Genomic DNA, 1,153,433 nt, shown 5'->3' with positions numbered 1-1,153,433 from the left:
GGGGAGGGAGGGGGTGGGTGGGGGCGGCGGAGCCCGGGAGCGAGGTCGCCGGTAGGTGGGGGCGGCGGCGGTGGTGGAAGGGCATCGTCGGCGGTGGTGGTGGTGGAAGGGGATCGGTACCAGGGGAAGGACGAACGGCTGGCGAGATGGATAGCACACACATACATACAGAGGGGGAAGGTTAGCAATGGCGCACCTTCTAGGGGTGCGCCATAAGTACCATAATAGCAATGGCGCACCTTCCCCTGGTGAGCCATTACTAACTTTGTTTTGGATTTTTAGTTGCATCTAATAATTTTTTAGAAAATGACGAGAAAATTTGAAAACATTTATGAATGTGAAAAAATATCATCAAATTTGTTATTTGAAAATATTTATGAATATGAAAAAATATCATCAAATTTGTTATTTGAAAATATTTTTTTAGGATTTTTAGTTGCATCTAATAATTTTTTTTAGAAAACATTTATGAATATGAAAAAATATCATCAAATTTTAAAAAATATTCATGAATTCAAAAAGTGCCCATGAAATTTAAAAATATTCATGAGTTCAAAAAATATTAACAAATTCAATACATTTTATGAGTTAGAAATTCAATACCAGAATAAACCTAAATAAAAATTGGTATACCAATGGCGCACCTCCTAGGGGTGCGCCATAAGTACCTTGATAGCAATGGCGCACCTTCTCCGGGTGCGCCATTAGTAACTTTTTTTTGGATTTTTTGTTGCATTCATTTGTGAATTGGTAAAACATTTATGTATATGAAAAAATATCATCAAATTTGAAAAAATATTCATGAATTCAAAAAGTGCCCATGAAATTTAAAAATATTCATGAGTTTAAAAAATATTAACAAATCCAATACTTTTTGTGAGTTAGAAATTCAATACCAGAATAAACATAAATAAAAATTGGTATACCAGAATAAACATAAATACCAGAATAAACATAAATAAATATTAATGAGTACTACAACAGAAGAAATGGCATTTCCATATATCGGAATACAATCGAGAAATGAAGACTACAATTTAAATACAATCGATCTTAGCTAGCTATCTCTTCACAATCTTCTTGCCCTTCTTTTTCGCAAATGGAGTTCTTCTCTTGAATGGACGTCCTTTAGGTAGGGTGGTCCTACTTCTTCTTGTGGTGTATGGCACTTCATTGTCGTCGTCATGTTCCATCTTCGGGTCGCCGTACTTGTCGAAGTCTTGCTCATTGGCGACTCCATCCATTCCGATGATCTTCCTTTTGCCTCTCCTCACGAAAACATGACTGGGCTTTGACGGGTCGGTAATGAAGAAGCATTGGTCCACTTAGGAAGCCAGTACCCATGGATCATTTTTTGGGGTGACATTTTCGCCCGTGGTCTTGGATTTGGCTTTGGGTATAACCATGGTGATGAAATAGCAGTCTTCTTTTAGGACGCTCTTGGCCCATCTGACACGGAACATCAGGACCTTCTCTCTAGCGTAGCTCAACTCCCAGATCTCCTCGATCCTTCTGTAGTATCTGTCCTTGTCATTACTAGTGTAGGATTCCATCATTACCCCGGAGTTCTGATAACCATCGCTCTTCATGTCCTTTTCCTCGGTGTAGAATATGTAGCCGTTGATATCGTACGCCTCATAGGTCATCAAGTTGTGCTCGGCGCCCTATGACAAGGCGAATATGAGTTTTTCATCCGCGAAAGAATCCTCATGTAAAGGGTACGACAGAAGCTTCTCCTTGAACCAATGCATGAAACATGAGTTGTGCTGTTTGATTATATCTCCGTCCGTCTTCTGTTGGCCTCAGTCATTTTACGTCTTCTCAATAAAGGTTTTGTGCTCTACCACCCAAGGATCAACCACGTCTATGTGTTGTAGCACGACTAGGTTTGCTCTTTCAAAGTCGGCGAGTCGACCCTTGAAGTCGACATGAATTTCGCGGCGATCCTCGCGGTGACCCCGTCCAGCGAGCCTGCCGAGGTGCCTATTGACGGGCAGACCAACGGGGTTCTCGATGCCTAGATAATTCGTGTAGTAGGAGATGCACTCTTCGGTCAGAAAGCCCCTGGCTATGCTTCCCTCTGGATGTGACATTTTGCGAACGTATCCTTTGATCACACCATTCATCCTTTCGAACGGCATCATGTTGTGCAGGAACGTCGGCCTGAGTTGGATGATATCCTCCACGATATGGACTAGCAGATGCACCATAACATCGAAGAATGCGGGCGGGAAGTACATCTCAAGCTCGCATAGTATCACCATGATCTCTTCGTGTAGCCTTCTGAGTTGCCTCACGCCAACCGACTTCCGAGAGATGACATCGAAAAAGTTGCATAGGCCAAATAGCGTTTCACGGACGTGCGCGTCCATGATCCCACGAATTGCAGCTGGAAGTATATGCATCATTAGCACGTGACAGTCGTGAGACTTCATCCCGCTGAACTGCTGCTTCGCTGAGTCTAGGTATCTGCTTATCTTCCCCGCGTAACCGTAAGGAAGTTTTACTCCTACGAGGCAGGTGAAAAACTACTCGATCTCCTCCTGACTTAGAGTGAAGCATGCGGGAGGGCAGTCATTTCCGATCTTCTTGGCCTTTTTGCCTTTGCGACGACTTTCCGTGTCCTTCGCATCATCATCATCATAATCATCATCATTAGCGTGAAGCTCCTCCCTGATGCCCATTGATTTCAAGTCTGCCCTTGCTTTCGGCCCATCTTTGGTCCTCTCCGGCATGTTGAGCAGGGTACCGAGCAGACTCTCGCACACGTTCTTTGTGATATGCATGACATCAAGGCTGTGAAGCACACAGAGGATCTTCAAGTACGGCAAGTCCCAGAAAACAGACCTCATTTTCCATACCTTCAGCTGCGGCTCTGGCGCCTTTCACTTCTTTCCCGGCGGTGCGCAATTGTGACGCCCCGAGACTGATGTGCCTGGTATCCTCCAGTTATTTGCTGTTGTGGCCTTGTCATTTGCTTGCGTGTTGCATCTTGTCTTGTCATCTTGTGCATTGCATCATCATGTTTTCAAAACCTGCATCCGTCCGGGTTCTCCGAGTTCTCTCCGTTGTCCGTTCTGAGCCCAACCACACTTGCACATGCCCGCGGCATGTCCGAAGTATTATTTTATAAGTGGCCAGAAAATGTTCTCGGATAGGGATGAAAGTTGGCGTGTGGTCTTACTATAGTGTAGATAGACCGTTTGTGAAGTTTCATCGCATTCGGAGTTCGTTTGACACTCCAACGTTTAACTTTAGCGACAATATAGTCGGTCTAACGTCGGACGTGTTCGGTCTCCGGAAACAGTCACCGGGCCTCCCTCTCTTCTCTTCTCTCAGCTCGAGACCGTCTACACAGCTCACTACCTACCGCCAAGTCCAATCTAACCTCTCTCATCAGCCCGCAGCCCCCCTCGCGCACGTCCGAAAGTTGTCCCGAACCCGACCTGGACTGTCGCCACCGTTGTGTCCGGATCATCCCCAAACATCTACAAAACATCATCATTTTCTTATTTGGGCTCCCTAACTATTTTATTCGCGACCATCCGATTACGATCGTAGGGATGAGGTAGCGCCTAACCTAATCCACCTGGTGTATATATATTGCCCAACCCTAGAAATTAGGAGGCTTGTCCCTTCACCCGCCGCCGCCACTCTCCTTGTTTTTCAGCGCCAAACCAACCACCAAGCCGATCCAATCCATCCCCGACCAACCTCATCCTCCATGGGGATCCACCTCGATTGTCTTACCACATGCGCTCGAGCCTTCCCTCAAGCTTCTTCTCCTCAATTTCAGCCGACGCCCCAGCTCCTCCCGAGGCCAGCCGCCGCCTCACCCGCCTCTGCCTTCGCTGCCCCGAAGCAGATGCCTCAGCACAGCCTCGATCCTGTGCGCCTTCAACCACCCGAGAGTTGAGCTCGTCCTCGCCGACCCCTCCACCAGTGACCAAGACCAGCAGCTGCTCCAGGCGTTGTCGTCGCGTCCTTTCCTTCCTCTCTCTTTTCCTCCCCGAGGTCTCTCTCATCTCTAATTCTATCGTCGTGCTGTGCAGGTGCTCTGCCATGGCCTTGCAGCTCCCATCGCCGCCCTGCTCCGTTTGTCGCCGTCTCCATCAGACCCGGCGAGGCCCTGCGTCCCCACTTCCAGGTCGTCCCGCTGCCCCACCGGAGACCAGCTGCCTCGCCTCGTGTCTTCCCGGCGGCCTCCACCTCACCCGCTGTTGCCACAGCCTCCCCTGTCGAACGAACCAGCAGATCTAGCCTGCTCCCTCTGCTTCGAGACGAGGCCAACGGAGTCCCGCTCGACCCCCCCCCCCCCCCCCCCCCCCCCCCCCCCCCCCCCCCCCCCCCCCCCCCCCCCCCCCCCCCCCCCCCCCCCCCCCCCCCCCGCGTTGACCGCTTCCCGTTCCAGCGCCTGGGCCTCTCCAGCCGCAGCGCCCCAAGGCCCAAGCCGCTCCCCTCGCCTGGCCTTAAGGCCCGATGTGAGCAGCTCCCCCGTGCCTGGGCCAGATCTCAGTTTCGGCCCAACGCATGTTTTTTCCCTGAACGTTCTTCCTTTTTTTAAGAGAATGTTGTTTTTGCAGATAGGTCCCTAAACTTCATGCATATAATAACTTAATAACCGTGCATCGGATTAAAACAATTTATATATGAAACTTGCTTAGAATTTTGTCTAGTTTCATAATATGCCTTTTTCATCCATGTTTAAAATGCTTTTTCCATATAATTTGCCTATTGCCATGTTAAAATGATTTAATTCATAACTAAATAACCGTAGCTCGGTTTTTAATAAACTTTATATGTAAATGGGGTGGAAAAATGCCTAGTTTAACGTGGTGGCATCTCTTTGCATGTTTAAGAACTATAAAATATGGTTTAGGGCAGAACAGCACCAAACCTAATATATGCATATGGGGATTTACCGGAATTGTTGTTCGTTGCCTCCGGCCTCATTTAAACTTGCCTAGATAGATAGTTGCATTATGCTTCACCTCTTGACAACATTTAATATTGTTGGGTACATAAACGAGATCGAACTAAATAACTTGAATGTGGTGTTTCGTCAATATGCAAATTGAGCTCCACTTAATTTGTAGGATTGCTTGTGCACTTTGCCATGCCATGCATATTTAAACCGGACATGCATCATACTTGGTTGTGCATCATGCCATGTCATGTGGTGGTTGATTACTTTGTTGTTTGCTTTCTTTCCGGTGTACTTCTTCTCGGTAATCCGGTAACGTTGTGTTTGTGAGGATCCGTTGGCTATGTTCGTTTGTCTTCTTCATGGACTCGTTCTTCTTCCTTGCGGGATCTCAGGCAAGATGACCATACCCTCGAAATCACTTCTATCTTTGCTTGCTAGTTGCTCGCTCTTTTGCTATGCCTATGCTGCGATACCTACCACTTGCTTATCATGCCTCCCATGCTGTTAAACCAAGCCTCTAACACACCTTGTCCTAGCAAACCATTGTTTGGCTATGTTACCGCTTTGCTCAGCCCCTCTTATAGCGTTGTTAGTTGCAGGTGAAGATCGAAGTTTGTTCCCTGTTGGAACATGGAGATGTTGTTCCTTGTTGGAACATGTTTACTTGTTGGGATATCACAATATCTCTTATTTAATTAATGCTTCTATATACCTGGTAAAGGGTGGAAGGCTCAGCCTTATGCCTGGTGTTTTGTTCCACTCTTGCCGCCCAAGCTTCCGTCATATCGGTGTTATGTTCCCGGATTTTGCGTTCCTTACGCGATTGGGTAATAATGGGAACCCCTTGACAGTTCGCCTTGAGTAAAACTCCTCCAGCAATGCCCAACATTGGTTTTACCATTCGCCACCTAGCCTTTTCTTTCCCTTGGGTTCTGCAGACTCAAGGGTCATCTTTTTTTTAACCCCCCTGGGCCAGTGCTCCTCTGAGTGTTGGTCCAACCTGTCAGCTGCCGGTGGCCACCAGGGGCAACTCTGGGCTGGCCTACCCGTACCTAAGACAATCTGAGTGTGCCGTGAGAAAGAGATATGTGCAGCTCCTATCGGGATTTGTCGGCACATTCGTGCGGTGTTGCTGGTTTAGTTTTACCTTGTCGAAATGTCTTGTAACCGGGATTCCGAGTCTGATCGGGTCTTCCCGCTAGAAGGAATATCCTTCATTGACCGTGAGAGCTTGTCATGGGCTAAGTTGGGACACCGCTGTAGGGATTTGAACTTTCGAAAGCCGTGCCCGCAGTTATGGGCAGATGGGAATTTGTTAATGTCCGGTTGTAGAAAACCTGAAGTTGACCTTAATTAAAATGCATCAACCGCGTGTGTAACCGTGATGGTCCCTTTCCGGCGGAGTCCGGGAAGTGAACACGGTGTTGGAGTTATGCTTGACGTAGGTTGTTCTAGGATCACTTCTTGATCATAGTTTCTTCATCGTGCTTTGCCTTCTCTTCTCACTCTCATTTGTGTATGTTTAGCCACCATATATGCTAGTCGCTTGCTGCAGCTCCACCTCATACCTTTACCTTACCCATAAGCTTAAATAGTCTTGATCGCGAGGGTGCAAGATTGCTGAGTCCCCGTGACTCACAGATACTTCCAAAACCAGTTTGCAGGTGCTGTTGTTACCGAGCAGGTGACGCAATCAAGCTCAGGAGGAGCTCGATGAAGATCTTGTCCATCGTGTTGTTTTGTTCTAGTCGATCAGTAGTGGAGCCTAGTTGGGGTCGATCGGGGACCTTGTCGCATTTGGGGTTCATCTTTGATTTTGGTTCCGTAGTCGGACCTTGTGTGTATCTGGATGATGTAATGCTTTATTCATGTAATTGTGTGAAGTGGCAATTGTAAGCCAACTATGTATCTCTTTCCCCTATGTATTACATGGGTTGTGTGAAGATTACCTCACTTGCGACATTGCTTTCAATGCGGTTATGCCTCTAAGTCGTGCTTCGACACGTGGGAGATATAGCCGCATCGAGGGCGTTACAAGTTGGTATCAGAGCCTTCCCCGACCTTAGGAGCCCCCAGTGCTTGATCGAATTAGTGGACGAGTTGAGTCTAGAAAATGTTTTGAGTCAATTAGGAATTATATATCGGAGATTCTAGGAATTCTTTTTACTTCCCAGTCTCCTCATCGCTCTGGTAAGGCATCATGACGTAGAGTTTTGACTCTTCTCTTCTCAAATTTCACAAAAAAAATTTAGGATCACGCGGGTGTCTTGGAATCATTCGGATGGTTTTGTGACGAGAACATTGTTCTTGGTGCCTCCTGTCTTTAGGGGTTGTGGCAGTGTCCCGGGGAGTTGAGCTCCGAGGTGTTGTCGTCACAATTTTATCGTTGCAGTTCTGGAATAGCTGAGTTTAGTTCGCCGACATCGAAAATCTCTTTTATGCAGTTCGTTGGTGAGATAACCTCGACGCCACCCAGTACTGGGGCGGGAGTTCGGGTGTATTGCCATAACTTGTATAACGGATGCTTTTCGAAGGTTGAGGTAGACGATTTCTGAAGGTTTCTTGGTTATGTGTTGAAGGATGGATACAACTGGATGTAGGATTTGCTAGTTTTGGGTGAGATATTATGCTTCCCATGTATCCCCAACACCTGATTGCATAACCAGAAAATTTCGGGAGTTTATAAGTGGGAATTCAAGTAGCTCTTAGGATATCTTTCCGACAGATATATGATATGAAATTGGGGTTCAACGTCTAGTGGTCCACCTATTCACGGTCGTTTTTACAGTGGTCTCGTTGTGTCTTAAAGAGTCCTTGGGTATGCCGACTCGGGGACGCTTCGTATGTCATGTGCACTGCCTTGTACATGATGGTGATGTACGATCGAGCCCGTGTAGGCCTCACCACGAGAACTTCAGACGAAATCTCTATCATATGTTTGTTCTGGCTTATTCTGCAAGCCAATCCTTTGTTTTTTTTTGAGTTGTGGTATTCGAGTTGCTTCGAAGTCAAATGTTGATTCCATACCCTTTCCCAAGTGGTGTTCTCGTATTCCTACGGGAGTACTAATCCTTCATGATAGTCGACATTGTCATGACAATCCTTTTCAACCGGTGTGTTTCTCTTCAAGCGGATCCGTTCATTTTCAATATCCGCAAGGTTCAATCTCAGCTTTCTTAGCGGTGTTCGTTTCATCCATCCCAAGTTGCCTTTGTTTTTCCCGCCCCCCCCCCCCCCCCTTTTTTTCAAGATTTGGGTTTTTTATCAAGTATCCATTTTATTCATGTGAAGTCTCTTCTTTCTTTCCTTTCAATGTTCTTATCCGGTGATTCTCATGAAGATACCAACGGAGCCTCAAGTTCTTCATTCGTCATTCTTTTCTTCTCCGGTGGATTCAAATCAAGCTTTGGTGTTGATCATATCCTTTTTCCTCGTTTCAAATACCTTCTCATGCCAGTGCACCTCATATTCATTCACTTCTCGCTATTTAATTGTTCCGGAGTGCCCAAGATATCTCGAAGATTCGTGTTTTCCACTCTGCATTCATTCAAGATCTTTCGAGGTTGTTATCTCATTCAAGTCATTTAATTCAACCGGTGCAACCTCTCTTTCAAATCATTCAACGGTGTTTCTTTTGAGTAGGCCCTAACCCACAGGTCTTTTCCTAGGATCTTACCTGACTCTTCTTATTTTCCTGGAGCTATCCTCAAATTTCTTTTCGAAGTTTGACGTAAGAATGAATTGTCATCAGTCAAATGTCTTTCTCCAAGATCGGTTAAATTCTTTTCATCGTTGGCTCAACCTTTCCATTCTTCATTCCGGAGTGTCTAAATAATTCATGGTAGTGTTCCTCATCATCATTCTCGGATTTTGAAGACCGAAGAAGAGTTTCTCTTTAATCTTGCTCCATTCTCTTCAAGATTCGTGATTCTAGCTTGTTGCCATCCTCTCGTAATTGTTTTGATCGTGAAAAATTCTTTTCACCTATCTGGAGTAATTCAAGAGTCTTCTCAGTTTGTTATCCGGAGTCCATCAATTCAGGTTTATTCATTCTCAGCTATCAGTTATCATTCTCCTATCTTACGGTGCTTCGTTCATGTAATCTCTAATCAGTTCGAGATCCCTTCGTTCTCTTGTCTCTAAATTCTCTCAAGCATCTTCATTCATTTTCTAATTCTTCTCGGTGTTTCCTTATCTTCTCTTCGTTCATTTTCAATTCTTACGGTGGTTTGCTCAAGATTCTATTCCATGGTTATCATATCAACTCATTCGTTGTTTTCCAAATCCTACCGATGGTTCGTCGAAGACCTTCCCAAGTTTATGTTATATCTCTCTTAATCTTTTCTACGAGAATAAGTAATATGTCAAATCCGTTCATTGTCATCAATTTGAATTGGTGAAGGATAAGCATAATGTAATTCCTATTCTTGTTTCGTCCATATGTTAATCTTTTCTTCCAGAGTTTGTTCACGATGATTAAATTCTTGGTTTCAAGTGCTCGTCTTTCTTTTCCGGAGTTCCAAGTTCTCCCAAGTATTTCATCACGAAGATCCATCTAATCATTGCAAGGATTCACCTTGTGTTCTAAACTCTCTTTCTTCCATTTGATCGTCCTTTTTGTTACCGGAGTTCTTCATGAAGGTTCTACATGATGGTTCATCAAGGGTTTAATTCCTTCTCGAAGTGTTCATCAACTCTCCTTTCAGAGGAACTCAAGTTTTCTTCATCTTGCAATCCGGAGTGCAATTCTTCCTTCCGTATCAATAGAGGTGGTATTACGTCATTCTTGATAATTTGAGTTCATGTTCCATGATTCACATGTTGTTAAGAATGAGATATATTAAATCCATCAACCTCTTCGTTGGAGTTATCTTGGGTTATATTTCACCTAAAGCTTTCCCTAAGGATTTGTTATTATTTATGGTGATTATAAATGATCCAAGTTCTTCATTTATCCTCCCGGTGAAATAAGTTTCTCGTCTCCTTATTCATATCAATCCAATTCTTTTTCTCGTGAGTGGCAGGTTTTCATCTCATAATTTGAGATGTATTCCATAAGACCATATCAAGTGTATTCTTTTCGTTGTTGGTGCTCCAACAACTCCGTTTGACCCTTCTCTGAAAGATGCCTTTTCAAACTCTTTGTGGCAGAAGTTGGCATTTTCTTCTCCATTCTTTATTTTAATCATCTATCTTCCATTACTCTCTCCCGGAGGAATTGTGTGGCTGCTCTGTTCAAACCTTCTTCTTTTCCTTATCATGCTTATCCTCTTAACCGGAGTGTTGGGCCCCTTTGCTCAAGCACTTTCATTTTATCAAGTCTTTCGTCTGTTTTCAACCGAAGTGTTGTCCGAATTTGTAATTCCTTATTCAGCTTCCCTACCGGAGTGCTTTTGACTTCATTTATCTCCGTTGTATTCTTTTCTCGATATGGCTTAACCTTTTTCAAGGTTCTTTGGTTTCACTCGTTTGTCAAAGGAGCAACTTAGTTTCACCTCTCCTTTTTCTCTTCCGTTGTCCCTCCGGTGCCATTCTAGATCTCGGGACGAGATCCTCTCGTAGTGGTGGAGTGTTGTGACTCCCCGAGACTGATGTGCCAGGTGTCCTCCAGTTATTCGCTGTTGTGGCCTTGTCATTTGCTTGCGTGTTGCATCTTGTCTTGTCATCTTGTGCATTGCATCATCATGTTTTCAAAACCTGCATCCGTCCGGGTTCTCCGAGTTCTCTCTGTTGTCCGTTCTGAACCCAACCACACTTGCACGCGCCCGCGGCATGCCCGAAATATTATTTTATAAGTGGCCAAAAAATGTTCTCGGATTGGGATGAAAGCGGGCGTGTGGTCTTATTATAGTGTAGATAGACAGTCTGTCAACTTTCTGTAACATCCCAAATTTTGCAATTTGGAATGTTATACACTAGATCATCATGCATATCATATTTTCATGCATTTTGGTCGATCCTAGAAATTTCACGCAACTCAAGGACCCTCGGAGAGAGTTGGAGATTTCGTTATTTTCGTATTTGAGAGTTTTCTCAAATTTTGAAAAGAGGATCATTTGATTTATTTATTTCATCTTCAATTATTTTCCCAATATCAAAATATGAGAGAGGGAAATAATATGACTTTTCCCAAACTTAGGAAAAATGAAGATTTAATGAGTAAATCAAAATTTTGGTTTTGCCGGAGTTTATTCGCATTTTATTTGGATAGGGAAAAATGCGTGTTTTCAAAAATTGCATTTTAGGCCCGGAGAAAAGTTCATTTTGTTCGACTCATTTTTAGGAGTCGGAGAAAATTTACTTTAGATTTTTCGGAGTTCGTTTAGATAGTTTTCTTTTTGTTTTTCTGCGCGCGAAACCGAAAAAAAAATCTTTGCAGCGCCTTGGGCCAAGGCCCAGCCAGCAGGCCGGCCGGCCAGGCCCCAGCCCCAGCCGCGCGCGCGTCAGGCGCAGGCAGCCGCCGCCCCAGGCCGAGTCCCAGCGGGACTCTAGGCCGGTTAGCCCCCCCTCTCCTTGTTTTGTTTTCCCTCTTTTGCTTGCCCCCTACCCCAAGTAATCCCCCCCACCTATATAAATACACCCCAAACCCCCCCCTCTCCTCACATCAATCCCAAGCCCCTCTCCTCCTTAGCCGCGCCCCACCCCGCGCCCCTCACCCGCCGCCGCCGCCCTATAGCCGCCGCCGCCCTATAGCCGCCGCCGCCCTATAACCGCCGTCGCCGCCGTTCACCGGAGCCTCGCCGAGGTTGTCTCGCGCCGCGTCTCTTTTTCTCCCCTCGGTTCAGTTTTTCTTCTAAACTGTTACGGTTCTTTCTTAACAGTTCCGGTTTTCTTTCGTTCTTTGTTTCGGTTTTCTTTTCCGAAACCCTAGATCGGTTTTCGTTCTTCTTTCGGACCGTTCGTCTCAACGAACGTGATCACCGATTTTTCTCGGTTAATGAACGCCCGTTCGTTTAACCGTTCGTCTCTTTCTTTTCGTCGGCTTTATTCCGCGATCGCGATCTCAGATCCGATCTTCGTTCTAGTTTTTCTTCCCGCTCGTTTATCGGAATCAGGTGATTCAAGCGCCTGGAGTTTCGTCTCGAAACCTCCGGTCTGTCTAATCAACTTGAACAAGCCTTTGCTACAGTAAAATTTGACCTAATTTCAACTTGCTAGAACCGAGTTGTTTTCTTCCGCCGTTTGTTTTCCGTTTCTTTGTTCGGTTCGTTCTTTCTTTGCAACCGGAGTTCTTAAGTTGAACTTTCTGGTTCGTTCTCTTGTTCGAGTTTTACCTGTGCATTAGATGAGTACTTATTGTGTGCTTGTTGTTTGTCTACGATAGATCACCCGGATTGCGCTGCTTGTTACTTCGAAACCCTAGGTCTCGCGGATCATCAGCAAGGCAAGTAACACTTTGATCATACCTTTTCTACAACCCATGTTTTATTGCATTAGATCAATCCTCTCACATTGCATGATTAGGATCTAATTAAACTATGGGATGGGAAGTAGATGAGGTAGTACCTATCACCTGTATTATTATGAAACCTTTGGGAGTTACTTCTACGTTTGCTTATTATGCCATGCTATGCTAGTAGACGTGGATTGGGTGAGTGTTATCCATGACAAATGTGAGTTGATAATTTTAATGGTTTATCTAAGGTGGCAACTTAAACACACATCTGGGTGGATTGAGGCACCTGATGTCTATCAGGACTTGCCTGTTTTATTTTGGACAGCCACCCAGGCTCAAAGGGATCATAAGATATTTCATGCTAGAAACTTTCGTGTGCAGCCACATGCTACTATGGGCTCTGGCATAGTTGACTAAGTTGTGTGAACTCTTACGGGGTGGACTAGCAGATGTAGGGGTTGTAGGTGGTACGGTCTACCCCACATGTAAGGTGCTAGCGCTTCTGAAAGACTATGTCTCGGTCATCCGTTTCTCAAACACCATGTAGTGCGAGAAAACAAACGGAGGCGATCGAGTCATGTGGGGAAAAGTGCGCAAACCTCTGCAGAGTGTAGAAACTAATCATGATTAGCCGTGTCCCCGGTCATGGACAACTTGAGTATCTAGTACTTGAATATCATGTGAATCTCATCACGTTACTTCTAATTAATGTTGTTGGGTTTTCATTGTTCACTTAATTGGGATCGGAATGCTGTCAACCATTCTCGATGTTTCACAACCACCATGATAGTTAAATAAATTTATTCCTTTGCAGTAGGGAAAAATTGTCTTTACGCAAAACTGTAACCATAGAGCTTTCTACCAGCCATATATGCATATAGTATAGCTATTTCATTCCATTACTCTCTATGTGTTACCTTGCCAGCATATTCCATGTGCTAACCCGTTTTCGAGCTGCAACTTCTCATGTTGCAGACTTTTCAGACGATGAGTAAGGTGCTTTTAGGTCATGGTCCTATACTCAGTGATGCCGTTGGAGTTGATGGACCCATTTATCTTCCGAGTCTTCCGCTGTTATCGTTATTAGATGGCCTTAAGCCATATTTATTGTAATAAGTTCTCTTTTGAGACAACGATGTAATAAGTGTGTGATTTCCACTCTGCTATAAATCCTTCGATGTACTGTGTGGTGTCAGCATTACTGATCCAGGGATGACACCCGAGCACAGTAGACTTGATCCATTCGGGTCGGGTCGCCACAGAGATGGTATCAGAGCACATGCTGACTGTAGGACACGACCACTAAGTTAAAGCCATAGGTCACCATTCTCTTCTCATTTTCTAACTCCTCATCTTTTCTACTCTTTTAGGATGACGAACGCGAAGATTAAGTACGCTCAACTGGATGAAGGCACACCTTTTGGATTTCACCTGAAGGAAGTCACCAAGTACCTGAACATTGGATTACCAAGCTTCACGGGAACCTTCAACGCCACTCTGCCTGAAGAGGAGCGCTGGAAGATTCAAGCTCATGTTCCGGGAAGGACATTCGCGCCAATCACGAAGCCTATAGATAGTGTTTTCAATGCACCAACCTGGAGTCTAGGAAGGAGCATGGCAGCTCATATCACCATGGGACGCATTGGAGAAGTTTACCAAGAAGACCTCAAGGACACTATCTACCAGATTTGCGGACGCCGAGATGAACAATGGGAGTTAGTCAGCACCAAGAAGGATAGATCCATTGCATCATTCATCCAGGAGTTAAACCAGCACATTCGACGCCACGAGAACCAGATGTGCAATGATATGATAGAGTTGAAGAATGCAAAGGCAAGGATCATCGAGCTAGAAGGAGAACTGAAGTCTACACGCAAGGACTACATGGACGAGATCGTAGCTCTAGCGAGACACAATGGCGATCTTAAGCAGGAGATTGAAGAACTCAAGGAGAAGTTAGCATCCAGGAAGGAAGACATGTACGTCGCATGTCTGGACGACTACATCATCATCGACGACACCGATTCGGATCCAAGTGAACCCGACTTTGAAGACGAAGCTGGAGCAGATATCATGGAGTCTTCCACCGGTTCAAATTTCTAGATGACCACCAGATAGTAATAGTATTCCCCCATGTAAACACAATAGTTCGAGCACTTTTGCGATAGTTAGACCGTTTGTAAGCCCTTGTTTGATTGAATGAAGTGATTTTGTGTGCATTTGCTCATGTGCATTGGGGTAGTGTTTTCCCTTAGACCTCACTCTATTCTTAATTCTCTTCTTTTCTAAACCCTCAGATGCCTCCGAGACGTGACAATGGATTTCCACCGGAGCTCACTCAATTGATCCAGCAACAGAATCAATTGATGCAGATGTTAGTCCAAAACCAGCAAAACAACAACAACAACCCACCACCACCACCTGTTGACCACTTAGCCCGTTTCCTTAGGCTGAATCCGCCGGTGTTTTCCAGTAGCACTGAGCTAATAGTAGCAGACGATTGGCTCCGCAAGATAGGAAGGGAGTTGACCACTGCAGGATGCACGGATGGTGAGAAAGTGAAGTTTGCCGCACATTAGCTTGACGGACCCGCGGCAGCATGGTGGGAGAATTTCACAGCCACTTACCCAGTTGACATTGTCACATGGGATCAGTTTCAGCAAGCTTTCCACACTGCCCATGTTTCAGCAGGAGCTATGGCCATGAAGAAGCGTGAGTTTCGCAACTTACGCCAAGGAGGAAGGACAGTTGGCCAGTACGTTGACGATTTCAGCAAGTTAGCACGTTATGCCCCAGATGACGTTGCTACAGATGCAGCTAAGCAGGAGAAGTTTATGGAAGGACTGAATGATGAACTAAGCATGAAGTTGATGGTAGCGAGTTTCAACAACTACCAGGAGTTGGTAGATCGTGCCATCATGATTGAAGGAAAGCAACAGCAGATTGAGAACCGTAAGAGGAAGTATGGACAGGGGAAGTATAACTCTGGAGCCCAGCAGAAGCCCCGTTTTACCCCTAAACCGGGATTTCAGTTTCAGCATACCCATGGAGGAGGTAGTTCGCACAACCATAATGGCCACTAGAATGGTAATGGAAATGGAGGAAGCAACGGCCAGAACCGGACCACCCCATCGACCCCAACCAAGAGAGATCTGAGTCAAGTCACTTGTTTCAAGTGTTCCAAGACTAGACATTATGCCAATGAGTGTCCTGAAGGCCAGAATGGAAATGGCAATGGAAGCTCTGGGAAGAAGCCGAACCCTTTCAACAGGGGACAGGTGAACCACGTTAATGTGGATGAGGTTGAAGATCAGCCCGATGCAGTAATTGGTAAGTTTGTGGTTCAGTCTTTTACCGCACTCGTTCTTTTCGATACTGGTGCATCGCATTCATACATATCAAGGGGATTTGTGGATAAATATAACCTGCCAACCCAAGCCCTTAGGTCACCCATGTTAGTAAGCTCACCAGGAGCGGAGTTTATGGCTAGACGATGGTGTGATCGGTTACCATTAAGGATTGGTAACTATGTGTTTACCTCAGACCTAATAGTATTGGAATCTCAAGGACTGGATGTGATATTAGGCATGGATTGGTTATCAAAGTATAAAGGGAATATTGAGTGTGCTAGTAAGTCAATTTTTCTTACCACACCAGAAGGGAGAAGGATCAAGTATGTATCCCGGCATGTACCAAAAAGGACACAAGTGAATTGCCTAACAGGAGTTGTGCAAGAAGAAGTACCAGCGGTAAAGGATTTTCCTGATGTATTTCCTAAGGAATTACCAGTCATGCCACCGGATAGAGACATTGAGTTTTTGATTGAGTTATTGCCAGGTACAGGCCCAATATCGAAGCGACCATACCGGATGCCAGCAAAAGATTTGGTGGAAATTAAGAATCAGATTAAGGAGTTATTGGATAAAGGTTACATTCGCCCAAGTTCTTCGCCTTGGGGATCACCCGTACTTCTAGTGGAAAAGAAGGATGGATCATTAAGGATGGTTGTAGATTATCGGGGATTGAATGAAGTAACCATCAAGAATAAGTACCCACTGCCAATGATTAATGATCTGTTTGATCGGTTGCAAGGAGCTAAAGTGTTTTCCAAGATCGATTTGCGATCTGGGTACCATCAATTGAAGATTCGAGAGCAGGACATACCTAAGACAGCATTCACCACAAGATATGGACTGTATGAGTATACCGTTATGTCATTTGGATTGACTAACGCACCTGCCTATTTTATGAACTGATGAACAAAGTGTTTATGGAGTTTTTGGATAAGTTCGTCGTAGTGTTCATTGATGACATCCTGGTTTATTCAAAGAATGAAGAGGAGCATAAGGAACATTTGCGTTTGGTTTTGGAGAAACTAAGGGAACATCAGTTATACGCCAAATTCAGCAAATGTGAGTTTTGGTTGAAGGAGGTTGGATTCCTCGGACACGTTATATCTGGAGAAGGTATAGCAGTCGACCCCACTAAGGTTGAGACCATAACCGAATGGGAAGCACCAACAACAGTTGGAGAGATCCGGAGTTTTCTTGGACTCGCAGGATACTACCGGAGGTTTATTGAAAATTTCTCAAAGATTGCAAAGCCTATGACTGAATTGTTGAAGAAGGATACTAAGTTCAATTAGACTGAGGAATGTGAGGCTAGTTTCCAGGAATTGAAGAAACGCTTGGTTACCTCGCCAGTATTGATTTTGCCAGATCAGACCAAGGATTATGAGGTGTATTGCGACGCTTCACGTCGAGGACTTGGACCAGTTCTTATGCAGGAAGGGAGAGTTGTTTCGTATGCTTCACGACAACTGAAGCCTCATGAGTTGAATTATGCCACGCATGATTTGGAGTTAGCAGCCGTAGTGCATGCATTGAAAACGTGGAGACATTTCCTCATTGGAAATCATTGTGAGGTGTACACGGATCACAAGAGTTTGAAGTACATTTTCACGCAGAAGGAGTTGAACCTCAGACAGAGGAGATGGTTGGAGCTCATCAAGGATTATGATATGAGATTGCATTACCATCCCGGAAAAGCTAATGTAGTAGCTGACGTATTGAGCCGTAAGAGCCATGTCAACACCCTAGTGACGGGGAAAATACTAAAGGAGTTAGCAGAAAACCTTCATGAGCTATGTTTGGAAATAGTTCCGAGAGGCTATGTAGCAGCATTGGAGATTCAGTCAACAATGGTGGATAAAATCAGAGAAGCTCAGAAATCTGACAAGGAGATTGCTACTATAAAAGAGAAATTGAGCGAAGGAAAAGCAAAGGGATTTCGTGAGGATGAGCACGACACCCTATGGTTTGAAGACCGTGTTTATGTGCCCAATGACCCGAAGATCAGGAAGTTGATTTTGCAAGAGGCACATGATTCACCGTATTCGATTCACCCAGGGAATACCAAGATGTACTTGGATTTGAAGGAAACATTCTGGTGGACCGGAATGAAGAAGGATATTGCAGCATATGTAGCAGTTTGTGACGTATGTCAGAGAGTAAAGGCAGAGCATCAGAAGCCAGAAGGATTGTTACAACCATTGCCGATACCCGAATGGAAGTGGGATAAGATAGGCATGGATTTTATCACAGGACTACCCAGGACAAAATCAGGCTATGACTCGATATGGGTAGTAGTTGATCGTTTGACGAAGGTAGCACATTTTATTCCAGTTAAGACCACTTACACCAGTGCTAAGTTGGCGAAGATATACATGACTAGGATCATTTGTTTGCATGGAGTTCCGAGGAGTATCATATCAGATAGAGGAACCCAATTTACCTCAAAGTTTTGGAATCAGTTGCAAGAAACTTTAGGAACCAGACTAGAGTTCAGCACAGCTTTTCATCCACAGACGGATGGACAGACCGAGAGAGTCAATCAGATTTTGGAAGATATGCTGAGAGCTTGTGCACTAGATTATGGATCTAGTTGGGACGATAACTTGCCGTATGCGGAGTTTTCTTATAACAACAGTTACCAAACCAGTTTGAAGATGGCACCTTTCGAAGCTTTATACGGAAGGAGGTGCAGGACACCATTGTCATGGGACGAAGTTGGAGACCGTCAGTTCTTTGGACCAGATTTGATTAAGGAGTCTGAACGGAAAGTTAAGTTGATTCACGATAGGCTCAAGGTAGCCCAGTCCAGGCAGAAGAGCTACGCAGATTCTAAACGCAAGGAGACAGCCTACGAAACCAGAGACAGAGTTTATCTCCGAGTATCCCCACTTCGAGGAGTTAAGCGCTTTGGAGTTAATGGAAAGTTAGCACCGCGTTTCGTTGGACCGTATGAGATCCTGCAACGTATGGGAGAAGTTGCCTATAAGTTGGAATTACCAGAGGGACTGTCAGGAGTTCATGATGTATTCCATGTTTCTCAGCTGAAGAAATGTCATGCCGAGATGGTGGAGGTACCGCTAAGAGATACCGTGCCACTCGAAGCGATTCAGTTAAAGGATGACCTAACATATGAGGAGAAGCCAGTCAAGATTCTCGATTATGCCAGCAGAGTTACCCGCAGCAAGGTTATCAAGTTTTGCAAAGTTCAGTGGAACCACCACTCAGAGGATGAAGCCACCTGGGAAAGAGAAGAAGATTTTCTCAAGGACCACCCTCACCTATTTTCTAGCCAACCCGAATCTCGAGGGCGAGATTCATCTTAAGGGGGGTAGGTTTGTAACATCCCAAATTTTGCAATTTGGAATGTTATACACTAGATCATCATGCATATCATATTTTCATGCATTTTGGTCGATCCTAGAAATTTCACGCAACTCAAGGACCCTCGGAGAGAGTTGGAGATTTCCTTATTTTCATATTTGAGAGTTTTCTCAAATTTTGAAAAGAGGATCATTTGATTTATTTATTTCATCTTCAATTATTTTCCCAATATCAAAATATGAGAGAGGGAAATAATATGACTTTTCCCAAACTTAGGAAAAATGAAGGTTTAATGAGTAAATCAAAATTTTGGTTTTGCCGGAGTTTATTCGCATTTTATTTGGATAGGGAAAAATGCGTGTTTTCATAAATTGCATTTTAGGCCCGGAGAAAAGTTCATTTTGTTCGACTCATTTTTAGGAGTCAGAGAAAATTTACTTTAGATTTTTCGGAGTTCATTTAGATAGTTTTCTTTTTGTTTTTCTACGCGTGAAACCGAAAAAAAAAATCTTTGCAGCGCCTTGGGCCAAGGCCCAGCCAGCAGGCCGGCCGGCGAGGCCCCAGCCCCAGCCGCGCGCGCGCTAGGCTTCAGGCGCAGGCAGCCGCCGCCCCAGGCCGAGTCCCAGCGGGACTCTAGGCCGGTTAGCCCCCCCCTCTCCTTGTTTTGTTTTCCCTCTTTTGCTTGCCCCCTACCCCAAGTAATCCCCCCACCTATATAAATACACCCCAAACCCCCCCCTCTCCTCACATCAATCCCAAGCCCCTCTCCTCCTTAGCCGCGCTCCACCCCACGCCCCTCACCCGCCGCCGCCGCCCTATAGCCGCCGCTGCCGCCCTATAGCCGCCGTCGCCGCCGTTCGCCAGAGCCTCACCGAGGTTGTCCCGTGCCGCGTCTCTTTTTCTCCCCTCGGTTCAGTTTTTCTTCTAAACCATTCCGGTTCTTTCTTAACCGTTCCGGTTTTCTTTCGTTCTTTGTTTCGGTTTTCTTTTCCGAAACCCTAGATCGGTTTTCGTTCTTCTTTCGGACCGTTCGTCTCAACGAACATGATCACCGATTTTTCTCGGTTAACGAACGCCCGTTCGTTTAACCGTTCGTCTCTTTCTTTTCGTCGGATTTATTCCGCGATCGCGATCTCAGATCCAATCTTCGTTCTAGTTTTTTTTCCCGCTCGTTTATCGGAATCAGGTGATTCAAGCGCCTGGAGTTTCATCTCGAAACCGTCGTTCCGTCTAATCAACTTGAACAAGCCTTTGCTACAGTGAAATTTGACCTAGTTTCAACTTGCTAGAACCGAGTTGTTTTCTTCCGCCGTTTGTTTTCCGTTTCTTTGTTCGGTTCGTTCTTTCTTTGCAACCGGAGTTCTTAAGTTGAACTTTCTGGTTCGTTCTCTTGTTCGAGTTTTACCTGTGCATTAGATGAGTACTTATTGTGTGCTTGTTGTTTGTCTGCGATAGATCACCCAGATTGCGCCGCTTGTTACTTCGAAACCCTAGGTCTCGCGGATCATCAGCAAGGCAAGTAACACTTTGATCATACCTTTTCTACAACCCATGTTTTATTGCATTAGATCAATCCTCTCACATTGCATTATTAGGATCTAATTAAACTGTGGGATGGGAAGTAGGTGAGGTAGTACCTATCACCTGTATTATTATGAAACCTTTGGGAGTTACTTCTACGTTTGCTTATTATGCCATGCTATGCTTGTAGACGTGGATTGGGTGAGTGTTATCCATGACAGATGTGAGTTGATAATTTTAATGGTTTATCTAAGGTGGCAACTTAAACACACATCTGGGTGGATTGAGGCACTTGATGTCTATCAGGACTTGCCTGTTTTATTTTGGACCGCCACCCAGGCTCAAAGGGATCATAAGATAATTCATGCTAGAAACTTCCGTGTGCAGCCACATGCTACTATGGGCTCTGGCATAGTTGACTAAGTTGTGTGAACTCCTACGGGGTGGACTAGCAGATGTAGGGGTTGTAGGTGGTACGGTCTACCCCACATGTAAGGTGCTAGCGCTTCTGAAAGACTATGTCTCGGTTATCCGTTTCTCAAACACCATGTAGTGCGAGAAAACAAACGGAGGCGATCGAGTCATGTGGGGAAAAGTGCGCAAACCTCTGCAGAGTGTACAAACCAATCATGATTAGCCGTGTCCCCGGTCATGGACAACTTGAGTATCTAGTACTTGAATATCATGTGAATCTCATCACGTTACTTCTAATTAATGTTGTTGGGTTTTAATTGTTCACTTAATTGGGATCGGAATGCTGTCAACCATTCTCGATGTTTCACAACCACCATGACAGTTAAAAAAATTTATTCCTTTGCAGTAGGGAAAAATTGGCTTTACGCAAAACTGTAACCATAGAGCTTTCCACCAGCCATATATGCATATAGTATAGCTGTTTCATTCCATTACTCTCTATGTGTTACCTTGCCAGCATATTCCATGTGCTGACCCGTTTTCGGGCTGCAACTTCTCATGTGGCAGACTTTTCAGACGACGAGTAAGGTGCTTTTAGGTCATGGTCCTATACTCAGTGATGCCGTTGGAGTTGATGGACCCATTTATCTTCCGAGTCTTCCGCTGTTATCGTTATTAGATGGCCTTAAGCCATATTTATTGTAATAAGTTCTCTTTTGAGACAACGATGTAATAAGTGTGTGATTGCCACTCTGCTATAAATCCTTCGATGTACTATGTGGTGTCCGCATTACTGATCCAGGGATGACACCCGAGCACAGTAGACTTGATCCATTCGGGTCGGGTCGCCACAGTTTCATCGCATTCGGAGTTCATTTGACGCCCCAACGTTTAACTTTAGCGACAATATAGTCCGTCTAACGTCGGACGTGTTCGGTCTTCGGAAACAGTCGCTGGGCCTCCCTCTCTTCTCTTCTCTCAGCTCGAGACCGTCTACACAGTTCACTACCTACCGCCAGGTCCAATCTAACCTCTCTCGTCAGCCCACAGCCCCCCTCGCGCGCGTCCGAAAGTTGTCCCGAACCCGACCAGGACTGTCGCCACCGTTGTGTCCGGATCATCCCCAAACATCAACAAAACGTCATCGTTTTCTTATTTCGGCTCCCTAATTATTTTATTCAAGACCATCCGATTACGATCGTAGAGATGAGGTAGCGCCTAACCTAATCCACCTGGTGTATATATATTGCCCAACCCTAGAAATTAGGAGGCTTGTCCCTTCACCCGCCGCCACCACTCTCCTTGTTTTTCAGCGCCCAACCAACCACCAAGCCGATCCAATCCATCCCCGACCAACCTCATCCACCATGGGGATCCACCGCGATTGTCTTACCACATGGGCTCGAGCCTTCCCTCAAGCTTCTTCTCCTCAATTTTAGCCGACGCCCCAGCTCCTCCCGAGGCCAGCCTCTGCCTTCGCTTCCCCGAAGCAGATGCCGCAGCACAGCCTCGATCATGTGCGCCTTCAACCTCCCGAGAGTCGAGCTCGTCCTCGCCGACCCCTCCACCAGTGACCAAGACCAGCAGCTGCTCCAGGCGTTGTCGTCGCGTCCTTTTCTTCCTCTCTCTTTTCCTCCCCGAGGTCTCTCTCATCTCTAATTCTGTCGCCGCGCTGTGCAGGAGCTCCGCCATGGCCTTGCAGCTCCCATCGCCGCCCTGCTCCGTTCGTCGCTGTCTCCATCAGACCCGATGAGGCCCTGCGTCCTCGCTTCCAGGTCGTCCCGCTGCCCCACCGGTGACCAGCTGCCTCGCCTCGTGTCTTCCCGGCGGCCTCCACCTCACCCGCTGCTGCCACTGCCTCCCCTGTCGAACGAACCAGCAGATCCAGCCTGCTCCTTCTGCTTTGAGACTAGGCCAGCGGAGTCCCGCTCGACCCCCCCCCCCCCCCCCCCCCCCCCCCCCCCCCCCCCCCCCCCGCGTTGACCGCTTCCTGATCCAGCGCCTGGGACTCTCCAGCCGGAGTGCCCCAAGGCCCAAGCCGCTCCCCTCGCCCGGCTTTAAGGCCCGATGTGAGCAGCTCCCCCGCGCCTGGGCCAGATCTCAGTTTCGGCCCAACGCATGTTTTTTTTCCCTGAACGTTCTTCCTTTTTTCAGAGAATGTTGTTTTTGCAGATAGGTCCCTAAACTTCATGCATATAATAACTTAATAACCGTGCATCGGATTAAAACAATTTATATATGAAACTTGCTTAGAATTTTGTCTAGTTTCATAATATGCCTTTTTCATCCATGTTTAAAATGTTTAAAATGCTTTTCCCATATAATTTGCCTATTGCCATGTTAAAATGATTTAATTCATAACTAAATAACCGTAGCTTGGTTTTTAATAAACTTTATATGTAAATGGGGTGGAAAAATGCCTAATTTAACATGGTGGCATCTCTTTGCATGATTAACAACTATAAAATATGGTTTAGGGCAGAACAGCACCAAACCTAATATATGCATATGGGGATTTACCGGAATTGTTGTTCGTTGCTTCCGGCCTCATTTAAACTTGCCTAGATGGATAGTTGCATTATGCTTCACCTCTTGACATGTTTTAACAAAATTTAATATTGTTGGGTACATAAACAAGATCGAACTAAATAACTTGAATGTGGTGTTTCGTCAATATGCAAATTGAGCTCCACTTAATTTGTAGGATTGCTTGTGCACTTTGCCATGCCATGCATATTTAAACCGGACATGCATCATACTTGGTTGTGCATCATGCCATGTTATGTGGTGGTTGATTACTTTGTTGTTTGCTTTCTTTCCGGTGTACTTCTTCTCGGTAATCTGGTAACGTTGCGTTTGTGAGGATCCGTTGGCTACGTTCGTTTGTCTTCTTCATGGACTCGTTCTTCTCCCTTGCGGGATCTCAAGCAAGATGACCATACCCTCGAAATCACTTCTATCTTTGCTTGCTACTTGCTCGCTCTTTTGCTATGCCTATGCTGCGATACCTACCACTTGATTATCATGCCTCCCATGTTGTTAAACCAAGCCTCTAACCCACCTTGTCCTAGCAAACCGTTGTTTGGCTATGTTACCGCTTTGCTCAGCCCCTCTTATAGCGTTGTTAGTTGCAGGTGAAGATCGAAGTTTGTTCCTTGTTGGAACATGGAGATGTTGTTCCTTGTTGGAACATGTTTACTTCTTGGGATATCACAATATCTCTTATTTAATTAATGCATCTATATACCTGGTAAAGGGTGGAAGGCTCGGCCTTATGCCTGGTGTTTTGTTCCACTCTTGCCGCCCTAGTTTCTGTCATATCGGTGTTATGTTCCCGGATTTTGCGTTCCTTACGTGGTTGGGTAATAATGGGAACCCCTTGACAGTTCTCCTTGAGTAAAACTCCTCCAACAATGCCCAACTTTGGTTTTACCATTCGCCACCTAGCCTTTTCTTTCCCTTGGGTTCTGCAGACTCGAGGGTCATCTTTATTTTATCCCCCCGGGCCAGTGCTCCTCCGAGTGTTGGTCCAACCTGTCAGCTGCCGGTGGCCACCAGGAGAAACTCTGGGCTGGCCTACCCGTACCTAAGACAATCTGATTGTGCCCTGAGAAAGAGATATGTGTAGCTCCTATCGGGATTTGTCGGCACATTCGGGCGGTGTTGCTAGTTTAGTTTTACCTTGTCGAAATGTCTTGTAACCGGGATTCCGAGTCTGATCGGGTCTTCCCGCTAGAAGGAATATCCTTCGTTGACCGTGAGAGCTTGTGATGGGCTAAGTTGGGACACCCCTGCAGGGCTTTGAACTTTCGAAAGTCGTGCCCGCGGTTATGGGCAGATGGGAATTTGTTAATGTCCGGTTGTAGAAAACCTGAAGTTGACCTTAATTAAAATACATCAACCGCGTGTGTAACCGTGATGGTCTCTTCTCGACGGAGTCCGGGAAGTGAACACGGTGTTGTAGTTATGCTTGACGTAGGTTGTTCTAGGATCACTTCTTGATCATAGTTGTTCGACCGTGCTTTTGCCTTCTCTTCTTGCTATCATTTGCATATGTTAGCCACCATATATGCTAGTCACTTGCCGCAGCTCCACATCATTCCTTTTACCCTTCCTATAAGCTTAAATAGTCTTGATCGCGAGGGTGTGAGATTTCTTAGTCCCCATGACTCACAGATACTTCCAAAACCAGTTTGCAGGTGTCGATGTTACCGAGCAGGTGACGCAACCAAGCTCAAAGAGGAGCTCGATGAAGATCTTGTCCTTTGTGTTGTTTCGTTCTAGTTGATCAGTAGTGGTGCCCAGTCGGGACGATCGGGGATCTGTGTAGCATTTGGGGTAGTCTTCTTTTATTTTGGTTCCATAGGCAGACCTTGAGTGTATTTGGATGATGTAATGCTTTATTCATGTAATTGTGTGAAGTGGCGAGTGTAAGCCAACTATGTATCTTTTCCCTTATTGTATTACATGGGTTGTTTGCGAAGATTACCTCACTTGCGACATTGCTTTCAATGCGGTTATACCTCTAAGTCGTGCTTCGACACGTGGGAGTTACATCAGTTGACCATTTCAGGCGGTTGGATGAAGATCCTACATCCCCTAACCCTTCTTATTCCTTGCCTCTTATTCTTCCCCTAAAGACCACCGCACGGGTCGCCGGCTGAACCACTGGCCCCCGCCCTTCCCTGAACCGCCTACCACCTTCGATCTTCCGCCACCCCGGCCATCCCTCTAGCTAACCCCACCCCCACCCGCGTCGAGTTTTGCCTCCGGTGAGGCCCCACCATAGCCCGACGACAGCCCCCCACAACCACTGTCCCCACCCGAAACCCTAAGAGAGATAATGGGGCAGCCCTCAGGCGAGCCCCTGCCTTCCCTCCGGCGAACTCCCAAAAATGGACTGGCCCCAATTTGAAATTCAATGGACTGTCATTTAAGCTAATGTCGAATATAAAAGGGGAAAACCATAAGCATTGTGAGTATAGTGGTGCGCGTGCCATGGCGGATCTGAAGGTGCAAACCGGACAAAGGCAACGTCGCAATCAATTACCAAGTAAGATTGTAAGTGATGGAGAAGAAATCACAGTAATGCAATGGCAATCTATTTTCTTGCTGAGATAAATAACTTGAGAAGATACGAAAGAGTACCGCCTCTGGTGTGCCACCGTGTAAGCATATGCTGAGGCGTTGAGGGTGCTGCAGTAGCGATGGCTGTCGGAGGCATGGAAGCATATCTAGAGGGCGGATGGTGGCGGCGAGGGAAATATCCCGACGCGGTGGATCATATGATCATACCAGCGGCCTCGGCAAGGAGGACCACGGCGTGGATGAAGCGAGAGGACGCGATGCAAGGATCCTGGTCCGAAGCCGTGGATGAGAGAGGACGATCTCTTGTAGGAGTTGCGTCAGGGTATTAGCTTCGGCATGGTGGAGGAGGACAGCGGATGAAGGAGACAGTGATGCAGAAGATGTTTTGGCAGCCAGGGAGTACGAATGGGAAATGGAGGGAGAGAGGAAGGGGGAACCATGTCTTCAGAGAGCGCTTGTCTCAAATGCAAGGAAATTTACAAACTGAGCCCCTGTTTGAACTTTCCTACATCACACCAATATTAGTCGGTTGGGGACAGGACGGTAATCTCGCATACACCGAATATTTGCCGACGGAGATTTCGGCTGACGAGAGTTTGTTTTGGCGCCCTCCGTGTATGATTCGGGGAGGGAGGTCAGAGGCGATTTCAGCCAAGGAGAAACTGTGTTTTGGCGCCCACCATGTATGAATCTGGGGAGGTGAGAGGCGGATGCGGTTATGTCACGTTTGAGTGAAATTACAAGCCTACCCCTATTGAAACCTATAGAAATCGAGTTGATAGACTTTGCGTGTCAGGGATAGGCAGTAATTTCCATCTCGTAGATTTTGGTTTCGGGCGGTTACTATGACTTTCCTTGCTTCGTTCAAATTTTTGTAGAGAAAGAGTGCATGTTTACCGTGCCAACTCAATTCGAATCTAGTTTGTATATTTTTAGGTAGGATCAATTTTGTATACGAATACAAATCTATATACATCATTTTTATATATACTATCAAAAGCACAACACCCGTTACAAATAAATATGGTTTACAAATGGCATGATCTCAGATATATAAGGATGGATCCATCTTAATTTGGATTTTCAAATATTTCAAACCACTATGTTGAAATCCAATGTATGCATTCCTCGCTAACTGTCTCCAATTAATGTGGGTTTCATGCGGGTGTTTTTACTTCTCAAACACGTATAATGTGTTTCACACACGCAACATATAGTGTAATCCTGTTCAGACATTAATTGCATAAAAACCATGCATTGTCTCTAATTAAAGAATCTATGGATCACTAATATTGATAAACTATATAACATTACACGTGTCCCCAAATTCAAATGAATATGCATGTTTGATAGACCAATTTTTGTCATGATATTATTGATGGTGTGATCTCTAGTTTAAATATTTGAACCACCTTTAATCCAGATATTCGTCTCATATAGCTATCACTCATGCTTATATATATATATATGTATATATATATACATAAACACTATTCTGATGACGGGATCAAAATAATATTTTGATCACAACCTGAACTGCCTGAGTAACGCGCCTGAACTTCCCTCTGTACAAACCCGAACTTCGGGCTATCTTCGCAACCGTGGCTTCCCCTGCGAATTATTCTGGTCGGTAGTGTTGTGTGGGATGTGACTGTAATCCAGATACTCATACCTGCATCTAAATGCTCGTTTTTATTCGTAATTTTGCATTTTGGCGGATTCACTCTCGGGGCGGATGAACTCGTGTCTGTTTATAAGTTTAATGCATTCAGTGTATGTTCTGAACCTCTAACATGATGGTAATTTGGTTTAAGTACAAGTTTCATGGGCAATTTGTTGTTAATTTGAATGGATTTGATTGAGGCTTTGTGTTCTTCGTCCGCGGGAGTGGTTCCGCCGCTTCTGTAGATTTGTTATTTTTATTTGAGTATAGAGGGCGGATTTGATTGCAGTAGTGAGATTGGACCGTTCATGCATTGTTAATTCCATCAGGAAGGCGAATACACCGCTGAAATCGGGCGATTGGATCTCGTGTTCGCCCGTGCTAGTTTTCAGTTCCTCAATGAGACAGCTTGGTTGATTTATCGTTTTGATGTTAGGGCGCAATAGGATATCATTCGAGGTTGCGGCCTGAGAAGGTGTAGTCACCCAAGTGATTAAATCTGAAAAGCAAATTCGATAATGCGTTTTTTTCAGTGATTTTATTGTCTGTGTTACAGAGTTGGACTTCTGCACCTTTTGTGCTTGAACTTCCATTGTTTTAATGCATGTTTTTTGGTTGATGCTGCAATACGATCTGTTCGGTTGGTGTTGTTATAAAAATTTTGTGTATGTTTTTTTTTCAGAGTACTCATATACGTAAATGTGGAGGTGGTCCATAGATACACAAATCATCCTTTTTATATTTATTCTGTCTTCGGGGCTAGTTTTTTGGATCATCCACATTCTGTGGTAGTAATTGGACTTCTATGCTACCAGTGATTGAACTTCCTGATTTCCACATTGCAAGGTGGTGCAACATCGTGCTCTATTTTTTGTTTTTTTTTGTTTTTTTTGTAATTTTCAATTTCTAATTTGGGTTTTAGTTTGTTCCGTGGCAACTATGGGATTATTCCCAAATACGCATGCACACCTTACTTTTTTTGTAACATGTTTAACGTGAACTTACAAGATTTTTGCTTCTGTGTAATTTATCTTTTCTATATGTTCATTTGATGTTTTTTCCAAACGCCAAACTTCTGTGTTTTTACAACTTGAACTTACCTTTATTTAGAACATTTTATTAGTTAACTTACGCCTTGTGAATTTTGTTTCTTCGACACTAAACATTATTATTCCTCAGGTGCTTCTTTCTTGGTTTTTTATATCACAGCAAAAATTTTCTTGAATGCAGGTTCATCTTTTTGACATTGATATTCCAGGACAGATTACATTCCAGAAATCAAAAACCCTTAGTAGATTTCTTCTGCAATTTGTTGTAACTAGTGTGTAAGTGTGGAGCTGGATCACAAGCACTATCTTCAGTAGGATCTGGACTTCTTCTTTATTAATGGTTGAACTTCTGGTTTTGGAGATTTGCACTCCACATTGGAAGGCGAAGGTGCATGATGCTCTATATTTTGTTTGTTTGTTTTATCTTTGTAATTTTTAATTCTCCAGATGTTCTTTTTAGACTTTTGTCTCGTGAGAAATCATGGGATTAGCCCAAATATGGGCCGAGACAGGAACGAGCCGGAGCAGGCGACGATGCGGTGTGCCGCGTTGTCGCATGCGGAGGCGAGTCTGTCACATCCGTGACCCCACTATCTATCTTAGGGTTTTTAGGCTTTAGGGTGCGTGCGGTGGGGGTGGAAACAGAATATCTGCATTGCGTCCTGTCAAATCCTAGCGCGCACCAATGCGGTAGCGTGAGGCCGAGCAGGGGGGGGGGGGGGAGGGACCCCCCCCTCCCCTCCCCCTGCGACGCCGAGACAGGAACGAGCCAGAGTAGGCGACGATGCGGCGTGCCGCGTCGTCGCATGCGGAGGCGAGTCCGTCACATCCGTGACCCCACTATCTATCTTAGGGTTTTTAGGGTTTAGGGTGAACTTCATCTATTTTTGTAGTCGAACTTCTTCTGTTTGTTTCTTTATGGTTTATTTATTCTTATTCCTTTACTTCTTTTATTAGGGTACTTGAACTTCTGTTCTTTATTTTTTGAACTTCTTTTAGGGGCATATTTATGTATGTATGTTTCTTCCTTTAGTACTGTATTTGCCATCTATTTTTGGTTTTGAGGATATCAGCTGTGCTATTTTGTGATCTTATCTCATTATAATAGATGCATTGAAATGGTGCATTTATTTATCTACACATGTATTTACTATTTTAGCTGTTGGGGGGTAAAAGTGTAAATTCAGTGGTGCTGCAAGTCCCATGACAGAGAGGCATTAAGTGACCATCTCCCTCGCGACCACCTGTCAGAAAACTCCTCTCCCCTTATTGCTCGCTCTCTCCCCCATCTCTGTCGCTCCGCTGCCTTCCTCTCCTCGAACTCCCCCCGATTTCTCAGCCCCTGTCCCCTGCCCTCGTGCTGGAGTAAACAGCGCACGCCCCCGCTCTTATTTATCCCCCACGCCCCGCTCTCTCTCACCCAACCCGCTCTCTTCTGCTCTGAAGCGATGGCGGCAACTGCCTGCGCGGTTGCAAGGTGCGCGTGGCGTCGTGGGGAGTGGAAGAACCGACGCGGATTCGTGCGTGCGGGAGTCGTCTAGAGAGGTACAAGTGCTGCCCCCTCCTAATGCTTGATTCTAGTTTCGCCAGATCTGTCGAGGCCTGCCTGTTTCTTCTGTGTGCTCTCGCGTCCACCTCCCTCCCCCTTCTTCTGATGGTTTGGTGGTAGATTAGGTAGGGTCCTTGTGCGTGTGGTGGTTGGATTTCAATTCCCTGTGGTCAGATTTGTTTGTGAGATGCTTGTGTGTGCTATTTGTCCCTTCATACTTGTGTGGATTTCATTTCCCCTTTGTTGATTTTAGCTGTCAGATGAATGTAAGAGAGGGTGTGGTGTGATGGATGGTTGATGCTGGATCTGATGTATTTAATTTCATTAGTGATGTGGATTTCGAAGTCTAGATTATCTATGTGACATTGTATTTAGTTTATGGATACATTTTTTTGTTGTGCTTGCCTAGATGTGTTACTGTTCATCCTTTGTTGGTATGTTGTAGTTGTTTCATCCTAGGTTTTGATTCAGTTTCTTTTTGTTTTTTGTTGTATGATTTTGTACTTGCTAACTATATGCAATCAATCCCCTGTTTTTAGCAGGTTGTTCTAGTGTTTGGAGTTGCATTCATCAAGGCGGTTGTGTTGTCATGGCTTCAAAACCTTCTCCAGGTATCTTAATGTAGTTGTATCTTGTATTTTAAATAGCATTATTCTCATATATGTCTGCCCATATCTTCACTTAGTATTCATGTTGGACTGCCATTCGTAATATTGTGAACTTCTAGTAATGGTTATCTCTATGCCTTTTACCATTAGTTTGAGGTAGTAGAGTGTTTGCTTACTTTGTAGTTGATGATTTTGCAGGTGAAACTTTGTCACCAAGTGTTGTTGGACTTCCCAGATGTTTCATTTTTGTAGTTTATATCTTTGTTTTTTTGTTATCATGTTGATGGCATTGATATTTAGTTTGCCTGTGAAATACTGTTTGTGGTCATGCTACATCTTTTTTATGTACTACTTGCTTGGGTCACATAGTTGAACTTTTGGTTTTAATTATTGTTTGATTGTAATGAAATTTGATTGAACTTCTGTTATGCACATTTTGTTGTACTGCTTTGTTATGTATCATTGAACTTCTGGACATTCATGATATATGTAGTAGCCCCTCTGGTGTAGATTGTTTTTATATTTAGTTTGTAGATTTTTAGTTTGTTTTTTGTGTTTACTGCTTTGTTAGGTATTGTTGAACTTCTGGGTATTGGACATTGTTGTAAAAGTAGAAGTCCCTTTGGTGTAGGATTGCGGATTAGAACTCAGCTGCCTTTTTACTTGCATTTTTTGTAGTTGGTGATGAGTTGAATAGTTCTGAAAAAATGCCTGCGATCAAGATGGAGCTTCAGAGGTTAATACTGATGCTCCAATATCTGATGCGGCTAAATCACCCATTATCCCTTTGACTGTGATTGCCGAGGTTTCTTCGAGCCTTGAGAATTTTTCAAGCCTTGAGGATCTTGCTTCTGTAGCTCTTGCTTCACCTAGTATGGGAAACCCCTTTTCTTTTCATTTTAAAGTTTTGAGCCATGTTTTTTAGCTTGTTCTTGTCGTTTGTTTTTGTTTTTGTTCCTGACTTTTTTTTAATTTTTTGCTTCGATTTTTTGTGTTCTTTGCAGATGTGTCCACAGAGGAGTAAGCTGTGAACACCATCAACGATGTTTTATCTGAGTTGGGTTTATCAGAAACCCCTGCTGCTGCTGAGGAGGTGGCTTTTCAGTCAAAGGTTGTGATTCCGTTCCGGATCCTTTGTGCTCTCTTCAGATGTCATAGACGCAGTCGCAGTCTGTTGATGGCACTGAACCTGTCACGCAACCCGAGGATGGGCCTCTTCAGCTTCTCCTGGAGGACCAACGTAAGAGGAAGAAGCAAGAAGATTTTGACAAGAAGAGGGTGGCCCACCTTAAGAAAGGTTCTGATGTTCCTGGATCTGTTCATGCGGCTAAGCTCACTGTTGAGGAAGACGTGTCGTGTGGTAGTGATGGCAAGGTTGTCCCTGTTAAGAAGAAAATCAAGAAGACTGCTGCGAGGAAGCTAGTAGTTGGTGAAGTTACTCCTCGGAGGAGCCCACGTGTTTCAAGGCCTGCAGAAGTTGTTGAAGATGAAGGGTTAGGCCTTGGTGGTAAGCCACGCCGTAGTCCTCGTGTGCTTGCCACTGCCGCGCCTACACCTTCTCCGCTTGGTGTTGGTGCATCTGCTAAGGGTAAGAAATGCGGCATGAAGCGCAAGGTTCCACCTGCAAAGGTCAACAAGGGTGTGAAGAAGCGTTCTCGTGTTAATCCAGAGGACAAGGATGATGCTGATTTCAATGCTGATGATGAGGACGACGTCGAGGATGATGCTGCCGCTATTCAGGTATGAATGTCTCATGTTTACTGTTTTTTAGAGCATTTGTCGCTGTTGCTGTAGTTTTATTTTTTAGCACTGCCTTGGCGTACATAGCTGACCTTCTGCTCCATCTCAATATAGACGAATAAATTAGCCGACGTGCTTTGCTTTTATGGTATTACTGCCTTTTTGTACATAGTTGGACTTCTGGGTATATACATGAAGAAATTAGCTCAACTTGTTTGTATACATGTTTGATTACTGCCTTAGTGTATATGGTTGAACTTCTGCTTTTTAAATTTCCAACATTTTTGAAAGCATGTTAACTAGTGTTCATACATGGTTGTACTGCCTATGTAGACATAGTTGGACTTCTGATATACATGTTTGATTACTGCCATGTATACATGGTTGAACTTCTGCTTTTGTAAATTTCCAACATTTTTGAAAGCATGTTAACTTCTGGTCATACATGGTTGTACTGCCTATGTAGACATAGTTGGACTTCTGAGATGTGGTGCATATGTAGGCATTAGTGGAATTTTGGTGAAGCTTGTGTGTCTCGTTGTTCTGCCTTTTTTCCTTGTCAATGTATTTTTTTAGTATCAGCTTGTGCTGCGGCCTGAGAGGAGGAAGAGAGGAGGAAAAGCGCCCGAAGAAGGTGGCCAAGGAGGAGGTGAGGCGAAATGTTTTAACAAGACGGTTCGTTGCTCACTGAAAGAGGTCAAGACGTGTGTGGAAATGCTACAACTTAGGCACAAGACGAGGGTTATCAATGCTGGTTTTGGTTGTGTGTTTGACTTGAAGGTTGATTCCAACATTTCTCGTCCTTTGATGGGCAACATCTACACGAGGATTGACCCTTCAACCATGATTTTGGACATGGGTGAGGCGAACAAGGTTATACGTATTACAAGTGATGCTATTCACCATCTCTTTGGGTTCCCTCAAGGTAATCGTACCCCCCCTAGTCCCTCGAATGATGGTTTCGATGATCCTGTTATGAGGTTGAAGGGAAAGCTTGCGTATGCTAGGAGTGACGACATCAAGACAAAGGATTTGCGGAATATCCTCGCTGAACTTGTGAAGGATGAGAGGAAGGATGATCTTGCTCTGCAGGTGTTTTACCTTATTGTTTTCATGAAGGTGGTTATCCATGGAACGTCTACACGAGTGTCCAGGGAGGCATCAATGGCCGAGAACCTTGTGTTTGAGGACATGGCTGACATGGACTACTGCTAGTTGGTTGTTGATGATATTCGGAGTGCTGTTGTTAGGTATTAGCAAGGTACTAGCAGAGGAAAACCTGTCACAGGCTGTGCCATCGCGCCGCTGCTTATGTATCTGGACTGCCTTATCATTGGCAAGACGCCTAATATTGACTTGAGGACCCCTCGCATCAATTTCATGGATCAGGCCAAGCTTCTTGAGCTTGCTGCGACTGACTTGGTCACGAAGGGTGATGATGACCCAGCCAACTGGGTGTTTGGGAGACTGCCTGTGAGTATTTCTATGCATTATTCTTTCCTGTGTAGTTTAACTTGAACTTCGGTATTGTGTTGTATATTTTTTGTTCCCATGTTCCTTCATTTGTTTTCTGACGCGTTGACTTTTGTTTTTGTATGCAGTGGACGACACAAGCTGAGGTTGTGTTCTTTAGGGTTATTGAACGTCCGATTCTAACTATGCCTCGTTCTGCCGGCCTAGGGAGTGGAACTTCCCCAAGATTTGAATTCTCCCGAGATTTTAATACTGGTGCCCCCCTGTAGATCCAGGAGGTTCTTCTGCTCGTGTGAGTGCTGCAGGTGGCATTTCTTCCAAGAATTTGTTTGAAGCTGCCAATGTTTCTCTGGTTAGGATTGATAGTCTTCTTGAAACAGTTTGTGGGGAGTTGGCTCGTGTTCCTTCAACTGCTAAGCGTCTTAGTCGCATTGCTGGGATTCTTCCTCCCGGACACGGATTTGATGCTGAGTCTTCGAAGGGGGTCTTATCTATTGAAGCTAAATTTCCTGAAGAGCTTCGTCAGAGCACTTCCCACCTCCGGACTAGCATTGGGCTATTCAAGGAAATGCAGGATGCTCGTTGCAAGCCTTTTGAAGATGAAGCAAGTGCTGTTGTGCGACAGATTCAGAGGCAGGATTCTGTTCGTTCGGGTCGTGAAGGAGGCCACGTGGAGCGTACCGAAGAGGTTTGTTTATGTTGTCTTTTGATATTTCTTTGCAATAATGTTCAATGTTAGCTTTCAGTTATTACTGTTTGTAGTCATAGGCGCCCATTATTGATTTCATGTGTCGTAAACCGTTTTTTAGCACAAGTGTTCCTATGTGACCTTGTCTATTTATAGAACCTGAACTTCAACTGCTACAGCACCTGAACTTCCATGACTGGCCCTTTTTTGTTCCCTTTTGTATCTTAGAGTAGTTTGATATCTGACCTGCTATGTTTACTGTATTTGGACTTCCATTATATGTCAGTTGTGATAGCTGACCTTCATTGATTATGTAATCTGAACTTCTGCTAATTAGGTATTTTCTTTTCTACATGATTTCTTTTTGTAGGCTGTTGATGATGATGCTAGGGTTGAGGAGGATGTTTTACCTGCGCATGAAGCTGCTCCTATGCATGAGGCTGCCCCTGTGCATGAACCTGCTCCCGCTAGTGGCGTAATAGTTGATGAGGTTCATGGAAGTGAAAATAAGGTACCATTTTTTCTTGTCCATTTTTCTTGTTTCCCCTGAGACGGACTTGCTGCCCCTGTGCATAAGGTTCGGTCAGCCCTTTGTAATGACTTTTTGCTTTTTTGCAGCAGTAGAATGATGATGTTAGTGTTGCTCCAGAGAAGGTTGCAAACATGTCCGTCTCATGCACCGGCTGCTCCGACGGGGTGGTCCTGACTGAACCTTTTTCGTTCATTGGCGGTGAGGTTTCTGATGCTGAGCAGGGCAAGACAAATGGAGACATCATTTTGGAGAAAGACGTGTTGAGTCTGCTGTACGAATTGGTGGTAGTGTTGCTTCTAGCCCAGAGAAGTCTCCTGCAGCAGAGCCATCAATTGATGTTGATGCTATACAAGCACAACCAAATGTTTTTCTTGTTTCAGATTCTCCAGTTGCTCCAGCTGCTGCTGGTGTCCTCCCTGACGACGCTGCAACGTCTACGAGACGATGATGAAGATACCGAAAGCGATAGTTATGGAGAGGAGGTTGATCATTCCAGTGATGCCACTGGTCTAGGCAAGGATCCATGAAGAGAGGAGAATGCTTCTCTCTTCTTTCCCCATCCCATTCCCTCTTTGTTGTTTGGTTTAGTCCATGATATCCCCTGTGAGCTGCCTGTGTGGTCTAAGTTGAACTTCTGGTCTTAACTGATGTGCTTATGTTTTGAATGTTTGTGCTTGAATGTTGGTCTTAACTGAAACTGTCATGAATCTATGTGCTTTGAGTATTTCTGTTAATCGCTATTTTTCTTTTTGGTGAGTAGATAGCGACCTTGCTGTCGTCCGAAAGAAGGTTGATGACTTTTATTACAGTGTAACTAGGCTTAGGAATGATCGTTCCAAGAGGTTAGTGCAGCTGCTCAATATTTACATCATCCATGTACCCCATGTGAACTGCGTGTGGTTTCTTACTTGAACTTCCCAACTCTATGTACCTGAACTTCTTGTTTTTTTGCTTCTCTGGTGCTGAACTTCTGGCCTCTTTTGCACTGTACTGTCTGTTGTGATATAGCTGAACTTCTGAGCCTGCTCAATATTTACGTCATCCATGTACCCCCTGTGAACGGCCTATGGTTTCTTAACTGAACTTCCCAACTCTATGTACCTGAACTTTCTTGTTTTTTTTGCTTCTGTGGTGCTGAACTTCTGGCCTCTTTTGCATTGTACTGCCAGTTGTGATATAGCTGAACTTCTGTACTAACATTAGTTATGAACTTCCTGAGTTCCTGCTGCTGAACTTGTTTTACTTTCTATTTGCTTGTTTTAGATCAATGATTATGCTCCAAAACAAGGAGTGTGAAGCTTCTGTTGAAGATGTTGCAATATCTTTTAGTCCTCGTGGAATGCTTCGATCTAATGTGGCTGAGTGTGCACTCTACAGTCTACGTGCGAAGTACCAGGGATCGGATAAACTCATCTTGTCGTATTGGGTTTGTGTAAGTCAACCATACAGTGATTTCTTTTCTGTTTTGTTCGTTACCATTTTAGGTAAAACATGTTTTTCTCATTTTTGTATTTTTTTCATATGTTGGTGTTGTCTGCATTATTTTAGGACAAGATTTTCAGAGGTCAATTTGATTCCCGTGTGAGGAAGTACTTCATGGCGATTGGTCCAGATAGCATGGATGCAAATGATTTGGTATGCAATATCTTGTTCCTTGCCTCTGTATTTAGTTTTGCAGTCCGATCCACTCTGTTAATATTTGTTTTATTTTTCTTTTGTACCGTTCTGATATTAATTCTCATTTTTTAATGATTCGTGTGTGTATGATGCTTCAGGTTGTTTTCCCTACTTTTGACCCGCCTGAGATTCCTGCTTCCATGGGTGGTGTTGGTCATTGGGTGTCGGTATTCCTTAACCTGAAGAATTCAAGGTTCCAGCTTCTCGATTCCTACTATGGACCAAAAGATGAATGTGCGGTACGCCTGTTTCGACGGATGACCGACAACATCAAGAGGCTTTGGAAGGATGCTAGCAATGACAGGGAGACACCCTTCAGTCCTCTTACCATTGACAATTTCCATCAGGATTGGATTGATGTCCCCCAGCAGCAAAACAAGTATGAGTTTGACATTTTCTCTTTATCACATCTGTTTAACTGTAGTTGTACTTAAGTTGCGACGTGTTTAATTCGTTGGCTTTCTTTTTCTATCCTAACACTATTTCTTTTACTTCGTTTGATGGCAGTATCGACTGCGGATTCTTCATGCTTACGAATGTTAATTCGTACCATGACGGGGTTCTTGCAAATTATTCCGATGAGAATATCGGGGATATCAGGAAGACGTGGTTGTACTCAATCGCTTCTTCTAACCTGTTTGAGACAGACTTCCAAGCTCTGTTTGGCTACTACACATTTAAGTATTTTTGGAACTTGTACTGCTTACCTGCACTGCATCTTTTATTCTACCTGAACTTCATATTTTTCTCTGAACTTGGACTTCTGCTTGAGGTCTGGCTGGGCTGCTGGTTTCGGAAGGAGAGGAGCATTTTCTTTATACATGAACTTCATTTCTATCTTTTTTAATTTTTCTTGTGTGTTTTGTTTCAGTAATTTTTGTCCTTGCATTGCTTAAATGGACATGAGCATTTTCTTTTCTATTTGAACTTCAGAGATGATGATTTCCAGTTCATCGGTTTATCTTGAACTGTGCCTCTGGTTGTGCCTGAACTTCATTTAGTTTTTTACTGCAACTAATTTTTTAGGTCAGCTTGAGTAGTAACCATGTCATCTTTATTAGCTGGACTACACAATGTGATGTTCCTGAACTTCAGTTGTATTTTAATGGTGATATTTTCTCTTCCTTTTTTCTTTGACAGTGGATCCGTTGGAGTTGACCGATTACCACTACTCATTCCTCGGGTCACAGGAATACCAGCCTAGGGAGGAACCGATAAGTACAGCTCCGATAGAAGATGATAGACCTCGGACCCTCATTCCTTCCAAGTTGGGGAAGCAGGCTGGTGGTATTCGTGGTACTCCAAAAACCCCTTGCTACATGAAGGCTGATGCAGTCGAAGCAGCCGAAGCAGAAGTGATTTCGTCCGATGATGATTTTGAGAAGATTGCTTACCCGAAGAATGTTAAATGTGCTGCTGGTACTGTTGCTGGTAGAGGTGGGAAGAATGCTGTGATTACCAGGAGGAAACCGGTAGTTGAGACTGGGAACATAACTTCCTCCAGGAGAGCATCAAGATTGCCTTAGAAGTGGCGTCCTCCTGTCGCTCCCCTAAAAAATACAGTTACCCTCATCTATCCGAGGCCCGGAAGTTGAAATAGTATGTGCTGAGTAAAGACGGTCTGGAGAAGTATTCTGAGTGAGTTTTCTTCTTCTTTAACTTTGTTACTGCCAGAGATGCTACTCTGTGTCTGAAACTTCTGTTGTTGTAGTATGTGGGCTTTTTTTCATTTCTCCCTTGCCTTGGAGTTATAGTGTCTGAACTTCTGTTTGTTGTATTGTCTGAACTGCTGTTGTTGTAGTATCTGAACTTCTGTTTTATGTCTCCTCTTGCCTTTTGAGTTATAGTGTCTGAACTTCTATTTGTTGTTGTATCTGAACTTCTAATATGTATTTTTACCATCCTTTTGTATTCTGCAAGACAAGCTACTGCATGTTTACAATCCCTGGGAATGTGATTGACCTCACAGGACGTGTCCTTTATATGCTTTTCGGTGAAGGGCAGCAGATGGAAGGAGACATAATGGATTATCTCATAAATTTGTGGAAGGATAAGCCGGAGACCTGTGAGATTTTCACTAGTGTTGACAGGGTTGTACTTAGTCCCTACTTCATACAGGTTTTAGTTCTTTGCACCGCTATCTCCTTTTTTTGCCTTAATTTTGTTGTAGTGGCATCTGGGAGGTGTTTTAATTGTGTTTTGCTGAATGCTCAGTACTGCCTGGAGTATGATTTCTACGCCGCAATGGTTCCAAAGTTTGATGCAGAAAAATCTGCTGGTCTCCTCCCAATGTTTGTTCGCAAGGAAGAAGACCTTCTTAACGCAAAGCTAGTTAGTTTTTCATAATTCTTGCTTTTTAAAATTTCATGTGCATCCTTTTGCTGAGTTTGTCAAGAAGTTTTTGTTCATGCCGGTTCTTGAGTACATATGCTTTATAGTTTGTGTTCACCGGTCCTTTCATTCTTTGCAGGTTTTCTTGATTTTATTCAAGCCAATTGGCACAATGGCGCACTACAGTGTGCACGTGGTGAATAGATATCGTGGGAGCATTGACATCCTTGATTCACTTTCTTACGCTAATATGGAAACGTCGCGTACGAGTTTCCACGGGGACTGCCAAAGTATCATGAGTGTTTCTTAGCCTGAACCTCCTTTCACAATCTCTTGTTTGACATGAAGTTTATTATGCCTTGTGTTGACAGAATATGTTGATGTCTCTGTTTTGGTAATACTGCTTGAACTGACTGTCATTTAGAAGTTGAACTTCTGCTATTTTGTTTAGGTTGATCTTATGCAAGTGTCGCTTTTTTATGTACCTGAACATAACTATTTTGGTTAACATGTTTTTGACTTCATCTAATTTTGTTATTTCCGGCATATGAAGAGATTTGTTGGGTTGCTCGAGGAGGTGTACGGCAAGGCTGCATACAAGGCGAGCAAGCAGCCTAACTAGGTGACTATTGCAAAGGGGCCGACTTTCATCGATGTTCCGAAGTAGAAGAGAAATGATTGTGGTTTCTTTGTTGTGAAGTTCTGCTCATCGTATGATGGCGATGAGGTTGTTGAAGATTTTGGTGATGTGGAAGTATGTTCTGTCTTTGTTCTTGTCTCATCATCCTTTGATTATTCTTGTGTGTTTTTGCTGAGACGCTCCTGCTGTGGTTTTAGATATCCATTACTAAACCATCATTTTCACCTTTCTTTGTTTGCAGGCTGCTGCAGATGACTGGAAGGCTGAGTTCATGCACACTCTGATTTTTAGCGAGAAGAATGAAGTCGTGCGTTCAGAGCTCCCTAAAGAGATCCAGTCCTTTGGCCCGTGAATTCAAAGCATTAGTTTCATTTGTAGATTTGATTTCGTACAGATTTTAAGGTTTTATAATGAATGGAACAATTCCGTAAAGATTTGGTTGTAAGAATGTTTTTAGTGATTTGTGTATCTATAGGTGCAGCACTATTACTTATGATATTGTGGAAAAATGCATTTGGTGTGAAGAATGATTTCGCTTTGTGAATTTCAATGTACTGCGTCATTTTTTCAGTATCCATGTGTTGAATGTTTTTGCCCCAACAGATGTACCTGAACTTGTGCCTCGGTTTTGGTTGAACTGCTTGATTTTTTTGTGTTGTTTATTTTTGGGCTCCCAACATATGATCGTAGACTTCAACTTCTTCTTTGAGATGTGGCTGGGCTGCTGGTTTCAGATGGAGATGATATTTTGTGTTGTGTAATGTATTTGTAATGTTCAACCCAACCAATATGTATGCTTTTGCGTAGAATCTATATTTGTTTTTTGTGTTTTTTCAAGTGCGAACGTATTTCATATGTAAATCTGTGCAGAAATATTGTGGGCGTTTCTTTATCTTTGTTGCATTGTACATGAACTTCTGCACGTATCCAAGCAGAACTTCACATTTGAAGGCGTTTTCTTAGGCTTGCTAACCTTAGTTTATGCGGCGAAACTTTATTTTTTAAGCATATTCTTTTCCTACATCAATTTTACATACCAGAACTTCTTCTGTAAGCTGACATGAACTTCAAAACTGTATGATTATTTTGCTGGTTGCTATTTCGTGCAATACAACACCAGCACATCACTTCCTGTCATAACATACCAGGACTTCTGCAGTAATATTACTTGAACTTCACAGTGTATGTTTTTTAATTTATTACTGCTTGCTATTTCATGCAATACAACACCAGCACATCACTTCCTGCCATAACATACCAGGACTTCTAGAGTAATATTACTTGAACTTCACAGTGTATGTTTTTCAATTTATTACTGCTTGCTCTTTCATGCAATACAACACCAGCACATCACTTCCTGCCATAACATACCATGACTTCTGTAGTAATATTAGTTGAACTTCACAGTGTATGTTACCAGGGGATGACATAATGTTCTGCACATTGACATGACACGAGTTTGCATTGTGTTAATTGACCTATTCTAACTGTTCATGAGCCTTGTGCTCCTCCTAGGCTTTGGTGGTAGAGGTTTTTGCTTGACATGTACCTCTTCCTCTTCATCGTCCTCTTCCACTTCATCGTCGTCTTCCTCTTCATCGTCGAGTTCCACTTCCTCTTCCTCTTCTTCGACGGTGTCTTCATCTTCGTCTTCCTCTTCATCTTCCACCACTTTCTTGTTGTTGGCTCAAGGTCTTGCTTTCTATTTCTTCTCTGGCATTTTCCTTGTCTTTTTAGCATCTGTGCTCTTCGGGCACGTTCTTGCATTATGTGTTTCATACTCCTTGCATATGCTACAAAGTCTACTGCTTGCTTTCTTTGGGTGTGGTCCCTTCTTTTGTTCCATAACTTTGGGCTGCTGTTTTTCAGATTTGGTTTGCTTGATCTCCTCAGCATTGTTTCTTTCCAATAGTGTTGGACAGGTCAGCTTGTTCTGTCCCGCAACCTAGTTGCACACACTGCATTTCCTGTGTCTAAGTGGCACTCCGTTCTCATCGTGCACGACGACTCTTCCTGTAGGTGGTGCCTTCATTTGAGCTCTCTTGTCACTTTTCTTTGCTGCAGTAATTTTCTTCCTACCCTTTGTTTCATAATACAACGGCAATTTCATCATCTCTTGCTATCGCTGATGCATTGATTGGCCATCACCCTGCTTGCATTGGTTGGCTTCAGCGGCGGCATTGAGCATTTCAGCTGCATAATAATAAAGGTCATCTTCAACTTCAGCGTCCTCTTCAGACATCCTTTCGTCAGCATCCGCTTGATTTGCTGAATGTATTGCATCAAGCTCTTCCACAAGCCTCTTGAGAACATAGTAGGCTCTGTCATATTGCTGGTCACATCTCATCGCTTTCTTGTTAACCATCAAATTCGGCTGCAGCAAGATGTCTTGCTTCGATAGCCTTGAGCTGCCATCCGATGCGGTTGTGTTGTAGTCCCTTGTATCAAAGGTTGGTTGTGATCTTGCAGTCTTTGTGTATCGTTTGAGGATATACTTGTTTGTAAATTTGTCAGGCTTGATGTAGTCCAGTATGTTCATGATGTGAAGGCAGAAAAGGCCTGCATTTTTGTGATGAATGCAGAATACATAGTTTGTGAGCCAGCAATGAGTTTCATAAATTTTGATATGAAACTACTAGTCTAGCTATTTAATGATCTTGTTTTTTCGCTCACCTGTGTGTGTCCAGAGCTTGCATTCACACTCGTATATTTCCTTCTCTGGGTCAGCTACAACCTGGAATTCATGCTTTGACCAAGAAAATCTGTCTTCATCATCATGGCCAAGCTTGTTGTGGTAGTACACAAGGTACTTAGTGGGCTCTGTTGTATGCTTTGCGCGAAATAGCGTGGCCTTTCTCATACTATTCCTCATCTCAGTGTACACGGCTTTCGTGTACTTGATAGACATGTCTTCCTCGTAGCCGTAAGTTGTTTTTGTCACAGGATTGGTCTGCACATGTCAAAAAGTGAGATATTAGTCGAAGCAGAGTCATGGGTTTCATTCTTTTAAATTCAAAGTGCACACGTTGAAGGTAAAACAAAACATGATGGGGGTGTTTTGTACTTGTCATCATACCATGCTGGTCATTGTTTGCTTGTTCTCCTTCTGCATCTGAGTTTGTATGCGAACATTGACCCGCCTAGCAAACTTGTGTAGGTTCTGGGTCCCCTTGACAAACCCTTTCTTTAGCACGTGGTTCATGCTCTTGCTTCGTTGTGTGGAAGTCATTCTAGCAAAGAAAATGTTCTTGTAATATGCTGAAATCCACATCTTCCTATCACTCCAGAACTGCATCATCATCTGGTCGTTCTCCAGGTTGTAGTTGTGCACGAGTTTAGCCCAGCCATCTTCAAACTCCGTTGGCATCGGCGACCAGTTTAATATAGCTGTGAACTCCTATTTGAATGTTTTATACTTTTTGTACAACAACACGAGGTATTCCCTGTACTTCTTCATGATGTGCCAACGGCATAGCTTGTGGACGGTGTTTGGAAATGATTGTGGTATAGCTTTCGTCATCGATGGGCATTGGTCTGCATGAATTAAAAAAATGAAACTTGATTCTTTTTTTGTACTGATGGTGAACTTATGTTGTACAAGTACTTGAACTACACATCTTGGCAGTATGGTATCTAAGAATGTCACATGTATTTTTTCTTTACAGCAGCCTCGCTGAACTTCTTTGGTATCAGTACTTGAACTTCACAGTTAGTAGCAGGACAAACTAGTAGTGTCGCAATCAAAAAATTTCTTAAAGCATTATTGTTGAACTTCCGTGGTGGCAGTGCTTGAACTTCACGTAAATAACTATATTTTTCTGAACATGCTACATATATTTATCTTACAGATTTGTCCTTGAACTTCTATGATTCATGTATTTGAACTTCACATTCATAACTAATTTTTTTTCTAAACATGCGATAGATAATTTTGCTTTCTTGTACTGCTAGTTGGACTTCTGTGCTTACAGTGGTTGAACTGCATTCTTTACATTATTTTCAGACAAAACCAATGTACCCAACCAACACAGACCCATAGACTGAAAAGATGATGAAACTTGAGGAGTTTTTTTTTGAACTCACCTGTTAGAATGCAAGTTGGGTGCTTGTTGTTCATGCACCGTAGAAATGTATCGAACAGCCACTTGAATGACTTTGCATCTTTGTCTCTTATTAGGGCAATAGCAAATATCGTTGACTGCAAGTGATGGTTTGTTCCAACAAACACTCTTAGGGGCATATGAAATCTGTTGGTCTTGTAATCGTGTCGAATTTTACGCAATCGCCGAAGTCTTGATAGGCTCCTCGGCAGCTTGCATTGGACCAGAAAATGTTTTAATTGACTTGTGCTTGTCCACTTGGATGTCATAGAAAAACTCATCATTTATTGCCTTCATGTTTTGAAGAATGAAACAAGTTTCAATACATCATCCAAATCATCTTAACTTGCATTCATGGCTTTCCTGCAAATCAAATGCAAACATGCATTTGTTTATTTTTTGCTAGCAAAGGGTTGTGAGCTAGGATGCTATTTTACATTGCAGTATGTGGGTGTTTGAATACTTACTGGTTTAGCAGGTCTCGTCCGGTCATGCTTAGGAAGTAGCTTCCATCTTCATTTCCAGATAGCATTGACATGATTGTTGTGTGCTTGACATCATGGTACTGCAGGAGCTTTACATACTCCAAAATAGTGGGGTCAAAATTCTTGTGTGAGTGCAAAAATACCAGCATGTCATCAGTTTGCATGAGCTCGTGATTACGATTGTACTCAATGTCCACTGCCACGCATGTGCCATCCTCCTACACCTTCACCCTCATTCTTGCATTGCAGCCCGTCCTCTGCGATGTTTTGTTTCGCTTCCTGTTGGCCTCTGAAACAGAAGATGTGTGTATCCCTTGGAAGGCGCAAACAAAATACTTGTGGTTGTCATTTCCACCCATCTTCCTGATTCCAAAACTAGCGTGTCTGGCGTATCTGTTATAAAATTCCCTTGCTTTCTCTACATCTTTGAATCACATCTTTAGTCTTGGTATTAGATAATCCGATAGATCTGGCGTCTGCAGAAAAAGAAAAAAAAATCCAAACAACACCTTAAAATGTAGTTTATGAACTTGTTATCCTGGAGGGAGCAGAAAATGTGCAGATAATACAAGATGCGTATATAAATATTTTTTGTTTCACTTACGTGCGTGTATGATCGCAACTCCGCCGGTGTCGGCTGCTGTCCCTCTGGGATGGGGCATGGCGGAGTAATCATAGTAGGATGCAGTAGTGGATCATGAGGAGGAAGGAGGGTTGAAGATGGCCTCTCTCTTGTGTGCATCCTTTTTGCTTGAGGTGGTTGTGGAGGTATTGCGATCCTGGTCTTCGTTTGCTCTTTTGTTTTGTGAAGCAATCCATCTACCTTATGCCCCGTAGAATTCTGACTTGTAGCAGCAGCAGCGGGATCAAACGGTGGTAGTGTGCACATCACTCTCCTCTGTGTGTGTGTTGCTGTTGGATTTGTCCTGGGATCCGGTTTAGTTGCTTCGATTTGGCATTGATGAGGCACACCAGGATAACCTCCAGAGTTACACGCAGGACTTGAGCTAACCACCTCCTCCATCGGCGTGCTTGGGAGTCTGCTGCTGGATACAAAGAATCCACGGGGGATTTCCGCGTCACCCAATTAGGTGGAGGCGCAAACTTGTGCGGATAGGGCTGTGACCCAACATCTTGGAAGTATCCGTGTGTTTTGGGTGCCATCCATTTTTGGTCTGGAGTAGGTTGGTAATGCTGTTGGTGCGTTTGAGGTGTGACCCATGTAACGCCCTCGATGCGGCTATATCTCCTACGTGTCGAAGCACGACTTAGAGGCATAACCGCATTGAAAGCAATGTCGCAAGTAAGGTAATCTTCACAACAACCCATGTAAATAGATAATAGGGGAAAAGGTACATAGTTGGCTTACACTCGCCACGTCACACAAATACATAAATAACATTACAATCATCCAATACACTCATGGTCCGACTACGGTACCAAAATAAAAGATCAACCCCAACATGCGACACGGTCCCGATCGCCCCAACTGGGCACCACTACTGATCATCAGGGAAAGACACATAGCAACGACGTGAGTCTTCGTCGAACTCCCACTTGAGCTCAAGCACATCATCTGGAACGGAGTCATCGGGCCCTGCATCTGGTTTGGAAGTAATCTGTGAGTCACAGGGACTCAGCAATCTCGCACCCTCACGATCAAGACTATTTAAGCATATAGGTAAGGCAAGGTAATATGTGGAGCTGCAGCAAGCGACTAGCATATATGGTGGCTAACTTGTTCGCAAAAGAGAGCGAGAAGAGAAAGCAAAGCACGAACAAAGAACTAAAGAACAACCTACGGCAAACATTACTCCAACACCGTGTTTACTTCCCGGACTCCGCCGAGAAGAGACCATCACGGTAACACACGCAGTTGATTCATTTTAATTAAGTTAAGGTTCAAGTTATCTACAATCGGAGATTAACAAATTCCCATCTTCCCATAACCGCGGGCACGTCTTTCGGAAGTTCAAATCCCTGCAGGGGAGTCCCAACTTAGCCCATCACAAGCTCTCATGGTCAACGACGGATAAACCTTCTCCCGAGACATTCCGATCAGACTTGGTATCCCGGTTCTATAAGACAACTTCGACAAGGTAAAACAAGTCCAACAACACCGCCCGAATGTGCTGACAAATCCTGATAGGAGCTGCACATATCTTGTTCTCAGGGCACACTCAGATGAGACTAGCTACGAGTAAAACCAAACCTCAAGTTTTCCCGAGGTGGCCCCGCAGGCAGCTCAGTCGGACCAACACTCAGAGGAGCACTGGCCTAGGGGGGTTTAAATAAGATGACCCTCGGGCTCCGAAAACCCAAGGGAAAAACAGGCTAGGTGGCAAATGGTAAAACCAAGGTTGGGCATTGCTGGAGTAGTTTTATTCAAGGCGAACTGTCAAGGGGTTCCCATTATCACCCAACCGCGTAAGGAACGCAAAATCCGGGAACATAAACCGATATGAGGGAAACTAGGGCGGCAAGAGTGGAACAGAACACTAGGCAAAAAGCCAAGCCTTCCACCATTTACCAAGTATATAGATGCATTAAGATAACAAGATAATATAGTGATATCCCAACAATAAACAATGTTCCAACAAGGAACGATCTCCAATCTTCACCTGCAACTAGCAACGCTATAAGAGGGGCTGAGCAAAGCGGTAACATAGCCAATCAATGGTTTGCTAGGACATGGTGGGTTAGAGGTTTGACATGGCAATTTGGGAGGCATGATAAGCAAGTGGTAGGCATCGTAGCATAGGCATAGCAAAAGAGCGAGCACCTAGCAAGCAAAGATAGAAGTGATTTCGATGATCATCTTGCCTGCAAAGTTGTCAAAGTTGACTGGATCCTCGAAAGCAAACTCAACGGGCTTCTCGTTAGCGAACTCGTCTCCCGGCTCTACCCAAACAAGACAAATAAGCAAAATGAAAACAATCAACCACGTGCAAAGCTCAAACTAATATGATGCAAACATGGTATACTATGCGGGATGCGATATGTAATGCATATGCAAAATTTGACAAGGAATGATCGAACCTGGCCTCAACATGGAAATCCAAGAGTGCCATAGGAAAAGTGAGGTGATTTCGGTTGAAATCAATATAAAGAACACCCGAATCGGATGCACGGTTTGGAAATGGCAAGCAAAACAAATATGGCACCGGTCTGCGATAAACAGCAAGTAGCCATCTAAATGCATCAAGATAATTATGCTACAGCACTCAAACATGCAAACAAAATACATGGAAGGGATCCACTCATGATGCTTGACAAAAGATGAACACTGATCTTTGGCCAATTCATCCACTAACATGTTCAAACAAGCATGGCAAAAATGCAAATGGTAAACCGGTTTCAGACTTAACAAAAGTCCCTTAGTGACCTTGAGCATGAAAACACAAGTCTGGAATTTAACATCAGGTAGCACACTTTGGAGCATGAAAACTATATGCTACAGGAACTTAACATGGCAAAGCAAGGCATGACATGAAGATACTCAAAGCACTTAACAAAAGTCCCTTAGTGACCTTGAGCCAAAAGGGATCAGAAAATACAATTGCAAGCATGTGAACATGGCAAAAATATAATCAGATTACAGACTTAGTGAAAAACTGGAGCATGCAAATCTGTTAACGAGTAGGCATGTTTACGAGCTCGATGCACTCACTACAGAGCAAGGCATGACAATCTAAGCATACACCCATCAAGAATACATAACATAGAAGCTAGTCATGGAAAGAACAACAACATAGCATGCACGGATCAACAACAACATCCTCGACAAAATCGCTAACGAGTCAACAATCTGCCAGGATTCACGAAATAGCAAAAGTAGAGCTCGATTGACTCAAGCTAGGTTGCTCCATAAATGCAAACAAAGACATGGATGGGTAGAGCACCACAATTTTAACAAATCATCCTTACTGATCATCCTCAAAAGAGGCACGGATCACTAGGAAACAACATGAACATATGGCATATTGATAAAAACAGATCAAGGACTTGGAGATATTCTAAGTGCCTGAAATCAGCGTTAACGAATGCACTACTTCGCAAGCTTGTGATATTCACTACACATATCACAAAAATACATGGTAAGCACCTCTGTAAAGGTGGCATGGCATATAACAAAACACATGTAGAACTCAGGAGCATATCATGCACACAATCATCATGGCAAAAATGACAAATAGCTATTTGGTGCAGCAGATCTGACAATTAACTCAAATAGCTCCCTTACAACAGCATTTCGGGCATCAAGATGAGCTCAAATGAGAATGATGCAATGAGATGAAATGATGTGCTCTCTGGGCGAACATTTTGATATGCTACACGCTCAAAACGGAGCTACGGATGCGGAGTTACGGCATGAACAAAAATGCAAAATAATATGCAGACTTGGGGGGAACGGGGTCAACCCTAGGGTTTCACTGTAGCAACCGAATCCAGATCTGGGCGGACGCACTTCGAGGTTGGCCGAGGAGCTCGCCGGAGTTCGTCGGGGGACTTGGTGAGGAGGGCGCCGGCCGGAGCTCCTCAGGCGGCAAGGTGGCGGCGCCGGCGCGGCAAGGTGCGGCGGCGACCGGGCGGTGGTCGGCGACTGGCGGGCGGCGGAGGTGCCGCGATGTCGAGGCAGAGGCGGCGCCGGCGATCGGACGACGACGGCGGCGTGGCGAGGCTGCTTCGGGCGTGGGCGGCGCTCGGGAGGAAGAAGGCGGGGCCCGAGCGCGGGAGGACAGGGCCGTCCTTGGGCCCGGGCGGGCCGGCGGTGATGTGAGCGCGGCTGCCCACGTGGTGGCACGCGGTTCGTCCGAGCGGAGCGGCAGACGTGTCCAGCGCGCGGAGAGGAAGGGGAGCTAGGGTTTTGGGGTGGAAGATCCAAACATTTCGGGAAGGAGCTATATTTATAGGTAGGAGGGGCTAGAAGAGTCCAAATGAGGTGCGGTTTTCGGCCACGCGATCGTGATCGAATGCTCTAGATGATGGAGAGGGTTATGGTGGGTTTTGGGCCAAATTGGAAGGGTGTTGGGCTGCAACACACACGAGGCCTTCTTGGTCCCTCAGTTAACTTTTGGAGTATCAAACGAAGTCCAAATGGTACGAAATTTGACAGGCGGTCTACCGGTAGTAAACCAAGGCCGCTTGGCAAGTCTCGGTCCAATCTAGAAATGTTTAACCCCCACACACGAAAAGAGGTAGAAAGGACCACCGGAGGAGATAGGAGCGCCGAAATGCAAAACGGACAACGGGGAAAATGCTCGGATGCATTAGATGAACACGTATGCAAATGCAATGCACATGATGACATGATATGAGATGCATGACAACGGCAACAACACACAGAGACAAAAACCCGAACCCAAGGAAATAAAATAACTTAGCGCCGGAAATGGCAAGAGTTGGAGTACATATAAGGTAAATTACATCCGGGGTGTTACAACACTCCACCACTACGAAAGGATCTCGTCCCAATATCTAGGACTGGAAGAACGCCGGGTACTCAGAATGGAGGTGGTACTCGCGTTCCCAGGTGGCTTCACGGTCGGAATGGTGTGACCACTTGACTTTGAGGAATTTGATTGACTTATTGCGAGTCTTGCGTTCAGTCTCTTCAAGAATAGCAACGGGGTGCTCACGATAAGAGAGATCTTCTTGGAGATCAATGTCTTCGAAGTTGACGGTGCGGTCAGGAGTCTTGAAGAACTTGCGGAGCTGAGAGACATGGAACACGTCGTGCACATTTTCAAAGTTTGAAGGCAGCTCGAGTTGATAGGCGAGATTGCCTCTCTTGCTGACGATTTTGAAATGACCCACGTATCTAGGGGCAAGCTTCCCTTTGATATCGAAGCAACGAGTACCTTTCATTGGAGAGACGTGGAGGTAAACATGATCTCCGATCTCGAAAGCCAAATCACGGTGCTTACTATCATAGTAGCTCTTTTATCGCAATTGCGCTGCTTTGAGGTTATCATGAATGACCTTGCACATTTCCTCTGCCTCTGTGATCAAGTCATTTCCAAGAAGTTGACGTTCACCGGTTTCTGACCAGTTAAGAGGAGTACGGCACTTCCTGCCATACAAAATTTCGAATGGGGCCTTGCCCGAATTGGCTTGAAAACTGTTGTTGTAGGAGAATTCGGCGTATGGAAGACAATCTTCCCACTTCATGCCAAAAGAGATAACGCAAGCCCTGAGCAAATCTTCAAGAATCTGATTGACACGCTCGACTTGACCGCAAGTTTGAGGATGGAAAGTTGTGCTGGAGCGGATGTTGGTGCCCATGGCCTTCTGAAAAGAATCCCAAAACTTGGAGGTAAAGATGCTTCCACGGTCTGAAGAGATCACATGTGGAATGCCGTGCAGAGAGACAATTCGAGAGGTATAAAGCTCCACCAATTGAGCTGCAGTGATAGCCTCTTTGATAGACAGAAAGTGAGCCACTTTAGTGAGTTTGTCGATGACAACGAATATAGCATCATTGCCACGCTTGTACTTTGGAAACCCAGTCACGAAGTCCATCTCAATGTGGTCAAACTTCCATTCTAGAATGGCAAGAGGTTGGAGGATACCAGCTGGCCTTTGGTGTTCTGCTTTCACTCTTCTACAGACATCACATTCATTCACGAATTGAGCAATCTCGCACTTCATTCGAGTCCACCAATAAGCCTGCTTGAGGTCCTGATACATCTTCGTACTCCCAGGGTGGATGGAGAGGAGTGAATTGTGAGCCTCGTTCATGTTAACTTCACGAAGGTCACCTTTGGGCACAACAATACGATCCTCGAAGAAGAGAGTATCCTTGTCATCAAGGCGGTACCACTTGTACTTGCGTTGACTCTTGGCAATCCCAATCTTCACCTTCTTAACCATAGCATCAAGAAGTTGAGCCTCGCGAATCTGATCTTCCAAAGTAGGAGAGACTTGAAGGTTGGCGAGGAAACCTTGAGGAACAACTTGCAGATTGAGTTTGTGGAAAGCTTCACAAAGCTCGGGTTGGTAAGGCTTGAGAATCAGACTGTTGCAGTAAGCCTTCCTACTCAAAGCGTCAGCAATCACATTGGCCATGCCTGGAGTATACTCGATACTCGGGTTATACTCTTGAATCATTTCAACCCAACGAGTCTGCCTGAGGTTGAGATTAGGCTGAGTGAAGATGTACTTGAGAATCTTGTGGTCAGTGAAGATGTCCACTTTTCTTCCCAATAAGAGATGTCTCCAAGTCAAAAGAGCATGCACAACTGTCGGCAACTCGAGGTCATGAGTGGGGTAGTTCCTCTCGTTGGGCTTCAACTGGCGAGAGGTATAAGCCACAACTTTCTTCTCTTGCATCAACACTGCAACAAGACCTTGAAGAGAGGCATCGCAGAAGACCTCGAATGGTTTGGATTCATCAGGAGGAGTCAGAACTAGAGCAGTGACCCATTTCTCTTTCAAAGTGTCGAAAGCGGTGTCACATTCCAAAGACCAAATGTACTTGACGTGCTTCTGGAGAAGGTTTGAAAGAGGCTTCGCGATCTTTGAAAAGTTCTCAATGAACCTTCGATAGTAGCTTGCAAGACCAAGGAAGCTGCGGAGTTGCTTCACCTTCTAAGGTGGTTCCCAATTCACAATTGCAGACACCTTCTCAGGATTCACCACTATGCCCTTGGCAGAGATGATATGCCCTAGATAAACAACCTCATCGAGCCAAAACTCGCACTTTGTGAACTTGGTGTAGAACTGATGTTCCCTGAGCTTATCGAGCACCAAACGCAAGTGCTTGGCATGATCTTCCTTGTTCTTCGAAAAGACCAGAATGTCATCGAGATAGACCAAAACGAAGTCATTTGTGTAGGCGTTGAAGATGAAGTTCATCATGCGAGAGAAAGTCGGAGGAGCGTTGACGAGGCCAAAAGACATGACAGTGTATTCATATGAACCGTAGCTTGTTCTGAAAGCCATCTTGGGAATATCTTGCTCACGAATTCGAATCTGGTGATAACCCATACGGAGATCAAGCTTGGAGAATACTTGGGCACCTTTGAGTTGTTCGAATAGCTCATTGATGTTGGGAAGTGGGTACTTGTTCTTGATAGTCTTCTTGTTCAATGGACGGTAGTCAACGCAAAGTCGGTCCGTTCCATCCTTCTTCTTCACAAAAAGAACTCCACAACCCCACGGAGAAGAACTAGGTCGGATGAGACACATTCGCTCTTGAATATCGAGTTGCTTGTTCAGCTCCTTCAACTCTTCAAGTCCGAGCTTGTAAGGACATTTGCAAACCGGTTCCGTGCCAGGCTCAAGATCGATGACGAATTCAACTGGCCGGTGCGGAGGCATTCCTGGAAGCTCTTTTGGAAAGACATCTTGATATTCGCAAACGACTAGAATTTGAGAGATGGCATCCAGTTCACACTTCTCATTGAGAGAAAACAGACGGATTGTATTATCCCGAGCGGCAAAGACAATTACATCCTTAGACGAATGAGTCAATTGAATCTGCCTGGCTGCACAATCAAGCTGAGCCTTGTGCTTAGAAAGCCACTCCATTCCAAGAATAAGATCAATATCCGAGTTACCAAGGACCATTGGAGAAGCCAGAAACTTGAAATCACCCATCATGATAGGAATATCCGGAACCATCATGCTAGAACTTAGACGCTTAGCCGGAGAGACAACTTGCAAAGCTCTAGGTAATGCCTTAGTACTAAAATTGTTCTCCGATGCAAATGGGAATGACATGAAGGAATGCGATGCACCCGAGTCAAAAAGTACTTTCGCTGGAATATCGTTAACAGGAAGGTTACCCATGATGACATCTGAAGAGTCCTCTGCCTGAGCTGCATTCACCATGTTGACCTTGGCGTACTTGGGGTTATGCTTGACCACAGCTGTACTTGCCGATCTCACAGGAGGAGGAGGAGGAGGGAGACGCCTTTGATTGAAGCATTTGTTGGCATAGTGACCCTTCTGTTGGCACTTGTTGCACGTGACCTCTGAAAGCGGACGGTGGTACGGAGCACTCGATCTTGGAGCTTGAGACAAAGTCTTGTTCTGAAAGCCAGGGTTGGGTGGGTGGGAAGATCCACTGCCAACTTTGCTCTTCTGTTGATAAGGCTGACGGAACTGAGGAGGAGGAAGCCAATACTTCTGCTGCTTAGCCACTTGAGTTGAGGAAGAAGGAGTAGCATCTCTGACTCGCTTCTTGGAAGCATCGCACTTCAGTTGAGCCGCCTCTTGCTTCAATGCCATGTTGTAAAACTCATCGTACCTCCTGGGCTCAAAGAGAACGAGAGCTAGCTGGATTTCTTCTCTGAGACCACCCCCGAACTGGTATATCATGCTCTTCTCGTTAGGGACGTCCTGCTTAGCAAATCGGGCGAGCTTCTGAAACATCTTGTTGTAGTCATAGACAGACATAGAACCTTGCTTCAGGTTGCGTAATTCCTCACGCTTGCTTTCAACCACGCTCTGAGGAATATGATGAGCTTTGAAGTCTTCACGGAATTCATCCCAGGTAATCACACTGCCTCCTCTAGAATCTTTGTACTGCTGAAACCATTCTGCATCTTGGTCTTTGAGTTGTAAGGAAGTGAACTTGACAAAGTCCTTAGGCCTAACGTTACTGCACTCGAAATGCTTGCACAAGTCCATGAGCCAATCATCAGCATCAGTTGCCTCAACACAATTGCTGAAGGTCTTTGGCTGGTTAGCAAGGAACCGGTTGAGGGTAGCAAAGTGATTCTGATTGTTGCCCTGGTTGCCTTGGTTCGCTTGGTTGCGCTCTTGAAGAATTTGCATGATCAACCGCATGTTTGCATTGGTAGCGGCCATCACAGCTTGCCATGCCTCCAGAGGTGGAGGTGGTGGTGGCGGATCAGGATTCAGAGTCGTGCGTGTTGGAGGAGCCATCCTGAAGAGGTTGACATCCATTAGCAAATTGATACACAAATATTGAAGCTGAACCAAACGGGTAGAAATTGCAACATATAGTCTTCACATCCGAACAAAATGAACAAATGCATTCCAATTGAAATGGTCACATATCCATAAATTGAGAAGCCACTTAGAATTTAGGCAGAGGAATAAAATCAACAAGGTATGGAACAAGAACGAATACTCGGTAAGGATCACCCAATCTCAAACCAAATATCCGTGGAAGAAGAACTAGAGCTACAAGAATTCCCACCTATGAAACTCCCGAACCTTTCCGGTTATGCAATCAGGTGTTCGGGATACAGGGGAAACATAATATCTCACCCAAATCTAGCAATTCCTACATCCAGCTGTATCCATCCTTCAACACATAACCGAGAAAATTTCGGAAATCGCCTACCTCAACCTTCGAAAAACATCCGTTATACAAGTTATGGCAATACTCCCGAACTCCCGCCCCAGTACTGGGTGGCGTCGAGGTTATCTCACCAACAACTGCATAAAAGAGATTTTGGATGTTGGCGAACTAAACTCAGGTATTCCAGAACTGCAACGATAAAATTGTGACGACAACACCTCAGAGCTGAACTCCCGGGACACTGCCGCAACCCCTAAATGACAGGAGGCACCAAGAACAATGTTCTCGTCACAAATCAATCGGAACGATTCCAAGATACCCGCGTGATCCTAACTTTTTTTAGTGAAATTTGAGAAGAGAAGAGTCAAAACTCTACGTCAGGATGCCTTACCAGAGCGATGAAGGGACTGGGGAGTAAAAAGAATTCCTAACTCTCCGATATATAATTCCTAAATGACTCAAAACATTTTTCTAGACTCAACTCGTCAGCTAATTCGATCAAGCAATGGGGCTCCTAAGGTCTGGAAAGGCTCTGATTACCAAATTGTAATGCCCTCGATGCGGCTATATCTCCTACGTGTTGAAGCACGACTTAGAGGCATAACCGCATTGAAAGCAATGTCGCAAGTAAGGTAATCTTCACAACAACCCATGTAAATAGATAATAGGGGAAAATGTACATAGTTGGCTTACACTCGCCACGTCACACAAATACATAAATAACATTACAATCATCCAATACACTCATGGTCCGACTACGATACCAAAATAAAAGATCAACCCCAACATGTGACACGTCCCGATCGCCCCAACTGGGCACCACTACTGATCATGAGGGAAAGACACATAGTAACGGCGTGAGTCTTCGTCAAACTCCCACTTGAGCTCAAGAGCATCATCTAGAACGGAGTCATCGGGCCCTGCATCTGGTTTGGAAGTAATCTGTGAGTCACAGGGACTCAGCAATCTCGCACCCTCACGATCAAGACTATTTAAGTTATAGGTAAGGCAAGGTTATATATGGAGCTGCAGCAAGCAACTAGCATATATGGTGGCTAACCTGTTCACAAAAGAGAGCGAGAAGAGAAAGCAAAGCACGAACGAAGAACTAAAGAAGAACCTACGGCAAACATTACTCCAAAACCGTGTTCACTTCCCGGACTCCGCCGAGAAGTGACCATCACGGTAACACACGCAGTTGATTCATTTTAATTAAGTTAAGGTTCAAGTTACCTACAATCGGACATTAACAAATTCCCATCTGCCCATAACCGCGGGCTCGGCTTTCGAAAGTTCAAATCCCTGCAGGGGAGTCCCAACTTAGCCCATCACAAGCTCTCACGGTCAACGAAGGATAAACCTTCTCCCGAGACATTCCGATCAGACTCGGTATCCCGGTTCTACAAGACAACTTCGATAAGGTAAAACAAGTCCAACAACACTGCCCGAATGTGCCGACAAATCCCGATAGGAGCTGCACATATCTCGTTCTCAGGGCACACTCAGATGAGACTAGCTACGAGTAAAACCAAACCTCAAGTTTCCCCGAGGTGGCCCCGCAGGCAGCTCAGTCGGACCAACACTCAGAGGAGCACTGGCCCAGGGGGATTTAAATAACATGACCCTCGAGCTCCAGAAACCTAAGGGAAAAAGAGGCTAGGTGGCAAATGGTAAAACCATGGTTGGGCATTACTGGTGGAGTTTTATTCAAGGAGAACTGTCAAGGGTTTCCAATTATCACCCAGCAGCATAAAGAACGCAAAATTCGCGAACATAATACCGATATGACGGAAACTAGGGCGGCAAGAGTGGAACAAAACACTAGGCAAAAAGCCGAGCCTTCCACCCTTTACCAAGTATATAGATGCATTAAGATAAAAAGATAATATAATGATATCCCAACAATAAACAATGTTCCTACAAGGAATGATCTCCAATCTTCACCTGCAACTAGCAACGCTATAAGAGGGGCTGAGCAAAGCGGTAACATAGCCAATCAATGGTTTGCTAGGACATGGTGGGTTAGAGGCATGATAAGCAAGTGGTAGGCATGATAAGCAAGTGGTAGGCATCGTAGCATAGGCATAGCAAAAGAGCGAGCATCTAGCAAGCAAAGATAGAAGTGATTTCAAGGGTATGATCATCTTGCCTGCAAAGTTGTTAGAGTTGACTGGATCCTCGAAAGAAAACTCAACGGGCTCCTCGTTAGTGAACTCGTCTCCCGGCTCTACGCAAACAAGACAAACAAGCAAAAGGAACACAATCAACCACGTGCAAAGCTCAAACAAATATGATGCAAACATGGTATGCTATGCGGGATGCGATATGTAATGCATATGCAAGATTTGACAAGGAATGATTGAACCTGACCTCAACTTGGAAATCCAAGAGTGCCACTGGAAAAGTGATGTGATTTTGGTTGAAATCGATATAAAGAATACCGGAATCGGATGCACGGTTTGGAAATGGCAAGCAAAACAAATATGGCACCGATCTGCGATAAACAGCAAGTAGCCATCTAATTGCATCAAGATAATTATGCTACAGCACTCAAACATGGCAACAAAATACATGGAAGGGATCCACTCATGATGCTTGACAGAAGATGAACACTAAGCTACAGCCAATTCATCCATTAACAGGTTCAAACAAGCATGGCAAAAATGCAAATGGTAAACAGGTTTCAGACTGAGTGAAATTAACACAAGTCTGGAATTTAACATCAGGTAGCACACTTTGGAGCATGAAAACTATATGCTACAGGAACTTAACATGGCAAAGCAAGGCATGACATGAAGCTACTCAAAGCACTTAACAAAAGTCCCTTAGTGACCGTGAGCCAAAAGGGATCATAAAATACAATTGCAAGCATGTGAACATGGCAAAAACATAATCAGATTACAGACTTAGTGAAAAACTGGAGCATGCAAATCTGTTAATGAGTAGGCAGGTTTACGAGCTCGATGCACTCACCACAGAGCAAGGCATGACAATCTAAGCATACACCCATCAAGAATACATTACATAGAAGCTATTCATGGCAAGAACAACAACATAGCACGCACGGATCAACAACAACATCCTCGGCAAAATCGCTAACGAGTTAACAATCTGCTAGGATTCACGATATAGCAAAAGGAGAGCTCGATTGACTCAAGCTAGGTTGCTCCATAAATGCAAACAAAGACACCGATGGGTAGAGCACCACAATGTTAACAAATCATCCTTACTGATCATCCTCAAAAGTTGCACGGATCACTAGGAAACAACATGAACATATGGCATATTGATAAAAACAAATCAGGGACTTAGAGAAATTCTAAGTCCCTGAAATCAGCGTTAACGAATGCACTACTTTGCAAGCTTGTGCTAGTCACCACACATATCACAAAAATACATGGTAAGCACCTCTGTAAAGATGGCATGGCATATAACAAAACACATGTAGAACTCAGGAGCATATCATGCACACGATAATCATGGCAAAAATGACAAATAGCTATTTGGTGCAGCAGATCTGACAATTAACTCAAATAGCTCTCTTCCAACAGCATTTCGGGCATCAAGATGAGCTCAAATGATAATGATACAATGAGATGAAATGATGTGCTCTCTGAGGCGAACATTTTGATATGGTACACGCTCAAAACGGAGCTACGGATGCGGAGTTATGGCATGAACAAGAATGCAAAATAATATGCAGACTTGGGGGAAAAACGGGGTCAACCCTAGGGTTTCACTGTAGTAACCGAATCCAAATCTAGGCGGACGAACTTTGAGGTTGACCGGGGAGCTCGCCGGAGTTCGTCGGGGGACTTGGTGAGGAGGGCGCCGACCAGAGCTCCTCAGGCGGCGAGGTGGCGGCGCCGGCGCGGCAAGGTGCGGCGGCGACCGGGCGGTGGTCGGCGACTGGCGGGCGTCGGAGGTGCCGCGACGTCAAGGCGGAGGCAGCGCCGGCGACCGGACGACGACGGCGGCACGACGAGGCTGCTTCGGGCACGGGCGGCGCTCGAGAGGAAGAAGGCGGGGCCCGGGCGCGGGAGGAGAGGGTCGGCCTTGGGCCCGGGCGGGCCGGCGGCGATGTGGGCGCGGCTGCCCACGTGGCGGCACGCGGTTGGTGCGGGCGGAGCGGCGGACGTGTCCGGCGTGTCCGGACGCTGTCCAGCGCGCGGAGAAGAAGGGGAGCTAGGGTTTTGGGGTGGAAGATCCAAAAATTTCGGGAACGAGCTATATTTATTGGTAGGAGGGGCTAGGAGAGTCGAAATGAGGTGCGGTTTTCGTCCACGCGATCGCGATCGAACGCTCTAGATGATGGAGAGGGTAATGGTGGGTTTTGGGCCAAATTGGAAGGGTGTTGGGCTGCAACACACACGAGGCCTTCTCGGTCCCTCGGTTAACCGTTGGAGTATCAAACGAAGTCCAAATGGTACGAAACTTGACAGGCGGTCTACCGGTAGTAAACCAAGGCCGCTTGGCAAGTCTCGGTCCAATCCGGAAATGTTTAACCCCCACACACGAAAAGAGGTAGAAAGGACCACCGGAGGAGATAGGAGCGCCGGAATGCAAAACAGACAACAGGGAAAATGCTCGGATGCATGAGAGGAACACGTATGCAAATGAAATGCACATGATGACCCAAGGAAATAACAAATGGAAGGAAGGAAGAAGTTCAACCATACCCTGGCTAGAAGGTCGGCCAACCTTTTTCCAGCAGCTGATAGGCCACCTTGAGAACAATTCGTCGTGGATGTATGAGAGGAATTCGATGGCAATCCATGTCTTGCAGAGGGCGCGATGTTCATCTGCATGAAGCAAGAAGGTCAGAGAAGGCAAGATTGAATAAGAATGCAAAATTGGGAGGAAGTTCATGTACTGTTACTACTGAATTTGAGGTCGCAGCAGATACCGCCTCCGCGGAGGAGTTGCTCCGTTGGTCGCGCCGCTCGCCATAGCTTGTGTCGTGCCGGTCATCTCGTCTGCCAAGGCTTCGGGCGGTGGCGATGGGACGAGGATGCGGCTTCCTGAAGTCCATGGAGTCTTTGCCGAGTCCAGGCGACGTGGGCTCCCTCGCGCCGGCGTCCGTCGTCGCTCGCTCGCCCGCGCCGGTGGCCGGCCAGGAGCTGGACACGGAGGGGAGGCAGACGACCAGGCCGGCCAGGAGCTGGGGAAGGAGGGGAGGCGGCGGATCCGGCTGGCCAGGAGCTGTAGACGGGGCGGGGGAGCCGGCGGATCCGGTGAAGATGGGCGGCGAGGAGGGGAGGAGGTCGGGGATCGAGGGGAGGAGCAGCAAGGAGGGGGGTGGGTCGGCTCAGGATCGGGGATCAGGTGGATCCTGTCGGGGCGGCTCATGATCGGGTGGGATGCTGTCTGGTTGGGCAGGCAGTTCAGGGAAGTTTGGGAGGGGTCCATCAGACCCTATATAGGGGCTGCTGTGATCCAAATAACTATTCTAATCCTGGGATTAGAATAGTGCTGTCCTATATATATATAGACCTATAGGCCTTCATCGTCTCTCGGGTATCTCTCGTGGTACTTGTATGTCGACAATGATCTTTTATCTTCGTAAAACACTAACGGTACTCTCTCCCTCGACCTTCACTCTATCTCTCTCTAAGTATATCTCACTCCCTACTACGTGTCTCTAACTATGACTCTCCTTGTGAAATCTCTTTCTCTCACACAAACACAAACTTCGTCTGCCTGGGTCTCATTTCTCTCTACTATTCCCCTATGTGCCACTCTCACACCCCCTCTCACACAGAGATATCTTGCGCTCCTTAGGTATGAGAAGCTACGACTCTTCCTCTTAAATATCTCTTTCTCACACACAAACACAAACTCTGTCTCCCACGGTCTCATATCTCCCCACCATTCCCTTATATGTCGCTCACACACTCTCTCCCCCTAGAGAGATCTCATGTTTCCTGGTATGTCTCTCTAGCTATCACTCTTCTTGCGAAATATCTTTCTCTCTCGCAAACACAAAACTCCATCTCTCGGGATCTCATTTCTTTCTGATTTTTGTTTGTAGGTGACTCACATGCACCCTCTCTCTATCTCTCTCACACCCACACACATAACCCAACCTTCAGATCCACTCGACTCTTATCTCTAACACACACACTAGCTAGCCGATCTCCCTCTAGCTAGCATCTTTATCTTTCTATTTATCTGTTTCTCCATCAACCTTCTTTCTCGCCCTCAGTATTCCTTCCTATCACACACACTATATATGTTTCTGTCTACATTTAGTCATGCGCCCTCTTTTTATCTTTCTCTCTCACACACAAAACTTCACCCCGTGAACCACACGATGGTCATCTCTAACAAACAAACTAGCCGATGTCCCTCTAGCTATCATCTCTATCTCTCTATCTATCTGTAGTTTCTCCATCAACATTTCTTTCTCGCATGCACTCTTTCTTCCTATCACACACACTATATCTGTCTCTCCATACATGCATCTATAGGTTGATCTCTTTTGCACAATCGTTCTGTCTTGCTCTCTCTGCTCACCATAGATGCATGCTCCAGCCCACGCCACTATCTCTTAAAGACAAAAAATCATGCTCAATTATCGGGCCTTCTTCCCTCCAGTCTCACATGCATGCATATTGTCATACCGACCCATCTCTCCCATGTCGTTGATCTCATGACTTATGTCTTCTTTCTTTTACCTCGATCATGCGCGCGCGCGCACACACACACACACACATCCCATGTATACATGTATACCTCTCGCACATGCACATTCAAGGTGTCCTATGTCTCCATATGTAGTTAATTACCCTCAGCCTAACCCCACATCGAATCGTTCTGTTCTTGTGTGCACATGACTTCCGCCTGGATGGGTCTCTTCTCTAAAACACACACTCACACTTAACAATCTCCTTCTAGCTACCCCCTCCATCACTCTTCCCCTATATCCCTGAAACCAATAAGACCATCCCTTTCGTTTAAGTCCCGCCTACATGCACCATTGATATATAGTAGTCTTCCTCGGTGTCTCTCGAAGAACATGTTATCTCGATGTCGACTCCTCTCACGCGAACATGCCTTCTCTTCCCTATCTATGGGCCTCTTTTTTCTCACACCCCCCTCATTGGTGGCCTCTGCCATACACATCACTCTCTGTACGATGAAGCCACACACACTTAAATTACTTTCGCCACCGAAGACTCCACTTCACACACACCCACACACACCCACTAAGACTCCATCTCACACACACATGCTCTAGGCGGAGCATTTTTTTCCTACCACCCTTCGTCCAACCTTCCTGTATGATAATAAATCACCTTAATTTACTTATATAACATGGATAAATTCCACTTTACTTTAGTAGTTAGCAAATTTCTCATAATTATATAACGCAAATCACGAGAAGGAAGTGACATTTTTTACGCAACCACGTTAACATGCCCACGTAAATCACAAGCTAAAGTGTAATAACATTATACTTATATCCTGATGCAAAAGGTGGAGTACATGTCCGAAGAGTAGAGTCACACACACGCACTCTGTCTCTCAGAATCTCACAGACATACCAGTTACGTGATGCCCCCTAAGCAGACATGTATGCTACAATTTGTGCACCCGTGGGTTCACATGATGGTGCGCATTTATTTAAGCCTGACGGCAAACCCAAGTAGTAGTTGAATTCATTCCCCTCCCGCCACCTCTTCTCTGGTCGCCATCGCCCGATGGCCATGGCCCAGCTGAAGGTAACGACATACGCCATACTCCCGCTGGAGCAGCGCTTTAATTTGGAGGCAGCGATAAGCCTAGATTGCAGCTGCCCTGTCTCAAGAGTCCGGACTAGCCATTGCCGGAGGAGGAGGCATTGGAGGTAGAGTAGCATGCAGAGCCAGAGGAGGAGAACAACGATGCGGAGCTGGAACAAGAGAACGATGACGCGGGTGAAGCGGAGCCGGAGGAGGACGATGATTTCCATTATACTCAGACTTAAAGGGCTTTGAGTTTCATGCCACATTCATTTCATAGAGATAAGAGAAAGGAAATTTTAGTGGTCATGCATGCATCTTTTTGTGCTAGCACTCCTTGAAAGTGCGTTATATCGACTAGAGGGGGGTGAATAGGCAATTTTTATGAAAGTCTTGAAAACGTGGAAGTTATGAAGACAAACGGTAGAAATAAACCTATTACCATGCAGCGGAAGGTAGACTACACTAGGCAAGACATAGTCAAATATTCCATAAAGTGAAAGCACAATGACTTAATAGCAGCAATGTAGTAAGGATCAGGTAGGAAGATATTATGAAGCCATACAAAACATGCAGTCACTCAGTGAAGACAAAAGATAGTGCAAACATACAATGACTTCACAAGGAGCAACAGTAAGTAAAGGGAAGGGAAGATGAAACCAGTGACACGCTGAAGACAATGATTTGTTGGACCAGTTCCAGTTGCTGTGACAACTGTAAGTCTGGTTAGGGCGGCTAGGTATTTAAACCTTAGGACACACAGTCACGGACACCCAGTCCTGAGCATGCAGCTCAGGACACCCAGTCCTCACCGTATTCCCCTTGAGCTAAGGTCACACAGACCTCGCCCAATCACTCTGGTAAGTCTTCAAGGTAGACTCCCAAACCTTCACAGACTTCGTTCACCGGCAATCCACAATGTCTTTTGGATGCTCAGAATGCGACGCCTAACCGGCTGGAGGATGCATAGTACTCAAGTGTAATAAGTCTTAGGATCACACAGACAAGAAGACTTAAGTGATGCCCAATTCTCTTTGGCTCTGGGTGGTTAGAGCTTTTTCCTCGCAAAGAATTCTCTCTCAAAGGCTTCGAGGTGGGTTGCTCTGAAACGACAAAAGCCGTACTCTGAATCTGAGCAGCCAACCGTTTATGGTTGTGGGGGGTGGGCTATTTATAGCCACATGGCAACCCGACCTGATTTGTCTGAAATGACCCTGGGTCACTAAGGAACTGACACGTGTTCCAACGGTCATATTTCAAACCCACAGGCAACTTTACTTGGGCTGCAAGCAAAGCTGACTTGTCCGACTCTGGACAAGATTCGGTCTCATAGTCTTCACTCGAAGACATAGGTTTTGGTTAGGCATCACTTCAGTCATTCTGACTGGTTCTCATGGACCCCACTTAACAGTACGGTGGTTCCTATGACTCAACACAAAAGAAAAAGAACTATGAAAGATCTAAGTCTTCGAGCTCCATAGGCTTCATGTGGTGTCTTCTCTTGTCATAGTCTTCAATGTGAATATCTTCATATACCACCTTTGACTTCAATGTCTTCCTACATTTTTAGGGGTCATCTCTGGTAGGAAAACCGAATCAATGAGGGACTTCTACCTGTGTTATCCTGCAATTCTCACAAACACATTAGTCCCTCAACTAGGTTTGTCATAATACTCCAAAACCAACTAGGGGTGGCACTAGATGCACTTACAATCTCCCCCTTTTTGGTGATTGATCACAAACTAGTTGAAGTTTTCAACGGGGAATATAATCTATGAAATTGTACAGGATAAGGAATTCTCTTCATAAGTTGCAAGGGCTCCCCCTGAAGATGTGCATATAAGTAATTTGCTTTTGGAATGCAAATGCACATGGCAGGTTGTACTTGTGGAGATCCACTTCAACTTATGATGACAATCCACTATGCATGTGAAAGTATATGAAGATAATGACAATGCATAATGGAAAATGGACGTCTGCAGAATGATCTAAGTGCGGAATTTATCGTCGCACATGCGGAACTTATCATCGCAAAACAAAGTGGCAGATAAGTAGCAGACGACCATCGAGTCTAAGTGTTACAACTCAAAGAACCAAATGTAGAAAAACGAGAGTTGTAAGCACGAAGCAAAATATAAAGCACCTGCCCATATGGACCCGCTTGAAGACTATCAACCTCATATGCTTCTCCCCCTTTTATCAGTAAGGACCAAAAAGGTTTAAAGACATAGACCATCTACTCATTCCCATGCGGAGTAGGTGAAGTAGCAGGGTCGTTGGTGGTGTTTGGCGGTGCTGAAGAGCTTGGAGCAGAGTTGACGCGTGCTGAAGGAGGTGGTGGTGAAGTAGCATCATCTTCATCCTCGATAACTCTGGCAGTCACTGTTGAAGCAGATGAAGAGAACTCAGAGTCTTCAAGGGATGGAGTTCCTAGCAGCACAGCTCTTCGAGGAGGTGTGGAGTCAAACTTGAATCTCTCAGTGAAGCCATCCTCTTGGAGATCATCTTTAGAACACATCATCGTTAGCCCTTGGTGGCAAGATTATGAATGCGATTAACATCCACCAAGAGGCTTTTCATCTGACGGTTCAGCCAGTCATGATGCCTATCCTGTTTCTGATGAAGAGCCACAAGAAGCTCTTGGTCGTTGAGAACACGAGTGCGCTTCTTGGGTCTTGGAGCAGTTGTACTATCAGTGGCTTCAGTAGACGCGGGGTGTGGTGCACGTGTAGTGCCAGCCAAAGGATACACCCGAGTGACTGCTTCAACTCCTTCAATGTTCTGTGAGAAACTCTGATGCTCTGCATTCTGAAGACTTAGAGGTTCCTTTGCAGGCTCAGGATAGATGGCTTCAGTAGAGATATCCACATTAGGCAGAAAAATCCTATGATTGCGAGCAGATGGCTGATATGAGATATCGGAGTGAAGTTTAATTAGCCGCATTACCCATGGGGCGTAGAACTTCAAGCCAAATAGATCAGAGCCTCATGCAGCAAGTTGGCGGATGAATAAGTCTTGTGCATTGAAGCATTTTCCATGAAGAATATAGAAGACCAAAGTCTTCATTGCACCCTCAAGCTTGGCATTTGGAGAGTGCCCTTTGATGGGCCAGAGAGTTCGCCTGATGACGTGATAGATGGTTCTTGGCAGATACTCAAGGTCTTCAACGAAGAACTCTATTGGATAAGTAGCATCTTGGGGAAATGGCTTCATCATGCTGAGCATCTGACTCATATCAGGTTCCGGCCTCTTAAAGATGCTCTCAATAGCTTCACTATGCAGCTGACAGCCATGCTCGTAGAGATCGCCAGGAGTGGGAAAACCAGTGAGCTCAATGATGTCAAATGCATTGGCTTCGTGATGTTCGTTTCCGGTCATCCACTCCAGGACCCAAGTCTTCGGATCTCTGCTGTACCCACGGATGTGAAGTGTGGCATAGAATTGGAGCAGCAGCTCTTCATTCCAATGCTCTTGGTCAGTAACGAACGGCAGCAGTCCAACTTCCTTGAGCAATCCAAAGCTTCTTCCAGACAGGGCAGACCAGCTATGGCTTCAATGTCAAGGCGCTTGTGTGGGAAGATGCGACCTTGGTTGTAAAGAATGCATGAGTAATAGCTTCGCTGAGGATAGCTCCAGAACCGATCAGATGATATTCTTTCCCTTGAGTAGGGGTTCCTGGAGCTATCGAAGAATGTGTTGTCTGCCCAGAAGCCATTGATATTGAAGGAGCCAGGTGCTGATGCAGGACCTGGGAACCTTGGCAATCTTGGGATTGGCTTCTGTACCTGAGGCCTGTGCTCAACATGATAGTCGAACTGGGGACCGGCAGTAGACTCAGGAACAGAAGTGACAGGATCACTGGCTTCGCTGTCTTCTTCTTCCGTTGGGGAGGGCTCCACATTAGCTTCATTGGTGGTTGTGTCAGCCTCAAGATGTTCATCCTCCACATGACGAGCTGGAGGGTCGGTCACAAGAACTTTCTCCTTGAGAACTGCTTCTTGGTGGGACAAGGGGACTTGTGGGACTTCTTCTTCCGCTACTGATGCAGCCGGATTGTCTTCAACAGAGATTTGAGGCCTTGGACCTTTGCGAAGCCTGCGCAACGCGGGCGACGCCTGTGGAGTTGGAGTGGGCTGGGCCTCATAGTCTTCTTCCTCTTGTGGGCGATCTGCCCATGAAGCATCCTGTGCAATTGGCGTCAGTGGACGACCAATACTGATGAGTTTGTTGTTTTCAAGCTGAGGAAGGACTGCACCATCTTCTACATTGTCATGTTGACCAATGTCTTCAGCAGCGATGGGATCAGCTGCTGGAAAGTCTTCAGCTTCATGAGCCTCTCTGGAAGCAGGCTCATGGATAGTCAGTTGGCGTTCAGCTTCAGGATAGACCATAGAAATGGGTTCAACTATCAAGGGCTCTGTGGGAGCAGCCCGATCTTTCTTGGTCTTCCTCTTCTTCTTGGAGGGGGCAGTTGGAGAGGCTTCAGAATGTTTCCTCTTCCTGGCTTCAGCCTCAGCAATCCTTGTCTTCTTGAGCTCTGAAGCGGTTGACCAGTTTTTTGGCTTCGAGCTAGTTAGTCTAGTTGGGAAGACAATCGGAATTGCTTCCTTCCTTGGTGCGTCAGGTTCAGCCGTAGCAGGCTTCTTCTTCTTCTTTGCGGCCATCCTGGGGTCAATGCTAGGACGCCCAAGGGCCTTGCGCTTCTCAGCCTTATTATAGGCTTGCACACATCTGTCAGCCAGAGTCTTCATGCGCTCACGCGAACCATGAGCTTCTGCACGTTTCTTCAGAAAGGCTTACTTTAGCTCGTGCATCATGATTTTGAAGTTCTTCACTTCTTGCACGCTGAGCTTGGCCATATGCTTCTTGAACTGAGCCTTTTCATAGTCAATCTTTTGCTTCAGTTCAATAATGCGCTGGGCGACAGCTACCTCTGAAGCAATGGCGCCTTGGAAGGCGACACTGAGGCCAATGGGTAGCTCTAGATCTTCAAAGCTGATGTTTGGCGTGTCAAACCACTCGTCAATGAAGTTGTGGATGATGGTTACATCAAAGAAAGGCAGATCATTGAAGATTTCTGCTTCTTCTTTGCTCTTGATGAGTTGCTCAAGAGCGTCATCTGCAAGATCTTCATCACTTGACAGATCGATGGCGTCATTGCGCAAAATGGCAGCAGCAGTTAGCTCTTGTCTGGTGTGAGGCAGAGGCATCTTGACCTTCTGGGCTTGGAGATGCGAGATAAGTCTTCGGACTGCACACTGTCTTCAGGAGGTGCAGTTGCAAGTGGCTTCGCCCATGAGATTTTTGGTGAAGGAGCAGGCTTTGAAGCTTTAGGCTTCTTCAGCTTCTTTGTCTTCGGCGCTGCAGGCGCTTCATTTGATTCAGCGTCAGCTGCAGGCTCATTCACTGCAGTCCCTTGAACTAAGATGCGGGTGATGAGGCCTTCAAGGTTGTAGAAAGGACCGATGACATTGGGTTCTGCATGTCGTGTGCCATATGCCCTTGGTGCTGAGGGACCAGGGTTGAAGCCTACCCCCAAAGTCTTCTTGTTCTGCTTCGCTGAGTTATGGACACACTACAAGTTGCGCTTGAACAGATTGTCGTCACGACACCATATTAGTGACGATGGATGTGCATCAGCAGGCTGTGGCCCACGGACCATGCAGGGATAGAAGCCTTGTGCAATGGCTTCATCTCTGGACCTGGGTAGAAGATTCTTGTATAGGATGTCTCCCCACGGTCTCTTGATGGCGTTTTTCTCAACATATTCCTATGTTACAAATCAGTATTTGAACCATTGTTCTGCCCAATATCTTTGAATCCATTGGATTCGGGTCTTGCGCTGATTGTAATCCTCTTCAGGATCTGTCTTGTACAGTTCTGAGAGTTCATCTGGCAGATCTCTGGATGTTTCTCCACGACGCTTTCTGCCACCCTTCCTTGCTGCTCTCTCTAAAGCCATAAACTTTAACTTGAAAGGCTTCAACACGTTCAAAGGCTTCAAAGGTTTTCGCTTGCTGGACCAACAGGAACTAGCTTCAAGAGAATTAATGTGATGTTGTAAGAATTCTACAAATGAATGCAGACTATGAGAACCAAAGGATTCTACCACGGACATGTACCTGTGACAACATTAAGGTGCGAGGGAAGGGGAAGAGGTCATATGCATTCTCAGAAGATTTTGAAGATAAATCAGTTTAGAAGACATTGACCTCATTGTGCGAAAACATTCACTCATAGATAAGGAGTTGGTTCCAGATTTGTACGAATCCACAGATCAGTACAAGTGAGGAATCTAACTACTTTGTGAAGTATAAGTGAATATACAAGGCATGTTATGAGATGAAGTATGAGAGAGATCTAACTTGTGTGAATAGAAACTGCTTGTGGTAGAAAGTGACAAATCCATAGGATCAACAGTGCTGTAAAAAGGAAGTTTTATTTACCACACTAAGAACTGCTAGACGGAGTGGAAGATGAGGCCGAGTAGTTCGATCTTCCGTGCCCTAACTTGGCGACGGAGGACACCTACGGAGATGGCGGAGAGGACAATGTCCGCGGTCGGCGTGAAGACGGTGTCGGAGAGGTTGCGGCAGCGAAGCGCTTCGTTGCCGGCGTCGTCGAGGGCTAGCGGTGGCGCTAGGGTTCGTGCGAGAGTGGAAGAAGAGATAATGACCGCTGTGAAGTGTGTATTTATAGGTACATGGGCGGCACTGCGCTATTACACAGGTGCCCTTGGCGATTCGCATCTGAGGAACACGTGGACATTATGCGGAATTTTGGGGTTTGTTCCACGTCCCACGCATGTGTGGATTGTCTGGTGGTCGTTCCTACTTCTCCGGGTTTCATGTGGAGGAATGAGCATTGAAAACGGACTTAATGGTTGTCTCTGTATCTTCTGCTGACAAGGACGCAGAGAAGACATTCGACAGTTTCAATAGAATGCATATGATTTGGAGAGATAGAATTTGAGATAGAAAGCATAGAGAGGTTAGGGTCCGATCACATTCACTTAGTTCAAAAGATTCAACAAGAAGACATAGCTATAAGTTAATGCTGTAGAGGACAGAACACTAATATATATATATATATATATATATATATATATATATAATCAACATAGTGAAGATAATCATGAAGATATGTTGAGATCGAAGCCAAACCAAATGTGAAGACATTGCAAGGTAGCGCCATGAGTGAAACACTTCAACAATAGAACGTTGGGTGGTGGCGTTACCCACCGTATAGGAAGTATTAGACCCAGACACGGCGCACAATTATCGTGGCGCTCCGAAGTCAAATTCCACATTAATGTTTTCACACTTAGAATGTATGTCTTCATTGATTGAAGATATACTTTACTTCGTGTGTTGCACATCTAAGTCATCAATATGCATAAGGGTTAGGATGTGTGCCTGATCACATGACATTTGAGGATTCCAGGATATTTAGCTCACACTGTAACTTGCAAAATCTCTTCTCATCCAAGGGCTTGGTGAAGATATCTGCCAATTGCTCTTCAGTGTTGACGTGTATGATATCAATATCTTCCTTCACAACATGATCTCTGAGAAAGTGATGACGAATTTCAATGTGCTTTGTCTTCAAGTGCTGAACTGGGTTGTTGGCAATCTTGATGGCGCTTTCGTTGTCGCAGTAAAGTGGCACTTGCTTCAGATGAATGCCATAGTCCTTGAGTGTTTGCTTCATCCACAGAAGCTGAGCGCAGCAAGATCCAGCAGCAATGTATTCAGATTCAGCAGTGGAGAGAGATACACAGTTCTGCTTCTTTGAAGACCAACATACAAGTGATCGTCCTAGAAAGTGACATGTGCCTGATGTAGACTTGCGATCAACTTTGTCACCAGCATAATCAGCATCCGAGAATCCAACCAGATCAAACTCTGAGCCCTTTGGATACCATAATCCTAGAATTGGGGTGTGAGCCAAATATCGAAGAATTCGCTTCACAGCTAAGTGATGCGACTCCTTTGGTGCCGCTTGAAATCGAGCACACATGCAAACACTAAGCATAATATCTGGCCTAGATGCACATAGATAAAGTAAAGAACCAATCATGGAGCGCTATACCTTTTGATCGAACTCTTTACCATTGTCGTCGGGACCGAGATGATGTTTGGCTGGCATTGGTGTTGCGAAGCCTTTGCAGTCTTGCATACCGAACTTCTTCAGGCAATCTTTGAGATACTTCTCTTGAGATATGAAGATGCCGTTGAGTTGTTGTCGTATTTGAAGACCGAGGAAGAACTTCAGCTCCCCCATCATGGACATCTGATATTGCTCTTGCATCATATATCCAAACTCTTCATTGTACTTCTAATTGGTGCAGCCGAAGATAATGTCATCCACATATATTTGGCACACAAATAGTTCACCATCATATGTCTTCGTGAAGAGAGTGGGGTCTAGGGAACCAGGTCTGAAACCTTTGTTCTTCAGGAAGTATTTGAGTGTGTCATACCAGGCCCGAGGGGCTTGTTTGAGGCCATACAGTGCCTTGTTGAGCTTGTATACCATGTCCGAATGTTTTGGATCTTCAAAGCCAGGCGGTTGTGCAACATACACTTCTTCTTCAATCTTGCCATTGAGAAAAGCACTCTTCACATCCATTTGATAAAGAAGTATGTGATGATGATTTGCATAGGCCAGCAGTATGCGTATGGCTTCAAGTCTAGCCACAGGAGCAAATGTTTCATCGAAGTCAATGCCTTCCACTTGAGTATATCCTTGAGCAACCAGACGAGCTTTGTTTCTGACAACTTGACCATGCTCATCTTGCTTGTTGCGGTATATCCATTTGGTGCCTATTATATTGTGCTTCCGTGGATCATGACGCTTAACTAGTTCCCATACATTATTCAGCTCAAACTGTTGAAGCTCTTCTTGCATAGCTTGAATCCATTCAGGTTCCATGAAGGCTTCTTCAACTTTCTTGGGTTCTGTTATTCAGACGAATGCGAAGTGCCCACAGAAATTTGCTAGCTGAGTTGCCCTTGAACGAGTGAGTGGACCGGGTGCATTGATGCTATCAATTATTCTTTCAATCTGCACTTCATTGGCAATGCGAGGATGTACAGGGCGAATACTTTGCTCTTGCTGACCATTGTCGTTGTTAGAAGGAATGTCTTCAAGCTGAGCATTGTCTTCATGTTGATCAGGTGCTGAGATGATAAGTTCTTCTTTAGGATGAGCTTCAGAAGGTATAATTTCTCCAGTTCCCATTAGCTTGATTGATTCACTGGATGGAACTTCATCTAGCACATTTGGCAGTTGCTCTCTTTGTGAACCATTGGTCTCATCGAACCGCACATCCACTATTTCAACCACTTTGTAATGAAAGAGATTGAAGACTCTGTAGGAGTGCGAATCCTTTCCATATCCAAGCATAAAACCCTCATGTGCTTTTGGTGCAAACTTTGAGGTATGATGTGGGTCCTTGATCCAGCACCTTGCGCCAAATACTCTGAAGTAACTGACATTTGGCTTCTTGCCAGTAAGGAGCTCATAAGATGTCTTGTTCAGAAGCTTGTGAAGATAAACACGATTGATTGTATGGCATGCAGTATCAATGGCTTCAGGCCAGAATTTTCATGGGGTCTTGTATTCATCTAGCATCGTTCTGGCCATCTCAATGAGTGTTCTGTTCTTGCGTTCGACGACGCCATTCTGCTGTGGCGTGTACGGGGCTGAGAATTCATGTGTGATGCCCAAGGTATCAAGATATGTATCAAGGCCAGTGTTCTTGAATTCAGTGCCATTGTCACTTCTGATGTGCTTTATCTTGGTGCCATAATTGTTCATAGCTCGATTGGCGAAGCGTCTGAAGACATCCTGCACTTTAGTCTTGTAAAGGATTATGTGCACCAAAGTATATCTAGAATAATCATCAACAATAACGAAGCCATAGAGGCAAGCAGTAGTAGTAAGAGTTGAGTAATGAGTGGGACCGAATAGATCCATGTGAAGCAGTTCGAAGTGTTGAGTAGTGGTCATGATTGTCTTCAAGGGATGTTTGGCCCTCGTCATCTTTCCTGCCTCACAGGCACCGCATAAGTGATATTTCTTGAACTTGACGCCCTCGATGCCTATGACATGCTTCTTCTTTTCCAGGGTGTGGAGGTTCCTCATGCCAGCATGCCCAAGCCTCCGATGCCAGAGCCAGCATTCTGAAGCTTTTGCTAGAAGACATGCGGCAAGCTGTGGTCCTACAGAGAAATCTACTACGTACAGATCATCTTTTTGATACCCTTCAAACACTAGAGACTTGCTAGATTCCATTAGTACAAGGCAACGATATTTTCCAAATATTACAATCATGTTCAAATCACAAAGCATTGAGACAGACATTAAGTTGAAGCCAAGGGATTCAACAAGCATGACTTTATCCATGTGTTGATCCCTTGAGATTGCAACTCTACCTAGACCCAATACCTTACTTTTACCAGTGTCAGCAAATGTGATGTGGCTCTTGTCGGATGGACGTAAGGTTGAGTCCATAAGAAGGCTTCTTTTGCCAGTCACGTGATTTGTACACCCACTATCAATAATCCATTCTGAAGACGCTGGTGTCATACCCTACAGTGCAGTTAGGGGGATAGGCTTCACCAAGAGCATTGTGAAGCAAAAACATTTGACGAACCAATGGGTTATGAAAGCTTAGGTCCAGATTAGGACTAATAGGGAGAGTAGCAAGCGATTCAGGAACGAAGTACATAGTAAGACCATTCGGGCATTTAATCTTGCGCCCTCCAAGATGTTTAAGGTCCCCAACAATGGCGTCAGACGATTTTGGTTTTCTGCTGGAGACCTTTCCTTGCAAAAGAGAGTTAAGCTTTCTTATCCACCCACATCTTCAAGGGTGGCTGAGAAGCAATAAGTCTAAGTGCAGCAACTAAGAATTTTGGCTTTGGAGCCCTAGAAAACAGTCTTGCAGGCGGACAATAGTACTCATAAGAATAAGCAAAATAGTTCTTGGTCTTATGAACATGGCGGTTTGATGAACCGCTCTCATATTCATATGCCTGCGTATGGTTTCCCTGCAAAACATTTGCGTTAGTGCGACACAGGTGAGTCCTCTGTCTGTATGAAGCCTTTGGACCGTATGAAGCCTTTGGTCTGAGGTTTGTCTTCTTCACGTGAGGTGTCATGATGACATTCATAGGAAGATTCTCCAGACACCTTTTCGGAACCCAGATCTTCTTCATAGGCGGTCCATTCCTGCAGTTAGTACCAATGTACCTGGCAAACACTTCACCATTCTGATTCTTAAACAGTATATAGTTTGCATCAAAGGATTCATCAATGATAATGGGGTTAGCACAAGTGAAGCCAGATAGATTGGATGAATCTGCTGAAGGTTCCTTTGCAGCAACCCACATGGTTTTGGGGTACTGCTCAGGTTTCCAGTAAGAGCCATCAGTATTCATTTTCCTTACGAACCAAACACCCTCTTTCCTCGGGTTTCGGTTCAGAATCTGCTTTTTGAGGACATCACATAGTGTCTGATGCCCTTTATGACTTTTGTACATCCCTGTTTCAAGCAATGTCTTCAACCTAGCATTCTCATCAGCAATAGCAGTGGTATCCTCAGCAGAGGGGTTAGTTACCACATAAACAGTTGAAGATATTGCAACAGTAGTAGCAGTAGAACATTCAGCAACAGAAGTAGCATTATCACGCTCAATGCATTTAAGACATGGTGGTTCAAATCCTTCCTGAGTGGGACTGATCTGTTTGGCGCGAAGTGACTCGTTTTCCTTTTGAAGATCTTCATGAACCGCTCTCAATTTCTCAAGATCTTGTTTCCTTTGAAAATAATCATAGGAAAGCTTTTCATGAGTTGTTGAGAGAGTTTCATGACGACTTTCATGTTCCTGATACTTAACGTGAAGATTTTTTATGTCTTCAATTAAGGATTCAAATCGAGTCATTTCAGCACCTAACAGTTCATTGCTTGTGTCTAACAGTTTTTGAATATGTTCCATAGCTTTCTGTTGTTCAGTTGCAATTTTAGCAAGTGTTTTGTAGCTGGGTTTTGAATCACAATCAGAGTCATCGTCACTAGATGTTTGATAGTGAGTAGTGCGTGTGTTTACCTTGGCACCGCGTGCCATGAAGCAGTAGGTAGAAGCGGAGTAGTCCTTGTCATTTGCATCAGTTTCGGTGACGAGGTCATTGTCTTCAGTATTGAAGATGGACTTGGCAACGTATGCTGTAGCCAGACTTGCGATGCTTGAATCGTACTCATCCTCAAACTCCACCTCCACCTCCTCAGAAGCGGACTCCTCCTCTGAATCCATTTCCTTGCCAACAAACGCACGTGCCTTGCAAGATGAGCTCTTCTTGTGTGATGAAGACTTTGAGGAAGACTTGGAAGAAGACTTTGAGTATTTCTTCTTCTTCTTGTGGTCAAAGTCATATTCCTTGCTCTTCTTCTTCTTTTTGTTCTCATTGTCCCACCGTGGACACTCAGAGATGAAGTGGCCAAGTTTATTGAACTTGTGACATGTTTTCTTCTTGTAGTCATGAGCAGAAGCTTCATCATTCCTTGAGCTTGATCGGGAAGACTTTCTGAAACCTTTCTTCTTTGTGAATTTTTGGAACTTCCTCACAAGCATAGCAAGTTCCCTTCCAATGTCTTCGGGATCATCAGAACTGCTGTCAGATTCTTCTTCAGATGAGGAGATAGCTTTTGCCTTCAAGGCACGAGTTCGCCCATAGCTTGGACCGTCGATATCTCTTTTCTCAGAAAGCTGAAACTCATGTGTGTTGAGCCTCTCAAGTATGTCAGATAGATCGAGTGTCTTGAAATCAGGACGTTCTTGAATCATCAGGGCTAGGATGTCAAACGAACTATCAAGTGATCTCAGTAGTGTCTTGATGACTTCATGTTTGGTGATCTCAGTAGCGCCGAGGGCTTGAAGCTCATTTGTGATGTTAGTGAGTCGGTCAAATGTGTGCTGGACATTCTCATTGTCATTTCGCTTGAAGTGGTTGAAGAGGTTGCGAAGGACACTGATTCTCTGATCTCTCTGGGTTGAGATGCCTTCATTAACCTTGGAGAGCCAGTCCCAGACCAGCTTAGATGTCTTCAAAGCACTCACACAGCCATACTGTCCTTTGGTCAGGTGACCACAGATGGTATTCTTGGCAGTAGAGTCCAGTTGAACAAATTTCTTGACATCAGCAGAAGTGACATCTTCTCCAGCCTTGGGAACGCCGTTTTTGACGACATACCATAGGTCGACATCAATGGCTTCAAGATGCATGCACATCTTATTCTTCCAGTAGGGATATTCAGTTCCATTGAAGACGGGGCACGCAGCGGAGACTTTAATTATCCCTGTAGTCGACATAGCTAAAACTCCAGGTGGTTAAACCGAATCACACAGAACAAGGGAGCACCTTGCTCTGATACCAATTGAAAGTGCGTTATATCGACTAGAGGGGGGGGTGAATAGGCGATTTTTATGAAAGTCTTCAAAACGTGGAAGTTATGAAGACAAACGATAGAAATAAACCTATTACCATGCAATGGAAGGTAGACTACACTAGGCAAGCCATAGTCAATATTCAATAAAGTGAAAGCACAATGACTTAATAGCAGCAATGTAGTAAGGATCAGGTAGGAAGATATTATGAAGCCCTACAGAACATGCAGTCACTCAGTGAAGACAAAAGATAGTGCAAACATACAATGACTTCACAAGGAGCAACAGTAAGTAAAGGGAAGGGAAGATGAAACCAGTGACACATTGAAGACAATGATTTGTTGGACAAGTTCCAGTTGCTGTGACAACTGTACGTCTGGTTAGGGCGGCTAGGTATTTAAACCTTAGGACACAGTCCCGGACACCCAGTCCTGAACACGCAGCTCAGGACACCCAGTCCTCACCGTATTCCCCTTGAGCTAAGGTCACACAGACCTCGCCCAATCACTCTGGTAAGTCTTCAAGGTAGACTCCCAAACCTTCACAGACTTTGTTCACCGGTAATCCACAATGTCTCTTGGATGCTCAAAACGCGACGCCTAACTGGCTGGAGGATGCACAGTCCTCAAGTGTAATAAGTCTTCAGATCACACAGACAAGAAGACTTAAGTGTTCCCAATTCTCTTTGGCTCTGGGTGGTTAGGGCTTTATCCTCGCAATGATTTCTCTCTCAAAGGCTTCGTGGTGGATTGCTCTCAAACGACAAAAGCCGTACTCTGAATCTGAGCGGCCAACCGTTTATGGTTGTGGGGGGTGGGCTATTTATAGCCACTTGGCAACCCGACCTGATTTGTCCGAAATGACCCTGGGTCACTAAGGAACTGACACGTGTTCCAATGGTCAGATTTCAAACTCACACGACAACTTTACTTGGGCTGCAAGCAAAGCTGACTCGTCCGACTCTGGACAAGATTCGCTCTCATAGTCTTCACTCGAAGACATAGGTTTTGGTTAGGCATCACTTCAGTCATTCTGACTGGTTCTCTTGGACCCCACTTAACAGTACGGTGGTTCCTATGACTCAACACAAAATAAAAAGAACTACGAAAGATCTAAGTCTTCAAGCTCCATAGGCTTCATGTGGTGTCTTCTCTTGTCATAGTCTTCAATGTGAATATCTTCATATACCACCTCTGACTTCAATGTCTTCATAAATTTTTAGGGGTCATCTCTGGTAGGAAAACCGAATCAATGTGGGACTTCTACCTGTGTTATCCGGCAATTCTCACAAACACATTAGTCCCTCAACTAGGTTTGTCGTCAATACTCCAAAACCAACTAGGGGTGGCACTAGATGCACTTACACTCTGATATAAGGGTTGATCGGTCGATTCCCGCGGACGTGCGTGGGCGGTGGAAGAGGAAGGAGAACGCAAGTGGGCTATGGAGTATGCCCGTTGTAGCACGAGCTCCAAGGAACATTCGTGCCAAACAATGCATAGTTCTACAGTATAGTCCAGCAGAGTATGAATTGGCCTTTAGGTTGCATGTGCATGACATGGCTGCAACATGCAGGCTGCAGTTTGATAGCCCACCGCTCCACTTCGCACGGTTTGGTCATGCAAGATTTGCATGCATGTGATGCACGTACTTGTCGAAGGTGTGCTCGGAAAAGGGCGACCAGGTCCGCTAGTCCGCGCTGGTCCGTGCGCCTAGAAAACAACTAATCCCAGTCGATGTAAATGTCGTGTGTGCTTTAATTTCGGGCTAGTGGATCGACGCGAACGTGCCGTACAACGAACCGCCCGCCAGCTCCCTAATCTCTATCTCTACTCTTATAATAGTAATAATCTATCTATCTATCTCTACTCTTATAAAAAATAGAGTTGGTGATGATGGTGTGCCTGCCATCCTGCAATATAGGCATCTTGATGTTACGTGCAACGCACGGGCATCTTGCTAATAATAAGTAATAGTCTACTCTTATAAAAACAGTTTTGGTGATGATGGTGTGCCTGTCCTTTTGACCTCAAGTACTACTACAAAGTAGAAAGGTTCCCTGTAAGTTACTTTGTAGTAGCTTTGTACAAGACCACTGGTAGCTAGACTTTGTGTTGTGGTAAGGACCTGATAGCAGCTAAAAAACCTTTTTTGGGGAATGCTTAGTGTGCCAAGACAATTTTTTTGTGGGATGTCTGTGGACGCAACAGATGGAATTTGGTAGTGTTCATCTTATTTTATGTTTTAGTACTCAATTGTCAGCATAGCTCTCTAGTCTCTCTGGTTTGTCCAACTGCAATTTCACATAAAACACATATGCATATTATGTTGTTGTTGTCTGCATGAATGAATTTGATATGCACTATGTTTTTTTGCCATGCATTATGTTGTCTCAGCTGGAAAGAGTTTCTTACCAAATCATATGGCCGCAAGCAACTAGGAGCCGTTCCTTCCCGATGCCAGCCAGCATGCAATTTCACTCTGATAGGATATATGTACTCTGATGTCAGCTTTATGGAGTTCTTAAGTTCACAGGAAAAGTAGCATGTATACTCTTATAGACAAATGAGCTTGAGCGCTTTTTAGATTTATCCGCCGAAGATGAGCAGCTCATATATAGAACTTGTAATAATAGTTTGGCCATGGGATATATATCAGAATTCAGAGCACACATCAATTCTGTTAACTGTGTTGATTAGCCATCAAGCAGATCATACTACAAATTAACCTGCTCGTTAATTAATGAAATTAAGGTACATAGTCATGCATGTATCTCAACTCGTACGAACTCACTACTCATGATCACTCACTCTTCTCTCTCTACCACGTAATGGCACTGCACTGAAATTATTCAATCTCTGTATAAAAGGACTCACCAGTATATGCCACATTAAACTCCAACAGTATATATGTGTACAATGTACTATAGGTTTAGCATAAAAAACAAAACTGCATTCCAGCAGCCTTTAGTAGGTTTGTTTCTACCTACCTCATTTAACCTTTCAGTTAGTATACAGCTGATCAATTTGCTTCTCTTCACTACACCCACCAGGTAATTAATCAGTAGACTACAGTTACTGAGAAATTAAACTAACCAAGGCTGTGTTTTTTAGATCATGAAGGAGAGATGTATAGGGCTGTACTTATATACTGATAGCTAATTAAGAAGTTGGGAAATATATGAAGACAAAGATATATGTCAAAATCAGAGATGAAACTGGTCGGATGATTAGCCAGAGACCGAGTCTAGGTGCAGTGATCTGTGCTGCCGGCAGGCCACTTGGCCGGTTGTAGTACTCGTTAATTAGGCTCTACTGAAGAAGTGCACCTGTGGAGAGATTCATTTATCCAATGGTTGTCAAGCTGTAGAGAACATACTGTCAATTCTACTCCCTTGTAGCATGTCAGCGATCTGCACTGAAGCAAGGGATGCAACTCAAGCTGGTACTGACCAAACTGAAGATATAAGGCAGAACAGAAGAAGGGTGCCAAGGCGCCAGCGAGTGGGTGATGCGGCACGAATTGATAAGGGCTAGCTTGTTAGTGAATAGAGACAGACCGCGATCGACCACAACAATTACACTGTTCACAGGTGCGTAACAACTTACTTGCCCTAACTCTCTTCCTATTTTACCGCATGTAGATTAATGTAGTTTGTGGATGCATAGTTTGTAGCATGTCCGGCTCCTCGCCTCACCGGACATACACAATATATCATCTTCATATTGTCTACCAAATGGTAGGAAAATATGTATCCATAGGGCAATTTTACTGCCTGGTGGTTGTTATGAAGCCGTAGAAGTTTTTTCAGGAAACCCACAGGGGAGAAATGGTAGTCACTAGAAGGGAACGCGCGCCTTTGTCGCACCGTTCTTCTTTCCAGGGTTGTGAGCTTTTTAGCTATCCAGCATCACCCTATGGAAGATAATCATTTCTATTATGTGTTAATGCTTTCCTTTTAAACTACTTAAAAAAACAACGAAATTGGATTCTTTTAGCCGTATTATCCTTTGAACATCTATATGCAATGATCTAAGTTCAAGTATATTTAGTTTTGAAGAAAACTAAAGGCAATTAATGTGAAAATTAGATATGTCATATTAGCTGGCAATATATAGTTCATCTAGGCTTGGTTGGCAATATATATTATCTAGACATTAATTTCATTTGTTTCTAGCTATTACATAGGCGATCTCTTGTTAATAGAAATCACTCATTTTTGTTTTTGTATATTTATTCCCGTAGCTATGGTACATCACAACATGCAAGGAAATATATGTCTGCTGAAATTTAATTTGTTCTTTGCTCTTTACAGAAATATTGGATTCATAAATGGGAGAAGCACATAAGGGAGAAGAAGATGATTGCAAGGATGGAGTGGGAGCAAATCATTTGGAGGGAAAAAGTGCCACTGTTTGGTATTTTTATGATTTGTAATGATATGTAATGCTGCTGGTTTATTACAAATCTGGGCTTGTTTTATTTGTTAGAATTGTATGCATAAAGTGGAATTGATGGATTTTTTAATTCCTAATTAGTTAGTAGTAGCGTGGGGGTGAAATGGAGCGCTACTAGTATTTAGGATACTAGTAGCGTGTGGTACTATAGACACGCTAGTACTATTTCGTTAGTAGTAGCGCGGGTGAGATCTGCGCTACTAGTAAAATGTTAGTAGTAGCGCGGGTAACTATTAGTTGTAGCATGATACTAGTAGCGCGGGTACCCGCGCTGCTAGTAGCCATTTTACCCGCGCTGCTAGTAGCCTTTGTCCTAGTAGTGCATGGTGAGATTGAAGAAGATAGCAATCCCAGAAGCCCCGATAAGGTCTTCCGCCAACCAAAATTACACTCTCATTGCGGTGTTTGACATCGTGATTGTTTTCACGAACCCTGCACATGGCGGTCAAAGGTGGACCATACTGTCTGCGGACGATTTGTTGCCATACGAGTACGAAGACACTGTGCTCCTTTCTAACCGCATATTCGCGGTGACAAACCAGGGGACTTGTTTCATATGGGACCCATCCTACGGTATACTCCCTCTCTTCGAGTTTATTTTTTTGAATTTTTTTCGTTTTATAAGTTCCAAATTCAAATTTTGAGCTCCCCATCACATGTTGAGATTACAATGTCATTAAATCATTGCGTGCTTGTAGTGGTTTATTGGTCACGCATGCGTGCATTGCAAGTAACATTTTTTACCAAAATTTCTTTGGAAATTGAGTGCAATAATTGAGTAGTTTTGCAAACTACCAGTACTACACCTGGAATGGTACAAAATCAATACCACCGCCACACCCGCGTCTGACCGCCCCTGCTGACCGAAACCCCCTCCCTTGCTGGCGTGCGCTTCCCATGTGAAACTGTCAGCATCGCCCTAGAGCATTAGTGCCGCATTAATGCCCGGCTAGAGCGGAGGCAACCTCTCACTGGCGCCCGCTTAGAAGGAGCGCGACGGCCGAGGGAGTTGCGCTTCCTGGTGCACGCGACTGCTGCGCGTCGAGGCTGGTCATAGTGGTGGTGGTGGTAACTTAACTGGTACATACACTCGGGAAGAACAGACATGGTGATGTAGCAGAGAATTAAAGAAGACACAGGGGTCATGCATCATAACGAGTATGATATCTATTGTCGGATGACGGGTTCCGGCAAACCCTTGAGGTTCAAACACGGGGGTGCGCACAAAGATCTCTCTCCCCCTAGCTCACACTCTCGCAACCATCGCAAAGCATAACTCACCGGACCCGAGGAACAAAGGACACGAGAGTTTATACTAGGCCGAGGGAGTTGCGCTTCCTGGTGCACGCGACTGCTGCGCGTCGAGGCTGGTCATAGTGGTGGTGGTGGTAACTTAACTGGTACATACACTCGGGAATAACAGACATGGTGATGTAGCAGAGAATTAAAGAAGACACAGGGGTCATGCATCATAACGAGTATGATATCTATTGTCGGATGACGGGTTCCGGCAAACCCTTGAGGTTCGAACACGGGGGTGCGCACAAAGATCTCTCTCCCCCTAGCTCACACTCTCGCAACCATCGCAAAGCATAACTCACCGGACCCGAGGAACAAAGGACACGAGAGTTTATACTAGTTTGGACCACTGTTGCGGTGTAATACTCTACTCCAGTGTGGTGTGGTGGGTTGCCTTTTAGGCTGGGGATGAACAAGTACAAGGGAAGAACTACCTCCTGAGGAGAGGTGTTCTTGAGCTCGATGATCTTGTGTGGTTGGGGATGACCTGAATGATCCGTCCTCTGCTATGGATCCCAGAACGGCTAGTTTGAAGGGGGACACCGAGTACAAGTTATCCTGACAAATGGTGGTCTTTGTCTGCCAAAGGCTCTGGTGGTGACGCCGTCGTGGGCTCCGTGATGACCTCAGTCTTGCCATCCTACTGGTGTTGGTGTCATTGCACTGATATGGAAACCTTTGCCTGACGCCTTGGGACTCCTCACCTGCGCCTGCCTCTTTAGCACCAAATAGGAAACTGGCACCCTGTGCCCGCTGGCGCCCGCTTGGCCTTGGTCATCATGGCTCACGTCACGGGAACCTCACGAGATGCCCCTCGCCTTGATCGCTCCGCTCCTCGTGAACCAGCCTAGTGAAGCTGCCCCTGAGGAGTTCTTGTGTCGTCCTCCTCGCGAGGCTCGGCCTTCGCGAGGGTATTGAGCGTTGGTTGATGAAGATGGACCGTGTCGGGCCGCTGGTGCAGCCAAGCCCTGGACCGCAGGCAGGCAAGTCTGGGTACCCCCGTTCCCAGGACATCGACAGTAGCCCCCAGGCCCAAGACGCGTTCGTTCTTGGCGTCGCAGTGAAGCCAAGGGTCAAGTGCGGAGCACCGCGTGCCCTAACAGCCTGCGGCCTTGATTGATGCGTGGCTATTTACGGGAAGTGGGCATCTCCGCTTCCCCATGCTTCCTCGGCAACTGCCTGACTTGACGAGTCCCTATTGCATGAAGAAAAAGGTCATTATTACCTCAGATAGTGGAAGCCGGCGCTTGGCCTCCTCCTAGCTATAAATTGAAAGGGGGGCGGATCCCCCGTCACCCATCTCTTCCTTCGCTCCTCCTACTTCTTTTCTTCTTCCTGGCCGTGACCCCATGGCGCCAGTGAAGAGGTTCTCGGCCGCCAAGAAGGGGAATGCTCGCCAGGAGTGGCATGGCTCGCCGCTGCCTAAGAGGGGGCGCGGCCGCCTGCGCAAGCATGCCGCGACCCTCGATGTGGTTCCTCATGGGTGTGGGCAGACTCCCTCGGGGTCCAGCATTGTCCTTGGCGGCCGTGACGGTGCTCCTTCGTGTGACGGGAGCCACCTAGGTTGGGGCAGTCCCGTTTATGAGGGGAGGCATGCCATGGTCGCCCGGCCTTCCCGGCCGTGCTTCCACTTGACGGAGGTGCTGCCGGAGTGTGTCGCGTGGTCAGCGAACTCGGCCCACACTTGGCTTCCACTTCCGCGCTCCTTCGCCAGAGAACTGCTAGCCCCCGGTCCCAGAGGCATCTGGCTATAGGCCGACGGCTGCTGTAGCAAGGCTTCATGGGTCGTAGTGGAGGTCTCCGTTGCGGGCAATGTAGCCCTAGCCCACGGCTGGCAGACGTTCGCCCGCGCGCGTGGCCTGGGCAGGCGGTGCACCCTCCAGTTCAAGTACGACGACACATCGCCCCTCTTTGTGAGGGTGTTCGGGGAAGATGGTCGTCGCGCCGGATGCTGCCCTAAAGATGACGATGATGGTGGAAAGGTGCTTGGCCTTGCCGATGGCCGTGACGAGCACGAGGGTGACCTTGCCCTCAGCAATGACCACGGTTTGCCCAGCTATGGCAGCTCCTCCTCAGGCCAAAGCTCCAGCAGCGGAGGCTACGACTAGCCGCCTTGCCGTCGGGCCCGCTTCGAGGATGGTGGCGGGTCATCCCGTCGTCGCACCCCGGTGAAGTGCGAGGAGGGCTCTGGATGAGTTTGGGGGCCGACCCTCATGAGCAGCCGCGTCGTAGGAGCCTCTTTTGTTTGTCCTTTCTTTCCCTTCCCCCCCATTGTAAGAAACAATTTCGGGGCCCTACGAGGGTGTGTAATGAACCATGGTACTTATGTTGCTTTTATGGTGCGTTTATCTGTCGATCATGGGTTCCGACAAAACCCTTAAGGTTCGAACACTAGGGTGCGCGCGAAGATTTCCCCCCTACCGATCCACGTCCTAGCTCGGCTAAGATCATACGAACTAACTTGATGAACTCGCAACGCAAAGGACACAAGATTTATACTGGTTCGGGCCACCGTTGTGGTGTACTACCCTAGTCTAGTGTGGTGGTGGTGGATTGCCTCTTGGGCTGAGGATGAATAGTACAAGGGGAAGAACAACCTCTTTGGTTGAGGTGTTCTTGTGCTTGATGAATTTGTGTGTGTGAGGATTCAATTCTCTTCTCTCAATCGATCGATCCATCTCTCTAGCTATGGTGGTGGCTAGTCCTATTTATAAAGGCCCTGGTCCTCTCCCCAAATATTGAGCGGGAAGGCAGAAAACAACAACCAATTTCAAAGGGGGATAGCTAGTGCAAGCTATCGTGACAAAAGCAGTCTTCGCCTGCCAAAGGCTCTGGTGGTGTCGCCATCTTGGGCTCCACGGTGACCTCCATCTTGCCGTCCTGCTGGTCTTGGTCTCGTTGCACCGATATGGAAACCTTTGCTTGACGCCTCAGTACTCCGCGCCTGCGCTTGAACCCTTAGCACCAAAGCGGAAACAAGGACGTTGTGCGCGCTGGCGCCCGCCTGGTCTCAATCGTCATGGCTCGCATCACTAGAACCTTGCGAGGTTTGTCGTGCCTTGAACTCTCCGCCCCTCACGAGCCAGCCTGGCGAGGTCGCACCTGAGGAGGTCTTGCGTCGTCCGCCTCGAGAGGCTTGGCCCCTCGCGAAGGTCTTGATTCCTTGCTAATGAAGATGGGCCGTACAGGCCTGCTAGCAAAGCCATGCCTTGGGCCGTAGGCAGGCAAATCTGGGGACCCCCATTCCCAGAACACCGACAGTAGCCCCCGGGCCCAAGGCGCGCTCGGTCTTGGCTTCGAGGCGAAGCCAAAGGTCAAGTGCGGAGCGCTGCGGGCCTAATAGCCTGCGGCCTTGTTCGACGCGTGGCGGTTGATTGGTCGTGGGCGTCTCCGCTTCCCCATGCTGCCTCGGCAACTGCTCGACTTGACAAGCCCTGCAACATGCAAGGAAAACCATCATTACCTATGATCGTGGGGGGTGCTGGTTGGCCACCTCCTGATATAAATGAGGAGGGGGGCAGAGCCCCCGTCACCCATTTCTTCCTCTGCCTCTCCCGCTTCTTCTCCTTCGTAGCTCCACTCCTAGCTGGTGCAAACATGGCGCCGATCCGGAGGTTCTCGGCCGCAGAGAAGGGCAAGGCTCCCCTTACTGAGCCCGAGCTGCTCCCACCGAAGAAGATGAGGTCTCATCATCGCAAGATGGTCATGAGGCCGATGGTTTCGCGGCCTTGGTATGAGAGGCCGCCTCCTGAGTACCCATTGCCCTTGTATGCTCACGTCGACGATTCCGGTGGGGGAGCAATGTGCGGCACCGCCCATGCCAGAGCCGTTCCCGCCGTGTCGTGGAGGCGCACGCCGTCGACCTAGGGGTCCATGCTGCGGACTCCTTGCGTGAGTTCGTGCTGTGGGCGGTGATGCCCCGAGGACCTGGATATGCCTCCCACAGTTCTTCGTCGCCAAGATGCCGCCGAGGGGCCTTCGCGAGCTTTGGCTGCAACACGTCGACTACGACACCCCGGCGACTGGAGAAAAGATTGGAGCCATTGGCTCCGAGAAGATCTTCATGACCTGAGGCTGGGGTGAGATTGCCCGAGTCTACCGTGCGGAGGGCGCCCTCGCGATCCACTTCGAGTACAATGGCGTCTCCGTGCTTCTCTTCAAGGTCTTTGACAAGGAAGGCTGCCGCCTGGAGTGCTGCCCTGAAGGAGGTCGCCAGGACGATGCTGCAGCGGGCGCTGGGCCCGCCACAGGTCTCGCCTGTAGCTCCTCTAGCGACAATGGCGACTCCTGGTGGTCTAGCGACTCTCCTGAGCTCGCGGAGTCTCCGAAGATGAGCGATGACAGGTACGTGCCCCTGAGCTCCTGCCGAGCCCGGAGCAGGGCTGTGACGTCCAGCCGTCGTCGCCGCTGATCTGGATGGGGTTGGCGCCGGCCTTGCGTGGCCCACTGTTGATGACAGCGTCGGCAACATCTGGTGCATGTAGATAGAACTCCTAGGAATTCCTTCCCTTTTGTTCCCTGCGAGGAATCAAGAAATGAACCCCGTGGGGGCGTGTAAAGCGTATGTAATGCCTTTTGTCAATGTAGCCCTTATTATGAAGATTTGCATGCGCATATCCTGCGGAGGCTCGGCCTCCCCTTTCCAATCCTGCGGTAGCTTGGTGCTCTATGCTGACAGGTCCCGGTCCCTAGGCAGGCTGCGGCCGTCGCTGGTATGCCAGGTAACGTGCCGTCGTCAAGGCCAGGAGGTGAGCGGCCTGATGTCCAGTAAGAGCTCCTGAGGCGCGATGCTCAAGAGGTCCCCTTTAGCGCGCAAGCAGCTATCTTAGGATGGGAAAGGAAGAAAGCATTGCCGCAGCGGGTCAGTGAAGGGAGAACTTATCTTGGCTGTCTGGAGTCGGCTCCTCGAGTCGTGCCGAACTCGTACGTCGGCCACTGTAGTGTAGCTTGGTCAGGCCCGTGCGGGCCTCCCCCTCCCCTCCGTATCCTTCCTTGTGCTCTGCATAATCAGGTCACGACCCTCGAGCGAGCTTAGCCGCCGCTGGTATGCCAGGTCACGTGCCATGGTCAAGGCCAGGGGGTGAGGGCTGGAGAGCCAGTAAGAGCTCTTGAGGCGCGATGCTCAGGAGCCCCCTTTTTAACGCACAAGCGAATCACATGAGAAAAGAGGGAGAGTCCACGGTACCGCCTGCTGTGGCCCTCAGGAAGTACCTGCAAGTTAGCAGGAAGGGCACCGGTCGCCATGGTGATTGCTGTTTCGCTTCTGGTGCGTGAGAGTGGACTCCCTACTGCGGAGAGCCCCCGGAGCGTGTACAGCCCCGCCCTAACACGTGGCTTGCACGGCAGGGCTAGACGAGGCGTGTCTGGGCACTCGTGAGCCAGCGCAGGACTCACGAGGACCTACCTCAAGGCGGGTTGTGCCTAGTCTTGGTTCTTGTTCGCTGTCTCGGTCCTGCGATATGGTTAGACACCACGAAGGGTCCTGAAGAAATATGGTCGGTGCGCGGCTCGCATGGTGGGCGACAATCAAGTAGGTGATAGTCATAGATAGATTAAGCATGGAAAGCAACCTAGCTCAGGTAAATGCAGGGAAGATGCATGCCACTAGGTCAGGCACGTGCGACTTGGGGATGATGCAGCCCGAGGGGCGCCCCCAACTAGGTAAGCTGGAGACATAAAAAGGGATACATGCCACAGGGACGGACCCATGCGGCCTGGGAATGATGCAGCCCTGGGGGCACTCCCAGCTGAATGAACTTGGAAAATGTCACCTTGTTTTATGTGAAGGAGAGTTGGGGCTGCTGAAGGTGTGCGGCGAAGGGGCTGCTCCTCACGAGCCACCGGGGCCCTGAGCCTCGGGAGGCTCTGGGGGTCCGGGGGGTTCCTTGAGGACCGTGTTCGTCTCCGTCTGCACAGCGTGGTGCCTGGCCTCCTGAGCCGCCAGGATGCTCTGCAGGTTGCGTTGATAGGTGGTCGCGACGCTCGGCAAGCCAAAATGCATGTGAACGCAGCTGTGAGGTGGGCCCTCGCAGGCTCCTATACGCGAAGGCTATAAAAGCTCCTGAGAGGCAGCCCGGTTGAGCCCTGGGATGTCGATGCAGATGCCCAGCCTGGCATCCTCGCCTGGATGGGGAGCTGCGCCTGGTGAGCGGTGGCCGCCGCGCATGGCCCTTGCGTCTTGCAGTTCCTGAGTGGTCTTGGTGATGAACTCCTGAATGGTGGGCACTCCGTTCCCTGTGTTCTCCTGAGGGAAACGTGTCGCGAAGCATGCCTCCAAGTGGTGCCCAAGCGCCTCCCTTGTGATGTTGGCAAATTCTGAGGCCCTCCAGAAGAGAGCCCCCGAGCCCTGCCCGAGAGGGGCACTGGGCACGCTTTCCTATGCGATGAAAGGAGGTGACCCAGGCGCGGGCGCCGATCCTGACGAGGCTATGGTTGCCTAAGGCCCTGCGTGGCGCAACTGCTTCTTCTTCTTGGGGGTGGCCTCAGGAAGGCGCTCGCGCTGGCTGTTGGGGTCGTCGATTGCTGTAGCTTGGAAGGCACGCTCGAGGGAGCACATCGCGTCTCTTTCCTCGCACGGGACTATGATGATTCCGCCGCTTCCCGGCATCTTGAGGACATTGTAGCCGTGATGGGTCATCGCCGTGAACTTGGCCAGGGCTTTATACCCGAGGATGGCGTTGTACGGCAGGAGGATGTAGGCGACGTCGAAGTCGATGAGTTTGGTGCGGTAGTTGTTGCGTTCTCTGAAGGTAACGGGGAGGCGGACCTTCCCGATTGGGCAGTAGAGCCGTCAGTCACTCCTGAAAAAGGCTTGGTATGCTAAAGTTGGTCATATGGCACTTGGAGGTTGTCGAAGGTGTCGACGGACAAGACATTGAGCTCTGCGCCATCGTCGATGAGGGTCGTGGTAACTTGCACGTTGCTGATGACTGGTGAACAAAGCATTGGGAGGACGCCTGCAGTAGCCGCGCACTTGAGCTGATCTGCCGAACTGAACGTGATGGGGCACCTGGACCATCTAAGCGGGCGTGTGGCCTCGAGCTTGGGAAGGAGTGCATTTACTTCGCGAGCAAACTGTTTGAAAATACGCTGCAAGGCTGGGGCTTGAGCTCCGCCCAAGATGTAGGCGATAGCGTGCGGCTCCTGGAAGCAGCCCCTCGTCTTGATGGTGGTCATCATTCCTTCCGGGTGGTGGCGGTAGTGGAGGAAGGCCAGCGTTGCCTAGAGGACGATCCTCAAGAGGTTGGTCCCTGCAGGCGCCCTCGCGAGGCTGATCCTGCCAGCGGCCCTCACGAGGCCGGTCATGCCACTCCTGGCGAGGGCCATGGTCGTCCCAGTGTCCGCCACCATGTCCTCCTCCTCGGCCATAGCCCCAGTCACTGCGCTCAGGGCGTCGACCGAAGGGTCCTTCTCGAATGGCTCTGAGCTCTTGACAGTCGATGGTGTTGTGGGTATGCAGGTTATGGAAGGCGCAAAACGGTCAGCTGCTCTTGGATGACTCAGGAAGATTTCGGCTGCGCTTGGTGTCTGGCTCCGCCGCGAGCACGTCCACTCCCTTGCGCTTCACGTCCTTGGCCTTGGATTTCATCTCCTCCGGGTCCGCAGCAGGGAGCTCGAGGAGGGAGATGCGCCCCTCCTCAGCTCTTGCACACTTGGTTGCGATGTTGAACAGCTCCAAGGTCGTGAACAGCTCCTCATGGATGGCGAGCTCCTCCTTCATCTTGACGTCGCGGACGCCGCCGGAGAACGCTGAGATTATGGCCTCGTCGGTCACCTTGTGGATCTTGATTCGCGTGCTGTTGAAGCGTTGGATGTACTTCTGCAGGGTCTCTCCTGGTTGTTGCTTGATGCGGCACAGGTCACCCGTGACCGGGGGGCGGTCGCGAGTGCCCTGGAAGTTGGTGACGCAGCGGTTGCGCATCTCGTCCCAGGAGCAAATCGAGCCTGGAGGCAGGTTCAGGAGCTAGGAGCGGGCGCCATCCTTGAGAGCCATGGGCAACCAGTTCGCCATGACTTTCTCATCGCCGTTGGCCGGCTTGATGCTCAGCTCGTATAGCTCCAGGAACTTCGCAGGGTCGGGGTGTGATGCCCTGAGACCGATGCGCCAGGTGTCTTCCAGTTATTCGATGTTGTTCCCATGTCATTCGCTTGCGTGTTGCATTTTATCATGTCATCATGTGCATTGCATCATCATGTTTTCAAAACCTGCATCCGTCCCGGTCTCCTCGTTCCGTCCGTTGTCCGTTCTGAGCCCAGACACACTTGCACCCGCCCGCGGCATGTCCGAAATATTATTTTATAAGTGGCCAGAAAATGTTCTCGGAATGGGTTGAAAGTTGGCGTGCGGTCTTATTATAGTGTTCGTTTGATAGCCCAACCGTTAAACTATAGCGGCATTATAGCTAGACAAATGTCACACGTTTTCGGTCTCTGGAAACAGATGCCGGGCCTCCCTCTCTCTTCTCTTGTCTTAGCTCGAGGCCTTCTGCACAGCCCACAAGCTCCAACCTACTCCGCCTCGCGCCCGGAGCCGTCGGATCACGATCCGAGGCTCCGAAAACCCCCTAGAACCCCAACCCTAGCCATTTTTGCTATAAAAGGGAACCCCCCTTCCAAATCTGGACATTCTTCCACTCTGCTCCTCATTTTCCGCGCAGCCCTAGCCTCCATCCGCCACTTGTCGCCGTCAGATCTGCTCCGCCACCGCCACTTGGCCTCCTCCAGCGCCGCCACCTCGCCGTCGCCACATGGCGCCACCCCAGTGGGCAGCGTCGCCGCCCCGCCCAACCAGATGAGGCCACGTTGCCCCTGGGTCTCCCCTCCACAGTGCGGCCCTGCAGGCCCACGGGGAGCCATCCTGGGCCGCCCCAAGCCCGACCGTTGTGCCCCGTCGCCTCGCTTGAGCTGGATCGGGAGAGCTCTATCCCGAGCTCCCTGCGCCGCCGCCTGACCTCTCGCCGGAGTTGAGGACCCCGAGCGCGCTGTCTCCCTCCCTCCCCTGCCCCTACTTCTTCATCTCTCTCTCATAGAGCTCTCTCTCTCCCCGTGTCGTGCAGATCCTCGAGTTTCGTCGCGCCGCCGCATGGAGTACGCCGGAGTTCGCGACCCCTGCAGTTTCTTCGCCGGATCTGTGCCACCCTCGCCGTTCTTGCCCACATCCAGTCAGATCCGGTGCCCAGGGGCCGGATCCACCCATTCCCGTCATCAGCCGGGCCCATCCCCGTTGCCTGCGGCCGTCCCCTCGCCGGAATCCGTCGGTCGCCGCCGTATCGTTCCTCCTCTGCTTCCCGCTCGCTCCTTCGTTGACTGGACGCCCAGGCCCAGCACCACCCCTCTCCACCGACCTGCTCGCCACGCCCCCTGGGCTGCCTCCATCGACCTGGGCTGAGCCCAGCTAGGTGAGAAGCCAGCCACCAAGTGGGCTGTTTCATATTTGGCCTGAGACATGTTTTTTTCCGCAGAACGTTTTGCTATTAATCCCGAGACTGCAGTTTTACAGTATAGCCCCTAAACTCCATGCATTTAATAACTCACAAATGGTGCATCATATTTAAACAAACTTTATATGAAAAATGATTATAATTTTGTGTAGGTTCATAATATCTAGTTTTCATACGTGTTTAAAATGTTGTTTGTGTAACTTTGTCCATATGCCATGCTAAAATGGTTTAATTCATAACTAAATAACCGTAACTCGGAATTTAGTAAACTTTATATGTAAATGGGGTAGAATATTGCCTAGTTTAACATGGTGGCATCATCTTGCATGTTTAATAAATATAAAATATGGTTTATGGCAGAACAATACCAAACCTTAAAATATGCATATGGGGTTTTTTCCGGAATTGTTGTTTGTTATTTCCGGCCTCATTTAAACTTGCCTAGATAGATAGTTTCCTTATGCTTCATCTCTTGCCATGCTAACAACATTGAATCATGTTGGGTACATAAACGAGAGAGAACTAAATAAGTCATGTGGTGTTTTCTTCAATATGCAACTCCGTTGCATAATGAGCTCCACTTAATTTGTAGGATTGTTTTTGCACTTTGCCATGCCATGCCTCATTAAACCGGACATGCATCATACTTGATTGTGCATCATGCCATGTTTATGTGGTGGTTGTTTACTATGTGGTCTCCTTCTTTCTGGTGTTGGTTCTTCGGGTTGGTTCTGATAACATCGCGTTTGTAAGGACCCGCTCGACTACGTCCGTTTGTCTTCTTCATGGACTCGTTCTTCTTCCTTGCGGGATCTCAGGCAAGATGACCATACCCTCGAAATAAATTCTATCTTTGCTTGCTAGATGCTTGCTCTTTTGCTATGCCTATGCTGCGATACCTACCAGTTGCTTATCATGCCTCCCATATTGTTAAACCAAGCCTCTAACCCACCTTGTCCTAGCAAACCGTTGTTTGGCTATGTTACCGCTTTGCTCAGCCCCTCTTATAGCGTTGTTAGTTGCAGGTGAAGTTTGGAGTTTGTTCCATGTTTGGAACATGGATATTTTGTTGGGATATCACAATATCTCTTATTTAATTAATGCGTCTATATACTTGGTAGAGGGTGGAAAGCTCGGCCTTATGCCTGGTGTTTTGTTCCACTCTTGCCGCCCTAGTTTCCGTCATATCGGTGTTATGTTCCCGGATTTTGCATTCCTTACACGGTTGGGTTATAATGGGAACCCCTTGACAGTTCGCCTTGAATAAAACTCCTCCAGCAAGGCCCAACCTTGGTTTTACCCTTCGCCACCTAGCCTTTTTTCCCCTTGGGTTAGGCCAGCCCAAGGGTCATCTTTATTTTAACCCCCCCCCCGGGCCAGTGCTTCTCTAAGTGTTGGTCCGAAACAGAGCCACTTGCGGCGCCACCTCGAGGAAACTTGAGGGTAGGTTTTAGCTAGACGTAGTGTTCATCCGGTGTTGCCCTGAGAACGAGATATGTGCAGCTCCCATCAGGATGTCGACGCATTGGGCGGTCTTGCTGGACTTGTTTTACAATTGTCAAGGATGTCTTGTAACCGGGATGCCGAGTCTGATCAGATTGTCTTGGGAGAAGGAATATCCTTCGTTGACCATGAGAGCTTGTGATGGGCTAAACTGGGACACCCCTGCAGGGATTTGAACTTTCAAAAGTCGTGCCCGCGGTTATGGGCAGATGGTAATTTGTTAATGTCCGGTTGTAGAATACCTGAAGTTGATCTTAATTAAAATACATCAACCGCGTGTGTCACCGTGATGGTCTCTTTCCGGCGGTGTCAGGGAAGTGAACACGGTTTTGGAGTTATGCTTGACGTAGGTTGTTTTAGGATCACTTCTTGATCGTACTTTCTCCAACGTGCTTTGCCTTCTCTTCTCGCTCTCATTTGCGTATGTTAGCCACCATATATGCTAGTCGCTTGCTGCAGCTCCATCTCATACCTGTTACCCTTCCTATAAGCTTAAATAGTCTTGATCGCGAGGGTGTGAGATTGCTGAGTCCTCGTGACTCACAGATACTTCCAAAACCAGTTTGCAGGGGACGATGTTACCGAGCAGATGACACAACCAAGATCAAGGAGGAGCTCGATGAAGATCTTGTCCTTTGTGTTGTTTCGTTCTAGTTGATCAGTAGTGGAGCCCAGTTGGGGTCGATCGGGATTTGGGGTAGTCTTTGGGGTAGTCTTCTTTTATTTTGGTTCCGTAGTCGGACCTTGATTGTATCTGGATGATGAAATGCTTTATTCATGTAGTTGTGTGAAGTGGCGATTGTAAGCCAACTATGTATCTCTTTCCCTTATCTATTACATGGGTTGTGTGAAGATTACCTCACTTGCGACATTGCTTTCAAGGCGGTTATGCCTCTAAGTCGTGGTTCGTCATGTGGGAGATATAGCCGCATCGAGGGTGTAACAAGTTGGTATCAAAGCCTTCCCCGACCTTAGGAGCCCCCTACTTGATCAAATCGCTGGCATTGTTGAGTCTAGAAAATGTTTTGAGTCATTTAGGAATTATATATATCAGAGAGTTAGGAATTATTTTTACTCCTCAGTCCCTTTGTCGCTCTGGTGAGGCATCCTGACGTAGAGTTTTGACTATTCTCTTCTCAAATTTCACTAAATTTTTTTTAGGATCACGCGGGTATCTTGGAATCGTTCCGATGGTTTTGTGACGAGAACATTGTTCTTGGTGCCCCCTGACATTTAGGGGTTGTGGCAGTGTGCCGGGGAGTTGAGCTCTGAGGTGTTGTCGTCATAGTTCTGGAATACCCGAGTTTAGTTTCACCGACATCGAAAATCTCTTTTAAGCAGTTGTTGGTGAGATAACCTCGACGCCACCCAGTACTGGGGCGGGAGTTCGGGAGTATTGCCATAACTCTTATAACATATGCTTTTCGAAGGTTGAGGTAAACGATTTCCGAAGGTTTCTTGGTTATGTGTTGAACGATGGATACAGCTGGATGTAGGAATTGTTAGTTTTGGGTGAGATATTATGCTTCCCCTGTATCCCCAAAACCTGATTGCATAACCGGAAAGTTTCGGGAGCTTATAAGTGGGAATTCAAGTAGCTCTTAGGATATCTTTCAGACAGATGTATGATATGAAATTGGGGCTCCAAGTCTAGTGGTCCGCCTATTCATGGTTGGTTTTAAAGTGGTGTTGTTGTGTCTTCAAGATTCCTTGGCTTTGCCAACTCGGGGACGCTTCGTATGTCATGTGCACTGCCTTGTACATGATGGTGTTGTACGATCGAGCCCGTGTAGGCCCCACCATGAAAACTTCGGACGAAATCTCTATCATATGTTTGTTCCGGCTTTTTCTGCAAGCCAATCCTTTGTTTTCTTTTTGAGTTGTGGTATTCGAGTTGCTTCGAAGTCAAATGTTGATTCCATACCTTTCCTAAGAGGGGTTTTCATATTCCTATGTGGATACTAATCCTTCATGATAATCGAGAGTGTTATGTCAATCCTTTTCAACCGGTGTGCTCCTCTTCAAATGGATCCAATCTTGTCAACATCCACAAGATCAATTATCAGTTCTTCTCAACGATGTTTGCTTCATCTGTTCCATGTTTCCTTTATTTTCCCACCCCCTCCCTTGTTTTTCTTCGAGGACTCATATATCTCAATCAAGTATCATTTTATTGATGTGAAGTCCCTTCTTTCTTTCCTTTCAATGTCCTTACCCGCTGATTCTCATGAAGATTCTAACGGAGCTTCTAGTTCGTCATTCTTCATTCTTTTCTTCTCCGGTGGATTCAATTCAAGCTTTTGGTGTTGACCATATCCTTTAACTCGTTTCAAATGTTTTCCATGCTGGTGCACCTCCTAATCTTGCCCGCTTGCTATTAAATTGTTCCGGAGTGCCGTAGATATCTCAGAAGATTCGTTTCCATTCTCAATCCGTTCAAGTTATTTTTAGGATGTTATCTCTTTCAAGCCATTCAATTCAACCGGTGCATTCTCCTTTTCAAGTAATCGTTCAACGATGTTTCTTTTGAGTGGGCCCTAACCCACAGGTCTTTTTCCAGGATCTTACCTTACTCTTCTAATTATTCCCAGAGATATTATCAAATTCTTTTCCAAGTTTGATGTAAGAATGAATTGTCATCAGCCATATGTCTTCCTCCAAGATCTTTCAAATTCTTTTCACCGTTGTCTCAACCTTTCTATTCGTCATCCCGGAGTATCTCAACAAGTCTTGGTGGTATTTCTAGTCGTCATTCTCGGATTTTGAAGACCGAAGAAGAGTTTTTTTCTCCATATCTTGTTCGTTCTCTCAGAGATGCGTGATTCTAGCTTGTTGCCATCCTCTCATAATTGTTTCAATCGTGACAATTATTTTCACCCATCCGGAGTAATTCGGGAGTCTTTTTCAGTTTGATTCTCCTGAGCCCATCATGTCAGAATTATTCATTCTCAGCTGTCAGCTCTCCTTCTCTAAATCTTACTGGTGCATCTTCCAAGTATTCTCTTCCCAGCTCGGGATCTCTTCGTTTCATTTGTATCTAAATTCTCTCAAGCATCTTCGTTCATTTGCAAATTCTTCCTAGTGTTTCGTTATCTTTTATTCGGTCTTTTTCAATTCTTACGGTGATTCATTCAAGATTTCTCTTCCTTCTTTATATTATCAATTCATTCATTGTTTCCAAATCCTATCGGTGGTTCGTCGAAGACCTTCCCAAGTTTATGATATATCACCCTTAATCCTTTCTACGGGAATAAGTAGTTTGCCAAATCCGTTTTCTCATCATCAATCTAAGTGGTGAAGGATACGCATAATGTAATTCTTATTCTTTTTTCATCGAGTGAATTCAATTCCTTATTCCGGAGGCTCATCAAATTCTCGGTTTCATTTGTTTCATCTTTCTTTTCCGGAGTTCCAAGCTTTTCTGCATTATATCGCCATGAAGATTCATCTAAATCATCGCAAGGCTTCACCTTGTGTTTTCAACATCTCTTTCCTTCCGTTTGATCATCCTTTTGTCACCGGAGTTCTTAATGAAGGTTCTACATGGTGGTTCATCAAGGATTTTATCCCTTCTCGAAGTTTTCATTGAGATTCTTTTTTAAGGAGCTCAAGTATTCTGCATCTTGCAATCCGGAGTGCATTTCGTCCTTCCGTATCAATAGAGGTGGTATTATGACATTCTTGATAATTTGAGTTCATGTTCCATGTTTCACATGTTGTTAAGAATGAGATATTTTAAATCCATCAATCTCTTCATTGCAGCTACCTTGGATTATATTCCACCTAAAGCCTTCCCTAAGGATTGTTGTTATCATGGTGTTTATAATTGAACCGAGTTCTTCACTTATCCTCCCAGTGAAATAAGTTTCTCATCTCCTTGTTCTTATTAATCCAATCTTGTTTTCGTTAGTGGCAGAATTTTCACCTCTTAGTTTGAGATGTTTTCTATAAGTCCACTACAACCTTGGTATTTTCGTTGTTGGTCTTCCAACAACTCCGTTCGACCCTTCTCCTAAGGATACCTTTTCAAGCTCTTTTGTAGCAGAAGTTGGCATTTTTCTTCTACATCCTTTATCTCAATTATCTATATTAGAATCTTTCTTCCGAAGGTCTAGTGATGTTGCTCTTTTCACTCCTCATCTCGGTTTGTCAAGATCATGTTCAATTTCTTCCATTACAGTCGAAGTGCTGCCCAAATTATATCAGTCTTGTTTCTTCTCTATCTTGTTTAACCGGAGTGTCGTGTCCTCTGCTCAAGTTCTTTCATTTTATCAAGCCTTGCATATCTTTTCAACCGGAGTGTTGTTCGAATTTGTTCTTCCTTGTTCCTCTTTTCTAACGGAGTGTTTTCAACTTCATCATCTCCGTTGTATTCTTTTCTCGAAATGGCTTAACCTTTTCAAGGTTCTTTGGTCTCACTCGTTTTGTCAAACAAGCAACTTAGTTTTACCTCTTCTCTTTCTCTTCCGTTTTTCCCTCCGGTGCCATTCTAGATCTCGGGACGAGATCCTCTCGTAGTGTTGGAGTGTTGTGACGCCCCGAGATGGATGCGCCAGGTGTCTTCCAGTTATTCGATGTTGTTGCCATGTCATTCGCTTGCGTGTTGCATTTTATCATGTCATCATGTGCATCACATCATCATGTTTTCAAAACCTGCATCCGTCCCGGTCTGCTCGTTCCGTCCGTTGTCCGTTCTGAGCCTAGACACACTTGCACGCGCCAGCGGCATGTCCAAAACATTATTTTATAAGTGGCCAGAAAATGTTCTCGGAATGGGTTGAAAGTTGGCGTGTAGTCTTATTATAGTGTAGATAGACCTCCTGTCAAGTTTCATCGCATTCGGAGTTCGTTTGATAGCCCAACCGTTAAACTATAGCGGCATTATAGCAGGAAAATGTCGGATGTTTTCGGTCTCCGGAAACAGACGACGGGCCTCCCTCTCTCTTCTCTTGTCTTAGCCCGAGGCCTTCTGCACAACCTACAAGCTCCAACCTACTCCTCCTCGCGTCCGGAGCCATCGGATCACGATCCGAGGCTCCGAAAACCCCCTAGAACCCCAACCCTAGCCATTTTTGCTATAAAAGGGAACCCCCCCTTCCAAATCTGGACATTCTTCCACTCTGCTCCTCATTTTCTGCGCAGCCCCAGCCTTCATCCGCCACTTGTCGCTGTCAGATCTGCTCCGCCTCCGCCACTTGGCCTCCTCCAGCGCCGCCACCTCGCCGTCGCCACATGGCGCCACCCAAGTGGGCAGTGTCGCCGCCCCGCCCAACCAGATGAGGCCACGACGCCCCTGGGTCTCCCCTCCACCGCGCGGCCCAGCAGGCCCATGGGGAGCCCAACCTGGGCCGCCCCAAGCCCGACCGTTGTGCCTCGTCGCCTCGGTTGAGCTGGATCAGGAGATCTCGATCCCGACCTCCTTGCGCCGCCGCCTGACCTCTCGCCGGAGTTGAGGACCCCGAGCGCCCTGTCTCTCTCCCTCCCCACCCCCTTCTTCTTCATCTCTCTCTCACAGAGCTCTCTCTCTCCTCGTGTCACGCAGATCCTCGAGTTTCATTGCGCCGCCGCATGGAGTTCGCTGGAGTTCGTGACTCCCGCCGTTTCTTCGCCCGGATCTGTGCCGCCCTCGCCGTCCTTGCCCACATCTGGTCAGATCCGGTGCCCAGGGGCCGGATCCACCCATTCCCGTCATCGGCCGGGCCCATCCCCGCCGCTTGCCGCCGTCCCCTCGCCAGAATCCGTCGGTCGCCGCCGTGTCGTTCCTCCTCTGCTTCCCGCTCGCTCCTTCGTTGACCGGACGCCCAGGCCCGGCACCACCCCTCTGCACCGACCTGCTCGACCACGCCCCCTGGGCCGCCTCCACTAACCTGGGCTGAGCCCAACTAGGTGAGCAGCCAGCCACCAAGTGGGCTGTTTCAGATTTGGCCCGAGACATGTTTTTTTTTCACAGAATGTTTTGCTATTAATCCCGAGACTGCAGTTTTACAGTATAGCCCCTAAACTCCATGCATTTAATAACTCACAAACGGTGCATCATATTTAAACAAACTTTATATGAAAAATGATTAGAATTTTGTGTAGGTTCATAATATCCAATTTTCATACATGTTTAAAATGTTGTTTGTGTAACTTTGTCCATATGCCATGCTAAAATGGTTTAATTCATACCTAAATAACCGTAACTCGGAATTTAATAAACTTTATATGTAAATGGGGTAGAATATTGCCTAGTTTAACATGGTGGCATCATCTTGCATGTTAAATAAATATAAAATATGGTTTAGAGCAGAACAGTACCAAACCTTAAAATATGCAATTTGGGTTTTTTCTGGAATTGTTGTTTGTTATTTCCGGCCTCATTTAAACTTGCCTAGATAGATAGTTTCCTTATGCTTCATCTCTTGCCATGCTAACAACATTGAATCTTGTTGGGTACATAAACGAGAGAGAACTAAATAAGTCATGTGGTGTTTTCTTCAATATGCAACTCCGTTGCATAATGAGCTACACTTAATTTGTAGGATTGTTTGTGCACTTTGCCATTCCATGCCTCATTAAACTGGACATGCATCATACTTGATTGTGCATCATGCCATGTTTATGTTGTGGTTGTTTTCTATCTTGTGTGCTTCTTTCCGGTGTTGCTTCTTCGGGTTGGTTCCGATAATGTTGCGTTTGTGAGGACCCGCTCGACTATGTTTGTTTTTCTTCTTCATGGACTCGTTCTTCTTCCTTGCGGGATCTCAGGCAAGACGACCATACCCTCGAAATCCCTTCTATCTTTGCTTGCTATATGCTCGCTCTTTTGCTATGCCTATGCTGCGATACCTAGCACTTGCTTATCATGCCTCCCATATTGTTAAACCAAGCCTCTAACCCACCTTGTCCTAGCAAAATATTGTTTGGCTATGTTACCGCTTTGCTCAGCCCCTCTTATAGCTTTGTTAGTTGCAGGTGAAGTTTGGAGTTTGTTCCATGTTTGGAACATGGATATTTTGTTGGGATATCACAATATCTTTTATTTAATCAATGCATCTATATACTTGGTAGAGGGTGGAAAGCTCGGCCTTATGCCTGGTGTTTTGTTCCACTCTTGCTGCCCTAGCTTCCGTCATATCGGTGTTATGTTCCCGGATTTTGCATTCCTTACACGGTTGGGTTATAATGGGAACCCCTTGACAGTTCGCCTTGAATAAAACTCCTCCAGCAAGGCCCAACCTTGGTTTTACCCTTCGCCACCTAGCCTTTTTTCCCCTTGGGTTAGGCCAGCCCAAGGGTCATCTTTATTTTAAACCCCCCCGGGCCAGTGCTTGTCTAAGTGTTGGTCCGAAACAGAGCCACTTGCGGCGCCACCTCGAGGAAACTTGAGGGCAGGTTTTAGCTATACGTAGTGTTCATCCGGTGTTGCCCTGAAAACGAGATATGTGCAGCTCCGATCAGGATGTCGGCGCATCGGGCGGTCTTGCTGGACTTGTTTTACAATTGTCGAGGATGTCTTGTAACCGGCATGCCGAGTCTGATCGGATTGTCTTGGGAGAAGGAATATCCTTCGTTGACCGTGAGAGCTTGTGATGGGCTAAATTGGGACACCCCTGCAGGGATTTGAACTTTTGAAAGTCGTGCCCGTGGTTATGGGCAGATGGGAATTTTTTAATGTCCGGTTGTAGAAAACCTGAATTTGATCTTAATTAAAATACATCAACCGCGTGTGTCACCGTGATGGTCTCTTTCCGGCGGTGTCCCGGAAGTGAACACGGTGTTGGAGTTATGCTTGACGTAGGTTGTTCTAGGATCACTTCTTTGACAATAGTTTCTCGACGGTTCTTTGCCTTCTCTTCTCGCTCTCATTTGCGTATGTTAGCCACCATATATGCTAGTCGCTTGCTGCAGCTCCACCTCATACCTTTTACCCTTCCTATAAGCTTAAATAGTCTTGATCGCGAGGGTGTGAGATTGCTGAGTCCTCGTGACTCACAGATACTTCCAAAACCAGTTTGCAGGTGCCGATGTTACCGAGCAGATGACGCAACCAAGCTCAAGGAGGAGCTCGATGAAGATCTTGTCCTTTGTGTTGTTTCATTCTGGTTGATCAGTAGTGGAGCCCAGTTGGGGTCGATCGGGGATGTGTGTAGCATTTGGGGTAGTCTTATTTTATTTTGGTTCCGTAGTCAGACCTTGATTGTATCTGGATGATGAAATGCTTTATTCATGTAATTGTGTGAAGTGGCGATTGTAAGTCAACTATGTATCTCTTTCCCTTATGTATTACATGGGTTGTGTGAAGATTACCTCACTTGCGACATTGCTTTCAATGCGGTTATGCCTCTAAGTCGTGCTTCGACACGTGGGAGATATAGCCGCATCGAGGGCGTTACACGGGGGTGCCATCGTAGCGAGGAGGCAGACCTGGCTTGAACTTGCCCGGCCAGGCGACGCTACGTAGCTCGAGGGTGAAGGCGCGGCAGCCGGCCATGGTCACCGGGGCCCGCCTTGGAGGTGGAACCTGGTCTTGGCGCCCGCGCCGCTACGGCGAGCGGCGTGGGGCCTTGCCGTAGCAGACAATCCTGGCGCGGTGGTGTGAGGAGTGGCGGAGCATTCTCTTGCGGTCGAGGAACTTCTTGACAGCTTCTTTCTTCACGCATGGGCTCCGGACGCATTGGGTCGCGTCGTGGAGCTGCGTGTCTAGGCGTTAGGGCGCCATCTTGGTGCAGAGGTGGCAGAGGTGCTTCATGAGCTGCGTCGCCCATGCCTGGCGGAGGGCGAGGCAGAGAGTGGGTTGGCATAGGGGAGCCCCCTGCGGCGCGGATAAGCTCAACGATGCGGTCAAGCTAGTCCTCGTAGAGGTTGTCGACTGGGCTGTAGTGCAGGAGCTCGTGCGCCATGAGGAGCACGGCCCATGCGTCCATGGGAATGCGACGGGCGTGAGACGACGAACCAGCGGGAGTCAGTGATGGAGTGGCGGTGCGGATGTCCTATCGCACCAAGGGGTGCAGCGAGGATGCTTGCTGCTCGTTCCACGCCGGGTCGGTGGCGGCGTTGGCAGCAAGCAACGGAGAGCGACGGGGTAGCCTGTCGACATGGGCCGTCTGAGCAACGCGTGTGGCGAGGGCAGCCCAGTGCTCGACGCGGGCGCGGCGCGCATCCGCCATGGAGACGATGAAGCGGCGAGACATAGAGCGACGGAAGGGAAGCTTCGGCCCACCCCTACCTGGTGCCCCAAATGTCTGATCACGGGTTCCGACAAAACCCTTAAGGTTCAAACACTGGGGTGCGCACGAAGATTTCCCCCCTACCGATCCACTTCCTAGCTCGGCTAAGATCTTACGAAGTAATTTGACGAACTCGCAACGAAAAGGACACAAGATTTATACTGGTTCGGGCCACCATTGTGGTGTAATACCCTTCTCTAGTGTGGTGGTGGTGGATTGCCTCTTGGGCTGAGGATGAACAGTACAAGGGGAAGAACAACCTCCTGAGGTTGAGGTGTTCTTGTGCTTGGCGAATTTGTGTGTGAGGATTCGTTTCTCTCCTCTCAATCGATCAATCCATCGCTCTAGCTATGGTGGTGGCTAGTCCTATTTATAGAGGCCCTAGTCCTCTCCCCAAATATTGAGTGGGAAGGGAGCCAACAATGGACAATTTCGAAGGGGGACAGCTAGTACAAGCCATCCTGACAAAAGCAGCCTTCGCCTGCCAAAGGCTCTGGTGGTGATGCCGTCTTGGGCTCCACGGTGACCTTCGTCTTGCCCTCCTGCAGGACTTGGTCTCGTTGCACCGATTTGGAAACCTTTGCTTGACGCCTCGGTACCCCACGCCTGCGCTTGCACCCTTAGCACCAAAGAGGAAACAAGGACGCTGTGCATGCTGGTGCCCGCCTGGTCTCGATCGTCATGGCTCACGTCACTAGAACCTCATGAGGTTTGCCTTGCCTTGAACTCTCCGCCCCTCACAAGCCAGCCTGGTGAGGCCGCTCCTGAGGAGGTCTTGCATCGTCTGCCTCGCGAGGCTTGGCCCCTCGCGAAGGTCTTGATTCCTTGCTGATGAAGATGGGCCGTACAGGCCTGCTATTAAAGCCATGCCGTGGGCCGCAGGCAGGCAAGTCTGGGGACCCCCGTTCCCAGAACCTCGACATTATCATTCCCGGGTTGTGTTGTAAGATCTATGCCTTATACGGGTGTATAGGGGTAACTTGGCTTGATGCTGTTGACACACGAACACGTCACGTGTTCCCTCGACGCCGGGGGTGATGCACCGCAGCTCACGTCGAAGGAGGCGCGACCGACAGCGCGATACGCATGACAGTCGGCGGGCGCTTTTGCAGACCCGAAACCCCGCGCAGCCGGGAGGGACCCCGTCAGGGATTGTGGCAGCTATGGGCTGCCCTAGGTCGATTCGCTCGCCCCTAGAGCCTCAGGATTCGCAGCTCTCAAACATGAAGAACAGCGAAGAACGAGAGAGAAAAACGGTGGAGAGATAAAACGTAGATGAAAACGTAGTATATTGATTTGTTCGATTGTGTGTTGTTTCAGTCAGCCGTCACCCCCAACATATATAAGAGGCGGCTGGACTTCCTGTACAAGCAAAGAATTTATCTAGGCTTTCCTTACAAGAAAACTACAGCAATTCACATCCAAAACCCTAGTCAAATTCGGACTGGTTTTATCCGAACTTACCAAAACTGTTCGGTTTAAACTGGCTGCACCTTGCGGGTCTTTTTGCGGTGGTAAACGATCTCGGATGAAAACAAGCCCAAAAGCAATCTGGACCGTTTCGACGTGACGAACAACTTTCATGTTGAAGGTTTTTTGATCAGAGATCATCTTGAGTGTCAGATCTGTCTCGCAACACAGGCTATTTCCTCGCGCTACCCGTGAGACATGTGTCTGGTGGGGCGCGCCACATCTCGCCTCGTGATAGGGCTGCACTCCGATTGCTCTAACGTTTGCATACGAACTCGGATTTGAAAGATTTTTATATCAAAATCGATCGTTTCGACGAGGCGAAGACAAACCGTGTAGGACATTTCTCCATCCAAGATCATCTGAATTAGCTTCTGATCCCATCTTCAACTTCTCGTCGGCTTGACTATCACAACCTCCAACCCGGCAGGCCTTCCACCCGGGTAAGCTTTCCGCACCGACAAAGTTTCACCCCGGCAAGGTTTTTACACCGGCAAGGGTTCCTCCCTAGCTCGGGAAGGTTTCTACCCTGGCAAGAGTTCCTCCTCGGCAAGGTTTCTACCCCGGCAAGAGTTCCTCCTCGGCAAGGTTTCTCCCTCAACAAGAGTTCCTCCTCGGCAAGCTTCTCCGCCGGCAAGCTTTCCATGCCGGCAAGCTTCTCCGCCGGCAAGCTTTCCACGTCGGCAAGCCTTCACATCGGCAAGGTTTTACCCCGGCAAGGTTTCATTCAGTCGGCAAAGGCTGAATACTTTCTCACTCAGGGTCGGCCCACAAAGTGTTGCCTCTAACTTTTGCATACGAACCCGGATTCGTGACCATGCCAAAATTTGGTGTCAACACATGCCCCCTGTTTTTCGGCAAAGCTCGTGTGCCGAAAAATAACTTGTATTGTGTTTGTTCTAAGGACGATGTCAACACTCCATCGGCCATTTATTTTCCTCAGGACGATAATCAGGTATCGGCCATGTTTGTGCTAAGGGCGATAATCATATATCGGCCATTTCCCACTCAGGCTTCTTGCCACACACTTGGGTGGTATTTCTTCAAGTACTTGCAATTGAGAGCTCGAGGTAGAAGTGTCCCTTGTACAGATTCCACCAAATAAGAGTTTCCGGGAACTATTCTTGCAATTCTAAAAGGACCTTCCCAACTTGGAGACCACTTCCCGAATTTTCTGTCTCTTGAACCAATCGGGAGAATTACTTTCCAGACGAGATCACCAACTTGAAAATTCTTCAACTTAACTTTCTTATTGTAAGCCCTTGCTACCCTCAACTTGTCCTTCTCTATGGCCTTCAAAGCAGCCAAACGTTTATCTGCAACCTCATCAATATTGTCCATCATCAAGTTATAAAAGTCTACTACCGATAAATCATTTTGTTTGGCTATTCTCAAAGCATTCAAATTTACTTCCACCGGTAAAACAGCCTCTTGACCATATACTAGCTCATATGGAGTCACCTTTGTAGCACCATGCCTTGAAATTCTATGTGCCCACAAAGCTTCAGATAACAACTCATGCCATCTCCTCGGATTATCCTCAATCTTCTTCTTGATGAGCTTGATTAAAATTTTATTGCTAGACTCGACTTGTCCATTAGCTTGGGCATAATACGGAGAGTAATTGAGCAACTTTATATTATAAGATTCGGCAAACTCTCTGACTTGGTGTGACATAAAAGATGAACCTTGATCTGTAGTTAACGTTTGAGGAATACCGAATCTATGAATAATGTGCTCAGTTATGAATTGAATTACCTCCGTATGTGTCATGTTCTTGAGAGGTACTGCTTCAGACCATTTAGTGAAATAATCAGTTGCCACTAATACGAACCGATGCCCTTTTGAGGAAGATGGATGGATTTGTCCAATGAAGTCTAAACCCCAACCTCTGAAAGGCCACGGCTTGATAATAGGATGTAACATAGCAGCAGGAGCCAATTGAATATCACCAAATTTTTGACAAGCTTCACACCCCTTATAATATCTGAAGCAATCATTAATCATAGTCGGCCAATAAAACCCAGCACGTCGCAATAACCATTTCATCTTGGGAGCCGACTGATGAGTGCCACCAATGCCTTCATGTACATCTCCCATAGCAACTCTTGCTTAGTCTTCGTCCAAGCACTTTAGAAGAACATCATCGATTGTTCGGCGATAAAGACCGTCATCTCTCACTGTATAGTTGAAAGCCATACACCGAACAGACCTGTCCACCCTTTCACTCGGATTGCACAAGTAATCAGCAATGGGCTTCCTCCAGTCAGTATTGTCACCTGCACTTGATTTTTTGTTAAGGGCCGAATCAGTGGGTTCTGGTTCGGCCTCTCCTAAATTGGCAAGACAAGACATCGGTCTTTGAGAAATATGAAACATGCCATGATCAACATGATAGCCGGATGCTTGCTGTGCCAACTCATTTTCTCTCCAACTGTCATGCCTAGATATATGAGTAATGCTAAAACAATCCAATGTAGAAATTATATCCAGACATTTATCAAGATAAACATTAAGTGATTCGTCCAAACACTGAAAGACTTTGGATACTTGCTGCACTACTAGTAACGAATCACCGTAAGCCTCAATATGTGTAACACCTATAGCAAGTAACATCTCTAGGACGAATAACAATGCTTCATATTCGGCTTGATTGTTTGTGCAATAATATTCTAGGCGGCACGAGGCTTCAAAAAAGCACCATGAGGAGATATATAAACAATACAAACACCTTGGCCATTGCTACAAACTAAACCATCAAAGTATAATCTCCATGGTACTACCGAAACAAGGTTCATATCAATATCATGCTTGTCATTAATCCGATGTTCAACAATGAAATTAGCAACAATTTGGCCTTTCATGGATTTTAGAGATTCATACGCCAAATCATATTCAATCAAAGCATAAGCCCACTTGCCAATTCTACCACTAAGAATTGGCCTATGCAACATGTATTTAATGACATTGGTCTGACAAGCTACTACACAAGCACTCGGCACTAAATAATGTCTCAATTTTGTGCAAGCATAATATAAGCATAGACATAATTTTTCAATAAATGTATACCTTGTCTGGGCGTCCAATAAGCGCCTGCTCAAATATGTAATAGCATGCTCTTTTCTTTCGGTTTCTTGAGTCAAAACAACACCAATAACTCCTTCTTCTGCTGCAATGTAAAGCCTGAAGGGTTCCCTATGCTCGGGTGCTTTCATCACCGGAAGAGTGCACAAATAATTCTTGATCATATCAAATGCTTCTTGCTGTTTTGCCCCCCAAGTGAAATCTACATCATTCTTTAACCGAAGGATAGAAGTAAACACATCAACCTTCCCTGATAGATTAGCTATGAACCTCGTCAAGTAATTGACCTTGCCAAGCAACTTTTGCATATCTCTCTTGCATGTTGGAGCTTCCACTTTCTGTATGGCCTCTATATTTTTGGGATCAATCTCTATGCCATCTTCATGGATAATGAAGCCCAAAAACTTACCAGCTGACACACCGAACGCAAATCGGCCAAGTGAGATTCAAAAGCGTCCGATTTGACAACAATATCATCAATATAGACTTCAAGTATGACACCGAGTAAATCATGAAAAATCAAATTCATAGCCCATTGATATGTGGCGCCAGCATTTTTTAATCCGAATGTCATCACTGTCCACTCGAATAAACCAAGAAAACCAGGACAACGAAAAGCTGTCTTGGACATGTCCTCTTCGGCCATAAAAATTTGATTGTATCCGGCATTACCATCTAGAAAGCTAATAACTTTATGTCTAGAAGCATCATTAATAAGCATGTCTGCTATTGGCTTGGGATACTCATCTTTGGGTGTAGCTCTATTCAAATCTCTGAAGTCAATGCACACCCTGAACTTGCCGGATCCTTTCTTTTCCACTGGGACAATGTTAGAAATCCACTCGAGATACCTGCAAGGTCTAATAAAATTAGCTTTAAGCAAACGACCGATCTCTTCCTTGATACGGTCATATGTTTTTGTATTAAACTTTCTGGCCGATTGTTTATATGTTCTAAAACCAGCCTTTATAGGTAACCGATGCTCCACTAGCTCTCGGCTTACACCTGGCATCTCATGATATTCCCATGCAAAGCAACAGACATATTCTTTCAACAGCTCGATCAACTTAGCTTTATGATTGGCTCTTAAATTTGCATTTACAAATGTCGGCCTAGGAGTTGAACCATCTCCTATATCTATCTCTTCTAATGGATCAGCCGATGTAAAACCTTGTCCTAATTTATCCATATCATCTAAATCTTCTATGGACTCATACATATCGTTCTCATTGGACCGATATTCTACAAATCGCTTTTGTAACCACTCTGAGTTAGGATCCATTTAAACATATCATACCATCGAGCCGATTGCATTCAGTCGGCTTTAAAGAGACGGGCACAAAACCATTCTAGGTTGCGCCGAGAAAATCAAACTCTGACAAGTCACGTCCCGTCAAGCAAGTAGCATTTGGGTGTTGCCAATCCACTGATGCCTCGGCCAAAGCAACACAGGCCGAGTTATCCACATGAATGACTTCCACCTCATCATCAACCCACTGGATCAAAAAATGTTGCATAGTGCACGGCACACACTAGTTTGCATGAACCCAATCACGACCTAGTATGACATTGTAGTTACCTTGTACCTCAGCGACAAAGAATGCGGTAGCCAAAGTTTTACTTCCCACCGTGAGCTCCACATACATCACACCTTTGGCTTCAGTTTTCTCTTTGCCTTCAAATCCATTGAGCACCATGTTGGTCTTTATCAACTCTTCATCATGTAGCCCCAATTTCTTGAAGACCGAATACGGCATAAGATTCACCACAGCACCACCATCAACAAGCATCCGAGTGACCGGTGATCCATTGATATGACCTCTGAGATACAATGGTTTCAGATGCGTTACTAGGTCTTTTGGCTTCTCGAATATTGCATTTTTAGGGCCAAAATCCAGCAGAGCCACCTCCCCTTCCTCATCTATAGCTAGAAACTCAGCAGGTAAGTAATACACCATATTGATATCCATACCTTCATGAACCGGCATAGACTCATAGTACAACATATCATCCTCTTCTTCAATTGCATTCACCGATTCTGAAATTTGTCCAAGTGAAGGAGAAGTAAGAAGTGTCGCAGACGATGTAATAGCTGTCGCATCGTCCTCCTTTGGTGGCGCAGGTGCTGCTGTGATAGGTGTAGAAGCGACTGCATCTTGTATTTGTTTAGGCCTCCACACTTGTTTTGTAGGCACCATGGGCCGAGTGTCATTGAACAACTTATCCCTCTGCTCCTCGGCTTCTTGTTTTGTCATCTCTTGACTCCTTAATCTCTGTAATTTCCTCTTTTGTGTTTTTGTCAGCCCTGGAGGACACCACTTTGGCTAAGTGTATTTAGGATATCTCATCTTTACTTGATTGGTGTTTCCTTCAAGGTCATTAGCCGAGTACTTTGGCGCGATAGCAAGTATCGGCTCAGTCGGATCGTTATGCATAATCGGCTGTTGTATGGCGAATGTTTCGGAGCCCAAGATGACTGAGTTGGTATCAGTTTTTTCCTTGTCTTTGCTTGACTCGACCATTGCAGCACTCAGCGATTTAACACGCTATTCTTGCTTGCCGACCCTTTTTTGATTATCTTGCACTGGCCGATTGACACCATTGTTCAAACGGCCTCGTGTGGGATAAGAAAGTCTGTCATGAACGGGCCTCCTTTGTTCTGCCCAACCCAGATGAAAATCATAAGGGGCCATTGGGGGCTGCCTCCATCCTCCATTGAAGTCCCCCACATAGTATGGCACATAGGGGAGGTGGCAGCATCCATGGTCCTGGCGCCCACGACCCATATGGCCTTGCATGATGCTGAAATTCTTCCCGAGGAGATGACCTTGAGCGCTTCCAATTTGATGACCGGTTAGAGCTAGAACTAGCCGCATGATTGGCATACTTGGACAACAACATATCAAAAGTTGGATTGATTTACTTGTGCTGCACTTTTGCCTCATTCCTCTTCCACTTGCCAACTTCTGGACTCTTGGGTTTGACAAATTTAACTTTAGTATTTTCTTGCACTTGCGGTTGCCCCCCGAGTGTAGGTTTCTTGATGGTGATTTTGATTGTCTCCTTGCCACAGGGTTGCTTGTCAAGCACAACCTGTCTCCCTAAGACCTTGTCGCCCTCCTTGTCTTTCCTGGGCTCACCAACAATGACATTAGCTTTATTAGCAGATTCGGCAACCTCCGGCTGAATGAGTAGCTTCTTTCCCTCCAAATCCATGGTATTCATTGGAAAAGGCTGTTTATCAACTTGCATCTCAGAAAAGTTCAATCGTCCGTCATTAATGGCCGATTGTATCTGCCGTCGAAAAACATTGCAATCATTAGTAGCATGAGAAAAAGAATTATGATACTTGCAATAAGCGCGCCGTTTCAGCTCTTCAAACGACGGTAATGTATGAGATATTCTAATAATCTTAGCCTGTAGCAAAGCGTCAAATATTCTATCACACTTAGCAATGTTAAAAGTAAACTTCATCTCCTCATCACGATTCTTATGAATCGGTTTCAGATCATTGCAAGTAAAGGGTTTGGCCTTAGATGGCCAAACAAATTCAGTACAAAAAACATCACCCTCATCGTCTGAGTGAACACTATCATATTCCACCATATTCATCTTTGGACGATCGACTTTGTATCTATGCACTTCTTTGAGGTCTTTGCTTCGGCTTTCCTGAGCCAAAGCCCTTTGTAAGTCTTGGTTGATATTTAAGAACTCATAGCCTTCTAGCTTTTCTCTAATGGGAGTTCTCAAAGCAATCACCACTAGGTCCGCCAAGTCCCTCTCAGTTATCACCAAAATAAAACACCGGTTTTTTGTTTCTCTGAATCTCTTGACGTAATCGGAGACCAATTCATCATGCTTCTGTTTAACCGATGTTAGATGTGACAACTTGAGTTCATTGTCGCCGCTATAAAAGTGATCATGAAACTTCTGCTCTAGCTACGACCAAACCCGAATGGAACCATGGGGTAAAGAAGAAAACCATGAAAATGCGGTACCAGTTAATGATAGAGGAAATAACCGCACTTTCAACTCATTTAGTGAGCCTGCTTCACCTAATTGTGCCAAGTATTGACTAACATGCTCCCATGTGGTTTTTGTGCCCTCTCCATTGAAATTAACAAAATATGGAATCTTATATCCCGGAGGGCACTGGATGGCATCAAAGTATTCGGGGTATGACTTTTGGTAAATCCGATTCCGAGGTAACTCAACTCCAAAATTCGCTCGAATCATCTTAGCCATCTCCTCTCTAAGATTAGCTAGACCATCATCCACAGTGGACAATGCAACTTGTGGCAGCGGCATAGGAGGAGTAGGACTACTAGCAGTAGGTATGAACTGTGGCACATATGCCGAACTATAGTTCGGTAACGGCCGAGTGGTTGTAGCTGTAGGTAGAGTTTGGTTCGGCGTTGCCACCGAACCTGGCATGCTCGTAATAGGATTAATAGGTGCAGTCACAATCTGATTTTTTTGAGTAGGATAATAAGCCATCGGTACAGGAGGCGCCGATGCAATAGGTAAAGCCAGATTTGGGTTTTGCACACTAGCAGCTACACCATCATTACCACTAGACGATTGAGATGTATTCTTCTGAGCATTAGTATTTTCTATGAAAGTTTGGTAGACTAGATTGTTACCATCAGCAATACGACTTTCAATCTCAGCCCACTGCTCAGTAGAAAAGGCAGTACTTACAGAGGTTTTAACCTGCTCGGCTTGAAGAGGAGGGAACTTGATTTCTTCAATCGGAGTGATGTTGCCTTGGCGATCCTTCTTGAACTTCGCAAGGAACTCTTGCAAGTCCTTCTCCTCGCGCGCCTTCTTGTACTCCTCATAAATTGGCGATGATCGGCCGATATCTCATCAAGACTGGGCTTAATGATGTTATCGGCGTCTACCTCAGATGGCTTGGGAATATCAGACATGGTGGATGATGACGATTGATCTTTGGTACCCAGCGGAGTCACCAAAAAGTGTGTTGACACACGAACATGTCAAGTGTACCCTCGACACCGGGGGTGATGCACCGCAGCTCACGTCGAAGGAGGCCCGACCGACAGCGCGATACGCAAGACAGTCGGCGGGCGCTTTTGCAGACCCGAAACCCCGCGCACCCGGGAGGGACCCCGTCAGGGATTGCGGCGGCTATGGGCTGCCCTAGGTCGATTCGCTCGCCCCTAGAACCTCAGGATTAGCAGCTCTCAAACACGAAGAACAGCGAAGAACGAGAGAGAAAAACGGTGGAGAGATAAAACGTAGATGAAAAAGTAGTATATTGATTTGTTCGATCGTGTGTTGTTTCAAGCCGTCACCCCCAACATATATAAGAGGCCGCTGGACTTCCCGTAGAAGCAAAGGATTTATCTAGGCTTTCCTTACAAGAAAATTACATCAATTCACATCCAAAACCATAGTCAAATTCGGACTGGTTTTATCCGAACTTTCCAAAACTGTTCGGTTTAAACTAGCTGCACCTTGTGGGTCCTTTTTGCGGGGGTAAACTATCTCGGATGAAAACAAGCGAAAAGCAATCTTGACCATTTCAACGAGACGAACAACTTTCATGTTGAAGGTTTTTTGATCAGAGATCATCTTGAGGGTCAGATCGGTCTCGCAACACAGGCTACTTCCTCGCGCTACCCGTCAGACATGTGTCTGGTGGGGCGCACCACATCTCGCCTCATGACAGGGCTGCACTCCGATTGCTCTAACTTTTGCATACGAACTCGGATTTGAATGATTTTTTATCAAAATCGATCGTTTCGACGAGTCGAAGACAACCCGTGTAGGACATTTCTCCATCCAAGATCATCTGAATTAGCTTCTGAGCCCATCTTCAACTTCTCGTCGGCTTGACTATCACAACCTCCACCCCGGCAGGCCTTCCACCCGGGTAAGCTTTCCGCACCGACAAGGTTTCACCCCAGCAAGGTTTTTACACCGACAAGGGTTCCTCCCTAGCTCGTTAAGGTTTCTACCCCGGCAAGAGTTCCTCCTCGGCAAGGTTTGTACCCCGGCAAGAGTTCCTCCTCGGCAAGGTTTCTCCCTCGGCAAGAGTTCCTCCTCGGCAAGCTTTCCACGCCGGCAAGCTTCTCCGCCGGCAAGCTTTCCACGTCGGCAAGCCCTCACATCGGCAAGGTTTTACCCCGGCAAGGTTTCATTCAGCCGGCAAAGGCCGAATACTTTCTCACTTAGGGCCGGCCCGCGAAGTGTTGCCTCTAACTTTTGCATACGAACCCGGATTCGTGACCATGCCAAAATCTGGTGTCAACAGATGCATCCGGGGTAGCTTTGAACTCATGAGGGCACGCGTCTCTGGGCACCTGATGGGCCTTCCCCACTGTTGATTCGGGGTAACATTGCAAAGCTACATTGCGAAGCAACCAAAACTTGTTAAGAAATCTTTAACCCTTCCTACGGGAGGCCTCAGGTATGGGCTGGTTATGGCCAAACGCACGGTGTCACGGTACCCGTGGGGCACGGACTAAAGGGGGATGCGCCGATCAAAACCTCAAACGAGAACGCCCCGCGGAGACCAGGGGAGTGTGCACGCGCATACTACCTGTTCAGCCCCCGTCACGTGACATGCGAGGGAGAGCGTCAGGCATCTTCCGCCCTCCTTGGCGAAAAACAAAGGATCGAGGGAAGAAACAGAAGGAAGACGCAAGCCAACGAGAAACATTGGAACTCCAAATTTCATTAACGGAAAAAAGAGGCAAGCCAACTACAAAAAGCAAATGAACAGCCGCGTCCGGCACCTAGTCTAGTCTTCACACTAGCGCGGAGCTAAGTGCTGCCACTAGAACGTGGGAGGGAGGCCCCAAGGACCGAGGGCCGCACTCCGAAGACTCCGGGGCATGTACAGCCCCACTCATTATTACGTGAGAGTGTCATGAGCGGAGACCTTCACATGCACTGGGCCTTGCTTCGTGGGTAGAACTTCCGGAGGTGCTGGATGTTCCAGGCGTTCTGGATGGGGACCCCGTCCTGCATCTCCAAGCGCGCGGCGCCAGGCCTAGAGACGCGGGCAATCCTAAACGAGCCCTTGCACATGGGTGAGAGCTTTTTTAGCCCTTCCCTGGAGAGCACCCGCCTCAGGATGAGATCACCCACCTCAAGCATCCTGGAGTGGATGCTGCGACAGTGGTACCGTTGTAGCGCCTGCAGGTATCTTGCCACTCGGAGCGAGGCTTCACGGCGGTGTTCCTCCCACTACACGAGGCTTCACGGCGGCGTTCCTCCCACTACACGAGGCCCATCCTCCACATGGCGTCCTGCTGCATCTCATCAAACGGCAGGACCCGTGCGGAGCGATGCCTGGCCTCATGAGGGAGAACCGCTTCTACTTCGTAGATGAGGAACAACGGGGTCTCGCCTGTTGGCTTGGTGGCGACGGTGCGGATGGACCACAACACAGACTGGAGCTTATCGTGCCAGCCCTTGCCGCAGGCTTCAAGCTTCTTCTTCAAGGTCCAGATCTTGAGGCCTCTCAGGACCTCGGCGTTGGCGCGCTCAGCTTGGCCGTTGCTCCTGGGGTGTGCCACCGAAGCGTACCAAATCTGCGTTCCAAGGTTAGCACAATAGGTCTTGAAGAGATTGCTAGTAAACTGCAAGCCGTTGTCGGTGATGATGCGGTTAGGGACCCCGAACCGGCTTATGAGGTCGTTGATGAGCTTAACTGCTGACCCGGCTAGGATGGTGCAGACGGCTTCAACCTCTGCCCATTTGATGATGCGGCTAGGCACTCATGGGAACGGACCCAGGATGGCCAGCCCCCAGACCCCGAAGGGCCACGAAAGCGGGATAGTCTAGAGGCCCTGAGCCGGCTGGTGGATTTTCTTGGCATGGAACTAGCAAGCGTCACAGGACCTTACCAGCTCAGTCGTGTCATTGAGTGCCGTCGGCCAGTAGAACCCGCTGCGGAAGCCCTTGCCAACCAGGGTACGTGACGATGAGTGATGCCCACAGTCTCCACCGTGTATGTCAGCCAGCAGCTCGTTCCCCTGCTCCCTCGAGATGCATCGCAAGGAAACATCATTTGGTCATTTTCTTTACAACTCACCGTCCTGGATGCAGTATGTGGTAGCCTGCCAGGCCACATGCTCCGCATCCTCCTCCTTCTCCGGCAGCACCCCATGCACCAGATATGCCTTGAATTCCTTGATCCAGCACCCCTCCTGAGGCTCGAGCGCCAGGAGCAGACGTGGTTCTGAGGTGGGGCCGCATGCGGGGGCTCCGGAGGCTGGTGGCTGAGGGATTTCTTCTCGAGGTGAAGAGTCTCCATGGTCATAGGGGTCGCCGAAGGCTTGAAGAGTCACTCTTCGAAGACACCAGGTTCTTGGGGTAGCCGCCTCGACGCCTTCTTGGCGATTTCGTCAGCCTCCTTGTTGGTGCCGCGTGGCACCTGCTGCAGCTCTAGGCCTAGGAATTGCTTATCCATCTTGCGCACTTCCGCGAGGTACTCCTCCATGTGCTCGTCCCATGGTTCGTACACCTTGTTGGAGAAGTTGACGAGGAGTTGTGAGTCACCCTTGATGGTGAGACGCTTCACCCACAAGGCTGCGACAACCTTGAAGCCAGCGATCAACCCCTTGTACTCCGCGATGTTGTTGGAGACCTTCTCACCCGCTGGAAACAGAGCTGCACGACATAATATAGCTTGTCTAGGGTGGGCGAGATGAGCACATTGCCAGCCCCTGCGCCTTGTCGTGCGAAAGCGCTGTAACGCCCTCGATGCGGCTATATCTCCTACGTGTTGAAGCACGACTTAGAGGCATAACCGCAACGAAAGCAATGTCACAAGTAAGGTAATCTTCACAACAACCCATGTAATACATAATAAGGGGAAAGGTACATAGTTGCTTACACTCACCACGTCACACAAAGTACATAAATAGCATTACATCATCCAATACAATCATGGTCCGACTACGGTACCGAAATAAAATATCAACCCAACAAGCGACATGGTCCCGATCGCCCCAACCGGGCACCACTACTGATCATCAGGGAAAGACAAATAGTAACAGCGTGAGTCTTCGTCGAACTCCCACTTGAGCTCAAGCACATCATCTGGGACGGAGTCATCGGGCCCTGCATCTGGTTTGGAAGTAATTTGTGAGCCACGGGGACTCAGCAATCTCGCACCCTCGCGATCAAGACTATTTAAGCTTATAGGAAAGGTAAGGTAATATGTGGAGCTGCAGCAAGCGACTAGCATATATGGTGGCTAACCTGTTCGCAAAAGAGAGTGGGAACAAAAGGCAAGGCATGAACGAAGAACTAGAGAACAACCTACGGCAAACATTACTCCAACACCGTGTTCACTTCCCGGACTCCGCCGAGAAGAGACCATCACAGTAACACACAGTTGATTCATTTTAATTAAGTTAAGGTTCAAGTTATCTACAACCGAACATTAACAAATTCCCATCTTCCCATAACCGCGGGCACGGCTTTCGAAAGTTCAAATCCTAGCAGGGGTGTCCCAACTTAGCCCATGACAAGCTCTCGCGGTCAACGAAGGATATACCTTCTCCCGAGACATTCCGATCAGACTCGGTATCCCGGTTCTACAAGACAACTTCGACAAGTCAAAACAAATCCAGCAACATTGCCCGAATGTGCCGACAAATCCCGATAGGAGCTGCACATATCTCGTTCTCAGGGCACACTCAGATTGTCCAAACTTCCGGTAGGCCAGCCCAGAGTTGCCCCTGGTGGCCACCGGCGGCTGACGAGGTGGACCAACACTTAGAGGAGCACTGGCCCAGGGGGGGGGGTTAAATAAGATGACCCTTGGGCTCCGGAAACCCAAGGGAAAAAGAGGCTAGGGGGCAAATGGTAAAACCATGGTTGGGCATTGCTGGAAGAGTTTTATTCAAGGCGAACTGTCAAGGGGTTCCCATTATTACCCAACCGCGTAAGGAACGCAAAATCCGGGAACATAACACCGATATGACGGAAACTAGGGTGGCAAGAGTGGAACAAAACACTAGGCAAAAGGTCGAGCCTTCCACCCTTTCCCAAGTATATAAATGCATTAAGATAACAAGATAATATAGTGATATCCCAACAAGAAAAATAATGTTCCAACAAGGAACAATCTCCAATCTTCACCTGCAACTAGCAACGCTATAAGAGGGGCTGAGCAAAGCGGCAACATAGCCAATCAACAGTTTGCTAGGACATGGTGGGTTAGAGGTTTGACATGGCAATTTGGGAGGCATGATAAGCAAGTGGTAGGCATCGTAGCATAGGCATACCAAAAGAGCGAGCATCTAGCAAAGCAAAGATAGAAGTGATTTCGAGGGTATGATCATCTTGCCTGCAAAGTTGTCAGAGTTGGCTGGATCCTCAAAAGCAAACTCAACAGGATCCTCGTTAGCAAACTCGTCTCCCGGCTCTACCCAAACAAGACAAACAAGAAAAAGGAACACAATCAACCACGTGCAAAGCTCAAACAACATGATGCAAACATGGTATGCTATGCGGGATGCGATATGTGATGCATATGCAAGATTTGACAAGGAATGATTGGACCTGGCCTTAACTTGGAAGTCCAAGTGTGCCACTGGAAAGGTGAGGTGATTTCGCTTGAAATCAATATAAAGAACACCGGAATCGGAGACACGGTTTGGAAATGGCAAGCAAAACAAATATGGCACCGGTCTGCGATATATAGCAAGTAGCCATCTAAATGCATCAAGTTAATTATGCTACAATACTCAAACATGGAAACAAAATACATTGCAGGGATCCACTCATGATTCTTGACAAAAGATTCAAACTTAGTGAAATGCAAACGGCCAATTCATCCATTAACAGGTTCAAAACACTGAGCTACGGCCAATTCATCCATTAACAGGTTCAAACAAGCATGGCAAAAATGCAAAAGGTAAACAGATTTTAGACTTAGTGCAATCAGCACTTGTCTGGAATTTCAGATCAGGTAGCACACATTAGAGCATGAACACTAGATGCTACAGGAACATAACATGGCAAAGTAAAGAAAGGCATGGAGCTACTCAAAGAGCTTAACAAAAGTCCCTTAGTGATCTTGAGCCAAAAGGGATCAGAAAATACAATTGCAAGCATGTGAACATGGCAAAAACATAATCAGATCTCAGACTTAGTGAAAAACTGGAACATGCAAATATGATAGCAAGTAGGCATGTTTACGAGCTCGATGCACTCGCTACAGAGCAAGGCATGACAACCTAAGAATACACCCATCAATAATACACATTATATAAGCTAGACATGGCAAGAACAACAACATAGCATGCACCGATCAACTACAACATCCTCGGCAAAATCGCTAACAAGTAGACAGTCTACCCAGATTCACGAAATAGCAAAAGTAGAGCTCGATTGACTCAAGCTAGGCTGCTCCATAATTGCAAACAAAGACATGGATGGATTGAGCACTACAAGATTAACAAATCATCCTTACTGATCATCCTCAAAAGAGGCACGGATCACTAGGAAACAACATGAACATATGGCATATTGATCAAAACAGATCAAGGACATAGTGGAATTTCTAAGTCCCTGAAATCAGCATTAACGAATGCACTACTTTGCAAGCTTGTGCTAGTCACCACACATGTCACAAAAATACATGGGTGGCACCTCTGTAAATATGGCAAAGCATATAACAAAACACATGTAGAGCTCATGAGCATATCATGCACACATTAATCATGGCAAAAATGACAAATAGCTATTTGGTGCAGCAGATCTGACAATTAACTCAAATAGCTCTCTTCCAATAGCATTTCGGGCATCAAAATGAGCTCAAATGAAAATGATGCAATGAGATGAAATGATGTGCTCTCTGAGACCAACATTTTCATATGCAAAGTTACGCCACGATGAATAATGTAATAATAATTAGGGTTCCGGGAGAAAGTCAACCGAGGCAAAACTCCAGATCTAGATCTGGCCGGGCGCGGAAACTGAGGTCGGCCGGATTCACTGTAGATCGCCGGAGTAGCTTCGGGGAGGAGGTGGAGGACGCCGGATCCAGCCGGCGGAGGAGGCACGCCGGGGCGCGGTCGGCCGGCGGCGAGCTGCGCAAGGTCGGGCGGCGAGGGGCGCCGTCTCCCTACTCCAGCCGGCGAGGTCGCAGCGGCCGGCCGGGCAAAGTGCGGCGGCGCGCGGGCGGAGACGGCGCCGGGGAAGAAGGGGGCGCGGGGAGCGCGCGGATCTGGCCCAGGCGGTATGGCGGAGGGCCGGCTTCGGGCCGGGACGGGCCGGCGGCGGGAGGAGGCGGCAATGTGGGGCTCGGGCCACGTGGCAAGCTACGGTATTTGTGTTGTTTCGTTCTAGTTGATCAGTAGTGGAGCCCAGTCGGGACGATCGGGGATCTGTGTAGCATTTGCAGTAGTCTTCTTTTATTTTGGTTCCGTAGTCGGCCCTTGAGTGTATTTGGATGATGTAATGCTTTATTCATGTAACTGTGTGAAGTGGCGAGTGTAAGCCAACTTTGTATCTTTTCCCTTATTGTATTACATGGGTTGTTTGCGAATATTACCTCACTTGCGACATTGCTTTCAATGCGGTTATGCCTCTAAGTCGTGCTTCGACACGTGGGAGATATAGCCGCATCGAGGGCGTTACAAGTGCCATCGAAGTACATGACCCAACCATCCGGTGCTTCATTTCCTGGCGACAGGGATCGGCTCTCGCCTGCTTCGGGCTCCGGAGCGGCAGTCCATTCTTCCATGAAGTCGGCAAGCGCAGCTCCCTTGATAACCCTGGTCGTGCTGAACTCCAACTTAATCGGGTGGCCTTGGAAATAATGGCGTAGCTTGCGTGAGGCCACCAGGAGCGAGAGTAAGAGCTTCTGTGGCATTGGGTACCATTCTCTCGCGTCCCGTAGAATGGTGCTGACAAAGTATACTAGGTGCTCGACGAGGGCGGGAGCGCCAATGGAGCTTGTGTACTCCGGAGGTTGTGGTGCCTCCTGGGGTAGGGGACCTCAGGAGCCCGGTCACCTATCTAGCCTTCCGCGGGCCCTTGAACGCCATCTTGTGGGGTGTGATCGTCTATGGGCATTGTCTTGGCCTTAGCGGCGCCGTCTTGTGACTGCACCATTCCAGCTGAGGGCGCGGTATTGCGCTGCGGGCTCTTGGACCGGCGCTCCTCTCGAATCACCACCAATGTCGTGCTAGCGAAGTGAGGCTTAGTGGCCAGATAGAGCACCAGAGGCTCGAGGGGGCGAGGTGCCACCATCACTGGTGGGCTGGTTAGGTATCTCTTGAGGTCTTGAAATGCCAGATCTGCCTCTAGGGTCCATTCGAAGGGGCCTTTCTTCTTCATCAGCTTGAAGAATGGTAGAGCACGCTCCCCCATCTTGGAGATGAAGCACCCCAGTGAGATCACGCAGCCTGCAAGTTTCTGCATTTCCTCGAGAGTTTGTGGTTGTCTCATGTCTTCTATTGCCTTGACCTTCTCGGGGTTAACCTCGATCCCTCTGTGGGAAACAAGGAAACCCAGTAGCTTGCCGAAGGGGACACCGAACACACACTTCTCCAGGTTGAGCCGCAAATCCACCTGGCGCAGGCTAGTGAAGGTCTCCTCCAGGTCCTGAATCAGGGTTCTCGCCTCCCGAGATTTTACCACAATGTCGTCAACGTAGGCTTCAGCGTTTCTGCCGAGCTGCTGACCCAATGCGATGTGCATCATCCGCTGGAAGGTCGCCCAGCGTTGCGCAGTCCGAACGGCCTGCAGGTGTTGCAATACACCCTGCACGGGGTCAGGAAGGCGGTCTTCTCCACATCCTCCACAGCCGTCTTGATCTGGTGGTAGCCCGAGAACGCGTCCAGGAAGCATAGCAGGTCGCACTCGGCGGTGGAGTCGATGATCTGGTCGATACGCGGAAGTGGGAACGGGTCTTGGGGACAGACCTTGTTGAGGTTGGTGAAATCGACACACATGCGTTCCTTCCCGCCTTTCTTTGGCACGAAGACGGGGTTCGCCAGCTACTCCAGGTACCGGACCTCACGAACAACACCTGCCGCCTCCAGCATGCGAGTTTCTTGGATTATGAAGGACTGCTTCTCCGTGGACTGTTGCCACGCCTTCTGCATCACAGGGCGCACATTGGGTCACACCCTTAATTGATGCTCGATTACCCCACTTGGGACCCCTACCATCTGCTTGGGTTCCCAGGCGAATACCTCCTTGTTCGCGTGCAAGAACTTCACTAATGCCTCCTCTTGACCCGTATCGAGGATGGCGCCTATGCTGAAGGTGGCCTCCGAGGATCTTCCTTCCTCGACCGGCACTTGCTTCGTTTCGGCTCGGTCTTGAGTGAACAACTGCTTCTTCTTTGCCGGTGCGGCCTCCTTAGACCCTGGGGTGGCTTCGCCGGCCGGGCGCGCTGCCATTGCGGCCCCGAAGATAAGCTTGAGGGCTGTCAGAGCTTCCTTGGTGTCTCCGGCCACAGTGAGGACTCCGCTGCTGCCCGACATCTTCATGAGGTTGTAGGCCGGATGGATCACTGCCATGAACTGAGCCAAAGCAGGGTACCCGAGGATGGCGTTGTACGGGAGGCCGATGCGAGCGATGTCGAAGTTGATGAGCTTGGTGCGGTAGTTGTCCCGGGATAACGAAGGTGACCGGGAGGCGTATCTGCCCCAAGGGGCTGGTGGACTTGCTACCGACTCTGGAGAAAGGATTGGTGGGGTGGAGCCAGCCGTACGGCACGTGAAGCAAGCCGAAAGCTTCCACGAAGAGCACGTTGAGGCCTGCTCCGCCGTCGTTGCGGGTCTTGGTCATGGAGACGTTGCAGATGGTGGGCGTGCAGACCATTGGGAGTGCACCCGAGCCGGCCGTGGTAGCGGGGTGATCGCCTGAGTCGAAGGTGAGGTCGGCCTTGGGCGCCGCCCATCCTGGAGGGGCTCCCCGCTGCACAGAGGCGGCGCCGATCTGGTGAAGGAATTGCTTGGTGTGGCGGTCCGAGGGTCGCGTTTGTGAGCCACCGAGGACGGCCGCGACGGCGACAGGCACCAGTGCCGCGAAGCGTGCGACGATAAGGCCGTGTAGCCCCTCCCAAGAGGCCACAGAGGATCCTGGCAGGTTGAGCAGCCAAGCACGCGGCGCGCCAGTGAGGGCCATGGGGAACAAATTGGCCATGACCTTGTCATCACCTCCAGCTTCCATGACGGCCTCCTCGTATGCCAGCAGGAAGGTCGACAGATCCGTCGCGCTGTTGTAGCAAGGCGGCATCTCCGGATTGAACTTGTGCGGCCACAGCACCCGCCGCATGGCGGGGGTGAAGGCCTTGAGACCCTGGCACCGCCAGGGTCGCTCTCCGATCCAGTCAGAGGAGCCGTGCTGGCCATGGGGACCGGCTGGAGAGGCGGAGCCGACTGAGGGATGGATCTTCGGCGCACCACTACCTGGCATGCCAAATGTCGGATTACGGGTCCCGGCAAACCCTTGAGGTACGAACACTTGGGTGCGCACGAAGATCTCTCTCTCTCCCTAGCTCACACTCTTGCAATGATAGCAAAGCCTAACTCGCCGAACCAGAGGAACAAAGGGCACGAGAGTTTATACTGGTCCAGGCCACCGTTGCGGTGTAATACCCTACTCCAGTGTGGTGTGGTGGATTGCCTTGTAGGCTAGGGATGAATAAGTACAAGGGAAGAAGTGCCTCCTATGGAGAGGTGTTCTTGAGCTCGATGAGCTTGTGTGGTTGGGGATGATCTGAATGATCCGTCCTCTTCTATGGTGGTGGCTAGCCCTATTTATAGAGGACCGGGTCCTTTCCCCAAATATTAGGCGGGAAGGGATCCCACAATGGCCAGTTTGAAGGGGGGCAACGAGAACAAGTTATCCTGATAAAAGGTTGTCTTCGCCTGCTGAAAAGGAAGGGGGGACTCCTCGCCTGCACGTGCCTCTTTAGCACCAAAGTGGAAACTGGCGCCCTGCGCCCGCTGGCGCCCGCCTAGCCTTGGTCATCATGGCTCATGTCACTGGAACCTCACGAGGTGCCCCTCGCCTTGATCTCTCCACTCCTCGCGAGGCTGCCTAGTGAGGCTGCCCCTGAGGAGGTCTTGTGTCGTCCGCCTCATGAGGCTCGGCCCCTCGTGAGGGTCTTGAGCATTGGTTGATGAAGATGGGCCGTGCCAGGCCGCTGGTGGAGCCACGCTCTGGGTCGCAGGTAGGCAAGTTTCGGTACCCACGTTCCCAGAACGCCGACATGAATGCTACTACTCTATGATACTAGTCACTATAAAAGTAGCATATCATACACTAGTATCATGCACTAGTACTATATTGTATATGAGACTCCCCACTATTAGTAGCCTCAAAAGACACCATGGCCGCCGTCGTCCGTGCGCTGCCCACATTATAGTTGCAACTTGTTTAGAGTAGGTTTTACTCTGGTTTGTATGAAAATTGTAATGTATCTTGTCCAATTTAAAGGTTTTCGAAATGTAATGATTTTCGTCCGGTTTCTATGAATTCCGCCTTGTTTGCACGATTATGCAGGGCAAAGTTATCCCCTGATCAAAATTAGATCACCAATCATGGATGTGCATGAGGCATTTGGTCTAACTTGGAACTTTGTAGCTGACAACACCCAGTTGGGACGTACTATCTTAGCAGTCGTTACCCATGGTACCATTGAAGGGCAACAAGGTGCCAGATCTATGACAATTAGACTCTGATCATGTACCCAGGTAATCCCATCTCTTCAATACAAGAGTAGTAGAGCCAGGAACAATCATATATCTTATTGCCATGTCATCTTATAACATTTCAGTACATGTTTCTTTGTACACCAGGAGCAAGAGTAGTTCTTTCCTTCTTTTTTTATTGATTGGGATAGTCATCTACGCAACTTTATAATGCCAAGTTTTATAAACTATAAAGGACTTACCAATTTCAACTCCGTCTAGTACTAGCTAGGTAGTCGTAATCCCATCAAACAAAACTACTACTTTAATTAATGTACATGGCCCGGGTAATTCTCAAATTGTTTGTTGCCGCCCGTGCCGCAGCTGGGCTATACCGTGCTTCCGTTCCACCTCATAGAAATAAGCAATATAAAGTATTTTATTTAAATCTGTATCACCTGCTTACATCACATTTTATACTGCATGGACCATAACCATGCACGCCGGCATGTATCCAGGTTTGAGATGCCATGTGTACCAGATGGACGGCGGTGTGTTTGACCCCCGCGATGCTACCTGGGTGCGGATGAACACACTGGAAGAGTAGTGGATTTTCATCGGGGACAACTACCCCATAGCGCAAACAATGCCACCTTCCGTGCACGACGCCTATGGCCTAACGTTCATGAAGAACGGGTGCATTTTCATTGCGTGTTGACGGATTCATATCTTGAACGCCCCTATCCCTGATCTATGCCGCTTCAGTTTGGATGAGTCTCCGTCACGGGGAGCCACACTAAGAAGCTGCGATGATATGGACTCCCGTTGCCTACCGTTATAGATCGTTCCATCTATGAAGAACGCGTGGGACTGGAACTACGAGACAGACATGTACCCAAGAGTGGTCGTACGAACCTGAGTAATATGGTGCAGTAAGTGAAGTAGAAAGCCACAAATAGTATGAACATGCATGGCATATAGGTATTTCTCTTACTACCACTAAATGTTGTACGTGCAATGCACGGTGATGTTATGATGTACGTGCCTATGTACTCTACTACTATACTAATTGGAGGCACATATTAGGTTGTATATTTGTTTACATGTATGGCCCGAGACCTTCCAACTAGATGTGTCTTTCTCTTCAGCTCGCACTTTGTATCGTTCATACCACAAGTTGTCAATGCAACAGGCCCTGGGTCCATTGCCCAGACTATGCACAGGCACAAGATCAAGATTGAAGCGTCAACTGGAGTCAGAGATTGAAGGACCAAGAGATTTGAAGAACCATCATGCAGCTCAGAGGGATCAAGATCTAGCCAGAGGAGCAGTATATCGGCAAGACAAGTGCCTCCCTTGCTGGGTAGGCGAGCCCGGCAAGGGGCAAGGCCACCACCAGAAGCAAGCAACCAAGGTGCCCTGGTAGGGCCTGCCGGGGCTCGCGGAGACAAAACCACCCCCAATCACTCAAGCGCGACCCATGTCGTCAATCAGTGCGGTGTCAAGCCGCAAGTTGATTAAGTGGCAGCCATTTGCCATATGGCGGCCGTTTCCTATAGAAGGATCATACAGATGACACCTGTCCTGCGACGTGTCAATAGGACAAGCGCGGAGCTGGCAAGATAGCCCGACAAGCCTTGCCAGGCAACCAGTGATGTGACACTAAGTGGTGCATTTAATGCACCCTATCAACCGGCGGAGTTAGGTACGATAGCACTATTTGCTATCATATCAGTGGATAGTGACCGCTTTGCGATTGTGGTGACCCTTTAATCTATAAAAGGAGACAAATGGAACCCGTAGGAGAGGTTGGGAAAGTTGAGGAACCTGCAGGACATACGCGCATAGTAGCCGCTGCCATATGGCGACCCCTGCCGGGAAAGTGTATTGCGTTGCATTAGCCACATTCCACCATCAATCCACAAAAGCAGGAGTAGGGTTTTACGTGTCCGGCGGCCCGAACCTAGGTAAATTTCTTGTGTGCTCTCTGCCGTGCTGCCACGTGCTGGTCTGCTCTTTAAGCAACGTGACGTCCCCCTGCCGAACCAGCAAGGGGCCTCCTGGTCCCATAGGTGGCCGTGGATATCCTCCGACATATTTGGCGCACCAGGTAGGGCGCTCGCTTGCGCGAACCTAAGAGTGTGCGCTGCACGTCATCTTCATCACCATATTCATCTTCGATGGCGCCCTCGACCATGGGCCTAAGAAGAAGAAGTCCGACGCTTTGGACCATCCGTCCACCTCGAAGGCTCCGCCGCCTGCGGCCTCGGGCCCTACGGAGGCTGCGGAGGCGACCGAAGACGTGAACGCTATTGGGGGCGTGGTTGGAGCAGGTGGCGCCATCGCCACTCCGCCCGCGGCCAACACGGGGGTTGGAGATGTCGGAGGAGAACAACGTCAACAACACCTCGGCAGTCATGCTCTGCAAGGTGTGGGCGAGAGGGTCGCTCCGTCTGTGCCATCTCCTCCCGCTGACGGGCACAGCCGCAGTAACGGTGCTTGGTCAGGGGTGAGCCATCACCCTCCGGCCGCCCCCATTGTAGGAGCGACCGCGGCCCGTGTGTCTCCTCCTGGACGAGTCAACCAAACCGCTACGCGCGACGGAGCTGCTGACCCTCGAGCACCACCACCGCACGACCCCGCTGCCCAGACGGTTGCCCCACAATTGCGTGGACACGGCACCACCACCGTCGCCGCTGCTAGCGCCATTAGGAGCCAGGCAATGGTGTAGCCGACATCCAAGCCGAGCACCGCCACGGAGGCTATGGCATGAGCTCAGTTGCTGCTAAGGTTTCCACCCACGGCCGAGAAGATGGATGAACGACATGCCACCATCCAGAGCCTGCTCGGTTTGGCCGAAGCTTGGGGCTCACGACGAGCTGGCCCGCCACGACCTCCCCAAGCAATGGCAACCACCCATACTGCTGGTCGAACGGAGGGAGGCGTCCCCAGGGTCCAGTCCCCACCATGGCAGCCGACACATGCACAATAGAATCAAGACCCCGATGATGTTTCAATGACCTCTTCCGACCCTCGAGCACGTCCAGGCCAACATCGAACCCCGGGCTCCGCCAGACCGACGGGTGCGATAGCCTCGATGTGGATAAACCTGCGCTTGGTGTTGGCGGGTGCCTACCTTTCGAGGTTGGTTGCCCTGCTATCACACGGGAGATGCGGTAAGTCCGTTGGCCATCCGTTTGCACGTTCAAGCTAGAGATACCTGAGAAGTACGACGGAAGGCTGAACCCAGCAGAGTTCTTGAGCGTCTACACCATCGTTGTTCAAGCTGCCGGGGGAGAGATGAGAAGGTGTTCGCCAACTACTTTGCGTTGGCGCTCAAGTCCAACGTGAGGTCTTGGCTGATGCACCTGCGGGAGAACTCCATTTCATCTAGGGCGGACCTGTGCCACAAGTTCATCGGTGCCTTCACCGGTAGCCACCAAGAGCCCGATAGACCCAACGACCTACAACTTCTCCGGCAGAAAGAAGGAGAAACTCTCTGTAAGTATTTACAGAGATTCAATGAAGTCCATAGGAATATTCCAAATATCCATCCAGCAGCCGTTATAGGAGCCTTCTAGTCCAATGTGCGCAACCGTCGCATTCGTTCTAAGGTATACACGCTGGTAGATAAGTGTGCTCGGATAAAGGAAGGAAGGAAGTTGCCCGGAGAGGGGGATTACATCAACGTTGATTCAGAGGATGACGATGAATCATCTTGCTAGAGAAAGGGCAAGAAGCACAATAAGAAGCCAAGGGATAAAGCAGTGATGACTGTAGAAGGTTCGGGCAATCCTAGTACCGACAAAAAGCCAAGGCTGAGCCCCCGGCCAAGAAGTTGCCGCTTGCACAACCTGCCGAGAAGCTGTTGTCGCTGAGAAAGCTAGGAAAGGTGATGGCCCGTACTGCAAGATCCACCAGACCAAGGGCCATGATCTTCAGGAATGTTACTAAGCTGAGCAGCTTGTCAAGAAACAGAGGGCGGAATATGACAAGCGTGATAAAGAAAAAGGTTAGAATGCCGCTGGTGGAAAGTGCCGAGGCGGTGAAGCAAATCGCACCGGCAATGACCCTTTTGTACAGGCCTTGCCTCAGCTGCATATAAACCCTTGTAGAAAGCTGGGGCGTTGACCCCGTGAAAGAGAAAATAAAGAAGTGATGTAGAAGGGGGAAACTAAGATTGCATGGATGCATGAGCACACCAAGATCACTTCATAAGCATCTCATGAGCATTTGCATATGCATATAGATAGGATTGCATCTGTCAGATCACGGGTTCCGGCAAACCCTTGAGGTTCGAACACTGGGGTGCGCATGAAGGTTTTCTCCCTATCGATCCACGCCCTAGCTCTCTAAGATCTAGCAGACAAACTCGACAAACTCACAACACAGGAAGACACAAGATTTATAATAGTTCGGTCCACCGTTGTGGTGTAATACCCTACTCCAGTGTGGTGGTGGTGGATTTCCTCTTGGGATGATGATGAATAGTACAATGGGAAGAACAACCTCCTGAGGTTGAGGTGTTCTTATGCTTGGTGAACTTCTGTGGGTGGGATGCCTCTCGATTTGATCTTCGTCCCCCGTCGTGGTGGCTAGTTCTACTTATATAGGCCCTGGTCCATTCCCCAAATATTGAGCGGGAAGGGAGCCAACAACGTCCAATTTGAAAGGGTGCAACTAGAACAGCTTATCCTGACAAAAGGTGGTCTTCGCCTGCCAAAGGCTCTGGTGGTGACGCCGTCCTGGGCTCCATGGTTACCTCCGTCTTGACGTCCCTCTGGTCTTGGTCTTGTTGCACCAATATGGAAACCTTTGCGTGATGCCTCGGTACTCTGCGCCTGCGCTTGCCCCCTTGGCCCGAAAGAGGAAGCTAGGACACTCCGCGAGCTGGCGCCCACCTGGTCTCAATCGTCATGGCTCACATCACGAGGACCTCGCGAGGTTTGCCTTGCCTTGATCTCTCCGCCCCTCGTGAGCCTGCCTGGCGAGGCCGCTCATGAGGAGGACTTGCGTCATCCGCCTTGTGACGCTTGGCCCCTCGCGAGGGTCTTGAATGCCTTGTCGATGAATATGGGCCGTATAAACCCGCCGGCCCAGCCACGTCGTCGGCTGCAGGCAGGCAAGTTTGGGTACCGCCGTTCCCAGAACGACGATAGTAGCTGGCTTTGAGGTGAAGCCAAAGGGTCAAGCACGGAGCGCCGCGGGCCCGAAAAGCTCGTGGCCTCGGTTGACGCGTGGTGGTTGATTGGACGTGGGCGTTGTAACACCCTCGATGCGGCTATATCTCCCACGTGTCGAAGCACGACTTAGAGGCATAACTACATTGAAGGCAATGTCGCAAGTGAGGTAATCTTCGCAAACAACCCATGTAATACATAAGGGAAAGAGATACATAGTTGGCTTACAATAGCCACTTCACACAATTACATGAATAAAGCATTACATCATACAGATACAAACAAGGTCCGACTACGGAACCAAAATAAAAGAAGACTATCCCAAAAGCTACACAAATCCCCGATCGTCCCAACTGGGCTCCACTACTGATCAACTGGAAAACGGAACAACATAAAGAACACGATCTTCAGCAAGCTCCTCCTTGAGCTCGGTTGCATCATCTGCACGGTAACATTAGCACCAGCAAACTGGTTTTGGAAGTAACTGTGAGTCACGGGGACTCAGCAATCTTACACCCTCGTGATCAAGACTATTTAAGCTTATAGGAAGGGTAAAAGGCATGAGGTAGAGTTGCAGCAAGCGACTAGCATATATGGTGGCTAAACATACGCAAATGACAGCGAGAAGATAAGGCAAAGCGCGGTCGAGAAACTATGATCAAGAAGTGACCCTAGAACAACCTACGTCAAGCATAACTCCAACACCATGTTGACTTCCCGGACTCCGCCGGAAAGAGACCATCACGGTAACACATGCGGTTGGTGCATTTTATTTAAGGTCAACTTCACGTTTTCTACAACTGGACGTTAACAAATTCCCATCTACCCATAACCGCGGGCACGGCTTTCGAAACTTCAAATCCCTGCAGGGGTGTCCCAACATAGCCCATCACAAGGTCTCACGGTCAATGAAGGATAATCCTTCTAGCGGGAAGACCCGATCCGACTCGGAATCCCGGTTACAAGACATTTCGACAATGGTAAAACAAGACCAGCAATGCCACCCGAATGTGCCGACAAATCCCGATAGGAGCTGCACATATCTCGTTCTCAGGGTACACCGGATTGTCCAAACTTCCAGTAGGCCAGCCCAGAGTTGCCCCTGGTGGTCACAGGTGGCTGACAAGTTGGACCAACACTCAGAGGAGCACTGGCCCGGGGGTTTAATAAAGATGACCCTTGGGCAGGCGTACCCAAGGGAAAGAAAAGGCAAGGTGGCGAATGGTAAAACCAATGTTGGGCCTTGCTGGAGGAGTTTTATTCAAGGCGAACTGTCAAGGGGTTCCCATTATAACCCAACCACGTAAGGAATGCAAAATCCGGGAACATAACACCGATATGAAGGAAACTAGGGCGGCAAGAGTGGAACAAAACACCAGGCATATGGCCGAGCCTTCCACCCTTTACCAAGTATATAGATGCATTAATTAAATAAGAGATATTGTGATATCCCAACAAATAAACATGTTCTAACAAGGAACAACATCTCCATGTTCCAACAAGGAACAAACTTCAAACTTCACCTGTAACTAACAACGCTATAAGAGGGGCTGAGCAAAGCGGTAACATAGCCAAACAACGGTTTGCTAGGACAAGGTGGGTTAGAGGATTGGTTAACAATATGGGAGGCTTGATAAGCAAGTGCTAGATATTGCAGCATAGGCATAGCAAAAGAGCGAGCAACTAGCAAGCAAAGATAAAAGTGATTTCGAGGGTATGGTCATCTTGCCTGAAATCCCGCAAGGAAGAAGAACGAGTCCATGAAGAAGACAAACGGACGTAGTCGAATGGGTCCTCACAAACACGATGTTACCGGAACCAACCCGAAGAAGCAACACCGGAAAGAAGCACACAACATAGTAAACAACCAACAAATGAACATGGTATGATATGCGGGATGCGATATGTGCTGCATATGCATGATTTGGACATGAATTATTGAACCTGACCTCAACATGGAAATCCAAGAGTGCCACTGGAAAGAGGAGGTGATTTCGGTTGAAATCGATATAAAGATCACCGGAATCGGATGCACGGTTTGGGAATGGCAAGCAAAACAAATATGGCACCGGTCTGCGATAAACAGCAAGTAGCCATATAAATGCATGAGGATAAATATGCTACAACACTCAAACATGGAAACAAAATACATGGCAGGGATCCACTCATGATTCTTGACAAAAGATGAATACTGAGATACGGCTAATTCACTCATTAACAGGTTCAAACAAGCATGGCAAAAGAGCAAATGATAACGGGTTTCAGACTTAGTGAAATTAACACAAGTCTGAAATTTATTATCAGGAAGCACACTTTAGAGTATGAAAACTACATGCTACAGGAATATATAATGGCAAAGCAAGGCATGGCAAGAAGCTACTCAAATCACTTAACAAAAGTCCCTTAGTGACCTTGAGCCAAAAGGGATCAGAAAATACAATTGCAAGCATGTGAACATGGCAAAAACATAAACAGATTCAGACTTTGTGAAAAACTGGAGCATGCAAATCAGTTAACGAGTAGGCATGTTTACGAGCTCGATGCACTCACTACAAAGCATGGCATGACAAACTAAGCATACATCCATCAACAAGACATGGCATAGAAGCTAGACATGGCAAGAAAAACATCATAGCATGCACGGATCAATAGCAACATCCTCGACAAAATCGCTAAACATGGGAACAATCTGCCAGGATGAACTTTATAGCAAAAGTAGAGCTCGATTGACTCAAGCTAGGGTGCTCCATAAATGCATGCTAAGACATGGATGGATAGAGCACCATAATATTAACAAAACATCCTTACTGATCATCCTCAAAAGAGGCACGGATCACTAGGAAACAACATGAACATATGGCATAACGACAAAATCGGGACAAGTCCCTGAAATCAGCATTACCGATTACGCTACTTTGCAAGCTTGTGCTAGTCACCACACATATCACAAAAATACATGGTAAGCACCTCTGTAAATATGGCATGGCATATAACAAAATTCGTGTAGAGCTCAGGATCATAGCATGCACACATTAAACATGGCAAAAATGACAAATAGCTATTTGATGCAACAGAACTGACAAATTCACCACATAGCCCTATTTCAACAGCATTTCTGGCATCAAGATGAGCTCAAATGAAAATGATGTAGTGAGATGAAATGATGTACACGTCGAGACGAACATTTTGATATGCTACACGCACGAATCGGAGCCACGGTGAGGAAGTTGTGACATGATGAAGATGGCATAAAAATTAGGGTTAGGGAGGCAAAAGTCAACCTCCGAATTCCAGATCTAGATCCAGCACGCGGACCGAGGAGATCGCCGGAGTTACTGTAGCAACTCGTCGTGGTTGATGGATCCGGCCGGAGTAGCTCATCGGGGTTCGCGGGAGGAGGGTCTCAGCGTCGCGGGGAGGTCTCCGGAGCACGGATCGGGAGCGGGGCGACGCACCGCGGCGAGGTCGGCGGCGGCGGCCGGCGGGCGAGGCAGGCGGCGAGGCACGAGCTGGCAGCGCGGTGGCAGAGCGCTTGGCGGGGCGGCGGCGCTCGGAGGCGGCCGGCGCGCGGGATGGTCGGCGCGGTAGGTTCCCAGGCGGCGGGGCGCGCGATGGGCCTCGGGGGCCCGGTTCGGGCCTCCCGGGCCGGCGGCAGGGAGAGGTCCCGGTGGGACACATGGCAGCGCGTCATTGGCGCTGGGCGGCGGCGTGGTCAGGTCGGACACGTCCGGGCGCGGTGGAGATTTCGTCCGGGCGCGAGGAAGAGGGAGGCTAGGGTTTCGGGGGAAAAGACCCGAAAATGGAATGGAGGGATCTATTTATAGAGCTAGAGGGAGCTAGGAGAGTCCAAATGAGGTGCGGTTTTTGGCCACGCGATCGTGATCGAATGACCGAGATGAGGGAGGAGGTTTAGGTGGGTTTTGGGCCACTTTGGAGGGGTGTTGGGCTGCAACACACACGAGGCCTTCTCGGTTCCTCGTTTAACCGTTGGTGTATTAAACGAAGTCCAAATGGCATGAAACATGACAGGCGGTCTACCGGTAGTAAACCAAGGCCACATGACAAGTCTCGGTCCAATCCGAAAAAATTTACCACCCGCACACGAAAAGAGGTAGAAAGGGACACCGGGTGACATAGGAGCGTCGGACTGCAGAACGGACAACGGGGAAAATGCTCGGATGCATGAGACAAACATGTATGCAAATGAAATGCACATGATGACATGATATGCAATGCATGACATGCAAGCAACAACAATGCAACAACATCGAATAACTGGAGGACACCTGGCACATCAGTCTCGGGGCGTTACAGGCGTCTCCGCTTCCCCACGTTGCCTCGGTAACTGCCCGACTTGACAAAAAGGCTGGCGCAGACAGTGCTTGCCTTCATTGCTTCTTCCTCGCCTTGCTCCAGATCCCCTTTCTCGCTCCTTGCTGCCGGAACTTCCAGATCCGCTTCAACTTTGCTCCGCATCGGCGACCTATGGCGCCGCGCAAGCTCAAGTCCTCCTCGGCGCCGGCCTGGTTCGAGCCGGCCCTCAATGCACCCAATGTCACGGAGAAGAACCTTGCTGCAACGCGCTTGCTGACGTCAGTGGAGAGTAACGAGAGGGGGAAGACGGAGCTGCGGCTTGCCTCCGACGCGTCGGAGCCTAAGGGAAGCACCTTCTTCCCCTTCTTTACGAGCAGCATCGCCGCTGGGTTGGTTCCCACCTTTTCTGATTTCTTCTTCGAGGTCCTCGACCACTTCGGGCTGCAGGCGTTGCATCTCCATCGCAACTCCGTTCTTCTCTTGTCTATTTTCGCCTACTATTGTGAGGCGTAACTGGGCGTGATGCCGTCCGTGGCACTGCTGTGCCACTTCTTCTTCCTTCGCGTCACCGGTGGCCATATCTCCGGGTGTGCCAACTTCATCGCGGCCGGCCAGGCCAACTCGATCTCGAACACCGAGAAGAGGTTTGACAACATCAGGGCCAAATGGGACATGATGAGCGCCAAGTGCGTCCATCCACGCTTGGAACTGCCGACGGAGGCGCCCTAGTCGGACAAGTGGTGGTCTCATGTAGAGCTCACTTATGAGTGGGCGTCGCCGGTGTTGGAGCAGATGAAGACCGATTTGAAGCCGGGCAATGTGAAGGCGACCAAGGTGGCAGTGGATCATGCTCCTTAGGGAATTCTTGACGCTGCACGTTGCTCCACTCTAGGCGCGCACACGCCCTTTGTGGAAGCTTGGAGATGAAGAAGACAAGGTTTGTCTGAGCCCGGTGGCCCTGCCTGACGACGAGCTGACTACAGTTATGTGCCTCTTGGTTGGGGACAACCAAGAGTACCCGCCGAGCACCTTTCTTCCTTTGTTCCATCACAAGGAATGGGAGCAATTCGTTGCCTCCAGGCCTACCTTTGACGCGTGCGGGCTGGTGCCGCTGGCGCTCGCTGGTGCCTCCGCAACGCCGAAGCAGGTGGAGGTGTCTTCTGGCGAGTCCCACAGGGAGGAAGAGGAGAAGGAGGACTCGGAGGAGATCCCCGAGGGAATGGGGGAGAACTCCCCTTAAGCAAGGCCGACATCCTCCGCACCCTACTAGACGACGCTGAGGTCATCGCCCGCCAGGAGGTGAGGGAGCTATCCCTCATCCCGACAAGGGGTAGATCGTTGCTGGTCTCTCGAGATGCAGCCTCCGACGTGGTACCGCCTGGGGCCCGCTCCAGCCCTTCTGCTGCGCCGTCTTCTGCTCCCGGAGCCCGTGTGCCCACTCCTCAGGCCCCGACGCTTTCGGGTTTCAGGCCACCAAGCAGAAGGTGGACTATGTCGCAGTGGATCAGTAAGTGTTCGAGCTTCGTCTTGTTCTTGCTTGTACTTGCTATTTTCTAGCATTCGCCTTTGGCTGATCAGGCTGGTTTCTTCAGCGAAGAAGAGGAAGGGGGGTGCCGCGGCCGTGCCACCCACTGCGGAGAAGAAGGGCGACAGCACCCGCACCTCCCCATGTCGGTCGCCCTCGTGAGGCCAAGAGGAGCATCGGCAGGATGAAGCAGCCCCGTGGCCCCGCTGATTCCGGAAGTGCCGGCACCCGGCTCTGTTGATGAGGTCCTAAGGGCTTTGGAGACCTCGACCTTCCAGGCTCTGGTAACGACGTCGCCTCCTCCTCATGCTGCTCCTCCAGCCCCAAATTCTTCTGTTCCCTCCGTAGCCTTGGAGCGTGTCTTCTCGCGGATGGCCAAGCTACAGGAAGACCTCCTGGGCGCGGACCCACACCTAGTGGCCGAGCGCCTGGAGCTAGCCTCAGGCTGGCTTCACTCTGACTCGGTTGTTCAAGCGTCGCTGAGCCAGGCCGCCGCGGCCTCCGAGAAGGAGAAGCAGGCCGCCACCAGAGCTGCGGCCGATCGCGAGGCAGCACTGAAGGACGTCGAGGCCGCCCGCGACGCTGCCGAGAGATAGAGGGCGAGCTGAAGAGGTTGTGCGATGAGCGCGCAAAGGAAGCACGTGACCGCGAAGCGATGGAGGAGGAGATAAAGGCTCGGGAGGACGCCATCATGGGCCACGGCGCCGAGCTGGGGGAGCTGACGAAGGCGCAGGCCACGGAGCCCAGCCGACTGGAGGAACTGCGGCAGAAGGCGAAGACGAGGGAGGCCGAGCTTGATGCCAAGGGGAAGGTCCTGGCGGAAGACCGTGAGGCCTTCTCGGTTCTTCAGAAGAGGTCCAACGTGGTGCTGAAGTCACTATACGAGAAGGGCCTAGAGAAGCCGCTGACCGCCGACGAGGATGGCCCTGCCCAGCTGTTCCCCACTTGGTGAAGGCGCTTGAGGAAGTCGTGGAGGGCATCGGTCCAATGGCTGAGGCTGAGGCTCGTGTCCTTTCTTCAGCTGCGCTGACACGTGTCTTTAGCCATCTGTACCTGACGAGCTGACGAGCTGCTGGAGCCTGTAGCTGATGAACATTGTGCGGCCGCCTCCGCAGCTGTGAAAGGTCATGTGGAGGCCCTGCTGAAAAAGTTCCGCGGCTTCGTCCTCGCTCCCTCGACCGGCGATGCCACTGATCCTATAGATGACGGTGTCCAGGGGTGACCTGCAGCTGCTTTCCTGTTTCATTCCTGCAATACACATCCGGCCTCGTGGAGGCCTTAAAACTTTCATTTGATATTCCGAGGACAATATGTCTTGTAATATTTGCTTCGAAATTTTGCGATTTTCTTCCTATTTGCTTTGTGTTCTGCTTCGGCAGAGCCCGGCCCCGCACATACCTCAACCACCGTTGGGCCGACCGGAGACCAGGACGGACCAAGGAGTGAGGGGCTACATGACCAGTTAGGATCCTGAGTCATGATGCTCAGGAGTCCCCCTTGATGCGCAAATAGCTTACAGGGAGAGTTTTCCGAGAATAGGTTATGTTCTGCGTCGGCAAAGCCCGGCCCCGTGCATACCTCAACCGCCGTTGGGCCGACCGGAGACAAGGACGGACCAAGGAGTGAGGGGCTACGTGACCAGTTAGGCTCCTGAGTCGCAATGCTCAGGAGTCCCCCTTGACGCGCAAACAATCTATAGCTTTGCCCTTGCCGTGGCTCGGCTCGGGAGTGGCGTGCGACGGCCAGGTCCGGGAGACCTGGTTGGGTGGCCTACGCTCGAGCATGACCTGAGCGCAGCCCCCGTGCCCAGCCCCCTCGTGAGGCTCTCCTGAGGGGAGGCGTTGCGGTGAGACCGGACGCTGAGCTCTGGGGCTCCCTGAGGTTGGTACGACTACGAAGACGCCCTCAGTTGTTTATCACCAGCGCGGAGCATAGTGCTTCGCTTGTGCACGGGGATAGCCACTCCTCGCCAGTGTCGACGGCTAGCGCAGAGCATGGTGCTTCCACTTGTGCGTGGGAGGGGCGCTCCCTCTGCGGAGAGCCCCCGGGGCGTGTACAACCCCGCCCTGACACGTGGCTTGCACGACAGGGCTAGACGAGGTGTATCTGGGCACCCGTGAGCCAGTGCGGAACTCACGAGGCCCTACCTCAAGGCGGGTTGCATCTGGCCTTGGTTCTTGTTTGCGGTGCTGGACCTGTGAGGTGGTTAGACAACCTACACCGGACGAATGTCCTAAGGTTATCGCGTGAGAAGGCCAAGCACCAACGGCCCCAGGAGGCGATGTAAACGGAGCCGGCCCGCCCGACAGAGCTCAGCCGTTGGATTTATCGACGCTACATGGACGGACCCGAGCACAGACGAAGTGCTCAATTTACTCACGCGAAGGGTCCTGAAGAAAGACGGCCGGCACGCGGTCCCCATGATGAATGGCAATCGAGCAACTAGTAATCATCGGTAGATTAAACATGGGAGTAGCAAGATTAAGTAAGTGCATGAGGGATACGTGCCACTGGGTCAGGCCCGAGCGGCTTGGGGATGATGTAGCCCGAGGGGCGCTCCCAACAAGGTAAGCTGAAGACATAAAAAGAGATACATGCCACAGGGATGGACCAACGCGGCATGGGAATGATGCAGCCCGAGGGGCGCTCCTAGCTAAATGAAATTGGAAAGATGTCACCTGGTCATGTTGACGAAGGAGAGTTGGGGCAACTGAAGGTGCACAGCGAAAGGGTTGCTCCTCACGAGCCACCGGGGCCCTGAGCCTCAGGAGGCTCTTGGGGCTCAGGTGGTTCCTTGAGGACCGTCTCCATCTCCATCAGGACGGCGTGGTGCCTGGCCTCCTGAGTCGCTAGGATGCACCGCAAGTTGCGCTGGTAGGAGGACCATACACTCGGTGGGGCAAAGGGCATGCGAACGTAGTTGTGCGGTGGGCCCTCGCAACGTCCCACGCGCGAAGGCCGGAAAGGCTCCTAAGAAGTGGCCCTGTTGAGCCTTGGAACGTCGATGCAGACACGCAGCCCGGCATCCTCGCCTGGATGGGAAGCTGCGTCTCGTGAGCGGGGGTAGCCACGCATGGCCCTTGCATCTTGCAATTCCTGGGTGGTCTTCATGATGAACTCCTGAACGGTGGGCAATCCTTGCATTGTGCCCTCCTGAGGGAAACGTGCCGCGAAGCACGCCTCCAAGTGGTGCCCAAGCGCCTCCCTCGTGATGTGGGCATGGTCTGAGGCCTTCTAGAAGAAAGCCCCCGAGCCCGACCCGAGAAGGGTGTCGGGCGTGCCTTCCTATGCAATGGAGGGAGGCGCCCTGGAGGGCCCTCGCCCATACTGTCGGGGTCGTCGATTGCTGCAGCTTGGAAGGCACGCTCGAGGGAGCACACCGCATCTCTTTCTTCACATGGGACTGTGATGATCCCGCCGCTTTCCGGCATCTTGAGGACATTGTAGCCATGATGGGTCACCGCCATGAACTTGGCCAGGACTGGATACCCGAGGATGACATTGTACGGCAGGCGGATGTGCGCGATGTCGAAGTCGATGAGCTCGGTGCGCTAGTTCTTGCATTCCTCGAAGGTGACAGGGAGGCAGACCTGCCCTATCGGTGTGGTGGAACCGCCGGTCACTCCTGAGAAAGGCTTGGTGGGCTGAAGCTGGTCATACGACACTTGAAGGGTGTCGAACGTGTCTACGGACACGATGTTGAGCCCTGCGCCGCCATCGATGAGGGTCTTGGTAACTTGCACATTGTTGATGACTGGGAGCAAAGCATCGGGAGGGCGCCAGCGGTAGCTGCGCACTCGAGCTGATCTACCGACTTGAATGTGATGGGGAACTGGTACCATCTTAGCGGGTGCGTGGCTTCGAGCTTGGGCAGGACTGCATTCACTTGATGAGCAAACTGCTTGAAGATACTCCGCCCAAGATGCATGCGATAGCACGCGGTTCCTGGAAGCCCCCATCCCCTCGTCCTGATGGTGTTCGTCATTCCTTGCGAGGCAGTGGAGGGAGTCCGGCGTTGCCTTGAGGACGATTCTCACGAGGCTGATCCCTCCAGGCGCCCTCGCGAGGCTGATCCTGCCAGCGGTCCTCGCAAGGCCGGTCGCACCATTCCTGGTGTGGGCCACGGTCGTCCTAGCGTCTGCCACCACGTCCTCCTCCTCGGCCGTAGCCTCGGTCGCTGCGCTCGAGGCGCCGACCGAAGCGTCCTTCGCGAACGGCTCTGAGCTCTTGACACTCGCTGGTGTTATGGGTGTTCAGGTTGTGGAAGGCGCAGAACGGACGGCTGCCGTTGGATGACTCTGGTTGGTCTCTGCCACGCTTGGTGTCTGGTTCCGCTGCGAGCACGGTTGCTCCCTTGCGCTTCACGTCCTTGGCATTGGCTTTCTTCTCCTCTGGGTCCGCAGCAGGGAGCTCGAGGAGGGAGAGGCGCCCCTCCTCAGCTCTAGCACACTTGGCCGCGATATTTAACAGCTCCAGGGTCGTGCACAGCTCTTCATGGATGGCGAGCTCCTCCTTCATCTTGACGCTGCGGATGCCATCAGAGAACGCAGAGATGATGGGCTCATCGGTCACCTTTGGGATCTTGATCCATGCGCTGTTGAAGCGCTGAATATAGTTCTGCAGTGTCTCTCTTGGTTGCTGCTTGATGCGGCGCAGGTCGCCTGCGACCGGGGGGCGGTCGCGAGTGCCCTGGAAGTTGGTGATAAAGCGGGTGTGCATCTCGCCCCAGGAGGAGATTGAGCCCAGAGGCAGGTTCAGGAGCCAGGAGCGGGCGCCCTCCTTGAGAGCCATGGGAAACCAGTTCGCCATGACTTTCCCGGCGCCGTTGGCCGCTTCGATGCTCAGCTCGTAGAGGTGCAGGAACTCCTCTGGGTCGGGGGTGCCGTCGTAGCGAGGAGGCAGATCTGGCTTAAACTTGCCCGGCCAGGCGACACTAAGCAGCTCGGGGGTGAAAGCGCGGCAGCCGGCTGTGGTCACCAGGACCTGCCTTGGGGGTGGATCTTGGTCTTGATGGTGTACGCGCCCTACCGCTATTGGTGGCGCACGGTTTTGCTATAGCAACCGGTCCTGGCACGGTGGCGCGAGGAGCGGCAGAGCGTTTTCTTGCGGTCGAGGAACTCTTGACAGCTTCTTTCTTCACGCGTGGGCACGGGACGCGGCGGGTCGCGTCGCGGAGCCACGCGTCTTCGCGCCAGGGCGCTGTCTTGGGGTGGAGGTGGTGGAGGCGCTTCATGAGCTACGTCGCCCGTAGCTGGCGAAGGGCGAGGCGGAGAGAGGGGCACTGCAGGAGAGCCCCCTGCGGCGCGGACAAGCTCGGCGATGCGGTCAAGCCAGTCCTTGTAGAGGTCGTCGACTGGTCGGTAGCGCGGGAGCTCATGTGCCATGAGGAGCGCGGCCCACGCATCCATGGGAGGGCGACATGCATGGGAAGAAGAACCGGACGGGGGCAGCGATGGATTGGCGGTGCGGCCATCCCGCTGCACCGAGGGGTGCAGCGAGGATGCTTGCTGCTCGTTCCCCGCCGGGCCGGTGGCGGCGTTGGCGGCGGGCGACGGGGAACGACGAGGTGGCCTGCTGATGGGAGCCGTTTGAGCGACGTGGGCGGCGAGGGCAGCCCGGCGCTCAGCACGAGCACGACGTGTGTCTGCCATGGAGATGACGGAGCGACGGGACGTGGAGTGACGGATGGAGGCTTCGGCGCACCCCTACCTGGCGCGCCAAATGCTGGATCACGGGTTCTGACAAACGCTTGAAGTTTGAACACTAGGGTGCGCGTGAAGGTTTCTCCCTATCGATCCGCGCCCTATCTCTCTAAGATCTTGCGGACAAACTCGACGAACTCACAGCATAGAAAGACACAAGATTTATACTGGTTTGGGCCACCGTTGTGGTGTAATACCCTACTCCAGTGTGGTGGTGGTGGATTGCCTCTTAGGCTGATGATGAACAGTACAAGGGGAAGAACAGCCTCCTGAGGTTGAGGTTTTGTTGTGCTTGGTGAACTTGTGTGGGTGGGATGCCTCTCGATCTGATCTTCATCCCCCGTCATGGTGGCTAGTTCTACTTATATAGGCCTTGGTTCTCTCCCCAAATATTGAGTGGGAAGGGAGCCAACAACAGCCAATTTGAAAGGGGACAACTAGTACAGCTTATCCTGACAAAAGGTGGTCTTCGCCTACCAAAGGCTCTAGTGGTGACGCCGTCCTGGGCTCCATGGTGACCTCCGTCTTGCAATACTTCTGGTCTTGGTCTCGTTGCACCAATATGGAAACCTTTGCTTGATGCCTCGGTACTCAACGCCTGCGCTTGCCCCCCTTGGCACCTAAGAGGAAGCACGGACACTGCGCGCGCTGGCGCCCGCCTGGCGACCGCCTGGTCTCGATCGTCATGGCTCACATCACAAGGACCTCGCGAGGTTTGCCTTGCCTTGATCTCTCTGCCCCTCGTGAGCCTTCCTGGCGAGGCCACTCCTGAGGAGGTATTGCGTCGTCCTCCTTGCGAGACTTGGCCCCTCGCGAGGGTCTTGAATGCCTTGTCGATGAAGATGGGTCGTACAAACCTGCCAGCCCAGCCACGCCGTGGGCCGCAGGCAGGCAAGTCTGGGGACCCCCGTTCCCAGAACGCCGACAGCATCCTGTATTCATTATCATCTATATGGAGTTTCAGGTTCCTTCCATGAACTTGGCTTCGACAAAGGACGAGAAGATTGCACAGCACGGTGATCCCCGGCAAGGCCAAATAGATAAGTTTTATCTCTTGCCCATTAGTGTTCCGTAAAGCTATAACTTTGCATGAGAAAACCTTGCCCCTCCTTTAAAACTTAGGTGCTCCCATTCATGACTTGAATGTTGCTTCCATCACGATAGTCGCAGTAGCCTTTGGTAAAAAGGGAGCTGGCAGGGGGGCTGGCCCCTCAGTTTGTTCCCCAGCAGACGTAGCTCTCCTGCAAACGAAGAGGGTGCCGGCAGGATATCCTTTGAGGAAAACTCGTTTATTTACATTAAAGAGGCATTCCACCTCTGCATGGACATACACATGCACGTGCTCCCGGAAGAGTTTATCATTTTCATTCATATGCTTATACAAGTACAAGCATTAAAAAACACGAAGATGGACTCACGAGATTACATTGTTTGAATTAAAATTTGGCGATTGCCTATAGTTTTAATATTGAAAAAAATATAAGTGCCCCGTTATGCCCTTTCCCTTGTCCATTTTCCTTAGGGTATTACAGGGAGGGACTAAAGAAGCAAGAAGTGGACTTGGCTTGGATTCGGCGCCTCCCCAGGATCAAGACAACGCCATCCCCTGGATGAAGGGAAGAACCGAAGGGGCAGGAAGAACGACGACGCTGAAGGGAGCCTAGATGGGGTGGTAGGGTCACCGGCAAACGCGAGCCGTCAGAACGGCCACCCCCGTTCTTGGCGCGTCGCGGGTTGCTACTGTCAGGGATATACCCCACGGTATGACCCAGCTGGAATGTTAAACTGGTTGGGACTTGGTAAACCGGCGGAGAGTTAAGACAGAGAGTCAAGACAGATGGCTAAGGCAGACAATGTTAAACCGGCAAAACAATGTTAAACCGGCAGAACAATGTTAAACTGGCAGACCAATGTTAAACCGGCAGACGTTAAGAAGCCCAGGAAGGGAAGTCAAAATAGTTTAAGTTAAAGTCCGAGTTGGACTCCACATGTAACCCGCCCCTTCAACATATATAAGGAGGGGCAGGGCACCCCAAGAGGGACAAGTTTACAAGTTCCACAAGTTGGACAAGTTAGGTTTAGACAATAGCTCTCGAGATAGAGCACTCTTGTAACCGTGATCATCATCATCAATATCAATGAAGCATGATGTAGGCTTTTACCTCCATCGTGAGGGGCCGAACCTCGGTAAAACATCGCGTCTCTCGTCCCGCTCAACCCCTCTCAAGCTACCACATAGATGCGTTGGCCTCACGACTAAGTCCTGACACCTAGGACATCTGCCGTGACAATTCCACGACAGTTGGCGCCCATCGTGGGGCTAGCGCACGATGGTGTTAAGTTCTTGGAGGGATCTCCCTAGGATCGAGAAGCTTACAATCCATCAGATCAGCATGGGCCGGTACATAAGGATTTGCGTCGATACTAGCCTCGTTGGTGGAGATCAAGGAAATATTATTGTCAAGTCGCCATGGACGATCTCTATAGTTGTGATTCGATCTGTGTTGGTTGTCAAATCGCCATGGATTCAACCTGTACGTATCGACTAAAGGAAAATTTAAAGTTGTTGGTTCAATCCGATCTGCAGCAAAACCGAGTTTCGAAGTAAAAAGGAACCAAGGGCTAGACCCCGCTTGGTCATCGTACGATTCAGAAGATATTTTCGGCCATAAACCGGATTTGCTGTCGCCGAGTTACAACAGTCTTTTCCCCGAGCCATTGCCATGACCCACTCGGCTTCATCTCTGCCGCGATAAATTGGCCAGGCTGTGTCTCCTCTTGCCCCAAGCAGAGAGCTACCCTCGCCTCCTCGACCACAACCCGGAATCGGAGCCGGCCGCAACCCGGAGTCCTCCATGATCCACTCGCCTCGAGGCGCCCGACGAATTATCAGATGCCGGTGGTTGCAGTTCCAATGGACGGTCTCCTCTGCCGCTCCGGGTTGCCAGCTCGCCTCGCCGGGTCAAGTCTGCAATAGCTACGAGTCGACCTTGGATTAAAGTCAATCCGCCGGCCGCACCTACCGTGTTATCCGAGCAACCGCGCTGGCCGAGCGGCCTTGTCTCTGCCTGGTGGTAAGATGAAAACCGCCTGTCGTGGTTCTAAGTCTGACAGTAATGTAGGGGGGTAGGTATGGAGAGGCTAGATCTTAGCTATGGAGTAGTTGTAAGCACACGAGGTTTACGAGTTCAGGCCCTTCTCGAAGGAAGTAATAGCCCTACGTCTCGGAGCCCGGAGGCGGTCGACCGGATTATGTGTGTATGAATTATAGGGGTGCGAACCCTTTACACTGAGGAGGGGGCTGGCTTATATAGAGTTCGCCAGACCCCTCCGACTGCCGTGCCACCGCGTGTCTCACCCACCGCTGAAGTCTTGACCGACCGGAGCGCTTGCGCCGGCGGGAAACAGGGAGGGAGGACAACACAGGAGCCGACCGATAATGGGTCGACGGTTGCCGCAAGAGGACACCACGGATGCACACGCGAAAGTGCGTTGCCCCGCGAACAGGGAGTGTGTCCACGTCGGGCGGAGCCTCCTGAAGCCAAACGGAGTCGTCGGCGATGAACGTGAGCGCGCTGAGACGGATCTCGCGGCCATCCACCAAAACTCCGTCAGAAACCATGATGATTTGGATCGGAAAAGATCGCAACTCCTCCAACAGATCGCTAAAACACCTTCCCCACGGTGGGCGCCAACTGTCGTGGTTCTAAGTCTGACAGTTATGTAGGGGGGTACGTATGGAGAGGAAAGATCTTAGCGATGGAGTACTTGTAAGCACACGAGGTTTACGAGTCCAGGCCCTTCTCGGAGGAAGTAATAGCCCTATGTCTCGGAGCCCGGAGGCGGTCGACTGGATTATGTGTGTATGAATTACAGGGGTGCGAACCCTTTACACTGAGGAGGAGGTGGCTTATATAGAGTTCGCCAGACCCCTCCGGCCCTCAGTTATGCAGGGTTTCAAATACATTAAGGTCGGGCGTTACTGGTAACGCCCCTAATAAAGTGCTATGATGACCATAAAAACTACTTAATGACCGGCCGTTAGCGTGCGGAGTGATTTTAGGTCTCCTGGCCGTCGAGTGGTTGGATCTTGGTCGAGTGGTTGCTTCTTGGTCGAGTGTCTTCGAGTCTGTCGATTGGAACACCTCCAAGTCGATTGAAAGGTGATTTCTTCTAGAGATGTCCTTGGGTAGGGCAGTTAGGACAGGTCCATGACACTACCCTAGGTACATAGCTTCATCATTAGCCCCTGAATGGATCGAGGTTTGAGTGGGGAAGGAGTTGAGAACTTCTCCGACTCATTTTTCATGCCATGAGCATATCTTGTTTCGGATCAATGAACCTGAGTGATGACAGCAACTTCCTTTTCAGTCACCTTGATCCATTCTTAGTTTTTTGTAGAGTGAGTTTCTTTACTTGAAAAGCTCCGAGTGACGGTGTGGAGGAGATCTTCCGTCTGACAAGTTGTTCTGCTGCCCGCAGATTTCGCGGGATTCGAATTTTGGGAAGCATGCGGGACGGGGGAGGCCATAGTAACTGGATGGGATAGGGCGGATCCGCCTCGATCTCCGCGCCACCTTTTTCGCCACATATCGCGCGCGCGATTGTTACGGGATTTGATAGGATCGTCCGGGCCTACCAGACAGCCACTCGAAAGCGACCTCATATAAGGCGTCGGACCGGGGTTTTATGAACAGTGCGTTCTCATTTCCTCTTCTCCTCTTGAGGCTTCTTCGTCGTGCTCACTCTCGCCCCAGCGCCGCTGCTCCCTACACGTCTCACCGGCGACGATGGGGAAGGAGAAGACGGCGGCTCTGGAGCGGTCAAAGAAGGCGACGGCAAAGGCGAAGGGGAAGGCGACCAGTCGGGGTGGATCTTCGTCACGAGCCGGCCTGCCGAAGGGCTGGATACAGGGCGACTGGATCCGCTTGGCGATCCGCCAAGAAGACCTCGATGACCTAGCTGACGGAGGACTGATCCCCCATGGATCAGCGCGGCTTCCGGGGAATGAATCCGAGCCGCAACCTCAGGAGGGTGAGCTCATTCTCCTTGCCACCCACGTCGACCGTGGATTTTCCTTGCCTCCTCACCCTTTCTTTCGGGGATTTCTGAATTTCTTTGGGGCGCAACTCCACCACTTCACTCCCAACACAATCGTGTATCTCGCTGCTTTCGTGTCTTTGTGTGAGAATTTCTTGGGTTGCCGGCCTCACTGGGGTCTTTTCAAGCACATTTTCACCTGTCGTTCTCAGACGGTGAAAAAGGCCAATCTGAGTGACGAGAGAACACAAGTGATTCAGATGTGTGGGGGTCTTGGTGTTCAGATGAGAGGAAAAAGTTCCTTTCCGGCCATGATTCTTCCCGACTCGGTCCGCGGATGGCAGTCGACCTGGTTTTACTGCAAAGACCAGCCGACACCAGGGCAGTCGACTGGCCTCCCTCCTTTCACCATGGACCGAGTGAGGAAACCCTCCTCTTTGAAGGTGCTCCCGGAGGAGAAGGCGCAAGTTAGGGTGCTGGTCAAACGAGTGGTCCAGCTTATCCGTGACGGGGTCACTGGTATGGATCTCTTGGAGGTTTTCCTTCGGTGGTGCATCCAGCCTCTTCAAGCTCGAGACCATCCGATGTGGATGTACTCGGGTCTTGACGACACCACTCGTATTCACCCGGAGGAGGTCGATGACGACACACTGGAGGGGTGGCTGTCGGGCATCACCGGAAACAAGGACAACCCCAGGGGAGCCAGGAGAGTTCCTCCACTCGACCAGTCCCACGAACCAGAAAAGGTCCGATTATGAGCTTTTGATCATAATCTGAATTCACTCGCGCAGCTATCTGTACTACATCGACTGACTTTATTCTTCCTGCTTTCTTTCAGGCACTTATCAAAATGTACTCAGTGCCCAACGGAGAGCAAGAGCAAGATCTGGAAGGAGAGGCGAGCGGCGGCGACAATGGCGAATGGCATTCTAACAGAGAAGAGGACGAAGAAAGCGACGACTCAAGTGACGAAGAAGAAGTCGAGTCGCCTCCTCGCAGGGAGAGGCGATCCAAGCTTGACCAAGAACGACCGAGCGCCCGTGAAAAGGCGATTGCTCAGACTGGTCAGTCTTCAAAGAGTCCTCGGATATCTTCACCAACCCCAACTGAAAAAGTGTCAAAGCATCTCAAAGTTGCAGAGCAGAAGCCTCGGAAGGCGTTTCCGAAGATTAAGATTGACATCCCCGTCGCTTATGCGTGAGTGTCTCCCTTTGTATTCACTCGACGCTCCGTGCTATTTATTTGTTTCTTGATTTAACCAGACGAACTTTGGAACTGGCAGCGCTGCTACTTCCCGGACCTCAGCTTATAGAGATGAGGATGAGGTAATGGAGGATGCAGTCACTTCCAACCTGGGTATGATTTCTGTCATTTTGTCTTTATTTGGTCGACTCAACTGCAATGTGTACCATTGCGTGATGTGATTTTGGCGATTGATCTTTCAACAGCTCCTAACATTATTGACCTCCCCGATGATGATGATGAAGAGCCTGAGAGGCCTTTGATGAGGAAAAATAGGAAAGCTCCTGCAAGCAAGGTGCCACAGTCGACGCCGATGGTGGAACCATTCGTTCAGGATGCTGGTGATGCCAATCGGGGTTCTGTTACCTTCGCCGTACCATTGTCGAGTGCCCTGCCTTCTTCGTCGACTGCTCAAGCTCCTGCTGACCCACCTTCAGTTTTTGTGATCCATCATGTCCTAGAGGACGAAGTGAATGCTGCCAAGGAAGCCATACGCCAGGCGGGCATTATGATGGAGAAGGTGAAGATGGTGCGGGACGCCAGTCAGGCCACCTATGACGCCAGCTCGGCTCTCCAAAGCAATGTTCATGTTAGCTGGTCACCGCTTGTTCTGTTAGGATATGCTATCTGGAGACTCTCTTTCCGAAAATCTTTGCATCTGTACACCCACTGGGTGCGTCGATTGAATTTTTAGACTAGTGGGGGCACGCTGAGTGCACCCACTGGGTGTAGTCCCCGAGACTACGATGGACTGCTGGCAGTCGACTGTAGTCTTTGTATTTTGATTCTTTCGTTCGATCTGGTCTGGCCGTGTCGAGTGTAAACTAGTAGCTTCACTCTTCCACTCGGTCTGGGCGAGTGGGATCAGAACCGGTGGGGGCGTGCCAAGTGCACCCACTGGGTGTAGTCCCCGAGACCGCGGTTGACTGCTGGCTGTCGACTGGGGTCTGAACGGCTAGTTGTCCACTTCTTTCTCTTTTTTTTACTCCCTGCACTCGACTCCGGCGGGCCGGTCGAGTGGGGTCAGAACCGGTGGGGGCACGCAAAGTGCACCCACTAGGTGTAGTCCCCGAGACTATGGTGGACTGCGGGCAGTCGACCGTAGTCTTAGTATTGATTGTCTTTGTCGTTTTTCGCTGTAAAATAACTCCCCCTCCCTGATTGTAGAAATGTTGTGATCTTGGAGCTCGCTTTGCTGACTTGGAGAAACAGCAGATCCAGCTAAACCTTGACTTGGAATTGGCCAAGACAGAGATGCAAAAGGCCAAGGACGACGCCAATGGTAAGACGAGCTTGTCGACTGGTTTGTCCTAGGCTTGAGTACCCTTCTGCTCTTTCTGAATCAAGCATCATTTCTTTGCAGAAAAACTGAAGGAAGCTCTGGCGAAGAAGGATCAGGATTTGGCTGCTGCTCAAAATAAAGCTGACGACAGAACCGCTCTGGCTGAACAAAAACTGGCTTCAGTCGGCCAATTGTAAGAAGAGAACGCCAAGATGAAATCTGCCCTGAACGAAGCCAACAAGGAGTGCACGCGCTTGAAGAAGGACAATCTCAACCTGTACGAGAAGATGGAAGGCATCGCTCGCAGGAGGGACGATCTGGAGAGCTATCTGAGGAGCCTTGCCAAGAAGTTGTTCATCAAGCTTGAAGGTATACATTTTGTTCCGACTGATGTTTTTTTTGTCGACTCAGCATATGAAAATTGACTTATCTTTGGATCGTGAATGCAGAGTTTTGCCAGAACTTTGAGGAGGAGACTGGGAGGATTGAGCCAGGTTTGGACCCCATCAACTCTCCCGTGAAAGATGAAACTGCCATGAATCGGCTCCGACTGGAATCCCGCATCGACGGTGTTGTGGACTACTTGGCTCGACTAAAGGTCGCCACGTCACGGATCGACACAGCACTTTGGCCAGGGGCCACGCTCCAGAATGATCTCGAGTCTCTAATGACTCGACTTAACGAGATCCCTGATCGAGTGCAGGAGTGGAAGAAATCTTCTGCCCGGTGTGGTGCTGATGTGGCTCTGTCTTTGGTTCGTGTCCACTGCAAGGAGGTGCGACAACATAAGCTGGCAGCGATCAAGGTCGCCAACACCCAGAGGCATGACGTCCGATCTTTTATGGAGACTTTTGTTGCTGCAGCCACTCGGATCGCCGACGGTGTCGACCTGGACGAGTTCGTCGAGCCTGCTAGTCCTCCTCCTGCGGAGTGAACAAACTTTAATGCCCCACCTTAAATTTGCCTCGGAATGCCGAGTGGTTTTTGTAACCGTTAAACTCTTTCGGGCTGAATGCCCGAGCACTTCGATCTACAGTCTGGAACCTTTAGGATTTAACTGAACTTGGTTTATCGCTAAATATCTTCATGAATTCTCCATCGAGTGGAACTCGTTCTTCACTCGAGACGACTTTTGTATTTGTGGCGCAACTCCGAAGGAGAAGGTAGTGGTCGACCTGCACCTCGTCGTCCTTGTGGGTCGGGATGGAGCGCGCATTGTATTTGTGGCAAAGCTGTAGGATCGAAAGTATGTCTAGAGGGGGGTGATTAGACTACTTGACCAAATAAAAACTTAACCTTTTCCCAATTTTAGTTCTTGGCAGATTTTAGCTATTGTAGGACAAGTCAAGCAATCATCACACAATTCAAGCAAGCATGCAAAGAGTATATTGGCAGCGGAAAGTAAAGCATGCAACTTGCAAGAATGTAAAGGGAAGGGTTTGGAGAAATCAAACGCAATTGGAGACACAGAGGTTTTTCCCGTGGTTCGCATAGGTGGTGCTATCCTACATCCATGTTGATGGAGACTTCAACCCACAAAGGGTAACGGTTGCGCGAGTCCACAAAGGGCTCCACCCACAGAGGATGTCGGTTGCGTGAGTCCACAAAGGGATCCACCCACAAAGGGTCCACGAAGAAGCAACCACCCACAAAGGGTCCATGAAGAAGCAACCTTGTCTATCCCACCATGGCCATCGCCCACACAGGACTTGCCTCACTAGCGGTAGATCTTCATGAAGTAGGCGATCTCCTTGCCCTTACAAATTCCTTGGTTCAACTCCACAATCTTGTCGGAGGCTCCCAAGTGACACCTAGCCAATCTAGGAGACACCACTCTCCAAGAAGTAAGAAATGGTGTGTAGGTAATGAACTCCTTTCTCTTGTGCTTCAAATGATAGTCTCCCCAACACTCAACTCTCTCTCATAGGATTTGGATTTTGTGGAAAGAAGATTTGAGTGGAAAGCAACTTGGGAAGGCTAGAGATCAAGATTCGTATGGTAGGAATGGAATATCTTGGTCTCAACACATGAGTAGGTGGTTCTCTCTCAGAACATATGAGTAGGAATTGTGTATGTGTTCTGATGGCTCTCTCCACGAATGAAGAGGAGGTGGAGGGGTATATATAGCCTCCACACAAAATCCAACTGTTACACACAGTTTTCCAATCTCGGTGGGACCGAATCAACAAACTCGGTCAGAACGAAAATGTAAACCTAGTGACCGTTAGAGATTTTCGGTGGGACTGACATGCAACTCGGTAGGACCGATATGGTTAGGGTTTGGGCATAATGTAATCTCGGTGAGACCGAAAAGTTACAAAAAGGAAACACTGAATTTACATTGCAATCTCGGTGGGACCAATTCGCTCTTTCGGTGAGACCGAAAAGTTACGAAAGGGAAACAGAGAGTTTGCAATCCCATCTCGGTGAGACCGAGATCCCTATCGGTAGAACCGATTTGCTAGGGTTTGGCAGTGGCTTAAGACAAGTGAAACTCGGTGGCGCCGGATAGAAAGAATCAGTAGGACCTAGTTTGGCTATGGGTTTAGGTCATATGTGGATATGGGAAAGTAGTTGAGGGTTTTGGAGCATATCACTAAGCACATGAAGCAAGAGGCTCATTAAGCAACACCTCATCCCTCCTTAATAGTGTTGGCTTTTCCTAAAGACTCAATGTGATCTTGGATCACTAAAATATGAAAGGAAGAGTCTTGAGCTTTTGAGCTTGAGCCAATCGTTTGTCCTTATCATTTTGAGGGTTCCACTTTCACATCCATGCCATGCCAATCATTGAGCTTTCCTGAAATAGTCATCTTGGAATAGCATTAGCTCAATGAGCTATATGTTGTTATGAATTACCAAAACCACCTAGGGATAGTTGCACTTTCAATCTCCCCCTTTTTGGTAATTGATGACAACATATAGATCAAAGCTTCGACAAATGATAATAAGCATGAAATATATCGTCGCTTTGAGAAGTATGTGATAAGTAAGAGCTCCCCCTAAATTTGTGCATATTTAAAATTTGCTTTGGACTGCAAATGCACAAAGAGTTAGAGTCATGGGTTACTCTTCCTTGTCACATACATCTTGGTGGAGCGCTTAAAATGATAAGAATGAAATACATGCACTCATCACCAAGAATAGTGAATGATCACATAAGATAGATAAGACAATAGCATTAAGCAAACATTAAGTGTAGCTTATGATCAAACACATGATCATCAATGTCTCACAGATAATGACGTAGTATCTCAAGCACTCAAAATCAAACAAAGTTCGAAAAACCACCAAATAAAGAAAGAGAGAAAAAAGCAACACTCTCTCTCTCGAAACCTATGATCTATACATTTTTCTCCCCCTTTGGCAACAAGTTACCAAAAAGTTCCTAGAAAATGCATAGTGCTAGATTGACACTCAGGCTTGCTCTTCTGGTGGTGGTGGAGTCCGGATCACTCCAAGGACGAACGCTTCTGTAGACGCTGAAGTAGACGCTGGAGTTGGAGCTGAAGTAGATGCTGGAGCTGGTGGAACTGAGGCTGTAGCTGGTGCTGAAGTGGTGGCTCTGGTGTCAGCAACTGGCACGGCAGACGATCTCAGACCTCGTAGCACTCTGGCAAAGGCATGAGTGGTAGTCCTGCCTCTCCTCTCCTGCATGTCATCCTGGAGCTGCTCCACTGCAGTCTGAATCTCTGTCACCTTGGCATCCAAGTCATAGAACTTTTGTTCCATGATTCTCTCTAGGCTTGCCTGGTTTTGAGTTAGGGTGGCTAGTCCTTTCTCAATCCGCAGGGTGGATGCAATCAGGTAACCAAGCTGCTCTTGTTTGGTCTTCAAGAAATACTCAGATGCCTCCTCTTGAGTTGGCATCTTGGCAGCTTTCTCCTTCCTTGCCTTCTCCTTCTTTGCTTGTGCTTGGGCAGACGATGGTTCATTCTCAGTCATCACAACTTGATTGTCCTCAAAATCTGGACGGATGGGCAAGTGTTCCTTGTCCAACAAGTATATGCCCATGCCCATCTTGGAGTTAATGAGCTCCTGAATTTGTGGGGCATACCCACAGCTCCTCTTCTGGTCTGCTGCAGTCCTCTTGATAGTCTCTACTATGAGGCTCATGACTTTGAATTTCTGAGGTACATCAAATACATGAAGAAAATTGATTGCATGGCCTCTGATCATCTTGTGATCTCCAGACTTGGGCAAGATAGTGTGCCTCAATATCCAATTTATAGTAGGCAGCCCTGACAGAAGATAATGCACAAACCCAAACTTGAAAGTATCAAGAGCTTCATTGGGAATTTCCTTGTACATATTGGACATAGAGTTATGATCCATCTTCTTCTTGGCATAGATATCCAAGTCATCCTCATGCTCCTCTGGGGCATTGATGAGCTATGCCCACTCAGCAACAGTAGATTGGTACCTCGTACCCTTTGACATCCATGTGATCTTTCCATCTGGGTAAAAGTGTGCTGTGGAGTAGAACTGCATGATTAGCTCCTCGTTCCACTTTGTGAGCTTCTGCCCAACAAAGTCTGCAACTCCACACGCACTAAAGCTGTCATACACTCCAGGGTAGTGTTCCTCATTTTCCTTCATGTAGGTCCAGTCGACCCATCTCATGTCACAAACTATTGGCTTCTTGTCAAGCAAAACTGTCTCATAGAAGTCCTGCTGTTCCTTGGTGTGAAATCTGTAATCCACAGCAGTCCTTCTCCTTGAAGCATACGGATCTGCTTCTCTCCATTTCTTCAGCCCTGAGTCTCTCCTGAGCTTCATGTCTTCAGCCACAGGATGAGCATCGTTGTGGTCTGGGATCTTGGGCTTGAGCTTTCTCAGAACATTCTCTTCCTCTTCTTCTGCAGCTTCAGGCACTGGGGCCTTGTTCTTTTCAGCAGCTGGGATGCTTCTTGTATTTCTCTTTGGTTTTGGCTTTGAATCTGGCTTGGCCTTGGAAGCAGTTGCCCCTGATCTTATGGCATCACCCATCAGCTTGGGTGCCTTAGGTGCTGGTGCAGCTACCTCTTCTTCTTCCTCTTCTTCCATGATGGAAGCCTTTCCAAGCACTCTGGCTACGATTTTCTTGACCCTTTCCTTCCTCTTCTTTCCTTCAGCAGCAACTGTCTCTATGGGTGCAGGCTTTTCAGTTGAAGCTCTAGCCTTTGACATAGGTTGCCTGCCTGCTGGCCTTTTGATCTTCAGTCCTGGCTTTGTGCCTTGAGCTAGCTCAATTCTCTTTGATGTGGCCTCTTCCTCTGCCACATAATATTCATCTTCAGAATCTGAAGTTCTCTTCTTCCTCTGTCTAGTGGCAGCTTTTGGCAGATTGCATGGGGTACTTCTGCTGCCATCATCTGAAGAGCTGGAGGGACTAGTGCCCTCACTCATCTCCACTTGCTGTTCTGACACATTCTGGCTGTCACTCTGATCTGACATGTTGAACAAGCTGACTGCTGACCCTGTGAATAGTTTATAGATGAGGTAGAGTGGATGAGCATCACAAAATGCAGAGATCTTTGCAAAAAGAATGATCCAAAAACTTAGTTTTAGTTTCCCATTGAAATCATCTCGGATCTACCGATTTTCAAACTCGGTGATACCGAAGCAGTTTTGGAACCTAAACTAGTGAACTCGATTGGACCGAGTCACAGTTCAGTGGCACCGAGACTGCTAGGGTTTCACAGAGTTCCAAAATCGGTCACACTGATAAGTAATTCTCGGTCAGACCGAGTCTCACTTGTGTAATGGCATAAGCCAAATCGGTGGGACCGAGTTTTTCAATTCGGTGGGTCCGAGATGGTTTCGGCGGAAACCTAACCCTAAAATTTTCGAATCAAACCTAATCTACGAATGCATTGACTGGACAGGAGTGTTTCAATCGTGGCAAGAATCATGATGATCACAATGTGCTAAGAATCGGATTGGAGAATAGCACAAAGATCGAGTCCATACCCTAGTTCGGCGGAGACTCGCTACGGCGGCAACGGTGGGGTAGAATTCCCGTTGACGGCGACGGAGACTAGCGACTGGAGGCGGCTGGCGGCGAGGAGACGATCCGAAGACCACATTGGCAGAGCAGGCTATCGCGCGGGCGAAGGGGTTCGGAGAAATTTCCAAAAAAATTCCCGTGACTATATATAGCCCGACCCTGTCGGTGTGACCGAGTGGAACAACTCGGTGGCACCGAGATTCATAACTGCAAGCAGTTACTGAAACTCGGTGTGACCGAAATGTTCAAATCGGTTGCACCAAGATCGAAAACCTAGATCAACTTAATGATCTCGGTAGGACCGAAAGTGGGGTATCGGTCATACCGAGAATCATAAAGAGGTTTTGGAAGTTTAAGTCTATGACGAATCGGGGACTCCGAGCGCTCCTCACACAGAGTGGTTCGAATCTGACTTAATCAAATTTTGTGATGCAACATGAATAGAGTTTGAGACGAGAAAAGCATAGATAGCTAGAGGAGGTTCTTAGGCATTCTTGTTCATCCACTTGGCAAAAGGAAATAAACCAAACAATCAAAACAACAAGTGGATGTCCTCGAATGAGTAAAATATGCAACCAGCATGCTCACACAATAAGATGGCAAATGAAATATGTGACAAGGCATGCACAACCAATTGTAGCATCTACCAAGCAATTTGCGATGACTAGGTCATCTATATATGAGTATATTGACTTAGGAGTCAAGTGAGAACACTTGATCATAGGTCATACTCATCGTTTAAGCTCAAGTGGGGTTACCACTTTTACATAAAGCATTGTTGTGTTCACATCTTTAGAGTTGCTTTAGCTCAAGTCTTAGAGTAAAGCTCCCCCTAGATGTGATATCCCCACTCAGAGGGATGAACTAACCTCAGGTTTTGTCGATGATGACTTCATCTAGATGTTGAAGATGTGGATGCTCAATGTTTATGTAGGTCACTTGGAGCTATCCATTTGAGTGAATTGCACTTTCAATACCTGCATGGGTTAGTCCCACAAGGAACAAACAAGGATATCCATAGACATAGAGTGATGCACACACAAGATGATGTCCATGAAAACTTTTAGGTTACCTTGTCCCTTGTCTTACCAACAAGAGGGTTTGTGACTCCTTGAACTAGTGCAAGATGTGGAAGTTGATTGCACTTGTTCTTGCCAAAATGATAAGAGTGAAGTATGTTGGCGGAGTCACCCTCAAGAACTCTCTAGTTCTTCTTCTTTTGGATCCACACCATCTTGATGGGAATCCTTGGAGTTGTAGTCGTACTTGATGAAGTGGAACTTGAAGTAGTCTTGGGAATCCACTTGACTAAGGTCTTAGTAGCTTCTTCAATTGCATCAATTTCCTCTTGAAGCTTGTCCTTGCCTTTTTGCTTGTAGTCTTGTGGTGAAAGATCATCTTGATCTTGTGTCCCCTTGAAGGAAGTATCATACTTCTCTTGTTGAGGAACAAACTTTGTCTTGGGGTATTGATCTTCTTCCCACTCAACTCCATTAGCATTGAACTTTCGTTCAAAACCAACACCTTGATTCTTCCGGTGCATTCCTTGCTTGCGCACAATTTCCACGAATTGCTTACTCCTGGCAAGGCTTTTGTACACTCCTTTCTCTATAATTCCCTTCAATAAGCTATTTTCTTGCTCAAGTGTAACTTGGCTAAGAGAATCATTAGTGGAATCAAGAGAATTACTAGAAGCAACAATATTGGATTTAGCATGATCATTGTTACTACTAGAGGAAGAATCTTTCTTGTTCTTGTTATTAGACTTGACTTGAGGCATGTAAGTTGATAAGAGTAAACGCTTGGCAATGTGAGAAGAACTTTTCTTGCGGAGATCATCATTGATTGCTTTTAAGAACTCATGCTCTTGCTCAAGATTGAGCTTTTCAAAGCGTAATTTCTCATGAGCTCTTAAAAGTTCTTGATGATCTTCGAAGATAGTTTCATGAGCTAACTTAAGAGTGTTTAGTTCTTTAGTTAGTGCCTCAATCTTCTCCTTGTCATTGTCATTCGTTTTATCTTGATTAGCATGATTAATTGACGTTTCATCATAGTATTCATCACTAGAGTTGTCAACAAGCAAATCATCACCTAACAAGTCATCTTCATCACTATTGAAATCAACATACTCGGGGTGTGTTACCTTAGGACCTTTGGCCACGAAGCATCTCCCAATTCCTTCATTTGGTGAGTCAAATATGTCATAGGAGTTGGTTGACACAAGTTCTAGACCGGCAACACCTTCATATTGAGTGTCTTCGGAGTCGGAGTGATAACTTCTCTCGGAGTGGCTGTCGGAGTCGGAGCCGGATACCCATTCACCAACATGAGCTTGATGTCTTCGTCTTGTGTAGCTCCTTGATGATTTTTCCTTCCTTTCCGAATCCTTGCTTCTCCGTGAGTATCTTCGTTCATAGCGATCATCTCTACTCCTTCTCTCTCTTGGTGGTGATTCTTTTCTTCTTCTTTTTGGAGAATCTTCTCTTCTCTTGTAGGGAGCCGTACACTCATTGGAATAGTGTCCGGGTCTTCCACAACTGTAGCAGTTTTGCTCTCGACTAGAAGATCTTTTGTCATTGTAGGACCTTGACTTGAAGCTTCTATCTTTGCTTCTACTCTTGTAGAACTTGTTGAAGTTCTTCACCATTAAGCTCAATTCTTCATTGAAGTCTTGTTTCTCACTTGATGATGTAGGGGCTTCACACGAGGCTTTGTAGGCACCACTTGATTTGTTGTGAAGTTCCTCTTTATCCTTAAGTGACATCTCATGAGCAACAATTCTTCCAATCACCTCCGTTGGCTTGAGATCTTTGTAATTGGGCATCATTTGGATCAATGTGCACACGGTATCATATTTTCCATCCAAGGCTCTTAGAATCTTCTTGATGATGAATCTATCGGTCATCTCTTCACTTCCTAAGCGGGCAATCTTATTTGTGAAGAGAGCAAGCCTAGAGTACATTTCAGCGACACCTTCACCATCCTTCATTTTGAACTTGTCAAGTTGACTTTGAAGCACATCCAACTTGGATTCCTTGACGGAGTCGGTACCTTCGTGCATATCAATCAAAGTGTCCCAAATTTCCTTTACATTCTCAAGACGGCTGATTTTGTTGAATTCTTTGGGGCACAATCCGTTGAAGAGAATATCACAAGCTTGAGCATTGTATTGCAACATCTTCAACTCATCCACGGTAGCTTCACGGTTTGGTTCTTTCCCATCAAAGAAGTCACCTTGCAAACCAACACACACAATAGCCCAAACGGCGGCGTTATGTCCAAGAATATGCATTTTCATTTTATGCTTCCAACTAGCAAAATTAGTACCATCAAAGTAAGGACCTCTACGGTGATAATTTCCCTCGCTAGACGCCATACTCTCCTAGGTTGTGAAACCAAGGCTATGACCACCAAAATCTAAGGAGATCAAAGCAAATGGAGACCAAAGCTCTGATACCACTTGTAGGATTGAAAGTATGTCTAGAGGGGGGTGATTAGACTACTTGACCAAATAAAAACTTAACCTTTTCCCAATTTTAGTTCTTGGAAGATTTTAGCTATTGTAGGACAAGTCAAGCAATCATCACACAATTCAAGCAAGCATGCAAAGAGTATATTGGCAGCGGAAAGTAAAGCATGCAACTTGCAAGAATGTAAAGGGAAGGGTTTGGAGAAATCAAACGCAATTGGAGACACAGAGGTTTTTCCCGTGGTTCGCATAGGTGGTGCTATCCTACATCCATGTTGATGGAGACTTCAACCCACAAAGGGTAACGGTTGCGCGAGTCCACAAAGGGCTCCACCCACAAAGGATGACGGTTGCGCGAGTCCACAAAGGGCTCCACCCACAAAGGGTCCACGAAGAAGCAACCACCCACAAAGGGTCCACGAAGAAGCAACCTTGTCTATCCCACCATGGCCATCGCCCACACAGGACTTGCCTCACTAGCGGTAGATCTTCATGAAGTAGGCGATCTCCTTGCCCTTACAAACTCCTTGGTTCAACTCCACAATCTTGTCGGAGGCTCCCAAGTGACACCTAGCCAATCTAGGAGACACCACTCTCCAAGAAGTAAGAAATGGTGTGTAGGTAATGAACTCCTTTCTCTTGTGCTTCAAATGATAGTCTCCCCAACACTCAACTCTCTCTCATAGGATTTGGATTTTGTGGAAAGAAGATTTGAGTGGAAAGCAACTTGGGAAGGCTAGAGATCAAGATTCGTATGGTAGGAATGGAATATCTTGGTCTCAACACATGAGTAGGTGGTTCTCTCTCAGAACATATGAGTAGGAATTGTGTATGTGTTCTGATGGCTCTCTCCACGAATGAAGAGGATGTGGAGGGGTATATATAGCCTCCACACAAAATCCAACCGTTACACACAGTTTTCCAATCTCGGTGGGACCGAATCAACAAACTCGGTCAGAACGAAAATGTAAACCTAGTGACCGTTAGAGATTTTCGGTGGGACTGACATGCAACTCGGTAGGACCGATATGGTTAGGGTTTGGGCATAATGTAATCTCGGTGAGACCGAAAAGTTACAAAAAGGAAACACTGAATTTACATTGCAATCTCGGTGGGACCGATTCGCTCTTTCGGTGAGACCGAAAAGTTACGAAAGGGAAACAGAGAGTTTGCAATCCCATCTCGGTGAGACCGAGATCCCTATCGGTAGAACCGATTTGCTAGGGTTTGGCAGTGGCTTAAGACAAGTGAAACTCGGTGGCGCCGGATAGAAAGAATCGGTAGGACCGAGTTTGGCTATGGGTTTAGGTCATATGTGGATATGGGAAAGTAGTTGAGGGTTTTGGAGCATATCACTAAGCACATGAAGCAAGAGGCTCATTAAGCAACACCTCATCCCTCCTTAATAGTGTTGGCTTTTCCTAAAGACTCAATGTGATCTTGGATCACTAAAATATGAAAGGAAGAGTCTTGAGCTTTTGAGCTTGAGCCAATCGTTTGTCCTTAGCATTTTGAGGGTTCCACTTTCACATCCATGCCATGCCAATCATTGAGCTTTCCTGAAATAGTCATCTTGGAATAGCATTAGCTCAATGAGCTATATGTTGTTATGAATTACCAAAACCACCTAGGGATAGTTGCACTTTCAGAAGCTCCGAAGGAGAAGGTGGCAGTCGACGTGCACCTCGTCGTCCTTGCGGATTGGGATGGAGCGCAGGTTGTTTTTGTGGCGAAGCTCCGAAGGAGAAGGTGACAGTCGACCTGCACCTCGTCGTCCCTGCGGATTGGGATGGGGCGCATGTTGTATTTGTGGCGAAGCTTCGAAGGAGAAGGTGGAGGTCGACCCGCACCTCGTCGTCCCTACGGATTGGGATGCGTTTCGTACTTAGGCGAGTACAGGAATGCAGGTAAGCCTTCGAGTGGGAGGGTCGCTCTCCACTCGTTAGGATTTTTCAAACTTAGGCGAGTACTGGACTGCAGCTAAGCCTCCGAGTAGGAGGGTCGCTCTCCACTCGGTAGGAGTTTTCAAACTTAGGCGAGTACTGGACTGCAGCTAAGCCCCCAAGTGGGATGGTCGCTCTCCACTCGGTAGGGTTTTTCAAACTTAGGGGAGTACTGGACTGCAGCTAAGCCCGCGACTGGGAGGGTCGCTCTCCACTTGGTAGGATTTTTCAAACTTAGGCGAGTACTGGACTGCAGCTAAGCCCCCGAGTGGGAGGGTCGATCTCCACTCGGTAGGATTTTTCAAATACTTAGGCGAGTACTCGACTGCAGCTAAGCCCCCGAGTGGGAGGGTCGCTCTCCACTCGGTAGGGTTTTTCAAACTTAGGTAAGTCCTCGCCTGTAGCTAAGCCCCCGAGTGGGAGGGTCGCTCTCCACTCGGTAGGATTTTTCAAACTTAGGCGAGTACTGGACTGCAGCTAAACCCCCAAGTGGGAGGGTCGCTCTCCACTCGATAGGATTTTTCAAACTTAGGCGAGTACTGGACTGCAGCTAAGCCCCGAGTGGGAGGCTGGCTCCCCACTCGGTAGGATTTTCAAATACTTAGGCGAGTACTGTACTGCAGCTAAGCCCCCAAGTGGGAGGGTCGCTCTCCACTCGGTAGGATTTTTCAAACTTAGGCGAGTACTGGACTGCAGCTAAGCCCCCGAGTGAGAGGCTGGCTCTCCACTCGGTAGGATTTTTCAAACATAGGCGAGTACTGGACTACAGCTAAGCCCTCGAATGGGAGGCTGGCTCTCCACTCGGTAGGATTTTCAAATACTCAGGCGAGTACTGGACTGCATCTAAGCCCTCGAGTGGGAGGCTGGCTCACCACTCGGTAGGATTTTCAAATACTTAGGCGAGTACTGGACTGCAGCTAAGCCCCCGAGTGGGAGGGTCGCTCTCCACTCGGTAGGATTTTTCAAACTTAGGCGAGTACTGGACTACAGCTAAGCCCCCGAGTGGGAGGCTGACTCTCCACTTGGTAGGATTTTCAAATACTTAGGCGAAACGGGTTCGCAGCTAAGCCCCCGAGTGGGAGGCTGGCTCACCACTCGGTAGGATTTTATTTTTACAAACTTAGGCGAAATGGATTCGCAGCTAAGCCACCCACTGGGGGATTTCTCACACAAACAAAAACAATAACATTCACTGGGAAAATTATAACGCTCTTGTCTTTGATAAATAAACTACAGAAGTTTTTCTTATTACATCTCATCCGAGTGAGAATTCAAGTATAAAAGGGGCGGAGCAGCTCCGCATTCCAGGCTCGTGGCTCATCAATCTGGCGATCGACATTATAAATGTGGTACACTCCATTGTGGAGGACTCTGGTGACTATGAAGGGACCTTCCCAAGTAGGAGCGAGTTTGTGTGGTTTTTGTTGATCCACTCGGAGGACCAAGTCTCCTTCATGGAAGGCTCGACTCTTCACATTTCTGGCATGGAATCGATGCAAGTCTTGCTGATAAATGGTCGATCAGATCATGGCCATTTCTCTTTCTTCTTCCAGGAGGTCGACTGTGTCCTGCCGGGCTTGTTCTGCATCATCTTCAGAGTAGAGCTTGACTCGGGGTGCGTTGTGAAGCAGGTCACTCGGCAAAACTGCTTCGGCTCCGTAGACCAGAAAGAATGGGGTTCTCCCAGTCGGCTGGTTCGGGGTTGTCCTCAATCCCCAAAGAACTGATGGAAGCTCGTCGCCCCATGCACCTGCTGCGTGCTTGAGATCGCGCATCAGTCGGGGTTTCAGTCCTTTGAGAATTAAGCAGTTTGCTCTTTCCGCTTTTCCATTCGACTGGGGGTGAGCGACTGAAGCGTAGTCGACTCGTGTGCCTTGAGAGGCGCAAAAGGCTCTGAATTTGTCAGAATCGAAGTTTGACTCATTGTCAGTGATGATGCTGTGCGGAACTCCATATCTGAATATCAACTCTCTGATGAAACTGATAGCAGTGCAAGCATCGAGATTCTTGATAGGCTTAGCTGCAATCCATTTGGTTAACTTGTCTACTGCTACTAGCACATGAGTGAAGCCGCTCCCACCCGTTCTCAGTGGTCCAACCATGTCTAGTACCCAAACAGCGAAGGGCCAGACGAGTGGAATGGTTTTCAGGGCTGACACGGGTTTGTGCGACATGTTGGAGTAAAACTGACATCCTTCACATTTGTCGACTATCTCTTTCGCCATTTCATTCTCCCTTGGCCAGTAGAATCCTGCTCGGTATGCTTTCGCCACAATGGTCCGAGAGGACGCATGATGACCACAGGTCCCCGAGTGGATTTCATCAAGGATTATTTGACCTTCTTCTGGTGTTATACACTTCTGACTGACTCCAGTCGCGCTTTCTATATACAACTGTCCCTTTATGACTGTAAAGGCCTTGGATCGACGGACGATCTGTCGAGCCTCTTCTTCATCCTCTGGGAGTTCTTTCCTTATGATGTACATGATGTATGGTACCGTCCAGTCAGGAGTGATGATCAAACTTCCATGATTAGGTCGACCACAGCTGGAACTTCAACTTCAATCGGATCCGTGGCACTTTTTGGCTGCGGGGCTTCATCAGTGAAGGGATCCTCCTAAACTGATGGTGTGTGGATGTGTTCCAAAAACACATTGCTGGGAATGGCTTCTCTTTTCGAACCTATTTTCGCCAAATCATCAGCTTCTTGATTTTTTAGTCGGGGTATGTGATGAAGTTCTAACCCCTCGAATTTCTTCTCCAGCTTTCTCACTGCATTGCAATAACCAGTCGTGGCCGGACTTCTGACGTCCCACTCCTTCATCACTTGATTAACTACCAAATCTGAGTTGCCATAGACCATGAGGCGATGGACGCCGAGTGAAATGGCCATGCGCAACCCATATAAAAGTGCTTCATATTATGCTTCATTATTGGAGGAATCAAAGTGGATTTGAAGAACATATCTGAGCTTATCTCCTCAGGGGGAGACCAACACTACCCCGGCACCGGAACCATTCAGCATTTTGGAACCGTCGAAGAACATGGTCCAATGCTCCGAGTGAACCTGAGTCGGCAGTTGTTGTTCAATCCACTCGGCGACGAAATCTGCTATTGCTTGGGACTTGATAGCTTTCTTTGCCTCAAACTTGATATCTAGAGGAAGGAGTTCAATCGCCCATTTGGCCACTCCACCAGTTGCTGACGACTGTAATGGAATGATCAGAGAAGTAGTGAGCAACCTTCTTTGTGGTCGTATAAATCCCATATCCAAGCTTCTGATAATGAGGATATCTTTGCTTCGACGGGGTCAAAACTTCAGAAATATAATATGCTGGGCGCTGAACTTTGAAGGCTTTTCCTTCTTCTTCCCGCTCGACCGTAAGTACCATACTGACGACTTGTCCCGTAGCTGCGATGTAAAGCAGCAAAGGCTCTTTGCTGATTGGGGCAGCAAGCACCGGCTGGGTGGAGAGCAGAGCTTTGAGCTCTGCAAACGTTGCATCAGCTTCAGGAGTCCACTCGAACTTGTCTGACTTCTTCATCAATCGGTAAAGAGGCAATGCCTTTTCACCGAGACGAGAGATGAATCAACTTAAAGCGGCCAAGCAACTAGTAAGCTTCTGGACGTCGTGCACTCGCACAGGGCGTTTCATCCGGAGTATAGTACCGACTTTTTCTGGATTGGCGTCGATTCCCCGTTCGGAAACGAGAAAACTGAGTAACTTTTTGCCAGGAACTCTGAGTGTGCACTTTGATGGATTAAGCTTGATATCATACCTCCTGAGGTTGGGAAAGGTTTCAGCTAGGTCGGTCAGTAGGTCGGAACCTTTCCGTGACTTGACCATAATATCATCCATGTATTCTTCCACATTCCGACTGATTTGAGTGAGCAAACACTTCTGAATCATCCTCATGAACGTGGCTCCGGCATTCTTAAGGCCGAATGGCATGGTAACATAACAGAAGCACCCGAATGGAGTGATGAAAGCTGTTTTGATCTCGTCAGGTCCATACATACGGATCTGATGGTACCCGGAATAGGCGTCTAAAAAAGAAAGTCGCTCACATCCCGTAGTCGAGTCGACTAGCTCGTCGATGCGGAGGAGGGGAAAATGATCTTTCGGGCAGGCCCGATTGATATGTTTAAAGTCAATGCACATGCGAAGTTACTTGTCCTTCTTGGGGACCATGACAACGTTGGTGAGCCACTCGGAGTGATAAATCTATCGGATGAACTCCGCTGCTAAGAGCCGAGCCACCTCCTCACCAATAGCCTTTCTCTTCTGGACGGCGGACCATCGGAGATGTTCTTTGACAGGTTTCACTTTCAAGTCAACTCGTAGGCGATGCTGAGCCAGTCCCCTGGGAACACCCGGCATGTCAGAAGGCTTCCATGCGAAAATGTCCCACTTCTCACGGAGGAACTGGATGAGCGCTTCTTCCTATTTGGAGTCAAGTCTTGTTGAGATATGAGTTGGAGCGGCACTGGGATTGGTCGGGTGAATGTGAAACGGCTTCGTTTCACCAGACGACTGAAAAGCTGATTCTGTAGCGGGCTTCTTGGCTCACAACAAATCACTCGGGTCCGCAGTCTTCTGGTATTCCTGCAGCTCCACCACTGCCATCTGAGCATCAGTGATCTTTGAGCCTTCCTGAAAACACTCTTCTGCTTTCTTCCGATTGCCCGTAACAATGATCACACCTTTGGGACCAGGCATCTTCAATTTGAGATACACATACACATAACATGATCGAGCCATGAAGCGTGCCTAAGCTAGCCTGCCCAAAATAGCGTGATAAGCACTCTGGAAATCCACAACTTCGAACGTCAACTTTTCATTGCGGTAATTCTTGGAATCACCGAAAACCACATCAAGAGCAATTTGGCCGAGTGACTCAGCCTTCTTCCCAGGAATGACTCCATGGAAACTCATGTTGCTGGTACTTAGTCTGGACATCGGAATGCCCATCCCTTTCAACGTCTCAGCATACAGTATGTTCAAACCACTGCCGCCATCCATCAAGACTTTGGTCAGTCGAGTGCCTTCAACAACTGGGTCGACCACCAAAGCTTGCCTCCCAGGGGTGGCAATGTGCGTTGGGTGATCAGACTGGTCGAATGTGATGGCAGTCCGAGACCACTTCAGATAACTGGGTATCACCGGAGCAACCATATTCACCTCACGGTTGATAACTTTCAGTCGACTTTTGCTTTCAACATCACAAAAATCATTAGGGTGGAATTGACCTGGGGGTATCCATCATCACTGTCTTCCTTGTCCTCAACTTTGTCCGACTCCTTTTCCTTATCTTTGGGTTGTTTACCCTGGAACTGCTGGATCAAGAGCCGACACTGTCGAGTGGTATGTTTCGGGTAAATGAACTTACCCTCTTCATCTTTCTTGGTGTGGATGTGACATGGCAAATCCAACACATCATTTCCGTCTTGGTCTTTAACTTTCTTGGGGTTCCAAGGCCCTTTGGGTTTCCCCTTAAACTATCCTTGAGTTACAGCCAAGGCTTCCCCAGGAGCAGCTGGCTCGGCTTTCCGCTTCTGTTTCCGATTGGAATTTCCTCCTCCGGTTTCTTGGGCGACTGACTTGTGCTTGCCACTCTGGAGTCGATCCTCGTCTTCACCATTAGCGCACTTGGTGGCAATCTCCATCATCCGATTCAGAGACATGTCTCCGGTTCGACCGAATTTCAGATTCAGTTCTCTATACTTGACGCCTTCTTTGAAGGCACAGACTGCTTGGTGGTCAGGCACATTCTCTACCATGTGATGGAACGTGATCCATCTCTGGATGTAATCCCTCAAACTTTCATTCGGCTTCTGCACGCAAGACCGCAGTTCCGTCAGCCCTGCTGGTCGGTTGCATGTTCCTTCAAATGTGGTGACAAACACTCGGGCGAGATCTTCCTAAGTGTAAATGCTGCTGGGTGCTAACTGATTCAGCCACGCTCTGGCCGAGCCCTCCAACATGAGAGGCAGGTGCTTCATGGCCACTTCATCATTGCCACCGCCAATCTGGACAGCCACTCGGTAGTCTTCAAGCCAAGTATCGGGCTTGGACTCACCAGTGAACTTACTAACTCCAGTCGCTAACCTGAAGTTGGGAGGAATCACAGAGGCCCTGATGGCTCTACTAAAGCACTCTGGCCCCGAAACATGTACTCTGCTGCTGGTAGGTGCATCTCTGTCGTGACCTTCTCAATGAGCTCTATTCCTGTCGACCAAACCTTGAACGAGAATGGATCTCACATCAAAGCCTGGTTCCCTGGGGTCGACTGGAATCCTTCGCCCAACACTATGAGGGCGCCTGTCATCCTGCAGTCGAGGCACATACGATCCACTCCTCGAAGGGGTGGGTACTCGACGTCGATCGTCACGATCGAATCGGTGATCATACTGCTCACGGTTCCCGTACTGATTACGTCGGTCGCCACGTCCCTCACGCCTAGGGGGCGATCTTGGGCTATGAGCCGACTGGACTGGGTCTGCAGCAATGGATCTGCTATGAATCCTGTTCCGCGACTGAGAAACAGCGGAGTTCTGGTCTCCTGCTGCCTGGAGTAACGCTCTGATCTGCAGCAAGCCTCTGCCAGCCTCCGACTGGGAAGGCTGAATCGACTCTGCTATACGGGCTGCAGCTGCTAAATTCTGAATCGGAGTTCGATATACCTGCGGGGGAGAAAAGAGCTGACGTCGACTCAATTTTGGAACCCGTTGTCGTGCACGCTCGTCGAGTGCTCGCTGGAGGTTCTCCAGTCGAGTGCGCTCAGCCAAGTTTTCCAGGCGTGCGTCCTCCAAGGCACGAGCCTCGGGGGTTTCTCCAACGATAGGACTGTGCAATGCATCCACGTTCCGGCGACGAAGTTCTTCTCTCTGCAGCGACGTGAGAGGCTCGGGGAGATATTCCTCATGGGGATGCGACGGGTCACCTCCACCTGCGCCTCCGTCGGTGCGGGGAAAACCGGGAGGACTAGGCGGTCCATTGACCATCAGAACCTCCGGCGCCGGATCACTGCTGTCGCACTCAGATGCGGTCTTTGCGGAGCCAGTCGACAGGTCGAACATGCCGTAGGGGGATTCGTCGGGCTCGATCGCCGTGACTTGAGGGGTGGCCGACTGCCGTGCCACCGCGTGTCTCACCCACCGCTGAAGTCTCGACCGACCGGAGCGCTTGCGCCGGCGGGAAACAAGGAGGGAGGACAACACAGGAGCCGACCGATAATGGGTCGACGGTTGCCGCAAGAGGACGCCGCGGATGCACGCGCGAAAGTGCGTTGCCCCGCGAACAGGGAGTGTGTCCACGTCGAGCGGAGCCTCCTGAAGCCAAACGGAGTCGTCGGCGATGAACGTGAGCGCGCTGAGACGGATCTCGCGGCCCTCCACCAAAACTCCGTCAGAAACCATGATGATTTGGATCGGAAAAGATCGCAACTCCTCCAACAGATCGCTAAAACACCTTCCCCACTGTGGGCGCCAACTGTCGTGGTTCTAAGTCTGACAGTAATCTAGGGGGGTAGGTATGGAGAGGAAAGATCTTAGCGATGGAGTACTTGTAAGCACACGAGGTTTACGAGTCCAGGCCCTTCTCGGAGGAAGTAATAGCCCTATGTCTCGGAGCCCGGAGGCGGTCGACTGGATTATGTGTGTATGAATTACAGGGGTGCGAACCCTTTACACTGAGGAGGAGGTGGCTTATATAGAGTTCGCCAGACCCCTCCGGCCCTCAGTTATGCAGGGTTTCAAATACATTAAGGTCGGGCGTTACTGGTAACGCCCCTAATAAAGTGCTATGATGACCATAAAAACTACTTAATGACCGGCCGTTAGCGTGCGAAGTGATTTTAGGTCTCCTGACCGTCGAGTGGTTGGATCTTGGTCGAGTGGTTGCTTCTTGGTCGAGTGTCTTCGAGTCTGTCGATTGGAACACCTCCAAGTCGATTGAAAGGTGATTTGTTTTAGAGATGTCCTTTGATAGGGCAGTTAGGACATGTCCATGACCCTACCCTAGATACATAGCTTCATCATCAACCTACTGTCGCGGGTTGCCTTTGCCGTCTCCGCCGGTGTTGTCTCACCCTCACGGCCTCTTCGCTCCGCCCCCACCAGAGTGTAACTGATCTGCCCCTCTGCTACAGATTCGTCGGGGTTCTCCTAGCCGTCTCCGCTAATAAAATGTCGTGGCCTCCACCGTGTCGGCCCGTACCTCAGCGTTATTTTACTATGCTCGATGCTTCAGACCGGCGCCCCTGAGCTGCCACCTCCAAATCACCAAAACCACCGCGGCCCAGCCTTCGCTGGCATCTGTTGACTCCGCTAACGTCGCCCGGTTTGACTTCGCTACCATAAAGCGCCGAATGGGGTTCGCGTCTGCCGTAACCTGCCCACGTATGCCAGCCTGTCTAGTTCTACTCCCTCTCCGAACAACTATGAACCGGTGGCATACCAATGTCAGGGCCGTGGCTCAGCCAGGTCGTCGAGATGTCCATCGACGAGGATGTGCTGTTTGATGATGGGGTGGTTTGCAGGGTCACCAACGCAGACTCCAACAAGCTAAAAAGAGTGGATGTCAACGGTGCTAGCAGCAACACCTCGTATTGCCATCAAATGAACACTTTCGTCAAACCCGGGGAGCACGTCAGCACTCGCCGGCCTCCGTTCTATCAATCCGCCTCGGCTGCAGCAGAGTACCGCCTCACCACCGCCTCCAATCCGGTTACATCTCGCCGCTCCGTCAAACCGCCGCCGTTTCTCTGCTACGGCTGCATCTTAAGCCGCCGCTTCCGCACCGTGAATCGCCTCCGCGTACGGCCCCGTATACTCGACGTCCGCGCTGTTTCCGGGTCGCTGCGCGCCCGCGTACAGCCTCAAACCTGTGTGGCTATCTCCCTTGCCACTCGAGCCGCCATCCGTATGACGTCGCTTCGAGCCGGTCATGTTGCCTCACCGTATAACCTCTCCGATCATCCGGGCCGTCTCTGGTCACCACTGCAACCGGTGTGGCGGCTTGAAGGCTCGTGCCACCGACGCCGTACGACCCGGCCGTCTACTGGTTCCGGCCTCTGGTTTACTGTGCTGGACTTGCTAACGCTTGTATTTACAAGCTGCCTCATCAGTCCGCTTCATCAACTTGCCTTCAAGTGCACCGTGGTCATGACCCGGCCCTTCTTGCAAGCCGGCGCCGACTCACTGCTGCTTTATCACTAGTCTCCGCCATCGATCCGCCGTCGCTCCGCCATTCTCTGCCCCACAGTTTCAAGCCATGGCAAGCCGACCCTGCCTTGTGTTGTCTACATTGTCTCGAGCCTGCCACTGCCGGTTTTACCTCGGTGCCGTAGCACATCTCCACCGAGGCCACTCTGAGCCGCTACGGCCCTTGCTGAGTTGCCGCTCCTGAGCCGGCCTACCGCTCCTCCTTTATGGCACCATAAGCCGCCGGTCTCTACCATGACTGCATTATCAAATCGCCTTCGCCGTGGGCGGTCTCACCTTAGCTGTAAGCCGGCCTGGGCCCTCCATCGCCACTGCCCCGTCCAAGTGGACGCAATCCGCTGGTATCTGCCGCCGGCTTGAACCAGCCCTGTTACCATGAATCGCTGCCGCTAAAACACCTACCGTTTTTAAGTTGCCACTTGAGCGCTGCCTCCGCCAAGAGCTGCCCAGAACAGTCGCCGTCGTTGTCGTGGCTCACTTTGCCTACCACGATGCTGGTTCTCCTCGTCGTCTCCACCTCTGTCGTTGTCGCATTGGGCAACTGACCTCCCCTGCTGAGTCATTGTATCTTTGCTTCACTGCCTTCGATGATCCACTGAGGCCGTGGCCCGCGCGTTGTGGCCAAGATGGAGTAGTAGCATCTATTCTGCTGCAATCAGACAAAGTGGAGGGCTGCACGAAAACTTCTGTTATGACTGAACAAAGTATTGATTTATTTGGGAATAGTTCAAGTGCTGGGACAGTACTCTCACGCAATGAGAAGGCAGAAGTTTGTGCTCCTTGCAGCTACTGCAGCTTCTGGAATTTGCCACATCTAATGGCATCCGCCAGGTACCAGGTTACTGACGGTTTACAGACACACATGGGGGCTATACCTTTGTCTGCTGGTATGTGTGGGACTCAATTCATTGTGATCCAGCCTGCTCTAAACACGTTGGCACGTTGAAGCATATGTTTCAGTGTCCGCTTTATCCGACAAAAAAAAACTGATGCAAGGTCGTCAGGGTATCTTATCACGTGAGGAAAAGAAGCAAGGGGTACTACTGTTTTAAAATTTTGTCTTCTCAAGTTGCTCGAGCCACCCACGTGAAGGGCCAAGCACCAACGTCTATGTGAGAATTAAAAACAAAAGCCACCCGGTTTAAGGTCTCCTCGAGAGAGTGATTAAAGTGCCACTGGAATCACCATGGATTATTCATGGACGCTATGTATACGGATCATCCGTCATCCAGACAAGTCAGGTGATGTCTATCTAAGTCTATTTTAGCATATATTGTTTTCATCAAAGAACAATTACTTGGTCTGCGGTATTTTTTTCGCAGGATCATTATTTATTACAAAGGTGTCGTAAGGGGCGTGCGCCAAATATTTTTGCACTAGCACTTGTCCTTACTGTGCTGCTCGATGGATACGTGCGCAAGGCCCGGCCTCTGCTACATCAGCATAGGACCGACTCGCCTGTCCGTGCCGATGTACAACGACAAGTGCTCATTATGAAAGTGATGCCCTACCGCGGACGGCGCGCGCTAGCTATTCTACACCGGCATCTGCGCATATCACACGGATGAACCGGAACAGAAATGGCCGCCCCCGTAGTCCGGATTACATCAACAATGCCGCGGTCGACTCTCTAGTCCGCGCTGGCTTATAACACTACAGCCGACTCGGCCATGATTAATTTCAGCTTCACCATGGTGATCATCAACCCCGCGGTGGATATTAACTGGCCTGACATATCAGGTGAAATCCATTCAGTATATTTTTATGTTATATATTGCTTTCTTTAAAAAGAACAATTACTCCGACTTGCAAAGTTATCTAATGCAGGACCCTAAACCGCCATATTGGTGCAAATTTAAATGTCGTCAGAAAATTTCCGGCTTAGAAAATATATGACAGTTATAAAATCCCGGCTCAATGAAGAAGTTCCGGATCATCAGAAAGGATTCCGGTTTACATTCCGGCTCAAGGGAAAGATGTCTCCCATAAAGCTTTGAAGCTCTCAATATTCGGTTCAAAATCCCGGATGAAGAAGAATTTATCTCTTGCAAAAAGTTAAAGGTTGCCGAAGAGGACCTGTTGCCATGATGCGCGGTTCAAACATGGGTATCCTGCCTTATTGGCTTATCATATTATTGATTACATGGGGGCTTCAGCTTACAAAGCGGAGTTTTGTCCATTAATCCGGCTATCACGCCACAACAAAGCTTGGGAGCTTCACACCCAAGGGGCGAAAGAGAGTCTTGTTGCTATGCACAACTCAAACATAGGCACCCATTGAGCACAACTCACAAAGTTACTTGGGGGCTCTTTGTGTCAAATACCAAAGAGTTTGAAAGGACCCTTGTAACCGGGTATCGACCCACGGCTTGGAAGCCCAGTGTATTCACCTAAAACCCCGGGTTAACCTGCCTTCATCAAGTAAGCCACTCCTATCCAGGTAATCCTGGCATGACCCGCCAAACGTTTGATAGTTACACTCATTGAGACCCTGAACTTGTCAAAGTTAAAACGATGATTGGTTAGTTGGAGGCCCATCTTAAAAGGCTTTGTCAAATGGTTTAACTCAGCGGCCTGGCAGCCCATGAAAAGCCTCGAATTTGGGCCTGGCAGCCCTTGAAAAGCCTCGACTACACGGTTTTATTTGCCTTCGTCAAGATTTTTTCTCTTCTGATAAATTTTATGTTGAGCCGGCGTCTCTCGACCCGGCATGACTAGCAGTCATCAAATTAACCCGATATTCTTTAACCCGGCTCGACTTTCAACCACAAGTTGTTAGTACATAATCACTTATAATCCGGTGTTTATTGACCCGGCCTGGCTTTCGACTATAAGTCGCCAGTATATATTTGGATTGCACCATTGGAATTATGCGCTTATAAGTCATTGTATATATTATTCAAATAGCCAACATGGCTGGATTTTTATTATGGTTATCAATAACCAGTATTATGATTAAGGCTTTCAAAGTCGCTTTAGCGCAATGGCTATCATATTTTCAATGGATATGATTTATTCTACAATTGAAGGAATAGTCCCGAGTCGCTGCAGGCTTACGACCCGGCACTTGGGGGCTACATTATTCATGTTGAGATTACATCAAATATGCAAGTCTCATGTCGCCGCAAGCATGCACCATTACACTTGGGGGCTAATGCAAAGTCATTGTTTGCTCACCTTATTGAAGACCCGACTCATCACATTATAATGAGCTGGCCCTTGGGGGCTACCAATTGCTCCTATCAACTATTCAAGGTACAAAGCTTTTTATCCATTATATTGAAGGGTCCACTGCTCAGTTGGTAAAGCAAAACGCTTTTAACCTTGTGGACGTGGATTCAAGTCCCATGATGGGGGTTACATCATATGATGTTATTTTCATTGAAGTATATATCAAAGTCCCAGCTCAATATTATATTACTAAGCCGGCCCTTGGGGGATACACATTGATGTTCAAAATTTACAAGATTATATTTACAAGGTCCCTGCTCATTATTGCATAATGACCCAGCCCTTGGGGCTACACTGGTTGAAGTCTTTATGAGCATCAGGAAATTACAAGTCCCAGGTTGCTGCAAGCATGGCAACCCAGCACTTGGGGGCTACATATGTGGAATACTCAATTCTGACGTAGTGATTGATGAACAACCTGGATTTCTTCAAGATTGTGATATTCATATTGAAGCAAGTCTTAAGCTGTTGCTATGCTACCTTCTTAAGACTTGGGGGCTACAAGTGATAGGCATATAAGAGGTATATTTTCAAGCTTCATGTTAACTACAATTATGACCCGGTGCCATCAATATTTGTAAACCGGAAATGATAAACCGACAAGTTACAATCTTAAACCGGCACAGTTTTACATTCTCAAACCGGAAAGTTCTACATTCTTAAACTGGCTGCAGATCAGATGAGTATTTCAAAGGCCAATATTTTTGTTAAGCATTGGGAGCTGAAGTCAAAGGAGTTATTCTTCACAATATTTATCCATGACAAACCAATGTCAGCAAATGGATTATGAAGCTGGTCTATTGACTCGGATTTTCTAGAAGGAAATGACAAGGATTTAAAGATGCTCAGGATCAGTTTAACATGGATAAATCCAAATTAAACTGGTGGCTAATGTCGGGGATATACCCCACGGTATGACCCGGCTGGAATGTTAAACCGGCTGGGACTTGGTAAACCGATAGATGGTAAACCGGCGGAGAGTTAAGACAGAGAGTCAAGACAGATGGCTAAGGCAGACAATGTTAAACCGGCAGACAATGTTAAACCGGCAGAACAATGTTAAACCGGCAGAACAATGTTAAACCGGCAGACGATAAGAAGCCCAGGAAGGGAAGTCAAAATAGTTTAAGTTAAAGTCCGAGTTGGACTCCACATGTAACCCGCCCCTTGAACATATATAAGGAGGGGCAGGGCACCCCAAGAGGGACAAGTTTACAAGTTCCACAAGTTAGACAAGTTAGGTTTAGACAATAGCTCTCGAGATAGAGCACTCTTGTAACCTGATCATCATCATCAATATCAATGAAGCAGGATGTAGGCTTTTACCTCCATCGTGAGGGGCCGAACCTGGGTAAAACATCGCGTCTCTCGTCCCGCTCAACCCCTCTCAATCTACCACATAGATGCGTTGGCCTCGCGACTAAGTCCTGACACCTAGGACATCTACCGTGACAATTCCACGACACTTCTTGCGCTTTTTGTCGTGCCCTTTCACGTGCTCGGACTCGGTCTTGTAAGCCATTGCCATGGAATGGATTTTCTTGAGCTTGGAGGTCTTAGGGTCATCACGTCGAGGAAAACGAGCTCGTGGAGGACTTGCATCATAAGAGGAGTAGTCCAAAGATTGCCAACTAGAGTGGCGGCTTTTGTGGTGCCGTCTTGATGAAGAGTCGAGGAAGACGGGCGTCGCACAATCATGTTGCGGAATTCTTCCATTTGTGTGGTGAACTTGGCGTCGATGTAGTCGCGGTTCCTTACTTCCGATTGACGAAGGTCGGTGGCGAGTTTCTCAAGGCGTTCACCCAAGGCTTCACTTTCTTGATGGAGAGCTCGTTGCGCGATGAAGAAGTGGCTCTTGGTGACGTAGTCGCGATCATGACCTTGCTCCTTGAAAAGCAGGTTCACCGAAGAACTTGGCCTATCCATCATAAAAAAGTTGGGTGAGTAGGAAAATGAGAGAACAACACCGAAGTTACCTTTTCCGAGGATTGATGATGTATCAAGTTTCACTCAATGTAATGCCACAATAGGAGAGCTGGCCTGGGTTTGTTTCTCACACCTAGACAAGTAAATCTTATGGAGTAGCACCGTTAGGATGGTGGAAAAAATTTCAAGCAAATGTTAGTCAAGATATCGATAAGGTTGAGAAGGTTCACAAAATTGCTAGTAAAGGAAATAGATCAAACCCAAGAATATCACTAGGAACACACACACACACAAAAGATAGATGGGATCCGCACAACCAAGGAGTGATCTCAAAATGTGTAACCACAGAAAATGCTCTCGTTGTACGGATGCTAGAGAGACGCTAGCTCGATTGCTCAAATGGGCAGGATATGCTTATGCATACGGAGAGAGGGGCTCAAGGGTCAAAGACCACAAAATGCGCGCATGCATACGGAGCAATCCGGGCACCTGGGGTAAAGTGGCCCAGGCACCTGGGGTGGTCCAGGAGGCTGGAGGCGGGAGACCGGGAACCCAGGGGCCCAAGGCCCAGGCACCCGGACCAGGCAGGTGCCCGGGGTGTGGGGTCTGGTGGCCCGGGCACCCGGGGAGATGGCAGTAGCTCCAGCTGGAGGGGGCTGGGCACCCGGGGCATCGCCTGGGAGGTGGGGGGCCGGCCACCCGGGGTGCCCAGTGGCTTTGCCCACCTGTGGCTGCAGGCCCGGGCACTCGGGGTCCTCACGTCCGGGCACCCGGGGTGTCCAGTGGGTCTCCGGTCCTTCGCGTTCTTCGCCCTCTCCTTCTCCTTGGGTCTCCGGGTGAACTTGGTGATTCCTCCATGCTTCCTCGTGATGATCTCCGAACTACCTAAGAATGCATAACGTGTCTCTTTGAGGTAGAATCCCATTCTCAAGTGAATCCGGACGAAACTCTGAGAGGAAAGAATTGACCTCGTTCTCGATGGCGCGTGCACGTGCTCTTGTTATTGGTCCTCTCGGTGCTTGTAGTGGTGATGGAGTGTCTGTGTGGGTGGTCGAGGGATGCTCCGCATCAGTTGTGCTATTCTTGGAATGTCATTTTATTTTGTTTTGATTTCTGTTTTAATAAAATAATTACATCTGAAAGTTTTTAAATGAGAAAGAGTTCTCAAATGGCTACCCATTTACCTAACTACTCGTTTGATCTTCACTTATATCTTTTTGGAGTAGTTTGTCATTTTTTCTCGTGCTTCACTTATATCCTAATAGTAAATTGTTTAATGAATTAAATATTATAAAGTTGAAATTATATGTGCTTCATATGCTTGTGTCATACCTAGTAGTAGCTTCAAATCGGGTTTAGAAAGTGATATTTTTCAAGCTTGACAATCATAATATTGGTCATATAAGAAATTCATGAGTGATTAGCATATAAGGAAGAGAACTTTTACATACAAATATATTATCTTGGACATCTTCTATGAGTGTGAATACCCATTAATTATCTTCAAACTTAAGCAAATTAGTTGAAGTTGGATAAGGAAGACAACATAATGAGTTGTGGTTGTGTATATTCTCATAGAAGTTATATTGTTATGGATCCTCCAACATGTGGTCTTTTCTTAGGATCTTTTGCTAGCCAAGAATACGTACTGAGTAGAGATACTACTTGTGCATCCAAAAACCGTTAAATCCAGTTTCTTTCCATGATTGTCCACCATACCTACATATGGATTGAATAAGATCATTCAAGTATGTTTTGATCGGTGTATAAAGCAATATAAATTGGTCCTAAATATGTTTGATCTTTTATTGTAAGGGGAAATAAGCGTTGTACAAACTTGTGATGGCAAAGTAATAAAAGCGACGGGCTGCATAATAAAGGTTGCTATCATAAGGGGCAATATAATGTGAAGTTCCTTTGCATTAAGAGATTGTGCATCCAAAAACAAAAAGCGCATGGCAATCTCTACTTCCCTCTTGGAAGGGCCTATCTTTTACTTTTGAGTATTTACTTTTATGCATGAGTCAATAGTATGCATTATAATTTCAACCTCAATTATTCTCTAGTGGGCAAGTATCATGTGGTGGGGAAATATCTAGGCACATATGGCCATTCAAATATAGTTGATCATGATTTATTATTGTTCACAATTATCTCGATGATAAATGAGTTGGGAGGCGAAACATTAAGCCCCTATCTTTCTCTGTGTTTGATGGATGCCATTTGTTCTAAAACTATGCTTTGAGTACTAGCAATCATAGAAGACTATATGATGATTGAGTATGTGGAGCTCTTACTTACAATTTGTTGAGAAAAGGTTGAATTGCAATTGTTTGGTGACTAAGAACATAGTTTCTTAAGTTTCAAAAGTAGGCATTGTTTGAGCCGTAACATGCGAATTGATTGCTAATTTATCATGATGAGTTTTATGAGAAAGAGTTGTTGTTATGATGCTAGGAAAAGTGATTGAAATTTTCATTGATCAAACTTATGCACTGTGCTAGCATTCACACATTATAAATTATTTCTTTTATCATTTACCTACTCGAGGTTGAGTAGGAATTAAGCTTGGGATGTTGATACGTCTCCAATGTATCTATAATTTATGAAGTATTCATGCCATTTTTACAACAATTTTATATGGTTTGGGTGCAATTTTATATGATTTAAATGGAACCAACCTGGAGTGACGTTGTTTTCAGCACAACTACCATGGTGTTGTGTTTTGTGCAGAAACAAAAGTTCTTGAATTGCAACGGAACTTTTTGATGATTTTTTGGAACAAAAAAGGCACTAGAAGCTTCGTGGGAGGACCAGAAGGTGAACGAGGTGGCCACTCCCCACTAGGGCGCGCCAGGCTTTGGTCGTGTGGTGGTGGGTAGTGGGCCGCTCGAAGCCCATCTTGATGTGAGACTGCTGACAAAACAAATCCTATAAATATAGAAACCCCCATAAATAAACCTATATCAGAAATTCCGCCGACCCAAGCGTCTATAGCCATGAAAAACCAATCTAGACCCTATACCGGCACCCTGCCGGAGAGGGAAAAATCATCACCGAAGGCCATCTTCAACATCCCGACGGCCACCAAAATGAGGAGGGACTAGTCCACCCTCGAGGCTGAGGGTTTGTACCAGTAGATATGTGTTTAATCTCTCACTCTCTCTCTTGTGTTCTTGAGTTGGACGATCTTGATGTATCACGAGCTTCGTTAATATAGTTGGATCATATGGTGTTTCTCCCTCTCTATCTTGTTTTGATGAATTGAGTTTTCCCTTTGAGATTTCGTTTTATCGGATTGAATACTTTTATGGATTTGAGACCATTTGATGTGTCTTGCTATGAATACCCATGCTGACAATGGGGTATCATATCGATTCACTTGATATATGTATTGGCACTCAACTCGCGGATTCCCGAGGTGACATTGGGGTAATCTATGCATAGGGGTTGATGCATGTTTTCTTCCTTGTTTCTCCCGTAGAAATCTTGGGGTGCTCTTTGAGGTTCTTTGTGTTGGACCGAGTATTCTGAATCTGAAATTGTTTGATGCATATAGTATAATCAACTCACGGATACTCGTGGTGACATTGGAGTATCTAGGTGACATTAGAGTTGGTTGATGTGTATCATATGGTGTTATTTTAGTACGAACTATTAGATAGATCGAGTGGAAAGGATAACTTGGTTTTATGTTAGTATGAACTCTTAGATAGTTCGATAAGAAAGGATAACTTTGAGGTGGTTTCATACCCTACAAACAATTTCTTCTTATGTTCTCTGCTAGATAGGAACTTTGGAGTGATTCTTCATTGCACGTTGAGGGATGGCTATATGATCCAATTATATTATCATTGTTGAGAGATTTCACTACTGAAAGTATGAACCCTAGGCCTTGTTTTCAAGCATTGCAATACTGTTTGTGCTCACTTTTGTTACTTGCTACCTTGCTGTTGTTTATTGTTCCTATTACAAAAATCAATATCTACCATCATTACTACACTTGTATCACCTTCTCTTCACTGAACTAGTGCACCTATACAATTTACCATTGTATTTGGTGTGTTGGGGACACAGGAGACTCTTTGTTATTTGGTTGCAGGGTTGTTTGAAAGAGAGCCTCTTCATCCTACGCCTCCCACGGATTGATAAACCTTAGGTCATCCACCTGAGCAAAAATTGCTACTATCCTACAAAACTCTGCGCTTGGAGGCCCAACACAAGTCTCAAGAATAAAGTTGCATAGTAGACATCATCGCTCCATGGCTATGTCCTTGCCAGCAAAGTACCAGGCGGCCTCATCATCCTGCTCCTTGGCGGCCTTGCTGTCATCGACAAGGTCTTCCTCGGGCATCCATACTCCTTCATCGCCCTGAGCCACCAAGTAACCAAAGTTGCCGGTCACTTTGGCCAGTCTTGCTTCCTCTGCCCTGCTGGCAATGTAAGCCACTTCCTCATTGGTGGTGGGGCAGATGAGCTCTGATTCTTCTCTGATGGTCCTCTCCGTCAAGTTATTGTAAAATTCCTGCACACGCTCTTTAGGTGGCTTAGCTCAAGTTCTGACAACACCGTGTGCATTACACTCTGGCATCATAGCTATGATTGAGCTCAGAGCTGAGTTGTTGCACAAAAGGACTATGTTTGCCAGCAACCAGTATGTGCCATCTGGCCAGAACAGTGTGTGGCAGACAGAAGTGTGCTGCAAGACCATCAAGTTATTGTTCAGCCCAGGGTGTAACTGTATGATGTCTGCATAATTTTTTAACTCCCAAGCAGGTCTTACCTTGTTCTGTAGTGAGGAGATTCAGTGGCGGAGGAAATCTACGCCAACCATCTCGATTGTGAGCTCGGCAACCCTGAGGCGATGGATTCTGGTCACGGCAACAGTGAGCTTCTTGTCATCCTTTTCAAGGTCTCTCTACTCCTTGTTGGGGACTACCTTCGTCTTTCAAGGCAAACAGAGCGGCGGGAAATCTTCCTCCTTGATCCAACACCACTCTCCTCGCCACTTATCCCACTTCCGGTGAAGATTCCCCTCTAGGTATATGCCCTTATTCCATCCCCTTGAAATCCAAGTGATAGCTCCAGGAAGGGCGTCCCATGTTTCAATGGCGGATGAGGGCATTGTTGGGGACAACTCCGACAAAATTTGGGCAAAGGCGCGCAAAGACGAACATACATGTCATAGTGTTCGACGTGAAATCAAGAATGTGGAATCCATATGAGTACATGATGTCATTGAAGAAATCAGAAAAAGGAGGGCAGAGTCTGTAGTAAAAGTAAGCAACGAACAAGTGGAATTTATTTGGGCTGCCCTTGACGGTGCAGGGAAGCAAACGGGGGGTGGTGTGAGTTCTCATCTCCCTCCCCCACCTGCAGGCGTACCACTCCATGAGGTCGCTCTTGTCGAGCACTGGCTTGAAGACGACATGCTCTCTACGCGCCTCCGCCACAGCTCCCTTCCTTGCCCCTGCGTCTGGGTCGATGGCCTTCTCCGCCTTATCTTTGTTTGTTTTCAAGGCCATGGCGGCTGAAGAACGAAGGCTCGAGAGAAACGGGCATGTAGGCATGGTGGATGGATGAGCTGTGCTCTATTTTGGGCGCAAGGAGGAATACAATGGCGGCTTGCAAATTGGAAAGAGAGGAGGTAAATGAGCAGCACCTGCTGTGGAATCCTTTTTATTGTGAAGGGACGGGGTTGGCTGTTTACCGTCCATCGTGGATGCACTCTTTGAGGCGCACTACTAATGCATCCATTCCATCGCACCTCTCCCATGTTCCGCATTTAACTTGTGTCATGGGGGGCGTGGTTAAAGAGAAGATATCTTCTGCCACATGTGCATGTCCACTACTTGGGCCTGACCCAACGATGCCTCATATGCGTGTGTGGCCCTGGCCCGGGGCTCCTGCCAGTATACTAAGCTTTGGGTCCTTAGTACTGCAGACTTGTGCACACGCTATACCAGCCTTCCCAATAGCAAAGCTTGCCGCAGGGCAACTAAGTACAAGACCAGCACGAGATGACAACATGCAAAGAAGACCTCTAGGATAGAGATCAGGAATACATACGACAATCTTGGAGTCCCCGATAAGATCCTTGCCAAAAAGCTAGCGAAGACCCGATAAGCCCTGAGCCCGGCAAGAATCCACTACCTTGCCACTACTCCACCTCATCAACCAGGTTGTCACTTATCGTATAGGTGTCAAGCAGGCAGGTAGTTAGGTGAGTCCAGTCTGGGCACATGTCAACTTGCCGCCGAAGCCACAACTGTAATGAGACCCGTCCCAGGATCGTGTCAAGGAAATATAAGGTAGATGGATGAACGACACAGAAGGAGAGACAATTCTTGTCGGGGAGCTCCATCAACATGACACCTCATGGAGCAATTAATGCGTTTGTCCTAACCTGCTACAGTTAGGTATTTAGCACTGTAGCCACTATTTACAGTGTTCGTTGATGTTTTTGTAGCAAATCCAGAACTATGACCCCGTCGGCCTAGTGTTGGCCAAAGAGGTTCTTTTCGGTCACTGTTTGGCTGAAGAGGGCTTTTCGGCCCGCGGTTGACTGAAGACACGCGTAGCTGGGCCAAAGATTAGGCGTCGGTGGAGGCCGGACAAAAAAATAGTGACTTCGGCCACACCGAGACCGAAGTGGGCCTTTTCGGCCAGGCAGCGGCCGAAGAGGCTTTTCGGCCACCCATCGACCGAAAAGGAGTGGATAAGCCCCGCGTGGTGCCTCCTTCCTCTCGCCAGTTCGCTTCTATTCTTCCTTTCTCTTTCTCGTTCTTCTCTATACCTCACCACCCCGCACTGATCTCCTCCATTTGCCACCCATTTTCACATCAAAGCCACATAATCGGTAGATCGTAGCAATCCAGACGACCTACGGTGTTGTTGTTTCCTATGGGATAGTTTTCTGTGCGTTTGGGGAGGAGTAGCCATGGTGGGGAGGAGGAGGTGCAGTTGGGTTGGAGGTGTTGATGAGGAGGAGGAGCAGTTGTGGGGGAGCAGCAGCTATGGAGGAGTAGTAGCTGTGGAGGAGGAGGTGCGGCTTGGGAGGGTGACTGGAGTTGAACCTCCGGTCGTCGAGGGGGCGGCGGTGTCATTGTCAAGTGGTGTAAGTACTCCGCGAGGTGGCCGGTGCTGCTGAGTCAAAGAGAGGAGCAAGAAGATAGGGACACAAGCTTCGATGGTATAACCATGTTGTCACAAATTGATTTTATCTAAATTGTATAGTTTACTTAGTGTATATAAGTCATATTGCGAATTTTAGTGTTAATATGTTTGTGGTGGCATTTAAGCGCGTAGTTATTGTAGCGGGTAATATTTGTGTTTGTTGTGATTAATGAGAAGATGACAATGTCTGACAGGTGAAAATGTCTGAATCAGTAAACCTGACTGTTTACTACGGCGCTGGTAATGTTCGATATAATGATTTGGGGGTTGATCTTAGCGAGGTTAAAAATGGCGTCATGACACTAGCAGACCCGGACAAACTGGACATTAGACAGTTGAAGTACTGCTTGACAACTAGTTTCGGGATGGATCCTGAAGTATGTTCTGTCAGTATTCATGCATTGTGCACCAAATCCTGTAAAAATGTCAAGTGGGAGTTGATGCCGATAGGCAGGAGCCAGCATTGGTTGTCCCTCTTAAGACACTGCCGAGACCGAAGAATCCACCCATATGCACCTGTGCAACCTGTGCCTAAGGAGGAGAATATCGTACAACCCCACAGAGGGTATGAACCCGGCCAAGGCAGTGAAGTGGCTAATGAGATTGTTTTATCCGGGTCACAACCGAAAGATGTGGATGCTAGCCGACCCGAGAAAGAGTCGGACTACGTGCCACACAATGTTTGTGGTCCTGATACTGGGCACAGTAGTCAGTCGATAATAGTAGCTGGTTCTGGTCTTGCTGATGGGGATGAGGAGGGGGATGAAATGCAGAGGGTGTTGGAGGAAGAGGACGAGGATGGATTGGCGGAGGAACTGGATTCTGAAAATTCTGAGGATGAAGTGGAGGTACCGATTCCTTTTGCATGGGATCAGGACATATCCACCGGCCTTACGATCAACAATGGCTATGAGACTCCATGGCAATATAATCTGAACCAAGTACATATACGGGCTATGTTTGATACAAAGAAAAAATTGAAGTATGCGGTGATAAAGTGGGCTATGTCTACGCAGAGGGTTTTTCGGACACACATATCAAGTCTAACAAACTATACCATGAAATGTGTTGAAACAGGTTGTCCTGGGAAGGTGCACGGGCACGTGCTGAAGTATGACATCCACTGGGTTGTCACCATTGTCGTCCCACATAATTGTGTGAGGACGAACCTACTGGTGAAGCATCCGAACCTGACTTCAAGTCTCATTGAGCAACTCATCTATACTGAGATAGTAGAGAAGAAAGATATGGAAGCAAAACACATCTAGACAGTAGTGAAGCTCAGATGGAATTATGTCATTCCTTATGGGAAGGCTTGGAGGTCTAAGAAGAAGGCTATGGAGGAAAGGTTTGCGACATTCTTCGACTCATATGATAATGTTATCCGTCTCCTTAGCATACTGAAGGAGAGGAATCCCTACACTTATGTGAACGTACAACACATGAGGTTGCTGAGTATACCAGATTTCAAGGTGTTGAAATGAGTGTTCTTATCTTTCGCTATTTGCATCAAGCTTTCCAGCATCGTCCTCCTGTTATGTTTGTGGATGGTACATTCCTGACCAGTCAGTATAGAGGGCAAATCCTGACTGTTATTGGTGTGGACGGGAACAATCAAATCATCCCACTTGCCATGGCATTTGTGGATGGTGAGAACTTTCCCAACTGGGTATGGTTGTTCCGGCAAGTGAAATTTGCCATTGTGAAGGACCGACCAAACGTGTGTTTCATTCATGACAGACATGCTGTTATATTGAAGGCCGTGAAGACACTACATAATCCAACATTTGACGAACCAACACCTTGGAGGGACTTGCAGAGCCGGTGGTGCCTGTGCCATCTTGGGACTAATTTTTTCTCATAGTTCAAGAACAAGCGGTTGATGAACTTGTTTAAAAAATTATGCAAGCAGAGCTAGCAGCGCAAATATGGATTTATTTCGTCAAAACTCGATGAGTTTACTAAGAAGCAGGTCCGTGCGAGGAAGAAAATGGAAGAAGATTAGGTTAAATTAGCAGCACTCATCGCTGAGCTAGAGGAGCCAGTAGGTCTTTGTGACTTGCCAGCAATTGACCCTCCTAATACTAAGAGAAAGAAGGGAAGGGCAATAAAGAATTTTTCCGAGTGGATAGAGAAAGAGCCTCCAGTGAATTGGTCTTTGCTGCATGACACCCATGGAGTTAGGTATGGCCACATGACAACCAATCTTGCAGAGGTCTATAACTTTGTGCTGAGAGGGAATAGGGCATTGCCACTCACAGATATTGTGGAGATTGTATTCCATGGCACTTTGAGATATTTCAGAGAAAGGCACGAGTTAGCAAAGAAGCATATTGAAGATAATCACAACACACCTTATTGTACCCGTGTCATGGAATACATGGCAAAGAAGATACAGAAAGCAAAGAAGCACACTGTCAGACTCATAGGGAATCAAGAAAGGAGGTATGAGGTTCAGCTTCCTACCGATGGTTTTGGTTCTGGACATGAGGTCAAGACACACGAGGTAAAAATTGGAACTAAATTTTATCCAACGTGTGAGTGTACATGCAACAAACCGAAGTTGTTGCACCTACCTTGCGCTCATGTGTTGGCTGCCTATGGCCAGATTGAGTTGGATGCTATCTCCTTCGTGTCCCCATACTATTTAAAAGAGGCAATGCACAACACATTAACAGATGAGATGATAGGGTTTAGAGTCGTCGGCAATTTCAACAAGGTAAACGATGGTGAGAGAGTATACATCCAACATCCAGACCTTCGACGAACAAGTAGGGGCAGACGAAAGGCCCATCGCATCCGGAACGATATGGACCAATCTTAAGCTGGTGGAGCAACCAGACAATGTTTGTTATGCGCGTCTTATGGGCATAGGATGAAATATTGTCCCGACCTAAACAAAGATGATGCTTCCACATCGACGAGTGCTTCCACATCGATGACTGCGACAACAGGACCAAGAGGCGGACGTGGTCGTGGCAGTCGAGGCCGAAGGGGCGGACAAGGAAGAAATATCTCACAAGCTATATAATGTGTCGGGACTATGTTTTAATTTGTAATATGTCAAGACTATGTTTAATTTGTAATATGTCGGCACTATGTTTTAATTTGTAATATGTCAGGACTATGTTTAATTTGTAATATGTCAGGACTATGTTTTAATTTGTAATATGTTTGTACTATGTTTTATTTTGTAATATGTTTGTACTATGTTTTATTTGCACCTGAGATTTGTTGTTTGAATTGCATATGTGTCTTTGTATCCATTGGTTAATGGCAACATCGATAGAAAGCACTGGGCACCCTTATGGAAGTGGGCAAGAACTTAGACGTGTTGGTCACTCATACCCCAAAGACTAACTAGATGATACACGATTCATGTGTTGATAGGTATGTGTGCATATAATGGAATTCATATAATGACTTACATGTTTGACATACTTTTAATAGCCTCTAACAATCTCTTTATTTTGGTGGTTAAGTTGGGCTGGACTTCTACCCTTGGCACGGCTGGTTGAGGGTACATTGGATGAGTGGATTGATGATCCGGACTTAGATGAGGCAGGTGAACCATTGCAGTTAGACAAGAGGCAAGTGAAACATTTCTCTTACGACAAGTCACTCCTTACATGCTTACTAGATAGATGGAGACCAGAGACACATACGTTTCACTTTCCCTGGGGAGAGATGGCGCCTACTTTACAGGATCTGTCTTACTTGTTGGGATTACCTCTGGCCGGTGTTGCCATAGGTCCCTTCGAGGCAGAATCTGGTTGGCAAGCAGCGATGCAGACCCGTTTTTTGGCTGCGGTGCCGACTGCTAGGGCCATAGACAATGATCCTCACGGGCCTCTTTTTAGATGGTTGCGCCAGTTTTAGGTAACCTTCACGGCCACTTAAACAAATGTTGTTTTTTTAGTTCCTCGATGTTCATACAATCATTACATTTCTATGTAGATTGTCTCGTTAGGATATCCCGATATTTAGTTGTCGGAGGCACAGATTGATCGGTCCCTAGAGGCATATATTCTTTGGCTATTCGGCAAGACGATGTTTACAGAGAACCACGTGACCTCTCCCGATGCACGACTCATCGGTATTGCACGAGAGATAGCTGACGCACGTTGCCCTAGGGATATTCTGCAGAGGATTTTTGGCTCTGCTGTGTTAGCGGCTACGTACAGAGGCCTGTGCAAAGCTTGCTTGTTGAAGTCTAGAAAATCTAGTCTTGTTAGATGTCCATTATTGTTGCACCTCTGGTCATACGAGAGATTCCCTATTGGACAACCCTTTGTCTATGTTGATAAACCTTTTGGTTTGGAGGACTTAGCTGGGGCTTATGTGCCTGCTATCGGTGACTTGCCTACTATGGGATCTGTTTGGGCACGGCGAGAGGTACTTTTATATTAAGTAACAATTAATTCCATTATTTCTTGCCATTCAATAGTATTGCTAATGCTTATTTCTTGTCATGCACAGAGACAGTTTGCGCATAGCCAGGTAAGGGGATGCTACCCGTCCTTCACGGCGCAGTTTCATAGTTTGCACGAGGATCAAGTTATCTGAGAGCCATACTCACCTCAGGTTATATCATTGAGGTACCAGTTGGGATTTCTGGATTATGCAATAGAGATCGGTACTATTGGATGACCAAGGCCAAGTTGGTGTTCGATGTGATGGTTGAGGAGATGGCTCTTCATAGGGTGATGAGACAGTTCAGTCTATATCAAGAGCCCGAGATTCCAGATATTCCACACTTGCCAGAACACGTGCACAAGTAAGTACTAATACTATTTCAGTTGCCAGCTCTGCATTTAGAATATACCTAATCATCTATCGCGCATGTCAATCTCAGGGATAGTCGCCTAGGAGGAAACAAGTCCATGGTTTATTGGCTTAATAGCATTACCCCTTACGTTGATGAATGGACTACCGCGCCAACAAATATCTGGGGTGAGGTTCGGCCCTTTAACTGGGAAATGTTCGGGTTGTATCTACAGTGTTACCTGCATACAATGAGGATCTACTTGGTTCCATCAGCTGCTCCTGATTAGATCGAAGCCCCTCTCACCAGTGATATGCACCCAACTTCCTCTGTTGTGGGAACCAGACACCACACAGTACGTGCCTTGGTTCTCATATGTTAAGTCTTTTGTTAACCTAGACATATTCGCTTGGTTATCTATTCATGGTGTCTATCATACAATGAGGATATAATTGGTTAACTCTTCGTGTATATGGTAACTTGACTGTACATGCGCGAGAGGAAGTTTCCGCCTTAATGCAGCTATTTCAGAGGGGAGAAACTATCCCACCGCGAGAGGGCGTCTCGTGGTTGAGGCCGCTTGATGATAAGCTACGCAGGATTTATGCAGTTTAGACGGTCTTCGGATGTTGCACTTCCTCCTCCAGCACATCATCGTCCACGTCCCTCTGTACAGCATTCAGAACCATGACCCTCTGTGAACCATTCAGAACCACGACCCTCTGTGCACCATGGAGAACCTCATCCTTCACAGCTAGGGAGCTCTTACTGGCATCAACCACCTCCTTCACAGCCAGGGAGCTCTTCCTGGCATCAGCCACCTCCTTCACAGCTAGGGAGCTTACTGGCATCAACAGATGGAACTAGGTAACACTACTCACTGCATTCTTTTTCAACATTGTAGTAATCGTTCCTGCATTCTCAGCACTCACTGATGCTTAGTGGTGGTGCTTCGTTCATGCATTTCTATCAATTTTACATGTTTTACTTTACTTCAGGCGCCAACCAGTCACAATCGTTCATGCATTCAGTGCAGTCACCGATGCTTAGTGCTGGTGCTTCATACTTTGAGGGCGACGGCGAGGATGATGACCAAGCTGCAAACATTTTTGACTTCTCGCAGACAGTGTTTCACACTCCACCACCACCGACGCAGGAGACACAGACTGTGACAGATGAGGTTAACTATGTTCGTGGTTACTGCGAGCCTCGTCCACCGCCTCAGCGCTTATCGCATTCCAGTCCTTGCCCGAGGATGACACAGACTCGTCGTCGTCCCCCATAGTGATATGCTTATATATCTATGTATGAGTCATTATCTATGTTAGTTTCAGACTATTTGAAGTTGTGAGTCAGTATTTATGTATGAGACATGTTTCATGTATGTGTTACTATCGCACTTGCTTCTATCTGATCAGGAGACATATATTGTTTTATGTATGCGAGAGACATATTATGATTAATTCACATTCTTATTCCAGCTACATTTCCAAAGAGATTACAACCGATAATTAAGATACAAGTACATGTGAATTAAATGGTGTGGTTGAACTTAACTAATACATCTTACATACAGCAAAATGAAATTCAGATAGAACATAATGCCCTACAATAATACAATACAAACTAATAATGCAAGTACATCTGAATGAAACGGTAGAACTGGAATACAACTTACATACTACATGAAGTCATCATCGTCATCCTCCGTTGATGCAGCCCTCTTGCCCTTCGACGATGCGGTCCTCTTGCCCTCCGTCGATGCAGAACTCTTGACTTTCGATGATGTAGAACTCTTGACTTTGGACGATGCAAAACTCTTTCCCTTCGATGATGCAGAACCCAGAAGCGGCGGCATGAAGATATCATCTTCGTCCTCGCTCTCCTGAGTTCATTAAAATGGATGCTTTGTAGCAGTCCTTCTAAAAGTTTCACATTTCGGCTCCACTACCTTCTTCCACCTTGCATACAACCTAACAAGTTCTTTACGTACCTCCTCATAGGTCCTTTCAGGAAACCCAGACCTACGTAATTTGTGAGCCAACTCATTCATTATGGTGTCACTACCGGTGAGTTCGTCCCATGGAACTATCCTATTGTCCATCCTGAAATTGGTAGCTAGACTCAGAAGAGTCCTACTCATCCCAGGGTGAAAACTACGATCGAAAGGATAATGGGACATCTCGACTACACTACACTGGACTGCTTATCCACCTTCGCCTGAAGGGGGTTTTATAGGTTGAGAGGAGAAAATGGCAGGAAAGAACTACTGTGGTATGGCGGGAACATATGGCAGGAAGGGGTTGGCGGGAAACGGGTGGCGGGAACATATGGCGGGAAGGGGGTGGCGGGAAACGGGTGGCAAATATTGAAGGGAAAGGGTTGCGCAAAAATATTTTTTTCAATGTCTAAGATGGGCAATGGTTGCACAGTATTTATATACAATTTTTTTAATAAATCACTTCGGCCTAAGGTAAACCGAAGAGTGGAGCCATGCAACTTCGGTCAACCATTAACGTGAAAAGTTGGGCTCAAGGGACTTTTCGGCCTACTCCTAACCAAAAAGGACTTTTCGGCCTACTTCTGACCAAAAAGGGCTTTTTGGTCCAGGTACGCACCTTTTCGGCCAAGGCAAGGCCGAAAAGTCCATTTCGGCCAAAGGGAGGCCGAAAACACCCTTTTCGGCCCACACATGGCTGACGGGGGTGCTAGTTTTGATTTTTCTCCACTCATTGCTATAGTTTCCGAATTTTCTATAAAATACGTCATAGTTTTGAAAAAATCTACTATTTTGCCATTCTGGTGACCCCTTTCCCTATAAAAGGAGGCCCATGGCTACCTTTACAAAGGTCGACACTTTGCCCAATTACACGCGTAGCTGCACTTGCCATGTAAACCTTGCCAACAAGTAGCGCTCCTTGTACTTGTGCACATGTACTCAGTACAATCAAAGTAGGAGTAGAGTATTACGCTTCACAGCAGCCCGAACTTGGGTAAATTTCGTGCGTTCCGCTCTTTGTGCTCGTCGATCTCCCTAGTCGAACCGCAAAGGGGCCTTTGCTGGTCCCATAGATCATCGTACGCATGACACAACCGAGTCGGCCCATAGTCCTTGAGCAAGGCTATGGGCCTCACTCTCCATATATGGACTCCGGAAGCTACACACCTAGATGTGATCAAGACTGCATTTGCCGAAGACCTGACATATACTCCAAGACATCTCCTAGCACCTCCATGCAGTCTCCCTGGATACCGACCATGTAACCCTAGATGCCCTACCTAGCGTGTATATAAGCCAAAGGGTTTAGCCCGTAGAGGGGACAGAATCACAATTCATTCACCTAGCCCTAGGGTTATAACACAACTTATGATCTCGAGGTAGATCAATATTCTACTCGATACATCTCCATCAATATAAACAAGAGCAGTACATAGGGTTTAACCTCCATTAAGAGGGACCAAACCTGGATAAATATCATATCCCTTGTTCTGGTTACCACCTATCCGAGATCCACAGCTTGGGAACCCCTACCCCGAGGTCTTCCGGATTTTAAACCAACAAACAGGGAAGAGGACGGTTCTACGTCAAGTAGCCGAGATAAGTTATTCCAGATCAGGCCGGTTTAGCCAGGCCCTGGGCACCGAGGAGCTCTCGCAAGTAAACGCGGTGCTGGATCGAATCCAAAAGCTGGTGATGTCATCCACTATTTAAGATTGGATTGGATGTAAAGCCGACGACCAGGAAGTTTTTATCCCACCCACGACCTACCTTGTCGCCATGGTCGAGGACCTGACCGATGGACTTAACTATGGCTCCCATGAAGTGACGAACATGGATGAAGACGTCCGTGGCGATTCTAGGGAAAATTCATCATCAGCCGTACCCAGTAAAAGGGAATTGGACTGGAACGTCTACCTACGATGTATACATGGTCGACACTCCCAAATATTACCCCAAGGAGAAACCTAAAGAAAACCCTAAACATTGCCTCCAGAAAAGGCGATCTAAGGGTCAGAATGGAAGCAGAAGCATGACCAACACCTTGGGCGGCGCCAATAACGGTGCTACCCTCGAAGCCATTGAGAACCTCGGCGAGGACATTCAAGTGCCAGCCGCCCAATAGAACGGGCCTACTGGAATGCCCACGGAGCAAAATCTCGATGAAAACATGGTCCACCAAGTGGCTTGTCACGGGATATCCATGGCCACCTATGGGACCGCGCGGCCCCTTGCTGGTTAGGCGGGGGGACATCGCGTTGCACAAAGAGCAGACCAGCATGCGGCAGCATGGCAGAGAGCACACAAGCAATTTACCCAGGTTCGGGCCAACGTGAGGTGTAAAACCCTACTCCTACTTTGCTGGATTGATGGTGGAAATGAATGTGGTGGTATGTGGTACATTGGCCCGGCAAGGTCTACCTGAGGGCTAAGGTGACCACAAGGGTATGATGGCATGGGTTTTGTCAAGTTTCCAACCCTCTAACCCCCTCCTACGATTGCCATGGGCCTCCTTTTATAGATTAAGGGGTCACCACAGTGGCAAAACAGTCATTACCCACTGATATGATAGCAAATAGTGCTATCATACCTAACTCTATGGGCTGGCAAGGTGCATTAAATGGACCGCTCAATGTGACATCAGTAGTTGCCTGGCAAGGATTGCCGGGCTTATCTTGCCAGCTCCGCACCCGTTCTCTTAACACGTGTTGAACGGGTGTCACCTATGGGTTTCTTCTGTAGGAGATGGCTGCCATGTGGCGAATGCTGCCACTTAATCACCTTGCCGCTTGACATCGCACTGATTGACGACGTGGGTCGTTCTTGCATGGTCAGTGGGGCGGTTCATGCCCCGCAAGCCCCGGCAGGTGCTGGCGGGGAGTCTTGGCTGCTTGCTTCTGGTGGTGGCCTGGCCCCTTGCCAGGCTCGCCTTCCCGGCGAGGGAGCCACTTCTCTTGCGGATTTCCTATCCCTTTGGCTCGATCTTAATCTCTCTTAGTTGTATGTTGGTTCTTTGAGTCTCTTGGTTCTTCAATCTCTGGCTTAAGCTGGTGCTCCAATCTTGATCGTGTGCCTGTGCACAGTTGGGCAACATAACCAGGGGCTGTTGCACCGACAGAAGTCCCCCGGCCTACCCCGATCATGCTACTGAGCATCGGCGGGGTAGGGCCTAATAAGTGCACAAGTAGGGCTACTGAAGGGGTTGGCCCCTTTTGAAGTTCTCCTTTGCTGCTTCATTTGTCTTGTTCTTGGGGGCGGTTTCCGATTTCCCCGCATGTGGTGTAAAGACAACAGTGGTGGGGCCGTGTCAGTGATTGCCCGTGAATGACTTTAACGCACGGGGTAAGAAATGGCAAGTTACTATTCCCACAGCGCGCTCTTATCCTTAGCCTCGTATGCTGCATGCATAGCGCGGGGTAGGTAACGAAGGCGCGTGGTGCGGAAGAGCATCTTGAAGTGGGTCCATCCATCTTGAATTAGCGGAGGAGGGCAGTGGTTGCTTGTTGACGGAGCAGCTGCCCTTCCCCTCATGTTGGTGCCGACGCCCGGGCAGTGGGCTTGGTCCTTAGCATGGAGAATCTTCTGGTTTCTTTGATGCTCGTCCGGGAGGAGGAGCTGAAGATCATTGGTAATTCCAGTATCGCCCCTCTCAGAGGCTTTGGAGTCAATGTTGATGGGAGGTGTGCCTTCCTGTCCGCCAAGGTGGGGCACGGCACACCTCGAGCTTCTCGGTCGTCCTGGTCGCTTGCTGTTTCTCCGCTGGAGGCGTCGGACCGGAGACTTGGCGCCTCCTGGCATCTGTGGTGGTGAGGAGAAAGCAAGGGAAGACGGAGAAGGCAGGTGGCAGGGGGTCAGGTCAGAGTATGATGGCGTGGATGCCTTCGCCTCCGACCATCAACCTGCCGCCTCATCTTTCCGCTCTTCCCATCCCTCCCCAGCATCGTCATCTCCAGCCTCTTCGGGTGATAGCCGGGGAGGGATGTTCTCTTGGTGCCTTCTCCTCACCTCCAGCAGTCCTTCGGCTGAGCTTTTGTGGATGACTCCACCGGTACTCAAGCCGAGGCTTCTTGCTGGCTCTGGAGGTGGTGACCAGAAGTTGCCACCCCATCCCCGCACTCCTCCTCCGCACCCTGGCCACTCGCGGTCTTGTCAGGCCGTGATCAATGGGCCCTAATGAGACCGGGGTGGGCTCCTGCGTGGGTGCTCCTTTTCTCGTCTTCTCCTCCTTCCACCGTTGTGCCTGAAGGAGGGAAAATGAAAAGATGGGATTACGGGACACTTATCCAATCTTAAATCTTCCGGCAATTGCCAAATTTTAATTTAAATAATGTAATATCTCAAGTCCATCTTTGTATTCTGTACTAATTGTATTTGTAACTGCATATGAATGAAAAAGATGAGTCTTCTTGGGAACTCGTGCATGTGTATGTCCATGCAGAGGCAAAGTGCGTCTTTAATAGAACAAACGAGTTTTCCCTGGCAAGATATCCCGCTGGCACCCTATTTGTCTGACGGAGAACTTCGTCTACCGTGGAATAGACAGAGGGGCCAGCCCCCCGCCAACTCCTTTTTTCCCAAAGGCCACTGCATCCACTGTGACCGAAGCAACGTTCGTGTCATGGATGGGAGCACCTAAGTTTCAAAGAGGGAGGCGAGGTTTTCTTATGCAATGTAGCTTTACAAAATACTAATGGACAAGAGGTGAACTTATCTGTTTGGCTTGCCGGGGATCGCCGTGCCGTGCAATCTTCTCGTCTCTTGTCGAAGCCAAGTTCACGTCAAGAACCTGCAACTCCATGTAGCTTAGAATGAATGCAGGATGCAATCCTATCTATATGCGTATTCAAATGCTCATGAAATGCTTATGCAATGATCCGAGTGTGCTTGTGCATACATGCAATATTAGTTGGGCCCCCCCTAAAGCGCTTCTTTAATTTCTCTTACATAGGGTCATCGCCCTGACTTGTACAAGGGGTTACATGCAACTTCTGCAATGCCATGTACAATGGGTGGCTGCCGGGCAAGGCCCGGCACCCTCCGCGCCTTACGGGTAGAACTTACGAAGATGCTCAATGTTCCATGAGTTTTGCAATGGTGTGCCATCTCCGGTCTCCAAACGGACTGTGCCAGGTCTGGAAACTCGTACTACCAGGTAAGGGCCTTCCCACTTCGGTGATAACTTGTGTGTACCCTTGGCGGACTGAACGCGCCTAAGGACAAGGTCACCTTCCTCAAAACACCGGGCACGAACCCTGCGGCTATGATAGAGACGCAGGCCTTGCTGATAGCGTGCAGCACGCGTAGCGGCCCGGAGACGGTTCTCCTCGAATAGGACAGAATCGTCACACTGGTGCTGATCTTGCGCTACTACATCATAGGCAAGCACTCGAGGAGACCCGTAAATGAGTTCTATGGGGATAACTGCTTCTGCCCCATAGACCAGGGAGAAGGGATTATGCCTGGTAGCTCGATTAGGTGCCGTTCTGAGGGAGCAGGGAACTACTGGCACCTCCTCAATCCACCGCCTGCCGTGCTTCTGCAACGTAACGAAAGTCCTTGTCTTGAGTCCACGAAGCACTTTAGCATTCGCCCTCTCAGCTTGTCCATTGCTCCAGGGGTGTGCCATAGAGGCAAATGAGATATTGCATCCGAGGGTTTGAACATATTGCATGAAGGCATGGCTCGTGAATTGGGTGTCGTTGTCATTGATGATCCTTGTCGAAACTCCGAAACAACACACCAATTCCTTCAAGAACTTGATAGCTGACTGAGCAGTCACCCTCCTCACGGAAGTCACTTTCGTCCACTTTGTAAACTTGTTGATGGCAACGAACAAGAATTCAAAGCCCCCGATTGCTCGGGGGAAGGGGCCGAGGATATCGAGCCCCCAGACTGAAAATCGCCATGACAGAGGGATTGTGTGAAGGGCTTGGGCAGGCAGGTGTGTTTTCTTGGAATGGAACTGACAGGCTTCACATGTCGTGACGAGTTCAACTGCGTCTTGGAGGGCTGTGGGTGTAACGCCCCGAGACCGTTGCGCCATGTGTCTTCTGGTGATTCGCTGCATTGCCATGTCTTTTGCTTGTGTGTTGCATCTTATCATGTCATCATGTGCATTGCATCATCATGTTTTCCAAACTTGCATCCGTCCGGGTTCCCCCAGTTCCGTCCGTTGTCCGTTCTGAGCCCAACCACACTCGCACGCGCCTGCGGCATGTCCGAAATATTATTTTATAAGTGGTCGGAAAATGTTCTCGGAATGGGTTGAAAGTTGGCGTGCAGTCTTATTTTAGTGTAGGAAGACCTCCTGTCAAATTCCATCGCGTTCGGAGTCCGTTTGATAGCCCAACCATTAAACTATAGTGGCATTATAGCCGGGCACACGTCGGACGTTTTCGGTCTCCGAGAACAGTCGTCGGACCGCTCTGCTTCTCCCTCTTATCAGCCCACGGTCTCTCCACAGCCCACTACCTACCGCCAGGCCCAACCTAACCTCTCTCGTCAGCCAACGGCCCTCCTCGTGCGCGCATCCGAAAGCTGTCCCGGACCCGACCGGGTTGTCGTTACCGATGGATGCGAATCACCCCCAAACATCCCTAAATCATCATCGGTTTCTCATTTGGACTCCCTAGCTATTTATTCGCGACCGTCCGATTGCGGTCGGAGGGACGAGTTAGTCCCTAACCTAAATTCATCTGATATAAATATCAGTCTAAACCCTAGCCCCTACCTGTCCAATCGACCCATTCCCATCCCGCCGCCGCCAGCCAACCACCTCTTTCATGTCTTCCTCGGGATCTCCTCCCACCAATCAGATCTCCGACCACCTCCCTCGTTCTGCGGGCCGCCCAAATCGCAGCAGCCTCGATCCTGAGCTCCCCCTCTGCTTCTTGCCCAGGCGCCTGAAGCCTACCTCTTCTTCCTCGATTCCGAATGGATCGTGTAGCTGCTCGAGGCCCCAAGCAGGAGCGCTGGGCCTTCTCCCCTCGCGCCGGCATCGTCGGCAACCAGAACCTCCAGGCCAGCCCCTCGCGACCGTCTCCTTTTGTTCCCTCTTCCCTGCATCTCTCTCTCCCTAATCTCCTCATCTCTCTGTACCTCAACAGGAGCTCCCGCGCCATGGTCATCCCGAGCTCGGCCCGCGCAGCTCGGAGACTCCAAGCCCCCCTCGTTCCAGTAGCCCAAGAGGATGCCGCCGTGCCCGTGCTGCATCCCGCGAACCCGCCGGCGACCCCGACCTTCAGACTACCACGACGCGCCCGATGCTTCCTCGACCCCACTTTGGACCCCAACGGCACCTCATCCTGCCGCCGCCGGCGACCAGCAGGAGCTCGTCGCCGTCATCCTCGCCCTTGTCAGCAAGCTGCCTCGTGCCTACTGCCTCCCTCGCTCCGCAAGCCTCGTCACGGGTCAACGGCGTACACTGCCATGGACGTCCTCGTCGAGCCGTACCTGCGTCGGGCTCCACCACCCAAGTCCACCAGGGCCTCAGCCATGGCGTGCCCTCCTCCATGCGCTGCCCTGCCGGACCTCTCCTACAGCCCGAGCTCCTTTCCCTCGCGCGCCAAGTTCGCCGTCATCTTCTTCCTGCGCGCCGCCGATGCCAGGTACGGCCTCTGCTTTGAGTAGAGGAGGAGGATGCCCGTGTCTCGCCGCCCGAGCACCGCTGCTTGCCCTCGTCCCCTACGCCGGCAAGCTTGCCGCCGCCGGACCCACGTGTCCAGCCTGCCCATGCTCGTGCACGCTCGCCTCCACCGGCCGTCTGCAAGCAGCAGCGCCGTCGCTGACAAGACCGAAGCCGCTCGAGAGTCGCCATGGCTGCGTCCCCTTCGACCCTGCGTGCGAATGCCTCGTTGCCTTGTATGTTCGCATTGACCCCGCATCTGTCGAGCAGCCACGGTTTAGAGCAAGCTATCGCTGTTTCAGTTTTCAGTTTCGTCAGACTTGCACCAGGGTATGGTTCATGTTGCGTCTAAATGCTTTGTTTATCAATCTTCCATCATAGCCCACTGGTCAATCGTGCATGCATCCATTCAGGAGGTCCTGGGTTCGACTCCCAGCTCCACATATTTTTTTGCTTTGGCCTTTTATTTTTAGTGTGAGACGAATTTAGATCTTTTCATGGCATGCATAATTTCAGTAAATGTCGTTGTTTCAAAATGCTAATAACTCCACAACCGTGCATCGGATTAAAATACATTATATATGAAAGTTGCTTAGAATTTTGTGTAGATTAATAATATCCAACTTTCATCTATGTTTAAAATGATGTTTCATTAAATTTGCTCCTATGTAAATGCCATGCTAATATGCTTTAATGCATAACTAAATAACCGTAACTCTGAATTTAACAAAATTTATATGTAAATGGGGTAGAAAAATGCCTAGTTTAACTTGGTGGCATCTCTTTGCATGTTTAATAACTCTAAAATTGTGTTTAGGGCGGAACAGTACCAACCTAATATTTGCATATGGGGATTTTCCGGAATTGTTGTTCGTTGCTTCTGGCCTCATTTAAACTTGCCTAGATAGATAGTTTCATTATGTGTCACCTCTTGCCATGCTAACACATTTAATCTTGTTGGGTACATAAACGAGAGAGAACTAAACAAGTCACGTGGTATTTCGTCAATATGCAACGGAGTTGCATATTGAGCTCCACTTAATTTGTAGGATTGTTTGTGCATATTGCCATGCCATGCCTCATTAAACCGGACATGCATCATACTTGGTTGTGCATCATGACATGTTTATGTGATGGTTGTTTACTTTGTTGTTTTCTTCTTTCCAGTGTTGCTTCTTCGGGTTAGTTCCGATATTGTCGTGTTTGTGAGGATCCGTTCGACTACGTCCGTTTGTCTTCTTCATGGACTTGTTCTGCTTCCTTGCGGGATTTCAGGCAAGATGACCATACCCTCGAAATCACTTCTAACTTTGCTTGCTAGTTGCTTGCTCTTTTGCTATGCCTATGCTGCGATACCTACCACTTTCTTATCATGCCTCCCATATTGTTGAGCCAAGCCTCTAACCCACCTTGTCCTAGCAAACCGTTGTTTGGCTATGTTACCGCTTTGCTCAGCCCCTCTTATAGCGTTGTTAGTTGCAGGTTATTAATGCATCTCTATACTTGGTAAAGGGTGGAAGGCTCGGCCTTATGCCTGGTGTTTTGTTCCACTCTTGCCGCCCTAGTTTCCATCATACCAGTGTTATGTTCCCGGATTTTGCGTTCCTTATGCGGTTGGGTTATAATGGGAACCCCTTGACAGTTCGCCTTGAATAAAACTCCTCTAGCATGGCCCAACATTGGTTTTACCATCCGCCACCTATCCTTTTCTTTCCCTTGGTTTCTACTTACTCAAGGGTCATCTTTATTTTAAACCCCCGGGCAAGTGCTCCTCTGAGTGTTGGTCCAACTGAGCGATGTCCGGAGCTACCAAGGGTAACTCTGGGCTGGCCCACCCAACGTCTTGCTCATCTGAGTGTGCCCTGAGAATGAGATATGTGCAGCTCCTATCGGGATTTGTCGGCGCATTCGGGCGGTGTTGGTGGATTTGTTTTAACTTGTCGAAGTGTCTTGTAGAACCGGGATACCGATCTGATCGGAATGTCTCGGGGGAAGGTATATCCTTCGTTGACCGTGAGAGCTTGTCATGGGCTAAGTTGGGACTCCCCTGCAGAGATTTGAACTTTCGAAAGCCGTGCCCGCGGTTATGGGCAGATGGGAATTTGTTAATGTCCGGTTGTAGAAAACCTGAAGTTGATCTTAATTAAAACGCATCAACCGCGTGTGTAACCGTGATGGTCTATTCTCGGCGGAGTCCGGGAAGTGAACACGGTGTTGGAGTAATGCTTGACGTAGGTTGTTCTATGTTCACTTCTTGATCATAGTTGTTCGACCGTGCTTTTGCCTTCTCTTCTCACTCTCATTTGCGTATGTTAGCCACCATATATGCTAGTCGCTTGCTGCAGCTCGAATCATTCCTTTTTGTCGGGTTTCGGGTTCCGGCAGACCCTTGAGGTTCGAACACTGGGTGCGCGCGGAGATTTCTCCTTCTACCTACCTGCACCCCACCGCCTCGCTAAGATCTAAGCTATGGAAAGAACAGCACAAGAGACACAAGGTTTATACTGGTTCGGGCCACCGTTGTGGTGTAATACCCTACTCCAGTGTGTGGTGTGGTGGATTGCCTCTTGGGCTGATGATGATGAACAATACAAGGAAGAATAGCCTCGCGAGGGTCTGTTCTTGGCTGGGGCGATGAACTGCTAGGAGGAGTTCAGTCACCCTTCTCTCTGTGTGTGTGATGGTACTCGATCCGATCCCAGCTTGTTTCTGGATTGGCCGGTCTCCTTCTACCATGGGGGTGGCTAGTCCTATTTATAGGCAAAGGCCCTGGGCCTCTTCCCAAATATTGAACGGGAAGGGCGCCAACAATTGGCCATTTTGAAGGGGAACATCTGGTACACTTATCCTGACTAAAGTTGGTCCTCGCCTGGCAAAGGCTCTGGTGGTGACGCTGGCTTGGGCTCCACAATGACTTCCTCCCTGCCGTTGGGCTGGTCTTGGTCTCGTTGCACTGAAATGGGTGCCTTTGCTTGATGCTCTCGCCTGCGCTTGCTCCCTTTGCACCAAAGAGGAAAGGAGGACACTGCGTGGGCTGGCGCCCGCCTGGCACCCTTGGTCGTCATGGCTTGCGTCACGGGCACCTCGTGAGGTACGCCGCCTTGTTCTCTCCGCCTCCTCGCGAGCCAGCATGATGAGGCCGTGCCTGAGGAAGCTCCGTGTCGTCCGCCCCACGAGGCTCGGCCCCTCGCGAGGGTCTTGGGTCTGTGTTGATGAAGATGGGCCGTGCTGGGCCCCCCTTTGAGCCATGCCGCAGGCCGCAGGCAGGCAAGTCTGGGGACCCCCGTTCCCAGAACGCCGACACTTTTACCCGTCCTATAAGCTTAAATAGTCTTGATCGCGAGGGTGTGAGATTGCTGAGTCCCCGTGACTCACAGATACTTCCAAAACCAGTTTGTAGGTGCCGATGTTACCGTGCAGGTGACGCAACCAAGCTCAAGGAGTAGCTCGATGAAGATCTTGTCCTTTGTGTTGTTTCGTTGTAGTTGATTAGTAGTGGAGCCTAGTTGGGGTTGATCGGGGATCTCTGTAGCATTTGGGGTAGTCTTCTTTATTTTGGTTCTGTAGTCGGACCTTGATTGTAACTGTTGATGTAATGCTTTATTCATGTATTGTGTGAAGTGGAGATTGTACGCCAACTATGTATCTCTTTCCCTTATGTATTACATGGGTTGTGTGAAGATTACCTCACTTGCGAAATTGCTTTCAATGCGGTTATGCCTCTAAGTCGTGCTTCGACATGTGGGAGATATAGCCGCATCGAGGGCGTTACAAGTTGGTATCAGAGCCTTCCCCGACCTTAGGAACCCCCTGCTTGATCGAATCGTTGGCGTTGTTGAGTCTAGAAAAATGTTTTGAGTCATTTAGGAATTATATATATCGGAGAGTTAGGAATTGTTTTTACTCCTTAGTCCCTTCATCGCTTTGGTAAGGCATCATGACGTAGAGTTTTGACTCTTCTCTTCTCAAATTTCACTAAAAAAAATTTTAGGATCACGCGGGTATCTTGGAATCGTTCCGATGGTTTTGTGACGAGAACATTGTTCTTGGTGCCTCCTGACATTTAGGGGTTGTGGCAGTGTCCCGAGGAGTTGAGCTCCGAGGTGTTGTCGTCACAATTTTATCGTTGCAGTTCTGGAATACCTGATTTAGTTTTTGCCGACATTGAAAATCTCTTTTATGCAGTTGTTGGTGAGATAACCTCGACGCCACCCAGTACTGGGGCGGGAGTTCGGGAGTATTGCCATAACTCGTATAATAGATGCTTTTCGAAGGTTGAGGTAAACAATTTCCGAAGGTTTCTTGGTTATGTGTTGAAGGATGGATACAACTGGATGTAGGATTTGCTAGTTTTGGGTGAGATATTATGCTTCCCTGTATCCACACCACCTGATTGCATAACCGGAAAGTTTCGGGAGTTTATAAGTGGGAATTCAAGTAGCTCTTAGGATATCTTTCCAACAGATGTATGATATGAAATTGGGGTTCGACGTCTAGTGGTCCGCCTATCCATGGTTGGTTTTACAGTGGTCTCGTTGTGTCTTAAAGAATCCTTGACTTTGCCGACTCAGGGACGCTTCATATGTCATGTGCACTGCCTTATACATGATGGTGCTGTACGATCGAGCCCGTGTAGGCCCCACCACGAAAACTTCGGACGAAATCTCTATCATATGTTTCTTCTGGCTTATTCCGCAAGCCAATCCTTTGTTTTGTTTTGAGTTGTGGTATTCGAGTTGCTTCGAAGTCAAATGTTGATTGCATACCTTCTCTAATGTTGTTCTCATACTCCGATGCGAATACTAATCCTTCATGGTAATCGAGATTGTCATGTCAATCCTTTTTCAACCGGCGTGTTTCTCTTCAAGTGGATCCGATCATTGCAACATCCGCAAGATCAAGTATCAGTTCTTCTCAACGGTGTTTGTTTCATCCGTCCCCAAGTTGCCTTTGTTTTTCCCCCCCCCCCCCCCCTTTTTTTTCAAGGAATCTGATGTCTTAATCAAGTATCCTTTTATTCTTGTGAAGTCTTTCCATTCATTTTCCGTCTATGTTCTTATCCGGTGATTCTCATGAAGATTCTAACGGAGCTTCAAGTTCGTCATTCTTCATTCTTTTCATCTCCGGTGGTTTCAAGTCAAGCTTTCTTGATCATATCCATTCCTCGTTTCAATGCTTTCTCATGTCGGTGCAATTCTTAAGCATTCACCTCTCGCTATTCATTTGTTCCGGAGTGCTGAAGATATTTCGAAGATTTGAGTTTCACCTTGCATCCCTTCAAGCTATTTTGAGGTCCTATCTTATTCATGCCATTTAATTAAACCGGTGCAATCTCTCCTTCAAATCGTTCAACGGTGTATCTTTTGAGTGGGCCCTAACCCATAGGTCTTTTCCCAGGATCTTACCTGACTCTTCATATTTTTCCGGAGTTACTCTCAAATGCTTTTCCAAATTTGACGTAAGAATGAGTTATCATCAGTCAAATGCCTTTCTCCTAGATCTTCTAAATTATTTTCATCATCGGTTCAACTTTTCTATTCTTCTTTATTCCGGAGTGTCTCAACAATTCACGGTGGTGTTTCTCGTCATCTTTCTCATCATTTGAAGAACGAAGAAGAGTTTTACCTCCATATCTTATCCGTTCTCTCAAAGATTCGTGGTTCTAGTTCAAGGCCATCCTCTCATAATTGTTTTGATCGCAAAATTCTTTTCCTTCCTCCGGAGCCCATCATTTCAGAAGACTTATTCATTCTCAGCCTTCAGCTATCATTCTCCAAATCTTACCGGTGCATCATTCAATATTCTCTAATCAGCTCGGGATCTATTCATTCACTTGTATCTAAATTCTCTCAAGTATCTTGTTTCATTCTCTTCCTGGTGGTTCTTCATCTTTTATTCGTTCATTTTCATTTTTTTACGGTGGTTTCTTCAAGATCTCTCTTCCTTGGCTATCATATCAATTCTTTCGTTCTTTCAAATTATACCGGTGGTTCGTTGAAGACCTTCTCAAGTTTGATTTATATCTCTCTTAATCTTTTCAAGGAGTATAAGTACTATGCCAAACCCGTTGTTTTTCATCAATTTAATTGGTAAAGGATGAGCATAATGTAATTCTTATTCTTGTTTCATCAAGTAAACTCAATTCCCTATTCTGGAGCCTCATCAAATTCCTGATTTCTATTGTCTCATCTTCTCTTTTTCCCAGAGCTCCAACCTTTTTCAATTATGTCACCACGGAGATTCATTTAAATTGGTACAAGGATTTACCTTGTGTTTTCAACTTCTGTTTCCTTCTGTTTGATCATTCTTTTGTTTACCGGAGTTCTTCATGAAGGTTCTACATGTTGGTTCATCAAGGATTTAATTCCTTCTCGAAGTGATCATCAAGATTCTTTTCAGAGGAACTCAAGCATTCTTCATCTTGCAATCCGGAGTGCAATTCGTTCTTCCGTATCATTAGAGGCGGTATTATGTCATTCTTGATAATTTGAGTTCATGTTCCATGATTCACATGTTGTTAAGAATGAGATATCTTAAATCCATCAACCTCCTCATTGGAGTTATCTTGTGTCATGTTTCAACTAAAGCTTGCCCTAAGGATTGTTGCTATTAATGGTGATAATATATGATCCAAGTGCTTCATCTATCCCCCCGGTGAAATAAGTTTCTCGTCTCCTTGTTCATACCAATCCAATTCTTTTTCCCGTGAGTGGCAGGTTGTCACCTCATATTTGAGATGTATTCAATAAGACCATATCAAGTGTACTCTTTTCATTGTTGGTTTTCCAACAACTTTCGACCCTTCTCCTAAACATGCTTTTCAAGATCATCGGAGGTAGAAGATGTTGTTTTCTTCTCCGTTCTTTTGTTCTCATGATCCAACTTCTATTCTTTCTCCCGGAGGTCTAGCGATGTTGCTCTTTCCACCCCTCATCTAGGTTTGTCAAGACCATATTTCTTTCCTTTGTTAATTTTTTTTCCAATCGGAGTGTCGCGTTTTCATTCAAGTATCTTCTCATCTTATCAAGTTCTTATTCAATTCCTTTTTCTTTTCAATCGGAGTGCTGCCGAAGTTGTTCTTCCTTGTTCCTCTTTTCTAACGGAGTGTTTTCAACTTCGTTCATCTCCGTTGTATTCTTTTTCTCGAAATGGGTTAACCTTTCAAGGTTCTTTGGTCTCACTCATTTGTCAAAGAAGCAACTTAGTTTTACGTCTTCTCTTTCTCTTCTGTTTTTTTCCTCCGGTGCCATTCTAGATCTCGGGACGAGATCCTCTCGTAGTGGTCGAGTGTTGTAACGCCCCGAGACCGTTGCGCCACGTGTCTTCTAGTGATTCGCTGCGTTGCCATGTCTTTTGCTTGCGTGTTGCATCTTATCATGTCATCATGTGCATTGCATCATCATGTTTTCTAAACTTGCATCCGTCCGGGTTCCCCCAATTCTGTCCGTTGTCCGTACTGAGCCCAACCTCACTCGCACGTGCCCCCGGCATGTCCGAAATATTATTTTATAAGTGGTCGGAAAATGTTCCCGGAATGGGTGGAAAGTTGGCATGCGGTCCTATTTTAGTGTAGGAAGACCACCTGTCAAATTCCATCGCGTTCGGAGTCCGTTTAATAGCCCAACCATTAAACTATAGCGGCATTATAGCCGGGCACACGTCGGACGTTTTCGGTCTCCGGGAACAGTCGCCGGACCGCTCTGCTTCTCCCTCTTCTCAGCCCACGGTCTCTCCACAGCCCACTACCTACCACCAGGCCCAACCAAACCTCTCTCGTCAGCCCACGGCCCTCCTCGTGCGCGCGTCCGAAAGCTGTCCCGGACCCGAACCGGGTTGTCGTTACCGATGGATCCGAATCATCCCCAAACATCCCTAAATCATCATCGGTTTCTCATTTGGACTCCCTAGCTATTTATTCGCGACCGTCCGATTGCGATCGGAGGGACGAGTTAGTCCCTAACCTAAATTCATCTGATATAAATATCAGTCTAAACCCTAGCCCCTACCGGTCCAATCCACCCATTCCCATCCCATCGCCGCCAGCCAACCACCCCTTTCATGTTTTCCACGGGATCTCCTCCCACCAACCAGATCTCCGACCACCTCCCTCGTTCTGCGCGCTGCCCAAATCGCAGTAGCCTCGATCCCGAGCTCCCCCTCTGCTTCTTGCCCAGGTGCCTGAAGCCTACCTCTTCTTCCACGATCCCGAATGGATCGTGTAGCTACTGGAGGCCTCGAGCAGGAGCGCTCGGCCTCGTCCCCTCGCGCCGCCGCCGTCGGCAACCAGACCCTCCAGGCCAGCCCCTCGCGACTGTCTCCTTTTGTTCCCTCTTCCCTGTATCTCTCTCTCCCTAATCTCCTCATCTCTCTGTACCTCAACAGGAGCTCCAGTGCCATTGTCATCCCGAGCTCGGCCCGCGCAGCTCGGAGACTCCAAGCCCCCCTCATTCCAGTAGCCCAGGAGGATGCCGCCATGCCCGTGCTGCAGCTCGCGAACCTGCCGGTGACCCCGACCTTCAGACTACCACGACGCGCCCGATGCTTCCTCGACCCCACTTTGGACCCCGACGCCACCTCATCCTGTCGCCACCGGCGACCAGCAGGAGCTCGTCACCGTCATCCTCGCCCTCGCTAGCAAGCTGCCTCGCGCCTACTGCCTCCCTCGCTCAGCAAGCCTCGTCACGGGTCAACCGCGTCCGCTGCCATGGATGTCCTTGTCGAGCCCTCACCGTGTCGGGCTACACCACCCAAGTCCACCAGGGCCTCAGCCATGGAGTGCCCTCCTCCATGCGCTGCCCTGCCGGACCTCTCCTGCAGCCCGAGCTCCTCTCCCTCGCGCGCCAAGTTCGCGTCGTCTTCTTCCTGCGCGCCGCCGATGCCAGGTCCGGCCTCTGCTTTGAGCAGAGGAGGAGGACACCCGTGTCTCGCCGCCCGAGCACCGCTGCTTGCCCTCGTACCCTACGTCGGCAAGCTCGCCACCGCCGGATCCACGTCTCCAGCCTGCCTGTGCTCGTGCACGCTCGCCTCCACCGGCCGTCTGCAAGCAGCAGCGCCGTTGCGGACAAGACCGAAGCCACTCGAGAGTCACCATGGCTGCGTCCCCTTCGACCCTGCGCGCGAATGCCTCGCTCCCTTGTATGTTCGCGTTGACCCCGCATCTATCGAGCAGCCACGGTTCAGAGCAAGCTATCACTGTTTCAGTTTTCAGTTTCGTCAGACTTGCACCAGGGTATGGTTCATGTTGCATGTAAATGCTTCGTTTATCAAACTTCCATCGGAGCCCACTGGTCACTCGTGCATGCATCCATTCAGGAGGTCCTGGGTTTGACTCCCAGCTCCACATATTTTTTTGCTTTGGCCTTTTATTTTTAGTGTGAGACGAATTTAGATCTTTTCATGGCATGCATAATTTCAGTAAATGCCATTGTTTCAAAATGCTAATAACTCCACAACCGTGCATCGGATTAAAATACATTATATATGAAAGTTGCTTAGAATTTTGTGTAGATTAATAATATCCAACTTTCATCTATGTTTAAAATGTTTAAAATGATGTTTGATTAAATTTGCTCCTGTGCCATGCTAATATGCTTTAATGCATAACTAAATAACCGTAACTCTAAATTTAACAAACTTTATATGTAAATGGGGTAGAAAAATGCCTAGTTTAACTTGGTGGCATCTCTTTGCATGTTTAATAAATCTAAAATTGTGTTTAGGGCAGAACAGTACCAACCTAATATTTGCATATGGGGATTTTCCGGAATTGTTGTTCATTGGTTCCGGCCTCATTTAAACTTGCCTAGATAGATAGTTTCTTTATGGGTCACCTCTTGCCATGCTAACAACATTTAATCTTGTTGGGTACAAAAATGAGAGAGAACTAAACAAGTCACATGGTGTTTTATCAATATGCAACCGTTGCATATTGAGCTCCACTTAATTTGTAGGATTGTTTGTGCATATTGCCATGCCATGCCTCATTAAACCGGACATTCATCATACTTGGTTGTGCATCATATGGTTGTTTACTATGTTGTGTGTTTCTTTTCCGGTGTTGCTTCTTCGGGTTGGTTCCGATAACGTCGTGTTTGTGAGGATCCGTTGGCTACGTCCGTTTTTCTTCTTCATGGACTCGTTCTTCTTCCTTGCGGGATTTCAGGCAAGATGACCATACCCTCGAAATCACTTCTATCTTTGCTTGCTAGTTGCTCGCTCTTTTGCTATGCCTATGCCGCGATACCTACCACTTGCTTTTCATGCCTCTCATATTGTTGAGCCAAGCCTCTAACCCACCTTATCCTAGCAAACCGTTGTTTGGCTATGTTACCGTTTTGCTCAGCCCCTCTTATAGCGTTGTTAGTTGCAGGTGAAGATTGGAGCTTGTTCCATGTTGGAACATGGTTATTTTGTTGGGATATCACAATATCTCTTATTTAATTAATGCACCTATATACTTGGTAAAGGGTGGAAGGCTCGGCCTTATGCCTGGTGTTTTGTTCCACTCTTGCCGCCCTAGTTTCCGTCATATCGGTGTTATGTTCCCGAATTTTGCGTTCCTTACGCGGTTGGGTTATAATGGGAACCCCTTGACAGTTCGCTTTGAATAAAACTCCTCCAGCAATGCCCAACCTTGGTTTTACCATTTGCACTAACAACCTACTACCTTCCCTTGGGTTCTGCAGACTCAAGGGTCATCTTTATTTTAACCCCCCGGGCCAGTGCTTCTCTAAGTGTTGGTCCGAACCGAGCTGCCTGCGGGGCCACCTCGGGGAAACTTGAGGGTTGGTTTTACTCGTAGCTAGTCTCATCTGAGTGTGCCCTGAGAACGAGATATGTGCAGCTCCTATCGAGATTTGTCGGCACATTCGGGCGGTGTTGCTGGACTTGTTTTACCATTGTCGAGATGTCTTGTAACCGGGATTCCGAGCCTGATCGGGTCTTCCCGCTAGAAGGAATATCCTTCGTTGACCATGAGAGCTTGTGATGAGCTAAGTTGGGACTCTCCTGCAGGGATTTGAACTTTCGAAAGCCATGCCCGCGGTTATGGGCAGATGGGAATTTGTTAATGTCCGGTTGTAGAAAACCTGAAGTTGATCTTAATTAGAATACATCAACCACGTGTGTAACCGTGATGGTCTCTTCTCGGCGGAGTCCGGAAAGGGAACACGGTGTTGGAGTAATGTTTGACGTAGGTTGTTTTAGGATCACTTCTTGATCATAGTTATTCGATCGTGCTTTTGCCTTCTCTTCTCGCTCTCATTTGCGTATGTTAGCCACCATATATGCTAGTCGCTTGCTGCAGCTCCACCTCATACCTTTTACCCTTCCTATAAGCTTAAATAGTCTTGATCGCGAGGGTGTGAGATTGTTGAGTCCCCGTGACTCACAGATACTTCCAAAACCAGTTTGCAGGTGCCGGTGACGCAACCAAGCTCAAGGAGGAGCTCGATGAAGATCTTGTCCTTTGTGTTGTTTCATTCTAGTTGATCAGTAGTGGAGCCTAGTTGGGGTCGATCGATGATCTGTGTAGCATTTGGGGTAGTCTTCTTTATTTTGGTTCCGTAGTCGGACCTTGATTGTAACTGTTGATGTAATGCTTTATTCATGTATTGTGTGAAGTGGCGATTGTACGCCAACTATGTATCTCTTTCCCTTATGTATTACATGGGTTGTGTGAAGATTACCTCACTTGCAACATTGCTTTCAATGCGGTTATGCCTCTAAGTCGTGCTTCGACATGTGGGAGATATAGCCACATCGAGGGCGTTACAGTGGGCCAATAGAATCCTTGCCGGAATGCTTTCCCAACTAATGCCCTTGATCCAATGTGTGAGCCATACATTTCTCTGTGAACCTCAGCCAGCAGTTCCTTTCCATCATACAGGCAGACACACTTCAATTTCACACCGTTGGGCCTCCTTCGGTACAAAGTGTCATTGACAAACTGATACATACTGGCCCTCCGGGCTACTTCCCCAGCTTTATCTGGGTCGCCGGGGAGTTCTTCGGTTTGGAGGAAGCGGACGATGTGGCTTCACCAAGTTGGAGCCTGAGGCCTGACAACAAGGACTAGAGACACCTCCTCGGCTGCGGGAGCACCAGCCTAGTTCGCGAGGTCCATAGGCCCGGCTGGAGGGGCTGGTCTGGCAGGCTGTGAGGAGTTGTTTCCGGCAGGGTCTCTGCCGGGAGCGGATGGCTCGATTGGGAGAGGCTTACCGTAGTCCAACTTTCTCCTTTTCAGGGCCATTGTGGTTGGTGATCGGAGGGTTGAGAGAGGTGGAGAACAAAAGTTCTTGGTTCCACACGAAGCTTCTATGCAGCACACTTTGACAGGTGATCAGCTATGCTGTTTTCCGCACGGGGTACATGTCTGTTTGCAACCCACCAAAGCGCTCCTCCAACCTCCTTATTGACTTGTCTCACCACCAACTGTGAATCTCCTCGAATGATCAGCTTCTTGATTCCCAATTCTGCTGCAATCCTGAGCCCGACAAGGAGCCCTTCATACTCAGTTGTATTGTTGGTGGCTTCTGCCTAGGCAAAGTGCATTTGGATGATGTACTTCAAGTGCTCCACGGAGGGGGCAACAAGTAGCACGCCAACTCCTGCTCCTTGTAGGGAAAAAGCACCAAAATACAGAATACATTCTTGGGGTTGTTCCTTGCCGTGGAGATCTGTTTCCATTGCTTCCTCATCAGGGGTTGGCGTCCATTCTACAATAAACTCTGCCAGCGTCCTGCTTTCAATGGTTGAAGTGCTCCCAAACTTCAAACCAAACCTGGATAACTCCAAAGCCCACTCCACTGTTCTGCTAGTAGCCTGAGGGTTTCGAAGTATCCTCTACAACGGAAAATGAGTAACAACCGTGATCTCATGGGCTTGGAAGTAGTGGCACAGTTTCCTTGCGGCCATGATGAGGCCAAAGATCAACTTTTGCACATGAGAGTACCTCAATGTAGCCCCTTGCAACAAGGAGCTGACGAAGAACACTGGGCGCTGCACCACTTTCTTCCTTGCCGCGTCCTTGGGGTTGCACTCGTTGTTGTGCTTACTGCAGTTCTGATCCTGTTCTGACTCTGCCGCGGTCTGGCCGCTCTCTGCTTCATCCACTTCTCGCTATGCTACCAAGGCTGCATTGACCACTTGGTCGGTTGCTGCCAAGTAAAGCAGTAACGGTTCTTGAGGTTTCGTTGCAAGCAAGGTAGGCATAGATGACAGGTAAGCCTTCAACTCTTGCAAGGCTGTATCTGCTTCTAGGATCCACTTCATAGGCCCTACCTTCTTCAAAATATTGAAGAATGGCAAGGCATGCTCGTCAGACTTGAAAATGAATCTGCTTAGCGCGGCAACGCATCCCGTCAAGCGTCTCACATCCTTAACTGTCCTTGGTGCTTGGATCTGCTCAATGGCCTTGATCTTGTCGGAGTTGGCTTCAGTCCCCCGATGGGACACGAAGAATCCAAGTACCTTGTTGGAGGGAACACCAAACACACACTTCACCGAGTTAAGCTTCAAGTTGATCTTGCGCGAATTAGAAAATGTCTCCTACAAATCCTGGATAAGGGTGGCCTTATCCTTGGTCTTGACCACAATGTCATCCATATAGGCTTCTATGTTTCTGTGCAGTTGTGGCTCAAAACCAATCTGGACTGCTCTTGCAAAAGTAGATCCGGCACTCTTCAATCCAAAAGGCATGCGGACAAAGCAGTATGTACCACATGGAATGATGAATGATGTTTTCTCCTCATCCTCTTTGGACATGAAGATCTGGTGATATCCGGAGTATGCATCCAAAAAGGAGAGCAGATCACACCCTGAAGTAGAATCCACAATCTGATCGATGCACGGCAAGGGGAATCGGTCCTTCGGGCAAGCCTAATTGGGATCTGTGAAAGCAATGAAAAGCTTCCATTTGCCATTCGCCTTCCGAACTACCACTAGGTTTTCGAACCATGTAGGGTGCAGTACTCCTCTGACCAATCCAGCTGCCTCTAACTTTATGCTTGACGGGTCGGGCATGTGGGTAGACAACAAGGTGGTGCTCAATTACCTCCATGGGAACACCGAGGATATCAGATGGTTGTCAGGCAAACACATTGATATTCGCCCGCAAGAAGGCAATGAGCGCACTTTCCTATTTGTCGTCTAGGGTGGCGCTGATGGTGAAAGTACCATCAACACCAGCCAGCCCTGTCGGGACCTTCTTCACTTGAGGTGCCGCAACCTTGGATCTCTTGCTGTTGAAAACACTCTGGCATGTCGTCAATGGGTGCCGTGCACTCAGAGGGGCACACTTCACGGACTACTTGCCGGAGGTCCTACAATCCCTCTTCTTTCCTTTCCTTTCCTCGGTAGGGACGGTTGCTGTTGTACTCTCTGCTGCGACGACATCCCCATACATCCTATCCACACAGATGATTGCATCCTTCTCATCTGATGACATGGTGATCACTCCCAACGGCCCAGGCATCTTCAAGGTGTTGTAAGCATAATGAGATGCTCCCATAAACTTGGCCAAAGCTGGGCATCCCAGAATCCCATTATACGACAGGGGGAAATCAACCACATCAAACACAATCTTTTGAGTCATGTAGTTCAGCTCTCCCCCAAACGTCACAGGCCTAGTAATCTTTCTCTTTTCACGGCTCCTGCCGGGATTGGCTCCTTGAAACGTGTCGGTAATCTCCAGCTCGTCTTCTCCTATCTAAAGCTTGTTAATAACTGCGGGGGAAATCAGATTCAACCCGGCCCTACCATCCACTAACATCTTTGTGACCTTGAGGTTGCGAATTGTTGGGGAGAGCAACAACGACAAACACCCTACCGTGGTGGTGCGGCAAGGGTGGTCCTCCTCATCAGAGATGATGGGCGTGAGGGACCATTTAAGCGGCTTCCGGGCCTCTGGCGCTGGCTCCACAACATTGACCTCTCTTGCGCATCATTTGAGCTGGCGATTGGAGGAGTGCAAGGACGCACACCCATCAATGCATAGGGCATCGGTGGCCTTCTAAAATTCCTCCTCACTGGTTTACTCTTCATTCCCTCCATCACTCAAATCATCACAGGCCCTTTCCGCCAGCAGCATTTGGACCTTTCTCCTTATCACGCATATCATACTCTGCTCTCTGTCTCTTGACAAGCTTCTCAACTTGATAACATTCATGGAGGTCGTGACCCTTGGTCCGGTGGATCTTGCAGTACGACCGTTCACCTTTCTCGGATTTCTTCGTGGCAGAGGTTTCCCGGCAAGCAGTGCACATGGAAACTTCCTTGCCGGGGGCTTCATTCTTGGCCTTCTTGCCGGTACTAGGCATGCCAGAACCTTCCACAGTCATCACTGTCTTATCTCTTGGCTTCTTGTTGTGCTTCTTGCCGGAAATAGTTCTCTCTCGGAGGGGGCTGTTTACAAGCAAGGGCAAAGTGGTCATTTCTAGTATGTCAAACTATAGTGAAAATGATACCAACAGAACATGCTCGACAAGACAAAGATGTGGGCGTTGGATTCACCTCAATCGGAGTTGTGGTTGAAAAGTTACAAAGGATTGAAAGTCAGGGACTAATCTACAAAAGAACCACTTCAAACAGGTCCCTGGGCTGAAAACAGAAAACACATTCTCAAAAATACTTCTTCAGAACAGAGAAAGCGCATTTCTGGCCGAAGTGGAAACATAATACGCCTTCTAAAGGTGAAAACATACTCTCGAGGTTGACGCTTCCACTTATCCACATGGCACAGGCGGGCTGGGGCAGATCAACACTGAGAGACCGACAGGTGGGCCCCATGGTGCTCTTTCTCTCCCCCGCTGGTCTCCTTCCTCTTGATGAGCACCCGTGAGCCAGAGGCAGGGCACGTTGCGGGCGGCCATCCCGGCGGCCTGAGCCGTCTCCGGCAACGCCCCGCACACCGGGGAGATGAGGCGCTCCTGCCTTGACCATCCCCTTTTGCTGCAGAGTTCTAGAGAGCAAGGCCATGGCCGCAGCGGAAGACGGTGTCGGGCTCTGATGGACTTGCATTTGTAGGCTAGAAGAGGAGGGGAGGGGCTACGGGTAGGTTTCAGGGGACTGAAGGGAGTTCTAGGGTGGTGGAGGAACAGAGGGAGAGGCTCGGGGTTGTGCCAATTCAGGCGGCGGCCGACGATGGCTGTGGTGGCCATGGCGAGGCAAGAGAGCTCCTCCAGCTCGGTTGACTTGCTGGGGAGGGGCTGGGAGTGAGGCGGGGCTGCTGGTGAGGTCAAACGGCCACGGGGTGGGCTATATATAGTCGGGGCGAAGACACGGGCTCGGGTGCCGCCGCGGAGGTCCGGCCAATGCTTTCGTGAGGCTTAGCGAGCATGGGGTGGCACGGGATCACGATGAGGGAGGTGCGGATGAGCTACAGACGAGCACGGGGCAGAAGAGGCCGAGGGGCATAGAGGAGAAGCGGCCAAAGCGCCATCAATGCTTGGTCGGCCACAGTGCGCCCGTGGGCGCGCGACGACGAGCACCGACGTAGAAGCAGACGGAGAAGGCAAGGGCTTAGGGCGACGCAGTCGATCACAGGGAGGCCACTGGACAAGGTTGCGAGTCGAGACAAGGAGAGCACGGATGAGCAAATCACCGAGGTCGCGCTAGAGCGCGTTTAATGCATGCCAGGGCTATGGTCACCGCGTCAACTGGCGAGGAGAAGATGCCAAGGGTGGGAAAATGTTGTCTAGTGGGGAGTCCATCCTGGGGAGGTTGCAAACTGAGGTGGTAGCTCACCCAATTATGCTGTGGTTAAATGGTAAGTGAGCTCTGAAGTTTACTGTATCAATCTTGATCACGTTGAAGTGATGAACAGAGCTCAGATTAGAGCCAAATAGGATGTCAGGGTAGTTTAGGTTAGGAAGGACTACATTCCTGTGCATTTTGGAAGGAAATGGACCAAAATTTAACATAGTTGCTTCACAACTGCATAAAGTGGTCCAGAAACTTGAGCATGATGATGCACTCACATGGAGTATCAACTTGAGCTCAAATTTTGCAAGGTAGGGTTTCTTGGCCATATGAAGACACTATAAAAGTTTCATACCACATGGACATGCCAAAATAGTACTTGCTTCACAAACATCTCCTCTGGACAGAAACTTGCAAAACTTTTGGAGGGAAAATGACTGGAGGAAATGATCCCAAATTTGGTGGAGAGATGTTATATGGCTAGGAGAAGGCTTAGGAAAATTTTCAGCCATAATGGAGCAAGACAAAATATACTTGCTTCACTAACTGAAAATTTGGACACAAACAAAGAATTGATGCTCAGCTCACAAGGATGCATTGCATGATCTAAACTCTTGAGGAGTGTGATGATTTGGTGATATGAAGGTCCATGCAAAATTTCAACTCAATAGGATCAACCTAGCTAGTACTTCCTTCACAACTAATTCCCACATACAAGAACTTTGAAAAATTGCTCAGGAATATTCACTAGGCAAATTAAGATGAATTTTGTCATGAGGCAATTATTAGGACATGAAAAGGTGTCCAAAATGTTTGAGGTCAATTGGGCAAAGCTAGATGGCACTTGCTTCACAATCTGCCGTTCAGGAGAGAATAGGAAAAGAATTAATTGAGCATGATGGGGAACATGGCAAATGAAATATTTTTGCACATTTGAGGAAGATATGACCCAAACAATTTATGAGAATTATTTGGGAATTTTAGGAGTGGTGGAAATATAGGTTGCTTCACAACCTAGGGCAAATTGGGTTATTCCTTTAATAGAAAAGGAATTTTCCCAAGGAAAAGAATATTGGGGTTGGATAGGATAAAAATGGCAAGGTCTGGGTAAGGGTTTTGAGGATCACAAGCCACTCTGGGAAGAAATAAGAGGTCATCTTCTTCAGTTTACAGACCACAAAGCCACAGAAAAAGAAAACTCAAGCAAAAATCTCAAAAAATATAAAGAAAAAGAAAGGGCCAAAAATCAGGCTATGACAAGAACCAACAAAGGAGTCAAGAACAGCTCCCAGGACTCGGACATCCGGCCATGACCCCAGGAATCCGGCACCTAGAGGTGTCGCCTGCAGCAAAGGACCAGCGACCAAGTCTATAGGGCCTGGACATTCGGCGGCCAGCCCGGAAATCCAGACACCGCCTATCCAGAGAGCACCGAGGCTGACCCCGCCAGCTCGGACATCTGGCCCGCCCAGCCCGGAGATCCGGCACCTCGGGAAGGCCCGGACATCCGGCCCAACGCCAGGGCATCCGGCCCCGTCTATCTGCGCACAGTAATGGGCCGATGCCCTTGCATCCCTTCCCCCACCTCGACTATATATACTAGGGTTAGCATTGGTTTCGCTCATACATGAGATAAAGCTTTGCTCATCCATCCGGATCTACTCCACCGAGAGAGATCGTGGCCTCTACGGAGAAGATCCACCTTGGATTCAAGACCCCTTCATGGGATGACCCCTCAAGGCCTCCTCACGGAGATGAACTAGTTACCTCTTGTATCGTCCTTTGTTGGATTCTGATCATGTATCTCTTTGTGTTTCGAGGGTCTACCATATGTGTGATAGAATATTTTTGGTTTGGGCGATTCTCTCGTGTTTTCCATCGTGTTTCCACTCGTGCTCTTCGTGTTCCTCATTGCGATCCGCTCCTTTCATGGAAGATCGGGCAACTAGGGTTCCACCCTACATCACAAGCTTCAACCACTCCAACACCTACTACATCAACCAAGCCTTCTACAAGCAATGGCGACAAGTCTAGTTACAAGAAAACTTCGAAAACCTCAAGTCGTCCTCCTACTAGAAACAACATCAAGCCGAGAGCTTGATCATCTACAAATCGAACCGATGAGACCGTCAACACAAGTTCAATCAAGTTTTCCACATGCCGCAGTCGAGGCCACAAGTCCTTCTAATGTACCAACAAGCGCACCATGATCCTCAACGATGATGGAACCTATGACTCCATGAGTGAAGAGGAAATTCAAGCCCTTGAGAAAGTGGCCATGCACCGGCATGTGAACGAAGATGAAGATGATCTAGTCTTTTGTGATGAATATTCGAGCCCCTCTCTTGTTGTCTCCAAGGTCTTGACACTTCAACATCAATAAGACGAAGACCAAACATACCATATCTTCCACACCAAGGCCGGCATCAATGGAAGGTCTGTGAAGGTCACCATCGATGGAGGGAGTTGTCATAACTTGGCGAGTGAAAAACTATGCTCCAAGTTCCTCTTGGTAAAGATGAAGCACCCGCATTCCTACATGGTCCAATGGGTAAGCGACTCTGGTACTACCCAAGAGGAACACATGGTCCAAGTCTCCTTCAAAATCGGAGCATACGAAGACACTTTGGAGTGTGATGTTGTTTCTATGTCCGTTTGCCACCTCCTACTTCGACGACCATAGCAATTTGACCGAGGTGTCATCCACAACGGGCGGAAAAATCACTATAGCTTCAAGATGAAAGGAAAGGAATACGTGCTACGAGCTATGTCTCTAACCCAAGTGATCGCTGACAAGCAATCCACCCATCGTGGAGAGAATAGTGAGAGAGGAAACCACCACAAAGAGAGTAAGAGCCACAAGCCCAAATCGAGTGCCTCCAGGATGAGCGACAAGAAAAACTTAATCCTATTTTCCACCAATGGTGAGATGAGAAAACTGCGTGAGAACCCATCAAGTGTTATGCACTATGTCCTCTTGTGCAAGGACGAGGCACCAAAAACTAACACCTCTCACAACCTACCTTTAGTGTTATCTTCTCTTTTGCAGGAATTCCAAGATGTATTCCCCGAGGAGCTACCTCCAAGTCTACCTCCTGTTCAAGGCATCGACCCTATCGCATCCCCGGAGCACCTCTTCCTAACAAGGATCCCTATCGTGTCAACCCCGAGGAAATAAAGGAGATCCAATGACAAGTCCAACAACTCATCGACAACGGCCATGTACGAGAAATCTTGAGCCCTTGTGCCATCCTGGTAATCATTGTTCCCAAGAAAGGTGGTACATATTGCATGTGTTTCGATTGTCCTCCTATCAATGCTATCACCTTGCGTTATCGTTACCCCATTCCAAGCCTAGATGATATGCTAGATGAGCTTAGCGGAGCTACAATTTTCCCTAAAATTGATCTTAAAAGTGGCTATTACCAAGTCCGCATAAAAGAAGGTGATGAATGGAAAACCGCTTTTAAAACCAAGTTTGGCTTGTATGAATGGTTGGTCATGCCAATGGGCTTATCCGAAGCACCTGGTACTTTCATGCGATTCATGCATTTTGTTCTTCGACCCTATACTAGTGTATTTGTTGTGGTCTATTTTGACGATATTTTTGTGTTTAGCAAATCTATCAAAGATCATGCCACCCATCTTAGAATCGTTTTACATACTCTTAGAAAAGGGCGCCTTTATGCTAATATGGAATTTTGGTGTTGATACGCTTGTTTTCTTTGGTTTTGTAGTCTCTTCTAAGGGTGTGCATGTCGATGAATCTAAGATCAATGCTATTAAAACTTGGCCACAACCAATCAACTTGCAACAAGTGCATAGTTTCCTTGGTTTAGCCGGTTTCTACCGTAGATTTGTCAAGGATTTTATCACTATTGCATCCCCTTTGCATGCCTTGAGTAAGAAGAATGTACCATTTATTTGGGGACCATCTCAAGACACCGCATTTAACGAACTCAAAAATTTTCTTACTCATGCTCCCTTGCTTGCATTACCGAATTTTGATTAAACCTTTGAAGTTCATTGTGATGCTAGAGGTAATGGCATAGGAGGTGTGTTAACGCAAGAGAAGTGCCCCCTTGCTTACTTTAGTTAAAAACTTTCCAGAGCGCAACTCAATTATCCCATCTATGACAAAGAGCTATATGCTTTAGTGCGAGTTTTGCGTGGGTGGGAACATTACCTTCACCCTCAAGAATTTTTCATTCATATAAACAATGAAACACCACTACAAAAAGGACACATCCCTGACAGTTTGGACTGAACATAATTTTTTTCTATCATGCTTATGACACTTCTATGACAATAATTGTGACAAAACCCGGTATCATCATGGATGTGGTGGGCTCCAACTTCTGTGACAAAAAATCATGACAGAAAATGGGCTTTTCATCCTGGGCAGGCCGGAGATGCAGCTACATGACATTCTTTGGGCCATCCATAACAGAAAAAACCATGGTAGAAGCGAGGGCGAGGAAAATATCAGGGAGTTCCCAGTTACGGTGGGTGGTCGGGGCCGAGCAATGTGCGTTTCTCTCGTACACATACGCACGTGGGTGCAAGGCGTTCGCCTACTGAACCCGAGCGATTGCACTGCAGGCTACGCGTTACTGAACCCGAGCGATCTATCGATCCCTGGCTGTTAACTAAACCCGATCGAGCGATTCGTCCGCTAGTGCTCCTAACTGAAGTTGATCGAACCTGTTGCCTCTTGATGAACAGTGAGCATTGTTGGGGGGGAGGGGGGGTTGGATGAATAGTTCCTGGTGGGGGTTGGATGAACAGGTCCCCATGGTAGTAGAGGCTATTGCCGCTAGATGAAGAGGACCCCGATTGATCGAGCCGATTGGGGGTGGATGAACAGGACCCTGTGGAAGACTGGATGAACAGGACGAACCCGTGGAGGGCTGGTTGAACAGTAGTCGGTGGAGGGCTGGATGAACAGTAGCACATGGAGGGGTGCATGAATAGGACCCCGTGGAGAGGGCTGGTTGAATAGTAGCCGATGGAGGAGCGTTGGATGCTGGATGAACAGGAGCCCGTTTATGAACAGTCATAGGTGGTGGCTGGAGGAGGTCGATGGTGGATGAACAGTAGCCTTTGGAGGCTGGAGGAGGTCGATGATGTCGCTTGAAGCTACGTCGGTATTTCCCCACAGACAAAGGGATAATGCAGCACAACGGCGGTAGGTATTTCCCTCAGATATGAAACCAAGGTTATCGACCCAGTAGGAGAACCAAGCAACACAACGTAAACAACCCCTACACACAAATAACAACCACTCGCAACCTGACATGTTAAAGGGGTTGTTAGTCCCTTTCGTGTAGCGGCGCCTGAAACGGTGCATTGGCGGGAAAAGTTGTAAATATTGATAGATTGAATGCCAAATAAAATACATTGCAGCAAGGTATTTTTGAGTTTTTGGTTTAATGGATCTGAAAAAAATAAAAATAGATTGCAAAGGCAAATATATGAGAAAGAAGACCCGGGGCCATAGGTTTCACTAGTGGCTTCTCTCGAGAAAAATAGCAAACAGTGGGTAAACAAATTACTGTTTGGCAATTGATAGAACCTCAAATAATTATGACGATATCCAGGCAATGATCATTACATAGGCATCACGTGCAAGATTAGTACACCGACTCCTGCCTGCATGTACTAATATTACTCCACACATCAACCGCTATCCAGCATGCATCTAGTGTATTAAGTTCATGGAAAAATGGAGTAATGCAATAAGAACGATGACATGATGTAGACAAGATCCGTTTATCCATGGCGATAGATATAGATCCCATTTTTTTATCCTTAGTAGCAACGATACATACATCTCGGTTCCCTTTCTGTCACTAGGATCAAGCACCGTAAGATCGAACCCACTACCGGGCACCTCTTCCCATTGCAAGATAAATAGATCAAGTTTGCCAAACAAAACCCAAATATCAGAGAATAAATACGAGGCTATAAGCGATCATGCATAAAAGAGATCAAAGAAACTCGAATACTTTCATGGATATAAAAAGACAGATCTGATCATAAATTCAAAGTTCATCGACCCCAACGAACACACCACAAAAGAGTTACATCATATGGATCTCCATGAGACCATTTTATTGAGTGTCAGGAGAGAGAGATGAAGCCATCTAGCTACTAACTACGGACCCGAAGGTCTACAAAGAACTACTCACGCATCATTGGAGAGGCACCAATGGAAGTGGTGAACCCCTCCTTGATGGTGTCTAGATTGGAACTAGTGGTTCTGGACTCTACGGTGGCTGGATGAATATTTTGTCGACTCCCCTAGAGTTTTGGGAATATTGGGGTATTTATGGAGCAAAGAGGCGGTCCGGGGGGCACCCGAGGTGGGCACAACCCACCAGGGCGCGCCCTGGTGTGTTGTCCCCTCCTCGGGACTCCCCCCATGTGCAACCAGGGCCCAATATCTTCAATCTGGTCCATAAAAAATCTCCGTAAAGTTTTGTGGCATGTGGACTCCGTTTGATATTGATTTTCTACGATCTAAAAAACATCGAAAAACAGCAACTGGCACTTGGCACTATGTCAATAGGTTTGTACCAAAAAATGATATAAAATGAATATAAAATGATTGTAAAACATCCAAGTTTGATAATAAAACAACATGGAACAATAAAAAATTATAGATACATTGGAGACGTATCAGCATCCCCAAGCTTAACTCCTACTCGTCCTCGAGTAGGTAAGTGATAAAAACAGAATTTTTTATGTGGAGTGTTGTTCATCATGTCGTATCACATTCTTTTCTTTATAGCATGGACATTTGGACTTCTATGTGATTCAAAGCAATAGTCTAGTTTTGGCATAGTACTTTAGATACTCAAGCATAGTAACAAGCAACCATGTCTTTCAAAATATTAACGCTAAAATAAGTTATCCCTATCCCATCATGCTCAAACATTGATCCATTCATGAAACACACTCGAATATTAACTACACCTAATACTTAAGTATGATCATATTACCTCCTAGTTGGTGCTTTTATAAAAGAAGATGGAGACTCAAAATAAAAATTGCATAAAGTAAAAGATAGGCCCTTCACATAGGGAAGTAGGGATTTGTAGAGGTGCCAGATCTCAAAGCGAAAAATTTGAGATAAAAACATTTTGGGAGGTGTATTCATACCACCAACGAAAACGACTTAGAGTTCCCAATACGTTCCATGCATAGATATATCATAGGCTGTTCCCAAACAGAAAATAAATTTTATTCCTTTTTCCACCATAACTTTCACTTTCCATGGTTACCGTATCTGCGGGTGCCCTCCATACCAACACTTTCCAAGGAATTTATTATTTGACAACATAAAGTAAATTCATTTATTGTTGCATTTCGGGACAGGGCATCCGTAATACCTTTGCCTTACTCTTGTGCAATGACAAGTGAATAAACACTCACCTTGGGAATAACACATCTAGCATGGAAAATATTAGCCACCCCTCACCACTCCACAAGCGAAACAAACACACAAAAGAGAAGTTTATTTCAGAAATTAGAGATGGCATATGCAAATTTGCTTAGAACGGCAAAAGAATACCGCATATAGGTAGATATAGTGGACTCATGTGGCCAAACTGGTTTAAAGGATTTTGGATGCACAAGTAGAGGTCATACTTAGTGCAATATGAAGGCTAGCAAAAAAATTGAGAAGCGACCAACAAAGAAATGAATAATCTCATAAGCAAGCATTAAGCATAATTAACACCGAATAATGCAACACAAGTAGGATATAATTTCATTGCATGATTATTGACTTTTGTGCATGCATAGGGAATCACAAACCTTAACACCAATATTCCTACTAAATCATAATTACTCATCAAGATGACTCACATATCACATTATAATATCTCAAAACTATTACTAAGAATCAAGTTTATTTTGTGCAATGATCTTAATGACATTTTTTCTCCTTATTTTTTCTTTATCCTTCTTGGATATCTATCACTTTGGGACTAATTTTCGTGTGTTGCTTTCCCTATGCTCAAACAAATATAAGTGAAGATCATGAGCATAAAAAAATTCTTTCTCTCAAAATAATTTGAGTGAAGCAAGAGAGAATTTCTTCAAAATTTTACGAAATCTCAAATAAATCTAAGTGAAGGAAGAGAGGATTTTTTAAAAAATAACAAAACACACCGTGCTCAAAAAGATATAAGTGAAGCACTAGAGCAAGTCGATTGCTCATAAAAATTGAAGTGAAGCATAGAGAGCAATTCTAACAAATCGTGACATAATTTTGGCTCTCTCAAATAGGTGTGTTCAGCAAGGATTGATAACTTAAAACACAAAAAAAAACAAGCAAAGACACATATCATAAAAGACGCTCCAAGCAAAACACCTATCATGTGACGAATAAAAATATAGTCTCGAGTAAAATACCGACAGTTGTTGGAAGAAAGCGGGGATGCCACTTGGGGGCATCCCCAAGCTTAGTTCATTGCTCATTCTTGGATAATAGCTTGGGATGCCGGGGCATCCCCAAGCTTAGGATCTTACGTCCTTCCTTCATCCACCGTAAGATAAGCCAAAACTTGAAAACTGCAATCACACAAAACTCAACAAAGCCTTCGTGATATCCGTTAGTATAAGAATAATAAATCACTACTATAAGTGTTGTATCAAACCAATTCATATTTTGTTTTTGTATTATATCTAGTGTATTCCAACTTTTCTATTTTAGAATTGTCGGGTTTCGGGTTCCGTCAGACCCTTGAGGTTCGAACACTAGGGTGCGCGCGGAGATTTTGCCTTCTACCTACCTGCACCCCACCGCCTCGCTAAGATCTAAGCTATGGAAAGAACAACACAAGAGACATAGGGTTTATACTGGTTTGGGCCACCGTTGTGGTGTAATACCCTACTCCAGTGTGGTGTGGTGGATTGCCTCTTGGGCTGATGATGATGAATAATACAAGGAAGAACAGCCTCGCGAGGGTCTGTTCTTGGCTGGGGCGATGAACTGCTAGGAGGCGTTCAGTCACCCTTTTCTCTCTCTGTGTGATGCTACTCAATCCGATCCCAGCTTGTTTCTGGATTGGCCGGTCTTTACCATGGGGGTGGCTAGTCCTATTTATAGGCAAAGGCCCTGGGCCTCTTCCCAAATATTGAGCGGGAAGGCGCCAATAATTGGCCATTTTGAAGGGGAACATCTGGTACACTTATCCTGACTAAAGTTGATCCTCGCCTGCCAAAGGCTTTGGTGGTGACGCTGGCTTGGTCTCCACAATGACTTCCTCCCTGCCGTTGGGCTGGTCTTGGTCTTGTTGCACCGAAACGGGTGCCTTTGCTTGATGCTCTCACCTGCGCTTGCTCCCTTTGCACCAAAGAGGAAAGGAGGACACTGCATGGGCTGGCGCCCGCCTGACACCCTTGGTCGTCATGGCTTGCGTCACGGGCACCTCGTGAGGTACCCCGCCTTGTTCTCTTCGCCTCCTCGCGAGCCAGCCTGATGAGGCCGTGCCTGAGGAAGCTCCGTGTCATCCGCCTCGCGAGGCTTGGCCCCTCGCGAGGGTCTTGGGTCTGTGTTGATGAAGATGGGCCATGCTGGGCCCCCCTTAGAGCCACGCCGCAGGCCGCAGGCAGGCAAGTCTGGGGACCCCCGTTCCCAGAATGCTGATAGTCGCCCCTGGGCCCAAGGCGTGCCCGGACATGGCCGTGCAGGGAGGCGAAAGGGCAAGGGCGAAGCGCCGCGGGCCCTAACAGCCTACGGCCTTGGGCACCGCATGGCGGTTGACTGGGCGTGGGCATCTCCACTTCCCCATGGCGCCTCAGCAACTGCACGGACTGGACAAGTCCCTGCATGCAAAGCGGGTCATGATTACCTACGATCATGGAGGTCGGCGATTGGCCTTCGCCGGCTATAAGTACGGAGCGGTGCGCGCCCTTCCAGTTTATCTCTTCTTGCTTCTCCTTCTTCCCGGTCCTTGCTCTGTCTTGCTGCGATGGCTCCGATCCACCGGTTCTCGGCGGCAGAGAAGGGAAAAGCTCCCTCGGAGGAACCAGACCCGCTCCCGCCGAAGAAACGGCTCGCCCTCCGCCGCCGGGACGAGGGGGCCCATCAGGTGGTGTCGAGGCCCTGGTGCGAGCGGCCACCACCGGGGTTCCCGCTTCCCTTGTACGCCCACATCGAGGGCTCTGAAGGAGTCGATGCTGATCGCCACGGGCGGCGCCGCCGTCGGTGCCAACGGGTCACGAAGGTGTGGGTCGTCCCCCCTGGGGTCCACACCGAGGGCTCCTCCCGAGAGTTCGTGCTCCACGCCGCAATGCCTCCTCAGTCTTGGATTCGCCTTCCTCCCTTCTTCGCCTCCATCATCCCGCAGGGAGAACTCCTGGAGCTTTGGCTGCAGCATGTCGGCTGCAGCACCCTCGCGACCGAGGCAGAGGTCGCGGACGTTGCCCCGGGAGAGGTCTTCATGACTCGAGGCTGGGGCGAAATAGCTCGGGTTTGCAGGACAAGAGGCGTCTTCGTGATCCACTTGGAGTACGACGGTGCTTCGGTGATGTTCTTCAAGGTCTTCGATGCGAACGGGTGTCGGCTGGAGTGCTGCCCCGGGAGAGGTGGTCGGGACGCTGCTACGGCGGGGACTAGGCCCGCCGACCGCTCCCTTGGCGGCTCCTCAGGCGGTGGAGGCATCGGAGGATCCAGCGACTCCGGCGAGCTCTTCGCGACTCCAGAGACGAGCGACGACAGCTACGAGTCCCCGAGCCGGCACCGCTCCTGGAGCAGGGCGGGCTCGTCAGGCCGTCGCCGACTCTGATCTGGATGGGGTTGACATCGGTGCTTGACGGCCCACTGTTGATGATGGCGTCTTTTGCAGGGGCGCGTGTAGTTAGCGTCCTTTTAGGATTTGTTCCCTGCGAGGAATCAAAGAGGCGTCCCATGGGGGCTTGTAAGGTGCCTATGATCCTGTTTGTTAATATAACCCTTGTTGTAGAATTGTGCGAGTTGCTCATTCCGTCTTAGCTCAGTTCTCCCTTTCGAACCTCAAGATGGCTTGGTGCTCTGCGCCGATAGGTCCCAGTCCCAAGGCGGCTTCAGCCGTCGCTGGTATGCCAGGTCGCGATGCTGTGGTCAAGGCCAGGAGCTGAGCGACCCGGGGTCCGGTAAGAGCCCCTGAGTCGTGATGCTCAGGAGGTCCCCTTTGGCGCTCAAGCAGCCGTCGTTCGGTGAGAAAGGAGAGCGGCGTCGCTAACACGGGATTGCATTAGGTGCGGGGATGGTGCCACGGTAGCTGGTGCTTCCGGGTGGTGACTTATCTCGAGAATCAAGGACCGCTCCCTGGTGTGTTGCCGGGTCCGTGCATCGGCAGGCGTGAGGTTGCTCGGCAAGGTCCTCGTGTGTCCCTCCCCTCTCGCCTTTGCTCCCCTTTCTGCTCTACGTCCTCGGGTCCCGGCCCTCGAGCGAGTCTCAGCCGTCGCTGGTATGCCAGGTCGCGATGCCGTGGACAAGGCCAGAGGGTGAGGGCTAGAGAGCCAGTAGGAGCCCTGAGTCGCGATGCTCAGGCACCCCCCCCTTTAACGTGCAAGCGGTTCGCGCGGATGAGAGTGGAGGAGACACCGCATGGGCCTCGCTTGACGCAGCTCCTTTAGGAGATACTGTAGACCCATCATGGAAAGAACGAGGGGTTGCCATGACAATTGACAGTCAGCCGTTGGTTGCTTCCGAGAGGCAATGAGGCACTGAAGGCTTGACGAGGTGGCGCCATGCGGGGATGCCGCGGACAGAGCTCAGCCATTCATGTTTGTCGGCGTTGCAGGGACGGACCCATGCGCAAGCGCCGTGCCGTTTTGGGAGCAGCTCTGTCAGTTGGCGTCAGTTCAGCGGGCAACTAGGTCAAACACATTAGCCGCGAAGGAGTGGATTCATTCAAATAGATGCTAGGAAGGCGGACATCACTGGGTCAGGCCCGAGCGACTTGGGGGATGACGCAGCCCGAGGGGTGCCCCCAACAAAGTAAGCTAGCAACATGAAATAAAAGGGATACATGCCGCATGGACGGACCCACGTGGCCTGGGAATAATGCAGCCCTGGGGGGCGCTCCCAACTGGAAATGAAACTTGAAATATGTCACCTGATGATGTTGAGGACGAAGCAGCGTTGGTGTAGCAGACTCGGTGGGCTGCGGAAGCCGATCCTCACAAGCCCCCAGGCCCAGGGGCCTCGGGAGGCTCCGGAGGCGGTGGTGGCTCCTCGTGGACCATCTCCATCTCCACCAGGGCTGCGAAGCGCCTGGCCTCTTGAGCCTCCATGATGCCCCTCATGAGGCGCTGGTACGTGGTAGCCGCGCTCGGCAGGCCGTAAGGCATGCGAACGTAGCTGTGGGGTGGACCTTCGCAGCGCCCCACTCGCGAGGGCCAGAGGCACTCCAGAGAGGCGACTCGATTGAGCCCTGGTATGTCGATGCAGACGCGCAGCCCACCATCCTTGCCTGGATGGGGAGCCACAGCTGGTAGGCGGCGGCCGCCTCTCATGACTCTTGACTCATGTAGCTCCTGAATGGCCTTGCTGACGAACTCCTGAGGGTCTGGCCCTCCTTGCCTTACTCCTTCTTGAGGGAAACGTGCTTCGAAACATGCCTCCATGTGGTGCCCAAGCGCCTCCCTCGTGACCTTAGCCAGGTCGGTGGCCCTCCAGGGGAGAGCCCCCAAGCCATGCCTGAGGAGGGCGCTGGGCGCGCTTTCCTATGCGATGGAAGGAGGTTCCCCCTGGGCAGGCGTGGGCTCTGAGGGGCCTGCCTCCTGAGGAGCCGGGCCGGACGATGTCTTCTTCTTCTTGGGGGTGGCCTCGGGAAGCCTCCTGCTTCCGCGATCCGGGTCTTCCAGTGATGCGGCCTGAAAGGCTCGTTCCAGGGAACACACCGCGTCCTTCTCTTCACAGGGCACCGTGATGACTCCGCCACTTCCTGGCATCTTGAGGACGTTGTAGCCGTGGTGAGTTACGGCCATGAACTTGGCCGGCGCTGGGTACCCGAGGATGGCGTTGTACGGCAGGCGAATGTGAGCGACGTAGAAGTCGATGAGCTCGGTGTGGTAGTTGTCGCGCGCCACGAAGGTGACAGGGAGGCGGACCTGCCCAATCGGGATCGTGGAGCCGTCGGTGACTCCGGAGAAAGGCTTGGTTGGCTGAAGCTGGTTGTAGGGCACTTGGAGATTGTTGAATGTTTCCACATACAGGACGTTGAGCCCTGTCCTGCCATCGATGAGGGTCCTGGTGACCAGCACATTGCTGATGATTGGGGAACAAAGCATCGGGAGGACTCCGACCGTGGCCGCACACTTGAGCTGATCCGCTGAGCTGAACGTGATGGCGCATGCTGACCACCTGAGAGGGCGCGTGGCTTCGAGCTTGGGGAGGACCGCATTCACCTAGTAGGCGAACTGCTTGAAAATGCGCTGAGAGGATGGGGCTTGAGCCCCGCCCGGGATGCAGGCGATCGCGTGCGGCTCCTGGAAGCCCCCAGCCCCCTCGTCCTGATGGCGGTCCTCATTTCTCCTTGGCTGCGGCGGCAGCGGAGGGAGACCTGCGTTGCCTTGCGGGCGATCCTCGCAAGGCTGATCCCTCCAGTCTCCCTCGCGAGGCAGGTCTTGCCGGCGATCCTCGCGAGGTCAATCGCGCCACCCTTGGCGCGGGCAGCGGTGTTCCCAGCGTCCTGCGTTTCTTCCTCCTCCTCGACCGTGGCCCCGGTCAGCGCGGTCGGGACGACGGCCGATCCTTCCTTCTCGTACGGCTCGGAGCTCTTGACATTCGTTGGTGTTGTGGGTGTGGAGGTCATGGTACACACAGTACTGACTGCCCTTGGAAGATTCCGGCTGATCTCTGCCCCGCATGGTGTCTGGTTCTGCCGCGAGCACGGCAGCCCCCTTGCGCTTCACATCCTTGGCCTTGGGCTTCTTCTCTTCTGGGTCTGCGGCAGGCAGCTCGAGGAGGGAGAGACGCCCTTTCTCAGCCCTGGCGCACTTGGTCGCCAAGTTGAATAGCTCCAAGGAAGTGCATAGGTCTTCACGCATCTCCAGCTCCTCCTTCATCTTGACGTCACGCACGCCGTCAGAGAAGGCTGAGATGATGGCCTCCTCGGTCACCTTGGAAATCTTGAGGCGTGCGTTGTTGAAGCGCTGGATGTACTTCTGCAGGGTCTCTCCGGGTTGTTGCTTGATGCGGCGCATGTCGCTCACGGTGGGTGGCCGGTCGCGAGTACCTTGGAAGTTGGCGATGAAGCGGGTGCACATCTCGTCCTAGGAGGAGATCGTGCCTGGAGCTAGGTTCAGGAGCTAGGTGCAGGCCCCGTCCTTGAGCGCCATGGGAAACCAGTTTGCCATGACCTTCTCGTCTTCGTTGGCAGCTTCGATGCCCAGCTCATAGAGCTGGAGGAACTCCGCAGGGTCGGTCGTGCCATCATAACGAGGAGGCAGGTCTGGCTTGAACTTGCCGGGCCACGCGACGTTGCATAGCTCGGTGGTGAAGGCACGGCAGCCTGCTGTGGCTACAGGAGGCCTTGGGTGATGGAGAGCTTGGTCTTGCTGGTCCCCACGCGCTGCAGCTGGGAGCAGCGCGGGGTCTTGACGTGCGGGAGCAGGAGCATGGTCGCGATGTGCTGGAGCAGGGAGTGCCCAGGCAGCTTCTTGTGGGCAAGGGATTTCTTGGCAGCTCTTCTCTTGCCGCGCCGGCACCTGACGGAGCGGGTTCCGCCCAGGGGCCACGCGCCTTGGAGCCTGGGCGCCTTCTTGAGGAGGAGGCGGCTGGGGCGCCCCCGGAGCTTCGTCGCCCGCGCAGGGCGGGGTGCGGTGCAGCGGAACGGACGGCACAGGAGAGCCCCCTGCGGCGCGGACGAGCTCGGCGACGCGGTCGAGCCATTCTTCATAGACATCGTCGACGGGACGGTAGCGCAGGAGCTCGTTTGCCGCGATGAGCGTAGCTCGAGCCTCCATGGGTGCGCGGAGCGCGCGGGACGAAGAACCAGCAGGTGTGAGCGAGGGAGTCGCGGTGCGGTTGTCTTGCCGCACGGACGGATGCTGAGATGAAGCTTGCTGCTCGTTTCCCGCCGGGCCGGTGGTGGCGTTGACGGCAGGTGACGGGGAACGGCGAGGACGCCCACCGACTGGAGCCGTCTGGGCGACGCAGGAGGCGAGAGCGGCCCGGCGCTCGGCGCGGGCCCGACGAGCGTCAGACATGGACGCGATGGTCGGAGGAGAACGGGGCGGTGGAAGACGAATTCCGGCGCACCCCAACCTGGCGCGCCAAATGTCGGGTTTTGGGTTCCAGCAGACCCTTGAGGTTCGAACACTGGGGTGCGCGCGGAGATTTCGCCTTCTACCTACCTGCACCCACCGCCTCGCTAAGATCTAAGCTATGGAAAGAACAACACAAGAGACACAGGGTTTATACTGGTTCGGGCCACCGTTGTGGTGTAATACCCTACTCCAGTGTGGTGTGGTGGATTGCCTCTTGGGCTGATGATGATGACTAATACAAGGAAGGACAGCCTCGCGAGGGTCTCTTCTTGGCTGGGGCGATGAACTGCTAGGAGGAGTTCAGTCACCCTTCTCTCTCTCTGTGTGATGCTACTCGATCCGATCCCAGCTTGTTTCTGGATTGGCCGGTCTTTTATCATGGGGGTGGCTAGTCCTATTTATAGGCAAAGGCCCTGGGCCTCTTCCCAAGTATTGAGCGGGAAGGCCGCCAACAATTGGCCATTTTGAAGGGGAACATCTGGTACACTTATCCTGAGTAAAGTTGGTCCTCGCCTGGCAAAGGCTCTGGTGGTGACGCTGGCTTGGGCTCCACAATGACTTCCTCCCTGCCGTTGGGCTGGTCTTGGTCTCGTTGCTCCGAAACGGGTGCCTTTGCTTGATGCTCTCGCCTGCGCTTGCTCCCTTTGCACCACAGAGGAAAGGAGGACACTGCGCAGGCTGGCGCCCGCTGACACCCTTGGTCGTCATGGCTTGCGTCACGGGCACCTCGTGAGGTACCCCGCCTTGTTGTCTCCGCCTCCTCGCGAGCCAGCCTGATGAGGCCGTGCCTGAGGAAGCTCCGCGCCGTCCGCCCCGCGATGCTTGGCCCCTCGCGAGGGTCTTGGGTCTGTGTTGATGAAGATGGGCCGTGCTGGGCCCCCCTTTGAGCCATGCCTCAGGCCGCAGGGAGGCAAGTCTGGGGACCCCCGTTCCCAAAACACCGACAAAAACCTCATCAAATAAAACCATAGAGCCATCAAAATAAGCACACAACACAAAGAAAATAGAATCTGTCCAAACAGGACAATTTGTAGCAATATGACTATTTCAAATACTTTTGTAACTCAAAAAAACTCTAAAATATTAGGATGACCTGAGAAATTTGTATATTGATCTACTGTAGTCGGAATAGGTATTTTATTCCTCTCTAGTAAAAAATGAAAATTAATTTCGTGAGCGTAAAAGTTTGTGCTATTTATGAAGATCAAACAACTATTACCTAAGAAGATCCTAAAGTCTTTACTTGGCACATACACTAATTAAAACACAGAAAACACAATCATAACCGTAGCATAATTGTGATAACACTCAAAAATTGGAAGCAATAAGAAAAAATAAATTTTATTCATTGGGTTGCCTCCCAACAAGCGCTATAGTTTTACGCCCTCACTACAAAAAAAGACAAATCCATAACATTTTGGGCCGAACGAAATTTTTCTGTCATACTTATGACACTTCTATGACGATAATTGTCACAAAACCTGGTATCATCATAGATGTGGTGGGCTCCTACTTCTATGACAAAAAATCATGACAGAAAATGGGCTTTCCATCCTGGGCGGGCCGGAGACGCAGCTGCATGACATTCTCTGGGCCGTCCATGACGGAAAATACCGTGGTAGAAGAGAGGACGAGGAAAATTTCGGGTAGTTCCCGATTACGGTGGGTGGTCAGGGGCCGAGCGGTGCGCGTTTCTCTCATACACGTAAGCCCATGTGTGCGAGGCGTTGGGCTCTAACTGAACCTGAGCGAGGCGTTGGGCCCTAACTGAACCCGAGCAATTGCACTGCAGGCTACGCGTTACTGAACCCGAGTGATTCCTTCGCTACTGCTGCTAACTGAAGCCGATCGATGCTGCCTCTGGATGAACAGTGAGCGTTGTTGGGGGGCTTGGATGAATAGTTCCCGGTGGGGGTGGTTGAACAGGACCCTGTGGTGTTGCTTCTGGATGAAAATGACCCCGATTGATCGAGCTGGTTGGGGCTGGATGAATAGGACCCCGTGGAGGGCTGGATGAACAGGACCACCACGTGGAGGGCTGGATGAACAGTAGACGGTGGAGGGCTGGATGAACAGTAGCCTCTGGAGGGGTAGTTGAACAGGAGCCCGTAGAGAGGGCTGGTTGAACAGTAGCCGGTGGAGTAGCGCGCGGTGGAGGCCGGATGAATAGGAGCCCGTGGATGAACAGTCGCAGGTGGAGGCTAGAGGAGGTCGACGGTGGACGAACAATAGCCCGTGGAGGCTGGAGGGGGTCGACGGTGGAGATGAGCAGTATCCCATGGAGTCCCGTTTTGTGGTACGCCACACCCCTCCCGATGAACAGGATCCCCATTTCGACCTTAGCACTCCAGCACAAGTCTGTTTCCTCCGTTTTGCGGTACGCCACACCCCTCTAGATGAACAGGACCCCTGTTTCGACCGTAGGAGGCCCGTTCCCTCCATTTTGCGGTATGCCAGACCCCTCCCGATGAACAGGATCCCGTTTCGAACGTGGCCGGTCGAACACAAGGCTGTTTCCTCCGTTCTGTGGTATGCCAGGCCTCATTTCCATCGGCTGTTCCATCCTAGCCCCCCCCGATGAACACGACGACGCATTCCATTCCGACCCAGCCAGTTGACTCCCCATGAACACGACGAAGACACAGTTTCTCCATTCCGACCCAGCGATGTACACGAGCTCTGGCCGTACGTATGCGCGAGTAGGTGTTCGAGACCCCGCCCGTATGTACGTACGTGGCCGTATTTTCTTTCTTGCACACTGGCCGATGTACGTATGTGTATATGCTACGTGCGTGCCTCTACTATGACACGTGCGCGCCTCTACATCGACCAGTATGTACGTACACGTTCATGACCAGAATGACAATGCTACGTATGCTTCGACCAGGTGGGTCCCGACTGTCAGCCACTTCCTTCCGTGTGAAGATGTAGCTGGTGGGTCCCAGCAGTCAGGGGGGCGAATCGTTTTTTTTACCCGGACGCACTTCCTTGCGTGCGAAGATGTAGTTGGTAGGTCCAAACAGTCAGGGGGGAAATGTTTTTTCACAAAATACGGTTGCCAGTCTGGTGGGTCCCCGCTGTCAGTTGGAGGAATCATTAGTTTCCATGCAATAAGGAGGCACTTCCTTGTTGCGGTCGTGGACCCAGCTGTCAGCCTCTCCACGTAAAGTCCACGTCCGATGGAAGTCGTTCCTTGACCACGTTGACCACGCCGCCGAGAGCACCAGGGCGGTGGACGACGGCAAGGCCTAGGAAGGGGACGACGCAGAGCGGGGGAAGAAGCGGCAGTGGATGCCCACGTGTAGAGGAGTATGAGGGTTCACTGGTTTGTTGCGGTGGGAGGCTGTCATCGCCGTAGAATAACAGGGGGTGTTGTGAAGATTATGTTATCTCCCCTTTTATTATCTATATTACATGGGATGTTGTGAAGATTGCCTAACTTGCGACATATGCCTTCAATGCGATTATGCCTCTAAGTCGTGCCTCGACACGTGGGAGATATAGTCGCATCGAGGGTGTTACACCCACACCCCCTGTTATTCTGCGACGACGACAGCCTCACACAGCAGCCGAAGCAGTGAACCCTCGTACTTCTCTCCGCGTGGGCATCCACTGCTGCTTCATGCCCGGCATCGCGTCGTCCCCTTCCAAGGCCTCGCCGTCGAACACCGCCTTGGTGCTCTCGACATGGCGTGGTCAATGTGGTCAACGACCGACTTCCATCGGAAGAGGACTTTACGTGGAGAGGCTGACAGCTGGGTCCATCGCCCCAGCTGGGTCCATGGCCACAGCCTAGTTTTTGTCACAACCCTAGAATTTGATTGCAATTAGTTTCATAAGCATCCATGCATCATGTCTATACTTGTTTGAAATTTGACATGGGGATGACAAACCCTAGCACCAAATGAATTCAACTAGGTTCAAATAAAAATATTTTTAATAAACCCAAAATGCCCTGCGGAAAAGTTCATCATTTTTGAATTGGCTAAAAACCTCTTCCAAAAATGGTGCACATATTTCTAGGACATTCTGGATTTTTGAATTAATCCTTATTGTATTTGAATTGGGGCATTTAAATTCTATAAATAGTTTAAATGTTCTAATAATGGTTAAACTAGTTGAGGGCTGTTGGAAATAATTTCAAAAGTGCCCACAAATATTTTCAGCATTTTACAAAATGGTTTGGTATTTTATTACTAAAGCAAAACAGAGGAAAGAATAGAAAAACAGAAACAGAACTAGAGAGAGAGAGAGAATACCTGGCCAAAACCTACCTGGCTGGCCCAGGTCCTGTGCCGCCCACCTACGCGGCCCGCTACTGAGTAGCCCAACTGCCGGTCATCTTCTCCGCCGCGCCAGGAGGACGCGGGTGTGTGCTCGACGCGCGCAGGCCACCTCCTGCCTGCCTGCTTGCACCCCCGCCCTGACGCCATGGACGACTCTGGCATCGCCACGCGACCCCTGGACCCTCTCTCACTCTCCCTCGTCCTCCTCTCCTCCTCTGTCTCTCTCTCCCGTGATCGCCGTGACCGCTCGAGAACGCCGATGAGCACCCCCGTTACCACCGGCCACCCCTCGCCCTACCGTTGAGCGCAGAGGCTTAGCCACAACCTCTTCTCCCTCTCGCTGGGCTACACGAGCCAGGACGGCCCCATGACGACGCATGTGGCCTTCTTCCTCGACCACGGCCGACGGATGCCACCGTTTGATTCGCCGTCTCCGCCGCCTCCCCGAGTCTGCTGAGCTCCGCTTCGACCTCGCCGTGAGCTCCTCTACCAAACCCCTCTCTCCCCGCCGTCTATTTCCTCCTCTAGCCTCACTAACCACCGCGACCGAAGCTCGCCGCCGCCGTGCCTCGTCGTCATCGTGGCTAGAGCCACAGTGGCTCGAATCCAAGCACACCTCTGCGCTCAGCATGGCTCCAGGAGCCCGTAGCACCCACCAGCTCCCCCTCCCACACACTGCCATAACCACGCCCGTGTGTCCTGAGCTCCGGCCACCGGCCGGCTCGTCGTTGCCGTTGTTGCATGCTACCACAGCACCCGCAGCTGCCACCGTCCGACGCGCCTCATCGCACTGGTTCCGCAGAACCCATCCGCACGACCTCTCGTCGCCGGAAATGGCCAGACGAGGACCTCCACCGTGTCCTGCTTAGCGCCGGCGGCTAATCGCCGGTTAGTCGACGGGGCCGTCCTTAGATTAGGGGCTAACTAACCCTATTAATTTAACACAAGACACTCACCGTGGGAGCCGCCTTGTTAGTTTACTGGATAACCACAATAATTAGGTTAATTAATAAAATCAGTGGACCCACGCGTCAGCATTGACCGTGCTGACGTGGCCTTTGACCGGGCCCACATCTCTGTGAGCCTAGCCATCATTGTGAGACTGACCAGTGGGACCCACTGGTCAGGTTTGACCTGGACCAGGCGTGTTGACCTGCTGATGTCACACTGATGTCATGCCGACGCAATAAGCTATTTTCTGGATTTAATTTAAATTCAGGAAATTCCAGAAATTTGTATAAACTTCAAAAATTCATAGTAATTCAACTGTAACTCCAAATGAAATAAATTATATATGAAAAATGATCAAAAAAATCCAAAGAATCTGTTTATGGCATTTGCATGCATGTTAGAGCAACTTATATCCTTAGTTTAAGACAATTCAATTAAATGGCATTTAAGAAAGCACATATGGGGTTTGAATTTGAACCTAGGGTTCAAACCAACATCAATTAATATGGTTGCTAGTTGCATTAGTTCAATCAACAGCATATTGCCATGTCATGAGCATGCATCATACTTTTGCATTGGATTGAATGTGTTTCCTTCTTTATTGCGAGAAGTTGTCCCCTCTCGATAGACGTGGTTTCGACGATGAGTTCGATGACACCGATGAAGAGCTATACTATCTTCAGAAGTGCCAGGCAAGCAAAACCCCCTTGTTCATTCCGATACAATCCCACTCTCTCGCTCCTGCTCTCTTTTACTGCATTAGGACAACAACGATTCAACTGTTACATGCTACGGTAGTTGAACCCCTTTCCTCTGCATGACTTGTCGTTGCCACAGTAAATAGATGAAACCCACTAGCATGAGTAGGAGTTGTTTGAGCCCTGATATGCCTACTCGTTCATGTTTGCTTGTCATGCCTGCTATTGCTTATAGTTGTGTCAAGTCTGATTCATCGGGGATGAATTGGAAAGTTGTGAACATGTCCTTCTGTGTGTGAGCTAAGTGTGTTGAACACGATTTGGTAAAGGTATCGATGAGAGGACATCTAGGAGTACATGGTGGGTTGTTTCATTGAGGCCGTCCTTAAGAAGTGAGATCGGTATATGTGATTCAAGAATCAGTTACTACCATACATTGGGCCTGAAACCAATGGACCCTCTCGGCTTCTTAATCACCCTAGTACTATGTCCAGGAGTTGCAACTAGTTTTTGGTGTTTGTAGGTTATGTGTTGGCGGCCGTGCGTAGCACTGACCCTAGGGGTGGGCTATAATGCGGTAAATACACCATGGCACGGTGTACCGAGTCACCCGTTTGGTGTCTCGGGAACCCTGTTCACATCGTTCGGGGCCGTATGTGGAAACCTCGTCCGGACTCCCTACGGATGGAACCTGGATAGGCGATAAACCAGGACTGGAGACTTGAGTGCTTAGGTAGGCCGTGGCCGACACCCTCGTTGGGCTTCCGCTTGAAGGTTATCGAGTACATGTCGTGTAAACGACGATAAGTGGTGAGAGCGTGTGTGAAGGAGTACACCCCTGCAGGGTTAACATCATCTATTCGAATAGCCGTGTCCGCGGTAAAGGACTGCTTGGTTGCCTGTACAGTTCATAGATAACTTGAAGTGGATACTCTAAAACTCGCAAGATAAGTGTGAGTGCTATGGATGGCCTTCTCGTAGGGAGACGGGTGCGGATCCGTAGCGGTGTATTGAATGGTGAATATGTGGACTCGTGTGCGCCACCTCAAAAGAGTTACTTGCAGTCGTAGTTTAAGATAGCCACCGAGTCAAAGCTGGCTTGCTGCAGTTAAACAGCACAACCCCCTTTGTTGATACCGATGCATATGTAGCTAGTTTTGATGTAAGTCTTGCTGGGTACATTTGTACTCACGTTTTCTTATTTTATGTTTTGCAGAGAGACTTCAATCTCGCTAGTAGTTCCACGTGGACTTCGACGTTTAGCTCGTTACCTCAGCTACGATCTTGTACCCTTGGGAGGGTCTTGTAGATAGTCAGGCTTCTTAGCCTTTTCCATTTGTAGATGTATGTACTCAGACATGTTAAGCTTCCGCATGTGCTTTGACTTGTATGCTCTGAAGGTTGGGTCATGATACCCATGTTTTTAATATCTCACTCCTTGGAGCCTAATGAATAAATACTCTGAGCCGTAGAGTCTTGTTGTGATGCCATGTTGTATTTCCACATATCGAGCCTATTGTGTGTATGATTGAAATGCTTGGTATGTGTGGGATCCGACAATCTAGTTGTTTATCCTTGGCAGCCTCTCTTATGGGGAAATGTAGTCTAGTGCTCCCATGAGCCATAGTAGTCCGCTACAGCCCGGTTCATCGGAGTCCTGCTGGCCCAGCACTACTGCTCAGGACACTTGACTGTTCGGCATGTGTTTCACTTTGTTCCTGTGTCTGTCCCTTAGGGGAAATGTCATGCAGTGACATCCGGAGTCCTGTTAGCCCAGTGCTACAGCCCGTATTCACACGCTGCTGACCGACATGCTCGATGTGATTCATGTATGCCTGTCCCCATAGGTTGGTGCTGCTTTGGGTTCACGACTAGCCATGTCGGCCCGGGTTCTCTGTCATATGGATGCTAGAGACACTATCATATACGTGAGCCAAAAGGCGCAAACGGTCCCGGGTCATGGTAAGGCGACACCCGTGGGAATACCATGCGTGAGGCCACAAAGTGATATGATGTGTTACCGGCTAGATCGATGTGACTTGGAATCAGGGTCCTGACAGCTTTGGTATTAGAGCCTGACTACCTGTAGGATTACCAAGCCAAACTGGTCGAAGTCGAGTCTAGAAATGCTTTACTTATATACGGGAATTGATTGTGGAAGGGAACATAAGGCTCTTTTTACTCCTTTACCTTATGCCATTCTGATCTGAGTCATCCTCTTCTCTTCTACGGGGATTAGGAAGTAGGTCTTCTCATCTATCTATCAGGATGACGAGTTACTATGTTAGAGACTTATAGGATTGCTGGATTCAAGCCTCAGTTCAGTCTCTACTACTTCTGTGTGTTCATAGCTGGCCTCAGAACCTTGATATGATGATGTTGAGTGGTTATGCCACCATTTTGCAGGATGTCTCAAATATTTTTGAGCATTTACAGTCGTTATGCTGTCCGAGTCATCCCAGGTTTCTAAATAGACTGATGCATTTGCAAATCCCTTATTTCTGTTCTCGAAGTCCCTTTGGGCCAGGTTAATCACACTAATTGCTGAGTTGAGGTATTCTATTGCCTCGACATATATGTTGGAGTTATTATTATGACCCTAGGTGTCTTAGAGGGTCACCTGGCAATCTAGCCATGTTTTGTGTTCCCAATGTGGTGAATCTGGCCACCATTCTTGAAAGCATCTCGTGATGTTATTAGCTAGTAGGCATTCCATCTCTGGGTTCCTGAACCCAAGATTCGCTCTACTTACTTTCTATTGATAGTGTTGCTCGTTCCTTTAGGATATTAGTAACCTTGGCGATAGTCCTCGAGGTCCGTGGTATTTCCTTCTTCCAAATACCATGAACTTCTTATGGCAGTAGTTCCTTTGAACCAAAAGATCACAACCAGGGTGCTCTTGAGGAGTACTCCATTCATATTGTGACTCTACCAGTTCTATCATTCTGCATGGGTTATCCGGAAGAAATTTGTTGAACTCGTTTGACATACTAACCCATGAATCCACAACTCAGAAAGTTATATGTTCCATGAGTTGTTCTCTTTAGTTGTATTCTGACCCCCGTCTATCATTTGATACTCAAGAGTATGCGTGCATTCGCTGTCGATGCCTATTATTCTTGTGGTCTGTCAAGCCATTCTATTCCGGAATGACTAGGAGAAACAAAATCCAGTACCTCATCCATATCTAGGATTGGGTCAAAGCAGTTGTATTCCGTAGATGAAAATGCCAATCCAACTTTTGTTATGTTCTACCTTGGACTGTTGCCTCCTTATGTCAGAATTGTCATGAGAATTGCACCACCTCTTATGAACTCTTGATGTAGTGATATTTCTCTCCATCATTATTCATTCCTCGGTTCCATGTTGTTGCAACCGGAATACCGACAAGTGAACCGTGATGTGTGAAATCAATACTCCTAGCAACTAGTTGCTTGGTAGTAAATGGACAATATTCTCATTCTTAGCGTGTTGGTTATTGAATCATCATTCTAAGATAGATTGTGCTACCTAGTCCTTATTTCCGGTGCACTCTTCGATCAATGAGTTAGGATTATTCAATCCCTTGCTTATTTGATCATATCATCTTGCTCTGAAAAGCAAGATTGTTCTCGAGCTTAGTAACATATCGGTGGTTCGTGATGTTCCGAATATCTTCTCGGAAGTATTACCAGGTTGTCACCTAACCACTATGTTGAGTTCGTGATCATGTTGGTTTTCCTCCAAACCACCCATTCTCCAAGAATCTGTGTTGGATACCCTGAGCTAGTTGGTTAAGCCAAACAATAACTTGGAGAGTTGGAAGATAAAGCTTGTCTGACTTAGTTCATGTTAAGGGATATCTTTTGTGTGTGTGTGTGTGTGTTGAAGAAAGATGATATCTCCATCGATTGGTCCTCGTGATCAGTTGTTGGATCTATTGCCTTGTCAAAACTTTGACTTGAGTATGGGCTATCGTCAAGTCAAATCAGAACCAACGATGTTCGTAATGTTGTCTTACTCGTGTTTGATCCCCGAGCATACACCATTACATCTTTTGGTCTGAACAATGCTATCACCGTGTTCACATGATGGTGGAAGTCCAGTGATATGGAAATTCCGATAAGTTGCTGTTGAGCCCAACAACAGCATTTTGTCTCCCCCATGATTCATGTTGAACATTACACTAGTATTGGAAACTTTGTAAGCATTGCCTTCATATTCCCCTCATGAGGTATACGTTTGGATGAAAGGAGTGACTTCCTCTAAGTCACGTGCATTTGATGTAAGTTGCCGCCGTGAATTCGAGAAAGCTTGTTTTTGCTTCCTTCGGAACCATCCCAAGTCAGTCATGCATATGTGCGAAGTATTCTACGATTTGAAGACTTGCAACCTTTAGCCCATATGTATTCCCTAGCACCCCAAGCCACTAATTGATTTGTTCACGGAAAAGGACTTGCTGTGTGAATACTAGTTCATGCACAAGACTTCGATATCCTCGTTGATGGTGCCCCACCTGAACTCGGTAGTGTTTTATTATAAGACTACTACATGGTCATGCTTGTCTGGGATAGTGTGTTCACTTATATGTAGCAGAACCAGATAATGTTTTGGAGCTTTCTATCTTAGTTCATTCCTCGAGAATCTCACAACGCCATCTCGTCGAATTGTGTTGCAATCTTTCTCTTCAGACATGCTGAGTCTGAAGTATCCTATCACCAATCAGATCTGAATCTTAGGCAGATATGATGGTTGGAACATTCCCAACATTTGCATTTTGTTCCCAGCTTGCTCCCCATTGTGCCAATTTCCCATGGTTTGCCCTTCTCAGCAATTGATGTAGGAGAATTCAGCATAAGGAAGACAATCCTCCCACTTCATGCCGAAGGAGATCACACAAGCCCTGAGCATATCTTCAAGAATCTGATTGACACGCTCGACTTGACCGCTAGTTTGAGGATGGAAAGCTGTGCTGAAGCGGATGTTGGTGCCCATGGCCTTCTGAAAAGAATCCCAAAACTTGGAGGTAAAGATGCTGCCACGGTCTGAAGAGATCACTTGTGGAATGCCGTGCAGAGAGACAATTCGAGAGGTATAGAGTTCCGCCAATTGAGCTGCAGTGATTGACTCTTTGATAGGCAGAAAGTGAGCCACTTTAGTGAGTTTGTCGATGACAACGAATATAGCATCATTGCCACGCTTGGACTTTGGAAACCCAGTCACGAAATCCATCTCAATGTGGTCAAACTTCCATTCTGGAATGGCAAGAGGTTGGAGGAGACCCGCTGGCCTTTGGTGTTCTGCCTTCACTCTTCTGCAGACATCACATTCATTCACGAATTGAGCAATCTCGCGCTTCATTCGAGTCCACCAATAAGCCTGCTTGAGGTCCTGATACATCTTCGTGCTCCCAGGGTGGATGGAGAGGAGAGAATTGTGAGCCTCGTTTATGATCACTTTACGGAGGTCACCTTTGGGCACAACAATACGATCCTCGAAGAAGAGAGTAGCCTTGTCATCAAGGTGGTAGCACTTGTACTTGGGTTGACTCTTGGCAATCCCAATCTTCACCTTTTTCACCATAGCATCAAGAAGCTGGGCTTGGCGAATCTGGTCTTCCAAGGTAGGAGAGACTTGAAGGTTGGCGAGGAAACCTTGCGGAACAACTTGTAGATTAAGTTTGCGGAAAGCTTCACAAAGCTCAGGTTGATAAGGCTTGAGAATAACACTGTTGCAATAAGCCTTTCTGCTCAATGCGTCAGCAATCACATTGGCCTTGCCTGGAGTATACTCGATACTCGGATTATACTCTTGAATCATTTCGACCCATCGAGTTTGCCTGAGGTTGAGATTAGGCTGAGTGAAGATGTACTTGAGACTCTTGTGATCAGTGAAAATGTCCACTTTTCTTCCCAATAAGAGATGTCTCCAAGTCAAAAGAGCATGCACAACTGCCGCCAACTCGAGATCATGAGTGGGGTAGTTCTTTTCATTGGGCTTCAATTGGCGAGAGGTATAAGCAACAAGTTTCTTCTCTTGCATCAATACTGCGCCAAGACCTTGGAGAGAGGCATCACAAAAGACCTCGTACGGCTTGGATTCATCAGCGGAGTCAGAACTGGAGCAGTGATCAATTTCTCTTTCAAAGTGTTGAAAGCAATGTCACACTCCGGAGACCAAACGTACTTGACGTGCTTCTGGAGAAGATTAGAGAGAGGCTTCGCGATCTTGGAGAAGTTTTCAACGAATCTTCGACAGTAGCTTGCGAGACCGAGGAAGCTACGGAGTTGCTTCACGTTCTAAGGAGGTTCCCAATTCTCAATTGCAGACACCTTCTTAGGATTCTCCGCAATGCCCTTGGCAGAGATGATATGACCAAGATAAAGAACCTCATCGAGCCAAAATTCACACTTGGGGAACTTGGCGTAGAAGTTGTGTTCCCTCAACTTATCGAGTACCAAACGCAAGTGCTTGGCATGATCTTCCTTGTTCTTCGAGAAAACCAGAATGTCGTCGAGATAGACCAAAACGAAGTCATTGGTGTAGGCGTTGAAGATGAAGTTCATCATGCGAGAGAAAGTCGGAGGAGCGTTGATGAGGCCAAAAGACATGACAGTGTATTCATATGAACCATAGCTTGTCCTAAAATCCGTCTTGGGAATATCTTGCTCACGGATTCGAATCTGATGATAACCCATACGGAGATCAAGCTTGGAGAATACTTGGGCACCTTTGAGTTGTTCGAACAGCTCGTTGATGTTGGGAAGTGGGTATTTGTTCTTGATGGTCTTCTTGTTCAATGGACGGTAATCAACACAAAGTCGGTCCGTTCCATCCTTCTTCTTCACAAAAAGAACACCACAACCCCACAGAGAAGAACTAGGCCGGATGAGACCCATTCTCTCTTGAATATCGAGTTGCTTCTTCAGCTCCTTCAACTCTTTAGGTCTGAGCTTGTAAGGACGCTTGCACACTGGTTCCGTGCCAAGCTCAAGATCAATAACGAATTCAACTGGCCGGTGCGGAGGCATTCCTGGAAGCTCCTCTAGAAAGACATCTTGATATTCGCAAACGACTGGAATCTGCGAGATAGCATCTAGTTCACCCTTCTCATTGAGAGAAAACAGACGGATGGTATTATCCCGAGCGGCAAAGACAATTACATCCTTAGACGAATGAGTCAATTGAATCTGCCTGGCTGCACAGTCAAGATGTGCCTTGTGCTTAGAAAGCCAATCCATTCCGAGAATAAGATCAATATCCGAGTTTCCAAGAACCATTGGGGAAGAAAGAAACTTGTAGTCGCCCAAGGTGATAGTAACATCTGGCACCTCCAGACTTGCACTCAAATGTTTGCCAGGAGAAACAATATCCATTTGTTTACCCAAATGAGACCAAACGAACTCATGCTTGGTAAAAAGTGGCTTTGACATGAAACAATGCGATGCACCAGTGTCAAAAAGAACTCTTGCAGGAATACCGTTAACAGGAAGGTTACCCATGATGACATCTGATGAGTCCTCTGCCTGAGCTGCGTTCATCAAATTGACCTTGGCGTGCTTGGGGTTATGCTTGACCACAGCTGTACTTGCCGATCTGACAGGAGGAGGAGGAGGAAGACGCCTCTAGTTGAAACACTTGTTGGCATAGTGACCCTTCTGTTGGCACTTGTTGCACGTGACCTCTGAAAGCGGACGGTGATACGGAGCACTCGATCTTGGAGCTTGAGACGAAGTCTTGTTCTGAAAGCCAGGGTTGGGTGGGTGGGAAGATCCACTGCCACCTTTGCTCTTCTGCTGATACGACTGACGAAACGGAGGAGGACGAAGCCAATACTTCTGCTGCTTGGCCACTTGAGTAGAGGAAGAAGGAGTAGCATCCCTGACTCGCTTCTTGGAAGCATCACACCTCAGTTGAGCGGCCTCTTGCTTCAGTGCCATGTTGTAGAACTCATCGTACCTCAAGGGCTCAAAGAGAACAAGAGCTAGCTGAATTTCTTCTCTGAGACCACCCTTGAACTAGTATATCATGCTTTTCTCATCAGCCACTTCCTGCTTAGCAAAGCCGGTGAGCTTCTGAAACAACTTGTTATAGTCATAGACAGACAAAGAGCCTTGCTTCAGGTTGTGGAATTCTTCATGCTTGCTTTCAACCACGCTCTGAGGAATATGATGAGCTCTGAAATCTTGACGGAATTCATCCTAGGTGATAACACGTCCACCTCTGGAATCCTTGAACTGCTAGAACCATTCTGCAGCTTGATCTTTAAGTTGGAAGGAAGCGAACTTGACGAAGTCCTCAGGCCTGACATTACTGCACTCGAAATGCTTGCACAGATCCACAAGCCAATCGTCAGCATCGGTTGCCTCAACACAATTGCTGAAAGTCTTTGGCCCGTTAGCAAGGAACTGGTTGAGTGAAGCAAAGTTATTTTGATTGTTGCCTTGGTTCCCTTGGTTGCCTTGATTGCGCTCTTGAAGAATTTGCATGATCAACTGTGTGTTTCCATTGGTTGCGGCCATCACAGCTTGCCATGCCTCCGGAGGAGGTGGAGGTGGTGGCGGATCAGGATTCGGAGTCGTGCGCGTTGGAGGACCCATCCTGAAGAGGTTGACATCCATTAGAACATTGATAGACAAATATTGAAGCTGAATCCAACGGAATGAGAATTGCAACATATAGTCTTCACATCCGAACAAAATGAACGAATGCATTCCCCTTGAAATGGTCACATATCCATAAATTGAGAAGCCACTTAGAATTTAGGTAGAGAAATAAATCGATAAGGTACGGATCAAGAACAAATAATTGGTAAGAAATCCCAATCTCAAACCAATGTCCGTGGAAGAAGAACTAGAGCTACAAGAATTCCCACCTATGAAACTCCCGAACCTTTCCAGTTATGCAATCAGGTGTTGAGGATACAGGGGAAGCATAATATCTCACCCAAATCTAGCAAATCCTACATCCAGCTGTATCCATCCGTCAACACATAACCGAGAAAAAACTTCGGAAAACATCTACCTCAACCTTCGAAAAGCATCCGTTATACAAGTTATGGCGATACTCCCGAACTCCCGCCCCAGTACTGGGTGGCGTCGAGGTTATCTCACCAATGAACTGCATAAAAGAGATTTTCGATGTCGGCGTACTAGACTCAGGTATTCCAGAACTGCAACAATAAAATTATGACGACAACACCTCAGAGCTCAACTCCCCGGGACACTTCCACAAAACCCCTGGCAGGAGGCACCAAGACAATGTTCTCGTCATAAAACCATTGGAACGATTCCAAGATACCCGCGTGATCCTAAAATTTTTTTAGTGAAATTTGAGAAGAGAAGAGTCAAAACTCTACGTCAGGATGCCTTACCAGAGCGATGAGGAGACTGGGAAGTAAAAAGAATTCCTAAACTCTCCGATATATAATTCCTAAATGACTCAAAACATTTTTCTAGACACAACTCGGCCGCTAAAAACGATCAAGCAATGGGGCTCCTAAGGTCGGGGAAGGCTCTGATTACCAACTTGTAACACCCTCCATGTGACTATATCTCCCACGTGTCGAGGCACGACTTAGAGGCATAATCGCATTGAAGTCATATGTCGCAAGTTAGGCAATCTTCACAACATCCCGTGTAATATAGATAATAAAAGGGGAGATAACATAGTTGGCTTACACTCGCCATGTCAATCAAGTACATAAATAACATTACATCATCCAAACACTCATGGCCCGACTACGGCTACAAAATAAAAGATACCCCAACATGCGACACGGTCCCGATCACCCCCAACTGGGCACCACTACTGATCATCAGGAAAGGAAACATAGTATCGTTGAGAGTCTTCGTCGAACTCCCACTTGAGCTCAAGCGCGTCACCTGGAACGGAATCATCAGGCCGTGCATCTGGTGTAATAGTAATCTGTGAGCCACAGGGACTCAGCAATCTCGCACCCTCGTGATCCAGACTATTTAAGCTTATAGGTAAGGCAAGGTAAATATGTGGAGCTGTAGCAAGCGACTAGCAAATATGGTGGCTAACCTGTTCGCAAAAGAGAGCGAGAAGAGGAGGCAGAGCGTGAGCGAGAATCTAGAGAGGAACCTGAACAAACATTACTCCAACACCATGTCCACTTCCCGGACTCCGCCGAGAAGAGACCATCACGGTAACACACTCAGTTGATTCATTTTAATTAAGTTAATGTTCAAGTTATCTACAACCGGACATTAACAAATTCCCATCTGCCCATAACCGCGGGCATGGCTTTCGGAAGTTCAAATCCCTGCAGGGGAGTCCCAACTTAGCCCATGACAAGCTCTCACGGTCAACGAAGGAATAGACCTCCTCCCAAGACGTTCCGATCAGACTCGGTATCTCGGTTCTTCAAGACACTTCGACAGGTTAAAACAAGACCAGCAACACCGCCCGAATGTGCCGATAAATCCCGATAGGAGCTTCACATATCTCGTTCTCAGGGCACACTCAGATAGGTCAAGCTACGAGTAAAACCAACCCTCGAGTTTCCCCGAGGTGGCCCCGCAGGCTGCCTGGTTCGGACCAACACTCAGAGGAGCACTGGCCCGGGGGGGTTTAAAATAAGACGACCCTCAGGCTCCGGAAACCCAAGGGAAAAAGAGGCTAGGTGGAAAATGGTAAAACCAGGGTTGGGAATTGCTGGAAAAGCTTTAATCAAGGCGAACTATCAAGGGGTTCCCATTATAACCCAACCGCGTAAGGAACGCAAAATCTGGGAACATAACACCGATATGACGGAAACTAGGGCGGCAGGAGTGGAACAAAACACTAGGCGAGAGGTCGAGCCTTCCACCCTTTACCAAGTATATAGATGCATTAAGATAACATGGCAATATAATGATATCCCAACAAGTAAAATAAGGTTCCAACAAGGAACGGTCTCCAATCTTCACCTGCAACTAGCAACGCTATAAGAGGGGCTGAGCAAAGCGGTAACATAGCCAATCAACGGTTTGCTAGGACATGGTGGGTTAGAGGTTTTACATGGCAATTTGGGAGGCTTGAAAGAAAGTGGTAGGCATCGTGGCATTGGCATAGCAAAAGAGCGAGCAAACTAGCATAGCAAAGATAGTAGTGATTTCGAGGGTATGATCATCTTGCCTGCAAAGTGGTCAGAGTTGACTGGATCCTCGAAAGCAAACTCAACGGGCTCCTCGTTAGCGAACTCATCTCCTGGCTCTACCCAAACAAGACAAACAAGCAACAAGGACACAATCAACCACGTGCAAGGATCAAACAATATGATGCAAGGATGGTATGCTATGCGGGATGCGATGCGGGATGCATATGCAAGATGTGACAAGGAATGCATGAACCTGGCCTCAACTTGGGAATCCAAGTGAGCCACTGGAAATATGAGATGAAATAGCTTGAAAACGATATAAAGAATGCTGGAATCGGAGTTACGTTTGGAAATGGCAATCGGAGTTACGGAGTTACGGTCTGTGATTTACAGCAAGTAGCCATCTAAATGCAACAAGATGAACATGCTACAGCACCCAAACATGGCATAAAATACATAGCAGGGATGCACTCATGATGCTTAACAAAAGTCTAGCACTGAGCTATGGCCAATTCATCCATTAACAGGCTCAAACAAGCATTTCAAAAAGGCATATGGCAAACAGATTTCAGACTTAGTGAAATTAACACTTGTCTGGAATTTCAGATCAGGTAGCACACTTCGGAACAACAAAACTACATGCTACAGGACCTGTACATGGTAAAGTAAAGCATGGCATGGAGCTACTCAAAGAGCTTAACAAAAATCCCTTCGAGACCTTGACCCAAAAGGGATCAGAAAATACAATTGCAAGCATGTGAACATGGCAAAAACATAATCAATTCTCAGACTTAGTGAAAACTGGAGCATGCTGAAAACAGATATCAAGTAGGCATGTTTACGAGTTCGATGCACTCACTACGGAGCAAGCCATGACCAACTAAGCATACATCCATCAAGAATACACAAAATACAAGCTAGACATGGCAAGAACAATAGCATAGCATGCACGGATCAACTACAACATCATCGGCAAAATCGCTAACAAGTAGACAATCTGCCAAGATTCACGAAGTAGCAAAAGTAGAGCTCGATTGACTCAAGCTAGGGTGCTCCATAATTGCAAACAAAGACATGGATGGATAGAGCACTACAATATTAACAAAACATCCTTACTGGTAATCCTCAAAAGAGGCACGGATCACTAGGAAACAATAAGAACATAAGGCCATATGAGATAAACAGATCAAGGACTTAGTGGAAATGCTAAGTCCCTGAAATCAGTATTACCAAGTGCCTGACTTTGCAAGCTTGTGCTAGTCACCACACACATCACAAAAATACATGGGTTGCACCTCTGGAAATATGGCAAAACCCTTAACAAAACATATGTAGAGCTCATGGGCATATCATGCACACAATAATCATGGCAAAAATGACAAATATCTAAATGGAGCAGCAGATCTGACAATTTATCTCAAGTAGCCCTCTTCTAACAGCATTGCGGGCATCAAGATGAACTCAAATGAAAATGATGCAATGGAATGAAATGATTTATTCTCTGAGATGAACATTTTGATATGCTATATGCATGAATCGGAGCTATGCATGCAAAGTTACGATGCGATGAACATGGCAAGATAAATAGGGTTTCGGAGCAAAAAGTCAACCGAGGCAATTTTGGATCTGAGATCTGCACGCTTCCCGATGACGGCCGGAATCTTGTTCGCCGGAGAGGAAACGGCGGCAGCCAGAGTTGTCGGACTCGGAGGAAGGCGAGGCCGAGGGGAGGAGAGGCCGGGGCGGCGCCGGCGAGTCCTGGCGGCGGCGGGCGGTGAGGAAGCCGGGCGGCGAGGGGCGCGCGCTCCCTATCCGGCCGGCGAGGTCACGGCGGCCGGCCAGACGAAGCGCAGCGGAGCGGCGAGGTGAAGGCGGCGGCGTGAGGTAGAAGAAGGGCAGCGGGGCGCGGGCACCGTTGCGGGAGAGCTCGGGCCGGAGGCGGGCCCGGCGGGCTGGCGGCGCGGGGGCGGTGGACGCGCCAACGGGGCGGCGACACATGGCGGTGGCTGGGCAAGTCGGACACGTCCGGCCTGAATCGGACATGACCGGCGGCGAGAGGTGGGAGGAGACTAGGTTAGGGTTGGAAATGACCCGAAATTTCGGGGAGGGACCTATTTATAGAGCTAGGACGAGCTAGGAAGCTCCAAATGAGGTGCGGTTTTCGGCCATGCGATCGTGATCGAACGACGTAGATGATGGAGAAGGTTTAGGTGGGTTTTGGGCCAAATTGGAGGGGTGTTGGGCTGCAACACACACGAGGCCCTCTAGGTCCCTCGGTTAACCGTTGGAGTATCAAACGAAGTCCAAATGGTACGAAACTTGACAGGCGGTCTACCGGTAGTAAACCAAGGCCGCTTGGCAAGTCTCGGTCCAATCCAGAAATGTTTAATCCCCACACACGAAAGAAAGGTAGAAATGACCACCGGAGGAGAACGAAGCGCCGGAATGCAAAACGGACAATGGGGAAAATGCTCGAATGCATGAGATGAACACGTATGCAAATGCAATGCACATGATGACATGATATGAGATGCATGACAACGATAAAAACATACGGAGACAAAGACCCGAACCCGAGAAAATAAAATAATTTAACGACAGAAACGGCAAGAGTTGGAGTACAAATTGGGAAAGTCATATCCGGGGTGTTACAGTGGGGGAGTAGAGGGATGGCCTGGCCAGCGGTGGGAGTAGTAGGGGGTGGTGAGGCCTCCGCGGCATCGCAGCCGGCCATGGGAGGCAGGAGCACGAGGCATGACCGGCGCTGGTTTCGGTGGCTGGAGCAAGAAGACGAGAGGTTGAAGAAGCACTACGGCCGTTGGGTGGACATTGTACGGTCACTAGAGCTAGAATCGTTCATATTGACTAAGTTGACAAAGCCCTCCATCCCCGTCAACTTAGTTGGCCCACATGTCAGCCTCCCACTATTGTGGATCCCAACTAGCAGGGGGTATTCATTTTTTTGTGCATAATAAGGAGGCACTTCCTTGCATGCGAAGATATAGCTGGTGGGTCCGACTTGTCAGCAGTGGGAACATTTTTTTCGCGAAATATAGAGGCCCTTCCAGTGGGTCCCAGCTGTCTGTTGGAGGAATCATTATTTTGCGTGTAATAAGGAGGCATTTCCTTGCGTGCGGCCATGGACCCAGCTGTCAGCCTCTCCACGCACAGTCTACCTCCGATGGTGTCGTTCGTTGACCACGTTGACCACTCCGTGCCGAGCGCATCCAAGGTGGTGGACGACGGCGAGGCCTAGGAAGGGGACGGTGCGGAGCCGGGGAAGATGCGGCAGTGGATACCCACGGGGAGAGGAGTACGAGGGTTCAATTGTTCGGCTGCGGTGTCAGGCTGTCATCGCCACAGGTCCTAGCTAGCGGTGGGAGTAGTAGAGGGCTGTGAGGCCTCAATTGTAGCACAACCGACCACTGGAGGCAGGAGCAGGCGGTCTCGCCGGCGCTGGTTTGGGCGGCTGGTGCAAGAAGAGCAGCGATTGAAGAAGCAGGAGGACCGTTCGTTTCAAATCCAACGGTTACAGCAGCTAGAATTGTTTGTTGACTAAGTTGACAAGCCCTGCGTATGCGTCAACTTAGTAGGCCCACAGGTCAGCCTCCCAACCAGTGCGCCCCAGATGTCAGTGGGAGGAATCATTTTCTTAATAAGGAGGCACTTGATTGCGTGCGGCCAGGCTAGCGGAGGGAGTAGGGTGGGCCGAGGAAGTCCGCGCGGCATCATAGCGGGCCACGAGAGGAGGGAGCAGGCAGTCCCGCCGGCGCTAGTTTAGGCGGCTGGAGCAGGAAGATCAGAGATTGAAGAAGCACGACGGCCGTTGGATGGACATCCAACAATTACTCCTGCTAGAATCGTGTGTTGATTGACAAATCCTTGCGTTAACAAGTCAGCCTCGAAATCTGTGGCGTGTACAACCTATTTGCTATTATTTTTATAATTTTACTCATTTTCTAATTCATATGGAATTTATTACAACCCGTTTTCCATTTTTAGAATTGCTGCCCATTTTCTGGTCAGTACCAGGTTTAAAAAAATTAACTAAATATGTCGGAAATTTTGAAAATTCGCAATTTTTTGCTGGGGAACAAAACATTCTTAATCCAAAAATTAGTAGCCATACTATAAAAAATTTAAAAATAAATTAGTACTATGTCATGTTAATCCAATGAAATACATTATAAGATATCAGTGAAGAACAAAAACAAAAAAAGAAACTAATATGCCATTTGCTATAATTTTTTTGGAATTTTCAACCCGTTTTGATATTACTTTTAACAAACACTGACCATACTCTTTGGCCAGGTCGGAATGCATCTTGCAGCCTAGTAAGTCGGAGAAAACAAATAGGCCTAGCTTGGGTATTCTTCAAAAACAAATACTGGGCTACCTATTTTCCCAAAGAAAAAACTGCTGGGTTGGTCATGTTGTTAGACGGGCCACAAAGACCGCACAACCCAGTTTATAGCCTGCTCCTCCGAATTACTACTCAAAAAAAAGTTGTACAATTATGTCGTTAATTGACTATACGTTGAAAATGATGTGGGTCCCAGATATCAGCAGGGTGGATTAGAGTAAAAAACGAGGGGTTCATCTAAGTAGTAAAAGAGGTGCTTGCTTGTGTTCGGGAGTGGACTTGGTGGGTCCGTACTATCATACTCACAACTATAGTCCTCTCCTGATTCACTATGTTGACAGGGACCGTTTCTAAAAAACAATGTTGACTGGGCCGGATGGCGGCGCCGCGGCGAGCGCACCAAGGCAGAGGATAAAGTGTTGTCGCCAATGTGCTGGGCTGGGTTGGACATTCTTATTGAAAAATAAAAATGGACCGAAAATATTTACGACGTTGACTATGATTTGCATGGGTCCGCTGGTTGCAGGAAGAAAATGCTAGGAGAAAGAAGACTGGTCGCTATCTTTGCCTAAGTATAATATCGACTGAATGTAACGACATTATCATAGGAAATAATATCCTCCTGTTAAATCGTGAATTTAAATAACTGGTGCATGAGCATTTAGATTTATTTATTTATTTACTTATTTATGTTTAGGGGACCATGAGCATGTACCTAGGACGGATTCATGTGAGAGCCTCCCTTCCAGTTAATTATGGGCTTCTCAATTGGGCCTTCATTAGTGGGATGCATGTTATCAACAAGTGGAAAATGTGTTCCGTACGAAAAATAGTATGCGCTACGTACGGTACAGGGCACTAAAGGATCGAACCATTCAACGACTTCCAAACATTGTGTTTGTCGTTCTAACAACACATTTATTCCACCAACAGACGAAATATACTACTGATTGTACTTTGAAAACAGCAACCAGGGCTGAGGGTGCAACAGAAGCAGTAAGCAGGCCAGAATTGTGAAAACGCAGCTCTCTCTTCCAAACCAAACATCAGCCATCATTACAAAAGGGCTACCAAAAAAGAACATGTGTATGCATCAAACGAAATAAAGATCCTACTACACCAAGTGTATGCATCTAACTAACTGGCTCAGTTAGACGTTACTATTTATTAAGCTATAGAGATTGGCAGACGTCTTGAACCAGATGGGTGCCTGATGAGGGAAACTCCAGCCAGCAGGTCGAAGTCTGATAGTTGCGACCCTCTCTCCTACTTTGGGCCGCAGAGCATGGTGGCACATATCAGGGTATGGTGCAGGCAGAGACGCATGGTACACTGTGTACACACAGTTTTGCCTGATGAAGGAAACCTCGCTGCCATCATGATCCTTGCCGTCGGTTATCTCCTAATTAATCAGATAATTTAGTCCGACAAACAGAGAGCATGTACCAAGTCTACTTACCAACCTCCCGTCAAAAATTCCTGAAGGCCCAGAGAAGCTGGGATCCTGCTCAAAGACCTTGCAGTGACTGTGATTGTATTCCGTGAAACAACACGTCCAGTACGTGTGAACGATCATCAATAGTTCGCCATCGTCTGATCGAGCCAAGAACCACATGCAATTGCCATGCTGCTTTTCTTTGAAAGGTTATGGGATTAGGAAGGGTAGGGACACCAGGCGGCCTACAACATCATATCAAGTTGGAGTCAAATAACCCGAAAAAAAGTTGGAGTCAGATAGAAAAGGGCTCTTGATGTAGTCAATCTTAAGAAAAGCATGTTATGAGCATGAATATTTTTTCAGTAAATGTTGACAGTAATATAAGCAAGCCATCATGATATCATAGGAAAGTAACGTACTGCTGTAACAGCCATTTGTAGCGATGACTGCAGTAGGCCAGCAATGCGTCCAGCCATAGAAGGAGTCGACAGGGTAAATGAAGCCCTTGTGTTAAATGGCATCAGAGAACCATGGAGGATGTATGATCCTGCGATGGACATGCAGATTTATCCACTTACCGCAGTGACCTGTCAGATATGCAAGACCGCGGTTGAAGAACGCAATTATCCTGAAGTCTTTATAATTCGCAGATCTGGTGAGCACTTGCCAGATTACAACCTTGAGCAAATCGAACTTGGTATCATCTAGGCTACTGTAAGATTCCGAGTATTCTGGGCCGCGGTGCCAAAGCAGTGCAGTGTTAATCAAAGGAAGGGGGATCAATCGCCGGGTGTAGACCTCCACGAGCATCCAGCTGCCACGACCGTTGACGAGCACCATCCAAGACGTGTTCATGTCGACCCAGTACATACCATTAATGTAGTTGAGGGTGACAGGGATCGGATCGCGGTCAAGGGGGTTAATGCTCGCCACCCTACGATCGTTATGCTGCGTGACACGCCGTTTTTGAAGATCAGGCGGCATCAGCAAGCAAGGAGCTGGCTTAAAAATCTCCGTCCTAAGGGCTTTGAGTAAACGGTACAGCCCCGACGAGCACGCGGCGAGTGGCATGGTACTGAGATTGTCCACACGCGAAACAATGAGCTTGATTACCTCTGTGAGGAGTGAATTTCAGCCACTCTTTTGGCGGATGCTGCTCGGTTCTGCCATTGTCAGTGCTTGGGTTTCGGTCGAGGGGGGGAGGCTCCTTAGCGGGGATGGAAGATTGGACGAGATTATGTGCGGACAAAGATGGAGAAGCGAATATGCACTGCAGGAAGTGGATAGGTGATGCTAACTACACCACGCCGCTTGACTTACGAGACACATACCAGTAGCGTAGGGTCATATCGATGCCAGACAACTTGCTTGGGTGATCACAGTACTGGTACTCCCTACAGTACCTACTACTATGCCCTAACTTGCTTGAGTAGAGTAGTAGTGGAGTAGGACTGGAGGAGTAGTATATTCTAAGCTAAAAATAGTTACAAAGTTCAATGCCCGAGCGTGGAACGACTACAAAATGCCATAGGTGATAACTACAATCCCTATCAAACGTTCGCTGGGAGACATGGCAGTTGCAAACGCCCGCGACGCAGTTATAGTAAGTGTGTAAGGGTGGTGGTTTTGTCAAATACTATGGCTTAAAAACTGGCCACTTTCGGATGGAAATCTGACGGTTATGTGGGATTCGCCAGGATTGAGCTCGTGGCGAACAATCGCCAGATATCATTACTAAAAAAATGTTAAAACACCCAGGGCTATAACTTGCACCAGCTGACCACTAACAATGATACTAACATAGTTGTAAAATGGTCAAAGACCGTGTCTACGTGGTGTTTGGGGATGCAAAAAAATTGGCAAGATGCCCGTGCATTGCATGGAACATCAAGATGCATTTTTTTACAAAACACCTATTGTGATTGACCCATGCAGGAGTAATCACATGTGTAAAAACTAATGATATCTTGAGAATTTTATTGGAAAATGTTATGTCGACCATTTCATCGAAAAAATGATATCTTGAGAAAGATGATAGAGGTGAGGAGGAGTGGGGCGTGGTGGTGACTGGTGGTCGGAATGGGCGGAGGCATGGGGATGGACGGCGCCGGCAGCGGACACCATGCCAGATTGTTCCAGAGACTTCCTTTTTTTAATTGCTCAGCAACGAGTTTGTGGGAGATAAGGATGAACGAGGCAAGGCCTTATCTATAAATGTGGAGAGAGGTGTGGGTATCTTTTGTAAAATTGTCATAGTTTGGTTTCAATCCGTCAGATATAGATCCCACAGTCTATATTATAAGATGGCAGGCACACCATCATCACCAACTCGGTTTTTTCTCTACTCCTACTCCTATAAAAGACTCAGTTGGTGATGATGGTGTGTCTGCCATCCGCCATTTCTGACCATTAGATCTGCATCTAACGGCTGTGATGTAAGTTGTGGCCTTTTGCTACAACTCCCACTTCTCTGCTCCAGTTTACATAAAACCCCTTAGTATCTTGAAACCAACCACATTCCTCCCTTACTTCATCAAAACAGCCCAAAGAATATATTTGGAGTGAAACGTAAGATATTTTTAGTGATATGTATATCAAAAGTAAATTGTTTTCTTTCAAATTTGTGAATATGTATTATTCTACTTTAGATTCGTGGCAACGGACAGGCTCATTGTTATTATGGTTTATCTCTTGCATTCTCCCCAACCAACACCTAGTGTACTGGTCCGTGCCGGATGCTCGTAGCGCGATGACCTAAGTTCAAATTCTGTCCTAAACTTTAGCTTTTTATATTTTTTTAATATATACTTTTTTCGCTACTGTACTAGCAGTGGAACCCACAGAGTACTTAGAATACACGATTAAGGATGGATTTGTTTCTTTTTAACTTTTTGCACGAATCTGTAGCCAGCCTGCAAGACATGTGCAAAGGTTTAGCAGAGGGGTTTGATGGAGGCGAGGAGGCGTGTTCAGCCCGGCGTGCAGCAGATGGTGCAGTATTATTCGGTTTGACAGATACAACTAGTATATTATAAAAAAATAGAGAAGAGTAGTAGAGATAGAGATAAGAATAGAGACTAGGGAGGAGCACCATCTACTGCTTCGTGGGCTACTCCTCCCCTCCATTCGGCGGCCGCAACGTCCCCTACAGCCACTCCCTCCTGAGCTCCATTCAGCGGGCACTGCTGAAATTTGGTGAGCGCACTCTCCTAACTGCAGGCAGCGACGAGTTCACCAACGATGACTTCTTTCCCAACCTCAGCAACCTCTTCCTCAACGACATGGGAGACAACCTCAACGCCAATGGTGCTGCTCCTGTTGCACCGTATGTGGTGCTGTCCTTCCTGTTCAAAATTGTGGTAGAATTCATGTTCCTAGTCTGTGTCCTAGATTCAATCTGTTCATCTACTATGCTAGTCCACATGATTAGTTTAATCTCTGTTATAGCCGTCATGATTTATTTTGTGCTTATTCGGACTAAATCTCGTAGTAACTTGCTCATATATTCAACTGGTGGAACGTCCCCTACATGAGTTTCATGGACGGCCTGGTCGATGCCTCCAAGGAGCCCTTCATCTACTGCTATGACCGCCCGATGCCGTTTTGGGGCTCATCCGCGGACATCTTGCATCACCTCACATAGGTGTGCGGCGATCACTACTTGCCCTTGTCGGAGAACATCAAGTACGAGACGTGCTACCCGTTCACCGTGCCGGAGTCGCTGGAGGATCACCGCCGCCTGCTAGTTTAGGAGGAGGAAAACTGCGTCTTCCTCTTGATCGTGGGCATCGGCGAGGCCCGCGCAGGCCTCCGCCCCGTCTCTGTAGTGTGCGTCAGGGGCGACGCCGCTGACGCTGACACTGACCCGAGGCCGATGTATGGGTTCGTGCTCACTGTTACTACCCCTCGGAGGTACGTGGGCGGCGACACTGGGTACATCAAGCTGACTTGGACTCAGCCGAGTTGGGACCTTCCCGCCGATGTGGACATGGAAGACGCATGGTATGATTTGACCCCCCAACAATGTGCACGGGGACTCCAACGACGTTCACCTGGACATCTAAATTACCAAGTTAAATGTTGATCATTAGTCTTCGCTCAATGTAATCCGCCGTCTAAGCATGTGGAGACTTCCATGCATGATCTTGCTCTATTGGAGTGTCGCGCATGAATAAAAGTGTATCCATTTATGGTTTAGTCTAGAATCTTCCATGTATGAATTTTTACTACAGTACTAGTGAAAGCCTTATGATGAACTATTTCTTACATCTCCTCTGCCCCCTTCCAAGTCATCCTTATTTAATCCCTCCGTCTAGGTGTATAAGGGCATGGTTAGTACTTAAATAGTATAGCCAACTGTTGACTATAAGAAACTGCCATGTCATCTGTAGCCAACATGTATAACAATGGATACTCAAAAACTAAGTCTTGAAGATCATTTCTTGCAAAGCATAATAAGTGTTATTCCTTCACAAGTTTTGGATGCAGGTTGAACAGTTGAACTCCTTTGTTTGCAAAAGATACTTTTTTTATCTATTTCACCCGGATGTTTGTGAGCTCTAGAGATGAAATAATATTCGAAGAAACCTATCGATACCCATTACACATGAGATGACCCCCACATCCTTTGTCAAAATAAACAACTTCCCGATCAATGCATTTCACTCTTCCGTGCAACGCATGGGCACCTTACTATAGATTAGTGTGACCAAAAATTGAACTAACATTATATATAGTACGATAAATGCTGATGCATGTCACCTAAAATCATATCATTGAAAAATATGTTCAAATACGAATCCAACGATATTATTTTTGTTGACATGCAGTAACATTTTGTCAGTTAAATCTTCAGTCAAATTCAATGGTGGATAAACAACGACCAATGTAGTACTAGTGTAGAGGGCGGCGCTGCACAAGAGTCTCACCCCGCTCGAGGTGCGGCAGTAAAGCTGTCATATCACAAAAACCAACCACTCCTAGTAATAAGTGGCCTAGTAAAATAAACGGACAAGCAACCATCACATCCATCCGTCTTTTTTGCATTTCATCTCTCTGCATTTACTTTCTCTGGTTCATCTCGCACACTCGATCCCTAGCTACCACTCCTAGTATCCCTAGCTACTACTCCTAGGGCCAGTTCTTTTGGCGGCTTAAAAAATAAGCTGTCTCTTTCCCAGCTTTTCCCATAAGACTAGTCACAGTGGAGAGTAACATTAAGGCGCCTCACTCATTAATTTGGGGTGCTCAACTTGTTAGGCAAATAATTCGATACAGGGTGTAGGAAGCGGTTTGGGAATTTTCATGCCTTTCCGATGAGTGAGATACTCCATACAAAGTACGACAGAGAAATAACCACCGAGAAGGAAGCTAAAGGTAACAATCAAACAAGCATTTTTGCATTGAATCGTTTCACAAGCTTGAGTAGTGCTGTTTTTCTACTTTTAAAAAACCCGCATCGTAATGTTAAAACGTGCATTTGCATGTACATAAGTAATAGTAGTACTCCCTCCGTCTAGGTGTATAAAGTATTCCCTCCTTCTTGGTCACGGTGCACAACCAAAGATGACTTATTCACATAGACGGAGGGAGTAGCACAATCTGCAAGCATATATAGAGATAGATATGTAGTGCGATAGTATATAGTAAAGTTTGTGCTATATGGACCTACTTACAAAATGCGTACGGATATGCAAGGTTTACAAACTTTCCCTCTTGCATACTTAATTAAGGACGCTAATAATTCCCAAACGTTTGGGATTTATCATTTGCATCCCAAAACTAATGAGATCACCTTACGAAACTAATTATACTCCTACTAAAAGCGACGGCGCTCGAGGGAGCGCTTGTGGCGCGCCACGAGTGCCCTGGTGCCCGGCCGTTTCCCAGCGCGCTGACGCAATGCCTCTTCCTCAGCCTCGCAACTCACGAGGTGCTGATTGGCGGCTTGCCGGCGGGCGAGCACGATCTCACTGATGTGGTGTTCCGGCGCCAACATGTACTCCTCCTCGCTGGAAGCATGCACCTGGTCCACGTAACGCCAAGCGTAGATGAGGCGCTTGGGCCCAACTGCACTTAGGGCTTTCGCACGGGCGTCCTCCGCCACCCTCACGGCCCTTGCACGAGCCTTCTACCAAGGAGCCAATTGCCTGACTCTCTCGGACGCGACATAGACCTGCCAGGCAGCTTGCCCCGTGGCGTGCATCTCTTCCTCGGCATTCTTCTCCACCTCAATTTTGGCTTTCTCTACCGGTAGTAAAGCCTCCCACATGGTGACATCCATTTCTTTCCAAAGCTCCTCAAGGCTGGGGGCTCGGCGGGTGGCGCGGCGTTCTCCTTGTAGCGGGGAGCCGACGCGAACTCTGACACACGTGCTGGCGAGATTGGGAACGCCGACGCGTCCAGCTCGATGCGTTGCGGCGAGGAGTAGAACGTTGACGCATCCTCCTCGACTAGTGGCCATGGGGAAAAGAACGGCAATTTGTGACTGTCCAGGCGGTGCAGCGATGGGCGCCTAGGGCTTGGCAGGGGCAATGCCATGGTAGTCGACGTGAGAGGGAGGGGGAGGAGATAGCGATGAACGTGAGTGTTCTTCCGAATGTCGTTGGAGGCGTAGTATTTATAGCGAGCAATGGCACACCTACGTAAGATATGGACTGAGCTGCACTGACTTAACTGCGGGTCCAGTTGCGTCACTGACATGTGGGCCAGACCCCTGTTGGGCCCATATGTCAGTGATCCAATGCACTTGCAGTTAAGTAACTGAAGCAGCATCCTGGAAGATATGTCGCGTGATTAACGTGACATCTACTCCCATCACATGCTTAGATTTTGAGGTGCATTAATTCATTGCATGCGAGGATTATGAGAAACTTGACCAATGCATGTACTTCATGCATGCATGCATTGTAATTAATGCATTGGTAAACACAATTCTTTGAGAAAAACAAGCGCATGAATTGAGTGCTTTTACAAACCATTAAAAGTATTCCACCACTCATCATCTACCTTGGTTGGTGAGATTTTTTAATTGAGCCCTATAAACAGGAAAGGAGGTAGTATGTGGGCATATTGTTGGAGTAAATTACGGGGGAGGGAAGCGGTTGAAATATTGCTGGTCACAACAGATTGGACGAGCGCGGGGGGAGGAGAGTCATGCATGCATATTTTTTCCACACTAGGTGGAGTGGTGGGACCGCCGGAGGGAGAAGGAGAGTCTGAAAGGCATATTGTTTCCACACATGGAGAGGAAAAGATTTGGAGACGAACGGGCTTCCTGCTGGTATGGGGAATGGTGCATATTAAGTGTCATCTTGCATGCCGGGCTAGGTATAGTCTCAAGTCATTAAAAACATACATGCCCCACACATGTTCATATTTCAAGGTGCACTAAATTATTGCATGTGATGATTAAGGCTGGCCATAATGGTGGTATCCTAGCTGGTATTATGCACACGGGAATAGCAAACATGCTGATGTGGCAAAGAATTAAAGAAGAGAGGGGGGTTAGAGTAAGTAGTGTTCATGCATGCATTGATAAACACATTTTTTTGTGAAGAACGACAACATTAGTTGAGTACTTTTGCAGACTACAAAAACTATTCCACCACCTCTATCTTGCTAAGAGTAGGTGAATTTTTTGAATCGAGCCCTTTAAACTAGAAGGGAGGTAGTAGTACTCTAATAGCTCTCGTTGTGATGACAAGATAGGACATGGCACGCACCTGGACAGAGGAACTAGTAGTCTGCATTGTGCATTTAAGATTTGTCTGAAGTCAATGTACCTCTACTTTGACCAAACTTATTGAAAAATGTATCAACATTCACAATGTCAAATCAATATTTTTATACTCATTATAAAATGTAGTTCTTGTACTCATTATAATCGGTATTGTAGATATTGATATTTTTAGTATAAATTTGCTCGAAAACTTTGCAAACGGTTGAAGGAAGTAAAAAGGACCAGAGGGAGTATCATGCATGCGGAGTAGGCAAAAAATTGCTCATTTATAGTCGGTCGAAGTCCCAAAGGGCGCGACCGCGCGAGGGAGGCAAAGGTCGTGGGAGGCGTGACGGTTGACGGAATTCAGTGAAGTTACCCACTCGCTGGCATGGCGTGCGAATAGGAAGAAGCTATACCGTCAGGCCTACGATATGGCTCTAGTAGACATGATATCTAGTGGGTCCCGCATAGTTCTCCAGAACTCTTTGGGGGCTTGCATCCGTTTATCCACTGGGCAAGCCAGCAACCCCACGCCATTCGCACACCCTACTCGTCCCCGTCTTCTACTAGTATAGTACCTTACAACAATTCGCTCCCACTCGTCCCGTCCTTTCACATTACACCAGTTCAACTTCTCCTAACCCTACTACAAAATCCATGGCCTCCCAAATCTCCATGGTCACGACTGAGTACCAGGTTAGAGCCATCACCTGCGATGAGTTCATCGTCATCTACATAGGTGGATCTGCGATGGTGAAAGCATGCCTTGCTCGCTTCCTACACATGTTCAATAGTTCAACGGATGAGTGGGTCGCTGGGCTACATGAAGAGTACATCATAGTCCTGCAAAGAGAGAAGATTCTAAAGGAGGCAGAGAAGAAGAAGCCCGCCGTGATCCAGGTTTGCGTACATAGCGTGTGCTTGGTCTACCACATATGCCATGCCGACGTTGAGTTCCAGGATTTCAAGAACTTCCTCAAGGACGAAAGAGTGAAATTCGTTACTATAGACTTTAGGAACGACAGGGATGTCCTGGGTCGGATAGGCCTCGTTATAGGCCAGCCCTTTGATCTCCAGAAGGCAAGCTGTGACGCCTGGATAATTAGGCTACAGTAATTCCACGCTAATGATGCCACATCACCTCGGTTACTGTTACTAATCTCGCGATGGTTCAAAAACGGTTTGAATTCAAATTTAAAATCAAGTCAAACAATTAAAGTTTTCAAAAGTCAAAACTAAAATGTTCTTAATGTGGCAAATAAATCATGGATATTATTGGTGGAGTAACAACATCTTTATAAAATATTTAAATACCCTAAAGTGATTAAAACATCATCAAAAAAATTAGTTATACTCCTAATATATTTTACCAAATTCTAAACTATTTTTATTCTGAGGTAAAAACTTCTTAGAACAGTGGATTAATTTGACACACTATTTTTGGAGCTATTTTCATATTTTACTAAACCAAAAATATAGTGCAACTAAAATAAAACAGAAAGAAAATGAGAAAACAACAACAAAAGAAAAATAAAAGCCCCACCCCTCGCTGGGCCTCGGCCCAGCTGGCCACGGGGCTAGCCAGGCCGCCCAGCCGGCCCACTTGGCCCGGCCCCCCACACACTCTGTTAACCCCCACCCGACCGAAACCCTAGCCGTCGGCCCACTTCCCCCCCTACTCCCCACGACCGCAGCCACTCCCCCCCACACTCCCTCGTCTCTCCCTCTCACCCAATCCAGATCGGATCGGGCCGTCCCCGTTGGCGGCGCCGCCGTTCACCATCGCCGCCGCTGCCCAGCGCCCGCCTCCTCAACCCTCCTTCCCGGTGCCCCCACACTCTAGATCGGGGAGGGGCCCGATCCCGTCGCCCCGACCCAGCCGCCACGATGCCGCCGGGTCGCTTCCTCGGCCTCAACTGCCCTGACCCCATCGTCCCTGGTGCCCGCGCCTCGCCCTGCGCCCCGCCGCCGCCCTGGCTCCGCAGGGCGCCGTGCTCGAGCCCCGCACCGCCCGGCGACCCTGTTGCGGTGCACGAGCCGCTCGCCGGTGACGGCCCCCTTCCTCGCGCCCGCGCCACGGCCTCCTTCTCACTGGACCTCACCACCGCCCTTCGCCTCGTCCTCCTCGTCTCCTCCTCGCCAACGACGCATCCCCGTCCTGCTCCCCAAAGGCTTCACCGCGCCTCAACGCCCCTTCCCTCCAACGAACGGTGAGGACCCCGGTCCTCCTTTCCCCGCCTAGTGCCTTACCGCGGCGGCCCTCACCTCTGCTGCCCGCGTCGACTGCGCGCTTGACGGCGCTCCCGCCTTTGCTCGCCCCTCCTCGTGAACGCGCCCGCCTCCCCCGCGCCCAACTACGCCGCACGCTGTTGGCCACACCCTGCCGTCCTCGCCGCACGCGCTGCGAGGCCGAGCCCCGACGCTGGCGCCTTTGCAGCCCACCGCCGACAACCCCACGGCCATCCTCCGGAGCACCTCGTCGCGTTGCATCTGCCGAACCCACCTATAGATCCAGCCGTCGCAGGAGATGGCCGGCAGGCGAGCACCTCCGCTCTCTGTTCGCATCGCCGGCGTTCGAACCACTAGGTGTGGCACCGACGCGTGGGCCCATGCTGTGTATTAGTTTGGGCCTAAACTTGTTTAGGGCTAAATCATAACCTTAAGCACTCACTGACCTCTGGGCCTGCTAGTTAACAAATTTAACTAGAACTATTAAAAAAACCTGTTAACATGTGTACGTATGACAAATGGGTCCCGCTGGCCCCATTGACCAGTCAAACCGCTGACTGTGATAACCCAGTCAATGACATGCGGGTCCCACAAACACTGTTCACTATTTGACCAAGTCAACAGTCAATGCTGAGTCAGCAGTTGACCAGGCCCACTGTCTGCCTCACAAGGACATCCCTGGGTACACTTCTCTATGTATCCATGGCAATTAAGTATTTATTATATTTCGAATTAAATTAAATCCAGAAATTAGAAAATCATTTAAAACTTTAAAAATTAATATAAAATAATCCGTAGCTCGGTTGAAAATACCTTGTACATGAAAGTTGCTCAGAACAACGAGGCGAATCCGAATACGCAGTCCGTTCGTCCGCCACACTTCCCTAGCATAGCAAACATGCAACAATCCCCCTCCGTTTCATCTGTCCGAAAATGTCAAACACCGGGAATACTTTCCCGGATGTTTTTCCCACTTCACCAGTATCACCTATTACTACGTTAGGTCATCTCTAGACCGCGTATTTGTGATGCTTTGATTGCTCTATTATTTATTGTGTTCCCCCTCCGTTACTTCTTTCCGATAGACCCCGAGACTGCCGGTGACCCCCAGTTCGACTATGGTGTTGACGACTCCTCTCTCTTGCCAGAGCAACCAGGCAAGCCCACCCCCCTTGATCACCAGATATCGCCTACTCTCTTCTATACTGCTTGCATTAGAGTAGTGTAGCATGATACTGCTTTCCGTTATTCCTATCCTGATGCATAGCCTGTCCTTGTTACTACTGTTGTTACCTTTACCTGCAACCCTACATGCCTAGTATAGGATGCTAGTGTTCCATCAGTGGCCCTACACTCTTGTCCGTCTGCCATGCTATACTACTGGGCCGTGATCACTTCGGGAGGTGATCACGGGCATATGCTAAATACTTTGCACTGTTACATTACCTGTGGTACTGTTCGGAGATGGGGGCTGAAGGGGCAGGTGGTTCCACCCAGGTAGTGGTGGGCCTGGGTTCCCGACGGCCCCCGACTGTTACCTTGTGGCGGAGTGACAGGGCAGGTTGAGACCTCCTAGGAGAGAGGTGACCTGGCCCTGGTCGGCGTTCGCGGACACTTAACACGCTTAACGAGATCTGGGTATTTGATCTGAGTCTGGCCATTTGGTCTATATGCACTAACCATCTACGCGGGAGTAGTTATGGGTATCCCGGCGTCGTGGTATCAGCCGAAGCCTTCGTGACGTCAGCGACTGAGCGGCGCGCGCCGGATTGGAACGTAAGCCTGCTCTTGTATTAAGGGGGCTAGTTCTGCTTCCGGCCGCATTCGCAACGTGCAGGTGTGCTAAGGGCGATGGGCCAGACCCCTGTGCACTTAGGTTTAGACCGGCGTGCTGACCTCTCTGTTGTGCCTAGGTGGGGCTGCGACGTGTTGATCTTCCGAGGCCGGGCATGACCCACGAAAGTGTGGCCGGCCAAATGGGATCGAGCGTGTTGGGGAATGTGGTGCACCCCGGCAGGGAAGTTAATCTATTCGAATAGCCGTGATCTTCGGTAACAGGACGACTTGGAGTTGTACCTTGACCTTATGACAACTAGAACCGGATACTTAATAAAACACACCCTTCCAAGTGCCAGATACAACCGGTGATCGCTCTCTCACAGGGCGATGAGGGGAGGATCATCGGTTAGGATTATGCTATGCGATGCTACTTGGAGGACTTCAGTCTACTCTCTTCTACATGCTGCAAGACGGAGGCTGCCAGAAGCGTAGTCTTTGAAAGGACTAGCTATCCCCCCCTTATTCCGGCTTTCTGTAGTTCATTCCACATATGATACCCTAATTCCATTTGATACCAATGCATACATATGTAGTATAGCTCCTTGCTTGCGAGTACTTTGGATGAGTACTCACGGTTGCTTTCTCCCTCTTTTCCCCCTATCCCTTCTACCTGGTTGTCGCAACCAGATGTTGGAGCCCAGGAGCTAGACGCCACCTTCGATGACGACTCCTACTACACCGGAGGTGCCTACTACTACGTGATGCCCGCTGATGACGACCAAGAGTAGTTAGGAGGATCCCGGGCAGGAGGCCTGCGCCTCTTTCGATCTATATCCCAGTTTGTGCTAGCCTTCTTAAGGCAAACTTGTTTAACTTATGTCTGTACTCAGATATTGTTGCTTCCGCTGACTCTTGTGCCTTCGAGCAATGTATTCGAGCCTTCGAGGCCCTGGCTTGTAATATAAAGCTTGTATTATTTTAATTTGTTTCTAGAGTTGTGTTGTGATATCTTCCCGTGAGTTCCTGATGTTGGTCGTACACATTTGCGTGCATGATTAGTGTACGGTGAAATCGGGGGCGTCACACAAGCCTGGTGTCCTCCTCTCATCCTTCAATGCTGACCCTGGCAGCAGCCATGATTGATCCTTCATATGTTAAACTGAAGAAACCTCACATGAGTTTCATCATGCATGGGAGTCGAAGACATTAGATGAAGATCGCAACCTGTACGCAGAAATGGATGCCTACCTTTGTTTAAATATCTACACGGGTTGGATGAAGAAGCATAGCCTAGTGTCCGGTTCAAGCAAAGAAGCATCGGCGAAGAGGAAGAGGGACGAGGACGAAGTCGAGGACGTGGACTCGGACTCCGAGTAGGTGGCAGTGCCGTCGCTCATGTTGGTTCTACTGTAGTGTCAAGCGGACTAGTTGCTTAGCTTATTTTCAAGCATGTGTTGTGCTGAGGCCCCAACAGAACTATGTTTATGTTCTTTCCCGTTATTTGAACTCTTTAGTATGTACAGTAGTACTAGTACTATGTCTCCCTCTATTCCTATATGTAGTGCGTATAAGTTTTTAAGAAAACATCTGATGTATAGTGCGCATTGGCAGCCATCCTATACTTTGGACCCAAATAGCCTTGCACAGTAGCGCACATGCAGCCTCCTCGCTTGTCGCTTCTGCCGAACTGCAACAGCGCACGGTCTGGGTGGGGGTATTCTGCGTCGAAGCTGCAACCTCCAGCTCATGTGTTGGTATGTGTGCCTATAACTATGTACACTAGATATTGGAATGGAGGGAGTACTGCTGTTCTTCTTGCAGTTGGTACTACTGCTCGTATCTTTGTGTTCCTATTGTACTTAATACATTCCTACTAGTAGTACAATTTGGGTCAGTCGATTTGTGAACGAAGTTCCACGGAGCGAAGGAAGAAGACGACAGAGAAGCTGCCCCTGTATCTATATTAGGGTGGCATGGTGCCCATGATCTATCTTATGAGTGTTGGGTGTGGAATGCAGTCCGCTGGAAAAAATGGATCGTGCCCGGGGTTAAATGGATGGCGGGGGTGGGGGGAGCATGGCGGTGGTAGGCGGTTCAGGGGAGGGCGCGGCGGCGGCAGGCGGTTAGGCATGTGGCGGGCTGAGAAGATGAACCGTGCATTAATTTCGAAGGTTGAAGCCCTTCTAGCCATCCATGTTGCATCAAAGGGCTCACAAGAGTTGACTAACCCAAATTGGTCCTTCAGATTGCAGAATCCACGTGGAATTCAAGGTCTCGAAGGTAGATTCCGCATCCACACCCGGTTTGCAGGCACGACGCGCGCGTGCCCGGCTTCCGCCGTGACAGCCACCATGCGCGCCTCCTCCGTGCGAGCGGAGATGACAATGACATGCTAGTTCCTCCTCGCTGGCGTGCTGGAGCACGCGCTCGTCCTCCTCTTCGTACGATGCGTGCATAGACCCGGCTCCACCAGCTGCTCGCGTGCTTAGCAGCGCGGCGGCATCGTGAGGAGGGACTGCAGGCGATGTGAGTGGGCGAGCCTTCGGCATCATGGCACAGGGATGGCGACGACACGGTGGTGATGGGTGAGAAATTGTTGGCCGGAGTAGGCGGGCTCCGGCATGCGCAACGGCGGCGGCATATTGATGAGTGCGTGTATGGGATCTTAGTTTAGTTTTATATAGGGTTGGTTAAACTTAAAAGAAAACCGTACTAGTACTCGTAAACATTATACTTAGGTAGCGCTTTTATTAATTACCACATCCATGATACGGAATCCTGTGCAAGCGCGTGAACCACGGCCGAGAGGTCGATCGAACGGTGCGTCACCCGCGCTCGAAGGACATCAACCAAACCTTTTTGTGTCCGTGAAAACAATCCCCGAATATTACTCAACTTTTTTTTCCTGGAAAAGTTCTTGAAACTACAATATTTCCATATATTTGAATTTAGCTCCAGTTCGTGTTTATTTGGATTTTGACGTTTTAGGTGCGCCCTATTTTTTAATACTGATTTTGTGTGAGTGACTGAGAGAGAACGTGTGTATGTGTCCATATGTGTGTTGTGGCGGAAGGGCAATGTGGAGACGGTGTGCGTGTGATAGAGACATAGAGAGGTGTGAATGTGCAAATGATCATGCATGAGTGAGACATAGATAGATGCCGATACGTTGTGTATACATGAGAGAATGGTCTTCTATTTTACTTGTGTGTGTGTGAGAGAGAGAGGAGCATCCGTAACACAACAACCATCTCTCTCGATTCGTCTTTCCCTCGCATGATCGCATGTAACACATGCATCAACGCGCAAATTTTGACACCCTCACCCGGCCCCTGCCCACCTCAAGGCCCGCACATCGCTCTCTATCTCGCACGCACAATCTCTTCGCGACTACCCTGTTTAGCATGTTGCTTTCCGTCACATACACACATTTATCTCCATAGGTTTGTTTTCTCTCAATATCTGATACACACACAACACACAGCACACACACACACCCCTCCCCCGAGCACACAATTCATCCCCATCAAAGGTTATATGGGGACCTCTGTCGCTTGTGCTTCTCTGCACCCCAGCATGCACAACACCTCAATCTTCAAAGAGGGCATCGAGGAGACCGAAGACGGCGACCACACTGCAGTAGAGAGTGCGGGGCCATTTGGAAGCAGGATGATGTGACGATGGCTGACTGACTCCTCCCCCGACCCTCTCTGTCTCGCACAAAATTACCAATGCCTCTCTGCCCCGCACAAATTTATCAATCCCTCAACCCACGATATCCTTCCCCTCTTGTCCATGTTTTTCCAGCTCTCTCATCAAACATGTTGTCTCTTATCCTTCCACGTGTACAGAATCCGGATGCACATGCATCTCACGTATATTACATGTCTCCATCTTTCTCACGGACCTAACTTGTTCCTCTCTTTCTCTCTCTATCTCTCTCTCTCTGTTTCGTTAGGTTTGTCTCCTACTCTCTTGTCCACATACATACAATCTTTCCCGCACTATCTGCTCCATCTTCGCAAGCTCTCTCTACATGTTTCATTCACACATTGGGATATGTCCAAAATGTTGCTTTTATAATGGCTGATGTAGAGTTATTGTTGGTTTTGTTGCATCCTACAAAGTAATAACTGTGGAATGCATTTTGATTGTCATTTGACTGGGATTATGTGAGTTTGAGCATGTTGTGAAGTACTATAGACCTCGTATACATCTTGGAATTCGACAATGATTGTAACTATTGAATTGTATAGACCATTACATTTGAAGTCAGTAGCCTAATATATTTATTTCAAAATTTCAACAAATGATTAATTCACTACATACTAAGAAAAAAAATGTGTAGACCCTCTGTTTTTATTTAAGTCTGCGTATTAGCATGGGTCAAAGTCAAGTTTTGTAAACTCTCAGAAAGTTTATAACAAAAAATATTAACATATACAATAACAAATAAATACCATTAGATTCATTATTGAATGTACTTTCACATCATACATATCTGTTATGGTAAATGTTTATATTTTTCTATAAACTTCGTCAAACTTTAGGAAGTTTGACTTCAGTCAAACCTAATATGCAGAGTTTACTAGTACTACTCGCTACTTGCTTAGCCGAATCACCCAACACGCCACACGGGGAGTTTAGTGTCATAAAATTTTGAGGTCGGTGGGAAAATCTCCCGCCACCCTGATTCGAGCAGTGGGAAGTTAACATCATAGCCTTCGGAACAGGCCTATAGATGACGGTTGGTAGGGGTTGTTTTCGTAAGTTCAGGTTCACCCTACCCAGCCAACCCCACCACGGCACCTAGAGTAGTACAGATGAATACTCCCCATTTTCTATCCCCACCGCAAAATAGACTTCTCCACAGCAACGCAGCCTTCGTGCTCCTCCCCTTCTACACAGCGCACTCGTACACCGCAGCGCATCTGCCTCATCGACGACCTCGTACGCCGCATTGGAGCCGGTCCACCGTCGTCGTCGTACACGGAGCCTCTTCCCCGGCACCGTCTTCCACGGTCTCGGATCTGCTTCCCGGAAGCTGACGCCAAGCGCAGAAGCACCACCGTCGTGGACAATGAACCGACTCTCGTTTCCGACAATGACTCATAGAGGCCGCCACGACCATCGTTCTCCTCCTCGATTGGTAATGTGTGTATTGAATCACTTAGTAGTACATGTGCAGTTCCAATTTTGTTCATACCTACCCTTCAAATTTCCTGGGTGCTATTGTTCCCGTAAAAGTAATTGGTTATAGCCTCCACTGTCCAACAGAATATCAGCTTGTAATTGTGCGTCACTCCTGTATCGCGCTGTGCTTGGGTAGGTTTTTCATCTTCAGCCAGTAGTGTGGCAAATGATGGGAAGTTTTTTAGAACTAGCAAGAAGCCCATGCGTTGCACGCATCAAGATGCATCTGTATGAGTAGTTTATCTTGTGGGAGAAAAGGATGAACTAGGGAAGGCCTTATTTCCAAATCTGGAGAGGGGTGTGGGTATCTTTTTGGAAAATTGCCATTGTTTCCTTCCTATCTGTCAGATATAAATCAGACGACCTATATTGCAGGACGGCAGGCACACCATCATCACCAACTCTGTTTTTTATAAGAAAAGAAAAAAGTAGAGAAAAAAAGTAGAGAGTAGAGAAGTAGAGATAAATATAAAATATAAAATAAATATAACAGTGGAGAAAAGAGTAGAGATAGCAGAGACGTCGGGAAAGGATTGCGCGCGCGGGGGAAAAAGAAGCCGAGCGTGCGCTAGTTTTGGCGCGCGGTGTCCGGCGCGCTTTATAAAATCGAACGCCCTCCCACCACTCTGTGCCTTGCCACTGTTCTCTCCCTGCTCTGTGCCTCGCCACCGCTCTCTCCCCACTCTTTCTCTCCTCGCCGCCGCCGCACCACCATGCCGCCGCGTTGCCGGGAAACTTGGGGATACCGCGGCGTCCGCACGCGCCCCTCCTGCGGCTTCTCCGCCGAGATCCAATTCTGCGGGATGCGCCTCGGCCTCGGCAATTTTGACACTGCCAACGAGGCCGCCCGCGTGTATGACCCAACGGCGTGGCACCTACGGTGGCCTCATAGAACATTGAACTTCCCCAACATGCCCACACGGGAGCGCGCACAGGAGCTCACGCCTCTGCCGTGGCTTATCACCGACGAGGATCGTCACGACAACCGGAGGCGGGAGCACCGTCTCGACATCGCCGAGATGGACGAGGAAGCCATGGCACTGTGGCACCAATGCTTCCCACAGGACATCATCAACGAGCGTGAGTTCTACGCGTAAAGGAGGGCGGAGCGAGCCGCCTATGAGCGTCCCCTATCGCGGACGCTCAATTCAACATGAGGCTAGGAGCAGCGTCGCCCTGGGAATCCGACAACGATTGGTATCTTCACGCCTATAGGCAGACGTCGGAGGAGGACATCACCGAGGATGAGTCGGACGACGAGGAGTAGTTGAATAATCTATTTTTTTATCTATCTATGCTGAGAACTATCCTCTACTCGCTAGTCTCTACTCTCTATCTCTACTTCTCGATCTCAGCACTGTAAATGCATTTTTAAAGCGCCGCGCGTTGCGATTCTGTTGGAGATGCTCTAACATGGAAGACGAGTGCTTTAATGTTGCCCACAAGATGTGCGAGTATTACTAGTTGTATATTTTTCTTGCCATGTTGAGATTTTAAAACCACGAGTGCGAACATGTAGAGGAGCAATGAAGACCAAACACGGGATATTGGGGACATCTTCAAGGAGCGTGGCAAGTTAAGGAGGAGCTACACCGAACCTGTAAAACAAGCTTTGGTAAGTAACACCCTTTCAATTACTTTTGTTTAGCCTCGTATTCTTCGATGGGTATATGTTGTAGTTTCTATTTCTCTTAAGCCCCGTGTTCTTCGATGTGTAATAAGAAGAATCTGAATAGTCCTAATGCTTTCATTTTTAGCTTGATGTAGGAAGTGGGTGTTCTTACCTTGTAGTCTGTTTTTATATTTTTTTCCTTTTGAATTCACCTCTCCCAGTTATGTTTATCTGGCTTCTACTAAATGGATCTGGGTTGCTAGTATTGATCTACAAAAGAAGTAACTTCATGTCAGGATGCAGTTCCTACGAGGAGGGAAGTATGGTCAACCTCAAGATTATGTTTCCAAAATGAGACTGGATTACACACAAGGTGCCAATTCCCTAATGATGTTGGATTAGGCACAAGGTGCAAATTCCCAGATGATGCTGGACTACACATAAGCCAGGTGGAGTCATCAGCTGTTCGTGTCCTCGTGGCTCTAGTAAAGGCTGAAAGAAAGCGTGCAGCAGCCCTTGAGAATATAGCTGAGTTCCTGAAGAAGCGAAAAGAGCAATCAGATGCTCTCTTCACCCATGCCATAGAAGAGATGGAAGAAGCCAGAATTAAGCTAGCAGAGGCAGAGAAGGCTAGGCGTCTCCTGCTATCTAAAAGTATTGACAATACAAAATTTCCTTCATAGTAGCTAGGTTCAAATGTTTATCGTGTCAGCATGCCTGTTGTGATGTCCGTGCATCTACTGATGTGGCACAAAATATTTTTTTCGGGTCATGTAATAACAGAAATTACTATCCAAACAATAACAGAAGAAGCATTGGACATGGTATAGTTCACACGCAAGCCCGACATTCCAAGTTCAACTTCCACATCAAACTCATGTTCACAGATATCTGCACATTCATACATAATGTCCACAACCATGGTTCACTTCAAAGCCAAAAAAAATTGAGGAGATTTATGAATAAGGAAAAACCTCTAGTTCCTGCAACCAGTGCGAGCACAACAAGTCAAGACCATGCATAATTAATTATATTTTGGTCATTTTTTGTGTTCTAAAATGCCGGTCTGCTCGCGAAAGGACGTTTTGCTGGCACATGAGCGGATCCAATGAAGGCAGGCGGAGTAGTCTGAAGCCGGTTGCATGCGGCGAGGAGGCGTGTTCAGTCGGGCTTGCAGCGGTGGGGCCCACTTGGCCGGCGCGTCGGTTCCATGCATGCGCTATGAGAGGTCGCGTTCGTGTCAGAGCAATCACTCCCTCTAGTCCTTTTTTGCTTGGGTATAACAAAATCTCATTTTCCATTCACATTTACAAGTAAAATCCCTGGACAAACTTTGACCCAAAATACGATGAGGACTAGTAAACCAGAATGGAGGTAGTAGTTTTTTTAATCAGAGAAGGGTTTCCCCCTTCCGATTTTCGTTACTGGAAACCAACATCTAAATCTAAACCATAGTATTTGCCCTAGAACTACCAGGTTCAACATCTCGCAACATAAACCCATACAACCATACGCCAAGGAGGTACGTAGTACTATGAATTCCATTTCCGCTCCATATCAATCGTTCTAAAAACTACTTAGTACTTATAACGTGCCATTGAAAATCGGAACTCTTAACCCCACTAAAAATGATATTTTAAACATGGCCACTCGATCTGTGGCAACTGGCGAGCCACCGCCTCCAAGTGGTTCACCTGTGGTCCCGACCATCAACTCCTACAGATCAAATTATCACGCGAGCTGACTATTCCCACAAATGTGCGCTCCACCACGTACCCGGTACCCGCGAATGCAGCAATTGTGCACCTAGGGTTTTAGGGTTTATTTGTTAACGTTGCCTTTACGTAACACTCATGTGTGCGAGACAGTGAGAGACCGACTGCGTGTGTGCGCCTCTTCTCTTCGTATATGCACTCCACCGTTTGTTTGGTGTCCAAAAAAATTTAATAACTACTAGCAATGTTCCAATGCGTTGCCACACGATTAGAGTAGATTAATACATATTCAGCGATTTGATAGAAAAAAGACTAGTTTTGAAATACGTATATCACTAAAAATATGTTATGTTTCACTCAAAATATATTCCTTTGGCGGTTTTGATGAGGTAAGGGAGGAATGTTGTTGGTTTCAAGATTCGAGAAGTGGTATATGTCTAATTTCTACTCTTACTAGCAAGATGCCAATGCGTTGCATGGAACATCAAGATCTGGTGGGAGAAAAGGATGAATGAGGGAAGGCATTATCTGCAAATGTGGAGAGGAGTGCGGGTGAATTGCCATAGTTTCCTTCCTATCCGTCAGATATAAATCGGACAGCCTATATTGCAGGAGAATATTCTTTGCCTCCCCTTGTGTCGAATCAATAAATTTGGGTTGAATACTCTACCCTCGAAAACTGTTGCGATCCCCAATACTTGTGGGTTATCAAGACCATTTTCTGGCGCCGTTGCCGGGGCGCATAATTCTATTCTTTGAGTCACTTGGGATATATATCTACTTATCTTTATTAAGAACTTGAGAGATCCAAAAACCAAGATCTATCCCTCAACTACGAGGGGAGGTAAGGAACTGCCATCTAGCTCTGCCCTTGATTCACCTTCTGTTTTGAGTAAGCTTGCGACACCTACACCTGCTTCTTCTATGTCGCATATTATTGATGATGCCACTTCTGCTATGCATGATACTTATGATGAAACTACCTCTATGCCTGATACTACTATGCCACCTAGTGCTTTTCTTGATGAAAAACTTGCTAGGGCTACAGAGATTGAAAATATTGAATCTGATGATACTGATGAAAGTGATTATGAAGAACCACTTGCTATTCCTAAGGGTTATGTATTTCATCAAGATGCTTCTTTAGCCGTTTTAACTTGCAGAAATAGAACCGAACTTATAAAATTATTAGCTAAATGTAGTAAGCAATCTCTAAATGCTAGAGTGAAACCTGGCCCTGCTTTTGCTACTTCACCTATCTTTGTTACTGATAAGGATTATGAATTCTTTGTTGATCTTGATATAATTACTTTGGTTGAATCTGATCCTTTTCATGGTTATGAATCTGAAACTGTTGTGGCACATCTTACTAAACTGAATGATATAGCTACCCTGTTCACTAAAGATGAGAAAAATCGCTACTTTTATATCCTTAAAATATTTCCGTTCTCATTAAAGGGTGATGCTAAGATTTGGTTTAATTCTCTTGAACTTGGTTGTGTGCGTAGTCCCCAAGATATGATTTATTACTTCTCTACTAAATATTTCCCTGCTCATAAGAAACAAGCTGCTTTAAGGGATATATATAATTTTGTGCAAATTGAAGAAGAGAGTCTCCCACAAGCTTGGGGGAGGCTTCTCCAATTACGTAATGCTTTGCCTGATCATCCTCTTAAGAGAAATGAATTACTTGATATCTTTTATAATGGACTAACCGATGTCTCCAGAGATTACCTGGATAGTTGTGCTGGTTCTGTTTTTAGGGAAAGAACACTGGATGAAGCTGAAATTCTATTGAATAATATGTTAACAAATTAAAATAATTGGACACCTCCGGAGCCAATTCATGAGCCTATTCCTAAACCAACTCCGAAGAAGAGGGGTATTCTATTTCTCAGTCCTGAAGATATGCAAGAGGCAAAGAAATCTATGAAAGAAAAGGGTATTAAAGCTGAAGATGTTAAGAATTTACCTCCTATTGAAGAAATACATGGTCTTAATTTACCGCCTGTTGAAGAAACATATAATCTTAATCCTTTACCTATTGAAGAAACTCATGGTCTTGATAACCCGACACAGGTAGTAAAGGTAAATTCTCTCTATAGATATGATGAAGCTGTAATCCCATTTACTAAGTTTGCTACCCATGCTTAGATGAGTTTGATAAATTTATGGCTAAGCAAGAAGATTTTAATGCTTATTTTAGTAGACAATTGAAATACAATTCAAATATGCTTGGACACTTGGGTGATTATATGGCTAATGTTAAAAGTGAACTTAAACTTATTAGTAAACATGCTTCTATGGTTACCACTCAAGTAGAACAAGTACTTAAAGCTCAAAATGATTTGCTCAATGTATTGAAAAGTAAGAATAATGATAATGCTGTTAGAGTGGCTACTAGAACTGGTAGAATGACTCAGGATCCTTTGTATCCTGAAGGCCATCCTAAGAGAATTGAGCAAGATTCTCAGAGAAATAATATTGATGCACCTAGTTCTTCTAAAAAGAAGAAAAAGAAAAATGATAGGACTTTGCATGCTCCTAGTGATCCTATTGTTGAAACACCTAAGAATCCAAATGATATTTCTATTTCTGATGCTGAAACTCGAACTGGTAATGAACCTGGAACCAGTGATAATGTTCATGATGATGCTCAACCTAGTAATGATAATGACATAGAAATTCAACCTGCTGTTGATCTTGATAACCCACAATCAAAGAATCAACGTTATGATTAGAAATACTTTGTTGCTAGGAAACGTGGTAAAGAAAGAGAGCCTTCGATTCAGAACCCCATGCCTTTTCCTCCCAAATCATCCAAGAAAAAGGATGATGAGGATTTTGAGCGCTTTGCTGAAAAGATTAGACCTATCTTTTTGCGTATACGATTAACTGATATGCTCAAAACCAATCCTTATGCTAAGTATATGAAAGATATTATTACATATAAAAGAAAGATACCGAAAGCTGAAATTTCCACCGTTCTTGCTAATTACACTTTTAAGGGTGGAATACCAAAGAAACTTGGAGATCTAGGAGTACCCACTATACCATGCTCTACTAAAAGAAACTATGTTAAAACTGCTTTATGTGATCTTGGAGCCGGTGTTAGTGTTATGCCTCTCTCTTTGTATCGTAGACTTGATTTGAATAAGTTGACACCTACTGAAATATCTTTGCAAATGGCTGATAAATCAACTGTTATACCTGTCGGTATTTGTGAGGATGTGCCTGTTGGAGTTGCAAACGTTACTATTTTAACGGACTTTGTTATTCTGGATATTCCCGAGGACGATAGTATGTCTATTATTCTTGGAAGACCCTTTTTGAATACTGCAGGGGCTGTTATTGATTACACTAAAGGCAATGGCACTTTTCATGTTAATGGTAATGAGCATACGGTACACTTTCCGAGGAAACAACCTCAAGTTCATAGTATCAACTTTATTGGGAAAATTCCATCGATTATATTTGGAGGTTTTGAATTTCCTCTTCCTATTGTCAAGAAGAAATATGATATTCTTATTATTGGGGATGTGCATATCCCCATTGAGGTAACATAGTGTTATTCGAAATTTCTCTGGTTCCATGTTATTCGGAATGAGTTCGTTAACAAGACTTGATCAACCTTGTTAGTGGATTCCTTTTGATGATTATGAGATGGATGAAACTAGAAGGCACAACCTTCTGTAACCCACTTTTACTTTCTGTTATTTATATTAAATAAAATAAAATTAAATATTTTTCTGTCTATTATCTGATTATCCGTGCAATATAAAAATACCTCGAAAATAAGAAGTTCTCCAAATGCCCTGAAAATTAAATATGATTTTTTCTAGAATATTTGAGGATTTATGGAACTGAATACACACCAGGGGGGTCAACCACCGTGCCACGAGGGTGGAGGGCGCGCCCACCCCTCTTGGGCGCGCACCCTGCCTCGTGGGCCCACGGTGGACCTCCTCCACTTATTCCTGCACCCACACACTTCATCTTCCTCCCCCAAACACGAATAACCAACTCAAACCTGACTCCAAGCTCGTTTTGCTGCCATTTTCGATCTCCTTGATCAAAGCACCTCTCACAAAACTGCTTGGGGAGATTGTTCCTTAGTATGTGACTCCTCCATTGGTCCAATTAGTTTTGTTCTAGTGCTTTATTCATTGCAAATTTGTGTTGCTTAGGTGACCCTGTTCTTGAGCTTGCATGTCAAATTTATATGGTCAAAAGTAGTTTTGATGCATGATATAGGCCCTAGGCACTTGTAGGAGTAGTTACTATCAATATTATTGAGTTTGGTTTACTTTTATTTTGAAGTTACTAAAAAATTTCAGAATTTTTCAGAGGAAGAAAAATGCTTAGGAAATTGTTCCAAGGTGGTTCTTCCAAGAAGCAAGGACCCAGGCTTGCAATGCGTGATACTGACGAAGAGCCACCAAGAGACGCTCCAGTGCGTCCTTGTGAGTGGCCTTCTGAAAATTTTATGGATCAAGCGGGAATAAAAGAAGAATTCAACGCATATTTGCGTAACGCTGATCTCGTGAGCTTCGAGGAAGAGAAGTGCAGTCAGTATCATGAGCTCACTAGCTCCTTTTGTGAGGAGGTTTGAATTTTCAACTTCACGTAATTCTCCAACTGTCCTGTTTGATCTTTATGATAAATCTTATATCATGGACTTAGAGTATTTTACCACTACATGCAAACTTCCACAATGGGGTAGTATAAGGGATCCTCGTAAATCTGAATTTAGAGATTTTCTTGCTTATATAACTATGGGAGAATCTAGAGATATTACACAAGCTACCATAGGGAGCATTCACTTTCCTGCTATACATTATTTTGCTCTCTTCATAGGTAGATGCCTAAATGGTAAAGATGAGGCATGTCACGTGTGTGTCCCTGACCTCAGTATTCTTAGGAGTGCTGTGTTAGGAGACAAATCATATAATTTGGGAGCCATTGTTGCACGTAGGTTGCATCTGAATAGACTTAATGGATATTTCTTTGCTGGAATTTATGCAACCCGCGTAGCTTATTTTCTTGGTATAGATGTGCGCGAAGATGATATTGAGTTACCTCCTGCCTATCTAGATTTTAATGCTATGGTTCACCACCAGTTTGTCGAGAGGAATGAATCACCTCTCCAGTATCGACTAATCTTTGACAGACGCCGTGCTGTCCCTAATACTCTCCATTCTCCTGCTTTCTTTGATTATCAGGCCAGAGGAGGATATACTATTACCAGAGAGGAGGCAGATGAGTATGAGAGGAGAGAGGAGGTTGCTCGTCACCACGCTGCAGCTCAGCAGGTGATAGCTGCTGCATCACAGTACGACCCCAGCTACTATTATGGATATCCGCCAGGCCAGCCGTGGCCATAGACCAACTTAGGGAAAAAGCCTAAGCTTGGGGGAGTCCGTATTTCCCACCGACATTATATTCATGTTCACACACTCATTGCTAGATGTCGGTGCTCATACTTTTTGATTGTATCATCCATGCTAGTTTAATTTCCTTTTTATTCTTTCTTCTCGTGTGTTTAATAAACCTTAGGAAAATAAAAAAAGTAGTTGTAGCTTTTAATTAGTTTACTTTCCATGCTTGTACTAGTAATTAAACAGAGAACCCAAAAAGATTTCCTGTTCTTCTCTCGCTTGTTGGGAGCTTTCCCATGTAAATAGTTTTATTTCTTTTCTTTTTTTTGGGGGTCGATAGGAGAAGACCATAATTAAATTGTTGAAGAGGCTCTTATATGCATTATTGTTGATCTGAAAAAAGAGCCCATATTGCCTTGTCTTCTCCTGTTTATTGAATGCCTGCAGATTCCAGCTTAGTCCAATGCACGTGCACCATTATTATTTTTCACATCGTTCGGTCGTGCAAGTGAAAGGCATTTATGACGATATATGATGGACTGACTGAGATGAGAAAAGCTGGTATGAACTGGACCTCTTTTGTTTTTGTAAATATGATTAGTTCATCGTTCCTGATTCGGCCTATTATGAATAAACATGTTTGCAATGACAACTAGAAATCATAGTTTCTTGTGCCATGCTTGATTAGCTATGAGTTATAATGTTTTAACTTGCGTGCCAACATGCTATTGAGATGGTTATGATGTGGTATGATAGGGTGGTATCCTCCTCTGAATGATTTAAGTGACTTGACTTGGCACATGTTCACGCATGTAGTTGAAACAAAATCAACATAGCCTTCACGATATTTATGTTCATGGTGGATTATATCCTACTCATGCTTGCATTCGATGTTGATTAATTTTAGTCCATGTTCATGACTGTTGTCGCTCTCTAGCTGGTCGCTTCCTAGTCTTTTGCTAGCCTTCACCTGTACTAAGCGGGAATAATGCTTGTGCATCCAATCCCTTAAACCCCAAAGTTATTCCACATGAGTCCACTATACCTACCTATATATGGTATATACCTGCCGTTCCAAGTAAATTTGTATGTGCCAAACTCTAAACCTTCAAACAAATATCCTGTTTTGTATGCTCTAATAGCTCATGCATCAACTAGGGATGTCTGTATCTTCCATGTTAGGCGGGTTATTCTCAAGAGGAGTGGACTCCGCTCCTCACTCACGAGATAAATGGACGGTCACTGGGATGCCCAGTCCCATGCTTTATGCACACTAAATCAAAATAATTGCAAACAAAACTCCACCTGGGACTCTTATTAGTTGGAGGCACTCGTTGTTTCAAGCAAGCCATGGATTGGTGCTTGTGGTGGAAGGGGGAGTACAAACTTTACCATTCTATTTGGGAACCGCCTATAATGTGTGTAGCATGGAAGATATCACCATCTCTTGGTTGTTATGTTGACAATAAAAGTATACCGCTCAAAAAATTATTCACCTCTATTTCAAAAAAAAAGCTCTGGCACCTCTACAAATCCCTGCTTCCCTCTGCGAAGGGCCTATCTATTTACTTTTATGTTGAGTCATCATCCTCTTATTAAAAAGCAATAGTTGGAGAGCACTGCTGTCATTTGCATTCATTATTGTTAATTTACATTGAGTATGACTTGACTGGATCTCTTTTACCATGAATTACAATGTGTAGTCAGTCCTTGGTCTTTAAAGGTGCTCTGCATTTATGTTTTGCGGTCTCAAAAAGGGCTAGCGAGATACCACCTTGTTATATCATATTATGATTGTTTTGAGAAATTGTTGTCATCCAAGTTTTATTATTATGGCTTGCTAGTTGATTATGCTATTGATATGAGTAAACTTGAGACCTATGTGTTATTGTGAATGTGGTTAGTTATAATATTTGCTGAAAACTAGAATGTTGGCTTTACATAATTACAACAAAAAGAGCAAACAGAGTTTGTAAAAGTTTTTCTTTATCACTTTCAGTTTGTCAACTGAATTGCTTGAGGACAAGCAAAGGTTTAAGCTTGGGGGAGTTTATACGTCTACAACGTATCTACTTTTCCAAACACTTTTGCCCTTGTTTTGGACTTTAACTTGCATGATTTGAATGGAACTAACCCGGACTGATGCTGTTTTCAGCAGAACTACCATGGTGTTATTTATGTGCAGGAGCAAACGTTCTCGGAATGACCTGAAACTTCACGGAGACAATTTTCAGAAAATAGGAAAAATACCTGCCAAAGATGAAGGCCAGGGGGTCCACCGTCTTGCCACGAGGGTGGGGGGCGTGCCTGCCCCCTACCTCGTGGGCCCCCTGTTGCCTCTCCGACTCCAACTCCACCTCCATATATTGAGTTTCGATGAGAAAAAAATCAGGGAGAAGAAATTATCGCGTTTTATGATACGGAGCCACCGCCAACCCATAAAACCTCTCAGGAGGTGTGATCTAGAGTCCGTTCGGGGCTCCGGAGAGGGGAATCCGTCGCCATCGTAATCATCAACCATCCCCCATCACCAATTTCATGATGCTCACCGCCATGCGTGAGTAATTCCATCGTAGGCTTGCTGGACAGTGATGCGTTGGATGGGATCTATCATGTAATCGAGTTAGTTTTGTTAGGGTTTGATCCCTAGTGTCCAGTATGTTCTGAGATTGATGTTGCTATGACTTTGCTATGCTTCATGCTTGTCACTAGGGCCCGAGTGCCATGGTTTCAGATCTGAACCTATTATGTTTTCATCAATATATGAGTGTTCTTGATCCTCTCTTGCAAGTCTATAGTCACCTATTATGTGTTATGATCCGTTAACCCCGAAGTGACAATAATCGGGATACTTACCGGTTATGACCGTAGTTTGAGGAGTTCATGTATTCACTATGTGTTAATGCTTTGTTCCGGTTCTCTATTAAAAGGAGGCCATAATATCCCTTAGTTTCCATTAGGACCCCGCTGCCACGGGAGGGTAGGACAAAAGATGTCATGCAAGTTCTTTTCCATAAGCATGTATGACTATGTTTGGAATACATGCCTACATTATATCAATGAACTGGAGCTAGTTCTGTGTCACCCTAGGTTATGACTGTTACATGATGAACCACATCCGGCATAATTCTCCATCACCGATCCATTGCCTATGAGCTTTCCATATATTGCGCTTCGCTTATTTACTTTTCTGTTGCTATTGCTATCATCACTTCAAAATACCAAAAATATTGCTTTTTCTATTGCTACCTTTTGCTACCATTACCACTACTATCATATTACTTTACTACTAAACACTTTGCTGCAGATATTAAGTTCCAGGTGTGGTTGAATTGACAACTCAGCTGCTAATACTTGAGAATATTCTTTGGCTCCCCTTGTGTCAAATCAATAAATTTGGGTTGAATACTCTAGCCTCGAAAACTGTTGCGATCCCCTATACTTGTGGGTTATCAGAAGACATGACTGAAGAAACACAACAGACTGTAAAAGCAGCAGGAGTACTTAACAACCTTAACTAAAACCAGCAGAGGCACTTAACAACCATAGCTAAAAGCAGTATGAGTACTTATACAGGTTCAACCATACAAAGCATGCCTCGAATAGTGCTACTTTGCCTACAGGTAACCAAGGGTGAGGCCGCCAAGCCCCAGGACAAGGCCCGGACGCCACCCCGTGCATCCACAACCTTCTGAAAGCGGCTTCATCTCGCAATGTGGTAAATAAATAGGATATTCATTTTAGATCCATGGAAAAACATGAACATAACCTTCTGTCCTATTCTCCAAGATGGACGGGCCTTCATTATTTGAGGCCACCCATGAATAAGTATATTTTCACCTCCAAGGGGAATGGAGTAGGTCGACATAAAGATCATGTTGTGACCAAGCGCAAGTCTAACCCGACCATGGTCAGGCATCTGTATAGGAACAATAGAACTAGGCAGTTTGTGTTTCAAGAAGATCACAACTGTAAAACTGTGTATAAGCAAGAGTTTATGAACAACATATATAACAGAAAACAGCTCGTACCATAAGTTTCTCGACAAAGTTGGACCTGTTCAACAACTGCAGTAGTGGCACACATATCCCACGTGGCCTTCCACCATTGAAACACCCCACAAGGGCCTCAAGACGATCAATATACTGTAGGAACTTGTGGATCTCGTCCAAGTTAACTTCAGTGCCATCAGTAATAGTCGAGTTCTTATAGAAGAACAAACGAGTAGCCTTCTTAACTTTGAAAAAACCTACACGTGCCAACAATTATAAGAAATATTAGTTAGAAGTAGCAGATTCGTGGGAGATTCGTTGCTACTTCTGAAGTTAAATTATGATTAGTTAGACATAATAGATGGATTAAGAAGTAATCAAGGCAACAAGCAAGAACCAGATACAAAACTAACATGGATGAATAACTGGAACACCGCCGGGGTGGAAGATCACAGTGAAGATGAGACCAGGTTCTGCTATTTCCATCAACATTCTTGCGCCAACTTTTAGTCTGTAATACTTGAGAAAGTTTATCCAAGTTCGGCCATAAAAAAGCAGCGATCTTCTTGGTTCATTAACCCAACTCAGAACTTATATCCATGGCTTGTCTTCAATGTGACCATTAAACTGGTGTATTTAGTTATGGCAGGGCCGAGCATCTTGAGTACATGTGTTCTTGCAGAGCAAGGAATGCACTTCAAGAAAAATAATATGGGAACACAATGTATTCCCTATCCAAATCATGAAATAATTTCCTCCCTCACATTAGTGTTGACCATGGTACTAGTACCTTTTATCCAAATATAGCAATCCAAATTTCCAAAATAGTCGACGGCATGTTCAAAAAACCCCACCCTCCGGGATAGAAAAGAGGATTCTAGCAACATACTGTGCGCGTCTTTAAATCACGTGTTAGAATGAGAAGGGAAAAGTGTGGCATCTCGCCAAGGGCGCCGAAACCTGTAGGGTCCTCGCACTTTGGGCACTGCAAATGAAACACACTAGATTCAGTAGGAAGAAAAATGTATCAACGACGGCGACTGCCATCCTAGGATTACCCGCGACCAAGGGACTTGGATTTACCAGGGATGGATGAAGAATTCGTACCTCGTTCTCCATGAGAAAACCCTATGCAATGGCCGAGAGGGTGTTTTCTCTGAACAAGAAGATGAGGGAGAAGGGGATTCTGGCCCAGTGAAATATTGTTGCTTCGTCCGTCCAGCTTACTGCTAAAGCTGGAAAGGTGGGGCTTTTGGTGATTTGATGGCTTATTGGGCATTACTGTGGCACTACGACCGAGGTGAGTCTACAATGCAGTTTTGCACTCTAATTTGGTGCATGGCATGTGGACCCTATTGTCGGATGCCCCACATATGAGCGAAAGGAAGTAGAAAGGCAGGAGTAACTAGTTACAAATAAATTTATTTTTGACAGAGAGATACTCCCTTTGTAAAGAAATATAAAAATCTTTTATATCACAACTTTGTACATAAGAAAAATCAAGGGGAATATATATATAACATAATTATAAAAAACAGAGTTGGTGATGATGGTGTTCCTGCCATCCTACAATATAGGCCATCCGATTTATATATAACGGGTAGGAAGGAAACTATGGAAATATTGCAAAAAGGTACCCACACACCTCTCCACATTTGCAAATAAGGCCTTCCCTCATTCATCCTTTTCTCTCACAAGATAAACTACTCATAAAAATGCATCTTGATGTTACATGCAACGCGTGGGCATCTTGCTAGTATAACATAATATGGGGATTCAACTGAGAATATAATACTCAGACATGCTCACGGTTCTGGACTTTGGGCCACAGGCTGTCGGATTGCAGGTTCCAGCTAACTCTTGAGGTTCGAACTCTGGGGTGCGCACAAAGAACTCTGTATCCCTAGTTTGCTCGCTCAACGATCTCACGGCCTAGCTCGACGCACCCAAGGAACAAGAGACACAAGGGTTTATACTGATTCGTGCCACCTTGCGGTGTAATACCCTACTCTAGTGTGGTGTTGGTGGATTGCCTCATGGGCTAAGGATACTAGTACAATGGACGAACAACCTCAGGAGGAGAGGTGTTCTTGAGCTTGGCGAGCTATGGATGTGAGGATGGAATGGATTTGATCCAAGATGAGTCCCTCCCCTGCCGATGGTGGTGGCTAGTCCTATTTATAGAGGCCGTGGTCCTCTTCCCAAATTTAAGGCGGGAAGGGATCCCACAACGGCCAAATTTGAAGGGGGAAAACTAGTACAAGATGTCTAGACAAAAGGTGGTCTTTGCCTGTCAAAGGCTCTGGTGGTGATGCTGCTGTGGGCTCTGTGGTGACCTCTGTCCTGCCGTCCTGCTGGTCTTGGTCTTGTTGCACCAATATGGAAACCCTTGCCTGACGCCTCGGGACTCCTCGTCTACGCCTGCCTCCTTAGTACGAAAGAGGAAACTGGTACACTGTGCCTGCTGGCACCCGCCTGGCCTTGGTCGTCATGGCTCACGTCACGCAAACATCGCGAGGTGCCCCCTACATAGAGATCTCCACTCCTCGGGAGCGAGCCTGGTGAGGCTGCCCCCAAGGAGGTCTTGGTGGCATCCGGCTTGCGAGGCTTGGCTCCTCGCAATGGTCTTGGGTGGCTGTTGCTGAAGATGCGTCGTACCAGGCCATTGGTGGAGCCACGCTCAAGCCCAAATGTAGGCAAGTCTGGGCACCCCCGGTCCCAGAATGTCGACAGTAGCCCCCAGGCCCAAGGCGCGCTCGAGCTTGGCTTCGACGCGAAGCCAAAGGGCAAGTGCAGAGCTCCATGGGCCCCGAATGCTTGCGGCCTTGACTGATGCGTGGCGACTGGTGGAACGCGGGTGTCTTCGCTTCCCCACGCTGCCTCAGTAAACGTTCGACCTGACGAGACCCTGTTGCATGAAGAAGAAAGATCATCATTACATGCGATCATGGAGGCCAGCGGTTTGCCTCCCTCTGGCTATAAATGAGGAGAGGGGCGGAGCCCCCACTGCTCATCTCCCCCTCCACTTTGTCTACTTCTTCTTCCTCTTTGCCCCGCCATCTTGCTGTGTCACCCATGGCATCGATAAGGATATTCTCCGCCGCTGAGAAAGGAAAGGACTGCCGTGAAGAGCAGGGGCCACTCCCGCTGAAGAAGAGATTGGCCCGCACCCTTGGTGTCATCGTGAGGCAGGAGGTAACGAGGCCCTGGTACGAGCGGCCTCCACGAGGCTACCCGCTGCCCATGCATGCCCAAGCGCAAGGCCCTGGAGGAGAAGGCAGCGCCCCGAGCCACTCACGTCACGACCATGATGGCCAGGCCGTGGTGGCATGAGTTGCCGTCCCACAAACTCATGCCAAGGGCTCATCCCGCGAGTTCGTGATGTAGGCGGTGATGCCACCGCGCACGTGGATCAGATTCCTGAAGTTGTTTGCTGAAGAGATGCCGTCGAGGGGGCCGCTTGAGTCGTGGTTGCAGCATGCCAAATGGAGCACCACGACAACGGGAGCGGAGGTCGAGGCCGTCTCCGCAAGCAAGATCTTCATGACTCATGGATGGGGAGAGGTCGCCCGAGCCTGCTGCGTGGAGGGGGCCCTCGCCATCCATTTTTACTACGATGGCGCCTCCACGCTGTTCTTCAAGGTCTTCGATGAGGAAGGCCGCCGCCTGGGGTGCTACCCTGAAGGGGGTCGCCAGGACAGCACAGTGGAAGACGCTGAGTCCACCCTGGGCCCTGCTGACAGCTCCTCCAGTAGCAGTGACGGTGCTTGGGAGTCCAGCGACTCTCCTAAGCCTAGTGGGAATCTGGAGATGAGCGACGGTAGCTACATGCTCCTGAGCTCTTGCCGTGCCCAGAGCACAGTGACGGTGTCCGCTCGTCGTCGTCGCTGATGTAACACCCCGGATATGATTTACCTAATATGTAATCCAACTCTTGCCGTTTCCTGCGTTAAGTTATTTTATTTTCTCGGGTTTGGGTTTTTGTCTCCATGTGTTGTTGTCGTTGTCATGCATCTCATATCATGTCATCATGTGCATTGCATTTGCATACGTGTTCATCTCATGCATCCGAGCATTTTCCCCGCTGTCCGTTTTGCATTCCGGCGCTCCGTTCTCCTCCGGTGGTCATTTCTACCTTTTCTTTCGTGTGTGGGGATTAGACATTTCCGGATTGGACCGAGACTTGCCAAGCGGCCTTGGTTTACTACCGGTAGACCGCCTGTCAAGTTTCGTACCATTTGGACTTCGTTTGATGCTCCAACGGTTAACCGAGGGACCGAAAAGTCCTCGTGTGTGTTGCATCCCAACACCCCTCCATTTTGGGCCAAAACCCACCAAAACCCTCTCCATCATCTAGAGCGTTCGATCACGATCGCGTGGCCGAAAACCGCACCTCATTTGGACACTCCTAGCTCCCTCTATGCCTATAAATAGACCCCCCTCCAAAATTCGCGGTTCCCCTCTCCCGAGACCCTAAAAATCGCCCTGCCGCCGCCGGACATGTCCGCCGCCTAAGAGGACACGTCTCCGCCGCCGCCCGCAGCCAACCGGGGGCCGCCACGTGGCGCGCCGCCACCAGCAGCCATGCCGGCCCGCGGCCGCCCGCTGCGAGCCTCCGCGGCCCGAGCCGCCTCCTTCCTCAACCCACTGCCGCCTTCCCTCAATGCCGGCGCGCCCCGCCACCGCGCGCAGGTCGCCGCCCGAGCTCCGGCTCCGGCTCCGCTGCTCGGCCGCGCCCTCCTCCGCCGCCCCGTGGCTAGTTCCGGCCGGATCCAGCGAGATCCGGCCCGGGGACCTCTTCTCCGGCCTCCCCCAACTCTACTCCGGCGCCCCCGCGCAAGAACTCCGGCGAGCTTCTTCGGGAACCGTGCTGGCGATCCGATCCATATCTGAAAACCCTAGGTTGACCCCATTTTTTCCCCAAGTCTGCAGTCCAAATTGCCATGTTCATCGTGCCGTAAGTTTGCATCCGTAGATCCGTTTTGGGCATATTGCATATCAATTTGTTCGCCTCAAAGAGCACATCATTTCATCTCATTGAATCATTTTCATTTGAGTTCATCTTGATGCCCCAAAAGCTATTGGAATAGTGCTATTTGAGTTAATTGTTAGATCTGCTGCTCCAATTAGCTATTTGTCATTTTTGCCATTATTATTGTGTGCATGATATGCCCCTGAGCTCTACATATGTTTTGTTATATACTTTGTCATCTTTCCATAGGTGCAATCCATGTATTTTTGTGATGTGTGTGGTGACGGGCACAAGCTTGCAAAGTGGTGCACTCGTTAATGCTGATTTCAAGGACTTAGCAATTTCACTAAGTCATTGGACTGTTTTTATCATTATGCCATATGTTCATGTTGTTTCCTAGTGAACCGTGCCTCTTTTGAGGATGATCAGTAAGAATGTTTTATTAATATTGTAGTGCTCCATCCATCCACGTATTGGTTTGCAATTATGGAGCAACCTAGCTTGATTCAATCGAGCTCTACTTTTGCTATTTCGTGAATCTGGGCAGATTGGCTACTTGTTAGCGATTTTGCCGAGGATGTTGTAGTTGATCCGTGCATGCTATGTTATTGTTCTTGCCATGTCTAGCTTGTATAATGTGTATTCTTCACGGGTGTATGCTTATATTGTCATGACATGCTTTGTAGTGAGTGCATCGAGCTCGTAAACATGCCTACTTGATATCTGTTTTGCATGCTCCAGTTTTTCACTGTCTGTGATCTGATTATGTTTTTGCCATGTTCACATGCTTGCAATTGTATTTTCTTATACCTTTTGGCTCAAGGTCACTAAGGGACTTTTGTTAAGATCTTGGAGTAGCTCGATTTCCTGATTTACTTTGCCATGTTAAGTCCCCATAGCATATAGTTTTCATGCTCCAAAGTGTGCTACTGATCTGAAATTCCAGACAAGTGTTATTTTCACCAAGTCTGAAAGCTATTTACCAATTGCACTTTTGCCATGCTTGTTTGAACCTGTTAATGGATGAATTGGCCATAGCTCAGTGTTCCCCTTTTGTTAAGCATCTTGAATGGATCCCTGCCATGTATTTTGTTGCCATGTTTGGGTGCTGTATCATGTTTGTCTTGTTGCATTTTGATGGCTACCTGCTGTATATCGCAGACCGGTGCCATATTTGTTTTGCTTGCCATTTCCAAACCGTGTCTCCGATTCCGGCGTTCTTTATATTGTTTTCAAACGAAATCATCTCACCTTTCCAGTGGCACACTTGGATTTCCAAGTTGAGGTCAGGTTCAATCATTCCTTGTCAAATCTTGCATATGCATCCCATATCGCATCCCGCATAGCATACCATGTTTGCATCATGTTGTTTGAGCTTTGCACGTGGTTGATTGTGTTCTTGTTGTTTGTTTGTCTTTTTTGGGTAGAGCCGGGAGACGAGTTTGCTAACGAAGAGCCCATTGAGTTTGCTTTCGAGGATCCAGTCAACTCTGACAACTTTGCAGGCAAGATGATCATACCCTCGAAATCACTTCTATCTTTGCTTTGCTAGATGCTCGCTCTTTTGCTATGCCTATGCTACGATGCCTACCACTTGCTTATCATGCCTCAAAAATTTCCATGTCAAACCTCTAACCCACCATGTCCTAGCAAACCGTTGATTGGCTATGTTACCACTTTGCTCAGCCCCTCTTATAGCGTTGCTAGTTGCATGTGAAGATTGGAGATTGTTCCTTGTTGGAACATTATTTACTTGTTGGGATATCACTATATTATCTTGTTATCTTAATGCATCTATATACTTGGTAAAGGGTGGATGGCTCGGCCTTTTATCCTAGTGTTTTGTTCCACTCTTGCCGCCTTAGTTTCCGTCATATCGGTGTTATGTTCCGGGATTTTGCGTTCCTTACGTGGTTGGGTGATAATGGTAACCCCTTGATAGTTCGCCTTGAATAAAACTCTTCCAGCAATGCCCAACCTTGGTTTTACCATTTTCCACCTAGCCTCTTTTTCCCTTGGGTTTCTGGAGCCCGAGGGTCATCTTATTTAAACCCCCTGGGCTAGTGCTCCTTCGAGGTTGGTCCAAACTGGAGTCCTGTGCAGCGCCCCCTCGAGGAAACTCGAGGTTTGGTTTTAGTTGTATGGAGAGCTCATCTGAGTGTGCCCTGAGAATGAGATATGTGCAGCTCCTATCGGGATTTGTCGGCGCATTCGGGCGGTGTTGGTGGATTTGTTTTAACTTGTCGAAGTGTCTTGTAGAACGGGGATACCTATCTGATCGGAATGTCTCGGGGGAAGGTATATCCTTCGTTGACCGTGAGAGCTTGTCATGGGCTAAGCTGGGACTCCCCTGCAGAGATTTGAACTTTCGAAAGCCGTGCCTGCGGTTATGGGCAGATTGGAATTTGTTAATATCCGGTTGTAGATAACTTGAACCATAACTTAATTAAAATAAATCAACTGAGTGTGTTACCGTGATTGTCTCTTCTCGGCGGAGTCCGGGAAGTGAACACGGTGTTGGAGTAATGCTTGTCGCAGGATGTTCTCTAGTTCTTCGTTCGAGCTTTGCCTTCTCTTCTCGCTCTCTTTTGCGAACAGGTTAGCCACCATATATTCTAGTCGCTTGCCGCAGCTCCACATATTTACCTTGCCTTTCCTATAAGCTTAAATAGTCTTGATCGCGACGGTGTGAGATTGCTGAGTCCCTATGGCTCACAGATTACTTCCAAACCAGATGCAGGGCCTGATGACTCCGTTCCAAATGACGCGCTTGAGCTCAAGTGGGAGTTCGACGAGGACTCACGCCGTTACTACGTATCTTTCCCTGATGATCAGTAGTGGTGCCCAGTTGGGGCGATCGGGACCATGTCGCATGTTGGGTTGATCTTTTATTTTGGCACCGTAGTCAGGCCATGAGTGATTGGATGATGTAATGCTATTTATGTACTTTGATTGACGTGGCGAGTGTAAGACAACTATGTACCTTCCCCTTTTATTATCTATTGCGTGGGATGTTGTGAAGATTACCTTACTTGCGACATTGCTTTCAATGCGGTTATGCCTCTAAGTCGTGCTTCGACACGTATGAGATATAGCCGCATCGAGGGCGTTACAAGTTTGTAATCAGAGCCTTCCCGACCTTAGGAGCCCCATTGCTTGATCGTTATTAGCGGCCGAGATGAGTCTAGAAAAATATTTTGAGTCATTTACGAGTTATATATCGGAGATTTTAGGAATTCTTTTTACTCCCCAGTCTCCTCATCGCTCTGGTAAGGCATCCTGACGTAGAGTTTTGACTCTTCTTTTCTCAAATTTCACTAAAAAAAATTTAGGATCAGGAGGGTCTCTTGGAATCGTTCCGATGGATTTTGACGAGAACATTGTTCTTGGTGCCTCCTGTCATTTAGGGGTTGTGGCAGTGTCCCGGGGAGTTGAGCTCCGAGGTGTTGTCGTCAAAATTTTATTGTTGAAGTTCTGGAATACCTGAGTTTAGTACGCCGACATCGAAAATCTCTTTTATGCAGTTGTTGGTGAGATAACCTCGACGCCACCCAGTACTGGGGCGGGAGTTCGGGAGTATTGCCATAACTTGTATAACGGATGCTTTCTGAAGGTTGAGGTAGATGGTTTCCGAAGTTTTTCTCAGTTATGTGTTGAAGGATGGATACAGCTGGATGTAGGATTTGCTAGTTTCGGGTGAGATATTATGCTTCCCCTGTATCCCCAACACCTGATTGCATAACTGGAAGGGTTCGGGAGTTTCATAGGTGGGAATTCTTGTAGCTCTACTTCTTCTTCCATGGATATTTGGTTTGAGATTGGGATTTCGTACCGAGTATTCGTTCTTGTTCCGTACCTTGTTGATTTATTCCTCTACCTAAATTCTAAGTGGCTTCTCAATTTATGGATATGTGACCATTTCAAGTGGAATACATTCGTTCATTTTGTTCGGATGTGAAGTCTATATGTTGCAATTTCAACCCGCTTGATTCAGCTTCATTTTATCTGTCAATGTGCTAACGGATGTCACCCTCTTCAGGATGGCTCCCGCTAAGAGCAGCAATCAGAATCAGAATCAGGATCCGCCACCACCTCCCCCTCCTCCGGAGGCATGGCAAGCTGTGATGGCCACTACCAATGCAAACACACAGTTGATCATGCAAATTCTTCAAGAGCGCAATCAAGTGAACCAAGGAAACCAAGGCAACAATCAGAATCACTTTGCTGCACTCAAACAGTTCCTTGCTAACGGGCCAAAGACCTTCAGCAATTGTGTTGAGGCAACTGATGCTGACGATTGGCTTGTGGACTTGTGCAAGCATTTCGAGTGCAGTAATGTCAGGCCTGAGGACTTTGTCAAGTTCGCTTCCTTCCAACTCAAAGATCGAGTTGCAGAATGGTTCATGCAGTACAAGGATTCTAGAGGAGGCCGTGTGATTACCTGGGATGAATTCCGTCAAGACTTCAAAGCTCATCATATTCCTCAGAGCATGGTTGAAAGCAAGCGTGAGGAATTCCGCAACCTGAAGCAAGGCTCTTTGTCTGTCTATGACTACAAGAAGTTGTTTCAGAAGCTCGCCCGCTTTGCTAAGCAGGACGTCCCTGATGAGAAGAGCATGATATACCAGTTCAGGGGTGGTCTCAGAGAAGAAATCCAGCTAGCTCTTGTTCTCTTTGAGCCCTTGAGGTACGATGAGTTCTACAACATGGCATTGAAGCAAGAGGCTGCTCAACTGAGGTGTGATGCTTCCAAGAAGCGAGTCAGAGATGCTACTCCTTCTTCCTCTACTCAAGTGGCCAAGCAGCTGAACTATTGGCTTCCTCCTCCTCCGTTCCGTCAGCCGTATCAGAAGAGCAAAGGTGGCAGTGGATCTTCCCACCCACCCAACCCTGGCTTTCAGAACAAGACTTCGTCTCAAGCTCCAAGATCGAGTGCTCCGTACCACCGTCCGCTTTCAGAGGTCACGTGCAACAAGTGCCAACAGAAGGGTCACTATGCCAACAAATGCTTCAATCAGAGGCGTCTCCCTCCTCCTCCTCCTATGAGATCGGCAAGTATAGCTGTGGTCAAGCATAACCCCAAGCACGCCAAGGTCAATTTGATGAATGCAGCTCAGGTAGAGGACTCATCAGATGTCATCATGGGTAACCTTCCTATTAACGATATTCCTGCAAGAGTTCTTTTTGACACTGGTGCATCGCATTGTTTCATTTCCAAACCTTTTGCATCAAAGTTTGAGTGCGATTATTAGTATCTGCAAAATTCTTTGCAAATCGTGTCACTGGGCAAGAAAATGACAGCTAATTTCTGTGTCCCGGATATTACTATCACGTTGGGTGACTACAAATTTCTAGCTTCTCCTATTGTTCTGGGCGACTCGGATATTGGTCTTATTTTCGGGATGGATTGGCTTTCTAAGCAAAAGGCGCATCTTGATTGTGCTGCCAGGCAGATTCAATTGACTCATTCGTCTGAGGATGTAATTGTCTTTGCCGCTCGTGATGATACCATCCGTCTGTTTTCTCTCAATGAGAAGGGGGAACTGGATGCCATCTCTCAAATTCCAGTCGTTTGTGAATATCAAGACATCTTTCCAGAAGAGCTTCCAGGAATGCCTCCGCACCAGTCAGTTGAATTCGTCATCGATCTTGAGCCTGGCACGGAACCAGTGTGCAAACGTCCTTACAAGCTCGGACCTGAAGAGTTGAGGGAGCTGAAGAAGCAACTCGATATTCAAGAGAGAATGGGTCTCATCCGACCTAGTTCTTCTCCGTGGGGTTGTGGAGTTCTTTTTGTGAAGAAGAAGGATGGAACGGACCGACTTTGTGTTGATTACCGTCCATTGAACAAGAAGACTATCAAGAACAAGTACCCACTTCCCAACATCAACGAGCTGTTCGAACAACTCAAAGGTGCCCAAGTATTCTTCAAGCTTGATCTCCGTATGGGTTATCACCAGATTCGAATCCGTGAGCAAGATATTCCCAAGACGGCTTTCAGGACAAGCTATGGTTCATATGAATACACTGTCTTGTCTTTTGGCCTCGTCAACGCTCCTCCAACTTTCTCTCACATGATGAACTTCATCTTCAACTCCTACACCAATGACTTTGTTTTGGTCTATCTTGACGACATTTTGGTCTTTTCGAAGAACAAGGAAGATCATGCCAAGCACTTGCATTTGGTGCTCGATAAGCTCAGGGAACATCAGTTCTACGCCAAGTTCTCAAAGTGCGAATTTTGGCTCGATGAGGTTCTTTATCTTGGGCATATCATCTCTGCCAAGGGCATTGCGGTGAATCCTTAGAAGGTGTCTGCAATTGTAAATTGGGAACCACCTCAGAACGTGAAGCAACTCCGTAGCTTCCTCGGTCTCGCAAGCTACTATCGAAGGTTCGTTGAGAACTTTACTAAGACCATGAAGCCTCTCTCAAATCTTCTCCAGAAGCACGTCAAGTACGTTTGGTCTCCGGAATGTGACATCGCTTTCAACACTTTGAAAGAGAAATTGGTCACTGCTCCAGTTCTGACTCCTCCTGATGAATCCAAACCGTTTGAGGTCTTTTGCGATGCCTCTCTTCAAGGTCTTGGTGCAGTGTTGATGCAAGAGAAGGAAGTTGTAGCTTATACCTCTCGCCAGTTGAAGCCCAACGAGAAGAACTACCCCACTCATGACCTCGAGTTGGTGGCAGTTGTGCATGCTCTTTTGACTTGGAGACATCTCTTATTGGGAAGAAAAGTGGACATTTTCACTGACCACAAGAGTCTCAAGTACATCTTCACTTATCCTAATCTCAACCTCAGGCAGACTCGATGGGTCAAAATGATTCAAGAGTATAATCCGAGAGTCTAGTATACTCCAGGCAAGGCCAATGTGATTGCTGACGCATTGAGCAGGAAGGCTTACTGCAACAATCTGATTCTCAAGCCTTACCAACCCGAGCTTTGTGATGCTTTCCGCAAACTCAATATTCAAGTTGTCCCTCAAGGTTTCCTCGCCAACCTTCAAGTCTCTCCTACCTTGGAAGACTAGATTTGCGCGGCTCAGCTTCTTGATGCTATGGTGAAGAAGGTGATGATTGGGATTGCCAAGAGTCAACCCAAGTACAAGTGCTATCGCCTTGATGACAAGGACACTCTCTTCTTCGAGGATCGTATTGTTGTGCCCAAAGGTGACCTTCGTAAAGTGATCATGAACGAGGCTCACAACTCACTCCTCTCCATCCACCCTGGGAGCATGAAGATGTATCAGGACCTCAAGCAAGCTTATTGGTGGACTCGAATGAAGCGCGAGATTGCTCAGTTCGTGAATGAATGTGATGTCTGCAGAAGAGTGAAGGCAGAACACCAAAGGCCAGCTGGTCTCCTCCAATCTCTTGCCATTCCAGAATGGAAGTTTGACCACATTGAGATGGACTTCGTGACTTGGTTTCCAAAGTCCAAGCGTGGCAATGATGCTATATTTGTTGTCATCGACAAAGTCACTAAAGTGGCTCACTTTCTGCCTATCAAAGAGTCTATCACTGTAGCTCAATTGGCGGAGCTCTATACCTCTCGAATTGTCTCGCTGCACGGTATTCCACAGGTGATCTCTTCAGACCGTGACAGCATCTTTACCTCCAAGTTTTGGGATTCTTTTCAGAAGGCCATGGGCACCAACATCCGCTTCAGCACAGCTTTCCATCCTCAAACTAGCGGTCAAGTCGAGCGTGTCAACCAGATTCTTGAAGATATGCTTAGGGCTTGTGTGATCTCCTTCGGCATGAAGTGGGAGGATTGCCTTCCATATGCTGAATTCTCCTACAACAACAGTTTTCAAGCAAGTTCTGGCAAGGCCCCATTTGAAATTCTGTATGAAAGGAAGTGTCGTACCCCTCTCAACTGGTCTGAAACTGGTGAACGTCAACTTCTGGGAAATGACTTAATCACAGAGGCAGAGGAAATGTGCAAAGTCATTCAAGATAACCCCAAAGCAGCGCAAATCGCGCAAGAAGAGCTACTATGATAGTAAGCACCATGATCTGGCTTTGGAGATCGGAGATCATGTTTACCTCCGCGTCTCTCCAATGAAAGGTACTCGTCGCTTCGGTATCAAAGGGAAGCTTGCCCCTAGATACGTGGGACCTTTCAAGATCGTTAGCAAGAGAGGCAATCTCGCCTATCAACTCGAGCTTCCTTCAAACATTGCAAATGTGCATGACGTGTTCCATGTCTCTCAGCTACGCAGGTGCTTCAAGACTCATGACCGCACCGTCAACTTCGAAGACATTGAGCTCCAAGAAGATCTCTCTTATCGTGAGCACCCCGTTGCAATTCTTGAAGAGACTGAACGCAAGACTCGCAATAAGTCAATCAAATTCCTCAAAGTCAAGTGGTCACACCATTCCGACCGTGAAGCCACCTGGGAACGCGAGGATCACCTCCGTTCTGAGTACCTGGCGTTTTTCCAGTCCTAGATCTCGGGACGAGATCCTTTCATAGTGGTGGAGTGTTGTAACACCCCGGATATGATTTGCCCAAAATGTAATCCAACTCTTGCCGTTTCTGGCAATAAGTTATTTTATTTTCTCAGATTCGGGTTTTTGTCTCCATGTGTTGTTGTCATTGTCATGCATCTCATATCATGTCATCATGTGCATTGCATTTGCATACGTGTTCATCTCATGCATCCGAGCATTTTCCCCGTTGTCCGTTTTGCATTCCGGCGCTCCATTCTTCTCCGGTGGTCATTTCCTGGAAGCCCCCAGCCCCCTCATCCTGATGATGGTCGTCGTTCCTTCTCGGTGTTGGCGGAAGCGGAGGGAGGCCAGTGTTACCCTAAGGGAGGTCCTCACAAGGTTGGTCTCCCCAAGGGCCCTCGTGGGGCTGGTCCTGCCAGCGGTCCTCATGAGGCCGGTCGCGCCATTCTTGACGGGGGCCGCGGTCGTCCCAGTGTCCTCCACTTCGGCCTCCTCCACGGTCGTAGCCTCGGTCGTTGTGCTCGGGGCATCGACCGAAGCGCCCATCATAGATGGCCCTGAGTTCCTAGCAGTCATTAGTGTTGTGGTTGTGCATGTTGTAGAAGGCGCGGAACGGGCGGTTGGCCTTGGATGAGTCAGGTTGGTCATAGCCGCACTTCATCTCTTGCTCCACCGCTAGTATGACAGCCCCCTTGTGCTTCACATCCTTGGTTTTGGCCTTCTTTTCTTCTGGGTCGGCATCTGAGAATGCTGAGATGATGGCCTCATCCATCGCCTTTGGGATCTTGAGGCAAAGGCTGTTAAAGCGCTGGATGTACTTCTGCAGGGTCTCCCCTGGCTGCTGCTTGATGCGCGGCAGGTTACCGGCGGCAGGTGGGTGGTCGCGAGTGCCTTGGAAGTTGGCAATGAAACGCTCGCACATCTCGCCCCAGGAGGAGATCGATCCCACGGGCAGGTTCAGGAGCCACGAGCGCGCGTCGTCCTTAAGGGCCATGGGAAACCAGTTCACCATGACCTTCTCGTCACCGTTGGCTGCCTCAATGCTCAGCTCATAGAGCTGCAGGAACTTTGCAAGGTCAGGGTGCTGTCGTAGTGCAGAGGAAGGTCAGGCTTGAACTTGTCGGGCCAGATGACGCTGCGCAGCTCGGGGTGATGGCGCGACAGCCCGCCATGGTCACTGGAGACCGTCGTGGAGGTAGAGCCTGGTCTTGGCAGCCGTGCCACCGCCGCAGGTGGTGCACGATCCTGACATGGTCGTCCTGGGAGCGCGGGAGCGTTTTCTTGCGGCCGAGGGACTTCTTGGCAGCTTCTTTCTTCGTGTGCGGGCGCCCTGTGCAGTGGGTCGCGCCACGGGGACACCCGTCTTGGTGTAAGGGCACCGTCTTGATGCGGAGGCGGTGAAGGTGCTCCATGGGCTACGTCGCCCGCCGCAGGAGGTGGGAGAGGTAGAGAGAGAGACGGTGCGGGAGATCCCCCAGCGGCGCTGAGGAGCTCGGCGATGCGGTCCAGCCAGTCTTCGTAGAGGTCGTCGACCGGGCGGTAACGCAGGACCTCGCGTGCCATGAGCAACGCGGCCTGCGTGTCCATGGGTGCGCGATGAGCATGGGACGAAGAGTCGGCCGGAGTCAGCGACAGGGTGGCGGTGCGTTCATCCCGCCATACAGAGGGGTGCAGCGACGAGGCTTGCTGCTCATTTCCCACCGGGCCGGGAGGTCCGCCAACGGGCACCGTCTGAGTAACGCGAGCGGCAAGGACGGCCTGGCGCTCAGCACGGGCTCGGCGAGCATCAGCCATGGATGCGGCGGAGTAGTGGTACATCAATCAATGTCGGAGTAATGGGCCGCGGGTAGGCCAACCCGAGCCCCGGAACCTTTCAAGACATCGGGGCAGGCTGTGCCCCTCAAGACCCCAGGACGAAGAGCCGCCTTCTGAGGAGTCAACGACAAGACGGCCGACTGACCACCCACGGCCGAGTCCCGGGGACGACTTCTGGGAAAGCCGACTCCTGACTAGCGACTTCCAGAGAAGCCGGCTTTGGGGAGTCGGCCTGCGACTCCAACAAACCCCATGACCTCATCAAAGGGGACGGGGCAGAGGCGTGGCTACAGCGAAGCCCACCCCAGCCCCTTACCAAGAGCATGCATGGCCATAGCACGCCGTACCCCGGAAGATCTCCGTGCGGCGTGCCACTGTTGCCATGCTGGCCCTGACATCAACACCACAGGGCCGAATCCTGCACCCACGACGGCTTGTCTGTACGGCCTAGAGACAGCAGGCCCCACTAGTCAGTGAGACCTCGGGAGACGGCAAAAGAACCACCAGTCGGACCCGTCGGGAGTCGGCCCGGGGAAGTTGGCCGAGCCGTCCCCCGGGGCCCACGCGCCATTAATCAAGAAGCGATGGGGAGTGGCGACAGTGATCGCCCGCCGGGCGGCGGGGCTGTTGCCACGACCTCATGATCAAGCCCGCGTCATCAGAAGCACGGCTACAGTAATCAGCAGCCGGCAAGACCCGCCCGCGGCGGACGCGGCCTGTCAGCTCCGTACCGGGGCAGTCGGTGGGCCCCATCGGTTGGTAGTGAAGAAGGAGGCCAGAGGCACTGACGGCTGGGCCCGCGTCCAGCCGGACTACCATTGTACCCCTGGGGGGTAGGCCTATATAAACCCCCCTAGGAACCCATGCAAAGGGTTGGAACCCATTAGCTCTAGGCCAGATCATATAGAAGGGAGAGAGCTAGCCTTGCCCTCTCCTACCTCCAAGAAACAGCTCAAGGAGCAACCGTGTAAACCCTTTGCCATAGTGCTCATGCGGAGATCGCGCAGAGCAGCAGTAGGGGTATTATCTCCTCGGAGAGCCCTGAACCTGGGTATGATTCGCCGGCGTGCATATCTTCGCCTCATCCCGTTTCCAGGCATCGACGACATTCTACTCGCCCCCACCATGATAAGCCATCCTTTGGCATGTGGGGCCTGGTGCACCGCCGTCCGGAGATCTGTTCTGGACGGGAACCCTTTTCCTCCCTGGCGAGCGCAGCTAGCCAGGCACGCCAGACGGAGTTTGCACCGATGCGCTAAGCGGCGTTGAGATTGCCTACGCGGCCAGCTCTTTGGCCGAACTTGTCGGTGAGGTCCGCCTCTCCGACGAATCTGCGTCCGACGCAGGCACGGGCGGCCCCGAGAACCTCCTCGCGGGCCTCCTCGATCAACTCCACGTTTCCGGTGAGCCTGCCGTAGACTTGGAGTCCGTAGGCTCCACCGACCCGATGCTGGTCGACTCCGACACCGCGTCGCTCGGCGCGTTCCCCACCAATGTGGTGGTCTACGACGAACCTATCCCTCGCGCGGAGAGCAACGGAAGCACTATCACCGAGGTGCTAGTCATCAGTCATGACGAGCTCCCCGGCGGAGGAGCGCACGACTCACTTGGCGTGGCGCTGCAAGACCTAACTGCGCCCATTTCGGAAGACGCTGACGCAGAGACATTTGAGGCGCGCCGCCTTCAGCTCGTTGAAGGTGCGAAGAAGCTGGCCAGCATGGGGCGCTTGTCAGAAGCCTACCAGCGGGAGATGGATCGCGCCGTCGGTGGCTCGCCGACCCCGGCGGGGCCCAGCCGCCTTGGCGCGGTCCAGCAGCGCGGTATAGCCATAGCCAACCTGTTCGGGGCAAGCTGCCCTGTGTACGCTACACCAGCGGAGAACATCCGAGCTGCCCAGGCAACGGTGGATGAGTTGCACAATTTCGAGGGCGAAGAACGCCGCCTCATGATGGAGCGAGTCCAGCGGCTCCTCGACGCGGCCGCCGCGCAGAACGAGGCCGGTTGCCGCACGGAGGCGCCGCAATGGCCAAACGACGACCTCCACCGAGATCAAGGCTCGACGTCTCGGACGCTGAGTGGCGGTGCCCGAGGAAGAAGAGACAAGGAGCCGACTGTCAGCCACAGTCGGACTCGCATTACCATAGAGCGCGACCGAGACGGCCGCCCAAGAGCAGTGGAACGACGGGACGACTGTCCGCCTCCCCCTCCCCGCAAGGAGAGGTGAGTCTCCCTGCCGCCTGTTGACCATCCGACTCTCGGTGATCGCCTTGGCCGCCGAGAGGGAGTTGGGGAGAATGACGCCCGCCACCGGATCGACCGACTTCACCGATCCTTAGCGCTGGAAGAAGAAGACGAGCTGGGTCCGCCTTGTTTCGGGCCCCGCATTCGGGACAAGCCCTTTCCCAGAGGGTTCACGCTCCCAAGAGACACGCCCAAGTATACCAGCTCCGTGAAGCCGGAAGACTGGCTAGTCGACTACTCCACGGCTGTCAGCATAGCAAACGGCAACAAGCGTGTCGCCGTAAAGTATCTTCCGCTCATGCTCCAGGGCACGGCCCGGACATGGCCGAATAGCCTAAAGCCCCGCAGCATCAACAGCTGGGTCGACTTCACCGAAGCGTTCGTCCGCAACTTCACCAGCACGTACAAGCGTCCTCCCAAGCCTCGTCAGCTCTCCTTGTGCGTGCAAGGCCCCGACGAGTCGACTCGCGATTACCTCACGCGTTGGGCCGAGCTTCGGAACTCTGGCGGTGGCGTGCACGAGGTGCAGGCCATCGAGTACTCCATAGCCGAGTACAGAGAAGGCACCCTCCTCAAGCACAAGCTCCTTTGCGACGAGCCAGAAACCCTCGATGAGCTGCTGATTGATACGTCTCCAACGTATCTATAATTTTTGATTGCTCCATGCTACTTTATCTACTGTTTTGGACTATATTGGGCTTTATTTTCCACTTTTATATTATTTTTGGGACTAACCTATTAACCCGAGGCCCAGCCCAGAATTGTTGTTTTTTGCCTATTTCAGTATTTTGAGGAAACAGAATATCAAACGGAGTCCAAACCGAATGAAACCTTCGGGAACTTGATCTTCTCACCGAACGTGAAGGGATTGACAACCCTAAGCATTGATTGCGAGTTGCTACCGTTTTGTGTAGGTACGAGGGACTTGCGCGTGACCTCCTACTGGATTGATACCTTGGTTCTCAAAAACTGAGGGAAATACTTACGCTACTGTGCTGCATCACCCCTCCTCTTCGGGGAAAACCAATGCTAGCTCGAGACGTAGCAAGAAGGATTTCTGGCGCCGTTGCCGGGGAGGCCTACGCCAAGTCAAGTCAAGATTTACTGTCCCGTCAATGAGCCATTTCTGGCGCCGTTGCCGAGGAAGCCTACGCAAAAGTCAACATACCAAGTACCCATCACAATCTCTATCTCTCGCATTACATTATTTGCCGTTTTATTCGCCCTCTCTTTCTCTTTGCGTTTTGTTTGCTCGTGTGTTAGTTTGCTTGCTTGTTCGTCACGATGGCCTTACCTAATTTTGGTGATCTTCACCTTAAAAGGCTAGAAGATATCGAAAACAATGTCAGGAAGTTTATGGTCTTGCAATTTGAGCATAATAATTTCTTTAGAACTGAGCTTAAGGAACAAAAGAGTTTTATGAGTTATATGAATAAAGAGCTCGATGATATGTCCAAAGAATTTGATGGTGTAAGAGCCCAAATTGCTCATCTTGAAAAAATGACCGCTGAAATTTCGGATATGCAAGCCACCTTCGTCAATAAGATGGCCGCTAAACCGAATAACTATGAGAATCAAGATGAAGATCTAAAAGTTATTGATGTGTCCCCTATTAAATCTTTGTTTGCAATATGAATCTTGATGAATCTGATTATGATCTTCCCTTACCTAGAAGGCGTTCTAAGAATTCTGAGTTTTTTGATCCTGATGATGAAATTGATAAAAAAGGGATTGAAAGAAATAAAAATCTAGATATTGCTAAACCCACTATTTTGGATCTCAAGGAATTTAACTATGAAAATTGCTCTTTAATTGATTGTATTTCCTTGTTGCAATCCGTGTTAAATTCTCCTCATGCTTATAGTCAAAATAAGGCCTTTACCGAACACATTGTTGACGCCTTAATGCAATCTTATGCAGAAAAGCTTGAGTTGAAAGTTTCTATCCCTAGAAAAATCCATGATGAGTGGAAACCTACAATTAAGATTAAAATTAAAAATTACGAGTTTGATGCTTTGTGTGATTTGGGTGCTAGTGTCTCTACTATCCCCAAAGCTTTGTGTGATTTGTTAGATTTCCGTGACTTTGATGATTGCTCTCTAAACTTGCATCTTGCGGATTCCACTATTAAAAAGCCTATGGGAAGAATTAATAATGTTCTTATTGTTGCAAATAAGAATTATGTGCCCGTAGATTTTATCGTTCTTGATATAGATTGCAATCCTTCATGTCCTATTATTCTTGGTAGACCTTTCCTTAGAACGATTGGTGCAACTATTGATATGAAGGAAGGGAATATTAAATTCCAATTTCCCTTAAAGAAGGGCATGGAACACTTTCCTAGAAAGAAAATAATATTACCATATGAATCTATCATGAGAGCCTACCAAAGATGGCAATACCTAGATCTATCCTTGCTTTTATGCCTAGCTAGGGGCGTTAAACGATATCGCTTGTTGGGAGGCAACCCAATTTTATTTTGTGTTTTTTGTTTTTGGTTCTGTTTAGGAATAAATAATCCATCTATATTCTGTTTAGATGTGGTTTTATCTTTTAATTAGTGTTTGTGCCAAGTTAAACCTATTAGATCTTCTTGGAAGATAGTTATTTGATATTGCTGTAATTTCCAGAATCTTTGCGCTCAGTGCCCGAATTGTCAAAAATCACCAGAACGTGATAAAATAGTGATTCCAATTGCTTCTGATCAATAAACAAATTGCCCAGGTCTTCTAATTTTGGTAGAATTTTTTGGGTTCCATAAGTTTGTGTTAGTAACAGATTACTACAGAGTGTTCTGTTTTTGACAGATTCTGTTTTGCGTGTGTTGTTTGCTTATTTTGATGAATCTATGGCTAGTAAAATAGTTTATAAACCATAAAGAAGTTGGAATACAGTAGGTTTAACACCAATACAAATAAAGAACAAGTTCACTACAGTACCTTAAAGTAGTCTTTTGTTTTCTTTCTCTAACGGAGCTCACGAGATTTCTATTGAGTTTTGTGTTGTGATGTTTTCAAGTTTTGGGTGAATTCTTTTGATGGATTATGGAACAAGGAGTGGCAAGAGCCTAAGCTTGGGGATGCCCATGGCACCCACAAGATAATCCAAGGACACCAAAAAGTCAAAGCTTGGGGATGCCCCGGAAGGCATCCCCTCTTTCGTCCACTTCCATCAGTAATTTACTTGGAGCTAGATTTTTATTCACCACATGATATGTGTTTTGCTTGGAGCGTCTTGTATTATTTGTGTCTTTGCTTGTTAGTCTACCACAATCATCCTTGCTGTACACACCTTTTGATAGAGCCATGTATGAATTGAAATTTGTTAGAATACTCTATGTGCTTCACTTATATCTTTTGAGCTTGATAGAATACTCTATGTGCTTCACTTATATCTTTTGAGCTTGATAGTTTACTCTATGTGCTTCACTTATATCTTTTTGAGCGTGATAATTTTTGCTCTAGTGCTTAACTTAGATCTTTTAGAGCACGGTGGTGGTTTGTTTTAAAGAAACTTGATCTCCCATGCTTCACTTAGATTATTTTGAGAGTCGTTAATAGCATGGTAATTTGCTTAATGTTAATATACTTGGTATTCAAGATATGTGAAACTTCCATTTTAGTGGGTTGAATACTAAGATAAGTTTGATGCTTGATAATTGTTTTGTGAATGGAGGTGATAATATCATAGTCGTGCTAGTTGAGTAGTTGTGAATTTGAGAAATACTTGTGTTGAAGTTAGCAAGTCCCGTAGCATGCACGCATGGTTAAAGTTGTGTAACAAATTTGAAGCATGAAGTGTACCTGGCTTGTGCATCCTTATGAGTGGTAGTCGGGGACGAGCGATGGTCTTTTCCTACCAATCTATCCCCCTAGGAGCATGCGCGTAGTACTTGATTTTTTATGACTTCTAAATTTTTGCAATAAGTATATGAGTTCTTTTGACTAATGTTGAGTCCATGGATTATACGCACTTTTACCTTTCCGCCATTTGCTAGCCTCCTCGGTACCGTGCATTGCCCTTTCTCACATTGAGAGTTGGTTCAAACTTCGCCGGTGCATCCAAACCCCGTGATATGATACACTCTTTCACACATAAACCTCCCTATATCTTCCTCAAAACAGCCACCATACCTACCTATCATGGCATTTCCATAGCCATTCCGAGATATATTGCCATGAAACTTCCATCATCATCATCATGACATGCTTTACTTTTTTCATATTGCCATTGCATGATCTTGTAGTTGACATCGTATTTGTGGCAAAGCCACCATGCATTATTTTTCATACATGTCACTCTTGATTCATTGCACCATCCCGGTACACCGCCGAAGGCATTCATATAGAGTCATATCTTGTTCTAGTATCGAGTTGTAATCATTATGTTGTAATCAATAGAAGTGTGATGATCATCATTATTAGAGCATTGCCCAATCAAAAAAAATAAAGGCCCAAAAAAAGAGAAAATAAAAAGGGCAATGCTACTATCTCTTTTTCCACACTTGTGCTTCAAAGTAGCACCTTGTTCTTCATGTAGTGAGTCTCATATATTGTGCTTCAAAGTAGCACCATGATTTTCATATAGTGAGTCTCATAATATGTCTTGTTCATACTAGTGGGAATTTTTCATTATAGAACTTGGCTTGTATATTCCAACGATGGGCTTTCTCAAAATGCCCTAGGTCTTCATGAGCAAGCAAGTTGGATGCACACCCACTAGTTTTCTTTTGTTGAGCATTCTTAGCTCTAGTGCATCCGTTGCATGGCAATCCCTACTCCTTGCGTTAACATCAATTGATGGGCATCTCCATAGCTCATTGATTAGCCTCGTTGATGTGAGACTTTCTCCTTTTTTGTCTTCTCCACACAATCCCCATCATCATATTCTATACCACCCATAGTGCTATGTCCATGGCTCGCGCTCATGTATTGCGTGAAGGTTGAAAAAGTTTGAGATTATTTGAGTATGAAACAATTGCTTGGCTTGTCATCGGGGGTATAGAAGTTGGGAACATCTTTGTGTGACGAAAATGAAGCATAGCCTAACTATATGATTTTGTAGGGATGAACTTCCTTTGGCCATGTTATTTTGAGATGACATAATTGTTTGATTAGTATGCTTGAAGTATTATCATTTTTATGTAAATATGAACTTTTGTCTTGAACCTTTCAGATCTGAATATTCATACCATGATTAAGAAGATTTACAATGAAATTATGCCAAAGTATCACTCCGCATCAAAAATTCTCTTTTTATCATTTACCTACTCGAGGACGAGCAGGAATTAAGCTTGGGGATGCCTGATACGTCTCCAACGTATCTATAATTTTTGATTTCTCCATGCTACTTTATCTACTGTCTTGGACTATATTGGGCTTTATTTTCCACTTTCATATTATTTTTGGGACTAACCTATTAACCGGAGGCCCAGCCCAGAATTGCTGTTTTTTTCCTATTTCAGTATTTCGAGGAAACAAAATATCAAATGGAGTCCAAACGGAATGAAACCTTCGGGAACGTGATCTTCTCACCGAACGTGATCCAGGAGACTTGGACCCTACTCCAAGAATATTCCGGGGAGGTCACGAGGGTGGAGGGCGCCCCCTGGGCGCGCCCCCTGCCTCGTGGGCCCCTCAGAGCTCCACCGACGTGCTCCTTCCTCCTATATATACCTACGTAACCCCATTAGACCAGAGACGGAGCCAAAAACCTAATTCCATCGCTGCAACTTCCTGTATCCACGAGATCCCATCTTGGGGCCTGTTCCGGAGCTCCGCCGGAGAGGGAATCCATCACGGAGGGCTTCTACATCAACACCATAGCCCTTCCGATGAAGTGTGAGTAGTTTACTTCAGACCTTCGGGTCCATAGCTAGTAGCTAGATGGCTTCTTCTCTCTTTTGGATCTCAATACATTGTTCTCCCCCTCTCTCATGAAGATCTATTTGATGTAATCTTCTTTTGCGGTGTGTTTGTTGAGACCGATGAATTGTGGGTTTATGATCCAACTTATCTATGAATAATATTTGAATCTTCTCTGAATTCTTTTATGTATGATTGAGTTATCTTTGCAAGTCTCTTCGAATTATCCGTTTGGTTTGGCCAACTACATTGGTAGTTCTTGCAATGGGAGAAGTGTTTAGCTTTGGGTTCAATCTTGCGGTGTCCTTACTCAGTGACAGAAAGAGTTGCAAGGCACGTATTGTATTGTTGCCATCGTGGATAACAAGATGGGGTATTAATCATATTGCATGAATTTATTCCTCTACATCATGTCATCTTGCTTAAGGCGTTACTCTGTTTTTAACTTAATACTCTAGATGCATGCTGGATAGCGGTCGATGAGTGGAGTAATAGTAGTAGATGCAGGCAGGAGTCGGTCTACTTGTGACGGACGTGATGCCTATATACATGATCATACCTAGATAACCTCATAACTATGCTAAATTCTATCAATTGCTCAATAGTAATTTGTTCACCCACCGTAGAATATCTATGCTCTTGAGAGAAGCCACTAGTGAAACCTATGGCCCCCGGGTCTATTCTCATCATATCAATCTCCATTACTTTATTTTACTTGTTTTGCTTTTACTTTTTACTTTGCATCTTTATACCAAAAATACCAAAAATATTATCTCTATCAGATCTCACTCTCATAAGTGACCGTGAAGGGATTGACAACCCCTAAGCGTTGGTTGCGAGTTGCTACCGTTTTGTGCAGGTACGAGGGACTTGCGCGTGACCTCCTACTGGATTGATACCTTGGTTCTCAAAAACTGAGGGAAATACTTACGCTACTATGCTGCATCACCCCCTCCTCTTCCGGGAAAACCAACGCTAGCTCGAGACGTAGCACTGATCATAGCGGACAAGTACGCCACGGCCGACTCCTCCATGAAGGCGGAGATTCAAATCAACACAACTGGCAAAGTGGCCCCTCAAGCTCCAAGAACTCCGGTGGCAGACGCCAGCCGGCGACAATAGTAGGGCGACCACAAACGCAAGGCCCCGCAGCCGGCTTCTAGCAGCCAGCAGGTCGCGACCGTTGAAGCCCAGCAGCCAGATGAGCAGCCCCCGCCCTAGCGACAGAAAGGCGGCAAGCCAAACTGGTTGCTGGCCTTCTCCTACGAGCAAACCTTGGATGGACTTTGCAAATTCCATAGCAGCGCAAAGCCGTCGAATCACACCACCCGGAAGTGCCACTGGCTCACCAGGATCGCCAAGGGAGACGGCCTCCTGCCTCCCCCGCCCGCTGGGCAGGCGCTTCCGCCGCCGCCCCAGCAGCCGGCTGTCAGGCCAGTCGGCGCGGTACAAGACGAATACCCTGAAGAGCACGGAGCCTACGTGGTGTTCACCAGTGTGGCTGATGATCGACGCAGCAGGCGGCTGCAGTGACAAGAGGTGAATGCAGTAGCATCAGAGATGCTAGAGTTCAGGCACTAGTCCGAGAAGCCCATCAGCTGGAGCAGGGCTGACCACCCGGAAGTGATGCCGAGTCCGGGCTCCTATGCCTTGGTCCTGGACGCCACCTTTGCTATAGACATACGAGCCGCGCGTTTCTCGCGAGTTCTGATAGACGGAGGCAGCAACATTAACATCCTGTACAAGGACACCATGGAGAAGTTAGGAATCAAGCAAAGACAGCTTCAGAACAGCCGAACTGTGTTCCACGGAATCGTTCCTGGGCTTTCTTGCTCGCCAATCGGCAAGATCCTAATGGACATCCTCTTTGGGGACAAAGATCACTTCCGTAGAGAGTCTGTTTGGTTTGAGGTGGTGGACCTTGAGAGCCCATACCATGCGCTACTTGGCCGACCCGCCTTGGCCAAGTTCATGGCGGTCCCCCACTATGCCTACCTCAAGATGAAGATGCCCAGTTCCAGGGGAATTCTGACTATGGCTGGCGACTACCAGAAGTCGTCTGCTTGCGCGGCTGAGAGCAGTCGGCTGGCCGAGTCCCTGGTAATTGCGGCCGAGAAGCGGCTCCTCGAGCGAGTTGTGGCAATGGCCGGCAAGCAGCTTGAGGTATCGCCCAACCCAAAAGAGTCGGAGGCTGAGGGTTCGTTCAAGCTGGCCAAAGAGACAAAGAAGATACCCTTGGATCTGGAGCACCCAGAGAGGTACACAGTCGTAGGTGCAAACCTCGACAGCAAATAGGAAGGCGAGCTCTTCGATTTCCTCCGTGAGAATTGGGACATCTTCGCATGGTCCCCCAAAGACATGCCAGGTGTACCGACAGAATTCGCCGAGCACAAGTTACATGTCCGATCTGATGCAAAGCCGGTCAGGCAGCCCCTACGCCACTTATCAGAATAGAAGAGAAGAGTTGTCGGAGAAGAGAACGCCCGACTCCTAGCAGCCGGCTTCATTATGGAAGTGTTCTTTCCAGAATGGCTAGCAAATCCGGTCCTGGTACTGAAGAAGAACAAGCAATGGCGAATGTGTATTGACTACACGAGCCTCAACAAGGCCTGCCCCAAGGACCCATTTGCTCTACTAAGAATCGATCAGGTGATAGAATCCACAGCCAGATGCGAGCTATTGAGTTTTTTGGATGCATACTCAGGATATCACCAGATCAAGCTGAACCCTGCTGACAGACTGAAGACTGCCTTCATCACGCTGTTTGGAGCCTTCTGCTACCTCACCATGACGTTCGGCTTAAGGAATGCCGGCGCCACCCTTCAGCGTTGCATGCAGAAGTGCCTGCTCAAGCAGCTCAGTAGGAACGCCCATGTCTACGTAGACGACGTGGTGGTGAAGACGGAAAAGCGTGGAACACTGCTGGAAGACCTCAACGAGACCTTTGAGAACCTGCGCCGATTCCAGATCAAGCTCAACCCCGAGAAGTGTGTCTTCGGAGTACCAACCGGCCAGCTCCTAGGCTTCCTGGTCTCTGAACGCGGCATAGAATTCAACCCAGTAAAAATCAAGGCCATTGAGAGAATGGAGGTACCCAACCGACTGCTGGATGTGCAGAAGTTCACCGGCTGCTTGGCGTCCATCAGCCAATTCATCAGTCGGCTGGGCGAGAAAGCTCTCCCCTTATACCAACTCATGAAGAAGACCACTTTTTTCGAGTGGAACCATAAGGCGGACGAAGCTTTTCACCAGCTGAAGAAGGTGCTGACTACTCCACCCGTCCTGGCGGCTCCGACTCCCAAAGAACCTATGCTCCAGTACATCGCGGCCACCAGCCGGGTAGTCAGCATGGTCATTATAGTGGAACGCAAGGAGGAAGGCAAGGCGCTACCTATCCAGAGACCGGTATATTACCTGAGCGAGGTACTATCGACCTCCAAGCAGAACTACCCCCACTACCAGAAGATGTGCTATGGCGTACACTTTGCTGCCAAGAAATTGAAGCCTTACTTTCAAGAGCATCCAATCACAGTGGTCTGCATGGCCCCGCTTGCCGAGATCATTGGTAGCCGAGATGCTTCTGGCCGAGTGGCCAAATGGGCCATAGAGCTGGCTCCCTACACCATCCACTACCAGCCCCGCACCGCTATCAAGTCACAAGCACTGGCCGACTTCCTCGTTGACTGGGCCGAGACCCAGTACCTACCTCCAGCACTTGATTCGACCCATTGGCGGATGCATTTCGACGGCTCCAAGATGCGCACTGGCTTGGGAGCCGGCATCGTCCTCACCTCTCCCAAAGGCGACAAGCTCAAATACGCGCTACAAATCCACTTTGCCGTCTCCAACAATGTCGCCGAGTACGAGGCGCTCATTCATGGGCTCTGGCTTTCCAAAGAACTTGGCATCCGCCCGATCTTGTGTTATGGCGACTTGGACTTAGTGTTCTAGCAATCATCTGGCGACTAGGACGCGAAAGATGCAAACATGGCGAGTTACCGTTTCCTCGTGCAGCAACTGTGCGGGTATTTCGAAGGGTGCGAGTTTCTCCATGTGCCAAGAAATGACAACGACCAAGCAGATGCCTTGGCACGAATCGGCTCCACCCGCCAAGCAATACCATCTGGCGTCGCCCTTCAACGCCTCCTCAAGTCGTCTGTCAAGCCTTCACCAGAATCAGACTCCATTTTTTTGCCGGCTCCTCCCGAAGATGTCAGATCCGAATCCAGAGCTCCGGCAGTCGGTACGGGGATTTTGGCGGATGACTCCAAAGCTGCCACAGTCGAACTCGGCCTGGGGACTGCGGCAGCGGACTTGAAGACTCGAGAACTCGACCCAAGGGCCGCGCCAGTCGGCCTGGGGACTTCATTAACCCAGCAAGCGGTTGCTGACTCCAGCCCGCCGCCTCCCAGCCCAACCGCCCTCATCCAAGTCGCAGTTCTGGCAGTTGAAGAAATAGCAGCACCCTCATGGGCCCAGCCCATCCTCAAATTCCTGGTGAACAAAGAGCTGCCGACTGATGAAACCTTAGCACGGCAAATACAACACCGGGCGGCAGCCTACACCATAGTCAACAAAGAGCTGGTCAGGTGCAGCGTCACTGGTGTCTACCAGTGCTGCGTAGAGCCAGAGCAAGGCCAAGCGATTCTCAAAGACATCCATCAAGGCGAGTGCGGCCATCATGCGGCTTCAAGAGCACTCGTCGCCAAAGCCTTTCGACACGGTTTCTTCTGGCCAACTGCCTTGGAAGAGGCCAAGGAGTTGGTCCAAAAATGCAAAGGGTGCCAGAAGTTCAGCTCCAAGCCGCACCAGCCAGCTTCTGCACTCAAGACCATCCCCATTGCCTGGCCTTTCGCAGTTTGGGGTCTAGATATGGTGGGACCATTCAAAACAGCACGAGGTGGTTTAACTCACTTACTTGTCGCAGTGGACAAGTTCACCAAGTTGATAGAAGCAAAGCCAATCAAGAAGCTGAATGGTCCGACTGCCGTAACCATCATCTCCCATATCACAATTCGGTACGGCATACCACACAACATCATCACCGACAACGGCACAAATTTCGCCAAAGGCACCTTGGCCCGTTTCTGCGCAACACAGGGCATCCGACCGGACCTATCGTCCATCGCCCATCCGCAGTCAAACGGCCAAGTGGAGCGAGCAAACGGCCTCATCCTGTCCGGCATCAAGCCTCGGCTGATCGAGCCTTTGGAGCGCTCAGCTGGCTGCTGGCTCGACGAGCTGCCAGCCGTCCTATGGAGTCTGTGCACGACTCCAAACAAGTCAACCGGCTTCACGCCCTTCTTCCTCGTCTACGGTGCCGAAGCCGTCATTCCAACGGACATAGAGTTCGACTCCCCACGAGCCACCATGTACACCGAGGAGGAAGCAGAAGAAGCACGACAAGATGACGTCGATCTACTGGAAGAGGGCCGGCTGTTGGCACTCAGCCGGTCCAGCATCTACCAGCAGAGCCTGCGCCGATACCACAACAGGAAGGTCAGGCCAAGATCTTTCCAAGAAGGCGACCTTATGCTCCAGCAGATCCAGCGAACAGCCGGCCAACACAAGCTGTCGGCGCCTTGGGAAGGCCCTTTCATCATTAGCAAAGTATTGGGCAACAATTCCTACTACCTGATTGACGCTCAGAAGCCCCGAGCATGCAGGAGGGACGACTCCGGCAAGGAGACAGAGCGGCCATGGAATGCAAATCTCCTCCAAAGATTTTACAATTGATGCAGTTTGTACCACGCTACCTTTTGTATTAAAGTACCAAGACTTCGGGCCCCCCGAGACGAGCTCGGGGACTGCCCTCTTTTGTCTGTATGATAAAAATTAGGACTACAAGTATGTTACTCCTTTTTATGCCGTTTGGCACCGGGCTCGACAAGTCGGCCCGGGGACTTGTCGCCTTGCACTATGAAATGCTTCCTGCAGTCGGACAAGTAGTGTGTAAACGCGTAAACTGTCTCCTGTCAGAAGCCGCAGCTCGCAGAGCGACTGTACGGTGGGCAGCAGTAATGTAGAATGGGCATTCGCATGAAAAATGGCTAAGGACTCAAAGCATAAAACATAGCTCAAGACAGCTTCTAGCCTTTTTCGCAAAACCGACTCTCGAAAATCGGATTGCCGTCTTCTATCCAACTTGCTCAAAAACTCTTGAAAACGGCTAAGTACTTGTTTTCCCAAAGTACCCAAGCACTTGATCCAGCGACAGTCCGCAGAGCGGCTGTCCGATTGCAAGGCAGGCAACTAAGAGAAACCGGCAAAGGAAAAAAGCCAAAAGAGCAATGAGCAAGAAAAGATACAACTCGGATAAATATATTTAAATAACATAGGCCCTTGGCCGAATTTTTGAGCAGAGGCTCAAAATACACCCCGCGGGTGGAATTGTGCGAATTAACAAGTTCTTCAAAGACTACTGAAGCAGACAAAACAAAGATATAGCGGCAGCTTAGGAAGCAGCAGACGGATTCGGAGGGTCGGAGGAGGCGCCAGCGTCAGGCATCGGGGCGGCTGGCTGGCTAGTCTCGGCTTGATCGCCTCTGGCGGCAGTCGGGTCGGTCGCATGCGGCTCATTGCTGGAGGCACGGTCGAGCTGACGCTAGCCGTCTGCTCCGTCTTCTAGTGCCTCCGCCTCGCCCTCTTCCTCGACGCTAGAGCCAATCACCTCCGCCGAGTCTTCGCCGTAGTCTGGGGTCATCCCAAACCACTCCGGCGGTACCTCCTCGCTGTCTTCAGACTGCTCAGGGACGAAGATGCTGGTGTCGGTCTACTCAGCGATCGCCGTAGCACGCTTGACGAGGGCGTCTTCCGCAGCTGCCAGCTCCGGCTGGGCCTCCGACCGAAGCGTGGCCAGGCGGTCTAGATCCAGCCCCAGATACCATGCCTTGACGAACTCCATGGCCCGGCGCGCTCCAGCTCAGGCCGAAGTGCCCTTCCAGGCCTCAAGACGACCAGCCGCGACCTCCAGCCAGTCGGCCATCAGGCTGGGGGTGCACGGAGCCTGCATATCTAGCCACAGGGCGGCAATCGCCTGGGCACCGACACGCTGAAGCCGGCGCAGCATCCGGTGAGTCGGCCGAAGGCGAGCCTCGATGCTCAGGATGTGCTCGTCAAGAGTTCAGGGGCGTCGGCGGCAATCTCTGCGCCCTCCGCCCTCCGACCTTCACGGTCAGCCTCGATGGCTTGGATGGCAGCCTGCAACTGCCTACGAAAGAAGTCTGCAAAGACAAGAAGAAACAAAGAAGCAAGTCAAAAACCGGGAGTCGGCACGACTTAAATCGGCAGCTCGAAGAAAGAAAGTAAAGAAACTTGCCATCAACGATGTCTTCAATCTTGTGGAAGCCGGAGGCCAGCAGCGCCTCCTTGTCAGACCAGGAGGAGCGCTCGCTCGTGAATTCGGCCAGGAGGGCGGTCTCCGTGTCCTCCACCTCCCTCTGCGTGTTCACAAGCAGCTGCTTCTGCTCTGCCAATTGAGTGGCCAGCAGATCGCGCTCCGTGGCGAGCTTGCTGCACTCCTCTTTGGCGCGCAAAGCGGAGTTGGCGTCGCTCAGCTGCTGTTGAAGAGCAGCGTTGGCCCCTAAGAAGAAGAAAGAAAGAAGGCGTTAAGTCATCAGGAAAAGAAGGTCGCCAGGGAGATCCGGCCCGACTGCTCAGCAGTCGGCCCGAATCTCGAGGACTACAGCCCGCGGGTGCGCCAGTGCGCCCCCGCGAAGAAGGAAAAAGACTTACTTCGGCTCTCCGACAAATCGGCAGCCCGCTTGCCCAGCTCTTCAATGTTACGGTTGAAGGCAGAGATGCGGAGGTTGTGGTAATCCTATGACAAGCATTTCAGACAAAAAGTCAATACCGAGAGTTCATCAATTGGAGTTCCCGGCCGCCTTCTCAGCAGCTAACCCGAAACTCGGGGACTACACCCAGTGGGTGCGCTGGCGCGCCCCCACAGAGAGGAACAAGGAAACAAAGGCCAAAGGAAAAACATACCCGGACGGCTGCCCGTGACGCCAAGTACGCCTTGGTACAATTCCGGAGAGCGTCGCCCTCGGCACGAAGCTTCGCCTGGACGTCCAGAAGCGCCTGGTTCAGCGGCCCTGTGCCGCCTCCTCGCACCCACTCAATGGGTGTGGCGCTCGTCGCTTCGGCGTCTGGGATCGCCGAGCTGGCGGTGCCGGCTTCCAGGGGGCGGGGTGCCGAAGTCGCCTTCTCCAGACGGTGGAGCGTTGGCGAGCCGACTTGGAGGAGTAGCCTCGCCACGGCCTCGTCTTCAGTCAGCGGCATCGAACGGTCCGCTGGCTGCCTGCCTTGCGCACCTTCAGACCGCGGCGGAGGCGTCGACGGAACGTTCATGTCCGGCGTAGAGGGGTCGCCGCCTTTCTTCTCCACAATGGGGTTCTTCCCGCCGGCTTCCCCAATCTGCTCCATGAACTCCGGAGGTGGCGGCGCAGAGTTCAACGGGGTGACAACCACCGCCGACTAGCGGCGTGCGGCTTCCTCAGCCTGCCGCTTCGTCGTGGCGGCGGCTTTGGCCTCCGCCAGTTTTTTCTTGGCAGAGGCCTCCGCCTTCTCCAAGCGAAGGGCCTCTTCTTCGTTGCGCTTCTCCTACACATTCTGCTCCGTCGCCTCCCGGAGGTCAGCAGCGGGGTGAATCCGCCGAGTGGTGGCGGATGTCTTCGCTAACCCCATGACGGAGGCGGCGGTGACCCTCTCAAGAGTGAGGGGAGCCCTGAAGCAAGAGGAGCAAGCGAAGACTCAGACAAAGTCACAAAGAAAGAATAAAAGCTTTGAAGACAGAATACTCATGCGGAGACCAATGGCGCCTTCTTCACCTCCTTACGGAAGCGGATGGCCTTCGCAGCCGCCTCGTCCCGCCGGGTCGCCGCAGCCGAGCCCTTGGGTTTCTTCGGCCGACTGCCAAACAAGGTCGGCACGGCCCTGCGCTTCTTCCCTCCGCTTGGAGCGCCCGGCATGGCAGAAGAGCCCGCGCCAGGCTGGCTGGCTCCTGGCCGATGGCGAGGGGCGATTTCTCCCTCGGCGTCGTCGTCAGGCCAGTCGGCGAAAGTGGCCGAAGGCCTGAAGTCACCTTCTATTCCTCCTCCTCCCTCGGCGTCGTCTTCTAGAGCCGCCGCCCCCAGATCGGGGTCGTCAACGTCGCTCTCCGCTCGGTCGGCGAGGAACTCGCGGGCCGGCCTCGAGGTGCCGGCTGGCGGGTGGAGGAGGGGATTCTGATCAAAGCTGAGTGATCAAAACAAACTCGACAAAAAAGAAGACAATCCAAAGAAAGAAAGGAGAGATAACTCACCACGGGCGGGGGGTTGGCGCGGGAATACGGCTCCTTGCCGAACCGCCAATCCTCCAGGAGCTTGCTGTCCGAGAGGTAGTTCACCATGAAGGCCACCTCTTCATGAGGCATGTCCTTGGTGCACATCCGACTCGGGTCACAGTGCCCGCTCATCTGGCATATCATGTGGGGGCGGCCTTGGAGTGGGAGAACTCGGCGTGCCATGAAGGTGGCCAGCAGGTCTGGACCAGTCAAACCCTCTGACTGCGTCAGCACTCAGAGTCGAATGATGGCGCCGGCTCCCTCAGGCGTCAGCGATTTGGCCCGGTACGACCAGTTGGGCAGTCGCCCAGCCGGCGGGCCGGCTTCGAAAGCCGGCAGGTTGACCCAGTCCCCCCTCGCGGAGGCATTCTTGACGTAGAAGTAGGATCTCTGCCACATCTTCACCGACTTGATCAGCGAGATGGAGGGGAAGGGATTGTCCGCCCCCGACCTTCGCACGCCCGCAGCCTGGGTGCCGAGCTTGGAGAAGAAGAACTCCCCCAGAGCTCGAGGGTGGGGAGGACTCCGAGGAAGCCTTCGCACAAGGCCACGAAGGCGGACAGCAGCACCACTGTGTTGGGGGTGAGGTGGTGCGGCTGGAGGCCGTAGAACTCCAGGAAGGATCGGAAGAAACTGCTTGCCGGCAGCCCCAACCTGCGCAGGCAGTGCGAGCGGAAGATAACCCGCTCGCCCTCCTGCGGCGCGGGGGAAATCCCCCCCTTCGGCGCAAGACGCACCTACACGCGATCCTCGCCGGGGATCCGACGAGTCCGGCGGAGGAACTCGATGTGGTCTTCATGAACTTCGGAGCCGTCCCAGGTGCCGGAGCGCACCAGGGGAGGCGCGGCGGTGGAGGAGGAACTCATCGTGAGCTGATCGCCGCGGGGTTCGCCAGAGCTGGGGCGCGCGGCGGAGCGAAGAAGAAGAAGAAGAAGAAGAAGAAGAAGAAGGAGGAGGAGGAGAGCGAGGAGCAGTGAGAAGGAAGAGAGCGAGGAGTAGTGGGAAGGAGGGGCGCGCGTGCCCCCCACTTCCCCCTACCTATAGCCTCGTGGGCTGCGAAACCGACGGGGCGGACGTGGGGATTTACTGCGCCCACGGCCCCACATCCCCCACATTCGATGATAAAGTTACTACGCGCAGTAACTCCACGGGAATACCAACCGTCCACCGGGGCCGCAGCGGATCTGCTCGGGCGCCGAGGCGCAGTAGTGGCGGGCCCCGCCTATGGGCCTGTCCCGTTGCGCGCGTAGGCTGGCAGGACGGCCCAGCCACGTGCCATCGCATGACAGGCCTAGAATGGGCGGCGGCCTGGAGGCTTAGCTAGCACGCCACTTAAATCCTGCCGCGACATTCGAAATACTATGCGAGTCAGAATTGAGTAAGACCGAATAGAGCGAGTCTGACTCCTTCTAGTCGGCCCGGCAGACGTCCATCAGAGACCAAGTGTTGAGCACCCGGAAAGAGAAACTGCTGAGGCTTCTCGGCCGATCGGCTGTGGCGCCTCACCAGCTTCGGGGACTACTTTTGGAGTAATGGGCCGCGGGTAGGCCAACCCGAGCCACAGAACCTTTTAAGACATCAGGGCAGGCAGCGCCCCTCAAGACCCCAGGACGAAGAGCCGCCTTCTAAGGAGTCGACGGGAAGACGGCCGACTGACCACCCACGGTCGAGTCCCAGGGATGACTTCAGGGAAAGCCGACTCCTGACTAGCGACTACCAGAGAAGCCGGCTTTGGGGAGTTGGCCTGCGACTCCAACAAACCCCATGACCTCATCAAAGGGGACGAGGCAGGGGCGTGGCCAAAGCAAAGCCCACCCCCGCCCCTTACCAAGGGCAGGCATGGCCACAGCACGCCGTACCCCGGAAGATCTCCGTGCGGCGTGGCACTGTTGCCATGCCGGCCCTGACATCCGCACCACAGGGCCGAATCCTGCACCCACGATGACTTGTCTGTATGGCCTAGAGACAGCAGGCCCCACCAGTCAGTGAGACCTTGGGAGACGGCAGAAGAACCACTAGTTGGACCCGTCGGGAGTCAGCCCGGGGAAGTCGGCCGAGCCCTCCCCCGGGGCTCACGCGCCATTAATCAAGAAGCGATGGGGAGTGGCGACAGTGATCGCCCGCCGGGCGGCGGGGCTGTTGCCACGACCTCATGATCAAGCCCACGTCATCAGAAGCACGACTACAGTAATCAGCAGCCGGCAAGACCCGCCCGCGGCAGACACGGCCTGTCAGCTCCGTACCAGGCCAGTCGGTGGGGCCCGCCAGTCGGCGGGCCCCAGCGGTCGGCAGAGAAGACGGAGGCCAGAGGCACTGACGGCTGGGCCCTCGTCCAGCCGGATTACCATTGTACCCCTGGGGGGTAGGCCTATATAAGCCCGCCTGGGCACCCATGCAAAGGGTTGGAACCCATTAGCTCTAGGCCAGATCATATAGAAGGGAGAGAGCTAGCCTTGCCCTCTCCTACCTCCAAGAAACATCTCAAGGAGCAACCGTGTCAACCCTTTGCCATAGTGATCATGCGGAGACCCCGCAGAGCAGCAGTAGGGGTATTATCTCCTCGGAGAGCCCTGAAGCTAGGTAAGATTCGCCGGCGTGCATGTCTTCGCCTCATCCTGTTTCCAGGCACTGGCGATGTTCTACTCGCCCCCACCATGATAAGCCAGCCTTTGGCATATGTCACACAAAACCCCCGACAATCAATGGAGAAAGGTTTCGGTGCACCCCTACTTGGCGCGCCAAATGTCAGATTGCGGGTCCCGGATATCCCTTGAGTTTCGAACTCTATGGTGCGCATGAAGAACTCTCTCTCCCTAGTTCTCTCGCTCAACGATCTCACTACCTAGCTCGATGAACCCAAGGAACAAGAGATAGAAGGGTTTCTACTAATTCGGGCCACCTTGCGGTGTAATACCCAACTCAAGTGTGGTCTTGGTGGATTGCCTCACGGGCTAAGGATGAACTAGTACACTGGACGAACAGCCTCAGGAGGAGAGGTGTTCTTGAGCTTGACGAGCCATGGATATGAGGATGGAATCGATCCGATCTAGGATGAGTCCCTCCCCTGCCTATGGTGGTGTCTAGTCCTATTTATATAGTCCTTGGTCCCCTTCCCAAATGGAAGGCGGGAAGGGATCCCATAACGGCCAAATTTCAAGGGGGACCACTAGTACAAGCCGTCCTGGCAAAAGGTGGTCGTCGCCTGCCAAAGGCTCTGGTGGTGACGCGCCTGTGGGCTCCGTGGTGACCTACGTCCTGCCGTCCTGCTGGTCTTGGTCTTGTTGCACTGATATGGAAACCCTTGCCCGACGCCTCAGGACTCCTTGTCTATGCCTACCTATTTAGCATGAAAGAGGAAACTGGTACACTGCCCATGCTGGCGCCCGCCTGGCCTTGGTCATCATTGCTCACGTCACGCGGACCTTGCGAGGTGCCCCCTGCATAGAGATCTCGGCTCCTCGGGAGCCTGCCTGGTGAGGCTACCCCCAAGGAGGTCTTGGTGTCGTCTGTCTCGCGAGGCTGGGCCCCTCGCGATGGTCTTGGGTGGATTCTGCTGAAGATCGACCGTACCAGGCCGTTGGTGGAGCCACGCTCAAGCCCGCAGGCAGGCAATTCTGGGCATCCCCGGTCCCCGAACGTCGACACAGGCTGGTGGGCCTGCTTGTTTGGGGGCCCATGTGTTCTACCTCAGCACTTTTCATATTGCAAGCGATCAGTACGATGCTGGTTTTAGATGCTGTCGCTAGGCGAATACAAAATTGAATAAAGCACGGTAGCTGTTAGAATGAAATCGAATGCCGGTTCCTAACCAGCAATCAGAGTTGCAATTTGAAAGTGCATTATATCGACTAGAGGGGGGTGAATAGGCGATTTTTATGAAAGTCTTCAAAACGTGGAAGTTATGAAGACAAACGATAGAAATAAACCTATTACCCTGCAGCGGATGGTAGACTACACTAGGCAAGCCATAGTCAAGTATTCAATAGAGTGAAAGCACAATGACTAATAGCAGCAATGTAGTAAGGATCAGGTAGGAAGATATTGTGAAGCCACACAGAACACACAGTCACTCAGTGAAGACAAAAGATAGTGCGAATATACAATGACTTCACAAGGAGTAACAGTAAGTAAAGGGAAGGGAAGATGAAACCAGTGACTCACTGAAGACAATGATTTGTTGGACCAGTTCCAGTTGCTGTGACAACTGTACGTCTGGTTAGGGCGGCTAGGTATTTAAACCTTAGGACACACAGTCCCGGACACCCAGTCCTAAACACGCAGCTCAGGACACCCAGTCCTCACCGTATTCCCCTTGAGCTAAGGTCACACAAACCTCGCCCAATCACTCTGGTAAGTCTTCAAGGTAGACTCCCGAACCTTCACAGACTTCGTTCACCGGCAATCCACAATGTCTCTTGGATGCTCAGAACGCGACGCCTAACCGGCTGGAGGATGCACAGTCCTCAAGTGTAATAAGTCTTCAGATCACACAGACAAGAAGACTTAAGTGATGCCTAATTCTCTTTGGCTCTGGGTGGTTCGGGCTTTATCCTCACAAGGAATTCTCTCCCAAAGGCTTCGAGGTGGGTTGCTCTCAAACGACAAAAGCCGTACTCTGAATCTGAGCAGCCAACCGTTTATGGTTGTAGGGAGTGGGCTATTTATAGCCACTTGGCAACCCGACCTGATTTGTCCGAAATGACCCTGGGTCACTAAGGAACTGACACATGTTCCAACGGTCAGATTTCAAACTCACACGACAACTTTACATGGGCTTCAAGCAAAGCTGACTTGCCCGACTTTGGACAAGATTCGCTCTCAAAGTCTTCACTCGAAGACATAGGTTTTGTTTAAGCATCACTTCAGTCATTCTGACTGGTTCTCTTGGACCCCACTTAACAGTACGGTGGTTCCTATGACTCAACACAGAAGAAAGAGAACTACGAAAGATCTAAGTCTTCGAGCTCCATAGGCTTCATGTGGTGTCTTCTCTTGTCATAGTCTTCAATGTGAGTATCTTCATATACCACGTTTGACTTCATTGTCTTCACACATTTTTAGGGGTCATCTCTGGTTGGAAAACCGAATCAATGAGGGACTTCTACCTGTGTTATCCTGCAATTCTCATAAACACATTAGTCCCTCAACTAGGTTTGTCGTCAATACTCCAAAACCAACTAGGGGTGGCACTAGATGCACTTACAATCTCCCCCTTTTTGGTGATTGATGACAAACTAGTTGAAGTTTTCAACGGGGAATATAATCTGTGAAATTGTAAATGATAAGGAATTGTCTTCATAAGTTGCAAGGGCTCCCCCTGAAGATGTGCATATAAGTAATTTGCTTTTGGAATGCAAATGCACATGGAAGGTTGTACTTGTGGAGATCCACTTCAACTTATGATGACAATCCACTATGCATGTGAAAGTATATGAAGATAATGACATGCATAATGGAAAATGGACGTCTGCAGAATGATCTAAGTGCAGAATTTATCGTCGCACATGCGGAATTTATCATCGCAACACAAGGTGGCAAATAAGTAGCAGACAACCATTGAGTTTAAGTGTTACAACTCAAAGAACTAAATGTAGCAAAACGAGATTTGTAAGAACGATGCAAAATATAAAGCACCCGCCCATATGGACCCGCTTGAAGACTATCAACCTCATATGCTTCTCCCCCTTTTGTCAAAAAGGACCAAAAAGGTTTGAAGACATAGAGCATCTACTCGTTCCCATGAGGAGTAGGTGAAGCAGCAGGGTCGTTGGTTGTGTTTGGCGGTGCTGAAGAGCTTGGAGCAGAGTCGAAGCATGCTGAAAGAGGTGGCGGTGAAGTAGCATCGTCTTCATCCTCGATTACCCTAGCATTCACAGTTGCAACAGAGGAAGAGAACTCAGAGTCTTCAAGGGATGGAGTTCATCGCAGCACTGCCCTTCGAGGAGGTGTGGAGTCAAACTTGAATCGCTCAGTGAAGCCATCCTCTTGAAGATCCTCTTCAGAACACATTAGTGTTAGCCCTTTCCATGTGCGGCGAGAGGTTTCATGGGCAACAAAAGCATTCTTGGTGGCAAGATTGCGAATGCGATTAACATCCACCAAGAGGCTTTGCATCTGATGCTTCAGCCAGTCATGATGCCTATCCTGTTTCTGATGAAGAGCCACAAGAAGCTCTCGGTCGTTGAGAACACGAGTGCGCTACTTGGGTCGTGGAGCAGTTGTACTGTCAATGGCTTCAGTGAGAGCAGGATGCGGTGCACGTGTAGTGCCAGCCAAAGGATACACACGAGTTATGGCTTCAACGCCTTCAACGTTCTGAGTGAAACTTTGATGCTCTGCATTCTGAAGACTGAGAGATTCCTTGGCAGGCTCAGGATAGATGGCTTCAATAGACATATCCACATCAGGCAAAAAGATCCGATGGTTGCGGGCCGAGGGCTGATATGAGATAGCGGAGTGAAGTTTGATCAGCCGCATCACCCAAGGGGCGTAGAACTTCAAACCAAACAGATCAGAACGAGATGCAGCAAGTTGGCGAATGAAGAAATCATGTGTATTGAAGCATTTTCCATGAAGAATGTAGAAGACCAAATTCTTCATCACACCTTCCAGCTTGGCATGGGGAGAATGTCCTTTGATTGGCCAGAGAGTTCGCCTTATGATGTGATAAATGGTTCTTGGCAGATACTCAAGGTCTTTAACGAACAACTCCATGGGATAAGCAACATCTTGGGGCAATGGCTTCATCATACTGAGCATCTGACTCATATTAGGTTCAGTCTTCTCAAAGATGCTCTCAATAGCTTCACTATGAAGCTGACAGCCATGCTCGTAGAGATCGCCAGGAGTGGGCAAACCAGTGAGCTCAATGATGTCAAAGGCTTTGGCTTCGTGATGAACATTTCCTGTCATCCACTCCAGGACCCAAGTCTTCGAATCTCTGCTATACCCACGGATGTGAAGTGTGGCATAGAATTGGAGCAGCAACTCTTCATTCCAATGCTCTTGGTCAGTGACAAACGGCAGCAGTCCAACCTCTTTGAAGCAATCCAGAGCTTCTTCCAGACAGGGTAGACCAGCTATTGCTTCAATGTCAAGGCGCTTGTGTGGGAAGATGCGACCTTGGTTGTAAAGAACCCAGGAGTAATAGCTTCACTGCGGATAACTCCAGAACCGATGAGATGATATTCTTTCCCTGGAGTAGGGGTTCCTGGAGTTGTTAAAGAATGTGTTGTCTTCTCTGAAGCCATTGATATTGAAGGAGCCAGGTGCTGATGCAGGACCTGGGAACCTTGGCAATCTTGGGAGTGGCTTCTGTACCTGAGGCCTGTGCTCAACATGATAGTCGAACTGGGGACCGGCAGCAGACGCAGGAACAGAAGCCGCGGGATCAGTGGCTTCGCTGACTTCTGGTGCTTTTGTTGGTGAGGGCTCCACATTAGCTTCAGCCATGACAGCGTCAGTGGCTTCAGTGGTGTTGGTGGTGGCAGCCTCAAAATGTTCAACCTCCACTTGACGAGTAGGAGGGTCGGTCACGATCACGTTCTCCTCGAGAACTGCTTCTTGGTGGGACAGGGGAGTAGCAGCTTGTGGTGCTTCTTCTTCATCGACTGATGCAGCCGGACTGTATTCAGCAGTCTTAGCTTCAGACGCAGAGACTTGAGGCCTTGGACCTTTGCGAAGCCTGCGCAACGCGGGCGATGCTGGTGGAGTTTGTGTTGGCTGGGCCTCCGAGTCTTCTTCCTCTTGTGGGCGATCTGCCCACGAAGCATCCTGTGCAATTGGCGTCAGTGGACGACCAATGCTGATGAGTTCGCTGTGCGTTAGCACAGGCGATGATACCTGTTGGTGTTCTAGCTGAGGAAGGGCTGCATCATCTTCAACATGGTCATGATGACCAATGTCTTCAGCAGCGATGGGATCAGCTGCTGGAAAGTCTTCAGCTTCATGAGCCTCTGTGAAAGCAGGCTCATGGACTGTCAGTTGATGTTCTTGTGGATTGGCATCGGGGTGAACCATGGAAATGGGTTCAAAAGTCAAGGGCTCTGTGGGAGCAGCCCGTTCCTTCTTGGTCATTCTTTTCTTCTTGGCGGGGGCAGTAGTAGAGGCTTCAGGATGTTTTCTCTTCCTTGCTTCAGCCTCAGCAGTCCTGGTATTCTTCAGTTCTGAAGCGGTTGACCTGGCCTTTGGCTTCGGGCCAGTCATGCTAGTTGGGAAGACAAGGGGATCTGCCTCCTGCCTTGGTGCTTCAGGTTCAGCCATAGCGGGCTTCTTCTGCTTCTTGGCAGCCATCCTGGGTCGATGCCAGGACGCCCAAGGGCCTTGCGCTTCTCAGCCTCATTGTAGGCTTGCACACACCTATCAGCCAGGACCTTCATGCGCTCATGAGAACCCTGAGCTTCTGCATGTTTCTTTAGAAAGGCTTCCTTGAGCTCGTGCAGCATAATCTTGAAATTCTTCACGTCTTGCACGCTGAGCTTGGCCATATGCTTCTTGAACTAAGATTTCTCAAAGTCAATCTTCTGCTTCAGTCCAACAATGCGCTGGGTGATAGCTAACTCTGAAGCAATGGCGCCATGGAAGGCGACACTGAGGCCAATGGGTAGTTGGAGATCGTCGAAGCTGATGTTTGGCGTGTCAAACCATTCATCAATGAAGTTGTGAATGACTGTTACATCAAAGAGAGGCAGATCATTGAAGATTTCTGCTTCTTCTTTGCTCTTGATGAGTTACTCAAGAGCATCATCTGCAAGATCTTCATCACTTGACAGATCAATGGCATCATTGCACAGAATGGCAGCAGCTGTTAGCTCTTGGCTGGTGTGTGGCAGAGGCATCTTGACCTTCTGGGGCTTGGAGATGCGTGATAAATCTTCGGACTGCACACTGTCTTCAGGAGGTGCAGTTGCCAGTGGCTTCGCCCGTGAGATTTTTGGTGAAGGGGCAGGCTTTGAAGCTTTAGGCTTCTTCAACTTCTTTGGCTTCGGCGCTGCAGGCGCTTCATCTGATTCAGCGTCAGCTGCAGGCTCATTCACTGTTGTCCCTTGAACCAAGATATGGGTGATGAGGCCTTCAAGGTTGTAGAAAGGACCGACGACATTGGGTTATGCATCTCATGTGCCATCAGCCCTTGGAGCTGAGGGACAAGGGTTGAAGTCTAGTCCCAATGTCTTCTTGTTTTGGTCCGCTGAGTTCTGGGCAAACTAGAAGTTGCGCTTGAACAGAATGTCGTCACGACACCATAGTAGTGACGATGGGTGTGCATCAACAGGTTGTGGCCCACGGACCATGCAGGGATAGAAGCCTTGTTCAATGGCTTCATCTCTGGACCTGGGTTGAAGATTCTTGTATAGGATGTCTCCCCACGGTCTCTTGATGGCATTTTTCTTAGCATATTCCTGGGTTACAAATCGGTATTTGAACCATTGTTCAGCCCAATATCTTCGAATCCATTGGATTCGGGTCTTGCGCTGATTGTAATCCTCTTCAGGATCTGTCTTGTACAGTTCTGAGAGGTCATCTGGCAGATCTCTAGATGTTTCTCCACGACGCTTTCTGCCACCCTTCCTTGCTGATTTCTCTGAAGCCATGAACTTTAAACTGAAAGGCTTCAACACATTCAAAGGCTTCAAAGATTTTCGCGTGCTGGACAAACAGGAACTTGCTTCGGGAGAATTTATATGATGCTGTAAGAATTCTGCAAATGAATGCAGACTATGAGAACCAAGGGATTCTCCCATGGACATGTACCTGTGACAGCATTAAGGTGCGAGGGAAGGGGAAGAGGTCATATGCATTCTCAGAAGATTTTGAATATAAATCAGTTTAGAAGACATTGACCTCATCGTGCGAAGATAAGGAGTTGGTTCCAGATTTGTACGAATCCAGAGATCAGTACAAGTAAGGAATCTAACTACTTTGTGAAGCATAAGTGAATATACTAGGCATGTTATGAGATGCAGTATGAGAGAGATCTAACTTGTGTGAATAGAAACTGCTTGTGGTAGAAAGTGACAAAGCCATAGGATCAACGGTGCCGTAAAAAGGAAGTTTTATTTACCACACTAAGAACTGCTAGACAGAGTGGAAGATGAGGCCGAGCAGTTCGATCTTCCGTGCCCTAACTTGGCGATGGAGGACACCTACGGCGACGGCGGAGAGGACGATGTCCGCGGTCGGTGTGAAGACGGCGTCGGAGAGGTTGCGGCAGCGAAGTGCTTCGTCGCCGGCGTCGTTGAGGGCTAGCGGTGGCGCTAGGGTTCGTGCGAGAGTGGAAGAAGATATAATGACCGCCGTGAAGTGTGTATTTATAGGTACAGGGGCGGCATTGCGTTATTACATAGGTGCCCCTGGCGATTCGCACCTGATGAACACGTGGCCATCATGCAGAATTTTGGGGTTTGTTCCACGTCCCACGCATGCCTGGATTGTCGGGTGGTCGTTCCTACTTCTCCGGGTTTCATGTGGAGGAATGAGCATTGAAAGTGGACTCAAGGTTTGTCTTTGTATCTTCTGCTGACAAGGACGCAGAGAAGACATTCGACAGTTTCAATAGAATGCATATGATTTGGAGAGATAGAGTTTGAGATAGATAGCATAGAGAGGTTAGGGTCCGATCACATTCACTTAGTTCAAAAGATTCAACAAGAAGACATAGCTATAAGTGAATGCTATAGAGGACAGAACACTAGTATATATATATATAATCAACATAGTGAAGATAATCATGAAGGCATGTTGAGATTGAAGCCAAACCAAATGTGAAGACATAGCAAGGTAACGCCATGAGTGAAACACTTCAAAATAGAACATTTGGTGGTGGCGTTACCCACCGTATAGGAAGTATTAGACCCACACAGGGCGCACAATTATCATGGCGCTCTGAAGTCAAATTCCACATTAATGTATTCACACTTAGAATGTATGTCTTCATTGATTGAAGATATACTTTACTTCGTTTGTTGCACATCTAAGTCATCAATATGCATAAGGGTTAGGATGTGTGCCTGATCACAGGACATTTGAGGATTCCACGATATTTAGCTCACACCGTAACTTGAAAAATCTCTTCTCATCCAAGGGCTTGGTGAAGATATCTGCCAATTGCTCTTCGGTGTTGACATGTATGATATCAATATCTTCCTTCACAACATGATCCCTAAGAAAGTGATGACGAATTTCAATGTGCTCTGTCTTCGAGTGCTGAACTGGGTTGTTGGCAATCTTGATGGCGCTTTCGTTGTCGCAGTATTGTGGCACTTGCTTCAGATGAATGCCATAGTCCTTGAGCGTTTGCTTCATCCACAGAAGCTGAGCGCAGCAAGACCCAGCAGCAATGTATTCAGATTCAGTAGTGGAGAGAGATACACAGTTCTGCTTCTTTGAAGACCAACATACAAGTGATCGTCCCAGAAAGTGACATGTGCCTGATGTAGACTTGCGATCAACTTTGTCACCAGCATAATCAGCATCCGAGAATCCAACCAGATCAAACTCTGAGCCCTTTGGATACCATAATCCTAGAGTTGGGGTGTGAGCCAAATATCGAAGAATTCGCTTCATAGCTAAGTGATGCGACTCCTTTGGTGCCGCTTGGAATCGAGCACACATGCAAACACTAAGCATAATATCTGGCCTAGATGCACATAGATAAAGTAAAGAACCAATCATGGAGCGGTATACCTTTTGATCGAACTCTTTACCATTGTCGTCAGGACCCAGATGATGCTTGGCTGGCATTGGCGTCGTGAAGCCTTTGCAGTCTTGCATACCGAACTTCTTCAGGCAATCTTGGAGATACTTCTCTTGAGATATGAAGATGCCGTTGTGTTGCTATCGTATTTGAAGACCGAGAAAGAACTTCAGCTCTCCCATCATAGACATTTGATATTGCTCTTGCATCATATACCCAAACTCTTCACTGTACTTCTGATTGGTGCAGCCGAAGATAATGTCATCCACATATATTTGGCACACAAATAGTTCACCATCATATGTCTTCGTGAAGAGAGTGGGGTCGAGAGAACCAGGTATGAAGCCTTTGCTCTTCAGGAAGTATTTGAGTGTGTCATACCAGGCTCGAGGGGCTTGTTTGAGGCCAATACAGTGCCTTGTTGAGCTTGTATACCATGTCAGGATGTTTTGGATCTTCAAAGCCAGGAGGTTGTGCAACATACACTTCTTCTTCAATCTTGCCATTGAGGAAGGCGCTCTTCACATCCATTTGATAAAGAAGTATGTTGTGATGATTTGCATAGGCCAGCAGTATGCGTATGGCTTCAAGTCTAGCCACAGGAGCAAATGTTTCATCGAAGTCAATGCCTTCCACTTGAGTATATCCTTGAGCAACGAGACGAGCTTTGTTTCTGACAACTTGACCATGCTCATCTTGCTTGTTGCGTTATATCCATTTGGCTCCTATTATGTTGTGCTTCCGAGGATCGGGACGCTTGACCAGTTCCCATACATTATTCAGCTCAAACTGTTCAAGCTCATCTTGCATAGCTTGAATCCATTCAGGTTCCATGAAGGCTTATTCAACTTTCTTGGGTTCTGTTATTGAGACGAATGCGAAGTGCCCACAGAAATTTTCTAGCTGAGTTGCCCTTGAACGAGTGAGTGGACCGGGTGCATTGATGCTATCAATTATTCTTTCAATCTGCACTTCATTGGCAACGCGAGGATGTACAGGGCGAAGATTTTGCTCTTGCTGATCATTGTCGTTGTTAGAAGGAATGTCTTCAGGCTGAGAATTGTCTTCATGTTGATCAGGTGCTGAGATGATAAGTTCTTCTTCCGGATGAGCTTCAGAAGGTATAATTTCTCCAGTTCCCAATAGCTTGATTGATTCATTGGATGGAACTTCATCTAGCACATTTGGCAGTTGCTCTCTTTGTGAACCGTTGGTTTCATCGAACCGCACATCCACTGTTTCAACCACTTTGTAATGAAAGAGATTGAAGACTCTGTAGGAGTGCGAATCCTTTCCATATCCAAGCATAAAACCCTCATGTGCTTTTGGTGCAAACTTTGAGGTGTGATGTGGGTCCTTGATCCAGCACCTGGCGCCAAATACTCTGAAGTAACTGACATTTGGCTTCTTGCCAGTAAGGAGCTCATAAGATGTCTTGTTCAGAAGCTTGTGAAGATAAACACGATTGATTGTATGGCATGCAGTATCAATGGCTTCAGGCCAGAATTTTCTTGGAGTCTTGTATTCATCTAGCATTGTTCTGTCCATCTCAATGAGTGTTCTGTTCTTGCGTTCGACGACCCCATTCTGCTGTGGCGTGTACGGGGCTGAGAATTCATGTGTGATGCCCAAGGTATCAAGATATGTATCAAGGCCAGTGTTCTTGAATTCAATGCCATTATCACTTCTGATATGCTTTATCTTGGCGCCATAGTTGTTCATTGCTCGATTGGCGAAGCGTCTGAAGACATCCTGCACTTCAGTCTTGTAAAGGATTATGTGCACCCAAGTATATCTAGAATAATCATCAACAATGACAAAGCCATAGAGACAAGCAGTAGTAGTAAGAGTTGAGTAATGAGTGGGACCGAAAAGATCCATGTGAAGCAGTTCGAAGGGTCGAGTAGTGGTCATGATTGTCTTCGAGGGATGTTTGGCCCTCGTCATCTTTCCTGCCTCACAGGCACCGCATAAGTGATCTTTCTTGAACTTGACGCCCTCGATGCCTATGACATGCTTCTTCTTTGCCAGGGTGTGGAGGTTCCTCATGCCAGCATGCCCAAGCCTCCGATGCCAAAGCCAGCATTCTGAAGCTTTTGCTAGAAGACATACGGCAAGCTGTGGTCCTGCTGAGAAATCTACCATGTACAAATCATCTTTTCGATACCCTTCAAATACTAGAGACTTGTCAGATTCCATTAGAACAAGGCAACGATATTTTCCAAATATTATGATCATGTTTAGTGTTTGCCAGGGTGTGGATTCAACAAGCATGACTTTATCCATGTGTAGATCCCTTGAGATTGCAACTCTACCTAGACCCAATACCTTACTTTTACCAGTGTCAGCAAATGTGATGTGGCTCTTGTCGGATGGACGTAAGGTTGAGTCCATAAGAAGGCTTCTTTTGCCAGTCATGTGATTTGTACACCCACTATCAATAATCCATTCTGAAGACACTGGTGTCGTACCCTACAGTGCAGTTAGGGGGATAGGCTTCACGAAGAGCATTGTGAAGCAAAAACATTTGACGAACTAGTGGGTTATGAAAGCTTAGATCCAGATTAGGACTAATAGGGAGAGTAGCAAGCGATTCAGGAATGAAGTACATAGTAAGACCATTCGGGCATTTGATCTTGCGCCCTACAAGATGTTTAAGGTCCCCAGCAATAGCGTCAGACGATTTTTGTTTTCTGCTGGAGACCTTTCCCTGCAAAAGAGAGTTAAGCTTTCTTAGCCACCCACATCTTCAAGGGTGGCTTAGAAGCAATAAGTCTAAGTGCAGCATCTGAGAACTTTGGCTTTGGAGCCCTAGCAAACAGTCTCGCAGGCGGACAATAGTACTCATAAGAATAAGCAAAATAGTTCTTGGTCTTATGAACATGGCGGTTTGATGAACCGCTCTCATATTCATATGCCTGAGTATGGTTTCCCTGCAAAACATTTGCGTTAGTGCGACTCAGGTGAGTTCTCTGTCTATATGAAGCCCTTGGACCGTATGAAGCCTTTGGTCTGAGGTTTGTCTTCATCACGTGAGGTGTCATGATGACATTCACAGGAAGATTCTCCAGACACGTTTTCGGAACCCAGATCTTCTTCATAGGCGGTCCATTCCTGCAGTTAGTACCAATGTACCTGGCAAACACTTCACCATTCTGATTCTTAAACAGTTTATAGTTTGCATCAAAGGATTCATCAATGACAATGGGGTTAGCACAAGTGAACCCAGATAGAGTGGATGGATCTGCTGAAAATTCCTTTGCAACAACCCATGTGGTTTTGGGGTACTGCTCAGGTTTCTAGTAAGAGCCATCAGCATTCATTTTCCTTACGAACCCAACACCCTCTTTCCTCGGGTTTCGGTTCAAAATCTGCTTTTTGAGGACATCACATAGTGTCTGATGCCCTTTAAGACTTTTGGACATCCCTGTTTCAAGCAATGTGTTCAACCTAGCATTCTCATCAGCAATAGTAGTGGAATCCTCAGTAGAGGGGTTAGTTCCCACATCAACAGTTGAAGATATTGCAACAGTAGCAGCAGTAGAACATTCAGCAACAGTAGTAGCATTATCATGCTCAATGCATTTAAGACATGGTGGTTCAAATCCTTCCTGAGCGGAGATGATTTGTTCGGCGCGAAGTGACTCATTTTCCTTTTGAAGATCTTCATGAGCTGCTCTCAATTTCTCAAGATCTTGCTTCCTTTGAAGATAATCATAGGAAAGCTTTTCATGAGTTGTTGAGAGAGTTTCATGACGACTTTCAAGTTCCTCATACTTAACATGAAGATTTTTTATGTCTTCAATTAAGGATTCAGATCGAGTCATTTCAGCACCTAACAGATCATCGCTTCTGTCTAACAGTTTTTGAATATGTTCCATAGCTTTCTGTTGTTCAGTTGCAATTTTATCAAGTGTTTTGTAGCTGGGTTTTGAACCACAATCAGAGTCATCGTCACTAGATGTTTGATAGTGAGTAGTGCGTGTGTTTACCTTGGCACCGCGTGCCATGAAGCAGTAGGTAGAAGCGGAGTAGTCCTTGTCATTTGCATCGGTGTCGGTGATGAAGTCATTGTCTTCAGTGTTGAAGATGGACTTGGCAACGTATGCTGTAGCCAGACTTGTGACGCCTGAATCGGACTCCTCCTCAGACTCCACCTCCGCCTCCTCAGAAGCGGACTCCTCCTCTGAATCCATTTCCTTGCCAACAAACGCACGTGCCATGCCAGATGAGCTCTCCTTGTGTGATGGAGACTTTGAGGAAGACTTGGAAGAAGGCTTTGAGTATTTCTTCTTCTTCTTGTCGTCAGAGTCATATTCCTTGCTCTTCTTCTTCTTTTTGTTCTCATTGTCCCACTGTGGACAATTAGAGATGAAGCGGCCAGGTTTCTTGCACTTTTGACATGTTTTCTTCTTGTAGTCGTGAGCAGAAGCTTCATCATTCCTTGAGCTTGATCGGGAAGACTTTCTGAAACCTTTCTTCTTGGTGAATTTTTGGAACTTCTTCACAAGCATAGAAAGTTCCCTTCCAATGTCTTCAGGATCATCCGAACTGCTGTCAGATTCTTCTTCAGATGAGGACATAGCTTTTGCCTTCAAGGCACGAGTTCGCCCATAGTTTCGACCGTAGATATCTCTTTTCTCAGAAAGCTGAAACTCATGTGTGTTGAGCCTCTCAAGTATGTCAGACGGATCGAGTGTCTTGAAATCAGGACGTTCCTGAATCATCAGGACTAGGGTGTCAAACGAACTATCAAGTGATCTCGGTAGTGTCTTGACGACTTCATGTTTGGTGATCTCAGTAGCGCTGAGGGCTTAAATCTCATTTGTGATGTCAGTGAGTCGGTCAAATGTGAGCTGGACATTCTCATTGTCATTTCGCTTGAAGCAGTTGAAGAGGTTGCGAAGGAAACTGATTCTCTGATCTCTCTGGGTTGAGACGCCTTCATTGACCTTGGAGAGCCAGTCCCAGACCAGCTTAGATGTTTCCAAAGCACTCACACGGCCATACTGTCCTTTGGTCAGATGACCATAGATGATATTCTTAGCAGTGGAGTCCAGTTGAATGAACTTCTTGACATCAGCAGCAGTGACACCTTCTCCAGCCTTGGGAACGTCGTTCTTGACGACATACCATAGGTCGACGTCAATGGCTTCAAGATGCATGCGCATCTTATTCTTCCAGTAGGGATATTCAATTCCATCGAAGATGGGGCACGCAGCGGAGACTTTAATTATCCCTACAGTCGACATAGCTAAAACTCCAGGTGGTTAAACCGAATCACACAGAACAAGGGAGCACCTTGCTCTGATACCAATTGAAAGTGTGTTATATCAACTAGAGGGGGATGAATAGCCGATTTTTATGAAAGTCTCCAAAACGTGGAAGTTATGAAGACAAACGATAGAAATAAACCTATTACCCTGCAGCGGAAGGTAGACTACACTAGGCAAGCCATAGTCAAGTATTCAATAGAGTGAAAGCGCAATGACTAATAGCAGCAATGTAGTAAGGATCAGGTAGGAAGATATTGTGAAGCCACACAGAACACGCAGTCACTCAGTGAAGACAAAAGATAGTGCGAACATACAATGATTCACAGGGAGTAACAGTAAGTAAAGGGAAGGGAAGATGAAACCAGTGACTCGCTGAAGACAATGATTTGTTGGACCAGTTCCAGTTGCTATGACAACTGTACGTCTGGTTAGGGCGGCTAGGTATTTAAACCTTAGGACACACAGTCCTGGACACCCAGTCCTGAACATGCAGCTTAGGACACCCAGTCCTCACCGTATTCCCCTTGAGCTAAGGTCACACAGACCTCGCCCAATCACTCTGGTAAGTCTTCAAGGTAGACTCCCAAACCTTCACAGACTTTGTTCACCGGCAATCCACAATGTCTCTTGGATGCTCAGAACGCGACGCCTAACCGGCTGGAGGATGCACAGTCCTCAAGTGTAATAAGTCTTCAGATCACACAGACAAGAAGACTTAAGTGATGCCTAATTCTCTTTGGCTCTGGGTGGTTAGGGCTTTATCCTCGCAAGGAATTCTCTCTCAGAGTCTTCGAGGTGGGTTGCTCTAAAACGACAAAAGCCGTACTCTGAATCTCAGCGGCCAACCGTTTATGGTTGTAGGGGGTGGGCTATTTATAGCCACTTGGCAACCTGACCTGATTTGTCCGAAATGACCCTGGGTCACTAAGGAACTGACACGTGTTCAAACGGTCATATTTCAAACTCACACGGCAACTTTACATGGGCTTCAAGCAAAGCTGACTTGCCCGACTTTGGACAAGATTCGCTCTCAAAGTCTTCACTCGAAGACATAGGTTTTGTTTAAGCATCACTTCAGTCATTCTGACTGGTTCTCTTGGACCCCAATTAACAGTACGGTGGTTCCTATGACTCAACACAGAAGAAAGAGAACTACGAAAGATCTAAGTCTTCGAGCTCCATAGGCTTTATGTGGTGTCTTCTCTTGTCATAGTCTTCAATGTGAGTATCTTCATATACCACCTTTGACTTCAATGTCTTCATACATTTTTAGGGGTCATCTCTGGTAGGAAAACCAAATCAATGAGGGACTTCTACCTGTGTTATCCTGTAATTCTCACAAACACATTAGTCCCTCAACTAGGTTTGTCGTCAATACTCCAAAACCAACTAGGGGTGGCACTAGATGCACTTACACAATTCTATCAACGATATACTATGTGATAAATAATATTGTCGTACTACTTATACACATAGGACTCTTGTTTCACCATGCCAAATTATTACATCAAAATCTAGGAGGATAGATTAGTTCGGCAGTTGCGTTCTGCAACTAAAGAATTTCAAAGTTGATTTGGACCCGCTCTCCTTGCCGAGAAAGTCCAATTTTGACATCAACCCCTACCGCAAGATATGATTTAGTTTGAACCTTGACTATCCTTTAGCATCAATCACCATGCGACCATCCTTTGTACTTATTGTATATTGAGCTCGTTCATTCAAACCAAGGCTGCGCATGGCAAGAGAAACTTGGCCATGGTCACCCGCATTGTTGAATGACTCCCTCGTTGCTCTAGGAATTCTTTGTTTGCAAACAAGAAGACATACACAAATAGTTAGATCAACATAGTGTATCATGAGAAACAACATGGAAAGAAAAAAGAATGAAGCACTTGGGCAGCCAATGCTTACCAAGAAGGTGGAGATGTTGGTTTTTGTACGGACTTTGGTATATGCAGTGCGAGTTGCAGCCCAGTCTATTGCTGGTGCAACTGCTGGTTCCGTTGCGTTTGCACAGGCCGAAGCATATGCAAGTGCAAGCGTTGGTGCAGGTCCCGGGGCCGTTGTTGGTGCCTTGCGACTGCTAGTTCCGCTGATGCTACCGGAGATGGTGCTCCTTTTAGAGCTGGTGCCAGTGTCGGAGCAGGTGCAGGTGTCGATGCCAGATCCTCCGGTAGATCAGCCTGATCCGCTCATGAGCTCGGTGCCCAATCCTCTGCTGGATCAGACTGAGCTGCTGCCGCTGGTAGTGCTAGAGAAAGTGCCGTCAGAGAAGGTGTTGGTGCTTGATCTGTTGCTGAAGGTGGTACCAATGTGCGAGACAACAACGATCGTGTCTAGTCTGCTATGATCAGCTTTCTAACTTGACTAGGCTCCGTGACCATGATCCAGTCTTTTTCTTCATTTCTTTTAAACGCGAGAAGGACTAATTGTGGCGTGTTTGTTAAATCAAACTATAGTTCATCATAGGGCTTCGACTTGTACTCAGTGTCACACCCTAGTTAGTTCAAGCATTAGAGTGTGCATCATGTTTAAATTCCTCTTAAATTTGAAATGGGGAAGACAGAACCCCCAACCCCCTGGAAACAACTAGGGTTTACTAAAATTATTTTTCAATGAACCTGAAATGCCCTTCTAAAAAGTTCATCTCTTTGTCTTGGGTTAGAACCTCTGGCAAAATTGGTGCACAATTTTCTAGGTCAACAGAAGGTCATTGAATTAAATCATAAGTATTTGACTTTGGGCATTTAAATGCTATAAAATAATTTAAATGCTCAAATAATTCTAGAAATAAATGTTTGCTGTTGGAAATATTCTAAACAGAGCCCACAATTATTTTCAGGATTTTTGGAAACATTGTAGTATTTTAATAAAGCCCAACAGTTCCAGTTAAATAGAAAAACAGAAACAAATCAAAAAAAAGAGAGAGAGGGAAGCCCACCTGGGCCTTACCTGTGCTGGCCCAGCCCACCTGGCTCGGCCCAGCCGACTGGCCTTGCCAGTCGTCGTCCTCCTCCCGCCAGGAGGACAAGGAGCGCGTGGCCGGCGCCCGCGGCCACACGATGGCCACCTCCTGCTTCTGCCGACGCCCTGGAGACGTCCAGGGATGCCACGCTGACCCCCACGTCCCCCTCTCATCCTCCATCACTCTCCCCCTCGTCTCCCTCACCCTCTCCTGCGATGGCCGAGCGCGATCCTCACCGCCGTTCGCCGTAGACGTCACCAGAGCCACCCCCTCGCCCCTCCGACAAGCCCAATAGCTCCGCCTCATGGCCCTGGACCTCTCCGCTGACCCACGCGACTCCAAACGCCGCCGAACGCCGTCTTCGCCCTCGTCTTCAACCTCGGGCACCCGAGCCGTCTCCGGTCGATTCACCGCCGCCAGGACCTCCCCGAGCTCGCTGACCCCCTCTCCGACCCCGCTGTGAGCTCCTCTTCCTCTTCCCCTAGCTCCCGTGCTCGTTTGGCCTCTGTAGTCGCCACTTCCACTGCACCCTAAAGCTCCCCCCCGCTGGCCATGGCGCCGTCGTGGCTAGAGCCATAGTGGCTTGAAGCCAAGCTCACCGTTGTGCTCAGCGCAGCACCAGGAGCCCGTAGCCACCACTAGCTCCTTCTCCCGTGCACCGTAGCGTCGATCCCAACCCCGTCCGAACTCCGGCCGCCGCTGTCGAGCTGGCCGGCGTCGTTTCCGGCATCCCCGTGTCCAACCACTTGCACCACTGGATGCGGCAGCTCACCAGCTACGCGTAGCACATCTCCACCGGCGATTTGGTCACCGGAGGACCAAATCCGAAGCTTTCCGCCGTCTCGGCCTCGCCGGCGGGATTAGGCCCGCTGACCAGGGGTTTGACCCCAGTTTGACTCCATCTGAGACACTGACATGTGGGGCCGGTTTCTAAGTAATTTAGATTAGTTTAAATTAGAGCTAATCACTCTGTTAGAGGTTAATGACACCGTTAACTACTCCTCTCTCACTGACATGTGGGCCCAGAGCCTAACTAACCCAGTTTAGTGCTAACTAAACACTAACTAACTCTGTTAGTTAGCTGAGAGACTGACAGAAGGGGCCCACCAGTCAGGTTTGACTTGGGCTGGCGCCTTTGACCCGCTGACGTCATAGTGACGCAGTGCTGACGCATTAATTCAATTTCTGGATTTATTCTTTAATAGGAAATTCCAGAAAATAATCAAAACTTCTAAAAATCAACCATAGCTCCAAATGCAAAGATTTATATATGAAAAATGATCAGAAAAATTCAATCTATCCATATGTAATGGTTTCATGCATGACAAAACAAGTTAACCTTGCTGTTTAACCAGAATGAGGTAATGCACTAATAAAGCCATGTTTAATAAGCTAATAACTGAATCTTTGACTCAAATGAGTTCATCCCTTTCTGTTTTAGCTTGCATTAGGACAAGACACCTTCATCTTGCAATGTCATAGCATGCATCATATTGTTGCATATTGCCATGTGTTGATTATGTTTCTGTGTGTCTTTCGTGGTAGGTTCTGCCTCCGAGGATAACCCCGAGTATCTGTTTGAAGGGCAGTACCCTACTACCACTACAACAGGCAAGCAACCCATTGATCATTCCGATACAAAACCATGTTCTCGCTTCTGCTCTTGTTTACTGCATTAAGACAACTTGATTCAAACTGCTGTGTGTTACGGTAGTTGAACCCTTATCCTTTGCATGACCTGTCATTGCCACAGTAACTAGATGAAACCCACTAGCATGTGTAGGAGTTGATTGAGCCATGTATGTGATTCCTACCTTGCTATGCCTGCTATGCTTAGAGTTGTGTCAGGTCTGGTTCATCTGGGTGATGGGCTAGAGTGATATGATATGTCGGTAATGTGAGGAATGTGTTGAACATGTTTTGGTAAAGGTATCGATGAGAGGCCATGTAGGAGTACATGGTTGGTTGTTTCATTAAGACCGTCCATAAGAACTAAGATCTGTATGCGTGATTTAAGACTCAACTACTACCACACATTGGGCCCTGAAATATGACCCCGCTCGACTTACTGACCCGTCTCGCCCTCTGTCCAGGAGTTGCAACTAGTTTCTGGTGTTTGTAGGATATGTGTTGGCGGCCGTGCGTAGCGCTGACCCTAGGGGTGGGCTATGATGCGGTAGATACACTGTGGCCGGGCGCCCGTTTGGCGTCTCGGGACCCTGGACACATCGTTTGGGGCCGTTGAGGACACCCCGGCCGGATTTCCTTGCGGATGGAACCTGAATAGGCGATAAACCTGGACTAGAGACTTGTGAGGTTAGTCAGGTCGTGTTCTACACCCATGTCGGTTTTCGCTTGAAGTCTGCCGAGCACATGTCGTGTGGAGACACTAAGTGGTGGAAACATGTGTGACGAAGTACACCGCTGCAGGGTATAAAACTATTCGAATAGCCGTGTCCGCGGTAAAGGACTACTTGGTTGCCTATACAGTTCATAGACAAGTTAATGGATACTACTAAAAGACTCAAGATAAGTGTGAGTACCGAGGATGGCCCTCTCGTAGGATGACGAGGGAGGATCCTCGGTGGAGTATTGTGTTGGTTAGTAGTGGACTCATGTGCGAAAACTATTTTACTGGTGGAGTTCCGTAGGATAGCTTAGCCAAGAGTCAAAGCTGGCTTGCTGCAATAACCCCACCACCTCCTTGAGAATAAGCATGTATAGTAGGTTCTGTTGTAAGACTTGCTGAGTACCCTTGTACTCATGTTTGCTTAATTACTGTTTTCAGACGACAACACCGCCCCCACCGATGGGTTCTACGTAGACCTTGACGTCGACGAGTGACTAGCCACCCAGGTGGTGATCCTGGCCATGGAGGGCCCTATGTAGATAGACAGGCTTCGAGAAGCCTTCTTTCTTTCTAGTGTCTGTACTCAGAAGTTGCTTCCGCATGTGCTTGTATGATTGTATGACTTGAGTTTCGGGTCATGTGACCCCTATTTGTATGAACATTTTATGTATGGCTCTCTGGAGCCTTTAAATAAAGTACTTGAGTTGTAGAGTTTTGTTGTGATGCCATGTTGTATGTACTCATATCGGGCATATTGTGTGTATGATTGAAATGCTTGGTATGAGTGGGATCCGACAATCTAGTTGTTTATCCTTGGCAGCCTTTCTTATGGGGAAATGTAGTCTAGTGTTCCTCGAGCCATAATAGTCCGCTACACCCCGGTTCACCGGAGTCCTGCTAGCCCAGCACTACTGTTCAGGACACTTGACTGGCCAGCATGTGTTTCACTTCGTTCCTATGTCTGTCCCTTCAGGGAAATGTCACGCGGTGACTTATGGAGTCTTACCTAGCCTGCTACAGCCCGGGTTCCCCGGAGTCCTGTTAGCCCGGTGCTACCGCCCGGAATCACTCGCTGATGACCGACATGCTCGATGTGATTCATGTATGCCTGTCTCCATAGGTCTGTGCCGCTTTGGGTTCACGACTAGCCATGTCGGCCCGGGTTCTCTGTCATATGGATGCTAGTGACACTATCATATACGTGAGCCAAAAGGAGCAAACGGTCCCGGGCCATGGTAAGGCGACACCTGTGGGATACCGTGCGTGAGGCCACAAAGTGATATGAGGTGTTACCGGCTAGATCGATGTGGCTTCGAATCGGGGTCCTGACAGCATTGGTATCAGATCCGGACTGCCTGTAGGTTCGTTGAGCCAAGCTGGTCGATGTCGAGTCTAGAAATGCTTTAGTTATATGTAGGGGAATTGATTGTGGGAGGGAACGTAATGCTCTTTTACTCCTTTACCCTATGCCTCTGATCTGAGTCATTCTCTTCTCATTCAACGTGGGTTAAGGACTAGGCTCTCTTCTTCTATCAGGTTCACGTGTTACTAATCCGTAGTAGCTTATAGGATTGTTGTTACAAGCCCCAGTTCAGTTTCTACTATTTTAGTATGTTGCTAATTGGATCAGAACCTTGATATGATGTTGTTGAGTGGTATTGCAAACTGTTGTGGATGTCTCAAATCTTTTTCTGAGCATTTACAGCTGTTATGCTGTCCAATTTTCCCTAGAAATTCTGATGTCTTTGCATTGTGGTTGTGCTTTCAGATGGCCAACCGTGTTCAAAACCAAGTGGTTCACCTGACCCGGTGCCTCGACGTGCCCAGTCATACTGCTATGTTAGTCCGGGTAATGATCGAGACGGGTTACCGTTGGTATCCCGAATACACCGTCGAAGAGCAATTCCGAGACTTTAATCAAAGCCAATATTTCTGCACTGTCAGGATATTTCCTTCTTATCCTGGATCTACCGAGCCCCTTCACTGTTCCTATGGACTCGGGGTTACTTTTGAGATGGCTGTGCAGGATGCTGCCTATTCCATGATGACCATCATACGAGTCCGGACTGGCCTGCTTCGGAACACCGACTTCCGTTACATGCCAGCTTCACTTCCGGGAGCGCAAGGGTATCTTCAGGCTATCTATGCTGACTCCACTCAGGAGGACTCATTAACTCGTACCACTGCCGATATGCTCGAAGATAAGGACCGAGAGAATCGGGCCTTGAGGCTGGAGCTTTTCAATACCCGTGCTGATCATTGGGCTACATTGACTCGGTTTGCACCTGTGGTGCAAGCTGGATGTATGGATACAAGGGATCTGTATCCTATGAGATCATCTCTGCCAGACATGGTGGATTGGCGTGATGTGGGAGGCATCACCCCACCCCGTGGTCCCCGCAGGCCATCATTTGTTGGTCCAAGACCTCATCCTAGCCCCTATGGTCCACAGGCTCCTCAGGGCCGTCTGTTCCCGGATGATCACGTTGAACTTCCAGGCTATGGAGGTGACTCCTATGAGGACTACTACGGAGCTGTCTGAGTTAGTAGTAGAACCACTAGTATTGTAATAGTTGTATCTTCACTGTCCTGCGTGACTTGTGGACTACGACTTGGTGTGTAATCAATTCCGGAGGTGTAGTCAAATAATGTATAGGAGCTTGGAATGCCTCCGATGAGATGTAACGTCTTCCATCATAGTTGTATTGTAGCTTGGGCTTGTACTAAACTATGTATGATGTGTATGACCGTTGGTATATATATGGCAGTCTTATATTACCATGACATACGGATGAACATCTCTGCATTCCGTGTTATCCATTACATTCTGCACTTCCTTGCTAAGTTTGAGCCATCCTTATCTAAACTGTTGTCTTGTTTTCTCCTAGGATGGTCAACACCCGCAACAACCCTACTGCCTCGGAGCAGGGGGAAGCCAGTGCAGCTAGGGGTGAAAATCTACGTCACCCGCCTTATTTGGCCGAAGTGATGCTGGAGGCGGAAAGAAACAAGCGTGAGACTAACCGCCGGCTAGAGTGGATTGAGCAGAACATTGCACGCCATCCGCGAAATGACTTGGTGTCAATCAATGACTTTATCAAGCTGTACCCACCAAAGTTTAACCATTCCGTCGAGCCCCTCGACGCGGATGACTGGCTCCACAGCATCACCCACAAGCTACGTTCTGCCAACGTAGCCGAAGCCGACAAGGTTACTTACGCTGCCTACCATCTCGAAGGCCCTGCTAGCCTCTGGTGGGAAAGTTTTGAAGCTATGCGCCCGGTCGGCCAAATTACTACTTGGGCTGAATTCAGTGAGGCTTTCCATGAGCATCACATTCCGGAAGGTCTCATGGATCGCAAGAGGGAGGAGTTCTGCAACTTCACCCAAGGAAGACTGACTATGGATGCTTATAGTCATGAATTTGGGAATCTGGCACGTTATGCCCCTGAAGAGGTATCTACTAATGCTAAGAAGCAGGCAAGGTTCCGCAAGGGACTTAGCCCTGAGCTTCACCGCGATCTTCGTCTGCACGAGTGCACCTCCTTTCAGAAGTTGGTGAATAAAGCCATGAGTGCTGAGACAGGCCAGACTGATTATGACGCTTCACGCAAGCACTCCCTTGATTTTGGCTCTTCATCCGGCTCTAGAGCTCAGAAGCGCCGGGTGTGGATCCCAAGCACGGCACTGCCACCCAGGTTCATCCCGAGGCCATCCTTTGAGGCGCCTCATCCTAACCAGCAATTTGCACCGCCCAAGCCCTATGGTGGCCCCGCTGCTAACGCTGCTCTACGCCCCAATATGGTGACATGCTTTAAGTGTGGAGAGCCGAGTCACTATAGTCGAGAGTGTCCCCAGAACAACAACCCCAATCAAACTGGAAAGTCCGTTGGCCGTGGTAAGCCAGCGGGAAAAACATTCTACGCCAAGCCGGCCACCACTGCACGTGGCCATGTCAACTATGTTTCAGCCGAGGAGGCTCATGAGGATCCTAACGTCGTCCTTGGTACGCTCCTTGTTAACTGCCATCCGGCATCTGTTCTTTTCGATACTGGAGCATCTCATTCATTCATATCCGAGAACTATGCTCGATTGCATAACACGACATTCTGTGACATGCCCTCTACCATGGAAACTGAAACCCCTGGCTCTAGATGGCAAACTTCTAGAGTAAGCCATGGGAACGAAATTCTTGTCGATAGACTTGTCTTCCTTGCATCCTTAATAGCTCTCAAGTCCTCAGACATAAACATCATCTTGGGTATGGACTGGATGTCAGCTCATTATGCTAAGATCGATTGTGCCACTAGAACCGTTCAACTTACTCACCCCTCGGGCAAGACAGTCAATGTCTTAACCCGAGTGGCCAAGCGCAAACTTTACTCCCTAAATGCCAACCCCTTCCAGACCTTGAGGATGTTCCGGTAGTCCGAGACTTTCCGGATGTCTTTCTAGAAGAACTGCCAGGTGTTCCACCTGACAGGGATGTTGAGTTTGTGATAGACCTTGTTCCAGGAACCATTCCAATTTCTAGAAGACCCTACAAGATGGCACCCTTAGAACTAGCCGAGCTTAAGAACCAGCTCGATGAGTCCTTGAAAAAGGGTTTCATCCGTCCTAGTTCCTCTCCTTGGGCTTGCCCTGTCCTCTTCGTTAAGAAGAAGCATGGAACGGATCGAATGGTTGTGGATTACCGACCTGTCAACTTGGTCACCATCAAGAACAAATACCTGCTTCCCAGGATCAACGATCTGTATGATCAGCTCGCTGGATCCTCAGTCTTTTCCAAGATGGATTTGAGGCTGGGCTACCATCAAATCAAAATCAGAAACGGGGACATTCCCAAAACGGCCTTTGTTACTCGTTATGGCCAATACGAGTACACCGTCATGTCCTTCGGTTTAACAAATGCCCCAGCTACCTTCTCTCGGTTAATGAACTCGGTCTTCATGGAGTACTTGGATAAATTCGTCGTAGTATACCTCGATGACATACTCATCTACTCCAAGAATGAAGAGGGACATGCTGAACATCTAAGGCTGGTATTGATGAAACTTCGAGAGCATCGCCTTTATGCCAAATTCTCCAAGTGTGAATTTTGGTTGCCAGAAGTGACCTATCTAGGCCATGTAATCTCTGGCAAGGGTATTGCTGTCAATCCCGAGCGAGTTCAAGCCGTCCTTTATTGGACTCCACCTGAGACGGTTAAGCAAGTTCGGAGCTTCCTTGGCTTAGCGAGCTATTGCCGCCGCTTCATCGAGAACTTCTCCAAGGTTGCTAAACCTCTAACTGAACTCCTCAAGAAAGATAAAAAGTTTGAGTGGACTCCAAAGTGCGAGTTCAGCTTTCAGGAACTGAAAAGACGCCTGATATCTGCTCCCGTACTGGTACCACCAGACTTCTCCAAGGACTTTATTATCTATTGCGACGCCTCGCGACAAGGACTAGGTTGCATACTCATGCAAGATCGTCAGGTAATTGCCTATGCTTCACGACAATTACAACCACATGAGGAAAATTATCCCACACATGATCTAGAGCTTGCAGCTGTAGTCCATGCACTTAAAACTTGGTGACATTACCTTCTCGGTAATCATTGCGCGATCTTCACCGATCACCAAAGTTTGAAATATATCTTCACCCAACCAGATTTGAATCTCAGGCAAAGACGTTGGGTTGAGTTGATCTCGGATTACGACTTAGGAATAACTTACACCCCGGGCAAAGCCAATGTCATGGCTGATGCGCTAAGCCGTAAGTCCTATTGTAACAACCTGATGTTACAACAAAGTCAACCACTTCTCCATGAGGAATTTCGTAAGCTTAATCTTCACATTGTTCCTCGAGGATTCCTATCCACCCTGGTGGCGAAACCTACCCTTATGGATCAAATCATAGCTGCCCAGAAGCGTGATAAGGGCATATCCCGGATTAGGGAAAACATTGCTAGCGGAGTTGCTAAATGTTTTTCCATGGATAAGCGGGGTGCCGTCTTCTTCGAGAACTGTTTGGTGGTTCCCAAGAAACAACATCTATGCCAGTTGATCCTTAAGGAAGCTCAAGAATCCCCTCTCACCATTCATCCCGGTAGTACTAAAATGTATCAAGACCTACGCTAGAGGTTTTGGTGGACTAGGATGAAGAGAGAAATCGCTCAATACATTGCTAATTGCGACGTTTGTCGTCGTGTTAAAGCAGAGCATCAACGGCCTGCTGGAACCCTTCAACCTTTGTCTATTCCTGAATGGAAATGGGATAAAATCAGTATGGATTTCATCACTGGGTTTCCCAGGACCAAGAGAGGGAATAATGCCATCTTCGTCGTAATTGACCGACTTTCCAAAGTAGCCCACTTTCTACCAGTTCGTGAGAGTATCACCGCTAGCCAGCTAGCTGAATTATACATCTCCCGAATAGTGTCTCTTCATGGTGTCCCATTGGAAATTAACTCAGACCTTGGGAGTCTCTTCACCTCTCGATTTTGGGAAAGTTTCCAAAATGCTATGGGAACTCGTCTCTCTTTTAGTACCGCCTTCCATCCTCAATCAAGTGGTCAAGTAGAATGAGTTAATCAAGTTCTGGAAGATATGCTCCGAGCTTCTGTTATCTCGTTCGGAATGAGTTGGGAGAAATGCCTTCCATTCGCGGAGTTTGCTTATAATAATAGTTATCAAGCCAGCTTGGGCAAGGCTCCTTTCGAAGTTCTCTATGGACGAAAATGTCGAACGCCTCTTAACTGGTCAGAAACCGGGGAAAGACAACTCTTTGGCCCGGATATGATTCAGGAAGCAGAAGAGCAGGTTCGCGTTATTCATGAGAAATTGAAAACAGCCCAATCTCGCCAAAAGAGTCAATATGATCGTAAACATAAGCCTATGACTTATGAAGTCGACGAGATGGCTTACCTTCGGGTTACTCCGTTAAAGGGAACCCATCGTTTCGGTATCAAAGGCGAATTGGCTCCTCGTTACATTGGACCCTTTCGCATTCTTGCCAAACGAGGAGAAGTTTCCTACCAATCGGAATTACCTTTTCATCTTTCCAGAGTTCACGATGTCTTCCACGTTTCTCAACTCAGGCGTTGCTTCACGGATCCCATCCGTGGAGTGGACCACGAAATGCTTGATCTACAAGATAACCTCTCCTATCGGGAATATCCCGTTCGTATCCTTGATCAAGCCGAGCGTACCACTCGATGTCATAATATCAAGTTTCTCAAGGTTCAATGGTCACACCATTCCGAGAAAGAAGCCACTTGGGAAAGGGAGGATCGTCTTCGACTCGAGTATCCCACCTTCTTCCCGGAGGATCCTAAATCTCGGGACGAGATTCTTTTGAGTGGGGGTGAGTTGTCACACCCTAGTTAGTTCAAGCATTAGAGTGTGCATCATGTTTAAATTCCTCTTAAATTTGAAATGGGGAAGACAGAACCCCCAACCCCCCTGGAGACAACTAGCGTTTACTAAAATTATTTTTCAATGAACCTGAAATGCCCTTCTAAAAAGTTCACTCTCTTTGTCTTGGGTTAGAACCTCTGGCAAAATTGGTGCACAATTTTCTAGGTCAATAGAAGGTCATTTAATTAAATCATAAGTATTTGACTTTGGGCATTTAAATGCTATAAAATAATTTAAATGCTCGAATAATTCTGGAAGTAAATGTTTGCTGTTGGAAATATTCTAAACAGAGCCCACAATTATTTTCAGGATTTTTGGAAACGTTTTAGTATTTTTAATAAAGCCCAACAATTGTAGTTAAATAGAAAAACAGAAACAAATCAAAAAGAGAGAGAGAGGGAAGCCCACCTGGGCCTTACCTGTGCTGGCCCAGCCGACTGGCCTTGCCAGTCGTCGTCCTCCTCCTGCTAGGAGGACGTGGAGCGTGTGGCCGGCGCCCGCGGCCACACGCCGGCCACCTCCTGCTTCTGCCGACGCCCTGGAGACGTCCAGGGATGCCACGCCGACCCCCACGTCCCCCTCTCATGCTCCATCACTCTCCCCCTCGTCTCCCTCACCCTCTCCCGCGATAGCCAAGCACGATCCTCGCTGCAGTTCACCGTAGACGTCACCAGAGCCACCCCCTCGCCCCTCCGACAAGCCCAATAGCTCCGCCTCGTCGCCCTGGACCTCTCCACTGACCCACACGACTCCAAACGCCGCCGAACGCCGTCTTCGCCCTCTTCTTCAACCTCGGGTACCCGAGCCATCTCCGGTCGATTCGCCGCCGCAAGGACCTCCCCAAGCTCGCTGACCCCCTCTCCGCCCCCGCTGTGAGCTCCTCTTCCTCTTCCCCTAGCTCTCGTACTCGTTTGGCCTCTGCAGTCGCCACTTCCACCGCACCCGAAAGCTCCCCGCCGCCGGCCATGGCGCCGTCGTGGCTAGAGCCACAGTGGCTCGAAGCCAAGCTCACCGGTGTGCTCAGCGCAGCACCAGGAGCCTGTAGCCACCACCAGCTCCTTCTCCCGTGCACCGTAGCGTCGAACCCAACCCCGGCCGAACTCCGGCCGCCGTTGTTGAGCCAGCCGGTGTCGTTTCCGCGTCCCCGTGTCCAACCACTTGCACCACTGGATGCGGCAGCTCCCCAGCTACGCGTAGCACGTCTCCACCGGCGATTTGGTCATCGGAGGACCAAATCCGAAGCTCTCCGCCGTCTCGGCCTCACCGGCGACTCAACGCCGGCGAGATTAGCCCCGCTGACCAGGGGTTTGACCCTAGTTTGACTTCATCTGAGACACTGACATGTGGGGCCGTTTTCTAACTAATTTAGATTAGTTTAAATTAGAGCTAATCACTCTATTAGACGTTAATGACGCCGTTAACTACCCCTCTCTCACTGACATGTGGGCCCAGAGCCTAACTAACCTAGTTTAGTGCTAACTAAACACTAACCAACTCTGTTAGTTAGCTGAGAGACTGACAAAAGGGGCCCACCAGTTAGGTTTGACCTGGGCTAGCGCCTTTGACCCGCGGACGTCACAGTGACGCAGTGCTGACGCATTAATTCAGTTTCTGGATTTATTCTTTAATAGGAAATTCCAGAAAATAATCAAAACTTCTAAAAATCATAGAAAATCAACCATAGCTCCAAATGCAAAGATTTATATATGAAAAATGATCAGAAAAATTCAATCTATCCATCTGTAATGGTTTCATGCATGACAAAACAAGTTAACCTTGCTGTTTAACCAGAATGAGGTAATGCACTAATAAAGCCATGTTTAATAAGCTAATAACTGAATCTTTGACTCAAATGAGTCCATCCCTTTCTGTTTTAGCTTGCATTAGGCCAAGACACCTTCATCTTGCCATGTCATAGCATGCATCATATTGTTGCATATTGCCATGTGTTGATTATGTTTCGGTGTGTCTTTCGTGGTAGGTTCTGCCTCCGAGGATAACCCCGAGTATCCGTCTGAAGGGCAGTACCCTACTACCACTACAACAGGCAAGCAACCCATTGATCATTCCAATACAAAACCATGTTCTCGCTTCTGCTCTTATTTACTGCATTAAGACAACACGATTCAAACTGCTGTGTGTTGCGGTAGTTGAACCCTTATCCTTTGCATGACCTGTCATTGCCACAGTAACTAGATGAAACCCACTAGCATGTGTAGGAGTTGATTGAGCCATGTATGTGATTCCTACCTTGCTATGCCTGCTATGCTGTTGTGTCAGGTCTGGTTCATCTAGGTGATGGGCTAGAGTGATATGATATGTCGGTAATGTGAGGAATGTGTTGAACATGTTTTGGTAAAGGTATCGATGAGAGGCCATGTAGGAGTACATGGTTGGTTGTTTCATTGAGACCGTCCATAAGAACTGAGATCTGTATGCGTGATTTAAGATTCAGCTACTACCACACATTGGGCCCTGAAATATGACCCCGCTCGACTTACTGACCCCTCTCGCCCTCTGTCCAGGAGTTGCAACTAGTTTCTGGTGTTTGTTGGATATGTGTTGGCGGCCGTGTGTAGCGCTGACCCTAGAGGTGGGCTATGATGCGGTAGATACACTGTGGCCGGGTATGCCGGGCGCCCGTTTGGCGTCTCGGGACCGTGGACACATCGTTTGGGGCCGTTGAGGACACCCCAGCCGGATTTCCTTGCGGATGGAACTTGAATAGGCGATAAACCTGGACTAGAGACTTGTGAGGTTAGTCAGGTCGTGGTCTACACCCACGTTGGTTTTCGCTTGAAGTCTGCCGAGCACATGTCGTGTGGAGACGCTAAGTGGTGGAAACATGTGTGACGAAGTACACCGCTGCGGGGTATAAAACTATTCGAATAGCCGCGTCCACGGTAAAGGACTACTTGGTTGCCTATACAGTTCATAGACAAGTTAATGGATACTACTAAAAGACTCAAGATAAGTGTGAGTACCGAGGATGGCCCTCTTGTAGGATGACGAGGGAGGATCCTCGGTGGAGTATTGTGTTGGTTAGTAGTGGACTCATGTGAGAAAACTATTTTACTAGTGGAGTTCCGTAGGATAGCTTAGCCAAGAGTCAAAGATGGCTTGCTGCAATAACCCCACCACCTCCTTGAGAATAAGCATGTATAGTAGGTTCTGTTGTAAGACTTGCTGAGTACCCTTGTACTCATGTTTGCTTAATTATTGTTTTCAGACGACAACACCGCCCCCTCCGATGGGTTCTACGTAGACCTTGACATCGACGAGTGACTAGCCACCCAGGTGGTGATCCTGGCCATGGAGGGCCCTATGTAGATAGACAGGCTTCGAGAAGCCTTCTTTCTTTCTAGTGTCTGTACTCAGACTAGTTGCTTCCGCATGTGCTTGTATGATTGTATGACTTGAGTGTCGGGTCATGTGACCGCTATTTGTATGAACATGTTATGTATGGCTCTCTGGAGCCTTTAAATAAAGTACTTGAGTTGTAGAGTTTTGTTGTGATGCCATGTTGTATGTACTCATATCGGGCATATTGTGTGTATGATTGAAATGCTTGGTATGAGTGGGATCCGACAATCTAGTTGTTTATCCTTGGCAGCCTTTCTTATGGGGAAATGTAGTCTAGTGTTCCTCGAGCCATAATAGTCCGCTACACCCCGGTTCACCGGAGTCCTGCTAGCCCAGCAATACTGTTCAGGACACTTGACTGGCCGGCATGTGTTTCACTTTGTTCCTATGTCTGTCCCTTCGGGGAAATGTCACGCGGTGACTTCCGGAGTCCTGCCTAGCCTGCTACAGCCCGGGTTCCCGGAGTCCTGTTAGCCCGGTGCTACAGCCCAGAATCACTTGCTGATGACCGACATGCTCGATGTGATTCATGTATGCCTGTCTCCATAGGTCTGTGCCGCTTTGGGTTCACGACTAGCCATGTCGGCCTGGGTTCTCTGTCATATGGATGCTAGCGACACTATCATATACGTGAGCCAAAAGGCGCAAACGGTCCCGGGCCATGGTAAGGCGAGACCCGTGGGATACCGTGCGTGAGGCCGCAAAGTGATATGAGGTGTTACCGGCTAGATCGATGTGGCTTGGAATCGGGGTCCTAACACTCAGACAACATACTAATCCAATTGTTTCTAGTAATATAAGTGATGGACAGTGCCTTCGTTAGTGACATGACATAAGAAGCGAAACCTCCAAAAATAATCATCGTAGAGCAAACCTAACGGTTTATTCTGTGATGAACGTCACATGGCAAAACTAGCATCATAAAATTGTAGCAGAAGTATGAAAACATGATATTAAATCCATAAGATTTAGATAGTTAATCAATAAGATTTACTTCATGTGACACAAGTGAATCCTTAATAGGAAATCACTATGTTGAAGTACTAAACAAAAGATTGATCGTCTAACTACTTGTGGCATGTAGGGTCCTTGCCTACTCCCATAAGCAGGACAGTCCAAAGGTCATGACAAATCGTATGGACCGAACATCCATGGGACTAGAAATCCTAGTGGGTCCAATAAACCCTGCAATGCATACAGATATTGGAGTGCAACCATAATTGATAAACCGTCCTCACAAAAATGATGATCTTGATACTTCAAAATATGCCGACTAAATTGAGCGGCAATACTAAACAATACAGGGTTCACACACACAAATCAAGTACTGAACAATAGTACTTACTATAGACAAGCAAAGTTGCACTATTTAAACTTTGTAGACTATTTCTTGCCACCGACCTACGGGATGAATCCCGCATAATTGACTAGGCCATGGACTTCGTGAGAGATGTCTACCAGCACCATCACCATCTCGTCAACATTGGAGAACCTAACAGAGCGGTCTTTCCACTCATAAACATGACGGTGAAGACAATCCACATCAGATTTGTCGGGAAGCTTTATAAGAACCACACCCTTCGTAATGGAAGGTACAACCAGGAAATTGTTGTGATCAACTACAGCCTCGAGAACACGCATGACAAAAATGCAAACAATAGTTTAGGACACGTGGCGACAAGGACACAATAGCTGGATAGTTTAGCATAGAACTCGTCATCAAGTCTTCTAGTTCACACAGCATGACTTTGAGAACTTCATCTCCACCGCGGACCTGGTTCTAATTCAAACAGAAACCAAATATTTTATTACTACCTCCATTCATAAATATAAGATCACCAAGAAAGACTCATAAACCAAATATTTTATTAATACCTCCATATATGACTACATATACGCACAGAAATGAGTGAACAAAGACTCTAGAACATGTCTTGAATGGCATGAGAGCAGAGAGATTACTTCCAATATCCATAACACAAGTTACTTAGGCAAATATACTCTCTTCAAAGGTAGCATTGATGTTCATAAAGTAGTTGAAAGTAATCTGTAAGAAATCAGTGTCAACCTCTCGCATGTTTTGGTCAAAAGATGAATTTAGAACCGTCATTTGGCACACAAAAATCACATGCAAGATCACCAAGAAAGTTGTACTACTAGTACTAGTACTGTGTGTTAGATGAAAAAACATGATCAAAATCGAGAAAAAGATCATCAAGAAGAGATATTACCCGGACTTGCTTAATGAGTGATCCCGAAGAGGGGGCTTGTGTAACGCGCCGAGACCGACGCTCCAGACGGCTTCCATCTTTTTCGTTGTTGTCATGTGTTTCGGTTGTCCGCTGCTTTATTCACAGCATCATTTGCATTGCATCATGTCTTCATGCAACCATTTTTATACAATTCAACTATATAAATTGCATGGATCTTCGGTCCATTTAAACCGAGGGAATTCACCTGGTTATTCTCTTCACAACATATACCCCAATATTGGGGAGCTATAATAAATATTCCATTCTTTTGGAATCACCCATAGACACACTTGCAAAATATCCCAATGCCTTTGCTATCTTAATTCTTGGTCTCCAACCTTGCCATATTTTTCTTTCATCATATTCTGGATCTCCACCAAAAATCCGAACATTTTTGGACCTTCCAAACCTCAATTCCTATTCAAATCATTTTAATTTAAATCAAATGAGTTTGAATTTAATATTTCAATCTTGGCCATTTCTATTTTCTTGGAACGAGCACATTTTTGTGAGTCCGGGAAAATTATCCACTTGCTCAAATTCTTTCCCTAACCCTCTCTTTCTTTTTCTTCTCTCTAATTGGTTTTCTGTTAAAGAAAATTAGAGGGAGAGATAAGAGTAGCATCCCAACTGTTTCGGCCCATCTACTCCTAGCCCAGCCGCACCTTAGTCCGCGATCTGACCAACCGGGCCTCCCGCGCCAGCCCATTGGCCCAGCCACCTTCATAACCCTAGCCACATCCCGATTGATGCACTCCTCTCATTAGTTTCCTCCTCGCACCGTCAGCTCAGGGAGATGCCCGCTCGATCCCCACTCCCTCCTTTCGCTCTCTCCCTCATGCAGCGCATGTCAGATTTCGGGTTCCGGCAGACCCTTGAGGTTTGAACACTGGGGTGTGTGCGGAGATCTCTCCCCTACCGTTCTATGTCCAATCTCCTCATGTGGTCTAGGTGAAAACAACGAACAACACAAGGGACACGAGGTTTATACTAGTTCAGGCCACCGGTGTGGTGTAATACCCTACTCCAGAGTGTGGTGTGGCGGATTGCCTCAGGGGGCTGATGACGAACAGTACAAAGGAATAACAGCCTCGTGAGAGGTGTTCTTGAGCTGGTGCGATGAACTGCTTGGGTGAGTTCAGTCGCCTCTCTCTCTCTCTCTGCTAGGATTCTACCAGATCTCTCGCCGTCTCTCTAGATCATTGTCCCCATCCCCCTAGTCTGTGGTGACTAGCTCTATTTATAGAGGCCCTGGGCCTCTCCCCAAATAATTGAGCGGGAAGGGCGCCAACATTTGGCCATTTTGAAGGGGAACATATAGTACAAGTTATCCTGACCAAAGGTGGTCTTCGGTTGCCAAAAGCTCTGGTGATGACGCCGTATTGGGCTCACGATGACCTCCGTCCTGCCGCTCTGCTGGTCTTGGTCTTGTTGCATCAGAATGGTAACCTTTGCCCGGTGCCTTGGCCTGTGCTTGCCCCCTTTGCACCAAAGGGGAAACAAGGACACTGCGCAGGCCGGCGCCCTCCTGGTCTTGATCGTCATGGCTTGCGTCATGGGCTCCTCATGAGGTATCCCCGCCTTGATCTCTCCTCCTCCTCGCGAGCCTGCCTAATGAGGCTGCCTCAGAGGAAGCTTCCGTTCGTCCGCCCCGCGAGGCTTGGCCCCTCGCGAGGGTCTTGAGCTTGAGTTGATGAAGATGGGCCGCGCTGGGCCCCCACTTGAGCCACGCCGCACGCCGCAGGCAGGCAAGTCTGGGGACCCCCGTTCCTAGAATGCCGAAAGTAGCCCCCGGCCCAAGGGGCGCTCGGGCTTGGCCCAGCAAGGGAGCGAAGGGGCAAGCGCGAAGCGCTGCGGGCCCTAACTTCCTCCGGCCTTGGGCGCCGCGTGGCGATTGATTGGACGTGGGCGTCTGCGCTTCCCCACGACGCCTCGGCAACCTCATGACTTGACAAGTCCCTGCATGCAGAGAAACCGGTCATGATTACCTGTGATCATGGCGCTCTGCGGTTGGCCTCCTCCGGCTATAAGTACGGGGCTGTGTGAGCCCCTTCAGTACATCCCTTCCTGCTAATCCTTTCTTTCTCCTTCCCTGCTCTTGCTTCTCCTTACGCCAATGGCACCAATCCGCCGGTTCTCTGCAGAAGAGAAGGGAAAGGCCCCCCGAGAGGGTCCTGACCCACTTCCGCCGAAGAAGCGGCCGGTCCTCTGCCACCGAGATGAGGGTGCCCAGTAGGAGACACCGAGGCCCTGGTACGAGCGGCCGCCGCCTGGGTTTCCGCTACCCTTGCACGCCCGCGTCGTAGGTCCTGGGGGAGGAGGCGTCGAGCAACATCGATGGTGCCGCCGTCGACGCTGGCGAGTCACGGTGGTGCACGTCGTTCCTCCTGGAGTCCACGCCGACCGCTCCTCTCACGAGCTCGTGCTCCACGCCGCCATGCCTCCAAGCTCTGGGATTCGCCTCCCTCCTTCCTTCGCCTTCGAGATGCCGACGAGCGGGGCTCTGGAGCTCTGGCTGCAGCATGCTGACTGCAGTACCCTTGCGACCGGAGCGAAGGTCGCGGTTGTCGCTCCGGGCAAGGTCTTCATGACCCGGGTCTGGGGCGAAATCGCCCGGGTCTGTCGGACGGTAGGTGCCCTCGTAATTCATCTTGAATACGACGGCGCCTCCCTGATGTTCTTCAAGGTCTTCGATGCTGAAGGACGCAGGCTGGAGTGCTGCCCCAGGGAGAGCGGCAGGGGCGACGAACTGGCGAGGACCTGGCCTGCCTGTCGGCCCTCCAGCAGCTCCTCAGGCAGCAGCGGAGGAACTTGGGAATTCAATGGCTCCCCCGAGCTCCTCGCGACTCCGGAGATGAGCGACGACAGCTACGAGCCCCCGAGCTCATGCGGTGCTCGGAGCAGGGCAGCTGCGTCCAGCCGCCGACGCCACTGATCTGGATGGGGTTGGCGTCGATGTTGGGCAGCCCACTATTGATGATGGCATCCCTTGTGGCGGCGCGGGCGATTAGCGTTCCTTAGGATTAGTACTCTTGTTCCCTGCGAGGAATCGAAGCAACACCCCGCGGGGGTATGTAAGGCGTCTGCCATGTCTCTTATGAATATTATATCCTTAATATGAATCAATGCGAGGTGCTTGTCCTGTCTCAGCTCTGCTCCCCCTTTCTATCCTTGCGAGGACTTGTCACTCTATGCTGACAGGTCCCAGTCCCCAGGCAGGCTGCAGCCGTCGCTGGTATGCCAGGTCGCGATGCCGTGGTCAAGGCCAGGCGGTGAGCAGCCCGAGGTACGGTAAGAGCCCTCGAGTCGTGATGCTCGGGAGGTCCCCTTTAGCGCTCAAGCAGCCCTCGCTGGGCGAGAAAGGAAGGCAACGTCGCCATGACAGAGCCACACTGGGCGAGGGATTGGCGCTGCGTTGGTCCAACTCTTGTAAGGGCGTGACTTATCTCTTGAGTTTGGTGGATCTCCTCGATGAAGCGTCTGGCCCGAGCGGTGGTAGCTGAGGCACTGCTGGGTTAGGCCCTCGCGAGCCTCTTCCCACCCCCCTGCACTTTCCTTAATGCTCTACGTCCTCAGGTCCCGGCCCTCGAGCGAGCTCAGCCGCCGCTGCTATGACAGGTCGCGATGCCGTGGTTCAAGGCTAGGGGGTGAGGGCTGGAGAGCCAGTAGGAGCCCATGAGTCGCGATGCTCAGGCGCCCCCCTTTTAACGTGCAAGCGGTCCGTGCCGGAGAGAGAGAGAGAGAGGCAGCTCGCGACATCCCTAGCGTTGCTCCTGGAGTAGGTCCTACACACCAATCATAAATATAAACAAGACCTATTGTTACGGTTGCCAGCCAACCTTTGGTCGCTCCGGGGGAGTGACTGGGGCACTGAGGGCCTGGTGAGCTGGCACCTTGCGGGGCTGCCGAAGCCAGAGCTCGACCACTCAGATTTATCGGCGTTGTAGGGATGGACCCGTGCGCAGATGCCGTGCCAGAGCGAGCGGCTCCATAGGTAGGCGTCAATCGAGCAGGCGATTAGGTCGGGTATGTTAAGCATGCAGGAGGGAATTCACTTTAAGTAGACGCGGGAAAGAAAACGCCACTGGGCTAGGCCCGAGCAGCTCGGGGATGATGCAGCCCGAGGGGCGCCCCCAACAAGGTAAGTAAAGAGCATAAGCAAAACTGATACATGCCGCAGGGACGGACCCACGCGGCCTGGGAATGATGCGGCCCTATGGGCGCTCCCAGCTAAAAATGGAACTTAGAAAGATGTCACCTGGTGCCGTTGAAGACGGAGTGATGTTGAAGAAGAGGGCGATGCGCGATGAAGAGGTCGATCCTTACGAGCCCCCAGGCCCAGGAGGCTCGGGAGGCTCCGGAGGCGCAGGTGGGTCTCCGAGGGCCATCTCCATCTCCGCCAGGAACGCATAATGCCTGACTTCCTGAGCCTCCAGAATGCTCCTCAGCAGGTGCTGATGAGAGACGACTGTGTTCGGCAGGCCGAAAGGCATGTGAACGTAGCTATGAGGTGGGCCCTCGCAACGCCCCACGCACGGAGGCCAGAGGCGCTCCTGAGACGCGGCTCGGTTGAGCCCTGGTATGTCGATGCAGACGCGCAGCCCACCATCCTCACCTGGATGTGGGGCCATGGCGGGCAAGCGGCGGCTGCCGCGCATGACCCTCGACTCCTGTAGCTCCTGGGTGTTGCTTGCGATGAACTCCTGAGTGTTTGGTCTTCCTTGTCTTGTACCTTCTTGAGGGAAACGTGCCTAGAAGCACCCCTCCAAGTGGTGCCCGAGCACCTCCCTCACGACCTCGGCAAGGTCGGTGGCTCTCCAAGAAAGAGACCCCGAGCCCTGCCTGAGGAGGGCGTCGGGCGCGCCTTCCTATGCAAGAGAGGGTGGCGCTCCCTGATTGGGCACAGATCCCGACCCAACACCTCCGGAGGCACTTGCCTCCTTATGGCTTGGGCCAGGCGAAGCCTTCTTCTTCTTGGGGGTCGCCTCAGGAAGTCTTCCGTTCATGTGGTCTGGGTCTTCGATTGCTGCGGCTTGGAACGCGCGCTCCAGGGAACACACTGCGTCCCTTTCTTCAAAGGGTACGGTGATGAATCCACCGCTTCCTGGCATCTTGAGGACATTGTATCCATGGTGAGTCACTGCCATGAACTTGGCCAGGGCTGGGTACCCGAGGATGGCGTTGTATGGCAGACGGATGTGGGCGACGTCGAAGTCGATGAGCTCGGTGCGGTAGTTGTTGCGCTGCCCGAAGGTGACTGGAAGGCGAACCTGCCCTATCGGAATAGTGGAACCATCAGTGACTCCTGAGAAGGGCTTGGTTGGCTGAAGCTGATCGTACGACACTTGGAGATTGTCGAATATCTCGATGGACAGGACGTTGAGTCCTGCTCCGTCGTCAATGAGGGTCCTGGTGACCTGCACGTTGCTGATGACTGGGGAGCAAAGCATCAGGAGGACTCCGGCCGTTGCCGCGCACTTGAGCTGATCCGCTGAGCTGAACGTGATAGCGCACGCGGACCACCTGAGAGGGCGTGTGGCCTCAAGCTTGGGGAGGACTGCATTCACCTCGCGAGCAAACTGCTTGAAGATGCGCTGTGAGGCTGGGGCCTGCGCGCCACCCAAGATACAAGCGACTGCGCGCGGCTCCTGGAAGCCCCCAGCCCCCTCGTCGTGATGTTGGTCTTCGTTCCTCCTTGGCGGTGGCGGTAGAGGAGGAAGGCATGCGTTGCCGCATGGGCGATCCTCACGAGGCTGATCTCTCCAGCCTGCCTCGCGAGGCTGGTCCTGCCAGTGATCCTTGCGAGGTCGGTCACGCCACCCTTGGTGAGGGCCACGGTCTTCCCATCGTCAGCCACCTCTTCCTCCTCCTCGGCCATAGCCCCTGTCGTTGTGCTCGGGGCGTCGGCCGACACGTCCATCTCTCACGGCCCTGAGCTCTAGACATTCGTTGGTGTTGTGGGTGTGGAGGTCGTGGTACACGCAGTACCGACTGCCCTTGGATGACTCAGACTGATCACTGCCTCGCTTGGTGTCTGGCTCCGCTGCAAGCATGACAACCCCCTTGCGCTTCACGTCCTTGGCCTTGGGCTTCTTCTCTTCTGGGTCGGCAGCCGGGAGTTCGAGAAGGGAAAGGCGCCCTTCCTGAGCCCTGGCGCACTTGGTCGCCAAGTTGAACAGCTCCAGGGATGGGCACAGGTCTTCATGGATTGCTAGCTCCTCCTTCATCTTGACGTCGTGTACGCCATCGGAGAAGGCCGAGATGATGGCTTCTTCAGGCACCTTGGGGATCTTGAGGCGAGCGTTGTTGAAGCGCTGGATGTATTTCTGCACGGTTTCCCCTTGCTGCTGCTTGATGCGGCGCAGATCGCTCACGGCCGGGGGCCGGTCGCGAGTGCCCTGGAAGTTGGCGATGAAGCGAGTGCGCATCTCGTCCCAGGAGGAGATTGTGCCAGGAGCCAGGTTCAGGCGCTAGGTGCGGGCCCGTCCTTGAGCGCCATGGGGAACCAGTTCGACATGACCCTTTCGTCTCCGTTGGCGGCTTCGATGCATAGCTCGTAGAGCTGCAGGAACTCCGCAGGGTCTGCCGTGCCATCGTAGCGATGGGGTAGGTCAGGCTTGAACTTGCCTGGCCATGCGACGCCGCATAGCTCGGTGGTGAGGGCACGGCAGCCTACTGTGGCCACCGGTGCCTTTTGCTGGTACTGGGCTTTCTCCTGGGGATTACCGCGCGCCGCCGCTTGGAGCAGCACGGGGTCTTGCCGTGGAGGTGCAGGGACGCGATCTTGGCGCACCGGCGCCGGCAGCGCGCGAGCGCCTTCTTGGGGATGAGGGATCTCTTGGTAGCTCCTTTCTTGCTGCGCAGGCGCCGGGCGCGGAGGGTCTCGCCCTGGGGCAGCGCGCCTTGGAGCCAGGGCGCCTCCTTGGGGAGGAGGCGGTGGAAGATCCTTGCCTCCCGCGCGGAATGGTGGGCGAGGCAGCGAGAAGGATGGCAAGGGGGAGCCCCCGGCAGCGCTGACGAGCTCGGTGATGCGGGCGGGCCAGTCTTCGTAGAGGTCATTGATGGGGCGGTAGTGCAAGAGCTCTCTGGCCAGGAGCAGCGTGGCGTGTGCGTTCGTGGGGCCGCGACGGGTGTGGGACTACGAAGCGGCTGGAGTCAGCGACGGTGTGGCGGTGCGGCCCTCCCGCCGTACCGAAGGATGCTGGGACAAGGCCTGCTGCTGATTCCCCGCCGGGCCGGTGGTGGCGTTGGCGGGAGGCGACGGGGAACGACGAGGACGTCTGCCCACGGGCGCCGTCTGGGCGACGCGGGTGGCGAGAGCAGCTCGGCACTCAGCGCGATCCTGATGAGCATCAGCCATGGACATGACGGAAGATCACACGCGAACAACGGAAGAAATATTCCGGCGCACCCCTACCTGGCGCGCCAAATATCAGATTTTGGGCTCCGGCAGACCCTTGAGGTTCGAACACTAGGGTGCGCACAGAGATCTCTCCCCTATCGATCTACGTCCAATCTCCTCGCGTGGTCTAGGTGAAAACAACGAACAACACAAGGGACACGAGGTTTATACTGGTTCGGGCCACCGTTGTGGTGTAATACCCTACTCGAGTGTGTGGTGTGGTAGATTGCTTCAGGGCGCTGATGATGAACAGTACAAAGGAATAACAGCCTCGCGAGAGGTGTTCTTGAGCTGGTGTGATGAACTTCTTGGGTGTGTTCAGTCGCCTCTCTCTCTCTCTCTGCTAGGGTTCTACCAGATCTCTCGCCGTCTCTCTAGATCATTGTCCCCATCCCCCTACTCTGTGGTGGCTAGCTCTATTTATAGAGGCCCTGGGCCTCTCCCCAAATAATTGAGCGGGAAGGGCGCCAACAATTGGCCATTTTGAAGGGGAACATATAGTACAAGTTATCCTGACCAAAGGTGGTCTTCGGGTGCCAAAAGCTCTGGTGATGACGCCGTCTTGGGCTCCATGGTGACCTCCGTCCTGCCGCTCTGCTGGTCTTGGTCTTGTTGCACCGGAATGGTAACCTTTGCCCGGTGCCTTGGCCTGTGCTTGCCTCCTTTTCACCAAAGGGGAAACAAGGACACTCCACAGGCCGGCACCCGCCTGGCTCCCGCCTGGTCTCGACCGTCTTGGCTTGCGTCATGGGCTCCTCGCGAGGTATCATCACCTTGATCTCTCCGCCTCCTCGCGAGCCTGCCTGATGAGGCTGCATGAGAGGAAGCTTCCGGTCATCCGTCCCGCGAGGCTTGGCCCCTCGCGAGGTTCTTGAGCTTGAGTTGATGAAGATGGGCCACGCTGGGCCCCCACTTGAGCCATGCCGCAAGCCGCAGGCAGGCAAGTCTGGGGACCCCCATTCCTAGAGCACCGACAGCGCACCCCATGCCCGATCCCCTCGAGCCTCCTCCCCGTGCGTGACAGCCCTGTAGACGCCCACCTCCGTTCACCGGTGCCCGTCGCCGCGGCAATTTCCCTCGCGCCACCGGCCTCTGCTTCCTTGCTCCAGGCCGTGCCGCCACCTTCTGCAACCCTGGCCTCCTCCTCGTCATCGCCTCATCGTCCGAGGACCCTCTTCGCCTCTAGCCCTCGTCCACGATCGCGCTTTTCTTCGTCGCCACCAGCAGGAGCAGGAGCCCCATGGCTGTTGCTGCCGTCCTGCCTACTCCGTTTGATTTCCCCGCCGCCGGATCAGGAGCTCCGCCTCCCTGCTTCGTCTGGGACTGCACGCCTCCTGCTTGCCTCGCCCCTCCTCTGCTCCGCCTCCATCGCACTGAGGCCCCGCCTCTGTTTCCGGCCACTTCCAGCAAGCAGCTTCATCGGAGCCACGTCCACTATGCCAAGCCCCTGCCTGCTTCGCCAAGTTCACCGCTACTGAGCCTCCTTGCTTCCTCCCTGAATGGTTTTCGCTGAGTCCCTCGGAGGCCACGGGATGCCTGGTATGACTACACGACCTGAGAGCAAGTTCCACGACGACCCAAGTACCACGACTTCGCCTCTTGCTTGACAAGTGCCACACGGAAACGCCAAGTACCCCTACGTGCGAAGACGCCAATACCGTTTCGGGTTTCACCAAGTACCGCTACCGATAGCTCGAACATCTACGGAAGTGTGTATGACTGTCGTCGAAATTGCAAAGTACCTCTACGCACGGATATCGCGAAGTACCATGATACCGATGACATCCACTACTATTGTCGCCGAGGGTTTTGTCAAGTTCAACTACATTGACTATGAACGGTGACGACCCTTAACATCTACGTAACATGTACCACTACCGTCGTCTTTGGAATCACTAAGAACGACAAGTACCTTGACGCTTGATGCATAGAAAAACTACCGCTGACCCTCGAAGACCCCGCGGACGTCAAATTCCTCGTTGTGACCCCGAACACCTACGGAGTTTGTACAACTACGAAGCGAGAACAACTACTTCCACTACGAACGTCCCGAGAACGTCTACTTCCTCTACTTTGCACCGAAGGAGAACCGTCCCGTTCGCACGCTTTGAAGGTATAACCGCCGGAACGACGCCCATGGGCAAATGCTTGTGATGTGTTGTATGAGATGCTCCTTTTTGGCCATGTTCGCACCGTGTCCATTTTTTCACTCGTTTCCTTGCCACCGATTTGTGGGAAACCCGGTATCCGGGATCACTCCCCGTACCTCTTGCACATTCCACACATCTCGCATTTATTTCTTGCACCGGCATCTCAACTAGTTGTCGGATCATCGGAACGTTGCCGTGGCACCGCTTCCTTTTTTGCTGCCATGACACCCCTTTCTTTCCGTCGTGATGACTAAATTCCCCATATCATCCTCATGTCACCATTTTTCATAACATTTCTTAAAAACTTGTACAAGTGATCCGCATCATGATAACAACACCTAGAATATTTAAATTGTTTTTTGCATTAAATTGCTTAATGCACATGGGGATTTTCTAGACTTGTTGTTTGTTGTTTCGGCCTCATTTAAACTTGCCTAGATAGGTAGTTTTATTATGCTTCATCTCTTGCCATGTTTAATAACATTTAATTTTGTTGAGTACTTAAACGGGAGAGAACTAAATAGTTGTTGCGGTGTTTCGTCAATATGCAACTCGTTGCATATTGAGCTCCACTTAATTTGTAGGATTGTTTGTGCATATTGCCATACCATGCCTCTTTAAACCGGGCATGCATCATACTTGATTGTGCATCATGCCATGTTTATGCTTGGGGGTTTACCATGTTGTTTTCTTCTTTCCGGTGTTTCTTCTTCGGGTTAGTTCCAATAACGTCACATTTGTGAGGATCCGTTCGACTACGTCCGTTTGTCTTCTTCATGGACTTGTTCTTCTTCCTTGCGGGATCTCAGGCAAGATGACCATACCCTCGAAATCACTTCTATCTTTGCTTTGCTAGTTGTTCGTTCTATCGCTATGTCGCGCTACCTACCACTTGCCATATTATGCCTCCCATATTGCCATGTCAAGCCTCTAACCCACCTTCCTAGCAAACCATTGTTTGGCTATGTTACCGCTTTGCTCAGCCCCTCTTATAGCGTTGTTAGTTGCAGGTGAGGCTCAAGTTTGTTCCATGTTGGAAGATGGATATATTGGGATATCACAATATCTATTATCTATTTAATGCATCTATATACTGGGTAAAGGGTGGAAGGCTCGGCCTTATGCCTGGTGTTTTGTTCCACTCTTGCCGCCCTAGTTTCCGTCATACCGGTGTTATGTTCCTTGATTTTGGGTCCCTTGCATGGTTGGGTGTTATGGGAACCCCTTGACAGTTCGCTTTGAATAAAACTCCTCCAGCCAGGCCCAACCCTGGTTTTACATTTTCCTAACAACCTATTACCCTTCCATTGGGTCGACCAACCCAAGGGTCATCTTTATTTTAACCCCCTCGGGCCAGTGCTTCTCTAAGTGTTGGTCTAAACCGGGATGCCTGCGGGTCCACCTCTGGGAAACTTGAGGGTTGGTTTTACTCCTAGCTAGTCTCATCCGGTGTTACCCTGATAACGAGATACGTGTGACTCCTATCGGGATTGTCGGCACATCGAAATGTCTTGTAACCGGGATTCCGAGACTGATCGGGTCTTCCCGGGAGAAGGAATATCCTTCGTTGACCGTGAGAGCTTATGATGGGCTAAGTTGGGACACCCCTGCAGGGTATGAACTTTCGAAAGCCGTGCCCGCGGTTATGTGGAAGATGGGAATTTGGTAATGTCCGGTTGTAGAGAACTTGACACTTAACTTAATTAAAATGCATCAACCGCGTGTGTAGCCGTGATGGTCTCTTCTCGGTGGAGTCCGGGAAGTGAACACGGCTCTTGTGTTATGCTTGAATGTAAGTAGATTCAGGATCACTTCTTGATCACTTCTAGTTCACGACCGTTGCATTTCTTCTCTTCTCGCTCTTATTTGCATATGTTAGCCACCATATATGCTTAGTGCTTGCTGCAGCTCCACCTCATTTCTCCTCTCCTACCCATAAGCTTAAATAGTCTTGATCTTGCGGGTGTGAGATTGCTGAGTCCCCGTGACTAACAAATACTTCCAAACAGTTGCAGGTGCCGATGATACCAATGCAGGTGGCGCAACCGAGCTCAAGTGGGAGCTCGATGAAGATCTTGATTGTTGTTTTGTTTCTTTTCTGGTTGATCAGTAGTGGAGCCCAGTTGGGACGATCGGGGATCTAGCATTTGGGGTTGTCTTCTTTTACTTTGGTTCCGTAGTCGGACCTTGATTGTATTCTAGATGATGTATGTATAACTTGTATTTGTGTGAAGTGGCGATTGTAAGACAACTCTTTATCCCTTTCTTATTCAGTACATGGGATTGTGTGAAGATTACCCCACTTGCGACTAAACTACCATGCGGCTATGGCTCTAAGTTGTGTCCCGACACATGGGAGATATAGCCGCATTGTGGGTGTTATAGCTTGGACATGGCGATGGCCTTGAGGTTATCTATGGTAGTCTCGGCGAGGTGCTTGCGCTTCATCCTACCATGAGCCTCGACGGTTTTGTCCAGAGCAATAGACATCACTTCGGCCGGTGCTCCAGCGTCCATCAAGAAACTATCAAATAGAAATAAAAGAAAAGAAACCATAATCACAAAACCAAAAGTAGAAGAAATAGGGAGTTATAGGATCAGTCTTGGGGTTGAACACCAGGCCTTGGCCAGAATGAACACCATTGATGCGCTCACCTTTCCTTCTTTCGGAGAGAAGAACAATGGCAGAAGCAGGTCAGGGTTTTCTTGAAGAAATGAGGAACAAGATGAGGGAGAAGCGAGTTGGGGTTTTCTTCAAGAGAGGAAGCTAAGGGAGAAGAGTGAAATGAAGGTAGCTTCGTACGTCCAACTTACTGCTATAAAGGATGGGGTTTTGTGATTTGACGGCTCATTGGGCATTACTGTGGCGCTTCGATCGGAGTAGTCTACCGTGCAGTTGGGCACTCTACTACGGAGCAATTTAGTGCATGGCTAGTGGACCCCGATGCTGGCTGTCCCACACGTCGGTGAAAGTGAGTAGCAAGGTTCCCGACGACCATTGAGGAGGATCCGCATGGTAGAGCGTTTCCGCTGTTTTTCTAAAGAAGAAACATGATTATAGCAAGCGTTTCCACTCTAACGACGGAGGAGTGCGAAACACGGCAGCCACCTGAACTTACACATAGTGCTTCTACTACTAGGCATGTGCAGTGGTTCATACGTCAGTACTACATAATCATGTTGCTAATGTAGTAAGATATGATGATAACAAACGATGTTGTGTGCATGTCAACTATATGAACAAGAATGTAACATAGTACCCCTTTTTTGACTGTCTGGTCGAGAATGAACGGTGAGATCAATGTTAGCAGAACTAGGTCTATAGCTCACGGAGAGTACAGTGCTACAGTACTCAACGGAACTTGAACCATATGAAGCACGAATCAGTGTGAGGCAAGGTGTATGAAGGGTGCATGGGATGGGAGCAAAAGTTACCTTCTCGACCCACTTATGGGTGTTTTGTAGAGTGTATGAAGGGTGCATGAGTCCGCACTAGTAGGTTAACACAAATACACTAGGAGCATGCATGAGGAGGGGTGCTGAGATGAGCATGCACGAAGAGGGAACAACTATATTGAGATGGGAATGCAACCAAACACACCCACATGTTTTGTGCTACAGTGACTCATCTGCACCGTCTGAGTTTGATCCAACGGTCATGTTGCGTCATGACATGGACATGCCCATGCATATGATGCCTAAACACCACAAAACTCTGTCTGTATCTTGAGGTGCATGACGTTCGTGATGTAGGGTGCAACCGCCAGCAGAGCCGACTCTCGGTCGACGGGAGCCAGCTCGTCAAAGATGGTGTCCCATGGCACAAATGTATTCCTGTGACGGAGCCATGAGAGGATTCGCCCGGCAATGGCGACGGAAGCCCGCAACCCCTCCTTGTCCAGCTCCTCCCCCACCATGGCACGGAGATGGCTCAGCTCCTCGGAGATATAGGTGAAGAAGGAGACCAGGTCAGGAAGCCGCAACTCTTTGAATTCGACGGGGTGCTCAAACGGGTTTAGCCCGCTGGACGGCATGGTCGCGCTGGCACAACGGTAGGCATCGCGCAGCCGCAATGCGTCTGTGGCAACATGGTCAACCAAGTGGCTTTTCGCGGGATATCCGCTGCCACCTATGGGACCGCGCGGCCCCTTGCTGGTTCGGCGGGGGACGTCGCGTTGCACAAAGAGCAGACCAGTGTGTGGAAGCATGGCAGAGAGCACACAAGTAACTTAACCAGGTTCTGGCCGCCGTGAGTCGTAAAACGCTACTCCTGCTTTGGTGGATTGATGGCGGAAATGAACGTGGTGGTATGTGGTACACTGGCCCGACAAGGTCTGCCTCAGGGCTACGGTGACCACAAGCGTATGATGGCTTGGGTTTTGTTAAGTTTCCAACCCTCTAACATTCTCCTACGATTGCCATGGGCCTCCTTTTGTAGATTAAGGGGTCAGCACAGTGGCAAAACAGTCATTACCCACTGATATGATAGAAAACAGTGCCATCATACCTAACTATGTGGGCTGACAAGGTGCATTAAATGCACCACTCAGTGTCACATCACTAGTTGCCCGGCAAGGCCTGTCGGGCTTATCTTGCCAGCTCTGCACCTGTTCTCTTGCACGTCGCTGGACGGGTGTCACCTATGGGTTTCTTCTATAGGAGATGACTGCCATGTGGCGAATGCTGCCACTTAATCACCTTGTCGCTTGACACCGCACTGATTGACGACGTGGGTCGTTCTTGCATGATCGGTGGGGGTGGTTCAGGCCTCGCAAGCCCCGGCAAGTGCTGTCAGGGAGTCTTGGCTGCTTGCTTCTGGTGGTGGCCTGGCCCCTTGCCGGGCTCGCCTGCCCGGCGAGGGAGGCCCTTCTCTCGCCAATATCCTATCCCTTTGGCTCGATCTTGATCTCTCTGAGCTGCATGTTGGTTCTTCAAGTCTGTTGGTTCTTGAAGTCTTTTGGTTCTTCAATCTCTGGCTTAAGCTGGTGCTCCAATCTTGATCTTGTGCTTGTGCGTAGTTCGGCCACATACCCGTGGTCTGTTGCACCGACAGAAGCCCCCAGGCCTACCCTGATCATGCTGCTGAGCATCGGCGGGGTAGGGCCTAATAAGTGCACAGGTAGGGCTACTGAAAGGGGTTGGCCCCTTTTGATCCAGCTGCTTCATTTTTCTTGTTCTTGGGGGCGATTTCTGATTTCCCCGCATGTGGTGTAAAGCCAACAGTGGTGGGGCCATGGCAGTGATGGCCCGTGAATGACTATAACGCACGGGGTAGAAAATGCCAAATTACTCTTCCCACAGCGTGCTCTTATCCTTAGCCTCGTACGCTGCATCCATAGCGCGGGGTAGGTAATGCAGGCGCGTGGTGTGGAAGAGGATCTTGAAGTGGGTCCATCTATCTTGAATTAGAGGAGAAGGGCGGTGGTTGCTTGTTGACGGAGAAGCTGCCCTTCCCTACTCAGCCTATAAAAGCGGACGAGCAGGGGGGGGGGCAAAGTCACTCATCCATGTATTCTTCCTCCCCTTCTCCTAGTTCGCTACTTATTCTGGTAATGCTGAAGGGAAGAGTTCGGGGCTACCCCCGGGCTTCTGCTCGGGGCAATTGCTGCCTCATGTTGGTGCCGACGCCTCGGGAGTGGGCTTGGTCCTGACCGTGGCGAATCTTCTGGTTTCTTTGATGCTCGTCCAGGAGGAGGAGCTGGAGATCATTGATAATTCCAGCATCGCCCCTCTTGGAGGCTTTGGAGTCGATGTCGACGGGAGGCATGCCTTCCTGTCCGCCAAGGTGGGGCACGACACACCTCGAGGTTCCCGGTCGTCCTGGCCGCTTGCTGTTTCTCCACTGGAAGCATCGGACCAGAGTCTTGGCGCCTCCCGGGATCAGTGGTGGCAAGGAGAAAGCGAGGGAAGACGGAGAAGGCATGTGGCTAGGGGTCTGGCCAGAGTATGATGGCGTGGATGCCTTCGCCTCCGACCATCAACCTGCCGCCTCGTCTTTCCCCTCTTCCCATCCCTCCCCAGCATCGTCATCTCCAGCCTCTTCGGGTGATAGCCGGGGAGGGATGTTCTCTTGGTTCCTTCTCCTCGCCTCCAGCAGTCTTTCGGCTTAGCTTTTGTGGCTGACTCCACCGGCACTCAAACCTAGGCTTCTTGCTGGCTCTGGAGGTGGCGACTAAAAGGCGACACCCCATCCCCGCACTCCTCCTCCACAACTTTGCCACTCCCGGTCTTGTCAGGCCGTGATCAATGGGCGCTCACGAGACCGGGGTGGGCTCCTGCTTGGGTGCTCCTTTTCTCGTCTTTCCTCCTTCCACCGCAGTGCCTGAATGTAACACCCTCGATGCGGCTATATCTCCCACGTGTCGAAGCACGACTTAGAGGCATAACCGCATTGAAAGCAATGTCACACAACCCATGTAATACATAAGGGAAAGAGATACATAGTTGGCTTACAATCGCCACTTCACACAATTACATGAATAAAGAATTACAACATCCAAATACAATCAAGGTCCGACTATAGAACCAAAATAAAAGAAGAACCCCAAATGCGACAAGGTCCCCGATCGACCCCAACTGGGCTCCACTACTGATCAACTAGAACAAGACAACACAAAGGACAAGATCTTCATCGAGCTCCTCCTGAGCTTGGTTGCGTCATCGGCACGGACTCATTGGCACCTGCAAGCTGGTTTTGGAAGTATTTGTGAGTCACGGGGACTCAGCAATCTCGCGCCCTCGCGATCAAGACTATTTAAACTTATGGGTAAGGTAAAGGTATGAGGTGGAGCTGCAGCAAGCGACTAGCATATATGGTGGCTAACATACGCAAATGAGAGCGAGAAGAGAAGGCAAAGCACGTTCGAGAAAGTATGTTCAAGAAGTGATCCTAAAACAACCTAAGTGAAGCATAACTCCAACACCGTGTTCACTTCCCGAACTCCGCCGGAAAGAGACCATCACGGTTACACACGCGGTTGATGCATTTTAAATGAGTTAAGGTTCGAGTTATCTACAACCGGACATTAACAAATTCCCATCTGCCCATAACCACGGGCACGGCTTTTGAAAGATCAAATCCCTGCAGGGGTGTCCCAACTTAGCCCATGACAAGCTCTCACGGTCAACGAAGGAAGAGACCTTCTCCCGAGACATTCCGATCAGACTCGGTATCCCGGTTCTACAAGACATCCTCGACAATGGTAAAACAAGTCCAGCAAAGCCGCCCGATGTGCCGACATCCTGATGGGAGCTGCACATATCTCGTTCTTAGGGCAACACCGGATAGGTCAAGCTACGAGTAAAACCAGCCCTCAAGTTTCCCCGAGGTGGCCCCGCAGGCTGCCCATTTCGGACCAACACTTAGACAAGCACTGGCCCGGGGGGGTTAAAATAATGATGACCCTTGGGCTGGCCTAACCCAAGGGAAAAAGAGGCTAGGTGGCGAATGGTAAAACCAAGGTTGGGCCTTGCTGGAGGAGTATTATTCAAAGAGAACTGTCAAGGGGTTGCCATTATAACCCAACCGCGTAAGGAACACAAAAATCCAGGAACATAACACCGATATGACGGAAACTAGGGCGGCAAGAGTGGAACAAAACACCAGGCATAAGGCCGAGCCTTCCACTCTTTACCAAGTATATAGATGCATTAATTAAATAAGATATATCGTGATATCCCAACAAAATATCCATGTTCCAACATGGAACAAGCTCCAATCTTCACCTGCAACTAACAACGCTATAAGAGGGGCTGAGCAAAGCGGTAACATAGCCAAACAACGGTTTGCTAGGACAAGGTGGGTTAGAGGCTTGGTTCAACAATATAGGAGGCATGATAAGCAAGTGGTAGGTATCGCGGCATAGGCATAGCAAAAGAGCGAGCAACTAGCAAGCAAATATAGAAGTGATTTCGAGGGTATGGTCATCTTGCCTGAGATCCCGCAAGGAAGAAGAACGAGTCCATGAAGAAGACAAACGGGCGTAGTCGAACGAATCCTCACAACACGACGTTATCGGAACCAATCCGAAGAAGCAACACCGGAAAGGAGCAAACAACATAGTAAAACAAACATCACATAAACATGGCAAGATGCACAATCAAGTATGATGCATGTCCAGATTAATGAGGCATAGCATGGCAAAGTGCACAAACAACACTACAAGTTAAGTGGAGCTGAATATGCAACGAGTTGCATATTGACGGAGACCCCAATAATTATTTAGTTCTCTCTCGTTTAGGTACCCAACAATATTAAATGTTGTTAAACATGGCAAGAGGTGAAACATGAGTAAAATACACAGTCTAAGCTATTTAAATGGGGCCGGATATAACCAACAACGAATCCGGTAAATCCCCATATGCATTAACAATTTAATGCAACAACAATTTTAAACATCTTAAAGTTGTTAACATGATGCGGATGACATGAACAAGTTTACGCAATTTTTATTAAAACTTGACAAGAGCATTATGAAGCATTAGTCCTCGTGGTGGAAAGGAAAGCGGGCCACGGTGATGAATCCGAAAATGGTGCCACGGCACCATATTGGTTCCGGTAGCTCATGGAGATACCGGTGAAAAGGATAGGGCGTGAGCAAGTCATGCAAGAATGGTGGGGGTGCTCCCGGATTCCAGGTTCCCACATGTCGACGGCAAGGCAACGAGGAACTCGCAAAGAACAACTAGGACACAGTGCAACCACGATCATCTCCTACAACACATGCATTCGTTCACAGGCGTCGTCTCGGTGGTTATACCTTCGAAGCGAGAAAACGGGACGATTCTCGTTCGGTGCAAAGTAGAGGAAGTAGACGTTCTCAGGACGTTCATAGCGGAAGTAGTCGTACACGGCGACGGTAGTTGTACACGGGGCTTCACCCACAGAAGTAGTCGTACAACGTTTTCGTAGATGTTCGGGGTCACGACATGGAACTTGACGTCCACGGGGTCTTCGAGGGTCGACGGTAGTGGTACTCGAGTCATCGGCGATGGTAGTTGTACACTTTCGAAAAGGGACTTGACGCATCAAATGTCTTCGGTGCCACGGTACTTGTTGGTCCGAGTCTTGGCATATCCGGGTTCTCTCAGCGTAATAGCACAGTGCATTCGCCTGGAACGGCACCGATCTAGTCAACGCAGCCGGTCTTGGTGATGACCGACGGGTCTCGTTTGTGGCCATGGTACAGTGGCTTCGTGAAAACAACATCACCAGATGGATGCAAGGACTTGGCAGTGACGGGTTAGAGCGCTTGACAGGATCCGAAGCCAACAGGTGCTCAAGGACAGGGGCACTTGGGGCAGCGGCGAGAGCTTGCAGGATGCAGGTGGAGAGGTTGATGGCGACGGGCGGTGAGGTGTTGAAGGTGCTGCAACAGCGCAGGTCAGGCGGCACGCGACAAGAGCAGCGGCAGCAGGGCGCGGGTGCGCTTGGGGCGCTGGCAGCGGCCTTAGTAAGGAGAAGCGGGGCGCGATGGAGAATGGAGGAACGCCGGGATGACGACAGCGCCACGGAGACGAAGCAGAAGGAAAGAAGAGGGGCGCGTCGTGGATGGCCGAGGACGGCTTGCGGTGGCCATGGTGAGGTCGAGATTGTGGCGGGGCTTAGGCGCCTGCACGGGGTAGACTTGGAGGCGGGGCAGCGGCGTGATCTTGGTGGAGCTCGCGGCAGGAGGCGCTCGGGCTTCAGGCCATGGTGATGGGGAGGCGATGCAGAAGAGGGTCGGAGGTGCCGGAAGCGGACGATGGAGGGCGAGGGGCGTGCGGCTCCGCAGGCACCAGGCGGAGGAGGAGAAAGGCGCCATGGATCGGGCGAGCGCTCAGGCTCCTGGACCTGCGTGCGCCCGAGCGAGAGGAGAGAGAGCGTGGGCGTGGAGATCGGGAAGGGGAGTGGCGGTGCTGGAGCAAGATGAGATCGAGGGAGAGATGCACTCGCGCGAGGGAGAGGGGAACGAGCTCTTGGCGGCGCTGGAGGTCGAGCAGGGGAGCGAGAGGGGTTTTTTGATCGGGCTAGGGTTAGGATAGGAGTGGCCTGCTGGGCCTTGCTGGACAGTTGGGCTCCTTTCACCCTCTCTCTCTCCCTTAACTCCTTTTATTTCCCAGAACAGAAAATATCAAAGAAGAAAAGGAGAAGAAAGAATGAGTTAGGGATTGAATTTGGACACGTGGATAATCTTCCCGGACTCACAAAAATGTGCTCATTCCGCGAAAAATTGAAAAAGCCAGATCGAACAAAAGATTTCGAACTCATTTCAATTTAATTCAAATAGGCTTGAACTAGGACGAGGTTTTTGGAGTAACCAAAAATGATGAAATTCTAGGTGGAGCTCCGGAAAATGACGAAAGGATATAAGGCAAGGTTAGAGAGTCAACACTTGAAGAAGAAAAGGCCAAAGGAATTAATATGCAAGTGTGTTTGTGTTAACTCCAAATGAATGGAATATTTTTATTTAGCTCCCTAATATTGGGAGGATATGTTATAAAGAGAATCACCATGTGAATTCCCTCGATTTAAATGGACCGAAGATCCAGGCAATTTATTTAGTTGAGTTGCAAAAGATTTATGAGATGAAGGCATGATGACATGATGCAATGCACATGATGCAACGAACCAAACAAATCACACGATGAAACCCGGAAACATGGAAGGCATCTGAAGCTCCGGTCTTGGGGCGTTACAACACTCCACCACTATGAGAGGATCTCGTCCCGAGATCTAGGATGGCACCGGGGAAAACGGAAGAGAAAGAGAAGAGGTAAAACTAAGTTGCTCCTTTGACAAACGAGTGGAACCAAAGAACCTTGGAATGATTAACCATTTCGAGAAAAGAACACAACGGAGATGACGAAGTTGAAAACACTCCGTTAGAAAAGAGGGACAAGGAAGAACAAATTTGGGCAGCACTCCAGTTGAAAAGTGATGGAAGACTTGATAAAATGAAAGAGCTTGAGAAAAGGGGCACAACACTCCGGTTAAAAGGATAAGCATGACAAGGGCATGATCTTAGACAACACGAGATGAAGGTTGAAAAGAACAACATCTCCAGGCCTCAATGAGAAAGAAATAGAAGATAGATAATTGAAAGAAAAGAATGGAGAAGAAAATGCAACTTCTGCCACAAAAGAGCTTGAGAAGGCATCCTTAGGAGAAGGGTCGAACGGAGTTGTTGGAAAACCAACAACAAAATGAATAAGCTTGTAGTGGGCTTATGGAAAACATCCCAAAATTATGAGGTGAAATTCTGCAACTAACTGAAACAATAGATTGGATAGATAAGAACAAGGAGACGAGAAACTAATTTATCTGGGAGGATAAATGAAGACTAGGGTCGTTTATCAGCAACATAATTAGCAAAATCCTTAGGGAAAGCTTTAGGTGAAATATAACCCAAGATAATTCCAACAAAGAGGTTGATGGATTTAAAATATCTCATTCTTAACAACATTCGAATCATGAAACATGAACTCAGATTATCAAGAATGACAAAATACCATCTCCAATGATACGGAAGAAAGAATTGCACTCCAGATTACAATACGAAGAAAGCTTGAGCTTCTTAGAAAAGAATCTCGATGAAAAAGTTGGAGAAGGAATTAAATCCTTGATGAACCATCATGTAGAACCTCCATGAAGAACTCCAGTAACAAAAGGATGATCAAACGAAAAGAAAGAGAAGTTGAAAGCACAAGGTGAAGCCTTGCAATGATTTAGATGGACCTCTGTGGAGATGTAATTGCGAAAGCTTGGAACTCTTGGGAAATAAAAGATAAAGCATCTCGAACCAAGAATGTGATATGATGCACCTCCAGAATAAGGAATTAATCATTCGGATGAAAAAAGAATAAGAATTACATTATGCTTATCCTTCATCAATTAAATTGATGAAAATCAACAGATTTGACATATTACTTATTCTCGTAGAAAAGATTAAGAGAGATATAACATAAACTTGAGCAAATCTTCAACGAACCACCGGTAGGATTGGAACATCGAATAAATTGATAAATAAGAGAACTCTTGAACGAACCACCGTTAGAATTAAAATGACCAAAGGAAAGATAGAGGAACACCGGGAAGAATTATGAAATGAACGAGGATACTTTAGAGAATTTAGATACAGGTGAACGAAGGGATTACAAACTGAATAGAGATCACTTGAACGAAGCACTAGTAAGATTTGGAGAACCATAGCTGAAAGCTGAGAATGAATAAACCTGAATTGATGGACTCCGGATGAACAAACTGAAAAGGCTCCTGAATTGCTCCGGATGGATAAAAAGAATTCTCACAATCGAACAATTATGAGAGAATGGCAACAAGCTAGAATCACGCATCTCTGAGAGAACGGATAAGATATGGATGTAAACTCTTCTTCGGTCTTCAAATGATGAGAATGACAACGAGAAACACCACCAAAAATTATTGAGGCACACCGGAATAATCAAAAGCGAAGAGATTGAGCCAATGATGAAAAGAATGTGAAAGATCTTGGAGAAAAGCATGTGACTGATGATAAATCATTCTTACGTCAAACTTTAAGATGAATTTCAGGGTAGCTCCGGGAAAATAAGAAGAGTCAGGTAAGATCCTGGGAAATGACATGTGGGTTAGGGCCCACTGAAAAGAAACACCGTAAAACAATTTAGAAGATAGATTGCGCGAGTTGAATTAAATGGCTAGAATAAGATAAGAACCTCGAGATAACTTGAACGGATTAGGAATGAAAACACGAATCTTCGAGAAAACTTGAGCACTCCGGAACAATAGAATAGCAAGAAGTGAATGAATATGAGGAGCACCGGCATGATAGGATATTTGAAACGAGGAGAAAGATATGATCAATAACGCTTGAATTTAAACCACCGGAGAAGAAAAAAAATGAGTAAAGGGTGACGAACTTGAAGCTCCGTTAGAATCTTCATGAGAATCACCAGATAAGAATATTGACGGAAAAAGGATGGAGAGACTTCCCATCAATAAAAGGATACTTGAATAAGAAATCTGAATCGTTGAAGAAAAAGGGGTTGGGAGGGTGGGGAAAACAAAGACAACTTGGAACGGATGGAACAAACACCGTTGAGAAGATTTGAGTTGATCTTGCAAATGTTGAAATGATCGGATCCACTTGAAGAGAAGCACACCGGTTGAACAAGATTGACATGACAAACTCGATGAACAAGAAGGATTAGTATCCACATCGGAGTATGAGAACACCGCTTAGGAAAGGTATGGAATCAACATTTGACTTCGAAGAAACTCGAATACCACAACTCAAAATAAAACAAAGGATTGGCTTGCAAAATAAGCAGGAACAAACATATGATAGAGATTTCGTCCGAAGTTTTCGTGGTGGGGCCTACACGGGCTCGATCGTACAGCACCATCATGTACAAGGCAGTGCACATGACATATGAAGCGTCCCCGAGTCGGCATAGCCAAGGACTCTTTAAGACACAACGAGACCACTGTAAAACCGACCGTGAATAGACGGACCACTAGACGTCGAACCCCAATTTCATATCATACCACTGTCGAAAAGATATCCTAAGAGCTACTTGAATTCCCATTTATGAAACTCCCAAAAAAAATTCGGTTATGCAATCAGGTGTTGGGGATACAGTGGAAGCATAATATCTCACCCAAAACTAGCAAATCCTACATTCAGTTGTATCCATCCTTCAACACATAACCAAGAAACCTTCGGAAATCGTCTACCTCAACCTTCGAAAAGCATCCGTTATACGAGTTATGGCGATACTCCCGAACTCCCGCCCCAGTACTGGGTGGCGTCGAGGTTATCTCACTAACAACTGCATAAAAGAGATTTTCGATGTCGGCGAAACTAAACTCAGGTATTCCAGAACTGCAACGATAAAATTATGATGACAACACCTCGGAGCTCAACTCCCCGGGACACTGCCACAAAACCCCTGACAGGAGGCACCAAGACAAAGTTCTCGTCACAAAACCATCGGAACGATTCCAACATACCTGCGTGATCCTAAAAAAAATTTACTGAAATTTTAGAAGAGAATAGTCAAAACTCTACGTCAGGATACCTCACCAGAGCGATGAAGGGACTGGGGAGTAAAAAGAATTCCTAAACTCTCTGATATATAATTCCTAAATGACTCAAAACATTTTTCTAGACTCAACTCGTCCGCTAATTCGATCAAGCAATGGGGCTCCTAAGGTCAGGGAAGGCTCTGATACCAACTTGTAACACCCTCGATGCGGCTATATCTCCCACGTGTCGAAGCACGACTTAGAGGCATAACCGCATTGAAAGCAATGTCGCAAGTGAGGTAATCTTCACACAACCCATGTAATACATAAGGGCAAGAGATACATAGTTGGCTTACAATCGCCACTTCACACAATTACATGAATAAAGCATTACAACATCCAAATACAATCAAGGTCCGACTACGGAACCAAAATAAAAGAAGAACCCCAAATGCGACAAGGTCCTCGATCGACCCCAACTGGGCTCCACTACTGATCAACAAGAACGAGACAACACAAAGGACAAGATCTTCATCGAGCTCCTCCTGAGCTTGGTTGCGTCATCGACACGGACTCATCGGCACCTGCAAGCTGGTATTGGAAGTATTTGTGAGTCACGGGGACTCAGCAATCTCGCGCCCTCGCGATCAAGACTATTTAAGCTTATGGGTAAGGTAAAGGTATGAGGTGGAGCTGCAGCAAGTGACTAGCATATATGGTGGCTAACATACGCAAATGAGAGCGAGAAGAGAAGGCAAAGCACGTTTGAGAAAGCATGATCAAGAAGTGATCCTAAAACAACCTAAGTCAAGCATAACTGCAACACTGTGTTCACTTCCCGTTCTCCGCCGGAAAGAGACCATCACGATTACACACGCGGTTGATGCATTTTAAATGAGTTAAGGTTCAAGTTATCTACAACCGGACATTAACAAATTCCCATCTGCCCATAACCGCGGGCACGGCTTTCGAAAGTTCAAATCCCTGCAGGGGTGTCCCAACTTAGCCCATGACAAGCTCTCGCGGTCAACGAAGGAATAGACCTTCTCTCGAGACATTCCGATCAGACTCGGTATCCCGGTTCTACAAGACATCCTCGACAATGGTAAAACAAGTCCAGCAAAGCCGCCCGATGTGCCGACATCCTGATGGGAGCTGCACATATCTCGTTCTGAGGGCAACACCGGATAGGTCAAGCTACGAGTAAAACCATCCCTCAAGTTTCCCCGAGGTGGCCCCGCAGGCTGCCCATTTCGGACCAACACTTAGACAAGCACTGGCCCGGGGGGGTTAAAATATAGATGACCCTTGGGCTGGCCTAACCCAAGGGAAAAAGAGGCTAGGTGGCGAATGGTAAAACCAAGGTTGGGCCTTGCTGGAGGAGTTTTATTCAAGGAGAACTGTCAAGGGGTTGCCATTATAACCCAACCGCGTAAGGAACGCAAAATCCGGGAACATAACACCGATATGACGGAAACTAGGGCGGCAAGAGTGGAACAAAACACCAGGCATAAGGCTGAGCCTTCCACTCTTTACCAAGTATATAGATGCATTAATTAAATAAGATATATCGTGATATCCCAACAAAATATCCATGTTCCAACATGGAAGAAGATCCAATCTTCACCTGCAACTATCAACGCTATAAGAGGGGCTGAGCAAAGCGGTAACATAGCCAAACAACGGTTTGCTAGGACAAGGTGGGTTAGAGGCTTGGTTCAACAATATAGGAGGCATGATAAGCAAGTGGTTGGTATCGCGGCATAGGCATAGCAAAAGAGCGAGCAACTAGCAAGCAAAGATAGAAGTGATTTCGAGGGTATGGTCATCTTGCCTGAGATCCCGCAAGGAAGAAGAACGAGTCCATGAAGAAGACAAACGGGCGTAGTCGAACGAATCCTCACAACACGACGTTATCGGAACCAATCCGAAGAAGCAACACCGGAAAGGAGCAAACAACATAGTAAAACAAACATCACATAAACATGGCAAGATGCACAATCAAGTATGATGCATGTCCAGATTAATGAGGCATAGCATGGCAAAGTGCACAAACAACACTACAAGTTAAGTGGAGCTGAATATGTAACGAGTTGCATATTGACGGAGACCACAATAATTATTTAGTTCTCTCTCGTTTAGGTACCCAACAATATTAAATGTTGTTAAACATGGCAAGAGGTGAAACATGAGTAAAATACACAGTCTAAGCTATTTAAATGGGGCTGGATATAACCAACAACAAATCCGGTAAATCCCCATATGCATTAACAATTTAATGCAACAACAATTTTAAACATCTTAAAGTTGTTAACATGATGCAGATGACATGAACATGTTTATGCAATTTTTTTTAAAACTTGACAAGAGCATTATGAAGCATTAGTCCTCGTGGTGGAAAGGAAAGGGGGCCACGGCGATGAATCCGAAAATGGTGCCACGGCACCATATCGGTTCCGGTAGCTCTTGGAGATACTGGTGAAAAGGATAGGGCGTGAGCGAGTCATGCAAGAATGGTGGGGGTGCTCCCGGATTCCAGGTTCCCACATGTCGACGGCAAGGCAACGAGGAACTCGCAAAGAACAACTAGGACACAGTGCAACCACGATCATCTCCTACAACACATGCATTCGTTCACGGGCGTCGTCTCGGTGGTTATACCTTCGAAGCAAGCAAACGGGACGGTTGTCGTTCGGTGTAAAGTAGAGGAAGTAGACATTCTCGGGACGTTCGTAGCGGAAGTATTCATACACGGCGACGGTAGTTGTACACGGGTCTTCGACCACGGAAGTAGTCATACAACATTTTCGTAGATGTTCGAGGTCACGACATGGAACTTGACGTCCACGGGGTCTTCGAGGGTCGACGGTAGTGGTACTCGAGTCATCGGCGATGGTAGTTGTACACTTTTGAAAAGGGACTTGACGCATCAAATGTCTTCGGTGCCACGGTACTTGTCGGTCCGAGTCTTGGCATATCCGGGTTCTCTCACCGTAGTAGCACAGTCTCTCGGCGTAGTAGCACAGTGCATTGGCCTGGAACGGCACCGATCTAGTCAACGCAACGGGTCTTGGTGATGACCGACGGGTCTCGTTTGTGGCCATGGTACAGTGGCTTCATGAAAACAACATCACCAGATGGATGCAAGGACATGGCAGTGATGGGTTAGAGCGCTTGACAGGATCCGAAGCCAACAGGTGCTCGAGGACAGGGGCGCTTGGGGCAGCGGCGAGAGCTTACAGGATGTAGGTGGAGAGGTTGATGGCGACGGGCGGTGAGTTGTTGAAGGTGCTGCAACAGCGCAGGTCAGGCGGCACATGAAAAGAGCAGCGGCAGCAGGGCGCGGTTGCGCTTGGGGCACCGGCAGCGGCCTTAGTAAGGAGAAGCGGGGCGCGATGGAGAATGGAGGAACGCCGGGATGACGACAGCGTCACGGAGACGAAGCAGAAGGAAAGAAGAGGGGCACGTCGCGGATGGCCGAGGACGGCTTGCGGTGGCCATGGTGAGGTCGAGATGGTGGAGGGGCTTAGGCGCCTGCGCGGGGTAGACTTGGAGGCGGGGCAGCGGCGTGATCCTGGTGGAGCTCGCGGCAGGAGGCGCTCGGGCTTCAGGCCATGGTGATGGGGACGCGATGCAGAAGAGGGTCGGAGGTGCCGGAAGCGGACGATGGAGGGCTAGCAGCGTGCGGCTCCGCAGGCACCAGGCGGAGGAGGAGAAGGGCGCCATGGATCGGGCGAGCGCTCAGGCTCCTAGACCTGCGTGCGCCCGAGCGAGAGGAGAGAGAGCGTGGGCGTGGAGATCGAGAAGGGGAGTGGCGGCGCTGGAGCAAGATGAGATCGAGGGAGAGATGCGCTCGCGCGAGGAAGAGGGGAACGAGCTCCTGGCGGCGATGGAGGTCGAGCAGGGGAGCGAGAGGGGTTTTTTGATCGGGCTAGGGTTAGGATAGGAGTGGCCTGCTGGGCCTTGCTGGACAGTTGGGCTCCTTTCTCCCTCTCTCTCTCTCTCCCTTAACTCCATTTATTTCCCAGAACAGAAAATATCAAAGAAGAAAAGGAGAAGAAAGAAAGAGTTAGGGATTGAATTTGGACACGTGGATAATCTTCCCGGACTCACAAAAATGTGCTCATTCCGTGAAAAATAGAAAAAGCGAGATCGAACAAAAGATTTCGAACTCATTTGAATTTAATTCAAATAGGCTTGAACTGGGACGAGGTTTTTGGAGTGACCAAAAATGATAAAATTCTAGGTGGAGCTCCGGAAAATGACGAAAGGATATAAGGCAAGGTTAGAGAGTCAACACTTGAAGAAGAAAAGGCCAAAGGAATTAATATGCAAGTGTGTTTGCATTAACTCCAAACGAATGGAATATTTTTATTTAGCTCCCTAATATTGGGAGGGTATGTTATTAAGAGAATCACCATGTGAATTCCCTCGATTTAAATGGACCGAAGATCCATGCAATTTATTTAGTTGAGTTGCAAAAGATTTATGAGATGAAGGCATGATGACATGATGCAACGAACCAAACAAATCACACGACGAAACCCGGAAACATGGAAGGCATCTGAAGCTCCGGTCTTGGGGCGTTACACAGAAGGACGGAAAACGAAAAGAGGGGATTACGGGGCACTTATCTTTTTTTAATCTTAAATCTGCCGACAATTGCCAAATTTTAATTTAAATAATGTAATCTCTCAAGTTCATCTTCGTATCTGTAATGCTTGTACTTGTAACTGCATATGAATGAAAAAGATGAGTCTTCTCGAGAACTCATGCATGTGTATGTCCATGCAGAGGTAAAGTGCATCTTTAATAGAATAAACGAGTTTACCCCAGCTAGATATCCTGCCGGCACCCTCTTTGTGTGCCAAAGAACTTCGTCTGCCGGGGAACAGACAGAGGGGCCAGCCCCCCGCTAACTCCTTTTTCCCAAAGGCCACTACGACCACCCTGACCGAAGCAACGTTCGAGTCATGGATGGGAGCACCTAAGTTTCAAAGAGGGAGGCGAGTTTTTCTTATGCAAAGTAGCTTTACAGAATACTAATGGACAAGAGGTAACTTATCTGTTTGGCTTGCCGGGGATCGTCGTGCCGTGCAATCTTCTCGTCTCTTGTCGAAGCCAACTTCACGTCAAGAACCTATAACTCGATGTAGATGAGAATGATTGCAGGATGCAATCCTATCTATATGCATATGCAAATGCTCATGAAATTCTTATGCAATGATCTGAGTGTGCTTGTGCATGCATGCAATCTTAGTTGGGGCCCCCCTAAAGCGCTTCTTTATTTTCTCTTTCATGGGGTCATCGCCCCGACTTGTACAATGGGTTGCATGAAACTTCGGCAATGCCTTGTACAATGGGTGGCTGCCGGGCAGGGCCCGACACCCTTTGTGCCTTACGGGTAGAACTTACGGAGATGCTCAATGTTCCATGAGTTTTGCAATGGTGTGCCATCTTTGGTCTCCAAACGGACTACGCCATGTCTAGAGACTCGTACTACCGGGTAAGGGCCTTCCCACTTCGGTGATAACTTCTGTGTACCCTTGGCTGACTGAACGCACCTAAGGACAAGGTCACCTTCCTCAAAACACCGGGCACGAACCCTGTGGCTGTGATAGTGACGCAGGGCTTGCTGATAGCGTGCAGCACAGGTAGCGTCCCGGAGACGGTTCTCCTCAAGTAGAACAACATCGTCACACCGGTGCTGATCTTGTGCTACTTCATCATAGGCAAGCACTCGAGGAGACCCGTAAATGAGTTCCGTGGGGATAACTGCATCCATGAAGCTTTCAGCGTTCTCCCTCTCATCTTGCTCCGGGGGTGTGCCATAGAGGCAAATGAGATCTTGCATCCGAGGGTTTGAACATATTGCATGAAGGCATGGCTCGTGAATTGGGTGCCGTTGTCAGTGATGATCCTTGTTGGAACTCCGAAATGACACGCCAATTCCTTCAAGAACTTGATAACTGACTCAGCAGTCACCCTCCTCACGACAGCCACTTCCGGACACTTTGTAAACTTGTCGATGGCAACGAACAAGAATTCAAAGCCCCGATTGCTCGAGGGAAGGGGCCGACGATATCGAGCCCCTACACTGAAAATGGGAATGACAGAGGGATTGTATGAAGAGCTTGGGCAGGCAGGTGTGTTTTCTTGGAATGGAACTGACAGGCTTGACATGTCGTAACGAGCTAAACTACGTCTTGGAGAGCTGTGGGCCAATAGAACCCTTGCCGGAATGCTTTCCCAACTAATGCCCTTGATCCAATGTGTGAGCCGCCCATTCCTCTGTGAATCTCAGCCACTAGTTCCATTCCATCCTACCAGCAGACACACTTCAATTTCACACCATTGGTCCTCCTTCTGTACAGAGTGTCATCGACAAACTGATACATACTGGCCCTCCAGGCTACTTCCTCAGCTTAATCTGGGTCGCCAAGAGTTCTACGGTTTGGAGGAAGCGGACGATGTGCCTTGACCAAGTTGGAGCCTGAGGCTCGACAAGGAGGACTAGCAGCACCTCCTCAGCTGCGGGAGCACCATCCTAGTTCGCGAGGTCCATAGGCCCAGCTGGAGCGGGTTGTCCGGCAGGCTGTGAGGAGTTGTTTCCGGCAGGGTCTCTGCAATGAGCGAATGGCTCGATCGGGAGAGGCTTACCGTAGTCCAACTTTCTCCTTTTCCGGGCCATTGTGGTTGGTGATACGGAGGGTTGAGAGAAGTGGAGAACAAAAGTTCCTGGTTCCACAAGGAACTTCTGTGCATCATACTTTGATAGGTGATCAGCTATGCTGTTTTCCGCACGGGGTACATGCTCTGTTTGCAACCCATCAAAGCGCTCCTCCAACCTCCTTACTTCCTCAACGTATGCTTCCATCAATTAGCTTTGATAATGCTTATTGACTAGTCTAACCACTAACCGTGAATCTCCTCGAATGATCAGCTTCTTGATTCCCAATTCTGCTACAATCCTGAGCCCGGCAAGGAGCCCTTCATACTCAGCTGTATTGTTGGTGGCTTCTTCCTGGGCAAAGTGCATTTGGATGATGTACTTCAAGTGCTCCCTGGAGGGGGCAACAAGTAGCACACCAGCTCCTGCTCCTTGTAGGGAAAAAGCACCATCCAAATACATAATCCATTTTTGGGGTGGTTCCTTGCCGAGGAGAGCTGTTTCCATTGCTTCCTCATCAGGGGTTGGCATCCATTCTACAATAAACTCTGCCAGTGCCCTGCTTTCAATGGTTGAAGTGCTCCCAAAATTCAAAAAAAAAGTTGGATTACTCTAAAGCCCACTCCACTATTCCGCCAGTAGCCTCAGGGTTTCGGAGTATCGTCTGAAATGGAAAATGAGTAACAACCATGATCTCATGGGCTTGGAAGTAGTGCCGCAGTTTCCTTGAGGCCATGATATGGCCAAAGATCAACTTATGCACACGATAGTACCTCGATCTAGCCCCTTGCGACAAGGAGCTAACGAAGTACACTGGGCGCTGCACCACTTTCTTCCTTGCTGCGTCCATGGGGTTGCACTCGTTGCTATGCTTACTACTGTTCTGATCCTCTTCTGACTCTGCTGCGGTCTGGCAGCTCTCTGCTTCATCCACTTCTCGCTGTGCTACCAAGGCTGCACTGACCACTTGGTTGGTTGCTGCCAAGTAAAGCAGTAACGGCTCTTGAGGTTTGGGTGCAACCAAGGTAGGCACAGATGACAGGTAAGCCTTCAACTCTTGTAATGATGTATCTGCTTCCGGGGTTCACTTCATAGGCCCTGCCTTCTTCAAAATTTTGAAGAACGACAAGGCATGCTCGGCAGATATGGAAATGAATCTTCTTAGCACCGCAACACATCCCGTCAAGCGCATCACATCCTTAACTGTCATCGGTGCTTGGATCTGCTCAATGGCCTTGATTTTGTCGGGGTTGGCTTCAATCCCCTGATGGGACACGAAAAATCCATGTAGCTTGCCGAAGGGAACACAAAACACACACTTCTCTGGGTTAAGCTTCAAGTTGATCTTGAGCAAATTAGAAAATGTCTCCTCCAAATCATGGATAAGGGTGGCCTTATCCTTGGTGTTGACTAGAATGTCATCCATATAGGCTTCTATGTTTCTATGCAGTCGTGGCTCAAAACCAATCTGGACTGCTCTTGCAAAAGTAGATCCGGCACTCTTCAATCCAAAAGGCATGTGGACAAAGCAGTATGTACCACATGGAGTGATGAATGATTTTTTCTCCTCATCCTCTTTGGACATGAAGATCTGGTGATATCCAGAGTATGCATCCAAAAAGGAGCGCAGATCACACCTTGAAGTAGAATCCACAATCTAATCGATGCACGGCAAGGGGAATGGGTCCTTCGGGCAAGCCTTATTGAGAACTATGAAATCAATGAAAAGCTTCAATTTTCCATTCGCCTTCCGAACTACCACTGGGTTTACCAACCATGTAGGGTGCAGTACTCCTCTAACCAATCCAGCTGCCTCTAACTTCTTGATTTCCTCGGCAATGAACTGCTGCCGCTCCATGGCTTGCTTCCTAACTTTTGGCTTGACGGGTTGGGCATGTGGGTAGACAGCAAGGTGGTGCTCGACTACCTCCCTGGTAACACCGGGGATATCAGATGGTTGCCAGGCAAACACATCGATATTCGCCCACAAGAAGGCACCGAGTGCACTTTCCTATTTTTCGTCTAGGGTGGTGGTAATGGTGAAAGTACCATCAACACCAGCCAGCCCTGTCGGGACCTTCTTCACTTGCGGTGCCGCAACCTTGGATCTCTTGCTGTTGGAACACTCCGGCACATCATCAACGGGTGCCGTGCCCTCAGAGGGGGCACGCTTCACGGACTACTTGCCAGAGGTCTGACAATACATCTTCTTTCCTTTGCTCTCCTTGGCAGGGACCGTTGCTGGTGCAGCCTCTGCTGCGACTGTATCCCAATACATCCTGTCCACACAGATTATTGCATCCTTCTCATCTGATGGGATGGTGATGACTCCCAGCGGCCTAGGCATATTCAAGGTGTTGTAAGCATAATCAGATGTTGGCCAAAGCTGGGCGTCCTAGAATCCCATTATACGGCAGGGGGAAATCAACCACATCAAACGCAATGTTCTCAGTCCTGTAGTTCAGCTCTCCCCCAAACTTCACCGGCAATGTAATATTTCCCTTGGGACGGCTCCTACCGGGATTGACTCCTTGAAACGTGCCGGTAACCTCCAACTCGTCTTCTCCTATCTGAAGCTTTTTAATAACTGCGGGGGAAATCAGATTCAACCCAGGCCTGCCATCCACTAACATCTTTGTGACCTTGAGGTTGTGAATTGTTGTGGAGAGCAACAACGACAAACACCCTACCACGGTGGTGTGGAAAGGGTGGTCCTCCTCACCAAAGATGATGGGCGTGCGGGACCATTTGAGCGGCTTCCGGGACTTTGGCGCTGGCTCCACAACATTGACCTCTCTTTCCCATCGCTTGACTTGGCGATTGGAGGAGTGCAAGGACGCACCCCCATCAATTCATAGGGCATCGGTGGCCTTCTAAAATTCCTGCTCACTAGTTTACTCTTCATTCCCTCCATCACTCAAATCATCACAAGCTTCCTTCTCTTGGCCCCTGGTGGGTTTTCCCTGGTTCCGAAAGGGTTTGCGAGGACGGTTTGCTTCACCGCCATAGCCCTTTCCGCCAGCAGCATTCTGACCTTTCTCCTTATCACGCTTATCATACTCTACTCTATGTATATCTTGACAAGCTTCTCAACTTGATAACAACCATGGAGGTCATGGCCCTTGGTCCAGTGGATCTTGCAGTATGGCCCTTCACCTTTACCGGCTTTCTCCGTGGCAGCGGCTTCCCAACAGGCAGTGCACACGGCAACTTCCTTGCCGGGGGCCTTAGTGTCGTTGTCAAACCGGCGGATCTCGGGTAGGGGGTCCCAAACCGTGTGTCTAGGATCGATGGTAACCGGAGACGGGGGACACGATGTTTACCCAGGTTCGGTCCCTCTCTATGGAGGTAATGCCCTACTTCCTACTTGATTGATCTTGATGAATATGTGTATTACAAGAGTTGATCTACCACGAGATAGTAATGGCTAAACCCTAGAAGTCTAGCCTATGGGCGGTATGGTAATGTGTATATGCGTTGCCCTTTCCGGACTATCCCCTTCAGTTTATATAGACACCGAGGGGATCTAGGGTTTACATGGAGTCGGTTACATAAGAAGGAATCCTCGGTCGCCAAGCTTGCCTTCCACGCTAAGTAGAGTCTAATCCGGACACGGTGCAGTCTTCGGTCTTCATGTCTTCACAGCCCATCAGTCCGGCCCATAGATAACAGGCCGGACGTCCGAGGACCCCTTAGTCCAGGACTCCCTCAGTAGCCCCTAAACCTGGCTTCAATGATGAGGTGTCCGATGCACAGATTTGTCTTCGGCATTGCAAGGCGAGTTCCCCTTTCTCCGAACTCCAGGATAGTATTCATATGTGACGATAGTATCCGGACCTGCCATATACCACACACAACTGCAGAGAGAATATATGTATTTTGACACGAGTTCCGTCCGCGGGTTGGGATTCCCTCTTCTTCCATTTGTCCATGGATTGATGTTTTACTATGGGTTGGACTTCCATGATCTGGCTCCCAACTTTATCCTCAATATCGCATCATTTATAGTTGTGTGCGAATCCTTTCTCCGCATCCCACCTCACTTTGGCCGATGGCTGAAGACTTTTAATGTAAAGCCCAAGGTGGTGCATGGCCAACAGGCCGAGTGAGGAGGTGCCATGGTGGGCAAAATGCCCATTATCACCTGGCTCGAATGCTCCTTTGTAGAGACGGTGAAGGGATGGCAATCAGGGTGGTTCTACATCACTGAGCCGCGTGACGCTAACTGGGCGGCGGCTCCCGAATTCTGATCTGGAGCCCCAATGCGGCTTACCTCCTGGCAAGAGAAGGTCCTGACCTGGGGATCTTTGGAAGAGATCACGGGGCTCCAAACTTGCCTCTAGAATATGATAACCCGGAAGATCAAGCTTGTGGGTGTGATCCAGGTCATGCTTGTACGCTGGATCCTTCCCTGTCAGCGCCGGACCTTTTATTTGTGGGAGTTCGATTCGGCCAAGCACCAGACGCTGCTACGGCTCTTCGACACGATGCACGAAGATATCTAGAGGCTTCTCTTCAAGGGCAGCGAGACACCTCCGTCCTCGACCAAAGATCACGGGCTCAACTTTAAGCGCCAGGATAATTCGGTAAGCCGTCAAGGTATAATCTTCAACGACACACTTTGAGGAAGGGTACTAAGCCTTCTTACCAATTTCTTTCTTCAGGCATGGGTCGACCTAGCGGGATAGATTAATAGTCCAGCGCCGCTGCCCGAAGGCGAGGGAACCCCGCTCCTTACGGAGATGCTATTTCTGGCGCCTTACGACGTGCCGGAGAAGAAAGTCAAAACCACGGCCAAGGGGACCAGGAGTGGGCTTTGCCGAAGTAACACCTTGGTCGTCTCATCTGACGATGAGAGAGACCCCTCAGCCACCGACGATGGCGACGAGGAGGGAGGTGACTCCCCTCCTGCGGGAGGGAGGAAGAAAAGGGAGGCCTCCACGAGTTTGGAGGTGGAGGCACCCAAGAGGGGGAGAGGCTCCTACGCGGATAACTCCGTGTGGGATGTTGATAGCAGACCGGAGCGACCTCGCCGGACCAAGCCACGGGCTGCCTCGTAAGTACCAGAATCCAAAAAGGTCTGCCCTTTCTTGTTTGTAGTATTGATGTGCCTTAAACTTTGTCATAGCAGTCCGGCACGCGATTACTCCCTGCGATCCTCGATAGAGGAATCGTAGGACTCAAAGGAGATGGCTAGCATGTCTCCGCTGCCTGCTCATTCCATCTCTCCCAAGGGTGACGACGAGGTGGTGTCGCAAAAGACCTTCCCCGACCAGGGGGAGGTTCTGGAGATCGTCGGGGTGGCGCCCCAGGACGATCCCTCAGTCGCTGGACACATGGGGAAAAATCCCTTATGGGGACTCATGACGGAGGCCGAGTTCGCCTTGGTCCTGAGCAGGACACTACTCCGGAGACCCATGCGGCTCCAGAGTCCGCCGAACGACATTCCTCGAACGAAGGGAGTGTCCCAGTCCCACGGTGACCTCTGTCCAACCAGAGGCACCGAACAATCTACTGGAGGCGCTACGAGGCGCCTCTATTGTGGATGAACACTGTGCCCTTATGGGCACGATAATAGAGAAGGTTTAGTTCGTCAAAAACGGACTGACCGAAGCCTGCACTAGCCTTCTATCAGGCTTTGAGGCAAGTAATGCAGTTGTAGGAAGAATGTCACAATATAGACAGTAGCCCCTGATGCTCTGTTTGGTGTTCGGCAGGAAAGGGCCAAACATATCGCAGGAGTCTAACATAAGTTGTCTTTTGTGAATAAGCAGGTATCGTTGCAGGCTGCCACTGCTCATGCTGCAGAGGTTTCTGAACTGAAGCGGAAACTAAAGTGGGCGGAGGAGGAACTTTGCCTCGTGAAAAAGCAGCTGGAGGATAGCCAAGGTATGAAGTGACCTGCGGGTATATTTTAAGAAAAAATGAATAGTCCGTCCGGACCAAAGTGTCATAATCTTTGTTAGGGGCCAGAACTGAGGTGGCCGCCCTCAAGAAGGCGTTAGCCGAGGCCGAGGATAAAGCGGCCAAGGAACGTGCCTCGTGCGAGAAGCACGAGGCCCAGGTTGACGAGGCGCAACAGCAGCTCCAAGGCGTGATCGAGAGATTTGAGTCCTTGGAGTGCGATTGTAAGGTGCAAGAGTCTGAATTGGAGAAGGCCCATCACGGCGCACAGGACGCACGAGCCGAAGCCCAGAACACCCTCTAGGAGATTCAGGCGGCCAAAAACATTGCGGCGGGTGAGTCTTTCGCCATGCAAAGCAAGTATGTAAAAGAAACGTTCCAGGGGTGTTTAGGGATTTGCCGTGCAGTATATCAGATGCTGCCGAGCATTATAGAGCCGAAGAGGGGATGTCTAAGGAGAAGCTGTTCTGGTCCCAATATCATGGACCCGAACATCCGGTGCCCTTCTACGACCAACTGATGCAGTTGGTCGAGCTGCACAAGTCGGCAGAGCTAGCCATGAAGGACCTAATAGTCCGGCTATGGCCTACCAAGCCTATACCTAGCAGCTACTTCGGGCTTGTTCAGCGGCTTGTAAGTGCCTGTCCACGATTCAAAACTGTGAAGCGGTCGGTCTGTATTAAAGGTGCTCATATGGCGTTTGCCCGCGTCAAGACACATTGGGCGAAGTTAGATGCCAAGAAGCTAATGATCATCGGCTGAGCATTATTTTGATGGTGTCCTGGAGGGGTCCCACCTTGTGGCGGAGCAATGTTCAAAGGATATCATAATCCCATGAGAACATGTGTATTACCTTGCCCTGTAATATGGAACAATGGTGTAATGTAATATAGTGCTTATGATTTAAATTTACCTCCTGTGCGGCTATTTATTAATTCTAAGGGTTGATCAGTCGTCGGCTTCTGCCCCCACGTAGATAGTACGAGGGTGTTCGGGATAAATCTAAACACTCTTCACTCCACATTATGGTCCTTAAAGGAGGTGTTTAGAGCAACGAATAAGGCAATCAGATTATGCGGCCTTTACCGCCCTCACTGAGCCATAGGAGTTTGAAAAAATAGGAAAGTTAGCGAAGCCCCTGCTATTCGGAAGACCGAACTAGGGGCGCTATGCACGCCTAATCGGGGGAACCGATTCTTTTCAAGAAGCGGAAAAAATCTCCAACGATTTGGAACCTCTCGAACAGCTGACCGGCTCTCGCCGCGTCATGATAGTCCATTTTAGGCTTTCTCTACTGAGGTGCTCATCCGGAAGAACCGGGACACAATCGCAGTAGTTCTCCCTTTACTACCCTAGCCGATATAGCGGAACGTAACGTAGTAAGCACAGGAGCCGGGCAACCCAACTATTGACCAAAGACATGATTCAGAGCCGATGCATATAATGCTATAAGTTCGGGGTGCTGAACTATACTATAAAAGTGTTCGGACTTTGCCGTGGTGTTGGGTGTAATGAAGCCCCTGCCGTAGTAATACGTACCATGGTGTACGTTTGTGGTGGGTGATTAATAACAAGGTGAGTAAACAGAAAAATGAAATAATAGGCTAACGCTACCGTATATTCACCATCAAGGCGTGCTTTGTACAAGCGACGCGATCAGCATATAGGGCTATTTAACATGCCGCAACCAAGGGCGAGCTACGTGCGGGTATGAAAAGCAACTATGGCAATCGTTTAATAGAGAACACCTGGGGATTCCCTTGTAAGCCTGCGCTCCTTGCCACCTTGGTGTGTTCTGCAAGCGGGTTGTCCATATAGACCTTCAAAAGAGAAGAAAAAACCACAGAAAAGAAAAAGTAAAAGCATGCAAATCCCAGCATCGGTCGAGCCGTACAGTGGATCGCAAACAAGTTATGCCTCCGTCAATTCCCATGGGGTTTTGAGTGTGTAATTTATATATGCGCGGTATTAGTGCCATTGCCTCCTCGGGGCTGGGATGGAGGCCAAATTTCTAATTGGGCTCCTGACGAGCTAAGCTATCCAGCTGCAGTGTGGTACGGGCCCTCTTGATGATGTCCAGGGGCTCGACAGCTAGGTTATAATGCTGCTTGAGAAGACCGCTCTGTACTTCTGCTGCTAGGGCAGCAGTGTGCAACTCTGTACGGAGGGAGCGTTCCGTGTTTCCATTTACTGTAATGATGCCACGTGGACTGGGCATTTTGAGCTTGAGATAAGCGTAATGTGGCACCGCATTGAATCTAGCAAATGCGGTTCATCCGAGCAGGGCGTGATAGCCAGTGCGAAATGGGACGATATCGAAGATTAGTTCTTCGCTTCGGAAGTTATCCGGGGAACCGAATACTACTTCCAGTGTTATTGAGCCCGTACAATGGGCCTCTACGCCTAGTATGAATCCTTTAAAGGTAGTCTTCGTGGGCTTGACCCGTGAGGGGTCGATGCGCATTTTACGTACTATATCCTGATAGAGCAGGTTGAGGCTGCTAGCACCGTCCATTAGGACTCATGTTAGGTGAAATCCGTCGATGATTGGGTCGAGGACTAGTGCGGCTGAAACGCCGTGGCGGATGCTGGTTGGATGGTCTCGGTGGTCAAAGGTGATCGGGAGTGATAACCACAGATTGAATTTCGGGGTGACTGGCTCTAACGGATAGATGTCCCTAAGTGCACGTTTGCGCTCCCTTTTTGGGATGTGTGTGGCGTATATCATGTTCACTGTTTTGACTTGAGGAGCAAATTTCTTTTACTCCCCAGTGTTCAGCTGCCGGGGCTCCTTGTCGTCGTCCTTGCTCTGTGATTCTCCTTCTTTGTTTCTGCTGTTGACCTTGCTGGCTTGTTTAAACACCCGGCAATCTCTGTTAGTATGGTTGGTCGGTTTGTCTGGCGTGCCATGTATCTGGCAAGGACGATCGAGTATGCAGTCCAAGCTGGATGGTCATCCGCTATTCCTTTTATAGGGCTTCTTTCGCCGGCCGGACATGGAGCCACTGAATCCGGCGTGACTGTAGTGTCATCGGCGTTATTGCCATTACTTCGGCGTTTGTGTTTGTTGCGCCAGAGCTTGTCGGTGCTATTTTTTGCCTCAGAAGGGCCTGTTTCGTTGGCTGTGTTTGTACTACGAGCCAGCCAACTATCCTCTGCCGCGCAAAAGCAGTTCATAAGTGTCATGAGGGCTGCCATGGATCTCGACTTGTCTTGGCCGAGGTGGCGGGCAAGCCATTCATCCCGGATGCTATGCTTAAAGGCTGCTAGGGCTTCAGCGTCCGAACAGTCGACTATCTGGTTCTTTTTGGTTAAGAACCTAGTCCAGAATTTTCTGGCTGATTCTCCAGATTGTTGAACTATGTGGCTCAAGTCATCGGCATCGGGTGGCCGAACATATGTACCTTGGAAGTTGTCGAGCTGCTGATGTGTTCCAAGTCCAAAGTGGCCTCTTCCAAGTCCTCCCAGCTGCCGATGGAGTTCTCAGGCAGACTATTTAGCCAGTGTCGAGCTGGTCCTTTGAGTTTTAATGGAAGGTATTTGATGGCATGGAGGTCATCTCCTCGGGCCATGTGTATGTGAAGAATAAAATCTTCTATCCATACTACGGGGTCAGTTGTTATGTCGTATGATTCAATATTGACAGGCTTGAACCCTCCGGGGAATTGATGATCCAGCACCTCGTCTGTGAAAGCAGAGAGGGTGTGCGACGCCTCTATAGACGGTCGTGTCACGGCATATCTCCGATGACTTTCGTCTGTGATTATCGGCCCGGATGTGATTAACTTTGTCACGTCCGAGTAGGTAGCTGTCGTCCCGAGTATGGGAGCGTCCTTATAACACCCACGATGCGGCTATATCTCCCACGTGTTGGAGCACGACTTAGAGGCATAACCGCATAGTAGGCATGTCGCAAGAAGGGTAATCTTTACACATCCCATGTACTGAGTTGTCTTGCAATCGCCAGTTCACACAATACATAAATATAGCATTACATCATCCAGAATACAATCAAGGTCCGACTACGAAACCAAATAAAGGAAGACAAACCCAATTGCATAGATCCCCGATCGCCCCAACTAGGCTCCTCTACTGATCGTCCGGAAAGGAAACATAGTAACGTCCTGAATACTCGTCGAACTCCCACTTGAGTTCGGTCGCGACCCCTGCACTAGCATCGTCGGCACCTACATCTAGTTTTGGAAGTAATCAGTGAGTCATGGGGACTCAGCAATCTCACACCCTCGCGATCAAGACTATTTAAGCTTATGGGTAGGAAAAGGTAGTGAGGTGGAGTTGCAGCAAGCACTAACATATATGGTGGCTAACTTACGCAAATGAGAGCGAGAAGAGAAGCAAAGCACGGTCGAGAAGCTAAAAAGATCAAGAAGTGATCCTGAAACTACTTACGTTCAAGCATAACACGAGACCGTGCTCTCTTCCTGGACTCCGCCTAGAAGAGACCATCACGGCCACACACGCGGTTGATTCATTTTAATTAAGTTAAGTTTCAGGTTTTCTACAGCCGGATATTAACAAATTCTCATCTGCCCATAACCGCGGGCACGGCTTTTGAAAGTTCAAAACCCTGCAGGGGTGTCCCAACTTAGCACATCACAAGCTCTCACGCTCAACGATGGATATTCCTTCTCCCAGGAAGACCCGATCAGACTCGGAATCCTAGTTACAAGACATTTCGACAATGGTAAAACAAGACCAGCAAAGCCACCCGATGTGCCGACAAATCCTGATAGGAGTCGCACGTATCTCGTTCTCAGGGCACACCGGATGAGCGCTCCGTACAACTAAATCCAAACCTCGAGTTTCCCCAAGGGGGCGCTGCAAAGGACTCTAGTTTGGACCTAGACTCAGAGGAGCACTGGCCCGGGGGTTTGAAATAAAGATGACCCTTGAGTCTGCGGAACCCAAGGGAAAAAGGCTTAGGTGGCAAATGGTAAAACCAAGGTTGGGCCTTGATGGAGGAGTTTTATTCAAGGTGAACTGTCAAGGGGTTCCAATTATAACCCAACCGCGTAAGGAATGCAATATCAAGGAACATGACAACGGTATGATGGAAACTAGGGCGGCAAGAGTGGAACAAAACACCAGACATAAGGCCGAGCCTTCCCCCATTTACCAAGTATATAGGCGCATTAAAGTAGACAAGATATAGTAATGATATCCCAAAAATAAACATGTTCCAACAAGGAACAAACTCCATCTTCACCTGCAACTAGCAACGCTATAAGAGGGGCTGAGCAAAGTGGTAACATAGCCAAACAACGGTTTGCTAGGAAAGGTGGGTTAGAGGCTTGACATGGCAATATATGAGGCATGATATAGCAAGTGGTAGGTATCATGGCATAGCAATAGAGCTAGAAACTAGCAAGCAAAGATAGAAGTGATTTCGAGGGTATGGTCAACTTGCCTGCAAAGTTCTCCAAGTTGACAAAAGCTTGATCCTCGTAAGAGTACTCAATGAGTTCCTCGATCATGTACTAGTCTCCCGGCTCTACCCAAAGCAAGAACACAAGCAAAGGACCAACAATCAATCATGGTGCAATGTGCAAGCAACATGATGCAAAACATGAGATGCTATGCGGGATGTGATATGCAATGCATATGGGTGCTCCAGAAGGAAAGGATATACAATGCATCAACTTGGCAAACCAAGAGTGCCTCTGGAAAGATGAGATTATTTCGGTCGAAATCGATATAAAGATCACCGGAATCGGATGCACGGTTTGCAAATGGTAAGCAAAATAAGAATGGCACAATTCTGCGATTAACAACACGATGCTATCTAGAATGCAACAAGAAACTAAGCTACTGCACTCCAACATAGCAAAAAAGCACACGGAAGTGATCTACTCAAGATGCTTGACAAAATATGAACACTCATCTACGGCTAAATCACACAATAGCAGGTTCAAACAAGCATCGCAAAAGTGCAAAAGATATCAGCATCACAGACTTTGTGAAAATAACATGCCGGGAATTAACATCAGGAAGCAATGTTTAGAGCAAGATAACAACATGCTACAGTATCATATCATAGCAATACAAGGCATGGAGTGAATCTACTCAAAGCATAGAACAGAAGTCCCTTACTGACCATAAGCTAAAAAGGATCAGAAGATATTATGGCACCCATGTAAACGTAGCAAGTTTCGTTAACAGATTCAGACATTGCAGAAAACTGGACATGGCAAAAACAGAATTATGAAGGCCGGTTTACGAGCTCGATTCACTCATCGCAAGGCATTGCATGATAAAATAAGCATACTACCAGCAAGAAGACATCTTGAAGAAGCTAACCATGGCAAGAACAATCTCATAGCACGAATGGATCAACTACAACAACCTTGCCAAAATTGATTAACACGTAAACAATCTACCAGGAACATTTTATATCAAAAGTAGAGCAAGATTGAGTCATGCTATGGCACTCCATAAATGCGAACCGAGGCATGGATGGATAGAGCAAAACCATATGCCCAAATCATCCTTACTAAACATACTCAAAAGAAGCATGCATCTCTCTGTAGCAACATGAATACATGGCATAAAAATAACAGTAGGGAAATGACTGAAATTCTAAGTCCCTGAAATCAGTAATATCACGAGAGCTACTTTGCATGCATGTGCTAGTCACCAGATTGATCACAAAAATACATGGCATACACCCCTGTAAAGATGGCATGGCATAGCCCAAAACACATGTATAACTCATACCCATATCCAGCACACAACAAATGTGGCAAAAATGACAAATGCTCATAAACTGCTAAGTAACAGGATCTACCATTTTATAGCACTCTTGCATCAACAATTTGGGCATCAAGATGGATTCAAACAAGCATGGAACAATGGAAGAAAATGAGGAGCGCATCCTGATGAACATTTTGATATATTGCACGAACAAAACGAAGCTATGGTCACAGAGTTATTGCATGATGAATAGTGCATGAAAATATTGCAGACTTAGAGAAAAATGAGAGCAACCTAGGGTTTGGATCTGGACCTGGCACACGCGTAAGCCGAGGTTCACCGGAACTCGCCGGAGTTTAAGCGGACGGAGGCCGGCGACGAGGGGGGAGAGGCCGGGGACGTTTGTCCGGTCAGAGATGCGGCGAGGCGGTGGCACCCGTGGTGGGGCGGCGGCGGGTGAGGCGCCCAGCGACGCCAGAGCGGTGGCGCCTGGCGAGGAGAGGAGCAGGGCGGTGGAGCAGCGCGGCCGGCGGCGAGCGGAGCAATGGCGGGCGGCGAGCGCGGGCGGAGGAGAGCGGGCGGCCGGCGGCGGGCGCGTGGAGAAGAGCGGGCGCGCGGGGGAGAGACGCGGGCTCGCGGGGGCCCTCCGTGGGCCGAGCGGGCCGGCGCGGTGGCGGGCGGCGCCGTGCCACATGGCAGGCAGTGACTGGCCCGGGGCGGCTGCGCGATTTCGTCCGGCGTCGCCCGGATGTGTCCGGCGGCGCGGAGGGAATTTTAGGGTTTTTGGACTGCGGGATTTCAGGGGGAGGCATGAATTTATAGGTAGAGGGAGCTAGGAGAGTCTAAATGGAGTGCGGTTTTCGGACACGTGATCATGATCGAACGGCCAAGAGTATGGAGGGGGTTTGGATGGGTTATTGGGCCACTTTGGAGGGGTGTTGGGCTGCAACACACACGAGGCCTTTACGGTTCCCCGGTTAACCATTGGAGTATCAAACGGACTCCAAATGGCACGAAACATGACAGGCGGTCTATCGGTGGTGTACCAAGGCCGCTTGGCAAATCTCGGTCCATTCCGAGAAGGTTTAACACCCGCACTTGAAAAGAGACAAAAGGGGGCGCCGGAGGACGTAGGAGCGCCGGATTGCAAAACTGACAACGGTGAAAATGCTCGGATGCATGAGACGAACACGTATGCAAATGCGATGCACATGATGACATGATATGAAATGAATGACATGACCAAAATACAAAACGAAGACAAAACCCAACCAAGGGAATCTCATAACTTAACGCCGAAAATGGCAAGAGTTGGAGTACAAATATGGCAGGTTACATCCGGGGCGTAACAGTCCTCGCGATCCGTATATGGATCTGGTGTGTCCTGCTCTATTATCCAGGGTCTGTCGGAGGTCGTACGTATGACTCCGGACTCTTCCGTCCCTATTTTAATGGGGTGGTGGGGCGGCCTGCTGTTCGGCCTGAGTTGCCGCTTTATCTCGACCGCGGGGTGGCCGTTCTGCCGCCCTATCCCGACCGCATGGTGGTCGATCCGCATTGCGCGAGGGTGATATATGCTCCGGTGCCTCCTCATCAAATTGAGGTAGCAGTCTGAGTTTTGGGTAGCTCTTGGTTGGGTGGTTGAGGCCATATTGCTCGGCTGTCAGGACGTCCGTCCATCTATCGACGAGCAGGTTTTGTTCAGCTTCAAGCTGCTGGTGTTTCTTTTTCAGGCTCCTTGAAGTGGCTATGAGCTGAAGCTTAAAGCGCTCCTGCTCGAGAGGTCCTCAGGCATGGTGAAGTCTTCCTTGCCGAGGCTTGTATCCTCCTCAGAGGGCGGATGGTAACTATCATCCTCTGGGTCATCTTCTATGTCCTGTTCGTCAGGGTTGTCTTGCCTGCTGTCGTGTTCCTGTTTGGATGTAGCCCTGCCGGTGTCTTTACTATTTTCGGCGTCGCCCGGAGTACTATTTTCTCTGGTGCCAGTGTTGCTGTCCTTTGAGCGGCGGGGCTTTGGGTGGCGTCTGGGCCGCCGGCGCTTGGACTGTGTCTCGAAGGTTTTGTTCGTATCCGTCTCTTCTTTTTCATCGCCAGATCCTTTAGGTGTATCAACCATGTACACGTCGTATGAAGAGGTGGCCGTCGATCGTCCAGTGAATGGAGGGTCTTGACCTTGCTCCTTGTTAGCATCGTCGTCCATACCGTCGATGTCTTTGGAGCCATAGTCAAGCACGTCGGTTAGGTCATTGACGGTGGCTATGAAGTGGGTGGCGGGTGGGAAGCAAAATTTCTCATCATTTGTCTCGAGCTCGAACCGGACATAGTTCGGCTGTGAGTCCTTTTCCAAGGACAAATTATTTAAAGATTTTAGCACGTTACCCAAGGCGAGTGTTGGAACACATCAGCGGCGCTGAACTCGAGGATCGATAACTGATCTAGCTCGGTGTCCGTGGGTGTACACAGTCCGGAACTTGTAGCCGGAGATGAGTCAGAAGTACCATTAAAGCGAATATTGCAGGGCGTTGAGTCCATGTGTGGCTCCAATGCCGCGGACTCTGAGGCCTCGGATGGCTCAATCAGCTTTGGCCCTAAGGTCGTTGCAGCCGTAGGAACCATATCCTGGGTGTGATCTGATGACAGATTTAAGTCACGTTCATCGGGATGAGGGGGAGCGATCGCCGCAAGATCAAATCCCTAGAAGATCAAGTCTCCACGGATATGTGTGACATAGTTCAAGCATCCGAATCCGACCTGATGGCCGAGGGCGTAGCTGTCGATCTACTCCAGATGGCCAAGAGAGTTGGCCCGTAGTACGAAGCCACCGAATACGAAGATCTGTCCAGGGAGGAAGGTTCCTCTTTGGACAGCATCATTATTGACGATTGAAGGGGCCATCAAGCCTCTTGTCGACGGCCACAGTGGCACCCTCAATGAAAGCACCAATGTCGGTGTCAAAACCGGCGTATCTCAGGTAGGGGGTCCCGAACTGCATGTCTAGGATCGATGGTAACAGGAGACGGGGGACACAATGTTTACCCAGGTTCGGGCCCTCCCTATGGAGGTAATACCCTACTTCCTGCTTGATTGATCTTGATGAATATGAGTATTACAAGAGTTGATCTACCACGAGATAGTAATGGCTAAACCCTAGAAGTCTAGCCTATGGGGGGTATTGTAATGAGTATATGCGTTGTACTTTCCAGACTATCCCCTTCGGTTTATATAGACACTGAGGAGATCTAGGGTTTACATGGAGTCGGCTACATAAGAAGGAATCTTCGGTTGCCAAGCTTGCCTTCCACGCCAAGTAGGGTCCAATCCGAACACAGTGCAGTCTTCAGTCTTCATGTCTTCACAACCCATCAGTCCGGCCCATAGATAACAGACCGGACCTCCAAGGACCCCTTAGTCCAGGACTCCCTCACTCAGCATTGGCCTTCTTGCTGGTACTAGGTGTGCCAAAACCTTCCACTATCATCACTGTCTTATCTCTTGGCTTCTTGTTGCGCTTCTTGCCCTTTCTTTGACTGGTTGATTCATCTTCTACCTTAGGATCAACATTGATGCAATCCTCCTCTCTGGGCAACTTCCTTCCTTCCTCCATACGAGCACACTTATCCACTATTGTGTACAGCTCCTTCACAGTCTTGGGCAACCACACATTCACCATAGAACAAATGTGACGGTTGCACACATCGGACTGGAAGGCTACTATAACAGCTGCAGGATGGATATTCGGAATATTCCTATGGACTTTACTGAATCTTTGTAAATACTTACAGAGAGTTTCTCCTTCCTTCTATTGGAGAAGATGTAAGTCGGACTACTAGGAAAAGGGCTATAGATGATATGGCCACTAATGGCGCACCAGACATGTGGTGCGCCATTAGTATATACTAATGGCGCACCATGTGTTGGTGCGCCATTAGTGTGCAAATACTAATGGCGCACCACATCCACGGTGCACCATTAGTAAAATTTTTTTTAATTTTTTTCAAAACTACTAATGGCGCACCATGGGAGTGGTGCGCCATTACTAGTTGAACTAGTAATGGACTAGTAATGGTGCACCATGCCACGGTGCGCCATTAGTAACTTGGCCACCACTTCCACCGAATGCACCCCCCCCGGTGGACTGCCTTTTCAGTTTTAAAAAAATAAAAAAATTATGGAAATGTCAAAAAAATAAAAGAAAATAAGTTTCCCATGTGATATGTGGTCTAGTTGTTGTGAAAATTTACAAATATGAATTTCGACTTTATTTGCGAAATCTCTCGAGAATTTGTAAAATGTGCAAAACTTTTGCGTACGAACTCGGATGAAAAAGTTATTTATATGAAAAATCATCTACTCGAAAAGTTACTTCCGAATTTAACGGGAGGGGGACCCCGTTAAACATTTTCAAAATCCTGAAAAACCTAACAGAAAAAAGGATACGGGGCTTTTAAGAACTAGAGAGGCAAAAAAATTCAAAAAAATTCAAACTTACTAATGGCGCACCTGCCCATGGTGCGCCATTACTATCTTCCCACCTTCAAAATTCAAAATAAGTTCAAAAATAAAAAAAAAGTTACTAATGGCGCACCTGCCCATGGTGCGCCATTAGTATCTTCCCGCCTTCAAAATTCCAAATAAGTCAAAAAAATAAAAAAAAAAGTTACTAATGGCGCACCTGCCCATGGTGCGCCATTAGTATCTTCCCGCCTTCAAAATTCAAAATAAATCAAAAAAAAGTTAGTAATGGCGCACCTGCTCGCGGTGCGCCATTACTATGCCGTATATATGGCTGGGCGTGGTCCTCTCCTCCTTACCTCTTCATTCTTCTCCTCCACTCCACCTCTCCTCCACTCCATCTCCTCCTCTCCTCCACTCCATCTTCCCTTCTCTCCTCCACCGTACTACCCTCCTCCTCTCCGGTGACCTCCTCCTCCTCCTCCTCTCCGGCGACCTCCTCCTCCTCTCCAGCGACCTCCTCCTCCCTCCTCTCCTCCCCTCCCCTCACAGTTTCTCCTCCCTCCTCTCCGGTGAGCTCCTCCTCCCTCCTCTCCGGTGAGCTCCTCCTCCCTCCTCTCCTGTGAGCTCCTCCTCCCTCCTCTCCTCTCATCACCTCATGGTTTCTCCTTCCTCCTCTCCGATGCTCCAGTGAACTCCTCTCCGGCGACCTGCTCCTCCTCTCCAGCGATGTAGGCGAGCGCCTCTCAGGTGACCTCCTCCTCCTCCTCTCCGGCGAACTCCTCTCCGGCAAAAGAACACAGCAAAAGAACGTACAAGATCCAAAAATAGGAACAAAATTTGAAATAATATCGTGCCAAAAAACAAGCAAAAAAATCACGATCCAGATCCAAATTCAAAATTCAAAAATACCAATGGCGCACTATGGGGGTTAGACGGTGCACCACTACTATTTTCCCACCTTCAAAATTCAAAAATACTAATGGCGCACCAGTGGCCTATACTAATGGCGCCATAGTGGCCTATACTAATGGCGCACCAGTGGTGCGCCATTAGTATACCAGATACTAATGGCGCACCAGTGGTGCACCATTAGTAAAAAATACTAGTGGCGTGATACTAATGGCGCACCAATGATGCGCCATTAGTAGGCAAAACTGGTGCGCCATTAGTAGCCCTTTTCCTAGTAGTGTCGCTGGGCCTGCCGGGCTCCTGGTGGCCACTGGTGAAGGTACCGACGAACTCATGACACAAGTCTGCCCAGGATTAAATGGAGTTCTCTGGCAGGTGCATGAGCCAAGATCTCACATTGGACTTGAGAGCTAATGGGAAGTAGTTGGCAAACACCTTATCGTCTCTTCCCCCGATTGCCTGAACAGTGATGGTATAGATTCTCAGGAACCCTGCCGGGTTCAGTCTCCCGTCGTACTTCTCAGGTATCTCCGGCTTGCACGTGCGGACGGATGGCCAATGGACTTGCCGCAGCTTGCGTGTAAAGGCAGGGAAGCCGACCTCGAAAGGTAGGGACCCGCTAACGGCAAACGCAGGCTCGTCGACATTGAGGCCGCCGGACCCGTCGGCCTAGCGGGGGTCGTCGAGAGGTCGTCCCATGAAGACACATGCGTCTCTCCACCACCTATCCACTGGGGTTCGCTGTAGGACCGGACATGCTCGAGGGTTGGAAGAGGCCATTGAGACATCGTCGGGATCTTGTTCTTGCTCCGCCTGCGCCTCCTACCATGGTGGGGACTGCACAGTAGGGACAGCCCCCTCCGTTCGGCTAGCAGTACGAGCAGTCGTCTTCACTTGGGGAGGTCATGGCGGGCCGGCACGCCGCGAACACCCAGCCTCAGCGAAACCGAGTAGACCTGGATGGTGGCACGCCATTCATCCATTTGCTCGGCTGCTGGCGGGAACCTCAGTAGCAGTTGGGCCCGCGCGATATCCTCCATCGCTATGCTTGGGATGGAAGTTGATTACCTTCACCGCACCGTTGCTTGGCTCCTGATGGTGCCTGCGGCAACAGCAGCAGTGTCGTGCTCGCGCTGTGGTGGGGCGGCCACCTGGCAGTGGGGTCGCGGATGATGGCGCTCGAGGGTCCGCGGCTTCGTCGGTGGGAGGAGGCGATGTAAGCGGAGTTACCCTCCCGTCCACACCTTGCGGGTCTTGACCGTCGACACGCTGTTGAAGTTGTTCTACTCCGACGCCTTCAGCCCCTGTGCCTGCCGCAGGGGGAGTGGCGATGGCGCCACCTGCTCCTGCCACGCTCCCAGCAGTGCTCACGTCCTCACTTGTCCCCGCACCCCCGGCGGCATCTGGGGCCGCGGGCGTCGGAGCCTTCGAGATAGATGGCTGGGCGAAAGGCCGGACTTCTTCTTCTTGGGCACCATGGTCAATGGCGTCGTCGAAAACAAGGATGGCGATGAAGATGACACGCTGCGCACGCTTTCAGGTTCGCACAAGTGAGCCCCCTACATGGTGCGCCAAAGATGTCACGGGATATCCGCGACCACCTATGTGCACAGTTGGGCAACATACCTGGGGTCTGTTGCACGGACACGGCTGAGGCAATCCTGGACCTCGTCACAATCGACCTGCTCGTGCTCTGGCCCGCTCGCCTGATGGCCTATCGTATCTCTCACTTTCTGCAGCAACACCGCCGACTCCTCGAGCATCCTTGTGGTGGACTCCTGCCGCTTTTGAAGCTCTGTGAACTCCCGCACAGAAAGGAGGAGCATGGTACTCCTCTCCTCCTTGAGCTCACGGAGGTCCACGTCCTTGGCCCTGAGCTTTGCATCCTTGGCTAGGAGCTCCTATGTCTGCCGCCTCACCTCAGACTCCGTGATCTGCTGCGCCGCCATGGCACCAGGTAGAAGCAATGGGGAGAGGAAGCAAAGGGGGCGAAACGGCTGAAAGGCAATGCAATCTACGGGAAAGCGGAGGGAGCCAACCAAGGAGCGGAGTAATTCCTTTGGTTTTCACCATGGGAAAACACGAGTCGACGACTTTTCACGTCAGGGAACAGTAGGTTTTATCGGCGGAGTCATCATGACTAATTGCTGCTGCGCCTGCTCCCGTCAATCAAAAAATTAATAATCCTGTCGCGCCTGCTCCCGTCAATCGAAAAAATAAAAACCTGCCATGCCTGCTGCACCCAAAGACCAGAGCAACACCGAAGTGGATATTTCCTGCCAGCAAGGAGAAGGGGTGAAAAAAATGTGGCAGCAGACTAGCTAATCGGTCACACTAGCCCAACTAGCTAGCCACCATGCTTCACTAATGTACTCGGCGGGAAATGTGCTCTTTCGTGATTTGACGACTCATTTACTTGCTTCGGTGCTATGACCGAGGAGGACCCAGAAAACACGTAGTAGGGCGTCCCACATCTCGGCAAGGAAGAATATATGCGTGCACCACCCGGGAGGACCCTAAAACCGCGTGATAGGGTGTGCCATGTCTCGGCATGGAGGAAAAATGTGCGTGTAAAAATATATTGTATCAGACATACTACCAATGATTCGACCTCGGGACCCAGCTAGTCGGTCAAAAACACCCCACTAGCCACACAACTTCATCATGCTAATGTGGCACGGAGGATATGTGTGGTTAGCTCCGTCTCAACCAGCCACAATGCCTCTTGTTCTAGGCGATTATTCTATTTTCCAAACTTGTTTTCAGTTATAATAACACAACGGCAAGCTAGTGCCGCTCTTCGTGTGTGCCCGTGCGTGTAAAGGTTAGACGATGGAGATGTTGGGTTCTACGGTAGGGTGCGTCGACTGCAAATAAAAAATTTCCTATGCGCAGAACAACCAAGAACATGCTACGGGAGATGGATCACAGATTGTTACCACTAGATGCGTAGTCCCGTGTAGCGGAAGCAGAGTTGGGGCAGCGCGTTCGCATGGATCGTCTCCTCATGCAATCTCCCTCGAACAGCCGATCGTCGGATCCTGCGTACGGGTTTGCCAGAGCAGCGCAAGTGCACGACCTCTAATGGTATTCGTGCGTGTAGGAGGAACATCGTGCGGCGGACTGCTAGGTCTGATCGCAAAGTCGGCGGTTGAGTGGAGGTGGCTGTTCGCAACACATGCAAACCCTAGTAACAGTGTTAAAGCGATCAATCGCATGAGTGTGCCGCACCCCCACTTTATATAGGCTTGCATCGAGGGCTCAACACTTGGGCCTCACACGAATCCTGAAGCCTAAAGTCTGTTCGGCCTGGATCCAAATCCGAGTAGGATCACTTCTAACTCGTGGAGTCGGACCGGGCCTCACAGGTTCCTTCGCTTAAGTGCCCGACCCCTTAGGTTCTCGCTCACTTGGTCGCGAGTCAGATCACATCCGACTCGGCTAGTCGATAGCGGCCTCTAGCAAAGCGTGGCGACTCCAACTATATGATGAAGCTGGTTAGGCGAACTCGTACATCACACATCTGTTCCCTTTGCCACACGATACATATTGTCGTGCTTAAGGCGAGTCTATCATCCTTGTGCTAGCCCGACCTCTTTTCGTTCCAGTGATGCCAACCACAAACCGGATTATCTCATAATCCAAATCGCATGGCCATGCTTATCTTGGTAGGATCACACGAGGGGCCCAGAGTATATCTCTCCTGATCGGAGGGGCAAATCCCATCTTGCTCGATCATGTCTTGCAGCATGGGTCTGGACAAGCCCGAAACCTACCTTTGTAACTACCCAGTCATGGAGTTGCATTTGGTTGGCCCAAAGCTAGTATGTCACCATCTCGAGTACATGCGCCAGCTCAGGTCTTTCGAAATATAATGTATGTCATACTAGAGACTCACAGATGACATATCGCTGCGTCTCATAGTTGGGTCTATCCGACTCGGACCTTATCTCAACTCGGATCTGACTATGTCGAATCCGACCAGATCCTTCCGAGTCCATATTATCCGGTTAGCATCCAATGCTCCATGGCTAGTGAGACCAAGCCATCGACCGTGTCATATGCTAGTCTAGTCGGTCGCGTGTCCACACAGCCTTTCGACTAGGGGACCTTTTAGGACGTTCATCATACAATGCATAGTCCCAAAAACAAGTCACGTACTTGCTGATACACATCATTGATAATGTCCAAGGACAATCATTATTCATAAACACATAGGAAATATCATCATACATGATTGCCTCTAGGGCATATTTCCAACAAGAGAGGAGAGAGAGATCGCAGACCTGGGACCCACCAGTAAGTGAGTCAACGGTCATGCACGTGTTGACGAGCCACTCCCTCTACTCTACTCAATGTAATACTGTATAAAATCAAGTAATGGAACAAAGCCAGCAACCATTGTTCTTTCAGGCTATCAACTCACGCTTTGTAGTCCTGGTTGCCAGTTCGAATCTCGTCTTTCAGATTTGTTAGTTTTAGGTCCAAATTTGATGAATGACAAGTGGGACCCCGTGTATTTTTCTGATATTTTTGAACAAACACTTTGTGCGGTTAGACAAGTAATGACACGAGTTACACGTATTTTGCAAGTTTAGGAACAAAAATGACAGTGGCATAGAATATCACATATACCCCGCAACTTAGATGCTATGGTGATACGAGTTGTTACGTCATTGGAACTGAGATCCAATGGCTTGGGAGTACTCTTTATAATTATGCACAATTTCCAAATTCTCCAAGGTTTTTTGCAAATAAAACATTCAGGCCTCATGTGTGCCGCTGCATCTTGGATCCAACGGCTCCCCGTTGCTCATATTAGGTGCTCCCCGTAGCTTAATTAGCCGCTACGGTGATACGACCATCCAGGTCATATGATCTGTGATCAGATGCCGCATGTGTAGTACTTGTACTTTCTGTGCAATTCCCAAACTCTCCCAAGTGTATATTGCAAAAACATTTAAACCTTCTACTGTGAGCCATTAGATCTGCAGGAACTCTTATCACCATAGAATCTACGGTGCGGCACCTCATATTCTCCCGTGCAAGAAAACATCGAGTGCTCTCACAACTTGGATGATACGGTGATACAAGCTTCGAGGTCATTGGATCTGAGATTCAATGGCATCTGAGCAGTCTTAATGCTTATAAGCAGTGGTCGAACTCTTTGGGGCTCCGAACCACCGAGGAGTTGTTGGATCACAAATCCAACGGCTCGGAAGAGCTTGTATCAGCAAAGCATCTAAGGTGTGGTAGCACATGATATTCTTACATACAAGAGAATATGAGGTCGTCCTTCATCTTAGATGCTACAGTGATACGAGCTTCGAGGTCGTTGGATATGGGATCCAAGGGCATCTGAGTAGTTTTTGTAGAAATTGTGTGCAATTCTCAAACTCATTAAGGTTTCCTGTAAAATATTAAGACATCCTGTGAGCTGGTATATCTCAGATCTACAACCTCCAAGCAACTCGTATCAGCATATAGCATCTAAAGTGTGGGCGCACATGATATTCAACCGGGGAGGAGGGGGTGCACAACGAATCGGTGTTTGGGAGGGTGGGGACAAATATAATGTTCAAATAATACAATCTAAAGAATGCTAAACAGAGCTTCACAATTTTATCTAAGGTCGAGGGGTTAACCCCCGACAATCTACATAGCTCCGCCTAAACACAACATTTGCATGTATGTAGTACTATACTTAATATTCATGTTTTAGTTTCCCGTTCATTTTAAATATTTAATTGAGGACCATGCATGTCTTACATTTTACTCCCTTCGTTCCTAAATATTAGTATTTCTAGATATTTCAAATGGATTGCCACTACGGTTGTATATAGACATATTTTAGAGTGTAGATTCACTCATTTTGCTCCGTATGTAGTCACTTGTTGAAATCTCTAAAAGACAAATATTTAGGAACATAAGGAGTATTTTTGAATTCGTGTCACACATGCATGGTTTCGAAAAATAGATGCACTATACTTACTGGATTGTTGTTGTATTCGTGTGTGTGTGTGTGTGTGGTCATATGCTTGATACATACAAAGCTTTCTCACCACCATACCGTTCATCTTTTAAATTTGAATTTGTGATGAAATACTTACTAGGGATACCATGAAATGTGAAATCCATGTTGAGGTCACTATATCGTAAACTCACTCTAATTCAAGAACTCGTCATAAATAAATTTTGACATTGAGATTACTATTTGTAAGGAAAATACGGGCATTGTAATACACATAGATTCATTCGGCAATTTCAAAGATTCCTTTCATATTCTCAAATGGTAGGACCCAACGACGTACCAGCCAGACCCTGGCTCGTGTTGATCCTCCGAAAGAACTCGTGTTGATTCCCCTTATGTGCCCGGTCCACAATGACTACCGATGAACAATGGAAGGATGCTTTAGTAACTAGACAACATTACCTACCTTGCTGAGCATGGTTCAATTCCCTCGGTCGCCGCTACCCAAGGTCACACGTCAACTCCATTGCCAAGTCTATATCTATACCAATATAAAAAGTTCCAAAGGGGCAGATCCAACTGATCTTGGCCATTGAACTAAGTCAATCCAACGACCTAGACTCTTCCAATGGTGAGCGTTAAATGTGTTTAACATGCAATTAATATCATACCAAATATTGCAATAATCACATAATTAACAGACAAATAATAGCATACCAAATATCTGCGTGTAATTAATATATTGCCTAAATATTAATGTGCATTGCACGTGCGCATTTACTAGTACTAATAGGAGTACTACACTAGGATGAACACATAATTGAGCCCGTTTGTTCTTGCCTAGTAATTAAGTGAATATATAACTTGTCTGAAGTCTAACTAAGCAAAATGTTTGACCAAATCCTTTCTTAAGAAATGAAACGGGAAATATGTATCACTCGAAAATTTATTGCATGATGTGGGTTATGATATTGTTTCGAATCATGGATTTTAAATTTCAAAATCCAAAAGTGACAGGAAATTCATGAAACTGAGCATGGTCTCATGATATGGCACAAATATTCCTATGTAACTTTTTTTTAATTTGAGACAAGCTGCTTATGAGAAGTTGCACAAATGAAGAGCCAAGATTTTTGGAACAAAGACCTGTCACGTAAAGGCAAACACTTTCACTATTCAAACCGTCGGCGTTTACGTGCCGCCACGAGTCCCACTTCTCATCGGCAGGTCCCGTCTGAGCAAGCGTGTGAGTCGACGGGAGGCGTGCGAGCAGACTACTGCGCCGGCTGACCAGGAGGCATGCCAGCAGACCGCCGCGCAGGCTCACCGCGAGGCGAGCCCTTTGACCAGGCTCCGCCACCCACCTTCGTCCCAACTGCCCCCACTTTTAATGGCGCCGGCGCCACAGTTTAAAATCAACCCCGCACAATCTTCTCTCTTCCTCTCCGATTCTCCTATCGCCTACCTCTAAACAGCCTGACCTAACCGTACGCGGGAAGACGTCGCACCTGTCGCCGCTCCCGTTCCGGCTCCATCGCCCCAACTGCGCCAACGCCCATCGCCGTGGCATTGATGGGCTAGGAGACACACACTGTCGCCGAGCTTGATGCCAGGATGTCCCCGCCGACTTTCATGTGTCCGTGCACCTGCCAGCGCATGCGCCAGCCCGTGCACTGACGCGTGCGCCCGTGCCGGTGCCCATGCAGGCGAATGCCTCCACCACACCATTGCTAGCGCCTGTCCCCGCGCGGGTGCCAGTGCCCCCCTCAGTGGCATGGATGGCCGACGTCGACCTCTTCCTAGCACCAATGCCAGTCGCCTCCTCCCGCCAGTTGACTCGCTCCTAGAGACCAAAGTCCAGAACATTGCGGCCTTCCTTGACGCTAGGGCCAACGTCCAGGAGTACGCAAACAACGGCACAAGACAATGCCGTCGCCGTCGCCATCGGTCAGTGGCCCGACGACACACAGAGCATGGCAGAGGAGCCGCTTCCCACCGCAAGACGCCCCCGCCGTCGCTGTGTAATCTAAATTTGCCATGAAAACTGTTTGGATTGCCATGCTTAAAATCTAAGCATTTATCATTTCTGTTTATTTTAGATCGATCGTCATATGAATGTAAAGTCAGAGTCAGACTGAATGAAATCTATGGTTTGATCGATAGAATGTTCTGCTAGAGTCGTATCAAATTAAATATAAAACGTCATCAACCCACATGTATTCCTTCTCATCCAACAACCTAGACTGGTTCAATGTCAAGCGCACAACACATTTAGCGTGGAGTTAATTTCATGCCAAAAATAGTGCTAATCACATAGTAACACGCAAATAATATCCAACTTAATATCAGCATGCACTTAATATACTTCAAAATTAACGTGCATTGCATGTACACATTGACTAGTACTACTACGTGAAAGTGGTGTCATAACTTGTGAATGCGTCCAGATGTGGTGAACGGCAACATCGCCCGCGAGTTCTTTGTGTTTGCCTGTGCGTCTAAACATTGAAGGGGAGGAGAGAGAGAGCGGACATGGAACCTACCAGTAAGTGAAGACGAATAGTACGTGCTAACGAGCCGGTCCCACTCATGTAATAAAAAATATTACATGTTATCCATTAAATAGGTTGTGGTGATATAAAAACATTATATGAACAAAGGGGGTACTACAAACATTGTTGTACTATGTATGTTGCCTATTGACGTGTAGCTTGAAGGCCCTGGTCGCATGTTCTATCCTCGTCCTATTTAATTTTTAATTTATATATGGGTCCAAATTTGTTTCATGACAGGTGGGCCCCTCGGTGTGTACTTTGTAGCACTTTATTTGTGGGTCGAAATTTGTACCACTACAGGTGGACTATCGGTGTGTAGTTTTGTAGCTTATTTGTAATAATTAAAGAGAACAACAAAGTTTATTGCAAAAATACCATGGTGCAACATTGAAGGCGAGAAAGGACGTGCGAGAGAGCGATGACCGAGCCAAAGGGAAATCAATTGGGGGAGGTGCGGGGGTTGCAACGGTGTTTGGAGTAGTTGTGGGCCGAATGCTACGAAAATATAATATAAACCCACCGGAATAAATGCCTACACAGATTAATCCAACGTTTGAGTCTCCCTCCCAATGTAAATAGTTCCAGCTTTGTGAGGGATGGATAGGTAGCTTCAATGTGTGGAAGATACAACATGAGAAAGCGAGGTCAATCGAGGCACAGATAGATAGAGAGACAAAGTGAGTGTGGTCCAACATTCATTGGAAAGATATATATGCTCTGGAGTGATATTTTTCAAATGAGATTTTGGGAAGGGTGAGGGTTGTAAGATAGAGCTTGAGAGATGATCCAGTCATAGACATGTAGATATATTTTGTGCGTGGGAGGAAGCAAGGTCAATCGATTACAAATATAAAGGGAGAGAGATTGAGCGAGTGTGGGTTGTCGTGCGATCGAAAGAGTGAGACGGGTTGCAGAGAGTGACCTAGATAGACAATGTGCATGAGAGAGTATAGAATATGAATATGTCGAATTGGGCTCAAACATGGAGATATATCGTTTGTGTCCGAGAAAGAGCGAGGCCAATCGAGACATACAGAGAGAGAGAGAGAGAGAGATTGAGCGAGCGTGGCCCGCCATGAGCTCAAAAGAGTGGGGGGAGCTTGGATGGACTGACCTAGATAGAGAATCTGCGTGAGAGAGTATAGAGTGTATTGACCGAGGCCCAAACAGGGATATATATCATTTGTGTGTGAAAGAAAGCGAGGTTACGAGACTCAGTTAAGGAGAGCGAGATTGAGCGAGTGTGGCCCGCCGTGTGCACGAAAGAGTGAGACAGTCTCGAGGGAGTAACCTGGATAGACAATGTGCGTGTGTGCGCACGAGAGGTTGGGGGCTAGATAGGCAATGCATGTATCTAGACAGAGAGGGTGGGAGGGAGAGAGAGAGATAGAGCTTGGCACGGGGTGCAATGGCGGGTGTGTGAGGTAGATACATTTGGTAACAGACTGGAAAAAGGGGGTTGTGTAGTTGAGAGAGTGAGAGACCGAAACATGGAGAGAAAGAATGAACGTGTGTCGGACACCGATAGCTTCCTAAGGTGGTTTGGATGGTAAGATCGACTGATACAGGAAGTATGTAGCATGTGTGCCGAGGGGGGGGAGGGGGGGCTAAAAACAACATTTGAATGTAGATAGTACGAGACATAATATCGATGTTTCAATTTAGTGTACATTATAAGAGTTGAACTGAGGACCATGCATATGGGTAATTATTTCGAATTTGTGCCATACTAGGTTTGGAAAAGTTGACATTGGACATCCATCCAAAGTATTCTCACTACCATGGTGTTCATCATATACATATGAATTTGTATTAAAAAAGTAGCATGGATACCGTGACATGGGAAATCCACGTTAGAATTGGAGATTGCTATGTGACACTCACTCTAATTCAAATAACTCCTCATTAATTAATTTATAGTATCTCGTTTCGGATGGCTAATTATTTGCAAGGAAAACACAGGCATGGTAATACATACATATTCGTTTGCAAATGAAAGAAGATTCGTTTGCATTCTCAAATGTAGGCGCACCAGGCAGACCAGGGTCATGTCGTGGTGGTCGCGTGTGTCGTACGGATGCTAGCACCCAGCCACCCACCCCCCTCCCTCCCTCCACCCCAAAAGAACGACGACAAAATAAGTTCGCGCTCCCAAGTTTCGGATTGAAATATCTGGCGGGCCCAATTCCAGCCCCATAGAATCTTCCTTCCCCACCGTCCCCTTCCACGCCAAGATTGCTCAAATCCTAATTCGCCGCCAACCCAAGAAAAGTTTGAATCGCCCGTCGTCTCGTCTGTTTCCCCACCTCTGTGGCGGATGACAACGATGGTCAAGCTTCACCACCGCATCGGAGCTACCTCATCTACGCCCTCGTCCACCGCACCGGGTTGTCTACCGACAACAACTTCCACCACAATCGACCTGCACTTCGATGATGTCGTCTCCCAGCTCACCGGGGCTACTTCACTGAGCACAACGTCGCACCTCTGCCCCCTGAGGCCATTGGGGCTTCACCAACGGTCTCATCCACCACGTTATAGTGCTCCGCTGCCACTCAATATTTGCATCCGTGTGCAGCCAGTCAACACCAGCGCATCACCCTCAACGGCTCTTAAGTGACCCGCACTCTAGCTAGGCGAGCATGCCCAAACGCCGGCCTGAACTAGGTATCCACATATCACTCCCTTGTGCACTATTCCGATGATGTTTGGATATCCTTTCACTGCTCTCTTAGCTTACATGCCTATGCAACTCTGACTTTAACTCTTATTTCTTCTAGAGATATCATCTGAAGCAAGCAAAACCACTTTTTAACGAAGCATGACAGCGCTACGGGATCTGGTACACATCCTGCACACCCGTACAACCTTGAAAGTATCTGTCCTCCGGTACAACAACAAGGTCGATTCCTCTTGTTTGATCTTCCATTCGCCATGTCAAAAATGCAGAGGGGGATGCAAGGAGCACAAGGCCTACACATCCAAGCAAGTGGTAACATGTACTTGTACATGGAACATCCCAAGCGCAAGCAGAGCTGCAGTGAGCCTGTACAATGAGGTAGCGTAAGTCCCTGCATTTCATTTCATTTGTACTGGCCTACGTGTATGATTTGTGTGCGCTGGCAGATGCACGAATTCAAGTTACCAGGGGTGAAAATTTAACTTAAAAAATGACGGCACTTGCACTCCGGAAATCAACATAACTTGAGAAATGTGAAGCTACATGCACATTGAAAACCAGCTAATGATCCAAAGTAGTTTAGATTATAAAACACTAAATGATGTAAGCACGAAAAAACACAAAATTCCACATGGTGTACAAGGACTACTAACATGGTTTGTACCTGTTTGAATTATTCGTTCTATGACTGAAAATATTGAAGTGTAATTGCACCTATAACGAGTGCGCAAACTGCATATCAATATATCTATCCTGCACAAGTACGCCAATAGTTTCGAACAACAGATTAGAAAAGTATTTATGCTATGTTGTCATGATACAGGTACTTTCTGGTACATGGCCTCGATGTTTCCTCAAGCCATGAAAATGTACTATAATTGGCTTGTCATCAATGCCTGCAAATCTCTAAATGGAACATGATCTAACAGATCGTGAAGACGTTTGACTACATCAACCATGTTCGATCCCTCATTAGACATTAAATCATTAGACAACATAAAATTGGTTTAGATCCCTTCACAAGAAGAGCTGAAGTAAGCCTGTACAACAAGCTAGCGTAAGTCTCTTCACGGTCCAACAGATCATTTGTCTCTCTCAACATAGCATATCATCATTAGACACTAAGTCCTTCAATGGGAGGTTGCAAAATGCTTGCATTAGATCCCTCATTAGACACTATATGTTCATTAGCAGGAGCATGTAAAATGTCTGCATCAAATCCTTCATTAGTAGTCTATTCATTAGACACTTCAGACTCAAGAACGACATGAGTTTCTATGTTTGCACCAGAAACTTGATTAGATGCATCAGGTTTAGTCAGTTAATTATTGATTGGGAGAGTTATAAAATAAGAAGAAATTGGTTTCATTTTCTCATAGATTCCCTACATACAAGCAGTTTTACAACACCATCATGTTTAACTATTGGCCAGAAATTGAACAGTTGAATTAGATATAATTAGGGATGTGATGTACCTGCTCATTGCGCATGGTGGTCTTGCAAGCTGGGACTATCCATTTACGCAAGCTCGATGCCATGCCCATGCTGCCGCCGCTGCCGCTGCCTCCCACACAGGCTACACCCAGGGTTGGATCTTAATCTTCATGTCCTTCCATTCGCTTGAAGCCCGGCGACCGCCCTCCAACTAGGGCGCGAGGAAGTGGTGTGTTGGTCTAGTCCAATGGCAGCTAGGTTTGGAGCGAACCAAACTGCAGGCTGGAGCGAACGAATTGGGGTTTTTTCTACTGCCGGTCGATATGGGATGCGCTCGTTTGGGCCACGAGCCTGCTATAGGGCCTGCCTTGCACCTATGTTATTGGACCATCCAAATTTTCTTCATTTTTTACACTGTCTGCTCGTGTGTTGGGACGAACAAAACTAGCTTGGGCCAACCTGGACGGCTCAAACTAGGTGCACATTTTCCATACACCCGAGGTGGCCCCTCATACCAGCCCCTTTCATGGCATCGCCCCTTTTGCGTGTGTGATTGGGGTAGTGAAAAATATTTTAGTGGCGCTTTTGATTTACCCACAGAATGGTTGAATTGCTAGTTTCTATGATCTGAGTTCGCCAATAATGTGAAGGATGCTAGTCATTTCATCCTATTGTAGATTTCTTAGATCTTGATATGCCAAATGTAATCGCATGAAATATATAGTAAAAGCGAGTGTGATGTGTGTGGCTACAACTAGTCTGACAACGCGTCCTCATATAATATATCATGGACGCACCATCTTGTCAGATTAACCATTCGACTAACCAATACAGTGTGGGAAGAAAGAAGTATTGGGACTACGTATCCAAGTAATTGATGCCATGGACTCCGTCATAGAACCTTGTAAGCGAAAAAGAAGTTGCAGTGTGCATGTACAAAGAGCTAGCGTAAGTTCAGATACCTGCTTCTCGGAATTTTAGTTAGCCACTTATTGCAAAATTGTTCAATTGCGTTGCTTGGCTAATTTAGATTGCTTCTGATTACATAATGCCCTAGCCTGTTAATCCTATTATAGACTGCGCATATCTATCTGTTTGATACTTACTGTTAAGAATTACTTGTTTGCCTGAACTTAAATAGCTACTTAAGCACGTAGATAGCTAGTGATATGTACTTCTAGGGTGCAGCAGAATTCACGTTTAATTTACGTTCTGATACCCTATTTGTTTAAATGGTTTAGTGTTATCACTTGTAGCACTAGTAATGTTTGCATGTTCATAGATAGAGAATTGTCAGGATTATAGGAGGGACATCGTCTTTTTAACTTATATATGTGTTGGAATCATTTTGCTTACATCAAAGAAATTTACAGAAGTCTGTGTTGCTGGTAAACGGTACCGACTTGTTACTTTAATAAGTTGCCAAGAACTTGTTAGTTTTACTAGTTCATGTGTAATTAAATACGTTTCCAAAACTGGTTAGTTTTACTAGTTTGATGTTTGTTTCTTATGGCTCTTGCAACACATTATTTATGATTGGTAACATTCAAGTTTGCAGGATCCAACTAAAACTCCATTGTCACAACAGGTATGTTTTCAGAAACTTCCTTGTTTACCTGGTTTGCGGCTGTAACTTGTTGCTGTAATCATCTTACCAAGTTCAAGTTTTCAGGATCCAATTGGAAGTCCAATTGCACAACATGTACATTTTCAAAATTATACTTGTGTATTAGGTTTGCTGTTGTAATTTGTTGCTCCAATCAAGTTAATGACTACTAAACTTTTCAGGATCCAAGAGAAACTCCAATGCCACAATAGGTTCCTTTTGCAAAACTTGTTTGCTTAACTGCTTTGCTACTGCAACCGGTTGCTCTAATCACGTTACTCGCTACTCAACTTTTCAGGATCCAAGAGAAACTCCAATGCCACAACAAGTACCTTTTGCAAAACTTGTTTGTTTAACTGCTTTGCTGCTGCAACCGGTAACAATTATGTTAATAACTACTTTTTAGCATCCAATTGAAACTCTTTAATTCCTTGTTTGTTTAACTGGTTTTCTGTTATAACTCCCAGCTGAGATGTTTTGCTAACTTCAACTTTTCAGAATCCAATCAGAACTTCAATGGAAATATAGGTTAGACCAAGATCAAAGAGCGAGGTCCCCATGGACATTGTATCATCCCACAACAAAGGCACTGGCCCAATCGTGCATCATGAATTGCCAAATGCTGATGCTCTAGAGGCTAAACTATGGGTAGAAAGAGATTATGCTTCTCCACTTAGAGATGAAGTTGACATGTTGAGGAAGCAAATAGCACAATCACTAGCAGTACTCAAGACAACCATTAAATATTTGGTGGATTTCAAAACGAAGCAAGCTGAGACTGACCGCATTGTTAAGGTCCAGAAGGAGAAAAGGTGTAGCGACCAGACCACAAACGGTCCAATCTCTGTGCTCTAGTGTCATCCCTGGATCAGTAATGCTGACACCGCATAGTACTTGAAGGATTTATAACAGAGTAGCAATCACACACTTATTACAACGAGTGTCTCAAAAGAGCACTTATTACAATAAATATGGCTTAAGGCCATCTAATAACGATAACAGTGGAAAGCTTGGAAGATAAGTGAGTCCATCAACTCCAACGACATCACTGAGTATAGAACCACAACCTGAAGGCACATTACTCGTCATCTGAAAAGTCTACAACATGAACGTTGCAGCCTGAAATGGGTCAGCACATGGAATATGCTGGCAAAGTAACACATAGAGAGCAATGAACAGAAATATGCTATACTACATGCATATATGGCTGGTGGAAAGCTCTATGGTTATAGTTTTGCGTAAAGCCAATTTTCCCTACTACAAAGGAATAATTTTTATTTAACTATCATGGTAGTTGTTAAACATTGAGAGTGTAGACACCCTCTCAATCCCAATTAAACATCATCGTTAAAAACCCAACAATATTAATTAGAGTAACATGATGAGATTCACATGATAATCCAAGTACTAGATACTCAAATTGTCCATAACCGGGGACAAGGCTAACCATGATTAGTTTATACACTCTTCAGAGGTTTGCGCACTTTTCCCCACAAGACTCTATCTCCTCCGTTGGGATTCTCGCACTACATGGTGTTTGAGAAACGGATGACCGAGACATAGTCTTTCAGAAGCTCTAGCACCTTACGATTGGCTAGACCGTTACACCTACTTTCCCCTACATCTGCTAGTCTACCACTGTAAGAGTTCGCACGACTTAATCAACTACGCTAGAGCCCATAGTAACTTGTGGCTGCACACGGAAGTTTCCAGTATGAATAATCTCATGATCCCTTTGAGCCTGGGTGGCGGTGCAAAAGAAAAACAGGCAATCGCTGGAATACCCAGGTGCCTCAATCCACCTAGATGTGTGTTTAAGTTGCCACCTTAGATAAACCATTAATTAACAATCTCACATCTGTCATGGAAACAAACACCCAATCCACGTCCACTAGCATAGCATAGCAATATAAGCAAACATAGAAGTAACTCCCATGGTTTGATAAAGAAACAGGTAATAGGTACTACCTCATCTACTTCCCAAAACCGACAATTTAATTAAATCCTAATCATGCATTGTTTGAGGATTGATCTAATGCAATAAAAACTAGGTAGTAGGAGGTATGATCAAAGTGTTACTTGCCTTGCTGATGATCCGCTTAACATAGAGATTCGAAGTAGCAAGCGGCGCACCTCGGGTACTCTATCGCAAACAAACAAGCATACAATAAGTACTCATCTAATGCACAGGTAAAACTCAAATAAGAGATCTAACCAGAAAGTTCAACTTAAGAACTCCAGTTGGCAAAAAGAAATCAAATCGAACGAAGCAACGAAAGACAAACGGCGAAAGAAACAAGCTTCGTTTACTAATCTGGATCTAAGTCAAATTTCACAGTGGCAAAAACTTGTTTTAGTTGGTTAAATGGAAAGAGGGTTTCGATACGAAACTCCAGCCGCTTGAATCGCCTGATTTCGATAAATGAGTGAAAAGTTATACTAGATCAAAAATCGGATGAACGAACGAACGTTTGTTATCTGGATCTAAACGATGAACGTGTTCGTTAGAACGAACAAACGACCGAACGCTCGCTAATTAACCTAAACCGCAAAAAAACCGATCTAATAAAAAAAGGAAACTAAAAAAACGAACGAAAACTAATGGTTTTAAAAAAACCGGCGGCGGCGGTCAACCTCGGCGGGCGGGTCCGGCGGAGGCGGTGGCGGCTGGGCGCGGGCTAGGGTTTGGGGCGCGTCGTGGCTCGGGTGGGCTGCTAAGGCTCGGGGGCGGCGCTATATAAAGGGCCCGGACGAAGGAGTCCCGGCCGATCCCGGCCCGAAGTCGGTTCGTTTTTTTAATAATTACGTGTAGGAAAACAAACAAAAGAAATACTAAACGGACTCCAAAAATCCCGAAATAAATTTTCCCCGGCTTCTAAAACCAAGCTGCACAGGATGAACATTTATTTGGGGCCTAAATGCAATTTTTAAAAATGCGCATTTTTCCTAAATTCAAATAAAACCAAAATAAAATCTTATTTTATTTTATTATTAAATCCTCAGTATTTCTTTATTTTGGGAAAGTCATTTTATTCCCTCTCTCATATTTTTGTGATAGAAATAATTGAAGATAAAATAAATAAAATCAAATGATCCTATTTTCTAAATTTGAGAAAACTCAAATATGAAAATAACGAAATCCCCAACTCTCTCCGAGGGTCCTTGAGTTGCGTAGAATTTCTAGGATCAACCAAAATGCAATAAAATATGATATGCAATGATGATCTAATGTATAACATTCCAAATTGAAAATTTGGGATGTAACAAAAGGAAATTAAATTTCCACTTGGTAAATCACAGGTGAAATGTTCTTTCCATCGTTGAATAACCTTTGTGTTGTTTGTTCATGTAATCGATCAAACCATTTGTTTTAGAGATAATGTTTTTTTTTGTTTTTTGTTTGTAATTTTTTTAGCACAAGTCTGTATTAATTGATAAGACTTTGAGATATTTCATTTTGATTGTTGTGCCAGACCTACAAATATGATAATCGGGCTGAATGTGCATTTAGCAATAATAGTAGTATAGATGGACCTTAAGTGACACACATCGGAAATGGCCAAGTGCTATACTAGCTTCGCTAAAAAAAGGATGCTCTTCTAGCAAAAAAAGTACAGCGGTCTGGCTTATGTATGTTAGTTGATATTATTGAACCATATACTCTTTAAGTGTTTATATGTCTATTAGTTTTGTACATTATTGGTTGATTGACTCAGTATTTGTATCTTGATACATCGCTTGTGTACATATCTAAATGGGAGTACACATTATGCTACGTGTGACACTTGAGTTGGACATAAAGTGGTTTCAAATATTCTGATTCACCTTAACCTGGATTCTAGCTTCTGAATTCGAGTGTCAGCATTTGTAAATCATATTCATATATGACAGTGGAATACATCTTTGTTGTGCTTTTGAAGAAATACAAAAACACATAGAATGATTTATAAAGATTCGTATAGGAATACAAAATGGATTCTAATTTCGTTGCCAGGATAAACGTGGATGCTTATTGTCCGAAATTTCGAAAGAAGCAGAAAAATGTCCATTCCCATGTCTGTTGCCCAAAGCCAGTGTTTGGGAGATGGAAATTACTGCCTACCCCTTACACGAACAATCCGTCGGCCCGACTCCCACTGCTCTCAATATGGGTAGGTTAGTAACTTCAGTTAGACATGACAAGATTGCCTCTGAGCCCATTCCGACACGGTTGGCGCCAAACATGGGAGGCAAAACACGTTTGATTCAAGCTCATCCGAAAGACCTCTGTCTCTCCTTCCATTTCCCCATTCATACACGATGGGCGACAAAACAAACTCGACTCAGCCGAAATCGATGTAGGCAAATATTTTCAATAGAGGCAGGTTTGTAACTTCACTCAGACATGACACAACCGCCCTGGCTGTCAGCCCCGTTCATACACCGTGGGTGCCAAAACACCCTCTCTTTGCCCGAAATTGCTGTAGGGAAATATTGGCGGGATGCGAGATTACCGTTCTATCCCGAACCGATGAGACGTCCAAATTTTAAAGGGGGGCTATGTTCATAAATTTCCCATATTTCAAACAAGCGCGTCCCAAAAACATGGTTCCCCGTACCTCTCCCTCCATTTTCCCATTCATACATCGTCCGTGCTAGAACACCATCCCAACACCACCCTCCTCGGTCTGCCACCCCATCCATCGCCGCCATCCTCCACCCCATCCATCGCCGCCATCCTCCACCATGCCAGAGCGCCTACCAAGACCACATCGTCCACTGCTAGAGATGGATGTTTCTCATCCACGGCGACGAACCAGGTGCCTTGCATCGCCGCCTCTCGCTTCCTCGGCGCCGCCGTCCTCTTTGTCAGGGCCGCTCACACGACCTTCTCGTCCACCGCAACGGGACTTATCCCCCGATGCACCTGTCTACCATCGCAGATCTGCTTGAACGCCACCAATAGCCATCACACACCCGATGCCTACACGGCGCCACAAGAAAGGTTGTGCTTCATATCTCCTCAACTTTTTGATCTCAACCAGAAAATAGATCGTAACTTGGTTACTGTACTTTCTTTTCAGCTCTTAGAATTTAGTTCTTAGTTCGAAGCAAACAATGGATGCTAAATAGGATTTATGCTATTTGCAGCTTTAAATCTACCTTGTCACAGTCATAATTGGGTTTAATTGATCATGATTAGGGTTTAATTGATCATGTTGGTTCCGTGGTAGTTTCTTTAATAGAAATCGGAGGGGAAACCCTCCTTTGCTCAAAAAAATTGCTTAGAGTTTCCCCCTTTTATGATCACTATACGATCATCATACGTGCTTCGTGTCATAATAGCACTGCTCCACCCATCAAGCTAAACAAACTTAGTTGTTCAAATACGAATATGATATTATTAAAACATAGTCATTTAATTGGTCAGCTAAATGTTCCTAATTTAGTTTAGAAAATGCATGTTCGACGCTCAGGTGTGTGTCTCTACAGTGTGCCCACGGTGGGGTGCGGCCCACCTTGGGATTTTGGGTCGGCCCAGGTCCCGATTCCCCTCTATTCTGTTGTGCTTCCGATCTGTACTCCCCCAAGCCGCCTGCCTCGCCGGCGACTTGCCGTTCCCGAACAACATGGCTCTAGGTGGAGATGCCGAACTAACAGGAGGTCAGGATCCGCTCTCCCAACAGCGTCATCGCTGCCCGGGCGCTTCGCCGTGCCTAGCTTCCCAGTCCGTTCAGGGCTCAGGCGTGCAACACCCACCGAGCCAACCCGATTTATCCTGAGATACGTCCTCAACACTTAGCAGCCACTCCTCATCACCCATTTTCTAATTGATTCATTACTCATTAGGCAAGAATGTCATTAGGTTTTGTTGTGTACTGAGTGCTACCTACACTTAATGGTTCAGATGTATTTCAGTAATCTTTAGTACCTGTAAAGTTCACAGGTTTTCAAAATTCCGGCCCTAGGAATAGACACTAGTCATTTTGGATTATTGGTCGTAGTGACATTGACACAGATTACTACTAGAGGCCAGGTTTGTTGAAAATTTTACTTGTCTTTCTTACTCATTCGAAATGATATCCAATTATTCATGTCGATTAGTTGCAAATTGTAAGTGCTAGACCAACTTCTTGATTCAGATTTTCAACGGTCTCTTACTGCAGTTACAATTGTGCATACTTGTCCTAGTAAGCTCACAAGTATTGATTGATTCACTACATCTATGCTTGCCTTGTCATATTTTTTGTCAATATTATTTTAGGGTGGACCACCCTGTTTCAAAATCCTGAAACCGCAGACATGAGTGAATAGTATTTCTCTGTGTGATCTCTTCCATCATGTGTGGGCAACGAACACTGCATTGTATAGAAAGAAACTTTCATTTCCACCTTTTACATAGACTATGATCTTTTACATTGAATACAATCTGCCTACTTTCTTTGTGTCGCACTACCAGCACTCCACCCTTGAAGCTAAACATTATGCCACCCGTATTTCCTTAGTTTATTTGTTCAAATACGAATTTGATATGATTCTAATGTTCCTACTTCAGTTTTGAAATGTGTGTCTCCCTATTATAGAGACATAAGAGGTTTGTATTTCTGTGTGTGGTCTGGTTAGCACGGTTGGGGGTGAACTTTGCATATGCAAGAGTTTATAGGGAGACACTCTTTGAGTTGAATCCGCAATGAATTCCATAGATAATCTGACTACTTTTATGTTTTCATGAATCTAAGATACTGAACAACATCATAATGATTATGAGCTTGCATGCATGTAAAGAATAAATAAGAACAATGCCATGGCTGTCAAACTTGGCATTAAGGGACTGAAATCATGTCTGGATACAATGCAATGCACATGCTCTCCACCTACAGATTCATGCTCCGAGTATGATCCTAACAGTGATTCTGAGCTAGAGGGAGACCTAAGTCAATGTAGCTCCCTAGTGGAGGAGTCAGAGGCAAATGCCCTATCTTATTCACCCATCAAGGTGCCTCCTCTAACTTTCCAAGGTTATATTGGTCTCACATATCTTGCACCTGAGCTTTGCATTGCTTCTACTTTGTTGCACTGCCATTAGCTTAGTTTACGCATCATGTACACTACAAAAAAAATACACTTCCGTGATGATACGTGTTTGTCATAGTAGGTCGCGTTTTTTGTCATGCATGTACATCCATGACAAATCTATGACAGAATCAAGATAGTCATACCTGTGCTGTCGTAGAAGTATTCCATGACATTGCCAAAATTATCATCACGGAAGTGTGCACTTCCATGACGATAAAGTGCACGTCACAGAAGTGCTTTCGTCAAGGGTGACCGACACGTGGCATCCACCATAACGGAACGCCGTTAAGCTATCGGGTTGGATTTTGGATCCGATAACCCATTAACAGCCATGACCAATGTCGATTTTCCACATGTGAAATTCTCATTGGCTGAAGGATCCACGCGTCACCTCCGCGTTGGCACATGTGTCACTCATCCAACGATCGAGATGGGCCTTTAATATGTTGACATGTGGACCAGCCCAAAAGTGGCCCACAAAGTTTAAATGGGCTGGCCCAACCGAAGGCCCATAAGATTTAGCAGACCATAATGGGCCGGCCCAGCTAAAGGCCCACAAAATTTAGCGGGCCATAATGGGCCGGCCCCGCTAAAGGCCCACAAGATTTTGCGGACCACAATGGGCCGGCTCAGCTAAAGGCCCACAAGATTCTACACACCATAATGGGCCGGCCCAGCTAAAGGCCCAACATTCTCTGTCAAATTGGCCCGTAAACGGCTTGTCCTAAACTTGTCATCAACACGGCCCATGGTCACTTCTAACCCATTAATAGTCCGCTAAGTAATTGGGCCGAATTACGGCCCGGTGTATTTCCGGCCTGTTAAAGGTCCGGCTTCATTTGGGCCCATTTACAGGCCATCAAAACTTTCGGCCCATAAACGACCATGAAGGATTTGGGTCATATTCGGCCATGTATGACATTCGGCCTGTTAGAGGCCCACTATAGCTTTGGGCCACTTTCGCCCTGTTGTCATTTTCGGCCTGTTAACGCCGGACGTAAACCATGGGCCATATGTGGCCCAACGTCATATCGGGCCCATTAATGGCCCATATAAAAATGACGATAATCTAGCCCGACCAAAGTTCCAGCCTGTTAAAGGCCCGTGTATTAGGTCGGTGCATTTACGGCCCGTCCGAATTTCGGCCTGTCAAAGATCCGCATGGTAAATGGGCCACCATTTCGGCTTGCTAAGTCCAATGGTTTATTTGGCACAATCAGGGCCCAATCTCACTTTCGGTCTATTAAAGGCCCATGTTTTTTATGGGCTCGAGATATTTACATCTATAAACGGCCTATTTTTACTGAGGGCCCAAATTATGTTTAGGCCTGTTAAAGGCCCACTATGGGCCCAGGCCTACCAGAAAAATATGAAAGCTTATGCTGATTTAGGCCCAGATATTTTTAGTGGGCTACATGCCAATTTCAGCCCGTAATCATTTTTAGCCCAGTTGGAATGGGCCTGACGAATGTTGGCATGTTGGGCTCCTACGAAGCTTTCGGCCGAATACATTACTAAGATAAACCTACACTATACAAAAATAGCGTCGTAATTACTGCAGCCTGAGGTAGCATCATAAATGTTGTATCACAACAAAATAAATTCCAACCATACAACAAAAGGCCTGTTGGCATAAAGTTTACAGTCCTTCCAGATAAAAGCACCATCAGATGTATAGAAGCACAGATCATTTGACATGAGTGCTAATGTTTTAGGCTATAGAATCTGATGGAGCAGCACGATCTCCACCTTTTTTCCGCCATTGCTATTGAACAATGAAGCGAATGTCTGATAGTCTGGTTTCAAAACCATTCATATCTTGACGACATTTCTCAACCACTATTCTTGTTTCCGAAACAACGTCCATTAGGGATTGGACTTGTGTCTAGAGCACAGATATATCACTCGGTCTAGTAGGAAGATTTTGTTCAGTCGGCGATTTGGACGAGGTTACCTTGACAACCAACCCAGAATTACACAGGAAGGTGCTTTTTTCACTGCTAGTGGAGAGATCCTGACGCACTATAGCAAGAGGTGACATTGTGCCTGTAGTAGCCTCATCACCTTCAGGTGGTTGTGGTTGTTCAATCATTTGTTCCATAGCTTCCTGGAAGTTTGAACTTGTAGATTAGTGTACCAGATAAGTTACTAATGAGACAAAAACAAACAAAGTAGGTTAAACGTCTTATTTTGGTGAACTACTGTAATACATTAACATGTATTGTAGTGCCAACTACATAATAAAATCACTTTCGGAACATATGTCCATGTAGCATGCCTACTGTATTGTCTATTTCCTCACATTCGTTGACATCTAAGGATAAAGAGACATGGTTTAAAGTAGGATGAACATAGTATGACATCATTCATATCATGGGCAAACAGATATAAAACAAACATTCTATTTTATCATTGTATGCGCACGTGAACATAACAACTAGATTACAGATCAAGACCAAAAGAATATCCTTCATCTCTTTTAAACCATGTAAGGTGAAATGATACGTTAAGAGAACTGTGAATAAAAGTGAACAGAGTAACTGACATTGGCTGCAAACCAAGTAGTTAAATGAACTCATCACAGTACCAATCAGTTCAAGGCAGGAGGAGTAAGGACTTACAACAGCGGCTTGAACTGGTGTGCTCATGCCCTTCATCTTGCTGGTGTGGCAATCCTTGAAGATTTGCACTGCATTTGGTTCCGGTTCTTTTTGGTCCGCACGGGCTTTCCTCTCTATTTGGAACAAGTCAATATAGATATGATAATATGGCACAAAAAAGAAGGAAGTAGCAGCTATTTACAAGAGCCTCGCAGTGTGCAATATAGCTATAAGATCCTATTGTCTGTTGGAATTTCACTTTAGAACGGTTGGTTTTGTTCTTCAAACAGTTAGCCTAGAAGAAGACACACTTGTAAGGCACATACATAAATACAAGTTCAATATATGGTCTGATCAAAATACATATAGCCTACCTGATACTTTAGATGAGACCAGTGTTTAACGAGGGCTATCCAGTCTTCATCTGTAATATATTCCACTGGAGATGTTTGGGAGATTTCATTATTAGCCTTGCCTTCAAAGTGAGATTTTCTAAGGTGGCACCGATACTGTCACAGAGCAGACTGAAAAACATGAGTGCATGCTTGTTTAGTTGCATCATCTTTCGGATCCAACTTGAACCTCATCTGTTGAATGCGAGTCTTATTAGGAGGAAGCTCGAAAGTATGGGACAGAGCAAGACAATATTACTAATTGCGATGAATAACATTACTTACGGATAAATGGTCAAGGAAGGTGTTAAACTGGGTATTGTCTTTCTCGTTCCTGTACTGGATCCACGTTGGGAGGATACGTGCATGACACCTAACAGCAACGGCTGCCTCTGATACTAACTTGGCTGACTCTGTAGCATCATGTGGCCTTTTTAAACCTGCCTCAAAATGGATCTCCATTCTTCCTCCTGTAGATTTTGTTAATCTGTCAAGCATTATCCCTGATGTCTATTTCCGCTTGCGCCGTGGTGCTAGTTCAACAACGAATATGGAAAGTGTTAGTGTACATCAAACTGTGAGAGTACATATAAAGGAGCATGCAACTGCAACTTGACTCGGTCAGGTACCATCTTGGTGTTGATGCTCATGAGGTTCATCTGATCTTGCCAAGTCCTATTGTGTCAGCAGTGCTTCGGAAGTAGTGTTAGGTGTGAATGCAACTTGGGAACTGGCCATTTCCGGAGTAAACGAATGAGTAACTGGTTGAGATGCTGGTACAGTTGAAGCGGATGCTGCAGCTGGTGGAGCAGGTGATATTGTGTTTGTAGATTTAGCCGGTTGACTTGGACCTTCTACTGCACTATAAGTACCAGCAGAATCTCGACGGCAGAACCTTTTCCGTTTCACCCGATGAGTAACAACACTCCCTACTATATTATTTTCCTTGCTTTTTTTTACTTTGCCATGTCAAGATGTACCCACAACACAAAAGAATAAAATCACTCTTCAGAACTCATTGATGCAGGATACAGACAAGCAATACTTTGATGTAAGACAACCGTATGAGGATGGAATATGTAAGAAAAACAGTATGACATGACATATTCACAGCTACGATGTGCAAACTAAGCAGAAGGATTTTCAAGAAAATAGAAGTAATGCAAGCTAGACACCATATGAAAGATGCAACCAATATTACTCTGCCAAGTTAAAAGTGTCTTGTCATAAGTGGCAATTCGAAAAATTAGAAGCAGTACAACGAAGAAATCAATGCAAGATGCAACCATTATCAAACTGCCATGTTAAAAGCGTCCAATCATGAGTGACTGATGCGGGATACACAACATCAGTACTTTGATGTAAGAACATGGTATGATAGATAGATGCAGTGTATTCTAGCCACAGAAAGCCATGTCATATGCACATGTATAACGTATAAACTTAGCAGGTGCAATTTAATCAAAATAGAAGAAATACAGGCTAGACAAGATATGCAACATGAAACCAATTATCACACTGTCAACTTAGAGCAAGCACCTGTGATGGTGGAGTATGGGAGATGAACTCATCATGTAGACTTGGGACTTCAACTTCATTAGCAGTAGCAGTGGCAAATCTAGAGAGTCTCTGTTTGCGTCGGTGCGGAGGACCACCAACATCCCCTAACTTACTCTTTTCCTTCCTATTTTCTGATATTGCCTTATGAAGTCAAAACCACAAGAAGATGAATAAAATTAGCTCTACATAACTGGTTGATGCATGATACAGACGAACACTACTTTGATGTAAGGTAAACGCAGGATAGGAGGATGGAATATATACAAAAAAAGACAGCGTTTCATATTCACACGTACGATAGGAGGATGGAATATGTATGAAAAAACAGTAAGCGGAAGGCATTTCAACAAAATCAGAAGAAATGAAAGCTAGGCACCATATGAACATGCAACCAATATCACTCTATCAGGTAAAAAGTGTCTCCTCGTAAGTGCCATTTCAAGAAATTAGAAGCGGTACAAGCTAGAAGACAATACAAGATGCAACCTACATCACAGTCCCAAGTTAAATGTGTCTTATGGGTAAGTGATCGTTGCAGGTATAACTTGTAAGCTACGCAAGTGCAATTCAACATAATCAGAAGCAATACAAACTAGACATCATACGGAAAACGCAACCACGTATAACAGTTCCAAGTAAGAGCAAGCACCTGTGATGGTGGAGTAGGGGAGATGTGCTCATCATGTACACGTATGTTCTAGAAACAGGAACACGTGTCATATTCATAGGCATTATGTGTAAAGTAAGCAGATGCAATTCAAGTTAGAAGCAATACAAGCTATACATCATACGCAACATGCAACCACATATAATAGTGTCAAGTTAGAGCAAGCACCTATGATGGTGGAGTAGGGAATATGTGCTCATCATCTACACAGCTACGTTAACTGTCCAGCCTTGTGTTGTCTTGCAAATCTTGTTGGGAGGATGGCGGAGTAGAATCTGTAGAGACCCCCTGTTTGAGTTGCTCCGAAGGACCACCATCATCCACTGTCGGACTAATTTCCTTCAGCTGTAATGATTTTGCATTGTGAAGTCAAACCGATAAGAAAAAGGAATAAAATTTGCTCTTCAAAACTCATTCATGCATGATACTGATGAACACTACTTGGATGAAAGGCAAACATATGATGCGAGGATGGAATATGTATGAAAAATAGGATGGTGTGACATATTCACACCTATGATGTGGTAACTAAGCAGAAGGCATTTCAACAGATTAGAAGCACTGCAAGCTTGACACCATATGAAAGATGCAACCAATATCGCTCTGCCAAGTTCAAACTGTATGGCGTTTCAAAAAATTAGAAGCAGTACATGCTAGAAATCATATGCAAGACACAACCAATATCATAGTGGCCACTTAAAGGTGCCTTATCATAAGTGACTGATGCGGGATATACAAGAATAGTAGTCTGATGTTGAAACAGGAACACATGTCATATTCACAGGCATTATGTGTAAAGTAAGCTGATGCAATTCAACAAAGTTAGAAGCAATACAAGCTAGACATCATACGCAACATGCAACCACATATAATAGTGCCAAGTTAGAGCAAGCACCTGTGATAGTGGAGTAGGGGAGATGTGCTCATCATCTACACAGCTACATTGACTGTCTAGCCTTGCGTTGTCTTGCGAATCTTGTTGGGAGGATGGCGGAGTAGAATCTCCGTTTCAGTTGCTCGGAAGGACCACCAACATCCAATGCATTGCCAATTTCCTTCAGCTTTATTGATTTTGCATTGTGAGGTCATACCGACAAGAAAAAGGAATATCATTCGCTCTTTAGAACTCATTCATGCATGATACTGATGAACACTACTCTGATGAAAGGCAAAGTCATGATACGAGGATGGAATATGTACGAAAAAATGGACGTCTTGACATATTCACACCTATGATGTGGTAACTAAGCAGAAGGCACTTCAACAAATTAGAAACACTGCAAGACACCATATGGAAGGTGCAATCAATATCAATCTGCCAAGTTAAAGCTGTATCGTCATAGGTGGCGTTCATCAAACTAGAAGCAATACATGATAGAAATCATATTCAAGACGCAAACCAATATCACACTGCCAACTTAAAGGTGTCTCATCATAAGTGACTGATGCAGGATACACAAGAAGAGTAGTTTCATGTAAGAACATGGTGTGATAGACAGATATAGTATGTACCAAAAACAGGAAAGCATGTCATATTCACATGTATCATGTGTAAGCTAAGCAGATGCAGTTTACACTAATTAGGAGCAATACGAGCTAGACACCATCTGCAACATGCAACCAGATATCACACTGCCAAGTTAGAGAAAGCACCTTGGATGGTGGAGTAGGGGAGCAGAGACTTGGACCTTGTAATGAACTATCAGTACAAGGAGAATCAGTATAGTTGTTCCGTTTACGTTGCGGCAGAGGACCATCATCATCGCCTTCCTTACTCTTTTCCTTCCTCTTTCTTGATTTTGCCTTGTCAAGTCAAACCCACAAGAAAAAGGAATACAATTTGCTCTTCAGAACTCATTGATGCATGATACTGACGAACACTACTTTCATGCAAGGCAGCCGCATGATAGGAGGATGGAATATGTATGAAAAACAGGACGGCGTGACATATTGACATGTATGATGTATAAAGTGTAAACTAAGCACAAGGTGCTTGAACTTGTTAGAATCGATGCAAGCTAGAAACCATATGAAAGATGAAACCAATATCACCCTGCCAAATTAAAAGGGTGCCCTAACAAATGTATTTAACCAAATTAGAAGCAATACATGGCAACAGGCTAGAAATAATATGCAATATGCAACGAATAAAGGTGACTCATCGTAAGTGATTGATGCAGGATACAGAAGAAAGGTAGTTTCATGTAAGAACAAGGTTAACACACAGATGTAGTGTGTACCAAAAATACGAAGGCATGTCATATTCACAGGTATAGTGTGTAAACTAAGCAGATGCAATTTACCCCAATTAGAAGCATTACAAGCTAGACACCGTATGCAACATGCAACAACATATCACACTGTGAAGTTAGAGCAAGCACCTGGGATGGTGGTGTGGGGGGATTGCGGTGATCAACTAGAGAGCTACGTTGACTATCTTCATTTAGCCTTGCTGTTTCTTGAGAATCATGTGGGGAGGATGACACTGCAATCTTTAAACGAGTAGGGCGTCTCACAGTAACCCACTCGGGTGACTGTCTCATCATAAGTGATTGACGAGGGATACAAAAGAGCATTAGTTTGATGTACGAACAAGGTTAATAGACATATGTAGTATGTATAAAAAATAGGAAGGCATGTCATTATCAAAGGTATAATGTGTAATGTAAGCAGATGCAATTTAACCAAATTGGAAGCAATACAAACTAGACACCATATGCAACATGCAACCACATTTGACAGTGCGAAGTTAAAGCAAGCACCTGGGATGGTTGTGTGTGGCAATTGAGATCATCAACTGCAGAGCTACGTTTACTGTCTCCAACTGCTGACACTGCACCCATTAGAGCGCAGAAACGCTTAGTGCTTATCTTCGAATTACATTGGAGCGACTTCTGTCTTTTATTTTCTGCATTCATCAACACCGCGTCAGAGTCTGAAATACCCATGCATAAAAAACAATAGTGTGAGTATGGGTGAAGTGCGTGCACAATTAGTATAGTGTAAAGATAGCAGATAGCAGGTCAATGAGAAATAAATGACAGGAGACATATGATAGCTCTACAACATGCATGGCACACTAAATTACTACATGATTCTATGAAAATAACAATCAACTGAAAGCAAATAGGTCAGTCCATTTTTTCTGCACCGTCCGATGTACAAAGAACGGGCAGACCGCCTTCATCTACCTCCAGCCAGTCAGTGTTGACGATCTTCCTCGAAATGCCAGCGACCACCGGCCCAGTATTCCTCCCCTGCCTGCGCCCTCCCCTCGACCTCACCGCACCCCGTGCTTGGCACCGCCCCCCGGCCATCCATTCAAGCCCTGCCGACCTCCAGATCGGGCGCAAGAAGCTCCTACGCCCCACACCCCTACGATAGACACCGATGCGCCGCTTCCCCGGTGAACAGGCGGACTAGGTGCTCCGCGCGCCTAAGGAGGTGTTGCTTCTTTTAATTGCATTTAGTATCCAGGTGGGCTACTGACCTCTAGCAAAAGTGAAATAGTAAAAAGGAGGAAACCTTGTGCATTTAGTATCACGAAGAAGATGCAGTAAGAAGCGCTCAACTAGTTTTTTTCGTGGGATGAATACGGTGTGAGCGGAGACGTAAGATTTGCACGAATAAGGGAAGAGGAGTACCTCTTTCTGCTGGCAGTGATGTGTCCTCCTTTTGTTTTTCCAACGATCTTATTATTGTTTTCCGGAAACCAGAAGTTGTGGAGGACGGTGCAGCCTTGGACAAACCCATGGCCAAGTTGTTGAGTGTGGTGCGGTGGCCGTCTGTCGGTGGCGGGGAAGCAGATCCGAGGCGGCGAAAGACGGCGTAGCGGGAACATCTCCGGTGTGGTGGACGGTTGCAATAGTGGAGTCGCAGCAGTGAGGCAAAGGACAGTGTGATCGGAGTGGTTCTTGTACGGCGCACGTCAGCGTCGGCGTCATGGAGGCAGCTCTTCCTCGGCTTCAGCTGCAAATTCCTTGAGGGCGTTGCGGTTGTGGTTGCGTTGGACGACGACGTCGGGGTACCGGCTCCGGTATGATGGAGGAGGGCGGCGGTGGATTGGCCGCTATGGGGTGGAGGACAGAGGAGGCTGGGGTTTCGCGGCTGGTGGAGAGGGCGTTTTCGTGCCCATGGAGTATGAATGGGGAAACGGAGGGATGGGGGGAACTAAGGGGGAACAATGTTTTAGTTTGAGACGCGCTTGTTTGAAATTTGGGGAAAGTTACAAACTTTGCACCCATCTAAAATTTCAGACATATTGCGGGTTGGGGGTAGGAAAGTCATGTCAGGTGTCCCAAATGTGGGCGGGATAGATTTCGACTGAGCGCATGGGTAGGCGCCCACGATGTATGAATGCTACTCGGAGGCGGTTGAGACTGGCGTCTTGGTGAAGTTACAAACCTACCCCAGTTTAGACCTTTGGACATTGGGTCGATAGGCTACACGGGCCAGAGTCAGGACAGTAATTTCCTACCACCAAAACATTAGTCTCGCGCGGTTTCGGGTGACCAGAGGCCTATTTGGCGCTTCGTTCAATATTTGGGAGCAGAAGCATTAACATTTTCGGTTCTCTTGAATTGAACTTTCAGGATTTCTCAAACTTCACAAATCTTTACTCTTGAAAATCCTAAAGCTACAATTATTTTGGAATGGAGGGGGTACATTTGAATATACATTGTACACGAGTATATATTAAAAAATATGCAACTTACCTCAGTACATGCATGGTTCTAGATATAATCTCCTTGGTTGCAAAAAAAAAGTTAGATATGCGTATGAATATATATAGCATGTTCAAACTCACAACAAAGATTGATGCCCCCTTTTACATCTGATTTACAAATGTCATTATCTCGGGTCCAAATAGATGAATGCACTTTCTATGAATTCAAATCTTTGAAACCCCCTTTATGTTGAATTCGACATGTCATTTTGTAGCTAGCAATTAGGAATGTATCCATGCAAGTGACAAATGTATTAAGTGCTTCACACTAACAACATGGAGTGCACTAATTAATGTTTATATATGAATTGCAAAAGCATCCATTGCCTGCATTTCAAACCGCTCTCACTCTGGATCGATAATATGAAATAAACACAGGCACATGCTAGAATTCAATAGAGTATGGGTGTCTGATAGACCGATTTTCGTCCATGCGCAATTTGCAAAATTCATGATCTCATCCAAAAATAATAATGCCATTTATATTTTAATTTAATGCGTAGAACCGCCTTTTACACGTAGATGCACTATGCCTCGCCCCGTTCTCACAAACGCGTTATATATCTCTCTATCTAACGCATAAGTGCACACACTTTATAAGCATCGGCATTTCTCTTTCACACATGCTCACAATCTCTCTCAGGGTGTCGGGGTGTCTCACGCACACGCTCTCTCTGTTTATCTCTCTCTTTCTGACTACTATGTACCACTCTTTTCAGTAATCTTAGTTGGAAAACACTATTTCTCTCACATGCATGTATACACATGCACAGTCTCTAGTAGCTCTCTATACGCACATATATGTGCCTACGTGTCTCCTGCACGCACATTATCTTTAGGCCTCTCTCGCACACATTGCCCCCGGCACACCTCTCTCTTAGTAGTTGGCAGATATGATTTCATCATATCATTCGGTAGGATATCCCTGGCTGTTAGGCTGGATGGTAATACGAGGCAAAGTTTTACCCTAGTTCGGATCGGACCCTTGTAGTTGAAGAAAGATCCTACTCCTGGTATTGTATATTAGTGATAGGGGTGTGTACAAAGTACACATGAATACCAGGCATTGTGTGTGTGTATACTATCGACGAACTAGCACCCAAGCTTGTATAACATACTAAGGGCCTAGGTTTACAAATCATATATAGTCGGTTTATCACCAGTGGGGATAGAGTCCTCTGCGACTCTGGTAGCTTTGTGTTGTACGTCGAGTCCTCCACATGGGTCTTCGTATAACACATCTTGGTTCAACCTATATGTGGCCAGGAAGGAACCAACCCATGAGTCTTCATGTTAACCCACCACAACTAGAGATGATGTGCCCACCACACCACACACGCAATCGGCCACTAATAAAATAAGCATATACAATAGTACAACTTTATCTAGCTCACGATACGTCTCCATATTTTGTTGATGACACTGACGGATTTTGCATTTGATGCGTGCGCCGTATTTTGTTGACGACACTTACGGTCATTGTATTTGAAGCGAAAGCATGATATGGTCACTGGACTTCAGAATAAGCTCATCACGGTCACCACATACATTTTGTCGTGCTAACCAACATGTGGTTGGATGGTTAGAGGACAGTGGTTTGTCGAGCCCACCAAGGTTAAAGTCCCGGTGCTTGCATTTATCTTGTGTTAATTTCAGTATTTTCCGGCAATGTATGTTCAGTGGGAGGAGACGTTCCACTCGACTATGAGGCACCTATGGTGACTTCGTAAAATCTCAAGATCACACACGCATGCTGGCATGCAACACTGACACGTACACATGCACTCACGAACACACGCACGTATGCACCCATGCATGCAACACTGAAATGTACCCATGCACGCACGCAACACTCGCACGCCTGCATGCACATAGCACACGACGCAAGACACACGCTCAACCTATACGTGCATGCACCCTTTGTTAAGGACATGGATTGTTACGGGTATTAACCAATCTTATCTGTGATAAGAAGAACATTGATGTTTGCAGCGATCTTTATGAATCACATCGTATCAAACGGGCTATCAACATAGTAGGCTTATCTACATGAAAAAGATGACATGACACTCAATGAACAATCATCGGTTTATGAAATGCCCGCTTCTGACTGCCCTAGCCCACCAAAGTTCCTCTGCTGTGCGCTGCCTGCGTTGGGTCACTGACATGCAGGCCATGCACCCAAAGAGCCCACACGTCAGTGGAAGAACGGCACGGTGTCCTAGGTCAGAGTCGAGGGTGGCACTCGCGGCACGCCCGGCCGAACACGCCTCCATGCCGCATTCAAATGCCTCCATGAAACCCGCCCGTGTGGAGACGAGAAACCCACTCTAGACACACGTCCGTTCATGATCGGGCCGGCTTTAAACGCAACGTCGGCCGAGCTCCTCCCGTCCATCGTCTATTTAATCTCCTATTTAAACGAGGCCAAACGTTGGCCAAGAATCGCACACCTCCGCTGCTCCCCTATCTCCTCCACCATTTTGTCCACTCTTACAATGGCTTACGAAGAGTAGTTATTCCGCATCCATGCCGGCTGGGTAGCCCGCCGGATACGAGCTATGCAGCTCGCTGATCCACCTCCCTCCCCTCGCTCGACGGAGCCAGTTGCCGCCCCAAGCCGGCACGCGGTTCAGCAACTCGCCGCTCCAGGCCAGCTCGACGAGGAGCGGCGCACGGGCGTCGTTGCTGCCGTCCACGCCGCAGCCTCGTACTGCGTCTCCCGTTTCTGTGGCCGAGACTCCCATGCCAGCGGCCGCGCTATGCAAGCAGCGATAGAAGCCGGGTGCGTGGAGAGCGACGAGTCGGTGGCCAGCGCCTCCGTGTCTGCCGCCATCATCGAGGAGAAGTAGAACACGGGAGGCCGCCGCCGCTTGGGTCCCATGAAGACCATCGCGGAGGCAACGCCGGCGTACACATCAGGGGTCTTGCCGGATCCTTTTGTTGTGAGGACCTTCGTCGACCCCACATGAGCTCCACGGAAGAGGGGAATGTTAGGATGAACTCGAGCCGGTGCTGGCCATGGCGAAGTAGTGGCCGGTGATGAACTCGAACCGGTGCCGGCCACCATCATCTTCGGCCCAGCCAATGATATCAGTTGGGCAGTGGGGAAGCGGGCCGTCCTTTGCGCTGATGCATATACCTTCGGGGCTCCCGGCAGTCCGATGATCGTGCTGCCAGACATGAGGAACACAAATAGATCGGTGGGAGACCATTCAGGCCAGGTATTATATACCTGTGCTGTCCAAAACTAGCGCCGCATAGTTCATTTGAATGTGATGAAATCCGTCATGTTTGTATGAAAATCTGGCATTTTATATGATTTTCGTCGTTGTTTATATGAAATATCAGTTTGTCTACGTGTTTGCGTGAATTTCGTCCGGTTGGTTGAGTTGATGTCATAATGTGTGCGGCTACGGTTGGATGGCATAATTTGCGGGTCGCCGGTCGGTCTGCGGGCGACTCGGGCGCTGTTGTGGGAAAAAAAAACACAGCTCGTGCGAGCTCGTCTCCAACGTGCGTGCTGGAGGATGCATGACAACATGATCACCCGAGCCATTCCTCGTTCATCGGTGGCAAAGGCACCGGTGGACAAAAGAGTCGCCAATATTTTGGCTACCCCGGGCAAGATCCAAACAGCCATGTGTTGTTTTGCCATGGAATTTTGACATGTGTTGTTTTCATGGACTAGCAATGCCCGTGCATTGCACGGAACATCAAGATGCATTTTTTTACAAACTCCCGCATGCATGCAAGGGATAATTAATGTCCTCCTTTGCTAGTACCATGCGGCAAACACCATTAATATTGCATCGATTAGTGTTAGTGGCCTTGTATATCTGCAAATTGTAATTTTGATAGTGGCCCCTTGTATATAAAAATGGAGGGACAAAGATGAGAGATAAGGTGAGGAGGAGTGGGGCGTGGTGGTGACTGGTGGTCGTACTGGGCGGAGGCATGGGGATGGACGGCGCATTATGTCTAGGTTTGTATCTCTCTCACACACACCCACGTAGGTGGGGGACATGCACGAAGAGAAGAGGTGCACGCACGGCGCACGTACTCCCGTCTCTTTCCCAACCACACCCGCTCGGATACACGGTGGAGCTCATTTCTGTACGAAAAAGGCAGCCCACGTGGTAATTTGGCACGTTTACTGTTTGTCCACTTGGTGGAGGGAGGATCGTCTACCACGGGTGAACAAAAAAATTGCGACTTGACACGTTATGTTAAATTAAAAAAAGAGGCAAACCATGTGGGGCCTACCTTAGAGGCAAGGCTCTATACACTGGAGTACTTTTCATGTGTCCCGTCAACTCGCAGAACGAGGAGATGCTTGCTTAGTACGCCGTCCCCCCCCCCCCCCCCCCCCCCCGCCCACGGGCGCGGTGGCTCGCAGGATGAGGTGAAGCTTGCTTACGAGTAGTTGTAGTAGTACTACTACTACTATACGCCTTTATGCCCGCTCCATCGCCCACGCGCGCGGTGGCTCGCAGCACGAGGAGAAAATTTTACTACTCCCTCTGTTTACTCCTCGTCCCTACTACGTACTTTGGTTAGTACTCCCTCCATTTACATATACAAGGCCACTATAAAAAATACATTTTGCATCTATACAAGGCCACAAATAGTAATCGAGACAAAAGTTACTACTCCCTCCTTTCCAGTTTATGGCTCAATTTCAAAATCTCTCCAACCAAGGTAGACGGTGAGTGGTCGAATTAATTTCGTAGTTTGCACAAGTAATTAGTACGCTCATTTTTCTCAAGAAGTTATGTTTACCAAGGCATTAATTAAAACGAATGCATGAATGACCACTAAATTTCCATGAACTTGTACATGCATTGGTTAGTTTCCTCTTGACACTGCTTGCGTCGGGTGATCTAACACACCTCGAAATCCAACATGTAATGGTACTACTACTAGTATAGTAGAACTGACACATATCAAACGGAAAAACGAATGTTTTTTATATGAGCCCTATAAACCCTAGTGGGTACGTACTCCGTAAAAACAGATTTTTCCAAAACTAAGTCGCTCCCTTTCATGAATTCTGTAGTATACTCCTCCGTCGATGCTCCCTTTCATGAATTATGTACTTCCTGCCACTGACATGTGGGACATATAGCAACCAGGTCGACGTGTCAAGCACCAAATAACAGTGCAGAACAGCAGGGGGGATGCACCCCACTCGCACCGGCCCAGTAGTAGTAATGAGCAATGAGACGTCAAATCACAATGCCGCACCTTCCCAGACGGACGAAGCAACCATTATTTCACACTACGGTTCACCATCATCTCAAACCACGTAGTATTGCTTCTGCCTCAAGAGGGACACGCGCTTCGCCTTGGTACATCATGACACGTGGGACCGCATGACAGGCCAAGCTCCCCCGCTGATCGCTCGGTAAAATCACCTCATTTTTACTATACTTCCTCCGTATCGGTTTACTACATGGCATGCACGTCGTTCTAGGTTGAGAATTTAACTGGCTATATATGTGATGAACAGTACTCTAGCCTTTTAAAAATGTATACTTTTGTACAGTAGTACTATCGATGGATTGCGCCATGGAGCAAAAATTGAAATTAAAAAAAAGGTGGTACATATAGAGAACGCTCGTCGCCAAATTATGCATATAGTACTATTAAAAAAGCTAGTACGTGCTTAATTGGGGTGCTAAATTCTATTAAAGATATACTAGTAGTATGTACATACTGAAGAGTTAGAGTAACGAGAAGAAGCATAACATAGTTCTGCTGGGGGCTCAGCACAGCACACCCCTCAAATTAAACTAAGCACACCTGAAATTAAACTATGCAACTAATCCGGTATACACTGCATTAGAAGTTTAGAACCACCATGAGCAATGACACTGCCACCTTACTCGGAGTCCACGTCCTCGACTTCATCCTTGTCCCTCTCCCTCTTGGCCGATACTTCTTTGCTTGAACCGCACACTAGGCTGTTACTCTTCATCCAACCCTTGTAGATATTGAAACAAAGGTAGCCATCCATTGCAGTGTAGTGGATGTGGTCTATATCTAGTACATTCCGCTGCCATGCATGACGATGAACCATGGCTCCTGCTAGGGTCAGCATTGAAGGCTGACGAGAGGGCACCAGCTAATTCTTCTGGAGGTCGAAGGGGTTGCATACAATGAGGCCTATCCGACCCAGGACTTCTTTGTCGTTCTTAAATTCTACAGTAACGAATTTCACTGTTTTGTCCTTGAGGAAGTTCTTAAAATCCTGGCACTCAACATCGGCATGGCATATGTGGTAGACCAAGCAAACGTTATGTACGCAAACCTGGATCACGGCGGGCTTCTTCCTCTCTTCATCCTTTAGATCCTTCACTAGTCCCAGGACTGTGGTGTACTCAACATCTAGCCCAGCGACCCACTCATCATCTGAGTTTTCGAACATGCGTCTGAAGCAAGAAAGGCATCCTTTCACCGTCGCAGAAGAACAGGTGTAGATGACGTCGAACTCATCGCCGGTGATGGTTCTAACCTTGTACTCACCGCCGATCACGGAGATTTGGGATGCCATGGATTTGGGAGGAGGGTTAGGATTAGTGGAACTGCCGTAATGGGAATGGACGGGACGACTAGGAGCGAACCGCCGTAGTATTGAAGAACGTGCGGGGACGAGTAGGAGAGAACTGCCAGCGTGCGAACGGCGGGGTAGTGGCTTTCCATTCTCCCATGATACAGGCTTCCGAGAGCCCTTGGATCAGAGATCGAATGGTTGCATGGCGTGATTCTATACCTATGGGTGAATATCCAATCCAGGAGGGTTATTCTGCAAATTTTCAGCAACTTAGCATGCGACCGTTTGATCTCAGATCCAAGGGCTGCCAGCAGCCCGTATCATGGTCGCGCCTACCACGACCGTCGCATCGCTCGCGCGGTCGCGCCCTTGGAGATTTAACACGGTGCGTTAGGCTATCTGATGTTGGCAAGTCATATATAGTCATCACTTAGTCACTCATACTACAACAAGGTTGGCTATAAGTGTATTTTTTTACTCCTCTCTATCTGTTTCTTCGTACTCCCTCCATCCCATAATATAAGAACGTTTTTGACACTAGTGTAGTTCCAAAAACGTTCTTATATTATGGGACACGGGGAGTACTAGTATTTATTGCATTTGCCAAGGAGTGGCCTCTTCCAATGAAATGGTGTTGGTAAGTTTGCTTCATTTAATTAGCTATAGACTCAAAATTGTCTTTTCACCTAGGTACACGCGCTTAGCACCGTTTCCTCGTTGGGTCACCAAACTAGTCTCTCTTTTCTTGATTAACTTGCCATATCAGACTTTATGCCTATGTGGCAAGCTTAAGCACCTATAGGAGCAACTAAAACTAAGTACAATAGTGCGCTTTACATGGCATTTTTGCATATGTGGAGGAAAGAGAGGCAAGGAAAAAGTGGAGAAGTGGGCTCTCATGCAAGAGCTAGCCTCTACTACATGGTGGAGCATTGGGAGAGCCACCTATATGGAGGTGGTCAGGAATCGGGAGATTCACGCTGGTCGTAGCGCCACAGTTAAAATGATAATGGCAAGTCAAATCACGGGGCCCCACCTGTCCAGCAGCAACTTGCTATCAACTCACACAGCCCTATGTTTGCAGCAGCCTACTACCTCGTCTTCTCGCGTCTCTGTCGAACCGACTAGGCGGAACTGCCCTGCCTACCACGGAGGAAAAGCCCCTCCCTCGACTTTTAAATACAACTACATCCTCTTAAGAATCCAATGATATACTTTTTGTGACATAGTAACTCATATTTAGTTAGTCAAATGGATGACCTAGAACTACGTGCAGGCCCTACAAACTGAGACACCTAAAAATAAAAAAACCGAGACAGAGAGGGTAGTTCAGCACGTATCTTTTTAGATCAATATAGTCGGGATTCACCAAGGAGCAAAACCAAGTGGTAGGCTGCTCCTGTCGTGTTGGCGTAGCAACTCAGGCAGGGTCAGTCCACACACAAAAAGGCGACACACTTAACAGGACCCCTTTGGCCGACATGTGGCTCATCGACCGTCTTGTTCCACGTGTGATGCACCAAATTACAGTTCAGAGCAGCGGTTCGAATTGGAGGCACCCCGGTCGTAGCGCCGCAGTTGTAGAAAATGAGTGATGAGGGGTCAAATCACAAAGACCCCCCTTTCCCGCATTAAGCTGGACGGACGAAGCAACCATCATTTCACTCTAGGGTGCAAGAGCATAAAGAAAAGAGAAAACAATGATGCTTGCGGAAGCTACCTAGGGCACTCTAGGGTAGGGGTCTCCACTACAGATCCTTTTTTTTAAAGTGCCTCCACTACAAATTGGCTTCTCCCTTGTCCTCTTGAAGAAAACCGATGATGAGTGCGGCGGTAGGGTTTGTATGAGTACTACGGCGTGCGGGGCCACGTCGTAGTAAGGTTCGAGTCGACGCCTTAAATATGTGTGGGCCGCTTGGTTTTACGGGAACGAGGCAGCATTTTGGGTTCGGGGACCTGTGGAGATATAGTACGTACAAAAAATTGTGGACGTAGGTTCGATCGAAAGGCAATGATGCATGGGCCCCGCATTTTGATATACCCGGGGCCGCGTGAAATTTGCTACTCCACTCAAAACTAGTAAGGTACTGTAAGTGCATCTAGTGCCCCTTAGTGATTTTGGTGTATTGAAGACTTATAGGTTAAGGGACTAATGTGTTTATGAGTGTACACAAGTCTATATGTCTATGAGGAGTTTGATATTTACAGAGAAAGTCGACCCCTAAAAATGAAGTTCTTCGTCTGAAGACTTTGGTATTCTGAAGACTTTTTGAAGACTTTGAAAGTGAAGAAAATGGTGTGACCTTGAAGACTTGGTATTCATTCGAGGAACATAAAGCGTGAAGACTTCTGTTTTCATAGTTTCATTTTCTCTTTCTTAAGTCATAGGAACACCGTACTGTTAAAGGGGGTCGAGGAAATACTAAGGAAAAATTTCCATGTGATGCTCAAATCAAAATCCTACACCTACCAATCCCTTCGAGTGAAGCCATTGGAAGTCTCACACAGTCCAATCATATTCTTCAGTGACAGAGACGAAGTTCTTCTGGTCTTTGAGGAATTTGTTCTGACTGAGGAGTTAGGAATTCGCCAGTGCGGATTTCCTACACGGTGATGAACATGATAGCCCTGAGGATTTTGCAACTCAAAATTCCGACCGTTGCTGTGCTATGCGCAAGTTGTCCCAAAATATCTATCCACCTAACGGTCATATCATTGAAGGGCATTTATGTCTTATCATGTCGGGCTGCTCCCTAGGCTATAAATAGCCGCCCCCTACAACCACTAGCTGGTTGGCTGCTCCAAGAGAAACTGACACTTGTCATTTGAGAGCAACCCATCGTCTGAGGACTTTGAGCGAAAATCATCCAGTGAGGAAAAACCAAAAACCCAAAACCCAAACACCTACAAACCCCAAGTGATTGAGCATCACTGAAGATATTGATGCTGCGTGGATCCGACGCTTGTTACCTTTGAAGACTGTGCTTCTTCCAGATGGGTAGGCGTCATGGTCTAGAGCATCCAAGAGGAATTGTGGATCGCCAAGTGACGGAGTTTGTGAAGGTTTGGAAGTCGCCTGAAGACTTACCACGAGTGATTGGACGAGGTCTGTGTGACCTTAGTTCAAGGAGAGTATGGTGAGGACTGGGTGTCCTAAGCTGCGTGTTCAGGACTGGGTGTCCGGGACTGTGTGTCCTCGAGTTCAAATACTCAGCCGCTCCAACCAGACGTACAACTAAGACAGTAGTTGGAACTGGTCTACCAAATCATTGTCTTCACCAAGCTTACTGGTTCTATTTCCTCAACTCTTTCATTTCCTCATAACTGTGTTGTGTGCTTGTTCATATCTGTGTTTGAAGACTTTGACTGAAGACTTTCTCAATCTCCTCAGTTCAATTTCTTCAGTCTGTTTGTCTTCATCCTGAATTATCCTGTGTTTATGCTTCTGTACTCTGTGCCTGTCTTCAATTCATCATGATGACTATGCTTGTATTCTGTTATGTTTACTTTTGAGTACTCATTCCGCTGCTGGTAGTTCTTCGCTAAGGAATTTCCTCACCAGCAAATTCCTCAGTGAAGAATTTCATAAAAATCGCCTATTCACCCCCCCTCTAGTCGATATAACGCACTTTCAGGTACACATGTATTGAACGCATGAGATTCAAAACCAAATTATGAATAAATACACACTATAGCATATAAGCTTTGAGTCATATATGCATGATGTAGATGTTAGTTTAGTTCTTATAGTTCATCTCATTCAAAATCAATTAGTTTTATAAAAATGTTAAGATTCATGGGGTTGTGCATTGTAAATCATAAAGTAAAAAGCAAATAATGGCAATTCATTTAGAAAAAATCAATTATGATACAGAAGATTCTAGAACAAAGGAGAAGTGTTTGTGTTTTGAGGTTTGTGCATTATGCTTAAGTTCAACCATGGAGTCTTCTAAATTGTACATGCGGCATATCTGGTGGAATGTTGATGATATCCAACGGCCAATAGTGCTCGGATTTGCCTATCTCTGCACTATCGGGTTAGCTTCATCGAGTGACCATCTTTCAAAGTTATTGGCACACTATATAGTTCTTGTGCCATAGTTGCATGTTTTGGAAAAAAGCTACTAGTGGGTTGTACTATCTATTTAGGAATAGAAAATGTATACATGGAAGTTGTAGGGAAAGAGATGACATGGAGCATCTCAATTCCTATGAGTAGGGATTGGAAAAGAGATGTCATTTGGTTCACATCATAGGAACTTTTCTATTTTATCTAGAGATAACATGTATCTCAATTCCTATGAGGAGGGATTAGAAAAGAGATGTAATTTGGTTCATATCATAGGACCTTTTCTATTGAATATACACTAATGCTTATTTTCCTTTGAAATTAAGGGAGTATAGGAATCCATTCATATGAACCAAGTGGCTCTAAAGCTATAGAAATGATATCATGTTTATTTCCTTTGAAATGTGGAGTATATGAATCTATTCCTATGAACCAATTGGCTCTAAAGGAAAAAATCCTACAAAAACCATATCATATAGAGTTCCTATGATATTCCTCAACACTAAAGGATGCTTGAAATTGTCGCGGGAGATACGATGGTCTTTCTTTGTAGACTCCTCACCCATCTTTATATTTACCTCTCGAAGATGAATGAAATGATATATACATGGTATTCTACATGTGCAATTTGGTACACGAAAACTTGGTAAAAGTTTGTGAGGTTCGAATTTTCAATAAAGCTATATGCACTGCATTTTGGAATGGAGGGAGCATACGGCAGTTGCTAACACTCACGTGGAAGATTTGTGTGTAGGAGGAGTGGTTGTTATGTTTAATGACATGGCAAAACTGACACTGTCGGATGCCGATCTAACGGTTCTTACGGGGTTCGTCAGGAAAAGGCTTGTGGGGAACGTTTGTCGAATAATGATTTACGGACACATCCATTGCATTGATACGTGCCCCCCCCCTCTCTCTCACACACACGCACCCTCACGAGTCACGACTCTCCCGAGTCCTCTCGCATACTCGCACGTCGCACTCACCGTCTATCTGCAGGTAGACGTCACGCACATATGTGATCTTCACACCCTACCCTCAGAACTTCTAAAAAACACAAGACGGCGCGCATATTTTATTTTAGCTCACACGTCACAGGCTTATACTATTACTCTTGCGGCGAATGTTCTTTGGGCATAGTATATTGTACTCTCATGAAGAGAAGTGGTGCATGCACGCAATAGTTCTCTCACACCCACTCCCGGGTACACGCAGCAGCGCATTTTTTTGAAGCTGGTACAACAAAATCACTCCACTATATATAAAAGCAGGAGCCTTAGCGCTTGCTTTACTAGGGTTCCTCTCGTTCACTCTCTCATGCTCTCCAGATCTAAGCAACACATAGGTGGCCACACTCTCTCTCAGCTCATGGCTGGTCACAAATCCGGCCGGATAACCTCGACCGGGGCAGGGGTGTAGGTGCATCATTAATGCTGTCGTCAGCAGCGAGGGAGGAGATCAACGGCTGCCCGCGCGTCCCGATCGGCGGCCGTGCCGTTCTCTCTGAGAGAGTGCCGGCTCAGGAGGGCCTCCGACCCCTTCTTCCTCCCTGCGGCATTGTGGCCAAGATGCGGCCTCCCGATGCCATCTTTGCCACAGGCCGACGACCCTCAGGTATATATTCCTTCGAAACCTGCCTTGCTCTACTGCCCCAGCTCCCTTTGTGTGGATCCTTTTCTACTTCCGCCCGCTGTTCCAAAGCCACCTAGACTTCTACTATTATTAGAAGTAAAGCTAGTTCATACAGTCGACTCAAAGAGTTGGTTCAAACAGGGAAGAAAGTTGGAAAGTTGTAGCATGAATCTAGGACTTGGTTCTAAGAGGAAACGGGGGAAAGTAGTAATATCTGTCACTTCTTAAATAATTGTATTTCGTATTTGCACAAACAGGGATGTATGTCTCCATATCGTTTCGGGATGTCTGTCTCCGTATCGTTTCTATCCGTGCAATCAAAAGCACACACCTTAGTTTTAGTACAACTGCGCAAAATGAGATGGCTATCCCTCATTGCCGTCGTCTAACCTCACGTTTTCAAGGTATTCCTACATTGGTAGTAACTAAGGTAGAATGACGAAAGCAATATAAAAGAAGTTGATCCGTACATTTTACTTCCTGATTGCAGTGTAGGGACGAGCGAAAACAACTGCATCCTAGTCTGGAATGCACTTTCTACCACTTCATCCATGGACCGAGGACTAGCTGGCACGGCTGCATGGTGGTTTTTTGGACAGGTGCGCGGACAAGAGGCATTGTGGTCTGCTTATTTCTGCAAATAGCGGTGCTTAAATTTAGTGGAATGCACAAGCATTTCAGCTGGTCAGTACACTGCATGGTTCAGTTCAGCATTCCAGCTGAGACCACAATTATAATTGGTTATTCTGGAATGAGAGAACCTAACCCTGGATGCTGGCAACAAGAAAAAACCAGAGTGAACGCCAGGAAATTTAAGCCTGCCGGGAGGCCCTTTGCTCAGAGAAGCCTTGCTTGTTTTTTCCTGATTTGTAAACCTTCTCACAACTTTGTCTTTTGCTAGGAACTAGTATATGTTTGTTATGTCCTATGAATGACTGAGATGTATAAAATTGCTTAACTTATGCTTTTCAAGTTTTTTATGAAGACGAGTTTAATGTGAGTGTTCCACATGAGCGCTGGACTAGGGTGTGAACGTTTGGAATTTATTAAATTGTGGCCTCAATTAACTCCATGAACCACTGTAACAATGTACATAGTTTCTTATATGTCAGACAACAGATTGTTGATTGGTAGCTGGTCGACAGCCTAGTGTTGAAGCGAGCTGAGCCAATGTGCCGTGTTTTGCACAACTGCTTACAAGTGGGGTAGCACCAACAGTGTTTACAAGTACTTATGTATACGTCGGCGCACGGTTCTCGAACGAGTGCTCTATTTCATCAAAACAAACACTTCTCGTATGGTAAACCGTGACAACTTATGTCTTACCATGCCATATTCATGAAAAAACTAGTGAGGACACATCCGTTTCGGCAACAATTACGATGGTTCTCACATGATTCACGGGCACACAAAAGTAGCAGCAGTTCCCATAGATGGATTCAAACAGAGTACTAGCCCCAGAGGGGTCGATAACAGGCATGGTTCGGATAATTAGACACAATCCAAACTACTATTAAACACTAGATGGGGCAACTATTTCATGCCTCGATCTAATTTGGGCTGGACACAAGACGGACCTTGCCATGAACATCATCGAGGACATCCCGCAGCAGCTCAATCCTGTGAACCTTCATGAAGACAACCTTGTGGCCTTGCCACTGATAAACTTGTTTGTGGAGGCATGCCACGTCATCTTCCTGCGTAAGCTTGACAAGAACAATATGCTTCACAAACAAAGGTGTAGCTTTGAACTTCTTGTGCTTCAGTACACCCTGGACAACATGTCTGACAATAGTGAGGCTGGAATACAACTCTTCATTGGTATAACCGCAAATGGATTCCAGGATCCAACAGCCTAAGAACTCTATTTTCCCAGTGCGTATATTTAGGTCGTCTGCCTCATAGGGATTGACATGTACAACCAGACAATCCTTCTCTGTATCAGGTCTCTAATTGAAATAGAAAAAATTCTGAATTACTTTTCAGTATAAGAAACACAAGTTATTTAAACCACTATGTATAGCATGGCATCGAAGCTAATAAAATTTTGCATTATTAATCACCACATACTTCCTTTTCTAAAAAATCACCACATACTTAGATGAAAAACCACAATCGAGATCAGAAAAGAAGGAAACCACCTTGGGCAGCTCAGCGGGGGGGGGGGGGGGGGGACACATCCTCGAAGGGGAAAAACTGCTCCTGTAGTGCCAAGGGGGCTGTAACCTCAAACCGGTCGTTGACCATCTCAGTAGTGGCCATGAGCGTATCTGGGGTCGGCTCGGTGGTTGCCTCCATCTTCTTGGAGCGCTCTGTCTCGTGGGGATCAGCCTCCCGCGTCTGCTCCAATATCGGCAGATCTTTTCCTGGTTCTCCTTGGTCCATCATGAAGCCAACGAATACTAGGAGACCACTAAAAGGAAAACACAATCGCAATGACAATGAAACAAAAAAGAGAGTGAGGATCGGTTACTGCTTTGCAAAAGTTCTTTTTTTTCTCTGAACGAAAATATACCAACATCACGAATCCGCTTACCTTCCCTTCATTCGGAGAGAAGAACAGTGGTAGATGCGAGTGTTGCCTTTCTTGGAGACGGTGAGGGAGAAGGGGATTCAGCGAAGAGTGAAATGATGGTTGCTTCGTCCGTCAAACTTAGACTGCGGGGAGGTGGGGTTTTGTGATACGACGGCTCGTTACTGCCGCGCTACGACCGGGGTGACTCTCCGCCTGCATCCTGCGTTCTAATTTGGTGGATGGCATTTGGTCCCGCCCACTGCATGGCCCGCATGTGGGTGAACAAAAGTATAATGATATTCAGTAGAGGGAGACATTTCAAAGACCTAGGAGGAGCCAGAAGCGGTATAGTGTCTCCACTGTACTTGTAGTAATTGTTTTTCTGGGTAGCTGTAGAGTGTCTCCACTGTACTAGTAGTAATTGTTTCTATGGGCCCAAGACAAAACGACCCATCCACACTAGTAAATAGTAAAATCAATTCAAAAGCCCATATATTTACTGAATTGACGGATGGGTATGTCGAAGAGCAAAAAAAGGAGTTTCAGGTGGGCAAAAGAGCTTCTGAACGTGCCAGGCTTCTATTTACAACATATTGTGGTCATAATCTAGTAACTTTTACGACCCAGGATGTTCATTCTATGGACCTGACCGATCCATTTGACTATGACTACCGAAAACAGTGCTGGAGTTAGATGTTGGTGCCCTTTTCAATGTGGTTTTTTTTGTAAACCTGATGAACAATTAACCCTCGTGCTTTTGTATAGTTTGTAAGCTGGAGTTAGATGTTCCTACCCTTTTCAACTCGGCCGTGACTGTCATATTTTCTTTGAAACAAGGCAAATGGCTTGCCATTCGTTTAATTTGGAGTGAAATATTGTAACAAATCCCAACAAAGGGAAATAACATCACTCTCGCCGGCTGTTTGAGCTCACTGTGCATTACATAAGCTAGGAGATTAGCCCCCACTAGCACCGACAAACTTATATCGAACTAGCACATCAAATGGGCTGTAAATTTTCACAGGAAAGGCTGCATGACCGTGACAGATTTGGATTCTGACATTTGGGAACCACGAGGAAATAGCCAGTCAACAAATGATTCTGCCTACCAGCCGTTGGATTGACATCCAACATCTGTTGTGTATCTTCTATCTCTTGTCTTCTTCTTCCTCTAGCCGCCCAAACCAAACCACCCCGTCGGCTCTGCCTGCTCCCGCCTCCCATGGCTGGCTGCGCCTCCACCGCCCTACCGTACGTACCCCCCAACATTGGCCAGTCCCTCCCTCTATTCCCCCACACGTCTTGTTATTCTCTGGCGACGTCAGCCCCAACACGCACCCGCGCCCGAACCAGTCAACCCTCGTACTCCCCTCCGCCCACGACTGGACCGGCGCATCTTCAACGGCTCCTGTTTGTTCCGTCCGAGGCCTCGCCGTCGTCCTCTGCCTTGCGGCCTTGGTTCGCTCGCCGTGCGCGGTGCGCCACCCTCTTGTGTTGTCAACGTCATCAACAACCGAGAGGAACAAGGAGATGACTGTACGTGGAGAGGATGACAGCAGGGACCCACCAGCGTCATGGCAGTACGCAAGCAAGTGCCTCTATAGTACAAGCCCAAAAATATGGTTCCTCCTAATGGTTGGACATCTGGGGCTCACGCCATTATCAATGTAGTCAATAAACGAAAGAATTACACTACGAGCGGCTGACACTAGGGACCCAGCAAGTCGCGCAGTTTTTTTTTGAGGAACAAGCAGTTGTTATTTATACTAGTTTTAGCGACAGATCAGGGTAACAACAGGGCTATGCGGGGGCTGTGGCCCGTCTAGCCAGGGTTTTATTTATGTTTACCACATCTTGAGCCCAGTTGTGTTTTTTTCTTGCTGAAAATGGCTAGCCCAGTTCTATTTTTTAAAGAAATACCCAAACAAGGCCTACTTGCTTTATCGGCCCTGCTGGGCTGCAAATCTTTCAAGACGAGGAGAGTTTCATTCAGTTTGCCCAGAAATGCTTTGTACATTTTTAAAACACATCAAATCAGGAATTAGTTTCAATTTTTTTTCATTACAAGATCTTAAATTCCATTGGTTTTTATGCATGGGCAATTATTTGGATTTTATATTTATATAAATTATTTTTCAAAATAGTTTGAATGTGAATCGATATTTCTAGATTAAAAACAAATGACCGCACCGAAATATGCAAAATTTCGTATACTTTTTAACCGTGGCCACAATATGGGGTGTAATGCTAACAAAAAGAAGATGGGCTCCAAAAAAATTCTTAAGAATTAGCAAATGGGATGTACATTATTAGAAATAATGGCATATGGGCTATATGCCGTTTTCCACAGATTTGAGTCTGACTTGTGGGCCTACTACAGGTTGACGCATATGCTTTCATAAAAAAAAAGGTTGACGCACACACAACGCCCTGTAAACTTAGTCAACACACGAGAGCAGTGACTGTTGGATGTCCATCCAACGGCTGTCGTGCTTCTTCAATCTCTGCACTTCATGCTCCAACCGCTCAAACAAGCGCCGGCGGAACTGCCTGCTCCCTCCTCCCGCGGCCGGCTATGCTACCGCGCAGGCCTCACGGCCCCACCATACTCCCATCGCTGGCCTAGCCATCCCTCTACTCACCCACACATGTTGTTATTCTCCGGCAACGACAGACGAACCAGTAAACCCTCGTACTCCTCCGCGTGGGAAACAACTACCGAGTATTCCCAGGCTCAGTGTCGTTCCCTTCCTAGGCCTCGACGTCGTCCACCACCCTGGTGCTCTCGGCGCGGCCTGGTCAACATGGTCAATGAACGACATCCATCGGAAGTGGACTGTACGTGGAGAGGCTCACAGCTGGGTCCATAGCCGCACGCAAGGAAATGCCTCCTTATTGCGTGCAAAATAATGATTCCTCCACCTGACATCTAGCACCCAGAGGAAGGGCCTCTATATTTCGCAGAAAAAAGTTCCCCCGCTGACAGGTCGGACCCACCGGCTATATCTTCGCACGCAAGGAAGTGCCTCCTTATTACGCCCAAAAAAATGAATACCCCCCGCTGACAGGTCGGACCCACCAGCTATATCTTCGCACGCAAGGACCCACCATATTGTTGGGATGATTTGTGGGCCTACTAAGTTGATGGGAACGGAGGGCTTTGTCAACTTAGTCAATACTCCAGTGACCGTATGATGTCCATCCAACGGCCATAGTGCTTCTTCAACCTCCGGTCTTCTTGCTCCAGCCGCCCAAAGCAACGCCGGTCGTGCCACCTGCTCCTGCCTCCCATGGCCGGCTGTGCTACCGCAGAGGCCTCACTGCCACCATACTACTCCCACCACTGGCCAGGCCATCCCTCCACTCACCCACACCCCCTGTTATTCTGCGGCGATGGAAGCCTCACACCGCTGCCGAACTAGTGAACGCTCGTACTCCTCTCCGCGTGGGCATCCACTGCCGCGTCTTTCCCGACTCCACGTCGTCCCCTTCCTAGGCCTGGCCATCGTCCACCACCGTGGTGCTCTCGGCCCAGCGTGGTCAATGTGGTCAACGACTGACTTCCATCGGAAGAGTACTGTACGTGGAGAGGCTGATAGTTGGGTCCACGGTAGCCACAAGGAAGTGCCTCCTTATTACACGGAAAATAATTATTCCACCACGTGACAGCGAGGACCCACTAGATGGGCCACCAGTATTTTGCAAAAAAATCGTTTCTCCCTGACTGCTGGGACCCATCGGACGGGCCATCGTATTTCGCAAAAAAACGTTCCCCCCGCTGTCTGCTCGGACCCACCGGAAGTGCCTTCTTATTACGCACAAAAAATGAATACTCCCCCGGCTAGCTGGGACCCACCTTGGTGGGAGGCTGACTTGTGGGCCTACTAAGTTGACGGGGACGAAGGGCTTTGTCAACTTAGTCAATATGAACGATTCTAGCTCCAGTGACCGTATGATGTCCATCCAACGGCCGTAGTGCTTCTTCAACCTCTGGTCTTCTTGCTCCAGCCGCCCAAAGCAGCGCCGGTCGTGCCGCATGCTCCTGCCTCCCGTGGTCGGCTGTGCTGCCGCAGAGGCCTCACCGCCCCCTACTATTCCCACCGCTGGCCAGGCCCTGCGGCGACGGTAGCCTCACACCGTAGCCGAACCAGTGAACTCTCGTACTCCTCTTCGCACGGGCTTCCACTGTCGCGTCTTCCCCGGCTCCGTGTCGTCCCCTTCCTAGGCCTCACCGTCATCCACCGATGTGGTGCTCTCTGCACGGCATGGTCAACATGGTCAAGGAACGACTTCCATCGGAAGAGTACTGTACGTGGAGAGGCTGTCAGCTGGGTCCACGTCCACAGCCCAGTTTTTGTGTGATTTGCCAAGTAAGTCGCTTTGTCAGGCCTGTTGGGCTGCAAATCTTTCAAGACGAGGAGAGCTTTCATTCGGCTGGCCGAGAAAATGGCCCATCAGTAATGAGAAATGGACTGTACACTTTTTAAACACATCAAACCGGCAATTAGTTTCAAATACCTTTTTTTCATTTCAAGATTTTAAATTACATTAATTTTTATGCGTGGAGAATTTGTTGGATTTTATATTGATATACATTTATTTTTAAAATTAGTTTGAATGTGAGTCGAAATTTCGGGATTAAAAACAGTTCGGACCGCACCGAAATATGCTAAATTTCGTATATTTTTTTAACCATGGCCACAATATGGATTGTAATGCTAAAAAATAGAATATGGGCTCCAAAAAACCTTAAGAATTAGCAATGGGCTGTAAATTATTAGAAATAATGGCAAATGGGGTATATGCTGGTTTCCACAGATTTGAGGCTTTCCTAAAAAAAGGTTGACGCACAAGCACGGACTGTTGGATGTCCATCCAACGGCCGTCGTGCTTCTTCAATCTCTGCTCTTCCTGCTCCAGCCGCTCAAACAAGCGCCGGCGGGACTGCCTGCTCCCTCCTCCATGCGGTCGGCTCTGCTGCCGCGCAGGCCTCACCGCCCCTCCGTACTCCCATTGCTGGCCTAGCCATCCCTCTACTCACCCACACCTGCTGTTATTCTCCGGCGACGGCGAAAGAACCAGTAAACCCTCGTACAGTCGTACTCCCCTCCGCGTGGGAAACAACTACCGAGTCTTCCCTACCTTCGTGCCGTCCCCTTCCTAGGCCTCGCCGTCGTCCACCGCCGTGGTGCTCTTGGCGGGCCGTGGACAATGTGGTCAATGACCGACTTACATCAGAAGAGTACTGTGCGTGGAGATGCTGACAGCTGGGTCCATGGCCGCAGCAAGGATGTGCCTCCTTATTACGTGCAAAATAATTATTCCTCCACGTAACAGCAGGGACCCACCGGACGGGACACCATATTTCGTGAAAAAAATGTTTCCCCCCTGACTGCTGGGACCCACCAGCTACACCTTCACACACAAGGAAGTGCGTCCGGGCAAAAAAAACAAAACGATTCGCCCCCTGACTGCTGGGACCCACCAGCTACATCTTCGCACGCAAGGAAGTGCCTGACAGTCGGGGCCCACCTGGTCGAAGTGTATGTAGCGTTGTCATTCTGGTCGTGAACGTGTATGTACATATATACTGGTGGATGTAGAGGCACGCACGTGACGTAGTAGAGGCGCGTTCGTGTCGTAGTAGAGGCGTGCACGTAGCATGTACACGTACGTACAGCGGCCAGGGTGCAAGAAAGAAAATACGGCCACGTATGTGTACATACGGGCGGGGTCTCGAACGCCTACTCACGCATACGTACGGCCAGGGCTCGTCTACATGGCTGGGTCGGAACGGAGAAACAGCGTTGTCGTCGTGCTCATGGGGAGGCAACGGAATGCATTGTGTTCATGGGGAAGCAACGGAATGCGTCGTGTTCATCGGGAGGCAACGGAACGCTTGGGAGCCAACCGGCTGGGTCGGAACGGAATGCATGGCCGTGTTCATCAGGAGAGCTTGGACGGAACAGGTGATGGAAACAAGGCCTGGCGTACCGCACATCGGAAGAAACGGACCTCCTACGTTCAAAACTGGGTCCTGTTGATCGGGAGGGGTCTGGCGTACCGCAAAACGGAGGAAACAGACCTCCTACGGTCGAAACGGCGGTCCTGTTGATCAGGTGGGGTGTGGCGAACCTTAAAACGGATGAAAAGGACCTCCTACGGTCGAAATGGGGGTCCTGTTCATCGGGAGGGGTGTGGCGTACCACAAAACGGACGAAACAGACCTCCTACGGTCGAAACGGGGGTCCTGTTCATCGGGAGGGGTGTGGCGTACCGCAAAACGGGATTCCATGGGATATTGTTCATCTCCACCGTCAACCTCCTCCAGCCACCACGGGCTACTGTCGACCTCCTCCAGCCTCCACGTGCTTCTGTTCATCCAACCTCCACCGCGCGCTACTCCACCGGCTACTGTTCAACCACCCCTCCACGGGCACCCCTCCACCGTCTACTGTTCATCCAGCCCTCCACACCATGGGGTCCTGTTCAACCACCCCTCCACGGGCACCCCTCCACCGTCTACTGTTAATCCAGCCCACCACCAAACCATGGGGTCCTGTTCATCCAGAGGCAACGCCACCGCTCACTGTTCATCAACCCCCCCCCCCCCCCCCCCCCCCCCCCCCCCCCCCCCCCCGCAACGCTCACTGTTCATCCAATCGATTGGCTTCAGTTAGCAGCAATAGTGAAGGAATCGCTCAATCGGGTTCAGTTAACAGCCATCGATCGATCGCTCGGGTTTAGTAACACGTAGCCTGCAGTGCAATCGCTTGAGTTCAGTTAGAGCCCAACGCCTCGCTCGGGTTCAGTCAGAGCCAACGCCTCGCACGCACGCGCATACGTGTACGAGAGAAACGCGCATCGCTGGGCCCCTGACCTCCCACCGTAACCGGGAACTCCCCGAAATTTTCCTCACCCGCGCTTCTACCACGATTTTTTCCATCATGGACGGCCCAAAGATTGTCATGCAACTGCGTCTCCGGGCCGCCCAGGACAAAAAGCCCATTTTCTGTCATGATTTTTTTCATAGAAGTAGGAGCCCACCACATCTATGATGATACCAGGTTTTGTCACAATTATCATCATAGAAGTGTCATATGTATGATAGAAAAAAAATTCGTTCGGCCCAAAATGTCACGCATGTGTCTTTTTTTTGTAGTGGTATGTGAATACGCCATGCCTATCCATTTTTTGTACATATTCCATCTTTCATCATACCATATTTATCCATTCAAATGTTGTTCTTTTGTATCGGACGTTCAAAAGGAAGAGGACGATTGCTGGTTAAGGATGAGCATGAGCAAAGTATTCGGAAAAGGTAGTGACACCTGATAAATGAAATAGCCCATTAGGTGTAGTTGCAATATCACTTAACCCACAAAACATGGCCCCAACTCTAGCAGACTCTATCCCTACTACACTGGTCATCTCTGATGCCCCAACTCAGCAGACCCCAAGTACAACAAATAATATGATGATGCCAGTTGACATAGCACTAGCTCTACGATGCAAAACCCCCATTCCAGCAAAGAGTACAGCAAATCCAGTTGCCAAATCTATTTTAGAACGAGAGAGAGCCCCAACTGCAGCAAATAGGATCCCTATTCCATTTCTTCCTAGTTTAAAAGATGAAGCTTATATTGTTGTCAGGAACTTTGTGGGCATCTTTCCTTCATGGAAAGATTTTACCGCAGATACAGAACAATTTCTATTCTACCTCCGCAACTTACGCGTAAGTAATGTACTAATGTTATTCATGGTAATTGCTGCATATGTTTCTACTGACAAAAGACACAATATTTCATTGTTTTAAATAGGAGAGGACCAAACTGGATTGTCAAGACGAGCAAGGGTTGGTTGCACTTTTCAAGCACTCGTTGATGAAGTATCGTTCCTACTTGAGGCAAGCACACTTCGATGGCAAGCCTCTAAACGAAATTTTTGTAAAGTCTCCGATGCTACATTTATTAGATAGTGACTGGAATAATCTTGTTAGACATTGTTCTCGTCTGCACCACAAGGTACAGTCTATGATATCACATCACAACTTGAACTACATTTCTGCACGTACCTTAACGTCTCACTTGTACGAAGACTATTTGCAGAAGAACATTCATTCTTAGGGGACCACAGAATCTCGCAACTATACTGCACACTTCGTTACTCTTGTGAGTACCTCTTTCCCTGTATGACCATACTTACTTTCATAGCTGGTTGATTATGTAGCATCACTCCACCTGTTAGCCTCATTGTCGTCCATTTGGTGGACATCATATTATCCGTATGAACTCTTACATAATTTAGAATCAACCCAATGCTTTTGAAGAGTTTTATCTCTGCAATTGTCTTATAAGGACTGAACGCCGTCTATCACTATACTTACATTAACAACTACTCCCTCCGTCCCATAATATAAGAACGTTTTGTACAGTACACCAGTGTTCAGAACACTCTTATATTATGGGAAGAGGGATTGGTTCATTGTGTAGCATTCTGCATCTTATCTCCCTCGCCCACCATTTAGTAAAAAATATCAGATCTATATTTAATATTACCAAAAAGTTGAATACACAGACAATGCCAGTGCAGAAGTGTAGCCCATTGTTGTTGTCAGTACATTTTGTCCTATAACGCTTGTACTTCCAGGGATTGGTAGTTGATTATGTAGCATCAATCTGCATCTTATCTTCATTATCCTCTTTTCCTTCCAGTATTATCATATCTATAATTACACTCAACAATATTAAATATTATTAAACATGGCAAGAGGTTAAGCATGAGTAAAAAAAACATAGTTAGGCATTTTAAATGAGGCCAGAAACATCAAACAACAATTCCGGTAAAACCCCATATGCATTTAGCAATTTAAAGGAAACATCAATTTAAACATTTTAAATGTTGTTATCATGATGCGGATGACATATTCAAGTTTTATGCAATTTTATGAAAATATTAGTATAATAAGATATGAGGCATTTGTCGCCATGGCGGAAGGAAAAGGGTGCCACGGCGGTGAAAATTGGAAATGGAGCCACGGAAACATTCTAGGTTCCAGTAACTCGATTGAGATGCCGGTGCAAAAGAAAAAGCGACGGGAGCGTGTCATGCAAGGATTGTGGGGTGATCCTGGATACCGGGTTCCCACGGGTCGACGATGGTGCCAAGCGAGGGAAACAACTAATGTTCACGGGAGGATACAACATCCAAACATGCATCTCATACAACACATGCATACGTTCGCATGCGTCTCAGGGTTATACCTTCGAAACGTGCAAACAGGACGATTCTCGTTCGGTGCAAAGTAGAGGAACTAGACATTCTTGGGACGTTCCTAGTGGAAGTAGTCATTCTCACTTTGTAGTTGTACACATTCCATAGGTATTCGGGGTCACAACGAGGAACTTGACGTCCACGGGGTCTTCGAGGGTCGACGATAGTGGTACTCAGTCATTTCGAAGAGGTACTTGGGGTCTTCGAACTTGCCGTTCTCGTCAACTCGAAGGGGTACTTCGCATTTCTGCTACCCGGGTCATCAGTGACGCTAGTTGTTCTATGCATCAGACGTCAAGGTACTTGTCGGTCCGATTATGACGTATCCAAAACGGTCGTCGGTGGTGGAACTTTGTGCCATTGTGGTGGTCGTCCGGACGCCGCACATCGTGGTACTTGGCGTTCTTGGGATTCCGAAGATGGCGGTAGAGGTACTTGACGCGTCATAATGTAGTCGAACTTGACTAAAAATGGGTCTCCTCAGGGACATGGTGCATCCGAGTACTTTGGGTTTGAAGTTGTACTTGGCGTTCGGAACAGCAGCATGGAGGCAACAACGGCAGGGAGAGTTGGAGGTGCACGGGTGACCATCAGGGAGGTGCAGTACGAGCGACACGGAAGCCATGGGCGTGCAACAAAGCAAATGCGCGCCGGGGCTCATGGGCGCAAGACGAGTAGCAGCGGCACGAGTCACGGACCGAGGAGGTGCTGCCCGGCGCTGATGGTGGAGGTCAACACCGAAGGGGACGGGGCACCAGAGTTGGATCCGGCCGGGAACGGGCAATGGCGGCGGAGGCCAGCCTGATCTAGACAGGGTAGAAGGAGGACTACGCTCCCACGGTTGAAGACGAACGGGCAACAACGCGGAACCCCAGGAGGCAGCAGGGCGTGGGGACGGCAGGGGCGTGGTCGCGGGGGGACTCGTCCATGGCGGCCCTGACCTTCGGTACACAACGGGGTGGCGAGGAGGGGTCTCTCCGGCGAGCTGTGGGAGGCCAGTGCTCGAGGAGAGGCCGAGGGCGGCTGGATCCAGCCGGAGGTGAAGCCTTACTGTGTGGGGACGAAAACGAGAGGGAGTCAAAGGTGGTGCAGGGCAGGTCAGGTCACCGGCGCGCTGGAAGACCAGCTGCAGCAAGGCGCAGTCTGACTTGATGCTGCGGGGTGACAGGGATGTAGCAGCGAGGCGAGGCGCTACAGGGTGAGGGAGGGAGCGAGAGGAGGGAGGAGTGTGGGGATCGAGCGCAGGGCTTCTCCCTAGCGGCGTGAGGAACAAGCAGGGGAGCGAGAGGGAGAGGTGGGTCGAGGCTAGGGTTAGAACTTGTGGGGGTCGGCTAGGCCTATGGGCCGGTGCGGGAGGCCCGGTCGGCTGGAGGTCCAACAGGCCGGCGGGGATGGATTGGCTAAGCTCTCTCTTCCTCACTCCACTTTTTTTTAAACAGAGAACTAAAAGAAAGGAAAAGGAGAGAAGAGAAGGTCGGGAGAATAATTTGGGCATGCGGATAATTTCTTTGGACTCACAAAAATATGCTTGGTCCGAGAAAATTAGAAGTGGCAAGATCGAATGATATGAATTCAAACTCAGTTGAATTTAATTCAATTGGGTTTGAACTTGGACTTGGTTTTTGAAGTGTCCAAAAATGTTGAAATTTTTGGAGGAACCTCTGCAAATGGGAAGATAAATGCGGGCAAGGTTTTGAAGTCCAACTTGAAGTAGAAAATACATGGGGAAAATTTGCAAGTGTGTTTGAATGTTTATTATAGCTCCCTAAAATATTAGGAGGATATGTTATATAGAGAAGTCACCATGTGAGTTCCCTCAATTTAAATAGATCAAAGATCTATGCATTTTATTTAGTGGAGTTGGAAAAATTAATGGCATGATGACATGATGCAATGCACCTAATGCAAAGATGAATGCAACAAACAAAAACAAATCACACAACGAATCTCGGAACCCATAGAATGCATCTGAAGCTCCGGTCGTGGGGCGTCACAACACTGCACCACTACGAGAGGATCTTGTCCCGAGATCAAGGATGGCATCAGGGACAACTAAGTTGCTTCTTGGCGAAAGAGTGAAACCATGAACCTTGAGAGATTGACCAAATTGAAAGAAAGAATACAACGAAGATGACCAAAGTTAAAAAACACTCCGTTAGAACAGAGGAACAAGGAACATTATACTACTAGGGAAAAGCCTATACACAGAATCTTACCAGCAGCGCGCTTTAAAATCAGGCGCTGCTGCTAAGTAGCAGTAGCGCGGGTTTTTAACCCTCGCTACTACTAAGTTGATAGCAGTAGCGCTGGTTTTTTACCCTCGCTACTACTAAGAGGTCTCTACCGTGCCCCCGGGACATGCCATAGTAGTAGCGCGGGTTTTTAACCCTCGCTACTACTAAGTTGATAGCAGTAGCGCTGGTTTTTACCCCTCGCTACTACTAAGCGGTCTCTACCGTGCCCCTGGGCCATGCCATAGTAGTAGCAAGGGTTATAAACCCGCGCTACTACTAAGTTTTTACCCCTCGCTACTACTAAGAGGTCTCAACCGTGCCCCTCTAGGACATGCCATAGTAGTAGCAAGGGGTAAAATCCCTCGCTACTACTAAAGGTCCCATTTTGAAACTCTACACCACCCCCCCCTGTGGATCGCATTTTCGGTTTTGTAAAAAGCAAAAGAAAATGATAAAAACATCAAAAATTAAAACCCTTCGAGATGTAGTTATGTTACTACATCTACTAGTTAGGAAAATTTAAAAACTTAAATTGGACATGTTTTGAAAAAAGTGTAGGGAAAATGTAAAACGGCTATAACTTTTGCATACGATGTTAGAAAAAAACGTATAATATATCAAAATGTTTCAAAAATTAAAATCCTTCGAGATGTAGTTATGTTACTACATCTACTAGTTAGGAAAATTTAAAAACTTAAATTTGGACATGTTTTGCAAAAAGTGTAGGGAAAATGTAAAACGGCTATAACTTTTGCATACGATGTCAGAAAAAACGTATAATATATCAAAAGGTTCAGCACGAAAATCCGCATACAATGGAGACCGCCTACGGCCTGTTTGCAAATTTTTAGAATCCTCAAATTCTAAAAGGAAAAAAAGTTATGCTCAAATTTCAGTTTTTTTAATTTTGGTCAAATCTGGTCAAACTATGGTCAAACTACTTATTCAAGAAGTATTAGTGTTACTAAATAATTATTCAAGAATATTAGTGTTACTAAATAATTATTTCAGTTTTTTGGAATTTTGGTGAAATCTGGTCAAACTGTGGTCAAACTTTGGTCAAAATGTGGTCAATCTCCTTATTCAAGGAATATTAGTGTTACTAAATAATTATTGTTTTTTAGAACAATATTTTTAAACTCAAACAGCGAAATGTGTGACTTCATGCTCAAGCTAAACTCCCGAGGGTTAATAGGATTGACATCTTACTATTGTTAGGAAAGCAACAAGTGCAGACTTGGAATCGAGGGAGAATAGAACCCGGAAGTTAAGCGTGCTCAGGCTGGAGTAGTGAGAGGATGGGTGAGCGTCCGGGAAGTTAGATGATTTGGAATGATGAGGGGTGATTAGAGATTAAATTGAGCAGCGATGAGGGAGATTAGAGATTAGAGGTTAAAATAATTCAGAAATTTGAAAATTCGCGCAAAAAATTTGAAAAAAAATTCCGCGGGTTAGTAGTAGCGTGGGTTTTTACCCATGCTACTACTAATGGACGTAGTAATAGCGCGGGTGGCACCCGCGCTGCTGCTATACGTTAGCTGTAGCGCCTTATTAGTAGCGCCGGCCCCCGCGCTGCTAATAGGCCCAAAACCCGCGCTGCTGCTAGGCTTTTCCCTAGTAGTGTTACTAGACCTTGTAGGTTGAAAGACATAAGAAAAAGGGTTGCAATGGACAGGAAGTACATGCAAGCACTCCGGATGAAACGAGATGTACAAGGAACGATAAGGATCAATTACGACAACACTTCGGTTGGAAATGGAAGGCATAGAGTATGAACTTGGAAAAACGAACGCACTTGGATGAGACTCCGGTTAGATGAGGAATGATAAACACAACACTCCGGTTAAAACAAGATAGAGAAGGAATAAGAATGATATAATTTGGACAACACTCCGACTGTAAATGGAAGGAATTGAACATGAATTTGACAAGATGAGAGGATACTTGATGAGATCAACAACACACTACCTCCAGAACGAAAGAATAGAAGTTGGATCATTGGAAAGGAAAGAATTGAGAAGAAAATGACAACTTCTGCCACAAATGAGCTTGGAAGGCACCCTTCCAAGAAGGTTATAAAGGAGTTGTTGGAAAATCGACAATGAAACGAAAAAGCTTGTAGTGGGATTATGGAAAAACTTCTCAAAATTATGAGGTGAAATGCTTCCACTAATGGAAACAATATATTGGATTGATATCAACAAGGAGGCGAGAAACTTATTTCACCGGGAGGGTAAATGAAGAACTTGAGTCATTTATAAGCACCATATAACAACAATCCTTAGGGAAAGCTTTAGGTGAAATATAACCCAATATAACTCCAATGAAGAGATTGATGGATTGAAAAGATGTCCTAAATTAATTGAAAATGATGGATTTAAGATATGTCACTCTTGAAAACTTGTGAATCATGAAACACGAAGGGAAATTATCAAAAATGACATAACACCACCTCAAAAGATGAGATATGAAAGAATTGCACTTCGGAATGCAAGATGAAGAATGCTTGAACTCCTCAAAACAAGACATGTGTTGAACACCCTATTTATTTTCGAGTATATCTTAGCGGATCTTAGCTCTAAGAGAAACCTTGAAGAACAAATGAAGAATGAAAGGAATCCTTGATGAACCACCATGTTGATCTTCCATGAAGAACTCTGGTAATAAAAGAATGATAAAAAGAAAGAGGAGTTGAAAACACAAGGTGAAGCCTTGCAATGATTTAAATGGAGCTTCGTGACGAGATAATGCGGAAAAGTTGGAACTCCGGAAAATAAAGATGACTCACTTGACCCGAGAATTTACTCATTGTGAATTTACTCCGGAAGAATGAATCAATCACTTAGATGAAGCAAGAATAAGAATTATGTTATGCGTATCCTTCACCAATTTAGATTGATGACAAGCAACGGATTTGGCATACTACTTATTCTCGTAGAAAGGATTAAGAGAGATATAGCGCAAACTTGAGAAGGTCTTGATGGAACCACCAGTGGGATTTGGAAACAACGAATGAATTGATACGATAACAACAGAAGAGGAATGTTGAATGAACCATCGAACGAATTGAAAACAATTGAAGAAAAATGCACAAATCACTGGGAGGAATTAGAAAACGACGTTGATGTTTTAGGGGATTTGATACAAGAGAACGAAGAGATCACGAGCTAATTAGAGAATACTTGAACGATGCACCAGTAAGATTTGGAGAATGAGAGCTGAAAGCTAAAAATGAATACTTCTGAGATGATGGACTCTGGAGAATCAAACTAAAAAGACTCCTGAATTTCTCCGGATGGTTGAAAAGAATTCTCACAATCAGAAACAATTATGAGAGGATGGCATAAAGCAAGAACCATGAATCTTTGAGAGAACGGATAAGATTTGTAGGAAAAAATCTTCTTCGGTCTTCAAGATTTGAGAATGGCGACGAGAAACACCACCATGAATTGTTGATGCACTTTGGAATGAAGAACAGAAAGGTTGAACCAACGATGAAAAGAATTTGGAAGTTCTTGGAGAAGGCATTTGACTGATGATAATTCATTCTTATGTCAAAATTGGAGAAGAATTTGAGAGTAACTCCGGGAAACAAGAGTTAGGTAAGCTGCTGGAAAAAAACCCTGTGGGTTAGGGACCACTCAAAAGATACACCATGGAACGATTTAAAAGAGAGATTGCATCGGTTGATTTAAATGGCTTGAATGAGATAAAAAACCTCGAGATGGATTGAATGGATCTTGAATGAAAAGACGAGCCTTCTGAGATATCTTCCGCACTCTGGAACAAATTGAAAACGAGAGGTGACTGATTAAAATGTGCACTGGCATAAGAAAGCATTTGAAACAAGGAAAATATATGATCGACAAAGCTTGAATGGAATCCACCAGAAAAGAAAAGAATGAAGAATGATGAACTTGTAGAGCATCTTCATGAGAACCATCGGGTAAGAACATTGATGGAAAAGAATGGATAGACACCGCATCAATAAAAGCATACATGATTTAAGAAATAAAGTGTGGGAGGGCGGGAAAAACAAAAACAACTTGGGGACAGATGAAACGAACAACGTTGGGAAAACCGAGAGAGGTGATCTTGCGGATGTTGAAATGATCGGATCCACTTGAAGAGAAACACGTCAGTTGAAAATGATTGACATGACAATCTTTATTATCATGGAGGATTGGTATTCACATAGAAATATGAAAACACCGCTTAGGAAAGGTATGGAATCAACACTTGACATTGAAGCAACTCGAATACCACAATTCAAAACAAAACAAAGGATTGGCTTGTAGGATAAGCCGGAAACAAACATATGATAGATCCCATATCTTATCATGTGTCTGTTGGAATGATATCCTACGAGCTACTTGAATTCCCACTTATAAACTCCCAAAACTTTCTGGTTATATAATCAGGTGTTAGGGATACAGGGGAAGCATAATATCTCACCCAAACTAACAATTCCTACATCCAGCTGTATCCATCTTCAACACATAACCAAGAAACCTTCAGAAATCGTTTACCTCAACCTTCGAAAAGGATTCGTTATACGAGTTATCACAATACTCCCGAAATCCTGCCCCAGTACTAGGTGGCATTGAGGTTATCTCACCAACAACTGCATAAAAGAGATTTTCGATGTCGACAAAACTCAGGTATTCCAGAACTGCTACGATAAAATTGTGACGACAACACCTCGGAGCTCAACTCCCCGGGACATTGCCACAACCTCTAAATGTCAGGAGGCACCAAGAACAATATTCTCATCCCAGGAATATCGAAATGATTCCAAGATACCCACGTGATCCTAAAAAAGTTATGAAATTTGAGGAGAGAAAAGTAAAAACATCTACTTCAGGAGGCCTCACCAAAGTGACGAAGGGACTGAGGAGTAAAAAGAATCCTACTCTCTGATATAAATGATCCTAAGACTCAAAACATTTCGTTCTAGACTCAACAACATCAGCAATTCGATCAAGCAGGGGGCTCCTAAGTCGGGGATGGCTCTGATTACCAACTTGTAACACCCACAATGCGGCTATATCTCCCACGTGTCAGGGCACGACTTAGAGGCATAGCCGCATGGTAGACTTGTCGCAAGAGGGCTAATCTTCACACACATCACATGTACTGAATAAGAAAGGGATAAAGAGTTGGCTTACAATCGCCACTTAACACAATACAAAAATAATTCATACATCAACCAAAATACAATCAAAGGTCTGACTACGGAACCAATATAAAGGAAGACAACTGCAAATGCTAGATCCCCGATCATCCCAACTAGGCTCCACTACTGATCAAAAGGAAACAAAACAAAACAATGACAAAGATCTTCATCGAGCTCCCACATGAGCTGGGTTGTGTCACCAGCACTGGTATCATCGGCACCTACAACTGTTTGGAAGTATCCGCGAGTCACGAGGACTAAGCAATCTCACACCCGCGAGATCAAGACTATTTAAGCTTATGGGTAGGATAAGGTAATGAGGTGGAGCTGCAGCAAGCACTAAGCATATATGGTGGCTAACGTGCACAAATAAGAGTGAGAAGAGAAGCAACGCAACGGTCCAGAAGCTAGAAGTGATCAAGAAGTGATCCTGAAACTACTTATGCACAAGCATAACTCCAAAATCGTGTTCACTTCCCGGACACCGCCGAAAAGAGACCATCATGGCTACACATGCAGTTGATGCATTTTAATTAAGTGAAGTGTCAAGTTTTATACAACCGGACATTAACAAATTCCCATCTGCCACATAACCGCGGGCATGGCTTTTGAAAGTTTAAACCCTGCAGGGGTGTCCCATCTTAGCCCATCACAAGCTCTCACGGTCGACGAAGTATATTCCTTCTCCCAGGAAGACCCGATCAGGCTCGGAATCCCGTTTACAAGACATTTAGACAATGGTAAAACAAGACCAGCAAAGCCGCCCGGATGTGCCGACAAATCCCGATAGGATCTGCATATATCTCGTTCTCAGGGCACACCAGATTGTCCAAGCTTAGGTAGGCTAGCCTAGAGTTTCCCTTGGTGGCCACCGGCGGCTGATAGGTTGGACCAACACACAGAGGAGCACTGGCCCGGGGGGGGGGGGGGGGGGGGGGGTTAAAATAAAGTTGACCCTCGGGCTCCGAAAACCCAAGGGAAAAGGCTTAGGTTGTTAGGCAAATGTAAAACCAAGGTTGGGCCTTGCTAGAGGAGTTTTATTCAAAGCAAACTGTCAAGGGGTTCCCATATCACCCAACCGCGTAAGGAACGCAAAATCAAGGAACATAACACTGGTATGACGGAAACTAGGGTGGCAAGAGTGGAACGAAACACCATGCATAAGGCCGAGCCTTCCACCCTTTACCATGTATATAGATGCATTAATTAAAATAAGAGATATTGTGATATCCCAATATAACCATGTTCTAACATGGAACAAAACATCAACTTCACCTGCAACTAACAACGCTATAAGAGGGGCTGAGCAAAAGCAGTAACATAGCCAAACAACGGTTTGCTAGGAAAGGTGGGTTAGAGGCTTGACATGGTAATATGGGAGGCATGATATAGCAAGTGGTAGGTAGCGCGACATAGCAATAGAGCGAACAACTAGGAAGCAAAGATAGAAATGATTTCGATGGTATGGTCATCTTGCCTGAGATCCCGCAAGGAAGAAGAATGAGTCCATGAAGAAGACAAATGGACATAGTTGAACGAATCCTCACAACTCCGGAACAAAACCGAAGCTAACAAGAGAAGCAACCCGGAAAGAAGTAGGAAACATAGTAAACAACCATCACATAAACATGGCATGATGCATAATCAAGTAAGATGCACATCCGGTTTAAAGAGGCATGGCATGGCAAAGTGCAACAAACAACACTACAAGTTAAGTGGAGCTCAATATGCAACGAGTTGCATATTGACGAAGCACCACGACGATTATTTAGTTCTCTCCCATTTAAGTACTCAAAAATATTAAATGTTATTAAACATGGCAAGAGGTGGAGCATAAGTAAAAACACAGTTAGGCATTTTAAATGAGACCGGAAACATCAAACAACAATTCCGGTAAAACCCCATATGCATTTAGCAATTTAAAGCAAACAACAATTTAAACATTTTAAATGTTTTTATGATGATGCGGATGACATATTCATGTTTTCTGCAATTTTATGAAAATGTTAGTATAATAAGATATGAGGCATTTGGCGCCATGGCGGAAGGAAAAGGGTGCCACAGCGGTGAAAATTGGAAATGGAGCCACGACAACATTCCAGGTTTCGGTAACTCGAATGAGATGCCGGTGCAAAAGAAAAAGCGATGGGAGCGTGTCATGCAAGGATGGTGGGGTGATCCCGGATACCGGGTTCCTGCGGGTCGACAACGGTGCCAAGCGAGGGAAACAACTAATGTTCACGGTAGGATACAACATCCAAACACGCATCTCATGCAACACACGCATTCGTTCGCGGGCGGTCGTCTCGGGGTTATAACTTCAAAGCATGCAAACGGGATGGTTCTCGTTCGGTGCAAAGTAGAGGAAGTAGACGTTCTCGGGACGTTCATAGTGGAATTAGTCATTCTCGCTTCATAGCTTTAAACACTCGTAGGTGTTTGGGGTCACAACGAGTAACTTGACGTCCACGGGGTCTTCGAGGGTCGACGATAGTGGTACTCGGTCTTTTCGATGAGGTGCTTGGGGTCTTCGAACTAGCCGGTCTCGTCAACTCGAAGGGGTACTTGGCATTTCTGCTACCAGGGTCATCGGCGACTGTAGTTGTTCTATGCATCGGACGTCAACATACTTGTCGGTCCGGATCTTGAGGTATCCAAAATGGTCGTCGGTGGTGGAACTTGGTGCCGTTGTGTTGGTCGTTCGGGCGCCGAACATCATGGTACTTGGCGATCTTGGGATTCCGAAGACGGCGGTAGAGGTACTTCACGCGTCACAATGCAGTCTAACTTGATGAAAAACGGGTCTCCTCGGGGACTTGATGCATCCGACTACTTCGGGTTTGTAGTTGTACTTGGCGTTCGGAGCAGCAGCATGGAGGCAACAATGGCAGGGCAAGGTGGAAGTGCACGGGTGACCATCGCGGAGGTGCAGCATGAGCGACAAGGAAGCCATGGGCGTGCAACAAAGCAAAGGGGCGCCGGGGCTCATGGGTGCATGGCGAGCAGCAGTAGCACGAGTCATCGACCGAGGAGGTGTTGCCGGGCACTAATGGTGGAGGTCAACACCGAAGGGGACGGGGCACCGGAGTTGAATCCGGCCGGGAACGGGCAAGGGCGGCGGAGGCCAGCCTGATCTGGACGGGGTAGAAGGAGGACTGCGCTCCCGCGATCGAAGACGAGCGGGCGACGGTGCGGTAGCCGAGGAGGCAGCAGGGCGCGGGGACGGCAGGGGCGTGGTCGTGGGGGGGACTCGTCCATGGTGGGCCTGACCTTCGGTATACAACGGGGCGACAAGGAGGGGTGATGCGGAGCATCCTATGGACATCACCATGTCAAGATTCCATTTGGCAAGTGACACGTGCCACATCTACTTCATACATGCAAAGGTGAATCATCTCCTTTACACGTGTCCACTTGTACCTTTTGAGGATGGTATACTACTTGACCCCTCTCTCGTGTGCATACATAGGTGTGAGCGTAGCTACACATTCATCGAGGAGGAGTCGAAGAAGAAGAGAACATCTACACCATCCAAGAGGGAAACCTCGAAGCGAAGAAGGAAGCGCCAAGAAGAAGGTAGCAGCTCCTAGGCGACCCTGTGTGCACGGGCCCCTCCGACCCCGTGCCCACGGGCCTCCCAGGCTGGCGGTCCTGAAGACCCCGTGCACACGGGCGTGTACCGTGCCCACGGGCCTCACGGACCCCGTGCGCATGGGCCCTTGCGTCAGGTCTCTGGATACCCCGTGCGCACGGGCTCCACTTACCATGTGCACACGGGGCCCCCTGTGTGATGCTGCGGACTTTGCCCTTGTTTTACCATTTCGCCCCCACTTATCCCTCTCTTTGCCTAGGACTATATATACTCCTTCATCTCCTCCATTTATACTTAGCTAAGAATATATCTAAACGCTATAGGTTAGCTCATGTATCTCCCCTTGTGGGATTCCTCTTGAGAGAGAGACACTCCATTGGAGTTCAAGGCCTCCATTGGAGAAGATCCCTAGTGGATTCAAGACCCCCTTGAGGGAAGGATCTACCTAGATCATCCAGCCCTCATCTCCTTCATAGGATTTGGGATGAACTCTACCATGTATCTTGTTTCCCTTTGATTGTTCATGTACCTTGTGGATCTTGTGTGTTTGATTGTATAGTGGATGTGTGGTTGGACTTGTTCTTGAGTGTTCCTCTTGTTTTCCTTCTTGTGTTCATCTTGTTCTTGGGCATTCCCCCTCCAATTGGTGAAAGATCTCCACTTAGGGTTCCACCCTACACCATTTTGGTATCATGAGCCATGGTTTCTCACGAAATTGGAGCCCCCCTCTTTGTTTTCTAGCCTAGTTTTGTTGATTTCATCCTAAATTCGAAAATTCCCCACCAAAAATAGCGCCAATTTTTTTTGTGATTTGTTGGTTTTGATGATGTTTTGTTGGATTTGATCCTTGGATTTGCTTGGTTTCAAGTGGATCTAGCTTTTCTCCACCATCCCATACCTTCCATCCTTTGATTTAGACCCCAATTTCGAATTTACCCATGGATCCGGAGCAGTTCATCCACTCACAGAGCACCCCGTGCACATGGGCCATCGGGACCCCATGCACACGGGCCAGACAGACCCCGTGCGTACGACCCTTCCAGTGCGCTTCGGCCGCTATCCCTTCGACCTCCCACCCTCCCATACCACCCCCCATACCCCCCAGCTACACCAAAGCAACGAGATCTATCCATCTGGAGCCCATATCGGGAATAAATCCGCCAAACCCGCGTGTCCCAGGTGACCCCATGACCTCGGTGTGTGTACCGTGCGCACGGCACCCCGTGCCCATAGGCCCTAGACCCCGTGCGCACGGCCCCCCTACAGCAGCCGCGAGTACTTCACCGTTTCGGCCATAACTTTCACATCCGGAGTCCGATTGTCGCGTTCTTTACCTTGTTGAGTAGATATTGACATCCCCCATCCACCTATATAGGTTCCATCACCATTTGACTCCATCAAAATTTTGACATTTTGGCATCTTTGCCTAGGCCTTCCACCATATCATCCGTAAAACCACCATAGCCTTCCGCAACCTAACCCATTTTGCTCCATTTAGCATTTGTGGTTGTTTGAGTGTTGACTTGAATCTCCTAAGGTGTTTCGGCTACATAGGGACGGTTACTTCTTCATCAACCACCACCACCACTTCTGCATTGCCATCCCCGCTATCGCCATTTTACTTTTGCCCTTGAGATTTTGAGTTCGTGGTTTTTACCATTTCCTCAGGTATTTCGGCTACTTAGGGACGAGTCTCTATCATCTAGGTATCTACATCAAGAACACCGCCACTCACCATCTTCAAGGACGGTAACCTCGACGACACCATTGTACATTCCCCTTGCAATTGCATTGATAACCTCGAGCCCCTTTAGCATCACTTGCCTATCGAGACTAGCCATTTGAGTATTGCCGACAACGTTACTTGTGCACATTAGTGATCTACACCTTCCATTGTATACATACCATATCATATTGGTATCATCATATCATCTCTTGTGTCACAAGATTGTTCCCGCATATACACAGTTGCTATCTTGGTTTGTGCATTTCGCATAGTGGCCATATCAAAAAAGAGAATAAGCTTTTAAGCAAAAGAAAAGAGAGCAAAGAGCTTGTAAGCAAGTGCCATAGCATCATACCACATTGCACATAAGATTGTCATATCCGATCATCTTGGATCACCTTGAGAAGAACAATGGGAACATCATACATATAGCATACTTGGGATAGAAAGCTCCTACATTTTGCATCTTCTAGGTTGTGCACAAGTGTGGTATCCGCCTATTGAGCAATCGTGCTAGCGTCTCTCTTGAGTTGTGCAACACGAGCATTTTCCGAAGATTCCACATTTTGTGCTCATTCCTTGGTTGCACGACCCCATTTATCTATCCGTGTGTATGTGTGTTTCCGTGTGCCACATATTGCTATTGGTCTACTTGTTACACTTGCGAATTTGTGAATCTCTTTCAACATTATTGACTCTTGCTAACATTTTGCATCAAATTTTTGTGCCACTATCCTCATCGAGCTCCACCATAAAGCCTTACTTGTGTAGGTGTGAGTGAACAAGTCCGGTACCAATTCACTATTCTTTCATCTCACATTGAGTGATACGAGATACATCCTCAACTTTGGGAAAAGGTAGCTTGGTATTGTTTATCTCATTTCCTACTCACCTTTCTCGAGTTTTGTGATGGATCGGCAAGGCATTTCACCTTCGGTCTACAATCACGACGACGAATTCGATGCTATGAAGAACGTCATCGACGCCAAGATGGAGAAGCACATGGAGGAGCTCAAGGTCCTCATCAAGAACGGCAAGCGGTCTTCCTCATCTTCGAGAAGACGCTGAAGTGAAAAGACTTCTGTGCTACCATCTCTGTCAAGTACACACAAGCATCGACATCGACAAGACCATGAAGAGCGACCTACTAGACCAGAGTTGGCTTCTCTGCCACCCCCGTGCACACGGGCCCTCGACCCCCGTGCACATGGCCTACAGCACCCCCGTGCGCACGGGCCATAAAGTACATCAACATCGACTACAAAGCTACGACTTCTTCAACACATTTGGCATCTTCGCCAAGTGACTTCACGGCATCTTCGCCTTCGGATGTACGACATCTTCGCCTACTCCACGAGCTCAAGTCCACTACTCCCTCGAGCTACTACGACCTCGACACCAACCACGAGATTCCTTTCTATTGGACTCTAGAACCCGAGGAGTATCTCGAGTGGGAGCGTTTGATGGACGACTACCTCAAGCTACATCAAGTCCCTCCCGAAGATCAAGTGAAGTGCGCCTCAAGAAACTTCCACGACTACGCGTCCACATGGTGGCTTCAAGCACCTTCGGAGAGCTACGACATGAGTTGGCCCAAGACGAAGAAAGCTATGCGGCGAGAGTTTGTACCTCCAACCTACACAGAACAACTTCTACGCCAATTGGAGAACACCATCCAAGGATCCAAGTCCATCGACGAGTAATTCAAGGAGATGAAGCATGCCTTGCGACGTGCCAGCGTGGACGACCCCATGTCAATGAAGTTCCACTTCATGATGGGATTGAACAAAGACATCTCCAAGACTATCTTCCTCGAGAACTACAAGTCCCTCGACGACAACTATATTGGTGCTCTCAAGGCGGAACAAGAACTCATGAAGGCCAAGGCTTCTCCACCCCAACCACACTTCTCGAAGACCAAGATCCAACACGATGAGCATGAGGCTAGTACCACCACGATGTCCAAGCCCGACGAGCTCCAAGATGATGCTCCCAAGTTCGACTTCACCTCCATCCCTCTTTGTGGCATTGATGATGCCGAGTCTCCTATGACTCTTTTTCAAGACGGTGCGGCGACGAGTTCAACTACGGAGACCTTCAACGACCAAGCTTTGGAGGCGAGCGACAGGGTGGTGAGCAAGGATGATGCTTCCATCTTAGGAGGCGAGAGTGATGTTGTGCCATCTTCGGCCTTCATCCACGACGACGACTACGAGACGGTTGAGCATGGGATTTTCCCTTCCACCACGGCGACAAATGATGATTTGAGTGACTTTAGCCACCATATTGTGAGTGAGAGTGATTTCACCACTAGCCCCATATATGATGTGTTTCCACTATTCCCATGTGAGGAGAGCCACACCCCCACCTCTTGAGTGAGATGAGTGACTCCACCATATGTGAGTTTGAGTGCACCTATTTTGAGGGAGTGAGTGAACCACCACATAGAGAGAGTGAGATAGTTGATAGGTCATGTGAGGCCACTTTCAACACTAACATTTGATGCACCCCCCACATGGTTCCATCAAGATGAAGATGACCGCCATTTGGTCTTTCCCACCTCACCTACACCACATGCATGGAATGACAAAGGTAACATAGGTGAAGGTGATGCTCTTGTCCCACTAGTGGACTATCATGACATTGATTGCTTGCATGATGTTGATCAACCTATTTCCATGCTTAATGCTAGTGTGACTTCCCTATGCGATGATTTACCCATTTATGATGAGTATGATGATTGCCATGTGGAGTCTATTAGTGGTGATGCCATGTTACATAGGATTTCTTGTGCTAATTCTCTCGGTCACATCATGTTTGCCAATCCGCTTGACTTGTCATATGCTATGCATGAGATCGACCACATGTCATATTTGCAATCTCTTCATAGTGACTATGCATATGCCCTTAAGATTAACCCAATTTGCACTTATGGCATAGGTGACAAGCCTATGGTTATTGGCATTTGTTTTTCTTGTGATGATATTGATATGCTCCCTTGGCATCCTTTATCGCATATGCCATGGCATGACCACCTAGCTTCGGATATGCATTGTTTTGGATATTGTCCATTTTCTCCATATGATGTTTCCATTATTGCTCATGAGGAGACCCCCATAGTTTGATCATACATGTTTGGAGATTTTGATCACTCCCATCCATTGCATGATCCCAATACTTATGTGCACAATATGCTTCCCATGAATAAACACGCTATTGATGTGCCATATACTTGTATGCTGAATTTGCATCCCCATCGTGTCATACACCATAAATACTCTTTCATGATGGATGACATGTTCTTATACCATGCATCAAATTTCTTTGAACGATGATTATCTTGTGCTAACTCACACGTGCACGTACACATCATGATGGATGATGTGTACATTTACCACGCGCACAATTTCTTTGGTTTGTGTAGGTACCCATGAATACTTGTCAACCTCGCAATCCCACGAGTTGACAAAATAATATCTAGAGAGCAATGATGACTTGGGATCCCATGGATTGTCTTTCCCACCGCTCTCTTCGCGCAAAGACTTCGCACATTTCTTCTACATGACCCTCACTTGGCTATGGGTTATTGCTCATTACATATTCTATGCCCATTTTGCCATGTTCACTTTGCATGATACTCATTTCTATGCTTTTTCCATGCATTTGTGACCCATGCTTTGCATTACACATGATGATAGATTCTAATACTTGTATGTGTATTTGCAAGCTTGGTGGAGATATCACTTGTTATTGCCAAATTTAATTTGTGCCCCATGCCTATGATTATACTATGATCTTGCTTTGTGTTTGTGCTTGCGATATGTCATGTGCATTGCCTATGCCTATTATTTGCTCACATGACATGATTGCCATGATTTCCTCTAGTATGTTGCATCTTCGCACTAATAGCTTACACGACTAGTTTCCTGTGATTGCTTGCCTTGTTGCATCACCGATGACTCATACTTGCTCACTTCATGTGGTTGATGACAACCATCTACATGCTTATCACATGATTATTATTGCTTCTTGTCATATATCTCCACATGTTGCCTCTCTCATGCTAGATGATTTGCCATGTATTGAGTGCAACTATGCCTTTAGTCTTGCTAAGGAGATTGCCCCCATAGCATTCTCGCATATATTTGGAGATTCAGACATATTTCTTGTGAAGCATGCTTGTCTTACCCCTTTGCACCATATACCTAGTGCCATGAATATTGCCATTGTTGCATCATATTATTCTTGCACTTGTGGTTCTAATGGTTATGTGCAGGAGAAGAGAACCATCATGATGGATGATGTGTTTATCTACCATGCGCATACGTTCTTTGCTTTGTTTTGTGCATGTGTAGGATACTTGGACATTGTGTCGACTTCCGCTCGAGCTATTGGCGGCCAGTGCTCGAGGAGAGGCCGAGGGCGGCTGGATCTGGCCGGAGGCGACGCCCTACGGCGCAGGGACGAGAACGAGGGGGAGTCAGAGGTGGTGCAGGGCAGGTCGGGTCGCCGACACGCGGGAAGACCAGCTGCAGCAAGGCGCGGTCTGACTTGTTGTTGCAGGGTGACAGGGAGATAGCAGCGAGGCGAGGCGCTACGGGGTGCAGGAGAGAGCGAGAGGAGGGAGGAGCATGGGGATTGAGCGCAGGGCTTCTCCCTTGCGGCGTGAGGATCGAGCAGGGGAGCCAGAGGGACGGGTGGGTCGAGGCTAGGGTTAGAACTGGTGGGGTCGGCTGGGCCTATGGGCTGGCGCGGGAGGCCCGGTTGTGTGGAGGTCTAACAGGCTGGCGGGGATGGGTTGGCCTAGAGAGGCCTGCTGGCTAAGCTCTCTCTTCCTGACTCCTCCTTTTAAAAAACAGAGAACTAAAATAAAGGAAAAGGAGAGAAGAGAAGGTTGGAAGAAGAATTTGGGCATGCGGTTAATTTCCTTGGACTCACATAAATATGCTTTGTCCGAGAAAATTAGATGTGGCAAGATCGAACGATATGAATTCAAAATCATTTGAATTTATTTCAAATGGGTTTGAACTAGGACTTGGTTTTTGAAGTGTCCAAAAATGTTGAAATTTTTGGAGGAACCTCGGCAAATGGGAAGATAAATGCGGGCAAGGTTTTGAAGTCGAACTTGAAGTAGAAGAGACATGGGGAAGATTTGCAAGTGTGTTTGAATGTTTATTAGAGCTCCCTAAAATATTGGGAGGATATGTTATATAGAGAAATCACCATGTGAGTTCCCTCAATTTAAATAGATCAAAGATCTATGCATTTTATTTAGTGGAGTTGGAAAAATTAATGGCATCATGACATGATGACATGATGCAATGCACCTGATGCAAAGATGAATGCAACAAACAAAAACAAATCACCCAAGGAATCTCGGAACCCATGGAAGGCATATGAAGCTCCGGTCTTGGGGCATCACACTACAACCCATGGTGTGGCTCCTTCAGCGGCCCGGTCCAGCCCAGTTTCGGCAGCAATGATTCAAGACCCTCACGAGCGGCCGAGCATCGCGAGGCGGATGACACCAATACCTACCTGGGGTGCGGCCTCACTAGGTTGGCTCCCAAGGAGCGGAGATATCAATGCAAGGTGTACCTCGTGAGGTTCACATGACGACCATGGCCAGGCGGGCGCCAGCGGGCGTAGTGTACCGGTTTCCCTTTTGGTGCCAAAGAGGCAAGCGCAGGTGCGGAGTCCCGAGGAATCAGGCAAAGGTTTCCATATTGGTGCAAGGAGGCCAAGACCGCCAGGACGACATGACGGAGGTCATCGCAGAGCCCACTACAACATCACCACCAGAGCCTTTGTAGGCGAAGACTACTTTTGACAAGATAACTTGTACTAGTTGTCCCCCTTTGAATTTGGCTGTTGTGGGATCCCTTCCCTCCTACATTTTGGAAGAGGACCAAGGCCACTATAGATAGGACTTAGCCACCACCCGAGAGAGGGGTTGGATCATTCTGATCATCCTCTCACCCACCAGCTCAAGAACACCTCACCTCCTAAGGCTGTTCAACCATTGTACTAGTTCATCCTCAGCCCCTCGAGGCAATCCACAACAAAGCTAGAGTTGGGTATTACACCGCAAGGTGGGCCGAACCAGGATACACTTATGTGTCTCTTGTCCCTTGGGTTCGTTAAGCTAGGCTGTGGAATCATTGGGCTTGCAGGTTGGGAAGAGGGAGTTCTTCGTACGCACCCTAGTGTTCGAACCTCTCAAGGGTCCGTGGAGTCCCGGATCCGACAACGTGCAAAACATGTCATCTCTCTGATTGTTTCAGGGTGATGTGCCTAATGGCATGCACATGTCTGCTGAAGGTTGTGAGACAAACCCAACATATATTGCAGCAAAGAAGGCAAAACATCTTGAAGATAGCGAGACAACACCAAAGTTTTGTCTTGATGCAGTGTTCAAGTTACTTGAGACTAGCAGTCAGACAAGCTCACAGAATTCGCTGTCTAAATTAGTTTGACTTCTTCAATCGCAAGTTCTAGCAGAAAGGCATTGCAACTCAACTTTGACTTGAAGTCTTATCTCTAAGAAAAATTGCGGAGAACACCGATGATAATATCATTGCTAAACTGTTACACCTGGAAGCTATGACCGATATGCTAGGCCGGTCTCACAGCCTTCCTCAACAGCTTGCATAGCAGTTCCCGTGCAAAGCTAACCTTTCTTGAACTGTCTTGGAAGTGGTCTTGGTTCATTATTATTTTGTTACGCTGCAATGGTGCCCTGTTTTTTTAATCTTCTTCTTTGCTACACTTTATGATCATTGGTGGCGAACTTCGATGCCCAGTGGATGTAATATACCATAAATCCTTTATAGTATAGTGTAGGTTTATTCTAAGTTACCATGCCATAATTTCTATATTGTATAGAGTAGGTTTGTTCTTAGTTCCTACTAGTTACTGCCATCATTCGCTATCTGAAAAAATCTGATGTAGTCGACTGGGCCGAAACATTCGCCTCTAAAGAGGCTGCTTTTTTCGGGCCACAATTGGGCCGGCCTGCAACTTTCTTGGGCTTGAAAGGCCATTGGGGCCTTCACACTTTGTGTCTAGCCCACAACTTAAACGAGCCTATATTCCGCCCAAAGTTTAGTTGGTCCTTTAGTGCACCTAGCACTTAGTTGGGCCCATGTAGCTTTGGGCCATTAACATGCTGAATATTCTGCTGGCCTATTACGGTCCAATAGAAACCATGGGCCTTTAGCAAGCTGAAATGCATGTTCGGCCTCAGTTTTCAATAGTCGTCGATGGGCCTTCAGCAGGCTGAAATATAGACTAGGCCTTTTTTGGACCAGTTATATGACGGGCCATTACCAGGCCGAAACATATATCGGGCCTTAGTTGGCCCAGTCATATCATGGGCCTTTAAGAGGCCGAAAGCTTAGTACAGGCATCAACGGGACAAATTATGCGACATGCCTTTAACAGGCCCAAAGTTACATTGGGTTGAATTATTGCCATTTTTATCACGGGCCGTTAGAGGGCCGGAAGTCGCATCGGACCATATATGGCCCAGGGGCAACACGGGCCATTCCCAGGCCAAAAGACACACCGGCCTGAAACGAGCCCATGTCTACATCGGGCCTCTAACAAGCCGAATGTCACTGGGCTGTAATTGGTCCCAAATATTCGGCGAACAATTAACGGGCTAGATCTGGCTTCGGGCCGTAAATGGGCCATGTTTAAATAGCCCGTTTGGGCTAGCCCAATAGTACCTGAGTAAATACTATGGGCCTTTGACTGGGGTGGCCTTTTAACCTATATGGGCCCTGCCACGTGTCGACGAATCATAGGCGCCTTTGGTCCAATGAGTGGATGACATCTGTCCCAACGGTGAGCCGACACGTGGTTCCTCTGGCCATTGATAATTTTACACGTGGAAAATCCCCATTGGTCCAGGTTGTTAACGGGTTATCGGATCTGTCAGCTTAGGCATTTCGGCAAACCCTTGATGTTCGAACACTCTGGTCCGCACGTAGATCTCTCCCTAGCTCGCTCTCGCAATGATCTCAAGGCCTTGCTCGCCGAACCCAAGGAACAAGAAACACAAGAGTTTATACTGGTTCGGGCCACCATTGTGGTGTAATATCCTACTCTAGTGTGGTGTGGTGGATTGCCTCGTGGGCTCGGGATAAACTAGTACAAAGGATGAACAACCTCCTAAGGAGAGGTGTTCTTGAGCTCGATGAGCTGGTGTGTTTATGGATGGTCTGAATGATCAGTCCCCTTGCTATGGTTGTGGCTAGCCCTATTTATAGAGGACATGGTCCTCTTCCCAAATGTTAGAAGGGATGGCATCCCACAACGGCCAGTTTTGAAGGGAGACAACTAGTACAAGTTATCCTGATAAAAGGTGGTTTTCGCCTGCCAAAAGCTCTGGTGGTGACGCCACTTTGGGCTCCCCGGTGACCCTCGTCCTACGGTCCTACTAGTCTAGGTCTTATGGCACCGATATGGAAACCTTTCCCTGATGCCTTGGGACTCCTCGACTGCGCCTGCTTCCTTAGCACCAAAGAGGAAACTGGCACGGTGCGCCCACTGGCGCCCACGTGGCCTTGGTCGTTATGGCTCATGTCGCACGGACCTCGCGAGGTGCCCCTTGCATAGATATCTCTGCTCCTCAGGAGCCAGCCTAGCGAGGCCGCCCTTGGGAGGTCTTGGTGTTCTCCGCCTCGCGAGGCTTGGCCCCTCGCGAGGGTCTTGAGAGGTTGCTGATGCAAATGGGCCATACCAGGCCGTTGGTGGAGCCATGGTCTGGGCCGTAGGCAGGCGAGTCTGGGTACCCCCGTTCCCAGGACACCGACAGTTGCCCCGGGCCCAAGGCGCACTCGAACTTGGCTATGAGGCGAAGCCAAAGGGCAAGTGCGGAGCGCCACGGGCCCCCACCACCAGCGGCCTCGATTGACCTGTGCCGATTGACAAGACGTGGTTTTCCCAACTTCCCCACGACGCCTTGATATCCTCTTGGCTAGGCAGCCGCCGTTGTCTACACAACCCCACCTTCACTGCTGGCAACACACTCCCCAACTCCTCCGTCTTCCCGAAGGCAATAGTCTCCTCCTCCAACCCGGCCAGGATCCAACCCTCACCATCGCCATGGCGCCGAGCCCGAAGAAGAAGGGAAAGAAGAAGCCCCAGGCTTCAGCCGAAGCACCGCCGGCCTTCGAGCCCGCCGTCGAGCGGTTGTTGGTGCTCAACCAGGAGGCGATGGACAAGGTTCGCCTAGCAGTCGCCGCCAGCTTCAATGAATGGGAGGAGGCGGTGCTTTTGCCCGCATTTCGTGCCGCGGTCGACAGGACAGCCACTGAGACCCCCATTCATCTTCACGCTGTCGGTGTCAAAACCGGCAGATCTCGGGTAGGGGGTCCCGAGCAGTGCGTCTAAGGTCGATGGTAATAGGAGACGGGGGACACAATGTTTACCCAGGTTCGGGCCCTCTCTATGGAGGTAATACCCTACTTCCTGCTTGATTGATCTTGATGAATATGAGTGTTACAAGAGTTGATCTACCACGAGATAGTAGTGGCTAAACCCTAAAAGTCTAGCCTGTCTAACTATCGTTATCAGGATATATGTCTATGGACCTAGCCCTCCGGTTTATATAGACACCGGAGGGATCTAGGGTTACATAGGTCGGTTACAGAGAATGGAATCTTCGTATTTGATCGCCAAGCTCGGCTCCCACGCCAAGGAGAGTCCCATCCAGACACGGGTAGAGTCTTCAATCTTCGTATCTTCACAACCCATCAGTTCGGCCCATGTCCAATAGGTTGGACGCCCGAGGACCCCTTGTCTAGGACTCTCTCAGTAGCCCCTGAACCAGGCTTCAAGGACGAGGTGTCCGGCGTACAGATTGTCTTCGGCATTGCAAGGCGGGTTCCCCTTTCCGAATACTTCAAGATAGTCTTCGGTTGTAATAAACGTGTCCGGATCTGCAACACAAGTTCCACACACAACCATAGAGAATATAATATTTGCACGAGTCCAATCCGTTGACAACTTTATGTAACAGGACATCACATTTTCCCAGTCATTATTTCGAACCGTTTCTTGTCCTGCCATTCCATGTTTAGAGGCGCGGTTTTAATAGGCACATCTTGTCGAAGCAGAGATCATGTCCCCTTATTGCGGGATTCTCATCAATACGAGCGTGGGTAATATAACTGTGCCATTTACACAGCCCTTGGGAACATGCGAGTTTTAAGGCTAGTGGGGAGGCGCTTGATATTCACTACCCTTATATGGAGATACGGACCCCCTTTCTTCACCCATGCCTTCTCTCTTTCTTTGCCCTTCCGTTCTCGAGCTCCAGCGCCCAAGTTCTCATTCTTTCCGCCTCAAGGAAGCCCTCGGACATGTCTGGATCTGGAGGACAAGGCAAGATGATGGCCTCCTCCGTTAGGGAGAAGGACATCACCAAGCTTCGGGAGGCCGGGTATCTGGCAAAAGAAATCGCCCACCGGCTTCCAGCTAAGGGGCAAATCATCCCCACCACGAAGCCCAATGAGAGGGTGGTGTTCATCCCTCATTTCGCCCGCGGGTTAGGGTTTCCTCTCCACCCTTTTGTCCGCGGGCTTATGTTCTATTACAAGCTAGATTTCCATGATCTAGCCCCGAACTCGTTCCTCAACATCTCGGCATTCATTTTGCGTGTGTGAGACCTTCCTCCTCATCAAACCCCACTTCGAATTGTGGCTCAAGATCTTCAACGTGATGCCGAAGGTGGTGGATAGTCAACACGCGGAGTGCGTAGGCTCCATGGTGAGCAAGGTGCCCAATGCCACATGGCCCCAGGGTACTTTTGTGGAGACTTTCATGGAGTGGCAAAAAGTGTGGTTTTACATCACAGAGCCCCATGACACCACCTGGGTCGCGGCTCCCGAATTCAACTTCGGAGCTCCAATGCGGCTCACCTCCTGGATAGAGTAGGGCCCAAATTGGTCTTCGTCGGACGAACTGATAGCGTTGCAAACGCGCATCCAAAGCATGGTGGATAAAAACATCAAGCTCGTTGACGTCATCCAGGTGATGCTAGTTGCTACCTCTTGAGCACTGCATTGGTTTTCCCTTGAAGAGGAAAGGGTGGTGCAGCAAAGTAGCATAAGTATTTCCCACAGTTTTTGAGAACCAAGGTATCAATCCAGTAGGAGACTACACGCAAGTCCCTCATACCTACAGAAATAAATAAGAACCTCGCAACCAACGTGACAAAGGGGTTGTCAATCCCTTCACGGTCACTTACGAGAGTGAGATCTCATGGAGATAAAAACATTATAAATATTTTTGGTATTTTTATGATATAGATTGGAAAATAAAGATTGCAAAATAAACGGTGATAGAAATAGCTTGTTGACGGGAGATTAATATAATGGAGAATAGACCCGGCGCCATAGGTTTCACTAGTGGCTTCTCTCAAGATAGCATAAGTATTACGGTGGGTGAACAAAGTACTATTGAGCAATTGATAGAAAAGTGCATAATTATGAGAATATCTAGGCATGATCATGTATATAGGCATCACGTCCGCGACAAGTAGACTGAAACAATTCTGCATCTACTACTATTACGCCATACATCGACAGCTATCCAGCATGCTTCTAGAGTATTAAGTTCATAAGAACAGAGTAACGCATTAGGCAAGATGACATGATGCAGAGGCATAAACTCAAGCAATATGATATAAACCCCATATTTTATCCTGGATGGCAACAATACAATACGTGCCTGGCTGCCCCTACTATCACTGGGAAAGGGCACCGCAAGATTGAACCCAAAGCTAAGCACTTCTCCCATTGCAAGAAAGATCAATCTAGTAGGCCAAACCAAACTGATAATTCGAAGAGACTTGCAAAGTTAACCAATCATACATAAAAGATTTCATAGATGAATCAAATATTGTTCATAGACAAACTTGATCATAAACCCACAATTCATCGGATCTCGACAAACACACCGCAAAAAGAATTAAATCAAATAGACCTCCAAGAAGATCGAGGAGAACATTGTATTGAGATCCAAAGAGAGAGAAGAAGCCATCTAGCTAATAACTATGGACCCGAAGGTCTGAATTAAACTACTCACACATCATCGGAGAGGCTACGGTGTTGATGTAAAAGCCCTCCGTGATCGATTCCCCCTCCGGCGCAGCTCCGGAAAAAGGCCCCAAGATGGGATCTCTTGGGTACAAAAGGTAGAGGCGGTGGAAATAGGGTTTCGTGGTGCTCCTGGATGTTTTGGGGTATATGGATATATATAGGCGGAAGAAGTAGGTCGGCGGAGCTACGAGGGGCCCACGAGGGTGGGGGCGCGACCAGGGTGGCAGGCGCGCCTCCCTGTCTCATGGCCTCCTCATTGATTTCTTGACGTCCACTCCAAGTCCCATGGATCACGTTTGTTACAAAAATAACTCTCCCGAAGGTTTCATTCCGTTTGGATTCCGTTTGATATTCCTTTTCCGTGCAACACTAAAACAGGCAAAAAAACAACAATTTGCACTAGGCCTTGGGATAGTAGGTTAGGCCCAAAAATAATATAAAAGTGTATAAATAATCCCATTAACATCCAAAATAGATAATATAATAGCATGGCACAATAATAAATTATAGATACATTGGAGACGTATCAAGCATCCCAAAGCTTAATTGTCGCTCGTCCTCGAGTAGGTAAATGATAAAAACAGAATTTTTGATGTGGAATGCTACCTAGCATAATTCTCAATGTAATGTCCTTTATTGTGGCATGAATGTTCAGATCCAAAAGATTCAAGACAAAAGTTTAATATTGACATAAAAATAATAATACTTCAAGCATACTAACAAAGCAATCATGTCTTCTCAAAATAGCATGTCAAAAGAAAGTTCATCCCTACAAAATCATATAGTTTGGGCACGCTCCATTTTCGTCACATAAGAATGCTCTCATCATACACAACCCCGATAACAAGCCAAGCAATTGTTTCATACTTTACTAATCTCAAAAAAAATTAACCTTCACGCAATACATGAGCGTGAGCCATGGATATAGCACTATGGGTGGAATAGCATAATGATAGGGGGTTATGTGGAGAAGACAAAAAAGGAGAAAGGCTCACATCGACGCGGCTAATCAACAGGCTAGGGAGATGCCCATCAATTGATGTCAATGCAAGGAGTAGGGATTGCCATGCAACGGATGCACAAGAGCTATAAATGTATGAAAGCTCAACAAAAGAAACTAAGTGGGTGTGCATCCAACTTTCTTGCTCACGAAGACCTAGGGCATTTGAGGAAGCCCATTGTTGGAATATACAAGTCAAGTTCTATAATGAAAACTTCCCACTAGTATATGAAAGTGACAAAACAAGAGACTCTCTGTTATAAAGATCATGGTGCTACCTTGAAGCACAAGTGTGAAAAAAAGGATAGTAACATTGTCCATTTTTATTTTCCTTTTTAGGGCCTTTCCTCTTTTTTGGCCTTTTTTATTTGGGACAATGCTCTATTAATGATGATCATCACACTTCTATTTATTTACAACTCGATAGTAGAACAAAATATGACTATATGAATGCCTCCAGCGGTGTACCGGGAAGGATAATGAATAAAGAGTGACATGTATGGTAAATTATGCATGGTGGCTTTGCCACAAATACGATGTCAACTACATGATCATGCAAGGCAATATGACAATGATGAAGCGTGTCATGAATGAAACGGTGGAAAGTTGCATGGCAATATATCTAGGAATGGCTATGGAAATGCCATAATAGGTAGGTATGGTGGCTGTTTTGAGGAAGATATAAGGAGGTTTATGTGTGATAGAGCGTATCATATCACGGGGTTTGGATGCACCGGCGAAGTTTGCACCAATTCTCAAGGTGAGAAAGGGAAATGCATGGTACCGAATAGGCTAGCAATGATGGAAGGTGAGACTGCGTATAATCCATGGACTCAACATTAGTCATAAAGAACTCACATACTTATTGCAAAAATCTACAAGTCATCAAAAATCTAGCACTACGCACATGCTCATAGGGGGATAGATTGGTAGGAAAAGACCATCGCTCGTCCCCGACCGCCACTCATAAGGAAGACAATCAAAGAACAACTCATGTTTCAAATTTGTTACACAACGGTTACCATACCTGCATGCTACAGGACATGCAATCTTCAACACAAATATTTCCCAAATTCACAATTACTCAACTAGCGCACTCTAATATCACGATCTTTATATCTCAAAACAATTATGAAGTATAAAACTTCTCATAGTATTCAATGCACTTTCTATGATAGTTTTTATTAGACCCATCTTGGAGCCTATCATATTAGGACTAATTTCATAACCAAAGAAAATTACCATGCTGTTCTGAAGGACTATCAAAATAATATAAGTGAAGCATGAGATATCAATAATTTCTATAAAATAAAACCACCATCGTGCTCTAAAAGATATAAATGAAGCACTAGAGCAAAATTATCTAGCTCAAAAGATATAAGTGAAGCACACAGAGTAGTCTAATAAATTCCAATTCATGTGTGTCTCTCCCAAAAGGTGTGTACAGAAAGGATTATTGTGGTAAACTAAAAAGCAAAGAATCAAATCATACAAGACGCTCCAAGAAAAAGACATATCATGTGGTGAATAAAAATATAGCCTCAAGTAAATTTACCGATAGAAGAAGACGAAATAGGGGATGCCTTCCGGGGCATACCCAAGCTTAGGCTTTTGGTTGTCCTTGTATTTTAACTTTGGGTGCCTTGGGCATCCCCAAGCTTCGGCTCTTGCCACTCCTTATTCCATAATCCATCAAACCTTTACCCAAAACTTGAAAACTTTACAACACAAAACTTAAACAGAAAAATCTCATGAGCTCCGTTAGTATAAGAAAATAAACTACCACTTAAGGAACTGTAATGGACTCATTATTTATTTATATTGGTGTTAAACCTACTGTATTCCAACTTCTCTTTGGTTCGTACCCTCCGATACTAGCCATAGATTCATCAAAATAAGCAAACAACACGCGAAAAACAGAATCTGTCAAAATCAAAACAGTCTGTAGTAATCTGTAGGTTTCGAATACTTCTATAACCCCAAAAATTCTAAAATAAAATTGCTGGACGTGAGGAATTTATCTATTAATAACATGCAAAAATAATCAACCTAATATCACTCGCCAGTAAAAAATGGCAGCAAATCTCGTGAGCGCTAAAGTTTCTGTTTTTACAGCAAGATCGCAAAGACTTTCCCCAAGTCTTCCCAACGGTTCTACTTGGCACAAACACTAATTAAAAGAATGAAATCAAATCTAAACATAGGCTAGATGTGTTCATCAGAAATATTTCTTTGTGGCAAGCAAAAGTAATCAAAAGTGCTAAATTTAATGGGACGAAAGTCCCCAAGATCAAGCTCGGGAGGTATTGGCTCCTCCTTTGGCCCCTCATATTGCACAACGAATTCATCATTAGAAGCATTCTTTTGGCAAAAAGTCATGAGCCTTTGTTCAAAGGAAAAACCTAACCCATTACTCTGGATAGCGAAATTATCATTAAGTTCAGAGATCCTGTCAACGAGAACATTGGTAGGGACCTTTTTTCTAAGGTTTTCATTAAAAGCAACATGATCTAAAGATCATAAACACATAATGTCTTCTTGACAAAAAAGGGTTGCTTCTATGGGAGGATGACCGGCATCCACCCTATAATGCACAAAAATTTCATTGGCCTCTTTTATTATAAATCTGAACTCATCAGCTAAAAACATGGTCGCTGCTCGCTTAACAGAAGAATGCTCAATATTAGAAAATTCTAGGAAAATCCTTTGTATGGAAGGATGCATATGTAAAAATTATCTTTCAAGTTCAACTATCAGCAAAGATATAGAATCCACGAGACTACTATCTTTATGAAGAATAGACCCGCTCATGGTGTGCAAAGCACTGGCACAAGTCAAGAAATCTTGAATAACTCCCTTCCCAATAATATTACCACTACCAATCCGAAACTTTTTAGTGTGTAAAATAGTAGGATTTTCAAGAGGATCATCAATAGCATCAAAGTTTTCCATATTATTATCCTTATCAACAATAAACTCCCCAGCTTCAGACATGATGGTAACAAATTGCAAAAAGAACGAGCACATAGAAGGCAGGAAGGAAAAAGAGGGCGAATAAAATGGCAAGGGTGAAGTGGGGGAGAGGAAAACGAGAGGCAAATGGCAAATAATGTAATGCGAGGGATAAGAGTTTGTGATGACTACTTGGTATGTCTTGACTTGTGCGTATATCTCCCCGGCAACGACACCAGAAATCCTTCTTGCTACCTCTTGAGCACTGCGTTGGTTTTCCCTTGAAGATGAAAGGGTGATGGACCAAAGTAGCTTAAGTATTTCCCTCAGTTTTTGAGAAACAAGGTATCAATCCAATAGGAGACTACACGCAAGTCCCTCGTACCTACACAAACAAATAAGAACCTCACAACCAACGCGATAAAGGGGTTGTCAATCCCTTCACAGTCACTTACGAGAGTAAAATCTGATAGAGAGAATAATAATAAGATAAATATTTTTGGTATTTTTTATGATATAGATTGCAAAATAAAGATTGCAAAATAAACGGGAATAGAAATTGCTTGTTGATGAGAGATTAATATAATGGAGAATAGACCCGGGGTCCATAGGTTTCACTAGTGGCTTCTCTCAAGATAGCATAAGTATTACGGTGGGTGAACAAATTACTGTCGAGCAACTGATGGAAAAGTGCATAATTATGAGAATATCTAGGCATGATCATGTATATAGGCATCACGTCCGTGACAAGCAGATCGAAACGATTCTGCATCTACTACTATTACTCCACACATCGACCACTATCCAGCATCCAACTAGAGTATTAAGTTCATAAGAACAGAGTAATGCATTAGGCAAGATGACATGATGTAGAGGGATAAACTCAAGCAATATGATACAAACCCCATTTTTTATCCTCGATGGAAACAATACAATATGTGCCTTGCTGCCCCTACTGTCACTGGGAAAGGACACCACAAGATTGAACCCAAAGCTAAGCACTTCTCCCATTGCAAGAAAGATCAATCTAGTAGGCCAAACCAAACTGATATTTCGAAGAGACTTGCAAAGATAACTAATCATACATAAAAGATTTCAGAGAAGAATCAAATATTTTTCATAGATAAACTTGATCATAAACCCACAATTCATCAGATCTCAACAAACACAACGCAAAAATGGTTACATCAAATAGATCTCCAAGAAGATTGAGGAGAACATTGTATTGAGATCCAAAGAGAGAGAAGAAGCCATCTAGCTAATAACTATGGACCCGAAGGTCTGAATTAGACTACTCACACATCATCAGAGAGGCTACGGTGTTGATGTAGAAGCCCTCCGTGATTGATTCCCCCTCCGGCGCAGCTCCGGAAAAAGGCCCCAAGATGGGATCTCCTGGGTACAAAAGGTAGCGTCGGTGGAAATAGGGTTTCGTGGTGCTCCTGGATGTTTTGGGGTATATGGATATATATAGGCGGAAGAAGTAGGTCGGCGGAGCTACGAGGGGCCCACGAGGGTGGTGGCGCGACCAGGGTGGCAGGCGCGCCTCCCTGCCTCATGGCCTCCTCATTGATTTCTTGACGTCCACTCCAAGTCCCATGGATCATGTTTGTTACAAAAATAACTCTCCCGAAGGTTTCATTCCGTTTGCATTCCGTTTGATTTTCCTTTTCCGTGCAACACTAAAATAGGCAAAAAAACAACAATTTGCACTAGGCCTTGGGTTAGTAGGTTAGACCCAAAAATAATATAAAAGTGTATAAATAAGCCCATTAACATCTGAAACAGATAATATAATAGCATGGAACAATCAAAAATTATAGATACAATGGAGACGTATCACTAGTACGCCGGATCCTCCCATGCCAAAGCCGAACCTGCCCCTTATGGGAATTCGATCTGAAGAAGCACCAAACCTTGAGAAGGCCCTTTGGAACCACTCACAAAGATGCCTGGAAGTTTCTCTTCAAAGGCAACAAGACGCCGCCAGCCATGGACTCGTACCACGGGCACGATATTACCCATGATGCCAATGCGGTAAGTCTTTCGTGTCTCAAGGCGCATCCTTGACTTGCTTGTTTCAAGGAGGATATCTAAACTTTATTAGTATTGTTTTTTCAGGTATAGACCGAGAGGGCTAAGCGGATTCACTGTTCGGCTCTGCTGCCTGAAGAACCAGTCATCCCGCTCCTGGCAAAGATGTTGGTGCTGGCCCCCTATAAGGCGCCGGAGAAGAAGGCCAAGAAGAAGGCCAAGGGGATCCGGAGTGGCCTCCGCCGCAAGGGAGCTTCGGACGTATCGTCCGAAGACAAGACTCTGTCCTTCGCTGCTGAAGACGATGACGAGGAGGAGGAAGAAAGCACCTCTCCCCCTGATGGGGGGAAGAAGAAGAGGGCAGCCTCCACAAATCTGGAGGCGGAGGCGCCCAAGAGGGGGAAGGGTCCTCCTGCGGATAACTCCGCATAGGACGTCGACAATAGCCCGGAGCGACGCCCCCGAAACAAGCCTCTGGTCGTGTCGTAAGTACTAAAAACCCGCATACGTCCATACATCCGGCCTCTCTTGCTTCATGATATTAATATGTTTAAATGATGCCGGTGCAGTCCGGCCCATGACAGCTCCCAGCGATCCTCATCAAGAGGTTCGTTGGATTCGAAGGCGATGGCCAGTGAGTCACCGCCGGCCGCTCACTCTCCCACGACCTAGGGTGACGACGAGGTGTTGTCCCGAAGGACCTTCCCCGGCGAGGGAGAGGTTCAGGAGGCCGCCAGGGTGGCTCCAGGGGGCTCAACCTCGGCTGCCGGACACATGGGGGAGCAGACCCCCATGGCGACCGGGGATGGGGGCCTTGCTCAATTAGGCCCCCAGCAGAGTACAAGTTCGGAGACCTATACGGCTCCGGAATCCTGCGGGCAACCTCCTTTGAAAGAAGGGGGTGTGCCTGTTCTGCCGGTGACCTCTGTCAAACAAGAGGCACCGGATAATCTGCTGGAAGCACTACGAGGCGCTTCCATTGTGGATGAACACCATATCCTTATGGGTACGGTGATTGAAAGGGTTCAGTCCATCAAGAGCGGACTAACCGAAGCCTGCAGCAGTCTGCTGACAAGTTTTGAGGTAAGTGACGCAAAAGAGAAAATCCCCATATAGACAGTAGCCCCTGAGACACTGTTCAGTGTTCGGAAAGAAAAGTCAGACATAGGATCAGTTTATTTTCGCAGGAGACTAACTAAATATGTCTTATATGAATAAGCAGGCGTCATTGTTGGCTGCGACTGTGCACACTACCGAAGTCTCCGGACTAAAGTAGAGACTAGAGCGGGCCGAGCAGGAGCTCGGCCAAGCGAGAAAGCAGCTAGTCCCCACTAAACGTTTTCGTTCGTATATACATCCCACACAGTCACTCCAGGGAAAACGTTTGCACAAGGTGGAGTAACACAAACAGTTTTCAAGAGAATGTCATGTGTGATTGTTCATTGATCCAACACGGTTTATTCCAAGAAACTGTGTGCGTTGCCTGAGGTCATCACCCACGGTGTTTTCTCAATAACCGTTTGCAATAGGAAAACCCAATTTGTAGGCTAATTGCCCTATTATTAATAATCCATTTACTAATCTAATTGACATTCATATTAAGCACATAATATATTTCATTTCCATATTAAGGAAACAGCATTTCATAAGTAAAATACATCCGAGTACAACATGATATAGCTTCAGCACTCAGCTACCCCATTACACAATTGCACCAGCACTAAATTTCACATGCAACATCTAGAACCTTTCTAAATTAGCATCATAGATGGTACATAGGCAGATGAATCTCATCTGGAAAACTGCTGAGGCAGAACGCGGATATTGAGCCTTCATTCATGTTGAAGGTCTTTGTAACTTTAGGCCACTGCCTTCGGATGATTGACCGTCCATCCTTCGACCTCTTCAGGAACACTTGAATATTGAACCGTGGGTGTTGTATGAAAACTTACCTCGCCTCCTGACCATATAGGTGGTTTGAGAGGTAATCATGAGTGAACTGCTTTGGAAAGGCCTGAAAACAAGGATGTGCATAAATATCTTATCTATATTGGAAATGGGGCAAAGGAATAAAAAGGCAAGGTATAATAGTTAGTACCATCTTGTAAACCTTAGTGCTTCCCATTGTTTCCCTGCAACACATATAAGGTAGTTAGTCATCAGGTTAAGTAAGGGTTCACATGCTATTAGTAAAATATGTTGATGATAAATAAGCACATTGCAGGTTCATCATATTAATTCAAACCACATGGAAAACCCATTTGTCCATACCAAGCATGATTAAGAACTAGGAAATATAGCACTTGTATATGATTCTCATGTATTAAGTGCATCCAAATTCAGTTTATTCATCACATGGTATACAATAACAGAATGCAGCCACAACAATTGAACAACGCATTGCAGAATTGAACCAAGCAGTTAATTAAACACCACAACAAATGAACCAAATGTTAACTTAGCACCACATTGCACAATATAGCATACTCATAATAGAAGACCAGACAGTTAACCAAACCAAGCATGCTTAATAACTTGCAAATATAGCAATTGTATTGTTTCTCATGTATTTAGTACAACCAAATTCGATTTATTTCTCACATGGTATACAATAACAGAATGCAGCCACAACAATTGAACATCACATTGCAGAATTGAACCAAGCAGTTAGGTAAACACCACAACAAATGAACCAAACATTAATTGAGCACCACATTGCACAATATAACATACTCCTAATAGAAGATCAGACAGTTAACCAAACAAAGCATGATTAACAACTTGGAAATATAGCACTTGTATTTGTTTCTCATGTATTTTGTACAACCAAATTTGATTTATTTCTCACATGGTATACAATAACAGAATGCACCCACAACAATTGAACATCGTATTGCAGAATTGAACCAACTAGTTAACTAAACACCACAACAAATGAACCAAACGGTACCTGAGCACCACATTGCACAATATAACATACTCCTAAATGAAGATTAGATAGTTAACCAAACCAGGCATGCTTGACAACTTGGAAAATTGCACCCTGAAAAATTGAACATCACATTTGCATAATTGAACCAAACAGTTAACTGAACACCACATTGCATGACATATAGAACATATACTCTAGAGCAGAAGATTGCATGGTAAAACTAGATAGCACAATCCACTAGAATTTGTTAAGGAAAGGCAGTAGCTAGCAAATTTAACATGGGTCCTTATAATGAGCTATTAAGACAAGCTACTCCCCATTGTCGGAGATATCGATGATGATTCGCTCCTTGGACATGGAAGAGGGTGAGGCCTCCGCATCGTGGGTGCCCTCGTCATAGTGGTGAGTTTCCTGAGCCGCTCAGGGCACCAACCTGCCGGCTCTCGAGATGAGGTAAGCACGTGCACGCTGAGAAAACACCTTGTAGTCTTCGTCGAAGGCACCAATGGTGGCCTCGAGAAAACACCATGAATTGTCATTTAAAGTAGCCAACCGCGTCGCGGCGTTTGCGCGTGAGCATAGATGGTGGCCTCGACGACGAGGTGCTCCTCCAAGATCTGGGGGTCGACATGAATGGAAGCCATCGCGACCTCATCCACGCGTGCGGCCGCGATTTGCTTCTCCGCTGCCAAATGCTCCTTGAGCTCCTAGCTATACTGCGTGCACCATGGCTTAAGGTGGCACTTGGTGGAGGGTTCGGTGATTTGGGTGGAAGGTGTCGTGCTGGCGGTCGGGGCATGTGGGATGTGGAAGGAGGAGGATAGGGGTCGGGTGTGGATTACCTGCTGGGATAGACGAGGCCGAACAGCGTGAAGGAGGCTCGCCCGCGAGGAGGCGGCGCTGCAAGCAAGGAGTGAAGGTTTCAACTTGGAAAGGAAGGCGGAAACATGGGAAATGTGGCTTTTGGTAAGGGGGAGGGGGCGGGGAGGTAGATTTCCGCAGAAGCCAAATATTTGGAATCGCTCAGCGAAAAAACTAGCACACAAAGTGTCATCAGACACGGTCCCTTATTCAGAGTGGGCTGTGGACTATAGCCGTCCCACCTTCTTGCATAAGCTGTATGCGTACTATACTCCAACGGTGCTCAAAGTTATTTTGTGCTGCATCTCACACAATTGGTTATAATAAACTGTGTGGGATATACTTGATTTTTCGTCTTCATTTGAATTACATAATGGGGCAACAGCGGCAATGGACGGTGTTTGAATTGCAAGACCTTTTATCTATAGTGAACATGCAACTATATGTGTGTCGTAAAAGAATTGGAATTATTCAAGGTTCGTTTGGACAATTTATACATTAAATTGGCTTTGTAGCCATTTCAGGTGCACAATTCAAAACTAAACTACGTGCACATGCTCCGGTGCACCAGCATGGGTTGTAAAATCATATATGTGTCCACGGGTTTATGCTTATGTTCCATGCAAGAAATGGGGATGAATTTCGAAAACCACGGCACCATGGCTCTCCGACAAATGTTGACGTACTCGCTTTTGTAATTCTAGTAGATCCTAAAGTCGTCCGAAATTCATGAAACTTGGCATGCTATCATTGAGTAGCATCAACATGTCGTGGTAAAATTTTTGTCCCATTTGGGGCAGGTTTGGGTATATGCTTATCATAAACCAGAGCTTCTCACAACAAGCGTGATGGTTTTGGTAGGGAACGTTTCACCTTTCTGGACGAAACAATATCCGTTGCCTCGTCTCGATTTCAATTTTTTTCCTAGTGTCAACATAGAACAATAGGAGTGTTGTGTCAATTTTTGGGATTTTTCGGGGTTCGCTTGGACATTTTTATACATTAACTGAGTTTTCTATGCATTCATGTGCATAATTCAAATTTGAACTACATGCACAAGCTCTAATGCATATAAATTAGTTGAAAATTCAAATCTGTGTCCTTGGTTACATGCTTAGTTCCCATGCAAGAAATGGGAATGAATGTCCAATACCCTGCCACTGTCACTCGGCCGCAAACATTGAGATACCTGGTTTTTAAATTCTAGTAAATCCTAAAGTCGTCCGAAATTCATGAAACTTGGCATGCTATCATTGAGCAGCATCAACATGTCGTGGTAAAATTTTTGTCCCATTTGGGGCAGGTTTGGGTATATGCTTATCATAAACCAGAGCTTCTCACAACAAGCGTGATGGTTTTGGTAGGGAACGTTTCACCTTTCTGGACGAAACAATATCCGTTGCCTCTTCTCAATTTCAATTTTTTTCCTAGTGTCAACATAGAACAACAGGAGTGTTGTGTCAATTTTTGGGATTTTTCGGGGTTCGCTTGGACATTTTTATACATTAACTGAGTTTTCTATGCATTCATGTGCATAATTCAAATTTGAACTACATTCACAAGCTCTAATGCATATAAATTAGTTGAAAATTCAAATCTGTGTCCTTGGTTGCATGCTTAGTTCCCATGCAAGAAATGGGAATGAATGTCCAATACCCTGCCACTGTCACTCGGCCGCAAACATTGAGATACCTGGTTTTTAAATTCTAGTAAATCCGAAACACGTCATAAATTCATGAAACTTGGCATGCTATCATGGAGCGGCATCAACATGTTGTGGTAAAAATTTTGTCCCATTTGGGGCAGGTTTGGGGATATGCTTCTCAGAAACCAGAGCTTCTTACAACAAGCCTGATGGTTTCGTAGGGATCGTCCTACCTTTGGGGACAAAACCATATCCATTGCCTCTTCTCGATTTCAATTTTTTTCTAGTGTCCACATAGAACAACAGGAGTGTTGTGTCAATTTTGGGGATTTTTCGGGGTTCGTTTGGACTTTTTTATGCATTAACTGAGTTTTCAATGCATTCATGTGCATAATTCAAATTTGAAGTACATGCACATGCTCTAATGCATACAAATTGGTTGAAAATTCAAATATGTGTCCTTGGTTCCATTCTTAGGTCACATGCAAGAAATGTGAATGAATGACAAATACCCTGCCACCGTCACTCAGCCGCAAACATTGAGATACCTAGTTTTTAAATTCTAGTAAATCCAAAACTAGCCTGGAATTCATGAAACTTCCCATGCTATCATGGAGCGGCATCAACATGTCGTGGTAAATTTTTTGTCCCATTTGGGGCAGGTTTGGGTATATGCTTCTCACAAACTAGAGCTTCTCACAAAAAGCATGATGGTTTCGGTAGGGAACGTCCCACCTTTGGGGACAGAACGATATCCATTGCCTCTTATTGCTTTCAATTTTTTTCTCGTGTCAACATAGAACAACAGGAGTGTTGTGTCAATTTTGGTGATTTTTCAGGGTTCGTTTGGACATTTTGATGCATTAACTAAGTTTTCAATGCATTTATGTGCATAATTCAAATTTGAACTACATGCACATGCTCCAGTGCATATAAATTGGTTGAAAAATCAAATCTTTGTCCTAGGGTGCATGCTTACATCCAATGCAAGAAATGGGAATGAATTTCAAACACCAGGGCACCGTCGATTGTCGGCAAAATGTTGAGATACTTTGTTTTTAAATTATAGTAAATCCAAAACTCGTCTAAAATTCATGAAACTTGGCATGCTATCGTGGAATGGCACCCGACATGTTGTGGTATTTTTCATGTCCATTTTGAGAGAAGACGCACTCGAATAACAGCCAACAAAGGCATTTTGAAAAATAGCTGCCACTTTAATATCTCAAACGTTTGTATAATTCAAACCGTGTGCATTCTGTTAACCATTCACTTGACGCCATGTGTCTTGGTTTTTAATGGCTATAGGTTTATTTTCTCTTGATCACAAACGTTTTAGGTAGAACACCTGTATGGAAAGTGAGACCAGGATTTTTGCATCTGTTGAATGCAAACGGTTCTTTTGGATGACCCATGTGCAACCACTTACAAACAATTTTGTAAGATTTGCATCTTTCATATTGGGTATGTTGCCATTTTTCCAACTGGAAAGATTGGCATTTGTTGATCTAGTAACGTTGCCATTTGTCAACCTTGTAACACTGCGATTTGTCAAAATATGAAGCTAAAAATCACTAGAAGTATCTAATTTTTGCAACTAAAATTCTATAATTAAGCATATATGGAGGCGAGGAGGCGTGTTCAGCCGGGCGTGCAGCAGGCGACGCAGTACTATTTGATTTGTCAGCAAGCGGCGCAGTTCCCGATACAGGTTTAATGTAGACGAGGGAGAGGGTAGCGGTTCCTGAAATGTTGAACGGCCACTGATGCATCCTCCTTCAATGAGTATCGTGTGAATGCATGAGGGAAGTAATGGCAGGAGGACCGGGAAAAGAGGGAGCATGATGTGAATGCAATGCAGTTTGCACTCATATAAAGGCGCCCCTCCATTCCAATGCTTGTAACACATCATACGCACCTAAGCATTTGCCTAAGCACCTACACTAATAAGCGCAAAAGTGCTCACCCCAGAACCATGGTGGTGATGTGCGCGAGCGGCCAGCGGCTGTGCCAGATGGTCCATGACACCAGTCTGAGGCATGGCACCGAGGATCGTCTCCAGGCGGTGTTGGCGACCGGCTGGTGGATGGCCACCGTCGACGCCAGCTACTACTCTCAGTTGGACCAGATGATTGTTGCCACCACCAACAAGTTCACCGTCGTCCAGAAGCTCGCAGACGACATCGTCGTACTCCTCGAGCGCGCACACCCGGGCTCCTCATTGCCCACCACCGTAATCAGCCTCCACGGTCGGAACCTCTTTCAAGCATTGGTGGTCCTGTGACTGCCCACCGACGCCACGAAGAATGTCCACCTGGGGGTCGCCCTCGCCGCAAGGTGCCTCACCCTGCAAGAATTCGTCGACCTACACATCCACGTGTACGAGCAAATCGTGTACATATGTATCTACAAGGCCAGTGAGGACGCTACTACATTGGCCTTCTTCAACCGGCTGGAAGCCTTGCATGCCTTTGCTGAGAAGCACCTTGAGCTCGCCACAAAAGCCACCGCTCCTTAGCCGCCGGTTGGTGGCCCGGTGCACTGATTTGAGGAGGAGGAGGTTGTACTTGATGGATGCATCTTTCTTCTTGCATCGTGTAACCACCACTGCGATCGCAACATCGTGGCCTTAATTCTTATTGTGCTTTTCCATTCTCGTTCCAGTCAATACACATGTGCGATCGCTTTGCTTAATTATATGCATCATTGTAACTAGTACTCCATCTGTCAATTTATAAGTTGTGCTGCCAGTGTTTGGGGCGGGCACACGATCACACACGTTCGTGTGCATGTGGTTGCACAGGGCACGGCGTGACGATGTGGTTACCCGCTGCAAAAACTGCCATGTGGGGGTCGTGGCATTGACCATTGGGTGGCAATAGTCGGTCATCTGGGTGCCCAATAAAGGATGCAAAGAGGGATCCTACAGCAGCAAGGACCATCTTCCCTACCAATAGCTCATCTAACAGAACTCCCAAGTTAACTATGCTGAGGCTTGAGTAGTCATCAAATGGGTGACCAGATGGAAAGTGGCCTCGATGTTAATTTAACTGATGTGATGGGTCACTGTAAACATTTAATTGTGTTGAATGTATATAGTGCTCCATCATATTACTTGAATTAACCTTGAGGTCCTTGTTTTGTAATTTATGACATTTTTTGTTTTTTGTACACATGTTGATTGGCTTGAAGAAGGTCTATCTCGTTACTTTTTTGATAATTTTTTTTTGAACACATGTTGATTGGCTTGAACAAAGGTCTATCCCGTTACTTTACGACATGTTTCCAAAACATGGACCTCGGGGTTAATTCAACTAATAGGACGGAGCACTATATACATTCAACACAATTAAATGTTTTACAAAAAAAAGTGATATGATTTCTCTAGAACTTATAAGTCATGTATGTCAAATTTATCTCTGTGTACTTGTTCTCGAATTAACCTTCGGGCCTTTTTGCCGCTTATCACACACATCTTGTTAAGTTGAACCATTTATGTTCTCTTCCCTAATCGAAAACAATTCATTCGACTGAATCGTATGCCGTATATCACACACACCTTGATCTGGCTGGCCGTTTCTGTTGCTTTCCCTAATAGCAAATAGTTCATAGAAGTGAACTATATGCCGTATATCACATACACATTTGTATGGCTGCCCGTTTCTTTTGTTCTGTCTAATCGCAAACAGTTCGTCTGGATCAAACGTATGCCCTGCATCGCACACGCAACTAAAATCTGAACCGTGATTGATGGGTCGGCCATCACAAATGTTTTGCACCTTTTTTGACGGTTTTTTACACCACCGTTTGCGATTATTGCATCGCACACAGTTTTTTCGAAGGATCTTTGATCGTAGTGTCGCGTTAGCAGCATCCTGCAGTAGTGATTTGTACACTTTTTTGAGAAAATTTATTGCGAAGCAAAAAAAAGAGGAAAAAGGTGAAAAAAAATAAAAATAAAGAGATTCAGAGTGTGCTCCTCCCTTGTTTACGTTCAGCATCTTCATTTTATTAGTGTTTTAGGCTCGCGTCTCTAGCATGGTCTAGCCTAGGACTAGCACAATACCGTCGTTGAGCGTTTATTCAACTTTGCATCTTTGTATATAGTGCTCCATCATATTAGTTGAATTAACTTTTCTACCATATTATAAGCCTTCCCGGCTCCACATACATCTACGTCATGAGTTTGACTCTCCCTGGTAATCGCTCTATCCAAGCTTTGAGAGTTTTGACTACAACGGTTGTCGATCACCACCTGCTATTGGGTAAGAACTGGTAAGAATTTGAGATTTGCTTGACGGATTTGTGAAACACTGTCACTTTCTAGTAGTGTGTAGGATCAGATTCTTCTGTGTTTCTATTGCCGCTAACCATGGCAAGCCGATGAGATTGACTGGGGGAACATGGCGAAGAAGGAGCTTCATGATAAATTTCAGCACATGTTGAGTCAACAGGTGGAAGATGTCATGGCCAGTTTTGGAAAGGTATTGGAGAGGATTGATGACGTTGACAAGACAATTGACACCAAGTTGGATGTCAAGTTCGATGAAGTACTCGTGCGTCTTCCACAACCACCACCTGCATCTGCTACACCATTACAATAGCACCAACAACAATCACCTCCACGTCGCGAGACAGCCGTCCACCGAGCGGTCCATGTTCCTCTTGATCCAGGACAAAATTCTGGTGCCGCTGCTACTGCTGTTGATGCTTCTGTAGCTCCTTCTACTAGTGGAGAGATGGAGGACTATTACGAGGATGAGGTTGATCAAAATTAGAACTACGTGCAACCACCACCACCACCACCAAGTCCATCTCATGCATATAATCGCAACGTTAGGGCTCCAGCACCACCTCACGTACGAGATTATGACCATATTCCTAAAATAAAATTGAATATCCCACCATTTGAGGGTAGCTACATTCCTGATGTATATCTTACTTGGGAGTTAGAAACTGAACAACGTTTCACATGCTTACAGTATCCCGAGGATAGCCATGTTGCTGCTGCTGTTTGTGAATTCAGTAATTTTGCTTTTGTTTGGTGCTCTGAACATTGTAGATTATATCATGATAATATCCCTACTACTTGGGCTGCTTTGGAAACTTCTATGCATACACGCTGGTTTCCACCTTATTATCAACAAGAATTACTACAAAAATTGCAGCGTTTAAGACAAGGAAAAAATTCGATAGAAGAATATTATCAGGAATTACAAACTGGCATGATTAGATGTGGTATTTTGAGGATAATGAAGCTATGCTTGCATGTTTTATGGGTGGCTTAAATAAAGAGATTCAGACCATTCTAGAATATAAGGAGTATAATAATATCACTCATTTATTCCATCTTGCTTGCGAAGCTGAACGTGAAGTGTAGGATCGACAGGCGTTGGCGCGAACTAATTTTTCTGCACGTCGATCTTCATCATGGACACCACATACATCATCTACTCCTACACGTACTACCGCAACACCACTGACTTCAGCCGCCAATTCCAACCGAGATACAAGAAAACAGGCACCACCACCACCATCTGCTAGGAGTACACCTTCCGGTCCCGCACAAAGCTCTTCTTCATCCATCGCATCAACAGGGCATACACAGGAAATTATTTGTCGTCGTTGCAAGGGTGGAGGTCTTTATGCGAGAGAATGCCCATCTAAGCATGTGTTGGTTACTACTGAGGATGGTGGGTATGAGTCTGCCAATGACTATGAGGAGGAGACTTTTGCTGTTATTACAAGTGAAGAACATGGTGGAGATGATTCTGATCATGAGACGTAATACATGGCTGCTGAAGATGCTGACAGGTATGAAAGTTTAGTTGCTCGACATGTATTGAGTGTGCAGGTCACACAAGCTGAGCAAAATTAGAGGCATAATTTGTTCCATACAAAGGGAGTTGCGAAGGAACGTTCTGTCTGCGTCATCATAGATGGAGGGAGGTGCAACAACTTGCCTAGCATGGAGATGGTGGAGAAGCTGTTTCTCACTACAAGACCACATCCACATCCTTACTACATCCAATGGTTTAACAACAATGACAAGGTTAAGGTAACACGCACTATTCATGTGTATTTTAGTATCGCTACATTTGCTGATTTTGTTGATTGTGATGTGGTATCCATGCAAGCATGTTCCTTATTACTTGGTAGACCATGGCAATTTGATAAAAATTCTATACACCATGGTAGAAACAATTAGTATATTCTTGTTCATAAGTATGAACATATTACTTTGCTTCCTATGACTCCTGATTCCATTTTGAAGGATGATATTAATCGAGCTAGTAAAGGAAAACAGGAGAAAAATAAGAGTGAAAATCAGATAGTGGCAAAAGAATTTGAGCAATAAATGAAACCTAATAATTAGCCTTCTAGTGTTGCTTCTGAAATTGAATTGAAAAGTGGATGTTTACTTGCTACCAAATCTGATATTGATGATCTAGATTGCAACAAATCTGTTTGCTATGCTTTTGTGTGCAAAGAGGCGTTATTTTCATTCGAGGACATGTCTTCCTCTTTGCCTCCTGCTGTCACTAACATTTTACAGGAGTTTGCTGACGTCTTTCCACAAGACATGCCACCAGGATTACCACCTATTCGAGGGATTGAGCATCAGATTGACTTAATTCCCAGTGCATCACTACCCAACCGTGCACCAGACCATACTAATCCAGAGGAGACGAAGGAGATTATGCGTCAAGTATAGGAGCTGCTCGACAAAGGTTATATATGCGAATCTCTTAGACCTTGTGCTATTCCTATTATACTAGTGCCAAAAAAGGATGGTGCGTCGCGCGTGTGTGTTGATTGTAGAGGCATTAATAATATTACTATTCATTATCGTCATCCTATTCCTAGGCTAGATGATATGCTTGATGAATTGAGTGGATCTAAAATATTCTCCAAAGTTGATTTGCGTAGTGGATACCATCAAATTTCTAAGAGATTGGGAGATGAATGGAAAATAGCATTTAAAACTAAGTTTGGATTATATGATTGGTTAGTCATGCCTTTTGGGTTAACTAATGCAACTAGTACTTTCATGAGATTAATGAACGAAGTCTTATGTGCCTTCATTGGATGATTTGTGGTAGTCTATTTTGATGATATACTGATTTATAGAAAATCTTTGGAGGAACATTTGGAACATTTACATGCTGTTTTTATTGCTCAAAGTGATGCACGTTTGTTTGGTAACCTCGGGAAGTGCACCTTTTGCACTGAACGAGTATCTTTTCTTGGCTACGTTGTTACTCCATAGGGAATTAAAGTTGATAAAGCCAAGATTGAAGCTATTGAGAGTTGGCCACAGTTCAAAACAGTCACACAAGTGAGGAGTTTTCTTGGCCTCACTGGTTTCTATAGGCGTTGTGTGAGAGATTTCAGCACCATTGCTGTACCTCTCAATGAGCTTACAAAGAAGGATGTGCCTTTTGTTTGGGGTACCGCACAGGAAGAAGCCTTCACGGTTTTGAAAGATAAGTTGACACATGCTCCTTTACTCCAACTTCCTGATTTTAATAAGACTTTTGAGCTTGAATGTGATGCTAGTGGTATTGGATTAGGGGGTGTGTTATTACAAGATTGCAAACCTGTTACATACTTTTCTGGAAATTGAGTGGGCCTATCCTGAATTATACTACTTATGATAAAGAATTATATGCTCTTGTTCTGACCTTAGAAACATGGCAACATTATTTATGGCCCAAAGATTTTGTTATACATTCTGATCATGAATCTTTGAAACACATTAAGAGTCAAGCAAAACAGAACTGTAGACATGCTAAATGGGTTGAATTCATTGAGGCTTTCCCTTATGTCATTAAACACAAGAAGAGTAAAGAAAATGTTATTGTTGATGCATTGTCTCGTCGTTATACTATGCTTTCACAAGTTGACTTGAAAATATTTGGTTTGGAGACCATCAAAGATCAATATGTGCATGATGCTGAATTTAAAGATGCATTGCAAATTGTAAAGAAGGGAGAGCATGGAACAAGTTCGTTGTTAATGATGGATTTGTGTTTCGTGCTAACAAGCTACGCATTCTAGCTAGCTCCATTCGTCTTTTGCTGTTGCAGGAAGCACACGGAGGAGTATTAATGGGACACTTTGGTGGCAAGAAGACAGAGGATGTACTTGCTACACATTTCTTTTGGCCAAAGATGAGACGAGATGTTGAGCATTTTGTTGCTTGCTGCACTACATGTCAAAGCTAAGTCACGACTCAATCCTCATGGTTTTTATATGCCTTTGCATGTACCTAGTGTTCCATGGAAGGATATATCTAAAGAAGGGGAGGGATAGCATATTTGTTGTCGTGGATAGATTTTTGAAAATGGCACACTTCATACTATGTCATAAAAGCGATGCTGCTGCTAATGTTGCTGATGTGTTCTTTTGTGAATTTATTCGTTTGCATGGTGTGCCAAATACTATTGTTTCAGACTGTGATAAAAAAAAATTTAGCCACTTTGAGAGATGTTTATGGGCTAAGTTGGGGACTAAACTGCTTTTTTGTACTAGTTGTCACCCCCAAAGTGATGGACAAACTGAAGTTGTCAATAGAACATTTTCTACTATGCTTAGGGCTGTTTTGAAGAATAATAAGAAAATGTGAGAAGAATGTTTGCCTCATATTGAATTTGCTTATAATCGTTCATTACATTCCATACTAAGATGTGCCTTTTTGAAATTGTGTATGGTTTCCTACCTCGTGCACATATTGATTTGTTGCCTCTTCCATCTTCGGAGAAGGTTAATTTTGATGCTAAACAATGTGCTAAATTGATCTTTAAAATGCATTAGTTAACTAAGGAATACATTGAGCGTACGAATACTAAATATAAACTTGCTGGAGATAAGGGTAGAAAACATGTTGTGTTTGGACCTAGAGATCTTGTTTTGTTATATTTGCGTAAGGATAGATTTCCTGATTTGCGCCAATCAAAGCTAATGCCACGTGTTGATGGTCCTTTTAAGGTGTTAGAGAAAATAAATGATAATGCATATAAACTTAAGTTGCCTGCAGATTTTGGGGTTAGTCCCACTTTTAACATTGCAGATTTCAAGCCTTATTTGGGTGAGGAAGATGAGATTTCGTCGAGGACGACTTCATTTCAAGAAGGGGACGATGATGAGGACATCAATACCATTGTTACACCCACAACCCCTGCTGCTATACATACTTGACCAATTACTACATCTTGCACACGCCAATTAAATTACCAGGTACTTTTTTTTTCTTGGTAATGATTCTAATGTTCATGAGAATATGATGCTGCCTAAATTGGATTCATTTGTTTTGCTTACAAATGAGGGGGCTAGCTTGGAGAAGGATGAATATTGGAGCAAGAACAAGCATGTAGATGATGGTATGCTCAAGGGGAACAAGAACAGAGTTTTTAGTGATGATTTCAGTAGTTTGAAGCCGCCGTACTGAGTGCATGAAGGCTTGGATGAAATATACAATATGCCACTTCACAAATTTCATCCAGTGGCTATTATAGGTTATGCATCACCTTATTATTGGGCGTGGCCCATGTAATTTCGAAATACTTGAGTATAGGTTGTTTTTAGAGTCCGTATGTGTGGGGAAACAAGAGTTAGGGTTGGTTTCGGACCCCTCCTCCAAGGGCCACAAAATTCCCCCTCTTCCTCCATATATACAACCCTAAGGGTGTCGTTTAGACTTTGGGTTTTGTTTGGATTAGAAGTTCGACATAGCTACAACTTCACGTACTTCATTTGTGTTCAAGGACCAGACCAAGGCGTCATAGAACCCCACCTTGATCAATATAGCTTTCATCTTATATTCGCAATGTACAGATTGCAATCTTAGTTTCTTGCCTATTCTTCGTTTGCCTGTAGGAAATAGACCCTCGTGGTCATGTTGATCGTGCTCCGGTGTGGTCAATAACCCCTCGGAAGTTGGTTTAGCGATTGCTAAGGCGCGACATCTCGCACGTTCGTAGTCGGATCGTCAACGTCGACTCCTACAGAAAATGATAGCTATCTTATTGGAACATTGGGACATCCTTACCTCTATCATGATGGGTCTGTCTTCTCAACCTCATTCTCTTCATCAGTTTTATCATCTATGGCTTGGTGCTTAGGCAAAGCTTTTTCTTCATCAGACTTGTTCAGAAAGATATCAACTACATCAGGTTCTTAGGAAGCTGGAGTAGGAATGATGACCTCCACAGGCTCAGCTTGCTGCATGGATTCGTCCTCAGGAGGTGGGGATGGTGGAATCGGCTACAGAGGAGTGCTTGAGTCAATAGGAGCATCAGCAGCAGTCTGAGGGCGTTGATTCCTGATTCCTTTCAGTTTGTTAGCTCTTGCCTTAGCTTTCTGACGTTTTTCTTCATTGATTCTTTTTCAAGCAAGTTCTGCCTGACGGTCAATTTCATCATTCCGTCGGTCACACAGCTGAGATACTTCCATTTTCGGACGTGAGCGCCACTCGGTTTTGTCATTCCTCATGACACTGAGAGCCTTGGTGAGCTCAACAATCTTTTTATTCACACCTTTTCTTTTAGATTTAGTGTTGGCATCTCTTCTCATTTGTTCGAGGGTTTCCTTGTCCTTGACAACCCGATTCAGCTTCTTGGTAATTTTCCTCAGCTGAATGAAATGTTTCGTTACAATTTTTGGGAACGTCATCAGGAAGTCCCAGACTGCTTAAATCAATAGATTTTGCATTGTAGGAAACACTCTCAATTACATCAATCATGAGATTGAAGTCATATTTCTGTTCCTCTGTGGAAGCAGGAAAACCGAGTTTGGCTTTATTAGCAGAAACTTCAGCTTTCTCTTTAGACAACAATTTTTTCTCTGTAGAAGGGGCAGTAGAACCCGAAGGTTTGTCAGGGACTGGAGTGGGTGCATGTCTTGGTGATTTCCTTAGTGGGGGTGAAACTTTCAGCGGTGAAGGAGTCTTCTGTGGCTTGTTTAGAAGATCACGTTGATCATATAAGGGTATTTCATCAGGAGCATCTCCATCGGAATACTCATTAGATGAGTCAGAAGCAGCCGTCTTGAATTTCCTGGCAACGGATTTCTTTCGAGGAGCTTGAGGGGAAACTGACTTTCTGGACTTGCTTCCTTTTGAAGCACGATCATTTTTCCTCTGTACGTCTTGCTGAGTCAGTGCACCGTTTCTCTCTTCAACTTGATTTTTCTTCGCAGCCCTAGCTTCACGCTTGGCTTTGGCCTTTTTTCTCGTTTCCACTTCCTCGGCAAAATCAACAATGGTGAGGGAGTCAGGATGAGTAGTTGATGGCTGAGGAGGCCTGGCCTTTTCATCATCCGGGCCGATGCAGTTATCAGCTATGCAATCATTCCATGGAGGAGTGAAATCAAACAGAATTTGATATTTCTTGCGAATGTTTTCATAGTAGAACCATTTCTTCACCCAGTGACGGCGAATCCTTTGTAGCCTGTTATTTCGCTCAGTTGTTGTTTCAACTCCAGGTGGAGTTCTGTAGCCATCTGGTTCACACATCTTAGTAGTAGTGTTTTTCTCTCTGCCACGACCACCCTTCTTTGGATTTCCATCAGGTAAAAGAGTCAGTGCATCAGTGACCAGTTCATCCTCAGGCTGACTGTGCGCTAAGGGAATGTCATCATCTTCTTCTTCGGATTCAGACTCGAATTTCTTCTTTAGTGTTTTGGGGGACTTTGATGATTTTCCTCCATCATTCAATCTCATTCGTTCAGACATTGGTGGCAACTGAGGCAATTCTCCTTCGGAACTAGAATGCTCTTCCGGACTCTGTGCTGACCAACCTGTGAAACAGAATAGATACGAGGGAAAATGGGGTAGGGTCATAAACATGCCTAGAATCATTTTTGAATTAAAATAGAATATTTTCGGAAAGAACAAATTCATGGTACACTTTTGAAAAGATATCATCGGTAGATTTGCAGCATGCCTTAGAATGGTTAAGTTGAGTATGACTATCTAATCTTTCGGAGAAGTACTCCTGAACCCTAGATCTAGGAAAACTAGTATGAGGAAAAAGCTACAAACCGTACCAGTCATGACCTAGTGATTCCTAAGGATCTAACACAAAGAAATAAATCAAAGAAAATGTGTTGGTAAGAACTTCCCTACAACAGAGACGAGGACAAGAACAGTTCCAGATCCAGCCGCCCTAACATGGTAGCATGGATCGACTACGGCAATGCGGGAAGGAAGATTTACCGCACTAGTGCGACCAACTGTGAAGAGACTTCACCAAAGTTGCATGGCGAGGCACTTTGATGGTGTTGCTTCAAGCATGGGCTTGGGAGGAGGTGAATGAGGGTTCAAGGAAGAAGAAGCTAGGAGGGGTATTTATAGCCTGCGAGAAGAACCACCTCTCCGAAATCTACGACCTATAGAAGAGGGATGTTCCACATTTAGCGGACATGATCACGATCTTGAGGATTGTGGGCACGTGGAAACTGTTTGCTGTGAAAATCTCGGAAATAGATAGGGAGGCCGAAAGATTTGAAGAAGGGAAAATGCTAAAAACAAATTAAAGTTCGAAGTCGATTTCTTTCGTGACCAAGGACGTCGGACTAAAATCTTCTTCAAATCAAATTGCATGCTTATGACAGACAACATAGATTGGATGAGAAAGAATAGAGGGATAACAGGGTCCAAAGCAAAACACTCAGCGAAACGAGAGGAAACACAAAACCACGGATCTCTCAGTGAGTTGATATTCGGACAAAACACAAACACAACGAACAAAAACAAAACATACGAACGAAAACACAGAGAACTAGCAACAACAATATAGCATAATGATTTGAGGAGGTACGCAAGTACTCCTTCTATCAAGAGTTGAACTAAAATCCATTCGTAGAGGTTTCACCTCAAATTCGCGAATGACAATGATTTGTTTGAAGAAAATCACTCTGTATATTCAAGTTAGCAGTGATGGGTACATTTTCAATAATGGACTTGTTCACCCAGATTTGCTTCTTGGGTGGACCAGACCAGTTAGTTCCAGCATACCGAGGAAAGACCTTACCATTCTTTTGTTTGAAGAATTTGTAGTTTGAGTCATCAGACTCATAAGAAATAGTAGAAATGTGGGAGTTATATTTAGAAAGAATTGCAGGTTCGAGAGTTTTACTTTTGGCAAGAACCCAACTTGTTCGAGGATATTGCTCAGGAGTCCAGTAGGTTCTATCAACGTTGAGTTTTCTTTCGAAACCAATCCTTCCTTTCGAGGATTTTTGTGTAGTATTGACTTCTTGAGCACATCAAGGAGAGTTTGATGCGCCTTGAGGCTCTTTAGTAGTCCTGTCTCAAGCAACTTCTGTAATCTGCAATTTTTATCAGAAATAGCAATAAATTCCTCAGTAGAGGGGTTAGAAATATCATTCGTAGTAGTTGTAATATTCTCGATGACAACATTAGATGTTTAAACATTAGAATCAACATTACATCGTTCTAGACATTGTAAGTGTGGAGGCACAAAATCATCAGGAAGTCGAACAGATTGCTCAATTAATAGAGAAGTTTTTTTCTTTCACAAGCGTGTTATGAGATTCTTTCAGTGACTCGAGTTCTTGATTCCTGTTAAGGAGTTCATCTGATGAACTCTCGAAGTCGACTGAAAGGGAATCATATCGGTTGGAAAGATCATCAACAGTTAAAGAAAAACCATAATGCTCTTCGATCAACTTTTGATTCTTCTCCATCTCTTCGACTAGTAATCCTCCATCTCCTAAGATTCTTCTCAAGCTTTTCAAGCTCACATTGTTGAGTTTTGGCAATCTTACCAAGTTTAGCATAGGTAATGTATTGAGGAGAACATCAATTCACGGATTTTTGGTGTTTTGCTGATACCTGATCCTTAGAGGTCTTTACCATGAGACAAAAGGCAATTTTCTCATCATCACTTGAAGCATTATCATCAGTATCCGATTTGAGTGATTTCCCTGATGATTCATAGGAAATGAAGGCATTGCTCCTTCCTATCCTTCTATGAAGCTCTTCATCATCTGATTCTGATTCAGATGTCTCATCTTCAGAATCCATTTTCATTTCAGCACATACTCTATTCAGCTGGGAGATTTTCTTCATATTGGATACGATTATTGCTTATGCTTGCACGTCAGTGAGTAGTCTTGTCGAAGAGGATGATGGAGACTCATTTTTCTACGGGAGCTTAGTATGATGATCCATTCGAGTGAAACCATTGAAGTGAAGATATTTCCATCTATTGCTAGGTTTTTCTTCCCAGCAAGGACGGTCTACTATGAGATGACCGAATTGTTTGCACTTGAAGCACTTCATTTCTTTCAGAGGTAACTTTCTTGAGGATTGAGGCAAGTCTAATGCATCATCATTTGTGAGGCATAGGTTTTGTCTTCTGAGATCACTTAGCCTTTTTGTGAGCATTTCAAGTTCCCTTGTGATGGTGTGTTGACTCTCGACATCCTCTTCTTGGGAGCTTCCATAGTGTGAGAGAATTTCCCCCTCACTTTCAGAAGAAGATTCTTGATTTCCACTCTCAAGTTCCACCTTCTCTTCATGGAAACACAACAGTGTCATGACCTCAACATAGTGAAGTTCTTCATAGTCTAGTCTTTGCTTGATTTCAGCTACGATTGAATCGAAGGTTGTATCAAGAGTGCTCAGCAGCTTGTTGACTACATCTCTATCAGTGATATCTTTTACTCCTCGTTGATGAAGTCTTTCAAGAATATTTGTCAACCGATCAGTAAGTTCCATAGCACTTTCCTTACAAAGACTTCTGAAACTAGCAAACATAGCACGAAGCATTTGAGTGTGAGGATCTGTTCTAACAATGAATTCTTCATGAGCATTTTTGATGGCATTCCAGAGTTGGTTTGCAGTGTCAAGCTTTTGGAAGTGAATGAAAATGTTTTTTGACAGACTACTACAGATGCTATCTTTCTCTTCAGCATTCAACCACATATTAGCTTTGTCATCGGAACTGGGATCATCAGGTTGCTGAATGGTGTATCAATTTTCCACAATCTGCCACAGATCTATGTTGATAGCTTGAAGTATGATTCTCATTCTCTCTTTCCAGTAGAGATAGTCATTTCCATCGAAGATAGGAAATCTTTGAGTGTGAGGATCTACCTGCATATGACATACTCAAAACTCTAAGGACGTTAGACCTTTAATAAACAGAGATAGGTAGTACCTGCTCTGATACCAATTGTTAGGACCGAGAGTATATCGACCAGAGGGTGGTCAATGGGAGATTAAAAAAATTCTTGGGAATGTTTTGAACTAATCCCAATCTTAGCAGCAGAAATAAGGTTCGGTAGAAAAGAACTCAATCAAGCAGGATGTTGAGGAGCATATCTACCAACATAGGAAGCAATTATGGTACGGGCTTGAGATACCACATGTTTAACTACAATGATGGTAATGCAACAGGCGAACATGCAGTAGCACGAGATGAATCATGACATGAACACCGAGAGAAATGTATGAGAACAGACTCAAATGAAGTGAATGAAATGACTGTATTGATTTAGGCGAATGATGAGAATGCAACAGAATAGGCGATGTAAGAAGTCTGACGAGAATAACATAGATGACAAATATGAATGAAATGCAATAGATGATAAATGATCAGATAAACTATCGTCATAGAGCACGAAAGTAAGCCGCTGAAGGAATTACAGTAAAGTAGAATGAACCAGTGGTGCTCGATGGTGACAGGAGGATTTGGTAGACTAGTTCGCCCTTCTGCCAAAGGAGTACATCTGGTTGGAGGGGCTGTGACTTAGGACGAAAGATAAACTCTCTTCACCCTATTCCCCTTCAACTCGAAGCTGAGCAGACTCTAGTTGATTTCACTCATCGTAGATACTTGCCGGCGATCTCCAAACCTTCAGTTGGCATGCGTGAACAACAATCACTCTTCGTTGTTGAAGATCTTGCTCGGTGAAGACAACAACTCTTCAACAGTCGTGCTGACACCTATCCATCTACAGAATGCACAGTTCTCAAGAGTAATAGGTACAAGAAATCTAACACGGAACTACTGTGATGCTCAACCACCGTCTAAGTTTGGGCTCTTGATTTTTCTCTCGGTGGATCTTAAACTCAAATCACTCGGAGAGGGGATGCTCAATCAATCTTCTCAGAAATCTTAAGCGGAGTAGCCCATAGGCAACGTTGGAGTGGGCTGGCTATTTATAACCACAACCTTCCCTGAAGGGAAAAGACCAAATTGGACATGTGGAGCAGCCAATGACCGAACAATACAAGTCAAATGGTCGAAATTGAGCACAATGGTAACATTACTTGCGGAGCAAGTAAAGCTAACTCCCCAGTTCGAAAGATAACTCATGCAGCATGAAGAACAATGTCTATTGCTGCCAGGTAATCATTCGAAGCCTAAAGAGATTTCTCTCGCATCTGTCATAGGTTTTGGGCTGAGCATCACAGCGGATCTAAGCTTCGAGAACCTATACCCCTCTTAATAGTACAGAGGTCCTATGACGCAAATAAGTGAAAGAAGAACAATGAAATGAATACTACATCTTCACTTGGTCTTCGATTTCCATTCACTGCAGTCAATTTCTTCGGACAGAAACTCCGAACGTATTGCTTCATGTCAGCAATAATTTTCGAGGGGCTAAATCCTTCACATCAATCTTCTCGCCTACATGACTTCAACAAATGTATCTCATTCTTGTCTACAACGCGGATATTCTTCGGTGAAGTTCCTCGAACTTGTAATCGGAGATAGCATTCTCTTCGGTTCTGCATGGACTATTTCTCTCCATGTGCACTATCAAACAAATCAGTCCATCACTACAAAAAAACACACATCCGTGACATTTTGGGCCGAACGTTTTTTTATGTCATGATTATGATACTTCTATGATGATAATTGTGACAAAACCAGGTATCATCATAGGTGTGGTGGGCTCCTACTTCTATGACAAAAAATCCTGATAGAAAATGGGCTTTTCATCCTAGGCGGGCTGAAGACGCACCTGCATGACATTCTTTGGGCCGTCCATGATGGAAAAAATCGTAGTAGAAGCAAGGGCGAGGAAAATTTCGAGAAGGTCCCGGTTACGGTGGGTGGTCGGGGCCGAGTGATGCACGAAGGGATTGCGAGTTTCTCTTGTACACGTATGCGCGTGTGTGCGAGGCGTTGGGCTCTAACTAAACCTGAGCGAGGCGTTCTTTTACTGAACCCGAGCGATTAAACTGGCTACGCGTTACTGAACCTGAGCGATCAATTGATCGATCCCTGTCTGTTAACTGAACATGATCGAGCGATTCCTTTGCTACTGCTGCTAACTGAAGCCGATCGAACCTGTTGCCTCTTGATGAACAGTGAGCATTTTTGAGGGTTAGATGAATAGTTCCCGGTGGGGGTTGGATGAATAGGACCCCATGGGAGTAGAGGCCGTTGCCGCTAGATGAACAGGACCCCGATCGAGTGGAGGCCGTCACACACCTGAGCCGGTTGGGGTTGGATGAACAGGACCCCGTGGAGGGCGAGTTGAACAGGACCCCGTGTGGAGGGCTGGTTGAACAGTAGCCGGTGGAGGCTAGATGAACATGACCCCGTGGTGAACAGTAGCTGGTGGAGGCTAGAGGAAATCGATGGTGGATGAACAGTAGCGGGTGGAGGCTGGAGGAAGTCGATGGTAGATGAACAGTAGCCCGTGGAAGCTGGAGCGAGGCAGTAGACGGTGGATGAACAGTAGCCTTTGGAGTCCCGTTTTGTGGTATGCCACACCCCTCCTGATGAAACAGGACCCCGTTTCGAGCGTAGGCACTCCAACACAAGTCTGTTTCCTCTATTTTGTGGTACGCCACACTCCTCCAGATCAATAGCACATTGTTTTGATTGTAGGAGCTCAAACACAAGTCCGTTTCCTCCGTCTTGCGGTATGCCAAACCCTTCTCGAGGAATAGGACCTCGTTTCGATCGTATGCGGTTGAACAGAAGGCTGTTTTCCTCCGTTTTGTGGTACGCCAGACCCCGTTCCAGGTGTTCCGTCCAAGCCAGTTGGCTCCCGTTGAACACGACCAATTCCAACACAGGCTGTTGCCTCCAGATGAATAGGATGCGTTCTGACCCAGTCACATGGCTCCGGCTGAACACGATGTTGTTTCCTCCATTCTGACCTAGACGGTTAGCTGCCGATAAATAGGACAACATCACTATCATTTGTTTCCTCTCCATGTACACGAGCCCTGGCCATCCGTATGTGCGAGTATGTTTCGAAAACCCGCTCGTATTTACATACATGGCTGTATTTTTTTGGCGTGTGGCTGTATGTACGTGTACATGATTTAGACGGGACAACCTGAAATGCTATATGAGGGGCTCTACTATGACATGTGCTGCTACTTACTCGGCCACGGTTCATCGTCCAGTATGTACGTACACGTTAGCGACAAGACAGACAACTCTACGTACGCTTCCACCGGGTGGGTCCCAGCTGTAAGGGAGGATACAGACACAGTTCCTTGCATGCGAAGATATAGCTGCTGGGTCCCAGCTGTTAGGATGGGAAATCATTTTTTTTCCCGTAATAAGGGCGCACTTCCTTGCGTGCGAAGATGTAGCTGGTGGGTCCCAGTCATCAAGGGGAGAAAACATTGTTTTCAAGGTAAAAAGGATGCAGTTGCACACATGTGTCCATGGCATGGTGTGTCCCCACTGTCAACCTCTCATGTACAGTCATCTTCCAATGAGTCTCGTTTGTTTACCACATTGACCACACTGTGTTGAGTGCACCAAGGCTGGTGGACGACGACGAGGTCCCAGACTGGAACGACTCGGAGATGGGGAGACGCGGTAGTGGAGTCGTAGATGGAGAGGAGTGGGAAACTTGACTGGTTTGGGTGCGCGGGAGCACTGCCGCCCACGGGAGATAGGAGCAAGAACAGAGGTTGAAGAAGCAGCATGGCTGTTGGATTAGCATCGAACGGTCCAGCTGCTAGAATCATTTGTTGATTAAGTTGACAAAGCCCTGCGTACGCGTCAGTTTAGTAGGCCCACATGTCAGCCACCAAATCTGCCGAGTCCCAACTTTCATTAGGAGGAATAGTTTTTTTTCACATAACAAGGAGGTATTTCCTTCCGTGCGAAGATACAGCCGGTGGGTCCCAGCTGTCAGGGGGAGGAAACATTTTTTCAGCTTAATAAGGAGGAACTTTCCTTGCGTGCGACCATGGACCTCGTGTGTCCTAGTTGTCAGGCTCTCCATGTACAATCCTCTTTTGATGACTCCCGTTTGTTGACCACGCCACGACGAGCGTAGTAAGGCGGTGGACGACGGCGAGGCCCCAGACGGGAACAACCCAGAGATGGGAAGATGCGGTAGTGGAGTCGCAGTTTGAGAGGAGTACAAGGGTTATGAATGGTTCTAGTGCAGCGTGGGGTGCGGTCGGTGGAGAATAATAGGAGGTGTGGAGGGGTGGAGGGATAGCCTAGCCGGTGATGGGGTAGTCCTAATCAGAGCCGCTAGCCACTAGAGGCCGGAGCAGGCAGTCCCGGCGACGCTGGAGGAAGAAGACGAGAGATTGAAGTTGCATGCCGGCCGTTGGATATAAATCCAATGGCTATGGATGTCAGAATCATTTGTTGATTAAGTTGACGCCTTGCGTAGAATTCGACCTATTGGCCGACATGTCAGCCTACAAAAATGTGGTATATATTTAACCCATGTTATCTAGAATTTACCGTCCATTTACTTGGTTGGGTGAACATATAATTTCGCGTCAATGCGGTCCATTTAATATTTTCTAAGAAATCCCAGCCCATTTGCACTTTCTTGAAATACAAGAATTACCTGGGCTTGTTCTATATTTAATGTTAGGTTAGAAGGAGAAATTATATCAAAAAATAAACCAGAGCGACACATTTTATTATATATAAAATTAACTAATTAGTGTGTTATTCTTACATTCGTCCTTAAAATCTTTGCAACCTTTTGTACGCAATCACCAGGATTTTCCTTGCGTGTGAGTTAGAAACAACCAGGATTTTCCTTGCCAACTTATGTTAAACATTTACTTTTATAAGGTAATAAGACGTGGGATGTTTTTATAATGTATATATATATAAGTCTCTATTAAATATATGATAATAGTAATAATATAAATATATATAATGTGGTTTGAAGGGAAAACATAAATTGGACACTGCATTATTATTCTTATATATAGATAAATAGAACAAAGATACACGTTTTATTAAAAAAATACACTGGGTTGCCGATGTTTATGAAATAGTAAAACCTACACTAGGAGGCCCATAGGTCGGTACGTACATGATGGACCCCAAAAAATAAGTTAAAACCACTGGCTCAGTATGTCGTGGGCTACGCATGTTAAAAAAGAAAACCTAGGCCTAGATGATACTTGTTCGCCCTCTGGAAAAATGATACCAGATAACCCTGAAAAAAAGCTCCCCGATGATAGACATCGTTGGAAATTTATTTTGTTTATTGACTAGGTTGACAAACCTGTGGGCCCCAACGTCAGTATACAATTAGGAGGAAGCTTTTTCACAATGAGGCACTTTCTTGCATACTGCTTGGACCTGGTGGGTCCCCACTGTCAGCCTCTCGGCGTACACCTCTTCGGATTCCTTCATTTGTTGAGCATGTTGACAACGACATATGGCGGCGCCACAACGAGCACACATGGATGGGAAAGAACTGGAGCCGGGGAAGACGCCTTCATTCTTTCGAACATATCGTACTAGCCCGGTGGCTACAGCCCTCTCACCCAAAAGCTGTACTGCCCGGGTTCGATTCCAACTGGTGTAGTTGAAAAATATTATGACTTGCCAAAATTTTGTACCAAGTTTACCCTGTTTTTCGCACACTCAACATTGTCTTGCCATTTGAAAATAGCATATCTTTTTTACTTTGCATCGTATGAAGATGTGCTATACATGAATGTTGATCAGCATGATGTTAACTTGTTGGTTCCATTTTTTAGCATGAATAAAATTCCCAACATTCTGTTATCCATGTTTGGAAAGTGGTTGTTGATTTAAATGCTCTTCCTCTGAAACATGCAGTTTCTTATCTGAAAATCACTTGGACAAGCAGCCATCACCAGTGTTGGATTCGATGCCACGCTTCTTCAATCCCCCAGCGGTGCGAGGGGGAAATAAACTTTTGTCCCGTGCTGCCGGTCGGGGAATGGAGCGAATTGGATTAAAGAGGGGGCTGGCGGCATGACTAAAGAAGCACATCGGACGCAATTTTTTCTAGTGGATGGCTCTCGATGGCGGTTTTTTACTTGCCTCTGCACCATACAACTTGTATTTTTAGCCTCCCAGTTCGTGGTGGACCAGCAACCCATTTGCTGGGCAGGCCAACCTACAAAAAGCAGCACTTGATTTTTCATAAAGGCCCAAAACAACGGAGTACTATGTTTGTTTTGAGGCCGAAAACATTACGACAGGGGTTGAGCGGGGAGGGGGGAAGACAGAGCAAAAAGATAAAAAATAGCTTATGCGTCGTTGCTACCCTAACAAGCAGGTGCAATTCTTCTCGGGAAGAAGGTGTATCGTTGACACCCACAAGTCACAATCCCACAGTAGACATTCTAACAAGTTCACACACAAGTACAACAGAAAAGGTAAACATTCGTATCAAACTCAGGTTCATAGGACACGTTCATATTCATAGCCAACATTCACAATCAACAACTCAAAAGATTCATATATACACAGGTTCAGCATGTCCATCCATCCAAATGATTGATAGATCACAAGACAATATTCATAGATAATTCAAAAAAAGATTTAGATATACACATGTTCAACATGTTTATGCATCCAAATGATTGAGATCACAACCAATATCATCCATGGACAAAATTTAATTACCTAGTGTACAGAGTGGTAAATGGTGTTTGCTCGGTTGTACTTCTTGCCAAAATTAATGCTTGTACAAGTAAACTTTCGAGTACATAAGAGGCATCACAGACAATCCGAACTTTGCTTGTTGGTTTATCCTCAAGATAGTGGCCTCAATGCCGAGGGAGGTTTGAGAAACTTGGCCACTACTTTCATCCAACTAGTTTATTGGCTCATCTTGGTCCTGTAGCTCGCCAAAATTCAACATTGCAAATAAGAAAGGAGGCGGTCGATAAAATGAACTACCCAATTTTTTGTGTGCAGTTCAACTGAAATGGAGCATCCCTGGCGTGCAGATTGATTAAGTGCCATATGAATATACACGTCAACCATCTTGTATGGAATCGTTAGACTCCATGCCATACAGTTTGCTACCATATGTGCCGATAACCAAAAGGCACAAGTTGGGATGAAAGACTGCACTACGTTTTCCTGGGCTATGCGCAAAGCAATATTGTTGGTGTTCACTCTGGCACTTCTTCTTGTAAGCATCGATGCTTGTCTGAGTGAACTTTGGAGTACATAGCAGCAGCATAAGTATCTGTCTATTTGATATTTTTGTGCAGTTCTACTAAAATTACCCTATGTAATGACTTTCCTTTGAGTTCAGGTTCCAAGTTACTCCTTTATGAAATCGACAAACAGTAGCACAATACCAAATTACCAATACATTTGACAAGCACAATAATCAGGATAAAGACCGGTACCAACCTATGTGAGGTAGAATATCAATTACTATTTCCTATGACTGGAAGCCGAGATAAGCGACTGACAGGAAAGGAAGGATACAGTCGAGGTAATGAAGCACCCAAAGTTTTTGTGCAGTTCCACCAAAATCGAGCATCCCTGTTGACACATATATTGAGAGAGTGAGATTACTATAATAGTGGGACTAGTTGATGAAACATACACTAACAAATAGAAGCACCCTCATTATCTTAATGGGTTAACTTAACAACATAGTAGTCTTGCTTAAAGACATGTATTAGTTTATTTAATCAGTGCCAATTAGCTCGACACTCAAAGCATTGCCATGTATCATAGGTTGCAAAACTTTAACGTGCAAACATAAAGGAGTTTCTCATGACAGTAGAAACACAGTAGCATGATACAAATAGAGATGACAACAAACATATATGGATGAAGGCCCTAGGCCGGTACCAAACTGAGCAAAAAAACTTATTCAAGTAGTCCCAGAAGAGATGATAAAGCACTCACTAGAATCACTGAATAGTATATATTTTTGTGCACTTCAAATGTATGGTTGACATCACTCTTGTTTACGAGTGGTGAGATTATATCGACAGATTATCAAGAACTTCTAGCAGAGTTAAAGCACTGGCTGGGATGCAGATCATTGTATTCTGTTCTGCAGTTCCAGGAAAATGCACGATTGGCGCAACAAGATCTCTTTTGCACAAGTAAGAACATGGTGAAACCTTCATTAGCTTAGTGAGAATGGATAGAAAGACATTATTATATTACTTTAATAGTAGCATCAAATTCATGATGGATAATACGCAAAACATTGCCTCATTGAACCAATGTCAATAAATTGACATGCAAAACAATAGCATTATTATGTCATGACACTACCCAGATTCCTTCCCGCTCCACGACATAATTCACCTCCACAGACACACATACACACATACATGATTCAGCAGAGGGTCCTAATAAAGATTTTTTTAACTCCAATAGGAAATTTAGGCAGCAATAAATTAGTGCTACTTAAGTACTCCTAATTAATTAAGTGACCTTGCAGGAGAGACATCGGAAGTGGAAGGGCTCCTGGAGGATAGTCTCACATGTAAGGGAGATGTTTTCGGAGCCCTTGAATGGCCTCCACTGAGGCCTCGGCTTCAACAAGATCACCTTGGCACTGTTGATTGTGTATAACTAGGTCACACATGCATCTAGAATCTAGTTAATTAGTATGATGTGTCATCAAGCCAAGTACTACTCTGCTGCATTTCTCTATCTATCTCTACTCTACTCTTATAAAAAAATAGAGTTGGTGATGTTGGTGTGCCTGCCATCCTGCAATATTGTCCATCCGATTTATATCTGATGGACAGGAAGGAAACTATGGCAATTTTGCAAAAAGATACCCACACCCCTCTCCATATTTGCAAATAAGGCCTTCCCTCATTGATCCTTTTCTCTCACAAGATAAACTACTCATACAATCTTGATGTTATGTGCAACGCACACGCATCTTGCTAGTCTTCCATCATGTGATCTTCTTCATTTCCTCCTCCTCCTCCTTCTTCTTCTTCTTCATGCTATGTTTCTCTTTCTCCTCACCAGTTGGTAAAACCAAGTACATGATTGGCCTTCTTTTTCAGAATTGGTTTTATCAGTGAGGGAGTACAAGTGTACTAGTAAACAATAGCATTATTTTCTCATGGAAGTCGCAAAATAGAGGTGAACACATGCACTAAATAGAATTCTTACCTAAACGAGGTTATGGTGCTAATATGGAGGATGAAGATTGGAACACAGATCTCCCTTTGTGCAGTTCCACCGAAATGAACCAACGGTTCCAATCCGATATTCCAGTTAAACATCACAAAAGTCAGTTCTTTTAACAAGTGTTTTGTGCAGTGCACCAAAAGGTCGCAATAGCAATGAGGTGAAATGGATATCCCTATTTGCATAAAAAGGTACAAAGGAAATAGTCAGAGTCTTAAACAATTACTGGCAAAAGCAATTGGTTAAACTTGTCATGGCTTATAATAGTGGAATGGCTTCATTTTACCAGGGGCATTAGATTAAGAACAACTAAATATTTGCTATAAGGGCATGGGATAGTGGGTGCACCAGCAGTCAAGCACCATGTACCTAAACCAGGGCATAAAGTGGTGATTCAGAGCTTGTTGCCTCGAGAAACAAACATCCAAGAAACATATCTGGGTTGGTCCCTTTTTGTTCACTCTAGACACCTACTCCTATGTGTGGATATCAAATCTACTCCTGGTCATACCACTGTGTAGAGTGATTCCCCTATATTTCCCTTTTCGACCAAGAGGCCAGTTGGATGACCAGTCTGTACTACTTTCACCCCTTTCTTTCCTGTTTGTACCAAGTCCGATGTACATACTAAATTTTCCCCCTTTATTTCTTGTTTGAACCAAGTACAAGATTTGACTCCACGAAGTAACTTTACCCCTAACAATAGAATAAAAATAGGTGACATTGGACCATCTGATCGAGCCTAGCTACGAGGGAGGGCTGAGAGGTAGAAAATGATGCACATGCATCGACGTAGCGAGCTGGGGAAGTAGAGATAGGCCTGTTTCGAAGGAAGATATACATAAAGGTCGTTGGGATGTGGATTGGTGGGTGGCGGGAGGCCAAATTCGCCCACACTAGGGAAGCGACAAAGGGATCGGAGGACCTCCCGTGCGGGCGCTCGGCTAGAGATAACGGTGTGGCCGGCTATTGGTCTCCTCCCTCGCTTTCGACAACAATCTAAACGCTGCCCCTCCTCCACTTCACCGGCGGAGGGTGATACATCCGGATCTGTGACGAGCGGTGACGACAGAAAGACAGTGTTAGCACCACTATCTTGTTTATATCGGGAGAGGATGAGAGTTTGTGAATAGAGCAACCCTAGCAAGCAAGCGCAGAGGCTCCGGCCTATATATATACGTATAGTGGGGTAATTTTATTTTTTCACTCTCCATCAAAACAATCATTTAAAATTGTGTACGTGCCAGGTCGCCATTTTTTTGAGTTGTTGATTGTTTTTGAGATAGCTACCTGCTTATTCCAAGTGGTGTTACAGTGTGCCAGGTTGCACTTTGTATCGCTCAAGTCTGGTAGTAGACCCTCCATTAAGTGAACAACCACCGCCTCATAAAAATTGTGAACAAGCCCACGGCTAAAATTATCGGAAATGTGGGCTACACCAACATGCATTATTATTTATATTTTCTATGTGGGAGTATCCTCAAAACAAAATGTGAGAGTACAATTTTTATTGGCCCCTTTCTAATTTGTGCTAAATTTTGACCAAAGATTTAACTGACAAAATGTTAGTGCATGTTAACAAAAATTATATCCTTGGATTCGTATTTGAACATAGTTTTCAATGATGTAATTTTTTGTGACATGCATGAACATTTGGTTAGTTAAATTTATAGTCAAAATTTGGCAGAGATTATCATAGGGACAAATAAACCAGGATGGATCTCTTCGTCTATCGTCCGGAATACTCCCCCCGTAACGAAATATAGGAGTGTTTAGATCACTATTTTAGTGATCTAAATGATCTTATATTTCTTTACAGAGGGAGTACTACTATATATGACTAGCCGCTCTATTACATGCGGGACATCAAGCATCCGGGCCCGCGTGCCATCCACCAAATCACAGCGAGGTGCTACGGTCGAGACTCACCAGTCACATCGGTGTGGCCATCATGACACCTCATATCACAAAACCCACACCTTTACCAGCAGTGGTAAAGTGGCCTCGAAGTTGTACTGGACAAAGCAACCATCATTTCACTAGAACGCTCGTTGAAGCCCTTCCCCCTTTGTTGAAGAAAACCTCACTCCAGGCTACTCACTTCTGCCATTTTTCTTCTGTACCTACGAAGGAAAGGTGGGCGAAACAGTAATGGTACCATATTTTCTTTCCAAGAACCTTCTTTTTGCAAAGCACCCACTGATTCTCATAGCCTATCCTTTTACCGTTTTCATTGTGATTTTGGTTTCCTTTCGATTGTGTTGGTGCAACAGACCCGGGGTCTGTTGCCCAGACTATGCACAGGAAAGGGAGCAAGATTGAAGCACCAGCCCCAAGTCAGAGATCAAAGGACCAAGAGATTTGAAGAACCAACATGCAACTCAGAGGGACCAAGATCAAGCCAGAGGAGCAATATATCAGTAAGAGAAGGTCCTCCCTTGCCGGGCAGGCGAGCCCGGCAAGGGGTGAGGCCACCACCAGAAGCAGGCGACCCAGGCACCCCGACAAGGTCTGCTGGGCTCGCGGGGGCAGAACCACCCCACCAACCACTCAAGCACGACCCACGTCGTCAATCAGTGTGGTGTCAAGCCGCAAGATGATTAAGTGGCAGCCATTCCCCACATGGGAGACATTTCCTACAAAAGAAACCCACAGATTACACCCATCCTGCGGTGTGTCAAGAGAACAGGCGCGGAGCTAGCAGGATAGCCCGGCAAGCTATGCTGGGCGACGAGCGATGTGACACTAAGCGGTGCATTTAATGCAACCTGTCAGACCGCAGAGTTAGGTATGATAACACTGTTTTCTATCATACCAGTGGATAATGACTACTTTGCCATTGTGGTGACCCCTTAATCTATATAAGGAGGCTCATGGCATCTGTAGGGGGTTAGATGGTTAGAAAGTTGAGAAACCCATACGCGCATAGTCACTGTCGCCCCAAGGCAACACCTGCCGGGCAAGTGTACTGTGCCTCACCACCTCCATTCCCCCATCAATCCACCAAAGTAGGAGTAGGGTTTTACGCCTCACAGCGGCCCGAACCTGGGTAAATTGTTGGTGTGCTCTCTACCATGCTATCGTGCGCTGGTCTGCTCTTTGTGCAATGCGATGTCCTCCTGCCGAACCAGCAAGGGGCCTCCTGGTCCCATAGGTGGCCATGGATATCCCGTGACATCTTTGGCGCGCTAGTTAGGGGGCTCGCTTGCGTGTATCTGAAATCGTGCACAGCATGTCATCTTCATCACCATCTTCATCTTCAATGACGTCATCGACCATGGTGCCTAAGAAGAAGAAGTCCGGCCCTTCAGCCCATCCGTCCACCTCGAAGGCTCTGCCGCCCGCAACCTCTAGTGCCTCGGAGGATGTGGGGGTGAGCGAGGATGTGAACCCTGCTGGGGGCGCAATTGGAGCAGGTGGCGCCATCGCCTCTCCCCCCGCGGCTGGCACGGGGGCTGGAGATGTCAAAGGAGAAGAACATCAACAATGCCTTGGCGGTCACCCTCCAAAAGGTGCGAGCGAGCGGGTCGCTCCGTATGCACCCCTCCTCTCACTGACGGGCACTGCCACAGCAAGGGCGCTTGGTTTGGGGCTAGCCATTCACCTCCGGCCACCCACACTTCGGGAGCGACCGCGGCCCATGCGCCTACTCCCGGATGAGCCGACCAGACTGCTGTGCCCGATGGAGACGCTGACCCTCAAAAACCACCACCGCGCGAACCCGCTGCCCAGTTGGTCGTCCCACACCTACGTGGATGCGGCACCACAACCGTCGCCGCCGCTGGCACCATCAGGAGCCAAACAACGATGCGGTCGACATCATCAGCATCTATGTCGAGCACAGCCACAGAGGCTATGGCGCCAACTCAGTTGCTACTGAGGTTCTCGCCAACAGCCGAGCAGATGAATGAATGGCGTGCCACCATCCAGAGAATGCTCGGTTTCGCCGAAGCCGGGGCTCACGATGAGCTGGCCCACCACGACCTGCCCAAGTGACAACGACCGCCCGTAGTGTTGGCCGAATGGAGGGGGCCGTCCCCACGGTGCAGTCCCCACCACGGTAGCCGATGTGGGTGCAGTTGAAGACCCCGACGACGTATCGATGGCCTCTTCTGACCCTCGAGCACGTCCAGGCCAATGTCGAGCCCCGGAGGATAGGCGGTAGGGGGACGCGCGCATCGTCAGAGATCGGCGCCGCGACGACCCTCGCCAGATCGACGGGTGAGGCGGCCTCAACGTCGACGAGCCTGCGCTCGGTGTTGGCGGGTGCCTACCTTTCGAGGTCGGCTGCCCTGCCTTTACACGAGAATTGCGGCAAGTCCGTTGGCCGTCTGTTCACACGTTCAAGCCAGAGATACGTGAGAAGTACGACGGGAGGCTGAACTCGGCAGTGTTCTTGAGCATCTACACCATCGCTGTTCAGGCGGCCGGTGTAAGGGATGAGAAGGTGTTCGCCAATTACTTCCCATTGGCCCTAAAGTCCAACATGAGGTCTTGGCTAATGCACCTGTTGGAGAACTCCATTTCGTCATGGGCGGACCCGTGCCACGAGTTCATCGGTGCCTTCACTGGTGGCCACCAAGAGCCCGGTAGGCCGAGCGACCTGCAACTTCTCCAACAAAAGGAAGGAGAAACTCTCCGTAAGTATTTATAGCGATTCAGTAAAGTTCATAGGAATATTCCAAATATCCATCCGGCAGCCGTTATAGCAGCCTTCCAGTCCAATGTGCGCAACAGTTGCATTCATTCTAAGATGAATGTGCGGTTGCCTAAGACTATGAAGGAGCTATACACGCTGGTGGATCAGTGTGCTCGCATGGAGGAAGGAAGGAAGCTCCATAGAGAGGAGGATTGCATCAATGTTTATTCAGAGGATGAAGATGAATCAACCAGTCAGAGGAAGGGCAAGAAGCACAGTAAGAATTCAAGAGATAAGGCAGTGATGACTTTAGAAGGTTCAGGGACACCTGGTACCGGCAAGAAGGCCAAGGCTGAGGCCCCCGGCAAGGAAGTTGCCACTTGCACAGCCTGCCGGGAAGCCGTTGCCGCCGAGAAAGCTGGGAAAGGCGATGGCCTGTATTGCAAGATCCACCGGACCAAGGGCCATGACCTCCGGTGGTGTTACCAGGTTGAGTAGCTTGTCAAGAAACAGAGGGCAGAATATGATAAGCATGACAAGGAAAGAGGTCAGAATGCCACTGGCGGAAAGGGCCGAGGCGGTGAAGAAAATAGCCCCAGCAAACCCTTTCGGAACCAATGAAAACCCACCAGGGGCCAAGAGAAGGAAGTCTATGATGATGGTAGTGATGAAGGCAATGAAGAGGAAGCTAATGACTAGGAATTTCAGAAGGCCATTGACGCCCAATGCATTGATGGGGGTGCATCTTTGCACGCCTCCCACCGCCAGCTCAAGCGATGGGCACAAGAGATTAATGTCGTGGAGCCAGCACCAGAGGCCCGAAACCGCTCAAATGGTCCCGCACGCCAATATCTTTCATGAGGATGATCATCCTGGCCGCACCACCATGGTAGGATGCTTGCCATTGTTGGTCTCCCCGACAATTCACAACCTCATGGTCACAAAGATGTTAGTGGATGCGGGGTCGGGCTGTATCTGATTTCCCTAGCAGTCATCAACAAGCTGCAGATAAGAGAAGAAGAGCTAGAGGTTACTGGCACATTTCAAGGAGTTAACCCCTGTAGGAGCCATCATAAAGGGAAGATTATGTTCCGGTGACGCTTGGGGGAGAGCTGAACTACCAGACAGAGAAAGTTGTGTTTGATGTGGTTGATCTCCCCCTGCCGTACAATGGGATTCTTGGACGCTCGACCCTGGCCAAGTTTATGGCAGCATCCCACTATGCTTATAACACACTGAAGATGCCTGGGCCGCTGGGAGTCATCACTATCCCATCAGATAAGAAGGATGTGATTATCTGCGTGGACAAGATGTACCGGGATGCATTCGCAGCAGAGGCTGCGGCAGCAATAGCTCCCGCCAAGGAAAGCAAAGGAGAGAAAAGGGATTGTAGTACCTTAGGCAAGGAGTCCGGGAAGCGTGCCCCCTCCGAGTGCACGACACTCTTTGACGATGTCTCGGAGTATTCCAACAGGAAGAGATCCAATGTTGTTGCAACCCAAGTGAAGAAGGTCTCGACAGGGTTGGCTGGCGTTGGCAGTACATTCACAGCGCCACCCTTGAAGACAAATAGGAGAGCGTGCTCGTTGCCTTCCTGTGGGAGAATATCTATGTGTTTGCCTAGCAACCATCTGATATCCCCGGTGTTCCCACGAAGGTAATGAAGCACCACCCTACTGTCTGCCCACACGCCCGACCTGTCAAGCAGAATGTCCGGAAGGAGGCCTTGGAAAGGCAGAAATTTATTGCCAAGGAAATCAAGACACTGGAGGCAGCTCGTTTGGTGAGAGGAGTACTGCATCCTACATGGCTAGCAAATCCAATGGTAGTTCGGAAGGCAAATGGGAAATGGAGGCTTTGCATTGATTTCACATATCTCAACAAGGCTTTCCTGAAGGACCCATTTACCTTGCCGCCTGTCGACCAAATTGTGGATTCCACTTCAGGGTGTGATTTGCTCTCCTTTCTGGATGCGTATTCCGGATATCACCAGATCTTCATGACCAAAGAAGATGAAGAGAAGACGTCGCTGATCACTCCATGTGGTACGTACTTCTTCGTCCGCATGCCATTCAGACTAAAGAGTGTTGGGTTCACTTTTGCAAGGGCAGTTTAGATTGGTTTTGAGCCATAGTTAGAAAGAAAAATAGAAGCCTATATGGATGACATCATGGTCAAAACCAAGGATAAGACCACTCTTATCTAGGATTCGGAGGAGGCTTATGCTAATCTTTGCATGATCAATTTGAAGCTTAATCTAGAGAAGTGTGTGTTTTGTGTCCCCTTCGACAAGCTGCTTGGTTTCTTCCTGTCCCATCTGGGGATCAAAGCTAACCCCGACAAGATCAAAGCCATTGAGCAGATCCAAACACCAAGGACAGTTAAGGATGTGAGGCGCTTGACGGGATGCGGTGCCGCGCTAAGTAGATTCATTTCCAAGACTGCCGAGCATGCCCTGTCATTCCTTAAAATTTTGAAGAAGACAGGGCCTATGAAGTGGACTCCGGAAGCAAATGCAGCTCTGCAGGAGTTGAAGGCCTACCTATCGTCATTGCCTACCTTGGTTGCACCCAAACCCCAAGAGCTATTGTTGCTATACTTGGCAGCAACCAACCAAGTGGTCAGTGCGGCCTTGGTAGCACAGCGAGAGGTGGATGAGGCAAAAAGTGGGCAGATAACGGTAGAGTCAGAAAAGGATCAGAACAGCAGTGAGCACGACAACGAGAGCAACCCCAAGGACGCGGCAATGAAGGAAGTGATGCAGCGCCCAGTGTACTTCGTCAGCTCGATGTTACAAGGGGCTAGATAGAGGTACTCTGGCGTGCAAAAGTTGATCTTTGTTCTCGTTATGGCCTCAAGGAAACTGTGCCACTACTTCCAAACCCATGAGATCACGGTTGTCACTCGTTTTCCATTGCAAAGTATACTCCGAAACCCTAAGGCTACAGGCAGAATAGTGGAGTGGGATTTGGAGTTATCCCGCTTTGGTTTGATGTTTGAGAGTGCATCAACAATTCAGAGCAGGACGCTGGCAGAGTTTATTGCCGAATGGACGCCAACCCATGATGAGGAAGTGATAGAGACAGCTGTACCAGCAAGTAATCACCCCAAGAATGGAGCTGAGAAAGTAGCCCGGAGGGCCAGTATGTATCAGTTTGTTGATGACACTCTATACAGAAGGAGGCCCAATGGTGTGAAATTGATGTGTGTCTGCCGGGAGGATGGAAAGGAACTACTGGCTAAGATTCACAAAGGATTATGCGGCTCACACATTGGCACAAGGGCATTCGTTGGGAAAGCATTCCGGCAAGGATTCTATTGGCCCACAGCCCTCCAATATGCAGTCGGGCTCATCATGACATGTGAAGCCTGCCAGTTCCATTCCAAGAGAACACACCTGCCTTCCCAAGCCCTTCAGACAATCCCTTTATCATGGCCATTTTCGGTCTGGGGGCTCGATATCCTCGACCCCTTCCCCCGAGCAATCGGGGGCTTTGAATTCTTGTTCGTCGCTATTGACAAGTTTACAAAGTGGCCCGAAGTGACTGCCGTGAGGAAGCTGACTGCTCAGTCAGCTATCAAGTTCTTGAAAGAATTAGTGTGTCAGTTTGGAGTTCCGGCAAGGAACATCACCGACAACGGTACCCAATTCACGAGCCACACCTTCATGCAATATGTTCGTACCCTCGGATGTAAGATCTCATTCGCCTCGGTGGCACATCCCCGGAGCAATGGACAAGCTGAGAGGGTGAACGCTGAAGTGCTACATGGACTCAAGACAAGAACTTTCGATACGTTGCACAAGCACGACAGACGGTGGATCGAGGAGCTACCGGTAGTTCTCCGGTCCCTCAGAACGACACCTAACCGAGCTACCGGGCAGACTTCCTTCTCCCTAGTATACGGGCAGAAGCAGTTATCCCCACGGAACTCACTTACGGGTCCCCTCGAGTGCTTGCCTACGATGAAGTAGCACAAGATTAGCACCGGCGTGACGAAGTTGTGCTACTCGAGGAGAACTGTCTCCGGGCTGCTATGCGTGCTACACGCTACCAGAAAGCCCAACGCCGCTATCACAGCCTCAGGGTTCATGCCCGGTATTTTGAGGAAGGTGGACTTGTCCTTAGGCACGTTTAGTCCGTCGAGGGTACGAACAAGCTATCACTGAAGTGGGAAGGCCCTTACCGTGTGGTACGAGTCACCAGACCTGGCACAGTCCGTCTGGAGACCGGAGATGGCACTTAGTTGCAAAACTCATGGAATATTGAGCATCTCCACAAGTACTACCTGTTAGGCGCGAGGCTGCTAGGGCACTGCCCGACAACCACCCTTTTGTACAGGTCTTGCCTCAGCTGCATGTAACCCCTTGTACAAAGCCGAGGCGATAACCCTGTGCAAGAGAAAATAAAGAAACACTCTAGGGGGCCCCAACTAAGATTGCATGCAAGCATGAGCACACCAAGATCACTACATAAGCATTTCATGAGCATTTGCATATGAATATAGATAGGATCACATCCTGCATTCATTCTCATCTACATGAAGTTGCATGTTCCTTCCGTGAACTTGGCTTCGACAAGAGACGAGAAGATTGCACGGCACAGCGATCCCCGGGAAGCTAAACATATAAGTTTTACCTCTTGTCCATTAGTGTTCTATAAAGCTATAACTCTGCATGAGAAAACCTCGCCTCTCTTTTGAAACTTAGGTGCTCCCATCCATGACTCGAACATTTCTTCGGTCAAGGTGGTCGCAGTAGCCTTTGGTGAAAAAGAGTTGGCAGGGGGTTGGCCCCTCTGTTTGTCCCCCAGCAGACATAGCTCTCTGGTAGACAAAGAGTGTGCCGGTAGGATATCCTGCCGGGGAAAAACTCGTTTATTTTCATTAAAGAGGCACTCCACCTCTGCATGGACATACACAAGCACGGGTTCCCGGCAAGGTTCATCTTTTTCATTCATATGATAATACAAGTACAAGCATTACATCACACAAAGATGGGCTCGAGAGATTGCATTATTCGAATTAAAATTTGGCGGTAGCCTACAAGTTCAATATTGAAAAAAGATAAGTGTCTCGTCATGCCTTTGCCCCTGTCCATCTCCTACATGAAGAAGTCGAAGGGACCGGAGGCGGGCACAGCTGGGATTCAGTGCCTCCCCAGGATCAGGACAGCGCCACTCCCCGGTAGGGAGGAATAAACTAGAGGGCAGGCGTGCATGGTGACGCTGTCGGAGGACCAGATAGGAGGCACGGAGTCACCGGCAAACATGACTCGTAGGAACAGTCGTCCCTGTTCTCGACGCGTCATGGCTTGCCGCTGCCATCCGCATCACTACCACTCGAAGACCTCGGCGCGACCACCATGCTGGGCACCATGCTCTCTACACCCTTCCACAGAGAGCATGGTCGTCCCCGGGAGCAGTGACGTTGGAAGTCACCGCACGTCCTAAAGATGTGTGAGAAAGCAAGGAGCCTTCCTGTCCGACGAGAAAACCGCGCCGAGGAGGACCCAGATTGGCCACCGTTAGCGGCGAATCTCTCCTACGACTCCTCCCCGATTCAGCCAAAGGAAGATGAATGGGGAGCAATCGAATACCACGCGTCGTGCCCATTTTGAGCTACGACAAGGTGTTGGTCGCATCCCCCACTGAAATCGAGGCCACGGGCAACCCGGCGGCAAGCACGTCGGGGTTGCCACTCCCGGCGTCGGCGCCGCGCCGCCCAAACCTTCCTCTCAGAGCCAAGGGAGATCCCAAGCAAGAGCCCGGGGGCTGGCCCAAGGCTCTTCTCTTCAGCATCGCCGGCAGAAGCAAAGAACAAGGAAAGAAGAGAGGGAATGCAAAGATGGATGACTTTGCTCTTGTCACACCCCGAGAATAACGCTACAGTAATCTCCCCCTAATGGTTGCCATGTCATCATGATTACCTTGCTAATTGCAAGTCAAACTATTATTTCTCCAAGTAGAAAAACAAAAATGTTCGAGATGTTGTAAAGAATGCCCAAGTAATTTTTATGAAGAAATCGACTCAAATTGGATTTTATTTTGGCCATAGAAATATTTTGGTGGACCAACAACATTTAATTTGGTCATTTAAAATTCCAACATATATTCATACTTTCCCAAACCACATGAAACTTTGTGTGTGACCCTATGCTACTGCACAGTATTTTTGTGCCATGTTTCATGTGTAACAAAAATCATTTGCTCGCTCAAATAAATACCAAACATTAGCTAAGAAATAGAAAATAGAGTACAAAGGATAAACCAGTAAAGTTAAAGGGAAAATAAAAAGACCCCACTATTGGACTGGGCCGTACACCCACACTGCAAGGCCCAGCCTATCCCCTCGCATCCCTTTCGTCTGTACACCAGGGGATGGCATGGCGGCCATCCACCCCGCCATGGCCGCCGATGCCACTGTTGCCGGCCATCCCGCGGTCGAAGGGATGGATAAGAGCAAGCCCTAGACGCTCTGTCTCTCGTCGAAACCCTAGGCCCTCAGTTTTCCCCTCCCTCGTATCTCACACACGATCCCGAGTGGGCTCGAGCGGAACCATGGCCGCGTCATCATCAACCCCGAGCATTGTAGCCTCCCCGAGGGTCGAGAGGAGGTCCAGAGGATGCTTCTCCTTTGTCTTCTTCGACCACAAACATGGGTTCATCTTTAGCTGCAACACACCGACGGATCGGCCGTCATCTTCCTCGTCGGCCACCGCACAACACTACAAAAAAAAGACACATCCGTGACATTTTGGGCCGAACAAATTTTTTTTCTGTCATACATATGACACTTCTATGGTGATAATTGTGACAAAACCCGGTATCATAATAGATGTGGTGGGCTCACACTTCTATGACAAAAATCATGACAGAAAATGGGCTTTTCGTCCTGGGCGGGCCGGAAACGCAGCTGCATGACATTCTTTGGGCCGTCCATGACGGAAAAAACATGGTAGAAGCAAGGGCGAGGAAAATTTCGGGGAGTTCCCTGTTACGGTGGGAGGTCGTGGGCCGAGCGATGCGCGTTTCTCTCGTACACGTACGCGCGTGTGTGCGAGGTGTTGGCTCTAATTGAACCCGAGCGAGGCGTTGGGATCTAACTGAACCAGAGCGATTGCACTAGAGGCTACGTGTTACTGAACCCGAGCGATCGATCGATGGCTGTTAACTGAACCCGATCGAGTGATTCCTTCGCTACTGCTGCTAACTGAAGCTGATCGATGCTGCCTCTGGTATGAACAGTGAGCGTTGCTGGGGGTTTTGGATGAACAGTGAGCGGTGGCATTGCCTCTGTATGAATAGGACCCTGTGGTGTGGAGGGCTGGATGAACAGTAGACGGTGGAGGGGTGCCCATGGGGGGTGGTTGAACAGGACCCTGTGGTGTGGAGGGCTGGATGAACAGTAGACGGTGGAGGGTGTGACACCCCGAGTCCGTTGCGTCAGGTGTTTTTTAGTTATTCGCTGTTGTTGCCTTGTCTTTTGCTTGCGTGTTGCATCTTGCCATGTCATCATGTGCATTGCATCATCATGTTTTCAAAACTTGCATCCGTCCCGGTCTCCTCGTTTGGTCTATTGTTTGTTCTGAGCCCAGACACACTTGCACGTGCGCGTGGCACCTCCGAAATAATATTTTATAAGTGGCCGGAGAATGTTCTCAAAATGGGTTGAAAGTTGGCATCCGGTGTAGTTTTGTTATCAGTAGGTCGCCCGCCAAGTTTCATCGCATTCGGAGTTCGTTTGACGCCCCAACAGATAACTATAGCGGCAAAAGTAGCCGGTCTATCGTCGGACGTTTTCGGTCTCTGGAACCTGTTGCCGGGTTTTCCCTCTCTTTCCTCCCTAGACCATCTACACGTCCCACTACCAACTGCCAGGCCCAACCTAACCTCTCTCGTGAGCCCACGGCCCTCCTCACGCGTGCGTCCGAAAGCTGTCAAGGACCCGACCCGGACTGTCATCACCATTGGGTCCGGATCATCCCCAAACATCTACAAGACATCTCCGTTTTATTATTTGATCTCTCTAGCCTATTTATCCGGGACCGTCCGATTAAGATCCGAGGGTCCTAACCTAATTCTATTTCCCCTATATATATTCCACCCACTTACTAAATCAGATCATACCGTAACCCTAGCCTTGTCCCATCCGTCCATCCCATCCGCCGCCACTCTCCTTGTTTTCAACACCGGCCAATCCCCACTGTTCTTCATCGATCCATCCATCCAACCAGCAGATCCAGCAGCCACATGAGCCAGAGCCCGTCTTGGGTACCTCCTTCCTCCCGTCCTCGAGCTAGCCGGATGCCTTCCGATGCCACCGGAGCACCAGCAGCCAACAAGGAGATCGCCATGGCCGCTATTTGTCCTTGTCGCCACCCTTCGGATTCGCGCCAGATCAGCCTCCTCCGTGACCTCCCCTTTCGGCCAGAGTCTCTCGCCGCTGCAACTCCCTCGAACAAGGTCGGGGCTGAGGCTCTCGCTCCTACTGTCCTTGTTGACCGCACCCGTACGCCTCGGAGCCGGCCTCCACCAATCCTCTGAATCGCTCGCCATGCCTCCTTCAGTTTCACCGCTGCCATATTCTTCATGGAGTCCCGCCAAGTCCCTAGAGCCGCCGCCCTACTTCATGCCTTGCCGACTGTCGCCTGGAGCCTCGCCTGTGCTGCGCGCCTCGCTGAACCTCGCCGCCGCCTTGCCTGCTCTGTGCTCAGCATGCAGCGCTGAGGAGAAGCCTCTGTGTGGACCCCGCCGAGCCCGCGCCAAGCCCTGCCTCGCCGGAGATCCTCGCCTTCCGCCTGGATCCGCTACGCCGCCGCAGTTCCCCCTCGCCGTCGACCTCCATGCCTCGGCGCCGGCCTCTGCTCGCTCTGCTTCGTTCAGAAGAGCTCAAACCGCTCGCAGCGTCACCCCGCCCCACGTTGACCGATCCAGCACTCGCGCGCTCGCCTAGCGCCATCCTGGGCCGCTCCTGCTTCCCCACCTCAAGGCCCAGTTTCAATGCCAAGGCCCAGCTAGGGTGAGCGACATGGGCCAGATCTCAGTTCCGGCCCATGTATTTTTTCCCGCGCTGTGAATTTGTCTTTTATCCAGAGTTTTACCAGTTTTATAGAAAAGTCCATAGACAACATGCATATAATAAGTCACAAACGAAGCATCATATTAAGACAAACTTTATATGAAAAAATGCTTAGATTTGTGTCTAGTTTCATAATATCCAACTTTCATGCATGTTTAAAATGTTTAAAATGATGTTTGCTTTAGTTTGCTCCTATGCCTTGTTAAAATGCTTTAATTCATAACTAATTAACTGTAGCTCGGTTTTAAATAATTTTTGTATGTAAATGGGGTGGAAAAATGCCTAGTTTAACATGGTGGCATTGCTTTGCATGTTTAACAACTGTAAAATATGCTTTAGGGCAGAACAGTACCAAATCTATATTATGCTCATGAGGATTTTTCTGGACTTGTTGTTTGTTGTTCCGGCCTCATTTAAACTTTCCTAGATAGGTAGTTATCTTTTGCTTCACCTCTTGCCATGTTAATCAACATTTAATATTGTTGGGTACATAAACGAGATTGAACTAAATAACTTGAATGTGGTGTTCTGTCAATATGCAACTCGTTGCATATTGAGCTCCACTTAACTTGTAGTGTTGTTTGTGCACTTTGCCATGCCATGCATATTTAAACTGGACATGCATCATACTTGTTTGCGCATCATGCCATGCTTATGTGGTGGTTGTTTACCATGTTGTTTGCCTCTTTCCGGTGTTGCTTCTTCGGGTTAGTTCCGATAACGTCGCGTTTGTGAGGATCCATTCGACTACGTCCGTTTGCCTTCTTCATGGACTCGTTCTTCTTCCTTGCAGGATCTCAGGCAAGATGACCATACCCTTGAAATGACTTGTATCTTTGCTTGCTAGTTGCTCGATCTATTGCTATGCCGTGATACCTACCACTTGTTATATCATGCCTACCATATTGCCATGACAAGCATGTAACCCACCTTCCTAGCAAACCATTGTTTGGCTATGTTACCGCTTTGCTCAGCCCCTCTTATAGCGTTGCTAGTTGCAGGTGAAGCTGAAGTTTCTTCCATGTTGGAACATGGATGTGTTGGGATATCACAATATCTCTTATTTATTTAATGCATCTATATACTTGGTAAAGGGTGGAAGGCTCGGCCTTATGCCTGGTGTTTTGTTCCACTCTTGCCACCCTAGTTTCCGTCATACCAGTGTTATGTTCCTTGATTTTGCGTTCCTTACATGGTTGGGTGTTATGGGAACCCCTTGGTAGTTCGCTTTGAATAAAACTCCTCCGGCAAGGCCCAACATTGGTTTTACATTTGCCTCACCTAGCCTTTTTTCCTTGGGTTTCCGGAGCCCAAGGGTCATCTTTATTTTAACCCCACCCCCCCTGGGCCAGTGCTTCTCTAAGTGTTGGTCCAACCTGAGTGATGTCCGGCGCCCCCTGGGCAACCAGGGTCTATGCCAACCCGACGTCTGGCTCATCTGGTGTGGCCTGAGAACGAGATATGTGCAGCTCCTATCGGGATTTGTCGGCACATCCAGGCGTCTTTGCTGGTATTGTTTTACCATTGTCGAAATGTCTTGTAACCGGGATTCCGAGTCTTATCGAGTCTTCCTGGGAGAAGGAATATCCTTCGTTGACCGTGAGAGCTCATGATGGGCCAAGTTGGGACACCCCTGCAGGGTTTTGAACTTTCGAAAGCCGTGCCTGCGGTTATAGGCAGATGGGAATTTGGAAATGTCCAGTTGTAGATAACTTGAAACTTAACTTAATTAAAATGCATCAACCACGTGTGTAGCCGTGATGGTCTCTTTCTGGCGGAGTCTGGGAAGTGAACACGGTTTTGGTGTTATGCTTGAACGTAAGTAGTTTCAGGATCACTTCTTGATCACTTCTAGTTCACGACCATGCTTTGCTTCTCTTCTCGCTCTTATTTGCATATGTTAGCCACCATATATGCTTAGTGCTTGTTGCAGCTCCACCTCACTACCCTTTCCTACCCTTAAGCTTAAATAGTCTTGATCTCGCGGGTGTGAGATTGCTGAGTCCCCATGACTCACAGATACTTCCAAAGAGTTGCAGGTGCCGATGATACCAGTGCAGATGACGCAACTGAGCTCAAGTGGGAGCTTATTGAAGATCGTGTTCTTTGTGTTGTTTCGTTTCCTTTCAATCAGTAGTGGAGCCCAGTTGGGATGATGGGGGATCTAGCATTAGGGTTGTTTTCTTTTATTTTGGTTCCATAGTCGGACCTCGATTGTATACTCGATGATGTATGTTAACTTGTATTTGTGTGAAGTGGCGATTGTAAGCCAACTCTTTATCCCATTCTTATTTAGTACATGGGATGTGTAAAGATTACCCCTCTTGCGACATGCCTACTATGCGGTTATTCCTGTAAGTTGTGCTCCGACACATGGGAGATATAGCCGCATCATGGGTGTTACAAGTTGGTAATCAGAACCATCCCCGACTTAGGAGCCCCCTACTTGATCGAATCGATTGCGTTGTTGAGTCTAGAAAAAAAAATTAGTCTTAGGATTATATATATCGAAGAGTAGGATTCTTTTTACTCCTCAGTCCCTTCGTCGCTTTGGTGATGCCTCCTGACGTAGAGTTTTGACTCTTCTCTTCTCAAATTTCACGGAAAAAAATTTAGGATCATGCGGGTATCTTGGAATCGTTCCTATGGTTTTGTGACGAGAACATTGTTCTTGGTGCCTCCTAACATTTAGGGGTTGTGGCAGTGTCCCAGGGAGTTGAGCTCCGAGGTGTTGTCGTCACAATTTTATTGTTGCAGTTCTGGAATACCTGAGTTTCGCCGACATCGAAAGTCTCTTTTATGCAGTTGTTGGTGACATAACCTCGACGCCATCCAGTACTGGGGCGGGAGTTCGGGAGTATTGCCATAACTCGTATAACGGATGCTTTTCGAAGGTTAAGGTAAACGATTTTCGATGGTTTCTTGGTTATGTGTTGAAAGATGGATACAGCTGGATGTAGGATTTGTTAGTTTTGGATGAGATATTATGCTTCCCCTGCATCCCCAACACCTGATTGCATAACCAGAAAGTTTCGGGAGTTTATAAGTGGGAATTCAAGTATCACGTAGGAATTCTTTCCAACGGACACATGATACGATATGGGGTCTATCATATGTTTGTTTCTGGCTTATCATGCAAGCCAATCCTTTGTTTTGTTTTTGTTGTGGTATTCGAGTTGCTTCGAAGTCAAGAATCCATACCTTTCCTAAGCGATGCTCTCTTATTTCTTTGGGAATACTATTCCTTCTTGATCATTGAGTTTGTCATCTCAATTTCTTCTCAACCGGTGTGCTCTTCTCCAAGTGGCTCCGATCATTTCAACATCCGCAAGATCACCTCTCGGTTTTCCCAACGTTTTTTGTTTCATCCGTTCCCAAGTTGTCTTTGTTTTTCCCGCCCTCCCACCCTTTTTCTTCAAGGACTCGGACTTCTTGATGGGAAGTCTCCCCATTCTTTTCGGTCAATGTGCTTACCCGGTGGTTCTCATGAATATGTTCTACTAGTTCATCATTCTTCGTTCTCTTTCTTCTCCGGTGGATTCAAATCAAGCTTTTGGTGTTGATCATATCCCTTTTACTTGTTTCAAATGCTTTCTCATGCCGGTGCACCTCTTAATCATCCTGTCCTCGCTATTCATTTGTTCCGGAGGGCTGATGATATCTCAGAAGGCTTGTCTTGTCATTCTTCAACCTATTTCAAGGTCGTTATCTCATTCAAGCTGTTTAATTCAACCGGTGCTATCTCCTTTACAAGTAATCGTTCAATGGTGTATCTTTTGAGTGGGCCCTAACCCACAGTTTTTCCCAGGATCTTACCTGACTCTTCTATTTTCCCGGTGTTACTCTCAAATTCTTTTCCAAGTTTGACGTAAGAATGAATTATCACCAGTCAAATGTCTTTCTCCAAGATCTTTCAAATTCTTTTCATCATTGGCTCAACCTTTCTATTCGTCATCCCGGAGTATCTCAACTATTCATGGTGGTGTTTATCGTCGTCATTCTCGGATTTGAAGACCGAAGAAGATTTTTCTCTCAATCTTGCTCCATTCTCTTCAAGGTTCATGGTTTTAGCTTGTTGCCATCCTCTCATAATTGTTTTCAATTGTGAAAATTCTTTTCACCCATCAGGAGCTATTCAGGAGTCTTTTCAGTTTGATTCTCCGGAGCCCATCTTCTCAGAATTATTCATTCCAGCTATCAGCTCTAATTCTTGAAATCATACCGGTGCATCATTCAATTATTCTCTAATCAGCTCGTGATCTCTTCGTTCTCATATATTTATATTCCCTCAAGTATCTTCATTCCTTCTCCAATTCTTCCCGGTGAATTGTGCCTTTGCTACTTTCATTTTCAACTCTTACGGTGGTTCTTCCAAGATTCTTCTCCCTTCATTTATCATATCAATTTATTCGTTGTTTCAACCCTTCCGGTGGTTCGTCGAAGACCTTCTCAAGTTTGTGCTATACCTATCTTAATCCTTTGTACGAGAATAAGTAGTATGCCGAATCCGTTGCTTGTCATCAATTTAATCGATGAAGGATAAGCATAATGTAACTCTTATTTTTATTTTCACCCAAGTAATTAATTCCTTATTCCAGAGGTTCATCAAAATTCTTGATTTCACTTGTTCATCTTTCTTTCCGGAGTTCCAAGGTATTTCAATTATTTTATCGCAGAGATCCATCCAATCATTGCAAGGCTTCAATCTTATTCTTTTCGTCCTTCACTTCTTTTTGATCATTCTTTCATTACCGAAGTTCTACATGAAGGCTCTACATGATGGTTCATAAAGGATTTAATTCCTTCTCGAAGTGTTCATCGAGATTCTTTTCAGAGGAGTTCAAACATTCTTCATCTTGCATTTCTATGTGTAGTTCTTCCTATCCTATCTTTTGAGGTGGTGTTATGTCACTCTTGACAATGTGAGTTTGTGTTTCATGATTCCCATGTTGTCAAGATTGAGATATTTTTAATCCACCAATCTCTTCGTTGGAGTTATGTTGTGTCATATTTCACTTAAAGCCTTCCCTAAGGAATGTTACTATTGTTGTGCTTATCAATGATTCAAGTTATCTCTCTATCATCTTGGTGGAAGAAGTTTTCATCTCTTCTTTTTTCCCAATCAATCATTGCTTTTGGTGGCAGAATTTCACCTCAGTTTTGAGATGTTTTCCATAAGCCCAGTAAAAGCTTGTTTTTTCGTTGGTGGTTTTCGAACAACTTCATTATAACCTTCTTGGAAGGGTGTTTTCCAAGCTCATTTGTGGCAGGAGTTTTCATTTTCTTCTCAATTCTTTCCTTTCCAACGATGCAACTTCTATTCTTTAGTTCCGGAGGTAGTGTGTTCTTGATTTCATCAAGTATCTTCTCATCTTGTCAAGTTTGAACAACTTCATTATAACCTTCTTGGAAGGGTGTTTTCCAAGCTCATTTGTGGCAGGAGTTGTCATTTTCTTCTCAATTCTTTCCATTCCAACGATGCAACTTCTATTCTTTTGTTCCGGAGGTAGTGTGTTCTTGATTTCATCAAGTATCTTCTCATCTTGTCAAGTTCATATTCAATTCCTTCCATTTATAGTCGGAGTGCTGTCCAAATTACATCATTCTTATTCCGTCTCTATCATGTTTTAACTGGAGTGTTGTCGTAATTGTTCTTTATCGTTCCTTGTACATCTCGTTTCAACCGGAGTGCGCATGTACTTCTTATCCATTGTACCCTTTTTCTTATGTCTTTCAACCTACAAGGTTCTAGTAATGTTCCTTGTTCCTCTTTTCTAACAGAGTGTTTTCAACTTCGTTCATCTCCGTTGTATTCTTTCTTTCAAGTTTTCAACCTCTCAAGGTTCTTTGGTTTCACTCATTTGTCAAAGAAGCAACTTAGTTTTACCTCTTCTCTTCCTTTTCCGTTTCTCTCCGGTGCCAGCCTATATCTCGGGACGAGATCCTCTCGTAGTGGTGGAGTATTGTGACGACCCGAGTCCGTTACGCCAGGTGTCTTTCAGTTATTCACTGTTGTTGCCTTGTCTTTTGCTTGCGTGTTGCATCTTGCCATGTCATCATGTAAATTGCATCATCATGTTTTCAAAACTTGCATCTGTCCCGGTCTCCTTGTTCCGTCCATTGTCAGTTCTGAGCCCAGATACACTTGCACGCGCCCGTGGCACCTCCGAAATATTATATTACCAGTGTCCGGAGAATGTTCTCAGAACGGGTTGAATGTTGGCATGAGGTGTTGTTTTGTTGTCAGTAGGTCGCCTGCCAAGTTTCATCGCATTCGGAGTTTGTTTGACGCCCCAACGGATAACTATAGCGGCAAAAGTAGCCGGTCTATCGTCAATCGTTTTCGGTCTCCGGAACCTGTTGCTGGGTTTTCCCAATCTTTCCTCCTTAGACCATCTACACGTCCCACTACCAACCGCCAGGCGCAACCTAACCTCTCTCGTCAGCCCACGGCCCTCCTCGCGCGCCCATCCGAAAGCTGTCCCGGACCCGACCCGGACTGTCTTCACCGTTGGGTCCAGATCAGCCCCAAACATCTACAAGACATCTCCATTTTATTATTTGATCTCCCTAGCCTATTTATCTGGGACCGTCCGATTAAGATCGGAGGGTCCTAACCTAATTCTTTTTCCCCTATATATAGTCCACCCACTTACTAAATCAGATCATACCCTAACCCACTACAAAAAAATACACTTCCGTGATGATACGTGTTTGTCACAGTAGGTCGTGTTTTTTGTCATGCATGTACATCCAAGACGATTTTATGACAGAATCAAGATAGTCATACTTGTGTTGTCGTAGATGTGTTCCTTGACATTACCAAAATTATCATCATGGAAGTGTGCACTTCCATGACGATAAATCACGCGTCACAGAAGTGCTTTCGTCAAGGGTGACCGACATGTGGCATCCACCGTAACGGAACACCGTTAAGCTATCAGGTTGGGTTTTGGATCTGATAACCCATTAAAAGCCCTGACCAATGGGGATTTTCCACGTGTAAAATCATCATTGGCTGGAGGAAACACGTGTCGGCTCATGGCTGGGACAGATGTCATCCACTCATTGGACAGAAGGTGCCTATGATACGTCGAGACGTGGCACGGCCCAACAGAGCCCATTCCGATGAAAAGGCCGGCCTGTTTGACTTGGTCAAAAGGTGGCGGGCTGGCCCATGGAAGGCCCGTTAATGGCATGTTCGCATATAGCCCATTTACAGCCCGCTAACCCAAGGGCCTTATGCCCTATCTGAATTAGGCCCAGTAGCGTCATCTGGGCCATCCAATATGATTCTAGCCCGTTTTCACCTCTGGCCCATGTATGGTCCATGACGCCTTTCGGCCCATATGAGGCCCTATGTAACTCTTAGCCTATTAATGGCCCGTGGTGAAACTGGCCCGTAATGAACAGTGTATCTGTCAGGACCCCGATTCCAGGTCACATCGATCTAGCCGGTAACACCCCATATCACATTGCGGCCTCACACACGGTATTCCCACGGGTGTCGCCTTACCATGGCCCGGGACCGTTTGCGCCTTTTGGCTCACGTATATGATAGTGTCGCTAGCATCCATATGACAGAGAACCCGGGCCGACATGACTAGTCGTGAACCCAAAGTGGCACTAACTCACTGGGACAGGCATACATGAATCAACATCAAGCATGTCGGTCAGCAACGTGTGAATCCGGGCTGTAGCACTGGGCTAAAAGGACTCCGGTGAACCTGGCTGTAGCAGGCTAAGCAGGACTCCGGATGTCACCGCGTGACATTTCCCCGAAGGGACAGACACAGGAACGAAGTGAATCACATGCCGACCAGTCAAGTGTTCCGGAGCAGTAGTGCTGGGCTAGCAGGACTCCGGTGAGCCAGGCTGTAGTGGACTACTATGGCTCATGGAAGCACAAGACTACATTTCCCCATAAGAGAGGCTACCAAGGATAAACAACTAGGTTGTCGTATCCCACACATACCAAGCATTTCAATTATACACACAATATGCTCAATATGTGCAATACAACATGGCATCACAACAAGACTCTACGACTCAGAGTATTTATTCATTAGGCTCCGAAGAGCGAGATATTACAAACATGGGTCTCATGACCCAACATTCAGAGCATACAAGTCAAAACACATGCGGAAGCTTAGCATGTCTGAGTATAGACATCTACAAATGAAAAAGGCTAAGAAGCCTGACTGTCTACAAGACCCTCCCAAGGTACAAGATCGTAGCTAAGGTAACGAGCTAAACGTCGAAGTCCAAGCGAAACTACTAGCGGGACTGAAGTCTCTCTGCAAAACATAAAATAAGCAAATGTGAGTACAAATGTACCCAACAAGACTTACATCAGAACTAACTACATATGCATCGGTATCAACAAAGGGGGGTGGTGGAGTTTAGCTGCAGCAGGCCAGCTTTGACTTGGTGGCTATCCTGAACTACGACTGCAAGTAACTCTTTGAGGTGGCGCACACGAGTCCACAAATTGACCATACCAATACACCACTATGGATCCGCTCTCGTCTCCCTGCGAGAACGCCATCCATAGCACTCACACTTACCTTGTGCATTTTAGAGTATCCACTTTTGCTTGTCTATGAACTATGCAAGGGGTCCAAGTTTCCATATCCGAGGAATCCGGCTATTCGAATAGATAATGATAACCCTGCAGGGGTGTACTTATTCACACACGCTCTCGCCACTTATCGCCCTGTACACGTCATGTACCTCGGCAACCTTCAAGCGGAAACCGGGCGAGGGAGTCGGCCACGACCTGACTAACCAACAAGTCTCTAGTCCAGGTTTATCGCCTATTCAGGTTCCATCCGCAAGGAGATCCGGCCGGGGTGTCGCTCACGGCCCCAAACGATGTGTGCAGGGTTCCCAAGCCCACCATCTGGGTACCACTTGGTAGACTACTAACACTACCTACAAACACCAGAAACTAGTTGCAACTCCTGGACGGAGATCAAGTTGATTAATAAGTCGAGAGAGCTTGGAGCACCCGGAGCCCAATGTGTGGTAGTAATTGTTCATGGATCACAAACATAGAACTCAGTTCCTGAGGACATTTTCAATCAGACAACCCACCATGTACTCCTACATGGCCTCTCACTGCTACCTTTACCAAATCGCGTTAACACACTTAGGTCTCAACAGTAGGACATGTTCACCACATTCCAATTCATTCCTGATGAATTAGACCGGACTCAACTCTAAGCAGTAGCAGGCATGACAACAAGCATGAATGAGTAGGCACATCAGGGCTCAAACAACTCCTACTCATGCTAGTGGGTTTCATCTATTTACTGTGGCAACGATAGGTCATGCAGAGGAAAGGGGTTCAGCTACCGCAGCATGTAACAGTTGAAACGTTGTTGTCGTAATGCAGTAAAAGAGAGCAGGAGCGAGATAGTGGGATTATATCGGGATGAACAAGGGGTTTTGCTTGCCCGACACTTCTGAAGATAGTAGCTCTTCATCGATGTCATCAAACTCATCGTCGGAACATATGTCTACTGAGGGGGAACAACCACCGTCTAGCAAAGAAGGAACACAATCAATGCAATGCACATTCACATGAATGACATGTCATGTTAAGGTACTGAATTCACCTAATGCAATATCTAGCCAAGTTAATTGAAGTGGAGCTCAAACAAGATCAAATTCCAACTCCAAATGTTATTTCATAAATTGCCCTAATCATCATTTATCCTATTCAGTGAGGTTAACTTGTTCAAACATGCATGAAAATGCCATATTCAGATTCTTTGGATTTTTCTGATCATTTTTCATATATAATTTGTTTAATTTGGAGTTACGGTTGAATTACTATGAATTTTAGAAGTTTTGGCTATTTTCTCAAATTTCCTGGATTATTTTAAAACCAGAAAATCAATACGGCGCCAGCATGACATCATGCCGACGTCAGCAGGTCAACAGAGCTGACCGAGGTCAAACCTGGCGTGTGGGGTCCACATGTCACTAACATAGGGGTTAACCGGGTCTAATCCCACATTGACTGGGGTTTGACTCACCGCGGGGCCTGCTGTCAGTGGCTGTGGGGCGTCTAGACGGCAGGGATTAGCACTAATGATAGTGCCACGTCGGCTCGCCGGAGTTTGGCCGGCGGCGACCATTTCGCGCGGCGGAGGGCGTCGGTTTTGAGCTACGGTCGACGGTTTCGAGCGTGGTTTGCGGCTATGGGTTGCTGGCACACGCGCGCATCTAAAGGAGGCAGCGGGAGTTGCCAGGGTGCAGGGTAGCGGCGGCGGCGACGGGCGGAGCGGCGGCCGGAGTTCGGCCGGGTGCGGGGACGCGGCTGCGGTGCACTGGGAAAGGAACTGGCGGTGGTTTTGGCTTCCTGCGGAGCTGATGAGCATGGTGACGCGCGCGGATGCGGGCTACGGTGGCTTAGACCACGGCGGCGCCATGGCCGGAGGCGGAGGGCTCTCGGGCTCGATGGGGACGACGACTACGCGGCGCAATCGAGCAAGGGGATAGGGGGGTTCGGTACGTGAGCTCAAAGTGGAGACGTAGGGAAGGTCAGCGTGCTCGGGGAAGGCCTAGGGGCGACGAGACGGCAGCGGCGATCTCGGCCGGCCGTGGTTGGAGATGATGTTGCGGGCGTCACTTCGGGGCTCTCCTCGTCGCGTGGCTCAGCAAGGAGGGACGAGGACGAAGTAGCGGAGCTTCCTAGCACGCTGGCGAGGCGTGGGGTGGCCGGTGGCCGGTGGCCATGGCTATGGTGTGCGACGACGATGGACGCGCTCGGGCGTGAGAGAGAGGGAAATCCAGGGGAAGGGATGGGGACGAGAGAGAGTGAAGAGAGCCGGGGAGGGTCGCATGGCGCTTGTCCAGACGCGTCGGGGAGGGGCAGGAAGGCAAGCTGGTGTCAGCGTGGCGCGCTCGCGCCGAGTGTTGCTTCCCCTCTGCCTTCTGGCGAGAGGAGGAAGACAACTGGCAGGGGAGGTGGGCTGCTGGGTTGCACGGTAATGGCCGGCTAGGTGGGCTGCAGGTAAATCAGGTGAGTTTCTACTCTGTCTTATAATTCTATTTTGTTTTCTTTTTATTTAATCATTTTGCCACTGATTCAAATTCAAAAGAATTTCAAAATAGTGACAAAACCCTTTGAATAATTTTATGTTGCAAGATGGACTTTTCCAACAGCACATAAAACATTGCAAAGTTAATTGAAAATATATCCCATATATTATGAATATAATTCCAAATTCAAATACAATAATGATTTAAATTCAGTGCCGAAATAATTCCTTAAAAATGTTCAATATTTTTGGTTTGGATACAAACCCTTGCCAAAATTATCAAACCATTAATGAATGCCATTTTGGTTTCACTGAATGCAAGCTTAAGGGTTCTTGCCCTTTTTTTTATTTAAGTTTTTGAGGCTTCCACTTTCCTCAATTCAAGTTTTCAGAAATTTAGACATGATGCAGCATGCTTATGAAACTAATTGCAATCAAATTCTAGGGCTGTGACAGTATCACTTTACACCCATTAACGGCCCGTGGTGAAACTGGCCCGTAATGAATAGTGTATCACTTTATACCCATTAACGGCCCGTTATTCCATTGGTCCATTTCCAACACATGTTATCTTTCGGCCTTCTCAGAGCCCATTTATTCTTGGGCTCATTTCCAGCATTCATTTACTTACGACCCGTTACTGTCATTTTCTGCTTGTGGGCCAAATTCAGCCAGTGGTTACAGTCGGCCCATTTGTGGTCCGTTAATATGTTGGGACGTTTTCAAAGCGTAATCAAAACGGCCTATTAATGATGGCCCGTTATGGTCGGCCCATGAACGGACGATTCCAACTCTAGCCCGTTTACAGCCATAATGCGGCTTGTTATTGGCCCATGTTTGGCCAATCGATCATACGGCCCGTATAAGGCCCATTGATGATACGACCCGTAGAAGGCCCATTGTTTTTACGACCCGTAGAAGGGCCATTGTTTCTACGGCCCGTCGAAGCACTACTGTTTCTATGGCCCGTAGAAGGCCCACTACTTCTACGACCCATAGGAGGCCCAGTGTCACTACAGTAAATATTAGCCCATGGTTATTGTGGCCTAGTTTTAAAAAATAGGTTATTGCAGCCACTAGCAAACCGTGGAAAAAGAACTGCACTAACTACAAGCAAACAAATAAACTAGACAACATGGAAATAAATAAGCAAGCAACTTATGCTAGGCTATCACGGCTATTACACATATTACATCCACTGTGCATCAAAGTTCTCCACCAGTGCAAATAGAGGGAACAAAGCAGCATATAAACGCCGGAGCAAAACAAGTCCATAACTGAAACCACTTCAGAAGAGTTCAAAAAACAATATTATGGGTACCCGGCTTATTAACTTTCTCTTGTTTGGCGTTTAAATCCTCCAGCGCTTGTTGTTGCACAAGAAAGTATGCATCTGAATTCTGCACGGACTTCCTCAGTTCTTCGGCTTCTTGCCGCGGCACAGCTAACTGATGCCTTTCAGCTTGTAGCTGAGACTGAAGAAGCCGAAGTGATTCAGGTAGCGAATTCGAAGAGCTTGTGCCAGCGGTACTGGCCAGTAACTCGAACACTACATCAACGTAGGACTGTGGGGTTTTCTCACTGTCTACAAGATCGTTTTTATCACCTTTCTTGGAGACCAACAGGGTTGTCTCACTATCTTGAACCTTATCTGCATTACATTCTCTACCATTGCATAGTGGGGTGCTGTTCTCCAATATTCTATTTGCATAATACAAGAGAAACAAGCAGACACATCACATACGAAACTCATTTTGGTAAACCGGTTCCATAGTAAGGTGGACAGGATAACAGCATGAAACAAACATATATCTATGTACTATGGTCACTGTATTGTCCATATCATTCTAGTTTATATTCCCTAATCAAGATAGAGACACAATTCAACTCATATATTTTTAAGACACAACAGCATAGACAGAATATAAGTGTGAGAAACTACACAGCATTGGCAGCACTTGTAATATGCATCACATGAGAACATAACTATTTATACAACTTAAACTGAAATCAACATAGAGCAAGAAGTTAGAACAACAATCGAGTTAAAGAAATACGTTTAAGACATACCTGTTGCGCCATTGGAGTTTCAATTGGATCCTTCAAATTCGAAAGTAGTTGGTATGAGTAAATACAGTGATGCAACAGCAAAGGAGTATGGACCATAGCTACGGAATCTGACCTGAGAATAGTTGCTCTTCTTCTTTAAACATGGAGTTTGGGTTAGCTATGGTGGTCTTTGTGCTTTGGGCACTGCAGTAGCTTTACAAACTGCTCCTGTGGGGGCACTCTGTGGTGGACATGGTGCTTTCTCAACTATAAGTGGGTTACTATCCGCTGGGGTTGCGGTTGATGGGTTGTAGCTGGTTCTCTGCCCAATGGTGTAAGTGTGCAATCTGGAAGAGTCTCGATTATGTGTGGTGGGGCTAGTTTGTGGGCCAGTACAACCATGGTTCTATCTGCATCGACGGGTAGCACTATCTTTTGTGAAGAACGGGTTTTTGCTCCCTTAGATACTACCATCACCCCCTCCAATTCAAATGGCTGATAAACAAGAAAAGAAATTGAACGTACAGACATTGTATGATAGACAGATGTGGTAATTCACATATATGTTGTCTAACCAAACAGGACAGCTTGACACAATTTCACATATATGATGCCTAACTAAATAGGATAGCATGACACAGTTTCAGATATATGATGGATAACTTAACAGGATATAATGGCATGATTCAACATATGATTAGTACCTAAAATGGATGACATGACAAAACTATATGATGTCTTTCTAAAATAGGTTGGGATGAAATAATTCACATACATGTTGTCTAAGTATACAGGATGACATGATATAATTAACATAATTGATTCATATACTAAGCAGTTGGCACTCGCATGTATGATCTCTAAACTAAGCAGATAGAATTCAATATTGTGCATATGATGTCTAAACTAAGCATTGCAAGACACCATATGTATCATATGAGAAATATAAACATTACAACTTAGAGCATACACCTCAGGTGGGATATAGGACTGGTCATTTGTCTTTGAATCCTCCTCCGAGGAGCTCCCTGTAACCATCGAGATATATGCTTCAACACGTACCATTGCCTGCTCTGAAGACCTTGTTTTCACTCCAGATTTTTCCATAACCGGCTCAAATGGCTGATACACATGAAGAGTAGTTCAATATACATAGATTGTCGACAAATGGAATACGTAATGAAAAAAAAGATGGCATGAGATAATTCACATATATGGTGCCTGGCTCCATGGCGGTGCATAATTCACATATATGATAACTAGCTGAAAAACATGGCATTGCATAATTCACATATCTGATATAGAAAGCAAACAGGAGGCATTCACACAAAGCATGTCTAATCTAAGCAGATGGCATGGCAATGCAAGACACCATATGCATGATATGAGCAATATAACCCAGCCAAGTTAGAGCATGCACCTCGGGGGGGGGGGGGATACGACTGGACATCTCTCTCCGAATCCTCATCTGAGGAGCTATCTGTAACCAGCAAGAAATCTGCATCGACAGGTAGCACTGACTGCTCAGAAGACCTTGTTTTCACTCCAGATTTTCCCATGACCGAGTCAAATGGCTGATGCACAGGAAGAGTAGATGAATGTATAAACATTGTTGACAAATGGAATACATTGTGGAAAAAAATATGGCACGATACAATTCACATATATGATGACTTGCTAAACAGGATAGCATTGCATGATTCACGTATATGATGCCTGACTAAAGAAGATGGCATTGCATAATTCCCATATACTCCCTCCATTCCTAAATATTTGTCTTTTTAGAGATTTCAAATGGACTACCACATACGTATGAAAATAGACACATTTTAGAGTGTAGATTCACTCATTTTGTTCCGTATGTAGTCACTTTTTGAAAATCTAAAAAGACAAATATTTAGGAATGGTGGGAGTATGATATAGAAACCAAATAGGTGGCATTCACACAAAGCAAATCTAAACTAAGCTGATGACATATAAGATGTATAATGTAAGCAATGCAAGGCGCCATATGCATGATATGACCAACATCAGCATGCCAAGTTAGAGCAAACACCTCAGGTGGTAAACACGCATGGTCGGCTCCTTCTGAATATCCATCTGAACAGTTATCTTCCTCTAGAATACAATCTGTAAATGCAGGAGGGGGGGCACTTCGCCCACCATGGAGCAGCGTATGCATGACAGTATATTCGCACGCAACGGTCTTCTCTTTTTCTCTACATGTTCAGTACAATTGTGTACAATATCTCACATGCATAATAAAACAAATAGTTAGATTTTGTAAGGCCTAAGGGGTGCATGCAAAAATTAAGACTGATGGTAGCAAACGAGTGGATGGATCCAATACTAATGATAGCAGGTAGATTATAGCTTCAGTTTAAAAAGATAGACAATGGATCATCTACCGTTTGTTGCCCACCCACATGAACCACATAAAAGACCCCAGATGAAGTAGATAGTAGACAGATACTATTCGTTGCTGGCTCGATATGAGACCCATGGGAAATTCAAAACTCAAGATTGAACGATAAAGTAGCAGGTAATAATAACCGATGTATAACGTAAGAAAACACGAAAGACTGTGACCTCTCTTCCGGAATTGTGTAGTCCTCGGGTTCATCTGCTCAGCCGATGATGGTAATGAAGTTGGCGTGGCTGCCGGCAACGGGTAAAATGATCTGAGACGGCGAAAGGATGTCTGCAGGGGGGATCTTTGCTGTAGTGAACGCTTCTGTCGATGGTGCACCTCAGGTGGGGTGGATGACGGCACGGCAGGAGCAGGACATAACACAAAGAGTTTTCTTTGACGCCTATCTGAAAATGAAGTAAATCTGTAATGGCTCCTTAGAATTGGAGGATTCTATAAACACAGGGACAGGAAAAACACAGGAATAGGATAGGAATGCACGTGCAAAACAGAGCATTTGGAAACATAGGATTTCAGTCAACCTGGGTGTTTGGCTCACATGAATTGGAAGAAGAGAGGAATGGAGAAACAAAGTGATGCGACAAGTGTACAACCTCTTTGGCATTGCCTTGTGGACCTCAGCATCATTGGGTTGGATGTGGAGGATGGTGATGATGCTGGTATGATTGTCGGAGGTGGGGAAGAAGATCTGAAGCCTCTAGAAACGACACCAAGGGTACTGCTCTGCTGTGATGCATGATTCTGTCGTTGGAGCAGCTCTGCTAAGGTGTACGGCGATGAGGCTGAAGCATGACAAGACAGACAATGTTAATCTGAAGTGGTACCCTAATATCATCTGCAATAGATGATGTAAAATACATCACCAAAAAGTGCTAGATGTAAAAGGCATCAGCCACATGACGGCCGCTCCGACAGATGATGTAAGTACTGTTCACTCTGAACTTAACCGGAGAAAATGAACTTCACAATCGAAATTGAATTTTACTGTCGAAACTGATTGAACTAGTAACAGAGCATTGCAATAGATGTTTAGGGCATTCGAGCACTAGTAGCCGAGAAGCAGTGATCTAAATCAGAAGACGCTCGAGCAGGGAACGCACTAGCAGAGAGCAAGTCGTGTAGTAGCACCGCGAGTGAGTGCTAAAGTAGCAACTCCTGTAGCTGCCGGACGTCATGCAGCAGCAGCAGCAGCACAAGCGAGAGCAAGAGTAGAGCAGCAGCATGAACGAAAGCAGTAGCAGTGCAGCAGCGCGACCGACACCAAGAACAGAGCCGCAGCGCGAGAGAGAGCCGGAGCAGCTGCAGCTAGTGCCATTTGGAAGTCGCCGCCAAGGAAGCAACAACATGGGGGAGAGACGCCATGGATGATGTGGCCGGCGACGGCACCGTCGATGGAGACAAGGCATGTCTTCTCGGTATCGAGCACCGGTAGCCCCGGGAGATCAAATAAAGGATAAAATGAAGCGGTGAGTGTGCAGAACCTCCTTGGTGGCGCCGAGTTGGCCTCGGCTTCATCGGAGGAATTGGTGAGGGTGCTGCGGTTCCGGTGGGGCATGTCAAGACGGCGCTGTGGGGCTTGAGGTGGCGCGATAGATGAGGCGAACGTCAGGGCAGCTCCTTGGAGGTGGAGGACGGGGCGGCTGATCCGGCGGGACGACAAGATCGACAACAGATCCTCATCCAGTGCGGTGCATGAGGGACGGCGAGCTGTTGCGGTGGACGACGTAGTTGGGGAAGAGTCTCTGGCTGGGCAGCGGTCGGGAGGCCGACGGAGGAGCGTGGGGTTTCGCGGTTTTTGGCGGCCTCGTTGTACAAATTGGGGGGCAAAGGGGGAGGGGGGAGCCAAGCTTAGGGACGCGCTTGTCCGAAATGTAGGGTAAGTTACCAGCGTACCCCCACCGGTTTTGACACCGCGACATGGAGCTTCATTTCCGGCCGAGGGGTAGAAGGGGGATTTCGCGTGTCTGGGCTGGGGGATCAATTTCAGATGAGGAGGGAGTTCTCGCGCGCGTCCAAATTTCAGGATAACAAGGCGCAGCGCGGGTTGAAGAAGCGGGAGTTTCAAAGCAGGTGAGACAAAAGATACTCGAGCTTGAAATTTTTGGGATAACAAGGTGAGGATTCCTTGTTCGGCAGAACAAACTTAATGTTTAAAAAGCAATTCATACAAGACACAAGAGAGTCATGTCCCCTTTTACTATATTGCTATAGATGCCATTGAAAAAACTACAAGAAAAATGTAAGAAAAAAAATCAGGAGAACAAGATTACCCTGCACAGTACCAAATCGATTGGCACTTCCCTCAACAACAACAAAAAACAAATCAATTCCCACCAATGAAAGAGTAATGTCCCTTTTTATATGATTACAGATGCCATGATCTTGAATTTCAATTTTCGAATCCACGTTATGTTGAATTCGAATATATCGTTAGGTGACCTTGCGGTTTATAATTGACGTAGTCGTACATTTTGATCTTCCATCATCTATGAACATTTTACTCCACCATGTGAACATATATATTGTCGTCTACCATATGGACTAAATTTGAATCATTTTTCCTTATTTGAATATGTTTGTTGTCAAGTTATACAATAATTTAAATATTATCATGATAACAAAAAACATACATATTGTAGTAATCATATTTCAGTATGAACTACATGTACCATACGCTCTCCAATTCAAATATTTGTATCCATTTTATGTTGAATTCAAATCATAGTACATTATTGGTCTAGGTAGCAAGATGTTTGGGATAATCTAAACCCTATTTTCATACGTATAATTTTTGGCTGAATTGGGACAAGTTTTCTCTCAAAACCCTGCAAAACCGGAGATTCTCTCAAAAAGCCTCGTGGTTCCGAGAGGGAACGTGTCACCTTTGTGTGCGAAACAATATACGCTGCCTCCCCCTGATTTTATTTACAGAGGCAACATAGAACTATATGAGTGCCCTGTTAAATTTTGGAATTATTTCGGGTTCATTTGGCCTTTTTATACATTAATTGAGTTTCTGGACTTTTAATGTGCATAATCTAAATATGAATTGCATGCACATGCTCCGGTGCACAAACATCTGGGCGTCATGACTCGGCCGAGAACATCGAGAAACTTTGATTTTAAATTCATGTAAATCCAAAACTCGCCTGGAAATCATGAAACTTGGCATGGTGTCATGTCATGGCACTAACATGTTGTGGTAAAAAATAGGGCCGATTTGGAAGCTCAGGGTTCTAAGAGGGAACGTGCCACCATTGAGTGTGAAACGATATACGCTACCCCCCCTTGAGTTTCTTAACAAAGGCAACATAGAACTACATTAGTGCCCTGTTAAATTTTGGAATTATTCCGGGTTCATTTGTCGTTTTTAGACATTAATTGAGTTTCTGGTCATTTAATGTGCATAAGTCAAATTTGAACTACAAGCACATGCTCTCGTGCACCAAGGTTGGTTGAAAAATCACATTTGTGTCCTCGGGTGAATTTCTAGGTCCCATGCAAGAAATGAGAATAAACTTAAAACATCTAGGCATCGTGGCTCGACTGAGAACATTGAGAAACTTGGTTTTAAAATTCTTGTAAATCCAAAACACGTCTGAAAATCATGAAACTTGGCATGGATGTCATGTCATGGTACTACCATGTTGGGGTAAAATAATTGGCTGAATAGGAACATATTTCGGTATAAGCTTCTTGCAAACCGAAGCTTCTCTCAAGAAGGCTCGTGGTTCTGAGAGGGAATATGCCACCTTTGAGTGCGAAACGATATACGTTGTCCCCCTTGAGTTTATTTACAAAGGCAACATAGAACTACATGAGTGCCCTGTTAAATTTTGGAATTATTCCGGCTTCGTTTGGCCTTATTAACACATTAATTGAGTTTTTGGTCATTTAATGTGCATAATTCGAATTTGAACTACAAGCACATGCTCCCGTGCACCAAAGTTGGTTGAAAAATCACATTTGTGTCCTCGGGTGAATTTCTACTCCCTCCTTCCATCTATATACGTCCTAATGCGTTTTTCGAGGCTAACTTTGACCAAACGTTAGAGCAATAATATATGACATGCAACTTACACAGAGCATACCTTCAAATTTGTATGTCAAAGGAGCTTCCAATAATATAATTTTCATAGTATACATCTCATGTGCTATTAATCTTGTCAATAGTCAAAGGCTGTCTTGAAAAACACATTAGGCCCTATATAGATGGAAGGAGGGAGTAGGTCCCATGCAAAATATGAGAATAAAATTCAAAGATCTGGGCATCGTGGCTCGGTCGAGAACATTGAGAAACTTGGCTTTAAAATCATGAAACTTGGCATGGTATCATGTCATGGTGGTACCATGTCGTGGTAAAATAAATTGGCCGAATAGGAACAATTTTTGGTATAAGCTTCTTGCAAATCGGAGCTCTCTCAATAAGGCTCGTGGTTCTGGGAGGGAACGTGTCACCTTTGTGTGCATAATTCAAATTTGAAATACAAGCACATGTTCCAGTGCACCAGAGTTGGTTGAAAAATCACATGTGTGTCCTCGGGTAAATTTCTAGGTTCCATGCAAGAAATGGGAATGAAATTCAAAATTCTGGGCGTCACGGCTAGGTTGGAAACATTGAGAAACTCAGTTTTTTAATTCCTGTAAATCCAAAACACGCATGAAAATAATGAAACTTGGCTTGGTGCCATGACATGGCACCAACATGCTGTTGTAAATTTGCAGTCCGATTTGCGAAGGCGCATACATTAACAATCAACAAAGTCATTTTGGAACAAGTGCTGTCACGTTACCATCAGAAACACAAGTATTATTGAAACCATGGGCGTTCTACTTACTAGTACCATTTACGTGCCACCACGCGTCCCCATTTTTTATTAGCTAGGAGGCGCCGTGCAGGGTAGCTATTTGAGTACGAGAGGCGTGTGATCAGACCCCTGCGCGTGCTTATCGGGAGGAGAACCCTTTGACCTCCATCTGCGGTCCACCTCTCTCCCAAGGTCTCCATTAATGGCGCCCGAGCCTCTGTTTAATGGCATGGCGATGTCTCACTCGACTGAGATTTAAGAGAGAAAAACGAAATCTGAAAGCACGGATCTTGATGTAAGATCCGACGGACCTATATAGCATCTACTACGACTTATAGCAAGACTGATGAATATATAAGGACGATTAATTTTTTTTGATCAAAGTAGGGCTTGCCCCTTCCGATTTTCATTACTGAAAACCACCACAATTCACAAGAAGTTCAGCACAACTCCAGCCTAACAGGAAGGACTAAAAGCTACCAGAATGAAATCGCAACATCCCAAGAGGCCAACAAAGGCCAAACATCCGTGCTAGAACCCAACATTTCACAACCGATGACACAATCCACATCCTAAACCGATTATTACATCAAAAGAAACCAGGAAACTAGTCTCCGCGGCGAGCGGCGATGAGCTCTTTCGTGTCCTCAAGACGCTGCTTGGGAACATCCACGGATTCCTCCACCAGCCTTTGGCGCTCGTTGCGGAGCATGTCATTCTTGTCCATAAGTTTCTTGACGATGACGCCGGTCCTCTCCAACAAGGCACTAGTCTCCTCCTGCTGGTCTGCACTTCGGACAATCTTCTCCCTCAGCAGGTTGTGCTCGGCCCGGAGCCTCTCATTGCCCTCCCTTAGTTGCTGGATGATGCCGGTAGCCTGTTCAAACGAGGCTATCATGTCATCCTGCAACCTCGCCGAGCCGGAGATCTGATCCATGTGGCTATGGATGATCTTAGGCATGCGCCTGTAATAGTCGTCGCCTGACAGCGAGAAATTTTCCTAGGCTGTCGCGGCGCGGCGGGACATCTCTGCTGCATTCATGTGTCACGGCGGGACATCTATGCTGCTTCAGCGGCGCGGCGGGACCTCCGTGCTGCTACATCCGTGCGGTGGGACATGTCGGCTGCTTTCGCAGCGAGGCGGGACATCTCTCGTGCTTCCGCTTCCATGCTCGCCTCTCCTTGGTGGCAATCTCACGACCAAGAACTCACGCTGGCCATGGCAGGCGCAAGGGAGGATGCTGAATGAATTGTTTGTTTTTGTGGATGAGGAGTTGAGGAGGAATGTGCAGTCATTTTGGCATACTAGTATTTATAACCGAGTACTAATACGCTCCAAAGTGGGAAAACGTTTAGGTTGTGATAAGTGTGAACTTGTTTGCAATTCAATATACTCCCCTTTTGTAAGGCCCTGCTTTGGAAAGGTGCATGCATGCAACCATTTCATTGGTTGCATTGAAAGCCATTGTTGTTGGTGCCATGGCTGAAAAATTAATATACTTCATGCGTGCTTTTTCATTGGCTACATGCATGTGAGAGAGTGCATTGGGAGTGAAATGAAAGAATTAATGTGAGCAAATTACTATGTGTCTTAGTCTAAGAGAAATTGTCTTTAGGCCTAATAAACCCGGACGGAGGGAGTAGCATGGTACTAATATGCTCCTAAGTGGGAAACCGTTTAGGTTGTGATCGGTGTGAACAGGTTTGCAATTCAATATAGCGTGGTACTAATACGCTCCTAAGTGGGAAACCGTTTAGGTTGTGATCGGTGTGAACATGTTTGCAATTCAATATAGCATGCAGTAATTTGCAATTCAAATTTTAGTTTTTCCATTTTATAAGGCTAAATTTGGTTGTTCCCCAACACATGTTCAGATTCCAAGGTGCATTAAATCATTGCATGCAAGTATTAAGAGAAAATTGACCAATGCATGTACTTTATGCATGCATGCATTGCAATTAATGCATTGATAAACAAATTTTTTTGAGAAAAACAAGAGCATTAATTAGGTGCTTTTGCAAACTACAAAAAATATTCCACCACTCACCATCTTGGTTGGTGAGATTTTTGAATTAAGCCCTATAAACCGGAAAGGAGGGAGTACTGCTGTGTATGTGCAATAACTGGCACCGTCGTATACATATCTTACGGTTAATGGGGCGTTCGACAGGAATAGCCGCGTGGCGAACTGTAGGCTAGTCTTTTTGTCAGACACATTAAACCTATCTCTCGGGACTTCTCGCACGCACCATCGTGCCACCCACAAAAACTTGTACTCTGAGTTTAGTAGTACGTTATACAGGAAGAGAAGAGGTGCACGCATGCACTCGGCCTCTCACACACGCGTCTGTTTTTTCTTGAAAAGGAGGTTGATGACCCCTGGCCTCTGCATCTGGGAGTCACACACGCATCTATAGCTACGAATTGTAGTGTTCTCAACCATCCGATTGGCTCTATCATGGATGTACCTATATACTAAAACATGTCCAGATACATCTATATTTTGACAAATGGAAGGCACGTATTGTGGAACGGAGGGAGTGCTTGTCACCAAAATGGATAAAAAGGGACGTATCTAGAACTAAAATACGTCTACATACACCTCCTTTTATACATTTTTTATGACAAGTAGTACTTCTTATCCGTTCGACTGTTGGAAATTACTGATCTGATGTCGAAGTAATTGCTGCATCGCCACCAAAACCCACCATTTCTTAAGCTAAAGTAGACCAAGGTAATCCCTATATTAGCATATTACTAAGATAAAACAGAAGGCACTATAGAAACATATAGGACGTGAGCTTATCAATCTGAATGTGGAGGGACACAAGCTTAGCCCCGGCCAGCAGCTTGGGCGGAACTATCAAGAAGGTCAGCTCATGCACGTCGACATCGCAGGGATCCTTGCTGCTTTTCACCTCCATTTCCACCTTGACGGCGTCGGTCGTGCCTTTGGGCTCCCCTAGAGGGCCGTTCGCCCACAGCTTGGCCACGTAGTGCGGCAGGGGGGACGCCCCCGCTCTGATGCAGACGACCGACACGGTGATAGGCGCGCCGATGTCGAGCACGCAATCGACCAAGAAAAACACGTGGCGGTCCTCCTCCGCGAACAACAAGAGTTGTGGCTCCGACAGTGGCACTTGCAGCTGGAGCACCTTGCCGTACTGGATCCTGTGCACGGGCATGGGATGCGTGGTGCTGATGTGGTGGTAGAGCGCCGGCGGCGGGCCTTCGTAGCTGCAGACGGGCACGGGGCATTTGCAGAGCGCGAGCGGACACACGCTCTGGTGATCGCCGAGCTTGTGGTAAGTGACGTAGAGCCCACAGCCTTCATGCGGGCACTCCACCCTCACCGACGAAAGTTCGGAGTCCACCGCTGTGTTCCGCACGTTGAAGCCACCGCCATGCTCGCACTTTTGGCACTGCCGCTGGTTCCCGAGGCGCTTGACGCGGCAGTCTGCGCAGGCCAGGTGCCCTCCCTTGCACTACAGAAATCAATCAAACAACACATCAATCAAGAAACCTGCACCTTGCTCAATCAACCGAACGGACGAGGTGTATTCGAACCTCATACACTGGAGGTGTCAAGGGGCAGAGGCACAAGGGGCAGTGGAGCACGGTGAGGTGCATCGAGACCTTAGAGAGCTCCATCATCGGGTCCTGTTTGGTCTGCATGATCTCGCCCTCCTCGCGCACAACCATCTCTCGACTTGGGCCGAGGTATTACAAAGCTTTACCGTCACATATTTTATACTACTTCAAGGTTCATTAAGTCAACACATGCAAGTACTCCCTCTGGTCCTTTTTACTCCGCACATTAGCTTTGTCTGAAATCAAAGTTTGCTAAGTTTGACCAAATTTATATTAAAAAATATTAACATCTATAACATCTAATAAATATAATATGAAAATATATTTCGAGATGGATCTAATAATAAATATGTTGTTTTGTGAATGTTAATAATTTTTTGTATAAATTTGGTCAAAGTTGGATGAGATTGACTTCAGACAAACCTAATATGCAGAGTAAAAAGGACCGGAGGGAGTATCAAAAGGAGAGTCACGACATGCATGCATGCGTTGTAATTAATGCATTGGTAAACGCAAATTATTGAAATATATAGAGTGTAGTGCTTTGATGTGTCATGTCAACTCATACATCAGCGAGAAGTTTGATTATCCTCTCCCTCGTGGACTTAACTGCACCTGCCTTTGGCTGTATGAAAGGTTGGCCACACACCTGTCGGGCCCACCTGTCATACACGCAAAGGCAGGAGCGTCCCTCCCTCACCCATAAGGGTGGTGGCTGGCAAGACTAGGAGAAGCGTTCGCTACACACTCACCCTCCCGCACGCTGTGGACATGCAGTAGTTCAATCGGTGTCAGATGGCCAGAAGCGTACTGTTGTACTCCTCCAGTGCAGTAGTACTCCATCATTGTTCGACTTCCCGAAGAGGCGAAGTCCAAGCGCAGCCCAGACGCTCGTGTGGCAGTTTCATGTGTAGAGTAGTCTAGGATAGCGTGTACCGTGCCTGTAAGCTTAAAATCATTGGGGTCGGCTCCATGCTATGTGGCTGATACGTCTCCGTCGTATCTACTTTTCCAAACACTTTTGCCCTTGTTTTGGACTCTAACTTGTATGATTTGAATGGAACTAACCCGGACTGACGCTGTTTTCAGCAGAATTGCCTTGATGTTGTTTTATGTGCAGAAAACAAATATTCTCGGAATGACCGAAAACTCCACGGAACATCTTAGAAAAAAGAATAAAAAATCGTTGCCAAAAATGAAGAATAGGGGGGCCACACCCTTCTCACGAGGGTGGGGGGCGCCCCCCCTAGGGCATTCCCCCTACCTCGTGGGCCCCCTGGAAACCCTCCGACGCCAACTCCAACTCTATATATTTGCTTTCGGAGAGAAAAAAATAAGAGAGAAGAAATCATCACGTTTTACGATACAGAGCCGCCACCAAGCCCTAAAACCTCTTGGGAGGGCTGATCTGGAGTCTATTTGGGGCTCCGGAGAGGGGGATTCATCGTCATCGTCATCATCAACCATCCTCCATCACCAATTTCATGATGCTCACCGCTGTGCGTGAGTAATTCCATCGTAGGCTTGCTGGACGGTGATGGGTTGGATGAGATTTATCATGTAATCGAGTTAGTTTTGTTAGGGTTTGATCCCTGGTATCCATTATGTTCTGAGATTGATGTTGTGATGACTTTGCTATGCTTAATGCTTGTCACTAGGGCCCGAGTGCCATGATTTTAGATCTGAACCTATTATGTTTTCATGAATATATGTGAGTTCTTGATCCTATCTTGCAAGTCTATAGTCACCTACTATGTGTTATGATCCGGCAACCTCGAATTGACAATAATCGGGACCACTCCCGGTGATGACCATAGTTTGAGGAGTTCATGTATTCACTATGTGCTAATGCTTTGTTCCGGTTCTCTATTGAAAGCAGGCCTTAATATCCCTTAGTTTCCAATAGGACCCGGCTACCACGGGAGGGTAGGACAAAAGATGTCATGCAAGTTCTTTTCCATAAGGACGTATGACTATATACGGAATACATGCCTACATTACATTGATGAATTGGAGCTAGTTCTGTGTCACCCTATGTTATGACTGTTACATGATGAACCGCATCCGGCATAATTATCCAACACTAATCCGGTGCCTACGAGTTTTCCATATACTGGTTTACGCTTATTTACTTTCTCGTCGCTACTGTTACAATCACTATAAAATACCAAAAACATTACTTTTGCTGTCTTTACTTTTGTTGCTGCTACTACCACTATCATATTACTTTGCTACTAAACACTTTTCTGTAGATACTAAGTTTCCATGTGTGGTTGAACTGACAACTCAGCTGCTAATACTTGAGAATATTCTTTGGCTCCCCTTGTGTCGAATCAATAAATTTGGGTTGAATACTCTACCCTCGAAAGCTGTTGCGATCCCCTATACTTGTGGGTTATCAAGACAAATTTTTGGCGCCGTTGCCGGGGAGCATAGCTCCATTCTTTGAGTCACTTGGGATTTATATTTGCTGGACACTATGAAGAACTTGAGAGATCCAAAAACCAAGATCTATCGCTCAACTACGAGGGGAGGTAAGGAACTGCCATCTAGCTCTGCACTTGATTCACCTTCTATTATGAGTAAGTTTGCGACATCTACACCTGCTTCTGCTATTCGTTCTGATATGTCGCATGTTATTGATGATGCCACTTCTGCTATGCATGCTACTTATGATGAAACTGCTTCTATGAATGATACTACTGTGCCCCTTGGTGAATTTCTTGATGAACAAATTGCTAGGGCTAGAGAAAAAGAAATTATTGAATCTGAATACGATGATGATATAGATGATGAAAATATGCCTGTTATTCCTGAGGGTTATCTTTTTGATATGGAATCTTCTGCCGCTATTTTAGCTTGCAAAGATAGATATGAGCTTAAGAGGTTATTAATTAAATGGAACAAAGAATCGCTTAGAGATAAAATGAGACCTGACCCCGCTGTTGCTACTTCACCTATTTGTGTTCCTGATAGGGATTATGAATTCTCTATTGATCCTGATATAATTACTTTAGTTGAGTCTGATCCATTTTATGGCTATGAATCTGAAACTGTTGTGGCACATCTTACTAAGTTAAATGATATAGCTGCCCTGTTCACTAATGATGAGAGATCGCGTTACTTTTATATACTCAAAATATTTCTGTTCTCATTAAAGGGTGATGCTAAGATATGGTTTAATTCTCTTGATCCTGGTTGTGTGAGTAGTCCCCAGGATATGATTTATTACTTCTCTGCTAAATATTTCCCTGCTCATAAGAAACAAGCTGCTTTGAGGGAAATATACAACTTCGTGCAAATTAAAGAAGAGAGTCTCCCACAATCTTGGGGGAGGCTTCTCAAGTTACTTAATGCTTTGCCTGATCATCCTCTTAAGAAACCTGAAATACTTGATATCTTTTATAATGGACTAACCGATGCTTCTAGAGATTACCTGGATAGTTGTGTTGGTTCTCTTTTCAGGGAAAGAACACCAGATGAAGCTGAAATTCTATTGAATAATATGTTGACAAATGAAAATAATTGGGCACCTCCTGAGCCAACTCCTGAGCCAGCTCCCGCTCCAATTACTGAGCCTATTCCTAAACCAACTCTGAAGAAGAGAGGTGTTCTATTTCTCAGTCCCGAAGATATGCAAGAGGCAAAGAAATCTATGAAAGAAAAAGGTATTAAAGCTGAAGGCGTTAAGAATTTACCTCCTATTGAAGAAATACATGGTCTTAATATACCGCCTGTTGAAGAAACTTATGATCTTAATTCTTTATTTATTGAAGAACCTCGTGATCCCGATATCCCGACACAGGTAGTAAACGCAAATTCTCTCTATAGATATGATAAAGCTGAAGTCCCTCCTGCTAAAATTGCTAGTCAGTGCTTGGATGAGTTTGATAACTTTAAGTTTAAGCAAGACGACTTCAATGCTTATTTTGGTAGACAATTAAAAGAAAATGCTTATTTGATTAGATGCTCGGGTGATTATATGGCTAATATTAAAGGTGAACTTAAACTTGTTAGCAAACATGCTTCTATGGTTACCACTCAAGTAGAACAAGTACTTAAGGCTCAAAAAGAATTGCTTGACGAAATGAATAGTAAGAAAAATGATTATGCTGTTAGAGTGGCTACTAGAACTGGTAGAATGACTCAGGAACCTTTGTATCCTGAAGGCCACCCTAAGAGAATCGAGCAAGATTCTCAAAGAAATAATATTGATGTTCCTAGTTCTTCTAAAAAGAAGAAGAAGAAAAATGATAGAACTGTGCAAACTTCTAGTGAACCTATTGCTGTACCACCTGATAATCCAAATGATATTTCTATGTCTGATGCTGAAACACAATCTGGTAATGAACATGAACCTAGTAAAAATATTAATGATGATGTTCATGATGATGCTCAACCTAGTAATGATAATGATGTAGAAAGTGAACCTGTTGTTGATCTTGATAACCCACAATCAAAGAATCAACGTCATGATAAAATAGACTTTGTTGCTAGTAAACATGGTAAATAAAGGGAACCTTGGGTTGAGAAACCCATGCCTTTTCCATCCAAGAAAAAGGACGATGAGGATTTTGAGCGTTTTGCTGAAATGATTAGGCCTATCTTTTTTCATATGAGATTAACTGATGTGCTCAAAACAAATCCTTATGCTAAATATATGAAGGATATCATTACTAATAAAAAAAAGATACCGGAAGCTGAAATTTCCACCATGCTTGCTAATTATACTTTTAAGGGTGGAATACCAAAGAAACTTGGAGATCCCGGAGTACCTACTATACCTTGCTCCATTAAAAGAAATTATATTAAAACTGCTTTATGTGATCTTGGAGCCGGTGTTAGTGTTATGCCTCTCTCTTTATATCGTAGACTTGACTTGAATAAGCTGACACCTACTGAAATATCTTTGCAAATGGCTGATAAATCAACTACTATACCTGTCGGTATTTGTGAGGATGTGCCTGTTGTGGTTGCAAACATTACTATTTTAACGGACTTTGTTATTCTTGATATTCCCGAGGATGATAGTATGTCTATTATTCTTGGAAGACCTTTTCTTAATACTGCAGGGGCTATTATTGATTGGAACAAAGGCAATGTCACTTTTCATGTTAATGGTAATGAGCATACGGTACACTTTCCGAGGAAACAACCTCAAGTTCATAGTATCAACTCTATTGGAAAAATTCCATCGATTATATTTGGAGGTTTTGAATTTCCTCTTCCTACTGTCAAGAAGAAATATGATATTCTTATTATTGGGGATGTGCATATCCCCGTTGAGGTAACTTAGTGTTATTCGAAATTTCTCTAGTTTCATGATTATCGGAATGAGTTTGTTAACAAGACTTGATCAACCTTGTTAGTTGATTCTTTTTGATGGGCATGAGATGGATGAAACTAGAAGCACAACCTTCTGGACCATCTCTATACTTTCTGTTAATTAGTAGAAATAAAATAAAAATAGTATTTTTCTGTCTGTTTCCTGACTTATCCGTGCAATATAAAAATATCCTGAAAATAGAAGTCCTCAGAATGACATGCCAATTTAATATGATTTTTTTGGGAATATTTGAGGATTTACTGTGCAAAAATTACCGCGGGAGGAGCTGCCACCTGGCCACGAGGGTGGTGGGCGCCCCCCCCCCTATCGGGCGCACGGCCCTGCCTCGTGGGCCCATGGTGGCCCTCCTCCACTTATCCCAGCACCCATCTTCTTCCTCTATCTCACACAAACCCGAAAAACCAACTCAAGCACGAGTTCCAGCCACTTTTGAAGTGATTTTCGATCTCTTTGCTCAAAGCACCTCTCACAAAACTGCTTGGGGAGATTGTTCCTTGGTATGTGACTCCTCCATTAGTCCAATTACTTTTTGTTCTAGTGCTTTATTCTTTGCAAATTAGTGATGCATAGGTGACCATGTTCTTGAGCTTGCATGTCAAATTTATATGGTTCCAAGTAGTTCTAATGCTTGATATAGGCTCTAGGCACTTGTAGGATTAGTTGCTATCAGTTTTATTGAAGTTGGTTCACTTTTGTTTGAAGTTAGTAAAAATTTCAGATTGTTTCTGAAAAATAATGAGGATATTTTTGAGGGGCTCGTCGAGCCAAAGCTCGAAGGAAAAGGCACCAAAGCCTAAGTATAATTTGTCGTGCACCGTGGAGATTTGGGCGTGTGAATGGCCTTCTGAATATTTCTTGAGAGCAGCCGGTATCTATGAAGATTTTCATGAATTGGCTCACAATGCAGACCCCACCGCTTTCCTCCACAACCAATGCGATCAGTTTCTCTTACTCACAAATACTTTTATGCAAAACTTTCATTTTCATTCTAGGAACTCACCACCTACGGTGGAGTTTCATTTATATGATGAGCATAAGGAGATGTCACTTTATGATTTCTGTCAGATTTATTTAATCCCTTTTGAGGGCAAGACAGAAGAACCACATCATGATGATATGGCTAGGTTTATTGATACTATCACTTTAGGAGAAACTAGAAAGGTTTCCAATGCATGAATCACTGTCATACATTTTCCTGTTTTACGTTACTTTGCATTATTTGCTAGTCGCTGTTTAATTGGACGCGGAAATAGTGGAAACCTTAGTATCCCTCATATAATTATTATGCACCATGGTTTATACAGTGATAACACTTTTAGTATGGGCGGTATTATTGCTAGACGGTTAAGTATGAACCGTACTAAGGGTCCCATCTTTGGAGGCGTCTATGCCACACGCCTAGCTGCACATTTTAACATACCTATTAGGCATGCTAAGAAGGAAGAAAAGGTGTTGCCCCGTGTTTATCTAGATCATAAAAGTATGGTGGCACATGATTTTATTGTTAAGAATAGGGCAGGAGAGCTTAAGTATCAATTGTTCTTTAACAAACATCATCCTTAAACTATTACGTTGCCTGCTCCTTCTATGTTTAATTTTGTAGGACCCTACCTCGTTACATGGGCTGCCGTCTAAGCTTACAAGAATCCTGCACCAGCCCCGGAACAGGAGCCACAAGATGATCCTCCACGACAATCTGTTTATTCTAGGGATCCAAAGATGACTGTCAGCCAGTGGCAGTCAGAGTCTTCTTCTTCATCAAGTATGATCCCAACTATTCTTCCTCGTCATAGTACAACCCCAACAACTATTATTATGGATATCCGCCAGGCCAGCCATGGCCATAGACCAACTTAGGCCAAAAGCCTAAGCTTGGGGGAGTACGTATTTCTCACCGACATTACATTTATGCTCACACACACTCATTGCTAAATCTCGGTGCTCATACTTTTTCACTGTAATATCCATGCTAGTTTATTTTCTTTTTCCTGCTTTCTTCTTGTGTGTTTGTTAAACCTTAAAGAAAAACCAAAAAAATTAGTAGTAGTTTATTTTTCTGCTGTATTAGTAATAATTAAAAAGAAACCCCAAAAATATTTCCGATTCTTCTTTTGCTTGTTGGGAGCTTTCCCATGTAAATAGTTTTATTTATTTTCTTTTCTTTGGGGGTCAGTAGGAGAAGACCACAATTAAATTGTTGAAGTGGCTCTTATATGCATCATTGTTGAATTAACCCAGAGCCCATATTGCCTTGTCTTCTCCTATTTATTGAATGCTCGCAGTTTCCAGCTTAGTCCAACACACGTACACTCTTATTATTATTCACACCATTCGGTCGTGCAAGTGAAAGGAAATTATGATGATATATGATGGGCTGACTGAGATGAGAAAAGCTGGTATGAACTCGACCTCTATTTTTTTGTAAATATGATGAGTCCCTCGTTCTTGATTCAGCTTATTATGAATAAACATGTTTGCAATGACAATTATAGATCATAGTTGCTTGTGCCATGCTTGATTAGCTATGAGTTATAATGGTTTACCTTGTGTGCCAACATGCTATTGAGATGTTTATGATGTGGTATGATGGGGTGGTATCCTCCTTTAAATGATTTAAGTGACTTGACTTGTCACATGTTCACGCATGTAGTTGAAACAAAATCAACATAGCCTTCACGATATTTATGTTCATGGTGGATTATATCCTACTCATGCTTGCATCCAATGTTTATTAGTTTTAATGCGTATACATGGCTGTTGTCGCTCTCTAGTTGGTCGCTTCCCAGTCTTTTGCTAGCCTTCACTTGTACTAAGCGGGAATACTGCTTGTGCATCCAATCCCTCAAACACCAAAGTTATTCCAGATGAGTCCACCATACCTTCCTATATGCGGTATCTACCTGCCGTTCCAAGTAAATTTGTATGTGCCAAACTCTAAACCTTCAAATAAACATTCTATTTTGTATGCTCAAATAGCTCATGTATCAACAAAGGTTGTCCTTATCTTCCGTGTTAGGCGGGTTATTCTCAAGAGGAGTGGACTCTGCTCCTCACTCACGAGAAAATGGCTGGTCATCGGGATGCCCAGTCCCATGCTTTATGCAAACTAAATCAAAATTAATTGCAAACAAAACTCCCCCTGGGACCTGATGTATGTTGGAGGCACTTGTTGTTTCGAGCAAGCCATGGATTGATGCTTGTTGGTGGAGGGGGAGTATAAACTTTACCATTCTGTTTGGGAACCGCATATAATGTGTTTAGCATGGAAGATATCGCCATCTCCTAGTTGTTACGTTGACAATGAAAGTATACCGCTCAAAATACAATTTATCTCTATTTCAAAATCGAGCTCTGGCACCTCTACAAATCCCTGCTTCCCTCTGCGAAGGGCCTATCCATTTACTTTTTTGTTGAGTCATCACCCTCTTATTAAAAAGCACTAGCTGGAGAGCAGAGCCGTCATTTGCATTCATCACTTTTAATTTATATTGGGTATGACTATGATTGGATCTCTTTTACCGTGAATTACAATGTCTAGTCAGTCCTTGATCTTTAAAGGTGTTCTGCATTTATGTTTTGCGGTCTCAGAAAGGGCTAGCGAGATACCATCTTGTTATATCATATTGTGGTTGTTTTGAGAAAGTGTTGTCATCCGAGATTTATGATTATGACTTGCTAGTTGATTATGCTATTGATATGAGTAATTGTGAGACCTGAGAATTATTGCAAATGTGGTTAGTTATGATCTATGCTGAAAACTTGAATGCTGGCTTGACATAGTTACAACAACAAGAGCAAATAGAGTTTGTAAAAGTTTTTCTTTCTTTCAGTTTGTCAACAGAATTGCTTGAGGACAAGCAAGGGTTTAAGCTTGGGGGAGTTGATACATCTCCATCGTATCTACTTTTCCAAACACTTTTGCCCTTGTTTTGGACTCTAACTTGTATGATTTGAATGGAACTAACCCGGACTGACGTTGTTTTCAGCAGAATTGCCATGATGTTGTTTTATGTGCAGAAAACAAATATTCTTGGAATGACCTGAAACTCCACGGAACATCTTAGAAAAAACAATAAAAAAACCTCGCCAAAGATGAAGACCAGGGGGCCCACACCCTTCTCACGAGGGTGGGGGCGCCCCCCCTAGGCCGCGCCCCCCACCTCGTGGGCCCCCTGGAAACCCTCTGACGCCAACTCCAACTCTATATATTTGCTTTCAAAGAGAGAAAGAATAAGAGAGAAGAAATCATCGCGTTTTACGATACGGAGCCGCCGCCAAGCCCTAAAACCTCTCGGGAGGGCTGATCTGGAGTCCGTTCGGGGCTCTGGAGAGGGGGATTCATTGCCGTCGTCATCATCAACCATCCTCCATCACCAATTTCATGATGCTCACCGCCGTGCGTGAGTAATTCCATCGTACGCTTGCTGGATGGTGATGGGTTGGATGAGATTTATCATGTAATCTAGTTAGTTTTGTTAGGGTTTGATCCCTAGTATCCATTATGTTCTGAGATTGATGTTGCTATGACTTTGCTATGCTTAATGCTTGTCACTAGGGCCCGAGTGCCATGATTTCAGATCTGAACCTATTATGTTTTCATGAATATATGTGAGTTCTTGATCCTAACTTGCAAGTCTATAGTCACCTACTATGTGTTATGATACGGCAACCCCGAAGTGACAATAATCGAGACCACTCTCGTTGATGACCATAGTTTGAGGAGTTCATGTATTCACTATGTGCTAATGCTTTGTTCCGGTTCTCTATTAAAAGGAGGCCTTAATATCCCTTAGTTTCCAATAGGACCCCGCTGCCACGGGAGGGTAGGACAAAAGATGCCATGCAAGTTCTTTTCCATAAGCACGTATGACTATATATGGAATACATGCCTACATTACATTGATGAATTGGAGCTAGTTCTGTGTCACCCTATGTTATTACTGTTACATGATGAACCGCATCCGGCATAATTATCCAACACTAATCCGGTGCCTATGAGTTTTCCATATACTGGTTTACGCTTATTTACTTTCCCGCTTCTACTGTTACAATCACTATAAAATACCAAAAACATTACTTTTGTTGTCTTTACTTTTGTTGCTGCTACTACCACTATCATATTACTTTGCTACTATACACTTTGCTGCAGATACTAAGTTTCCAGGTGTGGTTGAATTGACAACTCAGCTGCTAATACTTTAGAATATTCTTTGGCTCCCCTTGTGTCGAATCAATAAATTTGGGTTGAATACTCTACCCTCGAAAGCTGTTGCGATCCCCTATACTTGTGGGTTATCAGTGGCCGTCTCGAAGTTAAAAAAAATAGTCTTCCGGCCCTACCTGACACCCTGGTGGTTCTAGTTTGCACGCTCATCTGGTTAAGACGGGAATATATATTTTAATTTGTTTTTTTCGAAAAGGGGGGACTGCCCGGCCTCTGCATCAGAACGATGCATACGGCCACATATATTTCAATTTGTGGTGGGTAAATGTTAGAGGTTGCAGCAAATATATTGTACACTGTGGGTCTTTCAGCCAAATTTAGAGGCAACCATGTGGGGCTAGTGCTATGATGTGTCGCGTCAACTCATACAACGAGGAGAAGCTTGATTTTACTACACGCCTTCTCCCTCACCCATGCGCGCGGTTGCTCGCAAACGAGGACAGGCTTTTGCTTAGTAGTACTTCTACAACAAGCTATCCGTCCCGCACGCGGTGGACGGACATGCAGTAGTGGATTCGACACTGTAGAAGCAGTAGTAGTAACATCATTGTTCGTCTTCTCGAAGAGGCGAAGAGCCAAGCGCAAATCGAACGTTGCAGTTGCGAACATTGGAGCACGCATATAGCCAGGCTCTTGCATGAGACAAAATTGCTATGTGAGCCCACTATTTTACTAGTACGTACAACTACTTGCTAGTATAGCCCCACCACTCCAATCCATCTACTCCCAAGTCTCTGCGCAACACTGCTCACTCCAATCCAAGACCAAGTGACCAGAAGCCACAAGCACCTATGGAGGCGATGGACGTGAGCGGCACTCGGCTATGCCAAACCATCCAAGGCGCCGGCCTGTGTCCCTGCACCATGCAGCATTTCTAGACGGTGCTGGCGACCGCATGCATCATTCACGCAGTCATCGCCACCGAGGGAGGAAACCCACAGCTGCCGAAGGGGCCCGATCCTCTGCCCGTGCCTTTCTCTCCGACACAGCGCCGGCTCGGGAGGTCCTCCGACCCTTCTTCCTCCCTGCCGTATTGTCCGCAGATCCGACCTGCCGCCGACATCCCGACGACCCTCAGGTATAAGTTCTTCGAAAGCGGCCTTGCTCTACTGCCACAGATCCCCACGTGTCTGCATGTGCATCTTTTTCTACTCCCATCAGCTCTTCCAAAGCCACCTAAATTTTTAGTATTATTAGAGGTAAAGCTACTTCATGCATTCGAATCTAGGACTTTGTTCAAACAACGAAGTAAGGGGGAAAGTTGTAGCATGAATCTAGGACTTGATTCAAAGAGGAAATAATATGGTGAAAGTAGTAGAGACCAGATACCCAACCGGTCTCTTGGTTGAAAAGTGAAATAATGGGAAAACCAATACAAACTGGATAAGGAATAGATCTATTATTCGTTGAAAAAAGGATAGAAAGTGGCGGCTGGTGGACTAGTCAACAGAGTATGTCCAGGATTAGATTTGCTACCATGACATAATAAAAGGTGTCCAGGATTAGATTGGATACCCTCACATAGTAAAAGGCCTCAGGATTATACTTGCTGCCCTCACATAGTAAAAGGTCTCGGGATTAGATTTGCTGCCCTCACATAGTAAAAGGTCTCCAGGATTAGATTTGCTGCTCTCACATAGTAGAAGGTCTCTAGGATTAGATTTGCTACCCTCATATAGTACAAGGTCTCCAGGATTAGATTTGCTGCCCTCACATAGCATGCATAAACTCGGCATCACCACTTTATGCCTCCTTGTAGGTACATTGTGCTGATGCGTCCACTGTCGCATGTCCTTATACCAACCTTTTGCTGTTGTTAATGTAAGGGCGCATGTAAAATGAAGCGATCACACTATTAACTTAGGGACATGTCTAACCAGTGTTATTGTTAATCTAATGCCTCCAGTGATAAGATGCAATTAAATTTTGTTACAAATGGCACTCCTGCTGTTTTCCCCAGTATGATAAGTAAGTTGCTCCTTTACGCTACTGAGTTTCCTGGTGTCCCCACGGTCCCATTCCCTTAAACCAACTCTTTAGCCGTTGTTGATTTACTGTGTCTGGTAAACAAGCAATGCCACCAATAAAGTAATCCCATATTTGAGGAATCTCATTGTTGATCGTAATGCTTCTGGTAACATGAAGCATTGCCGACGTTTTAAAATTTCTACTGTCCTTGAGTGATTGCCATGAACATAATTAAGATGCTTCTTTTCATTTTGTATATGTTTCATATATTCTTATTCACCAACAACTGTTTACTTTCTATCTTTTTGTGCAGATAGGGATATCCATTTCACCTTGTTGCTATTGTGAGCTTTTGGTGAACTACACAAAACACTTTTTTTGGAATGAGTGTCTTGTGCAGTTCAACTAAAATGTCACGTGGGCAACATCTCTCAATTTTGGTGGAACTGCACAAAATGGTGATTGGAGTTTCCAAAATCTCCGTCAAGTTCTGCTAGTAAGCTCGTGCAACATTTTATTAGCCTTTGCAAGATGGAGCCGTCACTGTCACCACAATGGCACTTTATTTTAGTGGAACTGCACAAAAGGATAATAAAATTATAGTTGCACCTTACATGAGCCGGACAGCCAACCTTAATGTTCCTCAATTTTAGTGCAACTACTAAAGAAGAACCTGCCAGCTCACAAGAGCAAGTACTTCTTGCTAGCTGAATGATGCAATATTTGCTTCATTTCGGGTGAACTGTAGAAAAATGCGCATGAATTGAATCATGGAACTCCAGGAAGACCTCATCTAAGTAGAGCTAGAGGTTGAGTTCAAGGAGGCCGCTATTAAAGCGAAATCATGCTATCCTATCTCCTTGTTTGTGCTGTGCAAACAGGAATACTCAACTACAGATGTTGTGACGGTCAAGAGCATTCGCCAAGTTCTTCGATTGTATGACATGGCTAGCCAAGATGGATTTAATCCCGATATTCACTTTATCAAAAGGCTCTAATGGGTTGGTTCTGAATCTTGCAAGCTGGGAATCAGTGAGATGTGTAGGCATCTTTGTTGTACTTATTATTTGAATCTTATTTGTTGGTTCTGAATCTTGCAAGCTGGGAATCAATGAGATGTGTAGGCATGTTTGTTGTACTTATTATTTGGATCTTATTTGTTGGTTCTGAATCTTGCAAGCTGGGAATCGATGAGATGTGTAGGCATCTTTGTTGTACTTATTATTTGGATCTTATTTGTTGGTTCTAAATCTTGCAAGCTGGGAAACACGACATGATGATGCAGAGGACAACAACCATAACAAACAGTTCAAACTTGGTAGTATTATCTTTGTAAAAGTGCGACAAATGTGCTGATCATGGGCGTCCTGAGAATAATAATTCTAATTGTTGTGCATGTTGATCTTGTGGCACTAATAGAACGAGCGAATGCATTGCTTGTTTTAAGTATAAATTTCTATTAAAGCTAACTAAATTTAAGTAAAGTGACCACTAACTCCTGTTGTTACAGTACCAATATAGACCCGCTCGTGAACCGACGTGTGGCCGAGGGTGCATCTTCTACCGGGCATGCAGCGGACGAGGGAGGGGTAGTAACTATTCTCGCCTGTACACACTCAGCTTACTGTTGAATCCAGTTCCCCAAGAGCTGAAAAACGAACAGCTGTCGCCGCCTATATACTCGTTCACTCGAAGAGACTCCAATGGCGATCCGAGGGGTGAGCCTGCTGGATATGGACTTCAGCGAGGAGTTCCCCTTTTAGTTCGCCGTTCAGTCCTATGGCTGCACCAACTTGAATGTGATGTACACCAATGATACGGACTCGGTGAAGCTCTGCCTTGCCTCAGTCCTATGGCTGCACCAGGTTCTGGAGCATTCACCCGTTTCATCGGCAGCGCCGACTGTACCATCGCTACGGTGGAGAGAAGGAAGAACGCGACGATTCGGCCATCTGTTGCAACAAGCTTGTCGACATCCAGAAGCAATACAAGATCATCGGCAACGGGCAGGAGAAGGACTCCGTGGTTGACCTCGCTGAGACCATCATCGACCCCTGATACGGCAACATGAAAGAACACAACCTGAACACGTGGGAGGTACCTCTGAATCTAGCCTACATAACCTACGCGGCCAAGGATGCATACACATGCTACGACATGTATAGGCAGATCTTGGACATGAGGCCGTGTGTGCTTCCCGTAACCGACGAGTACACGGACAGCCGTAGCGTCATGATCAAGCGTGCCAGGAAGGTCTAGATGTTGTACTTTATCTATTTATAAGCACCTTTTTCATATGAGTGTTTCGTGCATTAGCCTATGTGTCGTAATTATCTGTTTTGTCCAAAATATTTCTTTTAAGAACCCATTGACCTGATTGCTTTTTTTAGTGGCTATTTTCTTATGTATGTAAACTAGTTCACTTGTCCGTAAAAAAAAACTAGTTCACTCGGCTGCCGTGCTTTGAATCTCCTTCCTCCCAACATATTCCCCTCCTCAGATCTCTGAATTTTCTCCCACTTTCTTTTTCGATGTAAACTGAGTTTTCTGCCAGTACTTTCCCCTAGAACCAACTCAACTGTCCCACGTCTAGCCTAAAAAATAATAATATCCCACGTACTATGAACTCATCAAATTAAAATGATATTTTATTTCGTAAGTTGAAAGTTCTTACAAAATAATAATAATAATAATTGTTTATATATAACTTGGCAAGTTAACTCCTAGTGATTGCGTACATAAGCTTGCAAAGATTTTACTGATGTGCAATCATGTGTTTATGTTTTTATAACATTTCTCCGTCTAGCCCAACATGATATTTTCACCCAGCCCAGCAAGTCCGCGGATTTCGAGAAAAATGCAAATGGGATTTAAAAGGGCTGCATAGATGCTACATCATTGTTTCACCCAGCCCACCAAATGGACTAAAAAAATAATGGACTGGCTAACATGTGGGCCAGTAGGTCGAAGCCTAAGAAGGCGTTGGATTTACATCCAACACCCGGCATTCTTCTTCAATCTCTTGTCTTCTTCTCCCAGCGCTGCCGGAACCACCATAGTGGGTGGCTGACTTGTGGGCCTACTAAGTTGACGAGGATGGAGGGCTTTGTCAACTTAGTCAATATGAACGATTCTAGCTCCAGTGACCGTACGATGTCCATCCAACGGCCATAGTGCTTCTTCAACCTCTGGTCTTCTTGCTCTAGCCGCCCAAAGCACAGCCGGTTGTGCCGCGTGCTCCTGCCTCTCGTGGCCGGCTGTGATGCCGCGGAGGCCTCACCGCCACTACTACTCCCACCGCTGGCCCAGGGTATCCCTCTACTCACCCACACCCCCTGTTATTCTGTGGCGACGGCAGCCTCACGCCGCATCCGAACCAGTGAACCCACGTACTCCTCTCTGCGTGGGCATCCACTGGCGTGTCTTCCCCGGCTCCGTGTCGTTCCCTTCATAGGCCTCGCCGTCGTCCACCGCCCTGGTGCTCTAGGCGCGGCGTGGTTAACAATGTCCATCCAATGGCCGTAGTGCTTCTTCAACCTCTGGTCTTCTTGCTCCAGCCGCCCAAAGCAGCACCGGTCCTGCCGCATGCTCCTGCCTCTCGTAGCTGGCTGTGATGCCGCGGAGGCCTCACCGCCCCTACTACTCCCACCGCTGGCCTAGGGTATCCCTCTACTCACCCACACCCCCTGTTATTCTACGGCGACGGTAGCCTCACACCGCAGCCGAACCAGTGAACCCTCGTACTCCTCTCCGCCTGGGCATCCACTGCCGCGTCTTCCCCAGCTCCGCGTCGTCCCCTTCTTAGGCATCGCCGTCGTCCACCGCCTTGGTGCTCTCGGCGCGGCGTGGTCAATGTGGTCAACAACCGACTTCCATTGGAAGAGTACTGTACGTGGAGAGGCTGACAGCTGGGTCCACGGCCACAACCCAGTTTTTTTGTGATTTGCCAAGTAAGTTGCTTTGTCAGGCCTGTTGGGTTGCAAATCTTTCAAGACGAGGAGAGCTTCATTCCGCTGGCCAAGAAAATGGCCTATCAGTAATGAGAAATGGGCTGTACATTTTTAAAACACATCAAACCGGCAATTAGTTTCAAATATCTTTTTTTTTCATTTTGAGATTTTAAATTACAGTAATTTTTATGCGTGCAGAATTTGTTGGATTTTATATTGATATACATTTATTTTTAAAATCAGTTTGAATGTGAGTCGAAATTTCGGGATTAAAAACAGTTCGGACCGCACCAAAATATGAAAAATTTCGTATAATTTTTTAACCGTGGCCACAATATGGGATGTAATGCTAACAAAAAGATTTAGCAAATGGGCTGTAAATTATTAGAAATAATGGCAGATGGGTTGTATGCTGTTTTCCACAGATTTGAGGCTTTCCTAAAAAAAGGTTGACGCACAAGCAGTGAATGTTGGATGTCCACCGAATGGCCATCGTGCTTCTTCAATCTCTGCTCTTCCTGCTCCGGCCGCTCAAACAAGCGCCGGCAGGAGTGCCTGCTCCCTCCTCCCCGCGGTCAGCTGTGCTGCCGCATAGGCCTCACCGCCCCACCGTACTCCCATCGCTAGCCTAGCCATCCCTCTACTCACCCACACCTGCTGTTATTCTTCGGCGACGGTAGGCGAACCAGTAAACCCTCGTACAGTCGTACTCCCCTCCGCGTGGGAAACAACTGCCGAGTCTTCCCTGCCTCTGTGTTGTTCCCTTCCTAGGCCACGCCGTCGTCCACCGCCCTGGTGCTCTCGGCGCGGCCTGGTCAACATGGTCAACGACCGACATGCATCCGAAGTGGACTGTACATGGAGAGGCCGATAGCTGGGTCCACGGCCGCATGCAATGACCTGCCTCCTTATTACGCGCAAAATAATGATTCCTCCACCTGACATCAGGGACGCACCGGAAGGGCCTCTGTATTTCGCGAAAAAAACGTTACTGCCGCTGACAGCTCAGACCCACCAACTGTATCTTCGCACGCAAGGAAGTGCCTCCTTATTACGCACAAAAAAATGAATACTCCCACTGTTAGCTGGGACCCACTATAGTGGTAGGCTGACTTGTGGGCCTACTAAGTTGACGGGGACGGAGGGCTGTGTCAACTTAGTCAATATTCACGATTCTAGCTCCAGTGACCGTACGATGTCCATCCAACGGCCGTAGTGCTTCTTCAACCTCTGGTCTTCTTGCTCTAGCCGCCCAAACCAGAGCCGGTCGTGCCTCATGGTCCTGCCTCCCGTGGCTGGCTACGATGCGGCAGAGGCCTCACCGTCCCCTACTACTACCACCGCTGGCCAGGCCATCCCTCTACTCACCCACACCCCCTGTTATTCTGCGGTGACGGCACCCTCACACCGCAGCAAACCAGTGAACCCTCGTACTCCTCTACGCGTGGGCATCAACTGCCGCGTCTTCCCCGGCTCCACGTCGTCCCCTTCCTAGGCCTCGCCGTCGTCCACCGCCCTGGTGCCCTCGGCGCGGAGTGGTCAACGTGGTCATGGAACAACTTCCATCGGACATGGACTGTACGTGGAGAGGCTGACAGCTGGGTCCACGGCCGCAGCAAGGAAGTGCCTCCTAATTACGTGCAAAATAATTATTCCTCCACCTGACAGCGGGGACCCACCGGACAGGCCACCGTATTTCGTGAAAAAAATGTTTGCCCCTGACTGCTGGGACTCACCAGCTACATGTTCGTACGCAAGGAAGTGCGTCCAGAAAAAAAACGATTCGCCCCCCTGACTGCTGGGACCCACCAGCTATATCTTCGCAGGCAAGGAAGTGCCTGACAGTTCGGACCCACCTGGTCGAAGCATACGTAGCATTGTCATTCTGGTCACGAACGTGTGCGTACATATATACTGGTGGATGTAGAGATGCGCACGTGTCGTAGTAGAGGCGTGTACCTGTCGTAGTACAGGCGCGCACGTAGCATGTACACGTACGTACAGCGGCCAGGGTGCAAGAAAGAAAATACGGCCACGTATGTGTACATACGGGCGGGGTCTCGAACACCTACTCGTGCATACGTACAGCCAGGGCTCGTTTACATGGCTGGGTCAGAACGAAGAAACAGCGTCGTCGTCATGTTCATGGGGAGGCATCGGAATGCGTCGTGTTCATGGAGAGGCAACGGAATGCGTCGTGTTCATCGGGAGGCAACGGAACGCGTGGGAGCCAACCGGCTGGGTCGGAACGGAATGTGCGGTCGTGTTCATCGGGAGGGTTTGGACAGAACAGGCGATGGAAACGAGGCCTGGCGTACCACACAACGGAGGAAACGGACCTCCTATGTTCGGAACGGGGTCCTGTTGATCGGGAGGGGTCTGGCGTACCACAAAATGGAGGAACCGGACCTCCTACGGTCGAAACGGTGGTCCTATTGATCGGGAGGGGTGTGGCGTACCGCAAAACGGACGAAACGGACCTCCTACGGTCAAAACGGGGGTCCTGTTGATCAGAAGGGGTGTGGCGTACGGCAAAATGGACGAAATGGACTTGTGTTGGAGCGCTACAGTCGAAACGGGGGTCCTGTTCATCGGGAGGGGTGTGGCGTACCGCAAAACGGGACTCCATGAGATACTGTTCATCTCCACCGTCGACCTCCTCCAGCCTCCACGGGCTACCGTCGACCTCCTCCAGCCTCCACGGGCTCCTGTTCATCTAGCCTCCACCGCGCACTACTCCACCGGCTACTGTTCAACCACCCTCCACGGGCACCCCTGCACCATCTACTGTTCATTCAGCCCTCCACACCACGGGGTCCTGTTCAACCACCCCTCCACGGGCACCCCTCCACCGTCTACTGTTCATCCAGCCCTCCACCAGACCACGGGGTCCTGTTCATCCAGAGGCAACACCACCGCTCACTGTTCATCCAACCCCCCCCCCCCCCCCCCCCCCCCCCCCCCCCCCCCCCCCCCCCCCCCCCCCCCCGCGCAACGCTCACTGTTCATCCCAGAGGCAGCATCGATCGACTTCAGTTAGCAGCAGTAGCGAAGGAATCGTTCGATCGGGTTCAATTAACAGCCATCGATCGATTGCTCGAGTTCAGTAACGCGTAGCCTGCAGTGCAATCTCTCGGGTTCAGTTAGAGCCCAACACCTCGCTCGGGTTCAGTTAGAGCCAACACCTCGCACGCACGCGCGTACGTGTATGAGAGAAACACGCATCGCTCGGCCCCGACCTCCCACCGTAACCGGGAACTCCCCAAAATTTTCCTCGCCCTCGCTTCTACCACGGTTTTTCCGTCATGGACGGCCCAAAGAATGTCATGCAGCTGTGTCTCCGGCCCGCCCAGGATGAAAAGCCCATTTTCTATCATGATTTTTTGTCATAGAAGTAGGAGCCCACTACATCTATGATGATACCCGGTTTTGTCACAATTATCATCATAGAAGTGTCATATGTATGACATAAATTATTTTTGTTCGGCCCAAAATGTCACGGATATGTCTTTTTTTTGTAGTGACCCTAGCCTTGTCCCATCCATCCATCCCATCTGCCGCCACTCTCCTTGTTTCCAACGCCGGCCAATCCCCACTGTTCTTCATCGATCCATCCATCCAACCAGCAACTCCAGTAGCCACATGAGCCAGCGCCCGTCCTGGGGACCTCCTTCCTCCCATCCTCGAGCTTGCCGGAGGCCTTCTGATGCCGCCGAAGCACTAGCAGCCAACAAGGAGATCGCCATGGCCACTATTTCTCCTCATTGCCGCCCTTCGGATTCATGCCAGATCAGCCTCCTCTGCTGCCTCCCCTTCCAGGTGGAGTCTCTCGCGGCTGCAACTCCCTCGAACAAGGTCGAGGCTGAGCCTCTCACTCCTGCCGTCCTTGTTGACCACACCCATACGCCTCAGAGGCGGCCTCCACCAATCCTCTGAATCGCTCGCCACGCCTCCTTCAGTGTCACCGCCGCCATCTTCTTCATGGAGTCCTGCCAAGTCCCTAGAGCCGCCGCCCTGCTTCATGCCTCGCCGACCGTCGCCTGGAGCCTCGCCTGTGTTGCGCCCATCGCTGAACCTCGCCGCCGCCTTGCCTGCTCTGTGCCCAGCTTGCAGCACTGAGGAGAAGCCTCTGCAAGGACCCCGCGGAGCCCGTGCCAAGCCCTACCTCGTCGGAGATCCTCACCTTCCGCATGGATCTGTTGTACCGCCGCGGTTGCCCCTCGCCGTCGACCTCCATGCCTCGCCGCTGGCCTTTGCTCGTTGTGCTTCGTTCAGTAGAGCTCGAACCGCTCGCAGCGTTGCCCCGCCCCGCGTTGACCGATGCAGCGCTCGCGCGCTCGCCTAGTGCCATCCTGGGTTGCGCCTGCTTCCCCAGTTCACGGCCCAGTTTCAATGTCAAGGCCCAGCTAGGGTGAGCGACCTGGGCCAGATCTCAGTTCCAGCCCATGTATTTTTTCCCCGCGCTGTGAATTTGTCTTTTATCCAGAGTTTTACCAGTTTTATAGAAAAGTCCCTAGACAACATTCATATAATAACTCACAAACGGAGCATCATATTAAAACAAAAGTTATATGAAAAAATTCTTAGATTTGTGTCTAGTTTCATAATATCCAACTTTCATGCATGTTTAAAAAGTTTAAAATGATGTTTGCTTTAATATGCTCCTATGCCATGTTAAAATGATTTAATTCATGACTAATTAACCGTTGCTCAGTTTTAAATAATCTTTATATGTAAATGGGATGGAAAATGCCTAGTTTAACATGGTGGCATTACTTTGCATGTTTAACAACTCTAAAATATGCCTTAGGGCAGAACAGTACCAAATCTATATTATACTCATGAGGATTTTTCCGGACTTATTATTTGTTGTTCCGGCCTCATTTAAACTTGCCTAGATAGGTAGTTATATTTTGCTTCACCTCTTGCCAAGTTAATCAACATTTAATATTGTTGGGTACATAAACGAGATCGAACTAAATAACTTGAATGTGGTGTTCTATCAATATGCAACTCGTTGCATATTGAGCTCCACTTAACTTGTAGTGTTGTTTGTGCACTTTGCCATGCCATGCATATTTAAACTGGACATGCATCATAATTGTTTGCGCATCATGCCATGCTTATGTGGTGGTTGTTTACCATGTTGTTTGCTTCTTTCCGATGTTGCTTCTTCGGGCTAGTTCCGATAACGTCGCGTTTGTCAGGATCCGTTCGACTACGTCCGTTTGCCTTCTTCATGGACTCGTTCTTCTTCCTTGCGGGATCTCAGGCAAAATGACCATACCTTCGAAATCACTTCTATTTTTTCTTGCTATTTTCTCGATCTATTTCTATGCCATGATACCTACCACTTGTTATATCATGCCTCCCATATTTCCATGACAAGCCTGTAACCCACCTTCCTAGCAAAATGTTGTTTGGCTATGTTACGGCTTTGCTCAGCCCCTCTTATAGCGTTGCTAGTTGCAGGTGAAGCTGAAGTTTGTTCCATGTTGGAACATGGATGTGTTGGGATATCACAATATCTCTTATTTATTTAATGCATCTATATACTTGGTAAAGGGTGGAAGGTTCGGCCTTATGCCTGGTGTTTTGTTTGACTCTTGCCGCCCTAGTTTCCGTCATACCGGTGTTATGTTCCTTGATTTTTCGTTCCTTACACGGTTCGATGTTATGGCAATCCCTTGATAGTTCTCTTTGAATAAAACTCCTCCAGAAAGGCCCAACCTTGGTTTTACATTTGCCTCACCTAGCCTTTTTCCCTTGGGTTTCCGGAGCCCGAGGGTCATCTTTATTTTAACCCCCCGGGCCAGTGCTTCTCTAAGTGTTGGTCCAACCTGAGCGATGTCCGGCGCCCCCTGGGCAACCATGGTCTATGCCAACCCGATGTCTGGCTCATCTGGTGTGCCCTGAGAACGAGATATGTGCAGATCCTATCGGGATTTGTCGGCACATCCGGGCGGCTTTGCTAGTCTTGTTTTACCATTGTCGACATGTCTTATAACTGGGATTCCGAGTCTGATCGGGTCTTCCTCGGAGAAGGAATATCCTTCGTTGACCGTGAGAGCTTGTGATGGGCTAAGTTGGGACACCCCTGCAGGGTTTTGAACTTTCGAAAGCTGTGCCCGCAGTTATGGGTAGATGGGAATTTGTTAATGTCCAGTTGTAGATAACTTTAAACTTAACTTAATTAAAATGCATCAACCGCATGTGTAGCCGTGATGGTCTCTTTCCGGCGGAGTCCGGGAAGTGAACACGGTTTTGGTGTTATGCTTGAACGTAAGTAGTTTCAAGATCACTTCTTGATCACTTCTAGTTCATGACTGTGCTTTGCTTCTCCTCTCGCTCTTATTTGCGTATGTTAGCCACCATATATGCTTAGTGCTTGCTGCAGCTCCACCTCACTACCCTTTCCTACCCATAAGCTTAAATAGTCTTGATCTCGCGGGTGTGAGATTGCTCAGTCCCCATGACTCACAGATACTTCCAAACAGTTGCAGGTGCCGATGATACCAGTGCAGATGATGCAACTGAGCTCAAGTTGAAGCTGGTGGGTCCCCGCTGTCAGGTGGAGGAATAATTATTTTGCACGTAATAACGGGGCACTTCCTTGCTGCGGCCATGGACCCAGCTGTCAGCCACTCCACGTATAGTCCACGTCCGATGGAAGTCGTTCCTTGACAACGTTGATCACGCCACGCCGAGAGCACCAGGGCGGTGGACGACGGCGAGGCCTAGGAAGGGGACGATGCGGAGCCGGGGAATACGCGGCAGTGGATGCCCGCGGTGTGAGGCTGCCGTCGCCGCAGAATAACAGGGGTGTGGGTGATTAGAGGGATGGCCTGGCTAGCGATGGGAGTAGTAGGGGGCGGTGAGGCCTCCGCGGCATCGCAGCCGGCCATGGGAGAGAGGAGCATGAGGCACGACCGGCGCCGGTTTGGGCGGCTGGAGCAAGGAGACCAGAGGTTGAAGAAGCATTACGGCCGTTGGATGGACATTGTACAGTCACTAGATCTAGAATCATGCATATTAACTAAGTTGACAAAGCCCTCCGTCCCCGTCAACTTAGTAGGCCCACAAGTCAGCCTGCCACTATACTGGGTCCCAGCTAACAGGGGGGTCTTCATTTTTTTTGTGCGTAATAAGGAGGCACTTCCTTTTGTGCGAAGATATAGCTGGTGGGTCCGAGCTGTCAGCGGTGGCAACGTTTTTTCGTGAAATACAGAGGCCCTTTCGGTGGGTCCCTGATGTCAGGTGGAGGAATCATTATTTTGCGCGTAATAAGGAGGCATTTCCTTGCGTGCATCCGTGGACACAGCTGTCGGCCTCTCCACATACAGTCCACTTCAGATGCATGTCGGTCGTTGACCACGTTGACCAGGCCGCGCCGAGAGCACCAGGGCGGTGGACGATGGCGAGGCCTAGGAAGGGAACGACACGGAGGCAGGGAAGAATTGGCAGTTATTTCCCACACGGAGGGGAGTACGACTGTACGAGGGTTTACTGGTTCGTCTGCCATTGCCGGAGAATAACAGCAGGTGTGGGTGAGTAGAGGGATGGTTAGGCCAGCAATGGGTGTATGGTGGGGCGGTGAGGCCTGCGCGGCAACAGAGCCGGCCGCGGGGAGGAGGGAGCAGGTAGTCTTGTCGGCGCTTGTTTGAGCGGCTGGAGCAGGAAGAGCAGAGATAGAAGAAGCACGACGGCCGTTGGATGGACATTGTACGGTCACTAGAGCTAGAATCGTTCATATTGACTAAGTTGACAAAGCCCTCCGTCCCCATCAACTTAGTAGGCCCACAAGTCAGCCTCCCACCATGGTGGGTCCCAGCAAGCAGGGGGAGTATTCATTTTTCTGTGCGTAATAAGGAGGCACTTCCGGTGGGTCCGAGCTGACAGCGGGGGGAACGTTTTTTTCATGAAATACGGTGGTCCGTCCGGTGGGTCCCAGGAGTCAGGGGCAAATGTTTTTTTCACGAAATACGGTGGCCGGTCCTGTGGGTCCCAACAGTTAGGGCGGAAACGTTTTTTCCACTAAATACTGATGGCCCGTCTGGTGGGTCCCTGCTGGCAGGTGGAGGAATAATATTTTTGCACGTAATAAGGAGGCACTTCCTTGCGGCTGCCGTGGACCCAGCTGTCGGCCTCTCCACGTACAGTACTCTTCCGATGGAAGTTGGTTGTTGACCACATTAACCATGCCGTGCCGAGAGCACCACGGCGGTGGACGACGACGAGGCCTAGGAAGGGGACAACACGGAGCCGGGGAAGATGCGGCAGTTGATGCCCACGCGGAGAGGAGTATGAGGGTTCACTGGTTCGGCTGTTGTATGAGGCTGCCGTCGCCGTAGAATAACAGGGGGAGTGGGTGAGTGGAGGGATGGCCTGGCCAGCGGTGGGAGTAGCATGGGGACGGTAAGGCCTCCGCGGCAGCAAAGCTGGCCACGGAAGGCAGGAGCATGCGACACGACCGGCACTGCTTTGCGCGGCTGGGGCAAGAAGACCAGAGGTTGAAGAAGCACTACGACCGTTGGATGGACATTGTTGACGACGCCGCGCCAAGAGCACCAGGGCGGTGGACGACGGTGAGGCCTACGAAGGGAACGACACGGAGCCGGGGAAGACACGACAGTGGCTACCCACGCGGTGGAGAGTACGAGGGTTGACTGGTTCGGCTCCCATCGCCGGAAAATAACAGGAGGTGTGGGTGAGTAGAGGGATAGACAGGGCAAGGATGCGAGTATGATGGGGCCGTGAGGCCTGCCCGGCAGCACTGCCGTGCATGGGAGGCGGGAGCAGGCGGTTCTGACGGTGCTGGTTTGGGCGGCTGGGGCAGGAAGATTAGAGACTGAAGAAGCACGATTGCCGTTAGATTGACATCTAACGGTCTGACGCTGGTAGAGTCGATTGTTGACTAAGTTTCTTTTTTGAGAAACCTTGTGTACGCATGAACTTAGTAGGCCCACAAGTCTGCCTCCAAATCTGTGGCAGACAACATAAAGCCCATTTGCTATTTTTTATAATTTGCAGCCCATTTGCTAATTCTTAAGTAATTTATTACAGCCCATTTTCTGCCCAGGACCACAGTCAAAAAGTTCAACCTTATTTTGCATATTTTGCTGGAGTCCGAACTGTTGTAATCCCGAAATGATAAACATTTTTTAAGAACTTATTATTTTGCCAAAAAAATCGTTTTGTTTTTGTAAGAAAATAAGACGTTGTACAATTGAGTTGCTTTAAGGGAAAACAAGTGGTAAAAAAATCAGCGCTCGGTGGGAAAAAACAACAAAAATAAGGATGTAAATATGAAAAGGTAATTTTATGTGTTTTCAATATAATGATACGTGTATATGAACTAGTAAAACTATAGGTAGAGATTAGAAAACGGATGTGGGACATGCATTTCAAGAGGAAAATAGAACTGGGCTGTGTGTTTGATTCAGTAAAAAAACTACCTGTGGATGTTGTAAGACAAAATATAACTAACACTGGCGGGCCAGAGGCCAGTAGATACCTGCTAGATCTTTGTGCCCCGTTGTCGTCATGGGATGGGCCTGTTAAAAACAAAACCAACCCTCGGCGGTCTACAGCCTAGTTGAAACTTGCTCGACCTGAAAAAACAATATACGTGCTCAATAAACGAGAGAATTCTGCAAGTACAGACTGATAACTGGGATGCAAAACGGATATTTTTTTTTATCGTGATAATAAGTGCATGCACTTTTTTCGAAAAAATTGGAGAACTAGGAATTCGAACGGCAGGTGCTTATGCTACCCATCAAATAAAAATCAGGTGCCTGAAAATTCGTTTCGAAACAAATGATTCAGCTTTATATCCACGTCGACCCTCCGCATGATGGTTGGAAGCAAATGCAAGTTCATACCAAAAGATCGTTAACAACAATACCAACTTGCGGACGACAAGGTAGTACAACTACCAATACCAAACTAACTTATAATCTTTTTACTCCTTGCCCTAGTGTTCATCTGGTAGAAAATCATGCAGAGGACCAGCTCCCGCTCCTTCTCTTGCTCCAGGTCCCCGAGGTGGTACTGGTGCATCACCCAGTTGGTCCTCTGCTGGTCGAAGTTCTTGTTGGTGTGCAGCACCACAACCTTTTTTGCTGCCCGTCTGCTGGCCGTTGACCATCACCGGCAAGGTATTGCCGGTCTTGTGCCACATCACGTGCATGCTGCACTCCGACTATATCTTGCAACGTGTCCACGTGCCCCTTTTGAAAGCCCTGGAATTGTGCTGGAAAAAATGCTTCCTTAGGCCACTCAGTGTGATAGTTGCAGTATTGTGGAATACAGGTTTTAGTGTACCAAGTTGGCATTTTCATAACATCTATGGCATGTTGCAGTCACTTGTTTCACTTTTTATTAACTGTCAAATTGTAATTGCTTTACCAGGTCTGCGTCTAAAAAGAAAAATAGAGCTATAAACAGAGGAATGTGTTTGTGCAAGTAGACGGCGGTTCAGTGTCTTACCTGGAGGTTTCTCAGGTTGGGTGTAGCATATGCCGTACTCGCTGTTGATGGTTGGTATGAACAAATCGATGAGAGACTGAAATCTCGCGCTGTCAGCACTCACTTTGGCCTCAAGTTGCTCAATCAGCTCCTTATCCGTGGGATCGAACATGGCGTCAGCCGGCAGCACCGGCCAATCCTTCTTCGACTTGCATCGGTAATTCCAGTTATATGGTACTCAATGTATGATCAGTCGATTGTTTTAAGTTCATGATGAAAGATTTCGACAGATAAGTGTTACTCCAAATCTGAAGTCCAAAATACCCGAACACGCTGCCAGGATTCTTGTGTCACCTCACACGCAGCGTGTTGTCACATCAATTCAATGTGTGGACACGATGAATAATTTGACCGATGTATACTAGTACTGCTACTGTACTACTTACTAGTCGTATTTAGTGTCACAATTTATACATAGGTTTACCTAACAAGTACGCACTTGAAGCCTAACTGATATATATATGGCTTCGGCACAGCATCTACATCATCATTATCAGTACATCCTACGCAGGTGAGTTAGGATGCACTTGATCCCATGAAGGTATCTATCCTTCAAACCAGAGGAGTGCTTCAAACTAACAACAGTACATAAAATCCAACAAAAGAGGGTCATGCTACAGCAGCAGAATACATGACTCATTCTAGATATCAGCACGAATCAAGTTGTGCATATTTGTTGTTGGCATGAACCACATCGCTGCATGTCGGGTTTGCAAAAGCCATCCATCGCATGGAAGCTTGATGCCTTTCACACACTGAAGATTATCTGGCAACAAGTTGTGTCGACGAATCTCTGGATATGGTGATTCATGAAACCCATGGTATGATGTGTAAACACAGCCCCTCATCGCAAATGGAATTTGCATAGCACAGTAATCATCGCCGCTGATATGATCGATGATTGGTTGGATGATCGGATAATTGAGCCTGAGGAACAAGGAGTGGTTGCCGAGGCTGTAAACCCGCCTCCAGTTGAATACGCCTCGCCCAATGGAGCAGGGATCTTTCTTGAACACGAAGTAGCCATAGCCATCAATGTCATGAATGCCCCACGCATTGTATTGCATGTGGTTTGATGTAATGGTTTGGTCAATTTGGTACGTGCGAATGAGCATCAAATGACCGCCGTCAGCTGAACGAGCGATAAACCACCACCCATCGGCTGGTATGATTCGAGGTCCTGGAATCATGAAGGCCAGCACATTTGCGTCTGCCGCAACAGTTCAATTGGAGGCCAAAAGGACAAAAATAAACAATCATGTTCAGAGTATGTGCGGAATTAAGATTATTATAACAGTGACACTTATCATAGACAGAGAATTGCAATGCCGTGGTCATAATCATACCCCAAGTTAAAAAAATAAGCCAATGGCTTTCATATTCTAGAAATATGTCATGGTTCAAACATCATGTAACAATGAGAGGAAAACAGCTATGACAGCGCCTACTCATATTCCACCATAGCACTTACTACTACTGTTCTCATATCAACTCTAAGCAATCACATGCGTTGTTATAAAAAATCTTGTAAACGAGAGTAACATATAGCAAACATGTTGTTATGCTCATAATATGTATTCTAACAATCATTAGATGCCAATTGTTCTCATATCAACTCTAACAATAACATGTGTGGTCATAAAAATCTAGGAAATGAGAGGAACATATAGCAATGATGCGGTTATAGACATGCTATGCATTCTAAATTTGTAACAAATGAACAGGCAGTCGTATTCATAAGGTAAAGATGAGATGAGTTAGAACAATTACATGATGATAGATTCCACCAGTATAGGCAGCCAATCTGTGCGTCGACTGCGCAAACGATGCCATCATGCACTATAGCATCAGACAGAAATGTTGCCTCAACAGGACTAATCCCATGTTGAACAACGCAATGAGCTTGTAATCCATGTAGTCTTCTGATGGTTTGGGCACTTCGCAGATTACAACTTTCTGCGAACAGAGGTCGAGCCAAAAGCTTGGCGCATCTCGTGCGTAGTAGGCAGGAGTGTCCGGCGGGCCGCGAGGCTCGATGGCGGCGGTATCCAACGATGGAAGGGTGATCTCTCGCTGGGTGTAGATATCCACGAGACGCCACAGACTACTGGTGTGCTGGATGAGGAAACGATCCAGTTGGCCTTCATGCCCACCCAGTAGTGGCCTCTCATGAAGGATAGGTGGACGGGTAGTGGTAGCATGTCGAGGGGCACCACGGCAACCTTCGTGGATGGTGCGGGCCACCTGAGAGGATCGGGCATCAGCAAGCAGGGTGTCTTGAAAAGAGCCGGCCGGTTGCAGACGGGTAGACAGTACAAAGGCACCGAGCATGCGGCCAGACAGACGGTGCTGAGTAGGTCCATACGACTACAGATCTGCTCCAAGAGAACATCAGGGAGGGAATTCCAATCGCGGCTCTGCGTGTCAGTCGGTTTTTCCATTGGGGTTTTCGGTGCCTGCGAGCTAGCGGGGAAGTGGATTCGGGCGGGCGAGCGAAGAAGCTTCCCCTCATGTGGCCTAGCAGTGAGCGGGGGGATATGGTACCCGCGAGCTACGAAGGAAGATGGTGCGGGCGGGCGAGCAGTGAGCAGGGGTAAATGGTGTGCGGCCGACGATGGGGAAGAGAGGAGTAAGAAGAAGAGAGGAGGAAGAAGAGTGGAAGACGGGGAAGAAAGTGCATTCAACCTCAATTTTACTAGTACTACTACCAGGATATACCGTCCTTAGGAGTGTAAATACTTACACCGATGACATGTGGGTCTACCACAACAGGGCCCATATGTCAGTTAATGGAGGACAGAGGTCCGTAGGCGTATTTGCGGAAGCTTGCTCTACTGGCAAACATGATGGCAGTACTGGGTAAGGCTGATTTAGTAACACCAACACGCTGGTTCAACTTATTAATTACGTGTCCCATCTGTTGTAGAGTGTATTGTCACTTCACTGCGAAGACTAGTTGAATAGTTCTCTCTGACCGAGATGGGGAATAATGGATCGCGAGGACTTCCTTTCTACGGTATCCATGTGCCTCTACGCTCACCTCACTCATTTTGCTCCGTACCTAGTCACTTGTTGAAATCTGTAGAAAGACAAATACTCCGTATTTGGGAAGAGAGGGAGGCTTTTACTCCATACTATTTGGGAACAGAGGGAGTATCACCATATGGAGGGAATAGTGGAAGCATGAAACATGAACATGTCAATGGGAGGGAGTAAGCCCCATGCATGCATGCATGCAACATGCAACACTCACACGTACACATGGACGCACGCTACACTCACGCACCCATGCGGCACACAGCACACGACGCAACACACACGCTCACGCTCAAGTTCTCAACCTACTCCATACGTCCGTGAAAGATTGTACATTTAGAGATTTACACAATGACCAGGGCATAATTAATGCCCAAAAGTAGCAGACTTATGTGTATATGTACATCATGTATTGGAAGTGTATATGTACATCATGTACTACACTCTTTGTCAATCAATATCGATTTAGATATACACTCTTTGTTGGTGCATTAGTCAATCAATATCGATTTAGATTAAAGGCTAAATGCATTGGAAGTGTATATGTACATCATGTACTACACTCTTTGTTTTATAGCCGATGTACACTCTTTGTTGGAAGACCGAGGGAGGACACGTGCATGCACTCACATACACAGCCAGGGTGGTTCGCGCGCAAGGTTTGGACTCGTGTCGCGCCTCCGTAATGTTTTGTTTAACTGATTTCTTTGCTCTGCCAACTGACAGGTGGGACCCAGAAACCAGGTGAAAATTTAACCACTCAACAAAGTGCCACGTCGACTATGTGGCCGGTCAGTAGGGTGCAATACGGTGCTCTACGATGAGCTAGTGATCGTATAATCGCCGCAAAACAATATATAGTGACTGTAAAGAACGTATTGTTACATACGTTGACCGCGAGTGTATTTTCCTCATTTCAAATTAAGCCATATTAATCGGAAAGGATGCAGTGACCGTAAAGAGCGTATTGTTACATAATCTGCTTTGATGTGTCCCGTCAACTCGCCGAACAAGGAGAAGCTTGCTTACTACACCTCTCCCTCGCCCACGTGCGCGGTGGTTCGCAGGACGAGGAGAGGGTTTTGACTACAGCGCCCTGTCCCTCTCCCTCTCCTTTTCCCTTGCCCTTGCCCTCGCCCTCGCGGTGGACGTGCAGCAGTTCAATCGGTGTCTGATTGCCAGAAGCATATTGTACTGTAGTATCATCATTGTTGGACCTTCCAAAGAGGCGAAGAGCCAAGCGCAAGGTTTACACGAGTACAAACTGTTGAACCTCCCGATGAGGCAAAGAGCCAAGCGCAAGGTTTTATAGGAGTTTTCATCCTAGTAGGAGTGTACTACAACTATAGCGAACGATGCTACTGTATGATGCCGCCACGTCACGTATATCCAAAGCTGTGCCACCTTTTTTTCTCAAAGAGCGTGTTGGAGCGCGTGCAACGACCACACAAGTTGCACGTACACATAACACATTTACTAGTAATAAATTCTAAAGGAAAAATGCCAGTATGCCACACAAGTTCATCTCCAATTTATGTGATAAATTTGTGCACGACTAGTCTACATATATTCACAGCGCTACCGTTCACAATTACCATACTCCACTTACACGTTATAGATGGGCTACATATCCTCCTCCAGGTTCTAGTCCCAGGTGTTCTTCATGGATGGCACGATACATAGCAGTGGGCAACGGGAATCATTGTCGCAGCTTTCTAGTCCGGTTCCACACGATGGACATTCATCCAAGCTGAAGCGGCATAAATCAAGGATAGCGTGTCCCAGCATGTTGTTCATCCGGCGGTGCGCACTGAATACACAACCATGCTTCATGAACGGCAGGCCTTCCGTGTCGTGCATGGAAGGTGGCATCCGCTTAACAATGGGGTAGCTGCCCCTGATGAAAAGCGAGTACTCTCCAAGAGTGTTCCTCGGGACCCACGTAGCATCACGGGGGTCGAACTCGGCGCCGTTCATCTGGTACACGCGACATCCCAGATCTGGACACATGGTGACATACATAGTCAAGGTCCATGCATAATAATGTTGTGCTCAAATATGGCGGTCAGTAATACTGTGGAGCAAATAGTACTACTCCGGTATAGAGGAAGTAAAATTACCGGCTTATTATATATAGCCACTCTTGGCTACATGGATGAGATAGTAAGACATGGAAAAAGAAAAATGGTGGCAGCTAGTGGGTTCAAGTCTTCAAGGGCCTAGCTAGCTATACACGTCCTCCAAGGTAAAAAGTACTCCTACTAGTACTACAAAGTATACTACTAGTACAACAATGAAAGAGAAGGCGAGAGGGTTAAAAAATGGAATACCTTGGTAGATGGTGACGGTCCGATCGTGGTAGATTGTGTGACCATGTTGCACATCAGTGCTACCATGGGTAACGACTGCTAAGATAGTTGATCCTAAGGTTCCAGGTTAGACTGAATCGCGGATGCCAATGCACATCCAGGATCGGCGATCTTATTTTGATCGGGGGATGACTGGTCCCTGCAAAATAATGGAGTACCGTTAGGGATGCAAATGATGGTTTGTGCATTCCATTTGTAATCTCCCGTACCGTAGGATGGAAACCAGATGAAACAAGTCCCCTGGCTTGTCACCGCGAAGATTCGGCCTAGATGGCGCACGGCGTCTTCGAACGTGTAGGGGTACAAATCTGCCGCCGCCAACATGTGCCAGCCTTTGCCGTTACTGCCTCTTGCATTGATGGCAATCCTTATGTCGAACACTGCGATGAGATAGTAATCGCCGTAGCCGTGTCGCTTTATCGGCGGGTCCGCAATTGCTATCTTCTTCAATCTCATGTAGGCATCATCATACGTATTCAAGCCCAGCCAGTCCGGAAGGCCGATCCCAATGGTGGAGAAGGGGTCTACCGAAATGGCCGCATTGCTGTGGATGTTGTGCAAAACGATGGTGGTATCCGGGCGGAGGTATGCAAGCCAATCTTCGTTGGCACCGACCCAGACCTATATATAAGACGGTGGGCAGCCGAGAAATTACGGGATGGAAATGGAATAACTAAGTACTACATGATCAAACTCCATTACTGACCTGCTCATCGGACAAAATCCGACTACCTCTCAAAGTCGGCAACTCTAGCGGAGTCAACGTGCAACCATGGCCAGGGGGCATTGGACTGTTCGAAGGATTGTCCCATAGAAGAACCTTCTCCTCGAGGACGCATGGAAGACCAACAAGCATGGCCTTTTCCCAAGCCTGTTTAAGCAGCGTCTTGAAAAAGTTGGTGCAGGAAGCACCGAGTCTTGCGGCGGTGAGGACATTGGAGCGGCGTGCGATTTCTCCTAGAGGATCATCGTCCAAGGTCTCCCAGCCCCGACGAGGAGGAGAACCGCCTGGCGAATCCATGGGAGCAGCGATGAACTGCCTTCTCTTCAGGGGGAGGGGAACTGGTGAGGAGGAGATAAGAGCGTAGTAACCGCAGGTCATCGTCCCTTCCAACTGTAGATCGTTCCTCAGCGAAGGGGTGAGGCTATTATTTACTACTAGTACTAGCATTATGGAACGTTATGCGATTGCATTATACTGTAAATAATAGCACTAGTAAGAAATTTTTGGCACTAGGTAGTAGTTTTTGGCGTGCATTAAGAAATTTTGGGTATGTTTTTGCCATTTTTTGTACACGCCAACTAGTGTCAAAAAACATCTTACATTATGTGACTGAGGAGTACGTACTCATACTGTAGCAGTACTAGTACTACTTTTCTCAACTAGTAGTGCGATGTACCGTACTTCTAGTCTAGTCTAATATAGTGCACCAGTTTTGAACTCTTGAATCTTAGGGCCAAGGAGCTACAGTTGGAAGTGGAGGGTACTACTATTCTCTAGAACCATCGTTGTACTATCAATGCAGGGGAAGTACACCTGCGTAGTGGCCTAGTGGGTACTCTCGGTGCTCTATTCAGCCGCTCCTCTCACGTAGCTGGCCTACTCAGCCGCACAGTAGCAGCCTTTTTATCAGCGACGGTTACTGCGGGGGCAGAACATTTGAGTTATTTGATACAACGAGACTAGGCTTTTCGCTTCCATTAGTGAAGGTGTAATGGATCTCGTCAAACTTTGTTAGTAGTTCCTTCTTTATGAATGAGATGAACCAAAGCTTTTGCTACGTTTCAAAAAAAAACACGTCAAGAGGATTTTCTTTTATAGTAGAGCCGATAATGGAGTTAAGTCCATGCGTGCAACGCCACAAGCTACAGAGTAGTAGTAGATCACTTTACGTACAGAGCCATATTGCACAGTTTCCAATGCCTCGCCAGGCTTTTCCGGCTCCTCGGGCTTAATTGGGAGGCGCTAGTTTAAATATGCTACTAGCTGATGAGGAAGCTGCAAGTGAGGTGCGGCTAGGGCGAGCACGCGAGCCACAGGATGCTTGGAAGGAAAACCCGTTCACGTGGCTAGGCTGTCCAGTGCACCCAGATTGTGGGGCCGCACGTCTATTTGACTTCAAAACTCAAACTACCCGTGTAAAATATTGGCTCGTAGCGAAGTGTAGTAGTACTATTTTAAAAAAAAGGCCGCCGTGCGTTCGGCCGGGATCGAACCCACAAAACGAGGTATACACTCCCGCGACCTCTAGTAGTACTTGTTGGAGTACAACGCAACCTAGAATCGCCTTTTGTCGCTAGTTGTACGTACATTGTTCCTTACAAGAAACCCCTAAGAGCATGGTTAATAGTATAGCCAGCTGCTGGCTATAAGCCAGTGCCATCTCATCTATAGCCCATCTTATAGCCAACATGTACAATAATAGATCAAAAGAGTGTACTACTTTTTTTACGTGGCCCACTTCTCATTCTCACAAAGTGCCTAGGAGCACGTGCTAGAGCTGGCTCTTCACGAAGAGCCTGCTTACCTTCTCTCTCCTCTTCTCTTTCCTCGAACTAAGCAGAAATATACTAGTTTATTTCTTATGGCCCGCTAACTCAGCTCTATTGTACTCGTTCTAATAATGCAAGCAACCACTAAAATGCCAAGAAACTACTACCACTTGCATACGTGGCAGACTTAAGATAAGACTACCTTATCAACCATTGTACATGCTCTTACCAACAAAAATCCTCGAGTGACCTCCTACCTCCGTCCCGTCCACCTAGTCATCCTCGGCCATGGGACGCAGCTACCGCCGCCGGCAGAAGGCGAGGTCAAAACCGTCGATGGTGCAGAGCCCATGTTGCGGCAGCCCGGATGCCAGCTCCGTCCGGCGCTCGCGGCCGCTAGCTTGCCAAGATAGCTTCGTCCAGCTCTTGTTTGCAAGGTTTGCTAGCTAGATTGGCACGGCAGTGCAACGCCTTGCTCGCGCGGGCCGCGCTAAGGCCAGCCATTTGGCTCGAGCGAAGGCCAGCGCGGCGGCTTGCTCACTCATGAGTCACGCTCGGGCCAGCCTGCCAACCAGTGCGGAGGCCAGCGCGGCGTCCAGCCCGTCCGGCGGAGCGGCGGCCAACTCGCTCATCACCGGTGTCACCGACGAACATGCATAAGTACTGTTTGAAGTAATGTTCAGGAAAAATAATGATTTGAGGGGGAATAACATGATAGAAGGTCAGATGTGGGTCCCTCGTGTCAACGCTCAAACAAAATGTGTTGGTTTAAGCTGCCTCGTCAGCACGGACGTGTGGGCCAACCCTGTCATAAATGGGTTTAAACGAACCTAATCGGTAGGAGTACTAGGTAGTTTTTGGCATGGATTAAGAAATTTTGGGTATGTTTTTGCTATTTTTGTACAATAGATTCTTCCTAGGGCTGGTTGAAAGTGGTAGTTTTTTGTTAAATACTCTACATATTGTAAGTAGGAATGAAAGTTAAGCTTTGGAAACCAATAAGCAAGGCTAGTTACATAGTGCATATGTGTACATGATTGAAAGTAAATATCAACCATGAGTGACTAATATCTTGATGGAAAACACGAAACTATGGAATACTAGGAAAAAATGCATGGTTGGAAATACTAGCAATGTTCATGTCTGTTGCAACGCATCATAATTAGAATAATACTTATTCACAAACTTGGTACAAAACACTCTAATTTTGATATACATATGTCACTAGAGATATATTATGTTTCAATTAGAATATATTCCTTGGGCTGTTTTGGTGAGATCAGGGAGGGATGTCGTTAGTTTTAAGATACTAATTATGGGTTTTCTGCAAATTGGTAGAAAAGTGGGATGTTGGTGAGAAAAGGCAACAACTTACCTCACAATCATTAGATGTAGATCTAATGGTCAGAAACGACGGATGGCAGACACACCAGCATCACCAACTTAGTGTTGTGTAGGAGTACTAGCAAGATCTGTGCATTGCATGGAACATTAAGATGCATTTTTTTATAAAACACTTGTGGTGATTGACCCTTGCAGGAGTAATCCCATGTGTAAAAACTAATGATATCTCGAGAAATATGAGATAAGGTGAAGATGAGTGGGGTGTGGTGGTGGTTGGTGGTCGGACTGAGCGGAGGCATGGGGATTGACGATGCCGGCAATGGCCACCAGGCCAGTTTGTTCCAGAGGCTTCCTTTCTTAATTGCTCAACAATGAGGTTTGTTGGAGATAAGGATGAATGAGGGAAGGCCTTGTCTGCAAATGTGGAGAGGGGTGCGGGTATCTTTTAGTTTAATTTCCATCCATCAGATATAGATCGGACGGTCTATATTGCATGATGGCACACGTACCATCATCACCAACTCAGTTTTTTATAAGAGAAGAAATATAAGTATGGACATACAAATGTATTATCGATACTTGCTTCCATAAACTAGCATCTACATTCTATTCAATGCCTCGGCATGTGGAGCCTTAGCACAATGACTTCTCAACTGTGTAAAACAAAGATTTTCCCATCGCCGACAAGGAGGGGGTGACGGCGGCACTCTTTTTGGCTTGCTCTAGTCCTAGTAGTCATACTAGGTGGTCTAAGCACGTGTAGATTTATTCTTTTTCACGTCTCGTGTTCGCCGAACTGCTACGACTGTTGATGAATAGACGGTAAGTTATTCACGGGGAAACCCTTGTTGAGCGTGTTTGCGAGAGAGAGAGAGAGAGAGAGAGAGAGAGTGGGCGTGTGTGATATGTTAGAGACTGAGGCAATGATAACAGATTCTTTGTGTCTATGTGTGCGGAGGATAGAGAGAGACATGTACATGGGGCTTTGTGTTGTGTAACATGGAGACACATATACATAATTAGAGAGTGAGTGTGTGAGATACACATGCGGACATGAGGCGAGATGAGGATCCAGATAAATGGGTGTTTGTGCGTGTCTGTGTGTGTTTGTGCACGCGTTTGTGTGTGAGAGGGAGAGAGTGTATGTGGAGTACAGAGACCACTGATGATGTAAACCTAGTATAAGGGAAGGGGGAATGGTGTGACATGTGTAGTAGCGAGATAGCACGGGTGCGGGCGCGGGGAGCAGACTATTTGGAAGAGACATCAAGTGTGTGTGTGGGAGAGGGGTGTGAGAGCAAGAGAAAGAGAGAGCTAGCGACGGAGAGAGAGAGAGAGAGAGAAGAGAGGGGCCGAGAGGGGTCGTTTGTGTCCATAAATGGCGTATAGATAGGGAGACAATGTTGATGTTGTCCGAAATTGGCCTATGAACGGAGATGTAAGGGAAGCGAGTCATCGTGTGTGTGATAGGGACTTCATGAGAGATCTAGAATAGATGGTGTAGAGAACAATGTGCGAAATCGAGAATGATTATACATTAGGGAGCAATGCAAAGAGTCATGACATATATGTATACAGGGAAGGAGCTGGGCGAGTCCGCATGTGGGATAGATAGAAAGAGGAGAGTGGTGCACAAGGAGACAAAGTGTGCTTGTTTGCAGTGGGGGTGGTGTGCGAGGAGAGTGCGCGAGAACCATATAACTAGGGAGATAGACGTTTGGGGGCGACGTTTTGTGTGTATGGGAAATATACACTCTACATAGTGTGTGTGCTTGGGTAAGAGAGATAGAGGGAGACCTAGAGAGTGAGGGAAGAGATGTGTGCATGCTCGAGAGACAAAGTGATAGAGACCTATGTTGGGGTCCGGACTTTACAAGTGATAGGTGTGTTAATGTGCTCGTGTGTTGGTGTTTGGGGAGAGAACGACTTCTCTATGTCTGTGTGTGTGTGTGGTGGTGGGGGGGGGGATGACTTCAGATAAAGAGTGAGGTGTCTATATTTGAGGGACTTTAGCGTAATTGAGATATTGTGCACTCATGGTTGATCAATTTGTTTCACAGTTTGTACTATGAGATAATGATACTTTTGAACATGCGTGATATACCTTGATGTACCAGAATTACAAACCTAAGATTGGAATTTTGGAATTCGACTCCATCATTAGCTTTTGTAATTCATTTAAATGGAGGTACATTTTTTAAGCCGGGATTTCGTGATTTCAAATTCATATATCAAACCTAGAGATATACACATACGGGCATGTTCAAACTTTACAATCATCCACTTTATTCATACACATACACATTTTGCTTTTGTCATCATATTTAGGATAAACACATTTGGAATTTCATTTGACTTGGACCGTATGATGGTATTTGCTTGTAGTAGCTCAATGATTCATATTTGAATTGAATGGACAATCTAAGTTTCGAGTTGGAGACATTGATTTTCAAAACATGCACATTTTTTGCGTGCAAAACAAACAAATTGTCGTCCATGATATCATACTCGGTCATACGAGAGCAGAATACTTATAATTTTAGGCGCCAAAAGCTTTCAAACTTCCCGCTCACATCGAAATATCACGCGCCCGAAAGTTTATCCCTGCGATATTCCTGTTTTACCCCTGCCCCATGAACGGAAAAGGGCTGCTTTGGTAACTCCATTGTTTTCCCCTCTTTGCCCCCAACATTTTTCCCAGAGCCCCTCCCCTTCCCCTCCCCGACCCCCAACCACGGCAAGCCGCCGAATCTAGTCCTCTACCGCAGCGGTGGACCTCACACCCCGCCGGATGTACCTTCCGCACCTTGGAACCCCCAACTGCCAACTCACCACTTCACCGGAGCCGGTTCAGCGACTGGCTTGTCCATTGCTCCAGATCTCCTTGACCGCCATCATGGTCCACCGCACCGGATCTGCTTAACCGGTGCCCTCGTCCACCACAGGTAGGCCCTTCACTCACTCCCTCGTCCGCCCCTTCGCTAGCCCTTCATACAAGCCCTTGTCCGCCGCAACAGATCCGCCTCACCGAAAGCACTATACAACGCGCCCGCTGAAGCCTTCATCCACTGCACCGGACCCGCTCCACGGACCCCATATTCAACTCCACCGGCCCTGCTTTACCCACGCCACAGCCTCATCAGGTTATTTCGATTTGTACTCCTTTGGTTTTACTCTTTATCTGCAACTATTCACTTACCACAGATGAGCTTTCTTGTATGTCGACAAGCGCCGCAACCGTAGCACCGGAGCCGCTTCAGCGACGGCGACAGCCGGCCCAAACTCAACCGCAACACGAGCACCATCGACGATCCTTGGCTATCAAGTATGACAACGATACCCATACGCCACCGAGAATCAGGTAGTATTATCCAATGGCCGGCGCCTACGTTCACTTTCCTAGCATAAGCACCACACCTTTGAATTTCTTCAGGGCATCATTCAGTTTTTCATGAGACGCGTTATTCTGCTTGCACCTGTAGGGCCATACTTCTGGCAGTGAACATGTTACATGTGCTAAATTACATACCAGTGCACATATAGTTAATATGCCTTAGTTTTGTTCTGATGCCACCTGTTGGTTCCATCAGACTCCTTAATGTTCTCTATGCTCAATTGCACATTAGCAAACTAGCATGTGGTCCCGCTGCTTTTTGTTCGTTTTACCCTACATTTTCTGATGCTAGCTATTACATCAGTGCTCCGAGCCTGTGTTCATTACTTGTTTGTGTGTTCTTGATGTTCCCAAGTTGCATAACTAATTTGATGCTGCTATTAATTATGGAGCTGCCAACCCCATCAAGCAAAATATTTGTTCTTTTGGGGCTGGCACCTCGAACAAGCATAAAAATAGAGGGAAGCAGATATATTGTCCTGTATGCACACACCCTTCTTTCATTAGTTTAGATGAACCATTGATGATCAATTCGGACCAGTGCATGCGATTAAAATTAATTTTACCTAAATAGATGGTGCAGAATAAACTACAACAACTAGATTTGCAACCGCAGGATGCTGACGATATCTTCAGAGAACATTGCAACAGCAGCTAGGCTTCATTGTTGTCGATAGGGGTCTAAATTCCTATAGAGAAAGAGATGTTATTTGGTCGGTCAACTCTGACTGGGCTATTGACTTTGACCCTAGCCCCTCTCGTCAGCCTTTGAGGCTACTTCCACTGGGTACACTTCTGGGTGCCCAAAGCAATTTGCCCAAGTAACTTCGAATTAAAATAATTTTTGAATAACATTAAAACTTTGAAAAATCATATAAAATAATCTGTAACTCAGATGAAAATACTTTGTACATGAAAGTTGCTTAGAACGATGAGATGAATCCGAATATGAAATCCATTCGTCCACCGCACGTCCCTAGCATAGCGAACTTGCAACCGTCCCCCTCAAGTCCATTTGTCCGAAAACGTCAAACACCGGGAATACTTTCCCGGATGTTTCCCCACTTCGCCGGTATCGCCTACTACTACGTTAGGTCACCCCTAGCACCGCGTATTGCCATGTTATGCTTTGTGTTGCTTTGATTGCTCTATTATTTATTTGTGTTCCCCGTCCGTTACTTCTTTCCGGTAGACCTCGAAACCGCCGCTGTTACCCCCATGATCCACAACATTGACGATGACCCCTCCTTGCCAGAGCAACCAGGCAAGCCCCCCCTTAATCAACCAGATATCGCCTATTCCTTCTCTCTACTTCTTGCATTAGAGTAGTGTAGCATGTTACTGCTTTCAATTAATCCTATTCTACTGCATTGCATGTCATTGTTGTTACAATTGTTGATACCTTTACATGCTATCCTAAATGCTTGGCATTGGATGCTAGTATTCCATCAGTGGCCCTACATTCTTATCCGTCTTCCATGCTATACTATGGGGCTGTGATCACTCGGGAGGTGATCACGGGTATATAAATACATACATATTATATGATACATGTGGTGACTAAAGTCGGGTCGTCCCATAGAGTACCCGCAAGTGATTCCGATGTGGGGGCTGAAGGGGCAGGTGGTTCAATCCAGGTAGTGGTGGGCCTGGGTTCCAGACGGCCCCCGGCTGTTACTTTATGGAGGAGCGACAGGGTAGGTTGAGACCTCCTAGGTGCGAGGTGGGCCTTGCCCTGGTCGGCGTCCGCGGTTACATCAATTAACATGCTTAACGAGATCTTGGTATTTGATCTGAGTCTGGCCACTGGGCTATACGCACTAACCAACTACGCGGGAACAGTTATGGGCACTCGACGTCGTGGTATCAGCCGAAGCCTTCTTACGTGAGTGACTGAGCGGCGCGCGCCGGATTGGATCGTAAGCCTACGCTTGTATTAAGGGGGCTAGGTCTGCTTCCGGCCGCATACGCAACATGCAGGTGTGCAATGGGTGATGGGCCCAGACCCCTGCGCGCATAGGATTTAGACCGGCGTGCTGACCTCTCTGTTGTGCCTAGGTGGGGCTGTGATGTGTTGATCTTCTGAGGCTGGGCATGACCCAGGAAAGTGTGTCCAGCCATGGGGATCGAGCGTGTTGGGTAATGTGGTGCACCCCTGCAGGGAAGTTATATCTATTCGAATAGCTGTGTCCATCGGTAAAAGGATGACCCAGAGTTGTACCTCGACCTTATGACAACTAGAACTGGATACTTATTAAAACACACCTTTCCAAGTGCTAGATACAACCCGGTGACCGCTCTCTCATAGGGCGACAAGGAGAGGATCGTCTGGTAGGGTTATGCTATACAATGATACTTGGTGAACTTACAATCTACCCTCTTCTATATGCTTCAAGATGGAGGCTACCAGAAGTGTAGTCTTTGATAGGACTGGCTATCCCCCTCTTATTCTGGCATTCTACAGTTCAGTCCACAGATACTACCCATTTCATTGATACCAATGCATATGTATTGTAGATCCTGGCATGCGAGTACTTTGGATGAGTACTCACGGTTGCTTTGCTACTTCTTTTTCCCCTTTCCCGGTTATTGCGATCATATGATGGAGTCCAGGAGCCAGAGGATCCCGAGGATGATTCTACATGGAGTTCGGTTTCGAGGAGTAGTTAGGAGGGTCCTAGGGAGGAGGCCTTGCCTTTTCGATCGTTGCTACTTTTGTGCTAGCCTTCTTAAGGCAAACTTGTTTAACTTATGTATGTACTCAGATATGGTTGCTTTCCGCTGACTCTTGTGTTTTCGAGCTTATGTATTCGAGCCCTCGAGGCCCCTGGCTTGTAATATAAATCTTGTATTATTTTAATTTGTGTCTAGAGTTGTGTTGTGATATCTTCCCGTGAGTCCTTGATCTTGATCGTACACATTTGCGTGTATGATTAGTGCACGGACAAATTGAGGGTGTCATAGCTCTCCTCCGCCCCTCCCTTTTATAGGTCGGGCGGGGAAGGGACGCTGCTTCATCAACGGTGACCACCACCCTCCTCCGCCAATTCAAGGCGGGCGGACCCTCTCCAAGATGCTCTCGCGCGTCACGCGCCTCCGTTACCTACCCTGTGCGATGCATGCAGCATACATGGGAAGGATAAGCAGACGCTGTGGGAAGAGTAAATTGGCAGTTTCTACCCCGTGCGTTAAAGTCATTCACGGTCCATCACTGGAGTGGCCCCACCACTATTGGGTTTACACCACACACGGGGAAACCTGAAACTGGCCCGAATTCAAGGCTAGTGAAGTAGCAATGAAAACTTCAAGAGACCAACCTCTTCAGCAACCCTTGCCTATGCACTTATTAGGCCCTACCACGACGACGCTCAGCAGTGCATTTGGGGCAGGCCCGGGGGCTTCTGTCGGTGCAACAGACCCTGGGTCTGTTGCCCAGACTGTGTATAGGCACGGGAGCAAGATTGAAGCACCAGCCCCAAGTTATAGATCAAAGGACCAAGAGATTTGAATAACCAACATGAAGCTCGGAGGGACCAATCAAGCCGGAGGAGCAATATAGCGGCAAGAGAAGGGTCTCCCTTGCTGGGCAGGCGAGCCTGGCAAGGGACGAGGCCACCACTAGAAGCAGGAGACCCAAGCACCCCGGCAAGGTCTGCTGTGGCTCACGGGGGCAGAACCACCCCACCAACCACTCAAGCACGACCCACATTGTCAATCAGTGTGGTGTCAAGCCGCAAGATGATTAAGTGGCAGCCATTCGCCACATGGAAACCATTTCCTACAGAAGAAACCCACAGATTACACCCATCCTGTGGCGTGTGAAGAGAACAGGCGCGGAGCTGGCAGGATAGCCCGACAAGCCATGATGGGTGACCAGCGATGTGACACTAAGTGGTGCATTTAATGCACCCTATCAATCCGCAGAGTTAGGTATGATAGCACTGTTTGCTATCATACGAGTGGATAATGACTAGTTTGCCATTGTTGGACCCCTTACTCTATAAAAGGAGGCTCATGGCTTCCGTAGGGGGGTTAGAAGTTTAGGAAGTTGAGAAACCCATACGCGCATAGTCACTGTCGCCCCAAGGCAACACCTGTCGGGCAAGTGTACTACGCCTCACCACCTCCATTCCCCCATCAATCCACTAAAGCAGGAGTAGGGTTTACGCCTTACAGCGGCCCGAACCTGGGTAAATTGCTGGTGTGCTCTCTACCGTGATGCCGTGCGCTAGTCTTCTCTTTGTGCAATGCGATGTCCCCCTGCCGAGCCAGCAATTGGCCTCCTGGTCCCATAGGTGGCCATGTATATCCCGTGATAGATTGCTTTTTCTTTGTCAGTTTATTGATGGATCTTGGAGCACTAGGCAAAGAGTTATCGGCGGACAACCTGCTCGAGATAGAGATCTCCAGGAAGCGAGCACCCACCAATGAGTTGGCCATATTGGCGGGCTAACCCATGGAGACGAAGAACTCCAAGAAACAAGCACTAGCCAAAGAGTTGACGAAGTTGGTGGATGAATTCCTCAAAGAAAGCTGGAAGAACAGCAAGGGCCCCACCATGCCTACCCCATAAACTCTAATGGCCACCTATGAGAGGCTCAAAAGGCCGAGTTTGAGGAGATATTCGCCGTTGAGAAGCAGTATATCCCTGGCAGGGCGATGGCCCCCGGAGGGATGGGATCCCCCGGCTAGCTGCACAAGGTAATAAATGGCTTACCATATTTGTGGTATTTGATTTTTTGCAATGTGCTTGCTAATATGTTAGGGTTATGCTGGTGCCGGTGCACGTCCTTGATTATTCCAATGTCGCGGTCCGTCTTGTGGACAACGCCCTAGAGATCGTTTTTGATGTCACGGTCCGTCCTGTGGACGTCGCCCCGGAGATTGATTCCGATGCCAATGTCCGTCCCGTGGAAATCTCCCCAGAGATTGATTCCCATGTCGCGGTCCGTCCTATGGACATAGCCCCAGAGATCGATTCCCATGCCACTATCTGTGATGTGGTCATTGCACGAGAGATTGATGACAAGAAATAGTTGGTCGCGCTAATCCTTAAGGGTAGTTTGCATAGTGTTTAATTACCAGAATGATGCGTTCTATCAAACCATCTTAGGACTAGTCGACTGTCTTGTGTGGGCCGTACTTGCTACTTTTGTTTGATAGTGAATCATGCGAACCCTCTCCGAGTTATGGAAGTAGATCTATCCTCACCAGCTGCTGATGTAATATATGGCATGCTTAGATGTAAGTTTGAACTGTTTATCATATTAGCAGGGCTTGTTTGATTATTCTTGGTGTTAGTAGGCTAGCTACTGTGCGAGCTATAGTACTTGCAAACACTCGGTGAAGTGAAACGTTGGGGATGATGAGCTCGTGGTACACTTATAGGTCTAATCGGTCGTCGATCGGCCAATAGCCCAAGCTCCTAAAATTGTAGGCTTAGCAATCGATCAGATAATAGTCCACAACTATACATTAATTCACATCAAACTCAAAGAGTTTCTACACGGATACATTCACATTAATAGCCAGCAAAATTGGCACGTACTTGTAACATGCGTGAATGTGTAATTTTTTGTTGGAAGCTTGAATGTGTAGTGAGGTCGTACTTTCGGAGTGGCTACAGAGAGTGTGTACTTGTGCTAGAGGGGTTATGGGATCGAGAGAGATCTAGAGACAGAGAGAAAGACCCTTCGACCTCCTTTGGTTTGTAGAAATTTTGTAGGAACTATATAGGATAGGTTTTGCCAAGGAAAAGTTCTTTTGAAGCCTTTTGGTTTATAGGAATGGATTCCTACTTCTATATAGGATAGGAATCAATCCTTCATATTTTGTAGGAAAAAATTAGCCTAGACTTAATGGAAAAATTCCTATCCTATGCACCAAATAACATCTCTTTCTCTATAGGAATTGAGATCCCTGTCATCTCACTTCCTATGATTTTCCTATGCCTATAAAATTCCTATCTTACGAACCAAAGGGGGCCTCCATTTATTTCTAATCCTAATCATTAGACTGAGAAAGGATGTTTTTTTGAGAAAAAAAAATCATAGCAGTACAGAGATGTACAAATCCTAGGTAGGCTAGTTTGGCCTAGTGGGTTTCAGTGATATGACGTGCTATGGTGTCATCTAGTCTTCGCGTGTGGTAGCAGTATTTCGGGTATAGTAAGTTTTCTTGCAGAAGAGGAATTCAATGAAGTCATGATGGTTCCTTTGTCCAACCAACTTACAGTGGGAAATATTGGGCCCGCACTACGACCGGGGTGGACCAGGATAATTTTGTGCATGGCAAGTGGACTAGGATGATCAATGTCCCACATGTCGGTGAATGAAAGTATTCTTTCCGATATCAAGGATGAGCAACAAGTATTCCTTTTTTATTTTTGATGAAACCTATTGTCTCCACTATTACAAATGAGGACTGTGAAACACGGCAGCCCAGTGAACTTGGCACGTGCACAAGTCCCTCCTTCCTCATGTACCATAGTGTTGACTATAAGGTTACAACTTTTCCTCACTTTCTCTCAATCTATTTCCTCTCAAATGTTTTTTACCTTCTTCTTATACCTAGGAGCAGATGTAGAGATGGGCTTTTGTAGAGCCCACTCCTTGACTTTGTCAATGCCTCTCTCTCTTCCACATAAGCAGGCTTATAGCCCAGTATTGTGCTTGCTATGAATGCGGGTAGCTGGTGTCTGAGGGAGGAGCGCGCGCGGGAGGCGTGACGGGTTTTCTGGTGGGCCAGGGCGGTCAGAAGTAGGCTTGGAAGCGGTCTGGACTCCCGCATGGCCCATGAGGGAGTCCTAGATTAGGGGGTCACCGGACAGCCTGACTATCTCCATTGGCCGGACTGTTAGACTATGAAGATATAAGATTGAAGACTTTGTCTCCTGCCCGGATGGGACTCTACTTGGCGTGGAAGGCAAGCTAGGCAATACGGATAGGGATATCTCCTCCTTTGTAACCGACCTTGTGTAACCCTAACCCTCTCCGGTGTCTATATAAACCGGAGAGTTTTAGTCCGTAGGACACAACCACTACAACATACAATCATACCATAGGCTAGCTTCTAGGGTTTAGCCTCTCTAATCTCGTGGTAGATATACTCTTGTACTACCCATATCATCAATATTAATCAAGCAGGACGTAGGGTTTTACCTCCATCAAGAGGGCCCGAACCTGGGTAAAACATTGTGTCCCCTGCCTCCTGTTACCATCCGGCCTAGACGCACAGTTCGGGACCCCCTACCCGAGATCTGCCGGTTTTGACACCGATATTGGTGCTTTCATTGAGAGTTCCTCTGTGTCGTCACCTTTAGGCCCGATGGTTCCTCCGATCATCAACAACAATGCGGTCTAGGGTGAGACCTTTCTCCCCGGACAGATCTTCGTGTTCGGCGGCTTTGCACTGTGGGCTAATTCGCTTGGCCATCTGGAGTAGATTGAAAGCTACGCCCCTGGCCATCAGGTCAGATTTGGAAGTTTGAACTACATGGCTGACATCCGCGGAGACTTGATCTTCGACGGATTCGAGCCACAGCCGGGCGCGCTGCACTTTCACGATGGGTATGACCTAGCTCTGCTGCCGACCAGTACCCCAGAGGTCGCGCCCGCATTAGCTCCGACCCTTAGCTCGGAGCCAACTGCGCCAATCGAGGACGGGTGGCTAGACACCGCCTCAGGTGCTGCAGTCTCAACGGCGATCGAGCCGAACACCAGCCTAATCCTCTGCGAAGCCCGTGACTCCAAGGTGCCGGACTCTTTTCCGGACTCCGAACCGCCCGTGCCCCTACCAATCGAATCCGATTGGGCGCCGATCATGGAATTCACCGCCGCTGATATCTTTCAGCACTCACCCTTCGGCGACATTATGAATTCACTAAAGTCTGTCTCTCTTTGTCAGGAGAGCCCTGGCCGGACTATGGCCAACAGGATTGAGATGCGGACGACAAAGAAATTCGATGCCCACCCACCACCCACTTCGTAGCCACTGTCGATGATTTAACCGACATGCTCGACTTCGACTCCGAAGACATCGACGGTATGGACGAGGATGTAGGAGACGAACATGAACCAGCGCCTATAGGGCACTTGAAAGCCACCTCGTCATATGACATATACATGGTGGATACACCCAAAGAAGGCAATGGCGACGAGATAACGAAGGATGACCCCTCCAAGAAGCAACCCAAGCGCCGACGTCAGCGGCGCCGCTCTAAGTCCCGCCAAAGCAAAAGTGGTGATACCGGCACAGGAGATAATAACACTCCGGATAGTGCTGAAGACAACAACAATCCCCTCCATCAAGATTTAGAGCAGGAGGATGGAGGAGCCAGCCCTCCTGAGAGAGCGGCAGACGGAGAGGAGGAGGATGACAATTACATGCCCCCCTCCGAAGACGAGGCAAGCCTCAGCGACGATGAATTCACCGTACAAGAGGATCCCGTCAAACAAGAGCGCTTCAAGCGCCGGCTTATGGCCACATCAAATAGCCTGAAGAAAAAGCAGCAGCACCTTGAAGCTGATCAAGATCTGCTAGCTGACAGATGGACTGAAGTCCTCGTGGCCGAGGAATATAAACTCGAGCGCCCCTCCAAGAATTACCCAAAGTGCAGGTTACTAGCCCGACTGGAGGAAGAAGCGTATGATACGACTGATCGGCCACCTTGTGGCCGCGATAGAGAGGCATTCCAGCCAAAAACTCAGCCTCCACCCCGACGCCATTCAAATAAAAAGGCATGGGGAGATACGCGAGACCTGCGAAACATATTGGAGGACAAAGCAAAGCATGCAAGATCGATCTACGGATCACGAGGGCGCACAACTCTGCGAGACGATAAATGTCATGCCAGATACAGTAAAAGCAAATCCGGTCGGGCCGAACATAGCGGGCAAGACCCATTCGAGCTGCGTCGCGATATAGCCCAATACAGAGGCGCTGCACACCCCTTATGCTTCACAGACGAAGTAATGGATCATCAATTCCCAGAATGTTTCAAACCTGAAAATATTGAATCATACGACGGCACAACAGATCCCGCAGTATCTCCTCCACATCCACATGGCCCGCGGTGATGACTTACACGCCATCAAATATCTCCTACTAAAGCTCAAAGGACCAGCGCGGCATTGGCTTAACAGATTGCCAGCGCACTCCATTAGCTGTTTGGAAGATCTGGAAGCCGCATTCCTCGACAACTTTCAGGGCACTTATGTGCGACCACCAGACGCCGATGACTTGAGCCACATAATTCAGCAGCCAGAAGAGTTGGCCAGGCAATTCTGGACTCGGTTCCTTACAAAGAAAAATCAAATCGTCGATTGTCCGGATACAGAGGCCTTAGCGGCTTTCAAACACAACATCCGAGACGAGTGGCTAGCCCGACACCTTGGCCAGGAAAAGCCGAAATCTATGGAAGCTCTCACGACGCTCATGACCCGCTTTTGTGCGGGAGTAGACAACTGCTTGGCTCGCAGTAATAACATATCAAAGAACCATGGTACTTCGGATACCACGGACAGCAATAGCAGGTCACGTCGCAACAAACATAAGCGCCGCATTAACAATGATAATAATGAGGATACGGCAGTCAATGCCAGATTCAAAGGCTCTAAACCCGGTCAACGGAAAAGGCCATTCGAACAAAGTACGCCGGGACTGTCCAGCTTGGACCGTATACTCGATCGCTCGTGTCAAATACACGGCACCCCAGAAAAGCCAGCCAACCACACCAACAGGGATTGTTGGGTGTTCAAGCAGGCCGGCAAGTTAATTGCCGAAAACAAGGACAAGGGGCCACATAACGATGACGAGGAGGAGCCCCAGCAGCCACACACCGGAGGACAGAAGAGGTTTCCCCCACAAGTGCGGACGGTGAACATGATATACGCAACCCACATCCCCAAGAGGGAGCGGAAGCGTGCGCTCAGGGACGTATATGCGTTAGAGCCAGTCGCCCCAAAATTCAACCCGTGGTCCTCCTATCCGATCACTTTCGATCATAGGGACCATCCCACTAGTATCCGTCATGGCGGATTCACCGTACTGGTTTTGGACCCAATCATTGACGGATTTCACCTGACTCGAGTCCATATGGATGGCGGCAGCAGCCTGAACCTGCTTTATCAGGACACAGTGCGCAAAATGGGTATAGACCCCTCAAGGATCAAACCCACAAAAACGACCTTTAAGGGTGTCATTCCAGGTGTAGAGGCCCACTACATAGGCTCAATTACACTGGAAGTGGTCTTCGGATCCCCGGATAACTTCTGAAGCGAAGAGTTAATCTTCGATATAGTCCCGTTCCGCAGTGCTTATCACGCGCTACTCGGGCGAACCGTATTTGCTAGATTCAATGCGGTACCGCATTATGCTACCTCAAGCTCAAGATGCCAGGACCTCGCAGAGTTATTACAGTCAATGGAAACACAGAGAGCTCTCTCTGAACAGAGGAGCACACCGTGGCCCTCGCAGCAGAAGCGCAAAGCAGCCTCTCAAGGCAATCGACCAGTTCGGCGCTTCAAAGCCAGGACACCTTCAAGAGCGCTCGGAGCAATGGGCAAATAGACCACCTGGCGCGATTCAAGCTCGCATAGCAATACGGCGGCCGCCCCAATCCCAGCCTAACGGCGAGTCGCGCCACGCGTACATAATTACGCATTAACAATACCATGGGCACAGGTGGGGAGGGGGGCACAACTGCGGCACGCCCCAAGACGCGGCTTAAACCGCACTAGGGGCTTCCCCGTTTGGTTATTTTCCTTTTTTTCAGGACCTTAATCTTTGGAAACACTGTCCGGCAGCACTATTGCCGAACACATGATGCAGCAACCAAGGAGGCAGACAGCTACATCATACCGCGGAATTCCCAGGTGGATTACAGTAACGAGCAAAATATTCGATTTAATATCATTCTCAACTTGCCCTTGGATGGGACATAGTCCTACTCTTTGCTTATCACACTATCTGCATCACTCTGCTTTAACGCAATTTTTTGAATAAAGAATGCATGACATTACGACTATTATTGCATTCTTGTTATATATATATATCTATGTGTTCATTAATGATGCATTGCAACCGTACACTTTGGTATGGCCAATACACCAGGGGCTTACGTACCCCACAATATGGTGTGAAAAGTCCGAACACTTTCACAAGTGCGGCACCCCAAACTTATAGCATTATATGCATCAGGTCCGAATCATGTCTTTGGTCAAATGTTGGGTTTGCCCGGCTCCTATGTTTTGGTACCTTACGTTCCGCTCTATCGTCTAAGGTAGTGCTAGGAGAACTACTGCAATTGTGCCCCGGATCTGCTGGGTTCAGCACCTCAGTAGAGAAAGCTAAAACTGACTGTCATGATAAGGCAAAAGACTCTAAAGACTGGTCGCTGTTCGGCACGGTTTTCGAGTCCCTAAAGACGTATGCCGCTTAGAGCGAGGGGCCGACATTGTCCGTCTTAAAGGTGTGTATCGCGCCCCAAATTCGGCCTTCCGAATACCAGGGGCTTCGCTAAAATTTAAAATTATAGAATTCTATGGCTAAGTGAGAGTGATAAAGCATCATTAGTCCGGTTGCCTTGTTCGCTGTGCTGAGCACCTCCATCAAAGGACCCAAACATGGGAACAAGAGTGCTCATGTTTATCCCGAACGCCCCAGCACTCGTGGCATGGTGGCAGAAGCCGAGGACTAGCCATCTCTCAGATTGGATAAACAGCCAAACAGAAGGTAATATTTTAAATTCAAACAAGTGTTGCATAGCGCATATGAAACAAGTTTTCATAAATACAGGATAAAACGAGCAAGTCTCACTCAAATATTACATCTTTTGAACACTCGTCCGCTATGAGACGAGCACCCGGCAGAACACCCTCGTAGTACATCTCGGGGTGGCGGTGCTCCTTGCCCTCCGGCAGCCCCTCCATGATCAGCTTCACGGCGTCTAGCTTGACCCACTACAATTTCACACGGGCGAAAGCCCGGCGTGCACCCTCAATGCAGACAGATCGCTTGACGACCTCCGGCCGCGGGCAGGCATCCACAAGCCGCCTCATGAGGCCAAAGAAGCTGTTCAGAAGGGCGTCACCAGGCCACAGCCGGACTATAAAGCCCTTCATGGCCCGATCAGCCGCCTTATGTAGCTCGACCATCTGCTTCGGCTGGTTGCTCATTGGCACCAGGTGTTCGGCCTCAGCAAATTGAGACCAGAACAGCTTCTCCGTAGAGCTTCCATCCTCGGCCTGGTAAAATTGTGCGGCATCGGACACGCTGCGGGGCAAATCTGCGAATGCTCCTGGAGAGCTTCGGTTTCGGGTAAGTAATCAGTAATTTACTTTTACATGCTTGCTTTGCATATAGAATGCCTTACCCGCCGTTATCTTCTTCATTGTGTCGATCTCCTGGTGGGCCTTTTGGGCTTCGGCCTTGGCACTTTTTGCGCCCTCGAGGGCCGCGGCAAGCTCAGACTCTCGTGTCTTTGAGTCAAGTTCGAACGCCTCGTGCTTCGCCACGAGAGCCTGGAGCTCTTGCTGCACCTCGCCCACCCGAGCCTCGTGCTTCTCTCGCTCGGTGCGCTCCTTGGCCGCGTTATCTTCGGCCTTGGTTCGCACTTGCTTCAGGGTCGCCACCTCGGTCATGGCCCCTGGCGAATATGCGATGATCCTGTCATTTTGCAATCGCGTCTTCTTTTTATATATACATATCTATAGACAGGGTATTACTTACCCTTGTTCTCCTCGAGCTACCTCTTGACAAGGCCGAGCTCTTTCCTGGACCCCTCGAGGTCCTGCTTCAGTGCGGCGACCTCCGCAGTCAGTGCAACGGACGCCAGCAGCGAAGCCTGCATATGCATATTGACATACTTATATTAGACTCCTACGATATTATTTGATCCTCTGTTCGGCTTTTCTTTGTGAACACCGCACAAAGCATCAGGGGCTACTGTCTATGCGGTATTATTTCTACTACATTTTAAAACACTTACCTCAAAGCCTATTAGAAGGTTGGCACAGGCTTTAGTCAACCCGCTCTTGGCGGACTGAACCTTCTGGACCACCGCACTCATAATAGTACAGTGCTCCTCGTCGATGGAAGCGCTGCGAAGCGCTTCCAGCAGATTGTCCGGCGCCTCTGGATGGACAGAGGTCACCGGTACAGGCATCTTGCCCCTCTTAGAAGGAGGCTGCCTGCCCGAGCCCGGAACCACTGGAGATTCCGGCGCGGTGTTTGGCTGAGGGCCGAACTCGGAGCTTTCAGGGGCCCCGTCCCCTCGGCTCCCGGAGTCCTGAAGGTCGCCTTGAGGCGCCTCCAGGGCTGTCTCCCCTTGACCCGGTGCCTGTTGAGACAGCACCTCGGCGTTGTCAGCAGTATGAGGGGAGGTGGCGGTCGGGACTCGATCGCTGTCCATGTCCGACGAGCCCAGGGAGCCGTCCGATGATACATCGATACTGGCTCGTGGCGGCCTGCATAATTATGTTCGGCGTTAGGGAAAGTAGTGCGACAAAGGAATACTATGAGTTACTCTAGTACCCGAATACTTACGATCTCCCCAGGGGCTTAGCCCTAGGCAACCACTCATCTTCGTCTTCATCGGTGGCGGTGGAGCTGTCTGGAAGGAAGTCCTTCCCTTCTTCGACCCTTCAGCCCCCATAGTCGGGACGGCCTTCCTTTTCTTGTCTCCCCTGCCTGGAGGTGGAGCATCTTCTTCTTCCTCCTCGTCTTTGGGGGAGGAGTGTGCCGCAGAGTCATCGGACGATGAGTCCGATAACACCTGGCGCTGGGAACTCTTTCGGGTTCCCTTGGCCTTCTTGTTCTTCTTCGGCACCTTGTAAGGAGCCGGAGTCAGCATCTTCGTCAGGAGAGCACCTGCAGTGTCTTCGGGCAAAGAGGCCGGACAGTTAATCTACCCCGACGTCTCCACCTAGTCCTGTCAAAGGCATGGAGATTAGATGCCGTGCATGATTAAGCTAGGGGAAATAAATGTCCTACGGGACGTATTAAACTCACCGAACGCGCTAGGCGCTTTGTGCTTAGTCCGTGGTCCTCGGCGAGAGAAGGAGGGACCTCGGCGCCCTTGAACAGCACCTTCCAGACGTCCTTGTGCGTCGTATCAAAGAGCTCGCTCAGAGTCTGGTGCCGGGCCGGGTCGAACTCCCACAAGTTTAAATCCCGTTGTTGACATGGGAGGATCCAGTGGATGAGCATAACCTGGACTATGTTGACAAGCTTGAGCTTCTTGCTTTCCATACTCCGGATACATTTCTGGAGCCCATCCAGCTCCACCGATGAACCCCACGACAAGCCCTTCTCTTTCCAGGAAGTGAGCCATGTAGGGAATCAGGACCGAAACTCGGGGGCTGTCGCCCATTTGGCGTCGCGCGGCTCGGTGATGTAGAACCACGCCGATTGCCATCCCTTTATTGTCTCCACAAAGGAGCCTTCCAGCCATATAACGTTGGGCATCTTTCCCACCATGGCTCCGCCACATTTTGCTTGTTGGCGTCGTACCACCTTCGGCTTGATATTGAAGGTCTTTAACCACAGGCCGAAGTGGGGCCGGATGCGGAGGAAATCCTCACACATGAGGATGAACGCCAAAATGTTGAGGACGAAGTTCGGGGCCAGATCATGAAAGTCCAGCTCGTAGTAGAACATGAGACCACGGATGAATGGATGGAGGGGAAACCCCAGTCCGCGGAGGATGTGGTGGAGGAAAACTACCCTCTCGTGAGGTTCCGGGGTAGGGACGATCTACCCCACAGCGGGTAGCCGATGCGCGATATTCGCAGCTAAGTATCCTGCTCCACGCAGCTTCTTGACGTCTCCCTCTGTGATGGAGGAGACCATCCACCTTCCTCCCGCTCCGGACATGGTTGGAGAAGGTGGAGGTGGGAAGTGCGGACTTGGGCGCTAGAGCTCGAGTGTGCGAAAATGGATGAGCAAAGGAGGAAGAAGCCATGGATGAAACGGTGAATCCTTATCCCTTTATATGGGCAGACGAAACTATGCGCCCCCACTAGCCTGGTAAAACTCGCTTATCCCCCAAGCGCCGTAATTGATGGCGCGGTTGGGTTACCCATGCTCGTATTGATGAGAATCACGTAATAAGGCGACACAATCTCTGCTTTGACAAGACGTGTTAAAAAACTGCCTCGCGTTATGTGCGGGGCCAGTTAAAGGAAACGGTTCGAATAATCACCGGGCCATGACATAACGTCATGCTGCCAAAACAAGTCAGCAAATTAGATTTGCAAAAATATTATTCTCTCTACGGTGGTATGTGGAACTTATTTTGCAGGGTCGGACATTATACTTGTATTCAGATTCTTCCATGGTGTATTCGGAGGAGGAACCCGCCTTGCAATGCCGAAGATAATACTGCATGCCGGACTCATCGTCATTGAAGCCTGGTTCAGGGGCTACTAAGGGAGTCCTGGATTAGGGGGTCTCCGGACAACCGGACTATCCCCATTGGCCGGACTGTTAGACTATGAAGATACAAGATTGAAGACTTCGTCTCGTGTCCGGATGGGACTCTACATGGCGTGGAAGGCAAGCTAGGCAATACGGATAGGGATATCTCCTCCTTTGTAACCGATCTTGTGTAACCCTAACCCTCTCTGTTGTCTATATGAACCGGAGAGTTTTAGTCTGTAGGACACAAGAACTACAACATACAATCATAACATAGGCTAGCTTCTAGGGTTTAGCCTCTCTGATCTCGTGGTAGATCTACTCTTGTACTACCCATATCATCAATATTAATCAAGCAGGACGTAGGGTTTTACCTCCAACAAGAGGGCCCGAACCTGGGTAAAACATTGTGTCCCCTGCCTCTTGTTACCATCTGGCCTAGACGCACAGTTCGGGACCCCCTACCCGAGATCCGCCAGGTTTGATACCGACAGCCCACCTCACATTATCACCATATTTCTTGGAGTCCGTGCGAGGCAGGCGGGAGATCTCTTCTCCCTCCCTCGCCTCTCTCTTCTCAGCTGATGCCCGCCGAGCGATTAGATTTTGGCTATCGACGGTTTATTCAATTGCAGTCCCACATGTCAGTGAAAATGCAAGACAACGTGTGTCCCCTCTAGTGAGCGGCGTGCGAGCCGGACTGTCGGGGGTGCAACATGAACACGACAGATGTGCTTTAAGTGTGCCGCCTTTTCCTTTTGAACTTGCAAAGTGTAACATTTTCGTGTGATCGATCGATAGAAATCCAGAACAACATGACGAAGGCGGGGCTTTCCCGCGCGTTAGGCGGGCTAGTTTGGCCTAGTGGGCTTGAGTGATATGACGTGCTGAAGTGCCGCCCACTTGCTCCATTTTTATGTAAGAAAGCGTCTCCACTCTTACGTGGGAGGAGTGCGAAACACGGCGGATCTGATTTTGATCGAGTGATAACTGTTCCCTGTGAAATAATAGAGCACTCCTAGCGATTATAGCATGATAGTTAGGGCATCTCCAGCGCCGATCCACAAATTTACACCGACATCTATCCGAAGACACTGATGCCATAGGATGCCATCCAATATTTCCCACATACCTTTCGACAACTATATGAACTAACCGGAGGAAATTCATGCACACAAAGCAAATTTCAAATTAATCGGATGAAATTAATTACATTTCAAAAACTTTTCCTATAAACTGGACGAAATTCATTACATATTTTGCACAAACCTTACTAAAACATACTGTAAACCTTATCTAAATGATCGCCGGCGCCCAACCACCATGTCCGGCCATGAGCCCCGAGAACTGATGCTCCGGCTATTGCCTTTGCCTCCTCCTCATCTGCCTCGGCTTTGTCCATCTCCGCCTTGATAACCTCCTCCTCTCGAGCACAAGGTTCTGAAGATTTCCGCCTCCACGTCGCCGTCAAGTGGCTAACCATCTGCCAATGCTTACCCCACCGAGCTTGGCGTCGACTGAGTGGAGGAGCGGTGGCCTTCCTGGGACCAGAGCGGCAGTGAGCTACAATGTACTACTCTTCCTCGCCACCGGCTGCGCACGCGCACGCGTGCCGACTTCATGGTCATGGTGGCGGAGGGCGGCCAGGGGGAGCTGACGATGTCCTTCATCTGCTCCTGCGATAGTACGTCCAAGAGAGGTTTGGAGCACGCACCATGAGCAGAGCCGCCGATGTCCTTCGTCTGCTCCTGCGACAGTACGTCCAAGAGAGCTTTGGAGCGCCAGGAGGCAATGGTTGCAGTGGTGCCCACAGAAGGAAGGCACCAGATGAGAATGACCATAGGTCTTTGGCTATTGCTAGGAGCTGGGGCTGATGTTAGGGCCTGTTTGGTTATAGGGACTAGACCAGAAAAAGTCCCTTTTAGTCCCTATGTGACCAAACAGGAGGGACTTTTTCTTTAGGGACTAGAAAAATACTCTACTGCAGGGTCTTTTTTATTTAGTACCTGGGACTAAAAAAATCAAGTCCCTAGCAACCAAACACCCCCTTAATATAGCGGGCGAATAGCAATGAGCTGCGGTAGACAGATGGATGGCTGGTGCCAAAGTAGGTTCGTCGGCAGCCACATGTCATTAGTGTGGGCGGCGGACGGACGGATGGTTGTGGTGTCGTTACGTGGAGAAGTCGCTTGCATCGGGATGCCCCATGGGTGGTGCTCTCTCGTCTGTCGCGCTGCTGCAACACCGACGCCTGTGAGAGGTCGTGTCGGGTGTGAATGCGATATTGATGTTCTGGAGCGACAGTGACCGTTTCAGGCGGGAAGCACACGGTAGCGATGGAAGGGGTTTCAGTAGGCTAGGGTAGTCAGATGCTGGTGTGGTGGTAAATTATGTGAACTCATGGATGACGAGCCTTTGATGTGTATGCGGCATGTATGGACAACCAGTCGTCCATGCAACCGCTCTTGTCGCCAGGTAGCCTTCGACGACCACCATTAGACACCACACAACCATGCATAACTTACGAATAATGGACGAATTGATCAAACACACACTCGTGCGTATATAGGTACCATAGTACCCTCTGTAGCTAGGTTGTTTTATAGATTGTCATTGTGATGGATGATATACATGAGCAAGCCAAGTCACATTGTCGCGTCGTGTGCAGAGCCATGGCTAATGTCGAGTAGCTCGGCGCCCAAGCACAAGTATGACATTGCTGTTGAGCCAGGTGAATACATGCTCGGTGTTTGTGGAGGCCAACAACAAACGTCTAAGCAATAATATTAGGCACCGCTGGGGTGCGCAGGTGACGGGCTCGCCGTTTGAGTTACGCCATGAGCAGGACTTTGATTGAGAGGGCGACGTGCATGCATTACCATGGTTTGACAGCATGAGCGCGAGTGTTTGCACGCGTACATGCTACTTGCTTCTATGGACGGTGTGCGCTAATGTGTGCATCAAGTATAATATAAAAAAATCGGTTTGTGCATTTAGCGCAAAGTATTTCATTTTCATTTGGCTGATGAGTGTGCGTTGCAACGAGGAGTCCGTGGTTTGATTCCTCACATACACATAATTTTGGTTTTTATTTCTTTCTCCACTGACAGGTAGGCCCGCATAGATAGATAGATAGATAGATACAAAACACGAGCTGATGAGGCACATGTGGACTGTTTGACTAGTCAACCAGACAAATACGGAGCTATACGCTGAGCCAGTGACTGTAAAATCACCATATTCGTATATAATGACTGTATTGACGTATTCTTAAGTACAATGGTCAAATTGAGCTATCAAGACAAGTTCAATGACCACCAATGCATTTTACTCGGTAATAAATGACCAGGATTAAAGGGGCATCCAAATTTGCTTCGTTGTTTGTCCTTGAGCTCTTGACAAACCAATGCACTATACGGTTGTCTAGCCACTCTGCCCTAGAGTTCTCACCAAGCGTCGTTCATGCCACCACGCCGCACACTAACCGGTAAGGAAGCGATGGCATCCTGCTGGACCTAGTTCCTCGCCGCCCACGACCGCACACAAAATGGTAGGGACACAGCTGGAATCAGGTTCTTCACCGTCAGCCAGCTCTTTGCCGTCAGATAGCTGATGGCAAAGAAGGTCCTTGCCATCAGCATACAAAAAGCTGACGGCAAAGAAAGAGAGGGCTACTGTCGGTGTCAAAACCGGCGGATCTCGGGTAGGGTGTCCCGAACTGTGCGTCTAGGCCGGATGGTAACAGGAGGCAAGGGACACGAAGTTTTACCCAGGTTCGGGCCCTCTCGAAGGAGGTAAAACCCTACGTCCTGCTTGATTAATATTGATGATATGGGTAGTACAAGAGTAGATATACCATGACATTGGAGAGGCTAAACCCTAGAAGCTAGCCTATGGTATGATTGTTGATGTGTATGTCGTCCTACGGACTAAAAACCCTCTGATTTATATAGACACCGGAGAAGGTTAGGGTTATACAAAGTCGGTTACAATGGTAGGAGATCTGCATATCCATATTGCCAAGCTTTCCTTCCACGCCAAGGAAAGCCCCTTCCGGACACGGGACGAAGTATTCAATTTTGTATCTTCATAGTCCAGGAGTGCGGCTGAAGGTATAGTCCGGCTATCCGAACACCCCCTAATCCAGGACTCCCTCAGTAGCCCCTGAACCAGGCTTCAATGACGACGAGTACAGCACGCAGATTGTCTTCGGCATTGCAAGGCGGGTTCCTCCTCCAAGTACTTCGTACAAGATTTGGAACACAAAGATAGTGTCTAGCTCTGCAAAATAAGTTTCCACATATTGCCATAGAGAAAATAATACTTACACGAATCTAATCTACTGACGTATTCTATAGTGCGACACACCACGGCCAAGCCTTTGTCCGAGTCGTTTCATTATCCCACCTCAGCGCGTCATGCGAGGCGGTTTCCTTGGCACGTTTTGTCAAAGCAGAGATCGTGTCCCCTTATTCCGAGATTCTCATCAATACGGGCGTGCGTAACCCAACCGCGCCATTGATTACGGCGCTTGGAGATAAGCGAGTTTTACCAGGCTGGTGGGGACACGTAGTTGCGTCCACCCATATAAGGGGATAAGGATCCACCTTTTCACCTACGCCTTCTTCCTGCTTTGCCTATCCATTCTCGCGCACTCGAGCTCCAGCGCCCAAGTCCGCTCTCCCCACCTCAACCTTCTCCAGCCATGTCCGGAGCAGGAGGCAAGTGGATGGTCTCCTCCGTTACGGAGGGACACATCAAAAAACTGAGGAAGGCCGGATACTTGTCTAACAACATTGCGTACCGGCTTCCCGAAAAGGGGCAGCCCATCCCCACCCCGGGGCCCCATGAGAGGGTGGTGTTCCTCCCCCATTTCCTTCGCGGACTGGGCTTCCCTCTTCACCCATTTGTCCGGGGGCTCATGTTCTACTACGGCCTGGATTTCCACGATCTGGCCCCGAACTTCGTCCTCAACATCTTGGTGTTTATCATCGTGTGCGAGGTTTTCCTCTGCATCCGCCCCCATTTCGGCCTATGGCTCAAGACTTTGAACGTCAAGCCGAAGGTGGTCTGCGGCAACCAGGCGGAGTGCGGAGGCGCCATGGTGGGCAAGATGCCCAACGTCTTATGGCTCGAGGGCTCCTTTGTGGAGACCCTGAAGGGGTGGCAATAGGGGTGGTTTTATATCACCGAGCCGCGCGACCCCCAATGGGTTGCAGCCCCCGAGTTCCGATCCGAACCCCCTACGCGGCTCACCTCCTTGAAGGAGACGGGCCTGTCATGGGGTAAAAAAGGAGAGCTGACCGGACTCCAAACATGCATCCAAACCCTGGTGGACAAGAATCTCAAACTTGTAAACATAGTCCAGGTTATGCTCATCCGCCTGATCCTCCCGTGTCAACAACGGGCTTTCAACCTGTGGGAGTTCGACCCGGCGCGGCACCGAACTCCGAGCAGGCTCTTCGACACGACGTACGAAGATGCCTGGAAGGTGCTTTTCAAGGGCGCCGAGGCCCCCGCATCCGCTACCGAGGATCGCGGATTCAGTACATAGCGCCACGCTCATGCGGTAAGCTGTTTTTTCCTTTTACAGGGTATCAATTTTTCATAGTTTGACTCCATGCGGGATCTAAGCTCCCTTACCTTTGACAGGATTGGCAGAAGAAGTCCGGACATATCAATTGTTCGGCTCCTTTGCCCGAAGGCCGAGCGGACGCTCACTTGGCGAAGCTGCTGCTTCCGGCACCCTATGTGGTGCCGGAGAAGAGGGCCGCGAAAAAGGCCACGGGGACTCGAAAGAGTGCCTGGCGCCAGGAGGTGTCGGATCCATCATCCGGCGGTTCCGAGGCGCATTCCTCCCGTGAAGACGAGGAGGAAGAAGAAGAGACATCTCCCCTTCTAGTGGGAGGAGAGAAGAAAAGGAAGGCCGCCCTCTCTGAGGAGGCCGGAAGTTCCAAGAAGGGGAAAACCCTTCCTCCGGACTATTCCACCGACGCCGACGACGGCGGAGAGGAGTGGCCGCTCAGGGCCAAGCCCCTGGCGAAATCGTAAGTATCCGGATACCAGAGTAATTCATAGTAGTCGTTTATTGAACAACTTTCCCTTATGTCGAGTATGTTTATGCAGCCCACCCAAAGACCGGCTCGACGCGTCGTCGAGCGGCTCACTGGACTCGTCGGATGTGAACTCACTTCCGACGGCTTCCTCCCTCCGCCCTATGGACGACACCGAAGTGTTTTCCCAATAGGTTCCAAGCCGGGAGGAGGTGGTCCTGGAGGCGCCGTAAGGCGACCTCCAGGACTCCAGGAGTAAAGGGGATGAAACCCCCCAGGGCTCCAAGTCCGGTTCAAGGCCGGACACCGCTCCGGAGTCTTCAAAGGTTCCAGAGTCCGGCGGGGGACCTCCTTCCAAGAGGAGTAAGCCCACCGTGCCGGTGACCCCCGTCCAACCGGAGGCGCTGGACAATCTGTTGGAGGTGTTCCAAGGCGCCTCCATCGACGAGGGGCACCGCACCATTATGAGTGTGGTGGTCCAGAAGGTTCAGTCCGCCAAGAGCAGACTGACTGAAGCTTGTACAAGCCTTTTAACAGGCATTGAGGTAAGTAAAGAATGTGTAGATAATATTACCGCATAGACAGTAGCCCTTGATGCTCTGTTTGGCATTCGGAAAGAAAGGCTGAATAGAGGATCAAATAAAATTCGCAGGAGTCTAACAAAAGGAGTCAATATGCATATGTAGGCTTCTCTGCTTGCGTCCGCCGCACTTACTACGGAAGTGGACATACTAAAGCAGAACCTCGAGCGGTCCGAGCAAGAGCTCGGGCGTGCCAAGAAGCAGCTCGAGGACAATGAAGGTAAGAAATACATTGTTTGTATATATACAAAAAGGTGCAATTGCAAAAAATGACAGGACTATCGTGGCTATTGTAGGGGCCACGTCTGAGGTGGCAACCCTTAAGCAAGCGGTGGTCGAGGCCGAGAAGAGGGAGACCACGGAGCACACCGAGCAGGAGAAGTACGAGGCCCAGGTTGGCAAGGTACAACAAGAGCTCCAGGTTATCATGAAAAAACATGAGAGTTTGGAGCTTGACTCAAAGACGCGAGCGTCCGAGCTCGCGGCGGCTATTAAAAATGCCTAGTCTGCCAAGGCCGAATCCCAGAAGACCCTCCAGGAGTTGGATGAGGTGAAGAAGATAGCGGCGGGTAAGGCATTCTTTATGCAAAGCAAACACATAAACATGAGTTACTTGATACTTACCCGAATCTGGAGCTCTCCAGCAGCGTTTGCAGATCTTCCCCGGAGTGTATCCGATGCCGCCGCATTCTATCGAGCCGCGGAGGGTAGCTCGACAGAGAAGGTGTTCTGGTCTCAGTACGCTGAGGCCGGACACCCCATGCCCTTGAGCGACCAGCTGAAGCAACTGGTCGAGCTCCACAAGGCTGCCGAACGGGCCATGAAGGGCCTCATAGTTCGGCTATGGCCTGGAGAGGCTCTGCCTGGGAGCTATTTCGGGCTGGTGCGGCGGCTGGTGGAAGCCTGTCCGAGGCTTGAGGACATCAAGCGCTCCGTCTGCATTGAAGGTGCCCGTAGGGCCCTTGCCCGTGCTAAGGTGCACTGGGGCAAGCTGGATGCTGAGAAGCTTGTGAAGGACGGGCCACCACCAGGGAAAGAGCATCGCAAACCCGAGAATTATTATAAGGATGTTCTGAAGGGTGCCTGCCTTGTGGCGGATGAATGTACCAAGGATGTATTTTTTGAGTAAAACTCGCTCGTGTTATCCTGTGCGCTGAAAACTTGTTCATATGCGCTAAGCAATGTTATTGGAATTTAAAATATTACCTTATGTGCAGCTGTTTATCAATACTGAGAGATGGCGAGTCGTCGGCTTATGCCCCCGTGCCGCTAGTGCTGGGGTGTTCAGGAATAAACCTGGGCGCTCTTTTTCCCATATTTGGGTCCTTCGAGGGAGGCGCTCAGCCCAATCGAACAAGGCAATCGGACTATAATGTGTGAGCACTCTCACTTAGCCATAGAATTCTATAATTTTAAATTTCGGCGAAGCCCCTAGTATTCGGAAGACCGAGTTCGAGGCGCTACTCACGCCTTGGCCGGACAGGGCCGACTCCTCGCTCTAAGCGACATAAGTCTTTAGGGACTCGAAAAACCTCTCGAACAGCGACCAGCTCTCGCTTCATCATCACAGTCAGTTTTAGCTTTCTCCACTGAGGTGCTCGACCCAGCTCAACTGGGACACAATCGCAGTGGTTCTCCTAGTGCTACCTTAGCCGATATAGTGGAACGTAAGGCACCAAAACATAGGAGCCGGGCAAACCCAACTATTGACCCAAGACATGATTCGGAGCCGATGCATATAGTGCTATAAGTTCGGGGTGCCGCACTTGTTAAAGTGTTCGGACTTCTCACACCGTATTGAGGGGTACTAAAGCCCCTGGCATATCTTGGCCGTACCAATGTGTACGGGTGCCACATGTCGTTAAGGAACATATATTTATAGAAAAAGAGTAATGCAAAAATAGACAAAAGCTATGCATTGTTCATTAAAAAGGGCTGCGATCAAAGCAGAACGAGACAAATAATGTGATAAGCAAAAGGTTAGACTATTTTAACATGTCCGTTCCAGGGGCAGGCTGCGGAATGGTATGCGAAACAGGTATACTGCTCGCGATAGAGACCACCTGGGAGTTCCGTAATGCGGCATGGCTTGTCTGCTTCCTTGGTTCTTGCAACATTTGTGCGGCAATTGAACTGCCGAACAGGCCTTCCGAAGAGTAGAGTCCTGAAAGTAAGAGAAAATTAAAAAATCGGCAGCCCCTAGTGCGGTTTAAGCCGTGTTTTGGGTGTGCCGTGATGGTGCCCCTTCCCCTATGCCCATGGTATTTCTAGAGCGTAGTTATGTACGCGAAGTACTGGCGTCACCTCTTTGCGAGGGTTGGGGTTGGGGCCGCATTGCTACGCCTGCTCAAATCATGCCAGGCGGTCTTGTTGTAGGTTACTCCAGGCGCGCTTGACGGTGTCCGGCCGTTTAGTGGCCGCACTAGAGAACTGCCTGGAGAGGCTGCTTTGTACTTCCGCTGCAAGGGCCGCCGTGTGCTCCTCCGTTCGGAGGGAGCGTTCGGTGTTTCCATTGACCATAATTACTCCTCGAGGACATGGCATCTTGAGCTTAAGGTATGCGTAGTGCAGTACCGCATTGAACTTGGCGAATGCGGTTCGCCCGAGCAGTGCGTGATAACCACTTCAGAACGGGACTATGTCGATGATTAACTCCTCGCTTCGGAAATTATCCGGAGATCCGAAGACCACTTCAAGTGTGACCGAGCCTGTACAGTTGGCCTCTACACCTGGTATTACGCCTTTAAAGGTTGTTTTGGTGGGCTTAATCCTCGAGGGATCTATGGCCATTTTCCACACTGTATCCTGGTAAACCAGGTTCAGGCTGCTACCGCCGTCCATAAGGACTCTAGTGAGATGAAATCCGTCAATAATTGGGTCTAGAACCAATGCGGCAAATCCGCCATAACGGATGCTAGTGGGATGGTCCCTTTGATCAAAGGTGATCGGGCAGGAGGACCATGGGTTGAACTTTGGGGCGGCTGGCTCTACCGCGTATACGTCCCTTAATGCGCGCTTCCACTCACTTTTGGGGACGTGGGTTGCGTATATCATGTTCACCGTCCGCACTTGTGGGGGAAAACCCTTCTATCCACTGTTGTTCGGCGGCCGGGGCTCCTCGTCGTCATCGCTATGTAGCCCCTTGTCTTCATTTTCTGCGTTTAACTTTCCTGCCTGCTTGAACACCCAACAATCCCTGTTGGTGTGATTGGCTGGTTTTTCGGGGGTGCCATGTATCTGGCACAAGCGGTAGAGTATTCGGTCCAAACTGGACGGGCCCCTAGGATTCCTTTTGAATGGCTTTTTCCGCTTACCGGATTTAGAGCCTCTGAATCCGGCATTAACTACCGTATCCCCAGTATTGTCACCGTTAATGCGGCGCTTCTGCTTGTTGCGATGCGACCTGCCACTACTGTCTCTGGTGTCCGAATTACCAGGGTTCTTGGTCATATTGTTGCTACGAGCAAGCCAGCTGTCTTCTTCCACGCAAAAGCGGGTCATGAGTGTCATGAGTGCTGCCATAGATTTCGGCTTTTCCTATCCAAGGTGTCGGGCCAGCCACTCGTCACGGATATTGTGCTTGAAGGCTGCTAGGGCCTCAGTGTCCGGACAGTCGACTATTTGATTTTTCTTTGTAAGGAACCGTGTCCAAAATTGCCTGGCCGATTCCTCTGGCTGCTAAATTACGTGACTTAGGTCATCGGCGTCTGGGGGTCGCACATAAGTGCCCTAGAAATTGTCGAGGAATGCGGCTTCTAGGTCCTCCCAACAACTGATTGATCCTGTTGGCAAGTTGTTAAGCCAATGCCGAGCTGGTCCTTTAAGCTTGAGTGGGAGGTATTTGATGGCGTGGAAATCATCACCGCGGGCCATGTGGATATGAAGGAGATAATCCTCGATCCATACCGCCGGATCTGTTGTGCCATCATATGATTCGATGTTTACGGGTTTGAAACCCTCGGGAATTTGATGATCCATTATTTCGTCTGTGAAGCATAGTGGGTGTGCGGTGCCTCTGTACTGGGCTATATCATGACGTAGCTCCAATGAGCTTTGTCTACTGTGTTCGGCCCTACCGAATTTGTGGCCGGCGTGACGGTTACCGTCTCGAGCCGTGGGGCGCCTCGCGATCCGTAGATCGATCTTGTTTGCCTTGCCTTGTCCTCCAACATATCTCGTAACTCCGGCGCATATTCCCGTGCCTTGGTACGGGGTGCGGCTTGAGTGGAGGGCCGAGAGGCCTCTCGGTCGCGGCCACGAGGTGGCCGGTCGGCCGCATCAAGTGCTTCCTCCTCTAATCGAGGTAGCAACCTGCGCTTTGGGTAGCTCTTGTATGGGCATTCGGGTTTATGCTCTTCGGCCGCAAGGACTTCAGTCCATCTGTTGACTAGCAAATCTTGATCAGCTCTGACCTGTTGCTGTTTTTTCTTGAGGCTTCTTGCCGTGGCCATAAGCCTGCGTTGAAGACGCTCTTGATCGACGGGATCCTCTGGCACGACGAATTCGTCATCGTCGAGGCTTGCCTCGTCTTTGGAGGGAGGCATATAATTATCGTCCTCGACCTCTCTGTCTGCCGCTCTATCATGAGGGCTAGTTTCTCCATCCTCCTGTGCTAAATCTTGCTGGAGGGGGTTTTTTTCGGCACTCTCCGGAGTATTATTATCTCCCGTGCTCGAATCACCGTATTTGTTTTGGCGGGATTTTGATCGGCGCCGCTAACCCCGGCGCTTGGGCTGCTTCTTGGAGGGGTCATCCTCCGCAGTTCCATCGCCATCTTCCACTTTTGGGGTGTCCACCATGTATATGTCATATGACGAGGTGGCTTTCCAGGGCCTAATAGGCGCTGGTTCTTCATCGTCTCCTTCATCGGCGTCCATACCGTCGATGTCTTTGGAGTCGAAGTCGAGCATGTCGGTTAAATCATCGACAGTGGCTACAAAGTGGGTGGTGGGTGGGCTTTGAATTTCTTCATCGTCCGTACCCCCACCTTGCTGACCGTAGTCCGGCCAGGGCTCTCCTGATAAAGAGAGAGACTTCAGGGTCTTCAGAATATTGTCGAAAGGCGAGTGCTGAAAGATGTCTGCAGCAGTAAACTCCATGATCGGTGCCCAATCGGATTCGATCGGCAGGGGCGCGAGGGGTTCGGAGTTCGGAGAGGAGTCCGGCTCCTTGGAGTCATGAGTTTCGCGGAGTGCGGGGCTGGTGTTCGGCTCGATCGCTGTTGGGATCGCAGCCCCCGAGGCAGCGTCCAACCACCCATCCACGATAGGCGCAGTTGGCTCCGAATTAAAGGTCGAAGCCGATGCGGGTCCAGCCTCCAGGGCACTGTTCGGTGGCAGAGCTAGATCATGCTCGTCGTGACAGTGCGGCGCGCTCGGCAGTGGCTCGAATCCGTCGAAGATCAAGTCCCATCGGATGTCAGCTGTGTAGTTTAAACTTCCAAATCTGACCTGACGGCCAGGGGCGTAGCTTTCGATCTGCTCCATATGGCCAAGTGAATTGGCCCGCAGTGCAAAGCCGCCGAAGACGAAGATCTGTCCGGGGAGGAAGGTCTCACCCTGGATTGCATCGCTATTGATGATCATAGGAGCCATCGAGCCTGACAGCGACGACACAGAGGAACTCTCAATGAAAGCACCAATGTCGGTGTCAAAACCGGAAGATCTCGGGTAGGGGGTCCCTAACTGTGCGTCTAGGCCGGATGGTAACAGGAGGCAAGGGACACGAAGTTTTACCCAGGTTCGGCCCCTCTCGTTGGAGGTAAAACCCTACGTCCTGCTTGATTAATATTGATGATATGGGTAGTACAATAGTAGATCTACCACGAGATCGGAGAGGCTAAACCCTAGAAGCTAGCCTATGGTATGATTGTTGATGTGTATGTTATCCTACGGACTAAAATCCCTCCGGTTTATATAGACACCGGAGAAGGTTAGGGTTATACAAAGCTGGTTACAATGGTAGGACATCTGCATATCCGTATCGCCAAGCTTGCCTTCCACGCCAAGGAAAGTCCCTTCCGGACACGGGACGAAGTCTTCAATCTTGTATCTTCATAGTCCAGGAGTCCGGCTGAAGGTATAGACTGACTATCCGAACACCCCCCTAATCCAGGACTCCCTCAGCGACAAAGAGCATGTTTTCCGTCAACTAGCTCTTTGCTGTCAGCTAGCAGACGGCATAGAAGCTTTGTCGTCTGCTAGAGGACGGCAAAGAGGGAGGGTGGCCCACTAGTGAGAACCACCTAATGGTCACTGACTTTGCCGTCTGCTAGCAGACGGCAAAGAAATTAAACCTAACTAAAAAACGGCCGGCCCCGTGCCCCACCCCTCTCTCTCTCCCTCACCTCAGTGGCACCACCCCGACGCCCCCGAACCCCACCGGTCCGCGGCCCCAACGCACCCACCCTCGCCGCCCTGACGCCCGCGCCACCCCGACGCCGTCGCCGGCCACGCCACCCCGACGCCCCGACACCCCGCCGCCCCGCCGTCCAATGCACTCACCGCCCGCGCCACCCGGACGCCATAGCCGGTCGCGCCACCCCGACGCCCTCGTCGCCTGCGCCACCCCGATGCTCTCGCCGCCCCCGCCGCCCCGACGCCCTTGCCGCCCCACCGTCCCTACCAGCCCGGCGCCTCGCCGCCTCGACAACCAAGCGCCCCGCCGTCCCGACGCCCTAGCCGCCCCGACACCCCGCCGACCCACTCCGATGAGCTCCCCCCTATTTTTTTTCTACTGCTAGTAATTAGGTTAGTTAGTACTGTTAGTTTCTTTTTTTCTATTGCTACTAATTAGGTTAGTTAGTACTGTTAGTTAGGTTAGTTTGATTTTGTAGGTTAGTTAGGTTAGTGTCATTCCTCTTATGTCTTCTTTTGTATGATTTTGTAGACTGAATTTTATGGTTAAATGTTAATTGGGCTAGAATTTTTCAAATGGGTTATCCTATTGGTGGATCTTGAGTTGCTTACTGCCACTTATTTGATCATAAGCATCATCCTATTTACCTAGAAAGCATTGTTGTCAGTGTCAAAACCGGTGGATCTCGGGTAGGGGGTCCCGAATTGTGTGTCTAGGCCAGATGGTAACAGGATGCAGGGGACACGATGTTTTACCCAAGTTCGGTCCCTCTTGATGGAGGTAAAACCGTACGTCCTACTTGATTAATATTGATGATATGGGTGTTACAAGAGTAGAACTACCACGAGATCAGAGAGGCTAAACCCTAGAAGCTAGCCTATGCTATGATTGTATGTTATGGTTGTTCTACGGACTAAAACCCTTCGGTTTATATAGACACCGGAGAGGGTTAGGGTTACACAAGGTCGGTTACAAAGGAGGAGATATCCATATACATATTGCCTAGCTTGCCTTCCACGCCAAGTAGAGTCCCATCCGGACACGAGACGAAGTCTTCAATCTTGTATCTTCATAGTCTTACAGTCCGGCCAATGGAGATAGTCCGGCTGTCCGGAGACCCCGAATCCAGGACTCCCTCAGTAGCCCCCAAACCAGGCTTCAATGACGATGAGTCCGGCGCACAGTATTGTCTTCGGCATTGCAAGGCGAGTTCCTCTCCAAATTCTGTGTACCTTTCGAAATAATGTCCGGTTTTTTGTGAAGGTTTGTACTCCTTGGCTTCTACGCCCAATAATGGCCACTTTCCACGTGTCGAGCGAATGTGAAGAGCCAGGGTGTTTTCACATTTACCCCCCTAGCTGTGTGAATGAGCCGCCTATTTAAAAAGACGAGGATTCAGATCCAAATCACACCATCCTCACTTGGCGAGCCTTCATCGGAGCGCACCCGACAGAGATCCATTCCATCATGGACAGTGGACGCAGCTCCTCCTCTCGCACCCCTAGCTCCAAGCCTAGAGATTGGGAGAGATGTTCTGTCCCGCACAGCAAATTAGTGATGCTTCAGTCCAAGGGATTTCTTCCCGCTGCGTACCTGGTCCCGGTTCGAGCCGGGCTTGCCACCTATAATGGCGGAGAGCAAGCGGAGAGCCTTCCCAATCCCTCCAAGAGAGAGCGGGTTTGCCTTGTCCCTTATTTGGTAAGAGGGCTCGGATTTCCAATTCATCCGTTTCTCCGGGGGCTCCTAGAGTTCTATGGCCTCCAGTTGCACAATCTTACGTCTGCCTCCCTGCTGCATATCACGAGATTCCTAGCCCTTTGCGAGTTGTTTTTGGGCTGTGAAGCTCATTTCGCTCTTTGGAAGAAGCTGTTCTGCCTTGTGCCCCGTTCTCAGAAGGGGTCAATATATCAAATGGGCGGAGCCGAAGTGTGGCGTGTCGCCGGGACCGGATACCTATCCGGAACCCCAAAGAAGACGTCTGAATACTGGCCTTCAGAATGGTTTTATATAGAAGACGTCCCCCTCCCGGATCCTATACGGGTCGGCCTTCCTGAGTTCGACAACGCCCCTTTGAAGAAGCGCTGGAGCTGGCATCCACGGAGCCCCCTGGAGGAAGATGACAGGATCATTCTTTACCTGATGAGCAGGATAAGTTTTTTAGCTTGATCCGGATTGACCATGATAGAGGTCATGGCCACATGTATCATGCGGGGGTGCAGCCGCTTCAGTATAGAGGCCACCCCATGTGGGATTTCAACGGGGAGGGTGAAGCCACCCGCCACGGCCGCAAAGGGCCGGGATCGGCTGCTGATCTAATAAAGATCTTATCCACTTTGTACAAGGGAGAAGAGGAGGAATTCCTTCATGTCAACCCATAGCGCGGTTTTTCTATGTACAACCCTCCGAGCTGGGTAAGCGGAGACTTTTTATCGCCCATCCATTTCGTATTCCCGTATTTAAGTATTCATTCTAGCGATTTCATCACATGAGCTGCGCCAGGCTGTAAAGGAGACAAATAGCCCTCCTCCACAACCTGAGGACCCTGGACGGTCCCTTGATACGGCCTCCCAGGAGGATCCGGACATATCTGTGGAGCTGATCGATGGGGTATTTTACCAATCGAGTAATGACAATGCTTTGGTGGCCATTACGGCCGATTACCCTGGGCTAGTTCCAGCCTCACAGGTGACTGAGACCGAAGTCCCAGCACTTAAAAAGGGATCTGTCCTTGCGGTTTTTTGATTGCCGTATAACAGCCGTGTTTTGCAGGGGAGGTCCTCGGGGCAGAAGGCCGAGCCTGTGGCAACTAGCCAACAAGGGGCCACGAGGCCAGGCAGGCTGAAAAGATCCACTATCCGGATTGAAACACCGGTGCAATGGTACGGCGCGCCGTCTTTATTGCAAGACATTATTCTCAGAGGCATATTAACGACCATGCCTTCTTTTCAGGAAAAAGAGCGCTCGTCGGACTATACCTAGAGAAGCTACCAATCGCGCCTCCACAAGCCAGGGTCCAAGGCCAGATTTGGAGGCGAGAACGAATACAAGGCGTGCGCCGGGTGCTCCACCGACAGAGGATGCGGATAAACTGTCCACCACCCATTCTGAGGTCGCAAGTGCCATGAACCACAGGCGTCGCCGGACTGTTCTTCGTGACGCTTGTTTCTCCGAAGAGGCATTGGATGCCTTCAATTCGGGAGAAGCGCACCTCCGTGCCGCTCAAAATGGTCTAGCCAGAGCCACGGAGCAGTATGTAAAAGACATACGGGTGAGAAAATTTGATGATTATATATATATATATATTACTAGCCCCTTAGACTTGAAACAGTTAGGATAACTGATTTAAGGATCATTTGTTATGCAGGTTCTTACAGAAAAAATACTCAACTGTCCCAGGAGCTAAAAGAGTGCAAAGCCCAACTTTAGGCCGCACTGGCCGCACCAGGGGAGCCCAAAGAGACCCCCTCTGGTAACATATCCTTCGAATGATAAGTATCATATTAGAATGCGGCGTATATGCATATCTGACGATAAAATTGCAGATGACGCTGGAGTGAATCCGGATAAGCAACAACTCATACGCCAGCTGAAGGCCGGTGAGAGCGTGCTTACGAGGGTAAGGCAGGAGAAGAATGATCTCCTAGATGCCAAGACCAAGCTGGGCGTGGAACTAAAAGATGTTCGGGTCCAACTGTCGGACTCTGTTAAGGAGAATTGGCGGCTTCGACGCGGCATATTTAGTAAGTGCTTGAACGAACTTTGAAAAAGAGTTCGGTGAGGAAGCTGGCTGACAGAGTTATGTCTGTAGGTATGCTAATAGGTCGTCCTGCCGAGGAGATGCCCGGTTCAATGGGTGATCTTCTTCCCGAGCTCTCACAACTGCATGAACGAGTTCGATAGGTGATGCAAGGCGTCGCCCAGGCCTTGTGGCCATCCGTCTCCATACCCGAAGGCCTTGGAGAGCTTGCAAAAAAGCTGAAGGGAGCACGTCGGTGCTTCCGATTGTGGAAGATATCAGCCTGCCGTCAGGGCACCAGGTAAGCCTGGGCAATGGTGAAGACACGGTACACAAAGGCTGACCCGAACCACAAGGCCGAAGTCGGACCAGTGGGGCCTGATGGGAAGGAGATCCCTGTGAGCTTAGTGTATGGCCAAGTAGAATTGGCCGCAAAGTATTCCCAACAGGACTGTAGACTAGACAGCCTATTAGATGGTATTGAAGAGGAATTCAACCAATCAAATTGACTATGTAATTTTAAAGTGACATGTTTAATGCCTTCTAGCCGGATTGTAGATCGTTTGTCGTGGCGAACCTTTTCGCTTCAACCTCGGGACCCGACAGTCCGGAGTGTATCCGAATACCCTCTCGGTTATATAAGAACCGGGGCATGCGTGGAGACCAGGCGTAGGGGTCATTAGTGCTTTATCAGACAAGTGCCCAACTAGTTATGTTATATTACATGGGTAGTAAGAAACATCTTCCAGGGAGAATAGTTCCGTTAAGGGTTCCTTTCCCTGGGTAAGCATGCCCTAAAGTGCATGTCCGGACTGTGATAAGAAGAGCAGAAAAATAATCTGGGGGCAGATATGAATAATAAAAGTCATCTTTTGTTCACCAACCGAATATTCCCTTAAGAACGCTAGCTTTCGGCTTCACCCAGTCTGAGGTACACGTCCGGCTGACCCGACGGTAACAATCGCAGAGGTGCTCCCCTTATGCCCTAGCCGAATTAACGGGAACATAGGGTATAAATACAAGAGCCAGGCAACCCAGCTTGGCCAAAACTTAAGTCATATCGATGCATATAATGGTGAAAAAGGTACATGCGGAAGTATAACACATGTGTTGGGCGTGAGGCCCAGGGAAATAATTAAAGCTTCTCTGAAAGAAGCCCCCAGGTATGAAGAGTGCGGCTAGCGCATCTGTGATGTATTAGTGAGGCACAAGGTGACCCTAGAAGGCCTAGAAAAATAAAAGAAAGAAAGGGAAAAAAGACAGATGATGCATATGCAGAAAATGGACAAAGGGAGGGGACTAACATAAAGTCCGGTGCTAGGCGTAGAATCTTCAGAGCCTGGCTATGTTCCATGGGTTCGGCTTGAGTCGACTAGTCGATGCATCCCGCAGTCGGTACGCTCCACCGGTCAGAACTTGGTCGATAATGAAGGGACCTTCCCATTTGGGCTCGAGCTTGTTCTGTTTCTTATCCGGCAGCCGTAGAACTAGTTCGCCAACGTTATATGTTTTGGCCCGTACTTCTCTGCTTTGGTATCTGCGAGCCTGTTGCTGGTAAAATGCGGAACGGGCTTTGGCGATGTCGTGCTCTTCCTCCCAGGTGTCCAGACTCTCCTGCCGATCGAGCTCGGCTTCTATTTCTTCGTACGTGCGCACTCGAGGTGAGTCATGAATTATGTCACAGGGTAGGACTGCCTCTGTGCCGTACACCATAAAAAATGGTGTATATCCGGTACTACGATTCGGCGTGGTCCGCAGCCCCCAGAGTACGGAGTCGAGCTCCTCTACCTAGTGCGTGTTAGACTCCATTAAGGAGCGCACTAATCTGGGTTTAATGCCGCTCATTATAAGACCATTTGCTCGTTCGACTTGACTGTTGGTTTGTGGGTGACAGACTGAAGCATAATCGAGCTTGATGCCCACTTTGCTACACCAGAGTTTTACCTCGTCGACCGTGAAGTTCGTGCCGTTATCAGTGATGATGCTATGGGGGATGCCGTAACGTTGTACAACCCCGGATATGAAATCTATCACCGGTCCGGATTCGGCTGTTTTAACAGGTTTAGCCTCTATCCATTTGGTGAATTTATCCACCATGACCAATAAGTATTTTTTCTTATGGGTTCCCCCTTTAAGGGGTCCAACCATGTCAAGCACCCAGACCGCGAAGGGCCATGTAATGGGGATTGTTTGGAGGGCGGTGGGTGGCATGTTGCTTTGATTTGCAAAGAGCTGGCAACCGGCGCAACGTTGGACCAAGTCCTATGCATCTGCCCGGGCCGTTGGCCAATAGAATCCTGTACGGAAGGCCTTGCTTACAAGAGCCCGGGCTGCGGCGTGATGACCGCCGAGTCCGGCGTGAATTTCTGCCAAGAGGTTCCGCCCTTCCTCTTCGGAGATGCATCTTTGAAGGACTCCGGTAGCGCTTTTTTTGTACAATTCTCCCTCATGGACCCTTTAGGCCTTGGATCGCCGCACTATGCAGCGTGCCTCATTTTGGTCCTCCGAAAGTTCTTGTCTAGTTAGGTAGGCCAGGAATGATTCTGTCCACGGGGCAATAATGGCCATTATTTCATGGGCTGATTGTGTTATTTCGGTGGCGGAGCCTCCGATTGTGTCAGAGAGTTCGGTATCGGGTATTTTGGCCAGGTCTGGACTGTTGTTACCAGTGTCCCCCTCCCATGCTACGGATGGCTTGAAGAGCCGTTCCAGAAATATGTTGGGAGGGACCGCACCGCATTTTGCGCCGATGCGGGCGAGGATATCCGCCGCCTGATTGTTTTCCCAAGCCACATGGTGAAATTCGAGCCCCTCAAACCGAGCTGACATTTTTAGGACGGCATTGCGATAAGCTGCCATTTTTGGATCCTTGGCATCGAAGTCTCCATTTATCTGGGATATTGCGAGGTTCGAATCCCCGCGCACCTCTAGGCGTTGAATGCCCATGGATACTGCCATCCGGAGACCATGTAGAAGGGCCTCATATTCGGCTGCGTTGTTGGAGTCTGGATACATTATCTGTAGTACATATTGAACGGTATCTCCTGCTGGGGATGTCAAAATGACACCAGCCCCCAGACCAGCCAACATTTTGGAGCCGTCGAAGTGCATGATCCAGTTTGAATATGTGTCGTACTCTTTAGGGAGTTCGGCTTCCGTCCACTCAGCGACGAAGTCAGCCAAAACATGCAACTTGATAGCTCACCGTGGCTTGTAAGTTATGTTGAATGGGAGGAGCTCAATGGCCCATTTGGCAATCCGGACCGTCGCGTCGCGATTGTTTATAATATCGTTAAGTGGTACTTCCGAGGCTACCGTTATCGAACACTCTTGAAAGTAGTGTCGCAGCTTCCCGGATGCCATAAATACCGCGTACGCTATCTTTTGACAATGCAGGTACCGTGATTTGCATGGAGTAAGGACAGTGGACACATACTAAACCGGCTTTTGATAGGGGAATTTGTGTTCGTCCGCTTCTCGCTCGATGACGAGCACTGCGCTTACTACTTGATGAGTTGCCGCAATGTATAATAGCATTGGTTCGCCAATGTTTGGCACGGCCAGGACTGGGTTTGTTGCCAATATGGCTTTTATTTTGTTGAGTCCAGCCGAGGCGGCATCCATCCACTCGAAGTGTTCGGTGCGACGAAGGAGGCGATAAAGGGGTAATGCCTTTTCTCCCAAGCGGGAGATAAAGCGGCTTAGAGCCGCCGCGCATCCAGTCAATTTTTGTATTTGTTTGAGGTCTGTTGGGGTAGCCAACTGTGACAACGCTCGGATTTTGGCTGGATTAGCTTCAATACCTCTACTTGAGACAATGAATCCCAGGAGCTTTCTGGCTGGTACGCCGAAAATGCATTTTTCCTGACTGAGCTTGATGTCATATGTTCGGAGGTTGTCGAATGTGAGCCTCAAGTCGTCTACTAGAGTTTCGACATGCTTGGTTTTAACGACCACGTCATCCACGTATGCCTCCACTATTTTGCCGATCTGGTTTGCCAGACATGTCTGAATCAGGCATTGATATGTTGTGCCGGCGTTTTTGAGCCCGAAGGGCATTGTGTTGAAGCAGAATGGGTCATATGGTGTGATGAATGCCGTTGCAGCTTGGTCTGGCTCCACCATTTTAATTTGATGGTATCCGGAGTATGCGTCGAGGAAACAAAATGAATCGTGTCCTGCGGTAGCATCGATGATTTGATCGATGCGGGGGAGGGGGAAGGGATCCTTTGGGCAGGCCTTGTTAAGGTCCTTAAAATCGACGCACAAGCGCCAGTATTTGTCCTTCTTTGGTACCATCACCAGGTTTGCTAGCCAGTCCAGATGTTTTATGTCTCTGATGAATCCGGCCTCCAATAGCTCAGCTAGTTCCTCTCCCATGGCTTGTCTCTTAGGCTCGGAGAAACGTCAAAGAGCCTGCTTGACTGGCTTGAATCCTTCTATGATATTTAGGCTGTGCTCAGCCAGCCTGCGTGGGATTCCTGGCATGTCTGAAGGGTGCCAGGAAAAAATGTCCCAGTTCTCGCGTAGGAACACTCGCAGTGTGGCGTCGACCTCAGGGTTTAATTGTGCCTCGACGGAAGCTATTTTTGTAGGGTCCGTTGGATGGACTTGGAATTTGACTATTTCGTCCGCCGGTTTAAAAGAGGTGGACTTGGATCTTTTATCAAGTATCACATCGTCCCTGTTCACCATGGAGCGTAGCGAAGTTAGTTCCTCGGCCGCTAGGGCTTCGGATAGTGCCTCAAGGGCTAGTGCGGCTGTCTTATTTTCGGCGCGAAGTGCTATGTCCGGATCACTAGCAAGAGTGATGATTCCATTGGGCCCGGGCATTTTGAGCTTCATGTACCCGTAATGGGGTATGGGTTGGAAGATTGTAAATGCCTCCCACCCTAGTAGAGCGTGGTATCCGCTGCTGAATGGGGCCACTTGGAATGTAATTTCTTTAGACCTGTAATTATCCCGCGTGCCGAATACCACATCTAGTGTGATTTTCCCAGCACGACGTGCTTCCCGACTGGGGATGATTCCTCTAAAGGTTGTGCTACTTTGCTCAATCCAGCTCCAGTCTATTTCCATCTTTTGAAGAGTTTCCTCATAGATGAGGTTTAATCCGCTGCCGCCGTCCATGAGTACCTTGGTGAGTCGAAAGCCGTCCACGATTGGACTGCGGACCAGTGCGGCTGGTGCTCGAGCTGTTCGGAATTTTGGTTCGTCACTGGCATTGAAGGTAATAGCCGCGTCACTCCAAGGATTTATTTCTGCTATGTGGCAGATTTCGGCCATGCTGCGGAGTGTTCGCTTGCGTCTATTATTTGACCCGAAGGTCTCAAAGATCGTTAACACCATATTGTTGTCCACGGGATGGTGCTCTATGGTTTTTGGGAGGAGTAGATCCTCACCACATTTGGCCACCTGCCGGAGTATCCAACATGCTCTAAGGCTCTGCGTTGGTATTGCATCCGCTGTACTATGAATTTTGCAGGGTCCGTTGAGCCATCCCTCCAGTAAGGTTCCTTGCCCCATAGAGGACTTTTGCTTTTTGGTAGGTAACCCAGGTGTATTGTGATAATGCACCATTTTATTTCGGACTGGGTTTGTATTCAGGGCCGGATTATCCCAAAATTTTATTTCGGTTTTCCAGGCGCTTTCCATCGCACAGTGCTTTCGTACTATGGACACCAAGTCTGCAAAGCGTGTAATTTCGCGGCGACTTAGGGCATTGAGGATTCCCTTGTCCGTGCAATTATTGCAGAAGAATGAAATTGCGTCTTCCTCGCGGCAGTCGTTTATCCTGTTCATGACTAGGAGGAATCTGGCCCAGTAATGGTGTACTATTTCTTTGGGCTTTGCCTAATTTGGGCTAGATCGTGTATGTTTGGGTGGGTGGGTGTAATTGAATCCGAATCCTCACCCGATCTGAGACTCAGGGGCCAAGGAGTTTCCGAAATCGAAAGTTTGGATTCTTGGATGTTTTCCGATAAATCTAGCCCGCTGCCTGATTCTAGGTTCATTCCTTGAGTGACGTCCTCCCCTCCGCGGGTATCCGGCTTGGAGGGATCAGGAATCCGGACATAGCTAGTCCTTATGATAGATGAAGGGTTATCGCATTGTTCCTCCACCACTTCAACGTGATGGGTGACCTGGGGAGAGTTAATCTCTCTCAGATCGGGTTTAGGCCCAATCTGATCGTAGTCTGTAGCGACTCCCAAGGCGGCGATGCGATCCAAGAGCTCGTTCAGGGAAGAGAGCTCCATTGGATCTAATTGCTCGGCGAGTTACGAGTTGACGTGAAGATTGCTTTCGATGACCCGAGAAGTCATCGTTGGCGCAGCGGCCGAGCAGGCGTTCATAAGGAAACCACCTAGCCAGAGAGTTTGGCCGATAGCCAAAGCTCCCTCAGCGATAGTGCCGTCCTTAAAGACGGGATGAGACATCCTTCCTGGTGGCGACGGCACAACGGAAGTCTCAATGGAAGCACCAATGTCGGTGTCAAAACCGGCGGATCTCGGGTAGGGGGTCCCAAAACAGAAGGCAGGGGACACGATGTTTTACCCAGGTTCAGGCCCTCTTGATGGAGGTAAAACCCTACGTCCTGCTTGATTAATATTGATGATATGGGTGTTACAAGAGTAGATCTACCACGAGATCAGAGAGGCTAAACCCTAGAAGCTAGCCTATGGTATGATTGTATGTTATGGTTGTTCTACGGACTAAAACCCTTCGGTTTATATAGACACCGGAGAGGGTTAGGGTTACACGAGGCCGGTTACAAAGGAGGAGATATCCATATACGTATTTGCCTAGCTTGCCTTCCACGCTAAGTAGAGTCCCATCCTGACACAAGACGAAGTCTTCAATCTTGTATCTTCATAATCTAATAGTCCGGCCAATGGAGATAGTCCGGCTGTCCGGACACCCCAAATCCAGGACTACCTCAATTGTCTGATGGCTCAACCATTTGTTATGAAACTCTTTAAATATTATTTTTTGAACTAACCTAGGTTAGTTAGGTTAATTTAGTTTATACGTTAGTTAGGTTAGTTAGTTTGTAGGTTAGTTAGGTTATTTTGTAGGTTAGTTAGGTTAGTTCTATTAACTAGTTAGGTTAATTAGTTTGTGGGCTAGTTAGGTTAATTAGTTTGTAGGTTAGTTATGTTAACCAGTTTTAGTTTAACTAATTACTACTCGTAGAAAACAACCTTGTAAATGATTATGATTAGGATGCGTATGCATCCCTTTTCTTTTGTTTCTTGAAAATCAGAAAAGAAAAAGAAAAGGTAGGTTTACTCATGATTTGTCAATTAGTTGGCTAATGGTTTCTAGAATTATTTGACCATGGGCATGGACAGGTAGCAACTAGGAAAGGTACAATTTTGCATAAAGGGTTTTTGATGGATTGTTTATTTGACCAATCAGCTTCCCTAAATTTTCTCAAATATTTTGGAAACACTAAAATAATTTTAACCTATTAAAGGCCATTTCTGGCCTGAAGAAAAAGCGTTTAATTAGTTAGTTAGTTATTTCTTTAGTTAATTACTTAGTTAGTTAGTTTTTTAGGTGTTGTTTTCACCCACCAATTTTTTTATTATGTTTATGTTGTACTAAATTCATTTACTCTTTGTCATTGCAGGTGTTGACAGATGCTGGGCGCGGGTCAAGAGTGCTCCGAGCCTCCTTCCTCGGCGCATGCTGGGAGGGGTGGCTATATTGCACCCGAGCAGCTTCGGAGAGCGCTCGTAGACAGCATGACGGCACCTCTTTTGGGCGCTTCTTCAGTTGGGAGAGGTCGGAGGAAGACGAAGAGGGGTGGAGCTAGAGGTGGACGTGGTGGCAGGAGAGGTAGGAAGCCTGTTGCGCCTTCCTCGCCACCACCCCAAGCTGTTTCTCCGAACCACCAGAGTGCTCCGCCTCAGGTGAACCCGTCAGACTTGGAACCATCTCGGACTCCGGTCCACGTGCCTCGGGCCGACGAGCCTCAGGCCCCAGAGCCTTCGTCCCAAGAGACTCGGGTCCCACAGTCTTCGTCTCAGGAGACTCCGGTCCCATTGTCTTCGTCCCACGTGACTCCGAAGACTAGTGGCCATGCTGATGGCGAGGAGAGCTGGTCTCACGATAGTTTAGTGAGGGCGAGCTAGTTGAGCAGGGCAAGAAGGTCTACCAGCATGGTGGTACGAAGCTCCCGACCTTGTCGGCGACCCGCGATCAGAGGTGGTTCATTCAGCCTAACAGGGAGAGGTAAAGTGCATTTACTCTTTTTTAACCTTTATCCCTCATGTTTCTTCAAATTAATATCTAATATGTTGGCCTTGTCATACTGCTGGGGTTGGATATACGCCGCTGGTGTCCGCAAGCCCAATCAGGTCCTTGGTGTGCTTTGCCGGCACCACTTCCCAGGGTGGGTCACTTTGCCCGGTGAGGGTCAGGTTCCATAGCTAGCACTGAGCTGGGAGCTGTATGTGGCTGCCCCGGCCCCGCCGGATGAGAGGGTCGACGGTGTCCTGTGCGAGACGGTGGCTGACATTGTGAGGCGGCAATTTTGGGTAATTTCTCCTTTACAGAATTAATAATCAAGATTACCTAGTGATTGCACTAATTAGTGTTGTGAGGAAGACGAGGCAGAGGCGGCTAGGGTTCTGGAAGCCGAGTGCAAGCGCCTAGTTCAGAACTTATGGCACGAGGCTAGGGTGTTGGCTGTTCGAGACTACTACGCCTCGACTAACATTAGGAGGACCGAGACAAAGTATCGCGGCAAGTATCTGAGTATGGAGAAGTACATGAAGGTAATTACCTATTCTTAAGGCCTTGTACTTAGTTTCCTTGATTTCATTCATAGGCATAGCGCTGAAATTTCTCTTTGCCAAACTTAGGTGCCCCTGAGATGGTGTGTGAATATGATGGACTGTTGGGAGGCGTTGGTGGATGAGTGGTGATCTCCCCAATGGCTAGCCGAACACAACAAGGCCAGGGATAAGCGTGCCCAAATGCGAGGTGTGCCACACCATCAAGGGAGCTCCAATTTGTTTAAGTACGGGGATCACTGGGTATATGTGGTTTGCTTCATGATTCATGCAATTTCATTCTTTATGCTATCTTGGGCCCTAAACTAATATGTTGTTCCTTTCTATTAGGCACATCACCACAAGCAGGAAGTGCCACCGTTGTACGACCTCTATGCCATGGCCCATAGATCCCCGTCCAAGAAGGCTAAGGCATTCTCTGAGTCCGACCTCGATCATCCAGAGAGCTTCACCAACATCTCCTCCCACAAGAAGCGTGAGGTATAGAGACTTTGGGATGGCGTTGAAAGGGGATAACTTCAACCCAAACCAGAGTGCTTTTGATCTAGAACTCGTGATGCTATCTAGTAAAGGGAGGAAACATGGCTCGACAGCCATTATGGATGGACTGATATGGTGTCCTAGAACTCTCCGGGAGATCAAGAAGCGCCAGACGAGCTCTCTTCCTGAGATGAGTCCTCGTCCACGGCCAACAGAGCTCGCCATCGAGGCTAGGGCCCTGGAGCTTCCAGTGGCGGAAAATAGGCAGGCGGCGCAGAGGGAGGAGGAGTTGGAGGATAGGGCGGCTAGGATGATGGAGGAGGAGAGGAACCAGAATGACTTGGGTCACCGGGCCCTATACGAGCTCCTCGTGGTAAGTTTCTCCTGCATATTAGCCAAATCATGCATGTAATGTTCGTTTCATTACTAACTAATATGACTGACTCGCGAAAACAAAATATACAATACGTTTGCGAGAAAAATGGTCAGACCCCTTCGCCGATGCCGCAGATCGGTATAGCGGACACGGTGAGTTTCATTAGTTACTACTATTCCCATTTAGTTGCATCATGGTGACAAGACATTGCAAATGATCTTTGGTGCCACATGCCTACCGACAAGCATCGACTGATCCTTATCCGTCTCGCAACTGTGCAACCCCGAACGGTCCTTCTCCGTCTGGCACTACTGCACACCCGACCGTTCCTTCACCTTCGTGATGATGGTAAGTTTTCCCAAGTGACATAATAACCTTACTTAGCTCCAAACTGACATATTTTACCTATGATAGCTATAAGATGACATGTACTTAGCATTTTTCCTACTAAATGACTTAATACACTTAGTTAGCTAAAAAGAGGCATAACTACCTAGGATAGCTCAATAATGATCTATACTTAGCTTAGCTAGTTCATTTATGACATAATTAGCTCACTTGGGTAAATAATGGCATAATAACCTAGGTTTAGCTCCAAAATGACATAGACATAGCTTATTTTCCTTGAAAATGACATAATAACATTTCTTAGCTCCAAACTGACATACTTTACCTAGGATAGTTATTAAATGACCTATACTTAGCATTTTTTCCTCCAAAATGACAAAATATGCCTAGTTAGCTAAAAACAGGCATAACTACCTAGGATAGCTCAATAATGATCTATACTTAGCTTAGCTAGTTCATTTATGACATAATTAGCTCACTTGGGTAAAAATGGCATAATAACCTAGGTTTAGCTCCAAAATGACATAGACTTAGCTTATTTTCCTTCAAAATGACATAATAACCTTACTTAGCTCCAAACTTCTATACTTTACCAAGTATAGCTATAAGATGACCTATACTTAGCATTTTTTCCTACTAAATGATCTAATATTCTTAGTTAGCTAAAAACATGCATAACTACCTAGGATAGCCCAATAATGATCTATACTTAGCTTAGCTAGTTCATTTATGACATACTTAGCTCACTTGGGTAAAAAATGGCATAATAACCTTGGTTTAGCTCCAAATGACATAGACTTAGCTTATTTTCCTCCAAAATGACAAAATAACCTTACTAAGCTCCAAACTGGCATACTTTACCTAGGATAGCTATTAAATGACCTATGCTTAGCATTCTTTCCTCCAAAATGACAAAATATGCTTAGCTAGCTCAAAAATGTCATAAGTACATAGGTTAGCTCAAAAATGACCTATAGATAGCTTCTTCAGTTCATTTATGACATACTTAGCATACTTAGGTAAAAATGGCATGATAACCTTGGTTTAGCTCCAAAATGACAGATACTTAGCTTATTTTCCTCCAAAATGATAAAATAACCTTACTAAGCTCCAAAATGACTTACATTTAGCATTTTTACCTAGCTTAGCTAAAAAATGGCATTTTTACCTTCCATAGTTAGAAGAAGAAGATAAAGAAGAGGAGAGGAGAAAACGAAAGAGAAGAAAAATCCTTCTTCTTCTTCTTTTTCTTCTTCTTCTTCTTCTTCTTCTTCTAGCTAGTCTTCTTCTTGTTCGAACTTTCTTCTTTCCAAATTTGCATATTTGCTTTAGATGAGGAGCTTGCTTCCATGGAGTCCATTCTTCTCCTTGTGCTTATTTTATGTTTTTGGAAACTTGTTGCAAAATTGCTGTTGGATATGTATGTATGGATGAAACCATTTTGTGTTGGATATGTTGTTGGATAACTTGTTGTTGGAAACTTGTTATATATATGTTGTTGGATAACTTGTTGTTCAAAAATTGTTATATATATGTTGTTGGAAACTTGTTATCTATATGTTGTTGGAAACTTGTTATATATATCTGTCAAATTCTGTGAAATACAATGAATTTAACAAAAAAACAGAAAAAAGAGGGGTTGTACAGGCTCTTTGCCGTCCGCTGGCCGACAACAAAGACCTTTGATTCTTTGCCGTCTGCTGGCCGACGAGAAAGATGATAAGCTCTATGCCGTCTACTGGCAGACGGCAAAGCACACCGTTAACCCCCTAACGTAACTAACCTGCCACGTGCGTCGTCCATGCCCTTTGGCGTTTGCTAGCGGACGGCAAAGGCCTCAACATCTTTGCCGTCAGCCAGCAGACGACAAAGAGGCCTTTGTCGTGGTTCACTCAGCCAGAATTTTTACCATTTGCTGGCTGACAACAATGGTCTTTGCCGTTCGCTAGTCATGCCTTTGTCGTATGCCATGGCGGACGGCAAATATCCTGATTCCTATAATTCTTTGCGGTCCGCTGCAGACGGCAAAGACCTATGATTCTTTGTCATCCGCTGGCCGATGACAAAGATGATAAGGTCTTTGCCGTCAGCTGGCAGATGACAAAGCACACAGTTAACCCCCTAACGTAACTAACTTGCCACGTGCGTCGTCCATGCACTTTGCCGTCTGCTAGCGGACGGCAAAGGCCTCGACATCTTTCCCGTCAGCCAGCAGATGACAAAGAGGCCTTTGCCGTGGTTCGTTCAGCCGGACTTTTTACCGTCTGCTGGCTGACGACAAAGGTGTTTGCCGTCTGCTAGTCATGCCTTTGGCGTATGACATGACAGACGCCAAATATCCTGATTCCTGTAGTGGGAAACAATGGCATCCCGCCATGCGGAATTCATCGCCACTCGCGACCTCAAACCTATGTGGGCGGACTTTGAAGCTCCCAAGGCCGAATGGGCGTTAGAGTAAAAGGCAGCCAAAGCCGCACAGAGGGAGCGAACAGGGAAGAAAGCACTCAAGAAATGAGAGGCCCGCCGCTGCAAGAAATAAGAGGACGCACGCGCTGCTGCGGAGAGCTCGGCGGAGATCCAAGAATGGTGAGGTGTCGTCGACGAAGCCGGGAAAGGGAACGAAGGCGTCTGGCCAACATGTGAGAAGTAGTAGTACTAGTAGTTAGTGTGTGTGTTTGTGTCGTCTGTATGTTTGTTCAATTAATTACGAGCATGTACCAATCCTAGTTACTACTGTAGTTTTTAGAGTAGATTACCAGTACATTAGCCTAGACTCAATGAAAAAAATTCTTATCCTATGCATCAAATGGCATCTCTTTGTCTATAGGAATTGAGATGCATGTCATGTCACTTCCTATGATTTTCATATTCCTAAAAAATTCCTCCCATGAACCAAAGGAGACCTTCGCTGGAGTACAGTACTACTATAGCCAGTAGTATTGCTTCAAGGAATTCATGATGGTTCCTTCATCCGAGAAACTTTACAGTGAGAAAGGTTGGGCCTGTGATTTGATGGCTCATTAGTCATTGTTACAGTGGCGCGATGACCGGGGCGACTCTCCCTTGGAGTTCTGCATGCATGGAAAGTGATCCAGGATGGTCGATGTCCCATATGTCAGCGAACGGAAGTATTCTTTCCGATATCGAGAAGCAAGGAAACCATGTGGTATAGTATCATTGTTGATTTGTATTTATTTTATATTTTTGATGAAAGCTAGCATTTCAAGTCTTATGATGAAGGAGTGCCAAACACGGCACATGCTGGATGTCGCACACATTAGTGAAAGGAGTGGGACATGAACAATGTGGTAGAGCGTCACCAATTCTTCCGCTTCTAGGTCGGAGACAACACATAGTACTAGTGTCACGGCATATCCACGACCACCTATGGGACTAGGAGGCCCCTTGCTGGATCGGCAGGGGGACATCGTGTTGCACAAAGAGCAGACCAGCGCGCGGCAGCACGACATAGAGCACACAAGCAATTTACCCAGGTTCGGGCCGCCACGAGGCGTAAAACCCTACTCCTGCTTTGGTGGATTGATGGTAGAATGTGGATAATGCAACGCAGTACACTTGCCCGGCAGGGGTCGCCGTATGGCAGCGGTGACTACGCACATATGGGGTGCGGGTTCCTCAACTTTTCCAACCTCTCCTATGGGTGCCATGGGCCTCCTTTTATAGATTAAGGGGTCACCACAATGGCAAAGTGGTAATTATCCAATGATATGATAGCAAATAGTGCTATCATACCTAACTCTGCTGGCTGACAGGGTGCATTGAATGCACCGCTTAGTGTCACATCACTGGTTGTTCGACAAGGTTTGTCGGGCTATCTCGCCAGCTCCACGCTTGTCCTATTGACACGTCGTAGGACGGGTGTCATATGTATGTTCCTTCTGTAGGAAACGGCGGCCATGTGACGAATGGCTGCCATTTAATCACCTTGCGACTTCACACCGCACTGATTGATGACATGGGTCACGCTTGAGTGGTTGTTGGGGTGGTTTTGCCTCTGCGAGCCCCGGCAGACCCTGTCGGGGCATCTTGGTTACTTGCTTCTGGCGGTGGCCTTGCCCCTTGCCGGGCTCGCCTGCCCGGCAAGGGAGGCCTTTCTCATGCCGGTATACTACTCCTCTGGCTTGATCCTGGTCCCTCTGATCTGCATGTTGGTTCTCCAAATCTCTTGGTCCTTCAATCTCTGACTCCAGCTGATGCTTCAATCTTGCTCTTTTGCCTGTGCATAGTCTGGGCAATGGACCTAGGGTCTGTTGCACCGACAGAAGCCCCCGGTCCTGCCTCGAATGCGCTGTTGAGCATCGTCGGGGTAGGGCCTAATAAGTGCACATGCAGGGTTGCTAAAGGGGTTGGCCCCTTTAGATTTCCATTGCTGATTCATTAGTCTTGATTTCGGCTCAGTTTTCGGGTTCCCCGCGCGTGGTGTAAAGCCGATAGTGGTGGGGCCGCTCCAGTAATGGCCCGTGAATGACTTAAACGCACGGGGTAGAAACTGCCAGTTTACTCTTCCCACTGCGTGCTCTCATCCTTGGCCACGTATGTTGCATGCATTGCATGGGGCATGTAACGAAGGCACGTGGCACGAGAGAGCATCTTGGAGAGGGCCCGCCCGCCTTGAATTGGTGGAGGAGGACGGTGGCCGCCCGTTGATGGAGCAGCTGCCCTCCTCCGCCCGACCTATGAAAGGGAGGGGCGGAGGAGGCCAGAGTCATCCACCTTCGCATTCCTGCTCTTCCTCCTTTGGTTTATGCTTCTGCCGGTGATGCCTAAGAGAAGAGCTTGGGGCCAGCCCCGAGGCCACTGCATGAGATCTCCCTTGTATCTGAGAGGAAGATTCGGGCAGCGCAGCGCTGACGCCGGGAGTGGCAACCCCGGAGTGCTTGCTGCCGGGTCACTTGTGGCCTTGACTTCAGTGGGATAGGACGCGAACGGCACCATGTGGTGGCTCGAAGCGGGCATGGCGCATGGTAGTCGATGGCTCCCCATTCTTCTTCCTCTCGCAGCATCGTGAAGGAGAGACTCGTCGCCAACAGGGGTAAATCTGGATCCTCCTAGGCACGGTCCTCTCGTCGTACAGGAAGGCTTTCAGCTTTCGCACACATCTTCGGGACGTGCGGTGGCTTCTAATGTCAGGGCTCCCAAGGATGACCATGCTCTCTGTGGGAGTCCCTTGGAGAGCACGGTGCCCGGCTCGGATGCCGCATTGTCGAACGGCAGTGGTATAGGAGGTAGTAGCTGTCGGGGATATACCCCACGGTATGACCCGGCTGGAATGTTAAACCGGCTGGGACTTCGTAAACCGGCAGATGGTAAACCGGCGGAGAGTTAAGACAGAGAGTCAAGACAGATGGCTAAGGCAAACAATGGTAAACCGGCAGAACAATGTTAAACCGACAGAACAATGTTAAACCGGCAGACCAATGTTAAACCGGCAGATGTTAAGAAGCCCAGGAAGGGAAGTCAAAATAGTTTAAGTTAAAGTCCGAGTTGGACTCCACATGTAACCCGCCCCTTCAACATATATAAGGAGGGGCAGGGCACCCCAAGAGGGACAAGTTTACAAATTTCACAAGTTGGACAAGTTAGGTTTAGACAATAGCTCTCGAGATAGAGCACTCTTGTAACCGTGATCATCATCATCAATATCAAAGAAGCAGCATGTAGGCTTTTACCTCCATCGTAAGGGGCCAAACCTGGGTAAAACATCGCGTCTCTCGTCCCGCTCAACCCCTCTCAAGCTACCACATAGATGCGTTGGCCTCGCGAATAAGTCCAGACACCTAGGACATCTGCCGTGACAATTCCACGACAAGAAGCAATGGAGCAAGATCAAATACCTCAACAAGTGCAACATCAAGAACGTCAAGATGGTGAAGCCATCCGACAAGCACAAGCACTTGAAGCACAACGAACACTCCGCGAGGCTACTAGAGCCGTCGACGAGTGCATCCACCAAGTGCGTGAACAAGAGGAAGCATTTCGTCAAGCACGACAAGAAGTCGCCCGTCGCAAAGAGAAACAAGAAAGGTGAAACCAAGTGCATAGTCCTCGCCCTCCTACATGGCAAGAATGCCACCAAGTGGAACAAGTGCTTCAAGACACTCCTCCATGCTGAGAGCGACATCTTGAGGAATGAGCATTTGAGGACCTTCCTCCAGGGCAAGCTCAAGTTCACCATGCCCAAGTTCTCTAGAAGCAATGATCCCCAAGAATATCTCTCATGGGTCATGAAGGTGGACAAGATATTCCCTCTTCACAACTACGACGATAAAAAGAAGATCGCCATGGCCTCCCTTGACTTTAAAGGCTGCGTCCTTATTTGCTGGGAACAAGTGATCGAGCGACGACAAATAAGAGGCGAACCACCAATCCCAACTTGGACGGAAATGAAGGATTTCATGAGAGCTCGCTTCGTGCCTACACACTACACCCATGATCTCTTCAAGAAGTTGCAACTCCTCAAGAAAGGCACGAAGACAGTGGAAGAATACTACGAAGAAATGGGGGTTGCCATGATACGAGCCAATGTCAAGGTAGATGACGAGCAAACTATGGCACACATCTTGAACGGCTCAACCACCCAATAAAGCGGATTGCCGACATCCGACCATACTCCAACCTTCTCGAACTAGTTCATCAAGCGACCAAGGCTGAGCAACATGTGCAAGATGACTTCAAATATGCCAAGTACTCATCCAAGACCTACGGCTCCTACTCTCAAGGTCCCGCGACTTCGGCACCTCCTACCTCAACTAGAGCATCACCAAGTACCGGCAACAAATCAAGTTCCAAGCAAGTTACGCCTTCATCGACTCGTCCTCCTGCATGCAGCTACAAATCCTAGACTCCCTTGTTTTTGGTGCCACCGAATGACCTCGTCAAGACAAGTTCTATCAAGTGCTTCACATGTGGTGGCCGAGGACACAAGTCCTTCGAATGCACCAACAAGCAAACCATGATCTTCAACGATGATGGCACATACGACTCGATTAGTGAAGAAGAAATGGAAGCCCTTGAGCACGTGGCCATGCACCGGCGTGTGAACGAAAATGAAGATGATCAAGTCTATTGTGAAAACGATTCAAGTCCCTCTCTCGTGCTCTCCAAGGTCTTGACGCTCCAACATCACCAAGAAGAAGACCAACGGTGCCACATCTTCCACACCAAGGCTGGCATCAACAGGTGTTATGTGAAAGTCATCATCGATGGAGGAAGTTGTCACAACTTGGCAAGTGAAGATCTATGTTCCAAGATGCAATTGGTCAAGAAGAAGCATCCTAATCCGTACAAGGTGCAATGTCTTAGCGACTCCGACACTGTGGCGACCCGACCCGAATGGATCAAGCCTACTGTGCTCCGGTGTCATCCCTGGATCAGTAATGCTGACACCACACAGTACAGTGAAGGATTTATAGCAGAGTGGCAATCACACACTTATTACATTGTTGTCTCAAAGAGAACTTATTACAATAAAAATGGCTTAAGGCCATCTAGTGTCGATAACAGCGGAAGACTTGGAAGATAAATGGGTCCATCAACTCCAGCGGCATCACTGAGTATAGAACCACGACCTAAAAGCACCTCAATCGTCGTCTGAAAAGTCTGCAACATTAACGTTGCAGCCTGAAAACGAGTCAGCACATGGAATATGCTGGCAAAGAAACACATAGAGAGTAATGGAATGAACAGCTATACTATAGGCATATATGGCTGGTGGAAAGCTCTATGGTTACAGTTTTGCGTAAAGCCAATTTTTCCCTACTGCAAAGGAATAAATTTATTTAACTATCATGGTGGTTGTGAAACAACGAGAATGGTTGACAGCATTCTCAATCCCAATTAAAAGTAATTAAAACCCAACAACATTAATTAGAAGTAACATGTTGAGATTCACTTGATATTCAAGTACTAGATACTCAAGTTGTCCATAACCGGGGACACGGCTAATCATGATTAGTTTATACACTCTGCAGAGGTTTGCGCACTTTTCCCAACAAGACTCGATCGCCTCCGTTTGGTTTCTTGCACTGCAGGGTGTTCGAGAAGACGGATGACCGAGACACAGTCTTTCAGAAGCGCTAGCACCTTACATGTGGGTAGACCGGTACACCTACTTTCCCCTACATCTGCTAGTCTACCCGTAAGAGTTCGCACAGCTTAGTCAACTATGCCATAGCCCATAATGGCTTGTGGCTGCACACGGAAGTTTCTAGCATGAAAGATCTTATGATCCCTTTGAGCCTGGGTGGCGGTCCGAAAAAAAACCAGGCAAGTCCTGATAGACATCAGGTGCCTCAATCCACCCAGATGTGTGTTTAAGTTGCCACCTTAGATAAACCATTAAAATGATCAATCCAATCTACTTCCCAATCCACGTCTACTAGCATAGCATGGCATAATAAGCAAACGTAGAAGTAACTCCCAAAGGTTTCATAATAATACAGGTAATAGGTACAACCTCATCTACTTCCCATCCCACAATTTAATTAGATCCTAATCATGCAATGTGTGAGGATTGATCTAATGCAATAAAACATGGGTTGTAGAAAAGATATGATCAAAGTGTTACTTGCCTTGCTGATGATCCGCGAGACCTAGGGTTTCGAAGTAACAAGCAGCGCAATCCGGGTGATCTATCGCAGACAAACAACAAGCATACAATAAGTACTCATCTAATGCACATGTAAAACTCGAACAAGAAAATGAACCAGATAGTTCAACTTAAGAACTCCGGTTGCAAAGAAAGAACGAACCGAACAAACGGCGGAAAACAAACGGCGGAAGAAAACAACTCGTTCTAGCAAGTTGAAACTAGGTCAAATTTTACCGGGGCAAAAACTTGTTCAAGTTGGTTAGACGGAATGGCGGTTTCGAAACGAAACTCTAGGCGCTTGAATCACCTGATTCCGATAAACGAGCGAGGAGATAAACTAGAACGAAGATCGGATCTGAGATGGCGATCGGAAAGAACACGGAATAAATCCAACGAGAAGAAAAGACGAACGGTTAAACGAACGGACGTTCGTTAACCTAGAAGAATCCGGTGGTCACGTTCGTTAGGACGAACGGTCCGGCGAACGGTCCAAAGGCAACTAAACCGGAAAAGAAAACGAATCCGATCTAGGGTTTCGGAGAAGAAAACCGAAACGAAAAACCGATCTAGAAAACGAAACAGAAGAGAAGAAAAGAATCGGAACGATTAGAAGAAAACGATCCGAGGAAAAGAGACGCGGGGAAACCTCCGGCGAGGTCTCCGGCGAGGGGCTCCGGCGGCGGCGGCTTAGGGCGGCGGCATGGGCAAGGTGCGGCGGCGGGAGAGGGGCACGGGTTGGGTTGCGCGCTGCTGCTTGCTGCGGCTTTGATTTGATGTGTTTAGGGGGGGGTGTTGGGGTATTTATATTGGGGAGGGGAGGGGGTTTCTTGGGGTAGTGGACAAGAAATAGAGTAGGATTAGGAAAACGAAACAAAGGAAAGGGGGCTAAGAATCCTACTAGGATTCGGCTAAGAGCAAGAGGCGAGGCGGCGGCCTGCCTGCGCCTGGCTGGCGCCTAGTGCACGCGCGTGCAGGGGCTGGGGAGGCGGTGGCTGGCGTTGGCCTTGGCCCGGCTGGCCTGCAGTAAGTTTTTTTTTAAACGGTTCACCGCGCAGAAAAACACAGAAAAGAAAATCTATACGAGCTCCAAAAATTCTAAAGTAAATTTTCCCCGACTCCTAAAAATGAGCCGAACAAAATGAACTTTACTCCGGAGCTAAAATGCAATTTTTGAAAACGCGCATTTTTCCCTATCCAAATAAAATGCAAATAAAACTCTGGCAAAACCAAAATTTGATCTATTTATTAAATCTTCATTTTTCCTAAATTTTGGGAAAGTCATATTATTCCCTCTCCTATATTTTTGATATCGGAAAAATAATTGAAGATGAAATAAATAAATCAAATGATCCTCTTTTCAAATTCGAGAAGACTCTCAAATATGAAAATAACGAAATCTCCAACTCTCTCCGAAGGTCCTTGAGTTGCGTGAAATTTCTAGGATCAACCAAAATGCAAGAAAATATGATATGCATGATGATCTAGTGTATACATTCCAAATTGAAAATTTGGGATGTTACAAACCTACCCCCCTTAAGATGAATCTCGCCCTCGAGATTCGGGTTGGCTAGAAAATAGGTGAGGGTGGTCCTTGAGCAAATCTTCTTCTCTCTCCCAGGTGGCTTCATCCTCTGAATGGTGGTTCCACTGAACTTTGCAAAACTTGATAACCTTGCTACGGGTAACTCTGCTGGCATAATCGAGAATCTTGACTGGCTTCTCCTCATACGTTAAGTCATCCTTCAACTGAATTGCTTCAAGTGGCACTGTATCTCTTAGCGGTACCTCCGCCATTTCGGCGTGACATTTCTTCAGCTGAGAAACACGGAATACATCATGAACTCCTGACAGTCCCTCTGGTAATTCCAACTTATAAGCGACTTCTCCCATACGTTGCAAGATCTTATACGGTCCAACGAAACGCGGTGCTAATTTTCCCTTAACTCCAAAGCGCTTAACTCCTCGAAGTGGGGATACTTGAAGATAAACTCTGTCTCCGGTTTCGTAAACTGTCTCCTTGCGTTTAGAGTCTGCGTAGCTCTTCTGCCTGGACTGGGCTACCTTGAGCCTATCGCGAATCAACTTAACTTTCCGTTCAGACTCCTTAATCAAATCTGGTCCAAAGAATTGACGGTCTCCAACTTCGTAACTGTTGTCATGGGACGAAACTGTTATCTGATACGATACTCCTCGGAACTCCATGCAAACAAATGATCCTAGTCATGTATATCTTCGCCAACTTAGCACTGGTGTAAGTGGTCTTAACTGGAATGAAATGTGCTATCTTTGTCAAACGATCAACTACTACCCATATCGAATCGTAGCCTACCTTTGTCCTGGGTAGTCCTGTGATAAAATCCATGCCTATCTTATCCCACTTCCATTCGGGTATCGGCAATGGTTGTAACAATCCTGCTGGCTTCTGATGCTCTGCTTTTACTCTCTGACATACGTCACAAACTGCTACATAGGCTGCAATATCCTTCTTCATTCCGGTCCACCAGAATGTTTTCTTCAAATCCAAATACATCTTGGTATTCCCAGGGTGAATCGAATACGGTGAATCATGTGCCTCTTGCAAAATCAACTTCCTGATCTCCGGGTCATTTGGCACATAAACAGGGTCTTCAAACCATAGGGTGTCGTGCTCATCCTCACGAAATCCCTTTGCTTTGCTTCGCTCAATTTCTCTTTTATAACAGCAATCTCCTTGTCAGATTTCTGAGCTTCTCTGATTTTATCCATTAATGTTGACTGAATCTCCAATGCTGCTACATAGCCTCTCGGAACTATTTCCAAACATAGCTCACAAAGGTTTTCTGTTAACTCCTTGGGTATTTTCCCTGTCATTAGAGTATTGACATGGCTCTTATGGCTCAATGCGTCAGCTACTACATTAGCTTTTCTGGGATGGTAATGCAATCTCATGTCATAATCCTTGATGAGCTCCAACCATCTCCTTTGTCGGAGGTTCAACTCCTTCTGCGTGAAAATGTACTTCAAACTCTTGTGATCCGTGTACACCTCACAATGATTTCCAATGAGGAAATGTCTCCATGTCTTCAACGCATGCACTATGGCTGCTAACTCTAAATCATGCATAGCGTAATTCAATTCGTGGGGCTTTAGTTGTCGTGAAGCATACGAAACAACTCTCCCTTCCTGCATAAGCACTGCTCCAAGTCCTCGACATGAAGCGTTGCAATACACCTCATAATCCTTGGTCTGATCTGGCAAAATCAATACTGGTGAGGTAACCAAACGTTTCTTCAACTCCTGGAAACTAGCCTCACACTCCTTAGTCCATTTGAACTTAGTATCCTTCTTCAACAACTCAGTCATAGGCTTCGCAATCTTTGAGAAATTCTCAATAAATCTCCGGTAGTATCTTGCGAGTCCAAGAAAACTCCGGATCTCTCCAACTGTCGTTGGTGATTCCCATTCGGTTACGGTTTCAACCTTAGTGGGGTCAATTGCTATACCTTCTCCGGATATAACGTGTCCGAGGAATCCAACTTCCTTCAACCAAAACTCACATTTGCTGAATTTGGCGTATAACTGATGTTCCCTTAGTTTCTCCAAAACCAAACGCAAATGTTCCTTATGCTCCTCTTCATTCTTTGAATAAACCAGGATGTCATCAATGAACACTACGATGAACTTATCCAAAAACTCCATAAACACCTTGTTCATTAGGTTCATAAAATAGGCAGGCGCGTTAGTCAATCCAAATGACATAACGGTATACTCATACAGTCCATATCTCGTGGTGAATGCTGTCTTAGGTATGTCCTGCTCCCGAATCTTCAATTGATGGTACCCTAATCGCAAATCGATCTTGGAAAACACTTTAGCTCCTTGCAACCGATCAAACAGATCGTTGATCATTGGCAGTGGGTACTTATTCTTGATGGTTACTTCATTCAATCCCCGATAATCTACAACCATCCTTAATGTTCCATCCTTCTTTTCCACTAGAAGTACGGGTGATCCCCAAGGCGAAGAACTTGGGCGAATGTAACCTTTATCCAATAACTCCTTAATCTGATTCTTAGTTTCCACCAAATCCTTTGCTGGCATCCGGTATGGTCGCTTCGATATTGGGCCTGTACCTGGCAATAGCTCAATTAAGAACTCTATGTCTCTATCCGGTGGCATGACTGGTAATTCCTCAGGAAATACATCAGGAAAATCCTTTACCACTGGTACTTCTTCTTGCACAACTCCTGTTAGGCAGTTTACTTGTGTCCTGTTTGGCACATGCCGGGATACATACTTGATCCTTCTCCCTTCTGGTGTGGTAAGCAAAATTGACTTACTAGCACACTCAATATTCCCTTTATACTTTGATAACCAATCCATGCCTAATATCACATCCAGTCCTTGAGATTCCAATACTATTAGGTCTGAGGGAAAAACATAGTTACCAATCCTTAATGGTAATTGGGATCACGTCTCGGAGGTATCTGAGGGTTTTAGAAAAGACGAGAATTGAGAATAGAGTGAGGTCTAAAGAGAAAACACTACCCCAATGCACATGAGCAAATGCACACAAAATCACTTCATTCAATCAAACAAGGGCTTACAAATGGTCTAACTATCGCAAAAGTGCTCGAACTATTGTGTTTACATGGGGGAATACTAGTACTATCTGGTGGTCATCTAGAAATTTGAATCGGTGGAAGACTCCATGATATCTGCTCCAGCTTCGTCTTCAAAGTCGGGTTCACTTGGATCCGAATCGGTGTCGTCGATGATGATGTAGTTGTCCGGACATGCGACGTACTTGTCTTCCTTCCTGGATGCTAACTTCCTCTTGAGTTCTTCAATCTCCTGCTTAAGATCGCCATTGTGTCTTGCTAGAGCTATGATCTCGTCCATGTAGTCCTTGCGTGTAGACTTCAGTTCTCCTTCTAGCTCGATGATCCTTGCCTTCGCATTCTTCAACTCTTTCATAACATTGCACATCTGGTTCTCGTGGCGTCGAATGTGCTGGTTTAACTCCTGGATGAATGATGCAATAGATCAATCCTTCTTGGTGCTGACTAACTCCCATTGTTCATCTCGGCGTCCGCAAATCTGGTAGATTGTGTCCTTGAGGTCTTCTTGATAAACTTCTCCAATGCGTCCTATGGTGATATGAGCTGCCATGCTCCTTCCAAGACTCCAGGTTGGTGCATTGAAAACGCTATCTATGGGCTTCGTGATTGGTGCGAGTGTCCTTCCCGGAACATGAGCTTGAATCTTCCAGCGCTCCTCTTCTGGCAGAGTGGCGTTGAAGGTTCCCGTGAAGCTTGGCAATCCAATGTTCAGGTACTTGGTGACTTTCTTTAGGTGAAATCCAAAAGGTGTGCCTTCATCCGGTTGAGCGTACTTAATCTTCGCGTTCGTCATCCTAAAGGAGTAGAAAAGATGAGGAGTTTAGAAAATGAGAAGAGAATGGTGACCTATGGCTTTAACTTAGTGGTCGTGTCCTACAGTCAGCGTGTGCTCTGATACCATCTCTGTGGCGACCCGACCCGAATGGATCAAGCCTACTGTGCTCCAGTGTCATCCCTGGATCAGTAATGCTGACACCACACAGTACAGTGAAGGATTTATAGCAGAGTGGCAATCACACACTTATTACATCGTTGTCTCAAAGAGAACTTATTACAATAAAAATGGCTTAAGGCCATCTAGTGTCGATAACAGCGAAGACTTGGAAGATTAATGGGTCCATCAACTCCAGCGGCATCACTGAGTATAGAACCACAACCTAAAAGAACCTCAATCGTCGTCTGTAAAGTCTGCAACATTAACGTTGCAGCCCGAAAACGGGTCAGCACAGGGAATATGCTGGCAAAGTAACATATAGAGAGTAATGGAATGAACAGCTATACTATATGCATATATGGCTGGTGGAAAGCTCTATGGTTAAAGTTTTGCATAAAGCCAATTTTTCCCTACTGCAAAGGAATAAATTTATTTAACTATCATGGTGGTTGTGAAACATCGAGAATGGTTGACAGCATTCTCAATCCCAATTAAAAGTAATTAAAACCCAACAACACTAATTAGAAGTAACATGTTGAGATTCACTTGATATTCAAGTACTAGATACTCAAGTTGTCCATAACCGGGGACACGGCTAATCATGATTAGTTTATACACTCTGCAGAGGTTTGCGCACTTTTCCCCACAAGACTCGATCGCCTCCGTTTGGTTTCTCGCACTGCAGGGTGTTTGAGAAGACGGATGACCGAGACACAGTCTTTCAGAAGCGCTAGCACCTTACATGTGGGTAGACCGGTACACCTACTTTCCCCTACATTTGCTAGTCTACCCGTAAGAGTTCGCACAGCTTAGTCAACTATGCCAGAGCCCATAATGGCTTCTGGCTGGACACGGAAGTTTCTAGCATGAAAGATCTTATGATCCCTTTGAGCCTGGGTGGCGGTCCGAAAAAAAAACAGGCAAGTCCTGATGGACATCAGGTGCCTCAGTCCACCCAGATGTGTGTTTAAGTTGCCACCTTAGATAAACCATTAAAATTATCAATCTCACATCTGTCATGGATATCACTCACCCAATCCAAGTCTACTAGCATAGCATGGCATAATAAGCAAACGTAGAAGTAACTCCCAAAGGTTTCATAATAATACAGGTAATAGGTACTACCTCATCTACTTCCCATCCCACAATTTAATTAGATCCTAATCATGCAATGTGTGAGGATTGATCTAATGCAATAAAACATGGGTTGTAGAAAAGATATGATCAAAGTGTTACTTGCCTTGCTGATGATCCGCGAGACCTAGGATTTCGAAGTAACAAGCGGCGCAATCCGGGTGATCTATCGCAGACAAACAACAAGCATACAATAAGTACTCATCTAATGCACATGTAAAACTCGAACAAGAAAACAAACCAGATAGTTCAACTTAAGAACTCCGGTTGCAAAGAAAGAACGAACCGAACAAACGGCGGAAAACAAACGGCGGAAGAAAACAACTCGGTTCTAGCAAGTTGAAACTAGGTCAAATTTTACCGGGGCAAAAACTTGTTCAAGTTGGTTAGACGGAACGACGGTTTCGAAATGAAACTCCAGGCGCTTGAATCACCTGATTCCGATAAACGAGCGAGGAGATAAACTAGAACGAAGATCGGATCTGAGATGGCGATCGGAAAGAACGCGGAATAAATCCGACGAGAAGAAAAGACGAACGGTTAAACGAACGGACGTTCGTTAACCTAGAAGAATCCGGTGGTCACGTTCGTTAGGACGAACGGTCCGGCGAATGGTCCAAAGGCAACTAAACCGGAAAAGAAAACGAATCCGATCTAGGGTTTCGGAGAAGAAAACCGAAATGAAAAACCGATCTAGAAAACGAAACAGAAGAGAAGAAAAGAATCGGAACGATTAGAAGAAAACGATCCGAGGAAAAGAGACGCGGGGCAACCTCCGGCGAGGTCTCCGGCGAGGGGCTCCGGCGGCGGCGGCGTAGGGCGACGGCGGCGTGGGCAAGGTGCGGCGGCGGGTGAGGGGCGCGGGGTGGGCTGCGCGCTTCTGCTTGTTGCGGTTTTGATTTGATGTGTTTAGAGGGGGGGGGGGTGTTGGGGTATTTATATTGGGGGGGGGGGGGGGGGTTGCTTGGGGTAGGGGACAAGAAATAGAGTAGGATTAGGAAAACGAAATAAAGGAAAGGGGGCTAAGGATCCTACTAGGATTCGGCTAAGAGCAAGAGGCGAGGCGGCGGCCTGCCTGCGCCTGGCTGGCGCCTAGCGCACGCACGCGCAGGGGCTGGGGAGGCGGTGGCCGGCCTGGGCCTTGGCCCGGCTGGCCTGCGGTAAGTTTTTTTTAAACGGTTCCGCGCGCAGAAAAACACAGAAAAGAAAATCTAAACGAGCTCCAAAAATTCTAAAGTAAATTTTCCCCGACTCCTAAAAATGAGCTGAACAAAATGAACTTTACTCCGGACCTAAAATGCAATTTTTGAGAACGCGCATTTTTCCCTATCCAAATAAAATGCAAATAAAACTCCGGCAAAACCAAAATTTGATCTATTTATTAAATCTTCATTTTTCCTAAATTTTGGGAAAGTCATATTATTCCCTCTCCTATATTTTTGATATCGGAAAAATAATTGAAGATGAAATAAATAAATCAAATGATCCTCTTTTCAAATTCGAGAAGACTCTCAAATATGAAAATAACGAAATCTCCAACTCTCTCCGAAGGTCCTTGAGTTGCGTGAAATTTCTAGGATCAACCAAAATGCAAGAAAATATGATATGCATGATGATCTAGTGTATACATTCCAAATTGAAAATTTGGGATGTTACAGACACTATTCAAGTGGAGCATGCAGTGCAAGTTTCCTTCAAGATCGGCGCCTATGAGGACATCTTGGAGTGCGATGCGGTTCCTATGTGTGTGTGCCATCTTCTTTTGGGAAGACCTTGGCAATTCGACCGTGGCGTCATCCACAATGGAAGAACTAACCACTATAGCTTCATGAAGGGTACGGAGTACGTGCTACGACCAATGTCACCAAGACAAGTGATCGCTGACAAGCAAGCTTCCACCCATCGTGGAGATACTAGTGAGAGAGTGAACCACCACAAAGAAAGTGAGCGCCACAAGCCCAAATTGAGCGACTCTTCGCCAAGAGAGAAAAACTTAGTACTCCTAGCCACAAAAAGAGAGATGAGGGAAGTGTGTGAGAACCCATCGAGTGTCATCCACTATGTCCTCCTATGCAAAGATGAGGTGGAAAAAACTAACACTCCTAATCCAATTCCTCTAGTGTTCTCTAACTTGTTGCAGGAATTTGAGGATGTCTTTCCCCATGAGCTACCTCCCGGTCTTCCCCCTCTACGTGGCATTGAACATCGGACCAACCTCATCCCCGGCGCATCTCTTCATAACAAGGCTCCATACCGCTTCAACCCCGAAGAAACTAAGGAGATCCAATGGCAAGTACAACAACTCATCGACAACGGTAATGTATGTGAAATCTTAAGTCCATGTGCTATTCTCGTTATCCTTGTGCCTAAGAAAGACTGTAGTTTTTGCATCTGCACTGATTGTAGACCCATCAATGCTATCACCGTTCGTTATAGGCATCCCATTTCCTCGCCTTGATGATATGCTAGATGAGCTTAGCGGTGCCATCATTTTCTCAAAAATTGATATTAAAAGTGGATATTACCAAATAGGCATTCAAGAAGGTGATGAATGGAAAACCGCCTTAAAACTAAATTTGGCTTGTACGAGTGGTTAGTAAGCCTATGGGTTTATCGGAAGCTCTCGGTACTTTCATCTGTCTTAAGTATTTCGTGCTTTGTCCATACATTGGAGTGTTTGTCGTGGTCTACTTTGACGACATACTTGATTTTAGCAAATACATCGAAGATCATGTAAATCATGTTAGGGCCATTTTGCAAACTCTTCGCAAGGAACATCTTTATGCCAACATGAAAAATTTCACTTTTGGAGTTGACAAGTTTGTTTTCTTGGGTTTCGCTGTTTCTTTGAAGGGTGTCCATGTTGATGAGTCTAAATTGAAGCAATTAAAACTTGGCCACAACCCGCAAATTTGCAACATGTCCGTAGTTTTCTTGGCCTTGCGGGTTTCTATCGTCGCTTTGTGAAATACTTTAGCACTATTGCCACACCATTGCATGCCTTGAGTAAGAAAACTGGACCCTTTGTTTGGGGACCTTTGCAATCTACCGCATATGATGAGCTCAAATCCTTGCTTACTCATGCTCCGATTCTTGCTCTGTCTAACTTTGACAAAACTTTTAGGTTCATTATGATGCTAGTGCTAATGGAATTGCTAGAGTTTTGATGCAAGAAAAGCGAGCCATTGCATATTTTAGTGAAAAAATATCCGGTGCTCAACTTAACTCTATCCTATCTATGACAAAGAATTGTATGCCTTAGTGCGTGTGTTGCATGTTTGGGAGCATTATCTTCACCCACATGAGTTTGTCTTACATACTGATCATGAGACACTCAAGTACCTTAGAGGACAACCAAGTTGAATAAACGACATGCTAAATGGAGTGAATTTTATCAAATCTTTACCGTGTGTGATCAAGTACATTAAGGGCAAAGAGAATGTTGTGGCGGATGTTAGACAGCATGCCAAAGACAATTGTGTCGGACCGAGACATCAAGTTCTTAAGCTAATTTTGGAAGACGTTATGCACCGAGCTCGGAATCAAGCTACACTTCTCCACAACCTATCATCCTCAAACCGATGACCAAACAGAAGTCGCCAACCGGACGCTCGCCACCCTCCTATGCGTGTTGATCAAGAAGAACATCAAGGAGTAGGAGGAGTGCTTACCCATCGCTGAGTACGCCTACAGCCCCGCTACACACTCTACTACCGGCAAGTCCCCCTTCGAGGTTGTCTACGGCTTCAACCCTTTGTCGCCATTGGACATCCTTCCTCTACTGCTACAAGAACGAGCGAACATGGACGCTAACGCAAAAGCCACCTACCTCAAGAAGATGCATGAAAAAACAAGGTCCACGATCGAGCGTTAAGTACACCGCCTCGCCTCCAAGCTCAACATCAAAAAGTCACCAATGGTGTTCCAACCAGGCGATCTAGTTTGGTTACATCTCCTCAAGGAACGCTTTCCCAAGGAGCGAAGTCCAAGTTACTTCCGAGAGCCGATGGACCATTCAAGGTGCTCGCACGCTACGATGACAACGCCTACAAGATCGACATTCCACGTGACATGTACAACGTAAGCGACATCTTCAACGTCAAAGACTTGGCCAAGTATCATGATCCGTGGACGGATGTCTCCCAAGGGAACGTGCTCGGGCCATCTAGAGTGAGGTCAATTCTTTCCTCTCCGAGTTTTGTCCGGATTCATTTGAGAATGGGATTGTCTCTCAAAGAGACACGTTATGCATTTTTAGGTACTTCGGAGATCGTCACGAGGAAGCACGGAGGAATCACCAAGTTCACCCGAATACCCAAGGAGAAGGAGAGGGACAAGAACGCAAAGGACCGGAGACCCACTGGACACCCCGGGTGCCCGGACGCGAGGACCCTGGGTGCTCGGGCCTGCAGCCGCAGGGTGGGCAAAGCCCCTGGGCACCCCGGGTGCCCAGCGTCCCAGCCCGGGTGCCCGACCCTCCTACTAGGCGACGCCCTGGGTGCCCCGCCAACTGGACTTGGGTGCTCGGCACCCTATAGCTAGAGCTGCTGCCAGGCCACCACACCCCGGTTGCCTGGCCCCTCCTATCCGGGCTCTTGCCTGGTCTGGGTGCCTGGGCCTTGGCCCCCCGGTGCCCGACCTCCCACCTCCAGCCACCTGACAGGTGCCCGGACATGGAAACCCCAGGTGCCCGGGCCACTTTACCCCGGATGCCCGGACTGCTCCGTATGCATGCGGACATTTTGTGGTATTTGACCCTTGTACCTCTCTCTCCCTCATATCTTCGTCCTTATGCTATATAAAGTCCTCCCTAGCTCACTTGAGAGGTTAGTAAAGTATTTGATAGACACTAGAGATCTTTGCTCCTTGTATACCCTCCTCTTGGAGATCAGGCCCCCACCTTGGGAACAATCCTTTGGATTATCAAGGCCTCATCTTGCAGAAGATCAACATCAACACCTCATCTCCTAGGAGTTGGAAGAACTTTACCCTAGTGGTACTTTCCTTGAATTCTGCTTCTATACTTATGGATCTCATGTATGCTACTCTAGAGGATGTGTTATTTCGTTTGTTTGAGTGATTTGTTCTTTGTGTTCTTGATTGTTCTTCCTCTTTTCCCCATCCAAGTGTGAATAGATCCCCTCTAGGGTTTCACACTACAACAACAACTCACGTGAAGAAGTAAAAACTTAGGCTCAACCGATACTAACTGATAATTGTTGATGAAGAAAGCTGGGATGCCTACAGGGGCATCCCCAAGCTTAGATGCTTGAGACTTCCTGGAATATTATCTTGGGATGCATTGGGCATCCCCAAGCTTTAGTTATTGTGTTTTCTTCATTCCTCTCATATCATGGTTTCCCTAATTCTTAAAAAACTTCATCCACACAAAACTCAACAAGAACTCGTATGATACATTAGTATAAATCAACACAAAACCTTATCATTCTATACTGTAAGAAATCACTAAAATTATAATTTAACATTGCATACTAAATGCCTCTGCATATTTAATACTCCTATCCTCAAATAGAATCATTTAACAAGCAAGCATGTGCAAACAATACAATCATAACAGCAATCTGTCTAAACAGGACAGTCTGTAAAGGGTGAAGAAGGATCCATACTTATTTAAATCAAAAGAATCTGAAAATTTACCACACTGTAGAAAATTTATCATAGCTTATTCTAAAAAAATTAAACATTTTATCACATTCTTACTTTTCTCAAGAATTCACGCAGTAGCGTGAAACTTTGTGTTTTCAAACAGCAACATATAGATCTGTAAAATAAGCCTGGCAAAGGCTATACTTTAAATTTTTGTTGAAATAAATGATGCAAAACATTATGCTAAATAACAGTGAGAAAATAAAAACAAAAGAAAATGATGCTCCTAGCAGAACACATATTGTGTGATGAATGAAAATATGGCTCCAAGTAGGTTACCGATAATGTTGGAGACGAAAGAGGGGATGCCTTCCGGGGCATCACCACTAGTAGAAAAAGGGGCTTTGGTCCAGCCAGAAAAGAGCATTAATGCCGGTTGCATTACGAACCGGGACTAATGTGAGCATTAGTCCCGGTTCAAGCGGCGAGGGCACCATACAGGCATTACTCCCGGTTCAAATGGGACCTTTAGTCCCGGTTCGTGGCACGAACTGGTACTAAAGGGTGCGATGCCCATTAGTACTGGTTCGTGGCAAGTACCGGTACTAAAGGTTAGACCTTTAGTACCGGTTCGTGCCACGAACTGGTACTAATGAGGTTGAGACCTTTAGTACCGGTTCATGCCACGAACCGATACTAATGGTGCAATTTTCAAATCCTACTACCCCCACCCCCGGTGCATCGCCTTTTCAGTTTTGTAAAAAGCAAAAGAAAATGATAGAAACTTCAAAATTTAAAATCCTTTGAGATGTAGTTATGTTACTACATCTACTAGTAAGGAAAATTTTAAAACTTAAATGTGGACATGTTTTGCAAAAAGTGTAGGGAAAATGTAAAACGGCTATAACTTTTGCATACGATGTCGGAAAAAACGTATAATATATCAAAATGTTCAGAACGAAAATCCGCATCCGATGGAGACTGCCTATGGCCTGTTAGAAATTTTTTAGAATCCTCAAATTCTAAAAGGGAAAAAAGTTATGCTCAAATTTCAATTTTTTTTTGAATTTTTGTTAAATCTGGTCAAACTATGGTCAAACTACTTATTCAAGAAGTATTAATGTTACTAAATAATTATTCAAGAATATTAGTGTTACTAAATAATTATTTCAATTTTTTTGAATTTTGGTCAATTATGGTCAAACTGTGGTCAAACTACTTATTCAAGAAATATTAGTGTTACTAAATAATTATTGATTTTTAGAACAATAGTTTCAAACTCAAACAGTGAAATGTGTGACTTCATGCTCAAGCTAAATTCCTGAGGGTTAATAGGATTGACATCTTACTATTGTCAGGAAAACAACAAGTGCAGACTTGGAAACGAGGGAGAATAGAACCCGGAAGTTAAGCGTGCTTAGGCTGGAGTAGTGAGAGGATGGGTGACCGTTCGGGAAGTTAGATGATTTAGAATGATGAGTGGTGATTAGAGATTAAAGGCTAAATTGAGCAGTGATGAGGGGTGATTAGAGATTAGAGGTTAAAATAATTCAGAAATTTGAAATTCAAAAAATATTTCAAAAAAAATATTTAGAAAAAATCATAAAATTTCCTTTAGTACCGGTTGGTGTTACCAACCGGGGCTAAAGGTGGGCCTTTAGTCCCGGTTCCAGTTAGAACCGGGACTAAAGGGGGAGGCTTTAGTACCGACCCTTTAGTCCCGGTTCCAGAACCGGGACTAAAGGCCCTTATGAACCGGGACTAAAGGCCCTTTTTCTACTAGTGCACCAAGCTTAGTTACTTGGAACTTCCTTGAATATTACCATGGGGTGCCTTGGGCATCCCCAAGCTTAGGGTCTTGTCACTCCTTATTCTCCTCATATCTATATCTCACACAAAACATGAAAGCTTTAATCACACAAAACTTAACGGAACTTCGTCAGATAGGTTAGTATGATAAAGAGCAAACCGTTCACTTTGCTACTATCAAAAACAAGATTCATAATTTTTATCACATAATGACTACTATAACTTATCATTTCCACAATTTATATTATGCAATATAATGCATAGAAACTAGAAAACAAGCAAACTATGCATTGAAAACAGAATGTGTCAAAAACAGAACAGTCTGTAATGATCTGGACAATGACCATAATTCTGTAAACACAAAAATTCCTAAACAATAGGACAAAGTAGGAAATTTGTACATAAATTATCTATAAAAAATTCAGATCAAAAGCATGTTCGAGTGAATTTTAAATATTCTTTGGCTGAATGCAATAGATTTTGCTTTTGAACAGAATCAAGTCAACTATCAGCCATACTATCCCAAAGGCTTTTCTTGGCAATTTATTGAAACAATAGATATCCCAAAGACTACAACGGTTGCCAATCACCACCTGCCGCTTGGTAAGAACTGGTAAGAATTTGAGATTTGCTTGACGGATTTGTGACACACTGCCACTTTCTAGTAGTCTGTAGGATCATATTCTTGTGTGTTTCTCTTTCTGCTAACCATGGCAGGACCACAAGCCGACGAGATTGATTGGGAGAACAAGACGAAGGAGCTTCATGATAAATTTCAGCAAATGTTGAGTCAACAGCTGGAAGACATCATGGCCACCTTAGGGAAGACACTCGAGAGGATTGATGTCGTTCAGAAGACTATTGACACCAAGTTGGACGCCAGGTTCGATGAAGTACTCACGCATCTTCCACAACCACTGCCCACTTCACCTATCGCACCTCTACATCATCAACAACAACATCACCTTCCAAATAAAGTGGGACGAGCATTGCGCATTCCCCTTGAGCCTGGTCAAAATTGTAGTGCCGTTGTACCTACTGTTGATGCTTCTATAGCTCCTGCTCCTACTGCAGAGGTGGAGGACCATTACGAGGATGAGGTTGATCAAAATCAGAACTACATGCAACCACTAGCACCACCACCACCAGGTCGTCCTCATGCATATGATCGCAACGGTAGGGCTGCACCACCACCTAAGGTACGAGATCATGACCATCTTCCTAAACTAAAATTGTATATTCCACCATTTGAGGGTAGATATGTTCCTGATATATATATCTTACTTGGGAGTTAGAAACTGAACAACGTTTTACATGTCTACAATATCCTAAGGAGACACGTGTTCCTGCTGCTGTTTGTGCTTTCACTAGTTTTGCATGTGTTTGGTGGTCTGAACATTGTAGATTATATCCTATTCCAGCTGCTTGTGATGCTTTGAAAAATGCTATGCGTATTCGCTGGGTTCCACCATATTATCAACGTGAATTGCTTCAAAAATTGCAGCGTTTGAGACAAGGAAAAATTCTATAGAAGAATATTATCGGGAATTACAAACTGGTATGATTAGATGTGGTATTGTTGAGGATAATGAAGCCATGCTTGCATGTTTTATGGGTGGATTAAATAAACAGATTCAAACTATTCTAGAGTATAAGAAATATAATAATATCACCCGTTTATTCCATCTTGCTAGCAAATCTGAACATGAAGTGCAGGATCGACAAACATTGGCATGAACTCACTTTTCTGCAGGTCGTCCTTCATCATGGACACCGCGTGCATCCTCTACTTCCACAGGTTCTGCTGCGCTGGCACCTCCATCAGCTGCCACCTCCTACCATGATACAAGAAAGCAGGCACAACCACCACTATCTACCAAGATCACACCTTCTGGGCCTCCACAGAGCTCTTCTTCATCCATGACATCAATAGGCAAACACATGATATTATTTGTCGTCATTGCAACGGTGGAGGTCATTATGCGAGAGAATTCCCATCTAAGCGTGTGATGATTGTTACTGAGGATGGTGGGTATGAGTACGCTAGTGACTATGATGAGGAGAATTTGGCTTTTATTACAAGTGAAGACCATGGTGGAGATGATTCTGATCATGGGATGCAATACATGGCTGCTGAAGATGCTGACAGTTATGAATGTTCAGTTGCTCACCGTGTTTTTAGTGCGCAGGTTACACAAGCAGAGGAAAATCAGAAGCATAATTCGTTCCATACAAAGGGGGTTGTGAAGGAAGGTTATGTTCGCGTCATCATATATGGAGGGAGTTTTAACAACTTGTCTAGCATGGAGATGGTGGAGTATCTATCTCTCACCACAAGACCACATCCACATCCTTACTATATCGAATGGTTCAACAACAGCGGCAAGGTTAAGGTAACACGTACTATTCGTGTGCATTTTAGTATCTCTACATGTGCTGATTATGTTGATTGTGATGTGGTACCCATGCAAGCTGTTCCTTATTACTTGGTGGACCATGGCAATTTGATAAAAATTATGTACACCATGGTAGAAACAATCAGTATACTCTTGTTCATAAGGATAAACATATTACTTTGCTTCTATGTCTCCTGATTCCATTTTGAAAGATGATATTATTAGAGCTAATAAAGCAAAAAGGGAGAAAAGTAAGAGTGAAAATCAGATTGTGGCAAAAGAATTTGAGCAAACGATGAAGCCTAATAATAAACCATCTAGTGTTGCTTCTAAAATTAAATTGAGAAGTGCGCGTTTACTTGCCACCAAATCTGATATTGATGAGCTAGATTTTAGCAAATCTGTTTGCTAGGCTTTTGTGTGCCAAGAGGTATTATTTTCATTCGAGGACGTGCCTTCCTCTTTGCCTCCTACTGTTACTAACATTTTGCAGGAGTTCGCTGACGTCTTTCCACATGATGTGCCGCTGGGATTACCACCTATTCGAGGGATTGAGCATCAGATTGACTTAATTCTCGGTGCATCGCTACCCAACTGTGCACCATACCGTACCAATCCAGAGGAGAAGAAGGATATTATGCGTCACGTCCAGGAGCAGCTCGACAAAGGTTATATACGTGAATCCCTTAGTTCTTGTGTTGTTCCTATTATTCTAGTGCCGAAAAAGGATGGTACATCACCCATGTGTGTTGATTGTAGAGGCATTAATAATATTACTATTCATTATCGTCATCCTATTCCTAGGCTAGATGATATGCTTGATGAATTGAGTGGCTCTACAGTATTCTCCAAAGTTGATTTGCGTAGTGGATACCATCAAATTCGTATGAAATTGGGGGATGAATGGAAAACAACATTTAAAACTAAGTTTGTGTTATATATATGAGTGGTTAGTCATGCCTTTTAGGTTAACTAATGCACCTAGTACTTTCATGAGATTAATGAACTAAATTTTATGTGCTTTTATTGGACGATTTGTGGTAGTCTATTTTCATGATATACTGATTTATAACAGATCTTTGGAGGAAAATTTGGAACATTTACGTGATGTTTTTATTGCTTTAGGTGATGCACATTTGTTTGTTAACCTTGGAAAGTGAACCTTTTGCACCGACGGAGTATCTTTTCTTGGCTATATTGTTACTCCACAGGGAATTGAAGTAGATAAAGCCAATATTGAAGCTATTGAGAGTTGGCCGCAGCCCACAATGGTTACACAAGTGAGGAGTTTTCTTGGACTCGCCGGTTTCTATTGGAGTTTTGTGAGAGATTTCAGCACCATTGTTGCACCTCTCAATGAGCTTACGAAGAAGGATGTGCCTTTTGTTTGGGGTACCGCATAGGAAGAATCCTTCACGAGATTGAAAGATAAGTTGACACATGCTCCTTTAGTCCACCTTCCTGATTTTAATATGACTTTTGAGCTTGAATGCGATGCTAGTGCAATTGGATTAGGAGGTGTGTTATTAAAAGATGGCAAACCTGTTGCATACTTTTCTGAAAAATTGAGTGGGCCTATCCTGAATTATACTACTTATGATAAAGAATTATATGCTCTTGTTTAGACATTAGAAACATGGCAACATTATTTATGGCCCAAAGAATTTGTTATACATTCTGACCATGAATCTTTGAAACACATTAAAAGTCAAGCAAAACTGAACCGTAGACATGCTAAATGGGTTGAGTTCATTAAGACTTTCCCTAAAGTCAATAAACACAAGAAGGGTAAAGAAAATGTTATTGCTGATGCATTGTCTCATTGTTATACTATGGTTTAACAACTTGACTTTAAAATATTTGGTTTGGAGACCATCAAAGATCAATATGTGCATCATGTTGAATTTAAAGATGTATTGCAGAATTGTAACGAATGGAGAACATGGAACATGTTCGTTGTTAATGATGGTTTCTGTTTCTTGCTAACAAGCTATGCATTCCAGCTAGCTCCGTTCGTCTTTTGTTGTTGCAGTAGGTGCATGGAGGAGGATTAATGGGACACTTTGGCGTGAAGAATACGGAGGATATACTTGCTACACATTTCTTTTGGGCAAAGATGATACGGGATGTTGAGCGTTTTGTTGCTCGCTCCACTACATGTCAAAAAGCTAAGTCACGACTCAATCCTCATGGTTTATATGTGCCTTTGCCTGTACCTAGTGTTCCTTGGGAGGATATATCTATGGACTTTGTTTTAGGTTTACCTTGAACAAAGAAGGGGATGGATAGCATATTTGTTGTTGTGGATACACTGGTACACATCGGTGCTATACAAACGGTTTTAACCCCTTTCTGTGACAACATTTGGAACCGTCGCCAAGTGCGTGTGGGCGATAGGGTGGTCCTTCCCACACAACCTAGAAATGATCGGGGATAGGCCCTCCTGGGACACCAAATGAGCTCGTGTGCGATAGGGCGAGGCATCGAAGCCCAATCATTTCCGTAGGTATGTACATCCCACACGGTGAATCCCAGAAAAAAATTTCCGTAGGTATGTATATCACACACAGTCAGTCCAAGGGATATGTTTCCGTTCTTATGTACGTCCCACATAGTCAATCCAGGGAAAATGTTTCCGTTCTTATGTACTGCCCAGACAATCAATCCAGGGAAAACATTTCCGTTCGTATGTACATCCCACACAGTTTTATGTGTAGGCTCATGTGTGAAAGGTGTATCTATCACACACGCTCTGCCTTGGTTAGTTTTTTGCTTCTATCAACTACATCACACACGATGTGACGAAGAAAACTGTGTGGCATTGTGCTATCCATCACAAGCGCTTTTACTGCTAGAACCATTTGCAAAGGTCCAAGACACATTTAGCAGGTTTATTAGTTTAGAATTAATTATTCCAGTATTACGCAAATTCACATTTGATATCAAACAGATGTTTTCCAATTTCATATCAGGCACATAAATAAATTATAACATCATAGTACGATAGCTACATGAGAACATCACAGTACAACATATAGCCAGTTCAACATCATAAGAACAATATATTCATTTCCCTAATCGAGATCATCCAGGCTGGACTTATCCACCTCTGCTTTTAGTTCACTAAGAACCTGTTTTGCACAGGCCAACTGGGAAACTGCCTCCTCTCCTTCGCCAACACCATCTTAGCAAAGTCTGATTTAAAAAATATGAACTCATTCTCCACCTTCCTCTTTTTATCCCGGATCTTCAAATATTCTTTGGCGTTGACAACACTTTCTCTAGGCCACTACCTATTCCATATCAACCTTGGGAAGATATTAGCATGTATTTTGTGCTTGGATTACCTAGGACTGAAAATGGCAAGGACTCCGTATCTGTCGTTGTGGACCTATTCTCTAAGATGGCTCATTTTATCCCATGCAATAAGATAGATGATGCTTCACATGTTGAAAAATCTTTTTTGTAGGGAAATCTTGAGGTTATACAGCGTGCCAAAGACAATTGTGTCGGACCGAGACATCAAGTTCTTAAGCTAATTTTGGAAGACGTTATGCACCGAGCTCAGGATCAAGCTACTCTTCTCCACAACCTATCATCCTGAAACCGATGACCAAACAGAAGTCGCCAACCGGACGCTCGCCACCCTCCTACGCGTGTTGATCAAGAAGAACATCAAGGAGTAGGAGGAGTGCTTACCCATCGCTGAGTATGCCTACAGCCCCGCTACACACTCTACTACCGGCAAGTCCCCCTTTGAGGTTGTCTACGGCTTCAACCCTTTGTTGCCATTGGACATCCTTCCTCTACCGCTACAAGAACGAGCGAACATGGACGCTAACACAACAGCCACCTACCTCAAGAAGATGCATGAAAAAACAAGGTCCACGATCGAGCGTCAAGTACACCGCCTCGCCTCCAAGCTCAACATCAAAAAGTCACCAATGGTGTTCCAACCGGGCGATCTAGTCTGGTTACATCTCCGCAAGGAACGCTTTCCCAAGGAGCGAAGTCCAAGTTACTTCCGAGAGCCGATGGACCATTCAAGGTGCTCGCACGCTACGATGACAACGCCTACAAGATCGACATTCCACGTGAAATGTACAACGTAAGCAACATCTTCAACGTCAAAGACTTGGCCAAGTATCATGATCCGTGGACGGATCTCTCCCAAGGGAACGTGCTCGCCCCATCTAGAGTGAGGTCAATTCTTTCCTCTCCGAGTTTTGTCCGGATTCATTTGAGAATGGGATTGTCCCTCAAAGAGACACGTTATGCATTTTTAGGTACTTCGGAGGTCGTCACGAGGAAGCACGGAGGAATCACCAAGTTCACCCAAAGACCCAAGGAGAAGGAGAGGGAGAAGAATGCGAAGGACCGGAGACCCACTGGACACCCCGGGTGCCCGGGCCTGCAGCCGCAGGGTGGGCAAAGCCCCTGGGCACCCCGGGTGCCCAGCGTCCCAGCCCCGGGTGCCCGACCCTCCTACTAGGCGACGCCCTGGGTGCCCCGCCAACTGGACCTGGGTTCCCGGCACCCTATAGCTAGAGCTGCTGCCATCTCCTCAGGTGCCCAGGCCACCACACCCCGGTTTCCTGGCCCCTCCTATCCAGGATCCTGCCTGGTCTGGGTGCCCGGGCCTTGTCCCCCCGGTGCCTGACCTCCCACCTCCAGCCTCCTGACAGGTGCCCGGACATGGAAAACCCAGGTGCCCGAGCCACTTTACCCCGGTTGCCCGAACTGCTCCGTATGCCTGCGGACATTTTGTGGTATTTGACCCTTGTACCTCTCTCTCCCTCATATCTTCGTCCCTATGCTATATGAAGTCCTCCCTAGCTCACTGGAGAGGTTAGCAAACTATTTGATAGGCACTAGAGATCTTTGCTCCTTGTATCCCCTCCTCTTGGAGATCAAGCCCCCACCTTGGGAACAATCCTTTGGATTATCAAGGCCTCATCTTGCAGAAGATCAACATCAACACCTCATCTCCTAGGAGTGGGAAGAACTTTACCCTAGTGGTACTTTCCTTGAATTGTGCTTCTATACATATGGATCTCATGTATGCTACTCTAGAGGATGTGTTATTTCGTTTGTTTGAGTGATTTGTTCTTTGTGTTCTTGATTGTTCTTCCTCTTTTCCCCATCCAAGTGTGAATAGATCCCCTCTAGGGTTTCACGCTACAACAACAACTCACGTGAAGAAGTAAAAACTTAGGCTCAACCGATACTAACTGATAATTGTTGATGAAGAAAGCTGGGATGCCTACAGGGGCATCCCCAAGCTTAGATGCTTGAGACTTCCTGGAATATTATCTTGGGATGCATTGGGCATCCCCAAGCTTTAGTTATTGTGTTTTCTTCATTCCTCTCATATCATGGTTTCCCTAATTCTTAAAAAACTTCATCCACACAAAACTCAACAAGAACTCGTATGATACATTAGTATAAATCAACACAAAACCTTATCATTCTATACTGTAAGAAATCACTAAAATTATAATTTAACATTGCATACTAAATGCCTCTGCATATTTAATACTCCTATCCTCAAATAGAATCATTTAACAAGCAAGCATATGCAAATAATGCAATCATAACAGCAATCTGTCTCAACAGGACAGTCTGTAAAGGGTGAAGAAGGATCCATACTTATTTAACTCAAAAGAATCTGAAAATTTACCACACTGTAGAAAATTTATCATAGATTATTCTAAAAAAATTGAACATTTTATCACATTCTTACTTTTCTCAAGAATTCATGCACTAGCGTGAAACTTTGTGTTTTCAAACAGCAACATATAGACCTGTAAAATAAGCATGGCAAAGGCTATACTTTAAATTTTTGTTGAAATAAATGATGCAAAACATTATGCTAAATAACAGTGAGAAAACAGAAACAAAAGAAAATGATGCTCCTAGCAGAACACATATCGTGTGATGAATGAAAATATGGCTCTAAGTGGGTTACCGATAATGTTGGAGACGAAAGAGGGGATGCCTTCCGGGGCATCACCACTAGTAGAAATAGGTGCTTTGGTCCAGCCAGAAAAGAGCATTAATGCCGGTTGCATTACGAACCGGGACTAATGTGAGAATTAGTCCCGGTTCCAGTGGCGAGGGCACCATACAGGCATTACTCCTGGTTCAAATGGGACCTTTAGTCCCGGTTCGTGGCACGAACTGGTACTAAAGGGTGCGATGCCCATTAGTACCGGTTCGTGGCAAGTACCGGTACTAAAGGTTAGACCTTTAGTACCGGTTCGTGCCACGAACTGGTACTAATGTGGTTGAGACCTTTATTACCGGTTCGTGCCATGAACCGATACTAATGGTGCAATTTTCAAATCCTACCACCCCCAGGTGCATCGCCTTTTCAGTTTTGTAAAAAGCAAAAGAAAATGATAGAAACATGAAAATTTAAAATTCTTCAAGATGTAGTTATGTTACTACATCTACTAGTTAGGGAAATTTTAAAACTTAAATGTGGACATGTTTTGCAAAAAGTGTAGGGAAAATGTAAAACGGCTATAACTTTTGCATACGATGTCGGAAAAAAACGTATAATATATCAAAATGTTCGGAACGAAAATCCGCATCCGATGGAGACTGCTTACGCCCTATTTGCAAATTTTTAGAATCCTAAAATTCTAAAAGGGAAAAAAGTTATGCTCAAATTTCAATTTTTTTTTGAATTTTTGTTAAATCTGGTTAAACTATGGTCAAACTACTTATTCAAGAAGTATTAATGTTACTAAATAATTATTCAAGAATATTAGTGTTACTAAATAATTATTTCAGTTTTTTTGAATTTTGGTCAACTACTTATTCAAGAAATATTAGTGTTACTAAATAATTATTGATTTTTAGAACAATAGTTTCAAACTCAAACAGTGAAATGTGTGACTTCATGCTCAAGCTAAATTCCTGAGGGTTAATAGGATTGACATCTTACTATTGTCAGGAAAAAAACAAGTGCAGACTTGGAAACGAGGGAGAATAGAACCCGGAATTTAAGCGTGCTTAGGCTGCAGTAGTGAGAGGATGGGTGACCGTTCGGGAAGTTAGATGATTTAGAATGATGAGTGGTGATTAGAGATTAAAGGTTAAATTGAGCAGTGATGAGGGGTGATTAGAGATTAGAGGTTAAAATAATTCAGAAATTTGAAATTCAAAAAATATTTCAAAAAAATATTTCAAAAAAAATCATAAAATTTCCTTTAGTATCGGTTGGTGTTACCAACCGGGGCTAAAGGTGGGCCTTTAGTCCGGGTTCCAGTTAGAACCGGGACTAAAGGGGGAGGCTTTAGTACCGACCCTTTTAGTCCCGGTTCCAGAACCGGGACTAAAGGCCCTTATGAACTGGGACTAAAGGCCCTTTTTCTACTAGTGCACCAAGCTTAGTTACTTGGAACTTCCTTGAATATTACCATGGGTTGCCTTGGGCATCCCCAAGCTTAGGGTCTTGTCACTCCTTATTCTCCTCATATCTATATCTCACACAAAACATGAAAGCTTTAATCACACAAAACTTAATGGAACTTCGTGAGATAGGTCAGTATGATAAAGAGCAAACCGTTCACTTTGCTACTGTCAAAAACAAGATTCATAATTTTTATCACATAATGACTACTATAACTTATCATTTCCACAATTTATATTGTGCAATATAATGCATAGAAACTAGAAAACAAGCAAATTATGCATTGAAAACAGAATGTGTCAAAAACAGAACAGTCTGTAATGATCTGGACAATGACCATAATTCTGTAAACACAAAAATTCCTAAACAATAGGACAAAGTAGGAAATTTTTACATAAATTATCTATAAAAAATTCAGATCAAAAGCATGTTCGACTGAATTTTAAATATTCTTTGGCTGAATGCAATAGATTTTTCTTTTGAACAGAATCAAGTCAACTATCATCCATACTATCCCAAAGGCTTTTCTTGGCAATTTATTGAAACAAAAGATATAAATCATGATTAATAGAGTAGATTTATCGTGTGAAAACATAAAATTGTGGGTAATAGTGTTGGGTTGTCTCCCAACAAGCACTTTTCTTTAATGCCTTTTTAGCTAGGCATGATGATTTCAATGATGCTCACATAAAAGTAAAGAATTGAAACATAACGGGGGCATCATGAAGCATATGATTGGCACATTTAAGTTTGACTCACTTCCTATGAATAGGGATTTTGTGAGTAAAGAATTTATGGGAGCAAGAACCAACTAGCATAGGAAGGAAAAACAAGAAAAATTTCAAGGTTTTCAACAAATAGAGAGGAAACGTGGTATTATTGAGATATGTGGAAGCATATATTCCTCTCTCATAATAATTTTAAGTAGCATCATGAATGAATTCAACAATATAGCTATCACATAAAGCATTCTTTTCATGATGCATAAACATGCAATTTTTATTACTCTCCACATATGCAAATTTCTTCTCATTCATAAAAGTGGGAGCAAACTCAACAAAATAGCTATCATGAGATACTTGATTTACATAGTCCAATTGAAAATTAAAATGATGATGACAAGTTACATAGTTATCATTACTCTTTATAGAATACATGTTATCACAATAATCATCATAGATATCAACTTTGTTGTCAAAATCAATTGAAACCTCTTCCAAGATAGTGGAGTCATCATTAAATGAAGTCATGACCTCTCCAAATTCAGTTTCTTAATTATTACAATAAGATTCAAAATCCTCCAAAATAGTTGGATCATTAGTACCTGATGAGGAAAGCAATACCATTATTACACCCACAGCCCCTACTACTACATTTACTGGACCAATTACTAGAGCCCGCGCACGCCAATTAAATTATCAGGTACTTTCGTTTCTTCATAATGATTCTAATGTTCATGAGAATATGATGTTGCCTAAATTGGATACATTTATTTTGCTTACAAATGAAGGGCCTGGCATGTATAAGAGGGATGAACACAGGAGCAAGACCAAGCATGGAGAAGATGGCATGTGCAAGGGGAACAAGAACGAAAGTGCAAGTGATGATTTTAGTACTTTGAAGCCAGCATAAGGAGTGCATGAAGCCTTGGACGAAATATACAAGATGCCACTTCAATAATTTCATCTAGGGGCTATTCTAGGTGTTGCATCACCTTATTATTAGGCTAGTCCCATGTTTTAGAAATACTTATGTATAGGCTGTTTTTAGAGTCCATATGTGTGGGGAAACAAGAGTTAGGGTTGGTTTCGAACCCCTCCTCCAAAGGTCACGAAATTCCCCCCTCTTCCTCCATACATACAGCCTTTAGGGCGTCGTTTAGACTTTGGCTTTAGTTTAGATTAAAAGTTCGTCATAGCTGCAATTTTGCATACTTCGTTTGTGTTCAACGACGAGACCAAGACATCACAGAACCCCACATTCATTAATAAAGTTTTCATCTTATATTCGCAATATCCAGATTGCAATTTCAGTTTCTTGCTTGTTCTTCATTTGCTTGCAGGAAATAGACCTTCATTGTTAGGTTTATCATGCTCCGGCATGGTCAATAACCCCTCGGAGTTGGTTTAGCAATTGCTAAGGCTCGACGTCCTCGCACGTTCGTAGTAGGATCGTCAAAGTCTACTCCACCAAAAATGATAGCCACCATCTCATCGAAAGACTGGGCCCCTCACCTCTATCAAGTGGTATCAGATTTCCAGGTTGCTCGGTGAGATTTTATAGTTTTTCTTAGTTTAGAACGAGTCTGTTCTTCATACCTACGGTCCACAAAAAACCCAAAAAAATACGGTTAGTTCCTCATATCCGAACCAATCTGAGCCTTTGCATAATCTTTTTAGTGTTTTGCTTTGTTCAATTTGTGGTTGCATCGTCGTGTCTAGTTGCTCGTCTTAGCGTCTAGTCCTTTAGAGTTTCGAGTTCTTTCACAGTTTGTCACGCCGCCGCACCACCATCTTCATCGCTGCTGCCATATACCACCACCGCGCCCATATCCCACCGCCGCTACCATATACCACCACCGCTGCCATATCCCACCAACGCTACCATATACCACCACCGCTGCCATATCCTACCACCATATATCCACCACCAAAATGAGTTCTTTTCCGATTCGTGTTTCCTTCCCTGAGTAGGTTTCGCAACAAAACAGTCTAGAGACCCCTAGGCAGTTTTTAGGCCACAATTTTGGCAGGCGAAAATATTTTTCCTATCCTGTTTTTAGGCTTTTCTGATTCTTTTGAGACACTCGCCATCATTGTGATTTTTTGTCACACTTCTTCATCGTCCCTGCCCTAATTTTCGAAAAAAATTAGTCAAAATAAATTTCGTGCCTATCCTGTCAATTTGACTTGGGAAGAGTTTCGAGACACTCGCCATTATAGTGATTTTTCGCAAAAAAAGAGGAGCACAAAAAAGAGCACAAAAAGGAGTGAAAAAATAAATTCCAGAGTGGGATTTTCCCTTGTTTCTATGCCGCGTCATGATTTTGTTAGTGTTCTAGGCTCGCGTCTCTCGTACGGTCTAGCTTACGACCAGCACAGTACTGTCGTTGAGCGTTTATTCAACTTTGCATCTCTGAATTGATTATTGCTGACCCTTTTTGCTACCATATTATAAGCTTTCCCAGCTCCACATACATTTATGTCATGCGTTTGACTCTCCTTGTTAATCGCTCTATAAAAGCTTTGAGTGTTTTGACTACAACGGTTGCCAATCACCACCTGCCGCTTGGTAAGAACTGGTAAGAATTTGAGATTTGCTTGATGGATTTGTGACACACTGCCACTTTCTAGTAGTCTGTAGGATCATATTCTTGTGTGTTTCTATTTCTGCTAACCATGGCAGGACCACAAGCCGACGAGATTGATTGGGAGAACATGACGAAGGAGCTTCATGATAAATTTCAGCAAATGTTGAGTCAACAGCTGGAAGACATCATGGCCACCTTAGGGAAGACACTCGAGAGGATTGATGTCGTTCAGAAGACTATTGACACCAAGTTGGACGCCAAGTTCGATGAAGTACTCACGCATCTTCCACAACCACTGCCCACTGCACCTATCGCACCTATACATCATCAACAACAACAACATCTCCTTCCAAATAAAGTGGGACGAGCATTGCGCATTCCCCTTGAGCCTGGTCAAAATTCTAGTGCCGTTGTACCTACTGTTGATGCTTCTATAGCTCCTGCTGCTACTGCAGAGGTGGAGGACCATTATGAGGATGAGGTTGATCAAAATCAGAACTACGTGCAACCACTAGCACCACCACCACCAGGTCGTCCTCATGCATATCATCGCAACAGTAGGGCTGCACCACCACCTAAGGTACGAGATCATGACCATCTTCCTAAACTAAAATTGTATATTCCACCATTTGAGGGTAGATATGTTCCTGATATATATCTTACTCGGGAGTTAGAAACTGAACAACATTTTACATGTCTACAATATCCTAAGGAGACACGTGTTCCTGCTGCTGTTTGTGCTTTCACTAGTTTTGCATGTGTTTGGTGGTCCGAACATTGTAGATTATATCCTATTCCAGCTGCTTGGGATGCTTTGAAAAATTCTATGCGTATTCGCTGGGTTCCACCATATTATCAACGTGAATTGCTTCAAAAATTGCAGCGTTTGAGACAAGGAAAAATTCTGTAGAAGAATATTATCAGGAATTACAAACTGGTATGATTAGATGTGGTATTGTTGAGGATAATGAAGCCATGCTTGCATGTTTTATGGGTGGATTAAATAAAGAGATTCAAACTATTCTAGAGTATAAGAAATATAATAATATCACCCATTTATTCCATCTTGGTAGCAAATCTGAACATGAAGTGCAGGATCGACAAACATTGGCATCAACTCACTTTTCTGCAGGTCGTCCTTCATCATGGACACCGCGTGCATCCTCTCCTTCCACAGGTTCTGCTGCACTGGCACCTCCATCAGCTGCCACCTCCTACCATGATACAAGAAAGCAGGCACAACCACCACTATCTACCAAGATCACACCTTCTGGGCCTCCACAGAGCTCTTCTTCATCCATGGCATCAATAGGCAAACACATGATATTATTTGTCGTCATAACAACGGTGGAGGTCATTATGCGAGAGAATTCCCATCTAAGCGTGTGATGATTGTTACTGAGGATGGTGGGTATGAGTACGCTAGTGACTATGATGAGGAGAATTTGTCTCTTATTACAAGTGAAGACCATGGTGGAGATGATTCTGATCATGGGATGCAATACATGGCTGCTGAAGATGCTGACAGTTATGAATGTTTAGTTGCTCATCGTGTTTTGAGTGCGCAGGTTACACAAGCCGAGGAAAATCAGAAGCATAATTCGTTCCATACAAAGGGAGTTGTGAAGGAAGGTTATGTTTGCGTCATCATATATGGAGGGAGTTGTAACAACTTGTCTAGCATGGAGATGGTGGAGTAGCTATCTCTCACCACAAGACCACATCCACATCCTTACTACATCGAATGGTTCAACAACAGCGGCAAGGTTAAGGTAACACGTACTATTCGTGTGCATTTTAGTATCTCTACATATGTTGATTATGTTGATTGTGATGTGGTACCCATGCAAGCTTGTTCCTTATTACTTGGTGGACCATGGCAATTTGATAAAAATTATGTACACCATGGTAGAAACAATCAGTATACTCTTGTTCATAAGGATAAACATATTACTTTGCTTCTATGTCTCCTGATTCCATTTTGAAAGATGATATTATTAGAGCTAATAAAGCAAAAAGGGAGAAAAGTAAGAGTGAAAATCAGACTGTGGCAAAAGAATTTGAGCAAAAAGATGAAGCCTAATAATAAACCATCTAGTGTTGCTTCTAAAATTAAATTGAAAAGTGCGCGTTTACTTGCCACCAAATCTGATATTGATGAGCTAGATTTTAGCAAATCTGTTTGCTAGGCTTTTGTGTGCCAAGAGGTATTATTTTCATTCGAGGACGTGCCTTCCTCTTTGCCTCCTACTGTTACTAACATTTTGCAGGAGTTCGCTGACGTCTTTCCACAAGATGTGCCACTAGGATTACCACCTATTCGAGGTATTGAGCATCAGATTGACTTAATTCTCGGTGCATCGCTACCCAACTGTGCACCATACCGTACCAATCCAGAGGAGACGAAGGATATTATGCGTCACGTCCAGGAGCAGCTCGACAAAGGTTATATACGTGAATCCCTTAGTTCTTGTGTTGTTCCTATTATTCTAGTGCCGAAAAAGGATGGTACATCACGCATGTGTGTTGATTGTAGAGGCATTAATAATATTACTATTCATTATCGTCATCCTATTCCTAGGCTAGATGATATGCTTGATGAATTGAGTGGCTCTACAGTATTCTCCAAAGTTGATTTGCGTAGTGCATACCATCAAATTCGTATGAAATTGGGGGGTGAATGGAAAACAACATTTAAAACTAAGTTTGTGTTATATATATGAGTGGTTAGTCATGCCTTTTAGGTTAACTAATGCGCCTAGTACTTTCATGAGATTAATGAACTAAATTTTATGTGCTTTCATTGGACGACTTGTGGTAGTCTATTTTCATGATATACTGATTTATAATAGATCTTTGGAGGAAATTTTGGAACATTTACGTGATGTTTTTATTGCTTTAGGTGATGCACGTTTGTTTTTTAACCTTGGGAAGTGAACCTTTTGCACTGACAGAGTATCTTTTCTTGGCTATGTTGTTACTCCACAGGGAATTGAAGTAGATAAAGCCAATATTGAAGCTATTGAGAGTTGGCCGCAGCCCAAAATGGTTACGCAAGTGAGGAGTTTTCTTGGACTCGCCGGTTTCTATAGGAGTTTTGTGAGAGATTTCAGCACCATTGTTGCACCTCTCAATGAGCTTACGAAGGAGGATGTGCCTTTTGTTTGGGGTACCGCATAGGAAGAATCCTTCACGAGATTGAAAGATAAGTTGACACATGCTCCTTTAGTCCACCTTCCTGATTTTAATATGACTTTTGAGCTTGAATGTGATGCTAGTGGAATTGCATTAGGAGGTGTGTTATTAAAAGATGGCAAACCTGTTGCATACTTTTCTGAAAAATTGAGTGGGCCTATCCTGAATTATACTACTTATGATAAAGAATTATATGCTCTTGTTTAGACTTTAGAAACATGGCAACATTATTTATGGCCCAAAGAATTTGTTATACATTCTGACCATGAATCTTTGAAACACATTAAAAGTCAAGCAAAACTGAACCGTAGACATGCTAAATGGGTTGAGTTCATTAAGACTTTCCCTAAAGTCAATAAACACAAGAAGGGTAAAGAAAATGTTATTGCTGATGCATTATCTCATTGTTATACTATGGTTTAACAACTGACTTTAAAATATTTGGTTTGGAGACCATCAAAGATCAATATGTGCATGATGCTGAATTTAAAGATGTATTGCAGAATTGTAACGAATGGAGAACATGGAACAAGTTCGTCGTTAATGATGGTTTTTGTTTCTTGCTAACAAGCTATGCATTCCAGCTAGCTCCGTTCGTCTTTTGTTGTTGCAGTAGGTGCATGGAGGAGGATTAATGGGACACTTTGGCGTGAAGAATACGGAGGATATACTTGCTACACATTTCTTTTGGACAAAGATGATACGGGATGTTGAGCGTTTTGTTGCTCGCTCCACTACATGTCAAAAAGCTAAGTCACGACTCAATCCTCATGGTTTATATGTGCCTTTGCCTGTACCTAGTGTTCCTTGGGAGGATATAGCTATGGACTTTGTTTTAGGTTTACCTTGAACAAAGAAGGGGAGGGATAGCATATTTGTTGTTGTGGATACACTGGTACACATCGGTGCTATACAAACGGTTTTTAACCCCTTTCTGTGACAACATTTGGAACCATCGCCAAGTGCGTGTGGGCGATAGGGTGGTCCTTCCCACACAACCTAGAAATGATCGGGGATAGGCCCTCTTGGGACACCAAATGAGCTCGTGTGCGATAGGGCGAGGCATTGAAACCCAATCATTTCCGTAGGTATGTACATCCCACACGGTGAATCCCAGAAAAACATTTTGATAGCTATGTATATCACACACAGTCAATCCAAGGAATATGTTTCCGTTCTTATGTACGTCCCACACAGTCAATCCAGGGAAAATGTTTCCGTTCTTATGTACTGCCCAGACAATCAATCCAGGGAAAACATTTCCGTTCGTATGTACATCCCACACAGTTTTATGTGTAGGCTCATGTGTGAAAGGTGTAACTATCACACACGCTCTGCCTTGGTTAGTTTTTTGCTTCTATCAACTACATCACACACGATGTGACGAAGAAAACTGTGTGGCATTGGGCTATCCATCACAAGCGCTTTTACTGCTAGAACCATTTGCAAAGGTCCAAGACACATTTAGCAGGTTTATTAGTTTACAATTAATTATTCCAGTATTACACAAATTCACATTTCATATCAAACAGATGTTTTCCAATTTCATATCAGGCACATAAATAAATTATAACATCATAGTACGATTGCTACATGAAAACATCACAGTACAACATATAGCCAATTCAACATCATAAGAACAATATATTCATTTCCCTAATCGAGATCATCCAGGCTCGTCTTATCCACCTCTGATTTTAGTTCACTAAGAACCTGTTTTGCACAGGCCAACTGGGAAAGTGCCTCCTCCTTCGCCAACACCATCTTAGCAAAGTCTGATTTAAAAAATCTGAGCTCATTCTCCACCTTCCTCTTTTTATCCCGGATCTTCAAATATTCTTTGGCGTTGACAACACTTTCTCTTGGCCTATGTCTGTTCTCTTCCTCATACATGCTCCAGAGGTTCGCTAGGCACATCTTCAAAGACTGTGTCCACTCTTGATCAACCCACTCCAAGTAAGAACACTTCTGTTCATCCTATAATACTTAAATCTAGATCAGTACAATTGTAGCGGAATTGGGATTATAGCAACATAGAAAATCACCTATGCTTATTTTGAAAAACTGAAGAAACATGTTAATTTTGACATATCTTTTCAAAAAGATCAATGTGCAAATGAATTAATTGCTACTAATACAACAACCAAATTCTGGAACATTAGAAGCTATAATTAACTACAACAACACTACATGTTCTTACTCATGTACAATAAATAACAAATTGAACATTTTATGAGGAAGGTAAGTATAACTGCAACATCATAGCGACAGTGCTTGGATGACAGAAAATTGGTACTAACAGGTGTGTACATGCACAAATTTAGTAACATAGAACTAATAGCACTAAGGCCGTCCACTATGTATGACAAAACTGGTGTAAAGACAATTGTTGCTACATCTCGCACCGGTGCCCTGCACTGGCGAGCCGATGAAATAGAAAAAATCAAGGACCCGGACTCCGGAGCACCTAGTTGCTCCGATGACCAGTTCCTTCGTGCCATAAAGACTTAGTATTTCATTGCTTGGCTGCTTGGATGTGTGGACCAAAGTTGGCTGCACAAACTATTGAAGCAGTGCCAAATAATTTTCTAATGGCACCATTGATGAGATGGCAACAATTTTCGATACTAGGTACAAACTTTGAAACTGTTTTAGGATGCGTTTGGTTGAAGGTGACTGAATCACATCTAACAAATGATTTGTAACAATGAAAGAGGGTCTAACCTTCTCTACACATGCTAGAAACTTCCTCCCACTATCCACAGATTCAAACGAAACTATCTTCACGCATGGAGATTGATGGTGACACGAGCAGATAGATCTTCAGCCATCCTGCTCCATTTGGTGCCACTTATGGTCCTAGGGGGCTACAAGAGGAAGAAATGACTCAAATCGACCGTCGGGTAAAAATATTTCATTCCAAGTCATACCCCGAGAGAGAAAAGAGAGGCATACCCGGGTGGTGAAGGGGTCGTCGCCAGAGGAGGAACCGTTGGAGAGGTCTTTCAACAAAACCATGGCGACCCTGACGGTAGGATGCGAGACAGCGAGAGCGAGGAAGTGGCTATAGCTTAGGAAGGAAGGAAGGAAGGATGGAGGACACAGGGGAAATGTGACTTGTGGTCGAGGAGAAAAGGGGGGGGGAAGGGAGGAGGGGCGGGGGTAGATATTTTGGCGGTAGGCCAAAATTTTGGAAATGTGGAGGGAAACTTTGCGCGCGGTGTTGCTGGACCATTCACTTTGAACGATTGTGTCCATCGCAAACGATTATTCTTCTTTACGCTCATGGGATGAGTTTGATAATTCAAATTTTGGTGGGAATTTCCACGGGTACGTCATAGCATAATGTAACATCGCTTGCTACTTTGGGCACACAAAAGAGCGTACAACATATAGACCACACTTACTGAATCGAGCAATTTTATTAATGAAACAAAGCCAGTTGACCTAAACATTGCTCTAACAAAAGACCAGCAATAAAAACTAACCCTAAGTATGCATAATTTTAACAAATCTGTCGATGCGCCGACCTATGCATCGCTAGTGTGAGACGAGACATCGATGAGTTGTGCTGGCGACATGCCGCCGTTGGTGGACTCCGCGTCCCCCCTGCCGAAGTCGACCGTGTCCTCGGCACCACCCTCAAATTGTAGTACTTGTAGTAGTGGCTCTGCCACAACTCGCGTTGGTAGTCCACCGCCGATTCCTCGACGGACAGACTCTTCTCTACCTCGACCTCGGCCACGCGCAACTCCTCCTCACGACGCTCCTCGATCTCCGCTGCCTCCTGCATCTCCAGCTCCCGCCCGGCGACCTCATGAGGAACTAGGTGCTCCATGGCCACTGCCGCCTTTTAAGACGTGGGTTGCATGCTGGAGTCCGAGGTGGCCTGGAATATCATTGTGTGTGCATCCTCGATCTTGGCATGGATGGCCTCAACCTGGGCCAGGGCGACATCGGCGGCACGGACGGTAGCTCGAGCGCTCTTAGCATTTGCAGCCACCGTCACAGGAGCAGCTGCAGCCGTCTGGGCTACTGCTGCTGCCCTGTCGGCTGCCGCATATGCCGTCTCGGCGGAAGCGGTCCCGCTCAATGCGGATGTGGCAGCACTCTTGAGATAGGCAGCCGCGCTCTTGGCACAGGCGGCGATGCTTGGGGGGACGCGGCCATCGTACAGGCCTTCATGAAGAGTTTCCATGTTTTCATCTTTGGAAGAAAGGGGGTGCGGGAATGGGGACCAGGATTCGTAGATTTGGGGGTTGCCAGCTCTGGAGTAGATGAGCCGGCAAAGGCTAAGGAGGGAGACTTAAATAGACCAAGATATTTTCCTTGCAAATTGTTCCTAGAAAACAACCGTGTGTGATGTTGTAGATATTTTTTAATAATTGTGAAAGACGAATTTGGAGTAAAGTGGCACCGAATGGTGTTTTAAATGAACGAGAAATTTTGAGTACTAATACAACTGTCATGTCAAATTTTGGAAAATTTTAGGGGTCATTTGAACTTTTAAGGCATTTAAGTGATTTTCTAGCCATTCAATGACCATAATTGAAATTTGAACTACATGTACATGCAACAGCTAACCATAACGGTTTGAAATGTCATATCTTATGTACTTATGTGTGATTTAATTACATATGCAGTAAATTGGAAGGAATTTTCAAACATATTGGTCTAACGACTATGACACAATTAGGCATGGAGTGCCGTGGCATTTAAATTCCAAAAAATTACGAAAATATCGGAAACACATGAAACCTTGGTTGATGTAATGTCATGCCACCAAGATGATGTGGTAATTTTTTTGGCATGTTTGACGAAAGTTTGGACACACACCCCTCACAAACCAGAGCAACTCACTAGAAGGCTCGTGGTTCCGAGAGGGAACAATGCATGTTTGATGATGAACGAGAGATAGCTTCCCCTTCTGAGAGGGAACAATGCATGTCATTAAACCGCAGGACGATCGTACCCCCGATGGAGTTATCCACAAAGCCCTTGCCCTCTGGCACCTTGGCCGTGAAAACCGGGTATGCCACATCCTTCTCTCTGAGACGCCGCTTCTCCAAAGAAAGAACACTGTCATGCAGACTCCGCATAGCACCGGTTGCAGCATCGAGCATATTTCTCGGTAGCATCGGCCTACCCGCCACATGCAGCCTCCTCATTAAATCCTCAGATGAAGGTGGCCCGTCCTGAGCACAGATCGTACTCGGTGCCGGCTGGCCCGCACCCTTGTTAGTATTTCTTTTGAGTGCCTTCTTCTTCTCCTGTAATGGGACCGAGTTCTGCTCACAGACCACCTTCTTGAGTGTGTTGGGGCTGATAATATTTCGCACCTCGCCTATCTGAGGCTCGGTGAAGTCGGCAGCTGGAGGCGTCTCCTGAGAGCTGAACTGCAGACGACGCCTGTTGCAACTTGGCTTCTCCGCGGTACCAGCTAGATCGCGCACGTCTTTTGTTGGGTTGGGTTCTTCAGAAGGAGGCCCCATGAAGTAGCCACCATACCCATGATCGGCAAAGTACTGATCGACGTTGCCAAATGTATCGTCGTCGTCGTTGTTTGGATCCAGTGGCATAGGGATGTCCGGCACCGTTGCGGCGGTCTTGCCATGGGGCCGACTTGGCGCCGGCACGACTGGCGGTGTTGTCTTTGGGGTGGTGTCCCCCGCCCCCAAACGAATCTGGCTCTTCGGCCAAAGCAGGGGCCAGCTCAGGCAGGCGCTGAGGGTCATCACGTCATCATCGTCGGCCCCGACGGGTCGAATCGGAGGTAACAACTCATCCCAGCCTGGCAGCACCCGAACCAGTTGAACCCTAAACAAGTTGGGTGGCATCTGGGTACCGTGGAACAAGGGGTTGCCTGGTTGAACGATTTTTCCCTTGGCGACATCGACCAACTCGTTGTTCACGAAGTACAGGAGAGTGCACGGAACATCGGCGGCGCCCTGCGAAAACATGTAGGGCGTCAGGGATGCCCAGTCAAAGGCAAGGAGATGAAGTCCTCGGCCGAGAGAGGCTTAATTAGTTACCGTGATGATGGCGTCGAGCTCGGCTAATGTCGAGGCACCGCCAACGGCGGGCGTGCAGTTGACGGAGGGGCCGCTTGCTGCAGAGGTGGCGGCCGGTGTACACCCGGGTGCATTAAGCTCCCGTGCCGGCATCGGAGACACCAATGCCGCCTCCGCCGGAGACACCAATGGCCCCGCCATCGCGTTCTGCGAGTTGCTGGCCGTGAAGCTAGGAATCGGGGGCGGCCCCTGTTGGCCGCCCGCAATCCACGCACTCAACCCCTCGATCAAGGTAGGCACAATGGCGGTGATCGTCGCTCTGAGTTGTTGTTGCACTTGCTCTTGGACAATCTCCGAAATCTGCGCCACCTGTGCCTTGAGTTCTTGAACCTCGCGCGCCTGGCTTTCCGAGCTGGTCTTTTTCTCCTTTCGCCCACCAGTGTTATAGTATGACGACCATTTTGTCGACAAGCCTTTGCCGGCCACACGACCAGCTGACGTCGGCTTACTGAGCTTATCCTTGTTCTTCATTACATTCAATGCCCTATTTAGAGTGGTGTCCCAAGGGTTGCTCTTAGTCGACCCCGCGCTACTACTTTCAGTCGCCTGTGGAAGGAATGTGAACCATTTAGAAATTTGGCTTCATTAATTAGAATGCAACCATATGGAGCTAATTACGCGGGGGTGTATTCGTTACCAGAACAAGCTCAAGCACCCTGGTCTTCGGATCCGTGGTAAGCTCCTTTGTTTTCAGGTCCTTCTTGTACCGGGCCCTGACAAAGTTCCTTGTCTGCTTGTCACCGTATTTATCGAAGAGGGGCAGTAGGCCTTGCTCAGCACGGTCCGCCTCCTCCTTGTCCCATATAGGCTCCGCCACTCTGTAACCGCCGGGACCGAGTGTGTCTTCCCCTAAGTTCAGCTCCCGCATTTCTTTCCCCCACTGACTTGATTCGGAGTTTGCGGTGCTCGAGCAATTGATCTTGAAGTCGTTGTAGTCATCTTCGGTGATCGAAGGATTTTTCTCCTTGATCTTCTCATAACTCTCACCTTTCTCGATCATTTCTCTTCACATTGCTTTTCCAAGTAGACAGGGCCTTGCTCATCTTCGTGAGGGCAGCATTGTTCACTTTATTCCCTTTGAGGCTTGTGTTTTCAAATTCAGCGGGGAACTTGTATCGTTCGTGCAGCTTCGTGAGGAGGAGGTTGCGCAAATTCCCTCGGTCAGGATGCCTCAGGTTCTCGGTGTTGATCGAGACGGTGCTCCGGAGAATGCACCCGAGCTGAAGCGAGTACCCCTTGACTATTCGTTCGGGCGCCGTTGGATTCCCGTCGGAGTCCACTTCAGTAACTTCCTCCTTGAGGGTGCGGAGCACGGTCGGGCACCGGTCCTTCCGTTGCCTCTTCGGTTGGCTGCCATCTGTGCGTGCGCCGCCATCATCAGTGGTGGCATCCTCGGCGGCACCATCAGTGGTGGCATCAGTGGGGTCATCCTCGGCGGCACCATCAGTGGTCTCAGGATCGGTGGGGAAGGCGGCGTCCTCATACAAGTGAGGTTGTTCCTCCATCTCCTCGGACAGCTCCCAGAATGCCTTGCCGCCCGAACCCCCGGCCTCATTGTTGTTGGCCATGTTTCTCTCTAAATATGAACAAAGTTTGGTCAAAAAGTTGGTTATTGTCAAGGAACAAGATCATGGTCTCATCATTTAGGGTTTGTCGACACTGAGGCATCCTAAAAGCTAAGCTTTTATCATTGAGGGTTTTTCGACGACGAGGCACCCTAAAAGCCCAAGCTTTCATCATTTCGGTTTTTATCGACACCGAGGCACCCTAAAAGCCAAGGTTGTATAATTAATGGTTTGTCGACACCCATGCATTAGTCACAAGTACCCCATATGTCCTATTTTTAGCAAAGTCATGCTAAAATTCACGGAAAATTTCAGCATGACCTTTGCTGAAAATAGGACATATGGAGTACCCGAATTTGCCGGAACGGAAGTTAATCGACATTCCAGCAAACTCAAGGGCCTCTCGGGTGGACAAGGCAAAAAAGGCCTCCATCACAACATGGAAAATACATTGGCATGTGAAGAGGTGAAACAATATATGCATCTCCAAGCAGTATCATTCAACATTTTGGACAAACCACTACAAGCAATACTGGATCAGATACAAGAAGAATGTGAGAAAATGCAGACAAATACTAACAGATTGAGGTGTTTAACTTGTGGTGCTCTCTGTGCTATTAACATTTCAAGTCAAAACCTTTTCTGGTTAGTAAGTGTTTCTTGAGCATATGTATGTAGTAAGTGTTTCTGCTCTCAGTGTTCCAGAACACATATTTTAGCTAGCTATCTGTTCACAATCTGCAACATGAGACACTGAAAACAATTGCTACCAATGAATCTACACTTCTATAAGAAAATAAATCAGAAACTTAGTCTGTCATCATTAGGAAGCCACCATTAGTTATTCCGTTATGTTAAAGCAGAAATAGAAAAATAGACTGAAAACACTAAAATCAGAAACTTAGTGCATGATACAGATGCAAAGTAGGTTCAAAGAAAAATGAAGACCATATGGTAAGTACAGCAAGCGAAATAGGATCACCAACTAATAGCTGAATGAAAGGCATATATATGACAGGCATATTTTCCAGCTACAAAGTGTTGTGGCAAATATGCCAGGCACCACAATGTGATCACACAAACAAAATAGCCTCAAACCAGTTATTCTCGCATGATAATATGAAAATGCATATGTCATTATTCCATACAGCAGGCAACACTGTCACCACAAATCAGTTATTCTAGCATAATATAAATACGGAGAACAGAAGCAACAATTTACATTTCTGCATATGGCATTGCCAATTTTTTTCTATCCATGTGTTCAGTTTGATGCCATCACTCCATTCAGCAAGCAACATTGTAACAAAAAGAAATTCTAGGCGCAAATTTCTTCAGAATGAAATTAAGTTAGTGAAACTGTCACACATTTCTTCACAATGAAAATGAAGCAGCAGGTGAACAAGTACAGGATTCGTAGACTTGAGTGGCTTGGTATTTGGGTGCCTGGCCGATGATGACGGCTTTGACGTTGTGGAAGGGGGTGGTGTGGAGCGCGTGGAAGACGAGGTAGGGCGGCGGTTAGACGGGCACCTTGGCGTGCAGGCGCTCGTGGGCGACGAAGCGGCAGAGGTCGAGCGCGTAGGGCTTGCGCAGCTCCCTGGACAGCGCCTCCAGCCGCGTCTCCTCCACGAGCAGCTCCTCCAGCTTCGCGGCGCCGCCGGCCGCTAGATGCGAAACCCCCAGCAGTTCAGTTAGAACCCTAGCCAGGGTCCGGGGAGCGGGGGGCATGGAGAAAGAGGGTACCTTTGGACTCGGCGAGGCGGAGGTTGCGCCGCGCGCGGGCGAGGCGTCGAGGCGGCGTCGGGGCGTCGAGGCGGCGTCGAGGCGGCGGGGCAGCGGCGTCGGGAGAGGAGAGGGGAAGGGGATCGAGGGCGAGGGCGAGGGAGAGAGAGGGGATAGGTTTGGGCCGGGGAGGAAATATGGATGGGGGCGGCACAATACTAAGGGCGCACCACCCCTCGGTGCGTCATAAGTACATCCATACTAATGGCGCACCTCACCCTGGTGCGCCATTAGTTTTTTTTTTGATTTCTGCTCGATCCAACAGGTTATCTCCCACCTGACCTGATCCACATCAAGTTCCCTCTACTAGCTCGACTGGTCAGTAGCCAATTCTCACACCAGGAGGTCCTGGGTTTGATTCCTAGGCTCCACAATTTTTTTTATGCATTTTAAATGCTGTTTGATACTTATTTGTGTTTAAATATGTTCAAACTTGTTTAAATCATAACAGTAATATTTTTTTATAAGACAGTAATAATTTTTTTAAAAATATCATCAAACAGTAATGCCGGTGGAGCGGGGGAGGGTGCGGGGGGTGCGGGGGGTCGGCGGCGGCGGTTGAGTAGGGGAGGGGTGCGGGGGGTCGGCGGCGGCGGTTGAGTAGGGGAATAGAGGGTGCGGGGGGTCGGCGGTGGCGGCCGGTGGACCGGGGGTGCTCGGCGGCGAGGGGGACCGGATCTGGCGAGGTGGGATAGCGATCGAGATGGAGGGGGATCGAGATCGAGTGTCCATGAAATTTAAAAATATTCATGATATTTCAAAAAGTGCCCATGAAATACAATCGAGAAATGAAGGCTATGATTTAAATACAATCGATCTTAGCTAGCTATCTGTTCACAATCTTCTTTCCCTTCTTTTTCGCAAATGGAGTTCTTCTGTGGAACGGACGTCCTTTAGGTAGGGTGGTCCTGCTTCTTCTTGTGGTGTATGCTGCTACTTCATCATCGTCGTCATGTTCGATCCTCGGGTCGCCGTACTTGTCGAAATCTTGCTCATTGGCTACTCCATCCATTCCGATGATCTTCCTTTTGCCTCTCCTCAAGACAACACGACTGGGCTTTGACGGGTCGGTAATGAAGAAGCATTGGTCCACTTGGGAAGCCAGTACCCATGGCTCATTTTTCGCGGTGACGTTTGCACCCGCGGTCTTGGATTTGGCTTCGGGTATAACCATGGTGGTGAAATACCGGTTTTCTTTTAGGACGCTCTTGGCCCATCTGACACGGAACATCGGGACCTTCTCTCAAGCGTAGCTCAGCTCCCAGATCTCCTCGATCCTTCCGTAGTATCTGTCCTTGTCGTTACCGGTGTAGGATTCCATCGTTACCCCGGAGTTCTCATAACCATCGCTCTTCATGTCCTTGGCCTCGGCGTAGAATGTGTAGCCATTGATATCGTACACCTCATAGGTCATCAGGTTGTGCTCGGCGCCCTGTGACAAGGCGAATATGAGTTGTTCTTCCGCGGAAGAATCCTCATGTAAAGGGTACGACAGAAGCTTCTACTTGAACCAACGCGTGAAACATGAGTTGTGCTCTTTGAGTATATCTCCGTCCGTCCTCTGTTGGCCTCGGTCATTGTACGTCTTCTTAATAAAGGTTTTGTGCTCTACCACCCAAGGATCGACCACGTCTATGTGTTGTAGCGCGACTAGGTTTGCTCTTTCAAAGTCGGCGAGTCGACCCTCGAAGTCGACATGCATTTCACGGCGACCCTCACGGTGACCCCATCCAGCGAGCCTGCCGAGGTGCCTGTTGACGGGCAGACAAACGGGGTTCTCGATGCCTAGATAATTCATGCAGTAGGAGATGCACTCTTCGGTCAGAAAGCCCCTGGCTATGCTTCCCTCTGGACGTGACATGTTGCGAACGTATCCTCTGATGACACCATTCATCCTTTCGAACGGCATCATGCTGTGCAGGAATGTCGGCCCGAGTTGGATGATATCCTCCACTATATGGACCAGCAGATGCACCATAACGTCGAAGAATGCGGGCGGGAAGTACATCTGTAGCCTTCTGAGTTGCCTCACGCCAATTGACTTCCGAGAGATGACGTCGAAAAAGTTGCATAGGCCAAATAGCGTTTCACGGACGTGCGCGTCCATGATCCCACGGATTGCAACTGGAAGTATCTGCATCATCATCACGTGACAGTCGTGAGACTTCATCCCGCTGAACTTCTGCTTTGCTGGGTCTAGGTATCTGCTTATCTTCCCCGTGTAACCGTAAGGAAGATTTACTCCTAGGAGGCAGGTGAAAAACTGCTCGATCTCCTCCTGACTTAGAGTGAAGCACGCGGGAGGGTAGTCATTTCTGGTCTTCTAGGCCTTTTTGCCTTTGCGACAACTTTCTGTGTCCTGCTTCGCCTCATCATCATCATCATCATCATCATCATATATAGCTTGAAGCTCCTGCCTGATGCCCATTGATTTCAAGTCTACCCTTGCTTTCGGCCCATCTTTGGTCCTCTCTGGCATGTTGAGGAGGGTACCAAGCAGACTCTCACACACGTTCTTCGTGATATGCATGACATCAAGGCTATGAGGCACAGGGTGGATCTTCCAGTACGGCAAGTCCCAGAAAACAGACCTCGTTTTCCATACCTTCAGTAGCGGCTCCGGCGCCTTTCGCTTCTTTCCCAGCTCTGGCGCCTTTTGCTTCTTTCCCGGCAATGGGCAGTCTTTCCAATTTTTCAACAGCTTGTCTATTTCCTCGCCGCTCCTCGTACACGGGCGTTTTCGGGGTTCGGTTTCACCATCGAACAGATCCTTGCATTTCCTCCATGGGTCATCGTCGCGAAGCCACCTTCGATGTCCCATGAACACGGTTTTCGAAGACCCGGGATCTCTATCTGGCTGGCGATACGTTGTGTCATCCATGCACCTTACGCATCCAGAAAATCCGTGGACTACCTGCCCCGCGAGATATCCGTAACCGAGATAGTCGTGCACCGTCATGAGCAGTGCGGCTCTCATAGGGAAATATTCTTTCTCTGCGGCGTCCCACGTATTGGCTGGCGTTTTCCACAGTGTGTCTAGCTCCTCCTTCAGCAGCCCCAGATACAGATTGATGTCGTTCCCTGGTTGTTTCGGCCCTTCAATTAGCATACTCATGTGAATGTACTTCCTCTTCATGCACAACCAGGGGGGAAGGTTGTACATCCACACAAACATAGGCCAGGTGCTATGTGTGCTTCTCTGGCTGCCAAACGGATTGACTCCATCGGTGCTCGCGCCCAGCACGATGTTCCTTGGATCCTTCCCAAATTCTGGGTATTCGAAGTTCAACGCTTGCCACTGGCTCGCATCCTTAGGGTGACTCAGCATCTTGTCTTTTTTATCTATCTCCGGATCATTTGCATCATCTTCTCCCTTCTTCTCCTCCCTCTGCGCGTGCCAACGCAGGAGCTTTGCTACCTTAGGGTCCGCGAAATACCGCTGCAGACGAGGAGTGATCGGAAAGTACCACACCACTTTTCGAGGAGCTTTCTTCCTCTTCTTGTATCGAGTGATGCCGCACACCGGACATATGGTAGACTCCGCATGCTCGTCCCGATAAATGATGCAATTGTTCATGCACACATGGTATTTCACGTGCGGTAAATCCAGAGGACACACGATTTTCTTCGCCTCTTCCAAACTGGTCGGGCACTTGTTCCCCTTGGGAAGACGTTCGTGCCAGAATGACATGTTCTCGTCGAAGCATGCGTCGGTCATTTTGTGTTTTACCTTCATCTCCAGAGCCATGAGCGTTACTTTCAGGCGGGTATCCTCGGGCCTGCATCCTTCATACAATGGAGTAACCGCGTCTAACTCAAGTTGATCCATCTTGGCTTTCTCTCGGGCGGCAGCTCTTGCGTTATCCGTCTGCTTGAGAAGCAGCTCTTGAATATGAGGGTCCTACACCCAGCCCATCGATGGTCCAGCGTCGTCTGCTCTGCCGGCATCATCATCTTCATGATCATGCCCGTCGTCTGCTCCGGCATCTTCCTCATCATCATGTCCTGCATCTTCTACATGATGACTGTGTACAGCATCACCATCATGATCATCTCCTGGGGATTCTTCGTCTTCTCGCCCTCCCGAGCCGCGGTGGTTGTCTTACTGCCCTTCCTCATTTCTTGCCCGGCCCCCATGGACGACTTTGTAGTCATCTTCATCACCTTGCCACCGATAGCCATCCATGAAACCATGCAAGAGCACGTGGTCCCGCACCTGCCCGGAATCCGGATCCGCAATAAGGCTCTTCAGCTTGCATCTTCGACACGGACATCTTATCTCCGTCTCGTTCTTTTGAAGCATCTCGGCCTTCGCGGACCTTAAAAACCTATTCACGATGCCTTCGGTCATCGTGCGAACCATGGTCGCCTGCGGGGTAGAGCAAAACGATATTTTAGAACCAAGAAAAAATTTGGCGTGACTTTCCCCAAAAATAGGACAAAAAAGAATGCTTAATGCCAAAATTCTCGCCGAAACGGAAATGAATCAACATTCCGGAAAAATATTGGCAACTATCGCATTTCTAATACCGGTACACCTCCAAACACAAACACATATGCAACACCACAAACATATGCAACACCACAAACATATGCAACACCACGAACATACATAGATCTAGCTAGGCCATAAAAAGTGCATGTGCACATTGTTGTAGGGAGAACAACATAAATATAGCTTCCCCCCTTACTTACTATCAAAACAAGGTAATTTAACCACTTAAATTGAATGAATCTATGGTGGAAATGAGGTGAAAAAGAGGAGGCACCCGAGACAAGGAGGAGGTGGAGAGAATGAAGTGGGGAGAAAGTGAGTGTGGGTAGGAGAGGCTGTCCAAAATATCTTGTTGCTGCCCACTTACTAATGGCGCACCAACTCTAAATGCGCCATTAGTAATCCATTTAGAGTTGAAACTACTAATGGCGCACCTGGCCCAGGGTGCGCCATTAGTATCAAAAAATTTTTTTTTGAACTAGTGCGCCTGTCCAAACATACTAATGGCGCATCCAGACACAGCGCGCCATTACTAGTTGTAACTAGTAATGGCGCACCTGTCGGAAAGTGCGCCACTAATGTTGTTTTTTTATTATATTTTTTATTCCTTTTTTTGCAAAACTACTAATGGCGCACTGTTCCACAGTGCGCCATTACTAGTTTAACTACTAATGGCGCACTGCGCCATTACTAGTTTAACTACTAATGGCGCACCTGGCCCAGGGTGCGCCATTAGTATAAAAAAAAAAAATTTTTAACTAGTGCGCCTGTCCAAACATACTAATGGCACATCCAGACACAGTGCGCCATTACTAGTTGTAACTAGTAATGGCGCGCCATTAGTATGTTTGGACAGGCGCACTAGTTCAAAAAAAATTTGATACTAATGGCGCACCTTGGGCCAGGTGCACCATTAGTAGTTTCAACTCTAATGGCCTATCAGAAGGTGGTTCGCCATTAGTATATACTAATGGCGCACCGCTTGTCTGGTGCGCCATTAGTGTCAATCCCATCTATAGCCCTTTTTCTAGTAGTGCCATTTGAATTTAATTCAAATGGATTTGAATTTAGATCTCTCAATCATGGCCTTTTGTATTTTTCCGGAACAAGCACATTTTGGTGAGTTCGGGAAATTTACCCGCATGCTCAAAATTCATTCCCTAAACCCCTCTTCTTTTCCCCCTTCTCTCTATTATTTCTTTTGAAGAAGAATTAAGAGGGAAGAGAGAAGCCTAGCCCAGTCGACCACTTGGGCCTCCAGTAGACCTCCTCCGCTTCGGCCCATCTTCCCTAGGCCCACTTAAACCCCTCACCTAACCCTAGCCTAACCCACCTATCGCTCCATCTCTCCCCTGCCGCCGCCAGAGACACCCATCGCCCGAACCCTCCTTCTCCTCGATCAGTCTCTCCCTCTAGTGCTGCCTCAGCCTCCCTCGTCTCCAGCCTGCCGCCTGAGCGTCGCGCACCCGATTCCCATCTCTCTTCCCAGCGCCGTCCTCTCGTTCTCTCCTTTGCCCCGTCACCCAGAGAAGGAGAGAGAGAGAGGAGCGAGACCCTGTCGCCGAGCCACCGCCTTGCACCATCCCTCCCTCTCGCGGCCTCGCTATTGTCCCGCGCATCGCCTGGCGACCCTGCTGCTCGCCGGTGAGCCGTGCCCCGCCGCCTCCTCTGCCGTTTTGACTCACAGCCATGGCCGCCGCCCGTTCGTCGCCTCTACCGTAGGAGCCTCGCGCCTGAACCCCTCGTTGAGGCCCTGGATGCCCGCGACCCCGCCTTCTCGTCGAGCCTCGTGCCTGCTCCCTTCTCGTCCTTGCTACTGCTCTGCTTTGCACTAGCCCCAACCTCCTTCCCTATGCGTGAGATGCGCTCCTCCATCAGCCACCTCGTGCCGGATCCTTCTTCCTCATGCCCGAAGCCTTGTCGCTGCCTGCGTACGTCTACCACTTGCAGCCGCCGGATCAAGACCTCCTCATCGTGGCTCTGCCTCCGCTAGCAGCCTCCTGCTACCTGTCAACTCCATGGCCTTGAGCAGCCCAAGCCGCCGGGCGTTCCGGCCCATGCACATCACCGTTGACCCGAGGAGACCACCGCCAAGTCCAAGGTCTATCCCCGAAGATTTTGGACGCGCCAAGTTCCTCTTCGGAAGTACTACGTCTACAAGACGACACGCCAAGTGCATTGAACCATGTAAAACTACTGTCGCTGATTACCCACGTCATGTAGTTGACCAAGTTCGATGACGACCTCCGAAGAACTCAGATTCACCAAGTTTTCACTACCATCATCGTGGATCTGACAAGATCGCGAGTACGACTACTTCCCACGACGACCTTGTACCACTACCATCGCAAGAACCCAGACCGGTAGTCCGAAGACCTAAAGTACCACGACTACCCTCGAGGAAATTGGTTCCATCAAGTTCGACCACAACATGTGAATGAATACCGCCGCCGTGATTTTCGACAAGACCTCGTGAGCCTCTACTTCCACTACTGCTCCGATGATCGCCGATGAACGATAGGATGACTACTTTGACTATCGTCGCGTGAACCACTACTTCCCTCGACGTCCCGGGAACGTCACTTCCCGTACACCGCATCAAACTCAAACCCCTCTGATAACACACGCTTCGAAGGTATAACCCCGAGATGGCTGCCCGTGAACGAATGCATCTGTGATGTATGAGATGCTTGTGCTTGCTTCGTGCTCGAATTGTTGGTGCACGTTTCCCCTCTTTTGCCTTGTCACCATCCTCGACTCATGGGACACCCGGTGTCCGGGAGTGCCCCACCATCTTTTGCACGCATCCGTACACTTCTCCTTTGCATCGGTATCTCAATCGAGTTACCAGAACCGGAAGGTTGTCGTGGCACCGTTTTCCTTATCGTTGTCGTGGCACCCCCCTTTCATTCCACCTTAGTGACAAATGCTTCATAATGCTCTTGTCAACTTTTAATAAAAATTGCATAAAACTTGCACATGTCATTCACATCATGATAATAACATTTAAATGTTTAAAAATTGTTGTTGCACCAAATTGATAAATGCATATGGGGATTTACCGGAATTGTTGTTTCTTATTTTCCGGCCTCATTTAAACTTGCCTAAATGTTTAGTTTACTTATGCTCCACCTCTTGCCATGCTTAACAACATTTAATATTGTTGGGTACATAAACGGGAGAGAACTAAATAAGCCATGTGGTGTTTCGTCAATATGCAACTCGTTGCATGTTGAGCTCCACTTAACTTGTAGTTTTGCTTGTGCACGTTTCCATGCCATGCCTCTTTAAACCGGACATGCATCATACTTGATTGCGCATCATGCCATGTTATGTGATGGTTGTTTACTATGTTGTTTGCTTCTTTCCGTTGTTGCTTCTTCGGGTTAGTTCCGATAACGTCGCGTTTGTGAGGATCCGTTCGACTATGTCCGTTTGTCTTCTTAATGGACTCATTCTTCTTCCTTGCGGGATCTCAGGCAAGATGACCATACCCTCAAAATCACTTCTATCTTTGCTTGCTAGTTGCTCGCTCTTTTGCCTTGCCGCGATACCTACCACTTGCTATATCATGCCTCCCATATTGCCATGTCAAGCCTCTAACCCACCTTTCCTAGAAAACTGTTGTTTGGCTATGTTACCGCTTTGCTCAGCCCCTCTTATAGCGTTGCTAGTTGCAGGTGAAGATGAAGTTTGTTCCATGTTTGGAACATGGATCTGTTGGGATATCACAATATCTCTTATTTTAATTAATGCATCTATATACTTCGTAAAGGGTGGAAGGCTCAGCCTTATGCCTCGTGTTTTGTTCCACTCTTGCCGCCCTAGTTTCCGTCATACCGGTGTTATGTTCCTTGATTTTGTGTTCCTTATGCGGTTGGGTTATAATGGGAACCCCTTGACAGTTCGCCTTGAATAAAACTCCTCCAGCAAGGCCCAACCTTAGTTTTACCATTTGCCACCTAAGCCGTTTTCCCTTGGGTTCTGCAGACTCAAGGGTCATCTTTATTTAAACCCTCGGGCCAGTGCTCCTCTGAGTGTTGGTCCAAACTAGAGCCCCTTGCAGCGCCACCTCGGTGAAACTTGAGGGTTGGTTTTAGTTGTACGGACTGCTTATCCGATGTGCCCTGAGAACGAGATATGTGCAGCTCCTATCGGGATTTGTCGGCACATTCGGGCGGCTTTGCTGGTCTTGTTTTACCATTGTCGAAATGTCTTGTAACCGGGATTCCGAGTCTGATCGGGTCATCCTGGGAGAAGGAATATCCTTCGTTGACCATGAGAGCTTGTGATGGGCTAAGTTGGGACGCCCCTGCAGGGTTTTGAACTTTCGAAAGCCGTGCCCGTGGTTATGGGCAGATGGGAATTTGTTAATGTCCGGTTGTAGAGAACTTGACACTTAACTTAACTAAAATGCATCAACCGCGTGTGTAGCCGTGATGGTCTCTTTCTGGCGGAGTCCGGGAAGTGAACACGGTTCTTGTGTTATGCTTGATCGTAAGTAGTCTCAGGATCACTTCTTGATCACTTTTAGTTCACGACCGTGCATTGCTTCTCTTCTCGCCCTCATTTGCGTAAGTTAGCCACCATATATGCTAATGCTTGCTGCAGCTCCACCTCACTACCTTTTCCTACCCATAAGCTTAAATAGTCTTGATCTCGCGGGTGTGAGATTGCTGAGTCCCCGTGACTCACAGATTACTTCCAAAACCAGTTTGCAGGTGCCGATGATATCGTGCAGGTGACGCAACCGAGGTCAAGGAGGAGCTCGATGAAGATCGTGTTCATTATGTTGTTCCCGTTTCCAATTGATCAGTAGTGGAGCCCAGTTGGGGCGATCGGGGATCTTTTCGCATTAGGGGTGGTCTTCTTTTATTTTGGTTTCGTAGTCGGACCTTGATTGTATTCTGGATGATGTAATGCTACATTTATCTATTGTGTGAAGTGGCGATTGTAAGCCAACTCTTTATCCCTTTCTTATTCAATACATGGGATGTGTAAATATTACCCCTCTTGCGACATGCCTACTATGTGGTTATGCCTCTAAGTCGTGCTCCGACACGTGGGTGATATAGCCGCATCGTGGGTGTTACAAGTTGGTAATCAGAGCCATCCTCGACTTAGGAGCCCCCCTGCTTGATCGAATCGCTAGCGTTGTTGAGTCTAGAAAAAAATGTTTTGAGTCTTTTAGGATTATATATATCGGAGAGTAGGATTCTTTTTACTCCTCAGTCCCTTCGTCGCTCTGGTGAGGCATCCTGGCGTAGAGTTTTGACTCTTCTCTTCTCAAATTTCACTAAAAAAATTAGGATCACGCGGGTATCTTGGAATTGTTCCAATGGTTTTGTGACGAGAACATTGTTTTCGGTGCCTCCTGACATTTAGGGGTTGTGGCAGTGTCCCGGGGAGTTGAGCTCCGAGGTGTTGTCGTCACAATTTTATCGTTGCAGTTCTGGAATACCTGAGTTTCGCTGACATCGAAAATCTCTTTTATGCAGTTGTTGTTGAGATAACCTCGACGCCACCCAGTACTGGGGCGGGAGTTCGGGAGTATTGCCATAACTCGTATAACGGATGCTTTTCGAAGGTTGAGGTAAATGATTTTCGAAGGTTTCTTGGTTATGTGTTGAAGGATGGATACAGCTGGATGTAGGATTTGCTAGTTTGGGTGAGATATTATGCTTCCCCTACATCCCCAACACCTGATTGCATAACCAGAAAGTTTCGGGAGTTTATAAGTGGGAATTCAAGTAGCTCCTAGGAAATCTTTCTGACAGATGCATGATATGAAATTGGGGTTGGACGTCTAGTGGTCCGCCTATCCACGGATGGTTTTACAGTGGTCTCGTTGTGTCTTAAAGAGTCCTTGGCTATGCTGACTCGGGGACGCTTCGTATGTCATGTGCACTGCCTTGTACATGATGGTGCTGTATGATCGAGCCCATGTGGGCCCCACCAGGAAAACTTTGGATGAAATCTCTATCATATGTTTGTTCCGGCTTATTCTGCAAGCCAATCCTTGTTTTGTTTTGATTGTGGTATTCGAGTTGCTTCGAAGTCAAGTGTTGATTCCATACCTTGCCTAAGCGGTATTCTTATATTTCTATGGGAATACTAATCCTTCATGATAATCGAGATTGTCATGTCAATCCTTTTCAACCGGCGTGTTTCTCTTCAAGTGGATCCGATGATTTCTACATCAGCAAGATCAATTATCAGTTCTTTGCAATGGTGTTTGTTTCATTCATCCCAAGTAGCCTTTGTTTTCCCCCCCCCCCCCCCCTTTTTTTTTTAGGACTAAGATTTCTTAATCATGTATCCATCTTATTGATGGGAAGTCTTTTCAGTCTTTTCTTTCAATGTTCATATCCGGTGATTCTCATGAAGATTCTAACAGAGCTTCTAGTTTATCATTCTTCGTTCTCTCTTCTTCTCCGGTGGATCCAATTCAAGCTTTATGGATCATATACTTTTCCTCGTTTCAAATACCTTCTCATGCCGTTGCACCTCATATACATTCTTTTCTCGCTATTCAATTGTTCCAGAGTGCTGAAGATATCTCAAAGACTTGTGTTTCCACTCTGCATTCGTTCAAGCTCCTTCGAGATTGTTATCTCATTCAAGCCATTTAATTCAACCGGTGCAACCTCTCTTTTAAATCGTTCAAAGGTGTTTCTCTTGAGTGGGCCACAGGTCTTTTCCCAGGATCTTACCTGACTCTTCTTATTTCTAGAGCTTCTCAAATTTCTTTCAAAGTTGACATAAGAATGAATTATCATCAATCATATGTCTTCTCTAAGATCTTTCAAATTCTTTTCATTGTTGGTTTGACCTTTCTAATTTCCATTCCGGAGTGCCTCAGCAACTCAAGGTGGTGTTTCTCGTCATCATTCTCGGATTTTGTAGACCAAAGAAGAGTTCCTCTTAAATCCTTACCCGTTCTTTCAAAGACTCGTGATTCAAGATTGATGCCATCCTCTCATAATTATTTTCGATTGTGAGATATTCTTTTCACCCATCTGTAGCAATTCAGGAGTATTTTTCAGTTTGATATTCCGGAGCCCATCATCTCATAATTATTCATTCTCTGCTTTTAGCTCTCGTTCTCCAAATCTAACCGGTGCATCGTTCAATTATTCTCTAATCATCTCGGGATCTATTCATTCTCATGGATGTAAATTCCTTCAAGTTATCTTCATTCGTTTTCCAATTCTTCCCGATGAATTGTGCCTTTGCTACGTTCATTTTTCAATCCATACGATGGTTCGTGAAGATTTTTCTCCCTTTGTTTATCACATCAATTTATTCGTTGTTTCAATTCTACCGATGGATCATTGAATACCTCCTCAAGTTTGCACTATATCTATCTTAATCCTTTCTACGAGAATAAGTAGTATGCCAAATCCATTGTTTGTCATCAATTTAATTGGTGAAGGATACGCATAATGTAATTCTTATTCTTGTTTCATCGACTATATTCAATTACTTATTCCGGAGGTTCACCAAAATCTCTATTTCAATTGTTTTCATCTTTTCTTTTCCGGAGTTCCAAGTTTTTCCGCATTATCTCATCGCGAAGATCCATCTAAATAGTCGCAGGGCTTCACCGTGTGTTTTCAACTTCTCTTTCCTTTCATTTGATCATCCTTTTGTTACGAGAGTTCTTCATGGAGGTTCTACATGATGGTTCAGCAAGGATTTAATTCCTTTTCGAAGTGTTCGTTGAGATTCTTTTCAGAGGAGCTCAAGTTTTCTTCATCTTGTAATCCAGAGTGCAATTGTTTCTCCCTTGTCTTTTGAGGTGGTAATATATCATTCTTCGTTCACAAGAATGAGATATTTAAATCCATCAATCTCTTCTTTGCAGTTATCTTGGGTTATATTTCACCTAAAGCTTTCCCTAAGGATTTTTGCTATTTATGGTGCTTATAAACGACCCTAGTTCTTCATTTATCCTACCGGTGAAATATGTTTCTCGTCTTCTTGGTCATATCAATCCAATCTATTATTTCCATTAGTGGCAGAATTTCACCTCATAATTTCGAGATGTTTTCTATAAGCCCACAACAAGCTTACTCTTTTCGTTGTTGGTTTTCCAACAACCGTTCGACCCTTCTCCTAAGGATGCCTTTTCAAGCTCCTTTGTGGCAGAAGCTGGCATTTTCTTCTCCATTCTTTTTTTCAATTATCTATCTTCTATTTCTTTCTTACGGAGGCATTGTGATGTTGCTCTCTTCAACCCATCTTCTTGTTTTGTCAGGATCATGTTCTTTTCGTGCTTATTCTTTTAACCGGAGTGTTGTGCCCTCTGCTCAAGTTCTTTTCATCTTATCAAGTTTCATATCACTTTACAAACGGAGTGTGGTCCGAATTTGTTCTTCCTTGTTCCTCTTTCCTAATGGAGTGCTTTCAACTTCGTTTATCTCTGTTGTATTCTTTTCTCAGAATGGTTTAAACTTTCAAGGTTCTTTGGTTTCACTCGTTTGTCAAAGAAGCAACTTTGTTTTTACGTCTCCTCTTTCTCTTCCATTTTCCCTCCGGGGCCATCCTAGATCTCGGGACGAGATACTCTCGTAGTGGTGGAGTGTTGTGACGCCCCAAGACCGGAGCTTCAGATGCCTTCAAGGGTTTTCGGGTTTCGTCGTGTGTTTTGTTTGGTTCATTGCATTGATCATTGCATCATGTCATCATGCCATTAATATTGCAACCGTTTCAAAACTCTTTTAAATAAATCGTATGGATCTTCGATCCATTTAAATCGAGGGAAGGTGACTTCTCTTTATAACATATCCGCCCGATATTAGTGGAGCTGTTATAAAATATTCCATTTATTTGGAATTCACCTTAACACACTGGCATATTAAATCCCTTGGCCTTTTCTTCTTCAAGTGTTGACTCTCTAACCTTGCTATTTATTCTTTCATCATTTTCCGGAGCTCCACCAATAATCCGAATATTTTTGGATTCTTCATTACCATGGACTTATTCAAACCATTTGAATTAAATTCAAATGGATTTGAATTTAGATCTCTCAATCATGGCCTTTTCTATTTTCCCGGAACAAGCACATTTTTGAGAGTTCGGAAAATTTACCCGCATGCTCAAAATTCGTTCCCTAAACCCCTCTTCTTTTTCCCCTTCTCTCTATTGTTTCTGTTGAAGAAGAATTAAGAGGGAAGAGAGAAGCCTAGCCCAGCCGGCCACTTGGGCCTCCAGCAGACCTCCTCCGCTTCGGCCCATCTTCCCTAGGGCCACTTAAACCCCTCACCTAACCATAGCCTAACCCACCTATCTCTCCATCTCTCCCCTACCGCCGCTAGAGACACCCATCGCCTGAACCCTCCTTCTCCTCGATCGGTCTCTCCCTCTACCGCTGCCTCAGCCTCCCTCATCTCCGCCCTGCCGCCAGAGCGCCCCGCACCCGATTCCCATCTCTCTTCCTAGCGTTTTCCTCTCGTTCTTTCCTTTGCCCCGTCACCCAGAGAAGGAGAGAGAGGAGCGAGACCTTGTCACCGAGCCACCGCCTTGCACCGTCCCTCCCTCTCGCGGCCTCGGTGTGGTCCCGCACGCCGCCCGGCAACCCCACTGCTCGCCGGTGAGCCGTGCCCAGCCGCCTCCTATGCCGTTTTTCCTCACAGCCATGGCCACCACCAGTTCATCGCCTCTGCCGTAGGAGCCTCGCGCCTAACCCCCTTGTTAAGGCCCTGGATGCTCGCGACCCCGCCTTCTCATCGAGCCTCGCGCCTGCTCCCTTCTCCTCCTCGCTGCTGCTCTGCTCCGCACCAGCCTCAACCTCCTTCCCTACGCGTGAGATGCACTCCTCCATCAGCCACCTCGCGCCGGCTCCTTCTTCCTTGCGCCCGAAGCCTTGTCGCTGCCTGCGTACATCTACCACTTGCAGCCGTCGGAGCAGGACCTCCTCCTCATGGCTCTACCTCCGCTAGCAGCCTCCTACTGCCTGTCAACTCCATGGCCTTGAGGAGCCCAAGCCGCCGGGCGTTCCGGCCCATGCACATCACCGTTGACCCGAGGAGACCACCGACAAGTCCAAGGTCTATCCCCGAAGATTTTGGACGCGCCAAATTCTACTTCGGAAGTACTACATCTACATGACGACACGCCAAGTACATCGAACCGTGTACAACTACCATCGCCGAAGGACGTCGAGTGAACGTCTAACCACGTCATGTAGTTGACCAAGTTCGATGACGACCTCCGAAGAACTCGGATTCGCCATGTTTTCACTACCATCACCGTGGATCCGACAAGATCATGAGTATGACTACTTCCCATGATGACCTTGTACCACTACCGTCGCAAGAACCGAGACCGGTAGTCCGAAGACCTAAAGTACCATGACTACCCTCGAGGACATTGGTTCCATCAACTTCGACTACAACATGTGTACGACTACCGCCGCCGTGATTTTTGACAAGACGTCGTGAGCCTCTACTTCCACTACCGCTCCGATGATCGCCGATGAACGATAGGACGACTACTTCGACTATCGGCGCGTGAACCACAACTTCCCTCGACATCCCGGGAACGTCTACTTCTCCTACACCGCATCAAACTCGAACCCCTCTGATAACACACGCTTCAAAGGTATAACCCCGAGATCACTGCCCATGAACGAATGCATGTGTGATGTATGAGATGCTCGTGCTTGCTTCGTGCTCGAATTGTCGGTGCACGTTGCCCCTCTTTTTCCTTGTCACCATCGTCGACTCATGGGACACCCGGTATTCGAGAGTGCCCCACTATCTTTTACATGCATCCGTACACTTCTCCTTTGCATCGGTATCTCAATCGAGTTACTGGAACCGGAACATTATCGTGGCACCGTTTCCCTTACCGTTGCCGTGGCACCCCTCTTTCTTTCCACCACGGTGACAAATGCTTCATAATGCTCTTGTCAACTTTTAATAAATATTGCATAAAACTTGCACATGTCATTCGCATCATGATAATAACATTTAAATGTTTAAAAATTGTTGTTGCACCAAATTGATAAATGCATTTGGGGATTTACCGGAATTGTTGTTTTTTATTTTCCGGCCTCATTTAAACTTGCCTAAATGTTTAGTTTACTTATGCTCCACCTCTTTCCATGCTTAAAAACATTTAATATTGTTGGTTACATAAACGGGAGAGAACTAAATAAGCCACGTGGTGTTTCGTCAATATGCAACTCGTTGCATATTGAGCTCCACTTAACTTGTAGTTTTGCTTTTGCACTTTGCCATGCCATGCCTCTTTAAATCGGACATGCATCATACTTGATTGTGCATCATGCCATGTTATGCGATGGTTGTTTACTATGTTGTTTGCATCTTTCATGTGTTGCTTCTTCGGGTTAGTTCCGATAACGTCGCGTTTGTGAGGATCCGTTCGACTACATCCATTTGTCTTCTTAATGGACTCATTCTTCTTCCTTGCGGGATCTCAGGCAAGATGACCATACCCTCGAAATCACTTCTATCTTTGATTGCTAGTTGCTCGCTCTTTTACCATGCTGCGATACCTACCCCTTGCTATATCATGCCTACCATATTGCCATGTCAAGCCTCTAACCCACCTTTTCTAGCAAACCGTTGTTTGGCTATGTTACCACTTTGCTCAGCCCCTCTTATAGCGTTGCAAGTTGCAGATGAAGATGAAGTTTGTTCCATGTTTGGAACATGGAAATGTTAGGATATCACAATATCTCTTATTATAATTAATGCATCTATATACTTGGTAAAGGGTGGAAGGCTCGGCCTTATGCCTGGTGTTTTGTTCCACTCTTGCGGCCCTAGTTTCCGTCATACCGGTGTTATGTTCCTTGATTTTGTGTTCCTTACGCGGTTGGGTTATAATGGGAACCCCTTGACAGTTCGCCTTGAATAAAACTCCTCCAGCAAGGCCCAACGTTGGTTTTACCATTTGCCACCTAAGCCTTTTTCCCTTGGGTTCTGCAAACTCAAGGGTCATCTTTATTTAAACCCCCGGGCCAGTGCTCCTTCGAGTGTTGGTCCAAACTAGACCCCCTTGCAGCGCCACCTCGGGGAAACTTGAGGGTTGGTTTTAGTTGTACGGACTGCTCATCCGGTGTGCCCTAAGAACGAGATATGTGCAGCTCCTATCGGGATTTGTCGCACATTCGGGCGGCTTTGCTGGTCTTGTTTTACCATCGTCGAAATGTCTTGTAACCGGGATTCCGAGTCTGATCGGGTCATCCTGGGAGAAGGAATATCCTTCGTTGACCGTGAGAGCTTGTGATGGGCTAAGTTGGGACGCCCCTGTAGGGTTTTGAACTTTCGAAAGCCGTTCCCGCGGTTATGGGCAGATGGGAATTTGTTAATGTCCGGTTGTAGAGAACTTGACACTTAACTTAACTAAAATGCATCAACCGCGTGTGTAGCCTTGATGGTCTCTTTCCAGCGGAGTCTGGTAAGTGAACACGGTTCTTGTGTTATGCTTGATCGTAACTAGTTTCAGGATCACTTCTTGATCACTTTTAGTTCACGACCGTGCATTGCTTCTCTTCTCGCTCTCATTTGCGTAAGTTAGCCACCATATATGTTAGTGCTTGCTGCAGCTCTAGTTCACTACCTTTTCCTACCCATAGGCTTACATAGTCTTGATCTCGCGGGTGTGAGATTGCTGAGTCCCCGTGACTCACAGATTACTTCCAAAACTAGTTTGCAGGTGCCGATGATACCGTGCAGGTGACGCAAACCGAGCTCAAGGAGGAGCTTGATGAAGATCATGTTCGTTATGTTGTTTCCGTTTCCAGTTGATCAGTAGTGGAGCCTAGTTGGGGCGATCGGGGATCTTTCGCATTAGGGGTGGTCTTCTTTTATTTTGGTTCCGTAGTCGGACCTTGATTGTATTCTGGATGATGTAATGCTACATTTATGTATTGTGTGAAGTGGCGATTGTAAGCCAACTCTTTATCCCTTTCTTATTCAGTACATGGGATGTGTAAAGATTACCCCTCTTGCGACATGCCTACTATGCGGTTATGCCTCTAAGTCATGCTCCGACACGTGGGAGATATAGCCGCATCGTGGGTGTTACATGTACCCAGCTGTGACGCCGCGTCGATAGCAGGCAAGCGCCGATGGATCCACTTGCTGTGTGGCGTGCAGCGCCTCTTTCTCTGTGGTGCTCCAACGGTCTTGTCGTGCGTCGATCCACAGCCTATCAGCGTGGACATGCCTAGCTTGCTCAGTGGCGCGCCATCGATCATGTTGTGCGGCGAGCTGCAGCCTGTCGGCGCTGACATGCGCGCCTCGGCCTCGACGGGCCGTTGCGCCTGCTTGTTTTCCTCGTCGACGAGGTTGATGGCAGAGGCAGCGCTTTGGTGGGTTGGCATGCTTGGAAAAGGTGGATGTGCTACAGGCTGCGCTGGTCGCCTCCGTGCATCGTGTGCCGCCTAGGTTTATGCGCAATATCGCTGGGCGGCGGGAAACACGTGAGGAAGTGTCAGGAAACGGTGGCATGTTCATAAAATGCCATGAAATTAATGGAAACTTAACATAGAAGGAACATCGAGCTAGCACAAGAAGTAGATGATGATCATATGAACATGAACCACACTAGGGAACCCGTCGGTGATGAATTCATCAATCGCAAACAGTTGAATACTAGCAAGCCTTTGCCCACAACACACATAGCTTATTCCATCACAAACATGGCTTATTCAATCGCAAACTGTATGCCACGTATCGCACATTGTCAAAAAGTAATGCCGTAGACCTTCTTCAACATGTTTTAAAAAATAATAAAATAAAAAACAAGGACCTTGAGGTTAAATTAACTCATGGAATGGGTCGTATCAGTCATTTAATTTGACAAGTATGACCTATCTTGTTAGTTAATTTAACATCAACACAACTTCCCATCCAGTCACGCATCTGATGGTTGCTCCAGCCTGAGCAATCTTTACTTGAGAGTTCTCTTAGATGAGCTACCAGTGGAACAACTAGTCCTTGCTGATATAGGATGCCTCTTCGCATCCTTATGGCATATCTGGATGACCGCCCTATCCCCCAAATGGCCAATAGATGTTGTGTAGACAGAGCATATCACATACGGCTTATTAGCAGCAATCGTGTGTGTTATTATCAATCTTCGCACAAATTTCTGACCATAGACCTGTTTGCCATGTATTAGACACATCTTGATATATTGAACTGTTTCTGTTCTCTTGTCTCAACGCAAACAGTTCATCCAAGTGAACAGCATGACGTATATCGCACACACCATGATCTGGCTGACCGTTTCTTTTGAGTTCCCTAATCACAAACAGTTCATCCGAGTGAACCATATGTTGTATATCGCACACACCTCCATCTGGCTGCCCGTTTCTTTTGTTCCTCTTCATCGCAAATAGTTAATTGAACTGAACCGTATGCCCTGCATCGCACACGCAACTAAAATCTGAACCGTGTTTGATGCATCCTCCATCGCAAACATTTTGCACCTTTTTTGACGGTCTTTTACACCACCGTTTGCGATTATTGCATCACACACAGTTTCATCGAAGGGTCTCTTATCATAGTGTTGCGTTAGCAGCATCCTACAGTAGTGATAGGTTCTCGAAAATGGCACACTTTAAACCATGTCATAAAAGCAATGATGCTGCTAATGTTGCTGATTTGTTCTTTCGTGAAATTATTCACTTGCATGGTGTGCCAAATACAATTGTTTCAGATCATGATACTAAATTTATTACCCACTTTTGGAGATGTTTATGGGCTAAGTTGGGGACTAATCTGCTTTTTAGTACTACATGTCACCCCCAAACTAATGGACAAACTGAAGTAGTCAATAGAACATTGTCCACTATGCTTAGGCCTGTTTTGAAGAATAACAAGAAATGTGGGAAGAATGCTTGCCCCATATTGAATTTTCTTATAATCGTTCATTGCATTCTACTGCTAAGATGTGCCCTTTTGAAATTTTGTATGGTTTCCTTCCTCGTGCACCTATTGATTTGTTGCCTCTTCCATCTTCGGAGAAGGTTAATTTTGATGCTAAACAACATGCTGAATTGATCTCAAAAATGCATGAGCTAACTAAGGAGAACTGAGGGAGTCCTGGATTAGGGGGTGTTCGGGTAGCCGGACTATACCTTCAGCCGGACTCCAGGACTATGAAGATACAATATTGAAGACTTCGTCCCGTGTCCGGATGGGACTTTCCTTGGTGTGGAAGGCAAGCTTGGCGATGCGGATATTCAAGATCTCCTACCATTGTAACCGAGTTTGTGTAACCCTAACCGTCTCCGGTGTCTATATAAACCGGAGGGTTTTAGTCCGTAGGACAACTTCATCATACAACAATCATACCATAGGCTAGCTTCTAGGGTTTAGCCTCCTTGATCTCGTGGTAGATCTACTCTTGTACTACCCATATCATCAATATTAATCGAGCAGGACGTAGGGTTATACCTCCATCAAGAGGGCCCGAACCTGGGTAAAACGTTGTGTCCTTGCCTCCTGTTACCATCCGCCTAGACGCACAGTTCGGGACCCCCTACCCGAGATCCGCCGGTTTTGACACTGACATTGGTGCTTTGATTGAGAGTTCCTCTGTGCCGTCGCAATCAGGAAGGATGCCTCTTCCCGTCTTTAAAGACGGCGCCGTTACTAAGGGAGCCTTGGCTGTCGGCCAAACTCTCCGGCTAGGCGGTTTTCTCATGACCGCCTGTTCAGCCATTGCGCCAACGATGACCTCTCGAGTCATCAAAAGCAATCTTCACATCAGCTTGGAGCCCGTCAAGCAGTTAGATCCAATGGAGCTCTCTTCCATAAACGAGCTCTTGGATCGCATCGCCGCCTTGGGGGTCACTACGGATTATGACCAGGTTGGGCTTAAACCTGATCTAAGAGAAATTAATTCTCCCCAAGTCACCCATCATGTTGCCGTGATAGAGGCACAGTGCGGCGACTCTTCATCTATCTTAAGGACTAGCTACGTCCGTATTCCCGATCCCTCCAAGCCGGATACCCGCGTAGGGGAGGATGTAACTCAAGACCAGAACTTAGAATCAGGCAACGGGCTAGATTCGCTGGACAACATCCAAGAATCCAAACTTCAGAGTTCGGAAACTCCTTGGCCTCTGAGTCTTAGATTGGGTGAAGTTCCGGATTTAATTCCACCCACCCACCCGAACATAAGCGATCTATCCCAAATCAGGCAAAAGCCCGAAGAAACAGTACATCATTACTAGGCAAGGTTCCTCCTGGTTATGAAGAGGATAAAGGACTACCGCGAGGAAGACGCAATCTCAATCTTTTGCAATAATTGCACGCACAAGGGAATCCTCAACGCCATAGGTCGTCGTGATCTTACACGCTTCGCTGACTTGGCGTCCGTAGTACAAAAGTACTGTGCGATGGAAAGCGCCCGGAAAACCGAAACTAAATTTTGGGACAATCCGTCCCTGAATAGAAACCTCGTCCGAAATAAAAGGGTGCATCATCATCAGACACCCGGGTTAAAAACCAAAAAACTTAAACCCTCTACAGGGAATGGAATCGTATTGGAGGGATGGCTTAATGGACCCTGTAAAATTCATAGTACAGAGGACGCCACACCAACTCATAGCCTTAGAGCATGTTGGATACTCTGGCAGGTGGCCAAAAGGGGCGAAGATCTCCTAATTCCGGAGGCCGCAGAAAGCCACCTCAGGGACTCCAGTACAGTCTTAACAGTCTTCGAGACTTCCGCATCAAATAATATGCGAAAAAGAACACTCCACAGCCTCACCGAAGTCTATCAAGTAGCAACAATAAACCCATGGAGTGACACGGCTATTACTTTTAATGCCAGCGATGAACCTAAATTCCGAACAGCTCGAGCACCAGCCGCATTGGTACTCAGTCCTATACTGGACGGCTTTCGCCTCACCAAGGTACTCATGGACGGAGGCAGCGGATTGAACCTCATTTATGAGGAAACCCTTCAAAAAATGGAAATAGACTAGAACCGCATTGAGCGAAGCAGCACAACCTTTAGAGGAATAATCCCCAGTAAGGAAGCGCGCTGTGCCGGAAAAATCACACTAGATGTGGTGTTCGGCACGCCGGATAATTATAGGTCCGAAGAGGTCACATTCCATGTGGCCCCGTTCAGTAGCGGATACCATGCTCTGCTGGGGCGGGAAGCGTTTACAATCTTCCAAGCAATACCCCATTACGGGTACATGAAGCTAAAGATGCCCGGGCCAAACGGAATCATCACTCTTGCTAGTGATCTGGACATAGCACTCCGCGCCGAAAACAAGACAGCCGCATTGGCCCTTGAGGCACTGTCCGAAGCCCTAGCGGCTGAGGAACTGACTACGCTGCACTCCACGGTAAACAGGGACGATGTGATACTTGACAAAAGATCCAAGTCCACCTCCTTTTAAACCAGCGGATGAAATAGTCAAATTCCAGGTCCATCCAACGGACCCCAATAAAACAGCTTCCATTGGGGCACGATTAAACCCCGATGTAGATGCCGCACTGTGAGAATTCCTATGGGAGAACTGGGACATTTTTGCCTGGCACCCTTCAGACATGCCAGGAATCCCACGCAGGCTGGCCGAACACAGCTTAAATATCCTAAAAGGATTCAAACCTATCAAACAAGCCCTTCGGCGTTTATCTGAGCCCAAGAGACAGGCAATGGGAGAGGAGCTAGCCAAACTATTGGAGGCCGGATTCATCATAGATATAAAACATCCGGACTGGCTAGCAAACTTGGTGATGGTACCAAAGAAGGACAAATCCTGGCGCCTGTGCGTTGACTTCAAAGACCTTAACAAGGCTTGCCCAAAGGATCCCTTCCCCCTCCCCCGCATTGATCTAATTATCGACGCCACTGCAGGACACGATTCGTTGTGCTTCCTCGACGCATACTCCAGTTACCATCAAATCAAGATGGCCGAGTCAGACCAAGCCGCAACGGCATTCATCACCCCATACGGCCCATTCTGCTTCAACACAATGCCTTTCGGGCTCAAAAACGCCGACGCAACATATCAGCGCATGATTCAGACATGTGTGGCAAACCAGATCAGCAAAACAGTAGAGGCATACGTGGATGATGTGGTCGTAAAAACAAGACATGTCGAATCTCTAGTAGACGACTTGAGGCTTACATTTGACAACCTCTCAGCATATGACATCAAGATAAATCCGGAAAAATGCGTTTTCGGCGTTCCAGCCGGAAAGCTCTTGGGCTTCATTGTATCCGGTAGAGGAATTGAAGTAAATCCAGCCAAGATCCGAGCTTTTTCACAATTGGATATCCCAAAAGGACCTCAAACAAATACAAAAATTAACCGGATGTGTGGCGACTCTAAGCTGCTTTATCTCCCGTTTGGGAGAAAAGGCACTACCCCTCTATCGCCTCCTTCGGCGCACCGAAAACTTCGAGTGGACGGATGCCGCCACGGCCGGACTCGAGGAAATAAAAGCCATATTGGAAACAAACCCTGTCCTGGCCGCGCCAAACATCGGCGAACCAATGCTATTGTACATTGCAGCAACCCGTCAAGTTGTTAGCGCAGTACTCGTCGTCGAGCGGGAAACGGGCGGACACAAATTCCCCCTTCAAAAGCCGGTTTACAATGTGTCCACTGTCCTCACCCCATGCAAATCACGGTACCCACATTATCAAAAGATTGCATATGCGGTATTCATGGCATCCTGGAAGCTACGACACTACTTTCAAGAGTGTTCAATCACAGTAGCATCGGAAATACCACTCAACGATATTATAAACAACCGTGACGCAACGGGCCGGATTGCAAAATGGGCCAAGGCGAGCTATCAAGTCGCAAGTTTTGGCCGACTTCGTCGCAGAATGGACGGAGGCCGAACTCCTTAAACAGTGCGGCACATATTCAAACTGGATCATGCACTTCGACGGTTCCAAAATGTTGGCCGGACTAGGGGCCGGAGTCGTTTTGACGTCCCCCACAGGAGACATAGTTCAATATGTACTCCAGATTATGTACACGGACTCCAACAATGCAGCTGAATATGAGGCCCTTTTACATGGTCTCCGGATGGCAGTATCCATGGACATTCAACGCCTAGAGGTGTGCGGGGATTCGAACCTCGCGATATCCAAAATAAATGGAGACTTCGATGCCATGGATCCAAAAATGGCAGCTTACCGCAACGCCGTCCTCAAAATGTCTGCTCGGTTTGAGGGGCTCGAATTTCACCATATAGCCCGAGAAAACAATCAGGCTGCAGACGTCCTGGCACGCATCGGCGCAAAACGCGATGCGGTCCCCCCCAACATCTTCCTGGAAAGGCTGTTCAAGCCATCCATAGTATGGGAAGGGGAACATGGCAATATTAGCCCGGACCCGACCGCACTGTCCGACGCCGAACAATCTGACATAATCGAAGGCTCTGCCAATGAAATCACAACCTCAGCCCACGTACTAATGGCCGTTATCGCCCCGTGGACAGAACCATTCCTAGCCTACCTTACTAGGCAGGAACTCCCAGAGGACCAAAACAAGGCACGCTGTATAGTGCGGCGATCTAAAGCCTATAAAGTCCATCAGGGAGAACTTTATAAGAAAAGCACTACCGGAGTCCTTCAAATCTTCATCTCCGAAGAGGAAAGGTGGAACCTGCTGGCTGAAATTCATGCCGGACTTGGTGGTCATCACGCCGCAGCCCGGTCCCTTGTAAGCAAGGCTTTCCGTACAGGCTTTTATTGGCCAACGGCCTGGGCGGACGCTCAGGACTTGGTCTAAAAATGCGTCGGTTGCCAGCAATTTGCAAACCAAAGCCATATGCCACCCACCGCCCTCCAAACTATCCCCATCACATGGCCTTTCGCGGTCTGGGGGCTTGACATGGTGGGACCCCTTAAAGGTGGAACCCACAAAATACTTACTGGTCATGGTGGATAAGTTCACCAAATGGATAGAAGCCAAGCCTGTTAAGACGGCCGAATCCAGACCTGTGATAGACTTTATATCCGGGGTCGTACACCGTTATGGCGTCCCCCACAGCATCATCACCGATAACTGCACGAACTTTACGGCCGATGAGGTAAAACTCTGGTGCAAAAACATGGGCATCAAGCTCGATTACGCTTCCGTCTATCACCCACAAACTAACGGTCAGGTCGAACGTGCAAATGGTCTCATCATGAGCGGCATCAAACCCAAATTAGTGCGGTCCCTCAAGGAATCTAACACGCACTGGGTAGAGGAGCTCGACTCCGTACTCTGGGGGCTGCGGACCACGCCGAATCGCACCACCGGATGCACACCATTTTTTATGGTGTACGGCGCAGAGGCAGTCTTGCCCTGCGACATAATTCATGACTCACCTCGAGTGCGCATGTACGAAGAAAGGGAAGCCAAGCTTGATCGGCAGGACAGTTTGGACGCCTTAGAGGAGGAGCGCAACGTGGCAAAAGCCCGTTCCGCATTCTATCAACAGCAGGCTCGAAGATATCAAAGCAGAGAAGTGCGGGCCAAAAACTACAACGTTGGTGAATTAGTTCTACGCCTGCCGGACAAGAAAAAGGACAAGCTGAAGCCCAAGTGGGAAGGTCACTTCATAATCGACCAAGTCCTGACTGGTGGAGCATACCGCCTGCGAGATGCATCGGATAACCGACTCGAGCCGAACCCATGGATCGCAGCCCGTCTGCGAAGATTCTATGCCTAGCGCCGGACTCTGTGTTTGTCTCCTTCCTCTGTCCATTTTTTACATTTTCTGTCTTACATTTCTCTCCTTCCCCTCTTTTCTTTTATAGCCCTTAAAGGCTCCTCAAGTGACGTGCTACTTGCGCTCATTAAACCTGGGGGCTTCTTTAGCACAAGCTCATTTACTCGGGCTTCACACCCACCACATGTGTCAAACTTCCGCATGTACCTTTTCTTCACCATTATATGCATCGATATGACTTATGTTTTGGCCAAGCTGGTTGCCTGGCTCCTGTGCTTACCCCTACGTTCCCAATTGTTCGGCTAGGTGGTAAAGGGAGCACCTCTGCGATTGTTACTGCCGGATCAGCCGGATGTGTACCTCAGACTGGGTGAAGCCGAAAGCTAGCGTTCTTAAGGGAATATTCGGTCGGTGAACTAAAAGATGACCTTTTTTACTAATTTATATATATGCCCCCAGATAATTTTCCTGCGTTTGTAGTCCGGACATGCACATTAGGGCATGCCTCCCAGAGAAAGGAACCCCTAACGGAACTATTCTCTCTCGAAGATGTTTCTTACTAACCATGTAATATAACATAACTAGTTGGGCACTTGTCTGATAAAGCACTAATGACCCCTACACCTAGTCTCCATGCATACCCCGGTTCTTACATAACCAGTAGGGTATTCGTACACACTCCGGACCGTCAGGTCCTGAGGTTGAAGCGAAAAGGTCGGCAACGACAAACGATCTACAATCCGGCTAGAAGGCACTACACATGTCAATTAAAAATTACATAGTCACTCTGACTGATTGTATTCCTCTTTAATACCATCTAACAGGCTGGCTAACTTACAGTCCTGCTGGGAATACTTTGCGGCCAATTCTACTTGGCCGTACACTAAGCTTACAGGGATCTCCTTGCCGTCAGGCCCCACAGGTCCGACCTCGGCCATGTGGTTTGGGTCAGACTTCGTGTACCGCGTGTTCACCATGGCCCAGGCCTCCCTAGCGCCTTGTCGGCAGGCCGATATCTTCCACAACCGGAAGCGCCGCCGAGCTTCCTTAAGCTTCTCCGAAAGCTCTCCAAGGCCCTCGGGCATGGAGTGGGAAGGACATAAGGCTTGGGCAACGCCTCGCATCGACTGCCGAACTCGCTCATGCAGTTGCGAGAGCTCGGGAAGAAGGTCACCCGTAGAACCGGGCATCTCCTCCGTAGGACGACCCGTTAGCATACCTATAGACATTACTCTGTTAGTCGACTTCCTCGCCGAACCCTTTTCTTTCAAAGATTCGCTTAAGCACTTACTAAATATGCCGCGTCGAAGCCGCTGATTCTCCTTAGTGGAGTCCGATAGCTAGCCACGAACATCTTTAAGTTCAATGTCCAGCTTGGTGTTGGCATCCTGAAGATCATTCTTCTCCCGCCTCACCCTTGTCAGCATACTGTCACCGGCCTTTAGCCGGCGTAAGAGTTGTTGCCTCTCCGGATCCAGTCCGGTGCCATCTGCAATATGATTTGTCAGATTTACACCCACGCCGCACTTCGCAAGATACTAATCTTTCGAAGTGTATCTTACCAGAGGGGGTCTCTTTGGGCTCCCCTGCCGCGGCTAGTGCGGCCTCCAGTTGGGCTTTGCACTCTTCCAGCTCCTGGGACAGTACGGTATTCTTCTCTATAAGAACCTGCATAACAAATGATCCTTAAATCAGTTACTCTAACTGTTTCAAGTCTCAGGGGCTACTGGTATATATATATATAATTACCAAATTTTTCTTACCCATATGTCTTTTACATATTGCTCCGTGGCTCTGGCTAGACCATTTTGAGCGGCACGGAGGTACGCATCTCCCGAATTAAAGGCATCTAATGCCTCCTGGGAGAAACAAGCGTCGTGAAGAATTATCCGGCGACGCCTGTGGTTCATGGCACTCTCCACCTCAGAGTTGGTGGAAGACAACCTGTCCACATCCTCCATCGGAGGAGCGTCCGGTGCGCGCCTTGTGTTCGCCTCCGCCTCCAGACCAGGCTTTGGAGCCTGGATGGTGGAGGCACGGTTGGCAGCCTCTCCGGGTATAGTCCGGCGAGGTCTCTTTGTCCTGAAGAGAGCACGAGTGTTAATATGCCTCGCAGGTGTAACACCTGGGCTAAGGGGGCGCGCCATACCTTTGCGCTGACGCCTCGGTCCGGACCGCACCTCTTTTCTGCTCACGGGGCCCCGCGGCCCCTCGTTGGCTTGCCGCCGCAGGTTCGGCCTCCCGTCTCAAAAACCTCCCCTGCAAAGCTCGGTTGTAATCAGAAAACTGCAAACACGAGAGGGCGGACACCTATTCGGGGTACTGGGACTTCGATCTCAGTTACCTGGGAGGCCGGGATTAGCCCTGGGTAATCGGCCGTAATGGCCACCAAGGCGTTGTCCTTGCTCAATTGATGTAACACTCCATCAATCAGCTCCACAGATATGTCCGGATCCTATTGAGAGGCCGGGTCGAGGGACCTTCCTAGGTCCTCGGGCTGTGGAGGAGGGCTGTTTATTTCCTTAACAGCCCGGCGCAGTTCCTGTGTTGAAGTCGTTAGACTAAATATTTAACAATGGGAATACAAAACGGATGGGCAAGTAAATACGGCCGCTTACCCAGCTTGGTGGATTGTGCATAGAGAATCCACCCTGTGGGTTGACGCAGAGAAATTCCTCCTCTTCTCCCTTATACAAAGTGGACAAGATCTTTAGTAGAGCGGCAGCCGAATCCAACCCCTTACGGCCGTAGCGGGTGGCGTCGTCCTCCATGTTGAAGTCCCACATGGGGTGGCGTCTATATTAAAGTAGCTGCACCCCCCGCATAATGCATTCGGCCATAACCCCTATCATGGTCAGTCCGGAATGGGCTAACAATCTTATTCGGCCCATCAGGTAAATTATGTCCCTGTCACTTTCCCTCTGAGGGCTCCATGGACGCCAGCTCAGGCGCTTCTTTAAGGGAGCACTGTCGAACTCAGGGAGGCCGATACAAACAGGATCCGGCAGTGGGACGTCCTCTACATAAAACCATTCCGAAGGGCAGTCTTCGGACGCCTTCTTTGGGGTTCCAGATAGATATCCGGTCCCTGCGATGCGCCACACTTCGGCTCCGCCCACTTGATACATGGACCCCTCCTTAGAGCGGGGCACCAGGCAGAATAACCTCTTCCACAGTGTGAAATGAGCCTCAACACCCAGGAATAGCTTGCAAAGGGCGACGAGGCCCACGATATGCAATATAGAGCCGGGCGTGAGATTGTGCAGCTGGAGGCCGTAGAACTCTAGAAGCCCGCGGAGAAATGGATGAATTGGAAATCCAAGTCCTCTTATGAGATAAGGGACGAGGCACACCCGCTCTCCTTTTGGAGGGATTGGGGGTGCTCTCCGCTTGCTCTCCGCCATTATAGGTGGCGAGTCCGGCTCGGACTGGGACCATATAGGCCTAAGGGAGAAATCCCTTGGCCTGAAGCGACACTAGCTCGCTGTGCGGGATGGAGCTCCTTTCCTAGTCTCCAGGTTTAGGACTGGAAGGGCGAGAGGAGGAGCTGCGACGGCTGGCCATGTTGGAATGGACCTTTGCTGGAGGCGCTCTGATGATTACTCGCGGAGACGAGAAGGTGTGGTTTGGATCTGAATACCCATCCCATTAAATAGGCGGCTCGTTTATGCAGCTAGGGGTGTGAATGTAAAAATACCCCGACTTTTCGCATTCGTTTGATACATGGAAGACGACCATTATTGGGCGTGGAAGCCAAGGTGCGCTACATTACGAAAATCGGACATTATTCAGCAGGTACACGAAATTTGGAGAAGAACCCGCCTTGCAATGCCGAAGACAATCTGCGTGCCGGACTCATCGTCATTGAAGCCTGATTCGGGGGCTACTAAGGGAGTCCTGGATTAGGGGGTGTTCGGGTAGCCGGACTATACCTTCAGCCGGACTCCAGGACTATGAAGATACAAGATTGAAGACTTCGTCCCATGTCCGGATGGGACTTTCCTTGGCGTGGAAGGCAAGCTTGGCGATGCGGATATTCATGATCTCCTACCATTGTAACCGACTTTGTGTAACCCTAACCCTCTCCGGTGTCTATATAAACCGGAGGGTTTTAGTCCGTAGGACAACTTCATCATACAACAATCATACCATAGGCTAGCTTCTAGGGTTTAGCCTCCCTAATCTCGTGGTAGATCTACTCTTGTACTACCCATATCATCAATTTTAATCGAGCAGGACGTTGGGTTTTACCTCCATCAAGAGGGCCCGAACCTGGGTAAAACGTTGTGTCCCTTGCCTCCTGTTACCATCCGCCTAGATGCACAGTTCGGGCCCCCCTACCCGAGATCCACCGGTTTTGACACCGACAAGAACATTGAGTGTATGAATGCTAAATATAAACTTGCTGGAGATAAGGGTAGAAAATGTTTTGTCTTTGCACCTGGAGATCTTGTTTGGTTACATTTGCATAGGGATAGATTTCCTGATTTGCGCAAATCAAAGCTAATGCCACATGTTGATGGTCCATTTAAGGTGTTAGAGAAAATAAATGATAATGCATATAAACTTGTGCTGCCTGCAAATTTTGGGGTTAGTCCCACTTTTAACATTGCAGATTTGAAGCCTTGTTTCGGTGAAGAAGATGAGCTTCCGTTGAGGATGACTTCATTTCAAGAAGGGGAGTATGATGAGTACATCAATAACATTGTTACACCCACAACCCCTACTCCTACATGTACTGGACCAGTTACTAGAGCTTACGCACGGCAATTAAATTATTAGGTACTTTCATTTCTTGGTAATGATTCTAATGTTCATGAGAATATGATGCTGCCTAAATTGGATACATTTGTTTTCTTACAAATGAAGGGCCTGGCATGGATAAGAGGGACGAACACTTGAGCAATACCAAGCATGGAGATGATCAAATGCGAAAGGGGAACAAGAACGGAGTTACAAGTGATTATTTCAGGACTTTGAAGCCACCATAAGGAGTGCATGAAGCCTGGATGAAATTTACAAGATGCCACTTCATAAATGTCATCCAGAAGCTATTCTAGTTGTTGCGTCACCTTATTATTGGGCTAGGCCCACATAATTCCGAAATACTTAGGTATATGCTGTTTTTACAGTCCATATGTGTGGGGAAACAAGAGTTAGGGTTGGTTTCGGACCCCTGCTCCAAGGGCCATGAAATTCGCCCCTCTTCCTCCATATATACAGCCCTTAGGGCGCCGTTTAGACTATGGGTTTTGTTTAGATTAAAAGTTCGCCATGGCTACAACTTCCCGTACTTCGTTTGTGTTCAACGACCAGACCAAGATGTCACAGAGCCCCACTTTCATTAATAAAGTTTTCCTCTTATATTCGCAATATCCAGATCGCAATTTTAGTTTCTTGCTTGTTCTTCGTTTTCTTGCAAGAAGTAGACCTTCGTGGTCAGGTTGATCGTGCTCCGGTGTGGTCAATAACCCCTCGAAGCTGGTTTAGCAATTGCTAAGGGGCGACGTCCTCGCACGTTCGTAGTCGCTTCATCAAAGTCTAATCCACCAAAAATGATAGCCACCATCTCATCGAAAGATCGGGCCCCTCGCCACTATCAGAACCTAGAGTTGACACTCTTCTAAGCCCACTTTCATCAATATAATCATCATAAATAGGAGGCATTGCTTTCATCATAATAAATTTTCTCATCAAAACTTGGGGGAGTAAAAATATCATCTTCATCAAATATAGCATCCCCAAGCTTACGACTTTGCATATCATTAGCATCATGGATATTCATAGCTAGCATACTAATAGCACTAGAATCAAGCTCATCATTCAATGATTTTATGCCAAACATTTTATTGAATTCTTCTTCTAACAATTGAGCACAATTTTCCTTACCATCATCGTCAAGAAAGACTTGATAAAGATGAATAACATGTGGCAACCTTCGTTCCATTTTTTGTAGTTTTCTTTTATGAACTAAACTAGAGGTAAACAAGAAACTAAAATATTCGATTCCAAGATCTAAAGATATACCTTCAAGCACTCACCTCCCCGGCAATGGCGCCAGAAAAGATCTTGATGTCTACTATGCAACTTTATTCTTGTAGACTTGTGTTGGGGCTCCAAGCGCAGAGTTTTGTAGGACAGTAGCAATTTCCCTCAAGGGGATGATCTATTCGTGGGAGGCATAGGATGAAGATGGCATCTCTCAAACAACCCTTCAACGAAATAAAAAAGTGTCTCTTGTGTCCCCAACACATCAAATACAATGGTTAATTGTATAGGTGCACTAGTTGGGCGAAGAGATGGTCATACAAGTGTAGTGATGATAGTAGATATTGATTTTTGTAATAGGAACAGTAAAAAACAGCAAGGTAGAAAGTAACAAAAGTGAGCAGAAACGGTTTTGTAGTGCTTGAAAACAAGGCCTAGGGTTGATACTTTCACTAGTACAATCTTTAAACAATGCTACTATAATTGGATCATATAACCATCCCTCAACGTGCGATGAAGAATCACTCCAAAGTTCCTATCTAGTAGAGAACATAAGAATAAATTGTTTGTTGAGTACAAAACCACCTCAAAGTTATCCTTTCCGATCGATCTATCCAAGAGTTTGTACTAAAATAAAACCAAGTTATCCTTTCCGATCGGTCTATCTAAGAGTTCGTACTAAAATAACACCATATGATACACATAAACCAACTCTAATGTCACCTAGATACTCCAATGTCACCACGATTATTCATGAGTTGATTATACGATATCCATCAAACAATTTCAGATTAATATTCTATCCAACACGAAGAACCTCAAAGAGTTCCCCGAGATTTCTACCGGAGAAACAGGGACAAAAATAGGTACATGGTCTAGATTGATTTTTTGTGGCTACCGATGCTTGTGTCGGCGGAATTTCTGATATCGGGTTATTTCTGGGGGTTTCTGTTATATAGGATTTGTTGGTGGCAGTCTCACGTCTAGATGTGCTTCGAGGGCCCCACTACCTAGCACCAAACGACCAAGCCCTATGGCACGCCCTAGTGGGTAGTGGCCACCTCCTTGCCCTTCTAGTCCTCCCATGAAGCTTTTAGTGCCTCTTTTGTTCCAAAAAAATCATCAAAAATTTTTGTTGCATTTGGAGAACTTTTATTTCTGGACAAAAAAACAACACCACGGTAGTTCTACTGAAAATAGTTTCAGTCCGGGTTTGTTCCATTCAAATCATATAAAATTGCACCCAAAACATATAAATTTGTTTTAAACATGGCATGTGTACTTTATAAATTATAGATACGTTGGAGACGTATCAAGCGTAGGTATGAGGAACCCCCTGCTCCATCCAAGAAACAGTGTGTCCAGTGCGCCCATCCTCTACAAGATTGTCGACAAAAAGCCAACCGACAAGGTTTCGCAACAGCAAGGTGCCCAACAGCAGCCCGCGCGGTGTACAAGGCGTACGTCCGCGCTGGCAACTGGAGCAGTAGGATCATCCCAATCTGCAGCTACTGCTATAGCCAAGTGCGCGAGGACTCGTACCCCACCTCCCTCCACCAATAATGGAGTAGAAGCTGACTTCAACATTTCTGCTTTATGTGAAGGCGAAACAGAAGAAGAGTAAGGGCTGTTGTCGTATTCCTTAATCTTTGACTTTCTTGACCTATTGATCTCACTTGTTTTATCTTGTCTTGTTTGTTTTCTGCAAATTTGTAGAAACACTAGCGTAGAGGCTGGCGAAGAGGGCAAAGACCTCGATGGGAAATGAGCCACCAGCAAGCACGTGGCTAATCCATAAATTGTCGACATCAGCCCGGAGCTCGGTCCTAGATGCAGTCCCTAGCACAGCCACTAGCGTGAGTACATCACTCACTTCCCGATGGCGATCGTTGGTGTGGAAATCTTCAGCGCTAACATCAACGAGCTTGTAGGAGAAGACTGGCACCAAGGAGATCAGCCAGAGGCGAATCCTGACATACCTTCCGTGTCAACCACGCTGCCCGGAGAAGGCTCTTCGGCAAGGGCCTCCACTGATGAGCCCGTCCACGTTAAGGAGTCGGCAAGCATGAGTGCCGGCAGCCAAGTGACGGCAACTGTCATTGCCAGAGGAGAAGAAGTCACTCCTCAATAGTCCCACATAGGTAATCCACTTGCTTTTGGGCATTTGTCTTTTCTTCGGGTGTTCTTATTTTCTTGAACTTGGCTTTGAATTCATTTTATTCCTATCCTCCATCTTAAGACTCGCCCCCAGCCGATGATATGAACATTGATGTTGATGTCGTGGGGATTGCGAAGGACGACACTACTGAGGACGACAAGATCGCCGCCGACGAGGCTACCAGGGTTGCGCATGAAGAGGCCACCAAGAAGACTGCTGAGGAGCCCGGCAGTGAGTCCACGGGGGACACTGACAACATTCCTGCCGCAGGAGCGCTTGGAGCTAACCCAACCACGATAGCGTCAATTCCCCGACAAAGCTGTTGTCCAGGATCAACGTTCAACATCTAAATATCCTTCGACAAGAAGATTCCTCAAGGTAGGCGACAACCTGTACGTGAGCATTCTAGGCACGGCAAGCATTGGGGTGCCGAGTAAAGGGGAAATTCTTGATGAAGATATCATCGCTGCCGCCAGGCTCAAAATTGTTGATGGACCACATGCCAGCAGTAGCAGGACCAAAGAAGAGCAACTCCTCCAGGCCATGAACAATAACTTCCAATATCTTCAAGCGCTTTTTTGCAGCCGAACAAATAGCATGGACTCCAGAGCAACAGTCATAGAAGCAACAGAAACAGACTTTCAGAAGCATATGGAAAACACGCAAATCTAGTATGTTAAAGTTGTCCAAGAAGTGACCAACTACCTGGACTAGCTGACCAAGAATGGGAAAAATTAATGATCAAGAAGTTCAACACTGATAAGGCACAAGAACAGGCCAAACAGAGGATGGCGGCAGAAGATGCTGCATTGAACATGTAGAAGATTGGCCTTGATGCCCATGAAGAGGACCTTACCCGCGCGAGGCAGCACTTGCTGCTAAGCTTGGCAGCAAGGATGAGGAAATTGAAAGTCTTGTCGCATGGTGAACTCGGGAAGTGGAGCATAAGCACAAGGAGGATCTTGAAGCCCAGTGTGTAGATCATGTCGGCAAGCTCAAGGAGGCTGTTGACGCAGCTAAAGTTGTAGTAGCTGCCAAGAATGAACTAGAAGGCAAGATCAAGAAAACTGGAAGGAGATCTTGAGGATCATGGCAAGGAGATCACAACGCTCAAGCCTGAGAGAGAGAAGGCACTCTATGACTTGGCGGAGGTGAAAACTTCCATAACTGCCAAGACGCAAGATCTCTCCAAATCCAACGAAGCTGAAAGTGCGTTATATCGACTAGAGGGGGGGTGAATAGGCGATTTTTATGAAATTCTTCACTGAGGAATTTGCCAGTGAGGAAATTCCTTAGAGAAGAACTAATAGCAGCAGAATAAGTACTCAAAAGTAAACATAACAGAATACAAGAATAGTCATCATGATGAAATGAAAACAGGCACAGAGTACAGGAAGCGTAAGCACAGGATAACTCAGGATGAAGACAAACAGACTGAAGAAATTGAACTGAGGAAATTGAGAAAGTCTTCAGTCAAAGTCTTCAAACACAGATATGAACAAACACACAACACAGTTATGAGGAAATGAAATAGTTGAGGGAATAGAACCAGTAAGCTTGGTGAAGACAATGATTTGGTAGACTAGTTCCAACTGCTGTCTCAGTTGTATGTCTGGTTGGAGCGGCTGAGTATTTAAACTCGAGGACACACAGTCCCGAACACCCAGTCAAGGACACTTAGTCCAAGACACCCAGTCCTCACCATATTCTCCTAGAACTAAGGTCGCACAGACCTCGTCCAATCACTTGTGGTAAGTCTTCAGGTGACCTCCAAACCTTCACAAACTTGGTCACCCGGTGATCCACAATTCCTCTTGGATGATCTAGACCATGACGCCTAACCGTCTGGAAGAAGCATAGTATTCAAAGGTAAAAAGTGTCGGATCCACTCAGGATCAATCTCTTTAGTGATGCTCAATCACATGGAGTTTGTAGGTGTTTGGGTTTTGGGTTTTTGGTTTTTCCTCACTTGATGATTTTCGCTCAAAGTCCTCAGAGGATGGGTTGCTCTCAAATGACAAGTGTCAGTTTCTATCGGAGCAGCCAACCAGCTAGTGGTTGTAGGGGCGGCTATTTATAGCCTAGGGTGCAGCCCGACATGATAAGACATAAATGCCCTTTAATGATATGACCGTTAGGTGGATAGATATTTTGGGACAGCTGGCGCATAGCACAGCAACGGTCGGAATTTTGAGTAGCAAAATCCTCAGGGCTATCATGTTCCTCACTATGTAGGAAATCCGCACTGGCGAATTCCTAACTCCTCAGTTAGGACAAAATCCTCAGAGACCAGAAGAACTTCGTCTCTGTCACTGAAGAAATTGACTAAACTGTATGAGATTTCCAATGGCTTCACTCGAAGGGATTGGTAGATGTAGGATTTTGAGTTGAGCATCACGTGGAAATTTTTCCTTAGTATTTCCTCGACCCCCTTTAACAGTAAGGTGTTTCCTATGACTCAAGAAAGAGAAAAACAAAACTATGAAAACGAAAGTCTTAAAGCTTCATATTCCTCACATGAATATCAAGTCTTCACGTACACACCAATTTCTTCACTTTCAAAGTCTTCATGAAAGTCTTCAGAAATACCAAAATCTTCACTCGAAGATATTCATTTTTAAGGGTCGACTTTTCCTGTAAGTATCAAACTCCTCATAGACTTATAGACCTGTGTACAGTGACAAACGCATTAGTCCCTTAACCTATAAGTCTTCAATACACCAAAATCACTAAGGGGCACTAGATGCACTTACAGAAGCCATTGCTGATCTCAAGTTGAAGATGGAGACGCACGAGAAGAACCTTGAAGAGAACAGAGCTCGAGAGAATATTGTAGCCAAGGACCTCCAGAACGAGAAGGATTTACTCACCAGCGCTACCAACACTTATAATGACTTTGAGAAAGGCATGAAGATCTGGCTGAGCGGCTTGTCGGCGCAGCTCAGAATCTCACAACATGACTGTCCAGCATGGTTGTGTAGAACTTCAGCTACTCCGCCAATTACAGGGTGAGCGCCAGCTCCAGGCTGACCATGTTCTTCGTTACTGTTGTCTATGCCCTCAAGCTGCTCCAAGCCAACCGATCTGCTTCCTTGTCGTAGAAGCCCACAAACTCTGCCAAGATGTCCTCTTCAAAGTACTTGTCAAGGATGGCTATCGGAACCCAGGCATCAACTTCACTAACACCCTTGCAACCTTGCCAAAGAATGCACACACCAAGGCAATTGAAGAGGACGTCAAGCCCATTGTCGACAAGGTGAGTGAAGTGAAGAGTGTTGAAGGCCAACGCAGGGACAAGTCATAGCACTTTGTCTTATCGCTAGGAGTATGTTAAAGACAACATTTATCTTATGTTAGAACTGCGGCAAGTTATTGATGTAATATAAACTGGCTATTTTTGATGAATGAATGTTGTTTCCCCTATCCAGTTTTGTTTTGGCATGTCTTGCACACTACGCTTTTCTGGAAACTTGTCGGTGCACACTGAGAGAGTTCTAGATTAAGGGGTCATCGGATGGTCGGGCTATGCAACATGGGCCGAACTGATGGGCCGTGAAGATAGGAGATAGAATGCCTTCCACTATGCCCGGATGAGGCTCTCCTTTGCGTGGATGGCAAGCTTGGCGTTCGGATGTGAAGATTCCATTCTTTGTAAATCGACTCTGTACAATCCAAGGCCCCTCCGGTGTCTATATAAACTGGAGGGTTTAATCCGTAGGGGCAATCATAATCATATAGGGTAGACATCTAGGGTTTAGCCATTACGATCTTGAGGTAGATCAACTCTTGTAACCCCTATACTCATCAAAGTCAATCATGCAGGAAGTAAGGTATTACCTCCATAAAGAGGGCCCGAACCTGGGTAAACATCGTGTTCCTTGTCTCCTATTACCTTCGATCCACAGACGCATGGTTCGGGGCACCCTACCTGAGACCGGCCGGTTTTGACAATGACATTGTCGATAGAAGGATCGATGGCTCGCTGTCGGTGTTCTGGGAACGGGGGTTCCCAGAGTTGCCTTCCTGCGGCCGACGGCGTGGCCCTTCATGCAGGCCCGTATGGCCCATCTTCACCAACAACCATTCAAGACCCTCGCGAGGCGGTCGACACAAGACCTCCTCAGGAGCGGCCTCACCAGGCTGGCTCGCAAGGGGCAGAGAGATCAAGGGAAGGCAAACCTCACAGGGTTCCAATGACGCGAGCCATGACGATCGAGACTAGGCGGGCGCCAGCGCGCATAGTGTCCTTGTTTCCTCTTTGGTGCTAAGGAGGCAAGCGCATACGAAGAGTACCGAGGCGTCAAGCAAAGGTTTCCATATCGGTGCAATGGGACCAAGACCAGCAGGATGGCAAGACGGAGGTCACCATGGAGCCCAAGGCGGCGTCAACAAAAGAGCCTTTGGCAGGCGAAGACTGCATTTGTCAGGATAACTTGTACTAGCTGTCCCCTTTCAAATTGGCCGTTGTGGTATCCCTTCCCGCTGAATATATGGGGAGAGGACCAGGGCCTCTATAAATAGGAGAAGCCACCACAGCAGGCAGAGGGACAACAAGAGAGAACCTCAGCCATCTCAACTTGGACTAGATCCAACCCATCCCCACATCCACCAAGCGCAAGAACACCTCAGCTCAAGAGGCAGTTCTTCCCCTTGTACTGTTCATCCTCAGCCCGAGAGGCAATCCACCACACCACACTAGAGTAGGGTATTACACCAAAATGGTGTCCCGAACCAGTATAAATCTCGTGTCTCTTATGTTGCGAGTTCATCGAGCTTGCCTTTGAGATTGAGGGCATGAGTTGGTAGGGGGAGATCATCGCGCACCCTAGTGTTCGAACCTTGAGGGTTTTGCCGGAACCCGAGATCCGACATTTGGCGTGCCAGGTAGGGTGCGCCGAAGCTTTCCTTCCGTTGCTCCATGTCCCGTCACTTCGTCACCTCAATGGCGGATGCTCGCCGAGCTCGCGCCGAATGCCGGGCCACCCTCGCCGCCCACGTCATTCAGACGGCTCCCGTCGGCGGGCCACCCCATCATTCTCTGTCGCCTGCTGCCAACGCCATCACCGGCCAGACGGGGAACGAGCAGCAAGCCTCCTTGCTGCACCCCTTGGTGCGGCGGGACGGCCGCACCGCCACTCCATCTCTGACATCGGCCGGTTCATTGTCTCACGCCCGTCGCGCTCCCACGGACATGCAGGCTGCGCTGTGCATGGCGTGCGAGCTCCTGCGCTACCGCCTCATCGACGACCTCTATGAGGACTGGCTCGACCGCATCGCCGAGCTTGTCAGCGCCGCAGGGGGCTCCCCTGTGTCGTCCCTCTCGGTGCCTCGCCCTCCGCCAGCTACGGGCGACGTGGCTCATGGAGCGCCTCCACCACCTCTGCCCCAAGATGGTGCCCTCGCGCCAAGGCATGCGGCCCCCTGGCGAGATCCACCGCGTCGGGCGCCTGTACGCGATGATGGAAGCTTCCAAGAAGTCCCTCGTCCGCAAGAAAACACTCCTGCGCTCCCGGCGCCGCTACAACAAGACCTTGCGCCGCCTATGATGGCGGTGCGAGGGCGTCAAGGCCAGGCTCCGCATCAGCAAAGGGTCCCGGTGGCCACTGTGGGCCGCTGTGCTTTCACCCCCGAGCTGCGTAGCGTCGCCTGGCCAGGCAAGTTCAAGCCAGACCTGCCTTCGCGCTACAACAACACCCCCGACCCCGTAGAGTTCCTGCATCTCTACGAGTTGAGCATCGAGGCGGCCAATAGCGACAAGAAAGTCATGGCGAACTAGTTCCCCATGGCTCTCAAGGATGGCGCACGCTCGTGGCCCCTGAACCTGCCCCCAGGCTCCATCTCTTCCTCGAATGAGATGCGCGACCATTTAGTCACCAACTTCCAGGGCACTCGCGACCGCCCTCCGGTCTTGGGTGACCTGCACCGTGTCAGGCAACAACTTGGGGAGACCCTCCAGAAGTACATCCAATGTTTCAACAACGTTCGTCTCAAGATCCCAAAGGTGACGGACGAGGCCATCATCTCTGCGTTCTCCGATGGCGTCTATGACATCAAGATGAAGGAGGAGCTCGCCTTCCACGGGGAGGGTGCCTGAGAATGCCTTTCCCTTCTCTGACATCCCTGGAGCTGTTCAACCTGGCGACCAAGTGCGCATGGGCTGAGGAAGGGTGCCTTTCCCTTCTCGACCTCCCAGCTCCTGACCTGAAGGAGAAGAAAGACAATGCCAAGGACGTGAAGCGCAAGGGAGCGGCTGTACTCGCGGAAGAGCCGGACATGAAGCGCGGCAGGGACCAGCCTGAGTCATCCAAGAGCATCCGACCGTTCTGCGCCTTCCACAACGTGCACAGCCACAACACCAGCGATTGTCAAGAGCTTAGGGCCATTCGTGATGGACGCTTCGGTCCACACCCCGAGCGCAACGACTGAGGCTACGACCGAGTAGGAGGACATGGCGGAGGACGCTGGGATGAACAGGGCCCATGCCAGGAGTGGCGCGACTGGCCTCGTGAGGACCTCTGGCAGGATCAGCCTCGCGAAGGTGCCTGGAGGGATCCGCCTCGCGAGGACCGTCCCCAGGGCAATGCTGGGCTTCCTCCACTGCCGCCACCACGAAGAAGGAACGACCACCACCACCAAGAGGAGGGGGCTGGGGGCTTCCAGGAGCCGTGTGCTATCGCCTGCATCTTGGGCGGAGCTCAAGCCCCAGCCTCACAGCGTATCTTCAAGCAGTTTGCTCGCGAGGTGAACGCAGTCCTTCCCAAGCTCGAGGCCACACGCCCGCTCAAGTGGTCCAAGGGCGCTATTACGTTCAGCTCGGCAGACCATCTCAAGTGCGCGGCCACCACTGGCGCTCTCCCAATGCTCTATTCGCCCGTCATCAGCAACTTGCAAGTCACCAAGACTCTCATTGACGGTGGCGCAGGGCTTAACGTCCTATCCGTCGAGATGTTCGACAACCTTCAAGTGCCCTACGATCAGCTTCAGTCTACCAAGCCTTTCTCAGGAGTGACCGATGGCTCCACCACCCCGATAGGTCAAGTCTACCTCCGAGTCACCTTTTGACAGCGCGACAACTACCGCACCAAGGTCATCGACTTCGACGTCACCCACATCTGTTTGCTATACAATGCCATCCTCGGGTACCCAGCCCTGGCTAAGTTCATGGCGGTGACCCACCACGGCTACAACATCCTCAAGATGCCAGGAAGCGGTGGAATAATCACGGTCTCTTGCGAAGAAAGAGACGCGGTGTGCTCCCTCGAGCGTACCTTCCAAGCTGCAGCAATCGACGACCCCAACAGCAAGGGCAGGCACCCTCCTGAGGCCATCCCTATGAAGAAGAAGCAGGTACTCCATACTGGGCCTCAAGGGAACGGCGCCTCAAGTGGCTGTTGGCGTTCTGCGAACGGGGGTCCCCAAACTTGCCTGCCTGCGCCCTGCGGCGTGGCTCAAAGGGGGGCCCAGCACGGCCCATCTTCATCAACACAGACCCAAGACCCTCGTGAGGGGCCAAGCCTCGCGGGGCGGACGACACGGAGCTTCCTCAGGCACGGCCTCATCAGGCTCGCTCGCGTGGAGGCGGAGACATCAAGGCGAGGTACCCCACGAGGTGCCCGTGACGCAAGCCATGACGACCAAGGGTGCCAGGCGGGCGCCAGCCCGCGCAGTGTCCTCCTTTCCTCTTTGGTGCAAAGGGAGCAAGAGCAGGCGAGAGCATCAAGCAAAGGCACCCGTTTCGGTGCAACGAGACCAAGACCAGCCCAACGGCAGGGAGGAAGTCATTGTGGAGCCCAAGCCAGCGTCACCACCAGAGTGTTTGGCAGGCGAGGACCAACTTTAGTCAGGATAAGTGTAGCCGATGTTCCCCTTCAAAATGGCCAATTGTTGGCGCCCTTCCCGCTCAATATTTGGGAAGAGGCCTAGGGCCTTTGCCTATAAATAGGACCAGCCACCCCCAGACGAGGGGGAGGAGAAGAGAGATCACGAGGATAGGGAGGAAAGAGAAGAGAGATCATTAGGATAGGGAGGAGATGAGAGGGATGAGATAAGAGGAGAAGATCAGATCAGCAAGAAAGAGAGAGAGAGAGAAGGGTGACTGAACTCCTCCTAGCAGTTCATCGCCCCAGCCAAGAACAGACCCTCGCGAGGCTGTTCTTCCCAGTATTGTTCATCATCATCAGCCCAAGAGGCAATCCACCACACCACACACTGGAGTAGGGTATTACACCACAACGGTGGCCCGAACCAATATAAACCATGTGTCTCTTGTGTTGTTCTTTCCATAGCTTAGATCTTAGCGAGGCGGTGGGGTGCAGGTAGGTAGAAGGCGAAATCTCCGCGCGCACCCCAGTGTTCGAACCTCAAGGGTCTGCCGGAACCCGAAATCCGACATTTGGCGCGCCAGGTAGGGGTGTGCCGGAATTCGTCTTCCACCGCCCCGTACTCCTCCGACCATCGCGTCCATGTCTGACGCTCGTCGGGCCCGCGCCGAGCGCCGAGCCGCTCTCTCCTCCCGCGTCACCCAGACGGCTCCAGTCGGCGGGCGCCCTCGTCGTTCACCGTCACCTGCCGTCAACGCCGCCACCGGCCCGGCGGGAAACGAGCAGCAAGCGTCGTCTCAGCACCCGTCCGTGCGGCAAGACGGCCGCACCGCTACTCCCTCGCTCACCCCAGGTGGTACTTCGTCCCGCGCGCTCCGCACACCCATGGAGGCTCGAGCTGTGCTCATCACGGCAAACGAGATCCTACGCTACCATCCTGTCGACGACGTCTACGAAGAGTGGCTCGACCGCGTCGCCGAGCTCGTCCACGCCGCAGGGGGCTCTCGTGCGCCGTCCATTCCGGTGCACCGCACCCCGCCCTGCACGGGCGACGAAGCTCCGGGGGCGCCCCAGCCGCCTCCTCCTCAAGAAGGCGCCCAGGCCCCAAGGCGCGTGGCCCTTGGGCGGAACCCGCTCCGTCAGGTGCCAGCGCGGCAAGAGCAGAGCTGCCAAGAAGTCCCTCGCCCGCAAGAAGCTTCCCGGGTGCTCCCTGCTCCAGCACGTCGCGGCCATGCTCCTGCTCCCGCACGTCGAGACCCCGCGCTGCTCCCAGCTGCAGCGTGTGGGGACCTGCAAGACCAAGCTCTCCGTCACCCAAGGCCTCCTGTGGCCACAGCAGGCTGCCGTGCCTTCACCATCGAGCTGCGCAGCGTCGCGTAGCCCGGCAAGTTCAAGCCAGACCTGCCTCCTCATTACGACGGCACGACCGACCCTGCGGAGTTCCTCCAGCTCTATGAGCTGGGCATCAAAGCTGCCAACGGAGACGAGAAGGTCATGGCGAACTAGTTTCCCATGGCGCTCAAGGACTGGGCCCGCACCTGGCTCCTGAACCTAGCTCCAGGCACGATCTCCTCCTGGGACGAAATGCGCACCCGCTTCATTGCCAACTTACAAGGTACTCGCGACCGGCCACCCGCCGTGAGCGACATGCGCCGCATCAAGCAACAACCCGGAGAGACCCTGCAGAAGTACATCCAGCGCTTCAACAACACACGCCTCAAGATTCCCAAGGTGACCGAGGAGGCCATCATCTCAGCCTTCTCCGACGGCGTGCGCGACGTCAAGATGAAGGAGGAGCTGGCGATGCATGAAGACCTGTGCACTTCCTTGGAGCTGTTCAACTTGGCGACCAAGTGCGCCAGGGCTGAGGAAGGGCCTCTCTCCCTCCTCGAGCTGCCTGCCGTAAACCCAGAAGAGAAGAAGCCCAAGGCCAAGGATGTGAAGCGCAAGGGGGCTGCCGTGCTCATGGCAGAACCAGACACCAAGCGGGGCAGAGACCAGCCCGAATCTTCCTAGGGCATTCTGTACTGTGTGTACCACGACCTCGGCACCCACAACACCAATGAATGTCAAGAGCTCCGAGCCGTGCGAGAAGGAAGGATTGGCCGTCGTCCCGACCGCGGTGACCGGGGCTACGGTCGAGGAGGAGGAAGAAACGCAGGACGCTGGGAAGACCGTTGCCCGCGCCAAGGGTGGCGCGATCAACCTCGCGAGGATCACTGACAAGACCTGCCTCGCGAGGGAGACTGGAGGGATCAACCTCACGAGGAACGCCCCAAGGCAATGCATGCCTCCCTTCGCTGCCGCCGCAGCCAAGGAGAAACGAGGACCGCCATCAGGACGAGGGGGCTGGGGGCTTCCAGGAGCCGCGCACGATCGCCTGCAACCTGGGCGGGGCTCAAGCCCCAGCCTCTCAGTGCATCTTCAAGCAGTTCGCCCGCGAAGTGAATGCAGACCTCCCCAAGCCCGAAGCCATGCGCCCTCTCAGGTGGTCAGCATGCGCCATCATGTTCAGCTCAGTGGATTAGCTTAAGTGTGCAGCCACGGCCAGAGTCCTCCCAATGCTTTGTTCCCCAATCATCAGCAACGTGCTGGTCACCAGGACCCTCATCGATGGGGGGGCAGGGCTCAACGTCCTGTCTGTGGAAACATTAAACAATCTCCAAGTGCCCTACAACCAGCTTCAGCCAACCAAGCCTTTCTCCGGAGTCACCGACGGCCCCACGGTCCCGATTGGGCAGGGCCGCCTCCCTGTCACCTTCGGAGCGTGCAACAACTACCGCACCGAGCTCATCGACTTCAACGTCGCTCACATTCGCCTGCCGTACAACGTCATCCTTGGGTACCCAGCGCTGGCCAAGTTCATGGCCGTGACTCACCATGGCTACAACGTCCTCAAGATGCCAGGAAGTGGCGGAGTCATCACGGTGCCCTGTGAATAGAAGGACGCGGTGTGTTCCCTAGAACGAGCGTTTCAGGCCGCATCACTGGAAGACCCGGATCGCGCCTGCCCAGGGGGAACCTCCTTCCATCGCATAGGAACCTCCTTCCATCGCATAGGAAAGCGGTGTGTTCCAAGAAGAAGAAGACATCGTCCGGCCCGGCTCCTCAGGAGGCAGGCCCCTCAGGGCTCGCGTCTGCCCAGGGGGTAGCTCCTTCCATCGCATAAAAAAGCGCGCCCGGTGCCCTCCTCAGACAGGGCTCGGGGGCTCTCCCCTGGAGGGCCACCGACCTGGCCAGGGTCACGAGGGAGGCGCTTGGGCACCACATGGAGGCGTGTTTCGAAGCACGTTTCCCTCAAGAAGGAGTAAGGCAAGGAGGGCCAGACCCTCAGGAGTTCGTCAGCAAGGCCATTCAGGAGCTACAAGAGTCAAGAGTCACGAGAGGCGGTCGCCGCCTTCCAGCTGTGGCCCCCCATCTAGGCGAGGATGGTGGGCTGCGCGTCTGCGTCGACATATCAGGGCTCAATCGAGTCGCCTCTCTAGAGCACCTCTGGCCCTTGCGAGTGGGGCACTACGTAGGTCCACCCCATGGCTACGTTTGCATGCCTTACGGCTTGCCGGGCGTGGCTGCCACGTACCAGCGCCTCATGAGGGGCATCATGGAGGCTCAAGAGGCCAGGCGTTCCGCAGCCCTGGCGGAGATGGAGATGGTCCGCGGGGAGCCACCAGCGCCTCCGGAGCCTCCCGAGGCCCCTAGGCCTGGGGGCTCGTGAGGATCGGCTTCTGCAGCCCACCGAGTCTGCTGCACCAACGCTGCGTCATCCTGAACATCATCAGGTGACATCTTTCAAGTTTCATTTCCAGCTGGGAGCGCCCCCCAGGGCTGCATTATTCCCAGGCCGCATGGGTGCGTCCTTGCGGCATGTATCCCTTTTATTTCATGTTGTTAGCTTACTTTGTTGGGGGCGCCCCTCGGCCTGCATCATCCCCAAGTCGCTCGGGCCAGACCCAGCGGCATGTATCCCCTTTCGCGTTTATTTCCGGCTATGCGTTTGACCCACCATGCTTGATTATTTGATGCCGGTCCACGGCACCTCTTCTTCTCCATGCCGACCACTTGCACGTTAAAGGGGGGGGGTACCTGAGCATCGCGACTCAGGGCTCTTACTGGCTCTCCATCCCTCACCCTCTGGCCTTGTCCACGGCATCGCGACCTGGCATACCAGCGATGGCTGAGACCAGCTCGAGGGCCGGGACCTGAGGACGTAGAGTGCTGGCATCTAACCAAATTTGCAGGAACACATCACAAGATAAGGCCCAGTGCCAGGCGCAACCCGCCTAGAGGTAGGGCCCCGTGAGTCCCGCGCTGGCTCACGGGTGCCCAGATACACCTCGCCAGGCCCTACCGTGCCAGCCACATGTCAGGGCGGGGCTGTACACGCCCCGGGGGATCCTCCCGGAGGGGAGCCCCCTCCCACGTACAAGTGGAAGCACCATGCTCCGCGCTGGCTGACGACACTGCTGAGGAGCGGCTATGCCCGTACATATACGGAAGCGCTATGCTCCGTGCTGGTGATAAACAACTGAGGGTGGCCCCCAGGCCGCATTAACATCAGGCGGCCCAGAGTTCAGTGTCTAGCCTCATCGTAACGCCTCCCCTCGGGAGTGCCGCGCGAGGGGGCTGGGCACGGGGGCTGTGCCTGGGTCACGCCCAGACGCACGCCACCCAGCCAGGCCCCCCCGGGCCTGGTTCGTCGCGCGTCTCTCCTCGAGCGGAGCCAAGGTACGAAGGTCGTTTGAGTGTCAAGGGGGACTCCTGAGCATTGCGACTCAGGAGCCTAACTGGTCATGTAGCCCCTCACTCCTTGGTCCCGTCCTGGTTTCCTGTCAGGGCTAACGGCGGCTGAGGTATGCGCGGGGCCGGGCTCTGCAGACGTAGGATGGTAGATCCACCCACATCTCACCTCCCTACTTGCTGTTCGTGCGCCAAGGGAGACTCCTGAGCATCGCGACTCAGGAGCCTAACTTGTCACGTAGCCCCTCACTCCTTGGTCCTGTCCTGGTTTCCGGTCGGGGCTAATGGCGGCTGAGGTATGCGCGGGGCCGGGCTCTGCCGGCGTAGAACATAAGCAAGCAGGAAGGAAAAGAGCAAATTTCAAGGAATTCAAAAGAAAATATTACAGTCCACACTGTTATCTCAATGCCAAACACAAGTTTAAACGCCTCCCCGAGGCATGATACATGTGAAGGAATTGAAGGCAGGACAGGAGCCACAACGGAGTCACTTGTCGGCGGTGGAGCAGCGGGGAGTGGCTTCGCCTCATGGAGCAGCAGGGTCGGCAGTGCCTCGCTTCAGCTTGGTGCTGAAGGCCCAGAACTTCCCCAGCAGAGCCTCCGTGCGACCCTTCACGGCCTCGGCAGCGGCAGCGGCACGCTCGCCGCTTGGTGGCTCCAACAGGCTGTCGAGGTCGACGCTGGGATCGCGAAGGTAGATGTGGGTGAGGACCCGCGTCAGCGCTGCAGAAGACAGGACACGCGCCTCGGCCTCGGCCGTGGGGCCAAGGCCAAGGGCGACATCTTCAAGAGCGCGAACTAGGAAGGGAAGCAGCTTGGCGGGGCCGTCCTCGGCGCCAGCCAGCAGGCTCTCCAGGCCGCTGTCGTAAAGCATCCTCAGCGAGGAGCGAGCCTTCGCCTCCATCTCCGCGAAGCCCACGCGGTCCTCGGCAAGAACCTGGGCCTTGTCGTCCAGCTCGACCTTCCTCGGCCCCAACTCCCGCTTCAGCGTGCCTAGGCGGTCACGGCGCCTCCTGAGCTTGGCCTCCCGGCCCTTGACGGTCGCCTCGCGAGCCTTCACGCCTTCTTCCTGCTCTTGGCGAAGGCGGGCCTCTTTCGCGAGCTGGTCCCGCAGGCCTTGCAGCTCGTCCTCCAGCACCTTGCAGCGACCACGGACGTCGACCAGCTCCCCCAGGGCTGCATCACGAGCAGCCTCCGCCTCAAGGACGGCCTGCCTCTCCTCATCACAAGCCGTCGAGGCCTGGACCAGCGCCACCCGAATCGAAGCGTCGGAGCGAATCCATCCTGAAGCCAGCTCCAAGCGCCCGATCACTAAGCGAGGGTCGGCGCCAAGAAGATCCTGCCGCAGCCAGTCCAGCTCAGCAGCAGCACGATCCAGAACGGCAAGAGGAGTCGGAGAGATAGCTGTCGGTGGAGTAGGAGGAGAAGGCAGCAGCGCGACCACGACATCCTGAGGCGGAGCCTGCTGCGCCCCAACGCCTGTGGTGGCGGCAGCAGGCAAAGGCACCTCAGGAGTCGCTTGGGCCATGGGGGCCGAGCTTGCCCCAGCCGGCTCAGCCAGGCCTCGCGAGGACGACCGGGCAGGAGAGGCCCGTGCGTCGCGGTCACCTTCCTTCGCGGGCAGAGGCGCTGCCCTGGATGGAACCTCAGGAGCTCCCTTCCGTTTCTTTGCTGCGGGCGCCAGCCTATCCAAGAGATGCGGACGTCAAGCCTCAGCAGTAGAACAAGAAATAAAGACAAGAATCAAGCACTTACGGGTCATCGCCAGTGAGCTCAGGCAGCCTCCGGCCAAATTTGAAGCCTGAAAGCTGGCTGAAAGGGTCAACCTCGGGAAGCTCGGGAGCGGAAGACGCGTCTGCGGTCCGTCTCGGGGCCGGGGCAGACCCGCGGGAGATCAGCCCGGTCCTGTCCCTCTTCGGGATCAGGGGCAAGCTCCCGCCGCCCTGCTCGTCATCATCCTCGTCGTCATCACTCGGAGAGAGGCGGAGAGCGCGGGACCTGCACCGAGGGAGGGGAGCCCTCGACTCTCCGTCAGTCGCCTCGGAGTCAGGCCCTTTTTCCCACTCCCCTCCTTCCTCCTCTTCGCTGGAGTCGTCGGAGGACACGTCCACTGGTTCCTCAGGAGCCTCCGTGGGCACGGGCCCGTCCCCGTTGAAGACGGGCATGGACTCCACTACCTGCTCCCAGTCGTCACGGAGAAACAAGGGTGTAGGAGCGCCCTCCAACCTCGCCACATCGTCCCCGACCAGAGATTGGAGGACCACAGTCAGATCTTCGTCGGCCAAGGCCGCGGGGCTCGGATGGGGCCTCCACATCGGAAGTGAGTACTGCCGAAGCGGAGCCAGCTGGTGCTCCAGGAATTCCCTCAGCAGCGACGCTCCGGTTAGCTTCGCCGCCGCCATATTGGCCGGCCTCAGATCCGCGTCCATCTTCTCCAACACCAGCTTCGCGCGGGGGTCCGCGAGCTCCGCTCGACCCCATTCGCTGGAGCTCGTGGGTTGCTCCGTGGGCAAGATCAGCCGAGGGTGGATGCGCCCAACATCAGCCAAGACCCACTTGCTCCTGAAGCCCTCAATCCTTTTCCCGGGGTTCAAAATGGCAATGGCGCCACCGTACGCGACGAAGCTCGCGCACGCAGAAGCAGGACCATGAGATGTCTGGAGGTAGAAGTAGTGGTGCAGCAAGGCCACTGAGGGCTGCACCCCTACATGAGCCTCACAGTAATAGGTGAAGATTGCCAGGAGAAGGACGGAGTTGGGGTGGAGATGCAGAGCCTGTAGCTTATAATGACGGAGGACAGAGAAGAAGAACTCGGAGAAGGGAGGCACCAGGCCAGCAGCAATGGCGCTTACAAAGAGCGGATAGAAGGTGCTCCCTTGGCCCTCAGAGGTGGCGGAGCTGGCCTTGAACACCTTCGCACTGTCGATGCCCTGCGCCACCGCCATCCGGCGCAACCGGGCGAGGCTCACCTCCGACACATTCGGCGAATCCAGGGCAGACGAGTACCAAGCTCCGGCCGGGGACTGACGAGGCGCCATGGCTTCCTAGGTCACGCGGTCGAAGTAGATCAGGAAATTTTGGAGGAAGGAAGGAGAGGCGCAGGAAAGGGGATCTGAGCAGCAACCAGAGAAAGCAAAGAAAGCAAATCCTAGGCAGATGCCTCTCCTTTATCAACATGCGCGGTTGCTGAGGCGCCCACGCCCAATCAACCGCCACGTGGCACCCAAGGCCGCAGGCTGTTAGGGCCCGCGGCGCTTCGCTCTTGCCCTTTCGCCTCCCTGCACGGCCAAGTCCGGGCGCGCCTTGGGCCCGGGGGCTACTGTCGGTGTTCTGGGAACGGGGGTCCCCAGACATGCCTACCTGCGGCCTGCGGCGTGGCTCAAAGGGGGGCCCAGCACGGCCCATCTTCATCAACACAGACCCAAGACCCTCGCGAGGGGCCAAGCCTCACGGGGCAGACGACACGGAGCTTCCTCAGGTACGGCCTCATCAGGCTGGCTCGCGAGGAGGCGGAGAAATCAAGGCGGGGTACCCCACGAGGTGCCCGTGATGCAAGCCATGACGACCAAGGGTGCCAGGCGGGCGCCAGCCCGCGCAGTGTCCTCCTTTACTGTTTGGTGCAAAGGGAGCAAGCTCAGGCGAGAGCATCAAGCAAAGGCACCCATTTCGGTGCAACGAGACCAAGACCAGCCCAACGGCAGGGAGGAAGTCATTGTGGAGCCCAAGCCAGCGTCACCACCAGAGTGTTTGGCAGGCGAGGACCAATTTTAGTCAGGATAAGTGTACCCAATGTTCCCCTTCAAAATGGCCAATTGTTGGCGCCCTTCCCGCTCAATATTTGGGAAGAGGCCCAGGGCCTTTGCCTATAAATAGGACTAGCCACCCCCAGACGAGGGGGAGGAGAAGAGAGATCATGAGGATAGGGAGGAAAGAGAAGAGAGATCATTAGGATAGGGAGGAGATGAGAGGGATGAGATAAGAGGAGAAGATCAGATCAGCAAGAAAGACAGATAGAGAGAAGGGTGACTAAACTCCTCCTAGCAGTTCATCGCCCCAGCCAAGAACATACCCTCGCGAGGCTGTTCTTCCCTGTATTGTTCATCATCATCAGCCCAAGAGGCAATCCACCACACCACACACTGGAGTAGGGTATTACACCACAACGGTGGCCCAAACCAGTATAAACCGTGTGTCCCTTGTCCTGTTCTTTCCATAGCTTAGATCTTAGCGAGGCGGTGGGGTGCAGGTAGGTAGAAGGCGAAATCTCCGCGCGCACCCCAGTGTTCAAACCTGAAGGGTCTGCCGAAACCCGAAATCCGACAGTGGCGCCACGTCAGGATCAGCGCCTGCACCTGGGACTCCTCCCTCTGTCGCATAGGAAGGTGCGGTCGGTTCCCTCCTCGGGCAAGGCTTGGGGGCTCTCATCTGGAGGGCCTCAGACCTTGCAAACATCACGAGGGAGGTGCTCGGGCACCATTTGGAGGCGTGCTTCATGGCACGTTTCCCTCAGGAGGACACAGGGCGAGGAGCGCCCAACGCTCAGGAGTTCATTACCAAGACCACTCAGGAAGCAAGAGCGACTCGCGGCGACTGCCGCCCACCTGGCGTTGCTCCCCACCCAGGTGAGGGTGGTGAGCTGTGCGTCTGCATCAACATCCCAGGGCTCAACAGGGCCGCGTCTCAGGAGCTCTTCTGGCCTCCACGCATGGGACACTGCAAGGGCCCACCGCACAACTACGTTCGCATGCCATTCGGCCTGCCGAGCGTGGCTGCTGCCTTCCAGCGCAACCTGCGGAGCATCATGGCGGGTCAGGAGGACAGGCATCACACAGTCCCGGCAGAGATGGAGACGGACCTCCGGAGGCCGCCTGGACCCCCAGAGCCTCCTGAGGCTTAGGGCCCCAGTGGCTTGTGAGGAGCAACCCCTTCGCCGCATACCTGCAGCTGCCCCAACATTCCTTCATCAACAGAATCATGTGACATTTCCCAAGTTTATTTAGCTGGGAACACTCTTAGGGCTACATCGTTCCTAGGCCACGTGGGTCTGTCCCTGTGGCATGTATCCCTTCTTGTTTATGTATTTAGCTTACCTTGCTGGGGGCACCCCTCGGGCTGCATCATCCCCAAGCCGCTCGGGCCTAACCCAGTGGCACGTATCTCCCCTGCATTTACTTGAGTCAGTTTGCTTTCCATGTTTAATCTATCTATGACTATCACCTGCTTGATTGTCACCTACCACGGGAGCTGCTCCCGCTAGCACGACGCTTGTGCTTTGGTCCGTCCCTGCAACGTGGACAAATCTGACCGGCCGAGCTCTAGCCGCGCGCGCCACCTCACCAGGCCCTTAGTGCCTCCATTTTCTGGCGAAGCAATCAGTGGCCGCCCGGCTATCATAACGGCAACCTGCGACCTCCCTCATGCTGACTTGCAGGAACCTCGTAAGGACCTCTACAGGCGGCACCGCGGGCTCCCTCTTCTCCCAAGTAATCCGCTTGCGCGTTAAAAGGGGGGCTCCTGAGCATCGCAACTCAGGAGCTATTATTGGCTCTCCAGCCCTCACCCCGTGGCCTTGACCACGGCATCATGACCTGGCATACCAGCGGCGGCTGAGCTCACTCGAGGGCCGGGACCTGAGGACGTAGAGCATGAAGGAGATCATGGGAAGAGGAGGAGGCTCGTACGGGCCTGCCCTGGCTAAGCTACGATCGCCTACGCACGAGCCTGGCATCTCGTGAAGGACCAACCCTGGATTGCCAAGATAAGTTTCATGCTCGGGTCAACCAACCGCTACAGCATAGAGTTATCATTTGTGTTGCCCCACTGCGGCAACGTAGTCTCCCTTTCTTACCTATTGGCGGTCGCTTGCGCGCCAAAGGGGACCTCCTGAGCATCGCGACTCAACGGCTCTTACTGGACCTCGGGCCGCTCACCTCCTGGCCTTTACCACAGCATCGCGACCTGGCATATCAGCGACCGCTGAAGCCTGCCTGGGGACCAGGACCTGCCAGCATAGAGCACCAAGCCGTCGCGAGGTTGGAAAGGGGAAACCGAGCCGAAACGGAGCATGCACACACACAACTTCATAATAAGGATAATATCAACCAAGGACATTGCAGACACTTTACATGCCCACACGGGGTACTTCTCGATTCCTCGTAGGGAACAAAAGGAAGGAACTTCTGGGAGCCCTATCTACACGCGTCCTAGTGGACGACGCCATCATCAACAGTGGGCCATGAGAAGCTGGTTCCAACCTCACCCAGATCAGCGGCGGCGGCGGCCTGGCGCTGCGGCCCTACTCCGGGTTCGGCGAGAGCTTGGGGGCACGTAGCTGTCGTCACTCGTCTCCAGTGTCCTGTAGAGCTTGGGGGAATCGCTGAGCTTCCAAGCGTCGCTACTACTTCCAGAGGAGCCGCTGGCGATGTGGACAGTAGGACCTAGCCCTGCTGCGGCGCTGCCCTGACGACCTCTTCTAGAGCAGCACTCCAGGCGGCGGCCTTCTGCATTGAAAACCTTGTAGGACAGCGTGGAGGCGCCGTCGTACTCGAAGTGGATCGTGAGGGCGCCCTCCACGTGGAACACTTGAGCGATCTCACCCCAGCCTCGGGTCATGAAGATCTTGCTCGAGGGGACGGCCTCGACTTCCGCTCCGATCGCCGGCGCATCGTAGCCGGCGTGCTGCAGCCAAAGCTCGAGGCGGCCCCTCGGCGGCATCTCTATAGAGAAGAAGGAAGGGAAGCAGATCCAAGTGCTCGGAGGCATCGCCGCCCACAGCACAAGTTCGCGCGAGGAGTCCGCGGCGTGGACTCCAGGGGTAGCGACACGCGCCAACGCGCTACGGTGACCATAGCTACGGCGTGCGCGCCGCCACCTCTTCATCCTGAGCCCTCGGCTTGGGCATACAGGGGCAACGGATACCTAGGAGGAGGCCGCTCGTACCAAGGCCTTGTCACCTCCTGCATCACCACCACGTCACGACGGTGGGCCGGCCTCTTCTTTGGCGGGAGCAGCCCTGGCTCATCGTAGGGAATCTTTCCTTCCTCCGCGGTGGAAAATCTTCGGATCGGCACCATTGGTGTCGCTACTAGCAATGGAGCAAAGAGGGAGCAGCGAGGGGAATGGGAAACATGGGCGACAGGGGCTCTGCCCTCCTTCCCATTTATAGCAGGAGAATGCTAACTAGCGCCCCCACGATCACAGGTAATGATGGTTTTTTCCTTGCATGCAGCAGGGACTCATCAAGTCGGGCAGTTGTCGAGGAAATGTGGGGAAGCGGAGACGCCCACGACCAATCAACCGCCATGCATCGACCAAGGACGCAGGCTATTGGGGCCCGCGGCGCTCAGCACTTGCCCTTTGGCTTTGCCTCGAAGCCAAGCCCGAGCGCGCCTTGGGCCCGAGGGCTACTGTCGGTGTTTTGGGAACGGGGGTCCCCAGACTTGCCTGCCTGTGGCCCATGGCGTGGCCCTGCATGCAGGCCCATACGGCCCATCTTCACCAACAAGCATTCAAGACCCTCGCGAGTGGCCGAGCCTCGCGAGGCGGATGACACAAGACCTCCTTAGGAGCGGCCTCACAAGGCTGGCCCGCAAGGGGCGGAGAGATCAAGGCAAGGCAGACCATGCGAGGTTCCAATGACGTGAGCCATGACGATCGAGACTAGGCGGTCGCCAGCGCGCACAGTGTCCTTGTTTCCTCTTTGATGCTAAGGAGACAAGCGCAGACGAAGAGTACCGAGGCGTCAAGCAAAGGTTTCCATATCGGTGCAACGAGACCAAGACCAGCAGGACGGCAAGATGGAGGTCACCATGGAGCCCAAGGCGGCGTCACCACCAGTGCCTTTGGCAGGCGAAGACTGCTTTTGTCAGGATAACTTGTACTAGCTGTCCCCTTTCAAATTGGCCGTTGTGGAATCCCTTCCCGCTCAATATTTGGGGAGAGGACCAGGGCCTCTATAAATAGGATAAGCCACCACAGTAGTTAGAGGGACAACAAGAGAGAACCCCAGCCATCTCAACTTGGACTAGATCCAACCCATCCCCACATCCACCAAGCGCAAGAACCCCTCACCTCAGGAGGCAGTTCTTCCCCTAGTACTATTCATCCTCAGCCCGAGAGGCAATACACCATACCACACTGGAGTAGGGTATTACACCACAATGGTGGCCCGAACAAGTATAAATCTTGTGTCTCTTGTGTTACGAGTTCGCCGAGCTTGCCTTTGAGATCGTAGCGAGGTTAAGGGCATGAGTTGGTAGGGGGAGATCTTCGCGTGCACCCCAATGTTCGAACCTGGAGCATTTTGCCGGTACCCAACATCCGACACACACCTTGTCATCGATGACAACATCACCTTTGGAAGGGCCCTGGCTCGGCAGTTTCACCATGGGTACCCGCTCGGCCATTAAGCCCAAGGCGGTCTCTCAGATCGCCAAAAATCATCTCTATATCGACCCCAAAAGCGTTGATAGGATGGATCCGGCAGATATCTCGTCTTTGAACGAACTCCTAGATCGCATCGCCGCCCTGGGGGTCGCAACAGACTATGATTTGATTGGGATAAAACCCGATCCAAGGGAAATCAGGTCCCCACCTGTCACCCACCTGGTGATAGTTGTGGAGGAGCAAGTTGAGGATACATCTCCTCCTATGCTAAGAGAAAAATTGTGTCCGGATCTCCGAGCCCTGCCAGCTAGATACCCATCTTCGGGAAGAGACCTTTCTTCCTCCAAACATAGAACCAGGTGTTGAGCCTAAAAATTCCCAGGACACTCCAGATCCTAGGCTGGTAACCTCAGAAATCTTTCAAATTCCGGATTCCATAGTGGGTCAGGGCTTGGATTTAAACCCACCCACCCACCACAAGCAATACTCTCCAAGAAATTCCGGTCGGACATATGAGAATTAATGTATGTACGGCAGCAACCTCGGGAAACAGACCATCACTTTTGGGCTAGATTCCTACTTGTTAAAAACAAGATTAAAGATTGCTGCGACGATGATGCGGTATCAGTCTTTTGCCGAAACTATACGGATGAAGGGATCCTCAATGCCCTCAACTGATGCCGCATACTACACTTCACAGATCTGACACACATAGTACGGAAGTACTGCACAATGGAAAGCACCTGGAATGCACAGACGGCTCGGTGGAAACCACCGGCCTTGAAGCCACCCACCGGTCGAGCAAAAAGGATGCACCCTCACATGGAACCTGATCATCACTACACGGACAAGAAAATCTAGCCCTTAATGGGACATAGAACTGCCCTTGATGAATGGCTCGACAAGCCTTGTCAGATACACATGACCCCAACATCCGAACCAACACATAACCTTCGGGCATGTTGGATACTCCGGCAGGTGGCTAAGAGTGGTGAAGCCATCCTCACCAACTCTACCCTAGACAAGTACTCCTCGGAGGATAACAATCTCAATGTGCTTATGGTCTTCGAGACCTTTTTTTCAACCAATCGGCGCGAAAGGGCGCTCTACGAGCTCGCCGAAGTCAACCAAGTAGCCGCAGTCAATCCTTCGAACGACATGGCGATAACCTTCAATGCTACTAACGAACCACGGAACCGATCAGGCCGAGCACCACCCACTCTAGTTCTGAACCCAATTGTGGACGGCTTTCGGCTCACTAAAGTGCTCATGGATGGTGGTAGTGGATTAAACATCATTTATGAGGACATGCTTGACAAAATGCAAATGGACAAGAACCGCATCGAGCAGAGCAATACAACCTTTCGAGGCATTTTTCCCGGTCGAGAAGCACGATGTTCGGGAAAAATTAAAGTTGATGTAGTATTAGGCACGCTTGAGAACTATAGGTCCGAAGAGTTAATCTTCCAGGTGGCACCTTTCAACAACGGATATCACGTCTTGTTGGGGCGAGATGCATTCACAGTCTTTCAAGCTATACCTCATTAGGGTACATGAAGCTCAAAATGCCTGGGCCCAATGGAGTCATCACTACCGCTAGTGATCCGGACATAGCACTCCGCGCCGAAAACAAAACTGCATCCCTGGACCTCGAGGCACTATCCGAAGCCCTCGCGGACGATGAGCTCACTGCTCTGCGCTCCACAATGGATAGAGACGACATAATTCTCGATAAAAGGCCTAAATCCACTTCTTTCAAGCCAGCAGATGAAATAGTCAAATTCCATGTCCACCCGACAGATCCTAATAAAACATCAGCCATTGGAGCACAGCTGGAACCGACGGTCCACACCACTCTAAGAGCATTCCTGCGTGAGAATTGGGACATCTTTGCCTAGCACCCTTTGGATATTCCAGGAATCCCACGCAGACTGGCCGAACACAGCCTCAATATAATAAACGGGTCCAAGCCACTCAAGCAGACACTTTGCCGATTTTTCGAACCCAAGCGACAAGCTATGGGGGAGGAGCTAGCCAAACTACTTGAAGCCGGATTTATTCGAGATATAAAACACCTAGATTGGCTAGCTAACCTGGTCATGGTGCCAAATAAGGACAAATCCTGACACCTTTGTGCTGATTTGAAAGACCTCAATAAAGCCTGCCCTAAGGACCCCTTCCCACTCCCCCGCATTGACAAGATCATCGATGCAACCACAGGACACGATTCATTATGCTTCCTCGATGCATAATCCGGATACCATCAAATTAAGATGAAGGAATCCAATCAAGCCGCAACGGCATTCATCACCCCGTACGGGCCTTTCTTTATCAACACTATGCCTTTTGGACTAAAAAATGCCGGTGCCACCTACCAACGCATGATTCAAACATGCCTGGAAAAACAAATTGGCAAGATGGTGGGGGCATACGTAGATGACGTAGTCATCAAAACTAAACATGACGAATCATTGATGGTCGACGTATGTCTTACATTCGACAACCTTCGAACATATGACATACAACTCAATTCAGAAAAATGTGTTTTCGGCGTTCCGACCGGAAAGCTTCTCTAGTTCATCGTTTGTGAAAGTGCGTTATATCGACTAGAGGGGGGTGAATAGGCGATTTTTATGAATTCTTCACTGAGGAATTTGCGGGTGGGGAAATTCCTTAGTGAAGAACTACTTGCAGCGAAATAAGTACTCATAAGTAAACATAATAGAACATGAGCATGGTCTTCATGATGAAATGAAAAACAAGCACAGAGTACAGAAAGCATAAACACAGGATAACACAGAATAAGACAAACGGACTGGAGAAATTGAACTAAGGAAATATAGAAAGTCTTCAGTCAAAGTCTTCAAACAGATATGAACAAGCACACAACACAGAAATGAGCAAATGAAAGGGTTGAGGAAATGGAACCAGGTAGCTTGGTGAAGACAATGATTTGGTAGACCAGTTCCAACTGTTGTGACAATCTTACGTCTGGTTAGGGCGGCTAGGTATTTAAACCTGAGGACACATAGTCCCGGACACCCAGTCCTGAACACGCAGCTCAGGACACTCAGTCCTCACCGTATTCCACTTGAGCTAAGGTCACACAGACCTGGCCCAATCACTCGTGGTTAGTCTTCAGGTGACTTCCAAACCTTCACAGACTCCGTCACTCGGCGATCCATAATTTCCTCTTGGATGCTCTAGACCATGACGCCTAACCGTTTGGAAGATGCGCAGTCTTCAAAGGTAACAAGCGTCGGATCCATGCAGGATCAATCTCTTCAGTGATGCTCAGTCACTTTCGGTTTATAGGTGTTTGGGTTTGATTTTCCTCACTTGATGATTTTCACTCAAAGTCCTCGGAGGATGGGATGCTCTCAAATGACAAGTGTCAGTTTCTCTCGGAGCAGCCCACCAACTAGTGGTTGTAGGTGGTGGCTATTTATAGCCTAGGGAGCAGCCCGACATGACAAGACATAAATGTCCTTCAATGATATGACCATTAGGTGAGTAGATATTATGGGACAGCTGGCGCATAGCACATCAACGGTCGGAATTTTGAGTATCAAATTCCTGAGAGCTAACATGTTCCCCACTGTGTAGGCAATCTGCACTACCGAATTCCTAACTCCTCAGTCAGAACAAATTCCTCAGAGACCAAAAGAACTTCGTCTCTATCACTGAAGAATATGACTGAACTGTATGAGATTTCCAATGGCTTCACTCGAAGGGATTCATAGGTGTAGGATTTGAGTTGAGCATCACATGGAAATTTTCCTTAGTATTTCCTAGACCCCCTTTAACTGTACGGTGTTTCCTATGACTCAAGAAAGAGAAAATGAAACTACAAAAACAAAAGTCTTCATGCTTCATGTTGCTCTAATAAATAACAAGTTTTCAGGATTACACCAATTTCTTCACTTTCAAAGTCTTCAGAAGGTCTTCAGAAATCCAAAGTCTTCAGTCGAAGAACTTCATTTTTAGGGGTTGAATTTCTCTGTAAATATCAAACTCCTCATATAGTTATAGACCTGTGTACACTCACAAACGCATCAGTCCCTTAACCTATAAGTCTTCAATACACCAAAATCACTAAGGGGCACTAGATGCACTTACAATCTCCCCTTTTTGGTGATTGATGACTATATAGGTTAAGTTTTCAACGGGGATAAACATATGAAGTTTAAATACTGGAATTGAGAAATTTGATTGCAAGATATAGAAGAACTCCCCTTGAAGATGTGCATAGTGAGGAACTTGCTTTTGAAGCAATGCACACTTCTAAGAGTAGAATCATGGAGATCTCCCCCTATATCTTCTAATTCATACACGCATTTAACATATAATATGAAGAATTTGAAATGCATGATGAAATATGGTGACTGATGTAATTCAGCATGTGTGCATTAACATTAATGAGGAATAAGCATGCAGGAAAACACAACAAAAGTATCAGGCCACCATAGAGTTTAAAATTACAACTCAATCCAGCAAAGTCTTCAAAAGAATGAGAGTTGTAACTTAGAGAAAACGCCCATATAGGTAGACCCGTTTGAAGATTAACTCTAATTTCTCCCCCTTTGTCATCTCATGACCAAAAGGTTGAAAATGAGGACTAATGCCCCTGAAGAATATGAAGTTGATGGAGGAGTGCCAGCGTTGTTGGGGTTGTTTGTCGTTGTAGGGTCTGCCGCAGTGTCGTCCAAGTCTTCATACTCATCCGTTTCACGCGATGAAGAATATGAGCTGGTCAACAAAGAAGGAACCTTGACCTTCTTGAATTTCTTCGACGGAGGTGCAGACCAGTCAAAGTCTTCCTTGAGACCCATTTTCTTTAGATCTTCTTCACCATACAGATGTGATAGGACAACCCAGGTGCGAACGAAAACTTCATGGAGGTAGTAATGGTTTTTCTTCACTTCATTATGTGTAGCAGTCATGTTGTGAAGAATAGAACCAAACTGACGCTTAACCCATTTATGGTTTCGATCCACCGTCTGGTGAAGACTAAGAAGCAGCTCACGGCCAGTCATCACACATGGAGCTGTGTCTTGAGGAGTAGACTTGGGTGCATTTGCAGCAGAATCATGAGTGACAGAGTCATCATTGGTGGAGTAAGATGCAACTTTGCGAAACTGACCATCCAATGGACGAATGCCTTCATCAATGACCAGAGGTGCGTTGCCCTTTCATCAGTGGAGGTATAAGTATGCCTGAGGACTTCAATCGGGGGCAGGTAGCTGAGGTGATTCTGAAAATCAGCCTTGTAGTTGAGTGAAGACTTTGTTCTGAGGAATCTCATAATCCAAGGAGCATAAGGCTTCAACTCAAACAGAGAGAGAGCAACATTGTCCAGAGTACTCATGAATAAATCATAATAATTGATAGGAATGCTATGAATGATGTTGAGTAGCAGATTCTTCATGACGCCAACTATTTCCTCATCAGATGAGTCGTGGCCTTTGATGGGACTCACTGTCCTCGTCAGAATGCGATAGACTATTCTGGGCACATAGAGTAAGTCCTTTACGAGGAATTTGGTCCTTGGGGATTGACCGGGCTTCAGAGGCTTCATTAACACTTGCATGTAATGAGCAATGAGTTCAGGTTCTTGGTACTGGTAGCCAGCTCCTTCACTGGGTGGACTGATGGGCAGGGCGTGAAGCAATCCAGAGGCCAGTGCCTTATAATGAGTATTATCGGTCATCTAGTCCAAGACCCAGGTGTTGATGTCTTCAGGATCACCGGTGATGTGCAGTGTCGAATAGAACTGAAGAATGAGCTCTTCATTCCAATCAACAATGTGAGAGAAAAAGTTGAGGAGGCCTGCATCATGAAGCACACCAAGAACAGGAGAGAAACAAGGCAATGATTCCATGTCCACATGAGGAATATGCTCATGGTAGAAGATTTTGTCCTTGTTGAAAAGTAGTGAAGAATAGTAGTTGGCCTGGCTTGCAGTCCAGAAACGCTTCCTCCTTATATGAGCAGAGTCATAAGGGTTGTAGTCAGTGAAGAATACATGCTCGCCAAAGAAGTCATCAGCCTTGAATTTTTGTTTCTTCGAGAAGGGATCCTTTTGCTTGGGGTGAGGAGTGTCAGTCAATTGCATCACAACCTCAGGGATCTCGATCTCAGGTTCCACATGCTAAGGAATTTTCGATTCTTATTCAGTGGCAGCCCGGGACTTCAATTCTTCATTTACATTTTCATCAGCACTAGTTGCTGGAATTTCTTCATGGATGGACAGAGTTGCACGAGGTTCTTCCGATCCCATTTGAACTTCAGTAGTCACTGGGACTGAGGAATTTGTTGCAGAGGAGTGAACAAAGGAGAATTGGGGTGCTAACTTTCCCAAAAGTCATCATTCAGCACTGGCTTGGTGCATCCAATGTCCACATCGACTTCTTCATCCATTTCTTCAACGCTGGCCTCTTCAGCAGTAAACTGAGGCATGGGCGAGGAGACAAATGGTGTTGAAGGGATTGCATCCACTTCAATTTCTTCATCCAACCGCTCTAACGAAGCAGCAGAAGGATTCTCTTCATCGGATTCACTTGGAATCACATAGTCTTCATCAAAAGGAACAAGGTCCTTTGATGGCATGGTTGAGATAGGAACAACATCAATTGGGTTGTCAAATGAGCTAGTAAATGGCTTCATCTTCTTCGGGGCTAAAGAATCTGATGAAGTTGATGCCTTCCTTTTCTTCACTGCTGCACAGTCTGCAGCCTTGGTCTTCTTCACATCTGATGCAGATGGAAGGATCAGAGTTGGTGTAGGCACAGGAGGAGCAGAGGAATTTGGTTGAATTTCTTCAGGTGCAACTGATGCAGTTGCCCTAACGTCTTCACTTTCTTCATGCACAACACTAGTGGTTGCCCTGGCAGTTTCTTCATTGGCTGGAATGCAGTCATCAGCCCTGGAATTAGCATTTTCTTCAACAGCCTGAGTGTCATCAGTGGTGCTGGCATTTTCTTCAGTAGGCTGAGCAGATGCTTCATCCTGAGGAATTTCTTGTTGCGTTAGGGCTGCAATAGTGGAAGTGAACTTTTCAGTCAATTTCACAAACCTGACTTTTGCTCCAAGCCAGTCAGCACGGTATGCGTCAAATTCATCATTGAGTTTCTTGATCTCTGATTGAATTGTGACAAGTTCTTCAGTTGTCATAGAGACAACGTTCTTCTTCAGGAAGCGCTCCTTCTTGTATTGCACTTTCTTGATATGCCTGGCCTTCTCAAACTTCCATTTTTCTTCCTGAATGAAGTGAGTCAACATATGAATTTGGCCAAGAGTCATCTTGAAATCAGGCATAGGAGTATTGGGGTCCTTGTGCCATAGATCAATGTACTCAAGGATCAACTTTGGATCCAAAAGCAGAGGCACACTTATGCCCTTGGCTCTAGCGGCCCTGACTTGCCTATCTCTGATGATTTATGCAAGTTCATCACCATCATCTTCGTCTTCATCAGACGACACTTGGAAGGCGACTTGCCTCTTGTGAGGACTTGGGCGAGAACCTCATCCAGCAGTGGCCTTTTTCCTCAGCAGAGTGGGGCCTGTTGAGGAATTTGGTGCAACTGAGGAACTAGCAGAAGCTCCTGAGACAATAGAGATGCCTGTCGTTCTTTGGCACGTGGCGAGATGTGCAGGTTCTGAGGATTTGGTCGGAGCAGCTGAGTACTTTGGCAGAGGAGCTGAGGACTTGGGAGCAGCATGAGGAGTTGGTCGTGAGAGCTTTGAAGAGTCTGGCCATGAGGGCATTGCTGAGGAACTTGGCCGTGAGGGCATTGAGGGTGAAGCACTTGGCTTGTGAGCAGGCTTCTTTGGCATGGCCTTCTTTGGCTTGCTTGCAGAGGCCTCAGCAGTGGCAGCAACAACAGCAGAATCTTCATTAAATTTCCTCACTGCTTCCTTAGCTACTTTGGCTAGCTTGACCTGGTGCTTGGCCCATTCATCAGGATAATCCTCACCACGCTTGAGGCTGGTGGGATCTGCCTCTTGGCCAGGTGACAATGGAGGTCTTGGGCATGGAGGATTGAGAGCGAATTTCTTCATGTACTTGGGAGTAACATACCTGTACTCCCTCCACTCTCTTGCCCATCTCCTCTCAATCTTTTGAATGCACACCTTGCGCTGATTTTTGTCCTCCTCAGGGGGTGTGCAGTACCCAGCATAAATATCATCAGGGATTTCAAATGTTGTGTTGACCTCATGCCTATTTCCTCCTTTCTGTGGCTTCTTTCTATCAGCCATTTTCTTTAGATGAGGAATTTGAACAATGGAATTATGTGAAGATGTATGCAACTTTTCTTCGAGGAATGCTGCAAATGAGTTAAGTTGATGAGAATCTAGTGATTCAGCAGCTGACATGAGTACCTGTGAACAGAGTATAGTTGCGAGGAATATGGAGAGGTCATATGTGTTCTCAGAGGTTTTTCAAAAAGAACAAGTTTGAGGAATTTGACCAGATGAGTCTTGAAGAATTTCACTAAGCGTTCTTTGTCTTAGGTTCCAGAGTTGTATAGATTGAAAATCCACACAATTGAGGAATCTTGAAGAAAAATATAGCTTAGAGAAATGAATCAAGAACATATGACATGTGAGGTGTTCAGTGTGTGACGAATTTGAAGAATAAACACCTTTGAAGATTTTGTAGAAATTTGTCGAAACAAGGAGGGTAGTAAAAGTAACTTTTAATTACCCTGGACGAAGAACACGATGAACTGAGAGGTGTAGATGTGATGTTTGTCAGTTCAGATCTTCCACACCCTAAATTCACAAAGGAAGACAGCTACGGCGGTGGCGGAGTGAAGAAATCAGTAGCCAGCGTGAGTACGAAGGCGACAAGGTCAAGGCAGTGAAGCTCTTCCTCACCGGCGATGATGAATTAGCAGCGGCGCTAGGGTTTGAGAAGCTTGAGCTGGAGTGAGAACAAGCAGAGTAAAAGTGAAGTGAGGAAGGGAAGGGGTATTTCTAGCCACGGTGAAAAAACTGTTCGCCCGAAGAAATTGGACGAACGTGCCCCTGACCCTTCTCATTCGCTTGACATGTGCCACCCACGTACTGAGAAGTGGAGATCGTGTGAGATTGTGGGCGAATAGATAAGTGTTGTCGTGGGATGTAGAATAGCTTGAGCGGCAAAGACGAAAATTTAGATAGGATAAGTCAAAAGTTCTGTCCACAAATTCTTCAGCTCACAAGGACACATTGAAGCTTTTGAACGTGTTTCAAATTGAACGCACAAGAAAAATTTGTGAATAGATTGGGTTGAGTATAGCATAGAGGGTGAAGGGTCCGATCACATTCACTTAGCAGAAAAGACAATATGACGGAACAGCTATAAGTGAATGTTGTAGAGGACACAAACTCATATATATATATAGCCAATGAAGAAAACAATGGAAATGGTGAAGGCAATGCAAGTTGAAAAACAACTGAGGAATTTCAAAGAACCGAGGAAAAACTCAATTGAAGATTTTCAACATTTTGTGGTGGCGTGACCTACTGCATAAGAATGATGATTTCAGACACCATGTACAATTGTCGTAGGGTTCTAAGAATCAAATTCTTCATTAATTTCTTCACACTTAGAGTGTTATGCTTCATTGAAGAAAAACGTTTCTTCATGTGTTGCACATCTAAGTCATCAATTTTGCATAAGTGTTAGGATGAGTGTCCTTTTCAAAGAACATTCGAAGATTCTAGGATATTTAGCTCACACCACGACTTGCTAAATCTCTTCTCATCCAAGGGCTTAGTGAAGATATCGGCTAGCTGTTCGTCAGTCTTCACATGCTCAATAGAGATGTCGCCCTTCAACACATGATCACGAAGAAAATGATGACGAATCTGAATGTGCTTTGTCTTCGAGTGCTGAACTGGGTTATGAGCAATCTTGACAGCACTCTCATTGTCACAGTATAGTGGCACATTATTCACGTTGACGACGTAGTCCTTGAGAGTTTGCTTCATCCATAGTAGTTGAGCACAACAAGAACCAGCAGCAATGTACTCAGCTTCAGAAGTAGACAGTGATACGCAGTTCTGTTTCTTCGAGGACCAACAGACCAAGGATCGTCCGTGGAAATGGCATGTGCCATATGTTGACTTGCGGTCCATACGATCACCAGCATAGTTAGAGTCTAAAAATCCAATGAGATCAAAAGTCGAGCCCTTGGGGTACGATAATCCAAGTGTTGGTGTGTGAGCTAGATATCGAAGAATATGCTTCCCAGCCTTATGGTGTGATTCCTTCGGTGTAGCTTGAAACCAGGCACACATGCAAACACTAAGCATAATATCTGGCCTAGATGCACATAGGTACAATAAAGAACCAATCGTGGAGCTGTATACCTTTTGATCAAAGTCAATACCATTTTCATCATTGCATAGATGAGCATTTATCGGCATAGGGATTTTGACTCCTTTGCAATCTTGCATGCCAAATTTCCTCAATACGTCCTTGAGGTATTTCTCCTGAGATATGAATATGCCATTGCGTTGTGATGAATTTGAAGATCTAAGAAGAATTTCAATTATCCCATCATAGACATTTCATATTCCTCCCTCATCATGTAACCAAATTCATCAGTATAACGTTGGTCAGTACAGCCAAAGATAATATCATCAACATATATTTGGCACACAAACAATTCACCATCATAAGATTTAGTGAAAAGAGTTGGGTCAACTGAACCGGGTTTGAAGCCTTTCTTCATGAGGAATTCCTTCAAAGTATCATACCACACCCGTGGGGCCTGCTTGAGGCCATAGAGGTCCTTATTGAGTCTGAAGACTTTGTCAGGATGCTTTGGATCTTCAGAACCTGGGGGTTGAGCAACATATACTTCTTCCTCAAGCCTACCATTGAGGAATGCACTTTTCACATCCATTTGATATAAGATGATATCATGATGGTTAGCATAAGCATGTAATATGCGAATAGCTTCGAGTCTAGCAACAGGTGCAAAAGTTTCATCGAAATCAATTCCTTCAACCTGTGTGTAACCTTGAGCGACAAGTCGTGCCTTATTCCTCACTACAAGGCCATTATCATCTTGCTTGTTGAGGTAGATCCACTTTGTGCCGATGATATTGTGCTTGCGAGGATCTAGACGTTTGACCAGTTCCCAGACGTTGTTGAGCTTGAATTGATGTAATTCCTCTTGCATAGCTTGAATCCACTCAGGCTCCAGAAATGCTTCATCTACCTTAGTGGGCTCTGTGATAGAGACGAAAGCAAAGTGCCCACAAAAGCTAGATAATTGTGAAGCTCTTGAGCGTGTGAGAGGACCTGGAATGTTGATGTCACTGATGATTTTCTCAATTTGCAATTCATTTGCAATGTGAGGATGAGCGGGTTGTCGTTGAGGAATTTGATCAGTATTTTCTTCAGCACCATTTTCTTCAGGTGCACCAGCATGACGTTCTTCATGTTCTAGAATGACTTCTTCAGCAGATTCTTCAGTAGGAATGACATCCTCAGTAGCCTTGAACTTAATAGATTCCTCGGGAGGTATTTCATCTGTCACAGGAGGTCGGTGCTCTCTTTGCGAGCCATTAGTCTCATCGAACCGCACATCTACAGTTTCAACATCCTTGTGATGACAGGTGTTGAAGACTCTGTAGGTGTGTGAGTCCTTACCATAACCGAGCATAAAACCTTCATGTGCTTTCGGTGCAAATTTAGAACTGTGATGAGGATCTCTAATCCAACATTTAGAACCGAAGACTTTGAAATAACTCACATTGGGTTTCTTGTTAGTGAGAAGTTCATATGCTGTCTTCTTGAAGAATTTGTGAAGATATACCCTATTGATGATGTGGCATGCAGTATCAATTGCTTCAGGCCAGAAGCGAGGAGGCGTCTTGTACTCATCAAGCATAGTGTGGGTCATCTCAACAAGAGTCATGTTCTTGCATAAAACCAAGGAGCAGATAACTCATGAGTAATACCAAGTTCATCACGATAGTCATCAAGGCCAGTGTTCTTGAACTCAGTTCCATTATCACTTCTGATGTGCTTGATCTTCACACAAAAGTTGGTTCAAGCCCTCGAGGAAAATCATTTGAAGACTTCCTGCACTTCAGTTTTGTAAGTGATAATATGGACCCATGTATATCGAGAATAATCATCAGCAATGACAAAGCCATATAAAGATGCAACATTAGTAAATGTGGCATAGTGAGTAGGGCCAAAGAGATCCATGTGAAGCAATTCAAATGGTTGAGTAGTAGTCATGATAGTCTTTGTTGGATGCTTGGCCTTGGTCATCTTTCGAGCTTCACAGGCTCCGCATAAGTGATCCTTGAGGAATTTGACATTTTCAATGCCAATGACATGCTTCTTCTTCGCGAGCGTGTGCAGATTCCTCATGCCAGCATTACCAAGTAATTGATGCCATATCCAGCCTTCTGAAGCTTTTGCAAGTAGACATGTAGCAGGTTGTGGTCCTGTAGAGAAATCAACAATATACAAATCTCCTCTCCTAAAGCCTTCGAAGACTTTGGAATTGTCAGCTTCCATGATCACAACACAACGATACTTGCCAAAGACAACAACCATATCAAGATCACAAAGCATTGAGACAGACATGAGGTTGAACCCTAAGGACTCGACAAGCATGACTTTGTCCATGTGTCGATCCTTTGAGATTGCAACCTTACCTAGTCCCAATACCTTGCTTTTGCCTTTGTCAGCATAGGTGATATGCTTCAGGTGTGATGGAGATAAAGCAGATCCCATCAATAAGCTCCTGTCACCAGTCATGTGATTTGTACATCCACAATCAAGGACACACTCAGTGGCTTTGGGTTGATCATCCTGCAGATGAATTAGTGCAACTTACGAACTCATATACTTCATCAGTGAAGAATATGGTATCAATTTCATGAGACAATAGAACAGATAAAACAGTATGAGGGCGTGAGAAATGAAAATTCATTTCTTCATGAATAGCTTGCGTCCTTTCAAGCATATTCAGGTCTCCAGCAAATTCTTCAGACGATTAAGTTCGTCTAGAGACGTGACCCTACATAAGAGATTAGTTCTTTTTCTTCACAACCCACATCCGAAGGGGTGGCAAAGAGTTCATCACTCTGCGAGCTCCATAAGAGAAGGGTGGCATAGATGCGAATACACTTTGTTTCACATAAGAGGGGTTAGGGTCAGCATAAGAGTAAGCAGAGAAATTCTTCGCGGACTTATGAATATAATGATTTGAAGCATAATGCACATATCCATGACCCTTAGATCTTCCCTACGAAACAGACGGGTTAGCTTGATGATGTTCGTATGAGGACTTTGATCCTTTTGATGAATTTGATCCATGTCAGAAGTTTGGTCCGTATGAGGACTTGGATCCATATGAAGAATTTGGTCCAGATGAGGAATTTGATCTGGGGTTCCTATTCTTCACAAGTGGTTTCATGATGACATTCACCTGAAGATTTTCAAGGCACCTTTTGGGAACCTAGATTTTCTTCATAGGAGGACCGTTCCTGCAGTTAGTGCCAACATATCTGGCAAATACTTCACCATTCTGTGTTTTGAACAATTTATAATTGGTCTCAATTGACTCATCAGAAGAATATGAAGATTTACATGTAAAGCCACATAAAGTATATGGATCCACTGAAGGTCCCTTTGCAGCAACCCATGAGGTTTTGGGATACTTCTCAGGTTTCTAGTAGGTCCCACCAGCATTGAGTTTCCTCTGAAAGGAAATACCCTCTTTCCTAGGGTTCCTGTTGCGGATCTACTTTTTAAGCACATCACAAAGAGCCTAATGCCCTTTGAGGCTTTTGTACATGCATGTCATATACAATTCCTTCAGCCCTGCATCATTAGTGATACTAGCAATGTCCTCAGATGAGGAATTAGTGATAGCAGAGGAAGTTGAGGAATTTGCAGCAATGGTAGTATTTGAGCATTCAGGTGAACAATTAGCAGTTTCATGTTCAATGCACTTCAAACATGGAGGAACAAATTCATCCTGAGTACCGCTGATCTGCTGAGCAAGTAATGAATCACGGTCCTTCCGAAGATCTTCATAACTCAATCTTAACTGCTCAAGATCTTGCTTTCTTTGAAGAAATTCATATGAAAGCTTCTCATGATCAGATAGGGGAGTGTTATGATGACCTTGAAGATTGTCAAACTTGGACTGAAGTCTCTAAAGATTTTCAGTCAACATTTTAGTGCGATCCATTTCCTCGCGCAACATATCATCGCTTTTATCTAGCATATTTTGAACATTTTCAAGAGCCTTTTGCAGTTTCACAGCAATCTTAGCAAGTTTAGAATAGCTGGGTTTGAGGTTTTCATCAGATTCATCCTCACTAGATTCAGAGGAGGGATATTTGAGTACCTTTGAGCCTTTTGCCATGAAGCAATAGGTGGGAGCGTAGTCCTCATCTTCGTCATCAGTAGTGTTGGGGAGGTCCATTTCTTTAGAGATGAAGATAGACTTGCTGACGAACGCAGTTGCGAGGGCTAGGCTCGCCACACCAGAGTCTGACTCGTCAGATTGCTTCGCTTCCTCATTTTCCTTAGATTCAGCCTCAGAGTCCATTTCCTTGCTAATGAATGCTCGAGCCTTCTTGGAGCCGCTCTTCTTATGAGATGACGACCTTGAGGGTCTTGATGATGAGGACTTTGAAGATTTCTTCTTCTTTGAATCATCAGAACTGTAATCCTTGTAATTCTTCCTCTTCTTCGATTCCTTTTCCCACTGAGGACAATCTTGAATGTAGTGTCCATGTTTTTTGCATTTATGGTAGGGTCTCTTCTTGTAATCATGGGATGAGGAATCTGATCTCAAGTCACCACCTCTTGAGGATTTACCAAAACGACCACGTCTGGAAAACTTTTGGAACTTCCTCACAAGCATTGCTAGCTCCTGGCTCAGTTCTTCAGGGTCACCAAGGCTGCCATCAGAATCTTCACCATCAGACTCGGATACTGCCTTGGCCATCAGAGCCCGTGATCTACCATAACTTGGTCCATAGAGAACTCTCTTCTCAGCAAGCTAACAATCATGAGTGTTTAGTCTCTCAAGGATATCAGCGGGATCAAGTGACTTATAGTCCCCACGTTCTTGTATCATCAATTCCAAGGTATCAAATGAGGAATCAAGTGATCTCAGCAATTTCTTCACCACCTCATGGTCGGTGATATCAGAGGCACCAACTGCTTGAAGCTCATTTGAGATGTTAGTGAGGCGATCGAAGGTTTGTTGAACATTTTCATTGTCGAGTCTTTTGAAGCGGTTGAAGAGATTTCGAAGAACGTCAACTCGAGAGTCATGCTATGTTGAGACTCCCTCATTGACCTTGGACAGCATGTCCCATATAAGCTTAGCTGTCTCTAAAGCACTCACTGTGCCATACTGCCCTTTGCTCAGATGGCCACATATGATATTCTTCGCTTGAGAGTTGAGTTGCTTGAATCTCTTCACATCAGTAACGTTGATGGTGGGAGTGACAGAGGGAACACCATTCTCCACAACGTACCAGAGATCATTATCAATTGCCTCAAGATGCATGCACATCTTATTCTTCTAGTAGGGGTAGTACGCCCCATCGAAGGTAGGACACCCAGCAGAAACCTTGATCATACTTGCGGTCGACATAACTAAAACTCCAGGTGGTTAAACCAAAATCACACAAAACAAGGCAGTACCTTTCTCTGATACCAATTGAAAGTGCATTATATCGACTAGAGGGGGGTGAATAGGCGATTTTTATGAATTCTGCACTAAGGAATTTGTGGGTGAGGAAATCCTGAGTGAAGAACTACTTGCAGCAGAATAAGTACTCAGAAGTAAACATAACAGAACATGAGCATGGTCTTCATGATGAAATGAAAAACAAGCACAGAGTACAAAAAGCGTAAACATAGGATAACACAGGATAAGACAAACAGACTGAAGAAATTGAACTAAGGAAATAGAGAAAGTCTTCAGTCAAAGTCTTCAAATAGATATGAACAAGCACACAACACAGAAATGAGGAAATGGAAGGGTTGAGTAAATGGAACCAGGTAGCTTGGTCAAGACAATGATTTGGTAGACCAGTTCCAACTGTTGTAACAGTTGTACGTCTGGTTAGGGCGGCTAGGTATTTAAGCCTGAGGACACACAGTCCCGGACACCAAATCCTGAACACGTAGCTTAGGAAACTCAGTCCTCACCGTATTCCCCTTGAGCTAAGGTCACACAGACCTCACCCAATCACTCGTGGTAAGTCTTTAGGTGACTTCCAAACCTTCACAGACTCGTTCACTCGGTGATCCACAATTTCCTCTTGGATGCTCTAGACCATGATGCCTAACCGTCTGGAAGATGCGTAGTCTTCAAAGCTAACAAGCGTCGGATCCATGCAGGATCAATCTCTTAAGTGATGCTCAATCACTTTGTGTTTATAGGTGTTTGGGTTTGGTTTTCCTCACTTGATTGTTTTCAGTCAAAGTCCTCGGAGGATGGGATGCTCTCAAATGACAAGTGTCAGTTTCTCTCGGAGCAGCCAACCAACTAGTGGTTGTAGGGGGCGGCTATTTATAGCCTAGGGAGCAGCCTGGCATGATAAGACATAAATGCCCTTCAATGATATGCCCGTTAGGTGAGTAGATATTTTGGGACAGCTGGCGGATAGCACATCCACAGTCATTATTTTGAGTATCAAATTCCTCAGAGCTAACATGTCCCTCACTGTGTAGGCAGTCCGCATTGGCGAATTCCTAACTCCTCAGTCAGAACAAATTCCTCAGAGACCAGAAGAACTTCATCTCTGTCACTAAAGAATATGACTGAACTGTATGAGATTTCCAATGGCTTCACTCGAAAGGATTGGTAGGTGTAGGATTTGAGTTGAGCATCACTTGGAAATCTTTCCTTAGTATTTCCTCGACCCCCTTTAACAGTGCGGTATTTCCTACGACTCAAGAAAGATAAAATGAAACTACGAAAACAAAAGTCTTCACGCTTCATGTTCCTCGAATGAATACCAAGTCTTCAGGATTACACCAATTTCTTCTCTTTCAAAGTCTTCAGAAATCCAAAGTCTTGAGTCGAAGAACATCATTTTTAGGGGTCGACTTTCTCTTTATAGATCAAACTCCTCATATAGTTATAGACCTATGTACACTCACAAACACATCAATCCCTTAACCTAAAAGTCTAGAATACACCAAAATCACTAAGGGGCACTAGATGCACTTACAGTTTGCAATAGAGGAATCGAGGCAAACCCGGCCAAAATCCGAGCCCTATTACAGTTGGCAATTCCAACAGACCTAAAGCATGTCCAAAAACTAGCTGGGTGCGTGGCAGCCTTGAGCTCCTTTATCTCCAGATTAGGAGAGAAGGCGCTACCGCTATATCGCCTGCTTCGACGTACCGACCACTTTGAGTGGACAGACGCAGCAACTGCTGGGTTGGAAGAAATAAAAGCTCTACTAGCAAACAACCCAGTCCTTGGCACGCCTAACGTTGGCGAACCCATTGTACTATACATATCTGCAACTCACCAGGTGGTGAGCGCAGTACTCGTCGTTGAACGAGAGGAAGAGGGACATAACTGCCCACTCCAGAAACCCATATACTACGTATCGGCAGTTCTCGCACCATGTAAATCCTGGTACCCGTACTATCAAAAGATAGCATATGCGGTTTTCATGGCATCTCCGAAGCTGAGACACTACTTTCAAGAGTGCTCGATCACGATGGCCTCCGAGGTACCACTCAATGATTTCATAAATAATCGAGATGCCACCGGCCGCATTGCAAAATGGGCCATCGAGCTCCTAGCATTCAAAATAGCGTACAAACGACGCTGGGCTATTAAATCTCAAGTGTTGGACGACTTCGTCGCCGAATGGACAGAAGCCGAACTCCCCAAAGAATAATGTACATACTCTAACTGGGTGATGTTATTCGACGGCTCTGAAATGTTAGCCGGATTGGGGGCTGGTGTCGTCCTAACATCCCCTACAGCGGACATAGTCTGTTACGTATTGCAAATCATGTACACGGACTCCAATAACGCAGTCGAATATGTGGCCCCACTACATGGTCTCCGGATGGCTGTTTTTATGGGAATACAACGCCTCGAGGTGCGCGGGGATTCAAACCTCGCAATATCCCAACTAAACATAGAATACAATGCAAAAGATCCAAAGATGGCAGCTTACCGCAATGTTGTGCTCAAAATATCAGTGCAGTTCAAAGGGCTCGAGTTTCACCATCTGGCCCGAGACAGTAACCAAGCAGTGGACATCCTTGCTCAAATGGGCGCTAAACGCGGCCCCGTCCCACCCAACACCTTTGTGGAAAGGCTCTTCAAGCCATCCGTGGTATGGCAGGACGAGAGCGGAAATACTAGTCCGGCGCTGATTATATCCCCGGATGTCGAACATGATTCCGACATCATCAGGGGCCCGGGCACAGAACCAACTCCTTCCACCCATGTAATCATGGCGGTAATCTCCCTATGGAAAGAACCCTTACTGGCCTACCTTAATAGGCAGGAGCTCCCTCAGGACCAGAATGAGGCTCGTTGCATCGTTCGATGTTCGAAAGCCTCAAAGGTTCATGAAGGAGAGCTCTACAAGAAAAGTAGTACCGGAGTCCTTCAAAGATGTATCTCCGAAGAGGAGGGACGGTAGCTCTTGGCCGAAATACATGCTGGTCTTGGGGGCTATCATGCCGCAGCTCGGGCCCTTGTAAGTAAGGCCTTCCGTACAGGTATATTTTGGCCCATAGCCCGAGCAAATGTGTAAGACCTCGTACAACACTGTGTCGGATGCCAGCATTTTGCCAATCAAAGCCACATGCCGCCCACTACCCTAGAAACAATCCCAATTACTTGGCCTTTCGCGGTCTGGGGGCTGGACATTGTCGGACTCCTTAAAGGGGAAGCCATAAGAAAAAATATTTGCTGGTTATGGTAGATAAATTCACTAAGGGGACAGAGGCTAAACTAGTTAAAATAGCTGAAGCCGGACCGGTGATAGACTTTATATCTGGTGTCGTACACAGTTATGGTGTCCCACACATTATTATTACTGACAATGGCTCTAACTTTACAACGGAAGAGGTGAAAAATTGGTGTGCTAATCTAGGTATCAAACTCGATTATGCCTCCGTGTATCACCCCCAAACAAATGGTCAAGTGGAACGGGCCAATGGCCTGATAATGAGCGGAATCAAACCCAGAATAGTGTGATCCTTAAAGGAGTCGGATAAACACTAGGTCGAGGAGCTCGACTCCGTACTCTGGGGGCTGTGAACCACAACCAATCGCACGATCGGATACGCACCGTTCTTCATGGTGTACGGCGCAGAGGTTGTCCTGCCCTACGATATTATGCATGACTCACCTCGAGTGCGCATGTACGAGTAGAGAGAGGCCGAGATCGATCGGCAAGACAACTTAGATGGCCTGGAGGAGGAGCACGATGTCCCAAAGGCCCGTTCCGCATTCTACCAACAACAAGCTCGAACATACCATAGCAGAGAAGTGCGGGCTAAGACTTATAATGTCGGTGAACTCGTTCTACGCCTACTAGAGAAGAAAAAGGACAAGCACAAAACCAAATGGGAGGGTCCCTTCATTATATATTAAGTTCTCACTGGAGGAGCCTATTGCCTTCGCAACGCATCGGACAATCTCTTAGAGCCGAACCCATGGAACGCTGCGAGATTCCGAAGATTCTACGCCTAAGTACGGACACATTGTTCGTTACCTTTTTCTCCTTTTTTCACTTTTTTCCTTTTTTTCTTTTTCCCTTACAACTTCTAGCGTGTGTTCGGGTAAGCCGCACACTTGAGGGGTATACATACTTAAATGTACATGCCCCACCATAACTAGGGGGGGCTTCCTCTAATATAAGCTTATTATCATTTTGAGCCTAAAGCTCACCATATATACATGTGTTGTTGGCTCATATACGTCCTGTCTTCGCCATTATATGCACCTCTATGACTTAAGTTTTTGCCAAGCTAGGTTGCCTCGCTCCTGTGCTTATGCCCTACGTTCCCGCTCATTCGGTTAGGGCATAAAGGGAGCACCTCTGCAATTGTTACAACCGGGTCATCCGGACATGTACCTTAGACGGGTGAAGCCGAAAGCTAGCATTCCTAAGGGATAATTTTTCAGCGGACAAAAGACGAACTGCCTTTGTAGCAATATAAACTACTAAAATAGAAAGAATCTTGTGATTATTTTGCATCACGGCTTAGTCATGCTTAAACGCATGCCGACCCAGCGAGAGGAACCCTTAACGGAACTATTATTTCGGGAAGATGTTTCTTACGTTAAACATTAATATGACATAACTCCCCGAATACAGTTTTTCTGTTCAAGCACTATGACCGGATCGCCTGGTTTCCGAACATACTTGGTGTTCCCCACAGGTATAGTATTCGGAAACACTCCACCCTTGGGTTTCAGAGTTTAGAAGAGGAAAGTCTGCCATGACAATCTTTTACAATTCGGCTGGAGATAAGCTTTGCCAATAAAGTGTATCATCACATAAAATTACACGCCTACTCTTTATCTATGTCATCTATCAGGTTGTCTAGTTTATAGTCCTGCTGTGAAAATTTGGCGGCTATCTTTACTTGGTCATACACCAAGCTAACAAAAATTTCTTGTTCGTCTGGTCCCCGAGGTCCGACCCGGGCCATATGGTTCGGATCAAGTCTGGTATACCGCGTTTTCAGCATGGCCCAGGCCACCCGTGCACCTTCTCGACATGTCGATGCCTTCCACAACTCAAAACGAACAAGAGCTCCCTTGAATAACTCTGCGAGCTCCCCCATCATTCCGGGAGGAGAATCAGATGGCCATAAAGCCTTCGCCATATTTCTCATGGCTTTTCGAGCTCACTTGTGCACTTTGGATAGCTCTTGCAGCACGGCGCCTTGGAATCCGGACACTTCTCCTTCGGGCCGCCCAGTTAACAAACCTACAGGCACAATCTCGTAAATTTTTTCCATCAGGGGATCTTATGAAAGTTAGGTTCAGCGACATACTAAATATGCCACCTTTCACCTTTCGGTTCTCCTTCAAGGCATCTGACAATTAGGCTCTTACATCCTTCAGCTCCTTGGCTTGCCTGATGTTGGCAAACAGTAGTTTGTTATTCTCATCCATGGTCCGCGTCAGTACACATTGACCAAGGGCTTCTTGCCTTTCGGCATGCTATTTATCTGCCTGCGCAGCCTTTAGTCTGTCCTCCAACTGATCCGATGATCCTGCAGCCGTAAACAAAACAGTGTATATTTGAAAAAAAACATTATTGGCGCAGGAATCTTTATTTTTACGGATAGTGATGGACCTTACCATTCGGTGCCTTCTTGGCCTCCTCCAATTCTATGGTGACAGCAGTAAGCTTGGTCCGACATTCTTCAAGCTCCTTGGATAGCATGTTGTTTTCCTCTGCGAGTACCTAATAATACAACGATCCTTAAATCATTTTGGGCCAAACTGTTTCAAGTCTTGGGGGCTACTGGCACATGAGTCTTGCACCTAAAAAAAGCTCTTACCCGCATATCCTTTGAAAGCTGGTGTGTTTCTCCAGCAAGCCCATCCCGAGCAGCTCGGATATATACATCCGCAGAGTTCAGGGCATGGAATGCCTCTACGGTAAAACTGGGATCGCACATGGCCTCTTTCCTCTGCCGATGATTGATCGCATTGTCCACCTCGGAATGGGTGATAGATACATCATCCGAATCCACTTGGAGATGACAATTCGACATTTTACCCATATTAACCCTAGTCCTTACGGTAGGGTCCGGAGCCGGATTGGTCGATGCACGGCCGACGAGGTTCCCGGATGTAGTCCGACATATGCTCTTCCTGCAAAATGGCCCAATGGAAAATGTCATAATTCGGTCTGTCCACCATGGGCATATTGAGAACTATACTTCTTTGGTGAAGGCGGGAGCATGGTAGTATCACCATTGACCTTTCTTTTTAAGGACTCACCCTGCGCAGGTGTCGCCTTCCTAGAAGAGACTATCGATATAGCTCGACGGGACGAGCGTCGCCCCTTCGGAGCATGAGATAGTGCGGTGGGTGAGATGCGACAGAAAAACTCTTTCGGAGGAGACGTCTCCTGGGTAATTACGTGGGAGGAGGGGAGAAGGCCGGGGTAATCGGGTATAATAGCCACTTCCGTGCTGTCGCAGCTCGCCTGATAAAAAATTGCCTCCTTAAGCTCTATAAATATGTCCGGATCTTCTTCATATCCGGGATCTAGATCCCGATTATGATCCTCTGGCTACGGAGCGGGGCTGTAGATCCCCTCGACGATCTTTCTACATTCCTACTAGAAGCGACCGGATTACATTCGACCAGCATAACTCTGCAAAATTATTAAGTAGAGCCAATCGTCGAAAACTTACCCAGTCGATGGGGTTGTACATGGAAAAACCTTCCTGACACTTCAAGCGAGTGAAGCCTTCCATCTCCCCTTTGAAAAAGATCAGCAAAGATGGTGTCTAGGGCGGCAAAGTTGTCCGGACCCTAGCGTAGACAACGGGATGCATCGTCCTCCCCGTTGTAATGCCACATGGGAAAACCCATAGATTGGAGCGATTGAACGCATCGCGTTATTGAAATTGACATTACCTTAATTATAGATAGCCCGGAGTTGGCAAGTACTCTGATTTTGCTTGCCAACCCCTCGACCTCCGCACTGTCTCTTTCCTCGAGGCTCCGGGGACGCCAGCGGGCGCGCTTCTTTAAAGGAGCGCTGCAGAATTCGGAAGGCCGCGTCGGATTGGTCCAAAAGAACGACGTCTTCGATATAAAACCATTCTGAGGGCCACTATTTGGATGCCTTCTTCGGAGTGCCGGACAGGTATCCTGTCCCGTCTATGCGCCATACTTCGGCGCCACCCATCTCGAATATAGATCCCTTTCGGGAGTAGGGGACAAGGCAGAATAATTTCCGCCATAATTTGAAATGGGCCTCACATCCCAGGAACAGCTCACAGAGAGAAACGAAGCCCGCGATATGCAGGATGGAGCCTCGCGTCAGATTGTGCAGTTGGAGGCCATAATACTCCAGGAGACCTCTGAGGAAAGGGTGGATAGGAAATCCTACACCTCTCAGTATGAAAGAAACGAAGCACACTCGCTCCTCTTTAGAGGGATTGGGGAAATTTTCCGCCAGGGCTTCGCCATTAAGGGAAGTTAATCCAGCCCAAACGAAGACTAGATTTGCGGGAGGAAGATATCCCTACCTTTGAATTTCATTCAGATGGGCGTGTGACACCGAGCAGCTTTCCGAGTCACCTTTTTGAGGGCCGTAGGGGCACGAGGTGGATCTAGGAGTGCTGTCCATATTTGGACAATTTCATGTGGCAAGTTCTAAGGATTTCCTCTTGGTGTGGAATGGCATCTGAGATCCAAGCCCCTTAAATAGACTCCATCCTTGCATGGTCGAGCAGTTATTTGTAAAAGATACCTAAACCGTTTGCATTCGTCTGACACGTGGAAGCCGGGGCGGCACTAGCAAAAAACATGATATTTAATATGGAGACGAACTGTCGTCAGTCCGAAGTATAAGGGAGAACCCGCCTTACAAAGCCGAAGACATAAAAACCGGATACTACATCGTCATTGAAGGCAAGTTCAGGGCCACTTAGGGAGTCCTGGATTAAGGGGTCCTCGGATGGTCGGGCTATGCGACATGGGCCGGACTAATGGGCCGTGAAGATACGAGATAGAAGGCCTTCTCTCGTGTCCGGATGGGGCTCTCCTTTGCCTTTATGGCAAGCTTGGCGTTCGGATGTGAAGATTCCTTTCTCTGTAAACCAACTATGTACAACCCTAGGCCCCCTCGGTGTCTATATAAACCGGAGGGTTTAAGCCATAGGGGCAATCATAGTCATATAGGCTAGACATCTAGGGTTTAGCCATTCCGATCTCGAGGTAGATCAACTCTTGTAACACCTATACTCATCAAAGTCAATCAAGCATGAAGTAGGGTATTACCTCCATCAACAGGGCTTGAACCTAGGTAAACATCATGTCCCTTGTCTCCTGTTACCTTTGGTCCTCAAACACACAGTTTGGGACCCCCTACCCAAGATCGGCCGGTTTTCACAGCGACACACACTCTTTCCATGAGCACTTGAGGAACAGGTCCTTAGCAGCCTGCTGGAAATGCCGCTGCCGACAAGGTAACTTGATGGTCTCAGTGCAGCTACTGAAGTTGTTGAGCAGACTGAAAACAAAGTAATAGCAAAGCTGATCATGATAAGGTTCCGTTGCATGTAGATTTAGAACAAAAGAATTCATTTGAAAAAAATCAACTTAACTTTTCCTTTTTATACTTCTTGTCGTGGAATATAACTTGAACGTGACTTGTCGGTATCCATACCATCACTCACTACTAGGGAAAAGCCTAGCAGCAGCACGGGTTTTCGGCCTTTTAGTAGCGCGGGGGCCGGCGCTACAGCTAACGTATAGCAGTAGCGCTGGTCCACCCGCGCTACTGCTACACAAGTGTTGCAGCAGCGCGCTTAAAGCAACCTCGCTGCTGCTAATAGCTATAGCGCGCTTCCCGTGTGCGCGCTACTGCTACAACCGCGCGGCTGCTAACTTTTCTCCACTCGCTACTGCTAATTTTAGTATTTTTTTCTTTTTTTCGGCATATTTGTTTTGTATTTGAACAGGCTTTATAGAAGAATCTTTAGCACATACAAATGTCATCATGATACACATACAAATGCCTGCAAGACCACAAATGTAATCATAGCATATACATACAAATAGTCTCGTCATAATCATCATCCAACACAAAGTGGTATCTTGTCATCATCTCGAAAATAGCGATACATGCAAGTCTCGAATACTTGCAACTACAACATCATCCATCTAAACAAAGGTATACGCGAGAAGAGCTATCACTATGAGTGAGAGCGGAACTATGCAGTACATGAGATGGCGGTTATGAGTCCTCTCTCGCGCTAGCGTGAACCTCAAGTAACAAGCTTCTCCTTCTTGTCTGCTTTTGAAGCCTTTATGGCTGGCGTCCGAGAACCCATTCACTTGCGCCTGACAGTCATGCCACTCGTTGTACACCCCCGGAACCTTCCCTTTGTACACGACATAGCAGTTCCATCTCGCCATCAAGAAACTAGCTACCTGTTAGAGATGCATGTTCATGAAGAGGATGTACAATCATATATATGCAACAAAATATACTAGAGAACACCGAAAAATAAAGGGTTAGCAACTAGATGCAACATACAGTACGCAAATTAATTAACTAGAGGTACGCAGGTCATCGTACGCAAACTAACAAAGTAGCATTACGCAAGTTCGGCAGGGATCATGGACATCACAAAGTTGCATCGCTACAAATAGTATACAAGTTCAACCGACACATATCATCATCATCAGCATCATAAATCACTAGAAGTTCCATCCTTCCATATCATCGAGGATGGACCCTAGCTTCTTGAACAGCATGAGGTCTAGACGTTGCATGCCTATGCGATTTCGGACGTCAGCTCGCGATATAGGGCCATGGTGGAACATCCCCTTCTCATCGATGACTTCTTTCATGATGATCGTCGCAATGTCGCTTTGGATGCGAAAGAAGTCATCTCTAAGTTTATAATCCGCTTCTCCATGAGATTCTAGCCACTTGTGGATATGATCATCATTTTTGCTTCTCATGTGAAGCTTTTGGTGATCCGTGTTGAACTGAATCATGAGATGGAGGATGTACAATCCATCCTTCTTGCTTGGTTTTGGGACTTGATTGCAGGACAAGTTAGTTTTATGCGCGAAACCCATCTTCTTGTTCCTTTTTTTCCTGATCTGCATGTGGCCACCTCTAAAGCTGAAGCCTTGGAGAGCATCATCTAGAATATTCATTATGTGGGTGTAGTCTTTTTTCTCGTAGTCTCTGGAAGGGTCAAAATACACGGCGTGGGGGACTTGCGGATAAAGAACGATAAGGACGGCGCGCCTGTTGCTGCGGGGAAAAGACACCTCAAATTATTCCCCATAGAGAGAGAAGGAATGATTGAAATGTATGAAAGGGTTGTTCGAAACTGACTTACTTTGGATGATAAGGCACGAGGACAATTTCCCGGTCCTTATTCTGTACCATGAAGTTTTGGAGGTAGTCCCTAGCAGTTTCACGCTCAAAGTCGCCGAGACTCAAGAAAGACTCGTGCATGTAGTATGGATCCGCCACACAGATTTGCGAGACTTCTTCACTGTTCATGACAAAGCTCATATGTAGCGCAAAAAGGCGGACGATTGTAAAATCGAGCCGCCTTGTCAGAAACATCTCAAAGATATGGTCAAACCGCAGGAAGAACACCTCCGCGGGCCGTGTCTCGATGTAGCACTTCCCCTCAGGCACACGAGCCGCGTATGTCGGATATCCTGGATCCTTTGAGGCTAGTAGGCTTTTCTCAGTCGACAGCACATGGTCGTGCAGTCTCCTGAGATCCCCTGATAGTGCCTCCAGCGGTTTCAGCGGTAGCATCGGCTCGCCCGTGAGATGGAACATGGCCGCACCTTTCACGGGTACACGCTCTTCAGAATGCATCGTTTGGCTGCTATGTGCTCTGGCTTGTTTGGAGGCAGCTATCTTCCCCGATCTCTTTCTCTCCTTTTTCTTGGGCACACCTTCTAGACCCTTCCTTCGGTGTCGGTGTCGGCGTCAGTACCATCATCGAGGCAGACCTGCAAACCTTGCTTAGCAGTCGAAAAGTCCAGGTAGTCTTGTTCACCCTCATAATCCATCTCGTCTGCATCTTGGTCAGAAGGCCTAGTTTCTTCGTTGTTCGACATGTTTCCTATGATTAAGTGTCCTAATTTATTTCTAAAAGTATGAATAAATGAGAAATGAGATAAAAAATAAATCTATGTGCCAGCACTCGATATGCCAACTATGTAGCACAAATCATGCCTTTATTCACGGGAAATTTCGGCATGACCTTTGCTAAAAAATGGACATATCGAGCACCTGAAATTCACCGGAACGGAAATGAATCAACATTCCGGCGTAACAAAGGCAACTCAGATCATTTACCAAAACATGACATGTCCAAAACATGACATATCCATATATCACATGTCTAGTTCAAATTTGCATATAAATTCAGCAAATTTGAAACCTATCTAAATTCATAAATAAATAGATAACCTAATTAACATAACTAAAACCTAAGTAAATTAACCCTAGCTAGCAGGGCGAGGAGGCAGGCCCGACGACGGCCGAGGTTGGGAGGGGAGGAAGCAGAGGAGGGAGGCGAGGGTCGATGGGTTGGGGGCGAGCGCGCCTGGGTCAGGGGCGGTGGGGTCGGGGGCGAGCGTGCCGGGGTCGGGCGCGGCGGGGTTGGGGCGGCGGGGTCGGAGGCGAGCGCGCCGGGGTCGGGGGCGAGCGCGCCGAGGTCGGGGGCGGGCGCGGTGGTGCGACGGGGCCGGGGAAGAGAGAGTGGGGATTTGGGGGAAAAGAGGCGGGATGAAGCAGGGAGAGGGAGAATTTTTGGTTAAGTGGACGTAGCAGTACCGCGTTTACACGAAACGCGCTACTACTATTACGAGCAGCTATAGCGATTTTCTACAGAAACCGCTACTGCTACCTTGACTAGCTGTATATCTTTTTCACTAAAGCGCTACTGCTATAACCAGTTTCCCTTTTTTCTTTTCCTCAGCATAATAGGAACATATATATTACATCATTGGACCCTTGCATAACAATGGCTAAGTGTGTATACAGAATAGGAACATATATATATTACATCATTGGACCCATGCATAATAATGGCTAATTAAGTGTGTATACAAAATAGGAACATATATTTCCATTTTGCAAAAGCATGAAATATTAATCCCACCTCTATCTCGAGATCGAGCACACGGTGGAGATGATGATGTAGGGAGGTCAAAAGTGCACAAAGCTCTTCTTAACAAAGAAAGATCTAGTTAGGGGGCAAATAGGTCACTTAACTAAATGCTACATCTACCTAGCTAGCTAATTTGGGAGGAAACAACTTCAACTAGTGGAGGGGGAGGAAAAAGAGAAAGGAGATGAATTAATGGAGCTGGTGTAGTCATAGCTAGTAGTAATGAAGAGAGAGAAAGGTAGGTAGAAGAGGGAGAGTAATGGGGGTAGAAGTATTGAGGAAGAAGAAGAGTGACAGAGGGAGGATGTGGGAGCTAGGGGAAAGGGAGGAGAGGAGATGGGGAGGGGAGGTGGAAAAGGTGGTGGGTGCTGCGTCTTAGCAGTAGCGCGGGAGAGAAAGTGCGCTGCTGCTAAGAGAGTAGCAACAGCGCGCTTTCATGTCACGCGCTACTGCTAAACGGGCCAATCCTGTGCACAATTTCAAAATTAGCAGCAGCGAGGTGACAAAAAAGCGCGCTGCTACTATGGCATTAGCAGCAGCGCGCTCCCTGGCGCCGCGCTACTGGTAAACTTATGTCGTTGTGTACTGTCGGTGGATTTTTGAAGCAGCGCGGTTTAAGCTTCACGCGCTACTGCTAAGTTTGCACCAGTAGCGAGCTTTCCATGGCCGCGCTGCTACTACTTAGCAGCAGCGCATGTTTTTAAGCGCCGCGCTGCTAAGATTCTGTGTATAAGGTTTTCCCTAGTAGTGACTCCCCCCGACAAACTTGCACATGAAGCAACCTTCTGTCCATTGAGAAAAACAAAGAAGAGAAAATAGAGATATGGAATCTTGACGGTTCATTTACATCCATAGAAGGTAAATTGCAATATCACAAATAAACACATATAACTAGACATGTGAATCAACAAGAGTTGTGAAACACTTACCTTTATTTCACTATATGGATAGGGTCTGTGCCTAGCTTTGTACAAAGGATTACATGCCTTGTCGGTAGACTCATACAAAAGGTGGTTTCCGGGCAGCCCGGCAACCCGCGCCTTATGGATAGAACTTACGAAGATGCTCAATATTCCATGTGTTGTGCACAAGAGTGCCATCACTCTCTAGGCGGTTGTCGCGGTGGGCACATGGAAGATGCCTAGGGATGGCTAAAGATAGGAGGAGGCTCGAGGGCACTGGTGGGCTCCAGTGGCAAGGTCGGCCTGAGCGAGCGCGGGACTCAAGACATACCCAGGTTCGGGGCTCTCCGGAGAGATAACACCCCTAGTCCTGCCGAGTGTGGTTTATATGTAACAGTACAGAGCTACTCCTAGAGCTGTATGGAGGAACAAGGAGGTCTGGCCAAGGCTTAGGCCGCTCCCTCTCCTCGGGCGTTGCTTGTTAGGTGTGTGTGTGTGTGTGTGATCGCATGTGTGAATGAGGTGGTTGCCCGCATGCATGGTGGCTCCTGGGGGGTTTTATAGGTCAACCCCCAAGGGTACACTCATGGTAGGAGCTTTGACTTGCGCTCATTGTGGAAGAGGTCCTTGCAAAGGTGAAGCGATACAAGGTCGCCCGGTTGGAACACCATTGGTGTCTTGTTGATGTTGAGCTTGGTGGCGATGCAGTATACTTGACGCTCGATTGTTACCCTTGTATCTTCATGCATCTTCTTGAGGAAACTTTCCCTTGCACTTGCACCCATGTTTGCGTGTTCTTGGAGTGGAAGAGGTAGAATGTCCAATGGGGACAATGGGTTGAAGCCGTAGACAACCTCGAAGGGGGACTTGCCGGTAGCAGTGTGTCAAGCTCGATTGTAGGCGTACTCGGCGATGGGAAGCACTCCTCCCACTCCTTGATGTTCTTCTTGATCAACAAGCGTAGGGGAGTAGATAGCATCGGGTAGGTGACTTCCGTTTGGCCATCAGTTTGGGGATGATAGGCCCTGGAGAATAGAAGCTTGATTCCGAGCTTGGCACAAATGGTCTTCCAAAAGTAACTTAAGAACTTGATGTCCCGGTCCGGCACAATGGTCCTTGGCACTCCATGCAAGCTCAAGATTTCCCTACGAAGAAGATTAGCAACATGTGAAGCATTGTCTATCTTGTTGCATGGTATGAAATGTGCCATTTTTTAGAATCGGTCAACAACAACAAAGACCGAATCCTTTCCATTGCGAGTTCTAGGCAAACCAAGAACGAAATCCATACTAATATCGTCTCATGGTTGATATGGAATTGGAAGTGGCATATGTAAACCATGAGATTGTGCGTTGGACTTAGCTTTGCGACATGTAGAGCATTTGTTGTTGAAGCGTGCCACGTCACAGAACATCTTTGGACAAAAGTACATGAAGGAGAGTGTGACGAAAGTCTTGTCGCGTCCGAAGGGTCCCATGAGTCCACCTCCATCAGCCTCTTGCAAAAGCAATAAACGAAGAGAACACTTGGGTATACAAAGTTTGTTAGCACGCATAAGGTATCCAATTTTGAGATAAAAGTTCTCCCAACAAGTGTGAGTAAGACATTTGGCGTAAGGAAGTGCAAAAGAAGGATCATTCGTAGAGATCTTTAATATGTTCAAAGCCAATCACATTTAACTCAAGTGTAGTAACAAGCACGCATATGCAGGAAAGAGCATCCCCCACAACATTTTCTTTGCCTTTGATGTACTTGATCAGATAAGGAAAATACTCAATAAATTCACTCCATTTAGGATGCCTTTTATTCAACTTAGCTTGACCTTTTAGGTACTTAAGTGTCTCGTGATCGGTATGTATGAAAAATTCATGAGGGCGAAGATAATATTCCTAAACATGCAATACTCACACCAAAGCATATAATTATTTGTCATATATAGGATAGTTAAGTTGAGCACCAGAAAGTTTTTCGCTAAAATATGCAACGACTCACTTTTCTTGCATCAAAACTACACCAATTGCATGGCCGCTAGCATCACAATGAACCTCAAAAGTTTTGGTGAAATCGGGTAATGCTAGAATTGGGGCATGTGTAAGCAAAGATTTGAGCTCATCAAATGCGGTAGATTGAGATGGTCCCCAAACAAAAGGTTCATTTTTCTTACTCAAAGCATGCAACAGTGCGGCAATAGTGCTAAAGTCTATCACGAAGAAACGATAACGACTTGCTAGACCAAGGAAACTACACACTTGTTGCAGATTAGTGGGTTGGGGCCAATTTTCAATTGCTTCAATTTTAGACCCATCTACATGAACTCCCTTGGAAGACACAAGAAATCCCAAGAGAACAATCATATCAACACGAAAAGTGCATTTCTCCATATTAGTGTAGAGACGTTCTTTTCTAACCATTTGCAAAACGGCCTTAAGGTGAGTCACATGCTCGTTGAGGGATTTGCTAAACGAATGTCGTCAAAGTAGACCACAACAAATGAGTCATAATGCATAAGACGCATGAAAGTACCGAGTGCTTCCAATAAACCCATGGGCATAACTAACCACTCATACAAACCAAACTTTGTTTTGAAAGCGGTTTTCCATTCATCACCCTCTTGTATGCAGATTTGATAGTAACCACTTTTAAGATCCATTTTGGATAAAATAGTGGCACCTCTAAGCTCATCTAACATATCATCGATGCATGGACTGCGATGCCTATAGCGAACGGTGATAGCATTGATAGGTCTACAATCAAAACACATGTGAAAGCTACCGTCTCTTTTTGGCACAAGAATGACCGGTATGGCACAAGGACTCAAACTTTCACACACATGTACATGGTCTATGCGATGTCGTACTTGCCTTTGTATTTCTTTGGTTTCTTCAAGGTTGACGCAATATGGTTCCTTGTTAGGAAGAGGTGCGTCTGGGATGAGGTCGATCCGATGTTCGATGCCACATAGAGGAAGAAGACCGGGAGGTAACTCATCGGGAAAGACATACGCGAATTCCTGCAACAAATTAGACAACACTAGAGGTAGAGGATTAGGAGTGTTGGTCTTTGCCACCTCATATTTGCATATTAGGACATGGTGGATGACACTCGATGGGTTCTCACACACTTCTCTCATCTCTCTTTATGTGGCGAAGAGGATTAGGTTTTTCTCTTGTGGCGAAGAGTCACTCAATTTTGGCTTGTGGAGCTCACTCTCTTTTTGGTGGTTCACTCTCTCACTAGTCTCTCCATGATGTGTGGATGCCCGCTTGTCGGCGATCACTTGGCTTGGAGACATAGGTCATAGCACGTACTCCGTTCCCTTCATCTTGAAGCTATCGTGGTTTGTTCTCCCGTTGTGGATGATGCCACGGTCAAATTGCCAAGGTCTCCCCAAGAGAAGATGGCACACAGACATAGGAACCACGTCACACTCAATGGCGTACTCGTAGGCGCCGATCTTGAAAGAAACGTGCACGGTGTGCTCTGCTTGAATTGTTCCGGGGTCGCTTAGCCATTGAACCTTGTAAGGGCGAGGGTGCTTCTTCTTGACCAATTGCAGCTTGCAACATAGCTCTTCACTTTCCAAGTTACGGCAACTCCCTCCGTCGATGATGGCTTTTATGGAGCGCCCAATGATACCGGCCTTGGTGTGGAAGATGTGACACCATTAGTCTTCGTCTTGTTGGTGTTGAAGTGTCAAGACCTTGGACACCATGAGAGCGGGACTTGAGTCATTATCACAATAGACTTCATCATCTTCTTCTTCGTTCACTTGGTGGTGCATGGCGACGTGCTCGATAGCTTCCATCTCATCTTCACTCATGAAGTCATACGTGCCATCATCATTAGCGATCATGGTTCGCTTGTTGATGCATTGGAAAGATTTGTGTCCACGGCCACCACATGTGAAGCATGAAGGAAATATTCCCTAGAGGCAATAATAAAGTTGTTATTTATATTTCCTTATATCATGCTAAATGTTTTTTCGGAGCAACAGACCCTGGGTCCATTGCCCAGACCGTGCGCGGGCTCTAGAATAGAATCGAAGCATCAGCTGGAGTCAGAGATTGAATGGCCAAGAGATTTGAAGAACCAGCATGCAGCTCAGAGGGATCAAGATCAAGCCAGAGGAGCAGTATATCGGCAAGAGGGGCCTCCCTTGCTGGGCAGGCGAGCCCGGCAAGGGCAAGGCCACCGCTAGAAGCAAGCAACCAAGGTGCCCCAGCAGGGCCTGCTGGGGCTCACGGAGGAAAAACGACCCCACCAACAACTCAAGCGCGACCCATGTCATCAATTAGTGCGGTGTCAAGCCGCAAGGTGATTACGTGGCAGCCAATCGCCACATGGTGGCTGTTTCTTACAGAAGGAACATACAGATGACACCAGTCCTATGACGTGTCAATAGATCAAGCGCGGAGCTGGCGAGATAGCCTGACAAACCTTGCCGGGCAACCAATGATGTGACACTAAGTCGTGCATTTAATGCACTTTGTCAGCCCGCAGAGTTAGGTATGACAACACTATTTGCGATCATATCAGTGGATAATGACCACTTTTCCATTGTCGGGACCCCTTAATCTATAAAAGGAGGCCCATGGCACCCATAAGAGGAGTTCGAAAGTTGAGGAACCCGCACCCCATAAGCGCGTAGTCGCTGCTGCCATACGGCGACCCCTGTCGGGCAAGTGTACTACGTTGCATTATCCACATTCCACCATCAATCCACCAAAGCAGGAGTAGGGTTTTACGCCTCACGGTGGCCGGAACCTGGGTAAATTACTTGTGTGCTCTCTACCAGGGTGTCGCGCGCTGGTCTGCTCTTTGTGCAACGCGACGTCCCCCTGCCAAACCAGCAAGTGGCCTCCTTGTCCAATAGGTGGACGTGGATATCCGGCGACATCTTTGGCGCCCCAGGTAGGGGGTCTCTCTTACGCAAACCTGAAAGTGTGTGCAGCGCGTCATCTTCATCACCATCTTCATCTTCAATGGCGCCCTCGACCATGGCGCCTAACAAGAAGTCCAGCCCTTGTGCCCATCCGTCCACCTAGAAGGCTCCGCGGACCGCAACCTCAGGCTCTTCGGAGGATGCAGAGGCGAGCGAAGACATGAATGCTATTGGGGGTGTGGTTGGAGCAGGTGGCGCCATCGCCACTCCCCATGCGGCCAACACAGGTGTTGGAGATGTCGGAGGAGAACAACATCAACAACACCTCGACGGTCTATGCCCTCTCCTCCCGCTGACGGGCACAGCTGCAGCAACGGCGCTCAGTCCAGGGTCCATGTGTCTCTCACCACGGGAGCGACCGCGGCCCATGTGTCTCCTCCTGGACGAGTCGACCAAACTGCTGCCCACGGCGGAGCTACTGACCCTCAAGCACCACCACCGTGTGACCCCGCTGCCTAGGCGGTCGCCCCACAACTATGTGGACGCGGCACCACCAATGTCGCCGCCACTAGCGCCATCAGGAGCCAGGCAACGCTGGGCCAACGTCATCGACATCCATGCCAAGCACCGCCACAACGGCTATGGCGCGAGCTTAGTTGCTGCTAAGGTTTCCACCCATAGCCGAGCAGATGGATGAATGGCGTGCCACCATCCAGAGTCTGCTAGGTTTCGCCGAAGCTGGGGGCTCATGACAAGCCGGGCCGCCATGACCTCCCCAAGCAACGGCAACCGCCCGTACTGCTTGCCAAATGGAGGGGGTCGTCCCTATGGTGCAGTCCCCACCACGGCAGCCAACGCAGGTGCAGCTGAATCAAGACCCTGATGATGTCTCGATGGTCTATTTCGACCCTCGAGCACGTCCAAGCCAACATCGAGCTCGAGAGGATAGGCGACGAGGAGATGCACGCGTCAACATAAATTGATGTCGCGACGACCTCCGCCAAACCAATGGGTGTGACGGCCTCGACATCGACGAACCTGCGCTCGGTGTTGGCGGGTGCCTACCTTTCGAGGTTGGCTGCCCTGCCTTTACATGAGAGCTGCAGCAAGTCCGTTGGCCATCCGTTCGCATGTTCAAGCCAGAGATACCTGTGAAGTATGACGGAAGTTTGAACCCAGCAGAGTACCTGAGCGTCTGCACCATCGTTGTTCAAGCTGCCAGTGGAAGAGATGAGAAGTTATTCGCCAACTACTTCCCGTTGGCCCTCAAGTCCAACATGAGGTCTTGGCTGATGCACCTGCCGAAGAACTCCATTTCGTCTTGGTTGGACCTGTGCCACGAGTTCATCGGTGCCTTCACCGGAGGCCACCAAGAGCCCGGCAGACCCAGCGACCTGCAACTTGTCTAGTAGAAAGAAGGAGAAACTCTTCGTAAGTATTTACAGAGATTCAGTAAAGTTTATAGGAATATTCCTAATATAAATCTAGAAGCCGTTATAGCAGCCTTCTGGTCCAATGTGCAAAACCGTCACATTCGTTCCAAGATGAATGCGCGGTTGCCCAAGACTGTGAAGGAGCTATACACGCTGGTGGATAAGTGTGCTCGGATGGAGGAAGGAAGGAAGTTGCCCGGAGAGGAGGATTGCATCAAAGTTGATTAAGAGGATGAGGATGAAACAACTAGCCAGAGAAAGGGCAAGAAACGCAATAAGAAGCCAAGGGATAAAGCAGTTATGATTGTAGAACGTTCGGGCACACCTATTACCGGCAAGAAAGCTAAGGTTGAGGCCCCGGGCAAGGAAGTTGCCGCTTGCACAGCCTGCCAAGAAGCCGTTGCCGCTTAGGAAGCTGGCAAAGGTGATGGCCCGTACTGCAAGATCCAACGGACCAAGGGCCATGATCTTCAGGAATGTTACCAAGTTGAGCAGCTTATCAAGAAATAGAGGACAAAATATGACAAGCGTGATAAGGAAAAAGGTTAGAATGCCGCTGGCGGAAAGGGCTAAGGCCGTGAAGCAAATCACCTCGACAATCCACATCGGAACCAAGGAAAACCCGCCAGGGGTCGAGAGAAGGAAGTTTGTGATGAAGGGAATGAAGAGGAAACCAGTGAGCTGGAATTTCAGATGGCCACTAATGCCCTATGTGTTGATGGTGGTGCATCTTTCACACCTCCCACCGCCAGCTCAAGCGATGGGCACGAGAGATCAATGCTGTGGAGCCAGCACGAGAGGCCCGGAAAACCGCTCAAATGGTGGCGCGCGCCAATCATCTTTGATGAGGAGGATCACCCTAACCTTACCATCGCGGTAGGATGCTTGCCTTTGTTGGTCTCCCCGACAATTCACAACCTCAAGGACACAAAGATGTTAGTGGATGGCGGGGCCAGTCTGAATTTGATTTCCCCAGCAGTCATCAACATGCTTCAGATAGGAGAGGAAGAGCTAGAGGTTACCGGCATGTTTCAAGGAGTTAATCCCGGCAGGAGCCATCCTAAAGGGAAGATTACGTTGCCGGTGACGTTTGGGGAGAACTAAACTACCGGACAGAGAAGGTTGTGTTTGATGAGGTTGATCTCCCCCTGCCATACAATGGAATTCTAGGATGCCCGGCCCTAGCCAAGTTCATGGTAGCATCCCACTATGCTTATAACACTCTGAAGATGCCTGGGCCATAGGGAGTCATCACTATCCCATCAAATGATAAGGATGCAATTATCTGCGTGGACCAGATGTACCGGGATGCAGTCGCAACAGAGGTTGCGACAGCAACGGTTCCCGCCAAGGAAAGCAAAGGAAAGAAAAGGGATTGTAGGACCTCCCGCAAGGAGCCCGGGAAGCGTGCCCCCTCCGAGTGCACGGTGCCTGTTGATGACGTGCCGGAGTGTTTCAACAGCAAGAGATCCAAGGTTGCTGCACCCCAAGTGAAGAAGGTCCCGGCAGGGCTGGCTGGCGTTGATGGTACTTTCACCATCAACACCACCCTTGATTAAAAATAGGAAAGTGCACTCATTGCCTTCCTACGGGCGAATATCGATGTGTTTACCTGGCAACCATCTGATATCCATTGTGTTCCCAAGGAGGTAATCGAGCACCACCATGCTGCCTGCCCACATGCTAGACCTGTCAAGCAGAAAGTCCGGAAGCATGCCTTGGAGAGGCAGCAGTTCATTGCCGAGGAAATCAAGAAATTGGAGGGAGCTGGTTTAGTCAAAGGAGTATTGCATCAAACAGGTTAGCAAATCTAGTTCTAGTCCGGAAGGATAATGGCAAATGGAGGCTTTGCATTGACCTCACAGACCACAACAAGGCTTGCTCGAAGTTCCAATTTCCCTTGCCACGTATCGATCAGATTGTGGATTCCACCTCAGGGTGTGATTTGCTCTCCTTCATGCCCAAAGAAGATGAAGAGAAGACATCATTGATCACCCCATGTGGTACGTACTGCTTTGTCTGCATGCCGTTCGGAATAAAGAGTGTCGGGTCCACTTTTGCAAGGGCAGTTCAGATTTGTTTTGAGCCGCAGTTACACAGAAACATAGAAGCTTATATGGATGATATCATGGTCAAGACCAAGGATAAGACCACTCTTATCCAAGATTTGGAGGAGACGTTTGCTAATGTGCGCAAGATCAACTTCAAGCTTAATCCGGAGAAGTGTGTGTTTGGAGTCCCCTCTGGCAAGCTACTTGGTTTCTTCGTGTCCCATTGGGGGTCGAAGCTAACCCCGACAAGATAAATGCCATCGAGCAAATCCAAGCACAAAGGACAGCTAAGGATGTGAGTGACTTGACGGGATGCATTTCCGCGCTAAGTAGTTTCATTTCCAAGTCTACCGAGCGTGCCCTACTATTCTTTAAAATTTTGAAGAAGGCAGGGCCTATGAAGTGCACCCCAGAAGCAGATGCAGCTCTGCAGGAGTTCAACGCCTACCTGTCGTTTGTGCCTACCTTGGTTGCACCCATACCCCAAGAGCCGTTGTTGCTATACATGGCGGCAACCGACCCACGGGTCAGTGCGGCTTTGGTAGAACAACAAGAAGTGGATGAGGCAGAAAGTGGACAGATAACGGCAGAGTTAGAAAAGCATCAGAGCAGCAGTGAGCACGACATCGAGAACAACCCCAGGGACGCGGCAAGGAAGAAGGTGGTGCAGCGCCCGTTGTACTTCGTCAGCTCCTTGTTGCAGGGGGCTAGATCGAGGTACTCTAGCATGCAAAAGTTGAATTTTGATCTCATTATGGCCTCAAGGAAACTGTGTCACTACTTCCAAGCCCATGAGATCACGGTTGTTACTCGTTTTCCGTTGTAAAGGATACTTCAAAACCCTGAGGCTACAGGCAGAATAGTGGAGTGGGCTTTGGAGTTATCCGGCTTTGGTTTCAAGTTTGAGAGCACATAAACCATTCAGAGCAGGGCGCTGGCGGAGTTTATTGCAAAATGGATGCCAACTCCCGATGAGGAAGTGGTAGAGACAGCTATCCTTGCCAAGGAATCACCCCAAGAATGGATTATGTATTTTGATGGTGCTTTTCCCCTACAGGGTGCAGGGGCTGATGCCTTTCTTGTTGCCCCCTCCGGGGAGCACTTGAAGTACGTCGTCCAAATGCACTTTGCCCGGGAAGAAGCCACCAACAATACAGCTGAGTATGAAGGGATCCTTGCTGGGCTCGGAATTATAGTAGAATTGGGAATCAAGAAGTTGATCATACGAGGAGATTCACAGCTTGTGGTGAGACAAGTCAACAAGGACTATCAAAGCCCATTGATGGAAGCATACGTCAAGGAAGTGAGGAGATTGGAGGAGCACTTTGATGGTATACCAACAGAGCACGTGCCCCATGTGAAAAATAGCATAGCTGATCACCTGTCAAAGTGTGCTGCTGATACGTCTCCATCGTATCTACTTTTCCAAACACTTTTGCCCTTGTTTTGGACTCTAATGTCACAGCCCTAGAATTTGGTTGCAGATAGTGGCATTGCATCCATGCATCATGTCGAAGGTTATGTGAATTTGAAATGGGGATTTACTCAAACCCTAGCACCTAAAGAGAAATCAAATAGGTTCAACTAAAATAAATTCCAAGAACCCAAAACGGTCTTAGAAAAATGTTCATGATTTTTGGAAATGCTGGAAACAGCAACCAGAGGTGATGCACATTTTTCCTAGCCATCTTGGAATTTACCTCAACACATACTGTATTTGAATTGGAGCATTTAAATATCATTAATATTTTTAAATGCCCCAACAATTCTGGAATTAGTTGAGGGCCTCTGGAATAACTATTTTAGTGCCCATAACTATTTTCAGAATTTTTAAAAGTGATTTGGTTTGAAAAACCAAATTAAAACAAACTGCAAAAAAATTAGAAAAACAGAAACAATTAGTAAAAAAACAGAAGAGAAGTAAAACAAAGCAGAACTTACCTCAGCCTACCTGCGCGGCCTGCTACTGTTGCCGTCCCAGCTATGCAGCCCAGCCCACCTGGCCTTCTGCCGGTCATCTCCTAGCTCCTTCCCGGAGGACGACGCCGTGTCGCCCGCGCTCGCACCTGAGGTTTCCACCTCCTGCTTCGTGCTGGCGGCCTCCCCTTCGAGCCTGTCCGTGCCTGGAGATGCCCAGCACCCCCTCGGCCACTCCCCCGCCTCTCCGGCCTCTCCCCACCGCTCTGGCTCTCTCTCCGCAGCCGCCCGAGCACACCAGCAGCGCGCAGCTCACCGCCGCCGTGCCTAGTGGCCTCCCCTCGCCTCCCCACTTGTCTGGAAGCTCCGCACTCATCGCATACGTCGTATCCGTCAACGCACACGACGCCAGGATCCCTACAGTAATGCCATCATCGTCGTCTTCACCGACGGGCACCAAAGATCGCTGGCTCCGATTCACCGTCTCCAAGCCGTCCCGAGCCATCTGAGATGCTCAATGACTTCGCTGTGAGGACTCCTTCGTTTTACCCATCCTCTCCTGCTCGTTCCCGCGCCATAGCCGTCGTTCCCGCAAGCACCGAGCTCCAGCCATCGCCATGGCAGACAAACCTCGCGCCCCGGAGCTCTTCCGCTCACTCCAGTAGCTCCTGCGTGCTCGCCGGGTCCCCAGGATCCTGATGCGCCCCACTGCACTCTGGCTAACGCGCCGCAGCCTCGCGCACGACCGAACCCGAGCTCCGGCCTCCGCCAAAGCTCGCCGTTGCCGCCGCTAAAGCCAGCCTCCACACCTGACGCATCCACCACTCGACGCGTCGCGTCGCCCTGAGTACGTAGAGCCCAGCCACGCTTGCTCTCGTCGCCGGAGATGGCCGGACGGGGCGCGCCGCTATGTCTCGCTTAGCACCGGCGACTAATCACCATTTAGATTACGTGGCGTCATTATTTTAGAGTTAAGCATGTGCTTAATTAGCCCCCCCCAACACAGTCACTGACACACCGGCCCCGCAGATATTTAGCCCCGGTTTAATACCCACTTAACACTGAGTCTATGACATGCGGGCCTCGCAGATCAGGTTTGGCCAGGACCGGGTCAGTTGACCGCTGATGTCACACTGACGCCATGCTGACGTAGTAATATATTTTCTGGATTTAAAATAACCAGGAAAAATCCAGAAAATGACTTAACCTTCAATAAATCATAGTAATTCAACCATAACTCCAAATCAAACAAATTATATATGAAAAATGATCAGAAAAATCCAATCTATCCGTATGTACCATTTTCATGCATGTTAGAACAACTTATGACTACTGTTTAGGACAAATGGAATGAATGGAATTTAAGTAACCACATGTGGAGTTTGAATTTGAATCTTAGGTTCAAACCAACTTCATTTAAATTGTTGCTAGTTGCATTAGCTCAAACCAAAGCATATCGCCATGTCACATTCATGCATCATGTTGTTGCATTGCATTGATTGTGTTTCTTTCTCAGTTGCCGGTAATTGCCCCCTCTCGATAGACACGTTCCGACGATGAATTCGATGACACCGATGAAGAGCTATACTATCTTCAGAAGTGCCAGGCAAGCAAAACCCCCTTGTTAATTCCGATACAATCCCACTCTCTCGCTCCTGCTCTCTTTTACTACATTAGGACAACATCGTTTCAATTGTTACATGCTGCGGTAGCCGAACCCCTTTCCTCTGCATGACCTGTCATTGCCACATTAAATAGATGAAACCCACTAGCATGAGTAGGAATTGTTTGAGCCCTGATTTGCCTACTCATTCATGCTTGTTGTCATGCCTGCTACTGCTTAGAGTTGAGTCCGGTCTGATTCATCGGGAATGAATTGGAACGTGGTGAACATGTCCTACCGTTGAGAGCTAAGTGTGTGAAGACGATTTGGTAAAGGTAGCGGTGAGAGGCCATGTAGGAGTACATGGCGGGTTGTCTCATTGCAGCCGTCCTCAGGAACTGAGTCCTGTGTTTGTGATCCATGAACAGTTACTACCACACATTGGGTTCCGGTAACTCGGCCCCTCTCGGCTTATTAATCAACTCGATCTCTATCCAGGAGTTGCAACTAGTTTCTGGTGTTTGTAGGTAGTGTTAGTAGTCTACCAAGTGGCACCCGGTACAGGTAGGCTTGGGACAGACTAGGCACCCCTGCAGGGTTATCATTATCATTATCTATGTGACTCGAAATCGAGGTCCTGACATCTAACTTGCATGATTTGAATGGAATTAACCCGGACTGACAATGTTTTCAGCAGAATTGCCATGGTGTTATTTTTGTGCAGAAATAAAAGTTCTCGGAATGACCTGAAAATCAAAGGTGAATATTTTTGGAATATATAAAAAATAATGGCGAAAGAATCAAGGCCAGGGGTCCCACACCCTATCCACGAGGTTGGGGGCGCGCCTACCCCCCTGGGCGTGCCCCCTACCTCGTGGGCCCCCTGCTGCTCCATCGACCTCAACTCCAACTCTATATATCGACGTTCGGAGAGAAAAAAATCAAAGAGAAGGATTCATCGCGTTTTACGATACGGAGCCGCCACCAAGCCCTAATCTCTCTCATGAGGGCTGATCTGGAGTCCGTTCGGGGCTCCATTGAGGGCAATCCGTCGCCATCGTCATCGTCAACCTTCCTCCATCACCAATTTCTTGATGCTCACCGCCGTGCGTGAGTAATTCCATTGTTGGCTTGCTGGACAGTGATGGGTTGTATGAGATTTATCATGTAATCGGGTTAGTTTTGTCATGGTTTGATCCCTAGTATCCATTATGTTCTGAGATTGATGTTGTTATTACTTTGCTACGCTTAATGCTTGTCACTAGCACTACAAAAAAATACACTTCCGTGATGATACATGTTTGTCACAATAGGTCACGTTTTCTGTCATGCATGTACATCCATGACAAATTTATGACAGAATCAAGATAGTGATACCTGTGCTGTCGTAGAAGTGTTCCATGAGATTACCAAAATTATCATCATGGAAGTATCCACTTCCAGGACGATAAATCGCGCGTCACAGAAGTGCTTTAGTCAAGGGTGACCGACACGTGGCATCCACCGTAACAGAACGCGATTAAGCTATCGGGTCCGGTTTTGGATCTGATAACCCGTTAACAGTCCCGACCAATGGGGATTTTCCACGTGTAAAATCATCATTGACTGGAGGAAACACGTGTCGGCTCACCGTTGGGACAGATGTCATCCACTCATTGGACCCAAAGCGCCTATGATATGCCAACACGTGGCACGGCCCAACAAAGGCCCATTCCTCTGAAAAGGCCAGCCCGTTTGACTTGGTCAAAAGGTGGTGGGCCGGCCCACGGCAAGCCTGTTAACGGCATGTTCGCATATAGCCCATTTACAGCCCGCTATCCCCAGGCCCGTTTACGGCCTATCCGAATTAGGCCTAGTAGCGTCATTTGGGCCGTCCAATATAATTCTAGCCCGTTTTAACTGCCGGCCCATGTATGGCCCATGACATCTTTCCATGCATATGAGGCCCGTAGTAACCCTCGGCCCCTTAACGGCCGGTGGTAAAACTGGCCCGTAATGAACAGTGTATCACTTTATACCCATTAATGGCCCATTATTCCGTTGGGCTGTTTCCAGCCCATGATGTCTTTCGGCCTTCTCAGGGCCCATTTATTCTTGGGCTCATTTCCAGCATTCGGTTACTTACGGCTCGTTACTGTTATTTTCTGCTTGTGGGCCAAATTCAGCCCGTGGTTACAGTTGGCCCATTTGTGGCCCGTTAATACGTTGGGCCGTTTTGATGTCGAAAAAAACCCGTTGGGCTGTTTTCATAGAGTTATCAAATACGGCCAATAAACGGCACGTTATTGTCCATGAATAGTACGACCCATGATTGGCGAAATGATGATACACCTCGTAGAAGGCCCATGGATCCTACGGCCCATAAAAGGCCCATGGATCCTACGGCCCGTAGAAGGCCCATGGATCATATGGCCTGCAGGAGGCCCATGGTTAAAAAAGTCGGTGTGTTGCCATGATTATTTTGGCCTAGTTTCCAAAAATAGGTTATTGTGGCCACTAGAAAAACACAAAAAAAGAACTACCGTGACTGCAAGCAAACAACTAAACAAGACAATAAGGAAATAAATAAGCAAGCAATTAATGGTAGCCTATTACCGCTATTACACATATTACATCCACTAAGCATCAAAGTTTGCCACCAGTTTAAATATAGGGAACAAAGCAGCATATTACATACACTGGCCATCAAAATTGGCCACCAGTGCAAATAAACGCGGCATCAAAACAAGAGCATAACTAAAACAACTTCAGAAGAGCTCAATAAACGTGGTATCCACCATGCTGGCAATAAGCTTAGCAAGCTTATTAGCTTTGTCCTGTTTGGTGCTAAAATCCTCCAACACTTGCTGTTGCACCAGAAAGTATGCATCTGAATGCTCCAGGGACTTCCGCAGTCCTTCCGCTTCTTATAACAGCACAGCTGATCGATGTCTTTCACCTTGTAGTTGAGACTCAACAAACCGAACTGATTCATACAATGAGTTTGAATAGCTTGTGCAAGCGGTAGTGGCCAGTAACTCCAACACTAAACCAAGACAGGACTTTGGGGTTGTCTCACTGTCTTCGAGATAGTCTTCCTTAGCTGTTTTATCAGCTTTCTTGGAGACCAACAAGGATGTGTCACTATCCTGAACCTTATCTGCATTACTTCCTTCACCATTGCTTAATAAGGCACTCTTCCCCAATATTCTGTCAGCATTCTAAAAGAGGAAACAAGCAGACACATAACAGTTTAGCATGTAGTAGTATATGAAACTCATTTTGGTGAACCAGTTCATTAGCAAGGTGGACATGATTAAACTACCAAGTCTTCTATTGCCAACTACTAGTACATAATAAAAGAATCAAACAAACATATATCAATGTCCTATGGTCACTCCATTGTCTTGCCAAATCAAAATAGAGACACGGTTCAAATCATATCAGTTCAAGACAAAGCAGCAGTGAAAGAATACAAAGCGTGGGAAACTACACGGCACAACAAGATTTCAGATTGGTACCACGGGTCTACATGTACAACAACACTATTGGCTCTGTTGTGATGCTAGTAATGTGCATGATATGAGAAGTCAACTGTATACACAATTGCAATTGAAATCAATAGAGCTATTAATAAGAGCAAGCCTGTTAAAGAAACATGCATGAACATACCTGCTGTGCCATTGAAGTTTCGATTGGATCCTTCAATTTAAGAATAAGTTTGTATGAGTAAATACAGTGATACAAGAGCAAAGCAGTATGCATGATAGCAATCATAGTTAAAGATTGTGCGCCTAAGCGAGCGCTTAAGCACGCCTAGGCTCTAGGCATTGGTGAAACGCGTTGCCAATAACTACGCTTAGTCTGTGCATAACTGCGCATAAGCATGCGCTTTGGTCAGTAAACCGCAAGGAGGTGTCAAAATGCACAATTAACGCCTAGCGCTTTTTTGAACTATGATAGCAATGGAATCTTAAATTAGAACAGTTGTTCTTCAGGTTTAGGCACTTGTTCTACATGAACAGAGTACAGTAAGATGCAAGAATATAGTACTAAAAAATAGAAAATGAGCTCATAGACATTACCGCATTCTTGGTTCGGGACCAGTACAGAACAAGGCATTCCCAGTCATCGTCTAGTAAATGTGTCTCAGGAGAACATAAGGGAATTTGATGAGTTTCTTTGCCGATGAAGTACGTTTTCTTCAGGTAATTCCTGTACTGCCACCAAGCATTCTTGAAGATAGCAGAGGTATTAGCACAGGTTACCTCATCCCGAGTTTCCAAATCGCTCCTTCTCTATAGAGAAAAATGGGAAAATTTGTTGTATTATAACCATCATGGAGGTAGGATGTATGGGACAAAGCAATGTAATTGCCTTGAATAACATTACTTACACATAACTCCTGGACAAACACCTGCAACTGGCATTTTCCTTCATCTTTAGTATAATATTTCCAAGATGGGAAGATACGCACATATGATTTAACAACATCAAATGCGATAGATGCTAAACTATGACTAGATGGTTGTGCTTCCTCCACAAGAATAGGCGTACTAACTGGTGGAGTTGGGGTTCACCGTGGTAGTAATGGTCCTTTGGGCACTGGAGCTGCCTTACTAAATTCTCTTGTTTGTGAGCTTTGTGTTGGAGATGGTGCTGTGTCAAGAGGAACTGGGTTACTATCTATTGGGGTGGGGTTTGATGGGGTGAAGCTGGTTCTCTGTCCATCGCAGTAGGGGTATAATCGGCGAGAGTTTGGGTTATGTGTGGTAGGGCTGGTTCTCATGCATGTACAACCGGGGTGCTATATCCACCAAGAGGTAGCACTGTTTTATTTGAAGACCGTGTTTTTAGTCTGCTAGATGCTGGCATCACCCACTCCAATTCAAATGGCTGATAAACAGGAAACATAGTTGAATGTACAGACATTGTATGGGAGAAAGATGCAATAGATAGTGTGGAAAAAGACGTCATGAAATAGTTGACATGTATATTGTTTAACTAAAATGGATAGCATGACATAATTTCACATATATGATGTCTATCTAAACTAGATAGCATAGCATAACATAATTCAAAGATATGATGAATAAGTAAACAGTATCGCGTGACATAATTCACCTACATGTTATCTAAGTAATCAGGATCACATCATTTAATTCACATATGTGATTCATATGCTAAACAGAGGGCATTAGATATGATGTCTGAACTAAGAACATGGTGTTCAATATGGTGTATATGATGTCTAATCTATGCAATGCGAGACACCATATACATGATGTGAGCAGTATAACCGTGCCAAGTTAGAGCATGCACCTCCGTGGGGGAATAGGACTGGTCATCTGTCTCTGAGTCCATCTCTGAGGAGCTATCGGGACCCAACAAGAGATCTGCTTCGACAGCTAGCATTGTCTGCGCTGAAGGCCTTGTTTTGACTCCAGATTTTTCAATCTCCCACCCAAATGGATGATTCACAAGAAGAGTAGTTTAATGTACAAACATTGTCGACAAATGGAAATGTAATGAGGAAAAGAATGGGCAAGATATCATTCAAATATATGATGCCTGGTTAAACAGGATGGCATTGCACATTTCACGTATATTATGGCTGGCTAAAAGACATGAGACTGCACAATTCCCATATATGATATAGAAACTAAACAGGTGGCATTACAGAACATGTCTAAACTAAGCAGATGACATATATGCTGTCAAAAGTATTCACTGCAAGGCAACATATGCATGATATGACTAACATCATCATGCCAAGGTAGAGCAAACACCTTGGGTGGTAAATAGGAGTGGTGAGCAGCGTCTGAATCTGCCTCCGAACAGATATCTTCCTTTGTATTACAATCTGGAGAGGGGTTGGGAGGGTTCGCCATGGAACCCACCATGGAGCGATGTCTGCATGACATTGTATTGCCGCGCAAAACTCTTCTCTTTTTCTCTACATGTTCAGCATGATTGTGTACAATATCTAACATCCATACGAGAAAAAATATGGTGATATTATGTAAGGAGAGCATGCAGAAATTTAGAGTGATGGTAACAACCAGTGGATGGATCCAAAAATAATGATAGTAGGGTGATGATTGCTTTAATTTAATAAAAAGACAGATGATGATTGCTTTACTGTTTGTTTCCCACCCAAGATGAACAACATAGGCATACCCTAGGTGAACCGGATATTAGACAGAGATAGTATTCATTGCTTCCATGATATGTGCCCCACAACTAATTTAGAACTCAAGTTTGAACATTAATTTGGACCTGACTTGGAGTCCAAGAGGTGAACAGGACGATAAAGTAGTAGGTAATTTTAAGCAATGCATAACATAGCAGAAACAAAAGAGTGCGACCTCTCTTGTGGACCCGTGTACTCCTCAGGTTCATCCGATGGGTCGATGATGGTGATGCCGTTGCGGTGGATCCGGCGGCAGGGAAGGAGATCTGAAGTTGAGAAAGACGGTCAGGAGTCGTGATGTCTGGTTTGGTGGATGTTTCTGTCGATGGAGCAGCTCAGTTGAGGTGGACAACATCGCGGCAGGAGCAGGAAAAACCACACAAAGTTCCCTTCGACACCTACCTATAACTGAAGTAATTCTGTAAGGGCTCATTTGGCTTGCATCATTCTAAAAACGCAGGGATAGGAAAAACACCGGAATAGGATAGGAATGCACATGGTAAATAGAGCATTTGTAAACACAGGATTTCTGTCAACTTGAGTGTTTTGTTTACAGGAATTGGAAGAGCAGAGGAATGCAATGAAACATGGCCAAAATAAAGTGAAACCATATGAATGCGTGTACAGTTAGAATGTTATTCTGCCACTAATGCACTTGGTCTTGTTTTCATGCATAGGATTTTGAAAAGTAGGTCCAGGTGGATGTTTTGCTTCATTCCTTTCAATAAAATGCATGAATAATTGAATAGTAGAGTGCCATTGGAAAATTCCCTATTGCTATGTTTTTCCGTTGAACCAAAATAGCGCTAATGGATCGACATGAATGTATAGTAATAAGTGATGCAGCAAGTGTACAACCTCTTTGCCGTAGCCGTGTCGACCTCAGCATCATTGGGTTGGTCGCTGAAGCAGTTGAGGCAGAGGTGGCTGTCGGAGGTGTGGAGGAAGATCTGAGGAATCTGTAGACAGCGTCCAGGGCACTGCTTTGTTGTGATGGATCGTTCTGTAGTTGGAGCAGCCCCGGTGAGCCGTAAGACGTCAAGGCTGAAGCAGCACAAGACAGACATCGTCAATCTCAAGTGGGATTCTAATAGCATCTCCAATATATGATGTAAAATAGATGTGAAATTTACATCACCAAAAACCACCTGACTACAAAAGATGAGGTAAAAACCGTTGACTCTGAACTTAACTGTCGAAACTGAAATTTACTGTGGAATCTGAGTGATACTGTCGAAACTGAACGCAATGATAGCAAAGAGGCACTTGACATGTCGTTTAGGGAGGGCCTGCAGTTCATCTTAAACCTGCACCCCCTGAGCCGCCAGCCACCACCGGCGGAACCGCTGGCCCCAGCGCCGCCTCGTAGCCCCAAAACAACTCCCCTCCGTCGGTCCGCCCCGTCCCCACCCTGACCCCTAAGATAGATAGTGGGGTACCTCTATGGCGAGCCCCCGTCCCCGCTGCGGGTGGTTCTTCCTTAACTCCGGCGAGCCCCGCCTAAAAATCGACTGACCCAAAAGTCGATTTAGTCGACTGAAGTGTAGCTAAATCGGAGCAGAGCAGCAGCACAAGTGAGGGGGAGAGTAGCAGCAGCAGCGCAAGCGAGCAAGCGAGAGATGGAACTGCAGCAGCTGGGCGAGTGAGCGATCCAACAAGAGCTGGAGCAGCAGTAGCGCGAGCGAGCGAGTGAGTGAGAGCCAGAGCAGCAGCAGCAGACCCGGCTGGTATGGATGCCACCGCCGAAGGGGCCTCGCACTGGGGAGAGCCACCATGGAGATGTTGCCCGCAGCGCCGGCTTCAAGGTAGCCACTCCATGGGGGTGCGGGATGGAGCACCATTGGTGTCGGGAGGTCGAGCTAAGGAGAAGGTGTGATGCGATGAGTGTACAACCTCTTTGGTGGCGCCGAGTAGGCCTCGGCTTCGTCCGAGGAGTCGGTGAGGATGCTGCGGTTACGGTGGAGCAGGTTAAGGCGGCGTTGTGGGATGGAGCAGTCGCGATAGACGAGGTGATCGTCGGAGCAACTCCTTGGAGGTGGAGGACGGGGCCGCTGATCCGGCGGGATGAGGAGATGGACGACGGATCCTCATCCGGGGAGGTGGACAAGGGACGTCGAGCTATTGCGGTGGACGACGTCATCGCGGAAGAGGCTCCGGCTGGGCAGCGGTGAGGTGGCGGACAAAGGAGGGTGGGGTTTCACGGTTGGAGCGGAGAGGTTATGGCGGCCTGGGATTTCGAATGGCAAAAAGGAGGCGATGGGAGGGGGTGAACCATGACTTAGGGACGCGCTTGTCCAAAATGTAGGGTGTGTTACAAAAGTACCCCGCACCGATTTGAACTAGCGGCCCTTTCGGTGCAAGGTTAGAAGGGGGATTTCGCATGTCGGGATTTGGCAGCTGGAGGGAGTTTTCGCGCGTGTTGTAATTTCGGGATAGCAAGGCGCGGGTTGTCAAGGCCCCAGCTTTGGGAGCACAATATATGAATTTTCGGGATATAACAAGGCACGGGTTGAATTTTAGGGACAAGACTAATTAGTAATATTGTACTTGTACGTACCAAATCAATTGGCACTTATCTCAACCAAAAAGAAAACTAAAAAAAGAAAACTATTCACACCACACAAAGAGAGAGTCTTGCCCCATTTTACTATAAAAATGCTATTTAATGATACTCATACCAACAATTTAGTTCAATTAAATGTTATTCGTTAGTATTAATCCATGTCAGTTCACCTTGGTTGCAATCCACTGCCGGCTGCGCTTTTCTCTTTCACCCAGTGCCTGTGCGGGAGCGCCACCGACCCCTTCTTCCTCGCTGTCGCACGTAGTGTGGGCAGATCCGACCTCCCACCGCACGCCTTGCCACATCCCGATGACCCTAAGTTATAAGTTTCTTTGAAACCGTCATTGGTTTAGTTGCATGCTGATCTTTTTCGATTCTGTAGTCGAATCTAGGTCTTGGTTCAAAGAGGAAAGAAGAGTGCCGTGGGGTGGAGGATGAATCTAGGACGTGGTTCAATGAGGAAAGGACGGAGGGAAAGTAGTATAGACTAGCTATCCAGCCGCTTTTTTGGTCGAAAAGGGAAAAAGGGGGTAACCCAGTACACACGTCTGTAAGGAACCCAACTCTATGTTGAAAAGGGAAAGAAACTGGGGTGTTTGGTAGTTTGTGCAGGACTAGATTTGCTGCCCTCACATCGGAAAAAGTTTCAAAGAGAACAAATATGGGACCAACACAGATATGTTGCTTCGCTACATACTCTGCATCACCCATTTATATGTGTGGATGCACATGGTGCTGGCATGTCCCATGTGTAACACCCCGGATGTAACTTTCCCAATTTTTACTCCAACTCTTGCCGTTTCCGGCATTAAGTTATATTTATTTCCTCGGGTTTGGGTTTTTGTCTCCATGTGTTGTTCTCGTTGTCATGCATCTCTTATCATGTCATCATGTGCATTGTTCTACGTGTTCATCTCATGCATTCGAGCATTTTCCCCGTTGTCGGTTTTGCATTCCGGCGCTTCGTTCTCCTCCGGTGGTCATTTCTAGCTTTCTTTCGTGTGTGAGATTAAACATTTCCGGATTGGACCGAGACTTGCCAAGCGGCCTTGGTTTACTACCGGTAGACCGCCGGTCAAGTTTCGTACCATTTGGACTTCGTTTGATACTCCAACGGTTAACCGAGGGACCGAAAAGGCCTCGTGTGTGTTGCAGCCCAACACCCCTCCAATTTGGCCCAAAACCCACCTAACTCTGCTCCATCATCTAGATCGTTCGATCACGATCGCGTGGCCGAAAACCGCACCTCATTTGGACTCTCCTAGATCGCTCTATCCCTATATATAGACCCCCTCCTTCAAATTCGCGGTTTCACTCTTCCCCTAACCCTAGATCCATCCACCGCCGCCGCCGGACGTGTCCGGGACGGACCAGCCGCGTCCGCTCCGCTGCGCCCAGCCTCTCCCGCGCCGCCATGTGGCCACAGCCACCGTCCCCGCCGCCGCGGCCCGCCAGGCCCAGGGAGGGCCCTCGCGGCCCGAGCCGCTGCGCCGCCACCTCCCGGCCCGCGCGCCACCGCCTCCCGGCCGCCGCCTCGCGCCTCGCGCCACTGCCGCCTCACGCCGCCGCCGCCTCGCCCGGCCGCCGCCTCCGGCCGCCACCGCCGGCCCCGGCCCGACCTCTCCTCTCCACTCCGGCGACGTCGGCGACGAACTCCGGTGTGAACAGTGCGCGCCGGCCCCGCCTCGGATTCCGCGCCGGTCAAACCCTAGATCTGGGTTTTTTTACCAAGTCCCTGATATTCTCAGTCCATATGCACATGTTCGTAGCCTCGTAACTTTGCATCCGTAGCTCCGATTCATGCATATAGCATATCAAAATGTTCATCTCAGAGAGTACATCATTTCATTCCATTGCATCATTTTCATTGGAGCTCATCTTGATGCCAGAAATGCTGTTAGAATAGGGCTACTTGAGTTAATTGTCAGATCTGCTACTCCGTTTAGCACTTTTGTCATTTTTGCCATGATTAATGTGTGCATGCTATGCCCATGAGTTCTACATATGTTTTGTTAAGAGTTTTTCCATCTCTCCAGAGGTGCAACCCATGTATTTTTGTGATGTGTGTAGTGACTTGTGCAAGCTTGCAAAGTGGTGCACTTGATAATTCTATTTTCAGGGACTTAGTGATTTCACTAAGTCCTGGAGCTGTTTATCTCATGATGCCATATGTTCTTGTTGTTTCCTAGTGATCCGTGCCTATTTTGAGGATGATCAGTAAGGATGTTTTGTTAATATTGTAGTTGTCTATACATCCATGTCTTTGTTTGCATTTATGGAGCATCCTAGCTTGAGTCAATCGAGCTCTACTTTTGCTACTTCGTGAATCTGGGCAGATTGTCAACTTGTTTGCAATTTTGCCGATGTTGTTGTAGTTGATCCGTGCTTGCTATGCCATTGTTCTTACCATGTCTAGCTTGAATTTTGTGCCTTCTTGATGGGTGTATGCTTGTATTTCCATGACTTGCACTGTAGTGAGTGCATCAAGCTCGTAAATATGCCTACTTGGGTTATATTTCAGCATGTGCCAGTTTTCACCAAGTCTGAAAACTGATTATGTTTTTGCTATGTTCACGTGCTTGCAATTGTATTTTCTGATCCCTGTTGGCTCAAGGTCACTAAGGGACTTTTGTTAAGCTCTTTGGGTAGCTCCATGCCATGCTTTCTTTGCCATGTTCAGGTCCTGTAGCATGTACTTTTCATGCTACAAAGAGGGCTACCTGATCTGAAATTCCAGACAAGTGTTAATTTCACTAAGTCTGAGATCTGTTTGTCATATGCATTTTTGCCATGCTTGTTTGAACCTGTTAACGGATGAATTGGCCGTAGCTCAGTGCTAGACTTTTGTTAAGAATATTGTGTGCATCCCTTCCATGTATTTTTTTGTCATGTTTGGGTGCTATAGCATGTTCATCTCATTGCATTGAGATGCCTACTTGCTGTAAATCGCTGACCGGTGTCATTTTTGAATCGGTTGCCATTTCCAAACCGTAACTCCGATTCCGGCGTTCCTTATATCATTTTCAAGCGATTTCATCTCATCTTTCCAGTGGAACACTTGGTTTTCCAAGTTGAGTCCAGGTTCATGCATTTCCTGTCATATCTTGCATTTTGCTTCCCGCATCGCATTCCGCATAGCATACCATCTTTGCATTGCGTTATTTGAGTTTGCACGTGGTTGATTGTATCCTTGTTGCTTGTTTGTCTTGTTTGAGTAGAGCCGGGAGACGAGTTCGCTAACGAGGAGCCCGTTGAGTTTGCTTTTGAGGATCCAGTCAACTCTGCCAACTGTGCAGGCAAGATGATCATACCCTCGAAATCACTACTATCTTTGCTATGCTAGTTTGCTCGCTCTTTTGCTATGCCAATGCTACGATGCCTACCACTTGCTTGCAAGCCTCCCATTTTTCCATGTCAAACCTCTAACCCACCTTGTCCTAGAAAACCGTTGATTGGCTATGTTACCGCTTTGCTTAGCCCCTCTTATAGCGTTGCTAGTTGCAGGTGAAGATTGGAGGCCGTTCCTTGTTGGAACATCTTTTATTTACTTGTTGGGATATCATTATATTGCTATGTTATCTTAATGCATCTATATACTTGGTAAAGGGTGGAAGGCTCGGCCTCTCGCCTAGTGTTTTGTTCCACTCTTGCCGCCCTAGTTTTCCGTCATATCGGTGTTATGTTCCCGGATTTTTGCGTTCCTTACGCGGTTGGGTTATAATGGGAACCCCTTGATAGTTTGCCTTGATTAAAGCTTTTCCAGCAATGCCCAACCTTGGTTTTACCATTTGCCACCTAGCCTTTTCTTTCCCTTGGGTTCTGCAGACTCAAGGGTCATCATTATTTTAACCCCCCCGGGCCAGTGCTCCTCTGAGTGTTGGTCCACCTGTCAGCTACCGGTGGCCACCAGGGGCAACTCTGGGCTGGCCTACCCGTACCTAGGACAATCTGAGTGTGCCCTGAGAAAGAGATATGTGCAGCTCCTATCGGGATTTGTCGGCACATTCGGGCGGTGTTGCTGGTCTTGTTTTAACCTGTCGAAGTGTCTTGAATTACCGAGATACCGAGCCTGATCGGAACGTCTTGGAAGGAGGTCTATTCCTTCGTTGACCGTGAGAGCTTGTCATGGGCTAAGTTGGGACTCCCCTGCAGGGATTTGAACTTTCGAAAGCCGTGCCCGCGGTTATGGGCACATGGGAATTTGTTAATGTCCGGTTGTAGATAACTTGAACCTTAACTTAATTAAAATGAATCAACTGAGTGTGTTACCGTGATGGTCTCTTCTCGGCGGAGTCCGGGAAGTGGACATGGTGTTGGAGTAATGTTTGCGCAGGTTGTTCTCTAGTTTCTCGCTTGTGCTTTGCCTCCTCTTCTCGCTCTTTTTTGCGAAATAAGTTAGCCACCATATATGCTAGTCACTTGCTGCAGCTCCACCTATATTTACCTTGCCTTACCTATAAGCTTAAATAGTCTTGATCGCGAGGGTGCGAGATTGCTGAGTCCCTGTGGCTCACATATTACTATTACACCAGATGCAGGGCCTGATGATTCCGCTCCAGGAGACGCGTACGAGCTCAAGTGGGAGTTCGACGAAGACTCTCAACGTTACTATGTTTCCTTTCCCGATGATCAGTAGTGGTGCCCAGTTGGGGGTGAACGGGACCATTGTCGCATGTTGGGTTATCTTTTATTTTGGTGCCGTAGTCGGGCCAGGAGTTTTTGGATGATGTAATGTTATTTATGTCCTTGATTGACGTGGCGAGTGTAAGCCAACCATGTTATCTCCCCTTTATTATTTATATTACATGGGATGTTGTGAAGATTGCCTAACTTGCGACATATGCCTTCAATGCGATTATGTCTCTAAGTCGTGCCTCGACACGTGGGAGCTATAGTCGGATCGAGGGTGTTACAAGTTGGTAATCAGAGCCTTCCCCGACCTTAGGAGCCCCATTGCTTGATCGTTTTAGCGGCCGAGTTGTGTCTAGAAAAAAGTTTTGGGTCTTTAGGAATTATATATCGGAGAGATTAGGAATTCTTTTACTTCCCAGTCTCCTCATCGCTCCGGTAAGGCATCCTGATGTAGAGTTTGACTCTTCTCTTCTCAAATTTCACTAAATTTTTTTTAGGATCACGCGGGTATCTCGGAATCGTTCCGATGGTTTTATGATGAGAACATTGTCTTGGTGCCTCCTATTAGGGGTTTAGTGGAAGTGTCCCGGGGAGTTGAGCTCTGAGGTGTTGTCATCATAATTTTATTGTTGCAGTTCTGGAATACCTGAGTTGGGTACGCCGACATCGAAAATCTCTTTTATGAAGTTCGTTGGTGAGATAACCTCGACGCCACCCAGTACTGGGCGGGAGTTCAGGAGTATCTCCATAACTTGTATAACGGATGCTTTTCGAAGGTTGAGGTAGATAGTTTCCGAAGGTTTCTTGGTTATGTGTTGAAGGATGGATACAGCTGGATGTAGGAATTGCTAGATTTGGGTGAGATATTATGCTTCCCCTGTATCCCCAACACCTGATTGCATAACCGGAAAGGTTCTGGAGTTTCATAGGTGGGAATTCTAGTAGCTCTAGTTCTTCTTCCACGGATATTGGTTTGAGATTGGGATTTCTTACCGATTATTCGTTCTTGATCCGTACCTTGTTGACTTACTTCTCTACCTTAATTCTACGTGGCTTCTCAATTTATGGATATGTGACCATTTCAAGAGGAATGCATTCGTTCATTTTGTTCGGATGTGAAGACTATATGTTGCAATTTTCATTCCGTTGGATTCAGCTTCATTATTTGTCTGTCAATGTGCTAATGGTGGTCAACCTCTTCAGGATGGCTCCTCCAACGCGCACGACTCTGAATCCTGATCCGCCACCACCTCCACCTCCTCCAGAGGCATGGCAAGCTGTGATGGCCGCAACCAATGCAAACAAACAGTTGATCATGCAAATTCTTCAAGAGCGCAATCAAGGCAACCAAGGGAATCAAGGCAGCAATCAGAATCACTTTGCTACACTCAACCAGTTCCTTGCTAACGGGCCAAAGACTTTCAGGAATTGTGTTGAGGCAACCGATGCTGACGATTGGCTTGTGGATCTGTGTAAGCATTTCGAGTGCAGTAACGCCAGGCCTGAGGACTTTGTTAAGTTCGCTTCCTCCCAACTCAAAGATCAAGCTGCAGAATGGTTCCAGCAGTACAAGGACTCCAGAGGTGGACGTGTTATCACTAGGGATGATTTCCGTCGAGATTTCCGAGCTCATCATATTCCCCAGAGCGTGGTTGAAAGCAAGCGTGAGGAATTCCGCAATCTGAAGCAAGGCTCTTTATCTGTCTATGACTACAACAAGTTGTTCCAGAAGCTCGCCCGCTTTGCCAAGCAGGACGTCCCTGATGAGAAGAGCATGATATATCAGTTCAGGGGTGGTCTCAGAGAAGAAATTCAGCTCGCTCTTGTCCTCTTTGAACCCTTGAGATACGATGAGTTCTACAACATGGCACTGAAGCAAGAGGCCAAGCAGCAGAAGTATTGGCTTCCTCCTCCTCCGTTCCGTCAGCCGTATCAGCAGAAGAGCAAAGGTGGCAGTGGTTCTTCCCACCCACCTAACCCTGGCTTTCAGAACAAGACTTTGTCTCAACCTCCAAGATCGAGTGCTCCGTATCACCGTCCGCTTTCAGAGGTCACGTGCAACAAGTGCCAACAGAAGGGGCACTATGCCAACAAGTGTTTCAACCAGAGGCGTCTTCCTCCTCCTCCTCCTGTCAGATCGGCAAGTACAGCTGTGGTCAAGCATAAAAGCAAGCACGCCAAGGTCAATTTGATGAATGCAGCTCAGGCAGAGGACTCGTCAGATGTGATCATGGGTAACCTTCCTGTTAATGATATACCTGCAAAAGTTCTTTTGACACTGGTGCATCGCATTGCTTCATCTCGAGACCGTTTACAAATAGGCATTAATTGGATTCGCAAGTTTTGCCTAGTCCTTTAGCAGTTGTCTCTCCCGGTAAGCGCATGCAGGCTAACTACATCGTTCTGGATGTTACTATCACTTTGGGTGACTACAAGTTTCTGGCTTCTCCAACGGTTCTCGGTGACTCGGATATTGATCTTATTCTCGGGATGGATTGGCTTTCTAAGCACAAGGCACATCTTGATTGTGCTGCCAGGTAGATTCAATTGACTCATTCATCTGAGGATGTAATTGTCTTTGCCGCTCGGGATAATACCATCCGTCTTTTTTCTCTTAATGAGAAGGGTGAATTGGATGCTATCTCGCAAATTCCAGTTGTTTGCGAATATCAAGACGTTTTTCCAGAAGAGCTTCCAGGAATGCCTCCGCACCGGCCTGTTGAATTTGTTATTGATCTTGAGCCTGGCACGGAACCTGTGTGCAAACGTCCTTACAAGCTCGCACCTGAAGAGTTGAAGGAGCTGAAGAAGCAACTAGACATTCAAGAGAAAATGGGTCTCATCCGGCCTAGTTCTTCTCCGTGGGGTTGTGGTGTTCTTTTTGTGAAGAAGAAGGATGGAACGGACCGACTTTGTGTTGATTACCGTCCAGTGAACAAGAAGACCATCAAGAACAAATACCCACTTCCCAATATCAATGAGCTGTTCGAACAACTCAAAGGTGCACAAGTATTCTCCAAGCTTGATCTCCGTATGGGTTATCATCAGATTCGAATTCATGAGCAAGATATTCCCAAGATGGCTTTCAGGACAAGCTTTGGTTCATATGAATACACTGTCATGTCTTTTGGCCTTGTCAACGCTCCTCCGACGTTCTCTCGCATGATGAAATTCATCTTCAATGCCTACACCAATGACTTCGTTTTGGTCTACCTCGACGACATTCTGGTTTTCTCGAAGAACAAGGAAGATCATGCCAAGCACTTGCATTTGGTTCTTGATAAGCTCAGAGAACATCAGTTCTACGCCAAATTCTCCAAGTGTGAATTTTGGCTCGATGAGGTTCTTTATCTTGGTCATATCATCTCTGCCAAGGGCATTGCCGTGAATCCTGAGAAGGTGTCTGCAATTGTGAATTGGGAACCTCCTCAGAACGTGAAGCAACTCCGTAGCTTCCTCGGTCTCGCAAGCTATTGCCGAAGATTTGTTGAAAACTTTTCTAAGATCGTGAAGCCTCTCTCTAATCTTCTCCAGAAGCACGTCAAGTACGTTTGGTCTCCGGAGTGTGATATTTCTTTCAACACTTTGAAAGAGAAATTGATCACTACTCCAGTCCTGACTCCGCCTGATGAATCCAAGCCGTACGAGGTCTTTTGTGATGCCTCTCTCCAAGGTCTTAGCGCAGTATTGATGCAAGAGAAGAAAGTTGTTGCTTATACATCTCGCCAGTTGAAGCCTAATGAGAAGAACTACCGCACACATGATCTCGAGTTGGCGGCAGTTGTGCATGCTCTGTTGACTTGGAGACATCTTCTATTGGGAAGAAAAGTGGACATTTTCACTAATGCCAAGAGTCTCAAGTACATCTTCACTCATCCTAATCTCAACCTCAGGCAAACTCGATGGGTCGAAATGATTCAAGAGTATAATCCGAGTATCGAGTATACTCCAGGCAAGGCTAATGTGATTGATGACGCATTGAGCAGGAAAGCTTACTGCAACAGTCTGATTCTTAAGCCTTATCAACCCGAGCTTTGTGAAGCTTTCCGCAAACTTAATCTGCAAATTGTTCCTCAAGGTTTCCTCGCCAACCTTCAAGTTTGTCCTACCTTGGAAGACCAGATTCGCCAAGCCCATCTTCTTGATGCTATGGTGAAAAAGGTGAAGATTGGGATTGCCAAGAGTCAGTCCAAGTACAAGTGCTACCGCCTTGATGACAAGGACACTCTCTTCTTCGAGGATCGTATTGTTGTACCCAAAGGTGACCTCCATAAGGTAATCATGAACGAGGCTCACAATTCTCTCCTCTCCATCCACCCTGGGAGCACGAAGATGTATCAGGACCTCAAGCAAGCTTATTGGTGGACTCGAATGAAGCGCGAGATTGCTCAATTCGTGAATGAATGTGATGTCTGCAGAAGAGTGAAGGCAGAACACCAAAGGCCAGCAGGTCTCCTCCAACCTCTTGCCATTCCAGAATGGAAGTTTGACCACATTGAAATGGACTTCGTGACTGGGTTTCCAAAGTCCAAGCGTGGCAATGATGCTATATTCATTGTCATCAACAAACTCACCAAAGTGGCTCACTTTCTGCCTATCAAAGAGTCAATCACTGCAGCTCAATTGGCGGAACTCTATACCTCTCGTATTGTCTCTATGCACGGTATTCCACAAGTGATCTCTTCAGACCGTGGCAGCATCTTTACCTCGAAGTTTTGGGATTCTTTTCGGAAGGCCATGGGCACTAACATCCGCTTCAGCACAGCTTTCCATCCTCAAACAAGTGGTCAAGTCGAGCATGTCAACCAGATTCTTGAAGATATGCTCAGGGTGTGTGTGATCTCCTTCGGCATGAAGTGGGAGGATTGTCTTCCTTATGCTGAATTCTCCTACAACAACAGTTTTCAAGCAAGTTCGGGCAAGGCCCCATTTGAAATTCTGTATGGCAGGAAGTGCCGTACCCCTCTCAACTGGTCTGAAACCAGTGAACGTCAGCTTTTGGGTAATGACTTAATCACAGAGGCAGAAGAAATGTGCAAAGTCATTCGTGATAACCTCAAAGCAGCCCAATCCCGCCAGAAGAGCCACTATGATAGTAAGCACCGTGATTTGGCTTTCGAGATCGAAGATCATGTTTACCTCCACGTCTCTCCTATGAAAGGTACTCGTCACTTCGGTATCAAAGGGAAGCTTGCTCCTAGATACGTGGGACCTTTCAAGATTGTCAGCAAGAGAGGCGACCTCGCCTATCAACTCCAGCTTCCTTAAAACTTTGCAAATGTTCATGACGTGTTCCATGTCTCTCAGCTTCGAAAGTGCTTCAAGACTCCTGACCGCACCGTCAACTTCGAGGACATTGAGCTCCAAGAAGATCTCTCTTATCGTGAGCACCCAGTTGCTATTCTTGAAGAGACTGAACGCAAGACTCGCAACAAGTCAATCAAATTTCTCAAAGTCAAGTGGTCACACCACTCCGACAGTGAAGCTACCTGGGAACGCGAGGATCACCTCTGTTCTGAGTACCCGGCGTTCTTTCAGTCCTAGATCTCGGGACGAGATCCTTTCGTAGTGGTGGAGTGTTGTAACACACCGGATGTAACTTTCGCAATTTGTACTCCAACTCTTGCAGTTTCCAGCGTTAAGTTATATTTATTTCCTCGGTTTCGGGTTTTTCTCTCCGTGTGTTGTGATCGTTGTCATGCATCTCTTATCATGTCATCATGTGCATTGTATCTGCATACGTGTTCGTCTCATGCATTCGAGCATTTTCCCCGTTGTCCGTTTTGCATTCCGGCGCTTCGTTCTCCTCCGGTGGTCATTTCTAGCTTTCTTTCATGTGTGGGGATTAAAAATTTCCGGATTGGACCGAGACTTGCCAAGTGGCCTTGGTTTACTACCGGTAGACCGCCTGTCAAGTTTCGTACCATTTGGACTTCGTTTGATACTCCAATGGTTAACCGAGGGACCGAAAAGGCCTCGTGTGTGTTGCAGCCCAACACCCCTCCAATTTGGCCCAAAACCGACCAAACTCTGCTCCATCATCTAGATCGTTCGATTACAATCGCGTGGCCGAAAACCGCACCTCATTTGGACTCTCCTAGCTCCCTCTATGCCTATATATAGACCCGCTCCTTCAAATTCGCGGTTCCACTCTTCCCCTAACCCTAGATCCATCCACCGCCGCCGCCGGACGTGTCCGGGACGGACCGGACGCGTCCGCTCCGCCGCGCCCAACCTCTCCCACGCCGCCACGTGGCCATAGCCGCCGTCCCCGCCGCCACGTGGCCCGCCAGGCCCAGGGAGGGCCCCCGCGGCCTGAGCCGCCACGCCGCCACCTCCCGGCCCGCACGCCGCCGCCGCCTCCGGCCGCCACCGCCGGCCCCGGCCCGGCCTTTCCTCTCCACTCGGGCGACGTCGGCGACGAACTCCGGCATGAACAGTGCGCGCCGGCCCCGCCTCGGATTCCGCGCCGGTCAAACCCTAGATCTGGGGTTGTTTTTTTACTAAGTCCCTGATATTCTCAGTCCATATGCACATGTTCGTAGCCCCGTAACTTTGCATCCGTAGCTCCGATTCATGCATATAGCATATCAAAATGTTCATCTCAGAGAGTATATCATTTCATTCCACTGCAGAATTTTCATTGGAGCTCATCTTGATGCCCGAAATGCTGTTAGAATAGGGCTACTTGAGTTAATTGTCAGATCTGCTACTCCGTTTAGCACTTTCGTCATTTTTGCCATGATTAATGTGTGCATGCTATGCCCATGAGTTCTACATATGTTTTGTTAAGGGTTTTGCCATCTCTCCAGAGGTGCAACCCATGTATTTTTGTGATGTGTGTAGTGACTTGTGCAAGCTTGCAAAGTGGTGCACTTGATAATTCTATTTTCAGGGACTTAGTGATTTCACTAAGTCCTGGAGCTGTTTATCTCATGATGCCATATGTTCTTGTTGTTTCCTAGTGATCCGTTCCTCTTTTGAGGATGATCAGTAAGGATGTTTTGTTAATATTGTATTGTTCTATCCATCCATGTCTTTGTTTGCATTTGTGGAGCACCCTAGCTTGAGTCAATCGAGCTCTACTTTTGCTACTTCATGAATCTGGGCAGATTGTCAACTTGTTTGCAATTTTGTCGATGTTGTTGTAGTTGATCCGTGCTTGCTATGCCATTGTTCTTACCATGTCTAGCTTGAATTTTGTGCCTTCTTGATGGGTGTATGCTTGTCTTGCCATGACTTGCACTGTTGTGAGTGCATCGAGCTCGTAAACATGCCTACTTGGGTTATATTTCAGCATGTGCCAGTTTTCAGTAAGTCTGAAAACTGATTATGTTTTTGCTATGTTCATGTGCTTGCAATTGTATTTTCTGATCCCTTTTGGCTCAATGTCACTAAGGGACTTTTGTTAAGCTCTTTGGGTAGCTCCATGCCATGCTTTCTTTGCCATGTTCAGGTCCTGTAGCATGTACTTTTCATGCTACAAAGAGGGCTACCTGATCTGAAATTCCAGACAAGTGTTAATTTCACTAAGTCTGAGATCTGTTTGTCATATGCATTTTTGCCATGCTTGTTTGAACCTGTTAACGGATGAATTGGCCGTAGCTCAGTGCGAGACTTTTGTTAAGAATATTGTGTGCATCCCTTCTATGTATTTTTTTGTCATGTTTGGGTGCTATAGCATGTTCATCTCATTGCATTTAGATGCCTACTTGCTGTAAATCGCTGACCGGTGTCATTTTTGGATCGGTTGCCATTTCTAAACCGTAACTCCGATTCCGGCGTTCTTTATATCATTTTCAAGCGATTTCATCTCATATTTCCAGTGGAACACTTGGTTTTCCAAGTTGAGTCCAGGTTCATGCATTTCCTATCATATCTTGCATTTTGCTTCCCGCATCGCATTCCGCATAGCATACCATCTTTGCATTGCGTTGTTTGAGTTTGCACGTGGTTGATTGTATCCTTGTTGCTTGTTTGTCTTGTTTGAGTAGAGCCGGGAGACGAGTTCGCTAACGAGGAGCCCGTTGAGTTTTCTTTTGAGGATCCAGTCAACTCTGACAACTGTGCAGGTAAGATGATCATACCCTCGAAATCACTACTATCTTTGCTATTCTAGTTTGCTCGCTCTTTTGCTATGACAATGCTACGATGCCTACCACTTGCTTGCAAGCCTCCCATTTTTCCATGTCAAACCTCTAACCCACCTTGTCCTAGCAAACCGTTGATTGGCTATGTTACCGCTTTGCTTAGCCCCTCTTATAGCGTTGCTAGTTGCAGGTGAAGATTGGAGGCCATTCCTTGTTGGAACATCTTTTATTTACTTGTTGGGATATCATTATATTGCTATGTTATCTTAATGCATCTATATACTTGGTAAAGGTTGGAAGGCTCGGGCCTCTCGCCTAGTGTTTTGTTCCACTCTTGCCGCCCTAGTTTCCGTCATATCGGTGTTATGTTCCCGGATTTTGCGTTCCTTACGCGGTTGGGTTATAATGGGAACCCCTTGATAGTTCGCCTTGATTAAAGCTTTTCCAGCAATGCCCAACCTTGGTTTTACCATTTGCCACCTAGCCTTTTCTTTCCCTTGGGTTCTGCAGACTCAAGGGTCATCATTATTTTAACCCCCCCGGGCTCTAGTGCTCCTCTGAGTGTTGATCCACCTGTCAGCTACCGGTGGCCACCAGGGGCAACTCTGGGCTGGCCTACCCGTACCTAGGACAATCTGAATGTGCCCTGAGAAAGAGATATGTGCAGCTCCTATCGGGATTTGTTGGCACATTCGGGCGGTGTTGCTGGTCTTGTTTTAACCTATCGAAGTGTCTTGAATTACCGAGATACCGAGTCTAATCGGAACGTCTTGGGAGGAGGTCTATTCCTTCATTGACCGTGAGAGCTTGTCATGGGCTAAGTTGGGACTCCCCTGCAGGGATTTGAACTTTCGAAAGCCGTGCCCGCGGTTATGGGCACATGGGAATTTGTTAATGTACGGTTGTAGATAACTTGAACCTTAACTTAATTAAAATGAATCAACTAAGTGTGTTACCGTGATGGCCTCTTCTCGGCAGAGTCCGGGAAGTGGACATGGTGTTGGAGTAATGTTTGCGCAGGTTGTTCTCTAGTTTCTCGCTCGCGCTTTGCCTCCTCTTCTCGCTCTCTTTTGCGAATAAGTTAGCCACCATATATGCTAGTCACTTGCTGCAGCTCCACCTATATTTACCTTGCCTTACCTATAAGCTTAAATAGTCTTGACCGCGAGGGTGCGAGATTGCTGAGTCCCTGTGGCTCACGGATTACTATTACACCAGATGCAGGGCCTGATGATTCCGCTCCAGGAGACGCGTACGAGCTCAAGTGGGAGTTCGACGAAGACTCTCAACGTTACTATGTTTCCTTTCCCGATGATCAGTAGTGGTGCCCAGTTGGGGGTGAACGGGACCGTTGTTGCATGTTGGGTTATCTTTTATTTTGGCGCCATAGTCGGGCCATGAGTGTTTGGATGATGTAATGTTATTTATGTCCTTGATTGACGTGGCGAGTGTAAGCCAACTATGTTATCTCCCTTTTATTATTTATATTACATGGGATGTTGTGAAGATTGCCTAACTTGCGACATATGCCTTCAATGCGATTATGTCTCTAAGTCGTGCCTCGGCACGTGGGAGCTATAGTCGCATCGAGGGTGTTACACCATGTCCCATCCACATGATCGTGTAGTGTGTTTTGAGATGTTGTGCTACTTGTATTGGTACTGTTTTAAATAAAAGTTGAATTGAAGCTAATGTATTTTAAGCAATGCCACTCTCAGAATAAACTACTAAACTATTTTAAGATAATTTCTATGTTTTTTGACAGAAAGACTGTAAGGGAACCCCCCCCCCCATAGTATAATTGGTGCAACAAACCCAAATTTCAAGTACCATGCCTTGAACCTGGGTGGGTGGAAGGCATCAGCCCCTTCACGCCACTAGGCTATGCCTTAGTATGCAAGAGAATTTCTATGTTAATATGAATCAATGGAACCGTTTTAGAAATGCTACTGTCCTATACTTTGTTTTCCTTCAAGATAAGGTAGATGCTTCTTTTTGTGGCTGCATGTTTCATCCTCCTTTATTGGCAGTAATTGTTTCCTTTTTTGCCTCTGTTAAATCAGGGATATCTATTCAACTTTTTGCTATAGCAAACGTAAATGTCTCACCGGCGACTTTACTTGATTTTAGAGTAACTGCACAAAACGAGATTGGATTTCCTATTCGTGTTGGCAGATTCGTACGTGATGTTTTGTGCGACATGACAGGTTGGTACTTGCCTTCATCCACATGATCGTGCAGTTTGTTTTGAGATGCTGTGCTACTTGTATTGATACTTTTTAAAAAAATGTTGAATTGAAGCTATTGTATTGCTATCTTTTCCCATTAAGTAGTGAACAAAAATGGGTCCAACCCAGACATTATGCTTGTTGCTTTGTTACAACGAACTCTGCTTCACCCCTTCATAAGTAGATTGGAGCACATGTTGTTGTTGCGCCCACTCTCCACTGGAACTGTTTATGCTTTTTGTTAATCTAATGCCGCTGGTAAAATTAAGCAATGCCACTCTCAGAATTAACTACTAAATCTTATTTCAAAACTGCAACACTTGTTAGGGATTGGCGTGATTACCATTTTTGTGGCCGCATGTTTCATCCTACTTTATTGGCCAGTAATTGATTCCTTTTTTGCCTCTGTTAAAACAGGGATATCTATTCAACTTGTTGCTATTGCGACATTTTGCTTCGCTTAATTTTGGTGGAACTGAACAAAATGAGACCAGATTTCCATATATGTGTTGATATCTCTTTTAGATCCACCTCAGGCGTTGTTTCAAATCTCGGTCTTGAAAGGTCAGTACCTACTTTCCTCGGAATTAACTACTGAATCTTAGTTCAAAAGTGCAACACTTGTTAGGGATCGGCGGGAGTACCATTTCTGTTAGGGATCGGCCAGAGTACATTTTTAAGAAATGTATTGTTCATATAATGTCTCTGTTATTATATATAAATTACAGTCTTTTACAAATGGTACTATCCTTCTTTGTAGTTCTTTCTACATGTTTAACCAAGGTATTGTTAAGATAATGTCTCTGTTAGAATGAATCAGTCGCATTGTTTTAGGAATGATACTTTTCTGCTTTGTTGTTCTTTATACATGTTGAAACAAGGCATTGTTAAGATAATGTCTCAGTTAATATGAATGAATGACACTGATTGAGAATTGCTACTCTCCTGCTTTGTTTCCCATTAAGATAAGGTAGATCAGTAGATGTTTTCCTTCTGGGAGTACAAGTCATCAACCGTTATTTCTCAGTAATTGTTTCCCTTATACCTTTTGTTGCTTACAGGAATATCAAAATTAAAGCTCGGTTTTATTCTGACTTTGATTTTCGTTGAACTGCACAAAAGGAGCCAATGTGTCTAAGGCAAACTGCTACATTAGTGGGTCTAGTTGGTCTTACCACTTTGCAGAAAGAAGTAGTCACTGTTTGCGCTACATTACACAACGAATGATCGAGAAGCTTTACAGAGTATTAGTAGACACTGGTGACATGACTAGTTTGTAGAGATGGTTGCTTTACTTGTGGCTCAGAGGAACACTGGGAAAACAAGTGCCCAAACAAGTACCAAGAAGCCAGGACAGGACTCCAAGTCTGTCAATGTCACTCTAAGCAACAATGATGGAGCATCTGGGTATGGTAATCTGTTTACCGTACTTTCAGTTTGTTAGTCCACTGATTGGTGGGTTGACACTGGGCCAATATTTGTGTGTGTGTTGATGTGTCTTTGTTTTCTGGCAGCATATAAATACGAAATCCACAGGGATGCTCATCTTGATTTTAGTGGAACTGCACAAAATGTTCAGATGGTTCATGTCCTACATAATAATACTTCATCATGCACAATACATCGAATGGTTCTCTAATCATTCGTCGTCACCTTGAGCCACCGGACTATCAGATGACAAACTAATGACAAAACCTGCCCATTCCACAATCATAGGCATTACATATTTTGAATGGGAAAAGCTTATCAAAGTTGACATTAGTTTAATATATTGGAATTGGAAAACCTTGTCAAATTTTGCTGATCGATGTTAGCCAGAACACATGCATTTGATATTTTTGAGTGGGATGCCCTTTGCTGTGAGCAACGTCGATCGTTTTTTCCTATTCCTGTCTTCAATTCAGAAGTAAATATTTACTCTGCTGAGATGCATAGTCACATGAATGTTGACTTATGTACGATATTTTAAGAGTTTGTTCTGAATATTGTCTATGTAGCGCCAGGCCTTGTGTTTGATTGCAAAGTTGAGCTTGGAATGTTGTGGCATGCAGCATCATGAGCTGTTCACTGTGCCTCCTGAGAATAATGCTTCGTATTGTTTTGCATGTCGATCTGATGCCAGTGATTTTCTTGTTAGGAAGATCATCCTCTTTTGTTGTTTCTGTGCTGAAGTTCATCGTCTTATGTTTCATTCATAGCCTATACAACATGTCGGGTAGGTTAGACGTTAAACCATATGATCTTCCGACCAACTCATCATCTTAGGTCGTGATTGGATCGTCGTTTTCCAACCAAAACCGCTTGTAAAACTGACGCTTGTAAATAAAAGAAAATGGTCTTGGGCGAAGCGCTTGGTTGGTCGATTTCGACTAGTAAAATATACACCAGTCTCTCAAATTACACGTGTAACCCGTCGGTTTTACTTATAGACCTCGAGCCCTCGGTTTCATTACGCCTGTATTTTACGTGTTGTTTCCGATGACGAGTAAATTACACTTGTATCTTAATACAGTTGTGAAATAAACCAGAGCTCCCAAGCGCGGCTTTACCGTTTCATGCCGTCTCAGTCTCTCGAAGGTGCTCATAGGTGTCCGATGATCTTGGCTTCCTGAATGAGCAGCGGGCACTGTATCAGACCATCCGTAGGGCCCGCGAGTCCCTCTTCGTCGTCCTTCGAGTTGTTGCGCTCGCTGTGGCACCGAGCATTGTTAACATGGTCAATGAACATGAGGATTCAGGAGATGACTTTATTTTGACTTGTTGACCGTACGGACCCACTAGGGCCATAGCCGTACGTACGCATGTGCCTCCTTATTATGTACAACTATATTTTTTTGCTTCCTCCTGGTTTCCTGACATCACAGTCCCGCACCATTGTCAACCTATGTAGTCAATAAACGAGAGAATTGCACAAGGTGCGGCCAACAGCTGGGACCAAGCAGCTCGAGAAGTATTTGTGTTTCTGAGGCGTGAGCACTTCAGAGTTTTTCTTGGCGATGTTTTCGTTGTTGTATAGAGGAGAGCATGGTATTAACTGGGCGGGCTGTGGTCCGTCTAGCATAGGACAGATATCTAGCCCAGATATTAATTTTTTTACAAGATATTAATTTTTTAAGCGCTAGAAAAAGATATTAATTTTTTTCAAGATGAAAATGGATAGTCGAGCTATACGTTTTTTTTTTGAGGAATACCCAGGCAAGGTCAACTTTTTATTCTCTGCCTCGCTGGGCTGCAAATATTTCCTTTGAGGGATGCATTAGGCTTAACAGGAAAATGGGCTTTAAAAATAATAAATGGGATGTAATTATAAAAACTGGGCAGTAACAATAAAAAATGCACCAAGCATGGAATTAGTTTATATAATATTATTTACGGATTTTGAATATCTTAATTTTTAATTGTTGCGCATGCAATGTTTCGTTAGAATTTTACGTAATATAAATTTATATTTAATCTGACTAGAAATTTCGGGATAAAAATATTTCGGATCCCATCAAAATGTGGGAAATTTTATTGAGTTCTGTCTTGAATGGTTGGTTGAAATTATTAATCGTTGTCCTAGCTAGAAAATGGGTTGTACTTTTAACAAACTGTAAATGGACTGTAGTAAATTCCATTAGAATTCAAAAATGGGCTTTACATTCTTACAAATCGCAAATGGGCTATAAGTTCTCTCCCACACACTTACGGGCCTACTAAGTTGACGCGTCCCCTAAGAAAAAGAAGTTGACGCGTATGCAAGGCTTTGTGAACTTATTATAGTCAATACACGGTTCTAGCAGCAGTGGCCGTTGGATGTCCATCCAACGGATGCTGTGCTTCTTCTTCAATCTCGGATATTCTAGCATCACCCGCCCAAAAAATGATTCCTCCCCCTGACATCTGGGCGCACCATTTCGGAAGCTGACCTGTGGGCCTACTAAGTTGACGCGTACCAAGGGCTTTGTCAACTTAGTCAATATGAACGATTCTAGCTGCAGTGACCGTATGATGTCCATCCAACGGCCCTAGTGCTTCTTCAACCTCTGGTCTTCTTGCTCCAGCCGCCCAAAGCAGTGCCCGTCGTGCCACATGCTCCTGCCTCCCATGGCCGGCTGTGATGCCGCGGAGGTCTCACCGCCCCATACTACTCCCACCGCTGGCCAAGCCATCCCTCTACTCACCATCACCCCCTGTTATTCTGCGGGGACAACAGCCTCCCACGGAAGCCGAACCAGTTAACCCTCGTACTCCTCTCCGCGCGGGCTTCCACTGCCGCGTCTTCTCCGGCTCCGTGTCATCCCCTTCCTAGGCCTCGTCGTCATCCACCGCCCTGGTGCTCTTAGCCTGGCATGATCAACCTGGTCAAGGAACGGCTTCCATCGGACGTGGACTGTACGTGGAGAGGCTAACAACTGGGTCCACGACGGCAGCAAGGAAGTGCCTCCTTATTACACTGGAAATAATAATTCCTCCACCTGACATCAGGGACCCACCGGACGGGCCACCATATTTCGTGAAAAAAAACGTTTGCCCCCTGACTGCTGGGACCCATCGGACGGGCCACCGTATTGCACGAAAAAACATTCCCCCTGCTGTCAGCTCGGACCCACCGGAAGTGCCTCCTTATTACGCACAAAAAAATGAATACTCCCCCAGCTGGTTGGGACCCACCTTGGTGGGAGGCTGACTTGTGGGCCTACTAAGTTGACAGGGACGGAGTGCTTTGTCAACTTAGTCAATATGAACGATTCTAGCTCCAGTGACCGTACGATGTCCATCCAATGGTTGTAGTGCTTCTTCAAACTCTAGTCTTGTTGCTCCAGCCGCCCAAAGCAGCGCCGGTCGTGCCGCATGCTCCTGCCTTCTGTGGCCGGCTGTGCTGCCGCGGAGGCCTCACCGCCCCCTACTATTCCCACCGCTGGCCAGGCCATCCCTCTATTCACCCACACCCCCTGTTATTCTGGGTGACGGCAGCCTCACACCGAAGCGAACCAGCGAACCCTCGTACTCCTCTACGCGTGGGCATCCACTGCCGCGTCTTCTCGGCTCTGCTTCGTCCCCTTCCTAGGCCTCGCCGTCGTCCACCTCCCTGGTGCTCTTGGTGCGGCGTGGTCAATGTGGTCAAGGAACGGCTTCCATCAGACGTGGACTGTACATGGAGAGGCTGATAGCTGGGTCCATGGCCACAGCAAGGAAGTGCCTCCTTATTACGCACAAAATAATTATTCCTCCACCTGACAACGGGGACCCATCGGACGGGCCACCGTATTTCGTGAAAAAAACGTTTCCCCCTGACTGCTGGGACCCACCAGCTACATCTTCGCACGGAAGGAAGTGCGTCCGAGCAAAAAAACGATTCGCCCCCTGACTACTGGGACCCACTAGCTACATCTTCGCACGCAAGGAAGTGCCTGACAATCAGGACCCACATGGTCGAAGCGTACGTAGCATTGTCATTCTGGTCGCGTACGTGTACGTACATACTGGTCGATGTAGAGGCGCGCACGTGTCATAGTAGAGGCGCGCATGTAGCATGTACATGTACGTACAACGACCAGGGTGCAAGAAAGTAAATATGGCCACGTACGTACATATGGGCGGGGTCTCAAACGCCTACTCGCGCGTACGTACGGCCAGGGCTCGTGTACATGGCTATGTCAGAACGGAGATACAGCGTCGTCGTCGTCATCTTCATGGGGAGCCAACCGGCTGGGTCGAAACGGAATGCGCCGTCGTGTTCATTGGGAGGGCTTGGACGGAACAGCTGATGGAAACGAGGCATGCTGTAGCGTAGAACGGAGGAAACAGCCTTGTGTTCGACCGGCCACGTTCAAAACGGGATCCTGTTCATCGGGAGGGGTTTGGCATACCGCAAAACGGAGGAAACGGACCTCGTATGGTCGAAACGGGGGTCCTATTGATCGGGAGGGGTGTGGCATACCACAAAACGGAGGAAACGGAATTGTGTTGGAGCGCTACGGTCGAAATGGGGGTCCTGTTCATCGGGAGGGGTGTGGCGTACCGCAAAACGGGACTCCACAGGATATTGTTCATCTCCACCGTCGAACCCCTCCAGCCTCCACGGGCTACTGCTCATCCACCGTCGACCTCCTCCAGCTTCCACCTGCAACTGTTCATCCACGGGCTCCTGTTCATCCAGCCTCCACCGCGCGCTACTTCACCGGCTACTGTTCAACCAGCCCTCTCCACGGGCTCCTGTTCAACCACCCCTCCACGGGCTACTATTCATCCCGCCCTCCACCATCTACTATTCATCCTGCCCTCCACGGGGTGGTCCTGTTCATCCTTCCCTCCATGGGGTCCTGTTCATCCAGCCCCAACCGGCTCTATCGATCGGGGTACTGTTCATCCAGAGGCAACACCACGGGGTCCTGTTCATCCAACCCCCCCCCCCCCCCCCCCCCCCCCGCAACGCTCACTGTTCATCCAGAGGCAGCATCGATCGGCTTCAGTTAGCAGCAGTAGCGAAGGAATCGCTGGATCAGGTTTAGTTAATAGCCACCGATCGATCGCTCGGGATCAGTAATGCGTAGCCTGCAGTGCAATCGCTCGGGTTTAGGTAGAGCCCAACGCCTCGCTCGGGTTCAGTTAAAGCCCAACGACTCACACACACGCGCGTACGTATGAGAGAAATGCGCATCGCTCGGCCCCCGACCACCCACCATAAACGGGGACTCCCCGATATTTTCCGTGCCCTCGCTTCTACCATGTTTTTTTCCATCATGGACGGCCCAAAGAATGTCATGCAGCTGCGTCTCCGGCCCGCCCAAGACAAAAAGCCCATTTTTTGTCATGATTTTTTTCATAGAAGTAGGACCCACCCACATGTATGATGATACCGGGTTTTGTCACAATTATCGTCATAGAAGTGTCATAAGTATGACATAATTTTTTTTCGTTCGGCCGAAAATGTCACGGATGTGTCTTTTTTTGTAGTGAAGGGACCGAGTGCCATGATTTCAGATCTGAACCTATTTTGTTTTCATGAATATATGTGAGTTCTTGATCCTATCTTGCAAGTCTATAGTCACCTATTATGTGTTATGATCCTTTAACCCCGAAGTGACAATAATCGGGATACTTACCAGTGATGACCGTAGTTTGAAGAGTTCATGTATTCACTAAGTGTTAATGCTTTGGTCCAGTACTCTATTAAAAGGAGGCCTTAATATCCCTTAGTTTCCAATAGGACCCCGCTGCCACGGGAGGGTAAGAAAAAAAATGTCATGCAAGTTCATTTCCATAAGCATGTATGACTATATTCGGAATACATGCCTACATTACATTGATGAACTGCAGCTAGTTCTGTGTCACCCTATGTTATAACTATTGCATGAGGAATCGTAGTCAGCTATCAAGTTCTTGAAAGAATTGTTGTGTAGTTTTGGAGCTTTGGCAAGGAACATCACCGACAACGACACCCAATTCACGAGCCACGCCTTCATGCAATATGTTCGTACCCTCGGATGCAAGATCTCGTTCGCCTCTGTGGCACACCCCCGGAGCAATGGGCAAGCTGAGAGGGTGAACGCTGAAGTGTTGCGTGGACTCAAGACAAGAAATTTTGATACGCTGCAGAAGCACGGCAGGCGGTGGATCGAGGATCTGCCAGTAGTTCTCTCGTCCCTCAGAACAACACCTAATCGAGCTACCAGGCAGACTCCCTTCTCCCTGGTCTACAGGGTAGAAGCAGTTATCCCCATGAAATTCATTTATGGGTCTCTTCGAGTGCTTGCCTACGGTGAAGTAGTGCAATATCATAACCAACGTGACGATGCTGTGCTACACGAGGAGAACCGTCTCCGGGCTGCTACGCATGTTGCACGCCACCAGCAAGCCCTGAGTCACTATCACAATTGCATGGTTCATGCCTGGTGTTTTGAGGAAGGTGACCATATCCTTAGGCGCGTTCAGTCCACCAAGGGTACAAAAAAGCTGTCACCGAAGTGGGAAGGCCCTTACCGGGTGGTACGAGTCACCAGACCCAGCGCAGTCCATCTGGAGACCGGAGATGGCACTCAGTTTTAAAACTCATGGAATGTTGAGCATCTCCGCAAGTACTACCCGTAAGGCGGGAGGCTGAAGGGCACTGCCCGGTAGCCACCCTTTTCTACAGGCCTTGCCTCAGCTGCATGTAACCCCTTGTACAAAGCCGAGGAGATGACCCCGTGCAAGAGAAAATAAAGAAGCACTGTAGAGTGGGGCCCTAACTAAGATTGCGTGCATGCATGAGCACACCAAGATCACTGCATAAGCATCTCATGAGCATTTGCATATGCATATAGATAGGATTTCATCATGCATTCATTCCCATCTATATGAAGTTTCAGGTTCCTGTCGTAAACTTGGCTTCGACAAAGGGAGAGAAGATTGCACGGCACAGTGATCCTCATCAAGCTAAACAGATAAGTTTTATCTCTTGTCCATTAGTGTTCTGTAAGGCTATAACTTTGCATGAGAAAACTTCGCCCCTCTTTTGAAACCAAGGAGCTACCATCCATGACTTGAACATTGCTTCTGTCAAGATGGTCGCAGTAGCCTCCGGTAAAAAGGGAGCTGGCGAGGGGCTGGCCCCTCTGTCTGTTCCCCGGCAGACCTAGCTCTCCGACAGACAAAGAGGGTGCCGGCAGGATATCCTGCCAGGGAAAACTCGTTTATTTACATTAAAGAGGCATTCCACCTCTACATGGACATACAGATGCATGGGTTCCTGGCATAGTTTATCTTTTTCATTCATATGTTGATACAAGTACAAGCATTACAGAACACAAAGATGGGCTCAAGACATTACATTATTTGAATTAAAATTTGGCGATTGAGTACAAGTTTAAGATTGAAATAAGATAAGTGCCCTGTTACGCCTTTGCCCCCATCCATCTCCTATAGGAAGAAGTCGAAGGGGCCGGTGGCGGGCAGAGCTGGGATTCGGCGCCTCCCTAGGATCAGGACGGCACCGCTCCCGGTAGGGAGGAAGAAACCGGAGGGCAAACATGGATGGTGACGCTGCCAGAGGACCAGATGGGAGGCACGGAGTCACCGGCAAACACGACTCTTCGGAACGGACGTCCCCGTATTTGACGCGTCGTGGGTTGTCGTTGCCGTCCGCGTCACTACAACCCGGAGATCTCGGCACAACCACCATGCCGGGCTCCATGCTCTCTAAATCCTCCCATAGAGAGCATGGTCATCCCCGGGAGCCCTAATGTTAGAAACCATCGCACGTCCCGAAGACGTGTGGGAAAGCCGGAAGCCTTCCTGTACGATGAGAGGATCGTGTCCTGGAGGAGCCAGATTCACCCCTATTGGTGACGAGCCTCTCCTTCCCGATGCTGCGAGAGGAAGAAGAATGGGGAGTGATCGACTCCCACACGCAATGCCCACTTCGAGCCACAGCATGGTGTCGTTCGCGTCCCCTCCCAATGAAGACAAGGCCACAGGCGACCCGGTGGCAAGCACCCAGGGTTGCCACTCCCGGCGTTGGCGTCGCGCCGCCCGAATCTTCCTCTCAGATCCAAGGGAAATCTGATGTAGGGGCCTGGGGGCTGGCCCCGGGCTCTTCTTTTCGGCATCACCGGCAGAAGCAGAAAACAAAGGAAGCAGAGGAGGAATGCGAAGGTGGATGACTCCGGCCTCCTCTGCCCCTCCCTTTTATAGGTCGTGCGGAGGAGGGCAGCTGCTCCAACAACGGGCGGCCACCGTCCTCCTCCACCAATTCAAGGCTGGTGGACCCTCTCCAAGATGCCCTCCCACACCACGCGCCTCCATTACTTACTCCGCGCGATGCATGCAGCATATGTGGCCAAGGATAAGAGCACGCAATAGGAAGAGTAAATTGGCAGTTTCTACACCGTGCGTTAAAGTCGTTCACGGGCCATTACTAGAGCGGCCCCACCATTATTGGCTTTACGCCACGTGGGGGGAACACCGAAACTGGCCCGAAATCAAGGCTAATGAAGCAGCAATGGAAATCTCAAGGGGACAACCCCTTCAGGAACCCTGCCTATGCACTTATTAGGCCCTAACCCAACGACGCTCAGCAGCTCGTTCGGTACAGGCCCGGGGGCTTTTGTCGGTGCAACAGACCATGGGCACATTGCCCAAACTATGCACAGGCTCTTGAATAGAATTGAAGCATCATCTTGAGTCAGATATTTAAGGACCAAGAGATTTTAGGATCCAACATGCAGCGCATAGGGATCAAGACCAAGCCACAGGAGTAGTATATCAGCAAGAGAAGGGCCTCCCTTGCCGGGCAGGCGAGCCCGGCAAGGGGCAAGGCTGCCGCCAGAAGCAAGCAACCAAGGCGCCCCGGCATATGGCCTGCCGGGGCTCGCAGAGGCAAAACCACCACACCAACCACTCAAGCGTGACCCATGTCATCAATTAGTGCGGTGTCAAGCCGCAAGGTGATTAAGTGGCAGCCATTTGCCACATGGAGGCCGTTTCCTATAGAAGGAACATACAGATGACAATCGTCCTACGACGTGTCAATAGAACAAGCACAGAGCTGGGGAGATAGCCCGACAAGCCTTGCCAGGCAACAAGTGATTTAACACTAAGCGGTGCATTAAATGCACTCTGTTAGCCTACAGAGTTAGGTATGATAGCATTATTTTCTATCATATTAGTGGATAATGACTACTTTGCCATTGTAGTGACCCCTTAATCTATAAAAGGAGGCCCATGGCACCCGTACGAGGGGTTGGAAAGTTGAGGAACCCGCACCCCATATGCGCGTAGTCACTGCTGCCATACGGTGACCCCTACCGGGCAAGTGTACTGGGTTGCATTATCCACATTCCACCATCAATCCACCAAAGCAGGAGTAGGGTTTTACTCCTCAGGGCGGCCTGAATCTGGGTAAGCTGCTTGTGTGCTCTCTGGCGTGCTCCCACGTGCTGGTCTACTCTTTGTGCAACGCGACGTCCCCCTGCCGAACCAGCAAGGGTCCTCCTGGTCCCATAGGTTGCCGTGGATATCCTGCAACAATGTTTATTATTCATGCAAGAATTGTATTAACCAGAAACTTGACACATGTGTGGATACATAGACAAAACATAGTGTCCCTAGTAAGCCTCTACTAGACTAGCATGTTAATGAAAGATGGTTAAGTTCCTAACCATAGACATGTGTTGTCATTAGATGAACGGGATCACATCATTAGGAGAATGATGTGATGGACAAGACCCATCCGTTATCTTAGCATATTGATCGTTCAGTTTTATTGCTATTGCTTTCTTCATGTCAAATACATATTCCTTTGACTATGAGATTATGCAACTACCGGATACCGAAGGAATACCTTGTGTGCTATCAAATGTCACAACATAACTCGGTGATTACAAAGATGCTCTACAGGTATCACCGGAGGTGTTTTTGGGTTTGCATAGATCGAGATTAGGATTTGTCACTCCGAGTATCGCAGAGGTATCTCTGGGCCCTCTCACTAATGCACATCATAATAAGCCTTGCAAGCAATATGGCTAATGCGTTAGTTCTAGGATGATGTATTATAGAACGAGTAAATAGACTTCCTGGTAACGAGATTGAACTACGTATGATGATACCAACGATCGAATCTCGGGCAAGTAACATACCGATGACAAACGGAATAACATATGTTGTCATAACGGTTCGACCGATAAAGATCTTCGTAGAATATGCAGGAACAAATATGAGAAACAGGTTCTGCTATTGGTTACTGACCGGAGAGGTGTCTCAGTCATGTCTACATAGTTCTCGAACCCGTAGGGTCCGCACGCTTAATGTTCGATGACTATTTGTTATTATATGAGTTATGTGATTTGGTGACCGAATGTTGTTCGGAGTCCTGGATGACATCATGGACATGACGAGGAGTCTCGAAATGGTCGAGAGGTAAAGATTGATATATAGGACGTTGGTATTTGGACACCGGAAGTGTTTCGGGACACACCGTGTACTTATCAGGTCACCGGAAGGGGTTCTGGGCACCCCCGGCAAAAGATATGGGCCAAGAGGAGAAACACACCAGTCACAAAGGGGCTGGTGCACCCCCCATATGGGCTGGCCTAATTGGAGTAGAAAAGGAGAAGGAGGAAAGGAAAAAGGGAATAGGATTCCCCCTTCCCCCTCTTCCCTTCCTACTCTGAATAAGAATAGGAAAGGGGGGACACCGAATTGAGAGGACCCCAAGTAGGATTCCTCCTACATGGGGCGCCCCCTTGGCCTCTCCTCCCCTCCAACCTATATATATGAGCGGGGCAACGCTAGAACACACACCAACGATTGTTAGCCGTGTGCGGCGCCCCCCTCCACAGTTTACGCCTCCGGTCATATTGTCGTAGTGCTTAGGCGAAGCCCTGCGCAGATCACTTCATCATCACCGTCACCATGCCGTCGTGCTGACGAAACTCTCCCTCGACACTTTCCTGGATCAAGAGTTTGAGGGACGTCATCGAGCTGAATGTGTGCAGAAATCGGAGGTGTCGTACGTTCGGTGCTTGATCGGACGGAACAAGAAGAAGTTGGACTACATCAACCGCGTTGTCAAATGCTTCCGCTTTCTGTCTACGACGGTATGTAGACACACTCTCCCCCTCTCATTGCTATGCATCTCCCAGATAGATCTTGTGTGAGCGCAGGATTTTTTTTTTGAAATTGCATGCTGCGTTCCCCAAAAGTCGTATCAAAGCCACGTTTATGCGTAGGTGATATGCACGAGTAGAACACAAAGAGTTCTAGGTGGTGATCGTCATACTTCTTACCACCAATGTCTTATTTTGATTTGGCGGTATTCTTGGATGAAGCGGCACAGAACAACCTTACATGACTGAGGGAGTCCTGGATAAGGGAGTCCTCAGGCATTCGGGCTATGCAACATGGTCCGGACTAATGGCCCGTTGATACGTCTCCAATGTATCTATAATTTTTGATTACACCATGCTATTATATTATCTATTTTGGATGTCAATGGGCTTTATTTTAAACTTCTATATCATTTTTGGGACTAACCTAATAACTGGAGGCCCAACCCAAATTGTTGTTTTTTTGCCTATTTTAGGGTTTCGAAGAAAATGAATATCAAACGGAGTCCAAACGGGATGAAACCTTCAAGAATGTGATTTTCTCAACAAATGTGATCAAGGAGACTTGGAGTGGCCGTCAAGAAAGAAGGGAGGAAGGTATGAGGCAGGGGGCGCGCCTACCACCCCTGGGCATGCCCTCCACCCTCGTGGGCCCTCTGTTGCTCCACTGATGTACGTCTTCCTCCTATATATATCCACATACCCCCCAAACATCTAGGAACACCATAAAAACCTAATTCCACCGCCACAACCTTTTGTACTTGAGAGATCCCATCTCGGGGCCTGTTCCGGGGCTCCGCCGGAGGGGGCATTGATCACGGAGGGCCTCTACATCAACTCCATGGCCTCTCCGATGATGTGTGAGTAGTTTACTTCAGACCTACGGGTCTATAGTTATTAGATAGATTGCTTCTTCTCTCTCTTTGGATCTCAATACAAGGTTCTCCTCGATCTTCTCGGAGATCTATTCGATGTAATCTTCTTTTGCGGTGTGTTTGTCGAGATCCGATGAATTGTGGGTTTATGATCCAGATTATCTATGAACAATATTTGATTCTACTCTGAATTATTTTATGTATGATTGGTTTATCTTTGCAAGTCTCTTCGAATTATCAGTTTGGTTTGGCCTACTAGATTGATCTTTCTTGCAATGGGAGAAGTTCTTAGCTTTGGGTTCAATCTTGCGGTGTTCGATCCCAGTGATAGAAAAGGAACCAACACGTATTGTATTGTTGCCATCGAGGATAAAAATATGGGGTTTATATCATATTCCATGAGTTTATCCCTCTACATCATGTCATCTTCCGTAAAGCATTACTCTGTTCTAATGAACATAATACTCTAGATGCATGCTGGATAGCGGTCGATGTGTGGAGTAATAGTAGTAGATGCAGAATCGTTTCGGTCTACTTGTCTCGGACGTGATGCCTATATACATGATCATACCTAGATATTCTCATAAGTATTCGCTTTTCTATCAATTGCTCGATAGTAATCGTTTACCCACCGCAATAATTATGCTCTTGAGAGAAGCCACTAGTGAAACCTATGGCCCCCGGGTCTATCTTCCATCATATTAATCTTCCAACACTTAGTTTCCTTTGCCGTTTATTTTACTTTGCATGTTTATTTCTCTTTATCATAAAAATACCAAAAATATTATCTTATCATACCTATCAGATCTCACTCTCGTAAGTGACCGAGAAGGGCTGGACAACCCCTTTATCGTGTTGGTTGCGAGGTTCTTATTTGTTTGTGTAGGTGCGTGGGACTTGAGCATGATCTCCTACTAGATTGATACCTTGGTACTAAAAAACTGAGCGTAATACTTACGCTACTTTACTGCATCACCCTTTCCTCTTCAAGGGAAAACCAACGCAGTGCTCAAGAGGTAGCAAGAAGGATTTCTAGCGCCGTTTCCAGGGAGATTCGCGCCAAGTCAAGTCAAGATTTGACTCCCAATAAGGAGTCATTTCAGGTGCCATTACCAAGTCAAAACATGCCAAGTACCCATCACAAACTCTTATCCCCCGCATTACATTATTTGCCATTTTCCTCTCGTTTTCCTCTCCCCCACTTCACCCTTGCCGTTTTATTTGCCCTCTCTCTCTCTGTGTTCCCCTTCTCTTTCCCTATTTGCCTCTTTTGCCTGTTTCTTGTTTGCTTGTGTGTTGTATTGCTTGCCTTGTCGTTATGGCTAGTCCTCTATCTTCTCCGTTGTCCCCCAAGAATGATGTTCTTAATTTTAAACAAAGGGAGGGAGAAAATCTAAAAGATGCTTGGTATAGAATTTGCAATGCTCAAAATAGATCTATCAGGAAGCAATCTACTTCCATTCTTCTTTGCAATTTTTATGTAGGCACTACTCCTTGGTACAAATATATTGTTGATACCATTACTGGAGGAAATTTCTTGGGTAGCCATACTTTTCATTCTTATAATGCTATGATAGATTTGTTTGGTCCACCACATCTTTTGGTTAATGGAACTATGTTAACTTTGGAACATGTGATGCAAAGGCTTGAAATTATTGAGAATATAGTTTCTACAGTAGAGTTTATTGAGAATTTGGATAAAAAGATTGACAACCAAATTACCAATATGGATCTAAGGTGGGACTTACTCTAAATTTTTTTGAAGGAAAAAGAACCCATAGTTAATGAAGAATAGATGAAGATTCTACTAGAATCCATAAACTTGAGGGAATTATCACCAACTTGGGGTCCGCTTTTTCTTCCATTAAAAATACTCCAAATCATCCTACTAAAATTGCCAAGCTTGTTTATATTCCTAAAAATAAGGGTGAATCCTCTAGTAAGGAAACTGCGGATTTAAAATCAATAAGTGTTCATCCCAATCTTTTTGCTATCATTAAGGAACTGTTTGCTACAAATGATTTTGTTGATTTTGTGCCTAGGAGTTTGATATTAATAAAAATAAAGAAACTCCTAAGAGTTATAGGTGTCTCATCGAAGAATTACCTACCAAAGATGGCAATACCTAGATCTATCTTCGCTTTTATGCCTAGCTAGGGGCGTTAAACGATAGCGCTTGTTGGGAGGCAACCCAATTTTATTTTTATTCCTTTATTTTTGCTCCTGTTTAGTAATAAATAATTTATCTAGCCTATGTTTTGGTTGTGTTTTGTGTGTTTAATTAGTGTTTGTGCCAGGTAGAACCGTTGGGAAGACTTGGGGAAAGTCTTCTTGATCTTGCTGTAAAAAACAGAAACTTTAGATCTCACGAGAATTGCTGCCATTTTTATTTGGAAGGTGATATTTAGCTAATTCTTTTTGAAGATGATTAATATATAAATTCCTCACGTCCAGCAATTTATTTTATAATTTTGGGGTTCTAGAACTTGCTTTAGCTACAGATTACTACAGACTGTTCTGTTTTTGACAGATTCTGTTTTTCTAGTGTTGTTTGCTTATTTTGATGAATCTATGGCTAGTAAAAGAGTTTATAAACCATAGAGAAGTTGGAATACAGTAGGTTTAACACCAATATAAACAAGTAACGAGTTCATTACAGTACCTTGAAGTGGTGTTTTGTTTTCTTTCGCTAACGGAGCTCACGAGATTTTCTATTTTGAGTTTTATGTTGTGAAGTTTTGGATAAATATTTGATGGATTATGGAACAAAGAGTGGAAAGATCCTAAGCTTGGGGATTCCCATGGCACCCCAAGGTAAAATTCAAGGACACCAAAAATCCTAAGCTTGGGGATACCCCGGAAGGCATCCCCTCTTTCGTCTTCGTCTATCGATAACTTTACTTGGAGCTATATTTTTATTCACCACATGATATGTGTTTTTCTTGGAGCTTCTTGTATGATTTGAGTCTTTGCTTTTTAGTTTAAAACAATCATACTTTCTGTACACACCTTTTGAGAGACACTCACATGATTTGAAATTTATTAGAATACTCTATGTGCTTCACTTATATCTTTTGAGCTATATAGTTTTTGCTCTAGTGCTTCACTTATATCTTTTAGAGCATGGTGGTGGATTTGTTTTATAGAAAATATTGTTCTCTCATGCTTCAATTATATTATTTTGAGATTCCTTTAGAACAACATGGCAATAATAAAAACTTTCATACAAGTGCATTGAATACCATGAGAAGTTTGATACTTGATAACTGTTTTGAGATATGGACATGGTGATATTAGAGTCATGCTAGTTGAGTAGTTGTGAATTTGAGAAATACTTGTGTTGAAGTTTGTGAGTCCTATAGCATGAACGTATGGTGTACCTATATGTGATGAAGTCGGAGCATGATTTATTTATTGATTGTCTTCCTTATGAGTGGCGGTCGGGGACGAGCGATGGTCTTTTCCTACCAATCTATCCCCCTAGGAGCATGAGCGTAATACTTTGTGTCGATAACTAATAGATTTTTGCAATAAGTATGTGAGTTCTTTATGACTAATGTTGAGTCCATAGATTATACGCACTCTCACCCTTCCACCATTGCTAGCCTCTCTAGTATCGCCCAACTTTCGCCGATATCATATACCCACCATATACCTTCCTCAAAACAGCCACCATACCTACCTATTATGGAATTTCCATAGTCATTCCGAGATATATTGCCATGCAACTTTCCACCATTCCATTATTATGACACACTTCATCATTGTCATATTGCTTGCATGATCATGTAGTTGACATCGTATTTCTGGCAAAGCCACTGTTCATAATTCTTTCATACATGTCACTCATGCATCACTGCACATCCCGGTACACCGTCGGAGTCATTCACATAGAGTCATATTTTGTTCTAAGTATTGAGTTGTAATTCTTGAGTTGTAAGTAAATAAAGTGTGATGATCATCATTATTAAAGCATTGTCACAAGTGAGGAATAGATGATGGAGACTATGATTCCCCCACAAGTCGGGATGAGACTCCGGACGAAAAATAAAAAAAAGAGAAAAGAGGCCAAAAAGAAAAAAAAGAAAGAAGGCCCAAATAAGAAAATGATCGAAAAAGAGAGAAGGGACAATGCTACTATCCTTTTTCCACACTTGTGCTTCAAAGTAGCACCATGTTGTTCATATAGAGAGTCTCCTATGATATCACTTTCATATACTAGTGGGAATTTTTCATTATAGAACTTGGCTTGTATATTCCACTGATTGGCTTCCTCAAAATGCCCTAGGTCTTCGTGAGCAAGCAAGTTGGATGCACACCCAAGCAACTTGGCTTTCATATAGTTATAGCTCGACTGCATCCGTTGCATGGCAATCCCTACTCACTCACATTGATATCTATTAATAGGCATCTCCATAGCCCCTTGATACGCCTAGTTGATGTGAGACTATCTTCCACTTTTTGTCTTCTCCACAACCACCATTCTATTCCACCATAGTGCTATATCCATGGCTCACGCTCATATATTGCGTGAAGATTGAAAAAGATTGAGAGTATGAAACAATTTCTTGGCTTGTCATCGAGGTTGTGCATGATTTAAATATTTTGTGAGGTGAAGATAGAGCATAGCCAGACTATATGATTTTGTAGGGATAACTTTCTTTGGCCATGTTATTTGGAGAAGACATAATTGCTTAGTTAGTATGCTTGAAGTATTATTATTTTTATGTCAATATTAAACTTTTATCTTGAATCTTTCGGATCTGAACATTCACGCCACAATAAAGAAAAATTACATTGAGAAATATGTTAGAAAGCATTCCACATCAAAAATTCTTTTTTTATCATTTACCGAGTCGAGGACGTGCAAGAATTAAGCTTGGGGATGCTTGATACATCTCCAACGTATCTATAATTTTTGATTGCTCCATGCTATTATATTATCTATTTTGGATGTCAATGGGCTCTATTTTACACTTTTATATCACTTCTGGGACTAACCTACTAACCGGAGGCCCAACCCAAACTGTTGTTTTTTGCCTATTTTAGGGTTTCGAAGAAAATGAATATCAAACGGAGTCCAAACGGGATGAAACCTTCGGGAACGTGATTTTCTCAACAAATGTGATCCAGGAGACTTGGAGTGGCCGTCAAGAAACAAGGGAGGAAGGTATGAGGCAGGGGGCGTGCCTACCACCCCTGGCCGCACCCTCCACCCTCGTGGTCCCTCCGTTGCTCCACCGATGTACTTCTTCCTCCTATATATATCCACATACCCCCCAAACATCTAGGAACACCACGAAAACCTAATTCCACCGCCGCAACCTTCTGTACTCGAGAGATCCCATCTTGGGGCCTGTTCCGGGGCTCCGCCGGAGGGGGCATTGATCACGGAGGGCCTCTACATCAACTCCATGGCCTCTCCAGTGATGTGTGAGTAGTTTACTTCAGACCTACGGGTCTATAGTTATTAGCTAGATGGCTTCTTCTCTCTCTTTGGATCTCAATACAAGGTTCTCCTCGATCTTCTTGGAGATCTATTCGATGTAATCTTCTTTTGCGGTGTGTTTGTCGAGATCCGATGAATTGTGGGTTTATGATCCAGATTATCTATGAACAATATTTGATTCTTCTCTGAATTATTTTTTGTATGATTGGTTTATCTTTGCAAGTCTCTTTGAATTATCAGTTTGGTTTGGCCTACTAGATTGATATTTCTTGCAATGGGAGAAGTTCTTAGCTTTGGGTTCAATCTTGCGGTGTTCGATCCCAGTGATAGAAAGGGAACCGACATGTATTGTATTGTTGCCATCGAGGATAAAAAGATGGGGTTTATATCATATTGCATGAGTTTATCCCTCTACATCATGTCATCTTCCTTAAAGCATTACTCTGTTCTTATGAACTTAATACTCTAGATGCATGTTGGATACCGGTCGATGTTCTTATGAACTTGTCTCGGACGTGATGCCTATATACATGATCATACCTAGATATTCTCATAAGTATTCGCTTTTCTATCAATTGCTCGACAGTAATTCATTTACCCACCACAATACTTATGCTCTTGAGAGAAGCCACTAGTGAAACCTCTGGCCCCCGGGTCTATCTTCCATCATATGAACCTTCCAACACTTAGTTATTTCCTTTGCCGTTTATTTTACTTTGCATCTTAATTTCTCTTTATCATAAAAATACCAAAAATATTATCTTATCATATCTATCAGATCTCACTCTCGTAAGTGACCGAGAAGGGCTGGACAACCCCTTTATCGCGTTGGTTCCGAGGTTCTTATTTGTTTGTGTAGGTGCGTGGGACCTGAGCGTGATCTCCTACTAGATTGATACCTTGGTTCTAAAAACTAAGGGAAATACTTATGCTACTTTCCTGCATCACCCTTTCCCCTTCAAGGGAAAACCAACGCAGTGCTCAAGAGGTAGCAGCCATGAAGATACAAGATGGAAGACTTTCCCTTGTGTCCAGATGGGACTCTCCTTGGTGTGGAAGGCAATCCTGGTGTGCGGATATGAAGATTCCTTTCCCTGTAAACCGACTCTGTACAACCCTAGCCCCTTCCATGTCTATATAAATTGGAGGGTTTAGTCCGTAGGGGCAATCATAATCATAAAGGCTAGACATCTAGGGTTTAGCACTACGATCTTGAGGTAGATCAACTCTTGTAACCCCTATACTCATCAAAGTTAATCAAGCAGGACGTAGGGTATTACCTCCATCAAGAGGGCTTGAACCTAGGTAAACATCGTGTCCCCTACCTCCTGTTACCCTTGATCCTTAGACACATAGTTCAGGACCCCCTACCCGAGATCTGCCGGTTTTGACACCGACATTCACTACTAGGGAAAAGCCTATACACATAATCTTACCAACATCACGCTTTAAAATAAGGCGCTGCTGCTAACTAGCAGTAGCGCTCGCGCACAAACCTCGCTACTGAAATGAATGTATCAGTAGCGCACCCACTCTAAGACGCGCTACTGCTATAATTGCCACGACACCGCCGCGAGGCTAGTTCTAGAAGCAGCGCGCTTGTATGAAGAGCGCTACTGCTAGGGACCATAGTAGTAGCGCATTTACACAATAACCGCTACTGCTAAGTTTACTAAAAAAATTAGTCCCACCTCGCTTCGTGAAGACAGTTTGTACCACCTTAAATATGTTACTTCTCAAACTTTCACAACCACTTGGTCTTCATTGAACTCTATGTGTAAAATTTGTGGCCGCAATATGAGTCTTCACCAGTTCCTAAACTACTGAGGACTCATATTGACAAATCAGATTGTACACAAAAAGATCATTAATGATCAATGTATTTTTAATGTCTATTTTTACATGCTGACACATAGCAGTAGCGCGCTCTTTGTGAAAGGCGCTACTGCTAGGTCGTTTAGCAGTAGCGCCTTTTGCTACAGCGCTACTGCTAAGCCATTCCATATCCCCCACTCTCCGACCTATCCGATCCACTCACACTCTCTCACTCGATCTCCCCCTCAACCCCCCACGCCGGTCCTCCCCCGTCGCCCCTCCTACGATCTGCACCGCCGCCACCTCCTCCTCCTCGCTGGACTCAATACCAGCCTCCTCCTCCGTCCTCCCTCTAGTCGCCGCTGGCCAGCCCCTCCTCGCTCTGCCTTCCTTCTCCGTCCTCCCTCCACTCGCTGCCGCCTGGCCCCTCCTCGCTCTGTCTTCCTCCTCCGTCCTACTCTCTTCTCCCTCCTCGAGTCGCCCCTCCTTCTCCCTCCTCCCTCCTCCATCCATAACCCCTCCTCCTTGCTACATTTTGATTTATTACGCTAGTTGATTTAGAACATTTTAATTTAGTTGATTTAGTATGTAGTTAATTTACTTGATTTAGAACATCTTGATTTAGTTGATTTTGTTGATTTAGTAGGCTAGTTGATTTTGTTGATTTAGAACATTTTGATTTAGTTGATTTAGTATGCTAGTGGATTTAGTAGGCTAGTTGATTTAGTTGATTTAGTATGCACCATTTTATTGTTATTTTTCTGTACATGGATAGGTAGATGCTTTTGTTTTTTGTAATAAGTTATTTTTTGGCAAAATGTAGGTGCCAATTTAGTTAAATTTTCCACTTGTTTTTTAATCAATTATGTTAGGCAATAGGGGCCAGATGAGATGAAACGTCTTGGTAGTTGGTACGCTTATTTGGTAGATATTTGTGAAAAGTTTTTTCGGCAATAGGTGCCACCAAAATGCTTTGTCCATAAAATTGCTTCTCGCGGAAGAACCAAAAATATCACATGCTACTGTTTTTCTTTCCTGTGAAGTGAATCATTAATCCTTTGCTCATATTGCTTTAGGAAAATGGCGCCACCACCACCACCACTATGTCGACTGTCCAAGTCAAGGTGCACCAGCAGCCTTGCAACTGGCAAGTTGTTCGGCATCTTCTTCCAGCCAAGTTTTCGTCATGTGGCAGTAAGAAATTAGATGAAATGTAACAACTTTTTTATTTTTAGTGTTGGCATTACTGCATTGTGTCATTTTTCTTTTTTTACACAGATCGTCCCATGCAATGTGAGGTTGAAATTCAACAAGCTGACAGGAGACACTGTGACATTTGAGGCTCCTGGGGGGCGTACACTATGGAGGTCGAGAAAGGATGCACTATGTCGCAGATTGGAGAAGATGGATGGGCACGTTTCCTTGCCCACATGCGTCTTACTAGTGGTGAGTTGATCAGCTTCTCCTTTAGAGCAGAAAGACCCAAGCTGGCTATCATTTATCTCAACCTGGTGGAAGATGATGAAGATGATGAAGATAATGAGGACCCACTCGATGAAGATGATGAGAACCCACTTCATGAAGCCATCATAGCTCAAAGAATGAGGTTGAGCGAGGAGGAGGTGTGCAACCTATGGGACATAATTCCGCCACGTGATGACTTTGTCGGGGTGCCATTCGTGACCCGCCTGACAAGTACCATGGTCGATCGGCATGAAATGGTATGTTATACGTACTGCCTGTAGTAATTTGATGATATATATGTGCTTTATTGTTATACTTACAAATGCAATTTATTCGATGATATGCTTAGTGAATCCGATGATATGCTTAGTGTAGAGTCCAATGATATGCTTTGTGGAATCTAGTCAATCACATGCTCTTATTAGTGTAGAATCCAATGAACTATTAATAGTGTAGATAATCCATATATACTAATTTGTAGAATTCATGATTAGTTAGTACAAATGCGTAGTACTGTGTCTTTTGATAGTGTAGAAATCTAGACTTAATAGAAATATATTTGCAAGAGTATGTGCGAGGCTATTTATTAATTGATATGTTTTTCTTATACAAAAATTGCCAAAGAACCTATCTATGAGTTGTGGTATCGAGGCTGATGAAGAAGGCTCAGCTAGACTACGCCTTACCACAAGGGGCTCCGTCACCACCTGTACTTACCGCATGGACACAGACGGTCGCACACACTTAAACTCGGTTGGGTGGAAGAGATTTCTCGTTGGCAAGAATCTTCGTGTTGGACAGGCCATCCTAATTACTATCAGGAACACCCACCGCCCAGGCTTGAGGATGATGATCGTCATTGATATCATCTAGAACTACATGTGTGTGTGTGTGGCTATATCATCTAGAACTACATATGATGATCGCCGTCGATATCATGTAGAACTACATATGATGATCGTCGTTGATATTATCTAGAACTACATATGATGATCGTCGTCGATATCACCTTGTACTGCATGTTGAGTTATTATCTAGTACTCCCTCCATTCCAAATTACTCGTCGTGGTTAGTTCAAATTTGAACTAAAACCACGACGAGTAATTTGGAACCGAGGGAGTACTACCTAGTACCTATAATGCTTTATGATATTGATATCTAGTAGTACCTAGTATCTGGAAAATGCTGTTTATTGAAGCTGAAACGGGGTAGGAAGGCGGGGGAGGGGGGGGGGAATGATGAAAGATATAGCAGTAGTGCGGGGCAAGGAAATCTCTACAGCTAATTAATAGTAGCGCGTTCTGAAAACGCGTTGCTGATACAGTCCAGAGTAGTAGCGCGTGTTTAGACCGCGCTACTACTAACAGTTAGCTGTAGCGCCTTATTGGTAGCGCGGCTGCCTGCGCTGCTAATAGCCCCAAAACTCACGCTACTACTAGGGTTTTCCCTAGTAGTGATTGGTGCTTTCATTGAGAGTTCCTCCGTGTTGTCGATAGAAGGATCGATGGCTCGCCTCCTCATCAATGACAAAGTCACCTCTGGAAAAGCCCTAGTTCCTGGGCAGATCCTCCAGATCGGCAATTCCACCATAGGCGCCTGCCGACCATAAAGCCTGAGGCAGCCCCCGGATTGCTAAAAAATATCTCCACATCAACCCCGAAAGGGTCGATAAGATGGATCCGACAGATGTTTTGTCTTAAAACGAACTGTTAGATCGCATCGCCCCCCTAGGGGTCTCAACAGATTATGATTTGATCGAGCTTAAACCTGACCAGAGAGAAATCATATCCCCACCGGTCACCCACCTATTGACCGTCGTGGAAGAGCAAGGTGAGGATACCGCTCCTCCTACGCTAAAAGCAAACTATGTTCGGATCCCCTAGCTCCGCGAGCTGGACGCCCCTATTTGTCCTCCGAACATAGAACCAGACTTTGAGCCTAAAACCTCCTAGGACACTTTGGATCCTGGGCATTAAACTCAGAGATTCGTCAAAACCCGGATTCCACAATGGGCCAATGGTCAGATTTAATCCCACCCGCCCACCACAAGCAATACTCTCCAACAAATTCTGGTCCCCCAGACATATGCGATTTAATGTATATACGTCAGCAACCTCAGGAAATAGTCCATCACTTTTGGGCTAGATTCCTACTTGTTAAAAACAAGATTAGAGATTGCTGCGACGACAACGCGATATCAGTATTTCACAACAACTATACGGATGAGGGAATCCTTAATGCCCTCAACCGCCGTCGCATACTGCACTTTGCAGATTTGGCACACATAGTGTAGAAGTATTGCGCAATGCAAAGCGCATGGAAAACTCAGATAGCCTGCTAGGAACCACAGGCCTTTAAGCCACCCCTGGATGGGCAAAAAGGATGCACCCTCGCGGGGCACCTGATCATCACCCCGTGGACAAGAAAATGAAGCCGTTTACGGGACATAGACCTGTATTCGAGGAATGGCTCGATAGGCCCTGTCAAATACATATCACGCCAAATACCAAACCAACGCACAGCCTATGGGCATGTTGGATACTTCGACAAGTGGCCAAGAGCGGCGAGGGTATCCTCAGCAACACTACCCCAGATAAGCACTCTTCTAAGGACGACGATCTCAATGTACTCACAGTCTTCGAGACCTTCTCATCAACTAATCGGCGCAAAAGGGTGCTCCGCGACTGAGGGAGTCCTGGATTAGGGGGTCCTTGGGTGTCCGGCCTATGTGAAGTGGGCCGGTCTGATGGGCCATGAAGATACAAGACAAAAGACTTTTCCCCTTGTCCCGATGGGACTCTCCTTTGCGTGGATGGCAAGATTGGTGTGCGAATATGAAGATTCCTTTCTCTGTAAACCGACTTTGTACACCTCTAGCCCCCTCCGGTGTCTATATAAACCGGATGGTTTAGTCCATAGAGGCAATCATAATCATACAGGCTAGACATCTAGGGTTTAGCCATTACGATCTCGTGGTAGATTAACTCTTGTAACCCCTATACTCATCAAAGTCAATCAAGTAGGACGTAGGGTATTACCTCTATCAAGAGGGCCCGAACCTGGGTAAACAACATGGCCCTGTCTCCTGTTACCTTCGATCCTTAGATGCACAATTCAGGACCACCTGATTTGCTGATTTAACACCGACATTGGTGCTTTCATTGAGAGTTCCACTGTGCTGTCATCGAAAGGCTCGATGGCTGCATCGATCATCTTCAACAATGCTGCTGGGAAGGAGATTTTCCACCCCGGCCAGTGATACGTCTCCAAGGTATCTATAATTTTTTATTGTTGCATGCTATTATATTATCTGTTTTGGATGTTTAATGGGCTTTAATATGCTCTTTTATATTATTTTTGGGACTAACCTATTAACGGGAGGCCCTCTGCCAGTTTCTATTTTTTTGCCTATTTTAGTGTTTTGCAAAAAAGCAATATCAAAGGGAATCCAAACGGAACAAAACCTTCGCGAGGATCTTTCTTGGAACAAATGCAATCCAGGAGACTTGGAGTGGAAATCTGGAAGTCCGCGAGGTGGCCACAAGGCAAGAGGGCGTGCCCAAGGGGGGTAGGCGTGCCCCCACCCTCGTGGGTCCCACGGAGCTCCACCGATGTTCTTGTTTCTCCTATATATACTCGTATACCCTAAAAACATTAGGGGGAGCCACGAAACCACCTTTCCACCGCCGCAACCTTCTGTACCTGTGAGATCCCATCTGGGGCCTTTTCCGGCGATCTACCGAAGGGGGAATCAATCACGGAGAGCTTCTACATCAACACCATAGCCTCTCCGATGATGTGTGAGTATTTTACCACAGACCTTCGAGTCCATAGTTATTAACTAGATGGCTTCTTCTCTCTCTTTGGTTCTCAATACAAAGTTCTCCCCAATGTTCTTGGAGATCTATTCGACGTAATACTTTTTGCGGTGTTTTTGCCGACATCCAATGATTTGTGGATTTATGATCAAGTTTATCTATGAATAATATTTGGTTCTTCTTTGCATTCTTATATGCATGATTTGATATCTTTGCAAGTCTCTTCAAATTATCGGTTTAGTGTGGCCTACTAGATTGATCTTTCTTGCAATGGGAGAAGTGCTTAGCTTTGGGTTCAATCTTGCGGTGTCCTTTCCCAGTGACAGTAGGGGCAGCAAGGCACGTATTGTATTGTTGCCATCGAGGATAAAAAGATGGGGTTTATATCATATTGCTTGAGTTTATCCCTCTACGTCATGTCATCTTGCTTAATGAATTACTCTGTTCTTATGAACTTAATACTCTAGATGCATGCTAGATAGCGGCCGATGTGTGGAGTAATAGTAGGAGATGCGGAATCGTTTCGGTCTACTTAACACGGACGTGATAAATATATTCATGATCATTGCCTAGATATTCTCATAATTATGCACTCTTCTATCAATTTCCCGGCAGTAATTTGTTCACCCACCGTAATACATGCTATCATGAGAGAAGCCACTAGTGAAACCTATGGCCCCCAGGTCTCTTTCTTATTATATTGCATCTCTTTTTATTTACATTGCATCTCATTTACTATTTTGCAATCTTTACTTTCCAATATATACAACAAAATACCATAAATATTTATCTTACTATCTTTATCAGATCTCACTTTTGTGAGTGACCATGAAGGGATTGACAACCCCTTTATCGCGTTGGTTGCAAGGTTATTGATTGTTTGTGCAGGTACTAGGTGGCTTGCGTGTTATCTCCTACTGGATTGATACCGTGGTTATCAAAACTGAGGGAAATACTTACGCTACTTTGCTACATCACCCTTTCCTCTTCAAGGGAAAACAAACGCATGCTCAAGAGGTAGCAAGAAGAATTTCTGGCGCCATTGTCGGGGAGAACTACGCTCAAGTCAAGATATACCAAATACCCATCTTATACTCTTCTCCCTCGCATTACATTATTTGCCTTTCGCCTCTCGTTTTCCTCTCCCCCACTTCACCTTTGCCGTTTTATTCGCCCTTTTCCATTCACCTTTTTTCGCTTGATTCTTGTGTGATTGATTGTTTGTCACGATGGCTCAAGATAATACTAAATTATGGGAATTTTCAAAAGGCAACAACAGTGATTTTATTAGCACTTCGATTGCTCCTATTGTCGATGCTGAATCTTGTGAAATTAATGCTGCTTTGTTGAATCTTGTCATGAAAGATCAATTTTATGGCCTTCCTAGTGAAGATGCCGCTACCCATCTAAACAACTTTGTTGATTTGTGTGATATGAAAAAGAAGAAAGAAGTGGATAATGATATTGTTACATTGAAGCTATTTCCATTTTCTCTTAGAGACCGTGTTAAAACTTGGTTCTCTTCTTTGCCTAAAAATAGTACTGATTCATGGAATAAGTGAAAAGATGCTTTTATCTCTAAGTATTTTCCTCCCGCTAAGATCATCTCTCTTAGAAATGATATTATGAATTTTAAGCAACTTTATGATGAGCATGTTGCACAAGCTTGGGAGAGGATGAAATTAATGATGCGTAATTGCCCTACACATGGTTTGAATTTATGGATGATTATACAAAAAAAATTATGCCGGATTGAATTTTGCTTCTATAAATCTTTTAGATTCGGACGCGGGAGGAACTTTTATGGAAATCACTTTAGGAGAAGCTGCTAAACTCCTAGATAATATTATGGTTAAATTATTCTCAATGCCACACCGAAAGATCCACTAGTAAAAAAGTTCATGCGATTGAAGAATTAATGTTTTGAGTGGAAAGATGGATGAACTTATGAATTTTTTTGCTAATAAGAGTGCTTATTTTGATCCTAATGATATGCCTTTGTCCACTTTTATTGAGAATAATAATGAATCTATGGATGTGAATTTTGTTGGTAGGAACAATTTTGGTAACAGTGCGTATAGAGGAAACTTTAATTCTAGGCCGTATCCTAATAATTCCTCTAATAATTATGGTAATTCCTACAACAACTCTTATGGAAATTTTAATAAGATGCCCTCTGATTTTGAGACTAGTGTCACAGAATTTATTAGTTCGCAAAAGAATTTCAATGCTTTGGTTGAAGAAAAATTGCTTAACATTGATGAGTTGGCTAGGAACGTGGATAGAATTTCTCTTGATGTTGACTCTTTGAAACTTAGATCTATTCCACCTAAGCATTACATCAATTAGTCGCTCAAAGCCATGAGAATTTCCATTGATGAATGCAAGAAAAGAACCACTAGGATGCGTGCTAAAAAAGATTGCTTTGTGAAAGCGTGATCTTCTAGTTTTCATGATAATAATGATGAAGATCTAAAAGTGATTGATGTTTCTCCTATAAAATCTTTGTTTTCCAATATGATACTTCATAAAGATGAGACTGGAGATGAGTCAACTTTAGTTAAAAGGCATCACAAACATTCGGAGTTTTTAGATCTTGACGCTAAAATTAATAAAAGTGGGATTGAAGAGGTCAAAACTTTACATAGCAATGAACCCACTATTTTGGATTTCAAGGAATTTAATTACGATAATTTCTCTTTAATAGATTGTATTTCCTTGTTACAATCCGTGTTAAATTCCCCTCATGCTTATAATCAAAATAAAGCTTTTACTGAACATATCATTGATGCTTTAATGCAATCCTATGAAGAAAAGCTTGAACATGTAGTTTCTATTCCTAGAAAACTTTCTGATGAGTGGGAACCTACTATTAAAATTAAGATTAAAGATTATGAATGCTATGCTTTGTGTGATTTGGGTGCTAGTGTTTCCACGATTCCAAAAATTTTGTGTGATGTGTTAAGTTTCCATGAATTTGATGATTGTTCTTTAAATTTGCACCTTGCGGATTCCACCATTAAGAAACCTATGGAGGATTAATGATGTTATTATTGTTGCAAATAGATATTATGTGCCCGTAGATTTCATCGTTCTTGATATAGATTGCAACCCTACATGTCCTATTATTCTTGGTAGACCTTTCCTTAGAACGATTGGTGCAATTATTTTGACATGAAAAGGAAATATTAGATTTCAATTTCTGTTAAGGAAAGCCATGGAACACTTTCTTATAAAGAAAATTAAATTTACTTATGAATCAATTATGAGAGCCACTTATGGATTGCATACCAAAGATGACAATACCAAGATCTATTCTTGTTTTTATGCCTAGCTAGGGCCGTTAAATTATAGCGCTTGTTGGGAGGCAACCCAATTTTATTTTTGTTCTATACTTTTTGTTCCTGTTTAGTAATAAATAATTTGTCTAGCCTCTGTTATTATTGTGTTTTTTATGTTTCAATTAGTGTTTGTGCCAAGTAAAGCCTTTAGCATTTTCTTGGGTGATTGTCGTTTGATCTTGCTGATAAAAACAGAAAGTATGCGCTAATGAAAATAATTTTCTTTTTTACTAGAGAGCGATAAAATACCAATTCCAACTTTAGTAAATCAATATACAAAGTATTTAGGTTGTTCTAATTATTCAGAATTTTTGGAGCTACAGAAGTATTCGAAACCTCCAGATTGCTACAGACTGTTCTGTTTTTGACAGATACTATTTTTCATGTGTTGTTTACTTATTTTGACGAATCTATGGGTAGTTTCGGGGGGTATGAACCATAGAGAAGTTCAAATACAATAGGTTTAACACCAATTTAAACAAATAATGAGTTCATTATAGTACATTAAAGTGGTGATTTGTTTTCCTATGCTAATGGAGCTCATGAGATTTTCTGTTAAGTTCTGTGTTGTGAATTGTTTTCTTATGCTAACGGAGCTCATGTGATTTGTTTTCTTATGCTCACATATTTGGGTAAAGATTTTATGGATTTTGGAATAAGGAGTTTCAAGAGCCTAAGCTTGGGGATGACCAAGGCACCCCAAGGTAAAATTCAAGGACAACCAAAAGCCTAAGCTTGGGGATGCCCCGGAAGGCATCCCCTGTTTCGTCTTCGTCCATCGTAACTTTACTTGAGGCTATATTTTTATTCACCACATGATATGTGTTTTTCTTGGAGCGTCTTATATGATTTGAGTCTTTGATTTTTAGTTTACCACAATAATCCTTGCTGTACACACCTTTTGGGAGAGACACACGTGAATCAGAATTTATTAGATTAATCTATGTGCTCCATGTATATCTTCTGAGCTAACTAATTTTGCTCTAGTGCTTCACTTATATCTTTTTAGAGCACGGTGGTGGTTTTATTTTTTAGAATTATTGATCTCTCATGCTTCTCTTAATTATTTGAGAGTCTTTTAGAACAGCATGGTAATTTTCTTTTGTTATAAAATTAGTCCTAATATGATGGGCATTCAAGATGGGTATAATAAAACTTACATATAGAGTGCATTGAATACTATGAGAAGTTTGATACTTGATGATGGTTTTGGAGATATGAAGATCATGATATTAGAGTTGTGATAGTTGAGTAATTGTGAAATTGAGAAATATTTGTGTTGAGGTTTGCAAGTCCCAGTATGCGTATGTAACCGTTGTGTGACAAATTTGAAGCATGAGGTGTTTCTTTGATTTCCATCCTTATGAGTGACGGTCGGGGATGAACGGTGGTCTTTTCCTACCAATCTATCTCCCTAGAAGCATGCGCGTAGTGCTTGGTTTTGATGACTTGTAGATTTTTGCAATAAGTACGTGAGTTCTTTATGACTAATGCTGAGTCCATGGATTATTTTCCCTTTCTCAAAACAGCCACCATATCTACCTATTATGGCATTTCCATAGCCATTCCAAGATATATTGCCATGCAACTTTCCACCATTCCATTTATTATGACACGCTTCATCATAGTCGTAGTGCTTTGCATGACCATGTAGTAGACATTGTATTTGTGGAATGGCCACCATCCATAATTTTTCATACATGCCACTCTTGATTCATTGCACATACCCGTACACCGCCAGAGGCATTCACATAGAGTCATATTTTATTCTAAGTATCGAGTTGTAATTCTTGAGTTGTAAGTAAATAAAAGTGTGATGATCTTCATTATTAGAGCATTGTCCCATGTGAGGAAAGGATGATGGAGACTATGATTCCCCCACATGTCGGGATGAGACTCCGGACATAAAAAGGCCATTGAAAAAAGAAAGGAGAAGGTCCAAACAAAAAAATGAGAGAAAAAGAGAGAAGGGGCAATGTTACTATCCTTTTTCCACACTTGTGCTTCAAAGTAGCACCATGATCTTCATGATAGAGAGTCTCTTATGTTGTCACTTTCATATACTAGTGGGAATTTTCATTATAGAACTAGGCTTGTACATTCCAATGATGGGCTTCCTAAAAATTGCCCTAGGTCTTCGTGAGCAAGCAAGTTGGATGCACACCCACTTAGTTACTTTTGATGGGCTTTCATACACTTATAGCTCTAGTTCATCCATTGCATGGTAATCCCTACTCACTCACAATGATATCTATTGATGGGCATATCCATAGCCCATTGATACGCCTATTTGATGTGAGACTATCTTCCTCTTTTTTGTCTTCTCCACAACCACCATTCTATTCCACGTATACTGCTATGTCCATCGCTCGTGCTCATATATTGTGTGAAAATTGAAAATGTTTGAGAATACTAAAGTATGAAACAATTACTTGCCTTGTCATCGGGGTTGTGCATGATTGAAGCATTTTGTGTGACAAAAATGAAGCATAGCCAAACTATATGATGTGGTAGGGATGAGCTTTCTTTGGCTATGTTATTTTGAGAAGATATAATTGCTTGGTTAGTATGCTTGAAGTATTATTATTTTATGTCAATATTAAACTTTTGTCTTGAATCTTCCGGATCTGAACATTCATGCCACAATAAATAAAATTACATTGAAAATTATGTTAGGTAGCATTCCACATCAAAAATTCTGTTTTTATCATTTACCTACTCGAGGACGACCAGGAATTAAGATTGGGGATGCTTGATATGTCTCCAACGTATCTATAATTTTTTATTGTTCCATGCTATTATATTATTTGTTTTGGATGTTTAATGGGCTTTAATATGCTCTTTTATATTAATTTTGGGACTAACCTATTAACCGGAGGCCCAGTGCCATTTTTTGTTTTTTTGCCTATTTTAGTGTTTCGCAGAAAAGGAATATCAAATGGAATCCAAACGAAACGAAACGAAACCGTCACGAGGATCTTTCTTGGAACAAACGCAATCCATGAGACTTGGAGTGGAAGTCTGGAAGTCCGTGAGTCGGCAACGAGGCAGGAGGGCGCACCAAGGGGGTAGGCGCGCCCCCACCCTCATGGGCCCCACGGAGCTCCACCAACGTACTTCTTTCTCCTATATATACTCTTATACCCTAAAACCATTAGGGGGAGCCACGAAACCACCTTTCCACCGCCGCAACCTTCTGTAACCATGATATCCCATCTAGGGACTTTTCCGGTGATCTGCTGGAGGGGGAATTGATCACGGAGGGCTTCTACATCAACACCATAGCCTCTCCGATGATGCGTGAGTAGTTTACCACAGACCTTCGGGTACATAGTTATGAGCTAGATGGCTTCTTCTCTCTCTTTGGTTCTCAATACAAAGTTCTCCCCAATGTTCTTGGAGATCTATTCGATGCAATACTTTTTGCGGTGTGTTTGCCGTGATCCAATGAATTGTGGATTTATGATCAAGTTTATCTATGAATAATATTTGGTTCTTCTCTGAATTCTTATATGCATGATTTGATATCTTTGCAAGTCTATTCGAATTATCGGTTTAGTTTGGCCTACTAGATTGATCTTTCTTGCAATGGGAGAAGTGCTTAGCTTTGGGTTCAATCTTGCGGTGTCCTTTCCTAGTGATAGTAGGGGCAGCAAGGCACATATTGTATTGTAGCCATCGAGGATAAAAAGATGGGGTTTATATCATATTGCTTTAGTTTATCCCTCTACGTCATGTCATCTTGCCTAATGCATTGCTCTGTTGTTATGAACTTAATACTCTAGATGCATGCTGGATAGCGGTCGATGTGTGGAGTAATAGTAGTAGATGCAGAATCGTTTCAGTCTACTTAACACGGAAGTGATGCCTATTGAGGGATTCCTGGATTAGGGGGTGTTCAGGTAGCCGGACTGTACCTTCTGGCGGACTCTAGGACTATGAAGATACAAGATTGAACACTTCATCCCGTGTCCGGATGGGACTTTCCTTGGCGTGGAAGGCAAGCTTGGAGATGCGGATATTCAAGATCTCCTACCATTGTAACCGACTTTGTGTAACCCTAACCCTCTCCGGTGTCTATATAAACTGGAGGGTTTTAGTCCGTAGGACAACTTCATCATACAACAATCATACCATAGGCTAGCTTCTAGGGTTTAGCCTCCTTGATCTCGTGGTAGATCTACTCTTGTACTACCCATATCATCAATATTAATCGAGCAGGACATAGGGTTTTACCTCCATCAAGAGGGCCCGAACCTGGGTAAAACATTGTGCCCCTTGTCTCCTGGTTACCATCCGCCTAGACGCACAGTTCGGGACCCCCTACCCGAGATCCGCCGTTTTTGACACCGACGTTGGTGCTTTCATTGAGAGTTCCTCTGTGTTGTCACTTTTAGGCCCGATGGATCCTTTGATCATCGACAACGATGCAGTCCAGGGTGAGACTTTTCTCCCCAGACAGATCTTCATCTTCGGCGGCTTCGCACTGCGGGCCAATTCGCTTGGCCGCCTTGAGCAGATCGAAAGCTACGCCCCTGGCCATCAGGTCAGGTTTGGAAGCCTAAACTACACGGCTGACATCCGCGGGGACTTGATCTTCGACGGATTCAAGCCACAGCCAAGCGCGCCGCACTATCTCGATGGGCATGATATAGCTCTGCCGCCGAATAGCGCCTTGGAGGCCGCACACGCATCGGTTCCGACCATCGAATCTGAGCCTACTATGCCGATCGAGGATCAGCGGTTAGACGTTGCCTCACGGGCTGCGATCTCAGAGGCGATCGAGCCGAACTCCAGCCCCGCACTCCGCATGGCCCGTGACTCCGAGGAGTCGGATTCCTCTCCGAACTGCAAGCCCCCCGCGCCCCTGCCGATCGAATCCGATTGGGCGCCAATAATGGAGTTCACCGCCGCAGACATCTTTCATCACTCGCCCTTCGGCGACATCCTGAATTCCCTAAAGTCTCTCTTTTTATCAGGAGATCCCTGGCCGGACTACGGTCAGCAAGGTTGGGATGCGGTAGCCACTGTCGACGACTTAACCGACATGCTTGACTTCGACTCCGAAGACATCGACGGCATGGACGACGATGCAGCAGACGAACAAGAACCAGCACCTGTAGGGCGCTGGAAGGCCACCTCATCATATGACATATATATGGTGGACACTCCAAAGGATGGAGATGGTGATGAAATAGCGGGGGACGATACCTCTAAGAAACAGCCCAAGCGCCGGCGTCAGTGGTGCCGCTCTAAATCCCGCCAAAGCAAAAACGGTGATTCCGGCACGGGAGATAATGCTACTCCGGATAGCGCCGAAGGACACCCCCTCTAGCAAGATTCAGCACAGGAGGACAAAGAAGCCAGCCGTCACGAGAGGGCGACGGACCAAGAGGTTGAGGACGATAATTATACGCCTCCCACCGAAGACGAGGCAAGCCTCGACGACGACGAGTTCGTCGTGCCAGAGGATCTCACCGAACAAGAGCGTTTTAAACGCAGGCTTATGGCCACGGCAAGCAGCCTCAAGAAAAAGCAGCAACAGCTTAGAGCTGATCAAGATTTGCTAGCTGATAGATGGACTGAAGTTCTTGCAGCCAAAGAGTGTGAACTCGAACGCCCCTCCAAGAGTTACCCAAAGCGCAGGCTGCTACCCCGACTAGAGGAGGAAGCACCTACATCACCAGCGCATGACATGGCTGACCGGCCACCTCGTGGCTGCGACAAAGAGGCCTCTCGGCCCTCCACTCAAGCCATGCCCCAGCGCCGCGTCAAGCATACTAAGGCACGAGAAAATGCGCCCGACTTGCGCGACATACTGGAGGACAAGGCAAGGCAAACAAGATCGATCTACGGATCGCGCAGGCACCCCACGGCACGTGGCGATGATCGTCACTCCGGATGCAATGAATCCGGCCGAGCCGAACTCAACAGACAAAGATCCTTCGAGCTGCATCGTGATATAGCCCAATACAGAGGCGCCGCACACCCACTATGCTTCACAGATGAAGTAATGGATCATAAAATCCCTGAGGTCTTCACATCGAATCGTACGATGGCACAACAGATCCTGCTGTATGGATCAAGGATTATCTCCTTCATATCCACATGGCCCGCGGTGATGATCTACACGCCATCAAATACCTCCCACTCAAACTTAAGGGACCGGCTCGGCATTGGCTTAACAACTTGCCAACAGACTCAATCGGTTCTTGGGAGGACCTGGAAGCCGCATTCCTTGACAACTTCCAGGGCACTTATGTGCGACCACCGGACGCCAATGTCCTAAGCCACATAATTCATCAGCCAGAGGAATCGGCCAGGCAATTCTGGACACGGTTCCTAACAAAGGAAAACCAGATAGTCGACTGTCCGGACGCAGAGGCCTTAGCGGCCTTCAAGCATAATATCCGTGATGTGTGGCTATCCCGGCACCTGGGACAGGAAAAGCCGAAATCTATGGCAGCCCTCACGACACTCATGACCCGCTTTTGCGCGGCAGAAGACAGCTGGCTAGCTCGCAGCAACAACTTAACCAAGAAACCTGGTAATTCGAATACCAAGGACAAAAGTGACAGGTCGCGTCGGAACAAACAAAAGCGCCGCGTTAACAGCGACAGCAATGAGGATACGGCAGTTAATGCCGGATTCCGAGGCTACAAATCCGGTCAACGGAAAACACCATTCAAAAGAAATACTCAGGGCCTGTCCAGTTTGGACCGAGTACTCGACGGCTTGTGCCAGATACATGGCACCCCCGAAAAACCAGCTAATCACACCAACAAGGATTATTGGGTGTTCAAGAAGGCAGGCAAGTTAAGAGCCGAAAACAAAGACAAGGGGCTGTATAGCGACAACGAGGAGGAGCCCAGGCCGCCGAACAACAGTGGACAGAAGGGATTTCCCCCGCAAGTGCGGACGGTGAACATGATATACGCAACCCACATCCCCAAAAGGGAGCGGAAGCGTGCGTTACGGGACATATATGCGATAGAGCCAGTCGCCCGAAAGTTCAACCCATGGTCCTCCTGCCCGATCACGTTTGATCGAAGGGACCACCCCACTAGCATCCGTCACGGTGGCTTCACCGCATTGGTTCTAGACCCAATCGTTGACGGATTTCATCTCACAAGAGTCCTCATGGACGGCGGCAGCAGCCTGAACCTGCTTTACCAGGATACAATGCGAAAAATGGGCATAGATCCCTCGAGGATCAAGCCCACCAAAACGACCTTTAAAGGCGTCATACCAGGTGTAGAAGCCAACTGTACAGGCTCAGTCACACTGGAAGTGGTCTTCGGATCTCCGGATAACTTCCGAAGCGAGGAGTTAATCTTCGTAGTGGCTATCACGCACTGCTCGGGCGAGCCGCATTCGCAAAATTCAACGCGGTACCGCACTATGCATACCTCAAGCTCAAGATGCCAGGCCCTAGAGGAGTAATCACGGTCAATGGGAACACCGAACGCTCCCTCCGAACGGAGGAGCACACGGCAGCGCTTGCAGTAGAAGTACAAAGCAGCCTCTCTAGGCAGTTCTCCTGTTCGGCCTTCAAAAAGCCGGACACTGTCAAGCGCGCCCGGAGTACCCTACAACAAGACCGCCTGGCACGTTCCGAGCTAGCGTAGCAATGCGGCCCCAACCCCAGCCCTCGCGATATAGAAAAACCAGTGCTTCGCATACATAACTACGCTCTTGAAATACCATGGGCACAGGGGAAGGGGCACTATCACGGCACGTCCGAAAAACGGCTTAAACCGCACCAGGGGCTGCCGGATTCCTTTTTTTTTCTTTTCTTCCTTACTCTCAGGACTCCATACTTCGGACGACCCGTTCGGTAATTCAACTGCCGCACAAACGATGCAAGATCCAGGAAAGCAGACAAGCCACGCCGCATTATGGAACTCCCAGGTGGTCTCTATTACGAGCAGTATACCTATTTTTTAATACAATTCCGCGGCCTGCCCCTGGCTAGGACATGTTAAATAGTCCAATTTCTTTTGCTTATCACACTATTTGTATCGTTCCGCTTTCATAGCAGACTTTATATGTCGGGACCCCAATCCTAAGTCACACCGATCTAGCATGTAAAACTTCATATCACCTTGCGGCCTCACGCACGGTATTCCCACGGGTACCACCTTACCTGGCCCGGGACCGTTTGCGCCTTTTGGCTCACGTATATGATAGTGTCGCTAGCATCCATATGACAGAGAACCCGGGCTGACATGACTAGTCGTGAACCCAAAGTGGCACTAACCTATGGGGACAGGCATACATGAATCACATCGAGCATGTCGGTCAGCATCGTGTGAATCCGGGCTGTAGCACTGGGCTAACAGGACTCCGGATGTCACCGCGTGACATTTCCCCGAAGGGACAGACACAGGAACGAAGTGAGTCACATGCCGGCCAGTCAAGTGTCCTGAGCAGTAGTGCTGGGCTAGCAGGACTCCGGTGAACTAGGCTGTAGCAGACTACTATGGCTCATGGAAGCACAAGACTACATTTCCCCATAAGAGAGGCTACCAGAGGTAAACAACTAGGTTGACGGATCCCACACATAGCAATACACGTTACACGTACGCATAACATGCAAGTATGAGCTGTACAACATGGCATCACAACATAACTCAAACTCATATAGATAAAGGCCCAGAAGAGCCACATAGCATCAATACAAACAGGGGTCTCATGACCCATCATTCAGAGCATACAAGCAACGGAAGCATTACATGTCTCAGTACAGACAACTACAAAAGGAAAAGACTAAGAAGCCTGACTATAACGACCCTCCCAAGGGTACAAGATCGTAGCTGGGATATAAGCTACTCGTCGAAGTCACTAGCGTAACCAACTACAAAACATAAATAAGCAAATGTGAGTACAAAGGTACTCAGCAAGTCTTACATCAAAACTATCTACATATGCAACATTATCAACAAAGGGGGTGGTGGAGTTAACAGCAGCAAGCCAGCTTTGACTCAGTGGCTAGCCTATACTACGAGTATCAGAAACTTCTTTGAGGTGACAAGACGCACACGAGTCCACATATTCACCATAACAATACCCCAGTATGGTTCCGTTCCCGTCTCCCTACGAGAAGGCCATCCATAGCACTCACGCTTATCTTGCGGATTTTAGAGTATCCACTTCAAGTTGTCTATGTACTACATAAGTCCTCCAAGTTTCCATATCCGAGGAAAATGGCTATTCTAATAGATAATATTGACCCTGCAGGGGTGTACCTCTTCACACACGCTCTCACGACTTATAGCCCTGTACACGTCATGTACCTCGACAACCTTCAAGAGGAAGCCGGGCGAGGGTGTCGGCCATGACCTGACTAACCACACAAGTCTCTTGTCCAGGTTTATCGCCTATTCGGGTTCCATCCGCAAGGAGATCCGGCCGGGGTGTCGCTCACGGCCCCAAACAATGTGTGCAGGGTTCCCAAGCCCACCATCCGGGTGCCACTTGGTACACCGTGCCACGGTGCCTAGTCTATCCCAAGACCGTCCCGTCGGACACCACCTGGTAGACAAGTAGCACTACCTACAAACGCCAGAAACTAGTTGCAACTCCTGGACAGAGATCAAGCGGATTAATAAGCCGAGAGGGGCCGGATAACCGGAACCCAATGTGTGGTAGTAACTGAACTTGGATAACATACACAGAACTCAGTGCTTAAGGACGGTTCCAATGAGACAACCCACCATGTACTCCTACATGGCCTCTCATCGCTACCTTTACCAAAACATGTTCACACACTTAGCCTTTACCGATAGGACATGTTCACCACTCCGATTCATTCCCGATGAATCAGACCTGACACAACTCTAAGCATAGCTGGCATAAAGAAAAACAAGCATGGATGAGCAGGAACATCAAGGCTCAAGCAACTCCTACTCATGCTAGTGGGTTTCAACTATTTACTGTGGCAATGACAGGTCATGTAGAGGAATGGGTTCAGCTACCGCAGCAGAAAGTAGCAGTTTGAATCGTTGTTGTCCTAATGCAGTAAAAGGAGCAGGTGCGAGAGAGTGGGATTTATCGAGATGCTCAAGGGGGTTTGCTTGCCTGATAGATCCACGAAGAAGCACTACTCCTCAGACAGGTACTCGGGACACCTTCCGGAGTAGAACCTATCAAGAGGGGACGGTGCCGGCAATCAATAAACAACCATATGAAACAATATGATGCATGAAGTTGACATTTCAAAGATGCTATGATTTTCCCTAATGCATCTAGCATCAATTTGGTTGAAGTCCATATGTACCAAGGGTTCATATGCAAACCCCAAATTAAATATATAACATGCCATTATTACGTTTTCACTTATACAGCAAGTATAAGTTGGTTTTTCATGCATTAAACTAGCATAAATGGATTCCTTGCATTTTTCTGATGATTTTTCATATATAATTTATTTCATTCTGAGCTACGGTTTAATTTCTATGATTTTTAGAAGTATTAACTATTTTCTGAAATTCTCTGAATTATTTAAAATCCAGAAAAACAATTACTGCATCAGCGTGACGTCACCAAGGCGTCAGCAGGGCTGACCAGGTCAAACCTGACGTGTGGGGGCCACACGTCAGTGACACTGGGGTTAACCCCGGGTCAAACCCGCACTGACCAGGGTTTGACTTGGCTCTGGGGCCCACTGTCAGCGGCTGGTGGGGTGGCTAATGGTGGGGATTAGTGCTAATTAAGCCGCCACATCAGCCTCGCCGGAGTTCGGCCGCCGACGACCAAACCGTGCGGCGGTGCTTCGCCGGAATGGGCTACAGGCGGCGGAAAAGCACGCGGAGACCACCGGGGCATAGCCCGTCGTCGTCCGCATCCAGTGGAGCATGTGGGATGAGCTGGGGAGGCCACAGCTCGCCGGAGCGGAGCTCAGGGCGGCGGCCGGAGTTCGGCCTCGAGCGGGTGCAGTGCTGCGGTGCACGGGAAGGCAGGGGGAAGGGGGACCGACGCGAGGCTCATAGTGGACCGGAAGAGCACCTCAGCGGGCTCGGGGACGCGCTGACGGCGGCGAGCGGCGATGGAGATCCACGGCGGCCGAGAGGTTGAAGACGATGGAATTGATGGCGAAGCAGAGCTCCTGGCGATGTGTGGCTCGACGATGAGGACGAAGACGACGAGGCGAATCCCTGGGGCACATCGGGGAGGCGAGAGGGAGGCGGTGGCTGCGGCTATGGCGAACGGCGGCGATGGCAGCGCTCGGGCGTGGTGAGAGAGAGCGAGGGAGAGGAGGGGATGAGCACGGGGGAAGAGTGAGAGAGGTGCGGGGCGGCGCGTGGCGTCGCACGGGGCAACCAGGCGACAAGGGGAGAGACAGGCAGGTAGGAGGTGGCCGGGCGTGTGGTTGTGTGCGCTGGGTGCGTGCCCTTGTCCTCCTGGCGCGAGGAAGGCGACGACAGGCGTGGCCAGTCAGCTGGGCCGGCTTGTTGGGCCAGAGCAGGTGGGCCGCCAGGTGAGGCCAGGTACGATTCCCTCTCTCTCTTTTATTTTGTTTTTGTTTTATATTTTCTGACATTTGTTTTGTATCTAAAAGAAATGTAAAAACATTTCCATAAATGCTGAAAATAATTGTGGCGTATAGATATAATATTCTAGAGGCCCTTACTAGTTCCCAACATTTTTGGAGCCATTAAAGTATTTATATAATTTAAATAGCTCCAAATCAAATATTTATGCATTGATTCAAAAATCCAAAATGTGTAGCAAAAATGTGCATCACCTCTGGTTCTTGTTCCCAACATTATCCAAAGAGCATGAACATTTTTGAATAGCATTTTGGGTTCATTGAAAATCCATTTTAAAGTTGAACCTATTTGAATTTGCTTTGTTGCTAGGGTTTGAAACATCCCCATTTCAATTTGATTTGAAATTTAAACATGATGCACAAAGCAAGCCTAGGACCATACCAGAACTAGGGATGTGACAACTCACCCCCACTCGAAAAAATCTTGTCCCGAGATTCAGGAGTTGGCGGAAAGAAAGCGGGGTACTCAAGTCGAAGACGATCTTCTCGCTCCCAAGTAGCTTCTCTCTCGGAATGATGAGACCATTGAACCTTGAGAAACATGATGTTATGACGTCGAGTGACACGCTCTGCTTGATCCAGAATGCGAACAGGGTACTCTCGATAAGTAAGGTTATCTTGGAGATCAAGCGTTTCATGGTCCACTCCGCGGATGGGATCCGAGAAGCAACGCTTGAGTTGAGAGACGTGGAAGACATCATGAACTCGAGAAAGATGTGGGGGTAGTTCCAACTGGTAGGCAACCTCTCCTCGTTTAGCGAGAATGCGAAAAGGACCGATGTAACGAGGAGCCAACTTGCCCTTGATACCGAAACGATGGGTACCCTTCAAAGGAGTAACCCGAAGGTAAGCCTTGTCGTCAACTTCATAAGCCACTTCCTTATGACGACGGTCATACTGGCTCTTTTGACGAGATTGGGCTGTTTTCAAATTCTCACAAATGATGCGAACTTGCTCTTCTGCCTCCTGGATCATATCCGGTCCAAAGAATTGTCTTTCACCAGTTTCTGACCAGTTCAAAGGTGTTCGACATCTTCGTCCATACAGAATTTCGAAGGGTGCTTTCTTAAGACTGGATTGATAGCTATTGTTATAAGCAAACTCAGCGAAAGGAAGACATTTCTCCCAATCCATACCGAATGAGATAACGCAAGCTCTAAGCATGTCTTCGAGAATTTGGTTGACCCTTTCCACCTGACCACTTGACTGAGGGTGGAAAGCGGTACTGAAAGAAAGATGGGTACCCATGGCATTCTGGAAACTTTCCCAGAAATGAGAGGTGAAAAGACTGCCACGGTCTGAATTGATCTCTAGTGGAACACCATGGAGTGACACTATTCGGGAGATATATAAGTCAGCGAGCTGATTAGCAGTGATACTCTCTCGAACAGGTAGGAAGTGAGCCACTTTGGAGAGACGATCAATGACTACGAAGATAGCATTATTTCCTTTCTTTGTCCTGGGAAAGCCGGTGATGAAGTCCATACCAACTTTGTCCCATTTCCACTCGGGAATAGCTAAAGGTTGAAGGGTGCCAGCAGGTCTCTGATGCTCTGCCTTAATGCGACAACAAACGTCACAGTTGGCAATAAACTGAGCGATTTCTCTCTTCATCCTAGTCCACCAGAACCTATGGCGTAGGTCCTGATAAATCTTTGTACTACCGGGATGAATCGTGAGAGGGGATTCATGGGCCTCCATAAGGATCATTTGCTGCATCTGTTGACATTTGGGAACCACCAAACGGTTTCCAAAGTAAACAACACCTTGTTCATCCATAGAGAAATAGTTGGCAACTCCCTTGGAAATATTCTTCTTGATTCGGGAGATTCCCGTATCATGCTTCTGAGCCTCTATGATCTGATCTGTAAGGGTAGGTTTCGCCACCAAGGTAGAAAGGGAACCACGAGGAGCTATGTGAAGGTTAATCTTATAGAATTCCTCATGGAGGGGTGGTTGACATTGTTGCAACATGAGGTTGTTGCAATAGGATTTATGACTTAAAGCATCAGCCATGACATTGGCTTTGCCTGGGGTGTAGGTGATTCCTAAGTCGTAATCCGAGATCAACTCCAACGAACGTCTCTGTTTGAGATTCAGATCCGGTTGGGTGAAGATATACTTGAGACTCTGATGGTCAGTGTAGATTTCGCAACGGTTACCAAGAAGGTAATGTCGCCAAGTCTTAAGTGCATAGACTACGGCTGCAAGCTCCAGATCATGTGTAGGATAATTTTCCTCATGTGGATGCAACTGTCGAGATGCATAGGCAATCACATGAAGATCCTGCATAAGAATGCAACCTAGTCCTTGACGTGAAGCGTCGCAATAGATAACAAAGTCTTTAGTGAAATACGGTGGCATGAGTATGGGCGCAGAAGTCAGGCGTCTTTTCAGTTCCTGAAAACTATGCTCACACTCTGGGGTCCACTCAAACCTTTTATCTTTCTTGAGAAGCTCCGTGAGGGGTTTGGCCACTTTGGAGAAGTTTTCAACGAAGCGGCGACAATAACTGGCTAGACCAAGGAAACTCCTAACTTGTTTGACCGATTCGGGTGGAGTCCAATCGAGAACGGCTTTGACTCTCTCGGGATTGACAGCAATGCCCTTACCGGAGATCACGTGGCCTAGATAGGTCACTTCTGGCAACCAAAATTCACACTTGGAGAACATGGCATAAACACGATGCTCTCTAAGTTTTTCTAACACAAGCTTAAGATGTTCGGCATGCTCTTCCTCGTTCTTCGAGTAAATAAGAATATCATCGAGATAAACCACGACGAACTTATCTAAGTACTCCATAAAGATCGAGTTCATCAAGCGGGAGAAAGTAGCTGGAGCATTGGTTAGGCCGAAAGACATCACGGTGTACTCGTATTGACCATAACGAGTGACAAAGGCCGTTTTGGGGATGTCCCCGTTTCTGATCTTGATTTGGTGGTAGCCTAACCTCAAATCCGTCTTGGAAAAGACTAAGGATCTAGCGAGCTGATCATACAGGTCGTTGATCCTGGGGAGCGGATACTTGTTCTTTATCGTGACCAAATTAACGGGACGATAATCTACAACCATCCGATCCGTACCATCCTTCTTCTTGACGAAGAGGACAGGACAAGCCCAAGGAGAAGAACTGGGACGGATGAAACCCTTTTGCAAGGACTCATCAAGTTGTTTCTTAAGCTCGGCTAACTCCAAAGGTGCCATCTTGTATGGTCTCCTAGAGATTGGAACAGTTCCTGGGATAAGTTCTATGACAAACTCTACATCTCTATCAGGTGGGACACCAGACAGTTCTTCTGGAAAAACATCCGGGAAGTCACGGACTATCGGAATATCTTCAAGGTCTCGAAGAGGGCTGGCATTTAGAGAATAGAGTTGACGCCTTGCAACTCTAGTGGAGACAGTGACTATTTTGCCAGATGGATGTGTAAGTTGAATAGATCTAGTGTAGCAATCGATCATGGCATGATGAGCTGTCATCCAGTCCATACCCAAGATGATGTTAATATCTGCGGACTTGAGAGATATCAAAGAAGCAAGGAAAACCAGTCTGTCAACAAGGATTTCATTACCATGGCTTACCTTGGAGGTTTGCCATTTGGAACCAGGAGTCTGGATTATTAGTGGAGTTGGCATATCACAAAATGACATGTCATGCAACCGAGTGTAACCTTCGCATATGAAGGAGTGGGATGCTCCAATATCGAACAGAACTGAAGCTGGGTGACAATTGACAAGAAGCATACCCAGTACGACGTCGGGATCATCTTGAGCTTCTGTAGCTGAGACATGGTGCACACATGCTCGTTCAATGGAGGCTGGCTTGGTACTGATCATCTTGACTGATGGCTTTTCACGGCCAACAGACCTCTCAGACTGGGGTGGGGTATAACTGGACTAAGGGCAGTCACGTGCATAGTGTCCTGGTTCTCCGCGGGTAAAGCAAGTTCCTGGGGTAGGACGTGGACCTACATTGGCAAGTGGTCCACTAATAGGCCTGGGTGGAGCACGTTGCTGAGTTGGGTGAGGCGCCACATAGGATGGCCTCGGTGCATATCCAGGTGGAAGAGCTGAGTTCGGAATCCAAATCCGTCGCTTCTGAGAGCCAGAGCGGGAGGAAGAACCTAGATCACGGTTGTGCTTTCGAGACTCCTCGTAAGTGAGTTGAGTTGTCTCTGCATTAATGGCCTTTTTCACAAGAGCCTGGAAAGTATCACAATGATGCAGGTGGAGATCACGACGCAACTTAGGGTTGAGACCCTTCTGGAACCTAGCCTGCTTCTTAGCGTCCGTGGACACTTCTTCTGTAGCATAGCGGGCGAGGCTTCCAAACTCTCTACTGTAAGCATCAACAGGAAGCTTACCATGGGTAAAACTATAGAACTCTTCCCTCTTGCGGTCAATGAGAGCCTGAGGAATGTGGTGCTCATGAAAAGCCTCGGTGAAATCCCTCCAGGTAGGGATCTGACCAGCTGGAAGCATAGCCTCATAGTTCTGCCACCAAATACTAGTAGGACCTTCCAGGTGATAGGTAGCTTAGGTGACCTTGTCACCTTCAACCGAGTTCACAGAAAGCAACTTGTGAGTGATGCTTCGGAGCCAGTCATCTGCATCGAGTGGCTCAATGGAATGATGGAAGGTGGGTGGTTTCAGACCAATGAAGTCAGTGATGGAAACCAACTTCTTACACTGATGTGCGGTGTTCTGCTCAATCTGTTCCAGTAAGCGGTTAGTCTCACGCTTGTTCCTCTCGGATGCTAACAAGAACTCTGTCATCAAAGGCTGGTCAGGAGGATCCTCGTCCCTACCATCTCCGTGATTCTTGCTATGAGCAACTGAACCTCGGTTAGCAGACGACATCCTGGCATAGAAACCAAGGAATCAAGGATGGAATTAGCATCGACATAGGGATGCGGAATGTAATGCAAAAGCATTGGAAATTCTTGAAATCCCGGGACAATTTCGGCAGCATAACGGCTGTAAATGCTCAAAAAGATTTTTGAGACATTCATCAAAGGAATAGCATAATCAATCAACGTCATAATATCAAGTTTCTGGGTCAAACTGAGGACACACGGAAGTAGCAGAACTGTAAGGAGACACAACCCAACAATCCTAAGAATTTACAGTTTAGTAACACGTCATCCTGAGAGATAGAGGAGAAGCCTAGGCCTTAACCCTCGTAGAAAAGAAGAGGCTAACTCAGAAAGAATGACATGAGGTAAAGGAGTAAAAAGAGCCTTACGTTACCTTCCACAATCAATTCCCTTATATAACTAAAGCATTTCTAGACTCAACTTCGACCAGTTTGGCTTGGTAATCCTACAGTCAACCTGGCTCTGATACCAACGCTGTCGGGACCCCGATCCTAAGTCACACCGATCTAGCATGTAACACTTCATCTCACCTTGCGGCCTCACGCACGGTATTCCCATGGGTGCCACCTTACCTGGTCCGGGACCGTTTGCGCCTTTTGGCTCACGTATATGATAGTGTCGCTAGCATCCATATGACAGAGACTCGGGCCGACATGACTAGTCGTGAACCCAAAGTGGCACTAACCTATGGGGACAGGCATACATCAATCACATCGAGCATGTCTGTCAGCAGCGTGTGAATCCGGGCTGTAGCACTGGGCTAACAGGACTCCGGATGTCACCGCGTGACATTTCCCCGAAGGGACAGACATAGGAACAAAGTGAGTCACATGCCGGCCAGTCAAGTGTCCTGAGCAGTAGTGCTGGGCTAGCAGGACTCTGGTGAACCGGGCTGTAGCGGACTACTATGGCTCATGGAAGCACAAGACTACATTTCCCCATAAGAGAGGCTACCAGAGGTAAACAACTAGGTTGACGGATCCCACACATAGCAATACACGTTACACGTACGCGTAACATGCAAGTATGTGCTGTACAACATGGCATCACAACATAACTCAAACTCATATAGATAAAGGCCCAGAAGAGCCACATAGCATTAATACAAACAGGGGTCTCATGACCCATCATTCAGAGCATACAAGCAACGGAAGCATTACATGTCTAAGTACAGACAACTACAAAAGGAAAAGACTAAGAAGCCTGACTATACACGACCCTCCCAAGGGTATAAGATCGTAGCTGGGATACAAGCTACTCGTCGAAGTGACTAGCGTAACCAACTGCAAAACATAAATAAGGAAATGTGAGTACAAAGGTACTCAGCAAGTCTTACATCAGAACTATCTACATATGCAACATTATCAACAAAGGGGGTGGTGGAGATAACAGCAGCAAGCCAACTTTGACTCAGTGGCTAGCCTATACTACGAGTATAGGAAACTTCTTTGAGGTGACAAGACGCACACGAGTCCACATATTCACCATAACAATACCCTACTATGGATCCGTTCCCGTCTCCCTACGAGAAGGCCATCCATAGCACTCACGCTTATCTTGCGGATTTTAGAGTATCCACTTCAAGTTGTCTATGTACTACATAAGTCCTCCAAGTTTCCATATCCGAGGAAAACGGCTATTCGAATAGATAATATTGACCCTGCAGGGGTGTACTTCTTCACACACGCTCTCGCCACTTATAGCCCTGTACACGTCATGTACCTTGACAACCTTCAAGCGGAAGCTGGGCGAGGGTGTCAGCCACGACCTGACTAACCACACAAGTCTCTCGTCTAGGTTTATCGCCTATTCGGGTTCCATCCGCAAGGAGATCCGGCCGGGGTGTCGCTCACGGCCCCAAATGATGTGTGCAGGGTTCCCAAGCCCACCACCCGGGTGCCACTTGGTACACCGTGCCACGGTGCCTAGTCTATCCCAAGACCGTCCCGTCGGACACCACCTGGTAGACAAGTAGCACTACCTACAAACGCCAGAAACTAGTTGCAACTCTTGGACAGAGATCAAGCAGATTAATAAGCCGAGAGGGGCCGGATAACCGGAACCCAATGTGTGGTAGTAACTGGACTTGGATAACATACACAAAACTCAGTGCTTAAGGACGGTTCCAATGAGACAACCCACCATGTACTCCTACATGGCCTCTCATCGCTACCTTTACCAAAATGTGTTCACACACTTAGCCTTTACCGGTAGGACATGTTCACCACTCCGATTCATTCCCGATGAATCATACCTGACACAACTCAAAGCATAGCTGGCATAAAGAAAAACAAGCATGGATGAGCAGGCACATCAAGGCTCAAGAAACTCCTACTCATGCTAGTGGGTTTCAACTATTTACTGTGGCAATGCCAGGTCATGTAGAGGAATGGGTTCAGCTACCGCAGCAAAAAGTAGCAGTTTGAATCGTTGTTGTCCTAATGCAGTAAAAGGAGCAGGTGCGAGAGAGTGGGATTTATCGAGATGCTCAAGGGGGTTTGCTTGCCTGATAGATCCAGGAAGAAGCATTGCTCCTCAAACAGGTAATCGGGACACCTTCCGGAGTAGAAGCTATCGAGAGGGGACGGTGCCGGCAATCAATAAACAACCATATGCAACAATATGATGCATGAAGATGACATTTCAAAGATGCTATGATTTGCCCTAATGCATCTAGCATCAATTTGGTTGAAGTCCATATGTACCAAGGGTTCATATGCAAACCCCAAATTAAATATATAACATGCCATTATTACGTTTTCACTTATACAGCAAGTATAAGTTGGTTTTTCATGCATGAAACTAGCATAAATGGATTCCTTGCATTTTTCTGATGATTTTTCATATATAATTTATTTCATTCTGAGCTATGGTTTAATTTCTTTGATATTTAGAAGTTTTAACTATTTTCTGAAATTCTCTGAATTATTTAAAATCCAGAAAAAAAATTACCGCGTCAGCGTGATGTCATAGAGGCGTCAGCAGGGCTGACCAGCTCAAACCTGATGTGCGGGGGCCACACGTCAGTGACACTGGGGTTAACCCCGGGTCAAACCCGCACTGACCAGGGATTGACCTGGCTCTGGGGCCCACTGTCAGCGGCTGGTGGGGTGGCTAATGGTGGGGATTAGCGCTAATTAAGCCGCCACGTCAGCCTCGCCGGAGTTCGGCCGGCAACGACCAAACCGCGCGGCGGTGCTTCGCCGGAATGTGCTACAGGCGGCGGAAAAGCGTGCGGAGACCACCGGGGCGTAGCCCGTCGTCGTCCGCATCCAGTGGAGCATGTGGGATGAGCTGGGGAAGCCGGAGCTCGCCGGAGCGGAGCTCAGGGCGGCGGCCGGAGTTCGGCCTCGAGCGGGCGCAGTGCTGCGGTACACGGGAAGGTAGGGGAGAAGGGGGGACCGACGCGAGGCTCCTAGTGGACCGGAAGAGCAGCTCAGCGGGCTCGGGGACGTGCGGACGGCAGCGAGCGGCGACGGAGATCCACGGCAGCCGAGAGGTTGAAGACGACGAAATTGATGGCGAAGCAGAGCTCCTGGCGATGTGTGGCTCGACGATGAGTACGAAGGCGACGAGGCGAATCCCTGGGGCACGTCGGGGAGGCGAGAGGGAGGCGGTGGCTGTGGCTATGGCGAACGGCGGCGACGGCAGCGCTCGGGCGCGGTGAGAGAGAGCGAGCGAGAGGAGGGGATGAGCACGGGGGAAGAGTGAGAGAGGTGCGGGGTGGCGCGTGGCGTCGCACGGGGCAACCAGGCGACGAGGGGAGAGACAAGCAGGCAGGAGGTGGGCAGGCGCGTGGCTGCGCGCGCCGGGCGCGTGCCCCTGTCCTCCTGGAGTGAGGAAGGCGACGACTGGTGTGGCCAGTCAACTGGGCCGGCTTGTTGGGCCAGAGCAGGTGGGCCGCTAGGTGAGGCCAGGTATGATTCCCTCTCTCTCTTTTATTTTGTTTTTGTTTTCTATTTTCTGACATTTCTTTTGTATCTAAAAGAAATGTAAAAACATTTCCATAAATGCTGAAAATAATTGTGGCGTATAGATATAATATTCTAGAGGCCCTTACTAGTTCCCAACATTTTTGGAGCCATTAAAGTATTTATATAATTTAAATAGCTCCAAATCAAATATTTATGCATTGATTCAAAAATCCAAAATGTGTAGCAAAAATGTGCATCACCTCTGGTTGTTGTTCCCAACATTATCCAAAGAGCATGAACATTTTTGAATAGCATTTTGGGTTCATTGAAAATCCATTTTAAAGTTGAACCTATTTGAATTTGCTTTGGTGCTAGGGTTTGAAACATCCCCATTTCAATTTCATTTGAAATTTAAACATGATGCACAAAGCAAGCCTAGGACCATACCAGAACTAGGGATGTGACATTCTATAAACAATGCATAGCTTTTTGTCTATTTTTTGCACTATCCTCTTTTTATATATATGTTTATTAATAACATGTTGCATCCGTACACCGTGGTACGGCAAAAAATACGCCAGGGGCTTCAGTACCCATCAATATGGTGTGAGAAGTCCGTACACTTTCACAAGTGCGGCACCCCGAACTTATAGCACTATATGCATCGGCTCCGAATCATGATTTGGGTCAATAGTTGGGTTTGCCTGGCTCCTATGTTTTGGTGCCTTACATTCCGCTATATCGGCTAAGGTAGCACTAGGAGAACTACTGCGATTGTGCCCCAGTTGAGCTGGGCTGAGCACCTCAGTAGAGAAAGCTAAAACTGACTGTCATGATGAGGCGAGAGACCGGTCGCTGTTCGAGAGGTTTTTCGAGTCCTTAAAGACTTATGCCGCTTCGAGCGAGGAACTGTCTATGTTCGGCCAAGGCGTGGATAGCGCCCCGGACTCAGTCTTCCGAATACTAGGGGCTTCGCCGAAATTTAAAATTATAGAGTTCTATGGCTAAATGAGAGTGTTCAAGCATTATAGTCCGATTGCCTTGTTCGTTGTGCTGAGCGCCTCCCTCGACGGACCCAATCATGGGAAAAAGAGCGCTCAGGTTTATCCCGAACACCCCAGCACTAGTGGCATGGGGGCAGAAGCCGACGACTGGCCATCTCTCAATTTTTTGATAAACGGCCTCACAGAACATCCTTGGTACATTCATCCGCCATATGAACAAGTTTTCAGCGCACAGGATAACACGAGCGAGTTCATTCAAAAATTACATCCTTGGTACATTCATCCGCCATAAGGCGGGCACCAGCCAGAACATCCTTGTAATAGTTCTCAGGCTTGCGATGCTCCTTCCCCGGCGACGGCCCATCCATCACAAGCTTCTCACCGTCCAGCTTACCCCAGTGCACCTTTGCACGGGCAAGGGCCCTACGGGCACCTTCGATGCAGACGGAGTGCTTGATGACCTCGAGCCTTGGACAAGCCTCCACCAGCCGCCGCACCAGTCCGAAGTAGCTCCTAGGCAGGGCCTCTCCAGGCCACAGCCGAACTGTGAAGCCCTTCAGGGCCTGTTCGGCCGCCTTGTGGACCTCGACCAGCTGCTTCAGCTGGTCACTCAAGGGCACAAGGTGTCCGGCCTCAGCGTACTGAGACCAGAACACCTTCTTCGTCGAGCTGCCTTCCTCGGCTCGGTAGAATGCGGCGGCATCGGATACGCTGCGGGGAAGATCTGCGAATGCCCCTGGAGAGCTCTGAATTCGGGTAAGTAACAAGTAGTTTACTTTTATATGTCTGCTTTGCATAGAGAATGCCTTACCCGCCGCTATCTTTTTCACCGCATCCACTTCCTGGAGGGCCGTCTGGGCTTCGGCCTTGGCAGATTTGGCAGTTTTAAGGGCCGCATCAAGCTCGGACGCTCGCATCTTCGAGTCGAGCTCCAAACTCTCATGTTTCTTCACGAGAGCCTGAAGCTCCTGCTGCACCTCGCCGACCTGCGCCTAAAATTTCTCCCGCTCGGTGCGCTCCGTGGCTGCTTTCTTCTCGGCCTCGGACAACGCCTGCTTGAGGGTCGCCACCTCAGTTGTGGCCCCTACAAATAAGCAGTATGCTCCTGTCATTTTTTGCAATTCCGTCTTCTTATAGGCATTTTTTCTATAAGGTATCTCTTACCTTCTTTCTCCTCGAGCTGCCGTTTGGCAAGGCCGAGCTCTTGCTCGGTCCGCTCGAGGCCCTGCTTCAGGGCACCCATCTCCGCAGTCAGTGCGGCGGTGGCCAGCAGCGAAGCCTGCATACGTATATCGACTCCTTTTTAGTTAGACTCCTGCGATATTTAATAGATCCTCTATTCGGCTTTTCTTTCCGAACGCCAAATAGAGCATCAGGGGCTACTGTCTATGCGGTAATATTTTTACATATTTTTTAGTTACCTTGAAGCCTGTTAGAAGGCTAGCACAAGCTTCAGTCAGTCCGCTTTTCGCGGACTGAACCTTCTGGACCATCGTACTCATGATGGTACGGTGCTCCTCGTCGATGGAGGCACCCTTAAGCACCTCCAGCAGATTGTCCGGTGCCTCCGGTTGGACGGAGGACGCCGGCTCAGTAGGCTTGCTCCTCTTGGCAGGAGTTCGCCTGCCACGGCCCGGAATTGTTGACGATTCCGGTGTGGTGTCCGGCTTAAAGCCGGACTTGGAGCCCTAGGGGGTCTTGTCCCCTTTACTCCTGGAATCCGGGAGGTCGCCTCGCGCCTCCTCCTGGACCACCTCCTCTTGCCCCGGAGCTTGTCGCGACGCCACTTCGGCGTCATCCGCGGCACAGGGGGGACAGCGGGCGGAACTGAATTCATGTCTGGTGAATCCAGGGAGCCGCTCGACGACTCGTCGAGCCCGTCCTTGGGCGGTCTGCATGATTATATTCGACATTAGGGAAGCTGTGCAACAAAAGGAATATCATGAGTTACTCTGGTATCCGAACACTTACGATTTCGGCGGACGCTTGGCCCTGTCCGGCCACTCCTCTTCGTCCTCGTCGACGTCGGGGGCGTAGTCCGGCGGAGGGGTTTTCCTCTTCTTGGACCCTTCGGCCTCCCCTAATGGGGCGGCCTTCCTCTTCTTGCCTCCCCCCACTGGAGGGGGAGAGGTTTCTTCTTCCTCGTCCTCATCTTCACGGGAGGAGTGCGTCTTGGACTCGTCAGACGACGAGTCCGACACCACCATATTCCGGGAACTCTTTCGAGTCCCCGTGGCCTTCTTCTTCTTGGCCTTCTTCTCCGGCACCACATAAGGTGCCGGAACCAGCAGCTTCACTAGGAGAGCAGGGGCTGGGTCTTCGGGCAAGGGAGCCGGACAGTTAATCAGTCAGGACTGTGCCTGCCAATCTTGTCAAAGGTAAGGGAGTTTACATCCCGCATAGAGTCAAACTATGAAAACAAAACTTAACATCCTGTAAAAGATGGAAATATCTCACCTCGCCAGCAAGACACTGCGAGCTGAATCCGCGGTCTTCGGAGGCGGATGTAGGAGCCTCGGCGCCTTTGGTTAGCCCCTTCCAGACATCTTCGTATGTCGTGTCAAAGAGCCTGCTCAGAGTTCGGTGCTGCGTCGGGTTGAACTCCCACAAATTGAAGTCCCGTTCTTGACATGGAAGGATCCGGCGGACGAGCATGACCTGGACTACGTTGACAAGCTTGAGCTGCTTGTTCACCAGGGACTGGATGCATTTTTGCAGTCCGGTCACCTCTTCTTCGTCGCCCCACGACAAGCCCGTCTCCTTCCAGGACTTGAGCTGCGTAGGGGGTCCGGATCGGAATTTAGGGGCTGCGATCCACTTCGGATCGCGTGGCTCGGTGATGTAAAACCACCCTGACTGCCACCCCTTCAAGGTCTCCACAAAGGAGCCCTCGAGCCATAGGACGTTGGCTATTTTGCCCGCCATGGTACCTCCATACTCCGCCTGGGTGCCGCGCACCACCTTTGGCTTGACGTTGAAGGTCTTGAGCCAGAGGAAGAAATGGGGGCGGATGCAGAGGAAGGCCTCACACACGACGATAAACACCGAGATATTGAGGATGAAGTTCGGGGCCAGATCGTGGAAATCTAGGCCGTAGTAGAACATGAGTCCGCGGAAAATGGGTGGAGAGGAAAACCCAGTCCGCGGAGGAAGTGGGGAAGAAATACTACCCTCTCATGGGGCCTTGGGGTGGGGAGAAGTTGCCCCTCCTCAGGAAGCCGGTGCGCGATGTCCTTGGACAAGTATCCGGCCTTCCTTAGCTTTTTGACATGGCCCTCCGTGACGGAGGATACCATCCACTTGCCTCCCGCTCCGGACATTGTTGGAGAAGGTTGAGGTAGGAAGTGCGGGCTTGGGCGCTGGAGCTCGGGTGCGCAGAAGATGGATAGGCAAAGGAGGAAGAAGGCGTAGGTAAAAAGGTGGATCCTTATCCCCTTATATGGGTGGACGCGACTATGCATCCCCACTAGCCTAGTAAAACTTGCTTGCCTCCCAAGCGCCGTGATAAGTGGCACGGTTGGGTTACCAATGTCCGTATTGATGAGAATCCCGTGAATAAAGGGGACACGATCTCTGCTTTGACAAGACGTGCCAAGGAAACCGCCTCGCAAAACACGCTGAGGTGGAAAAGTGAAAACGATTCGAATAAAGGCTTGGCCGTAGTGTGATGTCACGCTGCGGAGTACGTCAGCAGATTAGATTTGTGTTAATATTATTCTCTCTGTGGCAATACGTGGAAACTTATTTTGCAGAGCCGGAAACTACTCTTGGTGTTTACAAACTTTTATGAAGAATTTGGAGGAGGAACCCTCCTTGCAATGCCAAAGACAATCTGCGCACCAGACTCGTCGTCATTGAAGCCTGGTTCAGGGGTTACTGAGGGAGTCCTGGATTAGGGGGTGTTCAGGTAGCCGTACTATACCTTCAGCCGGACTCCAGGACTATGAAGATACAAGATTGAAGACTTCGTCCCGTGTCCGGATGGGACTTTCCTTGGCGTGGAAGGCAAGCTTGGTGATGCGGATATTCAAGATCTCCTACCATTGTAACCAACTTTGTGTAACCCTAACCCTCTCCGGTGTCTATATAAACTGGAGGGTTTTAGTCCATAGGATAACTTCATCATACAACAATCATACCATAGGCTAGCTTCTAGAGTTTAGCCTCCTTGATCTCGTGGTAGATCTACTCTTGTACTACCCATATCATCGATATTAATCGAGCACGACATAGGGTTTTACCTCCATCAAGAGGGCCCGAACCTGGGTAAAACATTGTGTCCCTTGTCTCCTGTTACCATCCGCCTAGACGCACAGTTCGGGACCCCCTACCCGAGATCTGCCGGTTTTGACACCGACACCTATATTCATGATCATTGCTTAGATATTCTTATAATTATGCGCTCTTCTATCAATTGCTCGGCAGTAATTTTTTCACCCACCATAATACATGCTATCATGAGAGAAGCCACTAGTGAAACATATGCCCCCCGGTTCTCTTTCTTATTATATTGCATCTATTTTTATTTACATTGCATCTTGGTTACTATTTTGGAATCTTTACTTTCCAATCTATAGAACAAAAAAACAAAAAATATTTATCCTACTATCTTTACCAGATCTCACTTTTGCGAGTGACCGTGAAGGGATTGACAACCCCTTTATAGCGTTGGTTGCAAGGTTCTTGATTTTTTGTGCAGGTACTAGGTGACTTGCGTGTTATCTCCTACTGGATTGATACCTTGGTTCTCAAAAATGAGGTAAATACTTAAGCTACTTTGCTGCATCACCCTTTCCACTTCAAGGTAAAACCAACGCATGCTCAAGAGGTAGCAGCCAGATCTTCATATTTGGCGGCTTCGCACTGCGGGCCAACTCAGTTGGCCACCTGGAGCAGATCCACAGCTACGCCCCTGGTCACCATAATAGTTTCGTAAATCTGAACTATGTCGCCAACATCCGAGGAGACTTCATCTTCCAAGGGTTCGCGGCTCCAACCACCGCTCCAACGTTAGATCCGGAGCGCATCACCAGGTCCGAAGATGTGAGTCTAGAGCTCGCCGGACTATTTGCGGCTATAGAGCTCAACGCTGGAGAATCGAAGAGGATAGCGCCACCATCAGCCATCACAAAGCCATACTCTTCTCCGGACACTAGTTTCGGACCCTCGCAGTCTGTGTCTTGTGAGCTCGGCTGGGGAACTTCGGTCACCATCCAAACCGCGCTCTTACACGAGGCTCTAGACCTAATGCGATCCATCACCATCATAGAGGAATCGCTGTCGAAATGCGCCCAGCCCGGACTAGGGGTTGACAATAGGGAATTCTACTTCCCACCGACCACCCACTCTATAGCCAGTCTCGAGGACCTAACCGACATGCTCGACTAAGCCTCCGAAGACATCGACGGTACGAACGACGATACCGGAGAGGAACAGGCCCAAAACCCGCCGTTCACCAGACGCTGGATGGCCACTTCCTCATATGACGTGTACATGGTGGACACACCTAAAAAGGGCGACGACGATGATGAGAAGGATCCAGTCGAGGACGAACCTCCTAAGATACCACCAAAGCGCCGACGATAGAGGCGCCGCTCTAAATCACGTCACCAAAAAAACAGTAATACCGGCACCGGAGATGATGACACTCCAGAGAATGCCAAAGACCAAGAAGACCCCATCGAACCAACATCCGAACAGGATGACCGGGAAGATGGGCAAATTGACCCTGACTTTCAAGCAGGGAAGGAAGACTCGGAGGATAGCAACTACCTACCACTCTTCGAGGACGATGTGAGCCTTGGCGATGAAGATTTCATCGTGCCAGTGGAACCCCTTGAACAAGAGCGCTTTAAGCACCAGCTAATAGCCACCGCTAGAAGCCTAAAGAAAAAGCAGCAGCAACTTCGAGCTGACCAAGATCTGCTCAACGACAGATGGACTAATGTCCTGGCAGCCGAAGAATACGGCCTTGAACGCCCAACGAAGAGTTACCTGAAGCGTAAACTGCTACCCCAATTCAATGATGCCGTGCTGGAGCCCATACCACCTGCACGTAACGTGGCTGGCGGACCTGACCGACCACCACATGGCCGGGACAGAATGACAACTCAAGCCGAACACCAGCCCGCGCCACCTTGCCGTAAGAGCAGAGAAACAAAGGCTCGGGGATACACTTATGATCTACGTCAGGACCTGCACAATAGAGTCGGCCAGACCACGTCAATCTACGGATCAAGGGGGCGTGCCCAAGCATGAGAAAATGACCATTAGGCCTGGCGCGACAAACACAACCCCACCAGGGTCAAAAACCGCATACGGACTTCATCCCAACTGCGTCGTGACGTTGCCCGATACAGAGGCGCCGCACACCCCCTATGCTTCACTGATGAAGTAATGGAGCACCAGTTCCCAGAAGGGTTTAAACTCGTGAACATCGAATCATACGATGGCACAATAGATCCTGCAGTATGGATTGAAGACTTTCTTCTCCACATTCACATGGCACGCGGTGATGATCTACATGCCATCAAGTACCTCCCCCTAAAACTCAAGGGGCCATCACGGCACTAGCTGAAAAGCCTACCAGAAAACTCTATCGGTAGCTGGGAAGACTTGGAGGACGCATTCAGAGACAACTTCCAAGGTACCTATGTTCGGTCCTAAACAAATGGTTTTTAACCCCTTTCCGCGATGGCATTTGGAACCGTCGCCAAGTGACTGTGTGCAATAGGGTGTCCTTCCCACATGACCCAGAAATCGTCGGGCATAGGCCCTCCTAGGACCCAGGCTGGGGCCGTGTGCGATCGGGCGAGGCATCGAAGCCCAATCATTTCCGTAGGTATGTACATCCGACACGGTAATCTGAGAAAATCATTTCCGTAGGTATGTACATCCCACACGGTGAATCCCAGAAGAAGATTTCCGTTCGTATGTATATCGCACACAGTCAATCCAAGGAATATGTTTTCGTTCTTATGTACATCCCACAAAGTCAATCCATGGAAAACGTTTCCGTTCGTATGTACATCCCACACAGTTTTATGTATACGCTCGTGTGTGAAAGGTGTAACTATCACAGACGCTCTGCCTTGGTTAACTATTTGCTTTCAGTAACTACATCACACACGATTTGATGTAGAAAACTGTGTGGCATTGGGCTATCCATCACAAGCGCTTTTACTGCCAGAACCGTTTGCAAAGTTCCATGACCGTCTGTTCTATTTTTATTTTTACCTGTAATTTATTATTCTAATTGAAAATTTTGAGATATGAAACAAGAAATTCAAATTCTCAGCACAATGGTTCAACAACGAATCCATAAATAAAATTGCCAGTACAATATGTTCAGTAATTACAGGACTAGGCATCAATTAACTATGATGAACCACATTATTTTACTTGTTTTGCTTTTACTTTTTAGTTTGCATCTTTATACCAAAAATACCAAAAATATTATCTCTATCAGATCTCACTCTCGTAAGTGACCGTGAAGGGATTGACAACCCCTAAGCGTTGGTTGCGAGTTGCTACCATTTGTGCAGGTATGAGGGACTTGCGTGTGACCTCCTACTGGATTGATACCTTGGTTCTCAAAAACTGAGGGAAATACTTACGCTACTGTGCTGCATCACCCCCTCCTCTTCAGGGAAAACCAACTCTAGCTCGAGACGTAGCACTTGGCTCCTGTGCTTATGCACTATGTTCCCGCTTGTTTGGCTAGGGCATAAAGGGAGCACCTCTGCGATTGTTACAGCTGGGTTATCCGGACATGTACCTCAGACGGGTGAAGCCGAAAGCTAGCGTTCTTAAGGGAATAATTGGTCGGCGAGCAAAAGACAAACTGCCCTGGCTGCAATACAAAGCCCCCAGACTATAACATGTATTATAATTTCTAGCATCACATCATCGGTATGCACAAAAAAACCCGCATGCTGGCCCAGGGAAAGAAACCATTAATGGAACTATTCCCTCTAGAAGATGTTTCTTACAATCAAATGTAATATAACATAACTCCCCGAATACAACTTGTCTGTTCAAGCAACTATGACCGGACTGCCTGGTTTCCGAACATACTTTGGTGTTTACCTATGGCATAGTATTCGGAAATACTCCAAACCAAGGGTTTTCGGAGGTCAAAGTAGATAGTCTGCCATGACAATCATTTTACAAATTCGGCTAGAGACAAGTTTGTCAATAAAAGTACATTGCTACTTGGACTCAAAAACATCTTCTTCCTATAGACCCTCTAACAGGTTGTCTAGTTTATAGTCCTCTTGAGAAAACATGGCGACCATCTTCACTTGGTCGTACACCAGGCTCACCTTGAATAAATTAACGAGTTCCTCCATACTTCCTAGAGGAGAATCGGCTGGCCATAAAGCCTTAGCTATGCTCCTCATTTCCTTCCGAGCTCGCTCATGCACCTTAGACAACTCTTGTAGTAGGTCGCCTTGAAATCCGGACACCTCGTCTTGGGGCCGCCCAGTCAGCACACCTACATAAATAAACCTGTTAGGATTCGCATTAGCGAACTATACGGAAGTAAGTTAAAAGGCATACTGAATATGCCGCCTCTTAGCTTTCGGTTCTCCTTCAAGGCGTTTGCCAGTTGGGCTCGCACGTCTTTTAGCTATTATCCTAGCTAAGTGTTGGCGTCCTGCGGCTTGTTCTTCTCCTCCCTGGTCATGTCAGTACATGCTGACCAGTGGCCTCTTTCCCTTTGGCATATTGTTTAGCCACCTGCGCGGCCTTCGGTTTCTCTTCCAGCTGATCCGACGATCCCGCCATCAAACATAAAACAGTGTTTATTTGAATAAACATTATTGGCACTTGATTATATTTTTCGGACAGTCGCGGACATTACCAGTAGGTGCTTCCTTGGACTTTGCCAATTCAGCGGTAACAACAGTTAGCTGAGTCCGTTATTTCTCTAGCTCCTGAAACATCATGTTGTTTGTCTCCATGAGTACGTGATTATGCAACGATCCTTAAATCAGTTGCATCAACTGCTTGATGTCTCGGGGGCTACTGACTCATGATCTTACCCGCATGTCCTTGGAAAGCTATTGAGTGGCTCCACCATGCCCATCCCGAGCAGCTCGGATGTATGCATCCGCTGAGCTGAAAGCATTAAACGCTTCTTCAGTAAACGTTGGGTCACGCATGGCCGCTCTCCGGCGCTGATGGTTCATTGCCCTCTCCACTTCGGAGTTGGTAACTGATACATCATCTGAATCCTCAGGGAGAGGACAATATGTCATTTCTCCTGTACCAACCCCAGCCCTTTGGGCGGGATCCGCGGTCCGGATGGGTGATGCATGACCGGCAAGGTCCCCGGACACAGTCCGGAGTTTGCTTTTCCTGAAAATGCCGCACAACAGGAAATGTCGGTATTCGGTACCTCTATCCTGAGAGCATTAAAAATAAAAATAACCATAACTTTTTAGGGTGGGAGCTTGGCACTATCTTCCTCTGCCTTTCTTTTTGATGACCCGCCTCGTGCAGGCATCACCTCCTTAAGGAACGTTTCCGATGCGGTGTGGCGAGACGAGCGCCGCCCCTTTACAAACACGAGACAATGCGGCATGTCAGGCACGATAAGAAAACTCTTTTGGAGGATATGTCTCCTGGGTACTTATGTGGGAAGAGGGAAGAAGGCCAGGGTAATCAGCTATAATGGCCACTTGTGTGCCATCGTAACTCGCTTGATAGAAAACCCCCTCCTTGAGCTCTACGAATATATCCTTATCCTCTTCGAATCCGGGATCTAGGTCCCAAATATGGTCCTCCGGCTGCGGGGCGGGGCTATAGATCTTTGTGGCAACTTTCCTCCATTCCTGTTAAGAAATGGTGGGATTAAGTTCAGCTGGGTACGACTCAGGAGAAGTATTGAGTAAAATTACTGAGCGAAGGCTTACCCAGCTCGGAGGGTTGTACATGGAAAAGCCATCTCAACACTTATGGTGAGTGAATTCTTCTTTCTCCCCCATAAAAAGATCAGCCAGCATGGCGTCCAAGGCGGCGAAGTTATCCGGACCCTTACGTCCGCATCGTGATGCGTCATCTTCTCCGTTGTAATGCCACATGGGGAGTCCTCTGGATTGGAGTGGCTGAACGCCCTACGTTATTGAAATCGCCATTACCTCAATAATAGACAGTCCAGATTGGGCGAGTGTTTTAGCTTGTCCATTAGCTTCTTAACCTCCGCACTGTCTTCCTCCTCGAGGCTTCGAGGGCGCCAGCTATGGTGCTTCTTTAACGGAGCATTGGAAAACGCGGGTAGGCCTCGTCGTATTGTTTCTCGGAGAATGATATCTTCAATATAAAACCACTCCGAGGGCCACTCTTTGGATGCCTTCTTCGGAGTTCCGGATAGGTATCCTGTCCTGGCTATGCACCACACTTCGGCGCTGTCCACCTCGAATATGGATCCCTTTTGGGAGTGAGGAACGAGGTAGAAAAGCTTCGTCCATAACTCAAAATGGGCCTCGCAGCCTAGGGACAGCTCGCAAAGAGCGATGAAGCCCGCGATGTGTAGAATGGAGCCCGGCCTGAGGTTGTGTAGTTGTAGGCCATAGTACTCCAGGAGACCTCGGAGGAAAGGATGGATTGGAAATCCAACGCCTCTTAATAAAAAGGAAACGAAGCACACTCACTCCCCTTCTGAAGGATTGAGGAAATTTTCTGCCAAGGATTCGCCAGTAAAAGAGGTTAATCCCGCCCGAACGAGGACTAGATCCACAGGGGGGAGATATCCCTGCACCTGGAGCTTGGTCAGCTGGGCATGGGATACAAAACAACTCTCCCAATCGTCTTTTTCCGGACCATGGGGGCGGGAGCAAGAACTGGGAGCGCTGGCCATGCTCGCGTGGTTTGTTGTGGCAAGCTCTAAGGATTTTCTGCCTCATGTGGAATGGCATCTGATATTCAATCTCCTTAAATAGACGCCTTCCCTACATGGCCCTGGTGTTATGTGTAAAAATACATGGACCGTTCATATTCGTGTCACACGTGGGAGCCGGAGCAGCGATGGTGCAGAAGCCGAAGGATATAACATTTAAAAGCCGAACTATTCGAAGAGCTCACCTTACAAAGACTGGAGATGTAAAGGCCGAATACAGTCCTTTGGTTTAGTTGCTTTGAAGTCCGCGGAGGAGGAACCCGCCTTGCAATGCCGAAGACAATCTGCCTGCCGGACACATCATCGTTAAAGCCTGCTTTAGGGGCTACTAAGGGAGTCCTGGATAAGGGGGTCCTCGGGCGTTTGGGCTATGAAACATGGGCCAGACTAATGGACCATGAATATACACGACGAAAGACATTCCTCTATGTCCGGATGGGACTCTCCTTCGCGTGGAAAGAAAGATTGGCGTGCAGATATGAAGATCCCTATCCCAGTAAACCAACTCTATACAACCTAGCCCCTTCCGGTGTCCATATAAACCGGAGGGTTTAGTTCATAGGGGCAATCATAATCATACATGCTAGACATCTATGGTTTAGCCATTACGATCTCGAGGTAGATCAACTCTTGTAACCCCTATACTCATAAAAGTTAATCAAGCAGGACGTAGGGTATTACCTCCATCAAGAGGGCCTGAACCTGGGTAAACATCGTGTCCCCTACCTCCTGTTACCCTCGATCCGTAGACGCATAGTTCGGGACCCCCTACCCAAGATCTGCCGGTTTTGACACCGACAATGATCACATTCTGAGACCGTTTCCACCGACAGGCATGGAACTAGTTTTGCATAAAGGTGGCTGGCGGGTGTCTGTTTCTCCAACTTTAGTTGAATCGAATTTGACTATGATGGTCCTTGTTGAAGGTTAAAACAACAAACATGATAAATCACCGTCATGGTTCTAATGCGTAGGTAAGAACCGTTCTTGCTAGAAGCCCGTCGCAGCCACGTAAAACTTGCAACAACAAAGTAGAGGATGTCTAACTTGTTTTTGCAGAGAATGTTGTGATATGATATGGCCAAGTCATTATGTGATATACGTTATTGTATGAGATGATCATTTGTCGTAAAACTCACTGGCAACCGGCAGGAGCCTTATGGTTGTCTCTTCATTGTATGCAATGCAAATGTCATGCCATTGCTTTACTTTATCACTATGCATTAGCGATAGTTGTAGAAGCAATAGTTGGCGAGACGACTACCACGCTATGATGGAGATCAAGGTGTCAAGCCGGTGACGATGGAGATCATGATGGTGATTTGGAGATGGAGATCAAAGGCACAACATGATGGTGGCCATATCATGTCACATATTTTGATTGCATGTGATGTTTATCTTTTATGCATCTTATTTTGCTTAGTATGGTGGTAGCATTATAAGATGATCCCTTACTAAAATTTCAAGGTATAAGTGTTCTCCCTGAGTATGCACCATTGCGACAGTTCATCGTGCTGAGACACCATGTGATGATCGGGTGTGATAGGCTCTATGTTCACATATAATAGGTGCAAGACAGTTTTGCACATGCGGAATACTCGGGTTAAACTTGACGAGCCTAGCATGTATAGACATGCACTGGTACGCGTCGCTGCGATCGGGCGAGGCATCGAAACCCAATCATTTCCGTAGGTATGTACATCCCACAGGGTGAATCCTAGAAAGACATTTCTGTAGGTATGTACATCCCACACGGTGAATCCCAGAAAAACATTTCCGTAGGTATGTACATCCCACACGGTGAATCCCAGAAAAACATTTCCGTATGTATGTATAGCCCACGCGACGAATCCCAGAAAAACATTTCTGTAGGTATGTATATCACACACAGTCAATCCAAGGAATACATTTCCGTTCTTACGTACATCCCACATAGTCAATCCAGGGAAAACGTTTCCGTTTGTATGTACATCCCACAAAGCTTTATGTGTAGGCTTGTGTGTGAAAGGTGTAACTATCACACACGGCCTGTCTTGGTTAACTGTTTTCTTTTATCAACTACATCACACAGGTTTTAATGAAGAAACCGTGTGGCATTGGGCTATCCATCGCAAGCGCTTTTACTGCTAGAACCGTTTGCAAAGGTCCATGACACATTTAGCAGGTTTATTAGTTTACAATTAATAATTCCAGTATTACGCAAATTCACATTTCATATCGAACAGCTGTGTGCCAATTTCATATCAGGCACATAAATATATTATAACATCACAGTAAGATATCTACAAGAAAACAGCCACAGTACAACATATAGCTAGTTCAACTTCTTAAGAACAATATATTCATTTCCCTAATCGAGATCATCCAGGCTCGTCTTATCCACCTCTGCTTTCAGTTCAATAAGAATCTGTTTTGCATGGGCCAACTGGGAAAGTGCCTCCTCCTTCGCCAACACCATCTTAGGAAAGTCTGATTTAAAAAATCTGAGCTCATTCTCCACCTTCAACTTTTTATCCCGCATCTTCAAATATTCTTCAGCGTTGACAACAGTTTCTCTAAGCCTACGTCTGTTCTCTTCCTCGTACATGCTCCAGAGCTTTGCCAGCCACATCTTCAAAGACCGTGGCCACTCTTGATCAACCCACTCCAAGTAAGAAGACTTCCGTTCATCCTATAATATTTAAAACTAGATCAACAATAATTGTAGGGGAAATGGATTTATAGCAACATAGAAAATCAACAATGCTTATTTTGAAAAACTGAAGAAACATGTTAATTATGAATTAATTGCTACTGAGACAACAACCAAATTCTGGAACATCAGAAGCTATAATTAACTACAACAACGCTACAAGTTCTTACTCATGTACAATAAATAACAAATTGAACATTTTATGAGGAAGGTAAATATAACTACAACAGCATAGCGACGGTGTTTGGATGACAACTAATTGATACTAATAGGTGCGTACATGCACAAATTTAGTAACATAGAACAAATAGCACTAAGGCCGTCCACTATGTATGCCAAAACTGGGGTAAAGACAACGGTTGCTACATCTTGCATCAGTGCCCTGCAGTGGCGACCTGATGTGGCGGAAAAAATCAGGGACCCAGACTCCGGAGCACATAGTTGCTCCGATGCCCTGTTCCTTCGTGCCATACAGATTTAGTATTTTTCTGCTTGGCTGCTCGGATGTGTGGACCAAAGTTGGCTGCACAAGCTGCTGAAGCGGGGCCAAATAATTTTCTAATGGCACCGCTGATGAGATGGCAACAATTTAGGATACCAGGTACAAAATGTGACATTGTCTTAGGATGTGTTTGGTTGAAGGTTTGATATGAATGGGTTGGGCCCGTGACAGTGTCTGAATCACATCTAACAAATGATTTGTAACAAACAAAGAGGGTCAAACCTTGTCTGCACATGCCAGAAACTTCCTCCCAGTGTCCACAGATTCAAACGCAATAGCTTCATGCATGGAGATTGATGGTGACAACGAGCAGATAGATCTTCAGCCACCCCGCCCCATTCATTGCCACTGATGGTCCTAGGGAGCTACAAGAGGAAGAAATGACTCAAATCGACCGCCGGGTAAAAATCCTTCATTCCAAGCCATAGCCGAAGAGAGAGAAGAGAGGCATACCCGGGTGGTGAAGGAGTCGTCTCCGGAGGAGGAACAGCTGGAGAGGTCTTTGAAGAAGACCATGACGACCCTAGTGGTAGGATGTGGGACAGCGAGAGTGAGGAAGCGGCTATTGCTTAGGAAGGAAGGAATTTGCTCTAATACAAACTTAAAGTACTACTGGTAATTTGCTCTAATAGTATAACTTAAACTACTGCTCACATGCTACCATCAGGGCCTGCTGGCCAGATGCCGGCGTTCTCCTTCCCGGCCTTGTAGGCGATAGCCCACCGTGCTTCGATCTCCGCCATGCTCTGCTCACCACGGCGTGCGGCCTCCTTTTTCTTGCGTCGGCGGGACTCTATTTTCTTGACTACTTTCTGCCTTTTCCGCTCCTTTTGTGTAGATTTGGATCCACCACCCATTCGGCCATGGCAGCCTCAAAGTCCGCCCACGTAACTGTCTGGCTGGCGGCGGCAATGAACTTGGCGCGGCGAGATGCCATCGCTTCCTTACCATGTGTGCGGTAGCGGGCAGCGAGCAACACGGCGCGTGATAACCCACAAGTATAGGGGATCAATTGTAGCCTCTTTCTATAAGTAAGAGTGTCGAACCCAACGAGGAGCTAAAGGTAGAACAAATATTCCCTCAAGTTCTATTGACCACTGATACAACTCTACGCACGGTTGATGTTCGCTTTACGTAAAACAAGTATGAAACTAGAAGTACTTTGTAGGTGTTTTTGTATAGGTTTGCAAGATAATAAAGAGCACGCAAATAAAAGCTAGGGGCTGTTTAGATAAAGAAGAAATAAAGTTAGTATAGCGAGTGTGGAAAAGTGGTGGTAGGAGTTGCGAAATTGTCCCTAAGCAATTGACTACTTTACTAGACTGATAGCAAGTTTTATGTGGGAGAGGCCACTTCTAGCATGTCATCCCTGACTTGGAATTCTATGCACTTAAGATTGGAACTATTAGCAAGCATCCGCAACTACTCACGTTCATTAAGTTAAAACCCAACCATAGAATTAAGATATAATGGCCCCCCTTCAATCCTGTATGCATCAATTTCTATGCTAGGTTGAAGCTTCTGTCACTCTTGCCCTCCAATACATAGTCCTATCAACATACAACTAACCCTATGGTGTGATCCACGCGTGCGCTCATATGATGGGCACCAAAGGACAGCAACATAACCACAAGAAAATTAAACCAATCATAGCAATTCACCAATCACTGATAGGACAATGAAAATCTACTCAGACATCATTGGATGGCAACACATCATTGGATAATAATATGAAGCATAAAGCACCATGTTCAAGTAAAGGGTACAGTGGGTTGCCGGAGAGTGGACCATTGTATATAGAGGGGGAAGGTGATGGAGATGTTGGTGAAGATGGCGGAGGTGTTGGTGTAGATTGCGGTGATGATGATGGCCCCCGGCGGCGTTCCGGTGCCACCGGAAGCGAGGGGGGAGAGACCCCCTTCTTATTGTTCTTCCTTGACCTTCTCCCTAGGTGGGAGAAGGATTTCCCCTCTGGTCCATGGTCTGCATGGCGTGAGAGGGGCAAGAGCTCTGGGACGGAGGGGCCGGGCAGCCGTACAGAGCGGTGGTATTCAAGAGCTCAACGACAAACGACAACAGAAAATTGGGTTCCCTTAAAATTTTACTCCTTCATTATCACACACGGTTCATCTCTGTCACTGCCAGAAATAGTGTGTGCTGATCCTATTGTGCGTTGCGTTATGATTGGCAGGAACCCGAGCCACGCAGATCACGCGTGTGCACCATAGGATGCGCCGTGATCGAACAGCAATCCACGTCCCTCACATCACATCCGTGCCATCATTTTGATAGTTTCCTTCATGTTTCATGATGGACAAGTTGTTAGGAATGAGGTATCTTAAATCCATCAATCTCTTTATTGGAGTTATCTTGGGTTATATTTCACCTAAAGCTTTCCCTAAGGACTGTGCTATTTATGGTGCTTATAAACGACGCTAGTTCTTCATTTATCCTCCCGGTGAAATAAGTTTATCGTCTTCTTGTTGATATCAATCCAATCTATTGTTTCTGTTAGTGGCAGAATTTCACCTCATAACTTTGAGATGCTTTTCATAAGCCCACTATAAGCTTATTTGTTTCGTTGTTGGTTTTCCAACAATTCCATTATAACCTTCTTGGAAGGGTGCTCTCCAAGCTCATTTGTGGCAGAAGTTGGCATTTTCTTCTACATTCTTTTATTCCAATGAGCTATCTTCTATTCTTTCTTCTGGAGGCATTGTGATGTTGCTCTCTTCGACCCATCATCTTGTTTTGTCCATATTATGTTCCTTTCCTTGCTTATCCATTTAACCGGAGTGTGGTGTTCTCCTTTCAAGTTCTTTTCATCTTATCAAGTTTTGCCTCCCTTCTCAACCGGAGTGCTATCTGAAAATCTTTCTTACCCCTTCTGCCATTCTTTCAATAGTTCTGGAGGCAGTGTGTTGTTGATTTTGTCAAGTATCCTCTCTTCTTGCGAAAATCATGTTCAATTCCTTCCATTTTCAGTCAGAGTGCTACTCAAATTATATCAATCTTATTCCTACACTATCTTGTTTTAACCAGAGTGGTTACTTGTCCTTGTCGCTGGATCCCTTCATTCATGTCTTTCATACTACAAGGTTCTAGTAAGGTTCCTTATTCCCCTTTTCTAACGGACTGTTTGCAACTTTGTTCATCTTCATTGTATTTCTTTCTTTCAAGTTCTCAACCTCTCAAGGTTCGTGGTTTCACTCGTTTGTCCAAGAAGCAACTTAGTTTTACCTCTTCCCTTCCTCTTCCGTTTACCCGGGTGGTGAAAGAGTCATCTCCGGAGGAGGAACAGCTGGAGAGGTCTTTGAAGAAGGCCATGACGACCCTAGTGGTAGGATGCGGGACAGCGAGTGCGAGGAAACGGCTATTGCTTAGGAAGGAAGGAATGAAGGAAGGAGGAAATAGGGGAAATGTGACTTGTGGTCGGGGAGAAAAGAGGATGGGGAAGGGGTGTAGCGACCAGACCTCAGACGGTCCAATCTCTGTGCTCCGGTGTCATCCCTGGATCAGTAATGCTGACACCACACAATACTTGAAGGATTTATAACAGAGTAGCAATCACACACTTATTACATCGAGTGTCTCAAAAGAGAACTTACTACAATAAATATGGCTTAAGGCCATCTAATAACGATAATAGCGGAAGGCTTGGAAGATAAGTGAGTCCATCAACTCCAACGACATCACTAAGTATAGAACCACGACCTAATGGCACCTTAATCGTCATCTGAAAAGTCTGCAACATTAACGTTGCAGCCCGGAACGGGTCAGCACATGGAATATGCTGGCAATGTAACACATAGAGAGTAATGGAATAAAATAGGCTATTCTATATGCATATATGGCTAGTGGAAAGCTCTATGGTTACAGTTTTCTGTAAATCCAATTTTTCCCTACTGCAAAGGAATAAATTTTATTTAATTATGATGGTAGTTATTAAACATAGAGAATGGTTGACAGCATTCTCAATCCCAATTAAGCATCATCATTAAAACTCAACAATTAACTTTAGAGTAACATGATGAGATTCACATGATAATCTAGGTACTAGATACTCAAGATGTCCATAACCGTGGACACGGCTAACCATGATTAGTTTATACACTATGCAGAGGTTTGCGCACTTTTCCCCACAAGACTCGATCTCCTCCGTTGGTTTTCTCGCACTGCATGGTGTTTGAGAAATGGATGACCGAGACATAGTCTTTCAGAAGTGCTAGCACCTTACGAATGGGTAGACCGTACCAACCTACATCCCCTACATCTGCTAGTCTACCACTGTAAGAGTTCGCAGGACTTAGTCAACTATGCTGGAGCCCATAGTAGCTTGTGGCTGCACACGGAAGTTTCTAGTATGAATAATCTCATGATCCCTTTGAGCCTGGGTGGCGGTGCAAAAGAAAACAGGCAATCGCTGGAATACCCAGGTGCCTCGATCCACCCAGATGTGTGTTTAGGTTGCCACCTTAAATAAACCATTAATTAACAAAGCTCACATCTGTCATGGATACTATAACGCCCCGAGACCAATGTGCCAGGTGTCTTCTAGTTATTCGCTGTTGTTGCCTTGTCATTTGCTTGCGTGTTGCATCTTGCCATGTCATCATCCGCATTGCATCATCATGTTTTATAAACTTGCATCCTTCTGGGTCTCCCAGTTCCGTCCGTTGTCCGTTGTGAGCCCAGACACACTTGCACGCGCCCGCGGCATGTCCGAAATAGTACTTTATAAGTGGCCGGAAAATGTTCTCGGAATGGGTTGAAAGTTGGCATGTGGTGTTGTTATGTTGTAGGTAGGCCGCCTGCCAAGTTTCATCGCATTCGGAGTCCATTTGACGCCCCAACGGATAACTATAGCGACATTATAGTCGATCAAAACGTCGGACGTTTTCGGTCTCCGGAAACAGTTGCCGGGCCTCCCTCTCTTCTCTTCTCTCTGCTCGAGACCGTCTAACAACTCACTACCAACGGCCAGGTCCAACCTAACCTCTCTCGTCAGCCCGCAGCCCCCCTCGCGCGCGTCCGAAAGTTGTCCCGGACCCGACCCGGGCAGTCGTCACCGTTGTATGCAGATCATCCCCAACCGTCTAAAAACATCTTCGTTTTGTTAATTGGGCTACCTACCTATTTTTCTCGGACCGAGCATATTTTTGCGAGTCCGGGAAAATTATCCGCGTGTCCAACTTCTTCCCCTAACCTCCCTTTCTTTTCTTTCTTATCTCTATTTTGTTTTTTTCTTTAGAGTCAGAGAGAGAGAGACCACATCCCTGGCCATTTGCTCCTCTCAGCCCAAGGCCTCCCGCGGCCTCCTAGGCCCAGCCGCCTCTACAACCCTAGCCTCGCTCAGCCTCTCTCCCTCTCGATCCCATCCTTCCTCCTGGCGCCGCCACACACGCATAGAGAGAGGGGCAGCGCCAGAACCCCGCGCCTGATCCCATGGTGTTGTGCTCGATCCCCGCGTCTCTCCCTCACCATCTCCCCCGCGCCACCAGAGGATCCCCTCTCCTCGCCCTTCCATCTTTCCCCGCCAACGCCGGCGGCGGCCACCCCGGCCAGACTCTGGTCACCTGCAGGCGACCTTGTCGCCCCCTGGTTCTCCTCCTAGCCTCGCTCCTGGAGCCAGCATAGCCGCGCGTCCAAGTGCCGCCGTTCCCGCGCCGCTGCAGCGCCTCCCTCCTGCCGCGAGCTCCACCTCCCATGGCTGCCGCCACCGTCCTGCCTACCCCACTGGAGCGCCCCGCCGCCTTGGGTCTCCTCCGCTCGGGTCCTCTCGCGTCACCACCCGTAGGTTCTGGCACTGCCTCGAGCGCCCCCGCGCCCCTACATCGTGCCGCTAGGGTGTGGGTCGACGGATGCCGCCTCCTTTGTGCGAGCTCGCCTCCGCCTCTACTCATGCTGGTGTTCAGCCCTGCTTCGCCTTTCCACCGCGAGCACCGGATGCTCCGGTGAGCCCGCACCAGCCAGCAACCTCCTGCTGCCCTTGCCCCATGCTTCTACCACTCCTGCGAGCACCCCATCTGCGAAACCTGCCGCCGTCGGAAGCGATCAGTTCATCGTGTCCTTTTGAACGCTATCAACCGAGGCCTTTTTGGTGTTCTTTTGGATCTCGCCAAGGCCTTCTTGTTCTTGAGTTTTCGGCAAGCAGCATGAGGACCGAGGACTCGGAGCAACCGGTCCTTCAAGTTTTTAAGAGACCACGCAGAGTCGCCAAGTACCTCGACACCCGGAGCCCCTTGGAAACGTCAAGTTCGACTACCGTAGCGCCGAAGACCTTGGATGCCCAAACGAGTGCTGACCGAAACGCCTAAGTACCACTACTTCTACGACGACCGTTGTCCGCCAAGTACACCTTCGGACACCAAGTTCCTCTTCAAAACGTACGACTACTCGGCATTGCGTCAAGTACCCCGATGGCCGGAGCCCTCGGATCTGTCAAGTTCGACTATGACTCGTGTATGACTACGCGGGATTCCTCGGACGCCAAGTTCAACGATGCATCAAGTTCCTCGCCGTGACCCCGAACATCTACGGAGACTCGCAACGATAAACATGTACCACTACAGTCTCCGAGATCACGAGAACCTCTACCTTCGACCCTAGAGCATGCGAGAACGACTACTTCCACTACGAACGTCCCAAAAACGTCTACTTCCCCTACACCGCATCGAACTCGAACCGCTCCGATAACGCACGCTTCGAAGGTATAACCCCGAGACGGCCGCCCGTGAACGAATGCATGTGTGATGTATAAGATGCTCATGCTTGCTCCGTGCTCGAATTGTCGGTGCACATTGCCCCTCTTTTGCCTTGTCACCATCGTTGACTCATGGGACACCCGTCATCCGGGAGTGCCCCACCATCTTTTGTACGCATCCGCACAATTCTCCTTTGCATCGCTATCTCAATCGAGTTACCAGAACCGGAATGTTACAGTGGCACCGTTTTCGTTATCGTTGCCGTGGCACCCCTTTTCTTTCCGCCACGATGACAAATGCCTTATATCTTATCATGTCAACATTTTCTTAAAATTGCATAAACTTGAACATGTCATCCGCATCATATTAACAACATTAAGATGTTTAAAATTGTTGTTTGCTTTAAATTGCAAATGCACATGAGGATATACTGGAATTGTTGTTTGATGTTTCCGGCCTCTTTTAAAATGCTAACTTTGTTTTCACTCATGTTTCACCTCTCGCCATGTTAACCAACCTTTAATATTGTTGAGTACCTAACCGGGAGTGAACTAAATAATTGATGTGGTGTTCCGTCAATATGCAACTCGTTGCATATTGAGCTCCGTTAATATATAGGATTGCTTGTGCACTTTGCCATGCCATGCTTCATTAATCCGGACATGCATCATACTTGATTGTGCATCATGCCATGTTATGCTTGGTTGTTTACTATGTTGTTTGCTTCTTTCCGGTGTTGTTTCTTCGGGCTAGTTCCGATAACGTCGCGTTTGTGAGGAATCGTTCGACTACGTCCGTTTTTCTTCTTCATGGACTCGTTCTTCTTCCTTGCGGGATTTCAGGCAAGATGATCATACCCTCGAAATCAATTCTATCTTTGCTTTGCTAGATCCTCGCTCTTTTGCTATGCCTATGATGCGATACCTACCACTTGCTTGTCATGCCTCCCATATTGTTGAACCAAGCCTATAACCCACCTTATCCTAGCAAACCGTTGTTTGGCTATGTTACCGCTTTGGTCAGCCCCTCTTATAGCGTTGTTAGTTGCAGGTGAAGTTTGAAGTTTGTTCCTTGTTGGAGCATGGAGATGTTGTTCCTTGTTGGAACATGTTTACTTGTTGGGATATCACAATATATCTTATTTAATTAATGCATCTATATACTTGGTAAAGGGTGGAAGGCTCGGCCTTATGCCTAGTGTTTTGTTCCACTATTGCCGCCCTACTTTCCGTCATATCGGTGTTATGTTCCCGGATTTTGCGTTCCTTACGCGGTTGGGCTATTATGGGAAACCCTTGACAGTTCGCCTTGAATAAAACTCCTCCAGCAATGCCCAACATTGGTTTTACCATTCGCCACCTAGCCTTTTCTTTCCCTTGGGTTCTGCAGACTCAAGGGTCATCATTATTTTAACCCCCCGGGCCAGTGCTCCTCTGAGTGTTGGTCCAAACTGTCAGCCACTGATGGCCACCAGGGGCAACTCTGGGCTGGCCTATCAGAAGTTTAGACAATCTGAGTGTGCCCTGAGAACGATATATGTGCAGCTCCTATCGGGATTTGTCGGCATATTCGGGCGGTGTTGCTGGATTTGTTTTAACTTGTCGAAGTTGTCTTGTAGAACCGGGATACCGAGTCTGATCGGAATGTCTCAGGAGAAGGTATATCCTTCGTTGACCATGAGAGCTTGTCATGGGCTAAGTTGGGACACCCCTGTAGGGATTGAACTTTTGAAAGCCGTGCCCGCGGTTATGGGCAGATGGGAATTTGTTAATGTCCGGTTGTAGAAAACCTGAAGTTGACCTTAATTAAAATGCATCAACCACGTGTGTTACCGTGATGGTCTCTTTCCGGCGGAGTCCGGGAAGTGAACACGGTGTTGGAGTTATGCTTGACGTGGGTTGTTCTAGGATCACTTCTTGATCATAGTTTCTCGACCGTGCTTTGCCTTCTCTTCTCGCTCTCATTTGTGTATGTTAGCCACCATATATGCTAGTCGCTTGCTGCAGCTCCACCTCATACCTTTTACCCTTCCTATAAGCTTAAATAGTCTTGATCGCAAGGGTGCGAGATTGTTGAGTTCCCGTGACTCACAGATACTTCCAAAACCAGCTTGCAGGTGTCGATGAGTCCGTGTAGATGATGCAACCAAGCTCAGGAGGAGCTCGATGAAGATCTTGTCCTTTGTGTTGTTTCGCTCTAGTTGATCAGTAGTGGAGCCCAGTTGGGGTCGATCGGGGACCTTGTCGCATTTAAGGTTCTTCTTTTATTTTGGTTCCGTAGTCGGGCCTTGATTGTATTTGGATGATGTAATGCTTTATTCTTGTAATTGTGTGAAGTGGCGATTGTAAGCCAGCTATGTATCTTTTCCCTTATTGTATTACATGGGTTGTGTTAAGATTACCTCACTTGCGACATTGCTTACAATGCGGTTATGCCTCTAAGTCGTGCTTCGACACGTGGGAGATATAGCCGCATTGTGGGCGTTACAGATACACTCACCCAATCTACGTCTACTAGCATAGCATAGCAATAATAAGCAAACGTAGAGTAACTCCCAAAGGTTTGATAATAAAGAGGTAATAGGTTCTACCTAAACTACTCCCCAAACCCACAATTTAATTAGATCCTAATCATGCAATGTGTGAGGATTGATCTAATGCAATAAAACTAGGTAGTAGGAGGTATGATCAAAGTGTTACTTGCCTTGCTGATGATCCGGGAAACCTAGCGATTCGAAGTAGCAAGAGACGCACTCCGGGTACTCTATCGCAAACAAAAAAACATACAATAAGTACTCAACTAATGCACATGTAAAACTCGAACAAGAGAACTAACCAGAAAGTTCAACTTAAGAACTCCGGTTGGCAAAAAGAATCAAAACGAACGAAGCAACGAAAGACAAACGACAAGAGAAACAAGTTTTGTTTACTATTCTGGGTCTAAGGAAATTTTTAAAGTGGCAAAGACTTGTTTGAGTTGGTTAAACGGAAAGAGGGTTTTGAGACGAAACTCCAGGCGCTTGAATCGCCTGATTCCGATAAACGAGCGAAAAGTTAAACTAGAACGAACATCGGATCAGAGATCGCGATCAGAAAAACCGTGGATTTAATCTGAGAAAAAGAAAAACAACAACAGTTAACGAACGAACGTTCATTAACGGAAACTAAATGAAAAATGCGTTCTTAAAATGAAGGGACGAACGGGCGCTCGCTAAATAAATAAACCGGAAAAAAACCGATCTATTTATTTAAAAAACCCGGAACTAGGGCGGCGGCGGCATGGGGCGGCGGCGTGCGGTTGCGCAGGCGGCGTGCGCCGGCTGGCGGCGGGGATGCGGAGCGGCGGCGGCGGCGACTCGGGGCTCCAGGGGGGGCCCGGGGTGGCTATATAAAGGAGGGGGGTTGACTTGGGGAGGGGGTCGGTGGCGCAGAGCGGCTCCGGCTCGGACTCCTCCTCGAGTCCGGCGGGGAAGGCGGCGGCGACGGCTTGGGCCGGCCTGGCTTGGCTGGGCCCTTGGCCCAGTCGGGTGCGGGGTTTAAAAAAACAACTTCGCTGCGCCTAAAAAAATCTAGAAAAATAAATAAAAATCTAAAAATTCCAAAACAAATTTTCTCCGTCTAAATAAAATATTTAGAAGAGGAAGAACATTTTTTTGGCTCTAAATGCAATTTTTCAAAACATGCAGTTTTTCCTAAATTGGAATAAAATAGCAAATAAAACCAAAATAAAATCTTATTTGATTTTTTTATTAAATCCTCAATATTTCTTTATTTTGGGAAATTCATTTTATTCCCTCTCTCATATTTTTATAATAGAAATAATTGAAGATAAAATAAATAAAATCAAATGATCCTATCTTCAAAATTTGAGAAAAACTCAAATATGATAATAACGAAATCCCCAACTCTCTCCGAGGGTCCTTGAGTTGCATAGAATTTCTAGGATCAACCAGAAAAGCAATAAAATATGATATGCAATGATGATCTAATGTATAACATTCGAAATTGAAAATTTGGGACGTTACAAACCTACCCCCCTTAAGATGAATCTCTCCCTCGAGATTCGGGTTGGTTAGAAAATAGGTGAGGGTGGTCCTTCAGCAATTCTTCCTCTCGCTCCCAGGTGGCTTCATCCTCCGTGTGGTGGCTCCATTGAACTTTGCAAAACTTGATAACCTTGTTGTGGGTGACTCGACTGGCATACTCTAGAATCTTAACTGGTTTCGCCTCATAGGTCAAATCACTGTCCAACTGAATTGCTTCCGGTGGCACTGTATCTCTTAGCGGTATATCAGCCATCTCTGCGTGGCACGGCTTCAACCGGGAAACGTGGAACACGTCGTGAACTCCTGACAATCCTTCGGGCAATTCCAACTTATAGGCTACTTCTCCCATACGCTCCAAAACTTTGTATGGGCCTACAAAACGTGGCGCTAACTTTCTCTTAACTCCAAAGCGCTTAACTCCTCGAAGTGGTGATACTCGAAGATAAACTCGGTCTCCGACTTCGTAAACTGTCTCCTTGTGTTTAGAATCTGCGTAGCTCTTCTGCCTGGACTGGGCTACCTTGAGCCTGTCGCGAATCAATTTCACTTTCTGTTCAGACTCCTTAATCAGATCCGGTCCAAACAACTGACGGTCTCCAACTTCATCCCAAGACAATGGGGTCCTGCACCTCCTTCCGTACAAGGCTTCGAAAGGGGCCATCTTCAAACTGGATTGATAACTATTGTTGTAAGAGAACTCTGCATAGGGCAAATTCTCGTCCCAACTAGATCCCTAATCTAGCGCACAAGCTCTTAACATATCCTCCAAAATCTGATTGACTCTCTCGGTCTGTCCATCTGTATGCGGATGCAAAGCTGTACTAAACTCTAGTCTGGTACCCAAAGTTTCATGCAACTGATTCCAGAACTTTGAGGTAAATTGGGTTCCTCTATCTGATACAATGCTCTTTGGAACTCCATGCACACATACGATTCTGGTCATGTATATCTTTGCCAACTTTGCACTGGTATTGGTAGTCTTCACTGGAATGAAATGAGCTACCTTTGTCAAACGATCGACTACAACCCATATTTAGTCATAGCCTGAACGAGTTCCGGGTAAACCCATAATAAAATCCATGCCTAACTTATCCCACTTCCATTCGGGTATCGGTAATGGCCGTAGCAATCCTGCTGGCTTTTGATGCTCTGCCTTTACTCTCTGACACACATCACAAACTGCTACATACTCCGCAATATCCTTCTTCATTCCGGTCCACCAGAAAGTATCCTTCAAATCCAAATACATCTTGGTATTTCCTGGGTGAATCGAATATGGTGAATCATGTGCCTCTTGCAGAATTAACTTCCTGATCTCAGAATCATTAGGCACATAAACACGGTCTTCAAACCAGAGGGTATCGTTCTCATCCTCACGAAATCCCTTAGCTTTTCCTTTGCTCATTTTCTCCTTAATAGAGGCAATCTCCTTGTCAGTCATTTGAGCTTCTCTGGTCTTATCCATCAAGGTAGACTGAATCTCCAATGCTGCTACATAGCCTCTCGGAACTATCTCCAAACATAGCTCACGAAGGTTTTCAGCTAACTCCCTTGGTAAATCTCCCGTCATTAGGGTGTTGACGTGGCTTTTACGGCTCAACGCGTCAGCTACTACGTTTAGCCTTTCCGAGGTGATAATGTAATCTCATATCATAATCCTTGATGAGCTCCAACCATCTTCTTTGCCTGAGATTTAACTCTTTTTGCGTGAAAATATACTTCAAACTCTTGTGATCCGTGTACACCTCACAATGGTTTCCAATGAGGAAATGTCTCCAAGTTTTCAACGCATGAACTATGGCTGCTAACTCCAAATCATGCGTGGCATAATTCAACTCATGAGGCTTAAGCTGTCGTGAGGCATAGGAAACAACTATTCCTTCCTGCATAAGCACTGCTCCATGTCCTCGACGTGAAGCGTCGTAGTACACCTCATAATCCTTGGTCTGATCTGGCAAAATCAGCACAGGTGATGTAACCAAACGTTTCTTCAATTCCTGGAAACTAGCCTCACATTCCTCAGTCCATATGAACTTGGTATCCTTTTACAGCAACTCCGTCATAGGCTTCGCAATCTTTGAGAAATTCTCAATGAATCTCTAGTAGTATCCTGCGAGTCCAAGAAAACTCCTGGATCTCTCCAACTGTTGTTGGCGCTTCCCAATTGGTCATGGTATCAACTTTAGTGGGATCTACTGCTATACCTTCTCCCGATATAACGTGTCCGAGAAATCCAACTTCCTTCAACCAAAACTCACATTTGCTAAACTTGGCATATAATTGATGTTCTCTGAGTTTACCAAGCACCAAACGCAAATGTTCCTTATGCTCCTCTTCATTCTTTGAGTAAACCAGGATATCATCAATGAACACTACCACGAAATTATCTAGAAACTCCATAAACACCTTGTTCATCATGTTCATGAAATATGCTGGTGCGTTAGTCAGACCAAATGACATAACGGTATACTCGTACAGCCCATACCTGGTAGTAAAAGCCGTCTTAGGTATATCTTGTTCTCGAATCTTCAACTGGTGGTATCCTGATCGCAGATCGATCTTGGAAAATACCTTAGCTCCTTGCAATCGATCAAACAGATCATTGATCATTGGTAGTGGGTACTTGTTCTTGATGGTTCCTTCATTCAAACCTCGATAATCAACAACCATCCTTAACGATCCATCCTTCTTTTCTACTAGAAGTGCTGGCGATCCCCAAGGTGAAGAACTTGGGCGAATATAACCCTTATCCAGTAACTCCTTAATTTGCTTCTTAATCTCCACCAAATACTTTGCGGGCATCCTATATGGTCTCTTTGATATTGGCCCTGTGCCTGGCAAAAGCTCAATCAAAAACTCAATATCTCTATCCGGTGGCATGCCTGGCAACTCCTCCGGAAATACATCAGGGAAATCCTTCACTATTGGTACTTCCTACTGCACAACTTCTGTTAGGCAATTTACTTGAGTCCTGTTTGGCACATGCCGTGATACATACTTGATCCTTCTTCCTTCTGGGGTGGTAAGCAAAATTGACTTACTGCACATTCAATATTCCCTTCATACTTTCACAACCAATCCATGCCTAATATCACATCCAATCGTTGAGATTCCAACACTATTAGGTCTGAGGGAAATACGTAGGTACCAATCTTTAATGGTAACCGATCACACCATAGGCTAGCCATATACTCTGCTCCAGGCAAAGTTACTAGCATGGGTGACCTAAGGGCTTGGGTTGGTAGTTTATACTTATCCAAAAATCCCCTTGATATGTATGAATGCGATGCACTAGTATCAAAAAGTACGAGTGCAGTAAATGACTTAACCAAGAACTTACCGATTACTTCATCCGGCTGCTCTTCAACATCCTCCATGTTATCGTGGTTCACCTGTCCCCTGTTGAAAGGGTTCGGCTTCTTCCCAGAGCTTCCATTGCCATTTCCATTCTAGGATTCAGGAGATTCATTGGCATAATGTCCGGTCTTCTGGCACTAAAAGCAAGTGACTTGGCTCAGGTCTTTCTTGGCTAGGGTTGATGGGTTGGTGCGGTTCTGGCCGTTGCTTCCTCCATTCCCATTACCAGTCTTGGGGCCATTGTGATTGTGCGAGCTACCTCCTCCATGGGTATGCTCGAAATGTCCTCACGGTCTAGGGGTAAAACGTGGCTTCTGCTGAGCTCCAGAATTGTACTTCCCTTGTCCATACTTCCTCTTGCGATTCTCAATCTACTGTTGCTTCCCTTCAATCATGAGAGCACGATCTACCAACTCCTGGTAGTTGTTGAAGGTTTCTACCATCAACTGCATGCTCATCTCATCGTTCAATCCTTCCAGAAACTTCTCTTGCTTAGCTTCATCCGTAGCAAAATCATCTGGGGCATAACATGCTAGCTTACTAAAGTCCTCCACATACTGGCCAACTGTTCGTCCTCCTTGGCGCAAGTTGCGAAACTGTCGCTTCTTCATGGACATAGCTCCTGCTGAAACATGGGCAGTACGAAAAGCCTGCTGAAACTGGTCCCACATGACAGTGTCGACAGGGAAAGTGGCTGTGAAATTCTCCCACCATGAGGCTGCGGGTCCTTCAAGCTGATGTGCGACAAACTTCACCTTTTCCGCATCTGTGCATCCTGTTGTGGTCAACTCTCTAGCTGTCTTGTGGAGCCAATCATCTGCTACTATCGGCTCGGTGCTACTGGAAAACACCGGCGGATTCAGCCTAAGAAAACGGGCTAAGTGATCAACAGGTGGTGGTGGTGGTGGTGGTGGGTTGTTGTTGTTGTTCCCCTGATTTTGGTTCTCGACTAGTAACTACATCAATGTGTTCTGCTGCTGGATCAACTAAGTGAGCTCCGGTGGGAAGGCAAATCCGGGGTCATGTCTTGGAGGCAGCTGAGGGTTTAGAAAAGATGAGATTTAAGAATAGAGGGAGCCTAAAGAGAAAACACTACCCATATGCACATGAGGCAAAAGCAAACAATTCACTTCATTCAATCAATCAAACAAGGGCATACAATCGATCTAACTATCGCAAAAGTGCTCGGACTACTATATTTACATGGTGGACTACTACTACTATTGGGGTGGTCTACTAGAAATATTCTTCGGTTGCAGACTCCATGATATCTACTCCAGCTTCATCAACATAGTCATCATCGCTATCACCTGGATCTGAGTCGGTGTCATCGATGATGATGTAGTCTTCCGGGCGAATCTCCTTGGGTTCTTCGTCTTCTTCTACTAGTGTAGCTCCTCCCATCAATATTCCAATCTTGTTGATCAGATCATCATTCTTTTCCACTAATACTTCGATTTCCTCTTCATAATCTTCACGTGTATCCTTGAGTTCTTCCTCCAGTTCCTTGATTCTTGCCCTTGCTTTCTTCAGATCTATCATGTATGCGCACATCTGGTTCTCCTGACGTCGAATGTGGTGGTTTAACTCCTGGATAAAAGCTGCAATTGATCTATCCTTCCTAGTGCTGATCATCTCCCAGTGCTCATCTCGGCGCCCACAAATTTGGTAGATAGTATCCTTGAGATCATTGCGGTAAACTTCTCCAATGCGTCCCATGGCAATGTGAGCTGGCATGCTCTTTCCTAGACTCCAAGTTGGTGCATCAAAAGAAAACTCTATGGGCTCAGTGACTGGCATGAACGTCCTTCCTGGAAATTAACTTGAATCATCCAGCGCTCTTCTTCAGGTAATGTGGCGTTTGTAGGTTCCGCTGAAGCTTGGTACTCCTATGTTCAGGTATCTAGTCACTTCCTTCAAGTGACGTCCAAAGGGTGTATCTCCATCCGGTTGCGTGAACTTGTTCCTTGCATCCGCCATCCTAAAAGAGTAGAAAAGATGAGAGGTCAGAACGAGAAGAGTAAGTAGTGATCTAGGTCTTTAGCTTAGTGGTCGTGTCCTACAGTGAGCGTGTGCTCTGATACCATCTTGTAGCGACCAGACCTCAAAAGGTCCAATCTTGTGCTCCGGTGTCATCGAGTGTCTCAAAAGAGAACTTACTACAATAAATATGGCTTAAGGCCATCTAATAACGATAACAGCGGAAGGCTTGGAAGATAAGTGAGTCCATCAACTCCAACGGCATCACTGAGTATAGAACCACGACCTAATGGCACCTTAATCATCGTCTGAAAAGTCTGCAACATTAACGTTGCAGCCCGAAACGGGTCAGCACATGGAATATGCTGGCAATGTAACACATAGAGAGTAATGGAATAAAATAGGCTATTCTATATGCATATATGGCTAGTGGAAAGCTCTATGGTTACAGTTTTGGGTAAAGCCAATTTTTCCCTGCTGCAAAGGAATAAATTTTATTTAACTATCATGGTAGTTGTTAAACATTGAGAATGGTTGATAGCATTCTCAATCCCAATTAAGCATCATCATTAAAACCCAACAATTAACTTTAGAGTAACATGATGAGATTCACATGATAATCCAGGTACTAGATACTCAAGATGTCCATAACCGGGACACGGCTAACCATGATTAGTTTATACACTCTGCAGAGGTTTGCGCACTTCTCCCCACAAGACTCGATCTCTTCCGTTGGTTTTCTCGCACTGCATGGTGTTTGAGAAACGGATGACCGAGACATAGTCTTTCAGAAGCGCTAGCACCTTACGAACGGGTAGACCGTACCAACCTACATCCCCTACATCTGCTAGTCTACCACTGTAAGAGTTCGCACGACTTAGTCAACTATGCTAGAGCCCATAGTAGCTTGTGGCTGCACACGGAAGTTTCTAGTATGAATAATCTCATGATCCCTTTGAGCCTGGGTGGCGGTCCAAAAGAAAACAAGCAATCGCTGGAATACCCAGGTGCCTCAATCCACCCAGATGTGTGTGTAGGTTGCCACCTTAAATAAACCATTAATTAACAAAGCTCACATCTGTCATGCATACACTCACCCAATCCACATCTACTAGCGTAGCACAGCAATAATAAGCAAACATAGAGTAACTCCCAAAGGTTTGATAATAAACAGGTAATAGGTTCTACATCAACTACTACCCAAACGCACAATTTAATTAGATCCTAATCATGCAATTGTGTGAGGATTGATCTAATGCAATAAAACTGGGTAGTAGGAGGTATGATCAAAGTGTTACTTGCCTTGCTGATGATCCGGGAAACCTAGCGATTCGAAGTAGCAAGCGGCGCACTCCGGGTACTCTATCGCAAACAAACAAACATACAATAAGTACTCAACTAATGAACAGGTAAAACTCGAACAAGAGAACTAACCAGAAAGTTCAACTTAAGAACTCCGGTTGGCAAAAAGAATCAAAACGAACGAAACAACGAAAGACAAACGACAAGAGAAACAAGCTTCATTTACTATTTTGGGTCTAAGGCAATTTTTACAGTGGCAAAAACTTGTTTGAGTTGGTTAAACGGAAAGAGGGGTTCGAGACGAAACTCCAGGCGCTTGAATCGCCTGATTCCGATAAACGAGAGAAAAGTTAAACTAGAACGAACATCGGATCAGAGATCACGATCAGAAAAACCGCAGATTTAATCTGAGAAAAAAAAACGACGAACAGTTAACGAACGAACGTTCCTTAACAGAAACTAAACGAAAAATGCATTCTTTAAAACGAACGGACGAACGGGCGCTCGCTAAATAAATAAACCGAAAAAAATCGATCTATTTATTTAAAAAAATAACGGAACTAGGGTTTTAGAAAAAAATAGGATCGGGTTTTTCTCAGAAAACCGGGTGGAGGGGCGGTTACCTCGGCTCGGTCCGGCGGGGCTCCGGTGGGTCGGCGACTATGCGGGGCGGCGGAGCGGCGGCAACAGCGGCGCGGGGCGGCGGCGGCGTGCGGCGCGAGGCGGTGGCAGGCGGCGTGCGGCGGCTGGCGACGGGGATGCCGGGTGGCGGCGGCGACTCGGGGCTCCAGGGGGGGCCCCGGGGTGGCTATATAAAGGAGGGGGTTGACTTGCGGAGGGGGTCGGTGGCACAGGGCGGCTACGGCTCGCACTCCTCCTCGAGTCCGGCGGGGAAGGCAGCGGCGGCGGCTTGGGCCGGCCTGGCTCGGCTGGGCCCTTGGCCCAGTCGGGCGCGGGGTTTTTTTTAAACAATTTCGCTACGCCTAAAAAAATCTAGAAAAATAAATAAAAATCTAAAAATTCCAAAACAAATTTTCTCTGTCTAAATAAAATATTTAGAAGAGGAAGAACTTTTTTGTCTCTAAATGCAATTTTTGAAAACCTACAGTTTTTCCTAAATTCGAATAAAATAGCAAATAAAACCAAAATAAAATGTTATTTGATTTTTTATTAAATCCTCAATATTTCTTTATTTTGGGAAAGTCATTTTATTCCCTCTCTCATATTTTGATAATAGAAATAATTGAAGATAAAATAAATAAAATCAAATGATCCTATCTTCAAAATTTGAGGAAAACTAAAATATGATAATAACGAAATCCCCAACTCTCTCTGAGGGTCCTTGAGTTGCGTAGAATTTCTAGGATCAACCAGAAAAGCAATAAAATATGATATGCAATGATGATCTAATGTATAACATTCCAAATTGAAAATTTGGGATGTTACAAGGGGGTGGGGGCGGGGGTAGGCCAAAATTTTGAAAACGTGGACGGAAACTTTGCGCTCGGTGCCGCCGGACCATTCACTTTGAATGATTGTGTGCATCGCAAATGATTCTTCTGCTTTACGCGCATGAGATGAGTTTAATAATACAAATTTTGGCGGAAATTTCCCTGGGTACGTCGTTACATAATTTAACACCGCTTGCTAATTTGGGCACACAAAAGAGCGTACAGCAGACAGACTACACTAACTGAATGGAGCAATTTTAGTAATTAAACAGAGCTAGTTGACCTAAACATTGCTCTAACAAAATCCCAACATTAAAAACAAAGCCTGAGTACGCATAATTTTAACAAATCCGCAGCCGCGCCAGCCTATGCATCGCCGGTGTGAGATGAGACGTTGGTGACTTCTCCTGGCGACATGCCTCCGCTGGTGGACTCTGCGTCCCCATGCGGAAGTCGACCGCGTCCTCGTCCTCGTCCTCAACGCTGCCCTCAAGGTTGTAGTACTCGTAGTAGTGGCTGCGCCAGAGCTCACGTTGGTACTCCACCGCCGATTCCTCGATGGACAGACTCTTCTCTACCTTGACCTCGGCCACGCGCAACTCCTCCTTCCGGCGCTCCTCGATCTCTGCCGCCTCCAGCATCTCCAGCTCCCGCTCGGCGACCTCATGAGGAAGCATGTGCTCCATGGCCACCACCGCCTTTTTGGATGTGGGTTGCATGCTGTAGTCCGAGGTGGCCTGTAATATCTTGGCGTGTGCATCCTCGATCTTGGCATGGATGGCCTCGACCCTGGCTAGGACTACATCATCGGCACGGACGACACGTCGAGCGCTCTCGGTGTTTGCAGCCGCTGTCGCAGCAACAGCAGCTGTAGCCGTCTAGGCTGCTGCAGCTGCCCTGTCGGCTTCCGCAGACGCCCTATCGGCAAAAGAGGCCGCGCTCAATGCGGATGCGGTGGCACTCTTGGCATAGGCGGCCGCGCTCTCGGCGTAGGCGGCGGCGCTCGGGTAGGACGCAGCCATCGTACAGGCCTTCACAAAGCATTTCCAAGGCATCATCTTTCCAAGAAGGGGGTGCAGGAAAGGGGATCAGGATTCGTGGATTCGAGGGTTGCCGGAACTAGAGCAGACGAGCCGGCAAAGCTTAAGGAGGGAGACTTAAATAAAACCATATATTTTCATCACAAACGGTTCCTAGAAAACAATTGTGTGTGATGTTGTAGATATTTTTTATTAGCTGTGAAAGACGAATTTGAAGTAAAGTGGCAACGGATGGTGTTTTAAATGTACAAGAAATTTTTTAGTACTAATACAACTGTCATGTCAAATTTTAGAAAATTTCAGGGGTCATTTGACCTTTTAAGACATTTAAGTGATTTTCTAGCCATTTAATGACCATAATTGAAATTTGAACTACATGTACATGCAACAGCTAACCATAACGGTTTGAAAACTCATATTTTGTGCACTATTGTGCGATTTAATTCCATGTGCAGTAAATTGGAAGGAATTATCAAATATATTGGTCTAACGGCCATGACACAATTAAGCATGGAGTGACATGGCATTTTAATTCCAAAAAATAAAAATATATATCAAAAACACATGAAACCTTGGTTGACGTAATGTCATGCTACCAAGATGATGTGGTAAAAAATTTGGCATGTTTGACGAAAGTTTGGACACACACCCCTCACAAACTGGAGCAACTCACTAGAAGGCTCGTGTTTCCGAGAAGGAACAATGCATGCTTGATGATGAACGGGAGATAGGTTCCTCTTACGACCTTCAACTTTTTTCTACGTTTAACATGCACTACTACAACTGTAATGTGAAATTCTGGAAAATTCTAGAGGTTATTTGACCTTTTAAAGACATTTAAGTGATTTTCTAGCCATTTAATGACCGTAATTCAAATTTTAACTACATCTACATGCAACAGCTAACCATAAAGATTTGAAAAATCATATTTGTGTACTTGTGTGCGAGTTAATTCCATGTGCAGTAAATTAGAAGGAATTTTCAATGATATTTGTCTCACGACATGGACACATGCATATGTATGCATGGAGTGCCATGGCATTTTAATTCCAAAAAATAAAAAATGGTCAGAAAAACCTGAAACCATGCTTGATGTAATGTAATGCTACCAAGATGATGTGGTAAAAAAATTGGCCTGTTTGACGAAAGTTTGGGCACACACCCCTCGCAAACCGGAGTAACTCACTAGAAGGTTCGTGGTTCCTAGAGGGAACAATGCATGTTTGATGACAAATAGCTTCCTCTTACGGCCTTCAAATTTTTTTCTATGTTTAACATGCACTAATACAACTGTCATGTGAAAATTTGGAAAATTTCAGGGGTCATTTGACCTTTCAAAGATATTTAAGTGATTTTCTAGCCATTTAATGACCGTAATTCAAATTTGAACTATTTTTGTGTACTTGTGTGCGAGTTAAAAAATCATCAGACGATGTAAATATCGGCTGTTCAAAAAAGAAAATGTAAAGATGTGGCAAGACAACCGCCCCCCACACGATTGGCACTCTATCTCGTGGCTCGAGATTTGGTAGGTGAGTGGCCGGGATCATTAATCAGAGACAGTTCTGCATTGGAAACCGTCAAGTATTATGTTCACACACTGATTTTGGCTATTATGTACACACACGGATTTTGCTGCAGGAATCGTGTGTAATTCAAACTACATTACTCGTAAATTCCGGTGACCGGTGTGTATACTGTCCCCGTCGATCTTGATTCCGGCCGCCAATAAATTCTATATTTCTCACATCATCCCGCATGCATTCTCATATACTCCTCCCCTCCCTCGCCCTCTCTCTCTCTCTCAAATCTCTACCATGGCGCCGTCGGTCTGCCCACGCGGCGACAAGGAGTCGCCGCCCCCCGAGGACGCTCACACGAATAGCAGCGACGAGGACCCCTACACGCCGCCGGACGAGGTTGCGTCAGACCCCCCAACTTTGGATTGGTTTTGGGGCCCGTACAATCTTTGTTTATGAAAAGTCGCTGCCATCGGCTGAGAAAGACAGGCAAGTGTGTAGGATCGAAAGTATGTCTAGAGGGGGGGTGATTAGACTACTTGACCAAATAAAAACTTAACCTTTTCCCAATTTTAGTTCTTGGCAGATTTTAGCTATTGTAGGACAAGTCAAGCAATCATCACACAATTCAAGCAAGCATGCAAAGAGTATATTGGTAGCGGAAAGTAAAGCATGCAACTTGCAAGAATGTAAAGGGAAGGGTTTGGAGAATTCAAACGCAATTGGAGACACGGATGTTTTTTCCGTGGTTCGGATAGGTGGTGCTATCCTACATCCACATTGATGGAGACTTCAACCCACGAAGGGTAACGGTTGCGCAAGTCCACGGAGGGCTCCACCCACGAAGGGAATGGTTGCGCGAGTCCACGGAGGGCTCCACCCACGAAAGGTCCACGAAGAAGCAACCACCCACGAAGGGTCCACGAAGAAGCAACCTTGTCTATTCCACCATGGCCATCGCCCACGAAGGACTTGCCTCACTAGCGGTCGATCTTCACGAAGTAGGCGATCTCCTTGCCATTACAAACTCCTTGGTTCAACTCCACAATCTTGTCGGAGGCTCCCAAGTGACACCTAGCCAATCTAGGAGACACCACTCTCCAAGAAGTAACAGATGGTGTGTAGGTAATGAACTCCTTGCTCTTGTGCTTCAAATGATAGTCTCCCCAACACTCAACTCTCTCTCATAGGATTTGGATCTGGTGGAAAGAAGGTTTGAGTGGAAAGCAACATGGGGAAGGCTAGAGATCAAGATTCATATGGTAGGAATGGAATATCTTGGTCTCAACACATGAGTAGGTGGTTCTCTCTCAGAACATATGAGTTGGAATTGTGTATGCGTTCTGATGGCTCTCTCCACGAATGAAGAGGAGGTGGAGGGGTATATATAGCCTCCACACAAAATCCAACCGTTACACACAGTTTTCCAATTTCGGTGGGACCGAATCAACAAACTCGGTCGGACCGAAAAGGTAAACCTAGTGACCGTTAGAGATTTTCGGTGGGACTGACATGCAACTCGGTAGGACCGATATGGTTAGGGTTTGGGCATAACGTAATCTCGGTGAGACCGATTACACAAACTCGGTGAGACCTAGTTTGGTAATAAGCTAACCAGAGAGTTGGTCAGGTAAACTCGGTGGGACCGATTTGCTCTTTCGGTGAGACCGAAAAGTTACAAAAAGGAAACATAGAGTTTACATTGCAATCTCGGTGGGACCGATTCGCTCTTTCGGTGAGACCGAAAAGTTACGAAAGGGAAACAGAGAGTTTGCAATCCCATCTCGGTGAGACCGAGATCCCTATCGGTAGAACCGAATTGCTAGGGTTTGGCAGTGGCTTATGACAAGTGAAACTCGGTGGCGCCGGATAGAAAGAATCGGTAGGACCGAGTTTGGCTTAGGGTTTAGGTCATATGTGGATATGGGAAAGTAGTTGAGGTTTTGGAGCATATCACTAAGCACATGAAGCAAGAGGCTCATTAAGCAACACCTCATCCCTCCTTGATAGTATTGGCTTTTCCTAAAGACTCAATGTGATCTTGGATCACTAAAATATAAAATGAAGAGTCTTGAGCTTTTGAGCTTGAGCCAATCCTTTGTCCTTAGCATTTTGAGGGTTCCACTTTCACATCCATGCCATGCCAATCATTGAGCTTTCCTGAAATAGTCATCTTGGAATAGCATTAGCTCAATGAGCTATATGTTGTTATGAATTACCAAAACCACCTAGGGATAGTTGCACTTTCAAAGTGGCATTCAAGAAGGAGATGGCGTAGCAGGAAGCCAGGTACCAGGCGACCTGTGAAGCCCGTGATGCCGCTTGGAAAAAGGAGGCAGCGGAGCTTTGCGGGTGGGCGCGTCGTCGTGCCGAGGAGGTGTACGAAGACGGGTACTTCACGACGAAGGTCATAAGCGCTGGGCGCCTCGTCGCTGCATGGAGGTGGGCCGATAAGCTCCAGCGTGCCACCGATGAGGAGCTCCGGTGGGCGCCCAACGAAATGGCAAGATCGTTCGCGCGCGTCCGCCGGCAAGAGGCAGATCAGTATGTCAAGCCCTGGGAGGCAGAGGTGGCGGAGTACTGCCTCCGCACTGGGAAGACGTCGCGCACCAAGGAACTGCTCGTGACGGGCTGCCGGAATACTGGCCTCGGGAGGGACTATTAGTTTTAGTATTGTTCATTTTCAATTTTGTGCATTGTACATAGTAGTTAAGTATCATCAAATATATGTGATGGTATTATATATATATATATATATATATTTTGTGATGAACTAATGAAAATTAATATATATATTATGAATTCCATTTTCTATCTGTTTTTGTATACTAATTTGAATCTAGTTGTTATCATCCACATATACAGAATGGAAAGCGTATATACACACATTGAAACAGAACATATAAGAACGGAAAACAGAGTAGACACATTGAAATAGAGGTATAAACAGAGCAATACTATAATTGCCATAAATACATTGCTATCCACGTCGAAACGACTCAACAAAATGAAACGCGTCCATGAGACCATGACCAGCAGCCCTTGCCTACAGTAGCTCTTGGCTCTGCCTGAACTCGTGCAGGCGTTCGTCCAAGTTGGCTATTTCATCGGAGACCACCAGCTCCAGGATGCGACGGGCATGTTCCTCCACTGGGCCCAGGTGGACACTTGGGCCAAGGAGGCGGTTGAGCCTATCGGTCCGCGGACAAGGCGAATGGCGTGGCGGGCGTCCGATGCAAGTACGACGCGGCAGGCCTCTTGTGCAATTAAGGCACTGAGGGCCTCTTCCCACTCCTGGCTAGGAATGGGGGTACTGACGGGACATATACCCAGCTGCGACGCCGTGTCGACAGCAGGCAAGCACCGATGGATCTGCTCTTGTTGTGTGGCGTGCCGGGCCTCTTGTCGGTGTCAAAACAGGGGGATCTCGGGTAGGGGGTCCCGAACTGTGCGTCTAGGATCGATGGTAATAGGAGACAGGGGACACAATGTTTACCCAGGTTCGCGCCCTCTCAATGGGGGTAATACCCTACGTCCTGCTTGATAGATATTGATGAATATGGGTGTTTACAAGAGTTGATCTACCACGAGATCGTAATGGCTAAACCCTAGGAGTCTAACCTGTATGACTATGGTAATGAATGTATCCTTTTCGGACTAACCCCTCCAGTTTACATAAGAAGGAATCTTCATAGTCGGTCGCCAAGCTTGCCTTCCACGCCAAGGAGAGTCCAATCCGAACACATGTATAGTCTTCGATCTTCATGTCTTCACAGCCCATCAGTCTGGCCCAGGGATAACTGGCCGGACGTCCAAGGACCCCTTAGTCCAGGACTCCCTCACCTCTCGCTCTGCGGCGCTCCAACGGTCTCGCTATGCGGCGAGCCGCAGCTTATCAGCACGGACGCGCCTAGCTTGCTCTGCAGTGCACCATCGATCATGTTGTGCCGCGAGCTGCAGCCTGTCGGTGCTGACATGCCTATCTTGATCCGCGGCGCTCAATCGCCATGCGCCAAAGGTCTGCTCAAACCTGGAGATGACGCACATCATGACGTCGTCCATCGCGTTGCCGGGGAGTGCGTCGGCCTCGATGGGTCATGGTGCCTGCTTGTTTTCCCTGTCGACGAGGTTGATGGCAGAGGCGGCGCATTGGTGGGTTGGCATGCTTGGAAAAGGTGGTTGTGCTACAGGCTGCACTTGTCACCTTCATGCGTCGCGCGCCGCCTAGGTTTATGTGCAATATCGCTGGGTGGCGGGAAACAAGTGAGGAAATGGAGGGAAATGATGGCATGTTCATAAAACACCATCAATTAATGGAAACTTAGCATAGAAGGAACATCGAGCTAGCACAAGAAGTAGATGATGATCAGATGAGCATAGACCGCACTAGGGAACCCGTCGGTGATGAATTCATCAATCGCAAATGGCTGAATACTAGCAAGCGTTTCCCCACAACACACATGGCTTATTCCATCACAAACAGGTCGATGGATTGTAATGACTAGACCTCAAACAGTCTGATCTCTGTGGATCAGTGTCATCCCTGGATCAGTAATGCTGAAACGCACAGTGCTTGAAGGATTTATAACAGAGTAGCAATCACACACTTATTACATCGAGTGTCTCAAAAGACAACTTATTACAAATAATATGGCTTAAGGCCATCTAATAACGATAATAGCGGAAGGCTTGGAAGATAAGCGAGTCCATCAACTCCAACAGCATCACTGAGTATAGAACCACGACCTAATGGCATTTTACTCATCGTCTGAAAAGTCTGCAACATGAACGTTGTAGCCCGATAATGGGTCAGCACATGGAATATGCTGGCAATGTAACACATAGAGAGTAATGAACAGAAATATGCTATACTACATGCATATATGGCTGGTGGAAAGCTCTATGGTTGCAGTTTTGTGTAAAGCCAGTTTTTCCCTACTACAAAGGAATAAATTTTATTTAACTATCATGGTGGTTGTTAAACATTGAGAGTGTAGACACCCTCTCAGTCCCAATTAAGCATCATCATTAAAACCCAACAAAATTAACTAAAGTAACATCATGAGATTCACATGATAATCCAAGTACTAGATACTCAAGACTATCCATAATCGGGGACACGGCTAACCATGATTAGTTTATACACTCTGCAGAGGTTTGTGCACTTTTCCCCACAAGACTCGATCTCCTCCGTTGAATTTCTCACACTACATAATGTTTGAGAAACGGGTGACCGAGACATAGTCTTTTAGAAATGCTAGCACCTTACGATCGGTTAGACCGTTACACCTACTTTCCCCTACATCTGCTAGTCTACCAGTGTAAGAGTTCGGACAACTTAATCAACTATGCTAGAGCCCATAGTTGCTTGTGGCTGCACACGGAAGTTTCTAGTATGAATAATCTCATGATCCCTTTGAGCCTGGGTGGTGGTCCATAAAGAAAAACAGGCAATTGCTGGAATACCCAGGTGCCTCAATCCACCCAGATGTGTATTAAAGTTGCCACCTTAAATAAAACATTAATTAACAATCTCACATCTGTCATGGATACACTCATCCAATCCACATCTACTAGCATAGCATGGCAATATAAGCAAACGTAGAAGTACCTCCCAAGGGTTTGATAACAAAACAGGTAATAGGTACTACCTCATCTTCTTCCCAAAACCTAGAATTTAATTAGATCCTAATCATGCAATGTTTGGGGATTGATCTAATGCAACAAAACTGGGAAGTAAGAGGTATGATCAAAGTGTTACTTGCCTTGCTGATGATCCGTGAAATCTAGAGATTCGAAGTAGCAAGCGGCGCACTCCGGGTACTCTATCGCAAACAAACAAGCATACAATAAGCACTCATCTAATGCACAGGTAAAACTCAAATAAGCGAACTAACCAGAAACATCAACTTAAGAACTCCGGTTTGCAAAAAGAAACAAATCAAACGAAGGAACAAAAGTCAAACGGCGAAAGAAACAAGCTTCGTTTAGTAATCTGGATCTAAGTAAAATTTACAGAAGCAAAAACTTGTTTGAGTTGGTTAAACGAAACTCTAGGCGCTTGAATTGCCTGATTCCGATAAACGAGCGAAAAGTTATACTAAAACGAAAACCGGATCAGAAATCGCGATTGAAAATAATTGCGGAAAATCCAAGAATAAGAAAAACGGACGAACAGGCTAACGAACGAACGTTCACTGTCTGCGGCTAAGCGACGAAAACTGTTCGTTAAAAGGAACGTACGGACGAACGTCCGCTAAATAAACTAAACCGAAAAAACCGATCTAAAAAATAAACCGGGTTCCTAAAAAAATAAACCGACGGTTTTCTCTTGAAAACCGCGGCGGCGATGGGGTCTACGTCCGGAGGGTCAACGGGCGGTGGCGGCGGTTGGCTCTGGCAGGGCGGGTGGCTCCGGCGGCGGCGAGGGCAGCGGGCGGCGGCGGCGCGGATCGCGGGTGGCGGCGGCGGCAGCGCGGATTGCGGGCGGCGGCGGCGGCGGCTGGCTAGGGCGGCGGCGGGGCTAGGGTTTGCGATGGGCTGGGGTGGGCTCGGGCGCTATATAAAGGGGGCCGGCCAGGGGAGTCCTGGCCTAATACGGCCCGAGGTCGGTTCGTGTTTTAAAAAAACATTACACGCAGAAAAACAAATAAAATAAATACTAAACGGACTCCAAAAATCCCGAAGTAAATTTTCTCCGACTTCTAAAATCAAGCCAGACAAGGTGAACATTTATTTGGGGCCTAAATGCAATTTTGAGAAACGCGCATTTTTCCTAAATTCAAATAAAACAGCGGAAAAACTGCAAAATAAAATCTTATTTGATTTTTTAATTAAATCCTCAATATTTCTTTATTTTGGGAAATTCATTTTATTCCCTCTCACTTATTTTTATAATTGAAAATAAATGAAGATAAAATAAATAAAATCAAATGATCCTATTTTCAAAATTTGAGAAAACTCAAATATGAAAATAACGAAATCCCCAACTCTCTCCGTGGGTCCTTGAATTGCGTAGAATTTCTGGATCAGGCCAAAAGCAATAAAATATGATATGCAATGATGATCTAGTGTATAACATTCCTAATTGAAAATTTGGGATGTGACAAACCTACCCCCCCTTAAGATGAATCTCGCCCTCGAGATTCGGGTTGGCTTGAAAATAGGTGAGGGTGATCCTTCAGCAAATCTTCCTCTCGCTCCTAGGTGGCTTCATCCTCGGTGTGGTGGCTCCACTGAATTTTACAAAACATGATAACTTTGCTGCGGGTTACTCGGCTGGCATAATCGAGAATCTTAACTGGTTTCTCCTCATAGGTCAAATCACCTTCCAACTGAATTACTTCCAACGGCATTGTATCTCTCAGCGGTATATCAGCCATATCTACGTGGCACTTCTTCAACTCGGAAACGTGGAACACTTCGTGAACTCCTAACAATCCTTCGGGCAAGTCTAATTTGTAAGCAACTTCTCCCATGCGCTCCAAAACTTTGTATGGTCCCACAAAACGTGGCGCTAACTTTCCCTTAACTCCAAAGCGCTTAACTCCTCGAAGCGGGGATACACGAAGATAAACTCTCTCTCCGACTTCGTAAACCGTCTCCTTGCGTTTAGAATCTGCATAGCTCTTTTGCCTGGACTGGGCTACCTTGAGCCTATCGCGAATCAACTTCAGCTTCTGTTCAGACTCCTTAATCAAATCTGATCCAAACAACTGGCGGTCTCCAACTTCATCCCATAACAATGGGGTTCTGCACCTTCTTCCATACAAAGCTTCAAAAATGGCCATCTTCAAACTGGATTGATAACTGTTGTTGTAAGAGAACTCTGCATACGGCAAATTGTCGTCCCAACTAGATCCATAATCTAGCGCACAAGCTCTTAGAATATCCTCCAAAATCGGATTGAATCTCTCGGTCTGTCCATCTATCTACGGATGAAAAGTTGTACTGAAATCTAGCCTTGTACCCAAAGTTTCATGCAACTGATTCCAGAACTTTGAGGTAAACTGGGTTCCTCTATCTGATACATTGATCCTCGGAACTCCATGAAGACATACGATCCTGGTCATGTATATCTTAGCCAACTTGGCACTGCTGTAAGTAGTCTTCACTGGAATGAAATGAGCTACCTTCGTCAAACGATCGACTACAACCCATATTGAGTGATAGCCTGAACAGGTCCTGGGTAATCCCGTGATAAAGTCCATGCCTAGCTTATCCCACTTCCATTCGGGTATCGGCAATGGATGTAGCAATCCTGCTGGCTGATGATGCTCTGCCTTTAGTCTCTGACATACATCACAAACTGCTACATACTCCGCAATATCCTTCTTCATTCCGGTCCACTAGAAAGTATCCTTCAAATACAAATACATCTTGGTATTTCATGGGTGAATCGAGTATGGTGAATCATGGGCCTCCTACAGAATCAACTTCCTGATCTCCGGATCATTAGGCACATAAACACGGTCCTTGAACCATAAGGTATCGTGCTCATCCTCACGAAATCCTTTAGCTTTTCCCTAGCTCATTTTCTCTTTAATAGAAGCAATCTCCTTATCATTCTTCTGAGCTTCTCTGATTTCATCCATCAAAGTAGATTGAACCTCCAATGCTGTTACATAGCCTCTCGGAACAATCTCCAAACATAGCTCACGAAGATCCTCGGCTAACTCCTTTGGTAACTCTCCGGTCATTAGTGTGTTGACATGGCTCTTGCAGCTCAACGCATCAACTACTATGTTAGCCTTTTCGGGGTGATAATGCAATCTCATGTCATAATCCTTGATGAGCTCCAACCATCTTCTTTGCCTGAGATTCAACTCCTTCTGAGTGAAGATGTACTTCAAGCTCTTGTGATCCGTGTACACCTCACAATGGTTTCCAATGAGAAAATGTCTCCACTTCTTTAAGGAATGCACTATGGCTGCTAACTCCAAGTCATGTGTAGCATAATTCAACTCATGGGTCTTAAGCTGTCGTGAGGCATATGAAACAACTCTTCCCTCCTGAGGGAGTCCTGGATTAGGGGGTGTTCGGGTAGCCGGACTATACCTTCAGCCGGACTCCTGGACTATGAAGATACAAGATTGAAGACTTCGTCCCGTGTCCGGATGGGACTTTCCTTGGCGTGGAAGGCAAGCTTGGCGATGCGGATATTCAAGATCTCCTACCATTGTAACTGACTCTATGTAACCCTAACCCTATCCGGTGTCTATATAAACCGGAGGGTTGTAGTCCGTAGGCAATCAACTCCATATACAACAATCATACCGTAGGCTAGCTTCTAGGGTTTAGCCTCCTTGATCTCGTGGTAGATCTACTCTTGTACTACCCATATCATCAATATTAATCAAGAAGGACGTAGGGTTTTACCTCCATCAAGAGGGCCCAAACCTGGGTAAAACATCGTGTTCCCTGCCTCCTGTTACCATCCGTCCTAGACGCACAGTTCAGGACCCCCTACCCGAGATCCGCCGGTTTTGACACGGACATTGGTGCTTTCATTGAGAGTTCCTCTATGTCGTCGCCTTTAGGCCCAATGGCTCCTTTGATCATCAACAACGATACGGTCCAGGGTGAGACTTTTCCCCCGGATAGATCTTCGTCTTCGGCGGCTTCGCTCTGCGGGCCAATTCGCTCGGCCACCTGGAGCAGATCGAAAGCTACGCCCTTGGCCATCAAGTCAGGTTTGGAAGCTTAAACTACACGGCTGACATCCGCAGAGACTTGATCTTCGACGGGTTCGAGCCATGGCCAAGCGCGCCGCACTATCTCGAGGGGCATGATCTAGCTCTACCTCCGGACAATGTCCTGGAGGCCGCACACGCATCGGTTCCGACACCTAACTCTGAGCCTCTTGCGCCAATCGAGGATGAGCGGTCGGACGTCACCTCGGGGGCTTCGATCTCAAAGGCAATCGAGCCGAACGCTAGCCCCGCACTTTGCATGATCCGTGACTCCGAGGATCCGGACTGCTTTCCGAACTCCGAACCCCCCGCGCCCCTGCCGATCGAATCCTGAACTCGCCTTGTGGTGATATCCTGAACTCTCTCAAGTCTCTCAGCACTCGCCTTGTGGCGATATCCTGAACTCTCTCAAGTCTCTCTCCTTATCAGGAGAGCCCTGGCCGAACTACGGTTAGCGAGGATGGGATACGGACGATGAAGAAATTCAAAGCCCACCCACCACCCACTTGGTAGCCACTGTCGAAAATTTAAACGACGTGCTCAACTTCGACTCCGGAGACATCGACAGCATGGATGACGATGCAGGAGATACCGACGAACCAATGCCCATAGGGCATTGGACAGCCACCTCATCTCACGATGTGTACATGGTGGACACCCCTAAAGGAAGCGACAATGAGGAAAAAGGGGATGGGACAGGAGATCGACCCCCCGAAAAGCAATCAAAGCGTCGGCGTAAACGCCAACCCAAGCCCCGCCTCGACAAAAACCCAGCCATAGAGCAGGACGAGCCGATAGACGACGAGCAGGCCTTAGAGCAACCGTCCGAACAGGGCAACACGGATAGAGAAACCGAACATCCCTCCTCCGGCGAAAACGGTATTCCGGATGACCTCACGCCGAATAAACCTATGGAGCAGAAGAATCTCCACGAGAGGCTCGTTGCAACTGCACGCAGCCTAAAAAAGCAAAAGCGGAAGCTAAAAACAGCGGAAGATGCACTCCGGATTAGATGGAGCAAAGTAATCAATACCACAGATAAGTACGGTGACAGTCACCGCACTAAAAGCTATCCAAAAAGAAAGCTACTGCCTGAATTCGACGAAGAGGCCCTAGAGCCCTCGCATTCAAAAAATGAAAAAGCCACACGGTCGGATAGACGACCCCATAAAGCGGCAAGCGGCGCCGCACCTAAATCGGCATGCGACCCACTTAAGGATTCGCATCATGGCCTAGTCAGGTCCATTTATGGGCGAAGAAAGCAAGCTCTCGTAAGCAACGCTATGAAGCCATCATCAGAATCCGGCACACCCAAATACAGGGGCGCCGCACACCCCCTATGTTTCACCGATGAGGTCCTGGACTATGAATTCCCAGAGGTATTCAAACCCGTAAACATAGAGGCATATGATGGAACAACAGACCCTGGAGTTTGGATCGAGGATTATATCCTCCACATACACATGGCTATAGGAGATGATCTCCAGGCCATAAAATATCTACCCCTTAAGCTTAAAGGGCCAGCCCGGCATTGGCTTAAAAGCCTTCCGAAAACACAATTGGAAGCTAGGAAGAGCTCGAGGGGGATTTCCGAGCAAACTTTCAAGGGACCTATGTCCGCCCTCCGGATGCATACGATCTTAGTCACATAACTCAACAACCCGGAGAATCAGCTCAACAGTTCTGGAATAGATTCCTCACTAAAAAGAATCAGATAGTCGACTATCCGGACACCGAAGCCTAAGCAGCTTTCAGGCATAACGTCCGAGACGAATGGCTCACCAGACACCTCAGCCAAGAAAAGCCAAGAACAATGGCCGCACTAACAAGCCTCATGACCCGCTTTTGTGCAGGGGAGGACAGCTGGTTGGCAAGGTGCAGCCCCAGCGACCCAAGTACATCCGAAACTAGGGATGGAAACGGAAAACCGCGACTCAACAAGGACCATCGCTGGACTAAGGACAAAAGTCCGAAGAGCATGGCAGTCAATGCCGGATTCAAAGGCTCACGACAAAATCAGGAAAAATCGCCCCCCCAGGATAACAGGGATGATTCATCCAACCTAAATAAAATCCTGGATAGGATATGTCAGATACACAGTACTCCCGGGAAGCCTGCTAACCATACCCACAGAGACTGTTGGGTTTTCAAACAATCCGGCAGACTCAATGCCGAACACAAGGGGCTCGACACACCAAGTGAAGACGAGGACGAACCCCAAAAGCAGAGCACCAGGAAACAAAAGAACTTCCCATAGGAAGTAAAAACAGTGAACTCACTTCACATAACAAAACGTGCGGCGCCCGTAAAGGTACGCACCACACGGCCCAAAGGTTCCTGCCACTGGTTGTCAAAACCGATCATCTTCGATCAGCTAGATTATTCTAGGAATATCAAGAATGCAGGCTGGACTGCCTTGATACTCGATCCAATAATTGGCGGACTCTAGTTTTCAAATGTCCTTATGGACGGCGGCAGTGGACTAAACCTGATATATTAGGATACAATCCAGCACATGGGGATAAACCCAGCAAGAATCTGCCGCAGCAAAACCTCGTTTCAAGGGGTAATACCTGGTCCGGACACCCATTGTATGGGTTTTCTCCGGCTCGAAGTCATATTCGGCTCTGCCGATAACCTCCGCCGTGAAAAGTTGACCTTCCATATCGTCATGTTCTCAAGTCGCTATCAAGCACTACTGGGACGCGAAGCTTTCGCTCGCTTTAACACAATACCGCATTATGCATCTCTTACGCTTAAGATGCCCGGTCCATGAGGCATCATCTCTTTGAAGGGGAAGCACTAAAGTGCGCCTCCCCAAGCGGAGGACTGTGCGGCCGCTTTGACACCCCCACAGCAAAATGGCCTCACCGGCCAAAAAAAACTTTGAAATAGGTCATCCAAGACCACGAACGCGGATAGACGAGTTCGGTGCAAAATCATCATTGATGCAGGCCTAGAAGCCATATACCCCCGCACTAGGGTCTCCACGCATATACAATAAGAGACAATAAAGCTCAATCTTATATATCTTACTTTATACTTTGCTTATTTTAAAACTTTTTCGGCATGACCCATTTTCAACTCAGTTCCTCTCTTTTACAGATGAACGTCGTGCGGCGCCCGTCCAGGATACGGCACAACGGAGACATAGGCACAGACGTGCAGTAGGGACCCATCCTAAAGGATTCTTTTTAGATTAAGACCCTGCGTAAACCTTTTTTTACTGTCTCTTGTTGCTACACATCCCCTGGTTTTTTCTTTCTGATATAACCAAGGAGGAGGCTGTCGTCTTGGCATGTGGCCATGTCAAAAATTTTGCACGTACCTGGACACTAGGGGCTTTTTTAATAAAGAGTGTTGTTTCGCCTGCACTCATCAAGACCGAACACCTTAGCGAGTGTTCGGCGTCGTGAGTTTTGGCATTATATGCATCAGCTCTGAATCATGTCTTTGGTCAAATGTTGGGTTGCCTGGCTCCTGAATACGGCCACCTTATGTTCCGCTCTATCGGCTAAGGTAGCACCAGGAGAACTACTGCGATTGTGCCCCGGTTCGGCCGGGCGAGCACCTCAGTAGAGAAAGCCGAAAACTGACTGTCATGATGTAGCGTGATACTGGTCAGCCACTCGATGACCTATCGGAATCTATCGGATTCCTCCGCTTTAACGAAGGGCCGCTTCCCGGTCAGGCACATACGCGCCCCGAACTCGGACGAGTGCAGTTGCCACCAAGGAGCTACCTAAATAGTCTCACTATCAAACTCCTATGGCTAAGTGAAAGTGTTAAAGGATTATAGTCCGGTTGCCTGGCCCGCTGCGCTATCACCTCCTTTGTAGGACCAAGACGTTGGGTTAAAGTGTGAAAATGTGTCTTCTGCGAGCACCCCCGCACTATGTGCGTGGGGGCTGAAGCCAACGACTGCCATCTTTCAGATTCTATATATATATATATCTTAAAACGGCTGCACAGGAGGTGTTCCCAATACTTGGAGGCACAAGTATAAAAAAGGCCACTACAGTTTATCAAAATATTACTTCATAATTACATATGCTATCATAACATAGCATCTTTCGGGAACTGCGTCTCTATTACACGAGCGCCTTCAAGAACTTCCTAAAAATAGTGCTCGGTGGGTACTCGGCTTTTGTCCGAATCTCGGAATGCAACAACGGTGGTCTCCATCTCTGTCCAGTATGTCTTAACACGGCCAAGAGCCATCCTAGCACCCTCTATGCATGCTGACCTCTTCATTGCATTTATAGGCGGCACCGCGTCAAGGAATTGCTGCACCAAGCTGAAATAACTCTTCGGCTCCGATCTCCCCGGCCACAGGTGACCCATGACGTACATCATGGCGAGTCCAGACAACCTATTCAGTTCGGCCCATTGAGCCAAACGATCATCCACTGCCAGTGGACGCTCTGGATTGTGAAACTGCGACCAGAAAAGCTTTCCCACTTCGCGATCTTTCTGATCTCGAAAGTGTTCGGTCGCATCAGCAGCACTCGCTGCCAAGTTCAGATAGGTATCCTCCACACTCCACATCCGGTCCAATGGAGCAAACTTCGGATCACAAAATTTCTTCGCAGCATAAAGGGTTTTCCAGCCGCAATCTGTTCAGCCTGACGCAGCTCCTCCTTCGCAGCTCTCATTGCAGAGCGCGCGTCCTTGGCATTGGCAACGGCCTTCTCTAAGTCCGTCTGTTTCGCCTGGTCTTCTTTTTCAAGAAGTCTGCAACGGTCTGTAGCGCTTTTTAACTTTTCGGCCATCGCGGCCATCTCTTCCTTGCTTCGGCAATGAGCAGCCAGTTCGTCTCTCAGCTCTTCAAGGGCTTTCCTGGTGGCCGCGTCACTTTCGCTGGCTTGTTCTTTAGCTCGGGCAAGTTCTGCCCTAAGACTCTCCACGGCGGCCGCACCATCTGCATCAAGCACACACATCATAAGACACAAGCATAAAACTGTTCTTACCTGATGCCGCCCGAGGAATTACATACCTTGAGCCTCACCAAGCCGCTTATTGACAAGCGTGACGTCGGCATCTGCCACGTCCAGTTGCCGCTTTAGTTCGGCAAAATCGTCAGTTCAGCTCGATTCCGTACACCCTGCCGCCTACATTCAAAGGCGACATCTTAGACCTGGGATTATGATCCTCCGCGTGCCGTCATTTCTTGACGACGCGCAGAGTCTCAGGGGCTACTATCTACACAGGGCGCATCTTAGTGATGCGCAACTGACAAAAGTATACATTATCTAATGTACCTCGAAACCCGTCAGTAAACTTTTGACGGCCTCATACAATTTGCTCTCTACGGATGAAATCCTTTCAATCACCGTGCCCATCAATGCGCGGTGCTCCTCTGAGATAGAAGCTTGCCCCAGCAGAATCTTTAGCTCCTTCGGCCGAGCACCAGACGGTGTCGGGCTCGTCCCATGACCTCTTCCGAAGGCTGGACGCGAAGAACCTCGGGGGGCCGCATAGCCACCTTCCGCCCCTGCCGGATTTGGAGAAACCATCCGCGATGACACCTCAGGGTAGATCCACTTGGCAAACACCAAATTCCTGGATCAAATCAACCAAATCTCACAAGATCAACAAAATTCAACAAAAAAAATTTCGGGCTATTTTTGGTGGGGATTTTCGAAATAGGAAAAAAACAACAAAATCAAGCTAGAAAATGGAGGGTAGGGGTGATACGTCTCCAATGTATCTATAATTTTTGATTGCTCCATGCTATATTATCTACTGTTTTGGACTATATTGGGCTTTATTTTCCACTTTTATATTATTTTTGGGACTAACCTATTAACCGGAGGCCCAGCCCAGATTTGCTGTTTTATGCCTATTTCAGTATTTCGAGGAAAAGGAATATCAGACAGAGTCAAAACGGAACGAAATCAACTGGAGAAGTTATTTTTGGAAGGAAACCCACCTGATGGACTTGGACTCCATGTCAGAAGATACGGGGGGTGCTCACGAGGGTGGGGGGCGCGCCCTCCCCCCCTGGGCGCGCCCCCTGCCCCGTGGGGCCCCCGTAGCTCCACCGAAGTACTCCTTTCACCCATATATACCTACGCACCCTAAAACTTTCAGAACAGAACCTCGATCGGGAGTTCCGCCGCCGCAAGCCTCCAGAGCCACGAGAAACCAATCGGGACCCCTTTCCGGTACCCTGCCGGAGGGGGGATCCATCTCCGGTGGCCATCTTCATCATCCCGGTGCTATCCATGAAGAGGAGGGAGTAGTTCACCCTCGGGGCTGAGGGTATGTACCAGTAGCTATGTCTTTGATCTCTCTCTCTCGTGTTCTCTCTCGTGTTCCCTCTATGGCACGATCTTGATGTATCCCGAGCTTTGCTATTGTAGTTGGATCTTATGATGTTTCTCCCCCTCTACTCTCTTGTGATGAATTGAGTTTCCCCTTTGAACTTATCTTATTGGATTGAGTCTTTATGAGAACACTTGATGTATGTCTTGGTGATCAACTTGCGGGTTTCGTGACATTGGGAACCTATGCATAGGGGTTGGCACACGTTCTTGATTCTCCGGTAGAAACTTTGGGGCACTCTTTGAAGTACTTTTATGTTGGTTGGATAAATCTGAGATTGTGTGATGCATATCGTATAATCATGCCCACGGATACTTGAGGTGACAATGGAGTATCTAGGTGACATTAGGGTTTTGGTTGATTTGTATCTTAAGGTGTTATTCTAGTACGAACTCTTTTATAGATTGATCCGAAAGAATAGCTCTGTGGTGGTTTCGTACCCGACCATAATCTCTACGTTTGTTCTCCGCTATTAGTGGCTTTGGAGTGACTCTTGTCGCATGTTGAGGGCTTGTCATATGATCTATCTATGTTATTATTGTTGAGAGAACTTACACTAGTGAAAGTATGAACCCTATGCCTTGTTTCCTATCATTGCAATACCGTTTACGCTCACTTTTACCGCTGGCTACCTTGCTGTTTTTATATTTTCAGATTACAAAAACCCATATCTACCATCCATATTGCACTTATATCACCATCTCTTCGCCGAACTAGTGCACCTATACAATTTACCGTTGTATTGGGTGTGTTGGGGACACAAGAGACTTTTTGTTATTTGGTTGCAGGGTTGTTTGAGAGAGACCATCTTCCTCCTACACCTCTCGCAGATTGATAAACCATAGGTCATCCACTTGAGGGAAATTTGCTATTGTCCTACAAACCTGTGCACTTACAGGCCCAACAACGTCTACAAGAAGAAGGTTGTGTAGTAGACATCAAGCTCTTTTCTAGCGCCGTTGCCGGGGAGGCTAGGTATGTGAAGGTATATCTTTAGATCTTGCAATTGAATCATTTTGTTTCTTGGTTTAGCACTAGTCTAGTTTATAAAAGAAAACTACCAAAAAAATGGAATTGAGTTTGTCTCATACGCTTCATCTTTTTAATATCTTTCGTGCGTATGATGGAAAGGATAATTGTGCTCAAGTGCTAGAAGGAGAAATCTCTAAATTGTTTGGCACTAAATCTTTGAATGATGAGCATGATTGCAATGTTGTTAGTATGAACTCCTTGAATATCCATAATACTAATGATGATTACTCTAGTCATGATGAAAATATCTCTCGTAAGCATGTCAACTTTTGTGGAGTGCATGTTTGCATGAACACACCAAATAAAGAAGATATATATTGCAAGAGGCATAAGTACTTAGAAACCAAATTGTTGCAAGAAGAGCTAGATGAATGTGCTGAAAGATTCAATATTTTTTGTGCCCCTTGTGAACTTTGCAATGAACATGGTCATTTAAAGCTCCGATGCTATTTGTTTCATGATCAAGTCGTGTCCAAATATTGTGATAATTTGATTACCCTTGAGCATCATAAAGAACTTAGCCTTCTTTTGGGTTATGAAGAAATGAAACGTATAACTGAGGGTATTCCAAAATTTAATCTTGATAGATTTCTTGATTTTGATCTAGAAAAGATTTATATGTATTGTGCGGTGAATTGCATTGAAAATCCTTATATTTCCAATTACATAAAGAAAAGAAAACAAATAGAAGATGAAGAGAATACTAATGAAAGGGAAGAGACTTCCCAATCTCCTCCTATTATTTCTTATGATGAATCAGGTAACGAGGAGGAGCTTTCTATTCAACCAATCTCATCAATAAGGAGCTCAAAGAGGAAGGTTGAACCTACACATAATGTGAAGAAGAAAAATAAAAGAAGGAGAAACAAAGGTAAAAAGGTAAGGTATCCCTTCCAAAGGATGTTGCTCCTACTACTTGTGATAATGATAATTGCTATACTATTGGTGCTATCCATACTATTAATGATGAGAGTGATTATGCTTATGATATGAAAAGGCGCAAGCTTGGGGAAGCTATGTTTGATGAGAATGACATATTTGAGAATATATTTGCTGAAATTAATGTTTGTCCCAAGCTTGGGGATGCGACGTTTAGTGAAGAAGATATTTTTAGTCCCCCAAGCTTTGATGAGCAAATTTATTATGATGAAAGCATGCCTCCTATCTATGATGATTATTGTGATGACCCATATGCTTTAAAGAATAATGATAACCATGAAACTTGTCATCTTGATCTTAATTTTCAATCACATGATAGTTATTTTGTTGAGTTTGCTCCCACTATTATTCATGAGAAGAATTTTGCTTATGTGGAGAGTTGTAAATTTTCTATGCAAGTAGATCATGAAAAGAATGCTTTAGGTGCTTGTTATATTGTTGAATTCATTCATGATGCTACTGAAAATTATTATGAGGGAGGAACATATGCTTGTAGGAATTGCAATAATATCAAGTTTCCTCTCTATGTGCTTAAAGTTTTGAGGTTATGCTTGTTTTACCTTCCTATGCAAGTTCATTATTGTTCCCATAAGTTGTTTGCTCACAAAATCCCTATGCATTGGAAGTGGGTTAGACTTAAATGTGCTAGTCATATTCATCATGATGCTCTCTTTATGTTTCAATTCTTATCTTTTATGTGAGCATCATTGAAATCATAATGCCTAGCTAGGGGCGTTAAACGATAGTGCTTGTTGGGAGGCAACCCAATTTTATTTTGCGTCTTTTGTTTTTGGTTCTGCTTAGGAATAAATAATCCATCTAGATTCTGTTTAGATGTGGTTTTATCTTTTAATTAGTGTTTGTGCCAAGTTAAACCTATTAGATCTTCATGGAAGATAGTTATTTGATCTTGCTGTAATTTCCAGAATCTTTGCGCTCAGTGCCCGAATTGTCAAAAATCACCAGAACGTGATAAAATAGTGATTCCAATTGCTGCTGATCAATAAACAAATTGCCCAGGTCGTCTAATTTTTTTAGAATTCTTTGGGTTCCAGAAGTTTGCGTTAGTAACAGATTACTACAGACTGTTCTATTTTTGGCAGATTCTGTTTTGCGTGTGTTGTTTGCTTACTTTGATGAATCTATGGCTAGTAAAATAGTTTATAAACCATAGAGAAGTTGGAATACAGTAGGTTTAAGACCAATATAAATAAAGAACAAGTTCACTACAGTACCTTAAAGTAGTCTTTTGTTTTCTTTCTCTAACGGAGCTCATGAGATTTCTATTGAGTTTTGTGTTGTGAAGTTTTCAAGTTTTGGGTGAATTCTTTTGATGGATTATGGAACAAGGAGTGGCAAGAGCCTAAGCTTGGGGATGTCCATGGCACCCCCAAGATAATCCAAGGACACCAAAAAGTCAAAGCTTGGGGATGCCCCGGAAGGCATCCCCTCTTTCGTCCACTTCCATCGGTAATTTACTTGGAGCTATATTTTTATTCACCACATGATATGTGTTTTGCTTGCAGCGTCTTGTATTATTTGTGTCTTTGCTTGTTAGTCTACCACAATCATCCTTGCTGTACACACATTTTGAGAGAGCCATGTATGAATTGAAATTTGTTAGAATACTCTAGTGCTTCACTTAGATCTTTTAGAGCACGGTGGTGGTTTGTTTTAAAGAAACTTGATCTCTCATGCTTCACTTATATCATTTTGAGAGTCTTAAATAGCATGGTAATTTGCTTAATGTTAATATACTTGGTATTCAAGGTATGTGAAACTTTCTTTTTAGTGGGTTGAATACTAAGATAAGTTTGATGCTTGATAATTGTTTTGAGATATGGAGGTGATAATATCATAGTCGTGCTAGTTGAGTAGTTGTGAATTTGAGAAATACTTGTGTTGAAGTTAGCAAGTCCCGTAGCATGCACGTATGGTTACAGTTGCTTAACAAATTTGAAGCATGAAGTGTACCTGGCTTGTGCATCCTTATGAGTGGCGGTCGGGGACGAGCGATGGTCTTTTCCTACCAATCTATCCCCCTAGGAGCATGCGCATAGTACTTGATTTTTGATGACTTCTAAATTTTTTCAATAAGTATATGAGTTCTTTTGACTAATGTTGAGTCCATGGATTATACACACTTTTACCTTTCCGCCATTTGCTAGCCTCTTCGGTACCGTGCATTGCCCTTTCTCACGTTGAGAGTTGGTGCAAACTTCGCCGGTGCATCCAAACACCGTGATATGATACGCTCTTTCACACATAAACCTCCCTATATCTTCCTCAAAACAGCCACTATACCTACCTATCATGGCATTTCCATAGCCATTCCGAGATATATTGCCATGCAACTTCCATCATCATCATCATCATCATCATCATCATGACATGCTTTACTTTTGTCATATTGCCATTGCATGATCTTGTAGTTGACATCATATTTGTGGCAAAGCCACCATGCATTATTTTTCATACATGTGACTCTTGATTCATTGCACCATCCTGGTACACCACTGGAGGCATTCATATAGAGTCATATCTTGTTCTAGTATCAAGTTGTAATCATTATTTTGTAATCAATAGAAGTGTGATGATCATCATTATTAGAGCATTGCCCAATCAAAAAAAAGAGAAAGGCCAAAAAGAAAGGAAAAAAAGAAAGGCCCCAAAAAAAGAGAAAATAAAAAGGGCAATGCTACTATCTCTTTTTCCACACTTGTGCTTCAAAGTAGCACCTTGTTCTTCATGTAGTGAGTCTCATATATTGTGCTTCAAAGTAGCACCATGATTTTCATATAGTGAGTCTCATAATTTGTCTTGTTCATACTAGTGGGAATTTTTCATTATATAACTTGGCTTGTATATTCCAACGATGGGCTTCCTCAAAATGCCCTAGGTCTTCATGAGAAAGCAAGTTGGATGCACACCCACTAGTTTTATTTTGTTGAGCATTCTTAGCTCTAGTGCATCCGTTGCATGGCAATCCCTACTCCTTGCATTAACATCAATTGATGGGCATCTCCATAGCTCATTGATTAGCCTCGTTGATGTGAGACTTTCTCCTTTTTTGTCTTCTCCACACAATCCCCATCATCATATTCTATACCACCCTTAGTGCTATGTCCATGGCTCGCGCTCATGTATTGCGTGAAGGTTGAAAAAGTTTGAGATTGTTTGAGTATGAAACAATTGCTTGGCTTGTCATCGGGGGTATAGAAGTTGGGAACATCTTTGTGTGACGAAAATGAAGCATAGCCTAACTATATGATTTTGTAGGGATGAACTTCCTTTGGCCATGTTATTTTGAGATGACATAATTGTTTGATTAGTATGCTTGAAGTATTATCATTTTTATGTCAGTATGAACTTTTGTCTTGAACCTTTCGGATCTGAATATTCATACCATGATTAAGAAAATTTACATTGAAATTATGCCAAAGTATCACTCCGCATCAAAAATTCTTTTTTTATCATTTACCTACTCGAGGACGAGCAGGAATTAAGCTTGGGGATGCTTGATATGTCTCCAACGTATCTATAATTTTTTATTGCTCCATGCTATATTATCTACTGTTTTGGACTATATTGGGCTTTATTTTCCACTTTTATATTATTTTTGGGACTAACCTATTAACCCGAGGCCCAACCCAGATTTGTTGTTTTATGCCTATTTCAGTATTTCGAGGAAAAGGAATATCAGACAGAGTCAAAACGGAACGAAATCAACTGGAGAAGTTATTTTTGGAAGGAAACCCACCTGATGGACTTGGACTCCACGTCAGAAGATACGGGAGGTGCTCACGAGGGTGGGGGCGCGCCCTCCCCCCTGGGCGCGCCCCCTTCCTCGTGGGGCCCCCGTAGCTCCATCGACGTACTCCTTTCACCCATATGTACCTACACACCCTAAAACTTTCAGAACAGAACCTAGATCGGGAGTTCCGCCGCTGCAAGCCTCCAGAGCCACGAAAAACCAATCGGGACCCCTTTCCGGTACCCTGCCGGAGGGGGGATCCATCTCCGGTGGCCATCTTCATCATCCCGGCGCTATCCATGACGAGGAGGGATTAGTTCACCCTCGGGGCTGAGGGTATGTACCAGTAGCTATGTGTTTGATCTCTCTCTCACGTGTTCTCTCTCGTGTTCCACTATGGCACGATATTGATGTATCCCGAGCTTTGCTATTGTAGTTGGATCTTATGATGTTTCTCCCCCTCTACTCTCTTGTGATGAATTGAGTTTCCCCTTTGAACTTATCTTATCGGATTGAGTCTTTATGAGAACACTTGATGTATGTCTTGGTGATCAACTTGCGGGTTTCGTGACATTGGGAACCTATGCATAGGGGTTGGCACACGTTCTTGATTCTCCGGTAGAAACTTTGGGGCACTCTTTGAAGTACTTTTATGTTGATTGGATAAATCTGAGATTGTGTGATGCATATCGTATAATCATGCCCACGGATACTTGAGGTGACAATGGAGTATCTAGGTGACATTAGGGTTTTGGTTGATTTGTATCTTAAGGTGTTATTCTAGTACGCACTCTTTTATAGATTGATCCGAAAGAATAGCTTTGTGGTGGTTTCATACCCGACCATAATCTTTACATTTGTTCTCCGCTATTAGTGGCTTTGGAGTGACTCTTTGTCGCATGTTGAGGGCTTGTCATATGATCTATCTATGTTATTATTGTTGAGAGAACTTACACTAGTGAAAGTATGAACCCTAGGCCTTGTTTCCTATCATTGCAATACCGTTTACGCTCACTTTTACCGCTGGCTACCTTGCTGTTTTCATATTTTCAGATTACAAAAACCCATATCTACCATCCATATTGCACTTATATCACCATCTCTTCGCCGAACTAGTGCACCTATACAATTTACCGTTGTATTGGGTGTGTTGGGGACACAAGAGACTTTTTGTTATTTGGTTGCAGGGTTGTTTGAGAGAGACCATCTTCCTCCTACGCCTCTCGCGGATTGATAAACCTTAGGTCATCCACTTGAGGGAAATTTGCTACTGTCCTACAAACCTGTGCACTTGCAGGACCAACAACGTCTACAAGAAGAAGGTTGTGTAGTAGACATCAAGGGGCTCCAAGATCTGAATCAACCTTGCTCACGATACCAAGATGTTGTAGAGTGAAACCCTAAGACAGATCTTTTCACACTTGGAGGTGGAAAAGGAGGAACACTAAGAAATCACGAAGAGGTAATAATCCCAACAATATCCAATTACACATCCACTAGAATAGCAACACAAGATCCACAAGTCTCAAACACAATCAAAGGAAATATACAAAGGTAAAGTTCTTCCCACTCCTAGGAAATGACGTCTTGATGATGGTAGTCTTCTCCAAGATGGAGGTCTTGAAATCCACAAGTGGATCCTCTCCTAAGAGGCCTTTATCTCCAATGGAGGTAGTAGAAGGAGCAAATCTCACAATAATCTCATTTAATACATTGCTATCCTTAAACATAACCGTAGGTACGAAATATATAGGCTTGGGGTCAAAGTGGAAGAAGGGAAGGTCCAAAACGCCATCTCAGCCGCCCATCCAGTAGGGTCCGTGCACATGGGGTAAGTTGGGCCCGTGCGCACGGGGTGCTACAGCCGTAGCTCCCTATGTAGCCCGTGGGCATGGGGTCTCGGGGGCCCATGCGCACGGGGTCGCCTGGGACCATCTGTCTTGCTACTGTTTAGCTTCTCCCTCTTTTGTGTGGACTTGGGGGTGGTTCTCCTACTACTTGGTGATGCTCCTTAGCTGCTTGGGACTGTTCCTCTGCGTTCCTAATGACACATAGAGCATTTTGGCGAGGTAGCAACCAAGTTCCATTTGTATCCATATGCAAGTCAAGTAGGAAGGAGTTCACCTTGGTTTCCAATGCACATGCTCTATCTCTTGTCATAGGTCCACGTGGGGCTTGTGAAGGAAATATGCCCTAGAGGCAATTATAAAGTTGTTATTTATGTTTCCTTATATTATGATAAATGTTTATGATTCATGCTAGAATTGTATTAACCGGAAACTTAGTACATCTGTGAATAAATAGACAAACAAAGTGTCCCTAGTATGCCTCTAGTTGACTAGCTCCTTAATCAAAGATGGTTAAGTTTCCTGACCATAGACATGTGTTGTCATTTGATGAACGAGATCACATCATTAGGAGAATGATGTGATGGACAAGACCCATCCATTAGCTTAGCATAATGATCGTTAAGTTGTATTGCTATTGCTTTCTTCATGACTTATACATGTTCTCAGACTATGAGATTATGCAACTCCCGAATACCAGAGGAACACCTTGTGTGCTATCAAACATCACAATGTAACTGGGTGATTATAAAGATGCTCTACAGGTGTCTGCGATGGTGTTTGTTGAGTTGGCATATATCGAGATTAGGATTTGTCACTCCAAGTATCGAAGAGGTATCTCTGCCCTCTCGGTAATGCATATAATAAGCCTTGCAAGCAATGTGGCTAATGGGTTAGTTGTGGGATGATGCATTACAAAATGAGTAATGAGACTTGCCGGTAACAAGATTGAACTATGTCTAGAGAAACCGATGATCGAATCTCAGGCAAGTAACATACTAATGACACAGGGAATAACATATGTTGTCATTACGGTACGACCGATAAAGATCTTCATAGAATATGTGGGAACCAATATGAACATCCAGGTTCAACTATTGGTTATTGACCGGACAGGTGTTTCGGTCATGTCTACATAGTTCTCGAACCTGTAGCGTCCGCACGCTTAACACTCAATGACGATTTTGTATTATATGAGTTATGTGATTTGGTGACCGAATGTTATCTGGAGTCCAGGATGAGATCACAGACATGATGAGGAGTCTCAAAATGGTTGAGAGGTAAATATTCATATATTGGACGATGATATTCGGACACCGGAAGTGTTTCGGGGGTACCTGGTGCATATCGGGTCACCGGAAGAGGTTCCGGGCATCCCCCCGGCAACTACATAGGCCTTAATGGGCCAAGAGGGGGACAGACCAGCCCCTAAGGGGCTGGTGCGTCCCTCCCATATGGGCTGGATAAATTGGAGTAGAAAAGGGGAAGGATGAAAGGAAAAAGGGAACAGGATTCCCCCTTCCCCCTCTTCCCTTCCTACTCCGAATAGGAATAGGAAAATGAGGAGACCAAATTGGGAGGACCCCAAGTGGGATTCCTCCTACTTGGGGCGCCCCCTTGGCTGCCTCTCCTCCCATACAACCTATATATATGAAGGGGGATACCGCTAGAACACACAACGAACACTGTTAGCCATGTGTGGCGGCCCCCTCCATAGTTTACGCCTCCGGTCATATTCACGTAGCGCTTAGGTGAAGCCCTGCGTGGATCACTTCACCATCACCATCACCATGCCGTCGTGCTAACGGAACTCTCCCTCGACACTTTGGTGGATCAAGAGTTTGAGGGACGTCATCGAGATAAACGTGTGCAGAACTCGGAGGTGCCGTATGTTCGGTACTTGATCGGTCGGAATGAGAAGAAGTTCGACTACACCAATTGCATTGTCAAACGCTTCCGCTTTCGTTCTAGGAGGGTACATGGACACACTCTCCCCCTCTTGTTGCTATTAATCTCCTAGATAGATCTTGCGTGAGCGTAGGAAATTTTTGAAACTGCATGCTATGTTCCCCAACAGTGGCATCTGAGCTAGGTCTATGCATAGCTGTTATATGCACGAGTAGAACACAAAGGAGTTGTGGGCGTGGGTATATACAGATTGCTTGCCGTCACTAGTTGTTTCTTGATTCGACGGTATTGTTGGATGAAGCGGCCCGGACCAAGATTACATGACCGCGTTCATGAGACTGGTTCTACCGACGTGCTTTGCACATAGGTGGCTGGCGGGTGTCAGTTTCTCCAACTTTAGTTGAATCAGATTCAATGAATAGGGTTCTTTCTGAAGATCAAAAAGCAATCACTATACCGCGTTGTGATTTTTGATCGATAGGTAAGAACTGTTCTTGCTAAGCCCGTAGCAGCCACGTAAAACATGCAACAACAAAGTAGAGGACGTCTAACTTGTTTTTACAGGGCATGTTGTCATGTGATATGGTCAAGACGTGATTATATAAATTGTTGTATGAGATGATCATGTTTTGTAACACAGTTATTAGCAACTAGCAGGAGCCATATGGTTGTCGCTTTATTGTATGAAATGCAATCGCCATGTAATTCCTTTACTTTCTCACTAAGCGGTAGCGATAGTCATAGAAGCAATAGTTGGCGAGATGACAACGATGCTACGATGGAGATCAAGGTGTCAAGCCGTTGACGATGGTGATCATGACGGTGCTTTGGAGATGGAGATCAAAGGCACAAGATGATGATGGACATATCGTATCACTTATATTTTGATTGCATATGATGTTTATCTTTTATGCATCTTATTTTGCTTAGTTTAGCGATAGCATTATAAGATGGCCCCTCACTAAATTTCAAGGTATAAGTGTTCTCCCCGAGTATGCACCGTTGCTATAGTTCATCGTGTCGAGACACCACGTGATGATTGGGTGTGGTAAGCTATACGTTCACATACAACGGGTGCAAGCCAGTTTTGCACGCGCGGAATACTCGGGTTAAACTTGATGAGCCTAGCATATGCAGATATGGCCTCGGAACACTGAGACTGAAAGGTCGAACGTGAATCATGTAGTAGATATGATCAACATAGAGATGTTCACCATTGAAAACTACTCCATCTAATGTGATGATCGGACATGGTTTAGTTGATATGGATCACGTCATCATTTAGATGACTAGAGGGATGTCTATCTATGTGGGAGTTCTTAAGTAATATGATTAATTGAACTTTAATTTATCATGAACTTAGTCCCGATAGTATTTGCAAATTATGTTGTAGATCAATAGCTCACGTTATAGCTCCCCGTTTTTGATATGTTCCTAGAGATAAATAAGTTGAAAGATGATAGTAGCGATGATGCGGACTGGATCCGTGATCTGAGGATTATCCTCATTGTTGCACAGAAGTTTTATGTCCTTGATGCACCGCTAGGTGACGGACCTATTGCAGGAGCAGATGCAGATGTTATGAACGTTTTCAAAGCTCGGTATGATGACTACTTGATAGTTTAGTGCGCCATTCTTTGAACGACAAGGAGCATATAAGATGTTCCAAGAGTTGAAATTGGTATTTCAGACTCATGCCCGTGTTGAGAGGTATGAGACCTCTGACAAGTACTTTGCCTACAAGATGGAGGAGAATAGCTCAACCAGTGAGCATGTGCTCAGAATGTCTGAGTACTACAATCGCTTGAGTCAAGTGGCAGTTTATCTTCCAGATAAGATAGTGATTGACAGAGTTCTCTAGTCACTATCATCAAGTTACTGGAACTTCGTGCTGAACTATAATATGCAAGGGATGATGAAAATGATTCCCGAGCTATTCGCGATGCTAAAATTGGCGAAGGTAGAAATCAAGAAAAAGCATCAAGTGTTGATGGTTAACCAGACCACTAGTTTCAAGAAAAGGGGAAAAGGAAAAGAAAGGTAACTTCAAGAAAGAATGGCAAGCATGTTTCCACTCCCATGAAGAAACCCAAAGCTAGACCTAGGCCTGAAACTGAGTGCTTCTACTTCAAAGGGAATGGTCACTCGATGCGTAACTACCCAAATACTTGGCGGGTAAGAAGGATGGCAAATTGAACAAAGGTATATTTGATATACATGTTATTGATGTGTACTTTACTAGTGTTTGATACCGGTTCAGTTGCTATGATTAGTAACTCGAAACAAGAGTTACAAAATGAAGAAAGACTAGTTGAGGGCAAGGTGACGATGTGTGTTGGAAATGATTCCAAAGTTGATAACATCACCATCACATACTCCCTCTACCTTCGGGATTAGTATTGGAACTAAATAAATGTTATTTGTTGTTTGTGTTGATCATAAATATGATTGGATCATGTTTATTGCAATACGGTTTTTCATTTAAGTCAAAGAATAATTGTTGTTCTATTTACATGAATGAAACCTTCTATGGTCATACACTCAATATAAATGGTTTATTGAATCTCTATCATAGTGATACACATATTCATAATATTGAAGCCAAAAGATGCGAAGTTAATAATGATAGTGCAACTTATATGTGGCACTACCGTTTAAGTCATATTGGTGTAAAGGGCATGAAGAAACTCCATGCTGATGGGATTTAGGAATCACTTGATTATGAATCAATTGATGCTTGCGAACCATGCCTCATGGGCAAGATGACTAAGACTCCGTTCTCCAGAACAATGGAGCAAGCAACTGACTTACTGGAAATAATACATACCGATGTATGCGATTCGATGAGTGTTGAGGCTCGCGGCAGGTATCGTTATTTTCTGACCTTCAGAGATGATTTGAGCAGATATGGGTATATCTACTTGATGAAACATAAGTCTAAAATATTTGAAAAGTTCAAAGTATTTCAGAGTGAAGTGGAAAATCATCGTAACAAGAAAATAAAGTTTCTATGATCTGATCGCGGAGACGAATTTTTGAGTTACGAGTTTGGTCTTCATTTGAAACGATGTGGAATAGTTTCGCAACTTACGCCACCTGGAACAGCAGAGCGTAATGGTGTGTATGAATGTCATAACCGTACTTTATTAGATATGGTGCGATCTATGATGTCTCTTACAGATTTATCACTATAGTTTTGGGGTTATGCATTAGAGACAGGTGCATTCATGTTAAATAGGGCACCATCTAAATCCGCTGAGACGACACCATATGAACTGTGGTTTACCAAGAAACCTAAGCTGTCGTTTCTTAAAGTTTGGGGCTATGATGATTATGTGAAAAAGTTTCAACCTGATAAGCTCGAACCCAAATTGGAGAAATGCGTCTTCATAGGATACCCAAAGGAAACTGTTGGGTACACCTTCTATCACAGATCCGAAGGCAAGATATTCGTTGCTAAGAATGGATCCTTTCTCGAGAAAAAGTTTCTCTTGAAAGAAGTGAGTGGGAGGAATGTAGCACTTGATGAGGTAATTGTACCTTCTCCCGAATTGGAAAGTAGTTCATCACAGAAATCAGTTCTTGTGATTCCTATGCCAATTAGTTAGGAAGCTAATGATGATGATCATGAAACTTCAGATCAAGTTACTACCGAACCTCGTAGGTCTACCAGAGTATGGTACGCACCAGAGTGGTACGGTAATCCTTTCTGGAAGTCATGTTACTAGACCATGATGAACTTACGAACTATGAGGAAGCGATGATGAGCCCAGATTCTGCAAAATGGCTTGAGGCCGTGAAATATGAGATGGGATCCATGTACGAGAACAAAGTATGGACTTTGATTGATTTGACCGATGATCGGCGAGCCATTGAGATTAAATGGATCTTCGAGAGGAAGACGGACACTGATAGTAGTGTTACTATATACAAAGCTCGAATTGTCGAAAAAGGTTTTCGACAAGTTCAAGGTGTTGAATAAGATGAGATTTTCTCACTCATATAGATGGTTAAGTCTGTCCGAATCATGTTAGCAATTGCCGCATTTTATGAAATCTGGCAAATGGATGTCAAAACTGCATTCCTTAATGGATTTATTAAAGAAGAGATGTATATGATGCAACCAGAAGGTTTTGTAGATCCTAAAGGTGCTAACCAAGTCTACAAGCTCCAGTGATCCATCTCTAGACTGGTGCAAGCATCTCGGAGTTGGAATATACGCTTTGATGAGTTGATCAAAGCATATAGTTTTATACAGACTTTTGGAGAAGCCTGTATTTACAAGAAAGTGAATGGGAGCACTACAGCCTTCCTGATAAGTATATGTGAATGACATATTGTTGATCAAAAATGATGTAGAATTTTCTGGAAAGCATAAAGGAGTGTTTGAAAGGAGTTTTTCAAAGAAAGAACTCGGTGAAGCTGCTTACATATTGGGCATCAAGATCTACAGAGATAGATCAAGACGCTTGATAAGTTTTTTAATGAGTACATACCTTGACAAGATTTTGAAGTTGTTCAAAATGGATCAGTCAAAGAAGGAGTTCTTGCCTGATTTGTAAGGTATGAAGTTAAGTAAGACTCAAAACCCGACCACAGCAGAAGATAGAGCAAGAGTGGAAGTCATTCCCTATGCCTCAGCATAGGTTCTATAAAGTATGCCATGTTGTGTACCAGACCTATTGTATACCTTAGCATGTGTTTGGCAAGGGAGTACAATAGTGATCTAGGAATAGATCACTGGACAGCGGTCAAAATTATCCTTTGAGGACTAAGGAAATATTTCTCGGTTATGGAGGTGACAAAAGAGTTCGTCGCAAAGAGTTACCTTCATGCAAGCTTTGACACTAATCTGGATGACTCAATGTCTCAATCTGGATGCATATTGAAAGTTGGAGCAATTAGCTAGAGTAGGTCCATGCAGAGCATTGTAGACATAGAAAAATTGCAAAATACATACGGCTCTGAATGTGGCAGACCCGTTGACTAAACTTCTCTCACAAGCAAAACATGATCACTCTATGGGTGTTAATCACATAACGATGTGAACTAGATTATTGACTCTAGTATACCCTTTGGGTGTTAGTCACATGGTGATGTGAACTAATCACATAAAGATGTGAACAATTGGTGTTAAATCACATGAGGATGTGAACTAGATTATTGACTCTAGTGCAAGTGGGATACTGAAGGAAATATGCCCTAGAGGCAATAATAAAGTTGTTATTTACATTTCCTTATATCATGATAAATGTTTATTATACATGATAGAATTATATTAACCGAAAACTTAGTACATGTGTGAATACATAGACAAACAGAGTGTCCCTAGTATGCCTCTACTTGACTAGCTCGTTAATCAAAGATGGTTAAGTTTCCTGACCATAGACATGTGTTGTCATTTGATGAACGGGATCACATCATTAGGAGAATGATGTGATGCACAAGAACCATCCGTTAGCATGGCATAATGATCGTTAAATTGTATTGCTATTGCTTTCTTCAGGGCTTATACGTGTTCCTCAGACTATGAGATTATGCAACTCCCGAATACCAGAGGAACACCTTGTGTGCTATCAAACGTCACAACATAACTGGGTGATTACAAATATGCTCTACAGGTGTCTCTGATGGTGTTTGTTGAGTTGGCATATATCAAGATTATGATTTGTCACTCTGAGTATCGGAGACGTATCTCTGCCCTCTCGGTAATGCACATCATAATAAGCCTTGCAAGCATTGTGACTAATGAGTTAGTTGCGGGATGATGCATTACAGATCGAGTAAAGAGACTTGCCGGTAATGAGATTGAACTAGGTATGGAGATACCGATGATCGAATCTCGGGCAAGTAACATACTGATGACAAAAGGAATAACATATGTTGTCCTTAAGGTACGACCCATAAAGATCTTTGTAGAATATGTGGGAACCAATATGAACATATAGGTTCCGTTGTTGGTTATTTACCGGAGAGGGTGTCTCGGTCATGTCTACATAGTTCTAGAACCCGTAGATTCCACACGCTTAACGTTCGATGACGATTTTGTATTATATGAGTTATGTGATTTGGTGACCGAATGTTGTTCGGAGTCCCGAATGAGATCACAGACATGACGAGGAGTCTCAAAATGGACGAGAGGTTAAGGATTCATATGTTGGACGATGATATTCGGACACCGAAGTGTTCCGGGGGTACCGGGTGCATATCGGGTCACCGGAAGGGGTTCCAGGCATCCCGCCGGCAACTACATAGGCCTTAATGGAACAAGAGGGGGACAAACCAGCCCCTAAGGGGCTGGTGCGTCCCTCCCATATGGGCTGGCCAAATTGGAATAGAAAAGGGGAAGGATGAAAGGAAAACGGGAATAGGATTCCCTCTTCCCCCCTCTTCCCTTCCTACACCGAATAGGAATAGGAAAGGGGGGAGACCGAATTGGGAGGACCCCAAGTAGGATTCCTCCTACTTGGGGCGCCCCCTTGGCTGCCTCTCCTCCACTCGAACCTATATATATGAAGGGGGGGGGGGCACCGCTAGAACACACAAAAAACATTGTTAGCCATGTGTGGTGGCCCCTCCACAGTTTACGCCTCCAGTCATATTCACATAGTGCTTATGCAAAGCCCTGCGCGGATCACTTCACCACCATCGTCACCATGACGTCGTGCTGACGGAACTCTCCCTCGACATGTTGCTAGATCAAGAGTTCTAGGGACGTCATCGAGCTGAGCGTGTGTAGAACTTGGAGGTGTCGTACGTTCGATACTCGATGGATCGGAACAAGAAGCAGTTCAACTACATCAACCGCGTTGTCAAACGCTTCCGATTTCAATCTACGAGGGTACGTGGACACACTCTCCCCCTCTCATTGCTATGCATCTCCTAGATAGATCTTGCATGAGCATAGGAAATTTTTGAAATTGCATGCTACGTTCCCCAACAGCTTGATGTGTTGGTGTAGAGTCCATGGGGATGATGGAAGGATGGTTCGCATCAATGTTGATCTTCTCCAGGAGGAGGCCTTGATAATCCAAAGGATTCTTCCCAAAGGTGGGGGCTTGATCTCCAAGAGGAGGGGATACAAGGAGCATAGCTCTCTAGTGTCTATCAAATACTTTGCTAACCTCTCCAATGATCTAGGGAAGGAATTTATATAGCCTAGGTAAAAGGCTCAAAGACAACAAAATGCGTGCAGGCATATGGAGCAGTCCGGGCACCCGGGGAAAAGTGGCCCGGGCACCCGAACCGGTCAGGGGCCGGCTGTAGGTTGCCCGGGCACCCGGGGTGGCACCAGGAGTCTAGAGGCGGGAGGTCGGGCACCCAGACCAGGCAGGAGGCCGGCTGGGAGGGCCCGGGCACCTGGGTTGTGGTGTCCAGGGCACCCGGGGAGATGGCAGCATCTCCAGCTGGAGGGGGCCGGGAACCCAGGGCTGGGAGGTTGGGCACCCGGGGTGCCCAGGGGCTTTTCCCACTCTGCAGCTGGAGGCCCAGGCACCCGGGGTCCTTGCGTCCGAGCACCTGAGGTGTCAAGTGGGTCTCCGGTCCTTGACGTTCTTCTCCCTCTCGTTCTCCTTGGGTCTCCGGGTGAACTTGGTGATTCCACTGTGCTTGCTCGTGACGATCTCCGAAGTACCTAAGAATGCATAACGTGTCTCTTTGAGGTAGAATCCCATTCTCAAGTGAATCTGGACGAAACTCGAAGAGGAAATAATTGACCTCATTCTCGATGGCGCGTGCACGTGCTCTTGTCATTGGTCCTCTCGGTGCTTGTGGTGGTGATGGTGTGTCCGTGTGGGTGGTCGAGGGATGCTCCGCATCATCTCCCCCCTTGTGAGAGATCTGTCCACGGATCGTGATCTTCATCACCATGGTACTTGGCCAAGTCTTTGACGTTGAAGATGTCGCTTATGTTGTACTTGTCACGTGGAATGTTGATCTTGTAGGCGTTGTCGTTGTAGCGTGCGAGCACCTTGAATGGTTCGTCAGCTCTCAGAAGTAACTTGGACTTGTGCTCTTTGTGAAAGCGGTCCTTGTGGAGATATAACCATACTAGATCACACGGTTGGAACACCATTGGCGACTTGTTGATGTTGAGCTTGGAGGCGAGGCGGTGTACTTGACGCTCGATCGTGGACCTTGTTTCCTCATGCATCTTCTTGAGGTATGTGGCTATTGTGTTAGCGTCCATGTTCGCTCGTTCTTATAGCGGTAGAGGAAGGATGTCCAACGGCGGCAAAGGGTTGCAGCCGTAGACAACCTCGAAGGTGGACTTGCCGGTAGTAGAGTGTGTAGCACGGTTGTAGGCATACTCGGCAATGGGTAAGCACTCCTCCCACTCCTTGATGTTCTTCTTGATCAACACGCATAGGAGAGCAGCGAGCGTTCGACTGGTGACTTCCGTTTGTCCATTGGTTTGAGGATGATAGGCCCTGGAGAAGAGTAGCTTGATTTCGAGCTTGGCACATAACGTATTCCAAAAGTAGCTTAAGTACTTGACATCTCGGTCCGACACAACTGTCTTTGGCACACCGTGTAACCTCAAGATTTCACTACAAAAAAGATTCGCAACATGTTAAGCATCGTCTATCTTATTGGATGGGATAAAATGAGACATTTTAGAGAATCGGTCCACAACAACAAATACAGAGTCATTGCCATTTTGAGTCCTAGGTAATCCAAGCACAAAATCCATGCTAATATCTTCCCAAAAGTAGTTCTTGGTGAGCGTGGCTAAAGTCTTGTCGCGTCCAAAGTGTCCCATGAGTCCGCCTCCATGAGCCTCTTGCAAAAGTAACAAACAAAGAAAAGACTCAGGAATGCATAATTTGTTCGCTCTCATTAGATAACCATCTTTGGTATAATATCATTCCCAAGATGTATGCGTCACACACTTAGAAAAAGGAGTAGAAAAAGTCACATCGTGCTCATACAAATCTTTGATATGATCAAATCGAACAACATTCAATTCAAGTTTAGTAATTAACATGCATTTGCGGGAAAGAGCATCCGCCACAACATTCTCTTTGCCCTTAATGTACTTGATCACATACGAGAAAGATTTGATAAATTCACTACATTTACCATGTCGTTTATTCAACTTGGTTTGTCCTTTAAGGTACTTAAGTGTCTCATGATCGGTATGTATGACAAACTCATTTGGGCATAGATAATACTCCCGAACATGCAACACACGCACTAAGGCATACAATTCTTTGTCATAGATGGGATAGTTAAGTTGAGCACCAGAGAGTTTTTCACTAAAATATGCAATGGCTCGCTTTTCTTGCATCAAAACTCCACCAACTCCATTACAACTAGCATCACGATGAACCTCAAAAGTTTTATCAAAGTTAGGCAAAGCAAGAATCGAAGCATGAGTAAGCAAGAATTTGAGTTCATCAAATGTAGTAGATTGCAAGGTCCCCAAACAAATGCTACTTTTTTCTTACTCAAGGCATGCAACGGTGCGGCAATACTGCTAAAGTCTTTCACAAAGCGACGATAGAAACCCGCAAGGCCAAGAAAACTATGCACTTTTTGCAAATTTGTGGGTTGTGGCCAAATTTTAATTGCTTCAATTTTAGACTCATCAACATGGACACCCATTGAAGAAACAACGAAACCCAACAAAACAAGCTTGTCAACTCCAAAAGTGCATTTTTTTCATGTTGGCATAAAGACGTTTCTTGCGAACAGTTTGCAAAATGGCCCTAACATGATTTACATGATCTTTGATGGATTTGCTAAAAAAAGTATGTCATCAAAGTAGACCACAACAAACACTCCAATGTATGGACGAAGCACGAAATGCATAAGACGCATGAAAGTATCGGGAGCTTCCGATAAACCCATTGGCATAACTAACCACTCGTACAAGCCAAATTTAGTTTTAAAGGCAGTTTTCCATTCATCACCTTCTTGAATGCGTATTTGGTAATATCCACTTTTAAGATCATTTTTTGAGAAAATGGTGGCGCTGCTAAGATCATCTAGCATATCATCAAGGCGAGGAATGGGATGCCTATAACGAACGGTCATAGCATTGATGGGTCTACAAACGGATCACATGCAAAAACTACCGTCTTGCTTAGGCAGAAGGATAACCGGAATGGCACAAGGACTTAAGCTTTCACGTACATGAATGTTGTCGATGAGTTGTTGTACCTGCTATTGGATCTCCTTAGTTTCTTCGGGGTTGACGCGGTATGGAGCCTGATACATCTCCAACGTATCTATAATTTTTTATTGCTCCATGCTATATTGTCTACTGTTTTAGACATTATTGGGCTTTATTTTCCACTTTTATATTATTTTTGGGACTAACCTATTAACCGGAGGCCCAACCCAGAATTGTTGTTTTTTGCCTGTTTTAGGGTTTCGAAGAAAAGTAATATCTAACAGAGTCCAAACGGAATGAAACCTTCGGAAACGTGATTTTCTCATCAGATAAGATCCAGGAGACTTGGACCCTCCATCAAGAAAGCCATGAGGTGCTCACAAGGGTAGGGGGCGCCCCCCCCCCCTAGGGCGTGCCCTCCTACCTCGTGGGCCCCTCGAAGCTCCACCGACGTACTTATTCCTCCTATATATATCCACATACCCCCAAACGATCGGGGACGGAGCCAAAAACCTAATTCCACCGCCGTAACTTTCTGTATCCACGAGATCCCATCTTGGGGCCTGTTCTAGAGCTCCGCCGGAGGAGGCATCGATCACGGAGGGCTTCTACATCATCATCCTAGCCCCTCCCATGAAGGGTGAGTAGATTACTTCAGACCTACGGATCCATAGCTAGTAGCTAGATGGCTTCTTCTCTCTTTTTGGATCTCAATACAATGTTCTCCCCCTCTCTCGTGGAGATCTATTCGATGTAATCTTGTTTTTACGGTGTGTTTTTTGAGACCGATGAATTGTGGGTTTATGATCAAGTGTATCTATGAATAATATTTGAATCTTCTCTGAATTCTTTTATGTATGATTGGTTATCTTTGCAAGTCTCTTCGAATTATCGGTTTTGTTTGGCCTACTAGATTGGTTGTTCTTGCCATGGGAGAAGTGCTTAGCTTTGGGTTCAATCTTGCAGTGTCCTTTCCCAGTGACAGAAGGGGCAGCAAGGCACGTATTGTATTGTTGCCATCGAGGATAACAGGATGGGGTTTTATCATATTGCATGAAACTATCCCTCTAAGTCATGTCATCTTGCTTATGGCGTTACTCTGTTTTTAACTTAATACTCTAGATCCATGCTGGATAGCGGTCGATGAGTGGAGTAATAGTAGTAGATGTAGAATTGTTTCGGTCTACTTGTCTCGGACGTGATGCCTATATACATGATCGTACCTAGATATTCTCATAACTATGCTCAATTCTGTCAATTGCACTACAGTAATTTGTTCACCCACCGTAAAATACTTATGCTCCTAAGAGAAGCCACTAGTGAAACCTATGGCCCCCGGGTCTCTTTCTCATCATATCAATCTCCATCACTTTACTATTTCTTTGCTTTTACTTTATTTACTTTGCATCTCTATACCAAATAATAACAAAAAAATATTTTTTATCATCTCTATCAGATCTCACTTTCGTAAGTGACCGTGAAGGGATTGACAACCCCTAAGCGCGTTGGTTGCGTTGAGCTATTGTTTTTGTGTAGGTACGAGGGACTCGAGCGTAGCCTCCTATTGGATTGATATCTTGGTTCTCAAAAATTGAGGGAAATACTTACGCTACTTTGCTACATCATCCCTTCCTCTTCGGGGAAATCCAACGCAGTGCTCAAGAGGTAGCAAGAAGAATTTCTAGCGCCGTTGCCGGGGAGTCTGCGCAAAAGTCAACATACCAAGTACCCATCACAATCCCTATCTCCTGCATTACATTATTTTCCATTTGCCTCTTGTATTCCTCTCCCCCACTTCACCCTTGCCGTTTTATTCGCCCTCTCTCTCTATCCTCCCTCTCTATTTGCCTCTTTGGCCCGTTTGCTTTTGTTTGCTCGTGTGTTGGATTGCATGTTTGTCGCGATGGCTCAAGATAATACGAAATTGTGTGACTTCACCAATACCAACAATAATGATTTCCTTAGCACTCCGATTGCTCCTCTTACCGATGCTGAATCTTGTGAAATTAATACTACTTTGTTGATTCTTGTCATGAAAGATCCGTTCTCCGGCCTTCCTAGTGAAGATGCCGCTACACATCTTAATAGCTTCGTTGATTTGTGTGACATGCAAAAGAAAAAATATGTCGATAATGACATTGTTGAATTGAAGCTATTTCCTTTTTCGCTTAGAGATCGTGTTAAAGCTTGGTTTTCATCTTTGCCTAAAAATAGTATTGATTCATGGAACAAGTGCAAAGATGCTTTTATCTCTAAGTACCTCCTGCTAAGATCATCTCTCTTAGAAACGATATTATGAATTTGAAACAACTTGATCATGAACATGTTGCACAAGCTTGGGAGAGAATGAAATTAATGATACGTAATTTCCCTACTCATGGTTTAAATTTGTGGATGATTATACAAAAATTTTATGCCGGATTGAATTTTGCTTCTAGAAATCTTTTAGATTCGGCCGCGGGAGGCACTTTTATGGAAATCACTTTAGGAGAAGCTACTAAACTTCTAGATAATATTATGGTTAATTATTCTCAATGGCATACTGAAAGATCTACTAAAAAGGTGCATGCGATAGAAGAAATTAATGTTTTGAGTGGAAAGATGGATGAACTTATGAAATTATTTGCTAATAAGAGTGTTTCTTCTGATCCTAATGATGTGCCCTTGTCTACTTTGATTGAGAATAATAATGAATCTATGGATGTGAATTTTGTTGGTAGGAACAATTTTGGTAACAACGCATATAGAGGAAATTTCAATCCTAGGCCTTACCCTAGTAATCCCTCTAATAATAATCGGTCTCAACAATTCTTATGGAAATTGTAATAAGATGCCCTCTGATTTTGAATCTAATATTAAATAATTTATTTCTTCGCAAAAGAATTTTAATGCTATGATTGAAGAAAAATTACTTAAGATTCATGATTTGGCTAGGAACGTTGATAGAATTGCTCTTGATGTTGATTCTTTGAAACTTAGATCTATTACACCTAAGCATGATATCAATGAGTCTCTCAAAGCCATGAGAATTTCCATTGACGAGTGCAAAGAAAGAACCGCTAGGATGCGTGCTAAGAAAGATGCCTTTATAAAAGCGTGTTCTTCTAGTTCCTATGAAAATAATGATGAAGATCTAAAAGTTATTGATGTGTCCCCTATTAAATCTTTGTTTTGAAATATGAATCTTTATAATGATGGGACTGAATATGATCCACCTTTACGTAGACGACGTTCTAAGAATTCGGAATTTTTTGATCTTGATGCTAAATTTGATAAAAGTGGGATTGAAGAAATTAAAACCCTAGATGTTGCTAAACCCACTATTATGGATTTCAAGGAATTTAACTATGAAAATTTCTCTTTGATTGATTGTATTTCCTTGTTGCAATCCGTGCTAAAATCTCCTCATGCTTATAGTCAAAATAAAGCGTTTACTAAACATATCGTTGATACCTTGATGCAATATTATGAAGAAAAACTTGAATTGGAAGTTTCTATCCCTAGAAAAATTTATGATGAGTGGGAACCAACTACTAAAATTAAAATTAAAAATTATGAGTTTTATACTTTGTGTGATTTGGGTGCTAGTGTGTCTACTATTCCCAAAACTTTGTGTGATTTACTAGATTTCCATGATTTTGATGATTGCTCTCTAAACTTGCATCTTGCGAATTCCACTGTTAAGAAACCTATGGGAAGAATTAATGATTTTCTTATTGTCGCTAATAGGAATTATGTGCCCATAGATTTTATTGTTCTTGATATAGATTGCAATCCTTCTTGCCCTATTCTTCTTGGTAGACCTTTCCTTAGAACGGTTATTGCAATTATTGATATGAAGGAAGGGAATATTAGATTTGAATTTCCATTAAAAAAGGGCATGGAACACTTCCCTAGAAATAAAATAAAATTACCATATGAATCTATCATGAGAGCCACTTATGGATTTCCTACCAAAGATGGCAATACCTAGATCTATTCTTGCTTGTTATGCCTAGCTAGGGGCGTTAAACGATAGCGCTTGTTGGGAGGAAACCCAATTTTTTTATTCCTTGCTTTTTGCTCCCGTTTAGTAATAAATAAATTATCTAGACTCTGTTTTGATTGTGTTTTTTGTTTTTAATTAGTGTTTGTTCCAAGTAGAACTGTTGGGAAGACTTGGGGAAAGTCTTGTTGAACTTGCTGTAAAAAATAGAAACTTTAGCGCTCACGAGAACTGCTTTCATTTTTATTTGGAAAGTGCTATTTAGTTAATTCTTTTTGCATATGATTAATAGATAAATTCCTCACGTCCAGAAATTTATTTTAGAACTTTTGGGGTTCCAGATCTTGCGCTAGCTACAGATTACTACAGACTGTTCTGTTTTTGACAGATTCTGTTTTTCGTGTGTTGTTTGCTTATTTTGATGAATCTATGGCTAGTAAAAATAGTTTATAATCCATAGAGAAGTTGGAATACAGTAGGTTTAACACCCATATAAATAAAGAATGAGTTAATTATAGTACCTTGAAGTGGTCTTTTGTTTTCTTTCGCTAACGGAGCTCACGAGTTTTCTACCTAAAGTTTTGTGTTGTGAAGTTTTCAAGTTTTGGGTAAAGATTTGATGGATTATGGAACAAGGAGTGGCAAGATCCTAAGCTTGGGGATTCCCATGGCACCCCCAAGATAATCTAAGTACACCTAAAAGCCAAAGCTTGGGGATGCCCCGTAAGGCATCCCCTCTTTTGTCTACTTCTGTCGGTAACTTTACTTGGAGCTATATTTTTATTCACCACATGATATGTGTTTTGCTTGGAGCATCTTTTATGATTTGAGTCTTTGCTTATTAGTTTACCTCAATCATCCTTGTTGTACACACCTTTTGAGAGAGCCATACATGATTTGGAATTTGATAGAATACTCTATGTACTTCACTTATATCTTTTGAGCTTTATAGTTTTGCTCTAGTGCTTCACTTTATCTTTTAGAGCACGGTGGTGGATTTGCTTTATAGAAACTTTTGATCTCTCATGATTCACTTAGATTATTTTGAGAGTATTAATAGCATGGTAATTTTCTTAAAATCCTAATATGCGTGGTATGCAAGATTAATAATAAAACTTTCGTATGAGTGTGTTGAATACTAAGAAGAAATTGATGCTTGATAATTGTTTTGAGATATGAGGATGGTGATATTAGAGTCATGTTAGTTGAGTAGTTGTGAATTGGAGAAATTCTTGTGTTAAAGTTTGTGATTCCCGTAGCATGCACGTATGGTGAACCGTTATGTGATGAAGTCAGAGCATAATTTATTTATTGATTGTCTTCCTTATGAGTGGTGGTCGGGGACGAGTGATGGTCTTTTCCTACCAATCTCTCCCCCTAGGAGCATGCGCGTAATACTTTGATTTGATAACTTCTAGATTTTTGCAATAAGTATATGATTTCTTTATGACTAATGTTGAGTCCATGGATTATACGCACTTTCCTTCCTTCCACCACTGCTAGCCTCTCTAATACCGCACACTTTTCGCCGGCATCATACACCGACCAAATACCTTCCTCAAAACAGCCACCATACCTACCTATCATGGCATTTCCATAGCCATTTTGAGATATATTGCAATGCAACTTTCCACCGTTCCGTTCATTATGACACGCTCCATCATTGTCATATTGCTAGCATGATCATGTAGTTTACATCGTATTTGTGGCAAAGCCACCGTTCATAATTCTTTCATACATGTCACTCTTGATTCATTGCACATCCCGGTACACCGCCGGAGGCATTCATATAGAGTCATATTTTGTTCTAAGAATCGAGTTGTAATTCATGAGTTGTAAGTAAATAAAAGTGTGATGATCATCATCATTAGAGCATTGTCACAGTGAGTAAAGGATGATGGAGACTTTGATTCCCCCACAAGTTGGGATGAGACTCCGGACGAAAAAAAGGAGGCCATAAAAAAAGGAGAAAGGCCCAAATAAAAAAATGAGAGAAAAAGAGAGAAGGGACAATGTTACTATCCTTTTACCACACTTGTGCTTCAAAGTAGCACCATGATCTTCATGATAGAGAGTCTCTCATTATGTCACTTTCATATACTAGTGGGAATTTTTCATTATAGAACTTGGCTTGTATATTACAATGATGGGCTTCCTCAAAATGCCCTAGGTCTTCGTGAGCAAGCGAGCTGGATGCACACCCACTTAGTTTCTTTTGAGCTTTCATATACTTATAGCTCTAGTGCATCCGTTGCATGGCAATCCCTACTCACTCACATTGATATCTATTGATGGGCATCTCCATAGCCCATTGATACGCCTAGTTGATGTGAGACTATCTTCTCCCTTTTTTCTTCTCTAGAACCACCTTTCTATTCCACCTAGAGTGCTATATCCATGGCTCACGCTCATGTATTGCGTGAAGATCGAAAAAGTTTTGAAAATATCAAAAGTATGAAACAATTGCTTGGCTTGTCATCGGGGTTGTGCATGATTTAAATACTTTGTGTGGTGAAGATACATCATAGCCAGACTATATGATTTTGTACGGATAGCTTTCTTTGGCCATGATATTTTGAGAAGACATAATTGCTTTGTTAGTATGCTTGAAGTATTATTATTTTTATATCAATATGAACTTTTGTCTTTAATCTTTCGAATCTGAATATTCATACCACAATTAAGAAGATTTACATTGAAATTATGCCAAGTAGCACTCCGCATCAAAAATTCTGTTTTTATCTTTTACCTAATCGAGGACGAGCAGGAATTAAGCTTGGGGATGCTTGATACGTCTCCAACGTATCTATAATTTTTTATTGCTCCATGCTATATTATCTACTCATTTAGACATTATTGGGCTTTATTTTCCACTTTTATATTATTTTTGGGACTAACCTATTAACCGGAGGCCCAGCCCAGAATTGCTATTTTTTGCCCGTTTTAGGGTTTCGAAGAAAAAGAATATCAAACGGAGTCCAAACGGAATGAAACCTTCGGAAACGTGATTTTCTCATCAGATAAGATCCAGGAGACTTGGAACCTCCGTCAAGAAAGCCACGCGGTGCTCACGAGGGTAGGGGCGCGCCCCCCTAGGGCGCGCCCCCTGCCTCGTGGGCCCCTCAAAGCTCCACCGACGTACTTCTTTCTCCTATATATATCCACGTACCCTCATACGATTGGGGACGGAGCCAAAAACCTAATTCCACCGCCGTAACTTTCTGTATCCACGAGATCCTATCTTGGGGCCTGTTTCGGAGCTCCGCCGGAAGAGGAATCGTTCACGGAGGGCTTCTACATCATCATCCAAGACCCTCCGATGAAGCGTGAGTGGTTTACTTCAGACCTACGGGTCCATAGCTAGTAGCTAGATGGATTCTTCTCTCTTTTTGGATCTCAATACAATGTTCTCCCCCTCTCTCGTGGAGATCTATTCAATGCAATCTTCTTTTTGCGGTGTGTTTGTTGAGACCGATGAATTTTGGGTTTATGATCAAGTCTATCTATGAATAATATTTGAATCTTCTCTGAATTCTTTTATGTATGATTGGTTATCTTTGCAAGTCTCTTCGAATTGTCAGTTTGGTTTGGCCTACTAGATTGGTTGTTCTTTCCATGGGAGAAGTGCTTAGCTTTGGGTTCAATCTTGCGGTGTCCTTTCCTAGTGACGGAAGGGGCAGCAAGGCACGTATTGTATTGTTTCCATCGAGGATAACAAGATGGGGTTTTTATCATATTGCATGAAACTACCCCTCTACATCATGTCATCTTGCTTAAGGTGTTACTCTATTTTTAACTTAATACTCTAGATGCATGCTGGATAGCGGTCGATGAGTGGAGTAATAGTAGTAGATGTAGAATCGTTTCAGTCTACTTGTCTCGGACATAATGCCTATATACATGATCATACTTAGATATTCTCATAACTATGCTCAATTCTGTCAATTGCCCTACAGTAATTTGTTCACCCACCGTAGAATACTTATGCTCTTGAGAGAAGCCACTCGTGAAACCTATGGCCCCCGGGTCTATTTCTCATCATATCATTCTCCATCACTTTACTATTGCTTTGCTTTTACTTTGCTGACTTTATTTACTTTGCATCTCTCTACCAAAAAATACCAAAAAAATATTTTTTATCATCTCTATCAGATCTCACTTTCGTAAGTGACCGTGAAGGGATTGACAACCCCTAAGCGTGTTGGTTGCGTTGAGCTATTGTTTTTGTGTAGGTACGAGGGACTCGAGCGTAGCCTCATACTGGATTGATACCTTGGTTCTCAAAAACTGAGGGAAATACTTATGCTACTTTGCTGCATCATCCCTTCCTCTTCGGGGAAATCCAACACAGTGCTCAAGAGGTAGCAGAGCCTTGTTAGGAAGATGTGCGCCGGGGATGAGGTCGATCCGATGTTCAATGCCACATAGAGGAGGAAGACTGGGAGGTAGCTCCTCGGGAAAGACATCTGCGAATTCCTGCAACAAGTTAGAGAACACTAGAGGAAGCGGATTAGGAGTGTTAGTTTTTGCCACCTCATCTTTGCATAGGAGGACATAGTGGATGACACTCGATGGGTTCTCACACACTCCTCTCATCTCTCATTTTGTGGCTAGGATTACTAAATTTTTCTCTCTTGGCGAAGAGTCCCTCAATTTGGGCTTGTGGCGCTCACTTTCTTTGTGGTTGTTCACTCTCTCACTAGTATCTCCATGATGGGTGGAAGCTTACTTGTCGGCGATGACTTGGCTTGGTGACATTGGTTGTAGCACTTACTACGTGCCCTTCATCTTCAAGGTACAGTGGTTAGTTCTTCCATTGTGGATGACACCGCAGTCGAATTGCCAAGGTCTTCCCAAAAGAAGATGGCACACAGACATGGGAACCATGTCGCACTCCAAGGTGTCCTCATAGGAGCCGATCTTGAAGGAAACTTGCACCGTATGCTCCACTTGAATAGTGCCGGAGTAGCTTAGCCATTGCACCTTGTAGGGACGAGGATTCTTCTTCTTGACCAATTGCAGCTTGGAACATAGCTCTTGACTTGCCAAGTTGTGACAACTTCCTCCGTCGATGACGACTTTCACGGAACGCCCATTGATGCCGGCCTTCGTGTGGAAGGTGTGGCACCGTTGATCTTCTTCTTGGTGATGTTGGAGTACCAAGACTTTGGAGACCACGAGAGAGGGACTTGAATCATTGTCACAATAGACTTGATCATCTTCATCTTCGTTCATGCACCGGTGCATGGCCACATGCTCAAGGGCTTCAATTTCTCCTTCACTCATCGAGTCGTATGTGCCATCATCATTGAAGATCATGGTTTGCTTGTTGGTGCATTCGAAGAACTTGTGTCCTCGGCCAGCACACGTGAAGCACTTGATAGAACTTAGTCTTGACGGGGTCATTTGGTGGCGCCGAAAATGAGGGAGTCTTGGATTTGTAGGTGCTTGCCGGAGGACGAGTCGAGGAAGGCGTAACTTTCTTGGAACTTGACTTGTCACCGGTACTTGGTGATGCTCTAGTTGAGGTAGGAGGTGCCCAAGTCGCGGGAGCTTGAGAGTAGGAGCCGTAGGTCTTGGATGAGTACTTTGCGTATTTGAAGTCATCTTGCACTTGTCGCTCGCCCTTGGTCGCTTGATGAACTAGCTCAAGAAGGTTGGAGTATGGTTTAAAGTCGGCAATCCGCTTGATTGAGTGGCTGAGGCCGTTTAGGAAGCGTGGCATAGTTTGCTCGTCATCTTCCTTGACATTGGCTCGTATCATGGCAACCTCCATTTCTTGGTAGTATTCTTCCACCGTCTTCGTTCCTTGTTTGAGGAGTTGCAACTTCTTGAAGAGATCACGAGTGTAGTGTGTAGGCATGAAGCGAGCTCTCATGACATCCTTCATTTCTGTCGAAGTTGTGTTTGGTGGTTCGCCTCTTGTTTGTCGTCGCTCGATCCCTTGTTTCCACCAAATGCTAACATAGTCTTGAAACTCAAGGGAGGCCATGGCGATCTTCTTTTCCTCGTCATAGTTGTGAAGACGGAATATCTTGTCCACCTTCAAGGCCCATGAGAGATATTCTTTGGGATAATTGCTTTCGGAGAACTTGGGCATGATGAACTTGAGCTTGCCGTATCGGAGTTCTTCATCATAGTGGCGGTTTTGATATCGCTCTTGCCATGGAGGAAGGTCCTCAAATGCTCGTTCCTTAAGATGTCACTCTTGGCATGGAGGATGGTCTTGAAGCACTTGTTCCATTTTGTGTCATTCTTGCCGTGGAGGAGGGCGAGGAATATGCGCTTGGTTTCACCTTTCTTGTTGCTCTTCGCGACGGGCGGCTTCTTCTTGTCGTGCTTGACGAAGTGCTTCCTCTTGTTCATGCACTTGGCAGTTGCTCTCGTCGACGGTTCTAGTGGCCTCGCGGAGTGCGTGTTGTGCTTTGAGTGCTTTTGCTTGTCGGATGGTGTCACCATCTTGAGGTTCTTGACGTTTCACTTGTGGAGGTATTTGGTCTAGCTCCATTGCTTCTTCCGCTTGTTGTCACGCCCTTTCACGTGCTCGGACTAGGTCTTGTAAGCCATTGCCATGGAATGGATTCTCTTGAGCTTGGCGATCTTGGGGGTCATCACGTCAAGGAAAATGAGCTCATGGAGGACTTGCATCATAAGAGGAGTAGTCGGAAGATTGCCGACTTGAGCGGCGCTTGAGTGGCATCGTCTTGATGAAGAGGTTGAGGTAGACGGCATCACACGATCATGTTGTCGAATTCTTCCATTTTTGTGCTGAACTTGGCGTCGATGTAGTCGCGGTTCCTTGCTTTCGATTGATGAAGGTCTGTGGCGAGTTCCTCAAGGCATTCACCAAGGGCTTCAGTTTCTTGATGGAGAGCTCGTTGTGCGATAAAGAAGTGGCTCTTGGTGACGTAGTCGTGATCATCACCTTCCTCCTCGAAAAGCGGGTTCACCGAAGAACTTGGCCTATCCATCATAACCAAGTGAGGTGAATAGGAAAATGCGAGAAAAATACCGAAGTTACCTTTTCCGAGCATTGAGGATGTATCAAGTGTCACTCAATGTAATGCCACAATAGTACAATTGGTACCGGGTTTGTTTCTCACACCTAGACAAGTAAAGCTTATGGAGTAGCTCGGTTAGGATGGTGGCAAAAATTTCAAGAAAATGTTAGTCAAGATATCGATAAGGTTGAGAAGGTTCACAAAATTGCAAGTAAAGCAAATAGATCAAACCCAAGAATATCACTAGGAACACACACACGGAAGATATATGGGATCCGCACAACCAAGGAGTGAGCTCAAAATGTGTAACCACGAAAACTGCTCTTGTTGTACGGATGCTAGAGAGATACTAGCTCGATAGCTCAAATGGGCAGGATACGCTTGTGCACCAACCTATGAGAGAAACATGTCGTCTTCAATCCCAAGTATGCTATGTACTGTGACCAAGATGATATATCGATGCAAAATGGCTCAATGCTATTGCTTACAAGCTCTTTGCTTCTCCTCTTTTGCTTAAAAGCTTTTCTTTCTTTTTTCCCCACTATGCTTGACGCTTGAGCCAAATATGATATGATACAAGTATGTAAGATATGCACGGGAGAGACTTATGGCACAAAGATGATAACAAGATCACTACGGTGCACAATAGTGTGGCCCGGCAATTCTCAGCTTGCTAATTACGATGGGTAAGTGATGCAAAATGGCTCGGGTTATCAATACAAAAGCAAGGAAAAGGACTAAGTGCCATCGAGGTTACCATCCTTTATTGAGGTTAGCGGTGTGAACGGTGAAGATCATTAGTGAATATTGCTCTGAGGCCATGATGAATGGCGGTGATGTCGATGTCACAAGTTCCTATGTAGCCGAATCACCTTACGAAATGGAAACCGCAACTCAAAATTGGTCAAATGCGGAAGGTGGGTGCTTTGATGATGAATGTTTTGATGGCGGCTAATGGTGGTGATAATGATATATGTGGATGGGGGATGTCAATAGCTTCCAAACAAGCTAAAGAACACAAAAAATGGAGTTGGGAGTTGGAAGTTATGGCCAAAACGGTGGTGTGCAGTTGGGCTGATTTGGGGGGATGCGGGCACCCGAGGGTGGGAGGTGCGGGTGCCCAGGGTGGACCGGGGCAAACAGCCCGGTGGTGCGGGTGCCTGGGGGTTTGAGGTGCGGGCACCCGAGGGTGTCGGATTTGGGCAAAAATATTTGGAGGAAGGCAAAATTCCGTGGATTTTGTGGTGGGAAGGGTGGGGATTTATCGGTAGGGGCTAGATCCACTTGCCAAACAACAAATCCATGGACGAAAACAACAAAATCTCATAAGATCCAACAGATTGCAAGAAAAATTTTGGGGGCTATTTTTGTGGGGATTTTCAAATTAGGACGAAAACTACAAAATCAAGCTAGCAAATGGAGGAATGGGACTCCAAGAGGTGAATCATCCTTGCTCATGATACCAAGATGTTGTACAGTGAAACCCTAGAGGGGATCTTTTCACACTTGGAGGGGGAAAAGAGGAAGAATACTCAAGAACACAAAGAACAAATCACTCAAACAAACCCAAATAACACATCCACTAGGGTAGCATACATAAGATCCACAAGTATACAAGCATAATTAAAGAAAATTAGCACTAGGGTAAAGTTCTTCCACTCCTAGGAGATGAGGTCTTGATATTGATCTTCTCCAAGAGGAGTCCTTGATAATCCAAAGGATTCTTCCCAAGGTGGGGGCTTGATATCCAGGAGGAGGGGTGTCGGTGTCAAAACCGGCGGATCTCGGGTAGGGGGTCCCGAACTGTGCGTCTAGGCGGATGGTAACAGGAGGTAGGGGACACAATGTTTTACCCAGATTCGGGCCCTCTTGATGGAGGTAAAACCCTACGTCCTGCTTGATTGATATTGATGATATGGGTAGTACAAGAGTAGATCTACCACGAGATCAGAGAGGCTAAACCCTAGAAGCTAGCCTATGGTATGATTGTTGTCTGTCCTACGGACCAAAACCCTCCGGTTTATATAGACACGGGAGAGGGCTAGGGTTACACAGAGTCGGTTACAATGGTAGGAGATCTACATATCCGTATCGCCAAGCTTGCCTTCCACGCCAAGGAAAGTCCCTTCCGGACATGGGACGAAGTCTTCAATCTTGTATCTTCATAGTCCAGGAGTCCGGCCGAAGGTATAGTCCGGCTATCCGGACACCCCCTAATCTGGGACTCCCTCAGTAGCCCCTGAACCAGGCTTCAATGACGACGAGTCCGGCGCGCAGATTGTCTTTGGCATTGCAAGGCGGATTCCTCCTCCAAGTACTTCATATAAGATTTTGAACACAAAGGTAGTGTCTGGCTCTGCAAAATAAGTTTCCACATATTGCCATAAAGAGAATAATATTTACACAAATCTAATCTGCTGACGTATTCCGTAGCGTGACATCACACCACGGCCAGGTCTTTATTCGAATAGTTTTGCTGTCCCACCTCAGCACGTTTAGCGAGGCGGTTTCCTTGGCACATCTTGTCAAAGCAGAGATCATGTCCCCTTATTCCGGGATTCTCATCAATGCGGGTGTGTGTAACCCAACCGCGGCATCGATTACGGCGCTTGGGAGATAAGCGAGTTTTACCAGGCTGGTGGGGACACATAGTCGCGTCCGCCCATATAAGGGGATAAGGATCCACCTTTTCATCCACGCCTTCTTCCTCATTTGCCTATCCATTTCCGCGCACTCGAGCTCTAGCGCCCAAGTCCGCACACCCCACCTCAACCTTCTCTAGCCATGTCCGGAGCGGGAGGCAAGTGGATGGTCTCCTCTGTCATGGAGGGACACATCAAAAAACTGTGGAAGGCTGGATACTTGTCTAACGACATTGGCACCAGCTTCCCGAAGAGGGGCAGCTCATCCCCACCCCTAGGCCCCATGAGAGGGTGGTGTTCCTCCCCCATTTCCTCCGCGGACTGGGCTTCGCTCTCCACCCATTTGTCCGGGGGATCGTGTTCTACTATGGCCCAGATTTCCACGATCTGGCCCCGAACTTTGTCCTCAATATCTCGGCGTTTATCATCATGTGCGAGGCTTTCTTCTGCATCCGCCCCCATTTCGGCCTATGGCTCAAGACTTTCAATGTCAAGCCGAAGGTGGTGCGCGTTACCCAGGCGGAGTGCGGAGGCACCATGGTGGGCAAGATGCCCAACGTCCTATTGCTCGAGGGCTCCTTCGTGGAGTCCCTAAAGGGGTGGCAATCGGGGTGGTTTTACATCACCGAGCCGCGCGACCCTGAATGGGTCGCAACCCCCGAGTTCCGATCCAGACCCCATACGCGGCTCACCTCCTGGAAAGAGATGGGCCTGTCGTGGGGTAAATAAGCAGAGCTGACCGGACTCCAAACATGCGTCCAAACCCTGGTGGACAAGAAGCTCAAACTTGTCAACGTAGTCTAGGTTATGCTCATCCGTCGGATCCTCCCGTGTCAACAACGGGCTTTCAACCTGTGGGAGTTCGAACTGGCGCAGCACCGAAGTCTGAGCAGGCTCTTCGACACGACGTACGAAGATGCCTGGAAGGTGCTTTTCTAGGGCGCCGAGGCGCCCGCATCCACTACCGAGGATCACGGATTTAGCACGCAGCGTCACGCTCATACGGTAAGCTGTTTTTACCTTTTACAGGGTATTAGTTTTTCATGGTTTGACTCCATGCGGGATCTAAGCTCCCTTACCTTCGACAGGATTGGCAGGAGACGTCCGGACAGATCAACTGTCCGGCTCCTTTGCCCGAAGGCCCAGCGAACGCTCGCTTGGTGAAGCTGCTGGTTCTGGCACCCTATGTGGTGCCGGAGAAGAAGGCCAAGAAGAAGGCCACAGGGACTTGAAAGAGTGCCTGGCGCCAGGAGGTGTTGGATTCATCATCCGATGACTCCAAGGCGCACTCCTCCCATGAAGACGGGGAGGAGGAAGAAGAGACCTCTCCCCCTCCAGCGGGGGAAGAGAAGAAAAGGAAGGCCACCCCAACTGGGGAGGCCGAAGGGTCCAAGAAGGGGAAGACCCTTCCTCCGGACTTCTCCACCAACACCGACGACGGCGAAGAGGAGTGGCCGCATAGGGCCAAGCCCCTGGCGAGATCGTAAGTACTTGGACACCAGAGCGATTCATAGTGTTCCTTTCTTGCACAGCTCCTCCTTACGCCGAACATGACTGTGCAGTCCGCCCAAGGCCGGGTTCGACGAGTTGTCGAGCGGCTCCCTGGATTCATCGGATGTGAATTAGCTTCCGACGGCTATCTCCCCCCACCCTACGGACGACGCCGAGGTGGCGTCCCAACAGGTTCCAAGCCAGGAGGAGGTGGTCCTGGGGGCGCCGCCAGGCGACCTCCCAAACTCCAGGTGTAAAGGGGATAGAAACCCCAAGGGCACCGCGCCGAAACCTTCAATGGTTCCGGACTCCGGTAGGCAGCCTCCTTCCAAGAGGGGCAAGCCTACCGAGCCGATGACCTCCGTCGAAACGGAGGCACTGGACAATTTGCTGGAGGTGCATAACGACGCCTCCATCGACGAGGAGCACCGCACTATTATGAGTGCGGTGATCCAGAAGGTTCAGTCCGCCAAGAGCGGACTGACTGAAGCCTGTGCCAGCCTTCTAACAAGCTTTGAGGTAAGTAAAGAATATGTAAAAATATTACCGCATAGACAATAGCCCCCGATGCTCTGTTCGGCGTTTGGAAATAAAATCTGAATAGAGGATCTAATAACATTCACAGGAGTCTAACATAATTAAGTCAATATGCGTATGCAGGCTTCGCTGCAGGCCTCCGCCGCACTAACTACGGAAGTGGATACGCTGAAGCAAAACCTCGCGTGGTCCGAGGATGAGCTTGGCCATGCCAAGAGGCAACTCGAGGAGAAGGAAGGTAAGTAATACCTTGCGCAAGTATATAGAGAAGATGTGTTTGCAAAAAATGATAGGATCAACGTGCTATTATAGGGGCCACGACCGAGGTGGCAACCCTTAAGCAAGCGCTGTCCGAGGCCGAAACAGAGTGGCCGCAGAGCGCACACAGAGAGGGAAGCAGGAGGCGCGGGTGGAGGAGGTGCAGAAAGAGCTCTAGGCTCTCATGAAAAAACACAAGAGTTTGGAGCTTGACTCAAAGACGCAAGAGTCCGAGCTTGCGGCAGCCCTCAAAAGCGCGAAGTCTGCTAAGGCCGAAGCCCAAAAAGCCCTCTAAGAAATTGAAGCGATGAAGAAGATAGTGGCGGGTAAGGCATTCATTGTGCAAAGCAAGCACGTGAAAGTGAATTACTTGTTACTTACCCGAGTCCGGAGCTCTCCAGGAGCATTCGCAGATTTGCCCCGCAGTGCTTCTAATGCCGCCACCTACTACCGAGCCGAGGAGGGGAGGTCGACAGAGAAGGTGTTCTGGTCTCAGTATGCTGAGGCCGGACACCTGGTGCCTTTGAGCGACTAGCTGAAGCAAATGGTCGAGCTCCACAAGGTGGCCGAACAGGCCATAAAGGGTTTCATAGTTCGGCTTTGGCCTGCGGAGGCTCTGCCTAGGAGCTACTTCGGGCTGGTGAGGCGGCTGGTGGATGCCTGTCCACGGCTTGAAGTAATCAAGCGCTCTGTCTGCATCGAAGGTGCCCGTAGGGCGCTTGCCCGTGCTAAAGTGCACTAGTCAAGATGGATGCGGAGAAGCTGGTGAAGGACGGGCCATCGCCGGGCAAGGAGCATCGCGTCCCGGAAGCGTATTATGAGGGCATCCTGAAGGGTGCCCGCCTTATAGCGGATGAATGCTCCAAAGATGTAATTTTTTAGTAAACTCGCATTTGTGATCCTGTACGCTGAAAACTTTTTCATATGCGCTAAGCAACGCTTTTGAATTTAAAATATTACCTTTTGTGCGGCCGTTTATCAAATTTGAGAGATGGCGAGTCGTCGGCTTCTGCCCCCATGCCACGAGTGCTGAGGTGTTCGGGATAAACATGAGCGCTCTTTTTCCCATTCATGGGTCCTTCGAGGGAGGCGCTCAACACAACGAACAAGGCAATCAGACTATAATGCTTGACCACTCTCACTTAGCCATAGAATTCTATAATTTTAAATTTCGGCGAAGCCCCTAGTGTTCGGAAGACTGAGTTCGGGGCGCTATCCACGCCTAGGCCGGACAAAGTTGACTCCTCGCTCTAAGCGGCATAAGTCTTTAGGGACTCGAAAACCTCTCGAACAGCGACCAGCTCTCGCCTCATCATGACAGTCAGTTTTAGCTTTCTCTACTGAGGTGCTTAGCCTAGCTCAACTGGGGCACAATCGCAGTAGTTCTCCTAGTGCTACCTTATCCGATATAACAGAACGTAAGGTACGAAAACATAGGAGCCGGGCAAACCAAACTATTGACCCAAGACATGATTCGGAGCCGATGCATATAATGCTATAAGTTCGGGGTGTCGCACTTGTGAAAGTGTTCGTACTTCTCACACCGTATTATGGGGTACTTAAGCCCTTGGCGTATTGGCCGTACCAAAGTGTACGGGTGCAACATGTCATTAATGAACATATATTCGTAAAAAAGAGTAATGCAATAATAGACAGAAGCTATGCATTGTTTATTTAAAGAAGCTGCGATCAAAGCAGAACGATACAAATAGTGCGATAAGCAAACAATGGGACTATTTAACATCTCCTTTCCAGGGGCGAGCTCCGCAATGGTATGTGAAACAGGTATACTGCTCGTTATAGACACCACCTTAGAGTTCCATAGTGCGGCATAGTTCTGCTTCCCTGGTTGTATCGTTTGTGCGGCAATTGTACTGCCGGACCAGCCTTCCGAAGAATGGAGTCCTGAAAATAAGAGAAAATTAAGAAATCGGCAGCCCCTAGTGCGGTTTAAGCCGCGTACGGGAGTGCCGTGATGGTGCCCCTCCCCGTGTGCCCGTGGTATTTCCAGAGCGTAGTTACGTACGCGCAACACTGGTTTCGCAAGTTCGCGAGGGCTGGGGTTGGGGCCGCATTGCTACTCTTGCTCGGAACGTGCCAGGCGGTCTTGTTGTAGGTTACTCCGGGCGTGCCTGACGGTGTCCAGACATTTAATGGCCGGACTAGAGAATTGCCTTGAGAGGCTGCTTCGTACTTCCGCTGCGATAGCCGCCGTATGCTCCTCCGTTCGGAGAGAGCGTTCGGTGTTTCCATTGACCGTGATGACTCCTCGAGGGCCTGGCATCTTGAGCTTGAGGTATGCGTAGTGCGGCACCGCATTGAACTTAGCAAATGCGGTTCGCCCGAGCAGTGCGTGATAGCCACTGCGGAACGGGACTATGTCGAAGATTAACTCCTCGCTTCGTAAATTATCCGGAGATCCGAAGACCACTTCAAGTGTAACTGAGCCTGTACAGTTGGCCTCTACACCTGGTATGACGCCTTTAAAGGTCGTTTTGGTGGGTTTAATCCTCGAGGGATCGATGCCCATTTTCCGCACTGTATCCTGGTAAAGCAGGTTCAGGCTATTGCCGCCGTCCATAAGGACTCTAGTGAGGTGAAATCCATCAATAATTGGGTCTAGAACCAATGCAGCGAATCCGCCATGACGGATGCTAGTGGGGTGGTCCCTTCGATCAAAAGTGATTGGGAAGGAAGACCATGGGTTGAACTTTGGGGCGACTGGCTCCATCGTGTATACGTCCCTCAGCGCACTCTTCCGCTCCCTCTTGGGGACGTGCGTTGCGTATATCATGCTCACCGTCCGCTCATGTGGGGGAAAACCTTTCTTTCCACTGTTGTTCGGCGGCCGGGGCTCCTCCTCTTCATCGCTATGCAGCCCCTTGTCTCTGCTTTCGGCATTTAACTTGCCTGCCTGCTTGAACACCCAACAATCCATGTTGGTGTGATTGGCTGGTTTTTCGGGGGTGCCATGTATCTGGCATGAGCGGTTGAGTATTCGGTCCAAACTGGACGGGCCCGGAGTATTTCTTTTGAATGTCTTTTTCCGCTGACCGGGTTTAGAGCCTCTGAATCCGGCATTAACTGTCGTATCCTCAGCATTGTCGCCGTTAATGCGGCACTTTTGCTTGTTGCGACGCGACCTGCCACTGCTGTCATTGGTATCCGAATTTCTAGGTCTCTTGGTCATGTTATTGCTGCGAGCTAGCCAGCTGTCTTCTCTCGCGCAAAAGCGGGTCATAAGTGTCGTGAGGGCTGCCGTAGATTTCGGCCTTTCCTATCCTAGGTGCCTTGCAAGCCACTCGTCGCGGATGTTATGCTTGAAGGCTGCTAGGGCCTCTGCGTCCGGACAGTCGACGATTTGATTTTTCTTGGTTAGGAACCGTGTCCAGAATTGTTTGGCCGATTCCTCTGGCTGCTGAATTATGTGGCTTAGGTCATCGGCGTCTGGTGGACACACATAAGTGCCCTGGAAATTGTCGAGGAATGCGGCTTCCAGGTCCTCCCAACAACCAATTGATTCTGCTGGCAAGCTGTTAAGCCAATGCCGAGCTGGTCCTTTAAGCTTGAGTGGGAGGTATTTGATGGCATGTAGGTCATCATCGCGGGCCATGTGGATGTGAAGGAGATAGTCCTCGATCCATACCGCAGGATCTGTTGTGCCATCGTATGATTCGATGTTCACGGGTTTGAAACCCTCTTGGATTTGATGATCCATTACTTCATTTGTGAAGCATAGTGGGTGTGCGGCGCCTCTGTATTAGGCTATATCACGACGCAGCTCAAACGAGCTTTGTCTACTTTGTTCGGTCCAGCCGGATTTACTGTATCCGGCGTGACGAGTACCGTCTCGTGTCGTGGGGCGCCCACGTGATCCTTAGATCAATCTTGTTTGCCTTTCCTTGTCCCCCAATATATCTCGCAGGTCTGGCGCATTTTCCCATGCCTTGGTATTTTTTGAGCGGCACCGGGGTGTGGCTTGAGTGGAGGGCCGAGAGGCCTCTCTGTCGCGGCCACGGGGTGGCCGGTCGGCCGCATCATGCGCTGGTGATGTAGGTTTAGGTGCTTCCTCCTCTAATTGGGGTAGCAACCTGCGCTTTAGTAGCTCTTGGAGGGGCGTTTGAGTTCATACTCTTCGGCCGGAAGGACTTCAGTCCATTTGTCGGCTAGCAAATCTTGATCAGCTCTAAGCTGTTGCTGTTTTTTCTTGAGGCTGCTCGCCGTGGCCATAAGCTTGCGTTCGAAACGCTCTTGTTCGACAGGATCCTCCGGCACGACAAATTCGTCGTCGTCGAGGCTTGCCTCATCTTCGGAGGGAGGCATATAATTATCGTCCTCGACCTCTCTGTCTGCCGCTCTCTCATGAGGGCTGGCTTCTCTATCCTCCTGTGCCGAATCTTGCTGGAGGTGGTTGTCTTCGGCACTGTACGGGGTGTTATTATCTCCCGTGCCGGAATCACCGTTTTCTCTTTGGCGGGATTTAGAGCGGCGCCGCTGACGCCGGCGCTTGGGCTGCTTCTTGGAGGGGTCATCCTCCGCTGTTCCATCGCCATTGCCTTCTTTTGGGGTGTCCACCATGTATATAGCATACGACGAGGTGGCTTTCCAGTGCCCTATATGCGCTGGTTCTTGATCGTCTCCTGCATCGGCGTCCATACCGTCGATGTCTTCGGAGTCGAAGTCGAGCATGTCGGTTAAATCATCGACAGTGGCTATGAAGTGGGTCATGGGTGGGCTTTGAATTTCTTCATCGTCCGCATCCCAACCTTGCTGACCATAGTCTGAAGGGCAAGTGCTGAAAGATGTCCGTGGCGGTGAACTCCATGATCGGCACCCAATCGGGTTCGATCGGTAGGGGAGCGGAGGGCTCGGAGTCAGGAGAGGAGTCTGGCCCTTTGAGTCACTGGCTTCGCAGAGAATAGGGTCGGTGTTCGGCTCGATCGCCGTAGAGATTGCAGCCCACAAGGCGGTGTCTAACCACCCATCCTCGATTGGTGTGATCGGCTCCGAGCTAAGGGTCGGAGCGGACACAGGTGCGGCCTCCAGGGCACTGTTCGGCGGCAGAGCTAGATCGTGCCCATCATAAACAGTGCGGCGCGCTCGGCTGTGGCTCGAATCCGTCGAGGATCAAGTCTCCACGGATGTCGGCCGTGTAGTTCAAACTTCCAAATCTAACCTGATGGCCAGGGGCGTAGCTTTTGATCTGCTCCAGATGACCAAGCGAATTGGCCCGCAGTGCAAAGCCACCGAATACGAAGATCTGTCCGGGGAGAAAAGTCTCACCCTGGATCGCATCGCTGTTGATGATCGGAGAAGCCATCAGGACTAAAAGTGACGACACAGAGGAACTCTCATGAAAGCACCAATGTCGGTGTCAAAACCGGCGGATCTCGGGTAGGGGGTCCCGAACTGTGCGTCTAGGCGGATGGTAACAGGAGGCAGGGGACACAATGTTTTACCCAGTTTCGGGCCCTCTTGATGGAGGTAAAACCTTACGTCCTGCATGATTGATATTGATGATATGGGTAGTACAAGAGTAGATCTACCACGAGATCAGAGAGGCTAAACCCTAGAAGCTAGCCTATGGTATGATTGTTGTCCGTCCTACGGACCAAGACCCTCAGGTTTATATAGACACCGGAGAGGGCTAGGGTTACACAGAGTCGGTTACAATGGTAGGAGATCTACATATCCGTATCGCCAAGCTTGCCTTCCACGCCAAGGAAAGTCCCTTCCGGACACAGGACGAAGTCTTCAATCTTGTATCTTCATAGTCCAGGAGTCCGGCCGAAGGTATAGTCCGACTATCCGGACACCCCCTAATCCGGGACTCCCTCAAGGGGATACAAGGAGCAAAGCTCTCTAGTGTCCAGCAAATACTTTGCTAACCTCTCCAATGATGTATGGAAGGAGTTTATATAGCCTAGGGATGAGATATGAGGGAGAGACGAGTACAAGGGTCAAAGACCACAAAATGCACGCATGCATACAGAGCAGTTTGGGCACCCTGACCGGTCAGGGGCCGGCTGTAGGTGGCCCGTGCACCCGGGGGTTCCAAGCCCGGGCACCCGGGGTGGCGCCAGGAGGCTGGAGGCTGGAGACCGGGCATCCAGGGGCCCAAGGCCCGGGCACCCGGACCAAGCAGGAGGCCGGTTGGGGCCGGGCACTCAGGAAGATGGCAGCAGCTCCAGCTGGATGGGGCCGGGCACTCAAGAAGATGGCAGCAGCTCCAGCTGGATGGGGCCGGGCACCCAGGGCGTCACCTGGGAGTAGGGGGCGGGAACCCGGGGTGCCCAGGGGCTTTGTCCACCCTGCGGCTGCACGCCCGGGCACCCGGGGTCCTCGCGTCCGGGCACCCGGGGTGTCCAATGGGTCTCGGGTCCTTCGCGCTCTTATCCCTCTCCTTCTCCTTGGGTCGCTGGGTGAACCTGGTGATTCCTCTGTGCTTCCTCGTGACGATCTCCTAAGTACCTACGAATGCATAACGTGTCTCTTTGAGGTAGAATCTCATTCGCAAGTGAATCCAGACGAAACTCAGAGAGGAAAGAACTGACCTCGTTCTCGATGGCACGTGCATGTGCTCTTGTCATTGGTCCTCTCGGTGCTTGCGGTGGTGACGGAGTGTCCGTTTGGGTGGTCTACGGATGCTCTGCATCAGGCGTACTGCGCCATGCCTAGTGACTCGTACTACCCAATAAGGGCATTCCCACTTTGGTGTCAACTTGTTTGAATTCTTGGCGGACTAAACTCGCCGAAGAACAAGGTCGCCTTCCTCAAGGCTTCAGGCATGAACTTTGCGGCTATCATAGCGGTGCAAAGCTTGCTGGAAGAATTCAACACAGTACAGCAGCCTGAAGACAATCTTCCTCAAGGAGCATGGCATCATCTTGACGCTGCTGCTCTTGCTCAAGATCATCATGAGGGAGCACTCGAGTTGACCCATACATGGGTCCCATAGGGAGCACCGTCTCTACACCATATACAAGGGAGAAGGGCGTCTGGCCAGTGGCTCGATTTGGTGTTGTCCGGAGTGACCAAAGAACCGCTGACAACTCATCAATCCAGAGTCTTGTGCACTTGTGCACCTTGTAGAAGTTCTTGTCTTGAGGCCTCGCTGCACTTCAGCATTTGCTCTTTCCGCCTGGCCGTTGCTCCTTGGGTGAGCAACTAATGTAAAACAAATCTTGTTGCCAAGGTCTTGGATGGACTGCATGAAGATGTAGCTCATGAACTTTGTGCCGTTGTCAGTGATTACCCGGTTGGGCACTCCGAAATGGCAAAACAAGTCCCTTGAAGAACTTGATGGCTGATTGTGCTGTCACCTTCATCACTTGTTCTACCTCAGTCCACTTTGTGAACTTGTCGATTGCAACGTACAAGTACACAAAGCCCCCTAAACCACGAGGGAAGGGGCCCAGTATATCGAGCCCCCAAATCGGGAAGGGCCAGGAGAGAGGGATCGTTTGAAGAGCATGAGATGGCCGATGTAATTGCTTCGAATGAAACTGGCATGCTTCACACTTGGCTACTAGCTCAGTTGCATCTTGTAGAGCAGTGGGCCAATAGAAATCCTGCCGGAATGCTTTGCTGACAAGGGCTTTTGATCCTATGTGAGAGCCACATATGCCTCCATGTATCCCTGCCAATAGTTGTTGTCCTTCTTCCTGGCAAATGCACTTCAATTTTGCCCCCATTTGATCTCTTTTCTGTACATAACATTGTCCATGAACTGGTACATACAAGATTGACGGGCTACTGTTTCAACTTCTAGTTCTTCTGGAAGTTCTCCTATTTGAAGGAAAAGGACAATTTGCTCTACCCATGACGGAGCATGTGGCTTGACGACAAGAACTAAAGGCATATCCTCAGTTAAGGGAGCACTAGCTTGAACAACAAGGAATTCAGTTCCTGCCGGAGCTTGCTGCTCACCAGCAAGCTTGTCATTGTTCCTAGCAACATCCATGCCTGCAGATTCAAGGAGCTTGGCAGGAAAGTACTTGCCGGTGTTCAACTGTCTTCTCTTGTTCTGTCCAATTGATGGTGTTACAAATGGCTGAGTAAAATGGAGCACAAAAGTTCTTGGTTCCACAGGTAACTTAAGGACGGCACGCTTTGATAGATCATCAACTATGCTATTCTCCGCACGAGGGATGTGCTTTGTTCATAATCTGTCAAAGTGCTCTTCCAATTTCCTCACTTCATTGACATATGCTTCCATCAATGGGCTCTGATATTCCTTGTTAACTTGCTTCACAATGAACTGGAAGTTTCCTCTGATGATATGCTTCCTAATTCCAAGGTCTACTGCAATCCTGAGACCGGCAAGTAGTCCTTCATACTCAGTAGTGTTGTGTGTCACTTTCTCACTGGGAAATGCATCTAAATTACATACTTGATGTGCTCTCCGATAGGTGCGACAGGAAGCACTCCAATACCGGCGCCTTGCAGCAAAATAGCTCTGTCAAAGTACATAATCCAATCTTTGGTTGTTTCCTTGCCAGGGAGAGAAGTCTCTGTAATTTCTTCGTCTGGCATTGGCGTCCATTCTGCAATGAACTCCGACAAGGTCCTGCTCTAAGTAGTTGAAAGTACTTTCAAACTTGAGACTAAAGCTTGACCATTCCAACGCCCACTCCACAATCCTGCCAGTTGCATCTAGATTTCTCAAGATCCCCTGCATTGGATAGCGAGTGATGACAGTAATCTGATGTGCTTGAAAATAATGGCGCAACTTCCTCGAGGCCATAAGAATACCAAAAAGCAATTTCTACACGCCACAATATCTTTACCTAGCCCCTTGGAGAAGAGAGCTGACAAAATAAAGTGGCCGCTACACCAACTTCTTCTTCTGCACAACTTGTTGTTCTGCTGCATTTGCTTCTACACTTGACTTGTCAGCACCAAGACTTATCGGAGAGGATTCCAGCTTGTCGACTGAAAAGTCTGCATCTGCTGCTTCTTCACTTTCACCTTCCCTCTCAGCTACTAGTGCATCACTAACCACTTGGTTTGTCACCGCCAAGTATTGCAACAATGGCTCTTGTGGTCGTGGTGCAACTAGTGTTCGCACAGAGGATAGGTACTTCTTAAAATCTTGCAGCGCGGCCTCCGCTTCCAGAGTCCATTTCATTGGACCCGCCTTTTTCAAAATTATGAAAAACGGCAAGGCGCGCTCAGCAGATGTGGACATGAACCTACTTAATGCAGCAATGCAGCCGGCACGGTGGCGCACATCCCTGACGCGCTTTGGTCCTTCAATCTGCTCAATCGCTTTGATCTTGTCGAGATTTGCTTCAATTGCACATTGAGATACAAAGAACCTGAGAAGCTTGCTGGATGGAATGCCAAACACGCACTTCTTGGGGTTGAGCTTCAAACTAATCTTGCACAGATTTGCACATGTCTCTTCTAAATCTTGTATCAATGTTGCCATGTCCTTGGTTTTGATCACTATATCATCCAAGTATGCTTCCACATTTCTGTGTAGCTGGGGCTTAAAACCAATCTGGACTGCTCTTACAAAAGTTGAACCAGCACTTTTCATTCCAAAACGCGTATGTGTTGGGGATATTACTATCAGCTAAAACCCGCCCAGGAGGGGCCGGGTCAGCATTAATGGCGGGTTACGTAAGAAGCCCAATATACAGTCAAGATGATAGTTTATTAGTATATATAGAAAGCCCAAAGGCCTCGGGCTGGCTCAAAGCCCGTTATTGTAAACCGCCATATGTGCGGAAAGACTTGTAAGGAAAGGCATGTAAAGGAAGTCACCGAGCCGGACACGATTATGAGCCGGCCGGGACTCTGTAAGCCACCAGGCGTCAACCCGTGTATATAAGGGGACGACCCGGTGGCGGCTTAAGACAAGAAACAATCAAGTCAATCACCAAGCCGGCGAGTTGAGCGTCTTGGAGATCGAAACCTCAGCAATACCAATCCCAACTAGACGTAGGATTTTACCTTCATCGTAAGGGGCCGAACTAGTATAAAACCCTCTCTCGTGTCCTTTGTCCCGATTAACCCCTTTAAGCTTCCTAGTGCGATGGCCCTACAATTAAGTCCTTGCTCTAGGACATCTGTCGTGCCAATTCCATGACAGTTGGCGCCCATCATGGGGCTAGCGCACGGTGGATTTGAGTTCTTGAAGGGCAACTTCGAAGGGCTCAAGGGATACGCTATGGGCCGGATGACCAAGAGTCGTCGCGGCAAGATCTACATCGACAATGAAGGCTGGGGCCCCGAAGCCTGCTCAATCGAGTACGGGTACCGGGTCCCCTTCGGCGGAATTCACGTGTTCATCAGCCGGATCGGCGAGTCAGGCCCTGGGCCGGATGTCCACACTGACCTCATCGAAACGGCTCAGCGTGTCGGGTCCGCCCATGTTCAGTCTGTCGTGTAGCATGCCTTCGTAGGCTGCATCCACTGCGGTGAATGCTCCGAAGGATCGATGGAGGGTGGAGATAAGGCCATCTGCTCTGATACTGCATCATCAATAGGTGAGACGGAGGCGTGCTCGGGGGCTGTTCCGATGGTAGTAGTATTCCGGACCCCTGTTGAGCCGCCGAATTTGGCCAGAGTCTTCATGGCAGGGACACAGCCCGGGTAGAACTCCACTGCGGCGACAACGGCGGCCACCAGGTCGGCAGCTGCCGGGTCAGGAGACCCCGCGCGCCCTCCAGCTCAGGTTCTCATTGACCTCATGGATAAATTGACTACTCTGTTAACCGCTACTGTAGAGCCAGCGGATAAAACCCACCATGACGCGGAAGTGGCACGCGTGCTGGAGGAGATGGTGCAAGCTAAGGAAAATCTAGCCGCGGAGGAAACCCGGATGGCAGCAGAGCGGGCCGCTTTGGATGCTCGTGCTCAGCAGCTTCAAGCAGAAACCTTCTGGCTCTCGGTAGATCTTAATGCATCAAACGAGGTCATGAGGAGGAGGCGTCAGAAAACTCAATCATGTCTGCCTCTAACGCTGGATCCCGGGAATCTGTTCCATACACCCGGAGCAGGAGGGAGCAACCCGCCAGAGGCAAACTGGGTCACGACGCCCGGTGCACCAGTTCAGCCACGCACCATGGAGCCGCCGCGCATGAATACAGCTCCTCGTTATATAGCAACGCCCCCGGGTCACTTTTCCAACCCCATGGAGAACCTCATTGCAGCGTCGGCTCGTTTGGCAGCTCTCCCAATGGAAGGCGACTTGCCAGCAGCAATTGAGACCCGGAGGGTAAGAGAACTGCTTCAGACAGCTTTGGCCTAGCAGGATGCATACTCCTACAGTCGAGACAGGATTCATTCAACTCCTCGCCCAAGCCGAAGCCCGAGTTACAGTAGGCATATGGAGTCTGCAGAGATGTCAAGTAATGCTCAACGCCACAACCGACCATATAAGCATGAGCCGGTGCGAGCTGGAGCCCTTAACTTGGCAGATCAGGAGAGGATTCGTCAAGAGGCGGAACGGGCGGCTCAGATAGCAGCAGAGTAGGCAGCTCACCAAACCTTTCCGGCTTATCCAGCAACCTCGATTGAGGCAGGAGTGGTTACAAGAACTGGAGGCGTACCTTGCCTGGTCCCAGCCATACGCAATGAGCGGTTACCTAAGGATTTCAAGGGACCTTGTAAGGTACCTAACTACACGGCTGACTTACAGCCGGGGGCTTGGATTGAGAGTTATGAGATGGCTATGGAGTTGTTGGAGGTTAGTGATGCTGCAATGGCCAAGTATTTTACCATGATGTTGGATGGAACGACTCGGACCTGGTTGAAAGGATTACCACCCAATTCCATCGGCTCATGGGCAGACTTGAAGGCATGGTTTATCCAGAACTTTAAAGACACGTGTAAGCAGCCAATGTCAATTGTGGACCTGACCAATTGCAAGCAAGAGGATGGAGAATCTACGACCCATTGGGTGCGCCGGGTCAAGGAGATAATACATTCGTCTGATAAAATGGACGCCGGCTTAGCAGTGTTGATGTTGGAGAAGAATTGTCGTTTTGAACCTCTGAAGCAGAAGTTGGGGTGGCTCAAACGAGACTATAATGACATGGGAACGTTGATGGCGGCTCTTGTCAAGTATGCCGATTCTGATACCACCAAAGACCCAGCGTCTGATGAAGAAAAGGCAACAAAGGGAAAGAAGAACGGCAATGGCAAGGGTCACCAGCATAACCCGGCAAATCAAGGAGGTAATAAGAGTAAGGCTGATGAGTTTGTTGCTAATACTAATGTGCAGGGTGGTAACCAGTGGCGCAAGGGCGGACAGCCCCCTCGATCGGGCGGGTCAGGCCCCACCCTTGAGCAGCTGTTGAATGAACCTTGTCCAAGACATGGCACCAGGGAGAAGCCAGCTACTCACTTGCGGAACGATTGCACAATCATGAAGGCGTTTAAAAATTCAAACGCATTTGTTGGGGGTCACGGTCCGGATGGCGGCTCAGGCGGCTTTCAGGGCCCGGGCGCCGATTCAAGCGGAGGAGGTTTTCATGGTCATCCTGGTCACCAGGGAGGATATAATCAGCAACACGGCCAAGGGAATCAACAGCAGCAACAATCCGGCTATCAGAGCAACCCAAAGCAGTTGAGTAGGGGACAGTATCATGTCTTTACTACCAGTTTATGTAAGAGAGACCAGAAACTCCACAAGAGGGCCATCAGTGCTATTGAGCCGGTAGTTCCACGTTACTTACGTTGGTCGGAGCAGCCATTGTATGGAGTAGAGAGGACCACCCGCCCCGGTTTGGTAATCCGGGTCACTTGGCGTTAGTAGTGGCACCTCAGGTTGGTGGGTACAAGTTTACTAAAGTACTCATGGATGGAGGCAGCAACATCAACATCCTTTATTATGAGACGTTACATTAGATGGGATTGACGGACAAAAATCTTAAACAATCCAACACTGTGTTTCATGGTGTGGTACCTAGTAAATCAGCATACCCAGTTGGTAAGATCGAGCTTGAAGTAGCCTTTGGAGATGAGTATGACTCTAGAGCAGAAAAATTAACCTTTGAAGTGGTTAAGATCAAAAGCTCGTATCATGCTCTGTTTGGGTGGCCGGCTTATGCCAAGTTCATGGCTCGGCCGTGTTACGTGTATTTGCAGCTCAAGATGCCGGGTCACAAGGGCACCATTACAGTCCATGGGAGCCGGAAGATAGCCTTGGAATGTGAAGAAGGGGATGATGCCTATGCTGAATCTGTTTATGCGATAGAGGAATTGAAATTCTACAAGGATCATGTTGACCCGGTGGACATGACGTCATTAAAGAAACCAACAACAGAGCATGAGCCGGAGTTAAAGTTCAAATCAGCTGATGACACTAAGATGGTTGACTTTGTGCCTGGCGATTCATCCAAACAGTTCATCATCAGCGCAAACTTGGATCCGAAATAGGAAAGCATGCTCATCGAGTTCATCCGTGAGAACCGGGACATCTTTGCATGGAAACCTTTAGACATGCTGGGTGTCCCGAGGGAACTCGCTGAGCACACTCTTAATATCGATCCAAAGTTCAAACCTGGCAGACAGTTTCTTCGGCAGTTCAATGAAGAAAGGCACAAGGCCATTGGAGAAGAGGTGGCCCGGCTCTTGGCGGCCGTGTTCATTGTGGAGGTCTTTCACCCAGAATGGTTAGCTAACCCGGTGCTCGTGCTCAATAAGAATGGCACCTGGCGTATGTGCGTGGATTACACAAATCTAAACAAGGCCTGTCCGGCTGATCCGTTTGCTCTTCCCCGTATTGATTAGATCATTGATGCTACGGCGGGTTGCGTGCGGTTGAGTTTCTTAGATGCTTACTCCGGATATCATCAGATTAAGATGGCAGTCAAGGATCAAGAAAAAACAGCGTCTATAACATCTTTTGGGGCTTTCTGCTATGTGTCTATGCCTTTTGGGCTCAAGAGTGCTCAGGCGACTTATCAATGGTGTGTGCAGAATTGTCTTCATGATCAAATTGGGTGCAATGTTCATGCCTATGTGGATGATGTAGTAGTGAAGTCCATATAAGAGGAAACCTTGGTCATGGACCTGAAAGAGACTTTTGATAATCTTCGGGTTTACTAGATGATGCTTAACCTGGCCAAGTGTGTTTTTGGAGTACAAGCCGGCAAACTCTTGGGTTTTTTGGTGTCTAACCGAGGTATTGAAGCTAATCTGGAGAAGATCAAAGCAATTACATCTCTTGCCAAGACAACCTGCGTCAATGATGTTGAGCGACTGGCGGGTCGTGTGGCTGCTTTGAGCCGGTTCATAAGCCGGTTAGGGGAAAAGGTTATGCCTCTATATCAGTTGATGAAGAAACAAATGTGTTTGTTTGGAGTGATGCTGCGAATGCCACTTTTGAGGATCTGAAGGCACAACTGGTTGAGCCGCCAGTCATAGCTGCTCCAATTGAGAAAGAGCCGCTATAATTATACGTAGTTGCCAACTCATGGGCTGTTAGTGTGGCTATGGTGGTAGAGCGCAAGGAGGCTGGCAAAGAGCATCCGGTTCAGTGGCCAGTTTATTATGTCAGTGAAGTGTTAATTGAGTCTAAGCAACGATATCCGCATTGGCAGAAGCTTGTTTATGGGGTGTTCATGGCAAGCGGGAAGCTTAAGCATTACTTTCAGGGACATCCAATCACTGTGGTTAGCTCTGCTCCTTTGGGAGACATTATTCAAAACAGAGAAGCTATAGGGCGAGTTGCCAAGTGGGCAATTGAGCTTGGGTCTCATGGGCTGAAGTATGTTCCATGCACTGCGATTAAGTCTCAAGCTTTAGTTGACTTCATCAATGACTGGACAGAGATGCAGATGCCAGAAGAAAACCGGACAACACATATTGGACTATTCATTTCGATGGGTCTAGGCAATTGGAAGGCTCGGGGGCTGGAGTTTTATTAAATTCCCCACGAGGTGATAAATTTTGTTATGTGTTACGATTGATGTTTACGTGCACTAACAACGCAGCAGAGTATGAGGCATTGCTCCATGGTCTTCGAGTGGCAAAGGAGATGAGCTTGAGCCGGGTTAGATGTCTTGGTGACTCAGATTTAGTGGCTCAGCAGGTGTCTGGCAAATGGGATTCCAAGGACCCTCTCATGGCGGCTTATCGCCGAGAGGTCGATGCGGTGGCAGTATATTTTAAAGGTTATCATGTGGAAAATATTGATCGTCGAAAAAACGAAGCAGCTGATGCTTTAAGCCGGCTGGGGTCTCAACGTAAGCCGGTACCACCTAACACCTTTTTAGATGTTTTGCATCACCCTTCTGTCAAGTTGCCACAGAAGAAGATTTAGGTGTTCCTGACCCGGAGGCGCAGTTGGTGTCAGCTCTTCATGTCATCCCAGACTAGACGGTGCCGTTTTTGGCTTACATGACCCAGGGAGAATTGCCAGCGGATGAGACCCTGGCCCAACAGATAACCCAACGGTCTAAGTCCATGACGATTTTGGATGGAGAATTATTTCATCGCAGTGTTTCCGGAGCATCTCAATGGTGTGTCTCCCCTGAAGAAGGTCAAGAAATACTTCGTGAGATTCATGAAGGTGATTGTGGTCATCACGCCGGGTCAAAATCCTTAGTTGCCAAGGCGTTTCGTCACGGTTTTTACTGGTTGACGGCTCACGCTGATGCAGAAGATCTGGTCAGTAGATGTGATGGTTGTCAGAAATTCGCACGACGAGCGCATGTGCCGGCTCACGAGCTCCGGATGATTCCAATAACTTGGCCGTTTGCAGTCTGGGGTCTTGACATGGTGGGACCTTTCAAAAGGTCTAAAGATAAAAAGACACATCTCTTTGTGGCTGTTGATAAGTTCACTAAATGGGTTGAGGCGGAGCCTGTGAGTAAGTGTGATGCAGCCACGGCGGTTCAGTTCATGAAGCAAGTAATCTTCCGCTTCGGTTTTCCACACAGTATTATCACAGACAATGGCACTAATCTATCCCAATTGGCTATGGAAGAGTTTTGTCAGCGAGAGCACATCCGGCTTGATGTTTCTTCTGTAGCTCATCCTCAATCCAATGGTCAAGCTGAGAGAGCCAATCAGGAAATTCTGAAAGGACTAAAGCCCCGGCTTATGGTTCCTTTACAATGAACGCGGGGTTGTTGGGTAGAGGATTTGCCTTCAGTGTTATGGAGCATCAATACTACACCCAACAGGTCTACGGGTTACACACCCTTCTTCATGGTTTATGGGGCAGAAGCAGTATTGCCCAGTGACATCCGTCATGACTCGCCCCCATGTGGCGGCTTATGTTGAAGCTAACAATGAAAATGCCAGACAGGATGCGCTTGACTTGTTGGATGAAGAAAGAGACTTAGCAGCAGCGCGGTCAGCAGTCTATCAACAGGACCTGCGTCGTTATCACAGCCGCCGGGTTAAGACCAGAACTTTTCAGGAAGGCGACTTGGTGCTCCGGCTCATCCAAGATCTTTGAGATGCGCACAAGTTATCCCCACCTTGGGAAGGACCCTTTGTGGTTAGTAAAAATTTAAACAACGGGTCTTACTACCTCATTGACGTTCGAGAGCATGCAGACTCGCGTAAGTCGGAAGAGGAGACCCGCCGGCCGTGGAACATTGCTCAACTTCGGCCTTACTATACCTGAGCTACCGGTTCTCATCATGTACATAAGTTCACATTGTATATACGATGATAAGCAATAAAGTAAGACCATCGGTCTCTTTTCTTTTCAAAGATTATGCATCTTTATTATTTTCTACAAATGACTACTAAGGATTTGATCAGATTTAAATCAAGTTTAACCTTTTCTAGTCCGGCTTATGATCATATTCGAATCTAGCTGTAAATATCATGGTCACTTGGGGGCTTCCTGTTCAAACATAGGTCGTATTCGAACCAAAGAGAACATAGCTGTCATAACCCTCTTGATCGGCTCAAGGCCAAACTCACTTGGGGGCTTCTTGATCGTATCCGAATCATAGCTTAACCCCTTTTGAGCCGACTTGGATCATATTCGAATCAGGGTCGTTAAAAATCTCTCAAGGTCATTTGGGGTCTTCCTGTTCAAACATAGGTCGTATTCGAACCAAAGAGAACATAGTTGTCGGTACCCTTTTGATCGGCGCAACGCCAAAGCCATTGGGGGCTATATGGTCGTATTCGAACCTTAGCTTAACCCCTTTGGTCCAGTTTACTGATTGTATTCGAATCAAAAACCCCCAATCTTTTGAATACAGAGTGAAAATTATGTTTATTCTCTATTGCTTGCCTATGAGTTTTTATTGTTTCAAAATTACAAATGAGATAGCCTGGTTTTCTTTGCCGGCTCAATTACTGGACAACACAACCGCCCGGGTTATTCAAGTCGGTGGTCTAAGGAACCAAAGGTACGAGCTACTAAGATATGATGATTATTGAATATTCAAGGAATATTAACTTTTATACATATTGAGTTATCAATTCATCACCCGGGTTACTTAAGCCGGTGATCTAAGGATCAACAAGGATAAGGTATGGTTTTAACTTATATGTGCTTACCTGCTGCGTTAACTCAAGAGTTAGTATTAAACCTTATCCTTTGTTTACATTGGTCTCTGTTTTTTCTTATTGAGGTAAAATTGTGGATTGTATATTAGGTGTTTAAGCCTAGTTGGTTCTAAACCGCCTTGCCAGGTTTTGTCCTTATTTTCACACAAACAGAGTTCAGACATTACAGAGACAAGCATTAAACGATGCATAAGAAAGAATTAAACATTGGCATCTAGAAGCACAGATTCACATAAGAAATCTTTTATGCACGATGGCATAAGCAAATAGGCAGAGTTTTTACTAAAGTTATTACAAGGCTTTATAAGCCTGTGAAGATGATCACTGTCCCTCCCTCACCGGTTCACCACCGTTTGGTTGCCGCAAGTTAGACTTTGACCAATCAAAGCCGTTCATGGCGACGAATTCGGCTTCATCGGCAATCAGACTGACCGGTCAATCTCTGGAGCAAGGGTATCTTCTCTCACAGGTGGGATTAGATCTGCTACCTTATATGAAGGAGTGGCCATCTTCTTATTTTCACCATCAAAACCCGGCTGGTACTTATCCACATTGGTATCCTCTCCAAGACTAGTAGCCTGAGGCCGGACTTCACATACACATGCTATAAAATCATCTTGGTCAAACGGAGACCCGTCCTACTTCACAGTGGGATAGCCCCGTGCTACGTCCGCCGGGTCCAGATCTGGCACCCAAGCCTTGGGGCGGCTTAGAGCAGTCAAAGCTCTGGCTCGTGCACAGGAACGTTTTACCTCTTGGAATCGGGCAGGAAGGATGGATAGTTTATTCAGGACATCACTAAGCTGGTTGGATGCTTGGTTTGCAGGAGAGATAGCGGCCAGAGCCCGTTGTGCACCAATGTACAGTTGTTGAACCAACGTGTATACGACCTTCAGTTTAACCAACGGGTCTTGGCCCAGATTTTTGCTTCGCGGACCTGCATATATTTAACAGAGTCAGTGGGCGGTTTATACTCCGGTTTGGCATAAAGTACACGAAAGGTCAAAACTAGGCAGGTTACCAAAGATAGCAGCGACCATCTAAGACACCCGGCCCTTTAAACCGTTCAGCTCGGTTGATATTTCTTTCAGGGCTATTTCGGCTGTTTCAGCCCACCGGGTCAGAAGTGTTTTCTCATCCTCCCAAGTTTTCTCTTTGGCAGCAAACTTGGTCTTCAAATTCTCTGTTTCAGAAAGACTTACTTGTAGTTTGGATGTGGAAAATTTGAGTTCTGATTCCTGACTCGCGAGCCGGGTCTTTGCATCACTCAGTTGAGAGTTTAGTTCAGACAATGCATTCTGTAAAATATTCAGACAAGTCAAGACTTGATTTGAAATTCCAGCATCCAAATTCAAGATTCAAGTCCCAAGTACTTTATGAATAAATCACTTTTCAAATGGGGGCTAATGTATGCCAAATCAAATTTTTTACAACACTACCAGCATATTTGAAAGTCCCAAGTCCTTTACAAAGTAACAGCACTTGGCACTTGGGGGCTAATGTGTGCAGTTCAGCAAAGTTTTTTAAGGTTAAGCTGGAGTGTTACAATACTTTAAAGATAGTTTTAAATTCTAAAGTACCGATTCATTACTGATAAAAATGAACCGGTCCTTGGGGACTATGGGTGAAGTTTTGTTCTATCAATATAAGGCAAAGCTTCAGAGATAAAAGTTTCGGCTTATATTCTAAGTCTACAGGTTATTTCGTTTCTCTTATAAACTGAAGACTTGGGGGCTGAAGGAATATTGGTAAACCGGAAATAACATACCTCATACTTCAACTGAAGCTGCTTGACCATCTCAATCTCAGACTCACGACTGGAGTGTACATGACTGAGATAGCCGGATAAGACATCACTGGCATTAAGACGGTCATAGTTGGCGATATCAAAGCGAACCTTCGGCATGTGGAGACGGTTGGTCAGTTGAGCTTGATGGTCCGACTGTGGAAGGATTCATGGTAGCTTAGTCAAGGGACGGCTCCGAAGGATTCACTTCATGGATAATAGGCGGGTCTTCTGGGGTGGCAGTTAGTGGAGAAGGCGGCCTAGCCGGCTCAGACATTGGTACCGGCGGGTCTTCCGCCGGCTTTGTTACCCTTGCTTTCTTGGATTTCGCCTGGCCACTAAAGAATATATATATATATACATTACAGGATAGTCAACATCAAAGATACAATTAAACAGTCCGAAAGAAAAGAAGATTTTTTGATTACCCAGGGGCAGTCTTGAAAGCTGGGAATTGTGTTTGAGAAGAGTCGCCTGAAGAACGAGACACCTCCTAAAAAGGTAAAAAGGAGTTAAAAAGGAATACAGTGAGCAGGACTCATTAAAACAAGTTAAGGACAATAAAAGTAGACCTCATTCGGACGTTTTCGAGGGGTTTGTTGAAGATCAATAGCCGGTACATCTTCAATCTCAACTTCACGGCGGCTTTCGTGTTGCTGCTTTTTCAAATGAAAGTTGGGATCCAAGTGAGCTAAATGGTTAGAAAACCTTACTTTATGGATCACTCGTCGAACTTCGTGTCTTGATAAGGGCTCTGAGTCGGAGGAAATGATAGTTACCTCTGCTTCCCCGGCCTGACTGGCTCCAGTGTCATCCTGGTAAGGATCAGTGTCAATAAGATTGTTAAAAAATTGGCCAAGGGAATCAAGGGCTACCTCCGAGTCAGACGAATCATCAAGCTTCATTAAATCTTCAGTAGTAGTTTTCTTCTTTTGCTTTGACTTCCGGGTCGTCTTCTTAGTGTTCATAGAGGCGGCTCTCACCTTCTTGGCAGCTTCGTGGTCATATTTCAACTTCCAGAAGTCAGAATTGGCCTGTAAAGACAAGAAGAAAGATCAGTATTAAGTACTGATAGCTGGGAAAAACAGAAAGAAAAATAGATATACTTACTTCTGGCACCGGATTAATCTTGCAGAAGGGACTTAACCCAACAATACTGCAATCTTCGTACTTCCCATTTACCAAAAGGGTTGACATCGAAACAATGTCGTCTTCGGTGAGTTCAACTGGGCTGTGACGAAGAGGGTGGTCCGGGCTTCCATCATATTCATACATCAGTTGAGATCGACGACTTAATGGGATAACCCGCCATGAGATCCAGCAACGGGTCAGATCTACTCTGGTTTGACCATTACCCAATAAGCCATTGATTCTTCTAATAGAGGGAAGAATCTTCCTACGCTTAGCGACGGTAAGCTTATCCGGAAGGGTGAACTTGGAGTCAAGACGGCTAGGGCGGTAACCCGGCAGAGGCTTTCTCGTTTGCTGGAGAAGTATCCTGACAATTAAACCAAGTTTGGTTCCAATCTTTTGGGTGGCTCGGTAAGACGATGAGAGGAAAAACAGCACCCTGACGGCGCTGAATCGAGATGCCTCCAATTTCTAAGCTACAACCGTTGGTGTATTCATTCTGGCAATTCAGATAAAAGTACTCTCTAAACAGTTCTACGGTGGGCTCTTGCTGAAGATATACCTCACAGAGCACTTGGAAGTTACAAATATTGGAAATAGAGTTGGGTCCAAGGTCCTGAGGATGGAGTTTGAAAAAATGAAGGACCTCTCTGAAGAATTTTGAACCGGGTGGTGAAAATCCCCGGTTCATGTGGTCAGTGAACATAATCACTTCTCCATCTTTCGGATTGGGACGCTCTTCCTCCGGGTCAGGAGCATGATAAGACATGACATTCTTTGAAGGCAGAAACCCAACGATGAAGAACTCTTTTAACCGTTCCTCAGTTACAGATGAAGGGACCCAGTTACAGACAGTCGGTGACTTCGACAGCATGATGAGCAACGAACTGAAAAATAAATTATAATATGCCGGTTTAGTCTATGGTCAATTATAAAGCAAGTAATGGCGGTTTAACTATGGGCTAATGGTATATAAGGAAAAGAAAGCCGGAGTGGTAAGCCGCCATGACTACAGATTTTCTCAGAAGGCAGAATTCAGTTAAGTGTTGGCATAAACAAGTTTCACCAAGTTCTTATTATCATTCTGGATCACAGGGCTGTTTCAAAAAGGGAAATATTCTAGACCTAAAAAACATAGTGGTGAGGAGTTCGTCGACTATAACGAAGCATCTGTACAGGTAAAAGGGATCTATTGATATCAAAAACGAATGCCAAACAGCTACTGCACGAGTTATATCTCTTTTCTGGATCAAAATAAGTTGCGGATAAGATGTACAAGATGGCCCATGATGAATATATGAAGAACATTGAAGAACTCGTAAAACCTAGAAACAAATCTAGGTGCGAGAGAGAGAAGAAAGCTTACAAGAAGCAGGACTGCCACGAAGAGTTGCCGCGTTCTCTGGACGAACTCAGGGTGATGCAGTGGCCAAGCTTGACGACGACGATGAGAGTTGCGGTGATGGCGGAGCTCAAGCAGCGACGGAGGTCGCTAGAGGAAGAAGATGAGAAAGAAAGGAGAATGAGAAAGACCTAAGTTATGCCTATTTATAAGGGAATGCGCGAACAGGCGGGCGCGAAAATCAAGGAGACCAGTAATAATTATCCTACCAAACGGACGCCTCGATTCCCGGAAGACATTAAAAATGAAGGATCCGTTGGAAGGTGACGTCATGAAAGTTTTGTATTTCAAAAAGATGACGTCAGGGCGGGTTAAGGAAATTTTTAGACAAAGGTTGGATTCTACCTAAGTATTGAAGATTGACAAAGAACAAAGTTCAAAGTCAACCTGGGGCCTAATGTTGGGGATATTACTATCAGCTAAAACCCGCCCAGGAGGGGTCGGGTCAGCCTTAATGGAGGGTTACGTAAGAAGCCCAATATACAGTCAAGATGATAGTTTCTTAGTATATATAGAAAGCCCAAAGGCCTCGGGCCAGCTCAAAGCCCATTATTGTAAACCGCCATATGTGCGGAAATACTTGTAAGGAAAGGCATGTAAAGGAAGTCACCGAGCCGGACACGATTATGAGCCGGCCGGGACTCTGTAAGCCACCAGGCGTTAACCCGTGTATATAAGGGGACGACCCGGTGGCGGCTTAAGACAAGAAACAATCAAGTCGATCACCAAGCCGGCGAGTTGAGCCTCTTGGAGATCGGAACCTCAGTAATACCAATCCCAACTAGACGTAGGCTTTTACCTTCATCGTAAGGGGTCGAACTAGTATAAAACCCTTTCTCATGTCCTTTGTCCTTTGTCTCTCGTAAGGGGTCGAACTAGACCCATTCCGGCACCCTGACGGAGTGGGAATCCCTCTCCGGTGGCCATCTGCATCATCTCGGCGCTCTCCATGACGAGGAGGGAGTAGTTCATCCTTGGGGCTGAGGGTATGTACCAGTAGCTATGTGTTTGATCTCTCTCTCTCTCTCTCTCATGTTCTTGAGTCGACACGATCTTGATGTATCGCAAGCTCTGCTATTATAGTTGGATCTTATGATGTTTCTCCCCCTCAACTCTCTTGTGATGAATTGAGTTTTCCCTTTGAAGTTATCTTATCAGATTAAGTCTTTAAGGATTTGAGAACACTTGATATATTTCTTGCATGTGCTTATCTGTGGTGACAATGGGGGTGATCCACTTGATGTATGTTTTGGTGATAAACTTACGAGTTCCGTGAACTCGTGAACTTATGCATAAGGGGTTGGCACACGTTTTCGTCTTTACTCTCCGGTAGAAACTTTGGGGCATTCTTTGAAGTTCTTTAGGTTGGTTGAATAGATGAATCTGAGATTGTGTGATGCGTATCGTATAATCATACCCATGGATACTTGAGGTGACATTGGAGTATCTAGGTGACATTAGGGTTTTGGTTGATTTGTGTCTTAAGGTGTTATTCTAGTACAAACTCTTTAATAGATCGATCAGAAAGAATAACTTTGAGGTGGTTTCGTACACTACAATAATCTCTTCATTTGATCTCCACTATTAGTGACTTTGGAGTGACTCTTTGTTGCATGTTGAGGGATAGTTATATGATCCAATTATGTTATTATTGTTGAGAGAACTTGCACTAGTGAAAGTATGAATCCTAGGACTTGTTTCCTAGCATTGCAATACCGTTTACACTCACTTTTACCACTTGCTACCTTGCTGTTTTTATATTTTCAGATTACAAAAACCTATATCCATAATCCATATTGCACTTGTGTCACCATCTCTTCGCCGAACTAGTGCACCTATACAATTTACCATTGTATTTGGTGTTGGGGACACAAGAGACTTTTTGTTATTTGGTTGCAGGGTTGTTTGAGACAGACCATCTTCAGCCTACGCCTCCCACGGATTGATAAACCTTAGGTCATCTACTTGAGGGAAATTTGCTACTGTCCTACAAACCTCTGCACTTGGAGGCCCAACAACGTCTACAAGAAGAAGGTTGTGTAGTAGACATCAAGCTCTTTTCTGGCGTCGTTGCCTAGGAGGTTAGCGCTTGAAGGAATATCTTTAGATCTTGCAATCGAATCTTTTTGTTTCTTGTTTTATCACTAGTTTAGTCTATAAAAGAAAACAACAACAAAATGGAATTGAGGGTACCTCATATGCTTCATCTTTTTAACATCTTTCATGAAAATAAGGATTCCGATAATTGTGCCAAAGTGTTAGAAGAAGAATGCATTAGAATGTTTGGCACTAAATCCTTGAATGATGAGCATGATTGCAGCGTTGTTAGTATGAACTCTTTGCATGTCCATAATACTAATGATGATTACACTATTCATGATGAAAATGTCTCCTATAAGCATGTCCATTTTTGTGGGGTGCATAGAGTTTGCAAGTACACAACAAATAGGGAAGATAGATTTTGCAAGAGGCATATGTATTTAGAAACTAAATGGTTGCAAGAAAGGCTAGATGTTTGTGCTGAAAATTTAAATTTTCTTAGCCATCCTTGTGAACTTTGGAATGAACGTGGTCATTTAAATATCCAATGAAAATTGTTTCATGATCGAATCATGTCCAAAAATTGTGATGACTTGATTTCCCTTGCACATCATAATGAACTTAGTTTGCTTCTGGGTTATGAAGAAATGAAACATATAACTAAGGATATTCCAAAATTTTCCCTTGAAAAAGTTCTTGATTTTGATCTAGAGGAAATTTATATGTATTGTGCGGTGAATTGCATTGAAAATCCTTATATTGCCAATTACATAAAGTCAAGAAAACAAATAGAAGATGAAGAGAATACTAATGAAAGGGAAGAGACTTCCCAATATCCTCCTATTATTTCTTATGATGAATCAGGTAACGAGGATGAGCCTTCTATTCAACCAATCTCATTAATAAGGAGCTCCAAAAAGAGGATTAAACCCACACATGATGTGAAGAAGAGAAAGGAAAGACGGAGAAGCAAAGGTAAAAATGTATCCCTCCCAAATGATGTTGCTCCTATTACTCATTGTGATGATGATAATTATTATACTATTGGTGCTATCCATACTATCAATGATGAGAGTGATTATGCTTATGATATGAAAAGGCCAAAGCTTGGGGATGCTATGTTTGATGAGAATGAAATGTTTGAGAATGTATTTGCTTCAATTAATGTTTGTCCCAAGCTTGGGGATGCTATGTTTAATGAAGATGATATTTTTAGTCTCCCAAGTTTTGATGAGCAAATTTATTATGATGATAGCATACCGCCTATTTATGATGATTATTGTGAAGAAACTTATGCTATAAAAAGTAGTGATGATTATATTTATAGAACTTGTCATGATTATGATTACCCTTTTTCTGAACATTAGTATTTTAATATGGAAACAATTTATAGTATTCGAGTTTCTTATGATACTCCCACTATTCTGAACGAGAAGAATTTTGCTTATGTGGAGAGTAGTAAAATTTCTATGCTTGTAGATCATGAAAATAATGATTTATGTGATGGTTATATTGTTGAATTCATTCATGATGATACTGAAAATTATTATGAGGTAGGAATATATTCTTGTAGGAATTGCAATAATATCAAGTTTCCTCTCTATGTGCTTAAAGTTTTAAAGTTATGCTTGTTTTGCCTTCCTATGCTAGTTGATTATTGTTCCCATAAGTTGTTTAATCACAAAATCAATATGCATAGGAAGAGGGTTAGACTTAAATGTGCTATTCATATTCTTCATGATGCTCTCTTTATGTTTCAATTCTTATCTTTTATGTGAGCGTCATTGAAATCCTCATGCCTAGCTAGGGGCGTTAAACGATAGCGCTTGTTGGGAGGCAACCCAATTTTATTTTTGTTCCTTGCTTTTTGTTCCTGTTTAGTAATAAATAATTCATCAAGACTCTTTTTAGATGTAGTTTTATGTTTTAATTAGTGTTTGTGCCAAGTAGAACCTTTGGGAAGACTTGGGTGAAGTCATTGCGATCTTGCTGTAAAAAACAGAAACTTTAGCGCTCACGAGATTTGCTGCAATTTTTTACTGTAGAGTCCGATTAGGTTGATTCTTTTTTCAGATGATTAGTAGACAAATTCCTCACATCCACCAATTTATTTCATAATTTTTAGGGTTACAGAAGTATTCGAAACCTACAGATTACTACAGACTGTCCTGTTTTTGACAGATTCTGTTTTTCATGTGTTGTTTGCTTATTTTGATGAATCTATGGCTAGTATCGGAGGGTATGAACCATAGAGAAGTTGGAATAAAGTATATATTACACCAATATGAATTTAGAATGAGTTCACAACAGTACCTAAGTGGTGATTTATTTTCTTATACTAACGGAGCTTACATGTTTTCTGTTACGTTTTGTGTTGTAAAGTTTTCATGTTTTGGGTAAAGATTCGATGGACTATGGAATAAGGAGTGGCAAGAGCCTAAGCTTGGGGATGCCCAAGGAACCCCAAGGTAATAATCAAGGAAAACCAAGAGCCTAAGCTTGGGGATGCCCAGGATGGCATCCCCTCTTTCGTCTTCAATCATCGGTAACTTTACTTGGAGCTACATTTTTATTCACCACATGATATGTGTTTTGCTTGGAGCGTCATTTTATTTTCTTTTGTTTTGTTTGCTGTTTGAATAAAATAACAAGATCTGAAATTCTTAAATTTTACAGGGTCTTCACATAGTTACATAATTATTCAACTACTCATTGATCTTCACTTATATCTTTCGGAGTAGTTTGTCATTTGCACTAGTGCTTCACTTATATCCTTTCAGAGTACGGCAGTGGTTTTATTTTGAAGAAATAGATGAACTCTCGTGCTTCACTTATATTATTTTGACAGTCTTTAGAACAACATGCTAGTTTGCTTTGGTTATGAAACTAGTCCTAATATGATGGGCATCCAAGATGGGTATAATAAAAACTATCATAAAAAGTGCATTGAATACTATGAGAAGTTTGATACTTGATGATTGTTTTGATATATGTAGATGGTGATATTAGAGTCATGCTAGTTGAGTAGTTGTGAATTTGAGAAATACTTGTTCTAAAGTTTGTGATTCCCGTAGCATGCACGTATGGTGAACCGTTATGTGATGAAGTCGGAGCATGATTTATTTATTGATTGCCTTCCTTATGAGTGGCGGTCGGGGATGAGCGATGGTCTTTTCCTACCAATCTATCCCCCTAGGAGAATGCGCGTAGTACTTTGTTTTCATAACTAATAAATTTTTGCAATAAGTATGTGAGTTCTTTATGACTAATGTTGAGTCCATGGATTATACGCACTCACACCCTTCCACCATTGCTAGCCTCTCTAGTACCGCGCAACTTTCGCCGGTACCATAAACCCACCATTTAACTTTCTCAAAACAGACACCATACCTAGCTATTATGGCATTTCCATAGCCATTCCGAGATATATTGCCATGCCACTTTCCACCGTTCCATTATTTATGACACGCTTTATCATTGTCATATTTCTTTGCTCATGTAGTTGACATCGTATTTGTGGCAAAGCTACCATTCATAATTCTTTCATACATGTCACTCATGAGTCATTGCACATCCCAGTACACCGCCGGAGGCATTCATATAGAGTCATATTTTGTTCTAAGTATCGAGTTGTAATTCTTGAGTTCTAAGTAAATAAAAGTGTGATGATCATCATTATTAGAGCATTGTCCCAAGTGAGGAAAGGATGATGGAGGCTATGATTCCCCCACAAGTCGGGATGAGACTCCGGACGAGAAATAAAAAAAAAGAGGAAAAAAAGGCCATGAAAAAAGAGAGAAGGCCCCAAAAAACAAAAAAATGAGAGAAAAAGAGAGAAGGGGCAATGCTACTTTACTTTTACCACACTTGTGCTTCAAAGTAGCACCATGATCTTCATGTTAGAGAGTCTCCTATGTTGTCACTTTCATATACTAGTGGGAATCTTTCATTATAGAACTTGGCTTATATATTCCAATGATGGGCTTCCACAAAATGCCCTAGGCCTTCGTGAGCAAGCGAGTTGGATGCACACCCACTTAGTTTCTTTTTGAGCTTTTATACACTTATAGCTCTAGTGCATCCGTTGCATGGCAATTCCTACTCACTCACACTGATATCTATTGATGGGCATCTCCATAGCCTGTTGATATGCCTAGTTGGTGTGAGACTATCTTCCTCCTTTTTGTCTTCTCCACAACCACCATTCTATTCCACCTATAGTGCTATATCCATGGCTCACGCTCATGTATTGCCTGAAGATTGAAAAAGTTTGAGAACATCAAAAGTATGAAACAATTGCTTGGCTTGTCATCGGGGTTGTGCATGATTTAAATATTTTGTAGGGATAACTTTCTTTGGCCATGTTATTTTGAGAAGACATGATTACTTTTTTAGTATGCTTGAAGTATTATTATTTTTATGTCAATATTAAACTTTTGTCTTGAATCTTATGTATCTGAATATTCTTTCCACAATAAATAGAATTACATGGATAAATATGTTAGGTAGCATTCCACATCAAAAATTCCGTTTTTATCATTTACCTACTCGAGGACGAGCAGGAATTAAGCTTGGGGATGCTTGATACGTCTCCAACGTATCTATAATTTTTTATTGTTCCATGCTATTATATTATCAACCTTGGATGTTTTATACGAATTTATATGCTATTTTATATGATTTTTGGGACTAACCTATTGTCAGGACCCCGATTCCAAGTCACATCGATCTAGCCGGTAACACCTCATATCAATTTGTGGCCTCACGCATGGTATTCCCACAGGTGTCGCCTTACCATGGCCCGGGACCGTTTGCGCCTTTTGGCTCACGTATATGATAGTGTCTCTAGCATCCATATGACAGAGAACCCGGGCCGACATGACTAGTCGTGAACCTAAAGTGGCACTAACTTACGGGGACAGGCATACATGAATCAACATCGAGCATGTCGGTCAGCAGCGTGCGAATCCGGGCTGTAGCACTGGGCTAACAGGACTCTGGTGAACCAGGCTGTAGCAGGCTAGGCATGACTCCGAATGTCACCGCATGACATTTCCCCAAAGGGACAGACACAGGAACAAAGTGAATCACATGCCGGCCAGTTAAGTGTTCCGGAGCAGTAGTGCTGGGCTAGCAGGACTCCGGTGAACCGGGCTGTAGCGTACTACTATGGCTCATGGAAGCACAAGGCTACATTTCCCCATAAGAGAGGCTACCAAGGATAAACAACTAGGTTGTCGGATCCCACACATACCAAGCATTTCAATCATACACACAATATGCTCGATATGTGTAAGTACAACATGGCACCACAACATAACTCTACGACTCAAGTATTTATTCATTAGGCATGACCCAACATTCAGACCATACAAGTCAAAGCACATGCGGAAGCTTAACTTGTCTGAGTACAAACAACTAAAAATGAAGAAGGCTGTGGAGCCTGACTATCTACCAGACCCTTCCAAGTGTACAAGATCATAGCTGAGGTAACAAGCTAAAGGTCGAAGTCCATGCGGAACTACTAGCGAGATTGATGTCTCTCTGCAAAACATAAATTAAGAAAACGTGAGTACAAATGTACCCATCAAGACTTACATCAGAACTAGCTACATATGCATCGGTATCAATAATGGGGGGTAGTGGAGTTTAACTGCAGCAAGCCAGCCTTGACTAAGTGGCTAACCTGAACTACAACTGCAAATAACTCTTTTGAGGTGGCGCACACGAGTCCACATATTCACCATACCAATACACCACTATGGATCCGCTCCCGTCTCCCTGTGAGAATGCCATCCATAGCACTCACACTTATCTTGCGTATTTTAGAGTATCCACTTTCACTTGTCTATGAACTATGCAAGGGGTCCAAGTTTCCATATCAGAGGAATCCGGCTATTCGAATAGATAATGATAACCTTGCAGGGGTGTACTTCTTCACACACGCTCTCGCCACTTACCACCATGTACACATCGTGTATCTCGGCAACCTTCAAGCGGAAGCCTGGTGAGGGAGTCGACCACGACCTGACTAACCAACAAGTCTCTAGTCCAGGTTTATCGCCTATTTGGGTTCCATCCACAAGGAGATCCGGCCGAGGTGTCGCTCACGGCCCCAAACGATGTGTGCAGGGTTCCCATGCCCACCATCCGGGTGCCACTTGGTACACCGAGCCACTGTGCCTAGTCTGTCCCAAGCCCACATGTACCGGGTGCCACTTGGTAGACTACTAACACTACCTACAAACACCAGAAACTAGTTGCAACTCCTGGACAGAGATCGAGTTGATTAATAAGCCGAGAGGGGCCGAGTTACCGGAACCCAATGTGTGGTAGTAACTGTTCATGGATCACAAACATAGAACTCAGTTCCTGAGAACGGCTGCAATGAGACAACCCACCATGTACTCCTACATGGCCTCTCACCGCTACCTTTACCAAACCGTGTTCACACACTTAGCTCTCAACGGTAGGACATGTTCACTACATTCCAATTCATCCCCGATGAATCAGACCTGACTCAAATCTAAGCAGTAGCAGGCATGACAAACAAGCATGAATGTGTAGGCACATCAGGGCTCAAACAACTCCTACTCATGCTAGTGGGTTTCATCTATTTACTGTGGCAATGACAGGTCATGCAGAGGAAAGGGGTTCAACTACCGCAGCATGTAACAGTTGAATCGTTGTTGTCCTAATGCAGTAAAAGAGAGCAGGAGCGAGAGACTGGGATTGTATCGGAATGAACAAGGGGTTTTTGCTTGCCTGGCACTTCTGAAGATAGTATAGTTCTTTATCGGTGTCATCGATCACATCATCGGAAAATACGTCTACCGAAGGGGAACAACCACCGGCAAACACAAAAGAAACAACATTCACTGCAATGCACAATCAAATGAATGACATGTCATGTTAAGGAACTGAATTCACCTAATGCAATATCTAGTCAAGTTAATTGAAGTGGAACTCAAACAAGATCGAATTCCAACTCCAAATGTGATTTCATAAATTGCCCTAATCATCATTTGTCCTATTTAGTGAGGGTAACTTGTTAAAACATGCATGATCATGGCATAAACAGATTCTTCATATTTTTCTGATCAGTTTTCATATATAAATTATTTCATTTGGAGTTACGGTTTAATTTCTATGATTTTTAGAAGTTTGTAACATTTTCTGAAATAAATAAACTGTTTAAGATTTATTTAAATTCCAGAAATGAATTACTGCGTCAGCATGATGCCACTATGATGTCAGCGGTCAACAGGGCATCCAGAGTCAAATCTGACGTGTGGGCTCCACATGTCAGTGACACAGGGGTTAAACTAGTTTAACTAATCTAAACGGAAACTTAACTAGAGTTAGTTAGGACGTGGGGCCCATATGTCAGTGACCCAGGGTTCATTAGCTTAGTGCTAATTAGTGGTTAGGCCGGCGTTTAGCCGCCGGCGAGGTGCCGAGACGTCGACCATGCGTGTATTCACATCACAGGCCACAGTCCATTGCACCGGTGGCACCTTTGGAACGCTGGGCCTCGTCTGTGTCGATTGGCGGCGGAACGAGACCAAATGGTCGCCGGAGACAACAACGGCGACCAAATCAGCGGCGGCCGGAGCTCGGGCAGGACCGGCTACTCGCTATGGTGCATGGGAAGGTGAGCTAGCAGGTGCGTTCGTCTCCTGGGAGCAGCACGAGCACGATGATGTGCTCAGGGGCAAGCTACGACGTCTGAAGCCACGATGGTGACATGGCCGTTGGCGGCGAGCTTCGGGCACTTGTGGAACGACAGCTAGAGGACGGGAACGGAGGGGGCAAGCAAAGAGGAGAGATGAGGAGCTCACAGGGAGGCGACGTAGAAGGTCAGTGGGCTCGGGGAAGCAATGGAGGTGATGTACGGGCGCCGGTGATCTCGGCCGTCAGAGGTTGAAGAAGAGGTCGGGGTCGAGGCTGCAGTGCGTCCGGTGACGCGTGGCTTGACGGAGGGGTAGAAGCCGACGTGGCGGAGCTCTCGGACACCAAGAGAGGGCGAGGGGGAGGCGGTGGCTGCGCAGGTGAAGCACGGCGACGGCAGAGCGCTCTCGGGTGATCTCAAGGAAGGGGGCTAGAGGGCGTGGGAGAGAGCAGAGAGTGAGGGGAAAGTGAGAGGAGGGCCTCGCGCATCTCTAGACGCGGATTAGGATGAAGGAGCGGCCTCCAGCGCGAAGTAGGAGGTGGAGGGCTCCGCGGGTGCGTGCGCGTGTTCGCTCTTGCCTACTGGCAGGAGGAAGACGACGAGCGAGGAGGTAAGTGAGCCGGGCCGGCTTCTCTCCTGGGCCATATGGGTGGGCCGCTCAGGTGAGCTCCTGTTTCCTTTTTTTGTTTCTGTTGTTTTCTATTATTTAATCTTTTGCCACTATTTTGAATTCAAACAGATTTCAAACAATGCCAAAACATCCTCTGGGTATTTTTATGTTGCTTCATGGACTTTTCCAGAGGCACATAAATTATCACAGAGCAGTTGAAGATATATCCCATATGTATTTGAATATATTTTCAAATTCAAATAGAATACTGTCTTAAATTCAGAGACCAAATGATTCCTTAAAAATGTTCCGAAATTTTGGTTTGGTATATAACCCTTGCCAAAATTTCCAAAACTTTTTTAGGGCATTTTTGGAATCACTGAATGAAATTTAAAGGGTTCTTGCCCTTCTTTTAAAATAATTTATGAGGCTTTGAATATTCCTCATTTCAATTTCTTGAATTAAACATGATGCATGCTCACTGATGCAACTATTACACTCAGATATTCTAGGGCTGTGACAACTCACGCCCACTAAACAAGAATCTCGTCCCGAGATTCAAGACGTGAGGTAAGAAGACAGAGGGGACACAAAGCTAAAACCATCTTCTCAATCCAATTGTTCTTCTCAAAGATGTTGATTCATTGCATCATATTGATATTGACATCTTTGCTTTCGAGATCTTCACCCAACACGACAAGGAAAAGAGAGGGAAGCTCTACAGGATTCGATCTTCTCGAAGATCGAGCAATTCACGATCAACTCACGGGATGAGACACAGTAACTCTGTCGATTTGAGACACAAACATACATCAAGAGGGATAGAAACAGAAGGCGAAGGTTCGATTTGGTAGGCAACAATTCCACGCTTGAATAGATGGTGAGGGGGTTTCAAGGTAGCGAGGAGTTAAGTTACCCATGATACCATAACGAGACCTCTTAGGGGAGATGACTCATAGAGTTATTCCCTTAAGTGGCAAAAAGAATTACTTTTGATACGGAGATCATTGAAACTCTCTATACCAACCTAAGGCAAATCACAGTCGATCGTTTGAGGGAGTTCGGAAGAATGGCATACTCAAACCAGGATGGATGATGTGGACGACCTTGTTGGAGACAACGCAGTGGATGATTTTTCTTCTCACCGGAAATGGTTGGGACCCATGGTAACTCCACTTTTGAAGATGATCCTAAACAACAACTACTGAAATGCAAGCTGGGAACAAAATGCAAATGTTGGGAATGATTCTGGTAACTGGGGAAGAACTCAACAGTCGAGAGTGTTTCCAATGTTCCAATGTTTATAGAATCATCGAAGAAGCTGAGAGCACAAGGATCCCTAAGGAACAACTTCAAGAATAAGTCATGCAAAATCCTCATGGGAAGTGACCAAATGGCTTAATCCGGACACTACAATAACAATGCTTCCAGCTAGGTGTGTCCACCTCACTGGAACCCATATCATAGCTCTTGGAAGAAGTTCCAACCATCATATCTGCCTGAGATTCAGATCTGGTTGGTAACAGGATAATTCAGACAACATGTCTGGAAAAGAAAGTTTGCAACACAATCCGACGAGATGATGTTGCGAGATTCTCGGGAAATTTACTATGGTAGTAAGCTCCAAAACATGAGCTGGTTCTGCTACACACATGTGAACATGTTGTCCAAGACAAGCATGACCATAGAGTAGTCTTACAATAAAGCACTATCGAGTTCTGGTTGGGAACCATCATTGAGGATAACGGAATCTTGTACAAATCCATCTGGTACCTTCAGGACTAGCACTTAGAACTTATTATCCTTGAACAAATCAATCAATGGCTTGGTGTGCTAGGGATACATATAGAATGAAGGTTGCAAGTCTCCAAACCACAAAATACTTTGCACATATGCATGACTGACTTGGGATGATTCCAGAGGAAGCAAAACAAACTTTCTCGAATTCGCGACGGCAAATTGCATCGATTGCACGTGAACTTAGAGGAAATCGCTACTTCCATCCAACATATGCTTCATGAACGGAACATGAAGATAATGCTTATATAAGTTTCCAACACTAGCTGGATGTTCAACACGAATCATGGAGGAGACAAAATATTGCTGATGGGCTCAAAAACAAGTCATCGAGATTTCCATATAGATGGAATTCCACAATTATGTGAACAAAGTGATAGCATTGGTCAGAACAAAAGATATAACGGTGTATGCTCGGGGGAAAATCATGAGCAAGACAACATTACGATCATCGTTGATTCTGATTTGATTTGAGGATAGCCCATGCCCAAATCAAAGTTTTGGCAAGACAATAGATCCAACAACTGATCAGAGGACCAATCGATGAAGAAATCACCTTTCTTCAACAGACACACACAAACGCAAAGATATCCTACAGAATGAACTAAATTTGGCAAAGCTTTTATCTTCCAACTCTCCAAGTTGTTGTTTAGCTCAACCAACTAGCTCAGGGGTATCCAACACGGATTCTTGGAGAAAGAGTGGTTTATTGGTAACCAACTTGATCACGAACTCATCATATCGGTCAGGGGACAACCTGGTGATATTTCCATGAAGATATCCGGAAAATCACAAACCACCGATATGACTCTAAGCTCGAGAACAATCTTGCTTTTCAGGGCAAGACGATATGATCGAAAGAGTGAGGGATTGACACAATCCCAACTCATTGATCGAAGAGTGCACCAGAAATGGACTAGGTAGCACGATCAATCTTAGGATGATGATTCAATAACCAACATGCTAAGAATGAAAATATTGTCCATTTACTACCAAGCAACGAGTTGCTTGGAGTATTGATTTCACCCATCACAATTCACTTGTCGGCATTCCGGTTGCGACAACACGACACCGAGGAATGAATAATGATGGCGAGAAGTATCACTACGTCAAGAATTCATAAGGGAAGGTGCAATTCTCATGACAATCCTGACATAAAGTGGATAATACTTCAGGGTAGAACAGACCAATAGCTTGATTGCATTTGATCTGCGAAATACAACTGCTTTGACCCAATCCTAGAAATGGATGAGGTACTGGAGTTTGTTTCTCCTAGTAATTCTGAAATAGAATGACGGACCACAAGAATAAAAGGCACCGATAAACACGAATGCACACATACTCTTCACTATCAACTGATAGGCTAAGGTCGGGATACAACTAAAGTGGGGCAACTCAAGGAACATATAATTTTTTTTGAGTTGTAGACGCATGGATTAGTATGTCGAACAAGATCAACATATTTCTTCCGGATAACCCACACAGAAGAAGAAGGACTGGCATATTCACAATTTGAATGGAGAACTCGTCAAGAGCTCTCTTATTGTGATCCTTTGGTTCAACGAACTTCTGCCATAAGCGATTCATAGTATTTGGAAGAAGGAACTACCACGGACCTCAAGGACTAATGCAAAGGTTAATAATGTCCTAAAGGAACTAGCAAACACTATCGACATGAGGTAGGTAGGGTGAAACTTGGGTTCAAGAACCCAGGAGTAGAATACCTACTAACTAATAACATCACGGGATGCTTTCGAGAAGAATGGCCAGAATCATCACACTGGAACACAAAACATGGCTAGATTACTAGGTGATCCTCTAAGACACCTATGGTCATAGTAATAGCTCCAACATATATGTCAAGGCAATGGAGTACCTCAACAGAACGATTAGTGTGGTTGAACTAGCCCAAAGGGACATCGGAAACGGAAAGGAGGGATTTGCAAATGCATCAAACTATTTAGAAACCTGGGATGACTCGGACAACATAACGGTTGTAATTGCTCAAAAGATTTGAGACAACCTGCAAAAATGGTGGCATAACCAATCAACATCACAATATCAAGATTCCGAGACCAACTATCAACATACAGAAGTAGTAGGAACTGTACTGAGGCTTGAACCAAACAATCCTAGGCAACTATGGTTTAGTAACACGTCATCCTGAGAGATAGAAGAGAAGCCTAGTTCTTAACCCCGTAGAAAAGATAAGATGACTCAGATCAGAAGGTCATGAGGATAAGGAGTAAAAAGAGCCTTACGTTCCCTTCCACAATCAATTCCCTTATATAACTAAAGCATTTCTAGACTCAACTTCGACAATTTTGGCTTGGTAATCCTACAGGCAGTCAGGCTCTGATACCAAAGCTGTTAGGACCCCGATTCCAAGTCACATCGATCTAGCCGGTAACACCTCATATCACTTTGCGGCCTCACGCACGGTATTCCCACGGGTGTCGCCTTACCATGGCCCGGGACCGTTTGCGCCTTTTGGCTCACGTATATGATAGTGTCGCTAGCATCCATATGACAGAGAACCCGGGCCGACATGACTAGTCGTGAACCCAAAGTGGCACTAACTTACGGGACAGGCATACATGAATCAACATCGAGCATGTCGGTCAGCAGCGTGCGAATCCGGGCTATAGCACTGGGCTAACAGGACTTCGGTGAACCGGGCTATAGCAAGCTATGCAGGACTCCGGATGTCACTGCGTGAAATTTCCCTGAAGGGACAGACACAGGAACGAAGTGAATCACATGCCGGCCAGTCAAGTGTTCCGGAGCAGTAGTGCTGGGCTAGCAGGACTCCGGTGAACCGGGCTGTAGCGGACTACTATGGCTCATGGAAGTACAAGGCTACATTTCCCCATAAGAGAGGCTACCAAGGATAAACAACTAGCTTGTCGGATCCCACACATACCAAGCATTTCAATCATACACACCATATGCTCGATATGTGTAAATACAACATGGCACCACAACATAACTCTACGACTCAAGTATTTATTTATTAGGCTCCGAGGTGCGAGATATTACAAGCATGGGTCTCATGACCCAACATTCAGAGCATACAAGTCAAAGCACAGGCGGAAGCTTAACTTGTCTGAGTACAGACAACTAAAAATGAAGAAGGCTGAGGAGCCTGACTATCTACCAGACCAATCCAAGGGTACAAGATCGTAGCTGGGTAACAAGCTAAACGTCGAAGTGCACATGGAACTACTAGCGAGACTGACGTCTCTCTGCAAAACATAAATTAAGCAAACGTGAGTACAAATTTACCCAGCAAGACTTACATCAGAACTAGCTACATATGCATCGGTATCAACAATGGGGGGTAGTGGAGTTTAACTGCAGCAAGCCAGCCTTGACTTAGTGGCTAACCTGAACTACAATTGCAAGTAACTCTTTTGAGGTGGCGCACACGAGTCCACATATTCACCATACCAATACACCACTATGGATCCGCTCCCGTCTCCCTGCGGAACGCCATCCATAGCACTCAAACTTATCTTGCGCATTTTAGAGTATCCACTTTCACTTGTCTATGAACTATGCAAGGGGTCCAAGTTTCCATATCCGAGGAATCCGGCTATTCAAATACATAATGATAACCCTGCAGGGGTGTACTTCTTCACACACGCTCTCTCCACTTATCACCCTGTACACGTCATGTACCTCGGCAACCTTCAAGCGGAAGCCGGGCGAGGGAGTCGGCCACGACCTGACTAACCAACAAGTCTCTAGTCCAGGTTTATCGCCTATTCGGGTTCCATCCGCAAGGAGATCCGGCCGGGGTGTCGCTCACGGCCCCAAACGATGTGTGCAGGGTTCCCAAGCCCACCATCCGGGTGCCACTTGGTACACCGTGCCACTGTGCCTAGTCTGTCCCAAGCCCACCTGTACCGGGTGCCACTTGGTAGACTACTAACACTACCTACAAACACCAGAAACTAGTTGCAACTCCTGGACAGAGATCGAGTTGATTAATAAGCCGAGAGGGGCCGAGTTACCGGAACCCAATGTGTGGTAGTAACTGTTCATGGATCACAAACACAGAACTCAGTTCCTGAGAATGGCTGCAATGAGACAACCCACCATGTACTCCTACATGGCCTCTCACCGCTACCTTTACCAAATCGTGTTCACACACTTAGCTCTCAATGGTAGGACATGTTCACCACATTCCAATTCATCCCCGATGAATCAGACCTGACTCAACTCTAAGCAGTAGCAGGCATGACAAACAAGCATGAATGAGTAGGCACATCAGGGCTCAAACAACTCCTACTCATGCTAGTGGGTTTCATCGATTTACTGTGGAAATGACAGGTCATGCAGAGGAAAGGGGTTCAACTACCGCAGCACGTAACAATTAAATCGCTGTTGTCCTAATGCAGTAAAAGAGAGCAAGAGCGAGAGACTGGGATTGTATCGGAATGAACAAGGGGGTTTTGGTTGCCTGGCACTTCTGAAGATAGTATAGTTTTGCTCGTCGGAACATATGTCTACCGGAGGGGAACAACCACCGGTAAACACAAAAGAAACAACATTCACTGCAATGCACAATCAAATGAATGACATGTCATGTTAAGGAACTGAATTCACCTAATGCAATATCTAGCCAAGTTAATTGAAGTGGAACTCAAAGAAGATCGAATTCCAACTCCAAATGTGATTTCATAAATTTCCCTAATCATCATTTGTCCTATTCAGTGAGGGTAACTTGTTCAAACATGCATGATCATGGCATAAACAGATTCTTCATATTTTTTTGATCATTTTTCATATATAAATTATTTCATTTGGAGTTACGGTTGAATTTCTATGATTTTTAAAGTTTATAACATTTTCTGAAATAAATAAACCATGTAAGATTTATTTAAATTCTAGAAATGAATTACTACGTCAGCATGATGTCACTATGATGTCAGTGGTCAACAGGGCATCCAGAGTCAAATCTGACGTGTGGGCTCCACACGTCAGTGACACAGGGGTTAAACTGGTTTAACTAATCTAAACGGAAACTTAACTAGAGTTAGTTAGGACGTGGGGCCCATATGTCAGTGACCCAGGGTTCATTAGCTTAGTGCTAATTAGTGGTTAGGCCGACGTTTAGCCGCCGGCGAGGTGCCGAGATGGCGATCATGCGCGGATTTGCATCACAGGCCACAATTCATTGCAATAGTGGCACCTTTGGAACGCTAGGCCTCGTCTGCGTCGGTTGGCGGCGGAACGAGACCAAATGGTCGCCGGAGACGACGACGGCGACCAAATCAGCGGCGGCCGGAGCTCGGGCAGGACCGGCTACTCGCTATGGTGCATGGGAAGGTGAGCTAGCAGGTGCATTCGTCTCCTCGGAGTAGCACGAGCACGATGACGTGCTCAGGGGCAAGCTACGACGTCTGAAGCTATGACGGTGACATGGCCGTCGGCGGCGAGCTTCGGGCACTTGTGGAACGACAGCTAGAGGACGGGAACGGAGGGGGCGAGCAAGGAGGAGAGATGAGGAGTTAACAAGGAGGCGGCACAGAAGGTCAGTGGGCTCGGGGAAGCGCTGGAGGTGAGGTACGGGCGCCGGTGATCTCGGCCGTCAGAGGTTGAAGAAGAGGTCGGGGTCGAGGCTGCAGTGCGTCCGGTGACGCGTGGCTTGACGGAGGGGTAGAAGCCAACGTGGCGGAGCTCTCGGACACCAAGAGAGGGCGAGGGGGAGGCGGTGGCTGCGCAGGTGAAGCACGGCGATGGCGGAGCGCTCTCGGGTGATCTTAAGGAAGGGGGCTAGAGGGCGAGGGAGAGAGCAGAGAGTGAGGGGAAAGTGAGAGGAGGGCCTCGCGCATCTCCAGACGCGGATTAGGATGAAGGAGTGGCCTCCAGCGCGAAGCAGGAGGTGGAGGGCTCCGCGGGTGCGCGCGCGTGTTCGCTCCTGCCTACTGGCAGGAGGAATACAACGAGCGAGGAGGTAAGTGGGCTGGGTCGGCTTCTCTCCTGGGCCAGGTGGGTGGGCTGCTCAGGTGAGCTCCTGTTTCCTTTTTTTGTTTCTGTTGTTTTCTATTATTTAATCTTTTGCCACTGTTTTGAATTCAAACATATTTCAAACAATGCCAAAACATCCTCTGAGTATTTTTATGTTGCTTCATGGACTTTTCCAGAGGCACATAAATTATCAGAGAGCATTTGAAGATATATCCCATATGTGTTTGAATATATTTTCAAATTCGAATAGAATATTGTTTTAAATTCAAAGACCAAATATTCCTTAAAAATGTTCCAAAATTTTGGTTTGGTATATAACCCTTGCCAAAATTTCCAAAACTATTTTTAGGGCATTTTTGGAATCACTGAATGCAATTTAAAGGGTTCTTGCCCTTCTTTTAAAATAATTTATGAGGCTTTGAATATTCCTCATTTCAATTTCTTGAATTAAACATGATGCATGCTCACTGATGCAACTATTACACTCAGAAATTCTAGGGCTGTGACACCTATTAACATAGAGCTAGTGCCAGTTTCTGTTTTTCCTTGTGTTTGAGTATCGTAGAAAAGGAAAACCAAATGGAGTCCAATTGACCTGAAACTTCACGGAACTAATTTTTGGACCATAAGAAGGCCATGGAGTAAAAGAGTTGGGCCAGAAGAGTCCCGGGCTTCGCACAGGGGTGGGGGGCGCGCCCACCCCCTGGGCACGCCTCCCTACCTCGTGGACAGCCCAGAGACCCTCGTGACTTGTTCTCGATGCCAAAACCTCTTATATATACAGAAACCCCAGAGCACAACCTAGATCGGAGTTCCGCCGCCAGAAGCCTCTGTATCCACCGAAAACCAATCTAGACTCGTTCCGGCACCCTGCCAAAGGGGAGAATCCCTCTTCGGTGGCCATCTTCATCATCCCGACCCACTCCATGACAAGGACGGAGTAGTTCACCCTCGGGGCTGAGGGTATGTACCAGTAGCTATGTGTTTGATCTCTCTCTCTATCGTGTTCTCGAGTCGACAAAATCTTGATGTTTCGCGAGCTTTGCTATTATAGTTGGATCTTATGATGTTTCTCCCCCTCTACTCTCTTGCGATGAATTGAGTTTTCCCTTTGAAGTTATCTTATCGGATTTAGTATTTAAGGATTTGAGAACACTTCATATATGTCTTGCATGTGCTTATCTGGGGTAACAATGGGATATCACGTGATCCACTTGATGTAAGTTTTGGTGATCAACTTGCGAGTTCTGTGACCTCGTGAACTTATGCATAAGGGGTTGGCACACGTTTTCATCTTGACTCTCCGGTAGAAACTTTGGGGCACTCTTTGAAGTTCTTTGTGTTGATTGAATAGATGAATCTGAGATTGTGTGATGCATATCATATAATCATACCCATGGATACTTGAGGTGACATTGTAGTATCTAGGTGACATTAAGGTTTGGCTTGATTTGTGTCTTAAGGTGTTATTCTAGTATGAACTCTTTAATACATCGATCAGAGAGAATAACTTTGAGGTGGTTTCTTACCCGAGAATAATCTCTTCGTTTGTTCTCCGCTATTAGTGACTTTGGAGTGACTCTTTGTTGCATGTTGAGGGATAGTTATATGATCCAATTATGTTATTATTGTTGAGAGAACTTGCACTAGTGAAAGTATGAACCCTAGGCCTTGTTTCCTAGCATTGCAATACCGTTTACACTCACTTTTACCACTTGCTACCTTGCTGTTTTTATATTTTCAGATTACAAAAACCTATATCTATTATCCATATTGCACTTGTATCACCATCTCTTCACCGAACTAGTGCACCTATACAATTTACCATTGTATTGGGTGTGTTGTGGACACAAGAGACTTTTTGTTATTTCGTTGCAGTGTTGTTTGAGAGAGAACATCTTCATCCTACGCCTCCCATGGATTGATAAACCTTAGGTCATCCACTTGAGGGAAATTTGCTACTGTCCTACAAACCTCTGCACTTGGAGGCCCAACAATGTCTACAAGAAGAAGGTTGTGTCGTAGACATTAGGTCTCGGGCCTGGATTCCTCGCGTATTTCTTTCGGGGCGGTCTCCAGATTGCTAGGGCCATGCCAAGGGCTCCCCCACTGATCCTCGCCGATATCTGGGTAACCTACGGGATGGCACCAACCCCAAGTAGCAGGGTGAGTCCGTGTCAGGCCCCATCTCGGGCCAGAGGAGCGGCGAAGGAGTTCCAGCCCTCTGGCCCCTACCGGAGATGAGCGAGCTCTCGCGTGCCTTCCTAGCCAATCGGGGCGCAGACGAAAGCCCTAGCCGGGCGTTGGAGCTCGCTTGTGGGCGCAGCATCGTCCGGCACAGCGTTCTTCAGGAGGCGTCAGGCGCGCTGGGCTAGCTTGGGGTGGAGCTTGGCGACATCGATGCACGCCTTGAGGCGAAGCGCCGATGCCTAGCACGTGATTGGCGCCAGCTAGAAGTCGCCATCAACTTTGGACGCCTGCAGCTCGAGCACACTCATGCGGAGGTGAAGGGGTCCCTCGCCACGGCGAGGGAGTCTTGCTATCGTGCCCTGGAGGAGGCCTGAGCTGCCATTCGTCGGCGTGAAGGGACCGACGGGAGCGAGAAGGAGCTCCAAGCTTCAAATGCCATCCTTGAGCGACAAGTCCAGACGCGCAAAGCCGCACTCGCCGCCCCAGCGGGCGGGCCGCCCACGGGTGAGGTGAGGCCCCACACGCTCAAGGATGCGCTGGTGTCGGAGGTGCTGGAGCAGAGCCTGGAGCACGATCTGCTGGAGGTGATAGAGTGCCAAGTGGCCGCTGCCGAGGACACCCTTGCCTCCCGGGAGGCGAAGATCCAGAGGGGGGCCGACGAGAAGGTGGCGGGAGTCTGCAGGGCTCTCACCAAGGAATACTTCCAGAAGGCGGAGCTTTAGGAGGCTCACTTTTGCACATGGCACGATGAGCTGAAGGGTGAGGCCGACAACCACAAGGACAAGTTAGTCGCGGCGGAGCAACATGAGAAAGCCGCGGTGGACACTCGGGCTGCTGCTGAGGCCGAACTGTCGTTCCTTTACAAGCAGGTGGAAGGCGTTTCCTCCCTCGTGGAGAAAGCTTCAGACAAGGCGAGCCAAGCCCGGGTGCTGGAGCGTGAGAGCCCCCTGAAGTTCAAGGCCCTTGGGCGCAAAGCCAACCAGGCCCTGAGCCGCATTTTTGACGAGAACGTCTCTAACCCGCTTGTTGCTGATGACGCCGGTTACCTCAGCTTCTTGACCAAGGTCATGGCACGCCTCAAAGGTGGGGCCGGGAAGGCGTGCCGGCTCATTGAGGAGAGGAGCTGCGATCTTCTTGCGCGCGCATTCTCGCGTGTCTTCAGCAATTTTCTCAGCTTCGATCCCGACTTCACCTTCGAGGCTACGATAGCCCCCATGCCCGGAGCGATCAAAGGCGTCCAGGCGGGCTGGGTAGAGGATCATGTGGATGACCTGATCTCGGAGCTCACTCCTGCCGAGGATGCGGGCATGCCCGTGGTCGAGGAACGTGGGGCTGACGATGATGACGATGGCGGCAACTGATGTCTACTACGCAACCTTCTTCTTGTAGACTCGTGTTGGGCCTCCAAGCGCAGAGTTTTGTAGGACAGTACGAAATTTCCCTCAAGTGGATGACCTAAGGTTTATCAATCCGTGGGAGGCGCAGGATGAAGATGGTCTCTCTCAAACAACCCTGCAACTAAATAACAAAGAGTCTCTTGTGTCCCCAACACACCCCTTACAATGGTAAATTGTATAGGTGCACTAGTTCGGCGAAGAGATGGTGATACAAGTGCAATTTGGATAGTAGATATAGGTTTGGTAATATGAAAATATAAAAATAGCAAGGTAGCAAGTAACAAAAGTGAGTGAAAATGGTATTGCAATGCTTCGAAACAAGGTCTAGGGTTCATACTTTCACTAGTGCAAGTTCTCTCAACAATTACAACATAATTAGATCATATAGCAATCCCTCAACCTGCAACAAAGAGTCACTCCAAAGTCACTAATAGCGGAGAATAATGAAGAGATTATTGTAGGGTACGAAACCAGCTCAAATTATTCTTTTTGATCACTCAATTGGGCTATTCCTATAAGTGTCACAAACAACCCTAAAGTTTGTACTAAAATAAGACCTTAAGACACACATCAATCAAAACCCTAATGTCACCTAGATACTCTAATGTCACCACAAGTATTCGTGGATTTGATTATACGATATGCATCACACAATCTCAGATTTATCTATTCAAACCAACACAAAGAACTTCAAAGAGTGCCCCAAAGTTTCTACCAGAGAGTCAAGACTAAAACGTGTGCCAACCCCTATGCATAAGTTCACAAGGTCACAGAACCCGCAAGTTGATCATCAAAACATACATCAAGTAGATCACATGAATATCACATTGTCACCACAGATAAGCACATGCAAGACATACATCAAGTGTTCTCAAATCCTTAAAGACTCAATCAGATAAGATAACTTCAAAGGGAAAGTCAATCCATTTCAAGAAGGTAGAGGGGGAGAAACATCATAAGATCCAACTATAATAGCAAAGCTCGTGGGACATCAAGATCGTGCCAAATCAAGAACACGAGCGAGAGAGATGAAACACATACCTACAGGTACATACCCTCAGCCCCGATGGTGAACAACTCCCTCCTCGTCATGGAGAGCGTCAGGATGATGAAGATGGCAATCGATGATGATTTCCCCCTCCGGCGGGGTGCCAAAATAGGGTCCCGATTGGTTTTTGGTGGCTACACAGGCTTGCGGTGGCAGAACTCCCGATCTTGGTTCTGTTCTAGAGGTTTTGTGATATAAAATAGGTGTTGGCGTCGAGAACAAGTCAGGGGAGTTCACGTGGGGCCCACAAAGTTGGGGGCGCGCCCTAGGGGGGCACCCCCACCCTTGTGGTGGCCTCGGGACTCCTCCGGTGCATCTCCGGTACTACTAGGGCTTCTTTTGGTCCAAAATAGTTGTCGTAAAGTTTCAGGTCAATTGGACTCCGTTTGACATTCCTTTTCTGTGAAACTCAAAAAATAAGGAAAAAACATAAACTGGCACTGACTCTATGTTAATAGGTTAGTCCCAAAAATCATATGAAATAGCATATAAATTCATATAAGACATCCAAGATAGATAATATCATCGCATGGAACAATAAAAAATTATAGATATGTTGGAGATGTATCAACCATCCCCAAGCTGCTCGAATGGGCGCTAAGTGCAATCTCGTCCTGCCTAACTCCTTTGTGGAAAGGCTCTTCAAGCCACTGTGGTATGGCAGGACGAGAGCGGAAACACTAGTCCGGAGCCGATCATACCCCCAGATGCCGAACACAATTTTGATATCATCACGATATCGGATACAGAAATGACACCTTCCACCCATGTAATCAATGTCGTCACTGCTCCATGGACCAAACCCTTCCTGGCCTACCTTAATAGGCAAGAGCTCTCTAATGACCATAATGAGGCCCGTCGCATAGTTCGACGCTCTAAAGCCTACAAAGCTCACGAAGGTGAACTCTATAAGAAAAGTGCTACTGGAGTTCTTCAAAGATGCATCTCTGAAGAGGAGGGACGAAAGCTCTTGGCTGAAATACGTGCTGGTCTTGGTGGCCATCAAGTCGCAGCTCAGGCCCTTGTAAGCAAGGCCTTCCGTATAGGATTCCTTTGGCCAACGGCCTGAGCAGACACACAGGCCTTTGTACAGCGTTCTGTGCGATGTCAGCTTTTTGTCAATCAAAGTCATATGCCGCCTACTGCCTTAAGAACAATCCCCATTACTTGGCCTTTTGCGGTCTGGGAGCTAGATATGGTCAGACCCCTTAAAGGGGAAGCCACAAGAAGAAATATTTGCTGGTTATTGTAGACAAATTCACTAAGTGGATAGAGGCCAAACTAGTAAAAATAGCTGAAGCCGGGCCGGTGATCGATTTTATATCCGGCGCGGTACACCATTATGGTGTCCCGCACAGCATCATTACTGACAACGGCTCTAATTTCACAACTGATGAGGTAAAAAATTAGTGTGCTAGTTTGGGCATTAAGCTCGATTATGCCTCCGTGTCAGGTAGAACGGGCTAATGGCCTGATAATGAGCGGCATCAAACCCAGACTAGTGCGATCCCCATGGGAGTCAGATAAACACTGGGTTGAGGAACTTGATTTCGTACTCTGGGGATTGCGTACTATGCCAAATCGCACAACCAGATACACACCCTTTTTTATGGTGAATAGTGCAGAGGCTGTCTTGCCCTGCGACATTATTCATGACTCACCTCGAGTGCGCATGTATGAAGAGAGAGAGGCCGAGCTTGATCGGCAGGAAGACCTCGACAGCCTGGAGGAGGAGCACGATATTGCAAGATCCCATTCTACATTTTATCAACTACAAGCTCGGAGATACCAAAGCAGAGAAGTGCGGGCCAAGACATATAATGTCGGCGAACTCATTTTACGCCTCCCAGAGAAGAAGAAGGACAAGCTCAAACCAAAATGGGAGGGCCCCTTCATTATAGATGAAGTTCTCATCGGAAGAGCCTATCGCCTTCGTAATGCATCGGGTAATCGCCTAGAGCCGAATCCATGGAACGCTGCTCGGCTCCGAAGATTCTACGCATAAGTTTGTCCATGTTTCTTTTTCGTTATTTTTCTCCTCTTCATTTGTTTTTGTTTTCTCGTTTTTATATGATTCCTAGGATATGTTTGGATAGGCCGAACACTTGAGGGGTACACATCCTAAAATGTATACACCCCACCATGACTAGGGACTTCTTTAACCGAAGCTTATTATTATTCTGAGCCTGGAGCTTACCAATTATACGTCATTTGTCCATATACACCTTTTTCTGTAGTTATATGCACCTCTATGACTTATGTTTTTACCAAGCTGGGTTGCCTCACTCCTATGTTTATGCCCTACATTCCCGATTGTTCGGGTAGGACATAAAGGGAGCACCTCTGCGATTGTTACAACTGGGTAATCCGGACCTGTACCTCAGACGGGTGAAGCCGAAAGCTAGCGTTCTTAAGAGAATAATTGGTCGGCAATCAAAGGACATATTGTTACATTCTTGTAACTCTTTCAAAATACGAGGTAGTTTTTCCGTATTACGGACCACAGCCCAGGCATGCATAATTAAAGCATGCCAACCCAAGTAAAGGAACCCTTAACGGAACTATTCTCCTTGGATGGTGTTTCTTACACATGTAATATAACATACCCCCCAAACTAAATTTTTTGTCTGTTCGAGCACAATGACTAGGTTGATGAAGCTATGTACCTAGGGTAGGATCATGGATCTGTCCGACATACCTTGCCCAAGGACATCTCTACAAAGAATCAGAACCAGTCGAAGAGAAACCATCATGCACTCGACCATGAAGATGTGCTCACTCGACCACCCTGAAGACACTCGACCTCCTTGAAGACACTCGACCACTAGAATATGAGAAGCCCTCCACTCTGTAACGGTCAGGACATAAACCATAGCTTTATGGGCATTTACACCACTTTATTGCAGACGTTACCAGTAACGCTCCTCCATTATGAGCATTGGACCATGTGTAACGGAGGGGAGCTGGGGTCTTGGCGTACTCTATATAAGCCACCCCCTCCTCTGGGACAAGGGTTCGCACTTTCTGTAATTCACACACATATATATTCAGTCGACCGCCTCTGGGCTCCGAGACGTAGGGTTGTTACTTCCTCCGAGAAGGGCCTGAACTCGTAAACTCGTGTGTACAACTCCTCCATAGCTAGGATCTCGCCTCTACATTCCTACCCCCTACTATACTGTCAGTGTTAGAACCACGACAATTGGCGCCCACCGTGGGGCCGATGTCTTAGAGACTTGTTGGAGAAGTTGCAATTTTTCCGACCCCCTTCATCATGGTTTCAGGCGGAGGTTTGGCTGAGGGCCGCGAGATCCGTCTCGGCGTGCTCGTGTTTGTCGTCGACGAATCCTCTTGGCTTCAGGAGGCTCCACTCGACGTCGACGCGCTCCCCGCTCGCGGGGCGACGCACTTTCGCGTGTGCGTCCGCGGCATCCTCCTGCGGCAACCATCGACCCAGTATCAGATGACTCCGTCAGCTTCCCCCCTCCCTGTGGCTCACCGGAGCAAACGCTCCGGTCAGTCGAGGCTTCAGCGGTGGGTGAGGCATGCGGTGGCCCGCCAGTCGGCCACCCCTCAAGTCGCGGCGATCGAGCCTGATGAAACTCTATACGGCCTGTTCGATCTGTCGACTGGCTCCGTAGAGACCGCATCCGAGTGCGACATCAGCGACCAGCGGCTGAAGTTCTGATGGTCAATGGACCACGCATCCCTCCTGGCTTCAACCATGAAGACGGAGGCGACAGGAATGGCGATCCGTCGCGCGTTCACGAGGAGTACCGCACCGAACCCCTCTCCTCGCAGCAGAGGGAGGAACTTCACCGCCGGAACATGGATGCATTGCATAATCCTATAGTTGGAGAAATCCCTGAGGCCCAGGCCTTGGAGCAGGCGCGCTTGGCCAACCTGGCTGAGCGCACTCGACTGGAGAACCTCCAGCGCGCACTCGACGATCGCGCTCGGCAGCGCGCTCCTAAATCCAGTCGACGCCAGCTTTTCCTCCTCCGACTCAGGTATACCGAACCCCGATCTAGAATCTGGCTGCTGCTGCCCGAATAGTGGAGTCGATCTAACCCTCCCAGTCAGAAGTTGGTCAAGGTCTGGTGTAGATCCGAGCCTTGCTCCGGGCGGCGGGAGAACAGAATACGGTTGTATCTCAGTCACGGGATAGGATTCACAGCAGATCTGTGATGGCAGACACAGTTCAGTCGGCCCATAACCCAAGATCGCCTCAGAGGCATGAGGGACATGGGGATCAACGAGATCAGTACAGAAACTGAGAGCAGTATGATCGCCGAGTCAATCGTGATGATTGCCGTCGAGTGCCCATGCCTCCCCCAAGGAGCGGGTCGTACGTGCCTCGGCAACATGAAGATAGACGCCCTCACAGTGTTGGGCGAGGTATTCCAATCGACCCCAAAGAGCCAACCTTTGATGCGAGATCTATTCTCGTGTAGGGCTGGGTCGACAGAAACAGAGGTCACCGAGAGGGCCATGATAGAGATCCACAAACCAGCAACAGGGTGCATGTCTCTGGCCCAGAGTGCTTCAGCAGAGCTATCAGAGCTGCGGTGATTCCCCCCAACTTCAGGTTGGCGTCTGGAGTTAGTAAGTTCACCGGAGAGTCCAAGCCTGACACTTGGCTTCAAGACTACCGAGTGGTTGTCCAGATTGGTGGCGGCAATGATGAAGTGGCCATGAAACACCTTCCTCTGATGTTGGAGGGCTCAGCTAGAGCATGGCTGAATCAGTTAGCGCCTGGCAGCATTTATACTTGGGAAGATCTTGCCCGAGTGTTTGTCAGAACATTCGAGGGCACTTCAAACGGCCGGCAGGTTTGACAGAGTTACAGTGTTGTGTTCAGAAGCCGAATGAAACTTTGAGGGATTATATCCAGAGATGGATGACCCTACACCACACGGTAGAAGATGTGTCGGATCATCAGGCAATTTGTGCCTTTAAGGAAGGCGTCAGGTATCGAGAGTTGAATATGAAGTTTGGCCAGATAGGAGATATGACTCTGGCTCGGATGATGGAAATTGCCACCAAGTATGCCAATGGTGAAGAAGAAGAACGACTCCGTAGCGGCAAGCATAAAGCAGTCGCCCAAGAAGCCAGAGGAGGAAACTCCGGTCGGAAACAGAAGCGCAAGGCCGAGCTAGCTGCTCCGGGTGAAGCCTTGGCTGTGGTGCAAGGAAAGTTCAAGGGGAAGCCCAAAGGGCCGTGGAACCCCAAGAAAGAAAAAGATCAAGATGGGAATGACGTGTTGGATCTGCCGTGCCATATCCACACCAAAAAAGATGAAGAAGGTAATTTTACCCGAAGCACACCACTCGGCAGTGTCGGCTCCTATTCCAGCAGTTCTGAGAGAAACAACCCAAGGAAAAGGAGAAAGAAGAAGACAAGGCTGAGGATGAGGAAGAGGATGATGATGGTTATCCCCACGTGAATTTCACTCTGATGATTTTTGCTGACGTTGAGAGCAAAAGTCGCTTGAAAGTCATCAACAGGGAAGTGAACATGGTCGCTCCGGCGACACCCAATTACTTGAAGTGGTCACCGACTGCCATTACATTCAACCAGTCTGACCATCCAGCGCACATAGCCACCCCTGGGAGGCAAGCACTAGTGGTCGACCCGGTGGTCGAAGGCACTCGACTGACAAAGGTCCTGATGGACGGTGGTAGTGGCCTGAACATACTGTATGCAAAGACGTTGAAGGGAATGGGCATTCTGATGTCCAGACTCAAAGAAAGCCATATGAGTTTCCATGGGGTCATTCCAGGCAAGATGGCTGCATCCCTCGGTCAGATTGCACTCGACGTGGTTTTCGGTGATTCCAAAAATTACCGCACTGAAAAGTTGACGTTTGAAGTTGTGGATTTCCATAGTGCTTATAATGCAATTCTAGGCAGACCAGCTTATGCACGCTTTATGGCTCGACCATGTTATGTGTACCTCAAACTGAAGATGCCTGGCCCCAGAGGAGTGATCACTATCTCTGGTAATCGGAAGAAGGCAGAAGAGTGCTTCCAGAAGGGCTCAAAGATCGACGATGCCCAGATGGCCATGGTAGAATTGCAAGAGTATCAGAAAAATGCAGATCCAAGTGACTTGCTGCAAGCCAAGAAGCCTGCCACATATTCTGCATTCCATTCATCTGGTGAAACGAAGTCGATTCACATTCACCCGACAGATCCCAACGTAGCTCCGACTCACATTTCAACTACACTCGACTCCAAATAGGAAGAAGCGCTCACCCAGTTCCTCCGTGAGAACTGGGACATCTTTGCATGGAAGCCTTCTGACATGCCAGGTGTTCCCAGGGAACTCGGTGAGCATCGTTTGCGAGTCGACCCTAAGGTGAAACCAGTGAAAGAGCATCTTCGACGGTCCGCCGTCCAAAAAAGAAAGGCAATCGGTGAAGAGGTGGCTCGGCTTTTGGCAGCTGAGTTTATCCGAGAGATTTATCACTCCGAGTGATTAGCCAATGTTGTCATGGTCCCAAAGAAAGATGACTCAATTCGCATGTGCATTGATTTCAAGCACATCAATCGGGCCTGCCTGAAAGATCACTTCCCTCTCCCTCGCATCGATCAGATAGTCGACTCGACTGCAGGGTGCGAGCGTTTGTCCTTTTTGGACGCCTACTTCGGGTACCAACAGATCCGTCTGTACGGACCCGACGAAATAAAGACAGCTTTTATCACCCCGTTTGTGTGCTTCTGTTATGTCACAATGCCATTCGGTTTGAAGAACGCCAAAGCCACATTCATGCGGATGATTCAGAAGTGCCTGCTCACTCAGATCAGTCGGAATGTGGAAGCATATATGGATGACATTATGGTCAAGTCACATAAAGGATCCGACCTACTGACTGACCTTGCTGAAACCTTTGCCAATCTCAGAAGGTACGATATCAAGCTCAATCCATCAAAGTGCACGTTTGGAGTTCCAGACGGAAAGTTACTCGGTTTTCTTGTTTCCGAACGAGGAATCGATGCTAACTCAGAGAAAGTAGGCGCTATACTCCAAATGAAACGCCCTGTGCATGTGCATGATGTCCAGAAGCTTACTGGTTGCTTGGCCGCTCTAAGTCGATTCATTTCTCGCCTTCGTGAAAAGGCGGTGCCTCTTTACCGACTGATGAAGAAATCAGACAAGTTTGAGTGGACCCCAGAAGCTGATGCAGCATTTGCAGAGCTAAAAGCCCTGCTTTCCACCCAGCCGGTGCTTGCTACTCCAATCAGCAAAGAGCCTCTAATGCTTTATATACCAGCCACTGGACAAGTCGTCATTATAGTACTTACGGTCGAGTGGGAAGAAGAAGGAGAAGCTTATAAGGTTCAACGCCCAGTTTATTATATTTCTGAAGTCCTGACCCCGTCAAAGCAGACATATCCTCATTAACACAAGCTTGTCTATGGGATTTACATGACCACAAAGAAAGTTGCACACTATTTCTTGAATCACTCTGTTACAGCCGTCAGTGACGCCCCATTGTCAGAGATTCTACATAACAGGGATGCAACTGGTCGAGTGGCCAAATGGGCGATTGAACTCCTTCCCTTGAATATCAAGTTTGAGGCAAAGAAAGCTATCAAGTCCCAAGCAATAGCAGATTTCCTCGCTGAGTGGATCGCATAGCAATTGTCGACTCAAGTTCACTCTGAGCACTGTACCATGTTCTTTGATGGATCCAAGATGCTGAAAGGTTCTAGTGCTGGAGTAGTTCTAGTATCCCCCCAAGGAGACAGGCTCAGATATGTCCTCTAGATTCACTTTGATTCCTCCAACAATGAAGCAGAATATGAAGCACTCCTGTATGGGTTGCGCATGGCCATCTCACTCGGCGTCCGTCGCCTCACGGTCTGTGGCGACATAGATTTGGTAGTTAATCAAGTGATGAAGGAGTGGGATGTCAGAAGCCCAGCCATGACTGGTTACTGCAACGCGGTGAGAAAGCTTGAGAAGAAGTTTGTGGCGTTAGAACTCCACCACATACCTCGACTGAAAAATCAAGCAGCCGATGATTTGGCAAAGATAGGTTCTGAGAGAGAAGCCATTCCCAGCAATGTATTTTTGGAGAATATTCACTCGCTGACAGTTCAGGAAGATCCTTTTACTGAAGAGCCCCCACAACCTAAGAGCGCCAAAGATCCGACTGAAGTCAAGGTCCCAGCCGTGGTCGACCTGATCATGGAGGTTCTAGCCATTACTCCCGACTAGACGGTGCCCTACATTGCGTACATCCTCAGGAAAGAACTCCCAGAGGATGAAGAAGAGGCTCGACAGATCGTCCGTCGATCCAAGGCCTTTACCATGATAAGAGGGCAGCTTTTCAGGGAAAGTGTGACTGGAGTCGGTCAGAAATGCATAACAACAGAAGAAGGTCGAATGATCCTCAATGACATCCACTCGGGGACCTACGGTCATCATGCGTCCTCTCGGGCCATCGTGGCTAAAGCATACCGAGCTGGATTCTATTGGCCATGAGCAAATGAAATGGCGAAAGTTATAGTCGACAGATGTGAAGGCTGCCTGTTTTACTCCGACATGTCTCACAAGCCAGCGTCAGCCCTAAAGACCATCCCCCTCATCTGGCCCTTTGCTATTTGGGGACTGGATATGGTTGAACCACTGAGAACTGGTAGGAGCGGCTTCACTCATGTTCTCGTTGCAGTCGACAAGTTTACCAAATGGATCGAAGCTAAGCCTATCAAGAACCTTGATGCTAGCACCGCTGTCAGTTTTATCAGAGAATTGACATTCAGATATGGAGTCCCACACAGCATCATCACGGACAACGGATCGAACTTCGATTCCGATGAGTTCAGAGCTTTCTGTGCCTCTCAGGGCACTCGAGTTGACTATGCTTCTGTCGCTCACCCGTAGTCGAACGGACAAGCAGAAAGAGTCAATGGCCTAATTCTCAAAGGACTGAAACCCCGACTGATGCGTGATCTGAAACACGCAGCAGGCTCTTGGGTTGATGAACTTCCGTCAGTTCTGTGGGGATGAAGGACAACCCCTAATCGGTCGACTGGACGAACTCCTTTTTTCTTAGTCTATGGAGCCAAAGCTGTCCTACCAAGTGACCTGCTCCTCAATGCACCCCGAGTTGAGCTCTTCTCCGAAGAGGAAGCAGAGCAGGCCCGACAAGATTCAGTTGATCTCTTAGAGGAGGAAAGAGAGATGGCCTTGATCCGCTCTACCATCTATCAGCAAGACTTGCGTCGATTCCACGCCAGAAATGTGAGGGGTCGAGCCTTTCAAGAAGGAGACCTGGTTCTTCGAGTGGATCAACAGAAACCACACAAGCTTGCCCCGACTTGGGAGGGCCTCTTCATCATCACCAAAGTTATCCACAATGGAGGATACCATGTTTACAACATTGCGCATCAGAAAGACGAGCCACGGTCTTGGAACGCGGAGCTGCTCCGCCCCTTTTATACTTAAGCACTCGTTCGAATAAAATGTAATAAGAAACACCTTTGTAATTTGTTTGTCAAAGACAAGAGATTATGGTCCAATCATTCGATTCTTGTGTTCTTATTTACTTCTGAAATCCCTCAGTGGGAGGGCTTAGTCGCGAATCCATTTCGCCTAAGTTTGAAAGAAAATCCTACCGAGTGGAGAGCAATCCTCCCACTCGGGGGGCTTAGCTGCAGTCCAGCACTCGCCTAAGTTCTCTCACTAGGAGGCTTAGCTACAGTCCGGTACTCTCCTAAGTTTGAAAAAATCCTACCGAGTGGAGAGAAATCCTCCCACTCAGGGGCTTAGCTGCAGTCCAGTACTCGCCTAAGTTCTCTCACTAGGAGACTTAGCTACAGTCCAGTACTTGCCTAAGTTTGAAAAAATCCTACTGAGTGGAGAGCAATCCTCCCACTCGGGGGCTTAGCTGCAGTCCAGTACTCGCCTAAGTTCTCTCACCAGGAGACTTAGCTGCAGTCCAGTACTCGCCTAAGTTTGAAAAATCCTAAGCAATCCTCCCGCTCGGGGGCTTAGCTGCAGTCCAGCACTCGCCTAAGTTCTCTCACTAGGAGACTTAGCTGCAGTCCAGTACTCGCCTAAGTTTGAAAAAATCCTACCGAGTGGAAAGCAATCCTCCCACTCGGAGGCTTAGCTGCAGTCCAGCACTCACCTAAGTTCTCTCACTAGGAGACTTAACTGCAGTCCAGTACTCGCCTAAGTTTGAAAAAATCCTACCTAGTGGAGAGCAATCCTCCCACTCGGAGGCTTAGCTGCGGTCCAGCACTCGCCTAAGTTCTCTCACTAGGAGACTTAGCTGTAGTCCATTACTCGCCTAAGTTGAAAAAATCCTACCGAGTGGAGAGCAACCCTCCTAGTCGGGGGCTTAGCCGCAGTCCAGTACTCGCCTAAGTTCTCTCACTAGGAGACTTAGCTGCAGTCTAGTACTCGCCTAAGTTTGAAAAAATCCTACCGAGTGGAGAGCAATCCTCCCATCTCGGGGGCTTAGCTGCAGTCCAGCACTCACCTAAATTCTCCCACTAGGAGGCTTAGCTGCAGTCCGGTACTCGCCTAAGTTTGAATAAAATCCTACCCAGTGGAGAGCAACCCTCCCACTCGGGGGCTTAGCTGCAGTCCAGCACTCGCCTCAGTTCTCTCACTCGGAGGCTTAGCTGCACTCCGGTACTCGCCTATGTTTGAAGAAAATCCTACCGAGTAGAGAGCAATCCTCCCACTTGGGAGCTTAGCTGCAGTCCAGTATTCGCCTAAGTTTGAAACATACCCCTATCCGCAAGGACGACGAGGTGCAAGTCGACTGCAACCTTCTCCTTCGGAGCTACTGCACAGGTACAATATCCGCTCCATCCCTATCCACAAGGATGACGAGGTGCAGGTCGACTGCAACCTTCTCCTTCGGAGCTAGGGCACAAGTACGATGTCCACTCCATCCCTATCCGCAAGGATGACGAGGTGCAGGTCGACTGCAACCTTCTTATTCGGAGCTACGGCACAAGTACAACGTCCGCTCTATCCCTATCCGCAAGGACGACGAAGCATTCTGAGCGGCGAGAAAAGTCCATTTGAAGGCAAACACAAGCACATTCGGAAATAAACCAAATTCAGATAAATCCTAAAAGTTCCAAGCAGCAAATCAAAAGTACTCGGGCACCAAGCCCGAAGGAGTTCAATGGTTACAGCAATCACTCGGCATTCCGAGGCAAAATTAAAGCAGATTCAAGTTTCATAAGTTTGTTCACTCGGCCGGAGGAGGGCTGGCAGGCTCCACGAATGAGTCCAGGTCGATTCCATCTGCTATACGAGTGGCGGCAGCAATGAAAGTCTCCATGAAGGACTGGAAGTCATGCTTTTTGGTGTTGGCAACTTTGATCGCAGCCAGCTTGTCTTCACGAGCTTCGTTGCAATGGACTCGCACCAAGGACAGCGCCACGTCAGCGCCACATCGGGCGGAGGATTTCTTCCATTCTTGCACTCGATCAGGGATCTCGCTTAGTTGAGTCATCAGGGATTCCAGGTCATTCTGAAGCGTCGCCCCCGGCCAAAGCGATGAGTCGATTCGGGAGACTACCTCCTTCAGGCGCGCGAGGTAGCTTGTGGCGCTAGCGATACGGGACTCTAGTCGAAGCACGTTCATTGCAGTTTTGTCGCAGACTGGAGAAGCGATAGGGTCTAGACCTGTCTCAATCCTTCCAGTTTCCTCGTCGAAGTCTTGACAGAATTATGCAGCAAAAATTAGTCAATCGACCGAGCAAGATCCGATCGCAAGCATCAACACAGTCGGAATAAAAGAAATACCTTCCACCTTCTTGGCAAGAGTCCTCAGATAAGCTTCCATGTCATTCCTCTTGTGGATTGCAGACTCTAGCTTTTCATTTAGGATGACCTTGTCCTTCTTCAGACTGGTCACTTCGCGGTTAGCTTCATTAAGACAAGATTTCAGTTTGGTCACCTCTCCTTCTAGCGTTCCGATTGAAGCAAGCTTCTGGTCTGCGAGAGCAGTTCTATCGTGGGCTGCTTTTTGCGCGGCGGCGAGGTCCGAGTCCTTCTTCTCCAGAGCCAACTTCATTTTCTCTGCAAAAGAAACAATCGAATCAAAGAAGAGATCAAAGAAATGTATTGAAAGTCAGTCGACAGTCAGTTACCTTCCATACCAACGGCTTCGTCTTGAGCTTTCTTCAGATTTTGCTGGGCTAATTCCAAGTCGAGGTTGAGTTGCCTCCGCTTCTCCTCAAGTTCAGCAAACTTAGAAATAAGAGTGCAAGACTTCTGCATAAGGCAAAAGACGGATCAGTCGATAAGATCAAAGGTTGTTTACTTCCAAGTGAATAAAACCTCAGGAAGTTCGCTTAGACCCCAGCCGACTGCACACAGTCGACTGCGGTCTCAGGGGCTACACCCAGCGGGTGCACTTGGCGTGCCCCCGCTGACTAAGACTCAACTCAAAAGAAAAACTGCTCAGACCCCAGCCGACTGGCAGCAGTCGACTGCGGTCTCGGGGACTACACCCAGTGGGTGCACTTCGCGTGCCCCCACCGGTTCAGATCCCACTCGCCCAGACCGAGTGGAAGAACGAAACTACTCGACCGGTCCGCCTGAGTCGAGTGCAAGGAGTAAAAAAGAAAAGAAAGAAGAACTCAAACCCCAGTCGACTGCCAGCAGTCGACCACGGTCTCGGGGACTACACCCGGTGGGTGCACTTAGCGTGCCCCCACCGGTTCTGATCCCACTCGCCCAGACCGAGTAGAAGAGCGAAACTACCAAAATCAACAAAACACCCAGTGGGTGCTCTAATTCGATGCAAACAACAGGAGATTGTGTAGAAAAAGATTTTTCAAGTAACATTTCCTCATAGAGCAAAAACAGTCGTAAAGTCTACTCACCTGGACATTGTCCCGAAGAGCAGCGCAGGCGTTGTAGGCAGCCTGGCTGTTCTCATGGACTGTCTTCACCCGCTCCATCATCATGTCAGCTTGTCGGATGGCTTCCGCAGCTGCTTCCGACTGGTTGTCCTGGACGGGGTAGCTGGTGAAAAAGTGAGCAGACGACCCAGGTGCGGCGACTTGGAGCTCCATGGCATGGAGTTGGACAGCTAAAGGAATCACAGGTTGTAACGCCCCAGATATTACTTTCCCAATTTGTACTCCAACTCTTGCCGTTTCCGGCGTTAAGTTATATTTATTTCTCGGGTTCGGGTCTTTGTCTCCGTGTGTTGTTTTCTTTTCATGCATCTCATATCATGTCATCATATGCGTTGCATTTGCATACGTGTTCATCTCATGCATCCGAGCTTTTTCCCCGTTGTCTGTTTTGCATTCCGGCGCTTCGTTCTCCTCCGGTGGTCATTTCTAGCTTTCTTTCATGTGTGGGGATTAAACAATTCCGGATTGGACCGAGACTTGCCAAGCGGCCTTGGTTTACTACCGGTAGACCGCCTGTCAAGTTTCATATCAATTGGACTTCGTTTGATACTCCAACGGTTAACCGAGGGACCGAAAAGGCCTTGTGTGTGTTGCAGCCCAACACCCCTCCAATTTGGCCCAAAACCCACCAAACTCTGCTCCATGTCCTAGAGCGTTCGATCACGATCGCGTGGCCGAAAACCACACCTCATTTGGATTCTCCTAGCTCCACTTATGCCTATAAATACCCCCCCTCCATTTTCGGATCTCTCCTCCCTCGAAACACTAGTCTAAAAAAAAGGGATCTCGCCGCCGACGGACGTGTCCGCGCCAGGCCGGACAACGTCCGCCGCGCCCCTCGCCCACTCCCCAAGCGCCATGTGGCACCGCCACGTCGCCGCCGCCCGCAGACCCGGCCGGCCCGTAGCCGGCCCGCGACGCCGCCCGACCGGGTCACTTCGCCCCACCGCCAGGATCCTCCCCGCGCCGCCTTCGTCCCCACCTCCGGCGCCCGGCGCCGCCCATCTTCCTCGTCGCCGGCGGACGCCACCGACGCCGCCCGAGCCGAAGCTCGTCGGCCACCACTTCGCCGGACCTCTCCGCCTTACTCCGCCGCCCCGCTGCCTTCGCCTCGCCGGCCGGCGCCGCCCGCCGCCGCCCGGTCCCCTCTCCGCCTTGCCGGAGCACCACCTCGCCGGCGACCTCGGTTCCCGCGCCATGAACAGTGCTGCTACAGTGCAACCGGTCCAGATCTGAGATCCAAATACCTAGGGTTGACTTTTCCCTCTCCTCCTAGTATTTTTTATGCCTACTTTGACCTGCCGTAACTTTGCATCCGTAGATCTGATTTGGGCATATAATATATCAAAATGTTCGCCTCGACGAGTGCATCATTTCATTCCATTGCATCATTTTCATTTGAGCTCATCTTAATGCCCGAAATGCTGTTAGAAGGAGGCTTCATGAGTTAATTGTCAGATCTGCTAGTTCATCTTAGACTTTTGTCATTTTTGCCATGATTATTGTGTGCATGATGTGCCTGTGAGTCCTTCATATGTTCTGTTAAGAATTTTGTCTTCTTTCCATAGGTGCAACCCATGCATTTTTAGGATGTGTGTGGTGACTTGTGCAAGCTTGCAAAGTGAGGCACCCGGTAAATCTGTTTTCAGGGACTTAGTTGTTTTCACTAAGTCTGGGATATTTTAGTTCATGATGCCATGTGTTCAGCTTGTTTCCTAGTGATCCGTGCCTCTTTTGAGGATCATCAGTGAACGAGTTTTGTTAATCATGTTATGGTCTATCCATCCATGTCTTTGTTTGCAATTATGGAGCAACCTAGTTTGAGTTAATTGAGCTCTACTTTTGCTTCATGGTAAATCTGGGCAGATCGTCAACTCGTTTGCGATTTTGCCGGCGTTGTTGTAGTTGATCCGTGCATGCTATGCCATTGTTCTTGCCATGTATAGCTTGTATTTTGTGCCTTCTTAATGGATGTATGCTATCCTTGCCATGACTTGCACCGTGGTGAGTGCATCGAGCTCGCTTACATGCCTTCGTGGGTTATATTTCAGCATGTCTCAGTTTTCACCAAGTCTGAAAACTGATTATGTTATTGCTATGTTCGTGTGCCCGTTAGTATATTTTGTGTTCCCTTTTGGACCCAGGTCACTTTGGGACTTTTGTTAAGCTTGTTGAGTAGCTCCATGCCATGCTCTTACTTGTCTTAATCAGGTCATGTATCATGTTGTTTTGCTGCTCCGAAGAGGGCTTCGTGATATGAAATTTCACTAAGTCTGGAATCTGTTTTGCATTTGCGTTTTTGCCATGCTTGTTTGAATCTCATGATGGATGAATTGGCCGTGGCTCAGTGCTAGTATTTTGTTAAGAATCTTGTGTGCATCCCTGCCATGTATTTTTTTGTCATGTTTGGTGGCTGTAGCATGTTAATTGCATTGCATTTAGATGCCTACTTGCTGTAAATCATAGACCGGTGTCATATCTTAAAACGCTTGCATTTCCAAACCGTAACTCCGATTCCGGCGTTCTTTATATAGTTTTCAAGCGATTACATCTCATCTTTCCAGTGGAACCCTTGGAATTCCAAGTTGAGGCCAGGTTCATGCATTTCCTATCATATCTTGCATTTTGCATCCCGCATTGCATCCCGCGTAGCATATCATCATTTCATCATATTGCTTGGTCTTGCACGTGGTTGATTGGTATCCTTGTTGCTTGTTTGTCTTGTTGGGTAGAGCCGGGAGAAGAGTTCGCTACCGAGGAGCCCATTGAGTTTGCTTGTGAGGATCCAGTCAACTCTGACAACTGTGCAGGCAAGATGATCATGCCTTCGAAATCACTACTATCTTTGCTATGCTAGTTTGCTCGCTCTTTTGCTATACCAATGCTACGATGCCTACCTTTTGCTTGTCAGCCTCCCAATTGCCATGTCAAACCTCTAACCCACCATGTCCTAGCAAACCGTTGATTGGCTATGTTACCGCTTTGCTCAGCCCCTCTTATAGCGTTGCTAGTTGTAGGTGGAGATTGGAGCCGTTCCTTGTTGGAACATCTTTTATTTACTTGTTGGGATATCATATTATTGTTATGTTATCTTAATGCATCTATATACTTGGTAAAGGGTGGAAGGCTCGGCCTCTCGCCTAGTGTTTTGTTCCACTCTTGCCGCCCTAGTTTCCGTCATATCGGTGTTATGTTCCCGGATTTTGCGTTCCTTACGCGGTTGGGTTATAATGGGAACCCCTTGATATTTCGCCTTGATTAAAGCTTGCCTAGAAATGCCCAATATTGGACTTACCATTTGCCTCCTAGCCTTTTTCTTTCCCTTGGGTTCTGCAGACTCAAGGGTCATCTTATTTTTAGCCCCCCACGGGCCAGTGCTCCCTCTGAGTGTTGGTCCGACCGAGTAGACTGCGGGGCCACCTCGGGGCAACTTGAGGGTTGGTTCTACTCGTAGGATGTCTCATCTGAGTGTGCCCTGAGAAAGAGATATGTCCAGCTCCTATCGGGATTTGTCGGCACATTCGGGCGGTGTTGCTGGTCTTGTTTTAACCTGTCGAATTGTCTTGTCGTACCGGGTTACCGAGTCTGATCGGTGTGTCTCGGGTGGAGGTCTATTCCTTCGTTGACCGTGAGAGCTTGTCATGGGCTAAGTTGGGACTCCCCTGCAGGGATTGAACTTTCAAAAGCCGTGCCCACGGTTATGGGCAGATGGGAATTTGTTAATGTCCGGTTGTAGATAACTTGAACCCTAACTAATTAAAATGAATCAACTGAGTGTGTTACCGTGATGGCCTCTTCTCGGCGGAGTCCGGGAAGTGGACACGGTATTGGAGTTATGCTTGCGCAGGTTGTTCCTCTAGATTCTCGCTCGCGCCTTGCCTCCTCTTCTCGCTCTCTTTTGTGAATAAGTTAGCAACCATATATGCTAGTCGCTTGCTGCAGCTCCACTTATATTTGCCTTATCCTTCCTATAAGCTTAAATAGTCTTGATCGCGAGGGTGTGAGATTGCTGAGTCCCCGTGGCTCACAGGTACTATAATTCCAGATGCAGGTCTAGGTGATTCTGCTCCAGGTGATGAGTACGAGCTCAAGTGGGAGTTCGACGAGGACTCTCAGCGTTACTACGTGTCTTTTCCTGATGATCAGTAGTGGTGCCTAGTTGGGGTTCGATTCAGGGCCTTGTCGCATGTTGGGTTTTCTTCTATTTTGGCGCCGTAGTCGGGCCATGAGTGTTTGTATGATGGATGTTATTTATGTACTTTGATGTGACATGGCGAGTGTAAGCCAACTATGTATCTCCCCCTTTTATTATATATTACATGGGATGTTGTAATGATTGCCTGACTTGCGACATTGCTTTCAATGCGGTTATGTCTCTAAGTCGTGCCTCGACATGTGGGAGCTATAGCCGCATCGAGGGCGTTACACAGGTGCAGTCGACGTTGCGGGATGCCCACTCGACAAGGGTGCAGCGAAGGTCACAGAGGCCCTGCCCGCGTCTTCAGGTTGACAGACGGGAGGTGTTGTAGTTGGTTCTTGCTGAGCCATCCTACCAGCTGCTACCTTCTTGCTCTTCCTGTGCTTAAGAGCCACATCTTCATAGTCATCTGGAAGATCAATGATGTTGGGTGGAGCTGCAAGGAAGATCATTTGACCCCAAGTGAACCACTAGAATGCAATCGACCAAAGAATCAAGAACAATATCGCAAGAGTTGATACTTGGGTTGGAGGTTACCGCATCTTCCATTTCCTCGTCCCGGTACTGGAAAGAAGAGGTTCCTGACGTAGCAGCACTGCAAAGAACCGCATTCAATCGGTTCGTCCGGTTAATCAAGTCGACGAAAAGGACAAGTCAGATGGTTACCCGGAGATAGTAGGAACGGTCACTTTGATCCTGTGCAAAGCTTTTGGCAGTTTGGAGCAGGTGGCTTTCGACGCTTTCGGTGCCAGGGGTGGCGCAACTTTGGACTGCTTTGGAGCCTTCTCAGTCGGCGTTGGAGAAGACGTCATGGGACGCTTCGAAGACTGACCAATTGGCACGGCCACAAAGTCCGGAGCCCTCTTCGGGTCGTGAGCGTGTTTGGATCTCCTCTCCCTGCGAGGAGGCGAGTCGACTTCTTCGTCATCAGTCGATTCGTCACTCTCCTCGTCTTCCTCGTCATCCGAATGCTCCTCGCCGCTCTCGCCACCGCTCCCTTCTTCCTCGGCCTCTTGGTCCCGCACTCTGTTAGGCATTGAGTACATGTCGATGAGGGCCTGAAAGGACAACGATCAAAGGAAATTCAATCGACCATAAACAAGATATCACTCGGTGAATCGGAAGATACTTGATACGACAGAATTATACCTGCTCCGGCTGGTGCGAGTTGTCTAATGGAATCACCCTCCTAGACCCCCAAGCGTTGTCTTTGTTGCTGGTGATCCCCATCAACCACTTCTCCAAGGTATCCTCGCTGACGTCCTCCGGGTGGATCCGAGTGGAATCCTCGAGCCCAAAGTACATCCACATCGGATGATCACGCACCTGAAGAGGTTGGATGCGTCAACCGAGAAAGACCTCCAGCAGGTCCATCCCGGTCAGCCCGTCGCGGACAAGCTCGACGACCCGCTCGACCAGCACCTTGACCTACGCCTTCTCTTCTGGAACTACCTTCAGGGGGGCGGGCTTCTCCACCCGAGCGAAGGAAAAGGGAGGAAGTCCAGTCGACTGACCCGGGGTCGGCTGATCCTTGCAGTAGAACCAAGTCGACTGCCAGCCCCGGACCGAGTCGGGAAGAATCATGGCTGGGAAAGTACTCTTGCTCCTCATCTGCATCCCCAGGCCCATGCACATCTGGATCACTTGTGTCTTCTCGTCACTCGACTTGGCCTTTTTGACCGACTAGGAGGGGCAGGTGAAGATGTGCTTGAAAAGACACCAGTGCGGTCGACAGCCCAAGAAGTTTTCACACATCGACACGAAAGCGGCCAGGTATACTATGGTGTTTGGAGTGAAATGGTGGAGTTGAGCCCCAAAGAAGTTCAAAAAACCCCAGAAGAAAGGATAGGGAGGCAGTGAGAATCCGCGATCTACGTGGGTGGCGAGGAGAACACACTCACCCTCCCTTGGCTGCGGCTCGGTTTCGTTCCCTGAGAGCCATGCCGACTTGTGGGGGATCAGTCCCCCCTCCACCAGGTCGTCGAGGTCATCCTGGGTGATTGTTGAGCGGATCCAGCCGCCCTGGATCAAGCCCGCCGGCAGGCCAGATCTCGACGAGGATCGCCCCGGCTGGTCCACTTGCCCTTCGCCTTCGGTGTCGCCTTCTTCGCGCGTTCCAGCGCCACCATCCTCTCCTTCGCCATGGTGATGGGTCGAGCTCGAGCAAAGGTCCAGCGATGAGGGCGGAAGCGAGCGTGGTGGAGAGATTGGGAGAAGAAGAAGAGAGAATGGGAGCGCACGGGGCAGAGGCCTGGTCCGGGGCCTTTTATAAGGTCGTCACCCGAGTGACTGACTGGTGGACCCAGGCGATCTAAAAAAATCCCGCAACAGTCGCGCACGTAGTATGTGGCGAAAAAGGTGGCGCGGGGATCGAGGAGACTTGCCTAATCCGTCCCGATAACCTCGGTTCCGTTCGTCTGGCGCACTTCCCAAAATTCAAATCTCACGAGATCCGCGGAGAGCAGAACAACCTGTCAGACTGAAGATAAACATCCTCCACATCATCATTCGGAATTCTACCGTGAAAATTCACTCGACAAAAACCAAGAATGGACAAAGGCGACTGAGAAAGGAGTCGACATCGTCACCTCAACTCATTATTCCAGAACATGATATGCTCATATCATAAAAAATGGGTCGGAAGTGTTCCCAACTCCTTCCCCACTCAAACCCTGATCCATTCGGTGGCTAATGATGAAGCTATGTACCTAGGGTAGGGTCATGGATCTGTCCGACATACCCTCCCCAAGGACATCTCTACAAAGAATCAGAAGCAGTCGAAGAGAAACCATCATCCACTCGACCATGAAGATGTGCTCACTCGACCACCCTGAAGACACTCGACCACCAGAAGATGAGAAGCCCTCCACTCTGTAATGGTCAGGACATAAACCATAGCTTTATGGACATTTACACCACTTTATTGCAGACGTTACCAGTAACGCTCCTCCTTTATGAGCATTGGACCTTGTGTAACGGAGGGGAGCTGGGGTCCTGGCGTACTCTAGATAAGCCACCCCCTCCTCTGGGACAAGGGTTCGCACTTTCTGTAATTCACACACATACTGGGGCGGGAGTTCGGGAGTATCGCCATAACTTGTATAACGGATGCTTTTCGAAGGTTGAGGTAGATGGTTTCTGAAGTTTTCTTGGTTATGTGTTGAAGGATGTATACAGCTGGATGTAGGATTTGCTAGTTTGGGTGAGATATTATGCTTCCCCTGTATCCCCAACACCTGATTGCATAACCGGAAAGGTTCGGGAGTTTCATAGGTGGGAATTCTAGTAGCTCTAGTTCTTCTTCCACGGATATTGGTTTGGGATTGGGATTTCTTACCGATTATTCGTCTTGATCCGTACTTTGTTGATTTATTTCTCTACCTTAATTCTACGTGGCTTCTCAATTTATGGATATGTGACCATTTGAAGAGGAATGCATTCGTTCATTTTGTTCGGATGTGAAGACCATATGTTGCAATTTTCATTCCGTTGGATTCAGCTTCAATATTTATCTATCAATGTGCTAATGGTGGTCAACCTCTTCAGGATGGCTCCCGCTAAGAGCACCAGTCAGAACCAGAATCAAGAGCCACCACCACCTCCACCTCCTCCAGAGGCATGGCAAGCTGTGATGGCCGCAACCAATGCAAACACTCAGCTGATCATGCAAATTCTCCAAGAGCGCAATCAAGGCAGTCAAGGGAATCAAGGCAGCAATCAGAGTCACTTTGCTACACTCAACCAGTTTCTTGCTAACGGGCCAAAGACTTTCAGCAATTGTGTTGAGGCAACTGATGCTGACGATTGGCTTGTGGATCTGTGTAATCATTTCGAGTGCAGCAACGTCAGGCCTGAGGACTTTGTCAAGTTCGCTTCCTTCCAACTCAAAGATCAAGCTGCAGAATGGTTCTAGCAGTACAAGGATTCCAGAGGTGGACGTGTTATCACTTGGGATGATTTCCGTCGAGATTTCCGAGCTCATCATATTCCGCAGAGCGTGGTTGAAAGCAAGCGTGAAGAATTCCGCAATCTGAAGCAAGGCTCTTTGTCTGTCTATGACTACAACAAATTGTTCCAGAAGCTTGCTCGCTTTGCCAAGCAAGACGTGCCTGATGAGAAGAGCATGATATATCAGTTCAGGGGTGGTCTCAGAGAAGATATTCAGCTCGCTCTTGTCCTCTTTGAGCCCTTGAGATACGATGAGTTCTACAACATGGCACTGAAGCAAGAGGCTGCTCAGTTGAGGTGTGATGCTTCCAGGAAGCGAGTCAGAGATGTTACTCCTTCTTCCTCTACTCAAGTGGCCAAGCAGCAGAAGTTTTGGCTTCCTACTCCTCCGTTCCGTCAGCCGTATCAGCAGAAGAGTAAAGGTGGCAGTGGTTCTTCCCACCCACCCAACCCTGGCTTTCAGAACAAGACTTCGTCTCAAGCTCCAAGATCGACTGCTCCGTACCACCGTCCGCTTTCAGAGGTCACGTGCAACAAGTGCCAACAGAAGGGTCACTATGCCAACAAGTGTCTCAACCAGAGGCGTCTTCCTCCTCCTCCTCCTGTCAGATCGACAAGTATAGCTATGGTCAAGCATAACCCCAAGCTTGCCAAGGTCAATTTGATGAATGCAGCTCAGGCAGAGAACTCGTCAGATGTGATCATGGGTAACCTTCCTGTTAATGATATTCCTGCAAAAGTTCTTTTTGACACTGGTGCATCGCATTCCTTTTTGTCATGCCCTTTTGCATCGAAGCACAATGTTGATACCGAGATTATGCCCAAAGTCATGCAAGTTGTTTCTCCCGGCAAGCTTTTGACTTCTAGTTTGGTTGCTCCCGATGTCTCTATCATGTTGGGCAATTACAAGTTTCTCTCTTCTCCGGTGGTTCTTGGTAACTCGGATATTGATCTTATTCTCGGAATGGATTGGCTTTCTAAGCACAAGCCTCATCTTGATTGTGCTGCCAGGCAGATTCAATTGACTCATACGTCGGAGGATGTAATTGTCTTTGCCACTCGGGATAATACTATCCGTCTGTTTTCTCTCAATGAGAAGGGTGAATTGGATGCCATCTCTCAAATTCCTGTCGTTTGCGAATATCAAGACTTCTTTCCAGAAGAGCTCCCAGGAATGCCTCCGCACCGGCCAGTTGAATTCATTATTGAGCTTGAGCCTGGCACGGAACCTATGTGCAAACGTCCTTACAAGCTCGGACCTGAAGAGTTGAAGGAGCTGAAGAAGCAACTCGATGAGCAAGAAAGAATGGGTCTCATCCGGCCTAGTACTTCTCCATGGGGTTGTGGTGTTCTTTTTGTGAAGAAGAAGGATGGAACGGACCGACTTTGTGTTGATTACCGTCCAGTGAACAAGAAGACCATCAAGAACAAATACCCACTTCCCAACATCAATGAGCTGTTCGAACAACTCAAAGGTGCCAAAGTATTCTCCAAGCTTGATCTCCGTATGGGTTATCACCAGATTCGCATTCGTGAAGAAGATATTCCCAAGACAGCATTCAGAACAAGCTTTGGCTCATATGAATACACTGTCATGTCTTTTGGCCTCGCCAACGCTCCTCCGACGTTCTCTCGCATGATGAATTTCATCTTCAACGCCTACACCAATGACTTCGTTTTGGTCTATCTCGACGACATTCTGGTTTTCTCCAAGAACAAGGAAGATCATGCCAAGCACTTGCGTTTGGTCCTTGATAAGCTCAGGGAACATCAGTTCTATGCCAAGTTCTTCAAGTGTGAATTTTGGCTCGATGAGGTTCTTTATCTTGGTCATATCATCTCTGCCAAGGGCATTTCCGTGAATCCCGAGAAGGTATCCGCAATTGTGAATTGGGAACCTCCTCAGAACGTGAAGCAACTTCGCAGTTTTCTCGGTCTCGCAAGCTATTGTCGAAGATTCGTTGAAAACTTTTCCAAGATCGCGAAGCCTCTCTCTAATCTTCTTCAGAAGCACGTCAAGTACGTTTGGTCTCCGGAGTGTGATATTGCTTTCAACACTTTGAAAGAGAAGTTGATCACTGCTCCAGTTTTGACTCCGCCTGATGAATCCAAGCCGTACGAGGTCTTTTGTGATGCCTCTCTCCAAGGTCTTGGCGCAGTATTGATGCAAGAGAAGAAAGTTGTTGTTTATACATCTCGCCGGTTGAAGCCCAATGAGAAGAACTACCCCACTCATGATCTCGAGTTGGCGGCAGTTGTGCATGCTCTTTTGACTTGGAGACATCTTCTATTGGGAAGAAAAGTGGATATTTTCACTGATCACAAGAGTCTCAAGTACATCTTCACTCAGCCTAATCTCAACCTCAGGAAAACTCGATGGGTCGAAATGATTCAAGAGTATAATCCGAGTATTGAGTATACTCCAGGCAAGGCCAATGTGATTGCTGACGCTTTGAGCAGAAAGGCCTACTGCATCAGTCTGATTCTCAAGCCTTATCAACCCGAGCTTTGTGAAGCTTTCTGCAAACTTAATCTGCAAGTTGTTCCTCAAGGTTTCCTCGCCAACCTTCAAGTCTCTCCTACCTTAGAAGACCATATTCGCCAAGCCCAGCTTCTTGATGCTATGGTGAAAAAGGTGAAGATTGGGATTGCCAAGAGTCAGTCCAAGTACAAGTGCTACCGCCTTGATGACAAGGACACTCTCTTCTTCGAGGATCGTATTGTTGTGCCCAAAGGTGAACTTCGTAAAGTGATCATGAACGAGGCTCACAATTCTCTCCTCTCCATCCACCCTGGGAGCACGAAGATGTATCAGGACCTTAAGCAAGCTTATTGGTGGACTCGAATGAAGCGCAAGATTGCTCAATTCGTGAATGAATGTGATGTCTGCAGAAGAGTGAAGGCAAAACACCAAAGGCCAGCAGGTCTCCTCCAACCTCTTTCCATTCCAGAATGGAAGTTTGACCACATTGAAATGGACTTTGTGACTGGGTTTCCAAAGTCCAAGCGTGGCAATGATGCTATATTTGTTGTCATCGACAAGCTCACAAAGTGGCTCACTTTCTGCCTATCAAAGAGTCGATCACTGCAGCTCAATTGGCGGAACTCTATACCTCTCGCATTGTCTCTCTGCACGGTATTCCTCAAGTGATCTCTTCAGACCGTGGCAGCATCTTTACCTTGAAGTTTTGGGATTCTTTTCAGAAGGCCATGGGCACTAACATCCGCTTCAGCACTGCTTTCCATCCTCAAACAAGCGGTCAAGTCGAGCGTGTCAACCAGATTCTTGAAGATATGCTCAGGGCTTGTGTGATCTCCTTCGGCATGAAGTGGGAGGATTGTCTTCCTTATGCTGAATTCTCATACAACAATAGTTTTCAAGCAAGTTCGGGCAAGGCCGCATTTGAAATTCTGTATGGTAGGAAGTGCCGTACCCCTCTCAACTGGTCTGAAACCGGTGAACGTCACCTGCTGGGTAATGACTTAATCACAGAAGCAGAAGAAATGTGCAAAGTCATTCGTGATAACCTCAAAGCAGCCCAATCCCGCCAGAAGAGCTACTATGATAGTAAGCACCGTGATTTTGCTTTCGAGATCGGAGATCATGTTTACCTCCGCGTCTCTCCTATGAAAGGTACTCGTCGCTTCGGTATCAAAGGGAAGCTTGGCCCTAGATACGTGGGACCTTTCAAGATTGTCAGCAAGAGAGGCGACCTCGCCTATCAACTCGAGCTTCCTTCAGTCTTTGCAAATGTTCATGATGTGTTCCATGTCTCTCAGCTTCGAAAGTGCTTCAAGACTCCTGACCGCACCGTCAACTTCGAGGACATTGAGCTCCAAGAAGATCTCTCTTATCGTGAGCATCCAGTTGCTATTCTTGAAGAGACTGAACGCAAGACTCGCAACAAGTCAATCAAATTTCTCAAAGTCAAGTGGTCTCATTGTTCCGACCGTGAAGCTACCTGGGAACGCGAGGATCACCTCCGTTCTGAGTACCCGGAGTTCTTTCAGTCCTAGATCTCGGGACGAGATCTTTTCGTAGTGGTGGAGTGTTGTAACGCCCCAGATATTACTTTCCCAATTTGTACTCCAACTCTTGCCGTTTCCGGCGTTAAGTTATATTTATTTCTTGGGTTCGGGTCTTTGTCTCCGTGTGTTGTTTTCTTTTCATGCATCTCATATCATGTCATCATATGCGTTGCATTTGCATACGTGTTCATCTCATGCATCCGAGCTTTTTCCCCGTTGTCCGTTTTGCATTCCGGCGCTTCGTTCTCCTCCGGTGGTCATTTCTAACTTTCTTTCGTGTGTGGGTATTAAACAATTCCGGATTGGACCAAGACTTGTCAAGCGGCCTTGGTTTACTACAGGTAGACCGCCTGTCAAGTTTCGTATCAATTGGACTTCGTTTGATACTCCAACGGTTAACCGAGGGACCGAAAAGGCCTCGTGTGTGTTGCAGCCCAACACCCCTCCAATTTGGCCCAAAACCCACCAAACTCTGCTCCATGTCCTAGAGCGTTCGATCACGATCGCGTGGCCGAAAACCACACCTCATTTGGATTCTCCTAGCTCCACTTAGGCCTATAAATACCCCCCCTCCATTTTCGGATCTCTCCTCCCTCGAAACCCTTGTCTAAAAAAAAGGGATCTCACCGCCGACGGACGTGTCCGCGCCAGGCCGGACAACGTCCGCCGCGCCCCTCGCCCACTCCCCAAGCGCCACGTGGCACCGCCACCTCGCAGCCGCCCGCGGACCCGGCCGGCCCATGGCCGGCCCGCGACGCCGCCCGACCGGGTCACTTCGCCCCGCCGCCAGGATCCTCCCCGCGCCGCCTTCGTCCCCACCTCCGGCGCCCGGCGCCGCCCATCTTCCTCGTCGCCGGCGGACGCCACCGACGCCGCCCGAGCCGAAGCTCGCCGGCCACCACTTCGCCGGACCTCTCCGCCTCACTCCGCCACCCCGCCGCCTTCGCCTCGCCGGCCGGCGCCGCCCGCCGCCGCCCGGTCCCCTCTCCACCTTGCCGGAGCACCACCTCTCCGGCGACCTCGGTTCCCGCGCCATGAATAGTGCTGCTACAGTGCAACCGGTCCAGATCTGAGATCCAAATACCTAGGGTTGACTTTTCCCTCTCCTCCCAGTATTTTTTATGCCTACTTTGACCTGCCGTAACTTTGCATCCGTAGCTCCGATTTGGCCATATAATATATCAAAATGTTCGCCTCGACGAGTGCATCATTTCATTACATTGCATCATTTTCATTTGAGCTAATCTTGATACCCGAAATGCTGTTAGAAGGAGGCTTCGTGAGTTAATTGTCAGATCTGCTAGTTCATCTTAGACTTTTGTCATTTTTGCCATGATTATTGTGGCATGATGTGCCTGTGAGTCCTTCATATGTTTTGCTAAGGATTTTGTCTTCTTTCCAGAGGTGCAACCCATGCATTTTTAGGATGTGTGTGGTGACTTGTGCAAGCTTGCAAAGTGAGGGACCCGGTAAATCTGTTTTCAGGGACTTAGTTGTTTTCACTATGTCTGGGATATTTTAGTTCATGATGCCATGTGTTCAGCTTGTTTCCTAGTGATCCGTGCTTCTTTTGAGGATCATCAGTGAAGGAGTTTTGTTAATCATGTTATGATCTATCCATCCATGTCTTTTTTTGCAATTATGGAGCACCCTAGTTTGAGTTAATTGAGCTCTACTTTTGCTTCGTGGTAAATCTGGGCAGATCGTCTACTCATTTGCGATTTTGCTGGCGTTGTTGTAGTTGATCCGTGCATGCTATGCCATTGTTCTTGCCATGTATAGCTTGTATTTTGTGCCTTCGTAATGGATGTATGCTATCCTTGCCATGACTTGCACCGTGGTGAGTGCATCGAGCTTGCTTACATGCCTTCGTGGGTTATATTTCAGCATGTCTCAGTTTTCACTAAGTCTGAAAACTGATTATGTTTTTGCTATGTTCGTGTGCCCGTTAGTATATTTTGTGATCCCTTTTGGCCCCAGGTCACTTTGGGACTTTTGTTAAGCTTGTTGAGTAGCTCCATGCCATGTTCTTACTTGTCTTAATCAGGTCATGTATCATGTTGTTTTGCTGCTCCGAAGAGGGCTTCGTGATCTGAAATTTCAGACAAGTGTTAATTTCACTAAGTCTGGAATCTGTTTTGCATTTGCGTTTTTGCCTTGCTTGTTTGAATCTCATAGTGGATGAATTGGCCGTGTCTCAGTGCCAGTATTTTGTTAAGCATCTTGTGTGCATCCCTGCAATTTATTTTGTTGTCATGTTTGGTGGATGTAGCATGTTCATTGCATTGCATTTAGATGCCTACTTGCTGTAAATCACAGACCGGTGTCATATCTTAAAACGCTTGCTATTTCCAAACCGTAACTCCGATTCCGGCGTTCTTTATATCGTTTTCAAGCGATTTCATCTCATCTTTCCAGTGGCACCCTTGGAATTCCAAGTTGAGGCCAGGTTCATGCGTTTCCTGTCATATCTTGCATTTTGCATCCCGCATCGCATCCCGCATAGCATATCATCATTTCATCATATTGCTTGGTCTTGCACGTGGTTGATTGTATCCTTGTTGCTTGTTTGTCTTGTTGGGTTGAGCCGGGAGATGAGTTCGCTACCGAGGAGCCCGTTGAGTTTGCTTGTGAGGATCCAGTCAACTCTGACAACTGTGCAGGCAAGATGATCATACCCTCGAAATCACTACTATCTTTGCTATGCTAGTTTGCTCGCTATTTTGCTATGCCAATGCTACGATGCCTACCTTTTTCTTGTCAGCCTCCCAATTGCCATGTCAAACCTCTAACCCACCATGTCCTAGCAAACCGTTGATTGGCTATGTTACCGCTTTGCTCAGCCCCTCTTATAGCGTTGCTAGTTGCAGGTGGAGATTGGAGCCGTTCCTTGTTGGAACATCTTTTATTTACTTGTTGGGATGTCATATTATTGTTATGTTATCTTAATGCATCTATATACTTGGTAAAGGGTGGAAGGCTCGGCCTCTCGCCTAGTGTTTCGTTCCACTCTTGCCGCCCTAGTTTCCGTCATATCGGTGTTATGTTCCCGGATTTTGCGTTCCTTACGCGGTTGGGTTATAATGGGAACCCCTTGATATTTCGCCTTGATTAAAGCTTGTCCAGCAATGCCCAACATTGGACTTACCATTTGCCTCCTAGCCTTTTTCTTTCCCTTGGGTTCTGCAGACTCAAGGGTCATCTTATTTTTAGCCCCCCACGGGCCAGTGCTCCCTCTGAGTGTTGGTCCGACAGAGTAGACTGCGGGGCCACCTCGGGGCAACTTGAGGGTTGGTTTTACTCGTAGGATGTCTCATTTGAGTGTGCCCTGAGAAAGAGATATGTGCAGCTCCTATCGGGATTTGTCGGCATATTCGGGCGATGTTGCTGGTCTTGTTTTAACCTGTCGAATTGTCTTGTCGTACCGGGTTACCGAGTCTGATCGGTGTGTCTCGAGTGGAGGTCTATTCCTTCGTTGACCGTGAGAGCTTGTCATGGGCTAAGTTGGGACTCCCCTGCAGGGATTGAACTTTCGAAAGCCGTGCCCGCGGTTATGGGCAGATGGGAATTTGTTAATGTCCGGTTGTAGATAACTTGAACCCTAACTAATTAAAATGAATCAACTGAGTGTGTTACCGTGATGGCCTCTTCTCGGCGGAGTCCGGGAAGTGGACACGGTGTTGGAGTTATGCTTGCGCAGGTCATTCCTCTAGATTCTCGCTCGCGCCTTGCCTCCTCTACTCGCTCTCTTTTGCGAATAAGTTAGCCACCATATATGCTAGTCGCTTGCTGCAGCTCCACTTATATTTGCCTTATCCTTCCTATAAGCTTAAATAGTCTTGATCGCGAGGGTGTGAGATTGCTGAGTCCCCGTGGCTCACAGATACTATAATTCCAGATGCAGGTCCAGGTGATTCCGCTCCAGGTGATGAGTACAAGCTCAAGTGGGAGTTCGACGAGGACTCTCAGCGTTACTACGTGTCTTTTCCTGATGATCAGTAGTGGTGCCTAGTTGGGGTTCGATTCAGGGCCTTGTCGCATGTTGGGTTTTCTTCTATTTTGGCGCTGTAGTCGGGCCATGAGTGTTTGTATGATGGATATTATTTATGTACTTTGATGTGACGTGGCGAGTGTAAGCCAACTATGTATCTCCCCCTTTTATTATATATTACTTGGGATATTGTAATGATTGCCTGACTTGCGACATTGCTTTCAACGCGGTTATGTCTCTAAGTCGTGCCTCGACACGTGGGAGCTATAGCCGCATCGAGGGCGTTACACAGGTGCAGTCGACGTTGCGGGATGCCCACTCGACAAGGGTGCAGCGAAGGTCACAGAGGCCCTGCCCGCGTCTTCAGGTTGACGGACGGGAGGTGTTGTAGTTGGTTCTTGCTGAGCCATCCTACCAGCTGCTACCTTCTTGCTCTTCCTGGGCTTAAGAGCCACATCTTCATCGTCATCTGGAAGATCAATGATGTTGGGTGGAGCTGCAAGGAAGATCATTTGACCCCAAGTGAACCACTAGAATGCAATCGACCAAAGAATCAAGAACAATATCGCAAGAGTTGATACTTGGGTTGGAGGTTACCGCATCTTCCATTTCCTCGTCCCGGTAGTGGAAAGAAGAGGTTCCTGACGTAGCAGCACTGCAAAGAACCGCATTCAATCGGTTCATCCGGTTAATCAAGTCGACGAAAAGGACAAGTCAGATGGTTACCCGGAGATAGTAGAAACGGTCACTTTGATCCTGTGCAAAGCTTTTGGCAGTTTGGAGGAGGTGGCTTTCGACGCTTTCGGTGTCGGGGGCGGCGCAACTTTGGACTGCTTTGGAGCCTTCGCAGTCGGCGTTGGAGAAGACGTCATGGGACGCTTCGAAGACTAACCAATTGGCGCGGCCACAAAGTCCGGAGCCCTCTTCGGGTCGTGAGCGTGTTTGGATCTCCTCTCCCTACGAGGAGGCGAGTCGACTTCTTCGTCATCAGTCGATTCGTCACTCTCCTCGTCTTCCTCGTCATCCGAATGCTCCTCGCCGCTCTCGCCACCGCTCCCTTCTTCCTCGGCCTCTTGGTCCTGCACTCCGTTGGGCATTGAGTACATGTCGATGAGGGCCTGAAAGGACAACAATCAAAGGAAATTCAATCAACCGTAAACAAGATATCACTCGGTGAATCGGAAGATACTTGATAAGACAGAATTATACCTGCTCCGGCTGGTGCGAGTTGTCGAATGGAATCACCCTCCTAGACCCCCGAGCGTTGTCTTTCTTGCTGGTGATCCCCATCAACCACTTCTCCAAGGTATCCTCGCTGACGTCCTCCGGGTGGATCCGAGTGGAATCCTCGAGCCCAAAGTACATCCACATCGGATGATCATGCACCTGAAGAGGTTGGATGCGTCAACCGAGAAAGACCTCCAGCAGGTCCATCCCGGTCAGCCCGTCGCAGACAAGCTGGACGACCCGCTCGACCAGCACCTTGACCTGCGCCTTCTCTTCTGTAACTACCTTCAGGGGGGCGGGCTTCTCCACCCGAGCCAAGGAAAAGGGAGGAAGTCCAGTCGACTGACCCGGGGTCGGCTGATCCTTGTAGTAGAACCAAGTCGACTGCCAGCCCCGGACCGAGTCGGGAAGAATCATGGCTGGGAAAGTACTCTTGCTCCTCATCTGCATCCCCAGGCCCATGCACATCTGGATCACTTGTGTCTTCTTGTCACTCGACTTGGCCTTTTTGACCAACTAGGAGGGGCAGGTGAAGATGTGTTTGAAAAGACACCAGTGCGGTCGACAGCCCAAGAAGTTTTCACACATCGACACGAAAGAGGCCAGGTATACTATGGTGTTTGGAGTGAAATGGTGGAGTTGAGCCCCAAAGAAGTTCAAAAAACTCGAAAGAAAGGATAGGGAGGCAGTGAGAATCCGCGATCTACGTGGGTGGCGAGGAGAACACACTCACCCTCCCTTGGCTGCGGCTCGGTTTCGTTCCCTGGGAGCCATGCCGACTTGTGGGGGATCAGTCCCCCCACCACCAGGTCGTCGAGGTCGTCCTGGGTGATTGTCGAGCGGATCCAGCCGCCCTGGATCAAGCCCGCCGGCAGGCCAGATCTCGACGAGGATCCGCCCCGGCTGGTCCACTTGCCCTTCGCCTTCGCTGTCGCCTTCTTCGCGCGTTCCAGCGCCACCGTCCTCTCCTTCCCCATGGCGATGGGTCGAGCTCGAGCAAAGGTCCAGCGATGAGGGCGGAAGCGAGCATGGTGGAGAGATTGGGAGAAGAAGAAGATAGAATGGGAGCGCACGGGGCAGAGGCCTGGTCCGGGGCCTTTTATAAGGTCGTCACCCGAGTGACTGACTGGTGGACCCAGGCGATCTAAACAAATCCTGCAACAGTCGCGCACGTAGTATGTGGCGAAAAAGGTGGCGCGGGGATCGAGGAGACTTGCCTAATCCGTCCCGATAACCTCGGTTCCGTCCGTCTGGCGCACTTCCCAAAATTCGACTCTCACGAGATCCGCGGAGAGCAGAACAACCTGTCAGACTGAAGATAAACATCCTCCACATCATCATTCGGAATTCTACCGTGAAAATTCACTCGACAAAAACCAAGAATGGACAAAGGCGACTGAGAAAGGAGTCGACATCGTCACCTCAACTCATTGTTCCAGAACAGGATATGTTCATATCATAAAAAATGGGTCGGAAGTGTTCCCAACTCCTTCCCCACTCAAACCCTGATCCATTCGGGGGCTAATGATGAAGCTATGTACCTAGGGTAGGGTCATGGATCTGTCCGACATACCCTCCCCAAGGACATCTCTACAAAGAATCAGAAGCATTGGAAGAGAAACCATCATCCACTCGACCATGAAGATGTGCTCACTCGACCACCCTGAAGACACTCGACCACCTTGAAGACACTCGACCACCAGAAGATGAGAAGCCCTCCACTCTGTAATGGTCAGGACATAAACCATAGCTTTATGGCCATTTACACCACTTTATTGCAGACGTTACCAGTAACGCTCCTCCTTTATGAGCATTGGACCTTGTGTAACGGAGGGGAGCTGGGGTCCTGGCGTACTCTATATAAGCCACCCCCTCCTCTGGGACAAGGGTTCGCACTTTCCGTAATTCACACACATATATTCAGTCGACCGCCTCTGGCCTCCGAGACGTAGGGCTGTTACTTCCTCCGAGAAGGGCTTGAACTTGTAAACTCGTGTGTATAACTCCTCCATAGCTAGGATCTTGCCTCTACATTCCTACCCCCTACTCTATTGTCAGTCTTAGAACCACGACATAGGTTGCCTGGTTTCCGGACATAGTGAATGCTTCTTTCATTCCATAATAATATCTGGAAACACTCCACCATTTTTGGTTCGGAGGTTAAAGCCGAAAGCCTGTGATGGCAAATTTTCCACATGTTCGGCTAAAGATACAAGTTGATCACAAAGTACATTAATACATTGAATCAAATACCTATTCCTTATCTATCCCATCTATCATACTGTCTAACCTACATTATTCCTATGAATATTCCGTACCTATCATTACTTGGTCATAAACCAAGTTCAACGAGATTTCTTTACCATCTGGTCCCTACTGTCCTACTCGGGACATATGATTCGGATCTAGCTTAGTGAAGCGTGTTTTCACCATTGCCCAGGCCTCCCATGCGCCTTCATGGTAGGCGGACGTATTCCATAGCTCAAACCGGTGCCGGGCACATTTGAACAGGTTTGCCAAACTGTCCATACTCTCTGGACGGGTATCGAATGGCCATAAAGCCTTGACCATACTCTTCATGGCTTTTCATGCCCATGCATGCACCATGGACAGCTCCTTCAGCACGTCGCCTTGAAATATGGATACTTCTTCTTCTGGCCGACCAGTTGACAGACATGTAGCAACAGAGTTATGACGTTCCAAATTGTGTACTAAACATGAGCCCCTATGGTGGTTTTAAAAGTCATACCGAACATACCGCTCTTCAACTTCTCATTTTGTTTTTGAGCTGCCAATACCTGAGCCTTTAAGCTCATTGTTCATCTTTTTCCTCCTCGTGTTTTTTCTTCTTGGATGTGCTCATTGCGGCCTTTTTCATTTCCGCCAGGTCGGCGGTGACGACATTCAACTGTGTCTGGTTTTTCTTCAGCTCCTGGGATAGCGTAGCATTCTTCTCTTTGAGAACCTGCAGGTCATATCGATCCTTAAATTGGTTTTCTTCACCGCTTCAAGTCTCGGGGGCTACTGGCATATGACTATCAAAATTGCACAAACTTTTACCTGTATATCCTTTGAGAACAGCTAAGTGACTCTAGCAAGTCCGTCTCAAGCGGCCCGGATATATGCGTCCACCGAACTGAGTGCAGTAAATTCCTGTTCGGAAAAGGTTGGAGCGTGCATGGCCTCTTTCAGTCGATGGTGATTCATTACACTCTCCACCTCGAAATTCATGACAGATACATCATCCGAATCCTCATGAGGTGGTGGAACCAACATTGCATCGGCCCTCATCCTAGTTGACGAGTCCGGTGCCGGATTGGCTGACATACGGCTAGTTGGGCGTTTTCCCATAGTCTGCAGCGTGCTTCTCTTGAATCAAGAATAAAAAAGGACTTTAGCAATCCAAACTCGTGCCTAGGCATGTATCAAGCGGACATACGTCTTGGAAGACAGTGAGGCCTCTACGGCGCTCCCGGTCTCCTTTTGTTTTGAATGATTACCCTGTGAAGGGGCCGCTCTCGAAGGGTCCGGCTTGCCATGCGCCGATCCTATAAAGTACGGTTTGGTATAAGTGATAAAGGCACAAGTGGGGATTTCTTTTTGAAGGTTCTTTAAATACTTACGACGGAGAAAGGATAGGGGCGGGGGTAGTCTGCTGTAATAGCCACTTCCGAGCCATCAAGGCTCGCTTGATAAAATTCCCCATCATCGAACTCTATGTATATATCCGGATCCTCGCAGAAACCAGGGTCTTCATCGCGATTGTGATCCTCTGGTTGCAGGGCAGGATAGTGAACGGACTCGATCATCTTCCACCATGACTGTTTTGTAACAACAAAAATCAACTGGATTAGCATGCCGTGATAACAATAAAGCGACACAAGTAATCGGCATCTCACCCATTCAATGGGGTTGTACATGGAGTAACCTTCCTGGCAGGTTAAGCGGAGGAAATCTTCCTTTTTTCCCTTGTACAAATCGATCAGGATCATGGCCAGTTCGGTTGGGGTATTCGGACCCTTGCATCTATAATGAGATGCATCATCTTCTCCGTTGTAGCACCATAAGGGAGTTACTCTGGACTGGAGGGGCTGGACACATCTTTTTATTGCAATGGCCATAACCTCAATTATCAAGAGCCTGGTATGGGCTAATAATCTAATCTTGCTGACCAGCCTATTTATTTCCACATTGTCCTACTCCTTGGGACTTCGGGGACGCCAGCTGAGGCACTTCTTTAAGGGAGTGCTGGAAAATTCAGGAAGGCCGCGCCGAACTGGGTCCAGCAGTGCGACGTCATCCATGTAAAACCACTCCAAAGACCATGGTGGATATGTCTCTTTGGGAGTTCCAACAGGGTATCCGGATCCGGCTATACACCATACTTCAGCACCGCCAACTTCAAATATGGAACCTCCCCGATGGCGGGGGACAAGACAATAGAACTTTTTCCATAGTTCAAAATGGGCCTCACTGCCCAAGAACAGCTCACAGAGGGCAACGAAACCTGAGATATGCAGAATCGAACGTAGGGTGAGGTTGTGCAGCTGGATGCCATGAAATTCCAATAGACCCCTGAGAAAGGGATGGATTGGAAAACCTAAGCCCCGCAAAAGGAATGGGACAAAGCACACTCTCTCCTCCCTATTGGGGTCGGGGAAATTTTGAGCCAGCAAGTCATGGCCTATTGAGGCCAATCCTACTCAAACGGAGACTAGATCTGCGAGGGGAAGATATCCCTGTGTTTGGAGCTGACTCAGCTGAAGATGATGCATTGAGCAGGTCCGCCAATCGCCCTCTTGAGGGATAGGGGCGCAAAGAAGAGCCTGGGGCGTTGGCCATGTTTGGAAGCTTTTTTTGTGGCTGATCTTGGTGTTTCTTCTACGCAATGTGGATGGCACTTTGAGGATTGGATCTCTTTATGTAGGCACCATCCCTGCGTGGTCGGGTATTTTCTTTATGTATACGGTGAAGAACCAACCTTGAAAAAGCCGAAGACATAAGCTGGATATTGCATCGTCATTTGAAGACCAGTTTGGGGCTACTGAGGGAGTCCTGGATTAAGGGATCCTTGGGTGTCCGGACTACTGAATGTGGGCCGGACATATGGGCGTGAAGATACAAAGCAGAAGGCTTTCCCCCGTGTCCGGGTAGGACTCTCCTATGCGTGGATAGCAAGATTGGTGTCCGGATATGTAATTTCCTTCTTCGATGAACCGACTCTGTACCACCCTAGGCCCCTCCGATGTGTATATAAACTAGAGGGTTTAGTCCATAGAGGCTATCAAAATTCATACAGGCTAGATATCTAGGGTTTAGCCACTTCGATCTCGAGGTAGATCAACTATTGTAACCCCTATACTCATCAAATACAATCTAGCAGGACGTAGGGTTTTACCTCCATTAAGAGGGTCCGAACCTGGGTAAACATCGTGTTGCCCCTGTCCCCTATTACCTTTGATCCTCTGACGCACAGTTCTGGACCCCCTACCTGAGATCGGCCGGTTTTGACACCAACCAAGGGCGTTTAACGGCGCGGTCGAGGACTTAGCGTGGACCCGCTTGTGATGTCCGGGGTTTCACTCTTTGGCTTCACCAACCACCACCCTTGCCAGTGGGTCACGATGGACACGAGGTCGCCCATAGCGGTGTCTTCCACGAGGGCCTGTCCACCCCGTCGAGAGCTCGGGGGAGCGCTTCCTGGGTCGAGGGGAGGACCCCGCTGGCCTCCTTTCCACCATTTGGCCCACCAGGTCCTCCCCAGAGGGGTGAGCAAATGCAGCAAGGGCACGCCTGGGCCTGTGGCGAGGGTCGGCATGGGCGGGGGTCACAGGGGCTCTGTACCCTGCCAGGCGATGTCGAGCAGCTCAGCGACCTAGTCGAGCAAAACGGCATGGTCACCGTTGGCGGGGCGATAGCCCAACAATTCGCGCGCTGCATGGAGCACGCCCTGCATGCCTGTTAGCCCCCGCATGGTGCGGAGGGATGACACTGTGGCAATGCTAGCGGGAGGAGCGGCGGCACACCCGCTACACCACGCGGGGGGCGATGGTGACGAATCCTGCCATTGGCGACTGCGCTATAAGGAAAACGGGGCACGGTGGGAGATGCTGCAGCCATGTGGTGCCATCTGATCAGAGCGTGCGGCCGATCGCTCGGTGCGGGCTTGGCTGGCCCTTGTCATCAGTGTGGCAAGGCTAGTATGGAGTGTGGCTGATGAGGAGGCAGTGCTTCGACACGCCCCTACCTGACGTGCCAAATGTTGGATTCAGGGCTCCGCAGACCCAAGAAGGTTTGAACTCTGGGGTGTGTGCGAAGATGTCAACCTCCCAAACATAGATCCCGTCGCCCCACAGCCTAGCCTAGATGGATTCGCATGAACAATTAAGAAGACGAACATAGTAGTTTACCCAGGTTCGGGTCACCTTGCGGTGTAATACCCTACTCCTGCTTTGTGGTGGATTGGCCTCATGAGGGGCTGAGGATGAACTAGTACAGAGGATGAACAACCTCGCGAGGGCTGTTCTGGTGAAGGTGGAAAGGGTGGATCCGGATCCCTCTCTACGGTGGTGGATGACCTATATTTAAAGAGGACTTGGTCCTCTTCCCCCAAAACTTAGGCGGGAAGGGATCCCACAATGGCCAATTTGAAAGGGGACAAGTAGTACATCTAATCCTCATGAAAGGTGGTCTTTTCCTCCAAAGCTTCTGGCCGTGACGTAGCGCTGGGATCGATGATGACATCCGTCTTGCCGAGCCTGTTGTCTTGATCTTGTAGCACTGGAAAGGAAACCTTTGGGAGATTCCTCGGGAACCCACGCCCGTCTTTGCCTCCCTAGCACCAAAGAAGAAACTTCCTCCTCTACACCAGCTAGCGCCTGATACGTCTCCAACGTATCTATGATTTTGGATTGGTACATGTTGTTATATTATCAATCTTGGATGTTTTATAATCATTTAATAGTCATTTTATATCATTTTTGTTACTAACCTATTGACATAGTGCCAAGTGCCAGTTGCTATTTTTTCCATGTTTTACATCATAGAAAATCAATACCAAACGGAGTCCAAATGCCATGAAACTTTACGGAGATTTTTTATGGACTAGAAGACACGTAATGGGCCCTGGCTGTGCCTGGGGGATGCTGCAAGGAGAGCACAACCAACCAGGGCGCGCCAGGAGGCCCAGGTGCGCCCTGGTGGGTTGTGCCCACCTCGGGTGCCCCTCGGACCGCCTCTTTGCTCTATAAATACCCCAATATTCCCAAAACCCTAGGGGAGTCGACGAAATATTCATACAGCCGTTGCATAGTCCAGAAAAACTAGATCCAATGTAGACACCATCTCGGATGGGGTTCGCCACCTCCATTGGTGCCTATTGGATGATGCGTGAGTAGTTCTTTGTAGACCTTCGGGTTCGTAGTTAGTAGCTAGCTGGCTTCCTCTCTCTCTCTCTCTGAATTCTCAATACAACGGTCTCTTGGAGATCCATACGATGTAACTCTTTTCCGGAGTGTTTTTTGGGATTGATGAACTTTGAGTTTATGATTAGATCTATCTTTTTATATCCATGAAAGTATTTGAGTTTCTTTGATCTCGTTTAGCATGATCTCTTATAGCCTCGTATTTGTTCTCTGATTGGGTTTTGAAACGGAAAGAGGTGCTTTGTAGTGGGTTCGATCTTACGGTGCTTGATCCCAGTGACAGAAAGGGAACCAACATGTATGTATCGTTGCTACTAAGGATAAAACGAAGGGGTCTATCTCTACATAGATATCTTGTCTACATCATGTCATTGTTCTTATTGCATTACTCCGTTTCTCCATGAATTTAGTACACTAGATGCATGCTGGATAGCGGCCGATGTGTGGAGTAATAGTAGTAGATGCAGGCAGGAGTCAGTCTACTAATCTTGGACGTGATGCGTATGTAATGATTATTGCGTGGATATCTTCATGAGTACTTGAAGTTCTATCAATTCCCAAGAGTAATTTGTTCACCCACCGTTTGCTATTTTTCTCGAGAGAAGCCACTTGAGAAACCTATGACCCTCGGATCTCTTTCTCATATTATTTGCCTTTGTGATCTATTTTCCTTTGCTTTTATTTTCAGATCTATTAAACTAAAAATACAAAAATACATTGCTACAATTTATTCTTATTTATTTTATTTGGCGTTCGATCTATCAATCTACTACAATTTAAATTGTGTCTGTTTGCCTATCTTGAGGGACCGTACCCGGAAGGGATTGACAACCCCTTTAACACGTCGGGTTGCGAGGATTTGTTATCTGTGTGCATGTGATGTCTATGTTGTGTTGCTAGGTTTTCCTACTAGTCCGATAATCTTGGTTTCATATATGAGGGAAATACCTACCGCTGCTGTGTTGCATCATCCCTTCCTCTTTGGGGAAATACTGACGTAGCTTCAAGCTGCACCAAAAGGAATTTCTGGCGCCGTTGCTGGGGAGGATCTTCAACATATACTAGGTTCCTAATCACAAATATCATATCCTCGTAATTTATATTATTTTCTATTTGCCTCTTGTTTTCCTCTCCCCCACTTCACAAAAAATTTCTGCTTTATTCGCCTCTCTTTTTCGTTCGCCGTTTTCTTGTCAGATCTATCCTTTACTTGCAATCATGAGTGATTTTGGTATGGCAGCAACGGATGATGGCCTAACTGCAAAAGTTGGACGTACTGGCAATCCGGATGCTTAAACTTTTATCCTGGGGCAAGGGAATGAAATGGGAAAAGAAGGTATTCAAGATTTTTTTAATTGCCTTGGAAATTTAAGTCTTGATGATGCTCCTATACTTAAAACTACTAGATCATATGCGGATGCTATTTCAGCACTAGTTCTGAAACTTGAGACTAAATTTATCCATACTCATCCTACTATGCAAAGATTATTTTTTGAGCTCCCCATTATAAAGAATCCTAAGGCTAAAAAGTTGGCCACTCTCATTCTTATGAATGTGTTTGACCATATCATACAGGAAGCTAGGGAAATCATTGATTTTTATGGTATGAATCGTGAAAAGCCCGTGATAGATGAAATTCTTTACAATAGCAATTATGTGTTAAGACATTAGCTTGGGGATAATAAAATCTTTGATGAGAATCTTAAAAACGAAGTCCCCATTTTAGATATAATCCAACAAGTTTTCAATAATGTTAATCAACATTACTCTTGGATTGTTGCTGGAAATCAACATGGTTATGATAATGGGAAACTTAATAATACTAAGGTTTCTATGCATAATATGTTTTATGTTGTTTTTACAAAACCCCTTGAGGAAAACACCTCCAAAGGAATTAAGAAGAAGGATGACAAAACATAGATCCTTGCTTTATGCCTAGCTAAGTGTGTAAAACTATTACGCTTGTTGGGAGGCAACCCAATGAATAAAAATTATTTTTGCTTTTTGTTTCCTGTTTTTGAGTGTTAGCACAATTATGCTACTGTTATGATTGTGTTTTTGTGTATTAATTAGTGTTTGTGCCAAGTAAAGCCTTTAGGATCTTCTTGGGTGATAGTTGTTTGATGTTGCTGAAAAAACAGAAACTTTTACGCTGGCGAAAATAATTTTTAATTTTAATCAGAGATCGATAAAATATCCATTCCATTTTCAGTAGATAAATATACAAATTGCTCAAGTTGTCCTAATTTTTCAGAGGTTTTGGAGCTACAGAAGTATTCGAAATAGTCAGATTGCTACAGAGTGTACTGTTTTGACAGATTCTTATTTCTTTGCATTGTGTGCTTTGTTTTGATGGCTCTATGGTTTTCTTTGATGAGTTTTTGCCATAGAAAAGTTGGAATACAGTAGATATAATGCAAGAACAAAATATGAATTGGTTTGATACAACACTTATAGTAATGATTTATTTTCTTATACTAACGGATCTCACGAAGGCTTTTCTTGAGTTTTGCGTGATTGAAGTTTTCAAGTTTTGGGTTATCTTACGATGGATGAAGGTATAAGGAGTAAGAAGATCCTAAGCTTGGGGATGCCCCGGCATCCCCCGCTATTATCCAAAAGAGAGCAAGCAACTAAGCTTCGGGATGCCCCCGAGTGGCAGCCCCTCTTTCTTTTAACGACCATCAGTATTTTACTCGAAGCTATATTTTTATTCATCACATACTATGTGTTTTGCTTGGAGCATCTTGTATGATATGAGTCTTTGCTTTTTTTATTATGTGTTTTAAGTCTTGATTCATTGCTGGACACATCTATTTGAGAGAGACAAAATTATGTCATGACTTGTTAGAATTTCTCTCTATGCTTCACTTAAATTTTTATGAGCTATGGACTTGCTCTAGTGCTTCACTTATATCTTTTTGAGCATGGTGTGCTTTAGATTTTTTTAATAAATACTCTCTTTATTCACTTAGATTTATTTGAGAGTTAGTCAAATTTTCCAGAAATTATTTCTTGCTTCACTTAAATTAATTTTAGAGAAAGAAATATTATGCTCATGATCTTCACTTATATTTGTTTGAGCTTGTCAAAAGCAACACATAAAAATTAGTTCCAAAGTGATAGATATCCAAGAAGGATATAATAAAAATTTCATGAAGATCATTGGACAAAATAAACTTGATTCTTAGTAATAGTTTTGAGATATGATGATGTGATATGTGAGTTATGTTGATGAGTAATTATGCTTTAGTAAGAATATTGGTGTTAAGGTTTGTGATTCTCTATGCAATCATGAAAGTCAATAATTATGCAATGAAATTATTTCCTACTTGGGGTGCATTATTCGGTGATAATTATGCTTAATGCTCGCTTATGGGATTATTCGTTTCTTGGTTGGTCGCTTCTCAATCTTTTGCTAGCCTTCATTTTGCACTAAGTATGATCTCTACTTGTGCATCCAAAAACCATTAAACCAGTTTTGCCACATGAGACCACTATATCTACCTATATGCGGTATTCTTTTGCCGTTCTAAGAAAATTTGCATGTGCCATCTCTAATTTTCAAAATAAACTTTTCTTTTGTGTGTTCCTTCCGCTCGCGGAGCGGTGAGGGGTGGCTAATATTTTCCATGATACATGTGTTATTCTCAAGATGAGTGTTTATTCACTTGTCATTGCACGAGAGTAAGGCAAAGGTATTAGGGATGCCTATTACCAACATGAAAAATGAATTTACTTTATGTTGTCAAATAATAAATTCCTTGGCAAGTGTTGGTATGCAGGGCAACCGTGGATACGGCTAGCCATGGAAAGTGAAAGTATGGTTGAAAAAGGAATAAATTTATTTTCTGTTTGGGAATCGCCTGTTTTATATGTAAGCAAAGCACATGAGGAAGTTTAACTTGTCTGAGTACAGAAAACTACAAATGAAGAAGGCTGAGAAGCTTGACTATCTACAAGACCCAGCCGAGGGCACAAGATCGTAGTTGAGGTAACAAGCTAAATGTCGAAATCCATGCGGAACTACTAGTGAGTCTGAAGTCTCTCTGCAAAACATAAAATAAGCAAACGTGAGTACAAATGTACCCAGCAAGACTTACATCAGTACTATCCATATATGCATCGGTATCAACAAAGGGGTGGTGGAGTTTGACTATAGCAAGCCAGCTTTGACTCGGTGGCTATCCTGAACTACGACTGCAAGTAACTCTTTTGAGGTGGCGCACACGAGTCCACTTATTCACCATATCAATACACCACTATGGATCTGCCCCCGTCCCCCTACGAGAACGCCATCAATAGCACTCACGCTTATCTTGCAAGTTTTAGAGATCCACTTTCACCTGTCAATGAACTATACATGCAACCCAAAAGTCCTTTACCGCAGACATGGCTACTTGAATAGATGATGTTAACCCTGCAGGGGTGTACTTCTTCACACACGCTCTCGCCACTTACCACCATGTACACGTCGTGTATCTCGGCAACCTTCAAGCGGAAGCCTAGCGAGGGAGTTGACTCTAATGAGCTACTACTTTGCTAAACCTAGCACGGAGCTAAGGGACAAGTATATATAGTCCAAGGGGTAAGTTGGGGGATACATGGGGTGAAACCCCTTTCACTGCGCATAGGCAGGGCGGTAGTACCGGTCATGGGGGGCGGTTGTACCGCTGGGCGGTCAGGTACCGGTTCCTGGAGGTGCTTTCGGATGTGCTCAGCGGTTGTACCAGTGCTTGGGGCGGTTGTACCGATCAGGTGGCTGTTACGGGGACAAACCAATGATGCACCGGCCTTGCACCGCTTGATCACAGTAGCTTGGCCGGTTGTTGGGCGGTGGTTGAGCGGTTGTACCTCTTGTGGGCCTTCAGCGGTAGTACCGCTTGGTGTGGGCGGTAGTACCGCTTGGGCTGTAGCAGCTGGCTCTCCTTCCCTTGCTCCCGCGCACACATGTCCTTGGTCCTTAGTCTCTCCATGATCTCCTCGGATGGACCTGAGTATGCATAAGGTCCGCGCTTGATGTAGCATCCATGTCTTACATGTGGAAAGGGAAGATTCGGAAAGGAGCGAGTTCACCTTGTGTCCAATGGCGCATGCTTGAGGTGTCAACATGTGGGGAAATAGGGGCATGGGGAGAAGTCGTAGTGTACAAGGGGATGATCGCAGGATGCTCCGCATCATATCCCCTCCCTTGGGAAAGATCCGACCTCAGATCGAAAACCTCATCACCATGGAAACGGTTGTCGTGGACGGACTTGTAGTTGGACGAAGTGCAAGACATGGCGCAATCCAAGTACTCCAAAGTGTCTCCGGAGTGGTACACATGCAAAAATAGCACACACAAACGACACTTGGAAATACAAAGGTTAGCGCACACAAAGTGTCCATCAAATAAGAATGAGTCTGTGCGACAAGATTTATTATGACAAGTTGCATGAAGCTTATCCAAAAGATATGGAATGGTATGCAAAGTATTCATGGGAGAAAAAGCAATCATTGTGTACACAAATGTGTTATGAATATGACCAATGCAACCATGGTGCAAAATGATGTCATAGTGAGCCGGTTTATCAAAAGCATGAATATGGTAATGGATGCTCAATGTGAATAAGATATCATGCAATTGATGGCGGGCAAGATGATCATGATGTATTAATATGCCATCAAGGAAGATCACAACGAATTTGCTAAGGAAGTGCACAAGCTCATATAACATGGGTGACATGGGAATACAAGATGCAACGAGGTAATCATAATGTGAGTCAATCCATGCATAAGATGCAAATTTGTCATGTGTATGATATGTCCATCGAGCATGACATGTGTGGGCACAATCAACAAATATGGAGTTGTTGGTGCAATGTGTCAAAGGAGTGTTGATGTACCAATGCTCGATGTTGTGGCATGAGTGGAGTTCCGGAGGTGCATCCAATAAATCCGAGCGCTCCTTAATGTGAAGGTCCATAGAGCCAATCTTTAATGCCGCTCCTCCATTCGTGAGATGTATCATGTAGACAACAAGAAGGAAACAACAATGAAAGAGTGACCCATCCAATATGCGTATTTGAGGATGGCTCAAAGGGAATGAGTTCACCTTTATGAGAATGTCGAAAATGTTGGTGTCGTGCATCATGTACGACTTCACATGACCAAGTTGTCTCGTGATGGTACCACCTTGTGAATCCTTCAAAATGAAAGAACATGAAAAACACTCGGAAAAACAAATGAGGTAAGCGAAAGTGCAAAACCTATCATTCGTGTGGTAAGATAACCGACAAGTGTATGCATCATGCTCATCATAAGAAAGGACAAGGGAGCATTTCATAGTATGGAGGCATATGATGCGAGAATAACCAAATACAATAGGCACAATCAATCAAGCATGCATCACAAGTAAAGTTTCCATCTCTCCAAGATCAATAAGCATAGATGCAACAATTGGAGGCAAGCAACAATGAACAAGATGTATCATGTGAGAGGCATGAACATAAATGTCATCAACCCAAGAAAGCGAGTAAGAGTGGAACATGGGTGATGTGACAAAGCAAGCAATCATAGTGATCAAGTTAAGCAAGCTAGTAGTGCGAAGATGCAACATACTAGAAGGGATCATGGCAAGCATGTCATGGGTGCAAATAGTGTGCATGAATAATTCACATGACATAGCACAAGTATGAAAAGAAGATATGAGCAAAATATCATCAATGTATTGGTGAGAGGCCACATGTAAATAGCAATAGGACATCATGACTCTCCCAACACAACAAGCATCAATAGCATGAGGCACATTGTCGGTGTCAAAACTGGCGGATCTCGGTAGGGGGTCCCGAACTATGCGTCTAGGCCAGATGGTAATAGGAGGCAGGGGACACGATGTTTTACCCAGGCTTGGGCCCTCTTGATGGGGGTAAAACCCTACGTCCTGCTTGATTGATATTGATGATATGGGTAGTACAAGAGTAGATCTACCACGAGATCAGAGAGGCTAAACCCTAGAAGCTAGCCTATGGTATGATTGTATGTTATGGTTGTTGTCCTACGGACTAAAACCCTTCAGTTTATATAGACACCGGAGAGGGTTAGGGTTACACAAGGTCGGTTACAAAGGAGGAGATATCCATATCCATATTGCCTAGCTTGCCTTCCACGCCAAGTAGAGTCCCGTCCGGACACGAGACGAAGTCTTCAATCTTGTATCTTCATAGTCCATCAGTCCGGCTGTCCGGAGAACCCCTAATCCAGGACTCCCTCAGTAGCCCCTGAACTAGGCTTCAATGATGATGAGTCCGGCGCGCAGTATTGTCTTCGGCATTGCAAGGCGGGTTCCTTCGCCGAATACATCACAGAAGAATTTGAATACGACGATTGTGTCCGACCGTGCAAAATAAGTTCCACATACAGCCGTAGAGAGAATAATATTTTCGCAAATCCAATTTGCTGACTCGTTTTGGTAGCATGACATTGTGTCATGGCCTAGTGATTATTCGAACCGTTTTTCTTCAACTAGCTCCACACATAACGCGAGGCGGTTTCTTGACACGTCTTGTCGAAGCAGAGATCGTGTTCCCTCAATTACGGGATTTTCATTAATGCGGTCATGGGTAACCCAACCGTGTCTAGGACTCCTAGATTATAGGCAAGTCCTGAACGACTACGGAGAGGGCGCTTGATATTCACCCTCTTTATAAAGGGACAAGGTTTTCGCTTTTTCCCTCTTGTGCTTAATCAAACCCTTCCCCCGCCTCGAGTTCTAACACCCAAAGCCCAGGTTAGGTGCTCCGGATCTTCAATCATGTCCGGATCCAGCCTTCAAGGCCGATGGATGCCCTCCTCCGTTACGGAAGAGGACATTAAGAAGTTGAGGGAGGCCAGATACCTGACCGCCGAGGTTTCGCATCGGCTGCTTGCTCGAGGGCAGATCGTCCCTACTCCCGAATCCAACGAGAACGTCGTGTTCGTCTCCCACTTCCTTCGAGGTCTAGGCCTCACTCTGGATCCCTTCGTTAGGGGTTTGATGTTCTATTACGGGCTAGATTTCCACGATCTAGCTCCGGACTCCTTTCTCCACATCTCGACATTTATTGTCATGTGTGAGGCCTTCCTCCGCGTTACCCCTCACTTCGGCCTGTGGCTCAAGACCTTTGAAGTACAGCCGAAGATGATCGAGGGGCAACATGCAGCGTGCGGAGGTGCATCAATAGCCAAGATGGCAGGAGCTCCATGGCTGAAAGGTTCCTTTCCAGAGGTGTCCGAATTATGGCAACGGGAGTGGTTTTACGTCACGGCTCCTAGAAGTGCCAAGTGGGCGGCTTCCCCCGCTTTCCGCTCGGGCCCCCCACCACAACTGATGTCATGGATTAGTAGAGGTATGTGCTAGGGTCTATCCAAGGACGTGCCTATGCTGCAAAGCCGCATCCGAGATCTCTTCGAGGGAGATTTTAATTTGGTTGTGGTAATACAAATTATGCTGGTTCATCAAGTCCAGCCTTGCAAACGTCGGCCCCTTCACTTGTGGGAGTTCAACCCAGAGGGACCGCGTGCCATTCAAAGTTTCCTCGGCCTAACGCACGAGGAGATGTACAAGTCATTCTTCGGACCTCAAGTAGAGTGTCTGGATATTACCAAGGACGTGGGCCTGAGCAGTAACCGCACCGCCGAACAAGTAAGAAATCCCCTGGCCAAACACACTGTCTTTTATTTGTTATGAAGTTATTTCTAAGAGTTTGCTTTTTGACAAGGACTAGCTAACAAAGGCGAAGATGATTTGGTGTTTGGCCCCCCTCCCTAAGGGTTTGGAAAATCTGATATTGGAAAAGATGCTCGAGGTCGCACCTTGCCCAGGGCCCTCGAAGGAAGATACGGGGGGATAATACGAGCGGACGCGGGCCCCCATCGCTGCCCGTTCCAACTGAGGGAATGAGATTCTCCATGAAGGAGGATAACCGGGGGAGGAAAAGGACTGCTTTCGAGGATCCGGAAGCCGAAGCCTCCAAACGGGAGAAGAAGTCTCCCACAGAGGGTCCTACCTCGGGGGGTGCTTTTGTCGCACAAAGTCCGCGGGGGGATCAGCCCTCCAACGAGTCGTAAGTGATCCAAAATACTTTAATAGTAAAGGTGTGCTATCTTTTTTCTGAGAAAATAACCACCGCATATATCTTGCAGTTCGGGCCTTAGCCCCTCTCAGCTGAGCTCGTCTTCGGGGGATCTTCTTCCAGAGATGATGGAGAGCGAAACGCCTCCCCCAGACTCATCCGCTCAAGAAGCGGGTGACCCTGAAGTGTCGTCACGGAGGGCCTCTCTGGAACTGGTGAGGCCAGAAGACAAACCCATAGACCCTCGAAGTCCCCAGCGTCCGGCTCCCGAAGAGAGCAAACAAAAGAGTCTGGCACCGTCTGGTATGCGGTCGGACATTCTGAGGGAGCTGGTGGGGCGAGCAGCCATCTGAGAAGAACAACGTACGCTGATGGGTACGGTGATGGAGAGAATTTCGTCCACCGAAAGCAGATTACATGACGCCTTTATGAGTCTACTGACAGGCTTTGAGGTACGTGAGATAATATGTGATAGTACTGCACATGTTAGGTGTGCCCTGTGTAGATAGTAGCCCCTGAGACTCTGGTTGTCGTCGAGAACGGCGGCGAATAGAGGATCATATTCCCAGGCAATAACCAGACTACCCCTATGTGCAGGTGGTGGAAGCTCCGGTGGCTAGCTGGACTAGTGAGTTTGCCAAATTAAAACGACAACTAGATGCGGCAGAGGCCGACATCGAGCTTGTTAACAAGAGGCTTGACGAGGCACAGGGGAAGTGTTATTATCTGGTGAACGTCACATAGTAAGAGTAGCATGATGTCAGTATCTTTAATATGTTGTGACTGCAGATGGAGCTGCCACCGTGGAAACCTTGCGGGCAGAACTTGCCCGAGCCAAGGAACAAGCGGGGATTAGTAATGCGGCTGCTTTGAAGGTTGCTGAAGAGTTGAAAGCCGAGAAGGCCACGCATTGTGAGAGCCAAGAGAATATGGCCAAGATGGCCGTAGAAATAAAATACACTGCCGACCGTTGTCGGGTCCTTGAAAAAGAAAACCGAGCAAAGGCAACGGACCTTGAGAAGGCCACGATGGCGGACAAAGACACCCGTTCTGCTATGAGAGAGAAGAAGGAGGAGCTGCGGGAAGCCGGGGATATTGCGGCTGGGAAACCCTTCATGTTGCGGAGGAAGTTCGGAGATCCACGGTATGCCCCTGTGGATCGGCTTTGGAGTTCAACAGATGCGTATATGGATTTGGCGGCGAGCGCTGCCGATGCGGCCAAGTACTTCCAAGGTCAGACAGATCGTGAAGTGGACAAGCTTTTCTGGTCGCAATTCAACGTTCCAGAGCGTCCGGTTTCATTGACTGACCAGCTAGCCGAATGGGCCGAACTGAATAGGTTGTCCGAACTCGCCATGAGGTTTGTTGTGGATCAGCTATGGCCGGAAAAGCCAAACCCGAACAACTATTTCAGCTTAGTGCAGCAATTCCTTGGTGCGGTGTCGCGCATTAATGCGATGAAGAGGTCGGCGTGCATAGAAGGCTCACGGATGGCCCTTGCCCGTGTTAAAGCATACTGGGTGGAGATGGACGCTACCACTGTTGCGGCGCAGGGTTCGGCCATAGGCCGAGTGGCTGCCGAGCACTATTTCGAAGAGGTTCTCGAGGGTGCTCGTTTGATAGAGGCCCAGTGCTCGAAGAATATTATGTTTTAGTGATATGTATTCTCATTGTAAACACAATGCTTTTATGAAATTTTATAAGGCTATGTTTATATTTTTGCCTGAAAGTAGTATGACGCCTCCTATGGGGCCGTTTATGTATACATGTGTATAAGGTGAAAGATTGTAGCCGTCAGCTTCAACCCCCACGCATATAATGCGGAGGTGCTCGCGAAAAACACGTGTTCACATTTAACCCAACGTCTTGGTCCTATTAAGGAGGTGATAGCGTAGCGAACGATGCAACCGGACTATAATGATTTAACACTTTCACTTAGCCATAGGAGTTTGATAGTGAGGCTACTAGATAGCCCCTGGTGGCTCCACACTCTCCCGGTCATGGGGTGCATACATGCCTGGCTGCAAAACGGCCCTTCATTAAGGCGGAGGAATTCTAACATTCCGATAGGTCATCGAGTGGTTGACCAGTCTCACGCTATATCATGACAGTCAGTTTTCGGCTTTCTCTACTGAGGTGCTCGTCCGGATAAACCAGGGCACAATTACAGTAGTTCTCCTGGTGCTGCCTTAGCCGATAAAGCGGAACGTAAGGCACCAACACACAGGAGCCGGGCAAACCCAACATTTTACCGAAGACAATGATTCAGAGCTGATGCATATAAGGCCAAACTCGCGACGCCGAACACTCCCTAAGGTATTCGGTCTTTATGGTATAAACCAGGCCTAAATAGTGCCCTTTGTAAGAAGCCCCTTGTGTCCAGGTACGTGCATTATTCTGACGTGGCCACATGCCAAGACGTTAGCATCCTTCTCAACCGTGTTGAGAATTCGGTGGATGTGTATCAACAAGAGACAGTAAAAAAGGTTTACGTAGGGTCTTAATCTAAAAAGAATCCTTGGAGCGGGTCCCTGCCGCACGTCTGCGCCTGTGTCTCCGTTGTGCCGTAACCTGGACGGGTGTAGCACGATGATCATCTGTAAAAGAGAGGAACTTAGGTGAAAAAGTTGTCATGCAAAAAGATAGTTTTTAAAGAAACCATGTATAATTCAAGATGAGTAAAGATTGCACTTGTCTGCGCGCGTTGAGCCCCTTGTATTTGTAATAGGGGTGTGACCATTGATCCGGTATGAATTACATATAGCTGCGCCGGACTCGTCTAACCGTGTCCGAGGTCTTGACGACCTGTTAAATGCTTTAGTTGGTGAGGCTGTTTTTAGTGTGCGGCTGCAAAGGCAGCCACACTCTCTTCGGCGTGCAAAGATCGCTTAATACTTCCGTTCACTGTAATGATGCCACGTGGGCCGGGCCTCTTGAGTGTGAGGGAAGCGTAGTGTGGTATTGCATTAAAGCGAGTGAAAGCTTCGCATCCGAGTAGTGCTTGATAGCCACTTTGGAACGGAGCGATGTGGAAGGTTAAATGTTCGCTACGGAAGTTATCGGGGAAGCAGAATATAACCTTTAGGAGCAGGGAGCCCGTGCAATGAGCCCCTGGGCCTGGCGTTACTCCTTTAAAGGTAGTATTGCTATGGCAAATTTTTTTTAGGTCTATCCTCATTTCGCGGATTGTATCCTGGTATATCAGGTTTAGACTGCTGCCACCATCCATTAGGACTCGTGTGAAGTGGTATCCGTCAATTATTGGGTCTAATACCAGGGCAGTCCATCCTGCACGCCGGGTACTTTTTGAGTAATCACGATGGTCGAAAGTGATCGGTTGAGACGACCAGTGGCAGGACTCCACGGTGATAGGCCCTTGGGCATATTTTTCTGGGAGTGCCGTTTAGTTTCTTCCCTTGATCATGTGTAACACGTTTACTGTTTTGACTTCTGGTGGAAATTTCTTTTGTTCCCAGTGTCTTGCTTGAGAGGCTCATCCTCGTCTTCGCTTGGTGCATCCTCCCCCTTGTGTACGGCGTTGAGCTTGCCGGACTGCTTGAAGACCCAACATTCTCTGTGAGTATGATTAGCGGGTTTACCAGGGGTGCTATGGATCTGACATATTTGGTCCAGAATTTTGTTTAGACTGGACAGTTCGTCTCTGGCGCCTTTAGAGGGCAGCTTTTGCTGACCTAGCCGAGAGCTTTTGAATCTGGCGTTTACTGTCGTGCTCTTCGTGCTGTCTTCTTTATTCCGGCGTTTTTTATTGCTGTTGCGCCGTGATTTCCCGTTTCCATCTCTAACTTCAGATGTACTAGGGTCGCTGGTGCTGCATCTGGCTAGCCAGCTGTCCTCACCCACGCAAAAGCGGGTCATGAGGCTTGTTAATGCTGCCATTGTTCTCGGCTTTTCTTGGCCAAGGTGTCTGGCAAGCCATTCGTCATGGACGCTATGCTTAAAAGCTGCCAAGGCTTCGGTATCCGGACAGTCGACAATTTGGTTCTTTTTAGTAAGAAACCTGTTCCAAAGTTTTCGGGCTGACTCTCCGGGCTGTTGAGTTATATGACTCAAATCGTCCGCGTCCAGAGGTCGGACATAATTCCCTTGAAAATTTGCCCGAAAAGCGTCTTCGAGCTCTTCCCAGCTTCCAATGGAGTTTTCAGGGAGCCTTTTAAGCCAGTGACAAGCTGGCCCTTTGAGCTTGAGGGGTAAGTACTTGATGGCGTGGAGATCATCTCCTCGAGCCATATGGATATGGAGGATGTAGTCCTCAATCGAGACCCCAGGGTCTATTGTTCCGTCGTATGCCTCTATGTTTACGAGTTTGAATACCTCTGGAAATTCATGGTCCAGCACCTCGTCGGTGAAACATAGGGGGTGTGCGGCACGCCTGTATCTGGGTGTACCGCGTTGTTCGGATGTTTGTTGTGTTACATCGTATGCTGGGGCGCGCTTGTGTGGTCCATAGATGGATCTGGTTGCGCCGTCCTTTTGGTGCGAGCCCTCGCGTGGATCGCGTATTGGCTTGTGAGTGGCGTTGTTTGCTGCTCGATGTTGGCCGTGAGGTCATCTATCCGGCCAGGTGGCTGTTTTGATTTTTGGTTGTGGGGGGTCTGAGGCCTCCTCATGGAATTCAAGTAGCAACTTCCATTTTGGGTAGCTCTTGGTGGGGGGATTGTCGCTGTACTTCCCTGCTGTGTTGAGTACTTTACTCCATCTAATTTGGAGTGTGTCCTGCGCAGCCTTGAGCCTTTGCTTCTGCTTTTTCAGACTCCTCGTGGTGGAAACAAGCCTTTGATGGGCATTCTGCTGCTACGGGTGCCTGTCCGGCGTTATGTCGTCCGGACTATTATCTTTGACAGAATTAGTTTCTTCGGTTTGATTCTCTGTATTACCGTAGTCCGGCAGTGGTTCCACCTGCTCCAACGCTGGTTCTGTATGATCATTATATTTGCCGAGGCGGGATTTGGGGTGGCGCTTGCACCGCCGCTTTGACTGCTTGTCGAGGGAACAAGCCTTCAGTGCGTCCTTCTATTCCTCATCGTCGTCTTCTTTTGGTGTGACCACCATGTATACATCATATGATGAGGTGGACGTCCAGTGCCCTGTGGGCGGTGGTTCCTCTTCACCTCCCGCATCGTCGTCCATACCGTCGATGTCTTCGGAGTCGAAGTCGAGCATGTCGGTTGAGTCATCGACAGTGGCTATTAAGTGGGTGGTGGGTGGGCGTCAAATTTCTTCGTCGTCCGCGTCCCAATCCTGTTGGCCATAATCCGGCCAGGGCTCTCCTGACAAAGAGAGAGACATTAGTGAATTCAGAATGTCGGCAAAGGGCGAGTGCTGAAAGATATCCCCCGCGGTGAATTCCAAGATCGGCGGCCAATCGGATTCGATTGGCTGGGGCACGGGCGGTTCGGAGTCAGAAAAAGAGTCCGCCACCTTGGAGCTACGGGCTGCGCAGAGGATTATGCTGGTGTTTGGCTCGATCACCGTTGAGACTGCAGCCCCTGAGGCGGTGTCTAACCACCCATCCTCGATTGGCGTAGTTGGCTCCGAACTAAGGGTCGGAGCTGATGCGGGCACGGCCTCTGGGGTACTGTTCGGCGGCAGAGCTAGGTCATACCCATCGCGACAGTGCGGCGCGCCCGGCTGTGGCTTGAATCCGTCGAAGATCAAGTCTCCGTGGATGTCGGCTGTCTAGTTCAAACTTCGAAATCTGACCTGATGGCCAGGGGCGTAGCTTTCAATCTGCTCCAGATGGCCAAGCGAATTAGCCCGCAGTGCAAAGCCGCCGAGTACGAAGATCTGTCCGGGGAGAAAAGTCTCACCCTGGACTGCATCGCTATCGATGATAGTAGGATCCATCAAGCCTAACGGCGACGACACAGCAGAACTCTCAATGAAAGCACCAATGTCGGTGTCAAAACCGGCGGATCTCGGGTAGGGGGTCCCAAACTGTGCGTCTAGGCCGGATGGTAACAGGAGGCAGGAGACACGATGTTTTACCCAGGTTCGGGCCCTCTTAATGAAGGTAAAACCCTACGTCCTACTTGATTGATATTGATGATATGGGTAGTACAAGAGTAGATCTACCACAAGATCAGAGAGGCTAAACCCTAGAAGCTAGCCTATGGTATGATTGTATGTTATGGTTGTTGTCCTACGGACTAAAACCCTTCGGTTTATATAGACATCGGAGAGGGTTAGGGTTACACAAGGTCGGTTACAAACGAGGAGATATGCATATCCGTATTGCCTAGCTTGCCTTCCACGCCAAGTAGAGTCCCGTCCGGACACGAGACGAAGTCTTCAATCTTGTATCTTCATAGTCCATCAGTCCGGCCAATGGATATAGTCCGGCTGTCTGGAGACCCCCTAATCCAGGACTCCCTCACACATGATAAACATGGCAATAGCAACAAGGATCTCCACCAAGCATGCAAATACACATAGGAGTATAAGGATGAATCATGGGCAAGTGCAAGCAAGGGTCGCAATTGTATGGCAAAGACATAGAAACAAGCATAGCATGCAAAGTGAACACAATATAATGGGCATAAAGAGACAAGTGATATATGGCCCATAGTCGTGTGAGAGCCAAGTAGAAGAGATGCGCGTAGTCGTTGCGCGAAAAGAACAGTGGTAAGAATAGTCCACGGGATCCCAAGTCATCTTTGATCTCAAGAGCTCATTTCGTCAACTCTAGGGATTGAGAGGTTGACGAGTATACGTGAGTACCTACACAAATAAAGACAAAGGGAAAATTGTGTGTGCGTGGTATATGTACACATCATCCATCATGATGCATACGTGCTTGTGTTGGTTAGCACAAAATATCCAATGCTCAAATAGATGAGATGCGTGATATAGAAACATGTCATCCATCATGAGAGGTTTGTTGTTATGTATAGCATAATGGAGACTCAAATTGTGCAATGCATCACAACAAATATGTAGTGCATTCTTATTCATGGAATGAACTTGGTAAAATGTAGAGATACTAAAATGCACACGAACAGTACGTGTTACCTTAACCTTGCTGCTGTTGTTGAACCATTGGATGTAGTAAGGATGTGGATGCGGTCTTGTGGTGAGAGAGAGCTTCTCCACCATCTCCATGCTAGCCAAGTTGTTGCAGCTCCCTCCATCTATGATGACGCGAATAGAACGTTCCTTCACAACTCCCTTTGTATGGAACAAATTATGCCTCTGATTTTGCTCAGCTTGTGTAACCTGCACACTCAAAACACGTTGAGCAACTAAAAATTCACACCTGTTAGCATCTTTAGCAGCCATGTATTGCGTCTCATGATCAGAATCATCTCCATCGCGTTCTTCATGTGTAATAAGAGCCAAAGTCACCTCATCATAGTCACTAGCGGCAGGTGTTCTCTTGGCAGATAGTGGTGGTTGTGCCTACTTTCTTGTATCACGGCTAGAGGTGGCACCTGATGGAGGTGCTGGTGTAGTGGAAGTAGAGGATGCACGTGTTGTCCATGATGAAGATCGACCTGTAGAAAAGTTAGTTCGCGCCAATTCCTGTCGATCCTGCACTTCACGTTCAGCTTTACAAGCTAGATGGAATAAACGAGTGATATTATTATACTCCTTATACTCTAGAATGGTCTGAATCTCTCTATTTAATCCACCCATAAAACGTGCAAGCATAGCTTCATTCTCCTCAACAATCCCACATCTAATCATGCTAGTTTGTAATTCCTGATAATATTCTTCTAAAAAAAATTCCTTGTCTTAAATGCTGCAAGTTTTGAATTAATTCACATTGATAATATGGTGGAACCCAATGAGTACGCATAGCAGTTTTCAAAGAAGCCCAAGTAGCTGGAATAGGATATAATCTACAATGTTCAGACCACCAAACACATGCAAAGCTAGTGAAAGCCCAAACAGCAGCGGGAACACGTCTCTCCTCAAGATATTGTAAACATGTAAATCGTTGTTCAGTTTCTAACTCCCAAGTAAGATATATATCAGGAACATATCTACCCTCAAATGGTGGAATATTCAATTTTAGTTTAGGGAGATGGTCATGATCTCGTACCTGGGGGAGAGCCCTACCATTGCCATTATTTGCATGTGGACGACCTGGTGGTTGTGGTGTTGGTGGTTGCACGTAGTTCTGATTTTGATCAACCTCATCCTCGTAATCTCCCGCATAATCATCCTCCTCCGCATCAGTAGTAGGAGCCACAGAAGTATCAACAGCAGCACCAAGAGTTTGGCCAGGCGCAAGAGGGACATGGCTCGCTCGGCGGAGGGCTGTTTCCCGACGTGGAGGTAGTCATCGTCGTCGTTGTTGTTGTTGTTGTTATTTTTGTCGTTGTTATTGTTGTTGTTGTTGTTGTTGTTGTTGTGGTCGTCGTCGTCGTTGTTGTTGTTGTTGTTGTTGTTGTTGTTGTTGTTGTTGTTGTTGTTGTTGTTGTTGTTGTTTTTGTAGAGGTGCGTTAGGTGCAGCTGCTGGTGGTGGTGGAAGACACGCGAGCAGTTCATTAAACTTGTTATCGAGCTTTGTTTCGAACGTCTTCTCCATGCCATCTATCTTATCCATGGCCTCTTCACATCTGTTTAGCACATCTTGCACCTGTCCACTCATCATTTGCTGAAATTTATCATGCAACTCCTTATTCGGCATGTTCTCCCAGTCAGCCTCGTTGGCTTGTGGACCTGCCATGGTTAGCAGCAATAGAAACACTCAAGAATATGACCCTACATACTACTAACAAGAGGTGGTGGTGGGTGTCACAAATTCATCAAGAAAATCTCAAATTCTTACTAGTTCTTACCCAGCAGCAGGCAATGATCGACAACCGTCGTAGTCAAAACTCTGAAAGCTTGGATAGAGCGATTACCAGGGAGAGTCAAACGCATGATATAGATGTATGTGGAGCTGGGAAGGCTTATAATATGGTAGCCAAAAGGGCCAGCAATAATCAATTCAGAGATGCAAAGTTGAATAAACGCTCAACAACGGTACTGTGTTGGTCCTAGGCTAGACCGTGCTAGAGACGCGAGCCTAGAACATTAACAAAATCACGACGCTGCACGTAAACAAGGGAGGAGCACGCTCTGATTTTTTTCTTTTTTTTCACTTTTTTCACTTTTTTCCTCTCTTTTTTTGCTCCGCAACAATTTTTTTCGAAAAAGTCTATAAATGGTCTAAAAACTGCAAGCAATTATAAGAACCATGCAATGTATGGAATGCATCAAAAATCTCTTAATATTTATGAGGAAACTATGGGGGTCTCCTCATGAGCATTAATGGAAACATCACACGGAGAATATTAACAACATCCAAAACAATGCATATTTGGAACATTGTGATCATGGCCTGGCATAGTAGATGAATTGTGCAAATCATGTAAAGGAAGCATGGCAATATCATCACATGAAAAACAAAAGCAAATGACCATCATCTCGCCATCTATGCCATAAGTGCAAATGGGATTTATGTTAATGGGGCATGCATAGTCACTATGTTGAGATTGAAATGATGCAATATGGGAGATCTCACTCATAGCATATGACAAGTTCAAAGGATTGCCAAACTTGATGTGACCAATAGAATTTTCACATGATATCCTATGGAGCATAGCATCACAACTAGGAAAATCAACATGCTCATCATCATATTCATCATAAATAGGTAAGTCATGACATGAAGAAGTCGCACTAGCATGACGCATGGGAATAGGTGGATCAACATAATGCAAGCAATCATTGGTGAGATAGTCCACTAGTGGGACAAGAGAAGCACCATCACCTATGTTACCTTTGGAGCATCGCTCATGTGTTGTAGGTGAGTTGTCGAGTCGTGGTCATCATCATCTTGATGGAACCATGTGGGGGGTGCATCATTGTCCACCATGACTATCGTTGTCTCCATTGGAGGTATGGACTCGTCGAGGATAGGCATGTCGTCATGTAGGAGACCTAGCACGAAAGAAGAAAACACACTCGGATTAGAGGTTAAGTTGTTAGAAATCATAGTGGCCTCACATGGTGTGTCAACTACCCCACCCACTAAGTGTTGTGGAGCACTCACTCCTGGTATGATGCTCTCACTCATATGGTTGGTCGAGTCACTCAAATGGCTCTCAACCTCACATAGGATGTGTGGCATCCTGTCAAGTATGGGGCTAGTGGTGGTCACACTCATCCTCTCATAGGAAATGCTCTCAATGTCATGTATGGTGGAGTCACTCATCGCACTCATGGGGGATGGATCTCCTCACATGGCAATTGGGGCATCTCATCATATTTGGGTGTCGGAGAGATGTAGGTGCAAATGTCTCCATGCTCAATCATGTCGTAGTCGTAGCCGTGGATGAAGGCCGAAGATAGCACATCATCACTCTCCTCTAAGATCAAAGATAATGATGTAGGGTAGAACCCTAATCGGCCGATCTTTCACGAAAGGAGCAGATCCCGCGATGAACACGAAGAACACGAGGGGGGAAAAGAGGGAAAACACAAGGGAAACACAAGAGAATAACTAAACCGACACAAGAAAGTCACACATGTGCTAGATCCTCAAATACATAAGAGAGATACAAGATCCAAAGTCAACAACGGACGATACAAGAGGTAACGGTCTTCTCCGTGAGGAGGTCTTGATGGGGCCGCCCATGGGGGGGGGGGTCTTGATGATCTTCTCCGTAAGGAGGTCTTGAATCCAAAGTGATCTTCTCCGAAGAGGCCGCGGTCTCTCTCGAGGAGTAGATCAGATGTGGATGAGAAATGCTCTATCTCTCAAATGAGCTAAACCAATGCTAACCCTCAAATGGTGGAGGTGGAGGAGTATATATAGTCTAGGGCCACGAAGGGGTAAGTGAGGGCAAATGGATACATGGGCTCAGCCCAATACACTGTGCAGAGACCGGCGCCGGATGTTCGACGGGTACCAGACGTCCGGTGGCTCGCGAGGGTCCGGTCGTCCGGCGTTTTGGCTCGGTTGAAGTGGCGCCGGATTTCCGGGGGCAGTCGGACGTCCGGATGGTGGAGTGTGTCGGACGTCTGGGACTTGTCGGACGTCCTCTCATTTTGGCTCGGGTGCGGGATCGCCAGTCGTCCGGGCTGGTCGTCCGATGGGTCTTCAGGCGTCCCGACCGGTCGTCCGGTGGCTGGAGCTTCTCTTGGTCCTTGTACTTGGCGTCCTCGCTAGCTCGTCCGTTGGATGTGGTGGCTCCACGGATTTCCTCTAAGTACTAGATCATGCATAGCACACATGTTGGAGGTAGTAGCCATGTCTCACATGTAGAAAGTGAAAGTTCAGAGAGAAGCGAGTTCATATTATGTGCAATGGTGTATAGTCGAGGTCTCATCTTATGTATCCTTGGGGCTTGGAGAGTAGTCGGAATGTACAAGGGGTTGAACGTGGGATGCTCCGCATCATCTCCCCCACCTTGGGAAATATCCGACCTCGGATCGTGATCCTCATCACCATGGAAACGGTTGTCGTGGACGGACTTGTAGTTGGACGGAGTTGAAGCCATGGCACAATCCAAGTACTCCTCCGGTATGTGGTATATGTAAAATGAGCAAACATGAAGTACACATGGAAATACAATGGTTAGCGCACACAAAGTGTCCATGAAGTACAAATGTGTCTGTGCGACAATATTGATCATGACAAGGTGCATGAAGCTTATCCAAAAGATATGGAAATGTATGCACAACATTCATGGGAGCAAAAGCAAGAATATGATCAATGCAACCACAGTTCAAAATTATGTCATAGTGAGACGGTTTATAGATAGCATGAATATGGTAATGGATGCTCAGTGTGATGTGATCATGCAATTGATGGTAGGCAATAAGATCATGATGTATGAATATGCCATCAAGAAAGATCACAACGAATTTGCTAAGGAAATGCACAAGCTCATATATCATGGATGACATGGGAATACAAGATGCAACAAGGCAATCATAATGGGAGTCAATCCATGCATAAGATGCAAATTTGTCATGTGTGTAAGATGTCCAATGAGCATGACAAGTGTGAGCACAATCAACAAATATGGAGGTGTTGGTGTACCAATGCTCGATGTCGTGGCATGAGTGGAGGTTCGAAGGTGCATCCAATAAGTCCGAGCGCTCCTCAATGTGAAGGTCCATAGAGCCAATCTCCCATGTCGCTCCTACGTTCGCGAGATGTATCATGTAGACAACAAGAAGGAGACAACAATGAAAGAGTGACCCATCCAATATGCATATTTGAAGATGGCTCAAAGGGAAGGAGTTCACATTTAGGAGATTGTCGCAAATGTTGGTTTTCACATCATGTATGCCTTTGCATGGCCAAGTTGTCTCATAATGACACCGCCTTGTGAATCCTCCAAAATGAAAGAACATGGCAAACACTCGGAAAAACAAATGAGGTTAGCGGAAGTGCAAAACCTATCATTCATGTGGTAAAATACCCGACAAGTGTATGCATCATGCTCATCATAAGAAAGGACAAGGGAGAATTTCATAGTATGGAGGCATATGATGTAAGAACAACCAAATACAATAGGCTCAAGTAAACAAGCATGCATCTCAAGTAATATGTCCAAGTCTCCAAGATCAATAAGCATAGATGCAACAATTGGAGGCAAGAGACAATGATCAAGACAAATCAAGTGAGAGGCATAAACATATATGTCATCAACCCAAGAAAGTGAGTAAGAGAGGAACATGGGTGATGAAACAAAGCAAGCAATCATAGCGATCAAGTGATGTGTGCTAGTAGTGCAAAGATGCAACATACTAGAGGTAATCATGGCAATCATGTCATGTGTGCAAATAGTATGCATGAATAATTCACATGACATAGCACAAGCATGAAACCACGATATGAGCAAAATAGCATCAATAGCATGAGGCACATTGATGCGGAGCATCCCAAGGCCATCCCCATGGACCCAACTACATCTCCTACGACACCTCTTGGACCCATGACATGAGCACGTGAAAGTCCTCTCGAAACCGAGGTGACATCACTCCTTTCAGATTTCCACTTCGATGCACATGAGACATGGTTACTACCTCATACGGACACTCTTTGCATACTCATGTATCTTGGAGAAGCTAAGGAGCGAGTAGAAGAAGAAGAGGAAGATGGACGTGAAGACGAAGAAGAAGAACTGCTACAAGTTCCCAGGCTCCGGACGACCGACGAACACCGGACGTCCGATGACCTCCAGGCTCCGGACGTCCGGGCCCCTCCGGACGACCGACGCTCCCACACCCGAGAAAAAATCTACAGACATCCGACAACCAACGGACGGCCGACGCCCGGATGTCCGACCTTGACCGGACGTCCGACCAAAGACCACCCGAGCCGAAATTACGGACGCCCGACAGGCATCGGACGTCCAGACCCTCGCGAGCCTCCGGACGTCCGATGCCTGTGCGCTGATGCGTGTTGGGCCACGACCCATGTACCCCTTCGCCCCCCTCTTTTGCACTAAGACTATATATACTCCACCTCGTCCAACTTTCTAGGTTTAGCGTTGGTTTAGCTCATTTTGAGAGATAGAGCTTCGATCATCCACATCGGATCTACTCCTCGTGAGAGACCGTGGCCTCTACGGAGAAGATCCCTTTGGATTCAAGACCCCTCTTTAGGGAAGAACATCAAGACCTCCTCACAAAGAAGACCGTTACCCTAGTATCGTCCTTGGTTGATTGTGTACCGTGTGAACCCTATGTATTCGAGGATCTAGCACATGTGTAACTTGTTCTTGTTGGTTTAGTGTTTCTCTTGCATTTCCCTCGTGTATTCCCTCGTTTCCCTCCTCGCGTTCGTCGTGTTCTTCGCGGGATCCGCTCCTATCGTGAAAGATCGGCCCCAAGTGTCCCTACCCTACATCATCTTGGTATCATGAGCCACGTTGATCATGATTTCGGAGCCTCCCCGTTGTGTTGCTAGCCTTGTTTTGTTGTTTTTCTTCCTAATTTGAAAATTCCCCACAAAAATAGCCCCAAATTTTTTTGTGATACGTTAGTGTGTTGAGATTTTGTTGGTTTGGATCCATGGATTTGCTTTGTTTTGAGTGGATCTAGCTTTCCCCTCCTTTCCCCACCCTTTCCATCCACAAAATCCTCCGGATTTGACCATTTTCGCCATCTCCACCTTGAACCCTAGCTGTTCATCCCATGCCCGATTTTGGCCCAGGCACCGGATGTCGGATCCAGCCAGGATGTCCGACGACCCGATGACCGGCCCAGCCTGGACGTCCGACCAACCCTGACGAAACTGAATTTTTTTCCAGTGTAGTCACCACCACCGCCCCACATTTCCACATAAGCACTCCTACCACCATTACACGATCATCACTTCCGCATACCACCACCATTTGGACCGTTTCGCACTCCGACACGTGTTGCCACTTCGAGCTTTGAGAATTTGAGTTGCGGTTCCATATTCTTTTGTGTTTCGGCTATCTAGGTATAGTTCGACATTGACATCACTGCCGCTCATCTTCGCCATGGACGCGTCGTCAACAACGACCACCTCGACTACATCTTGATATTCGTGATTGGATCACCGTTGTTAGGATCTCAGTATCAATTCACTCTAATAGCCATGGATTCGATTACAACTCTTGAATTTAGAGGAGAACTGAGAGGAAGAAGGAGAGCAGAGGAGAAAGACGAGATGCAGATGAACTAGCACGCCTCACCAAGCCAGGCCAAAGGCCTTTCTGTCCAAGCCAAGTCGCGTGTAGCTGCCACCCTTGTATATGTAGTCCACGTCTTCCTTGTGGGTTGGGTCCTGGATGAGGCCCAGCGAGGCCCAGGTCGCTGACAATCCCTCCCCCATAAGATTCGACTTGCCCCTAAGTCGATGTTTAATAGCGCCACCGGGATCCCATGGGGTCGATAAAGCATACTGAACGCATTTTGCAGTTTCTTCCTCAAGTCGATGTCGTGTTGAACCTCCTGGGTCCCAAGTCACCTGAATTACGTCAAGAGCACTCTTCAAACAAGCATCATTTACACTGTACAATTTGTCTCGCCACCAAGCTGAAACAGAGAAAACTCTTTGACAATAGGAAACCCACGATTGATCCATTGCCTCCTTGGAAGTTGGAACTAAACAAAGAAACAAAACCAGCTTGCCATATCTGCAAATGTGCTAGAGTGGCACTAGGAGAAATGCGCAAATCGATGCACTTTGTCATGAAGTGCTCAACAAAACATGCCTCTTTTTGTTTGAATCCTGTAGCAAATATAGACCCAAAAAAACACCAACAATGCTATAGCAGATGACAATTAAGTTGGCTGGAAGGATTTCGTCACCCATGCTAAGAGGCAGCAATTTCTTGACAATATCAGCAGCAATTTCCCATTGAATTTGTTCGGAAACATAAAAGGGAACCCTTCTGAAGGAACTATGCGCCAGAATATTCAAGTATAGTGGTGGTGGCCATGGATTTAGAACATCAAGGTCATCTATCACCCCAGCACAGTGACCATAAGGAATAGAGCGTGACAATGGTACAGGTCTGTACTCAATATCTTCCGGCAAGCAAATGAAACTGGAGTCCATATGTGCTGCATCAAGTATCTTTAGTGAAATTGTGCATTGAAATTTTTTAGAGACCTATAAACTGAGATATGAGCTAATCCTGTCTTGCAAGAAACCATCAATCACTAGTTCGCCAACATAGACTTGCATGCTGCCATTTCCCAGAGTGCAAAACTGGAAGTCAGACTGTACCACCAAAACAGTTTTCCTGTCCATCTGTGCTCCCTGAGAAGTCCAAGTGAATAACATTGCAAGACAAGAGCAATTTACCTTCAGTGTCATGCCAGCATTATACCCAAGCTTAGTAGAATAATGGCATGGCAATGGTGTTGTAGTCCTCAGTAGATCACACTACAATTCAACTCCAAAAGACTTCCATGTAGAGCAGGAATTGTACCTCTTAAGCATCTTAACAGAAAAACTTGGCATTGGATATGGACGAGACCTGAGCATCCCATTACTCTTAGGTTTGACTACTGGTATACAAGGAAAAAGAACTCCTACTAATTGAAGTTTCAAAGCATCTACAGATATGATGCTTTTGCGGTTGTAGTACTGCCCCAGATATATTTCACAGGAACAAAGTGCCCACTGATTTCCCTCCTCCATGATTTCAGCCGTTAGAGAACTGGAAACACAACCGATTGGAAGAATTTTCATGTCTGGACAGGTGACCAACACATTCAGAAAAATTCCAGTGATAAGTTGTTCTAAACAAGGAAATGCTTCAGAATGTGCCTTGGTAGCCTGCATACAGTGTATACCAAGTATATGCAATTTCAACTCTGAAAACAACCAAGGTGGCCGCCAGTCACCTCGCAATAGCAAAAGCTCTAGCCAAGATTTCACCCATGCATTTTTCACAAGTCCATAGGCAGAAGCACACTGATTATGAAAAGAATATAACACCCTTGTTTCCTCGTAGCACACCACCCCTCTAATTGAACCCAAATGACCAAAATGCTTCAATTGATTTCCTTCACTTGTTGCACGAGCATAGATTGTAACCTTTTTATTGTTGGTCAGCTCAAACAAAAACCATCTGCTCACACCCACTAAAATGCATGTGTGTTTCTGCTCATACAAATGATCAGGTGGCGACCGAAATTGGCATAACTCAAAATTAGCAGATGATAACAAGTGCAGACGCAGTGTCATTGCATCAGGAGGAAAGGGGGTGGCCATACACGGTTCTCATTCCATTGCAATAGAGGCGGCCAAACTAATGGAGCAACAACCTTGTGAAATTTGAAGGGAAGGAATTTCCAAGCACTAGGTGAAGGGCACTCACAAACTGATGTGGCAAGTTGTACTGAGGAAATGTCCTTGTGTTGTACAGGATTGTCATCCTCGTAGTTGTTCTGCTGCATGTCCATGGCAGTGCCAACGCTTTCCAATTTAGCAGGCACACGTACCAAGGCCACTGAGTCCAGGTCGAGTCCAGGCTCATGGGTGACATTTTCAAGGATCATGGATGAAGGTAGTGATCTGAACGAGGTGAGTGATGACTCCTTGGGCGTGTTGCAACTTGGGCACCCTGTCGAACAAGTGGTGGGCATCATAGTGGCATCGATTTCGAGCACCTTGTCACTCTTACTGAGCTCCAGGACGGCGTTGTCGATGTTCATAGACGAAGTTGCTGCTGTAGGCGTGGTGAGCTTGGACAGAGTCGAGCTGATGGCGCTCATGGACGCCTTGAGTTGGAGGTCGTCGGTGGATGTAGCAGGCGCCTCATCATGGCGCTCGCCCGCGGCCAATGCTGCAGCTCACTCCGCGTAGGGAGTGTCATCGTAGAAGTACGAGGGCGCCATCCCGTCGTCATCCAGCATGGTGATGGTGGTGTAGACCGGCGGGACGAGGTCGATGGCAAGGATGCAACAGCCATCATAGATAGCATGACCATCCAGGGCATTTCGAGCTCGGGCCGCCCTCCATCGAGACTGGAACTGGACGTACGCCTCCACGTCGTACATCCCGTCCACCACCCGCTCGTAAGTGCAGATCACATACCCATCACCGGAGCGACGGAACAACTCGCGAATCGACTCGATGGTGACCACCTGCGAACGTCGCTGATCTAGGCATGGAGAACGCCCTCGGGGCAGGCGAATTTGTGGCTTGGCACTCTGTCGAACAGGATGCAAGCGGAGGATGGAGAACAAAATTTGGTGGATTTTTTGAGGAATTTGGTGGAGGATCGATCCGCTATGATACCAATTGTTAGGATCTCAGTACCAATTCACTCTACTAGCCATGGATTCGGTTACAACTCTTGAATTTAGTGGAGAACTGAGAGGAAGAAGGAGAGCAGAGGATAAAGACGAGATGCAGAGGAACTAGCACGCCTCACCAAGCCAGGCCTAAGGCCTTTCCGTCCAAGCCAAGTCGCGTATAGCTGCCCCCTTGTATATGTAGTCCATGTCTTCCTTGTGGGTTGGGTCCTGGCTGAGGCCCAGCGAGGCCCAGGTCGCTGAAAACCGTCCTTCGGTCTTGCTTATGGATGTGGAACCAAAGAACGGTAACCTCGTCTTGGTATTGGACATATCACTCTTGCCATTACATTGATAGCCATCATAGCCTTACTCCTTTGCTTTGCTTACCCATCGAGACTAGCAATTGAGTATTGCCGACAACGAGACTTGTGCACATTAGTGATCATACTTCCCATAGCATACATACATCATTGTTGCATATATTGGTATCATCTCTTGTGTCACAAAGTTATCATCACATACACAATTGCTATCTTGGTTCGTCAAACATCGCATAAGAAAAGAGCTCCAACATCAAAGAGCCAAACAAGCTTTTAAGCAAAGGGGAAAGATAAGCAAAGAGCTTTTAAGCAAGAACCATCGCATCATACAACGTTAAGATTGTCATATTCGATCATCTTGGATCATATCATAGAAACACCTCGCATAAAGCATACTTCGGATAGAAGTCGTTGCATTTTTGCTAAGTAGGTTGTGCACATGTTCTTGTATCCGCCTATTGTGCAATCGTGCTAGCGTCTCTCTAGTGTTGTGCAACAAGAGCATTTTTGTGGATTCCACATTTTGGCTCATCCTTGGTTGCCCAACCCCACTTATCTTTTTGCGTGTGTGTTTCCGTGTACCTTATATGCTTGGTCTACTTGTTACATTGCATCTTGCGAATATTTTCCAACATTATTGAAGCTCACTTACAATTGCATCAAATTTTGTGCCACCATCCTAACCAAGCTCCACCAAAAGCTTTTACTTGTGTAGGTGTCAAAAACTGACAAGAGCTAGTACCAATTGTACTATTTCCTTGTCCTACATTGAAGTGATCATCGATCCACTTTATACTTCGGTCAAGGTACATTTGATATTCGTTCTTCTCTTTCTACCACTCACATTTGTCTTGGAATGATGGATAGGCCAAGTACTTCTACCAACCCACTCTTCATTGAGCACGACGACGACATGAACTCGTAAGCTCCGTTAGCGAAAGAAAATAAAACACCACTTCAAGGTACTGTAATGAACTCATTCTTTATTTATATTTGTGTTAAACCTATTTTATTCCAACTTCTATATGGTTTATAAACTATTTTACTAGCCATAGATTCATCAAAATAAGCAAACAACACACGGAAAACAGAATCTGTCAAAAACAGAACAGTCTGTAGTAATCTGGATCAAACTTATACTTATGAACTCATAAAATTCTCAAATAAATTGATGGACGTGAGTAATTTATCTATTAATTATCTGCAAAAAGAATTAACTAAATATCACTCTCCAATAAAAAATGTCAGCAATTCTCGTGAGCGCTAAAGATTCTGTTTTTTACAGCATGATCACAAAGACTTTCCCGAAGTCTTCCCAAAGGTTCTACTTGGAACAAACACTAATTAAAAGCATAAAACCACATCTAAACAGAGTCTAGATGAATTATTTATTACTAAACACACGCAAAAAGCAAGGGAAAAAAATAAAATTGGGTTGCCTCCCAACAAGCGCTATCGTTTAACGCCCCTACCTAGGCATGACGATTTCAATGATGCTCACATAAAAGATAAAATTTGAAACATAAAGAGAGCCTCATGAAGAATATGACTAGCACATTTAAGTCTAACCCACTTCCTATGCATAGGGATTTTGTGAGCAAACAACTTATGGGAATAATAATCAACTAGCATAGGAAGGTAAAACAAGCATAACTTCAAAACTTTAAGCACATAGAGAGGAAACTTGATATTATTGCAATTACTACAACATATGTTCCTCCCTCATAATAATTTTCAGTAGCATCATGAATGAATTCAACAATATAACCAGCATCTAAAGCATTCTTTTCATGATCTACAAGCATAGAATTTTTTATTACTCTCCACATAAGAAAATTTCTTCTCATGAATAATAGTGGGAGTATCATAAGAAACTCGAATACTATAAATTGTTTCTACATTAAAATAATAATGTTCAGAAAAGGGGTAACCATAATCATGAAAAGTTTTATAAATATAATCACTTCTTTTTATAGCATAAGTATCATCACAATAATCATCATAAGTAGGAGGCATGCTATCATCATTACAAATTTGCATATCAAAACTTGGGAGACTAAAAATATCATCTTCATTAATAATAGCCTCCCCAAGCTTGGGACTGACATTAATGTCAGGACCCTGATTCCAAGTCACATCGATCTAGCTGGTAACACCTCATATCACTTTGCGGCCTCATACACGGTATTCCCACGGGTGTCGCCTTACCATGGCCCGGGACCGTTTGCGCCTTTTGGCTCATGTATATGATAGTGTCGCTAGCATCCATATGACAGAGAACCCGGGCCGACATGGCTAGTCGTGAACCCAAAGCGGCACCAACCTATGGGGACAGGCATACATGAATCACACCGAGCATGTCAGTCAGCAGCGTGTGAATCCGGGATGTAGCACTGGGCTAACAGGACTCCAGGAACCCGGGCTATATCAGGCTAGGCAGGACTCCGGATGTCACCGCGTGACATTTCCCTGAAGGGACAGACACAGGAACGAAGTGAATCACATGCCGGGCAGTCAAGCGTTCCGGAGCAGTAGTGCTGGGCTAGGAGGACTTCGGTGAACCAGGCTGTAGCGGACTACTATGGCTCATGGAAGCACAAGACTACATTTCCCCATAAGAGAGGCTACCAAGGATAAACAACTAGGTTGTCGGATCCCACACACACCAAGCATTTCAATCATACACACAATATGCTCAATATGTGCAATACAACATGGCATCACAACAAGACTCTACGACTCAGAGTATTTATTCATTAGGCTCCGAGGAGCGAGATATTACAAGCATGGGTCTCATGACCCAACATACAGAGCATACAAGCAACAAGCACATGCGGAAGCTTAACATGTCTGAGTACAGACATCTACAAATGAAAAGGCTGAGAAGACTGACTATCTACAAGACCCTCCCAAGGATACAAGATCGTAGCTGAGGTAACAAGCTAAACGTCGAAGTCCACGCGGAACTACTAGCGAGACTGAAGTCTCTCTGCAAAACATAGAATAGGCAAACATGAGTACAAATGTACCCAGCAAGAGTTACATCAGAACTACCTACATATGCATCGGTATCAACAAAAGGGGGTGGTGGAGTTTAACTGCAGCAAGCCAGCTTTAACTCAGTGGCTAACCTGAACTACGGCTGCAAGTAACTCTTTTGAGGTGGCGCACGCGAGTCCACATATTCACCATACCAATACACCACTATGGATCCGCCCTTGTCTCCCTGCGAGAACGCCATCCAAAGCACTCATGCTTATCTTGCGCATTTTAGAGTATCCACTTTCACTTGTCTATGAACTATGCAAGGGGTCCAAGTTTCCATATTAGAGGAATCCGGCTATTCGAATAGATAATGATAACCCTGCAGGGGTGTACTTCTTCACACACGCTCTCGCCACTTACCACCATGTACACATCGTGTATCTCGGCAACCTTCAAGCGGAAGCCTGGCGAGGGAGTCGTCCACGACCTGACTAACCAACAAGTCTCTAGTCCAGGTTTATCGCCTATTCGGGTTCCATCCGCAAGGAGATCTGGCCGGGGTGTCGCTCACGGCCCCAAACGACGTGAGCAGGGTTCCCAAGCCCACCATCCGGGTGCCACTTGGTACACTGGGCCACTGTGCCTAGTCTGTCACTAGCCCACCTGTACCGGGTGCCACTTGGTAGACTACTAACACTACCTACAAACACCAGAAACTAGTTGCAACTCCTGGATAGATATCAGGTTGATTAATAAGTCGAGAGAGCTTGGAGCGCCCGGAGCCCAATGTGTGGTAGTAACTGTTCATGAATCACAAACACAGAACTCAGTTCCTAAGGACGACTACAATGAGACAACCCACCATGTACTCCTACATGGCCTCTCACCGCTACCTTTTCCAAATCGTGTTCACACACTTAGCTCTCAACAGTAGGACATGTTCACCACATTACAATTCATCCCCAATGAATCAGACCTGACTCAACTCAAACAGTAGCAGGCATGACAGACAAGCATGAATGAGTAGGCACAACAAGGCTGAAACAACTCCTACTCATGCTACTGGGTTTCATCTATTTACTGTGGCAATGACAGGTCATGCAAAGGAAAGGGGTTTTGGGAATTTTCTGAAAATAATAAATCATTTAAGATTTATTTAAATTCCAAAAAGGAATTATTACATCAGCATGACCTCACAGTGACATCAGCAGGTCAACGGCTCGGTCTAGGTCAAACCTAACGTGTGGGACCCGCATGTCAGTGGTAAATTAAACTAACTAAATAAATTAACACTAACGTAGGTTAATTAGCAGGTCTGGCCCCACGCGTCAGTGGCCTAGGGTGGTCAAACCCTGGTCAGACGGGGTTAAACCCCCGGTTAGCAGGGTCAATCCCGCCGGCGTTGAGTCGCCAGCGAGGCCGAGATGGCAGAGGGGCTCGGATTTTGCCCTCCGGCGACCAAACGAGTGGAGGAAGGGCTCGGCATGGAGCTGGTGCTCATCCGCATCTAACGGAGCAAGCAGCAGTGGCTGGGGTGGTCTACAGCGCTGACGGCGTCGAGCTTTGCGGCGTCCGGAGCTCGAGAAACGGTGGAGATGGCGCTACAGGCGGCAGTAGGTCAAGCCAAGGGCACCAGTGGGTTGCCCTCGCTCGCCCGCATCTAGAGGAGCAGGTGGGTGGCTGTGGGGGCACCGGAGCTCACCGGAATGGAGCTCGCAGCGGCGGCCGGCGCTCGGGTGAGCTCAGAATGGACGCGGTAGGGCAGGGAAGGAGCCAAGGGTGGGTGCGTTCGAATCGTGGGGCTGCACTGATTGTAGTGGTGAGCTCGGACATGTGCTTGCACGGCCATAGCCACGACGGCGTCATGGCCGGCGGTGAGGTGCTCTCGGCTCCGGTGGAAACGGCGGCTACACGGCGCAATCGATGCGGGGAGGAGGGGGTTAGGGGCAGGAGCTCACAGCGGTTGCAACGGGGGCGTCGGAGAGCTCGGGGAGGGGCTTGTGACGAAGGGAGCTTTCCGGCGATCTCGGTGACCCGAGGTTAAAGAAGACGATGGTGACGGCGATGTAGTACTCCCCCGGTTGCTTGGCTTGGCGTGGATGAAGAAGACGACGATGCGGAGCTCGAGGTCTCATCGGCAGGGAGTGGGGTGGCCGGTGGCCATGTCTACAGCGAGCGGCGGTCTCGGGTGTGCTCGGCGGCGCAAGGAAGAAAGGCTAGAGGAAGGGGAGGAGGCAGAGAAAGGAGGGGAAAGTGAGAGGGGGTCGTCCTCATTTCCTGGGCGTGCAGGTGGACTCGGGGGAGGATAGCCAGCGCGAAGCAGGAGGTGGCGCGCTCTGCCGCGTGCGAGGTCTCTCCCTCTGCCTACTGGCAGAGGTTGAAGACGGTGGGGGCGCCTGCTAGGCTGGGCCAACAGTGCTGGGCCGCAGCTGGGCCGCCAGGTAGGTTAGCTAGGTGCTGTTGTTTTGCAAATAAAATACTAACCAAAACACTTTGGTTAATTCTGTAAATTTTTGTGAGGAATATTTGAATTATTTTCAAACCACACAACAAATTTCAGAATATTTGGAGCAACCAATATTTAATGGTAATTTTAAAGTCCAACTCAATATCATAATGATTTAATTCAATGACCAAAATGTCCTGGAAAAATATGCATCATCTCTGGTAGAGGCTTTCACCTTTTTCCATAAATCATGAACATTTTAAAAGGATATTTTGAGGTCAGTGAAAATATTTTGGTTGAACCTATTTGAATTGAATTTGTGCTAGGGTTTATCAATCCCCAATTCAAATTTCTTAAACTTAAATATGATGACATGAATGCTACAGGATGCAAAACACCAGGCAGTACCATAAGCTAGGGATGTGACAGCTCACCCCCACTAAACAAGAATCTCGCCCTGAGATTCAAGACGTGAGGTAAGAAGACAGGGAGGCACAAAGCTAACACAAACTTCACGATCCAGGTTCCACTTCATAAGAACGTTGATTCGATCATCATCTTTGATCTTGACATCCTTTCCTTCGAGAACTTCATCCAACATGGCGACAAGAGAGCAAGACAACCTCACAAGAATGGATCATCTATCTTAATGAACACAAGATCAACTCACGGAATGAGATGTAGAAACACCCCTTGAGCTAAGATGCAAAACACACACCAGAGATGATGGAAGAGAAACATTTGACAAAGGTTCAAATTGGTAGGCGATAATTCTATGCTAGAGTAGGATGGTGCATGGTTTTCAAGGTAGTGAGGAGATAATTGCCGTGATACCATAACGAGACACCCTAGAGAAGGATGACTCGCAGAATTATCCCTTAAGTGGCAAAAAGAATTACTTTTGATTCAGAGATCATTGAAACTCTCTATACCAGCCTAAGGAAAATCACAATTGATCGTTTGAATGAGTTCGAAAGAATGGCATACTCAGTTTGGAGAGGAAACTAGAGTTATAGGACAACTCGGCAATGGAAGGCACATTCCAATTGATACCGAGGATATAACCCAGTGACTGAGCGTGCTCTCAAGAACTTGAGCATTTCCGTATTCATCGAGGTTTTACCAACATCCGTGCCGAGGATCCTGGCAACACATCATACTACCATGATGAACGGTGATGGAGGATGCAAATGCAAAGGAGGACATTACTTTCTTAGATTTTTCCTTAGCAATGCCAAGAAGCAAATCTGGATGATCGACCCAGAGACATTTAGCACTCCGCTTCAAATGTTCTCCTTGATGTGCTAGGATAACCCATTTATTGATATGGTTGGTATCTAGAACATCAAGTAAAGGGTAGGACTTCGGGAACACAAAAATCCATAAGGAACAACTACTGGAATAAATTCTATGAGATCCTTATGGGGAGGTGGCCAACTTCCTCAATCAAGATACTACAATAATAAGTCTTCCAGGAGGGTGTGTTGGCCACAACATCCACTTTACCGGGTTACAGGGAGACCAATATTATAGTTCTTGAGAAACGTGCCAACCATCATATCTGCCTGAGATTCAGATCTGGTTGGTGTCAGGATAATCCAGACTCATCAAGTCTAGAAAGGAGAATGAAAGTTTGCAATACAAATCGACGAGATGGCGTTGCGAGATTCTCGGGAAATGGACTATGGTAGTAAGCTCCAAAACATGAGCTGGTTTTGCTACACACATGTGAACATGTTGTCCAAGACAAGCATGACCATAGAGTAGTCTTACAATAAAACACTACCAAGTTCTGGTTGGGAACCATCATTGAGGATAATGGAATCTTGTACAAATCCGTCTGGTACCTTCAGGACTAGCACTTAGAACTCATTATCCTTGAATAAATCAATCAGTGGCTTGGTGTGCTAGGGATACATATAGAATGAAGGTTGCAAGTCTCCAAACCATAGAATACTTCGCACATATGCATGACCGATTTGGGATGATTCCAGAGGAAGCAACATTGACTTTCTCGAATTCACGGCGGCAACTTGCATCAAATGCGCATGAATTAGAGGAAGTCACTTCTTTCATCCAACATATGCTTCATGAAGAAGACATGAAGATAATGCTCTTAGAAGTTTCCAACACTAGCTATATGTTCAACACGAATCATGGAGGAGATAAAAATGTTGCTGATGGGCTCAACAACAATTCATCCAGGTTTCCATATAAGTGGAATTACACAATTATGTGAACAAGATGATAGCATTGGTCAGACCCAAAAGATATAATGGTGTATTCTCTAGGGACAACCGCGAGTAAGACAACATTATGAACATCGTTCGCTCTAATTTGATTTGAGGATAGCCCACACCCAAATCAAAATTTTGACAAGATGATAGACCCAGCAACTGACCACGAGGACCAATCGATGAAGATATCATCCTTCTTCAACATCTATTCAAACACAAGGATAGCCCTTTGCAATGAACTAAGTCGGACAAGCTATCATCTTCCAACTCTCCAAGTTGTTGTTTAGCTTAACCGACTAGCTCAGGGGTATCCAACACGGATCCTTGGAGAAGGAGTGGTTTACAAGAAACCAACTTGATCACGAACTCAACATAGGGGTCAGGTGACAACCTGGTTACACTTCCGAGAAGATATTCGGAAATTCACGAACCACCGATATGTTACTAAACTCGAGAACAATCTTGGTTTTCAGGGCAAGACGATATGATCAAGGAGCGAGGGATTGTCACAATCCTAACTCATTGGTCGATGAGTGCACCCGGAAATATGGACTAGGTAGCACGATCAATCTTAGGATGATGATTCAATAACCAGCACGCTAAGAATGAAAGTATTGTCCATTAACTACCAAGCAATGGAGTTGTTAGGAGTATTGATTTCGTACATCACAGTGCACTTGTTGGCACTCCGGTTACAATAACACGGAACCGAGGAATGAACAATGATGGCAAGAAGTATTACTACGTCAAGAATTTATAAGAGGTGGTGCAAGTCTCATGAGACTCCTGACATAAAGATGGTAACACTCCAAGGTAGAGCAAAGCAAAAGCTGGATTGGCATTTTGATCTGCGGAATACAATTGTTTTGACCCAATCCTAGATATGGATGAGGTTCTGGAGTTTGTTTCTGCTAGTCATTCTGGAATAGGATGGCTTGACGGACCACAAGAATAATAAGCATTGATAACACGGATGCACAATTAGTCCTGACTATCAATTGATAGACATAGGGCCAGAAAATAACTAAAGAGGGACAACTCAAAGGAATATATAACTTTCTGAGTTGTAGGTGCATAGACCAGTATGTCAAGCAAAGTTCAAAATAATTCTTCTGGATAACCCATGCAAAGAGGTAGGACTGGCAGAGTCACAATTATGAATGGGGAACTCCTCAAGAGCACTCTGATTGTGATCTTTTGGTCCAAATAACTTCTGCCATGTTGGCTCATGGTACTGGAAGAACGATATTCCACAGACCTCGAGGATTATCACAAGGTTACTAATATCTTAAGGGAAATAGCAAATACTAACAAGATGAAGTAGGGTGAATCTCAGGTTCAAAACCCAGGAGTAGAATACCTACTAACTAAATAACATCACGAGATGCTTTCGAAAATGGTGGCCAGAATCATCACACTGGGAACACCAAACATGGCTAGATTACTGGGTGGTTCTCTAGGATACCTAGGGTCATAATAATATCTCCAACATATATATCGAGGCAATGGAATACCTCAACACACTGGTTAGTGTGATTAATCTGGCCCAAATGGACATCAGTAACATGGAGGAGTGATTGCAAGTGCATCAGACTATCTAGAAACCTGGGATGACGGACAGCATAACGGCTGTAAATGCTCAAAATGATTTGAGACATCCTGCAAAAATGGTGGCATAACCATTCAACATCACAATATCAAGGTTCTGAGGCCAGCTATGAACATATGGAGGTAGTAGGAACTGAACCGAGGCTTTAACTCAACGATCCTAGGAAAGTACGGTTTAGTAACACGTCATCCTGAGAGATAGAAGAGAAGCCTAGTTCTTAATCCCCGTAGAAAAGAAGAGGGTGACTCATATCAGAAGGGCATAATGTATAAGGAGTAAAAAGAGCCTGACGTTCCCTTCCACAATCAATTCCCTTACATAACTAAAGCATTTCTAGACTGAACTTCGACCAGCTTGGCTTGGTAATCCTACAGGCAGTCAGGCTCTGATACCAAAGCTGTCAGAACTCCGATTCCAAGTCACATCGATCTAGCCGGTAACACCTCATATCACTTTGCGGCCTCACACACGGTATTCCCACGGATGTCGCCTTACCATGGCCCGGGACCGTTTGCGCCTTTTGGCTCACATATATGATAGTGTCGCTAGCATCCATATGATAGAGAACCCGGGCCGACATGGCTAGTCGTGAACCCAAAGCGGCACTAACCTATGGGGACAGGCATACATGAATCACATCGAGCATGTCGGTCAGCAGCGTGTGAATCCGGGCTGTAGCACTGGGCTAACAGGACTCCGGGAAACCGGGCTGTAGCAGGCTAGGCAGGACTCCGGATGTCACTGCGTGACATTTCCCTGAAGGGATAGTCACAGGAACGAAGTGAATCACATGCCGGTCAGTCAAGTGTTTCGGAGCAGTAGTGCTGGGCTAGCAGGACTCCGGTGAACCGGGCTGTAGCGAACTATTATGGCTCACGGAAGCACAAGACTACATTTCCCCATAAGAGAGGCTATCAAGGATAAACAACTAGGTTGTCGGATCCCACACATACCAAGCATTTCAATCATACACACAATATGCTCAATATGTGCAATACAACATGGCATCACAACAAGACTCTACGACTCAGAGTATTTATTCATTAGGCTCCGAGGAGCGAGATATTACAAGCATGGGTCTCATGCCCCAACATACAGAGCATACAAGCAACAAGCACATGCGGAAGCTTAACATGTCTGAGTACAGACATCTACAAATGAAAAAGGCTGAGAAGCCTGACTATCTACAAGACCCTCCCAAGGATACAAGATCGTAGCTGAGGTAACAAGCTAAACATCGAAGTCCACGCGGAACTACTAGCGAGATTGAAGTCTCTCTCCAAAACATAGAATAGGCAAACGTGAGTACAAATGTACCCAACGAAAGGGGGTGGTGGAGTTTAACTGCAGCAAGCCAGCATTGACTCAGTGGCTAACCTGAACTACGACTACAAGTAACTCTTTTGAGGTGGCGCACACGAGTCCACATATTCACCATACCAATACACCACTATGGATCCGCCCCCGTCTCCCTGAGATAACGCCATCCATAGCACTCACGCTTATCTTGCGCATTTTAGAGTATCCACTTTCACTTGTCTATGAACTATGCAAGGGGTCCAAGTTTCCATATCCGAGGAATCCGGCTATTCGAATAGATAATGATAACCCTGCAGGGGTGTACTTCTTCACACACGCTCTCGCCACTTACCACCATGTACACATCGTGTATCTCGGCAACCTTCAAGCGGAAGCCTGGCGAGGGAGTCAGCCACGACCTGACTAACCAATAAGTCTCTAGTCCAGGTTTATCACCTATTCGGGTTCCATGCGCAAGGTGATCCGGCCGGGGTGTCGCTCACGGCCCCAAACGATGTGAGCAAGGTTCCCAAGCCCACCATCCGGGTGCCACTTGGTACACCGGGCCACTGTGCCTAGTCTGTCCCAAGCCCACCTGTACCGGATGCCACTTGGTAGACTACTAACACTACATACAAACACCAGAAACTAGTTGCAACTCCTGGACAGAGATTAGGTTGATTAATAAGTCAAGAGAGCTTGGAGCGCCCGGAGCCCAATGTGTGGTAGTAACTGTTCATCAATCACAAACACAGAACTCAGTTCCTAAGGACGACTGCAATGAGACAACCCACCATGTACTCCTACATGGCCTCTCACCGCTACCTTTACCAAATCGTGTTCACACACTTAGCTCTCAACGGTAGGACATGTTCACCACATTCCAATTCATCCCCGATGAATCAGACCTGACTCAACTCTAAGCAGTAGCAGGCATGACAAATAAGCATGAATGAGTAGGCACAACAAGGCTCAAACAACTCCTACTCATGCTACTGGGTTTCATCTATTTACTGTGGCAATGACAGGTCATGCAAAGGAAAGGGGTTCAGCTACCGCAGCAAGTAATAGATGAATCGTTGTTGTCCTAATGCAGTAAAAGAGGGCAGGATCGAGAGAGTGGAGTTGTATCGGAATGAACAAGGGGTTTTGCTTGCGTGGCACTTCTGAAGATAATATAGTTCTTCATCCGTGTCATCGATCACATCGTCGATACACGTCTACCGAGAGGGGACAAACACCGGCAACTGAGAAGAACACAATCAATGCAATGCACAATATGATGCATGATCATGACATGGCAATAATGTTATGATTTGCACTAATGCATCTAGCAACAATTTAAACGAAGTCCATATGGACCAAAGGTTCATATGCAAACTCCATATTTAGCATTTAAAATGCTATTATTATGTTTTCACTTATATAGTGGGTATAAGTTGGTTGATCATGCATGAAAGTAGCATAAATGGATAGATTAGATTTTTCTGATAATTTTTCATATATAAATTATTCATTTGGAGTCACGGTTTAATTTATTTGAATTTTAGAAGTTTTGGGCATTTTTTGAAAATAATAAATCATTTAAGATTTATTTAAATTCCAGAAAGGTTTTATTGCGTCAGCATGACCTCACAGTGACGTCAGCAGGTCAACAGCTCGGTCCAGGTCAAACTTGATGTGTGGGACCCGCATGTGAGTGGTTAGTTAAACTAACTAAATAAATTAACACTAACCTAGGTTAATTTGTAGGGCTGGCCCCACGCACCAGTGGCCCAGGGTGGTCAAACCCTGGTCAGATGGGGTTAAACCCCTAGTTAGCAGGGTCAATCCCGGCGGCGTTGAGTCGCCGGCGAGGCCGAGACGACGGAGGGGCTCGGATTTTGCCCTTTGGTGACCAAACGAGTGGCGAAGGGCTTTGCGTGGAGCTGGTGCTCATCCGCATCCAACGGAGCAAGCAGCAGTGCTGGGGTGGTCTACAGCGCTGACGGCGTCGAGCTTTGCGGCGGCCGGAGCTCGGGCAATGGCAGAGATGGCGCTACAGATGGCAGTGGGTCAAGCCAAGGGCACCAGTGGGTTGCCCTCGCTCACCCGCATCCAGAGGAGCAGGTGGGTGGCTGTGGGGGCACTGGAGCTCGCCGGAACAGAGCTCGCGGCGGCAGCCGGCGCTCGGGTGAGCTCGGAATGGACGTGGTAGGGCACGGAAGGAGCCAAGGGTTGGTGCGTTTGAATCGTGGGGCTGCACTTATTGAAGTGGTGAGCTCGGACATGTGCTTGCACGGCCGTAGCCACGACGGCATCATGGCCGGTGGTTAGGTGCTCTCGGCTCCGGTGGAAACGGCGGCTACACGGCGCAATCGATGCGGGGAGGAGGGGGGTTAGGGGCAGGAGCTCACAGCGGTTGCAACGGGGGCATCGGAGAGCTCGGGGAGGGGCTGGTGACGACGGGAGGTCACCGGCGATCTCGGTGACCCGAGGTGGAAGAAGACGATGGCGACGGTGATGTAGTGCTCCCCCGGTTGCTTGGCTCGGCGTGGATGAAGAATACGATGATGCGGAGCACGAGGTCTCATCAGCAGGGAGTGGGGTGGCCGGTGGCCATGTCTACGGCGAGCGGCGGTCTCGGATGTGCTCGGCGGTGCGAGGAAGAAAGGCCAGAGGAATGGGACGAGGCAGAGAAAGGAGGGGAAAGTGAGAGGGGGTCGTCCTCATCTCCTAGGCGTGCAGGTGGACTCGAGGGAGGATAGCCAGCGCGAAGCAGGAGGTGGCACGCTCGGCCGCGTGCGAGGTCTCTTCGTCTGCCTACTGGCAGAGGTTGAAGACGGTGGGGGCGCCTGCTGGGCTGGGCCAACAGTGCTGGGCCGCAGCTGGGCCACCAGGTAGGTTAGGTAGGTGGCCTAGTGGCCTTCTCTCCCTCTCTTTTATTATGTGTTTCAGTTTTTCTAATTTCTGCTACTGTTTTGCAAATAAAATACTAACCAAAACACTTTGGTTAATTCTATAAATTTTTGTGAGGAATATTTGAATTATTTTCAAACCACACAACAAATTTCAGAATATTTGGAGCAACCAATATTTAATAGTAATTTTAAACTCCAACTCAATATCATAATGATTTAATTCAATGAGCAAAATTTCCTGGAAAAATATGCATCATCTCTGGTAAAGGCTTTCACCTTTTTCAATAAATCATGAACATTTTAAAACGATATTTTGAGGTCAGTGAAAATATTTTGGTTGAACCTACTTGAATTGCATTTGTGCTATGGTTTATCAATCCCCAATTCAAATTTCTTAAATTTAAATATGATGACATGAATGCTACAAGATGCAAAACACTAGGCAGTACCATAAGCTAGGGATGTGACAATTAATTGCAGCAAATATTTCTCAAAAACATCATCTTCATCAAACATAGCATCCCCAAGCTCGGGCCTTTTCATATCATAAGCATAATCACTCTCATAATTAATAGTATGGATAGCACCAATAGTATAGCAATTATCATACTCTTCCAAGCAAGTGCCAAAAAGATTTTCAAGATCATAAGAAGTATCATTATCTTCCACAATTATATTTTCATGAGGCACAATACTAATAGGAGCAGCATTATTTGGGGGAGATATCTTTTTACCTCTCTTCCTTTTTCTTTTCTTCTTCTTCACCACATCATGTGTGGGTTAAATCCTCTTTTTGGAGCTCCTTATTAATGAGATTGGTTGAATAGGAGGCTCCTCCTCGTTACCTGACTCATCATAAGAAATAATAGGAGGGTATTGGGAAGTCTCTTCCCTTTCATTAGTATTCTCTTCATCTTCTATTTGTTTTCTTTTCTTTATGTAATTGGCAATATAAGGGTTTTCAATGCAATTCACCGCACAATACATATAAATTTCCTCTAGATCAAAGCCAAGAAGTTTATAACGGGCAAATTCTGGGAGATCCCCAGTTACATGTTTCATTTCTTCGCAACCCATAAGCAAGCTAAGTTCATTATAATGTGCAAGGGAAATCAAGTCATCAAAATTTTTGGACACGATTAGATCGTGAAACAATTTGCATCAGATAGCTAAATGACCACTTTCATTGCAAAGTCCACAAGTACGGCTAAGAAAACTTAAATTTTCAGCACAATCATCCAGTATTTCTTGCAACAATTTAGTTTCTAAGTACTTATGCTTCTTGCAATATCTATCTTCCCTTTTTGGTGTGTACTTACAAACCCAATGCACTCCACAAAAATTGACATGTTTATAGGAGACATTTTCATCAGAACTAGTGCAATCATCATTAGTATCATGGATATTCAAAGAATTCGTACTAAAAACATTGCAATCATGCTCATCATTCAAATATTTAGTGCCAAACATTTTAATGTATTCTTCTTCTAACATTTTGGCACAATTTTCCTTTCCATCATACTCACGAAAGATATTAAAAAGATGAAGCGTATGAGACAAACTCAATTCCATTTTTTATATAGTTTTCTTTTGTAAACTAAACTTGTGATAAAACAAGAAACTAAAAGACTCGATTGCAAGATCTAAAGATATACCTTCAAGCGCTAACCTCCCCGGCAATGGTGCCAGATAAGAGGTTGATGTCTTCTACACAACCTTCTTCTTGTAGACGTTGTTGGGTCTCCAAGTGCAGAGGTTTGTAGGACAGTAGCAAATTTCCATCAAGTGGATGACCTACGGTTTATCAATCTGTAGGAGGTGTAGGATGAAGATGGTCTCTCTCAAGCAACCCTGCAACCAAACAACAAAGAGTCTCTTGTGTCCCCAACAGACCCAATACAATGGTAAATTGTATAGGTGCACTAGTTCGGTGAAGAGATGGTGATACAAGTGGTATATGGATGGTAGATAATAGTTTTTGTAACCTGAAAATATAAAAACAGCATGGTAAAGAATGGTAAAAGTGAGCGTAAACGGTATTGAATTGCTAAGAAACAAGGCACAGGGTTGATACTTTCACTAGTGCAAGTCCTCTCAACAATAATAACATAATTGGATCACATAACTATCCCTGAACATGCAACAAAGAGTCACTCCAAAGTCACTAATAGCGGAGAACAAACGAAGAGATTATGGTAGGGTACGAAACCACCACAAAGTTATTCTTTCCAATCAATCCATTGGGCTATTCCTATAACTGTCACAAACATCCCTAGAGTTCGTACTAGAATAACACCTTAAGATACAAATCAACCAAAACCCTAATGTCACCTAGCTACTCCAATGTCACCTCAAGCATCCGTGGGTATGATTATATGATATGCATCAACAATCTCAGATTCATCTATTCAACCAACACATAGAACCTCAAAGAGTGATCCAAAGTTTCTACCGGAGAATCACGACGAAAATGTGTGCCAACCCCTATGCATAGGTTCATGGGCGGAACCCGCAAGTTGATCACCAAAACATACATCAAGTGAATCACATGGTATCCCATTGTCACCACAGATACGCACGGCAAGACATACATCAAGTGTTCTCTAATCTTTAAAGACTCAATCCGATAAGATAACTTCAAACGGAAAACTCAATCCACTACAAGAGAGTAGAGGGGGGAAGAAACATCATAGGATCCAACTATAATAGCAAAGCTCGCAATACATCAAGATCGTATCACCTCAAGAACACGAGAGAGCGAGATCGAACACATAGCTACTGGTACATACCCTCAGCCCCGAGGGAAAACTACTCCCTCCTCGTCATGGAGAGCACCGGGATGATGAAGATGGCCACCGGAGAGGGATTCCCCCTCCGGCAGGGTGCCGGAACGAGTCTAGATTGGCTTTCGGTGGCTACATAGGCTTCTGGCTGCGGAACTCCCGATCTATTGTGCTCCCCGATCTTTTTAGGGTATATGGAGATATTTAGGTAGAAGGAGTACGTCAGGGTTGCCACGAGGGGCCCACGAGGGTGGAGGGCGTGCCCAGGGGGTGGGCGCGCCCCCCTACCTCATGGCCTCCTCGAAGCTTCCCTTACGTGGACTCCAAGTCTCCCGGGCTTCTTCTGATCCAAAAATAAGTTCCGTGAAGTTTCAGGTCAATTGGACTCCGTTTGATTTTCCTTTTCTACGATACTCTAAAACAAGGAAAAAAACAGAAACTGGCACTAGGCTCTGGGTTAATAGGTTAGTCCCAAAAATCATATAAAATAGCATATAAATGCATATAAAACATCCAAGGTTGATAATATAATAGCATGGAACAATCAAAAATTATAGATATGTTGGAGACGTATCACTTAACCGATCTTGTTCCACTTCATCCTCTTCAAGAAGGACCCGCTCAAGTTGACACTCTGACTTTTCCCTCTCTAGCTCAAGTACACCGACTTCGAACACTCAACACTGTGCCGCGTGCAACGATTGTCAAGCAAGCCTCAATCCCCTACACGACACTGCCTCTCAAGAGGCCTTTGCGCTAGCACGAGAACGCCAACGCCAACACCAACATGAAGAGTAAGAGCGAGCGCGTCTACACCAAGTTGCACAAGATGTCGAGGCACAATGTCAAGAACAACAACTCCGTGAAGCTCAAGCACTGGCGGTGCAACAAGGCCTCCAAGCTTCAAGTCGAGCCGTAGCCAACCAAGGCCGGCAAGCTCGAGAACAAGAAGAAGCATTTCGCGAAGAAATTCAAGAATGGAGATTTCAATCTTGCGTGCATCGTCAAGTTCCTCAAGCTCCTCCTCGAGCTCGACAATCTCCTCCACAAGCTCGCCAAGAACATCAAGTTCATCAAGAGTAAGAAGACAATGGAAATCCCCCACGACAAGAGCAACATGGGGTTGACAACCCCGCCTCACCAAGAGCGACACGAGCTTGACAATCATCTACAACACGGGCGTCATCATCCCCGACGCCAACACAATGAAGAGCAACGCTACAACAAGCTCAAGTTCACCATGACCAAGTTCAACAGAAGCAACGACCCTGAAGAATACCTTTCTTGGGCATTGAAAGTTGACAAAATCTTCCGCTTGCACAACTACGATGAAGAGAAGGAGATCGCGATGGCATGCCTTGAGTTCCAAGACTATGTCCTTATTTGGTGGGAACAAGTCATAGAGCGCCGAGAGGCAAGAGGTGAACCACCCATCACTACTTGGGCGCAAATGAAGGATGTCATGATAGCACTCTTTGTGCCTACATACTACAACCGCAACCTCTTTAAGAAACTCCAACTACTCAAGCAAGGAACCAAGAGCGTTGAAGAGTACTACAAGGAGATGGAGATTGCCATGATACGAGCCAATGTCACGAAAGATGATGAGCAAACTATGGCACGTTTCTTGAATGGAGTCAACCATTGTATCAAGAAGATCACCGACTTCCAACCATACTCGAACCTCATCAAGCTAGTGCATCAAGCTACCAAAGTGGAACGCCAAGTGCTAGATGATTTCAAGTATGCCAAGTTCTCATCCAAGTCCTACGGCTTCTCCAACAACCAAGCTTCAACGACTCCAACAACCACTACCAAGCCTTATTCTAGCAATATCGACAAGTCGAGTTCAAAGAAAGCTTCGTCAACCCCAAGTCATCCTCCTACTACGACCAACTTCAAGTCGAGAGCTTCATCATCATCCACTCCAACTGACGAGACCGTCAAGACAAGTTCCTTCAAATGCTTCACATGCGGAGGCCGAGGCCACAAGTCTTATGAGTGCACCAACAAGCGGACCATGATCCTCAATGACGACGGCACTTACGACTCAATGAGTGAAGAAGAAATGGACGCCATCGAGCAAGTCGCCATGCACCAGCAAGTGAACTATGAAGAGGAACAAATCCTTTGTGATGAAGATTCAAGTCCCGCAATTTTAGTCTCCAAGGTCTTGACTCTCCAACATCACCAAGAAGAAGACCAATGATGCCACATATTCCACACAAAGGCCGGAATCAATGGACGATCTGTCAACGTCATCATTGATGGAGGGAGTTGTCATAATCTCGGAAGTGAAGAAGTTTGCTCCAAGCTCCAATTTCCCAAGACGAAGAATCCACATCCATACAAAGTGCAATGGATTAGCAACTCCGGCACCATCCAAGTCGAGCACCGAGTACAAGTCTCCTTCAAAATTGGCACCTACGAAGACACCTTGGAGTGCGACGTCATTCCAATGATCGTTTTTCATCTTCTCCTTGGACGCCCATGGCAATTTGATAAAGGAGTCATCCACAACGGCCGAACAAACCACTACATCTTCATATGAAGGGAAAGGAGTACGTCCTCCGTCCAATGTCGCCAAGTCAAGTGATCGCCGATAAGCAAGCCACCCATTGTGGAGATCATAGTGAGAGAGTGAGCCACCAAAAAGAGAGTGAGTGCCAGAAGCCCAAATCGAACACCTCCACGATGAGCGAAAAGAAGAACCTAGTCCTTTTTGACAACCAAAGTGAGATAAGAGGAGTGTGTGGGAACCCATCTAGTTTCCTACACTACGTCATTGTGTGCAAGGACAATGCACCACAAACTAACACTTCTCACACCCTTCCTATAGTGTTATCTTCTCTTTTACATGAATTTCACGACGTTTTCCTCGACGAGCAACCTCCAAGACTACCTCCACTATGAGGCATTGAGCACCGCATCTACCTCATCCCCGGAGCTCCGCTTCTGAACAAAGCGCCCTACCGCGTCAACCCCGAAGAAACCAAAGAAATACAAAGGCAAGTAAAGCATCTCATAGACCATGGACATGTGCGTGAAAGTTTGAGCCCTTGTGCCGTCCCGGTCATTCTTGTGCCAAAACATGACGGTAGCTTTCACATGTGCTCCGATTGTAGACCTATCAATGCTATCACTGTTCGCTATAGGTATCCCATTCCACGCCTTGACGATATGCTTGATGAACTTAGTGGTGCCACTATCTTTTAAAAAATTGATCTTAAGAGTGGTTACTATTAAATCTGCATACAAGAGGGTGATGAATGGAAAACCGCTTTCAAAACCAAGTTTGGCTTGTATGAGTGGTTAGTCATGCCTATGGGTCTATCGGAAGCACCGGGTATTTTTATGCGTCTTATGAATCATGTCTTTCGCCCTTACATTGGTATATTTGTTGTGGTCTACTTTGATGATATCCTTGTTTATTGCAAATGTCTTAAAGATCATGTCACCCATGTTCGAATAGTTTTGCAAACTCTTCGAAAAGAGAAACTCTATGATAATATGGAGAAATGCCTTTTTGCCGTTGACAAGCTCGTTTTCTTGGGTTTTGTTGTTTCTTCTAAGGGTGTTCATGTTGAGACTTGGCCACAACCAAACAATTTGCAACAAGTGCGTAGCTTTCTTGGCCTTGCGCGTTTCTATCGTCGCTACGTGAAGGATTTTAGCACCATTGCTTTGCCTTTGCATGCTTTGAGCAAGAAGAATGCGCCTTTTTTTTGGGGACCATCCCACAATACTGCTTTCAATGAGCTTAAGAATTTGCTTACTCATGCTCTCGTGGTTGCATTGCCCAACTTTGATAAACCCTTTGAGATTCATTGCGATGCTAGTGGTAATGGCATAGGAGGCATCTTAACGCAAGAGAAGCACCCCATAGCTTACTTTAGCGAGAAACTCTCGGGCGCGCAACTCAATTACCCCAACTCATGGGCGTGGCTCAGGTGGGGGCCAAGCGCGGCCCATCTTCATCAGCTCAAGCTCAAGACCCTTGCGAGGGGCCAAGCCTCACAGGGCGGATGACAGGAAGCTTCCTCAAGAGCGGCCTCATCAGGCAGGCTCGCAAGGAGGCGGAGAGATCAAGGCAGGGGTACCTCGCGAGGATCCCATGATGCAAGCCATGACGATCAAGGCCAGGCGGGCGCCAGGCGGGCGCCGGCCTGCACAGGGTCCTTGTTTCCCTTTGGTGCAAAGGGGGCAAGCACAGGCCAAGGTATCAGTCAAAGGTTACCATTCCAGTGCAACGAGACCAAGACCAGCCGGCCGGCCGGATGGAGGTCACCGTGGAGCCCAAGACGGCATCATCACAAGTGCTTTTGGCAGCCGAAGACCACCTTTGGTCAGGATAACTTGCACTAGATGTTCCCCTTCAAAATGGCCAATTGTTGGCGCCTTTCCCACTCAATTATTCAGGGAGAGGCCCAGGGCCTCTATAAATAGAGCTAGCCTCCACAAAGAGAAGGGGGCATCGACGAACAAAGAGAGAGATTTGGTAGAACCCTAGCAGAGAGAGAGAACCTAGTAGAGACTAAGTAGAACACACCACATTAGCTCAAGAACACCCCTCGCGAGGTTGTTCTTCCCTTGTACTATTCATCATCAGCCCGAGAGGCAATCCGCCACACCACACACTAGAGTAGGGTATTACACCACAACGGTGGCCCGAACTAGTATAAACCTCGTGTCTCTTGTGTTGTTCACCATTTTCATCTTAGTTCGCACGAGAGGATCGGATGTAGATCGGTAGGGGAGAGATCTCCGCGCGCACCCTATTGTTCGAACCTCAAGGGTCTGCCGGAACCCGAAATCCGACATTTGGCGCACCAGTTAGGGGTGCGCCGAAGTCCTTCTTCCTCTGCGTCGCGTTCCGCCGCTTCGCCACCCAGATGTCAAGCAACCCGGCTACCAACACCGACTGCTGGGCGGCGTGGCCCGCCCATGCCGTGCCGCCGTCTCAGGGCGACCTCAACCTTGCGCCTCAGGCAGCTCGCGCTCCGCAGGGCACTGCGGGATGCGGGCGACGCGGCCAGACGCCGCCTGCCCTCACGCCACGGCAAGTGCGGGCCGCAGCAAGGGCCTCGAACCACGCCGCTGCCACGGCGCCATACACCCGACGGGAGCAGGCGAACTCCAGGGCTGCGCTCACGGTGGCCCGAGAGCTACTACGGTGCCGCTTGCTGGAAGGCGGCCACGACGTGTTGTTGGAGCGAGTGGCCGAGCTCCTAGACGCCGTCGCCTCAGGAGCGCCCCCTTTCTGCATCCAGCTGTCGTCCCAGATCTAGGACAGGTCGCACGACGGCATTCTGCGCCCACGCGATTTTAGGCGGGCCCTAGGGCCGGTCCAGCGCCAGCACCTCTGCCAGCACCAGGCGGCTGATCGCGCCGGCCCTTCCCCAGGCCGGCGAAGGGATGCGTGGCCTACGGGGCGCTACAGCGAGGTCCACGAGGTGGTTTCCCCGAAGGCCTATGTACCCCGCATGGTGGATCAAGGGCGCGAGCTGGAAGAAGGTCACGACTCGTTCCTCGGGCCTGGCTGGGACGACAAGGCGCCGGAAGCCGAGCTCTTTCAGGAACCCCAAGAGAGCACCGACAATCGCGCCGACAGCAGCAACTATCGGGTACCACTCATCCCCCAGGAGCAAGCTTATGCTAACCATGGGTCGCAGGAGGTGCAGGTCGCCGCAGCGGATGGCTGCCCCAATGCAACAGGCTCTTATCCCTCAGGAGGACGGTGCAGGGGGCTACAGGAAAGGGGCCAAGATCCGGGCTCACCCTCGCGGCGGTCGGGTCAAGGTGCTCTCAGGAGGTAGGCCCTCTGCCGGGGAGGTGCCCCATGGCCTGCCCCCGACGGAGGACCCGTGGTCGTCGGGGGAACCGCTGGCGACCGCTCTACCCCATTGGCGTCGTCCTTGGTTTCCGGTTGCTGTCAATGGCGGCAGAGTGAGGCGCAAGGCGGGGCCCTCGTCTGGCGATATGAAGCAAGGCCGATACCTGTGAAGAAGGCCCAGTGCCTGTGAAGCTCGCCGCCCGGTGACACTCTCACGTAGTAATGAGTGGGGCTGTACATTCCCCAGAGTCTCAAGAGCGCCGGCCTTAGGCCCTGGGGCTCCCGCCCACGCCCAGTGGCAGCACTTAGCTCCGCGCTGGTGAGAAGACGTCGAATATTAGACTAGGTGCCGGACGCGACTTTTTTGCTTTTCTTCTTCCTTCTTGCTTTTTTGCTTCTTCCTTGTCGGCAAGTTTCTTCGGTTGGATTTAAGTCGGATTTGAGTTCGAAACTTGCGTGCATTCGGGGAGGGGGTGTTTAGTCTCGTTCGAGGAATCTCTCGCGTTCTGGTTTTGGCTTTTCGTCCAAGGTTAACATCGGCTGCCCCCCCTCGTGAGCCCCTCACGAGCCGGGCCAGGCCAGGCACGTTCACAACCAGGACCGCTGTCTCCGCACCCTCTCCGGAGGTGCTCATCACAGGATCCACAAGTTAATCAGAAGACACCAAGGAGCAGCGGCCCCTGCAGGCCCGCTCGGGGCTCGTCGGGGTTGGAAGGTACACAAGTCAGCTGACCCATCACCGGGCCGACAGCTACGTTCACACACAACATCACGCTTACCAGAGTACTAAGTGCAAACCTTTACATGAGGGGCTTCCCCTCCAAAAATGCTCTTACATCCTTCAGGGCCAAGCCCGAACTTTCTTTGTGCAGGTTAAGCAGAAGTAATGCGCGGTCAGTCGTACATATCACTCACCACGTCTTGGGCGTCCTCGGAGGCATCGCTGGCACCGTCGGCATTCCCTCCGCCGCCAGCGACATCTCCATCAGTGCTAGGCTCGTCCACAACATCGCCTTCATTGGCGCCCACAACCACGCTGTCATCATCGGATGCAAAGGCCCTGACGAGGGCGTCCACGTTGTCCTCCACCCACCGTGCCAGGTCACCCCGGACGGCAATGGACACGGGTGCGATGGCAGCGGCGAAGTCGAAGTGGGGGTCGCTGTCCTGCAGATGGCTGAAGACGCGGGAGAAGGCACACCAAGCAAGGCTCGGCTCCTCTCTTCGACAAGCCAACGGGACCTCTCGGACCGGTTCTCCAGAAGCGTCACCACATCAGTGAAAAATTGGAGGTTGCCAGCGTAGTTGACCTCGTGCGGCTCCCTAGCGGCAGCCTCGCAGATGTATACCAAAGCTGTTTTGGCCCTCTCTCGGAGCGTTTGAAGGATGGGGGCGTGCACGTGCTCCAGAACCCGCCGCCGACGGAGCTTGTCCTCACTCCGCTGCGCGACAGCCTCGGCATCATCAACCCTCTGTTGAAGAAGAAGCAGCTCCGCCTAGGAAGAGGACAGCTCCGCCTGCACTGCACCAAGGGAGGCTCCGGAGGAATCCACATGCCGCGTCTCTTCAACCAACTTGGCCTTGAAGACCGCTGTCCTGCCCTCAGCCTCGGCCCCGATCAACATCAACCTCGCCTCGTGTTTGCGCTCGAGGACCGAGCGAGCTCCCGCCACACGGCGGTTGACCTCTTCCTGGACCCGGGCTTCGCGCGCCGCAACGTCGTCCTCCACCTGGGCCGCCAGGCGCTCCCTTGTCTCCAACCGCTCCAGCTCAAGGCTGCACTCGATGGCCTCGAGCGCCAGCGCCTCCTCGCGCCTCTGGAGCTCCGCCCGGTCGACGGCGGCATCCTGCATCGACCCAAGGGCCGCGTGGCGCAACTCTATTTGCTGCTCCATTGAGTTGCTCCGGGCTTGGAGCTCCCATATGCGCTCCTCCGCATCCTTGCATCGTCGGTCTGCCTCCCGAGCCTCCTCGACGGCCCAGGAGCAGGCCTCCTGTGAAGCCGCCCGCGATGCTTTGGCCTTCGTGTTGTCAAGGTCACATTGATGACAAGCGAGGGCAATGGCGACCTTTAGCTTGCGCCTCTCCTCGGCAAGGCACAGGCCTTCAGCCTCGAGGCGCGCATCCTCGGCATCAAGCTCTGCTCTGACCCGGTTCACCGCGTCCACCGCCCCATGGAGGAACTCTTCACGAAGGGCACGACGCTCCCGAGCGCGCCTGAGCACATCTTCCACATCACCCTCTTCTGTTGGAGTATGTAGAGGGCCCCGAGGCGGTAAGCCCCCTTTAGGCATGGGGCAGGGGGCTACCGCCCGAGCCGTCGCCGGATGGACCGCCCTGAGAGTCCGGCCCGGCGTCGATCCACCCACGGAGGAGGAGCCAAGGACAGACCTCAGGAATTCGCCTTCTATGACCAGAGAAGGTGCGCGGGGCAAGCCTGACGCGCCCCAAGAAGACTCCCGAAGAAAGGGCGTCGGGTGAGCAAGCTCGAGGCGCCCTATGGAGCAGATCACCCCACCAACCGGTCCAGCGGTGAGGGCGCCACCCGAGCTTGGCGGACCCAGAGCCAGCAAAGGGGGCGAAGCTGCGGGGGCCGGCTCCTGGGTTGACTTGGCGGTCTCGGCAAGGCGGGACCTGAAGGGCCACAATCAGCCACTAGGATAACAGAGCAAATGAGCAGGGAAAGAAGAAGGCTTACTCGTCCATGGCAAAGTACTTCCTGTGCTTCAACAAGCGGCAAGGGTGGTCGCTGCCGCCTGAGGCCTTCTTCCTCTTGCGAAGGGCCTCGAAGTCTACAGGAAACCGACCCAAGCGCCTGGGGTGGGGGTCGGCCTGGGGCGTAGAAGAAGCCTCAGGATTGTCGGTTCCGGAGGAGTCAGCTTTGGGGGCACCGTTGGGCGTCGCCTCGCGAAGAACGGCTGGGGGCTCGGGAGCCCCGGCCTCAAGAGCCGAAGGCCAAAACCCTGCATCAACCACGGCCCAGGGCGGGCCTCAGGAGACGTCGCCTCCGAGGCTTCACGCGGTGCCACCACCTTGACATCAACCACTTCAGCTCCCGTCGGCTCTCTCCCCGCTCTGTCTCCTGAGGAGGGACCGCTGTGGGTGGCAGGGGGAACAACCACGACAACTGGGTTCTCGCGCGGCCCCATGAGGCCAGCCGGGCGCAGCCCCCACTCGTCGAAGCTGGGCATCTGCTTCATGAAATCATCCCTACCGGAACAAAGGTACAGAAGGACGCCACCGCTCCGTAGGCTGCCTGGGGAAGGATCACCAGTCAAGACCCAAAGCACCGTCCGCAGCACTTCGGGCGCCAAATCCTCCTCCTGAAGCCACATGCGGTCTCCGTGCCCCGCAAAGTCCCACATCCGGCGACAGTGGCGCTGGAGAGGAGCAACGCGACACAGAAGGAACTCCCTCACCACCTTGGGCGCTGTCACATTGTGCACCCTCAAACTTTTGAAGCGGCGCCTGACGAAAGCGAGCCGGGGACTCGCGAGCGGTTCATGACCCCAGCCAGGGTTGGGAACAGCAGGCAAGGTCGGGTACGAGAGCAAGGGGCTGGACACCCCGACATCCACGTACAGCCACCGCTCTCTGAACCTGGCCTGAGAAGGCGGAAGGCCGAAGTCAATCCCTGAAGCAACCGTCTCAGGCACGGCGAAGAAGCTTACACACCCCGAGCACTGGGTGGGATCGCTCAGGCGTAGAGAAAAGAAGTGGCGCAGTAGGGCAACAGAACGAGGGATGCCTATCATTGCCTCGCACACAAAAGCAAAGACAGCCAAAAGGGTAATGGACTCCGTCCTGAGGTGCATCATGTGGATTTGATAATGGGAGAGCACATCATTGAAGAAAGTAGAAAAGGGGGGAATCAGACCCGGCCATAAGGCATCGGCGAAGAATTGGACCTCCGTGACGGTCCTAGCAAGAAAGGCGCGGGATGCGGGCCAAATTGTGGTCCGGCCGCACTCGTTGAAGATGGAAGCAAGGGCGGAGTGGACCTTGTCCAAGGCATCCGGGTTGAGTATTATTGACCGATCGACGGCGGGGGCCGCCGCTGGAGGTGCGTAGGACGAAGGCGCGGGCTTCTTCCCCCTTCCCTTCTTTGTCAGCGCCATGGGGTTGGGCAAGGGGAAGAGCTCGAGCTGGATTGGCAGCGAAGGTTGGAGCTCGGAGAAGAAGGAAAGGTAGGAGGCGAGCGGGCAGCCAAAGGAGGAACAACTGTGTGCAACTACGGGTCCGCTTAGCCAGGCGTGTAGCAAGGCGTCGTGGGAAGTGCAGACGCCCACGTCCAATCAACCGCCACGCGGCTCCCAAGGCTGCATGCTGTTAGGGCCCGCGGCGCTTCGTGCTTGCCCCTTCGCTTCTCTGCTAAGCCAAGCCTGCGCGCGCCATGGGCCCGGGGGCTACTGTCGGCGTTCAGGGAACGGGGGTCCCCAGACATGCGTGCCTGCGGCCTACGGCGTTGCTCAGGTGAGGGCCCAGCGCGGCACATCTTCATTATCCCAAGCTCAAGACCCTCGCGAGCGGCCAAGCCTCGCAGGGTGGACGACATGAAGCTTCCTCAAGAGCGGCCTCATCAGGCAGGCTCGCGAGGAGGCGGAGAGATCAAGGCAGGGGTACCCCGCGAGGGTCCGATGATGCAAGCCATGACGATCAAGGCCAGGCGGGTGCCAGGCGGGTGCCGGCCTGCACAGGGTCCTTATTTCCCCTTTGGTGCAAAGGGGGCAAGCACGGGCCAAGGTATCAGGCAAAGGTTACCATTCCGGTGCAACGAGACCAAGACCAGCCGGACGGAGCTCAGTGTGGAGCCCAAGACAGCGTCATCACAAGTGCTTTTGGCAGCCGAAGACCACCTTTGGTCAGGATAAATTGTACTAGGTGTTCCCCTTCAAAATGGCCAATTGTTGGCGCCCTTCCCGCTCAATTATTCGGGGAGAGGCCGAGGGCCTCTATAAATAGAGCTAGCCTCCACAAAGAGAAGGGGGCAGCGAGGGACAAAGAGAGAGATCTGGTAGAACCCTAGCAGAGAGAGAGAGAACCCAGAAGAGACTAAGTAGAACACACCACATCAGCTCAAGAACACCCCTCGCGAGGCTGTTCTTCCCTTATACTATTCATCATCAGCCCCTGAGGCAATCCGCCACACCACACATTGGAGTAGGGTATTACACCACAACGGTGGCCCGAACCAGTATAAACCTCGTGTCTCTTGTGTTGTTCATCATTTTAATCTTAGATCGCATGAGAGGATCGGACGTAGATCGGTAGGGGAGAGATCTCCGCGCGCACCCCAGTGTTCAAACCTCAAGGGTCTGCCGGAACCTAAAATCCGACAGGATCTGCTCCTATCGTGAAAGATCAGCCCCAAGGGTTCCTACCCTACATCACCCATGATAAACATGGCAATAGCAACAAGGATCTCCACCGAGCATGCATACACACATAGGACTAGCATAATGGTGAATCATGGGTGGATGCAAGCAAGGGTCACAATTGCATGGCAAGGGTAGCATAGCATGCAAAGTGAACACAGGAAAATGAGCATGAAGGGACAAGCGGTATAAAGCTCATAGCCATGTGAGAGCGAAGTGCGAGAGATGCATGTAGTCGTCGCACGAAGAGAGCGGTGGGAAGGGTAGTTCACGGGATCCCAAGTCATCTCTGCTATCAAGAGCTCGTTTCGTCAACTCTTGGGATTGAGAGGTTGACGAGTATACGTGAGTGCCTACACAAAATAAAGACAAAGGGAAAATTGTTTGTGCGTGGTAGATGTACACATCATCCATCATGATGCGCACGTGCTTGTGTTGGTTAGCACAAAATGTCCAATACTCGAATAGATGAGATGCGTGATATAGAAACATGTCATCCATCATGATAGGTTTGTTGTTATGTATAGTATAATGGTAATTCAAATTGTGTAATGCATCATAAGAAATATGTAGAGCATTGTTATTCATGGATTGCATACGGTGCAAGCAATTATGAGAATGATGCAAAGTATGGAATGCATCAAAATCTCCTAATATGTATGAGGAAACTATGGGGGTCTCCTCATGAGCATTGGTGGAAACATCACACGAAGAATATTGACAACATCCAAAAAAAATGCATAGTTGGAACATGGTGATCATGGCATGGCATAGTAGGTGAATTGCACAAATCATGTAAAGGAAGCATGGCAATATCATCACATAAAAAACAAAAGCTAATGACCATCATCTCGTCATATATGCCATAAGTGCAAATGGGGTGGATTTTAATGGGGCATGCATAGTTACTATGTTGAGATTGAAATGATGCGATATGGGATATCTCACTCATAACATTTGACAAGTTCAATGGATTGTCAAACATGATGTGACCAAAAGAATTTTCACATGATATCCTATGTAGCATAACATCACAACTAGGCAACTCGACATGCTCGTCATCATATTCATCATAAATAGGTAAGTCATGACATGAGGGAGTCACACTAGCTTGAAGCATGGAAATAGGTGTGTCAACATCATGCAAGCAATCATTCGTAAAATAGTCCACTAGTGGGACAAGAGAAGCACCATCACCTATGTTACCTTTGGAGCATCGCTCATGTGTTGTAGGTGAGGTGTCGAAGACCGAGTCATGGTCATCTTCATCTTGATGGAACCATGTGGCGGTGCATCTTCTTCCACCATGGCCACCATCGTCTCCATTGGAGGGATGGACTCGTCGAGGATAGGCGTGTCGTCATGTAGGAGATCTAGCACCAAAGTCGGAGTAGAGGTTAAGTCGTTGGAAAGCATAGAGGCCTCACGTGTCGTGTCAACTACCTCACTCACTAAGTGTGGTGGCTCACTCACTCCCTCTTGGATGCTCTCAAGTGTGGGGCTAGTGGTGGTCACACTCATCCTCTCATAGGAAATGCACTCAATGTCACAAATGGTGGAGTCACTCAAATGGATCTCAACCTCACATAGGATGTGTGGTATGTCTTTATATGTGGGTGTCAGAGAGATGTTGGTGCAAATGTCTCCATGATCAATCATGTCGTAGTTGTAGCCGTGGATGAAGGCTGAAATGTAAGGAAGTTCTCCCAAATATGCTATGTGTATGATCTTCCGGTGCTTTAGCACAAGATGATCCAAGATGATCGGATATGACAATCTTATATGCAATGTGGTATGGTGCTATGGCTATTGCTTACAAGCTTCTTTGTTCTCTCTTTTTCTTTGCTTAAAAGCTTATTCTTGTATTTTTGTATATGGCCATAATGCGAAATGCACAAACCAAGATAGCAATTGTGTATATGCGAGAACAAACTTGAGGCACGCGAGATGATATGATACCAATATGATATTGTATGTATGTAATGGAAGGTGTAGACCACTAATGTGCACAAGTAACGTTGCCGGCAACACTGAAATGGCTAGTCTCGATAGGCAAATGACGCAAAATGGGTTAGGGGTTATCAATGTAATGGCAAGGGAATATACAATGGATGGATACCACGATACCAAGATGATATGGAGGTTACCGTCCGTGGCGATCATGAGTGGCGGTGATCTTGATGGAGATACCAAGATGATGGAGACTCATCCCTAACTAGCCGAAACACCTTAGGAAAGGAAAAACCACAAACTCAAAATCTCGAAGGCAAATGTCAAATGGTTGTAGCGGGATGTGGTGGTGGTTTCATGGAAGCTCAAAGGAATTGCGGAATAGCAATGATGGGTTGTGGAGTACGCAGTGCAGAAATGGAGGGTAAGTTGGTGGACTATACAAAGTGTTGGAGTTGGAAGCACGATCCCTAAGTAGCTGAAACACCTTAGGAGACACAACTCTCAACACAAACAAAATTGGGTTAAGTTGGGGTGGCGGAAGTGTATGGTGGGCAAGCCTATGCGGTAGTCATGGTGGTGGTTGATGAAGAAGCAACCATCCCTAAGTAGCCTAAATACCTTAGGAGACTCAAATCACAACTCAAAAAACTACTAATGCTATGGGGAACAAAATTGGTTAGGTTGCGGAAGGCTACGATGGCTTTGCGGAGGATGTGGTGGAAGCCCTAGGCAAAGATGCCAAAGTTCCAAAATTTTGATGGAGTCAAAAGGTGTTTAAACCTATGTAGATGGATAGAGAATGCCAATAGCTACTCAACGAGCTAAAGAACGCAAAAATCAGATTCCAGATGTGGAAGTTATGGTCAAAACTGTCAATCAGCCGAGGCTGAAACTGGGAGGGGCCGAAGTACCGCTTGTAAGGGCCGTTGTACTACTCCTGGAGTGTCCTGGAGTTCCAGAATTAGCTGGCAGAAGTGTCAGGATATGGGGGAGCGGTAGTACCGCTTTGGGGGCCGGTTGTACTGCTGGTGTCGGGAAAAATTCTCAGATCTGGATCGGGGATGAACTTGGGGCGGAAATGGATGATTTCGGTGGCAAAATTGCCGTGATTTCGTGGATGGAACCTGGGGAAACTTGGGGATATGCTAGATCCACTTGAAACCAAGAAAATCCATGGATCAAATCCAACAAAAGTTCATCACACCAACAAATCACAGAAAAAAATTGGAGCTATTTTTGGTGGGGATTTTCAAATTTAGGACAAAAACAACAAAATCAAGCTAGAAAACAAAGAGGGCGAGGCTCCGAAATCATGATCAATGTGTCTCATGATACCAAGATGATGTAGGGTAGGAACCCTAGGGGGCGATCTTTCACGAAAGGAGCAGATCCTGCGATGAACACGAAGAACACGAGGGGAAACGCTAGGGGAAATCACAAAGGGGCACAATGAGAAACACTCAAACCAACAAGAAATAGTCACACATATGCAAGATCCTCGAGTACATAAGAGATCACACGATCCACAGTCAATAAAGGACGATACAAAGGTAGCCGGTTCTTCTTCGTGAGGAGGTCTTGATGGGGCCGCTAAAAGGGGGGTCTTGAATTCAAAGGGATCTTCTCCGAAGACGGGTCGCGGTCTCTCTCGTGTATTAGATACCATGTGGATGAGCAAAGCTCTATCTCTAATGAGATACTACTTTGTTAACCCTAGTACGGAGCTAAGGGACAAGTATATATAGTCCAAGGCGTAAGTTGGGGGATACATGGGGTGAAACCCCTTTCACTGCGCACAGGCAGGGCGGGAGTACCGGTCATGGGGGCGGTTGTACCGCTTGGCGCTCAGGTACATGTTCCTAGAGGTGCTTCCGAATGTGCTCAGCGGTTGTACTAGTGCCTGGGGCGGTTGTACCGGTTAGGTGGCTATTACGGGGATAAAGCGGTGCTGCACCGGCCTTGCACAGCTCGATCACACAAGCTTTGCCGGTTGTTGGGCGGTGGTTGAGCAGTTGTACCACTTGGTGTGGGTGGTAGTACCGCTCGGGCTGTAGGAGCTGGCTCTCCTTCCCTTGCTCTCGCGCACACTTGGCCTTGGTCCTTAGGCTCTCCATGATCTCCTCGGATGGACTTGAGTATGCATAAGGTCCGCTCTTGATGTAGCATTCGTGTCTTACATGCGGAAAGGGAAGATTCAGAAAGGAGCGAGTTCACCTTGTGTCCAATGGCGTATGCTTGAGGTCTCAACATGGGGGCACTAGGGGCTTGGGGAGAAGTCGTAGTGTACATGGGGATGATCATAGGATGCTCCGCATCATCCCTGGTTCCACAGGAAGCTTTTGTGCAGCACACTTCGACAGGTAATCAGGAGTGATGTTTTCCGCACGTGGTACGTGCTCCGTTTACAACCCACCAAAGTGATCCTCCAACTTCCTCACCTATTCAACATATGCCTCCATTAACGGGCTCTGGTAATCCTTGTTGACTTGTCTCACCACAGGTTGTGAATCTCCATGGATGATCAACTTCTTGATCCCCAGCTCTATTACAATCCTGAGCCCGGCAAGGAGTCCTTCATATTCAGCAGCGTTGTTTGTAGCCTCCTTCCGATGAAAGTGCATTTGGACCACATACTTCAGGTGCTCTCGGGTGGGTGCGATGAAGAGCACGCCAGCCCCCACACCCTACAGTGAGATAGCACCATCGAAGTACATGATCCATTCTTGGGGCGCTTCCTTTCCGGGGATAACTGTTTCCAGTGCCTCTTCGTCTGGGGCACGTGTCCACTCTGCAACAAACTCCGACAGTGCTTTGCTCTAAATGGTCGAGGTGCTTTTGTACTTCAGTCTAAAGCATGATAATTCTAGCACCCATTCAACTATCCTGCCAGTGGTTTCAGGGTTCCTCAATCACTACTAGGGAAAACCCTAGCAGTACCGCTGGTTTTGTGCTCACTAGTAGCGCGGGTAGGCACGCTACTAATAAGGTGCTATAGCTATTGCTTAGCAGTAACGCGTGCCCGCACACGCTACTGCTAGGACAAATAGATGCAGCATTTGTTCAATCCCACGCTACTGCTAATGTAACTACTGGCAGCGTGTTTTCTCTCCATCACTACTAGTATTCTTTTTTATTTTTTTATTTTTAGTGTATTTATGCGCCATCGTACAAATATTGGTACAATACCAGTTATGAGGTTTACATCATTATGTCCATAACAGTGTGTCAAATGAAGGTGGATTAGGTTCAAGTGGAGGCAATATGTGGTGCATGTCAAAAGTATACTACTAATCCAAACTTGATCTAGTTTGGACTAGTAGTACTTTCGATGTGCACCACATGTTGCCTCCACTTGAATCTAATCCGCCAGCACAAGCTATTTAATCATCATCATAGTCATTACCACCTACAATATTTATTTAATCACCACTAACACTAGCTAATAATAATCATCATAGTCATTACCACTAACACTAGCTATTTTATCATCATAGTAATAGTGTAGCACATCATCATCCTCAAACTCATTTCTACCTAGCTAATCACTCCTGCTGCTCTCTCTTAGGTAAAATAACATAAAACATGTGTAGCTCTCCTCCTTGATCAAGTTGGAGCATGCAGATGAATCTGTCTCCTAATCGTGGGTAGCACATCTGTTTGTTGCCCCTTAGTACTTCTCTGCGCTCCCCCATCACATATTTGGTCCAGTCTTGCACTATTAAGCATCCGTCGCTAATCTTGAATGCACTAAAGTAATCTGTAGGATATCTTGGCCCTAAGCTAATAATACTCATGGTACCTTTAGTCTCGATCCCATAAGGCACAACATTCATCAGGAGTCCCTGTTGAAGAACATCTTATGGTAACATACTTAGCAATGAAGTTTAGCTTCAAAAATAATGTATGGAAAAGATGCACTGAGTACAAATAGTAAAAATCTTACCATCCTTCCTAAATAGATGTGACCGTAGTTCATTACAAACACTATTGGTCGCACGTTTTCAGTACTAACATTTCTAAGTGCAGGAAGAAAATTTTTCTTGACAGTATCAAGATCCTCAAGCCATGAAACATAATGACTTAGCTCCTCGCAGTTTAGTTCAGCCCCGGGACAATAGTAGGTCATGTCTCCCAAGCATTGGACATGTTTTCTTGCACCGAAATAAGCTGACAATACAAATTAGTTGTCAACTATTTTTGAATAAAAAATATCAAAGACATAAATATGGTTGAGAAACTTACCTAATGGTATAACTGGAGGCGTCTGCACATCGACCCAGATGTCGGTATTACCTTCAATATCATCTTCCGGACGAATATCAAAGGTGATAACCATATCAGGCTCAAATGCATAAGTCTTGCATAGTGATCGCCATGTTTTGCATCCAAAATAGGTGTAGTCGTCTGAATTGTATAATTTTACGTTGAAAAGATAACCATGCTCGGTCTTCAAGTAAAATTTCTTTTCCTCCGTAGTATGACTGAAACCTATCTTATCCAATACAAAAACTCTTGCATGGCAGGGGATATGCTAGTAGAATAGTAAAAAAAAGACTTGTCATGCTTAATGTCAAGCTTAAATTATAAGTTGAAGCAAATGAAGCAAATGTCATGCTTAATTACAAAAAAACACTTGTCCTTGTGACTTACTGTATCCACTTCGAAGTTCTCGTCCAACTTGATGTTGAAGCGCCTATCATCATCTAGGAAGATTCCGTCGCACAGGCCACGCTCATCTTTGCAGTATTTGCAAATACCGAAATCTTTTTCGTCGTCAGACATTTCCTATGTTCATCGTTAAAACATTAATTGAAAATCGATCGAAGACAACTACTAGGATACTCAACACACAAATCCGGGGCACTCGATATTTCCTAAATATTCTAGCACAAGTCATGCCACAATTCACGGAAAAATCCGGCATGACCTTTGCTAAAATAGGACATATCGAGCGCGTGAAATTTGCCGGAACGGAAATGAATCAACACTCCGGCAAAACATAGGCCACTTGGAGGTGTAACCTGCAAACATGACCGGCCACTTGGGAAAGCACATATCCTATTTGAGCAACACAAGATATACATTTCAAAATATCTTATAGGACTCAAATTAGCATGCATTCAATAAGAAAAAGTAAATCATCTCATGCATCCGTACATCATCGAATATTATCACTAATACATCCCGAATAGTGTCATACATATAACATCACTAATACAACTAAAACCCGAGCACACGACGGGTATCGGCGCGGGCGGTGGATACCCAGAGAGAAGGAACCGTCACGGGATCATAGCTGCAGTGAGATCCCTAGAGAACCTGTGCTCCAACGCAAACAAGTAGCGATGGACATGCGCGTCCTCCTCACTCACACGGTGACGCACCACCTCCGCGGGGTCCTCGAGCCTCTGGACCGTCATTGGCCCACGCGACCGCCACCAAAGAAGGTTCGGGTCAATGATATGCTGGCTCCTCACCAACCTGCGCCTCCCGGTAGGTAGCGCCTCCCAGTACCAGCCCGGCAGAGCCCAGTCCCATACATGGCCCATCTGGTCAAGCAGGTGTCGTCCTCCACCGACTCGAGGACGAGGATGTGGGATAGGCATCGTCGACGTCGATGCGGGAAAAATTGCTTTAACTAAAAAAATAGCAACAAGTTCTTACTAACGAGTTCTATTAATTCAATTAGTTCTAACTAAAAATAAACTTACTATAAATAAAAATAAACTAATACCTAATTAGTACCTAGTTCTTACTAACTAATTAATACCTACGAACTACTGCCCTAATTACCATATAAGTAATTAACTAACTAGCACTAAAAATAGCCTAGGGTTCATACTAACTAGCACTAAATAGCTAGGGTTCATACTAAGCAGAGAAGAGGGATCGAAAGGGGAGAGTGCTTACAAAGGGCGGGGAGAGAGATGGGGTCGGGGGAGACGGCGGCACCGAGGTGCAGCGAGGCGGGGTCGGGGGAGATGGCGGCGAGGCGGAGGCGATGAGGAATAGTAGAGGAGAATTGGGGGAGGAAGCAGAGGAGAGGGAATCAGGCCGCGCGGCGGGTTAGGTGAAAATAGCTTTAACAGTAGCGTGGGGAGGCAAAACGCGCTGCTGCTAAAATCCGTAGTAGTAGCGTTGTTCGTAGAAGGGCGCTACTACTATACATAGCACGTTGGGAACGGTGTTGCAATTATAGTAGTAGCGCATTCTGTTCCTGCCGCGCTACTGCTAAGCGGGTAACAGTAGCGCCGTTCTACCAGACGCGCTACTGCTAAGTAGAAGTAGCGCCTCATTTTAACAAGCGCTACTGGTAACATTCTGTGTATAAGGTTTTCCCTAGTAGTGAATATGCGTTGTAGATGGAAATGGGTGACAATTGTGATATCATGGGCTTGGAACTAGTGGCGCAGCTTCCTCGAGGCCATGATGAGGCCGAAGATTAGTTTCTACACCCAGAGTACCTTGATCTAGTCGCCTACAACAGGGACCTTACAAAGTAGATTGGTCGCTGCACCACCTTCTTCCTTGTCATGGTCGCAGGATTGCCTTCACTACCCTGCTGTTCCTCCTCTCGATCTGCACTCAATCCTGGAGTGACCGATCCACTTCCTTCTCTGGGGACAGTAGCTACAGCTGCTCCTTCTTCTACTTCCTGTTGTGCCACCAATGCTGCACTAATCTCTTGATTGGTTGCCGCCAGATATAGTAGCAACAACTCTTGTGGTTTAGGAGGGACCAAGGTGGGAACATAGGAAAGGTATGTTTTTAAGTCCTGCAGTGCTGCTTCTACCTCTAGGGTCCACTTCACAGGCCCTGCCTTCTTCAAGATTTTGAAGAATGGTAGGGCGCGCTCGGCAGACATGGACATGAACCTACTCAGCGCGACAACACATCCAGTCAAACGCCTCACATCCTTGATTGTCTTGGGTGCTTGAATATTCTCGATTGATGTGATCTTGTCGGGGTTGGACTCTATCCCCCGCTGAGACACAAAGAAGCCAAGTAGCACGCATGAGGGAACGCCAAACACACACTTCTCTGGGTTAAGCCTCTAGTTGATCTTGCGTAGGTTTGCAAAAGTTTCTTCCAAGTCCTGAATGAGTGTTGATATGTCCCTGGTCTTGACCACTATGTCATCCATGTGAGCCTCAATATTCCTATGCAGCTGGGACTCAAACCCTATTTGCACTGCTTTTGCAAAGGTGGACTGAGCGCTGTTTAACCCAAAGGGCATCTGTACAAAGCAATACGTTCCACATGGGGTTATGAACGTGGTCTTCTCTTCGTCTTCCTTAGACATGAATATCTGGTGGAACCTGGAGTAGGCATCCAAAAAGGAAAGCAGATCACACCCGGGCGTGGAGTCCATGATCTGATCAATGCGTGGCAATGGGAATGGGTCCTTCGACCATGCTTTATTCAGGTATGTGAAATCTATGTAAAGCCTCCACTTCCCATTCGCCTTGCGCATTACAATTGGGTTTGCCAACCATGTTGGGTGCAATACTCTTCTGACAAAACCAGGTGTTTAAGTTTCTTGATCTCCCCAGCAATGAACTGTTGCCGCTCCAAGGCTTGCTTCCTGACATTTTGCTTGACGGGTCGGGCATGGGGGCAAACAACAAGGTGGTGCTCGATTACCTCCCTGGGAATGCCGGTGATGTCAGATGGTTGCCAAGCAAACACATCAACATTCGCCCGTAGGACGGCAACGAGCGCACTTTCCTATTTGTTGTCAAGGGTGGAGCTAATACTGAACGTACCATTAGCGCCAAGCAAGAACCAACCCTGCCGACACCGTATTCACAGCAGGCGCTGCAGCCTTGGATCTCTTGCTATTGGAACTCTCCGACAAGTCAACGACAGGTGCAGCGCACTCTAGAGAGGTGCGCTTCCCGGATTCCTTGCCGGTATCCTTGCTAGCTTTTATGCCTTCCTTGTTTTCCTTGGTGGGGACTGCAGTTTCCGCGGCTTCGACAGCGACTGCATCCCGGTACATCTTATCCATCCATATAATTGTGTCCTTCTTGTTAGATGGGATATAAATGACTCCCATTGGTCCTGGCATCTTCAAGGTGTTGTAGGCATCATGGGATGTCACCATGAACTTCACCAGCGCAAGTCATCCAAGTATCCCATTTTATGGCAACGGAAGCTCGACCATGTTGAACAAAATCTTCTTAGTATGGTAGTTCAATTCTCCTCCAAATGTAACCGGCAGCATGATCTTTCGCTTTGGACAACTCCTGTTGGAGTTGATTCCTTGGAACTTGCCAATAGCCTTGAGCTCTTCATCTGTTATCTTTAGCTTCTTGATTACCTTCGGAGAAATCAGATTCAACCCGGTCCCATCGTCAACCAACATCTTTGTGACCTTGAGGTTGTGGATTGTTGGTGAAACCAATAATGGGAAGCACCTTACCGCGATGGTGTAGTTAGGGTGATCCTCTTTGTCAAAGATGATGGGTGTGCAAGACCATTTGAGTGGTTTCCGGGAATCTACCACTGGCTCCACAACATTGACCTCATGTGCCCATTGCTTCAGTTGGCGGTGGGAGGATTCAAGGATGCCGCCCCGTTATGCAGAAGGCGTTAGTGGCTTTTTGAAACTCTTGCTAGCTGGTTTCTTCTTCTTCCCCTTCATTGCATTCACCATCACATACCTTCTTCTCATGGCCATTAGCAGGTTTCCCTTGATGTTGAGGGACCTTGCCGGGGCGGCCTTCTCGGTTGCCTCGGCCCTTCCTGCCAAGGCCATCTTGGTCTCTCTCCTTGTCACGCATCTCTCACTCAGCTTTCTACTTCTTGATGAGTTGCTCAACTTCATGACACTCTTGGAGATCATGGACCTTGGTCTAGTAGATCTAGCAGTACGGCCCGTTAGCCTTCCCAGCCTTCTCGGCCTTTGTAGCTTCCCGACAGTCAGTGCATGCGGCAACTTCCTTGCCGGGGCTTCGGTCTTCGCCTTCTTGCAGGTGCTAGGAGTGCCAGATCCCTTGACAGCCACCACTTCTTTCTCCTCGCTCTTATTATTGTGTTTCTTGTTCTTCTTCTTCTGGTTAGTGGCATCATCGTCCTCTTTGGAGTCACTGTCGTCGCCATCTTCTTCTCCAAGGAGTCGCTTCCTGTCGTGGTTTTGTCACGGCAGATGTCCTAGAGAAAGGACTTAGTCGTGGAGCCATTGCAACGGGTTAGCTTGAAGGGGTTAAAGCGGACACAGGGACGCAAGAGAGTTTATACTAGTTCGTCCCCTTCGATGAAGGTAAAAGCCTACGTCTAGTTGTGATGGAATTGATGGGGTTTTGATGACTAGGGAGCAAACAAGCTTCGCCTAAGTCTCGAGTTGTTGTCTGTTCTCCTTGAACCCCGCCGGGTCGTCCCCTTATATACATGGGTGAATCCCGTCGGTTTGCAGAGTCCCAACACCGGCTCATATACGTGTTCGGTTTGGTCTCTACTTATTCCTAACTTACAATACAAGTTTACATACCGACGCCGGTTTATGGCTACAGGCCTTAAATCGGTCATGGGCTTTAAGCCCTCATCTACCTTCATGGGCTTTAACATACTTAATTACTGATGAAGTTAACCCGGCCCAGGTAGGCCGGTTTACGCCCAGTAGTAATAACCCCAACATTAGGCCCCGGATTGATTTGAACAGGTTCATGTCAATCCATTAGCAAAAACTTCATCTTCAACATCTTCTTGTAGTTTGGTGAACTGTCATGATGTCATCTTCTCTGATTGCTGTAAACCGGGGTGACGTCATCTGTGATGAAGAAACTATCCATGATACCTTCTTGTTTAGTAGATCTGCGACAATCGAGGCGACAGCTCCGTTTCCAAATTCACGGCCCCTTGATTATCGCGCCTGACACATGTCCCTTTCTTTATTAATAGGACTGAAGGGTCATTTTTTTCTCCTTCATGCCCTTCTGCTTCGTCTTCCCCGCGTCGTCCAGCTTCGGAGCTCTGCCACCGTCGACGACCTCTGCTCCAACCTTGGCCGCTGCATCACCCTGATTGTACCAGAGCATCGCGGCGACCTTCTGTTTCTTCCTCGGCTCCGGTGAGTTCTTCACCTTTTCCTCCGTTCTAGGGTTTCCAAGTTCTTCAGTGTTCATCGTCTGCTTCGTACTCATATGATAGATCTTAGATGAACCTGTGAACCTTTGCTCTGTGTAGCGGTAGTTTTTAGCATCCACCTTCACTTACATGCCTCAGGACCATAGATCTACCTGTATCTCTGCCCATTGATTCGGTACTGTTCTTTTTTGAACCTTGAATATTTTCCTTCTTTTCTGAACTTGCTTCAGATCCGTCGCCATAGAGAAATCTTGTGAAATCTGTTTCTATACACTTACCCATCCTCAATCTCAACTGTTTCAATGATTAGATCCGGCGGTTTGACTTTGTAGAAAAATTGCCAAACCGGTATATACCATTAGTCCCCTTGTTGAACCGCCAGATGTCATTGCTTCAGAAAACTCCGGTTTAGATAGAGTTGTCTCCGGTTTAACATTGTACATACAATGTACTTTTATCAATGCATTCTTGAACCGGAATCACCTATCTTGTAGATTTCATCATGGCCAAGCAAGTATATGAGTGCAACTGGGTTCCTTCTCGCGTCACAGAGACTCATCTGAACAATTCAGTCCTGATCGGCACTTTAGGCAGCAAAAACACCATCCATTGGAGGGTCCCTGGCAAAGAATGCCCTCCCACACCTCAAGAAGGAGTGGTCGTCGTTTTCTTAGATCACTTAGCCTGGGGCTTTAAGCCGCCTGGTTCTAAATTTTATCGGGACATTTTAGCCAATTTTCAACTCCGCCCACAAGACATTGGCCCCAACTATGTTACAAACATGTGTCACTTCCAAGTGCTCTGTGAGGTGTTCTTTCAAGAGGACCCCACAGTTGGGTTGTTCAGAGACTGCTTCCATCTAAATCGCCGCACTGAGTTTACTGACGGTTCAAATACGGAATTGGGTGGTGTGGCGATTCAGAAAAGGAAAGAGGTCGCATACCCTCACGTCAAACTGCACAGCCACCCCAAAGAGTGGAATCAAACATGGTTCTATTGCAAAGATACCTCCCCTGCTTGTGAAAATCCTTTGCCTGGCTTTCGTCCAGAGCGGCTTAGCAATACACACCCCTTTCCGTAAAGGTTGACTGCCAAGGAGAGAAGCAAATATGCTCCTCAACTGTCCAAGCTTAGAGCCTTCATGGCCAATGGTTTAACAGGAGTTGATCTCGCTCGCTGTTGGATATCGTGGAGCATACTGGCACTTAGTCAGCGCTCCGGTTTGATGTGCGAGTATACTCGCAGTGTTGATGACTCACTGCGACATGCTAACATCCAGCTCACCGACGAAGAAATGACAGAGGCTGTGAATAAAATGCTGAATGAACCGGAACATGTCTGTGCTCGAACCGGCCTGCTTCCCTTCTGTGCCACCAACAAACCGCCAGCTGTAAGAGTTTGATTTTTCTTTTTACTGAACCTATTATCGATATATCTGGTCATTGTTTAATATCAATGTCTGTTTAAACAAGGTAATGATCCGTTTTGGAGCAAGAAACTTCCACAGGAGAAGCCAGAAAAAACAGACAAACCAGAACGACCAACCCGGCCAAAGACTAAAGTCGTGAAGCGGCCTGCTCATAAGAAGAAAACCACTGCATCTTCTGATCCGGCCCCTGATGATGATCTAGGTAATCCGGACCTTGAGGTAGAGCTTGAGTCACTTGGCTTATTTTTCATGCGCCTTATTGATGATGATATTTGTCCGGATGATGCCGAAGCCAGCCATGCTGATGCTGCAGAGGTAATTACTCTCTCTTCCGATTCAGACCCTTTGCCTTCACTAAAAATCCGTCAGGCAAACCGGAAGGTTAAATTTTCTCATCCTCTTGCTTACTTGGATCCCAAATTTCTTATGAAGACCCAACAACATGAAGCTCGCCGCACAACCCGGCACAGTGGCTAGGTAATTACCTCCGCCGGTTTACCGAACAGTCTGGTTCGGAAACGCCATTCAGAGGTCTCTAATTTGCTTGTCAGTGCTTGTCCTAAAGAGGCTGTTTTTGTCAACCTCTTAATCCATCTGACTCCGATTATCAGGTTACTTCCCACTCATCCTCCGGCGAGTCATCGGCTACTCAGCTGCCACCGCTCAAAAGGGTGCTTGGGTAAGCTATACTTATCATAATATTTCCGGTACATCACCTTGGAACATATGCTGTATTTGACTTTGTTATTCCTTTCAGGGCCAAGCCTAGGCCGAGCAAGAAGGCTCGCCTGGATAAAGCGCCCGAGGAGGACGCCGTCCCTGAACCGGGTACAACACCAGATCTTGAAGCGGCTATTCCTGAAGTTATACCCAATGATCCACCATAGCAGGATGACGATTTTATTGCTGAAGAAAGGCCTATTGACACCTCAAGCCCTGTCAACCAGCCCACAAGCCCCATCCGGTTTGGGAGATCCACCAGTCCATCCCAGCCTGCTGACAAACCGACTGCGCCAGTGCAAACCGGTGATGCTAAGGATGATGAAGTTGTAATTACTGGCATTGGCCGTACAGAGCCTACCAATCCTGTTGTTTTATCCAAGCATACCGCCAAAGAAGAATTTGCTGCCATGGGCAAAGGCAAGTGGAATGTTGACTTGGCGACCTATGCTGCTCTGAATGCCCAAGACCTTCATTCTAGCTACCTGAACCAGCTGTATACCAGCCATGATTATGAAGCTGGGCTGGTAAATATGATGAAGGAGAAATTTGAGGTAACATTCATGTACTTTTCCCTGCTTGGATATTTCAATCTTGTTAACTCTCCTAGCCCCCAAGGGCTGGTTTAGAATCTTCATTCAAACCGGGACTTGCTAATATAAATCCCAATGCTTCGGAATTCGCTGATGTAGCCCCCAAGGGCCGGTTCAACTAAGTGTAGTTAAACAGGGACTTTAAGTAATTGAGATTGCAGCATCAGAATTTATTCGAGCAAATAGCCATTAGCCCCCAAGTGCCAAGTTGAATACTTGTATTGATCTTGGGACTTTATAATCAAGTGAAATATGAAGATCAAATAGGCATTAGCCCCCAAGGGCCAAGTGCATAACTTGTTATGTGGTTGGTGCTTCAATTCTTGTACTGCTTGCTGAATCATATAACTGTCTATATGCAGGCTGAGCTGAAGACAAAAGAAAACCAAGTCGCCGATCTCCAAGAAAATCTGAAGTCCCAACAGACTGAAACCTCAAAAGCAAAAGAGGAATTGACCAGCGCCTTAAGCGTCATGGAACATCTTAAGAAGGATTTCAAGAAGGAGCGGGCGGATTGGGCCACTGAAAAATCCGCTTTAACCAAACGAGCAGAAGATGCCGAGGCTGCACTGAAACCGGTGGTGGACGAACTGACCAGCATAAAGTGGCACGTGCATGCCATGACCGCTGCTATCTTTGGTAAGCTGGTTTGACTTCTGGATTGATTCGGCCGTCTTATAGAGCTGCCGGTTTGTTAACCCTTTGTAATATTTCAGGGACACACATTGGTCACTTGGGGTCAGATGTGCGGAAGAAATTGAAAGCCGCCTACACATTGATCGAACAACTGTACACTGGTGCACAGCAGATCATCTCTACTGCATCCCACAACAATTCGGCGCCCTCTTTGATTCAGGACACTCTGAAGAGACTGTCGATGCTTCCTGCCCGGGTTGAAGAGCTGAAGAAATCTGCTGCTCGAACCGGTGCGATCAATGCCTTAATCCGGGCAAAAGCTTGGGTGCCGGATTTTGATCCTGTTGAAGCGGCTCAGGGCTATCCCAGCTTGAAGGAAGACGGGTCAGAGTTTAGTGAAGCGGATCTGCGAGCAATAAACCGGGATGTGCGTCCGCTAGCTTGTCAATTGGTTGAAGAAGCAGACTTGTCGCATTATCAAGCCCAGTATGACAGCCAAAACAAGCGAGTACCTGCACCAATTCCTGAAGCGAAAAGTCTTATCCCTCCAATCCGTAAGCATACTTACGCTCCCGACATTGAACCGTCGTTGCTGATCCATGATGAAGCTGTCTTTCAAGCATTAATGGGAATCGACTGGACAACTGTTGATTTCCAGCCGCTGTGTAGAGAAGCTGAAGTTGAAGCGGCGCGGGATGACCCACAACCATCAGGCCAGGCTGGTGACCAAGCTTGAACCGGAAGCTGGTTTAAACTGCTTCTCCTTTGCGAAAAAACAATGGTCTTATTTTGGGCACCATGTTGCCTTGTAATAGGCTAGCCGATACTCTTGTGCCTTCGTGCATAATTACTGCAACTTGTTCTTCCTTTGGGTGATGAAGTTTCCAAAGTATTTTCTGCCATCGTTGGGCATGAAGTTGGCTTGGCCAATCTTGAAGCGGAGGTTTATAAACCCACACCGTTGGAGCAGATAGCACCTCCTGTATATATATAATGCCGGTTTACCATGTAAACCGTGCCGGGTTATAATAAAACACCGTGTTACTCCATAATAGGATGTTTAAGAAAAAATCAAACCGGGCAAATAGTCTCCAGATTAAAAATGGACCGTGTTCCATCAATTGACAGTTTGAACCGGCTTAAAACTTTGTCGGTTTAAAAAACGCAACAAAAAGAAAGAAATATCTATCAAAGAAAATTGTGAAGCAAAGGCAATGATAAAACCGTTTGCAAAAAGAGGCTTTATTTGAGCCGATCAGATGGTGTTACCATGGTCGGACACGACCAAGCTCCCGATAGGTGTAGCTATGGTTCAAGTCAGCCAGGTCCCCAAATGGAACCGTGGCATTTATGCCGATCAAGAGGTGTGGCAATGGTTCGGGTTCGACCAAGCCCCCAAGTGATTCTGTGGCCTTAGGCTGATTAAGAGGCGTGACTGGTTCAGACGTGACCAAGTCCCCAATTGATCAGGTGGCTCTCGCCTATCAAGAGTTGTTGCATTGGTTCGGACACGACCAAGCCCCCAAGTGATATAACAAGATGCTTTGAAAAGCTAACTCAAGGGGTAAATTGGAGACCGCTTTAGAACAACTCCGTGTAACCACACATGATGTAAAAGAACAGATACCCCGCTTTAGCTGAGGCTCTGGTTTATTATATTAATCATAATATATACATCATCGTAATATGTACATAATTAGAGCCAATGGCTCAGGTATAGTAAGGCCGAAGATGAGCTATGTTCCACGGCCTGTTGGTCTCCTCCTCTGATGTACGTGAGTCTTTATGCTCTCGAATATCGATCGAATATGTACGTGATTCTTGCTGACCACGAAAGGTCCCTCCCAAGGTGTGGATAGCTTATGCATATCAGTCTCATCTTGGATGAGCCGAAGCACCAAATCTCCTTCCTGAAAGGTTCTGGTTCTGACTCGGCGACTACGATAATGACGAAGATCCTGTTGGTAAATCGCCGAGCGGGCGGCTGCTATGTCACGTTCTTCATCCAACAGGTCCAAAGCGTCTTGCCGTGCTATCTCGTTTTCCACTTCAACATAAGCCGCCACACGAGGTGAATCATGACGGATATCACTGGGTAGAACCGCCTCCGCTCCGTAGACCATGAAGAACGGTGTGTATCTTGTTGACCTGTTGGGTGTAGTATTGATGCTCCATAATACACATGGTAACTCTTCCACCCAACAACCCGGTGTACTCTGCAAAGGAACCATAAGCTGGGGCTTGATGCCTCTCAAGATCTCTTGATTACCCCTTTCTGCTTGACCATTGGACTGTGGGTGTGCTACTGATGAAACGTCAAGTCGAATGTGCTCCCGTTCACAGAACTCCTTCATGGCACCCTTAGACAAATTGGTAGCATTATCTGTGATGATACTGTGCGGAAAGCCAAACCGGAAAATCACTTTTTTGATGAACTGAACCGCTGTGGCCGCATCACACTTGCTAACAGGTTCTGCCTCCACCCACTTTGTAAATTTGTCAACCGCCACCAGGAGGTGGGTCTTCTTATCCTTGGACCTTTTGAAAGGCCCAACCATATCCAGCCCCCAAGTCGCAAACGGCCAAGTAATTGGAATCATTCTCAATTCTTGAGCCAGCACATGAGCACGTCTTGAAAACTTTTGGCAACCGTCACATCCTCTGACTAGATCCTCCGCATCAGCATGAGCAGTTAACCAATAGAAGCCATGGCGAAACGCTTTAGCCACCAAAGATTTTGAACCGGAGTGGTGACCACAATCTCCTTCGTGGATCTCACGCAAAATTTCACAGCCTTCTTCAGGAGACACACAGCGTTGAAACGCCCCTGACACACTGCAATGATGCAACTCGCCATTGACAATAGTCATGGACTTGGATCACCGGATTATCTGTCGGTCCAGAGTCTCATCCTCTGGTAACTCGCCTCGGTTCTTGTACACAAGGTAAGGAAACGTCCAATCTAGAATAACATGAAGAGCTGCCACCAATTGAGCCTCTGGATCAGGAATAGCCAAATCCGCTTCACCAGGGAGCTTAACCGATGGGTTGTGCAACACATCAAGGAAAACATTATGCGGGACCGGTTTGCGCTGAGAACCCAGGCGTCTTAAAGCGTCTGCTGCTTCGTTCTTCCGTCGGTCCACGTGGTCCACCTGATAGCCTTTAAATTGACCTGCAACAGTATCCACCTCACGACGATATGCTGCCATGAGTGGGTCCTTGGAATCCCAAGTGCCGGACACCTGCTGAGCCACAAGGTCTGAGTCACCGAAGCACTTAACTCGACTTAGATTCATCTCTCTAGCCATCCGGAGACCATGGAGCAAGGCTTCATACTCAGCTGCATTGTTAGTACAAGGGAACATTAGGCGGAGAACGTAACAGAACTTATCACCTCGTGGGGAAGTTAATACGACCCCAGCCCCCGAGCCCTCCAATTGCCTGGATCCATCAAAATGGATGGTCCAATATGTGTGGTCCGGTTTATCTTCAGGTGCTTGTAGTTCCGTCCAATCATTGATGAAATCAACCAGTGCTTGAGACTTAACCGCCATCCGCGGCATGTACTTTAACCCGTGCGGCCCAAGTTCTATAGCCCACTTGGCAATCCGGCCAGTCGCTTCCCGGTTCTGGATGATATCGCCCAAGGGAGCAGAACTGACTACCGTAATGGGGTGCCCTTGGAAGTATTGTTTAAGCTTCCGGCTTGCCATAAAAACACCATATACTAGCTTCTGCCAATGCGGATACCTTTGCTTGGACTCAATAAGTACCTCGCTGATATAATAGACCGGACGTTGAACCGGATGCTCCTTGCCTGCCTCTTTTCGCTCCACCACAATAGCCACACTGACCGCACGAGCATTAGCAGCATCATATAGTAGTAACGGCTCCTAGTCAATGGGACCGGCGAGCACAGGCGGATTGGCCAATTGCCGCTTTAAGTCCTCAAATGCCTTATCAGCAGCAGAACTCCAGACGAATTGATCTGTCTTCTTCAACATCTGATACAAAGGGATTGCCTTCTCACCAAGGCGGCTGATAAACTGGCTTAACGCGGCAATCCGGCCTGCCAGGCATTGAACATCGTTGATACACTTCGGTTTAGCTAGGGAGGTGATAGCTATGATCTTCTCCGGATTAGCCTCGATTCCCCTGTTGGACACCAGAAAACCCAATAACTTGCCTGCCGGTACACCAAAGACACACTTGGCCGGATTAAGCATCATCTTGTACGTCCTCAGGTTATCAAAGGTTTCCTTCAAGTCGTCAACCAGAGTCTCCTTCTCCCTTGACTTAACCACAATATCATCCACGTAAGCATGTACATTACGGCCAATCTGCTTGTGAAGAAAATTTTGTACACAACGTTTATAAGTTGCCTGGGCACTCTTGAGCCCAAAGGGCATCGACACATAGCAGAAGGCTCCAAAGGGAGTTATGAAGGCCTTCTTCTCCTGGTCCTTAACTGCCATTTTGATCTGATGATAGCCAGAATATGCATCCAAAAAACTCAAACGCTCACAACCAGCCGTAGCATCAATAATTTGATCAATATGGGGGAGGGCAAAGGGATCTGCTGGACAAGCCTTATTAAGATCTGTGTAATCCACACACATGGGCCAGGTGCCGTTTTTCTTAAGGACCAGCACCGGATTGGCAAGCCACTCAGGGTGGAAAATTTCAATAATATAGCCAGCTGCTAAGAGCCTGGCTACCTCTTCTCCAATCGCCTTGCGCCTTTCTTTGTTAAACCGGCAGAGGAACTGTTTCGCCGGTTTGTATTTAGGATCCACCTTAAGGGTGTGCTCAGCGAGTTGCCTCGGTACACCTGGCATGTCGGAGGGCTTCCATGCAAAGATGTCCCGATTCTCACGGATGAACTCGATGAGCGTGCTTTCCTATTTCGGATCCAAGTTGGCACTGATGCTGAACTGCTTGGACGAATCGCCAGGCACGAAGTCAACAAGTTTAGTCTCAGCTGCCATTTGAATTTCAGGGCCAGATCATGCTCCGTAGTTGGCTTTTTCAATGGAGTCATGTCTGCCGGATCAACATTGTCCTTATAAAATTTCAGTTCCTCGGTGGCACAAATCGACTCTGCGTAGGCTACATCTCCTTCCTCGCATTCCAAAGCGACTTTACGGCTTCCGTGAACTGTTATTGTCCCCTTGTGACCCGGCATTTTGAGCTGCAAATACACATAACAGGGTCGTGCCATAAACTTGGCGTAGGCCGGTCGCCCAAACAGGGCGTGATATGGACTTTGGATTTTCACCACTTCAAACGTCAATGTTTCCGACCTGGAATCATAATCATCTTCGAAAGCCACTTCCAGAGCTATCTTACCAACAGGATATGCTGACTTGCCAGGTACCACACCATGGAACACCGTATTGGACGGTTTGAGATTTTTATCTGTTAGTCCCATACGACGGAAGGTCTCATAGTACAAGATATTAATGCTGTTCCCTCCATCCATGAGCACCTTGGTGAACTTGTAACCTCCCACCTGAGGTGCCACCACCAGAGCCAACTGACCTGGATTATCAACCCAGGGAGGGTGATCCTCTCTACTCCATATGATTGGCTATTCAGACCAGCGTAGATAACGGGGCATGGCCAGTTCAACAGAGTTGACTGCCCGCCTCTGAACCTTCCGGTCTCGCTTGTCCAAGCTAGTGGTGAAGACATGGTACTGTCCACTATTCAACTGCTTTGGGTTGCTCTGGTAACCCGACTATTGTTGCTGCTGGTTGTAACCACCCTGGTTGTTCTGATTATTTTGATTGTTATGTCCGCCCAGATTACCATTAAATCTTGAACCAGAATTTCCTCCACCATAACCCGGCCCGGATCCTGAGCCACCACCGGAGCCATGATCATACCAGAAAGCATTAGAATTTTTGAACTCCTGCATAATGAAGCAATCCTTCCAAAGGTGGTTTGCTGGCACCTCCTTCGTCCCATGCTTTGGACAGGGCTGGTTCAATAGATAATTTAAACGGTCCGGGTTAGGGTTAGGCGCTCTACCGCGATTCGGCAGTTTACCCTTGCGTCGCTGACCCTTGTCCTGCGCGTTGGTATTAGCCACGAAGTCCATGTTGCCATCTGCTTTACGCTTGCCTCCGCTACCGTTACCTGCCGAGTGATGCTGCTGACCTTTGGAGTTGCTGTTCCTCTTTCCCTTCCCTGCCTTGTCATCATCAGACTCGGGATCCTTGGTACTATCAGAATCAACATACTTTACCAAAGCAGCCATGAGGGTCCCCATGTCATTGCAATGGCGCTTCATCCGTCCCAACTTCAGCTTTAGGGCCCCAAACCGGCAGTTGCCTTCCAGGGTTATGACTGCAGTGTCAGCATTGATGCGGTCTAATGAATGCAACACTTGTGAGACCCGACGCACCCAATGCGTCGTCGATTCTCCTTCCTCTTGGACACAGGCGGCTAAGTCCACTATCGACATAGGCTGCTTACATGTATCCTTGAAATTACTGATAAACCGGGCTCGTAATTGGCCCCATGAACTGATAGAATTGGCCGGTAAGCTTTTTAATCAAATACGGGCCGTTCCTTCGAGCATCATGGTGAAGTACTTCGCACATGCCGCATCATCCACATCGAGCATCTCCATGGCCATCTCATAGCTCTCCAACCATGTCTTTGGAGGTTGATCCGCCATGTAGTTTGGCACCTTGCGCGGGCCTTTGAAATCCTTGGGTAGGCGCACATTGCGTAAAGCGGGGATAAGGCAAGGAACCCCCAAAGAACTAGAAGTAACACCAGGTTCGATCGAGATAGTTGGACGAACTGGCGTAAGCTGCCGAGCCTGATACTGTGCGGCTAACTCGGCCTCCCTGCGCGCTCGGGCCCGGTCCACCACATCCTGAGCATTATCAGCACCACCCGCCGGGTTGTTGCCGCGGGGTGCTCCACGTCATTCATTACTTGACACTGCCGGTTCATCCATATGCCTGCTATAGCTCCGGCTTGGACGAGGGGTCGAGTGGATCCGGTCGCGGCTGTACGAGTATGCTTCCTGTTGGACCAAAGCTGTCCTAAGAAGCTCCTTGACCCGTCGCGTCTCTACAGCCTGCGGCGAGTCACCTTCAATTGGAATGGCCTCCAGCCGTGCAGCAGCGGCAACGAGATTGTCCATTGGGTTGGAGTAGTGACCCAGAGGTGTTAAAACAGCCTGAGGTATAACAGTGTTTTGACGAAGCGGATTCATCAGACGGGGCTGAACCAGCGTGCCGGTCCCAGGAGCTTCCGCCCGGTTTACCTCCAGCGGATTACTGGTTCCTGCTCCTGGGGTGTTGAAAAGGTCTCTGGCCTCGAAAACCGAAGGCAAACGGGACCGGTACTTCCTCTTCGTGACTTCATGCGGCGCATTCTGATCCAACATGAGCCTGTAGGCTTGTGCGTCTAAAGCGGCCCGCTCTGCGGTCATCCTGGCATTCTCAGCTGCCAGGTCCGCCTTGGCCTGGGTGATCTGTTCCCTCACCTTTGCAATCTCCGCATTGTGGACATCCTAATCCGCCGGGTTAGCTTCTGCCATAAGCACAGCCAACGGATCAAATAGATCTGATAGAACTTGAGCCGGCGGGCGTACAGAGCCTCCTGCCCCGGCAGCTGCCGCCGCTACTGAACCGGAGGTCATTGGCGCAGCGGCCGAAGAATGAAGCGCTGCTTGTGTGCCGGCCATGAATATTCCAACTCGGTTGGGTAGATCAGAGGGGTCCGGAATACTGTCGCCATCGGAACAACCCCCAATCCGGCCATCTTGTAGCTGATATAGAGATTTGGTTTCTCCGGTTGATGACTCATCGCCGGAATAAACGACGGTCTCGCCGCGAGATTCCGATCCATCCTCATAACTTCCTCCATGGATGACTCCCATGAAGGCACGCTTCACGGTGGGTTTAACCCGGGCGGATCGCGCACGCTGAGCCGTTTCGACGAGGTCGGTGCAGATGTCCGGCTCAGGGCCCGGTTCACTGATCTTGCCGATGAAAACATGTATTCCACCAAAGTGGACCCGATACCCGTACTCAACTGAGCCGGCCTCGGGGCCCCAGCCTGCATCGTCAATGTAGAGCTTGCCGCGATGACTCTTAGTCATCCGGCCCACAGCGTAGCCCTCGAGTCCTTCAAAGCGGCCCTCCAAGAACTTGAAACCATCGTGTGATAGCCCCATGGTGGGCGCCAACTGTCGTGGTTTTGTCACGGCAGATGTCCTAGAGAAAGGACTTAGTCGTGGAGCCATCGCAACGGGTTAGCTTGAAGGGGTTAAAGCGGACACAGGGACGCAAGAGAGTTTATACTAGTTCGGCCCCTTCGATGAAGGTAAAAGCCCACATCTAGTTGTGATGGAATTGATGGGGTTTCGATGACTAGGGAGCAAACAAGCTTCGCCTAAGTCTCGAGTTGTTGTCTGTTCTCCTTGAACCGCCGCCGGGTCGTCCCCTTATATACATGGGTGGCTCCTGTCGGTTTACAGAGTCCCAACACCGGCTCATATACGTGTTCGATTTGGTCTCTACTTATTCCTAACTTACAATACAAGTTTACATACCGACGCCGGTTTACGGCTACAGGCCTTAAACCGGTCATGGGCTTTAAGCCCTCATCTACCTCCATGGGCTTTAACATACTTAATTACTGATGAAGTTAACCCGGCCTAGGTATGCTGGTTTACGCCCAGTAGTAATATCCCCAACACTTCCCCTCCTCTATACGGCCACACTTATCTGCCAAGGTGTAAAGGTTATTCACAGCCTTGGGCAACCGAACGTTGATCTTGGAACGTATCCTACAGTTGCTTATGTTGGACTGGAACGCGGGAATCACAGCTGCTGGGTGGATGTCTAGAATGTTCCTGTGCACCCGGCTGAATCTCTGCATGTACTTCTGCAAACTCTCTCCTTCTTTCTATGGGAGGAGCTTCAAATCGCTGGGCCGCCCTGGTTCTTGATGGCCTCCCATGAAGGCGCCAACAGACTCATTGCATAGGTCAGCCCAAGTCGAGATGGAGTTCTCCGGCAAGTGCATCATCCATGACCTCATGTTTAGCTTGACTGCCAAAGGGAAGTAATTGGCAAATAACTTTTCATCTCTTCCCCTTGTGGCTTGAACGGCGATGGGGTAGATGCTCAAGAACTCTGTCAGGTTCAGTCTTTCATCATATTTTTCTGGTATCTCGGGCTTGAACATACAGGCAGATGACCAACGGATTTGTCACAGCTCGCGACTGAAGGCAGGGAACCTAACCTCGAATGGAGGGTATCCGCATTCGCTGGGCGCGGGTTCGTCCACGTCGGGGCCATTGTGTCTGTTAGACTGGCGGCGGGTTTCGCAGCGCCATTCTGTGGTGACATGCGCATCTTCCCTTTGCCTATCCTCTAGGACCTGCCGTTGACCTTGACGGGCTCGAGGATCAGATGAAGCCATTGACACTTCTTCGGGTTCTTGGTCGTGCGGCTCTGGCTACAGCATTTGTGCTGGCTGCAGTGGAGGGGACTGCACTGTAGGAGTGGCCCCTTCAGCACGGCCAGCGGCTCGGGCTCTCATCGCTGCCTACGGATGCCGTGGTGGGCCTGCCCATTGTGATCCCCCCGCCTCAGTGAAACCAATCAGACTTTGAATGGTGGCTCTCCACTCATCCATTTGATTGGCCACTAGCAGGAATCCTAATAGGAGCTAGGCTTGCACCATGGCTTCTGAAGCAATGCTCGGCATGGGCGACGATGCAAATTGCGATGTCACCTAACTCCTGACGGTACCGGTAGTGGCGGCAGCGTTGTCTCATCACCGCGAGCCAATCTCTAGGGTGGCATGATGACGAGAAGGATGTGCCTGGGGGTTGACAACCCCATTCGGCGCTTCGTCTTGGTTATCTTGCCCTGGAGAAGGCGTGTGCCCCATAGCTGTGCCCACAATAGGGGCATCTAGGGGTTGCGATTCATGCCAGAGCGGGCTCCGTTCCTGCGGATGTGTCCTCTAGTGACATGGAGAGACGGAGATTGAATATTCTCCCCACCTGCATCTTGCAGAGCATAGCCACCAGGGTGCTGCTGGTGATGTACTCCTCCGGCGCCTTCTGTTCCCATTTCGGCCGTAGGGGAACGGTGATGGCGCCCCCTGCGCCATTCGCGTTCCCTGCGGTGTTCGCGTCCCCCGACGCCACCGCAGCTCCCACGGTATCAGTGGCTGATTATGAGGGGCCCTTCAAGGTGCAAGGGTGAGCTGTTGCATCAGACTTTTTCTTGGGCGCCATGGATGATGAAGATGCCGACGAAGAAGATGATGATGAAGACTGATGCGCTATTGGTTCGGAAAGCGCCTCCCCCTACCTGGCATGCCAGATATGTAATGGCAGACCACGATCACCTATGGTTCGGAAAGGGGGAAGGGCACATTGCACAAAGAGCGGAGACCGTAGGGCAGTGTGGCAATGGTGAGGCGGGTGATTTTTACCCAGGTTCGGGCCGCTACGAAGCATAAAACCCTACTCCTGCTTTGGTTTATTGGATGGTGGACCGTGACGAACATGCAGCGCTCAAGCCCGTCAAGGACGCCTTGGGGAGAGTAGCTACGCACATAAGAGTGTACCAAGGTCCGAATCCTATTCTAAGTCACCATGGTCCTCCTTTGATAGGCTAAGGGGTTACCACGGTGCCAAATCAGTCATTATACACTGCTTAGATAGCCAATAGTGCCTGGGGGATCTTTTTCGGTGAAGGCTCGAATCTCCGAGGAGAAGGTATCAAAGTGGATGAGCAAAGCTCTCACGCAAAATATGAGCTAATCCTTTGCTAACCCTCAAATGGTGGAGGTGGAGGAGTATATATAGTCTAGGGTCACGAAGGGATACGTGGGCTCGGCCCGATACACTATGCACAGACAGGCGTCGGACGTCCGACGGTTACCGGACGTTCGGCGGCTCACGAGAGTCCGGTCGTCCGGTACTTGTCGGACGTCCGGTGTTTTGGCTCTGTTGACGTGGTGCCGGATTTCCGGAGACGGTCGGATGTCCGGTCCCTGGAGTGTCTCGGACGTCCGGGACTTGTCGGATGTCCGCTTGTTTGGCTCGGGTGCGGGATCGCTGGTCGTCCGGTCTGGGCGGGTCGTCCGGTGGGTCTTCAGGCATCGGACGGCCGGTCCCGACCGGTCGTCCGGTGGCTGGAGCTTCTGTCGTAGCTCTTCTTCTTGTTCCTCGTGCTTGGTGTCATTGCCTTCTTGTCCATGGGCTTCCTCTTGGTTCCTGGTCATGCATAGCACACATGTTTGAGGTAGTAGCCATGTCTCACACGTAGAAAGTGAAGGTTCGGAGAGGAGCGAGTTCACCTTGTGTCCAATGGTGTATGTTCGAGGTCTCGTCATATGTCATCTTGCGGCTTGGAGGGTAGTCAGAGTGTACATGGGGATGAATGTGGGATGCTCCGCATCTCCCCCCCCCTTGGGAAAGATTCGACCTCGGATCGTGATCCTCATCACCATGGAAACGGTTGTCGTGGACGGACTTGTAGTTGGATGAAGTGGAAGTCATGACGCAATCCAAGTATTCCAAGATGTCGCCGAAGGAGTATACATGCAAAAAGAGCAAACACAAACAACACTCAGAAATACAATGGTTAGCGCACACAAAGTGTCCATCATGTAAGAATGAGTCCGTGAGGCAAGATTGGTCATGACAAAGCACATGAAGCTTAGCAAGATGATCTAGAATGATATGCAAAGCATTCATTGTGCGCACAAATGTGTCATGAATATGATCAGTGCAACCTGGTGCAAAATGATGTCCTAATGGGATGGTTTATCAAAAGCATGAACATGGTAATGGGTGCTCAAAATGAGTATGTTATCATGCAATTGATGATGGGAAATATGATCATGATGTATTGCCATCAAGGTAGATCACGACAAATTTGCTAAGAAAATGCACAAGCTCATATATCATGGATGACATTGGAATATAAGATGCAACAAGGCAATCATAATGTGAGTTAATCCATGCATAAGATGCAAATTTGTCATGTGTATGATATGTCCATCGAGCATGACATGTGTGAGCACAATCAACAAATATGGAGGTGTTGGTGTACCAATGCTCGATGTCGTGGCTCAAAGGGAAAGAGTTCACCTTTAGGAGATTGTCGCAAATGTTGGTGTTGCACATCTTGTATGCCTTCACATGACCAAATTGTGTCATGGCGGTATCGCCTTGTGAACCCTTCAACATGAAATAACATGACAAACACTCGGAAAAACAAATGAGGTTAGCGGGGATGCAAAACCTATCATTCGTGTGGTAAAATAGCCAACAACTATATGCATCATTCTCATCATAAAGAAGTACAAGGGAGCATCTCATAGTATGGAGGAATATGATGATGCAAGAACAACCAAAGACAATAAACTCAATCAAGCAAGCATGCATCAAAAGTAAAGTGTCCAAGACTCCACGATCAATAAGCCTAGATGCAACAATTGGAGGCAAGCGACAATGATCAAGACAAATCAAGTGAGAGGCATGAACATATATGTCATCAACCCAAGAAAGCAAGTAAGAGTGGAACATGGGTGATGCAACAAAGCAAGCAATCATAGCAATCAAGTAGGGCAAGCTAGTAGTGCGAAGATGCAACATACTAGAAGGAATCATGTGAAGCATGTAATGTGTGCAAATGGTGGCCATGAATAATGCACAAGACATATCACAAGCATGAAAACAAGATATGAGCAAGAGATCATCAATGTATTGGCGAGAGGCCATATGTAAATAGCAAGGGGACATCATCACTCTCCCAACACAACAAGCATCAATAGCATGATGCACATGATAAACATGGCAATAGCAACAAGGATCTCCACCAAACATGCAAATACACATATGAGTAGTAAAATGGTGAATCATGGGTATATGCAAGCAAGGGTCACAATTCCATGGCAAACACATAGAAGTAGGCATAACATGCAAAGTGAACATGGTACGATGGGCATAAATGAACAAGTAGTATATATCCCGTAGCTGTGTGAGATCCAAGTGAGAGAGATGTGCGTAGTCGTTGAGCGACGAGAATGGTGGTAAGGATAGCCCACGGGATCCCAAGTCATCTTTGCTCTCAAGAGCTCGTTTCGTCAACTCATGGGATTGTGAGGTTGACGATTGTGCATGAGTACCTACACAAAATGAAGACAAAGGGAAAATTGTGTGTGCGTGGTAGATGTACACATCATCCATCATGATGCGCACGTGCTTGTGTTGGTTAGCACAAAATATCCAATGCTCAAACAAATGGGATGCGTGATATGGAAACATGTCATCCATCATGAGAGGTTTGTTATTATGTAGAGCATAATGGAGACTCAAATTGTGTAATGCATCACAAGAAATATGTAGAGCATTGTTATTCATGGAATGCATACGGTGCAAGTAATAATGGCAAACATGCAAAGTTTGGAATGCATCAAAATCTCCTAATATGTATGAGGAAAGTATGGGTGTCTCCTCATGAGAATTAATGGAAACATCACATGGAGAATATTGACAACATCCAAAACAAAGCGTAGTTAGTACATTGTGATCATGGCATGACATAGTAGATGAATTGCGCAAATCATGTAAAGGAAGCATGGCAATATCATCACATGAAAAACAAAAGCCAATGACCATCATCTCGTCAACTATGCCATAAGTGCAATTGGATTTATTGTAATGGGGCATGCATAGTCACTATGTTGAGATTGGAATGATGCAATATGGGATATCTCACTCATAGCATATGACAAGGTTAATGGATTGTCAAACATGATGTGACCAATAGAATTTTCACATGATATCCTATGTAGCATGGCATCACAAATAGGGAAATCTACATGCTCATCATAATATTCATCGTAAATGGGTAAGTCATGACATGAATAATTCGCACTAGCATGAAGCATGGGTATAGGTGGATCAACATCATGCAAGTAATCATTAGTGAGATTGTCCACTAGTGGGACAAGAGAAGCACCATCACCTATGTTACCTTTGGAGCATCACTCATGTGTTGTAGGTGACGTGTCGAAGACCAAGTCGTGGTCATCGTCATGTTGATGGAACCATGTGGGGGGTGCATCTTCTTCCACCATGGCCATCGTTGTCTCCGTAGGAGATATGGACTCGTCGAGGATAGGCATTTCGTCATGTAGGAGACCTAGCACCAAAGAAGAAAACACACTCGGAGTACATGTTAAGTCCTTAGAAATCATAGTGGCCTCACGTGTCGTGTGAACTACCTCACTCACTAAGTGTGGTGGCTCACTCACTACCTCTTGGATGCTCTCAAGTGTTGGGCTAGTGGTGGTCACACTCATCCTCTCATAGGAAATGCACTCAATGTCACAAATGGTGGAGTCACTCATATCACTCATGGTGGGATGGCTCTCCTCACATGGGAATTGGGGCATCTCTTTATATGTGGGTGTTGGAGAGATGTTGGTGCAAATGTCTCCATGCTCAATCATGTCGTAGTTGTAGCCGTGGATGAAGGCCGAAGATGGCACATCATCACTCTCCTCTAAGACCAAAGATAAGGTCTCATGTGCGGTCTTGTAGCTTGACTCAGAGTATGAGTCCAATATGGCGCCGTCTTCATGTTGTTGAAGAGGTTCATGCTCGTCGCCTTGGTCGAAGGGGATGTCCCTTGCTCGACCTTCTTGTCATCGTCTTGTTGTTGTAGGCCCATATGATGTGGCACCTCGTAGCTTGTCTCCATGGCCGAAGGGAAATTCCCATGCTCGGACATCTTCCTTGAGGGGCTTCCGAAGATGGAAGTGTCTCCCTCGCTCGTAGGTTGTTGCCTCGTTGGTGAAGATGTCGATGTAGGCAAACTCATGGGAAGTAGGCGAAGATGCCGGATGTCCAAAGGCGAAGATGCCTTGAGAAGCCTAGGCGAAGATGCCGAAGTGATGGTGGTAGTAGCTCTAGCACCGTCTTGGTGATGCTCGTCTCGCGGTCTCCACTTTTGCTCTTAAAGCTTGGACTTGGCGTGAAGTAGGGCTTGTTGGGATGTCGGAGTAAATAACCATGGGTAGCCTAGCCAGCTCCCCCTCGCCCTTCTGAAAAAATTACGAGCCGATCCGACCCTCAAGAATCCAAGACATGGGGCCACCTTCCCCTTGCCGGTTGTCTCCTAGGCCGGCTATCGGAAGGCAACCCGACTTTAGCACCCATGAAGAAAGCCGCGGGAGGGCCGGCTCCGAGAAGCCGGCCACGAGAAGGCCGACTCCAAGAAGCCGGCCCCCACAAAGCGGTAAAGATCGTACCCTCGAAGTCTGCATCCACATGACGGCGATGTGACGGGGCATGGCTAGAGTAAAGCCTACCACCCCCGAATCCCGGAGCACGCCTGGCACAGTGCACCGTACGGGTGGCCATGACCCGTCCAGCGCGGCACTGTTGCTACGTTGACCCTGATGTCATCCACGACGGGCTGCCAGCGCGGCCTATGGGCGGTGGGCCCCTTCGGGCCGAGAGACACGCGAAGGCGGCCAGGCCTCCCCCAATCGGCCCAAGACAGAGCCGGATCCCCACAGCCGGCTTGCCACCTCCCTCGAAGGAGACGCCCCATTAAGGAGACAAGACGCGGTGAGGCTACAGCGATCACCCGCCGGACGGTGGCACTGTAGCCACGCCCACCTCGGCGAAGCCCTTGTCACCAGGATTGAGCAAAAGTAACCAAACACCAACAAGGCCCTGGAAGGTGGGGCCTGCCTGTCGACCATGGAGCCGGCAGCCGGCCGGAGCCACCAGCCGGCGGGCCCCAGCAGCCAGCGCAGAAGCCGGCGAGTGTAGACACAGACGGCTGGGCCCCACGCCCAGCCGAATTACCATTATATCCCCGGGGGGTAGGCCTATATAAACCCCCTGGGGCACCCATGCAAAGGGGGGATCCCTGCTAGTTTTAGACACCACATAGGGAGGAGAAGAGAGCGATCAGTGCCCTTCTTCTTCCTCTCGCCAAACAGCTCACGGAGCATCGTGTAGCTACTTGTTCATCTAGTGATCATGCGGAGACCCCGCAGAGTAGCAGTAGGGGTGTTATCTCCACGGAGAGCCCCGAAGCTGGGTAAGATTCGCCGGCGTGCATGTCTTCGCCTTATCCCGCTTCCAGGCACCGGCGACGTCTTATTGGCTCCCGCAATGATAAGCCACCCATTGGCATATGTCGCACCTACCACCCGACATTTGGCGCCCACCGTGGGGCCAGGTGCACAGTCGCCCAGAGACCTGTTCTGGACGAGAACCCTCTTCCTCCCCAGCGAGCGTAGCCAGCCCGGCACGGCCGATGGCGCTTGCCACGACGCGCTGCAAGGCGTCACCAACGTCTGCGCAGCGAGCGGCCTCGCCGATCTCCTTGACAAGACCCTCATCTCCGACGAGCTCGCCTCTGACACGGGCACCGACCACCTCGTCAACCTCCTCGGCCAGAACAGGTGGAGAAGAGATAGCCCGGCTTCTGGCGGCCGGCTTCATTATGGAAGTTTTCTTTCCAGAATGGCTCGCTAACCCGGTCCTCGTGTTAAAGAAGAATAACAAGTGGCGCATGTGCATAGACTACACGAGCCTCAACAAGGCCTGCCCCAAAGATCCCTTTGCCCTGCCATGGATTGATCAAGTGATAGACTCCACGGCCGGATGCGAGCTGTTGAGTTTCTTGGATGCTTACTCAGGGTACCACTAGATAAAGTTAGATCCGGCAGACCGCCTGAAGACCGCCTTCATCACGCCATTCGGAGCCTTTTGCTTCCTGACTATGACATTCGGCTTGAGAAATGCCGGTGCCACTTTTCAGCGTTGCATGCAGAAGTGCCTCCTCAAGCAGCTCGGCAGAAACGCCCACATCTACGTAGACGACATTGTGGTGAAGACGGAGAAGCGCGGCACCTTGCTGGAAGACCTCAAGGAAACATTTGAGAACCTACTCCGGTTCCAAATCAAGCTCAACCCCGAGAAATACGTGTTCGGAGTGCCAGCCGGCCAGCTCCTAGGCTTCCTGGTCTCCGAACGCGGCATCGAATGCAACTCAGTAAAGATCAAGGCCATTGAAAGAATGGCGATTCCCACCAAACTTCGAGACGTCCAGAAGTTCACCAGATGCTTGGCCTCCTTGAACCGCTTCATCAGCCGGCTCGGAGAGAAAGCTCTCCCCCTCTACCACCTCATGAAGAAGACCACTCACTTCGAGTGGAATGACCAAGCCGACCAAGCTTTTCACGAGTTGAAGAAGATGCTGGCCACGCCGCCTGTCCTGGCGGTGCCGACTGAGAAAGAGCCCATGCTCCTCTACATTGCCGCAACCAGCCGGGTGGTCAGCACCGTCATCGTAGTCCAATGCCCAGAAGAGGACTGAGCCCAGCCGGTCCAGAGGCCGGTGTACTATTTGTGCGAGGTGTTGTCTACCTCGAAGCAGAACTACCCGCACTACCAGAAGATGTGCTATGGCGTGTACTTCGCCGCCAAGAAGCTGAAGCCCTACTTCCAACAGCATCCCATCACGGTCGTATGTACCACCCCGCTGGCTGAGATCATAGGCAGCCGGGATGCATCCGGCCGGGTGGCGAAATGGGCATCGAGCTGGCCCCTTACACGATCTTCTACTAGCCTCGCACCGCCATCAAGTCCCAAGCATTGGCCGACTTCCTTGTCGACTGGGCCGAGACCCAGTACCTGCCGCCAGCTCCCGACTCCACTCATTGGCGCATGCACTTCGATGGGTCCAAGATGCGCACCGGCTTGGGAGCCAGTGTCATCCTCACCTCTCCCAAAGGCGACAAGCTCAGATACACGCTGCAAATTCACTTTGCCGCCTCCAACAACGTGGCCGAGTACGAGGCGCTCATACACGGGCTCCGGCTTGCCAAAGAGCTCGGCATTCGCCGGATCCTATGTTATGGCGACTCGGACATGGTGGTCCAGCAATCATCCGGCGACTGGGATGCCAAGGACGCAAATATGGCAAGCTACCGCTTCCTCGTTCAGCAGATCAGTGGGTATTTTGAAGGATGGGAGTTCCTCCACGTACCATGAGCCGACAATGAGCCAGCTAATGCCCTGGCTCGAATAGGCTCCACTCGGCAAGCAATACCAACCGGTATCTCTCTACAACGCCTCCTCAAGCCGTCTATCAAGCCGTCTCCAGAGTCCGATTCCATCTTCGTACCGCCTGACCCCGATACAGCCGGGCCCGGCTCGAAGAACCAAGAAGGTGACCCGGGGACTTTGATAGTCAGCCAGGGGACATCAGTAGGCGGCTCGGGGACTTCCGTAGTTACGCTCGACCCGGGGACTGCCACAACCGGCTCGGGGACTGCGGTAGTCGGCCCGGAGAATGCACCAACATAACAGGCGGCGGCCGACTCCAACATTTCACCACCCAGCCAGCCCGCCCTGGTCGCAGTAGCCGCATTGGCAATAGAAGAAGTCGCAGCTCCATCATGGGCTCAGTCCATCCTCAACTTCCTACTAAACCAAGATCTGCCTGTTGACGAAACAGAGGCAAGACAAGTCCAATGCCGAGCCGGAGCATACACAATCGTCAATAGAGAGCTCATCAAGCGCAGTGTCACTGGAGTCCTCCAGCGATGTGTCGTGCAAGAGAAGGGCATTGCAATCCTCAGAGACATCCACCAAGGAGAATGCGGCCACCTTGCGGCCTCAAGATCACTCGTCGCCAAAGCCTTCCGCCATGGTTTCTTTTGGCCAACTGCTTTGGATGACGCCAAGGGGTTAGTTAAACATTGCAAAGGATGCCAACCCTTTAGCTCCAAGCAACACATGCTGGCTTCAGCACTCAAGACCATTCCCCTCACTTGGCCCTTCGCCGTTTGGGGACTGGACATGGTGGGCCCATTCAAGACGGCGCGCGGCGGCATGACACATCTGCTTGTCGCCGTGGACAAATTCACCAAATGGATTGAGGCAAAACCGATCAAGAAGCTGAATGGGCCGACTGCCGTGACATTTATCACAGATATAACAACTCGGTATGGCGTACCACACAGCATAATCACTGACAATGGCATGAATTTCGCCAAGGGAGCCCTGGCACGTTTCTGCGCGACGCAAGGCATCCGGTTGGACTTAGCGTCCGTTGCCCACCCGCAGTCAAACGGACAGATCGAGCGAGCCAACAGCCTCATCCTTTCCGGCATCAAGCCCCGACTGGTCGTACGACTGGAGCGTTTAGCCGGCTGTTGGCCCGATGAGCTGCCGGCCGTCCTCTGGAGTCTGCGCACTACCCCAAACAAGTCAACTGGCTTCACTCCTTTCTTCCTCGTGTAAGGTGCCGAGGCGGTCATCCCAACTGATGTCGAGTTCGACTCGCCTCGGGTAACCATGTACACGGAAGCGAAGGCCAAGGAAGCACGGGAAGACGGCGTCGACCTGCTGGAAGAAGGCCGGCTGTTAGCCCTTAGCCGGTCCGCCATCTATCAGCAGGGCCCGCGCCGCTACCACAGCCGGAAGGTCAAGCCAAGATCCTTCCAAGAGGGCGATCTTACGCTCCGGCTGATCCAGCGAACAGCCGGCCAGCACAAGCTCTCGGCCCCTTGGGAGGGCCCCTTCGTCATCAGCAGAGCTTTAGGCAACGACTCCTACTACCTGATCGACGCGCAGAAGCCGAAGGCACGAAAGAGAGACGACTCCGGCAAGGAGTCGGAACGACCATGGAACGCCAACCTCCTCCGAAGATTTTACAGTTGAAATGTAGTATGTATCACGCTAACTTTTGTACTAAGTATGAGACAATAGGCCCCCCGAGGAGAGCTTGAGGACTGCCATCTTTTATCTATGGATGAAGAGTATCATGCTTATGACCTTGTCATTACATTCACTTTTTCCGTCCGGCACCGGGTTCGACTAGTCGGCCCGGGGACTGGCCGCCTGGAGTTATATTAGAAGTCCTACCCGCAGTCAGACAAGTAGTGTGCCGGCTCCCAAGCCTTCTCTTGCCAAAAGTCGCAGATCGAAGAACCGGCTGTCCGGCTGGCAAGAGTTAAAGGCAGGAAAGGACGCCCACACGAAAAACAGCTAGGGACTAACGGACTAATATAACAAAAGCCGGTTTTTCTCCCACCACCGACCGACTACCAGAGTAGCCGGCCGGCTGGCTTCCATTCACCTCGCTTCAATCTAAGAAAGCTCGAGTACTTGCCTTCCCAAAAGGGGAAGGCGGCAAAGGAAACAGCCTAAGGATAAAAAGCATACACGAATGGAAACCAAACATGCACACAATAATATTTACATAAAAGACCTTCAAAAGGCCAGCATTCAACATAGTTCGAATACACCCCCAGTGGGTGGAACTGCGCAAGTTTAATAAAATTGTTCAAAAGGCAACAAGCAGGAAAAAACAAGGACGGCAGATTAAGCCAAGGGAGCGATTGGCGAGTCGGGCAGGTCGGTGGAGACGGCAGTGCCGGCTGGAGGAGTGGCCGGCTGGCGAACCTCGGCATGATCACCGCTTCCCGCAGAGGGCACGCTAGCACGCGCCTCGTTGCTGTTGGCACGATCAGGCTGAGGCTGGCTGGCCGCTTCACCGGTCGGCTCAACGTCTTCGCCTTCCTCTCCTTCGTCGTCTTCGCCTTCATCGCTGGAGGCGATCTCCTCTGCCGAGTCTTCACCCGCTGCCGGGTCCAGCCCGAACCACTCCTCCGGTTGGGCAACGCCGTCGTCATTAATTTCAGGAGCGAAGACGCTGATGTGAGTACACTCGGCGATCGTCGAAGCGCGCTGAGCGATAGCCGGCCGCACCTCCTCCATCTCTTCGTCGGCCTCCAGCCGCCAGGTACGCAGCTGGTCCAGGTTCAGCCCCGGATACCAGGCTCAGACGAACTCCAGCGCCCGCCCAGCTCCAAGCCGGGCTGCCGATGCCTTCCAGGCCTCGAAGCGGCCAACCGCAACCTCCAGCCAGTTGGCAGTCCAACTCGGGGTGCGGGGAATCGTCTCGCTTGGCCAGAGGGCAGCCAACACCTACGCCCCGGCGCGCTGGAGGCAGCGGAGCATACGGTGAGCCGGCTGCAGCCGGGCTTGGACTGCCAAGAGTTGCTCCTCAGGCGTCCGGCTCGCGTCCGGCGCGATTTCAGCCCCCGCCTGTCGGCGCGCCTCGCGATGGGCCTCGATGGTTTGGGTGGCGAAGACGGAGTAGCCGGGAAAGTAGTCTGCATAGAGAACAAGAAGCAGCACAAGTCAGAACACAAATCAGGGATCAAGGGGTAGGCAAGGAGTGAAGAAGGCGGCTTACCATCGATCAGATCCTCGATACGACTGAAGCCCTCGCTCAGTGCCTGCTTCGCTTCAGTCTAGCCCGCCGCTTCAGTCTCAAACTCAGCCTTCAGGGCATCCTTGCTGTCCTGCGCCTTCTTCAGGGCCGCCTTGTGGCTCTCCTCCTGGTCGGCCAACTTCTTGGCCAGGCGGTCACGCTCCAGGACCAAGGCGTTGTACTCGGCTTCCTTGGCGTGAAGGGCGGCCTGGGCCCCGCTGAGCTGCCCCCTCAAGTCGGCATTGGCTCCTGCAAGCATGGAGACAAAGGAAAAACTAATAAGGAAGAAGTCGTCAAGGAAGATCCGACCCAGCTGCTCAGCAGTCGGCCCGAATCTCGGGGACTACACCCCGTGGGTGCACTGACGCGCTCCCACAGGAGATGAACGAGACAAAGCACACACTCCCGCAGCTGGTCAGGTCCTCGGTTCTCTGGCCCAGCTCCTGAGCCTGGGAGTTGAAGGCGGCTGCGCGAAGGTTATGATACTGCTAGAAGATTATATAGGAGGCGAGGATAAGTTAAGTTGTCAGGACCTAGTAATTTCCAAGCCGCCTGCGCAGCGACCGACTCGGAACTCGGGGACTACACCCAGTGGGTGCGCTGACGCGCCCCCACGGAAGAAATCAAAAGAGAAAAATAACCAAGGCCAGAAGACTCACCCGGATGATGGCCCGCGTCGCGAGGAACTCTTGGGTGTATCGCTGCAGCGAGGGGGCCGGAGCTTGAAGCCGGTTCCGGACCTCCTGGGCCGCCGCGTTCAGCTCGCCCGTCCCCCCGCTGGGAGTCCACTCGGACGTGCTGGCGCTGGCCGCCTCCAGGGTCTCCGTCGTCTGGCTAGCAGCCACAGCTCGGTGCGGTTCCGGCGCGGAGGCGCCACCCCCTGCACGCCGGCGCAATGCTGGCTGCACCTCGAGGCCGGCCCCTGCCTCCGGCTCGCCCCCAGACGGCTGCTCTAGCGCCGCAGCTGACTGGCCGCTTTGGCCCGCTCCAGTCAGCGCCGTCTGCGGCGCCCCCTCCATGAAGATCACGTGGTCCTCCCTCCTCTCCATCACCGGTGGGCCTTGGTCGACCTCCCCCGACGGGGGCACGGGAATGTCAGGGGCCACGGCGCGGAGGGGAACGATGAGCGGCGGAGGCTGGTTGTGCGAGGCCTCCACCTCCGTCTCCGCGGCTGCCGCCTCCACCTGGGCCTTGGCCACCGCGTCGGCCTGCTCCTTCGTCGCCTGGGCGGTCCTTCGTTCCGCCGCCTCACGCGCCTCCCGTGCGTTCCGCTCCGTGGCCTCCCTAAGGTCGGCGCGGGGATCCACGCGACGGGAGTCTAAAGACCCTCTAGTTGGCCCGACTACGGAGCCGCCAGGACCCCGCTCAAGGGAAAGCGGTGCCCTATCTGGCGAATAAAGAAAGGTTTAGAAGAGCTTCGGTCAAAAAAGACAACAAAAAAATATATGCAAGACATTCGACGACTTACGCCGAGATCGCCTGTGGCTGTTTCACCGCCTTGCGAAAGCGGGCCGCCTTCACGGCCGCCTCATCCCGCTTGGTCGCCGCCGTAGAAGCCTTGGATTTCTTCGGCCGGCTGCCGAAGAAGGTCGACGCGGCCCGGCGCTTCTGCGCACCGCCATGGGCAGCCGGCGCGGCAGACGGGCCCGTGCCTTGATGATCAAGCGCCGGCTGGCGGTGCGGGGCGGCTTCGACCTCGTCGTCGTCCGGCCAGTCCTCGAAGCCGGCCCCGAGGCCCGCGCCTTCGGCCTCGTCGCCTTCCCCCACGATGGCGTCTTCCATGGCGGCCGCTCCCAGGTCCGGATCATCGGCGTCGTCCACCATGCGGTCGGCGAGGAGTTGGCGCCCTACCCCTGCGGCCCAGGCTGTCGGCGGAAGAAGAGGGTTCTGCTAAAGGCAAACCAACTGATCAAGGGTCGGCTATCATGAGGCCGGCTACAAAAAGGAAGAAAAGAAGAAAAACTTACGGCAGGCGGAGGGTTGGCACGAGAATACGGCTCCTTGCCGTATCGCCAATCCTCGGCGAGCTTGCAGTTGGAGATGTAGTTCACCATGTAAGACACCTCTGCATGAGGCATCTCCCTGGTGCTCAGCCAGCACGGGTCAAAGCGGCTGCTCATCTGGCAAATCATGTGAGGCCGGCCTTGGAGCGGAAGTACCCGGCGCTTCACGAAGGCGGCCACCAAGTCGGCTCCGGTCAGGCCCTCCGACTGGATCATCACCCGAAGCCGGGAGACGGCTGCGTTCCCAGCCTGGGACAACGACCTGGCCCGGTAGCTCCACGAAGGTTGCCTCCCAGCCGGCGGGCCGGCTACGTAAGCCGGCAGCTTGACGTAGTCGCCTTGCGGGGCGATGTTCCTCACGTAAAAGTAGGACTTCTGCCAGAGCTTCACCGACTGGATCAGCAGGATGGGCGGGAACGGATTGTTCTTTCTCGCCCGCCTCATGGCAATGAAGGCTCTGCAGGGGGCGGGCACGCCCGCGACAACGGTGCCGAGCTTGCTCTGAAAGAATTCCCCCCAGAGCTCGAGCGTGGGGAGAACCCCAAGAAAGCCCTCGCACAGGGTGACGAAAGCCGACAGCAGCATCACCGCGTTGGGCATGAGGTGATGCGGCTGGAGGTGGTAGAATTCAAGGAAGGCTCGAAGGAATCCGCTCGCCGGGAGGCCGAAGCCGCGCAGGCAGTGTGAGCGGAAGATCACCTGCTCGCCCTCCTCCGGTGCCGGCGAAATCTCCCTTGCCGGCGCTTGACGCACCCGCACGAAGTTCTCGCCCGGCAGGCGCCGCGTCCGGCGGAGGAACTCGATGTGGTCCTCATGGACGTTCGAGCCGTCCCACGAGCTCGACAGCGCCATGGGAGCGACGCGGCGAGGAGCGAGACGATGCGACAGTGGAGGCGCGCACGACCCCGCTACGGCGGGACCAAAGGACCTGAGAGGTCCGACGGCGGAACGGGACGGCAAAGGGTTGCTACGGCGGCGGAAAGAAGAAGAAGGAAGGCGAGAAGGGGCAGAGCGCGGGAGAACGTGCGGGCCTCTGCCGCTCCCCCTCCTCCCCCTACTTATAGACCCGCGCGGCGGAGCCGAGGGGGCGTGGCGTGGGGGAATGTGGGGATCAACTGCGCCCACTCCCCCACGTCCCGCGATTATTGCGCCCTGATGGTGTAATAAAACCGCCGCGGGAAGGCAAGCGGTCCGCGTGGGCCGCAGAAGATCCGCACTCGGGACGAGGCCTAGGAGTGGCGGGCCCGGGCCTGCGGCGGCGTCCGGTTGCGCGCATGCACTGGCAGGATCTCCTTGCCACGTGGCCCGTGGGATGACGTGCGGTCAGCTCGTAGGCCGACCCGCGTTCCCGCCAACGAGAAACGAGGCTTCCCGAAGATGACGCGCACAAGCATAGCCGGCCCCTCAGGATAGGAAGCTGACCGAGCTTTTCGTCCTTCTGTCAGCCTCGAAGCTCGATCTGCTTCAGGGACTACTGTCGGAGTAAATAACCATGGGTAGCCTAGCCAGCTCCCCTTGGCCCTTCTGAAAAAATTACGAGTCGATCCGGCCCTCAAGAATCCAAGACATGGGGCTGCCTTCCCCATGTCGGTTGTCTCCCAGGCCGGCTATCGGGAGGCAACCCGACTTTAGCCCTCATGAAGAAAGCCGCGGGAGGGCCAGCTCCGAGAAGGCGGCCACGAGAAGGCCGACTCCAAGAAGTCGGCCCCCACAAAGAGGTCAAGATCGTACCCTCGAAGTCTGCATCCACATGACGGCGATGTGACGGGGCGTGGCTACAGTGAAGCCTTCCACCGCCGAATCCCGGAGCACGCCTGGCATAGTGCACCGCACGGGTGGCCATGACCTGTCCGGCGCGGCACTGTTGCCACGTTGACCCTGATGTCATCCACGACGGGCTGCCAGCGTGGCCCACGGGCAGTGGGCCCCTTCGGGCAGAGAGACACCCAAAGTCGGCCAGGCCTCCCCCAAGTCGGCCCAAGACAGAGCCGGCTCCCCACAGCCGGCTTGCCACCTCCCTTGAGAGAGACGCCCCATTAAGGAGACAAGACGCAGTGAGGCTACAACGATCACCCGCCGGACAGCGGCACTATAGCCATGCCCACCTCGGCGAAGCCCTTGTCACTAGGATTGAGTAACAGTAACCAGCCGCCGACAAGGCCCTGGATGGTGGGGCCTGCCTGTCGACGAAGGAGCCGGCAGCCGGCGGGACCCACCAGCTGGCAGGCCCCAGCAGCCAGCGCAGAAGCCGGCGAGTGTAGACACAGACGGTTGGGCCCCACGCCCAGTCGGATTACCATTGTATCCCCGGGGGGTAGGCCTATATAAACCCCCCGGGGCACCCATGCAAAGGGGGGATCTGTAATGCCCCGAGACCGATATGCCAGGTGTCGTTCAGTTATTCGCTGGTGTTGCCTTGTCATTCCTTGCGTGTCATGCAATGCATATCATGTCATCATATGCATTTCTTTTGCATACGTGTTCGTCTCTTGCATCCGAGCTTTTTCCCCGTTGTCCGTTTTGCAATCCGGCGTTCCGTTCTCCTCCGGTGGTCATTTCTACCTTTCTTTCATGTGTGCGGATTAAACATTTCCGGATTGGACCGAGTCTTGCCAAGCGGCCTTGGTTTACTACCCGTAGACCGCCTGTCAAGTTTCGTACCATTTGGACTTCGTTTGATACTCCAACGGTTAACCGAGGGACCGAAAAGGCCTCGTGTGTGTTGCAGCCCAGCACCCTTCCAATTTGGCCCAAAACCCACCTAACTCTGCTCCATCATCTCGGCCGTTCGATCACGATCGCGTGGCCGAAAACCGCACCTCATTTGGACTCTCCTAGCTCCCTCTATGCCTATATATACAACGCCCCTCCGAAATTCACGGTTCATTCTTCCCCTAACCCTAAAAATTCTCAGATACGCGCCGCCGGACGAAATCCCCACCTTCACCGGACATGTCCGCGCCCCTCCACGCCGCTCCAGCCAACCAGAGGCTGCCACGTCACCTCGCCACCGCCGCTAGCCAACCAGCGCGCCCCATCTGTCCGCTCGGTGCCCACTTCGCCGCACCACGCCGCAGAGCCCGCGAGGCCCGCCGCAGGCCCTCCCGGGCCCGAGGCTCCCCGCCGCGCCTCTCCTTTGACCCCGCCGCCACCGACCCTCGCTGGAACGCCGCCGCAGTGCAGCGCCGGACTTGGCTCCGGTCATCACCGACCCTCGCTGGAGTCCGCCCCCGTCGCCGCTTCGCTTCCCGCCGCCGTCCCGGAGCGCAGCGGCCTCCATCCGACCCTAGGGAGGAGCCCCGGTGCCGCCCGCCCCAAGATCCGGCGCCGCCGCCTCGGTTCCTGCCGTCCCCGTCGCCGGAGTTCCCAGCACGCCGCCGCCAGAGAGGATCGGGAGGAGCCCCGATCCGTCTGCGTTGACCGCGTCCCCGCTCTTGGGCCCCGCCGTGGCCTCCCAGGCCCAGCGTGCCGCCCCCGCCTTCGGCCCAGATCCGCGGCCAGCATCGCCGGCCCAGCTCCCCGCGGTCCAGCGCCAGCGCCCCAAGGCCCAGCTCCAGCCGGCCTCGCCTCGGCCTCCTTCCTCCTCTGCTGGGCCAGGCCCATGGGTGAGCAGCCCCCCCAGCGCCCCTCTGTTTTTTTTCGCCGATTGGGCCAACCAGATTCAGCCCGTTGTGTATTTTTTTCTCGAGCCCTGCGAATTTAGTAATTATCCAGAGATTGCCAGTTTTACAGATTAGACCCTCATTTTCATGCATTTAATAACTCATGAACCGTGCATCGGATTAAAATGATTTATATAGGAAACTTGCTCAGAATTTTGTGTAGTCTAATAATATCAAACTTTCATCCATGTTTAAAATATTTAAAATGTTGTTTGCATTAATTTGCTCCTATGCCATGTTAAAATGATTTAATTCATAACTAAATAACCGTAACTCCGAATTTAATAAACTTTATTTGTAAATGGGGTAGAATTTTGCCTAGTTTAACATGGTGGCATCATCTTGCATGTTTAACAACTCTAAAATATTGTTTAGGGCAGGACAGTACCAAACCTAATTTATGCTCATGAGGAGTTTCCGGAATTGTTGTTCGTTGCTTCCGGCCTCATTTAACCTTGACTAGATAGGTAGTTTTCATTTGCTTCACCTCTTGCCATGTTAATCAACATTTAATATTGTTGGGGTACATAAACGAGAGAGAACTAAATAATTGATGTGGTGCTCCGTCAATATGCAACTCGTTGCATATTGAGCTTCCACTTAATTTGTAGTTTTGCTTGTGCACTTTGCCATGCCATGCATACTTAAACCGGACGTGCATCATACTTGATTGTGCATCATGCCATGTTGTTGTGGTGGTTGTTTACTATGTTGTGTGCTTCTTTTCCGGTGTTGCTTCTCCGGGTTGGTTCCGATAACGTCGAGTTTGTGAGGACCCGTTCGTCTACGTCCGTTTGTCTTCTTCATGGACTCGTTCTTCTTCCTTGCGGGATTTCAGGCAAGATGATCATACCCTTGAAATCACTACTATCTTTGCTATGCTAGTTTGCTCGCTCTTGCTATGCCAATGCTACGATGCCTGCCTTTTGCTTGTCAGCCTCCCAATTGCCATGTCAAACCTCTAACCCAACATGTCCTAGCAAACCGTTGATTGGCTATGTTACCGCTTTGCTCAGCCCCTCTTATAGCGTTGTTAGTTGCAGGTGAAGATTGAAGTTTGTTCCTTGTTGGAACATGGAGTTCGTTCCTTGTTGAAACATTTACTTACTTGTTGGGATATCACTATATATCTTATTTAATTAATGCATCTATATACTTGGTAAAGGGTGGAAGGCTCGGCCTTATGCCTGGTGTTTTGTTCCACTCTTGCCGCCCTAGTTTCCGTCATATCGGTGTTATGTTCCCGGATTTTGCGTCCCTTACGCGGTTGGGCTATAATGGGAACCCCTTGACAGTTCGCCTTAAGTAAAGCTTTGCCAGCAATGCCCAACCTTGGTTTTACCATTTGCCACCCAGCCTTTTTTTCCCTTGGGAGTCGCGCATCCCGAGGGTCATCTTATTCTAACCCCCCCGGGCCAGTGCTTGTCTAAGTGTTGGTCCGAACTGAGTAGACTGCGGGGCCACCTCGGGGAAACTTGAGGGCTGGTTTTACTCGTAGGATGTCTCATCCGGTGTTGCCCTGAGAACGAGATATGTGCAGCTCCCATCAGGATGTCGGCACATCGGGCGGTGTTGCTGGTTTAGTTTTACCCTGTCGAAATGTCTTGTTGTACCGGGATACCGAGTCTGATCGGAACGTCTCGGGTGGAGGTCTATTCCTTCATTGACCGTGAGAGCTTGTGATGGGCTAAGTTGGGACACCCTGCAGGGATTTGAACTTTCGAAAGCCGTGCCCGTGGTTATGGGCAGATGGGAATTTGTTAACGTCCGCTTGTAGAAAACCTGAAGTCGACCTTAATTAAAATGAACCAACAGCGTGTGTAACCGTGATGGTCTCTTTCCGGCGGAGTCCGGGAAGTGAACACGGTTGTTGGAGTTATGCTTGACGTAGGTAGTCCAGGATCACTTCTTGATCATAGTTTCTCGACCGCACTTTGCCTTCTCTTCTCGCTCTCTTTTGCGAATATGTTAGCCACCATATATGCTAGTCGCTTGCTGCAGCTCCACCTCATACCTTTACCTTACCCATGAGCTTAAATAGTCTTGATCGCGAGGGTGCGAGATTGCTGAGTCCTTGTGGCTCACAGATACTTCCAAAACCAGCTTGCAGGTGCTGATGAGTCCGTGCAGATGACGCAACCAAGCTCAGGAGGAGCTCGTTGAAGATCTTGTCCTGTATGTTGTTTCGTTCTAGTTGATCGGTAGTGGGGCCCAGTTGGGGTCGATCGGGGACCTTTGTCGCATTTGGGGTTCTTCTTTCATTTTGGCTCCGTAGTCGGGCCTTGATTGTATCTGATTGATGTAATGTTTTATTCATGTAATTGGGTGAAGTGGCGATTGTAAGCCAACTATGTATCTCTTTCCCTTATTATATTACATGGGTTGTGTGAAGATTACCTAACTTGCGACATATGCCTTCAACGCGATTATGCCTCTAAGTCATGCCTCGACACGTGGGAGATATATTCGCATCGAGGGTGTTACAAGTTGGTAATCAGAGCCTTCCCCGACCTTAGGAGCCCCATTGCTTGATCGTTTTTAGCGGCCGAGTTGTATCTAGAAAAATGTTTTGAGTCATTAGGAATTATATATCGGAGAGTTTAGGAATTCTTTTTACTCCCCAGTCCCCCCATCGCTCTAGTAAGGCATCCTGACGTAGAGTTTTGACTCTTCTCTTCTCAAATTTCACTAAAAAATTTTTTTAGGATCACGCGGGTATCTTGGAATCGTTCCGATGGTTTTATGATGAGAACATTGTCTTGGTGCCTCCTGTCAGGGGTTTAGTGGAAGTGTCCCGGGGAGTTGAGCTCTGAGGTGTTGTCGTCATAATTTTATCGTTGCAGTTCTGGAATACCTGAGTTTAGTTCGCCGACATCGAAAATCTCTTTTATGCAGTTCGTTGGTGAGATAACCTCGACGCCACCCAGTACTGGGGCGGGAGTTCGGGAGTATCGCCATAACTTGTATAACAGATGCTTTTCGAAGGTTGAGGTAGATGATTTCCGAAGGTTTCTTGGTTATGTGTTGAAGGATGGATACAGCTGGATGTAGGATTTGCTAGATTTGGGTGAGATATTATGCTTCCCCTGTATCCCCAACACCTGATTGCATAACCAGAAAGGTCCGGGAGTTTCATAGGTGGGAATTCAAGTAGCTCTTAGAATTTCTTTCCGACAGATGTATGATATGACATTGGGGTTCGACATCTAGTGGTCCGCCTATTCACGGTCGGTTTTACGGTGGTCTCGTTGTGTCTTAAAGAGTCCTTGGCTATGCCGACTCGGGGACGCTTCGTATTTCATGTGCACTGCCTTGTACATGATGGTGCTGTACGATCGAGCCCGTGTAGGTCCCACCACGAAAACTTCGGGCGAAATCTCTATCATATGTTTGTTCTGGCTTATTCCGCAAGCCAACCCTTTGTTTTTGTTTTGAGTTGTGGTATTCGAGTTGCTTCAATGTCAAGTGTTGATTCCATACCTTTTTGAAACGGTGTTCTCATACTTCGATGTGAATACTAATCCTTCTTGATCATCGAGATTGTGCTGTCAATCCTTTTTAACCGGTGTGCTCCTCCTCAAGTGGATCCAATCATTTCAACATCCGCAAGATCAAGTATCAGTTCCTCTCAACGGTGTTCGTTTCATCCATTCCAAATTGTCTTTGTTTTTCCCACCCTCCCTCCCTTTGTTTTTCTCCAAGGATTCAGATTTCTTATCCAAGTATCCTTTATTGATGGAAAGCATCTCCATTCCATTTCGTCAATTTTCTTATGCGGTGATGCTTATGAAGATGCTAACGAAGTTTCTAGTTCATCATTCTTCATTCCTTTTCTTCTCCGATGGAACCAATTCAAGCTTTCGGTGTTGATCATATTCTTTTCCGTATATCAATGTTTTTCTCATACCATTGCACCTCATAATCATCCACCTCTTGCTATTCAATTGTTCCGGAGTGCTCAAGAAATCCCGAAGATTCGTGCTTACACTCTTCTTTCGTTCCAGCTCTTTCAAGGATGTTATCTCTTTCAAGCCATTTAAATTCAACCGGTGCAATCTCTCTTTGAAATCGTTCTACGGTGTATCTTTTCAGTGGGCCCTAACCCACAGGTTTTTTCCCAGGATCTTACCTAACTCTTCTAATTCTCCCGGAGCTATCCTCAAAAATTCTTTTCGAAGTTTCGACGTAAGAATGAATTGCCATCAGTCAAATGTCCTCCTCTAAAACCTTTCAAATTCTTTTCATCGTTGGCTGAACCTTTCCATTATTCATCCCGGAGTGCCTCAACAATTCACGGTGGTGTTTCTCGTTGTCATTTGAAGACCGAAGAAGAGTTTCTCCTTAATCTTGCTCTTTTCTCTTCAAGATTCGTGGTTCTAGTTCGAGGCCATCCTCTCATAATTGTTCTGATTCTGGGAATTCTTTTCACCCATCTGGAGTAATTCAAGAGTCTTCTCAGTTTGATTATCCGGAGTTCGTCAAATAAGATTTATTCATTCTCAGCTTTCAGCTCTCGTTCTCCAATTTTACCGGTGCTTTGTTCAAGTGATCATTAATCAGCTCGTGATCTCTTCGTTCTCATGGATCTAAATTCTCTCAAGAATCTTCGTTTATTTTCTAATTCTTCCCGATATTTCTTTATCTTTACTTCGTTCATTTAAATTCTTACGGTGGTTCATTCAAGAGCTCTCGTCATCCGTTATCATATCAATGCATTCTTTTGTTCTTTCAAATCCTACCGGTGGTCCATTGAGTTTATGCTATATCTCTCTTAATCCTTTCAACGGGTATAAGTAATATGCCAAATCCGTTGATTGTCATCAATTTAATTGGTGAAGGATACACATAATATAAATCTTATTCTTGTTTCATCGAGTTTGTTCAATTCCTGTTTTTTTTCCGGAGTGACTCATCATACTTATTCTTGGTTTCAATAGCTCATCTTTTCTTTTCCGGAGTTCCAAGCGCTCTCAATTTATTTCATCACGAAGATCCATCTAAATCATTGCAAGGATTCACCTTGTATTTTCAACTTCTCTTTCTTTTCGTTTGATCATCCTTTTGTTACCGGAGTTCTTCATGGAGGCTCTACATGATGGTGCATCAAGGATATAACTCCTTCTCCAACTTTGTCATCGAGATTCTTTTCTAAGAAACTCAAGCTTTCATCATCTTCCTATCCGGAGTGCATTATTCTTTCTTCCGTATCATTGGAGGTGGTATTATGTCATTCTTGATAATTTGAGTTCATATTTTCATGATTCACATGTTGTCAAGATTGGGATATTTTAAATCAATCAATCTTGTCATTGGAGTTATCTTGTGTTATACTTCACCTAAAGCTTCTCCTAAGGATTGTCGCTATTTATGTTGCTCATATATGATCCAAGTTCTTCATTTATCCTCCCGGTGAAATAAGTTTCTCGTCTCTTTGTTCTTATCAATCCAATTCTTTTCCAGTGAGTGGCAGGTTGTCACCTCATAATTGAGTTGTATTCCATAAGACCATATCAAGCTTATTCTTTTTTTTGTTGGTTTTCTGACAACTCCGTTCGACCCTTGTCCTAAAGATGCCTTTTCAAGCTCTTTTGTGGCAGAAGTTGGCATTTTCTTCTCTATTCTCCTATTTCAGTTATCTATCTTCTATTCTTTTGTTCCGGAGACATTGTCATGTTGCTCTTTTCAACCCATCATCTCGTTTTGTCAAAGATCATGTTCTTTTCATGCCTATCCATTTAACCGGAGTGTGGTGCCATTCTGCTCAAGTTTTTTTTCGCCTTATCAAGTCTTGCATCCCTTTCTCAACCGGAGTGTCGTGTTTTCATTTGAGCTCTCTCATCTTATCAAATTTTGACTCCCTTCTCAACCGTAGTGCTGTCTGAGATCTTTCTTACCCCTTGTTCCATTCATTCAATAGTTCCGGTGGCAGTGTGTTGTGATTTCATCAAGTATCTTCTCATCTTATCAAGACTTTATTCAATTCTTTTTCTTTCCAACCGGAGTGTTGCCTGAATTTGTTCTTCCTCGTTCCTATTTTCTAATGGAGTGTTTTCGACTTTGTTCACCTTTGTTGTATTCTTTTCTCGAATTTGTTCAACCTCGCAAGGTTCTTTGGTTTCACTTGTTTGTCAAAGAAGCAACTTAGTTTTACCTCTTCTCTTTCTCTTCCGTTTTCCCTCCGGTGCCATTCTAGATCTCGGGACGAGATCCTCTCGTAGTGGTGGAGTGTTGTAACGCCCCGAGACCGATATGCCAGGTGTCGTTCAGTTATTCGCTGGTGTTGCCTTGTCATTCCTTGCGTGTCATGCAATGCATATCATGTCATCATACGCATTTCTTTTGCATACGTGTTCGTCTCTTGCATCCGAGCTTTTTCCCCGTTGTCCGTTTTGCAATCCGGCGTTCCGTTCTCCTCCGGTGGTCTTTTGTACCTTTCTTTCATGTGTGGGGATTAAACATTTCCGGATTGGACCGAGTCTTGCCAAGCGGCCTTGGTTTACTACCCGTAGACCGCCTGTCAAGTTTCGTACCATTTGGACTTCTTTTGATACTCCAACAGTTAACCGAGGCACCGAAAAGGCCTCGTGTGTGTTGCAGCCCAACACTCTTCCAATTTGGCCCAAAACCCACCTGACTCTGCTCCATCATCTCGGTCGTTCGATCACGATCGTGTGGCCGAAAACCGCACCTCATTTGGACTCTCCTAGCTCCCTCTATGCCTATATATACAACCCCCCTCCGAAATTCACGGTTCACTCTTCCCCTAACCCTAAAAATTCTCAGATCCGCGCCGCCGGACGAAATCCCCACCTTCACCGGACATGTCCGCGCTCCTCCACGCCGCTCCAGACAACCAGAGGCTGCCACGTCACCTCGCCGCCGCCGCTAGCCAACCAGCGCGCGCCATCTATCCGCTCGGTGCCCACTTCGCCGCACCATGCCGCAGAGCCCGCGAGGCCCGCCGCAGGCCCTCCCGGGCCCAAGGCTCCCCGCCGCGCCTCTCCTTCGACCCCGCCGCCTCGGGCGCTTTGCGCCGCCACCGACCCTCGCCGGAACGCCGCCGCAGTGCAGCGCCGGACTTGGCTCCGGTCATCACCGACCCTCGCTGGAGTCCGCCCCCGTCGCCCCTTCGCTTCCCGCCGCCGTCCCGGAGCGCAGCGGCCTCCATCCGACCCCAGGGAGGAGCCCCGGTGCCGCCCGCCCCAAGATCTGGCGCCGCCGCCTCGGTTCCTGCCGTCCCCGTCGCCGGAGTTCCCAGCGCGCCGCCGCCGAAGAGGATCGGGAGGAGCCCCGATTCGTCTGCGTTGACCGCGTCCCCGCTCTTGGGCCCCGCCGTGGCCTCCCAGGCCCAGCGTGCCGCCCCCGCCTTCGGCCCAGATCCGCGGCCAGCATCACCGGCCCAGCTCCCCGCGGTCCAGCGCGAGCGCCCCAAGGCCCAGCTCCAGCCGGCCTCGCCTCGGCCTCCTTCCTCCTCTGCTGGGCCAGGCCCATGGGTGAGCAGCCCCCCCAGCGCCCCTCTGTTTTTTTTCGCCGATTGGGCCAACCAGATTCAGCCCGTTGTGTATTTTTTTCTCCAGCCCTGCGAATTTAGTAATTATCCAGAGATTGCCAGTTTTACAGATTAGACCCTCATTTTCATGCATTTAATAACTCATGAACCGGTGCATCGGATTAAAATGATTTATATAGGAAACTTGTTCAGAATTTTGTGTATTCTAATAATATCAAACTTTCATCCATGTTTAAAATATTTAAAATGTTGTTTGCATTAATTTGCTCCTATGCCATGTTAAAATGATTTAATTCATAACTAAATAACCGTAACTCCGAATTTAATAAACTTTATTTGTAAATGGGGTAGAATTTTGCCTAGTTTAACATGGTGGCATCATCTTGCATGTTTAACAACTCTAAAATATTGTTTAGGGCAGGACAGTACCAAACCTAATTTATGCTCATGAGGAGTTTCCGGAATTGTTGTTCGTTGCTTCCGGCCTCATTTAACCTTGACTAGATAGGTAGTTTTCATTTGCTTCACCTCTTGCCATGTTAATCAACATTTAATATTGTTGGGGTACATAAACGAGAGAGAACTAAATAATTGATGTGGTGCTCCGTCAATATGCAACTCGTTGCATATTGAGCTTCCACTTAATTTGTAGTTTTGCTTGTGCACTTTGCCATGCCATGCATACTTAAACCGGACGTGCATCATACTTGATTGTGCATCATGCCATGTTGTTGTGGTGGTTGTTTACTATGTTGTTGTGCTTCTTTTCCGGTGTTGCTTCTCCGGGTTGGTTCCGATAACGTCGAGTGTTGTGAGGACCCGTTCGTCTACGTCCGTTTGTCTTCTTCATGGACTCGTTCTTCTTCCTTGCGGGATTTCAGGCAAGATGATCATACCCTTGAAATCACTACTATCTTTGCTATGCTAGTTTGCTCGCTCTTGCTATGCAATGCTACGATGCCTGCCTTTGCTTGTCAGCCTCCCAATTGCCATGTCAACCTCTAACCCAACATGTCCTAGCAAACCGTTGATTGGCTATGTTACCGCTTTGCTCAGCCCCTCTTATAGCGTTGTTAGTTGCAGGTGAAGATTGAAGTTTGTTCCTTGTTGGAACATGGAGTTCGTTCCTTGTTGAAACATTTACATTTACTTGTTGGGATATCACTATATATCTTATTTAATTAATGCATCTATATACTTGGTAAAGGGTGGAAGGCTCGGCCTTATGCCTGGTGTTTTGTTCCACTCTGCCGCCTAGTTTCCGTCATATCGGTGTTATGTCCGATTTTGCGTCCCTTACGCGGTGGGGCTATAATGGGAACCCTGACAGTTCGCCTAAGTAAAGCTTGCAAGCAATGCCCCAACCTTGTTACCATTTGCCACCCCAGCCCTTTTTTTCCCTGGGAGTCGCGCATCCCGAGGGTCATCTTATTCTAACCCCCCCGGGCCAGTGCTTGTCTAAGTGTTGGGTCCGAACTGAGTAGAACTGCGGGGCCACCTCGGGGAAACTTGAGGGCTGGTTTTACTCGTAGGATGTCTCATCCGGTGTTGCCCTGAGAACGAGATATGTGCAGCTCCCATCAGGATGTCGGCACATCGGGCGGTGTTGCTGGTTTAGTTTTACCCTGTCGAAATGTCTTGTTGTACCGGGATACCGAGTCTGATCGGAACGTCTCGGGTGGAGGTCTATTCCTTCGTTGACCGTGAGAGCTTGTGATGGGCTAAGTTGGGACACCCTGCAGGGATTTGAACTTTCGAAAGCCGTGCCCTGCGGTTATGGGCGATGGGAATTTGTTAACGTCCGGTTGTAGAAAACCTGAACGACCTTAATTAAAATGACCAACCGCGTGTGTAACCGTGATGTCTCTTTCGGCGGAGTCCGGGAAGTGAACACGGTTGTTGGAGTTATGCCTTGACGTAGGTAGTCCAGGATCACTTCTTGATCATAGTTTCTCGACCACGCTTTGCCTTCTCTTCTCGCTCTCTTTTGCGAATATGTTTCACCATATATGCTAGTCGCTTGATGCGCTCCACCTCATACCTTTACCTTACCCATAAGCTTAAATAGTCTTGATCGCGAGGGTGCGAGATTGCTGAGTCCGTGGCTCACAGATACTTCCAAAACCAGCTTGCAGGGCCGATGAGTCCGTGCAGATGACGCAACCAAGCTCAAGGAGCTCGATGAAGATCGTTCGTTTTGTTGTTTCCGTTCCTAGTTGATCCGTAGTGGAGCCCAGTTGGGGTCGATCGGGGACCTTTGTCGCATTTGGGGTTCTTTCTTTTATTTTGGCTCCGTAGTCGGGCCTTGATTGTATCTGATTGATGTAATGTTTTATTCATGTAATTGGTGAAGTGGCTGATTGTAAGCCAACTATGTATCTCTTTCCCTTATTATATTACATGGGTTGTGTGAAGATTACCTCACTTGCGACATATGCCTTCAATGCGATTATTCCCCTAAGTCGTGCCTCAACACGTGGGAGATATAGTCGCATCGAGGGTGTTACAGGATCCCTGCTAGTTTTAGACACCGCATAGGGAGGAGAAGAGAGCGAGCAGTGCCCTTCTTCTTCCTCTCGCCAAACAGCTCATGGAGCATCGTGTAGCTACTTGTTCATCTAGTGATCATGCGGAGACCCCGCAAAGCAGCAGTAGGGGTGTTATCTCCACGGAGAGCCCCGAAGATAGATAAGATTCGCTGGCGTGCATGTCTTCGCCTCATCCCACTTCCAGGCACCGGCGACGTCTTATTGGCTCCCACAATGATAAGCCACCCGTTGGCATATGTCGCACCTACCACCCGACATGGGACTTGTGCATTTGCGCTTGGTGAGCATCGTCATGATGATGTTGGCGTTGTCGCACTTGATCTCGTATTAGATGTCGTTCGTCATCGTCGTGACTTGCCCTTCATGACAAGGTGGATCACGAACATGATGGTGGTCGCCATGGAGATGTGGACGTGGACGACTTGTGGTTGCATCATTTTTGCGCTCCGAAGACTTGTGACTTGAGCGTCGCTGCCTTGAGGATGATGAAGGGGAAGAATGGTTGATCAACAAGGTTCGAAACTCCTCCATCCTTGCATCTTTCTCTTCCTTTTGTGCGGAAAGCTTGTTGTCGATGTAGTCCATTTTCCTCTCTTCGGAGTGGCGAATGTCAATGGAGAGGTTCTCGATGCGCTCTCTTAATCTTGATTGTGCGCCTTGCATTTGTCGTTGTAGGTCGAAGATTGACGCTTTGGTGATGTAGTTGTTCACGCAGTCGTTGTTGTGGAAGACCGGAGAGGAAATGCCTTGCCAATCCATCTCTCCAAGAGAAAAATGTGAGTGGTAGAAAGAGAAGAACGAATACCAAATGTACCTTGATTGAAGTTGAAAGTGGATCAATGATCACTCCAATGTGGACAAGCAAATAGCACAATTGGTACCAATTCTTGTCAGTTTCTCACACCTACACAAGTAATGCTTATGGTGGAGCTCGGTGAGGATAGTGGCACAAACATTTAATGCAAAATGTTAGCAAGAGTCAATAATGTTGAAAGAGATTCACAAATTCGCAAGTGTAACTAGTAGACCAATAGCAATATGGATGGCACACGAAAACGCACACGCGGATAGATAAATGGGGGCGTGCAACCAAGGAATGAGCACAAAATGTGGAATCCACGAAAAACGCTCGTGTTGCACAACTCAAGAGAGACGCTAGCACGATTGCTCTATAGGCGGATACAACACTTGTGCGCAACCTATACGATGCAAAATGGATAAACTTTCTATCCCAAGTATGCTATATGTGTATGGTTCCCGATGTTATGATCCAAGATGATCGGATATGACAATCTTATATGCATGTGGTATGATGCTATGGCTATTTCTTACAAGCTTCTTTTCTCTTTCTCTTTTGCTTAAAAGCTTTTTTTGTATGGCCACTTTTGAACGATGCACAAACCAAGATAGGAATTGTATATATGCGGGAACAAACTTGTGGCACAAAGTATGATATTGATGCGGAACATCCCAAGGCCATCCCCATGGACCCAACAACATCTCCTACGACACCTCTTGGACCCGTGACACGAGCACGTGCAAGAGCTCTTGAAACCGAGGTGAAATCTCTCCTCTCACATTTCCACTTTGATGCATATGAGACATGGCAACTACCTCATACGGATACTTTGTGCATGCTCAGGTACCATGGAGAAGCTAAGGAGCAAGGAGAAGAAGAAGAGGAAGATGGACGTGAAAACGGAGACAAAGAAGAAGAACTGTTCCAAGTCTCCAGGCTCCGGAAAACCGACGAGCCCCATACATCCGACAACCTCCAGGCTCTAGACGTCCGGCCTCCTCCGGACGACCGGCACTTCCACATCTGAGCCAAAACAGACGGACATCCGACGCCCTACGGACGACCCCGACAGGATGACCGACCGAAGAAAACCCGAGCCGAATTTACGAACGTCCGACAGGCACCGGACGTCCAGACCCTCGCGAGCCTTCGCACGACCGGTGACTCCCGGACGTCCGACGCCTGTGCACTGATTGGTGTTGGGCTTCAGCCCATGTACCCTTTCGCCCCCCTCTTTTGCACTAAGACTATATATACTCCACCTCGTCCAACTTTCTAGGGTTAGCGTTTGTTTTGCTCATTTTGAGAGATACAGATTCGCTCATCCACATCGGATCTACTCCTTGTGAGAGACCGCGGCCTCTTCGGAGAAGATCCTTTGGATCCAAGACCCGTCTTTAGGGAAGAACATCAAGACCTCCTCATGGATAAGACCGTTATCCTTGTATCGTCCTTGGTTGATTGTGTACATGTGAACCCTATGTATTCGAGGATCTAGCGCATGTGTAACTTGTTCTTGTTGGTTTAGTGAATCTCTTGTGTTTCCCTCGTGTATTCCCTCGTTTCCCTCCTCGCATTCTTCGTGTTCTTCGCGGGATCCGCTCCTATCATGAAAGATCGGCCCCAAGGGTTCCTACCCTACATCATCTTGGTATCAGAGCCACATTGATCACGATTTCGGAGCCTCCCCGTTGTGTTGCTATACTTATTTTGTTGTTTTCGTCATAATTCGAAAATCGCCCACAAAAATAGCCCCAATTTTTTTGTGATTTGTTAGTGTGTTGAGATTTTGTTGGTTTGGATCCATGGATTTGCTTTGTTTTGAGTGGATCTCGCTTTTTCACCCTTTCCTCACCCTTTCCATCCAAAAATCCTCCGAATTTGACCATTTTCTCCATCTCCACCTCGAACCCTAGTTGTTCATCCCGTGCCCGAATTTTGCTCAGGCACCGGACGTCCGACCCAGCCCGGACGTCCGATGACCGGACGGCCGACCCCTCCCAGACGTCCGACCGACCCTGACGAAACTGAATTTTTTTTCCGCATATGCACTCCCACGACCAAACTGAATTTTTTTTCCACATACGCACTCCCACCACCAATACACCATCACCACTTCCGCATACCACCACCATTTGGACCGTTTTGCACTCCGACACGTGTCGCCACTTCGAGCTTTGAGAATTTGAGTAGCGGTTCTGTATCCTTCTGTGTTTCGGCTATCTAGGTACGGTTCGACATCGACATCACCGGCGCTCATCTTGGCCACGGACGCGTAATTAACAACGATCACCTCGACTACATCTTGATATTCGTGATTGGATCACCGTCCTTAGGTCTTGCTTACGGACATGGAACCAAAGAACGGTAACCTCGACTTGGTATTGGATAGATCACTCTTGCCATTACATTGATAGCCATCATAGCCTTACTCCTCGGCGTTGCTTACCCATCGAGACTAGCCATTGAGTATTGCCGGCAACAAGACTTGTGCACAATAAAATCATACTTCCCATAGCATACATACATCATTGTTGCATATATTGGTATCATCTCTTGTGTCACAAAGTTCTCATCGCATACACAATTCCTATCTTGGTTCGTCAAGCATCGCATAAGAAAAGAGCTCCAACATCAAAGAGCCAAACAAGCTTTTAAGCAAAGAGGAAGGATAAGCAAAGGGCTTTTAAGCAAGAACCAAAGCATCATACAACATTAATATTGCCATATTCGACCATCTTGGATCATATCATAGAAACACCTTGCATAAAGCATACTTTGGACAGAAGTCGTTGCATTTTTGCTAAGTAGGTTGTGCACAAGTTCTTGTATCCGCCTATTGTGCAATCGTGCTAGAGTCTCTCTAGTGTTGTGCAACAAGAGTATTTTGTGGATTCCACATTTTGGCTCATCCTTGGTTGCCCAACACCACTTATCTTTTTGCGTGTGTGTTTCCGTGTACCTTATATCCTTGGTCTACTTGTTACATTGCATCTTGCGAATCTTTTCCAACATTATTGAAGCACACTTACAATTGCATCAAATTTTGTGCCACCATCCTAACCAAGATCCACCAAAAGCTTTTACTTGTGTAGCTATGAGAAACCGACAAGATCTAGTACCAATTATGTTATTTCCTTGTCCTACATTGGAGTGATCATCGATCCACTTTCAACTTCGGTCAAGGTACATTTGGTATTCGTTCTTCTCTTTCTACCACTCACATTTGTCTTGGAATGATGGATAGGCTAAGTACTTCTACCAAAAGTCACCTCTTTGGTGCACAACGTGCTTTGCATCAAGAGCAACAAGCCATGAGTGAACGCATCGACAACCTCGCCGCCGACTTACGACTATCCGAGCAACGTACAAGGGACTACTTCGACCACAAGCTCGACGATCACAAGTAAGAGAATGATGCAAGGATAGATGAAATTCGCGCTTTGTTGCTCAACCACTCTTCTTCCACTTCGTCTTCAACAAGAAGGACTCGATCAAGTCGACACTCCGACTTCACCCTCACCGGCTCAAGTACACCGACATCGAACACTCTATGCCGTGTCGCGCGCAACGATCGTCAAGCAAGCCTCAATCCCCTATGCGACCCCGACTCTCAAGAGCGCCGACAACGTCAAACTCAAGAGGCTTTTGCACTAGCACGCGAACGGCAACGACAACGCCAACATGAAGAGGAAGAGCGAGCGTGCCTACACCAAGTAGCACAAGATGCCGAAGCACAATGCCAAGAACAACAACCCTGTGAAGCTCAAGCACTTGAGGTGCAACAAGCCCTCCAAGCTTCAACTTGAGCTGTAGACAACTGAGGCCGACAAGCTCGAGAACAAGAAGAAGCATTTCGCGAAGAAATTCAAGAACAGAGATTTCAAGCTCGCGTGCATCGTCAAGTTCCTCAAGTCCCTCCTCGAGCTCGACAAGCTCCTCCACAAGCTCGCCAAGAACATCAAGTTACTCAAGAACATGAAGACAATGGAAATCCTCCACGTCAAGAGAAACATGAGGTTGACAACCCTCCTCACCAAGAGCGACACGAGCTTGACAATCATCTACAACATGGGCGTCATTATCCCCGACGACAAGACAATGAAGAGCAACGCTGCGGAAAGCTCAAGTTCACCATGCCCAAGTTCAATGGAAGCAACGATCCTGAAGAGTACCTTTCATGGGCATTGAAGGTCGACAAAATATTCTTTTTTCACAACTACGACGAAGAGAAGAAGATTGCGATGGCATCCCTTGAGTTCCAAGACTATGTCCTCATTTGGTGGGAACAAGTCATAGAGCGCCGAGAGGCAAGAGATGAACCACCCATCACTACTTGGGCACAAACCAAGGATGTCATGAGAGAACGCTTTGTGCCTACCTACTACAACGGCGACCTCTTCAAGAAACTCCAACTACTCAAGCAAGGAACTAAGAGCGTTGAAGAGTACTACAAGGAGATGGAGATTGCCATGATACGAGCCAATGTCACGGAAGATGATGAGCAAACTATGGCACGTTTCTTGAATGGAATCAACCATCGTATTAAGAAGATCACCGACTTCCAACCATAGTCAAACCTCATAGAGCTAGTGCATCAAGCTACCAAAGCGGAACGCCAAGTGCAAGATGATTTCAAGTATGCCAAGTTCTCATCCCACTCCTACGGCTTCAACGACTCCAACAACCACTACCAAGCCTTCTTCTAGCAACATCGACAAGTCGAGTTCCAAGAATGCTTCGTCAACCCCAAGTCATCCTCCTACTATGAGCAACTTCAATCCGAGAGCTTCATCATCATCCACTCCAACCGATGAGACCGTCAAGACAAGTTCCTTCAAATTCTTTACATGTAGAGGCCGAGGCCATAAGTCCTATGAGTGCACCAACAAGCGGACCATGATCCTCAACGACGACGGCACTTACGACTCAATGAGTGAAGAACAAATGGACGCCATCGAGCTTGTCGCCATGCACCTGCAAGTGAACGATGAAGATGAACAAGTCTGTTGCGATGAAGATTCAAGTCCCGACCTTGTTGTCTCCAAGGTCTTGACTCTCCAACATCACCAAGAAGAAGACCAACGATGCCACATATTCCACACCAAGGCCGGAATCAATCGACGATCCGTCAAAGTCATCATCGATGGAGGGAGTTGTCATGATCTCGCAAGTGAAGAACTTTGCTCCAAGCTCCAATTACCCAAGACGAAGCATCCACATCCATACAAAGTGCAATGGCTTAGCGACTCCGGCAGCATCCAAGTCGAGCACCGAGTACAAGTCTCCTTCAAAATTGGGGCTTACGAAGACACCTTGGAGTGCGACATCGTTCCAATGACCGTTTTCCATCTTCTCCTTGGACGCACATGGCAATTTGATAGAGGAGTCATCCACAATGGCCGAACAAACCACTTCATCTTCAAGATGAGGAGCAAGGAGTATGTCCTCCATCCAATGTCACCAAGTCAAGTGATCACCGATAAGCAAGCCACCCATCATGGAGATCATAGTGAGAGAGCGAGCCACCAAAAAGATAGTGAGCGCCACAAGCCCAAATTGAACACCTCCACGATGAGCGAAAAGAAGAACCTAGTCCTTTTTGCCACCAAAAGTGAGATAAGAGGAGTGCGTGAGAACCCATCTAGTGTCCTACACTACGTCATTGTGTGCAAGGACAATGCACCACAAACTAACACTTCTCACACCCTTCCTCTAGTGTTGTCTTCTATTTTGCAAGAATTTCATGATGTTTTCCCCGACGAGCTACCTCCGAGACTACCTCCACTACGAGGCACTGCATCGACCTCATCCCCGGAGCTCCTCTTCCGAACAAAGCTCCCTATCGCGTCAACCCCGAAGAAACCAAAGAAATACAAAGGCAAGTAAAGCATCTCATAGACCATGGACCTGTGTGTGAAAGTTTGAGCCCTTGTGGCGTCCTGATCATTCTTGTGCCAAAACATGACGGTAGCTTTCGCATGTGCTCCTATTGTATACCTATCAATGATATCACCGTTGGATATAGGTATCCCATTCCACGCCTCGATGATATGCTTGATGAACTTAGTGGTGTCACTATCTTTTCGAAAATTGTTCTTAAGAGTGGTTACTATCAAATCCGCATACAAGAGGGTGATGAATGGAAAACCGCTTTCAAAACCAAGTATGGCTTGTATGAGTGGTTAGTCATGCCTATGGGTCTATCAGAAGCACCGGGTACTTTTATGCATCTTATTAATCATGTCTTTCGCCCTTACATTGGTATATTTGTTGTGGTCTACTTTGATGATATCCTTGTTTATAGAAAATCTGTTAAAGATCATGCCACCCATGTTTGGACCATTTTGCAAACGCTTCGAAAAGAGCAACTCTATGCTAATATGGAGAAATGCCTTTTTGGCGTTGTTAAGCTTGTTTTCTTGGGCTTTGTTGTTTCTTCTAAGGGTGTTCATGTTGATGATTCCAAGATCCATGCCATTAAGACTTTGCCACAACCAACCAATTTACAACAAGTGCGTAGCTTTCTTGGCCTTGCGGGTTTCTATCGTCGCTTTGTGAAGGATTTTAGCACCATTGCTTCGCCTTTGCATGCTTTGAGCAAGAAGAATGCGCATTTTGTTTGGGGACCATCCCAAGATACCGCTTTCAATGAGCTTAAGAATTTTCTTACTCATGCTCCCGTGCTTGCATTACCCAACTTCGACAAACCCTTTGAGATTCATTGCGATGCTAGTGGTAATGGCATAGGAGGCGTGTTAACCCAAGAGAAGCGCCCCATAGCTTACTTTAGCAAGAAAATCTCCGGCGCGCAACTCAATTACCCCATCTATGACAAAGAGCTATATGCTTTAGTCCGTGTTTTGCATGAATGGGAACACTATCTTCACCCACATGAGTTTATCATTCATACCGATCATGAAACGCTCAAGTATCTTATGGGCCAAACGAAGTTGAATAAGCGTCATGCTAAATTGAGTGAATTTATTGAGTCTTTTCCTTATGTCATCAAGTACATTAAGAGCAAACAAAACATTGCGGCGGATGCACTTTCCCTCATATGCATGCTTGTTACTCAACTTGAATTGGATATCATTGGCTTTGAGCACATAAAAGACTTGTATGAGCATGACCCTACCTTTGCTACTCCTTATGCCAAGTGTTTGATGCATACTTCTTGGGAACGCTATTACATCAAAGTTGGATATCTTATGAGAGCTAACAAACTTTGCATCCCCGAGTCTTCTGTTCGTTTGTTGCTTTTGCAAGAATATCATGGAAGAGGCTTAATGGGACACTTTGGACGAGACAAGACATTCACTACGCTCTCGAAGAACTACTTCTGGACAAAGATGTTTCGCGACATCAATCGCTTCACTAACTGTTTCTATACGTGTCGCAAAGCTAAGTCCAAAGCTCAATCTCATTGCCTTTATATGCCTCTACCATTTCCATATCAACCACGGGAAGACATTAGCATGGACTTTGTACTTGGTTTGCCTAGGACTCGAAATGGGAAATATTCGGTATTTGTCGTTGTGGACCGTTTCTCAAAAATGGCACATTTTATTCCTTGCAACAAGATAGACGATGCTTCATATGTTGCTAATCTCTTTTGTAGGGAAATAATGCGTCTACATGGAGTGCCAAAGACGATCGTCTCGGAACGTGACGTCAAGTTCCTAAGCTTCTTTTGGAAGTCCCTATGCGCCAAGCTAGGAATCAAGCTACTCTTCTCCACGGCTTACCACCCTCAAACCGACGGCCAAACGGAGGTGACCAACTGCACACTCTCCGCTCTACTTCGAGTACTCATCAAGAAGAACAACAAGGAGTGGGAGGAGTGCCTACCTATCGTCGAGTTCGCATACAACCGGGCAAGACGGTCAACAACCGGCAAGTCCCCCTTCGAGGTCGTCTACGGATTCAACCCATTGTCAGCATTGGACATTCTTCCTCTACAACTCCATGACCCATCAATTTGGATGCAAGTGCACGCGTGACACATCTCAAGAAGGTGCATGGAGATACAAGAAACACCATCGAGCACCATGTTCAATGCCTTCCGACCAAGATCAACTTCAACAAGCAACCTATGGTCTTCAACAATGGTGATCTCGTGTGGCTACACCTTCGCAAGGATTTCTTTCCACAAGAACGCAAGTCCAAGCTTCGCCCACGAGCGGATGGACCCTTCATCCCACGATACAACGACAAAGCTTACAAGATCGACCTCCCACGCGACAAGTACAACGTGAGCGACATCTTGAAGGTCAAAGATCTCCCTCCCTTCCATGGTGATGAAGAATTTGATCCGAGGATGGATTTTCCCCAAGGGAGGGGAGATGATGCGGAGCATACCAAGGCCATCCCCATGGACCCAACTACATCTCCTACGACACCTCTTGGACCCATGACACGAGCACGTGCAAGAGCTCTTGAAACAGAGGTGACATCTCTCCTCTCACATTTCCACTTTGATGCACATGAGACATGGCTACTACCTCATACAGATAATTTGTGCATGCTCAGGTACCATCGAGAAGCTAAGGATCAAGGAGAAAAAGAATAGGAAGATGGATGTGACAATGGAGAGGAAGAAGAAGAACTGTTCCAAGTCTCCAGGCTCCGGACAACCGACGAGCCCCGGACGTCCGACGACCTCCAGGCTCCGAACGTCCGGCCTCATCCGGACGACCGGTGAGAGAGTGCTGGATTAGGGGGTCTCCGGACAGCCGGACTATATCCTTTGGCCGGACTATTGGACAATGAAGATACAAGATTGAAGACTTTGTCCCGTGTCCGGATGGGACTCTACTTGACATGGAAGGCAAGCTAGGCAATACGGATATGTATATCTCCTCCTTTGTAACCGACCTTGTGTAACCCTAGCCCCCTCTGGTGTCTATATAAACCAGAGGGTTTTAGTCCGTAGGACAACATACAACCATAACATAGGCTAGCTTCTAGGGTTTAGCCTCTCCGATCTCATGGTAGATCAACTCTTGTACTACTCATATTATCAAGAACAGTCAAGCAGGACGTAGGGTTTTACCTCCATCAAGATGGCCCGAACCTGGGTAAAACATCGTGTCCCCTGCCTCCTGTTACCATCCGCCTTAGACGCACAGTTTGGGACCCCCTACCCGAGATCCACCGGTTTTGACACCGACATTGGTGCTTTCATTGAGAGTTCCTCTGTGCCATCACCATAAGGAAGGATGCCTCGTCTCATTGTTAAGAACAACATCACCGACGGAGGAGCCCTGGCTGTCAGCCAAACTCTCCGGCTAGGCAGTTTCATCATGACTGCCCGTTCGGCTGCTGCCCCAATGATGACTTCTAGGGTCATCGAAAACAACCTCCATGTCGGCTTGGAATTTGCTGAGCAGATGGATCCAATGGAGCTCTCTTCCCTAAACTAGCTCTTGGATCGCATCGCCGCCTTGGGAGTCACTACGGACTATGATCGGATTGGGCTTAAACTCGATCAAAGGGAGATTAACTCTCCACCGGTCACACATCATGTTGCGGCGGTGGAGGAACAATGCGTCGATTCTTCTTCTATCTTGAGGACTAACTATGTACAGATTCTTGAGCCCTCCGAGCCGGATACCCGCTTACGGGAGGACATCACCCAAGCCCTGAATCTAGAGTCAGGCAGCAGGCCAGACTTATCGGGCAACATACGAGAACCCGAAATTCCAATATTGGAAACACCTCGGCCCGTGGGTCTCAGATTGGGTAGGGGTTCAGACTCAATTCGACCCACCCACCTAGACACAAACGATCTTTCCCACATCAGGCAAGAGCCCCATGAAACAGTACATCATTATTGGGCCAGATTCCTCCTTGTGATGAACAAGGTTAAGGACTGTCGCGAGGAAGATGCAGTCTCATTTTTTTGCAATAATTGCACGGACAAGGGAATCCTTAACGCCTTAAGTCGCCATGACAAATCATGCTTCGCTGACTTGGCGTCCATAGTGCAAAAGTACTGTGCGATGGAAAGCGCCTGGAAAACCGAAACAAAATTTTGGGATAATCCGGCTCAGAATATACACCCAGTCTGAAGTAAAAGGGTGCACTATCATAAGACACCCGAGTTAGTTGCAAAGAAAAAAACCATCTACAGGGCATGGAACCGTATTGGAGGGATGGCTAAACGGACCCTGCAAAATTCATAGCACAGCGGATACCATACCAACGCACAGCCTTAGAGCATGTTGGATACTCTGGCAGGTGGCCAAAAGTGGTGAGGATATTCTTATCCCAAATGCCACAGAGCACCATCCCGTGGATAACAATACGGTATTAACAGTTTTTGAAACCTTCGCATCAAATAATAGGCGCAAGCAAACACTCCGCAGCCTCGCCGAAATCTGCCACGTAGCAGCAATGAATCCATGGAGTGACATGGTTATTACCTTCAATGCCAGTGACGAACCTAAATTCCGAACTGCCCGAGCACCAGCTGCGCTGGTCCTCAGTCCAATTGTGGACGGCTTTCGACTCACCAAAGTACTCTTGGACGGCGGCAGTGGATTAAACCTCATCTATGAGGAAACTCTTCAAAAAATGGAAATAGACTGGAACTGCATTTAGCAAAGTAGCACAACCTTTAGAGGAATCATCCCCAGTAGGGAAGCACGCTGTGCTGGGAAAATCACACTAGATATGGTATTCGGCACACCGGAGAACTATACGTCCGAAGAAATTAGATTCCAAGTGGCCCCGTTCAGTAGTGGATACCACGCCCTTTTAGGACGGGAGGTGTTCACGATCTTCCAAGCCATACCCCATTATGGGTACATGAAGCTCAAAATTCCCGGGCCCAACGGAATCATCACTTTCGCTAGTGATCCGGACACAGCACTCCGTGCCGAAAACAAAACAGCCGCATTGGCCCTCGAGGCATTATCCGAAGCCCTCTCGGCCGAGGAATTAACTACGCTACGCTCCATGGTGGACAGGGACGACGTAATACTTGACAAGAGATCCAAGTCCACATCTTTTAAACCAGCAGATGAAATAGTCAAATTCCAAGTCCACCCAACGGACCCTACAAAAACAGCCTCCATCGGGGCACAGTTAAACCCCGCCGTGGACGCCGCACTACGAGAGTTCCTGCGCGAGAATTGGGACATATTCGCTTGGCACCCCTCAGACATGCCAGGAATCCCACGCAGGCTGGCCGAGCACAGCCTCAATATCCTAAAGGGATTCAAGCTGGTCAAGCAGGCTCTTCGGCGTTTCTCTGAACCTAAGATACAGGATATGGGAGAGGAACTAGCCAAGTTATTGGAGGCCGGATTCATTAGAGAAATAAAACACCCGGACTGGCTAGCAAACCTGGTGATGGTACCAAAGAAGGACAAATCCTGGCGCCTATGTGTCGATTTCAAGGACCTCAACAAGGATTGCCCAAAGGATCCCTTCCCCCTCCCCCGCATCAATCAAATTATCGATGCTACCGCAGGACACGAGTCATTGTGTTTCCTTGACGCATACTCCGGCTACCACCAAATCAAGATGGCGGACTCCGACCAAGCCGCAACGACATTTATCACACCATACGGCCCATTCTGTTTCAACACAACGCCTTTTGGGCTCAAAAACACCGACGCAACATATCAGCACGTGATTCAGACATGTCTGGAGAAACAGATCGACAAAACAGTAGGGGCATACATAGATGATGTGGTCGTCAAAACCAAACACGTCGACAGTCTAATAGACGACTTGAGGATGACATTCGACAACCTCTGAACATACGACATCAAGCTCAATCCGGAAAAATGCGTTTTCGGCGTGCCAGTCGGAAAGCTCCTGGGTTTCATTGTCTCCAGTAGAGGAATTGAAGCTAATCCAGCCAAAATTCGAGCTTTGTCATAGTTGGCTACCCCAACAGACCTCAAGCAAATCCAGACATTAACTGGATGTGTGGCGGCTCTAAGCCGCTTTATCTCCCGCTTAGGAGAAAAGGAATTACCCCTTTATCGCCTCCTTCGGCGCACCGAACACTTTGAGTGGATGGACGCCACCACAGCCGGATTGGAAGAAATAAAAGCCATACTGGCAACCAACCCAATCCTGGGCTGCCCAAACATCGGCGAACCAATGCTGTTGTACATTGCGGCAACTCATCAAGTTGTAAGCACAGTGCTCGTCGTCGAACGAGAAGCTGACGGACATAAATTCCCTCTTCAAAAGTCGGTATACTACGTATCCACTGTCCTCAAGCCATGCAAATCACGGTACCCACATTACCAAAAGATAGCCTATGAAGTATTCATGGCATCCCGGAAGCTGCGACACTACTTTCAAGAGTGTTCGATTACAGTAGCCTCGGAAGTGCCACTTAATGATATTATAAACAACCGCGACGCTACGGGCCGGATTGCCAAATGGGCCATTGAGCTCCTCCCATTCTACATAACATACAAACCTCGATGAGCCATTAAATCGCAAGTATTGGCCGACTTTGTCACCGAATGGATGGAAGCCGAACTCCCTAAAGAGTACGGCGCATACTCCAATTGGATCATGCACATCGACGGCTCTAAAATGCTGGCTGGTCTAGGGGCTGGCGCTGTCCTGGCGTCCCCAACCGGAGATACCGTTCAGTACGTACTGCAGATACTGTATACAAACTCCAACAACGCAACCGAATACGAAGCTCTGTTGTATGGTCTTCGGATGGCAGTCTCCATGGACATTCAATGCCTGGAGGTGCGTGGGGATTCAAACCTTGCAATATCCCAAATAAATGGAGACTTCGATGCCAAGGATCCGAAGATGGCGGCCTGTCGAAACCCCGTCCTAAAGATGTCAGCTTAGTTTGAGGGGCTCGAATTTCACCACGTGGCTCGGGAAAACAATCAGGCGGCAGATATCCTCGCCCGCATCGGCGCAAAACGTGACGCGGTCCCCCCCAACATATTTTTGGAGAGGTTGTTTAAGCCATCAGTGGTATGGGAAGGGGACACCGGTAACAATAGTCCAGGTCCGGCCAAAACGCCCGATACTGAACACCCTGACATAATCGGCGGCTCTGCCACCAAAATAACACCTTCAGCCCACGCAATAATGGCCATCATCGCCCCGTGGATAGAACCATTCCTGGCCTACCTAAGTAGGCAGGAACTTCCTGAGGACCAAAATGAGGCACGCGGCATAGTGTGGCGATCTAAAGCCTACAGGGTCCACGAGGGTCCACGAGGGAGAGCTATATAAGAAAAGCACTACCGGAGTCCTTCAAAGGTGCATCTCCGAAGAGGAAGGGCGGAAGCTTTTGGCAGAAATTCATGCCGGACTCGGTGGCCACCACGCCGCAGCCAGGGCCCTTGTAAGCAAGGCCTTCCATATAGGTTTTTATTGGCCGACGCTACGCCGGTTGCCAGCTTTTCGCAAACCAAAGCCATATGCCACCCACCGCCCTCCAAACAATCCCCATTACCTGGCCCTCTGCGGTCTGGGGGCTTGACATGGTCGGACCCCTTAAGGGGGGAACCCACAAGAAAAAATACCTACTGGTCATGGTCGATAAATTCACCAAATGGATAGAGGCCAAACCTGTTAAAACAGCCGAATCCGGACCGGTGATAGACTTCATATCTGGGGTTGTACACCGTTATGGCGTCCCCCATAGCATCATCACTGACAACGGCACAAACTTCACGGCCGATGAGGTAAAACTTTGGTGCAGCAACATCGGCATCAAGCTCGATTATGCTTCCGTCTATCACCCACAAACAACGGCCAAGTTGAGCGAGCAAATGGTCTTATCATGAGTGGCATTAAACCCAGATTAGTGCGGTCCTTAAAGGAGTCTAACATGCCGAATCGTAGTACCAGATATACACCCTTCTTTATGGTGTACGGCGCAGAGGCAGTCCTGCCCTGCAACATAATTCATGACTCACCTCGAGTGCGCATGTACGAATAAAGAGAAGCCGAGCTCGATCAGCAGGACACTCTGGACACCCTGGAGGAGGAGCGCGACGTGGCAAAAGCCTGTTTCGCATTTTATCAGCAATAGGCTCGCAGAACCAAAGCAGAGAAGTACGGGCCAAAACTTATAACGTTGGCGAGTTAGTTCTATGCCTGCCGGAGAAGAAAAAGTCCAAGCTCAAGCCCAAATGGGAAGGTCCCTTCATTATTGACCAAGTTCTGACCGGTGGAGCGTACCGTCTCAGGGATGCATCGAATAATCGACTTGAGCCGAACCCATGGAATGCAGCCAGGCTCCGAAGATTCTACGCCTAGTGTCGGACTCTATGTTTGTCTCCTTCCTCTGTCCATTTTTTGAATATATATTATCTTTCTTTTTTCTCTTTCTTTCTTTTATTCTTTCTCAAGGCCTTCAAGGGCCAACTTGTGCCTCGCTTGCACACTATAGATGTGCTAACCGCGCTCATTATACCTGGGGGCTTCTTACACAGAAGCTTAATTATCTATCTGGGCTTCATGCCCAGCACATGTGTTATTCTTCTGCATGTACCTTTTGTTCGCCATTATATGCATCGATATGACTTAAGTTTTGGCCAAGCTGGGTTGCCTGGCTCTTGTATTTAGGCCTTACGTTCCTGTTAATTCAGCTAGGACATAAGGGGAGCACCTCTGTGATTGTTACTGCCGGGTCAGCCGAATGTGTACCTCAGACTGGGTGAAGCCGAAATCTAGCATTCTTAAGGGAATATTCGGTCGGTGAACAAAAGATGATTTTTATTTATTTTCCATATGTGCCCCCAGATGTTTTTCCTACGTTTCCTCTCGCAGTCCAGGCATGCACTTTGGGGCATGCGTACCCAGGGAAAGGAACCCTTAACGGAACTATTCTCCCTGGAAGATGTTTCTTACTACCCATGTAATATAACATAACTAGTTGGGCACTTGTCTGTTCAAGCACTAATGACCCCTACGCATGGTCTCCACGCATACCCCGGTTCTTATATAACTGAGCGGGTATTCGGATGCACTCCGGACTATCGTGTCCCAAGGTTGAAGCGAAAAGGTCCGCCATGACAAATGATCTACAATCCGGCTAGAAGGCATTATACATGTCACTTTAATTACATAGTCATGTAGACTGACTAAATTCGTCTTCTATACCATCCAACAGGCGGTCTAGCCTACAATCCCCTTGGGAATAATTTGCGGCTAATTCTACTTGCCCATAGACTAAGCTAATGGGGATCTCTTTCCTTCGGGCCCCACTGGTCCGACCTCGGCCATGTGATTTTGGTCAGCCTTGATATACCGCGTCTTCACCATGGCCCAGGATTCCCTGGCATGTTGACGGCAGGAAGTTATCTTCCATAATCGGAAGCGCCGCCGTGCTCCCTTGAGCTTCTCCACAAGCTTTGCAACGCCTTCTGGCAGGGAGACGGATGGCCACAAGGCCTGGGCAATGCCTTGCATCACCTGCTGAACTTGTTCGTGCAGTTGTGAGAGCTCGGATAGGAGATCACCTGCAGACCCGGGCATCTCCTCGGCGGGACGACCCGTCAGCATACCTGTAGACATAACTCTGTTAGCCGGCTTCTCCGCCGTCCCCTTTATTAAGGGTTCATTCAAGCACTTACCAAATATGCCACGTCGAAGCCGCTTATTCTCCTTCTCGGAGTCCGCAAGCTGGGCTCGAACATCTTTCAGTTCCACGCTCAGCTTGGTATTGGCGTCTTGGAGATTGTTTTTCTCCCGCCTGACCTCAGTCAGCACGCGTTCGCCAGCCTTTAGCTGTTGTACGGCATGCTGCTCCTTCGAATTCTCTCCGGATTCATCTGCAAACATCTATTGTTAGACCTGCAGCCATGCCGCATGCTATATGGTACCTATCATTCTTTGAAAGAAATGTTACCAGCTGGGGACTTTTTCGGTTCCTTCAATGGGGCAACAGCGGCCCGAAGATGGGTATTGCATTCCTCCAGCTCCTATGATAGTCGACTATTCTTCTCTATAAGAACCTACACAATAAGATGATCCTTAAATCAGTTATGCTAACTGTTTCAAGTCTCAGGGGCTACTGATACATATAATCGTCAGATTTACTTACCCGTATATCCTTTACATACTGGTCTGTGGCTCTGGCTAGACCATCTTGAGCAGCTCGGAGGTACGCCTCTCCAGAATTAAAGGCATCAAATGGCTCTGGTGAGAAGCAAGCGTTGCGGAGTACGGCCCGGCGGCGCCTATGATTCATGTGGCTCTCCACTTCTGAATTTGTAGCGAATAGCCTATCTGGATCCTCTGTAGGGAGAGTATCCGGCGTTCGCCCCATGTCGGCTTCCACCTCTATGTCCGGTCCTGGAGCTTGATTGGTGGAAGCGTGATTGGCAGCCTCACCGGAGATATTCCGGCGAGCGTTTTTTCTGTTAAAGAAACATGGACGTCATTACATTTCAAGAAAGGCGACAACCACGGAGCGGGGTTTCTGTCATACCTCTGCGCCGGCGCCTCCGTCCTGACCGCCTTCCTTTTTGGCATGCCCGGCCTCGGTGCCTCTTGTTGGCGAGTTGCTGCGGGTTCGGCGTCGCGTCCCGAATGCCTTCCCTGTAAAACACCATATGTATATGGTAGGTGAAGTGTCTAAAAGGGGATCCTAGTTTTTGGTGTTAGGAACTTTGGTTTTTCTTATGTGCGACGCAGGAAGCAGTCCAGGATAGTCGGCCGTAAAGGCCACCATGGTGTCATCACAGCTTAACTGATAGAACTGCTGGTCTATCAGCTCCATGAATATGTCCGTATCTTCTTCGACTCCGGGACCGAGGGCCTGGTCAGGGTCCTCTGGTTGTGGAGATGGGCTGCTGACCTTCCTTATGGCTCTTCGCAGTTCCTGCCACAAAATGGCAAGGTGAGTACCTACGATTGAGAATGCGGGAAGAATGAGAGTAAGGAGATATAACTCACCCAGCTTGGAGGGTTTTACATGGAGAATCCATCCCATGGCTTGATGGGGATGAACTCCTCTTCCTCTCCCTTGAACAATTCGGACAGAATTTTTGCTAAGGTGGCAGCGTTGTCCGGACCCTTACGCCCGCAACGGGTGGCGTCATCTTCCCCGTTAAAACACCACAAGGGTTGCCCTCGATATTGAAGTGGTTGCACTCCCCGCATTATGCATATTGACATAACCTCGATTACTGTCAATCCTGATTGAGACAGCGCTTTAATCTGGTTCATCAGGTAAAGGACTTCTCCGTTGTCTTCCTCCTGGGGGCTCCGTGGGCGCCAACTTCGGTATTTCTTCAGAGGAGCATTGCTGAACTCAGGAAGACCCCGCCGAACAGGGTCCAGAAGGGGGACGTCCTCCATATAAAACCATTCCGAAGGCTAGTCTTCGGACATCTTCTTCGGAGTACCGGACAGGTATCCGGTTTTGGCGATGCGCCATATTTCGGCTCCTCCCACTTGATAAAGTGACCCCTTCTATGTGCGATGGACGAGGAAAAATAACCTTTTCCACAGCTCGAAATAAGCCTCGCAGCCCAGGAATAACTTGCAGAGTGCAACATAGCCGGCGATGTGTAAAATGGAAGCAGGGGTGAAATTATGCAGTTGGAGGCCGTAAAATCCAGGAGCCCATGGAGGAACGGATGAATCGGAAATCCGAGTCCCCTCAATAAATAAGGGACAAGGCATACCCACTCGCCCGTAGAGGGGCTGGGGAAGCTCTCTGCTTGATCCCCGCCATTGTAGGTGGTGAGCCCAGCTTGGACGGGCACCATATATGCCGGAGGGAGAAATCCCTTGGTCAGCAGTTCGACTAAACGACTGTGTGGGATTGAACACCTCTCCCAATCACCGGGCTTGGGGCTACGGGGGCGAGAGGAGGAGCTGCGGAGGTCGGCCATGCAGGAGTGGATCTTTCTGAAGCACGTTCCGATGGATTCTCGCTGGGGGAGGATGGTATGGATTGGATCTAAGAATCCCCATCCCTTTAATAGACAATTTTTTTATCTGGCTAGGGGGGCGAATGTAAAAATGCCCTGGCGCCTCGCATTCATTCGACGCGTGGAAGATAGCCCTTATTGGGCGCAGAAGCCAAGAGGTTCAACATTTATGGGACCGGACACTGCTTAACAAACGTTCGACATTTGGAGAAGAACCTTCCTTGCAATGCCGAAGACAACACTGCGCGCCGGACTCATCGTCATTGAAGCCTGGTTTGGGGGCTACTGAGGGAGTCCTGGATTAGGGGGTCTCCGGACAGCCGGACTATATCCTTTGGATGGACTATTGGACTATGAAGATACAAGATTGAAGACTTCGTCCCGTGTCCGGATGGGACTCTACTTGGCGTGGGAGGCAAGCTAGGCAATACGGATATGTATATCTCCTCCTGTGTAACTGACCTTGTGTAACCCTAGCCCCCTCCGGTGTCTATATAAACCAGAGGGTTTTAGTTCGTAGGACAACATACAATCATACCATAGGCTAGCTTTTAGGGTTTAGCCTCTCCGATCTCGTGGTAGATCAACTCTTGTACTACTCATATTATCAAGAACAATCAAGCAGGACGTAGGGTTTTACCTCCATCAAGAGGTCCCGAACCTGGGTAAAACATTGTGTCCCCTGCCTCCTGTTACCGTCCGCCTTAGACGCACAGTTCGGGACCCCCTACCTGAGATCCGCCGGTTTTGATACCGACAATCGGCACTTCCACATATGAGCCAAAACAAATGGACATCCGACACCCTACAGACGACCGACGGCCGGACGTCCGACCCCGACCGGACGACCGACCGAAGACAACACGAGCCGAATTTACGGGAGTCCGTCAGGCATCGGACGTCCGGACCCTCACGAGCCTCCGGACGACCGGTGACCCCCGGACGTCCGACGCCTGTGCACTAATATATGTTGGGCCGCAACCCATGTACCCCTTCGCCCCCTCTTTTGCACTAAGACTATATATACTCCACCTCGTCCAACTTTCTAGGGTTAGCGTTGGTTTAGCTCATTTTGACAGATAGAGCTTCGCTCATCCACATCGGATCTACTCCTCGTGAGTGACTGCGGCCTCTTCAGAGAAGATCCCTTTGGATTCAAGACCCCTCTTTAGGGAAGAACATCAAGACCTCCTCACGGAGAAGACCGTTACCCTTGTATCGTCCTTGGTTGATTGTCTACCATGTGAACCCTATGTATTCGAGGATCTAGCGCATGTGTAACTTGTTCTTGTTGGTTTAGTGATACTCTTGTGTTTCCCTCGTTTATTCCCTCGTTTCCCTCCTCGCGTTCTTCATGTTCTTCACGGGATCCGCTCCTATCGTGAAAGATCGGCCCAAGGGTTCCTACCCTACATGATATATGATACCAAGATGATACTGATATGGCATGGTATGTATGCAATGTATGGTGTAGATCACTAATGTGCACAAGAAACGTTGCCGACAATACTCAAATGGCTAGTCTCGATGGGCAAGTGACGCGAAATGGGCTAGGGGTTATCAATGTAATGGCAAGGGAATATACGACGGAGGGATACCACGATACCGAGATGAGGTTACCGTCCTTGGCGATGATATGTGGGGGTGATCTTGATGTAGACACCAAGATGATGGAGACTTCTCCCCAAGTAGCCGAAACACCTTAGGAAATGTAAAAACTGCGAACTCAAAATCTCAAATGTCAAATGGTGGTAGCGGAATATGGTGGTGGTTGCTGGAGCTCCATGGGATTGCGGAAATGTAATGATGGGTTGTGGAGTATGCAATGCGGAAATGAAGGGTAAGGTGGTAGACTATACACGAAGTCGTTGTTGGAAGCACGGTCCCTAAGTAGCCGAAACACCTTAGGAGACACAACTCACAACACAAACCAAATTGGGTTAAGCTGGGGTGGCAGGAGTGTATGGTGGGCAAGCCTATGCGGAAGTGGTGGTGGTGGTTGATGAAGAAACAACCGTCCCTAAGTAGCCTAGACACCTTAGTAGACTCAAATCACTCCTCAATCAACCACTAATGCGATATGGAACACAATGGGTTAGGTTGCGGAAGTCGGTGGTGGTGTAGCGGAGGATGTGGTGGAAGCCCTAGGCAAAGATGCCAATATTCCAAAATTTTGATGGACTCAAATGATGTTTTTGGTATTTTTCTGGGAAGGAGGATGTCAAGAGCTTTTCAACAAACTAAAGAACGTCAAAATTGGAGTTCGGAAGAATTAGTTATGGCCGAAACAAAATTTGAGCGAAGGTGATATCTACAGGTTACGGACGTCCGAAGATGGTCGGACTACCGGTGGCCAAACGTCCGGGGCTCGGAAATCCATAAATTTGGCTCGGGTTAAGGTTTCCGGTCGTTCAGAAAAGGTCGCACGTCCGGTCGTTCCAGGGGCTCCGGACGTTCGGAAAGCATCGGTCGGCCGGGGGTCGGGGTCAACGCGAGATGCGAGTTTTGGGACACGATTTTGGGCGGAAAATGGAGATTTTGGGGTAAAAAAATATGAGATTTCATGGTTGAAATATGGGGAAACTTGGGGAGATGCTAGATCCACTTGAAACCAAGCAAATCTATGGATCAAATCGAACAAAACTTCGTCAAACCAACAAATCACAAAAAAATTGGGGCTATTTTGGGTGGGGATTTTCGAAATTGGGGAAGAACACAAAAAATTAGGCTAGAAAACAAAGAGGAGAGGCTCCGAAATCATGATCAACCTGGCTCTTACATCAAGATGATGTAGGGTGGAACCCTAATCGACCGATCTTTTACGAAAGGAGCGGATCCCGTGAAGAACACGAGGAACACAAGGGGGAAAAGAGGGAAAACACAAGGTGGGATCACAAAAGGAAACACTAAACCAAGACGAATAGGTCACACATGTGCTAGATCCTCGAGTACATAAGGAAGCATACACGATCCACAGACAACTAAGGACGATACAAGGGTAGCCGGTCTACTTCGTGAGGAGGTGTTGAGTTCTTCCCTAAAAGGGGTCTTGAATCCGCTTGGGGGATCTTCTCCGGTGGAGGCTCGAATCTCTGGGGAGAAGGTATCCAAGTGGATGAGCAAAGCTCTCACACAAAGTACGAGCTAATCCTTTGCTAACCCTCAAATGGTGGAGGTGGAGGAGTATATATAGTCTAGGGCCACGAAGGGGTAAGTGAGGGCGAAGGGATACATGGGCTCGGTCCGATACACTATGCATAGACAGGCGTCGGACGTCCGACGGGTACCGGACGTCCGGTGGCTCACAAGGGTCTGGTCGTCGGGTACTTATCAGACGTCCGGCGTTTTGGCTCGGTTGACTTGTCACTGGATTTCCGGAGACGGTCGAACGTCCGGTCACTGGAGTGTGTCGGACGTCCAGGGCTTGTCGAACGTCCGCTCTTTTGGCTCGGGTGCGGGATCGCCGGTTGTCCGGTCCGGGCCGGTCATCCAGTGGGTCTTCAGGCATCGGACGTCCGTTCCCAACCGGTTGTCCGGTGGCTGGAGCTTCTTCCATAGCTCTTCTTCTCGTTCCGCGCGCTTGGTGTCCTCGCCTTCTTGTCCATGGTCTTCCTCTTGGTTCCTGGTCATGCATAGCACACATGTTTGAGGTAGTAGCCATGTCTCACACGTAGAAAGTGAAGGTTTGGAGAGGAGTGAGTTCACCTGGTGTCCAATGGCGTATGTTCGAGGTCTCATCATATATCATCTTGGGGCTTGGACGGTAGTCGGAGTGTACATGGGGATGAATGTGGGATGCTCCGTATCACACCCTCTTGTCTGCCCGCGTGACACGCCTTTGGATGGGTGTCATACAGGGTGAATCTTCTTCCCAACTGGCTGCCACGTGTCAAATGACAACCACTTAATCACTTGGGGGCTTGACACCTCACTGATAAGTGACTTGCGTCACTGTGAAGTGGAGCAGTGGAGTCTTGGCGGGGTGGCTTGCCCTTAGCAGCCCCGATAGGCCTCCTAGGGAAATCATCAGACTGGTCTTTGGTGAGGCCCTGACCTGGCCAAGCTCGCCTGCCCGGCAAGGGAGGTTTTCCCTTAGTGAAATCTTCCTCTCTTGTCTTGTCTTGGTCTTCTTGATCCGCCCTTTGATTTCTCAAAGAGCTATCTCTCCAGCTTTGTCTTGTCTTGTCGCTGCAGCCTGCTACCTCTTGAGCACTTCGTTGGTTTTCCCTTGAAGAGGAAAGGGTGATGTAGCAAAATAGCGTAAGTATTTCCCTCGGGTTTTTGAGAACTAAGGTATCAATCCAGTAGGAGACTACACGCAACTCCCTCGTACCTGCACAAACAAATAAGAACCTCGCAACCAACGTGATAAAGGGGTTATCAATCCCTTCATGGTCACTTACGAGAGTGAGATTTTATAGAGATAATAAGATAAATAAATATTTTTGGTATTTTTATGTTATAGATTGAAACTAAAGATTGCGAAATAAAATAGATTGGAAACTTATGATAAAAGATAGACCCGGGGGCCATGGGTTTCACTAGTGGCTTCTCTCAAGATAGCATACGTATTACGGTGGGTGAACAAATTACTGTCAAGCAATTGATCGAAAAGTGCATAATTATAAGAATATCTAGGCATGATCATGTATATAGGCATCACGTCTGCGACAAAGTAGACCGAAACGATTCTGCATCTACTACTATTACTCCACACATCGACCGCTATCCAGCATGCATCTAGAGTATTAAGTTCATAAGAAGAGAGTAACACATTAGGCAAGATGACATGATGTAGAGGGATAAACTCAAGCAATATGACATAAACCCATATTTTTATCCTCGATGGCAACAATACAATACGTGCCTTGCTGCCCCTGCTGTCACTGGGAAAGGACACAATAAGATTGAACCCAAAGCTAAGCACTTCTCCCATTGCAAGCAAGATCAATCTAGTAGGCCAAACCGAACTGATAATTCGAAGAGAATTGCAAAGATAACTAATCATACATAAAAGATTTGGGAGAAGAATCAAATATTGTTCATAGATAAACTTGATCATAAACCCACAATTCATGTGATCTCGACAAACACACCGCAAAAAGAGTTACATCGAATAGATCTCCAAGAAGATCGAGGAGAACATTGTATTGAGATCCAAAGAGAGAGAAGAGGCCATCTAGCTAATAACTATGGACCCCGAAGGTCTGTGGTAAACTACTCACGCATCATTGGAGAGGCTATGGTGTTGATGTATGTCGGTGTACAAAAAGAGGGGTACACTTTTTGTACCCCTATAACTGTGCACAGGTAGTCTGAGCCACGAGCACCGCCACACCAAGCAAGGCAAGGGAGGTGAGCCAGGGTAAGACCGAAGCTCAAGAGAACTACGACGCCAAGGCCAAGACCACGAAGAGCAAAGGGGACGAAGCGGACTCCCCCGGCAAGATCCTTGCCGGGAGACAGTTCTAGCAGCCCCAGCAAGACCCTTGCCGCGGCGACTCGTCCTGCGCCTACGGAGCAAATCACCCTTGAGTCCACTGCCACCAAAGGGCAAGGATTCGGGAGACATCCCCGTGGCGACATGCGGATCTTTGTGAAGACATTCAAGATCAGGTACGCACTAAGGAGACGACAACCCTTGGCAGGATCCCAGCCGAGGAAGACCACAAGGCCCCCGGCAAGCGCCTTGCCGGGGATGACAGCAGGCGCCCCGGCAAGACCCTTGCCGGGGCACCGGCAAGGCCCTTACCGAGGACACCCGCAGGGCCACCATAAGGCCCACGCCGACTAAACCTCCACCGCCGTTCGCATGCAGCTGCCGACCCAACCAGCTGGGCAGGCACTTGCGTGGCGGCATGCAGATCTCGGTGAAGACCCACCACTGTGCCACCTCAGCTGTCGGATTTCGGGTTCGGGCAGACCCTTGAGGTTCGAACACTGGGGTGTGCGCGGAGCTTTCGTCTCCTACCTACCTGCACCCCTCCGCCTTGCTAGGATATAAACTAAGGAAAGAACAACACAAGAGACACATGGTTTATACTTGTTCGGGCCACCGTTGTGGTGTAATACCCTACTCCAGTGTGTGGTGTGGTGGATTGCCTCTTGGGCTGATGATGATGAACAATACAAGGAAGAACAGCCTCGCGAGGGTCTGTTCTTGGCTGGGGCGATGAACTGCTGGGAGGACCTCAGTCGCCCTTCTCTCTCTCTCTCTCTCTCTCTCTCTCTCTCTCTCTCTTTCTTTTTGCCCTCGGTCCTCTCTCCCCTGTCTAGCAGGTGGCTGGTCCTATTTATAGGGGCCCTGGTCCTCTTCCCAAATATCGAGCGGGAAGGGAGCCAACAATGGCGGGCTAATTTGAAGGGGGACAGCTAGTACTAGCTGTCCTGACAAAAGAAGTCTTCGCCTGCGCAAATCTCTGGTGATGACGCCGTCTTAGGCTCCACGGTGACTTCCGTCTCGTAGTCCTCCTGGTCTTGGTCTCGTTGCACCGAAATGGCAACCTTTGCCTGATGCCTCGGTACTCCACAACTGCGCTTGCCCCCTTTGCACCAAAGAGGAAAGGAGGACACTACGCGGGCTGGCACCCGCCTGGCGCCCTCAGTCGTCATGGCTTGCGTCACGGGCACCTCGTGAGGTACCCCGCCTTGATCTCTCCGCCTCCTCGTGAGCCAGCCTAACGAGGCTGTGCCTGAGGAAGCTCCGCGTCGTCCGCCCCGCGAGGCTTGGCCCCCCGCGAGGGTCTTGGGTTTGTGTTGGTGAAGATGGGCCGCGCTGGGCCCCCTTTTGAGCCACACCGCAGGCCGCAGGCAGGCAAGTCTGGGGACCCCCGTTCCCAGAACGCCGACAGTAGCCCCCGGGCCCAAGGCGCGCTCGGACTTGGCCGTGCAGGGAGGAGGAAGGGCAAGAGCGAAGCGCCCCGGGCCCTAACAGTCTGCGGCCTTGGGCGCCGCGTGCCGGTTGATTGGACGTGGGCGCCTTAGCAACCGCGCGAGTTGATTAAGGAGCGGCACCCACCTAGGCTTTGCTCCTTGCTTTCCCCGGTTGCTGCTCAGATCCCCTTTCTTGCGCCTCTCGTTCCTTCCTCCAAAATTTCCAGATCCGCGCCGACCGTGTGACCTAGGAAGTGATGGCGCCTCGCCAGCCCCCGGCCGTAGCTTGGTACTCTTCCGCCCTGGACCCGCTGAACGTGTCAGAGGCAAGCCTTGCCCGGTTCCGCCGGATGGTGAAGACGCGGGGTGTCAACGGGGCGAAGATGTTTAAAGCCGGCTCCGCCACCCCTGAGGGTCAAGGCAGCACCTTCTATCCGCTCTTCATAAGTGCCATTGCTGCTGGCCAGGTGCCTCCCTTCTATGAGTTCTTCTTCTCTGTCCTCCGCCACTATAAGCTGCAAGCCTTGCATCTCCACCCCAACTCCGTCCTTCTCTTGGCAATCTTCACCTATTACTGCGAGGCTCACGTAGGGGTGCATCCTTCAGTGGCCTTGCTGCGCCACTACTTCTACCTCCGGACTTCTCGCGGTACTGCTTCCGCGTGCGCGAGCTTCATCGCGTACGGTGGTGCCATTGCCATTTCGAAACCTGGGAAAAGGATTGAGCGCTTCAGGAGCAAGTGGGTCTTGGTGGATGCTGGGCGCATCCACCCTCGGCTGATCTTGCCAACGGAACAGCCCACGAGCTCCAGCAATTTGGGTCGAGCGGAGCTCACGGACCCCCGCGCGAAGCTGATGTTGGAGAAGATGGACGCAGATCTGAGGCCGGCCAATATGGCGGCGGTGAAGCTGACCGGCGTATCGCTGCTAAGGGAATTCCTGGAGCACCAGCTAGCTCCGCTTCGGCAGTACTCACTTCTGATGTGGAGGCCCCGTCGGAGCCCCGCGGCCTTAGCCGACGGTGATCTGGCTGCTGTCCTCCAATCTCTGGTCGGGGGCGATGTGGCGAGGTCGGCGGGCGGTCCTACGCCCTTGTTCCTTCGTGACGACTGGGAGCGGGTAGTGGAGCCCATGCCCGTCTTCAACGGGGACGTGCCCGTGCCCATGGAAACTCCCGAGGAACCGGTGGACGTGCCCTCCGACGACTCCAGCGAAGAGGAGGAAGGAGGGGAGCGGGGAAAAGGGCCTGACTCCGAGGCGACTGACGGAGAGTCGAGGGCTCCCCTCCCCCGGCGCAGGTCCCACATTCTCCGCCTCTCTTCGAGCGACGACGACGAGGATGACGATGAAGACGATGATGAGCAGGATGGCAGGAGCTCGCCCCCGATCCCGAAGAAGGACAGGACCGGGCTGATCTCCCGAGGGTCTGCCCCGGCCCTAGGGCGGACCGCAGATGCACCTTCCGCATCCAAGCTTCCCGAGGTTGACCCTTCCAGCTGGCTTTCAGGCTTCAAATTTGGCCGGAGGCCGCTTGAGCTCGCTGGCGACGACCCGTAAGCATTCGATTCCTGTCTTTATCTCTTGCTTTGCTGCTGAGGCTTGACGTCCGCATCTCTTGGATAGGCTGGCGCCCACAGCAAAGAAGCCGAAGGGGGCTCCTGAGGTTCCATCCGTGGCAGCGCCTCTGCCCGCAAAGGAGGGTGACCGCGACGCACAGGCTTCTCCTGCCTGGTCGTCCTCGCGAGGCCTGGCTGAGCCGGCTGAGCCGGCTGGGGCGAGCTCAGCCCCCACGGCCCAAGTGGCACCCGAGGTGCTCTCGCCTGCCGCCGCCACCACAGTTGTCGGGGCGCGGCAAACTCCGCCTCAGGATGCTGTGGCCGCGCTACCGCCTTCTCCTCCTACTCCACCGACTGCTGTCTCTCGGACTCCTTCTGCCGTTCTGGATCGTGCTGTTGCTGAGCTGGACCGACTGCGGCAGGATCTTCTTGGCGCCGACCCCCGCTTGGTGGCCGGGCGCTTGGAGCTCGCTTCAGGATGGGTTCGCTCCGACTCTTCGATTCGGGCGGCGCTGGTCCAGGCCTCGACGGCATGCGACAAGGAGAAGCAGGCCGTCCTTGAGGCGAAGGCTACTCGTGACGCAGACCTGCGGGAGGTGGTCGTCGTCCGCGGTCGCTGCAAGGCGCTGGAGGACGAGTTGCAGGGCCTGCGGGACCAGCTCGCGAAAGAGGTCCGCCTTCGCCTAGAGCAGGAAGAAGGTGTGAAGGCTCGCGAGGCGGCCGTCACGGAGAGGGAGGTCAAGCTCAGGAAGCGCCGCGACCGCCTAGGCGCGCTGGAGCAGGAGTTGAGGGCGAGGAAGGCCGAGCTGGACGACAAGGCCCTGGTTCTTGCCGAGGACCGCGTGGCCTTCACGGAGATGGAGGCGAAGGCTCGCTCCTCACTGAGGACGCTTTACGACAGCGGCCTGGAGAGCCCGCTGGCTGGCGCCGAGGACAGCCCCACCAAGCTGCTTACCTTCCTGGTTGACGCTCTTGAAGATGTCGCCCTTGGCCTTGGCCCCACGGCGGAGGCGAGCCGTGTGTCTTGTCTTCTGCAGCACTGATGCGGGTGCTCACCCACATCTACCTTCGCGATCCCGACGTCGACCTCGACGGCCTGCTGGAGCCAGTAAGCGGCGACCGTGCCGCTGCCGCTGCCGAGGCCGTGAAGGGTTGCGCGGAGGTTCTGCTGGGGAAGTTCCGGGCCTTCAACACCAAGCCGAGGCAAGGCGCTGCCGACCCAGCTGCTCCATGAGGCGAAGCCACTCCGTGCTGCTCCACCATCGACAAGTGGCTCCGCTGTGGCTCCTGCCCTGCTTTTAATTCCTGCACATGTATCGTGCCTCGAGGAGGCGTTTAAACTTGCATTTGGTATCGAGATAACAGTGTGAACTGTAATATTTGCTTTTGAATTCCTTGAATTTACGCTTTTCCTTCCTACTTGCTTATGTTCTACGCCGGCAGAGCCCGGCCCCGCGCATAC

The sequence above is a fragment of the Triticum urartu genome, chromosome 2 (assembly GCF_003073215.2).
Source record: "Triticum urartu cultivar G1812 chromosome 2, Tu2.1, whole genome shotgun sequence".
NCBI lineage: Eukaryota > Viridiplantae > Streptophyta > Magnoliopsida > Poales > Poaceae > Triticum > Triticum urartu.
This window is presented reverse-complemented; position numbering follows the sequence as displayed.